General features: G+C 40.6%; 3 protein-coding genes and 1 long non-coding RNA gene across 11 annotated transcripts; 2 read left to right on the top strand and 2 right to left on the bottom strand.

The window, feature by feature from the left end:
- Positions 1 to 38,713: 38,713 nt before the first annotated feature.
- On the bottom strand, positions 38,714 to 95,007 carry LOC136867159 (leucine-rich repeat-containing protein 15). Of its 2 annotated transcripts, none has more exons than XM_067144272.2 (2): positions 94,970 to 95,007; positions 38,714 to 41,252 (listed from the first exon to the last, which is right to left on the bottom strand). In XM_067144272.2, the coding sequence occupies exons 1-2, from the start codon at positions 94,994 to 94,996 to the stop codon at positions 39,933 to 39,935; spliced, it is 1,347 nt and encodes a 448-aa protein (XP_067000373.2). In that variant the 5' UTR covers positions 94,997 to 95,007; the 3' UTR covers positions 38,714 to 39,932. The 2 variants fall into 2 exon arrangements, with proteins under 2 accessions (XP_067000373.2, XP_068083141.1); XM_068227040.1 differs by lacking the exon at positions 94,970 to 95,007 and adding an exon at positions 70,418 to 70,597.
- Positions 95,008 to 254,313: 159,306 nt separating this feature from the next.
- LOC136866148 (tyrosine-protein phosphatase non-receptor type 13) lies at positions 254,314 to 790,865 on the top strand. Of its 3 annotated transcripts, none has more exons than XM_067142854.2 (10): positions 254,314 to 254,931; positions 581,889 to 582,476; positions 712,429 to 712,637; positions 718,863 to 719,057; positions 726,383 to 726,535; positions 726,638 to 726,807; positions 730,666 to 730,853; positions 768,762 to 769,492; positions 777,324 to 777,473; positions 788,366 to 790,865. In XM_067142854.2, the coding sequence occupies exons 1-10, from the start codon at positions 254,892 to 254,894 to the stop codon at positions 788,489 to 788,491; spliced, it is 2,550 nt and encodes an 849-aa protein (XP_066998955.2). In that variant the 5' UTR covers positions 254,314 to 254,891; the 3' UTR covers positions 788,492 to 790,865. The 3 variants fall into 3 exon arrangements, with proteins under 3 accessions (XP_066998955.2, XP_066998954.2, XP_066998957.2); XM_067142853.2 differs by lacking the exon at positions 254,314 to 254,931 and adding an exon at positions 387,037 to 387,146; XM_067142856.2 differs by lacking the exon at positions 254,314 to 254,931 and adding an exon at positions 546,058 to 546,195.
- A 125,243-nt stretch (positions 790,866 to 916,108) lies between these two features.
- On the top strand, positions 916,109 to 976,840 carry LOC136867158 (uncharacterized). The gene is made up of 3 exons (XR_010859628.2): positions 916,109 to 916,236; positions 945,865 to 946,224; positions 972,485 to 976,840. It is a non-coding gene; the product is annotated as an uncharacterized lncRNA (long non-coding RNA).
- A 57,991-nt stretch (positions 976,841 to 1,034,831) lies between these two features.
- LOC136866145 (UDP-glucosyltransferase 2) lies at positions 1,034,832 to 1,151,979 on the bottom strand. Of its 5 annotated transcripts, none has more exons than XM_067142848.2 (8): positions 1,151,838 to 1,151,979; positions 1,124,883 to 1,125,000; positions 1,123,741 to 1,123,943; positions 1,108,492 to 1,108,673; positions 1,095,832 to 1,096,294; positions 1,071,967 to 1,072,189; positions 1,057,946 to 1,058,165; positions 1,034,832 to 1,035,149 (listed from the first exon to the last, which is right to left on the bottom strand). In XM_067142848.2, the coding sequence occupies exons 3-8, from the start codon at positions 1,123,909 to 1,123,911 to the stop codon at positions 1,034,861 to 1,034,863; spliced, it is 1,548 nt and encodes a 515-aa protein (XP_066998949.2). In that variant the 5' UTR covers positions 1,123,912 to 1,123,943; positions 1,124,883 to 1,125,000; positions 1,151,838 to 1,151,979; the 3' UTR covers positions 1,034,832 to 1,034,860. The 5 variants fall into 5 exon arrangements, with proteins under 5 accessions (XP_066998949.2, XP_066998948.2, XP_066998951.2 ...); XM_067142847.2 differs by lacking the exon at positions 1,151,838 to 1,151,979 and adding an exon at positions 1,138,721 to 1,139,113; XM_067142850.2 differs by lacking the exon at positions 1,124,883 to 1,125,000.
- Positions 1,151,980 to 1,153,433: the final 1,454 nt, after the last annotated feature.

The raw sequence follows: 1,153,433 nt of genomic DNA, 5'->3' as shown, positions 1-1,153,433 counted from the left end.
CCTTCTAAACGGAACAAGATTAATTGTACGAAAAATGTATGACAGTTGTTTGTATCTCGAAATCATTACGGACAGAGAGTTTTGATTCCTAGATTTGATTTAACACCATCCGACACTGCTCTTCCATAAAATAATTCAGTTCCCTATTCGCCTTGCATTCAGTATGACGATTAACAAAGCTCAAGGACAGACTTTACTATAGACCGTGTTGGTATGTATTTACCCCAGCCTGTATTTAGCCATGGCCAGCTGTACGTAGCAGTGTGTCGACTTCGATCATTTGACAGTTTGAAAGTACAAATAGTGCTGGCGAGACATAATACAATAAATGTACAGTGGCTCAAAAAAGTATTGGTCTGAATTAACATAACGTAATTTCTTGATCCTTCTTGAACGTTTCAGTACTTGGTAGCTCCTCCTTTCCTCTTTATAATCTCAGCTAACCTATTTGGCATCGAGCGTACCAAGGTTTCCGTAGTTTTATATGGTATGTTATTCCATTCGGTGAGTAAGGCTTCTTTCAGGTCAGCTTTGTTTGATATTGCATGCTTTCTCACGTTTTTTTCCAAATAGTGCCTCCAATTCTCGATGGGGTTGATGTCGGGAGATTGTGTTTGAGTTTTCATCCAACGCGGTATATTATATAACAGCCATAGCTTCGTATTCATGGCTGTGTGTTTGGCGTCGTTAACGTGCGTAAATGTATACTTTGCTGAGAGTCCCATTTTTTGTACACTTGATGGAAGATGCGTCTTGAGGATGATGTATGCTTTGTGATCCATAGTCCCTTCAATAAAGGCTAATTCACCTACACCATTCGCACTCATGCAGCCCCACACCATCAGGGAACCACCTCCATGTTTCACAGTAGCTGTCAGGTTCTTCTCTTCAAGTTCAGAATTCGTCTTCCCCCACAGAGTCACTCGTCTGCCTGACCTGAAAAGGGTAACTTTACTCTCATCAGTAAAAACGACTGTCTTCCAATCCTCATAACTGTCATTTCTGTGCTCTTTAGCGTACGCAAGTCTCTTCTTTCTGTTAGCCTTACTGATGTACGGCTTTCTAAGGGCTCTTCTGCCCGCAATTCCTCTTTCGGGTAGCATATTTCAGATAGTTTCAGATGACACTTGCACTCCTACATCTTGTTGTAACGCAGCTGCTATCTTCGGTGCACTTAGCTGAGGATTTTGGGTCACTTTAGGCACAGTTTGCTGTTTGTCTTGTAGTAATAACTTTGAGGGACGGCCACTTCTTTGTCTACTTTCTATTGTCTTTGTTCGTTTGTACCTGTACACAATATTATTAACAGTTGTAGCAGCTCTTCCAATAATTTCACTTATGCCCTTGAAAGATTTACATTCCTGATATAGTCGCACTACAATCCTCCTTTTTTCCACGGTTGTTTTTTTTTATTTTCCTTCCCATTGCTAGCTGGACACGGAAACAGTGATAAATATTACCTTCCGTCGTGTCAGCACAGACACAATGAACCAGATGTAACAGACAGCACGATATCACGATGATATTGTGTACTAGACCAATACTTGTTTGGCGTGCAATGACGCTCGCCGTTGTATTACTGGTCCTTTTGCAAACAGCGTGAATCTCCTTGGCTCGATATTCAACCTACTGATGAATCTGACTGTCTTACATATCTGCATATGTATAATTCCATTATACGCACCACTATTTGTACCATACAGTTCCGTTCATAGCACGGCTATGGGCAGACCAATACTTTTTTGAGCCACTGTAGTATTTAAGGAGGTGCTCTAACAGCACTACAATTCAGAGACATTGGACCTACATTTCTCTGCAAATAGGTACTACACACTTCAGTCTATAAGTTAAATTCTGGAGTCTGTATTTAGCCACTGCAAACTATATGTAACAAATGCTGTCACTCAGCAATTTGTAAGTGTCAGAAAAATATACTTCACCGAACGAGGGACTTAGTATTTCGTTGAATTTCAACGGGTTCAGCCTAGAGATTAATAATAATAGTTTCTCTATTAGGGCCCTTGCAATCCTATTTCCATTCTTATTATTGTGGAAATTAGTAATTAATAATACACTTCTACCGCTACAGTGTCGTACAAATTGATTGGTCCTGTTTTACAACCGGATGCCCTTCCTGATACTAAATCTATGTAGAGGGATGTGATCACTACTGCGTATTTCGATGGTGGTTGGTAGTTTAGTGCGTTGTCTGAATATGAAGAGGAGAGTGTTGAGACAAACACTAACACCCAAGCAGCTGCGAGTTTGCATTTCGGGAGACAGTAGGTTCAAACCCCACCGTCGGCAGCCCTAAAGTTTGTTTTCCGTGGTTTCGCATCTTCACACCAGGCAAATGCTGGGGCTGTATCTTAATTAAGGCTACGGTCGCTTCCTCCTCACTAATAACCCTTTCCTATCCCGTCGTCGCCATAATACATATCTGTGTCGGTGCGACGTAAAGCAAATTGTAAAATAAAAGTACCCAGTCCCCAAGCCAGAAGAACTAATGAGACACGATTAAAATCCCAGACAAGGCCGGGAAGCGAACCCGGGACCCTCTGAACCGAAGGCCTCAACGTTGACCATTTAGTCAGTGATTCGGATAATAATAATAATAATAATAATAATAATAATAATAATAATAATAATAATAATAATATTTTACGTCCAGCTATCTACTTTTGCGGCTTTCGGAGATGCAAGGAAATTTGTATCCCATCTTCACCATTGCTTGTGGAGAAGTATAACCGTATGCCCCAGTTGGCAGACTCACCTGACTTTTGTCGTGCCTCATTCTGATCTTGGCAGAGACCTACTCTTCTATAGCTACGTGCCAGTAATGTGAACTACAGAGGCTGGCCTCTTAAGTACCTCATCCTCCACATCCGCTTCTCTGCTTTTGTGCTACATCGTGTAGCGAATATTGAAATGTGGCTCTTTCAAGTTGCAAGCTCAGTTCTGTGCAATACCATCTCGTACTATTCTCCGCACCGCTTAACTTCTAAAATGACAGTTCGCAAAACACGTGAGCATCGCTTTACTTATGTTTAGAGGCAGGAGATTTTCGCGTTAACGATAAGCGCGACAAGAAATATTTTGAAGCGATTTTGAGATATCTTAAAGAATCGTATGATTCTGGTTTTTAAAAAATGATTAATTTTCATGAATTACAACTAATTAAAGCGAAATTTACTTATTTTGCGATAAGTAGGAAAATGCAGCGAAACTCATGGAAAATAACGATCTTGAAATTGTATTTCAATATCACGTGTGTGAAGGGAAACAGAAGACAGAGTAAGAATTTCTCATTTCGACAGAAGTATCTTTTCATATTAATATTCCATGAAATCTTTTAATAGTATGGTCATATAGGGTGAAAGGGCAAAATGTTATGTAATGTTGAGTAGGGTTATTTTATAGTTATAATCAAGATTACATAACGAATAGTTATCAATGTTGCTTGTCTTTATTTATGGTATCTCTCTTTCACATCAATAATTCACAAATCTCACGAATTAAACATTTTATGAGTATGTTTAGGAAATGATTAACGCGAAATTAAAGCGATGGGGTCAGCCCTGATTCGCGAAATAAGGCGAAAAATTGTTTGCTTTTCGTGAGTTCGAACATCAATTAATGCGAAAATATCCTGCCCCTAGTTATGTTGCAGAGATTGTTGCGAGAACAGGTGATGTCCGCCGCACAAAACCCTCGTAAAATGGAATACTGTACTCAGAACAGCTTAAAAATTCGGTCTCAAAAGTGAGATACAATGTAAGCTAGGCCCAGGGAACAGTATCTTTACAACTCGTAGAGCATCCTTCAGTTGCTATATCCACACTGGTGCGCTTTTAAGCACGTAACACATGCTTGAAGCAGTGATGCACGTAGTAGTGCACGTGTTTCTGCCAGTTAGGGAGCTTTCCGTGCAACTTGGTATAGTACTTTTCTGTTTTTTATTTTCACCCCATCAGATCAAACAATTCAGTTTATTGAATATTATAGGTCACAAACTCCATTGTGGAATATTACAGACAAAGCTTATACACACAAAATAAAGAGCAATGTTGTTTTCACTGGTTTGGCCACAAAGTGTAACATTACTGCCAAATTGTAAAAAACAAAATTACCGGGCGAGTTGGCCGTGCGCGTAGAGGTGCGCGGCTGTGAGCTTGCATCCGGGAGATAGTAGGTTCGAATCCCACTATCGGCAGCCCTGAAGATGGTTTTCCGTGGTTTCCCATTTTCACACCAGGCAAATGCTGGGGCTATACCTTAATTAAGGCCACGGCCGCTTCCTTCCAACTCCTAGGCCTTTCCTATCCCATCGTCGCCATAAGACCTATCTGTGTCGGTGCGACGTAAAGCCCCTAGCAAAAAAAAAAAATTCAATTCCTATGTTTGTATTTTCCGGAAGAACATCAAAATGTTATGGAAAAGAAAGAGTGGTGTAGAAGAAGAAGACAAGCACGACACTCCTTGTTTCGCATTTAAGTTCCCATCGTTTATTGCGGATTCTTTAACATCAAGGACACCTAAGTATTCATGAACATGTAATCACTAATTTTTACTTTAACCGGTATTACTCCTCTGAAACGAGTGTTTTATTTTGCTATCTTCGGATACAACATTACCAAAAGCATGTAGAAATTTTTTTCTTGACATTCGTGTAAAGTTCTGCAAGAGAACGTTGTTATAATCCAGTTCCACCATTATTCTGACATTCCATGTTTTTAAATTATGTTACCCTCACTTTTTATCAGCACTAAAAGTGCAGCACTTGTAACCACTAATTTAATAGCATCTGTTTCGTCCATTGGAGCTTCATGACTACACTACTGACAAACTGAAAACCTATGACGGATGGGTGTGAACGGCTGGAGGTATTCATCCAACGGAGGCATGCGCTAGACTAACTTGGTGTTGAAAGTGGAACAGAGAGTTGATAGAGAAATTGTAGATCATGCCCGAGCACATTAAAGGGATAGGGATGACAACATAGAGCATTAGTCGCTGTGGCTGGATATGGACAAACATTTGCAGTATAACCTAATCCCTTCATTCGCTATCAGGGTTATGAGATGACAGAGTGCCAGAATTTCCCTACAGAAGGGAATTCTGAATCGTGACAATAAATCTATAGACGGTGCTTTCCGTCATTTAAGCAATTCAATCCAATAACCTTAACCATATAATATGACCACTAAACGAACTACACAGCACAGCCAGCTGAACGAGTAATTTTAAATTAGAATTTATATTTAAGTTATTTCAAATAGATCTTTTACCGTCATTTTTAATTCAAATTCAAATTGTTCATTTAAAATGTTCGACCTTCTTAAAATCAGGCAATTTTCTCCCTGTATTGAAGACATCCGTTTATTATTATTTCAAGAGCTGTACAATTTATATTTATTTATATCGAGTCGTAATAGATGTCCGCCTGGTGGCCATGATCGCTAAGGCGCCGAAGTCTAAAACGGCCTGACACCGAGGTTAACCGGTTCGAGTTCCGTTGGTCGAAAAATGTTTCACCATCAGAATGTTGGCCGGCAGGGTAGGGGAGGTGGTAGTATACAGTTTCTAATCACTAGATTGCGTGCCAAAAGCCTGGATTAAATTCCAAACCTCTCAGCAGTGCTCATATGGATTGAGGGCATATGACGCTGTTGATGATGATTCGTCCGTCGGATGGGGACGTTAAGCCTTGAGCAGACCCCTTGATGCTATTCGGCAGGAGTAGGCTATGTGCCGGCACTGGAATTCACCCTCTCCCCACGGAGTATATAAATATAGGAATATTCAGAGACATGATAGAAAGACTTCATAAATATAGCCATTGTGGAAATTACCCGTCTATCTCTCAGCCTTCACATCGTCACCTCATTCATTTCAACTCATAAACTCCTCTGATGAGGTTGACGTCAGGAAGGTCATCCGGTCATAAAAACCCTCATACCCGACCCCGTAGGGAAAGAGGACAAGGGTTGGACAAACTATATCAAGTCGTAATAGATACGTAGCATTAGTGTCTAATTCACAAAATTAATAACTATGTTAGTTTTGGTATACTGAAGAATGTAAACAGTAAAGTAATTGGCATTTATGTTGTTTCAGGTAAGCAACATATTTATCCTCGCCATTCTGGATCGATCAGGACTGTCTCCTGTAAGAGAAAAGTTTCCAAGAAGGTAGGAAGATAAGATTTATGCATCTATAAATAAATAGGTAAATAATTAACCTATTCTTAAAAATCGATTGTTTACTAATGTACATTTTTACTTTACTTGTATCCTCACTACAGTATATACAGAGTATACACACTGACTGACAGAGCAAATGCAACACCAAGAAGGAGTGGTCAGAACTTTATGCCAATTGCAGGGTAGACTGACGTCACTGAGGTATGCTCATGATGTGAAATGCGCCGCTGTGCTGCGCACGTAGCGAACGATAAATGGGACACGGCGTTGGCGAATGGCCCACTTCGTACCGTGATTTCTCAGCCGACAGTCATTGTAGAACGTGTTGTGGTGTGCCACAGGACACGTGTATAGCTAAGAATGCCAGGCCGCCGTCAACGGAGGCATTTCCAGCAGACAGACAGATGACTTTACGAGGGGTATGGTGATCGGGCTGAGAAGGGCAGGTTGGTCGCTTCGTCAAATCGCAGCCGATACCCATAGGGATGTGTCCACGGTGCAGCGCCTGTGGCGAAGATGGTTGGCGCAGGGACATGTGGCACGTGCGAGGGGTCCAGACGCAGCCCGAGTGACGTCAGCACGCGAGGATCGGCGCATCCGCCGCCAAGCGGTGGCAGCCCCGCACGCCACGTCAACCGCCATTCTTCAGCATGTGCAAGACACCCCGGCTGTTCCAATATCGACCAGAACAATTTCCCGTCGATTGGTTGAAGGAGGCCTGCACTCCCGGCGTCCGCTCAGAAGACTACCATTGACTCCACAGCATAGACGTGCACGCCTGGCATGGTTCCGGGCTAGAGCGACTTGGATGAGGGAATGGCGGAACGTCGTGTTCTCCGATGGGTCACGCTTCTGTTCTGTCAGTGATAGTCACCGCAGACGAGTGTGGCGTCGGTGCGGAGAAAGGTCAAATCCGGCAGTAACTGTGGAGCGCCCTACCGCTAGACAACGCGGCATCATGGTTTGGGGCGCTATTGCGTATGATTCCACGTCACCTCTAGTGCGTATTCAAGGCACGTTAAATGCCCACCGCTACGTGCAGCATGTGCTGCGGCCGGTGGCACTCCCGTACCTTCAGGGGCTGCCCAATGCTCTGTTTCAGCAGGATAATGCCCGCCCACACACTGCTCGAATCTCCCAACAGGCTCTACGAGGTGTACAGATGCTTCCGTGGCCAGCGTACTCTCCGGATCTCTCACCAATCGAACACGTGTGGGATCTCATTGGACGCCGTTTGCAAACTCTGCCCCAGCCTCGTACGGACGACCAACTGTGGCAAATGGTTGACAGAGAATGGAGAACCATCCCTCAAGACACCATCCGCACTCTTATTGACTCTGTACCTCGACGTGTTTCTGCGTGCATCGCCGCTCGCGGTGGTCCTACATCCTACTGAGTCGATGCCGTGCGCATTGTGTAACCTGCATATCGGTTTGAAATAAACATCAATTATTCGTCCGTGCCGTCTCTGTTTTTTTCCCCAACTTTCATCCCTTTCGAACCACTCCTTCTTGGTGTTGCATTTGCTCTGTCAGTCAGTGTAAATACGTGAAAATTCAGCGACATGATAGAAAGTCTTCATAAATATAGTCATTACGGAAATTACCCCTCTATCTCTCAGCCTTCACAGCGAGAAAATCTCTGCAATCCCATGCCTTACTTTCCAATATTGAAAAATTATCAACTTAAAAACAAACAACATTTATAATACTAAGCGGAGCACTATAAACAAAACACTTAAAAGTAAAATACAGCGTCTCATTGATCCAGCGAGTGTGAGGGGCGTGACGTGGCGGAAGTTCAACGGACTGGGAGCTAGTTGGACTCGCGCCAATGACAAAGCAACTGTTTTTTTAAACACTTCGCATTATATGCTGGTGTGGAGGCTAAAGAAGACTTCATTAAGATAAGTTCACCATTCCAAGTTTGTAAATATTTAAAAAGAAATAAACATAAATATTTATTCATTTCCAAATATTTGAGTGTGATTTGATGGAATCTGATGATGTTCTTTCGCGAACGAAATATCTCATTATATTTTAATTAAATTTGTTTATTTTTCTAGTATAATTCTCTTACCGTATGTTTTCTTTTTCACATAGTTTATAAATGTATTACTCAAAATTAGTTTCGACAGACTGAAACCTAACAGTCATAAATTAACTGAGTAAAAACTGAAGAAGATATGGCTTTAGATATTACAAAAACAATATGGTATAATTAACACACATATAAATATATTATCCGCACACTTTATCTTGGTGCATTTGTGTACGGGGGTAAGGAGTAAGGAGAGAGCTGTCCCGGTATCGATAGTGCTGCCTGGTGCTGCCAACTGAATGAAAATGAAATCTGAATTGAATCGAGAATATGATCGATCGATATGAAATTTCTAAACCGTTATCATCTTAAGCCAACAACTGTGTCACGTACACATTATATAACATTATAAAACATTTCTCGATGCCAATCTTGTTCCTAGCAAGAATTCGATACTTTGGCTTTGTTGTGTAAACAACAGTACTAGTACGTAAAATGTACGCCAGATATCGCACAACGATGCTTAAGCGATCCATAATTTGTGTTTTATAGGTTGCCAGTACGAATCTCGAAGATCGCTGAGGTCGACCGATTCAGCACTAGGGTGTAAATGCACCAAGATAAAGTGTGCGGATAATATATATATATATGTGAATGTGTGTGTGTGTGTGTGTGCGTGTGTATGTATGCTTTCCATTCTCTGGATAATGAAATAAAATATACCGATATCTCATTTATATGCCAATTTCATATACCGAAATTTATTTCTTATAGGTTGCCAATGTGGGCCAAAATATCCCTGTGTATGCCTAGATAGTGTAATATAATAATATCAAATAACATCCTTTATATACATTTTCACAACATTTAAAAGTGTAACAAGCGTTGTAGATTTAGCCACAAGTGTTGTTATGTTAAATCCTCCCAGATGCTATTTTCACACCCGAGCGTGTTGAGTTAAAATCGTTCCTTTCTGATGTGGTGCAGACAATTAAAGCTCCATGTGAGTGTTGCATGTCTAGTTTAAGGCTGATGAGATTCTCTTTGCACTGTTCCCATTAGTTGGTTGCGTGGCAGTGTTCTCATTTCAGACATTAAACCTCACACTAATTTGGTGCTACGGTAAGCTCACACACCCACGTAGCGCTAATGAAAACAAGTGGAATATGTACCACTAGAGTCATAGTTATTCGACCTTCCCAAGAGCTGGAAGCGATGAAACCCAAATCAGCTTAATGTAAAAGAATGTACACTCTAAGTAACGAAGTACGTAACAAGCTGTGGATATTTCAGCCACTACCGAATAATGCTGAAACTTCCGCATCGGAACATAGTATGTTACAAATGGTATGTACCATGTAGGCTATGTATCCGCTGTATTGGTTCGACGCAACTTACTGATAAATAATTTAAAGCATAAAACATATAATATGCCAGGCTGACTGGCTCGGGCGGTAGAATACTGTCCTTCTTAGCCCAGGTTAAAGGGCTCGATTCCAGCCAAGTCGGGTGGTATTTAAGGTACTGAAATACGCCAGTCCTAGTAAAACAGCAGGACAGCGCTCCGGCGCCTTAGCGTCTCCGGAAAGTGTAAACGTAGTTTACTGGTATGTAAAAGCAATACTATATCATTTTCATCATCATACGTCAGACGTTTCCTAGTAGTCCTAGGATTTATTCTCTTCCAGGTTAACAAAAATTCACATCACTTGCATCATTTTGAAATTTAATCATAGAAATTGTATCTTTGAATAATGACAGACGAGCAAGTTTGCAAATAATTAGGAGCTATTTGAAATGAGAAGATGCCCTCATAATCACGAAATAAAAATTCACAACCTGTTTCTAGTCATTCGACCTGGTCAGGAATGGAATGAGTAAAGCCTCAACGTAGCGGCAAGGATAGAAATTTTGCCTGCTGCTGAAGCATGTCACACTTCTCTAGGGCAATGGATGACTGACAGATTCTTAATCACGAAACCAAAGTTAATTTCGAAAGGAACTGTTGCATCGAGTACCTACTTTTGTAATATTGAAATATTTACAATCAGAACGAATTCTCGAGGGGTTGAACCAACATATGTGGGGCAGGAGGTACTTTTTGAAATGGGAAATAGCCTTTTCATCCTGGTGTTAAAGAGAACGCTCGCTAGTGCTGTACTGGGCGGGAGGATTTGGTTCGATAGCCAAAAACGTAGATTCCGTAGGTTGGAAAGAGCCGAAATACGTAGAAAAGGTATAACAGCATTTGCATAGTTTAGAAGAGGAAAATGTTTAAGGTAAGATCTTTGACCATATGTAGCATGTTAAGCGTGCTTCCTGTATGATCTATGTCGTAGAGCATATGAAAAAGAAAAATTTTCTGTGTTTTTCTGCATAAAGTGAGCGTATCATTATATTGAAATCACTTTTTCGCCACTCTTGTAACGGACGCCGTTTGACAACAGTGGTCTTCAAGTGTTAAGTATGTGTTAGCGAGAATGGGAGAGGTACGTGTTAACAAAGATAGCAGTGTTGCTTTGTGCCATTGGTCATTACGCTCGCCCCTTTCACTCACTACGACGTTGCGTATCACCTGTCCGCATGCTCTTCACCTAGTTAACAGCTGTTCATTTACGAAAATCGCTCTGAGCTTGCGGGGTCGTGCAAACTGTTATTATTGGGAAACTGTACATGCTGCAGTAACAGTGTTTGAAGGAAGGCAGTTTTATCAAACCGCAAGTAACTTGAAATGCTGCTAGCGCATGTTGAGGCTCGACAGAAAATTTGCTGTGTTACGCAAGTTTATAGGGAAGAATTATCTAACAGACGGGTGCTGAATCCAGCAACGCTACTTCAATTAGTGCAGCGTGTGCGTGGTACCGGTTGTGTAACACCATGCAGTGAACATCGCGGGCATGCACACCCACATTCAATCCTAGAAGTAGAACATCATGTCCTGATAGAAGATTCAGGTTGCAGTACTTGTAGTACAGCACATATCTTTGGCGTATTCACCTGGACCGTGGGTCGCCCTACGAGAACAGCTAATGCGTCCGTACTACATTCAACGCGGATAGTGTCTCTCATCAACTGACTGTGTACCGATCATGCACTTCTACCATTGCTTAATCAATCAACCATTCAATCCAGAGTTCCTTACAAGAGTATTCAAGACCGATGAGGCTATTTTCACGCGGCAGGGGACTTTTAATATGCACAGTTCTCACACATGAACTGTAGAATATCCCGACGCTCTGTGACAGGACAACTTCCAACACCGGTTCTCAATCAATAACTGGATGGATTTTTTGTAGTAGATCGGTTACTTGGGCCAGTGATCTTCCCTACACGGCTGTTCGGTGTGGCTTACCGAGATTTTCTCACAAGTTTGTTACCGGAGTTCAGGAGACACATCGTTTCAAATATGACTAACCACCGCATTTAAGCCGCCTAGTGCGCGAGGTTATATCAGAAATTTCTTATCGGTGCATAGGATGCCATGTACTCTTCAATTGGCCTAAAAGGTCTCCAGACCTTAATCCACTGGATATATCTGGAGGACATGAAAAACAAAGTATACAGAACGGAATACGATTTCGGATTATCTCCAGCTACGTATTTTTCATGCGGCAGAGGGTATTCGGAATAACCCAGTTTTGATTCAAGTACTGTGAGATGTGAAACCTGCGTCTACGCCCAATGTAGGAACTTCAAAAAGTTTGTCCGACAAGGGAACCCTGCGACTTCAACGCGATGGATTTGCATTAAACAGTAATACTGCGTGGAATGAGGTAAAAAGTAAGCGTACGTTTATGCTGCAGCTTCGCTGCTGGCACATCGCCAAGCCTCGCTGCTCTATGTTAGGCTATGATGAAACAAACCAATGAATCTCTATCGGTGTTTTTACCCTGGAGCCCAGCTTATCGCTGCACTGCTGGCTGCTATCATCGCCCAAAACGATGGTCTCAAACACGTTTGACATTCGAGCCTAGCACATCGCCGGCTATCCTGTAACTGGACTGTGATTGGTTCTTTCAGGGTCACCCGCTCACCCACCCTTCCTCTCTTCGCACCCTGAGCCTATACAGATGTTCTGTGATCACTTGCTATCTGAACCTCCGAGAACTTGTCTTCGAACGAAAGACGATTTGGAACCAACGTCATGCGGATCATCATAAGAGGTTCATATACGCTAAATGGAGTGACGAGATGACAAGCGGCCGGAAGACCTCGCCCTCCGTTTCATCAGAGATAGTGGCCTGTTTGATAGTGTTTAAAAGTGAAGCTGTATTTGTTTTTAATTTTTCTTTTATTGTTAACTACTCTTTTATCCTAATGACTATGTGTTTATCTATCTTTATGTATTTTTAATTTGAATTAAATATATCATTTTATTTCTATGTTAGTGCTTTAATCAATTTTATTATATTTTACTCTTAATTTTAGAGGAAAGTAAGGCATTGCGAATTAGATCCACTGATTATTTTAAATTCATAATAATTTTGCTCATCATCATCATTTTTCCAATCCTAGTCCGTGGATTAATTATAACTTTCAATCCATTTCGTCTCATCTCGTACCATCAGGGGCCGATGACCTAGATGATAGCCCGCTTTAAACAGCAAGCATCATCATCAAACTATGGAATGAAGTGGCAAAAGAATACGGAACGAGTATGTCAACTTTTTTTATTCTTGCTGGTTAGTGGACCTGTATCGTTACAAACAGGTTATTTATATGAGGTTCCTCATTGTTTATGGAAAGTTCGACAGTATTTTTTTCAAACTGTAATTACGTTTTGTTTAGGAGATCTAACTAAAGTCAAAATGAGGTAGGGCTACTCCATAACCCCTTATTGTTCATTATTCAAAAGTGCACTATTAAATTACGAAATGAAACATATTTTGTAATTTCATTCTTCAATCAACTCCCGCAGTAGAAAAGCACTGAAAACTGCAGGCGAGGTATTTAACATCTTTTATTACACATTCAATACACCAAATTAGTCTAAGATACGCTCGCCAACAAAACTGTGGCTCACTCGTTAACATAAAGTGTGAATGTTTTCCGCACTACAAAAACTTCAGCTGGAGTTGTGTTGTTCCCCATTGACGGGGTAGTTCTATGAAGTACGTCTTCGTAGTCCAATTGTTCAGCCCCTCTATATCTATAATCACATTACGCAAAATACAAACCGCCTTAACTCTCAGTTCCACTGTCGGCAGCCCTGAAGATGGTGTTACGTGGTTTCCTATTTTCACACCAGGCAAATACTAGGGCATGTAGGCGAAGGATATCTCAATGTACTATCCGGATCAACAATTCATAACTTCATCGGTCTCCATTACACTCCATCACCATAGTTTTGAATAGCATCGGTTGATAAGCCAATGTATGTCATCATACATAAAAATGAGCCATGTGTAGGCGTCGTAATGCGCATTCTTGAATTGCCACATGATATGGACGCACCTCTCTTTCAACCTCCCACCAGACTTCATTCGGCAGCACAAGGGGATTACCGTATGGCTTTACCCATTTATAAGGACAGTGATTTTTGCGTTGCCCAACATTCGTAATATTCAAATGACTGAGCACAACATATCTGCCTATTTTTAAACCGATCAATTTGGCCACGCGGTTTGCCCCACGTAGCTGTGACCTTACATTCGGGAGATGGTGGGTTGGAATCCCACTGTCAGCAACCCTAAAGATAGTTTTCCTTAGATTCCAATTTTCACGCCAGGATAATGCTGGGACTGTGCCTTAATAAAGGCTACGGTCGCCTCCTTCCTAATCCTCACCCTTCCCCACCCCATCGTTGCCATGTTTCGGTCCGATGTAAAGCAAACAGCAGAACAAATGTTCGTACAGACTGACCTCCTGCCAGGCTGAGTGCCACAGATGGTAGACCGCTGGTCTTCTGACCCTAACTTGGCAGTTTGGCCGCAGCTCAGTCCGATGGTATTCAAATACCACCACCTCTTGTCGGTAAATTTTGTTGGCACGTCAAATAACTCCTGTGAGACAGATTTTCGGCACCCCGGCATCTCTGAAACCCGCAGATGCAGTTAAGTAGGCCATAAAATTAGTATTATTATCATTATTATTATTATTATGATTATTATTATTATTATTATTATTATTATTATTATTATTATTATTATTATTATTATTATTATTGTATTGTATCAGAGGTACACCTGCCCCGTGCATTTAAATTAAGCGCCTTTGATAAGGCCAACTGGAACATGGTCGTCAAACTGTTTGATACAAGAAGTTTGGACATTTCTCGACAGATGTCGCTAATATGAACTTATCTTGCGCCCTCTGTGGTAAAATGAAATGTCCTATGGCTTTTAGTGCCGGGATATCCCAGGACGGGTTCGGCTCGCCAGGTGCCGGTCTTTCTATTTGACACCCGTAGGCGACCTGCGCGTCGTGATGAGGATGAAATGATGATGAAGACAACACATACAGCCAGCCCCCGTGCCACTGGAATTAACCAATTAAGGTTTAAATCCCCAACCCGGCCGGGAATCGAACCCGGGACCCTCTGAAACGAAGGCCAGTACGCTGACCGTTCAGCCAACGAGTCGGACGCCCTCTGTGGTGAAGACGAACTATTAATTTTCAAAGTAATTTTGTATGTCAAGGGTTCCTAAACTGAATTTTTTATAGTTTGGTGTTCAAAAGTTATCTACTCTTCTATCTCTTCCCGCCAACTTAAAATGTGTACCAATGAGAAATGTTTTACATTGAAGTAACCACCGGGCGAGTTGGCCATGCGGTTAGGGGTGCGTGGCTGTCATCTTGCATCCAGGAGATAGAGGGTTCGAATCCTACTGTCGGCAGCCCTGAAGAAGGTTTTCCGTGGTTTTTCATTTCCACACCAGACAAATGCCGGGGCTGTACCTTAATAAAGGCCACGGGCGCTTCCTTCCAACTCCTAGGCCTTTCCTATCCAATCGTCGCCATAAGACCTATCTGTGTCGGTGCGACGTAATGCCACTAGCAAAAAAAGAACTATTTGATTAACCAATCACGGTTTTTTATATTTATTTGATTATCCAATGAAAATTGTGAGTGTGTCAAGGTTTCGACCCAGAGAAATCTGGATTCTTCCTCTCCCCTATAAAAGCTGGCACATTTCGGGCCATGTTGTCTTTGTGATCAGTCCAGTCTAGAATAGCCGGCCCCGTGGTATAGGGGTAGCGTGCCTGCCTCTTACCCGGAGGCCCCGGGTTCGATTCCCGGCCAGGTCAGGGATTTTTACCTGGACCTGAGGGCTGGTTCGAGGTACACTCAGCCTACGTGATTAGAATTGAGGAGCTATCTGACGGTGAGGTAGCGGCCCCGGTCTAGAAAGCCAAGCATAACGGCCGAGAGGATTCGTCGTGCTGACCACACGACACCTCGTAATCTGCAGGCCTCCGGGCTGAGCAGCGGTCGCTTGGTAGGCCAAGGCCCTTCAAGGGCTGTAGTGCCGTGGGGTTTGGTTTGGTTTGGTTTGGTCCAGTCTAGAATGTGTTCGTAGAGAAGGCAGAGGGAAAGGGCTCCCTCGTCCATCTTCGGGAGGTTCAGCAGCTCAAGATAATGGCAGATTCTGCTTAGCAATGTGATAGTCTTTGAAAGCTAGATCGAGGGGAAGGTTTCGAATTTCTTTCGCAATGTAAATGTAAATTCTCACTAAAGTATAAAGAATTTACTCGAACTTAGGGAATAAAGAGTGAGGAACCCTCTTGTATTCCCTCTCAACTTGATATTGAGGTTACCATGATTTTGTAACCTTTAAATGTATCTCTTAATTTTGTAAACTTTCTCTCCATCTAGTCACCTCCATAGTATGGGCTTAGCCCCTGTAACGTCGGGCCATAAGCCCAAATAGGGTTTAAAATATTTCATGTAAATTTCAAGTAGTGCAAGTGTTGACCTCCTAACCTTTTGGTTTTCGGCCAGTAACTTTAACCTTTTGTTTTTACCAAAGGCCATATAGAATGGATACGTGCTACCCCTGTTAAACTCAATTTCATTCATTTCATTTTAAGGCAATCAGACTGTTGATCAGTTAAGATAGTGAATACTGTTTGATTTTGTTAAATGTAGGTTGTTCCTCTGATAGGACTGAAAAGTGTGAAATTTTAGAGCGATGATGCTCTTGTGTAAAAGAAATTGGGAGATCCGTCTCCTTGACTGTTGGTTAAAAGGAGCCGTAGCGCTCGTGTAAAATTAGTAATTAGGGAGCTTCAAGCCCAGGTTGTTAGTTGGTTATTAGTTGAATATTCTGATTTTTTTCCTAACATTGTCGCCCAAGCTAACGAGCTAGTTGTGTACCTGATTTTTAATTTGCTTAGCAAAGTGTAAAGTTTAAGATAGAAAAGAAAAAAATAGAAGAGAAAGAAATATAGCTCCAATTTTACATTTTAATCTTCTGACTTTTCTATATCCCGCGCCTTCTTTCACCTCTCTAAACCACGGTATCCCCGTAACAATTATGATGATGATGATGGTGATTATTATTATTATTATTATTATTATTATTATTATTATTATTATTATTATTATTATTATTATTATTATTCGGCCTCTGTGGTGTAGTGATTAGTGTGATTAGTTGCCCTACTGGAGGTCCGGGTTCGATTTCCGGCTCTCCACGAAATTTTAAAGCTGGTACGAGGGCTAGAACCGGGTCCTCTTACAATTAGCCTCAGGAGGTCAACTGAGTATAGGGGCCTCGATTCCCACCTCAGCCATGCTCGAAGAGCTTTTCCATGCTTTCCCATTTCTCCTACAGGAAAATGCCGGGATGGTACGTAACTTAGAGCCACGACCGCTTCCTTCCCCCTTGCTTGTCTATCCATTCCAAACTTCCCGTGCCCCAACAAGGGGTCTGCCGTAGAGGCGGTAGAGTTGGGATCCCTCGCTGAGTCCGAGGGAAAAACGAACCCTGGACGGTAAACAGATTAACAAAGGAGGAAAGAAATATTATTATTATTATTATTATTATTATTATTATTATTATTATTATTATTATTTTACGTCCCTTGAATGTGTATAGTTTTTATCAAATGCCAGTGTATCGGTATGTTTCCCTGCAGGAGTTCTTTAACGTGCCGGAAATCACTGACACAGAGAAGTCCCATTCAGATATTTTCAAATACCACCGACCTGACTGGAATTTAACCTAGAAACAAAACGACAGCGTGTAATCGACTACGCCACTGATGTCGCTGCTATCCTGTAGACCTTGCGGCTTTCAAGTAGAGAACTCAATTACAATTAAATGACAGCTGAATGTGATGTTACATAGATTATCTGGCTAAATAGGAATAATTACTTCATTATCAATGAACACGGAGTCACTCCTTAGAAACAGTTGTACTGTGCGACAAGCATATACAGTGTAATTGAATGAACATCAGTAAATTGGAATGTAATAGACTTAATTTTAACAGCACATATCCCTCAAAACCTATTATAACGTGATATGCTAACTTAACCAAATATTTAACGTCAATATTTGATACTAATTTGAAAGGCAAACAGGTGATATATCCCGGTCTGTTAATCACGCAGAAATTCTCTGCTGTGGGCGTGTTCTTCTTCAATAGAAATCAAGTTGCTTGACAAGCAAGCAGGTTTGTCGGTTTGGTTGATCACTTAGTATTTAATGAAACATATAGGCTTTTCCGCCTGTAGAAACACGAAACGTAGCACTTAGAACACTGTAACATACCTATAAAAATCGTTCTATTGAATGTGTCCATACTGGAAAAATTGACTTCCTTCTTGACAAAACTCAATTCAAAAATAACTCAAAAACAATTGGAGGTGATCGGGTCTCACTGGGGATAGCAGTAGTTCAAACTCGGTTCAAATATTGCCACAATAATAATAATAATAATAATAATAATAATAATAATAATAATAATAATAATAATAATAATAATAATAATAATAATAATAACCATAATAATAATAGACTAGTCTCAGCTGTGGACATTTTATCTGACGCTATTTAGGCTCCCTGTAACTCAATTTCTATTTTCAGTTTTACTTCACCAAATAACAAATTAACAGGAACTCGACTGAGCGACTGATTGTTGAGTTTTAATCTTTTGTCAGGTAAACACTTACTGTGCCACCAGAGATACGTTATATGCCTACGTACAGAGTAAACAGTTACTGTGCCAACAGAGATATTTTATATGCCTACGTACAGAGTAAACAGTTACTGTGCCAACAGAGATATTTTATATGCCTACGTACAGAGTAAACACTTACTGTGCCACCAGAGATACGTTATATGCCTACGTACAGAGTAAACAGTTACTGTGCCAACAGAGATATTTTATATGCCTACGTACAGAGTAAACAGTTACTGTGTCATCAGAGATATTTTATATGCCTACGTACAGAGTAAACAGTTACTGTGCCAACAGAGATATTTTATATGCCTACGTACAGAGTAAACAGTTACTGTGTCATCAGAGATATTTTATATGCCTACGTAGAGAGTAAACAGTTACTGTGCCAACAGAGATATTTTATATGCCTACGTACAGAGTAAACAGTTACTGTGTCATCAGAGATATTTTATATGCTGAAGTACAGAGTAAACAGTTACTGTGCCACCAGAGATACGTTATATGCCTACGTACAGAGTAAACAGTTACTGTGCCAACAGAGATATTTTATATGCCTACGTACAGAGTAAACAGTTACTGTGTCATCAGAGATATTTTATATGCCTACGTACAGAGTAAACAGTTACTGTGCCAACAGAGATATTTTATATGCCTACGTACAGAGTAAACAGTTACTGTGTCATCAGAGATATTTTATATGCTGAAGTACAGAGTAAACAGTTACTGTGCCAACAGAGATATTTTATATGCCTACGTACAGAGTAAACAGTTACTGTGCCAACAGAGATATTTTATATGCCTACGTACAGAGTAAACAGTTACTGTGTCATCAGAGATATTTTATATGCTGAAGTACAGAGTAAACACTTACTGTGCCACCAGAGATATTTTATATGCCTACGTACAGAGTAAACAGTTACTGTGCCAACAGAGATATTTTATATGCCTACGTACAGAGTAAACAGTTACTGTGTCATCAGAGATATTTTATATGCCTACGTATAGAGTAAACAGTTACTGTGCCACCAGAGATATTTTATATGCTGAAGTACAGAGTAAACACTTACTGTGCCACCAGAGATATTTTATATGCCTACGTACAGAGTAAACAGTTACTGTGCCACCAGAGATACGTTATATGCCTACGTACAGAGTAAACAGTTACTGAGCCAACAGAGATATTTTATATGCCTACGTACAGAGTAAACATTTACTGTGTCATCAGAGATATTTTATATGCCTACGTACAGAGTAAACAGTTACTGTGCCAACAGAGATATTTTATATGCCTACGTACAGAGTAAACAGTTACTTTGTCATCAGAGATATTTTATATGCCTACGTACAGAGTAAACATTTACTGTGTCATCAGAGATATTTTATATGCCTACGTACAGAGTAAACAGTTACTGTGCCAACAGAGATATTTTATATGCCTACGTACAGAGTAAACAGTTACTGTGTCATCAGAGATATTTTATATGCCTACGTACAGAGTAAACAGTTACTGTGCCAACAGAGATATTTTATATGCCTACGTACAGAGTAAACAGTTACTGTGCCAACAGAGATATTTTATATGCTGAAGTACAGAGTAAACAGTTACTGTGCCAACAGAGATATTTTATATGCCTACGTACAGAGTAAACAGTTACTGTGTCATCAGAGATATTTTATATGCTGAAGTACAGAGTAAACACTTACTGTGCCGCCAGACATATTTTATATGCCTACGTACAGAGTAAACACTTACTGAGCCACCAGACATATTTTATATGCCTACGTACAGAGTAAACACTTACTGAGCCACCAGACATATTTTATATGCCTACGTACAGAGTAAACACTTACTGTGCCGCCAGACATATTTTATATGCCTACGTACAGAGTAAACAGTTACTGAGCCACCAGACATATTTTATATGCCTACGTACAGAGTAAACAGTTACTTTGTCATCAGAGATATTTTATATGCCTACGTACAGAGTAAACATTTACTGTGTCATCAGAGATATTTTATATGCCTACGTACAGAGTAAACAGTTACTGTGCCAACAGAGATATTTTATATGCCTACGTACAGAGTAAACAGTTACTGTGTCATCAGAGATATTTTATATGCCTACGTACAGAGTAAACAGTTACTGTGCCAACAGAGATATTTTATATGCCTACGTACAGAGTAAACAGTTACTGTGTCATCAGAGATATTTTATATGCTGAAGTACAGAGTAAACACTTACTGTGCCGCCAGACATATTTTATATGCCTACGTACAGAGTAAACACTTACTGAGCCACCAGACATATTTTATATGCCTACGTACAGAGTAAACACTTACTGAGCCACCAGACATATTTTATATGCCTACGTACAGAGTAAACACTTACTGTGCCGCCAGACATATTTTATATGCCTACGTACAGAGTAAACAGTTACTGAGCCACCAGACATATTTTATATGCCTACGTACAGAGTAAACAGTTACTGAGCCACCAGAGATATTTTATATGCCTACGTACAGAGTAAATAGTTACTGAGCCACCAGACATATTTTATATGCCTACGTACAGAGTAAACATTTACTGTGCCAACAGAGATATTTTATATGCCTACGTACAGAGTAAACAGTTACTGTGTCATCAGAGATATTTTATATGCTGAAGTACAGAGTAAACACTTACTGTGCCAACAGAGATATTTTATATGCCTACGAACAGAGTAAACAGTTACTGTGTCATCAGAGATATTTTATATGCTGAAGTACAGAGTAAACACTTACTGTGCCACCAGAGATATTTTATATGCTGAAGTACAGAGTAAACACTTACTGAGCCACCAGACATATTTTATATGCCTACGTACAGAGTAAACACTTACTGAGCCACCAGACATATTTTATATGCCTACGTACAGAGTAAACACTTACTGAGCCACCAAAATGGTGTTAACTATTACAGGTTGTGTGTTAAACAATATAGTGTATTATGAGTCAGTATATGTTTTTTACTGAATGATCCGTTTCGGTCGGGTCGTCGATTTTAAAGACGTTTCCAAGCAAAATTCTTCGGGATGAAAGTTCAAGCACTTAAACCAATGTTTCTGTATAATAAATTTCAGGTGATGGGAAGTATTCAGCCTAAGAAACCAAAAGAGACAGCCAAAGTTTCTCACAGGACGAACATTAGAAGACACTAGACATAGATATTTTTTTGCCATTGACTTTACGTCGCACCGACACAGATAGGTCTTATGGCGACGATGGGACAGGAAAGGGCTAGGACTGGGAAGGAAGCGGCCGTGGTCTTAATTAAGGTACAGCCCCAGTATTTGCCTGGTGTGAAAATAGAAAACCACGGTAAACCATCTTCAGGCCTGCCGAAAGTGGGGTTCGAACCCACTATCTCCCGAATACTGCATACTGGCCGCACTTAAGCGACTGCAGCTATTGAGCTCGGTAAACAGATATATAAAAATTGCCCTAAAGTATAGGCATTCTTCACAACAAACAGGAGTTCCATACGGATCCATAAGAAGAAAAGGCATTTTTAATAAACAAGAAATTCTTACATGGTTGTATCACCAATTTAAGATATTTGCATGACGCGACAAGTGATAGTCCTTAGCACCGACACCGTGAGGGTGCTGGTTCATAGTATCGCTGACTGCTTGCCAGCTTCAATCAAAATTTGATTATTATGTGCAATTTTTAGAAACAATTGTATTCCTGTAATTTAGTATGCAATGCCAAGGAATGATAACAGAAGTTAAATATGATAAAATGAAATCATACGTTAAACAAACATGCAAAATTTGTATTCACCAGCACATCTAGTGTTTAACTGAATGCTACACTAAAGTTTGCTAGTTGCTTTACGTCGCACCGAGACAGATAGGTCTTATGGCGACGATGGGACAGGGAAGGAAGCGGCCGTGGCCTTAATTAAGGTACAGCCCCAGCATTTGCTTGGTGTGAAAATGGGATACCACGGAAAACCATTTTCAAGGCTGCCGACAGTGGGATTCGAACCTACTATCTCCCGAATACTGGATACTGGCCGCACTTAAGCGACTGCAGCTATCGAGCTCGGTCTACACTAAAGTGAAAAATATTTTGATTAAACGTCAAATGCAAACAGCAGTGTAATATATTTTGCAATCACTGTAAATAAACTTCCCCTTTAATTATCAATAATGAAAGCAGATAACGATAATATAATGTAGCAAAAATTATCGACATGATTGTAGAGAGGGAAACATCAAAGGTAGCATCAAAATAGTCTTGATACCAGAGTAATTACTTTTATTTAATTCACACAAGAAGCCTGTAGCCAATACAACATATTTTCATTATTGAATGACCTTGTAACCTACCAGGTTTTATACAGCTTATTAAGCATGCCACTCAAATAAAAATTCTGCGGTCTATATTATTCGTCTGTTTTAAAGCTTAACTTAGTTCGACTAGATCAGCGACTAGGTGCTGCTAGGTGACGCGCGAGCGTGGTTTCGATGGCACGGCACACAACATATGACCTTGTTTTAAAGTTTTAACATGCTATTAAATAGGTTGAAAATCAATACATTATGCCGTATTTCTAATGTTACGCCTTCTTATATAAGTTTGTTACAATTCATTATATAAGATTGTTATAATTTTACAAATTTTCTAAGGATAAAGGAAAATAAAGCCATGGAACATGCAGTCCAATGAATTTATGTGATTCAGTCTAATATCTAAATGGCATGTTATGAAGTAGAATTTTATAATAGGGGAATGCTTTCCGGCATAAAGTGCGTTATTGCCGGAGGAAACGAGACGGTTTAGAAAAAAACAATACTTCTTCCGAGACCTTTCTTCTTATCAGAAAAATATTATTCCATGAACAGCGCATTAAAGTGCGAAATTGACCAAGCCTGCTTGTTATAGTACATAAATCACACCCTTGCACTGTATTTAGAAGTGAGAGTTGTTATTGTCAGTATTCGATTTATTATTATTATTATTATTATTATTATTATTATTATTATTATTATTATTATTATTATTATTATTATTATTATTATTATTATTATTATTATATCATTTGTAGGGCCTATATTTATTAATGCCAATATTTCAAACTGGAAGGTCTCCATCTATATATATATAAAATAACTTGTCCTGACTGACTGATTCATCATCGCCGAGCCAAAACTACTGGACATAAAGAGATGAAATTTTGGGGATATATTCATATTAAGACGTAGGTGCTCGCTAAGAGAGGATTTTGGGATATTCCTTCGCTAAGGGGGTGAAAACGGGGGTGAAATTTTAAAATGAGTTGCTCTATATCTCAAAACTTTAAAAGTTTACAGATGTAAAAATTGGTATTTAGAATCGTCTTTAAAAATAAGGAAACACGTATTTTTTTGTTTTCAGAAAATCCCAATAGGAGGGGTGAAAAAGGGTGAAAATGGGGAAAATGGGTTGAATGCCTTTAATCAGGATACCGGTACCTATATCTCAGAAACTGAAGATATTACAGACCTGAAAATTGGTACGTTTGATCTCTTTTAAAAATAAAGAAACACGTATTTTTTTGTTTTTGGAAAATCCAATTAATGGGAGGGTGAAAAGGGGGTGAATTTTTAAAATGAGTGAATCTATATCTCCAAACTTTTAAAGTTTGCAGCTGTAAAAATTGGTATTTAGAACCTTCCTTAAAAATAAAGGAACACGTATTTTTTTGTTTTCAGAAAATCGCAATAGGAGGGATGAAAAAGGGTGAAAATGTGGGGAAATGGGTTGAATGCCTTTAATCAGGATACCGGTACTTATATCTCAGAAACTGAAGATGTTACAGACCTGAAACTTGGTACTTTTGATCTCTATTAAAAATAAAGAAACACGTATTTTTTTGTTTTTGGAAAATCCAATTAATGGGAGGGTGAAAAGGGGGCGAATTTTTAAAATGAGTGAATTTATATCTCCAAACTTTTAAAGTTTGCAGATGTAAAAATTGATATTTAGAATCTTCATTAAGAATAAAGAAACACGTATTTTTTGGTTTTTTGAAAATCGCAATAGGAATCGTAAAAATGGGTGAAAAAGGGGTTGAATGCCTTTAATGAGGCTACTTATATCTCAGAACCTGAAGATATTACAGACCTGAAAATTGATGTTTGGGATCTCTTTAAAAAATAAAGAATCACGTATTTTTTTGTTTTTCGAAAATCCAATTAATGGGGGGGGTGAAAAGGGGGTGATTTTTTAAAATGAGTGTATCTATATCTCAAAACTTTTAAAGTGTATGGATGTAAAAATTGGTATTTAAATCTCCTTTAAAAATAAAGAAACGCGTAATCTTTTGTTCTCGGAAAATCCCAATAGGAAGGGTGTAAAAGGGTGAATAATGGGTTGAATGCCTTTAATGAGGCTTCTTATATTTCAGAACCTGAAGATATTACAGACCTGAAAATTGGTATGTGGTATCTACTTTAAAAGTAAAGAAACACGTATTTTTTCGTTTTTTGAAGATATAAATATTGGGGGTTGAAAGTGGGGGGTGAATTTTTAGAAATGAGTGTGTTTACATCTTAAAACTTAAAAATTTACAGATGTAAAAATTGGTAGTTAGAATCTCCTCTAAAAATAAAGGAACACGTATTTTTTTGTTTCCTGTAAATCCCAATAGGAGGGGTGTAAAAGGGTGAAAAATGGGTTGAATGCCTTTAATGAGGATACTTATATTTCAGAACCTGAAGATATTACAGAACCGAAAATTTGTATATGGGACCTCCTTTAAAAATAAAGAAACACGTATTTTTTAGTTTTTGGAAATCCAATTAATGGCGGTTAAACAGGAGTGACAAATTGGGTGAATTTTTTGAAAGACTATATCTACAGAATATCTTGGAAACGTAAAATGTTACAGACGTAAAAAGTGGGTGTTTGGAATCTCCTGTAAATGTAAAGAAACATAGGTGATTTGTTTTTGGAAATCCACCTAAGGGGAACTCAAAAGTGGTGAAATTTTAAAATGAGAATTTTTACAGTATATCTAAAAAAACTTAACATGTTACAGAAGTGAAAAATGGTATTTTTTATCTCTATTAAACATAACGAATCGTGTATTTTTATTTTTCGGAAATACCACTTGGGTGGTGGGGGGTGGGTAAGAGTGACTGAAAATGGTGTTGAATTCTTTTAATTAGGCTACTGATATCTCAAAAATGAAGATGTTACAGACGTGAAATTCGATATTTGCAATCTGCTTTAAAAGTAAAGAAACACGTATTCTCGGAAAATCCAATGAGGGGGGGGGGGGGGGGTGAAAGTATTGAAAATTTAATTGACTTAATTGTATGAGAATGCAAACATCTAATAAAAACTAAAGTTGTTACAGACGTGAAAATTCGTATTTAGATCTCCTTTAAAAACAAAGAAAAACGCGTTTCGGTGGGGAAACCATCTTGGAGGGTGGGAGTGTAAAGGAGTTGAATTCCTTTCATGACGACACATAAATCAAAAGCTGAAGAAGTTAGAGTCGTGATAATTGGTATTTAGAAGATCTTTTACTATTAAAGAAGCAAGTATTTTTTGCGGGAAAATTCACTTACGGGTGGGGGGGAGTAGTGTGAGATGAAGTGAAAAAAATAAATTATTTTTATGGGGATACTTATATCTCAAAACTGACGGCAATAGACGTGAACATTGGTGTTTGGAATCTCCTTTAAACATAAAGAAACAAGCCTTCTTTTAATTTTTTTTTTGGGGGGGGGGGGTTTGCCGGTAAATAAACTTAACGGCGGTGGGGTGTAGAAGGAGGTGAACCCATTGATTTTACTGTTCTTAATGTACTTATAAGTATCCTCCTTTGCTAAGGCGGCAGCACGCGGGCCTCTCTCACAGCTGGGTTCCGTGGTTCAAATCCCGGTCACTCCATGTGACATTCGTGCTGGAAAAAACGGAGGTGGGACAGGTTTTTCTCCGGATACTCCGGTTTTCCCTGTCATCAGCCTTTCCAGCAACACATAATAATAATAATAATAATAATAATAATAATAATAATAATAATAATAATAATAATAATAATAATAATAATAATAATGTTCCGGACCGTCGTCAAATGTGCGGATCGCGCTGGAAACGGCTCCTGGACGGGTAATGACTAAGAATGCAGTCCGGCCGCGGGTTCAGTGCCGCCAAAGCACCCAATATGACACCACGCCGGATCTCCTGAAGGATTTTATACATATTAAAATGATTATAGGAAAAGATGGCAAAGATTTACGGAGCCAACTGACCGGGAGGAATACCTGAGCCTAGCCCGGGAAGTACGAAATCGATTGCTGGAAAGGAAGATTGAAAAATGGGAGGAAACGTGCCGTAATCTAATAGAAAACGAGTCAGATCGGGAATTTTGGTGGATTCTCACAGAAAACGAGTCAGATCGCGAATTTCGGCGGATTATATATCTAAAACAATAAGCATTCAATTATAAATTTCAGTACAATACCGTAGCGAAGCACGGGTATCTTGCTAGTATGTGATATTAGTAGTTTGTTTTGTACAAACGGATGGGAAAATAGTGTTATTTTTAACTTGGAAAATTGATATGAGTCATGCGTATAGCCCCGATTCTGATGAAGTGGCCTTGTTGATGTTGTAGTCGGAAAGTTCCTATGACCCATGTGAAACACCCAAGAGGCCGTTGATGTTGTTATTGCCATGGGATCCGGAGGAGGTTCACAGGCGTGGTCTTGAAAAGAGGATCTACTCGTGTTTGGCTGGCCAGGATCAATCTCGAATATCATGTGAGAGAAAGGGGAAGCTGAGTGCTATATAGGCATGTGATCAAACGGCGGAGAAAGGCTTACAACTTCTGATACTGGACTGGACTTCAAACTTTGGTGGAACGTGGTCTTATTATGTTTGTGGAACGTGACTGACCTCCAACTGTGGAGTGCTTAGCCACTGGGTATTGTATCACCTGCGGCGACTTCGTATTATATGTTGGTGAAAGCTGTGGGGTGCTACATCTCAGACTTTCCAGAATTTATCTTTTAGAACGACAGCGTATGTTCCTCAAGTGAATGTATCTTTAAATCAAGTGTTAGAGTCAGTGAACAGAGTATTATAAAGGTACAGTATCTGTGTGATATAATAAGTGCCAGTTATGAGAGTCTGCAAGTCGTGTTGATACACAGACAGTGAAGGGTACATATCTACATATATGTGCTTTGTTCAACGGTCTGACTACAAATGGTAGATTGGTCCTTGCCTTTGTTTTTCCACTGTTTTCGTTGTTTTTGTTGCTGTTGTTGTTGTTGTTGTTGTAAATATGGAGTCTTCCAGCGGTATTTTGTGAGTGTATTTATGTGTATTTTAGTGGGTTGATGAGGTGCCCATGCACGGATGTTATTGAGAATTTAGTTAGTTATTTTAGAATCAGTGGAGTTATTGATGAACCTAGGTGCAGTTCCTACCTATTTAGTCGTTTTCAGAAGGTTAGGTAAGGCCTGAAGCAGTTTTACCAGTACGCATCTGTATGTACACGCCCTGGGAGAGAAAGAATTATCCCGCTCTATCAAAATTCGAGGGATCCATTCTGGAGACCTCCGGCGCCCATACTACGGAGATTTGGATTATTCATTTTTATTAAATTATTTTATTTTAATTATGTTAGTAATGTATCCAGTTATTTATTCATATATTTTGAATCAGATTACAATTTACGCCCAAGCGTGAGGAGAATATTTTATTTTATTCATATTAGATTATTTTAATCGAACTGTAATGATTATATGGTTATTATTATTATTATTATTATTATTATTATTATTATTATTATTATTATTATTATTATTATTATTATTATTACGAATGGAACCCAAGCGTGGGGCAATGATTATGGTTAATGATTATTATTACATGCTATCGTATGTATAATACAGCATACCCCAAGTTCATTGTTGAGCAAAAAGTGTCCTCTTAAAATATGAGATTATAGGAACAGTGACTGTAAAGAATTATTATTTGTGATGCATATACACTCATGTTCATTATAACCAGAACACCTTGAAAAACTATAGATAGGAAGTTCATATTCACACGACATGTGCAATAGTATGTTCTGAAGAAATGATTAACATTTGAACCATGTCGGCCCTCAGGTTCAAGGTCCACATCGATATCTTGGCGCACAACCAACGACTGGTAAAATGTGCCTGCGATTCCCGTTGTCGCTATAAACCGAAGGTAATGGAACAGTGTGACTTGAGCAGACCTGCAGGATGCCTAGCAGACGTATGCGAGAACCGTACCGTCAAATGAGTGAGTTCGAAAGAGGGCGCATTATTGGCATGAGAGAACGTTTTGCATCCATCCGAGAAATTGCTGCTCGTGTGAGACGAAGTGTGTCGGCAGTGCAACGGGTGTGTACAGAATTGTTCACAGAAGGCCGTAGAATACAAGATGGTCTGGTCTCACCACCAAGACCACCCCCCGAGAAGATCGACCCCTCATCCGAATGGCATTGCAGTACAGATCCGCGTCCTCCTCGGCTCTGGCGCAACAGTGGAACAGTGTAACACATCGTACAATATCAGGACTGGCAGTCCATCGCCGTTTATTATGGTCTGGATTACCAGCGCGTCGTCCACTTCTCCGCCTACCTTTGAGTAGTGTGTATAAACATGCTAGACTGCAATGGTGTATGCAACGACGTCACTGGGGACAGGAATGGCAGCAGATAGTGTTTACGGACGAATCCAGGTTCTGTTTGTTTGAAAATGATGGTCATATTTTGGTTCCCTGCAGACAGGGCGAGAGGCATCACACTGACTGCATTCGCACAAGACATACAGCGCCAACTCAAGGCCTTACGGTGTGGGGTGCTATTGGGTACAAGCACAAATCACAGTTGTGCGTGTCCAGGGCACTGTGACCAGTTTGACCTACGCGAATGACATACTGCTACCCATAGCCATACTCTTTCTGAACGACACCCCCGACGCCATATTTCATCAGGACTATGCGTGACCACATGTTGCTGCACGAACACGTGCCTTCTTGTTGTTACGGGATATCAGACGGTTGCCCTAGCACGCCCATCACCGGACTTGTCGCCAATCGAATATGTGCGGGATATGGTGAAACGACGGGTGCGGCGCTGTGACCCAATGCCAACCACAAAGATGAACTGTGGAACCAGGTGCATGGATATACCCCAGGACGCCATTTGCGCCTTATACGCGTCGATGCCATCACGCATGGAAAACGTTATCAGTGCCCACGGAGGACCCATTGCCTACTAGGCAACAGGACACATGCTGAACCTAGGTGACTGAAATGCTAATCATTTCTGCAGAACATTCTAATAAACATGTCCTGTAAATATGAACTTCCTAGCTCTAGTCTTCCAAGGTGTTCTATTTTTACGAACATGCGTGTAGAAAGGTACTCATATGCAATAGAATTTCTAATTTCTTGCCGTGTGGAGAAGGTAGGTGGTTTTATTTTATTTTTATCATAACTCGATTTTGGACTAATGCCGCTTTCCTGAGAAACTGCTCATTTTTAAGGAAATTTAACAAATGGCACACTACGCAATTGGAAATAACAAAACAGTACCTTAATTGGTACCTAGTCGGAAAAGATTTGCCATTCATGCTCTAGATATTCCTGAATTTAGTAGAACGAAAACATTTCATTGGGAACTTATAGATAATCATAATAAATTTACTGTTATTGGAAATGTTTAGAAATAATCAAGTCTACAATGTAATGTTTGATAAACTCACTCTTTAATAACAAGGTATGTGTCAAATGGGATGCTGTTTCCATTGTGGTCGTTTCTATGAAGTAAATTTTAGCCTAGCCCCAGTTATATTTAAGGCAATTATATATTCTGTGGAGCGTGGCACATTGAGTGGGTGGGATACCATATCAACATAGCACTCGTCTGGTTGGACAATTCTCAGATACCATGACAATACCTGTTACGACCAGGTAGGTATTGCCTTGGCTGCTTGGTTCAGCTACTGAGGCCCCTGATCGGAGTGGGTGGCATTCGATTAGGATGATTTAGGTCATGCCGTCGAAACCAGTTCCGCCTGCGTCGGGTAGTTTGCTACCCAATTCTTTAACATTACATTCCCTAAGGGGTGCAACCCTCCGGGAACAAGCACAGCGCATTAGTTTGTGTTCCAGCTTCCCTAAGTTCCCGCTTGCTACCAGAACCAATGGGTAAGATTTCAAACTTGTCAAATCGATCCTTTTCAGTCGGCACATCGTAGGTGTATACGGCGAACTTGAGGATCTTAAAGAAAATGTGCAATGGTGGTTTGCTCCTCAAGACAAGCACTGCGCTCCACGCGGATCGATTGCTTATGTGCGACCACTTTGGCGAAATCTCCGCCAAAGTGGAAGAGAATAAAACCTCGACTCTGGTTCATGGAGTTAGTTTTCAAAGTGATCTCGTTCTGAACACTGACGGTGAATTGATGGAAGACCTGAAGCAACGTGGCGTTACACACGTCCGGCGCATCACGCGCAAAGTCAACGGTGAAGACGTTGCCACGGGTGCGTTCATAATCTCCTTCCAATTGACAGTGTTGCCAGAGAAACCTATCGTTGCTATGTGAGGCCGTACATCCCGCCTCCTGTGTGATTTCATCAATGCCAGAGATTCGGATACATGGTATCTTGTTGTTCAAATCCATCAACGTGTGGCGCGTGTGGGAGAGCAGCTCATGGTGCGGAAGAGTGCACAACTCCATATAGGTGCGCTAACTGCCGTAGTCTTCATTCTCCTCGAGATCGGAACTGTTCGGTATACCTGAGTGAGAAAAAGATCCAGGAGATCAAGACCCTGAATGGTGTTTCCTATCAGGAAGCACGCCGTAAGTTTAATTCTCTGATTGCCCCGGCCAAGACACTAGACTTCAGCATGATAACACAGTCTGTCCCAGGTTCGTCATTTACAACTGGAACACCTTCCCAGAAGATCGCTGCGCCCAATGCGGCAGTTGCTCCTGTGAGCAACGCCGCAAGGAGAAAAAGTTCGAAGGCGGGTTCATCCAAGTCTTCGACCACAAACAAGTTTGTGCTGCCTAAGAAACCTACGCCGGCACTGCAGGGATAGGAGACAACGTCTCTTCCCTCAAGAGGTCGGCGGAGGCGGCATCGTCGATCAGGGTGGGAAAATACTTCCGAACCCGTCTAAACAAGAATCGACGGCGGGAAAGAAGAACGCCTTTCTCACGCCCTCCACCCTGAGGGTCTGAGTCTGCACCAGCAGATTTTCCTCCGCATTCCCCTCGTAGGAAGAAACCCCGTCCCGGAATACGTCGAAGAAATTCAAGGCATGCTTCAGCCCGTCTGGTGAAGAGGTGATGCACATGGAGCAGTGATGTCCATCTTCGGATGGGGATGTGAGTGTAGGTTAGGTAGCATCTCCCTGCTTCTAACCTAAACCTCAGAAGTCCACACCCACTATGGCACTGTTACAGTGGAATTGTAACGGTTATGATCGGCATCTTGCTGAGCTGGGCCACCTCATTACTGAGTATTCGGCGAGTATCGTCTGCATTCAGGAAACAAATCTCAGACAAGTTCATCATACGGTCTTGAGAAATGTTCGACTAAACTCGACAGAACGACGTTATGCTAACCGGGCTTCTGGTGGCATAGGCATTTTTGTCCGTTCTCATATCTACAGCGAAGAGGTTCCCCTAAAAAAATCGCTGGAAGCTGTAGCAGTTCGAAATCCGCTGCGCGTCATAGCAACAGTGTGTAATGTTTATTTTCCGACAGGTCAGCCTCTTAATATAAATGATGTCACTGATCTTATAGATTACCTTCTACCACCCTTGCTAGTATTGGGAGATTTCAATGCCCATCGCCCTATATGGGGCTCAGAAACGCGTTGTCCCAAGGGAAGTGTGTTGCAAACATTAGTAAGAGAGCTGGATTTATGTATTTTGAATACAGGTGAACCAACTCATTTCAGTGCACGTTACGGCTCATACTCTCACATAGACGCAATTCTATACAGCCGAACGTTGGTTGCGCTGTTCCGGTGGAATACACAGGATGATCTCTGTGACAGTGACCATTTTCCCGTTATTCTTACGTTGTTGAAGCAAATATGCGTCGAGGCTCCTCGTCGATGGAATCTTAAACATGCTGATTGGCCAAAGTTCACATCACTAGCTGTCTTTAACGACGGGACCAAGCGGACCGTAGTCGGCGATATAACTTACAAAACGCAAGTTATTCTTTCTGCTGCTGAGGAGTCCATCCTATCATTTTCAGGGACTCCTCGCCGAAAACTCGTTCTTGTTTCTTGGTGGGACGAAGAAATTGCAGCAGCTATCAAAGAACGCCGTCGCGCTCGTTGGCAGTCTACTGTGACCTTCTTTGTAACATTTTAAAAAACTCGTGCTAAGGCTCGAGTTCTTATTTGGCAGCGTAAGAAAGCTTCGTGAGGAAGATATGTGTCGTCTATGACGTCACATTCACCGTCATCTCAAGTGTGGACTAAACTTCGACGTATTTCGGATAAACATGGATCATCTTCAATGCCAGGAATTCCCACTGCAGGCAGTATCGTCACTCAACAACTCTCGATTGCTAATCACCTAGCCAGTCATTTCGCGGATGTGTCTGGCTCCGGGAATTACCATCGTGATTTCCTCACTTTGAAGCGTGAGGCAGAACGTCAACACCTCAGTTTTGCCACTCATGCTTCAGAAGACTATAACATGCCCTTTACTGAGTGGAAACTCCGCAGTGCCTTGGCGTTTTGCAAAGACACGACTCCCGGACCAGGCAATGTCCATAACCAGATGTTGAAACACCTTAGTGAGGATAGTCTGTTATATCTCCTTCGTGTGTTCAAGCGAATCTGTATAGAGGGTGAGTTTACGTCTCAGAGGCAAGAGGGCATAGTCATTTATGTCCTCAAGCCTGACAAAAATCCTAAGTATGCAGGAAGTTACAGATCTATTTGTCTTACTACCTGTTTGTGTAATTTATCACCGACTTGTGTGGTGTCTGGATAAACAATGACATTTGTCAGAGTGCCAATATGATTTTCGAGCCGCTCGCTCGACCACTGACCACTTGATACGGCTGGAGATTTCTATCCAGGATGCATTTCTCCGCAAACAGCATTCGGTGGCTGTTATCTTTGACTTAGAAAAGGCCTATGACACCACATGGCGATATGTTATCCTTTCAGTCCTGCATCATTGGAGATTCCGAGGTAACGTGCCGGTATTTATTGCGAATTTTTTGTCCCTCCGTCTATTCCGTGTCCAGTATGGAGGGCATCTTCGCAATACCACGTTCAGGAAAATGAAGTCCTACAGGGATCGGTTCTTAGTGTCACTCTGTTCGCGATTGCCATAAACGGTATTGTCGCTGCTGCTGGTTCAGCAGTACTACCGTCGCTATATGTGGACGATTTTGCTCTGCATTACAGCTCACACAATTTAGCAGTCGCAGAGCGACAGTTACAGCAAGCTATTAGGAGAGTGGAACAGTTGGACTGTAGAACATGACTTTCGGTTTTCAACAGCAAAGGCCTCTGTTATACACTCTTCACCCCCATCCTGAGCTTTATTTAGGGAACGTCGCTCTTCCAATAGTTACCAATTTCTTGGTCTCCTTTTCGATAGCAATTGAAGGGTTGGATGCAAGAACCAGGCAGCTCCATTTTTTCTAACTTTTCAGGAGCAAGAAAAAACTGTATAAAATAAGTATGAATGATGGTATAAATACTTATTTCTGTCAGTATGTTAATTATGACCTCCTTCATACATTTAGTCTGTATTGTAGCAGAATTTTCATTTTTCTTGTCTTTTATAGCAATAAATTAATTTTGGAGCCACCTGGTTCTTGCATAGAAAATGTTTAATTCAGTGATTTCTATGGTTTTACTTACCAAAAACTGTATTTTTGCAAATTAAATTACAGTATTTCAATATCTAAACACTTCATAATAAGTCACAGAAGTTTTAAGAACCTTAAATATTAAGTGTATCCACTATTACAGTATGACAGTTGATGTTATTCACTTCCAGACGAGGTGTTCACATTATTTTCTCTTGATTGGCTGGTTATGTTGTTGTAATACCACTTGTCAGTGGGAGGTACATAGCGTTTGACCAATACCATTACATGCAGAAATTTTGCTTCCTTGATCTGCAGGGCTTCTGGATACAGTTTCTGACTCGCGTGAAGAAGCTTTGGAGTACTGTTCTTTTTCAAGAGAGGAAACTCGTGTAGAGAAAAACCTGATGCATTCATTGAACATTTAACAGTTCCACAAAATTCTTCACTATGAATAAACAACCGATATTTTGAAATGGAGAACTTCTCTTTACCTACACCACCAACATTCTTCTTGAAGGATTCTTCAAAAGTACTTTTATAGTCTAGAAAGCTGTCTCTCTCAATTTGTTTGACAACAAATTTTGAGCTTAACCCTCTTATGAGGTTCACATAGTCATTAGGAGCATACAGTCTTTCTTTCTTCCGTTTTTCTTTTTCTACTATTCCGAAGCTTCGGCACCAGTGACGATACACTGAAATAAAATCGATAGAAGAACCAGGTGGCTCCTGGAGCTGCCTTGTTCTTGCATTAAAATTATGATGAATGCTAACTCCATGTGGCTCCTTTTCCTTTGTATCGCCAATGGAAGTCATTGGAGTTGCATGGTTCTTGCATAGAAATGTGCGCCTATTTGTTTACATTCGATATATATGAAAATGTCCATTTTGACGAAAAGTGGAGCTGCCTGGTTCTTGCATCCAACCCTTCAATATATCGTGAGAGCCACACGTGCGGCAGTTAAAAGTGGAATGCTCTAAGGAGTAATATTTTGAAGTCTCTTAGCAGCACTAATTGGGGTGCTATCCGCACGGTGCTCCTGCAGTTTTATAGGGCACTGCGAAACTGAATAGCATCCAACTAGTGGGGTTAGGTTGGCAACGGGACGTTTTCGTACCAGCCCCATTACTAGACTTCTTGCCGAATCTGGTGTGCCGCCTTTACATCTGAGGTGCTAGCAAATGCTTCTGTCCTATGCTGCGAATTTGCGACAGATGACAGTTCACCCAAGCTATCCTTGCGTATTCCACAGTGGAACCCGTCGACTGTACGCTGCTTATCCTCGAGCAATGCGACCGGTTGGAATACGCTTGAAAAGCAGTCACAGGTTGTTTGATGTACCTTCGGTTCCCTGTCTTGTCACTGGATCTGTACACTGGACCGAAGGAAAACACGGACCCTTCGATTTATCGGAAGCTCTTCCTGTCCATTGTTGGCAGGTGTCCAGATTCAGTCATCGTTTACACGGATGGTTTCAGGGCAGAGACAAAGGTGGGCTGTGCGTTCGTTTTCGACCATAACAGGCTTCTTTTTCCTTTACCAGAAGTCTGTAGTGTGTATACAGTAGGGCTATGGTATCTGTGAAGCTGTCCGATGTGCACTGGCACTTTCTACTGTGCACCGACTATTTGTGCTCACTGCAATCTATTGATATATTTTCCTCGGCTGCCTCTGGTGCAGCGGATCCAGGGCCTGCTGGCCGGGTGTTTGGATGCCGGCATTAGAATCACGTTTATGTGGCTTGCAAGCCACATGGGTGTAGAGGGAACCGAGTTAGCTGATAAGGCTGCCAAGGAGGCTGTTACATTGCCCCCGTTGCCTTACAAGGTTCCAGCAAGTGATATTCGCTCTTCTCTGAGGCATTTGGTTATATCCCATTGGAAGATGGAGTGGCAGGCCACGCCACTTCCAAATAAGCTCATAGCGATAAAAGTTACAACGAAGGTATAGAAGACTTCCCTTCGGGCTTCTCGGAGGGAAGCAGTGGTATTTTGTCGTCTTGGGATCGGCCACAGCATAGTAACGCACTCCTATTTGCTGAAAGGAGAACCCCCTCCGGTGTGTATTTGCGGCGATCGTCTTAACGTGGTACACATCCTTACAGAGTGCGTGGATCTGGTTGATCTGAGCCGTAGTCAAAAACTCCCGAGTACTATCTCCGCGAGTGACGAGCAGTCAGCAGACCTCGTCATCCGTTTTATGAGGGATAGTGTTTGTTCTGTCATATATGAACGTAGTGTTTTGTATTAGTCTTTGTATTATTGTTCAAACCAAACCCCATGGCACTACATCTCGTGAAGGGCCTTGGCCTACCAAGCGACCCCTGCTCAGCCCGAAGGCCTGCAGATTGCGAGGTGTCGTGTGGTCAGCACGACGAATCCTCTCGGCCGTTATTCTTGGTTTTCTAGACCGGTGCATTATTGTTCACTACGTTTTATTAATTCAACTCTGTTTTATTTTGTGTTTGTGTAATTGAATGTGTTTTAATAGTAATTTGTATGATATATTATTGCATTTTAAGGCAATGTCTTATTCTACCATAATCTATCATCTATCATTTTATCGAAAATAAGGCCTTGCGAATTAAAGCAACTGATTATCTTAAATTTACAATCATTGTTAATCTTCATTTGTATTAAATTCTTGTCAGTGGATACATTTTAAAATTTTAATTATCATATCATTTCGTCCATTGTGGCCGATGACCTTAGATATTAGGCCCTTTAAACAACACGCATCGTCGTCATCACCAGAGCTTGAATAATATATTATTTGCAATTGTTAAAATAAAATTATGGATCCCTTCTGGGAACTTAATTTTTATCTAAAAGCCCCCGAAGGCAAGCATTTATAACAAGAAATATCTTCCCTACTCTCACTGCATATACTTCATAGACGGCTTGCACTGTTGTATCAACGCCTCGCTAATCGCCAGTGTCTTGCCCAAAAGAACTTGAATGCTTACATAATGTTCGCAATCGGTGAAATTAAGTGTCTATTTTGCGAACTTAATTTGATATTTTTTGTTCAGTGTGAGTGTTACACATTTATGTCTTTTCTTCAGTGAAAGACTATACTGCTAATAATAAGAGTTGGTCTATGACATTTCTTAGAGGGAGGTCCGTTTACTGCCTGCCGAGGCGGGATAAAGGGAGTGGCTGTGTGGTTGTCATGGAAACGAGGGTGGGGCGACTGCGGTTGCCATGGAGATAAAGCTTCAGGGCAGCTCGTCTTGCTGGGAGTTGCCAAACCTTTCACTGTCACTGATAAGAACCTGATTGTTTGTAGAGTGATCGCAAATGGGACGACACCGCCTGGCCAGGTAGTCTACAACAGATCACAGTGGTCAAAATGAAGGAGGGAACAAGTGATCCGGAAGCGAGGGGTAAGAGCATGTAGAAAGGAATGCTGGAATGTGGCAACATCGTGAAATAGCACGTGCAGTGCTCCTCCCTCCAACCTTACCTGTCAGACGCCAACTTTAGTTAAGTCTAGTATAATTAAATAATGAACTGCTTTTATTTTAATATAGTACCTCACGAACCCTATTCGGGACAGTCACTGTTAGCTTTCGTAGCAGATTTTTATAACGCACATTAAGTGGATTATAGAGCACTACATCATCTGTATTAACTAGAGAGAAAGGCTAAAACGTGTAATTAAACTGTGTATCATTACAGCTCCAGAATATACCATCCGATCATTGTTGTGAAAAGCGGAAAAGCTGCATGATGTTGGATGTTTAAATCCTAAGCTAAGATGATGGTCAATATTCTAAAGAGAAAATTAAGTATGTAAGTTTTAAATATTTTTATCAAGTTTACTTTGTCTCGAAGAAAATTTTATATATTAATATAAAGGATTTTGAGAGTCTCCGTTGATAGTGAATTTAATACTTCTATACTAAATAAACAAAGCAGATGAATTTTACCGTTCTTTTACGAGGTAGATCTCTGAAATACATGTCGAGTTTGAAAACCTAGATTTCATAGTCTTTACCTGTTGAAAAGTCGCTCAAGGAAAATGATCGCTTGATATTGTATAAGTTATTCGCAGGTACACGTTTCTCAGAAACAAATGAATCTATAACGTTGCCATTGATGTTTTCACGGCCCGTACTTATAGACATCATATAGGCGTTTAGGCTTATGCCTCGAAGAAAATTTTCTATAATTATAAAGGATTTTGAGAGTCTCGTTTGATAGTAAATCTAACATTTCTATATCAAATAAACAAAGCAGATGAAACTTCACAGTTCTTTTACGAGGTAGAAATCTGAAATACATGTAGAGTTTGAAAACCTAGTTTTCATAGTCCCTACCTGTTGTACAGTCGCTCAAGGAAAATTCACCTTATTTTCTTGACACGGCATAAGCCCAAAAGCCTATATGATGTCTATAAATATCGTGTTTGTTGTGTTTGTTGGAGGTACCTATAGGGTTTGTATCTACATGATAATAATTAAAATTCAGTCTGATAAAATATTTAATGCGAGGAACATATAACACCATGCGTTCATTCTGTTCTAGAATGGCTATACATCTGGAAGAAAGCTATGATTTGAAATACTGGAACTTGAACCTCGTAGACTTCTTGTGAGAAGGCACTCAGTTATTTCTAATGACTGCTTAATGATGCACTTGTTATAACAAATCATCCCCCCTATCTTTCAAGGATAAAACGATTATCACAAGAATATTGTTAAATTTATGCATTGGTCACAATTTTATGTACACTCTATAGTATATCACATTTATGCTCATACATTGCTGTGAATACCGATTGTTACACACTTTCCTTTCCGGGATACTTCCACTAACCTACTTACATTTGCTTGAAATCTGGTACCTAAAACTTCTTTCATGACTCCTATACTACGTTTTTCCAGGCACGGACTTTTATCTTTCAGTCTCTTAAAACATGCATACCGGTCACTAATCAATAACAATCACAATCACATTCCTTGTCTAATCTACAACGTACAAATTTGTATTCAAAGACTGCTAGTGCATTAGAATTCACTTGTATAACTTCACGAGGATATATGTTAATTGTTGGACGTCTATTTCTAAATTTCTCGGAGTGTTCTCCTGTAACTGATGACTTTATATTAAACCATAAATGTATCAGGAGCGATGTGGCTATGCTTAAAACTTGCTGTGTTTATCCCATTACGGAATCAAACAATATTTCCGTGCATATTCCAGTGGTTCCTATTCCACGTAACCTGGAGGTTCTGTGACTATGATCACAACATCAACACACACGTAAGACTTCAAGCTTGCTTATTTGCTTGATATTCCCCTCCACAGCCTGCCATACGATACTTCGTTTTATTTTACTTTATCCGGATATGGACGTCATTTACAAGCTTGTGACAGTTCTCTTAATCACTCGGGTCCTTCTACTTTGACTCGTAGCACATGATTCGTTGCTGAACAGGTGTACTGTGGAAGGAACGCCCATATTAGTACTTATACAACTAAGAACATCATTTGACATTCTTATTTTCGTTCAATGGAGAATGATTTATAGAGAAGATATTCTCTCGAAAAAAGGTATTATAGATGAATGCACGTTCATTCTCACACACAACTAATCAATCACTAGAAAAGAGCCACATGAGATGTTCCATGATCTGCTATTAGAAAACAAGTTTCCACGTGAGATTTTCATCACGCTGTCTGTTTAGATGAAGGAGCTACATCGTTGCATATTTCTTTGCTAAGTTCACCACCAGTGCAATAAGTCTTAAGGTTTATATTTCGTTGGAAAGCCCAAGTTCGGAGTTGTTCATTGACACAGGAGCAGACTGCAGGGTTATCAGATATATTTATGTGATTCAACTTTTTAAGAGTGTCGAACAGGTTTATATCTATGTCCTCGAAATTGTTTTCACTTAGTGCCAGAACCTGAATTGATGGCATCCCGTCGAAAGCATTCGGAGGCAAATAACTCAAGTTACAAGAACGAATATCAAGCAAAATGAGTTTGGAAGTATTCAAAATTGGACCTTCGTCAAACTTGAGGATGTTATTGCGAAGATATAATCTCTGAAGTTCAGTATTCTCAGAAAACACATTTGGGTCAAAAGAAGTGATATTATTATTGAAGAGCATTAGATCTGTTAATTTGGGTAAGTACTTCCACACTTTGATATCCAGATCTGAGATACTGTTATTATGTAGGAAAAGTGTTTCAACACGGCTAAGATCTCGAAATGTATTTTCAGGTAAATGAGTTATACCGTTACTACCTAAGGAGATAAAATTGACGGTTGAGCGTAAGAAACTATCCTCTGGTATATGGATAGTATTCCCTGTTAAATCCACCTGTAGAAGTTGATTATTATATCTAAAGGTATCTGGATGAAGGGTTACAAGTTCATTTTGTGCAATTGAAATAAATATAAGCTGTGATAAAGGCCGAAATACTTGATCATTGATGCTTTTGATGGAATTGCCATTAATTTTCAGGCTGGTAATGTTGGTACTGTTGATGAATATTTCGTCGGGAAGATAACTAATGTTGCAGTGATCTAGGTAGAGTCGCTCCAGGCTAGCAGATTGTATGAAAGGCCCACGTTCTGGCAGAACTAAATTGTTCCAACTGAGATGCAACACACGTAGACTGGTATTTATGAATGAGTCTGGATGTAAGGTAGTAATTCTATTGTCTTGCAAAGCGACTGAGGACAAGTTGAATAACACGCTGAATGCATCCTTATGTATCTCTGCAATGCGATTGCTGGCTAGTCTTAAGTGACGCAATCCTGGTGTTTCTTGGAAAGCATCCTCTGGTAAAGACGTAAGATTATTCCGAGATATGTCCAAGGATGTAAGATTTGAGTTCAAGTCAGATGGTACCCCATCTAGTTGTGAGTCTGTGCACTTAACTGCAGTCACCTTCATACACCAACAGGATGGAGGGCATGGTTCTCGATAACTCTGAGAGGGACGGATGAAGACTATTGCCACAAGGAGGGTGGTGAGCATCTGAAAGATTAAAAATACTACATTAATAACTTGTTAACATCACGGTAGTCAGCTTTATATAGAAGTGCAAGGACGGGCATCGTCCTGAGGTAACATAGATGAATATATATTGTAGTACAACATTCGAAGATAACACACTTGAAATAAGAGACAAACACTAATGTAATAACCTCACAGCTTTCATCTTCATACAGATTAGAAGAGGAACATTGCTATACGTGGGTGAATCCTTTATGTATAACACTTTTTAAAGTTAGGTCCAAATATCACAATCAGTAAAACATGAGTATTCTGGAGATGACATACTCCTATATAATATAAAGCACGTATGCATGCATGATATACAGCATGTATATTTCTACATATATAAAACTCATCATCTGGGTATGTATGTATGTATGTATGTATGTATGTATGTATGTATGTATGTATGTATGTATGTATGTATGTATGTATGTATGTATGTAATTTTCTTACCGTTTATTCACGGCATGCCCCATTACATGCAGTAATACTACGTGTTTTGAGTAATCATATTACAAATATAACTTAATTTTCTTATTACATGTGAGATATATTCTTACTTCGATGGCTGATATGATATTCATAACTAAAACAATAATAATGTAAACAAAACTATATCCTTTTTTCATAGCTGTTCAAATATAATTGAGTTCGTGAAATGTAAGAACTGTTAAGTCATTTTTGACTAACCTACTTTTGTTGACTGGCTATGATTCTGTACCTGAAATATCTTTAATTAAAATGCTTCTCTCTCAAGTAATTTACAATGAAATAATAAAGAGTCAACATTTTGATCACTGGCATTACATGGACATGTGGGACTATCTAAAATTCTAAAACGATAAAATAAACTCTTAATTTTCCATGGCCCGTTACCATTGCGGTGAAATCTGGCGTTAAATAAATATGCTGGGAATGCCTGTCTATTACACTTGAACAAATTATTTTGTTTGATCCCATTCACTCTGACATTTTCTTAAGCTCTCGTCTCTCACATTTAGGAATTTTGCTGTAACACTCACTCCATTGTCGTGCACTGCTTCCTTGGGCAGATGATCCGCGATTTCGTTACTGTAGTTTTCAGTGTGAGCTTTAATCCAGGTGAACTCTATTTTCCATTTGTTCCTTTCAAGAACCTTCACTTCCATCTTGATTTGGTGAATAAGGTAGTTGTAGTTATTACGTTTTAATGAGTCTATTGTTATTTTACTGTCAGTGAATATCATGGATTTCCGCGGGATATTTTCCTTTAATATTAATGTTTCAATTGGTTCAAGTGCTTTCAGAATTGCCAACTATTTTGATTGATTATTCGAACATCTTTTATCCAATTTAAATTTTAACGCACTGGGCGAGTTGGCCGTGCGGTTAGAAGCGCGCAGATGTGAGCTTGCATCCGGGAGATAGTGGGTTCGAACCCCACTGTCGGCAGCCCTGAAGATGGTTCTCCACGGTTTCCCATTTTTACACCAGACTAATGCTAGGGCTGTACCTTTATTAAAGCCATATCCGATTCCTTCCCACTCCTAGACTTTTTCTATCCCATATTCACCATAAGACCTATCTGTTTCGGTGCGATATAAAGCAAGTTGTCAAAATAATGATTAACCGGATGTCCAAGAAGGCCCTATTCTAGCATTTCCTTAGAATAAATATGAAAAGCCCTAGGAGAATCATCATTAAAATGGAATTCGACCTTGAAACAGCGAACCAAGTAACTTCCCATTGTTAGCGTTGAGTATGACTCAACAAACTTGTCTGCAAGGTTGTATTCCAACCCTTTTACTCTTGAAGCACATCAAGGAGTTTTATTTTTCAAATATCACTACTTAAGCGCTAAATTTAACGTGTATGATTATTTAGTTTTCAAACATCCCGTAGGTAAATCAATACGTAATCTGAATCTGAGGAATCCCAGAGATACGTTCCGTATTACAGAATTCATATTTGTTAAAGTGTGCCAATTCTATGCTATCTCGTTATGTAGAAGTAGTCTGAAGTATTCTACGTGATACATTTCCGAGGATCGGCATTGTAATTAAATGTAGAGAGCGGATATGCTTCTTTAATTATAAATGATTGCGTACCGTTCTCAATTAAAAAGAATATTAATGGAGACTGTTAATGAAAATGAATTGCTAATTTAAAAGAAACATTTATTATCTTATTTAATATGTGTTTCCCTACGGGTTTAATTATTCCATGCCTGCTGTATGGCCTCAATTTATCGGCACATATTTCATAAATGATCATTTTCACTAATAATAAAACTAAGCCAATAGAAATTCCTAGAATAAACTGTCATAATGTATTAGAATTGAATAGTGTTAATGCCTGCCTCGTGGGTAGGGGTAGCGTGCCTACCTTTCACCCGGAAGACCAAGGTTTGAATCTAGGCTAGTCCAAATATTGTAATTCTGGATCGATAGCTGGAACGGGGTTCACTCAGCCTCGTGAGAAAAACTGAGGAACTGTCTGATACGAGATGCAGCGGAACTGTTCCATAAACCACGATTTATGACTGAGGATATCGTTACGCTGACCACGTGCACTCCATATCTGCAGACAATTTGACAGTGCAGCAGTCGTCTTCGCTAATACGGTATTAATCAGCAGATGTACATTCTTTACATTCTTTCAACTGAACATTAGCAACTTAATTACAGTTTTCCGCGCCCTTCTTCGTAGATCAGTTTCCACGACAGACCTGGAATTCGTATCGCTGAGATGAGGTCAAATTGTTCGAATGTCGATCCTAACAAATTCTGACCTAAGTATGGTGCTTCCACATTCAATCCAGAAAACTCTGAGATAATACTTTCGTGAAGTCTGGTTCCATGACCAATAGTCAACGCTTTAGCCTTCGGTCCTCGGGCCCAGAGTTCGATTCTTGGTCAGGTCAGGAGATTTTAATCTTAAACGGTTATTTCCCTCGACTCTAGGACTAGGTATTTATACTATCCCAACCTTCCTGCCTTTCATACATCACACCAAACACTAACCACCACCACACAAACACGCGGTTTTTCGGCTGCCTTATATCTGGCTAGCAATAGCCACACTGAATTATTATTATTATTATTATTATTATTATTATTATTATTATTATTATTATTATTATTATTATTATTATTATTATTATTATTATGAAATGGTGGAGTATCACTGTGATAAATTATCGGACAAAATCGACATACAAGTGCATGTGGCTGCTGACCTGTGATTCTTCTAGCTCCTAATTTCAATCAACAACAGCATTCTTCCCTGGTGAATCATGTATTTCAAGTATGATCCGTTTCACTTAAATTCCAGTTTCGGCAGAAGGTAGAAAACGCATGAAATTGTTCCTGAGACACCATGGCACGGTCTCATGCACCTTCCTATGATCACAGTATATATTATTTTTTGCGTCCGCCTCAGTGGTGTAGCGGTTAGCTGCCACCCCCCGGGGGCCCGGGTTCGATTCCCGGCTTTGATGCGAAATTCGAAACGTGGTACTGTGACCGTTCATGACCTCGTCATACGTATATGGAGACATCCTGTAGAGAGAATATGCCGTTTCCGCACGGTTCTACGTAAAATAGCCGCCGAACGGGGATAATCTTGACGGTTCCGGGATGCGACCCGCCCCCCGTAGAGTCACGCGCCTCTCCTCTCGTTGCGCGTAATTGAGAAAACAGGGAGTACAGGCGCCCGTAAGTGGAATTCCTTCTCTCTCTGAGCGAGAGAGCTGGGGCAAGCGAGATGTCACATGACTGAGAGGTGAGGTCACGAAACAGCCTCAAGGAAGTCGTCCCAACATTCGAGACGATATCACCCCATGTATTCCCCTAAATATCTGGTGGTACCAATGTATAGCTTTGAACTGTTTCGAGGCTATCAACATTAATAACTCGGAAATACTTGATAGATAATTTCGAGTTACAGCTTCAATAAATGAGGGGATTTTATGCGGATTTATCATGTAGAGAACCATTCTACATAATAAGAATATTGGGAAGTGCGCAGGTAGCGAATATCTTGAAGTGAGAAAGACCAGATGGCCGGCCCTTACAGGACCAGGAAAACTAAAAAATCCCCGGAGTCAAGCTCCACCTACTTTAAATTGGTACTGACGCTTTGATAATTACAGGCGAGCCCGTGAAGGATTCGCAATGAAAAATGATCAACGGAAAGTGGAATGTACAGGCTTTAATTTGATACTAAATTCAACGTGTAAATACACCTGCCAGCGGAGCGATGTGTGACAAGGGGGCGTGGACTGATTCCCCCTCCAGAAATAATTCTTTCCGCCATATAGGCGAGAGGCAAGAGACCAGTGTACCCCAGTATATTCTGTGCCTTCGATGTAATCAACTGGTTTATTCGTGAGTGAACAGGTAGTATGAATACTCAGTGTTTTACATTGTGGAAATTCCTCATCGAACAGTGATATGTAATAGTCAATGACAACATATAGTGAGTGACAGTGCGTTGCAAGGCAGATAGTGATCATGCTTCTAATGCAGTCTGCAATGATCTGGATGTGAATTTTTTAAAATTCGGATTATGTATCAGAGAGGCGCGGGGTGTTCAAGATATAGTTCGATCACAGTGTTGCAGTGAGGTTCGAACCGACGACATCAGTGATTGGCATTCAGCCATCGGTTTGTAGACCGGGCAGTGTCCGCCGTATTCGCTCTAACGCAGTGAGTTGCACATTGGATTAAAGATTATTGAAGCTGAGTGGGTCGATTGATGACCGAAAAAAAAATATATTAACGCGTATGTTCAAACCCTGTGAGTGCGTCCATCTAGTGCGTGGTGCTCCTAGAGTCAACTACAGTATTTATGGAGAACTAGTGTGTGCAAGGGAAGGCAATGGTGTCGAGCTGCAGGACAGATTAACAATCTAGGGCTAGGATACTTGAATATATGAGTACCTTTAGCCGTGACAGATTTAAAATGCATGACACACTTAGTGCATTTATAACACATTAATCCTTCCTCATTGCATATTTGACCTCCGAGAACTTCAGGGCTGGTGAGTGGTCCGCTGTATAGTCACTTCAACACATCAGGTATACTCTGGACCTTCCGACGACATCTGAGGATCCAATCGGCATGCGGACGAACCGGCAGATGAGGACTCTGGACAACCCTGCAGATATCAACGCCCCGATGACCGCCTACGCTGAGGGATGTACTCCCTGAGGGTAGCGAATCGCAGAAGTGATGAGTACTCTTTCATTTATCTTGATAGCTAGTCACGTGTAGGGAAGTAAAATCATTTGCATGTAAATACTTTGAATATCATTTGAGTATAACGCAGGTTTCAGGGATTATAGTTCATAAGATTTTCCTGTGAGATTTTCTTCGTGGGTGGAGCCACTCATTTCATTAATTAGGGGATATAATGCATAGTAATTAATAAGGCCCTAGTATAATTTACAGGTGACGTGATGTAAATAACGGGGAATAAGGTTTCATAATATGATCCGATCGTCCAAGGCTGAGTTTAAATGCTACGAATCATCACAAATTTCCCGATTAGTTATTTACGATGATACGTCACCTGATGATAGAATTTCCTCCTGTATAGATTTAAGGCTGCATACTACAAGACGGCAATAAACAAAGTGTTGGGTGTACTTGAATTTCATAGACCGCGATTAACCATGAATTATTTTTATTTTATTTTATTTTTATTCTGAAGGCTAGAGTCTTCTGGTTAAATGTGCATTGTTTTCGGGGTATGAGGATGAAAGGGGCGGTACGTGATTTGTGAGTTCGTAAGTTTGAAAGTACAGTGGTGTTTACATATGTGTATTCTCCGGTAGAAGAGAGATTTGGGACGGTGAAAAATGCCGTCACATGGATAAGATGGCTGAGGTCATATGTAGGGTGGCACGCTGATAGCGCCAATGAATCGCAGAGAGAAAGTTGTGTTGCGATAATACGAGTATTTAAATATAGCAAGTAAGTGGATAGCCTTGCTCTGTGGGTGAAGGAAAAAGAAAATAAAAGACAGGCGAGCCAAACCGTTTGACAAGTTTATGGCCTGGGGAAACGACAGGAGCTCGCTGGCCACTGTGTAGAGGGATGCTTTCAGTCCTCCTTTCTTTCCATAGTAGAACGAAAACATGCACAATTCAAGATAAAGACACCGTTGCATATATCTTGGGTTTGACAAATGAATGAACTCCTTCCACCTTTGTTATTATTATTAAAATAAAAACCGGGATAGGGTTTCAGGTTTTTCTTGTACACCCCACATGTGGAAGTCCTGAGCTCGAGGCTCCAGGGTTCGAAGGAGACTGTTGCCCACATGTGGTAACTAAGCGGAGCTGTACCAAGATCCTGTGTTGTTGTTTTTTTTCTTCTTCTCTGGCATGGAGAAGCAAATGCAAGGTGTTATGTTATTTCTTCCAGTGTGTGTATTATATGTTAGGTGATGCAATTTATTGGTTGTCGGTTGATATGCCTGTTGTTATTAGGAACACCGTTGAAATGAAATGTCACGTGTTATATTAACGCCTAGGTAAATCCCTATGAAACAGGCGTTATGAGGGGTAAATACTCCGTGTGATAAACCAGACGAGGTCATTAGCATGGAGAATGTGACATAGCTATCATGTGTTTCAAAGGGTACTCGATAATTTCAACAAACCTCAATTAACATGATACGAATAAATTGAGCGATACAACTCGTGCCGTAAGAAGATATGCCCTTGTAAATAACATATGTGTAAAATACTTAATATAATAAGATTTTCGTGTGTTAGATAATTCAAAGGGGACGCCCTTTTCAGTGTGCTTAATGATTTGAAGGTTATGAAATGAAAAATGCCGGTCTGAGGAAAAGACAGAAAAGGACATTCGAGCTCAGACCTGATTATGAATTAGTGTAGTGTATTAATAAATATCTCGGCATATCTGTATGTAATGAAATTTCAAGTGTTTTCCTTAGTTAATTAAAAGTGTTTGTACAATAGACGGTATTCCTTCTCATTAGTAATGTGTTCGTATTCCTATGATATCCGAGACTCTTTCCCTTTACTTAGAATTAAATAGTTTAAGCCCCCTTCCGGACATACCACGTACCCAAGCTCTTGAGCAAGCTGAGGAAAACTCAAGTAGGGGTGATGGTTTTCGATTCCAGGGAATGTCCAAGGGTCTCGTCGAATAAATACTTACAGCCACTTCACAAGCCGATGAATGTAAATTGTTATGCACTGGAGCCCTGGACAGGTGCAGTACGAGGACTGGAACCAGGCCCACGCAGCCTCAGGAGGTCAACTGAGTAAAAGAGGTTCTATTTTCACCTCAGCCATCCTCGAAGTGGTTTTCCGTGGTTTCCCACTTCTTCTCCGGGCTAATGCTGGGATGGTACCTAACTTAAGCCCACGGCCGCTTCCTTGTATATCCCTGCCAATATTCCCATCCTCCTTAAGACCCCTGTTCAGTATAGCAGGTGAGGACGCATGGGCGAGATTTTGGTCTTCCTGCCCCGTTGTATCCCCGACGAAATATTTCACGCTCCAGGACACTGCCCTCGAGGTGGTGGAGGTGGGATCCCTGGCTGAGTCCGGGGGAAGAACCAACCTTGGAGGGTAAATGGATTAAATTAAATAAAATCTTTATTTTGCCGTCTCCGTACGAATCGTGACGGTAAAGATTTCCACTATTCGAAACATTGGCACTGAGTGAGACAGAGTAGTTAGCTCTATCTCGGACCGCTTTCGTACCCAAGAATTAACATTGTATGCATTTCTAAATTTCCCCAAATTCCTGACAGGAATTCAGTATTCTTCCGCATAAAGCATATCTTTACCCCTTTGCCAAGGTTGCTCCATTCATAACAGCCATCACTGATAATTATTTAAAATCCATAACTTTTATGACGGGTCAAACCAGGGATCTCCTGCTGGCCACATCAGGTCCGTGAAGGAGTTTAATGAGGCCCCTGGATTGCGAAAAAGTTAAATTGAATAACGGAAAAACTATTTTTAATGAAATCATGGGAATACGCTTGGTTTTAAATGCGTATTATTACGGCTTGCATTACTCTACGAGGGATCAAGGACTTTGCACGGAGTTTTCTTATCTGTTTTTTGGGACTACCTTTACTGTAGTTGCGAGCAAACTGTTTCTTTGTTGACCTTCACATAATCAAATATAGAGGTAAATTCAGTAACCAACATCTGAAAGATACAACATTTCATTTATTAACATTGCTGCTTTCACGGCCCGTACTTACAAACATGATATAGGCTTTTGGGCTTATGCCGTGTCAAAAAAACAAGGTGAAATTATTTACGTTTCACAGAGAACTTCGCTCCGCGTCTTCAGAAGAAAATCTTGACTGTTCCCGAGGAAGACTTCTACAATAATGAGTGTTTGAATTTAAGAATGCTTTACCGTTGGATCTGTAGTGGTATGCTCGTTCGTCACCAGGTGGCTCGCTGTATGCTGGCACAGCGCTCCAAGTGGGAGCTGACGACAACATCAAGCTCCAATCACGGCCGACTGGATCCCTCGCTGCGCTCCTAGCTAGAGCGACGCATCAAGTCGGCCGTGCTCCAATTAAGATGATTTATCACACCGTGTGTGCGTGAGAAGTAACAGAGAGGACATCAGACGAGTCAGGGACGAATGTGGTAGAAGAAATAGAAACTAATTTATTTTATTCAACAGACTAAATCAGGGCCGTAGTTTGTGAAATTCTAGATTTAAAGAGCAAGTTTCGTACCTCTCACTAAAATGTACTGTTTTAACTGTACTCTGAAAACATTGTATAATACATTGCATTAGTACCTTTATAGTTTCTCATTTCTGATGAAATGTCTTGATGCGGCCCCCACAGAAACCTTCCTGCCCTTGACATTCATACAATCACAGTGATTATGTAGTGACATTCGTATTCTATTAAGTATTTTCATTATTATTATTATTATTATTCTCCTTGATTCTGGTCATCTAAGGACCACATCAAATAAGCCTATCCATTCCTCTTTATGCTCCTTTTCTTCCTTTTCAGTGGTGTACACTTTGTTGGTTTTTCCTCCGATATGAGACCTCTGGATTAAATGATCGCATTTCGTTCCAATGTGCATTATAGACTGTTATCCCTTACGGCAATCAAACTACAAGCCTCTGTGAATTAACTAAACGCTTGCATAATCCTCTAGCCCTGTGCCCTCGTTTAGTCCCACATTTATTGTACTTAAATTGTTCAAAACTGAGTCTAACCATCGCCGCCTTGGTTTCCCTTTGCTTCTCTTTCCTAGGACTGAGTCCATTATTCACCTAGGTAACCTATTTTCTCCACTCGGGTCATCGCTATAAGACCTGTCAGTAAGTCGGTGCAACGTAAAGCAACTTGTACATTAAACAGAAATCCCATTCGCCTCACTTGACCCCGCTACCGAAGCCAGTTGATAAGCATAGCTTTGCCCATCGATTCTCAATCACCTTTATCGTCTCATTGCAAGTGCTCTCCTGCCATTGTTCCCACTCATCCCCATACTTCCACTGTATTAATAAGATATCCTGAGTCCACACAGATTACACTTCCATACAGCAAAATCGGTCTAAAAACAGATCGATGTACAGAAAACTTTCGTCCGAAAGCTCACTTCCTTCCAGTTGTTCATGACATTAGCGTTGCTGCATCTCGTTTCAATTTCATTAACTACACTACCACCCTGGAAGAATTCCTACCTTAAATATTTAAAATGGCCCATCTGTTCCAGGTTAATTCAGTCCTCTTAGGTTTCTTTCCAACCGACATCACTTGAGTAATTTTCATATCACACTCGCTGCAATTCTTTTCCAACTACAAGATACTAGATTGCAAATTTTCAACCAATTCCATCATTTAAACCAAGTCGTCCGCACAGTCCGAAGTGCTTACCACATTTCCACTTAACTTAATTACTCTCTGCCATTTTATAACCATTCAGTGCCCACCAGTTTATGTTATTCGAACTATGAACAATAAGGGTGATATATTACAGCCTTGTCCAATACCTGTAACTACTTTGAAACAAAATAATATTCCGTTGTCAATTCACACTATAACCTGGTTATCCATATAAGCGGATTCAATTATGAAGTACACCTGATCCCGTAATCCTTCCGTATGCTCCCTCTTTCTTCTGTTCTAGATCTACGAAACATTGTCATAACTGTCCATTCTCCTCGTAATATTTTTTTTTTAATTTCTTGATGCGTACTGACAATCTGGTCCTGGCAGTGCCTGTGTGGTCTGAAACTGCATGTGTTTTAATGTAATTTACTCTCCACCAACGATCGCGCCCTCTTTTCGAAAATACCTGTGAATACCTTGGCTGGTAGACTGGTCACTGAAATACCTCGATAGTTGCAGCAATCCTTGCTGTTCCGCTAGTTACAGATACGTGCAATAGCCGTTTTCGACGAGTCAGATGGTACCTTAATACATTTTCATGTTAATCCTACTATTCTACGAAAACATTTCATTCTTGTATTTCTATTTCCTATTTCAGGTCAGATTCAAAACATTTTTTTTTCACTCCTGTTGTTGTTGAAATCCATTCACATCATTGTTTGAAAAGAAAAGAATAGCAATTCTTCTTTCTAACGCCCCTCCCTTCCCTGTACCTTTAACAATATTCATGGATTTCTATAAAACGTAATTGACTGAGATGTTAGTTCTACCAACCTTGACTTTTTTTCATTTCAATTCCAGAGTGTAGGAAAGTCCTACTCACCCAGTTGCAGAGATCCTGACGAGCAGGTGATCATCAACGTAGATTGCCACCCAGCTAATGTGTTAATGTTACAGAGATGAATGAACACAACATGTTGGTTTATCACAGTGGCTGCTGATATCATGAAGAACAAAAGAAGGATAATGACCGTACGGTGGCACAACAGAGGATATAAACATAAATTTGTGCGAGAGATTAGTATTTTCGGTCGATGTGATAACCTTTAAGCCTGGGTCATGTTGGTAGTTCTCTTTCACACAACAGATTTATTCGTAAGTATTGTTATATGACAGTAACGATTTTCAAGTATTGTTGATTATGTAAGTTGAAAGGTAAAATATCAGTTTGCATATATTCGATGTTCAATTATCAAGCTGAGAAAACATAGTTGCATATCAGTAACCAACCTTATTATAAGGTGTATCGTTCTAGGCAACCTCCAGATACGGCGAAGTGGAAATAAGCCTAATTTATTGAAGGTCAAGTTTGAAGGATTTTCAATGCTGCATGTACAAATAGAAAATCGCATTTTGCCGAGGAAAAGGTACGGTGTTACATAATAATACTATTTAATACGTGAGCCATGTTCTTCAAATTAAAAGGACAAAATGCATTCAATAAGATTCACTTCAAGATTTACTTCAAACCACACGACACCTCGTAATCAGCAGGTCTTCCGCCTGAACAGCGATCGCCTGGTAGGCCAAGGCCTTTTATGACTACCAACGGAGCGCTGCTCAGCCCGGAGACCTGCAGATAGAAGAAAAAAGATCGGGCCAGCTAGGAAGACAGCCGGTGAGGGGAAGTGTGCGAGTGAGACAGCAGAGCCGTGGGAGCGAGAACGCCGACTTCCCCTTCTCGCTCGGTGTTGTGGCGACGTACAGTCGACCCGAAATAGTTGTTATAACTGACATGTCATACTCCGCAGATTTTTAGTTAGTGAAATTCCCTTCCAGCTGTAAACTACAGACATACCTAGCCGAAATGAATTTATTTATTATTCAGAAGTGTTACAGATGATAAGACAGATTTAGAACATAATTTAACCTCTTATTATAGTAGCTGTCAAAATGTTTTTCTTCGTGTACGATATCAATTTGCGTAGCCATTCTTTTAAATTATAATTAGGTGTAGAATGGACTTAACGATGCTGTAAATGTACACTGTAGAATAAGGTTTGGTATAACAGCAGGCTTCATAACCTGAGCCACGTCATGTAAAATAAATCGGTAATAATAATAATAATAATAATAATAATAATAATAATAATAATATATACATCAAGAATGAAACATACTACAAGAAAGTTTTAAACTCCCTAGGCCTCAATACCTAAAATCGTCGCGGTCGGAAAAGAACAAGATGTGACCAAGGAAGGACAGATGGCATAGATGAAAGTGAGGAGCCTGGCACAAGTAAGTGGAAGCAATGCCAGGACTCAACTAAGGGACCCATGGTCAGCAACCCACGCTCCCAATTCGAGAACGCTTGGGGCCCCTTTTAGTCACCTCTTACGACAGGCAGGGGATACCGTGGGTGTTATTCTACCACCCCTCATATAGGCTACCCTGTTTACCCTGTTCAGTAAACAAATATGCTTAATGTGTGAGAAGTCTACATCATAACCTGGATTAGTCTACTGACCCTACTGATGAATGGTTAGGATTCAGTCAATAAAAAGTATTTCTGACTTTCATTTCCAGAGAGACAATGACCTTCACCAGAAATTAGTTCCAGGCTAATTCTTGCCTACAGAGACGGCTGGACCTATAGCTAACTACACCGCCCTACTTGCTAGTACTGAGGTTATGAATATTGAAAGCCTTTACATTTCAATCCTCTAATGGACTACATGGCTTTGCTTTGCTTTGCTTTGCTTTGCTTTGCTTTGCTTTGCTTTGCTTTGCTTTGCTTTGCTTTGCTTTGCTTTTGGGCTTGTATTGGGCAGGGAGCGTCGTGGGCTATATAGAACTATAGCGGAATTTACCAACATATGAAATGAAAACCCACGTAATACCATTCTTGGATGTCTGAGAATTCGATTTTAATAAGAAGCAATATTTTTGGGTGCGTAATAGATATCCCAAGTTTGTCAAGTTTGTTGATAATTGGGATTGACATCAACATATAAATGTTATCCATCTGTTAAAAATTCAATGGAGTTTTTCAGTAGGGCATCATAGCCGAGTGACATCGTCACTGGCTTCTCACCAAGGTGGCCATGGTTCAACTCCCAGCCAATGCATGTGAGATCTAATTGAAAAGTTACTCCCTTGTGGTCCAGATTCCGCGTGAATCTGGAAGTCCCGCGGCTACAATCACGATATCAACTGTCGGGTAAAACTACAAGCTTGCTTATTTTGTTTAGTTGATCAGTCTATCTCCGAAGAATTTTATTAACTTCCCGGTAAGCTGTAATGTTGACATTTTATTCAATAATATACAAAGTTTCTAAATATTACATGAAGCATTAAAAAATAGAAGGAACCACAGGTATGATGAACACTGACCTTTTTTAAGTAGTTCTATGCGAGAGAGAGATGGACTTGGAGGAAGGAGTACAAGGTGTTGAGTATGGCAAAAATGAGAATATTACGGTGGGCAATCTTTGACGAAAAGGAAAAGAAAGGACTTGCCAGAAAAATGGCATGACTGGAAAAAATAACAGATTCTGAGAAAGTACAAACTGAGGTCTATGTAATGTGGTCTGAGGTGAATACACCAATCAAGAGAGAGCATGGTCTGAAAAATTCCAGGGTACCAGATCTAGAACTACCCTACTTCAGATCTTAAAGGAATTTGGCTTGGACTGTAAAACAAGAGTGATCATCCAACAGACTCTCATCAACACCATTCCAAAAGTGAAGTTTAGAGGAGAGATTTCAGAGGCCTTTGAAATACGGACAGGAGTTAGGCAAGGAGATGGTCTCTCACCTCTGTTGTTCAACTGCGTTCTTGAGAAAGTGATCCGTGAATGGCGCAGAGAAATGAGTCGAAAGCGGAGTCAGACTAGGCCACAAGAACAAGAACCTTTCATTTGACTGTCTAGCATTTGCAGATGATCTCGCGGTTTTCGCTGATTCCTTGGATGTGGCCACGAAGCAGATCAACCAGCTTCAAACACAAGCTGCAAAGCCGGGCCTCCAAATCTCCTTTGAGAAAATGAAATTCATTACAAACATCAAACTGGCGCCAAGTGAGCTAGGAGGGACTCACGGGAAAGTCAAGCGAGTTGAAAAATTTAAGTATCTTGGTGAATGGATAGAACCTAACTTGTCCGAAAAAGAAGACTTTTCTTCACGCATGAATAAAATGGAAATGGCTTACCATATGACTAAAAATGTCTATAACAAAAGATCTATATCTCTGAATGCAAAAATCAAACACTATTGCACTGTTATCCGGCCAGAGGTTCTATATGCAGCAGAATGTCTCGCCATGAACAAAAAAGGCATGATGGAGAAATTGGAGGCCAAGGAAAGAAAGATTTTGAGAAAAATCTTAGGTCCAGTCAAAGACAACGGCGAGTTTAAGAGATGGCACAACCAGGAGTTGTACTCGCATGTGGAGAAAATAACTGATGTGATGCGGAAAAGGAGGATTACTTTTTATGGACACATGGCCCGAATGAATTCAACACGGTTAACCAACTTCATCTTCACTTTCCTCCAAGAGAAAAAGGCAAAGGGGGCATGGTTCAGTGAGGTACAGAAAGATCTGCAGGAGATCGGGATCTCATTTGAAGATATCCAGGAGCGTGTCCCACTTACGAAAAAACTCCAAGAACATCAGAGTTTCCTACCAAAGCCGAAGATGAAAACTGGAAAGGCATGGACGGAAGAACGAAAGGAGCAACACCGTATACGAATGAAGGAGTACTGGACCAACATTAAAGCTCAAGGGAAACAGTTGAAATGACGTGGTCATTAGTTGGCCGAAACGAAACAAGAGAAAAATAATAATAATATGAAGAAGAAGACCTTCAAATTCTTTATTTATTTCTCTACATGTACATTAAATGTGTATTTCTTTTAGTCAATCAAAACTATTTACCAGGTGTTTGCATAAGTTTTGACGCGAAATTTTCAAGGGAAGTTCATTTTTTTAATTCAAAATATTGGCCTTGGGCTTCTACACACTTCGCCCATCCTTCCGGTAAGTTATGAATACAATGGCAGAAAAACTGCTTGTCTTTTGCGGCAAATCACTCGTCGAGCCATTTTCCAACTTCCTCGAAATTGCTGAAATGCTGCTCTGCAAGCGCCTGCCCCATTGATTCACAGAGATGATAGTCAGATGGCGCCAGGTCGGGAGAGTACGGTGGGTGCAGAAGGATGTCCCATCCAAGCGATTCCAAGGTGTCTTTCACTGGCTTTGCTGTGTGCGACGGCGCATTGTCGTGTAACAAAATCACTTTGCCATATCTTCTGGCCCATTCCGGTCGCCTTTCGATCAATGCGTGATTTAAATTAATAATTTGTTGGCGATAGCGTTGTGCATTAACGGTTTCTCCGGAATTCAAGAGTTCGTAATACACAATACCGATTTTGTGGTCTACCAGAGCACGCGCTGTCTTTCATACTAAAATCAGCACGTTTAAATTGTCGAAACAATGTCTCACATGTTCTGATCGATGGAGCGTGTTCACCATGTGTTTCTGCCAGCAAACGATGACTTTCCACAGCCTTTTTCTTTTGATTAAATAAGAAAATCAATACTTGCCGCAAATGGTCTCTTTTAGGCACACCACGAACCTGCTACGCCAGCGTAGCAAGGGGAGAGGTGATACTCCCACGTGGCACGTCCCAGGTGGCGGATAGGGGGGTCCTAACCGGATTGCCGGCGGACTTGAGGAAAATAAAATACCTCTCGCGGACCAAACACACAACCCCTGTGGGTGGAGGACGCAGACGAAGAATACACTCACAGTATCCCCTGCCTGTCGTAAGAGGCGACTAAAAGGGGCGACAAAGGGATGATTGTCTTGAAACCATAAAACTACTTGTGATTAGTACCACCACGCGGAGAGCATCATGGGTCGCTTTTACTTGCGCGTAGTACCACTATACTAGGTACTAAATAGGTTTGTGATTAATAGCACTCAGGAGCACCGTGCGGTCGGCTTTTGCAGTACCTGTGATTAGTACCACCATATAGCAGGACCATGGGATGATAGCTACCATGGTTCTGCCTTGCCTGTGATTAGTACCCGCTATATGAGGAAAACCACGGGATAGGGGAAGGTCCCTGTAAACAGTACTGTTATGTGATGATGAACACCATAGGTTTGCGTTGAAATGGCGCCGCAAAGTGAGAAAAACATAGGACCGTATTTTATGTCGAATTTCATAACCTGTGAGTAGTACCATAATGTGTGGAATACTGCAAGTCTCTGCTACTTTTGATTAGTACCGCAACAGGACAAATACCATAGTTCTACTTTCCTAGCGATCAGTACCGTTATGAGGGGCCGATAACTTGGATTTTGGACCCCTTTTAGACTGCAAGCATCATCGTTTCAGTGTTATGCTCTAGCAGCAGTCCCTTGGTCAGTAATCCTATTCTTTTACGTCAGTTTGTGTGAATATAAAGCATTGCGGGTCGCATCTAGTGATTGTTTTAAATTCATGTCCATCCATTCATTCCTCGTTCTCACGCTTTGAATTCTGGTCAGTGGAGAATATTATACTTTTAATTTGTCATTCCATTTCGTCTCATTTCGTACCATTAGGGGCCTATGACCTCGATGTTAGGCCCCTTTAACAACAATCATCATTATCATCATCATCATCATCATCATCATCATCATCTTTTAGGCACAAACGTCGACATGATCACTGAACGATACAAAACAGACGCTAGTGTTTGGCAGTCTCAACTTGTGTGTGTTGGTAGGTTAATGTTAGACGAACAAACTGACATGTGTCAAATTCATACACTGCGTACTGTTCGCTGGCGCCATCTCTTAGTGAAACCGGAAAAGACTTATGCATACACCTGGAACGTTGACAATTGGGCTGCGGTGAGAACTGATGGTAGAATGAGTTCTTGGTTCAAGGTACTTACAGGGATTAGACAAGGCTGAAATATTTCTTCTTTGTTGTTCGTAGTTTACATCGATAATCCACTGAAAGCTATTAAGTGGTAGGGGGGGATTCAGCAGTTTGACCTATGCAGACGTTTCGTCTTAATGGCAGATTGTGCTGAAAGCCTTCATTCTATTATCTCAGAACTTGAAAATGTTCAATGAGTGATATGAAAATTAATTAGCCTTTCCAAGGCTAATATGATGTCAGTAAGTAAGGAAACCTAAGAGAATTGAATGTCAGGATCGGAATACAAAGTTGAAAGCCGTAGATAATTTCAAGTATTCTCCCAGGATGAGCCGGCCTCGTGGTGTAGGGGTAGTGTGCCTGCCTCTTACCCGGAGGCCCCGGGTTCGATTCCCGGCCAGGTCAGGGATTTTTACCTGGACCTGAGGGCTGGTTCGAGGTCCACTCAGCCTACGTGATTAGAATTGAGGAGCTATCTGACGGTGAGATAGCGGCCCCGGTCTAGAAAGCCAAGAATAATGGCCGAGAGGATTCGTCGTGCTGACCACACGACACCTCGTAATCTGCAGGCCTTCGGGCTGAGCAGCGGTCGCTTGATAGGCCAAGGCCCTTCAAGGGCTGTGGTGCCACGGGGTTTGGTTGTATTATCCCAGGATGGTCATAATGTGAGATTGAATGAAGGTACAGCAAAGCTAACGCATTGAGTTTGCAATTACGATCACTATCGTTCTCTACACCGGTGTTTCCAGAATAACTTTTTCCTACGGGAGTGAAAGCTATTTGGAATCAGGATATCTAATTCTTAAGTTAAAAGTAACAGACATGAAAGCAGGGTGTTCGCGGGTACAAAAGGTGGGAACAGTGACAGGACGGTACTCGGAATGAGGCGATAACGGCTAATTTGATGAAGCTGTGCGCATAAACCAGTTTCGGTGGTGGGGTCATGTGAGGCAAATGGAGGAGATAAGTTACCTAAGAGCATAATGGGTTCGATCATGGAAGGCAAGACAAGCAGAGGTAGACCAAGACGACGATGGTTAGACTCAGTTTCTAATGATTTAAAGACGAGGGGTATAGGCCTAAACGAGGCCAGAGGACTAGTTACAAATAGAGGATTCTTGCAGCGTTTCACAGAGGCTTGCAGACTGAACGCTGTAAGGCATAACAGTCTAGAATGAAGACTAGCATTTATACCCGTTCTTCGCATAGTAATTTGGAATGGATTACATGTTTCCTTCAGGAATTTATGAGAAGTAACATGGCTCTATTCTCACCCTTAATGCGACATAGTAATATGTTACTTTCCTATGAAAGCGCGTGGCAGAAACGTGAAATATGATGAAGCTGTACAAAGTCGAGAGAGAATGATGACGATTTCCGATTTTATTGTATGGTACAGTTCCTGGTCCGAAGTTGTGTGAAATTCCCCATGATTCTCAGGTTGCATGTTGTTATCTCTGACCACTGGCGTGGCGTTCTGACTTTGATGACACCTCCCTTAATATCTGACCTACCCGGTATCGAAAATAATAAAATGACTCTTTAGTTTTTCCCATTACCCTCCTTGAAGTGGCATGCATGAAATGTCCCACGTGACTTGGACTAATCATCCAATTCTTCGTAATTATGTGCGTTATTATCCGTAGTACGATAAATACGTACATAGCATAATGGAATGGAAATACCATATTCTTAAAACGTTTGCTATGTACAGTCATTTGATAGACCTAATGTTTACAAAGATATTTGAGAATAATCTTCCCATAAATACCAGATCCATGTGATTACCATGGCATCATATACACTTGATAACACAATCCTGAGTGAGTAGATTCCAAATACGCAGTTTGGTTCAAATAAGTCCAGCAGTTTTCCACTTTTAGGAATATAAAAACAGATAACCAGACAGGCAGACACCAAAGGTAAAAGGTCTACCGCATGTTTCCTCGGTGTTCAGTTACATTAGGTAGGATTAATTCTGAAGCCGAGCGAAATATTATGCATCCTCTGATTTTCTCCTGTTATGGATTCTTTAAATAACTATGCCTGCGAGGGTCACTGGTTGCAGAGCATGAAGCCTATAAAAAATAGTAATTTTCCACGTTATTGGAAGAGTAAGTGAAAGTATAAAAATGATAAAAAAATATTTAAAATGAAGGGGCGTTTCAATATAGTCTACAGCAGAGATGGCGAACCTATGCCACGCGTGTCGTTAGGTGACACGCGAACACGATTTCGGTGGCACACCACATGCACATATTAACATTTTGATGTACGTTTTGTACTATAGACTAAACATATCTCGTGCATCGTGTAGTCATAGTGTTTTAGGTTTAAGAAATAAATACCGAAAATCGAAATTCTAGTTCCATTCGAACGTTCATTATGGCAACACAACAACACTGATATGTCCGGAAGTCGCCGACGAGCCATTCGCTCACCCACATCAGTGAATTAGTGAAGTTTGGCTTGTGTGTGGTTGCCAGCATCGCGTAATTATTCTTAGTGAGTAACTGTTTATTGTGAACTTTGTAAGACAAATAGTTGCCAATAAATTATCCCAATTTTGAAATTTGGAGAAACTATCGCACTTTATTTCAAAACCTCATACTGCACAAATGAGGTGGTTTTTTTTTTTTTTTTTTTTTGAGTGGTTAGATATTGATAGTTTAGAAATGGAGTTGACTGAATTTTAAGAAAGCATGTATGGGTGAAAAAGTTCGTACAACTTGAATCATTAGTGAAAATCGAGTGTGCTGTTGATGGTGGATACTCTCTCCAGAAGCCGGAGAACTTAATACTTCAACAGTTGAACAGCCTCCCACAAAAGTTTCGGCCATGAAGAAACTTGTTACAGCGCTACTTACTTTGTTTGGGTCATCATACGCCTGCAAGCAACATTTTTCTACAATGAACGTTGTGAAGACGTTATGAACCTAACATAAATGACATAGCTACTAAGTATTTTTGCGGTATAGGCAAAATACCACCATGGAACATGCAATCACATGAATCTGGTATTTTAAAATATAACATATTATGAAACATAATTTGGAATTAGGGATGGAAGTCGGTGGTAGCGGTGGCGAGTGGGGGCAGGGGTTGTATCCATTACAAATGAAAATAACAAGTGGCACAGTAGACAGTTGGGAATAATAATCCAGACCTATAATGGCACACTAGTTGGAAAAGGTTCACCATCCCTGGTCTACAGATTTTACATATAATCAATAGTGTGAGGGAAATTGAAAAATCTCTTTTGTTCTGTTCTGCCTATAAACCCCCAGTCTATTAAGTGATTTTTAAATTATATTGTCCCCGTGAAAATTGGCGATTTTATGAATATTCTAACAAGTGGAAAGCAAAGATTTTATTGTCTGCTTGAAGCCGCAACACATCACTTGGGAACTTGTGGCGAGCCGTGAACGAGTTTTTTTTGTCGTTCGGAGGGGTGCGATACGTCACCGGCAGGACTGTGTCAAGGTTATAGCTAACCACGTGACTACCTTCGCACGCGCGACTCAGCCTGTTTCTGGAATAGTCTGCGCAAATTAAAGGTGATCATCAGCCAATTACCGTACTCGCTGAAGAACACGCCTCCCTGGGCTAATTATTATATAAGGCCTTGCTTCGAGTGAATCGCTCTCTTCTTAATGCTTAATGCTCTTCGCTTTACGCTCTTCTTAATGCTTGTTCGCTGCGTGAGACATCACATCATCGGACCACGTGGAAGGAGAAATTTCAAGACGAGTCGACGCCCGTTCTACCAGAATTTAGTCTGATAATTAGTGAATTCTGTGGAATAAAAAAAACCTAGGAGCCAAGTTAAGTGTGACAGTGTAGACGAGCTGTTTATATTCTGCGTGTGCCTGTTCAAAATACTTAATTTTGTCATCTCAGTTACAGCTTGTGACCAGCAATCAACGAAGACGTCTTGGAATTGAAGATCTCAAGATGAAGAACTCCGCAACTACCAACATCATTTCATCGAGGGACATCCATCGCAGAGCCTCCATGGAGCTGTAAAAATGTAAGGCGTCTCTGGTAATTGGAAGAAGACTGGCCGGAGTATGCTGAAATAACTGACTGTCGACGGGAATCGAACTCTACAAAAACTTGAGTACCTTTTTAATTTAATTTATCTGTCCTATCTTCTGTACAACTAGAGATCTTTCTTCTTAAGTCGTAGATCTATCAGTTTGCTGTAGTTAAAAATATTTCATTTTCCTACTTCTTAAGGTGTCATGGTAGACTAGGTACGTGTGAATGAGATTTTTGAAATCTATTAGAGTAGACATGTAGGTTGTCTTTGACTGACTTCCCATGCTTAAGGAGCTTAAGTTTAATAATCACTGACCACACGATAAATCTACTTTATTTGTAATATTGAAAGTTACCGGACGGAAAAGTTGCGTGTACATTTTGAGTGAATAGGGTCGAACCTAGTGTCTTTTAAAATCACTTGCTGTTTTTTTTTATGATGAAGTCATCTAATTTTACGACATTCCAGGAGAATCAGTAGATGTAATAATCACTTAAATAATAATAATATTGATTAAAGATCGGGTAAAACAGAAGTAAACGCTCGTGAGCCATAAAACTACTGTAGAATTCCTAAATGTGAGATAGAATGTGCTCTGTTCATGAAGGGTCTGGAATATGGCCTATCCTGAGGGATATTTGTTGCATAATTGAGTAAATGATGAATTAGTGGTGATATTGATTTATTCTTGTGTATTTGGAGCGCAAGATAGATTATAATTAGAGGAGCACGTGTTTGTGAGTGTATTTCACAGGTAGGAAGTAAAAATAATGCGAGTAAGGCTCACGCTTGCGGTAAATTCAACCTGTAGCCCACATGATGGTAGTGCTTATGGATTTTACTAGAATCTTCCATTATAATCTCATGAATTAGATGAACTTGCGCTGATATGTGAAATGTATTTCTATCAAGTGATACTCATGACTTCGATCACTAGCCACCATTAATGTAAGAGAATTTCTGTACACGAATTATTTTGCGAGACATTACGCGTCCCGACCATTGATAAAAATCATAACTAAAATTGCCATGTCAGGATTCGTTGTAAATAGTGTACATAAAACGTGTTTCCCTAGTGTGAATGTGTGTGTAAATGTGTATATTTCTCTTGTGCCATGTTTATTTCATTTAATTTTGATCTGGTCGCGCACTCGCCGTGACGCGGATCACATTCATCGTTGTGTGTTGCCTTAAGAAATAATTTCATGCCCTTAAGGGAAAGTTTAATTAAATTAAGTCAAGGAAGACTAGGAAGGAATTTTTTTTTGCGAGATTTAAAAGGAAAGATCATCTCGTTACTTTGTAAAGGCACTCGATTTGTAACAAAATTTATTTAACTATCTCACACGTTGGTAATGTAAATTTCTAAAAATCTGAAATACTTTAAGATTAATTTGAATAGAAATGAAATGCAAAGATTAAAGGTAGAAATTTTGTCAGCCGCATGATTGCTTTAAAACATTGTAAAAATAAGTCATTAATAAGTGATCAAAAATCATTACTCTGAAATATTAATGATGAACATTAGATAAATGATGCGGTGGAGAATTGACAAGAACACGATCGTGTTACAATGAAACAGGTTAACTGAATGATAATAATAATAATAATAATCGAGATAATAATTAATTAATTTTAAGAATTTTGGAAACAGTTTTTCTTTGCTACTGAAGTTCATGTTAGCGTCATTAACCATTATTAAATATTGTAAATGACTAATTCAGTTGTGTACATAGTAAATGCCACGTGTTGAGGCAACTTTAAATTGGTGAAACTTTGAACACATGTTTATTTAGTTCTTTCAGTCAAATGTTTGGTTTAAAAAGGCAAGTGGCCTAATTACTTCTTTGGTTTCATTTACAGCACAGTAGAGCTGGAGATATGAACACGAGTCACTCTAGATCGAGGAAGAAACCCGATATTATGAAAGCTCTGTTATGTTAAAAATATTAGCAAGGATATTTTGTTGTTTAATTGCTTATGTGAATAAATGTCAGAGTGTTGTTTTAATATTTCTTTTTATCCTGCTTGGTCATCAATCCTTACAACCCTTAAATGCCTCTAGAAAGTGATAGCCAACGATCGAACGGTCCACCTTGGGACTCATCGCTCGATGGCTGGGCTTAGCTCGGGAAAAATGGGGGCATTTAAGATGGCTTAATCCAAGCGTGGGGCTCGAGATTGGCTTATCCAAGCTCGAAAATGATCTTGTGCTGTCCAGTGTTTATGACATTGACAAGATCAGATGACCAATTAAATTAGGCTGACTCTGACACATTTATTCGCCCAAATTCTTGTGGCTAACATAAGCACATGTTAAATGTAACTTGTATGAATATTGTTAAAAACAAATTCTTGCTGGTAATTAGAAATTTGAATTTGCTGCGATGATAATTAATTAAAGTTAGACTCATAATTGCGACCGATATTGGTGAAAATTTGGAACTTTCATGATATCGACAAATCGGTGCCTTCACAAATTTGATAGAGTTCGATTCCCAATATTTCAGTAGTCCGGTTAGAATCCTTCCAATACCAGAATAGCCATTTAATGAATAATTGTAACCATGGACGACTTAAGGCAGATGTTGTTGGCTATGGAGGAGAGGATTAATGCCAACTTGAACATTAGTCAAGCTAACTTAGAGAAAAAACTCAATGAAAATCAGGCCCACTTAGAGGAAAAACTTAGCGGAAATCAGACTAACTTAGAGAAAGGACTCTTTGAACTCAATAATAGTCAAGCTAACTTAGAGAAAACCTTAGGGGAAAAACTTAATGAAAATCAATTGCATTTAGAGAGAAAACTTAGTGACACTCAGGTACACTTAGAAAAAGGACTTAGTGATCTCAGTGACGCACAAATAAACCTCGAAAAATCTCTCGGGGAAGCTATTGAAGAAAAGTTGACGGACATTAAAAACCAAACTGAAGAAGGTTTAGGAAAAATATGTTCGGACATTAAACTTTTTAACGGCAAGCTAGCCTCAATGCAGAGCGAGCTCGTAATAGTCAAGAATGATTTCGCTACTATGAAAAAGGAGGTAAACGAAAACATTGCCAAGTCTATGGCGGGCATGTCCAATGAATTCAGTGAACGACTGGCGAACGTTCAGCAGGACATATTAACTGGAATCGACAAATACAAGGGCGAAGTTGAACAATCATTCCTGAATATTGAGGAAAAGATTGACACAAATTCAGAGGACCTTAAGGTTACGAAAACGGCTTGGGCGAAGAAATTCGTTGGATTAAACGAGAAACTACAACAAGTCGAAAAGGGCATTCTCGACAAAATCGAGACATCCCAAGTCGATACCTCGGAACGGATGGATTATATCCACGAGTCGCTTGAGGATAGTTGGGGCGAAATAAAAACCATCAAAACCACCCTGATGAATGCCATACATAAGGTCACGACTGAGTCAAAAACTGAAACCGAAGGGATTCGAAAGGAGTACACGGATGGAATTAAGGAGCTTGTACATGAAATGCATCTCCTGAAAATCCAGAACGAGAACACTAGCAAGGTCACCAACTCATTGCTAGAGAAGCAGGCATTACTGGAGCAACGTGTAACCGGCACGGGTCTGACGTCAACTCCACTTGCAACTGCAGGGACAGGCGCTGCGAATACAATCGACATTTCTTCAGAGCCGACAGTAAATGCGTCTCAAATGAATACAACCGGCCAGACGCAAATAGTAAATATAATTCGTCTTCACGAAGACCAACCCAAGAAATTCAATAACGTTAGAGGAAACGTGACTCCGAAAGGCTTTATTCGGGAACTGCAGGATTACTTTCGCGATGCGAAAATTCCACCAGAAAGGCAGCTAAGAGTCACCGAAAAATTCCTGGAAGACTCAGTTCATACCTGGTTTGTCGCATTTCGATTTTCGTTTGACGATTTCGAAAGCTTCAAGAAAGCATTCCTGGAGAAGTACTGGAATAGCGACGTTCAATACAACCTTAGGACGGAGTTATACGCCAGGAAATATGCATCATCTACGCCCACGAGATATGCGGACTTCCTGTCCAGCCAATTAAGAAAATTAAGGGAACTAGACTCACCGCCATCAGAACCTGAGTTGGTTAAGTTGATCACCCGACAATTACCACCAGATGTGCAGAGGATCATGATAGCCTCAAATACGCAATCTGCAATTCAGGCTGAGGCGTTGTTAAGACAATTAGACATGACGTCCAAGGAACCAGTTCGTCAGGGACGAAACTCGGAACCTCAGATCCATCAGGTAACAACGAATAAGGAGGAAGAATCGAAATCAGTCAACCAAGGGAGAACGTGGAAACGTAACCCTGGAGGGCAAGATTCACCTCGTGATCGATCGCCCGTACGCAGAAATAGACCCATTAGAAACTGGGAATATTCCAGACGTAACGAGAGGAAGCGACCGTACTCAGATTACCGAAGGAGCTGGAACCGAAACCAGGACTTCCGCCACTCAAGAGGAAGGAGAGACTGGCGAGAAGAAGAAAAGGAGAAATATCTGAAAGACCTTCAAAACTCGACGCAGGAAAACGAAAGATGGCGAAGAGCAATCCAAACCCAGGATACCAACCCTGATATCGTGGGAGCGGAAAGCCTTCAATACCAAGAGGCCAAGGCTCGGGGAAGCCAACATAACAACTCGAGTCAGGAGCACAGCCAAGGTGCTGACAAAAAAAAAAAACTCCATCTCCAGTAAGAGGAGATAGCCTGAATCCTGAAGGCAAAATCACTAAATTTCAAGAATGGATCGTGGTACAGGTCGACGCATAGACTCTACCGAACACCTACACCACTAGCTGACACCGTGTAATCATCTGTTAAAAGGGAAAAATAAGTTACTGAAGATGGAAATAAAACTTGAGAAACACCCTGTATGGAGAGACTAGGCTACTGGATGCCAGGAGCGGAACGAGGAACTCCGAGTCTCACACCTATCGCGAGCTCAACTAAGTTACTACCAGGTGATTCAACAACCAATTTTCCGGAACAATAGTAATGGACACTGTTATGTAATAATTTCATCTACAACGAAATTATATTCCAACCAAGGGAGAGATGTCCCCGTGAAAATTGGCGATTTTATGAATATTCTAACAAGTGGAAAGCAAAGATTTTATTGTCTGCTTGAAGCCGCAACACATCACTTGGGAACTTGTGGCGAGCCGTGAACGAGTTTTTTTTGTCGTTCGGAGGGGTGCGATACGTCACCGGCAGGACTGTGTCAAGGTTATAGCTAACCACGTGACTACCTTCGCACGCGCGACTCAGCCTGTTTCTGGAATAGTCTGCGCAAATTAAAGGTGATCATCAGCCAATTACCGTACTCGCTGAAGAACACGCCTCCCTGGGCTAATTATTATATAAGGCCTTGCTTCGAGTGAATCGCTCTCTTCTTAATGCTTAATGCTCTTCGCTTTACGCTCTTCTTAATGCTTGTTCGCTGCGTGAGACATCACATCATCGGACCACGTGGAAGGAGAAATTTCAAGACGAGTCGACGCCCGTTCTACCAGAATTTAGTCTGATAATTAGTGAATTCTGTGGAATAAAAAAAACCTAGGAGCCAAGTTAAGTGTGACAGTGTAGACGAGCTGTTTATATTCTGCGTGTGCCTGTTCAAAATACTTAATTTTGTCATCTCAGTTACAGCTTGTGACCAGCAATCAACGAAGACGTCTTGGAATTGAAGATCTCAAGATGAAGAACTCCGCAACTACCAACATCATTTCATCGAGGGACATCCATCGCAGAGCCTCCATGGAGCTGTAAAAATGTAAGGCGTCTCTGGTAATTGGAAGAAGACTGGCCGGAGTATGCTGAAATAACTGACTGTCGACGGGAATCGAACTCTACAAAAACTTGAGTACCTTTTTAATTTAATTTATCTGTCCTATCTTCTGTACAACTAGAGATCTTTCTTCTTAAGTCGTAGATCTATCAGTTTGCTGTAGTTAAAAATATTTCATTTTCCTACTTCTTAAGGTGTCATGGTAGACTAGGTACGTGTGAATGAGATTTTTGAAATCTATTAGAGTAGACATGTAGGTTGTCTTTGACTGACTTCCCATGCTTAAGGAGCTTAAGTTTAATAATCACTGACCACACGATAAATCTACTTTATTTGTAATATTGAAAGTTACCGGACGGAAAAGTTGCGTGTACATTTTGAGTGAATAGGGTCGAACCTAGTGTCTTTTAAAATCACTTGCTGTTTTTTTTTATGATGAAGTCATCTAATTTTACGACATTCCAGGAGAATCAGTAGATGTAATAATCACTTAAATAATAATAATATTGATTAAAGATCGGGTAAAACAGAAGTAAACGCTCGTGAGCCATAAAACTACTGTAGAATTCCTAAATGTGAGATAGAATGTGCTCTGTTCATGAAGGGTCTGGAATATGGCCTATCCTGAGGGATATTTGTTGCATAATTGAGTAAATGATGAATTAGTGGTGATATTGATTTATTCTTGTGTATTTGGAGCGCAAGATAGATTATAATTAGAGGAGCACGTGTTTGTGAGTGTATTTCACAGGTAGGAAGTAAAAATAATGCGAGTAAGGCTCACGCTTGCGGTAAATTCAACCTGTAGCCCACATGATGGTAGTGCTTATGGATTTTACTAGAATCTTCCATTATAATCTCATGAATTAGATGAACTTGCGCTGATATGTGAAATGTATTTCTATCAAGTGATACTCATGACTTCGATCACTAGCCACCATTAATGTAAGAGAATTTCTGTACACGAATTATTTTGCGAGACATTACGCGTCCCGACCATTGATAAAAATCATAACTAAAATTGCCATGTCAGGATTCGTTGTAAATAGTGTACATAAAACGTGTTTCCCTAGTGTGAATGTGTGTGTAAATGTGTATATTTCTCTTGTGCCATGTTTATTTCATTTAATTTTGATCTGGTCGCGCACTCGCCGTGACGCGGATCACATTCATCGTTGTGTGTTGCCTTAAGAAATAATTTCATGCCCTTAAGGGAAAGTTTAATTAAATTAAGTCAAGGAAGACTAGGAAGGAATTTTTTTTTGCGAGATTTAAAAGGAAAGATCATCTCGTTACTTTGTAAAGGCACTCGATTTGTAACAAAATTTATTTAACTATCTCACACGTTGGTAATGTAAATTTCTAAAAATCTGAAATACTTTAAGATTAATTTGAATAGAAATGAAATGCAAAGATTAAAGGTAGAAATTTTGTCAGCCGCATGATTGCTTTAAAACATTGTAAAAATAAGTCATTAATAAGTGATCAAAAATCATTACTCTGAAATATTAATGATGAACATTAGATAAATGATGCGGTGGAGAATTGACAAGAACACGATCGTGTTACAATGAAACAGGTTAACTGAATGATAATAATAATAATAATAATCGAGATAATAATTAATTAATTTTAAGAATTTTGGAAACAGTTTTTCTTTGCTACTGAAGTTCATGTTAGCGTCATTAACCATTATTAAATATTGTAAATGACTAATTCAGTTGTGTACATAGTAAATGCCACGTGTTGAGGCAACTTTAAATTGGTGAAACTTTGAACACATGTTTATTTAGTTCTTTCAGTCAAATGTTTGGTTTAAAAAGGCAAGTGGCCTAATTACTTCTTTGGTTTCATTTACAGCACAGTAGAGCTGGAGATATGAACACGAGTCACTCTAGATCGAGGAAGAAACCCGATATTATGAAAGCTCTGTTATGTTAAAAATATTAGCAAGGATATTTTGTTGTTTAATTGCTTATGTGAATAAATGTCAGAGTGTTGTTTTAATATTTCTTTTTATCCTGCTTGGTCATCAATCCTTACAACCCTTAAATGCCTCTAGAAAGTGATAGCCAACGATCGAACGGTCCACCTTGGGACTCATCGCTCGATGGCTGGGCTTAGCTCGGGAAAAATGGGGGCAATATGCACTGTCCTCCCTGACCACCGACTGACTGCTCGCCAGGCCGCGGACCCCTGGGCTTATATAGGAAACCCAGGGGCGCGTGTGCAATAAATAGCACTGGCGACAGCCGAGGCGGCCGAGGAGGAACGGCAAGCAGTCTCTCCCGAGGGAAAGAACGAGGAGACCGCCTGTCATAGACAATCCCCTCGGCCCCTCCAGCCGGGGAAGCCCCTCAAGTGCTTTATTAAGAAAGAATGCAATACATGGTGCCCGTGGTGGGCGCAAATATATACAAAGAATTAATAGTGAGAAAGACATTTAGAAACAAAGAACACTAGCCCGGAGAAGCCTATCACAAATAACAATGTGCAAATAAAGAGTCCATACGTCGGCATCCTTGAAGACTGGCGCGGATCCTGGAGAAGCGGAGCAGATACCGGTTTCAGATCTGTTCTATGTGGCACCACTCGCTGCTCCCACCCGGGCTCCGCGAGCGCCGCGGCCCCTGCCATGTCGAGACATGCCGCGGCTGACCGCGGGCGCCCGGGTGGGCTGTTGAAATTGAAATCCAGGAGGCAGAGACAGAAGATCGTCACCAGTGGCTGTGTCCAATTGGATCGCATAATTCCACCCTTTCGTTAAAGCACAGTAAAGAAGGGATGCTCTGGTATAAAAGTACTGATGCTGGCTCATGTCCATACGAGGCCAGAAACTAATGGCCTATAACATTCTGAGTGCCTCGTGCTGGTCGCGCCCAGTTGAAGAGGCCGGAACTAGCGATCGCAGGGCTTGCGCAAGACGAAAAACCTTCTGGTTGTCGGGTATTGGCAAGGCTTTGCCGTATGTAGCAGGGACGAGACCCCGCCAGTTCAAAGGTTGCTCGTCCTCTGCTGCGTCTTCGTCGGAGATGATACGTTGGTCCTCGAGGTCGGGGTCCTCTTCGGGGTGCCGAAGCCTGGTGAATTCCTGCTGGAGGTGGATTGGATTGTGGTCAATCCTCTGTATCGTCTGTAACCTGTCTCTGGATGAGTAGACTCTAAATATGAAGTTTGGTCGAGATATAATCAATACTGCAAGTGAACATTGAAAACAAAATACTGTTCTTGTCTTCCTATGAACTCCCAGTCTATTGAGTGATTTTTAAATGATATGCAAATCGAAACCTGCTCCTGAATGAGTAGACTCGAAATATGAAGTTTGGTCGAGATTCAGCCGTTTACCCGTGACGGCGGAACAAACAAACAGACACGAAAGCTAAACACTATTGATACGATCTTGAGTTGACCCAAAACGGATAATTATATCAAAATATGACGAAATAAATGACATTACAGACAGCGGACCCCCTACAACTTTATTAATGAGAGAGAGAGAGAGAGAGAGAAAGAGAGAGAGAGAGAGAGAGAGTGAGTCAGAGTCCGACATCTTGGTTAAATGGTCAGCGTTGAGGCTTTCGGTTCAAAGTGTCCCGGGTTCTATTCCCGGCCGGGACGGGGATTTTAGTCGCGTTTGATTATTTCTTCTCGCTCAAGGATGGGTTTTGTGTTTGTTCTAACACTTCCCTCTTCATATTCCGACAACACACTACACTACTCATCACCACAGCCACAAGCAATAATGATTACATCCCTCCATATAGGGTCGGTGTCAGGATGGGTATCGGACTGTAAAACAGAGCCAAATCAACATGTGCTCCACAGAAGAAGAAGAAGAAGAAGAAGAGGAGGAAGAAGAAGAAGAAGAAGAAATTGTGTGTGTGTGTTTTTTGTTTGTTTTGATAAATATACTGAAAATGTATCATTATTTTCCTACTATACCTGTCCTGCCCTTTTCTAATACGACTTCCTATCTGGCATACTTAATAAAGTATGGATGTACGTAAAGAATTTCACCTTATTTTCTTGGCTTAAGCACAAAAACCCTATATCATCAATGGTAACAAAGTATGGATTGCTTTATTCATCATTTTCTTAATCAGCTAATCTTTAGATAATCTACACATTGTTCTCGGGTAGATTCTTAAAGCGAGTTTCACCAAGGAAACTTCCGGCAAAGTACCTGTTGGTAAGACATAATGCTGATGGAAATATAATGAGGTCATCGATTTAAAGGACAGGATAGGGTGTCCTGTCAGAAGGGAGACCAGACAGGCTTCTCGTGCAATAGATTAGAGAATTTCAACCCCCTTCTCTCATGTAATCAGCTGTCAAGTTCTTTGATTTCACTCCTGATTGGTTGGTTGTCTATGTGCGTCGTACTTTTCAAGCAGCAAATCATGGCAGAATGTGTATTCAGATACGATATTAAAATGATAGTAATCTACATAAATGAGACCAGTAATACTATGTATGTCTATATACGTTATATATTTTCGACAAATGCCTTTCGATGAGGTGGAACAATTATGATCAGAAATATTTTAGTTCTATTTCGGGGACGCGATACGCATGGTGTACCTGTAAGCTTAAGTTCGGGAGATAGTAGGCTCGAACCCTACCACTGGGAGCCTTGAAGATGGTTTTCCATGGTCTCCTATTTTCACAAACGGTAACTGCTAAGGTTGTACCCCAGTTAATCTTTGCTCTTTCCAATCCCACTACGTTAAAGCAGCATTTTGGATAAAACGAATGGCAAACCGAGCGAGTTGGCCGTGCGGTTAGAGTCGCGTAGCTGTGAGCGTGCATTCGGGAGATAGTGAGTTCGAATTTCACCGTCGGCAACCTTCGAGATGTTTCTCCGTGGTTTTCCACTTTCACACTAGACAAATGCTGAGGTTGTATCTTAATTACGGCCACAGACGTTAACTTCTTAATAGAAGACCTTTTTCATCCTTCCATCGCCGAAAATCTTTGATGTGTTAGTGTGACAAGCCAAAACGAATGATAAGAGGAAGAAGAAGAAGAAGGAAACTTCATACTGACGAGGGAAAAATTGACGTGGTTGTGTAATCGTGGAAAAGAATTAATAATGTTATTTGCTTTACGTCCCACTAACTACTTTTACGATTTTCGGTGACGCCGACGTGCCGGAATTTAGTCCCGCAGGAGTTCTTTTACATGCAAGTAAATCTACCCACACGAGACTGTCATATTTGAGCACCTTCAAATACCACCGGACTGAGCCAGGATCGAACCTACCAAGTTGGGGTCAGAAGACCAGCGCCTCAACCGTCTGAGCCACTCAGCCCGGCGTACAATAATTAAAATGTCTGTAAAACGTCTGAAATTTAAATATCACCGCGCTCGAGTAACATAAAACATTTTACTGTTTCTTTATATGGTTAGACAACTGCTATCTTAAAATGAGAGCCGTTCTTTAATTTTGTGTACTACAGTATTCGTATCGCGTGTTTGCTCAAACGCTAAAACTTACAGCCGGGTGAATTTTAATTGAAAAACTGCAGTTAGCGTGTAACAGAAATGCAAGTGTACGTATGATTAGATCTACCCCCTCCAAATAAGAATTCCGTAACTGATAATTTTGTAATTTAGAGATTATTTGCTTATCCTGTACTAAAAAAATTAGCTCTATCAACTAAATGATTCCACCCTGGTTCTCAATATATTTTTTGTTAACCCAGTATTTTAAGAACATTGCAACTGTTATTATTGAATTTGTTTCAATTAGGAACATCATAATTCAAGATAGGATGTTCATAAATGGTGTGTTGTCTATAACAATTTTAGCAAAGTGAAGTTACGATCATCTTACGGGGAGTATTCAGCTCTTTCACTCAACACTGCATAGTGAGAATGACACTGATTTTGCGCATCTGTCAGCATTGGCGCGTTGAGATGTTCCAAGTTTCCATCCCCACTCCTTTGTAACCTGAGAGATCATCAGTTGATTACATTAGATACTCATTTTAGCAGTGGGGAGAGACACTTCCCGTCTCTCAAGTCGAGACGAAGTACAGGCGGGAATGTTACCAGTGCAATGTAAAACGCCGACTAAAATGTTATAGTGATTATTGTGCGTAGCCATTTACCCATTCCAAAATGTATTCAAGGGGCAAATAAATGATTGATTTAGTGAGTAACATGGCTGCTTATTCAACTCCGTTACAAGGTAAGTGTATATTCATTTGTTCAGCGGGACCAGTCACGTTCATATGTCATAAAGGTAGTTTCCACCAGCAAGAGCTCAAACCTTCAATTACTGTAGAAATGTGGAAGTTTAGCCAGAAACGACGAGTAAGACTTGAATCACTTTGGAATTTGGTAATGCTTATAAGGGAAGTTGCCAGTAGCTCCAGAAATGAAGAACCTGCTGCCTTTTTGTGCACATAGTCTCATTCCGGATATGTATGATCATTTCTACAAAAATCTGAAAACTGCTGTAGCCAAACCAACTGAATCAGACACAATTAGTGACTAACAAAGACTTACAAATACTCACAGTTCATTCAATTTGGTTTTTATATTTTGATTTTCCAAACAACAAAAAAATTGAAAAGGTAATTTCTTCTGAAAAACATGTCAACTCCAACGATGTGTTGTTCACAGACAACAGTATCAAGAGTGTTAAGATCTGTCAATTCTTCCTTTTAACTCATGTTAAGGAGTAAAAAAATTAACTTTGAAAAAGGTGGTCATTATAGTCATTATTGAATTAAACTGTCCAAACAACAACATCGTAACTTGACTTATGCAATTAGTTGTTCACACATCTCCAATGAAGAACATCGTAACGTAATCATATACGATGTTCTTCCAGTTCAGTAATATCGTAACTACATGTAAATGGGTCATTTAATACAATAAACCACCCTTCTTGGGGAAAAATAAACTAGGCAGTAAATGCATTCCATGGAACCCATAATCGTTAACATCGAAATAAGCTCTGATTTGTTTGAAATTTTCGAAATTTTAAACTGCTCTGCTCAACATTTTACTTTATGCAGATACGATGTCCTTAGTTGGAGCAGTAGAGATATTAAATGAAATAAATAAATTACAAAACTTCCATTAACGGCTTAAAATCTAGTTAGGTCTATCGACTGATGAAGAAAATATTGAAAATTGCACGAGGAAACAAGACATTTACCTCCACGAAAGTAAACGTTTCTCCAGTCCAGTGTTCTTGTTTAATTCAAAATATGATTGTAAAAACCCCTGGCCAAAACTAGAATGCGCCTGGGTAGCTCCAGCGACCCTAAAAGTATCTGGGGTAAACTGAAGTAACTTTTGTTTGTTATTCTTAAAACCGATCAAGGAGTATCAATATTTGATAGAGTTCGCTTCGCGACGCCAGGAGAATATATTCACAAACCATAAATGACCACAGGGGTTCTGAATGTTTACAATTTAGATGATGGTAACAGAAAATCTGAGAAATGTTGGAAAGAAGTGTGACTTCCCCCCTTGGAGAACAATAATTGAACGAGAAATGCAACCATGCAAGCTAAGGGCGCCAATCTTTAAGTTGATGACTTAAAGATAAAAATTTATAATCAAGCTTGAACGGACTCTTATCACAGGGATGGGGTGATAGTGCACTAATCATTAAGCAGGAGAATTAGAAATCAAAAGGCTAATTAAGGCAGATTGATTAAAGTAAACTAGGAAAATACTATTTATTATATTGAATATAAATGACGACGGTTTAACGAGAACTGAATTTAAAATAGGAAATGAATTTAACAGAAAGTTGAATGACTCTACTTCGCGAAAACTTGCAATATTTTTAACTCGCTTGCTCACCATGTAGTCTTGTTCTGTTGGTCCTTGGAAAACTTCCATCCTTGTAGCTGGGACATCACCGGTCGTCTTTGAGATATCTTCATCTGCAGCTAAGTACCATTCCTGCCTTGCAAATTGCCTCAACCATAATTGGATGATGGCTTTGAAACTATCACTCCCTGTTATGCTCTATCCCATATATTGGAGATGAGCCCTAAGTCATAGTTAGAAAAACCTCCTTGGGTTATGTGGAGAGGATACTCAATTAATAATCCTTCCAACTTTACTGAAAATGTGCACTGAAGTTTCATTTCTATCTAGTTTAATACTACCTATTGTCTTAGACTGGTATAAACTGGTCTAATACAGAGCTGTTCGTACTTTCTGATGAGAGTGGCTATACGCCCATCATTCAGAAATTCCTAAGTACCACGTCGTGGTAACGAAGTAATGAATGTAGAAGTGATAAACTATCACACTAGTCCACTATGGTACAACAACCATAACACAAGTTATCAGACCTAAAGCGAAATACAAGATAGAAGAAGATCCAAGAAGATTAATGATGCCAAGAGCTCCAACACGCCCTTTTATAACCTTTTCTGGCTCTAATTACAGGTCGCTACACGTGGTCCAATCAGTTGACACGTCTCTCCCCACTCCAGATATTAGAGTTGATGGGTCCCAACCAAGATATCAACTGTTCTTCTATTAGCCCTTTCACTCAGTATCCATGGCAACATGACGCTCCTTTGAAAATATAGGCGGTGATCAGTTTGAATTATTCTGGTCGAAATACAATAGCTGTCGTTACAACGCTTGAACACGTGCTCGCTTTTCCCAGAATTTGATGTCTAAATTTGTCCTTCCTTCTTCCTCGGTGATGTGGCAAGATAGAGGAAAATCTACTGCAAGTTAAATTTAAACGAATGTCGCAAGAATCTAAGTTAATATTAGGATATTCAGCCCTCGTTTACAAGTCGTAGTTAAAAAGTAATGAAATGATAGTGAGCAAATGATTAAACATGAATTATAATAAAATTACATACCAAGATAAATATAATGACGTTAAATTCCTGAATTAATTACACATAATAAAATTAACATAATTACACTGTGACGTCTGGAACGTTACAGAAGAAACCACTAAACGAGTATAATTGTAGTATAAGTGATGATTTAAAATAGTCGCTGAACCTTTTAAAATGCCCACTACAATATTTTCCAGTGCCGTGTGCTGGATTCCAAGCTTTCTTCAGAATTTCCCGCATATGCTTGGATACACTGCTTCTGCTTTCGAATAACAGACCCATCACGGACCAGCTTTCTGGGCGAATGTTTTGCGTCTCACTCAGACATGGGATTCATTATTCATAAATGCTCTTCTTTTCCTGGTCAGCTTTCTTGGCCTGGGATAAGTCTCTTTCAAATCAAATGCTTGGATCAAGAATAACAGCTGTCCAATTCTGCTGGTCGATGGCAACAATATCTGTTCTTCTGTTTGACCCCGTCTAAGAGATACAGTGAACTTCTTATCCAGCACACGGCACTGGAAAATATTGTAGTGGACATTTTAAAAGGTTCAGCGACTATTTTAAATCATCACTTATACTGTACTGTCCAGTTTAAATCTTTCAGTGCAGATGTTAAGGTTGCTCTCACTCTGTGATAACTGGTCTTCCTTTGCAATTCTCCTTTGCAGCAGTATCCTAACATACAGCCAAGCGTTTCATTCTCACCACAGTCGAGAATACGGCAGGACATCTGCCATGAACTGCTTGAACCGCCGAGATGTTGCACGACATTTTAAGAGCATTTGCCCATTCAGAGTTCGACAATCCTTTCCGGTTACTTATCTAGACGTTTGCTTAAGTGTTTGGCACGTACTTAAACGCCTTTCCCTCTTCAACTGTATAAAGTCCAAGTGTGGAAGTTTTGCTCCCGTATTAATTTCCGAATTCGCCGACCAGTTAATGGATTGTTAGCTTCACCAATATCTGTTTACCCAATAATGGCTTCCTTTCTGCCCAAGTGTCTCTGACAGCTTGAAGGTGATCGTCTGTAACACGGCTGCAGATACTGAAGTTTTGTATAACAGCTTCCCACCAGCAAAAGTGACTTTCAAATGTACTAGATATATTTTAGCAATTACTGTTTCTGTTCGTTTCATCTGGTGCCTGTCATATCACTCCTTTTAATGCATTTAATAATGTGAAATTTTGTTTGATAATAGGATAAAAAAATGTCAGAGTTATAGAAAAAATCAGGCAGATGAGGGAAATGTTAGCAATGTTATGGGAATTTGGACTCTAATATCTGGTAATACCGGTCGTCATTGTAGCTGTTACATTGTTTCAGAAAGCAGCTTTAATGTTTGAAAGCATGTTCTATATGTTTGAATATATTCCACTCGTATATAAAATATCATTAAAATTACTCAAATATGCATGTAAAAGTTAATGCAAAACCAATTCATGGATATGCACAATAAATTCTACACAATGAGTGCCCTGAACAAAGTAACACATGCATTTTTATTTTAAAGTGTGTGTTTCAGTATGCGGTTTGTAATCCTGATGCAATGACTTATTCGCCTGCAAAATGTAATTACTTGGTATTATTTAAAAAATTCGAACGGGGTTGTGTCGGGGTTACGACCGCAAGTTCTGAGTAGAATACGTATTGCGTGATCGGTATTTTCGAAATACAGTATCTAGTTAGTACAGGTTTGAGAATTGTCCACCACTGGGGCAGTATATTTGCGCGAAATTCGCCTGACGACGGGACGCTCGGCCACCGTAACTTTGAGATGCTCCCGATAAGCATTTTGTCGCTGGTGATTTTGGACAAGCTGCTATATCCTCTCGAATGCTGTTTCGATCATTTTACGGCCATTTATTGCCCACATGTCATTGCATTTTGCGAAAGAAATTTTTCCCATTTCTTCGCACCACAATTCTCTCAAATGTTCACTTTTTTTATCACCGTATATGTTGGGTAGATTTACTGGGATGTAAAAGAACTCCTGATGGAAAAAAATTCCGGCACCTCGCCATCTCTGAAAACCTTAAAGGCAGTTAGTGGAACGTAAAGGCACTAACGGTTGTTGTTATTATTATTATTATTATTATTATTATTATTATTATTATTATTATTGTTATTATTATTATTATTATTTACTTCTGATTATCACCTCCTCAATTCTCATGATGCAGCTGCTTTTACCAGGTGGTTGTATCGAATATTCTAAGGTTGGGCTGAGAATAATGGGTACAACATGCAGTGGGATGTAGGCCTATATTGCATTCTGCTATTACATTCCCACAATACGGAAAGTCAAGTCCTTGTTTTTCGAATTCCACGTAAAACTGGAGGACACGAGGCTATTATTACATCAAAAGTCACTTAAAACTGCAAGCTTGCTTACTTGGTTGATATTCCAACAGAAATAATACTTCATCCGGCAGTGAATTTACTTTACATTTTTCTGCATACTTTCACATAATGTAAATCTAGAAAGCATTTTCTCACTGATAATGTCCAGTTGACCAAAAGAGTGCAACTAGCCCTGCATTGATTCTGTGAAGTATATTGTCTCTGTAATATTCAGTTTTAAATAATTAATCTGCTAAGAGATTTTTTAAATGATGTTCTTAATACGAATGATCTCTTGATTAAAAAAACTGATCCACTGAAAATTACAGTAACATTTTAGGCCCCATTGTAAAGTTGTAAAGTAAGTAAAGTAAAACCCTTGCTCCATTTCATATAAGGTAATATCCATCTCCCATAATCTCGGATATAACAGAATAGGGGGAGAATCTTTCCTTATGTTTTGATATATGAAGTTTACAAAAATTTAATATTATATAGCATTGCTGAAAAACATGCAGTAGAAGGACAAATAAATAAGAAAGTGTCAGAAAAATATCATCAACAACAATTCAGCACATGTAAGAGATTTAGGAACTGAACATGGCCTGAAAGGAGTGTTAGGAACATTATTATAAAAAAATTAAACTTCTCGTGCATGCTATAGAGGTCTATCGGATACCCCGGCAAAGTAACCCCTCCCCCACAAAGTGAAAGTCACCACAGTAGTCCCTCTCAGTCCCTCCACACAACGTCCAACACCTAAAATGAATCTATTAGTATTAACTGTCAAAAAACATGCAGACATTAGACTACGATGGTATATTAATTACCGGTATATAACTATAGTCCGCGTATCTAATTGCTCTAGACTTCAACAAAGTGTCATTGGCTAGATTGCGTTTGGTACAATTCTGTTACTAACTAGCAAGTATCAATTATTTTTCTTCCTTCAGGTAAACTAAACTCGTGTCCTCATCCCAAGGTTGTGCAGCTCTTTTCAGGCACACCCCCAATGAAGCTGAGCTGCATGTACCATTTCAACCACACTTCTCCACAGTCCCTTACCAATGCTGAATAATGTTTCTATTAATTCCGAGTGCACCTACTCTCTGTTCCACAACTTCATAATCGTTTGTATACGACTGGGTTTCCTTATCAGTTTTCCTCATATCCTTCTCATCCATAAATTTCTCTCTCTTGCTTCCTTTGTCCTTAAACAGTCTTTTATACGACGGTAAATTAATTATTTAACTATAGTCCACGTAAGTAATATAAAATGTGCCAAACCTGTTTTTTTGAAACATAGTAAACATTATCTCTCTTTCGTCTATATACCTAATTTTTATGAATCCTCATTAACAACCATATTATGCCCCTCATTCCCTTTTTGTCATATTATCTAAGTTTGCTGCCTGCTGTCTTTTCTTGATGGATACAGTACTTTTGCATCCATCTCTTGGCACAGGCCAGAGTAAAGTGTAGCTTCATCCGAAGTCCCAGTCAACATCCATGGCTGTGACAATATGGAAGCTGCTGGGGTATGGGTAGTGCTGAGTAATGACATTCAGAGCACGCCTAGTGCATCTGAGTGTTACGAAATTTGCTGCTCATAAGGTCAGTCATGCTGCAATAGTACTTTCTGACCCAGTGAGGAAAGCAATGGCAAACTACCTCACTCCTCATCTTGCCTAGTACGCCTCATTTTGGTGCTGCCGTTGGTTTTTGGAGTTTCCTTATAACCGCATAACCTTTGGTGGTGCTATTTGATGATCCAACCAGCCTCTGGGCTGATGACCTAACAGACAGACATCTAAGTTTGTCCTCATTATGTTCATTACATTACAAAACTCTCCTAGCTATCGCTTATTTGTGCATTGTAAAGCAATTTGCTGCTCTTCCATATCCTTAACTCTTAGAACTACTTTTATTACATTACTTTGATGTTAAATGGAATCCCTTTCCTAATAGTATCCGATTTCTATCGTTTCCAGAAATTTCCGTACCCCAATCCACCCAGTACCCTTGATTTTGATATTTCATTTGGTGTCGGACAGCTATCTTGAACACTTCGCCACCTGATCCCAACTTCATTCTTAGCCACTTCTTATTTATCTTTATAAAACTATCCCCGTGTAGACGTGCATCACTGCACATTATTCTCACTCCACAGTCTGCTGTACAGCCGGTTAATCCCATCATTATTTAAGCAAATTTACTTGTGATCCTTGCTCGATTTTGTTAACAAAACGCTTATCACAAAAGCGTGTGTCCGAATTTTTTCCCGGCTTTTCGAAGCTCCGGTCCGTCTTTATCCTGCTTTCTTCAGCTCGAGTTACGCCTTCTAGTTTTCCTATCTGAACATTAGTCAATGGCGGACGTACTGTAGTTCCAGTATGATGCTTGCTCGACAGAAATCAAGATGTCCACTGCAGGCGTAGTGCTCAGCCGGTAAGTCGTAGCACTTGAGCATGTGCTTAGTTTCGGTCTGGCCAGACTGAATGTCTCAGACGGTTGAGGCGCTGGCCTTCTGACCCCAACTTGGCAGGTTCGAGCCTGGCTCAGTCCAATGGTATTTGAAGGTGCTCAAATACGTCAGCCTCATCCCGGTAGATTTACTCGCACGTAAAAGAACTCCCGCGTGACCAAATTCCGGCACCTCGGCGTCTCCGAAAAGCCGTCAAATTAGTTAGTGGGACCTGAAAACAATAGCATTATTTTATTAATAATTTCGGTCTGCGGAATAGACTAATCCGTCACAGACCACCCCTCCTCCCGAGGGGTGTCAGTTCAGTCCGCAACAAGCTGTCCAATTGGTAACTTTACTGCAGAATGCCGAGTTCGCTGTTTCACTCTGCAAAGCCATCTCACTTCGCACTCATTTTGATGCCACGACATTCCGGCCGAGCTCTACCTCTGGTGAAATTGAAATATTGGCAGATATCCTAGGCCACTTTCCGTTCGGTTCATAATACAGTACTGTATATCAATGTGCGCTATTTTGCAATATCAGACCATATTGCCAATGTTTCCCTTTATGAAGGCTGCAAGAGCCAATATTCAAGCTATTGATGGGCATATTCGACCCATTAATACGTCTAGAACCCAGTAAACAACAGCCACAAGACAGGAGCCTTGAGAAATGCTGTACAGTCTTCGGTTTTTTCGTCAGTGTACTTGTACACTGAGAGAAAATATCAGATGAAATCCTTCACCATTTATAGTTTATTAGTCTATGCTAGAGCTATACTGCCAAAGCTGATAATTGATATCTGGAGGAAATTCAAATAAAGGAGTGTTTCCTATCAACGATGGACGAGGAGACGAAAAGGCGGTCTGTCCTCCTGAGAAACCATCTTTATTTTTACAGGAATACATTTGCTTAACTATTCGTGCCTTATGGAAAGCCTGTAGAGGGTCAGTTTCTGTAACAAACATATAATGCAATGTGTATCTGAAATACACTTAACGAATGTTGAAAGGACTTACACTAGACTTAACTAAAGTTGGTGTCTGACAGGTGAGGTTGGAGGGAGGAGCACTGCACGTGCCATTTCACGATGTTGCAACATTCCAGCATTCCTTTCTACGTGCTCTTACCCCTCGCTTCCGGCTCACTTGTTCCCTCCTTCATTCTGACCACTGTGATCTGTTGTAGACTACCTGGCCAGGCGGTGTCGTCCCATTTGCGATCACTCTTATACAAACAATCAGGTTCTTATCAGTGACAGTGAGAGGTTTGGCAACTCCCAGCAAGACGAGCTGCCCTGAAGCTTTATCTCCATGGCAACCACAGTCGCCCCACTCTCGTTTCCATGACAACCACACAGCCACTCCCTTTATCCCGCCTCGGCAGGCAGTAAATGGACCTCCCTCTAAGAAATGTCATATCTTATTATTAGCAGTATAGTCAGATTTCTTGTACCATTGCGAAGAGATGTCTCGTCGCCGATAAAATGAGACCACGGGTCGTCGGATCCATTCCCTTAGAGCTTCAAAATTGCATAAATGTGCTCAGTGGATGAATACGAATACAAAATACAGGATTAGACGTCTGCAGTAAACACATTTGATTTGTGATGGTTCAGTATTTAACTCTATCAAGGTCTTGTTACTCGTGAAATTACTGACAGGATCATACTGTGGCAGCATATGATGAGACTGGTTCGTTGCACACCGACTATCTCGAGGGAATGAGTCAAAAGTTACGAACGACTGTAAATAAACCAGTGCAACCGTAGACTGTGATAAGGCATGTGTGTTGCTCTTTGCCATGAGATATTCTGCCCGTGAAGCAGATTGTGGCGAAGCTGGAGATAGACACAACAGAGCCAAAATGAGCATTTACACATTTATTTCATTAGGTATACGTGTTCCCTACTGGTACCCATTCCGCTCCCACTGCTCGCTGTCGTGACGGTTAGGGTCACACACACACACGCACACGCACACACACGCACACACACACACACACACACACACACACACACACACACACAGTCATATTCACCGTCTGTTTCAGAAGTTTCCAATCACTCTTACAAGCACGTACAGTATTTATTCGACAAGAAGTACTTCCCATAGCGCTTTTGTTGTCGGTCTTCTATTCTTTTAGAGATATTCGTCCTGATATTGAGTGTGTGTTTTAACTATCGTTAAATATCCAGTGAAGTTCAAATCTTGTTCGATTATAGGTTCGAATTTTCGCACAGAAAATCTCTACCAAACCCATAAATGCGAAAATGTGAAAATAATGGGCAGGAATCATCCCTAAAGATCTAATGATCAATCAATCAATCAATCAATCAATCAATCAATCAATCAATACTGATCTGCATTTAGGGCAGTCGCCCAGGTGGCAGATTCCCTATCTGTTGTTTTCCTAGCCTTTTCCTAAATGATTTCAAAGAAATTGGAAATTTATTGAACGTCTCCCTTGGTAAGTTATTCCGATCCCTAACTCCCCTTCCTATAAATGAATATTTGCCCCAGTTTGTCCTCTTGAATTCCAACTTTATCTTCATATTGTGATCTTTCCTACTTTTATAAACGCCACTCAAACTTATTCGTCTACTAATGTCATTCCACGCCATCTCTCCGCTGACAGCTCAGAACATACCACTTAGTCGAGCAGCTCTTCTTCCTTCTCTCAATTCTTCCCAACCCAAACTTTGCTACATTTTTTGTAACGCTACTCTTTTGTCGGAAATCACCCAGAAAAATCGAGCTGCTTTTCTTTGGGTTTTTCCAATTCTTGAAGGGTACATCATCCGCAAAAAGCCTTACCTCCGATTCCACTCCTTTACTCATATCATTTATATATATAAGAAAACATAAAGGTCCGATAATACTGCCTTGAGGAATTCCCCTCTTAATTATTACAGGGTCAGATAAAGCTTCACCTACTATAATTCTCTGAGATCTATTTTCTAGAAATATAGCCACCCATTCAGTCACTCTTTTGTCTAGTCCAATTGCACTCATTTTTGCCAGTAGTCTCCCATGATCCACCCTATCAAATGATTTAGACAGGTCAATCGCGATACAGTCCATTTGACCTCCAGAATCCAAGATATCTGCTATAACTTGCTGGAATCCTGCAAGTTGAGCTTCAGTGGAATAACCTTTCCTAAAACCGAACTGCCTTCTATCGAACCAGTTATTAATTTCACAAACATGTCTAATATAATCAGCAAGAATGCCTTCCCAAAGCTTACATACAATGCATGTCAAACTTACTGGCCTGTAATTTTCAGCCTTATGTCTATCACCCTTTCCTTTATACACAGGGGCTACTATAGCAACTCTCCATTCATCTGGTATAGCTCCTCCGACCAAACAATAATCAAATAAGTACCTCAGATATGGTACTATATCCCAACCCATTGTCTTTAGTATATCCCCAGAAATCTGATCAATTCCAGCCGCTTTTCTAGTTTTCAACTTTTGTATCTTATTGTAAATGTCATTTTTACCATATGTAAATTTTTATACTTCATTGGCCTTAGTCTCCTCCTCTATCTCGACATTTTCCTTGTAACCAACAATCTTTACATACTGCTGACTGAATACTTCTGCCTTTTGAAGATCCTCACATACACACTCCCCTTGTTCATTAATTATTCCTGGAATGTCCTTTTTGGAACCTGTTTGTGCCTTAAAATACCTATACATACCCTTCCGTTTTTCACTAAAAATTGTATGACTGCCAATTATGCTTGCCATCATTCTGATTCTTCGTAAGTTCGTTAAATCCCACGGCATTTTTATATGCTCCGAGGAACCTTCGTGCTTTTGGAAAGGCCTAGTAGCACAGGACATATTTTCAAATCCTGTGTGATTCCAGACTCCCTGCTTCACTCCAGCAATAAGAAAGGCCAGCAAAAGAGTTTCTGCAAATAATGACTACCGCATAACCACGGATAACTACTATACCAAGATACCATCAATCAATCAATCAATCCTACCTGCGACCCCTCCACGGTATGGGAAAAAAAGGCCGAAAAATAATTATTATTTCTAATAATTATACTTCTTACCGAGCGGTGCGGCCGCGCGTGTTAACGCGCTAGGGCAATGGAGCCAAGCTCTGCATTCGGAAGGCGAGTGGGTTCGAACCCCTCTTCGGCTATCCCGAGAATGGTTTTCTGTGGTTTCCCATTTTCACTTCTAGGCAAATGACAGGACATTTCCTATTCATAGGCCACAGCGGATTCCTTCCTCCTTATCCAATTTCATTCACCATCATTCATTTCATCTTCATTAGCTTGGTTAGGTTCGCGTCAGGAAGGGCATCCGGACGTAAAAGCATGCCAAGCAATTTCATCTCGCCTCGTCTCCGACCCCGTATCAGGAAACTGAGACATTGTGGTAGACAGACAAAAATATTTTGTACTTAATTTTCTTAGTCTTCTTAAATGTGAAGCTTATTTCCAAAAAGTACCAAATCTAAAAACATCGAAATTGAGATTTTGATGGAACACAAGTTGGTAGGTAGCTCCATCGTATGAAAGAAAAAGAAATAGCCAAAACGACCTAAATCCATATCAAACAGGGCATTAAAAATCTCGTTTGATGCCAATAAGTACCAAATCCTGTGCCCTGAATTTGCCAATACATACCGTATCCATGCAGCCAATGAGAGGCCATTTCTGGGTCACGTGAACAGCAGCAAAATGACCGCGCTATATGTACAAGACGTGAAGTGAGTTTTCTTACGAAATTGGTTTTATTACTATGTGCTATTTGTTTTTCAAAAGTATGGAATCAGATATCTCAGATGAGTACTGTGTTACTCCTGAAGAAGTAAATAAAGCAAGGAAGATGGTATTAGTTTCAGAAAAATGGAAGAAGACGCGTATTAAATTGCAAAAATACGAGAGTAAAGCGAATGTTAAAACAAAAATTGCTTGTTTCCGCAATGTCGGTGAGTTTTGTAGAGCCCGTGATTTAACAGAACAAGAAATAGTAGCGTTTCATGGTGCCTTCAGGGAGAATAAAGATGCTGTTTCTCAAAAAAAAAAAAAAAAAAGCTTCGTATATTGATGTTGTATCAGTAGAAAGGCATAGGCCTAATCAAAAGACACAGTGTACGCATGTTTCGAAGAAAATGACGATTAAATATAAAGCAAGAAGTGATAGTGGTGTTGTCAGTGTGTGTAGGGATACATTTTTAAGCCTCCTGAATGTCGATCGAAGGAAAGTTGAGAATGCTGATAAGGAGAAGAAAGAGAAGGGTGATGTAGGCAAAGAAACTAGAGGAGGTTCAAGAATTTGGCATGGTTTTGTTGTCATTTATTAGCATTTTCATTATTTATTTCAGTACTGAATAATTTTATCCATTGTCTATTTCACAAGTTATTTACTATATTCGTGTTCTTTAGACACAAACTACAATCATAATTCCTTAAGTTCATTTCTGCTACTTGCCTTATTTCCACTGTTTTGTTCAGGTTTATTTAATATTACTTAAATAATCTATGCCTTCACTGTAAATACCTTAAGTCTATATTGTATAACTAAATACAGTTAGTTTTATCGAAGATTCTGATGACTTCAGTGAAATTTATGTGTTTCAGGTGAAGGTATTTAGAGTTTCAATGCCAAAAATACAAAATCCATCATTTTCTTTGAATATTTCCTAAACCGCGAAAGCTTAAACGAAATAATTTGTATAACCATTTATTCTATCTGAACATAACAAAAGTGCTTAAATGAATTTTCAGTTGAAATTTTACACTCTGAGCTTTTTTCCTCTCTCCTGTAAAATATTACGTTTTGGATTTGGTACCTTTTGGAAATAAGCTTGTGAAATACCGGTATATTTATTACAATAATAGGTTCTACTCGGCATTTGCCTAGAGACTATACATTAGTCGTATATAAACGTAAAACGTACTTTATCTCAAAACAAGGGATTAATAATAATAATAATAATAATAATAATAATAATAATAATAATAATAAAATCAACTACCACCTGGATTCAAGAAGTCAAGAAAGACCTGGAAAGGAACAACATACGAGAAGAAGAATGATTGGAAAGAAAGATTTTTAGGAAGAAAGTCTTACAAATGGAAGGATTCCAAGGGAGGAAGGAAAAGAAAACAGGCACAAAGTGGACTGAAGACAGCAAAAAGTGTAACGGTTCAAATCCCGTTACAAGTTGATATCTGTATTATTATTATTATTATTATTATTATTATTATTATTATTATTATTATTATTATTATTATTATTATTATTATTATGTTATCTGTAATATTGTTACTATTATTGTAATTATCCGTTTTATTCAATTCGATTTTGCAATTGCCTGTTGCTTGCAAGATTGTACTTAGATGTATGCATATATACGTATGTGTAGAATACCACTCAATACCTGTACAGTGAGAATTGTTGTATATATCAGAGATTGGGTGTGACGTTGGGACATTGTGCAAGATTAGTGGCGATTCTGCCAAGTCATCGCCGCGCCATGGCTACGGCATTGTATTTATCTAGATATGCGCTCACGGAGTTAGCCGCCTCCGGGCTATTTCACCACTGTATGTAATATCTGTCGCGTAGGTGGGAGTATGTCATTGTTATTTCTGGAGATTACGTAGTTGTGTCAACCAACGTCTATATAAGGTGGGTGCATATTGTAGCGTCAGTCATTAGTTATACGGATGCAGTACAGTGAAGAAGTCTACTAGATCAAGAGGCCTTAGTTGGTCAGCCAACGAGTGTGAACGAGAGATGGCGAAGACTCAGTGAGCCATTAATTATTGGTCATTGAGAGAGTGAGACCAAATGGTTGGTCCGTCACTTAGTGGAAGACACGGACGCAAGGGCTTACCATGGAGTCAGAGAGGGCAACCCTGGACCTGCCAAGAGGTCATACCATATTGACTTACAAAGAAGTCAGATGATATGGAGAAGAAGCAGTCACAAGGATGTATCACCAAGTTAGGCGTGACACATCTACAGTGAACACCAGATCAAAGGAATACGTCGTAATTACACAAAAAGTGTTCAAGGTACAGTCAAGTGAATCAGTGAGAGAAATATTTCGTATAAATTGTTAAATGTCCGGTCAAGAAGAATTCAAATTCATGCCTAGTTTCTTTCAGTTGCAATGTCATAATTTCATATTCTCATCTGTTTTATCGCAACAAGACTCACTATTTTGATATATTATTTAAAGAATATATATTGTTCTATCAAACTAATTCATAGTTTCATTTCATTGACAGTAAAATATCTTAACCTCAAAATTAATGGGGAAACCGAACGCCAATCTCCTTTTCCCAGAACTTATATGGTATGTTGTCAAAAGTAAGCTTATTACCCCACACCCTAGAGATAGTCAAGAGTCTCATTCTATTATTGCTGCACTGAGTGGCAGCTGGCGCCCTTCAAATAACGTATGTGTAAGTAAGCAGGTAACAAGTAAGTGTGAGTACAAGGTTCGACGAGTGTGTATTTTATTTAATGAATGTTAATTTTTATAATTTCCATTTTAAATGCAGATATTCAGATTTTCAATATAAATGCAGACTTATATATATGTTTGTAAAGTTAGTCAGACAGTCAGGAACATGTTTACAAAAGAAGCACAGTGAAACAATGAAAGAATACTGGAAGAAAAGGAAAGAACTAAGGAGGAAGAAATGAAATTGTAACGTGGTCCTTAGAAGGCCGGAACGCAAGCAGAAGAAGAAGAAGAAGAATTTTATGTCTCATTAACTACTAGAACTGCCAGAATCTTATCCGACAGGACTAACTATACGTGGTGGCTAATTTAGCGACATGAGGCTGGTGAATTTTTAGCACCTTCAAATACCGACGGGCTGAGCCGGGATGGAATCCGCCAACTTGAGCCAAAAAAACTCAGCGCTCTACCGTCTGTACTACTCAGATCGTAAAATACTCAAATTATCTATATATTAATAGAGTTTACTAAAACAAGTTTGACAAATCTGTTCTACTGCTTCACTTTTGTGTTATTCCCTCCAGAATGACCTGCTGGTGAATCGTGAGACATTGATAGGTCTCTAAGTTCACGCAACTTTGAGTTATCATAAAATAAAATCATTAAATGATCACTCAAATAATTGTAGGCGAAGGCTTACTCTAACCCGCAATACATTCTATACATAGCAGGTTGCTAAGCGACTAACACTTTCATAAATATTCTGGTATATGATTTTCATCCTTAGTAATGTCATTACGTGCAGCCATGTTTGATTACTACCTGTCAAGCCAAAGAGTATACACTTCCTCTCATCACGGAAGAATACTATTCCCTGTTGGATACTCTTTGGTTCTTTAATTTTTCCCACTTTCCAAATATATTCAACAGATGGCAAATCCTTCGTGATAACTTACATGCTGCTAAGAGACAAATGTCTACGTACAAACAGACCCCATCATGGCATACGCCTTAGACATCATCTGGGTATATTTATCGAAGGATAACCTTGAAAAAGTTCTCAGCCTGGCAAAATACGCTCCTTCGCTAGCAACCTATGAACTTACAAGACAACCGTCCTATATAGAAGACCTGCGATTAAAAATGCCATTGCCTTCTATGACACAATACCAAGTTTTACATCGAGAACTGCAGGATTTAAAAAAGTGAATATATGGAATGGATGATTCTTTAATCCTTCCCAGTTTGCAAATATCTTCAACAGATGGCAAATCGTTCCAGATAGCTTATTGCTGCGAAGAGAAAAATGTCTACCGAGCTCGATAGCTGCAGTCGCTTAAGTGCGGCCAGTATCCATTAATCGGGAGATAATGGGTTCGAATCCCACTGTCCGCAGCCCTGAAGATGGTTTTCCGTGGTTTCCCATTTTCACACCAGGCAAATGCTGAGGCTGCACGTTAATTAAGGCCACGGCCGCTTCCTTCCCATTCCTAGGCGTTTCCCATCCCACCGTCGCCATAAGACCTATCCGTGTCAGTGCGACGTAAAGCAAATAGCAAAAAAAAAAGTCTACGTACAAACAGACTCCAGATTCTGTCTACGAACTGCGGCATAGCATAACGCGCTTCTTATTAAATGTTCATAAAATGGTATCAAAACAATATGGCTACGACAGTCATATCAAGACGAGTTATTTGACCTATTTTTTAACAAATGCTGAGGAGCAGCACGGTTCCTCTAGTTTATTATTATTATTATTATTATTATTATTATTATTATTATTATTATTATTATTATTATTATTATTATTATTATTATTACTGCAATTCATAGTAATGCAATATCCTGTAAATAGCCTTTTCGTGTTCTCTGTATAGTCTTTCTCGGCTAATAGCTGTAATTTAATCTGTATTTGGCGGAGAGAATATAATTTTTATTCCTAGAATTATTGAATAATAGTTGGTCGTGACGTCAAAACACATTTCTGTAAGACAAGGTTACCGTTCCCAACGTTACGTTTATGTAACTCGTTGTGGAGACTTCTGATTCAAAAAATACTTCCTATTTTAGAACTGAAGATTTGAATGCCACAGGATACCCTTTTCTTCATAGCCGTGTTACATAATGAGGTAATGAATGATAAAGTCAGTCGCTTCGATCTCAGGCCCTAAGCAATTTTTTCATAAGAACCGATGACAAAATCTGGAAGATTCATCCTATGGTTTAGTGCCAGGAGTGTCCGAGGATATGTTCGGTTTGCCTGGTGCAGGTCTTTCTAATTGATTCCCATAGGTGACCTGAGCGTCTGGATGTGTGATGATAATGATAATGAGCTAGGGAGAAGGTGAAACCCAGTGTCGGCATATAGCCTACTTCCTTCGAATAACACCAAGGACTCCGCTAAAGGCAGTCGGACGAATCGCCAACCACAGCACCAGGCGAATTGGCCGTGCGGTTAGGGGCGCGCAGCTGTGAACTTGCATCCGGGAGATGGTGGGTTCGAACCCCACTATCGGCAGCCCTGAAGATGGTCTTCCGTGGTTTCCCATTTTCACACCACGCAAATGTTGGGGTTGTGCCTTAATTCATGCCACGGCCGCTTCCTTCCAATACCTAGGCCTTTCCTATCCCATTGTCGCCATAAGACCGGTGTCGGTGCGACTTAAAACAAATAGCAAAGAAAAAGCCATCCACAGCGTCGTGTGCCCTCTCTCCATATGAGCGCTGAGGAGAGATTTGGAATTGAATTTAGGCTTTTGGCGATTAGAAATTGTATATCTCCACCCCTCTTACCCTACCGGCCAACATTGTGATGGTGAAAATGTTGCGACCAACACGATTCGAACCGGCTAACCACGGTGTCAGACCATATAGACTCGAGAGGCCTGAAACAATCATCGCCAGCAGGTGGGCTGGTTCTGATAAATTACTTACGCAGCAAAATTCAATATCATCATGATAGCAACACATTTTCGATTTCCAAGTTGCTTATTAATCAAAGTTTTGCACTTATGTTACTGACTCCTACTTTTCGAAGGCTAACGCACTTTCTCTTGCTTTACTAACTTTCGAAGTACATCGCAGGCCATATCTCTATGTTAAACAAGCAATACCAAAAATGACCTGTTAGAACATGAAACGTATGCCTTGAGTGACGTTGCTATCCTGCTGATCACTTGACTTAAAACACAGATGCCTAATGGTACGTCTTTCTGTCATCAAGTGTATTTTACCAGTTGTGAATTGGTATGAACATGTGACGTTTTATTATATATTTCGTTTTTTTAGTAATTAGTGTTATCTACCTGGCCGAGAAATGCTGAGGATATCGACCGTTGCACTGACCACGTGACGCTTAATCTTAAACTTCATATAAAATATTCAATATTGCTAATGAGTTGTATGATTTTAATAATAATTTTATTTGCTAGCTTCGCCTCTGTTTCTATTAAGTTTTTAGAGACACTGGGCAACCGATACGACACAGGACTGTCGCATTTTAACACCCTCAAATGACACTAACTCCAGTCGGGATCCAACCTCCTATTTGGAAACAAAATACCAACGACTGACTCACTGCGCACGGAGGTCGGCTATCCTGTCATCTACTCAGTAATTGTATACGCAATTATGAAGTGTTTCACAAGAAGCAAACGAGTCGCTTTTGGAATCTTTTATGTAATAGTGATAAATATTTCTCTGTTACGAGCAAGTTTTGGGAATCACTGCGGTTTAGCAAGAACAAAACATGTTAAGAAACAGAACGTTTAAAATATGTGCTTGCCCACTAGAGCAAGTTAGTCATGATCTCTTCTGACATGAATGAATCCAGTCCTACGCTACCCATAATGAAACTGCCAACACCAAGAAGAGATGTGTGTTGGCTTTGTAAATCTATTAATAATAATAATAATAATAATAATAATAATAATAATAATAATAATAATAATAATAATAATAATAATAATAATAATAATAATAATAATAATTACCAGCCTCATAGTGTAGAAGAAACGTGTTTGCTTCTTACCCAGAGGGCCTTGGCCTATCAGGACGACTATTGTCTAGCTAGAAGGCCTGAAAATATTGAAGTGCCACACAGCTGGTTACTTTCCTCAGACTTACTGCCTAGTTTTCAAGATCGAGTCCCCTGCCCTTCATATCAGACAGTTCCTTATAATATGAGCTCACAGGGTCGAGTGTACACCGTTCCATTCCTCAGTGCAGGATTGAAATCCTTGGACTAGTAGGAAATAGAGTAGGTGCCTTGCTAGGCGGACACGCCACCAACTCAGCAGAGTATTCACCACATTTACAAATAAGCCTACCAAGGATGAATTTATTTTCGAAATAAATTTACTAGTATCTATTATAGCCATAGGATTAGCACCCCTCCTGACAATATTCAATATTTATGGGAAATTACTAAAGCCACGGTAAATTATTGCATAGTACGGTAGAACGCTGGATTGTGCTGCGAGTGCTTATGGACTGAGGACCATGTCCAGTATTTGACTGGCCTTGGAATGGCTTTCCGTGATTTCCTCTATTAGCTCCAGAGAGATGCTTCCATGGTATGTTTTATCCTGTTCACGACACGTTACTCTGTAACCCTTAGCCCACCACAGTTAATTATCAGAACACATTCCACAAGAACATAGGATGGCAGCAGGCATTTAGGCTCCGGTTACTTTTTTTCCCGTTCGTAGAACAGTTGATTCTGCGTAGGCTACATTCTCCAGTACGGACACTCCTTCAATTCAGATATCTGATAAAACTTCACACGCACCAATAAAACGGCGTGAGGATCAAGAGGGGACATGGTAACCGAATGCGCATCGCCACTGGCTTCCCACCATGCCGGCCGTGAATCCCCGCCAATGCAAGTGGAATTTTTGAAACGATAACGATGATGATTTTTTTTTGTCCAGCGTCGCATTAACTACATTTACGGCTTTTACAGATGTCGAGGTACCGGAATTTGTCCATCAGGAGTTCTGCTCCGTGCCTGTTAATCTACCGACACGAGGCTGACATGTTTAAACACATTTACGTACCGTCGGATTGACACGGGGTCGAACCCACCAACTTGGGGCCAGAGCACACTTTCGTCTGAGATATTCAGCTCAGCTGAAACGAAATGTCACGTCGGAGTGCTTTGGATTCCAAGCAAAACCGGGGGGAGAGGTAGGGAATTCTAGTGTTACAATCGCGATACCAGCAGTCACATAAAATTACAAGCTTATTTGTTTGACGATCAAAATGCTATCTCCTTCATGAAGCAGCAACAACAACAGGAGCAGATCTGAGTGACTCAGACGGAAGGACGCTGGCCTTCTGTTCCCCAGCTGGTGAGGTTGATCCCGGCTCAGTCCGGTGATATTTCAAGGTGTTGAAACACGTCAGCCTCAAATCGATAGATTTATCGGCATTTAATACAACACTTGCGGGACAAAATTCCAGTACCTCGGCATCTAAAAAAGTGTAAGAGTAGTTAGGGGACGTAAAACCAATATTATTATTATTATTATTATTATTATTATTATTATTATTATTATTATTATTATTATTATTATTATTATTATTATTATTATTATATACAACAATAAGAACACATGAACTCAGGAACCCCTATCAAATGAGATGAAAAGAAGAACTATAAGCAAAAATACTATCAAATTTAAGTAAAAGAGTGGCGTTATAGCCGAGTGGCAAAGTCACTGGCTTCTAATGAAGCTGGCTACGGTTTTAATCGGGATGAACACACGACGAAATTTTGAAATGAAAATTCACGCGTATGTAGTTCGGTTTCTATGTGAAATTTGATGTTTTGTACTTACTATCAGGAAATAAATGATCACATATAATTACAACATTGTCTGCTTATACTTGTGAGGAAGAAAGCTTAATTTCAATATTTGCTAAGGTTAGACAACGAAGGTGTGACTCAGTAGATGAAGTCATACTTACAAATCGCTCCGCGAAGTCCCCGCACATGGTGCCGGCTGTGCTCCTCTCTTCTCACTGAGCAGGACTGGCGTGAAGTATGGGTATACACAGAATCCAGTATTGACGTCAGGTAGTTGGATGATTGCATTTAGTGGGAGATTTAAGCGGAAATGATGGTAGCGGTGCCAGAGGGGAAAGGTGACCTCTGTCATACAAACAGGACCTCTATCAACTGAGTTCTTTCTTCTCCTGGTCTGATTGTTAGTCTTTATGAGCTATCACACATCCATCTCACATGATTACATGATACCGTAGGTGATCTAGATAGAATCTGGTTCACTTTTCATAGCCCACCTCATCATTTATGACCGGCTGTATAGGACACTTGGTTAAGCTCTCGATGTCTGTACTCAATGTTGCGAGATCAAATGGCACTATTCTCGAGAGAGGCATTTAAGAATGCATGCCTAAATTCGCAAATTCATGTCAGTATATTAATTGGTATGTTAAATATTCACCTATCATTGTAAAAAAAACCCGTCTGTCTGGTGAATTTTGAAGACATAAAACACAAATGGTTATCATCACTTCCTTGCTTCAGAGGATCGTGGCTTTGTTTCCCGGCCGGTTCAGGTATTTTTCCCACGTCTAATTAATTCCTCTCCTCTCCTTATTATTATTATTATTATTAAAGCATTCTCAGCTTATTCCAGTAACTTTTGCGATCACTGAAGCCACCCTTTCTGATTTTAAGAAATAATAGGTAAATAATGATAGGGAATCTGCCACCTGGAGGACAACCCTAAATTCAGATCATTGATTGATTGATTGATTGATTGATTGATTGATTGATTGATTGATTGATTGATTGATTGATTGATTGATTGATTGATTGATTGATTGATTGATTGATTGATTGATTGATTGATTGATTGATTGATTGATTGATTGATTGATTGATTGATTGATTGATTGATTGATTGATTGATTGATTGATTGATTGATTGATTGATTGATTGATTGATTGATTGATTGATTGATTGATCCTAATACCAGCATTCCTCAGCCATTCTTCGCGAAAATATGAAATAATTTGAGAATTAACAAAAATTAAATAACGTATTCTATGATTACATATGCTTACACTTCTGGAGGAAACAGGGAAATTCAAAAGGAATTAGAAATTATAAAAGACTTGGAAATCTAATCCAAAGAGGAGCAAGGCTAAGGAAGAATACATAATGATGCAATGCAAAAAAAAAACAGAGGAAAGGATGGAGAAAGGAAACATAGAAACCGCTTACGAATTGATTAAGAACCGGTTCAAAACAGATCAACTGCCGTAGTAACAGCATATTACACGAAAACGGGAAAATTATGTTTAAACAATGTCTGAGGAATGCAGGTGTAGGGACTATCAATCAATCAATCAATCAATCAATCAATCAATCAATCAATCAATCAATCAATCAATGATCTGCATTTAGAAGTGTGACCCAGATGGCAGATGCCCGATCAATTGTTTATCTAGTATTTTCTTAAATTAATTCAAAGAACTTCAAAATGTATCGAACATCCATAACCAATCCCTAATTTCTCCGCCTATAAATGAACTTTTGCCCCATTTTCCACTTGAATAGCAAAACTATCTTCATAGTATGATGGTTCGTACCTTTAAAAGATCCACTCAAAAGCTTATTCGTCCACTAAGGCCATTCCACGCCATCTCTCCACTGACAGTTCGGAACATGCCTCTTAGTCGAGCAGCTCGAAATCCTTACTCCCAAGTCTTCTCCGCCAAGAGTTTGCGACATTTTCGTAACACTATTCTGTTGTCGGAAATCACCCAGAACAAAACGAGTTGCTTTCCTTTAGATCCTTTCTAGTTCTCGTATCAACTAATGCTGGAACCATACTCTAATTGGGGTATAAACGGAGACCTTTACGCCTTCTTTGTACACCCTTACTAAACAAAAAACAGATGGCGCAACAGCCCCGAAGGGCCTTGGTCTACCAAGCGACCGCTGCTCAGCCCGAAGACCTGCAGATTATGAGGTGTCGTGTGGTCAGTACGACGAATCCTCTCGGCCGTTATTCTTGACTTTCCTGACCACGGCCGCCATTTCAACGTCAGATAGCTCCTCAATTGTAATCACGTAGGCTGAGTGGACCTCGAACCAGCCTTCAGATCCAGGTAAAAATTCCTGACCTGGCCGGGAATCGAGCCCGGTGCCTCCGGGTAAGAGGCAGGAACGCTACCCCTACACCGCAGGGCCGGCTACACCCTTACTACAACTCCTAAATATCCTCATAACCACATGAAGAGATATTTAATGTGTCTGTAAACCTTGTTAATGTTTTACCCCAATGAAAATATTTCGTTGTATTAACGCCTAGATACAGTGATCCCCATGGGGTACTATCAGCGAATTAAAACTCAGAGGACTTTACCTCTATGTAAAACTTACAACCTGACTTTCCGTCCCGCGTACCTTCGTACCATTGTCTGCTGTCCATCACACAACATTGTCGAGGACTTTTTGCATTCGCTCACAACCTGCAACTTATTTACTATTCTATAGAGTAGAACATCATCCGCAGAAAGCCTTCTTTGTGATCCCAGTTCTTTACTAATATCATTTATATGGAAAAGAAAACATGAAGGTCCAATAATACTGCCTTATGGGACCCCGCTCCTCTACTTGAACATTTCAGCAGTTCTATTTGTAGAAATTTAGTCACCCATTGAACCACCTTCTTGTCTCGTCCAATACCCCTCATTTTCTTCAGTTTTCCCCCGTGATCTATCCTGAGAAGTGCCATGGCTAGGTTAATAGCGATACATACCATTTTATCTCCTGAATCCAAAGTATATTTTATATCTTGCTGGTATCCTACAACTTGAGCTTCACTGGAATAAGCTTTCCTAAATCCGAACTGCCGTCTTTCAAAGCAGTTAGTAACTTCGCAAAAGTGTCAAATATAATCAAAAATAACACAGCAGAAACAACACATGTCAAGCTGACTGGTCTATAAGTATCCGCTTTTTGTTTATTATTATTATTATTATTATTATTATTATTATTATTATTATTATTATTATTATTAGGCATTAATGATCCCTGTAATCCCCTTCCTGGAACCTGTACATATCCTTCCATTTTTTCCGAAAACTCATATTACTGCCAAAGCTGTTTGCTATCATGTTATCCTTAAGTGATTTCCTGTGTCGTCGTCGTCGTCGTCGTCGTCGTCTTCGCCGTCGTCGTATTATTTGATGATAAAGATCTTCAGAAAAAGGCTAATGGATAAAAGGTCACAAAATAATTTGAACTAAGAAAAATGTAATTTTTAGCCACATAATCAGGAACGAATGTGGCTAGTTTCTAAAACTCATTATCGGAGGAAACATAGAAGGTAAACCTGGATCTTGAAGAAGATAGATTTGACATCATAGAGAACATCTGACTGAGGTGCTGTATGACATCAGCAGATCTATTCAGAGCATGCTCCAATGAAGTGGTGTGGAGGAACATTGATGGTTGTCGTATACAGGAGACACAGCACTCCAAGAAAGAGAATGGCAATATTATGATAATATCAGTTATAATTATCTCATGTCTCAGTAGAATTTATAACAATTTTTTTATCATTTTGTGTGTACTCGAGGCCGCCTGTCCAAAGCAGAAAAAGCGCGCTCGATTCAGCCAGAAGGACGTGGTTTCGATTCCCTGCCAGAAAATTAAGAAACGAGACTTCCACTTCTGGAGGGGTACATTGTCTTGAAATCACTTACACGAAAAAGGAGCACCTGGTTAATTTCTGAGGGGAAAAGATGGCTGGACATAGCCACTTCATTACACTAAGTTACGGATGGTAGAGGTTGCATAGCCTGACGGAGAAGGCTTTGCGTTTTAATGTATGTTCCACATCATTACCAGATGTAATACTAAGCACTGTAGTTATTGAATACTTCCGTTTCTAATGCTATTTGTTACGTTCATTACACTTTGCCAAGAAACGGAAACGTGATCTACCAACTGGAAACTATGTGCACGCGGTATAACCAAATTACACATAAAAACGCCTTTAATCACATACAACAGACATATCAAACTTCATGTTGGTCGTGATCTACTTTCTAGTGTCAAAACTGTCCGTGATAAACTTCACACACTCATCATAATTTCAATACTTAAATAATATCCTATATTTAGCTGAGTTTTGTAAGATAGTGTATAGCAATCTTCGCATAGGCCATGAAGTTACATAGAGAAGTTGGTTTGGTTTTTTTGTTTTTTTTGTTTCTTTGCTAGTTGTTTTACGTCGCATCGACACAGATAGGTCTTACGGCGACGATGGAACAGGAAAGGACTAGGAGTGGGAAGGATACGGCCGTGGCCTTAATTAAGGTACAGCCCCAGCATTTGCCTGGTGTGAAAATGGGAAACCACGGAAAACCCTTTTCAGGGCTGCCGACGGTGGGGTTTGAACCTACTATCTCCCGAATACTGGATACTGGCCGCACTTAAGCGACTTCAACTATCGAGCTCGGTATAGAAAAGTTTAAGTCAAAAGCTTCCACAACTAACAACCCTGACACTAAATGAGATAGAGTGGTTAGCGACTGCCCAAACGCTTGCTCGCTTCACCCAGAGAAACGTATGTTCCATTCCCCGTTAGGAAGTCGAAACATTTTGAAAAACGATTTTTAATTTTGGTCTTGAGGTGCACTCATCTTATATCACAATCGTACAGCTAAACACACTATTCCACCTAGTGCCGAGATTACGAATAATGAAAGCTCTTACCTCCTACTGCCCCACGGGCCTTCTTGAACTGTGCGGAAGCTGCTTTGTTTGCCTGTATGCCCCTCTTCTTACTCATTTCTGAAGTAGGATGAGTAAAACCAAGGGTCAGCTACCTCACCATGAGAGGAATTCTTTTTTATATCAACTTCATGAGATGAAACGAACAAATGTCCTTCTACGTGAACCAAGCACACCTTGACAGCCTTGGCTAGACATCCCACTAACAGCGTGGACACAACCTGTCATTCAACAAAACAAAGTTTTCCATTCGATGTGGTTTTCTTTGCAGCACTCATATTTTTTACAAGTTTTATAACCTATACTGTTTATCTATACTAATACAACGAGTTCATTTGTGAATTTATTTGTATGTGGAGTCTAACGTCAGGAATAACTCGCCACTATAAAGCGTATGTATTCCAAATCATTTTAGGCTATACATATAATATTATGCTAGCTTATTAGGGGAGCGGGTAGTTGGAAAGAAAATGCCAGTGAAAGAAAGTTGTCAGGAAGTATCATGGTATCATCTGCATAGAGGATGGTGTTCATTTCATTCTCTTTTACCTTGATATCTTAATCAACTTCATCAACAAGCTTGTTTCGCATACAAAAGTAAATGATTACAATACACTTCAATACCTATTATAATAAGAAGTAGGAGAAGGATAAGAAGAATAATATTATTGGCTTTAAGTCTCACTATGAACGGTTTTCGTAGATGCGAGGCGCCAGAATGTTGTCCCACTGGAATTATTTCACGTACGGACTGAGCCGGTATTGAACCCACCAAGTTAGGCTCAGAAACATATTGCTCTACTGTCTGATCTCATCCCCCAACTCAGCCAGTGCAATTTGTTTTTAGTTGTATTGTCTGTGAGCTGTTTCATCGTCGTATAGGCCCTACGACAGTATAACCATTATGGGGAAGGATTGGGAAAAATGGGTAAGTTTCATTGAGAAACTATTCCAACTTCTTTGAGTAACTGTTCCAACAATTACCTGAGGTAAATGGCGAATTACCGCAGTCAATATGACAACTTGAATTTCACCTTGACCTGGATTCGAACCCCAAAATATCGACATTTAGGTAGAAAGAGTGCTGGTAAATCATGGGAAGATCATAGAAGACCATCAACAATCTTGTTTCACATACAAATCTGAATATTTACAGTACAGTTTAATAATAATCATCATCATCATCATTACCTAAATGCTTTGCCTTGTCGCTGCAATCATTGATCTCTTCTCTCTGCGATCCTTTTTATCTCTCCATAACCTTGGCATCCCACCATCTCAACTACCTCTTCAATGATCTTCTTCCGTGGTTTCCCTCTGCCTTCCTTTCCCATCACCTTGCATTCGAACAAGTTCTTTATGAGGTCATTATGCCGGAGAATGTGACCAAAAACTGACGCTTTTCTCCTTTTTACCGTTGTTATTAAATATCTCTGGGTGTATATTTCTCTAAGCACTGCTTCATTAGTTTTTTTCTCAATGCAGCTAGTTCTTGTCATCTTCCTTCATAGTTGCATTTCCACTGCCTCTAGTCGTTTCACGTCCTCCTTCAAGAGAGTCCAACCTTCACAGCCATATAGCAGCACACTCCAAATGAATATTTTGATAAACAATTTATTTTGCTCAGTATCTAAGGATTTATTAATTAAGACTTTCGGCTCCCTAGTCCTCCGCTAGAACTTAATTCACACTCATGGATATGTACGAGTAAGGCTTTCTTACACTTGGAAATTCTTCTTTATATTTCCACAGTGCATCTGTTGTCATCGATAAAAACTGATCCTAAGTAGCAGAACTTGTACACCTGTTTTATTAAAATATTTCCAATTCTGAGCTGTGCCTCTGGCTTCATTTTAGATTTGCGTACAACCATAACATTAGTTTTGTTTACATTAATGTTCTGTTGGAAATCTTTTAAGATTTATGTTAATTTGTTGAGCATGATCTGTATGTTCTTCTCATTTTCAGCCAGAAGTGCAATGTCGTCGGCAAATCTAATACAGTGTACAGTTGTTCCATTTATTTTAATGCCAGGTGTTTTGGATTTTAAAATTTCCATGGCCTCTTCAATGTACAGATTAAATAGAAATGGTGATAAGGAACAGCCCTGTCTTACTCCTTTCCGGATCCTCACCTTGTATACTGTTTCATTACTTCCAATGTTAATAATAATAATAATAATAATAATAATAATAATAATAATAATAATAATAATAATAATAATAATGGCTTCTGTATTTCGCTGTGACCCTTGATCATGTCACAAACTTTCGGCTCCCTAGTCCTCCGCTAGAACTTAATTCACACTCATGGATATGTACGAGTAAGTATCTGTACCGGATAACAGTCAGTGTACCAGAGTAAACGATGTAAGTACCCTATTAAGAACTATCACACCGAGCTCGATAGCTGCAGTCGCTTAAGTGTGGCCAGTATCCAGTATTCGGGAGATAGCAGGTTCGAACCCCACTGTCGGCAGCCCCGAAAATGATTTTCCGTGGTTTCCCATTTTCACACCAGGCAAATGCTGGGGCTGTACCTTAATTAAGGCCACGGCCGCTTCCTTCCCACTCCTAGCCCTTTCCTGTCCCATCGTCACCATAAGACCTATCTCTGTCGGTGCGACGTAAAGCCAATTATTTAAAAAAAAAAGTATATTCTGTTTACGTACAACAAATACATGATCCAATACTTCAAATATACCCTTCGAAAATGCCCCAGTTTGAATCATGCTCTGCCCCTGTGGTTAGAAGTCAGATGGTCGGTGGGCGGACATCCCGTTGTGTCCGTAAGATTACTTGCATATATCTCGTTCTTGTGGTTTCAGTTGACACACGTTCTTTCTGAGTAGTGACTCACGTGGATAGCATTCTCGTTAAATGTTTCAGCAATAGGATGTTGTAAACGATACTCCTCCAGCCTTGTCATTCCAAAACCTCTCAGTCTGTAGACTTATGGGCTCTTAGATTTACTCTCAGTGAAGAGATAGAAAGTATCCAATTGCGTCATCTCCACTCCTGAGTTTTCGGAAGCTGTCCTTCACCTCACCTCCAGACATAGTCACTCTCTGACCCATTCCACTCTTACGTAGTATACTATGATTCCCCAGACGTCAGAGAACAAACTTAGTATCATCATTTATGCCATATAATTATAAACTAAACTATTAATAATATAATTTGAACTGCTATTACGCTCTCGTCCCAGATGAGTTGTTCTATGCACATTATTTGCAGGATGCTGACGTTTTGAATATATTACTGTATTATTTTGACAACTTGGAACATGATAAGCTTATACATCAGCTGAATCATACTTAACAGTTTTTATAGTATTATACTCCAGTCGAAAATATACATATTTGCAGTTAATGTACAAGCCACTCTGAAGTATACAAAACAAAACATGTGAGATCATATTACGCGTACCCTGCAAAGACCAATGCACTCGGAGTGGCTTGTAGGAGATCATCCTCTGTGCAAGATGTTGGGCACAGAGGACGCTGAAGCACGTGGCTCGTAGTTTGTTCTTGTGCACATTCACACCTTGTATCACTTGTGCTGAACCGCCATTTCTTCAAGGTATCCCTGGATCTTCCCACTCCTGATGATAGCCTGTTCAGGGACTTCCACACCAGCCAGCTTCCATTATGTTCAGGTGGTAGCTGCTCAGTCGCTGGCATCCATCCGTGGAGGTGAGGGATCCTCTTCATTTACAGTTCCAGTCTTGCCTTCCCTGGTGAGACGGTAAGCACCTCAGATGTCTTCAGGAAGCTCATCCGGGATCTACGCCGTTGCTGAGGAGGACTATGTCCATGCAGCGGGTGGACGGTGTTCTGTTCCACTTTCAGCCTCCCCCTGCTGGCAGCTACTTCGCTTACGTACGTAGGGTGGCGCTACTCCGGCCAGGTAATAGAGCTGATCTGTGGGAGTAGGCTTTAAACAACCTGTAATCAACTTGCAGGTTTCATTGAGGACCGTATCTGAATGTCTGGCATGAGATTAACTGTACCAGACTGGGGTAGCATATTCAGCAGCAGAATAACACACTGCTATTGCTGAAGTTCGGATAGTTTGACGATGAGAGCTCCATGGTGACCCTGCCAATATGGGAATAGGATTGTTTCTCGTGGTTTTCATCTTATTACTCCTGCAATGGGTTTTGACCGTAAGAGCTCTATCAAGGGTCACTCCCAGGTATTTTGGAGTGTGACAGTGCTGCAGTTGGACACCTGATCATACCGACGAAACTCACGATAAGCTTCCCTATTTCTTAAAAAAATTCACATACATGTGTTTTAGAAGGAGTGGGTCTGAGTTGTTTCTGGTTGTAGTACCCTGACAGATTTCTAAGGGCAGTTTTCAGATTTTTCTCCACGTATTCAAAGCTTGAGCCTTGTGCATTAACGGCTAGATCGTTTGCATATAAGAAGCTTCTTGTGTTCGAGGTCAACCGTTGGACTGGTCGTTGGTATAGATTACAGTAAAAATTTAAACATCTTCAAGAAACTGTCGTGGAACCAAATAGCTCACATTCAAATTTTGACCATGTTCCTTAATCCTGTAATACTTAACATGGCATATTTGTCACAGGACGCAGTAGAATAGAAATTCATGAATTCCCACCTAGAAACATATACATTCATCATATTAACTTGAAGGTGTCTGCTTACATAAAAAGCAGTTAACTAAAAATATAGAATACACTGACTTGCCAAAAAAACATGGGATAGCGGTATTTAAAGGTAATAAATAGTCTGTGGCGCCATCGTACCGTCACGTCTTAGACGTGCCCAGGCCTCTATCAGGGGTAAGCTGCCATCTCGAGAGAGTATAAACACCGTTTGTACTGGTCGCAATCGCTTTCTTTCCTATCAATCAATCAATCAATCAATCAAACAATCAAGCAAGCAAACAAGCAAGCAATCAATCAATCAATCAATCCATCAATCAATCAATCAACCAATCAATATTGATCTGCATTTAGGGCAGTCGCCCAGGTGGCAGATTCCCTATCTGTTGTTTTCCTAGCCTTTTCCTAAATGATTTCAAAGAAATTGGAAATTTATTGAACATCTCCCTTGGTACGTTATTCCAATCCCTAACTCTCCTTCCTATAAATGAATATTTGCCCCAGTTTGTCCTCTTGAATTCCAACTTTATCTTCATATTGTGATCTTTCCTACTTTTATAAACTTATTCGTCTACTAATGTCATTCCACGCCATCTCTCCGCTGACAGCTCGAAACATACCACTTATTCGAGCAGCTTTTCTTCTTTCTCTCAATTCTTCCCAACCCAAACTTTGCAACATTTTTGTAACGCTACTATTTTGTCGGAAATCACCCAGAGCAAATCGAGCTGCTTTTCTTTGGATTTTTTCCAGTTCTTGAATCAGGTAATCCTGGTGAGGGTCCCATACACTGGAACCATACTCTAGTTGGGGTCTTACCAGAGACTTATATGCCCTCTCCTTTACATCCTTACTACAACCCCTAAACACCCTCATAACCATGTGCAGAGATCTGTACCCTTTATTTCCTAGCTCCAGTTAATTAAAAAACAAGTACAGACACCGCATAGACACAAGTTATAAAAAAAATTCCACATTTGAACAAGATGCCTCGAATCCCTCCCATTGAACATTTACAATGACATGGTTTAGCAGCATTCAGACTGAGATTCTGACCTAAAATACTTAGTAGTAGAAACGCAACACCACATAATTCAATCACTAGAACTACCACTATAAATATGCTGTATTTTTATCATAGGATTGCTTTTGACAGACTATGGCATTCATTTCCAAAAGTTGTTGGGTTGATCACAAAGAAATTAAAGGAAGAAAGATAGGTTCGCGGAGCCAGTTAATTTTTTTCTTTTGCTATTTGCTTTACGTCGCTCCGACATAGATATGTCTTACGGCGGCGATGGGAGAGGAAAGGCCTAGGAATGGGAAGGAAGCGGCCGTGGACTTAATTAAGGTACAGCCCCGGCATTTGCCTGGTGTGAAAATGGGAAACCACGGAAAACAATCTTCAGGGCTGCCGACAGTGGGGCTCGAACCCACTATCTCCCGATTACTGGATACCGGCCGCACTTAAGCGACTGCACCTATCGAGCTCGGTACTAATTAAATTAGATATCAAGACGTGTACAAAAGAAGCATGTGACAAATTAAACATGTTTCGCTGTACAGTATAGATTAATTTGAGCCTGACTGAGTGGCTCAGCCGGTTGAGGCACTGGATTTCTAACCCCAGCTTGGGAGGTTCGATCCTGGCTCAGTCCGGTGGAATTTGAAGGTGCATAAGTACGTCAGCCCGTGTCTGTAGATTTACTGGCACGTAAAAGAACTCCTGCAGGGCAAAATTCCGGCACCTCAGCGTCTTCGAAAACTGTCAAAAAGTAGTTAGTGGGACGTAAAAACAAGAACATTATTATTATTATTATTATTATTATTATTATTATTATTATTATTATTATTATTATTATTATTTAGATTAAGTTCAAAACCACCTGGGCATAAAGTACTCTGTTTGTTATAACGTATATTGAATTGCTATCGATTTGGAGAGACACAAGGGTATGGGAACGACTAACCGACTGCGCCAATGGACCAGATATTCGAGGCAGTTCTGATGGCCGTCTGATTTTCACAACAAATATCTGTTATGCCATTGACCTCGGAACATACAAGAAATCTTGCAGGACAAAATTCCGATATTCCGATGTCTCTTAAAATATACAGCAAATGAAGGAGCGAAAATTATTATTTTGAACACCTTCTTGCATTTATTACCTGTCGTTTGAGAGTGAGGATGTTGCCCTAAAAAGACGTTATTTAATGGGAGTGGTGACTGACATTTTGAACTTATACAATTTACAACTTATTAAAATCAAATTTAAAACACAAGCACAGATTAATATAATAACATTATTACCGAGCACAGTGGCACTTATGTAAACACCTGCGGTTAAGTAGCCAAGATCTGCATTCGGAAGACGCGTGGGTTCGAACTCTAACGTCTCGAACTCTAACGTCGACTGTCATAGACTGGTTTTCTGTGGTTTCCCGTTTTCACTTCCAGACAAATGCCGGAACCGTTCCAATTCATGGTCCGCAAATGATTCTTTCTACCTCTTTACCCAATATCATTCACAATCATTTATCCCATTTTCATTACCTACCCACATGAGTTGACGTCTGAAGGAGCATCCGGCTGTAAAAACATGTTATACAAATCCATCCCACCGCATCCCCTTCCCCGTATCAAGAAACGAGACAAATAACGTAACAACATTATTAACATTCCATCTCTAATGCATAGTGAACCAGACTTGTGAACCCCACTGTCGGCAGGCTGAAGATCGCTTTCCGTGGTTTCCCATTTTCACACCAGGCAAATTCTGTCTGTACATTAATTAAGGCCACGGCCGTTTCCCACCCACTCCCAGCCCTTTCCTATCCCATTATCGACAAAAAACCTATTGTAGGCTATCTGTGTCGGTGCGACGTAAAGCAAATTGTAAACAAAGTCCTGTGACGGCAGCCCTGAAAATGGTTTTCCGTGGTTTCCCATTTTCACACCAGGTAAATGCTGGGGCTGTACCTTAATTAAGGCCACGGCCGCTTCCTTCCCACTCCTAGCCCTTTCCTGTCCCGTCGTCGCCATAAGACTATATGTGTCGGTGCGACGTAAAGCAACTAGCAAAAAGAAAAAAAAGTCCTGTGAAACTGGCACATACCGCGTCTCTTTCATTGAGTTATGATATTTATGAATCGTGGTAATTATAACGCATTAATTATAACTATTGCTTCCTTTCTAATAGCCTTTATTAAAGTATATCTATTTATTGGATTTACACTTGGTAGAAGGCAGATATTACTTTTCTTTTACCAGACGAGTTGGCCGTGCGGTTAGGGTCGAGCAGCTGTGCGCTTCCATCCGGGAGATAGTGGGTTCAAACTCCACTGTCGGCAGCCCTGAAGGTGGTTTTCTGTGGTTTCCCATTTTCACACCAGGCAAATGCTGGGGCTGTACCTTAATTAAGGTCATGTCCGCTTCTTTCCCACTCCTATTCCTTTCCTATCCCATCGTCGCCATAAGACCTATCTGTGTCGGTGCGACGTAAAACCAACTGTAAAAAAGTTGATATTACTTTTAAAAATACTAAAGTATAGTATTATTACTTTCATATTGCTTAGATATGGCTGAGTTGAGGATGGGGATCAGTTCGTGTTAATAATAATAATAATAATAATAATAATAATAATAATAATAATAATAATAATACCGTTGTTGCAAGTTTTACGTCTCACTAAACACCATTTTACGGTTTTCGGAGAAGCCGATTTGGTCCCACAGGAATTTTTTATGTGCCAGTAAATCTCCAGACATGAGCCTGGCGTATTTGAGTATGGTACCTTCAAATACCACGGGTCTGAGCCAGGATCGAACCAGCTAACTATATCTCAAAATGCCAGCGCTGTGCCGTCTGATATACTCAGTTGTGAAAAAATCTGAAATTTATCGCAAATATAAAGGAAGCACAATAAACTACCTTTTTCTGGGATAACTGATGCATTGAAATTACTAAGGATGTAATTCTCCAATCAATGGCTTCTTTCTTACCATTTTTTAAAAATAAAAATCATATTGGATAAAATTTAAAATGCACGTCTGAAGCAAACTTATTCTCATTTGCAAACATAGAACCACAATGTATGCAGGTATCACAGCAGTGATAATAATGAAACGGCACCCGTATACTGCAGTTTAATTGTATCATCAATCAACACACACGCAGTGGAAGTATCACCAAGTCATTTACACATAAATATTTGTCAAACTGTTTTCATTTCTTCATAAATGCTTGGCAGTGTGCACCATGCGCCAAAATGAATTTTTAAAGTAGCAAAAAATTATAATAATAATAATAATTATTATTATTATTATTATTATTATTATTATTATTATTATTATTATTATTATTATTATTATTATTATTATTATTATTATTATTATTCGCTTCGCCCGGCTGTGGACCACCTTGGTTCAACCCTTTGCATATTTGAGCTTTAATTCTGTTCCAGTATTTCCGCATTCACTTTGTCTGACTCATTAGCCGAATGATCAGCGTTAAAGCCTTCGGTTCAGAATGTCGCAGGTTCGATTCCCAGCCAGGTCTGGGATTTTAATCGCCTCTGATTAATTATTCTGGCCCGGGGACTGAGTGTTTGTATTTGTCCCAACAATTTCCTCTTCATATTCACAATCCACACTGCACTACCAACCACCACAGAAACACGCAATAGTGATTACATCCCTCCATAAAGAGTTGGTGTCAGGAAGAGCATCCGGCCGTTAAAGAAGACCAAATTCACATGTGCTACACAGTTTGCACCCGCGACCCCATAAGTGTGGGGAAAGCGGTAGAAAAATAAGAAGAAGAAGAAGAAGAAGAAGAAGAAGAAGAAGATTCTCGCATTCGCTTTCTGTGAGCCTGTTTTCTTTCATCAGTTTTCAACTTCGCCTTTTATTTGGAATTTCTGGTATGCTCGAACTTTCTTCTGAAGAGGAACACGTTCCTGGATGTCTTCATGTGTGATCCTTATTTCTTGAACGTATTTTTCAACTTCGGTGAAACAGGGTGCCTTGGTTTTCTTGTTTGCAAAGTAGGAAAAAAATCCGCTTGGTGAAACTCTGCGAGCTCATACGGGTTATGTGGCCATAAAATTAATCCTCTGCTTCGTAACAGTGTCCATTAACCTTTCTACATGCAGGTATAGTTCATTGTTATTTCTCTCCTGTTCTTACCATTTCCTCTGATTGCTGCTATGATCTTTCTCAGGGTTTTTCTTTCTTTGGCTTCTAACTTTTCAGTTAGACCCTCAGCGTCCAATGTAAGGCATTCTGCTACATACAGGACCTCTTGACGATACTAATGACGAATAACTGAATAATAATGCGCAAGCATATTTCTAGTTAGCAGGTATGCCACTTCTGTCTTGTTGATCCTGTGAATGCTACTTTCTCAGAGTTGTTAGGTACTATCCACTCGCCTAAGTATTTAAACTTTTCTGCTAGATTGATTTTTCCCTGTTCTATAATTAACGCTCTAGAAGCCAGCTTGATATTACTTATAAACTCCGAAGGAGATCTGGAGGCCAGCCTTTACTGCTTGCGTTTTAAGTTGGTTGGTTTGTTTGCAGCAGTATTTAGGCAATCAGATAATATCGCAGGAACATCTGCAACGCAATCTATTATATCAAGCCAGTTCTCTTGTATCCTATTCGAAGTCCATTCATGAACTCTTCCTTGCACATCTCTCTGCGCCATTCGCGAATTATTTTCTCCAATACGCAGTTGAAGAGTAGAGGCGATAATCCGTCTCCCTGCCTTACACCTGCCTTGACTTCGAAGATGTCCGAAATCTCTCCCCTAAATTTTACTCCATAGGTTGTGTTGGTTAGAGTCTGTTGGATAATATTGCTCTCGCTTTGTTGTGTGAACCCATCTCCTTTAGAATTTGGAGGAATGTATGTCGATCTGTATAATCATAGGCTTTATTGAAGTCGACGAACATAACCACAAACTTTCTGAGATTCATATTGGAAAGAATAGACTTAAGATTCATGATCTGCTTTCCACATGATATTATTTTCCTAAACCCTCCTTGATATTCGCTATTATTTCTTCTTCATCCCTTCTTCTTCCTCTTCTTTCGTTTCACCCTCTTTTGGGTACGTTGAAAATGAAATAAAAATCCACAGCCTGTTTCCAGTCATTTGACCGGGTCAGGAATGGAATGAATGAAGCTCCCATGTAGCGGCGGGGATAGGAATTGTGCCGGCTGCCGAAGCCTGTCGCACTCCTCTGAAGCAATGGTTAATGACTGACAGATGAAATGAAATGATATTGGAGAGTGTTGCTGGAATGAAAGATGACAGGGAAACCCGGAGTGTCCGGAGAAAAACCTGTCCCGCCTCCGCTTTGTCCAGCACAAATCTCACATCGAGTGACCGAAATTTGAGCCACGGAACCCAGGGGTGAGAGGCCGGCGCGCCGCCGCCTGAGCCACGGAGGCTTCTGGGTACGTTGATTCAATCATTTTTCTGTGTGGTGTTCTTTTCTTAGTGCCCAGTATTTCTTCCCTCTTTCTGATCTCTGTTTCCTCTCGTCTTCCGAAATAATAGGTTTGGCTTTTAATGTAGATTTATCTTGGAACCTTATATTTTTCTGTTTATTTATTACTTTAGGTGTTCGATCGAATAGTGAATTTTCTGTAATTTTTAAATCTATTAGGTGTTCTTCACTTTCTTTAAACCAGTCTGATTTTGTTTCCCGGATACGGAAGAAGTCACAGATTTGTTTGGTTAATCTATTAGAGTGTATTCTGAGAAGATGACCGTAAAAATGTATCCTAAGTTTTCACATAGTATCTGAGAGATTTTCAATTTCCTTGTAGAGTGTTTCATTCGTGATCTATATTATGTTATTTTCGTGAAATTTTGGTCCTATGATCTTTGTTAAAATGTATTATTAATTGTTACCGAGTTTTGGTGGTAGATAGAGGTGAAAGAAGGTGCGGGCGTGAATGGATCTCAAGCTACGAAAATATAGTGCATGTAAACAAAATTTAAAATTTAATAAGGTTATATTTTCTTTTCAAAATAAATAAGTAACAAGCATGGCAGTTACAGAGTAGCAAGTCAAAAAAGGTAGTTACAATATTTACAGAAGTTGGGCTTCGAGCCCCGAATTCACAATGCTTGGGCAATCAGCTCAGTTTTATCCCAAACACAATTTTAACAGAGGGGCAGAAAACCCCATTCATACCTAGGAGCCCTTGCTCCAAATTACACTGAAAAACCTCCTCGAGGCATACAACATACAATTTTTAAAAGAGCCACACGCTCTCCAATTTAAGCCTCTCCCAGGCCACACTAAACTCCACCTTCAAGCTGTCCTCAACGGACATAACACAGGGGTAAAATACCCAATCTACTGAGGTCTATTAAACGAAAAGAATGTTAATTAAATGACCTCTAAAATAACAATTTGAGAGGAGGCGAACTTGCACTCCTAATACACTTTGTTTTTAAGACCTATTTTGGCTCTTAGGCCACTGATGCAAGGGCTAATCCCATACTACAGAGGTGACTTAAGAAAGGAACAATAGTTTTACGTTATCGAAGAATAGGTTGTGAAAAATAAGTTCACCTCAAAACAATATGAGTGGGAGCTCGAGAGGGTTAGCACTCTCTATCCCATTATGTAGCTTTACAAGAGAATAGAAGAAAAGAGTAGTTACATTTTAGGAAAAGGTTACATGATGGAAAACGCTTCGAACCCGCCGCGAGAGTTAAACTGCCGACCTAGCAAGAAAGGAAGTTATTAATAGGCCATTACCTGGTAGTAGATCGCTGCCGAGGAAAGAGGCGCTTCCCGCCTCCTGCTATGTACTTAATACACTGAAAGATGGAACAGAAGTGGCCCGGAGACCCTAAAATCAGCAGTTTAAATACTCTCGCAGAAAATTCTAGGCGTTAGGGGAAAGAAAACACCCTCCCACAAAGATTTTATTGGGTAGGACCCCGCAACAGATTCAAGTTGGGGAAAGATACACCAGATTGGTCAGAAATTCATTGAAGAAATTCGTGATTGGATACATTCAAAACAAGGGGAAGAAAGGAGTAAATATTGCCAACTTAAACAATGACAGAAAGAAAGTTAACAAAGAACAAACTCCTGAAATTAAATTTTCTCCAACAAAATAGTTCTTTGACTCCGCACTAGGTTGCACTATTGTTGATCTTCAGTAGTGTCCTCTAGAAGAGAAAGTTCACACTTCTTAATACAAGCAAAACAAAAGTACGTCGAAAATGACACAGTTCACCACCTCAAAAATTTCCAGGTAGTGACATCTTCTGAGAAATTTGGAAATTAAGACCGTAGATAAAGTTCAGACTTCCTCCAGAAGAGGAGTTTTAACTGGCGCAACTTTTAAATAAACGGTGTGGAGGTGTACCGCCCGGTACAGACCTCCCCCCCCCCCCCCAAAAGTTCCTCCAAGGGGTAACACAGAAGAACATAAACTTTTGTTTGAAAATAAGTTCCAAGTTTTGATGTTGATATTAAGATAACTTGCAGAAGTATTTGAGAAATTTCTTAATTCGGTTCCAAAATTTTGTTGTTGCAGGTGAAGTAAAGTCTTTATGTTTATAGAAGTTGAATTTCTGAAGATAAGCTTTTAATACTTAAAAGTGAAGGAAAAATTTGCAATGTCCACCAAATATTGCTGTTGAATTCCCAAGTGTAGTTATCTCTTATAGTAACTGTCCATGTAGTTGATGTTGATGAAGTTGGATGGCCAGACCGGCCGTTGCAGCTTGCGTCCAAAAGGAGGCCGCTCGGACCCCTTAAGTACCCTGAGATACCGCTCGCCCGCACTATGAGGGGAGCAGAGGTGTTGAAACACGCCGCGCCCGCGGTGAACATATACAGGCTGCGGGCCAGTAGCAGGTCGTGCGCCGCACATCCGCCTTGGCCGGGAGGAGAGCTCCGGCTCGCCGTGCACATGTCGGCCTCGCTGGAGAGGAGGGGGCCCATCCCCCTCCCCAGTTGCTGCACGGCGCTGCGCGGCTGCGGGGGCACTGAAACATTAAAGCTAGGCGGCAGAATTGTGTTGGACCATCGTCTTCATTGAGGGTACAGGCATTATGGAGAGGTTGAGGGGCCAGCGGCGTGTAGATATCCATGGCATTAAATATTATGAAGCCACAGTGTAAGGTGGAGCAGGAGACGGGAGCGTGGTAATGGCCGTGGCAAGGACAGAATGGCAGTTTAACGGGTCGGGACAGGTTTTACAAAAATGCTTACATCTGAAACAAAATATTATAGGTAGTGCAGAATGCCTTAAAAGTGAAACTCAAAAAAAAAATATAACCTTCATATCCTTTCAAAATAATATAAAGCAAGTTAACACAGAAATTACACCGGCTTCACCTGGGACAGGTGAACTCTAAATATCCTCTCGGTGGCTGGATTACTTAACAATAAGGTAACCGGCGTAAGAAAATCGAGAATGATACAAGGCCCCTGAAATCTGGGGGCAAGCTTGCCCGCGGGAACAAACTTTTTGACCATAACCTGGTCACCTACCTTCAAAGGGGTGGGTCTCCGTCCACGATCATACCTTTCCCTAACCTTTTCATGAGACACTTTAAGATTGGCTTTAGCCTTCTTCCAAAGATCTTTAATGTTGTCCGGATCTATTGTCTCGGGCAGAATGTCACTCAGAGACCAGAGGTTAGAGAGCGGCGAGTTGGGAACAAACTTGAACATCAAAGAAGCTGGAGTAAACTTGTGAGATTCATGAACCGCCGAATTCAAAGCAAAAGCTAACCAATGCAGGGACGTGTCCCACCTGGAAGGATCTTCATGATGATAAGCAATGAGAGCGGACCTGAGATTACGGTTAACCCGTTCAGCCAGAGATGGTTGCGGGTAATAAGCAGAAGTAGTTACATGAGATATTTATAAGTCAAAACAGAATTTACGAAATAAATTAGATGTAAAAGCCTTAGCATTATCAGATACAATATATTGACACGGACCAAAAGAAGCAATAATAGAATTTAAGCAGGTAATGGTGGACTGAGCGGTAGCCAGCTTAGTCGGAAATAACCAGGAAAATCTAGTAAAACCATCTACACATACAAAGATGAACTTGTTGGCATTCCCCTTTGACTGGGGGAAGGGTCCCACATAATCAATATACAGGCGTTCCATGGGGCGCGACGCTTGATGAGAAGACAAAAGGCCTACCTTAGTGGACATGGTTGCTTTACTAAGCAAACAAGATTTACAGGCTTTTACAAGTTCACGAATTTCACCGTCCATACCTTTCCAGATGAACCTTTCACGAATCTTTTCACGGGTTTTAAAGATTCCAAGATGCCCCCCCAATGGGGTCTCATGATAGTATTTGAAGATCATAGGCACGAGAACAGCTGGAACGACAACTTTCATCATCTTGTCATGCCTCGAAGGGCAACATAAAACACCATTCCTCAGAACATAAGGGACGACATGTTCCCCAGAAGAAAGGGTTTCCATTATCGGAGCCAGCGTAGGATCTTCACGTTGGTATTTCTCGATATCCCTAAAGAGCATGGGAGCATCGGTTAAGATGGCATTAACCTCGGATAGTATGGACTCGGAAGGTGATGAACTGTCGACCGGTTCATGGGTCTCGACGTCGTTAGAAAACATACGGCTGAGTCCATCAGCAATAACATTTTCGGTACCTCTGATATGCCTGACATTGAATTGGAAGGCAGAAATGCGGATGGCCCAACGGGCTATACGACCAGTACGACGCGGCCTACCTAAGACCCAGCTTAAGGCTTGGTTATCTGTCTCCAGGTCGAATTTGACATGTTCCAGATAGAGACGGAACTTTTCTAAGGCAAATAAAACTGCCAAACTTTCGAGCTCATAGATGGAATACTTGGCTTCTTGAGCTGACAATGTCCTAGATGCATAGGCGATGGGTCGCCTCCCTAGTTCAGTCTCTTGAAGAAGGACTGCCGCTACCGCTGACGACGACGCGTCGGTTTGGACGATGAATTTCTTCGAGAAATCAGGCATAGCAAGTACAGGGGCATTACAGAGAGCTAATTTAAGGTCTTCAAAAGCGGCTTGTTGAGAAGGTCCCCACTCAAATTTGATGCCTTTCCTACGAAGAAGGTTTAAGGGCGCCGCTCTATTAGCGAAGTTAGGAATAAACTTCCTGAAGAAATTCACCATACCAATGAACCTGGCGATACCTTTAATGTCCTTGGGAGGTTTGAAATCACGGATGGCCTGGGTTCTAGAATGATCGACTGCTACCCCATCGGGTGACACAATATGCCCTAGGAATGACATAGAGGGCTTAGCAAAGGCAACCTTGGACAACTTAACAGTTAACCCAGCCTTACGAAGGCGATCGAGAACTTCTCGCAGATGATCTAGATGTTCTTCAAAAGTCTCTGAAAATACGACGACATCATCTAAGTAGTGATATAAGTACTCGAATTTGATGTCGGAGAAGACCCTATCTAGCAGCCTAGTGAGTACAGCTGCTCCCGTAGGGAGCACGAAAGGCACGCGGTTGTATTCATATAAATTCCAGTCCGTGGCAAACGCTGTAAGGTGTTTAGACTCTTCGGCAAGGGGAATTTGATTATAGGCCTGATTTAAGTCCAAGATGGTGAAGAACTTGGCCTTACGAAACCATGAAAAACAAGAATGAAGGTCAGGAAGGGGCACAGATTGCAACACCACCTTCCGATTGAGAGCCCTGTAATCAATGACAGGCCTGAAGCCTCCTTGGGGTTTCGGGACTAGAAAAATAGGCGATGAATACGCCGACTTAGAGGGCCTAATAATACCATCCTTCAACATCTGATCGATAATTTCTTTCAGAGCCTTCATTTTAGGTGGAGATAGCCTATAAGGTGGAAAACGGACAGGAATCGAATCCGTGACCTCAATTTTGTATTCAATAAGGTCAGTAACACCAAGAGTATCAGAGAACACCTCGGGAAACGACTGACACAGTTTGCGAATACTATCGGCCTGCTCCTCAGGTAGATGTCTAAGGTCTAACAACATCTCATCCTGGGTAGGCGAAATAGAAGAACATGACACAGAATTACACTTTAATAGTGGGATTTTACAACTAGAAGCAAATTTGAATGTGCACGACCTAGACTTGAGATCGAGCACAAGACCAGTGTGAGAAATAAAGTCCGCTCCCAATATAATGGGGCAAGACAAGAGCTTGGCCACAAACAATTTAACTCTCCAAGTGAATTTAAAAATACGAATTTTGACCAATAAGGAACCTAGAATTTCTAATGGGGATGAATTAGCCGAAACATATTGCACAGGAGATGAGACATAGTCAGGTAGTTTACAAACAGATTTCAATTTAGAATACCATTCAGCCGAAATAATCGAACAAACATTGCCTGAATCTAAGAGAGCTGTTATAGGCTCGTTATTTAACTCAATCTTAAGAAAAGGAACAGGTGCGGGGGTATCCGCCGCAATCCTAAGACACTCTTTGGGGCATTCAAAAGATGTATTCGAAGACTTATCGTTCCCTGAATTCTCGACCTTTTTGCCAGGGGCTGAGCCTTGGGAAGCAGAATTAGTTGACTCAGCCGCAGCCACTAGTCACTTTTGATTGTTGTTGGAAGTTACACCAGAAGTTGAGCAGGAGGGGGTGCTATTCGAATTGGGACAATTCTTTGCGATATGTGAGAAAGCCCCACATTTAAAACAGCCTTGTGATGAACCCGCTCCATTATTTGCCCTACTAGACTTGATCAGAGGACACTTATTGCGCAGATGGTCAGGCGACCCGCAAGCATAACATTTACGAGGGGTGACTGATCGGCGAGGTGGAGGCCGAGTATTACTAATGGAAGGCGGGGGTTCTTTCGCGACACGCAAAGAATCGGCGTATCTAACTCCTTCCGCTGAGACGGCCAATGCTTCAAGTTCCGAGAAAGTTTGCGGGCACGCCGCGAAACACAAATATGACCTATAGGGAGGTGAAATTCCCTCTACAATAGCCTGTACAATCTGATCTTCAGGAAAATGAAGGGCAAACACCCTAGTATAAAACTTAATGTCCTGTATGAAATCAGCCAAGTTTTCATCCAAGCGCTGTACACGATAATAGTACTTCTGAATAAGGGAGGACCTGGCCCTAGCAGGGATGAAGTTAGCTAGCAAATGGGCATGGAAATCCTCAATAGATGATTGCTCGGCAATGGCTCTTACGATTTTATCAGAGAGAATACCAATAGCATACGGATAGATAATTTGCAAGATTTGACATGGAGAAAGAGAAAAAACAAGGGCATGATCCTGAAATTCCACTAGAAATCTTAAAAATGAAATTACATCACTGGTGGTATTAACGGAAAACTTAGAGATACCTCTGAGCAACATTGCCAATGGATGAGGCAAGCTGCTAAACCCGGGTGACATAGTAGGTAAAGGTTTCAATGGCAAAGAAGTTAATTCAGAACGGATGTTACCCAACGATGCACGGCGTTCAGACTCGTTGTCCAATGGGGCAGAGATAGTTTGAGCAGTGGGGGTTTTCCTATTTACTTCTCCCTTAGGAGACTCTTCCTCGCTACCTACATTCACTATGGTGGGTAGATCAGATTTGGGAGGAATTTCCCCAGTTAACAATAGAGTGACTTTACTAGACAATTCAGAAATAGTTTCAAGGAGCGTATTAGCTTCCTTCCTCTGAACGTCATTCACCTTTAGAGACAACAGATCATTAACTCTATTTGAAAAGTGATATAGTCTGCCTTGCACACGCTTAATTTGATTAGGAGACGGATCATTTTCATCAAAAAAACTAACTACAGATGCTAGCCCAGTAATATTCTCGACGATCGTGGAAAGAGAGTCATCAATTTCTTTCTCTCCCAAATTGGGGATGGAAATGGGCAAATCAAGGGACTCTCTAAGCTTGTTAGTGTCTATTGCAACCGTGCCTCCAGATTGAACGTTTCTGATAGTTAACTCGTATATCAACTCCTCTTTGCGCAAATAGTTAAGGAGGAGAACATCGCGAGGGCCGGGCATGATGACAGAACGATTTTGAAAAACTCACAAATGCCAGCAACTGAGAAAATGGTTAGAGTTTGAATTAAAGCAATGTTTAACCGTCAAGAGGGGCAAAATTGAGACCCATTCAACCACGCTCTGCTACCACTTGTTACCGAGTTTTGGTGGTAGATAGAGGTGAAAGAAGGTGCGGGCGTGAATGGATCTCAAGCTACGAAAATATAGTGCATGTAAACAAAATTTAAAATTTAATAAGGATATATTTTCTTTTCAAAATAAATAAGTAACAAGCATGGCAGTTACAGAGTAGCAAGTCAAAAAAGGTAGTTACAATATTTACAGAAGTTGGGCTTCGAGCCCCGAATTCACAATGCTTGGGCAATCAGCTCAGTTTTATCCCAAACACAATTTTAACAGAGGGGCAGAAAACCCCATTCATACCTAGGAGCCCTTGCTCCAAATTACACTGAAAAACCTCCTCGAGGCATACAACATACAATTTTTAAAAGAGCCACACGCTCTCCAATTTAAGCCTCTCCCAGGCCACACTAAACTCCACCTTCAAGCTGTCCTCAACGGACATAACACAGGGGTAAAATACCCAATCTACTGAGGTCTATTAAACGAAAAGAATGTTAATTAAATGACCTCTAAAATAACAATTTGAGAGGAGGCGAACTTGCACTCCTAATACACTTTGTTTTTAAGACCTATTTTGGCTCTTAGGCCACTGATGCAAGGGCTAATCCCATACTACAGAGGTGACTTAAGAAAGGAACAATAGTTTTACGTTATCGAAGAATAGGTTGTGAAAAATAAGTTCACCTCAAAACAATATGAGTGGGAGCTCGAGAGGGTTAGCACTCTCTATCCCATTATGTAGCTTTACAAGAGAATAGAAGAAAAGAGTAGTTACATTTTAGGAAAAGGTTACATGATGGAAAACGCTTCGAACCCGCCGCGAGAGTTAAACTGCCGACCTAGCAAGAAAGGAAGTTATTAATAGGCCATTACCTGGTAGTAGATCGCTGCCGAGGAAAGAGGCGCTTCCCGCCTCCTGCTATGTACTTAATACACTGAAAGATGGAACAGAAGTGGCCCGGAGACCCTAAAATCAGCAGTTTAAATACTCTCGCAGAAAATTCTAGGCGTTAGGGGAAAGAAAACACCCTCCCACAAAGATTTTATTGGGTAGGACCCCGCAACAGATTCAAGTTGGGGAAAGATACACCAGATTGGTCAGAAATTCATTGAAGAAATTCGTGATTGGATACATTCAAAACAAGGGGAAGAAAGGAGTAAATATTGCCAACTTAAACAATGACAGAAAGAAATTTAACAAAGAACAAACTCCTGAAATTAAATTTTCTCCAACAAAATAGTTCTTTGACTCCGCACTAGGTTGCACTATTGTTGATCTTCAGTAGTGTCCTCTAGAAGAGAAAGTTCACACTTCTTAATACAAGCAAAACAAAAGTACGTCGAAAATGACACAGTTCACCACCTCAAAAATTTCCAGGTAGTGACATCTTCTGAGAAATTTGGAAATTAAGACCGTAGATAAAGTTCAGACTTCCTCCAGAAGAGGAGTTTTAACTGGCGCAACTTTTAAATAAACGGTGTGGAGGTGTACCGCCCGGTACATTAATATTATTATTTGACAAGTTTTCAATTTATGACCTAATCAAATACAATATAAAAATAAATATGAACTGCTAACGAAATAGTGTAGTTCTCTAAGAACAATTATTATACCAACATTAGTACGTGTGGGAACGCAGAGCGGAGAAGTTGACAGTAGAAGGTGTACCATCACTAGGAAGACCTAAATTGAGATGAAAGACGCGCATACAAAGGTCCTTGGAGTAATCCAGGGCTGATCTTGATAGGGTCCAAGATAGAAAATAATGTAGAACAACCATAAAAGTTACCTGAGTAGGATAAGACTCTAATAAGAACACGAAGAAGATTAAGTTATTATCTTGTGTGCGTTGCTGAATTTCATTTTTTAACTCATAAAGATTCCAGTTTATTAAGAACTAAACATTCTTACAGCACAGGACTACTAGTCAGATGTCCTCAGCACAAAAGGTAAGAGTGTATATTCAACTCAAATGTAATATTATATTGCGAAAGCACAGGTACAGATGTTATCACTCAGTCATTACACGAGAATGGGCTGCATGAAAAAGGATGCGCTTGATGATATCACGCTTGCGATGAAAATGGAAGAAAATAAAGTATTTCATTTGTATTGCAGATGGCAGGTTTCACATTTTAGTAAAGGAAACCTGACACCATTGTATATCGTTCGTCACAAACATGTAATATAGATGAACATCATTGGCCGGTTGAATAATGAGTCGCTGTTTACTGGCGTGACTCGTCCAGCATGACTTATTTTTTCAGCATTCCCAACGAATTCACAGGGCTTATCTCTGTCGGGAGAAATCTTGATTGTTATATTTCAGAACTTACTATATACTCCAACATCTAAACTCCAAGCCTACATTTTCTCTGTGTAGCTGCCTACCAAACATATTTTAATGATATGACCATTCCCTCACATAGCTTCCTTCTAATAAGATTTGCATTATAGTACCTTATAACACCTTACATTTATCTTCTAGTTCGTGTAGGACTTTGACGGCATTAAGTCTGCCAAGTCGACTGCGATCAGGCGAATGGTCTCTAGATACTGGAATGAAGCATAGTTACCATAATGCCTCCCTTAGTCATTAATTTTATTACACTAGACATTCACTACTGGGATTATTGCCCCTTGTATCACACAGCTTCACAGTTGGTTTCAAGAAACTGAGTGAACCCCGTTGCAACCCTCTGATCAGGATTAAAATCTTTTGACGAACAATGAATCGAACTTTGGACCTTTAGATAAGAGCCATAACTTGACGTGGCCGACTATGGAATGCAGCTTACATCCATACAGTCCATGAAGTTCCTTGGAGTAGAGGGGAAAGGTTTCGTAAATAATAATAATAATTATTATTATTATTACTACTCTTACTCTCCCTTACAATTTGCTTAATGTCGCACCGATACAGATAGGTCTTATGGCGACGATGTGATAGGAAAGGGGTAAGAGTGGGAAGGGAGTTGCTAGTTGCTTTACATCGCACCGACACAGATAGGTCTTACGGCGACGACGGGACAGGAAAGGGCTAGGAGTGGGAAGGAAGCGGCCGTGGCCTTAATTAAGGTACAGCCCCAGCATTTGCCTGGTATGAAAATGGGAAACCACGAAAAACCATTTTCAGGGCTGTTGACAGTGGGATTCAAACCCACTATCTCCCCAATGCAAACTCACAATGGTGCGCCCCTAACCACACAGCCAACTCGCTCGGTATTATAATAATAATAATCATCATCATCATCATCATCATCATTGTCATCTTGGTTTCTAGTCATCAGACACACATTGTTACACCCGGAAGTTACTGGACCGGAAGGTGAAAGAAGCCTTGAGAAAGGCGGGGCTGTATTGTTCCAGTGATGTGGAGCATGACGCATGAAGCCTGTAATGTCTGTTGACCGGCACCAGTTGTCCTCTTGTTGTCCAGACGGATGTAAACAGCTCGCTCTAACGCCGGTAACACTCGGATATTTAGAGCTTCGTACGACACCAAGAGCAAGCCCACGAGACAGTCAAGAAACAATCATTCAGCTTGTAAATATTTATCCTAGAGTTTCCACATATTTAACGGATATCTCCATGGGACGGGGAGGGTAGCCGAAATGTCCGGTGATTCAGTGAATATATAAGAACTGTGCCACAAATGAATGTACTGACCCTGTCATAATAAAAGAAACCGTTGCCACATACAGTCCATTAAGGAATTTGAGCTGACAAGGGGACAGCTTCCCGGTTAGATAACCTTCTAAATATAATGCTAACCACTCTACTTCACCTAGTGCCGATTGAGCAGCGAGACGACATCCTCAGCCCTACCGCTTGGCTCGCATGACCATGTCCGCTGCATCTCATATCAGACAGCTACTTAGTTGGCCCGACAAGTGAGCTCCGCTCCAGCTGTCAGTACAGAATTAAAATCTTTAGTATCGGTCAGTGTTATTGTTAAAATTGTTATTATAAGGACATGTGGATTCGTACCTGGCTTTCAAGGTCACCCGACCTCACTTTATCCGGGATGCTGTCTAGAGAGTTCTACACGCCCTGGGGCCTGCTCCGAAGGTGTCGTGCCAGATGCGACCGTGTCGCATGTGACCCGTGCCACTAGCGACCGGCGTTAACAACCTAGTTCTAATTCAACAAGCAATATCATCATCCAAATTAAAGTAAGCTAAATCAGAACAAGAAAAGGTTACAAATTAGGCCAAACATTTATAGCACTGCTTCCCAGGTTGAGAATTACATTTCCCTTTATTCTGTTCAAATAGCGAACTACTATAACCACAAAAAGTGCACATCATTTAATTATATACATGAATTAGTCGTCGGTAAAGAAAAAATGGCGTATGGCTTTTAGTGCCGGGAATATCCGAGGACATGTTCGGTTCGCCAGATGCATGTCTTTTGATTTGACATATGTAGGCGACCTGCGCGTCGTGTAGAGGATAAAATGATGGAGACGACACCAGCCCCTGTGCCAGCGGAATTAACCAATGATGATTAACATTCCCGAACCTGCCGGGAATCGAACCCCTATGACCAAAGACCAGCACGCTAATCATTTAGCCATGGAACCAGAGTCGCCGGTAAATACAGCCGATACAAATCTTTACAGAGAACAATCCCAGTGACTGCGAGAAAGGTTTATAAATAATACTTCATTAATTATTACATTAATTATTACATTTCTATGACAAAAGTTCAAATAAAACCTAGTACATACAGTACATTATATCACACACAAAGGTAATACATATCTACAACAAACTCAAGAACTCGTCGTTGAAAACGAAATCACTGTAATGTATAGTTTGGAATACCATTAATAGAGATATTCCTCCCCAAGAGAAAACATAATGGGTCATAAATAATGCAAGAGATATTTCAGGCCAAAATCCTAAGAATGCGGGGGAAAATGTACAATCAGGTAGTTCTATTCTGAATACTACAATAACGCAAGTTCAGTTATATTTTAACGAAGATTATGTTTGTAAATAATAAGAATAATAATAATAATAATAGAAATAATAATAATAATTTGGCTTTACGTCCCATTAACTCATTTTACGGTTTTCGGAGACGCCGAGATGCTGGAATTTAGAACCGCATGAGTTGTTTCACTTACCAGTAAATCTACCGACTCGAGGCTGCCAAGTTGGTGTCAGAGGCCAGCGCTTCAATCGCCTGTGCCATTCAGCCCGGTAATTATATTCGTTTTACGGTTACCTTATCTATAAACACAGTTCTTGGGGATCATGAAGTTCAGTCCCTGGATTTTCGAGAACCAGATGTGACAGAGCAGCATCTTCCTAAGTTGCTTTTGAAAAATTTACTGTGGGAAACTGGTAGTTTTTACAACACGAAATATGGTGATGCGTTTACGTTTTATCCTACAACATGTCCCTATAAAGAGATGCGTTTCCATGTCTGGGAGAAGTTACCAAACAAGTTATCTCAGAGCGTTACGGTACTACTTGTTATGGCTATTTCGGGAGACGGCTGCGTCCAAATCCCCCGTCGGCCATCCTCGAAAATTTTCATTTCCAGCCAAACGCCGGGATGGTACCTTTCGCATGGCCACGACCACTTCCTTCCCATTCCTATCCCGTACAATTACACCCACATACAACACCCTCACACAGTAGTACATATAGCTCACTCCCGTGGAGTCCTCGAACCTCCCGACACTAAAAGTCTTGCGCTAAAAAATAAAATTTGGAAACGTTCAAGGTAATCATAATATACCGTACTCAGGGGTAATAACCCTCTAGGACGATGCCTCCATTCCTGTTTAAGCATCCGATTAACTCAGGTTTGAGTAGAGAGGTGGGTTATCGAAGGCCAAGTCCAAATGTCGAAGTTTATCACTTAACTATAAGTATATGACAGGAAATGGGGGTTTGACTCGAATGAGAAACAATAATATGGGATAGGATGAGTTTATTTCATAAAATAACCCCGAATCATACTAACATAAATGAAATTCAAGTAATAAAATTATTATAAAATTATCACAGAGATAAAATTGAAAAGATAATGGACCTCGAAATGTTAATTACTCAAATAATTAAATGCAAAATGAAAGTTCAAACACAACATTATACACTTGTGAACTTTAAAATGACTTCACATGATTGTCCACTGTTCATGTCCATATTTGTATTCGTATGCGTATACATATACGTATTTGATTCGTATGGAGTAACACGATGTTAAGTATCACAATGACATGGGTTTAAATTCCGGAGAGTTGTCGCAAAAGTTGACATAAAATAAAATTAAGACGCAATGGGACATGATATGAATGATGAAAAATACTAGTGGCATTTCCCTACGCTATATTTACAACAATCACAATATAATCATTTATCTTAAATATTTACATCGGATTAGGAAAGGGAAATCTTAAATACTACACTGACTCGACGTAAAACGCGGTTCACCAAAAGGATCTAGTGAGGACTAGATTGACCACCAACATTCACTCAACACTCGGGCTGTTCCCTATTAAACAACAAGACAACATATCAAAACAACATGAAATGGCACAAAATACCAAACTGTAAGAGAAAACAATTACTTTTTAAACATGTGGAAAGCAATGGGCAACATAGCGTTCCTCTGCTGCATTTGCGCACCAGAAAGTGCGTTCATCTGTCACATATTTCCTGCTGTGCTGTGGGCTGAAAAGAAATGTTAGAATTCAATACTGCACTGAGGCTTGGTTACTGTTCGACAAGATTGTATTACGGAAATGACATCTTCTTTCACACTGTCTATATAAACACGGCTGATAAGTAAACCTGTAAGGCGAGCTCGTATTTCCTCAACTGCTCGGAAATTCACATACAATCGTACTTCTTGCTAGCATGATATAATAATTTAACACACATATCAGACTCACTGGCCTGAGATTAATTTCCCGTCAATTCTTCTTCTCAATCTCTCAGAATACAGTTGCAGCACTATTCTCACTGCACATCATTCTTATCACTTCATCAGGCATGCAATCGGCCTGCATAATCAACTTCATAAATCAGCATGCATTAAACTCTCTTATATTTCTCACTGTCTCATCAGCCTTTCTCATTATAACTCCGGGTTCGATTTCCACTCAAATCATTGTACGAAATAGTTTCCAACCCACATTGGAAGACTCCTTTCTCATTCAACGTTGCGATACAGCCCCACACGTATTACAGCTCCTGAAATAACGTGCGTCATGCAATCTAACTGTTACTAACTTTCTAAATGACAAAAAAACTGAATTTACTCTCAACGCAGTAAGTGTTTAACTCGGAAAGTGTATGATATTGTCAATCTAATCTTCCTATCTCTAACATACAAAAATATCAGAATAATGCTAAGCTAATTAACATGTATAATGACACAAAAACAAAATTAATCCTAACAACTCCCTCAATATCCCGTCTAACTAATCGTAAAGTAAAATAAAAGTATAGAAATCATGCATTCCCCTCCTATCCGTATCTACAACATCACAAATGTAAAATAAACACATGCCGCCTGGCAAAATTTACGTTGAAGAAAAATCCCTACACTAAACATCACTAGTATTTAAACATAATTCATATAACATGCCATTTAATTTTAAAACATGCGCCTTATCTTTGACAACTTCCTGGACATTGGCAACGGCTCACATCTTTCCGCCGTTGTTTTGTTACTCCATATTCACCACAGCTTTAACACATGGAAACAATATTCTTTCTTTTGTGGGCGGTGCCATCTTCTTGATGAAAGTTCCTGCACACTGCAACACAGAAGACTTCAGGTAAATGCCTCTTCACCGCTCGATTTGCACGTGCCGAATAAACCCTTGTTAGCTGTGAATTAAGCCAACGTTAATCTGACAGAACAAGCACACGTAAAATTAACAATACACACTTAGGGTTTTGCGCAGTTAGAGCGGCTCGCGGTTCGGTACGAAAGTCCTTCGCGATAAGCGACCGACACGAAAATGCAATACAGCTGAGCGTCTCTTCTTCACTCACCAGTCTGCGGCTGATATTGCCGTCTGTTACTCTGGAGCAAATCTTTGCGTCATAATATAATCGGCAATTTATCACTGCACCAGTTAATTGAGCAAACTTCACAACTAAAAGCACTCTTTCTCGGTCGAAATGACCATACACTGTCTACCCACGTGGCAACATTCACGCACAAGTACAAGAGCAGTACAGAACAACGTTCACACCACAGTGGCTCCCACAATCAGAGTTACGCTCCCAAAGCTTCGGACGCTTGAGAAGCTTGGCTAACGCCGTTGTAGCTATGGGATTCACGCATGTTCAAAGAAGCAACCAATCAGCGTGCTTATGATTCACAATGACTTTTTTATTAATTAAAATTAACATAAAACACTCTCCTAATTACCAAAAAATGACTCAGATTATTTCTATAGCATATTCCTTGTTATTTTACACTTTCCGACCTGTGGAAATCCATCAACTAACAGAACTAATTCCTCTATAACGATGTCCTTTTCATGCAGATATCCATGTTGGTCAACCTGGGATTTTAATTCCGCGCGATCTAGACTCCATATTGGCCACACCCACGCGTTCTAATTGGCTGAATGTTCTTCTTAGCCAACGTCTTCTACACGTGCCGAGATGTGCTAACTTCTGGTAACGCTGAGCCTTTCCCACGGTCCCAGGGAAGCATCGCGCAATATTCAGCGACTTCATGTCTCCATGGACTTCCGGTCTTAACTCTCCTGCAATCTATTACTTTTACGATGCCTGACTGAAATTTATTTCAATAAAATTATTTAATATGGCAAATATAAATCTGATTGTCTCTTATGGGCCGTCAGAATACGGCTCGATAAGAAGTGGTAGCATTTATTCAGATTTTTTTAAGTTTCGTGAGATCATGTTAAAAAATCAAACCACATCCCAGTATATACAGCATGTAAGGTAACTGATGCACCAAATTAACACAGTAGATCTTGGAGAGAGGATCACAATACCGTAATTTTCAGGTCGCATGCTTGAACCATTACGCTAAAACTTGGGAGAAAGGAGACGATCTGCTCGAATGAACGGTGTAGAGATAGCGTGGCATAACATTGGTAGACGAATACGTTTGAGTGGTGCTTTTAAAAGTAGGAAAGATCAAAATATGAAGTTGGAATTCAAGAGGACAAATTGAGGCAAGTATTCGTTTATAAAAAATTGAGTATGCCTTTTCTGTTACTTTCATCGACCTGTCTCAGTCTCATTCTTGCCCTCGACAATATGAAAGTGACCGAGGTATGAGCGATGCTAGTAATGCCATTCCTTATGTAGCCAGTCCCTGTTAAGAATGATGTTAAAATATCGCTCGTAGGGTCGGTTGGTGCATGCATTTCAGTGGGTTTGTCAGACTGCTGAGTAATAGCAACTTCTGGCTCGGTGAGGAAAGCAACGGGAAACGACCTCACTCCTCATTTCCTACTATGCCTCTTCAGTGACGCGTAGGATATTTATGACGGCTGTTGGCGGAGCTGTGGAGGATCAAACCAGCCTTCGGGCTTAATACTCAACATACATACATACATACATACATACATACATACATACATACATACATACATACATGCATACATACATACATACATGCATACATACATACACAAGAAACTGAGTTAGGGATTGGAGTAGTTTACCAAGGGAAATGTTCGATTAATTTCCAAATTCTCGGAAATAATTTAAGAACAGACTAGGTAAACAACCGATAGGCAATCTGTTACTTCGACGATTCCCTAAATACAGATCAGCAATGACTGACTGATTGACAGATTGGTCTCATGCGGCATGATATCAGCGTGGTCGCATCCGGTACGGTCGCTTCTGGCACGTGACCGCTCCGAACAATCACCGTGCATTATAGATACTGTGCAGCGGTCATAGATCAATGTGGCTCCTCAATGCTTCTGGTATTTAGTAGAGTCCATGTCTCTAGTAGCGGCGATTGGGGGGGTCTGCCCCCCTCGCTCCCCCCACCCACACACACTTTTTGGGGGAAACATAACATGTTTATTCCGGTTTAGCCAGCTGAAACTAGGAATAATTTAAAAAAGAATTTGTACAAGCCTTCTTTTCTTTCCTTTATTTTCTTTAATTACTAACAAAATTATTAACAGAAATACGCACAAACTGTCGTTCATTGCAGCTAACCGGTTTGTATAGCGCCATAAGTAGTGGAGAATTTGCATGTGCTGTGAAGAAGGGTAGCTGGGGTATTTTGTTTTGCCAAGGTCATGGACACTGAGGTATGACTCACCCAGTTGCCGCACGCATTCTGTCAATCTGGCCGTCTCTTTAGTGAATGCTATTTTCTTAGTGTGTAGTCAAACACTAAATGATTTGTAATTGTATAATCGCTCTGTGCTTCCATTTAATTGTAATACAGTACATGTGTAATATTGTTCCTTTGGTGAAAGTTTTATTGTATAGTTCTGATTCAAAATCTCAAAAACCTATTATTACCGCATTTAACTTGGTAAACTGTCAGCCTTTGCCTCTTGAATCGAAATTCGCTCAGAGAGCATTACCATTTTGTAGCATTTTTCTGTTTTCAGTTTTGATGTTTACACCCCCGCGCCGCTATATCTTACAAAGCCGGGTACCTTTTCTTATCTGTGCATCCTCCCCCCTACTTCTAATTCCCAACCGCCGCTACTGCATGTCTCAGCGCACCGCCGTCGTCGTCAAGGCGAAAGGATGTGCTACACGCTATTAGCTGTCGAAGTTCAATTGCCCATCACTGCATAACAAGGCATCTATCCGGACATGGAAGAAATCAGGGTGAAATGTCTGACATCAGGATACGACGGTTCGCTGAAAAACTTACCATCAGGTCCTAATCCTTTTCTAAGTAGATACTTCCAAAATATGCCTTTGCTGGCAGGACCTAGTATTTACAGTGCACTATGTCTTCTGGAATGGGCTAGAGCCATTTTGTTACGTTTATTGAACTGTCTCTGTCTTATCCTTGGCTTTGACAATATGAAAGTGACTGAGGTATGAGCGATGCTAGTAATGCCATTCCTTGTGCAACCAGTCCCTGCTATGAATGGTGTGAAAATTTTGCTCATAGGATCGGTTGGTGCATGCATTTCAGTGGGCCTGGCAGACTGATATGTAATAGCAACTTCTAGTTCGGTGAGGAAAGCAACGGGAAACTACCTCACTCCTCATTTCCCTAGTACGCCTCTTCAGTGATGCCTAGGCCATCTATGACAGCTGATGGCAGAGCTGTTGAGGATCCAACCATCCTTAGGGCTGAGACTGAACATACATACACAATTCCAAAATGGTCTAAAAGGGGGTGATATCAGTCGATGATACTATTACTACTGCTACTACTACTACTACTACTACTACTACTACTACTACTAATAATAATAATAATAATAATAATAATAATAATAATAATAATAATAATAATAATCGTATGACCGAGTGAATTGGCCGTGCAGTTAGGGGCGCGCAGCTGTGAGCTGCATTCGGGAGATAGCGGGTACGAACCCCATTGTCGGCAAACCTGAAGATGAGTTTCCGTGGTGTCCCATTTTCACTCCAGGAAAATGCTGGGCCGTACCTTAATTAAGGCCTCGGCCGCTTCCTTCCTCACACCCCATCATTACCAACAGACCTATCTGTGTCGGTGTGGCGCAAAGCAACTTGTCAAAAAATATAGGCTATATAATAATCATATGGCCTCAGCTATTGTATCCAAGCATTTCAATTTAACGCCATTTAGGCTGTTTATGCGTTACTTTAGACGTTTCGTTTTATACTGCGGCATGGCAGAGTAAAACCGGAACTCGGCTGGGATATCTATGGTCGAGTTTGAATTAATTCTGTCGGGTCAGCTCCGAATGTGTCGCCAGAGATTTTTTTACATGCCGACTTCGTACAACAAAGAGTGATGAATGAACTTCTTTCTGCCCTTCAAACATCCGGTTACCTCTGCGGGTTCTGCCTGGGATCTGGAGGCCGACACTCCACCACTGAACAGTACAGTCTAGTGCCATCCAGTGGCTGCTCGAAGTAACTCCCTCGTGCTGCTGAATGAATGTGGCCTCGTGTTAGGTGCCAATACAATGCCTGTACACAACAACTCAGGTCCTGTTCTACAACGATTTGAGGTCCTGATGTGTCCTGCAGATGGAAAAGCAGGATCACAGGCATTTCGAAATGTTTGATTATATCTCCAGCAGCCCCGCCATCTAGCAGTTGATGATAGGATAGCATAATTGATAGTATGAGTGAACTCGGGGAAGCAATGATATGCCTGCTCTTTTTTTCTTTCGTATGAAATTGGTTTGAAATAGAGAAAAACTCGCATGTCATTTCCTTTATTACTTTACTTATTGAACCATCTATGTAGTATCAGGTAATTTCCAGGATATGGCTGAACTCAGAGCTATCCTCTGTACTTGCTGAGTAAGGAATAGTGGAAACTTGTCTAAAGGCTTCCATAGCTTGCAGCGGAGCTCTGTTTGGCTTCACAGGGGAAGTATGTGAAAATAACTTCTAGGATTGCCAAGAGATTCCATTTCACTTCTATACTCACGAAGCTAAGGCAGTATCCCATTTCAGGCCTGATAACACAGTGCTACCAGGTTATCTTCTATCTGGACCACTGTGAGATCTTCAAGATGGGGGGGTTAGAGGATGGTTGCCTAGTTGTGCTTCCTCTTAAACCAACAATCACCACCATCTCTTCAAGATGGGAGCCTGTCCAGGTGCGGCCCAGACGAAAATTTGGCCAAAACCAAACCCCATGGTGTAAGAGCCCCGAAGGGCCATGGACTACCAAGCGATCGCTGCTCAACCCGAAGGCCTGGAGATTACGACGTGCCATGAGGTCAGCACGACGGATCCTCTCGGCCGTTATTCTTGGCTTTCTAGACCGGAGCCGCCATCTCGCCGTTAGATAGCTCATCAGTTGTAATCACGTAGGCTGAGTGGACCTCGAACAACCCTCAGATGCAGGTAAAAATCCCTGACCTGGCCGGGAATCGATCCCAGGGCCTCCGGGGCGAAAATTTGGCCGGATAAACAAAACATGTTCAAGTGCGTTCCGGGATATTTTATTACGTAGTCCATGTGCGGCTATTAGATGTTAGCAATTAACTCATGACGTAAGATATAAATTATACAGTATGCGCCAAAATATACAGTACTGGAAATGTTAGTCTTATTGTCATTACCTTACTTATCGAAATGATAGTGTAAATGTTCAAAATGTGCTCCATTGCGCTGTAGGCAGTATTCATAACGATCACGCAGATTTTCCAACATAATCTGGAACATAGGTTGCTGCTGAGTCCCGAAGAACGAGACGATTTTCTGACGTAATGCAGGCACAGTTTTGGGTAGATCTGGACAATTGAAAATTTGCTCCTTTAACATCCCCACACGTAAGCATCAGGTGGTGTGATATCGGGGGAATGTGATGGGTAGGGGAACTCAGCCCCGCGGGAAATTACTCGTCCTGGAAAGGTTTCTTGAGCATAGAATCATCACCACCACTACCACCATCATACCATAGTCTGTCGAGGGGTGTGGCAGGTCACCCCGTCTTGTTGGAACCACTGTCTATTTATCTGGTTGTTCCTGGCACGACAAACCCTTCTTAGATCCTGAATAAATGGCCTGATCACCATGTTCCTAGAGCGTTCCTGGTGAACAGTAAGAGGTGCACCATCATCATTTTCTATGAAATACGGACCTAGCACACCGTTTCCTGACACTGCACACCAAATAATAGTCACGTGCACACTATGTAGCGGTTTCTGGGCTATAGTGTCTGGCCTCTCGACACGAGAAATCGAGTTGTTTGGCGATTGATAAAACCGTCCAAGTGAATGTGACTATCGTCGGAGAACCACACGTTGAACAAGAAATCTGGATCCTCGTACACCATGGCCAAAAACCGTGCATAATATTCCACCCTGGCATGCCTATCGCGCTCCGCCAATCGTTGCCCAACCTCTATTCGGTACGGAAATCCACCTGTCTTTAAACAATCGTCGAAGTGACGTAGGGCTGATGTTTAATTTCAGGGCTGTTCGCCGAAGACTTCGCTTTGGAGACTGCAACACCTGATTGAGGACATGTCCATGATTTTTATTTGTGAACACAGTTTCTAGCCTACCAGACCTTGCCTTGCGTTGACACAATACACTACCCGCACGACGAAATTTTTTAACAGTAGATAACTGTGTTGCTAGGTGCTGGCTTACTGAAGTGTTCACGATATTGTTCTGCCACTAATTTTAAACCTTGATAACCGTTTACGTACGAGCGAAAATAATACTCCATTATAAACACTTTTTCCTCCGTCGCAAGGCCCATTGTCACTTCCAATCTCAGAGCACAACGTTCTTTACACAACTAACAATTCACCATGGCGATGTAACAACACGCAGACGCTCACGCGTGCGCATGCGCACTGCGCGAAAATGAGTATTGTACAATATATTTTGGCGCATACCGTATGTATAGTTTATATTTTGCCGTAAGTATTATTATTGATTCAAAAGGGTGGCCGTTTTGTACCATGTAAATGTTCTCGCTGTTCGCTAACATTTGCATCGAAACAGAAATATGCGTAAAGCTCAGAACCCAACAAGGAAGTAGAAAAGAAGACCATTAAAGAAAAAGAAGGGTTCTTAATGATACAAATGATGGCAGCACAGCAGAATTCCATGACTAGGCTTAAAGACGGTTTCATTTAAGTTTCTGCCAGTGCAAAAGGTCAGGGACATGTCTTTAATATGAAAGGCTAAATATTCAAAGACGAAGGCTGTAACTTTACAAACATTATTTTTAACCATACGTGTCACAAACGTTCGGTACTGTTCTATACTCCTATTTAGCAATGCATTGTAACACATTGTTGCAGGCAGTCCTAAATTTATTTACAACAATATTTATAGCTGCAAGGATTAATAGATAGATGTATGTTGGGTATTCAGCCCGAAGGCTGGTTTGATTCTCTGCAGCTCCGCCAACAGCTGTCATAAATAGCCTAGGCGTCACTGAAGAGGCGTACTAGGGAACTGAGGAGTGAGGTAGTTTCCCGTTGCTTTCCTCACCGAGCCAGCCGTTGCTATTACATATCAGTCTGCCAAGCCCACTGAAATGCATGCACCAACCGACCCTATGAGCGATATGTTCACACCATTCATAACAGAGACCGCCTGCATAAGGAATGGTATTACTAGCATCACTCATACCTCAGTCACTTTCATATTGTCAAAGCCAAGGATGAGACTGAGACAGCTCAATGAAAGTAACAAATTTGATATAGCCCATACCAGAAGACTGTAAACACTACATCTCGCCAGCAATGGCATAATAGATAGATATAGACAGATATGGTTTATATGAACTGGCAAAGTTAGGGACACGTGTTCCTGTCTTACACTTAACCAGTGAAATACATAAATAGCAAATATATATATATATATATATATATATATATATATATATATAAAATACTGAATAAATTAAAAGAGACTGAAACAAATTTTTTTTGTTAGGGGCTTTACGTCGCACCGACACAGATAGGTCTTATGGCGACGATGGGATAGGAAAGGCCTAGGAGTTGGAAGGAAGCGGCCGTGGCCTTAATTAAGGTACAGCCCCAGCATTTGCCTGGTGTGAAAATGGGAAACCACGGAAAACCATTTTCAGGGCTGCCGATAGTGGGATTCGAACCTACTATCTCCCGGATGCAAGTTCACAGCCGCGCGCCTCTACACGTACGGCCGACTCGCCCGGTCTGAAACAAATTACTATGGTACTATGCTATCCTACTGTACATACAAATATCTATTATAATACACAATATAAATTAACATTTTGCATCCTACGAAGATATTAACATACAACATACAACGAATTACAATAAGAAGAAGAGGAGAAGAAGAAGAAGACGAAGAAGGACCATGAGGAGAAGAAAGCGAAGGAGAAGAAGAGAACTGTCGCACTACGAGCTCGTTTCATACAGATATTTTGAGCACCTACTTTTAAATCTTCCGTGGTTTGATATCCCTCTTCCTGCGGAAGGAAGTTCCATTCACGGCTGGCCACAACAGTGAAGGTATTGTAGTAGGTTGAGGATTTATGCTTAGGAATAGCGAGCAATGTCGAGCTCTGCACTCTGGTGTTTTTATCATGGTGTTCAAAAAGGCTATGAAATCGTTCGTACAGATAAGTTGGGGATTGTAATGTAAGGATTCGGTGCAAAGAAGTCAGGGTATGCAGCTTGCGTCTGTTTTCAAGACGTAGCCATCCGAGGTCGACGTAAGACTGGGTAACATGATCTGAAAATTTTAGATTACATATAAATCTTACACAGGCATTCGGTGCACGTTGTAGTTCATCGCGAAGCTCGGTTTTCGCGTCTCTGTACACTACGTCACAATAATCGAATATTGGGAGAACAAGGGTTTCAACTAGTTTCTTCTTTAAACCGAACGGAAAAGTTAATTTGAAATTGTTTAATGTGTGCAACATGGCAAAAACTTGTCTGCTCACAGATATCGTTTGATCCGTCAACGAGAGGTGCTGGTCAACGGTTACTCCGAGACTTTTTATGCTCTTATAAAAGGGCAAAGCTTGATTTTGAAGTCGTGCATCAGGGATGGACATGTGGAAATTACTGGAAATAAGTCTTGGGTGGGCAATTACTATGGCTGGGATTTTTTGGGTTCAAAATAAGTCCATGCTGGGAAGACCATTTACTTATGGCCTCTAGATCCATGTTAATTTGCTCGATTGCTGTCGAAACGTCTGTTGGTTTTGAATGGATGAACAATTGTACGTCGTCAGCATAGATGTGACGTTTACAGTGTGCCAGCTGTTTAGCTAGGTCGTTGATATAGACAGAAAATAGCAAAGGAGCAAGGGTTGACCCTTGTGGTACCCCTCTTTTCACATATTGCCACGAAGAAAATGTACCTTGATTGACAACACAGAAACACGCAACAGTGAATACATTAATCCACGTAGGATTGGCGTCGGGAAGGCCATCCGGCCGTAAAACAGAGCCAAATCTACATATGCGACGCAGTTCACTCCCGCGATCAACAGGTTTGGGAAATGTGGTAGAAGAAGGAGGAGTTTGTTTTTGCTGTTGCAACTGGACTCGGTTTGAATTTTTCATTAATTTTATCCTACAGTTTTTACGTTCAGCCGTGTATTGAAGTGGACCACTTGGATTAATGCTCTTTATCTCCCATTGCGCGTTCGTATTCATTGACCGTTTCAAATTCTTGGTTCATTGGAACAGCTGTGTTTGACAAATGAAGTATAATAGAGATCATACGCTTCACAGAGAAATGTTCATTAAATTACAGTAATATTTATAATTCACTTGATTCGTGAAGGCCAACAAATGAACTCTGACATGAAATTGAGGCAGAAATCAGTTTTTGTTTAAATATCAAATCTCAACGCTGGCAGTTGGATATTAACGATGATAAGGGATGTCACATTAGTGCTGAAATAAAATTTTCATAGAAAGGCTTAACAAGGTCATTAATTAAATTTAGAAGGCTACTCGACAAGATCTAAAAGGTAAAAAAGTAATTACTACTACTGACAAATCGAATCCGTTCCATTTTTTTCAGCATTCTTAACGAAGACGTAAAAGATGCCTAGTCCTCAGCTTGAAAGTTGGCTGGATTCCCAACAGATTCTTAATCAACCATCATAGAAGGCCCAGGTGTCGCTGAAGAGGCTAACTAGGGAAATGAGGAGCAAAGTAGTAACCCGTTGTTTTCCTTGCCGAACCAGAGGGTGCTATCACATACCAACCTCCCAAGTCAACTGACTTGACGAGTAAACGTTCCACACTACCTTGCACAGGGACTGGCTGTATAAGGAATGATGCAACTAGTACCGTTCACATCTCGGTCACTTTCGTATTATCAAAGTCAAAATTGAGACTCTTACAGATCTATGAAAGCAACAAACTTACTAAAGTTCATACCAGAAGATACAGTGGACTGTGAAGACTGTAACTCATCAAAGATGGATCCGGGCTTGCTATGATTTTACATTCTATAAAAATCGTCAACTTCGTCCGGAACTGATAGACAGATAGATATATTTTATCTACAAGCATATGCTCCCAATTACAGATGATTCAATAAAACATTATGTAAAACACATATACCTTGAATAAATATAAACGAATCACCTAAAATCACGAAAATTCTACAGCCGGTTCCCAGTCATTCAACCGGGTCGGCAATGGAATAAATGAAGCCGCCATCTTACGGTGAAGATAGGAATTGTCGGCTGCCGAAGCCTTTCGCACTCCTCTGGGGCAATGATTAATGACTTACAGATGAAATTATATTGGAGAGTGTTGCTGTAATGATAGGTGACAAGGAAAACCGGAAAAAAAAGCCTGTCCCGCCTTCGCTTTGTCCAGCAAAAATCTCACAGAGTGAACGGGATTTGAACCACGGAACCCTGCGGAGAGAAGCCGGCGCGCTGTCGCCTGAGCCAAGGAGGCTCACCTATAATAACTACCATGTGTAAAGTAAAACTAGATACTTATATATATTTTATATACGGAGAGGACCTTACGTTTTTGAGGTCGTTAGAGCACGTCCAATTTTAGAGGGTAGTAAGCGAAAAGTGTCTATTGATTCACCCACCACGTTCAGTGATTTTAGGGCCCTCAGAAGCCATGAGTTTGCCCGAGTCGCAGTTCTCGTTTTTAGGCAGATGGAAAATATATATATTTGCCTAGCATTGTGACGAGGAATATATTACCGCAACGGACTGGCAGAAAGGATATTTCTGTTTCGCGTTACGTCTCCATCGCGTATGTGCTTTAAACTTTGATTAAGATTTCCCAAATTATGACCCCGGTTTGATTCCCGTTGCTTGAAAACTTTAACCACCAAAATGTTGGCCTGCAGGGTAGGTGAGGTGGTGGTATATAATTTCTAATCACCATATTGCGTTTCAAAATCCTGGATTAAAGTCCAAACCTCTCCGCAGTGATCATATGGAGTGTGCGCACATGACGCTGTTAATAGCCTTCAGCAGACCCCTTGGTGCAATTCGACAGGAGTAGGCTATATGACGGCACCAGGTTTCACCCTTTACCTTCCTACTATGATAAATCACCTCGCTTATTTCATACCATTAACTCCTGGTTGACGTCAGGAAGGGCATCCGTTCGTAAAAACTCTCTGCGAAGCTTGATCTCACTTCATACCCGACCACGAAGAGAAACGGGACACGGTTTAGACATACAAACAGTTATTATTATTACTATTATTATTGTTGTTGTAGTTGCTGCTAAGGAGCTATCCGACACAGATATGTCTTATGGCGACGATGGGATAGGAAAGACCTAGGAAGTGGAAGGAAACTGCCGTGGCCTTAATTAAGGCACAGCCCCGACATTTGCCTGGTGTGAAAATGGGAAACCACGGAAAACCATCTTCAGGGCTGCTGACAGTGGGGCTCGAACCCACTATCTCCCGATTACTGGACACTGGCCGCACTTAAGCGATTGCAGCTATCGAGCTCGGTGGAGCAGAGAGGGAAAGAAGCGTGAGGAGTGAATGGCTGGACAAAGTATGAACCAAAGTTTAAGTTTTGATAGCAATATCTACTGAAACATTTACTCCTTTTCTTATTGGAACGCATTTTTGAAACCACAATAACAAAGATTTAACATTGACCAGAAATACAGGAAAGCTTAAAAGCTTAGTTAATTTAATCAGGGGAGAAAGGACTCCCATTTCGTACAAGTCAGTCAGTGAATTTCACACCAATAGGTCCTAAAAATTTATAAAGTTTGGGAGATAGGCTATCCTTTACAATCAGACTCATAGCATAGGGAAAATAGAAATTTACCCAGTTCAAATGGTAATTGAAGCTTCTAAAATGAGGTTACCTAGGAGAGGTCTTGAAACCTAAACCACAATTACAATTTATACTTTACGAATACCCTTCATGGGCCAGGAAATTACTTTATTGTTTAGAGTCAAACACCTCTAAATACTTGAAACAACATAATATACTGTCTGCTATTACACTAGCTATCCTTATATAATAGTGAGCCACATTCGAAGAAAGGATCGAAAGATCAGAACGTTTTACAGGAGACGAAACCCATACTACACGGCCATGAAAAGAGAAAAAGAGACGAAGGTAGACCAGAAAGAACAAAATGAAAACGGAAGCTGAAAACGCAAAAGCACTCCCAGGGTGAGACAAAAGAAAACACCTAACAGGACATAAGGCCCAAAGACGCAGTGGGTAAGTCATACTACTTGGTGCTAAGAAAAACAACATTAAATTCCGAAAGGAGAGTAGATAAATTTTGGAAAATATAAACTTGGTCACCAGAAAAGAAAGGGAATAGCGGGAACGAGGGTACACACTCGTGCGTGCTTACATTTTACAAAGATCCCATTAGGTATAATTGCTGCCTAAAAAAATCTTAAAGTTTAAATCGAAAGAGAAACCTACGTAAATTAAAGTCCAAGTAAACGCAAGCCGACCTAACCGTTACATGCTAAAGGCGAACGCTGGAATTATTACACGTAGATCAACATCACATGGTTAGATTAACGTTTCTGCTTATACCTTTTGCCACCTCTTTATACCAGCCCCAGCCTCAGTATCTCCCAAGAGTGACCTCCTCAGTTACGTAGCACTCTCTTACGGTCTCGACAACGATTGACATAATTAGGTCCAAAATTCATAGTATTGATAGTGAGGCTGGCTAAAAATTCTAGAATAATGACGTAATGTGTTTGCACATTAGTGGGATCTAATGTCATAAGGCAGATTCTGGTGGGTTGATTCACCATAGAACAGTGATGAAAACTCCAAAATAACATACAAACAATTGAAGAGTTATCAGCTTACCAAACCTCCAAGCACAAACATTCTCGATAAGTTTAGTTACAGAACATTACACTAGGTAGCACTAGATAATCACTACTAGAGACCTTTTGTCAAAAGACATAGAACTTCTTGGATATGGTATAGTTCAAAGAGTTCTTAGCAGATAGCACAACAGTCGGAGATACGGTGGCAGTTCAAACGTAGGGAGAGGCATAACTAATGGTATTATTATTATTATTATTATTATTATTATTATTATTATTATTATTATTATTATTATTATTATTATTCATACACTTCTCCACAGGAAATATGGGTAGTAACGAGGCACGGGATGCTCCAAGTGCCTTACAATAATTGAAGTGTATACGGGTATATACAAAACTCTAGATCACGGGATCTTTATTCTTGCGAGAGGAATGATCGCACAGTGTTGCATGTTGACAGGAGGACAGAATGTTGGATAATTTTATAGATGTTCGGTGGAAGACCCAGTTCTTGCAGACTCTTGTGAAGTGTGTGTGGAATGAGGCCGTTAACTGGCAGACTCACAGCGACTATCCGCACCAGTTTCATCTTCCAGATCCTCTTGATCTCTTCAAGTTCTTTGTAGATTTTTTCATGGTACTTCCTGTCAATGTTGGTGTCGTTGGGGATAGCGATGTCAATAATGAAAGTTGTCCCAGTTTTCTTGTTTACCAGTATGATGTCTGGTCTGTTATCGTTGACTGTTTTGTCTGCCACTACAGCATTGTCCCAATAAAGCTTAATCGACTCGTTCTCCAGGAGTGGTGTTGGATGGTTCTTGTAATAAGGGATACGCTCCTGTATTAATTGGTTTTCCTGAGCAAGTACCTGGTGTATAATTCCCAATAGATGATTGTGTCGTCTCTTGTATTCTACGGGAGCAAGTATTGGGCAGCCCGCAGTGATATGGTCGATGGTCTCGAGATGAACGGAGCATCGTCTGCATTTGTCAGAGACTACTTTGGTGTCTTTGATGATGTACTTCTTGTAATTGTTTGTAGCTATTACTTGGTCTTGTATAGCAACTGCAAGTCCCTCTGTCCCCCCAAATAAGAATCCACTTTGTAACCACGTGCACGACGCATTCTTGTCTATGCTCTGTTGGTTTAGATTGCTGTAGTATTTTCCGTGGACGGTCTTCTCTCGCCAGGTCCTTTCTTTCTCCTGCAGGGATACTTGGTGATTTGTATGAGAGTCAGAGGCATTGTATGGATACAGTACAGTGTACTTGACAGCAAGTACTACAGCTTTATGGAGAAGGCTGTTTTCTTGCTTTTTATGGAAGTATCTCCTTAGGTTCTTTATCTGATTAAGGAGCATGACTCGAAGAACCAGTACTCCTCGGCCTCTCGATTTTCGTGGAAGATTGACCCTTTCCATGCATGAATTAGGATGATGTAATCTATAGGTGGCGAGCAAAGTTCTCGTTTTTCTTTGTATGCTGCCTATTTCTGTAGCAGACCATTTCAGTATTCCGAATGAATAAAGAGTTGGAATAGCGTACGTGTTTATTGCTTTAATTTTGTTCTTGGCATTTAGGTAGCTACGCAAAATCTGATGCAACCTCGATGTACAGTATATTTGTCACTGAGTTCTTGTTTGATTTTCTTGTGCTCCAGAGTTGCATTATGAGCAGATCCAAGGTACTTGTAGGTCTATGTTTGTGTCATTCCCTCAATTAAAGATCCGGTATGAAGCTCATATGGTTGGGAGTTTGTGTACCGACCACGTTCAATTGTTAGCAGCTTACATTTCTTTACTCCCAACGTCATTCCCACATCAGATGAGTAGGAGTAGATTATATTCAGCAGGGCGTTCATTTGTGTTTCGTTGTGGGCATGCACTTTCAGATCATCCACATAAAACAAATGAGATATTCTGTGTTTCCTGTTGTTATATTTAATATCAAATCCAAAGAACAGTAGATTTTAGAAGATTGGATAGGGGATTCATTGCAAGGCAAAACCACAGAGGACTTAATGAAGCTTCTTGAAATATACCACGTTCAATTTTAATTGTGTGGGACATGATACATTTATTTTCTTTCTTAGTGCAGAGCACTGTCTTTCAATTGTTCATAGTTACGTCAAGAAAATGAATTATGGCAGGATTGATCTTATACAAATTAAGTACTTCTTTTAACCATGAGTGGGGAACTGAGTCAAATTCTTTCTGATAATCTGTACGCTGTGTACAGGTTCCTTTGTGAGTGTCTTGCCTGTTGTGTTTATTATTATTATTATTATTATTATTATTATTATTATTATTAATCACTCTGTTTCTGTTTAATTGCCGGGTGACGTGACTTGGATGGTAGAGCGCTGGCTTTCTGAGCCCCGGTTGGTAGGTGCAATCTCGGATCAGTCCGGTGGTATTTGGAGATGCTATTTGGGGATCATTTTAGACAGAACTCTGTCTTTCAAGAAACACCTGATGAAAACTGCAGAAGAACTGAAATAATATACTTCAGAAGCTGTGTGGCACTTCATGTGGCTCTGCGGCTTACACTCTACGCACAATCGCTCTCAATCTGGTCTTCTGATTGCTCTCCAGTGTGGCTCAACAGCAGCTGTACGAAACTTGTTGATATTCAATTGAATCAGGCAATGAGAATTGTGATTGACACAGTCAAATCAACACCTATACATTCTGACTAACGGCACTGAGTCACACTCAAACGTAAACATGCGTTAGTTCGGGAGGATAAGAAGATAAATGCCAAAGACCAGCTACCAATGCAACGTTGAAAAGTTGCAAAGTTCGTTCATCGAACCCACCCATCAGGACAGCGAGACATTTGGTGGGTAATAATGCTAACCTCCTGCAAACCTGGGAGGCAGAACTGGTGGAAAAGTTTCCAGGAAATTTCCAAAGCATTATGAACACAATAACAAAATCAAATGGTTTTCACCAATTCGGAAAACTTCGTCAAACCTAAATAGCATTAGGACAAACCATGGAAGATGGGCTGATATTCTCCACAAGTGGGGAAAAGTTCCCTCACCTGAGTGCAGTTGCGGTGCTCCCAGCAGACTGTCCGGCATATCGTACATGAGTGTCCCTCACATTCATATAAAGGCAGTTCGGCTCGATGGCTAAATGGTTAGCGTGCTGGCCTTTGTTCACAGGAGTTCCGGGTTCTATTCTCGGCAGGATCGGGAATTTTAACCATTATTGGTTAATTCCGCTGACACTGGGGCTAGGTGTATGTGCATTCTCATCACGACGCGCAGGTTGTCTACGGTTGTCAAATCAAAACACCTGCACCTGGCGAGTCGAACTTGTCCTCGGACACTCCCGTCACTAAAAGCCATACGCCATTTCATATAAGGGCAATTTCAGTGACTTTACGGAAGCAGGTCCAACTGTAATAGACTTTATTAACAACTTAAAAGTCAAATTGTAAATCATGTCATATACTCTATCTAATTTTAAAATTATTTGTGATATGTACTGCCAACCGCTAAATAAATAAATAAATAAAATGGAGATGCTCAAATACGCCAACCTTGTGTCGGTAAATTTAGCGTCCCTTAAAGTACTTCTGAGAGACATTACAGCACCCCGGCTCACCCAAAATCGTAAAAGTAATTAGTAGGAGGTAAAATAAATATCCCTACGTAAATTTTCGGTATCCTTCTATCATTTCAATGTCATTCTATCACGCTATTCTGAGGGAGGTCCCAGAGAAACACTTCTATTACGTGCCTTAATCCAGAGCTTCCTTTTAATTTAACTTATCCCGTACTATATTCCCTTTCACTTTCTACCTTCATTATCTTAATTACGATCTTCGAATATTTCATATCTTAAATCTCTGCTCTGATATTTTCTGCTCCATAAAACTCTCTCTCTCTCCTTCTCTCTCTCTCTCTCTCTCTCTCTCTCTCTCTCAAAGTAACAGTTTGTCTGCTTTTTTTTTTCTTTTCAGGTCAGTATCCCGCACATATTTATTGGCAGTATGGATCATTTGCACGAAGGCTAATATATGGTAAGTTTCAAACATGATTTTTAGCTCTTAGCGCTTTACATAGAAATTGTAAAATTGACTAAATATTTCAACAAGAATTGAATCTGTTTTCTTCACTCGTCGGTATAAGAAAGCGTAATTATGAAGACTATTTAGATCAGAGATGGGCACAATTCGGTTCATTGAGCAGCGCTGCAGCTCAGAGCAGAGTATGCGCTCTGACGGAAGTTAACCTTGCAGCTCTTTGCACAGCTTTCCGGTACAACTAGGGACAAGCCTTGTATCAGAACAGATTTAAACTTTTGATATTTTTGTTGTATCTAATATCTCGTTCTATTCAGCGCATTAGATGTCGGTGCTGAGTAAATACGTTTTATTATATTCCCTGTCCGACTCGTTGGCTGAACGGTCAGCGTACTGGCCTTCGATTCAGAGGGTCCCGGGTTCGATTCCCGGCCGGCTCGGGGATTTTAACCTTAATTGGTTAATTCCTACGGCCCGGGGGCTGGGTGTATGTGTTGTCTTCATCATCATTTCATCCTCATCACGACGCGCAGGTCGCCCATGGGAGTCAAATAGAAAGATCTGCATCTGGCGAGCCGAACCCGTCCTGGGATATCCCGGCACTAAAAGCCATACGACATTTCATTTTTCATTATATTCCCTTAATTAGGTTGATGCGTAGGAAACAAAACTAATTACTTTGACATCTAAATACTCGTTTGACTACTACCTATAGACCTGAAAATACAATAAGCCAACATAAAAACTTGTTTAGAACACAGCATAAACAATGAACGAAAAACTAGTTCTAGGTTAAGTACAGAAATAAGTAAGCTGCATAAATAAATATAACTTACCATAAACAAGACATAGCCCTGTGTGTTCTTACGTATCTGAAATTTCATTCAGCAGGTGTTGACGTACCGTATCTTTTCGCTGAAGAAGACGACTTATGTTTGATGCGATCGATCTTGCACTTGCAATTCGAAGAACGGCAGTGAGACGAGCGTCAGTAGAGTAGCTCTTCGTGGAGATTTGTTTAACTTCATTAGAGAGAACAGTTTCTCACACAGATATGTTGAGCCAAACATTGATAGAAGTTTCGCAGCCATTTTGTGCATATATTTGAAATCTGTTTGCGAAAAATGCTCATAAAAATGTGATAGGCTTGTTCGTGATTAAGTTCACTATCACATCGAATTGTGAGCAACTCGCACTCTAGATCAGACGGAACGTCTTCAATTACAGTAGCATTTGAAAAGGACAAAGCAAACTTTCAGATCAATTGAAAAATCATCCAGATCTCTAAATCGGATGGAAAATTCTTTCATAAAACTCGCAAGAGTACCTGAAAATATCTGCAACTGATCTTCAGTTAAACTCACTGCCTGCTCGGTATGCATCCAATGACTGCTTATACTGCCTGCTCATTACAACATTTTACTACTGCAAGGAAACTATCCTTTAGCATACCGTCAGTTTCACTAATGTCACCACAGCGACAGTTGTGGGCGAGAACAAGTCTCAGGTAGACCCTAAGGCACCGGACATTTTAACATGGCACTAAATGAAACAGTGTGTTTACAAATACCCACGGCAGAAGGCAGCACCAAATGGCCCCAGTCTGTCAGAATGAAATAGCGGAAAATAGGCTAGTACTGCACTTCTTTTCAGTGTAAATGGTGTATTATACAGCAGTGTATTTCTTGGCGGATTGCTTCTCCGAAAGATTATGAGTATGGACAGAGATTAAAATTAATACAGTCACTTTCACGTAGTACATTAGACAAGTATCCGGAAGTGATGACGTTTGTAGCAGGTAATTCGCCGCTAGTAAAGGAAAGATTGCAAGCAGAAGCCACTAATTTGAATGATCTGAAGAAAGTTTGCTCTCTTATTTGCGATGAAATGACAATTAAAGAGCGGCTGCTCTAGAGGACAGATTCTATGGATTTGTTAAAGCAGAAGGAGTCTATAGAGGAGAAATTGAAATAAACTATCAATTCGCCAACGAATTGCTGTGCTTTGTATTTCATGGATTTACGAAAAAATGTATGATTCCGCTTGCCTACTTCATGGTGAAGGCATTACAAGGAAATGAATATTCCTCCTGGTTCAGCAGGTTTTGAAGTCTGGATTCTATGTTGTTCATCTTGTGACAGACAAGCATAGAACAAATACTCAATTGTTCCAAAAATCTGGTGACGGAGAATTCAGTCATGTATGGTTCATCCATGCAACTCCATGCCACAGGTTCTGCCAATATGTTGAGGAGATACAAGAAGCGTCCAAAGCTCCCAATAAAAAAAGACTTGCCAAAGAAACACATCAAGCTATTATTATCACTGTCCGACTCCTTGGCTGAATGTTCGGCCTTGAAGTCTTTAGTTCAGAGGGTCCAGGGTTCGATTACCGTCCGGGTCAGGGATTTTAATCGCATCTGATTAATTATCCTGCCTCGGGGAATGGGCGTTTGTGTCTTCTCTTCAAATACAGACAAAATACCACACTATCAATCATGGCAGAAACACGCAACAGTTATTAAGTCCCTCCATATATGGTGCTGCGTCAGGAATGGCATCCGGCCGAAAAACAGGAGAAAATCCGCATATGAGTTACACAGTTCATACCCGCAAACCAACAGGTGTGGGGAAAGCGGTGGAAGAAGATTATATACTTCCTCTTTCATTGTTCATCTTCTACAGAATGAATTTTTTATGTGCTGACACAGGCCTTTCAGGAGATCCATTTGAAGCCATGTTTAGGGCTATTAAGAATGGAAGATGGAGCAGTGACATGACTGACTCATGAGCTGCTCAGAATTCCGTAAAGAGAATTCTGAAACCCGGCATTTTAATGTCCACCGATGGTTATACTCGTACACAAGCAAATTTCACAATTTTCTGTCTCAATATCTTCTTCCAGATTTGACTAAACAGAATCACTGGTATTTGACTTAGTGGAAGATGTTCGTGAGCCCCCTGAATCAGTGTGTGCCACTTTGATAACAGCTTCGCAGGCACTAGTGTGTGTCGTTGTTTGGTGCGTGTAATCCAAGAAGAAACTGAATGCAGTGCGTGCTTGCATAATGTTTCCACCTCAGTTAATGCGTCCCTATTGGTGAACTTGATCAATCACTCGGATACGCCTGCAGTATCCCCAGCCGCGTTTTACTGGCCTAATTACGGGGCTATATGAATTGATTGATGTTGCTCTTCCGTGCTGCAAGAACTCTTCGAGTCATTTAAAGTGTGTTAGTAACAATAATCACCAGGAACTTGCGTCAAAAACTGTGGTGGCCAAAATTATGAAACCTTCGCTCAGTAATGTAGGAAAGTATAATACAGACGATGTTTCCAGGTTTTCTTGTCCGTCGAAACCTCCTTCTTGAGAAGCCTTGAAACTATAAATCTCTATAAATACCTTTATAAGTAAAACTCTTTCCTTTTTCTACTTTATTTCCAGAGTTTGAACTTCGCTTATGTGCTTGTCTATCTGTACCCCCGCGATAACTATGGCCGTTTGGTGCTACCATCTAGCGGCGGATTCTTCGCAAGTCGTGTTACACATTTGAGTATGGAATGAGGCAGTATAAGCAGCCACCGGGTGAATATCGAGCAGGCAGTAAAGGTAAGGGTTGTTCTGCCCGAAGGCAGGTCCGAACCTCCGCAGAGGTGTTCCTGAGCCGGAGTTTACGTGCGGTAGGGTGGCCAGTTCCTTTCCGCTCCTCCATTCTCTTACCCCCCACCAACAGCGCGTGGCAACCCATCCAACTCCTGACCACGCCCAATGTTGCTTAACTTCGGAGATCTCACGGGATCCGATGTTTCAACACGGCTACGGCCGTTGGCGAGCAGGCAGTGGTTAAAGCAGTGATACTGTTTACAGAATGAGTAATAAGTCTTTTAACTACACAGTGCACTGTATCATACTATGCTGTTTTATTGCATGAATATAATATTCTCAGCCCGATACAATGCTGTAGCTATGCTTGCGCCTTGACTGCGCATATCGCCATCTAGTCTTTAAGCACCTACTACTAGATATACGTCAGCTGCTCCTGGCTCCTTCTGTCCTGTTGACTCAAGGAGCCGGGCTCTCTCATTGCCCACCTATGATTTAGATCTTTAAACTGTGACCAATCCGGTATAAGAATATCAAGAATTTCAGCTAATGACAGCTGCCTGTCGCCACAATCTCATCGTTTTCGTTTTATCCCTTCCATTGTATCGGACCTGCGTGCACTTGTTTTAACGTAAATTGATTAGAACAGAGCACTGAAATATTTAGGGGTTGAATCTTAATTAAGGCCACGGCCTCTACTTGCCAATCCTAGCCCTTTCCCTTCCTTGCGTCGCCGAAAACCTTCAATGTGATAGTGCGACGTTAAAGTGCTAGAAAAAAATCAATGCGAACAAAACCTTATAAAATTCCCACAATAAGAATAAGGTCTACCGTGACCACAATTTCTTTGATTGCCACCACGGAGGTCGTGCGTTGTAAAATCCATGATATCCATCCTATAAGCCACAGATAACAAGTGTATCAACAATATCCAATGAGAGTTGTTGTTGTTTTTGTGTTAGTTATTGTCTCACATCCAATAATTTGAATTTAAGCGAACGAATTGGCCAGAACAAAATTCCATGCATAATGAAATAAAGAATTCTTTTAAGAAAAGACTGTAACGGAATGCAGTCGAATTAAGTCAGATGATGCAAGAAATGTTAGATTAGGAAACGAAGTCTAAAGAAGTAGGTAAATATTGTTACTTGAGTATTAGAATAACTAACGATGATAGAAGTGGGGGGAGGGAGGTATAAAATACAGATTAGCACAAGCAAGAAAAACCGTTCTTAAGAAAATAAATTTTCTCACTTCGAACATTGATATAGGAATAAAAAGATAATGTGTTTGAAGACTTTCGCCTACAATGTGGCATTGTATGAAAGTGAAGTATGTACGATAACTAGCGCAGAAAGAAATAGAATAGAAGCTTTTGAAATGTGGTGTTACAGAAGAATGCTGAAGGTTAGATGGATAGATCGAACCACAGATGAAGAGATACTGAATGAAAGTGCTCGAGGAGAACGATTTGGTGACAGAAGAAAGAAATCAGTTTTGTGTTTGTTTGTTGCTTTACGTCGCACCGACACAGATAGGTCTTATGGCGACGATTGGACAGGGAAGGGCTAGGAGTGAGAAGGAAGCGGCCGTGGCCTTAATTAAGGTACAGCCCCAGCATTTGCCTGGTTTGAAAATGGGAAACCACGGCAAACCGTTTTCAGGGCTGCCGACAGTGGGGTTCGAACCTACTATCTCCCGAATACTGGACACTGGCCGCACTTAAGCGACTGCAGCTATCGAGCTCGGTAGTTAGTTTTTGAGTGTTGTCTACGCGGTAAGTACGGTATGGGTAGACCAATGCATGAATATGACAAACAGATTAGAGTAAATGTAGAATGTAGCAGTAACGTATATATGAAAAGGTTAGCACAGGATAGGGTGACATGGAGAGCTGCATTAAACCAGTTTATGGACCAATTACTTGACAACAAAATGAATATGCATTTCACAAAATCTATAAAAAGTACATGTTACATTGCATATACTACTGTTTATAGTGATATTGAACATTTAAACATTTATTCCAGCGTTTCATAAATGTAAACAATATTTCACGGTACTTCCCTTTTTTATGAAGTATGCTGAAGAATTGTTTTTTGAAATATTTGCCGTTTGTGTTATGTTTTTAACTTCGATTCCTTTAATCTGCTGTAGTTTTCTTCTGCTCCGGATCAGTATCATTTCCAGTCAATCATATTGATATTTGTTGCACCCTTCTCCCCAACCCCCACTCCAGTTACAGAAAAAGACACCTAACGTCCGTGTCATTGAGAAATCTCAAGCGGTTATAGGAAATCCGCAAAAACCGTTGGCCACGCTACAGTGCTGCATGACAAGCAGTGATGTAGATTGCATTCCTCACTCAGCCAGAAAGTGATATTGCAGCACAACTGATCCTATGGATGTCACATAATACTACAGTCTGTCTCAGATTGGAAATTTTATCCGATGCGGTCTTTTTAAGAATAAAAAAATATTTTGGGCTTGACCAAATCATATTTAATACAGTGAAACTTTCCACGGAGATCAACGTATTGAGGAGTGGGATAACGCTAAAATATAGCAGTTTTGAATAGAGTCTGTCGTGCTCTGAGTTAGCATATCAGGACCACCCATATCTCGGCACCTTATCTATTTGCTTGACGTTGCACCGACATAGATATGTCTTATGGCGACGATGGGATAGGAAAGGCCTAGGAATTGTAAGGAAGCGGCCGTGGCCTTAATTAAGTTACAGCCCCGGCATTTGCCTGGTGTGAAAATGGGTAACCACGGAAAACCATTTTCAGGGCTGCCGACAGTGGGGCTCGAACCCACTATCTCCCGATTACTGGATACAGGCCGGCACCTTTTCCTAAAGTCACAGCCGTGTCGTCTCAAAACTCACGAGTCTCAAAACTCACGAGTCCCAAAACTCACGAATTCCAGGAAGAGGATTAGTAAGAACAGGTTTCTCTACCTGGACCAGTCTCAAAACTCACGAGCAAGGAGAGTTCTTCTTTGAATGGATAAATGTCCTCCCTATTAGTGATGGAATAATGGAATACTTCTAATAATCGAATAACTTCCATCCGATGATTTAAATAATCGAATGAATAATCAATTTAAATAATCGAATGAGTTTCAAATATCATTCAGTTATTCCGCGCGGATGCGTCATGAATAATATTTTTCGGTTTAAGTGTGTCGGGTAGATGATCTATTGAAATAAGCGAATAGATGAACTGTTACGAAAAATAGAAATACGCTTTTTTTCAAGTGAATCTCCAAGTATTGAAACTAAATGAGTGAATTAACTGGCTTGATCTTAAATATCTCTAAATGAAATTCCTTATTCAAGTAATTGCCGCCTTCTGGCCGCATAATGGAACTAAGTCGCAGTACTATCAACTGACAGTTTCTTTTAACCTGCAGCGGGCAATACTGTATACCTACTTTAATTTTGTGTCGTCCGGCTGCATGCATAAATGGTTAGTATGCTGGTCTTTGGTCCATGGAGTCAAGGGGGTTCCGGGTTCGGTTTCTGGTCGGGTCAGAAACTTTAACTTTCATTAGTTAATTCGTATGGCTCGGGGACTGGATGTTCGTGCCGCCTTCAGCATTAGACATTTTAGGTAGGGCCTCGTCCTCACAGACGTGCAGGTCGCCTGTACGGAGTCAACACTAAAGACCTGCACCAGACCTCCCGGTTAAAGGTAAAAAAAAAAATCAGCTTTAAGACAACAGCAAAATATTTTAATAATAATAATATTAATACACCTCGATCTCTTTCATTCACCAGCCATTATTCTTCCCCTGTGGGTCGGGATGGCAGAATAACTTCCACAGTATACACTGCCTGTCGTAAGGGAAGCGTGAGCCACCGCGCACCTCATCCCTCCTGCGGTCATCGCAAGCACCTGCTGTCCGGAGTCGTGAATTTTGAGACTCATTAGAATGTTTACTTTAGCTACCAGTTTGTATTCGTGAGTTTTGATACTATTTGTAACTAATTTTAGCCCGTGAATTTTGAAACTCGTGAGTTTTGAGACATAACCGTCACAGCCATACATACAGTAGATGAGACTGAAGCTTCGATGGAAGTTCAGCTCCACCATTTGCCTCGTGTGAAAAAGGGGAAACCACAGAAAGCCATCTTCAGGACTACCGACAGTGGGGTTCAAACCCACTTTATCCCGAATGGAACATCACAGCTGCGTGACCTAAATCACGTAGCCAACTCACTCCGTAGACTGAGTACACAGATCATTTATTAATTTATGATCAACACCTGTACATGTCTTAACAGATCGCTTTCGCACAATACCCTGCATAATCTCTTTCTTGCAATCGGAAGTATTGTAGATACGAAATTCTTCATTGGCGTATATCTGCCAGAGGATGATCGGAAGATCGCTAGAGCATGAGAGGAAATACGTTCAACAGCAAGGATGAGATAACACAAATGGATTACTGTAACTCCCGTGAACGAGCTTGTGCGGTCGCATGTTGGCCTTGACTCGTCAGGCTAGTCTGAGCTGGGTGCAGCTGGACACCACCTTGACCTACATCCTGACCGTGACTGGGTCACTGGTGTCCACCCACAAACCTGCAGGGTATCCTTGAAATGCACGTCCATGTAGAAAAAGATGCGGCTAACAGGATAGCAAACAGCTGGAAGGAAACAAGCCTGCGTTCCAGGATCGTAACTTGTGCGTATCCTTTTCAGACTAGGCAGTGTTTTAAAATCATGACAGTCAGACTCAATTCGATGGCTCCATAACCCGTACAATCCTTTCACATGCAAGGTAGCTAATGTCCGACCAGTTACCTACGGAATACGGCGATTGCGTGGTTATTACAACAGCACCCTCCGCACCAGAACTGCTCATTCTAACAAGGAGTATTTTCCCAAATATCAAGAGATTCAGCCCCGTCTCATTCCACCTGCCAATCTGTAATCTGAGCCGGATTAAGGAATCGAACCCAGAATAACCGGAAGAGCAGTCGAAAACCTAACTGCTAGGCTATAAAGATAATCACCGTTCGTTAATATCGGGTAGAGCCACCGCGGCTCAGGCGGCAGCGCGTCGGCCTCTCACCACTGGGTTCCGTGGTTCAAATCCCGGTCACTCCATGTGAGATTTGTGCTGGACAAAGTGGAGACGGGACAGGATTTTCTACGGGTACTCCGGTTTTCCCTGTCATCTTTCATTCCAGCAACATTCTCCACTATAATTTCATTTCATCTGTCAGTAATTTAACCATTGCCCCAGACATGCTTTGGCAGCCGGCAGAGTTCCTATCCTCGTCGCAAGATGGGGGCTTCATTCATTCCATCCCTGACCCGGTCACTGACTGGAAAACAGGTTGTAGGTTTTCATTTTCATTAATATCGGCTTCCCGGACAGATCAGTATTAGAGAGATCCCAAGATTGTAAGTTCAAACCAGGCAGAAATAGTCAGATTTTTGAAAGGTGGATACAAATATTAAGTAAAACTCAAAAATAGGTCGCCCAGTAGAGTTCTGGTTTAAGGATGTGATATCCGACGGATACCTCTTTCACCTTCGTAGAAGGAGGAGACCTTTCTACGTTGTCTAGAAATCAAAAGCATTCCAATTCATCGTAGATGGTCCGCGAAGGTCCAGAAAATTGGTTAACCAGAGTTATATTATCTTCACGAATAATACAATATACCTGCACTAGACAGGAAATTAATAAGATGGTTTTGCGTCGATCCCAAATTTCATACAAGGCAATTAATAGGGCTGTACCTTAATTAAGTCCACGGCCACTTCTTCCCACTTCTAGCCTTTTCCTGTCCTATCGTCGCCATAAGACCTGTCTTTGCCTGTGCGACGTAAAATAAATTGTATAATAATAATAATAATAATAATAATAATAATAATAATAATAATAATAATAATAATACAACCGAGCGTATGTCTGCGCGAGTCACGTATCTGCCAACGTGCATTTGGGAGATAGTGGGTTTTACCCCACTGTCGGCAGTCCTGAGGATAGTTTTCCGTGGTTTCCCATTTTCACACCAGGCAAATGCTGGTGCTGTACCTTAATTAAGGGCACGAGCGCTTCTTTCCCACTCCTAGCCCTTTCCTATCCCATCGATGCCATAAGACCTATCTGTCGATGCGACGTAAAGCAAGTCGTAATAATAATAATAATAATAATAATAATAATAATAATAATAATAGTTATGCCCCGCTAACTATTATGGTTTTCGAAGACATCGAGGTGCCGAAACTTTGTTCCGCAGGAGTTTTCTAACGTGCCAGTAAATCCAATGACTCGAAGCTGACGTATTTGAGTACCTTCAAAATACCACCGGCCTGTGCCGGAATCAAATCCGCTGACTAGCTCAGAAGACCAGCGATCGACTGTCTGAGTTACTCATCCCGGTATGCAGGAAATTAAATGAATAAATGAAACAGATGAGAGTTGCTCCTTATTCTGTGAAGTTGAAGATGACGATATACTCATTTGACTGTTATTTTAGTGAATTTGAGATTTCTTTCCTCAGGAGAACAATATGAAATACACACGAAGTGAGTCTTCAGAGGGAGCAAATGCAGTACTTGTATTAGTTCTTCAAAAGATTTCTTGTTGAAGATATTATTATTATTATTATTATTATTATTATTATTATTATTATTATTATTATTATTATTATTATTATTATTATTATTTTTTTTTTTTTTTTGCTAGTTGCTTTACGTCGCGCGGACACAGATAGGTCTTATGGCGACGATGGGACAGGGAAGGGCTAAGAGTGGGAAGGAAGCGGCCGTGGCCTTAATTAAGGTACAGCCCCAGCATTTGCCTGGTGTGAAAATGGGAAACCACGGAAAACCATTTTCAGGGCTGCCGACAGTGGGGTTCGAACCTACTATCTCCCGAATACTGGATACTGGCCGCAATTTAAGCGACTGCAGCTATCGAGCTCGGTATTATTATTATTATTATTATTATTATTATTATTATTATTATTATTATTATTATTATTATTATAAGAAATGTAGATAGCATTCATCATTTAAATAAGTCAAGTTGGTACGGAGCTGCGCTGTGCAGAATATGTGCATAAATTCAGCAGCACATTTCATTATTCTTTAAGCTCTTTCAGTTCTCTTTTTAGTTCAGATCTTTGCTGACTTGATTACAAATTCAGTATTCACTCCGTGTAATAGCTGGGAGATATAGTAACAATCTTTTAAGCAAACTTCGTGATGGAGTGAGCTCCCATATGAATTGAAATATCGCTGTATCACCAACTCTCGTGTAATACATCCAACTGTATACTCAGTACAGTCCTCTTTCAGATGTTGCAAGGGAAAGAAATCATTGTTGGAGATTCGTGGGCAGTAGCATATTTTTCTTGTAGCAGCAGTTTTGATCTTGAATCAAAATTCTTCAGTACCGATGGATCAATAAAAACTTACAAAAATCGACTTCCACATAATATGTCAAGATCTTCCTTCGTTCCTTCCTTCCTCACACGTATGCTCATGTCTACATCATTATTATTATTATTATTATTATTATTATTATTATTATTATTATTATTATTATTATTATTATTATTATTATTATTATTATTATTTAAGTATTTATTATTTATGCCGGCCCCGTGGTGTAGGGGTAGCATGCCTGCCTCTTACCCGGAGGCCCCGGGTTCGATTCCCGGCCAGGTCAGGGATTTTTACCTGGACCTGAGGGCTGGTTCGAGGTCCACTCAGCCTACGTGATTAGAATTGAGGAGCTATCTGACAGTGAGATGGCGGCCCCCGTCTAGAAAGCCAAGAATAACGGCCGAGAGGATTCGTCGTGTTGACCACACGACACCTCGTAATCTGCAGGCCCTCGGGCTGAGCAGCGGTCGCTTGGTAGGCCAAGGCCCTTCAAGGGCTGTAGTGTAATGGGGTTTGGTTTGGTTTTTTTATTTATTATTTATTCGCTTTACCCAATTAAAGAGTGCGTTTGAACTTGTTAGCTGGATCTTACTGCTCCTTTTTCTTCTTCTCCCAAAATCTTCATGAATTTGCTGTGTTGTTTTTGCTTTATTCTGTCCACTGTTTTCCAGTGGTATTTATGGCTTTTTTCCACGAATGTGTGATTTGCAACCAGAATTCCAAAGTCTTTACGATTTTTTAAGATATCGTCCATAACGTTTATTTCTTAGTTGTAAAGCACAATATATCTCACACTGCACCCTATATCCAAGGTTGGGTCACACTAGAAACTTCTCTAGACTAAGTTTACGCTGTAAAAATCAATTAAGTATACAAAACGAGAACTGAAGAAAAAATTGAATTATTTTGAAATAAACTGAGATACAAGTTAAAATAAATAAATTTTGCATTAAAATCCTAGTCGAAACATTAACATAAGATTACAGCTATTCTGCCATTTGAACAACGTAGCCTCACTCTGACCTTGAAATCAGTACATTCAGACTACATTATTCGAAATGACAAACAATTAATTAGTTTAACTACTTACAAATGGATTGATTAATTACGAAGCCAGCCCCGTGGTGTAGGGGTAGCGTACCTGCCTCTTACCCGGAGGCCCCGGGTTCGATTCCCGGCCAGGTCAGGGATTTTTACTTGGCCCTGAGGGCTGGTTCGAGGTCCACTCAGCCTACGTGATTAGAATTGAGGAGCTATTGACGGTGAGATAGCGGCCCCGGTCTAGAAAGCCAAGAATAACGGCCGAGAGGATTCGTCATGCTGACCACACGACACCTCGTAATCTGCAGGCCTTTGGGCTGAGCAGCGGTCGCTTGGTAGGCCAAGGCCCTTCAAGGGCTGTAGTGCCATGGTGTTTGGTGTTTAATTACGAATTAATTAAGTGAGAATTTTGGAATCAATGTTGCATTAAATAAAGCTGAGTTAAGTCCGTTAAAATTATATTACCTGAAACTTAATCCTCACAGTAGTTATCAGATTCCAAAAATTTCAAATGTTTAAACTACCGCCATGATGCACACACAGATTTCATGCTCGATATCATCTGAATATTTGTTTACAAGAACAATGGTATATCACTCTGGACATCGAACTCAGGACGTTCCTCTAAATAGGTTCTTTTCGGGCTCTCATTCCTTAAAACTTACCTAAGGAATTATTATCCGCACAAACAATACACTAGTTAAATTTGGCCATGAATATACTTTCTCTCACAATTCTAACTCATTATACTTTACATGTTTGTGATACTAATTCATACCGGGCGAGTTGGCCGTGCGCGTAGAGGCACGCGGCTGTGAGCTTGCATCCGGGAGATAGTAGGTTCGAATCCCACTATCGGCAGCCCTGAAGATGGTTTTCCATGGTTTCCCATTTTCACACCAGGCAAATGCTGGGGCTGTACCTTAATTAAGGCCACGGCCGCTTCCTTCCCACTCCTAGCCCTTTCCTGTCCCATCGTCGCCGTAAGACCTATCTGTGTCGGTGCGACGTAAAACAAGTAGCAAAAAAAAATACTAATTCATATTTCTAATTGTTCTAAGGCCATTCACCTTGCTTTGCCAAGAAAAGATTTTAAGAAGAGTTATCAACTAAACAAACGCTGGCGACATTATACTTTCAATTAGTCAATTAACATCAATCAATCACACGTTAATTTCCACATTAATTATTCATGGAGCTTAAAATACCTGAAGTAAGATCACCAATAATCGAATTGTCACAATAATCCCATAATCACAATAAAATAAGCATCTGTTACCTGTTGGAATAATGCTGTTCTTTTAAGAATGCTGTTTACACTTAACCTGCATAAGTGGTCAACCTAATCCCTATGCCATCACTATATATATAGAATCGCGGGTCAGTCATATGCATAACATCGGTTTGATTTAACAACAGCACAAACAAGAAATACCAACACACAAGTGTACACACTCACATATGGAAAAGAAAATCTCTTAAATTACACGCAATACCCGCGAAGATCTAGAAAATAAATTCATTTAAAAAAATACTCTCACTAAAACTACTGTACAAGGATCAAGTTTCTGCGTTGTGATTTAAACACCGATTATTTCTTAATTATGATTATCATCGCCTGTGTTTAATTTCCGGCGAGCCTCAGTGACCAAACAATATGTCTCACTCAAGGCATCCATTGACCATGTCGTAATGCGGATAACATGGACAATTTGTGTATTATAAAACTGTATCTTACTCAATTCCTGATTGATATCTCCAAAAAAATAACTCGAACTCAAAAGTAACCAAACATAACAAACATCGTGATCTATATATTCACTTAAACTTTCCTGTTATTAAATTTCGGCATGAAACTATTATATTTTCCTCCTACTCTCTTAATGTGCTCATGTTATGATCAACAGAGCCAAGCAAATATCATTGACATGCGAATGGAATTTGCACACATATTGTGGTGATTATCATACATCACAATTTCGGTCTAACGAGTAGCATTTATCTTAGAATATCGACATTTCCTCTGTCATATTCTCCATTTATTTGTTCCATTTAAAATCAACGGTATAGTGAGAACTTCTCGTCACTTTCTCTAATTATTCCACGTAGAATATCGCACTCAATTCTAGGGGCAGTACATACAGTACATATAAATACACCCTCACACACGGGGATACATCTCATCGCTATGAGCCTATCATACGACTCAGCATATTTTAAGTATCATCTGGGAGCACATATTCTTCTTGTGCAACTCCTCCTCCAATAATTAGACCATTCTATCTCGTCAAAAATATTCTAGCACGCAAATTCTGTATCACATTCACTTGTTTGCATTAGCTCACGAATACTTCCTACATTATTTAAATTTTGATCCCAATTATCATTTCCTTCAATAAACACATAGTTTTCCATTATCAAATTCTAACCTCTTTACTTCGGGGAAATTCATTGTTATTATCCGGATACTGCGAAAATTGTTGATATTATTATTATTATTATTATTATTATTATTATTATTATTAAAGTGATGGCGACTAACTGCGGTTATTTTACGTATCTATAAGTGTAAACATTATGCAGCCAGTCCCTGCTATGAATGGTGTGAAAATATCGCTCATAGGGTCGGTTGGTGCATGCATTTCTGTGGGCTTGGCAGACTGATATGCGATAGCAACTTCTGGCTCGGTGAGGAAAGCAATGGGAAACTACCTCACTCCTCATTTCCCTAGTATGCATCTTCAGTGACGCCTAGGCTATTTATGACAGCTGTTGGCGGAACTGTGGGGGATCAAAGCAGCCTTCGGGCTGAACACCCAACATACATACAAGTATAAACAACTTTCTTAAATTTCTGGATTACATATTGATGAAGTGGTCCACGGCCAGCAACCATTCATCCACTGCTGAACCCAGCCCATGTCTTATTCGTTTGGTTTCCTTCCAGACCACGTAATCATCGGATGATAGTCCGACTTCACGGCTAAATGTTTTGCGTGCTGGTCTCGGATCCAAGTGGTCCCGGATTCGAATCGCGGTCAATTCGGGAATTTTAAGTGTCATTGGTTAATTCCTGTGGCTTGGGGTCTGGGTGTTTGTGTTGTCTTCATAATTATTATTCACCTTGGGTAGGGCATCATCCTCAGAGACGCGCATGTGGCCTACAGGGCGTCAACTTGAAAGATCTGCACCAGGCCTGTCCGGAGACCACACGCCATTGTATCGGGTGATAGACCGGAGAGATGCTTCTGGTAAAATGCAAAACGGTGGTTATTTTAAGTCGTGCGAACTAATCTGACGAGCTGGTTTAATTTTGTTTTGTTGCCAAGATATACACCGGGACCACCACAGACGTTGCTTTTTATGCTTGGTCTTCAAAAGTCGTGAAATTCTGAAAGGAAAAGCAGAATGAGTAGTTGTGGATTGTTACGCCTTTCGGATCCTATGGCTGCTTTAAGTGAGATCGATATGGTGATGATGAATTACTGAGTAGGAGTATCAGTATGTGCACTGGTCTTCAGTGACATATTTGGCTTAAGATGAGAATGAAGCTGTTGATGATAAATGTGCTATGTAACATAACTCTGTATTACGCAAGAAAGTGACAAGCAACGTTCTAGACACGTACAAGTTATTCGCAAATTGTTGAGAAATATCCGAGTAATATAAATACAAGGAAGTGATTATGTGCTCCTTCTTAAAAAATTTAAAAGGACTTAAAAGAAATTAACTCGATATATTTTTATATTAGGAAGCCAAGCAGTCATACAACTCTAGTCATTTCACATGACTTAAAATGGTGACGTACAAAGACGTAGATTGTTCAGGATTCGAATCGCGGCTACCGTGACGAGAAGCTGTTGATGAAGTTACTATGTTGTTATTTTTATTAAGGTGCCTAACATCAAGGAATTTGGCTCTCATTCTGTTACCACTCCCCTTTGTTTATCAGCAGTCTCTCATGACAAGCCGTAGAGTTTTGCTATTTTAAAGTTAAATATGCCGACCATGACGGGGATTAGACTTGTATTTATTTATTTATTTATTTATTTATTTATTTATTTATTTATTTATTTATTTATTTATTTATTTATTTATTTATTTATTTATTTATTTATTTATTTATTTATTTCGTTTGTTTGTATATTTATTTGTTTGTTTCTTTGTTTGTAACTGGCGAAGTTAATCCTCTTGTATCTCTCTTCTCAACTCACTCTTCATTAAATTTGGATAGTCTTCTTCTTACAAATTAATGATGTAATGATTGTAGTGATGAAGATGATAGTGGTGGTAGTAGTAGTGGAGGAAAGGTTTTGACATTCAATCTGCATTGAAACGCAAGGATTGTGGCAGGGTATCGACTAAATTCTGTGTGTAACTAGACGACTGTCGGTAATAAAACAATGGTCATAATAAAAACAAGTAACTTATAACATGCACTATTGAAGTTATGTATGCGACTGTTGCTCTACGTAACTAAGTGTATCGTAAATCAAGTAGGAATTCATTAAAATTCTCTCAAGTACTACGTTCGCACATTCACTCATGCATTCGTAGAAGCTGGCTACGCACTTAGGAGGAAATCCCAGCAAAATTCTATAAAATATCCCAAATTGCTGCACTTCCTAACTCTCAGCGGGAGGAGAATTTCATAGTCTAGTACAATGATGATGTTGATGATGATTTTAAATGGGCCTAACATCTAGGTCATCGGCCTAGTCTAACACAACACACAAAGAATGAACGACTGAACGCTGACGTACGATTTAAGTGATATGTTGGATCGGGTGTAATGCTGATGAGTGGAGGGAAGGTAACTGAGTTTCAAGAAAATATTCTGTGATGATGCTTCATTCAAAAGTTGAAAAATAAGTGTAGCAGTGTGTAAATATCTCATTTGCTTACTCTTTAATAGGCAAATTGTCTCCTAATAGAGGATTTAAAGAGCTGTATACATCATTTTCTTAAAAAGTAAATAGATGCAAGGGTCAATTGTCTTCTGCAGTTTTTTTCCTCGGTAACATCAAAAAATTAGTTAAATTATTATTATTATTATTATTATTATTATTATTATTATTATTATTATTATTATTATTATTATTATTATTATTATTATTACACGTAGTAACGTCGTTCAAGCTTCATTTAATAGCTGAGATTCAGATAATTCAGAAGGCCGATAATTTGGTTAAATCTGATTGATTCTACTAGGATTCGATCCCGGAACCCCTGCGACTTGAGTAAGTTATTATACAGCTGCTAATTATTTTTTAGAAGTTGTTTTACGTCTCACCGACACAGATATATCTTATGGCGAAGACGGGACAGGAAAGGGCTAGGAGTGGGAAGGAAGCGACCGCGGCCTTAATTAAGGTACAGCCCCAGCATTTAACTGGTGTGAAAATGGGAAACCACCTGAAATCCATCTTCAGGGCTGCCGATAGTGGGGTTCGAACCCTGGATACTGGCCGCACTTAAGCAACTGCAGCCATCGAGTTCGGTGCAGCTAAGTTTAAGAGAAGGAAGAAGCAAAGATGAAACAGTAGACGATAAGGTCGGATTTCAGCCAGAAACATACACATCAAACTTCCCACAATATACCTTGAAACCACTGAGTCTCCTTCAGCAATGCGTGTCTGGTCGATATCTGATCGGCTCGACTTCGGTCGTAAAAAAAGTTACACAGCGAAAGATTATATCTGAATAAAATTACGAAATATTGATCTGGCGCCAACAGAAACATTTTGTGCTGAATTGTAGCCCTGGCCTCAAACCAGATAGCTGGGTCTGCATTTCTGTGGCCTTCATCTTGTACGCTGAGGGCTGTTGGCTCCAAGCCATGAGGGGATAACCTGTTGTTCTGACGTGACCTGGCTACACCCTACCCTTTAACCCATTGTCTTACAGCAGGTATGTCGAGGTCAGCTATTTGCCAGGTCTAGTCATACTTCATGGTGCATTGTCGAGTTCAAACTCTTAATGTGGACAAATTATATCAGAGTACAGGTTAGGTGAAGAATTTCTCGATCCCTCTAGATTTATGATGCATACAGTTAAGTAACGGAACCAAAATTATTCTCTCGAACACCAATGTTCGGAGCATAGTGCGGGTATTTCGTATCGTTTAATTTTATTTACTTATCTATTTAGCTCGGTCTAGAGAACGAAGAATAACGCCTGAGAGGATTCATCGCATTGACCATGCGTCACCTCATAATCTGCACGCCTTCTGGCTGAAAAGCGAACACTCAGTAGGCCAAGGCCCGTCAGGGAGGTAGTGCCATGGGGTTTGGTTTGGTATTTCTTTAGTTAGTTTAATCGTTGTAATTCGTCCGGCTGCCCCTTTTGCAAGACTTGAAAGCAGGCATACTGTATGTCCTGACGGGTTGCTAGCCTAAAGGACGTAAGGCCCATAATCTGGTTGTAGTACAGCAATACAATTTTATCAGCCTGTTAGTCTAAAAAATGTTAACGATATTCTTCTTCTTCCACACCATGGTGGGGTTGTGAGAGTGAACTGTTTTACGGTCTGATGCCCTTCCTGACACCAACCTTATGTGGAGGGATGTATTCACCATTGTTCAATTTTAAAAAATGTATGTATTATAATTATTATTTCCCTCCAGATCTACAGTATTTCTTACCTTAGTGATCCTTAATGGAGAGAAATAACATTGTCCAACCTAAGCGAACATCTTCAACTCTTTTTTTGCTAGTTGCTTTACGTCGCACCGACACAGATAGGTCTTATGGCGACGATGGGACAGGGAAGGGCTATGAGTGGGAAGGAAGCGTCCGTGGCTTTAATTAAGGTACATCCCCAGCATTTTCCTGGTGTTAAAATGGAAAACCACGGAAAACCATTTTCAGGGCTGCCGGCAGTGGGGTTCGAACCTACTATCTCCCGAATACTGGATACTGGCCGCACTTAAGCGACTGCAGCTATCGAGCTCGGTCATCTTCAACTATACTCTAGATAAAAATAATAATGTGATGATAATAACAAGCATAATAAGAGTATTCGAATAACCGAAACAACAAATTATATATATTAGTATATATATATACTGTATATATACTGTATATATACTGTATATTAGTGTAATTTTATTAGTATCCTTATTTAATTATTATTATTACTTATTTTTCTATTGAAATGTTCAAACATATGCTATGTGAATTTAATTATCTGCGTGTGTCTGTCAGTGTGTGTGTGCTATCAGTGTTTGTTCCAGGAATGAGTAACCTACTCTTTAAACATGTCAGCAGCTGGTGTACTTAAAACTACTGTTATGGTAGATGAGGCATTCCTGAGTGTCATTGATCCGAGTGTATTCCAAGACGAAAATAACCCTCGTGTACCTTCACCAACTGTCCCCAACCCTCAGCCTACTGAACTGTTATTGAAACAATCTCTGTCTCAGTTCTCGCGAAGTCTACAATGTTGCCATATCAATTCTCTCTCACTCCTCAGTCACATAGATGAAGTTCGTTCGATAATATCGACCTGTAACATGCATATTATGTGTATTACTGAAACCTGGTTATCCGATAAAATTAGCTCTAACCTTGTAAATCTAGAAGGATATACTCTCTATCGGCATGATCGCACTGCCAGACGTGGTGGAGGTGTAGCAGTTTATTGTAGAGATGATATTAAATGTAGAATAATTATCAGATCATCATCTGGCATCACTCCACATACAGAATATATGTTTGCTGAGACCATAATTAACTGTCAAAAAGTATTGGTAGGAGTTGTCTATAAACCACCGAATGTTACTAATATCTCTGACCTTGAATCTGACCTTCTCAAACTAGTACCAACCTACGAGCATATACTACTTCTTGGTGACTTTAACTCAAATATCTTAGCCCCGACTGGCAAATCAGAACGAATCAGCAACCTACTTACCTCCGTCGACATGACGATCTTACCGCTTGATGCAACGAATCATGTTCATACACTTAAATACACAAGCCATACTGGAATTGACCTCCTAGTTACAAATAACCCGCATAAAGTTCTGAAGTACGGTCAATTTCCTGTACCTGGCATATCAACTCATGACTTAATTTACCTGTGCTACTCTCTACGTGTACCAAAATACAGAGCTAAATACATTAGTTATAGGGATCTGAAAAATATCGATCTTCAACAACTCCAAAGTGATGCGTACAGTTTACCTTGGGAAGATATAAAGCAGGTGCAGGACACAGACATGAAAGTGAGAAGATTTAACTCTCTACTCATAGGACTATATGACAAACATGCTCCAGTTAGGCAAGCTAGAGTCACTCGCTCGCCTGCACCTTGGTTAACAAACGATATAAAAGCAACAATGGCTCGCCGTGACGCAATGTTCCGCCGATACAAGGAAACAAATAATGATTTAGATTTCGAACAATATCGTCTTTTACGTAACAGAACAAAGCAATTAATTCGCAATAGCAAATTTAATCACATTAAAAATGTAACACGGAATTTAAATGCACGTGAAACCTGGAATGAACTTCGAGCTATGGGTGTTGGAAAATGCAAAGAGCCACATATACCAACTATATCTCTCGATACACTTAACTCTCACTTCGTAACTAACCCAATAAAGGAATCTCAACCTCAAAATCATATCAATCTAAATAAAATAATCAGTGACCTTACAGAAAACGAAAATAATTTCTCTTTTCACTCTGTCAGTGTAAATGATGTAAAGCGTATTTTAAATTCAGTTAAGTCACAAGCTAAAGGAGCAGATAACATCCCAATAGGCTTTATAAAAAACATTATTGGCGCGGTCCTACCAATTATTACCCACATTGTAAACCATTGTCTCACCACCGGGACGTTTCCAACTGCATGGAAGGATGCTCTAGTAACCCCAATATTAAAGCATACCGGTACCACAGCAAATGCGCCATCTGATTACCGGCCTATTTCGATTCTTCCCCCTCTCTCGAAAGTTCTTGAACGAGTTGTACACGAGCAGCTAGTAGAATTCTTAACCAGGCATTCTCTTTTTGACCCATTGCAATCTGGCTTCAGAAAGGGACACAGTACTACGACTGCACTTCTTCGGGTAACAGATGACATAAGACTAGCAATGGACAAACGGCAGGTGACGATACTGACACTCCTTGACTTTAGTAGTGCGTTCGACACGGTAAATATAGACATACTATTATCCAAGCTACGCTCTCTGCATATCGGCCCGATAGCCCTTAATTTTTTTAAGTCGTACCTTACAAATCGTCGCCAGTGCGTAGTGGTAAACAATCAAAGATCCCAATGGGCTGTAAAATCATCCGGTGTCCCTCAAGGGTCTGTTCTAGGGCCATTACTGTTCGTCTTGCATATTAATGACATATCTTCCACACTTCAGTATTGCAACTACCACTTATATGCTGATGATATGCAGATATACAAACACACCACTACAAACAATTTACATGAAACAGTTCAGCACATGAATTCGGATATTAAAAGGCTTACCGCCTATGCTAAAAACAACCACTTACTCCTAAATCCTCGTAAAACACAAAGTATTATCATAGGAAACTCTAAATTATTACATGTAATAAGCAATATCAATCCTCCTCCAATCATAATCAATGACATTGCTGTACCGTACCTTAAAAATGTAACTAATCTTGGAATCTCTATCAATGAGAATCTGACCTGGAATGAACACGTAACAAATGTATGTAGAAAGGTTCATGCAGCTCTATATCCCCTGAAACGTCACAAGAATTCTTTTCCTCAAAAACTTAAATTAAAATTAATCCAAGCACTACTATTCCCAATTTTAGACTACTGTGATACAGTACTAGTCAATCTAAATGCTGAACAAGCTTTGAGACTTCAGCGAGCACAAAACTCATGCATACGATATGCCTTCCAACTGCGACATGACACTCATGTTACACCATATTTCAAAACATTGGAATGGCTACGCATAAATGAACGAAGGAATTATCACCTAATGACACTTGTTTACCAAGTGCTCTCGACGAACACTCCTACTTACCTCTCTTCTAATTTTCGTTTCCTTTCCTCATTCCATGAAATTAGTACCCGTTCTGGTTCCTTACTTGAAATTCCACTAAGTCGAACCAATTCCTACAATCAATCCTTTTTAGTTACCGCATCGAGACTCTGGAATACACTCCCAATGGACATTCGGCATCTTACTTCCTCTCATAAATTCAAATCTGCCTGCAGAAAGTTTTTCCTGGTAACATAAAACTGAGTTGTGTGAGTCATTGTGTGTGTGTTGTGTGAATGGGTTTTCTTCATTTACTATTATTATTATTATTAATATTAACATTGTTATTATTATTAATATTGTTATGATTATTATTATTAGTAATTATCACACTAATTGCTGTACTGATAGGTAGGCCTAACTTACCAGTAGTCTTAGAATTATCCGTGTGTAATATTATTTCTTTTTAGAATTTCTATGTCTTACTTTTATGTTTACATTTTTAAATTCTATTTATAGTGGTTAAGTGTAAGAGAGGGCCGTGAGCCCTAACTTCGCCACAAATGTAAGTCAGGAATAAATAAATAAATAAATAAATAAATTAAATTAACTAAAAGGTAAGTTAATGGAATAGTGGGCCCTCCCCGCAGTGATCACTTGCCGGAGGGTCATGGTATTCACCCGCTATTCGTCGATTACCAGAAACTCACGAGGCTGCTAGCGAATTTGGTAAGGGTTTGGTATAGAGAGAGAATTGCTCCTCCTGCAGTGCAAACTGCTGGCTGGAGCCTGAAGATTTGCCAAAGGTTCGCGAGGCTACTCACGAAGGTAATAGTAAATTGGTATAAAGGGATAATTGCTCACACCGGCAGTGCTGACTGCTGGCTGGAACCTGAAGATTAACAAAAGGATGACTGTAGAATGTCTAGTAGGACCTCCCCGCCGTGATCACTGTGGGGTGGAGACTGGGTATTCATTACAAGTTATTAATCTCATTTTTATGGTCCGTATTAACTACAGTAATCACATTCAATTTACAAAGTATACATTTATTGTTCACCTATTCAATACCTACAGTACCACGTTTTGTGGTTAAATAATCATAAAAGGTTGAAAAGTTGTGGACATGTTTCGCCCTTCTTATTGGGCATCATCAGCACATTAGTTAATCTTAAAACAAACATTTAAAAAAAATGATTACACCATTGTTTGTGAAAAATTGAGATGAGATATGTTGTGATTTAAAAAAAATGTTTCTATGATACAGTAGTTAAGAAATTTGACATGGGAAATACGAGCACATGATAAAATTATTGTAGTATATTTTACAATATTGTCTAAAAATTAATTGTAATGATAAGAGGTTTTAAAATCGGCATGTATCTGGAATTGAAATGGATCCTCTTCTTAGTGAAAGTCAATAATATTTGCCGCGATCGCTGCTAAGTAGATCAAAGGATGAATTTTGTTTTAAATTATATATTCCTACTGTTAAATTTGGGTTGAAAAGAAGCAATTGGTGTTTCTTCGTTGGGTTGAATTGATTTAACATACACTCTGACGTAATCGTTGAACTGGAGTATAAGTTAGACATTTATCTGTGTTTGATAGTTATGTTGATTTTCACATATAAGAGTAGTTTTCCAGAAGTTGTAGGAAATCTTGACTGGTAGAGTGTTGTTAAACTGCAAAAGAATAAAAGGACGTATTTAGTGTGTGTGTGTTTAAAGCGTATGTGATTGTACAGTGTTGTGGATTACGTAAAACTGGATACTTACTCAAATGCCGCGTGAGTGTTTATCTTGTTTTGTTAGCAGCGTTGATTTGACTGGAGTAGCGATTGGAAGGACATTAAACTGACAACATTAATTAATATTATTTGGAAGATTCCGTGGGTTGACCGTCTCACCACAATTAATTTTTAGACAATATTGTAAAATATACTACAATAATTTTATCATGTGCTCGTATTTCCCATGTCAAATTTCTTAACTACTGTATCATAGAAACATTTTTTTAAATCACAACATATCTCATCTCAATTTTTTATAAACAATAGTGTAATCATTTTTTTTAAATTGTTTGTTTTAAGATTAACTAATGTGCTGATGATGCCCAATAAGAAGGGCGAAACATGTCCACAACTTTTCAACCTTTTATGATTATTTAACCACAAAACGTGGTACTGTAGGTATTGAATAGGTGAATAATAAATGTATACTTTGTAAATTGAATGTGACTGGGTATTCACCATTAAGTTACGTGTTTCTGTGGTGGTTGGTACGGTGATATTTTAACTTCGCATAGCTTAACCTTCTTTCATCACATCGGAACTACTAACGATAAAAGTACGAAGGATTAACGGCATTTGTACAATATCGGTAAACAAAGAAGTGCTAAACGATTACTAGAAAGGTTTTTTTACATTAATATCAGTTTATTTTAAAATATAGTAATAAATAGTACATGAAGCAGAATCACGGGATTGGAAAGTTATTAAATGTTACACGAGTTACATCAGCCATTAATAAATTATATTCGTTAATGGAATAATAATAATAATAATAATAATATAACCCGTAAGGTGGAAAAAATTAGAAAAATGATCAACCCATATTAAAATTATAAAAGTTAATAATAAAGTATTTAGAGTCTTAAGTCCTAAAATAAATCAAGAGAAGAAAATAAAACGTGTGTAAAGCACGGTACTGACCGAATACTAATGGCCGCCAACAGTTGCAAGACCACCACTCATTGTCTAATAATGGGTAGTGGAGAGGAGTCAATTAGACTAGACCACAACCACGTTACGGTGAGCGGTAATGACTTAAAAACGTCCATCCCACACAGTTTATATGCATGTCTATGTAATGGGCTGTAATTAATTTAGCGAACAGGACGGAAATAATAATAATGTTAGTAATAATGGCTATTTAGCTACAGATTTTAATAGACACTAGGACGACGAATATTGTTCCACAAGAACAGGAGTTCATCAGTCTGCCTGAAGGCGACAACACGGGGTTGTCGCTTTCAGACACCCACAAATGCCACCGACCTCCGCGGGTATCGAACTGTTTATGAGATCATTAGTATTTGTCTTTTGCTAATGTTTTAACGTTGCAGAACATGTACAGAAGTTCGGTGACACTGGAATATGAAAGGGTTGAGAAGGGTGCAGCTGTGCCCTCAATTAAAATACAGCCCTCTATATTTGCCAGGGGTGAAAATGGTAAACCGCGAGAAACTGACTTCAGGGCTAGCGATGGTGAGGTACGAACTCACCTTCCCTCAAATGCAATCTCACAGTTACCCTATGCGCACTATGCAATGAACTTGCTCTGTAACCTGTAGGAACTTGCTATTTTGGAAACAGAAGCACAACGATTAACCGACCACACAAGGCAGCAAATGAATCCTAAGTTTATTCATATTTGAAAACATGAGATAATTAATTAGCAAATTTGCATGTGGACCACGTAGCATATGAAACACGCGTTGTGAATGCTAGTGACGAAAACATCATGCTGTAATAACCACAACGTCATAAAGCGGGAAGTTTTATTCCGAATTTGTGAAGCAACTGCTTAAATTTAATTGACTTGTTTAATGGTTTTAAATAGTAGTAGATCACATAATATATTTCTGCTTGTTGACCAGATGCTGAGTATATCATTTTCAGTAATAACCACTATCTGTTAAAATTTGTATCGCATGATAATTCTCGTAATATCAGAGTGTTTTAGCTAACACAGCTCTCATCTCTATTCATATCGAACGCCATGCATCACAGTAATAGAATACACACCGTGATTAAATTGCAACTTAAAAAGCTCCCCGAACATTAAGACATTGTAGGATACAGTTTCGGAATACTCTATGACAGAAGGTTTAGTTTATATACAGCCAATGTAGTGATAAAGTTTACGTACTCTTCTTTTTGTGAGAAAATAATGTAACTAATATTTCTAACAGATTTAATTTAAAGTAGTATTAAGTGTAACTGAATCCCAGTCTTATTTCATCCTCGCTGACCTCAGAAGAAGAGTCCGTTAGTCATTATCATTATGTTCTCAATATCGCATTTTCAATCCCGGCTGAGTTCGTGCAAACTTTCCTCGTCCTGGCGTCTCAAGAAATCTGTAGCGATTGGAAGGACATTAAACTGACAACATTAATTAATATTATTTGGAAGATTTCTTGGGTTGACCGTCTCACCACTAAGGATATGCTCCATTGAGCCGGAATTTCATGCTAAATCCTAACCTCCGAAAAAAGGCAGAAAATAAGACTATTTTGCTCGTATATTCCGAAATGGCAAATACAGCGTGATAAAACTGTTATACGGTAGAAGGCAAGACCGAATGGAAATGTAGACGTGAGAGGAGCAGATTATACAAGGCGTGAACCTCCTACAGTGCATCGATATCTATGATACGGTAATCCTGATACATACCAGGAAATAATTACTCCATGATGTTTGCCAAATATCAGTAAGAAGAAAGCACCGGAAGATGATGATTATTTCCTCAGTCATTGCACTTTCTACGACAAAATTTCGGAGAATGTTTCAGAGGAATCTCTATCCTAAAGGATGATTGGACAAATATGTCATTAGATTCCTCATAATGTGTTCAATCTTTGTCGGAACAGTAGGAAACCAGCCCACATCTTCCCGGGTGTACATTTACAGATCCTGCTTGGCACGCCCCAGACAGATACTGCAGTAACTCCACATAATGTTCTACCACAGAATGCATCGCGATTTAACCTCAACAGTCCCCAACGCACACGTGGAGTCAGTTGTCAACGATGGCAGCTCTAGAATTCTTCCAAGGTTTACTTTGAATTGATTCCACAAATAGCCAAACAACCCGTGGCATATTCAAACCATTAATGGGCTCGCCTGCCTTAACGCCTGCTGCCAGGCAAGACGCCCTGCAGATATTGGAGTGTTATGTGGTATACTTGACGAACTCCTCAGACGGGTCCCCAGATTCTAATCAGACAGCTCCTCAGTTGCTATCTTTTGGCTGAGAGAAGTTCGTCCTAATGTTAAAACCCATGTACGAGCCAAAAATCGAGCACAGGGTCTCCAGCTACCCCTATACAAAAAGATCGGCTTACAACTAGGATTTATTTATTTATTTATTTATTTATTTATTTATTTATTTATTTATTTATTTATTTATTTATTTATTTATTTATGTATTTATTTATTTATTTATTTATTTATTTATTTATTTATTTATTTATTTATTTATTTATTTATTTATTTATTTATTTATTTATTTATTTATTTATTTATTTATTTATTTATTTATTTATTTATTTATTTATTTATTTATTTATTTATTTATTTATTTATTTATTTATTTATTTATTTAAGTTCGGGTGTGTTCGAGCACATGTTCGGATATCCTGGTGCAGGTCTTTCTGTTTGACGTTCTGCGTGTCTGGATATGGTGAAACCTGGTGTCGGCACTTAACACACTCCCGTGGAATAACACAAAGGGGTTTCCTCAAGGCTTAACGTATCCATCTGACGGAATGTTTCTTCACTCCATATGAACTCTGCACAGAGGTTTAGGATTGAATCCAGACTTTATGGCACGCAATCTAATGAGTAGAAAGTGTACATACCACCACCTCCCCTACATTGCCCGCCAACATTCTTATTGTGAAAATTTTTCCGCCAGCGGGCTCGAACCGGCTAACCACGGTGCCAGACCATATCGACTTGACGCCTTAACCATCAGACCAGGCGGACGTTTTGTAGAGGAATTTCATAAATGCAGGCATCACGTGTACTCTTTCCTGCAATGTCGTTCTGTAGGGAGGGCTGCATAAACAATAGGGATCATACCAGGTCAAGCTCGAAATATCCATGAAAATCACAGAGCAAGTGGATATTTGATACTAGTTCGCATTCTGTCATATTTGTGGATTAAATGCCTGGCCCTACACATACATACTCAAATAGTAACCCACACCTTTCCGGGTGTACCTTTGCAGATCCTGCTTGGCTGGCCCCTGATAGATACTGCATTAACTCCATATAATGTTCTACCACAGAATACATCGCGATTTAACCTCGACAGCCCCCAACGCACAGGTAGAGTCATTGGTCAACGATGGCAGCTCTAGAATTCTTCCAAGGTTTACTTTGAAATTTGATTCCACAAACGTCCAAATGTCATTACTAAGGTCTACCAGGTACGAAGGTTCAAAAGCCTGGTTTTATACCCGACCATGTAATTTGCCAGTGTTTTTTTGAAAGGAATAAGCTTTCTGTTCTTCTTGAAAGTTTGAAAAATCAAAGTAGTGCAATAACTTGTGACAAACCAACTTGCGTATTTTGCGATCTTTATACTGTGTGGGCTACACCTGTCATCCATTAGACGTTGTCACGCGTTGAACGAAATCTACGCGTATAAACTATTTTCGATGGCAGACGCATTTGAGATGAATGGAGAACGATATGTTACCAAGCAGGACTTAAATCTTCCCTACAACCTCGACGTGGCACCCAATGATCTCCGTCTCTTCTAACCATTAAGGAAGCACCTGGTGATAAGTGATTCAATGATGATACGGCCCTTCAGCATGTATTATGTATCCTTATAACTCCGTGCAAACTCTTGTTACCTCGTACGTCAGACTCGTGTCAATAGATTTACTGGCACGTAAAAAGGCACCTGTGGGACAGAATACCGGCACCTCGGCGTCTCCGAGAACCATAAATGAAATTACTGAATTACTATTATTATTATTATTATTATTATTATTATTATTATTATTATTATTATTAGTATTAGTATTAGTATTATATATATAATTCGCTGGGGCCATCAAGGACTACGTCAAGTCTTGTTGCATTTGACACTGAACTTGGCCTTCTTTAGAGCCCAAATTTCCCTCATTCTTTGTGAGTGGGCCTGCTTACGCTCCTCTGTCCAAGGGGCACCGTGTCTTCTCTTCGGTTACTCGTCTCGGTTTAGCCCGTTCGTCAATATTTTCTTGCGGAAGAGATCTCTGTTAAGGGCGTCTTCCGCTGAGATATGTACTGTAGCATTTGCAGGTCTTCTTTGGTATTTCTCAGGGAATTGTGGTTTTGGGGTTTGAATCAAAAAAGTGAAAGATTTCTTTAGTTAACTTTCTTCCGTCCATTCTTTTCAGATGACCGTAAAATCGTGCCCGTCTTTTTCTGATTGTGTCGGTAATTTTCTCTATTTTGCTGTAGACTTCCTTGTTGGATCTCTTTTGATGGATTCCATTTCTGTACTTTGATCCCAAGATTCCTCTCACAATTTTGCGTTCTCTTTTAGCCAGTTCTTCAAGGAGTCCTTTGTTGGCATTTAGAGACAAGGTTTCGGCTGCATATAGAACTACTGGCTTCAGAACTGTTTCATAGTGACGTATCTTTATTATTATTATTCTTATTATTATTATTATTATTATTATTATTATTATTATTATTATTATTATTATTATTATTATTATTCCTTTCTTGGCGAGACCTAATGTTTACAGTGCGGTATGTCGTCTGATATGGGCTAGATGAGTTTTGTTACTTTCATTGACCTGTCCCAGTCTTGTCCTTAGGTTTGACAAGATGAAAGTGACTTACGTATGAGCGATTCCAGTAATGCATGCAGCCAGTTCCTATTATGAATGGTGTGAAAATCTCACTCATAGGGTCGGTTGGTGCATGCTTTTTAGTGGGCGTGGTAGACTTATATGTAATAGCAACTTCTGACTAGGTGAAGAAAACAACGGGAAATTACTTCTCTCCTCATATCCCTATGCGTCTTCAGTGACGCCTAGGCCATCTGTAACAGCTGATAGTGCTGTTGATGATCAAATCAGCCTTCGGGATGAATAGAACACGTCGAGTGACCATCTATTTTTATTTATGTAAGTTCCTGTATCTTCTTCTTTTTTATTATTATTACCTCGTGATCCTTTTTGCGATAAAGAACAGTGACAGTATCATTGTTAAATAAGCAAGGCGCAAAATTGATATGGTGACACATCATACTAAAAGGAGAGTTCACCAGTGCAAGTAAGGTTAATGCCTGTGCAGTGCTTTACTCTCTCTTGAACTAGGAAACTAATTAAGAAAGTCAAATAAGCGTTCCCGATGGATCTTGACATTGTGACTTAAGCTCTCGGTACACCGTGAGAAGAGGAAATCAGGCTTTGTCTATTTATACGTGGCACTTGTCTCAGTTCTTGGCCTTGTTTTTCAGATTACAAACAGACTGAAATCTCACAATACGTATCTTCTCGTATGCTACTCTGCATTCAATCCTATAGACTTTTCCACATCTGTCTGTACTTACAAAATTAATTACCGGTACCGTGAATTAAACTAAACCTAAGCAAGTCATTTAATCCATCCTGGTGCAGAAAATTGGGAACAGTGAAATATTAAGTTTCTGTGAAAATAAACCGTGTTCAATACTGTGAATCCCGGGATCGTGGGTTCAAAGCCAACAGAGGTAGTTGAACTTCTAATAATAATAATATTATTTGTTTTACTCCCACTAACTACTTTTTTAAGGTCTTCGGAGACGCCGAGGTGCCGGAATTTAGTCCCGCGAGAGTTCTTTTACGTGCCAGTAAATCTACCGACACGGGGCTGTCGTATTTGAGCACCTTCAAATACCACCGGACTGAGCCAGGATCGAACCTGCCATGTTGGGGTTAGAAGGCCAGCGCCTTAACCGTCTGAGCCACTCAGCCCGGCAGTTGAACTTTTGAGGGGCGAAGAATGTTCCATTCAGCACGCCATGTTGTACGATGTCTGCATTCTCTGGAGACACATTCAGTGTTAACCTAACAAAATTAGTTAACAGTGTTCCGGTCTCTCTGCATCTGGTAGAGTAAAATGGAACGTCGATATTCACCCACAGTTCGCCTAAATATCATCAAATCAAAATATCTACACACAGCAATCGAAACCATACGAGCATTATTATTATTATTATTATTATTATTATTATTATTATTATTATTATTATTATTATTATTGTTGGTGGTGGTGGTGGTGGTGGTGGTGGTGGTGGTGGTGGTGGTGGTTATTGGATTGCCTGGATGGAGCGCTTCCAACCATTTTCCGCGTGACTGTTCTCAAAAAACCGACTCACAGGAGAGAAACATTTGTTCTTTTACGGTTAGAAAGGCAGTTATGTGGAATGCATTCATATACTGAAAGTGAGATGAAATATTCTGTTTATTGAGAACGTTGGGGTTTGAAACGCAGAATGTATTCCATGTTGTTCTAGTCTATTAGATGATGCCCTAGTTTTCTGTGGTGAATATATTTGGTTGTGTTGATACTGCTCAGTAGGTTCCTCTATTTAGTAAGTGATTATTGAGTGTAGATTCTGTTTTATAACCTATTTGAGTGCACTGATATGTTCAACGTACCTCGATCAGCCATTTCGATTGGTTGGTCTAGTATAGAATTCGAGACAATCACTGCATTTCAGTGTATAACGTATGTTATACCTGTCTGTATGCTGGATGTTTTTTTCTGAATAGAATTATGTTAAGATTTCTGTTCTTTAATAAGAATTTCATATCTGAACTTAATTGCTCGAATGTTGGGAGAGGATGTCATTGTGTGGTTGTAACTATCAGTAAGTGCTAGATACTTTAAGGTACGCAGTTCTTCATCAGACTGTAATATTCTGGGGAGAATGGTGTATTGTTGAGTTTTTTGTTTGTTTTTTCTATTTGCTTTACGTCGCACCGACACAGATAGGTCTTATGGCGACGTTGGGATAGGAAAGGCCTAGAAATGGGGAGGAAGCGGCTGTGGTCTTAATTAAGGTAATGCCCCAACATTTTCCTGGTGTGAAAATGGGAAACAACGGAAAAGTATCTTCAGGGCTGCCGACAGTGGGATTCGAACCCACTATCTCCCGGATGCATATTGTTGAGTCTATTCGACATGAACTGGAATGCTGAGTGCTTGTGTTGAGTTGGTTGGTTTGAAGTATTGTTAATCAAGATTATCAGTCATAGTGGATTTACTCTTTGCCTTTAATTTGTGTGTTTTTTCTTGTATGTGTAGTAGTAAAGCGTTCGGCAATCGGCGTTCACACTGCAAGCAAGCCTGTGGTGGTACAAGTCTGCTGATATCGTCATCTTAGACACCAAAGGTCAGTTTTACGGGGAATCTGAACCATAGGGATGTGACGTTTTGTTTTTTTAAACCCACGAACATTGGGCCGGGTTTCGAACAACGACCATCTTGGTCTAAATCACTCAGGTATCAAGCCTCCGTTCAGTCTGCTGATCTGGGATCCTGAATATATATTAGTTCTGGCTAAGTCCGATCGTATTTGAAGGTGCTCAAATACGCCAGCCTCTTGTCGGTAGATTTACTGCACCTAAATGAACTGCTGCGGAACAAAATTCTGGCATCTCGGCGTCTCCCAAAACCGAAAAAGTAGTTAGTGGAACGTAAAGCCAATAACTATTATTATTAGATTCCAGTTCAGGATGTGGGCTCCAGAATTATTACCTAATATAAATCAAATATATGTAGGTTATAGTGCGTGTTTTCATCAATGCTGAGGTAGACGAGATCGCTACATGTAATAAACCGGTCGAGACTGACAACCTCACCTGTTGATACTTGAACCGTCAAAACTTACTAATGGCTTTAAATGAAGAAGGCTAGTGGCCTTCACATCATTTCAGAATGCCGCTGAAAGATTAGCAAGATAAATATGCCCAATGTAATGCGTAAAGTATCATGAAGATATTTTTACTGGGTCGTTTAGTGATATTGTAACCGTTCATGACATCGTCATATATATAGAGAGAGACATCCTGCATAGAGTATCTGCCGTTTTCCGCGCAGTTCTACGTTAAATAGCTGCCAAACGAGGATAATCTTGACGGTTCCGGGACTCAAGCTGCTCGCCGTAGAGTCGCGCGCCCCTCCTCTTGTTGCGCGTAAGTGAAAAAAAAAGGGAATACAAGCGGTTGTACGTGAAGTTCACTCCTTCTCTGAGCGAGAGAGCTGGAACGAGGGAAATGTCACATGACTGAGAAGTGAGGTCACGAAGCAGCCTGAAAGAAGTCGACTCAACATATGAGATGACATTACCCTATGAATTCCCTAAAAATCCATTGGTACCAATGCGTAGCTTTCAATTTTTTTCGATGACATTAACAGTAATAACTCAGAAATACTTGATGGATAATTTCGAGTTACGACTTCGATGAATGAGGAGACTTTATGCGGATTTATCATGCCGAGAACCATTTTACATAATAAGAATAATAGGACGTACGCAGATAGTTGATGGCATGAGGAGAGTGAAACCAGATGTTCGGCTCTGACAGGACCAGGGAAACTTAGAATTCCCAGGAGTCAGGCTCCACCCACTGAGAATTGATACTGACGCTTTGATGATTGCAGACGAACCCGCGAAGGACTTAGAATGAAAGTTAACCAGTGGAAAGGAGGATGTACAGGCTTCAATTTGATATCAAATTCAACTTTTAAATCTACCTTTCAGCGGACCGTTGTTGGACAAGGGGGCGTGGCGTAACTCCCTCTCCGAGAAATAAGGCTTCTTACTATAAATGCTGGTGACGATAAGGCAGCTTACGCAGTATATCCAGTGCATTCGGACTAATCAGTAGACCCATCCTTTATTAAATATTCAGTTTCAATGTTCAGTGTTTCACATTGTGAAGGTTCTTTATGAACGGTATTGTGTAATGGTAAATGACAACACATAGTGAGTGACAGTGCGCTGCGTACCAAATATTTGTTACGTCTTTAATCCACTTTGCTATGATCTGTATATGATAACATTTTACTTCGATTATGTTCAGAGCGGCAGGGGATTGTAAAAATAGATGATCGATTGAAGTGAATTACTACGTGTGCAGTTATGAAATTGATCTGAATGAGTATAGTGGATTGTGCCTAATTATACGAGTTATGTAAATGATCGCATAAAGGAGGTTAAATGAAGGAAATGATTCAATACCAGGATAGTTCGATAGCAGTGCTATAGTGAGGCTTGAATCTATAACAACAGTGAGCGGCTTATTAGCTATAATTTCAGTAGACCGGGCGGCACCCTCCGTATTCTCTCAAACGCAGTGAGTTGTGTATCAAATCAATGATTAGTGAAATGGAGTGGGTCGACTAATGACCGGCAACAAGTAAAACATAAATGTCTAACGTTCAGATCCTGTGACGGCGACCGGCCAGTGTGCGGTGTTCCAAGATTAAATTACTTGTGGAGAACAAGAGTATGCAAATGAAAATATCAATATCGGGCTACAGGACAAATACCGATATAGGGCTAGGGTGCTTGAGTTTATGGGTATCCCTAGTCATAACAGAGTTATAATGCATGACACAATTAGTGCATTTATAACAAAGATCTCCCTCATTTACATATCTGACCTCCGAGAGCGTCGGGTTTGAAGAGGGCGTATGAGCTGTCCGCCGTGCAGCAGACATATTCAAGAACTTCCGACGTCAGAGGAGGATCCAAACAACATGCAGGTGAACCGACAGAGGACGATTCTGGGGGCCATCGCAAGTAAAGGCATCCTAATGGCAGCTTAAATCCATGGCTGTACTTCCTCAGGAAAGCTGATCGCAGATAGCTGAGTGCTGAGTACACTTTGAACCTATAGGCATGATAGTTAGTCACAGTAACGTAAATAAATAGCATGCATGTTAATACTCTGAATTTTGTTTGACCATAACGGCACTTCAGAGAGATTGTAGTTATTTGTCAGACTTTTTTGATTCTCTTCGTGGTGTTGAACCACTTATTTCATTCATTATGGGGGAATATTGCATGGTAGTATAAGGCCCTAGCATAACTTACGGGTGACGTGGCGTAATGTAAAGGGATAAATTTTCGTAGTATGATCCAGTCGTCCTAAAGTTACATTTAAATGCTATGATTCATCATAAGAGTTTCCGATTATTCATTCTTGTTTGCACGTCACATAATGGTAGGAATTCCTCCTGTATAGATTTAAGACTGCAAACTTCAAGACAACACAAGGTCAACTGTGGGGATGTAAGTGAATTATGTAGATTGCTATTAACCGTGAATAATTTTTAAATTTTGAATGTTAGGACCTTCTATTTAAATATGCATGTTCCCGGGGCATGAGAGATGAGAAGACGGAACGTGATTTGTGGACTCGTATTCGGAGAGTACAGTGGTGTTAAATATGAGTTCCCCTGTTCAATATATATGTATGGCGACGTAGAATGCCGCCTCGTGAATAAGATAATTGAGGCCAAATGTAGGCTGGCATATGATGTTACGCTGAGAGCGTTAATGATTCGAAGAAATAGAATGTTTCTGCGATGATATGAATATTTAAGAATATCAGGTAAAGTCGGGGCTTTGCTCTGCAGGGAGGAGAGAAAAAACGAGCGTGTCGCCGTGACCGAGTGGCCTGACAGTTTTATGAGGGGAATGGGAAGACTAGACCTCAAGCGTAGTCTGTTCACCACGTTGTGAAAGGAGATACGTTTAGTTCGCTCTTTTCTTCCTCTAGTATAACGGAGACATGCATAAAATAAGAAAATATCATCGTCGCATAGATCCCAGATCATATAAAGGAATGAAATCCTCCCACCTTTCTATTATTTTGTTTTATTGAAGAAAAAACCGCTATAGGATTTTCAGGTTGTGACACCTCCACATGTCGAATTCCCTGGGTTCAAGTCCCGGATTCTGGCAAGGATTGTTGCCCACCATTGGCAAATGAGATGGATCATGCCAGATACTGTTCTTTCCATGTAGATGAAATGCAGGGTGTTATGTTATTTCTTCTAATGAGTTTTTATCATGTGTCATATGATGTAAGATATTGGTTGTTGACTGCTATGTTTATCATTTACAGGGACATCGTTGAATTTAAATGTCGTGTGTTAATATTAGTCCGTAGATAATCCCAGTGAAGCATGCATTATGAGGGAGTTATACTCCGTACGATAAGTTAGACAAGGTCATTAACGTAGACAATGTGACAAAACTATCATGTGTTTAGAATGCGCTCAGGGAATTTTGTAGTAACCGTCAGCTAACATGATTTCAGGGCATCGTGATATATAAATTGAATGATAAATTGAATGAAATAATTCATGCCGAAAAGGAGATATGCCTTTGTGAAAGATATGTATAAAGTATTTTAATATGATAAGGTCTTCCGTGTGTTAAATTGTTCTGGAAGGGGACGCCCTTTCGATGTATTTTCAATGTATTGAAGGTTATGAAGTGATAGATGGGTACTTGAGATAGACAGAAAGACATCCAAAGCTCAAACATAATTTATGAATCAATGTGTTGCATATGTAAATATCTCGGCATATCTTTATGTAGCGTATTATACAAGTGTTTCCTTAGCTAATTAAAAATGTGTTTGCAAAAATAGATGTTCCTTCTCATTTAGTACTACAGTATGTTCGTATTACTCTGATATTTTAGACTCCTCCCCCTACTTAGAATGAAATAGTTTAAGCCCCTCTTCGGACATACCACATTACCAAGCTCTTGAGCCAGCCGAGTAAAGACTCAAGTAGGGATGGTGGACTTCGAATCCAGGGTCACTTCGAGGGTCTCATCAAAGAAATCCTCTCAGCCACTTCATAAGCCTATTACGATAAATTATTATGCACTGGAAACCTGGACAGGTGCAACATACAGAAATAGTAAACATTTTGAAATGAAAATAAGACTCTTTTACCAAGATTCCACTCAGCTAATTGCTGTCTATTTACAGAGTCTCTGACAGCAGGACTCCAGCTGGGAAGTCTTTACCTGTAACGGGCTATGATCCTTCTTGACAGGCTTCTCTTTCACTACGTTCCACACGCTCAGTCCCTTCAACAGCAGCTGCATGCATAGAGATATGAACACAGTTTGTTAACAGTCACGACACACGACGAATATTCCCAGGTGATTCACACAGTCCTACTCCATTTACTCACTGACGGTTCGCGGCTATCCTCCTTTTTATATCCTGGTAATGGGATGCTAGAATCTTTGCGGCTAGGCCGGAATGGGAACATTTTCGTTTCGTGTTCGAAAAGGTGCACGGGGAAACCAGGTGAAGAGAACAAAAGATGGAGAGCCGCAGCATGTCCTCAGGCCGGCTGGGAGGTCTCTGGACTGCCTTACTCAACCCTTTCAGGAAGTACCGAAGGAAGCTAAGACAGGGCTGGCACGTAACATTATTATTATTATTATTATTATTATTATTATTATTATTATTATTATTATTATTATTATTATTATTATTGTACCGAGGTTACACCTTCCCCGGCCAGTTAAACGACGCGCCTTCTCTAAGGCCATCTATGTAAACAAACTTGAACTGGTGTACTACAAGATACTTTGGTCTTCAAATGTTAGATGTCTCTACCATCGGTTTAATTGCTTCCTCTAGCTGGATAGACTCTAATTATTTCATAAATATATATGTATTTTCGATGTGTATTAACCTGGTTCTTAGGATTTTTTTTTTTAATGTGCCGAAGTTGTCAACACTTTAGCTGGTTCCTTCTCGATTGTAATCAACCTATCAGATTTTTGGATATATCTTCTTTAGCCTATTAAAACCGGGATGTGTATAGGAAATCAGCCTATCAGTAAAGAGTTGTGGAAGCTTCCCCCTAAAGTACTATAAAAGCAGAGCGCTTTAGGGACGTATTGTGTTAATTGCTCCAGTGATTTGTGTGCGGCGTGTCCTAAATGCGGCAGTGGCGCGGCCTGCGTGGGAAAGGCCCAGCGACTCAAGGTAATGGCAGAATGTTCATAGATATGTGATAGCTTTTGCGGATAGTGTGAGAAGGATGTTTCAACCTCTTTTATTGAATGTAAATTTCAATTCTTTTGGTTTAAATGTAGAATTTCCGGCAAGTCTGAGGACACTGTTCTATTCCCTACTGGAAAATACGTAATGTAAGGGAACAAAGAGTGATTACCCTCTGTTGGTTCCCATTCAACTTGGTATGGAGTGACTAAAGTTTTCAAACATCTAAATTTCTTTAAACTTATTTGGCGTTAATGTTTCTAATTTGGTCACCCCGGTGTAGTTATCAGTGGGCCATAAGCCCACTAATGGTTTTAACTATTTCTATAACGAAGTCTCTTGCTAGCCTTATGTTTAGGGCCGGTCATGTGCAACGTTTTCTTTTTACACTAAGGCCACTTAGTATGGGCGATTATGCCCCTATACATTTATGTGTGTAAAGTTTGTCTGGCGTTAGTTCCCTTAGGGCACAATGGACCCTGTAACTGCTGAGTAATATATAAGCATATATCGGGGCAACTCGGTGTAAATACTTTAATGGAGGACAACAGATAGGCTGACAGGTGGAATTTACTATGTACGCCATAAGAAATTTATGCCTCTGCGAGGCTGGACTGTGGTATAGTTGGAGCGCAGACTGCTACGAAGTGTACTTTCCTGGAGCATTTCTTGCTCTTATAAAATATTGTACCTGCCAAGAGCTATTCGGCTCTTTTCCGTATAAATTAACAATATGTAATTCTTTCAAGTTTTGTACCTGATATTCGGACTTCTAAGTACACTATATTGTCAGATCTCACGAGCTCATTAATATTGTTGTTATTCATTCAGATTTTCTATTTCTTAAATTTTAAACTAGAAAAAAGAGGAAAGAAAATAAATTTCAAAATTTGTTGTCTTATGTTCTGCTGTAGTTAATTTCTTGTCCAACCATTCAACCCTCACGCTTCTTATCCCTCCGTGAGCTACGATTTTTCCTTAACAATTATTATTATTATTATTATTATTATTATTATTATTGTTGTTGTACCAAGGGTACACCTTCCCCGGCTAATTAAACTGTGCACCTTCTCTACTATGGCCATCTATGATAGTGGTTAAGTACCCTTAATACCTTGTAAAACTTGTTTCTCCGATGCTTAGATGGCTCTGGCATCTATTTTATAGCAATCTCTGGTGGGCTAAGCCCCAGTTAATCTACTGATAAATCTAATTTGTTATTATTGGCAAATAGTTTTAATTGTTATTGTACTCTTTGTGTGCCGAAGTTGGCAACTCTACTCCTGGGTCCTCCTCGAACGTAATTTGCTTATCATACGTCGGTAATGAAATTTTCTAACCAATCACAACACAGGTTAGTGAATGTAAATGAGGCTGTCAGCGCTCTGGATTCTAATATAGTCTAGAACTTTCCCCTGGGGATCTATTTAATCTGAGCGCATTAGGGCCGTCTTGTCTGACATTGCTCCGTTGATTGTGTGCGCGACTTGATGGGGGTTAGAGTGGGCAGGGGGCATGGGCGGCCGGCTTGAAGAAAGTCCAGAGCTAACAGGTAATGGTAGAATAAACCTAAATATGTTATTGTGCCGGGTGTGTTCTGAGGGGAAGATTTCAGCGCTTTCTTTAGAATATGATATGTAACCTTTTCATGTTTTTCGCTGTCATATAGGAACTTCTGCTCAGTCTTTGGACTCAATTTATATTCCCTACTGGGAAAATTATTCACTGAAAGGGAGCACGACTGGTTACCCTTGGAACCCTCCCCTTCTATTTTTGAGCTGGGTGACACAAGTTTTTCAACCTCTAAATTTGGAAATTAGTCTTGTCCTTTAATGTTCCCCTTTATGGTCACCCTTTTATCATGGGCTTAGCGTCTGTTTCATTGGGCTTTAAGCGCAATTAGGTTCTACAGAGTATTATTTTAAGAAGTGCTTGTGTTCCGCCTCCTTGCCCTTTGTTAAGGGCCTGTATTTGTTGTAACCTTTTTCTTTTCCTTCTTACGGCCTAGTAGAATGGGTATTATGCCCTGTATAAGCATTATGGTTTTTCAGGTACCCGTATCTATATTTAGGTTCCTTTCTGGAACATTACTCCACCTGTTTGTGAAATTTTGTAAATGATAAGCCCACCATGGGGAAAACTGTTTTATAAACACTATAAAATGGTCTCACCAAATTGGTTACCAGTGTATCTGAAAAGGTAACGAGCAACATATCGCTTTATTTAGGCCTGCCTCTACGTAGTAAGAGCTCAGACACTATAATGTTGTACCTGGTAGGAGCAATCATGCCCTTCAATATGTAGGTTTATAAATAGGAGTTTCTTCCCATTAAACTGTACCTGATCAAGGACTTCCAAGTCCGCTGTATTGTTGGAGCTGACGAGCTCTTTGTTATATGTAACTATTCTTTAGTAATTGTTCAGCTCCTGTGTTTTTCTGGTTCTTTTTAAACAATTAAACTGCTCTTCTTGGATTTTAAGAGAGGAAATAAATAAAATTTCCAATTTCTGTTACAGTAATTTTTACTCTAAATGATCTCCTGTTCAGCCATTCACACCATGCGCTTCCTCACCTCTGCGGTCCACGACACATCCCTGTAACAATTATTATTATTATTATTATTATTATTATTATTATTATTATTATTATTATTATTATTATTATTACCGCGTTTTATTCCGTCTTCGCGACGAAAAGCGCAGCGAGTTGAGAGTCTTTAAAAATGATGTTTTATCGAGCAAAAGCGTTGTGAATATCGATTCATCTCCTTTGTCTTCACTGTAGAACTAAATTGGTTCCCTGTAATGAATGCGCCACATGGAGATCTCATTTTAGTGACAAGATGTCAGGACACTCCTTTATTCCACGGTATATTATATTTCCCTTCATTAGTCGGTAATCTCATTATTTTCACTAAAGTCTTGATGGCAAATTTTACCTGCAGCTCGCGAGATTGGATCTGTTGTTAAAGCATATTTTACCTTAAATAAACTGAACCAGTACTGAAGAATTAGTGTATTTCATCTTTAAAAGTGGACAAAGTGTAGGTAACAGTTACATGAGCGTGAAGCAGTAGTAGTGACCACTTAATGTCGATGCTATTCTGGAGGAAAGAAGTTAACAAAAGGAGTCAAAGCCAAGTTTTATTTTTCAAAACTTCTTTAAAGTATTAAAGATCACATGATTATTCTTTGTTTGCCTATTCATACAGATTTTAAGCTTGCATACTGTAATCACCGTAAGCAGACTTGTTCATACTGAAAGCTTTGAAAGAAATATTATTTGAGTTTGAATGATGGCATGTGGATCATGCCTATGTCGTGAATAGTACTACAAGCAGGGCTGTTCTTGCTGCAGTAGTAATTTCTGACCCACAAGGAAAGGAATACCAAACTGAATTTCTCCTCATCTTGCCTCATTTTAGCGCCGCCAATGGTCTTTGCGGTTTCACCAGAACCGCATAAGCTTTGGTGGTGCCATCTGGGGATCCAACCAGCCTCCGAGGATCTTTCATTAAATTTGTGTCTATAGAATAACATAATTGCGAGCTCTCAGTCAACATATTAAGACTTGGCCGTGCGCGTAGAGGCGCGCGGCTGTGAGCTTGCATCCGGGAGATAGTAGGTTCGAATCCCACTATCGGCAGCCCTGAAGATGGTTTTCCGTGGTTTCCCATTTTCACACCAGGCAAATGCTAGGGCTGTACCTTAATTAAGGCCACGGCCGCTTCCTTCCAATTCCTAGGCCTTTCCTATCCCATCGTCGCCATAAGACCTATCTGTGTCGGTGCGACGTAAAGCCCCTAGCAAAAAAAAACATATTAAGACTGTTCGATATATTCTGTTCACAGAATCTGTGAAGTAAGGTCGCACTGATGGTGTCATTCAAGAGAATGCAGTACCCACCGCGCATTCTTTCTTCACTATCTTCTATCCAGTCATGTCCCTCTCCAGCTCTATTCCTTTCATACCGAATACTCATTGTGCAGAAAGCTTGTTTTGTCACTGCCACTTCATACATTCTGTGAACGGAGTTTGCAGGATCGCTGACTCTCCACTGTGCGTTGTTTCCAGCTAAAAACCATGGACGTACTGTCACTCAGACCGCTATAAAACGCAACTCCTTATTATCACAATAACGCTGGTACATTGATACTAACGGCAGTAATATGAACATGGATGATAGACCTGACAGGAAGGTATAAAAGAACAAATCCTGATAGCATTAACTGAGGGAAGGGTCTAGTTTATTTTTAGGTCACGATCACACACACTACAAGCCCGCGGTTAATGGTTAAGTCCGTCATTTTATCGCGCAGCAGCAATAGTAGAGTTTCGTAATTTCATGCATGAAATAACATCAATGGGAGAAATCAACAGGCCTGTAATTTAATATTCTATTATGACCGGCGTCTTTGTGCAAAATACACGTCTTTCTTCTGGAGAAGTAACGAATGTCTGTTTGAAATAACAACAATAAATTTTTCGCTGACATTTTCCTCATCAGATTTCTAGAAACCAGCAAGGCCATCAGACTGAATTACATAACTATGAAGAGTTGCGGAGATGCTGACGAGAATCGCAATGGAACTTTTAGCCTTTATAATAATTAACGTATGGCTCTTAGTTGCGAGGTGTCCGAGGACATGTGCAGCTCTCAAGTTCTGTAGCTACTTTTCTCGGTACACCCCACGGAGGTGATCTACATCTACCGCAGTGTGAGGGTGTTATCAGTGATTGTAGGTGTATTTGTATATTAGGAATGGGAAGGAAGGTACCGTGTCCTTAAGAAAGGTATCATCCCGACATTTACCTGGAGTTGAAATGGTAAAGCACGGGAAAACATTTCGAGGATGGCCGAGAGTGGATTTGAACCCAATTGTCTCCCGAGTACTGAGCTAGCAACCATAACTGGCAGCACCGCAACACACTGAGCTAACCTATTCGGTTACGTTCAGCCTAGAATGATGTTGATTCTTTAGCTCGAAGACTAGTTGGATCACCAATCGCTAGTGATGGGAAGAGTACTACAAAAAATGTAATAGGGATCTATTACAATTACTTGAGAAATATTTCACTCAATACCGATTAAAAATTATTTTTACAAAATGTAATTACTTAAACTATAATAACATTACAGAATGTTAATCTTAAGGAAATCACTGGGCTTTTTGGCTTGAGGATGGAATTATACAAAACTTTGCAGGAAAAATATATATTACTTCATTTTTGTGGGGTTTTTTAAGCATAGAGGCATTAAGTGGCTACCATCACTAGATGAGACTAAACTTGATACCTTGGGATATTCTAAATGATCTTTTCCATAATTTTTATTGTATTTAATGGCTTTTAGCGTTTGAAATAATTTTCCATTTACTTTGCAAATAAATAAATTGGTTCTTACAATTCCCATCGCTAATCCTCGAAGCCTGAAAAGACGCCGTACAGGGGTACTTGAAAGAATACCTGTGTTTAATTGAAATGTCTCTGAAAGTACTGGAGAGGTAAGTAAGTGCCTTATGTAGAACTGGTGAAGCTACTGGTTCTGCTGTAGTAGAACTGAAAAAGTTACCTTCATCATCATATTTCACATTTCTACTTTCGTGTGATGTATATCAATTACTGGAAAGTAATTATTACAATTTCATTTCAAGAAGTAAATTATAAATAAAAATTACATTTTGTAAAAGTAAGGATTAAAAGTAAAAATTACTAAGAATGTAATCGTTACAAGTAATTAGATTACTTTCACTCAGTAACTTCCCAACTCTGTCAACCGCTCCATCATTATCTATCAGAAAAGTTCAGGCATCATTGAAAGGGCATACCCGGTAAATAAGAAGTGAGGTAGTTTACCTTTGCTTTCCTCAGCAAGTTAGATTGTGCTTATTACACATATCGGTCTGCCAAACTCTCAGAAATGCACACACCAACTGACACTATGAGTGATACTTTCACATCATTCATTACAAGGACTAGCTGGATATGGAATGGTAATACCAGCGTCGCTTGTACATACTGTACCTTACCAAACGTCCTCTTCTTTCGCCTGGCTGGTCAGTCGGCAAAGCGGTGGTCAGTCCGGAAGATGGATCTAACAAAAACTGTAAAACTGAAGTTTTTTTTTTGTTACTTGCTTTACGTCGCACCGACACAGATAGGTCTTATGGCGACGATGGGACAGGAGAGGCCTAGGAGTGGGAAGGAAGCGGCCGTGGCCTTAATTAAGGTACAGCCCCAGCATTTGCCTGGTGTGAAAATGGGAAACCACTGAAAACCATTTTCAGGGCTGCCGACAGTGGGGTTCGAACCTACTATCTCCCGAATACTGGATACTGGCCGCACTTTAAAACTGAAGTAGGACGAGTACTAATAGCTATACGTGTATGAGAATCCAAAGGTGAGGGATGGAAAACTTCAACCCACGAAACATAAAATGAAGATAAAATTTCCCCAATAATATCAAAAACATGAAACAAAACAAGAAACACAAAATTGTTCTCACAAAATAGCCCTAAAATTTGCGCGTCTCTGCAAAAATCATGAGAAATTCTTTATAATTCTTGGAACCGTGATTAATTAAGATGACGTGAGTTTATTGAACACATAAGCCTGAACACTGTAGACATAAATGTCGTCATTTAAAATTTTCAGCTACAAGGGATTAGGAATATAAGATTCGCACGTTATTCCCACTTATAGGACTCCCAATGGTTAGGGGAACAAACAAGAAACGCACACTGGCTTCAGCCCACTATACTACCCCCAAAACAATCACTGAAGTTAAATGTGAGCCCGCTCTCGTAATCAAGAATGAGAACTCAAACCTCACATCCCATAAACGCCTATGAGCTCTCCCCTTACACAAATGACAACAAACGACAAATAACAACGCAAGACACATGGGCAACAAATATGACACACACAAATACCTGAAATGAAAACATAAATAAACACTTGTCTTATCGAGATAAAATACACGCTCATCTTCCAAGTCGGCTGCTTACCTGATCTTCATTAACCTGCTGACATGATGGGCGGTTGACATGGTCGTCTATATTTCTATCTCAAACAAAACATTCCTTTTCGCTGCAGAACCTTATTTACTCGGGGAAGGTCGCCACATGTCTCTAACTCAACACATGGTTTAAATGGGGCTTCTCCCAGCCGGTCACTGGGGGGGACACCCCTCAGCTGGCAATTTTCTTATCTCCCCGCTCGGGGAAAAATCTCAATAGTGCGAGCGGCCATGGCTCTCATATATCTCGTAACAAAATCTCTCATTGGTCTGATACAATTTCTCCCCAGACTCGTAATTCAACATCGGATAGGCCTATCTGCAGCATCTTAGCTTCGGGCTATGCGGAACTACTACTGAATAAATCACATTTCTTATCTTGCAGACCCCAGTTCGATCCATGCGTTTTGCCATGCGTTACCTGCCGAGATTTTCCCAGACGAACCTTTCTAACTCAACGGTGGCGACTGTACGTCTACTCCTATTCTGTACCATTGAAACATTTACATGGCTTATACTATTACGACCTCCACTCCTATTCCTTAGGTTGTTTGTCTCTCACGGCACTAATCTCCCAGTTCGATACCATGTCAGGCACTACTGAACTTACTTTCAGGATGACCATATCACCTCAGACTCACTCAAATGAAACGGACAGGAATAACTTTATTTGACAAGACTTTAAACTCGCTAAACAGTTACCCTAGTGTACCAACATCGAATACAAAGCTAATAACCCTGAACTAATACATGCATGTCCTAAAACTCCTAACCTATTTACATTTATACAAAGACTTGCCTGAAGGCATGATTAAATAAATATATACAAAAATGCGAATCCTGGTTTGTCCTAATCCATGCTGAAAATTTGCTCAGACTTATCTGTTCCTGTGACGTTCACTCGTCCATCCAAGGCCGCACTGCGTGACTTAGTGCATGTTTGCGCTACCGACGTCCATAGTTGCAGGTCTCTGGTTCGGCTCCGTGTGGTGGCCCATAATTGGTGCCATCTGCTTGATTAACACTTTCTGTAGGAAGCTCTATTACCATGGGAAAATCAATTTGCGCAGGATGATCTATTCGTTGGAAGTTCGACTTGCTGCCTACTGCAATTAACGCAGATTAATACATTCATGGATATGGCTTCCTACTATCGCACTTGCGACTCTCATACTACAGCTTATAAGTGGGAAATGATTTTCTCAGTTTCTGCTAACTGAAGTTCAATCCGTCCCTACCGACACCTAGTTGTCACTCCAACACCTGACCACAAGTTACTGTAGCCTGCAGCACCCGGATTGATTCCGTTCACTCACTTATTATTGATTATTCGATCTAAATAGTCTACCTAACATGATTACATTAACTTGCCTGAGAGTTTCAAGCAAGACGAGCTTAATAAATTCTCTCTCTCTTTCTCTCTCTCTCTCTCTCTCTCTCTCTCGGGCACTTCTCCTATACTATCTTTGTTCAGGTGCTAGGTTCCGAACGATACGCACAGTAACACGTCCCGAGTTCCACATTGCACCTCTTCACGTATCACACCCATGTTATAAGTTCCAAGAGAGACGCGGTACAAGGGAGATCCCAAATAAGCATTGCCTTCTACTTTGTGTCAAGTAAACTTCAGTTCCCACGCCCCATAAAAATGTAAATATTAATTAGTCACAGCATCAATACGAGATATTCTCAGCTAAAGACATTTGGAAAATTACATAATAACATTTCTGTTTTACACTCGCGAACAACAGTTGGCTGGCGTAATTTGCACATCCAAGCAGTCATAAGATCTCCCGCTCTTCTACTGGCGGGATTAGGTAATTCCCCTAACTTCTGTTTCTACCACAAGCCTCGTATCTCTCTCATGCAAAAACTACACCGTGCGCGTCGTGACTGGCCAACTACCCTGAGCGTTCGCTGGCTTTTCCAGTTTTCATACCTCAGTGTCTGTAAATACACTGACTGACAGAGCAAATGCAACACCAAGAAGGAGTGGTCAGAACTTTATGCCAATTGCAGGGTAGACTGACGTCACTGAGGTATGCTCATGATGTGAAATGCGCCGCTGTGCTGCGCACGTAGCGAACGATAAATGGGACACGGCGTTGGCGAATGGCCCACTTCGTATCGTGATTTCTCAGCCGACAGTCATTGTAGAACGTGTTGTCGTGTGCCACAGGACACGTATATAGCTAAGAATGCCAGGCCGCCGTCAACGGAGGCATTTCCAGCAGACAGACGACTTTACGAGGGGTATGGTGATCGGGCTGAGAAGGGCAGGTTGGTCGCTTCGTCAAATCGCAGCCGATACCCATAGGGATGTGTCCACGGTGCAGCGCCTGTGGCGAAGATGGTTGGCGCAGGGACATGTGGATCGTGCGAGGGGTCCAAGCGCAGCCCGAGTGACGTCAGCACGCGAGGATCGGCGCATCCGCCGCCAAGTGGTGGCAGCCCCGCACGCCACATCAACCGCCATTCTTCAGCATGTGCAAGACACCCTGGCTGTTCCAATATCGACCAGAACAATTTCCCGTCGATTGGTTGAAGGAGGCCTGCACTCCCGGCGTCCGCTCAGAAGACTACCATTGACTCCACAGCATAGACGTGCACGCCTGGCATGGTGCCGGGCTAGAGCGACTTGGATGAGGGAATGGCGGAACGTCGTGTTCTCCGATGAGTCACGCTTCTGTTCTGTCAGTGATAGTCACCGCAGACGAGTGTGGCGTCGGCGTGGAGAAAGGTCAAATCCGGCAGTAACTGTGGAGCGCCCTACCGCTAGACAACGCGGCATCATGGTTTGGGGCGCTATTGCGTATGATTCCACGTCACCTCTAGTGCGTATTCAAGGCACGTTAAATGCCCACCGCTACGTGCAGCATGTGCTGCAGCCGGTGGCACTCCCGTACCTTCAGGGGCTGCCCAATGCTCTGTTTCAGCAGGATAATGCCCGCCCACACACTGCTCGCATCTCCCAACAGGCTCTACGAGGTGTACAGATGCTTCCGTGGCCAGCGTACTCTCCGGATCTCTCACCAATCGAACACGTGTGGGATCTCATTGGACGCCGTTTCCAAACTCTGCCCCAGCCTCGTACGGACGACCAACTGTGGCAAATGGTTGACAGAGAATGGAGAACCATCCCTCAGGACACCATCCGCACTCTTATTGACTCTGTACCTCGACGTGTTTCTGCGTGCATCGCCGCTCGCGGTGGTCCTACATCCTACTGAGTCGATGCCGTGCGCATTGTGTAACGTGCATATCGGTTTGAAATAAACATCAATTATTCGTCCGTGCCGTCTCTGTTTTTTCCCCAACTTTCATCCCTTTCGAACCACTCCTCCTTGGTGTTGCATTGTCACTGTCAGTCAGTGTAATATTAATTCAGCGTTAAATATTGGCCCTATCACACAATACAGTATGGTTTAAGACAGCAGTCATTTTCATATTGTCTAAGCCAAGAATGAGACAGAAGCAAAACAATGAAAGTAACAAAATCTAGCCCATATCAGAAGATGTAGTGCACTGTCTTCACGGTATCTCGTCACAGTTGGACCTGATTTGCATAGCATGATAATGAATCCAAAGCCTAGTTTGACATTCATAAGAAATAATATCACAGATTTGACGCGAGTGAATATGATGGCTGAACGGTGACAGAAGTTGCCGATGGCCTTGCTGTTAGGCCCCTTTAAACAACAAAACAAACAAACAAACGGTCACAGAATTGCCGGTGTGCTATTGTAGGTAATGCGTTACTAATTGTTCCAATAACTACGTCAATATACGTATGTAATTGCTGTATGTGTAGAAGAATATTCCGTCAGTTCTTCATCGTGAACGGGTATTTTTATTCTCATTGTTAAGCAATTCTCCTTATGATTCCTTTTTTATCCAGAAATATATGTTGTTGCAAATAAAAGGGAAATTAAATGTCGTATGGATTTTAGTGCCGGAAGTGTCCACGGACGTTGTGATGAGGATGAAATGATGATGAATACAATATATACACTCAGCCCGCATGTTATCGGAATTAAGCAATTATGGTTAAAACTCCTGACCCTGCCGGGAATCGAACCCGGGGCCTCTATGATCGAAGGCCAGCACGCTAACCATTTACCCACGGAGCCGGACTGCTATTATTACAATTATAAGGACAGCCCGGTGTCTTGGAGTTTATCGAGCTTTGCTGCAATATACGCAATAACCCGGGATGGGAAATAAGCTGGGGAGAAGAGTATTCGTAGAAGGAGCCTTATGCATCGTCCTCCACGCAAATGCAGTGTATGAGAGCTTTGATGCGTTTATTGTTCTTTGGCACAGTGTCCATTCTTCTTTCCGAGTAATGAGACTCTACAATGTTCCAATTTCTTACCTCCACAGTAAGAAATGTATGTTCTTCATAAAATTGTTAGTTTCGTCACACATCGTAACTATATTCTAAGAAAGACTCCGTAAACTGAAAATATAAGTTGTAAGGTAACATGAACTGATAGTGTGTGCCTAAACCATGTTTGAGATTGTTTCGAGCCGACCCCCCTATAAGTGGGGGTAGTAGAATACTCCCACGGTATCCCCTGCCTGTCGTAAGAGGCGACTAAAGGAGGAGCCAGAAGCTCTCAACTTGAGGGCGTGGGTTGGCGACCATGGTTCCCCAACCTGTGCCAACCATTGTTTCCACTAATTTGTGACAGGCTCCTCACTTCCATCTTCCCAATCTGATCACTTGGTCAACTCTTGTTCTTTTTCGATCCCGACGGTATTACGTCTGCGAGGCCTAGAGAGTATTTCATTTTCACTCCGTCCTTGCACCTTTTGCCGATACCTTCATTCTTCAATGTTACGGACCTCTTCTATTTCCCTTCTGATTAATGTTAATATAGGATGGTTCCACTTGTACTTACTCCAGACAGTTTAGAAGTCAAATAAATTGTCCACATTGCGGAGTAATGTATCCTCGGACGCTTGAATGTTCGGGAATTCAAAAGCTTTAATTGTTAAATACTCGTACTTCTTCTTCTACTGCTTTTCATATTTGTGTGGGGTCGCGGGTGTGAACTGTATTACACATGTCGATTTGGTCCTGTTTTAAGGCCGGTTGCCCTTCCTGACGCCAACCCTATATGGAGAGATGTAATCACTATTGCATATTTCTGTGGTGGTAGTTAGTGTAGTGTGCTGTCTGAATAAGAAGAGGGTAGTGTTGGGACAAACACAAACACCCAATCCCCAAGACAGAATAATTAATCAGATGCGATTAAAATCCCGACCCTGCCGGAAATCGACCCAGGACCCTCTGAAACGAAGGCCTCAACGCTGACCACTCAGCAAGTCAGTCGGACTGCTATGTACTCGTACATATTTCATTGAATACAGTATTTCTTTTCTGTAACTATTATCTTAGGTCAATGATGATGCAACCTCTATGCTCTTTGACTATCGAGTACCAATATAATTGATCTATTATTTGATAGCATTGAAATATATGGTTGGAATGATACTCGTAGTCGCCTACAAGTTGATGTTGAGAGAGCAAAAATTCAGTGCAAATTTTGTTTCGTGTTTTCCGTGTTTTATTGTAAACCCCCCTTAAATCTTCCAAAAGTATTAATTTCAATCAAGGGTGGACAGTGAAGCGGACTTCACTTTTTGTAATATGTGAATTAGAACATTCTAGTAGAAAATATCAGAATTTTTGTAAGCCATAACTTAATGTGATAAAGATTCATGCGTTTTGTGTAACTCTTATTTGGCTTCAAAATAAAAGGAACATCCTACAGTGTTTACCTTAATATATTTCCGCAGAAAATCCTTCTAGTTATTCAAATGGGTGTATTTTCCTTTTTCTATTCGGGAAATGAAAATAATAAACGTGGTGAACCTAGTGAGGTATCAACGTGATTCCCGAAACATAATCGGACATTCAGCTTGCCTGACTGCCTACCAATTTGTTAACTGTTTCGCTAAATCTTGATTGCATGCTGTAGGGTGTTTATCCGCTGATTTATTTATAAGAATGCGCTATCGAAGTCAACTTTTGCTGGACATATAGTTCCGTATCAATTTACATTTAGTTGACTTTGAGTGATTTACATTTAGTTGACTATGAGTGGTGATTATGTATTAACTAAAACGATATGCAGATTAAAATATGTTCGAAATGTGGACAGTAGCTTTCAAATTATCTGTTTTCATTTGGGAATGCAGCTCAGATGTAGCCTACCTATGTTCTTTCTTACAAATATCGCACAATAATTTAATGTTTTACAATCTCTTAAGTTCACTGAGCTTTTATCAACAAAAAGGTCAATCAAGAAGCACTAATTTTCACGTTACTGTTTATTGGAGGAAGTTAACAGTTATATTTTATAATCTTAAACATACGAAAAATGCTTTATTTCATTCAAAAATATTAATTTTCTAAATAACACTGAGCAGGACGAAGGAACCGACTTGGCGATATTACACGAAGGAGAGGGTGGGTGGGTTGGTTGGTTGCGGGACGATCAGGATGTTTTCATTTAGCTCTGAAGGGAAGAGTATGGGATAAAATAGCCTAGGGAGCCAGGGTGTTCAGTATGACAAACAGTTTAGGAAGGATGTGTAGAATGTGATAGCTATGTAACGATGAAGAGATTGGTCCAGGATAGGATAGTGAGGAAGGCTGCATTAAATTAGACCAATCGGGAAAAAAGGTTCACGGTATCTCCTCTCAGAAGGTCGGATACGACCTAAGTCGTGGCGAGTGATTACCTAGGGTCACTCCGAGAAACTGGCAGAGTGAATCTGGAGGGCCGGGCAGTCAGTTCAAGTAAGGCAACGCATTTGAAAACAAACTCCAAGCAAGTATTGTAAATGCGTCCGAGTTCCGTTGTTGTACATATTCTTCTGGAGATCAAGTATGCACAAACTAGTTCCCAATCAATAAACATCAGAGTCCAGCAATAATACACTAAGCACGCCGAACAAACCATTAGTCACCCCTTGAAAGAGCACACGGGTCGTTTTGGAGCGATACAGATGGTGTTGCACTGGTACCAGGCGGTCCATGACCCTTCACTGTTGAAATATAACCATGCCAGTGAAGGGTGGGTGTATGGGTGTGTGCTTGGATTTGTTGGTGTATCAACGCGTACTGTCCAGTGTGTCTACTGGGAGTTGTGTACCACGGCGTAAAACACGGCGCAAGAACTGTCGTCATGAAATGTTCCTAACCGACAGGGATCGTAAACGAGTGTCACGCCTTTTCAGCGTAAATCGGTTTCAAACCCGACAGGAATTGCTGCCGATAGTGGACGAAGGTCTATTCCAACCAGTTTCCGAGCAAGCATTGTGAAGAAAACTCCATGCAATGAACGTTTGAAGTCGCTTAACTCATAAGAGGTCATTGCTCACAGCGGCGCATAAAGCTGAACGTCTTCAATGGGCCAAACAACACCGAACGTAGACAGTATCTGACTGGAGGCGTAGAGTGTGGTTCGACGAGTCGCGACTTCGCCTGTTTTCAAATGACGCAAGGCGTCGAGTGCACCACCGGCATACTGATGCGTTTAACTCGCAGTGTCTGGAGTGTGTAGTTCAGACTGAAGATGGTTCTGTGATGTTTTAAGGGTGTTTTTCGTACTATGACTTTGGCCCACTCATTCAGGTAACCATGAACATGAACCAGGATGTTCATTTCAACATTCTCAGTGACCAAGGGTTGCCATTCATTCAACGTCTTCTTGATGAGTATGTTGTGGACACTTCTATTTCCCACGGTGATAACAGCCGTGTTCACAGGGCTGCACGCATATATGACTGGTTTGAAGAACAATCAGACAGTCTCTCACATCTCGACTGGCCCGCTAAATCTCCCGATCTTAACCCCATAGAAAATGTGTGGAACAGTGGGTGAAACGCAGACATGGGGGACTGTACGAGAGCTCATCATCAGCGAGTGAGTACAACTGGATGTAGCAAATCTGTAGAAACTTGCAAACTCCCTTTCTCGCCGATTCAAGGCGGTTATCAAAGCTGGAGGCGGTGTAGCACGGTATTAGAACGATGACTTCTTTCTTATCCGGTGAGCTTACTTCAGCGCACCTTATAGGAGCTCAGTAATTTATTTCTACTTGATACTTACTAACACCAATCTCTTTACGGAACACTAGGAGATGTTTCGCAGAACACAGTTTTGAAACCACTATATAAATAATTACGTTTACCAACCACATTTTGCCGTTAATACAGTGATACCAAACTGTAGCAGGGACATCTGCAGTGTAAAAAAACCAATATCAAAGAAGACTACAGTATTTTCAGCGTGACATAAGCTTCGTAAAGGTTCAAAAGGGACTTTTTGTACAGTGTGAAACGCATTTTAGGCTCTCTGGAGTGGGTTGTAATTCGGAGTTTTATTTCCATGTGATAAATACAGCAACGTGGGACACCGTAACATGAAACCGTTTTATTGCACCGAGCGAGATCGCTTGCAATCAGGATTGGTGGGTTTGAAACCAACTATCGGCAGACCTGAGGATGCTTTTCCGTGGTTCCCATTTTCATACCAAGCAAAAACTGGGGCTATTCCTTGATTAAGGCCAGAGTCGCTTCTATCCCAGATCTATCCCTGCCCTATCCCATCGACACAAAAAGAAAAACCTTGAACCACTAACAAAAATAAAGCTCGCAGAAACCTCACAAGCACGACGCAGTGTACGTCAGCGGAAATTGCTGTGTAAAATTCTTACCTAACGTCATCGATCGTGATGACGACTACGTGGCCGTGGCCCAGCATTTGCCTAGCGTGAAAGTGGGAAAGCATGGAAAACCACCTTCAGAGCTGTCGACAGTGGGGTTCGTACTCACTCTCTTCCGGATGCAAGCTCACAGCTGCGGGACCCTAACCGCACGCCCCACTCGCCCGGTGGGTATAATGTCAAAAGCATATACAGTGGAAACGTTATCAACATGCTACTCAGCGTATGTCCAACCTTTGCCCCTTTTACTCTACGGGGTCGGGTATGATGTGAGAATAATCTTGGTAGGGAGTTTTACGACCGGATGCCCTTCCTGACGTCTATGTCATCAGAAAATTTAATGAGATGGAATAAATGACGTGATATATGGTAGTAGGAAGGGAGAGGGTGAAACCCGGCACCGGCACATGGCCTGTTCTTGTTAAATAGCACCAAGGGGTCTGCTGAAGATTTGGCGTCTCCATCCGACGGACGAATTGCCATCCATAGCGTCATATTCTCTCACTCCATATGAACACTGCGGAGAGATCTGAAACCGAATACAGGATTTTGGCACGCAATCTAGTGATTAGAAATTGTACATTACCACCTCTCCTACTCTGATGGGCAATATTTTGATAGCGGTAACGTTTTTTCGACGAACGAGACTCGAACCGACTAACCACGGTGTCAGACCATATAGACTTGACACCTTAAAGGTCATTTCGATTAGGCTGGCTTAAACATGCAGTTCAATAAAATTAATTAATTAAATGGTCGGTTAAACATAGCGGCACTATTACTTAACTTTCCAAGATGGAAGTTACGTAGAATACATCGCAACTTGAAGATGCACACTCCCCAAATGTCTTGGTTGCGAAATATAGTACTGTACACATGTTTCATTGCACCCCTTACTGTTTTATATTGAACGTTTCCTTGTGATTACCGTGGTTAGTACTTCAGGTGGCAGATCGCTGACCTTTTGATTTAGAGGATTCGATATCCTCAGTCCGGTGATATTTGAAGGTGCTCACATACGCTAACCTCTTGCCGATAGATTTACTGGCACGTAAATGACCCCTGTGGGGGAAAATTCCAGTACCTCAACGTCCCCGAAAACCGTAAAGTAGCTCATGGGACGTGTACCGGCGTTACACCTTCCCCGGCCAGTTAAACTGCGCACCTGCTATAAGGCCATCTATGGAAACAAACTTGAACTGGTGTACTACAAGAAGCTTTGGTCTTCAACCGTTAGATGTCTCTATCATCGGTTTAATTGCTCCCTCTAGCGGAATCAACTATAATTAATTCATAAAGTATTTATGTTTGCAGTTGGCAAACCTTAGGTTTTGAAGGTTGAGTTGTTTATGTATCGAAGTTGTCACCACTTCAGCCGGTTCCTTCTTCAATCGTGTAAATATTTTCTCTAGCCAAATAAAATTGAGTGTGTGTGCAGGAATACAGCCTATCAATAAAGTTCTGAAAGCTTCTCCTTCAAAATACTGTAAAATCTGGGCGCTTTAGGACCGTATGGTCTGAATTGCACCAGTGTGAGGAGGGTGAATTGACGTGAACCAGGAGGCAGGTGCGCCGCCTGCGTGAGGAAGAACCAGCGACTCAAGGTAATGGCAGAATTTTCATAGACATGTGATGGCTCCTGCGGATAGTTTAAGGGGAAGGTTTCAACCTCTTTTATTTAATGTAAATTTCTAAATTTGGTGGTTTAAATGTAGAATTTTCGGCAAATCTGAAGACTCTGTTCTGTTCCCTACTGGGAAATGTGTAATGTAAGGGAACAAAGAGTGATTACCCTCTGTCGGTTCCCATTCAAGTTGGCATGGGGTGACAAAGTTTCAAAACTCTACATTTCTTAATACTTATCTGGCATTAATGTTTCTCATTTAGTCACCCCGGTGTAGAATAGGTTTAGCCTCTGTATTTTTGGGCCATAATCCCACTTAGGGTTTTAACTATTTCGATAAGGAGGGCAGGTGTTTCGCTTCCTAGCCTTTTGTTTATGGCCAGTCATGTTCAACCTTTTCTTTTTACACTAAGGCCACTTAGTATGGGCAATCATGTCCCTGTAAATTTATTGGTGTGTGTAGAGTTTTTCGGGGATTAGTTCCCCTTGGGATCAGTGAAACATAATATAACTGTTGATCAATAGATAAGTCCACATTGGGGCATCGGTGAGTAAATACTTTAGTGGAGGACAACCGATAGGTTGTAAGTGCGCCATAAGAAAATTGATGCCCCTGGACGTTGGAGTACAGACTCCTAAAAAGTGAATTTTCCTGGAGCATTTCTTGCTCTTATAAAATTGTTACCTGGCAAGAGCAATTCTGATATTTTCTGTGTACATTAACATTTTAATTATCTCAAGCTTTTGTACCTGATATTCGGTCTTGCAAGTCCACTATATTGTCTGAGCTGACGAGCTCAGTAACATTGTTGCTATTCATTCAGATTTCCAATTTCTCCAATTTTAAAGTCAGAAAAAAAAGGAAAGAAATAAAATTTCAAAATCTGTTGTATTAAGTTCTGCTCTACTTAATTCCCATTCAACCCAGGCGCTTCTTATCCAGCTGTGATCCACGAAAACGCCGGAACAGGACGTAAAACCAATGGCATTATTCGTTGTGATTCTCACTGAAAACTCTACACTCGAAAACTTCACTTCCAAAACTGCTTCGTTCCACTTTATAGAAAAAAATGAGGTAATGGCGGTTTTAATATCTCAACAAACTCTTCTAACAAATCTGTTGCCCATTTCGTGGTTAATCCTGATCTGTCCCTGGGTAACTTAGCTTCAAAGTTGATGTTTTTTCAAAACTCTCTCCTTCCACCATGTGTACTGCTCCAAAACTCTCTCTATCCCTACATTTCTGTAATTATTTTCAGAACTTCTTCGATCAATTAGCCAGACTATTATTTGTAGTTTTGGGTTCCAAAACTCTCTCCATTTCTTTTAATTTTCCGTACAAGTCCAATTTAAGTTCATGTTTTCAAAAATTACTAAAACTGTATAAGCTGTATCGCTATCACCTCATGGCAGTAAACGAAAAAAACGGAATCATCCGTCAAAATGGAGGAAAAACGAAGAGAAATAAAAGAGGTAAGGGTACCCATAATTTTTAATTCCGTGGGTGCGAGTCTTAATGCTTTAAAAATCGAATAAATGAATTGTTTGTACAAGTAATAAAATAATGTCATAATTAATTACTTTTATTGTACTTCTTTTTTATTGTTACGACTGAGCTCGATAGATGCAGTCGCTTAAGTGCGGCCAGTATCCAGTAATCGGGAGATAGTGGGTTCGAGCCCCACTGTCAGCATCCCTGAATATGGTTTTCCGTGGTTTCCTATTTTCACACCAGGCATTAAGGCCACGGCCGCTTCCTTCCACTTCCTAGGTCTTCCCTATCCCATCGTCACCGTAAGACATATCTGTGTCGGTGCGACGTAAAGTAAATAGCAAAAGAAAAATTGTTACGAAAATATCGTGGATTACAGAGGTGTAAGAAGCGTGAGGGTTGAATAGGGGCACTTAACACAAAAAAAATTGAAATCTTATTTCTTTCCTTTTTTCTCTACTTTAAAATTAATAAATATAAAATCTGAATAAATAATAACAATATTAATGAAGTCGTAAGCTCTAGAAATCACCAGGACTTTAATTCCGAAAATCAGGTACAAAATTTACAATAGTTCACCGTTTGGTTGATTTACATATAAAAGAGCGTGTTTGCTCTTGTCTGGTACACCTGCAGGAGTCTGCGCAACAACTATATCATAGTCGAGCCTTGCAGAGGCATGAGTTTTCTTGTGGTGCACTTATCGGTCATCATTAATTAAAGTATTTACACACCGTTGCCCTGATGTGGGTTAATCTATTGTTCAACAGTTTGTAACTCAATATTCTTAAAGACAACTAGTTCCAGAAAAACTTTTCACACATCAATTAATTTACAGGGGCGTAATTTCCCATACTAATTGGTGTTAGTGTAAAAGGAAGAGGATGAACATGACTGGCCATAAAGAAGGCTAGTAGACGAAATTCTTGCCCTCCTTACAGAAATAGATAAAACCCTAAGTGGGCTTATTGCCCCAAAATACAGAGGCTAAGCCTATACTACACCGGGGTTACTAAACGAGAAACATTAATTACCAAATAAGTGTGAAGAATTTTAGAGGTTTAGAATTCACCCCATGCCAATCTGAATTGGAATCAACAGAGGGTAATCACTCTTTGTTACCTTACATTACGTATTTCCCAGTAGGGAATAAAACAGATTCCTTAGACTTGCCGAAAATTCTACATTAAAACCACCAACTTTAGAAGTTTACATGAAATAGAGGTTGAAACCTTCCCATCAAGCTATCCGCAGGAGCTATTACACGTTCAGGAAAATTCTGCCATTACCTCGAGTTGCTGGGCCTTCCGAACGCCGCCCGCGACCCCTGTCTACTTTAGGACACGCCGCACGCAAATAACAGGAGCAATGAAGACAATACGGCCCTAAAGCGACAAACTTTTATAGAATTTTTGAGGATAAGCTTCCATAATTCTTTACCGATAGGCTGGCCTTTTGTACACACACGCAATTTTAATTGGCTATAGAAAATATTTAAAAAATTCTGATAGGTTGATTGCTATTGAAGAAGGAACCAGCAGAAGTGTTGAAAACTTTGATATATGAACAAAACAATCTTCAAAACCTAAGGTTTACCAACTGTAAAAATAAAGTTTCCCTTAAGAATTAATTATCGTTGAACCCGCCAGAGGGAGCGCTTAAACCGATGATAGAGATATCTAACAATTGCAAACCAAAGTACAGTATCTTGTAACATCAATTCGTGTTAGATTACATAGATGGCCTTATAGAAGGCGCGCAGTTTAACTGGCCGGAGAAGTTGTACCCCGGGTATAATAATAATAATAATAATAATAATAATAATAATAATAATAATAATAATAATAATAATAATAATCATAATAATTTCTTTACGTCCCACTAACTACTTTTACGGTGTTCGGAGACGCCGAGGTGGCGGAATTTAGACCCACAGGAATTATTTTACATGCCAGTAAATATACTGACAAGAGTCTGACCTATTTGAGCACCTTCATATACAGAAGAATATGCCTCTTACCCGGGTTCCTAATCAACCTGCCAATTTTTCTAGATAGTTATATTTCTATGATTTATGATATCTGCTTGCAGGGATATCTATAATCATGCTATTACTTTAATCCAAATTATAAAGTCATTTTCAAAACTGACTCATTCCAGTGTACAATTCCAAAAATTTTCTACATCCATCCAAAAATCTTTAATAACTTCGCGAAAATCGAGCCTTGATTTTCATAATTATGACTATTAAAGAAATGTGTTTTCACACACCCATAAAACTGAAAAAGGTTGGCCACTGCCACCAAAGGGAAATGAGTTATTAGTTTTCCGCGATTTGTACACAAACTCGTTTATTAAGGATGTAGGCAGTTTTGGAAGTGCAGTCTTCAATCGTCCATTGTGAATATTACTTCATCAGCACTATTACTTTCTTCGTCAGGTTTAGTTCTATGTGACTGTATGTACATCATGGAAAGTTGGTCGACGTTTCGGTTCCCCCAGATGATTTAAGCTGCCCTTTCAGCCACTTAGCGAATTGCATAAGCATTAAGAGTCGTATAGCTACAAGCTTGCATTTGTGATACTGTGCGTTCGAACAACACCGTCGGTGACCGCTGAAGATATTTTTGCATGGCGGCTTATTATCACACCAGGCAAAGGCTTCGACCGCTTGCTTGCCAGTCCTAGCCCTCTGCTATCTCGACGAAAACCTGTGCGTGTCAGTGTGACGTTAAAACACTAGAAATCTTTCCCATCCCGCCGTCGCCGGAAACCTGTGCGTGTTCATACGACGTTAAACCTCTAGCGAAAATAAAATATAAATAAATTAAAGTGGTTTTCTTTGGGGGGGGGGTGGAGAATACCCTTTCAAGATGATGTTAAGTAATGTTTAACGTGCATCTGGATTATAATTAATTTGGCCACGCTCACAGGAATAGCAAGGGCTTTACGTCGCACTGACACAGATAGGTCTTATGGCGACGATGGGATAGGAAAGGCCTAGGAGTTGGAAGGAAGCGGCCGTGGCCTTAATTAAGGTACAGCCCCAGCATTTGCCTGGTGTGAAAATGGGAAACCAAGGAAAACCATCTTCAGGGCTGCCGATAGTGGGATTCGAAGCTACTATCTCCCGGATGCAAGCTCACAGCCGCGCGCCTCTACGCGCACGGCCAACTCGCCCGGTCACAGGAATAGCAAAATAGAACGATGGATTGTGGTATAAGAAAAGAATTTGCGCTTCTGAATTATATTTCAGTTTACTTAGATCTTCTGTTGCTAAATCTAAACTTGGTTCTGTTTTTTTTTTTTTTGTTGCTAGTTGCTTTACGTCGCACCGACACAGATAGGCCTTATGGTGACGATGGGACATGGATGGGCTAGGAGTGGGAAGGAAGGGGCCGTGGCCTAAATTAAGGTACAGCCCCAGCATTTGCCTGGTGTGAAAATGGGAAACCACGGAAAACCATTTTCAGGGCTGCCGACAGTGGGGTTCGAACCTACTATCTCCCGAATACTGGATACTGGCCGCACTTAAGCAACTGCAGCTATCGAGCTCGGTGGTTCTGTTATTCTGAGTTTAAAAGTAAATTACATCTTTTTGAAATCGATCACATAAACCCTGGGATGTCTTTATGTACCATGGGGATCCTTTTACCCTAGTTGAATCCCACGGTCTAATATACACAGCGAAGTAAAGCCGCCAGATTTCAGGCACTTAGAATTACCTGGAGAGACTGGTCACTTCAGTTCGAGTAGCCGTGATAAAGATTACCTCTATTTATTGAAATCGTCGGCAACGTGCATAATGTGCATAGAACAACGACAGGTCCAACCTGTATGAAGCACGTAATTGTAATTCGATAGATCATAGGAGCTTCAACTCTTAAGATATGCCGGGGTGATAGGGTCATGTTAAGAATCATTCCTGTTGATCAATGGTATTTCATATAATATTTTAAACTTATTAGATTGACTTTCAGCTTGTCATGTCACACAATATGTTTGATCTATTTGAATCAAAGGTATTACGTCGTGCGGTTTCACTATAATACACCGAGGGCCGATGACCTAGAGGCTCTTTAAAACAGTATTCATCATCATAATACACCGGTTTCTCACATTTCATCTCATATTATCTTTTGAGGCGTTCTCGAATTACTCCTTCTCACACTAATATCTTGGTTCGTTTCGTAGGCAGTTCAATTACATTTAAAGGCAGAAAGGAGAATTTGAGTATTCTCTTCATAGCGACCGAAATTAGAAGATAACTCTGTCGACAAATGTTTTATGTACTCTATGACCAGTGTCTATAGTGAAAATGAATTTATTAAACCAAATACAACTCCTTGCAGGATTAACAAATTGAGTAGACCTGTACAAGGTGTGGATAAGACGAAGAAACACAGTTTTTTGTTTTTTGGAGGACAAAATTATGAAATAAGAGAAGGTTGCTGATGATGCTTGTTGTTTTAAGGGGCCTAACATCGAAGGTCATCGGCCCAATATGAGAAGGTACCGTTTTGGATTTCGTCTCTTGTCTCATCCAAGTCCCTATTATTATTATTATTATTATTATTATTATTATTATTATTATTATTATTATTATTATTATTATTATTTTCGTTGCCAAGTGGTGAAATCCTTTCGATGATAGGGTTCGAGAGCTGCTGTGTCTGTCAGATAATGTAGTAGTATTAAGAGAAATTCAGCTGCTAGTACTAAATATGTTTTGAGAATCTAAGGAAATCCGCCCAGTCTACAAGAAAGACTCAAATCCTTCAAGTTGATTGAAAATAACGCATCAGTATTTCCACATACAACAATAAATTATAGAAATCCGAAAGTCTTTGTTGTATTGGTTATGCACTTTGATAGGAATTTCTATAGAATTACCTATCAGCTGTGCATTTCATAACCTCCAGATTTTCCTTTTCATTAATGATGGATAAATTTTGCTACTATGACAGCCTTGAAAAAAATTGGCGGGACTCGCTGAAGTTTGCAACACTACTCGTTATTTAGTATGTGATACAGAAAACGAGCGTGGTTCTCTAACTGACAGATATTCGCCTGTTCTTTTGCACGTTGTTCTAAAAGTTTCAAGTTTCCAAGTATTGGAAGATTAGATTTTCTGACCTGCCGGTCTCAATATATCTGAGACCTCTTTTCCGTCATTTCTGTAACTCCACACTTTTTCAAATCCTCCCTGAAGATCATTATAGATACTGTCCTAACAGGAAGGAAGTATATGAACACGAGTTTGTGACTAAATATCTGGACAAAGGCAAGGTCTATTCCCAGGAAGTGAACTTCAATATTAAGTTATATTTATCTCATTTCAATCGACTGGGTATAACAATCAAAGACTTGTTGTGTGATAGAGAACAAAGAGAAAGCACATAGAACACGTCTATCGTGATCTTCAGGATAAACAAAAGGAGGTGAAAACTACCACTATACGGAAGGAAAAGTAAGCATTAACTCGTAAATACCTGGACAACCACTTGTCCTAACAATAACAGTGGCCAACTGATACGACCTCAATGCGCTGTTTGTGCTGCTGTTCTGGGAAATGAATCTGTGAAACCACCACAAATTTTTCGAGATCTCAAACACTAAACACTCCAGTTTGGTCAACAAATCCATTCAGTTCGTCTTTCGTGAAAGAGGTGAATTTAAAATAGAAAAGAAAATAATTTCAAAATGGAAAATAAAATTACTTCTGAAGTTTCAACCACGATACTTCACTTCTGACGGTATCCTGTTTAGTATCATTAAAGACAGACAAATGTAAAACAAAAATATTCCGTTGGCGAAGAAATGATTAAGCCTTCTTCGACTGCTGTTTGTAATGAAGCATTAAACCAAATTATGGCAAGTGAAATGAAAGACATATCCTTTCCAAATGATACAGCTGAAAGACAGATATCTGATTTGGCAAAGGATACAGACACGCAATTCATAAAAAGGTATATTGGCAACGCATTGTTTCATTCACAGACAAAAACTTGTCTCCAATAAATGGTATTGTCACAGTGTTTTAAAATTGTTATATAAAAATTGGTGCTTTCAATGTAAATTATTGTTAAAAGCATTGCCGATAGTTAAAATCTTTTCTAAACGGAATTTTGGTAGTCCCACGTTAATTTCCTAAGAGATTATACGAATCCCGAAAGGAAGTCAAACTACTTCTAATAGACAAAGAAAGTAACCTGTCGTATTATTTCTAGAATAAGAAATGGATAGCAGCCCAGCGTATCGGGGATGTATTGTATGACATGTTATGTTGAGTATTCACCTATCTGACTCCTTGGCTGAGTGAACAGTGTCCCAGGTTTGCCCCGCCCGGGTCGGGGATTTTTAACGCGTATGATTAGTTCTTTTGGTATTTGGTATTTGTGTTTATCCCAGCACTTTCGTCGTCATATTCAGCAACACAATACTAATCTCCACAGAAATACGCATTCGGCAGACGGTACATTCGAACCCCTGAAGATGGTTTTCCGTGGTTTCCCATTTTCACGTCAGGCAAATGCTGGGGCTGTACCTTAATTTAAAAAATTATTGGCAACGCATTGTTTCGTTGACAGACAAAACTTACTTTCTCAATCTTAGCCGTTTCCCTTCCTTCCGTCGCCGAAAACATTTAATGTGTTAGTGTGGCATTAAACTATATGCACCGAGCTCGATAGCTGCAGTCGCTTAAGTGCGGCCAGTATCCAGTAATCGGGAGATAGTGGGTTCGAACCGCACTGTCGGCAGCCCTGAATATGGTTTTCCGTGGTTTCCCATTTTCACAGAAGGCAAATGCTGGGGCTGTACCTTACTTAAGGGCACGGCCGCTTCCTTCCCATTCCTAGGCCTTTCCTATCCCATCGTCGCCATAAGACATATCTGTGTCGGTGCGGCGTAAAGCAAATAGCAAACTAAGGGGTTAACATTCGAACACTTTTTTTCCATTATCAGAGCAACCATTCACTCACGGAGTAGTCCTCTTTAATTTTACGTCGTTGCGAAGGTAGCTCCTGGAAGTTATTTTCCGATTTCTACTTATAAAACAAGAAGGAAGCGTTACTATAAAACGTTATCTGTACTTTACAGTTATGTCATTACTGCTAGCTGTAGGCAATACGAGATCGAAATTCTTGAGCTTTCTCTCTCACAACATCAGAGCAGTTGATCCTATTCCATACAAACTTTAATTATCAATACGCAAACATTTATTCTAACACTTTTGTCCATATTTTTCACTTTTCATGTTGGCATTACTTCAGACTGTAAATATAATACTGTAGGCTATCAATTCCCTTCCACACATTCAATAAATGCAACACGGTTGATTCAATTTCAGCTAATTTTGTTACGTTGTAATCAGCTATTTTCTCAATTCTCTGGACTATGCCTGTATTGCAGATTTCTAAATTATTTATGGCTAAAGTTTCCCAATTAAATATTGACTATGTTTAATGGTCCCTACGCGGAGGGATGAGTTTTTAATTTTTTTATTTTAGACTTTTTACAGATATTTTTTTTATTTTTCTAATTATCTCTTTGTTTTTCTTGTATTTTCTGTTTAAGGACGACACCCACACCCAATCCCCGGGCCAGTGGAAATAACCAATTAGGTTAAAATCCCCGACCCGGCCGGGAATCGAACCCGGGGCTCCTTCAACCAAAGGCCAGCACGCTAAAATTCACAACAACACGGAATATTGAATACATCCCTCCACATAGGGTTGGCGTCAGAAAAGGTATTCGGCCGTAGAAATTGGCTAAATCCGTACAAAGTGCTGACCCCATGTAACTGGGAAAAGGCCAAGCAAATGTTCAACTAATCGGATAGTTACTTTAACCTGTTGCAAGCTCACAGCGTCTTGCCTCTATGGGTTGGCAGCTTCCCACTCACCGGGCGAGTTGGCCGTGCGCGTAGAGGCGCGCGGCTGTGAGCTTGCATCCGGGAGATAGTAGGTTCGAATCCCACTATCGGCAGCCCTGAAAATGGTTTTCCGTGGTTTCCCCATTTTCACACCAGGCAAATGCTGGGGCTGTACCTTAATTAAGGCCACGGCCGCTTCCTTCCAACTCCTAGGCCTTTCCTATCCCATCGTCGCCATAAGACCTATCTGTGTCGGCGCGACGTAAAGCCCCTAGCAAAAAAAAAAGAAAAAAGCTTCCCACTCGTCGATCTTTATTCGATTTCCAGCACTGCGACGAATTTAAATCTGATTTGAAGGTCTGAAACAAAGTACTCTCAGCCCTGAGAAGAGAATTGGGTAAAGCTTCCTTTCTTGATCCCTTAAAGTGGCTTTCCTTAGTTATGTACACAAGAACCTCGTTTATCCGGCCCTCATTAATCCGGATCTCCGGTTTATTCGGATCAAAAATAATAAAAATTAATTTTTATTTGTACAGTATTTCTTTTATGGGGTCGATTCTTCTTGAATGTTTTTTTTTTTCGCCAAGGATAGTTAAGGACAAGAATTCTAAGTATGTCGACCGCGGGCTATCAAAGGTATCTTCCCGGCATTCACCTGGAATTGGGAATGGGAAACCGTGGAGCCTTCTGTTTTCCTTGACACATTTGCACACCTTTCAGGATGCTCGGACGTAGATGTGAACGAAAAATGACTGTAATTCAGGCTACGTCATAATGACAGATGAATAAATTATTGCCACTTGTTCCTCGGCAGGTAATGACGAGAGTAATGGTGAATTTGAAAGTGAAACCGGCGCTCCATCAGAAGAAACTGCGACTCCTGGAGATACAACAATGCAGCTGGACAAACTGATGGCCTGTTTAGAATCCCAAACTGAAAGCACACCGGCAGAACTGATGTTGGTAAAACGTCTTCGTGATCGTGCTGCGTGGAAACGCTATACATATGTAAAACAGAAAAATCTCACACATTATTTTAGTGCATAAAACAGAGTCGTAAATGTAAGAAAATTGTTCTTACATTTTTTGTACAATTGAAAAAAGGTATTACTGTACAACCTATATTATACAGGGTGAAGCGAAATTCGCGCACTCGGGCGTCGCAGCGCGACTCCTCACATGCCAGCAATAAAAAAAATCTCTCACAAAAGTTCGTCCTTCGAGTATATCCGGCAGATAAAAGGCGTTGAAGAGTGGCAATCTGGCTACACTGTAACCACATGTAGCGTAACTACCTCTGTCAGCACGTATTATTCGTGCTGTACAGTTGGTACAGTGGAAACAGTTTTGGGTTAGCATGCAGGAGGTCGAGGGGTCGATCCTGGGTTGAAGCGTATGTTTTCTATTTCATAAGTGTAGTCCAGGTGGTATGGTATCTGGTAACTTAATCGTCAACAGTGATTGCAGCGGGTCCTCTAGAAACAATTTGCACTTACATACTACGATCCTAGAAATGGACGAACAATTATTTTCATTGGTCAGCTTTGAAAGACGCCCTTTCCACGTTGTGGGCGTGAAATTATTCGCACCACTTCATGTACTAGATGCGAAACCTGTTTTCTTTGTACCCTCCTCCAATGGTCTCATAGATTAGTACCAACTATTATTCTTGCCTCGTTCAGGTCCATCACATTTCGTTAGGGCCTTACGTCACCAGTAGGTCTAGCAAAGTATTTGTTGTGTTCAGCGTTACAAAATGTTGTAAATGTAGGTACATGTGACCTAAGGTACGGTGTCTTAATGTGTTACAATATGTAACGTCCAATGGAAATTAGCAAATAAAAAATTGCGCCTCAACCTAGGATCGACCCCTCGACCTCTCAAAACTTGAATCCACTGCACCAACTGTACAGCATGGGTAATCATTGCTGACAGAGGTACTTACCGTACATGTGGTTACAGTGTTGCCAGATTGCCACTCTTCAACTCCTTTTTCTGCCTGATATACTCGAAGGGCGAACTTTTGTGAGAGACTTTTTTTTTATTGCTGGCATGTCAGGAGTCGCACTGCGACGCCCGAGTGCGCGAATTTTGCTTCACCCTGTATAACATGTACTGTATTTGTTTTTTGGTATTCTGGATTATCCGTATTTTCGATAATCCGGATGAGTCCCGGTCCCACTTAATTCGGATAAACGAAGTTCTTGCGTACTTAATTTCATGGGTGGCACCTAATATAGTATAAGCCAGGGTCACATCGTCCCCAATCCTAACCCTAGTAAATTACAAATACTTTAAGCACAGACCTCACACGCGCTAAGTACGAGCTGGTGACAACAACGTCCCAAGTCTATTACTCGAACATAACTGAAACCGACAAGAAGTTCGTCCTAGTTTACAGAAATCTTCCTTCGCTTCACCTGTGTTTATTTCCTTACTGTCCCATCACTAACCGTAATTATTTCTGGCCCTTGTTCTTTGAGATGTTGCACATGTTTGAGTACCCGGTGCGGTGGCATGGTGCCCAGATGATTACACAAGCTTGCTACACTTCCCGAGTGGTTCTGTTTATTGCTGGCTTCCGACATGAACGTGGCGCAAGATGTGGGAGCCACAACACATTGTGTCGGATATTCCCGTAACTAGTGACTCTCACACGCAACATACAGTTCTATTGATTCATCTCATCACACAACGGATCTCTTGTCCTCCAGAATAGACACCGCGCCATGGAACACTACGCAGCAGGGTTTTGGCTGGAACACATGAACTTGTAGTTCTCGCCTAACGTTTTAGCATTTTCCCCATAGATTTGCAGGTACGAGCTTCTGTTGCGATTTTGCTTTTCCGGGAGTTGGGTTAATCTGCTGAACGTCTTCCAGGTGACAGCCAAGTTTCACACATGGTAGTGGATCAAACTTCTAGAGTTTGCAATCCATATTTTATTTTATTAATTATTAATTTTATTAATATATCTTCCCCATGAGGAGGCTTCCATAAGGACAAAGTCATCGGTGAATTTGATAGAATGTGGCAGATAGTAATAACAATAATTAAAAGTTTCGTGAATAAATTTGGAAAATATCATGATGTGCAGTTCGTCAGATGCTATATAGATGACTGCGGAGTATGGTTATTGAACCCCATATTGCGGCGATAGCGATGTCATGATGTCGTGTCCGGTTGAGACCCAGAGAATCCTATTGCTGTACAAGAAATTTAGGGACTGTGTCTCGAGCATCGATCAAGAGTCCATGGACGGAGATGTTGTCTATGTGATATTTGCTTTTATAACAGTTTATGGTTGGCTGGTAAATCGACTTTTTCTCGCCGGTCACCACTTCAGGCTGGCCAATGTGCGACTCGAAGCGTACTAAATATTAAGTCTACCATACGTTTCACTAAAAGATCATTTATAATACTAGGAAATCAAAAAACCTCCATTCATTGAACTTAAGATTCGTTTGCTGTGAATAGCACAGTAGTAGAAAATGCTTTTGTTTTATGATATGTATCTACCATTTAACTGACATGAACATCCTAGACAGAGCGTCGCAACAGAACGACATATACGATAGGTAGTATAAGAGGACTGAGACGACGGCGATCCAAATATAGAATAGGTTTAGGGCTCAGGCCACCTTGGGGATTTGAATATGGTATCCTTTATTTGTCTAAAAATGAAGAACATTTCTGGAAATATTTAGTTCCTCGTAAGACACCCCCGCTTCCTTTCTAATTTTCTGTCAAATTTACAAATATGTACAGGAGTAAAAGGATTAGAGTAATACACATTATTTTATTTCATACTTTGACGTAATTGCCTTCTTTCCGTACTCTTTAAGAGTACGGAAAATGACACTTTACCATCCTGTATTTACTTTCCGCACTGTATTTAAAATCAGAAATCGTCCCGTCATTGGTTGAACTGCAGTTCACAGTAATGTACACACAGATAGTCAGAGAGATTATGAATCAGAAAATACCTACATTAACCTTGTTAAATTGTTTCTCCGCCTAATTGCAGCACTGTGGTTCCGTACCCAAACACAACTCTTAGCTCAAATAATCCGCCGCCATCACCATTTTGACTAATGTATAGGTTAATCCATTTCCTACAGACCCGCATATATTACAGTATATCGTGAATGGCGTATCACCTTCATTAATGTCCGACTCGTTGGCTGAATGGTCAGAGTACTGGCCTTCGGTTCACAGGGTCCTGGGTTCGATTCCCGGCCGGGTCGGGGACTTCAACCTACGTTGGTTAATTCCAGTAGCTCGGAGGCTGGGTGTTTGTGCTGTCCCCAATTTCCCTGCAACTCACACACTACAAACAACACTATCCTCCACCACAATAACACGCAGTTACCTACACATGGCAGAAGCCACCCACCCTCATCGGAGGGTCTGCCTTAGTGGACTGTTCACAGCTTCAAATAACGTTAATTCCCATGTTTTATTACCACATAACTCCGTGTACACACCTCATATACCTTTCTTATTATCATACAGCAAAACAAAAATGTGCGTGGGTCAAACATGGATGATTGACGTGACGTTGTGTCAAAATTACACTAATGTTCATTAAAAAAACAGAACACATTAAAAGACTAGAGATAAGAAGTTCATATTCACAGGACATGTTCATTAGTATGTTCTGCAGAAACGATTAGCATTTCAGTCACCTAGGTTGAGCATGTGTCCTGTTGCCTAGTAGGCACTGGGTCCTCCATAGGCACTGATAACTTGTTCCATGCGTGATGGCATCGACGCGTATAAGGCACAAAAGGCTGCATGCACCTGGTTCCACAGTTCATCTGTGGTGGTTGGCAGTGGGTCACAGCGCCGCACCCATCGTTCCATCATATCCCACACGTTTTCAATTGGCGACAAGTCCGGTGACCGGAAGGGCCAGGGCAACAGTCTGACATCCTGTGACAACAAGAAGGCACGTGTTCGTGCAAAAACATGTGGTCGCGCATTGTCCTGCTGAAATATGGCGTCTGGGATGTCGTGCAGAAAGGGAATGGCTACGGGTCGTGGGATGTCATTCACATAGGTGAAACTTATCACAGTGCCCAGGACACGCAATGACTCTGATTTGTGGTTGTAACCAATAGCATCCAGCACCGTAAGGCCTTCAGTTCGCAAAGTATCTCTTGTGCGAATGCAGTCAATGTGATATCTCCCCCCCCCCCCCTGTCTGCGGTGAACCAAAGTGCACCCATCATTTTCAAACCAACAAAACCTGTATTCGTCCGAAAACACAATCTGATGCCATTCCTTTCCCCAGTGACGTCGTTACATACACCATTCATTCTAGCATGTTTATACACATTAGTCAAAGGCGGAGAAGTGGACGACGCGCCGGTATCCCAGACCGTAATAAACGGTGACGATCTATCAATCCTGATAGTGTACGATGTGTTACACTGTTCCACTGTTGCGCCGGAGCCGAGGAGAACGCAGATCTGTCCTGCAATGCCATTCGGATGAGGTATCTATCTTCTCGGGGGGTGGTCTTGGTGGTGCGACCAGACCCTTCTCGTCGTGTTCTATGGCCTTCTGTAAACCATTCTGTACACACCCGTTGCACTGCCGACACGCTTCGTCCCACAGGAGCAGCGATTTCCCGGATGGATGCATCACGTTCTCTCATGCCAATAATGCGCCCTGTTTAAAACTCACTCATTTGACGATACGGTTCTCGCATACGTCTGCGAGGCATCCTGCACGCCTGCTCAAGTCACACTGATCCATTACCTTCGGTTTATAGCGACAACGAGAGCCGCAGGCACATTTCACTAGTCGGTGGTGGTGCGCCGAGATATCGATGTGGGCCTTCAACCTGAGGGCCGACATTGTTCAAATGCTAATTATTTCTTCAGAACATGCTAGTGCACATGTCCTGTCAATATTGACTTTCTATCTCTAGTCTTTCATGGGTGTATATATATATTTATAGAAAATTCACCATAGTATATAATAAAACATTGTACGCAACAGCTACTAAAGTGATAAGTTTGCGTTATTCGTTTCGAAGCTCCGTTGAGCCGTAAACATCTCACTCGTAACGTAAAAGATCACTTTGATGATGCTTGTTGTTTAAAGTGAACTACATCTAAGTCATCGGCCCAAAGATCACTTTCCGTGGCTGTTGCGTAAATAACTATTCCAGATGCAAGTTTGCGTAGGGGTAGCGTGCTTGCCTCTTACCCAGAGCCCCCGGTTTCGATTCCCGGCCAGGTCAGGGATTTTTACCTGGTTGGTTCGAGATCCACTCAGCCTACGTGATTAGAATTGAGGAGCTATCTGGCGGTGAGATGGCGGCCCCGGTCTAGTAAGCCAAGAATAATGGCCGAGAGGTTTCGTCGTGCTGACCATACGACATCTCGTAATTTTGCAGGCCGTCAGGCTGAGCAGCGGTCCCTTGGTAGGCCAAGGCCCTTCAAGGGCTGTAGTGCCATGGGGTTTGGTTTTTTTTTTATTCTCTCCATTTCACAGATAACATGAGACTGGGTAGAGAGTGTTTTATTACTGTAAGTACCGAGCGAGTCGGCCGTGCGGTAGGGCACGCAGCTGTGAGCTTGTATTCGGGAGATAGTGCATTCGAGCCCCACTGTCGGCAGCCCTGGTCTTCCGTGGTTTCCCATTTTCACACCAGGAAAATGCTGGGACTGTACCTTAATTAAGGCCACAGCCACTTCCTTCCCACTCCTAGTCCTTTCCTGTCCCGTCGTCGCCATAAGACGTATCTGTGTCGGTGCGACGTAAGGCAACTTATAAAAAAAAACAATCACTGTAAGCTTTACTGATGTATAGAGTTAGTAATTTTCTATTTCAAAAATACAAAATATATTCCAAGAAACAAGAAATGTTACAAATAAATTACTTTTGTGTTCCCACGAATCCTACCTGGAAATATTCAGCCGGCTCGGTTAGTCGTTGTCCTTCTGTTCCGAAGATACCGGGTTCGAACATGGCTGTGGTCATTAGAATTTTATATTTAAATACGACAATTCCAAATTGTCTTTCAGCACGTTAAAGAATTTCTTAGGGGCAAAACTGCAACACTCCGGCGTCTCGTGAGAACAGCGGCATTTAAATGTACGTTAAAAAAATAATATTGTTATTACGTCCCACTAACTATTTTTGACGGTTCTTGCAGAAATAACATTGTACTTCACTTTTATTGTAATATAATAATTACAAAAACATGTCCTATTCTGCATTAAATTTCATGAAGTTATAGAGTCTAGTATACCTCCTCTTGTATATCTCAGCTACTTACCGCACGTATAGCCCATTACTTTTCCATGTTCTGATATCCTTTGCCACATCCTTGTAGGAACACTATATTATTTTGTTGTTTTCGTTGGCCTATTCAATTCTCTGTTAAACAATTTAGTAAACATGTGAGTTATGGCGACGATGGGACAGGAAAGGACTAGGAGTGGGAAGGAAGCGGCTGTGGCCTTAATTAAGCCACAGCCCCAGCATTTTCCTGGTTTAAAAATGGGAAGCTACGGAAAACATCTTCAGGGCTACCGACAGTGGGGTTCTTCCTAATGGATTTTTCCACAGGTTTCCTTATCCTTTGGCAGATTTATTTGCGTAAAGTCCATTGATTTCCCTTTTTAATTTTCTTATGGCTTTCTTAAATAACCCCGTTATCAACCAAATTATGTCTAATTTCCCTCTTAATATTTCGGTCTTTCTTAAAATCTCTAACTTCGTGTTCTATTGCTGTTACAGTCTTGTATTTATTTCTGTGCCTCTTACTCTCCTTACCACCTTCGAGCACAAGCTCCTGTTTCCCCTAAATAAATCTCTTTCTCAGTACCTTTCCGTTTCTGTGTCACCAGACATGTTCCTTACTCCAACCTCCACCCCATTTCTGATAACCGTCCATTTGAATTTTCACACGTTGCTCATACACTGTCCCTAGAATTTCATTTACACTTCTCATATTTACTCCGAACTTAACTATTCCTTTACTTTATCACTTTACTCAACACTTTACACACCATTATCAATCCATTATTTGCGGTACATGATGGCAATTCAATTATACATTATTAATTTGGAAAGCTGACCAACGAAAATAGGTTTATTTAACAAGTTAATGAATCAACAACAGTATAATACTGTATGTAAATGAATTGAAGTGTATAAAAGTCAGCAAGGCCGCCCATAGACAACTATACTAATACACATACACCCGCACTAACATGAAGTCACGAGGACACTTTTCCAGTATGAAAGCAGGCAAATAAGACTCGATTTTGATAACTTTCAATGTGTTATACCTGGCATTTCTGAGTCATAGGCAGTTACTTTCCAAACTGATGTGTGAGGGACTTCGTTTCGAACCACAAGTTCACACCCTGCTTTCACCTAGCCAGCCATATCCGTGCCGTTGGTCGAAGGAAAGGAAAAGGCTTCCAGTCCCCGTAACATCGGTTTTAAGTGAGATAAAGTGGTTAGTTGTATACCGGCCGCTTTTGCTTCCAGGGATTTATCTGGAGCCCATATTTAAGGAACCTCAGGGCCATATTCCTCTCCAGAAACGGAAATCTTGTTACTATTTTTTTCCACTTCTTGATGATTGAACCGTAAGTACTTTGGGACAGAAGAAACTACAGAATTCGAACAAAGGATGTATACATGAATTTCATAGATTTTCGATTGTGTCGAACGTTCCAACCTGATACGCATTGTGGACACTGAAGGACTTGACAGCGAAGTTCTGACCTTCACCACAAACCTATACCTGCAGCAAGAGGCTTGAAAACTTTGAGGCATGGGTAACCCGTTCATATCAGCACCTGCAAGAGACAGAAGATGGAATAAAGGTTAACGGCAGACTGCTAAATAACCTAAGATATGTAGATGACACAGTAAGTCGTATTTGCACTTGGACTCAAAATCAACACCGCAAAGACAGACAGTCAGTAGAAAGCATGACACACGGCTCCATTTAGACATTTACGATAAATATGTTGAACAGGGACCTAAATTCAAGCACTTTGCTAGTTAGATCACTGAAGGTCTCCACCCGGACCTAAAGTAGAGATCCGTGTGAAGATGGGTCGTACAAGTCTTTTAAAGATGAGGTATTAACTGAGTGACAGAAACCTAAGCCTGGAATTAAAATACAAATTTGTGATATGCTATATGTATTCAATACTTCTACACGGCGCTGAGACATGTAGATCTTCCGAAGAATAATGCAGATTTCACAGACAGATAACATATCCAACACAGTGATACTAAAGTACATAAGGGATCGTGAGCTAGTTTCCATGATCAAGAAGAGGAAAGTAGCCGACTTAGGACATATGAGGGTCGATGAATACCACTTCCTAAAAGTGGTACTGCAAGGCGAAAGCGATGGTCAACGAGGCTGCGGTCGAAAAAAAAACACTCATGGCTGAGAAATGTACGAGACCTGTCAAGAATGGATTCAGAAACATTGATAAGGACAACAGGAGATCGATCTAACTTCGCCCAGATTTTAGCTAACCCCTCGTTACTGGAGAAGGCGTCCAAATAACAAAACGGTGAACTGAACCCAATACCATCTTGCTGGACCTAGCACGACTTTACCTCCTCAATCAATCAATCAATCAATATCTCAATCAATCAATCAATCAATCAATCAATCAATCAATCAATCAATCAATCAATCAATGATCTATATTTAATACTGTCGCCCAGGTGGTAGATTTCCTATAAATTGCTTACCTCATATTTACATTTATAATTGTTTACCTAGCTTTACCTCTGTTAGGCAGCCCCTAAGGTACAACTCTAACTCGTAAAAAAAAAAAACCTTTTGGTTGAGAACTCTTCTGTCGCATTCAGAAAATCATAATTTGTGTTATTGTTGAAATACAGGTCTGATCCTAAAATACCTAGATAACGCATCTGAACAGAGATCTCTGTGTTGAATTATTGCTAAATGAACATCTGCCACAAACAATGGCGACATCGAGCGCTGTTTCAACGTCACGGTGGATGGACACTTTAACCACCGAGGTCAACTTTCCCACTCAGCAAATCTTGGCCGGAACAGTTCCGGAATCTGGTTCCAGGCCACACGCCGGATGTGTCGAGAAGTTCTTGATGTGCTCCACCACTGGCTCGCCCACTGAGGATGTTCTCAGTCGCCACCGAAGGAACTTGTTTCCCAATCTACACAACTAAGTAGAGGCCACGGCAGATAAATGTGTCACGGTGTATGCGAAAGAGGAGAACAATTACTGTAAGCACAACGTATCACGTAATTCAGACTTCCTCCGTGATTGTTACCGATTTATTATCTCTCTCTCTCTCTCTCTTTCTGTGTGTGTGTGTGTGTGTGTGTGTGTGTGTGTGTGTGTGTGTGTGTGTGTGTGTGTGTGTGTGTGTGTGTGTGTGTGTGAAATCCGGCCGAGCGAGTGGTTCCGTGGTTTGAGTCACGCAGCTGTCAGCTTGCATTCTGAAGATAGTGGGTTCGAACCCCGAAGTCGACAGCCCTGAAGACGGTTTTCAGTGGCTGCCCATTTTCACACCCGGCAAACAATTGGGCTATGCCTTAATTGAGGTCACGGTCGCTTCTTGAGAGTAAACTTTACATGATAATTTGGTGCTTTTGTTTTGTTTTGTTTTGTTTTGTTTTGTTTTGTTTTGTTTTGTTTTGTTTTGTTTTTTGTTTTGTTTTGTTTTGTTTTGTTTTGTTTTGTTTTGTTTTGTTTTGTTTTGTTTTGTTTTGTTTTGTTTTTTGTTTTGTTTTGTTTTGTTTTGTTTTGTTTTGTTTTGTTTTGTTTTGTTACAGAAATATAGGATGTGTTTGTAATTTTTGCTGGTTTAGAATTAGGATAATTTGACTGTCATTTCAAGTAAGGTACTATTCTAGCATTTTCCGTGATGAAAATTAGGAAAAAATCACTGTTTAATTCACTCGAACAGAAAACTAAACCTCTCAAGTTTGAATTTACACTTATGAGCGCGGCTAATTGAAGTGTGTACAGTTTATTTCCATTAAACACCTTAAGCTTCGCATTATTTGGAGACATCGTACATGTTACTTATTTCATAGCACAGTGAAGAATTGATAACGATGTGTGGCATTAACATACCCTCTTTATCGTCTTCTTCTTCTTGGGAGCCTCCGTGGCTCAAGCAGCAGCCCGTCGGCCTGTCATCAGTGGGTTCCGTGGTTCAAATCCCGGTCGCTCCATCAGAGGTATTGCTGGACAAAGCGGAGGCAGGACAGGTTTTCTCCGGCTACTCCGGTTTTCCCTGTCATCTTGCCTTCCAGTAACACTCTCCAACATTATTTCATATCATCTGTAAGTCATTAACTATTGCCCCAGAGGAGTGCGACAGGCTTCGGCAGCCGGCACAATTCACATCCTCGCCGCTAGATGGGGGCTTCATTCATTCCGTTCCTGACCCGGTCAAATGACTGGAAACAGGCTGTGAATTTTCATTTTTCATACATACTTTATGGAACCTCCGTGGCTCAGGCGGGAGCGCGCCGGCCTCTTACCGCTGGGTTCCGTGGTTCAAATCGCGGTCACTCCATGAGAGATATTGCTGGACAAAGCGGAGGCGGGACAGGTTTTTCTCAGGGTACTCCGGTTTTCCCTGTCATATTTCATTCCAGCAACACTCTCCGATATCGTTTCGTTTCATCTATCATTCATTAATCATTGCCCCAGAGGAGTGCGACAGGCTTCGGCAGCCGGCACAATTCCTATCCTCGCCGCTATATGGGGGCTTCAGTCATTCCATTCCTGACCCGGTCGAATGACTGGAAACAGGTTGTGCGTTTTCATTCATTCATTCATACATACATACCCATACATACTTTATAAAATGTATGTTGGAGTGATCGGCCATTGCTAATTTATTTTTCAAGCATCAGTTTATGCACTATTTCTTTATTGATCTTTAATTATGCATATGGTAATCTGTAATAAACATGTGGATCTTTTAATGATACTGACGATCATCTTATCTTCAGCGAATTGACTTTCACTAGACCTAATAGTACTGCAAACGGTGTTACTTTACAAGTGTTTAAGGATGAGTAAGTCGTGCTGTTTTTGTCGAATTTTATCAGTGATGTAAACGAAACATCTATGATGTCTTCAAAACAAGGCACAAGAATGGGTCCGGAAACGCTTTACTCCCATGTTAGAACTCATTCTTACATTAAATGTTCAAATTGCCCTCCGGTAGCATTCTTGCATGCATCATACCGCCGTCGTATTGAATCTGGGATGCACTGTGTATGGTACTTACCATCGTCGTCTTCGTCTCCCATTACTTGTTACCCTTCATGACCGTGTAACCTATCGTCCACCATTCGCCTCACATGACCCCACCCCACCGAAGCCGGTTTATGTGTACAGCTTGATCAATCGAGTTAATTCCTAATTTAGTTTTTAACGCCTCATTCCCAGTACCTTCCTACCATTGTTCCCACCGATTTATCCACTTCAAAATCGTCAAGAAATCTGAATGGAGGGAAACCACTTTTTTTTTCTTTCTTTTTTTTTTTTTGCTATTTGCTTTACGTCGCACAGACACAGATAGATTTTATGGCGACGATGGGATAGGAAAGGCTTAGGAATTGGAAGGAAGCGGCCGTGGTCTTAATTAACGTACAGCCCCAGAATTTGCCTGGTGTGAAACTGGGAAACCATGGAAAATCATATTCAGGGCTACCGACAGTGGGGTTCGAACCCACTATCTCCCAAATACAAGCTCACAGCTGCGTGCCCCTAACGCACGGCCAACTCGCCCGATGAGACCACTTTTGGGACGGTACAGGATCGTTGAGGTCGCTCAACCTACAACGGAAATGAACATCAGCTAAATTTCTGTGTGGCAAAGGCTACTGGGAATAGAACTTCTCCATCTCACCAAGAACGAGATTACGAAAGTAATGGAAAATTTTGTTTTCCACCTTTCTAGGGGTTTCCAAGACCTGTTCTATTATAATTATCAACAAATGAGTGTTAAACCTACTTATAATAGCGATTCATTCTGACATTCCTTTTGTTTATTTTTACCAATCACTTTATATTCCGTAACCCTGCTCAGATTCCAGCCATGTACGAACAGTAAGTTCAAGTCAGCATTGAGAATATCGTCTACAGGGACAAGAAATGCCATGAATGTTAGCTTGTTCTTCTTTCTTTGTTTCCCCTGTGGGTGGGGGCGGTAGAATAACACCCACGGTGCCCCTGCCTGTCGTAAGAGGCGACTAAAAGGGGCCCCAGGTGCTCTAAACTTTGGAGCGTGGTTTGGTGACCACGGGGCCCTTAGCTGGGCCCTGGAATTGCTTCCACTTACTTGTGCCAGGCTCCTCGCTTTCATCTATCCTATCTGACCTCCCTTAGCCAACACTTGTTCTTTTTCGACCCCGACGCTATTAGGTTTCCGAGGGCTAGGGAGTCTTTCATTTTCACGCCCTGCGTGGACCTTGTCTTCCTTTGGCCGATATCTTCATTTTTCGAGGTGTCGGATCCCTTCCATTATTTCTCTCTTATTAGTGTTACATAGAGTGTGGTTGCCTAGTTGTACTTCCTCCTAAAACAATAATCACCACTATCACCACCACTCTTCCTTTGTATATCATTCCAGTATTAATTTGCCTATATGCACTCATAAGAATTGTAACTGTGGTAAATCTCTTTATTTACTGTAATTTAAATGACTAGGTTAAGTGTAACGAATTGGCGGGCCAAACTGCATTTTCATTGCTAAAAATTATAATTTCATGCATATATTACTCAAGAATTAAAATATTGTAATCGATAACAGATGGGATATAGCCTATGACAAGTACAAAATAAGTGGACTCCCGAAAGTCGCTGAAGAACTGTTAATTTCACAGTTCAGATACTACGGGATCGTAACTGCTAGAATTCACTACGCGTGGGCAATTAACAGTACAACCCGTTGCAGTTATAAATTTAGTCCGGCTCCATGGTAAATGGTTAGCGTGCTGGTCTTTGGTCCAAGGGTATCGCGTTCGATTCCCGGCCAGTTAGGGAATTTAAACCTTCATTGGTTAATTCTGTTGGGTTGAAGGCTGTGTGTGTGCGCCGTCTTCAACGAAAGTAGTGCTTCATCCTCACAGAGGTGCAGGTTGCCTATAAGCGTCATCTCAAAAGACCTGCACCAGACATCCTCCTAAATCACACGCCATAATATGGTTACAAAATTCACGTCATGCTTTTGTGAATTTTCTGTATTTTTTTCCTTTTTTAGAATCCTATTACGAAACACAGATGAACCTTTATGTTCTAGGCATAGCCACAAGCCTTTTTAGTTTATTAATTTAGAATGAATTGACCCGTAGTAACCTATCCTATACATAGCAGTTAGGCCCCAACTCACAGGTAATTCCATTGGGATGTTTGCCAGTGTTGACTGTCAATCTAAATACAAGCCATTAACACTGACTTGAATTCAGCGCCAAGACACTCCCTCACATGTTCCAATTTCCAGAGAACTACGCAGTATTTCTTCCAAGATTACATTCGACTAACCACAGCGTCACAGTCGGTTAGTCGTTTCCTTCTGCTCCCAACATAGCAGATTTGATACTAGCTTATGTCGATGGCGTGATCTGTGCACGTTAAAGAAAAAATGAAATGGCGTCTGGCTTTTAGTGGCAGGAGCGTCGCAGGACAAGTTCGGCTCGCCAGATGCAGGTCTTTTGATTTGATTCCTTTGGGCGACCTGTGCTTCGTGATGAAGATGAAATGATGATGAAGACGACACATACACTCAACCCTGGTGCCAACGGAATTAACCAATGATAGTTAGAATTCCCGACCCTGCCAGGAATCGAACCCGGGACCCCTGTGACCAAAGTCCAGCACGCTAACCATTTAGCCATCGAGCCGGACCACGTTAAAGAAATTCTGTTGGACAGAATAACGACATCCTGTCGTATCAATTGAAAATACGTTAAACAAGTTACATCAAAACTTGTAGGATGGAGTCATACAAACGCTTGAGGATTTTTTCTTAGAATTGGTTTTAAGTCGAACGGACACAGATAGGTCTTATGGCGACGATAGGATAGGAAAGGTCTAGGACTGGAATGGAAGCAGCCGTTGTCTTATTAAAGTACATTTTCCTGGTGTGAAAATGGGAAACCACGGAAAACTATATTCAGGGCTACCGACAGTGGGGTTCGAATCCACTATCTCCCGAATGAAAGCTCACAGCTGCGCGCCCCTAACCGCACGGCCAACTCGCCCTGTGCTTGAGGATTTTAATCGTGGAATCAGGGGAATTTTTCTCCCCTACAACGTATTCAAATGACTACGACCATGACTTTCCAGTTCCTATGCCTATCAATTGCTATAATAGTAATAACATTACACCCCCATATCCACACCATATGTAAATGTCTGGCACAATAGGTACATGAGGTTGAAGGACGAAATAGTAAGGAAAAATCTAGCAAGGAAGCGAAGAGATCACGGTAACTCCCAATCACCACAAGAAATTTTAGACAGTAATATCGTAATCTTGGATGAGCAGAAATAGAGAGAAAGGACCAGCCACCTTTTCCCAAGTAGGCTTAGATAATTTTCTAGGCGAAGCTTCCGTAAAGACGGCATCAAACGAAAAACGGTTAAGTATATAAAGTGTACCAGATCATCGATGCAGTATCGTGGTAAAATGTCAGTGAGTTATTGTCCTTTTACGTTTCACTCAAATGCCAAACAAGAGTTTATTTTCATTGTTTAACACCAACTTCAAAAACAACTCACTTAATAGGATTCTAGTTAGCTACACAATATAGTTGGGTTGACAATCAACTCCTATGCTCATGGTCGTGGGGCTGAATCTCCGCACTAACTTACAAGATTACTGAACATTACCTTTTCTGTGTTGTAATTATCACAATTTTATACCTTGGTCCGAATCGATCAAGTGGTAGAACAGACAGAAAAGCCAATGTGAGCTACACCTTCCTGCTGACATTATTTTCAATTCACCATTACAAAATCATCCATACGGCGTAGAAGCAAGCATTAGATCTCCTTTCTCTTGTTTTTTCGACTGGAGTGATAGTTCGAAGTACCGATGCTAGCAGAATAGTTTCTGCAACAGTGAGCACGGAACGCATTGACAATGTTACATGACATTTAGAAACCACTTTCTTTCTCGCCCGGGGACTCAAGTTACCGTGACACGTGGACAAACGACCTAGTAAAGACAAATACTACAATTACCACGTTGCAGTACAAGAATAACTACAGTATGTCTATGCACTGTGCTAAGCGTGAATTTGGAACTCTTGGTTTTAAGGTGGCATGTAGTAGGCCTATGCATTGAGTGCATCATTGTTGTGCATGGAAGACTGTTTCGTGAAATTTGAAGACTTACAACATTGGCCGAGAGCGTTCTGTCACTTTTAAATATTGTTCGTTGGATATCAGAATTCTCACCCCAAAGTATACAATGTGCTGCGGGTCAGTATTCCCCTAACAAGATAGTCACCTAAGCGTTTCTCTGCGCCCAATAATCGGATGCCAGTACAGGTTTACTACACGGCGTAACCTGGGGTCAGATTAGGCCCTCGTCTTGTCCGGGGAATTATTCTGGCACTGAGTTCCCATGGCCCACTATCCCGTTCTGTTGTCTAAGACACTTGCCATCGAGCATGACGCAGCAGTCAACAAAATCGTAGAGTTCTGACGGATTATTATTTTATTTTTTACTTTTTTTAATGTGCTTTACGTCGCACCGACACAGATAGGTCTTACGGTGACGATTCTAACGAATTACGAAGCTCATGGGTCAGAAAAATTCATCAGAGTGCGCAATGTCATTTTATGACCATGCACTGCAGGTCAAACATTTAATTTACATTTACACTTAATTATGTTAATGCATCAGAAATTGATCAAATACAGTTGAAATCGTACAGCTCTTAATATCCCTTTTGCCTGAAGATTATATTTCTCTACCGTATTTATCTGTCCCGCCTCTGTGATGTAGTGGTTAGCGTGATTAGCTGCCACCCCCGGAGGCCCGGGTTCGATACCCGGCTCTGCCACGAAATTTGAAAAGTGGCTGGAACGGGGTCCACTCAGCCTCGGGAGGTCAACTGAGTAGAGGTGGGTTCGATTCCCACCTCAGCCATCCTGGGAGTGGTTTTCCGTGGTTTCCCATTTCTCCTCCAGGCGAATGCCGGGATGGTACCTAACATAAGGCCACGGCCGCTTCCTTCCCTCTTCCTTGCCTATCCCTTCCAATCTTCCCATCCCTCCATAAGGCCCCTGTTCAGCATAGCAGGTGAGGCCGCCTGGGCGAGGTACTGGTCATACTCCCCAGTTGTATCTCCGACCAAGAGTCTGAAGCTCCAGGACACTGCCCTTGAGGCGGTAGAGGTGGGATCCCTCGCTGTGTCAGAGGGAAAAACCGAACCTGGAGGGTAAACAGATGATGATGATGATGATAATGATGATGATTTATCTCTCACCAGTATGATACATACGTACATACATACATACATACATACATACATACATACATACATACATACATACATACATACATCCTTCCGTCCATAGACTAGTCAGTTGTCACGAACACTCTCCTGTACTATCACTTCTAAATTATGTCCTTCATTTCCACATCGTTTCTAATGTTCACAGAATTGCCCTTCATAAGATGTTTTATGAAGCAGTTCCTAGGTCTTCCACGTGGAATTTTCTGTCCGTTGCGATGAAGTTTCCTGCGACAGAATGTATTGGATTTGAATGATGGAACGTGCGCCCACATCTGGAAAGATGTCTTTTCCTCAGGGTTTGCAGAAATGATCCTCTTGGCTTTATCTTTGAGGGACTTCCTGTCCTCTAAGTTCAACTTGGTTTAGTGTTCATTTTTCTGAACTTCATAACAATTTCTGTACAAACGCAAAGGGGAGGGTTGCTTTCACGTAAATAAATCCTGTATTCTTTTTCCTTAGTCGATAATGTTATTAGAGATATGAGCACCTCAGTTTTACATAGTATGACGCAGAAACCTGTACAATCATATCAAAGAGAGGAGACCCCCTTTATGGATTTGATGTGTGGTACTATTTATGATGATGTTTAAATGGATCAAGAAGTTCTCACCAATATGAAATTTTCAATAAGTACTTTTTTAAGGGGAAAGGATTAAGGTTCGTTGGCCGGGATTGACTGTCCAATGGATGGCACTAGGGAGCCGAAAAAAGGATTTTGGAAGGTCATCCTTGAGGAAGGAGAAATAGCAACAGACCAAGAAAGCGGTGGCTTGAAGAAATGGAGGAAGATCTTCGACTGGAGAGGTTAGAAGATGGAGAACCAAAGTTCAATGTAAGACGGTGATTATGATTACAGAGATCAGTGTTCTACCGTAGTGTCGAGGAATAGGTACGCCAACCCCTCGACTTGTAATTAGGAAAGGAAAGTTGACGTGGTGGGATTCACATGATTATATACTGTATTTAAAAACTATGACTGAAAGTTACGTTGAAAGAAGACCATCTAGAGGAATACCCAGGACTATGTGAATAATATAAATTTGTGAAGATGTTGGGCTATTAGATAACCATTAATGTAAAAACCTACCTCAATAAAGAAGAATAAACATATGACTATCTGAGGAATGAAAAACTGAAGAATAAGTACAACAACAACAACAACAACAAGATGAACAACAACAATGAGAAGAATAAAGTGGACCTTAAAGGAGTTTTAATTATACATGATATTGTTTTACTATACTTACCGTTAGAATTGTTACTCCAGGGAGAAAGGAAATGTTAACGGACCGACGCAGAGGCGCATGAAACATTCTCAGGCAGAAGAATATGTATTTATACCGTGGGAACTGTGGCATTTATTTACTGTTAGCTACTTTATTACCCACACCTGCCACAATACCTTCTTCTTTCTTACTAATATCTCGCAAGATGCTGATCCGTCACAAAATATTAAGTTGGTCAGAACTGATTGTTCCCTGGACCCAAAGTCGCCTATTGTGGGACAATTATTACCACACATTAAAATCCTTAAAATCATTATCATCTGTCTCATGTTAATGATAATAATTATTATTTTCTTTTATTATCAGTTTTACGTCGAACCGACACATAGACGTCTTACGGCGATGATGGGATAGGACAAGGCAAGGAATATGAAAGAAGCCACCCTGCCCTTAATTAAGGTACAGTCCCAGCATTTGTCTGGTGTGAAAATGGGAAACCACGGAAAACCATACTCTGGACTGCCCACAGTGGGGTTTGAACCCGTCATCTCCCGAATGCAAGCTCATCACTACGTGACCCCAATCGCACAGCCAACTCGCTCTGTAATTATCATTATTGTTATTATTTTACTAGTGGCTTTACGTCGCACCGACACAGATAGGTCTTATGACGACGATGGGATAGGAAAGGCCTAGGAGTTGAAAAGAAGCGGCCGTAGCCTTAATTAAGGTACAGCCCCAGCATTTGCCTGGTGTGAAAATGGGAAACTACGGAAAACCATCTTCAGGGCTGCCGACAGTTAGATTCGAACCCACTATCTCCAGGATGCAAGCTCACAGCCGCGCGCCCCTAACCCCACGGCCAACTCGGCCGGTCTTTATTATTATTATTATTATTATTATTATTATTATTATTATTATTATTATTATTATTATTATTAGTGAAACGATTTTAATGTGCAGCACCTTTCCAAAAATAAAACTATTTTAATACAGATAGGTCAATATGTGTATGAGAACATGAAACGAAGCAACATAAACAAATTTCTTGCACCTTTTGCAATCTTTTTGTGAGACTAGTACATTTTGACACCCTTACCATTATATTTCACGCTTCAGCACCTTTCCCGTCCACCTCACTTTATCTGCGTTTTAAAGATTAGGCAGAATTATTTTTCTCTTTTTGAACAGATTTAAAAAAAATTCAAAGTAGCTAACTAGATTCCAATTCATTCCAATCAGTTGTTTTATTGATGGGTGAAATGAAATGGCGTATGGCTTTTGTACCGGGAGTGTCCGAGGACATGCTTGGCTCGCCAGGTGCAGGTCTTTTGATTTGACTCCCGTAGGCGACCTGCGCGTCGTGATGAGAATGAAATGATGAATGAAGACGACACATAAACCCAGTCACCGTGCCAGCGAAATTAACCAATGATTGTTAAAATTCCCGAGCCTGCCGGGAATCGCACCCGGGACCCCTGTGACCAAAGGCCAGTACGCTAACCATTTAGCCATGGAGCCGGACTACTGATGGGTGAAAATCAATGAAAATAAACTCTTCTTCGGCATTTCAGTGAGACGTAAAAGGACAATAACTCGTTGACATTTTATCACGATACTGCATCGATAATCTGGTATACTTGACCGGTTTTCGTTTGATGCGGTCTTTACTGAAGCTGCACTGTTGTTGCAGCCTAGAAAACTACCTAAGCGTAATCAAGGAAAGGTCGCTGGTCCTTTCACCTTCTATCTATTTCTGTTCATTCAGGATTACGGAATTGCTGTCTAAAATTTCTAACGGTGATTGGAATTTATCTATGATATTTTCGCTTCCTTGCTAGTTTCTTCCGTACGACACCGTCCTGCAACCTGTAAATAAAGCTTCTCCGCGCGAGCTCTGTTATCTTATTTTTGAACTGCATTTGTACAAGAGAATCTTCCTGAGAGGAGTATGAAATGAATTTTCTTCACGTTGTCTGTACAAGCTTTAACTCTAGCTCCCAGTATCTGAGTAGAAGCTGTAAGGAAGGAAGACTCAAATTACCACGCTAACCACAGATGTGACATTACATATCAGAGTTTCACCCTTTCTTGATGACGATGACATATGTCTTCAGCACTAATAAATCTACGGAAAAATTATATCGTCACACACAAAAGAAGCTGTTCTGTAATTTGGAAATCATTCTAAGCTGACTTGAATTTTAGGAAATATAATCATATTAAGGTTACAGAGACATAAAATGTATTGTTGTATAAATGTGTGAATGTTGCATTATTTTGACATAATTTAATGTTAACAATCCACAATAATTTTTCGTTATACTGAGCCCATAATTCTACGGTGAGAAAATATTTTTTTCTCAATATTTATTTGGTATCAACAAGCTACTTTTATTTTTGAGGGCAGCCATGTTGCGCTCCTAAGAGCCCCGATGTCGCGTGGGAATGATCTCACTCACGGCAAGCTCGTGAAATACCGTGACACCTCGGCGGACCTCGAGTGCCCGATAATTCTTTAAATTCAGGGAATTCTATATAACGAGGGATTTTGGCAATACAGCAAATAAAGAAATAAATAAGTTAAATTATTCGTAAACCCTACGTGAAGACAGAGCCCCAGGGAAAAACATAAATGCAGTTAAGCCTAAGTACATATTAGTGTCAGATCAGTGAACTAGCTCCACGTGCCAAGGTCAATGGATGAAGAAAACGCGCGAAACGCACGGGCAGAAATAATTTATTTCCCCTATTGTGAGTGTGGTAAGATTATAAGATTAACATCTAAAATCATTGCAAACCTGTCCGGAATTCTGGGACAAGTCTCATAAAAATCGGTCTATTGGACGCAAAATTGGCAGATTACGCAATCAAGCTTAATAGTGTGGGTAGCGTCCCTCCTGAGATTATAAAAGGAACCCCCACCGTATATTTTTCAGTGTCGATCTGGATCTTGAAGCCGCGGGAGCTTACGCCGTCGTCAGTGGAAAATTGCGCCAGATTGATCTATAAATAACTAAATACATGTCCGTGGCTGAGGTCCACATACTCGGTTAGGAAGAGAAGGTGATTGAAAAAGTTCTGAACGTTTGCCGACGAACTATGAAAGTGTAGGCGTTGGTTAAAATATACACAGCAGATTTTATTATATCATCTCATGTACGTTTGAAAGTGGTAAGAGAGTTGGGGGAAGCTATTCAGAGTAGTTCTGATCCCTTTATCTGTTGAACACCTGTTTTATTGGAGTAACAGAGAGAGACAACTCTGGGAACGAGCCAGACAGTCGCAGTTGACTGCAGGACGAGGGAAGTTCGTGGTGTAAATTATAGAGAAAGTGCGTGATTTGTGTGGTAATTTTTGTATCGTGTGAAAAAGGCAGTGTTTGTAAGAGTGAGATGTTGGAAATGATAATGTTATCTGTGAAAATGTACGGCTAAGAGCAAGAGGTCAGCTGACGACGATGTAGCCAATATACTGGGAATGACTCCATTGTGCAGGTCTGTCTATATTTGTATAATGTCGTAGTTAGATTTCATTGTTCTGTCCCAACAAATTTTTCAAGATGATTGGTAATTATCAGGCGAAAGGTGTTGTAATTTTTGGTCAGCGTGTGAAAATTTTAGTGTGTAAATTTCACGTCGAGAAACTGTAAAATGCGACGTTTAAATTTGGTGTTAATGTTCGATGAGATATTGTCCAAAGCGTGGAATTTTTGGGAAGTTATAAGTGTAAATTAGTCGTGGCGAATACCTAAATTTCAAAGATCAGTTGAATTCGGAAATGTTTGTCGATGATAATAATAATAATAATAATAATAATAATAATAATAATAATAATAATAATAATAATAATAATAATAATAATAATAATGTCTACCGCGGGATAAAGAAATTTTTCTATGTTAAAAGTGCATTTAACCTGTATGTTTTACAAGGATCGCAGGCATTTAGAAATTTCAGTGAAATTCGATAGAGTTACATTTATTCATGGGAAGTAAAATTTCGAGACATCGTGTATATCAGTGATACGAAAAATCGCGGTGTGGTCTTGGATTCTCGAGGTCCGAAAGTCATAATAACAGTAAAGTAAGAGGTGTGTTTTATAGTGGTTGTTGTTTTCACCGGAGGATTGAATGATGAAAAAGGGTCTTGGAAATATAAGAAAAAGGGATTGAGAGCGAAGAATTTATATGTATGTGGAGATGAGAGGGATAGGAATATTGAAGATGAAATGAAGCCTGGATTTTAAGTGATACCGCTGGAATAAGGCGAGGAGAATGAGTTTGAGACAGGCTATATTTTACCGAGGAAGTATTTAGGAAACAGGCTGTATTGAGACAGGCTGTAGTGTTTTCCGCTACCATTCCGAAATTTGAGACGACTACTGTGTGAAGCACCGTAGATTTCTAGTAAGATCCCAAGTGAAAACGACTCTAGAAAAAGGTTAAAAATCTTGGTAGTAAACGTCCAGTGATTTGTTACTTAAAGCCCGTATGAATATTAAGATAATGTGACCTCAAGGATAAAAGAGCATTTAGGACACATGGTTGGTGTTGTATTGAATTTCGTTCACTGGAAATGTCATTGATATAAATGGTTGGAATTGACGATAGGCGATTTGAGAGTCTCTAATGCGGTAGTGATGATTATTATTTTGAAGGCATCCACTATGGTAGACGTGTGTTGGGAATTATCATTTGTTTCCCTAAAACTTCTTTGCATAGGCTGAGATTGTGTTGGAGGTGGAGAATTGTTCGTCACGTATATTTATTTTCGAGTTCACGTATTGTAACGAGGTAGAGACTTACTGTATTTTTCGACTTGCATTCGTTTAATAGTAAGAGACGTTTTTCCATTGTGTGTTATTAGTCTGACCAGGTTTAGTATTGAAATGTCAGAGTTTGTTTGAAATTGCTGGTTCGCCTGATATGTTAAGGGATGCCCGACGATAGATTTAGGACGTCACATGTTATCCTTGGAGTTACTGATGATGAGACGTCCTAGTTCACGCCCGACGATAGAATTTGGAAGGTATCATGTACATAGAGATTAGTGTTAGGGTGTACAGATTTTAAGTGAGCCCGACGATAGGTCTGGGATGTCAGCTGTACACACTCAAGTCTCTGATTAGATGTTTCTTTTGTTTTTTGAAGTGGCCTGGACGAAGGTAGCACCTACAGTAAAATATGTGATATGAAGATGGTCAGATCGGTTAGGATGAGGCCAACAAATGCGTAGCTCGAACAGCTGTTGGTGTTCCTTAAGATAACGGGGCTGCTATCGGTGAATGAGGGTTGCCCAAATGTTGGAAATCGACCTGATGGAGATTAAATATTTTTACTGTAATTCTCCGTGCGTGTTGAACTTTAATGACTTCGATATGTTAATTTATTTTACGGACTTAATTGTTTGTCGTTTTGACGTCCGTTTCGTTTTGATAGTGTGCATATTGACACTCAGTGTATTAGTGTGAGACTTGAGTTGCGAATGCGGTTTCGATTCGTCAGCCAGTAACAATATTTTATTTTCAATCTTTGTCGTACTTTCATTTTATTCGTAGTTGAATTTAATTAAGTAATCACTTTATAAGTAGTGTGTTGGGACAGACAATAAATAGATGGATCTGTAATGGTAGTCATTGTTTTTCAAGGGAAAGAATTCCTTAAAATTGTAATATTTTTCAATGTGGACTGGTAATTTTATTAAGCGCAACAAAACCATTTCTAACCTGAAAATCGGTTCGATAATAATACTTTTCAAGTGACTTTCCACTTTTTAATTAACTTCAGTGTTTGGCATTTCTTCTAAATGCACGATGAATAAGTGTTTCCTGCATTTCGCAGTTTTGTTCCTTTAGAACGACATAACGTAAGATCCTCACGGATCATGTTGTTGTTGGTTCCTTCCGAACAGCTGTTTTGGGTGATGCACATTTAGCATCGGGATTACCTTATCACTTAAGGGTGTCATGAATGACAAATACATGGTGGAATTTTATTTCAATTGTGAATGATGCTGTTAACTCGTAGTGAACACCATGCTTTCCCATAATATTTTGCAACCTATCTAAAGCAACTGATAGTCAATTTGGTTCGATTAAGGGTCCGTTCGGCGGGTGTTCCGTATCCGTAAAGGGTATTCGACTGGTGGATAACCTTAATTGAGAGAAAATCAGGCGTTCTACTTGTTGAAAGTCAGATTTTCCACGGATCGTGTGGATTAACTCTCAGTTCTCGTTTGGAATAATAGGTGCCCGGTTTTCAGGTCTTCCCTTTTTCAGTTTTTCAGTTTCGCTGTCCACTAATGTACTAACTTCTCCGAAGCAACTCTTCGATATTGTAGGAAATAAATCAACGCTATGCAATGTGACTGTGTTTGAAACATTTAATAATAAATAATTCAGTTTTTTTTATTTCAAGAATGTATATTAAATTAATAATGTTATCGTGCTATTTCGATTTAATAAAAGTTAGTAAGCACATTTTGCTCCTCATTTCAAGTAGTTAGGCTCTCTTCTGAACCCCATCGTTTGGTTAAGATCGTGACCGAATTTATTCCCGCAACGACCCATGATTTAAGAGTTCTAAATTGTTCTACTGTAGCAGCCGTGGCCGACCAACGATGGAATGGTAAGCTCAAGGGTTCAATACATTTGTATAAAATACCATGTAAAGGAAGAAGGAATTAAAAAAGAAAGGTATTTGATACGAAAAAGAAGCAACAGTTTTGAAGTCAATATATCAAGCTTGGTAAAGAAGACACAATAACATGAAAATCACAGAATGACATAACTCAGTGTTATCAGATAGACTCCAAATGAATTAAGTACACGAGAGTATTAATCGCGATTTCCCAAGTCCCTTGCATGAAGGACAGACAACAAAATATGCCTACTGCTCTCAAATATCACATTAGAAAATTGGTGGGTAATAGTATAACGGGAGTTACAATTCATCCTGACTTAGTAAAATGCTTGTCATTCTAGAGAGTTCGTGAAAGATCACAGTAGTAGTCAATCGTATCATTATCTTGGACTCAGCATAAAAGACAGCCCACACCCAAGATTACATCAGCTTTTTTTCTGATTAGTCACGATGTATTAAACAAAATTGTATATTGAATGCAGACGAAGGGCTAAAATATAACCCAGGGCGATGGAGAGGGAACAGGTTGAATCCTTTTACCAGACATCATACATAATTTTAAAACTTATTTTTGGTATGTATTTAATATTAATAATAATAATAATCATAATCATAATAATAATAATAATAATAATAATAATAATAATAATTTTACATCATACTGACTATGATTGTGGTTTTTCGGAGACGCTGAGGGGCCGGGTATTTGTCCCAAGAGTTCCATTAGGTGCTGGTAAATATACCATAAATATGCAGTGGGGCTCGAACCCGCCATTTCCCGATTGATTTGATTTGATTTGATTTGACACAGAATTTACCAGTGTCTAGTATAACTTTTGTAACTGATGACATTAAAGGGGGTATAACATTTTAAATGGTCTGACTATAACGCTAAGGGAACTAACACTATGAGAGGTTCATGGGAGTAGGTCCGCGAAGAGCACTTTATATTAAAACGAAACCTAAAAGCGCATTAAGATACGTGGGAGGTGAGACCTTCAAGCGCACACTCTTTGTTTACACCACTCGTTTCCCTCCATCCTCCAGGCTTAAAGGTGAAAAAACCTACAACCTGTTTTCCAGTCATTGACTGGGTCAGGGATGTAATGAATGAAACATATATAGGCTGTTATTACAATGGGGGCTTAAAGGTATTGTCTCGAAACTAAAACAGAACAATACTTGAACGTATTATCCGTTTCACGAATCTTTGCCGTTTACGTGTGAACGCGCTGGTGTCTGTGTACTACAGTAAAATGTACCAGCACACCAGGGGACTAGCGGGGAGAGAGGCATACTCCGTATCGCAGCGTTATTGACACCAAACAGACATTTATCAATATACAAATCAGTATAATAAGAAGCATTTTATTTTGAAGTAAATTAAAATAATTGAAATAAAATTAAATAGCTTGTACATACTTTCCACAATAATGTATTAGTGAGTGGTATCTGAAGTCGAACTTGTCGTTTCATCAGCCACATTAGTTGTCCCTCCTACCATATCAGTCCAGCCACCATCCGATTCCCTTGCTGTGGTGGTATTGGGTTCCTGGTCACTGTCTTTATCACTACCTTATAAACCAATATTTATCATTATTCTCTCAAACTCCTGTTCCATTAGTGCATTATAGTGGCAGTATTCTTTCTCGATATATTTAAGTTTTGCACATAATAATAATAATAATAATAATAATAATAATAATAATAATAATAATAATAATAATAATAATAATGGTGTATGACCTCCGGAGAGTTCTGGTGCAGGTCTTTTACTAGTTGATGGCCTGTAGGTGACTTGCATGTCTGTGAGGATGGGGACTTACCAAAGATGGTTTCTAATGTTGAAGACACCACAAACACCCAGCCCCCGACCCAGACGAATTAACCAATTCAGGTTAAAATCCCCGACCTGGTCGAGAATCGAAACTGAAACCCCTTGTACCAAAAGCCAGCATGGCAACCATTTTTTCTTGTTTGCTATATGTCGCACCAACGTATGGCGGCGATGGGATAGGAAAGGTTAGGAGTGGGAAGGAAGCAGACGTGGCCTTAATTAAGGTACAGCCCCAGCATTTGTCTGATGTGAAAGTGGGAGACCACGGAAAACCATCTTCAGGACTGCCAACAGTGGGGTTCGAACCCACTATCTTCCGGATGCAAGCTCACAGCTGCGCGACCCTAACTGCACGGCCAACTCACCCGGTGGTAACCATTTAGCCATAGTGCTGGGCTCGGAACAGTGAACTCACTATCTTTCAAAGCCCTGTCTACCTTGAACACAGGTTCCGGTTTATTTACTTTACTTATACTAGTTGCACCAGTCATGTCGTCAGTCACAGCAATTTTGTTGTCCTTCAACGACATTGAAATATCTTTGCGAGTAGCACCTATCGGAGGTTTATTTTCCTGAACGGTGAATTGTAATTAGTGCATTCTCAAGGACGACAATGCAGCCATATGGAAGGTTTGGGATGAGCCAGTTCTGCAGCCACTTAGTGCACTGCGTGGCCAAAAGTCACGAGAAGGGTTGTCTCATTAGAAAAGGTGCTGAGCGTTGCAACTAGCTGCGGTGTAGCTGAGCAGTCTGTCACAGAGACCATTGCCGTGAATATGGCAACACGTCGCGAGTCAACCCACTTTGAACGTGGGAAGATTAACGGCGCACGGCCCATGGGTCATTGCGGAGATTACACGCGAATTCGGCTTTCCAAGATCGACACTGTCGAGGATGGATCTTCAATATCGCAGAGAGAATGTTACCACCCGTGTAAACCACCGAACGGGAGGACCATACGTGTTTAACGAACGGACATCACCTCAGCAGAACCATACTGGATGCTCGACTTGCTACTGTGACTCAGATCACCACCCACTTGAATGTTGGAAGTCAGGAACCCATTTCTACCAGGACTGTAAGGAGGCACCGCATAGGCTTCACAAGCCGACGACCAACTCGTGTCCCTTTGCTGACACCTCGACACGGAGCTCAGCGACATCGCAAATGGACCATGGAACAGTGGTGACGTTTGGCATGGCCCGATGAATTCCGGTTCCAGTTGTATCGAGCTGATGGGCGCGTGAAGGTGTGGCGTATGCCCCAAGAAGCATGCGGGTCAATTAGATTGTGTCCAGACGGGAGGTGGCTCAGTTCTGGTCTGGGTGGCGTTCTCGTGGTCGCAATTCGACCTTATTGTCCGGCTGCAGGGAGCGCTGGCAGTTGCACATTGTGTGGACATTCTTTCAGACTATCTGCATCCCTTTCTGGACCTAGAGTACCCTGATGGAGATGCCATGTTTCCACAAGGCAATGCTCCGTGTCACCGCTCTGTGGTGGCACGGAGGTGGTTGGAGGAGCTCTCCAGTAAAGTACGACCATGGTTTGTCCCTCCAGATCTCCCCTCGTCGAGAATTTATGGAATGCTGTCGATACTGGTGTACGCTCCATGAACTACGCACCAACTACACAGAAACAGCTGTGGGTAGCAGTGCAAGATGCGTGGATCCAGAGCCCTCCAGAACGATTCCAACACCTTGTAGAGTCGATGCCTCGCCGTATTGTTACCGTTTTGAGGGCTCGCGGAGGAGCAACTCGTTATTAACATCACATTCAGTGTCTTCCCATGACTTTTGGCCACTCAGTGCATAATTTGTGCCGTTCATTTCGCCGTGGAATCCTGCGATTCCGACTTCGAATCGTAAATCAACTCTGCACTTTGAATGGACCCCCATTTCGCCACCCGCATGAGCTACAAACAGCTCTTTGTCCTGCACTTTGTTCGTCCAAGGGGTTCCGGGTTCGATTCTCGATTTAACTTTCATTGGTTAATTCCGATTGTCTGGGGGATGGGTCTGTATGACGCCTTGAACATTAAAATGCATCGTAGGATGGACTCCATGCTCACAGACGCGCAGGTCGCCTGTCAGGTGTCAAATCCAAATACCTGTATCAGGCCTCTCTGGAGGCCACACGCCATTGTTATTATGTGTGTACACGCAGTCCTTTTAGATCCATTTTCATTCTGTCTCAATGCACGGAGAAATGCTGCCCGTCGTGTAACAATTCTAAATACAATGCAATGATATTCCAGATTATATCAAATTTGCTCTCTAATATGGAATAGCAACGCTGCATCCAACATGCAACGGAGCTTAGTGGTAGCGGCACGACGATACACATGTGTACACTGTACCGCGGACTCTGATTTAACCTACTGCGCCACACACAGCTGTTAGTTCGTTCGACTCGTTAGCTTAATGGTCAGCGTACTGGCCTTCGGTTCAGAGGGTACCGGGTTTGATTCCCGGCCGGGTCGGGGATTTAAACCTTCATTGGTTAATTCCAATGGCCCGGGGACTGGGTGTTTGTGCTGTCCCCAACATCCCTGCAACTCACACACCACACATAACACTATCCTCAACCACAATAACAAGCAGTTACCTACACATGGCAGATGCCGCCCACCCTCATCGGAGGGTCTGCCTTACAAGGGCTGCACTCGACTAGAAATAGCCACACGAAATTTTTAAAAGCTGTTAGTTCGCTCGAATCCCACCGGTGAAGACTCAAGCAACGGATGTAGTCTAACACACTTATGCTGTAAGCAATCCCAATGGTGGTAAATTAATGCACACACATCTAAACGAAGGTCGGTAGATGCAGAGTGGGTTTCGTCCCTCGGGTTTCGTCCCTTCAGTGCCCACGGCTGGTCCGTGGTCCAACAGCTCTGTACTCTGACTGGCCAACCGAGCAGAGGAGAGGGGGCCACGGCTCTACCGTGGCTCTATGCCTCTGCATTCGGGAGACGGGGCAGGGCTGGACCCAACCGTCGGCTGTCCTGAGAATGGTTTTCCGTGGAGGGTAAGTAGCCCGACATAGTGTATAATACAGTATACTGTTTTTCCTGTGACTTCGGTGAAGATTCTGGCTTCTCTCAGACCAAGTAGTGACGATTTTCAAGACTCATTATTTTCCAACAGTACGTCTAAGGTTCCTCCTAACTCGAATTCAATGCTGCTTTCTCATATTGTATGGGATAGGTGAAGCACACAGGTTCGATTTTGTCAAGGGATTCAAGTCAAGACTCTCTTCTTGCCGCGCTGGTACTACTGACTATCTTACCTGAAGTCGAATTGGAGACATTCACGTTTGCAGTCGACAAATTATCCAGTTATTTCTGTGGTCGCTGGAGTCACTGTGGCTAAGGGTTTTATGCAGGATACCCGCCTTGACGCCACGTGAATTTTCAGGAGAAAATTCCATCAGATTCGGAACTCGGTGTCTGGCAAAGCCAGCTGGTAATTCTCGACACTAATCACGCCTCGGCTTTGTTTCCTTATATGTTGTTGTTGTTGTTGTTTGAGTCATCAGTCCATAGACTGGTTTGATGCAGCTCTCCATGCCACCCTATCCTGTGCTAACCTTTTCATTTCTACGTAACTATTGCATCCTACATCTGCTCTAATCTGTTTGTCATATTCATACCTTGGTCTACCCCTACCGTTCTTGCCACCTACACTTCCTTCAAAAACCAACTGAACAAGTCCTGGGTGTCTTAAGATGTGTCCTATCATTCTATCTCTTCTTCTCGTCAAATTTAGCCAAATCGATCTCCTCTCACCAATTCGATTCAGTATCTCTTCATTCGTGATTCGATCTATCCATCTCACCTTCAGCATTCTTCTATAACACCACATTTCAAAAGCTTCTATTCTCTTTCTTTCTGAGCTAGTTATCGTCCATGTTTCACTTCCATACAATGCCAAAAGCTTCTATTCTGTTTCTTTCTGAGCTAGTTATCGTCCATGTTTCACTTTCCTTATATAGACCTACCAAACCATCTTGCTTTTTATATAGCTAAAATAAAAATCTATAACCTCGTAGTTTCGCCGCAGATATATAACTAGATTTTTGTTATACTTTTTCTTAACTTCCCTCCTATCAGTTGACCTAAAAAACTCTGCACATGTATGGGTTTATGTTCAAGCTTCCTGACAGTAGGTAAGGTAAGGGTTATTCTGCTCGAAGGCAGGTCCGAACCTCCGCAGAGGTGTCCTGAGCCGGAGTTTACGTGCGGTAGGGTGGCCAGTTCCTTTCCGCTCCTCCATTCCCTTACCCCCCACCAACAGCGCGTGGCAACCCATCCAACTCCTGACCACGCCCAATGTTCCTTAACTTCGGAGATCTCACGGGATCCGGTGTTTCAACACGGCTACGGCCGTTGGCTTCCTGACAGTAACTGTTGATAAAGTGAATAAACACTATATGTGAGATCCGAACCACAGAGGATCTTTTCATTTCAACAATCATACGTGTACTGGCAGGTATTTGAACCACAGCCACGTTGATGAGAATCCACTCAGCTAGAATGCCCCCACAGCTCATTATGAAGTTCACACCACGGAAAATAACATCCAATGATTAATACAGAAGGGAGATTTATTATATTCAAATTTGTTCCACATTGAATTCAGTTAGTATAAAGCAATTTTTATACATGCATATTTACCTACTGAGTTAAGTGGGCTACCTGGCTGAATGGTCAGTGTAATGGCCTTCGATTCAGAGGGTTCCGGATTCGATTTATGGCTGGACCGGTGTTTTAACATTGGTTAATTCCTCTAGCTCCAGTGCGGCGTATTTGTGTTTCTCTTAACACACACGTCTTCAGTTACATACAACATATCACACAACAAACCACTACAGAAAAACATTACTCTACGTAGGGCTGGCGACCTCAGGAAGATGATTTCCTAAAAAGTTAGATAATTAATGCATATTCAAATTTTACGTCACCATGCGGCTTCTCGGCTGAATAGTCAGCGTACTGGCCTTCGGTTCAAAAGATAACCGGTTCGATTCCCGGCCGGTTCGAGGATTTTAACTGCTTATGGCTAGTTTCTCTGGCATAGTTTGTATGTGACCTTGTCCTTCGTAATACAATTACAATTCTCTTCGTCTACACACAACAGACCACACTTCCAACCGCCATGAAATAACGTTATAGTAAATATATCTCTTTACATAGGTTTGGCTTCAAGAAAGGCATCCGGCCGTAAAAATATGCCAAATCCCCCTGTAATGTTGACCTCCGTAAATTGGGAGAAAAGTCTGTAAGAAGGTCCACTTTACATGACACCTGAACAAAGACGCTTTAATCATGTACTCCGAACTCATTGATGATCTAAACAGGAAGAAAAATTGATATTTCTTTATTGGTGCGGTGATCGACCATTTTATTAAATGGTCGATTCAACAATAATTGATGGAACCATCGATTTATCTCTTGCGCACGTTTTAGTAAACTCTGGAAGAGATCCAGAGATTCTGGGTAGACATGATATGATGTATAGGCTAGTATACCTCCTTAAAACTTGTTTATTATACTTCATCTTTCTTGTTTAACGCCATACTCCTTGGAGGGTTGGAAGGTAAAGGATTTCACTATCCGTAACCTCGGCACTTGATGGGGCAGAGTGGTTAGCCTTTGCCCCCAGGAATTAACCTGGTACTCATTTTTGGTTCAGGCTGAGTGAGCTTCGGGGTCATATGCACCTTCGGAAGTGGAAATATCATTTATTATTATTTTACTTCCTGGCGGGGAATCGAACCCACATCCTTCCGGCTGAGCCGAGAACACTTTACACGTTTTACCCAGGAATAAACTATTACAATTCCATAGTATAATTTAGAGTGACACTCTTAACGTGAAGCAGAGACAATGGATACCGTCATAGACATATTAGGCGTGACCATTACCTGGGTAAGTAAGCGCGTTTTGGAGTATTGTTGGTTAGTGAAAACTAGAAAGGAACCAGCAACAAGTAAACTTTGGCTTTGGGTTGCCTTTGACAGCTTGGGATTCTGATTAGGCCATCAAATTCCAGTATACACCACGGCAATAAAGGACAGTCTTTAAAGTGTACTGCTTTGCCGGAATAAAAATGAATTGATCACTTTACTTATGTGAACTGTAGTAAGAAATGGTGATCTCCATTCTTAGATTTTATTTATTTATTTATTTATTTATCTATTTATTTATTTATTTATTTATTTATTTATTTATTTATTTATTTATTTATTTTATTTGAACTCAGTAGCTACCTGAAGCTACGGAAACAGAACTAGTAAAGTAAAACACTTTACACACCGCTATTGGTTACAGGATGGCCTATAAGAATATAGGGGCTGCCTGGCCGAGGTGGTAAAGCAGTGCTCGGTTCACCCGGAAGGACGTGGGTTCGAATCCCCGTCAGGAAGTCGTAAAATTTAAGAAACGAAATTTCCACTTCCGAAGGTGCCTGGCCCTGAGGAACACTCAGCCTACACCAAAAATGAGTACCAGGTTAATTCCTGGGGCAAAGGCGACTGGGCGTAGAGCTAACCACTCTACCCCATCACGTGCCGAGGTTACGATTACTGGAAGCCTTCACCTTCCACCCCTCCAAGGACCTTTATGACCTCTACGGTGATGACTTTGCTTTGCTATAAGAATACGATATGCCTTTCTACCATGTAGCTTGATCTAGTTATTTTCTTGATGTGAATATTGATATTTTGTGTGTTTGTTACTGTAAGTTAGGCCAGAGATTCCCTAAGTGGGGTCCTACGTCCCCCGACGGTCCGTGGCAATGTTTGAAGGGGTCCGCAAACCTTTTTTAAGAAAAAGTGGAAAATACCGTCGTTTTCTCCTTATTTATGTTCGAGATAAAACAGAGGGAATTATAAACAAAAATGAAGCTCTGGATTCAGAGATTAGACTCTGAAATATTTGAACAAGAACTTCAACGTCATTAAGTTACATTTGGAGCAATTGTACTTAGAGCTAAAGGAGTATTTCCCGATGACGGATGAAAGTGATAAATACGTGATATATATCGATTCGTTGATGGGCAATCAGCCAAAATCTCTCTTACGCTACAAGAAGATTCCTTGTGGTTTCCCATTTTCACACCAGGCAAATGCTGGGGCTATACCTTAATTAAGTTCACGGCGGCTACCATTCCTTCGTCGCCATAAGATCTATCTGTGTCGGTGTGGCATACAATAAATAACAAAAGAAAACGAAGAAAAATATGGCAAATTAAGGACATTTCGGAAATAGAGACCTCTCTCTTAAAAATATTGTATTAACACGGGTAGGTTTCCCGTGACTGTAGGACAGATGGGTTGATGATAATTCTTTTAAGAGTAAGTTCAACAACACAGCCATCCTCTCTCAAATTAATCAGAATAAATGTGAAAGAGGCCGGCCCTTTGAATAATGAGGGTATCGGCAGAAGAAAGGAGTGAACCGCGAGGGGCGTAATAATAAAAGACTTCCTAGAACTCACAAACCTAATACCATCGGGGTTTTAAAAGAACAAGAGCTGAACAAGGAAGGTCGGATGGCAGACATGAATGTGAGGACCTTTAAATAAGTACTGTAAGTTGAAACGATACCAGACTCACCTAGTGGACCCATGGTCGTTAATCCACTCTCCTAAAATGAGAGCCCCAGCGGGTTCAACTTTTAATCGACTCTTACGGTAGGCAGTTCCACCGCCCCACCCACGGGGGAAGGAGCATATGACTAGAAAGGTTGAAAACAGCAAGCATCTAGCTTTTACGTAGAATTCAAATAACTGGAATGTGACTTTGCATGTCTAAAATCCCATATGCATTGAACGAGATCCGAAACGCGGCCGTCTTGATGACAACCCAGCGACGAATTCACTCGTCCGTCATGTGCCCTATAGGAAGTTTGCAACTACGGCCGTAATTTATATACAGCTTCGGGATTTGGGGTAAAAATGAAAAAAAAAAAAACATTGTTGTTGGTGGAGTTCGAATCAAGTGTCTCCCAAAATCAAGCTTACGGCTGCAGGACCCGTACCACGTAGTCAAGTCTCTCCGACGAGAAACAGTTTCCAGGCGAATTAAAATAAATTATTCCTAAATCATGCACGTATTAATCATTAATGAGTAGTTTCAATTTTAATCAGTCAAATCCACAGGGAAACAAACCCTGGCCTATCAAGACGACAGCTGGCCAGCCACATGGTATACAGAGAGTAGAGCTTCGGGTAAGAAGCAGGCACATGCTACCCCTACACCACGGGGAACGACAGTCAAATCCATACCGCCTGGTACTTGCTTTTTCCTTCGACGCAATAGTAATCTCGCTGGTTTGCCTCTTAATTAGGGTTACCATATTTGAAAATGTAAAAATAGAGATGGGTTAGCATACCGGGGAGGAATTTATATCGAGTGGTTTGTTTCACATATTGTTCGCCGGTTTAGATTTTCTTCTTAGAAAATCCGTTTTGGAGACAATGCTGTCACAGTACTGGAGTTCGAATCAAGTATCTCCCAATTCAACCTTATGGCTAGAAGAGAAAATATTCTCTCTACAGCTGCGTTATGTGCGCGTATGATAAAGTAGGAGGCACGATTGTACCACTCTTAACTATTCAACACAATCAACATTGGTGGACATGTACTGGTGCCATTGTTTTACAACACTACAGTTGCACAGTTCCCCTTGTAGTAAGTTCTTAAAGCGCTTATTTCATCAAAAAATACAGAGTCATCAATAATATCTCCTTTTGAAAATACTACACTTGCTTTCCACTGCTTACCAGTCTCTTTTTTTTTTTTTTTTCAAAAGCTAACCAATGAAATACAAACAAGAACTGAGTAGCTCTTTCAGTGTTTTCGACTTTAAACTGAGATCAGTAAAGACTCGCTAGAGAGCAGACATGATAGCACATATACTTAAATTCATAAAAATAGAGTAAAATACAAAGTGTCTAGAAGTTTATATGACCGTAGGTAGTTGTATCCCCATGTATCGACAGCTAGGAATAAAAAGAAGTTAGTGATAAATCTATATCAATAAAATAGTAACGACCGTGTGTCTGTACATTGAATGTTTTGGCGAAATGTTCATTCAGTTATCCGTTTCACGTGAAATAATGACCATCTGCACTTTTTTTTTTTTTTTTAGCTTTGGTGTCTGTTTGTTTGTGTTCTTATAACTTGAAAACTGCTGGATATATTTCTACTAAACTTCATATTTAGAATCCAACCGTCCTTGGATAGGTTTTAGGACCATTATTGTTTCTAAATCCCTGAAATGACTGGGGGTTTATACGAAACCGATACCGCAATTTTGCACTCCCACAAAATATACACAGCCAAACTTAATGGAAATCAATATCTAAACCTTTTTTCTCATGTGCATCATTTCGATACGAGGATTAATAAGGGAGGTATCATTAACGGACCGTTTTTCGGTACAAGTCCCACCGGACTTAAGAGCAGGTGCGTGTAAAGCGTAATTCTTACAACTTGAAAACTACTGTGGATATTTCAACCAAACGCCATATTTAGCATCCACCTGTCCAAAGGTTGGTTTTTAGGTCCATACCATTTCGAGTTCCCGGGACGGACTGGGGGTTATAGTCAACAGAAACGGTGATTTTACTCTCTAACAATGTATACAAGACCAACCTGACTGGAAATCAACCAACCTTGATGGAAATCCAATTCTAAAACTTTTTTCCCATGTGCATTTTTTCGATAGGAGGATTAATAAGGGAGATATAATTGATCGTTCGGTTTTGCAGGCTAAGTCCAGCGGACATAGCCCAAAAGGTATTGTACGTGGAGCAGATTCCTTATCTACATCTACATACATTATCATTATAGACTGTTAAGCCTTTCAGCGTTCAGTCTGCAAGCCTCTGTGAATTTACTAAACGCCGCCAACATCCTCTATTTGCAACTAGTGTTGTGAACTCATTTAGTTCTCTACCTCTTATCCTTAAATCGTTAGAAACTGAGTCTAACCATCGTCGTCTTGTTCTCCCTCTACTTCTCTTACCCACCATAACAGAGTCCATTATTCTCCTAGGTAACCTATCCTCCTCCATTCACCTCACATGACCCCACCATCGAAGCCGATTTATGCGTACAGCTTCATCCATTGAGTTCATTCCTAAATTAGCCTTTAAATCCTCATTTCGAGTACCCTCCTGCCATTGCTCCCACGTATTTGTACCAGCAATCATTCTCGCTACTTTCATGTCAGTTACTCTGACTTCCTTCTTACAGAATACTGTTGACCGCTACTGCGAGCTCACTGCATTAGCTTTACTACACTTTGATTCAATCTCACTTATTATATTACCATCCTGGGAGAACACAAAACCTAAATACTTGAAATTATCGACCTGTTCTAGCTTTGTGTCACCAATCTGACATTCAGTTCTGTTAAATGTTTACCTACTGACATCAATTTAGTCTTCGAAAGGCTAATTTTCATACCATACTCATTGCACCTATTTTCAAGTTCCAAGATATTAGACTGCAGGCTTTCGGCACAATCTGCCATCAAGACCAAGTCGTCAGCATAAGCCAGACTGCTTACTACATTTCCATATAACTGAATCCCTCCCTGCCATTTTATACCTTTCAGCAGATGATCCATGTAACTTACGAACAGCAAAGGTGAAAGATTACAGCCTCGTCTAACCCCTGTAAGTACCCTGAACCAAGAACTCATTCTACCATCAATTCTCACTGAAGCCCAATTGTCAACATAAATGCCTCTGATTGATTTTAATAGTCTACTTTTAATTCCACAGTCCATAGTCCTCCAGTATGGCGAACATCTTTTCCCTCGGTACCCCGTCGTATGCTTTCTCTAGATCTACGAAACATAAACACAACTGCCTATTCCTCTGGTGGCATTTTTCAATTTCCTGAATATCTGATCCTGACAGCCCCTCTGTGGTCTGAAACCACACTAGTTTTCATCCAACATCCTCTCAACTACTGATCGCACCCTCCCTTCCAAGATGTTAGTGAATACTTTGTCTGATATACAGTACTAATCAATGAGATACCTCGATAGTTGTTGCAATCCTTCCTGTTCCCTTGCTTGTAGATAGGAGCAATTACTGCCTTTGTCCAAACTGAAGGTACCTTACTAACATCCCTTGCTAATCTTACTATTCTATGAAGCCATTTCATCCCTGCCTTCCTACTTTACTTCACCATTTCAGGTTTAATCTCATCTATTCCTGCTGCTTTATGACAAAGCAGTTTATTTACCATCCTTTCCACTTCCTCAAGAGTAATTTCACCAACATCATTTTCCTCCTCCCTATGAGCTTGGCTGTTCGCAACACCACCAGGAAGATTTCCTTTTACGTTGAGATGATGTTCAAAATATTCCCTCCACCTCTCCAGTGATTCACTTGGATCTGATATGAGTTCACCTGAATTACTCAAAACACTGTTCATTTCCTTTTTCCCTCCCTTCCTAAGATTCTTTATTATTGTCCAGAAAGGTTTCCCTGCTGCTTGACAAAGCCTTTCCAGGTTATCACCAAAATATTCTCACGACTTTTTTTTGGATTCAACAACTATTTGTTTCGCTCTGTTTCTTTCATCTAGGTACAAATCCCTGTCTGCCTCGGCCCTTATTTGGAGCCATTTCTGATAAGCCTTCTTTTTACGTTTACATGCTGCTCTCACTTCATCATTCTACCAAGACGTTCGCCTTTCCCATCTTTACACACAGTTGTTCCTAGGCATTTCCTTGCTGTTTCTACTACAGCATCCCTGTATACTACCCATTCTCTTTCTATATCCTGAACCTGCTTACTGTCTACTGTTCGAAACTTCTCACTATTTTTTTTTTTTTGCTAGGGGCTTTACGTCGCACCGACACAGATAGGTCTTATGGCGACGATGGGATAGGAAAGGCCTAGGAGTTGGAAGGAATCGGCCGTGGCCTTAATTAAGGTACAGCCTGGTGTGAAAATGGGCTTCTCACTAATCATATCCATGTACTTCCGTCTAATTTCCTCGTCCTGGATATTTTCTACCCTTGTTCTACACTGACTGACAGAGCAAATGCAACACCAAGAAGGAGTGGTTCGAAAGGGATGAAAGTTGGGGAAAAACAGAGACGGCACGGACGAATAATTGATGTTTATTTCAAACCGATATGCAGGTTACACAATGCGCACGGCATCGACTCAGTAGGATGTAGGACCACCGCGAGCGGCGATGCACGCAGAAACACGTCGAGGTACAGAGTCAATAAGAGTGCGGATGGTGTCCTGAGGGATGGTTCTCCATTCTCTGTCACCATTTGCCACAGTTGGTCGTCCGTACGAGGCTGGGGCAGAGTTTGCAAACGGCGTCCAATGAGATCCCACACGTGTTCGATTGGTGAGAGATCCGGAGAGTACGCTGGCCACGGAAGCATCTGTACACCTCGTGGAGCCTGTTGGGAGATGCGAGCAGTGTGTGGGCGGGCATTATCCTGCTGAAACAGAGCATTGGGCAGCCCCTGAAGGTACGGGAGTGCCACCGGCCGCAGCACATGCTGCACGTAGCGGTGGGCATTTAACGTGCCTTGAATACGCACTAGAGGTGACGTGGAATCATACGCAATAGCGCCCCAAACCATGATGCCGCGTTGTCTAGCGGTAGGGCTCTCCACAGTTACTGCCGGATTTGACCTTTCTCCACGCCGACGCCACACTCGTCTGCGGTGACTATCACTGACAGAACAGAAGCGTGACTCATCAGAGAACACGACGTTCCGCCATTCCCTCATCCAAGTCGCTCTAGCCCGGCACCATGCCAGGCGTGCACGTCTATGCTGTGGAGTCAATGGTAGTCTTCTGAGCGGACGCCGGGAGTGCAGGCGTCCTTCAACCAATCGACGGGAAATTGTTCTGGTCGATATTGGAACAGCCAGGGTGTCTTGCACATGCTGAAGAATGGCGGTTGACGTGGCGTGCGGGGCTGCCACCGCTTGGCGGCGGATGCGCTGATCCTCGCGTGCTGACGTCACTCGGGCTGCGCCTGGACCCCTCGCACGTGCCACATGTCCCTGCGCCAACCATCTTCGCCACAGGCGCTGCACCGTGGACACATCCCTATGGGTATCGGCTGCGATTTGACGAAGCGACCAACCTGCCCTTCTCAGCCCGATCACCATACCCCTCGTAAAGTCGTCTGTCTGCTGGAAATGCCTCCGTTGACGGCGGCCTGGCATTCTTAGCTATACACGTGTCCTGTGGCACACGACAACACGTTCTACAATGACTGTCGGCTGAGAAATCACGGTACGAAGTGGGCCATTCGCCAACGCCTTGGCCCATTTATTGTTCGCTACGTGCGCAGCACAGCGGCGCATTTCACATCATGAGCATACCTCAGTGACGTCAGTCTACCCTGCAATTGGCATAAAGTTCTGACCACTCCTTCTTGGTGTTGCATTTGCTCTGTCAGTCAGTGTACATAAATAAAATCGTAAGGACATTGTGCTGGTACATTGACTATTTTGGCGAAATTTTCGTACAATTATCCGTTTCAGGTGTAATAATGACCATCTGCTTATTTGTTAGCTTTAGTTTCCTGCAAGTCCTCATTTTAGCCCCTCTCCCCCTACCCCAAAAGCAAGATTGCTGCACAATCTGCCAGACGAGTTAGAATATTGAAATTTGGCAAAATTATATGTCTTAGCCTGTAACCGACGGAATGCTTAAAAGGTCTTTAAATACTTCACTTTTTACTACCGAAAAACGTCGAAATATTGAAGCAATTTTATTGTCGGAGCAGACCTTCGTTTCGAGGTTTTCGTGGCTAAACGGTAAGTCGTATCACAAAACGGATGGCACAATCTCCTTTCAATTTGGAGCGATCTACAACTTTGGTCCTATGACGTTTTGTCGTATCTCTATTCCGTATACGTTAGATTTGTCTCTATTTCTCCATTGTACGTACATTGTGCACTTTGTTCACGTATAATTCATAGTTTTAATCACTTATTCGAAAGATGGAATCATCTAATTCTACACAAACATTGGCCCACCCAGTCTCCATATGTGAGCTAAATTCTATGTGTCTAGCTGTCACGTAAGTATCCAAAAGTAATGCACTGTGAGAAAACCCTACCCAAACTTCACCCTATTTAACGTTTCTAACTCAATCTTACCCATAAATAGATGATAAAGGAGAAAATGTTATAAGACCAGATATTAAACCTTTAAATGAGGCGTCTTATAATACAAATCGTTTGTCTATATGCAACTGGCATTGGTAAGGAGGGACTATCATTGCAATGAATAATTCCCTTCTCGATTTGACCTGCCGTTATCATCACAACTCCACAACTCGCACTTTACAATGGTAACAACGTACGGGAACACCCCCCCCCGCCCCCATGTTTCTGGATAACGTTACGGGACATGCATTTTAAGAAAAGTCTTATTCACTGTATGTACAGTTATTTACTTCGGTATTCGTATACAATGTAGAATACCGTAGCGAAGCACGTATATTTTCTAGTATAATAAATAATTTGATGGTATGCGAAAAAAATCGGTGATCTAACAAAACTGAACTGGGGTTGGGGGAAGAGTCTCAAAAACGTGTGGTCTTTGGTAAAAACGGGTAATATGATAATCCAGCTCTTAACCAACAAATGATCTCGTTTCTATATGGATATTTACTGCTGTACCCTTATAACAATGTGAACAGAAAAAAATGCTTGCCTGATTAAATACAATAGCTTGTTTTGAAACAATAGATCCGCTTGTGTAGCATTCCTCAGGCTGGTATTCTTCCGTTAACCCCAGAATTAGTTCAGTTGTACGATGACACAAATGTTGCTCTAAAGAACATCATCGTTTAGTTATCACTTAACACTTAATTTGTTAATCCGCATTAATGCGCAATAGAACGGAACGACGGCTATGAAAACCGACCGAAACAGTCGCTTCGTTCTTATGAGATGTGCAGTGATTCTAATTTCAGTCGTGTATGCAAGACTTTCGAAGAAAATTTTATCCCTGTCTTACGGATTCCAAGTAAGCCTGGAAGTCTTGTGTCTAATAATCTCTAAAAGCTTGCACTTTTGTGTTCTAGAATGCCATTATCATTATTAGGGCCCGGATGTTTATGACCTAAAAATGTTAGAAATATGTAAGCATTTATGACCTAAAAATGTATTAAAATATGACAATAAATAGGCCTATGACTTAAAAGTTTTTTGGACACATTTTCAAAATCTTCAAAATCTTGCCGCTGCTTAAATTAACATTATGTTGAAAATATACTTTTAAAATCCAGTTCAGTGATTATAAATAAATAATATTTGGTCAGGGGATGAGTTGCAATATCTGCCACGTGAACTTTTTAACATTTGAAGAAAAATGTGTAACTTCTCTACTATTACACTTACAAAGTTCAAATTTGGTGAATTAATTGTCATTCATGATCTCTATAAGTATCCAGTATATTCAAAGATCTGAAGCCATTGTTGCCAAGAATTTTGTGTATTTTATATGTACGTTGCCAGTTTTGAAACTCAAATTGAAGGGAACAGTGAAAGATTAATAACATCCTATCATGAGAATTAACAGTGTGAAAACGTAAGTGGTTATTCAAGTTTAGGCATTAAGGTAAAGTTATCTCCATCTTGGCCGTCAACCCACTCAGTAGGCTACTCACAACTACAGCTCACAAAAACTAACTGATGCTTGCTCTAACACCCTAAAAGCAAGGCAGCGAGAGTGGCGTGACCTGACACGTTGCAGGTTTTTAAAGGAAAAAAAAATAAATCTCGTAGTTCTGTTCAAGTTGCAGGATTTGAAACTCACCCCAATATTCAAAGCCTTATAATACAGCAAATGGCTGACTTATGCAAGATTACTTTTCAGCACATGGTAGAGTTTGATATTGATGACCGGATGGCATGCATAGCTCAATTTGACCGAAAAAGTCACGTGGCAGGTTTTGAAACTCACCCCCCTCAACGTTATTATATTTTGAATTTATTTAGTTACTCAATCCAGAGGTAACTTTCGACTATGCACAGAATGATATAAATGTCACATTTTGATGGGCGATCAGAAAGAATTAGAATAGAATATTACATATATTTTAAGGTTTTCAGATAGGAACAATCTTCTGTTTTCACGCAACATTGACTTGTAACGAGGAAAAGGCCGCTCAATATCGCAGGATGTTATTGGGCCATATTTGAAATGCGCCAAATCATTAGAGTTCAATTGAGACTCACTCTTCTATCGCTTTCTACACATCTGTACCTTTCTATACAGCTTATCCTCCTAATTCACATAAATATATATTCGTAAAAAGATCATTGTAAGGAACTACAGACAACAATTAGGAGATATGAAAAATCTTTCTTTGAGACGAGTGCAAGCAGGTATGCGAAAATTGGATAAAACGATAAGAATATGACATAAACACGAAAATTCACGGGAAAATATGACCAAAATATGAAACTTTACCGGAAAATGACAAAAAACGTTAAACGAGTCAAAATATTACTTTATATGACCCGCATCATTTTAGTCACCGTTGATAAAGTCATGCTTAACTTGTATTTTCCATGGAAATAAAATAAAGAAATAAAATATAACATGTCATAAACATCCGGGCCCTAATTATTATTATTATTATTATTATTATTATTATTATTATTATTATTATTATTATTATTATTATTATTAATTTCGTGCGGCTATTTCTAGCCGGGTGCAGCCCTTGTAAGGCAGACCCTCCGATGAGGGCTGGGGGGGCATCTGCCATGTGTAGGTAAATGCGTGTTATTGTGGTGGAGGGTAGTGTTATGTGTGGTGTGTGAGTTGCAGGGATGTTCGGGACAGCACAAACACCCAGCCCCCGGGCCACTGGAATTAACCAATGGAGGTTAAAATCCCCGACCCGGCTGGGAATCGAAGCCGGGACCCTCTGAAGCGAAGGCCAGTACGCTGACCATTCAGCCAAGAGTCGGACATTATTATTATTGTTATTATTATTATTATTATTATTATTATTATTATTATTATTATTATTATTCGTATGGCTAATAAAGCCGGTTGTAGCCTATGTAAGGCAGACCCTCCGATGAGGGTGTGGGGCATTGTCCTTGTATGGAAAGCTTTGCAATCATATAAGAAAAGGCTAAGAAAACAACAGATAGGGAATCTGCCACCTGGGCGACTGTCCTAAATGCAGATCAGTAGTGAGTGATTATATAGTATTTTCAAGTACTGAACTAGTTCGATCTCTATAAATCTCTCTCGTTTTTCTTTTAGTTAAAATTTGTCATCTGGTCTTCTTCGGTCATACAATCAGCCTTAATTTGTATTTTTGACTTTTATTAATGAAATTTTAGCTCATACTGGCTTATTGACTACTACTACTATAATAATAATAATAATAATAATAATAATAATAATAATAATAATAATAATAATAATAATAATAATTTCGTATGGCTAATAAAGCCGGGTGTAGCCCATGTAAGGCAGTCCTTCCGATGAGGGTGTGGGGCATTGTCCTTGTATGAAAAGCTGCGTTCTGGTGTGTGAGTTGCAAGCACGTTGGAGACATTGCAAGCCCCCAGTCCAAGAGCGGAGCGAATTAGCCGTTTAGAGTTAAATCCCATGACCCAACGGAAATTCAATACCTCTTTGCTGATCATTCAGCCTTCGTTTCAGGAAAACCAGATAGGCACGCGGATGCTGACTTTCTGAACCTTGGTTGGTGGATTCAATCCCGGCTCAGTCCAGTGGTGCTTGAAAGTGCTGAAATACATCAGCCTCGTGTCGGTAAATTTACTGGCACGTAAAGTAGCTCCTGCGGGATAAAATCCCGGCCACTCGGCGTCTCTCGAAGTCGTAAAGATATTTAGTGGGACGTAAAACCGACGCATTATTAAACAGGAGGCATTCCTGTATGAGGTCTCATTTTACATCACACTATGAAACATCACAGAAAACGCTTAGTGAACACATAGGACTGGTGTCAGGAAAGGAACCCGGCCGTAAAATTAGCATTAAGGAACATGAAGTACCGACTCCTAGTAAATGGGAAAAAACCGAGAAGTAGTACTTATGATGCGCACTACGAATTTGGTGTGAAGTGAGGCAGTGTGCTGATTTTTTCTGTAGTAGCACTGCTTGTCCAAGGACTAACCCCTTGCTAGCACTGCGTATGATAACCGTCCAGCAGTACCTCTTTTCTCAGCAGATTATAATTATACTTTTACTAATTATACCACATGCGGGCTGAGTAGCTCGACGATAGAGCGCTGGCCTTCTGAATCCAACTTGGCAGATTCAATCTTGGCTCAGTCCGGTGGTATTTGAAGGTGCTCAAATACGTCAGCCTCGTGTCGGTAGATTTACTGGCACGTAAAATAACTCCTGTGGGACAAAATTCCGGCACCTCGGCGCCTCCGAAAACCGTAAAAGTGTTAGTGGGACGTAAAAACAATGATATCAATTATACCATAAATAAAACTGGCAGTAATAAAATAATTAAGTTGTTTCTTTTTTAGCTATAATCTTGACACCATATGTTTTCTTTTACAGGTGGCTTATAAATGTATTTACTCAAGATTCGTTTCGGCAGACTGCAGATCCTAACAGTTATAAAGTAATAAAAGCTACATTTTATTCTTTTACCAAGGAACAAAATCCATCAAGATGTGACTTCGCCAAGAATCTTTACAGTGGCAACCCCACCTTAAATCCGTGTATGCCGCAAGGTGTCCCGTTTGATGGCAAATTCAGTTCCATAATAAATGAGCTGCATTGCACTGCTGCACCGGGACCATCCTTCAACCTGTTGAAAGCAGGCCACGCCACTGCTCTCGGCCCGCCGGTTGGCCAGCAGTGGGTTGGGCTGCCTGGAGGTGGGGGAAGAGCGGCATGTAGCGGACCACAAGGCACCAGTCTGCTCAAGTCAGCGTGCGATCGCTAGCAGCATCTGTTCTGTCGTCAGTGTGTGTTTTTATCTCCGATGCCGAGCCTTGCAATTTATCCTTATCACTCTTTGCAAAAGATCTCAGAGCGCCGCAGATAAAGCGGCTGATTTATCTTCTTAACTTTTACATTTCCTCTGATTTCACTTGAGCATGTCAGCGGTTCTGTTCTGTAATATTGAAACGAAGTGCGTTTAGTGTGCGGAATTTTCACCACTATTTCGTTCGTGTGACTGGAAGTGAGGTTAAGATTATAAGTGTTTCCCTGTTAATAGTTTGTTCTAGGAGAAAGCGTATGTTGTTCTTCAGTGCTGTGGTATAAAAGACATTCCTTCTTTCTCTTGTGGTGTGTGAAACCAGGCTAATGTTATAACAAGCCTTTCATTGTGACGCCAAGTGCTGTACAAAGTTGGCGCGCGTGAGGATTGCCAACACAACGGATATCAAGTGATTTCAGCAGGAAGTTGGGGTTTACCATGTCTGATTGACGGCGCCGTGCCGCTGTGTTTGACAAGCGAATAGCCAGTTGGGGACGAAATGGATGGGACAGACGTGATCTACGGCCATTCTACGATCGGTAAGTAGCCGTCATTTACAGCCTAATACCAACAGTAGGATGCCAAATAACTCGCAAAATATGTTGACTTCTTCATTTCGAGGGAGATCCGCCCCTCCCCCCGGTGCTTTCACCCTGTTATTCTTCTTGGCACGCGATACACTCTGTATTATTTCAAGGTTACCACCAGAGGTTCTTGAACTAGATTTATTACGACGTTTTATAAAGAGAAAACATTTGAATCTGAAGCTAGTTAAATTTCAATCTACTGAACAATGTCATTAGCTGGTCAATGCTACTTCATCCATGCTCCACGTTATCTTTGTCAATCTTCCCAGCTAAAGCACGTGGGATTTTTAAAATTAAAATTAACGTCCCTGTGGTTCGATTTTCATCTAAAACTGGAGGTCACGTGGCTATGATCACATTATCAAGTCACGTAAAGCTATAAGCTTGTGGGAAGCACAGTTTAACATGGAATCCGAACGACAGGGATGTGATTTTTCATTTCAAAGGTCCCACATGTAAATGCTGGGATTCAACACGGCTGCCGTGGTGAGAAGTCTGTGACTACAGCATGTCATTCGGCTAACACGCCCCCAGTGATTACTACATATTTGAAATATACCCCATAACCTAAGTTATTAAGATGTATATATTTTAATTGCTTTAGACAGGAGTGAGAAATGCCCCAGCACTCGAATTGTCATATTAAGTTGCCTCTAAAAATTCTCAAAATATGGCTTAAAATATGTGGAGAAAATGGCCCCAAAATATGAAGGAATATAATTATATAATTACCAAAAATAGTAAATAATACTGTATCTGCATTGTTCGCATTACCTTTAACTCGTAATCTAGTGAATACAATTAACTTCATGAGCGTGACTGAGCAGCTGTAAGCTTGCATTCTGGAGATACTGGGTTATAACCCCACTGTCGACAGCCCTGAAGATGAATTTTCCGTGTGGTTTCCGATTTCCATACAAGGCAAATTGTACCTTAATTAAGACCACGGCTGCTTCCTTCCCACTCCTAGCTCTTTCCTATCCCATCGTCGCCATAAGATATATCTGTATCGGTTCGACGTAAAGCAAATTTGAAAAAAAAAACTTATTGTCAGCAAATAATAATAATAATAATAATAATAATAATAATAATAATAATAATAATAATAATAATAATAATAATAATAATCTGCCGGGCTGAGTGGCTCAGACGGTTATGGCGCTGGCCTTCTGACCCAAACTTGGCAGGTTTGATCCTGGCTCAGTGCGATGGTATTTGAATGTGCTCCAGTACAGTCAGCCTCGTGTCGGTAGATTTACTGCCACGTCAAAAGAACTCCTGCGGGACTAAATTCCGGCATCTCGACGTCTCCGAAAAACCGTAAAAGTAGTAAAGCCATTATTATTATTATTATTATTATTATTATTATTATTATTATTATTATTATTATTATTATTATTATTATTATTATTATACCGCTTTTCTCACACGTGCGGTTGGTAGTGTGGTTTGATGTCTGAATATGAATAGGAGAGTGTTGGGACAAATACGTAATCCCCGAGCCAAAAAAATTAATCAGACGCGATTAAAATCCCCGACCCGGCCGCGAATTGAACTCGGGACCTTCTGAACCGAAGGCCTCAACGCTGATCATTCAGTTTAGAAGTCGGTCAAATAATAATAATAATAATAATAATAATAATAATAATAATAATAATAGATACAGGAAAACTTCAGACAATGATATTTGTCCTTTTTTAAAGCAGTTTTTACGAGCAAAATATCGTATGCCGTCGTTATTAGGATATTATGTAAGCCCTGCAGTCCACTTCTATTCTGGATAAAACGTGTTTGTCGCGACCGACTTGTTGATTAATGCTAATTCTTTTATCTGCCGCCTCTTTCAGTCAACATATTTCTCAGAAAGATATTTGAACCATCTGTAGAACTCTCCGAATTGTGAAAATAATTTTTCTTCGATGGGCAGCTAGAGCTAAAGCTGGCATTCTAACACTTGAAGTGAATCACACACGAAGAAATAAAACTCGCAGTGTGTAAAACGAATTTAACAACCATGTATATGTATGTTACTAATCAGGCACTTCAACAACTTGACTGAAATGTGATTTTATATCTACTTCAGTGATAATACCTCCCGTACACACCGCAAACTCATCCAGATTAGAAGCAATGTCTCGTCGCATTCTGGGGATGAGTATTTCCAAAGAGTTCGGTTAACGGTTGTAAAATGTTATTTTATTTCACAGTTTTCGAACTGATTACCGAAACTGTTGATGTTTGAGTGTAATCGTTTAATTAATACTCGGATGATATTCAGATCAGTGCTTAATTCTAAACTTCTAGGCGCCCGAACGCATACCCACACATTTTGTCCCCTTTTCAACCATGTATGAAGCATGTATAATACATTATGAAGATACATGTTCCATTTACTTTTTATTGAGCAATTCCCTTAAAAACACTGTGCAAAAAGAAATTCCCTGGGAGGTGCCGGAACGCCTTTCCGGCGCGTTCCGGTCGAAATTAAGCACTGAATCAGATACGTTAATTACCCAATGCAAATGCTTAAAAATGACAAAATAATAACACGGAACAAAGGAAAATGATTGAAAAGCAAGAACTGAATGTCCCTAATTGCTGAAAATTGCAGAATAATGAGGTGACATTAAAAAAAGGCCTAATAGTAAAAAATGTCAAAAATGACGAAACAATGGCGTAATAAATACGCATTTATGTAATCAGAGGGCAATGACCACGATTTACGACATAAGTTAGCAATGTGTACGATGCACCAATTAAAAGATGGCATGTCATCAAAACCCAGGCCCTGTTTATGACCTTGGTTTCCAACCTCGCGTAGGTCATGACTTAACATACAGCAATGGACGAAAGTGCGTTTTCCCCATGAATTAAGCATTACAAAACTTGGGAGGCTGGTTGTGTCCGTCATGTGATTCAGCGTGTGATAATGAATCGGGCACCTTGCCGCAAGTGAACTGCGCTTCAAGTTAATTGATCAGTGATCGCTTGCTCGGAATACTATCATCGCCAAGGACTTTTTAGAGTGGCAATAAAACTTTTTGCCTTAAGAATAGGAGCTGACGACCAGATCTTAAAAATCTTTAAATATGGATGAATGGATAAACCTGTAAATCCAACAGTACAAACTGTGTACTTGATGGAATGTTGCTCTGTGTCCCACCGCACTTTGTCCCCAGCCCTGAAGGTGGTTTTCCGTATTTTCCCATTTTCACACGGAGCAAATGCTGGGGCTGTGTCTTAAGGCCACGGCCGCTTCCTTCCCACTCCTAACACTTTCCTGTCCATCGTCGCCATAAGACCTATCTGTTTTGGTGCGAGGTAAAGCAACTTATTCACCCGGAAGGGTGCGAATTCGATTCCCCGTAAAGAAGTTGAAAAATGTAAGAAACGATATTTACTCTTCTGGAGCAGCACATGGCCCTAAGGTTCACCCAGCCTACATCAAAACTGAGTACCAGGTTAATTCCTGGGAACAAAAGTGTCCGGAAGTAGGGCTAACCACTCTATACCGCTTAGTGCCGAGGTTAAGAAAAGAGAAAGCCGTTACCTTTCACTCCTCGAAGGGCCTTCATGGCTTTTACGAAGATGTCTTTACTATTTGCTATTTAACAAAATGGTCTCCAGATCCAAGAAATAGTAAAGCTGTGTAACTGATATGACAAGTTTAATACTGTTTGTTTGAAAACCTCTTCAACTGCTGTTGGTTACGGCAGAGTTACGTGTCAGTAAACCTACTGATGCAAGTATCTTGCATTCAGGCAGATTTACATGCCAATTGACTCTGCAGGAATCGATCTTCGCTGCTTGAGTATGAGAGGCCACTATATAACCAACTACTTCGCGAAATTGGACGTAAGACGTGATGTGTGAGCGACCTCCATAACAGAAGTGCAGCCAGGATCGCCTGATGGGGGAGGGTATAGTTACAAATAATCATGATAGAACACAGTGAATGTGCTTTTCGTGTGTGGTGCGCGCATGCATGGCTTGTCATTGTGAGGGCAAGAGAATTGTGGTGATATTCAGATTGCAGTACACTTCTAATTCTTATATTCAAATACAGAACAAGAACAATACGATTAAGGTCAACGATTTTACAGCGAATGGTATGTTCAGTTTACATGTAGAATCCAACATTCGAGGCTTCTTAGAAAGTAGATTCTCTCTCTTTCTTAGCATTAATCCCGACTTGCAGGGTCTGCTGCTTTGCTACATCTCCTCCATTTCTGTCTGTCGTTGGCATCTTCTGGTGTTAAGGCAACACTGTGCATGTCTGCCCTGATGTTGTCAGTCCATCTCTTTGCCGGTCTTCCTCGTGGTCTTGTTTCCTCTGGGTTGATGTGGAGCGCTGTTTTGACAACTGAGTCGTCGTTTTCTCATGACGTGGCCGTACCAGCGGAGACAGGCTTCCCTCACTTTGTCTATGATGGGCGCGACACCAAACCTTTGCCGGACGTCCGTGTTCATTATGTGGTCACATCGGGTCAGCCCCATGGACCATCGAAGCATCTTCATCTCCATGGTTATTCTTAGAAAGTAGATTAAACAGTTGTATATATGAATGTTTATTTAGTTTATTGTTTATTGGATGTTTCTATTTATTTTATTTCTGTTAATATTCCGCGGAGGGGAATTCTAACCCCATTAATCTCCCTACACCCCTCCGGCTACGCCCCTGTTCCATAGACAGGCTACTGAATTTCAGTAAAATTATTATATGGTATTAAATTCCAGCCCTAGGCCAGTCACTATTCGAACCTTTATTTGTCCGTTTTACACACCCATGTATAGACAATTCAAGTGGGGGGGAGAGGAGGGTAGAAGTGATCACCGACTGAATTCGTCATTGGATTATTCTCACGAAGGCGGTCGCAGTATCGATTTCGAAATCAGTCACGTGTGTGTGGTTAGAATTCCACGTAAAACTGGAGTTTTACTGCCTGTATCAACAGTCAACTAAAACGTCAAGTTTGCTCTATTGTCAACATTCCTAATTATGTCCCAAATAGCTATTAAATTGGACTGCAGTAGACAGTAGCACAATGCAAAGTGATGTACTAAAAGAAGAGAACCTGATGACTAAGTGACGTAGCAGGAATTCATAAACTATATAGACTTGTGAAATATTCATTAGGTCTAAATATTTACATAAAACAAGTTCGAGGTTCGATTCCGTCCGACCACAGAACTGACTCTGTTGCGCATTCTCTTACGTTGGCGTTCTGCCATGCCTGACAGCCCACTCGTGAATCCTCATCTGTCCCACTGAAAGAGCTGTCAACCAAGCGTGGAAGATGAACACGCGAACAGCACTCGGAGCTGAAGCTGTAGGGTGTATTACTTCCACCGTGAATAGAATACCAAGACTAACGTACACAGTGTAGGAACAATATTGTTTCTTAATAACCTCCGAGTAAGATGGCATTAATACAATTATATAACGTACAGTACTTCCTTCCTAGAGAATCGTGAGACCAGTGTCTTTCAGGGAAATGCTAATGGGACATTCTGTCAAGAAACTTACCCAGACTACTTTATCTCACCTCAGTTCAGGTTTCATATATAGGTCTACAGTATTTTAAAATAATAACTTAGGCTTTATTGAGCCAGTATTAGAGTAACGTGTCTGCCTCTTATCAGAAAGTCCCAGGTTCAATTTCCAGCTCGTGCAAGGAATTTCATCCTGGACTGCTGGATTCACTCAACCTCACGAGGTCATCTGAGGAACTGCCCTATATAAGAGGCAGCCGACTCGGTCGAGAAAGCGAAGCAATACAACTGAGTATATCGTCATTCTGACCACTTGGCACTCCAATATGTGCAGGTAATGTGAATGAGCAGCTGTCCTCTTGGCAGCTGAAAGCTTTTAATGACCTGTATGCTCTACAGAGGATGGGGATATCTTTCCAACCGGCTGTTTGTCTACCCCTCAGTCATTTTTCTTGATACGGGGTTGGGATGTTTTTACGGTCGGATGCCCTTCTTGCCGTCAACCTCAGTTGAGATGAAATGAAGATGAAATAAATGATATTGAATGATAACTGGGTAAGGAGGAGGAAGGGGTAGCATGTGGCCTGTGAGTTCGAACTGTCCCGACATTTGCCTGCAAGTGGAAATGGAAAACTACATAAAACCATTATCAGGACAGCCGGCGGTGGGAGGGGTTCAAACCCACGCGTCCCCTACAAGGAGAGCTTGGGTCCATAGTCGTGGCGCATTAACACGTGCGGCCACTTCACTCGGTCGATCAACACGAGATAAATAAGTCATATTAATTTGGGCGGGCGATCAAATTGTTCAAAGTAAAAAAAAAACACGTTCAATAGAAATAAAACTAAAAATTAAGTGATTGTTTAATAACTGACAATAAACTAATATGACACAAATGAGTGTGTGACACAGACATATTTAGAGGGGAATCCATGGAGCTCTTCCCGAAATATCTAATGTCAAATTCAATTTACGAAGATTGTATTTTTCCGGTTGAAATCACTAGCTGGCACTGTCTCTGTATTCATATAAGGATGTATAATGTACATGCATGCATCTTCATTATATAGAATATTGTGCCCTTTTAGCGTTCAGTTTGTGAATTATCGAAGCACTTCCACAATCCTCTATTTGGAACCAGCTCTTGCCCTCGTTTTGTTCCACTTATTATTAGATATTAGATTATTATTAAATATATTGTTTATCTTATTATTAGATCATTAACAACCGAGTCTAACATTCGTCACCTTGATCTCCACCTGCTTCTATTACCTTCCATAGCCGAGTCTTTTCTTCCTCCATTCGCTTCACATGACGCCACCACCGAAGTGTAGGCCTACACACAGCTTTATCAAGTTAATTATTCCTACTTAAGCCTTTATCTCCTCATTCCGAGTATCTTCTGCCATTGTTCCGATCTGTTTGTACCAACAATAATTTTCGCTATCGTTACGTCTCTTACTCCCAACTTATGAATAATATATTCGGAGTTCAACTAGTTGTTCTTTTCTTTGTTGTTGTAGTGGATATACAATCAGGTCAGTAAGGATAAGCTGGTAAGTGGTGGATAACGTAACATACCGTACTATCTGGTTGAAACACATTTAAAGTTTCCATTCCCCCCATCCTCAAAGGGCGGGGCGTTACACTTTCTCTGTCGCGGAGTTGCGTGGTGCTTTGAGGTGATGTGAGGGATAAAGGAGAATTAGCAAATCCCAAACTTTATATGCAGTAAGAAATAGTATCAGCAGCTGAACAGTTATATAGGCTATTTTACATTTTATTTTTTTTATTGTATAATTTGCTTTACGTCGTACCGACACAGATAGATTTTATGGCGGCGATGGGATAGGAAAGGGCTAGGAGTGGGAAGGAAGCAGCCGTGGTCTCAATTAAGGTATAGCCCTAGCATTTGCCTGGTTTGAAAATAGGAAACCATGGAAAACCATCTTCAGGGCTGCCGACAGTGGGATTCGAACCCATTATCTCCCGAATGCAAGCTCACAGCTGCGCGCCTCTAACCGCACGCCCAACTTGCCCGGTTTTAAAAACTAAAACATAATTTTTTTGCTGGGGGCTTTACGTCGCACCGACACAGATAGGTCGTATGGCGACGATGGGATCGGAAAGGCCTAGGAGTTGGAAGGAAGCGGCCGGGGCCTTAATTAAGGTACAGCCCCAGCATTTGCCTGGTGTGAAAATGGGAAACCATGGAAAACAACCTTCAGGGCTGCCGACAGTGGGATTCGAACCCACTATCTCCCGGATGCAAGCTCACAGCCGCGCGCCTCTACGCTCACAGCCAACTCGCCCGATAAAACATCATAATAATAAAAATGTATTTGAACACTAATACACATTACATAGACATTCTTAATTTCGCTCAGTCGGTTCCATTGAAGGAGTGTGGGCCTACGGTTCCATGACTGATTAGCTAATGCCTTTGTCTTCAAACTTCATGGTCCCGGGATCGATTCCCGATCAAGTGATTGGTTAATTACCTTAAGTTGAACAGCGAACGATACATGGTACTCAGTACGAAACCCTTTCATTCAGTAAATATGCATTACATCCCTCTGCTAAGAATTTATTTCGCTTTGTCCTTTGTCGTATTGACGTCATTCCATTCAGATAAGCAGCACTAAAGCTTCCTTTACTCTGTAAAGTCCCTTAGTCTTCGTTTGTTTCTCTTTCATCTGTTCCTCTCCACAGCAATTTTTAAATGCCTCGTTATCTGAAAACGAGATTTTGCCGAAACAAAAGAGAATTTTTTTATTTTCGTTCTTTACAGTATGTAGGCTCTTAATTGATTCTTCTGCCAAAGAGTGGAATTCAATAACTTTAAGAGATCTGCCTTGTTTTAAGCCTTTTATCCTCTCCACATTAAATCTTTGAATTTTACTTTGTGTTATTTGTTAGCAATTATGTGCAATCGGCATTATTGTGCCCGCTGTTCGTTTTGTTTCAGTTCACGTGATTACGCCTCAGCTAGTGTTAACACAAGTAGCTACATTTTTATTTCTTTACATGAAAAGACCATCTTATTGATGAAATTCATTTTAATAAAACTATATGAGGCGGAATTTGTTTTAAAATCCTGACTGATCCAACTAATATGCAAGTAGGTAGGACCTAGAATAAACTAGTTGAAACCGAGCTCGATAGCTGCAGTCGCTTAAGTGCGGCCAGTATCCAGTATTCGGGAGATAGTAGGTTCGAATCCCACTGTCGGCAGCCCTGAAAATGGTTTTCCGTGGTTTCCCATTTTCACACCAGGCAAATGCTGGGGCTGTACCTTAATTAAGGCCACGGCCGCTTCCTTCCCACTCCTAGCCCTTCCCTGTCCCATCGTCGCCATAAGACCTATCTGTGTCGGTGCGACGTAAAACAACTAGCAAAAAAACTAGTTGAAAGGAGATCATTATACTTTTCTATTGTTTCAATAGTTTGTTTATCTACCCTGTAATCCCCTTTCTTGATACGGGATCGGTGAATTGTCAATACAGTAGCCTACACTAGAATACAATAAATTAAAAAATGACAGAATATTCAGGTTTGAAACTCTTCGCGATAGACGTGGAAACTGCATTGTGCTAACATATGATGTTTGAATCCTGGTATTGAAAGTGGCTATCCCGACATGTTTTACTGTGATTTGCCTCCACTGTTGGAATATGTTGGAATGTTACTTTATATCTTGAAGTAGTTACTGAAATCCCGATGCTTAATAATTTGAGTTTCACTAGGTCTACCACAGCACGCCATTTTACACCCACCGCAAGGCTGTCACTGCACATATAACCGAGAGACTAATAATTAAAGATGTTCCAGGCCGCTGACATCAAATCTCTGATAGGCAAAATGGTTCGTATTAATAATTTTAGATATTTCAAAGCCCTTGTTCTTAAGTATTTCAAGTTCTAAGGAAGACAGAGTGTGAATGGATGCGTGAATGAGCACATTTTCATAAAAATTAGAAATGTATTTGCTAGTTATAGGTTTTTACTGTGTTTCCTTCTTTTATTATTACTGGTGTTAGTTTTATAATTATTATCGTGTTCATTTATATTGTCATGTTGTACAGTATATTCTGTAATTATTTATTTTATTACTATCTCCATATTTACTATTAGTACTGTATTATTTTTGAAAAATTGTTGTATTAAAAAAATTGTATGTCCGTTAATTATTTTTAATGTTGTGGTTAAGTGTAAGAGGGGACCTTGAGCCCTAACTTCGCCACGAATAAAGAGGAATTACTTACATTTGTACAACCCCACTAACTTACCTATATCTGAACTTAAATACCGAATTTCGAGAAATTATTTTTAGTTTTTTCCCGGATGCTGTAACAAACAAACAAACAATCAAACAAACAAACATACATACATACATACATACATACATACATACATACAAACAAACACACAAATAAACAAACATACATACAAACAAACACACAAATAAACAAACATACATACAAACAAACACACAAATAAACAAACATACATACAAACAAACACACAAATAAACAAACATACATACAAACAAACACACAAATGAACAAACAAACAAACAAACAGACTGACGCCAGGCTTATTGGCTCAGACGGTAGAGCATTGGCCTTCTGAGCTCAAATTCGATACCGGCTCAGTCCGGTAATATTTGAAGGTGCTCAAATACGTCTGCCTCGTATCGGTAGATTTACTGACACGTAAAAGAACTCGCACGAGACGAAATTTCGGCACCTCAGCGTCTTTATCTCTGAAAAACATAAAAGTGGTTAGTGGGATATAAAAACAACATTCTTACTAAACAGACTGACGGAACCTGCACAATTGATCGAACTACTTTCGAATTTTATACACAGTACTGTACCAGGAAAGCCTAGGTCCTGGTCCATGTCAATCGAAAGAAACGTTATTCCAGCATAAAAGATCCGACCGACGTACGAACATCTATGTAAAGAATGTTCCAGTATGTGCCAGACCACCGGGCGAGTTGGCCGTGCGCGTAGAGGCGCGCGGCTGTGAGCTTGCATCCGGGAGATAGTAGGTTCGAATCCCACTATCGGCAGCCCTGAAAATGGTTTTCCGTGGTTTCCCATTTTCACACCAGGCAAATGCTGGGGCTGTACCTTAATTAAGGCCACGGCCGCTTCCTTCCAACTCCTAAGCCTTTCCTATCCCATCGTCGCCATAAGACCATTCTGTGTCGGTGCGACGTAAAGCCCCTAGCAAAAAAAAAAAATGTGCCAGACCCCACGAGTGCACTAGGCGGAGTCAAGTGACGTCACCTGTCGCTCGAAGCTCACTTCCCCTAGAGATATTTCTCGAAAAGAATTTTTCTTTTGCCAGCTTTTCAACGCCTTAACCAATTTCAACGGGACAAACGCTGAATTGTAGCGGACGTCATAAAAGTTAATCCCTGTGAATTTCGAATTAATTCATCCTATGGTTGTTGAGTTATAATAATTTAAAGTCTCAACGAAATTACGCACTCACGGTCACATGGCCAAGAGATGCTACCCCTCCCAGCGCTGGTATCTATATATGTCAAGGCCAGCCAGCAAGCAGGCAAGTACAAAGACGAGTATACAGCTGTGTGTGAGTGAGACAGAGGAGAGACCGACCCGCGTACAGTATGTTCGCGCAGTCACGGTGAAAGTACTTGCCGTCGCATTTCCGGAACGCGAAGTTATATCGCCGACAGAATTATAAAAGACGTCGCACTGTATTTAGTACATCGCGTCGCGACTACAGTCTAATTCTAAAGACATTTAAGAATATAATACGAGTGAACTTATTGAAGTGCAAATATAAACTATTTAACGTTCACAGAATATGTCATTACGTGTAGACTTAGGTTACTTCAAATGATATTGAACTTCTACAGAAACTAATGTGTAGAATCACCAGAACTCATTTCTTTTCGAGCATTGAACTGTATTTCTTTATTCACGCCACATCAGTATACGACTTACAGTAGTAATTTGAGTGAAAACTAAGAACTTTTTCTGAGGTAATATGACGTTATAATAACAAGATAAGCAGAAAATAATCCTTAGTGACTTAATGACTGTGTTCAAAGACTGTGATTATCGACTATGATTTGCCTTTTCAAGTGTGAACTGTGTAATTATGAACGTTTCAGTAACGACTTTAAATAGTATTTCATACAGGAAGGACTGTGATTCTTTATTTAACGTCTTGAAGTTCGATTACGCCATAAATAGTGTTCAACAGTAAATGACAGTGTCAGTGATAACTACTCGCACTAAGTGAATTTTTCGTGTGCGAAAAATCACCCTAACAAGCTGCAATTCTACATGATCCAGTTCCAGCCGTCATCACCTCATCGGGAACGTCAACATGGTGTGTTAAGGGAACATCGCCGATCCTGATTCTCCACGGAACATTCCAGATGTCCATCCTTCGACATTTTGTAGCAACATTTCTTTCCGTAAGTGAGTAGTAACAAACTGACTAAAATTTTTTCATTAATTTTGAACAGTGGAAACTTCAGTGCCGCGTGTGAACAAATATTTCAAAGTTCTCATAATTTCTCAGAAGTGATTAATTTAATTTCAAATTTCATTTTTATATCTCGTAGAAAGACTTTAGGCTTTTTCAGGTGTGCTATATATCAAGGTTTACAAACTGAAAACTGAAAACTTTTAACAGAAATTTAATTTCTTATATCAACTTACAATTACAAGTGTGTGCTTAGGTTTAGAAAGACTTTAGGTGGAAATTCAATACCTCATATTCTCACATATGAAAGACTTTGGAATCAGTGATATTTATTCCATTTTCATGAACAGAATTCAGGAAGATAACGTTCAAACTTTTACTTTCAATGCCAGATTTGAGTCCAATAATCATATTGCAGGGTGAAGAATTAATAAATTGTTTTGAAAAAAAAATTTTTAACCATCTATTATTCGCTCTGCGAGTCTATCCTACTCTGTATCGGCTCCAAAACCAAGTTCCACTCCCTGAGGTCCTACTCATGCCCTTTGCCCAAAAACGTTTCCTGGTACAGTACCTAATCCGAGCAAAACTAAGTATGAGGAGAAAAATGTGGTGTATAGACAAAAATTATAATTTTATTTCTCATCGTGTCCTAAAGGTCGTACCTTGTCACTGCACTCATTCTTCCTTTTTTTTCTGGTGTTCTCTTCATTTCTTGGTTATTGTGACATCTGGTGACCTTCAGCACAGTTTTAACCATCTCTTTATATGGACCCCTTTTCGTATCTTACCCAGAATTTTGCCCGCAAACATGTCGGTCTTGAAGCTGAACAGTTTTATTATCCTCCTTTTGGATATTAGCTATGAGGTGTCTATGTGCCTTTCCTTCTTTTAACACGTCTGTCCAACTAGTTCTTGCAAGTCTTTTCCACAATCACATTGCTAGTGCCTCTAAACTTGTTTTCTTTTTAATCTTGTTTAAAGAGTCCATCTTTCGCAACCATATAATAATAGATTCCAAATAAATGTCACAAACTGCTTCTTTCTTTCCATGTTGAGAGAGTTATCTACTAATAGATTTCTTCTAAAGCTCGTTTTGCAATTGCAAATAATCTTCTTATTTCCACAGAGCATCTGTTGCCTTTTGTAATTTGACTGCCTTTTTTTTTTTTACAAATTGCTTTACGTCGCACCGACACAGATAGGTCTTATGGCGACGGTGGGGCAGGAAAGGGCTAGGAGTGGAAAGGAACCGTTCGTGGCCTTAACGTACAACCGCAACATTTGCCTGGTGTGAAAATGGAAAACCACGGAAAAACATTTTCAGGGCTGCTGACAGTGGGGTCGAACCCACTATCTCCCGAATACTGGATATTGGCCTCACTTAATTTAACCGCCTAGATAACAAAATGTGTCAATGTGTATTGCATTTAATCCGATTTTGATGTTGTGTGTTCTTATTTGTTTTGATCTGCTAACAATTTTTTTTAATATACTCATATGGGAATATATGTATTGTTTCTGCATGACCTTTTCATTGTCACTAATAGTAATGTCATCAGCATATCTTATTACACAGCTGATGCCAATTCGCTTGACCTTGATTCCAAGCGTTTCCGATTTGAATATTTTCACTGTTTTCTCAATGAATACGTTAAACAAATAAAGTGACGGGGAACAACCTTTTTTTTTTTTACTCCTTTTCTAATTTTAGTTTTGCGTTGCTGTCGACCTTCACACTCTGGTTTTTGTATAGATTCAATTATTCTTCTGCATTTCCAGCCCTGGCAAATGCTAGATTTTATTTATGTAGCTTTTTATTTTATTGTCGTCCGGCTCCCTGGCTAAATGGTTAGCGTGCTGGCCTTTGATCACAGGGTGGTGGTGGTGGTGGTGGTGATTATTGTTTTAAGAGGAAGTACAACTAGGCAACCATCCTCTATATAACACTAATCAGAGGGAAAATATGGAAGGGGTCCGACACTTCGAAAAATGAAGATATCGGCCAAAGGAAGACAAGGGCCACGAAGGGCGTGAAAACGAAAGACTCCCTAGCCCTCGCAAACCTAATAGCGTCGGGGTCGGAAAAGAACAAGAGTTGACCAAGAGAGGTCGGATAGGATAGATGAAAGTGAGGAGCCAGGCACAAGTAAGTGGAAGCAATGCCAGGACTCAGCTGAGGGCCCCGTGGTCGCTAACCCACGCTCCAAAATTCAGAGCCCTTGGGGCCCCTTTTAGTCGCCTCTTACGACAGGCAGGGGTTACCGTGGGTGTTATTCTACCGCCCCCACCCACAGGGGGATTGATCACAGGGGTCCCGGGTTCGATTACAAGCAGGGTCGGGTATTTTAACCATCACTGGTTAATTTCGCTGGCTCGAGGGCTGGGCGTATGTGTTATCTTCATAATTTCATCCTCATACGACGCGCAGGTCGCCTACGGGAGTCACATCAAAAGATCTGCACCTGGCGAGCCGAACACTCCTTGGACACTCCCGGCACTAAAAGCCATACGCCAATTCATTCATTTTATTCTTAAATCTTTCTTCTTAATAAATCTCAAATAAATATAGTCTTTCAGCTAAATAATGAAGAACACTCCTTGGACACTCCCGGCACTAAAAGCCATACGCCAATTCATTCATGTTATTGTTAAATCTTTCTTCTTAATAAATCTCAAATAAATATAGTCTTTCAGCTAAATAATGAAGTGTACGGTAAACAGATGTGTAGTACAATGTACAATATCATGACTCGAACATTGAAGAACCCTGAATTCCTAAACTGACGTTTAGTATTAGTTCGCATGTCATACATCCTCATCTCCGTGCGATCGTGAGTTCGCCCCTTTTTGTTTTCGCTAGCCATTGTGGATGTAAGAGCCTTCACACCACTCAGGTCGGGGGCGTACTATGCTGCATTCCAGGTACTGTATCTTTAGAACAGCACGATCGAAGGTCTTTCCTAACCGAGTGAATGTAAGAAACCTGGAGAACTGTAGTTACGGAGCCAGTAAGGCTGCTGGCCTTTCACCAAGATTGCTGCACGGCACTGCTTTATCACCGCTATGATATTTCCATTGGACTCATTGCGCTGAGTAATGTAGTTCAGTTAGTCCTTTACCTGCTAGAAATGTACATGTTACTTTGCGTATGGCTTTTAGTGCAATGCATGAAGTGTCCGAGGACATGTTCGGCTCGCCTGGTGCTGGTCTTTCTAGAAAGCATCGTGTGTTATTAATTATATAGCTTTCGTCATTTTACAAGTAATTAAACATGCTATGTTCAAAGCTTTTAATGTCATTTATAGACAGGTTTCTAATTAAATACCAGTTGTGCATAGATCTTGTTTGTGGTTACTTGTTTAACGTCGCACTAACATAGCCAAGGCTTTCGGCGACGGAGGATGGGAAAGGGGTATGACAGCGACCGTGGCATTAAGGTGCAGACCCGGTATTTGCCTGGTGTGAAAATGGGAAACCACGGAAAATCATTTTCAGTGCTGCCGACAGTGGGGCTCGAACCCACTATCTCCCGATTACTAGTGCGGCCAGTATACAGTAATCGGGAGATAGTGGGTTCGAGCTCACTGTCGGCAGCCCTGAAAATGGTTTTCCGTGGTTTCCCATTTTCACACCAGACAAATGCTAGGGCTGTACCTTAATTAAGGCCACAGCCGCTTCCTTCCCATTCCTAGGCCTTTCCTATCCCATCGTAGCCATAAGACATATCTGTGTCGGTGCGACGTAAAGCAAATAGCAAAAAAAAAAAAAAAAAAACATTAACATAGACTGTGATTTAGATAATTTGTCGAGCTTTTATTCCGAGCACCTGAAAATATTAATATTTTTGTAAATAAATATGTTATATACAATCTAATATAAATCCTATTGATCTGAATGAGGTACAAGATAGTAGTACAACACTATGGGAGGAAACCCATAATTATATTATCATAATTATCCGTGAAACAGTAAGAGAGTTATGGAGGAAACCGTGATTGTCATAAAGGCGGGAAATTTTGAACATTTTATTTAAAATTGTTGTAATTATAATTTTGACATTATCGGAGGTGCTTCTGGTTGCTAGGAAGCATGCCAATACTGGGATATGTGCAGCATTTGTCAACAACGTTTGTAGCATATATAACAATGGAATGAATATTGGCCTATTTTCCCCGTGTTAAGCTGGGTCTCCCCCCTTCAGGGCTACAAACAATGGGGTTCGAACCCACTATCTCCCGACTGCAAGCTCACAACTGCGTGACCCTACCCGCACGACGAACTCGCTCGGTGCGTAAATTACGACCACCCTCCTACTTTTAGGATTAGAGCAGCAGTCCGAGAGCTCATAGTTGGATTGTCAAATCTGCTACGAATATTATATATTGGTATGGCCTGGAACGGGTTATCGTCCTTTGTGCGATGTAATTGGAAACGGATTGATGTGATTCATGTAGGAATGGGTAAAGCTGTCGGCGAGAGAATGGATGGGGATCGTTTCTTACCAACGTCCCATATCAAAGACATCCTGAAGTGACCAAACATTAATTTTTACAACTCACCGTTTTATTTGCTAATTATTGAAATCTAATGCTACAATTTAATTACTAGATTTCGTTCTCTTTGAAGCGGCCTCTGTCCCTATAGAACATGTAAGACCTTTATGCTTCTTACTTGTAGAGTTCGGCTTTGTTTTTCGATTCGTCAAACAATTTAAATCCGATCACATGCTTGAAAGAGTGCTCGTTCGTTTTCTTAAAGAAGCTGAAGAAATGCTAGCCATCTGCTCAGCAATTCAATATGGACTTCGGAACAACTTCATGAATATTCTGATAATATCATATTTCAAAAGTACTCTGTAACGACTGCAGCATACGTTTACATTAGTATGTGGTGACATTTTAAGTCTAATCTACAACGCTGCGAACAAAGGTAAAATAATTCACCTTATGTTGGTGAAAGGACACGCCGGTAATCTACACACAAAGCTGAACGTGCCTTTTCCAACCAGAGTATCATAATTGTTATCAACAAATAACTCGCGGATCAACCAAACAACTGCGCATCATGTACAAAAACAGACATTAAATTATAATATTGTACAAAGCATTATATCATTTTTATATTAGACATTTTGGTGTAGTGAGATTTCCACTTCCGGAGTTGCACATTGCCCTGAGGTTCACTCAGCCTAAACAATGAGTACCAGGTTAATTTTTGGGGGCAAAGGCGGCCGGACATGGAAGCCAACCACTGTACCCCATCAAGTGCCGAGGTTACGGATAATAGTAGCCTTTACCTTCCACTCTTCCCAGGGCCTTCATGGCATGTACGGAGATAACTTTGCTTTGTAGCTGACGTAAATGGTCAAACATTGCCCAAAAGCCAAATAAATAATAATAATAATAAAAATTAAGAAGCTGAAAAATGTGAGACAACAAACTTGGCTCAGGGAGTCTTCACAATGACCACACTACACCACACCTGCAGGGTGGGGAGCAGTCATCTTAATGGACCATGAATTATTATTATTATTATTATTATTATTATTATTATTATTATTATTATTATTATTATTATTATTATTATTTTCCCAGACACGCAGACACGGGGTAGGGAGTCCAAGTCAGATTCTTGACCGAGTTGAAGAATGTTAACGGTTAACCCTGACAGTAACACCATACGTTTTTCTGACGTGTTGTGCGAATGAATGCCATCTATTCCTCTTAAGGAGGGGAGAGTTATCCCCTCCACCACCTCTATTCCTTGTTCATTCCATCTGGTAACTTTAATGTAACTTTAAATAATAGTCTTTGCGTGACACGTCTTCGAAACGTGTGGTGTAACTAAAGCGATATTTACAGACGTGTTACTGTCAGGGTTAAAATTCCAGTAGTTCGGAGACTGTGGGATTGTTGTCACCAATACTTGTGCAACTTCCCGTGGCTGATGCCACTCACCGTGACCGGAAGAGCTGTCTTGAAAGGTTGTATTAAACTACAATATCCACGCAAAGTTATTAGTATTGTTATTAAATGATGGATTTATGAAGTTCGCTTCGTTACATTCCATGGCGTATACAACCCACTTTGAGTCTTACCTTGCCAAGACGATTGCTGCCCCTACCAGATGGCCTACAGATGTTTAAGTATTACATGGTCAGGGAGACGACAGGTTCAACCTCTTTGGTTGGCTTTCGTGACCGAGTCCTCCTCCTCTCATATCAAACAGCGGCTTGGTCAGCCTCATGCGGGTTTTTACGCCGTTCCAGCCGTTAGATCGGATCCTTGGACGGCCGGGAATCGAAACAGGGACAGGCACACTACTGTAGACTACGAAATTGGCGTCTTCAGTATATCCAGATTAACTCTAAAAAGGACTGGCAGAAAAAGGAGAGAAGTACAGATGAGAAATAGTGAATATTTGATGCTTGGTAATCTTGGTGGTAACTTCATCCATGACTTGAGAACTGTTGAGTGCAGTGACTTCATCGCTCACTTGTTGCAGTGCAGCCGGGCCACATGGCACTTGGCACTTGAGCTGGCGGACATTCTTGGCACAGTATCCGTGAGAACCTCTCAAGCATGGTGCAAAACGTATTTATAAACATTCTGATCTGCATACGGGATATATAGTAGTAAACAGTTAAACCTATCCAAATCTAATAATCATTCGAGCTGAACAAATACACGAGATGGACCGGAAGTCAATGGTCGTCCGTCGGCCACCGTTCATATCCGGGCCCTCCGATATCCGGCCTGGTTTCCGGAAATTCAGATTTTGAATTTATATGACAAGGTAATATTTTTAGGCCGGAGCAGCGTAAGGGGGAAGTGCTCGCTGGGATTGCTAAGAGTGGAGAGGTAAGGTGACTCACGCACTCAGCAATACCATGCATGTAGTAAGGATGTAAAGGAAAGGGCATATAAGTCTCTGGTAAGACCCCAACTAGAGTATGGTTCCAGTGTATGGGACTCTCACCACGATTACTTGATTCAAGAACTGGAAAAAATCGAAAGAAAAGCAGCTCGATTTGTTCTGGGTGATTTCCGACAAAAGAGTAGTGTTACAAAAATGTTGCAAAGTTTGGGCTGGGAAGAATTGGGAGAAAGAAGACGAGCTGCTCGACTAAGTGGTATGTTCCGAGCTGTCAGCGGAGAGATAGCGTAGAATGACATTAGTAGACGAAAAAGTTTGAGTGGTATTTTTAAAAGTAGGAAAGATCACAATATGAAGATAAAGTTGGAATTCAGGAGGACAAATTGGGGCAAATAATCATTTATAGGAAGGGGAGTTAGGGGTTGGAATAACTTACCAAGGGAGATGTTCAGTAAATTTCCAATTTCTTCGAAATCATTTAAGAAAAGGCTAGGAAAAAAAACAGATAGGGAATCTGCCACCTGAGCGACTGCCCTAAATGCAGATCAGTATTGATTGATTGATATTGCCATAGTCTGTGTTACAGTTCAATATTTTTATTGTGGTGCTGATTTTCTGGCTTAAGTTGATGTTTATAGTTTGTCATTTTAGTTAGTATTACAATCAAACCATGGCAGGAAAAAGGAACAAAAAGAGACTGAGCGAAACAAGCTGCGATAACAACCTTCTTACGAAAATAAACTGAGTAAAAGAAACATGAACTTAAGTATTTGTGTGTACTTCAACTAGTTTATAAAATAAGTGCAATGCTGTTTTCCTGTCATTATTGACGTCTCGATTTCTTAATTACTTAGCATGCATAGTACGCGAACCTTTTCTTGATACCTGAGCTCCCTCGTCCTGAATCGGTAGACCTCGGTTACCTTCTAGATTCGTATTGGCAACATTTGATACACAAACTATGGTATGAATCGCCGTGAGACATCTGGTATACACTTTACGTACTAGTACTGTTGTTGTTTACACAGTAAAGCCAAACTATAGAATTCATGCTAGGAACAAGATTCGCATCGAGAAATGTTATATAATGTGTGTGTGACACAGTTGTTGACTTAAGATAATAAAAGTTTAGAAAATTCATATCGATCTATCATATTATGATTCAATTCAGATTTCATTTCCATTCAGTTGGCAGTATAACCGGAACCGGGAGAGCTCCCTCCTTACTCCTCACCCCCGTAAAACTCGGTATCAAGAAAAGGTTCTCGTACTATACATGAGTATACCTTTTGCCCACCCCTCGTGTTGTTTCCCAGACTGAGGCGCATAAGTGGACATGCCTCTCCTTGTCAGAGGCTTGTCGTGACGTACTCGCTTCCTCGCTCTCTGTGGCCATTTGCAGTTTAATATTGTTTTGACCGATCTCGATAGCTGCAGTCGCTTAAGTGCGGCCAGTATCCAGTAATCGGGAGATAGTGGGTTCGAGCCCCACTGTCGGCAGCCCTGAAGATGGTTTTCCGTGGTTTCCCATTTTCACACCAGGCAAATGCCGGGGCTGTACCTTAATTAAGGCCACGGCCGCTTCCTTCCACTTCCTAGGCCTTTCCTATACCATCGTCGTCATAAGACATATCTGTGTCGGTGCGACGTAAAGCAAGTAGCAAAAAAAAAATTATATATTGTTTTGTATTATTAATCTTTGATTTTATCTCTTCCTTCCTGTATAAAACCAAGCTGATAGGAACTACTTTAAATAAATTCAGGTACCGGTAACTCAATCGTAAAAGTACCAGTGTTTCGCCCCAGTGCGGCTTGGAGTTATCATTTGGAAACCTCACCTCTCCAAGACACTAGCCGGCTAGCACACTGTTGGGACACCACTGCAAGCTATCCTGTGATAAGCATAATGCAGTAGCAATCCAACTGACGAGCGCTTTGCCACACTGGGGCGAAACGCTGATAATTTCGCGAATGAAAAAATACTAACAAGCTTGAATAATTTAATATTCCTAATCGATTAAATGTAATTGTTTCCTTCTGGGAAATTAACTTGCGATATATCCAATCTCAAAACCCATTCTTCATTATCACCTCAGTTCCAGCTCCATTCGATTACTCAGAGTTTACCATTTGCTTTACGTCGCACCGACACAGATGCTTGTTGTTTAAAGGGGCCTAACATCGAAGGTCATCGGCCCGACACAGATAGGTCTTATGGCGACGAAAGGATAGGAATGGCCTGGGAATGGTGAGGAAGCGGCCGTGGCCTTAATTAAGCATTTACCTGGTGTGAAAATAGGAAACCACGGAAAACCATCTTCAAGGCTGCCGACAGTGGGGTTCGAACCCACTATCTCCAGGATGCAAGCTCACTGTTGCGCACCCCTAACCGCACGGTCAACTCGCCCGGTCTACTCAAAGTTTATATCACCACTCTTCGTTCTGAGGAAGCTTACCAAGCATTTTCTGAGGCGTAGCAAAGCGTGACCACCTTATCGCAAGTATCTGAACCGTCACTTCTTGTTTACACCTTGCGCTATTGTCTGAGAAGTGAGGTAAATAACCCTACATTCATTTTAAGGTTAAACCAGTATAATTACGTAGTAGCCTTCTGTTAGGAACTATAAATTGGTTTGTTTTGTTTCCTAGGGACGTGATAGTTAGGCTACGTCAAATTTCAAAATTTTAAGTAAGGCCTAAATATATTTTAGGCCTCTTTTAATAGCCTAATAATAATAATAATAATAATAATAATAATAATAATAATTATTATTATTATTATTATTATTATTATAATTAACCGTGCGAGTTTTGTGCGGTTAGGGCTGTGTAGTTGTTTGCTTGTATTCAGGAGATAGTGGGTTCGAATCCACTGTCGGCAGCCCTGAATATAATTTTCAATGATTTCTCATTTTGATACCAAAACAAATCTGGAGTTTTATCTCAATTAAGGTCATGGCCGCGTCATTTCCAATCCCAGCTCTCTCTCCCACCCTTACATCGCCGAGAAATTTTCGTGTGTTAGAGTGATGTTAAACCACTATATTATTATTATTATTATTATTATTATTATTATTATTATTATTATTATTATTATTATTATTATTATTATTGTCTGGCTCCATGGCTAAATGGTTAGCGTGCTGGCCTTCGGTCACGGGGGTCCCGGGTTCGATTCCCGGCAGGGTCAGGAATTTTAACCAGCATTGGTTAATTTCGCTGGCACGAGGGCTGGGTGTATATGTCGTCTTCATCATCATTTCATCCTCACCACGACGCGCAGGTCGCCTACGGGGGTCACATCAGAAGACCTGCACCTGGCGAGCCGAATCCTCGGACACTCCCGGCACTAAACGCTATACGCCATTTCATTACATTTCATTATTTATTATTATTATTATTATTATTATTATTATTATTATTATTATTATTATTATATATGCGTTAGGCCCTCTAAGGAGCACGTAGAACCATTAGTTAGCATTCTTCTTCTTGTTTCTTTTATCCTCCCAAAACTTCTTCATCCTCGCACTGTGGTCTGTCGTCTTTCTTGAGTCCATGCCTCCTGGAGTTTCAAGTTCCTTGTACATTGTCTGGCTGCAAAGCTGTGCAAGTTAATTTTGTGTCTAAATGTAGCCCGTGTAGTTGTCAGTGGGTCAACGCCGACTTCTGCGAGATCTTTTTGAGTGTCAGCAAGCCACCGTACTTTATTTTGTCGGGTTCCGCTGATAGTGAGGAAGATTTTCTTGGTCAGTCGCGAGTCGTCCATTCGTGCTAGATGTCCGTAGAATTGCATACGTCTTTTCCGGGCGATTGAAGTGAATCTTTCGGTCAGCGAGTAGAGTTCTTCCGAGCTTTTTCGCATCCATATTCCATCTTGGTTGGAACTTTGGTCCAAATATTTTCCTAAGTATTTGTCGTTCCATTTTCTCGATGCCATTGATATTGATGGTCAGTGTTGATGTTTCAATCGCGTAGAGTGCTTCAGGAAGAACTACTGTATGGTAGTGACGCAACTTGGCTTGAATGGAAAGGGATTTCTTATTGTAGATATTCCAGGTGACTGTGTAGGCTTTACGTAATTTTTCGGCACGGGTTTTGTTGGCTATTTGTCGTTACCAGTGCTTCCGATAATTTCACCTAAGTACTTGAAATGTTTAACTCGTGTGATATTGCCATATTTGGTCCCAAGTGATTCCACACTGGTGTTCTTGGAGTCCATGTATTGTGTTTTCTCATATGATATTTGGAGGCCAGTCTTAATAGCAATCTCATGCAGATTCTCAAGAGCGGTTCTGGCTTCCTCGGGAGTGCGGGTGATAATTGCTAGGTCGTCAGCAAAGGCAAGACACTTAATATTGATTCGCTTATCTCTCGTTCCAATATTAATTCCGTGTACTTCTTTCTCCCATGTTCTAACGATCTTATCTAGTACAAAATTGAACAGCAGTGGAGATAAACCATCACCCTGCCTCACGCCGGTTCTTATCTCAAATGATTCGGAGATTTCGCCCATGAATTTCACTTTGGAGTTGTGTTAGTTAAAGTCTGTTTGATTAACTTCGTTGTTTTGTTGTCAACACCATATTCATGAAGTACATCTAATAGGGTGGCACGGTCAATCGAGTCGTAAGCTTTTTTAAAGTCAACAAAAGTGACCACTGTTCAAATTTGATTGGCGATGTTGGAGAATCATCTTGAGACCTATATAAATTGTAACTACTGTACATGGGTCCCTTGATCAGTGGAAGCGAACATACGTATTGTGGACATACCAGTTGCGACGTCCGACTCGTTGGCTGAACGGTCAGCGTGCTGGCCTTCGGTCACGGGGGTCCCGAGTTCGATTTCCGGCCGGGTCGGGGGTGTTAACCTCAATAGGTTAATTCCAATGGCACGGGGGCTGGGTGTATGTGTTGTCTTCATCATCATTTCATCCTCATCACGACGCGCAGGTCGCCTACAGGAGTCAAATAGAAATATTGCACCTGGCGAGCCGAACCCGTCTTGGGATATCCCGGCACTAAAAGCCATACGACATTTCATTTCATACCGGTTGCGACGTTGCTTTATACTAATGATCGAGTGATTTTAGTTCGAGATAAAGTGGACGTCCACAACATGCTTGGAAAAATACAAGAGGCATATGACAGCTGGAATTTAACGACATATACAGTTTACAGCCGTGTATGTAATAGGGGGCCAGGGGCAGGATTCCCATTGACCGAGTCCGCCACCATTCGTATCTACTTATCCTCAGTTGATTTCATGAACCCCTCAGTCTAGGATTCCAATTCTTGGTCGGGTCGGGAGTCACACCTGGAGCCTCCGGTTAAGAGATAGGCACATAAGCCACATAACATCACTATTTCGATGTAAGGTCCTATAAAATGAGAAATACTAAGAAGTTGGAAATTTATCAAACATCTCCGTTGGTAAGTTATACCAATCTCTAATTCCTGTTCCTATAAACGATCATTTACCCCAAATTGTCCTCTTGCATGCCATTTCACCTTCATATTATGATCCTTCTTATTTTACAAACTCCACTCAAGCTTATTCGACTGTTAATGCAATTCCAAGCCGTCTCTCTACTGGCACCTCGGAACATTCCGCTTAATCGAGCTGTCCGTCTCGTTACTCCCTAGTTATCACAGCCCAAAGTTTGCAACGTTTTCGTAGCACTACTTTGTCGAAAATCACCCAGAAGAAATCGCGCTGCTTTCCTTTGGATCTTTTCAAGTTCTCGAATCAAGTAGGTAATCCTGGTGAGGGTCCCATACATTGGAACCGTACTCTAATTGGAGTCTTACCAGTGACTTACACTGATGGACAATTGAATTGGGACAGTTGCCTCTTTTCAGCGAAACGACGCTGCAGTCGACCCGATTAAGGTACAGTGTGGTATGGCACGTGATTGCGTGTCATCAGACTTCGTGCAAGCCGTGTGAATAATGGTTAAGCACAGGATGGGTAAGACACAGGATCTCAGTGGTTTTAATCACGGTCATATTGCTGATTGCCAGATGTAGGGGCATCTCCGAAGTCATGCAGGCACTGGGCTTTCAACAGGCCACCGTGTCAAGAGTGTACCATGAATAACGAAGATTCGAGCAAAATCACCGCCACCAGGGTCAGTGGCCTTTGTATACTACGTGTTGATGACTGGGGTTGCCGTTGGGAATTTCGGATAGTAAGAGTGGATAAACGAGCAACAGTGCAACAGACCACTTGCGAATTCAATGTTGGGTAAGCAGCCATACCACCCAGAATCATCTCCCCGCAATACGGTGCAGAAGCCACCAAATCAATAAGGTATATCTGCTCACCGCACGTCGCAAGGTACAAAGACTGACATGTGCAAAGGAACACTGCTATTGGGCTCTCGAAGCATGGAAAGAGTTCACCTGGATAGATGAGTCAGGGTATCAGTTAACCCTTTCCCACGGACTATCTTTGACTCACTGTCTGGTGAAACCTAGAGTAATAATTTGCTTGCCAGGTACAGTTGTGGAGTACCTTCACTAACATTTTGTAACAATGGAAAATACACTATAATTATTCTAAAACGATACAATGAGATCACCTAATTACAAGCAGGAACCCCCCCCCGAGCCCGCCCGGTTAAACTGATACATCAAGAAGCATCCAATATGGTGCATAATGTTAAATTGCTTGTTCTTGAAGTCAATCCGAATTGCTGGACCTGATGGGGCTCTTATTTTCTTGGTAATGCCGAGAACGCAGGAATTCACCCTGAATCTCCCAATTTATTTCACTGAATGGGATTCAAAGATAAGTTGATATTAGTTGGAATATTATGTAATTAAGTGGAGGCACATAGTCCTAAACAGAATTAACTGGAGAATTAAAACTGATAATTACGTTTTGTACAAGTAGGCCTAATATTTTAAAAGGAGACTGTACCTGAATGAACAATTACTGTCCTGTGCCGTATTTTGATTTCCCTCACATTCATATCATATCCCAACTGCTTGCCATACCATTTTTATTATCATACCTACAACTTCAAACCCACTACAATTGCATTTGTCAACATATTGATCTAATTTGTAACAAATATCCTCCGCACTCAACTGGTTATGAGCAGCCATGTTGCTGCAATGTGTTTACAATTCAGTCAGCTGTCTATTCTATCTAAGGGAACGTATAAAAGAACACTTTATTTTAGGAATCCGTGCATGCCAATTGTATCTAGGAAGCGTAGGGAATTCACTGTTTCCAAACCGTTATACGTTTAGCAGACAGATGGCAGAGGAAGTCGGTTTGAAAGTCGAGTACGCTTTACTACGCAACCGGCGGCAGACAATGTGCGACTCCAGTACGCTTTACTACGCAACCCGCGGGAGACAGTGTGCGACTCCAGTACGCTTTACTACGCAACCCGCGGGAGACAATGTGCGACTCCAGTACGCTTTACTACGCAACCCGCGGGAGACAATGTGCGACTCCAGTACGCTTTACTACGCAACCCGCGGGAGACAATGTGCGACTCCAGTACGCTTTACTACGCAACCCGCGGGAGACAATGTGGGACTCCAGTACGCTTTACTACGCAACCCGCGGGAGACAATGTGCGACTCCAGTACGCTTTACTACGCAACCCGCGGGAGACAATGTGCGACTCCAGTACGCTGTACTTCGCAACCCGCGGGAAAGAGTTAATACACGCCGACACTAGGGCACGAAGCACGAACCTCTTGTCAGGCCGATGGTAGTGGTATCCTGACATGAGCATTGTTCACGTGGGATGAAATGGGTTCCCTGGTACATCTCCCGCCGCCCTTCACCGGCGGGCGATACAGAAACGTGCTCTCTGACAAAATCCATCCATGTGCTCCCTTCCAGCACGCTGCAGGGGACAGCACTGGCCCATTTCTCCTAATTGTGGCCGATTGGTTCAATGAACACTCCTCTGTCACGAGTATGCCTCCTAGACTTCGAAGATCACCCGAACTCAATCCTATTGAGCACATCCTGACTGCTGTCAAGAGAGATGTGAACGTCCTGGATGCTGCTCCAACCAGTCACTGGGCATTGTGGGCGGCCATAGATTTGTATTGCTCCCCATCGCTTCCGGTGTCTTGTGGAGACGATGTCATACCACATCCTCCGTCGTCAGAGTGAAAGAGTATGCTAAACGATACTAGACAGGTATCTGGAATTCAGTTACTCATCAGTGTATAGGCACTCTCCTCTACATCCTTACTACAACCACTAAATGTATGAAGAAATCTGTAATCTTTATTTACAATTTCGCTTATGTGATTACCTCAATTAAAATTAAGGTGTAAAAATGTCAGTCACCCTATGATGTGATTTTCTGGTGCATATACTCGCTATTGAACTTAGCATTTGAATTTTGAAAGTTATCTCTTCTAGAGTTAAAATAAGGTACAATCTTTGCACTTTCTCCTGCTGAAGATCTTGTGGAAAAACTCTCTGGATGGCCACTGCAAACTGCAGTGTTGCGGATATTAATCGCCGAAGTCCTCAAATGAAGCGTTGCGAGGATAAAGGGCGAACTCAACATGGGACGATTTTAAAATTCCTTTTTTTTTTAAATATGAGCCATGCAGAATAATTATGTGACACAGCTTTATTGAATTCAAATTTCCTTCTTTAGATTTTGAGCGATGTGGCTGTGATTGCTACGTACGCCGCTGAGCCATGGACCGTTAAAACGGCTGACACGAAGACGATAGAAGCGCTCGAAGTGTGGTCTACCATGGAGTCCTACTGGTATCTTGACGGAACACTGGACCAACGCTTCGGTTCGTGTGGAGATAGAGGCGGAGATAGGCTTTCTTAAGATATTAAGAAAGGAAGGAAGGAAGGAAGGAAGGAAGGAAGGAAGGAAGGAAGGAAGGAAGGAAGGAAGGAAGGAAGGAAGATGGTGGCTGAAGGGAAGTCATCCAGGAGCGCAGTGGCGGCGCGTGGATAAAACGTCCCGGGGTTCATTGCTTTGGAAAATAATGTGTTCAAAGTTATTGTTACTTGATGTATACATCGATGTAAAAGAGTGGCATTGCTTGATCAGTAACGCGACTTTCCTTTTCAAGGCATACGGCTGTAGCTCGAAGAAGTTATTAGAACAATGAGCAATGGCACAGAGATTATATAGGTTGCAATTACTTTAAGCTGATCCAGTTTCCTCTGATTTTAAAGAGGTTACTTGCAGAGGAATAATTGCTTCAAGAACGTATTAGATAGACTGGTGTGATTTATGTCTTGACATATTTTGCCGTTTTCATAAAACTTGTATTACTAATTAAAAGTCCGACTCGTTGGCTGAACGGTCAGCGTACTGGCCTTCGGTTCAGAGGGTCCCGGGTTCGATTCCCGGCCGGGTCGGGGATTTTAACCTTAATTGGTTAATTCCAATGGCACGGGGGCTGGGTGTATGTGTTGACTTCATCATCATTTCATCCTCATCACGACGCGCAGGTCGCCTGCGGGAGTCAAATAGAAAGACCTGCACCTGGCGGGCCGAACCCGTCCTGGGATATCCCGGCACTAAAAATCCATACGACATTTCATTTCACTAATTAAAAGTTTGATTAATCACGTAAACTTATGCTACGTTCGCCTATTGATGGTATAAAAATCGTACTTAACAAAATATTCTGATTCATTGCGGTTAATTACATCAGAACTACAAAATTGTGAAATTAAAATCCCTTCAAAACATCTGACATTTTAACCGTGCGCTCTGACGTGGTTCGCCTAATTTCGGGACTGCTCGATGTAACTCGTGTCTATCGCAGGTCCAGTTGCCAGCAATTCCTGGGCTATGTTTTCCCTGCTCCTGATAGCCCTCGCCTACTGCACCCTTCCTTACGTCCCACAGCCCCGCACCGTCAGTCCAGAAACTGAACCTCTTCGCTGGTTCTGGAGAGCGACCGAGTGTTGGAAGAAAAAATTAGCGCTACGTACGTGAATATACACAGCTAATTAAAGGCATAGACTCTTGATAAACCATTTCATTAAGACATCTATTTCTAGGGGGTTCACTGAGCCACTAAACGTATATATAGACCGCGCCACCACTGTCAGGAGGGAAACTTCAAGGGAGAGCACCTGCGAAATGTGTTGATGGATTAGGACACTTCTTGGAAAGTCCTTATCCGAGGCTTCGCAGCAGGCTAAAGATCGATCCGCATGGCGAAAACTCTCCATTTACTCCTGACTTGTCAGCACACCCAATCAAGGGTAGGGAGAAAAAGAGTGGGAGGGGGGGTTGACAACGTGGTTGGCTACGAATAAATTACATAATTTTTGTTTTCAACAGAATAAGATTTGGTTGGAGATAACCTTTCTTATTCGTTCATAAGAAATATTCAACCTTTGAAAATATTTTAATATTTAGATTGCAGAAAATAATTCAGTCGTACGTTTTCTGGAGAATTACATAACATTTGCAGGTGTTGAGTTCGCCCTTTGTATTCACAACGTCTCAAATGATTATTGGGGTTGTTAACGTGCAACCAAGTTTGAGATGAAGGTGGTGTTACGTGGATGATTTATGGTCAGTATCCAGACTGCCATCACACTCAACCGTGGTACAAACTTGAGACTGTGAACTAGACAAATTTGTCCCCCACGCTTTCGCATTTGCTTGCCGTTAATGATTCTGACTATGACGAACATGGTGCGATGAGGTATAAGTTACTGACAAGTTCATTTATTATTCTACGTTTTACGTTGGTGTTTTAATCTGACTAATTAGTTTGGCTTGCAGTCTACTGGAAAACTACTGTTAGAGCTTGTATCTAAACCAAGGTGTGAGTCATGCATGTCAATGACTCGCTATTAGTGACTGGAACGGTCCGAAAATGGAGTTTGTGCGCTTGGAATGAGAACATTTGTAACTACAGCAACTTCATAGCCTCACAGAATATTGAGAAATATTGAAAGACATTACAAACTTACAGCCGGGTGGTGTTCACATTTTATCTCTGAACTGAGAAAACTCTCAGGTTCCCTTTCCAGCCTAATTCTTTATCAAAATAGAATCCGTTTCTATTTTTTTTATTCGGTTTGCTTGGCATTTTTTTTTTTTTACTGCTTAGAGATTTGCTTATCGTTCACACTGTTTCCAAATACTCAGGTGCAGATCTGTCTAGAAGAGATCCGGCCGCAATCGAACAGTCAACACTGTCTCTGGAATACGGAGCTTTTGGATAGGCCTACCGGTAAGAGACTAATGTATTAATTATTTTGAAATTCAGGTAATTAAAACTTTTATTCGTCAGAAGCGCTGCTATTTATGCCTTTTTATCTCCTGTATATTTATAATCTATTTTATTTTATACCGGTTTTAATTATCAGATGTAGGAAAGTATGCTGCTCACTCTTTTCCAGCACTTGTGCCCTCCAACCCCACCCTTGGAGATCGTCCCGCACAGTTCGAAAACCATTTACTTATACCGATATCTAGGTCTTTACGATGTACCTTGGTACGTGACGGCTGACACGAGTGACATGAAGAGCTATTTGTCCTCAGACCGAGAGAGTTGGCCGTGAGCTTTCATTCAGAATATAGTGGGTTCGAGCCCCAATGTCGGCAGCCCTGAATATGGTTTTCCGTGGTTTCTCATTTTCACACCACGGCCGCTTCCTTAACACTCCTAGCTCTTTCCTATCGCACTGTCGCCCTAAGACCTATCTGTGTCGGTGCGATGTAAAGCAACTTATACTGCATTTGTCCTCAATAATAATAATAATAATAATAATAATAATAATAATAATAATAATATCGACTCAGTTAATCGTGTGCAGGTATTTTGTTTTGACGTCGTTTAAGCTGCCTGTGTGTTGATTTCGACGTTCCTATTTTACTATGCCAAATGGCTGAAGAACAGAACTTTCTTGGGCGATCATTGGCTGAGTTGTACTTAATTTTTTCGGGTAAACACCAAATGTATCGCAAGACATCTTTTACATGCCGACATCGTACGCCTTTTCGACTACAGTGACTCGCATAAATATTCGGACAGACATGATTTATTACATTTTCCTTTGTATTAGTCATTTCAGTAATAATAAAGCTCCGATATAAATTAAATACAAGTTTCTGTAAGGAATATAAATACTAAAACGTCCATCATTCTTCTAATGAACACTGTCAATGAAAATATAATAATTAAAATACAAAATCAAAACCAATATTGCACACAATTATTCGGACACTTCCCTTCTTACTTATGATCCTAATGGTTCAGGGTCTAGTGGGCTTTCCTTTCATTTTAATTACTTCCCTGAGTCGACCCGGCATGCCCTCCACTAATTTCCGGGTATAATCGGGAGATATCTTCTGCCCCTCTTTTTGAAGTCGGTTCTTCAGCTGTTCCCTACATGTGATTGTTGTTTCTCATATTTCTTTATCAAGTGTATCCCAAATATTCTCAATCACATTCAAGTCTGGTTATTAATTGGGAAGATGAAGCACCTTTGGGTAGTTAAACAATAACCACATCCTTACATTCCAGGCCATATGCTGTGGATCGTTATCTTGATAATTAAAACGTTTACCAACCCCCATATTTTCGACACTCTTTTTCATATTGTCCCTCAGTATCCTAAGGTAATGAATGCAGTCCATTTTACCCTCAATAAAAACCAATTCACCAGCTCCATTTGTCGACATGCACCCCGACACTATTACATGTCCACCGCCATCCTTCACAGTTGCTTTCAGATTTTTCTCTTGAAGCGCAGTATTAGGACGCCACCAAACTGTTATCCTCTCACCAGACTGAAATATGTTAAATTTACTCTCATCAGCAAATATAACGCCATTCCACCGCTCATTGTCATCTCTAACATGATCTTTGGCAAACAGCATTCTCTTTCTTCGATTTATTTGATTTATGAAGGGCTTCCTTCCTGCAATACGGCCGTGAAAGTTACCTCTTCTGAGCACTCTCCGTATTGTTTCGCGATGCACTTTCTTTTCGGTATCTGCGGCAATCTCCATAACGAGTTCTTGGACGTCCCGTATGCGGTAGATGTTCAATCCTGTCTTCCTCCCGGCATCTTGTGATAATATCAGAGACTTCCTCTGCGGCCCATTTTCTCTCAAGTTGTACAAGACAAGACAAAGACACCTCCGTACAGACCATGGAGGCCCTTGGAGGAGTGGAAGGTAAAGGCTTCCACCATTGTTAACCGCGGCACGTGATGGGGTAGAGTGGTTAGCTCTATGCCCGGCCGCCTTTGGCCCCAGGAATTAACCTGGTACTCATTTTTGGTTTAAGCTGAGTGAACCTCAGGGCCATATGCACCTCCGGAAGTGGAAATCTCCTTTCTTAAATTTTACGACTCCCTGACGGGGATTCGAACCCACGTCCTTCCGGGCGAATCGAGCACGCCTTTACCGCCTCGGCCAGGCAGCCACTTCTTAAGTCGTACACAGTACTCTAACTCACTGAATGTTTACGTTCATACTATCCATGGCTTTTCTACACGCGACCTCAGCATGGCAACTGACTTTTGTCCGAATAATTAACTGCGTTCTGAGGTTCCAGGGTCACTGGTTCTCTCCTGTTTTCTAAAAGTACACATTTCATCGCCGTGTGTAATCTATCAAAATGGGTTCTGTCAGGAGCTAGTTTGCGTGTACAATATTTTCTCTGAAACATAGGGCCAGTGTGTTGCAAAGGCTATAATTAACGTGTCCGAATAATTATGTGAGTCACTGTACCTCCATCGGATTTGAATCCGCGGTGTTGAGATCCGGAGGCTGACACTCTAGCAATGATTCAGAAAGGGAGGCTACTGACGTTAGGTAGAATCGAACAGCAATCAGGGTCAGAAAAACCTCGCCAACCACTCGCAACCAGCGTCTCATCGCCTCTGCACACCATGGCGTTCAAAATACTATATGGCACTATCTGACTCGAAGAGACACGTACATCCGTCTACCCCGTTTACTGCCATTCCAGCTGCCTTACTAAATCAGAAGTCTAGTGCTTGACTCATGATCCAAAGTCCGCGGGTTTGATTCCTGTCAAGGTAGCACATTTTTAAGGGTGGGAACAAATCTTGGTACTCCAAAACAAGCAGGATTTTAGTTTGGCATAAATGTGGAAAGTGTGATCTTAGTCATGGGATCTCTAGTTTCTAAAATCTCACATGCATTGGGCGGGTTTCGAACCGCAGCCACCTTGGTGACAAACCAGTGATGATGCCTCTTGGCTATCGTGCCCCAGAAAATTCAATTTACAGTATGCTCACAAAGCGAGTTAGGAAGCCTACAGTTTTTGAGCCACCTAAAAACTCCGAATCATTCGTAAGGCTCCAGAGTTATTGTTTTGCGTGCAAAATCTATTCACAGCGACGCGTTTTGCTTTAACTATGATTCAAAACACGTTTACCTTGATTAGCACTTGAAAACTATTCTCCATACACCTTCATAGTAAGCAAGCTTATAGTTCCACACTGTAGATATCGCAGTCATAGCCGCAGGACCTCCTGTTTTACGTGGAATCCGAACCACAGGGATGTGACTTTTTGTTTCAAAAAGTCCACATGCATTGATCGGGATTCGAAATACGGACACGTGAATCCACTGACAGTGCCACTCGGTTGTCACGCCCTCATCTTCATAGTAAATGTTGTTAATCTTAACTTTTATTAATATTGCGATACGTGTAATTAACTATCTCAGAGAGGAGTTCCTCCGGACTGTACTTTCATGTTTGACCTTGAAATGCATTCAGCACTGCGTGCGAATTTCACTTGCTTAGTGCACATGTATTATTGACCGAAGAGCACTTTCATTACCCCTTCATGGTATTCATTGTGGTTTTAATTGGATTCCCTTATACGAGTACGAAAGGGAAATTCTATTTCAAACGCTGCCGATATCCAGAAGTACTTTGTTTCTTTTTTTGCTAGTGGCTTTACGTCGCACCGACAGAGATAGGTCTTATGGCGACGATGGGATAGGAAAGGGCTAGGAGTTGGAAGGAAGCGGCCGTGGCTTAATTAAGGTACAGCTCCAGAATTTGCCTGGTGTGAAAATGGGAAACAACAGAAAACTATCTTCAAGGCTGCCGACAGTGGGACTCGAACCCACTATCTCCCAGATGCAAGCTCACAGCTGCGCGCTCCTAACCGCACGGCCAACTCGCCCGGTACTTTGTTTCTTCCAAGTACGGTAACTTGTGCATAACTCTCAAATAAGACTAACATACAGCATGGTTCGTTATTTCTGATTCTACTCTCTCTAAGCCTTGCCGTTAAAGCTTCACATTCCTTTAACTGAATTTGATATTGATAATGCCGAGCGAGTTGGGTTCGGCTCCTTGGCTTAATGGTCAGTGTAGTGGCCTTCGGTTGAGAGGGGGGAATCGATTCCCGACCGGGTCGAGGATCTTGACCACATTTCGTTCATTCATCTAGCTCTGGGGTTGGCTGTTTGTGTTCGTCTTACCGGATATCTTCGTTTACATACAAGACATTACACTACAAACCTCCACAGAAACACGCCATAATGAAAGCGTCTCTCCACTTAGAGAAGGCTAAATACATATGGAAAAGGGCCAGGAAGAAGAGTACCGAGCGAGGTGGCTGTGAACTTGCATTCGGTAGATGGTGGGTGTGAATTTCAGTGTCCGCGGTCCTGAAGATTCTTTCCTCTGTGTTTTCCCTTTTTCGCATCAGGCAAATGCTGCGGCTGTACCTTAATGAAGTCCACGGCCGCTACCATTCTTTCATCGTCGTAAACCTTCTGTGTGTTAGTACACGCATACACAGAAATGGTGTCCCGACATAAACAGTCAACACTGCCCCACTCCTGTAGTGAAAAGGAGGGGAGGGGGTGAAGGGGTAGTATTGAAGGCCACTCCAGAACCTCCAGAACCGTAGCGATGGGTCGAACCAGTTCATTCATATGAACTACTTCACTCATTCACACTCTTTACTGTGAATCGTTCAAATGAGGTAGGTCGTTGATGAAGTAATGAAGCCTGACGATGCTACTGACTATGTCATTCGGCTGCGACTTCATTCACAGAGTGTCACTCACTCAATAAAGCTTCATAATACTAATAATTAGAGCCCGGATTTCCATGCACTATCAAATCTCAAAATATGCATGCATTCATGCACTATCATATGGCAAAACATGCACAATAAAAAGAAAAATATGCCTGATCAAAATTCACTTTCTTTTGAAACATTAAACAAGAGCTAATCTCTCCAAAATGTCTTTATTTAAGCTTCTTAAGTGCAGAAAATAACCTTTCTGCGTCACAAGAAGTGACAAGTGCTTACTTAAATGAAGATATTTGGGACAAAGTGAGATCAAAATGTTCATCTTTTGCATCTTCACCACAATACGTCTTTTATAAGCCTGACGAATTCAAAGTCAGGATTTGAACGAATCACTTTGCTGAGCTTAATTCTAGCTGCCGCAGCTACATCTCCGTGCGATGATTGCAGACACATTTGGATGTCTTCAACTACTGCTGCGATAACAAAGAAGTGTGACGAGTGAGAGTTCCGGGTAAGAAATTCCAGGATAACAACGGAAGTGAATTCAGTGTAAAACCAAGGTTTGTAAACTGCTATCTCAGTAACGCGATGTCACAGAAGTGCGAAAACAAATCTTGCTTTCTTCGTCTAATATAGACGAAAAAATGAGCCTCCAGTGAGTAATGCACTATTTACGGTTCAGTTTACAGCAGATTATAACTGGGACACCTTATTCCTAATAAATACAGAGATCAACGTGGGGCCTTCCGGCTTATGTCAATATTTACTCTATCAACAGATAAGAAAGTGCTTATTGGATTATAGAACCTATACCGTATGTACTAACTTTGATTGTTACATAGGATACCAGGAATACATTCCCACATTCTCTCAATAATAGACATACTGTATAACATGGAACAATGATCCCAAATTCTGCAAACCAACATTCGTAAAAGGCACTATCATGCAAGTTAACATTGTATATGCTACAAAGTCAGAAGAAAAGTCATATTATGCAATATTAAACGTCCAAATATTTACTATTAAATCCAAAATCTTCAAAATATGCATTATGCATGAATTTCCTCATTAAAAAAGACCAAAATATGCAAACATGCAGGGGAAAAGAACGGTTATTTGGAATCGTTAAACCATAGAACGAATATTTGCAAAGTTTGAGAAGTGTAACTAGCTGATTTAAAAAAAAATGCATTTGCATGGAAATCCGGGCTCTACTAATAATATTACCAACAGATGGCAGAGCTATGTGGACATCCAATGGCATCTAGATGATGGACGTGATGGTTGATAGGGACAAGGTATACGAATTAAATCAGTCCTTTGAAACAAGCTGGCACAGGACAAACTATTCTCTCCATACTCCATTGCAAAGAAAGTTGAGAAATGTGAATTAGCTGGATAGAGATATATTTAACTGCTCACATTCTTACCTTATGAAAAATCTAGAAAATGAAATGTTCTATAAACATAATGAGATAATTTCATATTTACGTTACAAATTTCTCCTTCGTGCCTAATGTAAACATTTCTTAGTTACATACAGTATTAGTAACTCTGTAACATAGTTTTACGCCGTCAATCAGCATTATTATTATTATTATTATTATTATTATTATTATTATTATTATTATTATTATTATTATTATTATAAACAGAGAAGCCTGTCTCATATAAATAAGAAAATACGTGTATGAACGCAGTTAACAGGTAGGATGGGCCTGAGAGTGAAGGGGTAATGAATGACACAGATAATGGGAGGGGGAAGAGAGTGAGTGAGTGAGTGAGTGAGTGAGTGAGTGAGTGAGTGAGTGAGAGTGAGTGAGTGAGTGAGCGAGCGACAGAGAAACCGAATGAGTTGTGAATGTTATGAAGTGTTTGAACTACCAGGTCATTGAAAATGAGTGGTTAGTTCTCACTTCAAAAGAATGAAGCGTTCATTTTGAACGACATTCACGAGCTACCCATCACTACAGTACCGAAGAGGAGGGGAAGGGGCTGAAAGGGTAGTGCTGAAGGCACAGTGTGTGTATTGCTATACATACCACTGTGCCCATTTCAATCTCAATAGTCTTGTAGCGGGCTGTCTACCTGCAGGAATGCGTTAAGCGAGGAGGTGCGGAGGAACGCCATGCTTTGTTTATATCAGGACACCATTTCTGTGCATGCGTGTACAACATTAAACCACTAACAAGATATACAGGGTGATTCAGCTAAGTTGTCCACCTCAAATATCTTCTGATCCGTTAAAGATAGGCTACAGACAATCTGTTTTCAAGGGGCTCATCGAGTACTGTCCTATTCTTCTGGATCACATACAGTACGTACATACCGAAAAACAGGTAGCAAATTTGTTTCTTTTAAATGGAACTATACTAATTTCACCCAATAGAACAATTAAGAACAGAGCGGTAAATTCTCTGATGTGCTTACTTTGCAAATCAGACGAGTACTTTTGGAGATATTGAAGGTTTTGAAATGTGTGGGTATTAGAAAGCGCAGTGATGTCCAGTGTATTGTCCTCCTGCATGATTCACGTTCTGTTGATATACACACATACCGAACGTATTCCATACGTAGCATATTGTGTTTAATGTGCAGTCAAAATGTTTGATGGTCAGCCACACTCGTAGGGCAGTTTCCAGCGTATACAATACCTTTTCCTGGTCAGTGTGTGCACCGCCTGTCGTAAGGTACACATTCTTGTATATGCGCTCGCTTTACGGGTTCATTCGGGGCACTCGCAATGAATTAATAATGACGCTCCTGATTCCTGCTGGTTTTTAACCCGTAACACACATCTCTTTGTATTACCATGGTTTAGGAAGAAGGACCGATGTATTTCAGAATTGTAGTAAACGCGACGGGATGCAAGGGGTTGGTGAACCGCCCGGTATATGCCACGCAGCTGGTTAGTTTACAATGTTCGTATGTACAGTATAAGCCAACCAAGTTTGGCATTTTTTGTTGGAAACGGTTGTAAGAAGATTGAATACCATTAGGGGTATCATTTCACGTCCTAGGACATGTTTTCTTCCTATATGACAGTACAGTCAGAAAGATCTTACTTGTGTACTGGAAAGCTTATGCGGTAAGTTTGCATGAGAAATCTACAGTAGTCAGTGGGTTCGCAAACAAAATTATACTTCTCTACGTAGTCAAGCCGACTTTGCTAAAAGAGAGTGAAGGTTTAATAGATCACGATTATCTTATTCCTGAATTAGAGGAAGCAGACTACGTACGATGAGGGGGAATACATCAGTGTGTGTAATATTAGTATATGGGAACTATGAAATATATATTCTTAAGAAATATATTTAGATCGAGTTTGAAAGGAACGCACTGGATGAAGTTGGACGACTCTGTCGGTTTAGACTATGGGTATATGTTATGCAAGTGGACGAGACTTGGTTACCTAGGGCAGTCCCAATGCAATATAGGTGGATTTGGAGGGTATGGTAAGCAGTAAGAATTGAGTTGTTGCATTTAAAAAGAGACGGGGCAAGAAAAGGCTCAGCGGTAAAGGAATCATGAGTGTACCACTTACCCCGTTCTGTTCTCGACTCGTCTAAGATTGTAATCCTGGTCTGATCGTTGAAACGGGATTCACTCAGCCTCTTAGGTCAATTTATGAGCTGCCTGTTGTGAGGGAGAGTGAATTTGGTCAAGAAAGTCAATTAGTTGGACTGAGGAATCCCGCAGGCCATCTGGCTGGGGAATAGTCATCTTGACGGGCTGAGGACCTTAATGGGCTATTTGTGTTACATTTTTATTTCAGAAAAAAAGTTCAGTGTGTTCGGCATAGATTTAACAATCATGGAGGTGCATAATCCGTTGCCAGATACTTACAGCCTGAGCGCTAAGCGATCTATTAAGACATTAAAATCCCTTCCCGAGTGCCGGTATTTTTAACCCATGATGGGATTTCTTACTGTATCTATAGGCATGAGTTTCTCGCAGGTAAGTGCACTTAAATGCTAATCGAATGTGCAGGAATTCGATCCCGCAATCTGAGGTGCAGAAGGCTAACATGGGCCACACAGCTGGTTAGTTTACAATATTCGTATGTATGAGCCAATCAAGTTTGGCATTTTAAGGGAATATTAGTGTGAATATATCCGGCTTCATAGCTGAGTGGCCAGTGTCTTGGTCTTCGTGCCTCGGAGCTCCGCGTTCTGTTCTCGGCTGGACCATGGAATTTTAACCTAGACGATTAATTCCCTTGGGTCGTGGATTGAGTGTTTACGGTGTCTCCAACATTCCTGTAACTCGCAAACCACACGACACTATCCTCCACCAAAGTAACACACAGCGTTTTCATATACGCCAGACGTCGCTACATTTGTCGGAAGAACTTCTTCTTCTTCTTCTTCTTCTTATTATTATTATTATTATTATTATTATTATTATTAAAGTAAAGATATAAGCTTCGAGACACAGTTATGCGTGGATACGTTGGAAATAGAAACTCTCTCACACGGAAAAACGTGTCGGTGACATACACACATCAGCTGAGAAGTACAGTAGTTTATAATTCAGTCCAGGGCATTGTTCTGTTATGTCACTGAGTCATTAGGTGACAAGTTAGCAGGTGTTGTTTATACACACACATTTGCATAGTAACGTATCATTAGCAAAATATATGTGTTATATGAGCCTGCTTTCATTCAGAAATGTCCGACTTTCTCTCGACCATCTCCATCAACCCGATGACTGATTTAAATAATTCATTCCTGTTTTGGAATGATGGCAGCTCACCCAGTATAATGAGAATTTTGTTCCGCAGATCGTGTATGGACGTGGGAAGACTTCGTGTCTGCTGCCGTTATATTCTTTTCCGTCATAACCTCCTTTCACACTGCACCGTTTCTCGCCGAAATGATATACAGCAGAGCGCTGCTTAATCAGACATCGATTAACTGAAACGACCTTAATGCGATCATCGACCTGGTGTAATATGTTTATAGCCAGAATATAGCCAAATGTATAGAATTTAAACATTATCTTAGAAAATGTATTGTTACTTTATAGTCGAACTTCACGACTTCACAGTTTCTTGGTATTTTCACAGTATTTGGATCGTCTTTCACGTAAGAAGAGAAATTAACGCTAATATTACAATTCGAAGTGTAACTTTATGTTGATGTTCTCGGTCAAGAAAGTCAAACGATAGGGTTGAGGATGTCATCACGCTGACCACGCTGAATTCCAGTATCTGCAGGCCATCTGGCTCGGCAGCAGCTATCTTGGTAGACCAAGCCCCGGCACGGGTTTTGAGCAAATACTGGAAGTGAAGACTTAGGAGATTATATAGTTAGTTTCTTATACTGAAGAATGTGGATGCGAACCTTGCCAAGGATGGCGAATTTTTTATGATAGGGAAATATTCAAAGCTTGCCATATCGTTTTCGACGGTATGTAAAGGGAGGTCATTAAGCAGACAAGCAGGCAGTCTTTTTTGTGGACCTCCTGATAATAGCTATGTGAACTTCAGTTTTAAGTAGAACCCGAAACAGAAACACAGTATTTTTCACATGATTGGCCAGGATTCGTGATGCGACCGTTCTGATGAGAAGCTGGTGACAGTCTCACTCATTTATTACGCCCCGTCTCCGACGTATCGAAGAACCCTCGTAGGCCCTATACTTGTATTCATGTTAGGTGTCGACTTCTCAGCTGACATGATGAGTCGTCTCAAAACTCAGATCAGAATCAAAACCTTCGTACAACGCGAGAATCGAACTCGGGGCATATAGGTAAAAGGCAGACAGGCAATCTCTCAATATTGGGGAAGTGATATTTAATGCATAAGTCACGATAACTTTTTTCCCAATTCTAATACGAATTAATTACAAACTCTCAAACACCACAACCACACAGACGGACCTTAAAGTATACGGGGCTGTTGTTCACGATATAGCAATAACTTTAGATGAAAATTCCGAATTTTTCGGACTATAAGACAGACTTTTTAACCAGGAAATACAGCCCGAAACTTCCCTGTATCTTATTGCCATTTTATTTATTTATATCGTGTCAGAAGCTAAGTTACGTATACCAAAAAGATGTCTGTAGAAAATAAAATAAAAATAAACAAGGGCACCCGTGCTGCTTCGCAGCATTATTTTGGACTATTAGAATTAAAATACGACATTATGTAATAGTTTATAACATTTATTTCACAACACTTCCTTCCAGACAACAGTTTGGTCAGGGAGCGGGAGAGGCAGTACAAACAACAACGTTTCCAGAAGTCTTCCGTTTTAATATTCCTTTGATTTAAAATCATTTGATAATCCCAATGATAGAATCTGTCTCCACAATGTCTGTCCGAGATGAAATCTGCAACCTTTGATATTAGTTTGCGACCAAACGTAAGCAATTGCCTGCTGAATTGCCATCTCAGAGTCAACGTATGTAATTTGTAATTAAGGATGAAGTTTCCTTATACAGTATGTTTAATTTTTTGGGACCAAAAAATCTATCAGTGGGAAATAGTTTCTTCATTTACCTCATGGGTTATAAATATTTGGTAGAACAGCTTGGCGCAACTCTTGAAGGTCCCATCTCTAAATAAAGTTTCGACTCCTTCAAGAAATTTTAATTATTTCGGCTTGAGAAACCCATAATATTCTTTTCTGAGTAATTCGCCAGCCGAGAACTCAACCTCCAGCTCAGAGTTCGAATGCTGCATTGTTATGTCTTTCCTGTCTTTCTGTATGGTTTCGAAGGGCGGACGCTTAGCCCTTTATTGGAGAAGTGGATTGAATCTTTTGAAATGTACTTATACAGAAGAATACTCCAAATATCTTCAGTAGAAAAGACAAATGAAGAAATCCTCAAGATCTTGAGCAAGAAGAAAGAGCTTCTCATAACCATCAAGGAGCGTAAGCTCAGCTACCTCGGGCACATTATAACCGTGCCCCTTTTAACTTGTCATTATATCAAACTTCATCGCTCACATGCAATGAACTTCTCCGACTGATCATTCTAGGGAAGATTGATGGGAAAAGATCTGTGGGAAGACGGAGAAATTCCTGGCTGAAAGACTTGCGGCGGTGGTATGGACATACGTCGATAGAAATGTTCCGTGTTGCCGTTTCGCGTGTAATCATAATCAGTTGGATCGCCAACCTTCGGAGGGAGACGGCGTCATAAGAAGAAGAAGAAGAAGAAGAAGAAGAAGAAGAGTAATTCACAAATAGAAATTCCCCTGTTTGTGTTGAAAACATTTTTCTCCAGTGCTTCATGTAATTCTGGTAAGTTATTGGGCAACTTCGGAAGTTAGCATTATCGAGTGACATTAATATTTTTATTTTTGGAAACAAATCAAGAGTTCTGAGAATGTCAGTATCACCATTGGCTAACTCGAGGCGTATAAACTTGGAGGGTCAATCACACACATTTTCTTCAGCCTTTCTCTTCACAACATTACTGAATCTCTGCCGGTTTAATATACCAGAGTCATCCTTTTCATGATTATGGTCTATTTGCGAACCGACAATTTCACAAAACACCTACATGTTCTCCTCGTACTTATGAAAACAAAAATTTATAACCGTCTATCACCAACATTTTCTTGCCTTTTAACTTGTCATTATATCAAACTTCATCGCTCACAGGCAGTGCAATGACTACTTTCAAGCCTGACCGATGCGTGGGGCTGGAATGGAGTAGCGAAGCGCCACTAGCCGAAAGTTAGCGGATGCAGCACGGATATTATTGTTCGGCGAACTTACTGAAAGCGGGAATGAAGTTGCCCACTATTCGACCGTAGGGGGACGCAAAATGACAGTAGCGATTGCGCCATGTGGTCTCTTCCCTTAGCTGTAGCGTTATTTAATTCAGGTCAGCCGGCAACCAGAACTGCCAAAAATCCCATTTCACTTGATATTTCAGTATCAAACGTAGGACATTTTTGGTTCCAAGCCCCATCTGCTATTTTCCTTTCCCTATTTTCACAAGGTGTTTTTTTCTTTTTCTGGAGAAACTTCAAGGAAAGTTTCGGCATGAGTTCATAGAAGGTTATCTCGTGAGTAAAATTTTAATGAAAATACACAGCCTGTTTCCAGTCATTCGACCGAGTCAGGAATGGAATGAATGAAGCCCAATCTAGCGGCGAGGCTAGGAATTGTGCCGGCTGCCGAAGCCTGTCGCACTCCTCTGGGGTAATGATTAATGAATGACAGATAAAATGAAACAATATTGGAGAGTGTTGCTGGAATGAATTATGACAGGGAAAACTGGAGTACCCGGAGAAAAACCTGTCCCGCTTCCACTTTGCCCAGCACAAATCTCACATGGAGTGACCGGGATTTGAACCACGGAACCCAACGGTGAGAGGCCGGTGCGCTGCCGTCTGAGCCACGGAGTCAGTGAAATTTTAATACAGGAAATAAATATTCGCTAGAATATTAGATTTACACAACATCCTTAACATTGCGTTATACGTCATGTATATGCTATACAGATATTGCGATTTGTTACACTAGGTTTGACACTCACCGGGCGAGTTGGCCGTGCGCGTAGAGGCGCGCGGCTGTGAGCTTGCATCCGGGAGATAGTAGGTTCGAATCTCACTATCGGCATCCCTGAAGATGGTTTTCCGTGGTTTCCAATTTCACACCAGGCAAATGCTGGGGCTGTACCTTAATTAAGGCCACGGCCGCTTCCTTCCAACTCCTAGGCCTTTCCTATCCCATCGTCGCCATAAGACCTATCTGTGTCGGTGCGACGTAAAGCCCCTAGCAAAAAAAAGACACTCACCTTTTATTCTTAGTGCCGGGTTGAGTAGCTCAGAGCAGTGACCCTCTTGAGTTCAAGTTTGAGGATTCGATCCCATATCAGTTCGATGGTATTTGAAAGTGCTCAGATACATCAACCACCTATAGTAGATTTATTGACACAAAAAAAATATGTTGGACAAAATTCCGGCACTAAAGCATCTCCGAAAACCGCAACAGTAGTTAATGGGACGCAAAATTAATTACTATATTATTATTATTATTATTATTATTATTATTATTATTATTATTATTATTTCTGTAATAAAGCTACAAAAATCGAAAATTTGAAACTACAATAAAATATTTTTTTTCTTAAATACATCGAATCAGTTTCATGTGAATGTGAGAAAATGCTAGCAAACGTTCGGACAATCCAATATAAGGATCGTTCCTCTTTTTCTGTTTTATGCTGAAGTCGTGGTTGCGAACTGCGACGCACATGTTGACTTGGCCATGTTTCATGCCAGATGCCCTTTCTTATGCCAATCAATCATATGTGGAGAATGGATCGCTAATGGATGCTTCTGTGGTGGCTGGTATCGTGGAGTGTTTTGGTATATGAAGAGGTGTGAATTAAGACAAATACGACCGAGCTCGATAGCTGCAGTCGCTTAAGTACGGCCAGTATCCAGTATTCGGGAGATAGTAGGTTCGAACCCCACTGTCGGCAGCCCTGAAGATGGTTTTCCGTGGTTTCCCATTTTCACACCAGGCAAATGCTGGGGCTATACCTTAATTAAGGCCACGACCGCTTCCTTCCCACTCCTAGCCGTTCCCTGTCCCATCGTCGCCATTAGACCTATCTCTGTCGGTGCGACGTAAAGCAACTAGCAAAAAAAGAAAAAAAGAAGAAGACAAACAAGAACACCCGGTTTCAAAATCAGACAAATTAACCATACGCGTCTAAAATCACAGATCCGGCCAGGAATTCGCGCAGGATGCTCTGAATTGAAGACCCCGACGCTGATTACTCAGCCAAGGATCCGGAGTCAATATCACACCCCACCCCCTCCCATTCTATGACTCAACAGACCTGATAGACCTTGGCGTATAGTAGGGCCCACGAGAGTTGAAGTCTGACAGGTGAGCGGCGAAAGCTGTAACTACGAAGTACGCTGCGTTGTCATAGTTACCTATATTTGCAGCCTACCACCCTTTCAGACAGGCTGAATGTTTAATAAAACATGTACGCCTAGGCCTAATACAATTCATTTACCTTGACCGGTTCCTAAGCTCGTGTTAATAATTCCAGCATTTGAGACAGAACACGATATTATCTATCTATATATATAAAAGCAAGTCGGGCTGGAGCGATGTATATATAAATATTTAAAAATGAAAAAAGACGTGAATTAATGAGGCACTTCCAGAAATCTCAGAAATTTGAAACTTGGTACGAGGGAAACTGATGACCCCAGGATCCCTAGAAAAATCAGAAATTCTCAAAATTCCCTGAAGGGGGCACGCTGGGGGGGCTCAAATTTTGGGCTCAGTATAAGAACACAGTCGTATAGTATATCCAAAACGATAACCTATAGGTTTCGTGGGCTTAAAAATTTTCGGGAATTTCCTCATTTTTATCCCCAATCCCCCCAAATCAAGATGGCGGCACAACCTGCGAGACGAGGTAGACAATTGAAATTTGGTGAAATTATAGCTTTTGAACCCTAACCGACGGGAAAATTCCAAGATGTTCAAATTTTTCACTTTTTACCCCCAAGGATATCGAAATATGGAGGCAATTTTAATGACTGTGCAGACATTCCTTCTGAGCTATTTTTTGGCTAAACGGTAAGTCGTATCACAAAACGGATGGCACAATGTCCCTTCAATTCGGAGTGATCTACAACTTTGGTCCTGTGACATTTTGTCGTATCTCTCTCCCTTATACGTTAAATTTGGCCGTATTTCTGGATTGTTCGTAAATTTGGTGTTTTTTACAAGTATATTTTATTGTTTGACACACTTATAACAATGATAGGATCATCACGTTGTGTGCGCACATTGGCACGATTAAGGGACATATGTGTACCAAATTTCATGATTCTAGCTTATACACAAGTAGGCAAAATGTAATGTAAAATGTTAAAAATGCACCCAAATTTCACCCTATTCAAAATTTGAACTCAATTTACCCCCTTAATATGGGAGATACGAGGAAATGGTGTAGAAACAAACATGCAGAACGATAAATGAGGCGTCTGATGGCGCAAACCGTTTCTTAATATCATAAACCGTTTAGGAGATAAGAATCTCGAAGTGGAAGTCTGCACTTTTCAACGTGCTCATGCTTATCCGTCATCTATCTATATATATATAAAAGCAAGTCGGGCTGGAGCGATGTATATATAAATATTTAAAAATGAAAAAAGACGTGAATTAATGAGGCACTTCCAGAAATCTCAGAAATTTGAAACTTGGTACGAGGGAAACTGATGATCCCAGGATCCCTAGAAAAATCAGAAATTCTCAAAATTCCCTGAAGGGGGCACGCTGGGGGGGCTCAAATTTTGGGCTCAGTATCAGAACACAGTCGTATAGTATATCCAAAACGATAACCTATAGGTTTCGTGGGCTTAAACATTTTCGGGAATTTCCTCATTTTTATCCCCAATCCCCCCAAATCAAGATGGCGGCACAACCTGCGAGACGAGGTAGACAATTGAAATTTGGTGAAATTATAGCTTTTGAACCCTAACCGACGGGAAAATTCCAAGATGTTCAAATTTTTCACTTTTTACCCCCAAGGATATCGAAATATGGAGGCAATTTTAATGACTGTGCAGACATTCCTTCTGAGCTATTTTTTGGCTAAACGGTAAGTCGTATCACAAAACGGATGGCACAATGTCCCTTCAATTCGGAGTGATCTACAACTTTGGTCCTGTGACATTTTGTCGTATCTCTCTCCCTTATACGTTAAATTTGGCCGTATTTCTGGATTGTTCGTAAATTTGGTGTTTTTTACAAGTATATTTTATTGTTTGACACACTTATAACAATGATAGGATCATCACGTTGTGTGCGCACATTGGCACGATTAAGGGACATATGTGTACCAAATTTCATGATTCTAGCTTATACACAAGTAGGCAAAATGTAATGTAAAATGTTAAAAATGCACCCAAATTTCACCCTATTCAAAATTTGAACTCAATTTACCCCCTTAATATGGGAGATACGAGGAAATGGTGTAGAAACAAACATGCAGAACGATAAATGAGGCGTCTGATGGCGCAAACCGTTTCTTAATATCATAAACCGTTTAGGAGATAAGAATCTCGAAGTGGAAGTCTGCACTTTTCAACGTGCTCATGCTTATCCGTCATCTATCTATATATATAAAAGCAAGTCGGGCTGGAGCGATGTATATATAAATATTTAAAAATGAAAAAAGACGTGAATTAATGAGGCACTTCCAGAAATCTCAGAAATTTGAAACTTGGTACGAGGGAAACTGATGATCCCAGGATCCCTACAAAAATCAGAAATTCTCAAAATTCCCTGAAGGGGGCACGCTGGGGGGGGCTCAAATTTTGGGCTCAGTATCAGAACACAGTCGTATAGTATATCCAAAACGATAACCTATAGGTTTCGTGGGCTTAAACATTTTCGGGAATTTCCTCATTTTTATCCCCAATCCCCCCAAATCAAGATGGCGGCACAACCTGCGAGACGAGGTAGACAATTGAAATTTGGTGAAATTATAGCTTTTGAACCCTAACCGACGGGAAAATTCCAAGATGTTCAAATTTTTCACTTTTTACCCCCAAGGATATCGAAATATGGAGGCAATTTTAATGACTGTGCAGACATTCCTTCTGAGCTATTTTTTGGCTAAACGGTAAGTCGTATCAGAAAACGGATGGCACAATGTCCCTTCAATTCGGAGTGATCCACAACTTTGGTCCTGTGACATTTTGTCGTATCTCTCTCCCTTATACGTTAAATTTGGCCGTATTTCTGGATTGTTCGTAAATTTGGTGATTTTTACAAGTACATTTTATTGTTTGACACACTTATAACAATGATAGGATCATCACGTTGTGTGCGCACATTGGCACGATTAAGGGACATATGTGTACCAAATTTCATGATTCTAGCTTATACATAAGTAGGTAAAATGTAATGTAAAATGTTAAAAATGCACCCAAATTTCACCCTATTCAAAATTTGAACTCAATTTACCCCCTTAATATGGGAGATACGAGGAAATGGTTTAGAAATAAACACGTAGAGCGATAAATGAGGCGTCTGATGGCGCAAACCGTTTCTTAATATCATAAACCGTTTAGGAGATATGAATCTCGAAGTGGAAGTCTGCACTTTTCAACGTGCTCATGCTTATCCGTCATCTATCTATATATATAAAAGCAAGTCGGGCTGGAGCGATGTATATATAAATATTTAAAAATGAAAAAAGACGTGAATTAATGAGGCACTTCCAGAAATCTCAGAAATTTGAAACTTGGTACGAGGGAAACTGATGACCCCAGGATCCCTAGAAAAATCAGAAATTCTCAAAATTCCCTGAAGGGGGCACGCTGGGGGGGCTCAAATTTTGGGCTCAGTATAAGAACACAGTCGTATAGTATATCCAAAACGATAACCTATAGGTTTCGTGGGCTTAAAAATTTTCGGGAATTTCCTCATTTTTATCCCCAATCCCCCCAAATCAAGATGGCGGCACAACCTGCGAGACGAGGTAGACAATTGAAATTTGGTGAAATTATAGCTTTTGAACCCTAACCGACGGGAAAATTCCAAGATGTTCAAATTTTTCACTTTTTACCCCCAAGGATATCGAAATATGGAGGCAATTTTAATGACTGTGCAGACATTCCTTCTGAGCTATTTTTTGGCTAAACGGTAAGTCGTATCACAAAACGGATGGCACAATGTCCCTTCAATTCGGAGTGATCTACAACTTTGGTCCTGTGACATTTTGTCGTATCTCTCTCCCTTATACGTTAAATTTGGCCGTATTTCTGGATTGTTCGTAAATTTGGTGTTTTTTACAAGTATATTTTATTGTTTGACACACTTATAACAATGATAGGATCATCACGTTGTGTGCGCACATTGGCACGATTAAGGGACATATGTGTACCAAATTTCATGATTCTAGCTTATACACAAGTAGGCAAAATGTAATGTAAAATGTTAAAAATGCACCCAAATTTCACCCTATTCAAAATTTGAACTCAATTTACCCCCTTAATATGGGAGATACGAGGAAATGGTGTAGAAACAAACATGCAGAACGATAAATGAGGCGTCTGATGGCGCAAACCGTTTCTTAATATCATAAACCGTTTAGGAGATATGAATCTCGAAGTGGAAGTCTGCACTTTTCAACGTGCTCATGCTTATCCGTCATCTATATATATAAAAGCAAGTCGGGCTGGAGCGATGTATATATAAATATTTAAAAATGAAAAAAGACGTGAATTAATGAGGCACTTCCAGAAATCTCAGAAATTTGAAACTTGGTACGAGGGAAACTGATGACCCCAGGATCCCTAGAAAAATCAGAAATTCTCAAAATTCCCTGAAGGGGGCACGCTGGGGGGGCTCAAATTTTGGGCTCAGTATAAGAACACAGTCGTATAGTATATCCAAAACGATAACCTATAGGTTTCGTGGGCTTAAAAATTTTCGGGAATTTCCTCATTTTTATCCCCAATCCCCCCAAATCAAGATGGCGGCACAACCTGCGAGACGAGGTAGACAATTGAAATTTGGTGAAATTATAGCTTTTGAACCCTAACCGACGGGAAAATTCCAAGATGTTCAAATTTTTCACTTTTTACCCCCAAGGATATCGAAATATGGAGGCAATTTTAATGACTGTGCAGACATTCCTTCTGAGCTATTTTTTGGCTAAACGGTAAGTCGCATCACAAAACGGATGGCACAATGTCCCTTCAATTCGGAGTGATCTACAACTTTGGTCCTGTGACATTTTGTCGTATCTCTCTCCCTTATACGTTAAATTTGGCCGTATTTCTGGATTGTTCGTAAATTTGGTGTTTTTTACAAGTATATTTTATTGTTTGACACACTTATAACAATGATAGGATCATCACGTTGTGTGCGCACATTGGCACGATTAAGGGACATATGTGTACCAAATTTCATGATTCTAGCTTATACACAAGTAGGCAAAATGTAATGTAAAATGTTAAAAATGCACCCAAATTTCACCCTATTCAAAATTTGAACTCAATTTACCCCCTTAATATGGGAGATACGAGGAAATGGTGTAGAAACAAACATGCAGAACGATAAATGAGGCGTCTGATGGCGCAAACCGTTTCTTAATATCATAAACCGTTTAGGAGATATGAATCTCGAAGTGGAAGTCTGCACTTTTCAACGTGCTCATGCTTATCCGTCATCTATATATATAAAAGCAAGTCGGGCTGGAGCGATGTATATATAAATATTTAAAAATGAAAAAAGACGTGAATTAATGAGGCACTTCCAGAAATCTCAGAAATTTGAAACTTGGTACGAGGGAAACTGATGATCCCAGGATCCCTAGAAAAATCAGAAATTCTCAAAATTCCCTGAAGGGGGCACGCTGGGGGGGCTCAAATTTTGGGCTCAGTATAAGAACACAGTCGTATAGTATATCCAAAACGATAACCTATACGTTTCGTGGGCTTAAAAATTTTCGGGAATTTCCTCATTTTTATCCCCAATCCCCCTAAATCAAGATGGCGGCACAACCTGCGAGACGAGGTAGACAATTGAAATTTGGTGAAATTATAGCTTTTGAACCCTAACCGACGGGAAAATTCCAAGATGTTCAAATTTTTCACTTTTTACCCCCAAGGATATCGAAATATGGAGGCAATTTTAATGACTGTGCAGACATTCCTTCTGAGCTATTTTTTGGCTAAACGGTAAGTCGTATCACAAAACGGATGGCACAATGTCCCTTCAATTCGGAGTGATCCACAACTTTGGTCCTGTGACATTTTGTCGTATCTTTCTCCCTTATACGTTAAATTTGGCCGTATTTCTGGATTGTTCGTAAATTTGGTGATTTTTACAAGTACATTTTATTGTTTGACACACTTATAACAATGATAGGATCATCACGTTGTGTGCGCACATTGGCACGATTAAGGGACATATGTGTACCAAATTTCATGATTCTAGCTTATACATAAGTAGGCAAAATGTAATGTAAAATGTTAAAAATGCACCCAAATTTCACCCTATTCAAAATTTGAACTCAATTTACCCCCTTAATATGGGAGATACGAGGAAATGGTTTAGAAATAAACACGTAGAGCGATAAATGAGGCGTCTGATGGCGCAAACCGTTTCTTAATATCATAAACCGTTTAGGAGATATGAATCTCGAAGTGGAAGTCTGCACTTTTCAACGTGCTCATGCTTATCCGTCATCTATATATATAAAAGCAAGTCGGGCTGGAGCGATGTATATATAAATATTTAAAAATGAAAAAAGACGTGAATTAATGAGGCACTTCCAGAAATCTCAGAAATTTGAAACTTGGTACGAGGGAAACTGATGACCCCAGGATCCATAGAAAAATCAGAAATTCTCAAAATTCCCTGAAGGGGGCACGCTGGGGGGGCTCAAATTTTGGGCTCAGTATAAGAACACAGTCGTATAGTATATCCAAAACGATAACCTATAGGTTTCGTGGGCTTAAAAATTTTCGGGAATTTCCTCATTTTTATCCCCAATCCCCCCAAATCAAGATGGCGGCACAACCTGCGAGACGAGGTAGACAATTGAAATTTGGTGAAATTATAGCTTTTGAACCCTAACCGACGGGAAAATTCCAAGATGTTCAAATTTTTCACTTTTTACCCCCAAGGATATCGAAATATGGAGGCAATTTTAATGACTGTGCAGACATTCCTTCTGAGCTATTTTTTGGCTAAACGGTAAGTCGTATCACAAAACGGATGGCACAATGTCCCTTCAATTCGGAGTGATCTACAACTTTGGTCCTGTGACATTTTGTCGTATCTCTCTCCCTTATACGTTAAATTTGGCCGTATTTCTGGATTGTTCGTAAATTTGGTGTTTTTTACAAGTATATTTTATTGTTTGACACACTTATAACAATGATAGGATCATCACGTTGTGTGCGCACATTGGCACGATTAAGGGACATATGTGTACCAAATTTCATGATTCTAGCTTATACACAAGTAGGCAAAATGTAATGTAAAATGTTAAAAATGCACCCAAATTTCACCCTATTCAAAATTTGAACTCAATTTACCCCCTTAATATGGGAGATACGAGGAAATGGTGTAGAAACAAACATGCAGAACGATAAATGAGGCGTCTGATGGCGCAAACCGTTTCTTAATATCATAAACCGTTTAGGAGATATGAATCTCGAAGTGGAAGTCTGCACTTTTCAACGTGCTCATGCTTATCCGTCATCTATATATATAAAAGCAAGTCGGGCTGGAGCGATGTATATATAAATATTTAAAAATGAAAAAAGACGTGAATTAATGAGGCACTTCCAGAAATCTCAGAAATTTGAAACTTGGTACGAGGGAAACTGATGATCCCAGGATCCCTAGAAAAATCAGAAATTCTCAAAATTCCCTGAAGGGGGCACGCTGGGGGGGCTCAAATTTTGGGCTCAGTATAAGAACACAGTCGTATAGTATATCCAAAACGATAACCTATAGGTTTCGTGGGCTTAAACATTTTCGGGAATTTCCTCATTTTTATCCCCAATCCCCCCAAATCAAGATGGCGGCACAACCTGCGAGACGAGGTAGACAATTGAAATTTGGTGAAATTATAGCTTTTGAACCCTAACCGACGGGAAAATTCCAAGATGTTCAAATTTTTCACTTTTTACCCCCAAGGATATCGAAATATGGAGGCAATTTTAATGACTGTGCAGACATTCCTTCTGAGCTATTTTTTGGCTAAACGGTAAGTCGTATCACAAAACGGATGGCACAATGTCCCTTCAATTCGGAGTGATCCACAACTTTGGTCCTGTGACATTTTGTCGTATCTCTCTCCCTTATACGTTAAATTTGGCCGTATTTCTGGATTGTTCGTAAATTTGGTGATTTTTACAAGTACATTTTATTGTTTGACACACTTATAACAATGATAGGATCATCACGTTGTGTGCGCACATTGGCACGATTAAGGGACATATGTGTACCAAATTTCATGATTCTAGCTTATACATAAGTAGGCAAAATGTAATGTAAAATGTTAAAAATGCACCCAAATTTCACCCTATTCAAAATTTGAACTCAATTTACCCCCTTAATATGGGAGATACGAGGAAATGGTTTAGAAATAAACACGTAGAGCGATAAATGAGGCGTCTGATGGCGCAAACCGTTTCTTAATATCATAAACCGTTTAGGAGATATGAATCTCGAAGTGGAAGTCTGCACTTTTCAACGTGCTCATGCTTATCCGTCATCTATTCTATATATATAAAAGCAAGTCGGGCTGGAGCGATGTATATATAAATATTTAAAAATGAAAAAAGACGTGAATTAATGAGGCACTTCCAGAAATCTCAGAAATTTGAAACTTGGTACGAGGGAAACTGATGACCCCAGGATCCCTAGAAAAATCAGAAATTCTCAAAATTCCCTGAAGGGGGCACGCTGGGGGGGCTCAAATTTTGGGCTCAGTATAAGAACACAGTCGTATAGTATATCCAAAACGATAACCTATAGGTTTCGTGGGCTTAAAAATTTTCGGGAATTTCCTCATTTTTATCCCCAATCCCCCCAAATCAAGATGGCGGCACAACCTGCGAGACGAGGTAGACAATTGAAATTTGGTGAAATTATAGCTTTTGAACCCTAACCGACGGGAAAATTCCAAGATGTTCAAATTTTTCACTTTTTACCCCCAAGGATATCGAAATATGGAGGCAATTTTAATGACTGTGCAGACATTCCTTCTGAGCTATTTTTTGGCTAAACGGTAAGTCGTATCACAAAACGGATGGCACAATGTCCCTTCAATTCGGAGTGATCTACAACTTTGGTCCTGTGACATTTTGTCGTATCTCTCTCCCTTATACGTTAAATTTGGCCGTATTTCTGGATTGTTCGTAAATTTGGTGTTTTTTACAAGTATATTTTATTGTTTGACACACTTATAACAATGATAGGATCATCACGTTGTGTGCGCACATTGGCACGATTAAGGGACATATGTGTACCAAATTTCATGATTCTAGCTTATACACAAGTAGGCAAAATGTAATGTAAAATGTTAAAAATGCACCCAAATTTCACCCTATTCAAAATTTGAACTCAATTTACCCCCTTAATATGGGAGATACGAGGAAATGGTGTAGAAACAAACATGCAGAACGATAAATGAGGCGTCTGATGGCGCAAACCGTTTCTTAATATCATAAACCGTTTAGGAGATAAGAATCTCGAAGTGGAAGTCTGCACTTTTCAATGTGCTCATGCTTATCCGTCATCTATATATATATAAAATAACTTGTCCTGACTGACTGATTCATCATCGCCGAGCCAAAACTACTGGACATAAAGAGATGAAATTTTGGGGATATATTCATATTAAGACGTAGGTGCTCGCTAAGAGAGGATTTTGGGATATTCCTTCGCTAAGGGGGTGAAAACGGGGGTGAAATTTTAAAATGAGTTGCTCTATATCTCAAAACTTTAAAAGTTTACAGATGTAAAAATTGGTATTTAGAATCGTCTTTAAAAATAAGGAAACACGTATTTTTTTGTTTTCAGAAAATCCCAATAGGAGGGGTGAAAAAGGGTGAAAATGGGGAAAATGGGTTGAATGCCTTTAATCAGGATACCGGTACCTATATCTCAGAAACTGAAGATATTACAGACCTGAAAATTGGTACGTTTGATCTCTTTTAAAAATAAAGAAACACGTATTTTTTTGTTTTTGGAAAATCCAATTAATGGGAGGGTGAAAAGGGGGTGAATTTTTAAAATGAGTGAATCTATATCTCCAAACTTTTAAAGTTTGCAGCTGTAAAAATTGGTATTTAGAACCTTCCTTAAAAATAAAGGAACACGTATTTTTTTGTTTTCAGAAAATCGCAATAGGAGGGATGAAAAAGGGTGAAAATGTGGGGAAATGGGTTGAATGCCTTTAATCAGGATACCGGTACTTATATCTCAGAAACTGAAGATGTTACAGACCTGAAACTTGGTACTTTTGATCTCTATTAAAAATAAAGAAACACGTATTTTTTTGTTTTTGGAAAATCCAATTAATGGGAGGGTGAAAAGGGGGCGAATTTTTAAAATGAGTGAATTTATATCTCCAAACTTTTAAAGTTTGCAGATGTAAAAATTGATATTTAGAATCTTCATTAAGAATAAAGAAACACGTATTTTTTGGTTTTTTGAAAATCGCAATAGGAATCGTAAAAATGGGTGAAAAAGGGGTTGAATGCCTTTAATGAGGCTACTTATATCTCAGAACCTGAAGATATTACAGACCTGAAAATTGATGTTTGGGATCTCTTTAAAAAATAAAGAATCACGTATTTTTTTGTTTTTCGAAAATCCAATTAATGGGGGGGGTGAAAAGGGGGTGATTTTTTAAAATGAGTGTATCTATATCTCAAAACTTTTAAAGTGTATGGATGTAAAAATTGGTATTTAAATCTCCTTTAAAAATAAAGAAACGCGTAATCTTTTGTTCTCGGAAAATCCCAATAGGAAGGGTGTAAAAGGGTGAATAATGGGTTGAATGCCTTTAATGAGGCTTCTTATATTTCAGAACCTGAAGATATTACAGACCTGAAAATTGGTATGTGGTATCTACTTTAAAAGTAAAGAAACACGTATTTTTTCGTTTTTTGAAGATATAAATATTGGGGGTTGAAAGTGGGGGGTGAATTTTTAGAAATGAGTGTGTTTACATCTTAAAACTTAAAAATTTACAGATGTAAAAATTGGTAGTTAGAATCTCCTCTAAAAATAAAGGAACACGTATTTTTTTGTTTCCTGTAAATCCCAATAGGAGGGGTGTAAAAGGGTGAAAAATGGGTTGAATGCCTTTAATGAGGATACTTATATTTCAGAACCTGAAGATATTACAGAACCGAAAATTTGTATATGGGACCTCCTTTAAAAATAAAGAAACACGTATTTTTTAGTTTTTGGAAATCCAATTAATGGCGGTTAAACAGGAGTGACAAATTGGGTGAATTTTTTGAAAGACTATATCTACAGAATATCTTGGAAACGTAAAATGTTACAGACGTAAAAAGTGGGTGTTTGGAATCTCCTGTAAATGTAAAGAAACATAGGTGATTTGTTTTTGGAAATCCACCTAAGGGGAACTCAAAAGTGGTGAAATTTTAAAATGAGAATTTTTACAGTATATCTAAAAAAACTTAACATGTTACAGAAGTGAAAAATGGTATTTTTTATCTCTATTAAACATAACGAATCGTGTATTTTTATTTTTCGGAAATACCACTTGGGTGGTGGGGGGTGGGTAAGAGTGACTGAAAATGGTGTTGAATTCTTTTAATTAGGCTACTGATATCTCAAAAATGAAGATGTTACAGACGTGAAATTCGATATTTGCAATCTGCTTTAAAAGTAAAGAAACACGTATTCTCGGAAAATCCAATGAGGGGGGGGGGGGTGAAAGTATTGAAAATTTAATTGACTTAATTGTATGAGAATGCAAACATCTAATAAAAACTAAAGTTGTTACAGACGTGAAAATTCGTATTTAGATCTCCTTTAAAAACAAAGAAAAACGCGTTTCGGTGGGGAAACCATCTTGGAGGGTGGGAGTGTAAAGGAGTTGAATTCCTTTCATGACGACACATAAATCAAAAGCTGAAGAAGTTAGAGTCGTGATAATTGGTATTTAGAAGATCTTTTACTATTAAAGAAGCAAGTATTTTTTGCGGGAAAATTCACTTACGGGTGGGGGGGAGTAGTGTGAGATGAAGTGAAAAAAATAAATTATTTTTATGGGGATACTTATATCTCAAAACTGACGGCAATAGACGTGAACATTGGTGTTTGGAATCTCCTTTAAACATAAAGAAACAAGCCTTCTTTTAATTTTTTTTTTTGGGGGGGGGGTTTGCCGGTAAATAAACTTAACGGCGGTGGGGTGTAGAAGGAGGTGAACCCATTGATTTTACTGTTCTTAATGTACTTATAAGTATCCTCCTTTGCTAAGGCGGCAGCGCGCGGGCCTCTCTCACAGCTGGGTTCCGTGGTTCAAATCCCGGTCACTCCATGTGACATTCGTGCTGGAAAAAACGGAGGTGGGACAGGTTTTTCTCCGGATACTCCGGTTTTCCCTGTCATCAGCCTTTCCAGCAACACATAATAATAATAATAATAATAATAATAATAATAATAATAATAATAATAATAATAATAATAATAATAATAATAATAATAATAATAATAATAATGTTCCGGACCGTCGTCAAATGTGCGGATCGCGCTGGAAACGGCTCCTGGACGGGTAATGACTAAGAATGCAGTCCGGCCGCGGGTTCAGTGCCGCCAAAGCACCCAATATGACACCACGCCGGATCTCCTGAAGGATTTTATACATATTAAAATGATTATAGGAAAAGATGGCAAAGATTTACGGAGCCAACTGACCGGGAGGAATACCTGAGCCTAGCCCGGGAAGTACGAAATCGATTGCTGGAAAGGAAGATTGAAAAATGGGAGGAAACGTGCCGTAATCTAATAGAAAACGAGTCAGATCGGGAATTTTGGTGGATTCTCACAGAAAACGAGTCAGATCGCGAATTTCGGCGGATTATATATCTAAAACAATAAGCATTCAATTATAAATTTCAGTACAATACCGTAGCGAAGCACGGGTATCTTGCTAGTCTATCTATATATATAAAAGCAAGTCGGGCTGGAGCGATGTATATATAAATATTTAAAAATGAAAAAAGACGTGAATTAATGAGGCACTTCCAGAAATCTCAGAAATTTGAAACTTGGTACGAGGGAAACTGATGATCCCAGGATCCCTACAAAAATCAGAAATTCTCAAAATTCCCTGAAGGGGGCACGCTGGGGGGGCTCAAATTTTGGGCTCAGTATCAGAACACAGTCGTATAGTATATCCAAAACGATAACCTATAGGTTTCGTGGGCTTAAACATTTTCGGGAATTTCCTCATTTTTATCCCCAATCCCCCCAAATCAAGATGGCGGCACAACCTGCGAGACGAGGTAGACAATTGAAATTTGGTGAAATTATAGCTTTTGAACCCTAACCGACGGGAAAATTCCAAGATGTTCAAATTTTTCACTTTTTACCCCCAAGGATATCGAAATATGGAGGCAATTTTAATGACTGTGCAGACATTCCTTCTGAGCTATTTTTTGGCTAAACGGTAAGTCGTATCACAAAACGGATGGCACAATGTCCCTTCAATTCGGAGTGATCTACAACTTTGGTCCTGTGACATTTTGTCGTATCTCTCTCCCTTATACGTTAAATTTGGCCGTATTTCTGGATTGTTCGTAAATTTGGTGTTTTTTACAAGTATATTTTATTGTTTGACACACTTATAACAATGATAGGATCATCACGTTGTGTGCGCACATTGGCACGATTAAGGGACATATGTGTACCAAATTTCATGATTCTAGCTTATACACAAGTAGGCAAAATGTAATGTAAAATGTTAAAAATGCACCCAAATTTCACCCTATTCAAAATTTGAACTCAATTTACCCCCTTAATATGGGAGATACGAGGAAATGGTGTAGAAACAAACATGCAGAACGATAAATGAGGCGTCTGATGGCGCAAACCGTTTCTTAATATCATAAACCGTTTAGGAGATATGAATCTCGAAGTGGAAGTCTGCACTTTTCAACGTGCTCATGCTTATCCGTCATCTATATATATAAAAGCAAGTCGGGCTGGAGCGATGTATATATAAATATTTAAAAATGAAAAAAGACGTGAATTAATGAGGCACTTCCAGAAATCTCAGAAATTTGAAACTTGGTACGAGGGAAACTGATGATCCCAGGATCCCTACAAGAATCAGAAATTCTCAAAATTCCCTGAAGGGGGCACGCTGGGGGGGCTCAAATTTTGGGCTCAGTATCAGAACACAGTCGTATAGTATATCCAAAACGATAACCTATAGGTTTCGTGGGCTTAAACATTTTCGGGAATTTCCTCATTTTTATCCCCAATCCCCCCAAATCAAGATGGCGGCACAACCTGCGAGACGAGGTAGACAATTGAAATTTGGTGAAATTATAGCTTTTGAACCCTAACCGACGGGAAAATTCCAAGATGTTCAAATTTTTCACTTTTTACCCCCAAGGATATCGAAATATGGAGGCAATTTTAATGACTGTGCAGACATTCCTTCTGAGCTATTTTTTGGCTAAACGGTAAGTCGTATCACAAAACGGATGGCACAATGTCCCTTCAATTCGGAGTGATCCACAACTTTGGTCCTGTGACATTTTGTCGTATCTCTCTCCCTTATACGTTAAATTTGGCCGTATTTCTGGATTGTTCGTAAATTTGGTGATTTTTACAAGTACATTTTATTGTTTGACACACTTATAACAATGATAGGATCATCACGTTGTGTGCGCACATTGGCACGATTAAGGGACATATGTGTACCAAATTTCATGATTCTAGCTTATACATAAGTAGGCAAAATGTAATGTAAAATGTTAAAAATGCACCCAAATTTCACCCTATTCAAAATTTGAACTCAATTTACCCCCTTAATATGGGAGATACGAGGAAATGGTTTAGAAATAAACACGTAGAGCGATAAATGAGGCGTCTGATGGCGCAAACCGTTTCTTAATATCATAAACCGTTTAGGAGATATGAATCTCGAAGTGGAAGTCTGCACTTTTCAACGTGCTCATGCTTATCCGTCATCTATCTATATATATAAAAGCAAGTCGGGCTGGAGCGATGTACAGTAGAGTCTCGATTATCCGACCCAAACGGGACCTGGAGTATGTCGGATCAGCGAAAATGTCGGATAATACAGAATTACTTTGAAAATTAACTAAAACAAACAGGAAGGCCGTACTGTATTACTAAAACAATAACATGTTTTACAGCACTCTATTGAATTATCAGTTCAATTGCACAGTACATGCAGTATTGAACGAAAACATTCCAAGTATCTTACGAAAAGAAACTTGCCAAAAATCAAGGATGAAAGGAGTTTCCGCCGATATTTTCTCTTCAGTGTTTCCGGTACACCTCGGTCCACTGGCTGACATAATGACGTCACGCGTTAGGAGGGAGGAACGTGAATTTGATGTCACCACTTCTAAGTTGCTGTTCATATGGGTGTGATGGAGCGTTGTCTAGTTGAAGAAGAGGTTTTCTAGGGAGAGTGTTTGAAGCTAGAAATTTTTCTACATCTGGAACAAACTGTGTAACAAAACAGTCTTTACAGATGTCAGCAGACATCCAGGCAGCTTTCAGATTCGTGTAATGGACTAGAAGAGCATTAACAGAAATATTTTTATAAATACCCTAGGCTTCTTTGCTTTACCAATCATAAGCAATTTTCCTTTTAAGTACCCAGTAACATTACTACAGGCAAGAACAGTAAATCTTTCCTTACTACGCTTGTAGCCAGGAGCAGACGTCTCGGCTTGGGCTGCGAGAGTTTTTGATAGCAGCATCTTGAAATTTCGCCTAGTCTCATCACAATTAAAAATTTGTTAACCGGTTAATCCTTCAGCAAGTATTATTACTTGACATTCCTTTTTAAATTTCACAACCTCGTCGGATTTAGCTGACAGTTTTTCTCCACAGATATTAAGCTGCCTAATTCCGTACCGTTTTTTCCACCGATGAAGCCACCCAGCACTGGCAGTAAATTTAGGGTCCCCTTTATTAAACCTCCTTCCGGAAATACACCGCCTTTTCTTGCAGAACGGGGCCAGATATTGGCAGGTCCTTTAGTCTCCACCAAAAGTTTAAAATTAAGTCTACCAGTGTCGGATAACACGGAATGTCGGATAAGCGAAGGTCGGTTGAGCGAGACTCTACTGTATATATAAATATTTAAAAATGAAAAAAGACGTGAATTAATGAGGCACTTCCAGAAATCTCAGAAATTTGAAACTTGGTACGAGGGAAACTGATGACCCCAGGATCCCTAGAAAAATCAGAAATTCTCAAAATTCCCTGAAGGGGGCACGCTGGGGGGGCTCAAATTTTGGGCTCAGTATAAGAACACAGTCGTATAGTATATCCAAAACGATAACCTATAGGTTTCGTGGGCTTAAAAATTTTCGGGAATTTCCTCATTTTTATCCCCAATCCCCCCAAATCAAGATGGCGGCACAACCTGCGAGACGAGGTAGACAATTGAAATTTGGTGAAATTATAGCTTTTGAACCCTAACCGACGGGAAAATTCCAAGATGTTCAAATTTTTCACTTTTTACCCCCAAGGATATCGAAATATGGAGGCAATTTTAATGACTGTGCAGACATTCCTTCTGAGCTATTTTTTGGCTAAACGGTAAGTCGTATCACAAAACGGATGGCACAATGTCCTTCAATTCGGAGTGATCTACAACTTTGGTCCTGTGACATTTTGTCGTATCTCTCTCCCTTATACGTTAAATTTGGCCGTATTTCTGGATTGTTCGTAAATTTGGTGTTTTTTACAAGTATATTTTATTGTTTGACACACTTATAACAATGATAGGATCATCACGTTGTGTGCGCACATTGGCACGATTAAGGGACATATGTGTACCAAATTTCATGATTCTAGCTTATACACAAGTAGGCAAAATGTAATGTAAAATGTTAAAAATGCACCCAAATTTCACCCTATTCAAAATTTGAACTCAATTTACCCCCTTAATATGGGAGATACGAGGAAATGGTGTAGAAACAAACATGCAGAACGATAAATGAGGCGTCTGATGGCGCAAACCATTTCTTAATATCATAAACCGTTTAGGAGATATGAATCTCGAAGTGGAAGTCTGCACTTTTCAACGTGCTCATGCTTATCCGTCATCTATATATATAAAAGCAAGTCGGGCTGGAGCGATGTATATATAAATATTTAAAAATGAAAAAAGACGTGAATTAATGAGGCACTTCCAGAAATCTCAGAAATTTGAAACTTGGTACGAGGGAAACTGATGATCCCAGGATCCCTAGAAAAATCAGAAATTCTCAAAATTCCCTGAAGGGGGCACGCTGGGGGGGCTCAAATTTTGGGCTCAGTATAAGAACACAGTCGTATAGTATATCCAAAACGATAACCTATACGTTTCGTGGGCTTAAAAATTTTCGGGAATTTCCTCATTTTTATCCCCAATCCCCCTAAATCAAGATGGCGGCACAACCTGCGAGACGAGGTAGACAATTGAAATTTGGTGAAATTATAGCTTTTGAACCCTAACCGACGGGAAAATTCCAAGATGTTCAAATTTTTCACTTTTTACCCCCAAGGATATCGAAATATGGAGGCAATTTTAATGACTGTGCAGACATTCCTTCTGAGCTATTTTTTGGCTAAACGGTAAGTCGTATCACAAAACGGATGGCACAATGTCCCTTCAATTCGGAGTGATCTACAACTTTGGTCCTGTGACATTTTGTCGTATCTCTCTCCCTTATACGTTAAATTTGGCCGTATTTCTGGATTGTTCGTAAATTTGGTGATTTTTACAAGTATATTTTATTGTTTGACACACTTATAACAATGATAGGATCATCACGTTGTGTGCGCACATTGGCACGATTAAGGGACATATGTGTACCAAATTTCATGATTCTAGCTTATACATAAGTAGGCAAAATGTAATGTAAAATGTTAAAAATGCACCCAAATTTCACCCTATTCAAAATTTGAACTCAATTTACCCCCTTAATATGGGAGATACGAGGAAATGGTTTAGAAATAAACACGTAGAGCGATAAATGAGGCGTCTGATGGCGCAAACCGTTTCTTAATATCATAAACCGTTTAGGAGATATGAATCTCGAAGTGGAAGTCTGCACTTTTCAACGTGCTCATGCTTATCCGTCATCTATCTATATATATAAAAGCAAGTCGGGCTGGAGCGATGTATATATAAATATTTAAAAATAAAAAAAGACGTGAATTAATGAGGCACTTCCAGAAATCTCAGAAATTTGAAACTTGGTACGAGGGAAACTGATGACCCCAGGATCCCTAGAAAGATCAGAAATTCTCAAAATTCCCTGAAGGGGGCACGCTGGGGGGGCTCAAATTTTGGGCTCAGTATAAGAACACAGTCGTATAGTATATCCAAAACGATAACCTATAGGTTTCGTGGGCTTAAACATTTTCGGGAATTTCCTCATTTTTATCCCCAATCCCCCCAAATCAAGATGGCGGCACAACCTGCGAGACGAGGTAGACAATTGAAATTTGGTGAAATTATAGCTTTTGAACCCTAACCGACGGGAAAATTCCAAGATGTTCAAATTTTTCACTTTTTACCCCCAAGGATATCGAAATATGGAGGCAATTTTAATGACTGTGCAGACATTCCTTCTGAGCTATTTTTTGGCTAAACGGTAAGTCGTATCACAAAACGGATGGCACAATGTCCCTTCAATTCGGAGTGATCCACAACTTTGGTCCTGTGACATTTTGTCGTATCTCTCTCCCTTATACGTTAAATTTGGCCGTATTTCTGGATTGTTCGTAAATTTGGTGATTTTTACAAGTACATTTTATTGTTTGACACACTTATAACAATGATAGGATCATCACGTTGTGTGCGCACATTGGCACGATTAAGGGACATATGTGTACCAAATTTCATGATTCTAGCTTATACATAAGTAGGCAAAATGTAATGTAAAATGTTAAAAATGCACCCAAATTTCACCCTATTCAAAATTTGAACTCAATTTACCCCCTTAATATGGGAGATACGAGGAAATGGTTTAGAAATAAACACGTAGAGCGATAAATGAGGCGTCTGATGGCGCAAACCGTTTCTTAATATCATAAACCGTTTAGGAGATATGAATCTCGAAGTGGAAGTCTGCACTTTTCAACGTGCTCATGCTTATCCGTCATCTATATATATAAAAGCAAGTCGGGCTGGAGCGATGTATATATAAATATTTAAAAATGAAAAAAGACGTGAATTAATGAGGCACTTCCAGAAATCTCAGAAATTTGAAACTTGGTACGAGGGAAACTGATGATCCCAGGATCCCTACAAAAATCAGAAATTCTCAAAATTCCCTGAAGGGGGCACGCTGGGGGGGCTCAAATTTTGGGCTCAGTATCAGAACACAGTCGTATAGTATATCCAAAACGATAACCTATAGGTTTCGTGGGCTTAAACATTTTCGGGAATTTCCTCATTTTTATCCCCAATCCCCCCAAATCAAGATGGCGGCACAACCTGCGAGACGAGGTAGACAATTGAAATTTGGTGAAATTATAGCTTTTGAACCCTAACCGACGGGAAAATTCCAAGATGTTCAAATATTTCACTTTTTACCCCCAAGGATATCGAAATATGGAGGCAATTTTAATGACTGTGCAGACATTCCTTCTGAGCTATTTTTTGGCTAAACGGTAAGTCGTATCACAAAACGGATGGCACAATGTCCCTTCAATTCGGAGTGATCTACAACTTTGGTCCTGTGACATTTTGTCGTATCTCTCTCCCTTATACGTTAAATTTGGCCGTATTTCTGGATTGTTCGTAAATTTGGTGTTTTTTACAAGTATATTTTATTGTTTGACACACTTATAACAATGATAGGATCATCACGTTGTGTGCGCACATTGGCACGATTAAGGGACATATGTGTACCAAATTTCATGATTCTAGCTTATACACAAGTAGGCAAAATGTAATGTAAAATGTTAAAAATGCACCCAAATTTCACCCTATTCAAAATTTGAACTCAATTTACCCCCTTAATATGGGAGATACGAGGAAATGGTGTAGAAACAAACATGCAGAACGATAAATGAGGCGTCTGATGGCGCAAACCGTTTCTTAATATCATAAACCGTTTAGGAGATATGAATCTCGAAGTGGAAGTCTGCACTTTTCAACGTGCTCATGCTTATCCGTCATCTATATATATAAAAGCAAGTCGGGCTGGAGCGATGTATATATAAATATTTAAAAATGAAAAAAGACGTGAATTAATGAGGCACTTCCAGAAATCTCAGAAATTTGAAACTTGGTACGAGGGAAACTGATGATCCCAGGATCCCTACAAAAATCAGAAATTCTCAAAATTCCCTGAAGGGGGCACGCTGGGGGGGGGCTCAAATTTTGGGCTCAGTATCAGAACACAGTCGTATAGTATATCCAAAACGATAACCTATAGGTTTCGTGGGCTTAAACATTTTCGGGAATTTCCTCATTTTTATCCCCAATCCCCCCAAATCAAGATGGCGGCACAACCTGCGAGACGAGGTAGACAATTGAAATTTGGTGAAATTATAGCTTTTGAACCCTAACCGACGGGAAAATTCCAAGATGTTCAAATTTTTCACTTTTTACCCCCAAGGATATCGAAATATGGAGGCAATTTTAATGACTGTGCAGACATTCCTTCTGAGCTATTTTTTGGCTAAACGGTAAGTCGTATCACAAAACGGATGGCACAATGTCCCTTCAATTCGGAGTGATCCACAACTTTGGTCCTGTGACATTTTGTCGTATCTCTCTCCCTTATACGTTAAATTTGGCCGTATTTCTGGATTGTTCGTAAATTTGGTGATTTTTACAAGTACATTTTATTGTTTGACACACTTATAACAATGATAGGATCATCACGTTGTGTGCGCACATTGGCACGATTAAGGGACATATGTGTACCAAATTTCATGATTCTAGCTTATACATAAGTAGGTAAAATGTAATGTAAAATGTTAAAAATGCACCCAAATTTCACCCTATTCAAAATTTGAACTCAATTTACCCCCTTAATATGGGAGATACGAGGAAATGGTGTAGAAACAAACATGCAGAACGATAAATGAGGCGTCTGATGGCGCAAACCGTTTCTTAATATCATAAACCGTTTAGGAGATATGAATCTCGAAGTGGAAGTCTGCACTTTTCAACGTGCTCATGCTTATCCGTCATCTATATATATAAAAGCAAGTCGGGCTGGAGCGATGTATATATAAATATTTAAAAATGAAAAAAGACGTGAATTAATGAGGCACTTTCAGAAATCTCAGAAATTTGAAACTTGGTACGAGGGAAACTGATGATCCCAGGATCCCTAGAAAAATCAGAAATTCTCAAAATTCCCTGAAGGGGGCACGCTGGGGGGGCTCAAATTTTGGGCTCAGTATAAGAACACAGTCGTATAGTATATCCAAAACGATAACCTATACGTTTCGTGGGCTTAAAAATTTTCGGGAATTTCCTCATTTTTATCCCCAATCCCCCTAAATCAAGATGGCGGCACAACCTGCGAGACGAGGTAGACAATTGAAATTTGGTGAAATTATAGCTTTTGAACCCTAACCGACGGGAAAATTCCAAGATGTTCAAATTTTTCACTTTTTACCCCCAAGGATATCGAAATATGGAGGCAATTTTAATGACTGTGCAGACATTCCTTCTGAGCTATTTTTTGGCTAAACGGTAAGTCGTATCACAAAACGGATGGCACAATGTCCCTTCAATTCGGAGTGATCTACAACTTTGGTCCTGTGACATTTTGTCGTATCTCTCTCCCTTATACGTTAAATTTGGCCGTATTTCTGGATTGTTCGTAAATTTGGTGATTTTTACAAGTATATTTTATTGTTTGACACACTTATAACAATGATAGGATCATCACGTTGTGTGCGCACATTGGCACGATTAAGGGACATATGTGTACCAAATTTCATGATTCTAGCTTATACATAAGTAGGCAAAATGTAATGTAAAATGTTAAAAATGCACCCAAATTTCACCCTATTCAAAATTTGAACTCAATTTACCCCCTTAATATGGGAGATACGAGGAAATGGTTTAGAAATAAACACGTAGAGCGATAAATGAGGCGTCTGATGGCGCAAACCGTTTCTTAATATCATAAACCGTTTAGGAGATATGAATCTCGAAGTGGAAGTCTGCACTTTTCAACGTGCTCATGCTTATCCGTCATCTATATATATATAAAATAACTTGTCCTGACTGACTGATTCATCATCGCCGAGCCAAAACTACTGGACATAAAGAGATGAAATTTTGGGGATATATTCATATTAAGACGTAGGTGCTCGCTAAGAGAGGATTTTGGGATATTCCTTCGCTAAGGGGGTGAAAACGGGGGTGAAATTTTAAAATGAGTTGCTCTATATCTCAAAACTTTAAAAGTTTACAGATGTAAAAATTGGTATTTAGAATCGTCTTTAAAAATAAGGAAACACGTATTTTTTTGTTTTCAGAAAATCCCAATAGGAGGGGTGAAAAAGGGTGAAAATGGGGAAAATGGGTTGAATGCCTTTAATCAGGATACCGGTACCTATATCTCAGAAACTGAAGATATTACAGACCTGAAAATTGGTACGTTTGATCTCTTTTAAAAATAAAGAAACACGTATTTTTTTGTTTTTGGAAAATCCAATTAATGGGAGGGTGAAAAGGGGGTGAATTTTTAAAATGAGTGAATCTATATCTCCAAACTTTTAAAGTTTGCAGCTGTAAAAATTGGTATTTAGAACCTTCCTTAAAAATAAAGGAACACGTATTTTTTTGTTTTCAGAAAATCGCAATAGGAGGGATGAAAAAGGGTGAAAATGTGGGGAAATGGGTTGAATGCCTTTAATCAGGATACCGGTACTTATATCTCAGAAACTGAAGATGTTACAGACCTGAAACTTGGTACTTTTGATCTCTATTAAAAATAAAGAAACACGTATTTTTTTGTTTTTGGAAAATCCAATTAATGGGAGGGTGAAAAGGGGGCGAATTTTTAAAATGAGTGAATTTATATCTCCAAACTTTTAAAGTTTGCAGATGTAAAAATTGATATTTAGAATCTTCATTAAGAATAAAGAAACACGTATTTTTTGGTTTTTTGAAAATCGCAATAGGAATCGTAAAAATGGGTGAAAAAGGGGTTGAATGCCTTTAATGAGGCTACTTATATCTCAGAACCTGAAGATATTACAGACCTGAAAATTGATGTTTGGGATCTCTTTAAAAAATAAAGAATCACGTATTTTTTTGTTTTTCGAAAATCCAATTAATGGGGGGGGTGAAAAGGGGGTGATTTTTTAAAATGAGTGTATCTATATCTCAAAACTTTTAAAGTGTATGGATGTAAAAATTGGTATTTAAATCTCCTTTAAAAATAAAGAAACGCGTAATCTTTTGTTCTCGGAAAATCCCAATAGGAAGGGTGTAAAAGGGTGAATAATGGGTTGAATGCCTTTAATGAGGCTTCTTATATTTCAGAACCTGAAGATATTACAGACCTGAAAATTGGTATGTGGTATCTACTTTAAAAGTAAAGAAACACGTATTTTTTCGTTTTTTGAAGATATAAATATTGGGGGTTGAAAGTGGGGGGTGAATTTTTAGAAATGAGTGTGTTTACATCTTAAAACTTAAAAATTTACAGATGTAAAAATTGGTAGTTAGAATCTCCTCTAAAAATAAAGGAACACGTATTTTTTTGTTTCCTGTAAATCCCAATAGGAGGGGTGTAAAAGGGTGAAAAATGGGTTGAATGCCTTTAATGAGGATACTTATATTTCAGAACCTGAAGATATTACAGAACCGAAAATTTGTATATGGGACCTCCTTTAAAAATAAAGAAACACGTATTTTTTAGTTTTTGGAAATCCAATTAATGGCGGTTAAACAGGAGTGACAAATTGGGTGAATTTTTTGAAAGACTATATCTACAGAATATCTTGGAAACGTAAAATGTTACAGACGTAAAAAGTGGGTGTTTGGAATCTCCTGTAAATGTAAAGAAACATAGGTGATTTGTTTTTGGAAATCCACCTAAGGGGAACTCAAAAGTGGTGAAATTTTAAAATGAGAATTTTTACAGTATATCTAAAAAAACTTAACATGTTACAGAAGTGAAAAATGGTATTTTTTATCTCTATTAAACATAACGAATCGTGTATTTTTATTTTTCGGAAATACCACTTGGGTGGTGGGGGGTGGGTAAGAGTGACTGAAAATGGTGTTGAATTCTTTTAATTAGGCTACTGATATCTCAAAAATGAAGATGTTACAGACGTGAAATTCGATATTTGCAATCTGCTTTAAAAGTAAAGAAACACGTATTCTCGGAAAATCCAATGAGGGGGGGGGGGGGTGAAAGTATTGAAAATTTAATTGACTTAATTGTATGAGAATGCAAACATCTAATAAAAACTAAAGTTGTTACAGACGTGAAAATTCGTATTTAGATCTCCTTTAAAAACAAAGAAAAACGCGTTTCGGTGGGGAAACCATCTTGGAGGGTGGGAGTGTAAAGGAGTTGAATTCCTTTCATGACGACACATAAATCAAAAGCTGAAGAAGTTAGAGTCGTGATAATTGGTATTTAGAAGATCTTTTACTATTAAAGAAGCAAGTATTTTTTGCGGGAAAATTCACTTACGGGTGGGGGGGAGTAGTGTGAGATGAAGTGAAAAAAATAAATTATTTTTATGGGGATACTTATATCTCAAAACTGACGGCAATAGACGTGAACATTGGTGTTTGGAATCTCCTTTAAACATAAAGAAACAAGCCTTCTTTTAATTTTTTTTTTGGGGGGGGGGGGTTTGCCGGTAAATAAACTTAACGGCGGTGGGGTGTAGAAGGAGGTGAACCCATTGATTTTACTGTTCTTAATGTACTTATAAGTATCCTCCTTTGCTAAGGCGGCAGCACGCGGGCCTCTCTCACAGCTGGGTTCCGTGGTTCAAATCCCGGTCACTCCATGTGACATTCGTGTTGGAAAAAACGGAGGTGGGACAGGTTTTTCTCCGGATACTCCGGTTTTCCCTGTCATCAGCCTTTCCAGCAACACATAATAATAATAATAATAATAATAATAATAATAATAATAATAATAATAATAATAATAATAATAATAATAATAATAATGTTCCGGACCGTCGTCAAATGTGCGGATCGCGCTGGAAACGGCTCCTGGACGGGTAATGACTAAGAATGCAGTCCGGCCGCGGGTTCAGTGCCGCCAAAGCACCCAATATGACACCACGCCGGATCTCCTGAAGGATTTTATACATATTAAAATGATTATAGGAAAAGATGGCAAAGATTTACGGAGCCAACTGACCGGGAGGAATACCTGAGCCTAGCCCGGGAAGTACGAAATCGATTGCTGGAAAGGAAGATTGAAAAATGGGAGGAAACGTGCCGTAATCTAATAGAAAACGAGTCAGATCGGGAATTTTGGTGGATTCTCACAGAAAACGAGTCAGATCGCGAATTTCGGCGGATTATATATCTAAAACAATAAGCATTCAATTATAAATTTCAGTACAATACCGTAGCGAAGCACGGGTATCTTGCTAGTCTATCTATATATATAAAAGCAAGTCGGGCTGGAGCGATGTATATATAAATATTTAAAAATGAAAAAAGACGTGAATTAATGAGGCACTTCCAGAAATCTCAGAAATTTGAAACTTGGTACGAGGGAAACTGATGACCCCAGGATCCCTAGAAAAATCAGAAATTCTCAAAATTCCCTGAAGGGGGCACGCTGGGGGGGCTCAAATTTTGGGCTCAGTATAAGAACACAGTCGTATAGTATATCCAAAACGATAACCTATAGGTTTCGTGGGCTTAAACATTTTCGGGAATTTCCTCATTTTTATCCCCAATCCCCCCAAATCAAGATGGCGGCACAACCTGCGAGACGAGGTAGACAATTGAAATTTGGTGAAATTATAGCTTTTGAACCCTAACCGACGGGAAAATTCCAAGATGTTCAAATTTTTCACTTTTTACCCCCAAGGATATCGAAATATGGAGGCAATTTTAATGACTGTGCAGACATTCCTTCTGAGCTATTTTTTGGCTAAACGGTAAGTCGTATCACAAAACGGATGGCACAATGTCCCTTCAATTCGGAGTGATCCACAACTTTGGTCCTGTGACATTTTGTCGTATCTCTCTCCCTTATACGTTAAATTTGGCCGTATTTCTGGATTGTTCGTAAATTTGGTGATTTTTACAAGTACATTTTATTGTTTGACACACTTATAACAATGATAGGATCATCACGTTGTGTGCGCACATTGGCACGATTAAGGGACATATGTGTACCAAATTTCATGATTCTAGCTTATACATAAGTAGGCAAAATGTAATGTAAAATGTTAAAAATGCACCCAAATTTCACCCTATTCAAAATTTGAACTCAATTTACCCCCTTAATATGGGAGATACGAGGAAATGGTTTAGAAATAAACACGTAGAGCGATAAATGAGGCGTCTGATGGCGCAAACCGTTTCTTAATATCATAAACCGTTTAGGAGATATGAATCTCGAAGTGGAAGTCTGCACTTTTCAACGTGCTCATGCTTATCCGTCATCTATTCTATATATATAAAAGCAAGTCGGGCTGGAGCGATGTATATATAAATATTTAAAAATGAAAAAAGACGTGAATTAATGAGGCACTTCCAGAAATCTCAGAAATTTGAAACTTGGTACGAGGGAAACTGATGACCCCAGGATCCCTAGAAAAATCAGAAATTCTCAAAATTCCCTGAAGGGGGCACGCTGGGGGGGCTCAAATTTTGGGCTCAGTATAAGAACACAGTCGTATAGTATATCCAAAACGATAACCTATAGGTTTCGTGGGCTTAAAAATTTTCGGGAATTTCCTCATTTTTATCCCCAATCCCCCCAAATCAAGATGGCGGCACAACCTGCGAGACGAGGTAGACAATTGAAATTTGGTGAAATTATAGCTTTTGAACCCTAACCGACGGGAAAATTCCAAGATGTTCAAATTTTTCACTTTTTACCCCCAAGGATATCGAAATATGGAGGCAATTTTAATGACTGTGCAGACATTCCTTCTGAGCTATTTTTTGGCTAAACGGTAAGTCGCATCACAAAACGGATGGCACAATGTCCCTTCAATTCGGAGTGATCTACAACTTTGGTCCTGTGACATTTTGTCGTATCTCTCTCCCTTATACGTTAAATTTGGCCGTATTTCTGGATTGTTCGTAAATTTGGTGTTTTTTACAAGTATATTTTATTGTTTGACACACTTATAACAATGATAGGATCATCACGTTGTGTGCGCACATTGGCACGATTAAGGGACATATGTGTACCAAATTTCATGATTCTAGCTTATACACAAGTAGGCAAAATGTAATGTAAAATGTTAAAAATGCACCCAAATTTCACCCTATTCAAAATTTGAACTCAATTTACCCCCTTAATATGGGAGATACGAGGAAATGGTGTAGAAACAAACATGCAGAACGATAAATGAGGCGTCTGATGGCGCAAACCGTTTCTTAATATCATAAACCGTTTAGGAGATAAGAATCTCGAAGTGGAAGTCTGCACTTTTCAACGTGCTCATGCTTATCCGTCATCTATCTATATATATAAAAGCAAGTCGGGCTGGAGCGATGTATATATAAATATTTAAAAATGAAAAAAGACGTGAATTAATGAGGCACTTCCAGAAATCTCAGAAATTTGAAACTTGGTACGAGGGAAACTGATGACCCCAGGATCCCTAGAAAAATCAGAAATTCTCAAAATTCCCTGAAGGGGGCACGCTGGGGGGGCTCAAATTTTGGGCTCAGTATAAGAACACAGTCGTATAGTATATCCAAAACGATAACCTATAGGTTTCGTGGGCTTAAACATTTTCGGGAATTTCCTCATTTTTATCCCCAATCCCCCCAAATCAAGATGGCGGCACAACCTGCGAGACGAGGTAGACAATTGAAATTTGGTGAAATTATAGCTTTTGAACCCTAACCGACGGGAAAATTCCAAGATGTTCAAATTTTTCACTTTTTACCCCCAAGGATATCGAAATATGGAGGCAATTTTAATGACTGTGCAGACATTCCTTCTGAGCTATTTTTTGGCTAAACGGTAAGTCGTATCACAAAACGGATGGCACAATGTCCCTTCAATTCGGAGTGATCCACAACTTTGGTCCTGTGACATTTTGTCGTATCTCTCTCCCTTATACGTTAAATTTGGCCGTATTTCTGGATTGTTCGTAAATTTGGTGATTTTTACAAGTACATTTTATTGTTTGACACACTTATAACAATGATAGGATCATCACGTTGTGTGCGCACATTGGCACGATTAAGGGACATATGTGTACCAAATTTCATGATTCTAGCTTATACATAAGTAGGCAAAATGTAATGTAAAATGTTAAAAATGCACCCAAATTTCACCCTATTCAAAATTTGAACTCAATTAACCCCCTTAATATGGGAGATACGAGGAAATGGTTTAGAAATAAACACGTAGAGCGATAAATGAGGCGTCTGATGGCGCAAACCGTTTCTTAATATCATAAACCGTTTAGGAGATATGAATCTCGAAGTGGAAGTCTGCACTTTTCAACGTGCTCATGCTTATCCGTCATCTATCTATATATATAAAAGCAAGTCGGGCTGGAGCGATGTATATATAAATATTTAAAAATGAAAAAAGACGTGAATTAATGAGGCACTTCCAGAAATCTCAGAAATTTGAAACTTGGTACGAGGGAAACTGATGACCCCAGGATCCCTAGAAAAATCAGAAATTCTCAAAATTCCCTGAAGGGGGCACGCTGGGGGGGCTCAAATTTTGGGCTCAGTATAAGAACACAGTCGTATAGTATATCCAAAACGATAACCTATAGGTTTCGTGGGCTTAAAAATTTTCGGGAATTTCCTCATTTTTATCCCCAATCCCCCCAAATCAAGATGGCGGCACAACCTGCGAGACGAGGTAGACAATTGAAATTTGGTGAAATTATAGCTTTTGAACCCTAACCGACGGGAAAATTCCAAGATGTTCAAATTTTTCACTTTTTACCCCCAAGGATATCGAAATATGGAGGCAATTTTAATGACTGTGCAGACATTCCTTCTGAGCTATTTTTTGGCTAAACGGTAAGTCGTATCACAAAACGGATGGCACAATGTCCCTTCAATTCGGAGTGATCCACAACTTTGGTCCTGTGACATTTTGTCGTATCTCTCTCCCTTATACGTTAAATTTGGCCGTATTTCTGGATTGTTCGTAAATTTGGTGATTTTTACAAGTACATTTTATTGTTTGACACACTTATAACAATGATAGGATCATCACGTTGTGTGCGCACATTGGCACGATTAAGGGACATATGTGTACCAAATTTCATGATTCTAGCTTATACATAAGTAGGCAAAATGTAATGTAAAATGTTAAAAATGCACCCAAATTTCACCCTATTCAAAATTTGAACTCAATTTACCCCCTTAATATGGGAGATACGAGGAAATGGTTTAGAAATAAACACGTAGAGCGATAAATGAGGCGTCTGATGGCGCAAACCGTTTCTTAATATCATAAACCGTTTAGGAGATATGAATCTCGAAGTGGAAGTCTGCACTTTTCAACGTGCTCATGCTTATCCGTCATCTATCTATATATATAAAAGCAAGTCGGGCTGGAGCGATGTATATATAAATATTTAAAAATGAAAAAAGACGTGAATTAATGAGGCACTTCCAGAAATCTCAGAAATTTGAAACTTGGTACGAGGGAAACTGATGACCCCAGGATCCCTAGAAAAATCAGAAATTCTCAAAATTCCCTGAAGGGGGCACGCTGGGGGGGCTCAAATTTTGGGCTCAGTATAAGAACACAGTCGTATAGTATATCCAAAACGATAACCTATAGGTTTCGTGGGCTTAAAAATTTTCGGGAATTTCCTCATTTTTATCCCCAATCCCCCCAAATCAAGATGGCGGCACAACCTGCGAGACGAGGTAGACAATTGAAATTTGGTGAAATTATAGCTTTTGAACCCTAACCGACGGGAAAATTCCAAGATGTTCAAATTTTTCACTTTTTACCCCCAAGGATATCGAAATATGGAGGCAATTTTAATGACTGTGCAGACATTCCTTCTGAGCTATTTTTTGGCTAAACGGTAAGTCGTATCACAAAACGGATGGCACAATGTCCCTTCAATTCGGAGTGATCTACAACTTTGGTCCTGTGACATTTTGTCGTATCTCTCTCCCTTATACGTTAAATTTGGCCGTATTTCTGGATTGTTCGTAAATTTGGTGTTTTTTACAAGTATATTTTATTGTTTGACACACTTATAACAATGATAGGATCATCACGTTGTGTGCGCACATTGGCACGATTAAGGGACATATGTGTACCAAATTTCATGATTCTAGCTTATACACAAGTAGGCAAAATGTAATGTAAAATGTTAAAAATGCACCCAAATTTCACCCTATTCAAAATTTGAACTCAATTTACCCCCTTAATATGGGAGATACGAGGAAATGGTGTAGAAACAAACATGCAGAACGATAAATGAGGCGTCTGATGGCGCAAACCGTTTCTTAATATCATAAACCGTTTAGGAGATATGAATCTCGAAGTGGAAGTCTGCACTTTTCAACGTGCTCATGCTTATCCGTCATCTATCTATATATATAAAAGCAAGTCGGGCTGGAGCGATGTATATATAAATATTTAAAAATGAAAAAAGACGTGAATTAATGAGGCACTTCCAGAAATCTCAGAAATTTGAAACTTGGTACGAGGGAAACTGATGATCCCAGGATCCCTACAAAAATCAGAAATTCTCAAAATTCCCTGAAGGGGGCACGCTGGGGGGGCTCAAATTTTGGGCTCAGTATCAGAACACAGTCGTATAGTATATCCAAAACGATAACCTATAGGTTTCGTGGGCTTAAACATTTTCGGGAATTTCCTCATTTTTATCCCCAATCCCCCCAAATCAAGATGGCGGCACAACCTGCGAGACGAGGTAGACAATTGAAATTTGGTGAAATTATAGCTTTTGAACCCTAACCGACGGGAAAATTCCAAGATGTTCAAATTTTTCACTTTTTACCCCCAAGGATATCGAAATATGGAGGCAATTTTAATGACTGTGCAGACATTCCTTCTGAGCTATTTTTTGGCTAAACGGTAAGTCGTATCACAAAACGGATGGCACAATGTCGCTTCAATTCGGAGTGATCCACAACTTTGGTCCTGTGACATTTTGTCGTATCTCTCTCCCTTATACGTTAAATTTGGCCGTATTTCTGGATTGTTCGTAAATTTGGTGATTTTTACAAGTACATTTTATTGTTTGACACACTTATAACAATGATAGGATCATCACGTTGTGTGCGCACATTGGCACGATTAAGGGACATATGTGTACCTAATTTCATGATTCTAGCTTATACATAAGTAGGCAAAATGTAATGTAAAATGTTAAAAATGCACCCAAATTTCACCCTATTCAAAATGTGAACTCAATTTACCCCCTTAATATGGGAGATACGAGGAAATGGTGTAGAAACAAACATGCAGAACGATAAATGAGGCGTCTGATGGCGCAAACCGTTTCTTAATATCATAAACCGTTTAGGAGATATGAATCTCGAAGTGGAAGTCTGCACTTTTCAACGTGCTCATGCTTATCCGTCATCTATATATATAAAAGCAAGTCGGGCTGGAGCGATGTATATATAAATATTTAAAAATGAAAAAAGACGTGAATTAATGAGGCACTTCCAGAAATCTCAGAAATTTGAAACTTGGTACGAGGGAAACTGATGACCCCAGGATCCCTAGAAAAATCAGAAATTCTCAAAATTCCCTGAAGGGGGCACGCTGGGGGGCTCAAATTTTGGGCTCAGTATAAGAACACAGTCGTATAGTATATCCAAAACGATAACCTATAGGTTTCTTGGGCTTAAAAATTTTCGGGAATTTCCTCATTTTTATCCCCAATCCCCCCAAATCAAGATGGCGGCACAACCTGCGAGACGAGGTAGACAATTGAAATTTGGTGAAATTATAGCTTTTGAACCCTAACCGACGGGAAAATTCCAAGATGTTCAAATTTTTCACTTTTTACCCCCAAGGATATCGAAATATGGAGGCAATTTTAATGACTGTGCAGACATTCCTTCTGAGCTATTTTTTGGCTAAACGGTAAGTCGTATCACAAAACGGATGGCACAATGTCCCTTCAAATCGGAGTGATCTACAACTTTGGTCCTGTGACATTTTGTCGTATCTCTCTCCCTTATACGTTAAATTTGGCCGTATTTCTGGATTGTTCGTAAATTTGGTGATTTTTACAAGTATATTTTATTGTTTGACACACTTATAACAATGATAGGATCATCACGTTGTGTGCGCACATTGGCACGATTAAGGGACATATGTGTACCAAATTTCATGATTCTAGCTTATACATAAGTAGGCAAAATGTAATGTAAAATGTTAAAAATGCACCCAAATTTCACCCTATTCAAAATTTGAACTCAATTTACCCCCTTAATATGGGAGATATGAGGAAATGGTTTAGAAACAAACATGTAGAGCGATGAATGAGGCGTCTGATGGCGCAAACCGTCTCTTAATATCATAAACCGTTTAGGAGATATGAATCTCGAAGTGGAAGTCTGCACTTTTCAACGTGCTCATGCTTATCCGCCATCTATCTATATATATAAAAGCAAGTCGGGCTGGAGCGATGTATATATAAATATTTAAAAATGAAAAAAGACGTGAATTAATGAGGCACTTCCAGAAATCTCAGAAATATGAAACTTGGTACGAGGGAAACTGATGACCCCAGGATCCCTAGAAAAATCAGAAATTGTCAAAATTCCCTGAAGGGGGCACGCTGGGGGGGCTCCAATTTTGGGCTCAGTATAAGAACACAGTCGTATAGTATATCCAAAACGATAACCTATAGGTTTCGTGGGCTTAAAAATTTTCGGGAATTTCCTCATTTTTATCCCCAATCCCCCCAAATCAAGATGGCGGCACAACCTGCGAGACGAGGTAGACAATTGAAATTTGGTGAAATTATAGCTTTTGAACCCTAACCGACGGGAAAATTCCAAGATGTTCAAATTCTTCACTTTTTACCCCCAAGGATATCGAAATATGGAGGCAATTTTAATGACTGTGCAGACATTCCTTCTGAGCTATTTTTTGGCTAAACGGTAAGTCGTATCACAAAACGGATGGCACAATGTCCCTTCAATTCGGAGTGATCTACAACTTTGGTCCTGTGACATTTTGTCGTATCTCTCTCCCTTATACGTTAAATTTGGCCGTATTTCTGGATTGTTCGTAAATTTGGTGATTTTTACAAGTATATTTTATTGTTTGACACACTTATAACAATGATAGGATCATCACGTTGTGTGCGCACATTGGCACGATTAAGGGACATATGTGTACCAAATTTCATGATTCTAGCTTATACATAAGTAGGCAAAATGTAATGTAAAATGTTAAAAATGCACCCAAATTTCACCCTATTCAAAATTTGAACTCAATTTACCCCCTTAATATGGGAGATACGAGGAAATGGTGTAGAAACAAACATGCAGAACGATAAATGAGGCGTCTGATGGCGCAAACCGTTTCTTAATATCATAAACCGTTTGGGAGATATGAATCTCGAAGTGGAAGTCTGCACTTTTCAACGTGCTCATGCTTATCCGCCATCAATATAAATAAAATCGTAACGACCGTGTGTCTGTACATTGATTATTTTGGCGAAATTTCGGTACAGTTATCCGTTTCAGGTGTAATAATGACCATCTGCATCATTTTTTTTTTTTTTTTGCTAGGGGCTTTACTTCGCACCGACACGGATACGTCTTATGGCGACGATGCATCATTTTTAGCTTTGGTGTCTGTTTGTCTGTTTGTCTGTTTGTCTGTCCTTCTATAACTTGAAAACTACTGGATATATTTCCACCAAACTTCATATTTAGAATCCACCTGTCCTTGGGTAGGTTTTAGCGCAAACTGTGTGTCTGTACACTGATTATTTTGGCGAAATTTCCGTACAGTTATCCGTTTCAGGTGTAATAATGACCATCTGCATCATTTTTAGCTTTGGTGTCTGTTTGTCTGTTTGTTTGTCTGTTAGTCTCTTTGTCTGTTTGTCTGTTTGTCTGTCCTTCTATAACTTGAAAAATACTAAATATATATTTCCACCAAACTTCATATTTAGAATCCACCTCTGCTTGGGTAGGTTTTAGTGCAAATATCGTTTCTAAATCCCTGAACTGAGTGGGGATTTTTACGAAACCGAAACTGTGATTTTGCACTCCCTCAAAGTATACACAACCGAACTTAATGGAAATCAACCTGCCTCAATGAAAATTAATTTTTAAACCTTTTTTTCTCATGTGCATCATTTCGATAACAGGATTTAGTAAGGGAGATATCATTAACGGACCGTTTTTCCGTACAAATCCCAGCGGACTTAACGCAAGAGCGGGTGCGTGTAAAGCGTACTTCTTACAACTTGAAAACTAACAAGATATTTGAACCAAATTTTATATATAGCATCCATCTGTCCAAGGGTAGGTTTCCTTGGTGTCTGTTAGTTAGTTAGTTAGTTTGTTTGTTTGTTTCTTTCTTTGTTTGTTTGTTTGTTTGTTTGTTTGTTTGGTCTGTTTGTCTTTCTCTAACTTGAAAACTACTGGATATATTTCCACCAAACTTCATATTTAGAATCCAGCTATCCTTTGGGGAGGTTTTAGGGCAAATATTGTTTCTAAATCCCTGAACTAATTGGGGGTTTATACGAAACCGAAACCGTTATTTTGCACTCCCTCAAAATACACACAACCAAACTTAATGGAAATCTACCTGCCTTAATGGAAATTAATTTCTAAACCTTTTCTTCTCATGTGCATCATTTCAATCACTTACAGGAAAGATAGTATGATCAAACTCTACACGAACATTGGCCCACCCAGTACCCATATGTGAGCCAAATGCTATGTCACATAATTATCCGAAAAGTAATGCAATGTAAGATAATCTTACACAAATTTCAACCTATTCAACGTTTCTGATTCAATCTGACCCATGAATAGATTAGATGCGAGAAAATATCATAGGACCAGCCATTTAGATCGCTAAATACTGCGCCTTACGGTACAATCCTTTGTCGATATGACGTACCGTTTAGCAGCAGTTAATCTGTAAATGAAGGTCTGCAATGTTGTAAACATTCATATACTTTCGTATGTCCATCTGTATATATTCATTGATGTCGATTTGTAGCAATCGAGAAAGGATGTGTCTGCTATTGTAATCAGTACTCCCTACACCGACTTTGACTGCTGGCAGTAGGAATGGGGTCCTTCTCCAACTCCTGTGTAACTGGCATTAGTAAGGAGGGCCTACCATTTTAATGAATAATTCACTTTTCGATTTGTCTTGCAGAAGGCAAGGGATCATGCAGTTTTGTTCGAAAGTCCCCTACTCTATTGTGTTTGGCTCTAGGCCAGGGTGCCCGCCATTATAAACAAATGTTCCAATCTAAAATTTGACTAGCATTAGGCATAGTGGCCTGCTATTTTCATGGAAACTCACTAATTCCGTGTGACTGGCAGTAAGCTGGCTAGCAGCAGTAAAAAGGGACTGTCATTATAATGATAACTGCACAACTCAATTTTGACTGGTGGTAGGGAAGTTGCCTGGTATTATAATAAAAAAACTCCTCAACTGTAACCTGTCTGAAAGTAGGAAATGGGTCTGCCATTGTAACTAAAACTCCCCAAATCGATTGTGACCGCGCAGTAGGCATTGGGGCCTGCAATTATAATGTAAACTTGCCAACTCGATTGTGATTGGCAGTAGGCAAGTGAGCCTGGCGTTATCATCACAACTCCGCAACCCTCACTTTACATTGGAAACAACGTATGTGGACCTCCCCATGCTATTTCTCGGATAAGGCTAAGAGACATGCAATTTTAAAACAATCTCATTTGCTGCACGCACAGTATTTACGTCGATATCCGTATACAATGTAGAATACCGTAGCGAAGCACGGGTACATTTGCTAGTCGATATATATAAAAGATTTCATAATCACTAACAAAATCGTCAGTTTCTGACAATAACCTCAACAAATGCACATGTTAATCACAGAATAGAACAACACTACCCACGTTGATAGATTTTTATTATTTAACTCCGATTGTTAACGGTACCTGTGCAATTCAAAAATAATATACGGTATAATAAACACAATAGGAAGACGATACTTCATCGAGAAAAGAAATCAGTCAGAATATGAATGACAAAAGCGACTGAGAGCAAGCCAACCCACGTGGTGATAGCGTCCTAAAACGTTGCAACTCTGTTATCGTTGCCATAGCAACAAGCCATTTTCGAGCAGCGTTAGTCAACTTTCTCTCGCCGGTGGCGCTAAACGTCAGACTTCAACTCTCGTGGGCCCTACTTTAACAGCTGCTGGATCGCAAACCAGTCATCAGATCCAGGTAGAGCATTCCTGATCTGGCCGGGAATGGAACCGACGGCCACCGGGTAAAAGACAGACTCGCTAACACCTAGACCGCGGGGCTGGCAGTCATTATAACGATGAGTAGAAATGAACAACATTAACAGTATCATTTGATACACATTTCGAATTTGATGGTAGTTATTAAAACTTTTCGTTAAGTGCACGAAAAAAATCAATCCCCACATATTGTTCAGTGTTCTTACCCAACTGTGCCCTTCTATTGTTCAAAACCAGAAGTGAGAAACACGTTCAGCCAAAGAACAGCACTTAGTGCTGCCAGCTTATATCATGAGGATGTAAGCCAATTAATTCCCTTTGTCTTACAATAGCGCATTGCAGAAACGAACTCGACCTACCGCGAAATTAAAATTCGTTGATGTTTAACGCTAGAGATTTCAAGACAATGGAGATTGCTAGAACAGATTCGTTCCGCTACCTTCCTTACCATTATGGCGCAAATATCCTATTGAATGGAGGAGAATATTATTGACCCAAGAACTGATAGTTGGAGAGGGAAGGGAGGGGTAATTAGTACAATTTCATAGGAGCTGTTTCACCCAGACGGGCGAGGTTCGAATCAGGGGGGAATTTCATTGGGGGGTCTTCACCTGAAGAATTTTTTATTTATTTTTTGCTAGTTGCTTTACGTCGCACCGACACAGATAGGTCTTATGGCGACGATGGGACAGGGAAGGGCTAGGAGTGGGAAGGAAGCGGCCATGGCATTAATTAAGGTACAGCCCCAGCATTTGCCTGGTGTGAAAATAGGAAACCACGGAAAACCATTTTCAGGGCTGCCGACAGTGGGGTTCGAACCGACTATCTTCCGAATACTGGACACTGGCCGCACTTAAGCGACTGCAGCTATCGAGCTCGGTACCTGAAGAATTATAATACGTTATGTAAAAGTTCGTTTTTACGATTGGGTGGAAATTGAGGTCACAGTAACGCCATAGCTTGACGAGGTGTTTGGATTTCGAACCTGGAGGATCGAATATCAGTTTATAGATGGAAATTATGTGCAAGTTATTTTTGGTTTATCGGTTTCCTTCTTCTTTCTCCTCTTCGTTGAAAGGGTTTAAATGTGACAACTCTGCGTGGTTGGTTGGCGTCCAGCACGTTACAGAAATCCAGGATGTGTTGGCCATGAGCTTCGGATCGTGTAGCTGTCAGATTGGATTTGGGTGATGGTGGGTTCGATTTCCACCGTCGGCAGCCCTGTAGATGGTTTTATGTAGTTCCTCATTTCGCCACCTGGCAAATACGGGGCTGTACCTTAATGAAGATCACGGCCACTACCGTCACTTTGTCATCTTTGCATCGCCGAAAACTTCGATGTGTTAGGGCGATGTTGAAACACTAGCAAAAATAAAAAGGGTGACAAAATTTCGACACTCTGGAGCCTCTTGAAATCTTCATCAATTTAAAAGCATGAAATAAACACCACTATTCTTTCTGTTCTTTCTCTTCTTGGAGTACTATGATGCTGCTTTCTCAGCATCTTTTACTTAGGACTTGAAGAGTGCAACAGGGCGATCACAATTTTCTTGTTCTTAATTAATTGTCCCGTCCATACCTACAATTATTTGAGATGGTATATTTTCGGAATCGCGACAAGACGGAAATGTGGCCAACTTGCTGCGAAATTAAATTTTTTGAGACATGTTCGTGTATAAGAAGAAAATAGCTATCTTGGTTTTAAAAGACAATTAAGTGTATCATTGTGGTTATTAACCAGAGGAGTGCGACAGCTTCGGCAGCTGGCACAATTTCTATCCTCGCCGCTAGATGGGGACTTCATTCATTTCATTCCTGACCCTGTCGAATGATTGAAAACAGGCTGTGGATTTTCATTGTGCTTATTAAATCCATGATAACATGCGAAAATAAGTAGAAAAGACGAAATGTGTTTTCGAAAAATAAGAGCGAAATTACATTTTTATGAGACATTTTCGTGCATAAGAACAAAATAGCTATGATGAGCGTGTGCGCTGTCTATGAGTTAAACTTTTAATGAATGTGTTCAAAAAACAAATAATATTATTTGTTGCCTTGAATACTGATATCTAAATGCATGTAGATTTATATTATGATTAAACAGGTCCATGTCAGTTTACATGTTTGTTGATAATAATACCAATATAAATGGTCCGTTATTGGACATTATAAATTTTCCAGCTAACTCATTCCTGGTTGCCAGCGTTTCGCCCTCGTGTGCTAGGCTGGGCTCATCAGTTGGTACCTAGCACACCTACCAAGACGCATGGCTAGTGCATACCATGGAGGCCACTGCGTAGGCCAATTGTAGCCACCGGCAGTGCCAATGCGCTATGAGACACTCTGTCTCACTATGGGAATTAACATCTGTATTATGTTTGTTGATGTTCACATTTTTCCGTCAGTTGAACATGTTCTTTTGGTTCTGTAAAAGTTGCGCCGTGGAGATTCCCGCCGGGAGTAGATGTGGTTTGACAGCTGTCTTAACCAACTGCTACCTGCGCTGCACCGCAGGGGCTTATTTTCAGGTCCAGCGAATGGTGTGAATATCCGTCGTACTGAGATTTTGAAATTAATATATATAAAATGTTATTCACTCTATCAATGTTGGTTTCTTGCACGTTTAGAAGACCTGCATCGTATTTATAGCAGTGTGTGAAATGTGTATAACTACGTAGTTTGACTTTATTTACAAACCAAGTGTCGAAACATGGAATCAGCCTTTCAGTCTTGTGAAGAATATCCACAGCCTGTTTGTAGCTAATTGACAACGTCAGGAATAGAATGAATGAAATACCGTTAAAGGAAGAAAATGCTGCCGAATGCGAGGTCTGACGTGCTTTTCCGGACAAAGATCAATGGATGGCAAATGAAATTAAATGATAGCGAATTTGTTCAATAAAGAATGACGAGTGAAAACAGAAAAAAAACTGTCTCACCCTACGTTTCCCCCGACATGCACCCCTTATGAAGTTATAGGGGTCAAGAATGAATCATAGCTACTGCCAAGGAAAGGAAATTGTGTGCCCTGGCGAGGCCTGTCTCATTCCGCGGGGTATAAAGGATTAATAAATGACAAATGAAATTGTTTCAAACAATGATGCTGATATAAAGATGAAGAAACCAGAAATAATATTTTGAACGCCAGCCTTGTCCAGCATAAACGCTACCTAAGGTGATCGGACATTGAAACCCCCGAAGCAGTGATGGGAGGCCCACGTTCCACCATCAGCTTCATGAAGAAGCTTTTTTAATCTTAACAATAACTTAAATTTACAAAAGTATTGTAAACATTCGTAATATCGTCATAAGGTTTTCAGAATATTAAATTTAATAAGTATTATATTGAAATTTAAATTTTTCCGTCGCAAATGTTCATTCGATCAGCGTTGTTTCATTATGTCTTATTGAGACGATCTCCGCTGAATTTAAAATAGCCGCTTAAGTATTACTAAGTCTTGAATGATTTGACATTATTTAACAAACCAAGTCTAGCAAGTGGCTGGAAAACACTGATAAGGGGTACTTATGCAGTGGACACTGTCACATTCTGAAACACGAAACTTCCTTGTGGAATTTCCAGACAAACAAGACCTCTCGCTAATGAGATCTTAGAATGATTAATGACCACAGCGCAAGTTTTACTGATTTTAACTCGGCGCAAGTTTTACGACACCGTTCTTTTAGATACTTTCTTGAATTGTTACTCTGGTATTTTATCATTCGAACATACACTTCCGTCTTAAAACGCTTTAAAATGGTAAATCCCAACATTAATAATGCTAGAAAATGCTAGATTTAATTTTAAAAATCTAAATACTTAGTTTGAAAATGCTATAATCTACCATCTCTATAAACTGTATCACGTATGTCCTGATATTTAGAATCAGCTAGTTGTTTACAGTGCACTATGTCTTGTGGTATGGGCTAGAATAAATTTGTTACTTTCATTGACCTGTCTCAGTCTCATCCTTGGCTTTGACAATATGAAAGTGACTGAGGTATGAGCGATGCCAGTAATGCCATTCCTTATGCAGCCAGTCCCTGTTATGAATGGTGTGAAAATATTGCTCATAGGGTCGGTTGGTGTCATGCATTTCAGTGGGCTTGGCAGACTGATATGCAGTAGTAACTTCTGGCTCAGTGAGGAAAGCAACGGGAAACTACCTCACTCCTCACTTCCCTAGTATGCCTCTTCATTGACACCTAGGCTATCTGTGACAGCTGTTTGGTGGAACTGTAGAGGATCAAACCAGCCTTCGGGCTGAATACTCAACATACATACAGTAGTTTAACGTCGCACTAACACATCGAAGATTTTCAGCGACACAAGGGTAGGCAACGGCCAGGATTGAGAAGGTAGTGGTCGTGATCTTAATTATGGTACAGCCTGGTGTGCTTGGTGTGAAGGGGGAAAACCATATTCAGGGCTGCCGACGCTGGGATTCGAATCCACCGCCTCCCGAACAATTATGCGACCCTAACCGCACGGCCAACTCGCCCGGTCGTCGTCATTATTATTATTATTATTATTATTATTATTATTATTATTATTATTATTATTATTATTATCATAGAATATGGTTAGAGACGGTTAGATTACCTAAGGGCGAAATCCTTAAATAAGATGAAGCTGCACTTTGAGGCTAAATGGAGAGGATAAATGCCGACTTAACGAGTGCTCCCTGATCAATGACCGTGTATATTCTGTACCAGAGCTTACATGCGGTAAAGTGATCCGTTCTTTTCATCCCCTTCTCCATCAAACTAAACGCGTTCATCCATTCAAGTACTGACCAATCCAAATGTTGCTTAACTATGGAGATCTCATGAGATGTTGACAATAATAACGTATTGGTTTCACGTCCCACGAGCTCTTTTACGCTTTACAGAGACGCCATAGTGCCGGAATTTTGCCCTGCAGTATTTTCTTCGTGCTGGTAAATCTATCGACACGTAGCTGGCATATTTGGGCACCTTCTGATTCAGCGGTCTCAAACTCAGACTCATTGAAGGGCCGTTTGTAGACTATTGTGGAATGTTTGGGGAGAGATTGCACGAACACGAATACATAATTAATTACAGGCTTAAGAAAAAGTTATAATTTTCCACAAGATACGAACTTAACCGTTTATTTGCCAAGGTACTTACATAAGAATGTAATTTATAGGTAATAAAAACACATTAACAAACTAAAATGTACATTTTACATCGCACAAGTGGCACATAGTGGTTGATTATTTTTTTGTCTTTTACAAGTTACGTAACATCGCACCGACACAGATAGGTCTTATGGCGACAATGGGACAGGAAAGGGCCAGGAGTCGGAAGGAACCAGCCGTGACCTTAATTAAGGTACAGCCCCAGCATTTATCTGGTGTGAAAATGGTAAACCATGGAAAACCATCTTCAGGGCTGCCGACAGTACTGGATACTGGCCGCACTTCAGCGACTGCAGCTATCGGGCTCGGTATAAATAGTGCTTGAAAAGTTGACATTTCAGTTATGGAGTTGAGTATACCAATAAAATAGTCCGGCCCCGCGGTGTAGGGGGCAACGCGTCCGCCTGTCACTCGGCGCCTCCGGGTTCGATTCCCGACGGGGCAGGGGATTTTAATTGCAATGATTAATATCCCTGGCGTGGGGACTGGGTGTTTGTGACGTATTTAATCTTCCTTTCCTCACACACAACATTCCACACTACCGCCATTCCAATTACACGCAGGTTCATACAATATGGTGCCAGTAGGGGCAAAAGATCCACATGGATCGACCCCCCGAACAAATAGCACTTCAAAAAAACATACCAATAAAATGTGTTATTTTTTCCCTGACCAGAAACTTGATCATGCTTTGGTGACACTAGATTATCAGTATCAAGGGAAATGTCTTCCAAACTTCTAAAAATGAAAAATGAGTGCCGCTTATCTTGTTCCTTTCAGTAGATTTCACGTAGTCATTTTTGAATACAATTGTTCATGTGAATATGTTGTTCCGAACATAGAATCGTTGCAGCTTGATTGTTAATGTCTCCATACTTGTCCTTTCAAACAAACTGATGGAATTTTGTGAGACGACAGCTGTGCAAGTTACCCGTTAGCAAAGTATCACACTGAAAGTCTATTCATTCTTGTTGAAATGGATGCACCATCTGCACTGCAGTAAAATGGAGACTTGAATAAATTAAAAATATTTGCATATATATGAAACATTCAGATCCTTGGTTTTGTTTTTTAACATAGTATTTTTTGTAGAAAAGTCAACAAAGTTGATATCCTTTCCTTCAGCTAAATCATTAAAATTATAACATGTTGTTATGTTCACTTTCTGTGTTGCTTTCGTGATTATGGCAAATGATAAACTTAGCATGGACCGCTAATTAGTGTGTCGTGCCGCGATTTTCATATCGCTTTTCTAGTACCATCGGAATGAAGCGGCTAACTTGGGTTCTAACGCCAGTGCTCTGCTGTCTGAACTATTCAGCCGAATAGGTCTCATGAGAACCTCTTGTTTCAGCACGGTAAATCTGAGAGAGTAAGATAGTATTGGATATTGTGTCCGGCAAAACGAACGAAGTAGCTCGAGCGGCCCCTTGCGGACTGGGCAACGCAACTTAAAGCAGTCTGGTTTACCCGCGAGAGGCGCAGATTTCTATGCCACTCTGTTCTTGGCGTGATACGACATTCCCCGGCCACTTCAAAAGGAGATTACACAAACCGTTATGTTTTGTTCACTCTACACACCAAAGTTGGTACAAATATTGTAATCTAGAAAACTTTCTTGAATACGTAATAGAATACTCAGATAAGGCGAGCTAATGTGGATTCTACTGTGCACAAAGCACGTTTTGAAACTTATCTTGTTGTTGGATGACTCACTTTTTGGGACTTTATCAGGGAAAAAAAAAAAGAACTTTAAACTGACTTTATCGTCTGCTTTTTACGATACTATATCTGCCGAGAGTAAATATCATAGTTCACTTCTCAGACAAGGAGTTCAAAAGTTTTGTTTACACAAAAACCCATTCACTTTAGGTCCTAAGTAATGTACTTTCGTTGTTCGTAGAATTCGTGAGCAATTAAAGAATTTCTTTCTTTCTTTCTTTCTTTCTTAATCTGTTGACCCTCCAGGGCTGGTTTTTCTCTCGGACTCAGTGAGGGACCTCACCTCTACCGCCTCAAGGGTAGTGTCCTGGAGCGTGAAACATCAGGTCGGAGGATACAACTGGGGAGAAAGACCAGTACATCGCCCAGGCTGCCCCACCTGCTAGACTGAACAGGGGCCTTGTGGAGGGGATGGGAAGATTGGAAGGGATAGACAAGGAAGAGGGAAGGAAGCGGCCGTGGCCTTAAGTTAAGTACCATCCCGGCATTTGCCTGGGGGAGGAGTGGGAAACCACGGAAAACCATTTCCAGGATGGCTGAGGTGGGAATCGAACCCACTTCTACTCAGTTGACTTCCCGAGGCTGAGTGGACCCCGTTCCAGCCCTCGTACCACTTTTCAAATGTCGTGGCAGAGCCGGGAATCGACCCCGGACCTTCGGGGGGTGGCAGCTAATCACCCTAACTACTACACCATAGAGGCGAACAACGAATTTATTTACTCGTCGTAATTTATTGTATTAATTTTATTGTTCCTCTAAAGTGTATGCGGCTAGAAACAAAAGGCAAAATTAGTAATAACTCTGTTTTTTTTAATTTTTTTTATTTACATCCTTTAAATTGATGGAGATTTTAAGAGATGCCGGCCTGTCGAAAGTTTGTCCGACAGGAGCTCTTTAACATGCTGGAAGCCAACAACACGGCGTTCTCGGATTTAAACACCCTCAGATGCCACGGGCTTCTTCCGGGATCGAACTCGATATCTGGAAAACAGAGGGACAACGAATGATGGACTGTACTAGAGACAAATTGATTAGAACTAGTTCAGTAGTTTATTAGTGTGGGGTTAGCGTGCTGCCTATTACCCGGAAGAATTTTAATTTTGGACTGAAGGCTCAAAACGGAGTTCACTCAGCCTCGTAAGACTAGTTGAGAGCCATCTGATATAGCCAGAGGATGCGATCAAGAAAACCAAGCAATTCGGGTGAGGATGTCTTAACGCTGACCAAGTGGCATTCCAGTATCCGCTGGCCATCTGGCTGGGCAGTAATCGTCTAGGCAGGCCAAGCCTCTAATAGGCTGATGCACCACAGGTTTTTATTTATACAGATATGTTTATTGGGGACATGAGAACATGTGCTCTTATTAACCTTAATGGCTACTAATGCATACTAATTTTATATGGTTTTGTCCTTTTGCATTATTTCAGTCAGTCAATATTGACCTGTCGCCCAGGTGGCAGACTCCCTGTCAGTCGTTTACCCAGCCTTTTCTTAAAGCATTTCAAAGAACTTGGGAAATATATCGAACACTTCCCTTGATAGATTTTTCCATTCCCTAATAATCGTCTTCCGATAATGAATATTTGTCCTCTTGAATTTCAACATTAATTCCATATTAATATATCTCGTACCTTTACAAGTTACACTCAAACTTATTTATGTACGAATATCATTCCACGCTATCTGTCCACTGCCAGTTCGGAATATACCACTTAGTTGAGCAGCTCGTCTCCTTACTCCGTAGTCTTCCCAGCCCGAAGCATTCAACATTTTCGTAACACTACACCTTTGAAGAAAGTCATCCTTAACCTATCGTATTGCTTTCCTTTTTAGAACTTTTCCAGTTCTGTGATGTTACCAGAGACTTACACGCCCTCTTCTTTACACCACACTTCAATTCTTAAATTTCCTCATAACCATATACAGAGATCTGTAACCTTCTAAGCACTTAATGCGATCCCCATGAGGTACTTTCACACTATAAACACAGTTATACTGAGAGGACGTTTTCTCTTGGTGAAGCTTACATCTTGTGTATTATTATTATTATTATTATTATTATTATTATTATTAGTAGTAGTAGTAGTAGTAGTAGTAGTAGTAGTATTACTATGTGCGTATAGACCCAATGGATCACGCAAAGCTCTAACGATTCTGTTTTCTGAGTTGCCAAAGAGCTCTCATCCTTTCTCCGTGGATCCTTTTTCGTTCTTATGTCCTCTTTACTCCAGTCTTCTTTTTCACTTCGTTCTCTGGTTGCACTTTCCGTCAATTTTTTTTCTTATAGAGGTTTCTGTCCGCGGTGTTTGAGTTCATCAGGGCTTTTTCCAGACCCTTCTTCACTTCCAGTACCCATGGAATATTTTTTAAATGTTCTATGTGGGTGAGAATCTTGTGTGTCAGTCTACTTGCTGGCAGTCCGCGGACGTGTCCATAAAATTTCAGACGTCTTTTGCGGATGTCTGCTGCGGTGTTGGAAAGCTCTTCTATCACTTTGCATGACCTCAGTCTATAACCATCTTCAGTTTTTCGGGGGCCGAGAATTTTCCTCAGGATTATTATTATTATTTTACAATCTGATTTAAGTTACGTCGCACCGACACAGATACTTCTTATGGCGACGATGGGATAGGAAAGGACTAGGAATGAGAAGGAAGTGACTGTGGCCTTAATTAAGGTACAGTCCAGCATTTGCTGGTGTAAAAATAGGAAACCACGGAAAACCATGTTTAGGGCTGCCGACAGTGGGGTTCTAACCCACCGCACAGCCACTTGCTCAGTTATCAAATCCTATTATATTGTTTGGAAGAAATCTATTTTCCTTAACTGAAATCTCGTGAAATTTGTAAACAAAAGAGGAAAAACGAGCTTTTTATTCTTCTCAGCTCTAATTTAGGAGCGGCAAATCTTTGCACCAGTGGCAAATCTTTGCACCTGATAGCTCTTCTATTTGAAAAAGTAGATAGTTCCAATCCTCAACATATTCAATTTTCTGTTTTAAAGTACAGACCTTTGGCTACTCCATAACCTATTAACAATACGCAAAGAATGAAAACATTGCTTCAAGAAAGATGTAAACTTATAAGAATACGGAATCATGAGACAGAGAGAGAGATAAATCCAAAAGGTATTTTTCACTACTGATTTTATGTTCTTAATTACTTAACTTTTTAGTCTAAAAGGAGATCATGAATGAAATTATATACCGTGGTTCCTAATTGTATCAATGTAGAAGATAATACAGAATTGACTATATCAGACAAATCTTGACACCCCATGATAATCATACAAGTTGCACCAGGCTTTTCTTTTAGCAAGCAAACAAAGAATTACAAAATTACAATGAACAACAAAATCTATATACCAAAACGCAAAATTACGACATTACAACACAGTTGTCAAACCAGAAGCCCTTCATGTATCAGAAAGTCTGATAGTTGGTGGAAGATCACAAATAAAAAACATCGAAAAACAAGAGACGAAAATTCTCGGGAAAATTTTAGGACCTAAATGCGAAAATGGTATTTGGATGGAAAGGAAATTACAGGAAATCTATCAAGTAATACGGTACCGTAATATAGCCGGGACCGCTAACTCCTGTACTGTATAACATATGAAGGTGATAATTCACTTAAAACGTGTGGCGAGGTAACTCCATAAAGCCTTGAAAATGTCACCTTTTTATTCAGATTGAGAAGTCTTAGTGTCCTGATTTGAGCATCTGATATAATAAGCCAGTTCAGCTACGCATGACTATCTCGGGATTTTGTATTCTAAAATGCAATGCCTGACAAAACAGTATTATGCCATTTCGGTATACTTGCATACCATTGATGTGTGAGTTAATGATTAGATTTACAAGGATCTGTAATGTGTAGAAGGCTCAGCAGAGTGCATTCGTGATGGCGTCGTCCTGTTGATGATAAGTTGTTACCAGTCAACTTCTGTGAGTCAGACAGTTAAGCAAGACGTGCAGGGACGACTACGCACAGTAGGAAGCACCCGCGATGCCTCGCAGACGAGTTAGACAGCCTATTCATCAACTGACAGCATTTGACAGAGGCCGCATTGTGTGACTGCATTTTGACTGGTTGGTCGAATCGTGCAATTGCCAGGCATTTGGACCATTCAGATGCCACAGTGACCCGATGTTGGACTCGGTGGGTACGTGAGGGCACCCAGTCACCTCGTACAGGTTCGGGTCGACCAAGACACCCCACCCTGAGGGAGGACCGTCGTATGGTGCGCCAAGCATTGTGGGATCCCATAACTTAGGCACCTACCATCCGGGAACATATACTGGAGACTCTACACATCCTGTGTGTTCCCGCACAATGTCTCGACGACTCGCATCCGCTGGATTGGGGTCCTACCGCCCCATGCGTCGGTTGCCATTGACACCAGAACACCAACGCCTGCGTTTGGAGTGGTGCCTTGCCCGGGAGGCACGGAGAGAGGACGACTGTCGTCGCATCGTTTTTACTGATGAGTCCCGCTTCTCCATAACCTCCGATGATCATCGTGTGCGGTTTTGGCGGCGTCGAGGTCAGAGGGCAGATCCTGCCCATATTGTGTTAAGACACACAGGCGTAATCCCTGGCATCATGGTGTGGGGAGCCATAGGGTTTGCGTTCAGGTCACCTCTAATAGTGCTTCGGCAGGCTTTGACGGGACAGCGATACGTCACGAACATTCTACGTTCACACATCCTATCCCTTACAGCATAGCAACCTAGGAAAGTGCTTCAACAAGAGTATTCACGTCCACACACAGCACGCGTGTCTATGGACTGCCTAGAACATGTTGAGGTCCTCTCGTAGCCAGAAAAGTCCCCACATCTCTCTATCAATGAACACGTGTGGGATGACCATCGGAAGGTGACTCCGTCCCTGTACCAACCTGCGGGATCTAGAAGGGCAGCTGCAACAGCTGAAGAACTTGCCTCAGGAGAGGATCCAAAGGCTGTTTAACACCTTTCTGAACCGCGTAAGGGCATGTATTGCGGCTAGGGGCGGGGGGTGCGACACCCTACTGATCTGGCGCCAAAATTCTACCTGTAACTGCCAACGGTCTTGTATCTTTCATCTCATATTTGAATCAGTTCAGTAAAAGCAAATGGTCTTCCAGCATATGTAGATTATTCACTTTCAACCACTCCTTCTGGGTGCTTAACTTTGTCAGGCAGAGTATATTCCTCTCTTTTGAATTGCATTACGGTGCAAAACACATCTTCAATAGCTCTTCCAGTCGAATCGTTGGTGTGCATAGTAATATTACTGACAATTATTATTTGTTTTATTGAATAATGTATAGAATGAAGTGATACTGTTTGGAGTTACGGAAATTACCATTTAGTGTTTGAATGATCCGAACTTTATCAGTAACAAGAGAGAAACTCAGTTACTATTGTTGCCTCACTTACTAGTCGGCCCCTTAATGACTTAGTCAACTACAGTATATAAATAAGACTGGAGGAATTTTCTCCATGGGAAAGCTTACACAGTGAAAGCTGGTCGCGGCGTGATGGCTGGATCTCTCTTACTTCCTATTCTGAACACCAAATAAAAGTGGAGTTTTTTTTTACTAGTGTCGCACCGACACAGATAGGTCTTATGGCGACGATGGGATAGGAAAGGCCTAGGAGTTGGAAGGAAGCGGCCGTGGCCTAAATTAAGGTACAGCCTCAGCATTTGCCTGGTGTGCAAATGGGAAACCACGGAAAACTACCTTCAGGGCTGCCGACAGTGGGATTCGAACCCACTATCTCCCGGATGCAAGCTCATAGCCGCGCGCCCCTGACCGCACGGCCAACTCGCGCGGTAAAATGGAGTGTAACGTCGACATTATTCTAGCACTGCATGTCTCCACCAGTTCATCTTTTTCTATTTTACGTCATACCGGCACAGACAGGCCTTATGGCGACGGAGGACTGGGTAGGAAGCGACCGTAGTCTTAATTAAAGTACAGCCCGGTGTGAAATTGGGAAACCACAGAAAACTATCTTCAGCACTGCTGACAGTAGAGTCCGAACCCACTATCCCCCGTTAGTAAAAAAGTTCATCATTCAGACCATATTGCCTAGGATCAAATTAGAAACCTGAAATTTGTTATTGACCGAGCGAGTTGGCCGTGCGGATAGGATCGCGCAGCTGTGAACTTACACATTCTGAAGATAGTGGGTCCAAACTCCATTGTTGGCAGCCCTGAAGATGATTTTCCGTGGTTTCTTATTTTCACTCCAGGCTGTACCTTAAGTCCATGGCCGCTTCCTTCCCACTCCTATCCCTACGTTGACATAAGACCTACATATGTCGGTGCGACGTAACGCAAAATTTGAAAATATCTTTATTGTCTTGAATATACCTAACTCAGTTATAATATTAACAGTGCCTTTCCGTTTTGAATTCGAAGCAATTAAGTTTATGGTTTAGTGATTTTAGGGATAGTTTCCCGTCTGGTTCTCCTGGTTGATATAACGTTCCAACTCTTCAAACACAGACCCACTATGCATGCCATGGCCATTTTCTTCTCAGTCCTAGCCAATCTACAAATTCACACACGAACATAAGACACCACAGTCGAATAGGTTAATCAGATTTAAAGAAGAAAGTACATTCTGAAAAAAGGAATTTTGTAATAATTCCATTTTCTTTAATCCTAAATGTGTACTTCCTCCGTTGAGAAAGGATGGAGCCTGCAAGTCTGTTGTGATATTTCGTAATCTGTTCAATAATACTGCTTATTCATGTCTTATCCTCTCAAGTAGAAAATATTGTCTTTTATCTACTTAATTTCATGGTCAGCTGAATTTCATTCTCAGAGAGTGCTTGGAATTGTATGAAGAGATAGTTGTATCCTTATCTCCTCGAGCATTTGAATGCACGTACGCTTTCAACAGAGAATGAATGAAATCCCACATCCTGTGACCGCATACCTTCAAACGCCGGGATTGGACTTCTTGGACTGCCTTCTTCTATAGGGATTGGCATCTTCCTGTTTGCGACAGTATCGCCGCTATGAAGTCAAGTAATAAATGTCAACTGTGATGACTCCTACTACTAGAAAGTGGAACATTTTCATAGTGTAAGCGACCTTGACTATGTACCGGTATCAACGTCCAGTACCTTCCCTTTCAATGAGTGTGAGTCACGAGGTTTGCTGACTCATACTGTATTCTGTGCTTTCAACTTTACCGAGGTCAAACGAGGTTGTTCACATAGTTTGAGTAACTGAAAGAAAAAAAAAATGGGATGGTCTGTCCAATTTTATTATCCAAATCACAGGACTCTGTCCTTTTGTCTCAATTACTCGTAGTTAAAGGAGTTTATGGGAGGACTCCTTGATAGAATTATTAGTACTCACGAACTGTAACCTTGTTCTTCATTTCCTTACTTAATAATAATAATAATAATAATAATAATAATAATAATAATAATAATAATAATAATAATAATGATAATTTCGTGTGGCTATTTCTAGCCGAGTGCAGCCCCTCTAAAGCAAGCCCTCCGATGAGGGTGGGCGGCATCTGCCATGTGTAGGTTACTGCGTGTTATTGTGGTGAGGATAATGTTATGTGTAGTGTGTGAGTTGCAGGGATGTTGGGGACAGCACAAACACCCAGTCCCCGGGCCACTGGAATTAACCAATGAAGGTTAAAATCCCCGACCCGGCCGGGAATCGAACCCGGGACCTTCTGAACCGAAGGCCAGTACGCTGACCATTCAGCCAATGAGTCAGCCATAATAATAATAATAATAATAATAATAATAATAATAATAATAATAATAATAATAATAATAATAGCCTGTGTTATTTACATTAACATGAAATCATAAATGCCTTTGTTTCTATTTAATTTCCTCAGTTACATTTAAAATGGGGAAAACCGAGTGAATTGATTACGTGTACCTGTCATGTTACTGAAAGCGTACATTCGAGAGATGGTGGGTTCGAATCCCACTGTCGTTTTCAGTTTCAAACCAGGTGAATATCTGGGCCTTACCTTGATTAATACCTCGGGCACTCTTTCCCTTTGCCATTCCTTGGTCCTCTCCATTCGTGTCAGTGCAGTATTACATCGCAAGCAGGTGTATTTTATTCATAATAAGAATTATTCTTCTTCTGTCAGCTCTGGGAGCCCCTGGGTCGGATAGCGGATCATTGACAATTAACGATTCATATGGGCTGTTGTTAACAATAAAATTGCCACACCCAAAATCAATGTTACACCTAACTGCCAAGTTCCAGTGAGACCGCTCCTAACCTTTGGAGCAGACGCCTGTTGCACCCGCCCCTAATATGGAGAACAGAAGATGCATGCTGGATTTCAGTGGCATTTCCTCCACTGAGGGACCAGCACCCGCCAAACGAAGCTCTTCCGCCCGAAGCCGTTGGCAGGTTATTTACCGCCGTCCAGCACGGCACTGAGTCTCTGGATATACGTTCTACCACTCTACTCCATCCTGTGGAAGGCAACCCTGTCCTGACAACCAAGAAGATAACTAACTATCCCCTCCTCTAATCAGAACAGGAAAAAAAGGAAGAGCTCTTCACAGAATGGAGGTATCGGGGAAAGAGCCATTAAGATCATTGAAAATGAAAAAATCTAGATCTCGCAAACAGAATACTGTCTAGTTCGGGGGCTCCCGTATTTAGTCGCCTCTTACGATTTCATCCATTCGTGCAGCCGTAGGTCGCCGGGGCGTTCATTATCAGCCCTCCTAAAGAAAAGTTCATGCCACAAGAAAGCTTTTTATCTCGCAATCGTAGCCATAGCCCACTCCTGTTAGCATTGTGAAAGTTCTCAACGGCGGTTTTCCAAAAAACGCTGACAAAACTGAATGTCTGCAAACTATGATCTTGAAGATCCATATTTTTCAGACACCCTGGACGAATATTCACCCGGTTCAGAGAGCGCCGGGTTCGATTCCCGGCCGGGCCGGAGATTTTAACAGATTTTTACGGCTCGGGGACTAGATGTGTGTGTTTCTTTCTCCCAACATATTTCTCTTTAAATTCACACAACACAGCACTTTGACAACTATCACATAAACACGCAAGAGTGAATACATCCCTCCACACAGGATTGGCGTCGGGAAGGGCACCCGCCCGTAAAACCGGCACAGTTCGCATCGATTACCCCACTAATGTGGGACAAACGATAGAAAAATAAGATCTTAAAGATCCATATTTCTCGAAGAACGCATATGGGCATGCCGCATTTTCGCGGTTTACGGGTAAATGCATTCCAATTATGGAATGAGGAACGGTGGGATGCGTTTCATACACTGTTGCCTTAATTGAATACCCTTGGCTTAATGGGTGCGTATTCCCTGACCTTTTGATCCTACTCCGCACAAATACTGTACGGAGTGAGTTAGCTACCCGCGGTTCGGGTCATAATATTATATCTGTTAACTTGCATTCGGGAGATGGTGGGTTCGAATCCCCCTGTGTTACAGCCCAAGCGACCGCCTCTCAGCTCGAAGGCCTGCAGATTACGAAGTGACGTGTGATCAGCATGACGAATCCTCTCGGCCGTTATTCTTGGCTTTCTAGACCGAGATTCTGTCTTATTTCATTGTCGCCATAAGACTTGTCTGAGTCGGCGCAACGAGAAAGCAGTAACAAACAAATGATGATGCTTGTTGTTTAAGGGGCCTAACATCTAGGTCATCGGCCCCTAATGGTACGAAATGAGACGAAATGGAATGACAAATTAAAAGTCCAAAATCCTCCACTGACCAGAATTCAAAACGTGAGGATGAAGAATGAATGGATGGATATGAATTTAAAACGATCAGTGGATCCGACACGCAATGTCTCGCATTCACAGAAACTGACGTGAAATAATAGTATTACTGACCAAGGGACTGCGTCTATAGCATAATACTGAATCGATGATGCTTTTAATCCAAAGGAGTCCAAAATCTAAGTCATCGGCCCCTCATAATGGTACTTATCGATAGGAAAGTAGAACCATGGTATTTGTCATGGTGCGGTACTAGCCAAAAGTAGAGTACACTCGCGGTATTCCACACATTATGGTACTACTCACAGGTAATGAAATTCGCGCATGTAATACAGACCTATGAGGTTTCGCACATTGCGGCGCCATTTATAGGCAACGCAAACCTATGGTGTTCATCACGTAAGTGTACTAACCACAGGAACTCGCGCCATCACTTTGTGTTCCTTATATAGTGGATACTAATCATAGGCAAGCCAGAACCATGGTGTCGCTCATCCCATGGTATCGCTCATATAGTGCTACCAATCACAGGTACTGTAAAAGCCGGCAATGTACTCTTTTGCTACTAATCACAAACCTATTTGGTACCGAGCATAGTGGTACTACGCGCAAGTAAAAGCGACCCATGGTGTTCCCCGCGTGGTGGTACTAATCGCAAGTAGTTTCATGGTTCTAATACAATCATCCCTTGGTCGTCCTTTTAGTCGCCTCTTACGACAGGCAGAGGATACCGTGGGCCTATTTTTCGTCTGCGTCCTCCACCCACAGGGGGTTGTGTGTTTGGTCCGCGAGAGGTATTTTATTTCCCTCAAGTCCGCCGGCAAGCCGGTTAGGACCCCCCTATCCGCCACGTGGGACGCGCCACGTGGGAGTATCACCTCTCCCCGTGCAATGCCAGCGTAGTAGGTTCGTGGTAACAAACAAGTAAACAAAAAGAAGCAAGAGCTGTAATAGCTTGGAGCTTGCATTCGGGAGATAGTGGGTTCGAATCCCATTGGCTCTGAAGCTGTTTTTTCCGAGGTTTCCCATTTTCACACCAGGAAAATGCTGGGGCTGCACCTTCATTAATTTTACGGCCGCTTCCTTCCCACTCCTAACCTTTTCCTATCCTATCGTCGCCATAAGACCTATCTTTGTCGGTGCGACGTGAGGCAAATTAAAACAAAGAAAAAAAGAGCTGTAATGACATACGGTCATCAGTTAGCCTACATACTGATTTAATTTTCCTGCTGCATAACATTTTGAATGCTCATATTGTAGATAAAATGACCTTAAACATCTCTGTGGTTAGACTTTCATTTCAAAGCTTACTCCCTCAGCTCACACAGTTCACACACATTCTTTGCTGTCTTGTCGCTTGGTTGCTTAGGATTGTCTTTTCTTTACATGGATAACTGTACGTTGGCTACCCCTCAGCGACATTCCTGGGGTGCAGTGAAAACCTACCTGAATACAAAAGAAATAACCTTCGGACTTCAACGTCCGCTGTCAAATTCCTGCGAGGCTCTATAACAATTACAGTACAAGCGTTCTGGATACCCACAGGTGTCAGCAGTTAAGGTGGTTATGATTGTTACTAGGGCAGTAATCACTGTGTGCATGACTTTCTCCTTAATTTTCCCTTAATCGAAGAAGATTCAGAATTTTCAAATATTGCGATAAAACCATTGTCATAACACTGGACGCTAGTTTAAAATCACTTGTGGTCATAAATCACTCTCATCATATCTTCAGTCACTTGTAACGAGAACCCCATTCAAAAATCACATGAACTTACACATTTGCTATGGTTCTATCCACAACCGCCGTGCTAGGTGGCACCGATGGTAGGGTGAGCGTTGCCTTTCTGAGCCCGAGTCGGCGGGTTCGATCCTTGTTCACTCCGGTAGTATTATAGAAGACTGTGCTGCACAGCATCATATCAAAGTGGCTCCTTTATTCGTTCTGCTCGGCTGTGGAATGAACTGTCACCACGGACAAAAGAACTACCTCCTGAAAAGTTTCGTAAAGAGGTAAAAATAATGTATATATAACGAAACCTTCTGCACTTAAGATCATTTTCTATTGTGTGAATGTTCAGTATGCATGGGAGGACTGATGAAAGTTAACGTGATCGTGTGTATGAATGAGCCGGCCTAGGTGAAGAGAGAGAGAGAGAGAGAGAGAGAGAGCGAGAGAGAGAGAGAGAGAGAGAGCGAGAGAGAGAGAGAGAGAGTGTGTGTGTGTCTCGAATTACTTGAATATTGGACAGGTCTTGTGAATATTGGAGCCTCCGTGGCTCAGACGGCAGCGCGTCGGCCTCTCACCGCTGGATACCGTGGTTCAAATCCCGGTCACTCCATGTGAGATTTGTGCTGGACAAAGCGGAGGCGGGACAGGTTTTTCTCCGGTTACTCCGGTTTTCCCTGTCATCTTTCATTCCAGCAACACTCTCCATTCTCATTTCATAGCATCTATCAGTCATTAATAAATCACTTTGGGAGTGGCGACCCCATCGTACTAATAGCCTATATCTGCTTCATTCATTACATCCCTGACCCGGTCAATGACTGGAAAACAAGTTGTAGTTTTTCATTTTCTTGTGAATATTATGTAAATATATGTCTATGTAAATACGGTATATAAATGTATATTTTAATATTGTAATTTTAAGTGGGGATGGAGGCATATTCGTGTATGTGGGGCTATGCCCTTTCTCCATTCACCATCCCTGGATTGTATCTACAATAATTATTAATAATAATATGCCAGCCACGTGGCGGTAAATTAACCAGCGCGTATAATGACCTCTTTAAAACTCCTGTACGAACCGTGATACTATTATTGAGAAAACGGTCATGAAGTAACTGAATTATCTTTTCTCGGTTGTTGATCCATTTCAGTGTCAAAGGATATATTTAATTTAATATTGGTATGGGGAGGAACTGTGGCACGGGCCGTTTAGTTGTAAGCCTGCACTAGGGAGATGGTGGATTCGAACCCCATCGTCGCCAATTCTGAAGATGGTTTTGCGTAGTTTATCATTTTACATTTGGAAAATGCTGGGATTGTTCCTTCAGAGTCTTTCCTGCCCCATCGCCGCCGAAAACCTTTGTGTTCGTGCGATATTAAACCACTAGCAAAGAAATATATATTTTAAAAAAACTCGTATATAACCGACTTTTGTTTGGTTGGAATTACTTCCTGTTTCCATACCGGAGTGCGACAAGCACTTTACCACCTTTCTATCTCCATAGGTAAAAAGTGGTCCCCAAATTGGCCTGCAGGAGGCTAATAATGCAAGGAATCGAACCCTAGTGGTGTAATACAGAATTCTTAATACCAAGAAAGTCCTCCTCACAAAATCAGTTCACAGAGATGATGTAGTTCCAAGACTCATAATAAAAATAATGAAAAATAAAAATCATCAGCAGCGGTAATAACCCTAATGTAACAGTTGGGTGATAAAACAGTGTGTCCTGGATTCGTATAAGGGCCGCTGAAACTTACCCAACCGCTGAAGTCTTGAAATGATACCAGCAAGTGGCTGTGTGGATTGGGTCACGTAGCTGTCAGCTTGCATTCGGGAGATAGTGGGTTCGGAATCCACTGTCGGAAACCCTGATATGGTTTATCGTGGTTTCCCATTTTCACTCCAGGCAACTGGGGCTGGTCACGGTCGCTTCCCTCTCATTCCTAGCCTTTTCCAATCTCATCGTTGCCGTAAGACCTATCTGTGTCAGTGCAACGTAAAGCCAAGAGTAAAATAATAATAATAATAATAATAATAATAATAATAATAATAATAATAATAATAATAATAATAATAATAATAATCTTTATACGAGACCTACCAAGTGCATGCTATTCCATCAAGTGGCATTTCCTCTGTCATGTTCTAGATGAAAGTCAAAATATCCTCAGTTTTGCCCACCTCGAACAAGTCCTTTACAGACTCGCATATGTACCAAAACAAACGTACAGAATATCTCAGAATCAAAACTGGGGTCTTTGGGAGTCTCACAAGGGGGCATTCCCTACTCGTCACCCCCGATTTCACTCAAATTTATAGAACATGCAGGGCTTGGCTAGAAATGAAAGTACCCGAAGTGAGAACTCCAGATGGCCAAGCTTATAGAAAATAAAAATAAAAATAATAATGTTGACGCGGCTCTCGCACCGTATAAGCCACTTATGTTAGTGCGCACGCCGAGCAGTAGTTGGCGTAGCGGTAAGAGCTCGGAGTGGTAATTCGATGGTAGTGGGTTCGACTCCTCGTGTGGAGACTGTCTTTTTTCCTTCTCAACTTTTATAATATTCATTTATTTTAATTAATTAATTAATTAATTAATTTATTTATTTATTTATTTATTTATTTATTTATTTATTTATTTATTTATGTGCAAAAGGCATATAGGGCGTCATTTTTAATGAGCGCATAATTGTAGAAAATTTTGCAGGTGCGAACATTCCCGACGTGTTCAAACAGAAATTCTTTTTTCTCCTTTATTGACTATCTCCCCTCCTTGGGGAATGCGCCATAAACGTGAATAGTCGTTTCGCTGTAAGATTCGTTTTCACCTGACAAGTGAAGGTTGCTCCTGGCGGCTGTACACAAACAATAGATTTTTGGTGCAGGTAGAAAGAAGTGTGACAATGAAATCCCAATTTTTTACCTTTTTTATGCCTTTTGCGTATAAATAAATAAATAAATAAATAAATAAAATGAATTATTCACCTCTTTGCTTAATTGGAAAATGAATAATATAAAAGTTGAGAGGGAAAAAAAAGACAATCTCCACACGGGGAGTTGAACCCATGACCATCGAATTACTAGTCCAAGCTCTTACCGCTACGCCAACTACTGGTCGGCGTGCGCGCTAACGTAAGTGGCTTATACGGTGCGAGATCCGCGTCAACATTTTTATTTTTATTTTCTATAAGCTTGGCCATCTGGAGTTCTCACTTCGGGTGCTTTCATTTTTAGCCAAGCCCTGTATGTTTTATAAATTTGAGCGAAATCGGTGGTGACTAGTAGGGAATGCCCCCTTGTCAGTATGGACCTTGGTATGACAAAGAGGTATTTATTGTCGACAAGTACTACTGTTGTTGATGGTAAAATGGTTTGTACGTACGTTTCCTTATTATTGTCTTTTATGGAGTGTATTTTCCTTGTTTAGAATGAAAACGGTACTATCTGCGAACAAATCTGTCATATTTATTACAACCGCCTTCTACTTCTTACTGTCTCTGTAAACCCCATTTCCTTTGAAAGCTAGCAGAAATATTAAATTTGAAATAAGAGCTTTGTACTTAATTAAGAATTGCTCATTTATTTTATGAAGGGAGTAACATGATCAAAGTATGGCGTGCTTTCAGGTGATCACGAAGTACGGAGCGCTTCTAATTACCCACATTTTTAGTGTTGTCATTGCGTACCTTGTCGCTGCACTCCGAATATATTGGATAGACTCTAAGTGTCCTTTGAAGCTACAGTATATGTTGCTTTAGTACGTTACTGGAATAATAATAATAATAATAAGCAGAAGAAGAAGGTTATTATTATTATTATTATTATTATTATTATTATTATTATTATTATTATTGTCCGCCTCTGTGGTGTAGTGGTTAGCGTGATTAGCTGCCACCCCCGGAGGCCCGGGTTCGATTCCCGGCTCTGCCACGAAATTTGAAAAGTGGTACGAGGGCTGGAACGGGGTCCACTCAGCCTCGGGAGGTCAACTGAGTAGAGGTGGGTTCGATTCCCACCTCAGCCATCCTGGAAGTGGTTTTCCGTGGTTTCCCACTTCTCCTCCAGGCGAATGCCGGGATGGTACCTAACTTAAGGCCACGGCCGCTTCCTTCCCTCTTCCTTGCCTATCCCTTCCAATCTTCCCATCCCTCCACAAGGCCCCTGTTCAGCATAGCAGGTGAGGCCGCCTGGGCGAGGTACTGGTCATACTCCCCAGTTGTATCTCGCGACCAAGAGTCTGAAGCTCCAGGACACTGCCCTTGAGGCGGTAGAGGTGGGATCCCTCGCTAAGTCCGAGGGAAAAACCGAACCTGGAGGGTAAACAGATGATGATGATGATGATTATTATTATTATTATTATTATTATTATTATTATTATTATTATTATTATTATTATTATTATTATTATTGTTCCGAGATTTTGGTGGATCAGCAGAGGTGAAAGAAGGTGCGAGCTGGAATGGGTCTAACTACAAGTCCGAAAGATGAATTTTAAAATTTAAATTAAGGTTATATTTTCAACCGATAACAAGATTTAACAATTTTCACTAGGTGAAATAACAAAGAAAAATCAGGTACAATGCAACTTTATAAACGAAAGCACAAGTTCAGAGGATATTACAAATTCTGGGCTACGAGCCCCAAAGTCTGAGCTCTCAGCTCACAACCACCAATTACCAAAGGGCAGAAAACCCCTCATTACATGGAGCACTTGTTCCCAACTTCACATCTCAAGCCTCTCTAAGGCACTTTTACCACAACACCATAAAGAGCTGACCCGCTCTCGATCTTTCGAGCCTATAAAGGCAATAACAGACTATTACACTAAACTGCCATCAAGGCATAACTTATAAAGAAACAGGTGTATCTCGTACCCAATCTGTTGGGCCTTAGTGGGCAAATACTAGTTAATTTAAATGGCCCAAAACGCAAAAGGGATGGAGGCGTGAATTAGCACTCCTAAATACACATTTTAAAACCTAAGTGGTGCTAGGCCGATTACACAGGGGCTAATCCCAAGCTAGGGAAGTGACTCGTATGAGAAAACTTTAATACATTAAGGAAGAGAAGAAACGGTTATGAAAACGTAGTCACCTCAACTTCAAAATGAAGGGGAACTCGAGAGGGTAAAGCACTCTCTATCCCCGCTTTACAGTTAAAGAGATTTGTAGTTTTTACATAAACTGAAATGGGATTTACATTTTAAAAAGGTTGGTTACATATTAAAGGTTTCGAACCTTCCCCGCGAGTTAAACTGCTGAGCTAGCAAGAAAATATGTTAAATGGCCATTACCTTGTTGAAGATCTGTTGCCCGAAGAAAGAGGCGCTTCCCGCCTCCTGCTACATATCCACACACAAAGCTAGATGTTATTGAAGTGGCCCGGAGACAAGAAAATCAGCAGTTTTTTATACCCTCGCGGAAAATTTGAGACCTTTCATGAATGATTAAGACCCGCCCACAAACGTTTATTGGCTAACAGCAAAAGTTACACACAAATCGATAAAGAAACACCTTATTGGTGGGAAATTAATTACAGAAATTTCGGATTGGTTAAATTCAAAACAGGCGGAAAGAAAGCTTAATATTGCCAACCCTCAAATGAAAGAACAAAATTTAGTAAAGACAAAACTTATGAATACAAAATTTCTCCAAGAAAGTTCATTCCTTCGCACCAGAGTGCATTATCATAGTTTTTTGTAGAGACATCTGTTAGAGAATGTCCACACTTTTTGATCAACAAAAGCAATTCAAAAACACCCAGTGACATCTTCTGATAAACAGGAGAGTTGATTCCGTTTTTAAAGTTCAGAGTTTCTCCTGTAGAGGAGTTTCAATTGGCGCAATTGGTACAATTATAATAATAATAATAATAATAATAATAATAATAATAATAATAATAATTATAATTATAATATAATATAATTATATAATTATATATATATAATATATTATATATATATATTATATATATATATATGATTATTATTATTAATTTTGTAACTGTGAATATCGAGAGATAAAATGTTTTAATATATTTTTAAGAGAATTATTATGATATAATTTACCAGAAAAGCCTTCACACTTGCCTGGAAAAGAACCAAATATAAGGCTCCAAATGATATGAAAATAGATACATGATTGTACAGATTGTATATAAATTACACCGACAAAAAATCAAGGATGTTCCTTGTGTCATAAGTTATATAGAACGATGGCGCAATCGAATTGGCGGAGAAAATTTTCTTATCGGGAATTTTGTTTTCGAAAATAAACATTTTCTCCGTCAATTCGGTTGCACCGTCGTTCTTTATATCACAAAGAGCATCCCTGATTTTTTGTCGGTATAATATAGATACACCCTGGCTATAAGCCAACTGAAATGAAAAATACTGGATATTCCATACAGTTCAAAAAACTGTACTTTTCAAAATGCTGGATTGTAAATTTCGTGTTTTTCATATTTTATAAGCCTTGGAACATTTAAGGCCGGCACCGTGGAGTGGGGGTAGTGTGCCGGCCTCTTACCCGGACGACGCAGGTTCGATTCCCGGCTGCGTCAGGGATTTTTACCTGGATCTGAGGGCTTATTCGAGAGCCACTCAGCCTTTGTGATTATACAATTAAGGAGCCATCTAACGGATAAATGGTGGCCCCGGTCTAGAAAGCTAAGAATAATGGGTGAGAGGATTCGTCGTGCCGACCACACGACACCTCGTAATCTGCAGGCCTTCGGGCTGAGCAGCGCTAGCTTGGCTTTTGAAACAGTTGAGAGTGAAATGTAAATAGACATTTCTGTTCCTAGTATCGTTTCTGAACGCAAAACGCAGTCTTATATGTTGATGAGATGATTTAGAAACCCAAAATTTTCGAAATATTTTCAGATATTTAAATAAACTAATAATAATAATAATCATCAGCAGCAGCATTATCAAGGCATGGCCTCAGCTACTGTCAGCCCTCTAGGCCGCCGACGTGAAAATCATCACACTAAAGAGATCTTGATCGCTACTGAGTAAGACTGAACCATTTATATTTGTTTTTAATACATACCTGCAATTTCTGCTTATCGGATGTTGCTTGTTGCCTTTAAACTCGGTTAAACGTCAAGCATTTACTTGCATTTCTCATTTATGGTCCCTCTGTCGAGCTTGCCCGCAAGGTGGTGGAAGGTTCCTTTGAGGATCTGGAACTTCCGAGTGTGTCCAAGTCTGTGGAAGCCAAGAGCGTCTCAATCTCGTGAGAGATGCAGAGTTCAGGAAAACGAACGGGCAGTGAAACGTATCACCTGAAGTGTGTCTGCGGTTTGTCAATCCCAGTAGAAAGGTAAAACAGAACTCTGTATTCTAGAGTGTAATACTGTGTTGATTTGCCTTTGATCATCATCATCATTACTCGTAGAATTCGGCCGAAATGTCGTGCCACCAAAATTCGCGTGGAGCATTCTGAGGGATGAAGAAGAAGAGTTGTGGTACTCCAGAATATTGATGGAGTGAGACAGCGAACTCGGCATTCTGCAGTGAAGTTGCCAGCTGGACAGCTTGTTACGGACTGAACTGACACCGCGCGGGGGACTCAAATGGACGAGTCCATTCCGCAGACCGAAACTAATCCTGTACGCTGTTACCACGACTTCCCAGTTGACCTATACGACAGCTCATTATGGGCCTTGGGTTTCCCCAGAAGAGTATGTCAGTCATTCCTGTTAAGTGCTATACCCCTTCAGTTCTTAATTTCCAGCATCCTGATGTTCACAAGCATACCTAACGTAAAAAAGTCTTAAGTCTAGTAAACGTTTGCCATGTCGTCTTAAAGAAGTCAGAACCGCTAATTCTTTGGTTTTTGTGACGAATTTGACAGATAGGATTATTTTCTGTTGGCGCTGTCTCCCTTAGCTGATGGATCTCCATTTTAGGAGAACCCACGTTTTTACCTTTGGATGACTTAGCATAATAAATATTGCCCAGGGACTACGGCGTTAACGTGCTTGCATCGGACTTGATAGGAATGAATATTATTACCTGCATTTTATTTGCCTGACAGAGTCGTTGAGACGGTAGAGCGCTGGCCTTCTGACTCAAATGACAGGTTCAAAATGGCTCAGTCCGGTGGTATTTGAAGGTGCTCAGATATGTCAGCCTCGTGTTGGTAGATTTACCGGCACGTAAAAGAACTCCCGTGGGGCAACATTTCGGCTCCTCGGTGTCTCTAAAAACTGTAAAGGATGTAAAGCCATTATTATTATTATTATTATTATTATTATTATTATTATTATTATTATTATTATTATTACCTCTACTACAGTGGTAACACCAAAACAAGGCACAAACACAGTTAAAAGGGGAAGGTAAGAGCACAATTTCAGAAATCACTACACACTCGGAAAAACATTAGCTGGCATTACCCGGATCTCCAACAAAACATGTACGTAAATATCAGTGGGGCCAACTAGTGAACAACAAACCGGGAAGATGAAAAAGGCTGGGAACCTACCGAAGGCATGGACATGGCTCAGATAGCGGATTCCGAAATAAATCGCCGTGATCCTTAGATTAGAAAAATATTATTTACAAAATAATTTTACGAATACATTCCAAGTTACGAGCTATAAGTTCAGCGATATACATAGCTTATTTCGTAGCAGTGTAAATTCAAATTTCAAATCAACTATACATCTAGTTACCAATACAGTTGTACAATGCAATTTACAGTAATGTGAAAAAGGTTATCCAAAATCTAGCGTACCTAAAGTGATACAGAACTACCAGAGGCAAACCCCAAGGGAAATAATATTAAACTACAACTGCATATTTTAGTGAAACAAGAAATGGGAATGCCTCGGAAACGAACAGGTAAGACCAGCTGAAAAACTAAGGCGTCATAAGTAACTAATTTGGTGAATCTGGGGGAGGTTAGGGCAGACTCCTGTATGAAAAGCAAATCGGAACATTACGGAAATTTTAGCAGGAACGGAATTCAAGAGTGCTTACCCGAGGAGAGTGCCATCCCGGAAACCGGGGGACGTCAACCAGCTAGGCTGCTCGCAGACAGATAGACCAAGACCGACAGAATTATTATTATTATTATTATTATTATTATTATTATTATTATTATTATTATTATTATTATTATTGAGTTTTATTAACACACTTCGATCAGCAAAAAGAGCACTAACATACGATCCTTTTGACCCCCTTACTTTTGATTCCCAGAGAATATGCTATGTTGCAAATCCGCATTTTTTAACATCTGAACGTAATGCTGGAATATTGATTAATGGGGAAAGAAGAAGAAGACGAATGGGGAGTTCTTGGATTGAAAATAATCGAATTCTCAAAAGTCATCATATTTTTAGGAATTATTCAAGAACAAATTGAAGTTTTACCAGTGACGTGCTGAACGTAAATGATGATAAAATTCCCTCGTGGCTTAAGAAATGTGCTGAAAATGTATTTCCTACGTCATTGATCTTCAAGGATTGAAGGCCAATTTCTTTGGAGAGCTGTCAGGTTCCGTTTTAAAACGTGTCTCTTGTGAGAAATGGCTTATCATTATTATGTGAAGGAATAATGGCTCTGCTTGCTAGCTTCCCGTCAAAGAGGTCGTAGATATTATTTCATTATAGCAGCTTGACGCGTCTTTAGCCATTAACCCAGTGAATTTGTGTCTCCAGGAACTGTTTTGTAAACTCTGTAGGTACTGTAGCAAGAACCCCAATATTATGCATAATCGTAGAAGTATGTTTTGAAGTAAGGAAGTCGGTTTATAGATTTGTGTGATTAATTTGGTGATCATTTACCACTGAACCTACTGTTTATCGTAGAATCCGTACCATAGCGATATGAAACTCTATTAAAAAGCCCTATATGCGTTAACTGGAATTCGAACCGCTGCTACGTCAGTAATAAATCGCTGAACCAACAGTTCCCTAGAATTGATTAATAATGTTATTGACTCTAAGTTCCACTAACTACTATTACGGTTTCCGAAGACGCCGAGGTACCGGAATTAGTCCCGCAGGAGTTATGTAACGTACCATTGAATCTATCGACACGAGGCTTACGTATTTGAGCACCTTCAAATACCACCTGACTGAGCCAAGATCGAACCTGCCAAGGTAGGGTCAGAAAGCCAGCACCTCAACCGTCTGAGCCACTCAGCCCGGCCCTTAGAATTGAGGTAGGTACAATCCTAGGATTTTTCTCTTGTGAGTATCGAAAGGGTGACAACCACGATTTCAGGGTGCATCAGTTTGATTGCATTATTAAAAGCGATTTTTAAAAATAGATAACGTGTATAGTACATGAACTAATTAAGGGATTTAGAGATGTATTTCCTAAATTTAACATCCTTATGTCGATTCATGATGTAAAAGCAAAAGCAAAGTCACCTCCGTAGAGGCCATGAAGGCCCTTGGAGGAGTGGAAGGTAAAGGCTTCCACAATTGTTAACCTCGGCACGTGATGGGGTAGAGTGGTTAGCCCTACGCCCCGCCGCCTTTGCCCCCAGGAATTAACCTGGTCCTCATTTTTGGTGTAGGCTGAGTGAACCTCAGGTCCATATGCACCTCCGGAAGTGGAAATCTCGTTTCTTAAATTTTACGACGTCCTTCCGGGCGAACCGAGCACGCCTTTACTGCCTCAGCCAGGCAGCCCCTCGATTCATGATGTAGCGTGCAGCTACTTTTCTGTATGGATTTGTCCGGATGCTATTTTAAATGAAGCAGTAGTTTTTCTTCATCTCCAATTTTGATAGCTCGCCAATAGTGTCAGGTACGAAAACGACTACTTATTTATGAACAACTTCGTACATACTAACCTGAATTTGTTTACATTATACGTGCAGTTTGTTATAAAGTTATAAAACTTCCAGAGAAACAAAAATTAGTTCAAATTATGACAGCAATACACACTATTATAGACACCTCAGTCACACAGACTATAAATCAACGTTCACACATATTTACTACTGTACAGTCCGGCTCCATGGCTAAATGGTTAGCGTGCTGGCCTTTGGTCACAGGGGTCTCGGGTTTGATTCCCGGCAGGGTAGGGGATTTTAACCATCATTGGTTAATTTCGCTGTCATGGGAGCTGGGTTTATGTGTCTTCGTCATCATTTCATCCTCATCACGACGCACAGGTTGCCTACGGGCGTCAAATAAAAAGACCTACACTTGACGAGCCGAACATGTCCTCGGACACTCCCGACACTAAAAGTCATACGCCATAAAATATACTACTATACACATGACAGCATTTATTTCTATATAAACATCATTATTACTAAAGTGTCTTTCAGCCTTCGTATATGCACTTTATTATATCTAGATTTACACGTACCGAGCTCGATAGCTGCAGTCGCTTAAGTGCGGCCAGTATCCAGTATTCGGGAGATAGTGGGTTCGAACCCCATTGTCGGCACCCCCTGAAAATGGTTTTCCGTGGTTTCCCATTTTCACACCAGGCAAATGCTGGGGCTGTACCTTAATTAAGGCCACAGCCGCTTCCTTCCCAGTCCTAGCCCTTTTCTGTCCCATCGTCGCCATACGACCTTTCTGTGTCGGTGCGACGTAAAACAGCTTGTAAAAAAAAACACGAGACTGTTTCAAATATGTTAGATTTCTAATTTGTAGGTAAATCATCCTCACGTGTGAATAATACTGACTGTTCCTTGGAAACCGTCAAGCTGACAATAGGGAAAGATCTTCAGATGGGATGGCTACTGTGAGCGTAAGGATTTTGATTTCTGGCGTGCCGAATTTGCTGCCACCTCTCATTCGCGCGTTGTTCTCATCTGTCGTAAACTAGTGGATAAAATTACTGTATAGGCCAGTGGCGTATCCTGGAATCTCTACCGAGGCATGCAACTAGTAACCATGCAGTTAACACAATGTATTAAGTAAATTTCAATTCTACTCACCCTAATTACATGTAGGTGAACTCGAGCCAAACAGTTTTACTGTAAGTTTCTGGATTGAACGTGCGTACACAATTCTTGTTTTCTGTGGTTTAGTGGTTAGTGTGATTAGCTGCCAACCCCGGAGGCCGGGGTTCGATTCCCGGCTCTGCCACGAAATTTGAAAAGTGGTACGAGGGCTGGAACGGGGTCCACTCAGCCTCGGGAGGTCAACTGAGTAGAGGTGGGTTCGATTCCCACCTCAGCCATCTTCGAAGTGGTTTTCCGTGGTTTCCCACTTCTCCTCCAGGCAAATGCCGGGATGGTACCTAACTTCAGGCCACGGCCGCTTCCTTCCCTCTTCCTTGTCTATCCCTTCCAATCTTCCCATCCCCCGCAAGGCCCTTGTTCAGCATAGCAGGTGAGGCAGCCTGGGCGAGGTACTGGTCATCCTCCCCAGTTGTATCCCCCGACCCAGAGTCTGAAGCTCCAGTACACTGCCCTTGAGGCGGTAGAGGAGGGATCCCTCGCCGAGTCCGAGGGAAAAGGCAACCCTGGAGGGTAAGCAGATTAAGAAGAAGAAGAAGAAGAAGAAGAAGAAATTTACGAGGGAAGGTAGAGGTCTCCCGGCTTTAACTATTTGAATATTTTCATCAAACGAACGGCCAGTAAATGGCTTTTCAAACTGATTTACAATTATATCCGTTTTAGACTCATCCATCGTTAATACCACATGTGCACAAAATATAATAAAACACCGAAAACACAATGAATTAACTCACTAGTTAGCCACAACTCAAGCACTGGAGGTAAGTCACCCCAGTGGCATTGGTCAGTTTCGTCACGTTGGGTTCTCGCTGGGGGGTAATCTGTGGGTCCCGTTCGCTGTAAAGATGCCGACTTTCTCCAAGTTGCTAACAGATGGCAGAGGGTAGCACGGGTATGGGGTGACAAATTCTGACCAAGTTTCAATTGCAGCGACATCGTTCGGAGGGTTTCAGAACTACGTCTGCCAGCGAATGCAATTTTAAGATTGAATGCCTTACATCCTTAACTCCTCCATTTGCTGTATCTTTCTTCCTAGAGTGGAGTAGACGGCGAGACTACACCAGCACCACACGCAGTCAAGCAACGGAACCAGTACAATTGCGCGGACCTTTTGAACTTCTGAGAAATGAAATCGTTAATATTTGACTTGAAACAACCTAAAATCGTACATCAGGTAGTTCTTTATGTTATCATAACGCATGCAATGAATGCCTTGCATTCAAGGAGAATACGCCCCTGGTATAGGCCCTATACTATCCTTTAAACTCATTCAGGGAGCTTGAAGTAGGTTGTCGTTAACATTAATTTATAGAAGGAAATCAAATTAAAATGATTCACCCAATGGGAAAAGAATGGAAATACGAGTATTGTCATGAAACACTATACTGAATATTACACTTCTGACACCATGTTTGTTACGAATAAAACACTGACTGTTCCATTGGACTAATTTAATCTAGGATGACCTAGTTAGCACACACACACTGATACTTTACGATGAATGGCAACACTTCACTAATTAGTGGCTATTTACAAAGCCTTGTCCTCACAACCGTTCTCCGGCTTGATGGTATTTACCTGGAACGGGTGATCTCCCTGCAATCTTGATTGACAGCTCTCACCTTTCAGTTCGGCTTCGTACGCACCAGTCTCTCAACTCAGCAACTCCATGAAGACAGGTTCAAAACACAGGCTTGTTGATTGTCACTGTGCTCGACTAATATACACTTGATTTTTCTCCAGGCAAGACCGATAATTTGCACAATCAATTCACGTGACTGCTCCACACAGTGAACTACTCAACACATCTCACTCATCAAGACAACTATACAACACAGGTCAACACCAACCGCCAAACAATGACAACAAAGAACGATGCTACTCAACGACAGCACACTCTCGCTACTGAAGAACGACAACATTAACATTACTCCAACAACTGCTCTTCGTCCGCGGTGAGCTTGCTTTTATTTCCTTGGTGATAAAGTGCCATACTAGAATCTTCGTGATGTGGCCGGAATAAGAGCGTCCTAGTTTTGCCTTCCAGAAAATCCACGGAAGCACCAGACGGAAAGCACATTAGAGGGGGAGGCCGTCTCATGCTCTCAGGCTATCTGGGAGCTTCCCCATTCCAGGAAATACCGCAGGAGGCTTCCAGAGGGCTGGCAGTCGCATGAATATGTACCAATATTAATTGTATAGAAGAAAAAAAATATTTAAATGGACTTACACAGCGGGGAAGGAATGGAAACACGGGGTGTTATCTTAATACATTGTACTGTATATTACAGCAGAGGTGACGAGGACGTACTTCGTTTATCTAGAAGGACATGATTTCGATTACCCTCCTCCTAGTGCCGTCTCCTCACAGAAGGTTGGACACCATCATGGAGTTATTTGTTTCTTCTTTTGTGCTTCCCACAATCACAGTTAATGTATTGTGAATGTCAAACCACTGTCCGTGATTTCGCGTCGGGGATAATCTTCCCCGCCCACGCATTACCCAACAAGAAGTCTAAAATAAACTGAAACGAGACTTTACTTCTAGAGGGGCATATGGTCCTCGGTTTCACCCAGACTACTATATAAATCAGTACTAGGTTAATTCCTATGGACATAGGCGGTCAGATGTAGAGCTAACCACACTATTCTTAAAAAAATGAAATGGTGTATGGCTTTTATTGCCGGTAGGGTTCGAGGACAAGTTCGGCTCGCCAGATGCAGGTCTTTTGATTTGACTCCCGTAGGCGACCTGCGCGTCGTGATGAGGATGAAATGATGAAGACGACACATACATCCAGCTTCCCCCCCCCCGCCAGCGAAATTAACCAATTAAGGTTAAAATTCCTGCCGGGAATCGAACCCGGGACCCCTGTGACCAAAGGCCAGCACATTAACCATGTAGCCATGGAGCCGGACACACTATTATACCAGTGTCGTGGTAGAATGGAGTAAAACCGAACTCCGAAATTGAAATGCTAACAGCCCAAAAAACGTCAAATCAGAATACTGCTGCATGGTAGATGAGACCATACATTATTATTATTATTATTATTATTATTATTATTATTATTATTATTATTATTAGGCTATATTAATATCGAGGTTACGAATAGTGGGAGCTTTAGTTTTCTCTCCCTTATGAAGATACGGCGTTCGTAAGAGGTGAATAAAAGAGGCGACCCTCGGTGATATTGTGCAGAAACTTGTGAAAAAGAGAAACTACTTGAAGCCTTAAACTGGTTCTCGTATATCTTAGCATACATATTGTACTGGTGTACTTCGTCATGTTTAGGCAGACTTTCATTGTAGAAAGTACAAATAAATATAAAAACAAGAATTACCACCTACATCAAGATTTAAGTTTATCTCTTCCAACGATCTTTATGGCCTATACTGTGATAGCTAGTTTTCGTATCGTAATACACGAGGAAGATAGGGGGCTCTCGAATAAAATGCAGTGATGGGCATCAATCATGGGTGGAATTCCTCGGAATAGCGTGTCCAAATTCTGGAAAGCAGAGAGCTTGGCTGATTCTGGTCCACCACGTGACATGCTAGACACTGACCAGACCGGCTGAGCCAGTAATACCGGGAGCCGAGTGCTCGGTGGGGTCACATCCATCATTCCCTTACTTCATTCACGCAATAGTGACATACCCTACTACAAGGAAGAGGAGAGGATAGAATAAAGCAAAGCAAAAGCACCTCCGTAAAGTCCCCGAAGATCCTTGAAGGAATGTAAAGCAAAGGCTCCCAGTATCAGCTTTCGGAACCTTGTTACTAAGGTGAATAGAATAGCTCTAAATCCGTCCGCTATTACCCTCAGGAATTAAACTGGTTCTCTTCGCGCGCGTGTGTGTGTTTGTAGGCAGCATGTACCTCGTGGCTATGTACCGCCCCAGAAGTTTCATTCGTAAATGTTTCGACTCCTTGACAGTGAGTCGAGCCCACGCCCTTCTAGATGAACCGAAAACGCTTTTACTTCCAGGGACAGAGTAACAAACTCTAATTGTACAGTATACCGTATTTAAGCGAAGAATACCCGCATATTTTTTTAAAAAACTGAGGCACGAAATTGGGGTGCGGGTTTTATTTGAGTCAATGTTGTCATTTTTTCAAAATCAGCCTTCCTAAAGTTAGGGTGCTGGGATTGTTCGGTGGCGGGATTATTCGCGTAACCGCATATTTTTAAATTATTGAGGCACGAAATTGGGGCGCTGGTTTTATTTGAGTCAGTGTTGGCATTTTTTTTTTCAAAATCAGCCTTCCTAAAGTTAGAGTGCGGGGATTATTCGCGTAAATATGGTAATACTATACAATGTATATAGCATTAGATTAGGAAATTAAGTCTTCAAGGAACTAAATTAATCTGTTTATTAATGACGTTCGGCTAAATGAATATTGTTACTTGGATAGTAGAATAACTAACAATGGCAGACTAGCAGAAGCAAGGGAGCCCTTTCTTAAGAACAGAAATTTGCTCTCTTCGAACACTGATGTAGAAATGAGATGTTTTTGAAAACTTTCGTCTGAAGTGTGGCATTGAATGGAAGTGAAACATAAACAATAACTAGTACAGAAAGAAGTAGAACAGAAGCTCTTGAAATGTGGTGTTACAGGAGAATGCTGAAAGTGAAATGCTTAGATTGAATCACGAATGATGAGGTACTGAGTCGAATTGGTTAGATGAGAACGATTTGGCGACATTTGACGAGAAGAAGAGACAGAATGATGGGACACATTTTAAGACACGCAGGACTTGTTCAGTTAGTTTTTGAGGGAAGTGTAGGTGGTAAGAACGGTACGGGTAGACCAAGGCATGCATATGACAAGCAGATATGAGTAGATGTAGGAGTTAGGTAGAAATGAAAAGGTTAGCACAGGATAGGGTGGCATGAAGCGCTGCATCAAACCAGTCTGTGGGCTGATGACCCAAGCAACAACAACAAGTTATATATAATGGCTTATTCATGGAATAGCACTTGTGACTTTCTATCTCCTACTCTAGACAATGATCGAGTTCAAACGTCGACAAAATGGGTTGACCTGTTGCAAACCTAGTTATCGTGAGTTACAGCTGCATTTTTCTGCTTTTAATGACTGTGCCGTCGTCGTCATCGAGAGGTATTCCTTCTAAGGACTGGTTTCATTCCTGTGATAAGTCGTCTTTATTTAGTTCTGTCTTGAGAAGCACTTTCGGCTTCTTCATAGCTTTGCAGTCTCATTCGGGAAGCGCTTGCCTTGTATTTTTCATTCAATCACTGCGCTTATGGCTTGTCCACATGAACTGTTGCTTTCTAATCTGACTCAGCAGTTGCCTCCTCTCTTGTATGTAATCTGCTGTAGTACGTCAGCTTTCGTATTGAGCGTGTACTATATGTTTCTGTAAGTTTGGTGCTTTAGTTATTTTAGTGAAATGAAATGGCGTATGGCTTTTAGTGCCGGGAGTGTCCGAGGACAAGTTCGGCTCGCCAGATGCAGGTCTTTTGATTTGACTCCCGTAGGTGACCTGCACTTCGTGATGAGGATGAAATGATGATGAAGACGACACATACACCCAGCCCTCGTGCCAGCGAAATTAACCAATTAAGGTTAAAATTCCCGACCCTGCCGGGAATCGAACCCTAGACCCCTGTGACAAAAGTTCAGCACGCTAACCATTTAGCCATGGAGCCGGACAGCTATTTTAGTAATTGAAGCGAATAGAGAACCTGGTCTTCAGCCACCTGCTTCTGCTTCAAAACTCTGTATAATAAAATTGTACCATCCGAGCATAATAAACTCTAACCGTCTTACTAATAAACGGTGTATAACTTTTATACAAGGTTTATACACCGTTTATGTGAAATTAGTCACTAAAGCCGTGTATAAGCCTCCTCTGTATACATCTGTTATAGTTATTCATTGAATTGCTAATACAGACCAGGACCCTTGTATTAGCTTGATGATCTTCACGATATTTTGAACACAGAAGACATACACCATTCAGAGGTTATGGAGGCTAGACATCTTCGTAAAGCAAAACACTTTAAAGAGACGGAATGGCAATGAATAAGTATAAAAGAAATGATGGTTGGGCGTATTTTTGTGTAATAATGTTACTGCTAATAGACTTTTGATATTGCGAGTTTATTATACACTATCTGCCCCTTCTCAAATTTGAGTACGGTACCTGTAAAAGGGGACATATTCCTCGAGATAAAAAATGGCATGACTTGAAAACCATATGTAGTGTGGTTTCCATGCTTTGTAGCTGAATATGCAGAAATATGATGTATAAATGCCTTATAGAAACTTTTTTGATCAATCCTTTCTTTTAGCTACAAAACAGGTTTTCATTTCTCCTGAAAAGTAAGGATTTTGGAATGTGTAAACTTTTCAACTCGCCGATTCAATTACAATTGCTTACGTTTTCCGAACTACCCCAGTTAGGAGCTATTGATCTTTTCTTAAGCTTTTCTATTTCTTTTTTTGGCGTTCATTACACAAGCAAGCTGAAGAAATGTTGATATTAGTATAAGCCAATTTCCAGCTGTCTCACTTAGTGTTGCCACTGCCTTTTCGATATGCCGTGCTACTGTGCGACTTTCCGGAAAGTTTTGCTCGTAGATAACCAGCAGAAGCGATCATAAAGGCGGTGAACGTGCAAAATAGGTCAGTGAACTGCAGGAAGAGATTCCTACACCTTGGAACGAGTGTATACGTGCTGTATAGTAATACAATGCGTATACCTCGTTTATTAGTAAGAAAAATGTAAAACTCTTCTACAGGGTTTATTCACTATATAACTATACAAGAGATAAACAACTGTATAAGGACTTTTTATTAGTAAGACGGTAAATGTATCCCAAGTGTTCTTAACCGGTTTTCAAAATTGTAGACTGCTGTTGTCATTGTTTAAAATATTCTTCATTGAACGTGAAATGGGTTTCTCGGTACTGCGAAGTCGGACGTTTAACATCCCTATGAACACCGTAACCATATTTGACCATATAAACGTTTCTCGGACCATCAGAAAGTGTTGAATGTTTCTTTAATATGTTTCTAAGTGTTTTCTCTTTCAGTCATGACTGTTTTATTTGTTTCTCATATGCTTATCTTTTGTATCCCATTCATTGTCTTATTCATCTATATGCGTATGGTGGCTGCATGGTCGCAAGACCGAAAGCCAAGAATAATTTTGTTTTTAAACCCACCGTAACAGTAATTACTGTTTTCGTAATCAGTGTTTACATAAAACGTAAACATATCTGTTGATTTTATTTGATCTTTATAAGAAGAAATGTTTCCTGCGGCATGAGGCATGTCTTCAGCGCTGTTGCCACTGATACCCACAGTAGTATTCCCTCTATGACTTGGTTCACTCCGGGATGGTTTTGTAACCGGATGCGATATTAACAGTCTCATAGTGAATTTTAGATATCCTTTTGGCCTCCAGAGAGAGTTCGATATCAAGACTACCGTCAAATGATAGTATTATCTTAATTATAATAACGGAATTGAATTACCGCACTTAAATCCCTAGAAAATGGATTCGAGTCACTCTTAAACATATGGCGAAGCTAGGAGACCCTGATTTATGTGAGGAGCGTGTGGACAGGCAGTATGGGTGACCCGTTTCTTTCAGCGCCTCAATAATGATGATGATGATGATAATAATAATAATAATAATAATAATAATAATAATAATAATAATAATAATAATGTCTGTTGATGTTCCTTCACCATGTAACGTCTCATTGCTGGGAAGTGTCTCGTGAGCATCGGTAGTGATATGACGACAATGTTGGTGATAATGATGATGATGATGATGATGACGATTGTTGTCTTAAGTGCTCTAACTTGGAGAGCATCGGACATTTGAACGTCTTCACATCTTCGCAATGCAGCCGGTCATATCCTTTTTTCCTGCCATTGCGATATCCGTAGAAAGCAATTAATGTTTTTATGATCCACATATTTGGTTGTAAAAACAGTTCTCCATTGACTCATTACGTCTGCTCACTTTGTAGCGGTTGACTAAAGGAACTTCCAGGAACTCACTTGGTCTATCAGTGACGTGTATTGTTATCTCTGCTGACGTACTGTTTCAAGCCATTGTGAGAATACAGCGTCGTTTGGTGTAACAAGTAATAAACACACACACATTTTTATCTTCTTTCAATTCGTAGGTTTTGCTAGGTCCTCTCTGTATATGTTACTCATTCGCTAGGAATTATCTTTATGACAGGAAACTGGACAGCTGAATACATTGCATATGTAGAGTAAATGCCGGAATGTCAAGCGAGAAAGATTGGTGACTATAACGTCCACAGTGAGGTTGTATCAAGAGTGGAGCGTGGTTACACAACCTGGTCGGTGGATGTAGAGTGGGTCTCGGCCCATAAGTGGTCACGGCTGGTCCGTGGTCCAACAGCTCTGCACTCTGACCGGCCAACCGAGCAGAGGAGGGATGGCCACGGCTCTACCGTGGCTCTACGCCTCTCCGTTCAGGAGATGGGATAGGGCTGGACCTCACGGCTGGCCCCAACCATCGGCTGTCCTGAGAATGGTTTTCCGTGATTTTCCATTCTCCTACACTAAGGCGAATGCCAGGGCAGTTCCTAGTATAGGCCACGGTCGTCAATCCCCTCATCCTCTCCGTGCATCTCCTTCACCGTAACAAATCTCCCAGCCTGTGAGACGGCTTTACCGTCTAAGAGGCCCACCTCCCCCAGTAGTAGAGTAGTAGTAGTAGTAGTAGTAGTGGTAGTAGTAGAACTTCCCTTCTGTGGACACAGTCGGTTCCGAGGAAAAATGTCCGTTACGAGAGGTGTCCGCTAAAACAAGTTTGTAAAAATCAGACATTTTAACGGCAAAGAACATCCACCTTAATTATAAGCGTACATATCTGTATTTTTATTATTCTAAGTCATTTCTGTGTTAGTATTTTATAGAGAGTTATTGTAAGTGATTTTACATCATTTACAAACATTACAGCTTCGTGAAGTAATCCATTGTTACCCATGTTTTAACAGACAACTGAAATGCTATGATATTTCTGTCTCACTAATTAGCGCCTGTACTGTCTTTTCCTTCTCAAGTTGACTACCTGAGCTCGACCTTCTCAGCGACAATCCGAGTTATGAATAGAATGATGCAGGAAGGGAAGAACATCCCTAGGTAACTTGTGAGTCAACAGTCCCTGGCATCATTTTTGGGAATAGGTCTGTACACCACTAGGTAGAACTGCATTCCGATGTATCTCCTCTCCCCTTGCTCGCGAAATAGTACAAACATTCAAAAGGTATTTCCTTATATCTGAAGAATGGTTTTAAAATAAAGGATGGCATGTGGTCCGGCGTAATAAATTGTCCGGCAACGTGTGAAGTGTCTGCTTAAGTCAAGTGGACGGGACAAATTACGATGTCCGCTGTCCGGAGTTCGAGGTATCCGGTAAAATGAGGCCCATTTAACACTTATCTTATGTAAAATAAAATCGGTTCCGAGGAAAATTGTCCGCATAGGGAGGTGTCCGCTGTATAAGGGTGTCCGTTAGGGCAGGTTTGACTGTAGTACAAGCGTTTTCCCTTCAAATCCTTGCCCACCTATACCGTTGTAAACTCGTGACCTCATCCCGAGGTGGTGCAGCTCTTTTCATGCAGGTGAGCTGCACATACCATTTTAAACCACATACCGGCCCTCTTGCCATTCCTAAATCTCTGGCAGTACCTGGAATCGAACCCGAGTCCACGAGGACGGCAGCAAATAGTGCTAACCGTTACCTACGGAGGCGTACACACATACCGTTGATCATAAAATTTTAAACGATATGAAACAATAGTACTCTTACCTGCGATGAATATTGTTTTAAATGTCGTATTCAAGAACAACACAAAGTCGCCTGTGCACCCACCAAAGTCACCAAAGTCCTATTCATAGTCCATATTTCGGAGAAAGTAGACTTTTGGCCGGGACTTTGCTTCAAAGTCGCCAGTTGCCCATACTGTACTTTGACTTCACAAAGTCGACCCTAGAGGATAATACAATGACGAGCATTCTAAAGATGAGTTTGTGAAAGGCCGCACGTAGATCTACTCCTCGTCGAGTTAAACGAGATGCACAGAACCCAACTGAGTCCTACAGGGATAGCGAATTCATAATTAGGCACAGATCGATAAACAAACTATATAAGATGTACTAATAACAGAAAATCAAAGAGGACTATCTATTCCTCCAATGATACAACTGCTAATTGCTTAAAGATTTTATGCCAGGGGTAAGTGTGAATTACTAGACTTATTAACTTATTATTTATTGTAATGCTTTTACACGTAACTGACTGAGGTTGTGTTAAGTGACTAAGCGTAATGTTTTAGTTATAGGACTATTTTTAATAGTCAGTTTTCAGCTAGTTTCTGCTGACTTCAAATTGTAAGCCAGCCAACAGCCAGCAGAATGATTAGAATGGCGTCTGTAATGATTGCCAGGAAAAGACCTCAGTTTGTCAAGTTTTCACAAGCTGAAAATATTTTCTTTCCTTCCATGGTTGAACAAAAAAACACGAAAAATTACGGTAGCCCTCATCAGAAATAATTTAAAATGTTTCACGAGACCCGCTCTTATCTTGTTTTCTGTTATTATTACAGACATTATAATTGCCAACCTTAAAGTTAATAAAATCTCGTCTTTGCAAAGTCTATTTCAGCTAGAGTCGCCGAAGAAAATAGCGTCTATGAAATAGTCTCAGAGAAAAGTTAGACTTTCCTATCGAAGTAGGCTTTGTAAAGTATCCCCTCAAAGTCTTGTTCTTGAATATGATACTAAGAGACAACTGTCTGGTCTAGAAAATCAAGAATAATGGCCAAGAGGATTCGTCGCGCTGATCAAGCGTCACCTCGTAATCTGCAGGCCTTAATCAGAGGAAAGAATGGAAGAGTCCGACCTTTCGAAGAATGAAGGTACTGGAAGAAGAAAGGAACGGGCTGCGATGAGCATGGAAATTTACACTCTAGCCCTCACATACCTAACACCGCTGGGGTCGGAAGAGGCTAAGAGTTGACCAAGGAAGGTCGGATAAGAAAGATGCGAGTTTGAACCCAAGCACAAGTAGGCCTAAGTGGAAGCAATCTCAGACTCTACTGGGGACTCCGCCGTTGCCAACCCACGCTCCCAAATTGATAGTCCCTCAGGAACTCCCCGTTTCATTCTCCTTGTAAGGCAGACAGGGTTATGGTTTCTACGTACCACCAACTGCTCTTGACGGTTTTCAGCGACGCTGAGGTGCCGGAATGTTGTCCCGCAAGAGTTCTTTTACGTGCCAGTAAATCTACCGACACAAGGCTGGCGTATTTGAGCACCTTTAAATACCGCCGGACTGAGCCAGGAGTTTCCTGACTTTTTCAGAATATTGTTATGATACAGTAGTGGGAAAATGGTCAACAAATCACTGTATAATGCCCATACAATCTGTGACGTGGACTGTACCGTACCCAGGGGTAAATACCCTCTAGGTCGATGCCTCCATTCCTGTATGAACATCCGACTAACTGAGGGTTGGGCAGAGAGTGGGTTGGTCGTCGTTGGGTCAGGCTAAAAGTCGAAGTTCCACACTGAAATATAAGTAAATGACAGGAAAATGGAGGTATAACTCGAATTAGAAACAATAATATGGTGTAGGATGGGTTTATTCATAAATATCCCCAAATCATACTAATAAAAATCCAATAAAATCAAATGATAAAATGACATTAACATAAACTCAAAATTAAAGAAAGAACTGGACATTAAAAATGTTAATTGATCAAAGAAATAAATGTGAAATGAAGTATCAAGCACAACATGAATACCTGAAAATACCTGAATACGTTTAGGAATAATCTTCTTCTTATAGTCCATTGTTCATGTAATATGATAACAGATGTACGCATACACTGATATGTATTTATTTCGAATGGAGTCACACTTGAAAATATCACATTGATACGGGTTACGAATTTAATTTAGTTTTAGAGTCGTTGCAAGATTAAACGTTAAAGGAAAATTACCATATAAAAGAAAGCTACGATGAAAAGAAAAATTAAAATAAAAAGAAAATTAAGACGCAATGGGACATGCTATGAATTATGAAAAATACACTGACTGACAGAGCAAATGCAACACCAAGAAGGAGTGGTCAGAACTTTATGCCAATTGCAGGGTAGACTGACGTCACTGAGGTATGCTCATGATGTGAAATGCGCCGCTGTGCTGCGCACGTAGCGAACGATAAATGGGACACGGCGTTGGCGAATGGCCCACTTCGTACCGTGATTTCTCAGCCGACAGTCATTGTAGAACGTGTTGTCGTGTGCCACAGGACACGTGTATAGCTAAGAATGCCAGGCCGCCGTCAACGGAGGCATTTCCAGCAGACAGACGACTTTACGAGGGGTATGGTGATCGGGCTGAGAAGGGCAGGTTGGTCGCTTCGTCAAATCGCAGCCGATACCCATAGGGATGTGTCCACGGTGCAGCGCCTGTGGCGAAGATGGTTGGCGCAGGGACATGTGGCACGTGCGAGGGGTCCAGGCGCAGCCCGAGTGACGTCAGCACGCGAGGATCGGCGCATCCGCCGCCAAGCGGTGGCAGCCCCGCACGCCACGTCAACCGCCATTCTTCAGCATGTGCAAGACACCCTGGCTGTTCCAATATCGACCAGAACAATTTCCCGTCGATTGGTTGAAGGAGGCCTGCACTCCCGGCGTCCGCTCAGAAGACTACCATTGACTCCACAGCATAGACGTGCACGCCTGGCATGGTGCCGGGCTAGAGCGACTTGGATGAGGGAATGGCGGAACGTCGTGTTCTCCGATGAGTCACGCTTCTGTTCTGTCAGTGATAGTCACTGCAGACGAGTGTGGCGTCGGCGTGGAGAAAGGTCAAATCCGGCAGTAACTGTGGAGCTCCCTACCGCTAGACAACGCGGCATCATGGTTTGGGGCGCTATTGCGTATGATTCCACGTCACCTCTAGTGCGTATTCAAGGCACGTTAAATGCCCACCGCTACGTGCAGCATGTGCTGCGGCCGGTGGCACTCCCGTACCTTCAGGGGCTGCCCAATGCTCTGTTTCAGCAGGATAATGCCCGCCCACACACTGCTCGCATCTCCCAACAGGCTCTACGAGGTGTACAGATGCTTCCGTGGCCAGCGTACTCTCCGGATCTCTCACCAATCGAACACGTGTGGGATCTCATTGGACGCCGTTTGCAAACTCTGCCCCAGCCTCGTACGGACGACCAACTGTGGCAAATGGTTGACAGAGAATGGAGAACCATCCCTCAGGACACCATCAGCACTCTTATTGACTCTGTACCTCGACGTGTTTCTGCGTGCATCGCCGCTCGCGGTGGTCCTACATCCTACTGAGTCGATGCCGTGCGCATTGTGTAACCTGCATATCGGTTTGAAATAAACATCAATTATTCTTCCGTGCTGACTCTGCTTTTTCCCCAACTTTCATCCCTTTCGAACCACTCCTTCTTGGTGTTGCATTTGCTCTGTCAGTCAGTGTACCAGTGGCATTTCCCTACACTATATTTACAATGAACAAAAATAAGCAAAATATCACATCTATTTACATTGGATAAAGAGAAAAAGTCTTACATACTACACAGATTCTACATGAATCGAGGTTCACCACAAAGGATCTAATGAGAACTAGACTGACCATCAATATAACTCAGCACTCGGGCTGTTCCCTATTAAACAACAAGACAACATATTCAAACAACATGAAACATCAGAAAACACCATCCTTTACGAGAAAAACATATAATTATCCAAATCATATTCATGTGGAAAGCAATGGGAAACATTGCCTTCTCAACAGCGCGATCATCCGTCATGTATTTCCTGGTGTGCTGTGAGCTGAAAGGAAATGTTGGAACTCAACACTGCACTAAGGTTTGGTTTCTGTCTGCCACAATTGTAACACGGAAATACCATCTCATTCACGCCGTCTAAGTAAACACGGCCAATATATCAGCTTGCAATGCGATATCATCTTTCGTCGGCTATACGGAAACTCACGTACAATCATATTCCTTCCAAGCATGCTTCGACAATTTAACACACATCAGACTCATTGGTCTGGAATCAATTCCGTCAATTCTGATAATTAATATACTCTCAGAAGACAATAGCAGGTACATATCCACTGCACATAATTATTTCACTTATCAGGCATACCATCGGCCTGCATAATCACATTATAACTTCGCATGCATTATAACTTCTCATATCTCTTACAAATCACATCAGCCTTTTACATTATGAGACCAGGTTCGTTTCCTGTGCAAATCATTGGGCAAAAAACAGATTCCAACCTAAATTCGAAGATCCTATTCTTTCAACGTTCTTATGCAGCTCCGTACGTACAGCTTCTGAAATACCATGCGTCATGCAATTAACTGTTACTAACTCTCTAAATAACGACAATAAAATTGAATCCACATTCAACGTAGCAAGTGTTTAACTTCGAAATTGGATGAACTTGTCAACCTAATCCTCCTAGCGCTAATATACAAGGAAAAATCGGAATAATAATAAATTATCATGCATAAATTCACAACTAATCCTAACAATTCCCTCATTATCCCATCTAGCTAGTCATAAATAAAAATAATAATATAGAGAACATGCATTTCTCTCTTATCCGTATATACAACAATATAAAAGTGAAATAAACACATACCGTCAGGTTTACTTTACGTTAAATAAAATCCATATTCTAAACTGCACTAGTATTTTATCATAACCCGTATAACATTCCATAATTAACACATGTGCCTTATCTTGGACGACTCTCTGGATACATGACAGCGGCTCGCATCCCCGCCTCGTTGGGTGTCTACTCCATGTTGATCACTGCTTCAACACATAGAAATACACTTCCTTCTTCCATAGGCGAAGCCTTCTTGCTGAAAGTTATTGAACACTGCAACACAGAAGGCTTTGGATGAATATCTCTTCACCGCTCAATTCTCCACGTGCCGAACAACCCTTTCTTGGCTATAGACTCAGCCAACACACTGACATATAAATATACTGAAAATTTTACACTTGAGGGTTTATGTACACAGTTATTGAGAGCGGTACGCGGTACGTATCGAGAGTTCCTCGCGAAACGCGACCGACACGAAAATATGAGACAACGGGACGTCTCTCCTTCACTTTCTAAACTGCGGCAAATTATCACCGTCTATTTACTGGTAGTCGACTTTGTGCTATAAAATTATCTGCAATGAATTCAGCATCAGTTAATTTATTCCACTGCACGACTAAAACACTGTTTATTGGTCTTAAAGGTCATATACTGGTACTGATATATTCACGTGGCAACTTTTAAGTACAATTCTCGGAGCACATCGAACAACGTCCACCTCACGTCAGTAACCGCGATCAGAGATGCACTTCTTCACTATCCAAACTGCCCGATCAGAGATGCGCTTCTGCACCATCCAAACTGCGCGACCAGAGTGACGCTCTCCCGAGCTTGGGGTGCTAAGCAAGCGTGGGTAACGCCGTTGTAGCCATGGGATTCCCGCATGTCTAGACAGACCACCAATCAGAATGCTTGCCATTTATAATGACACAATAGTAATTATTACATATCAATAAAACACAGTTCAAGTAATATCAAATTTCTTCCTATAAATTTTTATATCGTACTCCTGATCATATTTCACTTATAGACCTGTGGAAATCCGTCGAATAACAGAATTTATCTCAGGCAACTGTACACGTTGGTCAACCTGGGATTATGACCGCGCTATGTAGACTCCATGTTTGCCATATCTACGCGTTCTCATTGGCTGAATATTTCGCTTGGTCAGCATCTAGTACACGTGCCGAGATGTGCCAACTCCTAGTGACGCTAAGCCATTCTCACGGTCCCGATGAAGTATTGGGCAATATCCAGCGACTTGATGGCTCCATCGACTTCCGGTCTCAGCTATCCTGCGTTTCATTACTTTACCATATATAACTGCAATTTATATCAATAAAATTTGCATATTATGTCAAATAATAATCTAGGTATCTCTTATGGGCCGGCAGGATACGGCTCAGGACAGTTTTCATATTCTTCTGGATGTCGAATCAAAATATTTCAATTCTTCCTCAGGTACGAGACATTTGTACATGTTCTAAGTTCATTTCCTGGTGAACGGTTGCATTGCTCAATCCGTCGTTTGATCTTGTCTCAGACATCTTTAGTGGATGACCAAGTTAACGATCGAGTGGACCACAACAGAAGTTGAATATTGATATCCCAACAGCCATTTGTGTTCGCTACTATATGCGGACTAGCATTGTCTTGTTGGAATATGACGGAGGTTGACTGACACAATATACTGTAATTATTAATTATATAGGTGACAAGAATATATGCTAAAAGTGTAGTACTGCATACCCAAAAGACGTGTAATTTCTTTCAGGTTGGACTCTTGCATAACACCAGTGAGGCATTTCCTATAATTTTGTTGATTTCCTTTCCCTCTACAGTTGCATCGTAAATAATAGAATACTTTCATTAGGCGCCAACAGTTTGAGAACTTAGAAAAAAGAACCATCGCTGAAACTGGCTTGCGCAGCTCTAGCACTAAGAAATAGGGGAGGGGAAGAGACCATTCGGCGTCTAACGCACCATGAGAGAAAGCTGAAACGCACGTCATTATAGCTGGCTGACTAGATCCCTTCCAATACTACCCGAATCGCGTGGTTGAGTAAAGAATAACACATTCACATTCTGTTATTGCGACCACGGAAGAAACAAAACGAATTTTGTTCTGCGTGGGCGTCAGTTATGCCAGAATACGGGGTGCACAAGCCATCGAAGATTTACCTTGCGAGGTAAATCTGCAACACACTTTATATGAGTAATGTTTTGGCACAATGACACTGCCCCAACAACCACCACGGTGAACAATATTCATTTTACTTCCATATCTAGACCAGTGTTCGTCTTCAAATGATGGTGCGTCAGTCATGTCGCAGTACGAGGTGCACAAGCCATCGAAGATTTACCCTGCAAGATAAATCTGCAATACATTTCTAATGAGTACCGCAAGAATACTCGCAGGTGGATAGTGAAAAATCATACTTATAATTCCAATTTGTGTAAAGGACTTGCAGCGAAATACTAGCCCAGGAACAATACATAGATAGGCCTGTAGCAAAATATCGGAGTTTGACATTGTTCTCGCCGACGACATCACTTGTGCTGGGAGATAACTGATTAAATAGAGTCCGGATTTTTATGCATTAATAGGTTAGAATGCAAAGTTTCTGAAGAGAGCAGCAAGTATAGTCTGCCTTCACAGCGATTATGCTATGGGGTTTGCATAAACATTAGGGGTACGGCCCATCAGAACTCCTATAATTTATGTTACTCTTGCTATATAATGGAAGAGCGGGTGGCCGAAACATCCTATTAACCAAATTTAGTTTGCATTCTAACCTGTTACATGAAAATCCGGGCTTAACGTAATTATGAAATAATAACGGAAAATAGCTGGCAAAGGAAACCGGAGATCCTGGATAATATCATTATTACATCCGGGTCGTTCAACAGAAATATCTTGTCAACAAACCAGAGTCCGTAATGACGTGGAGAAAATGTAAATTATGACGTGTTTTAACCACACAACAAAATGACGCAAACATTGATCTGATCGGAAATGATCCTTCTCGTAAGAGTACGTTGGAAGTAAAATGAGAGGTGAGCCGTTATTTTAATCTGAATTTTAATTATCCAACCACGAAAATTCAACGGCCAAATTGTTTCTTCTCACTCACCTCCAGTCACTGGCCCACGTCGAAATACCGCATAAGGGAAAATAATTTTATTTATTTTATTTATTTTATTTGTTTTAGAGGAGTACGTTATAGTGGCTTAGCTGCTTGTTTTCAATTTGGATGATCGAAGTCCATAACCCGGTGGATCCTGGATCGGAATTTTCACTTAACCATCATATGGTATTACGGAGGACTTAAACCCCTAATCAAAACCCAAAATTAGCCGGAGTAGCTCAGGTGATCCCAGACGCTCTAGTGCACACTGTTCCCAACCAGAATGTTCTGGGTTCGAATTCCTGTTATTCAAGGTGGATTTTCATCAAGATCAGTGCATGGTGACAAGGACATCTGATTTTAAAAGCTAGCCAAGTCCCAAACTGAATGTGTGTGCTCTGTCAGCGCCTTCAAAATTGGCTAAATAATAACAATATTTTCCAATAATAGGGCATCAGTGACATGTTTCTTGTATTAAAATTTACACTACAAAGTGGCCGTAAGAAATGCACCTTCCTAACAAATGTGGGGGTAAATATATTTGTTAGGAACCGTATTTAATTATATAAAGTGAACATATCTGAAGGAATGCCCCTGTGTCCAATTATATGATAGCGGAAAAGCTACAGGTTGTATATAATTATTTTAATGGATAAAACACGTTATGCCAACTTTAATGTTTTTGTGAATCGAAATCTGAATTAAATTAGCGCTGCTTTTTGTACTATAATAAAAATCTAGTGGCGTGTATTTAAAGGGTTTTAATTGTCGTTTGTGTCATCAGTCCATACAGTGGTTTGATGAACCATCCTGTCCTGGGCCAACGTTTTCATTGCTACGTAACTACTGCTTTCCACATCTACTCTAATCTGTTTCCCATATTCATGCCTTGCTCTATCCCTACCGTTCATACCGCCTACACTTCGCTCAAAAACTATCCGAGCAAGTCCTCGGTGTCTTAAGATGTGTCTTTACCATTCTGTCTCTTCTTCTCGTCAAATTTCGCCAGATCGTTCTCCTCTCAGTATGTCTTCATTCGTGATTCGATCTACTCATCTCGCCTTCAGCATTCTTCTTTCAAAAGCTTCTATTCTCTTTCTTTGTGAGTAGTTTTAATTACAGATGCAAAAAGTACCCATATAAATTCTGAAGAGCAAATTAATTTGACTCAGTGACTCGACAGATTGGAATGATGTTTCCATAATACCTCATTGTTCCTTCCTTCCAATGCATGCTAAGTGTATTAATCGAAGATATGTCAATGTTCAAGTTATAGTAGAAGTTATTTTATTCATTTTTGAAAATGTAAAATTATGTAAGCAACAACAGCACAGACATGAGAAGAATGAATTTGTCTGTGTGGGAAATTAACATTCTCACTTGTTGAGGAAAGGATCTGCTCTTGTCTGAACTCGACGTGTTCATTACTTACGTCGTGACTATTGCATACTGATGGTACAAACAACACTTTAGTGATATATAATTCATGAACCTTACGTATTTGTGACGTGTCTATTTGTAATCATTTGCATTCTTGTACATTCCTTATCAAAAGAGTTAGTTTTTTCAGGAATATTCCTGATAAGCCAAATATTCAGATAAAGTTTATGAGCCAGTCATATGAGTTAAATTTACTACAGCCGTACTCTGATTACTTGGATGGTATAGTAAGATCTATAGATAGCTCATTCATTCTTTTTAGGAAGTTAACCCGTAACCTATCGAAGCACTTGGAACGGAATTTGTATCGGGAACTAGTAATGGCTATAAGTTATAAATGAAATGAAATTAAATGTCGTATGGCTTTTAGTGCCGGGAGTGTCCGAGGACAAGTTCTGCTCGCCAAGTGCAGATCTTTTGATTTGACCCCCATAGGTGACCTGCGCGTTAAATGATGACGAAGACGACACATACTCCCAGACCCCATCCCAGCGAAATTAACCAATTATGGTTAAAATTCCCGACTCTGCCGGGAATCGAACCCGGGATCCGTGTAACCAAAGGTCAGCACGCTAACCACTTAGCCATGGAGACGGACATAAGCTATAAATAAATCGAATATACGCTCATTTCTTAAATGGTTGGATATCGAGATACTACGTAGAGTCGGATTTTGGGTTACGCTGAGTAGGCTGAAACCTAGCGGCCCGCACAGCAAAAAGTAAAAATAAATAAATAAATAAATAAATAAATAAATAAATAAATAAATAAATAAATAAATAAATAAATAAATAAATAAATAAATATTTCAAGAGGGGGGCCAATATCTGGAAATGCATTGTTTTGCTGCTGTGGGGCGTCAAACATTTGAATGGATGTTCCATATTTTGTGAAGAAACCTCCACTAATCCAACAAGAGCATCACGTCGTGCATTAAATTACAGAACGGGTTCGAATTGTCGACGTTTTTTGTTCGAGTACTATCGAATGTATGAGGGTACGAGACTCCTGTGTCATCAAAGGCCGATCTGATCACAGGAAACCATACGGTGACTGAAATACTGTGCACACAACCGCACGTCTGGAAACTTATTTCCTAACCCGTTCCCTTTAACAACGTCTTCATGTTTGCGGTTGAAAGTATTATTTGTAAACAGGTCACACGTGTATGAATCATGGGACACATTCCTTGATAATCTTCTGGTCTCTTCTTATCAGCGTGTACCTAAAGTGAAGTATTTGATACGAGTCCATCGGCTTCAGTATCCCGCAGTCTTCTAGATCAGTGCGCGGAGATAACTTGTCCATTTCGCTCAACACTTGGATGGGATTTCTTGCTATTCTTCGCAACGTGTGCGGCACCTGTTCTGGTAAGTAACTGTAACAGTTGCAACTGTTGAATTTTGGCGCAACACAGTCCGTACAGGATTATTTATCTTTGGTTAACTAGGCGAGTTGGCCGTGCGGTTAGGAGCGCGCAGTTGTGAGCTTGAATTCGGGAGATAAAGGGTTCGAACCACACTGTCGGCAGCCCTGAAGATGGTTTTCCGTGGTTTTCCATTTTCACACTAAGCACATGCTGGGGCTGTACTTTAATTAAGAGCACAAAATACCTATCTGTGTCGGTGTAACGTAAAGCAAATTGTAATATATAGACTAAATAGTTACAGGGTTGTATTTGACTGTTCTTGTGTACTGTTGGATATTAAATCAGCTGGTGTTAGGTAGAAATATACCTCGGTTTCTTTATACACCTCTTTTATTCAACACGTAGCAAACAACCGAAACAACCTTGTCAGTCGGGGCTAGGAATACATTCCCACGTGTCGTTAAGGGGGAATCCCAGAAGTTCTCAACTCGGAAGCGTAGTTTAGTGACGACGGGACTCTTAATTAGCCGAGTCTGGCATTGCTTCCACTTACTTGTGGCTGGCTCCTCACTTAAATCTTTATATCTGACCTCCTTTGGTCAAATCTTGTTCTCTTGCGACCATGACGGGATTAGGCGAAGCCTAGGAATTATTTCACATTACACCCATCGTGTTCCTTTCCTTTGTTTTGCGGATGCTTTCATTTTTCGGAGTGTCGAAACTCTTAAGGTTTTTCTCTGATCAGTGTTACGAGAGAATGGTAGCCTAGTTGTACTTCCCCATAATACAACAATCGCCACCACCACATCCTGTTCTTACTCATTTAGATCGTTGGTTTAGAAGTCGTAACGTCTAATGTTGTCCAGTTATTGTGTTAACTTGGGGCTTTTACATCAGATAGGACTGAGCGAGTTGGCCGTGCGGTTAGAGGTGCGCAGCTGGTAGATAGTGGGTTCGAACCCCACTGTCGGCAGCCCTGAAGATGGTTTTCCATTTTCACACCAGGCAAATGCTGGGGCTGTATCTTGATTAAGACCAAGGCAGTTTCTTCTCACTCCCAGCACTTTCCTATGCCATAATCGCGATAGATCTATCTCTGTCGGTTCGACGTAAAGCCAATTGTAAACAAAACAAAGTAATTAGAGGCTGCCTGGCCGAGGCAGTTAAAGCATCCTCGGTTAACGCGGAAGGACGTGGGCTTTATTCACCGTCAGGACGTCGAAAACCTTAAGAAACGAGATTTCCACTTACGGAGATGCACATGGCCCTGAGGCAAACCACTCTACCCCACCAAGTCCCGAGGGTATGGATAGTAGAGCCTTTACCTTCCACCCCTCCAAGGGCCTTCATGACCTGTAGGGAGACGATTTCGATTTTTACTTTGGTTATAGACCTACAGTGTATGGAAGGCCGAGAATTCATGCCCCGCGAGAAAGATCGTCTTGTGGCCGTGGTGTCATTGTCCGAGGACAAGCAGGGAAATGATTTATGTTACCATTTCACCTCTAAATCCGTTCGCCTTAAGTGACAGGACGTACAGTCGTTGCTCTCAATTTAAGTAGATTTTTGAAAAATTGTGATAGAAAAAGATTGTATGACAATTCGTTCAGTTTGGCTAAGAACTCCAAGAAAAAACAGACCAAGAAGCCCTACAGTCACGAAGCTAGATGCCTTTCAGGAAGATGCTATCTGGCGATGGTTACTTCTCCAGGCAGGAGCATCGAACAATAAATAAAATCGTTTTCCATACAAACTGAAAACTGTTCCATGTTCGTTGAATAAAATTGCACTCAACACTGGCTTCGAATAACAGAATATAAGTAGGATAATTTTGTTAGCACCGGGTGAGTTGGCCGTGCGCGTAGAGGCGCGCGGCTGTGAGCTTGCATCCGGGAGATAGTAGGTTCGAATCCCACTATCGGCAGTCCTGAAGATGGTTTTCCGTGGTTTCCCATTTTCACACCAGGCAAATGATGGGGTTGTACCTTAATTAAGGCCACGGCCGCTTCCTTCCAACTCGTAGGCCTTTCCTATCCCATCGTCGCCATAAGACCTATCTGTGTCGGTGCGACGTAAAGCCCCTAGCAAAAAAAAAAAAAAAATATTAGCGAGATATTGTTTCTCACCGGGCAACAAGCTGTGTGGTTATATCAAATGTTGGTCAATTTCGGCCAAGCACCCTCAAAAGTCTGGACAGACACCACTTCCAAGGGACCGACACCAAGTACCCATTGGGAAAGGAGGGAGATTTATTGTACTCTATACTAGCGCTGCTCAAGGCTTTGTCATCAATGGACTCCTGCTGTTTAAGTCCAAGAAAACCGGTGATTATAAAGGAGGTGAATCACGACTCTTTTTATAGATGTTTTGAAACTCAGCTTTTGCCGATATAAAGAAAAATGGTGTCATTGTTTTGGACAAAGCCTCCTATCACGCCATGCAGGTCAACAAAGCATCAACAGCTGCAACTAGGAAGGGTGAAATTATTGAATGGCTCCTTCGTCGTGGGATTCATGTAGATCGCAGCATGACAAGAGGTGTTAGTCTATGCTCAACCTCGTAAACAAACGTAAACCAAATACTTCTCATTACTGTGTGGATGAATTGGCAAAAACCCACGGCCATGAAGTTGTTCGTATTCCACTGTATCACTGCAACAGCAACCCGATTGAATCAATATGGGGTCGGGTGAAAGGCTATGTCGCGAAAAATAACAAGACATGTACGATGACTGAGAAAGACAACCTCGATACGGAAGCTCTAAATTATATTCGACACAAAGTTTGGGTGAATGCTGTGGAACACATTCAGAAATAAATTAAAACAGCTGTAGCCTTGCAACGCGAAGGAATTCTCGACTGCGCCGTTGATGAATTAATAATAATGAACTGCGTAGTTCATCACGATCCGATGATGATTGAATGGACGGAGAGTGACCATTGAAAGTACAGTTCTGCGTTAAAATGTATTGTGTGAATGTTTGCTGGTTGGCACTTTCTCCAGCGGAAATAGTGTAAATGATAGTCTTATTGAAAACTTACTTGTGACAGGTCGTATTATTGAACGTAGCACAGACCAACAATTTCAATACTTGCCTGTTAATATTTAAGGTTACTAAAAGGTTATCAATTCAACCATCCTGGTGTTTATTGCACTGTAACAAAACGAATCATTGCATTGTGTTAATTTAGTCGCGGTGTCAACTTTCTTCCGCATAGTTGAATGTTGAAACAATAAGTTATTACTATACTGCGTAGATCGCATCTGCGAATTATGGCATGATAATATTTATGACGCATTTAATAGATATTTTGTTAATGTAAGTCCAAAACTTGCTGTTGCCAAAGAAAGTCTACCTAGAAACCAGGTACCGGTACATAATTCAAATTGGAAATTCTGTGTTCGTAGATCCTGTGACTCCACATTAAGTTTAATAGTTTAAAAAATAATGATAATGTGATAAAGATTGATTTAACAAATACATTTTAAAAGCAAATTCAAAATACGCTGAATCGTGCCATTGTAAATTGTGTAAACTATTCATTTCAAAATGGCCCCGTGCCTAAGAAATGTAAAGTTGCTAGAGTTATTCCGTACTTTAAATAAGGCTGTATCTCACATCATCCATTGAATTACTGACCCATTTCAATTTTACCCATTTTTTTCTAAAATATTGGAGAAATGTATGAAAGACTGATTATATAACTATAGAAAAAATAATTTATATATGCATCAGAATGGGTTTTCGAAAATCATTTATGACACTGTGTGCTGCTGTTGAAATTTTTACCAAAACCGAGGAATCCCTGACAGTAATAAACTTTCTTCGGAACTTTTCATTGATGTACGAAAAAACATACTAGGATAGTACCTTTGGATTCTGTGGTTTATATTTTCAAATACGTCAATCAAATACCTACCGATCTTTTTATTCTACGTAATAAAGATATACATCAGTATGATACACGTAAAAATCTGAATATTTATACCTATCAATTAGAAACATTAATTGACGGAACAGAGAGTCTGAAGAATTATTTATCTCAAATATATAACGAACTGCCTCATGAAATAAAATAAATTTCAATTATTAATAAATTTAAAGTGAAGGAAATTCTTGTTCAGTCCTACCTGATTTAAAACATTTATTTTCTGTAAATTACTGACTAAATCTTGTAACTATTTCTTGTCATTAAGTAGGAAAACAGTAGACCGTTAAATCCCATTAAATTAAGGTCGGTGTATTGGGATAAGAGGGATTGGATTGGATTAGTTTGGTTTGGTTTGGTTTGGTTTGGTTTGGTTTGGTTTGGTTTGGTTTGAGAACTTTGTATGAACGCATCTAGTAGTGTTCAGCAAATGGAACTTAAGTTCCAATCAATTGTGGAGTGCCTAAAGGATCAATTTTAGGACCCCTTCTATTTGTACTATACACCAGTGACATGAAAACCTTCGTGGTACAGCATCGCTGTATACTGACGACATTAATATGTTTATATCAGCGATACTATTTATCACTAATCCTGAACATGAAACAGACCTTAAACCTAAAGAAGTACATGAGTAAAACAAGCATACGAATCAACCGTCCTATTCTATCAATAAGAATGCCAGCTGGATGATATCGAAGTCATAAGATTAAAGGATGGCGCTAGAGTAACCATTCCTCCCTTTCTTCCCTAAAATTCTGCAAATCCTTTAACCTCAATAAGGCAAAATAAAATAAATTGAAGTGACTGCCTATAAATATTCCTTCCAAATTCTGAAGAACCATTTCCCAAAAATTATAATGCAACAATATACAGTATGTGAAATGTGCTAACCAACTCATAATTACTTTTAACGTTCATCTTGTCTTTTTGTAACTTTGTCTTCAAGGGCAATCTCCACTTAGGGAAAGTCGAAATAAACACCAAGAAGGCAGTGTGTATGCTATTTTATAAACCTGGATTGTCCATAGCAATTTCTAACCATGTATTAAATTGGAAATCATATTATTATGTAAACGAAATCAATTTTATGGACTTAACAGTAGATAATAACTGAATTCGGAAACAACATATTGCATTTCCAATTTACGTTATAGGATTTCTCCAATTATAAGTCCAATGTAACAAAAACTTGTCAGTCTGTCAAACACACTGCAATTACAATATAAATTATAACACTATAAACATACCTGTAAAATACACACTATTATACAAAGAATGACATGTTTCGTTTTACAAGAACATCCTCAGATTTTATCAAATCACTTAAAACATGCTTATACATGTACAGTATTGTTTACGTTGCGTAAACTTGTCACTGATACAGAGTTTAGTGATAGCATGAACCAGTAATGACAAAAAATAAGTGTATAAGTATTAATATAATGAAAAAGTACGTAAATTTTTCATTATATTGAAAAATGGAAACCTACAACCTGTTTACCAGCCTTTGACCGGGTCAGGGTTGTAATTAATGAACCATATATAGGCTATTTGTACGATGGGGTCGCCACTCCAAAGTGATATTAATGACTGATAGATGCCACGAAATGAGAATGGAGAGTGTTGCTGGAGTGAAAGATGACAGGAAAACCGGAGTACCCGGAGAAAAACCTGTCCTGGACAGAGATTCTATGATATTCATTTGGAGTCACAGATATAAATCAGATTTGAAACCACTGAACGAACTATACAATAGGGCTATTAAAAATGTGTTAGTAGCACCATATTTAACGTCTACTAAAATTCTTTGAGCATACTAGGATGCTACCTTTGGATTCTGCTGTTTATATTTGCAAATATGTTAACAATCAAATACATAACGATTTTTTGTGCTATGTAATACAGTATCTATAAGGTTGACCATAATGGCCACCAATGGTCCGTATTGACTTAAGTTACTGTTATTAATTATTTCAAGGTTCGCCTGGTCAATACAATTCAAAATCTAGTATATTTACTAATACATCAAATACATAAATATAAGTATATGTTTCGAAAATTAATATTTTCTTCTTCAGCTTGCAGATTAGAATCACGTGCATTTAAAAGACCTTATTTAAAAAAAAGTTATGTCCTAACATAAAACTTGTTAAGAACAACAATACAATAAAAACATACTAAAGTTCAAACATTAATATAATTCATGTTATGTCCAATGTCCTGTAAAATAATTCATCTCGTTAGATGCATCAAAATAATTGATTTGGTATATGCAGACCCATACTATTTTAACTTTATTAAGTATAACAACTTGAGACCCATGAGAGCGTTGGGACTACGAAGGTCATAAAGATGCCACACCACAACAACATTAGATATTGTTAACCAGCTCAGTATCAGTGCCATGTATGAACTCTTTTACAGGACATTGGACTTAACATTGTACTGTTGTTTTTAACAAGTTTTATGTTAGGACATAACATTTTTTTTAATAAGGTCTTTTAAATGCATGTGATTTTAAACTGTAAGCTGAAGAAGAGAATATTAATTCTCGGAACATGTACTTACATATATTTATATGTTAGATGTATTAGTAAATAAAGTAGATTTTGAATAGTATTGACAAGGCGGACCTTGAAATAATTAATAACAGCTGTGTAATAAAGATATACATCAGTATGACACACGTAAACATCTGAATATTTATACCTATCAATCAGAAACAATAATTTACAGAACAAAGAGTCTGAAGAATTGTGTTGTAGTTGTGTGTTTGAGTCGTTAGTCCATAGACTGGTTTGATGCAGCTCTCAATGCCACCCTATCCTGTGCTGAACTTTTCATTTCTACGTAACTGCTGCATCCTCCATCTGCTCTAATCTGCTTGGCATATTCATACCTTGGTTTACCCCTACCGTTCTCATCCCCGTACACTTCCCTCAAAAAATAACTGCACAAGTCCTGGGTGTCTTAAGATGTATCCTATCATTCTATCTCTTCTTCTCCTCAAATTTAGCCACAACGATCACCTCTAACCAATTCGATTCATTATCTCTTCATTCGTGATTCGATCTATCCATCTTACCTTCAGCATTCTTCTGTAACACCACATTTCAAAAGCTTATATTCTCTTTCTTTCTGAGCTAGTTATCGTCTATGTTTCACTTCCATACAATGCCACGCTCCAGACGAAAGTCTTCAAAAACTTCTTTCTAATTCCTATATCAATGTCCGAAGTGAGCAAATTTCTTTTCTTAAGAAAGACCTTCCTTGCTTGTGCTAGTCTGCATTTTATGTCCTTACTTCTGCAATCGTTAGTTATTATACTACCCAAGTAACAATATGAATCTACTTCCTTTAAGACTTCATTTCGTAATTTAATATTTCCTGCATCACCTAACCTCGTTCGACTGCACTGCATTACTTTTGTTTTGGACTTACTTATTTTCATCTTGTACTCCTTACCCAAGAGTTTGTCCATACCATTCAGCAATTTCACCATATCTTCTGCAGTCTCAGATAAAATAACAATATCACCAGCAAATCTCCTCTCCTTGGATTGTGATTGTGATTCCCTTCCCAAATTCCTCCTGATTTCCTTTATTGCCTGTTCTGTATAAGCATTGAAAAGTAGGTGGGACAAACTGCAAACTAGCCTCACTCCTTTCTGGATTGCAGCTTCTTTTTCAAAGCCCTCAATTCTTATCACTGCAGATTGATTTGTTTACAGATAGTAGATAATTCTTCGTTCTGATCACCATCACCTTCAGAATCTCAAATAGCTTGGCCCAGTCAACATTATCGAATGCCTTTTCAAAATCTACGAACGCCATATATGTAGGCTTGTCCTTCTTAATTCGATCCTCTTAAGATCTTTTTTTTTTCTTTGCTAGTTGCTTGACGTCGCACCGACACAGATAGGTCTTATGGCGACGATGGGGCAGGAAAGGGCTAGGAGTGGGAAGGAAGCTGCCGTGGCCTTAATTAAGGTACAGCATTTGCCTGGTGTGAAAATGGAAAACCACGGAAAACCATTTTCAGGGCTGCCGGCAGTGGAATTCGAACCTACTATCTCCCGAATACTGGATACTAGCCCTCTTAAGATCAGGATTGCTTCACGTGTTCCTACATTTCTTCAGAAGCAAATTGATCTTCTCCCAATTCAATTTCAACTTGTCTTTCCATTCTTCTGTACACAATACGTGTTAGAATTTTGCAGGCGTGAGATACTAAACTAATGGGGCGGTAGTTTTCACACTTTTCAGCACCGGCTTTCTTGGGCGGCCAGTATCCAGTAATCGGGAGATAGTGGGTTCGAGCCCCACTGTCGGCAGCCCTGAAGATGGTTTTCCGTAGTTTCCCATTTTCACACCAGGCAAATGCCGGGGCTGTACCTTAATTAAGGCCACGGCCGTTTCCTTCCAATTCTTAGACCTTTCGTATCCCATGGTCGCCATAAGACATATCTGTGTCGGTGCGACGTTAAGCAAAATAGAAAAAAAAGCTTTCTTCGGAATAGGTATAATAACATTTTGCCGAAAATCAGATGGCACTTCTCCTGTCTCGTACAGCTTACACACTAAGTGGAATAACCTCCCCATGTTGGTTTATCCTAAGGCAGTCAATAATTCAGAGGAAATATCATCAATTCCAGGTGCCTTGTTCCTATTTAGGTCTCTCAAAGCTCTGTAAAATTCTGACCTCAAAATTGGGTCTCCCATTTCATCAGCATCAACAGCCTCTTCATGTTCCAGAACCATATCATGTACGTTTTTACCCTGATTGAACTGTTGGATATGTTCCTGTCATCTTCCTGCCTTGTCTTCTTTCCCTGCAAATGGTTCAATCAATCAATCAATCAATACTGATCTGCATTTAGGGCAGTCGCCCAGGTGGCAGATTCCCTATCTGTTGCTTTCCTAGCCTTTTCCGAAATGATTTCAAAGAAATTGGAAATTTATTGAACATCTCCCTTGGTAAGTTATTTCAATCCCTAACTCCCCTTCCTATAAATGAATATTTGCCCCAGTTTGTCCTCTTGAATTCCAACTTTATCTTCATATTGTGATCTTTCCTACTTTTATAGACGCCATTCAAACCTATTCGTCTACTAATGTCATTCCACGCCATCTCTCCGCTGACAGCTCGGAACATACCACTTAGTCGAGCAGCTCTTCTTCTTTCTCTCAATTCCATCTGAGCTCTTAATATTCATATACCTAGATTTTTTTCTCGAAAGGTTTCCTTGATTTTCCAGTATGCAGCATCGGCCTTTCGAAGGACCACACAACCTTCAAATTCGCTGCTCTTCTCCTTCAACCATTCTTCCTCAGCAGCTCTGCACTTTCTATCCCCTTCATTCTTTAATCGCCTGTATTCGTTTTTTCCCTCTTCATTTTTTGCATTTTTGTAGTTTTACCGTTCATCAATCAGGTCTGGTATCTCCTGGGCGATCCATTGATTCTTAAACATACTCTCCTTTCTTCCAATCTTTCTTCAGCAGCCTTACTGATCTCATTCTTCACGACTGTCCATTCCTAATCTATTACGTTTCCTTCAGGCTTTTCATTTAGTGCTTGTGCAACATGTTTCTTGAAACAGTCTCTCTCTCTCTCTCTCTCTGTTCAACTTGTGTAAGATTCCATCTTCTTGAATTCCTTCCCATCCTCAATTTCTTCAACTTCACATGGCATTTCATGGCGAACAAGTTGTGGTCAGAGTTAACGTCAGCTTTTGGGAAAGTCTTGCAATCCAAACCTGGTTTCTGAATCTCTGCCTAATTATAATGAAGTCTGTGTGATACCGTCTAATGTTCTCCAGGTCCCGCTAACGTATACAGCCATCATTTGTGGTTTTTGAACCAAGTATTAGCAAGGACGAAATTATGATCGGTGCAGAATTCAGCCAGCTGACTTCTTCTTTCATTACCGGGCGAGTTGGCCGTGCGGTTAGAGGCGCGCGGCTGTGAGCTTGCATCCGGGAGATAGTGAGTTCGAATCCGTGTCTGTTGTTTGATAATGTAATAGTTTTCTACCTCCATCGTGCGCAGTTTGTAGAAGACCATTTCACTCAACGAGTGATCTAGCACTAAAAGCCATTAACACGCCGGAGAAGGCCATGCAAGTAGAACACACCACTAATGTTAGTTGACCCCTGGATGTCACGGGAATCAAGTTTGGTCGTAATGAGGAGACAGTCATTCCCAATAAGTCCTGTGGCCTACTAGCCAGGAATGGGCATCAGTTGGCAGTTTACCTTTACTAAACACATGGCTCTCCTTGTTCTCCTTCTTGTCAAAGTAACGCACTATTATTATACAACCTGATGCTATTAATATTAATGAGTTATTTTTCTGTTATATTCTGCCCGTGCATAAATTTTTACCAAAACTCCATTGAGAAGGATTTATGAATTAACCAGCGAGCTCCAGAGCTTTCATTGACAAATCTCGCTTCGGCGAAACGCGAACGGAAGTAATAAACACTTTTATGCTCAACTTTCCTGGGTTAATAGTGTGGTTAATTATTCGCAGTCTCTTTGTTCAGGATCATTATTGCGATCTAATTTCGAGATAAATAATGATCTCCGGATTTGTCCATGAACTCGTTGCGACTTGTTGGCTGCTCTATATGAGGCGCTGCAAGGATGAAGGACGAACTCAACATGGGATTAATATCAAGGGCGCCCATGCCCGGGAGCTAGGGAGGGCCGCGGCTTTCCCCCCTAGCTGTAAGGGAAGCAAAAATCGAATGTAGTCAGGTGTTTTTCTTTCAAGAAAATGATTTAAAAGTCGGTGTTACGTAGAAGTGGTAATACCGCCTCCCTCCCCCCCCCCCAACTGCCATTAATCTTCCAAAATTATAAAAATACTACATACCCCCCAGGACTTGGCACCCCCTACAAACTGTCATATGGGCGCTCATGATTAATATTTTTATATTTCATTTTTCTTTTCGTATTGTGAGGTACGGAGAACAATCATGTGAAATATCATTATTGAATTCACATTTCTTTCCTTTTAATAACAATCATTGAGAAAAGAAGCGAACGAAGATTTTGAGCGATGTGGTTGCGAGTACGATGGGCGAACGCATCAGTTCTCAGTGTTTGTGCGTTTTCAGCTGTCTTGTTGTATCAGTGGTAGTCTGTCCGACCCAAGTTCACAGGATCGATCCCGGCCGAGGCTCTCGATTTTTGAAGGACAGGCAAAAATCTTAGGAACTCCATAACGTTGTTGGCGTATTAAAGATATCTGGTAGCGCACTTGGTCTCACTCGACAACATAGAGTTACCTCAGCCATAGTATACATTTAACTAGAATTCCGCTTTCGTTGTTAAATAGAAGTACAATCGGAATAAATATAATTTAGTGTGGCTACTGCTAGCCTTGTGCAGCGCTTGTAAGGCAGACCCTCCGACAAGGGTGGGCGGCATCTGCCTTGTATGGGAGACTGCGTGTTATTGTAGTGGACGATAGCGTTGTATGAGTTGCAGGGATGTTGGAGTCATTAAACACCCAATCACCGAGGCAGGGGAATTAAATATTTAAGGTTAAAATCTCCGACCCGACCGGGAATGAAACCCGGGGCACTCTGAACCGAAGGCGACTATGCTGACCATTCAGACCAGGAGCCGTACGCAGTCGGAATGACAAAGTGGGTAGACAGGTCACCAAGAAGTTCTGCACCTAAGGCCATACTTGTAACTTATGCGTCTTCAAGAGCACCCACCTTTTCCTTCAGCAATGACAACAGTGACGAAGACATGAGTGACGTGATTTGATTTTTTGTTGCTGTTAGAAAAATATCTTGTTGAAAAAAATCTGTGTTGTAGCTTCCTAATTTATTGATCAGATTTATTGTCCTTGAAATGTATATTCTTTAAAATATAGGATTCAGTAAATGATTCATTTGTACGTTTTCTGAATAAGTATTTTTATCTGAATGGAGCGAATCATATTTTTAAGTCTGTTCTCACTGAATTCTGTTGAGTACGCCCTTTCGATTCTCGAGGATTCATATGTACAGTCGCTCAAAATAAAATGAGCGCAGGTACACTTTTCTCAAAAACAACTGAACCCATAGATATAATGTTCTTTGTGGGTATCCAAAGGGTTAATATTAAGCCTGATAAAATATTAAACGTGAGGAACATACAACACCGTGCGATCGTTAAGGTTTTAGCGACTGTAGGCTACCCTGCTACAGACAGTATCTTGCAAAAGTAAATGCGCTGCCTGAACTTGCCATTCCTACTAAAAAAATATGAAGCCCGTCGAGTACCTACACTTGGAATTCAATTTTCTAAAAAAAAATCATGTGCATTCTCTTCCTAATTCTACAAGTCTTCTCGAAGAAGGCCAACGGCCGTAAGCGTGTTGAAACACCGGATCCCGTGAGATCTCCGCAGTTAAGCAATATTGGGCGTGGTCAGAAGTTGGATGGGTTGCCACGCGCTGTTGGTGGTGGGGAGGTAAGGGAATGGAGGAGCTGAAAGGAACTGGCCACCCTACCACACATAAACTCTGGCTCAGGAACACCTCTGCGGAGGTTCGGACCTACCTTCGGGCAGAATAACCCTTACCCTTACCTCTCGAAGAAGTGGTTGTATTGACGAGGAAGAGACACAGTTTCATGGATAGTTGTTGAGAATGGACAGTAACAGACTGACCGAGAGAATCTTTGAATTCTTCAGGAAGAGGAAGGCAGAGCTGAAATGGTTGAAATTGATTAAGGTCGGGGTTAGAGAAGATGATATAATAGACAGAAATCGATTTAGACAACTCGTCAAAAATGTTCTGCGGTTTTCATGAGACTGGGAAGACACTAGTCTAGTGAGAAAATGGTAGATCTATACAGAAAAACAGAAGAATGAAGTAGGAGAAAGGATGGAAAGATACTGACAGAGAAGGCTAAAATTAATGCAGCCAAACGTGGTTCAAAAATGGCCGAAATGAAAGCAAATAATAATAAGTAGAAGATGACCGGGTGAGTTGGCCGTGCAGTTAGGGGCGCGCGGCTGTGAGCTTGCATCCGGGAGATAGTGGGTTCGAACCCCACTGTCGGCAGTCCTGAAGATGGTTTTCCGTGGTTTCCCATTTTCACACCAGGCAAATGCTGAGGCTGCACCTTAATTAAGGCCACAGCCACTTCCTCCCCATTCCTAGGCCACCGAGCTCGATAGCTGCAGTCGCTTAAGTGCGGTCAGTATCCAGTAGTCGGGAGATAGTGGGTTCGAGCCCCACTGTCGGCAGCCTTGAAGGAGGTTTTCCGTGGTTTCCCATTTTCACACCAGGCAAATGCTGGGGGCTGTACCTTAAGGCCACAGCCGCTTCCTTCCACTTCCTAGGCCTTTCCTATCTCATCGTCGCCATAAGACCTATCTGTGTCGGTACGACGTAAAGCAAATAGCAAAAAAAAAAAAAAGAACGAGAAGAAGAAGAATATATGGCATCAACTACCGTGTTGAGGCATTTTGGATGTCATTAGGCTTGTCTGCGTGTCATTTTCGACCTTCCATTTTACTCTACTAGATAGAAGAGAGACGGAGCACTGTTGGGCGACTTATGGTTGCGTTTTAATTAATATTGATGGGTAAACACCAAATGAGTCACCAGAGATCTTTCAGAGATGCCGACATCATACGACATGGAGTACCAAAATGGACTAACTTCCGCCCTTCACATCCAACTATCTCTGCAGGGTTAGAACTCACGATCGTGGGATCCTGACGCCACTGATAGTCACAATATTTGTGTTGATGACCAATAATGTCAGATTTGATCTAAATTACAAACTGTGATTTATATTCAATTACCGAATCAGGGTTGGTTTATTACCACTTTTTATTTACGGTGGTGGTTATACATACTATTAATACCAACGGAATAGGGGCAATAATGTCATTCTCTACATTTAAAGGACCTCCATCTTGAAGATATTGGCTAGATGAAATCTGTGTTGTTTTTTAGTTTGTGGTGGCAGTAACGGAGTCAAGGTTAGAGGCTGCTTCTTTCCTAATAGACAGTGGAAGTTGCATTTTTTCACTGACCTCATATTTTAAGTTATGCGAATTTGCTCAACAGGATTTCAGGACCCTGACCTCTTCGTAAGAAATCATCCAGTTTTCGATTACTATCAGCTGTGATGGTGTCGACCTCCTTAGTAGAGTAGACTAACGGTTAGCGCTATTAGCTATTGCTCTCGGAGGCCTGGGTCGATTCCTGATACTGCCTGAGCTTCAAGATTGGGAAGAGGGCTGGTATGTCCGGCTCCATAGCTAAACGGTTAGTGTGCTGGCCTTTGGTCACAGGGGTCCCGGGTTCGATTCCCGGCAGTGTCTGGAATTTTAACCATAATTGGTTAATTTCGCTGCCATGGGGGCTGGATGTATGTGTCGTCTTAATCATCATTCCATCATCATCATCAGGACGCGCAGGTCGCCCACGGGAGTCAAATCAAAGGACCTGCATCTGGCGAGCCGAACTTGTCATCGGACACTCCCGGCACTAAAAGCCTTAGGCCATTTCATTTCAGGGTTGGTATGACTGCATGGAGAGGGAGAGGGTATGCCTGAAATGAGCTGTACCATCTCGAGGAATACAAGGACACAAGTTTCCTTAGCAATGGTGTTTTGCTGATTATTGTTTTAAGGGGAAGTACAACTACGCAATCATCCTCTATTAACTCTAATCGGAAGTGAAAATAGTAAGAGGTCTGACCCCTCGCAGAATGAAGGTGTCGGTAAAAGAAAGGAAGATCCATTAAGGATGAAAGACTCCCGAATCTTCAAAACATATTACCGTTGAGGTCGGGAAAGAACAAGTGTTGACCAAGGGAGGTCAGACTTGAAAGATGAAAGTGAGGAATCTGACATAAGTGGAAACAATGTCAGACTCAACTAGGATACCTAATGGTAGCCAATTCACTCTCCCAATCCGAAAGCCCCTGTGGGTGATTTCCCTTTTCAGTCACCTCTTGCGACAGGCGGGAATGCCGTGAGCAGTTTTAACAAATATTGGACACATGAAATTAGCTAGTCCCATCAGAAATCATGCCCCTATAAAGTGTGAAGTTCATAAACTTACCATTGCAGGACAAAGAAGTCAAAGTACTCAGTGTGTTCTGTTCTATCTTGTGTTTGCCTCCTGTAGTAACGCCTGGTGAAGTGAACACGCTTTACTACTACTACTACTACTACTACTACTACTACTACTACTACTACTACTACTACTACTACAATACAATTTTCTCACAATCCATCAAGGCTTAGCTTGATCATTATGATTTATTTATTTATTTATTTATTTATTTATTTATTTATTTATTTATTTATTTATTTATTTATTTATTTATTTATTTATTTATTTATTTATTTATTTATTATTCGCTAATCGGCCAACTAAGGACCACGATAAGTTTCAGTATACATTCTGGCGTTAGGACCTAGGGGAAGTTTTCATTCCGCTCCCCTTCGGGGAGGGGCGGGCCACCAAGGTAACGCCTTTTCTCTGGCCAGGAATTATTCAATTTTCGGTTGATCCAGTAGGTTTTTCATTAGCTCGCTGTGTCGAGCACGACGTTCATCTGCCCACTTTGCACCAGTTGTCCATTTCTCATTTCGGAAAGTCCCAAAAGTCAAGATGTTTGTTCTGAAAAGGTCTCCTTTGTGCGCGTCATCCGGTCGTTGTCCCATTTCTTCGAGGTTTTTCTTTACGTTAACGTACCAAGGAAAGATGCATTTTGTGCGAGAGTCTTCCATCCGTCGTAAATGTCCGTAGAATTGCGCCCTGCGTTTGCGCAATGTGACCGTGAACTTCTCTGGATTTCTTGTCTGGATTTTCTTACGTAGATCAGGCAACTAAGCTATTAAACAACCCAATTTCTTCTATTCAATTCAATGAAGGAAGTGCAGCTATATTTGATCAACTGAGCAAAAATCATAACATCCTGATTTTATAGTTTGGGCCAAGTACGTTGCGGAGAATCTTTCTCTCTTTTTGCTCCAAATTAGTGAGCACACATTTCTGAGAGACGGTAAGTTAAGACATTCTGACGCACAGAGAGATACCGGCTTGACGACAGTGTTGTAATTTGTTATATATGTTCCGGGTGGTTTGAAAAGCTACCTAGTCCGTTTCATAGGTTCCACTCACCAAGGTATTTAAGCTTATCCACACGTTTTATTGTTATATATTTGCTGTTCAGTTGGGTCGTGTTGCCTTTGATGTTCGACATTACTTCCGTCTATTCGAAGGATATCCGCAGGACTGCTTGTTCTGCTGCTTCTTTCAGCACATTCATTTCTTCTGTTGCAGTTTCAAAATATTCTATCATTATTACTATATCATCCTCAAAAGCTAAGCAGTCGATTTCTACTCCATTCTTCTTCATCCCAATCCTTAACGGTCTGAACAACTGTGTACCTTGTAGTATCGGACACCACTCCTGTATTACTTTCTTCAGAACGCAGTTGAACATGAGTGGTGACAGTCTATATCCCTACCTAACACCCGTTTTAATTTCAAAGGATGCACTGTAGCATCCTTGAAATTATAGTTTGGAGATAATATTTGTCAGGGTTGCTTGTATTACCACCAGCAGGCTTTCGACGACTCCCACGGCGAAACCCTGCGACTTACTAGACACTATGCCAAACGAAGGTCTATCGCTAGTCATTGCGAGATGCTGGTTACACAGTGCACGAAGAGGTCCATGGATTGTCGGAGAACGGCGGCACCCGTAGGACCGATATGATAGCCTTCAAAAAATAATAAGAATGGATATATTATTGCTCCTACGGTTCGGTTAGAACCGTATGCTAACCAACCCAGCGAAGTACATGAGGAAAAGAAAACCATCTACGAACCAACTATCACCTTCTACGGACGTGAATACGGACTGGATAACATCGAGGTTAAACAGGCATAAGGGGAACAATTCAAAAGTTCTTCGTCCGCTCAAGTTTCAACCTACCAGAGTCGTTAACAAAAACTGTGGTCCTCAAAGCCTTGAAAGGTTCATTATCCATACTGAGGAATCATTTGTATAGTCATAAATGTATATAGTGTACTTTGTCCTAATGGGCAACCTCCTTATGGGGGAAGTGTTAATTCTCTATGAATAAATGTATATATCACGATACGAACATATATCTCACTAATGCTTTTTTTATGGCTATTGTTGACATTGAAGTATTTTTGATGGCCTTATGGAAATAATGAAACGAGATTCTTTGGTCAGATAATGATGATGGATGACAGCAGACTTGCCAAACGAATTTTCAATAAATTTACAAGAGCGAGAATGGCTACCGGTAGATTCAACGAATGAAGAAAGATATGGCAGAGGTCGGGATAGCGGAAGAAATTGTATAAGACAATTAACTCTGATGCAAAATTTCAAGGGTACCCACGAGAAGAGGGAAGGAAGTAACATCTGGATGGAAGAGGGGAGGAAACAGGAAAGTGAAAGAATAAAGAGCTACAGGAAAGCACGAAGATAGATACAAAAAGGTTACCTGATCTGTCCAAATTCGATTAAAAGAAGAAACCTTAAAATCTTGATCTCATTGATTCCGACAATTATTACAGTGCTTTCAAGTTTCTGTCTCTAACTTGGTTAACAGTTAACTATAATGACATGTTCTCCACGTGCTAATGAATTTTGGAAATGACGGACGGTTCGAAGTTGTCAGTAATCTAACTTGTAATTGCATTATACACTGCAGTCGGAATTAATCGACAAGTCCACTAACTGGGTCATCTCCATGACAAAGCTGCCTGTACATATTGTTTGATCAATACATGTAAATTGCTATGACGTCCTGGGATTAATAATGGGGTCGTTAACATTCATAACTTTCACTGACATCAAAATTTCATGCGGAAGTAATAGACTCATTTCTGTGTTTGGTGTTGACATAATGTTTGGACAAGGGTGCATTAAAATTGAGCTCAAGCCCGTATCATCCTAATTTCTAGATGAATGAAAGCTACGCCTGAGAGCTTGGCATTTCCAACCCATGAGGAAACCAATATATTATTTGGAACACTATGTTACATACATACATACATCATTATAAACTTTTACGCCTTTCAGCGTTCAGTCTGCAATCCTCTGTGAATAAACTAAATTCCTTCACAATATGCTATTTGTAATTAACTCTGTGGTCCAGTTTAGCTCCATACATCCCCCCCCCCCACAATTTGCTTTGCGTCGCACCAACACAGATAGGTCTTGTAGTGACGACGGAGTGGGAAAGGGGAAGGAGCGGGAAGGTCGGCATACGACCTATCTGTGTCGGTGCGACGTAAAGCAACTTGTTAAAAAAATTGGCGTGAGGAAGGACATCCGGCCGTAGAAGTGGGTAAGTCTACATGTGTTACACAGATCGCACCCGCGACCTCAGCGAGGCATGAAAACAGCGGCTGCGGCCAGTATCCAGTATTCGGGAGATAGTGGGTTCGAATCTCACTGTCGGCAGCCCTGGAAATAGTTTTCCGTGGTTTCCCATTTTCACACCAGGCAAATTCTGGGACTGTTCCTTACTTAAGGCCACGGCCGCTTCCTTCCCACTTCTAGCCCTTTCCTGTCCCATCGTCGCCGTAAGACCTGTCTGTGTTGGTGCAACGTAAATCAAATTGTAAAAAAAAAAAAAAAAAAAAAAAAAAAAACACTGGCAGAGAAGAAATACAGCTGATGTGGCATATAAAGTGCACTATGTGTTAGGAATGAATAAAGTTCACTGAGTTTCTTTTCCGTGTACCAAAATATTCAAGGAATAGGTTCGAAACCCATCATATAAGTATTTTCCGTGCCTCCCCACATCAAATCCAGAAAAAAGAGACAAGATACTTTGGAAATTCTACGACCGCCGTCTTTCCGTTCGTAGCCTAAATTAAATCAAGATATGTGCTGTAGAATACTAACCACTGAAACTCAAGTTACATTCGTCTCGCAGATTTTAATTTTTTTTTTTTTTTGTGTGTGTGTGTGTGTGTGTGTGTGTGTGTGTGTGTGTGTGTGTGTGTGTGTGTGTGTGTGTGTGTGTGTGTGTGTGTGTGTGTGTGTGTGTGTGTGTGTGTGTGTGTGTGTGTGTGTGTGTGTGTGTGTGTGTGTGTGTGTGTGTGTGTGTTATTTTAATGACTTTGTGAGTTGAATTCCTTTTACGTAAAGACGTCAGAAAATCACCAAATTTTTCACACAAAAAGGTGTTTTTATGACCGAGGCTTTGGATTTTTAAAATTTCTAGATCATGGTCATGTTTAACGAAGCTGTTCTGTTCTGAATGAACTAAGCATTTCAGCCCGGTCACGTGTAAGTGTTATTTTCGTCTATGAGGTTGGGAAATTATTTCGCCAGCATCCCAATTCTGTCACAGTCGAAACATGTTTCCCCAGAAACGCTTAAAATAGATGAATTTTGAAATCCTCAACTATTTTGTAATTTAAAGGTGTTATTTGTCCTACGAATTGACGACAGTGGGATTCTCTGACGGGTGGAGTTATGAGGTTGTGAGAAGTCAGGAGATGAGACGTACAGTTCAAAAAACTGATCTGCTTCTGAAGAAAGAAGAGGAAATGAGAACTCTGAGGTGTATCATTGTTGTTATTTCACCTCAGTCTGCAGAGGATCTGGAGAAATTGCTGAGTGGTAGCCCATGGGCGGAGTTTTTAAGGAGTACAAGATGAAAATTTTAGTGAATCCAAAACAAAGGTAAAGGAATGCAGTCGAACGAAACCCGGTGATACAGGAAATATTAGATTAAGAATTTAAGTCTTAAAACAACTAGTTGAATAATGCTACTTTGATAGAAAGTAACAGCGGTGGTAGAAACGAAAAATATAAAAATGCAGACTGGCAGAGAGGTACAATTTCGATACAAGTACGATTCCGATCAAAATTTAAAAAACCGAGCTCGATAGCTGCAGTCGCTTAAGTGCGGCCAGTGTTCAGTATTCGGGAGACAGTGGGTTCGAACCCCACTCGTGGCAGCCCTGAAGATGGTTTTCCGTGGTTTCCCATTTTCACACCAGGCAAATGCTGGGGCTGCACCTTAATTAAGGCCACGGCCGCTTCCTCCCCACTCCTAGCCCCTTCCTGTCCCATCGTCGCCATAAGACCTATCTGTGTCAGTGCGACGTAAAGCAACTTGCTCTCTCTCTCAAACTTAAAAAATCATCTATATTTCTTTCTTCAATGTTAGCACCACTTACATGTGACCGGCTGTGAGAAGAGTGAAGCGGCTCCTTCGTGAATGTGAAAAATAATACATCTGTTTCTATAAGTTTGCAAGAAACTGCCAATTTTACATTGCAAGGTGATCGATGTTTCATTGTATCTCACGTTGTTATAAGTTTGAAACGGCCTTAGCTAATCTCTGGGGCCTTTTCTTGAAGTGTAAAGTGCTATTTATAATAACGCCATATCTCTACGAACCTCAAGACGGGAGTATGATACTGCAAGCCCTATCTCTTGTATTTCTCTGTAACTAGTTTATGGATCCATTGTTGAAGTACGTGCGGTAGTACATTTTCGATCGGATGGAATGGTACAATTTCGATCAAAGATCTACGCATTTTTCTCACTGCAGATGCCGTACGGAAGGTCAGAGAAGAAAGTTTATATGAATAGGTCAATTATGCACTTTCATTGACCTTCAGTCATTTGGTTATCGAAGAAACAATACCCTTGCCTAAAATTCCTGAGACTACTTCAGTCAACCGAAAATGAATCATTATCCTGTCGCCGAATGTAATGAATGACTGCTATTCAGTACTAATTCAACACCAGATAAATAAACTATTATGGAAAATGCTTCAACTTCAACTTTTAATATTACAAACGCTGATCACCCGACGATTGTATGAACATTTTTTATCGTCACCTGTAAAGAAATCCACGTCAAGAAAAGGTAATATCTTCATTCAATTTGAATAAGTATTTTCACATTGTTAAGTTCAAAAAAATATCTTTTTAAAAACGACAATAGCTTAAACATAAATCAAAAGATAACCGGCATGTAAAGCACAACAAATCTCAAGATGGTAACTCTCAATGAGAGCATTCGAAAGGCAACTAGTGTGGATTTTATCATCTGGATTAGAACTGTGAGAATTACATGATGAAAGGACTATGGATTTAATGCCAGGACTGCAATGCGTTGTATCATGAAATAATTATGTGGTGTGGGAAAAGGGAAGCGATACATTGTGTATGGAAAATGTGTGTGATCCGAATTGTACTTTGTGTGATCAGAATTGTACCACCAGCGGTGCAATTGCGATCAAAGACAGGCTCCGCTGTTACGTACAATTGTTATAATGAGGTTTTGATTAAATACTATGAATAATAATGTGTGCTACTGTTTGAGGTGGCTACTTCATCTATATATATATAATAAGAGTTTTGTCTGTACATTGCTCAGAATTTGAAAAGAATGGTATTTCTGTATCGGTCATGACCACAGTAACAAGAAAATGCATTTTTTACTTTTCCGTAATGTCTGTCTGTCTGTCTGTCTGTCTGTCTGTCTGTCTGTCTGTCTGTCTGTCTGTCTGTCTGTCTGTCTGTCTGTCTGTCTGTCTGTCTGTCTGTCTGTCTGTCTGTCTGTCTGTACACGCATCACGAGAAAACGGCTGAAGAGAATTAAATGAAAATCGGAATGTAAAGTCGGGTGATGAACCGTTACAATCTAGGCTATAAATTATTTTAATCACGCTGAGTGAAATGGTAGTTTAGGGGAAGGCCTGAAATTTAATTCTCAAATACTTATGTTATTAGTGGTCGTGTCTTAATGAAAATCGCTAGACAAAGATGGGAAATAAGTCGCTACAATATAGGCTATACACGCTGAGAAAAATGGTAGTTTAGGGGAAGGCCTATAATTTATTGTCAAATATTTATTTTATTAGTGGTCGTATCTTCATGAAAATTGGTATGCAAAGTCGGGGAATAGGTCGCTATAATCTAGACTATCAATAATGTTATTCGCACTGAGTGAAATGGTAGTTTAGGGGAAGGCGTGAAATGTAATCTCAGAAAGTGAAGATACTACAGACCTGAAAATTGGTGTTTTGGATCTCCTTTTAAAATAAAGAAACACGTATTTTTTTGTTTTTGGAAAATCCAATTAATCGGGGGTTGAATTTTTAAAATGAGTGTATCTATATCTCCATACTTTGAAAGTTTACAGATGTAAAATTTGGTATTTAGAATCATCATTAAAAATAAAGAAACACGTATTTTTTCAGAAAATCCCAATAGGACGGGTAAAAAAAGGGTGAAAAAAGGGATTAAATGCCTTTAATCAGGATACCGGTACTTATATCTCAGAAACTGTAGAAATTACCGACCTGAAAATTGGTACTTTTGATCTCTTTTAAAAATAAAGAAACACGTATTTTTTTGTTTTTGGAAAATGCAATTAATGGCGGTTAAACAGGAGTGACAAATTGGGGTGAAATTTTTGAAAGACTATATCCACAGAATACCTGAGAAACGTAAAATGTTACAGACGTAAAAAGTGGTACTTGGAATCTCCTGTAAATGTAAAGAAATATAGGTGATTTGTTTTTGGAAACTCCATTTAAGGGGAACTAAAAACGGGGTGAAATTTTAAAATGAGAATTTCTACAGTATATCTCAAAAACTTAACATGTTATAGAAGTGAAAAATGGTACCTTTTATCTCTATTAAAAGTCAAGAAACGTATATTTTTAGTTTTCCGAAATACCACTTGGCTGGTTTGGGGGGGGGGGGAGGGAGGTAAAGTGACTGAAAATGGTGTTGAATTATTTTAATTAAGCTACTGATATCTCAAAAATGAAGATGTTACAGACGTGAAATTTGATATTTGGATTCTGCTTTAAAAGTAAAGAAACACGTATTCTCGAAAAATCCAATGAAGGGGGGAGGGTGAGGTGAAAGAATTGAAAAATTAAATTGACTTAATTGTATGAGAATACTTACGTCTAATAAAAACTAAAGTTGTTACAGACGTGAAAATTGGTATTTGGATCTCCTTTAGAAACGAAGAAAAACGTGTTTTTTGGGGGGCGGGGGAATCATCTTGGGGGGCGGGATTGAAAAGTAGTTGAATTCCTTTCATGAGGTCACACAAATCAAAAACTGAGGAAGTTAGAGTCGTGATAATTGGTATTTAGAAGATCCTTTACTATTAAAGAAACAAGGTTTTTGCCGGAAAATAAAATTGTTTGGGGGGGGGGGGAGGAGTGTGAAAGGAAGTGATAAAAGTGAATTATTTTTATGGGGATACTTATATCTCAAAACTGAAGGTTATAGACGTGAACATTGGTGTTTGGAATCTCCTTTAAACATACATAAACATGCCTTTCTGTTATTTTTTGTGGGGGGGGGGGGGGGTAAATAAACTTAACGGCGGTGGGGTGTAAAAGGAGGTGAGAATAGTTGATTTTACTGTTCATAATGTACTTATAAGGAGCCTCCGTTGCTCAGGTGGCAGCGCGCATGCCTCTCACAGCTGGGTTATGTGGTTCAAATCCCAGTCACTCCATGAGACATTCGTGCTGGACAAATCGGAGGCGGGACAGGGTTTTCTCCGGACACTCCGGTTTTCCCTGTCATCATTCATTCCAGCAACACTGTCCAATATCACTTCATTTCATTTCATTTGACATTCATTATCCATTGCCCCAGAGGAGTGCGACAGGCTTCGGCAGCCGGCACAATTCCTATTGCCGCCACCAGATGGGGGCTTTATTCATTCCATTCCTGACCCTGTCGAATGACTGGAAACAGGCTGTAGACTTCCGATGTACTTATTCTGATCATAAACCGTTCATTTTTTATCTTTCCTGGGTTCGTTTTCAAGAGCCATCTTTTTCTTCAGAGAACGTTCTTAGATTACAGTAGATTCTCCTGGCATATAATTAAAAATTTAAACACCTTTGAAATAAACGATAGGAATGAGATTGACTGGCCGATTGTTCACCTCTATAATAAGGTCAACAACGCACGGAATATGTCATTCGTATTACCAGAAATCCCGCACACTTGGCTACGCGCGACAATGGTGCTGGTCACATTGTTAACAATGACAGTGACAGCAGATGTAATTTACCGCCAAGTAGCGATCTTGCATCTTGCTATGGGGTCCAGAACATCTATAATAATAATAATAATAATAATAATAATAATAATAATAATAATAATAATAATAATAATAATAATAATAATGTTCTGGACCGTCGTCAAATGTGCAGACAGCGCTGGAAACGGGTCCTGGACGGGTAATGACTAAGAATGCAGTCCAGCCGCGGGTTCAGTACCGGCAAGGCACCCAAGAGGACACCACGCCGGATCTCCTCAAGGATTGATCCATATTTAAAATTCTTATAGGAAAAGATGGCAAAGATTTAGGGACCAAACTGACCGGGTGGAATATCTGGACCTAGCCCGGGAAGTACGAAATCGATTGCTGGAAAGAAAGATTGAAAAATGGGAGGAAACTTGCCGTAATCTATTAGAAAACGAGTCAGATCGCGAATTTTGGCGGATTCTCTCAGATAACCAGTCAGATCGCGAATTTCGGCGGACTATATATAAAACAATAAGCATTCAATTATGAATTTCAGTATAATACCGTAGCGAAGCACGGGTATCTTGCTAGTTGTTAATATAAAAGAATGTTGATAGTACCGCAAATGTAGTGTGAGTGCGCGATTAAATACATTTTGATGGAAAATGTACCACCTTACCCAGAGCAAAGCTGTATCCGTACAGGCCATGAAGGTCCTTGAAATGGAGTGTAAAGGCTTGCACTGTCCGTATTATCTCGGCACTGAATATGAGAGAAGGGTTAGATCTATGCCCGGCCACTTTTGTATCCAGGAATTAAACTGGTACTTAGTTCTGGTGTAGGCTGAGTGAATTTCGGAGCCATGTGCTTCTCCGGAAGTGGAAATCTCTTTTCTTGGACTTCCTGACAGGGAATCGAACCCACGTTCATACGAATGGACTGTGCATACTTTTACTGCCTCGGCTAGACAAGAGAATCTTACGTTAAAGAATTTGCTAACATCAAACGTAGATAAGCGTATTACGTAGAAATATGTTCTTGAAGAATTTGAGTGGAGTATGGCATTATGTGGAAGTGTAAAATGGGTAATAGCTAGCGTAGAGAGAAAGAGAACAGAAGCTTTTGAAGCAGATTTGCTGAAGGTGAGATGGAGAGATCAGATCACAAATGTAGAGAAAATACTCGAATTGGTGAGAGGAAAACGACTTGACCAGAAGACGAGGTAGATTGACAGGACACATCTTGAGACACACAGAATATGAGCAGTTACTTTTTTGCGAGAATTGTAGGGGTAGACCAAGGCATGCAGATATCAAACAGATAAGGCTTGATGTACTAGAGTAGGGATGTAGTTGTTAGGTAGAAATGAAAAGGTTAACAGCGTGATAAGAGTGGCGAATATATGGCAGTTGCGCTCAGCGATAATTGCTCACATGCCGACATTTGCTACAATTCAGCACACATCAAGGATTGAGCAAAGGATTTGTAAAAATTGTACACATAACGTTTTGTGATTGATTCCTAACTTTAAATGTGAAAACAATCTGCCAATCACCTCCACTGACCCAGCTATAACATTGCAACTTATGCTTGATTACTGCTGTATACAGTGATGGAAATCATTAAAACTGGGAAACATGATGGAAATCATTAAAACTGGGAAACGAAAAACGTGCTCTCTTTTGATGGGCATTCGTATTGTAAATTTCGGGAGAGAAAGAATGGTGTTATAACTTGGCGTTGCGTATGGGAAAGACCTATATAGAATAGCGGCATGCTTACCATTAAAACCCACCAGGTTTTACGAGTTACAAACCATCAGTATGTACCTGTTGTTGCAAAGCTTGAAATAATAATAATAATAATAATAATAATAATAATAATAATAATAGTATCGGTTGGTACACCTATACGCCGCACATTTGAATTTTCCGCCTTAAATTACTTTCTACCGGAGAAACTCTGAACTTTAACAACTGAATTAATCCAACAGTTCCTCAGAAGATCCCACTGTGTGTATTTCGATATTTTTTTTTGGGGGGGGGGGTTTATCAAGAAGTGTGGACCTTCTCTGACAGATGGCTCTACTAAAAAACTATGATCATGCACCCTGGTGCGAAAGGAAGGAACTTTTTGAAGAAATTTTGTATTCGAAAGTTTGGCTTTACTAAATTTTGTTATTTCATTTTTTTGGGTTGGCAATATTAATCTTTCTTTCCGCCAGTTTTGAACTCAGCCAATCCCGAATTTCTTTAATTAATTTTTGACCAATAGTGTCTTTCTTCTTCGATGTTGTTGTATAACTTTTAGCTACCCAATAAAGTTGAGTGGGTGTGTCTTAATTATTCATGAAAGGTCTCGAAGCTTCCACGAGGGTTTAAAAACTGCTGATTTTCTCGGCTCTTCGCCACTTTAACATCTTGCTTAGTGTATAGAAGCATAGCAGGGGGCGGATATCGCCTCTTCCTTCGGGCAGCAGCTCTTCAACAAGGTAATGGCCGATTAACATCTTTCTTTTCTCTTTGCTAGCTCAGCAGTTTAACCCGCGGGGCAGGTCCGAAACCTTTAATATGTAACCTTTAAACATGTAAATCTTTTCCTACTTTGTAAAATTTCATATATCTTTCAATGTAATTCGGGGATAGAGAGTGCTTTACCTTCTCGAGCTCCCCTTCATTTTGAATTTGAGGTGGCTATGTTTTCGTAACCGTTTGTCTCTTCCTTCTTAATGTGTTAAATTGATTTTGTATACAAGTCACCTCCATAGATTGGGATTAGCCCCTGTGCAATAGGCCTAGTGCCTCTTAAGTTTTAAAAGGTGTATTTAGGAGTGAAAGTACTCGCCTCCATTCAATCTTGTAATTTGGGCCATTAATTTAACCCGTTTTTGTTTTCCTTCCTGAGAAGGCCCAGTTGGATTGGGTACGAGGTACCCCTGTGCCATTATAAGTTGTGCCTTGATGGCAGTTAAGTGTAATAAGCTGTTACTGCCTTTAATAGCTGCCTCTGTGGATCCGTGGTAGAGTGTCGGCCTCCGGATCCCAAGATAGCGGGTTCAAACCCGGCAGAGGTAGTCGGATTTTTGAAGGGCGGAAAAAAGTCCATTCGACACTCCATGTCGTACGATGTCGGCATGTAAAAGATCTCTGGTGATACATTTGGTATTTACCCGACAAAATTAATTAAATCTCAGCCATAGACGCCCAAGAGAGATCCGGTTTACTCTGTCTGCCATCTAACGGACGTAGAGTAAAACGGAACGTCGAAATTGACGAGCAGACAGCCAGATGGCGTCAAATCGAAATGTCTGCACACGGTAGCTGAGGCCATACGATTAAAAAAAAACTGCCTTTAATAGGCTTGGACGATTGAGAGTGGGTCAGCTCTTTCTGGTATTTTGAAAGGTGCTTCTAGGAGGCTTGACATTACGAGGTGGGAGCAAATGCTCCATGTAATCAGGGTTTTTTTTTGCCCTTTGGTAATTTGTGGTTGTGAGCTGAGAGCTCAGAAATTGTTAAATTTTGGGACTCGTAGCCCAGAATTGAAAAATCCCCTTAACTTGTGCTTTCGTTTGTAAAGTTGCATTGTACCTGACTTTTTTTGTTATTTCACCTAGTGAAAATTGTTAAATCCTGTTATCAGTTGAAAATATAACCTTTCCTTAAATTTTTAAATTCATCTTTCTGACTTGTAGTTAGACCCATTCCAGCCCGCACCTTCTTTCACCTCTGCTGATCCACCAAAACACGGTAACAATAATAATAATAATAATAACGTATGGCTTCCGGCAAGGTCTGGTGCCTATAGGCGAACTGCGCATCTGCGAGGATGAGGCCCTAACGAGGATAATTTATAATGTTCAAGACGACACACACGCACATACACACACACACACACAGCTCGCGAAATTTACCAATTAAGTCTAAAATCCCCAGCCTGCCGGGAATCGAACGCGGGACCGCTTGAACCAGACACCACACACTAACCACATAGCCATGGAGCCGGACAGCTTAAAACGAAGACCATGACATGGACAAATGACTACGCCTAACTACTTTGACAGTACCAAGGCTGATGTAAAGTGTGATGAAAATCATTAAGCTTTTAAGTCGAACTGTAAAAATGTTAAGAGTTTGCAGCCTAATAACCAGTGTGCGGAATTGCCACTGTGTGGATTTATCACTGTGCGCATTTGTCAAGCATACCAGAATGGCATGAAGGGATGCATCAAACCAGTCTCTGGCCTGATAATCCAAACAACAACTGATGAATTAGTTTAGATACTCCAGATAGTTGAACCATATATTGTTCTTTCAATAGAATTTTAGTGTAGTCTGTCACTTTGAGCTGGGTGCTTTCAGCCTAAGTTACGATAATAATAAGTGAGAAGAGGCATTGGTTAAAATCCTACTTTCGACCATCCTAGAAGGCGTTTTACATGGCCGCACACCACAACACCCCCCTCCCACTTCAGCTCAAGGCGAATGCTGGAAAGGTACTTAAATAAATAAATAAATAAATAAATAAATAAATAAATACCAAAAGCACATAGCAGCACGTGCAGTGCAGCCATACAGGTTGCCTTAATTTTTTTCAAAAACAGTAACAGTACTTCATTTGCAAGCCCTTACCGCAAAGCAGTATCACCACTAGTGGGTGAATCGAAGTGTCATTCCGACAATTTTTTAATCCATTCGAATATATTATAGATTAATGTATTACGACTAATTAGTGTAGAATTTGGAGGTTTGATTCAAATTCACGTTGGTATTAGAAGTCATCTGATAGTAAAACCTTCACCATAGGTTCAACGAAGCTCGTCAGCGTTTCGCTGTGGGAATAATAAAGATGCCTGCTTCGCTATTTCCGTCACGTCTAGCTATCGCAAGGAACGAGCATTAACGCCTCCCGGAACACGAGCCAGGTAATTAGGAGGCGCCATAGGTAGTTAAGGGTACTCACTGCAGTCTACTTCCGTCTCATCCTGAATTACATTCGCAGTTCAACGCTATAGCACTTTTATGAGGGTTTTTTTGGTCGTTTTTCAGCGTACATATAAATCACTTCTGACTACTATTATGATATGATGACTTTTTCGTTTGCGACCAACAAATGATGATCGTGTTGTTATTATCGTTATCTTCGATGCTGCTGCTCATGCTGTGTGGTCCAAGCTGAACCATACTACTATTGTTTTCTCCGTAGGTAGCCACTACATACATCAAAAATGTTCTACATCAGCTGTAAAGGGTATAATTCATTATTTGAATCACGTAACTGAAGTATAATAGATTAGCACAAATAACTGCTCAAGAAAGCGAGAATGAAAACATGTCTGTACAACATCATGTCTGTTGGAGTTTTTTAACATCCATCCTGACAATTTTGTATTGCTATGACCTTTATCTAAGCGATAGTTGTTCATCATAATCGTGTGGAGGGCATATAATTACATAAAACGCCACAGTTGATAAATACTTCGAGATCACCGACACAGATAGGTCTTATGGCGACGATGGAATAGGAAAGGGCTAGGAGTGGGAAGGAAGCGGCCATGGCCTTAATTAAGGTACAACCCCAGCATTTGCCTGGTATGAAAATGGGAAACCACAGAAAACCATCTTCAGGGCTGCCGACAGTGGGGTTCGAACGCACTGTCTCCCGGATGCAAGCTCACAGCTGCGCGCCCCTAACCGCACGGCCTACTCGCCCGGTAATGCTTCGAGATAACTGTTCATTTTCCTTTGCATATTAAAATAATAATATGAATTATTCACACTTTCTACAACATAATTTTTAGGATTTGTAATTTTTTATACTTGAGCTTCTCTCAAGAATCAAGTCATTTCCCAGTATATTTGCACACTCATGGGCTACAACGTCAGTTGTAAATAGTGGCACCTATCTTGTTCAGGTACGCCGCATATGAAATGTTTTAACTTCATCCTGTGATTGTGATACTGTGTCCTCCACACTTCCGTATTCTAAGCTTTTCTCGATAAATTTGGCTGAATAGGGGAGTAATATCTTATGTTTCTTGACTGTACTAGGGTTAGATAGTTTGAACTCATTTTAACATACCGTCCAATAGGTCATCAAAACATTTTATCTCATTCCTCGATTTGCTATTCTGCATAGGTCATGCAGATTTCGTGAGTGATTAGGAAATCCATAAACGGCTCATTCCAATTTATTTGAGACATTTTAAATGGGGTTTACATAAGGGGAAGAGGCAGATCACTGCATTCGGGCGACCAGCACAATGAAGGAATGTGCTAACGATTACTGTGCGATAGACACGTGAGTTATTGTTCGCTAAGATGAAACCTTCACTGAAAGGCTAGTGATGAAGTTGATCAACCTTCTTTCTTGACATAAAATGATTAAGCGGACAAAATGAAATACTGGAATTTTATTTTTATCCTCCTCACCGTCATGGATTTATATTATAAGTTACTATTCAGAAGACGACTTCGATGTTCCCTTACTAGTGCTACATCTTCAACTCAAACAATGCTGCCTGTCATTTGAGTTTGACATTCTGTCGGTGGATAGGGCTCTCTACATGTGTTACATTTATAATCAAGTTTAAGGGTCGGCTTTCTGGTCTGTATATGAACATTTAGCATAGCTACATAATGACGCTATTCATTACACTTTATTATAATGACCGTGAAGATTGTAACGATATCTGGCCACTTATATTTTTTCAATATACTACGCAAATCACGAAGAATTCATTGTCAGATGGCAGTGGATCAAGTGTTAACAAATGCCTCTGCAATCCTCCATTGAAAGAATTCAGTGAATTGAGATTGACTGCTGTATCAGTATTTCCTGCTGGCTAAAATCCAACTTGATGTTCCACCAAAGTGCATGTGGATCAGCAGGCCGTCCTATCTCTGCTCTCTCTACAGGAATACTAAAGAGCCTGTGGGTGGACGTCCTGTTGAATAGCCAGTCGAATAGAGGTCAACACACTTGTTCTGCAATTGGCATAAAGCGAACCTTACGATTTATGAGATATACAGTAAAAATCTAATTATTACATTTATGCCACTCAATTTTAAGATAGGACGAAGGAGGACGTGATTAGCGCGGAGGCTGAGCTACTGACTATCTACCTGGACGGGCGAGGTTTGAATACCGGTAGATCTGAGGAATCTTCACTTGAAAATCCCGGGTTCCAATCCTGGGGATGAGGGGTGGGATCTTAAATAGGAATAATATGTGATGTTAGGAAGAGAATACGGTGTTAAACCCCCCAGGGAGGTCGTAAGCTGAGGGGTGATGGCGCTCATATCGTTTTGAGGGGAAGTACCAGTGAGCAACCATCCACTCTTCGCGCTAATCACAGGAAGGAATGGAGGAGGTTCGATCCTTCTATTAACGTGGTTGTCGGCAAAAGAAAGGGAAGGAACACGAAGGGCGTGAAGATGAAAGTCACTCTAGGCCTCGCCGTGGAAGAGAACGTATCAAGATAGTATAAGAGTGAGAGGAGATCGCTGTGTCTAAATTTCACTAGAAGAAGAGATAGAATGATAGGACACATTTTAAGACACCCAGGACTTGTTCAGTTGGTTTTTGAGGGAAGTATAGGGAGTGAGAACGGTAGGGGTAGACCAAGGTATGCATATGACAAGCAGATTAGAGCAGATGTAGGATACAGCAGTTACGTAGAAATGAGGTTAGCACAGATAGAGTGGCATGGAGAGCTGCATCAAACCAGTCTATGGTCTGATGACTCAAACACAACACACGCGTATTTATGAAGTAATGTCTTCATATTTTTACTTTAAGGTCACTTTCCAATTTTACTTCAATATTTTATAATTTTCGGCAATTCTTTATATTAATTTCTTGTTTTTAAATCTTTTTCTTCGTTCTGCGTAATTATTAAGCCATTTTAATGCATTTACATATGTTAATCAACACATCTGAATATCGTTGGAGACAGGTACATACTTATTATTATTATTATTATTATTATTATTATTATTATTATTATTATTATTATTATTATTATTATTATTATTATTATTATTCTCCTTCTCCTTCTTCTTCTTCTTCTTCACTTGCCACGTCCTCGCAGAACGTTGGCGATCAGTAGTATGATATGTTGTTTGTTCATAGCTGTTCTGAACAGAGTAAGCTTTGTCACCCCAAACCACTGGCTCAAGTTGCCGAGCCACGATGTCCTACTTCTCCTCGAACCACTTTTTCCATTAATTTCCCTTGGAGTATTACAGTACTTGAAGAAGGTGGTATTTACGGTTCCGAATCATCCTTCTCTTGATGGTAGTGAGCATTTCTGGTTCTTTGTCCATACGGTGCAAAACTTCTATATTGGTCATTTTAGCTGTCCTAGGTATCTTCAGCGTCCTTCAGTACGTCCACATTTCAAATGCTTGCAACTTGTTGCACATGGTCTCAGATAGTGTCCATGCCTCTACGCCGTATACCAGAATGCTGAAAACGTAGCACCAGAGTAGTCGTGTCCGTAGTATAATGGAAAGGTCACGATTTGTCAATTTTCTAAGTCTCTGAAAAGAAGTTCTGGCCTGCTCAATTCTGCATCGGATCTCATGAGCAAGTTCCCAGTCATTAATATGACATCCCGGGTATTTAAATGTTGCCACTCTTGCGATCTGGTTCTTTGCTGCTGTGTGATTACCTCGAATGCCATCTTCTTTCCTGCTTATAACCATCCACTTGGGTCTTCTGTATATTAAGCCTCAAGCCCATGGCGCTGCTGGCTTCAGTGACAGCATTAAATAGTTCCTGTAGATCCTGGAGATTAGTTGCAAGTAGCACAGTGTCATCGACATACCTGATGTTATTTATGATGAAACCATGAGTCTTTCCGTAAAGAGCATCTCGAAAAATCTTTTCTGAACACATGTTGAAAAGCATGAGTGAAAGAATACAGCCTTGGCGAACTCCTTTCATAATTGAGACATTTTCCGAGACATATCCATCAACTCTTATGCCAGCACTCTGGTTCCAGTAGAGATTACCAATAATACGGATGTCCCGCCCATCAAGGCCTAATTCTCGAAGAATGTTCATAACTTTGTCATGGCGGACTGTATCGAAGGCTTTTTTGTAGTCGATGAAACAAGCAAAAACATCGACATTGGCATCTCGGAACCGTTGAACTGAAAAATGAAATGGCGTATGGCTTCTAGTGCTGGGAGTGTCCAAAGACAAGTCTTTTGATTTGACTTCCGTAGGCGACCTGCGTGTCATGATGAGAATGAAATGATGATGAAGACGACACATACACCCAGCCCTCGTGCCAGCGAAATTAACCAATTTTTCCTGACCCTGCCGGGAATCGAACCCGGGACTCCTGTGGCCAAAGACCAGCACGCTAACCACTTAGCTATGGAGCCGGACACCGTTGGACTAATACCTGCAGACTGAATAATGCCTCTCTAGTACCAAAACCGTGTCTGTAGCCAAACTGTGAGGTTCCGATATTATCCTCGCATTTATGATAAATTTTCGGTTTTAAATACTTTCAGAACGTGGCTCATCAAACTAATTGTTCTATATTTAGTGTACATACGAGATTACTCAAACATCAAAAGGTTCATTACTCACTTCGAAAACTGCGAAATATATTAACCTTCTACAACCTCGATCCTTATTCTTGGAAATCTACATTCCTTGAAAGCGACGGGACATTGCTTATAATCTGGATGAGAGAGGGAGGTATTTTTAACTCTAGTAGGCACAAATTCACATTTCGGTAAGGTTGCTGAAGTGCCCGAGTATTAACAGAAACATACGTGCTTCTTAGTTTCGTATTCACTGCAAGTTTTACTTATTCGCGTATGATTCACTTCAAGTGTTAGAATGCCAATGAAGTAGCTTTCTAAAGCTGTCCATTGAAGGAACATTATTTCACAATTCGGCGAGGATATTGTTTCTGCAGCTGGTCGGTCATATATCTTTCTGAAAAAAAGATATGTAAAGTGAAACGGGCAGCAGATAAAAGATTTACCGTTTGGACAAACACGCGGTATTCAGAATATCAGTGGATTGCAGGAATTGAATAATATCTTAATAATGACGACATATAAATGTTCAGTTATTTTGCTTATAACAACTTAATTTTCAAAAAGGAATAATCTCTCAGGTGTTTCTGTATCTTCAATTATTATTATTATTATTATTATTATTATTATTATTATTATTATTATTATTATTATTATTATTATTATTATTATTATTATTATTAATTTATAACACTTATTAGTTGTATCGACTGCATTACGAGTTAAAGGTAGCATGGACATTACACATATTTACTATTCTAGGTAAATATATACTTTGCTTCATATTTAAGGGTCATTTTCTAGCTTATTTTCAGTTTCTTTTGAGCATTTTTAGGTCATTTAAGAAGTCATTTCTCGGTATTTAATAGGTCTTCGAAATCCGGGCCCTGGACTTATGAACAATACATGAGATGTGAGGGTGCACATTTTAAACACACGCTGCACCGACGCAAATAGATACTTGTTACCGTCGTCATCTTGTATGTTATAAAGTTCAGAGCAAGTTTGCAACATACTGTAAATAGTTTGAGAAATCATATATTTTTTTCTAAACATCTGCATCCGGGAGATAGTCTGTTCGAACCCCACTGTCGGCGGCCCTGAATATGGTTTTCCGTGGTTTCCCATTTTCACACTCGGCAAATGCTGGGTCTGTACCTTAATTAGGGCCACGGCCGCTTCCTTCCCACTCCTCGACCTTTTCTATCCCATCGTCGCCATAAGACCTATGTGTGTCGGTGCGGCGTAAAACAAATTGTAAAAAAAAACTAAATATCTGAAGCTGTTTCTTTTCAGTTTCGACTCAGTTAATTTATAACTGTTAGGTTTCAGTCTGCCGAAACTAATTTTGAATAATATATTTATAAACTATTCAAAATTAAACTGCTTCCAAAAATTCACAGTGAATGGAGGTATAGTCTCTCGAGCTCCTAACATTAATACTATCACGTTAATGTCTTTCAATCCAAATTCTTTGTAATAATAAGTTGGGGTCGGTTCATAGATCAGCTTCGTTTCCCTATCAACAGTATTATAGGCCTACTTGAAACAGGAACAACTTAATTAAAACATATATTCTATTTTAACGTAACAGTTATGCCGTATCAATGCAGTCAAAGAGAAGAGATCAGAATTACTGTTCTTCAACTGCTTAGTCTGAAAAACGTATTTGTACAGATGATTTAATTTATAGATTGGAAACATGTGACAATCGCGTCAAAGGTTTCCGGTGCTGAATGACTCGCCGTGGAACGCAAAGTTACGAAAAACCTCAGTTATACGATGGACTGCGCTATCCAACTTCCCCTGTTTTGGTTGCTGCAGAATTAGTCGAACAAAATGTGAGTGATTTTAACGCTGTAAACACCCCTTAGGCTACTTAACTTTGTAGCCAGACCAGCTCAGCGTTGATGGGATTTTAATATGGTCGAAAATGTGGAGTGTTTTACGGAGGATTCCGAGATGAATGTTTTCTTTGAACGTATTCGTTTTCATCCCACCTAAAAAAAAAATATTTAAAAAAATTTATGCACCTCGAGCTTTCGGGACAGCCTAAACGATGTTCACCCGAGTGTAGCTGAGCACATCTGTATTACTGTAAGCCAACTTAACAGCCTTCTTTGTTGCCAGTTTGTATTCGCAGAGGGATTATGTTTCGTGATCTGGTTTTTCTTTTAGTCTAGAGACTGACCCAGACATGTGGCAGCCAGAGGTAGAGAGATGGTTCATCGCCCTACTAATGTAATGTTTTTTTCTTCGCCGCTAATGGTTTATTTTATCTTCTGTCGGCGTCTGCACTTGCTTCTTAACGTGTACCGACAGGAACAACAAAAACAACAACAACAACAACAACAACTACTACTACTACTACTACTACTACTACTACTAGTACTACTAAAATGTATTGCACAAATATTTATTTATCACTGTATATCCGTAAGTTATCTTGCAGCAAGTTACAGTTGCCCAATCAATATTCCTAAAGTAACTTTACTTGTCCCTTTGTGCTCCGTTAATAACCCATGGCTGAATGCATTTTCAAGATGTCATAGGCACCCGGCTCCATGGCTCAGTGGTCAGTGTCTAGGCTTTCCACGTCAGGGCTCCGGTTTCGATTTCCGATTTGGTCATGGGATTTTAATCTTAAGCGATTAATTCCCTTGACTCGGGACTGGGTGACTTTTGCTGTTCCTAATATTCCTCCAACTCACATACCACACACAACACTATACTCCACTACAAAAATACAGGGTTTTTTCATGCACAGCAGATGATGCGCGTCCTGAACGTAGGATCTGCCTTACAACTACTGCATCCGGCTGTATTAGTCACACGAAATATTATTATTATTATTATTATTATTATTATTATTATTATTATTATTATTATTATTATTATTATTATTATTATTATTATTATTATTATTATTAAATGCAATGCGAAATTATAGTCAGCAGCCGCATGTATGACATTTAATCTGTAAAGCAGTGGTGTCTATTCTGGTGTGTACTGTATGGTCGTAATTATTTATCATTAAAAATGGTTAAGATACATCCGCAGCCTGATTTTACCAGACCCACGGTCTAGGGGTAGCGCGTGTGCCTCTTACTAGGAGGCGCCGGGTTCGAATTCCGGACAGGACGGAGATTTAACCTGGATCTGAGTGTTGGTTCGAGGTTGACTTAGTCTAAGTGATTACAGTTAAGAAGCTATCTGACGGTCGACCAACCCGAGAGGATTAGTGGTGCTGACCACACGTCACCTCGTAATCTGCAGGCCTTCGGACTGTGCACGGTCGCTTGGCAGACCAAGTGTGGTTTGGTTTGTAGTCTCTTTTTACAAAACACGCCTAGACTTAAACTATAATGGAAACTAAATGTAATAGTTTACTTTGACCTGGAATAATGCATATTTAGCACATAGTATTTAATTTAAATACGCTTTTGTGAGGATATTTCCGCTGTATACATTCAGAGGGATTTTTCGGAAATTCTTTGTTCATGTCAGGTGAAAAGAAACATTTCTGTATGTAGAAAGTCGACAATACACCACATAATTTCGCCAATAGATTAACAAATATTATTCAAGTATATTTGTGGAGTGTTTCAGCCGAATGAAAGCGTCGCTGGCTTCTTATCAAGACCACGATTCGAATCCAGGCCAATGCATATAGGATTCTTGAAATGGAAATTAAGTCCCTGTTGTACCCATTCCCGGGACATCTCGAACACCTGTGGCACTGATTACGATTTCAGCAGTCAAGTAAAACCGTAGTAATGAAGATTGTTTATTAGAGGAAGCACAGATAGCTAGGCTACAATGATCCGATGGCTTCGGTAAAAGAAAAAAGAAGGGCCACGAAGGGCGTGAAAATGAGACTCCCTATACCTCAAAACTTAATATCGTCGGCTGATCCGTGGTCCAACAACTATGCGCTTCGAGCCGTGGCTCTACGCCTCTACATTCGGGAGACGGGACAGGGCTCAACCTCACGGCTAGCCCCAACCGTCGGCTGTCCTGAGAATGGTTTTCCGTGGTTTTCCATTCTCCTGCACTAAGGCGAATGCCGGAACAATTCCTAGTATAGGCCACGGCCGCCAATCCCCTCACCTCCGAGTATCTCCTTCACCATAACAAATCTTCCGGCCTGAGAGACGGCATCACCGTCTAAGAGGCCCGCCTCCCCCTTCAGGGGAGGAATGAAAACATTTTAGTAGTAGTAGTAGTAGTAGTAGTAGTAGTAGTAGTAGTATCGTCGGGGTCAGAAGAGAACAAAATTTTACCATGGGAGATCTCATAGGAAAGATGAAAGCAGCGGGGCAGCACAAGCAAGTGGAAGAAAAGGCTGATTTATTTACGGGCCTCGTAACATTGCCAACCCGTGCTCCCAAAGCTGAGAGCCCCCAGGGTTATACATTCAGTCGCCTCTTGCGGCAGGCAGGGGATATCTTGGATGCTCGCATATATTTATGTGAAGACAGAGCTAAGGATGGATCTACCATTCTAGCGACTTAATCCTTGAGAGCAGAAATTCTCCTTTTTTTTTCTAACAATGTTGCGCAGTGCTGTTTTTCTTCGGTGAGTTACACAATATACTGCTCTTGATACAGCGCAGCACACCAAAATGTTAATGTCCCATAAAGTGTAGATTATGGCTACTTGTTATCGTTACGTCAACGTTGCATAAAGCTATAAACTGCCAATACTCATCACCGGAACATTAACAGTAAAGATGAAACACCTCGACACGAGCAAATAGCTAATTTTGCTAATCCGTGCATACAGTTCGCGAGTTTTGTGTTTATTTTGGGAAGACAAAAAATAAAGCATACTGTGATGTCAGAACTATCTGCTTACACTTAATTAAATTCCCTCGATTTGCCGGAAATCCTCCGTATAAGAGGCAATCACGCAAACTCTACCATATCATCAACTGGCCTGTAGTTCTTTTGTTTTCTGTTTTTTTTTGTTTTGTTTTTTTTTTGCACTGCGTCGGTGGCCTTTCAGTGCACAGAGGAAAGAAATGTTCCTCTCACAACCACTAAAGCAAAGAATGTGATTCTGGGCCAACGAATGTAAACAAGTCTATACCCGATATATTAAAAGAAGCGTATTGACAGATAGGGCTGGAGGGAGGAGCATTGCACGGATCATTGCACGGTGTTGAAACATTCCTGCATTCGTGTCTCCTTCGCTCCACTTCCGGCTTACTTATTCGTTCGTTCAAACCGCTGTGTCCTGTTGTATGTAACTCAGAAGTGAGAGGTTTGGCAACTACAAGCGACACGAGCCGGCCAACAGGCTTATCTCCATGGTAACTGAAGTGAGTCCGCCCTCGTTTCAATGGCAGCCATACTCCCTACTCCCTTCTCTCAAACATCAAAAAGTTCACTACTTACTTCGAAAACTGCAAAATAAATGAACCTTCTACAGCCTTTTTTCCTTATTCCACGAAATGTACATTCCCAGACAGCGACGAGACCTTGCTTCTAATCTGTATGAGAGAGGGAGGAATTTTTCTCACTAGTAAGTACAAATTCACATTCAGTCAGGTTGTTGAAGTGCCCGAGTACTAACACCTATGTGCATGTTAGTTTCGTTTTATACTGCGAGTTTTACTTATTCATGTATGATTCACTTCAAGTGTTAGAATGCTATCGAAAGCTGTCCATTGAAGGAACATTATTGACAATTCGGCGAGGATAATTATTCTACAAGTGGTTTGATACCTTTCTGAGAAATATGCGAAATGAAAGGGGCCGCAGATAAAAGATTTACCGTTCAGAAATATACGGGTCGCGACAAACACGTGGTGTTACATGTAAATACTATCATATTTAGGCCCGTATTGAAATTCGTTATAAAATAATACAATATTTATTGTTCTCCACCTATTCAATACATAAAATGTTTTTATTGTTGGGATTTTATCCTGGTACATTCCGACTACAGTTGGGACATGTTTGCTCATCTACCGAGCATCCTCAGCCATTACAGTGTCTCAAGGTTAAGTTATAATAGTGATGAACTTATAATTAATCGTACTTAATTCTAGTCGTAACACGAATTAAATAAAACATTTTGTTAAAATGCAGTTATGATGTACAATGTATAAATTGACAGTTTAGTTGTGATTAAAATAACAGTGCCAAAGTAAACGATTTGATTCTTTAACACTGACGTCTCAAACTTAATGGCAACATGACACAATGAGATTCTGGCTAAAACGTTTCATGCATTTCATGTTTCATTCTAATGGTGAGTGAAACTGTGTGTACTGTAACATATTAGTCTATAGTCTTGGTTAAAATTACAACATCGTCTCGAACTTGAAACTTCTGAAGTTTTTTGTCTTCATAAAGTTCTTAATTTAATTGGCATAGTACGTTAATTCTTATGTGGCTTTAAAACGTTACAGTCATTAATTAATATTGACGGTGGAATACGTCTTGTTGGTCGTTTTCCCAACCGTAAACTTAAATTGACCAGTTGACATTGTAGAATTAGAAGTTGTTAGGGGCTACAGTCGAAAGGAACATTCAGCTACATAAATCATAGGCGTTGATACGATTGCTTCTTGGGCCGATGACCTTCGATGTTAGGCCCCTTTAAACAACAAGCAGCATCATCCTCAAGATTGCTTCTACTATGTCCGTGTATATTGCTGGACAAAGCTTTTTATTTTTGGCCATTTGTTTTACGTCGCACCGACACAGATAGGTCTTATGGCGACGAAGGGATAGGAAAGGCCTAGGAGTGGGGAAGGAAGCGGCCGTGGCCTTAATTAAGGTACAGCCCCAGCATTTTGCCTGGTGTGAAAATGGGAAACCACGGAAAACCATTGACATTTTATTGAATTTGAACATTATTATTATTATTATTATTATTATTATTATTATTATTATTATTATTATTATTATTGAAATCCGGCTCCTTGGCTCAATGGTCAGCGTTGTGGCATTCGGCCAAGCGAGTCGTGCATTCGATTCCCGACTGGGCGAGGGACTTTTAGCAGCATCTGGTTAATTCCTCTAGCTTGGGGACTGGTGTTCGTGTAGGCCTACGTGTCAACACACATCTCTTCATTTAGACACAACACCCTGTATTTTCTGGTGGGAACCGTTAATGAAGCCAGTTGTTTGAGTATGAGTTTTAAGGACCAAATTAACAAGGGTCTTCAACGTATATTTACACCATAGAAAGTTTAAAAATGTTTAGTCGTACAAGAACGTGTCTGAAGCCCGCAGCGTGTGGGAAGCAGGGCTGCACTTCATCACACACACACAGACGAGTTATCGAACTCTCATGTCTGAGGGTACGGAAACCCAGCATACCACATTTCTACTCTTCTACTGAATTGCCTCCAACTATGCGATGGAGCAACTGAAGACTAAACTCCTTTCAAATATCTATACCTGTTCTTAGTACTCATTGCCGGTTCTTATCCCTATTGTACATTTAGATTAGGGCAATCATTCTTCTTCTGCACCTAATACCGTCTACACAAGCTTCATTAGTAAAAATTATAATTTTTTGCCACTTTTCCTATGCCTTCCTGGGGTGACAGTGCGAACTGTGTCGTTCACGTGGACTTGGCTCTGTTTTACGATCAGATGCCCTTCTTGACTCCAATCCTATACGGAGGGATATACTCATTATTGCGTGTTAACGTGGTGATTGGTGTGTATGAAAATATGTGTATTGTAACAAACATCTATCCCCAAGCCAGATAAGTTAACCTGAGGAGGCTACAATCCTCATCCAGCTGAGAATTGAACTCGGGATCCTCTGAACCGAAGGCCATGACACTGACTAGTCCGCTAAGAAGCTGGATGTAAACATTTCGTTCATTTTCTTTCTTTCTTTCTTTCTTTCTTTCTTTCTTTCTTTCTTTCTTTCTATGGTGATATCTGATTTAATATTATAAACAAATGTTCAATCCTGTGGAACATATAGCCCATTAAGTGTCTTGGCTTAACTGCTGCCCCGCCAGATGGCATGCAGATATTGGACTGGCTCGTAATGAATCGTATTTCTTGGCGCTTTTGTTCGGGTTCGCTGTCTCTCATATCAACAGCTCCTCAGGTGAACTCACGATGCTGAGGGAATCACATTTAATCCCTCAGTCGATATTTTAAACCTTGAATTGGCCGGGAATAATGTATATTATTATTTTTATTAATTATTAATAATAATTAGTAATTATTAATAATAATACTGACGTATGACCTCCGGAGAGGTCTTTCGAACTGATGCCGTGTAAGGCGATCTGCGCGTCTTTGAGGATGGGGCCCTACCTAAGATGAATTGTAATGCCCCGAGCCAGAGGAATTTGTTATTGAATAAAATCCCCCACCCGGCCGGAAATCGAACTCGGGATCCCTCGTACCAAAGCCCAGCATTCCAACCATTTAGCCATGGTACCGGACAATTATTATTATTATTATTATTATTATTATTATTATTATTATTATTATTATTATTATTATTATTATTATTATTGGTGATGCTGGTAGCTGGAAAAGAATTGTATTCCTTCGAATGTTTGTGGTATCTTATTTAACATGCCTTTTATAAGTAGGCCTATTATCAAACAAATCTGTCCGCTTCCATGGCTAAATGGTTATCGTGCAGGCCTTTGGTCCAAGGGGTCCCGGGTTCGATTCTCGGTCGGGTTGGGTATTCTAACTTTAATTGGTTAATTCCAATTATTCGGGAGGGGGGCTGGATGTGTGTGACATCTTCATCATTAGAATCATGATAGGTAGGGTCCCATCCTTACAGACGCACAGGTCGTGACCGAAATAGTCATTGTGCACTTTGTTGTTGTGTCGTAATGAAAGACGCATTCGAAAATTTGATATGTAGGAAAGAAAACATAGCATAAGTTTTGATATTCGTAGGACTGTAAATTATGTTTCAGTTTTGAGAAGAAGCCGATGAACGCAAAGTTTGAACGACATCTATTCTAAGCACGAGTTTCAAAGATCTTAGAAGACTGCGTTTCATTGTTCGATGACTCATTGCGGTATTTTTCCTGTGAAGTTGAGTCTTTCATGCTTCGGGAGGTGTGACGTATTTGTTCACGCTATACGCTGGAGAGCTGTGGTCGGTATGCCTTAAAGGCCAGTGTCAGCCAGGGTCTTTCAGATTGGTCACCTGATTTTGAATGGCCACACATTTCGGACTTGCGTCGATTGAGAGTTTTCCGGACACATTTTAGGAACAGATCTGTCTCATCGTCAGATGAGACATAGAACTAACGGTATACTGTGTTTCCTTCCTTGTAGTATGGGTAGAATAAGATTCTTTAACGTAGAATTACGTTCCTCGACAATGGGTACATGGAAATAAAAAATTAAGACGCTTTTAGTGTTTGGGTAGAACGCGGATATCACGGAAAGCATTTAACTTACAATTGTGTTCAATGTCTCAACTGACAGTTGCAAAAAAGAAAAAGAAAAAATGAAAACCTGAAATGTACTTTAAAAACATAGAGGTTCAAAGTAAAAATGTGACGTCACACGCATACTCTGTTATAAGATGGCGCTGTGTTGACTCGCGCGCTCAATCAGTCAATCAATCCAATCAATCAATCAATCAGTCAATCATTACTGATCTGCATTTAGAGCAATCGCCTTTTCTTAAATGATTGCAAAGAAATTGGAAATTTATTGAACATCTCCCTTGGTAAGTTATTCCAATCCCTAACTCCACTTCCTACAAATGAATATTTGTCCTCTTGAATTCCATCTTTATCTTCATATTGTGATCTTTCAGACTTTTAAATACTCTTTTTTCTACTAATGTCATTCCACGCCATCTGTCCACTGACAGCTCGGAACATACCACTTAGTCGAGCAGCTCGTCTTCTTTCTCCCAAGTCTTCCCAGCCTAAACGTTGCAACATTTTTGTAACGCTACTCTTTTGTCGGAATCACCCAGAACAAATCGAGCTGCCGGAGGCTGGAGATTAGCTGAAGCAACGAAAATAATTTAATAAGTAAGTCTACGAAACCCTCTAAAACCCTGCGGCCGTTACGATAGTGGTAGCCTAGCGTCAAATTTGTTGCATTAATCGACGTCTCAGTCCTAGTCCAGTCAGTGCCTATATATGTAGGAAAACAGCATATTCTGGCTCGGTAATAAAAGCAACGCCAAAATTGCCTGACTCCTCATTTCCGTAGTATGCCTTTTCATTGACTGAAATCTGTGTGGTAGTTGGATGCCTTGGAAGCTTCCTTGGGTGTGAAGGGTTCTATTTTTATTTAATGTATAATGCACAGAACGATGGGGAATAAACAAAGTAAAGAAAAACAAGTTCATGATGGACAGTTTCCAGCAGCCCTTATAGATTGCAGACCAGGTTCTTGAGACATTCAACCACATTAGGTGTCGCATCAACAAAATCTTGTCCCTCGCCTGGGTAACACCTGATACGACACTCAAAGGCGATATGGTAGATTGTCTGACTGTCATTCCCACAGTCGTAGGCAGCTGATGGTTTCCAACCTAATTTATATGCCAAGGCAGCATAGCGTCCATGATTAGTGCGTATCCCATTTAATCGGGCCCATAACTGGCGGCGGTAGCTGAAATCCCGGGGGCCTTTTATAATGCTGTTTGATTCCTTGCCATTCTGGAGGTGCCTTGGTAGACCATTCCTCAGTCCATTTCTGCTGTTACTTGAAGTTGTTTACTGAGTGAATCAATCCTGCTGATATTGGTGAGTTCTATTAGGAATATTAACAGATTGTACCTTCATAAGTTACGTGGTATAGATTAAGTCAGATTTAATTGGACTGAATTTCGGACAAGTCAATGCAATATGCCTAAACTTCAGATTCGTAAAAGTATGAAATGATATTGCACTTTTTTTTGCTATTGGCTTTACGTCGCACCGACACAGATAGGTCGTATGGCGACGATGGGACAGGAAAGGGCTAGGAATGGGAAGGAAGCGGCCATGGCCTTAATTAAGGTACAGCATTTGCCTGGTGTGAAAATGGGAAACCACGGAAAACCATCTTCAGGGCTGCCGACGGTGGAATTTGAACCCTCTATCTCCCGAATACTGGATACTGGCCGCACTTAAGCGACTGCAGCTATCGAGCTCGGTATTGCACTTTTTGATGAGCTCTGTCTGTGGATCAGTAGTAGTAGTGTTGGTCTCGTGATTCCAAGTTCACGGGTTCAAACTCGACAGAGGTATTAGCGGCATTTTTGAAGGTCGGAAAAAAGAAGCCTATTCGGCACTCCATGCCGTACGATCTTACGATCTCGGCATGTAAAATATCTCTGGTGGCTATTCTGATGTTTACCTGACAAAATTAAAACTTACCCAAGAGAGTTCCAGTTCTCGTGGCATCCAGCAAAAGAAAATAGAACGTCGATATTGACACGCAGGCAGCCTAAATTGCTTCAAATAAAAATGTCTGCGCTGAGTTCGTAATATTATTATTATTATTATTATTATTATTATTATTATTATTATTATTATTATTATTATTATTATTATTATTATTATTATTATTCGCTCGTAAGGAAAAAGTTTCTAAAGCAAAGTTTTGATATACAGCCATAGAACTGTGTTCTATGATTTTATGTTTGTAGCCTATTCCCGAATGCATTAATGTATAGGCCTACTTGCAGAATCGATTGGAGTTGCATGCTGCTAGGCTAAAAGGCTAAGACGGTGAAGCTCAAGTTGGCAAGTCGATCCTGACTCAGTCCGGTGGTATTAAAGGTGTTTAGATACACCTGCCTTGTGTCGGTAGATTCGCCGGCACGTGCAACAACTCTAGAGGTACAAAATTCCGGCACCTCGGCGTCATCGGAAACCGTTTAAGTGAAACGTAAAATGAGTAGTAGTAGTAGTAGTAGTAGTAGTAGTAGTAGTAGTAGTAGTAGTAGTGGCGTGTTACAATTACAGATGTAGCTCTTTAATGAACATATATTTACAGGTAACTCCTCAAAAGTTAGTTCTTAATTAGGTATATATCCAAGGGAAATTACAAGGAGCTTGTAGTAATGTGAAAGTGACCGTAATACTAAACGCTCGATTCCCTCCTCGCCGTGTATTTAAATCGTGCACAGCTCTACTAGAAGCTATTCCCCACGGCTCATTGCTTCCAATTTTACAATCACTGGATCGTTGCTGGTTAAATGATGATATATGTCGTGCTCGGAGGCCTGCCTTGTTATCAAAGATATCGTGCAGGTAGACAACGAACAGAAAGTACTGCTAATGTTTTAATTATCATAGAACTGTAATATTTAGTCTTAGGGGTCAACAGGGGTACTTGCAAATAAAGGGTTAACAAAGCTGTTGCTGCTACGACTACTAGTACTACTAGAGTGTTTTCATTCCTCCCCTAAAGGCGGGCCACTTAGGCGGTATCGCCGTCTCTCAGGCCAGGAGATTTGTGGTGTTGATTCAAGATGTGTTGATAAAAGAGGAGTAGTGCAGGAGAATGGAAAACCATTTTCAGGACAGCCGACGGCTGGGACCAGCCGCTCTCCGTCTCTCGAATGGAGATGTGTAGGGCCACGGTAGAGCCGCGACCACTTGTCGGCCGTAGGCTACTCTGCAACCGCCAACAACACAGAGCAATAAAATCACGTACCAATTTGACTATTACTTCTCAGATGCTGACTGCACCTGTAATTCAAATGACTGAATATCACCGAATGTTCTAATGATTTCACTCGTCACAGTGGCTATGGTAATGTCTCACTATGCGCGGTGTGTGTGACCAAGTCCAATTATCTCATATCCTGGTCACTATAATAATTTAAACTTGTCTGAAATGTCGCTTAACTTTAACAGCAAAGGATCAGATCAAAATAGGCTTGAAAATACATCCAGCTGTAAGATCCTCGTGAACTATCTCATTGATTCCTCATATCTCAACATATTAATTAAAAACGATCGGATGCGAAATCAGTGAAATGCCGCATTTTATCCTGCGGAAGATTTGCCCTTATTAGTTGTGAATTATGCTGCAATTCACGAACGATTTGGAGGAAAGCTAGCGTATTTGGTGTTCGGTGAGTGTCAAGTCAGGGGATCCGACAGCCCAAAATATGTGTTGAGACATTACTTGCACAGGGATTTTTGACGTACCTTTGTTCAAAATACGACCCTCGCATCCATAGGAGACGAAGGTCATATACGGTAGTTCCCTAGACCGTCACGCCAATACTATTGGACGTATACCGCTGTAAAGTGAGGCAGGAATTTAGCCCTCACCTGCAATCCTTCAAATTCGTGCACAGCAATTTTCAGCTCCCAGAGAAAAGCGTAATTTCAGTAAAATCAATACAAGTCCGCAGCTTTTCATTGTAAATGATGATGTTGAAATGTAATGGTGGAGAAAGTTAAGATCATCTATGTCGCATATATACCAGTGCTAGGCGTTTGGAAATGTTTCTGGTAGAGATAAGGTGCTCTAGTCGTCGTCGTATTTTTGTTTCTCTCATTCCGCCGCTTTTCCGACGCCCTGGTCGGGTGGCATGTGCAGACTGTGACCACAGGTGGACTTGGCCCTGTTTTACGGTCGGATACCCTGATGACTCTCCTAACGCCATCCTTATTGCGTGTTTTTGTGGTGTGTTGTGTGTTTATATGAACAAGAATGCTTAGGGACAAACACAAATACCTAGTCCCCGAGTCAGAGGAATTAACCAGTTGGAGTTAAAATCCCCGCCACAATTGGGATTCGAACCCGGAACCCTCTGAACCGAAAGCTTCGATAGCCAAAGAGCCGGACATATTGTGCCCTAGTACGGCTAACAATTGCCTCTAGATGTTGGAAAAGGATGCCGTTGAAACTGTCAATTGCTCATACTTTACAATATATTAGGCCTACTTGGCTTTTTCTGTCTGCCATCTCTCACACCCACATTGCAGCCTACATTTTCCCTTTATTCTTGGCGAATGTTTTGCAAATTAATGAATACATTCAGATACGAGGAACCGATGAGGTTGGCTACTACCTCCGACCTTATTCGGGGCGTTGTAAAATTTAAGTATCAGTTTATAGAGCTATGACATGTCCTTATTTTATGGCCCGGACTCTTCTCCAGTCTGATTTACGCCCTCATCGTAACCATCAGTCAGTTGTTATTACGGAACTAACGTGCGAAGGATGACATGTTTTATAATGTTACCGCAGCAGGTACAGAACCGGAAAGCATGTATCGTGTTTAATGGGTGTGCAATGACACTGTCCTCGGCTGCTTCATAAAGCTTCATCTCGTTTCAATGGGGTCCACACAATGAAGAGATGTGCATTGTGACATAACAGAAACAAACTTAGACCTTACTCTTCAAGCTTCTTTGTAGAATTAATTCACGAAGAGGCGCGGTGGTGTAACGTCTAGTCATTTGAATGAACGGGTCCATGTTCAAGCCCTGGTAGAGTTTCCCAGTCGCAATTTTTACCGGGGGGGGGGGGGGGGGAGGGGGACGTTCATGTAAAAACGCACAATTTAAAAGATCCACCAAACCCTCAGTTTTGAAAGTATGGCAATGAAATTTTGTACCATGTTTTACATGAAATTAACACATTCTCTATTAAATCCCTTGATTATATATATCTATTAACATTTTTAATTTAATTTTTTCAAAAATTATACATGTACCGGTACCTTTTTCTAAGAAACAATTTTCTCTGTTTAATCTCTTTGGATATAGTAAGCTTCTCTTATAAGGTTTTTTAATTGATAGAATAGGAAAATTTTAATATTTTTTTATTTATAGCTACGTTTGTAAGTATGCTATACAATTCATGTAAAATTCCAAGCGCTTTGCCCCATATTTCAGCTTACACTCAGAATTTCAAAATTTACCCTTGAGACAACATTTGTTAGGTTTATAGACATAAATGTACAAAATTTCATAATTCTACCCTTCATAGAATCTGAGAAAAAGGTACATAAACGTTTAAAAACACAATTTTCGGAAAATGAAATTTAAAGTTGAACCTAACTGTTGTTTCTTATATCACCTCTTCAGAAGGCCCCATATTTGTGCTCAGGGTCCTCATTCCCTTCAAGGCTTCTCTTCTGGTTTCTTTTTTTCTGCCTTCTTTCCTTTATCAGGTGTTGAACTGACTTTTCAGCTGCAGAGAGGTGCTGCAAATCTATTTTTCTCAAGATGTCTTGAGTGAAAATACCTACCATAAAGCCCATTCTATCTAATACCTTCATCTTCTCTACGTTCCCATCATTAAATACAAGAACTGCATCATAAGTTGCAATTCTGATAACTGTAGCAATTGAAAATGTGGTTTTAGGGCATCGTTTCCCTACGAGTGAATTTAGAGACTGATTTGGATTCTGGGTTTTGCCAAGAACAAACTTTTTGAGAAGTTCAGGATCGGCCAGAAACCTGTAAGTGGGCTTGAAAATGTCGTAGGTACGACATCGTAATTGGTGTCTGTCTGTTAGGTCATCAGCCCAGAGGCTGGTTGGATCCTCAAATAGCACCACCAAAGGTTATGCGGTTATAAGGAAAACACAAAAACCAATGGCAGCACCAAAATGAGCCGTACTAGGCAAGACGAAGAGTGAGGTAGTTTGCCATTGCTTTCCTCACTGGGTCAGAAAGTGCTATTGCAACACGACTGACCCTATGAGCAACACCTTTCATAACACTCAGATGCACTAGTCGTGCTCTGAATGTCATTACTCAGCACCACCCATACCCCAGCAGCTTCCATATTGTCACAGCCATGGATGAGACTGGGACTTCGGTGGAAGCTACACTTTACTCTGGCCTGTGCCAAGAGATGGATACAAAAGTACTGTATCCATCAAGAAATGGCAGCAGGCCTAGTAATTGGTGTAAAACCTTCAATTAGTATGTTTAATATATTTTAATTATAGTTTATTTAATGCTAAATTATCTTTTATTAAGTGTTAAACATGACTAGTATATGGTTCCTCTGTAAATATGCAGTATAAAATTGTATAACCTCAAATACGTATTGTTTAACCTCAAAATCTAGATAGTCGATAGCGGTAGAAAATTCCATAATGTTCGTATGTTAGACTTATTGCACTATATTTGGTGTATATGAAGGGTTCTGGAAACTTACTGTAAGGTTTTATTATCCAGATACATGTAGAGACATTACGAATGTTGTAGATATTTCCATGTACATTTTTAAATATTGATAGAACATTCGAGTACCCATTCGACTAGCTGGTCGAGCGATGTTTCGAGTGTGTTTCATTAGAGTGTTGTAAGAACTCTTCTAGAAGTCGATCATTCTAGATGGTTGATCGAATAGTATAAATATCGAGCTGTCAAGTCAGTGAGCCAGTCAGATCATTGGACTCGAGTGAGTGAGTGAGGTGGGGAATTCAAGAGAGAGTATGTTATAGTGCGCGCGTCAGTGTTGTTGATATCTGTACTTGTCAGAATCGACTTCAGGGTACTCCGTTATTGAGTGTTGTATATAGTGTCATTTCCGACTGTGTATAGTTGTGTGTTGTGACGTACAGTGTAAAGAAAGTAATTTATACAAGGAAGTGAACGTGTTCTCGTGTGATATTTATTTACGTCAAATAAAATCGCATGGTAAGAACGATAAAAACATCTAGGATACATTTTGGAAGCCTCTCCTTGTGAATGTAGGAGTTATTATCACTCTGAGCCTGTAGATATTTACACCAGGTAATGTGGCACAGATTACGAATGGGTTGTTCTTCTGTTGACACCATGTGAAAATATGTAGCCCATACTGTTCGTACTTTTGACCTAACCTCATTTCTGGTTTGTTTCTCACGTCTTGCGTTCACCAACTTCTGCAAACGCAATGAATATTGAATTTTCACGACCGCATTGTAATCGAAACAGACTTTCTAGGTCGTGTTACGTACATGTAGTACGTGTTGAAGAAATGTTAAGTACAGAACAAAAATGGCCAGCCGGACACCAGTGGGATCCGAACCCACAACCTCCCGATTTCGCGTCGGTTGCTCTACCAATTGAGCTATGGTGGCCTAGGCCATCTTTGTTCTGTTTGAAAGGATCTGAGCTACAGGTTTGGCACTGCTGCTAGCACACTGTAGAGTGCGTTTAAGTCGGCCGTTGTGGGGCATGTCAATGAATATTGAATTTTCACGACCGCATTGTAATCGAAACAGACTTTCAACGTATTAGGTCGTGTTACACCATAGCTCAATTGGCAGAGCAACCGACGCGAAATCGGGAGGTCGTGGGTTCGGATCCCACTGGTGTCCGGCTGGCCATTTTTGTTCTGTACTTAACATCTCTTCAACACGTACTACATGTACGTAACACGACCTAATACGTTGAAAGTCTGTTTCGATTCTGCAAACGCAGTTTATCCAGTCTTCGATACACTCTTTGTGACCATGGCATTATTGAATGATGAAATAATCGAACACTTGCGTAAATCTCCGTCAGTAGCGCAAGGCAAAACAAGAATTTATTGCGTCTTCATAAACAAAACACCTGGTTTGGAATGGTTTCTATGATGCGGAACACAGTCACAGATGATCTATTAAACCAAAGCCATCTAGATGTATCCCGTGCTAGTTTGCTTGAAAGTAATCCAAGGAATCGTTCTTCACCGAGCTACTATTGAAGTGTGGGCGTGGAAGGAAGGTCGCGTCACACATTTAATTTTTATTTTTCAGGCACTTCAGATGCGATTTCATCCTTGAAACTTTGAGAACTTATTGTTAACGAGTCCACTAATATATAAAAAATAAATTGATAATTGATATTTTCGGCCCATTTCATGAATGTCCCCATTATTTGTACTGCACAACTCGTTTCAGAGCTTATGTTTATCGCCAGGTGGTGAAATGGTGGCATTTAATTCACACTCACGGACCAGGCTTACATTAAAACATGGTTATATTTAAAGAAACCCATTTATCTGTGTAGAAAAAATAATTCATCTTGCATAGACTTACATTAAGAGCGATCTTAACCTTGGCTGTAAAGACTTTCTTGGCTCACTCAAAAGGACAGGGGTTCGACTCAGTATCAGAAAATCAAAACGAGATTTTCGATTTGGGGGAGGCAAACGTTCCTAGGCTTCACTTATTTTACACCAGAAATAAGTAATAATAATGTTATTGTTTTTACGTCCCACTAACTACTTTTGACGGTTTTCGGAGACGCCGAGGTGCCGGAATTTTGTCCCGCCGGAGTTCTTTTACGTGCCAGTAAATCTACCGACGTATTTGAGTACTTTGAAATACCATCAAACTGAGTCAGGATATTCCTCGTACCGAGCTCGATAGCTGCAGTCGCTTAAGTGCGGCCAGTATCCAGTATTCGGGAGATAGTAGGTTCGAACCCCACTGTCGGCAGCCCTGAAAATGGTTTTCCGTGGTTTCCCATTTTCACACCAGGCAAATACAGGAGCTGTACCTTCATTAAGGCCACGGCCGCTTCCTTCCCACTCCTAGCCCTTCCCTGTCCCATCGTCGCCATAAGACCTATCTGTGTCGGTGCGACGTAAAGCAACTAGCAAAAAAAAAAAAAGATATTCCTCGTCCGTTACTGGCACACAGTCTTTACATGCCAAGATGACTGCTGTCCAGTCAGGTGGCCGGTATATGATTGACCACGTCATCAGCATGGTGACATCCCTAGACGTATTGCTTGACTTTCTGGACTGGGTCCACTATCTTTCACATGAGACTCATGAGGCTGAGTGCATGTCATTTCGCGATTTCCCATTTCACACCAGGCAAAATACTGGGACTGTGCTTGTATTAAGGCCATTGCCGCTTCCTTCCCACTCCTAGCCCTTCCGTGTCTCATCGCCACCGTAAGACCTATCTGTGCCGGTGCGACGTAAAAAAAATAAAACTTCATTTCAGTCAGCCGAGTATCGAAGGGTTGGTTTTCCCCTCGGATCAGCGAGCGATCCCACCTCTACCGCCTCAAGGGCAGTGTCCTGGAGCGTGAGACCTTCGATCGAAGGACAAAACTGGGGTGGAGGACCAGTACTTCGCCCAGGCGGCCTCACCTGCTATGCTGAACATGGGCCTCGTGGGGGACGGGAAGATTGGAAGGGATAGACAAGGAAGAGGGAGGGAAGCGGCCGTGACTTTAAATTAGGTACCATCCCGGCGTTTGACTGGAGAAGTGAGAAATCACGGAAAATCACTTCGAGGATGGCTCTACTTAGTTGACCTCTCGAGGCTGAGTGGACCCTGCTTCAATCCTCGTACCACTTTTCAAATTTCGTGGCAGAGCTGGGAATCGAACCCGGGCCTCCGAGGGTGGCAGATAATCATGCTAACCACTACATAACAGCCGAGCCTTATAAGGTTATATGATCCTAAATATTTTTTGTCGGTTTCTACTAATGTTGCGTATATACCATGGTATTTTAATTATTTTCATTTAATTTTCTTACGGCTATTGTTAGCCTTGTGCAGCCCTTATAAGGAAAGACACCGACCAAGGTGGGCGGCATCAGCCTTGTACGGGAAACTGCATGTTATTGTGGTGTAGGATAGTGTATGAGTTGCAGGAATGTTGTGTACAACACAAATACCCAGTACCCAAGCTAGAGGAATTAACAATTTAAAATTAAAATCTCCGGTCCGACCGGGAATTCGAACCCGTGACCCTTTGAACTGAAGCCCACTACGCTGACCTTTCAGCCAAGGAGCCGGATACTGATATTATTAAATCATCGATTAAGAAAGCCAAGGTCATGACGCATTGTTATCCGCCGGCCATCTGACTGGACAACGATAATCTTTGGTGGCCTAAGACCCTATTACACCCTACCGGGCTTCGAATGGATGACCCACGCATAAGAATGCCTCCACGTAACGGGGTAAACACCCACGGATGAGATTGGATTGAAGAGCGGGTCGAATTGCTAACGAGCTTCGAACCGCTCCCCTCCCTACTTTCTGTGCCGGCCCGGCAGCCTGAGCACTTGGGGAAGTGGTACGTTCGAAAGAAAGAAAACAAAGATTTAGGATGGAGCCTTATGTCTATAATACGAAAGTAGGATCTCTGGGTTCAAATGCCTAGTGGATACTGCTTAGCACTGCTACAAATGACAAGAATCATAAAATAGGGGTTACGAATACAAATTTATTCAAATATGACAATTTAAAAAAAAGTTGGCACAGCTCTATACAATGACTCTCCACATATGGGAGGAAAAGAAAATAATAATCACTTTAAAATACGAATCGCCCATGGGCGTCGTCTGCATAACGGTCTGATTGAGGTTTTGCGACTTGCTATCGTTCATTTTTCCTCATTAATTCATACCGTTCATGAAATTTGTACATTATTCTGTCGATCACACCGTGAGATGACCTGATGTCCCTATACACAAATATTACTAGCTGTTCTAAGCACGAACAAAACCGGGGCCTACGCTACATAATATCATATTAAAAGACACATTTGCATAATGCACAAACAAACACAAATACCATTTTTGCTAAACCCCGGACTCCTCATCTATCACCAAGACCACACAACGTGCACATAGGTTCTGTTTGAACTCAAAAATATGTGCACATAATTACGAAACATACACAGATATATGGATATATACACTTCATGCACACAGGAGAGCCATTCCTAGAAAAAAAACAGCATGGTTATCACTGTCTCCGGCCCAAGGTGCATGCCTGGAGCAGCTCGCTCAAGGGCGCCATCATAATCCGGAGTCGAACTGGCCGACTCCCGACCGAGAGGTACTGTGGGTTTCTGTAGATCCCTAGAATAGCTATAATCTCATATCACCGGATATCTGGGGGGAGATCCCTACTCATTTATTAAATACCTTTTAAAAATCACCGTGATATTATAATTATACAAGTATTCTTAGCTAAGCCATTTAAACCAACCGAGGGGAGCGCGAGGTTGACCCAGGGCTCCAAGTTAGTCTTAACACAATGGTTTAAAGGGATCCCTCTGTCACGAGGGCGAGAGCCAGACATTCACAAAAAAAAAACAAGCAAGGGAGGGCGGTCATTCACTTCGCACGGCCATTACTCATTCATTTGCCACGCCAGATTCTTCTCTCCCTCAAACGTTCACCCTCTCGTCTCGGGGACACATATCCATGGCCCATTTCATTTGCTTATTCATATTATCGTGGAATTCCCATAAAATACTCTTTTATTCTCTCTCATTATTATCGCTGAGCGCCAACTGTGGGCACAATCACTTCTAACTCATTTCATCGTAAATTACTCGGGCATTCGGCCCTCTCACTACGTCTCATATCGCGTATCTTCTTCCCTTGGGCATATGGCTCTCATGACCCCTCGTTCCTGCCACAGGAACTATACTTATATTTAAATCTTCTGACCAAAGATTAGAGACTCCTGCCTCTGGGCCTCACCCCGGCTAGATTAAAAAGAACACTTCAAACCATTGTGGCCAATTAATCAAAAATCACGGGAGACTTGCACATGGCCCCTCACACCTATCTAAATCACACAATATGTACCTCTCCCGGTCGGGATTTCTTCTTTCTTGCTGTACATGCACTGATTATATCTGTAAGCTAGGCATGCATTGTCTGACTGACCCATGAGTTTCCCTGGCATATTCGACAACCACGTGGGACAGTGACTACCAACATTTCGACATGTTTCCTTGCTCGCCAACACTATTGTTCCAACCACCCCTACGGGAAACTCAAATATTCTCCTAACCTTGTTCCCATATTTGCTAGGACATTCTACATATTACTAAAAATATAACCCTCACGATAAGCTAATCATTAAGAAAGAAATATGAGTCGTCCGGGAATTCAGCTCCCTTGAATTTACTTCAACATTATAAAAATCAATAAAATTTCCATATAGGACATGCATTAACTTACAACATTTTGATATTTACAAAAGAACGCTAATCCTATCCCCGGGTTATGTCATGCTTAGAAATTAAATTTGGACATCACTCATCTGTTTGGTGGCCGTTGTTTCTCCTTCCACGGGAGACCCATGGTGAAGTTCTTAGTACTCCATGACCACTCGGTAGGTGGCGGGCGTGCAGTCCTTCATCCCTGGTCCATACAAGTCCGACATCCTGGGGGACTCGTCACAGCTGAAATCTTACAGTAATCCAAGTGGGTAACACTTTACACTCGTCACACGTCCTCTATTTTCAGAGTTTACACCACGAATAAGACGGACTTTCAAATTACGGCGGGCGCGTTCACAGTAAGAATCGGGTGGCTCACGGGACTCGAGCCCCTGATTCAAAGCAACACTTTGGGTGATACCAAATTATGAATTTCACTGACTCATTAAACCGGCAGTTTCCCAGCCGTATTCTGCTACTTGTTGGTAAATTATGCTCGCGGTTTTTACCAGTTTGACACGCAGCACAGAAACAATACCTAGGCTCGTTTGGCCTCCCGTTCACTTCACAAAGCGTGCTGGACACAATGGCACTTTCAGTACGCGGTCAAGGGTTTCTGACTTAAACTGGGGCACCGCGGGACACAGTGTCCTTCTCAACGACTCGTAAAAGAACAACTGTCTCTGCAATGGCCTGCCTGGCCTATATTATCTTGCCCGCCGGAAGCTTGGGGGCGTCAACGTTCACGGTTCATTAAGAACAAGAGCTCCTTTCGTACCAAGAATTGACGATATTTAAATATTGCATCTTGTAGCCCTCTGTCTCCTCTTTCATTTGAGCCAGGCGTGCTGGACCTACGATCAGCAGTTTTTATGTAGTTTGCTTCCCGCCTTTGATTAATTCATTAGCGTCCCTCGGGAGGTGGAGTCAACTTTGAGCGCGACTCTTGGCTTGGGTGACGCCGCTGTATCCACATGTGTTAGCGATATGTTACATCTTGACAGCTGGTGACCTCATTTCTTCCCCTGCATAAGTTATTACATATTTTTAGTCTGGGGAACGCAGAAAATTCCGCTCTATTCAATGGTGTGTCTCGCATAATTTTCCTATGTCTGGATTAAAATATCATTCCATTGTTTACGCGCCAAAGTCCGACGTTGGCACCCGTGACACGTGCATAAAAAACCGGAAGTTCCTTATGTTCGTTTGGAACTCTGGGAAGCTAAGCCACACCTCGGGGCGTATCTGACTACTCCAGCATCGCGTCCCCTTCTATCTCTCTCTGCAAGTTGAGAGCGTATTTCCGCGGGGGCTTGGCTTTTGCCCTGTCCTCCCTTTGTTCGCAGGCGCTCTTTTCGCGGGTTCCGTTCTGGCCGGACGCCGCTCGATCCCCTTCGCCTATACTGCTACCAATGACGCGACCTTTAGGAGTAATTTTAATGGAGTAGAAAGGCCCATATCATTCCCATGAGCTGTACAGGACACTGTACGGTTTCACTATATAGGCCGTATGGGCCGCAGACTTACTACTTTAAAATGTTTACTCTTCAGTTATAAGTGATATTTATTTGTCAAGAAGGAAAGGATGTGCCATCTACGTCAATGATCTGCTGCGTGATCGGTCAAAAGCCATACTTTTCAGTGTCGACTTGTTAACAATACAGGGCCTATGTTCAACGGCCTAGAAAGCTTCTTTTCAACTTTCTTAAAATCTGTTGACTAATATTCTGCATAAGAATGTCACGAAAACGGAATAAATCTCGTATGTAAGATTTTTTCCTTAAATGGAGGTTGGGTACAATCAGCAATGAACATGTGGCACAGTATACGAATTCTGCTGTTAATAGATTCCGTAGCATACATCATGTTTACTATGTTCAGTAAGAATTTCTTTATGTATTCATTTATTGGTTTGTTTAATATTAATTTCTGTCTTTTCAGGTATGTATACTGGGTGTACTTAAGGCGTCATTTGCTGCATTCGCTTCGGTTGAAATGGCATTCCGAGTATGTGAGTATATATGGTTGTTCACTAGATTTATTTTAGCATTCTCACGTTTATATATCGCGCAGATTGTAGTTTATTATATTTTAATAATGACTTGCAGCCTGTAAAATCTTCTATTTTCTCATGGTTGATACTGTTTAGACCTACTTCCTGCGAAAACTAACATTTATAATAGTTAAATCGTGTCTTCCTCGGTCCATATGCAGAATAGTTTGATTTTTTTTTTGCCTAAACTTACGGGATCACTAGGCACAAAAAACTTTTTCTTTCTGTATTTTCAATTTGAAAAATGTGACGGGAATAGCCTGACCAGTACGTTGGAAATTAGGCCTTAGTTTGGATGGAACGTAATTTTTTGGAATTAAATCAAATATTAAATGAAAGTACGATGTTAAACGTTAATGTGAAATTTGCCAGGGGAAAATAATTAGCCCATTATTGATGACAATATACATACAACAAATTAAAAGTTTTTTTATTGGTTTCCTCTACTAAAAAGAACGAATTTTATAATTGATAAAAGCTTTCATTTCTAAACGTACTAATGGAAAACAAAAGGATCACAAAATAATAATTGAGTAGAGAAATCTAATGAATTTAAATGTTCTAGTGATTTTTTCATGAAAACAATATTAAGAATGATATTCAAATCAACACTGCAAGTCCTTACTGTTGCTCAAAAACACATACAGTATATGACTCGCGTTAATTGAATAAAATGGTGATATTTCATTTTACCTGATATCGCAGGTTTCTTTTTACTGGACGTCATTTCATATTTTGCAACGCAGGCAACCAATAGATTCCAAGGTGGTCGAACAAAAATTTCCCTGCTTCAATAGACAGTTCAACATGCCGGTCACATGGTTTTTCACACCTTCTCTCTATGGAGGGTCAGGTTGTAAGACCTAAGCATGTCCAGTCGCTGGACGCCAGGGCTGAGGCCTCAAATGTCGGTTCCCCAGCAATTCCACCGTCCACTGCCATATAGAAATTAGAGGTGGTGGTTGTCTTAGAGAGAAAAACAGCGGGATTATCAGCTCCGAGTCACAGAAAGCAAAGGACTCACTGAAAAGGTATATTGTACTGGGGAAATAGAGGAGAGGTAGACCGCTCTTTCTTCCGAATCTAGCCAGAAGTTTCTATTAGCTTATTTCAGTCTTCGAAAACATTTGAGAAGTCTGCACCAACCTATTCTATTCTATTCCATACGTTTCTTAATAGGAACTACCTGGAGAAGGATTAGTATTAGTAGCGTCACTTATACCTCAGTGAATTGTCGAAGCCAAAGATGAGTCGGCTTTTTTGCGTTGCACCGATAGGTCTTATGACGACGATGGGATAGGAAAGGCCTAGGAGTGGGAAGGAAGCGACCGTGGCCTTAATGAAGGTACAGTCCCAGCATTTGCCTGGTGTGACAATGGGAAACCACGAAAAACCATCTTCAGGGCTGCCGACAGTGGGGTTCGAACCCACTATCTCCCGGATGCAAGCTCACAGCTGCGCGCCCCTAACCGCACGGCCAGCTCGCCCGGTTAAAGATGAGTGTGAGACAGTCAACAAAAGTAAAATATCTCGTTCTGTATTTCACTACATATACAGTGGGTCTTGGCTTATAAACACTTTTAATTCGTGATTAAATGTGAAATGTATATCACATTGCCTCTTCTAACGGAGACCTTCAATCAGAAGCACAGTGATCATAGGAGAACGGTGTCTCAAATTTGAAAACTCTCATCCTCAATCGTTTCGTACCGAGCTCGATAGCTGCAGTCGCTTAAGGGCAACCAGTATCCAGTAATCGGGAGATAGTGGGTTCGAGTCCCACTGTCGGCAGCCCTGAAGATGGTTTTCCGTGGTTTCCCATTTTCACACCAGGCAAATGCCGGGGCTCTACCTTAATTAAGGCCACGTCCAATTCCTTCCACTTCCTAGGCCTCTCCTATCCCATCGTCGCCATAAGACCTATCTGTGTCGGTGCGACGTAAAGCAAATAGCAATCGTTTCGTTTAGAGACATTCTTCCGACTTGTTCTCTTATTTCAGTTCATAGCAAGCTTTTGTAGAATAAGAAAACTTACAGTCATGGATTCAGATGTCGTTATGGCTTCCTCTGTGGATCAGTGGTAGAGACCCGGGTTTTGGCTCCCGAGATAGCAAGTCCAAACTCGGCAGAGGTAGTCGGACTTTTGAAGAGCGAAAAGAAGTCCGTTCGACACTCCCAAGTCATACGATGTCGGCAAGATCTCTGGTAACACGTTTGGTGTTTACCCAACAAAATTCGTTGAAACTCAGCCATAGAGACGCCCAAGGGAGATTCGATTTACTCTGCCATCTAGTAGGCGTAGAGTAAAACGGAATGTCGAAACAGAAGAGCAAGCAGCCAGATGGACAGACTGTAGTTGATAATTGGTTGGTGGTGATTAGTGTTTTAGGAGAAATGTAGTGACATTGTCAATGCCTCTTAACCCATAGTGGCTCAGACGCTCACTCAATGTCTATTCTCAGGATAGCAGGTACAACACCTAATGAAGTCGATGGCATTTGAGGGTTCTTAAATGCCACAAATCCGTGTCGTTGGCTTCTAACACGTAAAATATCTCCTTCTGTACAAAATTCCGAAACGCAGACTTCTCTTAAGCTACAGAGAAGTTAAGCAAATAATATTATTGAATGGAGTGCTGTGTACCTTATCTGATTACTAAATACAAACAAGATCAAAAAAGTCGATGGAGGAAACAAAAGAATGGTTTGCCACAAGGCAGTGTTCTCGCCCCTATGCTCTTCAATATCTATACGAATGACCAACCTCTTCCAGTTGGCACCAGAAGCTTCATATATGCGGATGATCGAGCTATTGTTACTCAAGCAAACTGCTTTCAGGTTGTAGAAGAAAAGTTATCAGAGGCTCTTTTTGAACTATCCTACTACTACAGAGGAAACCAATTGAAGCCTAACCCATCTAAAACTCAGGTATGTGCCTTCCATTTAAAGAACAGACAGGCGTCAAGGAAATTGCAGGTAGCATGGGAAGATATTCAACTAGATCACTGCCCAACACCTAAATATCTAGGTGTAACATTGGATCGTGCTCTCACCTACAAACAACACTGCATAAACATCAAGCAGAAAGTGTCGGCTAGAAACAACATCCTTCGCAAGTTGTCTGGAACCAGTTGGGGTACACATCCAAAGACGTTGAGAACTACAGCCCTGGCTCTGTGTTACTCCGCTGCAGAGTACGCTTGCCCTGTTTGGTACAGATCAAGTCATGCTAAACAAGTTGACATTTCTCTAAATGAAACATGTCGACTCATTACTGGCTGCTTGAGACTAACTCCACGAGATAGAATGTACTGTTTGGCTGGAATCGCCCCACCAGATATAAGAAGAGAAGTTGCATCCATGAATGAGAGAACTAAAACGCTTGCCTCATGTGCACACCCATTGTCTGGATATGAACCTGCCCACCGAAGATTGAGGTCTAGGAAGAGTTTCCTGAATACAACCGAAGATTTAAACGAATCTGCTCAATCCACAAGGTTGAGATTATGGAGAACTAGAAATCCTCAACTTGCTGGTTGGATGCTACCAATTGAACATCTCCCTCCAGGACACGAGGAACATTGGTCTACGTGGAAATCGTTGAACAGGCTTCGCACTGGGGTTGGTAGATCAAGAATCAATATGGTAAAGTGGGGCTTTCCTGGCACATCCAGGCAATGTGAATGTGGTGAAGACCAAACCACAGCCCATTTCATGAACTGCAGTAAGTGTCCTTTAAGTTGCACAATAGAGGACTTGATGGCTGCGACACCTAATGCCTGTGATTTGCTTCTGATACGAATAAATAAATAAATAAATAAATAAATAAACTAAATACAAAGCACAAATCAGTACAAAATACGAAACAAATTATTATTATTATTATTATTATTATTATTATTATTATTATTATTATTATTATTATTATTATTATTATTATTATTATTATACGAGACAGAGGAGCAGGTCGAAGAATGACGTTTCAAAGAAGATGAGAAAGGACCATGAAAGTCGTGGAAATAAAGTACTCCTCTAGCCTTGCAAACGTCATCGGTGTAGAACGAATATTTGCCGGAGAGGTCAGAGAGAAAATATGAATGTGTGGAGCCTGACACGGATAAATGTCAAGAATGTCGGTTTGAGATACGAGTCCCATGGTCGTCATTGCATACATCAAGTTTGAGAAACAGCTGAGGGGAGATGAAGTGGTTAGCACGTGATAAGAAGGAGCGCTTGATAGGTTGCCATGGGAGACTGCATCAAATCAGAGTATGGGCCGATGACCTGGACACAAATTTGATTGGTAGCAGTCTCCTGTTCATAGTATGTAGACAGTGGTAAATTGTGTGATGATCTGTTTTATTGTGATATAGGCCTATGTACAGATTTTTTTGCGATATTAACTCGTGCTCTGTCGTCTTTAACGAGCGACACATCAAGTGATCCATGTCCTCGTTACGTACCGAGGGACGTTGCGATATTATCGATATGACTAAATATCGATACTTTTCTATTGAGATTCGATATTTCAGTATCGATATTTTCTTTCGATATTTTTGTGATATCGATATTGTTCTGTGATATTTTTACTGATATAGAAATGATGATTAAAAAATTAAGAAATAGTCGTATTAATCGAGCAACAGGTACAAAATTATAATGAAGAGTAGCCTACATTTGATGAGTAGTCTAATGGCCTAATAGGAAAACACGAAGTATTTTAATACGGAAAAAAGGTAGTGACCGGTAACAAGGATATTATTCTCCTTATAATGTTGGCTATCCATTCATTTATCAATGTTCTACGCGTGTCTTGCGTTGGTACTGTTCGCATATTGTTGACAATAAATGTGAACTTTTAATCGCACGTGACGTTTCTGCATTGGTGGTTTTCCCTTGAAAGTTAGTTTCAATTGTGAAGATGGCTCTACCGACCAGTACAGTGTGGATGTACTTAAAAAAAAATAGACAGTAACGTTTCACCAAGTAAACTATGTTCTAAACATGTAAAATTCAGTGGAAATACAACAAACTTGTTCAAGCACCTATCTTATCATCAACCAGCTTTGGCCAGGTTGTGCAAAACAGACAATAAAAAGGGTGGCGTTGTACTTCAAACAAAGTCAAATGAACCTTCGTTATCTTTATCACCATCCACTTCAAGGATTTATCCTTCTGACAATTTTAAAAGTAACGCTGACAGTGACACCGATCTTCATGTATGGAAATCATTCTCCACGGTCACCCAAGCGTTTGAAAAAGCATCTCAGTGTTCTGAAGGCAAGGGCGCCCATACCCGGAGGCAAGGTGGGGCCGCGGGCCCCCTCTAGCTCTCAGGGAAAGGCAAAAATCTAGTGTAGTCAGGTGTTTTCCTTTCAAGAAAATCATTTTAAAGTCAGTATTACGTAGAAGCGGTAGTACTGTCTCCCACCAACAGGCAGGGGATACCGTGGGTTATTCTACCGCAGAATACAAGTCGCCATTTATCTTCCAAAATATTAAAAATATTACATAACCCCAGTTCTCCCCCCCCTCCCCCCGCCCATATCTGAAGGAGGGCTCCGACATGATGCATTACTAAGTCACATACTTTATTTTATCTATAAAGATAATCGGCCTTTTGCTGTTATTAAGGAAAAGGGGTTCAAACGATTGATGAAACTTTTGGCTCCTTAATTCAAAGTGCCATGTGTTTCTTCTGTCAAAAAGCAATTCAATTTGAAATATAAACTTCTCTCAAACAATTTCAAGTTAAGGACCGCAGCGGCCCCTAATCTGTGCCTAACTTGTGACTTGTGGACAGAAACCATGTCCGAAAGAAGTTTCCTTGGTGTTACTGTGCATTTTTTTAGAGGGTACTCAGTTTCTCTCCATTGATATTTCAATACAACGCAGTCATGCAGTCACCGCATACCGCTGAGAATATAAACAATGCTCTTTTGTCTGTGTTGAAGGACTGGGGTATTGTACGGAACAAAGTCATGAGTGTAGTGACAGATAACGGTTCTAATATGGTAGCAGCTGTGAAGAAGTCGTTCGAGAATCGTCGGCTTCCATGTTTTGCCCATACCCTAGATTTGATTACAGAAGCATCCATGACGTGCATTATTGAGCCGATATCCAAAGTGAAATTCATAAAGAACAGTGTAAAGGCAGAAACAATTGAGTGATGAGCTCTCAGTTTACTTGTCTAATCCTGTATGTTCCTTGAACAGCAAACCTTTAATGCAATGGGAAGATATGAAAACCATCTTCCCAGGACTTCACGAGGAGGCTCGTAAGCATCTCGTTCAGATGGCTACGTCAGTACCGTGTGAATGCCTGTTCTCGAAGGCTGGTGCTGCGATCACTCCATTGCGAAATCGTCTTTCTCCAAAACACTTGGACAAGGTTATTTTTCTCAGTAGTGTACCAGACAATGAATGATCCTGTGTGTTTTAGTTGGCTCATATTTTGTGTATCAAAGGTCTACTAATGTATTTTATTCAACATGAAAACATAACATCATTATGCTTCATTTTGTATTTAATTAGTTTTACCATGATTTTCATAATATATATTGATCGTTATATCTTAATTAATTAGGCTTATTTTTCTAACAAGGCTTAGTACAGTGAAATTCTAAGTGTTTTTGTTTGTTCGTGTTTCGCAAGCCGAAAATCCAGATTTTTTTAAAAAAAGGATAAAAACAACCTCAGTATGCTTCATTTTGCATTTGATTATATTTTTATCATGATATCAATACTAAATTTTGATCGCTTTATCTGATTGTATTAATTATTGTGTATTCCTGGAACTCCTGTGATCCCAAATTTAACGTACTTCATAATATAAAAAATTCTTATTTGTTTTGGAAAATATATGTTGATATCGAGATATATCGATATTTTCTTTTAGTAATACTGGCATGTGATAACTTCATTTAATATCGATATCGAATGAAATATCGATATTTCAGTGTACCGGAACGTCCCTACACGTACCGAGTTCTGAAGGATGCCTACCACTGTTCCCTATACTCTCTTGTGATCATGCGGATTGTTTACAAGAAATCCGAATGGACACGACGGACTACAAGCTGCATTATGTTGTGAACACCGCGATAAGCTCCAGAATGGCCCTGAAATATTGCAACGCTCACTCAATGTGGAGTAGACATGCATCACTGCTATTAGACAATGAGACAAATGAACGCAGCTTCTTGGTGATTATTAGGTTGAATTTCATTTGCGATAAGCCATACTACATTGCAGCTAAGACCAGGAAAGTTAATGACCAAAAAGCAAGAAGGAAACAATTTAAATTTAGAAAACTTGGTCACAGTAACATAAAATGACAATGAAAATGAGGGTCCCCACTCGTGCTTCCGTATGACTCTCGTAGCAAGAAAACCTAGAAACCTTTTCAAAACTAAGTGAAGATGAACGTACCAGTAAGCTGGTGCCGAATGCCCGAATTTGTATTAGTAAAAATATACAATTATAGGCTGTTACAAGTGTAATGTGGTTGTGAGCATTCACACTTGAATGGTTCATCAATACTGTGGAGAAATTACGCCAGCAATTTGTCAGAGTTCTTGATAGGCAGACAGCACAAAGCCATTGGCTAATTAGCTCCGTGATGCATAGATGTGAGGTATTGACAAACACGTGGAAGGGCGCGGCTGTTATTATTTCCGGCCTCTAAAAGCCATAGTCATGTCTGCCCAGCTTCCTCTACCAAGAGGATTACGTACACTCATGGGTATTAGTCAGATCAGACTTTGTCATCTCTAACTAGGGGATACGCCCAAAACATAATTCGTTCGAAGTATCGTAATTTGTTGTTTTAATTTATTTGTCTGCTCGTATCAGAGGCGATACATGAAGAAGTCAACGGCAATGAAAGCTAACTTATACATACTTACAGAACGTACTTAACATACTTAACATACTTAAAGAGACAACTAAATTCCATTGAGGGTAGCCCTTCAGGACACGGTATATTCACAAAAAGACTGATATACAAACTGAAAACAATTTTAAGTACATTTAAGCTCTTTAGGCTATTCAATAGTGAAATTACCAGCGTTTCGCCCCAGTGTAGCATTGGGCTCATCAGTGGGATTGCTACATCTTTCCAGGACGCTGGTGGCTAGTGCACCGTTGAGACACCACTGCAAGCCTCCTTTGTAGGACAATGTAATGACGGTGCGCGAGGGGAAGCATGTGGCTCCACTTGTACAAATGCCTGTCTTAGGCCTTTATTATCAAAAATAAGGTCAAATAGAAAGACCTGTAACTGGCGAGTCAAACCCATCCTGGGATATCCCGGCACTAAAAGCCATACGACATTTCATTTCATGTACAACAGCTTAAATAAATAAAAACGAATCTCCTTAAATAATTCCCATGATTAAACTAAATCTAGAGACATATATTTACACAGAGAGGACCTTACATGTTTAAGGTCGTTAGGGCACGTCTAATTTTAGAGTGGGGGTTGAGTGAAAAAGATCCACTGAATCACCCACATCATTCAGTGATTTTAGAGCCCTCAGCAGTCATGAATTTGCCCGAGACACAGTTCTCACTTTAGGCAGATGGAAAATATACCTTTGCCATTACAGTTTTGATTTGTTGTACATAGGTCGAGTCATAAGTCATGGCAACTATTTTTTTTTTCTCGCGAACAGGAGGCAACACGGAAAATCTAAAATATTCATTTGGAAACGTACGATATGTACTTGCATATGATGCCACTGATGGTGTATGTAAACAACAGTGTGGATATAAGCATGCCCCCAAATTCAGTGTGTGAGTGAGAGCGTCACAAAATGGAAGTCAACAAGCAGGAGCAACGATCGTTTATTACAATTCCTTTTTGTCGTACCAATTGTGCCGTGCAGTGCGAACCAAACTTCCAGATCTTTTGGACAACGCCATAATCCCACACGATAACGCGACAGCTCTCACAGCAGCCATAGTTCAGCGTCGCTTACAGCGGTGGGGATGGGAGGTTCTTCCACACCCGCCTTATTCGCCTGTTCTGAGCCCATGTGACTATGATCTAATCCCCAAAGTCAAGAAACCATTACGTGGACAACGGTTTGCTAACAAAGAGAACATCGTAACAGCATTTCGGAGAGAGGTGTCGCACGTTAGCGATACACATGTAGCGAGTGGTATTCAGCGCCTGCCCCACCGCGGGCAACGCACAGTGGAAACCTTGGTTGATTATTTCGAAGGTCTGTAACCGGTGGAGACCTGTCCTTTGTACGTAGTCCTATGTATTTGCTGTTTATGCCATAATAAAACAATGTTTACCAATGGCCTGTGTTCTGTCACTTTCCTACGAGAATCTCCTGAAGTCAGAATTTGTCTTCAGGCACTATGCATAAGTACGTGCCCTATATTTCCAAATGCATATCTTAGAATTTCCGTGTTGTCTCCTGTTCGCGAGACTTATGACTCGACCCTCGTATAATCTTAATATGAATACAAAATACCAGTCTCTTTAGTTGAACAGAACGAGTCAGCTGAATGCAACCTGGGTGGAAGAAAATTTACAGCTCTGATTCTAATTTAACCAACTTTTGATGTCGCTTTCTGACATTTACCAGCATACCACCCTCGCTAAGTGATCTTAACTTCGGAGCGAGGTATTGGTGGTGGTGATTATTGTTTTAAGTGGAAGTAGAACTAGATAATCAGCTCTTGTTAACACTAACTAGGGGAGGAAAAAGAACCAAGCGAGTTGGCTGCGAAGTAATGACCATGTAGCAGTAAGCTCGGTTCACCCGAAACGACATGGGTTCGATTCTCTGTCAGTAAATCAAAACGAGATTTCAGCTGTTGGAGAGGCACATGTCACTACGGTTTACTCATCTTACACCAGAAATAAGCAGTGTGGCTGTACATGGAGCTAATCATTCTGTGCATTCTACTTAGCACCTTCATGACCTCTACTTATGGTACTTCTTACATCCATTTTAAAAGTCGTCATCGCGCTGTTCCGACTGGTACAGAAACGTACTTCTTAACGAAAACTACAGTTCTTCCCATTCCCTTGTCACCTACTGGCAAGATGACTACTGCCCAATACTAACAGAAAACTGTTCAGTTGCCATTAGCTTTACGTCGCACCGACACAGATGGGTCTTATGGCGACGATGGGACAGGAAAGGGCTAGGAGTGGGAAGGAAGCGGCCGTGGCCTTAATTAAGGTACAGCCCCAGCATTTGCCTGGTGTGAAAATGGGAAACCACGGAAAACCATCTTCAGGGCTGCCGACAGTGGGATTCGAACCCACTATCTCTCGATTACTGGATACTGGCTGCAATTAAGCGACTGCAGCTATCGAGCTCGGTGCTATACGCTGATTAGTTACGCGGAAGTACGTAGGTCGATTCCCCTTACATAAGTCGAGGTATTTAGGCAAGAGTCCTACTCTGGGAGACGTAGGCGTACATGATCCCCCCTTGGCTAATCTCGTTATCCTATTTAGATCCGAGGTTACCGATAAAGAAATCCTTTACGTTCCACTCATCTGAAGATCTTCGTGAGATGTAAGGGGAAGAGGCTGTCGGTGTAAATAAATCCTTGGATTGATGAAATACTAGCAGGAAACAGTAGGTTAAAATGAGTAATAATCCCTCATGAATAGATCTGTGGCAACTTTGTGTTCAGGCACAACAGTATATCGTAGGAATATACCCAGCAAGCTCTGTAGTTGCAATATTTGCAACCTTGACGAGGTGGTTGAATTTCACATGCTCGGTGTTGCGGAAATAAATGACCAGTGGGCAAATAGCGGCTGTGTCATATCCGGCGGCGATAGTGTTTCTGCGGTCAGCACAATTACATGGTCGTGTGGTGGTTTAGGGTGGGAAACCACCTTACAGTCCAGTGGATAGCCGTGAGAAAAATGACAATTGATACAGCGAGACTTTCATTGATGCGTAATCATTCCTTTCTTCTCACCTAGAGGTTTGCTTGCGCTCAGTGGAACAGTGTCGCATTTCGTTACGCAGTTCCTGAACTTCAGAAGCGCAATCTTACGATGAACATATGTTGAGTCTTCGTCCCGAAAGCTGTTTGGGATCATAACACCATCTGCTATAAACAACCAAGGTGTCACTGAAAACGTGTACTAGGGAAATGAGGAGTGAAATAGTTTATCGTTGCTTTCCTCATTGAGCTATTGCATATTAGTCTGTCAAGCCCACTGAATTCCACACACCAACCGCCTATGAGTGAAGCTCTCACCTTTTTTTTCCACCTCAATATAGGCACCAGAGCCAAGGCTCTTCTTGGTGCAATAAAGATCTATTACGATTACAGTGGCGGCTATATTTACAAAGGACAAAGCTCCATAATTACCATACTGAAAAGAAAATCCACAGCCTGTTTCCAGTTATTCGACCGGGGCAGGAATGGTATGAATGAAGCCCCCATCTAGCGGCGAGGGTAGGAATTGTGCCGACTGGCGAACCCTGTCGCACTGCTTTGGGCCAATGATTAATGACTGACGGATGAAATGAAATGATGTTGGACAGTGTTGCAGGAATGAAATATGACAGGGAAAACCGGAGTACCCGGAGAAATACCTGTCCCACCTCCGCTTTGTCCAGCACAAATCTCACATGGAGTGACCGGGATTTGAACCACGGAACCCAGTATTGAGAGGCCGGTGCGCTGTCGCCTAAGCTACGGAGGCATAATTACCACACTATTTTAAGTATTTAGTTACATTACTCTTGAAAATAGGTGAAGTTAGTAAATTTTATACATTTTTAATCATAACAGGGACTAGCTGCATAAGGAATGGAATTTCTAACTTTGATCATACGTAAGTAACTTTCATTTTGTTAAAGCCAAAGATTGAGGCACTGACAAATTTGTTCTAGCTCTCACTAGAAAACATAGTGCACTGCAAACCCTGTCTCACCAGAATGAACCTGACCTTCAGCTTTCGATATGCAGTAGTAGTATTAAAAAATCATTCTTGCGATATTTCATCATTTAATCCCAGAAGCATCTCTGGTACAGAAAATGAAGCCGGAAAACATGGATCATTTCGTGCCGGACTGAGTGGCTCAGATAGTACATCGCTGGCTTTCTGTGCCCAACCTGGCGGATTGAGTGATTCAGTGATAGGGTCTAGTTGAGGGTGCTCAAATACGTCAGCCTCGTGTCGATAGATTTACCGGCACTAAAATAACTCATGCCGTACAACATTTCTATCTCCTCGGCGTCTGCACAAAACGTAGAAGTACAGCAGTGAGTTGAACTTGAAACAAATAACATTAAGTTACTGTATTTCATTTTTCACGTACTTACAGGATTCTGGTATAGTAAATGTATTTGTTTCACGGTTTAGCAAAGCTTTAGGGTGTGTATACTCCCAGGATTATAGTATAATAAATATAATTGTATCAAGGTTTAACAAAGATTTGGGGTGTGTATTCTCCCATAATTCTAGTATACTAAATACAATTGTACGAAGGTGAATCAAAAAGTAAATTACACTAGCTCGCCGCGAGAGCACACTGTGTGTCGTGACCGTGGCTAATACGGTAACCGATGACACGTCCTATAGGAAGGTTGGTGTGGTATCCTGTCGTGTTGTGTGTACAGAGCAGGCTAGGCTCAATGGCGCTTCAACTGGATGTTCACTCAAAATTGGAGGTGCGTGCAGCGATCAGATTTCTATGGGCTAAACGGCTCAATTGTACGGACATTCGTCGTGAAATCACTGCTGTATATGGTGAGCGTACAATGTTTTGCCCAGGTATTGTAAAATGGTGTAAGCAATTTGACACCGGACGCACGGATCTCACGGATCTCGCGAAGGCAGGCCCGCAACGTCCAGTACCGTTGTAGATGTTGACCGTGTGGATGGGATCATTAGAGAGAATCGGCGCATAATACTGCAGGAAATTGCCAGCATGCTGAACAATTCGTACGGCAGTGTGTTCTTCATTGTTCACCAGCACCTTGGATTTCGTAAACTGTGTCAAAGATGGGTCCTACGTCTGCTCACCGATGTTCACAAGGGACAACGTTTCCGATCGTTACTGGCATTTTTGAAACGGTATTCTGTGGAGGGTAAGGCGTTCCTGCGACGAATCATCACAGGGGATGAAACGTTGCTCTATCACTTCACCCCGAAAAAAAGGAGAATATCGATGGAATGGGTGCACACCACATCGCCACCACGAAAGAAGGCCAAGGTCCATCCTTCAGCAGGAAAGGTAATGGCGACAGTGTTCTTTGACATGGAGGGTGAGGTGCACGTGGAATTTATGCCGAAAGGCACGACAACCAACTCGGCTTCGTATTGTCAAACGTTGAACCGATTGCGTAAGGCAATTAAATAAAAGTGGTGGGGAAATTGCGTGCCGGTGTGATTTTGTTGTACGATAACGCAACACCTCACACGGTTCGCCAAACGTCCGAATTGCTGTAGCAATTTAAGCGGGAGGTGTGGCAATATCCTCCGTACAGTCCAGACTTAGCGCCGTGCGATTATCATGTGTTCGGTAAGCTAAAAAAGGATCTCGGTGAACGACGATTCCGAAACGGTGAGGAGGTGAAAGCAGCTGTTTCTAGGTGGTTTCTACGCAGTCGGATTCGAAAAGTTGGTTGACCATTCCGAGAAATGTATACAGTCTCTTGGGGACTATGTAGAAAAGTGAATTTACATTGTATGTTTTCATGGCCGTGTTGCCTATGCGTAGGTGGTTTCATAAATGGCCATAACTTGGATGTGTAACTTACTTTCTGATTCGCCCTCAGCAAAGCTTTAGCGTGTGCAATCTAGTATAGCAAATGTAATTAATTATTTCTAGGTTGAGCGAAAATAATGCAGTAAGCCTGCGGTTGTGATCAGCGATATTCTGTAAGTGGAATCGCAGAAAAGAATATTTCCATCGCTCTGTTTTTATACAAACTTTGCTGTGCGGGACTGGAGCTAGGGATATCTTGTTCATAACCTGGAGGTCAAAATATTGAAAGTAGTGAGAAAGATTTCTTTTAAAAACTTATGAGAATAATGCCAGGAGCCAATGTGGAGATAAAGGTTTAGTTAGAAATAAACTATCCGGCTGAGTGGCTCAGACGGTTGAGGCGCTGGCCTTCTGTCCCCAACTTGGCATGTTCGATCCTGGCTCAGTCCTGTGGTATTTGAACGTGCTCAAATACGTCAGCCTCGTGTCGGTAGATTTACTGGCACGTAAAGGGACTCCTGAGGGACGAAATTCTGACACCTAGGCGTCTCCGAAAACCGAAAAGTAGTTATTGGGACGTAAAACCAATAACATGAATTATTATTAGAAATAAACTTGATAAATAAGACTGTGAGTATGGACTGGCTTCGGTAGGGCCATGCGAGGCGAATGGAGGATAGATTACCTGGAAGAATAATGAACTAGACCAATAAGGATAAAATAAACAGCGGGAGATACAGACGACGATAGTTTTTATTGATTTAAAAGTAAGAGGTGTGGAATTTCATTATTGCTGCATTTTATTTGCTAGTGGAGGATGGTGGAGGCTCCTAGTCATTTCACAGAAGAGTACAGTCTGAACCTAAATGACATGTATGTATGTATGTATGTATGTATGTATGTATGTATGTATGCATGTACTAAATGATAATGTTATGCATTTAATTTTGTTACTTTGGTTGTTCATATTCATTTATATGCCACGGACAACGCAGTTATCAGTCTTGTATTCATCGTATGTTCGGCAATCCTATGTGGTACAATGTGTGATTTGTGCTGTGCATGTTGTGTGGTATTTGCCGTGGAGAAGCCAAATAAAGAATCTCGGTTCAAGAGATAGGTGAACGCTGCCTTGATCTGTATTCCGAGAACACAATCCCCAGTTCCCATAGGGAGCTCGCATGATCAGTTGGTGGATTAATTTCACCTCTTATCTCTCCTCTGATCTTCAACAGCTGAGAAAATATTTTATATTAAACTTAACAAGAGTAAAACTCCTTTCCCTTTCTCTATCCCACGATGACACTTTCCCTTGCACATTCTCAGGAGGCTACATACCCTCATATCAAAGGACTGTGAACTGTTCTGAATAGTTTCAATACAATAGACAACGTCAACAGAATTCTTAGAATGCACGAAGGTATTCCGAACGCTGTGCTTCAGTAAGAATCTCGGAGAGTGCTTCCATCAATCCACCCAGTAAGAAAGCTTAATCCAGATGCAGGTAGGCCAGCTAACTCTTGTAAGAACTGTATGCTTTATAGTTTAGAACTATTTGAGTGTCGAATCACCGGATATTGTGAGAAATTACTGCATTTAAGCAACATTGGGCGTGGTCAGTATTTGGAAGAGAGATTGAGTGCTGTTGGAGGTGGAGAAACTGAGGGTTTGTTAATGGTTGACTTAGGGTTGCGTGATCACTGTTCAGTCCGAGAACGTTCAAGGACCTGAATGTGGCACAAAGTTAGAGTACATGAGTGGTCCAAAACGTAAACTTACGAGATCTTTCACGTATGTATTATTTTCTATGTGTTTCCGGTTTCCTATCACTCAGAGTAGTTGCACCATTGTTTATCCTTACGGCCTTTAGAACACGCTTCATATAAGCCATACTCCTTTTTTAAAATTTGTTTTACGCCGCACAGACACAGATAGTTCTTATGGCGACGATGGGATAGGAAAGAGCTAGGAGTGGAAAAGAAGCGGCCGTGGCCCTAATTAAGGTACAGCTCCAGCATTTGCCTGGTGTGAAAATGGGAAACCACAGTAAACCACCTTCAGGGCCGCCGACAGTGGGGTTCGAACCCACTATACCCCGGATGCAAGCTCACAGCTGCGCGGCCCTAACCGCATGGTCATCTTGTCCGATAGTCATACTGTCCAACATCGGTTGAATGATGATGAACTGGCGGAAAATTGGTAAAACTTTGAGTTTATGCGTGTAAAGGGCACTTCAAGAATCCATAGTTGCTGTGACCAGGCGTCGTACTGGTGCACGATAACATCAGGTAATATTTAGTCGACCACACTCGTGAGTAAAGGCGTGCTCGGTTCTCCCGGAAGGACGTGGGTTGGATTCCCGTCAGGAAGTTGAATATTTAAGAAACGAGATTTCCACTTCCGGAGGTGCAAATGGCCATGAGGTTCACTCAGCCTACACCAAAAATGAGTAACGGGTTAATTCCTAGAGTAAAAGGCAGCCAGGCGTAGAGCTAACCACTCTACCTCACCAAGTGCCGATGTTACTGATAGTGTAAGCCTTTACCTTCCACCCCTGCAAGGGTCTTCAATGCATGTGAGGAAATGACGTTGTTTATACACTCGTGAGGTATTTCGGCATTACCATGGAGGATTCTAAATCATCTTGTTCTGACATGTCACCTATCTGCAGCCATAGGTTTAGGTTATTGAATAAGAATCTGGAGGAAAGAGGATTAATCCTAATAGTGAAATCTCCATATCCCATCCTAATTTAGTGTAAACTTTGTCACCCTACGCTATCTCTAATGTTGAGGAATGAAGAGTCAAATTTATTCAGAACAAAATAAAACATAACAAATAAAATTTCATTGCGTCCAGTGGTCATAAAAAAGAAACCACACAAATCACAAAACCACACACGTTTCGTAGAACTGAGTGATTTGGCCGCGTGCTTAGAGGCGTGTAGCTGTGAGCTTGCATTCGGGAGATTATGGGTTCGAATCCCACCGTCGGTAGCCCTGAAGATGATTTCCGTGTTATCCCATTTTCACACCAGAAAACTGCTGGGGCTTTACCGTAATTAGGGCCACGGCCGCTATCTTCCCAATCCCACCCCTTTCCCATCGTTGCGTCGCCGAAAACATTCGAAATGTTAGTGCGTCGTTAAACCATCAGCAAAAAGAAAAAAAAAAGTTTCGTAATGTTTAACTGAGACTCGTAATGGCAGAGGGACATTGTAACGTAGCGTTCAGGAAACTTACTGGATCTCAGCTATTCTAACTGTACACTAAGGGACAAGAGCCGCAATTACTTCCCACAAGATGAGGAAGAGTTACAAAAACTTCACACCAACCAATTCCATGCCTTTGCTGGCAGGACCTAGTGTTTACAGTGCACTATGTTTTCTGGTATAGGCTAGAGCAATTTTGTTACTTTCATAGATCTGTCTCTGTCTTATCCTTGGTTTTGACAATATGAAAGTGACTGAGGTATGAGCATTGCTAGTAATGCCAATCCTTATGCAGCCAGTCCCTGCTATGAATGGTGTGAAAATGTTGCTCATAGGGTCAGTTAGTGCATGCATTTCAGTGGGCTTGGCAGACTGATATGTAATAGCAACTCTGGCTCGGTGAGGAAAGCAACAGGAAACTACCTCACTCCTCATTTCCCTAGTACGCCTCTTCAGTGATGCTTAGGCCATCTCTGACAGCTGATGGCAGAGCTGTTGAAGATCCCACCAGCGAAATCGCTGACGGACTGAAAATACATACATACATACATACATACAACCAATTCCGCCCAGTATAGTACTTACGATTTCGCAGATGGGACATACAAGTAAGCAAAGATATGATTCCAGAGTTAGAGGTGCATGTGGGCATTAGAAACAAAGATTTCGATGATAATATAATGATGATGATGATGATGGTGATGATTTTGCGTGGACTCCGGAGAGGCCCTGTCACAGGTCTTTCGAGTTGACGCACATGGCGACCTGGAGCCCTCTAGAATGAAATCTGATGTTGAAGATGGCACAAACACCTTGTCCCAAAGCATGAGGAAATAATTAATGAAGGTTAAAATTTACGACCTGGCCAGGAACCGCACCGAGACCTACTAGATGAAAGGCCAGCATGCTAACCAGTTAGCCACGGAGCCAGACTGCCGATTGAGAAGATATATTATTTGAACTTTTGTAACATAGTTGTCCACATCTGACACTTCACGTTATCAGATTGTACAACAAAGTGTATATGTGATACCAGCAATTCTTTCGCCTAATAGCCAATAGGAGCTAAGTGATCGGCGATCACTCCCGCCAAATCTGTCCTGTTCTTTCTATAGCAATTTTATGGACGTGAATTAAGTCTTAATTGAGTCTGCGGTTTCCAGCTATATTTAATTTTATACCGAAACATTACCGTAGTATTTTTATCCAAAACTGGTAAACTAGCTGGTTGGTATGACCTCATCAATCTTTGAATGTCAAGGAGTGCAGAGGAATAATTTGTAGTCCTGCTTTCTTTAAAACTAGAGTGAAACACATTATCTTAGCAACACAAGGCATCATTCTTCCGCGTAGTACAAAAAGAAGGCGAGCACGAGCGATAACGATCTGCATACAATAGCTCGATCTGCTGTCACCTTGACCTTGCTAAAGAAACTTGGTCAGGGAGTTTGCCAGCTGTAGAGAAAAGAGAAACAATCTCTTGGGTGGATAACGTCATGGACGATTTACGTATTTCACGCGCGTTAGTGTCCCTCTAAGCTCTGTGTATTACCGGCATACGCAGGTGATATTTTGCAAGTTTTTCTCGAAGCCAGGTTTCTCTTCTTATGCAGATGGACGTTTTTAAGACGATGTTGAAAAAAGCGATCGTAGGAATGTGAGCAGCTTTCTTCTGGCGTACGAATTAAGTTGAAAGAAAACATTGGATGGTTCGATACCCGAGAAAGGCGTTTCTCTATTCTCCCCTTATTATTTCTTTACGCTAATTTCAGGCTGGTCCTGGATAATACTCTTTACAGACACCTGCCAATCAGAGATGTATGTGTCGTAGTTGTTGTTACCGCTGCTGTTGCTATTGCTGTTTTATTTTTTATTTTTAATGTACTGGTTTTTCGTATCACTAAATACTTTTAAGAGTTTTGAAGGCGTCGTGGTGCCAGAATCCGCAGGATTTTTGTTTCACATGCCGGTTAATTTTCCAACACGAGACTGGCGTATTTGAGCACCTTTAAATACCATCGGACAGAACCGAGATCGAACCCGTCAACTAGAGCTCAGGAGCCCAGCGCTCTGCTGTCTGAGCTACTCAGTGCAGCGTGTTGTTGTCGTTGTTGTTGTTGTTTCTGCCGATCAGTAGCCGCGTATACGCTCTCTGTCCGCGTGTCCTATCGGAAAGGAAGAGAGTGGAATGAACATGGGAAATTACGTTTTAATATGACCAGGAATAGAATTTAATTCCAAATTTGAAAATTAAACTCTGAATGTACCCCATTGCAAACTTGATGCTAGAATTTAAATCCTCCATAACAGAGTAGGAAATCTGATGCGCAATCCTACGTTTTTCATCCAAGTTATAATATATCTCGTATTTATTGTTAGTAGCGTCTATTTTCAAGATCCTTTCTTTTACTCTTCAGTACTGCCTCATTTTCGGAGCCGATTCTTCGACGATTACAAATATGTCATTCTTAACTCTGAATTACGTTCCTCCCTCTTTGTCGAACGGGAATATTAGACCCAGAGATATGTAAATTCTTCTCTTATTCATTCATATGGACTTGTCCTCCTATTGTTTTACATACAATGACAGAGCAAATGTCATGGGATAGCGGAGCACTGATGCGCAGGTGTGTTGTCTGCGCACCACACGCCCCTTGTGCCAGCGGCTGTTGTATAGGAGACCTTGTGAGCAGTGGTTGTGCATGTGACAGGTGTAACATGGAACGTCGTCGTGAGCTGATAACGTTCGAACGGGGTATGGTGGTGCCCGACGGATGGGGAGTGCGATTTCGGAAGTGGTGCGGGAATTCGGCTTCACACGATCAACCGTGTCCAGGGTGTATCGTGAATGGTTGAATGCGGGTGTCACCGTCCACAACAGACGAATGACCGGCCGTCCAGCCACCCTCGATGACCGTGACCGGTGACATCTGAGACGGATTGTCAATAGTGACAGACGGGCAACCGTGCAACAAATTACGGCTCAATTCAACACAGGCCGTGCTAGACACGTCTCCCAGTGGACAATCCGTAGGAACGTGGGTTCTATGGGATATGGGAGCCGGCGCCGCACACGGGTTACACTGTTAACCCAACGTCATCGGGCACAACGACGCGCATTTGTCGCCGGTCACCAGGGATGGACACTGGAACAATGGCGTAACGTGATATGGTCGGACGAATCACGATTTCAACTGCACCAGGCCGATGGGAGGCACCGTGTATGGCACAGACCACATGAAGCGATGGATCCCGCCTGCCTCGAAGGTGTGGTCCAGGGCGCTGGTGTGTCTGTTATGGTCTGGGGTGAATTTTTCTGGTATGGAATGGGCTCCCTATTTGTTCTGGAAGAGACTTTGAATGGTACGCGGTATGTTGAGCTGCTCGGAGACCATCTCCACTCATTTTTGGCCTTCCAGCGCTCAGACGGTTCTGCGGTGTCTCAAGATGATAACGCGCCGCCACATCGCTCCCACGTCGCCCGGGAATGGTTCCAGGATCATGCAGCGGAGGTCCAACGACTGCCATGGCCACCCAGGAGCCCCGATATGAAAGCTATCGAGCATATCTGGGATGTCCTGGAACGCAGGCTCCGTGTCATGGATCCTGCACCCACGAACATACCAGCATTGACGGCCGCTTTGCAAACGCTTTGGTGTCAGCTGCGTCCAGAGGACTACCAGGGACTTGTCGACTCACTTCCATGGCGTCTCACTGCAGTTGGCAGGGCCAGAGGAGGCCCCACACGCTGTTAGGTGACTACCCCATGACATTTGCTAAGTCAGTGTAGATCTTATAATCATCAGCCGGTGTCATTTGTAGATCCACTGCACTTTCAATACAGTGGGAAGGCAGGGATTAAATGTGCAAGGCAACTCATCTACAGGTGAAATTATTGGTTTTACTTCCTACTAGTTACTTTCACACCGAGCGAGTTGGGGTTAGGGTCACATGGCTGTGAGCTTGCATTCGGGAGATAGTGGGTTCGAATCCCGCCGTTGGTAGACCTGAGGATGGTTTTCAGTGATTTCCCGTTTACATACCAGGCAAATGCTGGGGTTGTAGCCTATCTTAATTAAGGCCACGGTCACTACCTTCCCAATCATAGCCCTTTCCCATTCTTCTGTCGTCGAAAACCTTCGATGTGATAGATAGTGCGACGTTAAACAAGTAGGAAACAAACAAAAACTTTCACGGTTTTCGGAGACTCCGAGGTCCTGTATTTTGTCCGGCAGGACACGTGGCTAGCGTATTCGAGCACCTTCATAAACCAACGGTGTGAACTGTGATCAAAGGCACCAAGTTGGGTTCAAAACACCAGCGCTGTCTGAAACGATCAGTCCGACTGTTATTATTATTATTATTATTATTATTATTATTATTATTATTATTATTATTATTATTATTATTATTATTATTATTATTCATTCTTTTGAACGTCGTTAAGTTAACACTGGACCTGTGAATATATGCCCCCCCCCCCCTCCAAAAAAAAGATAAAAGAAACTCTACGGCACTTAAAGCCTTTGAAAGGGCCTTGATCTGCCCAGCGACCGCTGCTCAGCCCGAAGGTCTGCAGATTACGAGGGGTCGTGTGGTCAGCACGACGTATCCTCTCGCCGTTATTCTGGGCTTTCGAGACCGGGGCCACCATCTCACCGTCAGATAGCTCCTCAGTTCTAATCACGTAGGCTGAGTGGACCTCGAACCAGCCCTCAGGTCGAGAGAAAAATCCCTACCTGACCGGGAATCGAACCCGGGGCCTCCGGGCGAAGGGCAGGCACGCTACCCGTACACCACGGGGCCGGCAGTGAATATATGCACATTTAATTATTTTAAATTAATAAAAACATAATAAGAAAGTTTGTTGGTCATATTCAAACACATTAACAATATATTTTTTTCTATAGTGGTTTAACCTTCCATCTTGGTTAAACCCCAGCAGTTGCCTGGTGTGAAAATGGGAAACAACGGAAAACCATCTTCAGGGCCGTCGACGGTGGTATTCGAACCCGCCATCGCCCGAATGCAAGATCACAGCTACGCGACCCTAACTGCACGACCACTCGGTCGGTATTTTTGTTTGTTTATTTCTTAGTAAATCGCAAGATATCCAAAATACATTTGTGGGCCGCGTGGTGAAGTTTAAGTGGGGCGTTTGTTCAGCCCTCTCACCTACTCACCCACTTACGATCGTGCACACTTCGTGGAATAACTTGTGCCTTGAAACGGTTTTACTTTATGTAAATGTTATGTTAATTGAATATTCGTTGCGCTTCACGGCTTTGCAGTTATTGAAGAGTACAGCTGTACGCGCGGCGCACTCTTGGATACCTAATGACACGATCTCTACGACGGAGGAGCAATCAGCAAACGTGTATATATGCTCGATGATGATGATGATGATGATGATATAAGTAGATCTTAATCTCGATAAGTCAGTTTAATCCCTTGGAATCCATTTTCTTGAGTGTGTGAGTTCACCGATTAGTCATTGTTTCCCTAAGACGGGAGGTTCGATCCCGGCTGAGGTCGATGACACTTGCCTGTTTTTAAACGCGGAAACTCCGTATTCTTCCTCCATGTTAATGATTTGTTGGACGAAATTCCGACACTTCGCATCTCTTAAAATGTATGGGATCAGGCGGAACGTTAAACAGTTATTATTATAATCATTTATTATTATTATTATTATTATTATTATTATTATTATTATTATTATTATTATTATTATTATTATTATTATTATTGAATAAGGCCCAAGGTCCAGCTCATTATCTCAATGGTCAGAACAGTTCAGAGGGTTCTTGGTTCGATTCCCGGTACTTCAGAGGTTTTAAACGCTTCTGACTCGGGGACCGGGTGTTCGTGTTTGTCTTAGTACACACCTATTCATATATGCAACACAGCGCACTACCAACCGCCACAGAAACACAATATTAAATACATCCCTTCATATAGGGTTGGCGTCAGGAATGCCATCCGGCTGTAATACAGGTTCTAACCCGCATACGCGACAGAATTCGCAACCCCACCAGGATGTGGGAAAAGCGGCGGAAGTGGGACCTATGGATAAAACCCATTCCAGAATGAAGGTGAAGAATGTTATGCTCAGTGCACCCCTTGAATGCTGATTGAATCAGGAAACGAATCCATGCTGTGTGGAACAGTTACTCTAGAACGTATACAACGGCACGGGCTACATACTTCAATGTTTCAAAGTTCACTGTAATGAACAAGAAGTACACGTCAATTTACAGAATACACTGTAATCATTAAGTAGCCTTTAGAACATAAATGGTTCAGTGGTAGTGAGTCGATCTAATGTTCGCAAGATTCATCGAGGCCGAATTATTCGCCAAGAAAAAGTATGGCTACCGTATTTGTATACAGTAATATATTTTTAAGAATCTGTACTGACACGTGTGACGATCATCAGAAAATTATTTCGGTAATATTTCTACTTCGAGTTCCTTTACTGCCAGTTAGGCCCTACTGGTGAAGTCGAAACGTCAAAATTGACTCTTTGCTCACCTTATTTAGATCTTCACAACGTAGAACTTCTTCTTTTTCTCCTTCTTTATCCCCTCCCCTTCTAGACTCCCCTATCTTCCCTGACGATGGCAAAATCTACTTTCTCCTCCCTTTTCTCCCTCCCATGATAGGGGGCTAATGTTTAAAGGGGAAGGAAATTGAGGAAAAGGACTTTACTTGGAAGCAGAATTCAGGAGAAGTATCGTTGAGAAATCGGTATGAGTCACTGCAGGTAGGACAGCAGAGGAAAGATGAGGAAAAGGAAACTATTTTTGGGGATGAGAGAACCATAAGGAAAGGAAAATGTAGAGAATTGGAAACGGGAGGCGGAACAGTCAAGGGAGGGAGAAAAGCGAAGGGAAGTAGGTTCTGCAGAAAAGATAAGGGAGACCAGGAGGAGAGGGGACAAATAAGTTGGGTAGGGTTGAGACTCTGGTCATGGGGGGGGGGGTGCTCCATTTCAAAGTATGTGGAGAAAGTGTGTGAATGATAGGGAACCAGGGTAGTGCGTTATCCAGGAATTCGGTTAAGGCAGATATTGAGGAAAATAGAAGGGAAGAAGGGGGTAAGAGGAAGGTGGAAGCTTTTCACGTTGATACCAACAATATAAGACAAGCAGGTACCACATACGTGCCAACATTGTTGGGGATGTGGAGACCTTTTTAATGCACAACGGGAGTAAAGGGAGCGGAGTTTACTATCAGTGGAATATTGTGTAGGAGGGATACTCAGTGGAGAATTATCGGGGATTTAAATGAGACTGGAGTGGGTATCTGGGAAAATGGGAGTGACATTTGTAGATCCTAATGGGTGGGCAGGAGGCAGAAGTTAGGGATTGGAATTATTTACCAACGGAGATGTTTGATAAATTTCCAACTTCTTTGAAATAATTTAAGAAAAGACTAGGTAATCAACTGATAGGACTTCTGCCACCTTAGCGACTGCCCTAAACGCAGATCAGTGGTAATTGATTGATTAATTAAATCAATCATTCTCGATGTAACACATCTTCTTAGTTTATTGTTCTGGTCTTCTTAATCCTGCTGTGCTATGTTGTGTACAAGGCAAATTGCTAATCAATAGATTGTATTTTTCTCTCACCATCATTTCCCTCTTGGATTACCCAGGAAATTTTAAATATTTGACGTTGGCAGTATACATTAATGTTTCAGTGAGAAGGCCGTGGCCTTAATTAAGGTATAGCCCCAGCATTTGCCTGGTGTGAAAATGGGAAACAACGGAAAACCATTTTCAGGGCTGCCGACAGTGGGGTTCGAACCTACTATCTCCCGAATACTGGATACTGGCCGCACTTAAGCGACTGCAGCTATCGAGCTCGGTATTATTATTATTATTATTATTATTATTATTATTATTATTATTATTACTCTCCTCGTCGTGGACCGTACTGGAGGGTAAAGATATCCCTACTCCTTTATGCGAATTAACTACAAGAAGACAATAAGGTTTTTTTCTTTAGCCAACTTGAAACCTCGCAGAGGAAGGAAAGCTTGTTTGTTTACCTCGAGATATTTACTTCGGTAAAAAAAAAAAGAAAAGCACCAATTCTCTGTCGGAGGAAACTTCTTGCTCTGAATGTTGGAACTGTATCGATTGAAGTGGAAGTGGTCTCGTACTATAAAGCTCTGTTCTTTCGTCGTTGAAAAAGAGACTGAATAATACTGAGAGCAATGTTGGCTATTGATAAAATGAAGTTGAGCTCAGAGGAAACGGGCTAGATAATTAATTCAAGAGTTACAAATGATTCTTGGGTTTTCTAATAAAGATTTTGCTCATTTTATGCTCTTCAGCATTTATATGATTAGGTTGACTGAAATGTCTTCTATCTAGGATTAAAGTATTAAGTGGAAGTGTAACTATGTATGAAAGTAGGTATGAAAATGAAAACAGAATTAATTGAAAACTTTCTGAGACCGTGCTTGGTACTTAAGAAGCCAATACCCTCAAGATCCCTAGAAAAAATGGAAATTTCCAGAACTTCTCTAGAAGAGCTAAGCATTCTTTTTTTTTTACCTCGTAGGAAACTTCTTCGTAAAGCGGTGATCAGTAGTTTTCATGTGCTTGAAAGTTTCCTGAAAGTCTAGATGAATGTTCTACATCAGATCACTAGAACGTGTGGAGTAAAATGTTTGAAAGTTTGAGGAGGTAACCTACATTCTAATAAAATATGGAAATCGAAGTTAAGCGATGTATAAATAGTGGTATAAAACTGAAAATAGACCTGAACTAATGTACAAATAATAAAACATTTCATTTTTTTTGTTAGGGGCTTGACGTCGCACCGACACAGATAGGTCTTACGGCGACGATGGGATAAGAAAGGCCTGGAAGATGGAAGGAAGTAGCCGTGGCCTTAATTAAGGTGCAGCCCCAGCATTTGCCTGGTGTGAAAATGGGAAACCACGGAAAACCATCTTCAGGGCTGCCGACAGTGGGATTCGATCCCACTATCTCCCGGATGCAAGCTCACAGTCGCGCTCCTCTAACCGCACGGTCAACTCGCCCGGTATAACATTTCAAAAACTTCCCGAGAAGGCAACTGGGAAGGGAAGGGTGAGTGTTTTAAATTGAGGCGCGGAAGTACTTTTCACCCAGTGGAAAATATTTTTAACTTTACGTGGTTAGCAGTTACTGGATCAAATATGCTTTTTAGGAAACAGCTTAGTCATAAAATATAATTTGCATTATCTGCCTCATTTACTGCCTGCAGTTTCATTTTATAGCCAAGCGCTCTTACGTAAGTAGCCATTAATTTCACCACGTTTTCATTAAGTAGAATTTCCTTGCCTTTCTGCAAATTTAATGTATAAGCTGTCATATAGTTTGAAACAGAAAATCTGAAAGCCGCACAGTACCATTATCGTCCTCCGTGCCCTGTAACTACGCATGACTGTATTTGCAGTTTGACAAAATTATTAGACCTTAAACATCGTTAGAACTAATGTAACCAGACTTAACTTTGTAGACAATCTCTGCGATTGGGCATCGAATTCGATTGCACATTGTATTTATTAGACTCAACACTAGTGGACCTATCGACCTTGGAAGCATGAAGAAATGTGTATTAAGACGAACACAAACATCCTATCCGCGAACCAGGGGAAATAACCAGACGCGGCTAAAATCCCCGGCCCGACCGAGAATCGAGCCTGGGTCCTTACGAACCGAAAGCCAAGGAGCCGGGAATTTCGCTATAACTAGTACTTTGTCATAATAACAAGTAGAACAACATCCACGGTATACCCTGTCTGTCGTAAGAGTCGACTAAAAGGGAGACCAAGGGCTTCAACTTGAGAGGAGGAGGAGGTGGACGAGCCATTAACACTACGTTGTTACAGTTGTGGGTCCAGGGAACTCTTCATTCTTATCGTTGTAATACGTAGTAATACGTAGTACTTACATAAAAGTGTGAATTTTTCTTTATCGTCGAACTCTCCCCCGCCCCCCCCCCCCCTTCTAGCGACTCTCAGTACGTGAATCTACTATAGGATTACTTTTATTTTATTGTCAGGCCTTCTCTTTTTCAGAAGCTGCGGCGTATGAATTGGTGAGACGTTAGCTTCTCAACTTGTAGATCCCTGTTAGTGATAGGTATCCATAAGGTGTCTCACAAACAGTTGGTACATTTACAAATTGAATAAAAGTTTAACTTTTGTCGTTTTGGATTTGACACTCACGTTCTCTGTTTTGTGAAAGTGCCTGCAGAGTTTATAATGTCACTTTTAACTCTTTTCGTCTCTTAAGGGGTCCACAGACGTACAATATTATTGTGCAAAATGGATTGTACAATATGTTGTTAGCTGCCCAAAGACGTACAATATTATTGCACAACAACCGGGTTTGTGCAACGAATAGAATCGTGTGGAGATAATATAGATGGTTGTACAATATATTGTGCAAAGCTGTCATAGACGTACAATATGCGTGGCAATACATAGTCAATCCATGCCAGTATTTTGTTAGGTGAACACTCTTTTGTGCATCACGAAGCCGCTTCACATCCTTGCGGAAGGAAGAGAACTGATTTTGTTAAATAACTTCTTGCATGTCGGCGTTCGGGTATTTCTCGGATATTTCTCAATAAGCACCTCGTTCTGTTCATCTTTTTTAACGCGATTACTGTAATCTTTGCCCTGAACCTCCCGTACAGCCGGAAGGCCATGGTACACTTCCATAAACTCCAAAATAGACATCTTCAGCTCCTGTTTGTCTGCCATCACGATACGTTCTCCCCCACATGTCCATACCAACTGGCAGGAGGATGGGATATTGCACAATATTGCCAACACACGGCACAGTATTTTGCGATTTGCGCAATATATTTCAAACGTTTTTGATTTCGTACAATATATTGCACAACTCTTCAATATTAAATACGCACTATCAATTATATTGCATACACCCCGATATTGCGCAATAATATTGCACGTCTAGGGGCCCCTTTAGTCTTGACATGTGATGCCATTTTGTTATAACGGACCACTCATGACGGTTTCTTTCGGCCTCCCTTTAAGCTATACAGTATTTACAGTCTTGTGATTTCTTTCTCTTGGTCAGTCTGAAAGAGAAACTCTTCCCTTTAACGCCCCAAACCGTTACGGAAATGGCAGCCCGAATTGTGCAGGTATAGGTTGTGAATAATGGATAGCTATGCCGGAAAGTCGTCAGTAATACATTCACTTGACTTGAACATGTGATATATAGTGAATTGCACACAATATCTAAGGACCAGTGCATCTGTGGGCGAAGTGTAAATGTCTTATTTTATAATTAACTATCTGATGTACCCGTGTTTCGGTACGGGATTCTCAGAAAGACTGTCTTTGTGGTTTTCCTAACTAAAGTCATCATAGGTCATTGCAAAAACGTCAGCAGGAATGTAGCGATTAAAAGCAATGTTATCATATACAATTCTCGATCAAATGAAAAACGTGTTCTCACTTTTAACGAACAGTACTATGGTGCCGATCTGTCAAAAGTTCCAGTGCTGTAATGACCAGGCCGCGGACAGCCGTGAACACTCCTCTGCTATTAATTCCGTTAAACATGCACACTGCTCATCCCAATCAGTGTCTCAGAGTAGGGATTGAATAGCTCGAATTCTATGATGAACCAGTGTGTTACGTACCAGTAGTATCAGAAAATTTATGAACCGGAGGAATGGCATGCTAAAGAAGAACGTCATCCAACGTCCCAGCTACTTCCCGCCAATATTCAGGCAGGTTGTTATAGGCCTACTCGGTACGACCGGGCGAGTTGGTCGTGCGGTTAGGGGCGCGCAGCTGTGAGTTTGAATCCGGGAGATAGTGGATTCGAATCCCACTGTCGGCAGCCCTGAAGATGGTTTTCCGTGGTTTCTCATTTTCCCATTTTCACGGCAAATGCTGGGGATGTGCCTTAATTAAGGCCACGGCCGCTTCCTTCCGACTCCTAGCCCTTTCCTGTCCCATCGTCGCCATAAGACCTATGTGTGTCGGTGTGACGTAAAGCGCTAGCAAAAATAACTTGTTATGTAGTATTTATAGATAGGGCCACTAATAACATAAATAGTTGAGATTTAAATTGTAGGCCTTCCCCTAAACTACCATTTAACTCAGCCTGAATAGAATTATTGTATGGCCTATATTATAGCGACTTATTCCCCGACTTTTCATACCGATTTTCATTAAGACCACTAATAAGATAATTATTTGAGAATTAAATTTTATGCCTTCCCTTAAACTACCATTTCTCTCAGCGTGAATAAAATTATATATGACCTAGATTGTATCAACTTATTCCCCGACTTTGCATACCGATTTTCATTAAATTCTCTTCAGCCGTTTTCTCGCGATGCGCGTACAGACAGACAGACAGACAGACAGACAGACAGACAGACAGACAGACAGACAGACAGACAGACAGACAGACAGACAGACAGACAGACAGACAGACAGACAGACAGAAATTACGGAAAATTAAAAGTGCATTTCCATGTTTCTGTGGACACGATGAATACAGAAATAACATCTTTTTTAAATTATGAGCAATGTACAGACAAAACTCTTATTTTATATAAGTTATATAGGTTTGTTGTTTACATTGTTGCTTTAACTCCCTTCATTGATTGTTAACGAACAGGTACGATTGAGATGTAATGAGGTGGTATGTAGAATGATCCAAAAACATCAATTTAAAAAAAAAAAATACTGTTGTAGGGCCACATCTGCGCATCACTCATTGTCTACTGACTAAGATGATCAAAAATTTCCCTAGACCAAAGATCAGAACAAGAATATATGAAGGATGTGAGAGAGATCTTTAATGCAGAAACTGTATGGGCGCCTCTGTTAAAAGAGCGGAAGAAGGCACTGATCGATGGACTTAAACAGATATTGACAGGATGTCAAAGCTGGAAGACGAACACTATCTTGACTCTAAAATGTGATAAAATCTTAACACGCAGCCCATAGAATCTCACCTTGAATGTTAAAAAAGGAAATTGTCAAGAAAAAACCAAATGTGTTAATCATTCCTGCACCATTCTGCGTTAGTTCCTCATCCTTCAGGTGGCCCTTGATTGGCCCTAACAGATCGCTGAAAGAGTAACGAATTGATTTCAACCGCCGAAGGATTATTTGTGAGGGTACAGGTGTTCGAACAGTTGTTCTAGAAAACTCAGAGCTTCAATCGTCTTCATTCCCGATTGCCCTCTTATACTTCTGCAGCATTTTATGTTCATATGTGACCACGTTTACGTTCGTTTTCTCCATTTGCCCTGCCTTCCTCACTTGATCTCTTCCAACTCGGCTCTGTTACGTTTGACGGGGCCGTTCATCGCTCTTCATTCTCCTAACCTTGGACTTGATGATGGCGTCAATCATCTACTTCAGCGGTGTGCTGCGAAACAGGCAGCACGCGGTTACGCGGGCAGCGAGTACATTGCATTGGTTTAGGGGTGTGACGTCACAGTCCACTGTGCTCTAATGCAATGCAGCTATTCTCATTATAAACATAATGGAGCTTTGGCGAAAGCGGAGGCTCTCGACTTCGCTTCGAAATGATTGTTGAGATATTGAGTATGTTGACTATTGAACAGCTCTTCTCAATGAATAATAATAATAATAATAATAATAATAATAATAATAATAATAATAATAATAATAATGGCGCGTGGCCTTCGGAGAGACCTGGTGCAGGTCTTTCGAATTGACGCCGCATAGGCGACCTACGCGTTTGTGAGGATAGGGCCATATCTAAGACGAAATCTAATGCTGAAGTCGTCACAAATACCCATCCCCCGAGCCATAGGAATTAACTAATGGAAGTTAAAATCCCAGGCCCGACCGGGAATCGAACCTGAGACCTCTTGAACCAAAGCCCAGCATGCTAACCATTTAGCCATGGAGCCGGACTTCTCAGTGATGAAAATACGCAAGTCCGGCAACAGAAGCAGACTATCAGATCTCAACCTTAGGCGTGTTCTAAAAAATACATTCAACTCAAAACATAACATCAAACATTGAAAAACTTATTCACAAAAATTTAGTCACTAAGAAAGTATTCGTCTTTTGACTGATAGTTTTTTCTTTCATGTTATTAAAAATGGTATCATGCATAATAGTTCTTGCAGCCGTAAGAACTTTCGCTGTGAAAACTACAAATACAAAATGTAATTCAAGTTTTGACATAAAGATGTTTTACGGCTGGGTGTCATCCGAAAATATGTGTAACGTGACATATGTGATGGGAGTGACGCCACTTTAGTCGTTACCGTAGGCCTTGGTCGCCAAAGATGCTGCGGCTGTGGATTTGTATAAATAGTGTGTTGAAGTACAACGTGTATCGTCAGTGACGACACATTAGTCATTACCGTAGGCCTTGGTCGCCAGAGATGCTGCGGCTATCGTTATCAATATTTGAGTTTCATTTATTGAAAGACACACTCATGTTCATTAGCGTTACGCAAAGGGAAAACGTTTCTTTTTTTCGAAAAATTATACTTCATTCGAACATACAGTCATACAGACGGCATCTTCGTATAAGATCTATGATTGCTGATGCCCTAAGAGGAAAGCAATACACGGTTTACGAGGAGGTACATGGATTGTATCAGGCTGGGTCAAGCCGCCGAACTGACATGGCAGCTATACCACCGGGCTCAAGTAATGAGTTCATATTAGACCTCACAATTAGAACTGAGGCATCATCTACTCAACCACATGATACACACAAGGAGAAATGTGATATATGAACTACACTGACTTAGCAAATGTCATGGGATAGTCACCTAATAGCGTGCGGGGCCTCTTCTGGCCCTGCGAACTGCAGTGAGACGCCGTGGAAGTGAGTCGACAAGTCCCTGGTAGTCCTCTGGACGCAGCTGACACCAAATCGTTTGCAGAGCGGCCGCCAATGCTGGCCTGTTCGTGGGTGCAGGATCCATGGCACGGAGCCTGCGTTCCAGGACATCCCAGATATGCTCGATAGCTTTCATATCGGGGCTCCTGGGTGGCCATGGCAGTCGTTGGACCTCCGCTGCATGTTCCTGGAACCATTCTCGGGCGACGTGGGAGCGATGTGGCGGCGCGTTATCATCTTGAAACACCGCAGAACCGTCTGGGCGCTGGAAGGCCAAAAATGAGTGGAGATGGTCTCCGAGCAGCTCAACATACCGCGTACCATTCAAAGTCTCTTCCAGAACAACTAGGGGGCCCATTCCATACCAGAAAAATTCACCCCAGACCATAACAGAGACACCAGCGCCCTGGACCATACCTTCGAGGCAGGCGGGATCCATCGCTTCATGTGGTCTGCGCCATACACGGTGCCTCCCATCGGCACGGTGCAGTTGAAATCGTGATTCGTCCGACCAAATCACGTCACGCCATTGTTCCAGTGTCCATCCCTGGTGACTGGCGACAAATGCGCGTCGTTGTGCCCGATGACGTTGGGTTAACAGTGGCATCCGTGTGTGGCGCCGGCTCCCATAACCCATAGAACCCATGTTCCTACGGATTGTCCACTGGGAGACGTGTCTAGCACGGCCTGTGTTGAACTGAGCCGTGATTTGTTGCACGGTTGCCCGTCTGTCACTATTGACAACCCGTCTCAGATGTCGCCGGTCACGGTCATCGAGGGTGGCTGGACGGCCGGTCATTCGTCTGTTGTGGACGGTGACACCCGCATTCAACCATTCGCGATACACACTTGACACGGTTGATAGTGTGAAGCCGAATTCCCGCACCACTTCCGAAATCGCACTTCCCATCCGTCGGGCACCGACCACCATACCCCGTTCGAACGGTGTCAGCTTACGACGACGTTCCATGTTACACCTGTCACATGCACAGTCACTGCTTACAAGGTCTCCTATACAACTGCCGCTGGCACAGGGGGCGTGTGGTGCGCAGACAACACACCTGCGCGTCAGTGTTCCGCTATCCCATGACATTTGCTGAGTCAGTGTACAATTCCATATTACGCTGGGAAATATCATCTGGACTTCGTAGAGGAATTAGGATTGATCATAGGAGCAAGAGGCACCATTACTCCCATATTTCACAACTATAGCTTCATTTATACTCTAGCTATATCTTTGCCCTATAAGGAGTTCCTCATGGGTTTCAAAATTATTGATTGATACTATTTTTACTGAGTAATAGGTATACTAATGGTTTATATAATATGGTATACTAATCATTTATAGACAATGTATTTTACACGACCTTTGTAGTTCCCAATCCACTTGTTTATGTAAGTTTTGTCTTTTTGGCAGCCTCCAGATGGGGGAAGCAGAAATAAATACATTTCATTCTCTCTACAAGGAGGAATACATACAACTTATCCATTTCCCACTGACTGTCCGAAATCAGAGTAGCCAATGTGTATGAGCCAGGAGTGTGGCGTGCCAGAGCCGTCTACAGTAACTCTGGGCGTGTAACAGAAAATAAAATAAAAATAGTGGCTTATTTAGCGATGCCAGGCTTTAATGTTAGTATTTTCCTTACGTTCTGATTATATTATTTGGCTTAAAACACTTGTAATTTGTGTATACGACTGCGGGCTGCCTCTTATTAAAGAAAGTTATAAAATTAAAAAAAATATGCAATATATTTTCTTGTATAAGGGTTTTTTAATTTCGTGTGGCTATTTCTTTTTTTTTTTTTTTTGCTATTTGCTTTACGTCGCACCGACACAGATATGTCTTATGGCGATGGCTATTTCTAGCCTAGTGCAGCCCTTGTAATGCAGACCCTCCGATGAGGGTGGGCGGCACCTGCCATGTGTAGATAGCTGCGTGTTATTGTGATGGAGGATTGTGTTATGTGTGGTGTGTGAGTTGCAGGGATGTTGAGGACAGCACAGACACCCAGCCCCCGGGCCATTGGAATTAACCAATGAAGGTTAAAATCCCCGACCCGGGCGCGAATCGAACCCGGGATCCTCTGAACCGAAGGCCAGTATGCTGACTATGATTGTATTACTATGTATGGTAGTGGTAGAACAGTAGATTGAAAAACAACGCATGAAAGGGAGACCTTCCATCACAGTACGGGTTGTTATTGTCAGTACGAAGGTCATCACAGGCGTACTGACAGTGATTGCTCGTGGGCTGTTCTAGCGAACCAAGCCTGCACATGCCTGATTTACGTGGTCTCATATTATAGACCAGGAGGTGCGCAGGAGGCCTCGTTTTGATTATAATCTGTGCTAAGAATGTCAAAGTATGGTCTAATCGTGGTAATCCAACCACATGTAACGAATTGGTGATTTTACTGATGCAATGGCAGATAAATTAGCGGAAAATAACTGGCCACTTCATCACCCGTACCTACGGCTCTTTACTTTTTACATGCCTCCACAGACTTCAAAATAATACAGGTTATAACGTAGTCTCCACTTTTAAAATCTAGTTCTCGTAGTTCAAGTCATATCTCTAGCCCTAAAACAGTGGTTACCAATTTTATTCCCATTGTGGACCTGCTTTGCAGGGTTGTTGCGGACCCTTTCAGAGTCGTCAGTGGTGGTGGTGGTGGTGGTGGTGGTGGTGGTGGTGGTGGTGGTGGTGGTGGTGGTGGTGGTGGTGGTGGTGGTGTATTATTATTATTATCATCATCATCGTTTTATTAGACATGCAGAAGTGCGTAGTGGTATTTTTTTCATGATAGCAATGTTTTGTAAGACTGTCATTGAGGAGTGGTCATTTTTAATGTCATAATGTTGTGGCAATGAATCGATCTAGAATTTATCAAAATTTAACAAGTTAGTAATTTTGTGGGCTGATGACTCAACATATGCAATTGAAATTAAAATAAGAATAGGAAATATGACCGGAAAATAATGTAGGCCCTATAGGTATTCTGTTAACATGGTGTCTTGTTCAGAAGTTATATATTCGAAATCAAGGTATGTTTTAGAATATAGAGAAGAGAATTCACCAAACGAGTTGCTGCGTTGTTTGAGTAACGTAGCTGTCAGCTTGCATCATCCGGGAGATAGTGGGTTCGAACCCCACTGTCGGCAGCCCTGAAGATGGTTTTCTGTGGTTTCCATTTTCACATGAGTCAAATAGTGGGACTGTACCTTAATTAAAGCCACGACTGCTTCCGTCCCCCTCCTAGTCCTTTCCTATCCCATTGTCGTCATAAAACCTATCTGTGTCGGTGCGACGTAAATAAAAATTGTAAAACAAACTAAAAAAGATTCAGTAAAATATCAGCTCTGTTAATACTAACTCATTTCGTCGACGGAAGTGATGTAATTGGTTAGTCATTGTCCTTCTGTTCCCAAATTAGTGCATTATATCTCGGGTGAGGTCGATAGTACTTCAGAGCATTTAAATGTGACGTCTCGTTGCTGTTGACTTCCAACACGTTCCAGCTTCAAGACATCTCTTAAAATCTATATCAATTGGATGGATGTCAAATAAATAGCATTATTATTATTATTATTATTATTAATGCATTCGAAAAATTTATCATACCTCTGCGAGATGGAAACACTTGCCATTTTAAAAGGTGTACTATTGTAACTTAGTTCATCTATTTACAATATTGTATTGTGTGACGTTTGGCTTTCAGGTTCAATCAGAATACAGCACTGTTAGCAATCATAAGTGTGATCTGTTGCTAGATTTGACCTCTGCTCACATTTTCAACTTTACACTTTGAAGGTCGCAATTCAAGCCCTGCCTCGAGCATGGGTGTTAGCTTTAAATATTATTATTCATTTTGGTTACGTAAGATCGACTGTTATATCATCAGTTAAATTTGCGCTGTGATGGCTGTGATTATATTAGAAAGCAACTGTTATGTTTAGAGCATTTTCTCAGAAAAGGAAGGGAAGAAAATTTAATGGTCTAATTGTTAACCTACTGCACCAGCAAGATAACCGTAGCACGATTCTTGATGGTTGTTATGATCTGTTTGGTACTTCAGCGAAATATGCCATGATTTGGATTTCGTGGTAACATGAAGATCACATCTTCCACTTTTTGAAAGTAGTAGTTAATTTAAGAGAGAAGGGACTGACTGAGAACACCAGAGACTGTTAATATACAGCATGTAGTAAAAAATGCCGTCCAGTAAAAACAGCACGTGATAAAATTGATCAGGGTAATTGGAATTAAGGTAGGAACGAAATCGCCGGGCTGAGTAGCTCAGACAGTAGAGTGCTGGCCTTCTAGCCCAACTTCGTAGGTTCGATCCTGGTTCAGTCTGGTGGTATTCGAAGGTACTGAAATACGTCAGCCTCATGTCGGTAGATATACTGCCACGTAAATGAAATCCTGCTGGACAAAATTTCGGCACCTCGGTGTCTCCGAAAACAGAACAAGTACGGTAGTAGATGGGAGTTAAAAAAATAACATTATTGTTATTTAGGAACTAGACCTTCTATTAATTTTACTAAATTAAATGCACTATATGACACATCCCACAATTTTCATCCAAATACAAATGAGGCAAGTAGCGTACTACCGTTTTAGACGAGGCCTGCGGCCTTAATATCTTGAAAGGAGCTTCTTAACATGACGTCTTAAATAACATGTTACGAAACTCGTTTTTTCCGTATATAGAGGTCATGAAACGCGATGAAAAGTCAAGATCCGTCAAAAACTTCATGTCAAATTTTTGCATGAATAGACTACTCTTAGACCGTCTTTCGATTGTCAAAATCGAACTGATACCAAGTAAACCGATCTTGGACACTCCCATATAATAAATTATAGATTTTTAAAAAATCTTGTGGCTGGTGCAGTCCTTGTAAGGTAGAACGTCCGACGACGATGGGCGGCATCTGCCGTGTGTAGGAAACTGCGAGTTATTGTGGTGGACGGTAGTCCTGTGTGTGGTGTATGAGTTGCGGTGCCCGAGCCAAGGGAATTAACCATGTAAGATTAAAATCTCTGACACCCAGCCGGGAATCTAACTCGGGGCCCTCTGAACCGAAGGCAAGTACGCTAACCATTCAGCCAAAGAGCCGGACAATAAATTCTTGTCCTCGTCCTGAGGTGGTGCAGCTCTTTTCAGGCACACCCACAATGGAGGTGAGTTGCATGTTAACCATTATGCTACAGAGGGGGACACTATATACACTAGTGTCCAGAAGTAAAGTATAATATGGAAACTGGAAAAATGTAATCAGGAACTTTGCACGATCAACATTAATATGAAGCACGGAGTGTAACTGTCTTTCCTTGAATACTCAAGTGTGCTGTCATTGTTACATAGGCTCCTGATTGGACAGTACACAAACCACGGTGCATTCGACCAAGTGAGTCTCATTCTGTATTTGCTTTTCACTGTATTTGGAAGGTACGATTTGTACTGTTTTTTGAAAATGGCACATAGACGACATTCGGAACTGGTTTTAAAGGGACAAATCATTGGGCGCCTGGAAGCAAGTCAGACAAAGACCGAAGATTCAGCAACGCTGAATGTGCTACTAAGTGTCATTTCCAGGCTTTGGTGGTGGTTTGAAGACAGATGAGATGTTAATCTTAGGCCAGATCAGGGCCATCCAAGAATTACAACTCTATAACAGGATCGATATCTGTGGTTAACTGCATGGCGAAACCAGATGATGTCTGCAAGACAACTCTGCAGAATTTGCAGCTGTCTCAGGAGTTAGCGTTTCTCAGAAGGCTGTCTATCAGAGATTCAGAAAGACGTCCAGTAGTGTGTGTGTTCCGCTTACTCAAAACCACAGAAGGCCCGATTACTGTGGGCTCAGTAACATGACAGTTGGACTGAATGAATGAATGAATGAATGAATCTCTACCAAGATCTCCACCCATCCAGCCGCTTCAAAGGACACTTCCAGAGATCTTCGCTGCTCTTCGTGAGAGATGGAATCAACTGTCAGTAGAGCTCTTGAACCATCTGCAAGAGAGTATGAGTATGCCACGTCATTGTGAGGCGTGTGTGGCTGTTAGGGGTGGTCTCACTCCATATTAACCTCTTTTTTTGTTTGTTGAAGAAGGATGCTTATTTTGGCTGTGGGTAGGTCTTTGCAGTAAAAGACAATTGTTAGGTTAATGAAATTTCACTCCGTTGTATACCTGAAAACCTTGTCATTAGTATTATCATGTTTTGTACAATTCTGAGAGTTCATTCATTAAATTGTGCATTCATCTGGAGAGAACGTGGAGCATGATCCACTCCCAAGAATGTTGTGGAAAGCGTTTGGTTTGGTGGTGGTGGTGGTGGTGGTGTTGTACTGGTGTGGGCAGATATTATGCTTAATGCATGTATTACTGCTGTCGAATAACACCAAGCGGTCTCTACTTAAGGCTTAACGCCCCCATCCAAAAGTTGTGAGGGGGTTGGTTCCTACCCTCATTTTAATTGTCCTGATATCATTTTTCATGGCCTGTGATTATTGGACGACATTTTTCCTGCACCCTATACATTACCATATCACTGGCACCAGTTCAATGCAGCAGGAAATTCCATTTAAGAATATGTATTCTCACCGTTTATATAATAAGCTCGTACTTCGATTTGCATATTCTTTCAAACTGCGCAATATCTAGCTAATGAGAGTGTAACATATATTGCTGTATATAGAATCTTTCTTTTTTTTTCCCTTTGCTTTACGTCGCACCGACACAGATAGGTCTTATGGCGACGATGGGACAGGGAGGGGCAAGGAGTGGGAAAGAAGCGGCCGTGGCCTTAATTAAGGTACAGCCCCAGCATTTTGCCTGGTGTGAAAATGGGAAACCACGGAAAACCATTTTCAGGGCTGCCGATAGTGGGGTTCGAACCTACTATCTCCCGAATACTGGATACTGGCCGCACTTAAGCGACTGCAGCTATCGAGTTCGGTATATATATATATAGAATCTAAACAGGAGATTAGCAGCAAATTAAGAGTAAAAATAGGGAACATTATATTTATAGTAGTTGTATGTTCCGTTATTATGGGGTTCACATAAGGATACAACATTCTTGGAGTGACCAGGCATGATTCTGTTTCTGCCAGAATGTCTTATGTCCTTAGGGAAACGGCTAGTTGAGGAAGAGTAAGAGAGAAGGGTATTGAAGACACTTGGCTATCGCGCGCTTCCATGACTCAATCAATCAATCAATCAATCAATCAATCAATCAATCAATCAATCAATCAATCAATCAATCAATCAATACTGATCTGCATTTAGGGCAGTCGCCCAGGTGGCAGATTCCCTATCTGTTGCTTTCCTAGCCTTTTCCTTAATGATTTCAAAGAAATTGGAAATTTATTGAACATCTCCCTTGGTAAGTTATTCCAATCCCTAACTCCCCTTCCTATAAACGAATATTTGCCCCAGTTTGTCCTGTTGAATTCCAACTTTATCTTCATATTGTGATCTTTCCTACTTTTATAAACGCCATTCAAACGTATTCGTCTACTAATGTCATTCCACGCCATATCTCCGCTGACAGCTCGGAACATACCACTTAGTCGAGCAGCTCTTCTTCTTTCTCTCAATTCTTCCCAACCCAAACATTGCAACATTTTTGTAACGCTACTCTTTTGTCGGAAATCACCCAGAACAAATCGAGCTGCTTTTCTTTGGATTTTGTCCAGTTCTTGAATCAGGTAATCCTGGTGAGGGTCCCATACACTGGAACCATACTCTAGTTGGGGTCTTACCAGAGACTTATATGCACTCTCCTTTACATCCTTACTACAACCCCTAAACACCCTCATAACCATGTGCAGAGATCTGTACCCTTTATTTACAATCTCATTTATGTGATTATCCCAATGAAGATCTTTCCTTATATTAACACCTAGATACTTACAATGATCCCCAAAAGGAACTTTCACCCCATCAACGCAGTAATTAAAACTGAGAGGACTTTTCCTATTTGTGAAACTCACAACCTGACTTTTAGCCCCGTTTATCAACATACCATTGCCTGCTGTCCATCTCACAACATTTTCGAGGTCACGTTGCAGTTGCTCACAATCTTGTAACTTATTTATCACTCTATAGAGAATAACATCATCTGCAAAAAGCCTTACCTCCGATCCGAAAGAGCAGACTGTCCAACCACTCTGGAAGCGGATGCAGTTAACAATGAACGACGACGGCATTAATGTGACAAACAGAGATGTAAGCTCAGTTACCTACTGTAAACATTAAAAAGTTACGGTTTAGGATAGAAAGGAGAGTTCAGCAGGGGAACACAACATTTAATGGCATACATTGCAGAGCATCACAATATGCACAAACCAGTTGGATACTTCCTCAGCTTCGCAGTGATATCGTGACTGGCTTATCATCCAGGCTACTGCGGTTCGAATCTCGACCAAAATACTGTATTTGCGATTTTTGAAATAAATATTTCCGTCTCTGAGGTTTGGGTTCTAGGTTAAGTTGGAGTTACTGTACCTATAATCACGAAATCAAAAGCCTCCTGAAACTGAATGCTTGCTTGCTTCCTTTCCTACGGGTGGCAATAATATAGAAGTCCATTCTTATGTGCATTCAGATGCAGTTAATTTCTTATGGCGACGATAGGACAGGCAGGAAAGGGCCAGGAGTGGGAAGGAAGCGGTCGCTGCCTTAATAACGTATAGCTCCAGCATTTGCCTGGTGTGAAAATGGAAAACCACGGAAAACCATTTATAGGGCTGCCAACAGTGGGTTCGAACCCTCTATCTCCCGAATACTGGATACTGACCGCACTTAACGACTGCAGCTATCGAGCTCGGAATTATTTACACTTTAAGTGGAAGTACAACTAGATAACCATCTCTCCTGTCAGTATTCGGAATAGGAATGAAAATGAAAACCTACAACCTGTTTTCCATCTAATGACCGGGTCAGGAATGTAATGAATGATGCAGATAGAGGCTATTAGTACGATGGGGTCACCACTCCCAAAGTGATTTATTAATGAGTGATAGATGCTATGAAATTAGAAATGTTGCTGGAATGAAAGATGACAGAGAAAACCGGAGTACCCGGAGAAAAACCTGTCCTGCCTCCGCTTTGTCCAGCACAAATCTCACATGGAGGGACCAGGATTTGAACCACGGTATTCAGCGGTGAGAGGCCGACGCGCTGCCGTCTGAGCCACGGAGGCTTTCAGAATAGGAACATTATTGAAGTATTGGCAGCAGAAAGGTTAGGGCCTCAAAATGCGTGGAAATGAAAGACTCCCTAGACCTCATAAACCTAATACTATATATCGGGGTCAGAAGAGGACAAGAGAGATGAACAAAGTAGAATAGGAAAGATGAAATTGATGAGCCTGGCACAAGCAAGTAGACAGAGTATCTAGTCTCAGCTAGGGACCCCATGGTCTTCAACCCATTCTTGCAAGTTGAGATACCAGAGGACTTGCCTCATTTAGTCGCCTCTAGTAATAGACGGGGATATTGTACACTTAGTGGCGTACGGAGAGGGGGTTGCCGTTTTTATCCTTCCATTGAACATTTCAATTTTTCCTTTGAATTGAAAGAACCAAATGATAATGAGATATCATTGTTAGTTTCTCACATTCATCATCATGTTGTCTTTATTCTAAGTGATTTTCATACTTTCATTAATTCAAGCAATCTATTTTCATTGTGTGTTTCATCCCTAGTACTCCATAGTAGTAGTAGTAGTAGTCGTAGTAGTAGTAGTAGTAGTAGTAGTAGTAGTAGTAGTAGTAGTAGTAGTAGTAGTAGGAAACATAATTAAAATACTGGTAAATTACGTTCAAATAACCAGATTTAAACTCCCCACCCTCCACCCCAACTAAATCCTGTGAACCCCATTGTTTAGGTATATCGTATTCTACGCCTTCACACTCATGGGGTTTACTTTCTGATCTCGTTTAGTATCGCTACTGTCTAACTCCTTGGCTGTATGGTTAGCGTAGTGGCCTTAGGTATAGAGGACCCTGGGTTCGATTCCGGTCAGTTCGGGGATTTTAGTTGCGTGTGGTTAATTTCCCTAACTCGGGGATTGGTATTTATGTTCGTATTAATACACATATTCATTTACATATAACACATCACACTACGAACAACTATGGAAATACGCAGTAGTGAATTCATCCTTCCACATAGCGTTGGCGTTGGGAAGGATATCCGGCCGTAAAACTGGGCATAATTAACGTGTAATCGGGGAAAGATCACGAAGGCAAAAGAAGAGTTCGGCCTATCTGTTTAATTAGTATAAAAAGACAACCACCGGGCGAGTTGGCCGTGCGGTTAGGGTCACGCGCTGTGAGCTTCCATCCGGGTGATAGTGGGTTCGAACCCCACTGTCGGCAGCCTTGAATATGGTTTTCCGTGGTTTCCCATGTTCACACCAGACAAATGCTGGGGCTGTATCTTAATTAAGGCCACGGCCGCTTCCTTCCCACTCCTAGGCCTTTCCTGTCCCATCGTCGTCATAAGACCTATCTGTGTCAGTGCGACGTAAAGCAAATAGAAAAAAAGAAAAAACACGGCAACCACCGTTTACTGGGTCCATTAACGTGTCTCATGGACTGTCTTGGCAGAGTGAGTGTGTCCTCTTTGAAACTGAAACGTGACATGGTGGTTTGAACCAGGGCCTGCAGCAATCCACGCTAATTGAGGATAATGTACACCCCTCTGTGACGCTACTTCCTGCATGTTACTACCGGAGTTAACTCAGTTAAGTTTGCCCATTACATTAATGGATGCCTGTAATCGACATCCGGCCCCTTGCGAGACCTTCAAAGATTGAAGGCCAATCACGCTTTTTATTGCTTGACACCAATTATTCTATAGAACTAATTGTTAAAAATTGCTTGATAATTTGCTAACCAGTTATAAAACTGTCGTATTTTATACATTTTGCCTTTCTTATGTAGCATGTATTCTAATGCGGAGGTGTAAAGAAGGCACTCACTAAACTCGAGGTAATATTTCTCGATCCTTTGCCTGAAAAATTTTATATTTTTTGTCTGACTTTGTTTGTCTGACTGATGAAGCTTACGAAATAATTCTGTTGTTGAAGAGAAGCAAAGAGGAACTCTCAGTTATACAGATGATTTTCAAGAACGTCTAAAGAGGCCTTCAAAGACGATATGCTTACATGTCGATGAGCTTAAGTTTTAGTTCAAATTGTTCACAAACCACAGCAAACTTCAAAGTTATTGCTCCCCTCGGCCTACCCAGTAACCCTGTAATTTGAATGGATGGTAAATTGTATTTTTCTTGATAGTAGGATATGGTGGGGTTTTAGTCTGTATCTCGCATTTCTCCGCATGAGAAATACCGTTGCAAACAATATTATTTCCACCCATGGACAAAATTGTGTTTGATGGGGTTTCGTAAGGTTTTGCATATGCTCTTTCATGCTGTGAAATCAAACTATCTCAAAGTGTGTGTGTTCCTACTGTAAATCATATTTTGTCTACCGAAATGATCGGAACACAAATTTATCAACGGATATATTCTGTTAGTTCGTTGCATTCTTATACTGTGTATTCTGCTTGCAACACTGGACAGACTGAGTTGAGCTACGATATGATGATGGAGCAAGATCTCAGTGCAGAGGAACACTAAACATGAAAAAAAGCATTGTACACGCATATTTATCTATGATCCAGTAGCGTAGCAAGGATCGGCCGTTGGTAGTTATAAAATGAAAGAACACAATGAAGGTTGGTGTTTGGTGCGCACATGCATGGCTTGTCCTTATAAGGACATGATGGCGACATTCATATTGCAGTACACTACAAAGTCTTACATTAAGATACAGAAGAAGAACAATACGATCAAGTTCAACACTTTTACAGCGATTGATATGTTCAGTTTACAATCTAAAATCCAACTTTCGAGGCTTCTTAGAAAATAGATTCAACAGATCTGTTGGTACTACAATAAATTGTCTCTGAATGTTTATTTAGTTTCATTGTTTATTGTCTGTTTATTTTATATTTTGTAAAATTTCCCCCAGTAGCCCCCCCCCCCCCCCTCCCTCTGGCTATGCTCGTGCTGTAATTGTTACTAATATATAAATCTGTTTTCCGCCTGTTGCCATTTCTTGATGGATGCAGTATTATTGTATCCGTCTCTTGGCACAGGCTAGAGCAAAGTGTAGCTTCCACCGAAGTCCCAGTCTCATCAATGGCTGTGACAATATGGAAGCTGCTGGGGTATGGGTGGTGCTGCGTAATGACATTTGGGGCACAAATACTGTCTGAGTGTTATGAAAGGTGTTGCTCATAGGATCAGTCGTGCTGCAGTGGCACCTTCTGGTCCAGTGAGGAAAGCAATGGCAAACTACCTCACTCCTCATCTTGCTTAGTACGCCTCATTTGGGCTCTGCCATTGGTTTTTGCAGTTTCCCTATAGCTGCACAGCCTTTGATGGTGCTATTTGAGGATCCAACCAGCCTCTGGGCTGATGACCTAACAGACAGACAAATCTGTTTGATTGCCTGTCTTTCCTACAAGTAAAAACTACTTGCCCGATCGAGCTCAAATTTGGCAAGCTTCGGTTAACAAATAGGCCTATTGTCATGGTATCTAGGCCCATTTCAACATGGCGGCCATGTACAAGAGTTGGGGCATAAGTTATGACAACTATTTTCTCCTCACATTTGCACGGTATTACCATGGCATACCTGCCAACTTTCCCGATTTAGGCGGGAGACTCCCGATTTTCGACTGTTTTTCCCGCCTCCCGATTATTCTAGTATTTCTCCCGATTTCAGCTTATTTTTTGGTGAACTTCAGACATTTGTTTTCAAATCCCGCTGTTTCAGCTTTTGTTACGCCAGTGGCCGGAAGACCTTCGCTCATTGGCCGCTTTCAAACGAAATATCGACGTTTATTAATGCGCGAAATGTGCGCGAATGTGCGATGTTTACTGAAACCTGTATATCGCGACGCGTATATCGATTGTCAATCTCTCGTTCTCGCGTGCTATTTTCGTGTTCGTCCACATCAGTCTAGACGATTCTAGAGACTAGTCGTTATATACGGAGTCTTTTTAGTAATTTAGTGACAGAATTTCAATGATAACGACTAGTGACTTTTCTAAAGATTTTAGGAGCCATTTGGAGAAAATTCTGACTAATTTTATTTCAATATAAATAGAGAGTTTTGTCTGCACATTGCTCAGAATTAAAAAAGAATATCTCCGTACCGGCCGTGACCGCAGTAACAAGGGGAAATGCAAGTTTTAATTTTCCGTAATTTCTGTCTGTATGCATACATGTATGTATGTGCATATGTACGCCCACCACGAGAAAACGGCCGAAGAGAATTTAGTGAAAATCGGTATATAAAGTCGGGGAATAGGTTGCTACAATCTAGGCCATAAATAATTTTATTCACGCCGAGTGAAATGGTAGTTTAGGGGAAGGCCTAAGATGTAATTCTCAAATATTTATATTTTTTTATTGGCCCTGTTGATAAATACTATATAACTAATGTTATATATTATTGCATTTCGTATCGTTTGTCTTATACATTTTTACCGTACCGGCTATGATAAGAGATATTCATGAATTTGGATTTTTGTTGCTAAGCCCATATAAGCGCCGAGGTACGAAAAAATGGGAGAACAGAATTTAATGAAAATCGGTATGTTGTGTCAGGGAATAAGGAACTACAGTCTATGCTATACATAATTTTATTCACCCTGTTCGAATTGGTAGTTTAGGGGAAGGTGCCAGAAATGTAATTTTTGATTACCTATCTTAGTCTATCAAAAATTACTACGTAACTAAGTAATAGAGAATACAATTTCCGATTATTCATGTCTTATTCAGTTTTAGTGTACAGACTAAAATGAAATTAAATTGTGAAAATGATTATAAGAATGAGAAAAAAGTCATGAAGGAACGATCGCTGGAATAACAACACAAGAGGGAGTCATGAAAGAAAGGAGGACTCACTTTACATTAGATGCTCTAATATCACAGAGTCAGAAGAAAACTAAATGTGAAGGCCTGCAGTATAGAAAGCTCATAAAATTGATCAACAATAACATTACATTGGCCATTGTTTGATGTGATGAGCTTTGTGTATTCTTCTGCCATTTATCTCCGATAGATGGGATTACTGCTGGGTACTGTTATTGAGTATAACAGCCTGCCTGAATATTTGCAGAAAGTAACATGGAAGTTAGATCTCACTCTTCTTTAGCATGCTATTCCTCTGGTTCATAAATTTTCTGATACTACTGGTACGTAACACACTGGATCAGCATAGTATTCCAGCTATTCAATCCCTACTCTGGGGCAGTGATTGGAATGAGCAGTGTGCACACTTAAACGGAATAATTACACAGGAGTGTTCACGGCTGTCTGCGTCGTGGTCATTCTAGCTCTGGAACTTTGAACTGTTAGATCGACACCGTGTTATTTTCATTAAAAGTAAGAAAATGTGCTGTTTTTCATTTTTTTTAATATTTCATATGACAGCGTTGCTTTTAATCGCAACATTCATACTGACGTCACTTTAATGATCTATGTTAACACTTCAGTTGGGAAAACTGTAAGGACAGTCTTTCTGAGAATTCTGTAGCAAAGCACGAGTACATCAGCTAGTTATTTGAAACAGATAGTATTGCGCTTCGCATAATCGCACGGAAGCTTGATGCAATATATTAATCTATGCATTTGCTAAGTAATGTCATCTAAGTGCATGACTGATTCACATGTGTGGAGCATGAATTCATGCTATTTTTTGAAATATTATCAGAGACAGATCATCTCACTCGCATACTTCCTGTGAGGGAATAGAGATGTGTAATTTTTAGCATTGTAGCTTCGTATAGCAACAGTCGGGCTTTGAGACAATAAGTGTTATAAATATATCATAGTGCTGTACTGTGCTAGACGCAGAATAAGCAGTTTTGACCAATAATGTATCTCCTGATTTCTCCTGATTTTTCCTGATTTTCATATCAAAATCTCCTGATTTTTTGTTTCGTAAAGTTGGCAGGTATGCCATGGTCTTTACCATGGTATTAATGTCCTGGAAAGTATGGCACTCATAGTACCTACATGAACACATCACGTGATGGCGGTGCGTTGGACAGGCACCTCGCACAAATCGATGGAATTGCATAGTGAGTCAGACTCTGTGTATAATGGATGTGAAGAGGCGTGCGTTCATCAAACTGGGCGCTCACCGGGGTCACAATAGCCAAAGAATGTCATAGAAAGTTTGTGGAAGCTGTAAGGAATAATGCCCTTCCGTACCGAACCGTTGTGAGATGGGCAGCAGCATTTTTCAGCGCGGATATGAAACAAGCAGCGACATACAACGGTCCAGAAGACCTGTTAGTATCCGAACTGATGTCACATGCAGTGATTACTCAGTGGACAGAAGATGGACTATATCATCCTTCTCCATGACTACGCTAGACCGCGTGCAGTAAAGGTTCTACGGTGGCGACTCCAGCGCTGTGGTGCGAACTACTGGAACACCTGCCATACTTACCGGACATGTCTCCGTGCGATTTTGATTTCATCCCCAAAATGAAAGAACCATTGCGTGGGAGATGGTTTGGGGCACGGAAGGACATTGCCAATATTGTGAAATATGAGATTGCAAAATTCACGCATGGTGAGGCGACTGGTATCCAATGTCTCTCGCATCGTTAGTAACGTGTTGTGGTCAATTTTGGGGACTACTTTGAAGGTTCACCGTAAAGGTTGCTGTTCTCTCTGATAATAAATATTGTGTAGCTCAAGGATGTCATGGTTGGCAGTTTCCTTGATTTATATCCACACCTGGTAAACCTACTCGGCATTATTCATATATTCCACAGCACCTTTCCCTCCTCCCCCTGTGGGTGGGGGCGGTAGAATAACACCCACAGTATCCCCTGCCTGTCGTAAGACTCATGGGCTCTGAACATTGGAGCGTGGGCTAGCGACCACGGCGTCCTTAGCTGAGCCCTGGCATTGCTTCCACCTACTTGTGTTAGGCTCCTCACTTTCATCCATCCTATCCGACCTCCCTTGGTTAACTCTTGCTCTTTTCCGACCCCGACGCTATTAGGTTTCAGAGGACTAGGGAGTCTTTAATTTTCACGCCCTTCGTTGCCGTCGTCTTTGTTTGGCCGATACCTTCATTTTTCGAAGCGTCGGATCCCTTCCATTTTTCTGTGTCTGATTAGTGTTATACAGAGGATGGTTGCCTAGTTGTACTTCCTCTTAAAACAGTAATCACCACCACCACCATCTTACCCTCCACATTCTCATCTGTATATTTTGATTTGTCTTGTAGATCTCGCATTCGTGCGAAAACAAATAATTGTCATTTCAAGATGACGGCCATTTACGAGGGTTGTTGCACCTTGACCTGACAAATTTCAATATAAAATAAAATAAATTATCATTCTAAAAAGTTATCTTACGACGGTGATACACAAACTGAAGATAAAAGTAAGTCGTATATGCAGGTATCTGCTGAAATTGTGCGTATTTTGCCTGCTAAAACCAAATTAATTAGTCAAGTTTTGTTTTGTCATAAAATGAAACCGGAAATATTGTCACTAAGGAGTTCTCTTACATACCAGCGTCTCCGAGAACCATAACAGCAGTTCGTGAGACATAAAATCAATGACTTTCTTTTTAAAATTTGTTTTATGTCGCACCGCCACAGCATGACATTATTATTATTATTATTATTATTATTATTATTATTATTATTATTATTATTATTATTATTATTATTTTGCTAGGGGCTTTACGTCGCACCGACTCAGATAGGTCTTATGGCTACGATCATGACATTATTAAAATACAACTAGTTATATTTCAGAAATTAACTCCTCAGTTGTTCAACACCATAGGTAAACGTGAAATGGTAACTTGTGTATGCCTAATGAAGGCTACTTCATTTACTCTACGCCAACTCGTACTTTTTCGTTGACTCTTAGTCCTACCTCAATATTATATTCTTCACATCCTCGCTAGTTCTTAGCGAAACAGCTCGCATTTCTAAAATGAAAACCGTTTGCACTGGGATAGAACTCGGTGTAATGAGTAGGGCTCGGATGTTTAGAAAAAGTCATATATTTTTCTTTCTTTCTATTTTCTTGCGTGATTGGATTTTGGTGCAAATCAAGTAATTATCGTCACAATTAAATGATTTTTAATTGTCATACAAATGCATATTTTGGCTATTTTTGGCATAAGGTCATATTTTGAGCCATTTTCGTAGAAACGTCATATTTCAGTCATATTTAGGTGGTTTGACGACAGCTGTAGCTGTGGAAAGTCATTTTCAACTTATCGAATGCCAACTAGTATTCACAAAACTTCTCGGCATCACATCTGCAGTGGAATACTCTGCCTCTTCTATCAACATCACGCAAGAACTGTTTTCCAATAGTTTGTCAGGAAGTCTGGCATATATTAAGTCGAACTTTGAAATTTTATCGAGTGCAATTACTCGTTTAAAAGCTGGTAGCTTATAAATCGTGAAAAGTGTTGAACTTTCAGTACAACTATCACATGGACTTTTAAAATGTTTTGTGATATGATAATCTTAGCTAACTTAGTATTTTATAGGCATGTATTCACAAATAAGTGAATCAAGGACAGTAGACTGTGAATAACTGCTAAACATGTATATTAAGAAAGTGAATATGAAAGTAATAATAAAGAATTTAGTTAACAAATATGTACCAAGCGAATTTACGTTTATATTTATAACTTATTTTAAAATTGCCACATTTACATTAATCATTTTCGGGTCACATTTTGTCATTTTTACGTCATATTTCGTCACTTTTGTGGTAATATTTTGTCACTTTTGAGGTCGTATTTGCTTGCTTATTTGGGCTATTTTTAGGTCTTAAGCATCCGAGCCCTAGTAATGAGCTTAGAAAACTAGTCCTAAACTGCTTCAGCCATTCCAATAAAATTATTTAAGATTGTAAACTCTGTGAGGTCACTATGAGGTCCAGTATCTTCAAGGCTAATACCATGACCGCAAAGGGATTTTCCATTTACGTTTGTTAGCTGTGAGGGGGTTTCTTCCACACAATCCTCCCAATTTGCTTAGAGGGAAATTAAACAGACATAACGGTGAATTATTATTAGTCTTGTCATCGAAATTACTAGTTCTTGATGCGAATGATGTGAATAAAAGGAGAAATGCCTCATTTCTCTTGGATTGAGATTGTGCATTTAAGGGGGTGGGGAAGTAGGGAGGTAAATGCAACTATTTTTATAGTTCAGTAATTACTTGAACAAAAGTTTGCATGCTTCCAGTATTATTAATGAAATATTAATTTTGAACTTTTTTGTCTTGTGGGCAGGGCGCCGCGGTCATTAAAAAAATGCCTCTCGAAGGGAGGGTTTCCGTGACACTCTAGAATATTGAGAAAAACAGTTTTCTTATTTTCACTGAACGTGGCTACCCTGTGGCCAGACATAAATACGAGCTCTAGCGGAGACAATGGAAAACTTGTCTTTATTACAGCCGGCCAATAGCAAGTGTTCGCATTTCGCAGATTTGCATAATCTTCGGTTTAATCTTCTATGTACTTAAAATCGTACCTCTGTCCGTACTTTTCGAATATTGACCTCATAATTGGCTTTAACACTGAACAGGACAAATAATAGCCTGTGTCGAGTTCAGTTTAATGTTTGTCTGTTACAGCATCACGTGAGAATGAACGGGTGAATCTTCAGGAAACTTGGTATTTAGCTGAAGGGCGAGTAGGATTTTAGCTATAATTCGTTCGTTCAAAAAATTCAGGAGTGGGCTGCAGAGGGGGCCTTAAATATAAAACTGGATGTATCTCTTTTGCAGTTGGTTTTACAGAAAAATAGCAGATGACAAATGGATGTAGAATACCATTTACAAACTTTTCTGTTCTATACGTTTTACCGATAAAGGAAAAAATAAGAGATATGTCAATATAAGCCGTGTGAAAGTTTAAGTTCATGAGCCGATAATTCACTCGTAACGATAGTTTCTATGGACATCGCCCTAGCAACGTTTAAAGACTTTGTACATCTGTCTGTGGTCTACTTTCTGAATATTAACTTGATATATTTTCCTTATACCAGAAAGAAGAGGTGAAATGAAGAACAGCAATAATGCAAAACAGACGAATCCGCAAAGGGCTACGGAGAGTCGGGAAGCGAGTAGCCACGTCACGACAAGACCACTGACAGCCGCGTGTCCACCTACAGAATTCGACAAAAATGTAATCATTCACATGCTATATGACTATCCCGTCCCGGCGGGTACAACAGCTAGTTCTATATACGTAAGGATACTTCTTAGAGGTGGGTTGGTGGGCAAGCATTTAAAAAAAAAAGGTACTTATTCGGGGCGTCGACCTATAGAGATCTTTTGCCCCTACTTGCACCATATGATACGAACCTGCGTGTAATTGGAATTGCGGAAGTGTAGAGTGTTGAATGTGAGGAAAGGAACTTTAAGGACGACATAAACACCCAGTCCTCAGAATAGGGATATTAATCATTTAAATTAAAAACCCCTGACCCGACCGGGAATCGAACACGGGGCCGCCGGGTGACAGACGCGTTGCCCCCTACACCGCGGGGCCGGACGGTGGGCAAGCATAATAAAAGGATCTCTCCTCTCTGCTACTTCAGGTGTCGTTTCACATCATTTTTCTATGCTTCTTCTCAATCCTAATATGCCTTCCTGGTACGGAAATGCCACCCTTAAATTAGCATGTTATGTTTTTTGCAACTAAAGAGGTGTGAACTATAAATGCATGGTTTTCCGTATAAAACCTGACTGCTCGCACGCAGCTGAACCAAGGCTGGCCGGCCGGCCTGGCTCCTCCCACATCCCACCTGGCCACAGCTGGTCTATACTTTTTTCCCTTCTTAAATCTGAAAATCTGCATATACCGTATAGGAAACTAAATTCTTGCCTCATAGGAAATGCTGGAAATGTCGTATATCCGCAGCTCAAATGCTGGAAATGTCGTCCTTTCGCAGCTAAACAGGCAAGTCGACAAATCTGTCGATTGAACCTCAATCTCTGATGACAGAAACCACTTGCAATAACGCGCACGTGCAGTTGCGGGATCAGCTGGTTTTACATTATGGACACGTGGCATTTGTAAGGTTTGAGTTTTAATAGTTCTCTTGCTATATGTGTAGAAGTCACTTAAACCCCTACTTGCTGTGCTAATTTCGGTGGTGATTTTCATGGTGAACGTTGAAGTTTTGCACCAATTTAGTCAAATTTTCTTTCTGTTAACATGGCACGTCTTCGCGCGTTGTACTAAACGTAACTGTCTTCTCATCTTCGCAAACGAATGAGGACTATTGGCAAGTAGAAGACAAGAAGCGAGCTAGACAGCCAGGTAGGCCGCGGGTGTGGGGGAAGCCAGCCAGCCGGTTTTGTACGGAAAACCCTGTAGCCTACTGCAATTCATTGAATATTTACATGACGTTTTTGCTAAAATGACTTAGACATATCAACAACGTTCTCAAGAATTATAAGATAATCCCTTAAAAATATCCGTAATATCCTAATAATAATAATAATAATAATAATAATAATAATAATAATAATAATAATAATGTTATTGGATTTACGTCCCGCTAAATATTTTTTCGGTTTTTGGAGACTCTGAGGTGCCAGAATTTTGACCCACAGGAGTTCTTTTACATACCAGTAAATCTACCGACCCAAAGCTGACATATTTGAACACTTTCAAACACCACCGGACTGAGCCTGAATCGAAGCTGCCAAGTTCGGGTCAGAAGGCCAGCGCCTTAACCGTCTGGGCCACTCAGCCCGGCATTCTTCCCTTAATCGTTATACCTTTCATATCAGTGTTTTTCCTTTTTGCACTAATTTAACAACGTTAAATTACTTCAGTCAAACAAAAGAGCGTAGGACATGTTTTTGTATAAATAAAATGGACCACCGTGCAAAATTTCTTACAAATTATCTCCAGCTGTTCTTGAATTATATTGAAAACCTCGAGTATAAATTGAAGTCACGGAGAATCAGCAACGAACTTACTGGATATAATTAGTGACCACCGTACATTGACATTTACAAACACAGACCTATATTTTGAGATTCTTTATCAGATTAAAGAGGATAGCATGTTCTATAAAGAAAAAAAAAAAGAAGAAATGTTTCCTTTTTACCTATAAAGGTGCATCTTCCCACTTTAATTATGGTAAGTTTCGACTGGAATGAAGTTCCAGTACATTCATAGAAATGTGTTTCAAAATAAGTTAACGGACAAAGTCGTGTGTTAGTGGGCACTGGACAGGGTATCCTCCCACCTGGAGTGCGTAGGTTCAGGTCAACTGGAGATAATGTGGGTGGAGGACAGGTCAGCGACGTTCAGGTGTTACTGATAGTCACAAAGCTGCTACAGTTGGCTTTGGCTTGGAGATTAATGCTGCAGTGAATTCAAACCAAACCTTGTTAGCTGTCACTTGGTCAGTTGACTAGTTACCTGCACGCTGACTGGATAGAGGCTCCTCAAGACGACGCCATTCGCAAGACGCATCCATTGTTACCACTCTACTGCCTGTCTTCATTAAAGTTACCCGAGTTTTAAGTAATTTATCTGTGTAATTAACAGAGTAGCTTACCTAAATGTGTGCAGTAAACTTAATGTGGCTGGTATGTACGTACATCTTACAGGCACCTAACGGTTTGGTTCGCTTGCAAAGAGTGAGTGAACGACCCTTAGTATCTGCCAGAATGTAAGCTAGTGGTATGGAAGTACTATTATCACCGATCTTAGTGACCATACTGATATCCGTCGTCTTATTGTTTTTAAAATCTTAGTTATAAAACTATTTAAAAACCAAGATTGAGCTTTTCGGTCCTCAGCCCCAGCCATGGTGAAATTTAACAACAGACAAAGTAAGCTGTACTGTACACCTACAGCATTTCCTGAACTAAGGTACACCGATTTACTACACACCAAATAAATTGCCAGATATTCTTCAATATAAATAACATTTCGTTACAAGCTTGCAATCATACGCGATCATAGCCACAGGACCTTCAATTCTACGTGGAATCCGAACGATTGGGACATGATCCATTATTTCAAAAATCGCAAATGCATTGACCGTGATTCGAACCGCAGCCAGGGGATGGAGGTAATAGCTAAGTGACATAGTCAATGGCTTCTCCCCATGACGATCATATTTCGTATCCCAGCCAAGACATGTGGGATTTTTGGAAGTCACGTCCCTTTGGTTCGGATCCCAATGGACGGTAAAAGTGGAGGTCGCGTGTCTATGGTCACGATATCTACGTTCGCGTAAAACTAAAATCTTTGCATTCCTTTTATTTCTTAAAGACGTCGAAAAAGGGGAAATAATGAAAGTGATCACATGCGTGACTATACCTGGATATTCGTCAGTGGAAATGCTAAGTGTAGTTTAAGAAGGATAATGTCAGACGAGTGGAGCAATTCCTTCTACAGGCTTACATATACCTATTTTTGTACTTCATATTATGTTTCTTAGCTGTTAGGTCGTGAAACATGCGCTGAATGCATGCCATAGCGATGTTTACTACATTCACGTGCATATCATGTAGAAAAAAAAAGAGCTGCATAAAACCCCGAACTCACTAGTGCTATGTAGCGAATGAGTTGGCTACGCAGTTTGAGTCACATAGCTGTGAGCTTGCATTTGGGAGATGGTGGGTTCAAATCCCAATGTCGGCAGCCTAGAAGATGGTTTTCCATGGTTTCCCATTTTCACACCAGGCGTATATGCTGGGGTTGTACCTTCATTAAGTCCACGGTCGCTTCATTCCCTGTCATAGCATTTCCTATCCCTTCGCCGCCGTAAGACCTGTCTGTGTCGGTGCGACGTAAAACAAATGATCATATGTACAGCATTATGTACATAATATCTGGAGCCAACCATTGAAACAATCAACTTATCCCTAAGGTTTCCACAAGTATGTGTCCAGTTTGCTCAGCCACTGTATGGCATGTTATCACTGAGTTCTCCATCAATCCAGAGTACGCTCTCCTTGGACATTCTGCTGTATATAATGGATAGGTGATAATTTTGTTGTTATGTCCCTTAAAGTAACAGCCCGCATGGGCTTAGTACATAGAAATTTCGACCAAAATACTCCCGTACATGAAGCAGCAGCAGAAAAAAACAAACAAAAACAAAATAGTCTCTGGATATTATTCTGAAAGTTCACTTTCGAAAACTATTGAGTGGAGGCGTTCGAAAGTGACCCAGATACCCACTGAAATATCTGTAACTGAAGAAAGCAACTCGAATCGTATTCGTGAATCTGATAAACTGCAGGTCGAAGAAAACGGTGTCCAAACAATACTTTAACGCTCGAATATATTACAGGTGCATCTTTGATGAGATGGCGGGTTCAAATCCCACCGTCGGAAGCTCAGAAGATGGTTTTCCATTGTTTCACTTTTTTTCACACTACGAAATTATAGGGGTTGTACTTTCATATAGAGACCATGGCCTCTGCCTTTCTATTCTTACCCCCTTCGTACCCCAACCTCGCCGAAAACCTACCTGTGCTAATCTGACATTACACAGAATAATATTCGTGTAAATTGATGATGCTGTTCGTGGGGGCAGGAACTTACTGTGTTCTATTATGTACCACCCTTGAATTCCCCTGGAGTTGAAGAAGGTAAAATGACTTCCTGGAATGCCGAGAAAGGGATTTTAACCTCCTTCTCTTCTCAGTTATAGATGATTATAGGAATGATTTGCTCAGTGACTTAACTATTAGCCTTCCACCCGTATGGCCGAGATCTGAATCCCCGTGGATCTTCGGTTGCAATTTTCACGTGAAAAATGCGAGGTGTCAAGAAGGTAAAATCCCCAGACAAAGCCTGGTTGTCTCCATTTACCCCAGAAATACCTGGGATAAGCAGAGAAAAGTTCTTCCCTTCCCAGTGTTGACAAACCTCAGTTCTCCGTAGTAAGCATCATCATTGTTAGACCTTCCGATGGAGCTGCCTCAGGCTAGCCTATAAAGTGCGCTTGTTCTCCGCGAACCTGGAGAAAGTTCAGCATATTATTATCTCGACTGAGATTTAATTCGCAGCGCTTAGGAGGAAATGCCAGGCAGAGGTGGGAACACGCTGTCAGAGGTTTGTTGCAGCAATTCCTCCCACCTCACGCCCGGTACTTCAACAGTATATAGCTTAGGTACGCCTCTGAAATAAATGGACCAAATCTTAGAGATCTGGTCCACGATAGTCTCAGTTCACTACTATTTTTGAATATCAATTATTTCTGAATGCTCAGTTAAAAAACCGGAGTGTTAATAAATTTACTTCATGATTTGATATAAAGCAACGTAAACGTAAATTATCTCCGAATTGGCTTAAGCGGGGTGGAGTGATTATTTATATGTCCTGCCACCTTTTCTCCTAAGAATTTACCTGGTACTGTAGGTACTCTTTTCTCTTGTAGTCAGAGTGAAATCCAGAATCATATACACTCTCGCTTTCCGCAACCCTTCGACTTCCTGACTGGAGACTCGAACCCTTGTCGTTCCGAGTGAACCAAGCAACTTAGATGATTTCATGTAATTAAACACTGATTTTAGGTTGAAGGGACACTATGCAGAATGTAGGAAAAATGCTATCCAGCAATAACAGGCGTTGATAAAGGGTATCAGGACAAAAATTATAGGAACCAACGTCCAACTCGCCTTCGCCCTGTTATAACGTTCAACATATATAAATAATAATTTCAGGACTTGTTTTCTGAATATTAAAATCATAGCTAACGCAATAATCTATGTAATTAAATTATAAAAATACAAACTGAATGCAATATTTAAAGAACGCGATGAACTATGGCATTTAGGTTTGAGGATTCCAAACAAGAAACTTGCAATACAATAAGTTATATCATTATCACAATAAAATGCAGTGGTGCATAATACAGAGATATAGTTAGCTATGAAGTAAAGTGTTAAGGATCGTATTACGAGAGAAAGTAGGATACGCAAGGCAACAACAAATATTCTAAGAACACAAACAGAATGATTTATTTTCAGGTAACTTAAAAACTTTGCAATTAAATAGAAGAATATAAATTTAACAGCAGATAAATATAAGGACTTTTAACCAAATTCAAGCAGAATAAGTGACGTAATATCGTTGCAGACGAGGTCTGCAGCGCAAATGCTTCAAACGTATCCCCCACCATGTCTTGTTGCGAAACGTAGAGTACTTAGTGGCTGTCTAGTGACCATATCATGAGACTCCAAGATCCGCAAAAAAGTCTTTGTCGAATTTTTGCACCAATACTTCACTCACACTGTCGTTCCAAAGTAAAAGTGGAGCTAAGGTCAAGCAGAACAACCGCGGGGACTCTCACCTTACAAATTATGATTGGGATGAAGATGAGCAATGACGACGATTTCTCGCCATGGTTTCCGATCCTGAGCCAGCTGTGAAAACTCGTATATGGATTTGCCAACAAGCATTCTCACCTGATGAATCCATCTCGGGGGTGTTCGTCCTTGGGATATTTTACGTGGCTCCTTTCCTTCTACAATTCGTGGCTTCAGTTCTTCTTGAAATGTGGCCAAGTGTTTCTCAGGAAGGCTGGACTGATCTTCTTTATGAGCCTGTCCTTCACTCCAAGCTTCTGAAAAGAGGATATTTTAAGTGTCAGTAAATCTAATGACATAGGTCTTTCACATTTTGGCACTCTTAACGGCAACAGACTGCACTATGGTTCGATCCTACTACCTTGACAGGAGAGCACCTTACTTAGCCGCACGGGTGTAAGTGTGGTCTATAAAGGAAACTATCGTCGTAGACATTCCCTAGATCTGATATGACGACTTCAAGATTATCAGAAATCTCAGTTTCCGGCATCTGCTACCATTTCTGGCTTAGCGGTTTCAGCATTGCGAGAATATTTTACCCTATTTTGAACGAGAACTTACAGATTATTTTATATACACAATGAGTTTTACGACATATCTGTATGTATTCTGGTAACATCCGTTGGCCTTCTCGGAGGTAGTTCATTGCACAGCTTCTTCCACCAAGTTCATCCCTAACTTAACCATCATATCGTCATTACGAACACCCTCCTGCAGTTGTTCCCATCTGTTTGTGCCTGCAATTATTTTCGCTACTTGCATACCATTATTTTCTTTTACATTTGATTTTACGTCGCACCGACACATACAGGTCTTATGGTGGCGATGGGAGTGGGAAGAAAGCGGCCGTGGCCTTAAGTGAGGTACCATCCCGGCATTTGTCTGGAGGAGAAGTGGAAAACCACGGAAACCACTTCGAGGATGGCTGAGGTGGGAACCGAACGTACCTCTACTCAGTTGACTTCCCGATGCTGAGTGGACCCCGTTCAACCCCTCGTACCCCTTTTCTAATTTCGTGGCAAAGCCGGGAATCGAACCCGGGCCTCCGGGGGTGGCAGCTAATCACGCTAACATAACTTATAAATATAATTAAATCAAAACATGTTCAAATAAAGTTAGAAAAATATCAAACCGCACAACTGATAAAGCCCATTATTAACTTCACGCTAAGAGAGCTCGTTCGAAATTGAGTCCACTGATTGTTACTACACCAACTTCTGACTGGTTGTCGAATAAATGTGTGACAACAGTTAAATGTTCTGAAAAAAATGTGCATAATACGACCTCAGGTGCACTACACAGCAAAAAATGATCATTTTGTAATTAAAATATGATACTTTGGTATCAATTTTCATTGCTGTCATTATTTCAAAATAATTTGGTGCGTTGTTGCGAGAGAAGGCAAGGGCAAGCATTTGTTTATAGCTGCGCTGTCTTACACTCAACACAATAAACTGCTGATAGACGCAATCAACTGACAATTCCTCTACGTACAAATTGTAAAAAAAATAAAATATAAAAGAACGAATTATATCGACTGATTCTACAAAATCGCCGTAATCATTTCTGTGCAGAGTGACATTAGGGTAGATATACAGAGTGTATCCTTGATGATGTTACAAAATTTCAGGGATGATGAAGGACGGCAAATGGACCAATTTGAGATAAGGATCCATATTCCGGAAACGATCAAGTAAAAAGTTAAGCAACATTCTACCCATTTAAGTCCATTTACCTGCACAAATTTCACAAGCTGTTCTATTTACAACGAATGTTCGAAATGGCGTCCCCCTGCGTCAATGCATCGTCGCACAAAGTTCTGTCGTACCCGTTCGAATATCCCCGCTGTCGTTTGTACAGCGTCGCAGGCAGCGTGAATTCTTGCCAAGAGATCCTCTTCAGTCTCGAGAGGTATCTCGTACACAAAGCTTTTCTCATGGTCCCACAAGAAGAAGTCAAGTGGGATGAGATCAGGTGAACTAGCGGGCCACGAAAGGGGACTCCTCTTCACATCGACTTTGCAGGGAATGTCTGATCCAGGTGCTCACGAACCCTCTGTCCAAAGTGAGGTGGGGTTCCATCATGCTGGAACCACATTCGTTGACGAATGGCTTCAAGCCCGACCGAGGTTGGTGGCTTTTAAGGGTGTTTAAAGGTGACAAGCCCATGTCATTGGCTTCCGGGACGTTAAAGAACTATTGCGGGACGAAATTCCGACACCCCGGCGTCTTAAGAACGGACCGATGTTAAACATTTCGGATTATTAATACTTTTGACTCGAACGCTTCCGGACTATGGTTTCTCTCCAAGACCCGGTTTCGCCTGCATTGCAGGCCCTGCACGTCCTAACCTTACGCCCCTGTGGAGCTGATAGACATACTGTCCTCGGCCACCTAATCAGACGACAATAACAAGAAAACAAAAGCATGTTCACATGGCAAAACGTTACAAAACTGTTTTTCCCAGTACCAAATAGCCGTGTAGTGTTCTAGCTTATGTAACTGTGCTTGTATGTGAACAGAACATCCTTCTCTGGCGTTAGTTAGTTTTTTTTTTTCGTGCTGTGTGAGCGAGTGTGTTGCAGTACGGTTTCGCATGTCATGTTACCAGAAGCTATGTGAAATACACCGGGATTACCATGTTATTAAACGATGGAAGCTGCGCCAATAAATCATTTTCATGAAAGAAGAGGGCTATAATGAAGTAAACTCCGTGATATACATGTTATTTATGTGACAAACAGCACTCTTTCTATTTTATTTGAAAAAGCGAAACAGAATAATGTTTATGAATGGGAAATTACTGCACAAGCAAGTGTGTACGCGACTGTTAATATCGTAATCGAAGCCACAAGATCTGGAGTTTTACGTGGAATTCGAATTACAAAATTGATGTTATGTCCCACGAACTACTTTTACAGTTTTCAGAGACGCGAGAGTGACGGAATTTTGTCTATCAGAATTTATTTTACGTGCCAATATTTGTACCTACCGACACGAGACTTGCGTATATGAGCATCTTCAAATACCACAGGACTGAGCTGGGATCGAACTCGCGAAATTGGGGTCAGAAGGTCAGCGACCCTCCTTCTGAGCCATTCAATCCGACATGCAGAAAAGGAAATGCATGTAATTCTATCACATAAGAAAAAGGCATTAGTAATAAGGTAATTCGTTCTTTTTAAAAATTAATTTCAAATTTGTTTTATTGATGGTAGGTTTCCACTCATGATCATCCAAGAAGCAGATCAGAACCTATCTCTCTTGCCAGTCGAACATACGCCTTTCCAGACCTTCAAACAAGTTTTAAATTCGAGATGAAACCGAGAATCAAACACAGGTCAATCAAATGAAAAACTTTTCGCCTACCTTCAAAAGGTTAGTTAGTTAGTATCTGCCCTGCATCTTCCAGTATATTAGGGAGTAAATAAAATTAGATATGTTGCGATACCAATGGTACCCTAATGATTTTGAAGATAGCCTATAATAGACGAAGACCGGGCGAGTTGGCCGTGCGGTTAGGGGCGCGCAGCTGTGAGCTTGCATCCGGGAGATAGTGGGTTCGAACCCCGCTGTCGGCAGCCCTGAAGATCGTTTTCCGTGATTTCCCATTTTCATACCAGGCAAATGCTGAGGCTGTACATTAATTAAGGCCACGGCCGCTTCCTTCCCATTCCTAAGCCTTTCCTATCCCATCGTCGCCATCGGCTGGATAGATCTCAACCAAACTTCATATTTAGAGTATACTGACCCCGGGGAAGGTTTCGATATGCATATCATTTTAAAATCTTTGAAAAGACGGGGGTTTTATAGGAAAAACGGTTTTCCTCCATTTTCTCTTATACTATTATAGGCAAAATATCGAATTTGTCGTATAAGGACGAGACAAAGCTCAATTTAATCCTCTTGACGCAAAGAACAAAACTCGGTAAGCCCTACGGGCCCGAAAACCATGTTTTAAGGCCCTAAAACCAACCGTTACGGAGATATTGGCACCACACTACCCCTGCTCTAGGAATCGGATAAAGAAATGAACTGCCGTAACCATGGCAACGTCAGCTCCAGGATTCTAGAGCAGTGAGATTATGCATGTACGTTTGGGCATAGCTGTCAACCAAAATAGGTACAAATAAGACTTAATATCTGGGAAAAAAATATACTGTTGTGTAAGGCACTCATAGGACTCCTTTGGGCGGGGATGGAAAGGGGGTGAAGAACGAGTGTAAAAATCTATATAAATAAAATTGTTTCTGTTTGTCTGTCTGTTTGTCTGTCTGTTTGTCTGTTCCACCATCACGTCGAAACGGCTGGATAGATCTCAACCAAACTTCATATTTAGGGTATACTCATCCCGGAGAAGGTTTTGATATGCATATCATTTTAAAATCCTTGAATAGACAGGGGGTTTATAGGAAAACCAGAATGGTTTTTCCACCATCACGTCGAAACGGCTGGATAGATCTCAACCAAACTTCATATTTAGAGGATACTCATCGCGGGGAAGTTTTCCATATGCATATCATTTTAAAATATTTGAATATATGGGGGGTTTATAGGAAAATCAGAATGGTTTTTCCACCATCACGTCGAAACGGCTGGATGGATCTCAACCAAACATTGTATTTAGAGTATACTAATCCCGGGGAAGGTTTAGATATGCATATCATTTTAAAATCCTTGAATAGACGGGGGTTTATAGGAAAACCAGAGTGGTTTTCCCACCATCACGTCGAAACGGCTGGATAGATCTCAACCAAACTTCATATTTAGAGGATACTCATCGCGGGGAAGTTTTCCATATGCATATCATTTTAAAATATTTGAATATATGGGGGGTTTATAGGAAAATCAGAATGGTTTTTCCACCATCACGTCGAAACGGCTGGATGGATCTCAACCAAACATTGTATTTAGAGTATACTAATCCCGGGGAAGGTTTAGATATGCATATCATTTTAAAATCCTTGAATAGACGGGGGGTTTATAGGAAAACCAGAGTGGTTTTCCCACCATCACGTCGAAACGGCTGGATAGATCTCAGCCAAACTTCATATTTAGAGTATACTCATCCCAGGAAAGGTTCCGATATGCATATAATTTTAAAATCTTTGAATAGACGGGGTGTTTATAGGAAAACCACAGTGGTTTTCCTCTATTTTCTCTTATACTATTGATTTTCTGTAAACTTCGTTTACCGTACGTGAAACGTCTCTTCATTATAAACAACTTTCGTTATGTTCATAATTTACCTTACTCTTCACATGACGGAGAAATTTACAATTTTCTGCTGGTATCATGCTCTGCATTTAGTGACCGACAGACCGACAACGAACCTACAGGTTACCATGGCAACGTCTCTGACTGCATGCCAGTAGGGAAGTAACGTATTGCCATTTTCCTCATCATGCTTTTAAATTCGTGGTTGTTCCTTGGGTAGATGGCAAGAGAGGCATCAATCGGCTCATCTGCGGGATATTGGCGGAATATCGTTGGAGGTTATAACCGCCCTCAAATAGATTAAGTAATAACACCATTAGTCATCTTCATATTTGTTTACCTAAGAATCACTGAACCTAAATTTCTCCTCTGTTAGCGCTTTATTATATCCATAACTCACGGCATTTATTTATTTGTCGTTATCCGGCTGTCCTCAGTTATAATCCATTTTCTATTAGTTTCAACATTCTTAACTGTATTATTTTCTTCCTTAATTACGCCGTATGTACGTGAATGCTAGAAACTACTGGATGCATTTCCACCAAGATTCGTATTTAGAATACACCTGTCCTTGATAGGTTGCAGGGCAAATATTGTTTCTAAATCCCTGAACTAACTGGGGGTTTATACGAAACCGAAACAGTGATTTTGCACTTCCAAAAAATATACACAACAAAAGTTTATGGAAGTCTACCTACCTTGGTAGAAATTAATGTCTAAACCTTTTTTTCTCATGTGCATCATTTCGATACGAGGATCAATAAGGGAGATATCATTAAAGGACCGTTTTTCTGTACAAGTCCCATCGGACTTAACTCACGAGCGGGTGCGTGTAAAGCGTATTCCTTACAACTTGAAAACTACTGAAGACATTCGAAACAAAATTTATATTTAGCATCCACCTGTCCAAAGGTAGGTTTTAAACGTAAATAACATTTCATGTTCCGGAATGGACTGGCGGTTTATAAGGAACCGAAATGGTGATTTTACTCTTCCACAATATATACAGAACAAGACCAACCTGACTGGAAATCGACCAAACCTGATGGAATTCCACCTCTAAACCTTTTTTTTCATGTGCATTTTTTCGTCAGGAGGATTAATAAGGGAGATATCATGAATGGTCACTTTTGCAGGTTAAGTCCAGCGGACATAGCCCAAAAGGTGTTTTACATGGAGCAGATTCCGTATCTATATAAATCAAATCGTAACGACTGTGTACCTCTACACTGACTATTTTGGCGAAATTTTCGTACAGCTTTCCGTTTAAGGGGTAATAATAACAATCTCCATAATTTTTGATTTCCTGAAAGTCCTAATTTTTACCCGCCTCGCCCAAAATCCACATTGTGGCATAATCTGCCAGAAGAATAAGAAGATAATTGAAATTTGACAAAATTATACGTTTTAGCCTGTAACGAATGAAAAATCCTATATCATTAAATTTTTCATTTTTTATCCCCGAAGAATATCGAAATATGCAGGCAATTTTAATGATGGTGCAGACCTTCGGAAATTCCTATCACGTAACGGATTGCACAATCTCCGTTCAATTTGGAATGATCTACAACCTTGGTCTTATGACTTTATGCCGTATCTGTATCCCTTTTACGTTTGATTTTTCTCTATTAATCGATGTTAAGTCAATTTGGAATTTTCACATGCATTATTCATACTTTCAATTACTTATATGAAATACAGAATCATCAAACTCTTCACGAAAATTGGCCCACTCAGTAGCCATATGTGAGCCAAATGCTACGTATGTAGCTGTCACATTATTATCCGAAAAGTAATGTAATGTGAGATGATCTTACAAAACCTTTACCCTGTTCCACGTTTCTAAATCTGACCCAAGAATAGATGACATATCATTGGACCAGCCATTTAGGCCACTAAATCCGGCGTGTCTTATGGTATAATCCTTTGTCGATATGACGTACGTTTAGTAGCAGTTAATCTGTAAATGAAGGTCTTCAATATTGTAAACACGCATATACTTTCGTATGTCGATCTATATATATTCACTGATGTCGATTTAGCGATCGAGAAAGGGTCGGTCTGCTATTGTAATCAGTACTCCCCACACCGACTTTGACTGGCAGTAGGAAAGGGTTCCTTCTCCAACTCCTGTGTAACTGTCATTAGTAAGGAAGGCCTACAATTGTAATGAATAGTTCCCTTCTCGATTTGACTTGCAGAAGGTAAGTGAGCATGCAGTTTTGTTTAAAACTCCCCTACCCGATTGTGTTTGGCAGTAGGCAAGGGTGCCCGCCATTATAAAGAAATGTACTCATCTAAAATGTGACTGGCATTAGGCATAGTGGCCTGCTATTTTGATGGAAACTCACCAACTTGGTGTGACTGGCAGTACGCTGGCTGGCAGTAGGAAAAGGGGCCTGTCATTATAATGATAACTGCACAACTCAATTTCGAGTGATAGTAGGGTAATTGCCTGCCATTATAATAAAAACTGTAATCTGTCTGGAGGTAGGAAAGGGGGGCTGCCATTTTAACGAAAACTCCCCAAATCGATTCTGTCCGCATAGTAGGCAATGGGGCCTGCAATTATAATGTAAACTTCCCAACCTGATTGTGAATGCCAGTAGGCAAGTGAGCCTGCCGTTATATCACAAATCCGTAACAAACACTTTACATTGGAAACGTACGGGGACCTCCCCATGCTCTTTCTCGGATAACGCTAAGAGACATGCAATTTTAAAACTATCTTATTTACTGCATGTACACTATTTACTTCGATATTCGAATACAATGTAGAATACCGTAGCGAAGCACGGGTACATTCGCTAGTATTACCTAAAAGTATTTTAACCGTGCAGTTTCATATATTAAATAGATTTGTTCTACATTGTTTTATTGCTTCGTTAAGAACTGCAACTACAGTGGGTTATTATTAGAGCAAGATTATTATTTCCTGCGCAGCTCTTTAAGTCTGCTAGAAAAACCAAAGCTCAATTTACATTAAAGGGATACTGATAGCCTCTTTGCAAAGTGGTCCATCAGCCCCCTAAAATTCAGTTTTATGCAACCCTAATGTACAGACAGCCTAAAACTATCAGTCCCTATTCTTCCACAATATTAGTGCGATATGTTTGTGTTTCAACTCGACAATACAGATGGAATCGTTAGCACCAATGGTAATCCAGTGATAGATACTGTAATGAGTGCATGAAACGAAGACAGCTGCGAATAACATTTTAATTGATTAGAACTGGAAGCGTATACTAAGCCTATTAACAGGTACGATATAGACTGAGAACTTGTGATTCATCCGAAGAGAGAACCAGGAATAAAAGGGCTGCATCACTGCCCAATTTTTGTAATACCCTTTGATAAAATATCCCCCAAACATCGAAGTCAAGATCGTGAAGCTTCTAATTTAATTACAGATAGTGCAGATGAAATTTATTGTTAGATAATAGACTACTAGCATAACGGATGACCGGGTGGTATTGACCTGCTCTACAAGCGCCAGCATACCAATAAATATTCGGGACATTCCGGACAGCGTCTAAAGGAACCTCTTCATTATGTGTAGATTTTATAGGGTTATGTCCAAAATATTTCCTTCCTAATGCCCCAGTTGAACACAACTGTCGCCACGGACCAGGGAAATCCGACTGTCTAATTGAAACAAAGCGACGTATTCACCAATGGAATACGTCGCGCGTATCGATTAGCAAAACAATTTCCCGAGTGTATGTACCATATAATCTTTGTATTGTGACTTTTAATAGCTATGAATTTCAGGGAGCATATCTATAAAATCAAAAGTAAGCTTGTTTGTTCTTTATACAAATTTTCACGCCTCTATTCATCAGTACTAACATTTACGCCAAGGTACACAAGGTATTCGGATGGGCCGTAGAGGTAGTTATATTGTCAAATTCAAATTTTAACTCCATGTTCCACGAACCTGCTACGCTGGCGTAGCAGGGGGAGAGGTGATACTCTCACGTGGCGCATCCCAGGTGGCGGATAGGGGGGTCCTAACCGGCTTGCCGGCGGACTTGTGGGAAATAAAATAACTCTCGCGGACCAAACACACAACCCCCTGTGGGTGGGGGACGCCGACGAAGAATACACCCACGGTATCCCCTGCCTGTCGTGAGAGGCGACTAAAAGGGACGACCAAGGGATGACTGTCTTGGAACCATGAAACTACTTGTGATTAGTACTATACCCTATAGGGCATAAACAACACTGCATAGTCGATCTTACCTTCTTACCTGTCATTTGATGAATGCGCCAGCCCAACTGCAGTCGGCAGGAAAAGGTCGTTTACAGGGTTCTTGTGAACGAGAGTAGGGAGATAAAAAAAAAATTGTTCTATACGTATGCTTACGAAATGAGGAACACAAACGCATTTACTAACATTTTGAGCCAAAGTTGTGTATTCTTAAACCAACATTTTCTTTTATTTTACAATTGATTGCACTAATAGTGCTAAAAGGGATGTCCCAAAGGCTCACATCATAAATCCAAAGATAAACATCGAAAAATATAAAATAGCTGGTTGATGTCGTGCGGGAGACGATAAGTGAACCAAAGAAACAAATGTGTCCTTACACGGAACAGCATCGCTGTACCTACAAATAGAGTATATGATACCAGGGTGAGAAATTGTCCTGCAGAAATAAAGCCACTAAAAGGTCCCCACACATATTTGGGAACTGCATACAACAAAATAATAAGTTTAAATCTACGACTACAGGCATATCCTTTCCTATCTCGCATGACATATCCAATGGATGCGCACCTAGGTTCATAAACAAACATTATATACAAAATGTACTGATTAAGCTAGTTTTCTTAGTGCCCAGTTTCTACCTAACGCACCACAATTAACAAACAAAATAAAGAAAGTAAGAGAGAAAGAAAGAATGAATGAATGAAACCGCCGTCGCATGCCTGTCTCGCCTGCGAGAAAGAATTCCTCACACCACCGTCCTTTTAAAAATGGCGGCGAGGCTCCCTGCTGTGCAGGCAGGGGAAACGACCTCCAAGACTTGGCCGTGAAACGCACCCTCACAACAAACAAAAAATAAAAACATAGCCTAGTTTCCAAGCGTGCAGAGCTCTGCTCTTGCTTCAACCTTTTTTCTACACATGACGAAGATCGCCACATAATGAGTGAGGAATCACATACATTTCTTTAACTGTCCAACACCCGTGACAGACCACCCTGGGTCTCGATTATACCATATGGAGTATTACACTCTGTTATACACATCAACCTCGCCGTCAACCCAATGCGACGTGTTCCTATTAACCCTCAAGTCTAGGGTTCAAACCTTTACTAGGCAGAGTATGAGGGGTCGCAGATATTCGTGACATAGCCAACGGTGTAGTTTCATTCCACACACAGTTGATCAAACACAATACGAACATGAAGTAAAACATTTCAATCCGGGCAGCATGCATGCTCTACGTTATGCAGACAGATTCCCTTCCCAACATAATGGTACTCTATCATTAATAACCCATAATTACAAGCAGATATCGTCAGATGCCGGGCACTAAGAAACATTGATCTAAGCTCGTAATTAAGCTTCCCTACGACTATGTGTACAGCAACACAATCATTTAAACTACCTTAATCCTTGCTTTCTATAAAAATAAAATAAAAATGTACATGCCTTACCCTAAATATATAAAGAAAATACCTCAATAAATGGCCTAATGGGCCGTAATCATATTCCCTACTATATTTACAAATTAATCACCGTATTTCTGCATAACAACCCCCCGACCCTACACATATATATTAATTATAGTTCATTTATCTATCATCTTGGAGACCTCTTCCTCACCGTCCGGGTTGACTGTGAATGCTTAAGCAGTCATGACGGCAGCGTTGTCCCAGATCAATCCCTTAGGTCCAGTCTTCCAGTGTTCCATGTTCATGACGTCTTCTTCCGCCTGGATGGCCCGTTGGTCGTCTGTTTGGGGTCGTGGACGGCAGTTCGTAACACCAGTCTCCTGCACACCTCACCGCTCGTCACTAAAATGAAAGACTCAGTTTATTCACAGCACACCACCTCCCGATCTATTTATTCCCTTTGACATGGGAATCAGTCCTGGATATCTGGAATCTCGAAACTGACGTTACTATTCCTGCTCCACTAATCTAGTCTTCTACATCTGACCGGAATAATACCAACTATCCTAACTTATTGTTATTGACGTTCCTTAGCCCGTCGCCAGTCCTCTCTCATCGCCTCATAATGAAAGTCTACACAGGTAGCACTCTTTGCGTCAAATACTGAAACACTCGCGGTCTCACTGCACACGTCTACATATGGTCATCTACTTAAATTGCTACCGGGAATTTTACAAATCTCGAAGCTACTGAATCAAATTATCGCCACAACACTTATTAGTCACAATCTTTGTCTTAGACAAAGGTTTCTGGCGCGAATATCAGCAGAGACGCGACGCGCACGGACAGCGATCTTATCATGGACTGATCACCTCCTTCCACCTTTCTCTGCTCTTATAGAATCCAGGAACCCACGCGACGCGCTGGGAAGTCCCGGGAAACAACTTGAGATTGGCATATGGCCTCGAAACATTTTCTCACGGTAGTCGGCCTCCCACGTAGTTATTTATTCGATTATATATTAATAGACTTTGATGTACCTATGGCTTCGTAAAATTCTGGCACTGATTTCCCTTCTTTTACTTTCCTGGGAAACCTTCAAATATAGGAATTACGACTCAATTTCCGTAATGTGGTGAGCCTGTCTGTTCCCGCTGAAAATCTCTGTTAAGATGGCAGGTCTCTCCCACAAACAAAATCCCATCTCTCTTTCTTTCTTCCTCACATACTCTTTCTTCGTCACACATGATTACGCCTTGCCTCGGGAATTCCTTTCAGTTCCCGCGCTTGGTATATCATCACACCTTTGCGGTTAGCGTCCTGCTGCGCATTATTTTATCAGAGTTAAATATCCATTCTTATAACTAACAGAATGGTACAGTACCACCACACGGAGAACATCATGGGTCGCTTTTACTTGCGCGTAGTACCACTATATTAGGTACCAAATAGTTTTGTGATTAGTAGCACACAGGAGCACGTGCCGTCGGCTTTTGCAGTACCTATGATTAGTATCACCATATGAGCAGGCCCATGAGATGATAGCTACCATGGTTCTGCCTTGCCTGTGACTAGTACCCACTATATGAGGAACACCACGAGATAGTGAGAGGTCCCTGTGGTTAGTACTCTTATGTGATGAACACCATAGGTTTGCGTTGCCTGTAAATGGTGCCACAAAGTGAGAAAAACATAGGTCTGTATTATATGTCGAATTTCATAACCTCTGAGTAGTACAATAATGTGTGGAATACCGCAAGTCTCTGCTACTTTTGATTAGTACCGCAACAGGACAAATACCATGGTTCTGCTTTCCTAGCAATCAGTACCGTTATGACGGGCCGATAACTTGAATTTTGGACCCCCCTTTAGACTGCAAGCATCATCGTTTCAGTGTTATGCTAAAGCAGCAGTCCCTTGGTCAGTAATCCTATTCTTTTACGTCAGTTTGTGTGAATGTAAGGCATTGCGGGTCGCATCCACTGATTGTTTTAAATTCATGTCTATCCATTCATTCTTCGTTCTCACGCTTTGAATTCTGGTCAGTGGAGAATATTAGACTTTTAATTTGTCATTCCATTTCGTCTCATTTCGTACCATTAGGGGCCGATGACCTCGATGTTAGGCCCCTTTAAACAATCATCATCATCATCATCATCATCAACTTCATGATGTAAGGAGCCACGAAACAACCAAAAAATACATAAAATATGCAGAATATAGAAATTGTCGCAGAAGGACCGGACTAAACCAATGTTACGCTCCTCACTACGAGAAACAATACTGGGCGTGTTCCAATATCATCCCGAAAACAACAGTTGAAGGCCCTAAAATTAGCCATTCCCGAGATATTTAAAAAAATCCCCAGCCGTAACCATGGTAACGGTAGCTCAAGATGTCCCATTCAACATTCCCTCTAATTCCTGTAAGAGGCAGTGGCCAGAAATGGTGGGGCTAAATTCAACAACTGTGTATTTTGTGGTGCCATCTCTCGATGTTCTCAGGAAACGCATCTTGAAGTCTTAAGTACATGCTGTGATACCTTACATTGGAGCTCAATGATACAATCTAGAATTCATTTATGGGAAAATTAACCTCGATTCCATGAATGAGTATTGGAAGGATTGCTTTCAGATGCGGATTATATGCTTCAATCGTCTTTACCATAGTTTTACATTTTTCTTCGCTTTTTCTTAATTCTATAACGATGTCTTTATTACACAACTTCTTGGCTCCGTTTATTCCATCCTGTAGAAACTTCGTTTCAATCGTAGATTGCAGCAAATAGAAAGTCTGCTCTGAAACGTTCACCTCAACTTCCTCACTTGTGGAAATAGTAACTACAGCGTAACGAAAATTCTCCTTACCACTACTTGGTTGTGGGAAATCAATCGAACGCATTAACTCTTATTTGAAGGTGTCGAGTGTCTGCTTAATCACTTCAGTTAAGGAAATAACTTCATCACGCCAAATTATGTTGTTATGTTTGTTTTCCTATCTATCGGATCTACACGACTCTACTGGTCAGTACCAAAATTTCTACCAAGGTGCATGAGACACTCGCACGGGTCGTAGTAGAGGTAGTTATATTGCCTAATTCAAATTTGAACTCCATGTTGTGATGGTCCACAAAACGGTTAATGTTTAAGGGGCATCAAACAAAAATATTCAATTACCGGTATCTGTTTTGAAGTTAGCGCTACGAAAAAAAAATTCAACAGATTTGTACGAGAAAAGAAGCGAATGTGCCAACAATTAATAAGTATTTTTTATTTACAGTAGGCTATGACTGGTTTTCATAAAACTCAAAGAATGCAATACATTTACGCTTCTAAATGAGTAAGACGTTGTGACTTTCCTAAATCTCTGACTAACTTTTGAAACATTGATAAAACTGCATTTAACTTGAAAAATATGAAATATCTGCATGTAAAATGGAAAATCTGAAAATTAATATTCATTAAATAAAATACACACTCGTCGGACCTTGTACTCACACTTACTTGTTACCTGCTTACTTACACATACGTTATTTGAAGGGCGCCAGCTGCCACTCAGTGCAGCAATAATTAGAATGAGACTCTTGACTATCTCTAGGGTGTGGGGTAATAAGCTTACTTTTGACAACATACCATATAAGTTCTGGGAAAAGGAGATTGGCGTTCGGTTTCCCCATTAATTTTGAGGTTAAGATATTTTACTGTCATTGAAATAAAGCTATGAATTCGTTTGATAGAACAAAATATATTCTTTAAATAATATTTAAAAAATTGTGAGTCTTGTTGCGATAAAACGGATGAGAATATGAAATTATGACATTGCAACTGAAAGAAACTAGGCATGAATTTGAATTCTTCTTGACCGGACATTTAACAATTTATACGAAATATTTCCCTCACTGATTCACTTGACTGTACCTTCAACACTTTGAGTGTAATTACGACGTATTCCTTTGATCTGGTGTTTACTGTAGATGTGTCACGCCTAACTTGGTGATACATCCTTGTGACTGCTTCTTCTCCATATCATCTGACTTCTTTGTAAGTCAATATGGAATTATCTCTTGGCAGGTCCAGGGTTGCCATCTCTGACTCCATGGTAAGCCCTTGCGTCCGTGTCTTCCACTAAGTGACGGACCAACTTTTGGCCTCACTCTCTCAATGACCAATGATTAATAGCTCACTGAGACTTCTCCATCTCTCGTTCACACTCGTTGACTGACCGACTGAGGCCTCTTCATCTAGTAGACTACTTCACTGTTCAGCTTCCGTTTAAATAAAGACTGTTCACTTATCCATTTTGGCTTCTTCACTGTACTGCTTCTGTTTAAATAATGACTGACGCTACAATATGCATCCACCTTTTATAGACGTTTGTTGACACAGCTACGCAATCTCCAGAAATAACAATGACATACTCCCACAACGCCTCAAACTGTTGCATGTAATGGTGAAATCCCCTGGGGCGGCTGAGTCTCTGAGCGAATTGCTAAAAGCTCACGATGACGTAGCCATGACGTGGCAATGACTTGGCAGAATCGCCAGTAGTGCAAAATATAACAACGTCACATCCATATCTGATATATCGAAACTCTCACTGTACAGGTATTTAATGTTAATCTACATATACGTATACTAGCAAATGTACCCGTGCTTCGCTACGGTATTCTACATTGTATACGGATATCGACGTAAATACTGTGCGTGCAGCAAATGAGATTGTTTTAAAATTGCATGTCTCTTAGCCTTATCCGAGAAATAGCATGGGGAGGTCCACATACGTTGTTTCCAATGTAAAGTGAGGGTTGCGGAGTTGTGATGATAACGCCAGGCTCACTTGCCTACTGCCATTCACAATCGAGTTGGCAAGTTTACATTATAATTGCAGGCCCCAATGCCTACTGCGCGGTCACAATCGATTTGGGGAGTTTTAGTTACAATGGCAGACCCATTTCATACTTTCAGACAGGTTACAGTTGAGGAGTTTTTATTATAATACCAGGCAACTTCCCTACCACCAGTCAAAATTGAGTTGTGCAGTTATCATTATAATGACAGTCCCTTTTTACTGCTGCTAGCCAGCTTACTGCCAGTCACACAGAATTAGTGAGTTTCCATGAAAATAGCAGGCCACAATGCCTAATGCTAGTCAAATTTTAGATTGGAACATTTGTTTATAATGGCGGGCACCCTGGCCTAGAGCCAAACACAATAGAGTAGGGGACTTTCGAACAAAACTGCATGATCCCTTGCCTTCTGCAAGACAAATCGAAAAGTGAATTATTCATTAAAATGGTAGGCCCTCCTTACTAATGCCAGTTACACAGGAGTTGGAGAAGGACCCCATTCCTACTGCCAGCAGTCAAAGTCGGTGTAGGGAGTACTGATTACAATAGCAGACACATCCTTTCTCGATCTCTACAAATCGACATCAATGAATATATATACAGATGGACATACGAAAGTATATGAATGTTTACAATATTGCAGACCTTCATTTACAGATTAACTGCTGCTAAACGGTACGTCATATCGACAAAGGATTGTACCGTAAGGCGCAGTATTTAGCGATCTAAATGGCTGGTCCTATGATATTTTCTCGCATCTAATCTATTCATGGGTCAGATTGAATCAAAAACGTTGAATAGGTTGAAATTTGTGTAAGAATATCTTACATTTCCATTACTTTTCGGATAATTATGTGGCATAGCATTTGGCTCACATATGGGTACTGGGTGGGCCAATGTTCGTGTAGAGTTTGATCATACTATCTTTCCTGTAAGTGATTGAAATTATGCACATGAGAAGAAAAGGTTTAGAAATTAATTTCCATTAAGGCAGGTAGATTTCCATAAAGTTTGGTTGTGTGTATTTAGAGGGAGTGCAAAATCACGGTTTCGGTTTCGTATAAACCCCCAATTAGTTCAGGGATTTAGAAACAATATTTGCCCTAAAACCTCCCCAAAGGACAGGTGGATTCTAAATATGAAGTTTGGTGGAAATATATCCAGTAGTTTTCAAGTTAGAGAAAGACAAACAGACCAACAAACAAAGAAACAAACAAACAAACTAACTAACTAACTAACAGACACCAAGGAAACCTACCCCTGGACAGATGGATGCTATATATAAAATTTGGTTCAAATATCTTGTTAGTTTTCAAGTTGTAAGAAGTACGCTTTACACGCACCCGCTGGGATTTGTACCGAAAAACGGTCCGTTAATGATATATCCCTTACTAAATCCTGTTATCGAAATGATGCACATGAGAAAAAAAGGTTTAGAAATTCATTTTCATTAAGGCAGGTTGATTTCCATTAAGTTCGGTTGTGTATACTTTGAGGGAGTGCAAAATCACGGTTTCGGTTTCGTAAAAATCCCCACTCAGTTCAGGGATTTAGAAACGATATTTGAGCTAAAACCTACCCAAGGAGAGGTGGATTCTAAATATGAAGTTTGGTGGAAACATATCCAGTAGTTTTCAAGTTATAGAAGGACAGACAAACAGACAAACAGACAAAGAGACACCAAAGATAAAAATGATGCAGATGGTCATTTTTACACCTGAAACGGATAACTGTACGGAAATTTCGCCAAAATCAATGTACAGACACACGGTCGTTACGCTTTTATTTTTTGCGCTAAAACCTACCCAAGGACAGGTGGATTCTAAATATGAAGTTTGGTGGAAATATATCCAGTAGTTTTCAAGTTATAGAAGGACAGACAAACAGACAAACAGACAAACAAACAGACAAACGGACACCAAAGCTAAAAATGATGCAGATGGTCATAATTACAGGTGAAACGGATAACTGTACGGAAATTTCGCCAAAATAATCAATGTACAGACACACGGTCGTTACGATTTAACTTATATAGATGACGGATAAGCATGAGCACGTTGAAAAGTGCAGACTTCCACTTCGAGATTCATATCTCCTAAACGGTTTATGATATTAAGAAACGGTTTGCGCCATCAGACGCCTCATTTATCGCTCTACATGTTTGTTTCTAAACCATTTAATCGTATCTCCCATATTAAGGGGGTAAATTGAGATCAAATTTTGAATAGGGTGAAATTTGGGTGCATTTTTAACATTTTACATTACTTTTTGCCTACTTATGTATAAGCTAGAATCATGAAATTTGGTACACATATGTCCCTTAATCGTGCCAATGTGCGCACACAACGTGATGATCCTATCATTCTTATAAGTGTGTCAAACAATGAAATATACTTGTAAAAATCACCAAATTTACGAACAATCCAGAAATACGGCCAAATTTAACGTATAAGGGAGAGAGATACGACAAAATGTCACAGGACCAAAGTTGTAGATCACTCCGAATTGAAGCGACATTGTGCCATCCGTTTTGTGATACGACTTACCGTTTAGCCAAAAAATAGCTCAAAAGGAATGTCTGCACAGTCATTAAAATTGCCTATATATTTCGATATCTTTGGGGGGTAAAAAGTGAAAAATTTGAACATCTTGGAATTTTCCCGTCGGTTAGGGACCAAAAGCTATAATTTCACCAAATTTCAATTGTCTACTTCGTCTGGCAGGTTGTGCCGCCATTTTGATTTGGGGGGATAGGGGATAAAAATGAGGAAATTCTCGAAAATTTTTAAGCCCACGAAACCTATAGGTTATCGTTTTGGATATACTATACGACTGTGTTCTTATGCTGAGCCCAAAATTTGAGCCCCCCCAGCGTGCCCCCTTCAGGGAATTTTGAGAATTTCCGATTTTTCTAGGGATCCTGGGGTCATCAGTTTCCTCCGTACCAAGTTTCAGATTTCTGAGATTTATGGAAGTGCCTCATTAATTCACGTCTTTTTTCATTTTTAAATATTTATATATACATCGCTCCAGCCCGACTTGCTTTTATATATATAGATGACAGATAAGCATGAGCACGTTGAAAAGTGCAGACTTCCACTTCGAGATTCATATCTCCTAAACGGTTTATGATATTAAGAAACGGTTTGCGCCATCAGACGCCTCATTTATCGCTCTACATGTTTGTTTCTAAACCATTTAATCGTATCTCCCATATTAAGGGGGTAAATTGAGATCAAATTTTGAATAGGGTGAAATTTGGGTGCATTTTTAACATTTTACATTACTTTTTGCCTACTTATGTATAAGCTAGAATCATGAAATTTGGTACACATATGTCCCTTAATCGTGCCAATGTGCGCACACAACGTGATGATCCTATCATTCTTATAAGTGTGTCAAACAATGAAATATACTTGTTAAATCACCAAATTTACGAACAATCCAGAAATACGGCCAAATTTAACGTATAAGGGAGAGAGATACGACAAAATGTCACAGGACCAAAGTTGTAGATCACTATCAATTGAAGCGACGTTGTGCCATCCGTTTTGTGATACGACTTACCGTTTAGCCAAAAAATAGCTCAAAAGGAATGTCTGCACAGTCATTAAAATTGCCTATATATTTCGATATCTTTGGGGGGTAAAAAGTGAAAAATTTGAACATCTTGGAATTTTCCCGTCGGTTAGGGACCAAAAGCTATAATTTCACCAAATTTCAATTGTCTACTTCGTCTGGCAGGTTGTGCCGCCATTTTGATTTGGGGGGATAGGGGATAAAAATGAGGAAATTCTCGAAAATTTTTAAGCCCACGAAACCTATAGGTTATCGTTTTGGATATACTATACGACTGTGTTCTTATGCTGAGCCCAAAATTTGAGCCCCCCCAGCGTGCCCCCTTCAGGGAATTTTGAGAATTTCCGATTTTTCTAGGGATCCTGGGGTCATCAGTTTCCTCCGTACCAAGTTTCAGATTTCTGAGATTTATGGAAGTGCCTCATTAATTCACGTCTTTTTTCATTTTTAAATATTTATATATACATCGCTCCAGCCCGACTTGCTTTTATATATATAGATGAGAGATAAGCATGAGCACGTTGAAAAGTGCAGACTTCCACTTCGAGATTCATATCTCCTAAACGGTTTATGATATTAAGAAACGGTTTGCGCCATCAGACGCCTCATTTATCGCTCTACATGTTTGTTTCTAAACCATTTAATCGTATCTCCCATATTAAGGGGGTAAATTGAGATCAAATTTTGAATAGGGTGAAATTTGGGGGCATATTTAACATTTTACATTACTTTTTGCCTACTTATGTATAAGCTAGAATCATGAAATTTGGTATACATATGTCCCTTAATCGTGCCAATGTGCGCACACAACGTGATGATCCTATCATTCTTATAAGTGTGTCAAACAATGAAATATACTTGTAAAAATCACCAAATTTACGAACAATCCAGAAATACGGCCAAATTTAACGTATTAGGGAGAGAGATACGACAAAATGTCACAGGACCAAAGTTGTAGATCACTCCGAATTGAAGGGACACTGTGCCATCCGTTTTGTGATACGACTTACCGTTTGGCCAAAAAATAGCTCAAAAGGAATGTCTGCACAGTCATTAAAATTGCCTCCATATTTCGATATCTTTGGGGGGTAAAAAGTGAAAAATTTGAACATCTTGGAATTTTCCCATCGGTTAGGGACCAAAAGCTATATTTTCACCAAATTTCAATTGTCTACTTCGTCTGGCAGGTTGTGCCGCCATTTTGATTTGGGGGGATAGGGGATAAAAATGAGGAAATTCTCGAAAATTTTTAAGCCCACGAAACCTATAGGTTATCGTTTTGGATATACTATACGACTGTGTTCTTATGCTGAACCCAAAATTTGAGCCCCCCAGCGTGCCCCCTTCAGGGAATTTTGAGAATTTCCGATTTTTCTAGGGATCCTGGGGTCATCAGTTTCCTCCGTACCAAGTTTCAAATTTCTGAGATTTATGGAAGTGCCTCATTAATTCACGTCTTTTTTCATTTTTAAATATTTATATATACATCGCTCCAGCCCGACTTGCTTTTATATATATAGATATGCATACACTCAATTACAATCCTGCAAGCGACAAGCATTGCAAAATCGAATTGAATAAGAATGATAATTACAATAACAGTAATAATATCACAGACAAAATAAGAATACTGTCATAATAATAATAATAATAATAATAATAATAATAATAATAATAATAATCTATATATATAAAAGCAAGTCGGGCTGGAGCGATGTATATATAAATATTTAAAAATGAAAAAAGACGTGAATTAATGAGGCACTTCCATAAATCTCAGAAATTTGAAACTTGGTACGGAGGAAACTGATGACCCCAGGATCCCTAGAAAAATCGGAAATTCTCAAAATTCCCTGAAGGGGGCACGCTGGGGGGGCTCAAATTTTGGGCTCAGCATAAGAACACAGTCGTATAGTATATCCAAAACGATAACCTATAGGTTTCGTGGGCTTAAAAATTTTCGAGAATTTCCTCATTTTTATCCCCTATCCCCCCAAATCAAAATGGCGGCACAACCTGCCAGACGAAGTAGACAATTGAAATTTGGTGAAATTATAGCTTTTGGTCCCTAACCGACGAGAAAATTCCAAGATGTTCAAATTTTTCACTTTTTACCCCCCAAAGATATCGAAATATGGAGGCAATTTTAATGACTGTGCAGACATTCCTTTTGAGCTATTTTTTGGCTAAACGGTAAGTCGTATCACAAAACGGATGGCACAATGTCGCTTCAATTCGGAGTGATCTACAACTTTGGTCCTGTGACATTTTGTCGTATCTCTCTCCCTTATACGTTAAATTTGGCCGTATTTCTGGATTGTTCGTAAATTTGGTGATTTTTACAAGTATATTTCATTGTTTGACACACTTATAAGAATGATAGGATCATCACGTTGTGTGCGCACATTGGCACGATTAAGGGACATATGTGTACCAAATTTCATGATTCTAGCTTATACATAAGTAGGCAAAAAGTAATGTAAAATGTTAAAAATGCACCCAAATTTCACCCTATTCACAACTTGATTTCAATTTACCCCCTTAATATGGGAGATACGATTAAATGGTTTAGAAACAAACATGTAGAGCGATAAATGAGGCGTCTGATGGCGCAAACCGTTTCTTAATATCATAAACCGTTTAGGAGATATGAATCTCGAAGTGGAAGTCTGCACTTTTCAACGTGCTCATGCTTATCTCTCATCTATATATATAAAAGCAAGTCGGGCTGGAGCGATGTATATATAAATATTTAAAAATGAAAAAAGACGTGAATTAATGAGGCACTTCCATAAATCTCAGAAATTTGAAACTTGGTACGGAGGAAACTGATGACCCCAGGATCCCTAGAAAAATCGGAAATTCTCAAAATTCCCTGAAGGGGGCACGCTGGGGGGGCTCAAATTTTGGGCTCAGCATAAGAACACAGTCGTATAGTATATCCAAAACGATAACCTATAGGTTTCGTGGGCTTAAAAATTTTCGAGAATTTCCTCATTTTTACCCCCTATCCCCCCAAATCAAAATGGCGGCACAACCTGCCAGACGAAGTAGACAATTGAAATTTGGTGAAATTATAGCTTTTGGTCCCTAACCGACGGGAAAATTCCAAGATGTTCAAATTTTTCACTTTTTACCCCACAAAGATATCGAAATATGGAGGCAATTTTAATGACTGTGCAGACATTCCTTTTGAGCTATTTTTTGGCTAAACGGTAAGTCGTATCACAAAACGGATGGCACAGTGTCGCTTCAATTCGGAGTGATCTACAACTTTGGTCCTGTGACATTTTGTCGTATCTCTCTCCCTTATACGTTAAATTTGGCCGTATTTCTGGATTGTTCGTAAATTTGGTGATTTTTACAAGTATATTTCATTTTTTGACACACTTATAAGAATGATAGGATCATCACGTTGTGTGCGCACATTGGCACGATTATGGGACATATGTGTACCAAATTTCATGATTCTAGCTTATACATAAGTAGGCAAAAAGTAATGTAAAATGTTAAAAATGCACCCAAATTTCACCCTATTCACAATTTGATTTCAATTTACCCCCTTAATATGGTAGATACGATTAAATGGTTTAGAAACAAACATGTAGAGCGATAAATGAGGCGTCTGATGGCGCAAACCGTTTCTTAATATCATAAACCGTTTAGGAGATATGAATCTCGAAGTGGAAGTCTGCACTTTTCAACGTGCTCATGCTTATCTGTCATCTATCTAATATATATAAAAGCAAGTCGGGCTGGAGCGATGTATATATAAATATTTAAAAATGAAAAAAGACGTGAATTAATGAGGCACTTCCATAAATCTCAGAAATTTGAAACTTGGTACGGAGGAAACTGATGACCCCAGGATCCCTAGAAAAATCGGAAATTCTCAAAATTCCCTGAAGGGGGCACGCTGGGGGGGCTCAAATTTTGGGCTCAGCATAAGAACACAGTCGTATAGTATATCCAAAACGATAACCTATAGGTTTCGTGGGCTTAAAAATTTTCGAGAATTTCCTCATTTTTATCCCCTATCCCCCCAAATCAAAATGGCGGCACAACCTGCCAGACGAAGTAGACAATTGAAATTTGGTGAAATTATAGCTTTTGGTCCCTAACCGACGAGAAAATTCCAAGATGTTCAAATTTTTCACTTTTTACCCCCCAAAGATATCGAAATATGGAGGCAATTTTAATGACTGTGCAGACATTCCTTTTGAGCTATTTTTTGGCTAAACGGTAAGTCGTATCACAAAACGGATGGCACAATGTCGCTTCAATTCGGAGTGATCTACAACTTTGGTCCTGTGACATTTTGTCGTATCTCTCTCCCTTATACGTTAAATTTGGCCGTATTTCTGGATTGTTCGTAAATTTGGTGATTTTTACAAGTATATTTCATTGTTTGACACACTTATAAGAATGATAGGATCATCACGTTGTGTGCGCACATTGGCACGATTAAGGGACATATGTGTACCAAATTTCATGATTCTAGCTTATACATAAGTAGGCAAAAAGTAATGTAAAATGTTAAAAATGCACCCAAATTTCACCCTATTCACAACTTGATTTCAATTTACCCCCTTAATATGGGAGATACGATTAAATGGTTTAGAAACAAACATGTAGAGCGATAAATGAGGCGTCTGATGGCGCAAACCGTTTCTTAATATCATAAACCGTTTAGGAGATATGAATCTCGAAGTGGAAGTCTGCACTTTTCAACGTGCTCATGCTTATCTCTCATCTATATATATAAAAGCAAGTCGGGCTGGAGCGATGTATATATAAATATTTAAAAATGAAAAAAGACGTGAATTAATGAGGCACTTCCATAAATCTCAGAAATTTGAAACTTGGTACGGAGGAAACTGATGACCCCAGGATCCCTAGAAAAATCGGAAATTCTCAAAATTCCCTGAAGGGGGCACGCTGGGGGGGCTCAAATTTTGGGCTCAGCATAAGAACACAGTCGTATAGTATATCCAAAACGATAACCTATAGGTTTCGTGGGCTTAAAAATTTTCGAGAATTTCCTCATTTTTATCCCCTATCCCCCCAAATCAAAATGGCGGCACAACCTGCCAGACGAAGTAGACAATTGAAATTTGGTGAAATTATAGCTTTTGGTCCCTAACCGACGGGAAAATTCCAAGATGTTCAAATTTTTCACTTTTTACCCCACAAAGATATCGAAATATGGAGGCAATTTTAATGACTGTGCAGACATTCCTTTTGAGCTATTTTTTGGCTAAACGGTAAGTCGTATCACAAAACGGATGGCACAATGTCCCTTCAATTCGGAGTGATCTACAACTTTGGTCCTGTGACATTTTGTCGTATCTCTCTCCCTTATACGTTAAATTTGGCCGTATTTCTGGATTGTTCGTAAATTTGGTGATTTTTACAAGTATATTTCATTGTTTGACACACTTATAAGAATGATAGGATCATCACGTTGTGTGCGCACATTGGCACGATTAAGGGACATATGTGTACCAAATTTCATGATTCTAGCTTATACATAAGTAGGCAAAAAGTAATGTATAATGTTAAAAATGCACCCTAATTTCACCCTATTCAAACTTTGATCTCAATTTACCCCCTTAATATGGGAGATACGAGGAAATGGTTTAGAAACAAACATGTAGAGCGATAAATGAGGCGTCTGATGGCGCAAACCGTTTCTTAATATCATAAACCGTTTAGGAGATATGCATCTCGAAGTGGAAGTCTGCACTTTTCAACGTGCTCATGCTTATCCGTCATCTATATATATAAAAGCAAGTCGGGCTGGAGCGATGTATATATAAATATTTAAAAATGAAAAAAGACGTGAATTAATGAGGCACTTCCAGAAATCTCAGAAATTTGAAACTTGGTACGGAGGAAACTGATGACCCCAGGATCCCTAAAAAAATCGGAAATTCTCAAAATTCCCTGAAGGGGGCACGCTGGGGGGGCTCAAATTTTGGGTTCAGCATAAGAACACAGTCGTATAGTATATCCAAAACGATAACCTATAGGTTTCGTGGGCTTAAAAATTTTCGAGAATTTCCTCATTTTTATCCCCTATCCCCCCAAATCAAAATGGCGGCACAACCTGCCAGACGAAGTAGACAATTGAAATTTGATGAAATTATAGCTCTTGGTCCCTAACCGATGGGAAAATTCCAAGATGTTCAAATTTTTCACTTTTTACCCCCCAAAGATATCGAAATATGGAGGCAATTTTAATGACTGTGCAGACATTCCTTTTGAGCTATTTTTTGGCTGAACGGTAAGTCGTATCACAAAACGGATGGCACAATGTCTCTTCAATTCGGAGTGATCTACAACTTTGGTCCTGTGACATTTTGTCGTATCTCTCACCCTAATACGTTAAATTTGGCCGTATTTCTGGATTGTTCGTAAATTTGGTGATTTTTACAAGTATATTTCATTGTTTGACACATTTATAAGAATGATAGGATCATCACGTTATGTGCGCACATTGGCACGATTAAGGGACATATGTGTACCAAATTTCATGATTCTAGCTTATACATAAGTAGGCAAAAAGTAATGTATAATGTTAAAAATGCACCCAAATTTCACCCTATTCAAACTTTGATCTCAATTTACCCCCTTAATATGGGAGATACGATTAAATAGTTTAGAAACAAACATGTAGAGCGATAAATGAGGCGTCTGATGGCGCAAACCGTTTCTTAATATCATAAACCGTTTAGGAGATATGAATCTCGAAGTGGAAGTCTGCACTTTTCAACGTGCTCATGCTTATCTGTCATCTATATAAATAAAATTGTTTCTGTTTGTCTGTTTGTCTGTCTGTTTGTCTGTTCCACCATCACGTCGAAACGGCTGGATAGATCTCAACCAAACTTCATATTTAGAGTATACTGACCCCGGGGAAGGTTTCGATATGCATATCATTTTAAAATCTTTGAAAAGACGGGGGTTTTATAGGAAAAACGGTTTTCCTCCATTTTCTCTTATACTATTATAGGCCAAATATCGAATTTGTCGTATAAGGACGAGACAAAGCTCAATTTAATCCTCTTGACGCAAAGAACAAAACTCGGTAAGCCCTACGGGCCCGAAAACCATGTTTTAAAGCCCTAAAACCAACCGTTACGGAGATATTGGCACCACACTACCCCTGCTCTAGGAATCGGATAAAGAAATGAACTGCCGTAACCATGGCAACGTCAGCTCCAGGATTCTAGAGCAGTGAGATTATGCATGTACGTTTGGGCATAGCTGTCAACCAAAATAGGTACAAATAAGACTTAATATCTGGGAAAAAAATATACTGTTGTGTAAGGCACTCATAGGACTCCTTTGGGCGGGGATGGAAAGGGGGTGAAGAACGAGTGTAAAAATCTTACTATATATAGAAATGGAAGTGTGTGTGTAAATGACACATCTCCAACTAAACCACTGGAGCAATTTCAACCAAACTTGGTACACGAATCACTTACTATCGGGAGACGATCACTGTGGGGGGTAAGCCATCCCTAGCGCCCTTAAGGGAGAGGGTCAGGGGGGTGGTAGTTACAATAATAATCGAGAATAGTGTCGAATTCATAGTTTTCGGGGTCGCTGAGTTGAAAAGTGATACTCTAGAATTTTTTTAAAATCCAGCCCCCTTTTATGTTGGGAGCAAAGGGTGGGGGGGTGGGGTGAGATATAGAAATAATTAAAAACAGTTTCGAATCCATAGATTTCAGGGTCTCTGAGATGAATAGTATTACTCCGGATTTTTTGCAAATCCAAGTGGGGAGCGAAGGGGGTGAGATATAAAATTAATCGAAAAACTACATATAAAAATATTATCTTCTTCTTCTTACTATATATAAAAATTGATGTATGTGTGTGCGTGGGTGTGTGGGTGTGGGTGTGTATATGACACATCTCCTCCTAAACCACTGGAGCAATTTCACCAAACGTGGTACACTTATCAATTAGTATCAGGAGACAAACCGCGTGAGGGTAAGACACCCCTAGCACCCTTTTGGCAGGGGGCGAGGGGAGTGGTATAAAAATAATCTTATAAATAAAGTTGTTCGTTTCTGTTTGTCTGTTTGTTTGTTTGTTTGTTTGTTTGTTTGTTTGTTTGTTTGTTTGTTTATTTGGCTTAAGTGCGGCCAATATCCAGTATTCGGGAGATAGTAGGTTCGAACCCCACTGTCGGCAGCTCTGAAAATGGTTTTCCGTGGTTTCCCATTTTCACACCAGGCAAATGCTGGGGCTGTACCTTAATTAAGGCCACGGCCGATTCCTTCCAACTCCTATCCCTTCCCTGTCCCATCGTCGCCATAAGACCTATCTGTGTCGGTGCGACGTAAAGCAACTAGCAAAATAAAAAGAATAAAAATGTTTGTTTGTTCCACCATCACGTCGAAAGGGCTGGATAGATCTCAACCAAACTTCATATTTAGAGTATACTCACCCCGGGGAAGGTTTCGATATGCATATCATTTTAAAATCTTTGAAAAGACGGGGGTCTATAGGAAAACCACAACGGTCTTCCTCCATTTTCTCTTATACTATTGATTTTCTGCAAACTCTGTGGACCGTATGTGAAAGGTCTCTTCATCACAAACAACTTTCGTTGTGTTCATAATTTACCTTACTCTTCAAATGACGGAGAAATTTACTATTTTCTGCCGATACCATGCTCGGCATTGAGGGACCGACAGAGCGATAACGAATATATGGGTTACCATGGCAACGTCTCTGACTGCTTGCCAGCAGGGAAGTAACGTATTGTCATTTTCCTCATCATTCCTTTAAATTCGTGGTTGTTCCTTGGGTAGAAAGCAAGAGAGTCGTCAATCGGCCATTCTGCGGGATATTGGCGGAATATCATTGGAGGTTATAACCGTCCTCGAATAGCATAAGTAATAACACAAATATTCATCTTCTTATCTGATTACCTAAGAATCCCTGCGCCTAAATTTCTCTCCGATTACCGCTTTCTTATATCCATAACTCACTCCGGCATAATTTATTGAGGAGCGTTTGATTTTCCAATACATTCACTTGGTATTTATATATTTGTCGTCATCCGGATGTCCTCTGTTATAATCTATTTTCTATTAATTTCAACTTACTAAACTGTATTACTTTCTTCCTTAATTACCACGTATGTATGCGAGTGCTAATCCCGAATGCTGTACACTCTTTCCTTTGAGGAAATATTCTAAGCTATGCAAATGTATAACTTCTGGCCCAGGAAAATTCCGAAATATGGATGCAATTTTAACGGCGGTGCAGACCTTCGTTTCGGGGTAATTGGTGGCTAATCAGTAAGTCGTATCAAAAGTCACAAAGCAAATTGCGTTTCATTTTGGAGAGATCTACAACTTTTGTCCTGTGACTTTTCGTCGTATTTCTATCCCTAATACATTAAACACAAGTTGATTTTGTACTTTTACACGTATATGTTATCATTTGGCACACTTATAGGAAAGGTAGAATCATGACATTCGGCACGCACATTGACATAACCACCGGGCGAGTTGGCCGTGCGCGTTGAGGCGCGCGGCTGTGAGCTTGCATCCGGGAGATAGTAGGTTCGAATCCCACTATCGGCAGCCCTGAAGATGGTTTTCCGTGGTTTCCCATTTTCACACCAGGCAAATGCTGGGGCTGTACCTTAATTAAGGCCACGGCCGCTTCCTTCCAATTCCTAGGCCTTTCCTATCCCATCGTCGCCATAAGACCTATCTGTGTCGGTGCGACGTAAAGCCCCTAGCAAAAAAAAAAAAAAATTGACATGACCATTGGCAATGTTATAGCCAAATTTTATGATTCTAGCTGTCACATGAGAATCAAAAATATAAAGTAGCATTCAAAAACTGTACAAGATTTCACCCCATTCAATGACTCTAACTCAATCTAACCCATAAATAAAGGAGATACGAGAAGATGTCATAGGACCAACCATGTAGAGCACTGAAAGGGGCGTCTGATGGTGAAGTCCGTTTGTAGATACGTCGTACAGTTGCAAAGCAGTAACTATCTAAATAAAGGTCTACACTTCTAGAGTATGTCTGTACATTGACAATTTTGGCGAAATTTCCGTACAGTTATCCGTTTCAGGTGTAATAATGACCATCTGCATATATTCTGTTTTGGTGTCTGTCTGCTTGTTTGTTTGTCTGTTTGTCTAAAACTTGGAAACTACTGGATATATTTCCACCAAACTTGATATTTAGAATCCATCTGTCCTTTGGTAGGTTTTAGGGCAAGTATTGTTTCTGAATCCCTGAATTGACTGGGGGATTATACGAAACCGAAACCGTCATTTTGCAACCAAACTTAATGTAAATTTAGCTGCCGTAATGGAAATTCATTTCTAGGCCTTTTTCCTCATGTGCATCATTTCAATACGAGGATTAATAAGGGAGATATCATTAACGGACCGTTTTCCGGTACAAGTCCCACCGGACTTAACTCAAGAGCGGGTGCGTGTAAAGCGTATGTTTTACAACTTGAAAACTACTGAAGATATTTGAGTCAAACTTTATATTAACATCCACCTGTCCAACGGTAGGTGTTAATCGTCAATAACATTTCATGTTCCCGGAATGGACTGGCGGTTTATAGGGAACCGAAATGGTGATTTTACTCTTCCAGAATATATACAGTACAAGACCAACCTGACTGGAAATCGACCAAACATGATGGAATTCCATCTCTAAAACTTTTTTTCATGTGCATTTTTTCGACAGGAGGATTAATAAGGGAGATATCATAAACGGTCCGTTTTTCCGGTTAAGTCCAGCGGATATAGCCCAAAAGGTGTTGTACGTGGAGCAGGTTCCTTATTTATCTATGTAAATAAAATCGTAACTACTGTGTGCCTGTACATAGACTATTTTGTCGAAATTTTCGTACAGCTACACGCTTAAGGGGTAATAATGATCATCTGCATATTTTTTGGTTTAGTATCTTGAAAGTTCTACTTTTTACACTTCTCACTGAAAACCCAGATTGCGGCATAACCTGCCAGTCGAGAAAGAAAACTGAAATTTGGCAAAATTTTACGACTTAGCCTGTAACGGGCGGAAAACTTCCAAGAGCTTTAAATTTTTCCCTTTCTATCCCGAAGAATATCGAAATATGGAGGCAATTTTAATGATGGTGCAGACCTTGGGGAAGTATCATCACATAACGGATGGCACAATCCCCGTTCAATTTGGAGTGATCTACAACCTTGGTCGTACGACTTTTTGTCGTATTTATATCCATTTTACGTTTGACTTTTCTCTATTTCTCGATCTTAAGTAAAGTAGTACTTTTCACATACATAATTCATACCTTCCATCACTTAGAGGAAAGATAGAATCATCATACTCTACACGAAAATTGGTCCACCCAGTAGCCATATGTGAGCCAAATGCTATGTATGTAGCTGTCACTTAATTATCCGAAAAGCAATGCAATGTGAGATAATCTTACACAAATTTTACCCAAGTTTCTAACTCAATCTGACCCATGAATAGATGAGATATCATATGACCAGCAATTTAGGCCGCTAAATCCGGCGTCTTATGGTACAATCTTTTCTCGATATGATGTACCGTTTAGAAGCAGTTAATCTGTAAATGAAGGTCTGCAATATTGTAAACAAGCACATACTTTCGTATGTCGAACTATATATATTCACTGATGTCGATTTTGTAGCGATCGAGAAAGGGTGTGTCTGCTATTGTAATCAGTACTCCGCACACCGACTATGACTGGCAGTAGGAATGGAGTCCTTCTCCAATTCCTGTGTAACTGGCATTAATGAGGCAGGCCTACCATTGTAATGAATAATTCACTTCTCGATTTGACTTTCAGAAGGCAAGGGAGCATGCAGCATACAGTCTTTGGCTGTAGGCAAGCGTTCCCGCAGTTATAAACAGATGTACCCATCTAAAATGTGACTGGCATTAGGCATACTGGCCTGCTATTTTGATGGAAACTCATCAACTTGGTGTGACTGGCAGGAAGCTGGCTGGCAGTTGGAAAAGGGGCCTATCATTATAATGATAACTGCACAACTCAATTTTGACTGGTTGTAGGGAAGTTTCCTGCCATTATAATAAAAACTCTTCAATTTGTAATATGTCTGGAGGTAGGAAAGGGGGCCTGCAATTGTAACGGAAACTCCCCAAATAGATTGTGACCGCGCAGTAGGCAATGGGGCCTGCAATTATAATGTAAACTTCCCAACTCGATTGTGAATCGCAGTAGGGAAGTGAGCCTGTCGTTATCATCACAAATCCGTAACAAGCACTTTACACTGGAAACAACGTATGGGGACCTCTGCATATTGTTTCTCGGATAACGCTAAGAGACATGCTATTTTAAAACAATCTTATTTACTGCATGTACAGTATTTACTTCAATATTCGTATACAATGCAGAATACCGTAGCGAAGCACGGGTACATTTGCTAGTAATAATAATAATAATAATATAGATATCATCTTGTAACGGGATTTGAACCGTTACAACGTAATACTGCTTATCCTTTAGCGCCGGATTAATGATTTCTCAGTTTAAAAAAAGGTTAGCAAAGTTAACGAATCAAGATCAGTCTTTCGCAATAAGTTGAAAAAGTTACCTAAATGCAGAAAACCTAATTCAGTTACTGTTCGTGATGTATTTTCAAATGTTTGTTGATATCATACTGTTCTAGTGGATCCGTGCTGCCCCGCAGCATTCGTTATAAACAGGTCAGATAACTCGTCTTGATATGCCTGTCGTACTAATATTGTTTTACCTGCTCTTTCCAATAGTTTTATGAAAATTTAGTACCGGTACATTATAACGGATTCATTCGTAATATAGTTTATAAACACTTACTTCCGTACAATATTCTCTGTGCTTCGACCATTCGGGCGTATCTGGATCTTAACATTTTCAAACAATCTTGCCCGACATAGTGCAGCATACAACTGGCCGTAACTGAATACTGGTTCATATGTTCGTCCCTGCGCTTTATTAATGGTCATACAAAAGGCTAGTCGACCCGCCCGTGCGTACGTCGACTCTTTTCTTTTAGCAGCATGTAAATTATTAGGAAAGTTCTGCCATCTGTTGAGTATATTTAGAAGCTGGAGAAGGTCAGAGAATCAAAGAGTATATAGCACAGAATAATATTCTTCCATGATCAGAGGAAGTGTATATTCTCTGGCTTGACAGATAGTAACAAAACATGGCTATATGCAATGACATTAACATTACTAAGGATGAAAATCACATATATCAGAATACTAGCAAATGTACCCGTGCTTCGCTACGGTATTATACCGTGTATACGGAGTTCTACGTAGGTTACTGAACACGCAGTGCGTGAGATTATATTAAATAGCGTGTCTCTTAGCGCTATCCGAGAAGCAAAACGGGGTGACCTCATACAGTACTTTGTTTCCGATGTAAGGTACACGTTGGGGAAATTTAGATGATGGGAGGCCGCATTTCCTACTGCCATTCACAATCGAGTTGCAGTAGAGATGGATAGTATTCATTAAAATGACAGGCACCCTTTCCTAATGCCAGTCGCAATCGAGTTGGAGAGGTTTGATTGTAACCGAGAAATGCTGCGCTATCTAAAGTATAAAGAATGGAGGTACGACAATAACGCATAGGACCAAAGTTGAAGATATCTCCAAATTGAGCAGCGATTGTATAATCTGTTTTGTGAAATGACTTACCGTTTAGACAGCAGTTACCACGAAACGAAGGTCTGAACCGTCATTGAAACTGCCTTCATATTTCGATATTTTCCGGGGCGTAAATGTAACACATTTGAAGAACCTGGAATATTCCCTTAAAGGAAAGAGTGTGTAGTGACCAAGCGAAATTATGTACATAACAAAGGGAGTTAACGTAGCAGGGACATTTCGCATGTAGTCCACGAATTTTACAGAAAATCAATAGTATAAGTCAAAATGGAAGAAAACTTTAGCGGATTCCCTATAAACCCCCATTCTATTAGTTATTTTTAAATCGTATGCATATTTAAACCTTCCCCTGGATGAGTATACTCTATATATGAAGTTTGGTCGAGATCTATCCAGCCGTTTCGCCGTGATGATGGAACAAACGGACAAGCAGACAGACAAACAGGCTCGAAGGCTAAAAACCACTGATACGGCCTTGAGTTGAAGTAAAACGGATAAATATCTGAAAAATTGGCAAAACAAACGAAATTACAGACAGTGGCCCCCTAGAAATTTATTTATATAGATTAATGAAAGTGTTAGTCGCTTAGGAACCATTGCGGGTGAAGGTAAGCCTTCGCCTGCAATTATTGGATTGATCATTTAATGATTTATTTTATGATTACTCAAAGGGCTGAACTTAGAGACCTACCATGTTTCATGATTTACCGGCAGGTAATTCCGCAGAGAATGAAACAAAAGTGAAGCAAATCGATCCAGTAGAACGGACGGACGGACGGATTTGCCAAAGCTGTTTTTAGTAAACTCTTTTAATAATAGCCTATATAGATTACATTATAATGCCATTACCATGTCTTATTTCGGTAGCGGTATCTCGAAAGTTTGCAAGTACATTTGTGGAGACGTTTCTGAACCAGATGATACATTGCGGATAACTGCTAGTCTATATCTGTAAAATCAAAAGTAAATTGGTTTGTTCGTTACGTTATACAAATGTACATGCCTGCAGTGATCAATACCAAAATTAACACCAAGGCGCATGAGGTACTCGGACGGGTCGTAGAGATCGAACTCCGTATTGTAAGGGGGCATAAAACAAAAAATCCACGAAATATGACAAAAATCTAAGTTGTCTAGGAAGAATCGGACACTGCTCATTTTACGCCCCTCGCTGCGAGAAACAATATTCAGCAGGTCTTTATGGACTCCAGAAACAACATTTTAAGATCATAAAATAAACGATTTTCGAGATTTTTTCCAAACATTTGTGTTAAATTTCTCTTCGAGATATCACCTGATCATAAATGTGTCTTTCAATAAATGAAACTCAAATTGGTAACGATTATTTTCATGTAACGAATTGTTTTCGAGACACATCTGAATGGAATTTGGAGACAAGTGTTAGGATTCAGTACATCGAAAGAGGGAAACTAACTCCGGGCATGTGAAACTACTACAAATGGAATAATCATTTTTCTCGAGTATGATATGAGGCCTCTTTGATAAAAGATCCTTGTATACGTCTCTCAGTCATGGCCATCCAACAATACTTCACATCATAGGCTGCAAGATCACATCGGCAATCTGTATTCTTACGCTCCTCCTCCTCAATACATCTACTACCCATGACCATCCATCAATACTTCACATCATAGCCTACATGGTTGTAAGTAACAGTCTCACACATTTGTTTCCCTAATTTCGTGTCGTAATTTTTTAGATGGCCCCCTGCCATAACACATATTTATATATAAAAAAAAAAAAAACTCCCCGCACTTGGAAACTGACCACAGAATGGCCAGTCGTAACCATGGTAACGCAGAAGTCTCATTCATTTTCCCACTAGCTCTTTAAGAGGCAGTGGCCAAAAATGGCGGGGCTAAATTCAACAACTGCGTATCTTGTGGTGCCATCTATCGACGCCCTCAATAAGCGCTTCTATAAGTCTGCAGGGCCTGCTGTGATAGCTTACTTTACTGCAGGATTTTTTTCTATGATACAATCTAGCAATTCATTTACTGGAAATTTAACCTCAATTCCGTAAATGAGTAGAGAATAATTGCATTCAGGTACGGATTACTTGATTCAATCGTATGCATCATAGTTTTGGGTTCCGCTTCGTTTCCTATTCTAAAGCGACGTCTTTAGCAATTCATTCGCTAGAAAATTAACCACAGTTCCGTGAATGAGTGTAGAATGATTGCTTTCAGGTGCGGATTACTTGCTTCAATCGTATTTACCATAGCTTTGCATTTCTCTTCGCTTCTTCTTAATTCTATAACGATGCCTTTATTACGCATTTTCTTGGCTCTGTTTATTCCAACCTGTAAGGACGTCGTTTTAATCGTAGATTGCAGCAGTTGGAAGGTCTCTGAATCTTTCACCTCAATTTCATCAATAGCGGAAATCGTAACTAGCAGCGTAACGAAAATTCTGTTTACCAGTACTTGGTTCTGGGACATCAGTCGAACACAGTAATTCTTATTTGAAGGTGCCAGGTGCCGGCTTAGTCATGTCAATTGAGGAAATAACTTTTATCTTGCCAATTTCTGTTGCTACGTTTGTCTGATTTTCTGTCAGTCATATTTACACACTTCTGCTCATCAGTACAAACATTTACACCAAGATGCTTGAAGCACTCGCACGGTCGTAGAGGTCAAATTAAAGTTTGAACTCCATGTTGTGATGGTGCACAAAGCAGATCACTTTTAAAAGGGTGCCAAACAAAAAATATTAAAATAACTGTTGATGTTTGGGTTACAAAAATGTTTTTTCAACAATTTTTTTAATTTTTTTTTTTTGCTATTTGCTTTACGCCGCACCGACGCAGATAGGTCATTTGGCGACGATGGGACAGGAAAGGCCTAGGAGTGGGAAGGATGCGGCCGTGGCCTTAATTAAGGTACAGCCCCAGCATTTGCTTGGTGTGAAAGTGGGAAACCACGGAAAACCATCTTCAGGGCTGTCGACAGTGGGGTTCGAACCTACTATCTCCCGGATGCAAGCTCACAGCTGCACGACCCTAACCGCACGGCCAACTCGCCCGGTTTTCAACAATTTTTCAGAGAAAAAAGAAAATATGTCAACAACTACTATTTACTTTTTATTTACAGTTGTTACCGATTTTTATAACACTCGAAGAATGCATAGGCTACATTTACGCTCTGAATAGTAGGACACGCAATATTGTTTATCTTATGGCAATGGATTAATACTTTTGCATTTAGAAAAATGTACAAAGTTATGAATCGATCTCAATAATTCGCAATAAGTTCAAAAATGACCAAACTGCAGGAAAAACAAATGTAATTCAATTTCTTTTTTGGTGTATTTTTTGATGTTTGTTGGTTTATTATATTACCACTACAGTCCATGTATTTTATTTCAGTAGCGGTACCCCGAAACTTTGCAGGTTGGCAGCCCTGAAGATGTTTTTTTTGTGGTTTCCCATCTTCACACCAGGCAAATACTGTGGCTACACCTTAAATAAGGCCACGGTCGCTACCTTCCCAGTCCTAGCCCTGTCCCATCCTTCCGTCGCCGAAAATCTTCGATGTATTAGTACGGCGTTAAACGAAATGAAAAATAAACTTTGCAAGTACGTCTGATGATGATACATTGCGGGCCGAGCACGCGGGTAACAGGTAAGTGCACTTCTGTTTTTACGTCGCGCCGACACATATAGGTCTTATGGCGACGATAGAACAGGAAAGAGCTAGGAGTGGGTAGGAAGCGGCCGTGGTCTTCATTAAGGTACATCCCCGGCATTTGCCTGGTGTGAAAATGGTAAAGCACGGAAAACCATTTTCACGGCTGCCGACAGTGGGATTCGAACCCACTATCTCCCGAATGCAAGCTAACAGCTAGGTGACTCAAACCACGCGGCCACTTGGTCGGTGTTATTTATTGTGTTACTGTCTACTGTGTTAAAATTTGTCTCAGGGGAGATACTCTGCCGTACATACTGTAAGCAGAATGACTCTGTGAATACCTTCAAAAATACTTAGACTTAACTGAAGTTGGCGTTTGATAGGTAAGGTTGGAGGGAGGAGCATTGCACGTGCCATTTCACGATGTTGCCACATTCCAGCATTTCTTTCTACATGCTCTTACCCCTCGCTTCCGGCTCACTTGTTCCCTCCATCATTCTGACCGCTGTGATCTGTTGTAGACTACGTGGCCAGAGGGTGTCGTCCCGTTTGCGATCACTCTTATACAAACAATCAGGTTCTTATCAGTGACATACCAACAGTCAGGTTGCTCTGAGGGAAATCCTTACTGAAGGATTGGTACAGGAAGACATCCCTCAAGTAACTGGCGAAACTGGGAATCTTACGAATCGTATGTTGAAAGTCATTAAATTACTTATATTTACCGTTTGAGACTGATGTGTTTATATCGGGACTGACAGGGAATAAACAGGACTCAAATACTGTAAACCTTTTATTTACCGAGCTGGATAGCTGCAGTCGCTTAAGTGTGGCCAGTATGCAGTATTCGGGAGATAGTGGGTTCGAACCCCAGTGTCGGCAGCCCTGAAGATGGTTTTCCGTGGTTTCCCATTTTCACACCAGGCAAATGCTGGGGCTGTACCTTAATTAAAGCTACGGCCGCTTCGTTCCCATTCCTAGCCCTTTCCTGTCCCATCGTCGCCATAAGACCTATCTGTGTCGGTGCGACGTAAAGCTGCTTGCAAAAAAAAAAAAAAAAAAAAAAAAAAAACCTTTTATTTAGAGTTACCAGATGGTTGTGGGTGTGAAGGCAGTTAATGAGTTTAAGAAGTAGGACAAAAGATGGGCGTATTAAAACCGTTGAATTTTACTCTTTCCGATTTCTAAACAAAGCATTTTGTTGTAACACTTAACATCTTCGACAGTGCTACCCTTTTGAAAGCAATTGTAGCTCATCTAATACTTAACAGTTAACTTACACTTTCCTATACAATAGGGGCAATATTAATATTAAATAAATGCTTACATAATGCTCAAACTCTTCAAATATTCATACTATGACGTTAAGTAAGCAGCTGCTCAAAATATAATCAGCCTACTTTCCTCTGTCTGTATGTATGTCTACCTCTCAGTCTCGTTTATTGATACTGGGTCAGGATGAGAAGAGATTAACTTATACAGCATGTTTCTACTGTCGAATGCCCTTCCAGGCACCAACCTCAGTCGAGGAGCTAATGAAGACGAAATGTGTTATGGTGAATGAAATTGGGTAAGGGGTGCCTATGGATAGGAACTATACCGGCATTTGCCTGGGAGTGAAGATATTAAACCACAGAAAACTATTCTGAGAAGAGCCGACGGTGGGATTGGAACTCCCTCGAGGAGTATTCATCTTACTCGAAATATAAATTAAAATACAATGATTGCACGTGCGTATGTACGTAAATAGTATGTAAAATACAATTAGAAACTTACTAACGGCCACTCACACTGAACTGCTTGCGACAAGATCTAGCTCACAAGTGAAGTGAGAGGTTTGGCAACTCCCAGCAAGACGAGCTGCCCTGAAATTTTATCTCCATAGCAACCGCAGTCGCCCTACCCTCGTTTCCATGGCAACCACACAGCCACTCCCTTTATCCCGCCTCGGCAGGCAGTAAACGGACCTCCCTCTAAGAAATGTCAAACACCAACTCTTATTATTAGCAGTATAGTTAGCAAGCAGAGCAGTATCGACCCTGAGTACTGAAGGTTGTAGATGGGTTGCTTATCTTCATGAATTTAAAGGGGGCTGGTTGACCACTCCGTTTAGTAGTCGTAGTCTGATATATTTGTGAATACCTTCCTTTAATTATTTCTTCTTTAGTTGCAGTATATGCTTTTTTAAATTTTATTTTATAAAATGCTATTTGTTCGGGGCGTCGACCCATGTGGATCTTTTGCCCCTACTGGCACCATATTGAATGAACCTGCGTGTAATTGGAATGGCGGTATTGTGGAATGTTGTGTGTGAGGAAAGGAAGATTAAGGACGTCACAAACACCCAGTCCCCAGGCCAGGGATATTAATCATTACAATTAAAAACCCCTGACCCGGCTGGGAATCGCGCCCGGGGCCGCCGGGTGACAGGCGGACGTGTTGCCCCCGACACCGCGGGGTCGGACTGCAGTATATGCTACTCCTTGTCAAAAAACATCTTTACGGACCCCTCTTTTTCATTTTTCAAAATACCAATTATTATATATGCTACTCTTTGTCTTACTCAACCTCAAAACAACATGGCCCAACAGGTCCCAGCTTTTATAGCGGAGAGGAAGGTTCCAGAAATCTTTGGGCCGAAGCCCTATACACATCCCCTTTTCTATTGGCTGACTAAATAAATTACAAAAATTCCTGATTGGTTGAACCTTTCAGCAGGCGGCAAGAGATAGAAGTGCTAGTAACCTTAGAATACAAAAAACAATCTACAAACAATTCAGTTTAGGAAACCTTGACACACAAAATTACTTTGAAAATTTATTGTTCATCCTCGCACCAGAGTGCGCACATAAGTTGATAGTAGAGACATCTGTTGATAAATGTGCAAACTTCTTCCGAAACGAGTTTCATTGTTCATGTTATAGATGACAAAAAAGGCGCGTAATTTAAATTCACGGAGCGGGTGTATTATTATTATTATTATTATTATTATTATTATTATTATTATTATTATTATTATTATTATTATTATTATTATTATACAGTTGATAGTCATGAAAATCTTAAACATACCGGTAAATTCGGACTTGGCGAAACAAACTCGAGAGGAGAAAAATTGCTCGAGTTTTGTGAACAACATGAACTATTAATAACTAATACAATCTTTGATATTCACAAAAGACGACGTTATTCATAGAAGTTTCCTGGAGATAGAAGACATCTGTTAGATTACATAATAGTAAGACAAAGATGCAGAAACCAAGTGCTTACTAGTCACAGTTTCCCAGGGGTTGATGTAGACAGCGATCATATATTAGTTGCAACGAAATGTAGTATTAGATTCAGAAAACATAAAGCGTACGGTTCGAAGAAATGGCTGTTCGAATAACTTACACATTGCAGATTTGGCTTCAAAATTCAAAGAGGAAACTAATCAAATGAGCAGTGAAAGTACTGGATAGAAAAATGTCAAGAAAAGCTTAATGACCAAAGAAGCCTTGGATGACTCAAGAAATTTTAGATCTCAATGAACAGAGGAACAAAATGAGAAGCAGGGATTTGGAACAGTATAGAGCATTAAAAAGTTTAATAACAGACAAGTGTCGCTTAGCAAAAGACAGCTCGATGAATTAAATTGGCCAAGACATCGAAAAAGATTTAAAAGCAAGGAAATATGATAAGGCATTTTAAAAAATGAAATCATTGCAGAACAAGAAAATAACCAGAACTAATGTGGTTAAAAACAAAGCAGGAAAGATTCCTTTTGAAAAGAAGCTATATACTGAAAATCTATATGAAGGGCAGGAAATAGATAACATTCGGGATTATGTAGATGATGAGAGCCTGATTAAGGTAGAAAGAACAGGCCCACCAATTACGAAAAGTGAGTTTAATATGGCTTTACACTTATTAAAGGATAAAAAAAAGCCGTAGGTGTTGATAGCATTTCAGCAGAGCTCCTAAAAATCTGTGGAGACATCATGAAAGAGAGATTGTTTGATGTCATTACAAACTGCTATGAAGAAGAAATCATACCACCTGATTTTACAAAGAGCCGGACAATAACACTCCCCAAGAAAGGAAATGCCAAGACCTGTTCAGATTACAGAACAATAGCCATTCTATACCGTGCTTCTAAAATCCTGCTGACAATACTTAAAGGCCGAATCAGTAGAAAAATCGAGCAGAATTCAGAGGACGACCAAAATGGCTTCAGAGCAGGTAAGGGCACTAGAGAAGCAATTCTAGCTCTGCGTCAAATCCTGGAGAGAAGACTGGAATTTAACAGGACATCTTATGTAGCTTTCGTTGATTTTGAGAAAGCATTCTACAAGGTTCACTGGAAGTTATTATTTCAAACTCTGAGAACGTTGGGTCTTGATTGGAAGGACAGATATTTGCTTTTTAACCTGTATAAAGCCCAAAGTACAGAAATAAACATCAGTGGAACTACAAGAGAAGCAAGAATTAGAAGAGGAGTGCGGCAAGGCTGTTCTTATCGCCTTATCTATTTAATATCTTCACAGAATTCGCTGTTAGAACAGTAAAAGAAAAAAACCAAAGGGATAAATTTTAATGATAAACAAATTCATAGATATTGCATTGATAGCTGATTCAGAGCACAAAATGACTAGGATGCTCGGTATACTAAATAACACGTTAGAGAAGTTCAGGCTAAAAATAAACACAAAGAAAGCGAAAGTGATGGTCGTTTAAAAGAAGAAGACTGAATTGAAAACAAGCATTAAATTCTGGGTAGTGTTATTACCAATGATAATCAGTGCCTGACAGAAGTCAAAAGAAGAATTGCTATGTCAAAACAAGTGTTTCAAAGCAGGAAAAATATATTGTTAAATAAGCACGTGGGAATTGAAACCAGGAAGAAATTTGTTAAAACCTTTGTTTGGAGTGCGCTAACTTACGGTAATGAGACGTGGACTTTGGGAAAAACAAGCACAATCAAGACTAGAAGCTGTGGAAATGTGGTTCTGGAGAAGACTGACAGGGACGAGTTGGAAAGAAAATAAGACTAATATCCAAATCTTGAATGACGTTAATGAGAAACGGACATTAATTTATACAATATAGCAGAGGAAAGCTAAATGTATTGGCCACTTCCTACAACATTACACCTTCCTCCAGAATGTCTTCGAAGGCAAGGTCCTAGGGAAGAAGTCGAGAGGAAGACCGCGTCTCTCACACCTTAGGAACATAATAACTCAGCTGGGTTTTTCTCCCTATGTCACGATGAAAAGGACTGCTGAAGACCGTGGGATGTGGCTGCAGCGACAAGGCTTATTCTTTAGATGATGGATTATTATCATTAGTTTTATTATTATTACTTTCTTCGTTATGCCCAACTAAGGAGCGCGATAGAACTTGCTTAGCGGAGGTCGTCGCCTTTTTCTTCTCCCAGAATCTCTTCATCTTCTCTCTGTGGCTTTTCTTGCGATCTTCTGACCAGGTTTTGTTGATGGTAGTGCTTGGATGATGTTTAAAGCGGTGATTGTCGACTAATTTTCTGAACTTAGATCTGTCTAACACAGTGTCATCTGTGATGCCTATTTCCTGAAGATCGTTTCCATCTTCGAGCAGCCAATTGTTTTATGCTTTCATTGATAGGGCAAGGTTCAGAATTCTTTTGGTCATTCTCTGATTACTCATTCTGAGAATATATCAAACGTCTTTTCCTAAATTATTATTGTTATTATTTTCCGACTTGTTGGCTGAATGCTCAGCGTACTGGCCTCCGGTTCAGAGGGTCCCGGGTTCGATTCCCTGCCGGGTCGGGGATTTTAATCGCTTCTGATTAATGCATCTGGCTCGGGGACTGGGTGTTCGTGTCCGTCCCAACACTCTCCTCTTCATACACAGACTACCAACCACCACAGAAACACCCAATAGTGATTACTAGGGCTCGGATGTTTAAGACCTAAAAATAGCCCAAATAAGCAAACAAATATGACCTCAAAAGTGACAAAATATGACCTCAAAAGTGACGAAATATGACGTAAAATGACAAAATATGACCCGAAAATGATTAATCTAAATATGATCATTTTAAAACTAGAAATCAATCTGTTTTTAAATATTTTGCAACGTTTAAGTCCAGATTTCATTAATATTACTCAAATGCGTTAACGTTTAAATTGAGCACCACGAAATGAATTAAGTAGATGTCTTTCAATATATTATGGTAGGGCGGCAGGGCACATAGTGCAAACTCTCATACCTTTTTCATTCGTCTCCGCGGATGGAATTGAGTGTATGACAAGATTCATATTCAAAGCATAAGGTGCGAAAGACCTCCGATTATCACTTAACACATTATTGTAAGAAGAGAAGCTCCTTTCTACGACACAAGACGTTATTAGTGCATATTTAACTAATGTTAATCACTTCTGACGAGTATGCACTCGTCTTGAAATGTACTGGTAAAGAACATCATTTATCTTGCACACACAGCGAAAAGTGTCATTTCGACTAAGCACGTTTTAAAGTTTCCGTTTTACACTGTCGCCAACTATTCCATGTGATTGATGTACTGAAAGTTCAGCGCTTCTCACAATATCAATACGTGCATGAATTTCTAAGCTAGCAGCTTCTAAACGAGGAATTGCACTCGATATAATTCCAAAATTACACTTAATATATGACAAACTGTTAGAAAACAATTCAACAATATTGATAGAAGAGGCAGAGTATTCCACTTGTATTAGCTGCAGACATGATACCGAGAAACAGTTTTGTGAAAACTAGTTCGTATTTGATAAGTCGAAGGTAATTTTGCACAGCTACAGCTATCGTCAAACCGCCGAAATATGACCAAAATATGACGTTTGTAAGAAAATAGCTCAAAATAGGACCTTATGTCAAAAAATAGCCAATATGCATTTATATGACAAATAAAAATCACTTAATTGTGACGATAATCACCTGATTTGCACCAAAATCCAATCGTGCAAGAAAATAGAGACAAAGGAAAAAATATGACTTTTCCTAAACATCCGAGCCCTAGTGATTACATACCTCCATGTAGGGTTGGCGTCAAGAAGGGCATCCGGTCGTGAAACAGGGCCAAATCCACATGTGCGACACAGTTCACACCCACGACCCCAGAGGTGTGGGGAAAGTGATTGGAAAATAAAACTATTATTATTATTATTATTATTATTATTATTATTATTATTATTATTATTATTATTATTTGAATACATTGTAGTTATGATACTGTGTAACTGGAAGCTGAATACATTATTATACAAGACTTTTCATGAAGAAATTTCGGTTCATAAGTGCAGAAAATTGTGAAATTTGACCCAGTCAGCATGTGTTCCTAATTTCTGTAATATTTCACAATTAGATTTTCTGTCCAGCTTGCGAATGGATAAGTCGAATAATATCTCCCCCAAAGCATTTCTGCCTTTATCCTTGGCCTTGGTGGCAGGCAAGAGGGATAAATAACTTGCCTGAGGAAGGTTATGAAGTACTGTAGATAGCCCCGTGCACGTGATACGAGTGCGCATGCGCCCGCCACTTGCCGGTCCAAGATAAAGCTGTTTGCCTTCACTTGGTTTATTGCTCGCGATTCAGTGGTTTTTCGTCGACTGTAAGGTAAGAAGTATTACGTGACTTCAGTAGTGGTGCCGGAGGTGGTTGCGCGAGTGCTACGGCGGGATGTATTCACACCTTCCAACATGGCGACAGACGTCCACTCGGGTAAGCTCAGATCGCTTTGCAATATGGTAGTGTTGATTCTGGTTCATTTACAGACTATGAGCATGATTCTCTGAACTTACTATGTGGGAGGTATTAATGATTAATACAGTCCGGAATTATATACAGGGTTGTCTAAGCCAAGGCGGTTAAGATGTGCGCGGCTCACCCGGTACGACGTGAGTTCGATTCCCCGGCAGGAAGTCGAAAAACGTAGAATTCTGGTGAGACAAATGGCCCTGAGGTTCACTCAGTCTACATATAAACGGGCTGGTAACCTCGATGTTTGGTTCATTAAAACAACAATCATCGTGATCATCATCGTACACCAAAAATGAGTACCAGGTTAATTCCAGAGGGCAAAAGTGGGTATACTCTATCCCACTTACTGCTGAGGTTTTGAGGCCTTTACTTTGCACTGTACGGAAATAACTTTATCGTTGCCTTCGGATTTGGAATTACACTCATGAAGTAGTTCTTATACTATTGGATCTGCGACTCAGCTCGAAAAAAATTAACTCCATGAGGTTTAGACAATCGTTTAGTTTAAATAAAACTTATACTACTCCTCCTAATCAAACAAGTAAATCACATCCATCGCCCAAAACAACACTGGAAGGGCCTTGCGCCCTCTACTTGCACTGTTGAGCCCATGTAGTCCATCCGAATACCAAAATGTAAAATATTACTTTTTTAAAGCTGAAATATCTACTCCACCCCACGAGAGCTGGGAATAAGAACTCTTCACTGATCCGAGAAACGAATTCAGCCACTGACAGGGCATTTCTTACCTGTGATAAATCGTTTTCTTCTTTCTTCTCTGGTGATAATTGTTTTAAAGAGAAATTACAGAGTTAATAATTCTCTCTTAACTCTTACTCACGAGAGAAATATACAAATAAATAAATACATTTTAATCAGAGGAGAAAAATGGGAATTCGACCCTTTGAAAAATGTGAAAAGGGAAGTGCCACGGAGGGCGTACTAGTGAAGGGCCTCGCAGGCACAATGTCATCGGAGTCGGAAGAGAACACGATATGACCACGGGCAGTTGGACAATAATGATGAAAGTGGGGAATCTGGCACACAAGGTTGCCTCAGTACGCTTCCACGTTGACAGCTCCTCTCGAAGCAACTATGTCTAATTTCAAGCACCTAATGTAATTTAAGGCCCAGATAATTAGACTGCATTACCAGTTTCCTTTGCTGGAGTTTGGGGAGGGGGGAGTGTCGAATCCCAGTACAGTCAGCTTTCACCTAAGAATGATTATTTGCACGACGCCCAGTTAATATAATGAAATTACAACGACGTTAGGAACCGGGAGGCAAAATCTGGTCACGCCGACGTCTCATAAAATCTGGAGCAATTGAAGGGATGTTAGACAAATATTATTGGCATTTGTCATTGTTTAGTCATCTGGCACTCTCCACCATGAAGGCAGCTTTTCTGAGGCAGCAGTTATGGAAGGATGTGGGTTCAAGTCTCCTCCTGGGATCACTATGGCTTGTATCGAAGATAGCTTGTACACACACGATGCCAGCCTCTTAGAGTAGAAGTATAGCTTGTCTGTCTCTTACCCGCAGCCACTGGGTTCGATTTCCGACTAGTGTAATGATTTTAATTCTGGTCGAGTCTGGGATGGGACGGTTCTCTCAGCCATGGGAATTAACTGAGGACCTGGTTTTTTTTTACTAGTTGCTACTATGGTTTTCCATGTAGCGGAGAAAAATGCACGAGTGCCTTTTTGTTGTTAATAATGTAGGGGCACGATTTTACTTCTGTCTTCAAGAATCGAAATGAGAGTTCGGGCCCAAAATTAAGCAATCTATGGGAAAGGTACGGTAAGGGTGTATTCTGTCCGAAGGCAGGTTCGAACCTCCGCAGAGGTGTGCCTGAGCCGGAATTTACTTGCGGTAGGGTGGCCAGTTCCTTTCCGCTCCGCCATTCCCTTACCCCCACCAACAGCACGTGGCAACCCATCCAAACCTTGACCACGCCCAATGTTGCTTAACTTCGGAGATCTCAGGGATCCGGTGTTTCAACACGGCTACGGCCGTTGGCTATGGGAAAAGAAACTCCTTATAGAGTTAATGCTAACAATTCGGGAACACTCACGAAGAAAGAACATGAGGAAAGATGGCTGATGAGTGTTCATTCCAAATGTTAAGGATGCCACTTTACTGCTTCTAGATTCGTGAAGTTGAAAGACATAAGACATTTTTATTCTCTTTTTTTTTTTCAATTGGCTTTGCGTCGCACCGACACAGATAGGTCTTATGGCGACGATGGGATAGGAAATATTTAGGAGTGGGAGGGAAGCGGCCGTGGCCTCAATTAAGGTACAGCCCCAGCATTTGCCTGGTGTGAAATAGGAAACCACAGAAAACCGTCTTCAGGGCTGCCGACAGTGGGGTTCGAACCCACTGTCTCCCGGATGCAAGCTCACAGCTGCACGCCCCTAACCGCACGGCCAACTCGCCGGTATAGAGACTTAAAATAAATATGATTTTAAATAGGGGTAAGCTTTTGATGAAGTCATCTATTTCTAAGTAGCCAGAGACGATGGATAGTGGAAATTAGATGTATTCTGCAATAAATATGTAGGGGTTTTTATAGGTTGTCAAAATACATTCTTCCACATTTTCCAGATTAAAATCACTTTTTAATTTTAATGTAGTTTAAGGTTATATTCTTCACTTTAAGTATTTTTATAGGATTTTTTTTATCGTCTGTGGCTAAATGTTGATTTACATGTAATTTACGTAGGTGAAATATACTTATTTCGTTTTCCGGTCAGTGGTCTTTCGTGCTCTGGTCAGTGGAACTGTTTTTTTCTTTAAGCTACTTACTCGACTTAGCACTGTGTATCAACATACCAATTGAAACCACAGTGGGATGCCTCAACGTGTTGAAACCACAGTGTGATGCCTCCTCGTGTTAAGATTATGACGCTTCTCTTCATAACTGACGCGTATGTTTGGTTAGGAATTTTTTCATATGATTTTAATAGAAATAAAATTACCTTTATTATTATTATTATTATTATTATTATTATTATTATTATTATTACTTAATACACTAATTCTATTTTGAAATTTTGTTCTGCAGTACTCAGCATTGTCACTCTAATCAATAACTATTATTCGTCTTGGACGATTATTAGTTATTATGAAATCTATTTATAAATTTTCACTAGATCATTTTTTTTACTCTTTTAGGTTGTCTCAAGAGAATTTTAATTCATAGAAAAAAAGACTACTTCAGACACAAAATTAGAATTAAAAATAGTGCATAAAATCTGCGTGATAGTTTTTTTAAATAATAAAATTACGTTCTGTTGCCTATCATCAATTGTATTCTCCTGTATGAAAGAATTAGTATACGCGTGGCCAAAATCTGCATTTGCAACAAACAAAAAAGAAAGCCAAACAGTGGTTTCCGAAATATTAATCAAACTCTACTTCAAGCTAAATATCTGTAATGGCTCTTTTGTCCGAACTACACGAATCCACATTATCATCGATAGGGTAAGAGTAGTTTAAAATGTGAATACTTATATTTAGAACATATTAAATTTGTAAGAAAGTATGAAATTAAATAAAGGAAAAGAGTACAGATGTACAACTTACTGATTGCTGTATTACATGCAATTAGCACATGAGTGACATATCAGCGGCCTAATTTCAAGTTTTATATATCGTTAATAACAAAAAAGCCTATTACCAAACTGTTCAGCATACACAATACAGTAGTTTGTTTAATTTTTATTTATTTCGGTAGCCGTGACCCGGGTGAGACGGTTTCCCTTATAAGCCAAGCCGAAAACAAACAGAAACCTTAAACCTGTGTTTACAAGAGATTTATTTTGCTAAAAGACGACGATTACCAGCAAGTAGCCTGCAGCTGTTGGGTATTACGTAAAAATCCTCTACAATACTCCTTTGACATTCACGACCAGCTTTGTTGTCTCCCATATAGCATACACCATTTAACACCATTATGTACTTCGGCACACGAACATCAGCCGGTGAACAACCACTTGACCGGAATAAAATTTTATTATTATTATTATTATTATTATTATTATTATTATTATTATTATTATTATTATTATTATTATTATTATTATTATGCTGACAGACAAACACATGGCAGCAATAGAGGAAAATATCATACACACAATAAGAAAAATATTTTTTTCTAATTTTTTTCCTCCCGAACGAGTCATTATGCATATGTCGAGAGTGGTTCAAATTAAAATTAAAAAGAACAAACCCCATGGCGCAACAGCCCATAAGGGCCATGGCCTACCAAGTGACTGCTGCTCAGCCCTGAAGCCTGCAGATTATGAGGTGTCGTGTGGTCAGCACGACGAATCCTCTCGGCCGTTATTCTTAACTTGCTAGACCGAGCCGCCATCTCACCGTCAGATAGTTCCTCGATTGTAATCACGTAGGCTGAGTGGACCTCGAACAAGCCCTCCGATCAATGTCAAAATCCCTAACCTGGCCGCGAATCGAACCCGCGGCCTCGGGTAAGAGGTAGGCACGCTACCCCTACACTGCGGGGCCGGCAAATTAATGTTATTTGAGATTATAACGAATAAGTCGGAGGACGGTATGTTGAAGTATGGGAACCATGGAGTACGAATAGTACTTAAGAGTTTGGGCTTGGGAACCATCATTAGATTGATGGTTTAATTTACTATACTTATTTATTCTTATCAGTAATTTATATTTTGTATTGACTAAAGTGAATTAGAATGTATAAGAATATAATATGCTGTTATCAAGGAAAGACGTGAGATATCTTCTTTTTCCTTTTAGGGAAAGTTATACAAACAATGAAGTTATCATATAACCAGAGTTTCCACATGACATCGTCATTTATGCTGTGTCATCAGAAATACTTCCTGTCTAGATCCTAGACGAAACTCAAAGACGCAGATAGATAAAATCCTGCTAGACTATGTACGTTCGGTATTATATCTTCTGTTTTATGGAAGTACCGATGAAAGTGCAATTGCGTGTTCAGCAATATCATAATGAGTCTTTGGAGACTTAATTTCTTATTAGGTAAAAATAAAAAATAAAATAAAACAACTTTCGAACTAATAAAATTATCTCGTAAATTCTTTCAAGTGGTTCACACACATTTATTGGAAATAAAATTAATCATTACATTTTAAACATTACATAGCTGTTCGAAACGAAGGATGTATTAACGAGCTCAAAACAAGGAGTCACCGCTGGATGTTTGCATTCAATATGTTGATTTATTTGAAACCTACAAGGGATGAGTCGCAGTTAAGCAACATCGACCGTGGGCACATCTTTGATCCAGGATAGGTGATCGCGCTAAAATATTTTACACTTTTATTAAGATAATAAAATAACACACACACATATATATATCACTCACAGTTAAATAACATCCCTTGGATGAGTGACCGCTTACTGGTACGCTATGGTGACTGTGTGGAACGGAAGCATCGCTCCCTCAGTCAGATGCAAATGCTCAGGTCCTGCGGTACTGATTCTAAAAGTGTCGACCGCAAGGAACAATTAATTCCAAAAATACTTCACTACCGGAAGAGGAGATCGTGCACTGGGTCCGGAAACAACTTCCTCCCTCCTAACCTCCCTCTGGGTAGGGGTCACGGGAGGAGAAAACAGTGTTAAGAGGGAGGAGATCAGTTAGTATAATTTGAACGCTACATGAATGAACAGGAGAAGGATTTGAAATTTTAAGAAAATATATTAATGCTTATGCAAATTAAGATCTACATAAAGTATGCTTTGAAACTACCTATGTTCATGTGTAGTCTGTAGCGAATGTGCATAACGGATTGCCTTGTTGACGGCTCTGATGATAGAATGCCGGCTGTCTGGGTCCAAGATGGTAGGCTCGATGTCGGGGTGTGTAAGTGCTCAGAATACGTCAGCTTTTCGTCGGTAGATCTACTGTTAAATAAAAGAACCCGTTGGTGACAACATTCCAAGAACTCAGCGTCTCCGGAAACCGTAAAAGTAGTCCGTGGAACGTAGTGTGTGTCTGAATGTACTCAGTAATCACTGCAGCTCGATGCTGCTTCATTAAGGAAGTTGGGTATTGGTGGTCAACATCTACATATACTTAGCCCCGAAAAGTCCGGTAACTTGTGTGGCTTTAGAGTCTATGTTGAATTATGTATTTGAAATTAACTGGGGCTATAGCTGAAAGGAAGCTAACCAGATATGTATATTAAACAGACACCATCCTAATATTCCCCTGAAATTGCAGTGAGGAGCCACAGGAAAACGCATCTAGGATTTCTAGGCGGCACCTTCGCTCAACTCTTAAGTCTGTGGTTTATTCAATAATAATAATAATAATAATAATAATAATAATAATAATAATGTATGGCACATTATATATGAATTAAAAGATGTTCAGAATTAAATATGTTGTACAGATTATAAAAAGGACTTGTTAAGAATGTGATTTGTTTAATAATAATTAAAAGTAAATAGGTCCAAGAGATATGTGGTAGTTTGAGTAAACCGCTGAGGAAGACTACACTAAGGTCGATGTATGATGTGATACAATAATAAATAATTAATTAAGTAACTTTAAATATTGACAAGGCTACTTTCAAATACAACAGTGAATTTATTGGAGTAGACACGTAGGACAGCCAAGAGTGGGATTTCAATCTATTTATCTTATAATTTTATTGTGTTTATTTATTTATTTATTTATTTATTTATTTATTTATTTATTTATTTATTTATTTATTTATTTATTTATTTATTTATTTATTTATTTATTCACGAAGCACAAGATACAGCTACACTGAGCAAATTTCACTTGCACTGTCAACAGACTATTTAACAAACGTAAAATTTCATAATAAAACATAAGAAACATAACAAAATATAACAAGATCAGGTACACAGCCTACTAATAACAACTGTCCAAATCGAAAACCGTGAGAATGTCCATGTTCATAGCCAAGTCGTCGTGGGTCAAGATGGCGGTATAATCCCTTCGCATCAAATTATCTTTAAGATATTATTTACACACCTCTCGAATACACTTTTATTTGATGCTAGATCAAGCTCTTGTCTCTTATTAATATTGTTAAAGAGTGTTGGGAGGCGGATTAGTAAGGATCGTTGAAGTATTGAGTGCTGAGTGTGGGGAATGTGGAGAAGGTCTTTGGTTCTGGTGGAGCGGGAAGGAACACGGAGAGAGAAGAGTGAGACAAGATGTTCCGAGCGGTAATGTCCATTTAAGATCCCGTGAAGGAATCTCAGGTCAGCTACCTGTCGCCTGATGTGCAGCGGTGACATATTAATTGCCATTAATACCTGCTGCGTAGACAGATTTCTGAGCTTGGGGTTTCTGTTCCTTACAATTGCAGCAAAGAAGGACACTGCTCTGTCTAACTGCTTAGTATTGGAGGGGGAGGCTGTTGTCCAAATCGGAGAGCAGTAGTTTAAGAGAGGTTGAATGATCATGAGGAAGAAGTGACGAAAAGCAATGGGGTCAGAAATTTCTGTGAAGCGATAGAGAATGCCTAGTAACTTCATAGCCTTGGTTGTATATGTTTCTATATGGGTCTTAAATTGTAATTTTGTATCGAATATTACACCTAGGTCACGCTGTTGCGTAACCACGGTGATGGGCTTGTCGAGTAGGTAATATGATGTCGGTAGAGGAGATTTACGTAGTGTTATGGTCATGTGGCTGCATTTTTGTGGATTGGGTATAAGTTTCCAAGTACGGCACCAGTTCGAGAGGGCGTTAAGTGAGAACTGTAGCAGAGCTGCATCTGCTGGATTCCTGATCTCCCTAAATATCTTGCAGTCGTCAGCAAAGAGTAGGGTATTGGCTGTTTCGTTGAGTTCGGACGGCAGATCGTCCATAAACAAAGAAAACAGCAAGGGGCCAAGAATACTGCCTTGTGGAACACCGGAGGTGACTGGTAACCATGAGGATGAAGTGCCTGATATTACCACTCTCTGCCAACGAGAAGTATTTCCCCCTTCAAACCAGTCTTCAATGAGTTGCATAGCAGGGAAATGACTCCAGGCTTTAAGGGAGAGAACTTCGGATGCTAGCATAACGAAGGAAAAATAGTTTGTTCTCGTAGAGATAAAAATGAAGTCCGTGCTATTTACGGTTGTAACCAATATGACCAACAACGTTGGTATTTACATTTTGCAGCAGTGGAGTTTTTTTTTTTTTAATACAAGAGGACAGAACTCCCTACGAAAATAAAATCTTTTATTCTAATCAACTGTGAATTGTTTGAGAAGGTCAGGCGTGTCCTGAATATCGTGAAACATTTTTTTAGAATACAGTACAACTAGTAGGAGTCGGCCGTGGTGTGGGGATTTGTTTCTATAATAGGTATTATGCGGGAGACAGTTGACTTCTAATGATGCTTGGTGTCGTTGGATAACACCAGGTTTTCGAGCCCACCTCTCAAGTTTTGAATCGTCCGCGACAGCTTCTACTATCGATCTGAGTGGAATGTAATCGTTACGAACAAAGATGAGGGTTAAAGAAAATTTATTAGTCGAACTAAGAACATCCCATGTCCATTTATTCGTCCTGAAAGTGACCCAGAACTCTGGTATTGAAACAGTGGAAATAGCAACTTTACAAGTTATCAGTCGTATCCATTGCTTCTTTACCAACATCCGTTAAGTCTATTGATTTATTATATAATAATAATAATAATAATAATAATAATAATAATAATAATAATAATAATAATAATAATAATAATATGACTTCCTTTGTACCTGAGTAGGGGATGAGGTGAGATGAAATTATATGGCATGTTTTACGGCTGGTTGCCCTTCCTGTCGCCAACCTCTGTTGAGGAACTAATAAAGATGAAATGAATGACGGTGAATTAAATTAGGTAAGGACGTGGAAGGAACCGACTGTGGCCTATAAATAGTAACCCCGCCGGGCATTTTCCTGTAAGTGAAAATGAGAAACCACAGAAAACCATTCTCAAGACAGACGACGGTGGGTTTCGAACACACTCATCTCCCGAATGCAAAGCTTAGCTCCATAGCCTTAGCGCGTTAACGCTTAGAGGCAGCTTTGCTCGGTATTAATAATAATAATAATCGATTGATGTCGTATGGCCTCTGGAGAGGCCCGGTGCAAATCTTTATAATTGACGTACATGGACGACCTGCACGTCTGGATGTGAGATGATGATCATAAATAATGCTGAGGTAGGGAGAGGGTGAAACCCTGTTTCGGTACATAGCCTATTCCTGTACATTAACACCCACGACTCTGCTCAAGGGTACATGCACGCGAATTTTTTATCAAAAAACTTTTTTGCTCCTATATCATTCCCCATTTCTCCCTCAATCCAGCCATATATCTGGAGTACCTACATATTATTATTTTCGACCCTTTACAGCCCTATTCTTAAATACTTTTAGAGCTCTTCCACACCCCTTTAAATGTCAGATGTAATCAACCTTCATAATATACCTTCATAACCTTCATATTATTTCCTAAGTAAGATAGTTTGGTGCAGTAAAGGTAATTGCCTAAGCAGAAACGGTAAGTGGTATTTGCAGAAGAGGTTAGGCACAAGACTGAGAAAGCTGCAAAACGACCTAAAAGGTCAGAAGCTCTGTGGTGGGAAGTACCTGAGTGCGAGGAGTCGCCTCACTGATGGACAAATAGACCTACTACAGAAATATTATGGACTGGCCATTAGGAGGAAGGAGGGAAACCTGTTTGCTATGAGAAAATCTGTATGTGCTTATACTCAAATCATCAACTGATGAACATCCCTGTCAGGTCCTGATTCATGGTGCAAGTTCCAGAAAGCAAAGGCAAATGGTACTGAATATGAGCATAAGCATTCCTTGCCATATTCTGTTGAGACAAAAAAAGCCTATTTTCAGGGATCAAAGCAATCCAAAATTACTGGAGAAGTGCCTTCATGGAAGGACTCAAAATCCCAACGAGTACTTCAATCGTTGTATCTGAGGCAGTGTTCCTAAAACAGTTTTTGTGGGTGTACGGACACTATAAATAGGAGTTCTAGATGCAGTGATATGTTTTAATGAAGGGACATCATACAGATGTATGGTTCTGGAGCTGCTAGGCATGCATCAGGGTACAACATGAAGCGTGCACTCACTGCTATTAACAGAAAAAGAGTTTCCGTGGCAGATAGAATATACACGGAGAGTTCCAAGAACCATAAAAAGAAATACAAAGAGAAAGAGGGAGGATGAACAACTTCTGAACAAACATAATTATGGGGATGGAATGCATTAAACACATCAGGTTATGTCACAACCTTAGATAAAGGCAATGTCCAACTTCAGGTCCATTTCCAACTTCAGATCCATTTCCCTGCAAGTTTATTTTTCAGATACATTTAATTTAATAGATAAATAACTACTTGAGCTACATATCTGAAACTTTGTACATACATTCAGTGTGATGAATGAAGGAAAGTGCACTGCAATCATAGACCTGTATCAAAAAATAAGCACATGACTTTAGTTACACCCATCAACATTTTTTGTATATTTCAATGCAAAATGTTTAATTAATACTGATAATACATTATTTCTAGATGTTCTCCATAATAGTCTACTTTATGCACACACACACATTCTCTGTATACAGTTAAAATTTCGGTGGATTTTATTGATAAGTTTCCAAGATATGGGTACCTAAAAAACCTTTTGCACTTCTCAAAAGTAAATTCCTAATGAATGAAAAGTGGGATAAATATTGAAATACTTGATACACCATTTATTTTTTGTTATTTTATTGTTTTAAAAGGTCCTGTCCAGTTGTAAAATGAATTTCAAGTGTACATGAAGCGTACTTGTTGAGATATTGAGTGTGTGAATTTTAGTTAAAATTATGTTCGTTCAAAGGCTTTTCCTCCCAGTCCTACGGACGAATCACCATCAACTGCGTCATTTGTCCTCACTCGATATGAACACTGCAGAGAAGTTTGTAATTGAATCCTAGCTTTTGGCATGCAATCTAGCGATTATAAATTGTATACCACCACCTCTCCTATCCTGCCGGTCTACATTCTGATGGTGACTTTTTTTTTTAACCAATTGGACTAGAACCGGCTAACCAAAGTGCCAGGCTATTTAACCTTGACGCCTTAACGATCATGCCTAACAGGTGGTCTATAATAATAATACATGCGAAATACTATTCGCATGTTAATAATGTTATTGGCTTTACGACCCACTAACTACATTTACGGTTTTCGGAGACGCTGGGGTGCCGGAATTTAGTCGCGCAGGAGTTCTCTGACGTGCCAGTAAATCTACCGACACGAGGCTGACGTATTTGAACACCTTCAAATACCACCGGACTGAGCCAGGATCGAACTTGCCAACTTGGGGTCAGAAGGCCAGCGCCTCAACCGTCTGAGCCACTCAGCCCCGCAGTTCGCTAGTTCATTACTATTTTTCTTCTTTTTATCACAAGTTGGTCAGTTGCTTTACGTCGCACCGACACAGATAGGTCTTATGGCAACGATGGGATAGGAAAGGGCTAAGAATGGGAAGGAAGTGGCCGTGGCCTTAATTATAATAAGGTACAGCCCCAGTATTTGCCTGGTGTGAAAATGGGGAACCGCGGGAAAGCATCTTCGGGGCTGCCGGCAGTGGGGTTCGAACTCACTATCTCCCGAATTCAAGCTCACAGCTGGGCACCCCTAACCGCACGGCCAACTCGCTCTGTACGATACCTTAGGAACCAGCAAACCAATGAGAGTAATGGCGCTTGGGCCAAAAGTAACAGCTAAGAAATGTTATTTTATGTCCCTCTAACTATTTTTACGGCTTTTTTAGAGTCTCCGAAATCCTGGAATTTTGTCCTAGAGGTGCTGTTTTATTTGCCGGTTAACCTACCAATATTAGGCTGGCGTATTTGATCATCTTCAGATACCACCCAGAATCAAACCCATGAAACTGGGTTCAGAAGGCCAGAGCTCTAGCGTTTGACGGACTCAACCCGACATTATTATTATTATTATTATTATTATTATTATTATTATTATTATTATTATTATTATTATTATTATTATTATTATTATTATTTATTATTATTATTATTAGTATTAGTATTATCATCATCATCCTACCGCTTTTCCCACACCTGTGGGGTCGCGGGAGTGAACTGCGTTACACATATGTGGATTTGTCCCTGTTTTACGGACGGATGCACTTCTTGACGCCAACCGTATATGGAGGGATGTAATCACTATTACGTGTTTCTGTGGTGGTTGGTAGTGTAGTGTGTTGTGTGAATATGAAGAGGAGAATGCTGGGACGGACACAAGCACCTAGTCCCCGAGCCAGAAGAATTAATCAGAAGCGATTAAAATCCCCGACCCGGTCGGGAATCGAACCCGGGACCCTCTGAACTGAAGGCCAGTACGCTGATCATTCAGCCAACGAGTCGGATTATTATTATTATTATTATTATTATTATTATTATTATTATTATTATTAAGTTGTTCATGTGAAGAAAACGTGAACATGTTTTCGGTTTGCTGCATGGAATGGTTAGGTGTATTTTGGTGCATGTGGAGGTGGTGTTGGCAGGAGTGAGGGTAGGGCTAGAACGATGAAGTCATCTAATGCAGAGTAGCCAAGGTCGTGTGTAACATCACTCCTTCCGAAGTTGCTCAATTATTGTAGTGGGCTGAAAGATGCTCTGTCATAATGTATCTGCTTCAACGAAAGTCGCGCGCGTAACATACCCCATTACTTCAAGAGCAATTACAGCCAGAAGGTAAAACTGTTACCATAACTATGACGAACTGCTAGGAAACTACTTGTGCCTTACAGTTATTGACGACATCGGAGATGTTTTGTGAGTTTGGTACTTCACACTTTGCACAACAAACTCAAGCTCCTGTGGTATCACTCCACTCCGCTACAGCAGCGTATCGCAACCGGTGGTACGCAAACCCTTGAGGGTATGTAGAAAATAATTACTAATGACGGAAAAGGCGAAGTCTACAGATCAAATACATGAAAATTAATAATAATAATGTGATTTGCTTTACGTCCCACTAACTACTTTTTAAGGTCTTCGGAGACGCCGAGGTGCCGGAATTTAGTCCCGCAGGAGTTCTTTTACGTGCCAGTAAATCTACCGACACGGGGCTGTCATATTTGAGCACCTTCAAATACCACCGGACTGAGCCAGGATCGAACCTGCCAAGTTGGGGTTAGAAGGCCAGCGCCTTAACCGTCTGAGCCACTCAGCCCGGCTACATGAAAATTAGAGAAAATGCAAAACAACATAGAGAAGAAATACCTGTCATTAAGGAAGCATAATTTCGTGGTCAAATTTTGTTAGACATCTTATTATCTTCTGGATAAATGTCAGTGAGGAAAACGAACAGCTCACTGGGAAGGCAACCGTGTACCTCTTGCTGTTCACTGGCACTGAACTAGTGGAAAGAGCTTTTTCTTCCCACATCATAAAAAGTACAGTGTCGCAACAAGCTTAATACAAATCCGGATTAATGTCCTTATTCCGAAAATATTGTGTTCCGTCTCGGAATCAGAAAATAATTGACCTATTTCACTCAAATGTTCACCGACGATTGATTGTCAAATCTTGCATTGTGCTCTTTCGTCATTTTCCCACTTTTTCTTTTTTTGCTAGTTGCTTTACGTCGCACCGACACAGATAGGTCTTATGGCGACGATGGAACAGGGAATGGCTAGGAGTGGGAATGAAGCGGCCGTGGCCTTAATTAAGGTACAGCCCCAGCATTTGCCTGGTGTGAAAGTGGGAAACCACGGAAAACCATTTTCAGGGCTGCCGACAGTGGGGTTTGAACCTACTATCTCCCGAATACTGGATACTGGCCGCACTTAAGCGACTGCAGCTATCGAGCTCGGTTTTTCCCACTTTCAGTAGCTTCTGCATGAACATTCCTCAGACACATTGCTGCTAATTGCTTTGAAACATGATGACCAAAAGCACCAACTGCTGATTCTCCCCTCTCTTGATGAAGTTATAGAGGACGATAATAAATTTTATTTTGGTCACTATACCACACCCGTTTCTTAGTAATGTTTTTGTATTTAATTAATATGTCGAAAATTATAGTCTTTTTGAATCTCCTTGCGCGCCACGAAATTAGTGATATAGCTGGGTGAAAATGTATATTCATCTTTGAAGTTACTGAAGAAATGCAAAGAATTCTCCAGACCAACTGCTCCAGCAGCTTCCAGAGCCCTTGCCTGAATGTGCCAGTAGTGGACTACTGATCCATTGTCTTTTGCTCTTTCAAACTGTGCCATTAGACCCTTTAACAGCCATTAATGTGAATGTCTTGTTTCCGCCTAAGTGGCCTGGTTCGAACGAATGCAGCTATAGCGGTCACCGTTATTATAACAATCTTCTGAATACTTTTGGGGGCGATGTTTCGTATTCATTTTGCTTGTGAGGACTGTACCGGGCGGTACACCTCCACGCTGCTTATTTAAACTTTGCGCCAGTTGAAACTCCCCTACTGGAAGAAGTCTGAACTTTGTCTTATGTGTTAATTTTCAAGTTACACTGAAGATGCCGCTACTTGGAAATTTTGAAGTTTCTGAACTGTGTTGTTTTCGATGTAATTTTGTTTTGCTTGTAGTAAGAAGTTTGAACTTTCTCTTCTAGAGGACACTATTGAAGAACTACAACGGTGCACCCTAGTGCGAAGTGAAAGAACTGTTTTTTTTTTGGAGAAAATTTAATTTCAAAAGTTTGTTCTTTGCTAAATTTCTTTCAGTCATTGTTTAAGTTGGCAATATTAACCCTTTCTTTCCCCTTGTTTTGAATCTAGCCAATCCCGAATTTCTTTAATTAATTTTCCACCAATAATGTGTTTCTTCTTCATATTGTGTAGGGGTTTTCTTTATCCACCAATAAAATGATTGTGGGCGGGTGTTTTCCTTCCTGAAACGCCTCGAACTTTCCGCGAGAGTATATAAACTGCTGATTTTAGGGTCTCTGCGCCACTTCAGTACCATCTTTCAGTGTGTAAAGTACATAGCAGGGGGCGGGAAGCGCCTCTTTCTTCGGGGAGCAGTTCTACACCAAGGTAATGGCCTTTTAATATCTTCTTTTCTTGCTAGCTCAGCAGTTTAACTCTCGGGGCGGGTCCGAAGCGTTTCTACCATGTAACCTTTTCCTAAAATGTAACTACTCTTAGCATCTATTATCTTTTAAGGCTACATATTGGGATAGAGAGTGCTTAACCCTCTCGAGCTCCCACTCATTTTGTTTTGAGGTGAACTTATTTCTCACAACCGATTCTTCCTTAATGTAAAGTAAATTGTTCTTTTCTAAAGTCACCTCTGTAGTATGGGATTAGCCCTTGCATTAGTGGCCTAGAGCCAGATTAGGTTTTAAAACAAATGCATTAGGAGTGCAGATCGCCTCCTCTCAAATTGTTATTTTAGAGGTCATGTAATTAACCTTCTTCTCATTTAATAGACCTCAGTAGGTTGGGTATTTTACCCCTGTGTATATGTCCTTAGAGGACAGCTTGAAGGTGGAATTAGGTGTGGCCTTTGACAGGCCTGAATTTTGAGAGCAAGTTGCTCTTTCTTGAAAATTTTGTTTTCTGCGCGCCTCAAGGAGGCCTTACTGTGTAATTTGGAGCAAGTGCTCCTAGGCATGAATGGGGTTTTCTGCCCCTCTGTTGAAACTTGTGTTTGGGATAAAACTGGTCTAATTGCTCAAGAATTGTGAGGTTGGGGCTCGAAGCCCAAATCCTGTAAATATTGTAATTGTATTTTTATTGCCTTGCTACTCTGTACCTGTCTTTCGTGTTATATCTGAATTTTGGAAAGAGAATATAACCTTGTTAAATTTTACATTAACTTTAATTTCGTAGTTTGAGACCCGTTCACACCCGCACCTTCTTTCACCTCAACCTACCACAAAAATACGGTAACAAGGACTACTTTTGCTGAAGATGAAGTCATACTGTCAGAACTGGTAGCATTTCCGTACTCACTTAAGTCTGCCTTTAGCACGTTCAATTACCTATCGGGCACCGCAAAGGTCTATCATCTATGAAGGATGGAAGCTAGTACGCTGACTTTCAGTTGGCGTCAGCGGACGCACACGTTATTTTGCAGCTGACTGGCTTTAATAAGTGTAGGAACAAGCATAACGTATTTTAAACGCGTCCCCAGTCGAGGTGGGAGTAGTTCTCTTGAAAGTACAGAAATCCTGATTCTTCAAAAATTCGGAGAATTAAATTTCTGATGATGATGATGATGATGATGATGATGATGATGATGATCATGATGATGATGATGATGATGATGATATTTACATACGCAGAGGACGAAAGAGAGGCCTACGTTCGTTGATCCTTAAAATAGCCGTGGTCATCACCATCATCTTATAACTTTTATAAAAAATTCGGACGGTGATGTATCGTATTTAAATATTATTATTATTATTAACAAATACGTCACAATTGGGAAATATTCCGGCGGCAGTGGTCACTTACAGTAGTGTAATAATAAAGTTAAAACATAAATACCTAACAATAACAACAACAATAATATGAGTACAAGAAGCAATTCCGCGGAAAGAAAAAAATTACAGGAAATACTACTAGTTTAACATTCTAAACCCGGCATCATCATATACTATTTCATACACAAATTAAGTACATAGTTCAAAAAAGTTAGGGGAACATGTTTTTTAACGTCTGGTATGTGAACGTTAATTTGGTAGATGGGGTGCCAATGGTCGTACAGCATACCTTGAGACCTTAGCTACGCAGGGTATGTAAAATCGACGTTATACTCCATCTGTAGGCGTAGCTATCCATTAAACTGTCAGGTGTCCCCTGAAAACAAAGTGAATAGCGGTGCGTCCGTGTGGCGTTGTGAGGTACACAGACTACTGCGGTCATTTGAGCACGTTGTATGTAAACATCCCAAGAGACATCTTAACGAGGTTCAAGTCACAAGGGCCGTCACTTTGATCCAGGAAGGATGGACTTTTCGTCGTGTTGCTGTGGATCTGAATGTCTCTCCATCCGTTATTCACCGCTTGTGGAATCGCTACAGTGAGACAGGCCAGTTCACAAAGAGGGTTGGACAAGTTCGTGGACGCATGACAACCCCATAGGATGACCGATATCTTACCATCTGTGCGTTGTGGCGTCGTTCAGCAACTGCCAGAGACCTCACGATGGTCACTGGAGTCACGGTGTCTGACCAGACAGTAAGGAACAGGTTAACAGAAGTGTCCTTACGACCCAGACGTCCTGTTTCTTAACGTCCTCGTTTAACTCAGCAACATCGCGCAGCTCGCCTTCTGTTTGCCCGTACCCACGTCAACTGACAACTTCGTCAGTTGAGATCTGTGCTGTTCACAGACGAGTCCAGATTTCCCCTGACACAGCGATTGACGTCAACGTGTATGGAGACGCCGTGGTGAGCAGTACATGCCAAATGTCCAGGAAGGCGACCGATTCGGACAAGGTTCTGTGATGGTGTGGGGTGGCATCAGTATTGATAGCCGTACGGATCTTGTCGTCGTCCATGGTAATCTTACCGCCGCGGGGTACATCGAGCAGATACTGCTAAAGCATGTGTTGGTTGCTGCGTTGGCCCTGAATTCGTACTCATGCACCACAATGCCAGGGCTCATCACCAGAGCTGTCTTGCGAGAACTGGACACTCGAGAGATGGAATAGCCAGCAGTGAGTCCCGACTTTAATTCCATAGAGCATGTATGGGATAGGCTTGACAGAAGTGTCCGCGGGCGTCTTGTTCCACCACGGACTCTCCAAGACCTCGAACAGGCTCTCATTGAAGAATGGGATCTGATACCCCAACGTGACCTCCTCGACTTATACGGAGCATGCCTCGTAGGTGCCAAGCTGTGATAAATGCTCGTGGAGGACATACACCATACCGAAGCTCTAGAGCTGTGATAAAAATCCACCGTGGAGGACTTTTATCATTTTGTTTTCGCCCCTATTTGGACATTACCGTTTGTGTTCTGAAAATGAACGCGAATCCATCGATGTTATTTTGTAAACTTCAACGATTTAGTTGGTAATATACCTGGGTGTGAGGTATTGTTTTGTGGAGCATGGCATACGTTAAAAAACATGTTCCCCTATTTTTTTGAACTATGTATATCCAGTGCTTAACACTGCAGCTTACAATACTATAGGTCAGGGCCTCTCAGGGTGCATGCGCGTGGTGCATGCACTGTGCACGGTGCAAGAGACAACTTGGCTTGGTTGACCAGAGTGCAGACCCCCCACTCCTCGATTTGGAGCAATAGCGCTTACTCTCTCTTTCCTCACGCCTGTCTCGCTCGCTCCGCCTGTCTCCCTCTGCCCCACTTGCGCCGTAGCGCTCCAAATCCAAGCTGACTTGAGCCGAGCATAGGCGAGTTGAGCCGAGCTTAGCCGAGTAGCCCAGAGACGAAGCGTTGATCCGAGCCATGCCGAGCGGCAGCGATGCACAGTGCACGGAGCTCTTACGCCTCTATCTGCACGCGTGAGATTTTGGGCGTTTGAGAGGCCCTGCTATAGGTTGAGCTTGGTCTCGGCCGCAAATTTCGACGTAGGATACGTACGGCATGATGTGTGATACCGAAATAAAGTGTCTGGTGAGTATAGGTTGGGTTCGAGCCCCACTGTCGACAGCCCTGAAGATGGTTTTCCGTGGTTTCCCATTTTCACACCAGGCAAATGCTGGGGATGTACCTTAATTAAGGCCACGGCCGCTTCCTTCCCACTCCTAGCCTCTTCCTGCCTCATCGTCGCCAAATGACCTATCTGTGTCGGTGCGACGTAAAGCAAATTAAAAAAAAAAAGTATAGGTTGGAAATGTCTCCACCACTGGGGAAGTAGATGTGGTTACGGAAGGTTACGAGTTAAAGTCCGACGTTGGTCGTCGGCTGCGCTGCATTTAAATTCCAACGAATAAAACTTACGACAAGTTCAAGCGACAAGAACGAATAATTATTTAAAATATTGCAAATAGCTCTAAAACAAAAGAGACTACAGCAAATAAATTATTGAGAAAATAAACTAAAATGAGGGATGAATTTGTAAAAGAAAAAGAAGTGCTCGTTACGATGAGATATAAACTACTGTCGTCGCATGGGTGGCCTAGATATTCTTTCGAATTGTAAACGTTCTTGTTGGTAACCTTCACCGTCCTAAATACGATTCCGAAACTATAGACATATTCTCCGTCAAAAGGCTAGGACTCTCGTTGATAAATTGAGGTGAAAGGGAAGAGAAGTGTTAACATTATATCAGCTCAGAACCCTTAAGAACAACAGCGATTGGAGCTGCATGAGAAAGTAGACTACAGCAATAGATCACGCTCTCCAGGAGTACTGGCATGACTATGGTTGTGACGGTCTTTCCTTGCGTTCACAGCTTGTAGGTCATTCGGTACGCCTTCGCATGGCAACTTATCTTCCATGACACGCTAAATATACGGGACGAGTCACAGCGGCATTTCCGAGAGAACACGCGACTACTCCGGGTGTTTTAAGATCATGGAAGTGTGCAGGTGTCTGCTTGAAAACTGCTCCACTGCAGCCAAGGGCGACCAACTTGGAGACACCTACTGTATTTGCCGGGCTGAGTGGCTCAGATGGTGGCCTTCAAACCCCCTTTTTTTTAAATTTGGCTTTCAGTCTTAACGACCATTCAGCCAGCTACAATTTTGTATGTTTCAGATTAATTATGAAGTAACAATTTTTGTAGGTTTCTAATTATTAATTATTAATCGACTTTGATGAATTGAACTTATACATTTACGGGGAACACAAATACCCAGCCCCCGAGCCGGAGAAATTAACCAGACGAAGTTAAAATCCCGGACCCGACCGGGAATCGAACCCGGGACCCCAGTGACCAAAGGCCAGCACGCTAACCATTTCGCAATGGAGCCGGACATCAACTTGGCAGGTTCGATCCTGGCTCAGTCCGATGGTATTTGAAGGCACTCAAATGCGTCAGCCTCGTGTCAGTAGATTTACTGGCACGTAAAGGAACTCCTGCTGGACTAAATTCCGGCACCTCGGCGTCTCTGAAGACCGTAGGAGTAGTTAGTGGGACGTAAAGTCAATAACATTCATTATATTCTACTGTATTTTTGTGAATGAGCCGTATCTCGCTAGCCACGTACTAGTGATAAATCTAGCTAAAGGCAGCACTTTCCATGGCCTACTCTCAACCTCTTCGAGACGCCTTAATGTCACATAATCCTTACAGAAGTTAACATTTCGTGAGACGTGTGTACCAACTAACAGACTTCCACTTACATTTGCTAGCTTCTCTCTTTCATCCTGTCTATCTGACTATATCTGACATGTGGTACTCCACCCTACTCTACTCTGATTATTTTTCGATTCCAGTGATACTGTGTTTTTGAGACTTTGTTTTTCATTTCACTGCCTTTCCCTTTCTTACCGTATGCGACAAAACAAACGACACTGAATTTAAGTACGTTGGTACGGTATGTGTTCAAAATGAGTATCAACACGTGCCACACATTGTTCATAACATTTCTCAAGATTTTTGAACATTTTGTCGAACAGAGGTTGTTGTAAGGTTGCTTAATTCGGGAATATATTTTTGTGGGTCATCTGTCTTGAAAACTTCTTTCAACATGCCCCATGTGTAGGTGTCTTGGGTCGAGAGATCCCGGGAGCAGGAAAGATACAAGAATGGAGTTCCACGAGACATTGGGGATCTCCAAAGTATCGTTGCAGAAGGGTGCGCGGTGTGAGCTGTAGCTCCATCGTCATGCATCCGTTGTCGTTGGAGGGGTAAGTTTCTGGCGCGACAAAAGCGGCACAAATCCCGCACGAATGGGATAATAATGAGACCTCTGCAGACTTCCTGGCCCATTCTTTCTGAATTCTAAGCAGCATCCTTGACGAAATAAGGGCTCAGTTTTCCATGACCAAGTCATAACACGCGACTGTGTAATGGAATCAGACCGTTCAAACCCTAAAAACGGACTTGTTTGTAGGCTGATGTAGCCATCATCTGAAAGCCAATATATCGCAGAAGAAATCTGCATCGTCATACGTCATGGACAACACTTGACTGCAATACTTTAATCGGGCTCGCTCGTCCCTTTCTGTTAGACGCTGAGCAACTTGTATGAGGAATGCAAATCTGCCCAGCTCTGTATTAATCCGTCGAACAGAGCTATCGCTAAACAAAGTTTCAGCTATGTTCTTCGTTTTATCACCTGTTATAGAAGTCATCCATGATTCTCAGTTGTGGTGACGGTTCTTGGACGCACTGTTGTTCCTTTTCGTTGACATAAGCCTGGTCCCGTATGACGCAGTTTGTCAACGAGAGCTACCATTGTTCTGTTATTTGGTGCCTCCTTATTAAATTGCTCCTCGTACCGTTCTTTAATGTGAAACAAACTCGGTCCATTCTGTCGCCCCGCTCCGTATGTCGGAAAATGATGTTCCACGATCACCTTCTTCTCTGATCCTGAGAACCATAATTGCATAAATCAACACAATGCTGAATTCACAATATTATATCCAAACCAAACCAAACCAAACCAAACCAAACCAAATCCCATGGCACTACCGCCCTTGAAGGGCCTTGGCCTACCAAGCGACCGCTGCTCAGCTCGAAGGCCTGCAGATTACGAGGTGTCGTGTAGTCAGCAGGACGAATCCTCTCGGCCGTTATTCTTGGCTTTCTAGACCGGGGCCGCTATCTCACCGTCAGACAGCTCCTCAGTTCTAATTACGTAGGCTGAGTGGACCTCGAACCATCCCTCAGGTCCAGGTAAAAATCCCTGACCTGGCCGGGAATCGAACCCGGGGCCTCCGGGTGAGAGGCGGGCGCTACCCCTACACCACGGGGCCGGCCACAATATTATACACAACAAATAAATACTCCATTGCTATGGAAACGTGGACACCATATGGACATTCAATTCCGTGTCGTTTGTTTTGTCGCATACTGTATATACAGTAGTTGGTGTCTTATCCGGTTCCATGGCTAAATGGTTAGCGTGCTGGCCTTTGGTCACAGGGGTCCCGGGTTCGATTCCCGGCAGGATCGGGAATTTAAACCATAATTGGTTAATTTAGCTAGCACGGGAGCTTGGTGTACGTGTCGCCTTCATAATTTTATCCTCACACGACGCGCAGGTCGCCTACGGGAGTCAAATCAAAAGACCTGCACCTGGCGAGCCGAACATGTCCTCGGACACTCCCGGCACTAAAAGCCATACGCCATTTCATCTCAGTTGGTGTCTTTATGTCGATGACCCATTTATTTACAATAATAATGATAACATATTAATCCAGCGGGTGATCTGCCGTGCGGTTAGGGGCGTGTAGCTATGAGATTGCATCCGGGAGGTAGTGGGTTCGAACCCCACTGTTGGCAGCCCTGGAGAGGGTTTTCTGTGGTTTCCCATTTTCACACCAGGCAAATGCTGAGGCTGTACCTTAATTAAGGCCGCGGCCGCTTCCTTTCCACTCCTAGGCCTTTCCTATCCCATCGTCGGCGTAAGACCTATCTGTGTCGGTGGGACGTAAAACAAATTATTTCTTTTTGATCTTAAATCGTGCAGTCTCGGCTACCGTGTGCACCATTTTTATTTGAGACCTCTGAGACTACCTATGTGTCAATTCCGACTTTCCCTTTAACTTTACCAAATGACAACCGGACTTTATTGGGCGACCCATGGTTCTGTTTTGTCGGGTAAATACCGAATATCACCAGTGATCTTGTACATACCGTCATCGTACGACATTGAATACAGAATGGACTTCTTTCACCCATTCCAATATCCGACTGCGTCTGTTGTATTTCAACCCACGATGTTGGCATCCTGGGGCCGAGAGGTGATGGTGATTATTGTTTTAAGAAGTACAGTTGGGAAACCATCTACTTCTAATACTACTTAGAGGAAAAAGACCGGAAGTGGACAGACCCCTCGAAGTATGAGAAAGTCCGCAAAATACCCATGGTGCTACAGCCCTGATGGGCCATGGCCTACCAAGCGACTGCTGATCAGTCCGAAGGCTTACATATTACGATGTGACGCAAGGTCAATGCGACGAATCCTCTTTGTTGTTATTCTTCGCTTTCTTTTTTTTTTGCTAGTGGTTTTACGTCGCACCGACACAGGTGCGAACCCGGGATCCCTGTGCCCAAAGGCCAGAACGCTAACAGTTTAGCCATGGGGCTGGACAGGTCCAGGCAAAAATCCCTGTCCTGGCCGGGAATCGAACTTGTAGCCTCCGGGTGAGAGGCAGGCACGCTACGCCTAAACTGCGGGGCTGGCTTACAGATGAAAAGGTAGGACACAAAGAACGTGAAAATGAACGACACGCTAGACCTCGCAAACCTAAAACTGTCGGGCTCGGAAGGGTACAGGACAAGATTTGACCGAGGGAGGTCGGATTTGCAGGTGAAAGTGACGTGGCTGGCACACGCAAGTGGAAGCAATGTCAGACCAATGGTTGCTAACTCACGCTCCGAAGTTGGGAAACGCTGAAGGTTATACTCGCCTCTTATGACAGGCATGGGATAGCACGGTTGTATTTTACCACCCCCATCCACAGTGGGAGGGACGGGTGTCCAAAGACCGACATTCTGTCACTAATATCAACCCAGTAAAGGTATATACGGGCAGCCCATGGGCTAAGTGAGAGCTCGAGCGTGGTTTACGCCGGCCCGAAATGATACATCATATTATGGTATAGCGTGGGCTCTGCTTCGTTCGAATTGTCCCCCTACGGGCTGGAATGGAAGCTCCTTGCATACCTGAAAGGGGTAACATTATAACAGAACAGAGAAATGCTTGTGAAACGTGAAAGAGGGAGCTGCGTCAACAGTGATGTCATAATGTTAAAAAGAGAAATAATCGCTAACCACTAACACGGTATAATTATTATCCTATTTTTTAATTGCGTTAATTGTATCAATTACATTTCTTGTTGTTGTCAAAAAACACCCCCCCCCCCCCCTTTATATATAAAGTTTATTTTCTTTAAATTTCTAGAAATATAGTTCTTGTTTCACAATTCAACTTTCTTCCCTTGACTTTTAAAACATTTACTTTGGAATATGCTTTATTATGTAGAATACTCACAATTACTGGAAATTATTTTGTAATAACATATTAGATAATCCGTATAAGGAAATACGTTAAATACTTGCATTATTAGGAGTACAGAATAGTTAAAAGAAAAGTGCTCGTATTGAGGTTGAAGGTAATGAAGGAGCGAGTAATTTACCGACAAGAAATAATGGGCGTGTAGGCTGTGAAACCGAGCTCGAATTCATGGGGATACAGTTTGCATGTAAGTACAACATAAACACAAAAGACCGAGTGAAGACTAAGGTAGGCAGGCTGTACGGGTTCACTGCGGTTAGCCCAGGGGCTGAAAACACATACAGCAACTCTAGAGTCGCATGCAGGCTGTATGGACCCATTCCAAAATGAAGTGAAATGGCGTACGGGTTTTAGTGTCGGGAGTGTCCGAGGACCTGTTCGGCTCGCCAGGTGCAGGTCTTTACAATTGACTCCTGTAGGCGACCTGCTCGTCGTGATGATGAAATGATGATGAAAACGACACATACACCCAACCCCCGTGCCAGCGGATGGTTAAAATCCCGACCCTGCCGGGATTCGAACCTGGGGCACATTGCAAAGCGGACATCAAGCGGTTAGTCCACGGGCTGCCCGTACACACCTCAACAATAGAGGGAATTGTTTATTAAAGATGGCCATTGGTAGCTTTTTGTCCAATAACTCAGCTTCAACCAAAGAGATGACAGATGAGGAGAAAATAACAAGTCGGCTAATTGAAATAGTATGTTTATTGTGCTCAATCAGAAAAGATAAGATATGATAATTCATCATCTGGAATACGTTAGTTAAGTAGTTTCTGATAAGGTGGCCGATCTTTAAATTTATTACCTTAAATGTGTTTGAATATAAACAAGGCGGAGTTTGCAAAGTGAAACTCATTTTATCTACTTAATATTTTCGTGCGGCTAGTATTTCTTAAATAACAGTAGTGCTCACATCAGTTCTACGCTTAATCGAATTTTATATTGTCCCACACATTTTTTTCAAAAAAGAGGCAGTACCGTTCATCATTCTTTCCCTGTAAATTAATTTTTGTTCGCCATAGTATCCTCTAGCCGGCCCCGCGGTGTAAGGGTAGCGTGCCTACCTCTTATCCGAGGCTCGGGGTTCGATTCCCGGCCAGGTAAGAGATTTTTACCTGCATCTGAGGGCTGGCTCGAGGTCCACTCAGCTTACGTGATTACAATTGAGGAGCTATCTGCTGGTGAGATAGCGGCCACGGTCTAGAACGCCAAAAATAATGGCTGAGGGTAACCGTCGTGCTGACCACACGACACCTCGCAATCTGTAAGCCTTTGGGCTGAGCAGCGGTCGCTTGGTAGGCCATGGTCCTTCGGGGCTGTTGCGCCATGGCGGGGGGGGGGGGTATCTTCTGGATGTAAGCCCTACGAAAGATATAACCTTCAGAAAAACTTGACGTTTCATGAAGACTTCGCTTCGCATCATCAGAAATGAACCACAGCCAATCATGATTCTTCTAATAATGAAGAGGGGTTGAATCCAGTTGACTGTTGCTCTATAATATGGTACTCTCGTTAATCTCCAGATTATTTCTAACTTTCCTGTCTACTATTCTATACTTCTTTGTTCTCTCTTCATCCTTATCTTGGTTCTATTCTTTTTTAATCTCCTTAACCCATCTTTCATTGCTCTTGATTTTATTTTTATTGAATACTAGCAGATCGTACCCGTGGTTGATGAGCTGGCGGTTGGCGATATCACTGACTTCTGTTTGCATCTTTCGTTGACGTGTAATTTTTAAGCAGCAACCTTCTCACACTCTGATGCAGTGATAGTGTTTAGCAGGACATATCAAGAACCGGCAAAGTACTCGGCTGAATTACGCTCAGGCGGCGAGTGTTCTGGAACGAATACTTTAACAAAGTCCAATTTCCTGGAGAACTGTTACAGCTGCAAGGAAAATGCGCATGGCCCTTCTTTTAGAAAATTGAATTTTAAGTACACGTGCTGGATTTTGTTTCATCATAGTACTAACCACATGGTCATTATTTTGGTTTCTAGCTGATAAGACATACACAAGTTAAGTAAATACCAATTATATTTGAAGTGGACATCTGAAGTATACCCATACCAAATTTCAGATCAATTGGTTCAATAGTTAGGCGAGATTTAACGAGAAATGAAGAGACCAAAAAAACCCACGGCACTTAACGCCCTTGAAAGGGTCTTGGCCTGCCCAGCGACCGCTGCTCAGCCCGAAGGCATGCAGATTACGAGGGTTCGTGTGGTCAGCACGACACATCCTCTCGGCCGTTATTCTGGGCTCTCGAGACCGGGGCCGCCATCTCACCGTCAGATAGCTCCTCAATTCTCATCACGTAGGCTGAGTGGACTACGAACCAGCCGTCAGGTCGAGAGAACAATTCCGGACCTGGCAGAAATCGAACCCGGGGTCTCCAGGCGAGAGGCAGGCACGCTACCTCTACACCACGGGGTCGGCTTGAAGAGACCCTATCTCATTTTAAACTATAATATTGCGCGATTTTGAAAATAATTTCGCAAATATATCTTAAGGTCAATTTCTTGAAACAAAACATAGCAGAATATACCCGTCGTATAGTTTCAAACTTCTTATAATTGAATAATCGAAAACTGAGTCTAACCTTCGTTGCCTTAATCTCCTTCTACTTCCCTTGACCTTCAAAGGCATAGTCCAGTATTCCTCTAGGAATCCTATCCTATTCCATTCGCCTCGCCGTCGAAGCGGCTTGATAAGTACTGAAGTACTGCTTCATCTATTGAATTGATTCCCAACTTGTCCTTTATCTCCTCATTTCGAATACCCTCCTATCATTCTTCCCATCTGTTTGTACCGGCGATCATTCTCGCTACTTCCATAGGGTCTGTGTGTTACTTTTGGTTACGTGCCAGATGCGACCGTGCCGGATGCGACCAGGCCATTATCGTGCCACTAGCGACCGAGTGGTTAAGCATCGTGCCGCATGCGACCCATCAATCACTTACAATTGATCTGCGTTAAGGGCTGTCACCAAGTGGCAGATTGCTTATAAGCAGCTTATAAGTGTCGTTGGTCGAAAGAAAAATATAATGTTGATGGCTTTACGTCCCAGCAACTACTTTTATGGTTTATGGAGACGCCAGGCTGCCGGAATTTAGTCCTGCAGGACTTATTTTACGTGCTGTAAATCCACCGACACAAAGCTGACGTATTTGAGCACCTTCAAATACCACCGGACTGAGCCAGGATCGAACCTGCCAAGTTGGAGTCGGAAGACCTGCATCTCAACCGTTTGAGCCGTCAGCCACTTAGCCTGGATGAAAAAAAAATCACCATCATAATTTTGGCCGGTAGGGTAGGAGAGTTGGTGGTATACATTTTCTAATCATTAGACTGCATGCCAAAAGCCTGAATTCAAATCCAAACCTCTTCGCAGTGTTCAAATGGAGTGAGGGGATATGATGCTGTTGAGGGTGATTCGTCCGTCGGATGGTGACGTAAAGCATTGAGCAGACCTCTTGGTATTATTCGAGAGGAGTAGGCTACGTGCCGACACCGGGTTTCATCTCTCCCTACTTCATTATCATAATCCCACATCCAGACGAGCAGGCCGCCCATGGGCGTCAGGTAGAAAGACCTGCACCAGGCAAGCCGAACACGTCCTCGGACACTCCTGGTGCTAATAGGACACGATAAGTAAGTAGGCCTAAGTCGTAAATAATTTCAGAGAATTAGGATTTTTTTTTTGCTACTGGCATTACGTAGCACCGACACAGACAGGTCTTAAGGCGACGATGGGATAGGAAATGGCTAGGAATGGGAAGGAAGCGGCCATGGCCTTAATTAAAGTACAGCCCCATGCATTTGCTTGGTGTGAAAATGGGAAACCACGGAAAACTATCTTCAGGGCTGCCGACAGTGGGATTCGAACGAACTATCTCCCGGATGCAAGCTCAGGGCCGCGCGCCTCTAACCGCATGGCCAACTCGCCCGGTGGGAAAAGACGTAAACGCATCACCATATTTCGTGTTGTAAAACGAGTTTCCCCCAGAAGTGTTATGCAAAGTAGGGGCAGTAGCTGCTTATAGGGCTTATTGAAATGGCATTGCACTCCGTTTAGCTTACCTTATCTTCGGTGATGACACAACTTATTAAATGACAATTTGCTTGCCAACGCCGGTCGCATCCGGCACGGTTACAAATTATGCGGTCGCTAGCGGCACGGTCGCATCTGGCACGCCACCGTTACTTTTAACTTATGAATAAGATGTCTTCAGTCCACTCAATTCACTCCCGTCTGTGAAAACAAGCCGACGTAAAGATTGTTTCATCCACTAGTCCGGCAGCCGCTTGTTTGCTCTACGGGTAGGCCTATATGAAATGATGAGCCAATAGCTGTAACGTTTTACATAACTTTCTTGTAACGCATCAAATCGAGGCGAAATCCTACAGGAATGTGATTAGTATTTTTATTTTTCCAAATTTACCCAAAAGACTTACCCAGGTTTAATATACTGCGTTTGAATTTCAATTTCCTTTTGCATTGCTAAATGCTAAAATAAAAAATAGAACGGAAGAGGAAAATTTGAATGTATATTATTCCAATCTTTTGAGCAGCTTTTGGAGCTTCTTAGCGCTCGTAAGTTGCCCTTTTACAAATTTGAGGTCTATTTCGGTGGTAATGTGCCAAGGAATATGTTTACTGTAGGAAATGCCTACACAGGTCGACTTCCTTTCACCACGCTCGCTAAAACCACAGACTATCAATATGTTGGCTACTACCTTCATATATACAGTATACTGTGAGTTTGTAGTGTATGTGTCGGATAATCTCAGGAACTACCGGACCGACTTTTAAATTTATTTCACCATTTGAAAGATAATATAATTCCGAGTAACATAGGCTATGTATTATCCCGGAATATCAAAGGGTTCCCGCGAAAACCGTGATATAAGGAGAACATGGTAGCAATAATAAATCTCGAAGTCTGTATGTTTGCCTGTCCGTATTTTTTCACGTAAAAACTTCTCGACTGATGGAGCCCAAATTTGCAAGCTTATAGCTGACACATTTGGTTAACACACGCTCTTCTTACTATACGCTATATTTTAAGTGGGCTGTGTACTGAAATAAAATCGAAGCAAGTCAGAGGGAAAAAGTACGCTTGGGACCCTTAAAATTGAATACGTTGCCTAAACGGTTAGTCCTATTGAACAACCGACCGCACCGAGTATACCTGAAATGCAATTTCGCAAAAAAATGTTTGTTTCAAGGAAAAAATGTTGTTTGGGGCAGCGTTTCGGCGAATGTTTTATCCTTCATCTCTTTGGGTTGGTTTCTTTCACGTAAAAACTACTTGAGGGACTGTGCTCAGAACTGGCAAGCATACAAGTAGAACCTTTCATTAACCGTGTATCTTAAGTGGTCCCTTCAGGAAAATAAAATATGAAGCAAGTCATAGGAAAATGTACGCATTAAAAGTGAACACCCTGCCTAAACGGTTAGTCCTATCAAAGAATTGAGTAAGCGAGAATATTTAAAACGAGATTTCCTAGGAGAAAAACATAAAAGTTAGGTGCATAGTATGGGTTATGAAGCTTATTTAAGAGATAGGAAATGGTTAGAACTGGGAAGGACGTGGGCTCTGGCCTCCCCAGCATTTTCCTGGTGTGAAAATAGTACACCACGGAAAACCATGTTCATGTTTGCCGACGGTGGGGTTAGAACCTACCATCTCCCGAATGCAAGTTAACAGCAACAGGGTCCGTACCGTGCAGCGAACTTGGTCAATTATTATTATTATTATTATTATTATTATTATTATTATTATTATTATTATTATTATTATTATTATTAGAGCCTCCGTGGCTCAGGCAGCAGCGCGCCGGCCTCTCACTGCTGGGTTCCGTGGTTCAAATCCCGGTCACTCCGTGTGAGATTTGTGCTGGACAAAGCGGAGGCGGGACAGGTTTTTCTCCGATTATTCCGGTTTTCCCTGTCATATTTCATTCCAGAAACACTCTCCAATATCATTTCATTTCATCTGTCAGTCATTAATCATTGCCCCAGAGGAGTGCGGCAGGCTTCGGAAACCGGCACAATTCCTATCCTCGCCACTAGATGGGGGTTTCATTCGTTCTATTCTTGACCTGGTCCAACGACTGGAAACAGGCTGTGGATTTTCATTATTATTATTATTATTATTATTATTATTATTATTATTATTATTATTATTATTATTATTATTATTACTCCGCTCGATCCAGTGGTACATGAAGGGGGCTCAAATACGTCTGTGGGAGATGTTCAATAAATTTCCAATTTCTTTGAAATAATCTAGGAAAAGGCTAGGAAAACAAGAGATAGGGAATCTGACACCTGGGCGACTGCCCTGCATGCAGATCAGTACTGATTGATTTCGTGTCGGTAGGCTTGCCGGCACGTACAAAAAGAAGCTCTACGGGACAACATTCCGGCAACTCGACGTCTCAGAAAACTGTAAACGTAGCTAGTGGAACGTAAGACCAGAAATATTAATAATTAATATTAATATGCACACGAACGTGGATCAGCTTGACGAGTAATGTATAAAAGAATCTACTGATCTAGTGTGAAACAACAGGGGAAATGTTTTCTCTCGCATTGTAAGAGTAATACAGCTCTCAGTCACTTTCCCATTGATCGCGGCGTGATGTGCAGAATGTTGGTCACCAGTTCGTCAGCTGTTGTGCGTGCTATATCCAGCCCAGCTGAGCGCTAGAATCACTCCGGTCACATGGTTGCTGCGAGCTAGGGCCGTCTGCTAACTGGAGCGGAAACAACCATCATGCGCCCGCGCGCCACTCTTGACTTGAACTAGAGTTAAACGCTAATTGGATTTTGCGGAGAATGTTATTAATTAGTGTTTTGAACTGTCTTGTTTCATCATCATCCCGACACAACCAATTTAATGTTTTGTTTTCCTGTGAGTGGAGTAGAATCCTTTTGTGACGGCAATCTCCGGTGGATTCCTGCGAGGATGAATATTCACTTTCGTGATTTGACATTTCATGTTCAGCAAAGTGCACCATACTCACTGGAATTGGGTTGACATATCCACATTTTCAAATGCAGGACATCCTTCCAAGAAATGCTGGAATTTTGATTTTCAAGAAAACAGATCAAATTATTTAGGATCAAATTTAAACATTTTACGTCTGATCTTACAGGATCGACTAAAGAAAGACAAGTCCACATACATGGGATTTGTAGATCAAGAAAAGGCATTCGATAATGTTGATTGGACCAAGCAATTTGAGATTCTGAAGGTGATCAGGATCAGATACCGTGAAAGAGGAATTGCCTACAACCAGTACATAAAATCACTGTGCAGTGAGAAGAATCGAAGCCTATGAAAAAGGAAGCAGCAATCCTGAAAGGAGTGAAGCAAGGCTACAGTTTTTTGCCATCTCTTTTTCCGTGTTTATCTACTGTAGAACAGACGGTAAAGGAAATCAAAGAGGAATTTGGAAAAGGAATAACAATCCAGGGAGAGGAAATCAAGATTCTGAGACTTGCCGATGATATTGTTATTTTATCCGAGTCTGCAACAGATCTGGAGAACATAAAGAAATCGCGACCGGTAGCTTACTTGCCTGAAGAAAATACAGATTTTAGAAACAACACAATAATGTATCCTGTTTTTAATAGAACCAAGATACAGTAGATTAAGAAGGCTGAGTAACCAGTATTCATTCTGTTTTATTGTGGCAATAAGGGGGGAAAATACATTTTTCTTCAAATTACTGTTATCACTATTTCATTCAACTCATTTACTGCCGAAAGGGAACTAGTCCGTGATGATAATTTTGTTCTAATTCACTGTCCTATAAAGTTCTGGGAGCTATGCTGATGGAAATTGAAATAAGACTCCGCTGGTAATTGTACAAGCCTTTTTTTTCCATGTTTCTTTTTAACCTTTACTGTATATCAGCTGCGAAACCGTTTTTTCTTCTGATTTTTGGACATGTTGCCTCTTTGCTGTGGTTAGCAGATATTTTTTGTAGTCAAAATATTGCACTGCAATAGGAAAACTGTTTTAGATCACCAGATCTTCCCATCCTCCGACAACGCTCCTGGGGCCTATTCCACAAAAGTATGGTCTTGTACATTACAAGTAAATTCTCTAGTAACTTGTACAAATACCAGAGTTTCTGTTCCACAAAAGAATTTTCTACAGTTGTACTTTACTACTCCATACTTACAAATTACTAGTGAATTTTTATACGCGTGTTCCACAAAAGTACTAGTACTTGTAACTTACTAGCGAATTGAGAAGAATTCTCTACCAGTGAAAGGACAATAATATATAAATGTACTAGTGCTATTTAAATACGCTTATTTTGGATACATTTTGATAAATATGTGGTCTAGCAGTAGTGATAGTGATGGTGATGAAAATGAAAACTATCGTCTGTACAGGGAAAGAATAAACTTCCAGTTTAACACTGTATTTGAATACAATGAACGTTTTAGGTTAAGCACAATACAAGTGGAAGACCTTTTGATAGATATTGGCCATAGGTTAAAATATCCTACGAACAGAAATAAATCTCTCTCTGCTAAACAACATTACATTGGCTAGGAAATGGTGGTCAGTACCATGGTACTGCAGATATGCTTGGGATGGCAAAATCTTCGGTCTGTGGTAGCTGCAATAAATGATATAAAATTTCCTCAAATTGTTTGTTGGCCTGAAAATACTGAAAAAAACATATTCCAAGAAGGACATTCCTGGAATCATTAATGAGCAGAATATCTCTTACATACGTCCAACTTTTCCCCTCAAAAGCTCCATGAGCTTTTCCCAAGTCAAATATTTCCATCCAACCATTTATTTTGTCTTGTTTTTTCAGACTCTCGCTGAATCGACCGAAACGAATATCTTTCCTACCTTCTATTTCCTTCAAAATGAATAACTTTGTTTCTCTTGACATCATTTTAACAATTCATGCAGAGTTTGCAATTTCGTAACAATTAAGTTTGGCGGCCGAATGTCGTTATTAGCATCATCTGATTCCTAATGACAGACCAAGGTAGGTATGTTAGACTCTCGTAGAACATACGTGAGGATCGCGGAAGAACAGAATGGGTGATAATAACGGAGTAATTTCCTATCATCAAAGAAATAAACTGAAAAATAACATCGTAGCATTAAGAAATTCACAGGAATATTAGTTCTTTCAATCTTTGCTGCATAAGTTACCGTAAAATACGATATTACGATAAATGAGGCAAGCATAACCTAATTCAACGAATGGAATACGAAGATAAACAGCTGATTCATGCTATGACGTAGTATGTTTATTGATATGTCGTCACTTGTAAAACTTGTAACAATTCACTGGTAATATACAAGAGACTATCAATCTTTTGTGGAACAGAAATGTACAACTCCATACATTACAAGAACCCACACTAGTAACTTGTAATGTACAAGACCATACTTTTGTGGAATAGGCCCCTGTTCAGCATAGCAGGTGAGGCCGCCTGGGCGAGGTACGGGTCATTCTCCTCAGTTTTATCCCCCGACCCAAAGTCTCACGCTCCAGGACACTGCCCTTGAGGCGGTAGAGGTGGGATCCCTCGCTGAGTCCGAGGGAAAACCAACCCTGGAGGGTAAACAGATTAAGAAAGAAAGAATGTAATATGTACTGATGTTTGTAATTGGAGCTAAACTCTTTAGATGACAATTTTGAAATAAAAAATAAATAAATAAATAAATAAATAAATAAATAAATAAATAAATATTTCTCCATTCATTTCAACATTCATAAAACATTCAGAGGATAACTTTCGCAAGGTCACGGTTTATTTTCCAGACTCCAGTCTTAATTACAATTATTTAATTAGTAGACATAATTATACGAAGTTTATTAAGTTGGGATCAGTTAGGTTTGGATTCGTGTTGTTTATTAACTTAATTAAGCCAAGACCGTTTCTTTCTCTGTTCTAGGTTTTTCCTTATCCCATCGTTGCCAAAAATCTAAGTTGGTGCGATGTTAAACCACTCGCAATATGCATATATAATTCACCGTAATGTAAATTCTAGACGTGATAAATGAGGTATTACTGGTCCGAATTATACCCTTATTCTTTGACACATCTTCTTCTTTTTCCTGGCATTTTCGATAATACACGGGGTTGGAACTAATGTGGATTAAGCTCAGTTTTACGTCCGGATGCCCTTCCTGACACCAACCCTATGCAGAGGATGTATTCATTAACGCGTATTTCTGTAGTGATTTATAATGTGATGTAAGGATGTGTATTAAGGCAAACAAAAATACCCACTCCCCGAGCTGGACTTATTAACCAAACAAGGTTAAAATACGTTGCCCTGTCGGAAATCGAACTCAGGGCCGTCTGAATGGAAGGCCTGGACGCTGACCATTAAGTCAAGGAGCAGCGGGACATTCCTTCATATATCTAAATTGTTAGAAGTTGTAATACAGTTCTTATCATTTTTATAGGTATAAACAAAAGGTATTTACCAGGCGAGTTGGCTGTGTGGTTAGGAGCACGCAGCTGTGAGCTTGCGTCCGGTAGATAGTGGGTTCGAATACCACTGTCGGCAACCCTGAAGATGGTTTTCCGTGGTTTCCCATTTTCACACTAGGCAAATGCTGGGGCTGTGCCTTAATTAAGGCCACGGCCGCTTCCTTTCCATTCCTAGGCCTCTCCTATCCCATCGTCGCCATAAGACCTATCTGCGTCGCTGCGACGTAAAGTAAAATAGCAAAAAAAAAAAAGTTATTTGCTAAATAGTAACTGTAAGTTGTCTTAGTCCCAAATAGCTGTTAACTTTTTTTTTCTATTTGCTTTACGTCGCACCGACACAGGTGTCTTATGGCGGCGATGGGATAGGAAAGGCCTAGGAATGGGAAGAGAACGGCTGTGGCCTTAATTAAGGTACGACCCTAGAATTTGCCTGATGTGAAAAGGGGAAACCACGGAAAACCATATTCAGGGCTGCCGACAGAGGGGTTCGAACCCACTATCTCCCGGATGCAAGCTCACAGCTGTGCACCCCTAACCACACGGCCAACTCGCCCGGTAGTTGTTAACCTTTGTTTAGAGTAGAAGGAGGTTTCATTGTCTGAACTACGCCTAGCAAAACAAAGCAAATAAATAAATGTTTGAATAAATAAATGAAATTCCTCGACTCTCATAACCATGGACCTGCAGATAATGGAATATCACGGTCTCCGAGTAACGACTCCTTCTGCCATATTCCTTGGGTTTGTTCGCTGCCTCTCAAAGTATGTGGCTTTTCGGTTGACTTCATTGTACATAGTAAATCTCATTCTACCCATCAGATCAGGATTAAAATGCTTGAATTAGCCAGATATGGAACTCAGGGTTTCTGAATAACCCTACAGAATAGGATTTATAATTCATATACTATACGTATATGTGTTACCCATTTACTTTTTTCATTTATAACTATTAGATCTAGTGCTGTCTTATTAATGTGTTGTTCATTGTTTTCTGTTTCAGGCGATAGGTTGGTGCAAATCAACGGGCACTCACTGTCGACTTTCCAAGAAGCTTCTCAACTCTTGGGCAACGGGCCTGACCTTGTCCACTTACGCCTCGCACACCGGCGCCATGATAGCGGGCCGGCGTCGCCTCGCCGCTCACAAAAGCGGCGCCACCCCCAACCTGTAAATAACGAAACTGGAGACGAAGATATGGGCTCTAATGTCAGTCGCCACTCTGGCAAAGGGTTGTCTGGACGCCGCACTCAGTCCAGTGGTAATCTGTGCAACGGAAATAAAATCCTGGCGCCCAACGTGGGAAGGTTACTTGCTCCTTGCAGTGGGGCTGGAGTAGGTCCTAAAGATCGAAACAAGTTCTGCGGATCGCTGCCCAATCATCTGGATGTGAACAGTGATGATTCGCCTACCCCAACTCCTTGTAACAATAACAGCCAGACCGTCAAGAACCAAAGGAACGTAGAGTTACGCCTTCATGCATTGGACCCAACGACTTTGCATGACCAAGGCTACGGGTCGGAGCGATCCCCGGAAGAGGAACAGCCTCCGGAACTCAAGGCGTGGATGCAGTATCCCTTCATCACACCAGGTAAGACTATCATACGCTTAACTTATACAGAACTGTGTGGGTGGACATTTTGTACCGCAAGTGTTCTTTAAGGTTCTGGAAGCCAACAACACGGATTCGTTGAGTCTGAGAGTATTTAAGTGCAACTTCATTTCATTGGCTTCCGACACAATATAGAATTTCTACGAGACAAATTTCCGATACCTGGCGTATTTTAAAAGCTATAGCAGCTAAAGGGACGTTAAATAAATTAAATCGCCATAATAATCATCTTTGAAAGAACGTCGTCTTCGAGAAGTGTTTCGAGTGTTCCACGGTTACTAGACTAGACGGTAGGGGTCATCAGTTGGGTGCGCAGTAGCAAGCCACGCCTCCTGACGTCACGCGTTCCCCATGTTCGTTAAACAAAGCAGAACACCATTCGTCTTAGTACAAATATAATACAGTATTGTGTCTGGGTGAAATAACGAGCCCAAATCAACTTCACGAACAGAACAGAACAGAACACCATTAGTCTAGTGATGGTGTTTACCTTCTCAACAGTGTAAGAGTTTAATTTTTCTGTGCTGTGCTGTGCCATGGTGTGTTGTGCTGCCGCTGGTTGCTGTAACCACGATATACATCAGAAGGACTTAAACATTAAATTGCATCGTTTTCCAAAGAACAGTGAAACTTTAAAATTTGACGTGATTTACGGCCTGGCATTTAAATTTGCCACTGAGTAGTAATGATTTAGCGAGTCAGTTCTGTAAAGATCGTGAAATAAGGGCACAAAAGCGAAATCATCGTAAGGAGATATGGTAAATTTTACAATCGCAGGCACCAATTGAAGCAGAAAATGTTAATAATGCAATCTTGAGGAAGGAATTAGATAACAAAAGTAAACATCAGTCCGCCTCGGTGGTGTAGTTGTTAGTGTTATTAGCTGCCACCCCCGGAGTCTCGGGTTTGATTCCCGGCTCTGCCTCGAAATTTGAAAAGTGGTACGAGGGATGGGACGGGGTCCACTCAGCCTCCGTACGTCAAATGAGTAGAGGTGTGCTCTATTCCCACCTGAGTCATCCTGGAAGTGGTTTTCCGTGGTTTCCCGCTTCTTCTCCAGGCAAATGCCGGGATGGTACCTAACTTAAGGCCACGGCCAATTCCTTCCCTCTTCCTTATCTATCCCTTTCAATCTTCCCATCCCCCCACCACAATGCCCCTGTTCAGCATAGCAGGTGAGGCCGCCTGGGCGAGGTACTGGTCATTCTCCCCAGTTGTATCCCCCGACCCAATGTCTCACGTTCCAGGACACTGCCCTTTGGGTGCTAACAGTGGGATCCCCCGCTGAGTCCGAGGGAAAAACCAACCCTGGAGGGTAAACAGATTAAGAAGAAGAAAATGGAAAATGAAATTAGTGCCTTCCATGGAAACTACATTAAGAAATGTCCAGGAGATTTTAGGTTTTTAAAGGAAAAAATAAAAGAAAAACAACCTGATCTTGAAGATATCGTTGTTTTAAGTTTCGTTAGAACCAGCACGTTCATAAGGATAAAAAACATAAACAAACATAGGCACATGAATTCTTGCAAGAGGTGTAAACAAACTAATGAAAAAAGAAGAATTGTGAAAAAATTAAGAGTTGTTTGATAGACTGATTTTGAAGTAATGTAAAACAACCAAGTAAAAATCTGGTGTAAATATTTTGTGTGGAACCTATATAATGTAAATATGTATACAGTTTTACTACCATAATAATAATAATTAGGAGTATTCATTAGGTGTTTTTAAATATTGAACATTTGATCGCATTTTCTGACTGAGGGTTTACTCCGCACCACATTTCTATATGGCCTAAGCCTGTGGAAACCTCTTTCCCCACCAAAGAATTGTGACCCCTAATATGGTGGAAGAGGTTGACGTTTCTTCAGGGGATTTTTACCAACATTCCACCGGCCAATACACATTTATAAATAATAACTTGTACATAAATATAATATTAGATGTTTTAAATACTACTTAACACTAACAATCCACCAAAACAACGGTAAAAAGCATCCCGCGCGATTGGTCATGTTTCTTTAATTTTTGTAACTAATTTTAGAAATAAAACTACTTATAAAATCGTTCTAAAATCACTGGATGGATAGAAAATACGAAAACCGAACCATAAATATTTGCGAGGCGAGTGAGAAAGCTACTGGAATAGTTCGTGTTAAGCACAGTGTTACTTGTAATGATCTGAAAAGTACTGAAATTGCAACATAATTACCTACACATAACAACTGGCAATTCTATTTGACAAAACTGAAAAACATTTAGCAAGTGGTTAAATAAAAACAAGCAAATCATTAATAGAAACACACAGTTACAATGGGTCGTTTTCACTGCAAGCCCGGCAGTGGGGATCAGATGACGTCACCAGCCAAAGCGAGCATACGCGTGACCCCTACCGTCTAGTCTAGTAACCGTGGAGTGTTCTGTATTCAACACTTCGCGTGACACCTACTTGCGGCTGCTGGTTAGTATAACATGGGGAAGAGCGAAAGTGTCATAATGCGATAGACGAAGCGTGAATTGCGGGACGGTAGTTAAATGATTCGAGCAATACCACAAGCGGTTTTTTTTTTTTGGCCAGACCACAACTTTATGTTTATTGCATAAATAATCACTGAGCCATTGCCTAAGATGGTGCTTCGGTCATTATTACAACTTTCTCTTGAGGTAGGCTTAACTATACGTAGCAAAGAACTGTGTAATTTCCTGGTTCTCTTATTATTATTATTATTATTATTATTATTATTATTATTATTATTATTATTATTATTATTTTGATCATTATTTTAATAATTATCGGGCAGGATAATCTTACTAAACAGTCCGACTCGTTGGCTGAACGGTCAGCGTACTGGCCTTCGGTTCAGAGGGTCCCGGGTTCGATTCCCGGCCGGGTCGGGGATTTTAATCGTCTCTGATTAATTCTTCTAGCCCGGGGACTGGGTGTTTGTGTTTGTCCCAACACTTTCCTCTTCATATTCACACAACACACTACACTACCAACCACCACAGAAACACGCAATAGTGATTACATCCCTTCATATAGGGTTGGCGTCAGGAAGGGCATCCGGCCGTAAAACAGGGCCAAATCCACATGTGCGACACAGTTCGCACCCGCGACCCCACAGGTGTGGGATAAGCGGTAGAAAAAGAAGAAGAAGAAGAAGAAGAAGGATAATCTTACTAAACAGGCTTCGGCAGCCGGCACAATTCCTATCCTCGCCGCTAGATGGGGCTTCATTCATTCCATTCTTGAACCAGTCGAATGACTGGAAACAGGCTGTGTGGATTTTCACAATCGCACTAACATAATTGTTCTGGAGGAGGCCGGTAATATGAGCATAGAGTCATAATCATAGAGGTAATGTTCGCTTCGGTGGATTGGGCTCTTGGTCCTGATATATTCGCATTTCAAATCAAGTACTCTACTCTGACCTAAGCGAAGGTACCCACCTTGTTGTAGGTGGGAGGAAAAGATATGAAGACTGCATTAAAGCCACCCTGAAGCAGTGGAACATTAATATCTACGTCTGGAAAACACAATTCTCGGATCGTCCGACGCGGAAATGTTAGTACGCTCTGTAAGAAGTAGTATTTATTTGAGGAGAAGATACATCGTGTTGCTACAGATCAGCACAAAACATAGGGAAGTCCTAAGGAGGAATGGTCTTTACCAGCTGGACTCATTGATTATTTGTCACTGGTTTGGTAAAGTGTATAGGGTAAAAGGATACAGGTAGGTCCGTGATGAATCGTTGAATAAATATCATGAACTTCACTATTGCAGACTAAGCATCTCAACATTACCACTAGTTCCGTGAGTCCTCAACAGATGTCTCTAGCTACTTGCATGGGTCTTCAAAGATCTATCACGGACTTACCTGTATCACGAACATCCCTTTACCCTACATCGCGGAATAGACTGATCGGCCATCTTAAGTCTCACCGGTATTAAGACCTTGATTATTATTATTATTATTATTATTATTATTATTATTATTATTATTATTATGATATCACCACAGTAATCCTACTTTACCTAAGACAAGAGATGCACCGCAACGTTTTAAATTTTAAATCATTGTTGCAAACTGCGCCTGCTGATTTCTAGATTTCCTTTCATTAACAACTTTAAACAAAAGTACGACTATTTCTGTGATCATTTGTCGCTCAGATTATATTACCTAAAAAAAGTATCTGTCGCGGTCGATAATGGTTCCTAGCTGTTTGAGGCCGTATACAAATTGTAGACAGTATTTTTTTTAAAATTATGTGTAGTTGCTTTCATTATGAAGAGTAAATTAATCATATCTTTTGTCAAGCAGCACGGCATTGGCGAGGACTGTGGAGATTGATGAAGCTTTAACGACAGTGAGTTTAATGGTGTGAACGGCTTTAGAACTAGATTTATCTGTCACGGTAAAATGTTGTCTTATTAGAACTTTTATAGAAGAGGAACAGTGTGCACTTCAACCAGATGTATAGGGCTCCACAAGGCCGTAAGTAGGGGCAAGGTTAGGGTGTCCAAACCCCCTCAGACACAAAAGTGAAATTAGCAAATTTAACACTTTCAGCCCCATGTGTATCAATTTGATACATGGTAAGTTATGAGCTCAGCCCCATGTGTATCAAATTGATACACCGTTAAACCCAGCCAGAAAGTTGATAAATTCACCCACAGCCCAAGGCTTACTATTGCATGAACTCGTTATTCTGGTGGCCTACAGGTGTTTTAAAATAAATAAAAACATTTTCTCATCTTGAACTCTCCTAAATAAGGTGTGAGTCAATAAGATGCACATGGGCTCTGAGTAAGTTATGTATGCACTTTTCGTGTGCGTCATTTTAGTACACGCACAAAAATAGTTTTAAAATATTATTTATTAATTTATTTTTATTTCAAACACTTCCATACAGATTTGGATATTGTTTTATGTTACCAGGGTTAGGTTAAGTTACGTTAGAATAGGCGAGGTTAGATTACGTGACAAGAATTTGAAATTTAAAAAATGGACACAGGAATCAGCATTAGGCGTAAATACATACAAAACTCAGTAGATTCCTTCAACTGATTTCTTTTACATTTTACTAAGAGCAACATTTTACTTTCTGTTACTTCGCTACATATCTATGTTTCTTGAAAAAACAGTCCATACACATGTACTTGAATTCTGGGCAACCAAAGCACATTGTTCTTACTTGACCAATATACGACCCAGCACCGTCCTGTGGTCCCACAGCCCCAGGGAGAAGAAGACACTATGCTATTTCAATGTACGTGTGAATCTGAAAGCCTCACACTTTGAAGAACAAGGCCCTGTCATGTGTGTCAATATGATGCACATGGGGCTGAGCGCCTTACTTGGTGTGTATCAGAATGATTCACATGGGGCTGAGCGCGTGTTAATTAAAACATCGTGGGCTGGGAGGAAATGTGCCTTCCATACCTCTGGGGCTGAAAGTGTTAAACAGTATATATGGGTTCTGAAATAGACAGCAATACATTGGAAATATGATAAAAACAAGCATTTACTAAATAAACAATTGAATTTAACTGATACAATTTGTGTTTCTCTATGAATATAATTAATAGATTTACTGAACATATTAATAGAGCCCCCGTGGCTCAGGCACTGGGTTCCGTGGTTCAAATCCCGGTCACTCCACGTGAGATTTGTGCTGGACAAAGCGGAGGCGGGGCGAGTTTTCTTCCGGGTACTCCGGTTTTCCCTGTTATATTTCATTCCAGCAACACTCTCCAATACCATTTCATTTCACCTTTCATTCATTAATCATTGCCCCCGAGGAGTGCGACAGGCTTCGGCAGCCGGCACAATTCCTATCCTCGCCGCTAGATGGGGCTTCATTCATTCCATTCCAGACCCAGTCGAGTAACTGGAAACAGGCTGTGGATTTTCACTGAACACATTAATGAAAATTTTAATTTTGGTGAGATATGCGGAACGTTTGTTTTTGATACTCTTAATACATTTCCCACAATAAAAATCAATTTCGGTGAACATATATTTTCATGTTATCGAGTCGCTAGAGGATTTTTTAAAAAGTGAATCAAAACCTAAATATTCTCAATACAGTGAAACATATTGTAATCGTGTTAAAATGTGTTTGAAACTTTTCTTTCTGTAAAATCTATTTGAAAGTAAAAAGTATTTGTTACTATTCGGTACTTTTTGTTTTCAGAAGGCCCCCCCCCCCCAAATCCTAACCCCACCGAAAAAAGCGACCGTGGCCTTAATCAAGGTACAGCCCCATCATTTGTCTAGTGTGAAAATAGGAAACCAAGGAAAACCATATTCAGGGCTGCCAACAATGGGATTCGAATCCCACTGTATCTTCCGAATACAGGCTGACAGCTACATGACCAAACCGCGTAACCAGCTTGCTCGGTCATTTCGAACCATTGTGATGTTTGTACTAGTAGCCTATGTAATCTTATATAGCTGGTTTCAGAAATGCTTTTAGGGAGTTCCATTACTGATCCATTTTAAGTGTATAAATTTATTGAACGGTAGTTTAGGCACAATGCTGAAATTATATGAAAAGACCTAGTGAATCATGAACGTTAAGTGCAGTTTATTGCGTAAGAGCAGCATATACAATGCAGAAATGTGTTTTCTATCAATGTCATAAACCTTGAGCCTGCTGCGTTTACTCCTGCAAGTCATAATCCAGTTGGGATGTTTTAATCATAATGGCAGGCCCCCTTGTATACTGCCGGTCACTCTCGAGTTCTCACAGTTGAATTCGACTGTCGTTCAAGTTATATTGCCCAAGATGGTTGTTGTCAGGTTGTTTTATAAAAAACCCTTTTAACTATGTTTCTCGTTCGCCCCTGTGGCTGCAGCATCACTAGTCTGTCAGGAGAGTTTACACTCCGTCGTCTATTTTATGCTTTAAGGCTTTAAGTTAAATTAAATTCACACTAGCAACTTTCAAATACCGTCCCTAAGCTTTGTTTATACTCATTGCGAAGCATAATTTAACGGGAAATTGCAGTCGTTTGAATAGGAAGTGGTAGTCTGAGAGAATCATAGGACCCCTGTGGGTGGGGGACGCAGACGAAGAATTCACTCACGGTACCCGTTGCCAGTCGTAAGAGGCGACTAAAAGGGGTGACCAAGGGATGATCAAATTAGAACCATGAAACTACTTGTGATTAGCACCACAACGCGGGAAACACCATGGGTCGCTTTTACTTGCGCGTAATACCATTATGTTGGGTACCAAATAGGTTTGTGATTAGTAGCAAACGAGAGTGCGACGGCTTTTACAGTACCTGTGATTAGTAGCACTAATTAGGGAACCCATGGTTCTGGCTTGCCTATGATTAGTACCCACTATATGAGGAACACCACGGGATAGTACGAGTCCCTGTGGTTAGTACCCTCATGTGATGAACACCATAGGTTTGCGTTGCCTGTAAATGGCGCCGCAATGTGCGAAACAGCGTAGGTCTGTAATACATGTGCGAATTTCATTACCTTTGAGTAGTACCATAATGTGTGGAATACCGCGAGTCTACGCTACTCTTGATTAATACCACATGACAAATACCTTGGTTCTACTTTCCTAGCGATAAGTACCATTGTGAGGGGCCGCTGACTTGGATTTTGGACCCCTTTCGACTACAAGTATCCTCGATTCAGTGTTGTGCTATAGAAGCAGTCCCTTGGTCGGTAACAGTTATTGTTCTACGCCAGCTTCTGTGCATGTGAGGCACTGTGGGTCGGTTCCACTGATCGTTTTAAATTCATATCCATCCATCGATTCATTCTTCGTCCTCACGTTTTGAATTGTGGTCAGCGTATGTTTTGGGGCTTTTAATTTGTCATTTCATTTTGTCTCATTTCGTACCATTAGGGGCCGATGACCTAGATGTTAGGCCCCTTTAAACAACAAGCATCATCATCATCAGAATCAAAGGAATGCGGGAGGATGAAAATTGTTTCTCCCGTGCTACATTACCTAAAGACCGTTGTTTCGATTCTATGTAAAGACTTCACTTGCAGCCTGGTGCCTTACCAAGTTTAGAAGATATCAGATCCCGCAGTAGCATTACAGGTGCTCCAACTTTCAGAATGAGATAGTGAGGCGGAAAACCCGGTGGATTTAAAATGTGAAGGGAACAAGAGTTGATCAAGGGAGGTCAGATAGAAAAGATTAAAGTGAGGAACCCGGCTCAAGTAATTGGAAGCAGTGCCGGACTTAGTTAGGGCTTGTGGTCGCCGACATACTCCCCCAAGTTGAGAGCCTCCGTGGAATCACTCTTTTTACTCTAGTCGGCTCTGATGATTCTCGAGGTGTTACCGTGAGTGTATTCTACCACCACCACCACCACTACCACCACCACCACCACCAACCGCACGGGGATGTCGCAGAAAATTTTAAAAAAAAGTTTTACAAGGCTTGCTAGTCTTTGTCTAAAAATAATCACTTATTTTAGTATTACCTGTTTTGCTACATAAATACTACAGAAGGTGCTTGCCAATTTTCTATATATCTTCAGCCCTACTTAATACGAACATTTGCATACTATTTCTTCATACATTTTTCTAACAGCTTATCATATATACTACTTCAGCGCTGAAGATCATTGGTTAAAACCCCGTGTAAATACTTCGCTTACTCTAAAATTAAGGCAATTAACATCATGGAATGTTTACTGAACCAGTATTCTGCTATTGAAATGGCAGCAGAATTTATTTCCCCATGAGTGTTCAAAAGTTGAGTGCGCTATATTTTAGGAATGGAGAGCCATAATCAATTATGAACGCATGGGGAATTGCTTCCCGCCCACCGTTCCAGCGAGATAATATATCCTTTCCCTCGCTTGCTGTAAATAACCTGCCATACGCCCAAACTCGTATAGTTAATCAAGAATGGAATTTGCCGTGTAGCACAATGATGCTGGCAGTTTGTTTGCAAAGTCACTTCATTCTGTACGGTGTTCGCTCATTTGTCCATACTTCGACCCAGAAAATAAATAAGTGCGTGGTTTAAATAAATTTTCATCTGGGAGTGGTAATTATTCGCACCCACCTAATCTACTGTGTTCGTTGTAATTCGTTTCAGGTCATAACCAGGAACTGAGCCCTTGAAAAACCATACAAGTGAGGTGTGGAAAATACAAGAATAGAGATTCTTTATCACCATACTTTTACGTATTACCAGACGTACGTGGTATATGCTTCTGTTTCGATATCTGATCATTATTGATGTTTCATTTTCCTCGCCCCAGCATGGCAGGTTCGATCATTTATTTTCGTAGCCCAATGGTGTAGGGTTGTATTTGCCCCTTACTCGGAGGTCCTGGTCTGAGAGACGGAACGAGATTCTACTACTACTACTACTACTACTGCTACTACTACTACTACTACTACTACTACTACTACTACTACACGTTTTCATTCCTCCCCTGAAGGGGGAGGCGGGCCTCTTAGACGGTGACGCCGTCTTTCAGGCCGGGAGATTTGTTACGGTGAAGGAGATGTGCGGAGAAGGTGAGGGGGTAGGCGGCCGCGGCCTTTACTACGAACTGTCCCGGCATTCGCCTTAGTGCAGGAGAATGGAAAACCACGGAAAACCATTCTCAGGACAGCCGACGGGTGGTACAAGGCGTGAAGTCCGGCACTGAGCCCCAGGCCCGTCTCCCGAATGCAGAGGCGTAGCGCCACGGTAGAGCCGTGGCCACTCTGCATCTACCGACCGAACGAGGTTCAACTGGTGATGTGTGCAGTTAGGCAGGTACCGCGTCCCGCTCGTACCCAATGCGAGATGAGACCGTACTAGAACCCTGCTGTTTCACAGAGGTGCAATGCAATGTAATGTAAGCAAAAGGGCTATTGCAGAAAACAGGACGGGAGGACACAGGACGAGACAGGTCAGACGTAGGCTAGGGCCACACTTGCGTCGTTTCAAGTTGCGTTACTGCGTATTTTTCACGCAGCTGGATGACCTGCGAGGAGGCTGGCCGCACTTGCGTTTTGTCGTGTTTGCACGGCGTGATTCTATTAGTTTGTTGTGTAATGTAAAGTACCAAAGCATCGCCATTGCTCTGCGTATGGAAGGAACTCCATTAAATAATAAGACCGTTGTTGCGTCATGTGCTGCTTTGGTTGTTCGTCGTCGTCGTCAAAGAAAATATTGGACCCATTCTATAATAAGTGACAGGTCATAGAGTGGACAATTCGTGCTCCTACACAATAAACTAAAAGACAACCAAGAGGATTTTGTGATTATTACAGAATGTCCGTGAACCCATTTGAAATGCTTTTCTGTTTGTTGAAAAATGCAGTCACCAAAAGAAATACGTCTCCCCCAACACATTTCTCGTTACTGATAACCACGCATTTCTCGGTTTTTGAATTCTTGGTCCTTTGAATCACAAAGGCACGGGCACTTTTGTATCTCAAAAATTATTAATTCACTGTCTAATTCCATTTTGCAAAGTGAAAGTACAAAACGAACGCAGATGGACCACGCGTAATATTCACAAAAGAGCACAATACCGCAGCGTCTTCATTCCGCAAGTGTGGCCGGGTACTGAATGGGAAAAAACGCAAACAAAATGGACCTAGGTCCATTCTCGAGCGAGCCACCTTGAAGACGCACCTTGTCTCGTGTCCTGCAGCGGGAAATCACGCCGTGTGTGTGGCTGGTTCCGTCTAAATTAGTGGTGTGCATTTTCGACGCGAGATTTCACGCAGTAAGGCAGAGTGAAATCACGCAAGGGTGGCCGTAGCCGTAGCGGCCGGCTTGTGAAAGCTTGAGTGCAGGACTTGACGCTAGCAGAGGCGTAACGAATATGCTACTGGCTCGCCTGTAGGAAACAAAATTGGGCCCCCTCAAAGAAATTGTATACAACCTATCAATAACACCGGCAAAATTAACTACAGAAGATACAAGAATTGTCGCCGCAAGACCTATCTGTGTCGGTGCGACGTCGTCTACGGGAATCAAGTCAAAAGAAGACCTGCAACTGGTGAGCCGAACTTCCTTCCCACTCCTAGCTCTTCCCTATCCCATCCTCGCCATAAGACCTATCTGTGTCGATGCGACGTTATGCAAATATTGTAAAAATAAAAAATAAAAAACTTGAAATATCACTTACGATAGCTTACCTCTGACGTCCAGATATCCTCTCTCTCTCTCTCTCTCTCTCTCTCTCTCTCTCTCTCTCTCTCTCTCTCTCTATCTATCTATCTATCTATCTCTAGCACACACACACACACACACACACACAGACACACACACACATACACAAATTGGAGAGTTTCAAACCGCAGCGTGAGAAACCAATGACGTTGTCGCTTGCCTAAAACACACCCCTGTTCTATTTAATTGTTCATTATTTCAAACTCCCTGTGCTACACTGACAAATAAACCGACTGAAACGTTAATCGTGTATATCAAATGTTGCTGCTTGATTAATACGGTGGGGTTTGTTGTATAAATAGATATTACATATCAATTGCCTTTAGCAGCCAATCAGGTACGTGGAGCTTGCTCTTCATACATTCATTAGCGTGTAATCAAAAACCGATATTTGATGCATCTCTGGATGCAGCTGTGAAAGGTGAAAAGTGGAGGTCATTCACAAGCTCGAGAGTGTAATGAATCCAAATGCACGGTGATATTTTACGGGTTACATGTGAATGTTATTACTGTACTGTCCAGTAAAATGATAAAGGTTTCAGTTCAGTTGTGTAGCCGCCTGTATTCGTGGTTCAGGATGAAAACCATAATAATAATAGTAATAATAATAATAATGACGTTATTTGCTTTACGACCCATTAACTACTTTCACGGTTTTATGAGGCGCCGAGGTGTCGAAATTTCGTCCCGCAGGAATTCTTTTTCGTGCCAGTAAATCTACCGACACGAGGCTGACGTATTTGAGCACCTTCAAATACCACTGGACAGAGCCAGGTTCGAACCTGCCAAGTTGGGGTTAGAAGGCTAGCGCCTCAAACGTCTGAGTCACTCAGCCCGACAGGATGAAAACGAAGTGTCTGATACGAGTAAGTGGAAGCAATGCCAGACTCAGCTAGGGGCCCTATAGTTACCAATCCTCGCTCTCCACGTTAAACGTCCGTGTGAGGTTACCCTTTTTAGTCGTCTCTTATGACAAGCAAGAGGTACAGAGGACGTATTCTACCGAACCCACCGATAGGGGTATAGCATGGGGGTGTAGCTGTAAATTTGCATTCGTGGGACGGTGGGTTCGAACACCGTCTTCAACAGCCCTGAAAATGCTTTTCCGTTGTTTCCCATTTTCACACGAGGAAAAAGCAAGAGTAGTTCCTTAATTCAGGCCATGGACACTTCCCATTCTTAGTCCTTATTCTGTCCCATCATGGCTGTAAAATCAGCATTAATGGGACGTCAAACGGAAAGAAAAGGAAAGGAGCCAATGATTGGAATGTGAACCAGCATATTATCACACTCTTTTTGACACTTCCTTTAAAAAAAGTTATTAATGAACTTGATTTGCTGCAGTTAGTGTTGTGAATTGAGCCCTTGTATTGGTATCATCACTCACATGACGATTATCTGATGTAAACCAGCATTAGAATACATCTACGAGGTTCATGTTCTAAATTCCCAGCCGTTGAATCCAATGTGCAATTCATCTTATGTCTGAATGTTGGTTTCTGCTGCAGAGCGATATAATCAATGTAAAAGCGGTTGCTCTATCGCCCTTCCTTCATTAATCTTATTCGCCTCGTAGGAGCCTCTATCCTCCCCACAATCTCTCTATATCCACTGCTGAATGAAGAGAAAGACGGAGAATTACGACTGCTGAGATTTCTGCCCCATCTCATTGAGAATTGATGTGTAAAAATGTGTTCATTTAACTTATGCGTAATAAACTCCTAAGCTGAGCACACAGGGGAGTTTTAAAATGTGATAATAATAATAATAATAATAATAATAATAATAATAATAATAATAATAATAATAATAATAATACAGTAGAGTCTCGACAGTCCAAATCTCGACTAACCGATGTTCCGTGTTATCGGAGTCCAATCAAAAGAAAAAAATAACCGGTCGTGTTTTCGACAGCCCCAAACAATTCAGTTGTTTCACGCCTCCAGTTTCACCGTTCTCTTCTAACGGGTATCAGACTGCTGAATGCAAAACGCAACGACTCCGTTGTTTTGCGACTCGAGTCGTTTGTCAATAACCGTTATCTAATTGCTGATTTGCGGCCTGATTTGTCACTAGTGTAATCACTATGTCGGCTGCCGGTCATTTGAGTGGGAAAGGGATACGTTCATATTAACCTGATTTGTTCATTCCATTTAGTCCAAGGAGTAAAGAGTTCGTCGAATTTCTGATCAAAACACAGTTTGTCAGTTCGCATCCATTTTAACCAAATTTTTGTTTATCCGAGGTAGTCTCGGTCCACATTGACTCTACTGTAATAGCACATAGGGCCCGTTAAGCGTCTTGGTCTATTACAACGTCTGCTGTCCAACTTGCAGATATTGGAGCGCCATGAGGTCAAAGTGAAGACATCCTCAGTCCTATGGCCAGGTCCGCTACTTCTAATAAACCAGCTCACCACAAAGAAATTATTATTATTATTATTATTATTATTATTATTATTATTATTATTATTATTATTATTATTATTATAGTATCAGAAATATAATATACACAGTTCACTTATGCAAACTAAACTACATAGGAAACTGTAACACAGATAAAAATCAAAGCACTTCACACCAATCTCAAGCAGAACCTAGCAACATCAAGTACTGTACATTCCGTCCTGCATGAAAAAGATCATATTCAGTGCAGGAATATTGACACAATGAACACTGGAGCATATGCTGCATAGTTTGTTCTTCTCCACAGTTACATTTGATGTTGCTAGCACAAAGAAATTACATAACAAAATTTCAATGCCAGTGTAACTAATACAGCATAAACCATTAGGAAATTATGACAAATACTCTGTGCTCTCTGCCGTGAACATTGAAACAGCTGTGCGTGCAGACGAGATCTTCTATTGAAAGTCATGTTTGTAGTGTGATGTAAGAAACAAAGGAAATCCTAAAGGAATTGCTTGAGAATTTAATACAGGAAGCAGTCATATTATATTCTACGTAGTACGAGTTGATAAACGCTACATCTTATTTCGACCTCTGCCTTCCAACGATCATCCTGACTAAAGGAGGTACCTGCACGTCTGGACCGGGTTAAAATTAAGAAAGATGCCGATTTTTTTAGCTGAATTGGATTAGCAAGTTTTTCAGGTTTAGCGTGTACGTTGAGGAAAAAGAAGGCTACAAGCAATACATTTGGGTGTAATTCGAGCCAGTATAGGGAAGGATGATAGTCTTGTCCTTAAAGAGGGTATCAGGTCAGTATCTCTCTGGTCAAACTAGAAAAGGTTATCTGAAGGATGACTGATATCCGAATTCGAGCTCACCTGCCGCACGAATCCATGGGTAGTCGCCACAGCGTCAACACGTTATCGAGCTAACCTGGTCTAATCGGTTATCCCTATATATGTAAAATGAACTATATCTTTTTACTACTGTTTTCCTAAATACTGAGAACAAAGGAATGACAAGTAGTTTTATACGAAGATCCAGTGACTAAGGGTGTCATAGATGTTTTGTCGAATGATGTACATATATAATCCAAAAATTTAGGCCTGTGTTGGTTATCGCAAACTCTCCTTTTATTTGCTCATAATGCATACATGAGTTTGAACGTCTACATCATACATATTGTTAGGAAACACCCTGTGCTTCTGCGGATTGTCTGAAATACGAGCTCCACTTCGTTATCGCTACTATCGGCTCGCCAAGTTATGCAAGCCACTGCACTGCGGCCTTGGCCAGCCGCAGTCGATCTTGAGCCACAAGTCCACTTCTTAAAATGGAGAATAGAGGGTTTTATTTTTGTTTATTCTCATAGGTCCCACTTAGAACTAATCGCGATTTACCCCTGTCACATGTTAATCTCTCTCTATCTCTCTCTCTCTCTCTCTCTCTCTCTCATATATATATATATAATGTGTTACTTGTGCTACATTTGAGGGACTTAACGACATCATGATCAACAACCCCGTGTACTTAGTACCACGTATTTAATGACTGCACTCGGCCATGCCAGTAACTACTGCTTGTTTACGTCCGGTGCTCTATTGTCGGGTACAGTAGCGCGCTAAATCTCTGACCGCTCAATAGGGAACATGCATAATTTTCAAAAATATTATTTTTGAAAAGTACACCAATGAAATAGTACGTAAACGTATTACAATGAGGTAAATTGCCTTGTTTTCTACCATTAAAAAGATGTTCTAAAGTGCTTTTCCGCAAGGCGAGTGAAACGGCCTCTGACGTAAGCGGCGCGCTGTGACATCACGATCCAGTACCGCATGCAGCTCTACCAGCCATTGTGCATCAGCCGTTACTAAAAGCCGATTGTTTATTATTCGTGATCGCGAATAACTTCAAAATGACAGAAGAAAGGTTCAAAACAGCACAGTCAGACAATCTATCATGTGTAGATGTCATCATTCTTGAAAAATAGTGACTTTTGTGACCGCAGAAATTCGCGGATAGAAAGCAAGTTTGTAAGTGGCATCTTTTATATACGTGCAATGTACTGTAACCCATAGTATTAGGATAACAACGAACCTGAATAGATATCACATCACTTTCAACATTTCCTTCTAGACTGATTCCCATATTAAAGAATAACATTACATTTTCGGGCTTTCAACATTAGTAAAGTAAGAAATCGGATTTGAGCACTAACATAAACATATAGGTAGCATTATAGTACTAGTCCGCCTCTGTGGTGTAGTGGTTAATGTGATTAGCTGCCATCCCCGGAGGCCCGGTTTCGATTCTCGGCTCTGCCATGTAAGCTGCAAACAAATAGTACGAGGGCTGGATCGGTGTCTACTCAGCCTCCGGAGGTCAACTGAGTAGAGGGGTTTCGAATCCCACCTCAGCCATCCTCGAAGTGGTTTCTCGTATTTTCCCACTTCTCCTCCAGGCACCTAAGGCCACGGCCGTTTCCTTCCCTATTCCTTGTCTATCCCTTCCTATCTTCCCATCCTCCAACAAGGCCCCTGTTGAGCATAGCAGGTGAGGCCGCCTGGGCGAGGCAATAACCCTCTTCACCAGTTGTATCATCATACCCAAAGTCTCACGCTCCAGGACACTGCCCTTTAAGCGGTAGAGGTGAAATCCCTCGCTGAGTGCCAGGGAAAAACCAAACCTGAAGGATAAACTGATTAAGAAAGAAAGAAAGAAAGAAAGAAAGAAAGAAAGGAAGGAAGGAAGGAAGGAAGAAAGAAAGAAAGAAGGAAAGAAAGATCATAGTACTATGGGTCTATAATCTATCATTCCCGAAAAAATATATATTTATGGTTGGGGCAACTGGCCTACCCACTTCCGGGGCCCATGAAAGAGAAACATTAAATATCTTGGTGGAGGGAAAAAGTTAAACATGATAAAGGTAAAGATAAATATGACGTCATCTAGTTTTCACAAGTCGGGCTGAGTGGTTCAGACGGTTGAGGTGCTGGCCTTCTGACCCCAACTTGGCAGGTTCGATCCTGGTTCAGTCCGGTGGTAGTTGAATGTGCTCAAATACGTCAGCCTCGTGTCGGTAGATTTACTGGCACGTAAAAGAACTCCTGCAGGACTAAATTCGTGCACATCGGCGTCTCCTAAAACCGTAGAAGTAGTTAGCGGGCGTAATGCCAATAACATTAATTACATTTGGCTTTTAACAAGCTGAGCATATCACGCAAGAAAAGTGTCTTGGTGACATTTTAGTCGTTCAATACAGGAATGTCTTTGGGTACTGTGACTTTTACCTTCTTTTTCTTTTTTTGCTTTACATCGCACAGTCACAGATAGGTCTTATGGTGACGATGGGACAGGAAAGGCCTAGGAATGGGAAGGAAGCGGCCGTGGCCTTAATTAAGGTACAGCCCCAGCATTTGCCTGGTGTGAAAATGGGAAACTACGGAAAACCATCTTCAGGGCTGCCGACAGTGGGGTTCGAACCCACTATCTCCCGGATGCATGCTCCTAACCGCACGGCCAACTCACCCGGTATTTTTATCCTTCGGTTTATTGACTTGGCTTGTATACCCTAAAACTTAGGCTAAGTTGGATAATATTTTAAACACCAACATCACTATTTTCACCTGTGTGCAATTATGTTATTTATTTCACTAATATTATGATAATTATTATAATTGAGCAATGTTAACTTATAAGACTTATAAGACAAGCATTGGTTTTGTGTAGAGATATATATTTGTTAAATTCACGTTGTTTTCTTTAATGACGTACACACCTATTTTTTGTTATATTATAGAGTATTTAGCTATAGCTTAAATTTCTTTACAAATGTGAGCTCTTCAGTAAAGACATGAATAACTGTCGCATGCCAAGATAAATTGGTATAATTAGAGCTGTCAATATGGTTCATAAGCCCTTTGGTTTATTACCTAGACATGGATCACCCAAAACATAGGTTAGGTTTGGAGAATACTTTAATAATCAGCATTAATTAATGCACTGTTTATTACGTTCATATTCCAAGATGTAAACGAAACATTTAACTAAAGCATCATACATTAAAATTCAAAGTGTTACCACTAGAACAGCTGACATGGAAAAGTGATAGAAAATTTAAACAAATTCAACTTACGTTAAAATGATCTTTACCGGGCGAGTTGGCCGTGCGCGTAGAGGCGCGCGGCTGTGAGCTTTCATCCGGGAGATAGTAGGTTCGAATCGCACTATCGGCAGCCCTGAAGATGGTTTTCCGTGGTTTCCCATTTTCACACCAGGCAAATGCTGGAGCTGTACCTTAATTAAGGCCACGGCCGCTTCCTTCCAACTCCTAGGCCTTTCCTATCCCATCGTCGCCATAAGACCTATCTGTGTCGATGCGACGTAAAGCCCCTAGCAAAAAAATGATCTTTAAAAAAAATAAACTGTAGACTTTTCCGTTATATCACCAGCATTTCTCCGGCTCGCCAAAATCCATTTCTCCCTAGTTTTAGCGTCTTTGGAACATTTATAAACAATTTGTTTGGGATGGTATGCGATGTACTATTGCTCATCGGAACTATACACCATTTATAAGTTTTCTGCCTCACCGTCTGCGCAGGATTCATTTTAAGTCTAAAATATACCACTCAGATTATTATCCAATGTATAGACTTCGAATTTAACCAAACCAGACACTAACATAAAGTAGAAATACGCTAAGTGTATCCTGCTTTTCACAGCACACTGTGTGTTATTTCGTCTGCTAATTCAGTCAACCTGTACGATGACGTCAGACCAATGAGATCGCGTACTTGCGTGACGTGACATTTTTGTACTTTAATTTAGATTTTTATCATGTTTGGAGTTATTATTTGTACATTCTGATCACTTTTTTGAATTCTGCGTGAAATTTTGAATCAGCTTAGCATATTTTCAGTTAAAACCCCGGATCATGCATGTTCCCTATTCATCGATCGGTCCTTCTTGATACAGTGGTTCCTTTCGCTCTGACGTTGCTATATAGCCTTTGTACGTTCAACACACATTCCATTGCTTTTGCATTTGCAGCACTCACAAATTCGTATCTAAAACGCATCCTTCCTGTCGATTATGCGAGATTCACGCGACGGCTGTGCCCGCTGCTCGCCCCACTGCGGTGAACAGACACTTGCGCCGCCTCGCCCAAGTCCTATCATATTGTGAACCACCTCCGAAGACTGATAACCTATATGTCTGTATGTGTACCTAACGTAGCTCTTAGCTGTCATTCGGGAGATAGTGGGTTCGAGCCCCAGTGCCGGCCGTCCTCAAGTTGGTTTTCCATGGTTTCCCATTTTCACTCCAGGCAAATGCTGGGGTTGTACCTTAATCAACGTCAAGACCTCTTTCTTCGTAAGGCGAGGGCGGATTTTCGAAACGAGTAACTTTATTGGCTCTTACGTACAATATTTTTATTTCACACTATGGTGAATTAAATTAATTTAATTATAAATAAATTTGATTCGTCGTGACGCAAATCGTCTATGTTTGATCCATGCATTGACATTTTCTTGTTTTGTTATTCGTGTCTTTCTATGAAAGATATCAGATGCGTGTACTGCACCCTTGTTTACCGATTGTCAACATCTGCCTCTGGCTCTTGTAAAGGTAGATTTTTCTATTCTCAGGGGGTTCTGGGTTCTTCAGTCACTTGTTGACATGAATCAGCGGGTGGCATAAGGAAATCTAATTATTATTTGAAATAAAATTTAAGTAGTGGGCTAAATGGATTTATTATAAAAATAACTAATACTACGTACAATCAATGTTAAGCATTGAATGAAAAAATGCTGTATTCACGAAACAGCTGATAGAAATTTGACATAAATGTGTATAAAAATGAAGACCTCATAAAAATTAGTTTTTATTTTTATTTAGTTCAGTTAAACGTTAATTGCCATTCCGGAATAGAATTCAATAAAAAATGAAAAGAGAAAAACCTGAAAATTACTATCGGATTGCAAGTAACGCCGCGCCGTTGGTCGATTCACTTGGTCAGTCAAGACTTAGTTTCCGTAACCGGACTCCGAATTTTTCTTTGACTAAGGTTATCCACCGGTCACAAAATACCACGTAGGATATCATCAGCCACCAAATGGACCCTTAATCGAACCAAAACAACCTCCGGTTATATTTGAACTGATTAATTACAGTATACACAAAAAGACATTTACTTCACAGGTTAACTTGCTCCTTGGCAAGGCATGGTGCTCCAAAATTCAATATTGTCAATCCCTAATATCTTTACAAAAATAAATGATCGTACCATGTTGTGTCACGGCCAGACACCTAGAAATAAAGTTACTTTATTAATTGATTAATTTAAATGATAGAGAATATTGTTCCACTGAACTGCAATATTTATAAAATACAATTAAAAACCCGACTTTATAAGTTAACACACAAATAACTTTCAGGTTATGTTACTTTATAATGGACCAATTTAAATTTTAGAAAGGAGTAACGTCAATGGAAGGTGTCATAATAAGCATCACCATGTTATCAATAGCAACTAACGCGAACTTATTAAACAAATGGTCTTCATCAATTGGAGAAATGTGCAACTCAAAAACTATGATCAGTACTATCATAAACAGAATTAAATTTTATCTCAAACATTTAACTTCAGTGATCAATACCAATAAAAATTAGCTAACTCACTATCATCGCAGACGAAACTGACCGTGTAATGATTATCCACAAAATGTTAACTCTCACTGGAATAAACTAATCACTAGTCCTAGCAGGCTGAGCTAACCATGTAATTGAACTCATGAATGTCGCTAAAACAACTATAATCAAATAGAATTAATTTTTTTAAACTAGTGACTCTCTCGTGGTGGATGTTAATTATTTGCTATTACAAGGTGTTGAAATAATGACATGTCAAAATCTTTTCTGCATCGTTACATCCTCTTAACCCTAAAAATATTAACATTACTTACAAGTATTCATGTAGCCCACTAACCAACTAATAAAAATACGTGAGTGTCTAGCCGTAATCACTACGTTTTAACAGACCACTGCTGTACAACTCAAATAACATGATAGTCCATCAGACAACCAGAACTGATCCCATCTAATAACTAAACCACAAATCCAAACTGTTGGTGCGCGACAGACGAGTGGCGTCGTTTACTCGTACCATTCGATCAATTCGCCACAACACACACTAACAACCTACTGCCACAACAAACTAACCGTGTCAAGATTTCATCGTAACAATCTCTTCCACCTCTCAAAAACCGTTACTCCAGTATACAACACATCCTGTCTATCATTTACGAGGTTTACATAACACGATTATTTTTTTGACCTTTAGAAATATTTCCAGTCGTCTGATAACGGGCTAGTAGTGTTCCAAAAATATAACATCCCTTCGGTCTAACGGCTTGCTGGTCCTCCTAGCTGCTTAAAACCTGTCGTTTTTATACCTGCGGTAACCCTACATGGGAAGAATCACTTTGAAACAAGCCAGATTATGATATATACTCATCTGAAATGAATTTATTCCCCATAACATCTAACCTTTTGACATCACATAATTCCTCGAACCATACGGTCTTCGTACCCTGGACAAGGCCGATGACCTTAGATGTTAGTCCCCTTTAAACAACAAGCAAGCAAGCAAGCAAGCAAGCAAGCAAGAACCCTGGACATTGCAAATGCCTTTCATGTTTCTAACACATTATTTCCTCGCGGCACCGTTCACTACCTTATCATCCCAGAATTCAACTCCACTCATTTATTTAACACTGTGTCTGCTGGATCGTCTTTTCCTCATCATAGCTATTGGATTTATATTTGATCTCAGACAGTAATTTCTTACACAATTTTATGTGGCCCATCTTGACCTCATTTTATTTTATATTTCATTTTTATATCGTGGCTTATTTCACGGATTCGTCTTGGTACCGAAGTTACGTAAACTAATGGAGCGAACTTTTAACAAATGTCAAACTTCAAATGACAGGAATATCACGCCGATCTTGGCTTAATTTAGACATTACGATATATCTATCCGACATCTACAAAACAAAATTTAGCAACACTCAGCTACATTTACACATTATAACTGGACACAAAACCTTGACATACTAATTCTTTAACGACAAACTGGCATAGAACGTATCTTTATCCGATACATCCTTTTATCCAATTTAAAATAACTGTCTGAAATTCTGGTATTTTAACAAAAAATCTGCGTAAAATTCTCATTACCGACCACACGCGAAACATCTCTGTGCCACACAGCACTGAATATTTACACAAAAGCAAATAAAAATAACAAGCTATCGGCCTGAAACTTCGGCCCTTATTTACACAAAACATGACAATGCAGATTACACTTCATAGAATACAAATCATGTAACCCACCTGGATTTTTGCTGAGCAGTGGCATGTGATCAGACATTGCCGTTCGCCGAACGCTCAACTATGGCTTAACGCACAGTGCTGACACACACATTGCACATTCACACATTTCTTCTCGGAGATTCTTAATTAACATTATTCAATTTTATTTCTTACATTCTACATACTGAAAATTGTAATACTTAACAAATGCATATGAATCTTCAATGTTATTTCAGACGTTTCTTCTTAGATATGTTTACCTTTATATATCTACATAAAACACTGTACACTTATAACATATTATTTATTATCAATTCACTTCTTATTCATACTTCAATATTTACACCATTCAATACATTTAACAGGTAAGAAGAATGTATTGAAATTAGCATGCCGAGATATGCCTTTGATTTTATATTGTTTCCCTCGCCAGACACGGACAAATTTTACATTCACACGAATATGAGTATTTATTTCCTTTTCACACTCCACCATTTCTTACCATACTCCATCTAGGCTGGTATTCACTCTTACCATAACCAATCTTGAGTATCCGACACCATCCTCACATAAATAAATGACCAAGAGGAACACAGGTCTTACTTCACAAACTGCCAATGATAGAATGCTTTCCCAATAACGTATCTCGCGGCTAGGTGGCTAGTAAGTTTAGAGTCCCTTTTGATGACTCTGAATGATGGGTTCAGTACATGTGGTTACGTTGTAATAAAACATAAAAAATAATATTATCTGAAGCTGTGAACAGTCCACTAAGCTACCAAAGTCTTAAGCATGGTCCTTTGGTTGTAGATTAATGAAGACAATGCGAAGTTTATGATATACCGTGATATATGCGATATTTATTTGTTGGAAATGGATTAATCTATAAGTTAAGTGGATCAGTATCGTGATGGCGGCTGATTGCTTGAGCTAGGAATGTAGAGACGCCATTTTTTGTGTGTAGATGGGTATAAAACCACGGTGCTGCAGTCAGATGGAGATGTTTTTATTTTGTTATTGTTTACGATCTTCGTTACGCCGCACGGACACAGATAGGTCTTCTGGCGACGATTGGATAGGAAAGGGCTAGGAGTGGGAAGGAAGCGGCCATAATTAAGGAACAGCCCCAGTCTTTGCCTCGTGTGAAAATGGAAAACCATCTCAGGGTTGCCGACAGTGGGTTCGAACCCACCATCTCACGAATGCAACTTCACAGCTACCTGGCCTCAACTACACGGCCAGCTCGCTCGGTAAGAAAAATGTAAACAGCGAGCCTCTGGATGTTTTTTGACGGATGCCGTACCTTTGCACCTGTGTTGGCACAGGGCGGAGTAAATTGTAGCTTCCACTGAAATCTCAGTATCATTTATGGCTGTGACAGTATAGAAGCTGCTGATGCTAAGTAATTGCATTCTGACCACGACTAGTCCATCTGGATGTTATGAATGGTGCTACTCATAGAGCCAGTTGTGCTACATTAGTTCTTTCTGGCCCATTGAGGAAAGCAATGGCAAACTGCCTCACTCATCATATCTTGTACTCCTCCTTATGCCACCATCGTCGGTTTTTGAAGTTTTCGTATAGCCGCATAACCTTTGGTAGTGGTATTTGAAGGTTCAACCAGCCTCCGAGCTGAAGACATAACAGACAGACAGGTACCTACGTCAATCATAAATCTGTACATATATGTATTGTTGCTGCCATTAAGGAGACGGTTCCACTAATTCACAGGCGTAAACTTCAGAATGTCAATGGACATAGAATCATCAGACTTTTAGCCAAATGGAAGAAATCTCAGTGAATTTCTTGCCATAAAACTAAGAGTTCCTGATAAAGCTATTTTTCCTCACCCTCGTTTACTTGGTCTTGTGTAAGTTTATATAGGAGTGAAAATGAAAACCTACAACCTGTTTTCCAGTCATTGACCGGGTTAGGGATGTAATGAATGAAGCATATATAGGCTGTTAGTACGATGGGGTCGCCACTCCCAAAGTGATATATTAATGACTGATAGATGCTATGAAATAAGAATGGAGTGTGTTGCTGGAATGAAAGATGACAGGGAAAACCGGAGTACCCGGAGAAAAACCTGTCCCGCCTCCGCCTTGTCCAGCACAAATCTCACATGGAGTGACCGGGATTTGAACCACGGTATCCAGCGGTGAGAGGCCGACGCGCTGCCGTCTGAGCCACGGAGGCTCCTTATATAGGAGTAATACTGGGCAAATGACATTTCATATATTCCACGCAGTTCGAAAAATATTGGAAAAAAACCTTAGAACCTAGTTCAAATAATGAGGGGTTTAGGCTATAGCATAATGTAAGGGTCTATGAAGTGTTGCTTGTAATCAAGGAGTAGTTTCAAACATACTTCAATCGTAACAAATCACAGATTATAATCACTAAACGTTTTCTTGTCCAAGACGATTAAAATGTAGCGTTTAATCTGTGGCTCAATCTTAGATCCGCCAGATAAGTACGCTCTCATACGAGATAGGATTTTAATATCCGAGGGAAAGAAGGAACTGTCTATACTTAATACATTCTAATCTATCTGTTAACACGAAATGTATTCTGAAATTCAGTAGCCCACAAATGAAAATTTAATCCGGGATAAATTTGTTAAAGTAAAAGGTATACCGGCGCATTTAGTGTTTGTACAAATAATGTCTCGAGGAAATAATAATAGAAGTATATAAAAAAATTGGCTAAATTCGGAATGTTAGGAAAAATTGGAAGTATGACACATTTTGGTAATGATTATCTCTAGCAATGTAACGAGAACTCCAGAATTTATCTGGAGAGGATCTGAAGCTCGAGTTGTATTCATTTTGACTATTTAGCAAATAACTGCGAAATTAAGATAAATAAATATAAAACAAATCAAATAGGCTACACAAGTTTTCATCAAATAGAGGATTGTGACGACGTCTAGTAAATTCACAGAGGCTTACAGACTGAACGCTGAAAGGCATAACGGTCTATAATGATGTATGTATGTATGTATGTATGTATGTATGTATGTATGTATGTATGTATGTATGTATGTATGTATGTACACAGAACAGAACGGAAATACGATTTTATTTTTTGCCTTTAAACACTTTGGACCGCAGTCTCCCAATATAACGGCTGTCGGCAAAAATGGCAAAAAATTGAAAATGTTTTCAAATTACAACAATTTAAAAATAGATGTAGAAAGCTTCAACGAAGTTATTTAATACAATATTTTTCCAACCGTAATAACGCTCTTAGAAAAATTCGTTAAATGTATCGTATGGTATTATTTTTCGCGACTTCCGAAGCCCATACTTCAGTCATCCTGAGAAAATTGAATGTGGTTTTATTTTTACATATATAACATAGGCTGTTTTTATAGAAATGTGGGTCATTCACGATGTTATTGAGACAATCATTCAAATATAATTCTATTGTTATTCTAAAATGAAAGAAAAAGACCTGAGTATATCAATGAGTTTAGTTTTGGCAGTTGAGTACATCTGCGCTGTTAAATTTATGGAGCTGCTTTGATATACGAATAAGAAATGAATAATAATGATAATATTATTTTGCTTTACGTCCCACTAACTACTTTTACGGTTTTCGGAGACGCCGAGGTGCCGGAATTTAGTCCCGCAGGAGTTCTTTTACGTGCTTGTAAATCTACCGACACGAGGCTGACGTATTTGAGCACCTTCAAATACCACCGGACTGAGCCAGGATCGAACCCGCCAAGTTGGGGTCAGAAGGACAGCGCTTCAACCGTCTGCGCCACTCAGCCCGGCTAAGAAATGAATAAAGAATTATTGTGGTGGGATTGAGCTCCCACAAGAAGTATAGTAGCTACTCAACAAGCGGTAGCTACGCAGCGCGTTGAACTCAAGAGGGGCAGATTGCAGTTCGTGTAGGGTTGATAAAAGTTCATGTTCGACTTTCGAAAACTGAAAAAAATTTATTTCCATAAAATTGCAGGAAGACCCTCAAAGTTCTGTAAACACTGTCCATTCATGCTTTGAGGAGGAAACCTTACAGACTTTCATAATAAGTTTTCATTGCGAGGAAGTCGCTCAAATTTTCCAGAATAAGTTAATAAAAAGTAATTCCTCCGTTATTATTGTATTATTTATAGTATTATCTTTAAAAGTGTGAAGGTCCTTTAATAGTTTGCTCATAATATTTCTCAAAAAGTTGACTATCGGAATAATATACTATATTCATCAATTAATATAATAATAATAATAATAATAATAATAATAATAATAATAATAATAATAATAATGGCATTTGGTGAAAGTCTTCCGAGTTGACGTCCGTGCGCGACCTACACGTCTGTGAGAATAGCACCCTACCTAGGATGAAATCTAATGTTACCAAACCAAACCCCATGGCACTACAGCCCTTGAAGGTCCTTGGCCTACCAAGCGACCGCTGCTCAGCCCGAAGGCCTGCAGATTACGAGGTGTCGTATGGTCAGCACGACGAATCTTCTCGGCTGTTATTCTTGGCTTTCTAGACCGGGGCCGCTATCTCACCGTCAGATAGCTCCTCAATTCTAATCACGTAGGCTGAGTGGACCTCGAAGCAGCCCTCAGGTCCAGGTAAAAATCCCTGACCTGGCCGGGAATCGAACCCGGGGCCTCCGGGTAAGAGGCAGGCACGCTACTCCTACACCACGGCCGGCTAATGTTACAGGAAGCACAATCACCTAGTCTCTAAGCCACAGTAAATAACCAACGAAGGCTCAAAACCCCAACCCCTCCGGGCCTGGACCCCTTAGCCAAAATCCAGCAGGATAACAAATTAGCCACGGAGCCGGATATTTAATATAATGAAGAATGTTGAACAGAGGACGGTGATATTGTGCAGAAATGCGTATATCCAACCCCTTTATATTTTTAAGGTACTTGTTCGAAAAGATCTCCTTTTTCATTGTCCGATTTCGCGTGGAATGCCTCATACTAGAAATAAGTTTCTGAAGGCTTGTGTGCTTGAGTGGATAACGATTTGCCGAAATTTAGCTGAAGAAGAAACATTGATAGAACACGCTAAGTTGGTCCTCTAGTGAGTTGTAGCGGGTAAGAAAGTAGAGGGAGGCCAAGACGCGAATATGGCTAATATATTAGAGTAGCTTCGAATACAATAGTTACTTAGAGATCAAGATATAGAACAGGGTAGGATGGCATGTAAAGTTGCAACAAACCAGTCTATGGACCGATGAACTAAACAACAAGAAAGCCAGTAAAAAGTGTGTCAGAGCTCATAAAATTATTGTATGGGTTGCATATCTATTCGTATCAAGGAAGCGGTACTTAGTGAGTCACCATGGAAGGGTGTTGTCGATGTAGCAACGAATTAAGTGTCCAAGCATCTCTCCAGTGCAAGAAGAAGGGTAAGATAGAGGTTTCAATCAGGCTGTTAAAGGTATTCGAATACAATAAGTGCTTGTCGTTGGATTTCGAAAGGTAAAATAACTCCAGCGGGATTAACTTCGCACACCCTGGCATCTGTTAAATAGATTAGCGCTTAGAACTGACGTCGAACAAATAACAAAGAAACCATTCTGCTTCTAATACAGTGTCTTGCGCTAAACTCTTGTAGGCCTACACCTCGTTAACGCACATCTTCTCTTCTGTGTACGTCTAGATGGTAATAGTTACGCAACATCACCTTGAAGAAGATGCATATGACGTACGGTTCAACTAGTAATTTAGTCTTTGAGTTTTTATATTTATTTCGCAATCATGGTGTAACCAAGAGTAAGTTGAACGCATGGAGCGTGTCGCAGTAAAACACTTAACTTTTCATGCGTCATGAAGGGTCATGAGAGGTCAGATAAACATACAGATGAAAGTTGGACAATGGTGAGTATTTTTTTAAACTTTTATCCTTCTATATGTTTTAAATTTTGACGACTATTTTAAATAACCGATGGCCAGTAAGTTTACTTCTGAGCCTACGAAGCAAGCTGAAGCGGTTCACCCAGAATGACGTAAGTTTCCTAATCAGAAAAATGAAAATTGTAGAGATGAGATTTCCGCATATGGACATGTTCATAGCCGTGGAGCTCACTCGTACTACACCAGAAACAAGTACCAGGTTTATTCCTGAGGGCAATTGAGAGATAGCCACTCTATCCCTCTTAATGTCGAGGTTACAGATAGTGGAAACCTTTACCTTCGACACCTCTGTGACCTGTATATGAAGATGACTTTGCTTTCTGCTTTACAAGAAGCGATTTCACTTCGCATGGCCACTGCACCTACGTAATAAATTAGGAATGATGACTAAATAATGCCGACCTCCGTGGTGCAGGTAGTTAACCATTTTGTTCCCAAGATTCGATGCCAGTTGAGGTCGGCAGCATTTAAGGGTGTTTCAATATAACGCCTGTATGGTTGGCTCCTGGTGTATTCAAAAGCTCCTGCCGAACAAAATTCCGACTTATTAAAATCTGAAAGAATGGATGAGACCTTAAAATATCCTGCGAAAAATATTAAATAAAATACATGTTATTGAAAAGTACATTAATAAAATTCACTTTGATGTTTTTAAAGATACACTGACTGACAGAGCAAATGCAACACCAAGAAGGAGTGGTCAGAACTTTATGCCAATTGCAGGGTAGACTGACGTCACTGAGGTATGCTCATGATGTGAAATGCGCCGCTGTGCTGCGCACGTAGCGAACGATAAATGGGACACGGCGTTGGCGAATGGCCCACTTCGTACCGTGATTTCTCAGCCGACAGTCATTGTAGAACGTGTTGTCGTGTGCCACAGGACACGTGTATAGCTAAGAATGCCAGGCCGCCGTCAACGGAGGCATTTCCAGCAGACAGACGACTTTACGAGGGGTATGGTGATCGGGCTGACAAGGGCAGGTTGGTCGCTTCGTCAAATCACAGCCGATACCCATAGGGATGTGTCCACGGTGCAGCGCCTGTGGCGAAGATGGTTGGCGCAGGGACATGTGGCACGTGCGAGGGGTCCAGGCGCAGCCCGAGTGACGTCAGCACGCGAGGATCGGCGCATCCGCCGCCAAGCGGTGGCAGCCCCGCACGCCACGTCAACCGCCATTCTTCAGCATGTGCAAGACACCCTGGCTGTTCCAATATCGACCAGAACAATTTCCCGTCGATTGGTTGAAGGAGGCCTCCACTCCCGGCGTCCGCTCAGAAGACTACCATCGACTCCACAGCATAGACGTGCACGCCTGGCATGGTGCCGGTCTAGAGCGACTTGGATGAGGGAATGGCGGAACGTCGTGTTCTCCGATGAGTCACGCTTCTGTTCTGTCAGTGATAGTCACCGCAGACGAGTGTGGCGTCGGCGTGGAGAAAGGTCAAATCCGGCAGTAACTGTGGAGCGCCCTACCGCTACACAACGCGGCATCATGGTTTGGGGCGCTATTGCGTATGATTCCACGTCACCTCTAGTGCGTATTCAAGGCACGTTAAATGCCCACCGCTACGTGCAGCATGTGCTGTGGCCGGTGGCACTCCCGTACCTTCAGGGGCTGCCCAATGCTCTGTTTCAGCAGGATAATGCCCGCCCACACACTGCTCGCATCTCCCAACAGGCTCTACGAGGTGTACAGATGCTTCCGTGGCCAGCGTACTCTCCGGATCTCTCACCAATCGAACACGTGTGGGATCTCATTGGACGCCGTTTGCAAACTCTGCCCCAGCCTCGTACGGACGACCAACTGTGGCAAATGGTTGACAGAGAATGGAGAACCATCCCTCAGGACACCATCCGCACTCTTATTGACTCTGTACCTCGACGTGTTTCTGCGTGCATCGCCGCTCGCGGTGGTCCTACATCCTACTGAGTCGATGCCGTGCGCATTGTGTAACCTGCATATCGGTTTGAAATAAACATCAATTATTCGTCCGTGCAGTCTCTGTTTTTTTCCCAACTTTCATCCCTTTCGAACCACTCCTTCTTGGTGTTGCATTTGCTCTGTCAGTCAGTGTATTTACGTAGGGCTATATACACTGCTGTGCAAACTTTAGGACGAGATAGAAGAAGCAACATAACATATCAACTACTCGGTGGAAATGAATGAAAATGCGGTAACAGTTGCCAGAGGTCACCCACACGTCCTTAGAAAACTGGCTTGAGGTCAGCGCGACTACAGCGCCAAATGGGCCTGGCCCCACAAAACAAGGCAGTTGAAGGAACGGGAGAAGACCGCGTGAGTAAATCATCGAGCTGTTACGGTGCACTGTGGTGGTGTTATTCGTCACAACATGGCCCGAAGACAACATTTGGATGGCATCATAGGGGAAGAATCATCGGGGAACTGGAAGAAGACGGAGTGTGACAGAGTGTAACCCAGGAGCTTGGTGTTGCTCGCAGCTATGTTTCACGTGCATGGAGAGCATTTCGAACCACAGACACTGCTGCCAAAAGAAGAGGAGGGGTCCACCACGGTCAATTAGATCAGCAGATAACCGCTACGTTGTGCAGCAGGCAAGAAGAGACTCACGTCAAACAGCGAGTGCAATTGCAACCACACTTAACAGGACTGCAAGGCACATAATCTCACGCTCCACAGTGGCACAGTGACTGCATGGGTTTGGTCTGTTTGCCCGACGACATTTACGTTGCGTTCCGTTGACACCCGCACATCGGCGGCACCGTTTGCGATGGTGCCAATAGCGTCAGGTCTGAACCGACGAGGAGTGGGGTCGCGTGCTCTTCTCAGATGAGAGCACATTCAGTCTGAGTAGTGATTCTAGACTTACGCTCATCTGGCGAGAGGTGGGAACACGTAATGCACCCAGGAACATTGTCGAACATGATCATTTTGGTGGTCCAGGTGTTGTGATGTGGGAAAGCAGAATATTGCATGGGCGTGCCGTCGTCCAAATCTTTAAACGGGATACACTCACCGGTCAACGTTATTGTGACAGTATACTCCTTCCCCATGTGCGTCCTTTCAGTGGTGCATTCGGCCCTGACTTCATTTTAATGGATGACAATGCACGACCGCATCGAACAGCGCAGGTGGAGGAGCTCTTGGAACGAGAGGATATTCGGCGAATGGACTGGCCTGCCCTTTCTCCCGACTTAAATTTTATTGACCACGTGTGGACATGTTGGACAGACGTATTGCGGCACGTCCACATTCACCAACGACTATCCAGCAGTTGTCAATCGCGCTGGTGGATAAATGGAACGCCCTACCACAAGACCTCCTTACCAATCTTGTGGCCAGCATGGGAACACGTTACAGAGCATGGATCGCTGTCCGTGGTGATCACACACCCTTTTAAGAAGTATGTCCCTTCTTTTGTGATGTCCAGGAGACTATCATGAGTCGCAGTGACTTACGTGTGATTTATTGTCTCTGTATAAAAGTGTCATTTCTGTTCGTCTCATCGCATATTCCTTTCAGTTGTCTACCGCGCAATACTGTAGCATTTCTTCCTATGTATGGTTCTAGTTCCATCGAGCTATGTTACTCGGCAGGAACACAACACACGAAAATTACTTTCGTTCTTTAGTTTTGAACAGCAGTGTATATAATATGTATTCTAAGAGTTATAAATATTATTCTTGATTACTATTTCAAAAGAAGTATTAAAATGTGGTTTAGAATGAAATTAGAAACTAGAATTTCGATCAAGAGTAACTTGAGTCCTTATTAATTTGTTACACAATTATTAGACGAAAATACTATCGAAATAGGAAACGATAAGCTGCAGAATACGTTATCAAGCGTCATCAATGATCGGCATTTAGGGCTGTCGCCCATGTGGCAGATTCTCTGTCAGTTATTTACCTAGCCTTTTCTTAAATGTTTGAATTGAAGTGATAAGAAATCAAAGATGATGTTGATGCACGTGCGATAAACTGATAAGTTGTAACTTGAAAACAATATTCTCACACCCATGGGTAAATAATACAAGTATCGAGTTCGAATTATTATTATTATTATTATTATTATTATTATTATTATTATTACTTGTAATGTATAGCTATGAAGTGTTTACATTCATTTATTATTATTATTATTATTATTATTATTATTATTATTACATCATATGTACATACGATACGATTGCGTTGTTTGTGAGGTTATGTCATGAAACATACACTATATATAGACATTTATATCAGTTCAATTAATGTAAGAACCTGTATATAGTTTATTCTTACTTATATATATAATTAGTAATCCGCTACAATATTGTGAAACACACTGTAACTTCCAGAATGGTACTGGGTAGACGAGAACGATGGAGAATACTCTGTACACTATGTCTATGTACTAAGCACTCCAGAATTTTCTAGAAGGTATTTTTTGTAACGTATCTTTCTAGAAGCCTGGCCAGGCACGTATATAAGGAGGCGATCTTGACGGTAGAGGAGAGTTATTGTTCAGTAGAGTTATGCGTTAACAGGTTATACTTATGACCACGTGTTGTGACATGCTGTTAAGCAGTCATCTGTTTCAACTGTGTTTTAAGGTTGCAATCTCTATGTGCAGTGATAGGCAATTGTCAGAATAGCGGTTTGTGATGTGAGTTGTTTGTTTGTTTGTGACAGCAGTGATTAAGGCTATCTCTGTGTGTTTAATTTGTAAATAGATGTGAATAAATAACTGTACCAACTGACAGCATTTCGTGTGCGTCTTTGTGAATACGTTAATGTGTTGGAAACGCAGAAAGGAAAAACTGCAGCATCTTACTATATAACTAAACTTTAGTTGCCCGGCACCATGGCTAAATGGTTAGCGTGTTGGCCTTGGTTCCAGAGAGTCCCGGGTTCGATTCCCGTCCGGGTGTGAGATTTTAACCTTAAATGATTAATTTCCTTGGCTCGGGGACTGAGTGTTTGTGCTGTCCCCAACATCCCTGCAACTCGCACGCCACACATAACAATATCCTCCACGACAATAACACGCAGTTACCTACACAAGACAGATGCCGCCCACCCTCATCAGAGGGTCTGCCTTACCAAGGCAAGAAGATGTGCTGGCTGTAACATAATCGTGTTTGGGGCACGTAAACGATTTGATAGTGCAGTGGTATAGTAAGATGTTGCAGTTTTTTTTAAATCTGTACGTCCGATACATGTGTTTCGATTTCATATCAGTTTGAGATCACTCTTACCAAATATACTGTACTTTTGGCTTTAAGGGAAATATTACTTTGATCACAGAATAAGAAACATAGATAAGGTGACAAGTACTGTCGAGTTAGGTTGACAAATTCAGTGAAATCACTGGCCTTAAAAATAAATAAAAATAAAAAAACAGACGCGGAATTTGTCTGTTGTGAAATTGGAAAACCACGAAAATCACTATCTCCGAAATGCAAGCTTACAGCTACACGACCCGTACAACAAAATCGACTAGTTCGGTGGACAGTATAATTGATATGAGGTGCGATAGTGCACCTGTTATTACATGGAGAGAATTTGGAACGAAATATGAAAAAACAGGCTACATACGTAAGAGCTACAGTTAACTTAATTACTGAACACTTACACATATTTAATTCCAGAATAAGACATAGTGTGGTTTTACAAACGGAGTGTGTCACTCTTGTGAGATCGGGTGGTAATTTTAATAGGCACACATAAATGAGCAGTTTCCTTCTTTTCTGTTGCATTTGATCTCTTGAGCAACGTTTAGAACCCTTTTATTTGTATTGCTTTAACTGTGTGAACGTTAACTGTATCGCGAGAGAGAATTTCTGTCGCAAAATGCTTCTGTCTTCTTATTTGACATGATGTTCGCGGAAGGCAAACCTTCCTGTTGCGATAAAGTCTGTACCACTGAACAAAGAGTTCATTTTATAAAAACCTTCATGCCATGATGGTGAACATTTTTATCATTCTTGCTGTGCACATTAGCTTCTCGGTACTCTAGTGGTATGCAGAGGAACTTATGTACGGAACTCTCATGTTATTTAGTGAAACATTTTTTTTTTTTTTTTTTGCTAGGGGCTTTACGTCGCACCGACACAGATAGGTCTTATGGCGACGATAGTGAAACATTAACATGAATTATAGACATATTCCATTCAGTTTGTTATATTCTGTATTTATTTGAAATTGGAAGCATTGTTTGCGTGTCATGAGTCTTGTAGCTCCAAGTTTGTGTTTGGACGATGAGGAAGCTGTCAGCTTTGGGAATGTGTTCCACAGTTTCCCATTTTCCCACCCAGTAAAAACAGGGACTTTAAGATCAATGCCACTTCCTTCTCATTCTTAGCCCTTTTCCATCGCAGCGTCGTTAATAACTATCTGTGTTTGTGGAACGTTAAAGAAATCGCTACTGATATAATAAATGTGAAAATGTGCTCGAATGTTTGTGGAACTATCATGTCTGAACAACATCTGGATTACATTTCATCAGAGTATGACCTGGAATAACATAAAGGCTGTTTGCTAGCTGCGTAAAATGTAGCCATTTTAATAGAGAAATGGAGCCTACTAAGCGTACGTGGACTGGGCTGAGTAACTCAGGAAGAAGAGCGCTGGCCTTCTCAGCTCGAGTTGGCTGGTTCGATCCCGGCTCAGTCAAGTGATATTTAAAGGTGCTCAAATATGTCAGTCTCGTGTCGGTAGATTTACCTGCGCGTAAAGGAACTATTGTCGGACTAAATTCAGGCACCTCAGCGTCTCCGAAAACTGTAAAAGAAGTTAGTGCGACGTAAAACCAACAATATTAAAGATTACTTGGAATTCAGTTTTTACATAAAAGTTAATTTGTATTTTCTTCCTAACTTTCCAGTGAAAATATTGTCCGCCTCCTTAGCGTAACGGTGAGTGTTATTAGCTGCCATCCTAGGGGGCCCGGGTTCGATTCCCGGTACTGCCAGAAATTTAAGAATGGCGGGAGGTCTGGTATGTTGTTGACATGGCACATGCAGCTCACCTCCAATGGGGGTATGCCTGAAAAGAGCTGCACCACCTCGGGATGAGGACACGAGTTTACTTAGTGAATATATCATTTTTTACGTTTTGGCGCATAATATCGTCCGTATAAAAATCGAGCTAGTGGCTACGCGGTTTGGGCCTTGTAATTGTTAGCTTGCATTCGGGGGATAATTGGTTCGAAACCCGCTGTTGGCAATCCTGAAGATGGTTCTCTGTGGTTTCCCATATTCACACCAGAAAAATGCTGGGGCTGTATCTTAATTAAGGCAACGGTCGCTTCCTTCTCACTCCTAGCCCTTTCCTATCCTATCGTCGCGCAAGACCTGTCTGCGCCGATGCGACGTAAAGCTAATTGTAAAAGTTGCCCTATGGAAACCAAAATAACAAGTAAACTGTTAGCTTTGCAACAAATAAAGCATCCATACAGGATTCGGAATTAAACTTCCCATACAAATAACATGCGTTTTCTTCCTAACTAATGATTAGCCGTAGATTGATAACTTTTTTGTGTTAAAGAAGCTTTTCCAGCCTGTTGCCGATGGCGCTCGCACATCCAGCGTGGAATCGGAATTAATGTAGGTAAAATGCATGGGCCTATGTCGTAAAGAACATTCCAGTTTAAAATCCTTGGACATCTGATATCTCAGCAATTACGAATTGGCGGATCCATGTTTACATTACATTTTTGTCTGCACTATATATGAGGAATCTAACTCTGCATTATTTTTGCCATGCACTTTTGAAACACCCTGTCTTTACGTCAGTCAAAGCAGAACTAACACCGAGCTCGATAGCTGCAGTCGCTTAAGTGCGGCCAGTATCCAGTATTCGGGAGATAGTAGGTTCGAACCCCACCGTCGGCAGCCCTGAAAATGGTTTCCCGTGGTTTCCCATTTTCACACCAGGCAAATGTTGGGGCTGTACCTCAATTAATTCCACGGCCGCTTCCTTCCCACTCCTAGCCCTTTCCTGTCCCATCGTCGCCATAAGACCTATCTGTGTCGGTGCGACGTAAAGCAAAGAAAAAAAAAAGCAGAACTATCTCCGTTTAGCCAAGGATGCTACTGTCGAAGATGTAGGTAAAGGTGACTTCTGTCCGTACCTGAGACAGAATTATTAGCTCCTATGTTCGATTATCTCTCCCCCGAGGAGTTAAGCTGTAACTCATTTCTGTCGTAGACAAAGTGAACCACGGGACCGTGTTCGTATCCAGAAGCGGAAGTCTCGTTGATAAATTTCTCGATCTCCTGACCGCAATGAATATCGCATTTTTCCAGGTGAACCAAGTACGCCTTTACCTTCCAGACTAGACAATAAACACTTTGTCTTCGTTAATTAGAACTGTTGGTAGGTCCCTGTGCGGATCAATGACAGATCTTCGGCCTTCGGACCCCACAATTATGGGTTCAAATCTGTCGGAGGTAGTTGGATGTTTTGAGGGAGGATGAAATTTCCTCGGCACTGGAAGTCGTAAATTGTCAGCAAGTAAAATATTTCTGAAGAAATATTCAGTATTTACCCCACAAATCTAATACGAACTGTAGATCGCCCAATAGCGCTCAACCGGGTGAGCTTGCATTCGGGAGATAGTGGGTTCGAGCTCCACTGTCGGCAGCCATGAAGATGGTTTTCCGTAGTTTCCCATTTTCAGACAAGGCAAACCTTAATTAAGGCCGCGGCTGCTTCCTTCCCACTCTTAGGCCTTCCCTACCCCATCGTCGCCATAATACCTATCTGTGCGGTGCGACTTAAAGGAAGTTGTAAAAAAAATAGTGCTCTAGGTGATCGGCCACTTCAAAAGTAAAATGGAACGCTGAAACGGACACATAGGTATTTTAAATGACATCAAATTAAAACGCGTACACAGGCAGCTGAGGCATCCGATCGTTATTATTATTATTATTATTATTATTATTATTATTATTATTATTATTATTATTATTATTATTATTGTGGTTTTCTGTATTTGTTAATATCGTGACCGTAGCCATGGGACCTCTAGTTTTATAAGACTTTTCTGTTTCAAAAATTGCACATCCTTAGGCCGGCGCCTTAGTGAGAATCCAGTGATGATGCCATTTGGCTGTCGTGCCCCCAGATTATTATTATTATTATTATTATTATTATTATTATTATTATTATTATTATTATTATTGTTACGGAGTTATCCGTGGAAAGTAGAGGTGAAAGAAGGTGCGGGCTGGAATAGGTCTCAACTACCAAATTAAAGTTAATCTAAAACTTTAACAAAGGTTATATTTTCTTTTCAAAATCAACAAGTGACAACAAATAACAAAAGCGTAACAGGTACCAAGTAGCAAATCAAGAAATTAAGAAATTATAGATTACAGTCGGTACAAGGTTTGGGGCTTCGAGCCCCGTTTTACATTCCTTGAGCCCTCAGCTCACAACCACAAATTACCTAAGGGCAGAAAACCCCTTCATACCAAGGAGCAATTGCCCCTAATTAGAATGTCAAGCCTCCTAGAGGCACGTAGAGATCAAATTTGGAAAGAGCAGTCCCGCTCTCAATTTTACAAGCCTATCAAAGGCCACAACAAACTTCACTCCTAACTGCCCTCAAGGCACACATACAGTGAAACAGGGGTATCTTGTATCCAACCTACAGGGCCTTCACATGAAGAAAACAAAGCTTTGGGTTAATTAAATGGCCCAAAAAAACCAAATTGACTGGAGGCGTAGCTTGCACTCCTACATGAAACTTCTTAAAACCTAGGTGGCACTCGGCCAGTTATACAGGGGCTAATCCCATACTAGGGAGGTGACTCGTAGAAGAATAATTTATTACATTAAGAAGAGAAGAAAATCGGTTATGAAAACGCAGTCACCTCAAAACAACATGAGTGGGAGCTCGAGAGGGTTAAGCACTCTCTATCCCAAATTGCGGTTAATTTACATGAATATAGTAAGGTTTACATTGAAAAGGATTCGAACCTTCCCCGCGGGTTAAAACTGCTGAGCTAGCAAGAAATAAAGTTCTTAAACGGCCATTACCTTGTTGATGAACTGCTGCCCGAAGAAAGAGGCGCTTCCCGCCCCCTACTACATAATCACACACTAAGCAAGTTGTCGATGAAGTGGCGACGAGCCATGAACCTCAGCAGTTTTATACGCTCGGGGAAAGTTCGAAACCTTTCGTGAATAAAACAGTCCCGCCCACTACCTTTTATTGGTCGGCTAAAGATTACATGTCAAAACTGAAGAAGAAATCTAGGATTGGTGGAAAATTAATTTAGAAAATTTAGGATTGGCTGAATTTAAAACTGGCGGAAACAGAGATCAATATTGCCAACCCAAAAAATGAAAGAAAGAAATTTAACAAAGAACAAACTTATGGCCGCCTCTGTGGTGTAGTGGTTAGCGTGATTAGCTTCCACCCCCGGAGGTCCGGGTTCGATTCCCGGCTCTGCCACGAAATTTGAAAAGTGGTACGAGGGCTGGAACGGGGTCCACTCAGCCTCGGGAGGTCAACGGAGTAGAGGTGGGTTCGATTCCCACCTCAGCCATCCTCGAAGTGGTTTTCCGTGGTTTCCCACTTCACTTCCAGGCGAATGCCGGGATGGTACCTAACTTAAGGCCACAGCCGCGTCCTTCCCTCATCCTTGCCTATCCCTTCCAATCTTCCCACCCCCCTACAAGGCCCCTGTTCACAATAGCACTTGAGGCCGCCTGGGCGAGGTACTGGTCATACTCCCCAGTTGTATCCCCGACCAAGAGTCTGAAGCTCCAGGACACTGCCCATGAGGCGGTAGAGGTGGGATCCCTCGCTGAGTCCGAAGGAAAAACCGAACCTGGAGGGTAAACAGATGATGATGATGATGATGATGATGATGACAAACTTACGGATACAAAATTTCTTCAAAAACAGTTCGTTCACTTCGCACCAGGGTGCACAGTTATAGTTTTTATGTAGTGACATCTAGAAGAGAATGTCCACACTTCTTGCTACAGAGCAAACAAACACAAATCGAAATAGACACAGTTCAGAACACTTCAAAATTTACAGTAGTGACATCTTTTAACGTTTCTTTGATGTAGTGACATCTTCCAAGAAACCGTTGATTTAATACAGATTTTAAAGTTCAGAGTTTCTCCAGTAGGGGATACTTTTAGGCGCAGAATTTAAATTTGCGGGGTCGGGGTGTACCAACCGGTACATTTATTATTATTATTATTATTATTATTATTATTATTATTATTATTATTATTATTATTATTATTATTATTATTATTATTATTATTATTATTATTATTTGAAAGGCGGTGCGACGTAAGACGAGTAACAAAACGAATAGTAAGGATTCTGATCCCACGGTAAATGGAATCAAATTTAAAACGATAGACCTTGGAATACAGATTATTTTAATTAAAGGGTGTTTGAATTCGACACCTTTTGACTAATATTTCTCTTATTAACGAACATTGCAGAGGTAAATCTGAAATTGAAATTAATACTTGGACATACCGATAATACTACAGGTGGTCTAACTGCTGACACCACCTGTGTTACCTTACAGTCACACATTTGCATATCGGCATGGAAAAGCAGAGCAGTGAGATGAATAATTCGCTCGCTGGGTACAATGCACCACTGTCCGGGCTCCAGCTATGAAGCCAACGGAATATTAATTTGGCGATAAAGAGAGCTAAGTTTTAGATGGAACCGCTGCAGGACTGGGGTTTGGGGATGGAGACACTTGTTGGATCTGCTCACCGACCCATCAGGCTCATTTTACAGTATCATTAAAACCTCCAGGTCATAATGAAGCTACTTTTCTTTCTTCATTAATAATATAACATACAGAATATAGCTCCGCATAAAGCTAAATTTCCTGGTGCTCCTTAACTGTGGCCTTTAATAGAGTATACTAGACAGAAATCGGCGTTGTAGGATAGCTGTGTGAATAACATTATTATTATTATTATTATTATTATTATTATTATTATTATTATTATTATTATTATTATTATTATTATTATTATTATTATTATTATTATTAAGAAGAATTCAGAATGGACTGGACTCATCCGTAAGACCTTAACGAATACATCAAAATCTAAAGTAGAATTACTTAGCTAAATCTCTGAGTCTTTCGAAGTACGTACTGGCGTCCGACATGGAAACGGCCCCTGTTCAACGTTGTTCTAGACACAAACATATAGGTTTAGACTGGCAATGAGCAGTAGGATTCTGAAGCCGGGAGCGTGCGGCCGCCGCCATCTTACGTCACTACACTATCCCGATGCATTTAATGTAAAACTAGTAGCCGAAACGGGAATATTGAACAGGAGATAATTAAAATAATTAAAAGCACATTGAAATAATAACAATAATACTGATTAATTAGACCTATTAGCTCCTTTATTTTACTGTTAAAAAAAGAAACGTTGGTATATCAACTTACAAATGCTTAAAAATAGCCATCCTCTTAAGACCGATCTATGGTCAGATCTGTTTCCATTCAACTCTCCTACAGCATGATTCACACGTATTTTCAAGAACAGTGATGACATTACGCTAATAAGGCGATAAACATGCGTGTCCATTGGATTTAGATCTAAAGCATGTGTGCTTAACACTGAAAACAAATTTCTTTCATGCAAATGAGCTGTGGCTTCATTAGGTATGTTCCCTTTCATGACTGAGCTTAAACCATTACATGTATTATCTCTAAAATAGATATCAGTAAGTTTTCACACATGATCAACATCTTTCGTAGGAACATAGAGATTACCCCTATTCTTCAAAGAAACGAATGGATAAGGATTTTCTTTTTGTACAGCTGCTTCCTTACAAGTATCACATTGTAGAGAATTGACTAGCATTTTTACCACAAATCCTGAGATATATTTAATAATATTCTTTGATAATAAACCTAACACCTATCGATTTATGCAAGCTTATTAATCCTTACACTCTAATTTTAACAGTAATTTTGACATACCCTTAAAGAATAGAAGAGGCCAAGACCACTGTTATTTAATAATATAACCAAAACAAAAAACTCAACATATAACGAAGTGTTGCAGTATTATTATTATTATTATTATTATTATTATTATTATTATTATTATTATTATTATTATTATTATTATTTCATCCATTTAGGAAGGCTCGGCTTGTGCCGGTATCATAATGGGCTGACTCGGCTTAAGCAATGAGTCCCCGTCTTGATTATGACTCTATACAGATATCTACAAATATTTACAACAGATTATTATTATTTTTATTATTATTATTATTATTATTATTATTATTATTATTATTATTATTCCGCACTCCATCACAAGGGGGCTACTTCCAACAAATGTACATCGGAAGTTATCTCTGTCTCCTACATGATTAGGCATCTTTCATAGTAAATTTAATGTCCAACTCTTTTGCTGAATGGTCAGCATTGAGGCCTTCGGTTCAGAGGGTCCCGAGTGCTATTTCTGGCCTGGTCGGGAATTTTAATCGCATTTTATTAATACCTCTGGCTCGGGGACTCAGTGTTTGTGTTTGTCCCAACACTTTCCGCTTCATATTCACACAGCATATTTAACTACCAACCACCACAAAAACACGTAATAGTGATTACATCCCTCCATATAGGTTTGGCGTCAGGAAGGGCTTCCGACCGTAAAAACAGGCCCAAATCCACATGTGCGATACATTTCGCTCCCGCGACTCCACAAGTGTGGGAAAAGCGGCTGAAGAAGAAGAATAAGAATAGTAAACTTAATAGAATTAACAACTAGACAACAAGTGTACATGAGCACATGTGAGCCACTTACCGGTGTATTGAAACTCCTGTTTCGTCGTTCTTCTTTCTTCGCGAATACGAAAAACCACACCCAAACACTACGCAGGTATTCACCATTCTACCACACAGTAGTGTCCCTAAAATAAAAGTGAAATTTGCATAGAAACAACATAAACCAAAACTGCACGTAACACAGTGACGTTGTTTTTACAGTGGATCTGTAGTGACGTAAGATGGCGGCGGCCGCAAGTTTCCGGCTTCACTAGCACCATTGCTACGAGATACAGCGCTGCCAATCTATTTACTATAATATGTCTGTGATTCTAGACAATCATTCAGAGAGGGAGAAAAGAACATCAGATATATAAACATCGGAAGGTGCGGATACAATATCAAAGGGAAATGCTTACCTTTCGCAAATTACTCAGCAATCATTACCAAGAACAGAGAAGAAACTAAGTAGGCCCTATGCCGTAGAGATATTACACAGGATAGTGTCAAGAGTCAAGCTTCCAGATATCAAAGGAAAAATCACAGTACATGAAAACCTATGTCGAAATAGCACGAAGGCCAGCTAGAAAGGGAATACGGGACGATCTTTCAGATGCCCTCCTTTAAGTAACTCTGAGAAATCATTCACCCATGAGGATTGGACAGTTAGGCCAATATAGAAAGAGCCACCAAACTCCAGAAGGCATATAGACTAACATTGAATTATTACAGTAAAAGAGTAATATCGCGTAACGCGAAATTGAGACTCTACAAAACAGTTGTCTTGCCAGAAGCCCAATACGCATCGCAAACCATAACCTTGAAAGGTCATTCTAAATTCGCAGAAACTGAAATGCAAAAACGGAAAATTCTCAGGAGAATATACGACCTGACGCGAGAAAATTGAATCTGGATCAAGAGGAGAACTGCACACCTCAACAGTCTGAGAGGTTCATTAATATCGTGTCCGGCTCTATGGCTAAATGGTTAGCGTGCTGGTCTTTGGTCCAGAGGGTCCCAGATTCGATTCCGGGCCGGGTCAGAGATTTTAACCTTCATTGATTAGTTCCAATCGCTTGGGGGCTCTGTGTGTGTGTGTGTGTGTGTGTGTCATCTTCAGCATTAGAATTCATCACAGGTAGGGCCCCATTCTCATAGACGCGCAGGTCATTTATGCGGCGTCATCTCGAAAGACCTGCACTCGGCCTCTTCGGAGGCCACACCAAAATTAAAAAATCGTATGCAAGAGGCGCTTGAAATTCTATGGACATATCTACGGAATGCACAACAACAGGTTCACCAAAATACTATTTAATATACATTGTTAAGAAGTGAGTCTTGCATACTACGATTCCACAAGGTATATGTGACGAAACCTCAAACATATTTACAATATGCACTCTAGGCCAATGTCTTGAGACGCACAGCGATGCTAAACCCAGATCAGGTTCGATATTAGTCCGATAGGAGGTACTTTTCGTGTCGGTCAGGTTAACAATCACATGTAAGGCCTCGTCCTCGTGTTCATGGGTGCCTTGGGACCCGAGGTGGCTATATACCATTGCTATTTTCTGATGGATGCAATATTGTTAACCCTGTCTCTTTACGCCAACAGTATCCTAACTGTAACCACCATTGTAATGATGATAATGTTAATTGCTTTACGTCCCACTATATTTACGGTTTTCGGAGACGCCGGGTTGCCGGAATTTAGTCCCGCAGGAGTTCTTTTACGTGCGAGTAAATTACCGACACGACGCTGACGTATTTGAACACCTTCAAATACCACCGGACTGAACTAGGATCGAACCTGCCAAGTAGCTACCATTATAGCTGCTGAGGTATAATGCGTTTGAATGTCGTGAAAGGTGCTCTTCGTGCTAGCACTAGCACTTTCTGGCTTAGGAAGGAATACAATGCAAACAACCACACTTCTCATCATGCCCAATCTGGCGTCGGTATAGGTTTTTGCAGCTTCCTTATAACTGCATAATATTTGATGATGATGCTAGTTGAGGATTCAATAAGCCTCCTGGTTGGTGAATTTTCAAGACAGACAGACATACACACACAAACCGAGAGACTGACAGTAAATTGTATGACGAAAGTGTCGTTTTTTCATAAATGCATAAACACATGGCACTCTACTACTAGAGCACAGAGGTCTTCACGATATTGTTCAGAGTCTTCAGTGACCAGCGGAGCCACAACGTCTTGAAAAGGGCTCCACTGAGGGATCGTACGGCTCTATGGCTAAACGGCTAGCGTCCTGCCCTTTGGTCGCATACGTCCTGCATTCGATTCCCGGCAGGGTCGAGAATTTTAACCATAGTTGGTTAATTCCACTGGCATGGGGGCTGGGTTTATGTGTCGTCTTCATCATTTCATCCTCATCACGACGCGTAGATCGCCAACGGGCGTCAAATCAAAAGACCTGCATCTGGCGAACAGAACTTGTCCTCGGACTAAAAGCCATACGCAATTTCATTTCATTTCATTTATAGAGGGATGCAGAAATCCAACTAGTGTGAATAATATAATATGGATCCGAATTCCCAAGATAGTATCACTGCCTTGCATTTTGTAGCTTATGGAGCTGTGGTTATATCTATTAAAGGCAACATTGTACATTGAGTAGATACAACACAATTAGGAATCTCATAACATTGATTCTTGACGAAAAATGAAGACCGAAAAATGCGGAAAAATAGTGTGAAAATATGTCAAGAAAACAAAGAGCTTTGAGAAGGAAACTGGAAGAGGATCTACTTACTTACTTACTTACTTAGACTCATAAGCCGTAAGGGCCAGGAATGCCCTGAAAAACTTTGAAGGCATGCCGAAATTTCCGCAAATTTACTTTCTTGCATACAAAAGGAATATTCTCCAGGCTCTTCACTTTCGTCTTTCCCACCTGGCCTTCCTTGGCGAAGTCTTGTTTTCGTCTGACCTAGACGGTATTAGAATAGCGAATCGTAGGGAGTCTTTCATTATCACCGTATTTTTTTCAGAAACTGACAACCTTGAAAATGTCAGATTTTAATTAGGCTCATAAGTCATAAGTGAAATTAAAACCTGCAACATGTTTTCCAGTCAATGACCGGGTCAGGGATGGGATGCTTTTTTGCTAGTTGCTTTACGTCCCACCGACACAGATAGGTCTTATGGCGACTATTGGACAGGGAAGGGTTAGGAGTGGGAAGGAAGCGGCCGTGGCCTTAATTAAGGTAGAGCCCCAGCATTTTCCTGGTGTGAAAATTGGGAAACCACGGAAAACCATTTTCAGGGCTGCCGACAGTGGGGTTCGAACCTACTATCTCCCGAATACTGGATACTGGCCGCACTTAAGCGACTGCAGCTATCGAGCTCGGTAGGGATGGGATGAATGAAGCCCCCAACTTGTGGCGAGGATAGGATTGTTCCGGCTGCCGAGGCCTGTCGCACTCCTCTGGGGCAATGATTAATGACTGACAGATGAAATGAAATGATGGAAAGTGTTGCTGGAATGAAAGATGACAGGGAAAACCGGAGTACCCTAAGAAAACCTTGTCCTACCTCCGCTTTGTCCAGCACAAATGTCACATGGAGTGACCGGGATTTGAACCATGGTATCCAACGGCGAAAGGCCGGCGCGCTGCCACGGAGACTTCACTAAGTCATGAGTATTGCACATATTTTATAAGGTACTTTCTGAAACTAGAGAAAAGTATTTTCGTAAAATCTAGTATTTAATCCAGAAACCTGTTTAAAAAAGTAGAGATTAAAAGATGCTACAAGGTATAAAAATGTCTGAGAAAAAGTTGAAATTTTAAATTATTTTTTACAATTTGCTTTACGTCGCACCGACACAGACAGCTCTTTTGGAGACACATGGTATAGGAACGGGCTAGGAGTCAGAAGTAAGGGACCGTGGCCTTAATTAAGGTACAATTACAGCCTGGTGCGAAAATGGAAGTCCATCTTTAGGGCTGCCGACAGGGGGGTTTGAACCCACTATCTCCCGAATGCAAGCTGATAGCTGCGTGACCCATTCTGCGCAGCCACTTGCTCGATTTCAAGTCTTTATAGAGGAAACATCCCTAAAAAGTATTAAATTAACATTGTATATATAGAGCTTACCTTGTTTCCTTAAAGTAGTTACGACCCCCCTGTGGGTGGGGGACGGAGAAGAAGAATTCACCCACGGTATCCCCTGCCTGTCGTAATAGGCGACTAAAAGGGGCGACCAAGGGATGATCAAATTAGAACCATGAAACTACTTGTGATTAGTACCACCACGCGGGGAGCACCATGGGTCGCTTTTACTTGTGCGTAGTACCATTATGTTGGGTACCAAATGGGTTTGTGATTAGTAGCAAACGAGAGCGCGACGGCTTTTACAGTACCTGTGATTAGTAGCACTATATGAGCGACACCATGGGATGAGGGAACACATGGTTCTGACTTGCCTATGATTAGTACCCACTATATGAGGAACACCACGGGATAGTACGAGTGTCCCTGTGGTTAGTACCCTTTTGAACACCATAGGTTTGAGTTCCCTGTAAATGGTGCCGCAATGTGCTAAACAGCATAGGTCTGTAATACATGTGCGAATTTCATTACCTGTGAGTAGTACCGTAATGTGTGGAAATACCGTGAGTCTGCGCTACTCTTGAGTAGTACCGCACCATGACAAATACCATGGTTCTACTTTCCTAGCGATAAGTACCATTGTGAGGGGCCGCTAACTTGGATTTTGGACCCCTTTCGACTACAAGTATCCTCGATTCGGTATTGTGCTATAGAAATAGTCCCTTGGTCGGTAATAATTATTGTTCTACGCCAGCTTCTGTGCATGTGAGGCACTGTGGGTCGGTTCCACTGATCGTTTTAAATTCATATCCATCCATCGATTCATTCTTCGTCCTCACGTATTGAATTGTGGTCAGTGGATGTTTTGGGGCTTTTAATTTGTCATTACATTTCGTCTCATTTGGTGCCGTTAGGGGCCGATGACATAGATATAAGGCCCCTTTAAACAACAAGCATCATCATCATTAAAGTAGTTACGTGAAGAAGAAGAAGAAGATAATTAAAGTTCTTTCTAGATGTTATATGTGGTATATTGAAACAGCGTGCTTATTGCTGACACTCTCCAGTGAATGGTCGGAATTAATCAGAGTAATCAGGGTCATTTCCGGCACACAATCAGTTTACATACACGATAGGTATTGGCCTAATCAAATGCAGTCCCTTCAGCACGTGCCTTGCGGGTAATAGACAACACATTGATATGTCGGCGATAACTAGTTGAGTGATATGATGGACTTGGGCACGAAGGCTTCATAATTAGTCAGCTGTGTTTATTAGTCCCACACACACACAACAAATACATAAGCCAATGGGAGAATTCTAGCACACATTGCCTCTAGAGTCAGTTCATATAAGCTCTAATGCCATCCATCACTTTATCGCTCCGAGCTATCCTGGTTTTCGATAGTTTCTCTTATAATCTGATGTCCAGTGAGAGATAGGTGTTTTCACCTGAACACTTCAAAATTTATTTTTAATAGTGGTTTAATTTCGCAGTAATAATGTTTTTTCGGCAACGATAGAATAGGAAAGGGCTAGGATTGGAAAGAAGGCTGTCGTGGCCTTAAATTGCGTAGTGTAAAGATGGAAAATCAAAGAAAACTACCTTCAGGGCTGCCAATAGTGAGGCTCGAAACCATATTCTCCCGAACGGAAGCTTACATCTACGCGCACCGTATCGCGTAGCCAATTCGCTCGGTTAGGTGAGATGTACTCGTATCCTAGTACACAGTTGTGAATCCGACAGGGTAATTACGAATGACATTCTTGAACAATATAGATGTTTCTTAATTCCGGGGACATCATACTTAATCTGTTTTGGCCTGTACAGATGTGTTGAAGCTAGGATTGGTAAAGATACTGCCTTAGTTTATATTTTAAGTACTATCCCAGCATCCGCCCAGAGCTTAAGAGGGGAAACCACATCTGACGTAGATTTTAAGCCATGTCTGAGTTATGTTTTAATGATATTGGCTTTACGTCCCACTAACTACTTTTACGGTTTTCGGAGACGCCGAGGTGCCGGAATTTAGTCCCGCATGAATTCTTTTACGTGCCAGTAAATCTACCGACATGAGGCTGACGTATTTGAGCCCCTTCAAATACCACCGGACTGAGCCAGGATCGAACCTGCCAAGTTGGGGTCAGAAGGCCAGCGCCTTAAACGTCTGAGCGACCCAGCCCGGCCAGAGACTGTGTGCACCTCCTTCCAATGAACAGTTTTAAATTCGAACCCGTATAAGCAGTAAGAAAACTACTATGGCCGTACTTGCACCGCGATGATGACCTGATATACATTCTTCTACTCTACAAACTATTTTGCATATACTATACTGCGAGTTTCCTTTTTCTTTCTTTGCCACATTTTTCACACTCTGGCAGAGTCACGGATGTCAGCCTTGGTCCAGTTTTACGGTCGGATGCTCTTCCTGTGTAGAGGAATGTATTTCACTATTACGTGTTTCTGTGGCTGTCACAGATGTGAAGTATTAGGGCCTACTGTGTATGTAAATGAAGAGTCGGAAGACTTACCGAGACACAGCCAAAATCTTCCCCTGAACCGCAGGTCACTACGGTGACCATTCAGATAAAGGACCGGTCGAATAGATTATATAAATCTGTATGGCCATTTGTAATAGCGTATTGATTGCGCTCACGGTCAACTAGCCTAAAAAAAACAATTACATAGAAGTTATGAATTAATTTCCGGTTCAGTGAGCTGGAAGTTTGTTCATTTTTTAGCGAATAAATCTGTGAATCCTGCACCGAACATATTTTAATTAAAATAATTCGGGTACATTTAACACATTTGGGGATAAATATAATAATAATTTGGATTTTTTTATTTTGCTATTTGCATTACGTCGCACCGACACAGATAGGTCTTATGGCGACGATGGAACAGGAAAGGCCTAGGAATGCGAAGTAAGTGGCCGTGGTCTTAATTAAGGTACAGCCCCAGCATTTGCCTAGTGTGAAAATGGGAAACCACGAAAAACCATCCTCAGACCTGCCGACAATGGGGTTCGAACCCACCATCTCCCGGATGTGAGCTCACATCTGTGCGCTCCTAACCGCACGGCCAACTCGCCCGGTAATATTAGGGTATGAGTGATTCTAATATCCTCATATCTGCACAGAAAACCACCAAACCTTAGGGGCGTAACGAACTCGACACGGACCCGCCTTCAAAAAAAAAAAAAAATCGGGCCCCCTAAAATAAAATTCAAAACCTACAATAATATAAATTTAATTAGAGCAGGTAGAAGTGATGAAATATATTATCAAGTTATATAAACAAAGGGCTTATAATTATTGTAAGATTATTAAAAATAATGTTTAATAGCTTTTATTTGACTGTTTCGGTTACAGTAATTTATTCGATCACAATACTAAAAATATACGAACAAAATTAAATCAGAAACTTTTCAAGTAAGCTCGAAAAATATCAAACCACACAACTGACAAGTCTATTCTAATAGTAACTTCGGGCAGAGAATTGAGTTTACTGATGGTTACTACACCAACTTCTTATCGGCTTTATACATTGTTGTCGAACAAGTGTGTGACAAAAGTTAAAAGTTTAAAAAAAATATATGAATAATACGATCTCAGGTTCGCTACACATCAACAAAGTATCATTTTCTAACTAAAATATGATATTTTGGTATCGATTTTCATTGGTAGGCCTATTATTTTTGAGTAATTTGGTGCAGGTCTTTTGTGCGGAGCATGTCACAGTGTTGCGAGAAATGGCAAAGGCGGGCACTGTTTACGGTTGTGCTGCTAGGTAGAGTTGTGACAAACGGTTATTTTTGTGTAACTGCTACATTTTTCACTGCTACAATAAAGTAACTGTGAAAAGTAACTGTTAAAAGTAACGTCCAACGTTACCTTTTATCGGTCACAGCCTGATCTCGGCTTGAAGCTGTGTTGCAAAGTTCCATTCATCATTCGGACATGGGCGCACGCATCACTACACTGTTGAAAGTCGGAGCAGCAAAACACGCATTCCTATTTGCTATAAAGTTAACGAGAGGCAGACAACAGATGAAATCAGAAGACAACATAGCGTTTTTTCTGTAACCTAGAGGAGTGAATTTGACAATGCCCCGATCAAGGATAGAAGACAAGAAAACATGATCGATGAACTGTCTGCCAAACCTCGACATTAACCGGTATAAGGGGGTTAATTAAGTAAAATGAAGTAATGTTATGTTATCTATAACATGGTATATATAATATCAGTATGGAAAGTTAGCATACTAATTTATTTATAGTATAAGAAAAATTATACGGGTGAAACTTACAATAGTATTATAATGTAAGTAGCCCTGCGCGATGGCTGAGTCAACGAATACCCCTGAGCAGTTGAATATGTCATAACAGTTTACACTTCAGTTACCAGATGACAGCAGCAACAAATACACTATAGTATATTTGACTTACAGCTATCTCCTTCGAAAGCGCTCTCACTTGGAAGACATGCGTAAGGTAAATCCGGGACAGATGCCGCCCCGGTAGAGATGCCGCATACACTGTAGCTAAAGGTTCCCATCGTTACAGCTAGATGGCAATATGTGTGGTTTTTCAGTTTCTAAGGAAGAACTACTGCCTGCGAGTGTGACGAAATTTGCTCGTATATTACGCCAATTATAGCCGATATCATGAGGCGAGTACATGTTTCCTCCTGACAAAGTTTTTGCGTGTGTTAATTTATTGTATATTAAGTTGGCTTCAAACGCGTAAATCAGACGTTTTTAGTACAGTAGACGTCAGAAACATAACTGTAGTTGAGAGTAAGCTAATTTTGGGCCATGCTAGCCTTGAGGTATGACAACAGGAGGGTGCGGCGTCTTTCCCTGATAGTTGGGAGAGTTGCCGCACAACAATCCGGCTGAGATGCCTCATTGCTATCAGATTCTACAAGCGATCTGGAAACATTCAATACTATTCAGAGTGTACCGGTATTTTATTCGAATATTTTATCGTCTCACGATTCTTGATATACATAATCTATTTTTATTAATTTCATTGGTAACATTATTTTATTATATAAAATTATATTATTTTCAGCAATAAAAATTTGCGACATGCCTGCTCAGTATAAAAGTAAGGGCACTGTTAAAAGACCTCAATGGACACAGGAAAATTTAAGAGAGGCTGTTAAAAGACTGAAAGCCAAGGAAATACTGATCAGGGAGGCAGAATGATACTACAGAATTCCGGAACGAACACTGAAACTTAGAATGCAGTCACGAAATCTGGAAAAGGGCACTCTGGGTTCACCGAAGTCAAAATGATATTCAAAAAAGGATGACTGTATCCAGTGTTTGAGTTACAAACAGTGACTGCATGAATCTTGCTCTACATATAACGACTGTTGCATCAAAATTGCTAGAGAACAACGTTTTAAGAAACAATCTGTAAAAACTTGTAAGGGGATAAACATCAGTTTTTGATTCAAGAATCCTGCCTTAGACATGTTTCCAAATTACTGTGTCAGGACAGAATTATATTCATTATGATTTTGATGTTTCCTTTATATAACCCGAGGGTCCCGTGGTGTACGGATAGCGTGCCTGCCTCTCGCCCGGAGGCTCCGGGTTCGATTCCCGGCCAGGTCAGGGTTTTTTCTCTCGTCCTGAAGGCTGGTTCGAGGTCCACTCAGTCTACTTGATTGGAATTGAGAATCTATCTGACGGTGACATGGCGGTCCCGGTCTCGGAAGCCCAGAATAACGGCCGGGAGGATGCGTCGTGCTGACCACACGGCTCCTCGTAATCTGCAGGCCTTCGGGCTGAGCAGCGGTCGCTGTGCAGGCCAGAGCCCTTTCAAGGGTGTTAAGTGCCGTGGGGTTTTATATAACACAGTGAAGAATCCATTGCACATGCACATTTATAGTAAATCGAAATTAAAATATGATTAATTTAATGTTGTAAATTATCAGATAGATTTTTTTCCATTGAATGATTATATAATGTGGATATAATTGTCTTGTAGTACGTTCTAGTGTTCAGTTATATTAAAGTTGAAGAAATTGGCTTAAATTTGATTTTGTCATTAATTATTTTACTTGCGGCATCTCTCCCGAGCAAAGTCGGCATCTATACCGGGATCCAGGGAGAGACGCCGCAGATACAACAATTCCTTTGTTCCCTCCTTTCTCCCATTTACTTTCAATTGCCAATATTTTGTTCATCCCTGATCAAATGTGCATGTTTTCAAATTATGCTCGATGAATTTGCAACAATTTTTAAAGTAAATATACCAAGATATAACAAAAGACATAAAAAGTGCGGCAACTCTCCCGGAATTACCCTACTATCTGAACTCTGCAGGTCACATTCTGTATCTGTAAGCTGCTACTAGTGACAGTTCCCACTTCTCAGTTACTGTTTTCACTAGTACTTACTGTGTAGAGATGAGAAGAATGCAAGAATGAAGAATGTGGCCTGCAAGCACGAACTTCCTGTTCTGTCCAGACAGATTGGCTCTAATCTGCTCTTATCTGCTACACGAAAACATTGACTCTCACTTTGCAGTTTGCTGGATTGCAACTGACAAGAGCGAAGAGTTACCAGTAGAAGACAATATAAAGTCGCCTGGGTAGTAGTGGAGTTGCTATGGTAGCCATCGCGTCACTGGCTGTGCTTGAGAAATCCCTTCGCCCCGTGCCTCACCGGGCATGTGCATTCTTCTGATCTCCCAACAGATACGTTATTTTGTCGTTACTCGGTGACCTGTTATTTTTGCCCTCGTTATATTTGTAACAGTGGCAGGCATGTAACTGTGACAAACTAACTGCTACGATATTTTTCAGCCATCTCTAGTACTAGGTGCAACCAAGTGGCAATTCCTCTATGAACAAATCGTAAAATGGAAACTCTTTCGATTGCCGCCCTGATTATTTCCGTGCAGAGTGACATTAAACTACTTTTTTGTTTTGTTTCGAGGAGTTTTTGGGGTCCCTTAAAGGCCCGGGCCCGCCTGCATTGCAGGCCCTGCAGGCCCCTGCCAAAACTTGTAATTAAAGGATGTCGGTAGCGAAGACCATGAATAAATTTATTAGTATATTTTCCCGGTCACTGACCTAGAAGATCATTGCCAATATTATTTCATGACATGGCTAGACTGTACTTGCATCATTGCCAAGCATACTGCAGTAGGAAGTTCTTATGCACTGGCAGTTTACTCTACTGAAGAGTGTTATCGCCTTCCTGTCTAGTGCATACTAATTTGTAACTCAAATCTTCGGGAAGATTAAACGAGCTTCTGTGACACACATAGATTTGCTGCCAAGCCGAGCAGTCTCAGTTCCCCATGTCTGTTGAAGGATGTAAAAGAAAACTTTTTCTAGCGAATGTTAAAGTTTATTCTGTAGTTTGACACTGTGTGATTGATTCATTTGGTCGGAGAAGAGGAAGAAAATCTCGCCTGCGCATAAAGATGTCATGAAAGGCGTAACTTATTGCAAATTTTTTCTTGTATACTGTTTTAAACAGGGGTGGAGAAGAAATAATTCTCTTATAGTACGCAATACGTTTGTATCAGCGTATTGAAATAGATAGGAAACTTCTACACAGCCCGTATTGTTGTAACTAGCAAGTGTACCTGTCTTTATCAGCCCGTCTACTAATTTGTTACTGAAAAATTTCACAAGTTTCAAACTTGTAGTATCCCATCTTACTTTTAACCGGAAAATCACAAACACAGGTATCCCTTCTAATTAATTACTACGTTCTTACACACGTATTCAGTCCTTCAATTGAATTGAAGAATGGACAGCACAAAAGTGGTACACTGATGTTCATTATATCTAGGGACCAGAAATATTAATTTCAGGCAAGGAAATCTGTACAGCCCTCAGAACCGTCCAGTACCGACTTTCTCTCTCTCTCTCTCTCTCTCGGGCCGATGACCTCGATGTTAGGCCCCTCTAAACAACAAGCAAGTTTCTCTCTCTCTCATTGATCAGAGCAAAGCCATATAGAAGCTTAACACATGCACACAACTGAAGAGCGAGGAGACGGACAGACAGACATATATAGGCTATAAGTACGATGGGGTCGCCACTCCCAAAGTGATACATATTAATGACTGATAAATGCTATGAAATGATAATGGAGAGTGTTGCTGGAATGAAAGATGACAGGGAAAACCGGAGTACCCGGAGAAAAACCTGTTCCGCCTCCGCTTTGTCCAGCACAAATCTCACATGGAGTGACCGGGATTTGAACCACGGTATCCAGCGGTGAGAGGCCGACGCGCTGCCGTCTGAGCCACGGAGGCTCTTCGTCACTATATCCCTATCAAATTAAAATTACTTTAAAACTTTCGCGAGCACTGTCAAGATAAGTATTACTAAATTTTGCACTAAAATATGCACGGATATCAAATCTGAACACGAGAAACGTTTGTTTGTATTTTTTTTACAAGTTGCTTTACGTCGCACCGACACAGATAAGTCTTATGGCGACGCTGGGATAGGAAAGGGCTAGGAGTGGGAAGAGAGCGGCCGTGGCCTTAATTAAGGTACAGCCCCAGCATTTGCCTGGTGTGAAAATGGAAAACCACAGTGGAGTTCGAACCCACTATCTCCCGATTACTGAATACTGGTCGCACTTAAGCGACTGCAGCTATCAAGCTCGGTACGCGAGAAACGAAGATGAAACCAAGTAACCTTCACTAAAACTTGTTAAGCGATTCGTGTTTCATTTAAAGATAAACTTTTACTGAAATATCATACCATGTTTTTTCTTAATAAAAGTATGGGAAATATGGGAGAAATTAAATTGTATAAATTAACGTTAAAAAATACAAGACAGGTGTTGAGGTTTGAATGTACAAGCAAACGACACCTACCGGACAGACTTGTAACTAAGTGGAGTTTTACGCTTGTAGATTCCCTTTTGTTTTGTAAGTAGTAGTAAATATAGTGTTGTAAGAAAGACGTAGTTATTATTTGCACATTACAACTCAACATATTGGTGCCGAAAACTCGCTCACGGTTCAAATTACGTATCACCGCATCACGAGACGACGTTCTTTGAACATTCTTAGACGAAGATACGAAGTGGAAAGTGAAGTGAAGTGCAGATTACATTAAATAAGACACGGGACTTCACAACACGAGACGCCAGCCGGTAATATCCGATACACACTTGATGAGTACGATATTTATTCATTCTGTGAAATATATCAAGAATCGTTTGCTTAACAGAGCATGCTAGCAAGGAATTCGCAACTACTGCATGGATTGAGTCGAAATTACTGTGAGCATGCACGCATGATTTTCTCATTGTGCACGAGTAGCCATTTTGAATAGCTATAGGAACGCCATCTGCCGCCTTCTAGGTGTTTCCACGATTAAGTACGTGACTAGTGCTGCCATCTGTCAGCACCTACTGGAGTCAGAACACTGCATACTGCGCTATCTTTACGACTTCGCCGTACTACATCACATCAGAACTGACCCACCCCATCCCTCAGTCGCATACCTACCTGGAAGAGCAATAAATTACCTCCTCTCTACCTCAACGGCACTTTCCATTCACAATGACTGACAACGAACAGCAGCTTAAGAAGCTTAAACGGAAGAGAACAACTCAGCGTAATAATGCTACACGCTTCTCCACATTTTTAAAAGGCTGTAATGACTCTACAGACCTCAGTGAGATTCAACACATCCATGATCGTCTTCAAGATACATTGCAACAGTTAATAGCCTTAGATGACTCTATACATAACCTGTTACAAGATGAAGATTATGAAGCAGACGCATGCACTTGTGAAGAATATATAGATACCTCAAAGCGCGCTCTTCAGAAGGCTAATAGCCTTCTCGGAAAGAAGAAAGAACAAACTAGCGTGTCTTCTACAACCTGTTCAGACGTTCATCCCACGAATATTCAAGGAGTAAAATTACCAACGATCAGGCTCGAACCGTTCTCCGGCGACATAGAGACTTGGTCTACGTTCTGGGAGCAGTTCCAGTCCTCGGTTGACAAGAACCCGTCAATATCCGACATAAACAAGCACGTGTTCCTGCGAGGGTATCTCGAAGGGGAGCCAAGGCGACTCGTAGATGGCATTGCAGTGCGCGCAGATACCTACGAACAAACGAAGACAATACTGGTAGCACGTTACGGAGACAAGAACAGAATAATCCAGGCCCACCTGGACTTCCTGGAGAATCTAAAGCCCGCATTCTCGGAGACCCCTGAAGAACTAAATATGACATACGTGGAATGCCACCGAAGAGTTCAAGCCCTCAAAGCCCTAGGGGAAGATGTAAACCTGTATGGTCGCGTGCTGGCGCCAAAAATCCTAAGAGCATTTCCAGCTGAGATCTGTAGACGTTGGTTGATCCACGCCAAACGCGAAAATATCCCAGAAGGTCATTTGATGACATTAATGGAATTCCTAAATGAAGAGGCACAAGCAGCACTAAAATCTCAGAAGATACGAGGAGAATTTAGCACGCCACCTCCATCACCCTACACACCAACAGCGGCTACTCTTCAAGTTACTACGGGAGCAGAAAAATCTAAGACGAAAAGAAAGACGACAGTAACCCCCTTTTGTGCCTTTTGTGAAAGTAGAGGCCACTGGGCGCAAGGATGTAAAGAAATAGCTAACCTTCAGGACAGAATAGACAAGCTAAAACTTTCCAAAAGATGTTTCCTCTGCCTAAATAGGGGCCACAGCGTCCGCCAGTGCTACAAGAAAGGGAATGTTTCATGCACAAAATGTAAGCAACTTCATCACGTATCAATATGTAACGCGAACTCTCAACCCACGTCTGTCAGTAAAATAGAAGTTACCACATCAAATTTTTCCTTTCTTCAAACTGCTCGTGTTTGGATCATAGGACCGACGGGAATATCTAAACTAACAAGATGTCTGTTAGACGCCGGAAGCCAGTCCAGCTTTATAGCCAAGTCTTTGGTGGATGCTCTTCAACTACGCGTGACTGGTAGTCGAGAACTTGCAGTGACGGCCTTCGAAGCGACATCCAGCATTACCAAGCCACGCCGACTTATCCAGTTTGACATGATTGGATTTTCAACGAAGACAACCGTAACACTCACGGCCTTCGAAAGTCAGAATACCTATTCCTCTCACCCGAGTGTCCCTCAGGATTTCCGGAACCTGACACTCGCAGACCCGCAAGTTGACAACGAAGAACCACCTATTGAAATACTAATCGGCGCGGACCATTATTGGAAAATTGTAAAACTGGAACAACCGATGTCAATCACGCCTTCCCTCGTACTGCTACCTACAGTCTTCGGCTGGGTACTAACGGGAAACCGGTCTGGAGCTTCAGTAAATCAGGTTACGACGCACCACGTCTCAGTCACTAATAGTGAGATATCTGCAGAAACCATGCGAAGATTCTGGGATCTGGAAACAATTGGGATTCGCGATACACAAGACAGGACACTGAACGATACGGATGCCGCTATCCTTCACAAATTTCATGAGACACACCGGATCCTAGACGGAAGAAGAGTTGTATCACTTCCAAGAAAAAAGGACATCGTCTTGTCTGATAACCGGTCAACAGCTGAGAAAAGATTTCAGAGCCTTGAGAAACGATTGAATCAAGATGCGGACTTCCAAACTATGTACCACACGCACATGTTGGACTACATAACGAAGGGGCAAGTAGAAATAGCTCCGATGTATGAGACTCCCGGAAACGTCTTCTACCTACCACATCACGCTGTGAAGAAGCAAAAGAGAGAGGGCATAAAATGGAGGATCGTGTTCGATGCCTCTTCTCATGAACGAGGCCAACCAGCATTAAATGATGCCCTAGAGATGGGACCAAATCTGCTGCCTGAAATTCTAGCGACGTTGCTCCGTTTTCGAATGCGTCCAAGTGCCATTGTCTGCGATGGAAGTCAAGCCTTTCTACAGCTATCCCTAGATGAAAACGACAGAGATCTCACAAGATTTCTGTGGTACCGAGTCCAAACCACCACTGATGGCACGTACCAGATCACCAGAGACGTCATAACGTATCGCTTCACTCGATTACCGTTTGGACTTACCTGCAGCCCCTTCCTTCTGTCCGCTACTCTACGAGAACTGGTTACACTGCATCAGGAGAAATATCCCACTGCAGCAGCACTCCTGGATGGTTGTACCTTTATGGACGACTTCGCAGGGAGCGTCGATAATGATAACTTGGCCGCCGTCGTCTACTATGAACTCACAGGCCTACTTCGACACATCAAACTTCCGTTGTCGAAATGGTTTACAAATTCAGAGCCACTGAGAGCCATCTGGAGAGCAGAAGGTCGAGAGGTGAAATCGGAAACACGAGTCCTTGGTGTTAATTGGAATACGGAATCTGACTACCTCTTCGCAACTCCAGACGATATGACCGCCGTACTACTTGACCAGCCAGCAACTAAATGCCACCTTCTGCAAGTTACTGCCAGAATTTACGACCCTCTAGGGCTGTTTTCCCCCGTCCTGATCACCGGAAAGATCCTCTTCCAAGACACTTGGTGCAAGGGACTGCAATGGGATGAAATTCTCCCAACTGTCCTAAGCCAGAGGTGGCAAGCTTGGACATCTAACCTGCCGTATTTGTCTTCCATCCGCATTCCAAGATGGATTGGTATATCTAAGTTTAACGACGATTTATCCGTGCACGTGTTTTGTGATGCTTCCGAAAGGGCATATGGTGCTGCGCTGTACGTTCGGATGACTTCCAAAAACACTTCTTCCGTCACGCTGGTTTGCAGTAAAAACCGATTATCTCCCGTGAAGAAAGTCACACTCCCCAGACTGGAATTGCTTGCAGCCTTGCTGGGATCCCGTCTTCTTCACTACTTTTGCCAAGAGACTGGAGTTGAGTCCGCTTGTGCCACCTTATGGAGTGACTCAACCGTCACATTAGGATGGATCTGCAACAATCCAAACCGCTGGAAGACCTTTGTCTGCAACCGTGTGACAGAGATTCAGACGCATACCGTGTCCAGTCAGTGGAGACACTGCCCCGGCATCGACAATCCTGATGATTGCCTCTCCAGAGGAATTACAGCCCAAGATCTAGCTTCGAGGGATTCATGGTGGCAAGGACCTTCTTGGCTTGCCGAACATCCAAACTCCTGGCCCCGTGACGTCACTGTCCCGGACATGACTCTGCCAGAAGAAAAGAAGACGTCTCAAGTCCTAGTAGCCACAGCTCCAGAACCATTGCTCCTCGCGTCACGTTTCAGTTCGTACTGGAAGTTATTACACGTTACCGCATGGGTCCTACGTTTTGTTACGTGTATGAAGAAGAAACAACAGGGCAGCGGAAATTATTTAACTGCCGAAGACATCGAGAATGCCAGAGTGTATTGGATACGTCAGGTTCAAGAGGAATGCTTCACTGCTGAACTGGCAGCCTTGAAGAAAAACCATCAGTTGCCAAAATCATCCAAGATTTTGCGATTCAATCCCTTCTTACAAGATGGTATTATTCGTCTTGGTGGCCGCCTCCAATTTGCAGACTTGACAAATGCTGAGAAACACCCAGTGCTTTTGGATGGATCGCACACTTTCACGCACCTGCTAATTCGGCAGACCCATATCAGACTTCATCACTTGGGCGTACGCATAATACTCACTGAACTTCGCAATGAATTTTGGATTCTACGAGCCCGCCAAATCATCAAAAAGGTGTTGCATGGATGCCTGCCGTGCAAAATATCCCACAAGAAAAGGTGTGAGGAGGTAGAAGCCCCATTGCCTTTAGATCGCGTCCGTCCTAGTCGACCATTTACTGTGACCGGAATCGACTTCGCAGGCCCACTCTATGTCAAGTCAGAGAACACGACCAAGAAGGTTTACATCGTTCTGTTCACGTGTGCAACTGTGAGAGCTATACACCTGGAACTCTCAACGGACTTAACAACCGACAGATTCTTAATGGCCTTTCAACGCTTCGTAGGGCGACGAGGTGTCCCACACACTATATATACCGACAATGCCCAAACATTCCAAGCAGCGAACAGAGAACTCCAACTCTCAGACGTGCTCAACAGTCCGAAGACTCATGAATACATGGCACATCACAATGTGACGTGGAAGTTTATAGCTCCACGGGCGGCTTGGTGGGGAGGATGGTGGGAGAGAATGATTGGCTCCACTAAGCGCTGCCTTAGAAAGGTTCTAGGTCGTTCACAGGTCGATGAAGAGGGTCTCCGCACAGTTCTGATCAGCATTGAAGCCACCCTGAATTCACGTCCCATTGTTCAAGACGAAGGTAACTCTGAAGTGTTAACACCCTCACATTTCCTCAACGGCGAGAAACTCACAACAATTCCAGTTGGACCTGAGCCAGTAAATAAGAAAGACCTTACAAGGGAATTTCGCATGAAGATGAAAATGGTTGAAGACTTTTGGCGAAGGTGGAAAAAAGAATACCTCCTTCAGCTGCGGAACTACCATGAGGTCAGGTCTCCAACTGGTAAACATCCGAGACTTCGTGTAGGAGATGTTGCCCTCTTACAAGAAGACGTCCTGCCTAGCCATATGTGGAAAAGAGCCCGAGTCGACGAAGTCCTTCAGGGAAGAGACGGCCGAGTGAGGACAGCCATCCTGCGTCTGCCAGATGGTTCAAGAATCAGCCGACCGGTGCAACTGGTGATTCCTCTCGAAATCGACCAGGGTGGGGAGGATGTTGAGGTTTGAATGTACAAGCAAACGACACCTACCGGACAGACTTGTAACTAAGTGGAGTTTTACGCTTGTAGATTCCCTTTTGTTTTGTAAGTAGTAGTAAATATAGTGTTGTAAGAAAGACGTAGTTATTATTTGCACATTACAACTCAACAACAGGGACAATGATTACATTTACAAAGAATTGTAAGTGAAGAAGGTTCTTCGAAATATAAACAAATTTGATAGGTGAGTTTGAGTTCTAATAAAGAAAAATAAGATTCTCGTCATGTCATAATGTGTTAACGAAACAAAGGAGTGTATTTTATAAGAAATAAATAAATACATAAAATGAACGCTTCCTAAATATAAATGGTCTCTTCAATGAAAAAATAGAAATCAAAGATATACCTATTATGTATTTTTGTTTTATATACTGTATTCTTTGAAATGGCCACTCATGTTCATTTTAGGATTATTCTTTGGCTCGGCAGCTCTGAAGATGGTCCCCGTGGTTTCCCATTTTCAAACCAGACAAATGCTGGGGTTGTACGTTAATTAAGGCCACGTCCGTATCCTCCCAAATCCTAGGCCTTTCCTATCCCATCGGTGCCATAAGACCTATCTGTGTCGGTATATATATATTCTTTGACTCACTGTAACTATGGGAACAAGGAGATTGTACTGTAAATAAATGTATGATAGTAAGTGCTTTAATTGAATCCAGATCAACCATAATTGACTGCACGTTTCTTCACAATGAAATAAAATTACAGTTAATTAATTTTTTCCTTCATGGGGAAAATCCAGTACAGCCAGAATGCTTAACAGAGAAATATCTAACTCAGTTCCCAAGAAAATATGCCAGTGGAGCAGGAGGGATGTGTGAGTGCGTGGTGTCACAAGCCACACTTCCTGGAAGACGAATGCATGTGACGTCGTGCTTGTCTCTTCTCCATCCTTAGAGTTAGCGAAAATCTACGCTCAAACGTCACGGGTTTCCTTTTCCACCCGAAATTCTTCTGACCGTGAGTTTACAAGGACCTTCTATAGTGTTAATAGAAAAAGTGACAAATTGACTTCGACAACTGGAAGGATATAGCGTCTAATCGGCCGATGTCTGCGATGGTCGAAAACATTTTAAACAACGATGCAGTGGCGTATTTAGATACGTTCACCCCGAGGTCCGTGTTAAGTTTTGTGATCACATAAATATATTGGTTCAGTATTGAAGTCTCTGTTAAAATCAGTTTGGTTGATTGCATTTAGTATCAAAATGCCGCCCTTTTGAGACAAATCAAGGAAAGTACGGTAACAAATTTATTCTAGCTCATTCCAGAAGACATACGGCACTGTAAACACTGTCTTACTGAGTTCGATCTTGGTTGCCCAAATAATTACGAATGCGTGATTCACTGTAGACATCATCAAAAAAAGTCCAAAGGTCCGAAGGACTTGACTACAATAGTTAATATCAGGACTGTATTCAGCGGGCCTCCAGTCTTACGTCGAATCCAAACCACTGGGAAGCGACTTCTCATTTTAAAATTCTCACAGGCGTTGTTCAGGGTTCAGAGCGCGCCTGCCTAGGTGAGAAGACAGAGATGATGTCACTCAGCTGCGAAGCACATAAATAAATTTACTAATGGCAATTATGGTTATACCGACTTTGCAAGTGATAAAAATCATTGCTATCCGTATTGAAGATACTGAATGTAGGATGCTAAAAGGTTAGTTTTTTCCACCTATTCAATATATATAAATTTTATAAATTAGGAATTTATTATTGATTCCACTTGAGACATGTTTCGCCCTTCATTGAGGGCATCATCAGTCAAAATATCACCTCAAGGTAAAAAATCAGGTAACTGGTTAGTAGTTGACATGTACAAATTATTGGTCAAATATCTAACTCAGTTCCCAAGAAAATATGCCAGTGGAGCAGGAGGGATGTGTGAGTGCGTGGTGTCACAAGCCACACTTCCTGGAAGACGAATGCATGTGACGTCGTGCTTGTCAATTGGTTGCAATTCGATCGAAAATAGTGAACGTTACCGAGCCACCAATCAGCTTGTATTCTTACTTTAGCTGTGAGCTTGCATTCGGGTGATAGTGGGTTCGAATACCACCGTCGGCAGCCCTGAAGGTGGTTTTCCGTGGTTTCCCATTTTCACACAGGCAAATGCTCGGGATGTACCTTAAATAAGACTACGGCTGCTACCTTCCCAATTCTAGCACTTTCCCATCCTCCCGTCGCCAAAAAACCTTCGATGTTTTTTTTTGTTGCTAGGGGCTTTACGTCGCACCGTCACAGATAGGTCTTATGGCGACGATGGGATAGGAAAAGCCTAGGAGTTGGAAGGAAGCGGCCGTGGCCTTAATTAAGGTACAGCCCCAGCATTTGCCTGGTGTGAAAATGGGAAACCACGGAAAACCATCTTCAGGGCTGCCGATAGTGGGATTCGAAGCTACTATCTCCCGGATGCAAGCTCACAGCCGCGCGCCTCTACGCGCACGGCCAACTCGCCCGGTCGTCGATGTGTTAGAGCGACATTAAACAAGTAGCAATATACAGAGTTAAAAAAATCCGCACGTGGAGGTCGGCATGCTGTTCCTCGTCGAAATTCACGACACAAGTTTATCTTGCAAAACCTAGTCCCACCAATAGGTTTAGTAGAAATGCGAGTTAAGAAACTAGGCACTGGCAACGCTGTAACGGCGTGGAGCGTTACGAAAAACTGCATCCATATCATTACACGTTAACTCAACACCACGTCAACAACCAGTGATTGAGATACCTGGAACTGCCTTACAATATCACGGGTACTTCACCGAGGTGATTGGTAAACGGCTTCAAGAATGTCGACCTCTGTTTGCGGAGTAGGTCTAGTCCTTGGACGACCTCTGTCCACTACTTGTGGACGAAGATTACCGGTTTCCCACAGGCGTTGCTCAAGGGAACGAAAAACATTCTTTTCGGGATGGCGCCTTTGGGGGTACCGTGCTGCATACTCACGAGCAGCAGCAGAAGCTTGATTATCGGATGCACCCAACACTAAAAGCATATCGACGTATTCGCCGTTTGTGTACTCCATCAGGAAGCCGCCTTACATGCTCTTGACAGCACCAGTATTGGTTGTGCACTGCGTGGTTAGTCGACTCATGCATTCAGTTGAATGGATCACACTGTCATGTATTCGACTATTGTCATGCTTACAAACGCAGTTACACGACGGGAACTAGAAACCTGACGTCACACACACAAAAGAAAAAAAAACTGACGTAGATTCGAGCCGTACCTCCATGGTGCATGTGGGTTTGATAACCCAGCAGTCTACTCAATGAGCTGCGACGGCAGGTACGGTAGAGCGGGATGATGCACGCTTCTCTACTACATTCCAATGAGCTGCAGGATGTGACAGTGTTGCCAGCTTCTCGTTTTCGACTTGTTCTCCAACAGCACCAGATCCGATTTGGCTATAGAAACTTTTGTCTTACAATGGGATGAGGAATCGCATGCTGACCTCCAAGTGCAGCATTTTTTGTTCACCCTGTATATACTTACCGTACACACTCATTTCAGTAATAAATGTATTAATAGCAGTCAACAGCCCGACTGGTAGCCATGATCGTTTAGGCGTCAAGTCTATATTTCGTAACCTCTCCGCAGTGTTCCTACGGAATGAGGCCAAATGACGCCGTTGATGGTGATTCGTCCCTCAGATGAAGACGTTCAGCCTTGAGCACGTTAGCATCTCCTACTCACACTCGAGATATGAATCGGAATCAGAACTAAATTGCAGCAAAATTTCGGCCACAGTATTCACAAATTGAGTTACTGCACGAAGTCCAAGTGCACTTCAACCGTGGATGTTTCGCAGTAGCGGCGCGTGTATGAAAAGTCTGGGGGTTCGCTTCTGTGGAAAATAACATGTTCAGATTTATTTTTAGTTGATAGTTACACAGATGTAAAATTGCTTGATTGGCAACGCGACTTACCTTTGAAGGCACACAGCTTCAGCTCGAAGAAGTTACCAAACAATGAAGAATGAAGGACAGACAATATGAGGTGCAATTACTTTAAGCTTATCCAAATTCCTCTGATTTGGAAGTGTTGCTTGCGTAGAAATAACTGCTTTAAGAGTGTGTTAGGCAGACTACTGTTATTTGTGTATTGACGTACTTTGCTGTTTACCTTTCAAAAAACGCGTTTTAATTAAATTAAAAGTTTAATGAATTATACAAACTTAGGCTACGCACGCCTGTTGATGCTATACAAACCGTAATTACCAAAATATTCTGGCTCATTGCGGTTAATTACCTCAGAATCGTAAAATCATGAAATTAAAATCCTTTCAAAACCTACCACTTACTGCAAAAACCACGCGCTTTGACAGTGCTTCAGGGAATTTCGGGACTGCTCGTGTCTATCGCTGGTCCACTCGCCAGCGATTCCTGGACTATGCTTTCCTCGCTCCTCATAGCCCCTCGCCAGGCGCACCCTCTGTACGTCCCACAGCCCCGCGCCAACAGTCCTGAAATTGAACCTCTTCGCTGGTTCCGGAGAGCAACCAGTGTTGGTGTCAAAATCAGCGCTACGTGCGCGAATATAATGATCTAATTAAAGGAATAAGTTCTTGATTAACCATTTTTCTAAACATTATCTACCATATTTCTAGGGGGTTCACTGAACCACTGAACATATAGAACGCGCCGCCACTGGATGTGTGAATCCAGAAGTTTGAGTGTCTCAAACTGCGTTCCAATGTGCGATTATACCTCCGAGCAGATTTTTCGTGCGCTGCTTCACCCTGAGCCATCAACTTGCACGTGGCCTCACAGTTTTGTTATGTGAATAGATTATTAGCCAAGTTAAGAATCACCGGGCGAGTTGGCCGTGCGGTTAGGAGCGCGCAGCTGTGAGCTTGCATCCTGGAGATAGTGGGTTCGAACCCCACTGTCGACAGCCCTGAAGATAGTTTTCCGTGGTTTCCCATTTTCACACCAGGCAAATGCTGGGGCTGTACCTTTATTAAGGCCACGGCCGCTTCCTTCTCATTCCTAGGCCTTTCCTATCCCATCGTCGCCATGAGACCTATCTGTGTCGGTGCGACGTAAAACAAATAGCAAAAAAAATAGTTGAGGATCATGATTGGTATCCTCTTGTCAAATAACGATCATTGTCCGTATTTTTGTGGCTCAGAGTTTTGAAGACCTAGGGCTACTCCATTTTGGTGAGTGGCGAGAATTTTCCCCACCCCCCGTCTGTGATATTTGCTTCCACTCCAACCACATGAAGATGGTGGCTAGGAAACTATTAATTCTGTAAGCGTATCCCCGACTAAGAACAATAGAAAGCAATTGTACAGTATTGCTCTTGGTAACAATGGCACAAGTTGGATCAACCTTGTGAATACCGGCCCCAAGCAGACGGGGATTACAGTCACGGCTCTCGCCAGCTCTGGGGACTCCTGGGATTAAATCGCCACCCACGCTCTGTTCCGCCCTTTCACATTTGCTGTAATTCACACTGCATATGTCTTGTTTCTAAGACCTTTATTATTTTACCGTCTGTGTACAGTATGTGTACCAGCAAAACGTTCCCTTTATTTCGTCACTGTAATATCCCGCATAATGTGGTGGTGGTGGTGATTATTTTTTAAGAGGAAGTATAACTGGACAACCATTAACACTAATCGGAAGGAACATGGAGGAGGTCCGACCCGTCGAAGAATCAAGTTATCGGCAAAAGGTCGTGAAAATCCAAGACACCCTAGGTCTCGTAAACTTAATACCGTCGGGGTCGGAGTTGACCAAGGGAGGTCGAATCGGAATGATGAAGATGAGGAGCCCGATACAAGGAAGGGAAAATACAGAAAGAACTCGGTTACAAAAATCAACCTTTAAAATATAATACAGGAAAAGGAAACTGTCCCTTTTCTCCTGCATTTTGGACGCCACCTCACATTTCTGTGATTTCACCACGTTACTGATGTTAGAGAAAATTGTTTGAGCAGTGAATGCGTAACCCTGCTTCAAGCGCAACATCGAACAAACATTACTCTTTAGTTTTTCTCTTATTCGTGTTCGTGACTGAAAATATGTGTACGCAAAGATATGCAGAGCCAAATATAGTAACTAAGTTGCTTGTGAATGCGTGGATGTGCGGAAGCTCTTTTTGTTCCATGTTCTTATACAATGCACGCAGGCCGCCTTGAATATTATACTACGTACCTTTCAAAAATTATGTTGCCTTATAAGTCCTCCTTGAAATTTGACTGGGTCCTGCTCAAAATTGACAGAAAACGTAACAAAAATTGGTAATTCAGATGACATCACTTCAAAATATCTAAACTATAGTTGAATTATACAAGAGCTTAACAAATCTATCAGTGTTACACTCGGACAAGTCACATAGTTTTAAGGATCAGGAATTTTTCAAAACCTTACTCCTGTAATTGTTTTTGAACATTGAAATTTCCATCTTAAAATCACGAATTATGTCCCCACATAGCACCAAACAACACCCAAACAACACATTTTTGCCTTGCGAGAAACATTTAACTTACTCGAATGGTTTGTAATGTCGGCTAAAAAAGCAAAGTCAGCCACCCAGTGCGTGCGTTCTTACCTCACCGCAGCCCCAGCGACAAAGTAGCCCAGGGCAGACACGGGGCAGCGTCAGGGCTCGCTAGCCCTCGAACGCTGAGTTGCAATGGCCTACCTTAAGGGGCTAGTTTTAGTATTCTAAATGTGTAATAAATTCACATTCACAAACATGTTCTCTTCTCTTACTTAAGCACCATACTGTACAGTCTTATGATAAACTAAGTCACGTAGAGCAACCGACGCGAAATCGGCAGGTTGTAGGTTCGGATCCCACTGGTGTCCGGTTGGCCATTTTTGTTCTGCACTATATACGTACAACATGACCTAATATGTTGAAAGTCGATTTCGATTACAGTGCGGTCGTGAAAATTCAATATTCATTCATATGTCACGTTCGTATGAATGATGAAACTCGTAGTAGGTATAACAAATGGTCGGAGTTCGTGGGCGCTAAAATTTCACTTCCGTCGTATAATTGTCGATAGTTTTACAAAGGAGAAAAAACCATCGCTGCTTCCCAGAATATACCCGGTGCAGAAGGCAAAGTCTATTTTTATCACCCGCTTAACAGGAGGAGGACGTTGTGCGTTGACAAAGAAGGATTCTGTCAGCGTGTGTCGTAAAAGTGTGTATATTTTAAGTAAACCTAAATGGCAGTGAAATATCACATTTAAAAATAGACAACAGTTTGTTAGACTGAGTGATGAGAGTAAATAATGAGGGAATCCTGATTTTGATGTCCGTAAGTGTAGTTAGTGGGACGTTAAGCCAATAACTTTATCATTATTCTTTTAATCTCTTCACATAATTTTATAAGACCTTATTTAACAATATATTTCCCAAAAGAACTACTACTTTGTTGTGTGTTGTTCCACCACATTAACATAAGGTTCTTTAGTTTTTAGAAAAATACTTTGATATTTTATAACAATATTATAGCAGATTAGATAAAATTGTAGAATATAGTTTAGATATAAGTTGCACCATGTTAATTGTAGCTTATCTGTCGTAGTTGCCATTGTAATTGGGACACTAAGTCCTGTAGTGTGCAATAAATTAAATAAATAAATTAAATAAATAAATAAATAAATATCTTAAGGGGAAACATAATTAGTCAACCGTCCTTTCAGCTCGGATTAGAAAAAATAAGAGATCCAGTCCTTCAAAGAATGAAGGTAGCGCTAAGAGAAAGGAATGAACCACAAGGGCGTGAAATTGAAATGCTCCCTAGGCTTAACAAACCTAATACCGTCGGGATCGGAAGAGCACAAGAGTTAACCAAGGGAGATCGGATGGGAAAGGTGTAAGTGTAGAGCCTAGCACAAGTAAGTGGAAGCAATGTCAAACTTAGCTAGGGTAACAGTGGTCACCAACACACGCTTCCAAGTTTGGAGAACCTAGTCCCCGTTGTAGTCAACTCTTACGACAGGCAGGAGATATCGTGGATGTATTCTACCACCTCCACCCACAGACGATCGCAAGATGAGGTCCCCATTTTAGTCGCCTCTTAGTACAGGCTGAAACATTAGAAATGAGTTGAATCCTTCTCTAGAGTGGTTTATTCTGCCTTCACACTCGCATTGAACTATTACCATGATTGTGTCCTGTTTGCTGGCTCAGTCTGCAGGCCTAAGAACAGGGGTCGATAAGCAAGTGACGAGGCGAGTTGGCTACACTGTACAGATCATCTAGTTCTTAGCTTCTATTGGGTAAACGGTGGATTCGACCCCACTGTCTGCAGCCCTGAATATGGTTTTCTGGGGTTTCCTATTTTCGCATCAGGCAAATGCCGTAACTGTGTGAGCAACTGCAAAATGACCTCGATAATGTTGTAAGATGGACAGTAGATAATGGTATGAGGATAAACGGAGTTAAAAGTCAGGTTGTGAGTTTAAAAAATAGGGAAAGTCCTCTCAGTTTTAATTGCTGCGTTGATGGGGTGAAAGACTCTTTGGGGATCACTGTAAGTACCTACGTCTCAATATAAGGAAAGGTCTTCATTGGGGTAATCACATAAATATGATTGTAAATAAATGGTACAAATCTGTGCACATGGTTATGATGGTATTTTAGGGGTTGTAATAAGGATGTAAAGGAGAGGGCATATAAGTCCCTGGTGAGACCCCAACTAGAGTATGGTTCCAGTGCGAGGGACCCTCACCAGGATTACTTGATTCAAACTAGAAAAAATCCAAAGAAAAGCAGCTCCATTTGTTCTGGGTGATTTCCGACAATAGCGTTACAAAAACGTTGCAAAGTTTGGGCTGGGAAGACTTGAGAGAAAGGAGACGAGCTGCTCGACTAAGTGGTATGTTCCGAGCTGTCAGTGGAGAGATGCGTGGAATGACATCAGTAGACGAATAAGTTTGAGTGGTGTCTTCAAAAGTAGGAAAGATCACAATATGAAGATAAAGTTGGAATTCAAGAGGACAAATTGGGCCAAATATTCGTTTATAGGAAGGGAATAACTTACCAAGGGAGATATTCAATAAATTTCCAATTTCTTTGAAATCATTTAAGAAAAGGCTAGGAAAACAACAGATAGGGAATCTGCCACCTGGGCGACTGCCCTAAATGCAGATCAGTAGCGATTAATCGATCAATGAAAGCCACGGCCGCTTTCTTTCGGGTCCTAGTACCACAGAAAACCTTTCCGCTTTATATTGGCCTGCAACACTTTTGAGCACACAAATTGCAATTTAATTGTTGCAGATAATATTATATTCTGCATATTATTTCAATAACATGTACACCGATCAAATTCTTTTTTAATGGATGAATCTTCGACGCGGACATTTTGCGACGATAATAAGGACCAGGTGAGAAAGGCCAGGAAAAAATAAATGGCATGTTAGTAGTTGAACTAATTAGTGAGTGTTAGGCAAGAGTCATAATGGGTAATGACAGTTTAGGCTAGAGTTGTAGCCGACTGAATTAATAAGTTCCGTTAGGTTTTGTTTGAATTCATTAGTGACTGGTCAAATTAGAGATGTATTTGAATAAATTAGTGATAGGTTATTGTTGAACTTACTAATAACAGGTTAGACTAGGGCTGGAGATGAATGATTAATAAGTTCGATTCCGGTTGTATTTGAACTGATGTGACTAGTCAGGCTAGGGATGTACCGTATTTCAATAAATTAGTTGTATGTTGTTGTCAAACTTATTAGGCTTGAGCAGTAGTTGAACAAATTAATAACATGCTAGGCTAGGGTTGTAGTTGATCTGATTAACAACAGGTTTAACTAGGTTTATACACTGGCGGAAGAATACCCAAACACCATGAAATAAGGAATGTAGAATGCGGAAATTTTGGCAATGTATTTGTCGAGGTAACATTTCATTGATTAAAGGTACAAGGCTACAGGTTAATATACGCGCCAGAAAAGCCATCGTTAATGTGCCATGCTGGTCCATTACTAACCGGTGTAATCACCTGACTTTAATGCAGGCATGCAAACGTGAAAGCATTGTATCGTACAGGAGCCGGATGTTAGGTTATGGAGTTCCATGCCTGTTGCACTTGGTCAATGCCGGTTGTGGATGAAGCTGGAGTTGTCGCCCAATGATGTCCCATACGTGCTCGATTGGGGACAGATCAGGTGATCGAGCAGGCTAAGACAATATGTCGACACTCTGTATAGCACGTTGGGTTACAACAGCGACATGGGGGCATGCATTATCCTGTTGGAAAACACCCTCGGGAATACTGTTCATAAATGGCACCACAACAGGTCGAATCACCAGACGGACGGACGCATCTGCAGTCAGGGTGCGTGAGATAACCACGAGAGTGCTCCTGCTGTCATAGGAAATTGCTCCCCAGACCAAAACTCCCGGTGTAGGTCCAGTGTGTCTACGCCGCAGACAGGTGAAATGCAGGCGCTCATCTGGCCTCCTCCTAACCAACACACAGCCATCACTGGCACCAAGGCAAAACCGGCATTCATCGGAAAACACAACGGACCTCCACTCCATCCTCCAATGAGCTCTCGCTTGACACCACTGAAGTCGCAGACGGCGGTCGTTTGGGGTAAGTGGAATCCACGCCGCAGGGCGTCTGGCTCGGAGCTGTCCTTCAAGTAACTGATTTTGAACAGTTCGTTGCGTCACTGTTGTGCCAACTGCCGCTCGAATTGCTGCTGCAGACGCAGTCCGCTGCGCCACAGCTATACGCCGAATACGTCGGTCCTCCCTCTCGGAGGTGCCACGGGGACGTCCAGAGCCCAGTTTTCCTGCGTGCGTACATTCTCGCGACCACTGCTGCCAGCACGCATGAACAGTGGAGACATTCCTGCCAATTCGTTCTATAATAACGCGGAAGGAAAATCCGCCTTCACGTTACACTGTGATACGGCCTCGTTCAAACGCAGTGAGCTGTTGATACTGGCCTCTTCGTCGTCGCACAAGCATTCTTGACCCACTCACAGTCACTCCGTCTATTCTCACAGATAACTAACGCTCTCGCACAGTACAGTCCGTATTTAAAACAAAACCTGATGTACAACGTCATGGGGCCGCTACTAGCCCCACGCTAATGCTATTTGCGGGAAATTTGAATCAACGTCATCTTTCAGATGTATAATCACGCATACCAACGTGCGTTAATCTAAAACAACCCATACTTGGTGTTTGGATATCTTTTTGGAACAAACTAGTTACTGGTTAGGATACAATTGTAGTTGATTTAATTAGAAACAAGTCAGAATGATTATTTGGTATCTCACATTTCTTTTATGGTTGAAGGTCATACTACAGTATGTTTGTCTTCAAGACGACTATCTCCATCGCTAAATCTTCTGGAGAAATTTCCTTGTTGTTGCCTTCAGACTCAAACCATCCCTTAGAAGAAAAAAACACCTAAATTGTATGTTTGTTGTTGCCCTTTCCCGCGGTTATTTTGTAGAATATATGCACAGAATATATTTATCGTGAAACTTTCCTTATGGACAAATAATTTACAGGATTGTGAGTGACTACGAAACGACTTCGACAATGTTGTGTGATAGACAGCAAAAGTACGATTTTTAAAATATTAATTTTAATTTTTTTTCTATTTGCTTTACGTCGCACCGACACAGATATGTCTTACGGCGACGATGGGAGAGGAAAGGCCTAGAAAATGAAAGGAAGCAGCCGTGGCCTTAATTAAGGTACAGCCCCGGCATTTGCCTGGTGTGAAAATAGGAAACCACGGAAAACCATCTTCAGGGCTGCCGACCGTGGGGCTCGAACCCACTAACTCCCGATTACTGGACACTGGCCGCACTTAAGCGACTGCAGCTATCGAGCTCGGTTTTTTATTTTTTTTACATCACACCGACACAGATAGGTCTTACAGGGACGATGGGACAGGAAAGGGCTAGGAGGGGGAAGGAAGCGACCGTAGCCTTAATTAAGGTATAGCCCCAGCATTTGCCTGCCGTGAAAATGGGAAACCACGGAAAACCACCTTCAGGGCTGCCGACATTAGGGTTCGAACCCACTCTCTTCCTGGATGTAAGCTCACAACTCCACGCCCCTAACCGTACGGCCAACTCACCCGGTGAAGATAACCTTCATTGGGGTGATCGCATAAATGAGACTATAAATAAAGGTTACAGATCCCTTCATATGGTATTGAGGGTATTTAGGGGTTGTAATAAGGATGTAAAGGAGGAAGCATACTTACAAATATATACTTACAGAACTTACCGGTAAGACCCAAATTGGAGTATGGTTCCAATGTACGGAACCCTCATCAGGATTACTTGATTTGAGAGGTCCATTGGAAAGCAACACTATTTGTTGTGCTTGATAAGTGCAGTGGAAATGTTGCCAAATGTGGACTGAGAGACGAATAAGCTTGAGTGGAGTTTCTAAAAGTAGGCGTGATAGTAATGTGAAGATAAAGTTGAAATTCAAGAGTACAACTTGGGGCAATATTCGTTTATAGGAAGAGGAACCAAGGATGTTCGACGAAATCCAAATTCTTTGAAATCATTTAAGAAAAGACTAGGTAAACAACTGATAGGGAATCTGCCTGTGGACGACAGCCCTAAAAGCAGGTCGGCGATGATCGATTGATTCTGAATCTCAAGGGTAGAAATTATATTTGTTTCAAAGCAACGCACATTATTCTGGCTAAAAAATAGAATTCCAAAGGACGATGAAATAACACAAACCTCATGTAAAGTACAATATAAACACCGATATTGTATCGCATGACACATAATATGATCGTGCCATTTCCTAATTCTTTGTGACTCAGAAATACAAATTTAATCTTGACTAACATGTTATCGTTAAGATTACTTAAGAAGTTATTTCTGTATTGATAAAATAGATAAAAGTTGAAACATGCAACAATGTTAATATTTCTCTACGGATAATGGAACAAGAAAAGAAATAATTGTACATTAAGAAAACTATACGAAAAGCAGCTAGAAATGTAGGTATGAACACCTTTGGACACAGAAATTTATAGGCCACTTGTTACTTGTTTGTTTCTGTAGTCACCGTTTAATATGACTGCATTTGAATAATTCTCACCTACTTCAGTTCATAGTTACAGCAAATGTTCCTGTACTTGCAATGCCCACTTCCAATCCTTGTGTCCAGAGATGTAAAACGGAAGATATCACGAAACTGATTCTGTAGACACTAATGGCCAGTTATTTTTGCATGAATTGGCAAATATAAAGTTTTTCCTCTGACACAACACGTACTGTTCGTAATAGTTGTCGGTGGTTTTAGTGACAGCAATACTTACGTAAAAATTTATCTTACGAAATTGGAAGTATATCTTATCTCATTTTGCTCTGCTGATTACTTTATTTCCCTGTTTATTTAGTTACAGCTATCCGATGCTCTTTTTCTGGGAGAAGACGTGCCGGTATTCACCAAGTAGGTGCTTATTACAGCAATTTCCCCACATCTAACATACACTCCGGTAAACCCGCACCGGCACCATCCACTACTTTATCTCGCAGAAGGCATTCTTTTCGCTAAATTGTCCAACGTTCCGATCATTTATCATCAGAATCTGCTTCCTTTTGACACCGTGGATTTTCGGTCTTGGTTTGGTGATCCTCTTCACCACTTATATTGTCGGTGCTGATTTTGTGTTTTACAAGTAGATTGGACAATTTATACTTCTTCAGCCTTGCTTTCGTGGCTTGGGACACAAGTATAGAATTAATAACTGGGAAGTTATTGGTTTGTTGTTTGGTGCGCGCGGAACAATCACAAATTTCGCTTTGAATATTTTCAAAAGATTTCGACTCCCTACTAATTCACTTAGGATAGCTGCCCTAATACTAGGGAAACCACAAAGGTTCAGCCTAGTGATTAATCCGTAAGGACAATAAGAAATCGCCGGGCTGAGTGACTCAGACAGTTAAGACGCTGGCCGTCTGACCTCAACTTGCCAGATTCGATCCTGGCTCAGTCAGGTGATATTTGGAGGTGCTGAAGTACGACAGCCACGTGTCGTTAAATTTATTGGCACGTTAAAAAACTCCGGGAGTGAATTACGGCACCTCGGCGTCTCCGAAAACCGTACAAGTAGTTAGTGGGACGTAAAGCTAATAACATTATTATCTAAAAGATATGTCAACTGAGGTTTTTGAGAGATTCATTCCAAATAGTACAAAATCATCTGTATAACTTAAAAGATAGAATCCATCGGGGGTAGCTGCCCGAAAATGAATAAATATTGCATAATTTAAAAAAAAATCAGTGAAAATTAATTGAATATATTTTCTTATTGTCCTTACGGATTAATCACTAGGCTGAACCTTTGTGGTTTCCCTTGTATTAGGGCAGCTATCCTAAGTGAATTTTCTCTCTACTTATTGACATCAAGCAACTACTTATTTGAATTATTTTTAAAAAGTCCACTTTTTTAAGTAAATTCATTCAAATCTCGCGTGAACATCTCATGTTTCAGGGCGGATAAAGAAGCGATTATCTGGCATTGAAACAATCGGAAGTGAACACACGTTCCTGCTTCAGGCTGCGCTGCCAACTTATGAAGCCTGTGAAACAACTAACTTGGAAGAATCAAAACTGAAAATTCAATTTGTGAACACAGTATCATCTGCTGTAATATTTGTATTAAATATATCTGTCAATAAACTGGAGTTCTTTTTTAACTGTACTTGAGAACAGAAGGTGTTGGGACTGTGTACCGTTGCGAACCGGCAGAAAAAAGAAGCACTGCAACTATCAAATACTACTTTCCTGTGCACTTAATTTCATGCCCTCCAGATTACGTGTAATCCATGGCATTTCTTGTTCCGTGGTTAATTATTGTAATACAGCAGACTTAGTATACCTTCCTTGAAAAGTGTTTCCCACGCTTTTATAGCTGGTGTCCCAATCGTATGTCCCCCATACCGTTATAACAATGTTTTTTTTTTTTTTTTTTTTTTTTGCTATTTGTTTTACGTCGCACCGACACAGATAGGTCTTTTGGCGACGATGGGATAGGAAAGGCCTAGGAAGTGGAAGAAAGCGGCCGTGGCCTTAATTGAGGTACAGCCCCGGCATTTGCCTGGTGTGAAAATGGGAAACCACGGAAAACCATCTTCAGGGCTGCCGACAGTGGGGCTCGAACTCACTATCTCCCGATTACTGGATACTGGCCGCACTTAAGCGACTGCAGCTATCGAGCTCGGTAATGTTTTTTCACAAACACTGATATTTAAGAATAGTGTACAGTAAATAATTTCAACATTCCCAAAAATGTAGTAACTAGCTGTAACAACAACTAGCTGTATGGTTGAAACAAGAATGTGAATCGAAATATATAAAAATAATTATACCTTAGCGAAGTGTCGTATCAAGCTACTGCTTCAAATCTGAAGTGCTGACCTGAAGAGAAATTTGAGTAAACATGTGTCTAAATGAATAACCCGGAAATGTCCGGCTCCATGGCTAAATGGTTAGCGTGCTGGCCTTTGGTCACAGGGGTCCCGGGTTCAATTCCCGGCAGGGTCGGGAATTTTAACCTTAATTGGTTAATTTCGCTGGCACGGGGCTGGGTGTATGTGTCGTCTTCATCATCATTTCATCCTCATCACGACGCGCAGGTCGCCTACGGGAGTCAATTCAAAAGACCTGCATCTGGCGAGCCGAACTTGTCCTCGGACACTCCCGGCACTAAAAGCCATACGCCATTTCATTTTTTTTTTCACCCGGAAATGTTTAAAGACACCAAGTTGCCTTTAAGAATTAAACCATTGCTTCAATACATGAATGCTCGGAGACAAAACTGGAAGACCTGCTGGGAGAATGGACAGAACGAGAATACCGTAACAAACCGTTCAATATGCGCCCGCAGGAAAAAAATATCTGTTGGACATAGGGTGAAAAGATGGACTGACACCGTAAGGTAGTGGTAGTGATTATTATTTTAAGAGAAGTACAACTAGGCTACCATCCTCTATATAATACTATTCACAGAGAAAAAATGGAAGGGATCCGACAGTTGGAAAAATGTAGGTATCGGCCAAAAAAGACAAATGGCACGAAGGGCGTGAAAATGAAAGACACCTTAGGCCTCCATGCATAATACCGTTGATGTCGGAAAAGAACAAGAGTTGGTCAAGTGAGGTCGGATAGGATAGATGAAAGTGAGGAGCCTGACACAAGTAAGTGGAAGCAATGCCAGGACTTAGCTAAGAGCCCCGTGGTGTCACCGTAAGGAACCACATGGTCTGATATTTTGTAGGATGATGATGATAAATTCAGATGCACAGAGATATTAATTTTTCTGTTTATAAGGCCTTTGCTGGCAAAATGTAGTGTTTACAGTGCACCATGTCTGCTGGTATGGGCTAGAATAAAATTGTTACTTTCATTGACCTGTCTCCGCCTTATCCTTTGCTTTGACAATATGAAAGTGGCTGAGGTATGAGTGACGCTAGTAATGCCATTCCTTCTGCAGCCAGTCCCTGCTATGAATGGTGTGAAAATGTCGCTCAAAGAGTCGGTTGGTGCACGCATTTCAGTGGGCTTGGCAGACTGATCTGCAATAGCAACTTCTGGCTCAGTGAGGAAAGCAACGGGAAACTACCTCACTCCTCATTTCCCTAGTACGCCTCTTCAGTGACACCTAGGCTATCTATGACAGCTAATGGTGAACCTGTTGAGGAACCAATCAGCCTTCGGGCTGAATACCCAACGTACATACATCAGGTTACACGTTTCTTTTCTCTTCTGCTTAAGATGTCTTCGTAGGGGCCGATGACCTTCGATGTTAGGCCCCTTTAAACAACAATCATCATCATCATCATCATCAAGATGTCTTCTCCCACACCTGTAAATCTCTCACTCCTACCTCCCCTTCAGTTTGAAAGCCACTGGTCTAAACAATGTTCTTTAGAGAAGAAGAACGAAACGTCAGCTGCTTCTACCAATGATACACAGTATCAATAAAATATTATACTCTTCTTTATCTACTTAATCTTATTCTAACCAAGTGACTGGGTCAGATGAATGGAATCACAACTAAAGCCTAAGTACAGGAACTTGCCAGTTGAGTAGGTCTGCCATACCGTTTTGAGGTGTTAACGAATTATTGTGAAATGTAAGAGGATCTTTCTTTCTCTTCAGATTTTCCCACACCTATATCGTACGTGTGAACGTGAGTGCAGTTTTACTGCTAGATGCCCTTCCCGACGTTAACCGTTTGTGAGGGATGTATTAGACTATTGCGTGTTTCTGAGGTGTTTGTCAGTGTAGTGTGTTATGCAGAAATAAAGAGATGTTGTTAAGAACACAAACACTTAATCCCCGAGCTAGATGAATGTTCCAGCCAAGAATCTGCGGGGAGGTCAGAAACCCTCTAAATCTAAGATCGCTATGCTGCCCATTATATTAAGAAGTATCGGAGATTTGTCCAACTCAAATTTCGGGGACACCGAGCATGAAGCGATGAAATTACGACGTCCAAACTTCTAATTGGGGGCCATCCAACGATTCACGACATAAGATCGCATTTTACTTTCCTTTCGTTGGTGCGAACAGTCAGGGTGTCTTCTGTTTTCTTTTTTCTTTTTCATCATTCCGTACCCTGAAGGGGTACGGCGGGCCACTTAGAAGGTAATACCCTCTCTCTGGCCAGAAGATGTGTAATGACTTGTAGTACAGGGAAGTTTGAAGAAGAAGGGTTCGGCCGTGAACTATAAATAGGAATTGTTCAGGCATGTTCCTGGAAGTGAGAACAGGAAACAACGGCAAACCATTTTCAGGACAACCGACGGTGATGTTGACCCACTCGCCTCCTGAATGCAGAGCTCGGTCCCACAAGCTATTTTCTACTACTTCCTACTTTCCATCAGTTGACCACGCCAACGTTGTTTTGGTTTTTTTTCTATTTGCTTTACTTCGCACCGACACAGATAGGTCTTATGGCGATGATGGGACAGGAAAGGCCTAGGAATGGGAAGTAAGCAGCCGTGGCCTTAATGAAGGTACAGCTCCAGCATTTGCCTGGTGTGAAAATGGGAAACCACGGAAAACCATCTTCAGGGCTGCCGACAGTGGTGTTCGAACCCACTCTCTCCCGGATGAGAGCTCAGAGCTGCACTCCCCTAACCGCACGGCCAACCCGCCCGGTACGCCAACGTCTTCTGGGTCTTCCCACAGGTCTTCTTCCCGTCAGTCTTCTCTCCCATATCCTCTTCAGGGCTTTGTCGTCAGGTATCTGCTCTACATGGCCGATCCACTGGCGCCTTCTGCACTTTGACTGATGACATTCTTTTTTTGACACTTGTAGTGAGGTAGGGTTTGTTATGCCCCAATGGAAACGGGCATTAATGGGGAAGTTGGTAGTATTAAAATATTATTAACTGATATTTATGGTACATTTATTGTTTAATACTCGTACCTGACACGAACTTAACACAAGAACGCAATTTCAAATAGGCCTAAACGTAATGTCAAATGTGGATATTGGAAAAATATCAGCATAATTATATTTGTGCATAAATGTAATGTATTTCAAACCATTTAGAAGAAATTCACTGGTGTTGTATTTATATCAACAACTAATTAATATATATACACTATCATACAGAGAGAAATGTCGCTGCCCTTTATGAAGGTAAGTTTGGAGGGTGCAATCAGTGCAAAATTTCACAGAACATTTACCACGGGTGGTGTTTTACAGTTAGAGCATCTGATGAACGCTCCTCTGATTTATCCTATCACAGGTATCTTGTTTCGTATCACTCATGATTTCTTTGAAAACCTGGTGCGAAAATAACATTTACGCAGTCCCTGAAGTAGGATCATTCACATTCAAAGCTGTTTCTAAAATACAAATAAAATTGTACACTATAGAAGCTTGCAAACTAAAATACCATTCCCATACAATGTACAAAAATGTATGAAACTATCGAGGCATAAAAAAGTTACGTGCCTTGTGAGCTGCAAAGTCAAGCTGCAATATGTCAAATCCATTCACTTAGACGACTTTTTTTTTTTTTTTTTTTTTTTTGCTAGTTGCTTTACGTCGCACCGACACAGATAGGTCTTATGGCGACGATGGGACAGGAAAGGGCTAGGAGTGGAAAGGAAGCGGCCGTGGCCTTAATTAAGGTACAGCCCCAGCATTTGCCTGGTGTGAAAATGGGAAACCACGGAAAACCATTTTCAGGGCTGCCGACAGTGGGGTTCGAACCTACTATCTCCCGAATACTGGATACTGGCACTTAGACGACTACCAGCAGACTGACTGAAATCTACCTGAGCTGTCCACCAAATAATTCATCGAACAGTGGTGCCTTGTATTTTTGTTGGGGTTCAACAAATCCCACCTCATTAGGTGCGGTTATTGATGCTTGGTCTGCCTCTGCGTCAATATCCTCGTTTCTTCATTGTTTCCTCATCCCATCGACGAACTCGGCACCATAAATCCGTCGGTCGAGCTTCGTAAGGGACTATGTCTCCGAGCTATACTGTATTAAAAAATTAAAGAGTACAGCGGATCGTACAAAAGTTTCGTAGAGTCGTATTTTAGTGATGTGGAGATGTTTACGCGGCCTAGGACGTCCTCTTTGACTGGATTCTATTTTCATTTTTGTTTTACATTGCACCGAAACAGATAGTTCTTACGGCGACAATGGGATAAGACAGTGCTAGGACTGGGAAGGAAGCGACCGTGGTCTTAATTAAGGTACAGCCCAGAATTTGATTGGTGTAAAATTGGGGAGATCACGGAAAATAATCTTCAGGATTACCGACAGTGGGGCTCGAAGCCACTATCTCTCGAATACAAGCTAACAGCCACACGCCTCCACCCGCATAGCCGCCTGCTCGGTGACTCGGTTTTCTTGTTCTTGTAGTGCCCTCTCTATTACTGAAGGTTGGCCCCAATCACAGCGAAGACTGTACGATGTTCGGCTGTCCTCATCAGTCTACTAGAATCTAGTCCTGTCCAATCCCGTAAGTTCCTCAGCCAAGAGTGTCTCCTTCGACGGCGACCGCTACATCTATCAATTTTACCCTGCATGATTAATTTAAGTAGGTTGTATTTTCATTCCTCATAATATGCCCAAGGTAGGCTAATTTCCTGTTCTTCACTGTACACATCAACATTCGGTCTCTCCTCAAGAGTTTGAGTACGGCAACATTGGAGAGGTCCATGAGATCCGCAACATCCTTCGGAACACCTACATCTCGAAGGCTTTCATTCTCTTAATGGTGTTACATTTCAGAGTCCATGTTTCAGCGCCGTACAGAAGCGCTGTATATATATATAGCATCTGACGAAGTTGTGACGTGTCTCCAACCTGAGCCTTCTGTCACACAGTAGATTCTTCGTTTTCAGAAAGCTAGTACGAGCCATTTCTGTTCGTTCACGGATCTCTAAATCCGGGTCTAAGGCCTCAGTAATCCAGCTGCCAAGGTAATTAAACTTTCGCATTTGTTCAACTGGTTCCCCATAGATGGCCATAAAATGTGCGCGTGTTGTGAGTTCTGGAAATGGCTATCACCTTGGTCTTGTCGGTGTTAATTTTGAGACCAATTCTGTCTACCAGACGCTGAAGACCTTCAATACTGTCAGCCAAGATGGCAGTGTCATCTGCGTACTTCAGATTGTTGATCAACCTACCGTTAAAATCTACTCCATTGTCCACTTCTTGAAGAGCAGCTCGGAAAATCTGCCCAGAGTACAGATTAAACAGCAGGGGAGATAACATCCTTGCCATACTCCATGTTTGATCCTAGTCTCGGAGTTTCCAATTACTATGGAAACTCCTTGATGTTCACTACTAGCTTTTAGTCGTGGTAAAAGCTACCGACACATTCTATATCATATGCCACGAGTTGTTTCTTAGCTTTTGCTGTGCACTGTTACTCTGTAATATCAGTCACTTCCTTCTGCGCTACGCCACTCATGTAAATTTGGACATGAATAGAGCAGGTGGGAAGTTTCAATTTCGCGCTCACGGAACCCATTTATAAAGGCCGACGTTTGATGCTAGCAGCTGTGAATATTCCCTCCGTCACGATGCTCGTCTTCACACAAGCGTCGCTCATTTAATAATTAATTCAGAGCGCTTCCAGAGGAACTTAACAAAGCGGAAAACACGATCCAAGATACTCAATATTAGCAAAAAACTGTAACTGTAATGTGAGATCAGAAGAGATATTAGTTACTTGTCTCCATATATTTACCACTAATGATTTTCTACATGATAGTGACACTTCGTATTTGAGATTTTTCCAAAGAGTTCAGAGTTTGTATGACGAGCGTGGCATCCGCTAGCTGAGACTGGTATTGTTTCTACTTACTTGTACTGTTCTGGAGTTCAAATTTATCTCCTCATTTATCACATTCTCTTGGAAAGTATTGTCCTTTCCCATTCCAATGGTAGTTTAAGTTTGTGAGACCAAGAGAGTCACTACTTTCTCTGCATTTCACAGCCATTCACAAGCTAAATCTCAAGAACATCTACACTGAGCTGCAGAAGATGCTTGTTTTAGAAACCTGTAGCATTATGAGGAAAGTGTTGAATATATGGTGGTGGTGATTACTGATTTAGGGTAAGAGGGGATTTGAAGGACTCATACCGTATGAGTCATACGTGACGAAAATCAGATCATTAGTGTTTCACTAGCTTTAGACAGTAATTCAGTCTAATGTACCTGAACATCGGGGAAACCCGAGAAAATCTAAATAATTTTAATAATAATAAATAATTATAATTATAAATTATTATTATTATTACTATTAGTTACGTCGCACCGACACAGACAGGTCACTTAGCGACGATGGGATAGAAAAACCTAGAAGTGGGAAGGAAGCGGCCGTGGCCTTAATTAAGGTACAGCCCCAGCACTTGCCTGGTATGAAAATAGGATACCACGGAAAACCACCTTCCGGTCTGCCGACAGTGGGGATCGAATCTCGCGGATACAAGCTCACAGCTTTGCGCCCCAAACCGCACGGCCAACTCGCTCGTCCAATATTAAATCACTGGAACCATTGATACGTTCTGTGTTTACGAATTTATGGTAGTGAAGTACAGTACTTATTTAAAGGAGAGTCAAGTGCAGAGTCAGAATAAATTAAGTTCTTTCAATCGCAGAAAATGCTAAATAAAATTATTTTTTATTCTTCGAAATCCTGGAGTCCAGTTATAGAGAGTAATAGCACGGAAAAACTCTTCTGGAATGGCCAAGAGTGGAACTTCAACTCACCTCATTACTAACTGTGTTACCTGGGACTGATGATACCCTGTTTCAATCCTTGAAAACCAAGTGACTTTGCCACGCGATTCGAGGCGCGTAGCTGTTATATAGCTTGCATTTAGGAGACTGCGGACTCGAACTCCACTGTCAGCATCCCTGAAGGTAATTATCCGGGGTTTCTTATTTTCACACCAGGCGAATCTGGGGCTGTACTTTGATTAAGGGCCACGGTCGCTTCCTTCCCCATCCTAACCCTCCCCTATCCAATCGTCCACAGAAAACCTGTCTGAATCGGTGCGACCAGTCCTTGAAACTAGTAGTAAGTCGTGGAGTGCCGTGTACCAACTGGATGCGAAACTAGCATGCGATGTAGTGGTAGTGGAGATGATTAGTGAGAATATTGTAAAGTACAACTGGGTAATCTTCCTCTCTTGTATCTAATCAGAAATGGAAACGAAAGAGGACTGAGGGTATTGGCAAAGCAAAAGGAAGGGCTATAAAGGACATGAAAATGAAAGTCTCCCAAGCCTTACAAGCGTGATACCGAAGAGAATACATGTTGACCGAGAAGAATCGAATACGAAATGTGAAAACGAGGCACAAGTAACTAGAAGCAATAACCGACTCACCTAGAGTCCACGATGTCGCCAGCCCTCTGTGTTTGGCTTCATTTACTATAATTGTCTGTTTTTGTTGAATTAATGATTATAATTCGTACTGTATTAAAATATTTCATTGTGTTTTTCTTGTTCAGCTGCTTAGACAGTAGCAGTTATGGATTTAAAGAAATACTGTATAGCCATTGAATATCAGCAGTGATTGTTTTCTCTCAAGATGGCTTGAAATTAGACCTTTTTATTTTAATGTTTCTGTAGTTTTGGGCGTATGACGTGACAGACAGACTCATTAAGGACTGGAAATGAAATTGGATCGGTTGAAGCCAACTTAACTATTGTTGCCCGTGTGGCTATAGTTCTTATCAATCTACTCGTATAGGCCTATACTTTGGCTAAACCTGGGAGTGTCTATCGTTATTAGAGAAGTCAGTTCACGTAAACTTTAGTCCCTTGAAATGAGACCCTGTACTTTGCTCCTTTGTCAGGATGAGCGCGTCTTAAGATACTTGAAGTTCCAGTAAGAAAATTTCTGAGGTGGCACTTTAGACAGGTTGGCCAGGAATTTCAGCTTAGATGCTCATCGTTGAACATGGCGTGCACTCGCTGATTTGTTACATGTGAAGCCCAGTTGCACTTCCTTCCCATCCGGAGGACAATGACATCGGGAGATTACACTCATAATATAAAGATCAAGCTCTGTAGACCGTGTACGGGCTTTTAAAGGCGATCGCTGCCCAGCCAGATATTGGAATGCTACGAAGACAGCGTGACGATTTCTTCAGCATGGGCGCTTGGCTTTATTGACCGGGTTTGCTGCCTTTCATACCTGACAGCCCCTTAGTTCACACGAGGCTGAGAGATTTACGATCCAGTCCTCAGTCAAGCATTAAAATTCTTAGACAAGCTAGGACTTTGACAAAGTATTCTACTCCTACACCACGAGGCTGGAATACTCATAATACTAAGGAAATAGTGAGAAGAATACTGACTATTTATTTATTTATTTATTTATTTAACGTCAGTTCTTTGTAAGTCTAGATTTCGATATGTTGGCAAATGCTCTCTCATAATTTAAGTAATGTCGCCGCCGTCATATTTGTCCAGTGATAACTCACTGGAATCTGTCCAATCGACTTCTGAAGTGTAGTTACTTTCTTTGCCATTAGGTCAGTTGGTTGTGTCCATGTGAGAAAACCTATTGGAAAGCTATTGTCTTGCTCTATCTGCTTAGAACTATTATCGTCTTTCTTTCGAAGTAATAGTGTTATTGGAGTATCACGTTTCTTTTATTATTATTATTATTATTATTATTATTATTATTATTATTATTATTATTAATACAACTTCCCCCATGAGGAAACTGCCACAAGGACAAAGTATATCAATTACGCAGGATTTTGTCTTTAAGTTTGCTAGTATGCCAGATAGAAATACCCATCACAAGGCTCAGGAATAAGTTTGGAACCGATTTGGAATGTGGCATGATGCATGGCTCTTCAAATGCCATATAGATGGCTGCCCTTACAGATGTAGCCTGTTTGTTTGAGTGATTGTTTTTTAATAATTATATTTGGTTCACGCTCCTTATGTTGCTATAGATTTTCAGAGATAACAAGGGTGTTAGAATTCTGTTCCACTGAAATTAACATCTCGCAAGCCAGCGGCACGGTGTTAAACACCTTCAAACGACACTAACTTCAGCCGGGATCAATTTGCTATCTTGAGAACAGAAAGCTATTGACTGCACCTCTAAGGTCGGTGTCATAGCTTGAAAAACAAATTTGGAAGCCACAAGAAGGACAGGCCTTACTTTTGCGGAGGTCAATAATCTGATGGCTATCACTTTAATTTCTCCATAAAATATGATTTCGTTACCCTCAACTGAAATGTACTGCAGTTGGAGAATTGCCCATGGTAATGCGCTGGTAGTGGCCAGCTCTTGCTTTTTTCTTTTTTGTCGCCAGGCTTAGTGGCTCAGACAGCAGAGCGCCCCAAGATGGTGCGTTCGATCTCGGCTCAGTCCGATTACATTTAAGGTCTTCAAATACACCAGCCTGGTGTCGGTAGATATACCGGCACATAAAAAGAATTTCTGTGGGACAAATTTGTAGCTCCTCGGCGTCTCTTAAAATAGTGAAAATAGTTAGTAGAACGTAAATACAATAACATTATATATCAGGTGGCCCTTCAGCCCCGTGCTTTCTACTTATAAGTGTCCCGCATTCACTACTGATGAATGGGATGCCTAATTATAGATTTACAAAGGAGCGCTACAGCATGCTCTGTTTCGGATGTGAAACGGATAGGCCTAGCAGTCATTTTACTACACACGTTCTGTAACAGGTTGCATTTGTAAACACGCGAAAGATGCAGAAAATAAAGGTTAATAACTCAATGTATACACGTACAGACATTCCACTCTACCAAAACGTTGATTGTATGTGGTATGTGCATTAAACGATACATTGGCTCTTAATTGCAACTCTGTTAGACAAAATATGAGTATAGAAGGAAGGTAGCTATTTGGAAACTCCTGCACATACCGTCTGCGAACGTCGGCTGCATTCCAACCAGATTCTTCATAGATTAAAATTTATGTTTGTGTATTCGTCGTTGCTGAATACACCACCCATTGTCGATATATCGACAGCAACTGTAGTGCTACTGTACTAAATATCAGCCTACTACTGTGTGTTCGAAAACAAGGCTTACTAACGCAACGGGGTGCATTAGACGGGTAGCGCTGAGGAACATGGAGTGGCCGTCCGGTTATTCTCACTTAAATAACCTGCAAGCAGTAATACCCCTATGAAAATCAATGATTAAACATCCCATTCATTATTATTGTTCGCAGGACACTTACGGTAGAAAGTACAACGCTGGCGGGCCACCTGGTATATTATCAGCATCTTATAGCTTTATCTTTATGGATATTCTCGAGAAAATCTTTCGTCAGTTGTTGCTAGTTCCAGAGTTCCAGTTGTTATATTGTTTTTAAATTTAGGACAACTAGGAACACATTACACTACCAACCACCACAGAAACACGCACCAGTGAATACACATCTCTACATAGGGTTGGTGTTAGGAAATTCATCCGGCCATAAAACGAGGCTTAATCCATGCGCAGTACTGACTCCAAATAATTGGATGAAGGCCAAGAGGGAAAAGAAGATTAGTAGAATTAGCAGATAAGTTCACAATAGTTTATTTCGTTCTTACTATTCAGTTTAGGTATGTCGTCGTTTGTAAACCTAACGAAAAAAACAAACAAAAAAATCAGACTAAAATTGAATTGAACATACTCTGTTGATAAGGAAGTCTATAGCGCTTGGATGTAAGTCGGCGCCACTGAGATAGCTAGGAGCCTGTTTATCGTTTGTGAATTGTCAGTTGGAGTGTGATGTACATACTGTTTCAATTGTGTTGGTCTGAACAAGATGAAGTGTTTGAAGAACTGTCGACATATTCTTCTGTTACAGTTTTAACGAAGGAGCAAAGGCAGCCGAGACGACTCGAATCATTTGCACTGTGTGCGGGGATGATGCTATAGTACGGCGCGAAAGAAATATGTTTTAATCAAGGTGGCTTTGACCTGGAAGACAGTCCACGTTCAGAAAGACTATTGGAGTGTATCGTGTTCTGGGAGATGTTTCCTAGGAAATGTAACTGTCACTGCTTTCTTTTACTGTCAAGAAGTGAGCCTGCTTGCGGCCACAATGCAAGAAAATCGACCGGGATGATATCTGTTACATGATAATGCACGCCCGCATGCCGCTAACGTGACAAGAACATTCATTAAGGAGCTTGGCTGGGAGGTTCTTCCACAGTCCTCTTATTCTCCCGGTCTTGCCTCCTCCGATTTTCACCTCTTCCGTTCTTATCGAACAATATGCATGGACGCTCTTTTCATGACGAAATTGATCTTAGAAATTGACATCTCGACTTCTTGAACACAAAACCAGTTGATTTCTTCTCTAGTGGTGGAAGAAAGTCATTGATAATGCAAGACATAAATGACTGATGATAATAAATGGCGCTGATGATTTGTACCGTCTAATATATCCCGTTATCCCAAATGTGCAACAATTAAATGTGAAATAACATTAACACGTCCTGTCACAGGTAAGCCGTGCGTGCTTATGTATCAAGCCATCAACCTAATAATACCGTCGTGATCACGAAAGAACAATAGTTGATCTAGAGAGGGCGTATAGTCAAGTGCCGGGCTGATTGGTTCAGACGGCTGAGACGCTTGCCTTCTGACCCCAACTTGGCAGGTTCAATCTTGGCTCAGTCCGGTGGTATTTGAAGTTCTCAAATACGTCAACCTCGCGTCGGTAGATTTACTAGCACGTAAAAGAACTCCTGCGGGACTAAATTGCGGCACCTCGGCGTCTCCTAAAACCGCAAAAGTAGTTAGTGTGACGTAAATCCAATAACATTATTATTATTATAGTAAAGTTGGAGGTCCGGCCCCGCGGTGTAGGGGACAACGCGTCCGCCTGTCACCCGGCGGCCCCGAGTTCGATTCCTGGCCGGGTCAGGGATTTTTAATTGTAAATGATTAATATCCTTGCCCTGGGGACTGAGTGTTTGTGTCGTCTTTAACGTTCCTTTCTTCACATTCAACACTTTACAATTCCGCAGTTTCCAAATACACGCAGGTGCAAGTATGGTGCAAGTAGGGGCAAAAGATCTTTGTAGGTCGATGCCCCGAACAAATAGCATTTTTTTTAAAAAAGTGGAAACATTATTCGACTCTGCTAGTGGACCCGTGGTCTTCCAACCCAAGTTCGCAACTTGACAGCCTCTTCGGGGTTACTCTTTTAGATATCTCTTACGACAGGTAGGAAACGTTGTTTATGTATTCTACTGCTTCCTCCCACAGTGCGTTATTTTTTCTGCTATTTTCCTTTACGTCGCACCGACACAGATAGGTCTTACGACGACGATGGGACAGGAAAGGCCTAGGAATGGGAAGGAAGCGGCCGTGGACTTAATTAATGTACAGCCCCAGCATTTGCGTGATGTGAAAATGGAAAACCACGGAAAACCTTTTCAGGCCTGCCGACAGTGGGATTCGAACCCACTATCTCCCGTATGCGAGCTCACAGCTGCGCGCCCCTAACCGCACGGCCAACTCGCGCGGTAGTGTGTTATTTTAGAGGTCTACTTTGTTCTATCAGCAAAGCTGTATTTATACATGCTCTGAATTAATGATGACGTCAACGAGCATGCATAACAAAAGAGAAAATGGAGAAATGTTCCGTAATGGAACTTCCAGAGCCAAGTCGCAAGAGAGATTTCAAGTTGCGCTGTACACGAACGTTAGTGAATTATGAATTCCATACCCATTGTGGTATAATGTGAATTCCATTTTGTAAGCAGACGTACTGCGGGTAACCATATATCACACGACAAAGCTGTCACTATGCTAGACAATGGAGTGTTGAAGCAGTGATGTTGAATTTCACAGTACCGTCAAGTCTGTGAAAACCTTCTGAAATAATATATGTGATGTGAATTGTTTAGAACTGCAGTATGAAACATAATGGTAATTGCTTTAGAATCAGTTTGAATTGTTTATGACGGAGCCTTGTCCTCCGAAATAAAAAGTGACACAACATCGTACATCATTCTTTATCCATTTTATTGTGTCTGTCATTTCAAACTGATTTTGCTGTCAACTTGAAAACAGTGAATAGCGTAAACGATGAAAAGGGAAAGATATATATAAAATGCTAACGTGTAATCTAAATTATGCAAGAATTATTATTATTCGGGTTTGGTGTGATGAGGCTTTCGAAAGATTCACACAGGTCGTGGTAAATTATTTTGAAACATTAAGGATCCAGTGCTCGATGTTTGCTGGCTTAAAATAGCAATCATCATCATCATCATTCACAAATAATAATATAGTTCCAAAGCAAAGCAAAGTAATCTCCATGCAGGCTTCCACTTGGTACTCATTTTGGTGTAGGCTGAGTGAACCTCAGGGCCATATGCACCTCCGGAAGTGGAAATCTCGTTTCTTAAATTTTACGACTTCCTGACGGGGATTCGAACCAATGTCCTTCCGGGCGAACCGAGCACGCTTTTACCGCCTCAGCCAGGAAGCCCCTAATAATATAGTTCCACTAAATGGAAAAAATATATGTATATGATACCACTGTTACAAAACACGGAGTCTAGATTGTAGTGCTAATTAATTACAGTGGTGATTTTTGCTTTAAGAAGTTCAACCAAACAACCATCCTCTCTTAACACTAATCAGAGGGAAAAATAGAGGAGTCCTGACTCTTCGAAGAATGAGGATATTGGGAAACAAAAGGGAAAGGTAGCGAAAGCCGTTAAAATAAAATATTTCCTAGGCCTCATAAACCTAATATCGTCCGGTTCGAAGAGAATAAGAACTGACCAAGGAAGGTCAGGTAGGAAACATTAAAGTGAAGAGCCTGGCACAACTAAGTGGAAGCAACGCCATACTCAGCAAGGAGTCTCGTGATCGCAAACCCACCCTCCTAAGATGAGAGTCCTGGAAATTCCTCTTTGAGTCGTCTCTTATGATTGATAGGTGATACAGTGGATGTATTCTACCACCTCATCCTCACGGTAGATAGATTGTATACGGGTAGACAATATTTGTTCGCCAGTAGTATGTTTCTGCCGGCACCGCGGTGTAGGAGCAGCGTGCTTGCCTCTTACCCGGAGACCCCGGGTTAGATTCCCGATCAGGGATTTTTACCTGGACCTGAGGGCTGGTTCGAGGTCCACTCAGCCTACGTGATTACAATTGAGGAGCTATCTGACGGTGAGATGGCAGCCCCGGTCTAGAAAACCAAGAATAACGGCCTAGAGGATCCGTCGTGCTGACCACACGACACCTCGTAATCTGCAAGCCTTCGGACTGAGCAGCGGTCGCTTGGTAGGCTATGGCCCTTCGGGGCTGTTGCACCATGGGGAGAGGGGAGTAGCATGTTTCTAGGAGTACCAGATATACGAAAGTAGATGAATCCTAGCGCGTTTAGCTTCGAACGTGTAAAATACACTCACGTACGACTACCCCTAAAGGCAAGTACTTTGCTGCTCCGAGTAGAATAGCCAAGAAATGTTTGCGTCCGCAGGCAGTATTTGCTTGTGAGTTGTTTAAGATCTTCGGTGATTAATGTGTATCAGGACTAGTGTCAAGATGAGAATGGTGAATTACAACTAGATAACCACCCCTCTTAACGCTAAATAGAAGAGAAGGGCAGAGGTCCGACTCTTCGAAAAGTGAAGGTATCGGGAAATGAAAGGAAAGATTCGCGAAGGACGTGGAAATGAATGTATCCATTGGCCTCGCAAATCTAATTCAGTTGAGATAGGAAGAGAACAAAAGTACCTAGGTGAATGGTGGTTATTATTCTTTTCAGGAAAAATACAATAATTGTGCAACCATCCCCTCTTAACACTAATCATAGGAAGAATAGAAGACCTCGAACCCTTCGAAAAATTAGGATATTAACAAAGGAAAGGGCCACGGAGGGCATGAAAATGGAACGCTCTGAGATTCGCCTAATATCATTGGGGGTCAAAAATGATCAAGAATTGACCGGGGGGGGGATAATTATGAAAGTGAGAAGCCTAGCACAAGTAAGTGGAAGCAATATCAGACTCGCCTACGGACCCTTTGGTCCCAACTCACGCTCTGAAGTCGAAGGTTCCTGGGGATTCACTCCTTTCAGTCTCCTCTTACGACAGGCAGGGGATATCGTGGATAATTGCCGCCATCCACAAAAGGGAAGTGAGCTACTTTTCCATGCAACGAATATCTAGTTGGACCAGCGTCGCACCATTGCGTGAATCGTAGCTACATGTAGCCGCTACTTCTCCTTCCTCACCTAATCAATGCCATCAGCGTAAACGACTACCATGTAGCGTGCTATCTGCGATGCAAAGCCACTGGCAATTTCAATGATATCCATGGATGGCACATTGGATGCTGAGGACACTGAGTTCACAGAGTCTTGTCTTGTCTTGGTTCATAACATTCCGTAGATGGTTGTTTACTTATAAGTTTCAGTTTCAGAAATGATCGTTTCGGGGAAGAAACAGCAACAGGAATAATTAGGTCTATTAATATTTTGGTACCAATTTTCACCGTTTCTTTAATAATAACTTGGCGCAGATATTTGAGCGTGCCGCTCGTGTTTCGGGACAGTTCTTAGACTCAACACAATAATGACTTGCAGGCAGATGCAACCATCCAACAATCAGGTCCGGTGACAGGATTCTAGGTCCCCTGGGCAAATGAGGGCAAATCCCGGTTCACCCTACCCCCTCACTTAATTTAGACCATAACTGACCATAATATGAATTAGCTATAATCTGTCCATATAAAATGCCTACTGTGCATTCTTTTCTATTGCAGAATTTCGAGATACTGTATTTATCCGTTTCAAGCCAAGATCACATCAGTGGCTTTTACTTTTCGTGTCTGTCTGGTTGGTTGTTTCTTTGGTCCACCATCCCGCGAAATGGTTTAATATACTGTATTTCGACCAGACTTCATATTGAGAGTCCACCTATCCAGGAACAGGTTTCCAAATATATGTGATTTCAAAATCATTATGCATTGAGGGTTTACGGGAAGACCAGAACAATTATGTGTTTTATTTTATAACTTAGTATTGGTTTTCTGTCAAATCTATAAACTCTTTGCAAAACTCCCGTTTACTTTAAATGATTTTTGGCCTGACATAAATAATGTTTGGCGTGTACACTTTCTCTTACATTTGAGAACGGAGCTAATTAATGTTTTCTGTGGAGCATATGTTCTGAAGCAAGTGACTGGCTCTCTCGCAGCTTCCTCCTGTGGGTGGGGGCAATAGAGTACCTCCAAGATATATCTTGTCTGTTTAAGAGGCGACTAAAAGGGATAAATCCTCCCCACAGACTCTCGACTTGGGGTCCTAAAGGTGAGTCTTGCATTGGACACTGGTCTGATGATTGCAGTATATTTCATATTAAAGTAAGGACATTAACATTTAGCAGATATGTTCCATTAAACTGAGGGCTACTTCCCGAATAATTCCTCGTTGCACTTTCACTTAGTACTCCAGCACGGAACAAGCTCCACCTGATGTCAGGAACAAGCTAAACAAAACTCTCCTATGACGACCAGAAGTTCCCTTATTCATTATACATGCGTGTTCCCGTAATTACGTTTGACACTTTGAGCTGTGACAGGTGACATAAATTTTCATTAACTGGTTGCTGGTATCATTGGCCCTGCCATACTTAATTCATTAGCTTGTTGTCAGTCATATCAGGAGAAAATTACCTCCGTAAACCAATGACATTTTTTTACTCTTCATGACCATAATTTTAGATGAACTCATGTCTTAAAAACAATAACTCATTTCTCTTATGTTCGGCAACATAAATACGGTGCGACCTTAGCTCGTAATTACGGTATAATATGGCCTGTTGCCGGACGAATGGTGCTGGTTGTAGTGCCGGATGATCCAGATTTAATTTCTATTCCGCCAATAATTTTAGATGGATTTTTGGATTGGAGACAGTCTGCACTTCGCCTCTGAAACACATCTGAGAATAAGTGAGTTCTCTCACGCGCCAAGATATAGTTTACCGTAGTTAAATACTTAAACTCAAGGCAAGTATAGAAATGGTACGCTGTTTATAGTTATGGTGGAGGTGGTTGTTATTTTAAGGGGCAAAACCGCGTGATTATCAGTTCCACTTGAGGTAGTCGGATTTTTGAATAGCGAGAAAAGGTCTACGGTACGATGTCGGCATGTAAAATATCTCTGGTGACACATTCAGGTTTGCCCGACAAAATTAATTAAAGCTCAGCCATACATCGCTTAACACGGATACGGTAAGAGTAAAGTGGAACTTAGAATTTGACGCACTGGTAGCCTAAAGTGAAAATCCGCAGCCTGTTTCCATTCAGTCAACCGGGACAGGAATGGAATGAATGAAACCCCATCTAGTGGCAAGGATAGGAATTGTGCCGGCTGCCGAGGCCTGTCGCACTCCTCTGGGGCAATGATTAATGACTGACAGATGAAATGAAATGATATTGGAGACTGTTGCGGAAATTCAAGATGACAGGGAAAAGCGGAGTACCCGGAGAAAAACCTGTCCTACCTCCGCTTTGTCCAGCACAAGTCTCACATGGAGTGATCGGGATTTGAACCACGGAACCCGGCGGTGAGAGGCCGACGCGCTGCCGCCTGAGCCACGGGGGCTCCCCACTGACAGCCTAAGTGGCGTCAAATTATAATGCCTCCACACGGTAGCTGAAGCCATACGATTAATAATAATAATAATAATAATAATAATAATAATAATAATAATAATAATAATAATGTTATTTGATTTACGTCACACTAACTACTCTTTTACGGTTTTCGGAGACGCCGAGGTGCCGGAATTTAGTCCCGCAGGAGTTCTTTTACGTGCCAGTAAATCTACTGACACGAGGCTGACGTATTTGAGCACCTTCAAATACCACCGGACTGAGCCAGGATCGAACCTGCCAAGTTGGGGTCAGAAGGCCAGCGCCTCAACCGTCTGAGCCACTCAGCCCGGTCATACGATTCTTCTTCTTCTTCTTCTTCTTAACCATTAAAATGGATACAAAGGGCAAAATAAAATTCAATTTCAAGTTCTAAGAAAAAGATTGTGGATTGATGATGGCGATTATAGTTTGTGAAACACTGCTTGTTAATCCTCTCAACTTAACTCTAACCAGAAAGGAACAGTAGAGGTCCGACCTTCTGAAGAATAAAAGTACCGAGCTAGTTAGCCGTGCGGTTAGGAATGCGTAGCTGTGAACTTGCATTCGGGAGAGAGTGGGTTTGAACCCCACTGACGGCAGCCCTGAAGGTGGTTTTCCGTGGTTTCCTATTTTCACACCAGCTGGGGCTGTACCTTAATAAGACCACGGTAACTTCCTTCCCACTCCTAGCCCTTTCCTATTCTACCGTCTCGATAAGACTTATCCGTGTCGGTGTGACGTAAAACAAATTTTAAAAAAAACATTATACTTGGTCTGCACCTCTCTTTCTAAAATTATAACGTTTTTCTTGGTCAGTAAATAATATATCGCACTCCTGCTTCAAAAGCGACACAACTAAAAATTCGACAGTTTTCCGTAGAAGGCAAAACAAAATCGCTTGAAATTGAAATACCTGTGATGAAGTAATGAATTCACGTATACTTTTATTCAACATCCGTAACGTGTGTCTAACATTGCTCTTTGAGATACAACTGCTTCAGGTTTATTAACCTTAAGGAGGGGGGCAGGGAGACAAGTTGTCATTCCTAAACTAATACTCTTCGATCAACATTTTGAATTGAGACGGTCTCAAAATTTGTTTATATCAATGTAGGAGCACCTCTAATCCTGAAATAAGGAACTAATGGAACGAAGTTACGATAGTCGACTGGGGAAGGGAAGTTTTTCTTTTCCTCCGTTCTGATATATTTACTCTTAATACAGCAAGACCAGCCGGAACTTACGTGGAACTGGGTAAGATGTAATACTGGTTAGGTGTTATTGGTAAGCGGACACATTTACGGAAGAATGCCAACATAAAACTTTTCAAAAGATGAAAACTGAAGCTATTAAAAGCAAAACGAAATAGTAAAGTACCAGAGGGAATGAGGTGATGTAGGTACACTACAGTCAGAAGGATGTTGCTCAGCACTTACCAGAACAAGAACACACTTTTTAAATGAAGCAATTCACTTCTTGATGTGGTTGGTTTGGACTGGTGACAAAAGATCTTGCTTCATGTTGTCTTTGATTTTCATTTTATTTTTATAGAGTTGTTTTAGTTCTGGGAGTGTCTGATGTGCTCTATTGCTTCTTGTCACATTGACTTCTGTGAAATCGTCGGCATAATACGACATTTTTATGAAGAGCTAGTGAAGGTCACTGCGATCAATTTTCAAACTTCACTTCCGTTATTTTGAGTGAAAAATTCGGCTGCAGTTGTTCACTCAGCTCTTTGATTGCATAACAGTCTCCCCATTTATTTTAGCTGCGCGTAGAGAGCAGGAACGTATATCGGTCCTGATTTTAAATACCTTTTTGCAATTTTTCAATTGTCGCATGAGCGCTGTCCACTTCATTTTGAGTGTGGCTAGTAATAAAAAACTTTTGTGTGATTGATCTTATGTGTGGATATCTCATGATAGCGTAGACATATGCAGCAACCATGAATGTATTATCCTGTTGTCCACAATAGTTGTCAGAGTACAAAATCAGGTTAAACCCATTATTCATAGTTCCTCCTCATTTTTCGATGAGCATCAGTACACATCTTTCAGTCTCTTCCACACCACCCTTGCCTTCTCTACCGTGCCACAAATAGCATTCTGTCTTATTCGTCACCAGTTGAACCAATGTAAAATTATAACAGTTTAACTTGGATTTGTAAAAGAAGAGGGAAACATCACCACGACAGCATAACAGGACTGCAACAACACAGTTGTGTCCTACTTACGCTTCAATTGAAGTTACTATATCGTCAATATTAACAAATATTATTTACCTTTCGCGAACAATCAGTGAGACACAATTCGCATAATGAATCCGAAAATGTACGGTACGCAAAAAGTGACTCAAGTTGACACACTTCTACGCGTCAACACTCTGCGAGTGGTGGTGGTGGTGATTATTTTTTTAAGAGGAAGTACAACTTGGCAAAGAAAGGCAAGGGCCACGAAGAACGTGAATTTGGAAGACTCCTTAGTTCTCGAATGCTCTAATAGCGTCGGGATCGGAAAAGAACAAGAGTTGATCAAGGGAGACCAGATAAGATAGGTACAATTGAGGAGCCTGGCACAAGTGGAAGTAATTCCAGGGCTCAGCTAAGATCTCCGCGGTCGCCAAACCACGCTAGCAAATTGAGAGCCCCTTGGGCTCCTTTTAGTCTCCTCTTACGACAGGCAGGGGATACCGTAGGCGTTATTCTACCGCCCCAACCCACAGGGCTGTTAATTTCGTATGATCACCAGCCGAAGACATAGCCTGTACGGTTGTCAGGTAACATTATTCATACTTTACATCACAGCCTGCACGGTTGATAGGGTTACACGTTGTCATGTGTAAGGGACTCTGCTGTGACCTAGACCAAACGCCAGTCCGAGAAACTCGTTTTGAACACGGCGCGATTTGTATCAATTGTACACACAGAGTCCCCCATATAAACTAAGATCGTAAACACGGTATTTGTACTGCGCTATGGCAGTTGCCTCAGCCGAACTTGTCGCGCGCGGCCGCCCTGCTTTAAGCGTGTATGCTTCTTATAAATTATATCTTACCTTATAAAAGATCCTGGAAGGGTCGTCCTTCCTGGGTTATACAGGCATTGTATCTGGAAACCACATTCTGGCTGACGTGAGTGAGTTCTGCCATTGTAATGTTTTCTTTCAGTTCCTCCAATGTGTGAGGACTTGTTCAGTTCACTTTTTCTTTCATTTTACCCAACGAAGAAAATCATACACGGCCCCGTGGTGTAGGGGTAGCGTGCGTGCCTCTTACCCGGAAGCCCCGGGTTCGATTTCCGGCCAAGTCAGGGTCTTTTAGCTGGACCTGAGGGCTGGTTCGAGGTCCACTCAGCCTATGTGATTAGAATTGAGGAGCTATCTGACGGTAAGATAGCGGCCCCGGTCTAGAAAACCAAGAATAACGGCCGAGAGGATTCGTTGTGCTGACCACACGACACCTCGTATTCTGCAGGCCTTCGGGCTGAGCAGCGGTCGCTTGGTAGGCCAAGGCCCTTCAAGGGCTGTAGTGCCATGGGGTTTAGTTTGGTTTGGTTTGGTCTATATCTGGAGAACAAGGGCGGGTGGGGGGAGGGTGGGGGTGGGGGTAGCACTGATCACACTGTCTGCAAACACTTCCGAGATTGTACGAAAGGAATCTTCTGCTGTTTGAGCAGAGCCTGAATCTTGTTGAAACCACCCTTCTTCCGTTAACTGATGGAAGAATGGCGTCAAAATGTAATCTTGGTAGCTCTCTGCATTTACTGACGTCTCGAAAAAAAATAAGCCCAATTACGCATCTTGCACTAACAGCACACCAAAGACCAATCTTCCTATCATAATGAGGGATTTCATGAATACTAATAGGATTTTCTGCACATCAATAACGAGAGTTATGACAGTTCACACAACCATTAGAAAGAAACTAAACCTCATCCCGAAAGAACACAAGCTGTGGGTCGAATAAACGATCATTCAATGATGCAAGATACCACTCACAATATCTCACTCTTATGGCTGGATCAGCAGGTTTTATACAATGTCCATATAAACCTGTACGGTTGGATGTGTAATAGCTTTTTAGCTCTGTGTGCAGAAGAAGCCGAAACTCCTACTTGTGCTAATTTTGTAAGTGATTTATTCGGTAACCGTTCAAGATTCGCACCAATGTCATCTAACTTTTCCTCTGTTAAAACTGTTCGTGTGCGCGCATGTTTTTTATTTTTATTTTTATTATTTTTATTATTGAACAGAGAGCCAGTAGTTTCAAATTTATGTACAATTACGTGAATCTGTGCTCGTGAAGGTGGCACTTCACCAGAGAGGTAAGGGTGTATTCTCCCCGAAGGCAGGTCCGAACCTCCGCAGAGGTGTGCCTGAGCCGGAGTTTACGTGCGGTACGGTGGCCAGCTCCTTTCCGCTCCTCCACTCCCTTACCCCCAACCAAAAGCGCGCGGCAACCCTTCCAAATCTTGACCACGCCCAATGTTGCTTAACTCGGAGATCTCACGGGATCCGGTGTTTCAACACGGCTAAAAGGCCGTTGGCACTTCACCAGAAGAAATGCATCGCGTACCCGTCTAGCCGACTCGTACATACGAAAATACGATGTTGCATTGATTACTGTCTCACTATGTTAACAGCTGAGATTCAGACTGGCGACTCATGCTTGCCGGGTCGAACACGTGCACGCTGCTTGCAAGATCTATGCGCGCACCTCCAATACTGCAGCTTACGTATCGGGGAGTTAAGACGCCGCTTGGACGGCCGTAACTTATGTGGGAGACCCTGCAGAAGGCAGAGTTCTGGCCTGCGGTAATAACGTGAGGAAAACAATAACGAGATAAAGAGATGATGAACACTGTTTGCCTGGTTATCACGGTGTCGGTTTTCTGACCATGCAAAATTGTCTACGCTAACTCCAGATAGACCGCCAGCCCAGTAACCTATTCCTGTTAAAATAGCACACCCTTCTCCTTCATGAAGGTATGGTGTTAAATATTGCCGCAAATGGAGACGTTAAAACATCCAGTGAAATCGACAGAGCATCCGTTCAATATCGATCCCTTATTACATTCGCTTTTAGTGACCTGTAAGCCGCAGAGATTAAAGTGCTGATGCTACCTCGAGAATCAATTACTTAGCGCGATGTGAACTCATCTACAAAGAGTGCTCTCGCTTTGTGTCGTGCAGACACGGTTAATGTCTCCCTTCATAATTATCTCCGAATAGCACCATTTAACCTAATGAAGATCGTACCTTTCGTTAAGTCCTCAGAGAATTCTCGAACGACAATTTTAAGTCCTGCTGACGTACAGTATAATTAAAACGTTGTCCTGCAACTTGAGCGCGGCTATTGGTGGTCTGACTTTTCGCAAGCACACATGCTTGAACACAGAAAAAAATTAAAATTTTGGCGTTCATAATTACTATCAATCAATTCTTGTCTAGCTGACAAAATTATCAGCGTAATATCCCTCCATTCACAGGACCCCAGGTTCGATTATTGCCTGGGCCAGGGATTTTAACCTCATCTGGTGAGTTCCTGGTTCGTTAGTAGGTTGGCTGTGTTCGTCCTTATAGCCTACACATTTTCATTCCCTCACAACAGATTATAGCCTACTACAGCCTACCTCCGTGTTAATCCGAGGAAAATCGTACATTTTTTCTTTATTTTTTTTTCTAGTTGTTTTACGTCGCACCAACACAGATAGGTCTTACGGCGACGATGGGACTGGAAAGGGCTAGGAGTGGGAAGGAAGAGGCCGTGGCCTTAATTAAGGCACAGCCTCAGCATTTGCCTGGTGTGAAAATGGGAAACCATGGAAAACCATTTTTAGGGCTGCCGACAGTGGGGTTCGAACCTACTATCTCCCGAATACTGGATACTGGTCGCACTTAAGCGACTGCAGAAATCGAGATCGGTAATCGTAAATTTCGTAAAGTCCCCAGAGACTTCTCAAACGATAATTTCAAGTTGTACTGCTGACGAAGAGCTAATAGCGCAATTTGATGCCGTCCGCGGAGGCCAGGGTTCGCTTCCCGGTTCTGTCAGAAATTTAAGATCCTCAGGAGGGCTAGTATATGATTAAAAAGTTACATGCAGATGTAGCTCACCTCTATGGGTATGAAAATTACGTGCCAATATAATACGCACACTGGTTAGAAAACTTCAAACGCATAAAAAATAGCTGCACCTCCTCGGAACGAGGACATTACACGTCCAATCACCACAGGAACGCTCAGTAATGAATGCATCTCTTCACATATCTGGCCGTAAAACTGGGATAATCCATCTTCCCCAAATAGGAAAAGATCAGGAATTATTATTATTATTATTATTATTATTATTATTATTATTATTATTATTATTATTATTATTTATTGAAAATCCACAGCATGTTTCCAGTCATTCGACCACGTCAGAAATGGAATGAATGAAGCCCCCATCTAGCGGCGAGGATATGAATTATGCCGGCTGCCGAAGCCTGTCGCACTCCCCTGGGGCAATGATTAATGAATGGCAGATGAAATGAAATGATATTGGAGAGTGTTGCTGGAATGTTATATGACAGGGAAAACCGGAAGACCCGGAGAAAAACCTGTCCTGCCTCCGCTTTGTCCAGCGCAAATCTCACTTGGAGTGACCGGGATTTGAACCACGAAACCCAGCGTTTAGAGCCCGGCGCGCTACCGTCTGAGCCACGGAGGCTATTATTATTATTATTATTATTATTATTATTATTATTAATTTAAGAACTAAATCATTCTAACCTCAAGTTACTTACGGAGCCATTTTAAGAGAGTCTGAAATGGGCCGAGCAGGGTGGCTCAGACGGTTGAGGCGTTGGCCTTCTGACCCCAACTTGGCAGGTTCGATCCCAGTTCAGTTCGGTATGATTTGAAGGTGCTCAAATACGTCAGCCTCATGTCGGTAAATTTTACTGGCACGTGAAAGAACTCCTGGGGGACAGCTTACCTCCAAGTGAGCGCGCGAGTCAACACAGCGCCATCTTATAACATCACATATTTAGGATATCTTTTGCCTTTCCTTGAAGCGCTGTTTCATAAAATGTACGTTTCAGATGTTTTTCTTTTTTGCAACAGGCAGCCTCCTCTTTCATCTGTCAATTGAGACATTAACATAATCATAAGTTAACCCCCCCCCCCCCCCCACTGCATGGCACTGCAGCCCTTGAAGGGCCTTGGCCTACCAAGCGACCTTTGGTCAGCCAGAGAGCCTGCAGATTACGAGGTGTCGTGTGGTCACCACGACGAATCCTCTTTCCCGTTATTCTTGGCTTTCGAGACCGGGGCCTCTATCTCACAGTCAGATAGCTCCTCAATTCTAATCACGTAGACTGAGTGGACTCCAACCAGCCCTCAAGTCCAGGTAAAAATCCCTGACCTGGTAGGGAATCGAACCCGGGGCCTCCGGGCAAGAGGCAGGCACACTACCCCTACACCGTGGAGCCGGCTCGCAAATTAAATACTCTCGACAATATACGCGTTCTACTCAAACGCTAAAAGCGTCTTAACATTTTTCTTTCCATGTACCCGTTGTCGAGGAACGTAAGTCTGCGTTAAAAAAAATTATAAATACACTCACCACAGACAAAGAAAGATTGACGTCACACGCATACTCTGTTATAAAATGGCGCTTTGTTGACTCGCGCACTCAGTTGGAGGTTAGCTGTCGTTGTGGTCAGTTGTATAGAATAAATAATTGAAAAGAAAGATTTGATTATGCCGAGCCACTATCCCAGCACATTGGGCAATTCATTAATTGATCTTACTTTTACTCGTAATATTACACCTAAACTCTTAAATTATGTCCCTTATTTCTCATATCACGGACCCATACTACACCGAGTTATTACCCACATTCCGAGTGTAATACGTTCTACTGAATAAAATGTATTATCCACATAAGATTCGTCGTTTATTTCTAATAAATAAGTGTAAGAACCCCTCAAAACCCTGCGGCCGTTACAATAGATACAGCCAAATAGCTTAATATTAAGCTATTTGATACAGCCTACCACATGTTTTGTTGTTGTTGTACTATCCCAGTATTCTATTAGTAGGAGTATTACTTATGAAGTGCTTAACTCAACTGTGTTCCCGCAGCTAAGTGCACACTTTCCGGCTCCATGGGTTAATAGTTAGCGTGCTGGCCTTTGGTCACAGGGGACCCGGGTTCGATTCCCGGCAGGGTCGGGAATTTTAACAGCAATTTGTTAATTCCGCCGACACGAGAGACGGGTGTATGTGTCGTCTTAATCATCATTTCATCTTCATCACGACGCGCAAGGTCGCCTTACGGGAGTCAAATCAAAAGACCAGACCTGCATCTGGTGAGCCGAACTTGTCCTCGGACATTCCCGGCACTAAAATCCATATGCCATTTCATTAGAGCACACTCTTCTGGAGACTCAAATTCATAACTGTCGGAAATCGAATACAGGGTCACTGGGCAGGAGCCCCAAACTACGATGGTGAGACAAATCAACCTTTCTCCTTTCCTGTAAACGCTTACTTGTGCCAGGCCACTTATTGCGAAGAGCTCCCGCATCATATCACGGAAGATGTGCAATGAAAGCAAACTATACTGTTTGAATGGGTCCTGATGTTATATTTTAAAAACTCTCAACTGTCTGCTGTTTAGATGCTGTTGGAGGTTGGTAGTAACAGCCACAGCTTGGCACGGAGAAAAACCTCCAGCTAATAATGTACCCCAGTTCGTAACAGTGTACATCATCCCCTATACATCCTGGAGACGGGGTAGATCTGTACGGACTAGGCTCCCGAAAATATATAGTGTGTTCCCACACTTCAATCCGGCTTCCTTGGTTACTTCGAATAATCACCTCTGCATTGTTGTCAAGAACAGAGTGACTGACGTACATGCTGTATTGTTTCAAGAAAAATATCTCCATATGCTGTTTTAATTTCTTGATTTATGTCTTACAGCATTCAAAAATCAGCGGTCTTCGGTTCGTCATGTAATCTTATAATATTATTGTTGTTTGAGTTGGTGGTGGTGGTGTTTTAAATTCCCTACCCTACAGCTTTGCACCACTTCCACTTTACCTACGCTTTCGAGAAGTCCCTGTATTACATGAAGGATTAGCCACTTGTGTTCCAACTTAAATGCCTCAGATATCAATCACGGCGATTTCAAGCAGGATTTTCTTTTGTGACATTGCGTGCCGCCTCAAATACCCACCCCTACGAGTGTGGGGACGTAGAATGCATCCACGTTATTCCTTTCTTGTCGTAAGAGTAAACTAATCGAGGTAATTCCCAGGATTTCTCAACTTTGGAGTGTGGACTGGGCAACACTCGACCCCTAGCGGATTCTGGCATTGGTTCCATTTACTTGTAACATGTTCCTAACTTTCATACCTCCTGTAGGTGGGGGCGGTAGAATAACACCCATGATATCCTGTACATGTCGTAAGAGGCAACTAAACGGGCCGCAAGGGGCTCTCGGCTTGGGAGCGTGGGTTGGTGACCACAGGGCCCTTATCTTAATCGTGGCCGGGGTCGTAAAAGAACAAGAGTTGACCAACGGAGGTCAGACAGGAAATAGTAAAGTTAGGTGTTGGTGATTATTGTTGTTTTAAGAGGAAGAACAACTAGGCAACCATCCTCTATTAACAGTAATCAGAGGAAAAAATGGAATGGATCCGACACTTCGAAAAATGAAGGTATCGGCCAAAGAGAGTTGAGGGCCACAAAGGGCGTATGAAAATGAAAGACTCTCTAGGCCTTGAGTTCTCTAATACCGTCGGGGTAAGAAAAGAACAAAATTTGACCAAGTGAGGTCGGATAGGATAGATGAAAGTGAGGAGCCTGTCACAAGTAAGCGTAAGTAATGCCATGACTTAGCTAAGGAACCGTGGTCGCCAACCCAACCCACACTCCCAAGTTGGGAGCCCCTGGGGCCCCTTTTAGTCGCCTCTTACGACAAGCAGGGGATACTGTGGGTGTTATTTTACCGCCTCTACCTACAGGAAGTAAGGTATGGGTTATTCTGCCCGAAGGCAGGTCCGAACCTCCGCAGAGGTGTTCCTGAGCCGGAGTTTACGTGCGGTAGGGTGGCCAGTTCCTTTCCGCTCCTCCATTCCCTTATCCCCCACCAACAGCGCTTGGCAACCCATCCAACTCCTGACCACGCCCAATGTTGCTTAACTTCGGAGATCTCACGGGATCCGGTTTGTGACCTTGGCTGCGAGAAATACCAATGCAATTTTTCTGACTCCTGCACCACATTTACAGTTTTTTCTGAGGGCGTGGATCTGCAGTCTTTAGGTTGATGAATACTGATGAAACGGCCTTGGATGCTGTACAATAAAGAGTTGATCTGTAGATTGGAATTCAACCCACAGTCTGTCCAGAGGAAGTCACTCGTGTACCAGGCACGGCTGTAGTGCGTGACAGGCATACTACTGCGTACAGCTCGTGGCTCTGATCGATGTTGAGGGAAGGCAAGCTCTCTCGAACAAACTTTATTTATAAAGAATGCCTTTAAAGGAGAGAGCTTGAATTTGCAATGATTTTGCAAAGAAATTGATACTATATTCATCGCTCCACGCTCCTGTTATGTTCATTTCCACCTCTTCCTTTCCATCACCACAGCCAGGGCGTTCACTCAGCGTACAAAATCAAGTACCAGGTAAACTCTTGCAATACATGAGTGATTTCTGAAATAAAAATATCACGTTGCCGACGTTGGTATTATACGTAAAACTGGAGGATCTGTGGTTATGATCGTAATATCAAAGCTGACGTCAAAGTACAAACTTACGTTTAGGTGAACTCCAGTATGTAATGTGGCTAGGTATAGAGCTTAGGTTACGAATAGAGAAATCCTTTACCTCCCGCTGCTCTTACAGCTTCAGTGACATAATGGACAGGATTTAATAACTTGAGAAACTCCCTTGAGAGTTCGCTGCCTCAGATTTATTCCTTTGTATGGTGGGCTGCCTAGCTGAGGCAGTAAAGGCGCGACGTACTAAGTCGACTTATACAGAAACTGTTATGTACCATCGGTGGTACACTCGTTCTCAGAGACTGTCATGTACCATACTTACACGGTTGAAGTTCTGTGACTGGAATGTTTGTGACGCCTATTTCAACATTAACTTAGTATAAGGTGGTTGCAGGTCAGTGCAATTCAGCTCAAAGTAAAAGCTCAAAATAACTAAACTGAACAGTGTAACCTAAATTAACCTAGTGCATTTGAACTTCCTGCTACATTTTTTGTGTGGAAGGGGGGGGGGGGCTGTAATCTTGATATTGTTTATTAGGTCTCACTTGTAAAACTTGCAGACGTTCTTGAGAAATAATTCTTTACTTTCACTCTATCTTGTAGTGTATATGCTGCCATCTGTTTGTGGAACAATGACCTACGTCGTGATAACAACGGTATCAGTATCTATATAATTAATGTATATAGTCAAGTGTCATCTGTTGATGAGACTTACACAATGCATGAATTAAATAGGGTCAAATGATCATTATTATTATTATTATTATTATTATTATTATTATTATTATTATTATTATTATTATTATTATGTATTCGTATTGGCTTGTTGGGGTAATAGCTCCAGTTCGTTGCAAATGATTAAAATTGCAGTATTTCATTGAAGTGAGATACCAATTTACTGAGACTTGCTCTTCAGTGAAGTCAACAAAGCAGCCTAGGTAGTTGAATCGCTCTGTAACAGTATTTCTGTGTATACTAAGTTAACTCGGTTCGTTAATGACTACGTACCTGTACATCTGTAAGTAAGCTTCAAAGGAACTGAGTGACCAGCGGCCACGCTGTTTCGAACCTGCCAACCAACCGTCGGTCACGTGATCCTCTTTTCCTGCTGGACCGTCCCAGGGCCTTCGAGCAACCGTTGAATTGAAAATAAGAAAACTCAGTATATACAACCCATTACTTGAGTTTAAAATATATATTGAACTTGAAACTCGGGGAGTTTTCATTTAAATCATCAGCTCTGGAAATTCGTTCTTTGGTTATCGCACAATGTCCCTTTATTTAATGAAGAACGATGTAGAGGAACAATTCTTTCATTACCAATGTCCTGGAATTATAATCTGAAGAATTAGCCTTCTTCTAATGTTGTACGAATACCTAACTCCCGCAATTTTGTGTTCTTTACGAGCTCTGGAAATTCGTTCTTTGGTTATCGCACAATGTTCCTTTATTTAATGAAGAACGATGTAGAGGAACAATTCTTTCATTACCAATGTCCTGGAATTATAATCTGAAGAATTAGCCTTCTTCTAATGTTGTACGAATACCTAACTCCCGCAATTTTGTGTTCTTTACGAGTTTATATAATAATAATAATAATAATAATAATAATAATAATAATAATAATAATAACTCTACCATAGTCGATTCCAAGCCCGGTTGAGAAAGGAGGAGGGTGAAACACGGTCAATGGATTCAAAAGCGGATGAGGAATTTTAATTCCCAACGGCAAAGAGAGCGGAAGAACCTAATGGAGTAAACTACGAGAAACAATCGTTTCGGACTAACAATCACATCTTATTTTGAAATGTATTTCCTACCCTTACATAACACAATTTTATGTGTGCAAATTAGAAATGTCGCTAAATGAGAGCTCTACCCCAGGTGGTAACTTGAAATAGAAATCCACCATTGCAGTACGCAATGCATCGGAACCTAAGATTCTGGGGAGTCCCGCCATCTGCGTACAAGATGAGTCGGAGCGTCTTGAAACGCCTTCCAAATTGAAATTTAAGACGAAATACTTAATTGGGACCATGAATGTCAACTCACTCCTCCGAGCTGGAAAACAGATAGAATTGGAAAAGCTCCTGAACGTCCAACAAATTCAGATTTTGGCTGTAAAAGAAGCTAAATTCCTACATAACCACACCATGGATACACAACGTTACAGGGTAATCAAAGGAAAGCCAGCAATAAAGATAATAGCTAAGACCCCTCTCCTTGGAACTGCCTTCTACGTAAACAAAATCATAGTAGATAGTGTTACAGACTTCTCATCAAAATCTGAAAGATTATCCCTATTGACAATTAAGTGTAAAAACAAGAAGTATACTCTCATAAACTGCCACGCTCTTATCAACGAAGACAATAAGAAGCCACAGAAAGTTGATGACTTCTGGGACCTCTTAGAAACAGAAATCGCCCGGATACGTGTGAACCATGTAAAAATCCTTCTGGGAGACTTCAACGCACAAAAAGGGAAAGAAAGAAAATACAGAGACATAGTAGGAGACTACCCAGCATACAGGAGGACAAACAAGAATGGAGAAAGGCTCCTTGGACTTTGCAAAACCTTCCAGTTGAATATAATGTCAACTGTCCGACTCGTTGGCTGAATGGTCAGTGTACTGGCGTTTGGTTCAGAGGGACCCGGGTTCAATTTTCGGCCGGGTCGGGGATTTTAACCCTCATTGGTTAATTCCAATGGCCCGGGGGCTGGGTGTTTGTGCTGTTCCCAACATCCCTGCAACTCACACACCACACTTAACACTACCTTCCACCACAATAACACGCAGTTACTTACACATGGTAGATGCCGCCCACCCTCATCGGAGGGTCTGCCTTACAAGGGATGCACTTGGTTAGAAATAGCCACACGAAATTATAATTATTATTATGATGTCAACTCACTTTCGGAAACTCCCAAGGAAAGAAAAGGCATAAGTATCTCCAAACCCTAACCTAGGAGAATTCCAATTAGACCATGTAGCAATAACCAGGACAAACACTAAGGAGGTGATGAATGTTAGAGTGATTAGAATTGGTAAATTCTACTCTGATCACTATCTCTCCAAAGTTAAAATACGTTTTCTTCCACCAAGAAAAAAGAAAGATCCACCCAAAGTGAAAAAATACAACACCAACCGAATGAACATCAAAGAAGATATTTATAATATTTATAATAACTTCAGAAAAGAAATCCGCTCTGGCAACATCTCTGTCAAGAGATCAATGAAGTCGCTGAGAAGACACTCAGACTAGCAAAGAGGAAACGTGCAATCAGGTGAAATGAAGAATGTGAGAGAGCACTCGAAAAGAGATCTGACTTGTGGAGAAAAAGGAAATGTTCATGAAATACGGAACACTTGGAACAATTCAGAAAACAAAGGAAAGAAACATCAGTGATGTTCCGCAGGACCATACGATCATTTTAGAATGCAAAGCTACAAAACCTCCAGGACAACTTCACTAAGAATAACACCAGAGATTTCTTCCAAACCTTTAAGGAAGAGCTCAAAGGATACCAACTTCAAAGTATAAGCTTCAAAAATTAACAAGGCAAAATTGGACCGAACAATAAAGAAAATTGCAGTATATTAGCCAGATACGTTGAGAAACTCCTGAACTGACCGCCTCCAACAAACAAACTAGAACTTCTGGCTCCTCCTATGAACCCGGAAGATGATATGCCACCAACAAAGGAAGAAATAAAAGAAGCCCTAAAAAGTCTCAAGAACAACAAAGCCAGTTGAGAAGACTCAATATCATCAGAAATGTTGAAATGGGCTGAACCGGAAATCCTGGACGACCTTCATCATACTTTTCAGCAAATATGGAAGACAGGAAAGCTACCAGACGAATGGAAAACAGCGCTGACCCACCCACTCTATAAGAAAGGAAACAAACAAGATGTTAACAACTACAGAGGAGTGTCGCAACTCCCAGTCGCTTACAAATTCCTCTCCAAGATACTTCTGCACAGAATTGAAGGAATCCTATATAAGCAACTTGGAGAATACCAGGGTGGGTTCCGGAAAGGCCTCTCCTGTGCTGAGCAAATCCTTAATTTGAAATCAATTCGCCACAGAGTGCTGAACGGCAAAAATATAGTGGTTTCTTTCATTGACTTCAAAAAAGACTTTGATTCGGTGGACAGAGAGACCCTAGATAAGATCATCAGAGAATTAGGGGTCAAAACCAAACTGGCAAACATTATCAGAAGAACCTTAACAGGCACAACTTCTAAAGTGAAAATCATGGGAGAATTGTCTCAGTCATTTGAAATTAAGACAGGTGTGCGACAGGGTGATGGATTATCACCACTATTATTCGACTGTGTCATGGAGAAGATTGTGAGAATTTGGAATTCCGAACTTGAAAATCAAGGGATAATCCCGATCTGCTTATGAAGAAAATCCGGAGGAATCAAAGTCAACTGCTTGGCTTTCGCGGATGATTTTGCGATACTTACAGAAACCTAGAGGAACCGGCCGTACAGATGAACTTCCTAGAAAAGATCGCTAGCAAGACGGGACTTAGGACTTCAAAAGAGAAGACCAAGTTCATGATGAACGACAAACATGGACCACAATTCCTTGAAACCGAGATTGGACGGATTCAGAGGGTTAAACAGTTGAAAGACCTCGGTGAAATCATACAAGAGAACGGACTAGAGAAAGCTGCTGTAGATGATCGTATCTCAAAAATGAAGAGAGCTTATGGACTGACTAAAAACATCTACAACAAGAAATGCATCTCATGGAATGACAAAATAAGGCATTACAACACTACAACACTGTAGTAAAAACAGAATGTCTGTATGCCAGCGAATGCCTCTCGATGAATTACAAATTGGAGATGCAGGGGATCCTAGAAATAATAATAATATGGAAAATCTTGGGCCCAATCCAGACTGAAACCGGCTGGAAACTTCCACAAAAATGTGGAAAAAATTTCAGAGACTATGAAAAAGAGAAGGTTATTATTTCTCGGACATTTGTACAGAATGGACAAAACCAGACTAACCAAAAAGTTTTTCGACTACTTGTGGAACAAGAAGACAACGATGGCATGGATTAAGGATGTTCTTAAGATCTAGAGAAGTCCAACATCCAGGAAGTTCAGATATTAGACAGGAAAACATTTCGGACCATGATTCAAAATTTGAAAGGGTTTCAAACCGAAAGAACTGCAAAGACGGCGTCTGGACAGATGAACAGAAAAAAAAAACCCAGTATACCGCCCATATGAAGGAGTACTGGGGGAAGAGGAAACTTAAAATAAAGAAAAAATGAAATTGTGGTGTGATTTTCAGTGGTCAGTTCGCAAATAATAATAATAATAATAATAATAATAATAATAATAATAATAATAATAATAATAATTGTGCGTCGCACTAATTATACTTTTAGAGATTCCGGGGACGCCAAAGTGCCAGAATTTTGTCCACAGGAGTTATTTTGCTGGTAAGTCTACCGATATGAGGCTGCTGTATTTGGGCACCTTTAAATACCACCAGACTGAGCCTGGATCGAAATTCAACTTGGGCTCAGAAGATAAGCGCTTCCATTGTCTGAGTCACTCAACCCGACTGGGTCAGTTGACTTCATAGACATTTCAGGTATACTCAGCCAAATATATTGCGATTAGAATTATCTAAATATCGACTGTAGAGAACTATTACACGTAGAGATACAGTTTTATAAATTTTCTGCCAAATAAACGACTAATTTCGCAGTAGACGCCAGCTAAGAGTTATGTGTCGGTTCGTGAGAGAGCAACATAACTAAAACTTTTCACTGCGATGTTTTCCCTAAAAGTGTGCTAATAAATTCCAGTTTTGTATGGGATAAAGTCATCTACCTTCAGAACTTACGTAAGGTCGTTGGATAAAACTCGACAGATAAGTTCTCTCTGTCCTCAGTACAATAGCGATGTATGATTACTTAGAATTACCTACATTCCTTTTTTCTTACGACGTAATCACTAATCTTTATCATTTACATAATTACAAACTATTGCCATAATATGCTGTGCGATTGTCATTTGCCACGCAATTTTCAGAGGAATTAATTCAAAGTTTGAAGAAAGTTTTCTGCTCAGAGAATTGCTGTCCAATTGAAGTGAGTGCGCTCTTGTGAGTGAAAACATAATAATTAGCGTCGACAAAATGCATTCTCTTAACTGAGGCAGCACAAACGTTGAGCATTTAATCGCTTTTCTTATAAATGTGGAATGTAAGTCAAGAGGAGATACTGAAAGATTATTAGTGAATAGTCCACGTCAAGGGAACAGAGTACTCCTGCTCCATGGCTAAATGGTTAGCGTGTTGGCCTTTGGTCACAGGGGTCACGGGTTGGATTCCCGGCAGAGTCGGGAATTTTAACCTTAATTGGTTAATTTCGCTGGCACAGTGGCTGGGTATATATGGCATCTTCATCACGACGTGCAGGTCGCCTGCGGGCGTCAGATCGAAAGACCTGCATCTGGCGAGCCGAACTTGTCCTCGGACACTCCCGGCACTAAAAGCCATACGCCATTTCATTTCACTCAAATTTCTTTCAGATATCAAAGGAGAATAATAGTAGTGGTGGTGAAGGACACGGCCGCTTGTGAAAACGAAGAGGGCACGGAAAACGATTCCCAAGGCTGCAAATAGTGAGGGAATGTTGTTTCAAGGTGCAAATCAACGTGATTATCAGCCCTAGAGAGTAGAGGAAGAGAGGATGAAAGATATTAATTGTTATGAGTAAGTCATTAAACGGAATTCCTTAGTCTTATTAAATACTGGACTCTGCGATCGTGGATTGATCTTTAGTCAATCTCGCAAATCACCTTGATAACAATAAGTGGCCGAGTTAAATTGACCTTTTCTTGATCTCCTTGCCGCATGAGTTTGTCCCAATCCAGTCCAACAAACCAGTTTAAGCTCTCATCAAAGTCAGGAATCGAACTCGGACCACCTGGACGGAAAGCTGCTACAACGTAGTGACGGTTTGTTACGCTTCAGGAATGCTGATTGAACTTTTTCCTCCTTATTTAACGTCCCACTAACACATCGAAGGTTTTCGATGATGGAAGGACGAGAAAGGGCAAGGATTTGGAAGGTGGTTGCCGTGGTCTTAATTAAGGTGTAGCCCCAGAATTTGCCTGGTATGAAAATGGAAAACCATGGAAAACCATCTTTAGGGCTGCCGACAGTGGGATTTGAACCCACTATCTACCAGCTGCGCGACCCTAACCGCATGGATAACTCGCTCGGTACTGATTTAATTCACGTCATTCATTTATATCCGTCTGGCGATATAGCGGTAGACTATTACTCTTAACTCTGAGATCTCTGTAGATTCCGCTAATACTAGACTTGATTTCAGGAGATCTGGCAAGAAACGCAAATTTTCAAGATGACATAGACGATTTCTGTTCGGGTTGTCAAAATCCTAGTGAATAATGACTGCACCGAGAGAGGTATCATATCAGTGAGGGACATTCTGTTTTGCTTAACTGCCGTTATTTCTCATATTTCTTCCCATGTATCTTGATTATGATAATTAACATTCTTAAAAATTCGACATCAGGATAATCGGTCCTGGAAAAATAAATAATTAAACCACATGAAAGCTGTTGAGGTTTACAGTGTGAGCGATCCAAGTTGTCCCTCACATTTTAACCAAACGAAGGCGAAGTTCGTTCCTAAAATGCATGTCCACGATGTAGAAGGCGCCCATAGCTCTTGATCAGGTCAACATGCAAGCTTAACGGTGCAGCAATGATAGACAGGGCTTTGAATATAACTCTGTTCCATCAGGTCGTCCATCTATTTCTTTCGCTAGTTGTACTTAAAACAATAATCACCACCACCGCTCACTATCCCTTTCGTTTTAATTGTCGCTAAATTTGGAAGAAAATGTTCCAGAACATCGTTATATTGCATGAACTGTTTAGAAACAGGGTATAACTCTTCCTATATGGAGTATATGTCGGATTGTTCCTAAGGTATGCTACCCTATCCTGTGTTAATCACTTCATTTCTACAGAACTACGAATCCCACATCTGTTATTTTTTAATTTAGACTTTATCTGCACTTGGAATTGACGTCTAGGTGTTAGATTCTCTATCAGCTGTTTATCTAATCTTTTATTTTATAATTTCAAAGAAGGTGAAAATGAAAATTATTCCAATTCCTAATTCCCCTTCGTATGAACGAATACTTGCCCAAATTAGTCGTCATGAATTCCAGTTTTATATTCATATAATGATACTTTCTACTTTTAAAAACTCCACTCATTCCTATTCGTATACCCCACTGACAGCCCGAAATTCACCGCTTAATCGAGCAGCTCGTCTCTTACTCCCAGTACCATTTTACTGACACTACTCGTTTGGCTGAAATCGTCCAGAACAATCGCGCTGCTTTTCTTTGGATCTTTTCGAGTTCTTGAATCAAGTAATCCTGGTGTAGGTCCCATATTCTGGAACCATTCTCTAATGGGGGTCTTACCAGTGACTTAAACCCTCTTTCCTATACATCCTTACTACAACTCTTAAATGCCGTTATTTACAACTTCGTTAATGTGATTCCCGCAATGAATATCTTCCCGTATATTAACACCCATGAGGTACTTTTACCCCATCAAGATAGTAAATGCAGTCGAACGGAAAGGCTTCTCCTCTGAGTGAAAGTAACAACTTGTATTTTTATCTGCCTACCATTTTCTGCTATCCATCTCACAACGTCGAGGATGTCATTTTAGAGTTGCTCACAATCCTATAACTTGCTATACTGTTTAGAGTAATAAGTATCATCCGCACAAAGCCTTGATTCCAATTTATATAAAGGAATATCTATATATAGGAATATATAAGAGACGTAAATGTTCAATAATACTGCCTTGCAGACCCCCGCCCTCTTAATCATTCCAGAATCATAATCTACTCTGAGTTCTATTTTCTAGAAATGTAGTTAGGTACCCATTTAATCACTATTTTGTCTAGTTCAATAGCTCTCATTTTTAATAGCCTGCGATGATCTACTCTATCTAAAGCCTTGGGTAGATCAATAGCAATACAGTCCCTTTGAACTGGATCTAAAATATCTGCTATATCTCATTGGAATCCTGAAAGTTGAGTCTCAATGAAATAACTCTTCCTAAACTCGAACTGCCTTCTAACAAAGCAATTGATTTCTACTCAACCCTGTTAGTCCTATTCATCACCGAGCTCGATAGCTGCAGTCGCTTAAGTGCGGCCAGAATCCAGTATTCGGGAGATAGTAGGTTCGAACCCCACTGTCGGCAGCCCTGAAAATGGTTTTCCGTGGTTTCCCATTTTCACACCAGGCAAATGCTGGGGCTGTACCTTAATTAAGGCCACGGCCGCTTCCTTTCCACTCCTAGCCCTTTCCCGTCCCATCGTCGCCATAAGACCTATCTGTGTCGGTGCGACGTAAAGCAACTAGCAAAAAAAAAAAAAAAAGTCCTATTCATATCGTAGCCTCCTCCTACCATTCTTACACACAAACATTCCATTCAGAACCAAATGAACAAATCCTGCGTCCCTCAAAATGTGTCCCTTTCGATCTATCTTTTCCTTGGGTCAATAATGCCACATCGTTCTCCCCTCGCAAACTTCATTCTGTATCTCTCCATCCGTCTTAGCTTCAACATTTTGTAACTCCGCATTCCAAGGGCTTCTTTTGCCTTGTTCTGCATCAATTATTGTCCACGTTTCACTACCGTACAGTAACACACTCCACACAAAAGTACTCCGAAACGTTTTACTGTACATATCTTTGAAATGGAGCAAATATATTTTCTAAAGAAATGCCATATTTGCTTGGGTTAGTCTGCATTTTATATCTTCTTTACTTCTACCATCATCAAATATTCTACTATCCATCGCACGATATTAATCTAGTTACTGCAAGAAGTCTTCTCTTAATCTGATATTTCCTGCATCGCCCGGCTTCATTCAACTGCATTCCATTTCTTTTGTTTTGGATTTATTTAATCTTTTACTCCTTCTCCGAGATTAGGATAAAATAGAAAGCATCAAAATCTTTTTATCTGAGCATTGCTTTTATTTGTAAAATTGTACAACATAGAATTATGCGCAATCATTAATATTTACTAACTTACCGGTCCAGTCATCACCAGAAGCATTAAATGTTACCATAATGGTATTTAGAACTGTTTTAACTACAGAATTAAACACTTCCAATGTTTATCACATGAGAACTTTTAAATGGTAATTTCTAATTCAATGCAAAAACATTCAACGTATGCAAAAATATGCTTCTTAAGGCACATATTATATTTCATTTGCAGAGTGTACTTCATCTACATTTCTTTCACCTTGTAGAGAAGGTGCATGCATTTTCATTAGTTTTACAGCCAGGAATAACTCTGGAGTGTTCTAATGAATGATGCATTAGTGTGTCAGAAGATTTAAACGAACAGTAGTATGCGAATGAGCATTTTAGTGTGTTTTGAAGTCATTTACCTTACACGTTGGTATCACCGAGTGAGTTGACAACGTTGTACGGGCCGCGTAGCTGTAAGCTTGCATTCGGGAGATGGTGGGTTCGAACCCCACCATCGTCAGCCCGAAAATGAATCTCCGTGGTTTCCCATGTTTGCACCTGGTAAATGCTGGAGCTTTTCCCTAACTTAGGCCACAGCCGCTTCCTTCCCAGTCCCAGTCCCTTTCCTAACCTATCCATCGCTGAAAACTTGAATCATTGCAGCGTCAGAGCACTAGCAAACGAAAAGAGAAACAAAACACGTCGTTATCAGAGGTTCATTTCCTTCCTGTCCGACTCGTTGGCTGAACGGTTAGCCTACTGACCTTCGGTTCAGAGGGTCCCGGGTTCGATTCCCGGCCGGGTCGGGGATTTTAACCTTAATTGGCTAATTCCAATGGCACGGGGCTGGGTGTATGTATTGTCTTCATCATCATTTCATCCTCATCACGACACGCAGGTCGCCTACGGGAGTCAAATAGAAAGACCTGCACTTAGCGAGCCGAACCCGTCCTGGGATATCCCGGCACTAAAAGCCATACGACATTTCATTTCTTTCCTCTAAAAATGTCATTTACTTTTATAGTGCTTGATGCTCATTAATTGACCTGTAGAACAGATTCGGACAATTATTCGAACCAGAAGAGTTGAAATCGAGGATCAAGCCCTGAACTACAGCCCAGCATTGCCTTTCCTAAACGAGTGCATTCATGTCCCTTGAAGGTCATTAATGCAGTGCAGCATAGAAATTTGTGGTCGAATAAATCATAGTCTGCAACGCATTGTACCAGAAGTGTGACCGAATGTAGTCAACATATGGATAAATATGTTGAATAAATGAATGAATGAATAAATTAATTAATGTGAATGATTGGTACTTGGATGGATGACAGTTTGGAAAAACTAAGTGCCATTGACCCATTCACTTGTAGTTGTAGCTTCTTACACTCCGGAGTTGATAGATTCAAACCTAACCGCTGATTGTCCTGAATATTGTTTTCCATGGTTTCCATGTCCACACCTGCCGAATACCAGGGCTTTAGCTTACTTAAAATCCCGGCCACATTTTCCCCGTCCCTTTTATCCTAATGTTGGGAAAAACATACATCTGTTAGTGCGTCATTAAAGAACTAGAATAAAATAGTGTGTTGTGACAGCATAACCTCGTAGCTACAGCAACGCTGTTGCCAGCCATTTCTCTTGTGGTTACAGGTTGAATAGAATATAACAGATTAGAATAGTCCCATTTCCTAAGGGAAGGTTTTATGCATTTATTTATTTATTTATTTATTTATTTATTTATTTATTTATTTATTTATTTATTTATTTATGAAGTTTTTAATTTCTAAAAACCATGATAAATGTTTATTTCACTGACTTCAGTGCACTTATTAAAGGCAATCTAGTAATACTGTTAGACTTCTTTCGTCTCGGGTGCGGCCATCCTCAGAAACAAATTAAGACTATCAGTCGAAGACATTTTTGGTTATTATTTATCACTAAAAATAAGGTCTTTAATTCAATTCCATACTTTATATAATCAAAATCATTAACATACATTTACTGCCTGATACACAAAAATACATTATAGAAGCAGGCCCTCCCTTCACTCTTCATTATACAGAACCAATGCGCACACATTTCCATCGCCCCACCTACTTCCCCCCTCCGCTCCAAAAAACAGAAAGTTTAGAAAACCGCTTCTGAGATGGCTGAAAATGGATTTTTAACGTATGTTCTACTTAGTCATAAAACTGCATCAACGTTTCTTCTATATTGAAATCCTGGTTACTTCACCCATGTTTTACCACCACTTACAGTAATAATTTCTATATCGACTAAAAATAAAAGCCAGCCAAACACACTCACGGAAGAACGGGGGGTTGCAATCTACAATGTCCCTAACCTGGTAATGGAAAAACAAATATTTATAAATATTTCTCTTCTCTCATAAGGCATTTCTTAAAATGATAGTAACCTTAGTTGCAGAAATAAAATAATAATTGATCCTATTCAAGTCCCTCGTAATAATCGAATCGTCGTCGTATTTAAACCCCCTAGAAACATATTCCAGATATTGAAGTAGGTTGCTTCAGAGGGTATCAATTATAATCCATCATCATCCGACCCACATTAAAAATAATGATGTGCAGAAATTCAAATTATTTTATGTTCTAATTGTAATTTAATTATAACTTTTTCTCTGAGTGAAGAAAACTATATTATGACATTGTCTATGTACTGTGAAGTTATCGATGAATACAGAAATGCAACTCTAAATTTGGTAAATCTGCAGAATATTTGTGAACAGAGTATGGTATGATATCGCAGATAATTTTCAGTTCCGAGTCACTGTAAATTTAACAATTGAAGAATGTTCGTGTTATCACCTAGAAATAAGACATGACCCCTTGTTTTTGTTAAAATTGAAGAAAAACATAGTAACTGTTCCTCAATTTTTATGTGAACAAAATCGCACTTTTGTTAAACTATTTCACAAAACACGGAGTATTTAGTATAATTCACTTTTAATTTTGATTTGAATACTACTGCAGCAAACAGCAGTTATTTATAATTATATAATAATTTGTCGCAGTGATCGAGCGGCATGGTCCAAATTCAGCCTGTTTGCTTGATCAGTGGGCCATTACTTATCCTCTTAAGTCTAGGAGTCGATTGTCTTCAGAACCTATTTTTCAAGAAAACGATTTTATATTAATTTGTCACTTCACTCCTTTCTTGCACTCGCGTTAATTCTTTCTAATTTAAAATTGAGTTGTAAAACGTAACGTGTCGTACATGCTTTCTAAGAGCCGTATGAACAGAGCCTCATACGTATGCAACCTGCGCTGTAGAAGTGTTCGCAGAGTTTCTTCTTCGTAGGCGTTATGAAGCACGCAGGATTTATCTCGTCTGTTAAGAGGTCACCACTTTTATACACCACTAGCATACCCCTGAGTAGGATATCTCAGGTAGCTCTTGTACGACGAGTAAATTAAGTTGTAAAAGAAATATATAAATGTTCCTATATAGGCATTAAATTTCCCCATAAGAAGCTTTTATGTTTGAAGATCTGAATTACTTTTGAAATTTAACTACAAATCACATCTCATCCTAGCAATGTTCTGATAAAATATTTTCTCTGAATATACTTTTTAAATTGTATTTCCTGACTTGGTGATACAACAGATAGTGATCTAAATGATCTCAGTCGTGAAAATCTTACTTAAAGTTGCCCATACCTGTGGACTGGTTTTGGAAAATGAAGTCAAATTTTGTCAAAAGTTTCACCCTGTGACACTGATCGTAACTGAGGAAGCCAATCGTTCTGGGAACTGTCTTCATTTACATTTCAAAAGTACACATGCTTCAAAAGGCGTTTATTAATTCTTTGACTACTAGACTTGTCCCCTTGGAGATGCTTTTGGACTGTAATAAATTCCTTAGTTATGTGATTATAGCACCTTGTCAGTTTGCAGACTCTCATCCCCAGGTAAAGCTGTAAGTACGTGTTTGATTTCAATTGATTCTTCACTAGTAGAAATTACTCTTCTTTCAAGCTGCTGAACGGTGAAGTCAATATCACTAAGTATTTGTTCAATGGATATTGTATTTGTGCATACCATTTGGAAGGTACCGGTACCTTAATCGTCGTTCCCGTCTTACCATCTCCTACTTCCAAAAGCTGTATTCAGAATTCATACTTGAACCTCTCATTATGTAGGTAGGATTTAACAAAACTCCCTTCTCGGTAGGATTACCTTACCACCGAAAGTTTTGTTTTATAAACTCTTGCAGTGAGAAAACTAGCAGGGCATATTTCGTCAAGTCGGATTTGACCATTCCTTTCTTAGCTGATGGTCGTCTTCAATACGAAAGTAATTTTGGTGGTAATGGAAACAGCATCGGTTATTGTTTGCTACATTTATGTGATATACCGTGTGGTACAGTGCCCCTATTCACTAAGTTTTATGAAACCCGCAGATTATAGCCTAACATAAAAATATTGACCTCGGCTACTCACTACAATGTCTGGTCTTACTATACGCTTTACCGGGCGAGTTAGTCGTGTGGTTAGGAGCACGCAGCTGTAAGCTCGCATCCGGGAGATAGTGAGTTCGAACCCCACTGTCGGCAGCCCTGAAGATGGTTTTCCGTGGTTTCCCATTTTCACATCAGGCAAATGCTGGGGCTGTACCTTAAGTAACGCCACGGTCTCTTCCCTCCCATTTCCTGTCCCATCTTCGCCATAAGACCTACCTGTGTCGGTGCGACGTAAAGCAACTAGCAAAAAAATCTATACGTTTTCTATAATTCGTATATTCGTGTCAACCAAACCAGCATTAATGATAAAATACTGAATGGTAAAGATTTGTGAAAATTCTGTATCACAGGAACGTCATGTACAGAGAACATGATAGCTGAAAGACTGGAAATAGTATTGACATAACAACAGTAAACGACCACGCGTGATAGCCGAGCGTGGTAAAAGATAGACGACGAAACCGGTGCTCGTAGTCGGAGATTCGAGTCCGATGTAGGACGAATATTTTCATTTCGTTGTTAATGTTCGTGTGAGACGCATTAATTAATTAATTAATTAATTCATTCATTCATTATCATTATAGACCGTTATATCTTTCAGCGTTCAGTCTCCAAGCTTCTGTGAATTTACTACTTGTAAATGTCGCCATAATCCTCTATTTGCAACTAGTGCTGTGACCTCATTTAGTTCTATACCTCTTATCTTTAAATCGTTAGAAACTGAGTTTAACCATCGTCTTCTTGGTCTTCCTCTACTTCTCTTACCTTCCATAACAGAGTCCCTTATTCTCTTAGGTAACCTATCCCCCTCCATTCGCCTCACATGACCCCGCCACCGAAGCCGGTTTATGCGTACAGCTCCATCCATTGAGTTAATTCATAACTTAGCCTTTGTCTCCGCATTCCGAGTACCCTCCAGCCGTTGTTCCCACCTCTTTGTACCAGCAAACATTCTCGCTACTCTCATGTCTGTTACTTATAACTTATGATTAAGATATCCTGAGTCCACCCAGCTTTCGCTCCCGTAAAGCGAAGGTGGTCTGAAAACAGACCGATATAGAGATAGTTTCATCCGGGAGCTGACTTCCTTCTTAAAGAACACTGTTGATCGCAACTGCGAGCTCACTGCGTTAGCTTTACTACAACTTGATTCAATCTCACTTACTATATTATCATCCTGGGAGAACGCACATCCTAAATAATTGACATTTTCTACCTGATCCAGCCTTGCATCAATTTAGTCTTCAAAAGGCTAATTTTCATACCATACTCATTGCACATATTTTCAAGTTCCAAGATATTAGACTGCAAGCTTTCAGCACAATCTGCCATTAAAACCAAGTCGTCAGCATAGGCTAGACTGCTTACTACATTTCCACCTAACTGAATCCCTCCTTGCCACTTTATACCTTTCAGCAGATGATCCATGTAAACTGCGAACAGCAAAGGTGAAAGTTTGCAACCATATCTAACTTCTGTAAGTACCCTGAACCAAGAACTCATTCTACCATCAATTCTCACTGCAGCCCAATTGTCAACATAAATGCCTTTGATTGATTTTAATAATCTACCCTTCATTCCATAGTGCCCCAGTATGGCGAACATCTTTTCCCTCGGTACCCTGTCATATGCTTTCTCTAGATCTACGAAACATAAACACAACTGTCTATTCCTCTCGTAGCATCTTCAGTTACCTGGCGCATACTGAAAATCTGATCCTGACAGCCCCTCTGTGGTTTGAGACCACACTGGTTTTCATCCAACTTCCTCTCAACCACTGATCGCACTCTTGTAAAATACAACAGTTTCGAAACGATAGCCTAGATTATTCCACTAGTACAGAGTTGCGAGACCTACTGTTTGTCACCTGGAATGGCTACATGGTACTAATCGCAGCCTGCATATGATCGTTTGCAGGGATTCGGAGTTCGAATCTAGTTACGAGCTTTTCAATTTTATTTTGATATTACACTCATAAATTCATTTGTAATTAAGGTTTAACTTCCTTAAGTCTCAAAAGACATTTTTCACCTTAATCAAGGCCACGACTAGTCCTTTCCTATCCCATCGTTGCCATAAGACCTAACTGTGTCGGTACGACGTAAAGCAAATTGTGAAAAGGAAAAAAAACATAGAACTTTCCAATCAAAGGATAATACGGCGATAAAAATGTTCTCATGTAGGAAGGATCGAACCCAGGAACGTTTGGCATGACTACTCTACGTTTTCCATTCGGCTATGCGTACTTGCTTGCAGGCTAGCACGGTGTCCTAAGTAAGATACACTCCGTTGAATTTTAACAGGAATATTGAATTTTTCTGAACTGAAGTCCTGATGTAGTAGTGCTAAACCAGGCTAGTGGGCTGTGGCACAATAGCATTGAAAACATGGAAGTGGGTTAGTTAAAACAGCCCCTCATTTTCATTACGAACTTTTCATGTTAAAGATTGTTTAGGCATTCTGTTTCTCGCGTTAAATGTGAGTTCAACAAGCCGTATCTTATTCTTATCAACGACTAGTTGTTGCCTGGAATGAGTAGACGTGCATTGATATTTGTTTGGTACTGCGGTGGCTGTGTTACAACGACGACGATATGAGAATGCGCAAGGATATTTTATATATAAAAAAATAATACTGCTGACTTCTTGAGAAATGAAGGATTATTCTCCATTATTCAGACGATTTGGAATATATTGGTGTAAATCGCACCTCGCAGCCCCTTGTAATTCATGAGTTTGAGTTTCGTAAAATATATAGTCTACATATCGTGTTGTATATATACGATATATCCTGTTTGAATTGGAAATATACATCTAGAAGTGAAGCGAGTAACTTATGTTTTAACACCATGTTTAATTTCACGGTGCTCTTTCTACACTCACTACTCGGTATTTATCTCGCTGATACGTGCTTGGTTAGCTTTTATTCATGAAGCTATAGACTAAATACTCAAAATCTCCAGCTTCAACCCAGCCACAAATCTCATTGCATCGTTCAGCGATTGCAAACTGTAACAGCGCGCTACTTATTACCTTATGACAGAGCCTCTCAGGGTGTACGCGCCTGGTGCATGCACTGTGCACGGTGTAAAAGACGACTTCTCTTGGTTGCCCAGAGTGCAGACCCCCACTCCTCGATTTGGAGCAATAGCTCTGTCTCTCTCTTTCCCCACGCCTGTCTCGCTCGCTCCCCCTGTCCCCCTCTTCCTCACTTGCTCCGTAGCGCTCCAAATCCGAGCCGAGTTGAGCCGAGCTTAGCCGAGTAGAGCAGAGACGAAGCGTTGGTCCGAGCCGAGAAGAGTGGAACCGATGCACTGTGCACAGGAACTCTGCGCCGCTGTTTGAACGTGTGAGATTTTGGGCGTTTGAGAGACCCTGCCTTATGAGTTGCTATAATTCGATCACAGATCATTTTACGCCCCAGCTACAGATAAATCCCTCCTAGAATCTTACATTATTCCACTGAGGGAAATCCAAGGTATTAAGACTATTGAGTGAAAACAACAAATCGTCAGTATGATTTACCTATTCAGCGACACATGACGATGGACGCGATTGTTGTTTCAAGGGGCAAAACTGTCAACTGTAAAAGAAACGCTTCCTTATCATTCGAGTATCTAACAGTATTCAAAGAGAGGGGGTGGTTGCCCAGATCTAGGCCTACTTGTAGTGTTGGTGGTTAATGCTTTTAAGAGGAAGTGCTGAACTCTAATCAGAGGGGAAGAGCAGAAGAGATATGACCCTTGCAAGTAGAAAAGCCATCAAGTGCTTGAAAATGAGACACCTTTGGCCTCTGGGGTCGGAAGGGAAGAAAAGTTGACTGGGAAAGGTAACAAGTAATGCCAGACTTAGCTAGGGGTCCTATGTTTGCCAACCGACGCTCACACCTCGAGAGCCTCCTGGATCCCCCTTTTATTCGCTTCTTAGGACAGGCAGGAGATACCGTGGATGTGTTCTACCGCCTTCGTCCATAGGGGGCCAGTTGTATTTCCCCTTAGAACAAGTATCGTGGTCAGTCCTGTAATACTCTAAAGTGTCATCAAACATACTATGAAAATCTCCACAGATTAATCGACTGCACGCTGTTCCAAAAACAAGATGATTCATTTTCTAGAAAATCGCTGTAGTTTTTCTCAGAAAGTCAGTAATTTTAAAGCACAGTATATTTGGCTGATACTGAGGAAATTCACTTTTACTCACATTATTTTATTAATTGTCTGGTTATTTAAAGCAGAGGCGATAAAATACATGGTTAAATGACTGTATAATAATGATGTATGGCCTCCTGTGAGGCCTGGTGCAGCTCCTTCGAGTTGGAGCCCATGGGTGAATGCGCATCTATGAGGATAGGACCCTACCTAGGATGAAATCCAGGCACACGCAGCCAGCCCTCGAGCCAGAAGAATTAATCAAAGAATGTTAACATTCCAGACACGGCCAGTAATCGATCCTGGAACTGTTGGACCAAAGGTCATCATACTTAGCCACGGATTCAGGCGTAAAATTAACTTATAACTCAAGACAACACATATGTACATGCCCATGAGTGCTCAATAACCGACCGCAGATTTATCTTACAGTTTTAGCCTCACATGTTGGCTATGCATTACGTCTGCCTGTATAAAAGTATGTGTGGCTCCATTGGCAAACCTACCACAGTGGTCGTCTAATTCTTGATTCTGTCTTTTGAAATATGTTTCATTCGGAAAGATAATGAAGGTAGAATAGTATAAGTTTTTACCATTTTACTCGAAGAGTTACTGCGAGAGCAATATTCTCGTAGAGTAAACGACAAAATATGACCTAGGAAAAATTAGATAAACAAAAATAGTTTGATGAATATATGAACATAATCTCAGGCTCAGCTGAGACACAGTTGTCACCACACTCAGCACTATTTAAATAATGGCGACCTCTTCTGATATTACCTTCTGATCTGTCCGCCTCCGTAGCGTAACGGTTAGTGTTATTAGCTGCCGTCCTCGGGGGCCCGGGTTCGATTCCCGGTACTGCCAGAAATTTAAAAACGGCAGGAGGGCTGGTATGTGGTTGAAATGGTACATGCAACTCACCTCCAATGGGGGTGTGCCTGAAAAGAGCTGCACCACCTCGGGATGAGGACACGAGTTTACTACTACTTACCTTCTGATCTAATGCATTACCCACGAAGCATGAAGTAAATAGTACGGGAAATCTTGATTTCTTGTTCAGCATATTGACAGATCATGGTATTCATGGAATACCGTAAAATTCCATCCAATATCGTCCAAGATATTACTTCAATAATTCTTTCTTAACATGAATGCTGTTGATATTACATCTTATGGTCTGTTTTACTGTCTCGTCCATGCACCGTGGCAAGCCATGGTGCGCTCATGATAACCAATAAAGAATATTGTGTTGACTTCGACTTCATTTCATAGACAGGATTCACACACCCCTTAAGTAGCGGGCAGTTGACAATTATCGCACAGCGCTATAACATGAAACGATAACTTCTAACTCACAGTCCTGTCTCGGTAGCTTTAATACGTGGCTATTGATAGAAAGTTGTCCCTAATAAGATTAGGGTTTGTTACACTACCCGCATCTTGGCTCATTAGCAGGACCCACACCACATCAAAGGCTGTCCGTCAACTGACAAGTTTTATGTTGAAACTGAAGTGTGAACAGCCAACAGCTGACATCAAGCGACCGTTTTAAATAGCCCTACTCTTTCAAACTCGGTAATAATGTAACGTGGTAACGAAAATAATGTATACTACATGATTGTCTCGCCAAAGTTGTCACTGATCATCTCTAAATATACACACTTCAGACGTGTTTCATCATCGATGGGCTATAACACAAAATTAGACATGAAACATGTAAATGTAATAAATATGAAATATCAGTTGCTCACCAACAGACTAATGACCTAATGCATCTTTAAAAAATATTATACAACCAAACTCAGCTCTTTTAATATTCGATAATTTGGCTCCTTGCAGTAGTGGAAGTTTGTATATTTTTTGACAAACCATCCATCAGTCCGTCAAGCTATTTGTTTATCAGTGGCATTTCTTACAGATCTTATAAATGCATTGTATGTCAGAACGCCCAAAACCAGCTTTCAGGATGTCATGACGGTTCATGTATGGAGAGTAAGGTGAACTCACTGGTTCGAGATATCGGCATTGCGAGGAAATACGTTGATGATGCCTGCATGAAGAATGCGTGAGCTGTAAGTCGTGGCGATGAATTCTGTTCCAAAATACCGGCAATACTGTTACACAATGTGTAGCAGGATATTGTTGCCAAGATTGCCCCGAAAGACCTGGTAAGGTATACGATGAACCTGTAATATCACTATGCACTTGCAGTACGTGACTGAGACGCGCAACATTTCCAAATTTTCTCCAAATACATTGCTGAAGATTCTCTGGAACAAGACATGCCACATCACGTGCTGAACAGTCTCTCCTGTAAGATATCCTGCTAGAGCTGTGCAAAACGATGTGTAGACTCGCTCGAACTCATTTATAATAAATGAGACCCGCTCAGTCTAGTCTCGTTCAGAGCTTGTTCTGTTCGGTGAGTGTTTGGAAGGACCAAACACGAAAGTCTATTGGTGAGAAATTGATATTGCGTATTTGTTACATTTACATGTTTCATGTCTACTTTTGTGTTGTAGCGCATAGATGATGGAACACGTTTTCTGATGTGCGAATATTTAGAGGTGATCACAACGAGAAACGAGAATGAGCACAAGCGAGTCTAGATAGATCGAGCAGCTTGGAAACTCGAAAGTTGAACCCCGCTCGCGCAGACGGCAGATCGACCGCATTTTTGTATTACAGTAAGTCGCACATTTCTCGTCAGAGAGTTGAGAAATGCCTAGGAGGAGCAGGTATTCTTTAGTTAGTTATCTCGTTGCTAGCCGATGTTCGATTTCAGCCCGTCCACCACTCCCTACCATTTCAGTACACTTCGAAAGCTGACGGTGACGGCCAAGCTGCCATCTTGCGAGCGGTAGCGACAATTGTTTTTCTTTCCCTCATCAGAAGTTGTCTGTTCATTTTTTCGTTGAAATGTTAACTTCTTATTTTTTTGGCCAGAAAATACTAACGATGAGTTTACCGACCTAGTTACCTACTCTTTTGTTCAAGGCTCAACGATATAGCGAATCTGAAGATATTCTTCGAATTCTTGAGGAACTGGGAAAGGAAGAAGAGCAAGTAACATTTCCAGATTTGTGTTAATATTTTAAAATAAAAATGTAAATACATACATTTAAACCTCTTTTTAATTTTATATTGTAAATGTTTTTCTAAAATAACAAATATTGTGGGTGATATAGTAAATAAAAACAAATTTGGACTGAAAATGTGTGCATTTTACTAATCAAAAAATAAGAAATAAATTCATTCTGAAGATTCCAGTGGTGTACGTAATAAATATTTCTGTGAATTATTAAATAAATATTTTTGGTCAAAGCTGTGCTTGTGGAGTTTTGTCTAAATCTCAGTCCTGATTACTTTGAAGTGGTACGTGTGAAGTGGAAAAAATTTAATGAAAATGATCAAACATGATTGGCGGTCCGACTCGTTGGCTGAATGGTCAGCGTACTGGCCTTCGGTTCAGAGGGTCCCGGGTTCGATTCCCGGCCGGGTCGGGGATTTTAATCACTTCTGATTTATTCTTCTGGCTCGGGGACTGGGTGTTTGTGTCCGTCCCAACACTCTCCTCTTCATATTCAGACAACATACCACACTACAACCACCAAAGAAACACGCAATAGTGGCATCGGGAAAGGCACCCGGCCGTAAAACAAGGTTCACTTGTGTGACGCAGTTCGCACCCACGACCCCACAGGTGTAGGAAAAGCGACAGGAAAAGAAGAAGAAAATCAAACATGATTGGCGGCCAAGTTGCCGCCCGCGCGAGCACACTCGCGAAGCAGATACATGGTCAAAATTCGAAATTTGATCGCGCACCTAGTGACTGAACAATTAAGAAGCATGTTATCGAGTTGCGAGTTCAGGTTGACTCATGCTGCTCACTGTCCTAAATATAGCCCATTTCGACTGAGCAGGAATGAGTCTGGTTCGAGTCCGTCCAGACTCGTTTATATATGAGTCTGTCTTCGTTCTAGCAGCAGGCTCGTTCTCGGAACAAACGAGCTGGGTATTCTAACTGGAGACGGAATGAGCTTAGACTCGCTCATTGCACGGCTCTATATCCTGCTCATCGGCAACGTGCTCGATGATGTCATGGTGTAAGACCTGGGTCTCAACATGATAATCGCGAGTGAACAATCCTACTGTCTGAGTAGATACACAATATCCTGTATTCGTGAAGAAATCATTGTTCATCATGCCTAGAAGTCAAAAGTCATACAATCTGGTTATATATTGCAGTTGTAGCCCATGGATAGCCCATGAAAGGCTAGTCCTCAACACTGTATGTATACAGTATTCATGTAATGATTCCATCCGACCCACGTGACATTGATTTACTCTCACGAGTCTAGCAGCTTCTCTCGTTGCCAAGCAACTAAGTCGAGAATCGATCCCACGACTGTCATAATATGCTTTTGTTACATGCAGCTTTTTCAAATAAATTAAACGTGGTAATAAAATATTACATAAAATGGATACAGCAATAATCCATTAAAATGTTGTTAGGTGTTCTGCAGACACAGCACCACCAAATAAATATATAGCTAAGTACACCTAACACGAATATAATATACTTCCGAAATTCGCCGAAAATTAACAGTTGGCAGGGCAGCACTCAAAATCCTAGCCTATAATAGCTGTGTCTGTGCATACTAACGAGTAAGATCAGAATGGTTAAGACATCGTTCTTTCCCATATTGACATGTGGTTGTGAAAGCTGAACCATAAAAATCGCTATAGGAAGCACATTGATGAATTTGATCTTAGTTACTGGAGACAAATTTTACGTGGGGGAAAGGGGGGAAGATGGGGACACGGGGCAAGACGGGGTGGGGGTTTCCTTGTCTCCATGGTGCTGCCACTGGCCTGAAAATGGAAATATCTTGAAGGGCAGATGAAGGTTACACAGTTTGTACGACTTCTAGTCAGTGTGAGCTGTCTGGATGCTTGGAATGGCCTTTTTACTGTTTCTAACCCCCTGTGATCTTATACATATGTATCCTTTGGACTTTGATGAGGTAAGCGGGAATTGAAATACATTTGTTCTTGAAGACTATCCATTAGACTGTACCTTAATGTATATATATTGAGTTCGTGGAGGAAATTCATAAATAAATGAAGATAGTTTTATTCCGTTAGTCTCAGTATAACATTTGGGGCAAGATGGGGACGTCCCCGTCTTGCCCCAGTCCCCATCTTGCCCTAGTCCCCATCTTGCCCCCGTCCTAATCTTGCCCTTTAGGATAAATAGTATTTCCCCTATAGGTACTTATATAATTTCTATTCATATTTCATTTTTATAAATTATGCCACCTGGTATAGGCCAAGGGACCAAATACTGAGTGCAAAGGGTAGTGGGGTTCTAAATCAGTCATTACCGACAGCAGTGGCTATGCTGGCTAAAGCGCAGCGATAGGTCATGGGGTCAAGCTCTCTGCTGACTCGGTAGACGCGTGGGTTCGAGCCTCACCGTCGGGCGTCCTTGAAATGGTTTTCCGTGGTTTCCCATTTTCAACACCAGTCAAATGCTGGGACGGTACCTTCTGACAGTCCACGGCAACGTCCTTCGACACACTTGCCCAGTTTCATTCATCTTCATCCATTCCATCTCTCATCCTGACGCGCAGGTCGCCCACGGGAGTCGACTTTAAAGACCTGCACACGGCCTCTCAGGAGGTCACACGAAAAAATCGGTCATTTAAAAATCCATATATTTTTACCATAAAATGAATTTAAATTGTATTCTTGCTCATTATGCCAACTACGAGCCTTATGATGGTTTATTATGGTGTAATACTTTACGTTGATATTAGTAATTCAAGGTTATAGGAATAGATTCAAATTTTAGTATAATTTTTACTGAAGAATGCAAGTTTCCAGGCCAGTGGCAGCACCATGGAGACAAAGAAACCTCCACCCCGTCTTGCCCCATGTGTGGGGCAAGACGGGGCATTGGTAGTATGCACGATTTTTTGTGTGTTGAGTTTTTGTGTTTGACTTTTCAAAAACTATTTTAGTGCACAATGAGAAACAGATAGTGACGCAACAAAATGGAACTATTTATGAACATATTATCAACATGTATAACGCACCTGAACTACTTTTTCCTTAGCGTCCCCATCTTGCCCCCCCTTCCCCTACACGTTTAGACAGACGAGAAAAGAAACAAGTGGGTCTCTCAGAATATCAGTCCAGGTCTGTCTATTGCGGTATCACTAGGTTACAGCTGTCTTACTTTCGTCACACCATTAGACGGTCTGATTTCTTGGAAAATGTGATTGTGCTTGGAAAAGTGGAGGTGACCCGAAGACGAGGGCGGTCGGCACTGAGATGGATAGACTCCAACAAACATAACAAAGAAAATGTCACTGGAAGATTTGAAAGACTTCGTGGAAAATATGAACATCTGGATGTACTTCCACTGTGCAGTCGCCGAGAGGTGATGTCGACTTGATGACATCCAATCAATTAGTCAATCAAATAAGTTACTATAAAGTAACAACTTACAAAATGAAAATCACAAATCTATTATACAGCTTTAAGGGTATTTAACTGCTCTAAATTTACAAAACATTTTTGTCAATTCATCAACATGTTTGTGAAGAAAATAGCGCTGGAGTTTCTCAGTTATATTATGTAATAATATCTCAGCAGTCTTCCTTCCTCTTCTATTCTACTTAGAAATGAAATCCATTTTCATGATTTATTACTCAAATTATGTTAATGGAAATGTTATTCCTTGAGGCACATCTCATCCAAATATAACACTCAGTGTATTTTAATCATGTCCATTTCAATCCTGTATTCTTGTCATGTGTTTTTATTTTTATGTTTATCCTGTTTCCTGTTTCTCAACTAGAGAATTGTCCCCTTGTTTCAGATGTCACGTTCTCGGTCAGCCTCCAGAAGGGGAGCCGTGGTCTTGGGCTTAGTGTCACTGGGGGAGTGGACACTCACGAACAATGGCCGGGTCTGGTTCGTATCAAGAGACTGTTTCCGCACCAGCCTGCATGGCAGAGTGGGCATTTATGCCAGGGAGATGTTCTCTTAGCAGCTAATGGGGTGTCGCTGGTCGGCCTTACCAATTATGTGAGTATTCATCACCGTCTTTGCGAGTTAAGAGACTCCTCTCTTTCATCTTTAGAGAATACCTCCTTCCGCAAGAAATCAGAGGAATATCAAACCATGAATTTTTAAAGGAGAGTACGCCAGTACGTCCTCTTCTTATCATTAATATTATATTGTTCCTTCCCATATAAACCTCTCTAACGTTGTATTATTATTATTATTATTATTATTATTATTATTATTATTATTATTATTATTATTATTATTATTATTATTATTATTATTATTATTATTATTCGTGACCCATCGCATTCCAACCTTATATCTGGTATGATAATATCAGTAGTTACTTTTAACAACTTAGAGGTACAGAAATATTGCATGATGATTATATTTTAGATTTATGACAGGAGAAAGATTCCACTAATGAATAAAGCCAACATTGCAGAAAAAAACACTCTGAATTAATTCTGGCTGATATTATATCTGATAAGATTATATCCTTTAATAATAATAATAATAATAATAATAATAATAATAATAATATTAATAATAATAATAATAATAATAATAATAATAATAATAAAGGTTTGGAAGTGTATGACCTAAAGAAGTACAAAATATGCAAGTAAATATTTTTACGTCACATGGCGTCACAGGGCATACCAGATCACTGCTGGTTACCTGTGGGTCGTCTTCGTCTAAGCCACACCCACTGCTTTCTAAAATTGCACTAATTCTGTACAATCTTGCGTATCCCTTATTTGCACTCATTACCGTACTGAGTGTCCGACTCGTTGGCTTAACGGTCAGCGTACTGGCCTTCGGTTCAGGGGGTCCCGGGTTCGATTCCCGGCCGGGTCGGGGATTTTAACCTCCATTGGTTAATTCCAATGGCCCGGGGGCTGGGTGTTTGTGCTGTCCCCAACATCCCTGCAACTCACACACCACACATAACACTATCCTCCACCACAATAACACGCAGTTACCTAAACATGGCAGATGCCGCCCACCCTCAACGGAGGGTCTGCCTTACAAGGGCTGCACTCGGCTAGAAATAGCCACACGAAATTATTATTACCGCACTGAGTTTGTTCTTCGCTGTAACTGACACACCACCCCTTGTTGCTCTACAGAGTGAACCGAAATTCGCGCAATTGGGCGTCGCAGCGCGACACCTTACATGCCAGCAATGAAAAAATGTCTCTCACAAAAGTTCGTCCTGCGAGTACAGTATATCCGGCAGAAAAAGGACGTTGAAGAGTGGCAACCTGGCAACATTGTAACCACATGTAGGGTAACTACCTCTGTCAGCACATATTAGTTGTGCTGTACAGTTAGTGCAGTGTATAGAGTTTTGGGGTAGCATCCAGGAGGTCGAGGGGTCGATCCTGGGTTAAGGCGTATGATTTTTATTTCGTAAATGTCCAGGTGGTATGGTATCTGGCATCTTAATCGTCAACAGCGAATAAATTCACGCCCACGACGTGGAAAGGGCATTTTTCAAAGCTTGTCAATGAAAAAGATTGTTCGTCCATTTCTAGGATCGTAGTATGTAAGTGCAAATGGTTTCTAGAGGACCCACTGCAATCACTGTTGACGATTCAGATGCCAGTTACCATACACCTGGACTACATTTACGAAATAAAAAACATACGCCTCAACCCAGGATCGACCCCTCGACCTCCTGCATGCTAACCCAAAACTCTATTCACTGCACCAACTGTGCAGCACAACCAATATGTACTGACAGAGCTAGTTACCCTACATGTGGTTACAGTGTTGCCAGATTGCCACTCTTCAACGTCCTTTTTCTGCCGGTTATACTCGCAAGACGAACTTTTGTGAGAGACATTTTTTCATTGATGACATGTGAGGAGTTGCGCTGCGTCGCCCGAGTGCGCGAATTTCGGTTCATCCTGTATTTCGAGTACCATGCCCTTTGCTATTCCCAAATTGTAAATCAGCAGTTTCTAGACGAGAGATTGTTTTCGATAGAGCTCTATAAGTTGAAGCAATGCTAATTTTCCGACAAATCATTGGAAAAGAGTTTCTGTAAAATTTTTATTTACGGCGCTTCCCTACTGTCAAAACGGAAAATCCTGCCGTATTTCCTCAGCAACCCTGTGCAACCCGTGAGCAAGACCAAGTTGATAAAGCAATGATTTTCTTCAAGTCAAATTCAAAATTAGCCCCTAACCCTGCTATAAATATAGTACGACCAGCTATAAGTAATAAAAATTTAGATAATCAGGTATCCACAAATGCTCCATTAAACCGAATCAAATTTATAATACTAGATGTAGGATCAAAAGTTGAGAAGAGGTTATTTATCATTTTCAATTTATGGAACTTGAATTTAATATAGGTTTATTTGTTGGTGAGGGAATATTATATAAAAAAATGTAATAATTTATAATGGCGAATAAAATAAGGGTGGATGAGAATATAAAGAAAATTAATCAATTTATAGGTATTATTTGAGGAATAAAGAAATAGTAAATTATTTAATTGTTTTGCATAATTTTTTTGGGAGGAGATGTCTTATCAAATTTTTCTTTAAATTGACTTTCTTAACCTTTGGAGAGAATTGAGGCCAACGTTATGACGACTGATGTAAGAATGATTGTGAATGATGAGACGATAAATATAATTCAGATTATTTATTTTGAATTAATCAATCTTTTTGATTGGAAGTAAAATGTACTTATATACTAAATAAATAATAAGTTCAGAAATCTGTGGAGCCAACCTTAGTGCAAGCCTTGGCTTCTGCTGCACTACTTTTCTCTATTATCTTAATATTTGCTGCTTTTGTCATATATGATGCAGCATCGGTTACTAACAACAAGATTCGTTCTCGCTTAACTCCACCACCCCACAAAAGCTTCATGGCATTGTCAAAACGTACTGCGATTTTGCAATGATTAGCAGCATCTCGGACCTCTGAATGAAGTAGAAATACATCACCCGGACGATCCATGAGAAGCGTGCCAGTTACAACATTCGCAACATACCTCTCACAAATATCCGTAATCTCATCAACGGATACCCAGATGCAATTATTACCTACACTAATTCTAATTTTATCCGGGAGATAGTGGGTTCTAATCCCTTCCCATTCATAGGCCTTTCCTCTCCCATCGTTGCCATAAGACCTATCAGTGTCGGTGCGACGCAAAAAAAAAACACAAAAAAACCCTAATTTTTCGAAGCACGTCTTGATAACAGGAGGGCAAATACCGTAACTTGTTAGCAATGTTGCCTCGCCCAGAATCGACTGCGTTGGGTATGTACTGTACTTAAGAATTTTTGGAAGTATGGTAGAGAGAAGATTTCGTTGTATCAAACAAAAGAACCTGACTGCTCTGTTGTGAGGACTTTCGATTCACGCAGCTTTTATACTTAGCGGTAGCACAGTGTTGTTGCACGTCAAATCTTTTTACCGCTGCTACCTAATTTCACACACTTTACAAAAAGGAGTTGTTCCGTCAGTACTGAAGATCTCTTCACCGAACTCTTTCACATTATTTCACACCACTGTACTTAACTTTAGGCATGATGGGGTTCACTGCAGTACTACAAGTGTGACCAAGCTATTGAAATACGTTGGTGGTGATGGACCCGTCAGGGATGAACTGGTTGAGAGATATCATTGTAACTCCCGTGTTTATTAATTGCTTCTGAGCTAAATATAAATACCAGAGTGATATCCTACCCAATGGGACATACTTACATCAGCTCTTTCTCGGAACCAGGTCTTCTAAACCTGCTACCTGCCTGTTTCGGGAAAATAAATAAAAATATATCTACTAAAGTATTTGAAAATTGCCTGTTTGAAACTCGACGCAGGTAACATATATCATGTTAAAAACAACGCCTCAGTTAAAATAAAAATGCTCAAAATATAAGAAGGATCTTGTATCATGAAAATGAGCAAAACATGATCAAAATAATACAAATTGCCAAAATATGTATGTCTATGCAACATAAATTTATTTTAAAAGGGGTCAGGGACGCATTACTCTCACTTTGGTAAATATTCGAAAGGGTGGAGTATTTCAGTGATGGAACTGGATGGGAAATACTGAATGATGGAATAGGATTCGAGACCAAAAAAAAAAAAAAAAAAAAAAAAAATGGCACTACAGCCCATGAAGGGCCTTGGCCTACCAAGCGACCGCTGCTCAGCCCGAAGGCCTGCAGATTACGAGGTGTCGTGTCAGCACGACGAATCCTCTCGGCCGTTATTCTTGGCTTTCTAGACCGGGGCCGCCATCTCACTGTCAGATAGCTCCCCAATTCTAATCACGTAGGCTGAGTGGACCTCGAACCAGCCCTCAGGTCCAGGTAAAAATCCCTAACCTGGCCGGGAATCGAACTCGGGGCCTTCGGGTAAGAGGCAGGCACGCTACCCCTACACCACGGGGCCGGCTCAATAGGAATCAAGAAGTGAAGCAAATATGAGAAAAAATGGACAATGAGACAACAAGTCACTACAGAAATAAAACAGATTTATTAAAATCGTTCTTTAACACCGGAAACTCTTGAAGTAATCAGCTTCAATTAATCATCAACATAAAAAGACGATGTCGATGCCCTTTGTGCTTCCTGGTGATATGTGCGACCATCAAGTTCTACTAGAATACGAAGAGTTCTTATCGATCGTTAAGAATGCAAAAATAACTGACCTTGTCCAAAAGACTGCAAATTTTCTCCAAGGAGGAGGGCGATCCGGAAGTTCACTGCCGAAGGACCACCGTGGTGTTCGAGGGAAACTGGAACCATGACATCTGGAAGGAATCGCAAAGGGACTGGGATCGTCTTGTCCTATTCCTCTTAGCTTACCTGTCTGCAGTGCACGAGGCCACGGAATGCACACCAGCAAGGACGCTATTTAGAAGGCTACTGCGTCTCCCGATGGATTTAGCGTTTGGCTGACCTGAGGACTATCCTACACCGACTGACCGGTCCTGCCTGGATCTGGCAAGGAAACTGGAGGATGTACACGTCGCTGTCGGGAAGAGATTGAGGATAGAAAGCGACCGAATGAAGGAACGATATGACCAACCAGCGGACACTACCGGGTATCATGAGAACGTCGTAATATGCCTGTGTCCAAGCTCTACTGTAGAAGGCAGGGATAGCCCTTACCGTGTTTGGAAAAGGATAAATGATATCAATCACATACATTGTATTCCAAGACGAATGTAGTGCATCTGGATCGATTGGTGCCTTACTGAGGAACATCTGAAGGAGGTAAATGATCTGGACGATCAACTCTCAAAGAAAGCACCTGACCAAAGAAGTGCCAGGTGTTACGTTTTCATGCGATCGCCAGCCCTCTGGATGCCCACCTCCAGTATTTCCTCGAAGGTAAAAGTGATTTAAGGTGGAAAGTTCTCGGTCGGTCTGAGGGCATAAGACGGCCTCTGCTTGCATTGTGCTTTTCGTCTGGTGTCTCCATGGATTTTCTGATCTAGGCCTCCTTGCAATTTCTTGATAATCCCTTCGTCTGTTTTATTCCTTTATCTAGTTTACTCCCAATCTGTTCGACATTCTGCAAATACCAGTATGTTAATCTCGGTCTCCCTGTACCGTTCTTCCTTTCTAGCCTTGCTTGATGAATAAGTTTCATTTTTCTTTCATTATTACATGTTAAATTAAACGTTAAATGTCTCTTGTTTATATGTCTTCGAAGTGGCTACGCTACTGCTTCTTCCGCCATTCTACCATTCCTGATCATATCTCATCTTGTTTATTGGGAATCTTCATGCAATATTTCATTTCTGATGTTCTCTTTTTCTTCAAGCAACAGATCAGCTCCCTCTGTGGATCCGTGGCAGAGTGTCGGCCTCCGAATCTCAAGATAGCGGGTTCAAATGTGGCAGTGGCAGTCGGATTTTTGAAGGGCGGGAAGAATTCCATTCTATACTCCATGTCGTACGATGTCGGCATGTAAAAGTTCTCTTGTGACTCATTTGATGATCACCCGACAAAATTCATTAAAAACGCCTAAAAGAGATTCGGTTTACTGTGTTTTCTACTAGGCCTGGAGTAAAACGGAAGGTCGAAATTGACGAGCAAGCTTCCAGTTGACGCTAAATTAAAATGCCTGCACATGGTAGCTGAGGGCATACGACTATTGTCGTTGTTATTATTAAGCAACATGGTTGATTTAATTTTACTTTCCTCTTACCAAGACGTTGTATGTATCGCCTTTAACATGCTGTGTTATTGTTTCAGCAAGCCCTAGAAGTGCTCCGTAAAACGCCCACGAACGTGATATTGACCGTATGCAGGCCTCCTGCGGAAATGTGCTGTCTCCAGCCTCCTAGTGACCCGCCTCCACCGCCACCCCCACCACCTCCAAGACGGGACCTGCCACCTTCGCATTTACCACTGCCTTTACCACCGCTGCAGACAGAGGGACCATCTGGAGTGAGTATTTATAATTTCGATTTTCCAATTTTGGATACAAAAGTGACAACTCATTGAATAGGCGCGGATATCCAAAACGTCCAAATATAGGATGTAGAAATTTCGCATGGTGATCGCCTTTGTGTGTAAGGTGCTCGCTAAGAAAGAGTTTAAAAAATGTCCACACCTCAGGGGATGAAACCTGAAAAACCCGTAATAGTCATTCCTCCGAAACCGTTCGCCGTACTAATTGTATTTTCACACAATGGTTGTCCTCGTACGGTATGTCTTAAACGTTAACAGGAACAGGTTTTTGAAAAAAGTCATCCCTCATGGTGTTAAATATCGTTCAACTCTCCACAACCATTTGATTTACCATCTTGAGATGTCACATGATTGTTGTGTCCTCTGTGTTTTAGATGTTATTTGAGAGATATATCATATATACACACTGGCGGAAAAATATCCAAACACCAAGAAGGGGTTGTGCTAGATTAACGAACGTTATTAGGCGTGTTTAAACATCTGAAAGATGACATTGATTCAAATTTCCTGCAAATCGCATTAGCGTGGCGCTAGTAGCGGCCCCATGACGTTGCACATCAGGTTTGCTTTAAATACGGGAGCGTTAATTACCTGTGAGATTGGACGGAGTGACTGCGAGTGGGTCAAGAATGCCTTTACGACGACGAAGAAGCCCGTATCAACATCTCACGGTGGTTGAACGAGGTCGTATAATAGGGCTACGTGAAGGTGGATTTTTTTCCGCGCTATTGCAGAACGACTCGGCAGGAATGTCTCTACTGTGCATACATGCTGGCAGCAGTGGTCACGAAAAGGTACTCTCACAGGAAGACCGGGCGCTGGATTTTCCTGTGGTACCATCGAGAGGGAGGACCGTCGTATTCGGCATATGGTTGTTGGCGTAGCGGACTGTCTGCAGCAGCAGTTCGAGCTTTCAAAAAAGTTTCTCGCGAGACATAATTCTTGATCCGACAATTCATAATGAAACAAACGATACAAACCCAAAATCGCATGGCACTACAGCCCTTGAAGGGCCTTGGCCTACCAAGTGACTGCTGCTCAGCCCGAAGGCCTGCATATTACGAGGTGTCGTGTGGTCAGCACGACGAATCCGCCCGGTCGTTATTCTTGGCTTTCGAGACCGGAGACGCTATCTCACCGTCAGATAGCTCCTCAATTCTAATCACATAGGCTGAGTGGACCTCGAACTAGCCCTCAAGTCCAGGTAAAAATCCCTGACCTGGCCGGGAATCGGTGCCTCCGGGTAAGAGGCAGGCACGCTACCCCTACACCACGGGGCCGGCAAACGATACAAACAGTCTGCCCAAATCGATCTAGAGAAAAATAATATGTATTAAGGGTGCATTCCTTTCCTGAGAGAGGAGTATCGAGAGCGCTAGAGGAGCCATCAGTTCATTGTTCAGCGCGCGAGGAACTACGGCATGTACCGATCCGTCGCCCAAGTGCTCGCATTTCACGTCAAGATATCAAGTTTATTATAGAAAGCGCCATCACCGAATCCGTGGCCATCATGACCATCACATTAATGTGAAGACTTAAGTTGGTCAAAATAATTTATAATGTTTTATTACGTATAAATCAAAATGTGTTCGCAACAATGTGTCAGTATTGATTGAATTTTAGCATACGGCGTCTTGTGGCACCTAGATGAAAAACCTACCGGAACTAACTCTCTCTCTCTCTCTCTCTCTCTCTCACACACACACACACACACACACACACACACACGGTTTGATATATATGTTAAATAAGAATTAAATAAAATATTCCACTCATAAGGTGTTGCAAGGGGGTTAGGCTTGATACTTAATTTTCCGATACCGTTTAACGTACGAACTGAAGGTGTATTTAGCAAGCTCCGCGGACAGTTGTATCTCCGAAATCTAAAACCATTAAAGAGAACCTTCAGTTTAAAATCGTTGCAGACGGGTACCTTGCTAGTACAATACTGAAATACAGAAGGTCACTAACGTACGTTTTATGGGGTACAAAGGGAAGGTGTTTTTTTTTTTTTTTAAGTTCATACCGACTCAGTTTGTTCTTTTGGCGACAATCGGATAAGAAAGGGCTAAGACTGGGAAGGAAGCGGCCGTAGCCTTAATAAGGTTCAGCTCCAGCATTTGAGTACTGGGAAATTGGAAACCACGGAAAACCACCCACCGACGGTGGGGTTCGAACCCACTATCTCCCGAATGAAGGCTAACGGCTACGTGGCTCAAAACGTGTAGCCAATTCGCTCGGTAAGAAAATGTAAAAAAAAAAAAAAAAAAAGTCATTACAAAGAGAAAGAGGTACATTTAAGGTCAGTTGGCGATATTGGTATTTACAGTATGCCCAGTTTATTTTGAAAACCATTGCAATTATTGCTCATATTTGTTAATTTATTAAGTGATGCTAGTTCGCTGAACTTAGAAAGCAATTTCAGTTTCTTTCTCTTCGTTGACAATTAATACCATAATAAGTATCATATTAAAACTCTTTCTGTAAATAACTATTATTATGACTTACCATAGATTTTGTTTCAGAAACACGTACTGACGTTTACTTGGGGTGAAATCAACTTCCATAGCACATTTACTTTGGGAGGAATAGAAAATTAAAGAATTTAGAATTCAGCTCTTGTAAAGGTACACGCGTCCAATAGTTAACCGGAAATATGTAACATACTTCAAATGACACTTAAGCAGTACTTGATCACAGTGTTTTATTTAACGCAAAAATAATCAGCGACTTCGATTGAAGTATGAAAGTAAGCCTCTCAAAATCAAAATTAATATCAGTAGCACATGAATAACGTAAGAAATGCAGTTAAATTATAATAACAAAATTGAAAATGAAACCTTGATTGGAGTAGCAACTAAATAAATCGCACAGCACCAGAAGATGAGAATAATATCTAACCATGGAATAACGCAGTTAAATTTATCTGCCGATATTTTAGGGATCGTGCAGGTAACAAATTACCTGATACCAAGTTTTAAGTTTCAAGGGTGCCTATTCATGTCTATTTTCATTGCATGCTACACTTAGACTCCTACATATGAGAATACATTTTAAAATTCGCAACATTATACGTACGTACCGTACTTAAAAAGTATATTATTAATCTTGTTTGAAGTTATCAAAACAATAATTAACCATTTCACGATATTAAATTCTACTTCAACTGCACATATAAAAATGACAGCCAGGTTTTAAAAACTACAGTGGACAGCAATGACTAAAGTTTTTAGGGTGTAATTTTGTCCTTCGTCAAGGAAAGTTAGAATTCACTCACCTATGTAGCATAAACACGTCAACTCGATCTCAGTGATACAATTAGGAAGCTGTCCATATCCTATGCCAGTTATACACACTATCGCAAAACTCACTAATGTAACATCTGTTGTCGGAAATTTACTCCACACTTTAGTACACGGGGCTCTGTAAGGTGCACGTTCTTTGTCCCATTGTCATGGCTGACGTACTAGTAATAACAGCACAAACCGATGATGTACTAGTCCGTATTTAAATAATATACGGCAAGGCCATACCCAGGACGTTTTTTCGGAGGGGGTTAGGATTTGTTTTGGGCGGGGGAGCTTCCAAAAACAAAAACTATAGTGACATATATTTTTTACTCTCAAATGAATTTTGCAGAAAGAAAAGTTTGAGTTTTAGAGCAGTGTAACTGAACGGGTGAAGTAAAAAGGTAAATTCATAACGGTCTGGTGGGCAGAACACGCTTTAACATGTGTATGCAATGCGACACAAATATTTGTTTAAAATGGAGGTAACAATATGTATTCAAAATATTTAGAGATTTGATTCATTTTAAAAACTGTTCTAGCCGCTCGATAACATGAAAATATTTCTGTATGTTTATTGAAATATATGTTTATGGTGCAAAATATATTACGAACATAAAAAAGAACAATCCATATCTCTCACCAAAATTAAAATTTCCAATCATGTCCTTAGTAAATGTGTTAACTATATACGATATATAGAGAAACATTTAAAGATGGCACAGATTTCATAAGTTAAATTCACTTGTTTATTTTGCAAATGATTGTTTTTATATTAATTCTGATTTATTGTAGGCTATTTCAGTACCCGTATATGCTGTTTAAATTTGTCAAGTTCACTTTTATTTAGGAGGGGGTTTGAACCCCACTAACCTCCCCCCCCCCCTGGGTATGGCTTTGATATACGGTATTGTTTTGCTATAGTAGTCAAGGAATTGTATTCGCTATTTAGTCAAGCCTGATATACACAGAAAATACAGTGGGTCATCTCCGGATTCGTAGATTACTGGGAGGATACGGAATATACAGTATCTGGAGATCTTTATCTTCGTGTTAAGCAGCCATGCGCAAGTGGGAACAGAGGATGCGCCAATCACAGAGGACTTACTGGGGTAGTGGGTAGTATGTGACACTATATAACCTTATCGCAAGAATTTGATAGCCACATTCAATGAAGAAATTTGTTCGTTATACACTAACATCACAACAGCATAAAATAATATTTTAATGGTAACCAAAATATTTACTTACAATAGAAATGCAGAAAAATGTATTTACACACCATTTTAGAGGGGAAACTTGACCGTTCATGTTTTTAATCAGTCTCTCAATGTTGGTGGTATAGTGGATGTTCCGACGCGGAGACTGTTTTCAAGGTGGACATCAGTTATCCTTGCCCTCTCTCTAGATTTAAGTGCTGATAATTGTTTATGGGGAAGTACAACTATCCTCTATTGACACCAATCAGAACGAAAAAATGGAAGGGATCCGACAAAACGAAAAGTGAAGGTATCGGCCAAAGAAAGACAAAGGCCACGAAGGGTGTGGAAATGAGACTCCCCTAGGCCTCGAATGCTGTAATACCGTCGGGGTCGGAAAAGAACAAGAACTGACCAAAGGAGATCGGATAGGATAGATGAAACTTAGGAAGCTGCCACAGTTAGTGGAAGCAATGCCAGTATACAGCTAAAGGACCCGTGGTCGCTAACCTACGCTTCCAAGTTGAGATCCCTTGAGGCTCTGTGGATTTGATCTGCGTCATGCGCGAGAAAAGTTACTCACAGTGGTACGTCCTGCTAAACAATGCCAATCTGCTCACGTTGAAAGTAGATAAGTTCCTTGCATGGGAAGTATTTCACATAAAAATCTTTCAGGCAGATGCCCTACACTCCTTTCAAAGCCAAATCCTCCTGAAGTTCAAGAATTTCTATTTGTAATGTGTCTGGAGAAAATGCTGAAATTCACTTCCTCCTCTCTAAATCTGACATCAAATTCTTCAAACAAATTTGTCGACGAGTCTGGGTAGAAAGTGGAGTTACAGAATGATTTACCCCTGCTACAAAAGGGTTGGAAAGTGACAGGAATTTTTATTTCTCATTTGATTTCTCCACAGATTTAGTTTCCTCTGAAAGGATTTCACATGTCCATAAAGTCCATGACCGGGCGAGTTGGCCGTGCGGTTAGGAGCGCGCAGCTGTGAGCTTGCATCTCGGAGATAGTGGGTTCGAACCCCACTGTCGGCAGCTCTGAAGATGGTTTTCCGTGGTTTCCCATTTTCACACCAGGTAATTGCTGGGGCTGTACCTTAATTAAAGCCACGGCCGCTTCCTTCCTATGCCTAGGCCTTTCCTATCCCATCGTCCCCATAAAACCTATCTGCGTCGGTGCGACGTAAACCAAATAGCGCAAAGTCCATGAGCAAATTGACTTTGTGTTTGCGACTTTAAATTCAGATCATTCAAGTAGCAGGTAATAACCCACAGAGAACCCAAGATCACATAGCCACTTTTCATCGCATAACTGTGCCACAGGTTTTCCTTTCATGTCCATCAGATTATTACAGAAACGCTGCAGCATATTTACCTGCTTCAGCCACCATATTTCTGAAGAGTAGACGAGATCATCTTCCTCACTTTCCAGTTCGTCTACAAATGCTCTGATGGTGATTGAGACCTTTTGACTTGATATAGTTGACACAAGGCACCACTGTATTTATGACGTGAGCAAATTTCAGTGTTTTGGGACAAAAATTCTCCTGGTGTAAATATAGTGAAAATAAAACACATGGTCTTGATATCAATTTCTCTGTCGAGTAACTCTGTACAGCCCTTACATTTGGTCCAACCATGGACGGATCTCCATCAGCCGATATTCCACATACTCTTTCCCATTGCAGCTGGAATATATCTTCCCCCTTTGTGCTACCTTTTATAGGTCGCAAGGCAAGCATATCCGCTGTGCAATAGAACTCTTTGTCCATTTGTCCATACCTTAATGAAAATAGCCAACTGAGCTGTGTCCGCTACGTCACAGTTTTCTTCCAAGGCTATTGAGAATGCCTCGAATGTATTTATAATGTCGTTCATGTGTGATACAATACCGTCTGGCATGTTATCTTTGCTCCTACCAACTGCCCAGCGTAACAAACTGATTTTTTAAACAAGCTGCATATATTTGGACACACAATATCTGCAGCCGCCATTAAACATTCTTTACAAAGTCGCCGTCCGAATAAGATTCGCAGCGTTCAGCAATATTTCACTTACAACGGAACATCGTCGTTTAAAGGAAAACAGTTGTTGACCTCAGGTTTTTCCAGGTTTTCTATTTTGACTTGGCGAAGCTGCCCTTACGAATACAACTAGAATGTTTTGAAGTTGTTATACTCCTTCATGTTATACTCCTTCATTACTGCTATACTTTCCTGACAAATAAGACAAAGTGGCATACCTTTTTCATTGAAGAAAGGGCCGATGACCTAGATGTTTGTCCCCCTTAATAAGCATCATCAGTATCATCATTGAAGAAAATGTAATCGTGAGCCATTTTTTCCCGAAAGCCGCGACATTTGGTATCCACTTTCCTCATGTGACGACAACATTATTAATGATGACCTAATAAGGTAACCCCACACCACACAGAACACCACACACAAGTAATTCCAAGATAACAGTAAGCAGACGCTTACACATACAAGAAAATAAAACCGAAGGTCATTCGTTTCCGGGGTGCGCGCGCGTGAATTTAATTTCTGGCAAGGTTTGCAGCGACCGCAAGACCGACTGGGATCGGGTTGGCAGAGGAGGCTATCATTGGTGTCAGAGTTTGTCTTCACAGCGTTGCCAAGTCGAGAGAGAGATAGTGTGTCCCACACTACGTTATTGAAAATAAATAACTCCACTTCAGTTTAACAGAGATACATTTTCAATAAGTGATCAGGTGGGCCGAGTTCGGCCCGGGGGCAGACTGTTGCACACGGCTGGTTTTAAGTAAAATTTTGTGTTTTATTTGCAGGAATTCGACATTACTCTGACCAAAGTCAATCGCAGCCTTGGTTTTACATTACGGAAAGAAGACGACAGCGCTCTGGGCCATTACGTAAGGGCTCTGGTACGAGAACCAGCTTTGTCCGACGGTCGAATCCGTCCCGGGGACAAGATAGTGGCTGTAAGTACAGTATATCATTTTAAATGGTGTTCGATGTCACTGTAATTTACAATATTTTCATTGCATAATATGTCAATGTGTCTTAATACTCTTCTTTTACAGGTGAATGATGTGGATATTTCCTCGATGAGTCACGAGGAAGCTGTTATGTTCCTACGACAGTGTGGTGATGTGGTAAAACTACGTCTGTATCGGGATGCTGCACAAACGCCTGTCTCTGCCCTGTCACCCACAGAGGAAGTCAAGAGCTTTCGACCAAAACCATTGCTCAGGTACTATACTAAGCCTTCGGTAGATTAGCCTACAATGGTTTAAATAGGAAGAGCTGAGGTAGAAATGCAATTCAGAATTGAATACATTGTCCTTTTATCCGCTTCCCCCAGGAGGTTATAAAATGTGGGCGTGAAGCATCGACTGTGGGACCCCTTGCTGACTTACTGATTGTGATTGCTCACTCACTCTCCTGATGCTACAGTTCATGTAAGACCCTGGCCTTTCCTACAGCTGTCGCCCGTGCTCATTCTTTCTAGTCCATAGCGCACCTCCTAGTTCCGAATCTGTACATCCTCTGTGACGTCAATCAGTCCGCCTTTTCCGGTACAGCCATGGGGGGAGAGCTATATGTACTGCTTTGTGAGCGTGTTGTCTATCGGTGAAGGTTTTTGTAAATGTACAGGCTAGGAAGGGGAAGGGGGTGGCCATGGCTTTGAGAAAGGTGCTATCCAGGTATTCTACAGGAGGTGAAATGGAGAAACCACGGAGAATCATTTCAGGGATGGCTGATGGGGTATTCGAACCCATTTGTCCCCCGAGTATTAAATTAGCAACCATAATGTGGCCATGCCACAACGCACTGAGGTAACCTGTTCAGTGGCTCGGAGAATGCTGCTTTTCTGAGCTCATGATGGCGGATTCAATGCCGGTGGTATTTGAAGGTGTTCAGATACAGCAGCCTTATGTTGATAGATTTACCAATAATCAAAACGACTCCTGCGGCACAAAATTTCCTCACACCTCAGCAGCTCCAAAAACTGTAAAACTGTTTAGTGGAACATAAAATGAATAACATTAGACATAAAAGAAGTTGAATGTATCGATTTTTGGAAATACATTCATCTACATTGATGAGTTTGTATGTGTCACTTAATTCAAATTTGCATCCATAAATTCACTTTACATTGCAACATCCCAGATTCTAACTCCACGCTCAAGACCAAGATCCAGAAGGATAATTCAGTAGAGATCTACTGTAACATGTTACAAACAGTAAACGAACAATATTCGGTTGAACACAATGAGTGATTGTCCTGCTAATGTTCAAAATAGCCAGCTATTGTCAAAATGTCCCCAAGTTCTATTTTCTTGGTTCTAGAGTCCGAATCTGTATTAGCTTTATCTTGAGGAACCAATGCAAGAACTATCTGATAAAAGTGATAACTCCAGTCACGACTGCTAGTTTTAACTTGCTGATATTCGTTCAATTACAGCTGAATGGAGAAGAACAAGAACAGAATATCTCTTGCCTATATAGCTTCTGAACGTCTTACACGTTAGGAATTCCTGAGTAAAGATTTAGGAATGTATATAAAATTGATGTTATATTGAGCAGATGTCATCTCTACCCTGCTTTACGGATGTGAAACGAGGACTGTACAATATATCACTGTGATATGAAGGAACTAGAATGCTTCCATGAACAAAGCTGAGACACAGGGTGTATCAGAACTATACTACAAAAGAAAATTTAGGATGCTCTTTGTGTTATGTTAAGAATAATGCTGCAGTTGGATTGGCAGAGAAAATTTGTCTTTTCAAGAAAATGTAGTTTCTTTGTTACTTCCGGGCACGTGATCCAAATTTACGAACTTTCCGTATTTGCTATGCCAGAGAGCCACCCGCTGCCTGTTGCTGTGCGTCAGATGAGGGAAAGGGAAGGGAGGGGAAGTGGGAGACAGAGGTACTGTTCAGTGCGAATCCACAAGTTTCTCGTTTGTTTTGTATAGTTGCTTCCAGTTCCAGTAGGCAGTATACATTTTGTTCTGCACAAATTGACTACTATGCAAACCCCATAGCAATAGAAGATGAACTTGTACTAAGAATACAGGCACCTTTCTAGGTCGTTCGTGACACACCACACATTCTGAACAGACTCCAAAGGTTGTGATTTGTGCATCAAAGTGGGGAAAGGGGCGTATTCAACATCTACTGTAATCAAACCATTGGATGTATGATTTCCTTCGTTCAGTATTTCATTCCATTTACAATGTTGTGAGGAATACACAATCATGGGACAACAGCATTGCATCTTCGAGCATGTTAAATAATAAAGAACGTTACTCCGAACAACAGACGAGAGGAGAAACGATCTGGTACATTCCTTGACTGACAAGTGTGTCTTAATTATAGTGTGTTCTTGTACTGTGTGTGCATTTATGGCTGTTTTAATAAACAAACTGTGGATATTGCCTATAAGAGACGAGGACAATCCTCATGAGTCAAATGAGGAAACTTTTGCATATGTGCGGAGCATTACCTCTGTCTCCGTCATACACCCCACTTCCCCTCCCACCGGGCGAGTTGGCCGTGCAGTTAGGGGCGTGCAGCTGTGAGCTTGCATCCGGGAGATAGTGGGTTCGAACCTCACTGTCGGCAGCCCTGAAGATGGTTTTCCATGGTTTCCCATTTTCACATGAGGCAAATGCTGGGACTGTTCCTTAATTAAGGCCACAGCAGCTTCCTTCCCACTCCTAGCCCTTTCCTATCCCTTTGTCGCCATAAAACCTATCTGTGTCGGTGCAACGTAAAATCAATTGTAAAAAAAAAAACTTCCTCCCACCCCTTCTCTTCCCTTAGCATGGCAGCGGCTTGTGCTCTAGCATAGCAAATATGGCGAGTTTGTCAATTTGAATCGTGCAGCCAAAAGTAAAAAAGTAACCTCATTTTCTTGAAAAGAAACCTTTTCTCTGACAATCTGATTGCACCATTATTCTTAACATCACACAAAGAGCTTCCCTGATTTTTTGTTGGTATAGTTCTGATACACCTTGTATATTCTCAACATGAAATGGGATGAGTACATTCCAAATACAACAGTTCTAGAGAGGGCAAAGATGACAATATAGAGGTTACCATCATTGGTCACCAACTCGAATGGATTGGGCATGTCCACTACATAAAAGATGGCAGACTTCCCCGGAAAATTATAGTTAGTGAAATCAGTACAGACAGGAGACCCCATTATGCTCCTCTGGAGCACTATAAAGATCAGATTAAGAATACCTTCAGGACCACTGACAGTGATCCAATTACATGGTATATCATTGTAAAAGACCATATTTGCTTGTGCACAACTACCGCAGCTGCTGTTGCACAATTTGAGCATGAACATCATAGACAGGAAGCAGAAAAAATCAGAGGCGTAAACATCACCAGGCTCAATGACTTCCACCCTCTATAACGTGCAACCATTGTGGTTGTATATTTCATGCCATCAAAGGTATCTACATCTCTGAATTCAATATTGGAAGAATCTCAGGAGAGATATGAATACTCGGATATGAGTATCAGCTGTTGACAACAGCACGATATTACATAATGTAATAACAAAGACAGTTGTTGGTCAGCACTACATAACCCAACAAGTGATTATATTGTCAAGATTTTTTCATTCTAAATCAGTTGTTTCTGAATTTGCATTTCCAACAGACATATTAAACACACTTTCTGGATTTCTATTAACATTTTAAAATCAGTTCATCTTACTATATTTAAAAACTTTTCAAGTAATTATCTAGATAAATATGTGGTGAACTCATATGGAAGTTCAGAAGTTTTCCTTGAAATTTGGCATTTACGTATGACACTTAGATGTTCTTTAAAAGAAAGCTTACTGAATATAAAAGCTGCAAAATGATTCATACCTTAGCTACAATAGTCAACTTTACAGCCTCTTGCTTCACGAGTCTGTACTGCTGAAGTGTACTCTTGCCTAGGTTTCAACAGTAATTTCAGTACTAAGCTAAGATTTCATGTAAATTCCTACACCATGTATTGCTAAATATGGCTAAAAATTATGTATTTTTTTTTGATGGCCAAAGAGTTGTTTTACATTTTCTGTACATTGAATGCAGGAAAGAAGCAATGGATATGCTGACAGATTTGGCAGTTCGAAAACTGTCTCCTGGAGACTCCAGTAGCTCGAGTTATAGCAAGCTACGTCGTGTATCTGATGGACAGAGTTCCTCACCATGCTCTTCACCTCGGCGACGGCGCCTCACAAAGACCCCTTCTCCAGACATCTCTGCTTCAGCTCATGAAAGTAAGTATTCCCTTATCAATTACCTTCTCATAGTATACGGTACGTATCACAGAAATTTATAGAAAATGCACAAAGAAAATAATTATTGTGAAAATACATTAATGTGTGTGTGTGTGTGTCATCAGTCTATAGACAGGTTTGATGCAGCAATCCATGTGACCCTATCCTGTGCTCGCCTTTTAATTTTACATCTTATAACTAGGGGAGCACACAGTTGTAAGCTTGCATTCAGAGCATGATTAGCTCAGTGCCTTGCTGTCAGAAGGCTGAGATTCAAAACCTGGTCAATCCTGTGTTGAGATTTTCATGCCTACTGTGCTTTCTCCTTTCCAGAAAGGCTAATTGAACAAGTCCCAGGTGTCTTAAGATGTATCTTATCAATCTATCTCTTCTTCTGGTCAATTTTATTTTTCCAAATTATTCTCCTCCCACCAATTCCAGTATCCCTTCATTTGTGATTTGATCAACCCTTCTTAGTCTTCATCATACTTCTGTAATACCACATTTCAAAAATCTTCTGTTCTCGTCAGACCGAGTGGCTGAGACGGTTAAGGCGCTGCCTTTCTGAACCCAAGTTGGCAGGTTCGATGCTGACTCAGTCCGGTAGTATTTGAAGGTGCTTAAAAACGTCAGCCTCCTATTGGTAGATTTATCGGCATGTAAAAGAACTCATGCGGGACAAAATTCTGGCACCTCACCGATTCCAAAAACTGTAAAAGTGATGAATGGGATGTAAAACCAGTAACATCATCATTATTCCTCTATTTTCTTTCTTTCTGTGTTAGTTACTATCTATGTCCCACTTCCATTAATTTCTGACATATGTTACGAAAACAGATATGGCGCAAAATAGGGATGATTTAGCCGACTATTGTATTGATGGTATCTGTGAGTGATTGTGTGTGTATTTTTTCATAACATTTTCCGAAGGCAAATTTGCGGTGCAGGGATAATATGTTTACCTCTTATCCAGAAGCATCATCATCGATTCTCGGTTTGTTCAGTGATTTTAGTTCCGGATTGAAGATTGAACAGGATTCACTCAGCCTTGTGAAGTCCAATGAGGTGCTGTCTGGTATGGAATGTAGCAGACCCAGTCAGTGAAGCCAAGCAATATGGCTAAAGAAATCATTTAACTGATAATATGATTTCACGATCTGCAGGCCATTTGGCAGGCAAGGTGTTAAAGGACTGAGTGGTTTGTAGGTATTTCTTTTTAACATCTCTTGAATGAAGTGTCCACTTTCAAGTACTGCAGAATATTTAGAACCAGTACTTTTTAGTAACCTCATTGTTAACTAAAAGTGCTTGAATTGTTAATCTTTACTCACCTTTTCATAAATCTTAGTAAGGTATTAAGAAGAGAAACGTGACAGTTCTGTTGAGATCAGAGTTACCAACAGAGTGGTACACGTTTTCAAGTTCCGGTTGTTCGTATTTATTTTGATTTGGAAATAGCATTATTTATTAGATTCTCACTATATTTAATAGGTACATGTGAAGAGAAAGTTCAAAGATTGTATGTTCATACACTGATTGAGTCATTACATGTCACCAGGAAGATTTTAGCTCACTCGCCACCGGTCTAAATCTCCCCTTCAAAATTAACATACCGTCATCTGGAGTTACTGCAGTCCAAAAATTAGTACAAATGTACTAAAATATTTACAAGTAGGCATTTTTGATTATCCCATAAAAAGAGAGAACTACCTAACAACTTTAGCATCTATCTTTATAACTACCAGACTAACAATAACTGTTAAAATCTGTCTTTATGGCTACCAAATAAGGGGATGAATTATTCCAAATTTGATGAACAATTTGTGTATGTTTTAAAGCTAATGGCTGAACAACTTATCAGTATCAGTATTTCCAGCATCTCCATGAGCATGATCACAGTTTCTTCATTTGTTTATGCTAATTTATTCACCTCATTACTGACTGTATGTTTCCTAACCATTCTACTGCTTTTTTTTTGCAAGGAAACTTGAGGAAGCTGTATTTTAGCTAGCTACGTCATTGGTGTTGCTCTCCTGGTTTGCCTTTTACAGATAATTCCCACATCATTAGCTTTCATCTAATGTAAAGCGTGTGAAAATTTCATAGAGTACTTGAACCATGCACATAGATAAAGTCTCCAAACTCCAATGTTACAAACTTCAGATGCTTACTATGCATCTCATTACTTGGGCAATACAATGATTTGGGCTCTTCTTGCCACCGATCTAAATCTCACCTTCATGATTAAGATATCGTACTTGTACAGAATTGGATTGGCCAACAATATATGGCAGAAAGATGAAAGAAAATGTTATTCTGAAGTTTTTTGGAAGTGATTGTTTATCAACCTCTCATGTGACACCATGCATGAGGCGAAACACTGGCAACCAGGAATGAGTTAGCCGGAAAATTTATAATGTCCAATAACGGACCAACTATATTGGTATTATAAATTTACTCATTCGGAACAAATATTTCAGGTTCCCTATGGGAATCAACATCTATATAATCAAGTATTCATTTGTCGAACAGTCCATTTTACCAAGTTCTCTACATGTTCTCGGTTTGATTTCAGTCTGGTGAAATTACCATGCAATTGAAGCATATTAATGTTTTCTTGATTGAAATGTGACATGGGGCCAGTGTGTTGAAATACTCCGTTACTATCTGCAAAGGTCCGTAGGAATGGCACAATCCTGCAGTTAAGGATTTCCATGTATTTTGTTGAATTCATGATGCCATTAATTGGAGCTATACCCGAGGGCCACTGGAACTGGTTTTTTGTTATTATCCACATTTTCCTTTTCCCTTTGGAGGCAATGAGGCAGAATCACACTATAAGCCCTAAGAAGTCTTGAGATATTTGAGTTTTCTACACCGAAAACAGAGGCAATGTCTCTTAATGTAGATGAATGTTCTTTGAGAGCAACAACTTTTTGCCCACTTCTTAGGTGAAATATCCATTTTCACATTCACACAATCTTTTGCTATGTCGTGACCTACCTGTCCTGTGAGACGTTCTAGTTGGTCGGTCACCAGGCCGTTGGAATTGACCTATTACCTGTCCTGCCGAGCGGTAAAGTAGGGAGGTAAATTGTAGGTGCGAACTCTGTCCCGCAACATCCGAAATAAAAGATGGATTAACTTCATTGTCCTTTATTACCCAGGACGACTAGGCCTATATACACTATTTACAAATTCAATTATAGGTTCTGAATAAGTCGGTCTGACGAGAGCTTGCTTCACGAGCCTACCCTACGGGTATGCGCTAAGTCCGAATTCTGCCCTGCGGCACTTATGTACAACTTCACTGTCACGACTGACTGCTCGAAGGAGCCTGGTCCTAAGTGTACGAAATACTGGTCGAGAGAGAGAGCCCTGCGCCATCTTGGCTTAGGATTATATCTGCTCTCCTACTGTAGAAGCAAAGGTTGGTCCCTTCCCACTACCTTAGGGGTTGGGTCCATGGGCGTTACCTAGCTGCTTGTTTTGTAGGTGGCGCCCCCAATTACTATTCTGAACTAATTGTCTCAGTAGGTGCTGTCCTCTCGGCACTACTGTCTCTCTCTTACTCTTGCACTCTTGTTTCCTTGTCTCTACTAGAGTACAACTGTACTGGCTTTGTGCTCTTTGTCGCCGAGCCGCCGGCTCCTATACCAACTATTAGACTCTGCTTGTCAATACACAAACAAGCAAACATCCGCTGTTGAAAACATATTTTTGTGGGCGCGTTTTGCAAACCCTCTGCCTGACTAATGCTCTCCACTACTTGTAACTTCACTGAAAAGCTTCTTCATCCTTCTAATTATTAAATCTGAATATAATTACCATACAAATATTCTGACACTACAAGGTGTCCCGTATTACTGGTTATTACCCTGACACTGATTTATTTTCCTTGATATCTAAGATTGAATCTCAGCTGTGAATCCCAGCTGACAGTCCGCCAGTTTGAGCCCTTGGGAGGTCGGTACATGACAGCTACTGAGAACACAGAAAACACCTGCAGTTGCTACACATAAAACCACTCAACAGAACTGGCAGGAATCTGCAATTGTTGTTTATTTGCAACAATAGTCCAACAGTTGGGCAGATGATCAATTCCTTGTAAAATGTGAAACTGTTCCAGTTAATTTGCACACTACTGTACCATCATCGTCAATGAAATTTGACTTGTGATATGTTACAGACCCATGCTGATTAAAACTTATGCAACAATGCATTTCCCTGTAAGGAGGGAAAAACTTGAATACCGTACATTTTAGTAGTCTTACAGCTTATATTTTCTTAGAAATGGATCTCAGTCACAAAAAGTCACTGACTATGGTGTTATAAAAAAACATCTGTAATAGGAAAGGCTATCATCAAGTGTCTAGTGAATGCATGTGCAAAATCCGTGGACTATGCTGCTCTTTGTACCATCTGTTAAAGTGCACACTAAGATCCCCGCCAATCTCCCAATATGCTAAAGACGATAACTGGCAGTGACATTCAAACATTTTTTTCAATCAATCTATACACATTGTGTTTAATAAATCTATTATTAAAAACCCTGTGCTATAATTCCATGTGATGTGTAATAATCACTTTTTTTAGCCTGGAATTTTTTGTGACATTATTAACCAAAGATCTCAGTATTAATGAAAAGTAGGCTAATTGCAAGGTGCTGTATATTGATATTTGCTTCAACTTATTTGGTTTACTTGACACAGAAATGTAAAATGATTCCCTTTGCCTTGTTTAAGTATTCTTTGTGGCTAGTGGCTACATATATGAATATGCACTAGAATTTTCTCTCGTATTTTATTTTGTAAAATATGAAACACATTTTGCAACTGTCGAACCCAGAATATTCAACAGACATGTTTATTACTGAGACTGGATCAGATTGCACATTTATAACACACTCTTTCATTCTATTGCCTTTGACATATTCTATTTGAATATAAACACTCTTCACCGAACTATTCCTAATCAAACTGGACAACATATATATAGGCCTATTTGTCTCGCCGAATTCCTGAAAAGAAATGGATTTCTTCATCAATATTCACATATAATATGATATATTTTTATCTACGAATTAAGTTGGTAGGCAAATAACTTTTGTTATAACTTAGAGCATGCTGAAAATAATTCAAATGAGCTCAGGATGGACCAATATAAGAGTCAAAAAATGTTTTCAACTAAATCCCTGCTCTTGATGCCTCTGATTGTTGCACATGAAAAGTCACATAACAGGAACTCTGTATTAATTAAAATTGGCACAATTAGATGCAATAAACTTTTCCTAACAAGACACAAGTACATTCATGTCCGTAGAAGTTCAATTGTTTGGGCTTTAGACATTGCTTCAAATCGTTTGCTTGTTTTCTTTTTGGCTCATTGTTGAACTATTTCCTTGCCAAAGAAACCCACAGGGTTTCAGTGCGGACTGAAACACACGTGTTAACGTCATGTAAATCCATTCCCCTTCCCTACCTGTTGGTGAACTTCTGTTGTGGAGGGAATCTACAAATCCAGTTACATGCATCATAAACTTTCCCATTGAACTGTCTTGTGTATTCCCGACTGTCGGTGCCTTTCCCTGTGTGTTAGGTTGAAGTTGGGGACTGGTCTACCTAACTTTTTACTTTTTATTGTATCTTTTAACGATTTAGAAGAAAATAATGTTTTTAACAAAATGTCGACCAAATGTGTATTAGTGAATTATTGGCACTCTCCTCGGAGAAGGAAAACACAGCACTAGCGAATACAAAACACAGCAATACAGTGCGCGAACTGAAGAATGCCGAACAACCAAAGACACAGATTTCAAAAAACACGTGTGTTTGTGCCGCGACCTATTTACAAGGGACCCGACCCAGTATACTCCCCCTCTCCCCCCCCCCCCCCCCGACATAGAGATGAGAGTTAGTGGTAAGAAATGCATTAAATTACTATGTTGTATGCTCATTTTCAGCAGCTAGTGGGGGATAGTTTCAGAGAGGGGAGGGGAAGAATATCTTGATTTGGAAGCGTCAAATATGTGAATAGTTAACATAATCACGTTATCTATGCAGATCTTGTATAAAAACAATAATAAACTCACAAGTCATAAGCACTTATTAATTTTGATAATATTGTAACAAGAAAGAAGTTCATAATAGATGTATACATTTTTACATTTACTGTATAATACATATACACCAGAATGCAGTCCGGCTCCATGGCTAAATGGTTAGCGTGCTGGCCTTTGGTCACAGGGGACCCGGGTTCGATTCCCAGCACGGTCGGGAATTTAAACCAGCTTTGGTTAATTCCGCTGGCAGGGGGGCTTGGGTGTATGTGTCGTCTTCATCGTTATTCCATCCTCATAACGGCGCGCAGGTTGCCTACGGGTGTCATCTCAAAAGACCTGCACCTGGTGAGCCGAACATGTCCTCGGACACTTCCGGCACTGAAAGCCATTTTTTTTCACGAGAATGCAATTTTGTAAAAAAAAAAAAAAGAAGTGTAATCTGCGTTTTGTACAGTATTTTGGTTTGAATACATCATGCAACATAAATATCACATTTTGTGAAATGTGAATCAGAATCTTTGTTTTTCGTTTTTTTTTTTTTTTTGTTTTTCACCAAGCACAATGAATACATTTTGTCACAGTTGTCTTGCTCACAGTAATATATTCCTTCCACACCAAATGCCAATGAACCAAGGTTGCCAATCCAGTGAGGTGGATTAGCCTGGCTTGTAGAAAACATAATTCACCCGATTTACGTATGTCGGAGTATGATTGGTAATTGTAGCTGTGTAATTTTATGACTGTCATTCTGTTGTGTAAAGTACATTTCAATTTTTCATAATATAAAATAGAATCAGAAATTATACGCAAGTAATTCTTATAATTGCGAAGGAAAAATACATCCAGAGGTTGAATTTTGCTCGTTGCTTCTGGTGGAATGATTACAGTGTTTGTTGTACAACCCACAGGTGCTGATTTTTGTAACATAGAATTACTACTTCTGTAGCCACTCCATGAATCAACATGACCATTCTTGGTTCCACATGAAGGCCAAAAGCAGTGAAGGAAGGAATGCCACAGTTGCTTTGTGATTTTACCACTGTTGCTTGCTACTGCATACACTTTACCAAGATTTTTAACAACTTCACTAATGCCTCCCTCGAATGTAGGAAATTATCTGCTTGTTTTCAAGAATATTAAAAGTTCATCTGTTAATTTGCCATCCAAATGTATTAATTGTTAAATAGTGTACGAATGGGTGGTTGTATTTAAATTTATGGCTTGAGCTGGCACTTGCTTTTCACCTTTATTGTCAAGAGCTCGTTTTTTGTGCGTCTCTAGTTGAAAACCACTTTGGTGTGAGTTTAACACACATTAGTTCTGCATAACGAGGGAGCATGCGTTTAATTTTTGTCACAAATGATGATGCTGTATCTTGATTTTTTTTATCATCCCGTACGCAGACGTGCCAAGTCTCCCGATTTGAGCGGGAGACTCCCGATTTTTCATCGTTCCTCCCGATCTCCCGATCGCCGGGTCCGATCTCCCGATTTTCAGAGCAATATCCGTAATTTTCGTATTATTTTAAACTCCCGCGGATTTCCTCGTTCTATCGATATATGGCTTAGTATGACTGGTCGATAGTAGTTCTAATAATGATACCAGATGGCAGTACGGGGCACGGTGGCTAGTCATGTGCTGCTCTTTGGTCTATAATACAGTCATTCTCTTTGCAAGCGAGTCAAGCGAGTAACATTCACTTTGGAGTAACCTAACCTCAGAAGTAGCACACCAAAGTTGTTTTACCCGTGCTCGTGTTGTGCGTTAATATTTGTTTTGGCCAAAATGTCAAAAAAGAAATATGATGCAGTGTTTAAAAGTGCTTATAGGGAAGAGTTGCCGTGTTTGAGTGAGTCAAGAAAGGGACCAACGTTCACATTCTGTGCTATATGTAGGTGTGAATTTTCAGTTGCACATGGCGGGAAATGCGACATACTCAAGCATATGCAAACGAAAAACATAAGGAGAGTGTCCAGTGTGTAGAAAGAAACCAGAAACTGAACTTTTCATGTAAAAACCAAGATGTAAATCCTGTGACGAATGCCGAGGCGTTATTTACGTCATTTATAGTAGAACATAACCTGCCTGTAAATTGTGCTGATCACGCCGGACCTTTGTTTCGCAAAATGTTTCCTGATTCGGAAATCGCTAAACGGTATGGGTGTGCTAGAACGTAAACAGCGGCTATCATTACAGTTATGTGCATGGAAGAAAGGGCGAAAATTGTATCACATTTGCAGGTGAATGCATTTTCTGTTGCTACTGATGGTAGCAATAAAAGCGAGTTGAAAATATATCCCATTGTTGTAACATTTTTTAGGCCTGAACTCAATGAAATTCAGAGTTGTCTACTCTCTGTGCCTAATTTAGAAGTGGATGTTACTGGAGCTAACATTGCCAATCTTTTGCTCTCAACTTTTCGCGAATTCTGCATTCCATTAAAAAACTGCCTAGCTCTTGGTGCTGATAATGCTCTAGTAATGGTAGGATTAAAGAATGGTGTGACAGGATATTTGAAGCAGGAAAATAGTAACATAATCATCGTAGGCTGCTCTTGTCACCTAATTAATCATGCTACCGAGAAGGGTGCGGCGTGCTTGCCCGTAAATGTAGATGAAAGTATAATTGATATATTTTATTATCTGGAAAGGAATGCAAAGAGGAAAGAAAAGTTCAGAGGATTTCAGACTTTACACAACACTGAGATCAGGAAAATTCTGAAGCATGTGCCTACTCGATGGTTATCACTAATAAGGTGTTTAGATAGGATTTTGCTTCAGTGGGACCCTTTGGTTACATTATTCAGGAGCGAAATTGTGAGTAAGGATTCTCAGATGGGAACTTAGAAGACTTACAAAATTCCTAACCACAGTTTAAGTGCAGATGTGTCTTGTTTGTCTGAAAACGTTAAGGAATGTCATAACATTTCACCTCACTCCTCAGTTAAAATGAAAACCCAGTCATCAGTTTCACTAAAAAAAATGAAACTAATGATCACACTAAGAGCCATGCATTGTCACGTGAAGAACGACTTTTCATGTTCCTTTCATCAAATTTACACAAATCTTTTCGCCTTTTTCTCTCAAGTTTTATGGATATCTTTGAGAATCTAAACGTAGCTCTTCAGTCAAGTATGCCGCACATCCACTTATTGAGGTCAATTTTGGAGGAACTATTGAAGAATGTGATGGCGAGGTTTGTGAAACCAGACGTTATTAAAAGATCCTCCTCTCTCCTTGATGCAGATTATCATACTCCAGCAAATCAAAAGAATGATTGTGATTTGATGTGCGGGTCATTAAAATACTTTAACAATATTAACGGATACATACAATATCTATTTCAATTAAAGTACATATTTTTGTGGTTTTTATAACCAAAAAACGTTAATGTATTTTTGTTATGTGTTCTAGCACATGAACACTGCACATGTAATCGTGCTGTTATGAAGCAGTATAATTTTACCCCTGTTGACCAATTTCAGCCGTTTAACGCGTAGTATCTGATTCTTTTCATCCAGATGAATAAAATACTTCTCAACCTTAATACCAAAGAAATAATAGCGCTACACGCCATCAAACAATTACACGGTGACACATTTGATCGTGTATTGTCATGAAGCGGTATAACTCAATCTCTTTTGGCCAGTTTTGGGTCACTTAACAACAGTCAGATGAATAAAGTACTTATCACCATTACTAGCTTTACCGTATCTCAAGAAAATGGTATACTACACTCCACCAGCCACCATTATCTTCCTCGGATTTGGGGCCTCATCCGTATCTATCCATTGTGCATTAAAAAAAAATTATATGACATTATTCTGTTCAAAACAAGAACATTTATGTTCCAGGATTGAGAACACATTGCAGAATAAACTCAAATGATTCCGTCCGCACATGCAGGGATATTATTAACCGTACTATCCAATACACTGGCATCACCTGGTGATATTTCTAACATCAAAATCACCTGATCCCAAAATGTGGCATTTCATGTACAACAACCTGAAATCCCTGGATGAATATATTTCCTTTGACATTCTTAATTTGACAAGATTTTCTTATTAACTACTAAAATCCAGTTTTCAATTAGACTGAAAGAATCTTGTAATATTACAACATGAAAATGTAAATAGCTATTAATGGCAGTCACTTATTTCTGACGTCACGTACCTCAGTTGGTAGACCAGCTAGCCTGAAGCAAAGCAACACCATCTGGATCTCCAGATGCACCCTTGTCTGTTTTTTCTTGGATTTGTTCACATGGATCTTCTGATTCAAAGTCTTGCGGGTTAGTAGCCGGCTGATCACTGTCGTCTAGAAATTGAGCAGCTTTAGTAAAAAAGATCGTTTTGAAAATTAAACATCAGTTCACTCAGAACAATATAATTACATTCCAGTAATGTTTAAAATTTACCATAAAACTAGTTTATTTGAAATGAACGTGTAAGTCAGAAGGAAAGCATTGTTATTGGTACAACCAAGCTTGTAGTTTCATGTGGCTATTGATATCGTTATCATAGCCACAGGACCTCGGAACCACAGGGACGCGACTGTTCGTTTCAAAATTCCCACATGTATTGGCCTGGGATTCGAAGCATGGCCACTTTGGTGTGAAGCCATTCATGAAACCACCCGTAGATTACTGACTATACTATAGGATCAAGGACACCTACTCGATAGATTGAGTTGGACACGTAGTAACTGTGAGCTTGCATTGGGTAGATGGTGCGTTTGAACTCCACCATTGGCAGCCCTGAAGATGTTTTCCTGTGGGTTTCCCATTTTCACACCAGGCAAATGATAGGGCTGTCCCTTCTTCCCAGTAATGACCCTGACCTTTTCCTATAAGGGATGGGTGATCTTCCTTTGTCTTTGACAATAACTATGCCAGTGAGACTTTGGTGGAATCACAGCATGGCAGTTTCTAATGTAGGTCGTTGGGGTCTGGAGCGATTAATCCAAAACGTGTTCTGTGGGACTCAAGTCAGGGCTCTAGATTGGTCTGTCTATACAGGGCGATTCGATAAGACTGTCCATTTCCATTATCTCCAGATCTGTAAAAGATACCAATATTCGATTGTAATTTTCGTACATGGTATTAAGGGGTTTATGAAATAGTATGCTCTCTTTTTCCCTGAAATTATTAATGGAGACATGAACACCAACATTTTTAATGGAACTTTTTTATCCGCCAGCACAGTAGTGTTTAGATTAATTTAGTAGTGTAGGCCTACTTGTTTTAACGTACGATTATTCCTTTTAGGAGTAAATCAGTATTTCAAACTGTACTCTTTCAAGCGTGGCGTGTAAGGTTGGATGTTATTCAGCAGGGTGGGTAGGTATAAACCACGACTTGATAAGCATAAGGTACAAGGTGACCGTAAAAGTCATTAACATTTGACGAGGAAATGCTTCAAGCAATATTGTAGATAGAGAGGTAATAAATTACACATATGGTTGGCCTTGACATGTGACCAACGTATGGCGCTGGACAGCAACACGTCAGTGATGCCGCACGAGACCCGTATACGGTACGAAAGGAGCTGTCGTGAGAAAGGGCGTCAGTGTGGCCTGCAATCGCGGCATATCATGCTTGGCCTCTGCGGTCTCCCGACCTCAATCCGTGCGATTATTTGTTGTGGGGTTACCTGAAGTCGCAAGTCTACCGCTATCGTCCGACCTCATTAGGGATGCTAAAAGACAACTTCCGTCGGCAATTTCTCACCATACCTATGGATATTCTGTACAGCGTTGTTTACAACATTGTCCCTCGACTGCTGGTATTGTTGTTGAATGACAGCTGACATGTTGAGTATGTGTTATAAAGAACATTATCTTTGCTAAACCTCGATTGTTATGCTAATTATCGCAGTACAGCTTAGGCAAGGGACGAGTACGAACGTGCTGTGTAGAGTGTGACGGTAGTGCGAGAGGGGAGTGTTGGAGGGAAGTGCAGGAGCGAAGCGAAGAGCGCCGAGGAAGATGATCGGTGTGATTTAATATAGGGCAGTTATAGGAAGATGGCAGGGGAGAAAGGAGAAAGAAGAAATGAAAAATGGTGCAAGCAAGATGGAACTAGGCATGAAGGGGGAAATGATGCTTACGGTAGCAGTGATTATGATAATGCTAATAATCGGTAGTGTGGAATTGAATTCCAGGCCGAGCTCTAGCGGAAGCTTGAGCTGGGAAGACGTGGAAGTAATTAGGAAGGTGGTTAAAGTGGTGGTAGAAGAAGTTTGCCCGTTTGAGCAACTTAAAAATATGATACAGGAGAATGCGAAGGAGTTCGACAATATGAAGAAATGGTTGCAAGAAAAAAACAGATGATACAGCAACTAAAGTGGGAAGTAACGGTAAAGAAATTGCGTCACAAAGAGAAATATAGGAAAATTAGAAGGGGAAGTGGCGAAGGTGAAATCAGAAGTAGAGGCCAGTAATCAAGATCAAAGAAAGAAATGCTTATTTATATACGGTGTTACGGAGGATAAGAAAGAAGACAAAGTAATTACAATATATAAAGTGGTGGAGCTTATACAGGGAATATTGAAAATCAGTTTTAGTGACGTGGATGCAGACGATGTGGAAAGAATAGGTAAAGTTCAGGATAGCAGGCCTATAACAGTGAAATTGCTTTCTACTCTGATAGCCGAGATAGTGATCAGGAACGCGGTTAACATTCAGAGCGACAAAATTTGGATTAAGAGAGACATGGGAAGTGAAGTGATGAAGAATTTAAAAGTCCTTAAAAAGCATATGGTGAGGGCCAGACACCAAGGACTGAAAGCTTACATCAGGGAACAGCAATTAGTAGTGTCTAATGGCAGGTGGATAAGACTTTGGTCCGTAACAAACTTACTAAAACTAGAAGGATGAAAGAGGATGAAAATAAGGGGACGAGAGTGGAAGAAAGGCTAGCAGTGGGAATCCTTCCCGGAGACGATGGACATGAGGTAAGGGGAAGATCAGGGTCCAGTGAGGTCATAGAAACTGCTTTGGAGGTGGCAAGTTTGGAGGAAGGAAGGAAAGATGATTGCAGTATAGAGACAAGCTCCGTGGCAACCCCGTGCAGAATTATTGAATTATGTCGCCGTTGACAGCAATCAGGAGCGCTAAAAGGGAAGCATATAAGGAGGTGTATACAGAGGACTTTGTAAATGAAATTAAGAAGTATTGCGAGGGGCAGAAAGATATAAAAGAGACATCCAGTAAAGTGGAAACTTTGAGGAAGGGGAGAAGCATGAGTTAAAAATTTCTGACCGGGCGAGTTGGCCGTGCGCGTAGAGGCGCGCGGCTGTGAGCTTGCATCCGGGAGATAGTAGGTTCGAATCCCACTATCGGCAGCCCTGAAGATGGTTTTCCGTGGTTTCCCATTTTCACACCAGGCAAATGCTGGGGCTGTACCTTAATTAAGGCCACGGCCGCTTCCTTCCAACTCCTAGGCCTTTCCCATCCCATCGTCGCCATAAGACCTATCTGTGTCGGTGCGACGTAAAGCCCCTAACAAAAAATAAAAATTTCTGAGGGGTAAGAAGGTGTAGTGACGAGAAGTATAAAGTTAAAGAGAGTCAGTAGATGATAAGATGAAAGTCATGTAGTATTGAAATGTTTAGTGATTTTATTTTAATTGAGGTTGTGGATTATAAGAGGCTGAGTGACGAGAAAAGAAAATGTGAGATTGCGGTCTGTTTATTGTAATGTTTAATGATTGAAATGGTGGAGAATTGGTACCGGTAACGATGAGTGAAACCGCAGTCTGTATGCCTTAGAGCTAGTATCAATTGTAAACGATGAGGACGTAGTTTTAAGCGCCTACTGAAAACTCACGCTGACGTCACCTGAACTGCTAATTCACGACTAGCCCTCCGAACTGATTTATTGTGGCTACGCGTTCAACACGTGCTTTCTTTGTTGGTCATCCGGTACTCTTCCCTTTGCAAAGACAGCCGGTGTCTTCAAACTTATCATACTATCTACGGATGTTATCACTTGAAGGATTACACTGGAACTTAATACGGAACGCACGTTGCACTGTAACTACAGATTCAGTCCTTGCAAACAGTAAAACACACAAAGCTTTCTGTTCCCCAGTTCCCATCTTTGCTACTCTTTGCTACCTTGTTACCAGCGTAGAATTGGGTCATTCATAATCTAACTAGTTTATTTGAACGACTTTTTTTATTTAAAATGGACCGAGCTCGATAGCTGCAGTCGCTTAAGTGCGGCCAGTATCCAGTATTCGGGAGATAGTAGGTTCGAATCCCACTGTCGGCAGCCCTGAAAATGGTTTTCCGTGGTTTCCCATTTTCACACCAGGCAAATGCTGGGGCTGTACCTTAAATAAGGCCACGGCCGCTTCCTTCCTACTCCTAGCCCTTCCTTGTCCCATCGTCGCCATAAGACCTATCTGTGTCGGTGCGACGTAAAGCAACTAGCTATTTAAACTGGTACGAGTTCGTTCATATATTTTGAACGGGTCGTTCACGCGAGCATACAGCATGTTAGAGGACGAAGACCTAAGCAAGCACCATCTATTGTAAAATGTACGTACTAGCTCCCGCCTCGTTCATTTGAACGACTTCTTTCATTGAACGAAGTGCCGCGAGAGCTGTTTCCATGAAGACAGCACAAATGAACTACCTCGTTCATTCAAACGACAAAATAAGCTCGCACATAAATGGCCAATGGCGTGCCGTGTTAATGATCACATGGCAGTACATCTCCTCTCACGCTTCTCAACTGGCGGCGGCGCTGTGCATTGGATACTTGTTTTCTGTTCGTGCTAGGAGCTCCGAAAGATGACAATGAAATTCCAAGTTCACAGAATGTCATACTTGCCTGCTAGCTATAACTGAGCTCATGTTTGTTCGAGTCCGGTCCTACGCAAGATGCGGTCCACAATACACACAATAGGGTAAAAATGTCACTGGTTTACCTCTTAAAACATTACGAAAAAAAAAACGAGATTACAGTCTGGCACGTACTGTAAGCGTTCTATAATACACGCCAGTTGTGGGAATTATACACGGGCACTTGTAAATAAATATTTTGTCTACACACAAAATAATAAATGTCAACAACATGAGGCACAACGAACTGATTATACTTCTCAGGATACAATGCCACGTCTTCCTGGACAGGGTGGGAGGTTTATTATTGTACATACTGGAAACTTCACAGGATTTTATTGACAACGTCCTAAACGCCTGTCTAAAAAGACAAGCAAATGGCTCATGTAAGATTTTATAAGTGGTCCCATTAGCAGTTTCCGAACATTACACCTGGCAATGGAGAATGCACCATACTATACTGTCCAGGGAGTTAAATCGCCTACAGTGTCTAATAGGAGAGACCGGGCGAGTTGGCCGTGCGCGTAGAGGCGCGCGGCTGTGAGCTTGCATCCGGGAGATAGTAGGTTCGAATCCCGCTATCGGCAGCCCTGAAAATGGTTTTCCGTGGTTTCCCATTTTCACACCAGGCAAATGCTGGGGCTGTACCTTAATTAAGGCCACGGCCGCTTCCTTCCAACTCCTAAGCCTTTCCTGTCCCATCGTCGCCATAAGACCTATCTGTGTCGGTGCGACTTAAAGCCCCTAGCAAAAAAAAAAAAAAAATAGGAGAGATGAATGATCGAGTGGCTCATCAGGCATGACGTGGAAGTTGACCCAAGCCTACCGAAAGGCAGTGGCGGCTCGTGACTTTCGCCGCCGGGGATTCAACAAACTTTTGTAGACGCTAGCATCACAGAAGAAAACTACGTGGAAACTTAAAAGATTTATGTTCGCACTGTTGACAATTTAATTTTAAGAACTTGTGTGAACTAGGCAATTACTGTTTTCGTTAGTATGATCATCCTGATCCGCTTTGCCTCAATGACATTAAGTTTCCCTCCAAAAAGTAATTACTCCAAAGAAAGCAAATGGATAAATGTTTAGTAAGTATTGATACATTTGGGAGAAAATATGAATGGTAGTTTGGCAATTTAATGTGACTTTTTGTAGCAATGATGCTTGTCAACACTAGTGCTAACTACTGTCTGTGCAGACGTGTGCGCTATTCTCAGCTGCCATAGTTAAATTCCCGTAAGGCCAACAGATAGCAAGTAATACTACTGTAAGCCCCGCAACACGACTTGCGATTACGCATGCGTGTAGCACAGATATCCGTTTCTGTGATGTCCTGGCCTCGTCTTCGTTCTGGCCGACGTCCCCCGCACCTCACCTCTCCCCTTGCCAAGGAACGGACGCAGAGCTCGCCTTGCAAGAAGGTGCACTTCAGCCGAGTATCCAGATACGGATTTTGCGCAGCTCGCATGAAATGAAAGTCAGTACGAATATATTACGGATAGATGGATTTAGTCATGGAGCCGGAAAGCTTGACTTTCACGCCCCTCAGGCTGACTGAGTTACCACATATGAATAACGTTGTGCAGTGATAAACATGTACTGAGCCATGATACACTTCGTGATTTAATACATAAAACAGAATAGCCTACAATCACAAATACGTCTTTTGATTGACACTCGCTCACTAACAAGCTTGCCTTACTATCCGCGTCTGACGAGAAGTCGCGGCAGTTTGTAGGTATGGCAGAAGTAACAGATACTACGCTTTTAGCTACAAACATCAGTCGTGGCAGACTATACGAGGTCTCTGAATCAATGCATATTCATTATTAAACTGTTCGTTATGCAGAACATACAGTAAATGTGTAACTAATGCACAATTGCACTACCATTTTGAAACTTCACGACAGCACGTCAGTTCGTAAGAGTCATCGCGGACGGAACAGATGTTTATTGTCTGGTCTTGAGACTTGAGACAGGCGCATGCGCGGCAGCCACGCTAACCCCTCACACCTCTTACCCCGCGTCCACGCGACTTCTCATCAGACGACCATAGTACATCCAAGGCTGGGACGGATGCATTTGCACCTTTTGTGCATTGAACTCCGCACAAGGTTCACTCGAGAATTTGTTTTCCCAGATCCGTTCTCGAGGATTATACGACCATCCTACACCGCTGAACGCTCTTTATCGTCTTCGGATGATTATTCTCGGAAATAATGCCGATAAAATAGAGAAACACAAGAACACGCCAGTCAAAATTGAGTCGTGCTGTTATTTTAATGACAAGCCCTTCTTCCTAATGCCAGTCAACTTACTGCCTGCCAAACTCGAGTTGGTGAGTTTCGATTATAATAGCAGGCCACTTTGCCTAATGCCAGTCACATTTTAAATGGGTAAACTTGTTTATAATGGCGGGCACCTTTGCCTACTGCCAGACAGAATTGGGTAGGGGAGATTTGGACAAAATTGCATGCTCCATTGCCTTCTGCTAGTCAAACCGAGAAGGGAATTCTTCATTAAAATAGTAGTCCCTTCTTACTAATGCCGATTACACGGGAGTTGTAGAAGGACCACATTCCTACTGCCAGTGAAAGTAGATGTGCGGGGAATTGATTACAACAGGAGACGCCCGCCTGTTGACAGTCACTATCAATTTGTAAAGTATTAATAATAATGACATGCTCACCCTCTCTAGATCGCTGCAAATCGACTTCAATGAGTATAGATCGATATACGAAGATACATGCACACTTACAGTACAGCAGACATTCATTTACATATTTACTGCTAAAAGTACATCATATCGACAAACGCTTTGCGTCATCAGACGCTGCTTTCATCGTTCTACATGTTTGGTCCTAAAACATTTTCTCGTATCTCCCATATTTATGGATTAGAATGAGTTAGAATGTTTGAATAGGATGATATGTGGGTATATTTTGAACACTGAACATTATTTTTCGCATACTTATGTGCAAGGTAGAATCATAAAGTTTGGCTCGGTCGCATATGGCGATCAGACTTGTCAATGTACGCGATAAATTTGATGACTATGTTTATCACAAGTGGGTCAAACGATGAAATATACGTGCAAAAATCACAAAATTTACGTAAAATCGGGAAATACAGCCAAATCTAACATATAAGGGAGAGAGATACGACAAAAAGTCATAGGACCAAGGTTGTAAATCATTCCAAATTGAACGGAGATAGCGCCATCCGTTTTGGTGACACGACTTACCGTTTAGCCAGCAATTACCTCAAAAGAAATGTCTGCACAGTCATTGAAATTGCCTCCATGTTTCGATAGTTTCCGGGGATAAAAAGTAAAAAAATTGAACATCTTGGAACTTTTCCGTCGGTTACAGGCTAAACGCTATAATTTCGCCAAATTTCCATTTTCTAGCTCGTCCAACAGATTGTGCCGCCATCTTGATTTGGGGGAATGGTGATAAATGTTAGGAAATTCCTGAATTTTTTTAAAACCCACGAAACCTATAGGTTGTCACTTTGGATCAATTATACGACTACGTTCTTATGCTTAGCCCAAAATGTGAAGCCCCCAGCGTGCCCTTTTCAGGGAATTTTGAGAATTTTCGTTTTTTCTAGGGATCCTGGGGTCATCAGCTTCTCCGGTGCCAAGTTTCAGTTTTCTGAGATATCTGGAAGTGCCTCATTAATTCACGTTTATTTTCATTTTTATACCTATATATAGAGAGAGATCGCTCCAGACCGACTTGCTCTATATAGATAACTGCTCTCTACACACCTACTCACTTGAAATCTCCTGCTCTATCAATAGTGTCGTGTACACGCAGTGTACACACTTAATGGTCCCTAGGAGGTCTTCGAAGGCTAATTAATCATATGCAAGCTCTCCTCCTGATCCAAAGTTTGCTGTTCGGTGGTAACGGTTCTGAATTAACAAATAAACTACTGAGTTATCACTTGCACTTACCGAGCCACAGCCGTGTTTGTGGCACATGGAGATCTAACTGCTTTGCCCAGTCTCCTGAGTTTTCATTGTAGCTGTATCGACAAACAGCGTACGCCATACCTTCATCGATCATTTCTTGAACCTGTGGATGATTCGCTATCAAACGTATTTTAGACTTTGATTTATCTCCTCGAATTTGAGACAGACCCCACGGTGGCATCAACCCAAATCGTACACATCTCATCACCTCTACCATGAATTCTTTGCGTCGGTCCCAGTCATATAAGAGCCAGTTACAAGCGGCTCCAAGCACTTCATCTTCACGATGTATTGCAATGTAATTTGAACTGAGAAGACTAGTTGCAACTTCTTTCTGAAGTTCATTGAATTTTCCAGACGCCACGAGAGGAAGAAACGCCTTCGAGATTTTAGGTATCATTATCTCAGCAACAGTCTGAAACTTCCGAGCCACAGCTTCTATGTAGAGCATTAGAGCAGTTTCTTCCACGAATACTGCGGGGGAATCGATGAAGGCCCAGCACTGCTCTTCCAGTTCGGAAATACCCATATACTGCGCTGCCGTTAGGATGTCTAGAACAGATCTCCTCGTTAGAAACCTGGCTTCCTTTTCTGGCGATTCCAACATCCAGTGGTATATTGTCGCAAATGTCATGGGAGACACTATTCCTTCAGGCAGTATCAAGTTCTGGCCGTACTTCTGCCGCTTGAAGTATGTCGAGTAACTTTTCAACACCAACAGGTGACAATTGAAAACATGCTTACCAATTTGTACACTAATATCAGGGTCTATATAATTGTTAAACATATTCTGGACACTTTTTAGCAGATTAGTCTTGGAAACTTTATCAATTTGACTCCAGTCAATGGGACTATCTAAAAAGTGGTCCATCTCCGGAAAGTTGGTGTCTGTTCTCTCGTTATTTATCTGGTACTTGTTGTTCCGAGTTTGCTTGAAGGTATATGATGAACCCATAGTATCTCACGCTCAGATAATATTAGTAATAATATAATTATTAGTCTTCAAGGTGATGTACTACAAAAGCCCTAACCTAAAAGCTGGTCTTCTTTTACACTGATAGCATTTGACTAATGTAATTAGGTTTACTGAAACTTAAGATTTAGTATATAACTCAAATTATATCAAAGCATCTGAGAACACTTGTAATTTGGCTGAATTTAATGGCTTGTAAATTTTATGGTGCTGAGGGTGGTGCTATGGATACGCCCAAAAATGAAAAATCAGTTGTTGGAGTAACAATGTTTCACGTGTTTAAGTTATTAAGAAATTTAGCTGAACTTTATTCGAAAAATGTAAGTTTGACCCATAACAGGGATTAGATTCATTGGCTGATTTAAATGGTATCATAGTGGGTTCGAACCCCACTGTCGGCAACCCTGAAAATGGTTTTCCGTGGTTTCCCATTTTCACACCAGGCTGTACGTTAAATAAGGCCACGGCCGCTTCTTTCCCACTCCTAGCCCTTTTCTATCCCATCGTCGCCATAAAACCTACCTGTGTCGGTGCGACGTAAAGCAAACAGTAAATGGCATCATAGAATATATTGCATTAGCCCACCTAACGAAGACGACGCTCGATTAGTGAGTTGGGAAACTAAGATCCATTATTAGTACTGCATAACAATAGTAGCATCGACTACAATAACGCCCATAATATGTACACTGGAACCGCGTATCCCAGGATATGGCGATTTTGAGAGTTGATCTTGAATTTCTCCACCTGTCTCATTAGTAGGCCTACCGGAGTAACTTAATTTCTAAATTCTGAGTCGCTTCTTATAATACTAATATTTCTTTAAATCACTATAACAATGATTCATTATTGAACAGTATCCTCCTTATTCAATATATTATGAACAATGTGAATTTAAAAAAACTTAAATTTCACATTTGTATACATGTGTCGATCCTAATTTTATCATCTTCAGTAGATTGCTAAAATTGACATGTACATTTTGTAGTGAAACACATTTAAGATTGAAGCAAGAATGATGGGATGAATGTTCTTATTAAGAAAAAGTTCATGCTCTTATAAGGCCGTATTAAAATCTTCAGTGTGCGCTGTTATCCACTCGTCGTGATATCCTCTTGATGTTTCCTTAATTAAAATATGCTGCCGGGCTGAGTGGCTCAGACGGTTGAGGCGCTGGCCTTCTGACCCCAACTTGGCAGGTTCGATCCTGGCTCAGTCCGGTGATATTTGAAGATGCTCAAATATGTCAGCCTCGTATCGGTAGATTTACTGGCACGAAAAAGAACTACTGCGGACAAAATTCCGGCACCTCGGCGTCTCCGAAAACCGTAAAAGTAGTTAGTGGGGCGTAAAGCATGTATTATTATTAATATTATTATTATTATTATTATTATTATTATTATTATTATTATTATTATTATTATTATTATTATTATTATTATAGGCATGCTGATTGGACTAGGCAGTATCTGATTAGTAATTGATATTTTGTGATTTGGTCTGCTGCCAATAAGGGTTACCATAATTGCCTATGTCTCGGTGGTATGATTGCCTTCTTTACCCAGTTGAACGATGTGTTTACTGCGTGGTTTTGTGCACACGCTTCTTATGACAGGCAGGGGATGCCATTGACGCAGTCTCTAGCCCCGTTCCACAGGGGCGAATATGTATGTATGTATAGTCCTCAGCCCGAAGGCTGGTTGGATCGTCAACAGATCCGCCATCAGCTGTCATAGATGGTCTAGGCATCACTGAAGAGGCGTACTAGGGAAATGAGGAGTGAGGTAGTTTCCCGTTGCTTTCCTCACCGAGCCAGAAGTTGCTATTCCATATCAGTCTGCCAAGCCCACTGAAATGCATACACCAACCGACCCTATGAGCAATATTTTCACACCATTCGTAGCAGGGACTGGCTGCAGAAGGAATGGCATTGCTAACACTACTCATACCTCAGTCAATTTCATTTTGTCAAAGCCAAGGATAGAGCTGAGACAGATCAATGAAAGTAACAAAATTGCTCTAGCCCATACCAGAAGACATAGTGCACTGTAAACACTAGGTCCCGCTAGCAAAAAGCTCACCAAAATGATGCAGGTTATCACCCATGCTACGTTTACTAGACTCTTAGTTATCGACATACAAGGATAGACTGCGATTAACATAGAAATGTAAGTGCTTCTATAATTTTCAAAACTATTCCGAAATATTATTAGGAAATGTATGAAAGATAGATTAGCGAAGAGTGATTTTCGCGTATGGCTGGCATGGAAAGGAAAAAAAAAACATGATGATAGGCAGAGTTCCTTGTCGTTTCGAAGCCGCTCCAAATGTTACAAAAGTTGTAACCGTACAACAGGGTTACAGATTGCATTCAGTATTTATTATTATTATTATTATTATTATTATTATTATTATTATTATTATTATTATTATTATTATTATTATTATTATTATTATTATTATTATTATTATTAACCCAATTCACGAGATTTTATATTCTGTTTCTCATCATTTAGACTGTAATAATTAGGTATCACGTATATTATTGTATTTAATCATAGGTTAAGTGAATTTTGTTTGTAATAAGTGAGATTTGTTGGTTTCATATAGTCATGATGTGGCTTGTAACTCTAGCCAGATGAGCTGGCATAGTATTTTGCAATCGAGGCTATGTTTAACTAAGAATGTAATGTGCAAGTAGGTTTTCCGGTGTCGCATGCAGCATAGTCATCTGTAGTCCGCTTTGGCACGCTTATACGACACATGACTGATGACATCAGTGCGTGGGCACGTGATTGCGACCAAGTGTCTGTATTCGCCAGCTACTGTATGTTGAGGTGGAAGGCATGACCCGAGAGTAGGGAGACGAGTGGTCATCACGAGGTTATAAAAGTCGATGCAACGGTGGTGAGAGGTATCAGATGAATCAAATGGATCAAATGGAAGAAGTGAAGGAAGAGTGATGGTCAGTGGTTTTAGAGTAGTGGTCAGACTAAGAGTTGTGTTTGAAGAGGTTTTGGAATCATCGAGGAGGTCTACAAGTGGTAGTTGGATCCGAGTAGAGACTGGTACTATGCTGATAGTGAAACATCATTTACTTGTGAGGATGGACTTCACAAGGTGTTTCAATATTATTTTCCAATTTCTTACGATCTATTGAGTGGACGTAACTACATTGGAGCTTCCTACACGCGTACATGGTATGCAGGTCAACTCCTTGTTACATAAGAAGATAACAGCAGACGGCTCCCGACTTCAGCTCATAGGTTTTTCCAGGAATTTCAAGTTCAACAGCGGTATATGCAGACATCAGGTAATTAAAGCATCAGGCATGTTATGCATTCATAACATGAAGAAGAATGTAATCAGCGGCGATATCACATTTCACTTCAAGTTCATGCCAATAGCTTTCTTTGTTTAGATTAAATTTTCTTTTTAAATGTTACCGCAAATCTCACAATATATATTTTTGTTAAATTAAAATACATCAATGCTTGTTCATTGTGACGTAAATTATAGTCATAAACTCAGTTTTATTTAAATTATAATAAGTGATTCTAGTTCCATGTACAATCCTCAATTGTGGAAATGCAACCGTAATCTAATATTGTCCTGATCCATATCCCCGTATATTGCCAGATGTGTGAGTTTATCACCTCACGCCTTGAGAAATTTTGTTGTTTTTTTCTTAAAAAGCAACTGGCGCTCAAACAAATGTTATGTATATTGTGTGAAGGAGATGAAGGTATAAGAGTAGTGGTAGGAGTAGCCACAAAGTATTCAATTGGATATTATTTTCCTGTATCCTTAGAAGTACAATAGTAAAGAAGCTAAAAATACTTAAGCTCTAATCAGGGAATATAGAGAGGGAGCTTTCAAAAGTCGGAATCGGGAAAAACAAGACTTCTAAGAAACAGTTTCATCAGTGGCGTCTCGTGGACAAAAAAGCTGGATGTTCACACTTCCTGATAAAAGAGCTCACCGACACACAGTCTCACCGAATCACTAATTAATTATAGACATTGACCAAGTCACAACTGTCTCGCAACAAAATTAGAGAATATAATAACCCTCCTATTTATGCGGTTACAACGCAGCTTTCAAATCACGAACACAGGTTGGCACATGCGAACTACAACAGTAAACACGAGGGGTACTATTGGGTAGGTACTGCATTACAAATGTTTGGAGCGTGTTCATCCTGTCTGTGGGTACCAAATTACGACCAAGTCGCTGGACAGAATTGCACAAGTGTTAACCTAACAATTTACGAGTAATTGTAATAGTTTGAATTCATATCGTACAATAGGCTATTTCATAAAATCAGGTAGCATGCTTTTTTTAATTGTATCAATTGTACCAGTGCGACAATTAACCAATGGAGATCAAACAAAATAACCTTTTATCCAAGTGTAGTCAAATAAATGCTGTTGCTGAAGGAGTGGGAAAAGAAAAAAATAATGTGGCAGATCCTACAACGAATGATTTTTAGATGTCCCCTAAATCTACTGCAACTTCTAGTATGTGCTCATAGTTTGGCTACATTGCACGCTCCTCGCGTCAGCAGACAACAGGTTTTACTCCAGTATGGTCTTGTTATACGCACATAGCCGCAACATTGACATACCCTGCTGTCTTCAGGGGTTCATGACAAATTTTACCTCTTCATGATCATACAAAATTTGATCCGAATTCCCACAAAGCAGCATACAAGTTATGCAAACTGCCAAACTTTGTAGTCTTCACTCGCTTGTGATTGTCTGGTAGAAACGCTATACTGGCTACGAGTATACCGAAAAAAAAAATCGGGGATGCTTTTCGTGTTATGTAAGAACGAAGGTGCAATCGGATTGGCGGACATTTTTTTTCTCGGAAAATGAGGTTCATTTTTTATTTCCGGGCGCGCGATTGAAAATGACGAACTTGCCATATTTGCTGTGTCAGTGAGTTAACCGCTGCTTGTTGCTGTGCGTCAGAGGCGGAAAGGGAAATGAGCGGAAGTGGAAAGTGGGAGACAGAAACACACCACACATTCTGAACAGAGTCCAAAGGTCACAACTACACCGTTGTGAAATGTGCATCGAAGTAGGAAGGGGGCACATTGAACATCTACTGTAAGCAAACCATTAGGCGCATTGTTTCCTTCACTAAGTATTTCATTCCATTTACAATGTTGTGAGTGAAGCAATACATAATCGTGGAGTGACAGTGTTGCATCTTCGAGCATATTAAATAATAACGAACGTTGCTGCGACCAACAGACGAGGGGAGAAACTATATGGTGCATTCCGTGACTGACAACTGTGTTCTTAACTAACAGCGTGTTCTTGTACTGTGTATGCGGTTACGTCGCGCATTCCTATCTACGAAATGTCACTGTAAAATTTGTCACGAATGGAACATAATAATTGGTCTTACACAGTTGAAGTCTAAAATCTGCGGTAAATGAAGAAATATTTTATTTTTGGTGAATATTATGTATACCTACTTTACTACGTTACAAGTACTTTTGGTGCTACGCTCACAGTAACACACGTATGTCTTTTGTTTGTCTTACACTTTCAATAATTCCGTGTGTGATGTCTGTGTTCACTGAAGTTCTTTGCTTTTGTTTTAAAGCTTCAGGTGTCAATGACATCATTCCCTGAATTGTATCGCGATATACAAGATTTAATAGGCGACAAAAAGCTATGGCCAATGTACATAAGAAGAATTCTGTGGACTAGTGATTTATTGGTCCAGGGATCATGCTATTTTCGTTCGAACAAAAAAAAAAAAAAAAAATATTGGTCCAGGGATCATGCTATTTTTCTTATCGTGAATGCTATTGACCTCTATATTGCTGTTTCAACTGGCCGCTCTAGTCATATGGACAAAGATAATGAGAGTCCCATTTCTCGGTGCTAGCCCTGGACCTCAAGCAAGTAACAAACGACGGCACCAGCAGCGAAATACGACATAAAGGTGTCCTGTATACAGGCCTTAAGTATGTACTCATATTTCTCTAACAACGACGGTATTTCTTAATTTACCACAGATTTTCCACTTCATTTAAGTAAAAGCAATTATTATGTTCCATTTGTGACAAATTTTGCAGTGACATTTCGTAGATAGGAATGCGCGATGTAACCTGTGTATGCAGTTACGGCTGTTTAATAAAGGAACTGTGGATATTGCCTATAAAGAGACAAGGGCAATCCTGTGCGAGCCGAACGAGGAAACGTGTGCATACGCGTGGAACATTATCTCTGTCTCCACCATACACCTCACTTCCCCTCCCTCTCCTTCTCTTCTCTGAAGCACTGCAGCGATTTGTGCTCTGGCTTACAAAATACGGCGAGTTCGTCAATTTGAATCACGCGCCCGGCAGTAACAATGTAACCTCATTTTCTCGTAAAGAAAACTATTCTCCGCCAATCCGATTGCACCATCGTTCTTAATATAACGCGAAGAGCATCCCTGACTTTTTTGTCCGTATAGTTATGATGCACCCTGTATTTGAATGAAGTTTAACAACAGGATCACCCAGACGGTACTTAACTCCTGATTTTGCAAATGAATTATTAAATCTAATATCAGCGAAATAATGTGGGCGTTCATGTGCTCTTATATCTTTTACACGAGACGCCACTGAATTTCATATCATAATATTGTATTCCAAGGCACACCAAGAGCCGCCGTGGCTCAGGCGGCAGCGCGCCGGCCTCTCACCGCTGGGTTCCATGGTTTCCAGCAACACTCATATATCATTTCATTTCATCTGTCATTCATTAATCATTGTCCCTGAGGACTGCGTCAGGCTTCGGCAGCCGGCACAATTCCTATCCTCGCCGCTAGATAGGGGCTTCATTCATTCCATTCCTGACCCGGTTGTGGATTTTCAAGCACGCACACACACACACACACACACACACACACACACAAAGAGCGATTAGTTAAAATTACAGTACTTTCTGACTCAGTCTTTTTATACATGGCATTTTCAAACATCACTTATATTGTGATATTTCCTGGATTCGTCTGTAAAGGATTGCATTCTCTGTTATAATCCTCTCAGAGGTGGTTTGCTGTCTGACTTTCTATGTTTGGTTGCAGTTTGAATGTACAGTAGTAGGTTCCTCTGTTGTTGCTTTTTTAGGGACGTCGGATTTCATGGGAAATATCCCATGTATTTAGTGGTTGTGAAGTCTGTATGATAACGTAGGCTACAGTCCCGTCTATTGCCATTGCTTAAAGGATAAAAAATTTTTGCAATGGCCTCGTAGCAGACTAGAACAAAATTTAGCTTCCATTGAAGTCTCAGTCTTATTTATGACCTTCGCAGTAGACTATGCTAGCTGCTGGGTACGGGTTGCCGCCCCGCAGTCTAGGGCCAACGAGCATGCTTCTTACTCGGAAACCCCGGGCCCGATTGCCCCCGGACAGGTCAGTGATTTTTACCTGGATCTGAGAGCTGGTTCGAGATCCACTCATCCTGCGTGAGAAGAACTGAAGAACTATCTTACGGTGAGATAGTAGCCCCGGTCCAAAAAGCCAATAATAACGGCCGAGAGGATTTGTCGCGCTGGCCACGCGTCACCTCGTAATCTGCTGGTCTTCGAACTGAGCAGCGGTCAGGCCAAGGCTCATCAGGTTTCTTTTTGTATGGATTGCCCTGAGTCATGACACTCGAAGAACTGCCCTGCTAGTGAGTCTCGATACTGTGAAAGGTGTTCTTAATACTGTATGTGGTACTGCACTAGCACTCAGTGAGGAAAACAATGACAAACTAATTCACTGCTCATCTTGCTTAAAACTCCTCATTTTAGTGCTGATATAAGTTTCAGCCGTTTCCTTTTCGTTTGACTGCATAAGCTTTGATCGTACCTTTTGAGAATCCAACCAGCCTACGGGCTGATGACTTAACAAACGTCTATGACCTTAACGTCCGTAATCGTTATTTATAGTTAACTCTTCGCTCTGAAATTAGTGTCATAATATGCAGGGTCGGATTAATGGCTGTATTGTTACGATGTGTGTTGCGCATGCAAATCTTGTCAGGAGGATAGAGGCAGAATGCAACTTGGTCTATACATAGATGGCACGGTGAATTTATCGCTGGGTGATTGTTTGTAAATGATTTTGTTTGTAAATGATTTCGTTGGCACACTCCTCAAAACACTGTTTTCAACATCATCTAACAAGGATAAACTAAAAGTGAAACTTATGGGCACAGCCATTACAAAATTTAAAGTTATGTATAAACGATAATATGCATAAGCTGATACATTCTCTCCTTATGGCTACGGCCATACGTGCGTGTTGTCGCGTGGAGTTTCTGCGTGAAAATACGCCAAAAAATATGGATCACAATAACTTGGACGATAACGGCCAGACATATCGTGATATCCCGCCGGAAAAAAGGAAGAGAGGCGCGTCAATATCACCCGCTGGAGAATGCACTCGAGACCATTCTTTGGCTGATTTTCACGCCAGCCTTTCAGCTTGATCCAACCGCACGCGCGAGGAAACACGCTGCTGTAGCATTGCACTCAAAAGTTATACAGCAGACTGCAAACTGTGTTTATATACGGTATATATATCGTGTGTTATCTTTATTGAGATAATTCACAGCTTTTAATTATTTTGAAACAGTATAGGGCCTACATCACATTTCTAGGACTATTTAGAAAATTGGATTTTTTTACACAGTGAATTGATAATTTTGGAGGTTCTGAAGTACCCCTGAGCTGACGAACATCCTGTAGTTTTCTCAGCTTATCCCAGGTATTTCTGGCGTCGCTGGAGCCTCCCAGGCACATTTTAGTTTCGGTTTAATGTCGCATGCCCAGGACTGACCGGATTGACCGGGATTCGAACCTCAGTCGTCCGGTGGGAAGCCAGCAGCTAAGTCATTGAGCTGATCACGTGCCCCAGCTGACGAACATCCTACAATACTCGAAAAACTTTAAAGGATTTTCTTTTTTTGTATTGTGTAGGACTACAAATTTCCCCTTTGCTGCCCTGTTCCTCAATATGGGACGGATCCAGTATTTTCTTTGATGTCGACGCCGCCGCCGCCGCCGCCGCCGCCGAGAAACAACATAGTAGGCCAACATAATGCATTCTTATTCAATGAAATTATGTTCATAAGTATTACAATTGCACACACGATGGGTTATACTGGTACACATTCCGAATGTGAACTGTAACGTGAAAACACGCACGTGTGTGGCCATGAGCAGTTTATGATTTCAAATTGCGTTAAAACACGCTTGATCAACAGCGCGGAATCACGCACGTGTGATTTCACGCTTCGTTACTTGGTGTTTTCACGGCTTGATTTTGTTACTGTGTTGTATATTGTGAAGTAGCAAAACATCGCCATTGCTCTGCATATGGAAGAATTTTGTTAAAAATTAACACCGTTGTTGCGTTATGTGCTGCGTTGTTTGTTCGTTGTCGTCGTCGTCAAATAAAATATTAGATCCATCCTATAATAAGTGACAGGTCATCAAGTGGACAATTCGTGCTTGTACACAATAAACTAAAAGACAACCGATATTTTTTTTTTTAAGTTTTACAGAATGTTCGTGAACTCGTTTGAAATGCTTTTCTGTTTGTTTAAAAATGCTATCAGCAAAAGAAGCACAACGTCTGCCCCAACACAGCGCCCGTTACTGATAACCACGCATCTCTTTTCATGTCTCTATTTCTGAATTCTTGGACGTTTTTTTCGTAAAGGAACGGGTACTTTTGTACCTCCAAAATTATTAATTCACTCTCTAGTTCCATTTTGCAAAATGTGAAAGTACAAAACGAATGCAGATGGACCACCGCAGTGTTCAAACAAGAGCACAATACCGCAGCGTCTTCATTCCACATGTGTGGCCAGGCAATGAACGGAAAAACACACAAACAAAATTGACCTGGCTCCATTCTCGAGCGGGCGACCTTGAAGACGCGCCTTGTCTCGTGTCACGCGGCGGGAAATCGCGCTGTGTGTGGCCGGTCCCGTCCAAATTAATGTGGTGCATTTTTGACGCGAGAGTTCACGTAGTAACGCAGCGTGAAATCATGCACGTGGCCCTAGCGTTAGCGTTACAAAATCATGAACGTTTTCAACTAGAAATAACTTTTCGACAGCACGTGCTACGACACTTTCAATATATAATTTTAAAGAAGGACCCGTGTATCTAGTAACAAGAGTCTGAACTCCTTATGACATCTTCGGATGATGTAATAGTATTAAAATCGCCGTGCCGAGTGGCTGAAGCAATTAGTGCAGCTCTAGACTCCTGCATGATAGCTCGTTTTGGGGTGTCTTTTTATTTGTTTCAATGGGTTCTGCATGTATACGGCAAATAGTGAAAATCTGAAAATATATATAGTGCGAACAACAAAGTCTTTCTTTCCTAAAATGTGATAAATGGACTATAAATGGCTTCAAAACTAAATAAAATGCATTCGATACAATGGAGTGACTTGTCCAAATGCCAAAAAGTCCAAAATCACCAATGTCGACCTTCAAGAGACGTATTGGGAGCGTCTCAAAGTTAAGGTGGTCGAGAATCGTGAAGCGAGTTTTACGTTACTGGCGCTCCAAACGAACACGTCTAATGCTCCAGTGGTCGAAAATGGTTTGGAACTCATTGAAGATGCGTAAATTTGTTCAGAATTAAGAAATAAAATGTTAACAATAAAATGTCAAACCCATACTGACTAGATACTTTGTTCGAGAGTTCATATCACGTGGCACGTATTTTACGTCAGCAATTGTGTTCGTGACCCCAACACAGCCCTGTTTGATTATTATTATTATTATTATTATTATTATTATTATTATTATTATTATTATTATTATTATTATTATTATTATTTGTGAATAAACCCATTTAGGATTACGGAGAGCACTTAGAGACGTTTGTATGCCTTCCTTTGTGCCTGTATTTTTTTCGTTATTTTTCCATGTGCGTCTTTTCTGTCTTTCATTCAAGTTGAACTTGTCCTCGGACAATCCCGGCACTAGCATATCAATGGAATTCTGGGAAGACCATATCAAGAAAGTAACCTGTGCAAAAGAATCAAGACCCAAAATCAGACTCCCAGAAGATCAGGATATGACGGAATCCATTGCAGAAATGGAGATTTTAAAGGCTATGCAAAAAATGAGGAATAATAGATCTCCCGGACCGGATGGAATCAGTACTAAACATCTTAAGCAAACTACAGATGAACTGTTACCAGTATGGATGGCGCTATTAAACAAATGTTTAGAACTCGGGCGAATACCAAGTGAATGGAAGAAATCAACAATTAAGCTGCTGTATAAGGGAAAGGGGAGTACTGATGATCCAAACTCGTACCGAGGAATTGCATTGGAGTCGGTTGCCCTGAAGCTATTAACAGGGATACTGACATCCAGGATAAATGTAATTATAGACCCACTGCTGCCAAAGAGCAATGTGGCTTCCGTAAGCAAAGGTCAACACTCATGGCAGTAGAGAATCTACTACGACATATTATAACAATGACGCTGGAGAAACCTAACGGCTAACTTTATGTAGTCTTTGTTAATTACTCGAAGGCCTTTGATTTAGTCAACAGAACTATACTGATAAACAAGTTAGAAACGCTAACAGGCAGAACAAGAACGACGACTCTCATATCGAATATATTAGCAGAAAACTACATAGAAGTCTACGACGGAGTTGGGAATTCAAACTGGATAATGCAAACAAATGGCGTACTTCAAGGTGATCTCCTGAGCCCCACCCTATTTATTGTGCTCACATACGATGTTGGTGACAGAATTCGAGAAACAACAAAGGTAAACTTATACATATATGCGTATGATATGGCAATAGCTTCAGAGCAGATAAATGACTTGTAAAAGGCAGTAGACATATTAAGTGACTGGGCCCATAAAAATGAAGTTACAATCAATGAGGACAAGACGGAAATGATAATTTTTCGAAACGGTGGAAGGCCAGCAGTTTCCGACCAAGTGACCTGCAACGACAAGGAACTGAAAATAGTCAACAATTTCAAATATTTAGGCATTACCCTACAGGTTACAAAAAGAAGCTTTAGGCTACACATAAGATCAAAAAACAGCCGCCGCAATAAAAGCTATAAACGACATTGGACATCTAAATCTAATTTCACTGGAAACAGCAATGGCACTTTTTCAAACTAAGGTGCTGCCCGTTCTTACATATGGACTCGAGCTAATATGGGAATTCCTTAACTACAGGCAATTGGAAGAGATAGAAAGGACAAAATCCAGATTTCTCAAAAGACCCCTCGGTGTATCAAAGACAACCAGATCCAGACTGGTGTACGAGCTTGCAAGAGAAACGTTCCTAATAGAGGATCTACGGATAACTCTACTACTACCGACTACGGAAAGTTACAACGAGCTACTCCAAGTTCTACCAAATAAAAAGCGGGATATACCGATGGAATTCTACGCAACAAATGCAATGCTAGACAGAAGATGGACGCAACCTCTGTGTGAAATGAGGCAAGTCGTGACCAGGCTTGCAGTTCATGGTTTCCACCACAAAATTTGCTCCCGAAAAGTGTTTCATGATCCAGATGAAAATTGCGTGTGTGAACTATGTAACAATACATGCGGGACTCACCACATAACCACGTGCCCAAACCGAACCAGGTCAATAGTGGAATATAGCAAGGAGTGATATGACTGCTGAGAACTAGGAAATATGCTGTATTAATATGTAGGTCAAATTCTAAAATGAGTTTGACATATATGTATCATTATGGCCATTCGGCCGCAATAAATTCTTTATTATCAAAAGCCATACGCCATTTCATTTCATTCAAGTTGTTCCAGTTGTTTTCTTCGGTTTGTCCTCTTGGTCAACTTGCCATTTTTGAATTTTGAATCTAAAGATGTTCCTGTTTTGGACATGATCTTGCATGATTTCTACAATTCAAGGTCGTGTTTGTTTTCACCGGTAGTCTTTACTCCTGTTTTCATAGAATTCGACTACATTAGAATCTCAATTATCCGGACGTGAAGAGCCCCCTTTTTTCGCGATTTAGCCCTGACAAAAAAGATGAAGACTATCTAGCAAACGAAAATTAGCGATTTTGTCAAGCCGAATTGCAGTAGATTTCAAGCTTTGAGGCTTCATAATTGTTCATAAATGTTTCATACAGGATTATTCAATTAAGTTGTCCACCTCAAATATATTCTGATCGATTAAAGATCGGTTCTATCAACATTCTTTTCCGTTCACAATGAAGTAGACACCTCAAACAATGGCACACATTATTAATACCAGTAAAAATTGCACGATACAGAAGACCCTGTGTTTGATCGCAATTGTACGCTGGTGGTACAATTCTGATCACACAAGGTACACACACTTTGGATCACACACATTTTCAATACTCAAAATATATCTTTCCTTTTCTCCCCAACACATATTTCATGATACCACCCATTGCAGTCCTAGCATTGAATCCATGGTCCTTTTATCATGTAATTCTCACAGTTATAACCCACATGACAAAATCCACACTGGTTGTCTTTCGAATGCTCTCGTTGAGATGTATCAGCTTGAATATTTGTTGTGCTTGACATGCCGGTTATCTTTTAATTTATGTTTGCGCTATTGTCATTCGCAAAGAGAAATTTTTTGAACTTAAAAATCTGAAAATGCTGACCCGATATTAAATGGGATGAAGAAATTACCTTTCACATTTTTGGCGTGGATTACTTTCCAGGTGATGGTTAGATATTTTTCATAGATTTGTCGGGTGATACAGTGCTTGTAACATTAAAAGCTGACGTTGAAGCATATTTCATAATGGTTGAATTATGCGGTGTTGAAACAGTACTGAATTGCAGTCATTCATTACACTCGGCGACAGGATGATGATTCATTTCGGGTTGACTGAAGCTGTCTCAGGAATTTTTAGGCAAGGGTATTTTTTCTACGATAACCAACTGACTGAAGGTCAGTGAATGTGGATTAGACGCCCAAGAGAGATCCGGTTTACTCTGTCTGCCATCTAGCGGACCTAGAGTAAAACGGAACGTCGAAATTGACGAGCAGGCAGCCAGATGGCGTCAAATTGAAATGTCTGCACACGGTAGCTGAGGCCATACGATTATTATTAGTGAATGTGGATAATTGACCATTTCATATAAACTTTCTTCTCTGACCTCCTGTGCGGCATCTGTTGTGAGTAAAATGCAAACATCTATGATCGAAATTGTACCATTCCATCCGATCGAAAATGTACAGCATAAACTTCAACAGTGGATCCGTCAACTAGTTACAGAGAAATACAAGAATTCGTGCTTGCAGTATCATACTCCCGTCCTGAGGTTCGAAGAGATATCGCGTTATTATAAATAGCACTTTACACTTCAAGAAACGGTCCCACAACTTAGCTGAGACAGCTTCAAATTTATAACAACGTGAAATGTAATGATGCATCGCTCACCTTGCAATGTAAAATGGGCAATTTCTTGCAAACTAATAGAAACAGATGTATTATTTTTCACATTCACAAAGGAGCTGCCTCACTCTTCCCACAGTCGGTCATACGTAAGTGGTACTAACATTGAAGAATGAAATACAGCGGGTTTTCTAAGTTTGATCTGAATTTCAATCAATCAATCAATCAATCAATCAATCAGTCAATCAATCAATCAATCAATCAGTCACTACTGATCTGCATTTAGGGCAGTTGCCCAGGTGGCAGATTCCCTATCTGTTGTTTTCCTAGCATTTTCTTAAATGATTGCAAAGAAACAGGAAATTTATTGAACATCTCCCTTGGTACGTTATTCCAATCCCTAACTCTCCTTCCCATAAACGAATATTTGACACAATTTGTCCTATTGAATTCCAATTTTATCTTCATATTGTGATCTTTCCTACTTTTAAAGACACCACTCAAACTTATTCGTCTACTGATGTCATTCCACGCCATCTCTCCACTGACAGCTCGGAACATACCACTTAGTCGAGCAGCTCTTCTTCTTTCTCTCAATTCCTCCCAACCCAAACTTTGCAACATTTTTGTAACGCTACTCTTTTGCGGAAATCACCCAGAACAAACCGAGCTGCTTTTCTTTGGACTTTTTCCAGTTCTTGAATCAGGTAATCCTGGTGAGGGTCCCATACACTGGAACCATACTCTAGTTGGGGTGTTGCCAGAGACTTATATGCCCTCTCCTTTACATCCTTACTACGACCCATAAATACCCTCATAACCACGTGCAGAGATTTGTACCCTTTATTTACAATCATATTTATGTGATTACCCCAATGAAGATCTTTCCTTATATTAAGACCTAGGTACTTACAATTATCCCCAAAGGGAACCTTCCCCCATCAACGCAGTAAATAAAACTGAGAGGACTTTTCCAATTTGTGAAACTCACAACCTGACTTTTAACTCCGTTTATCATCATGCCATTGCCTACTGTCCATCTCATAACATTATAGAGGTCATTTTGCAGTTGCTCACAATTTTGTAACTTATTTATGACTGTGCAGAATAACATCACCTGCAAAAAGCCTTAGGTCTGATTTCACTTCTTACCTCATATCATTTATATATATAAAAGAACCATAAAGGTCCAATAATACTGCCTTGAGGAATTCCCCTCTTAATTATTACGGGAACAGATAAAGCTTCGCCTGCTCTAATTCTCTGAGTTCTATTTTCTAGAAACTTAGCCACCCAGTCAGTCACTCTTTCGTCAAGTCCAATTGCACTCATTTTTGTCAGTAGTCTCCCATGATCTACCCTATCAAAGGCCTTAGATAGGTCAATCGCGATACAGTCCATTTGACCCCCTGAATCCAGGATATCTGCTATATCTTGCTGGAATCCTACAAGTTGAGCTTAAGTGGAATAACCTTTCCTAAACCCAAACTTATATCGAAATTGTACCACTCTACCCTTATGCTATAGGTATTCTGTCCGGCTCCATGGCTAAATGGTTAGCGTGCTGGCCTTTGGTCACAGGGGTCCCGGGTTCGATTCCAGACAGGGTTGGGAATTTTAACCATCAGTGGTTAATTTCGCTGCCACGGGGACTGGGTGTATGTGTCGTCTTCATCATCATTCCATCCTCATCACGACACGCAGGTCGCCTACGGGAGTCAAATCGAAAGACCTGCATCTGGCGAGCCGAACTTGTCCTGGGACACTCCCGGCACTAAAAGCCATACGACATTCCATTCCACTGGATTTTGAAGTTGTTGATTTCATTTCATCTACTTTGTACTAATGAGGACAATAAAGCACTTGAAGTATTACAGTTTAATCGTGTTATCTCGTCTCCTTCTGATTCAATGTCAACGAAACCAAAGTTTTGTAACTTCGAAATGCTGCAGGCTTATATCATACTGTTGTTTCTCGGGGCCCGCACCAGATAAGGGCCGAGATATATTCAACAAGGCGTGAGACGTGAGTCAGTCAACATCACAGCGAGTGGCGCATCGCTTTCAGTTTAATGCTTACACACATGAAACCCTTTAAACTCTCCAAAAGTACAGTACTCGTCGGATTTGTAAAATAAGCACCCCCTGTGGGTGGAGGACGCAGACGAAGAATACACCCACGGTATCCCCTGCCTGTCGTAAGAGGCGACTAAAAGGGGTGACCAAGGGATGATTGTATTAGAACCATGACACTACTTGTGATTAGTACCACCACGCGGGGAACACCTTGGGTCGCTTTTACTTGCGCGTAGTACCCCTATGTTAGGTACCAAATAGGTTTGTGATTAGTAGCATGCAGGAGCACCGTGCGGTCAGGCTTTTACAGTACCTATGATTAGTACCACTATATGAGCGACACCATGGTTCTGGCTTGCCTATGATTAGTATCCACTATATAAGGAACACCACGGGATAGTACGAGTCCACTTACGTGATGAAAACCATAGGTTTGCGTTGCCTGTAAATGGCGCCGCTATGTGCGAAAGTCTGTACTGTATTACATGTGCGAATTTCATTACCTGTGAGTAGTACCATAATGTGTGGAATACCGCGAGTCTACGCTACTTTTGATTAGTGACAAATATCATGGTTCTACTTTCGTATCGATAAGTACCATTATGAGGGGTCGATGACCTGGATTTTGGACCCCTTTAGACTGCAAGCATTATCGATTCAGTATTGTGCTATAAAAGCAGTCCCTTGGTAAGTAATACTATTGTTTTCCGTCAGTTTCTGTGACTGAGGCATTGCGGATCGGCTCCACTGATTGTTTTAAATTCATCTCCATCCATTCATTCTTCGTCCTCACGTTTTGAATTCCGATCAGTGGAGTTTTGGACTTCTATTTTGTCATGGCATTTCGTCTCGTTTTGTACCATTAGGGGCCGATAACCTAGATGTTAGGCCCCTTTAAACATCAAGCATCATCATCGTGTAAAATAAGCACATCACTAAACTTATCGCTCGATTTTTAGTTGTTCTATTGGGTGAAATGAATATAGTCCCATTTAGAAAAACCATGTTGTTACCGGCTTCGCGGTACCGTAATTAGGTACGTGATGGAAGCGAATTGGACTGTTTTATGAACCCCTTAATACAATTAACGAATTGTAAAATAAAATGTCTATATTTTTAACGGACCATAAGATAACTGAGGTGGACAACTTAGCTGAATAACCCCGTATGTTTATTTTATTACTTTACTTGGGCATCTAACTTATTTTCTAAAATTTTGAATTTATAACTGCTAACAATTTTTTTTGCTTATCCGGACGACCCCTAGTACCAGTGAGTCCTACTGTATTTATTTTGTGAATCTGTCAGGGTTCATCCTTTTGATGCATCCGTAAAATGTTAATCTACGTTTTCAATGACACTGTAAATGTCTGTACATTGTTTGTTTCTGAGTGTATTGTTGACCTGCGAGTTTTGGGCCTGGGATTTTCCTTATGATTGTGCATTCTTTTATATCAATGCTTTCGATGTTTATTAATTTTATCAAAATTAGTGTTCTGATTCATAAAGACATTTTTGTTTTATTATTATTATTATTATTATTTTATGTTGCAGGTCTTGTCAAGAAATACTTAGCCTCCACTCAGATGGGTAACTCTGACTCCTCGGAGGAACGCTCTAGTCTAGACTCAACTCGAGCCCGCGGTCATGGCAGCAGCTTTGCGTCAACTGCAGACAGCACGGAAGGTGAACTACGTCCTACGCGACCTAATTTCTTGGATCTTTGTGGAGACCCAACTGCTCCTGGAACGTCCAGGAAGCAGAAGTTTACCTTCACTGTGGCCTCCACTGGAGAAGATGAATGGGACTCTCTTGCACCAACGAGTGAATCTGAAGACTTAGGCACTAACACCACCCTGGGGAGTGCGAGTCAGTATTATAGTAACAGCAGCGAGGATTGTGCAGAAACCGGTAACGGTGGCCCGCCCACAGAACCAGTCAGCATGCCACCTCTCACTAACTTATCGTCCACATCCAGTACGTCCACAGCATTTAGTTATCGTAACCCCGCCTACCAGTCAGCTCATCCTGGGCATTCCACCACTCTTCATGACGGTATGAAGAAAGGCTCAGATGAGAGAGCTTCCGACCAGGACATTCCGGGTCGAGTGTTCTCTTGTCGGCCAGGAGCAGGTTCGACGGCAGAGGGTTCTAGGGGTCTTCTCAAATGGAAAGGAGTAGTATTTACTCCAGAGACAGATGAAGTAGAAGGCGCCAGTCGTATTCTTGGTTCAGAAGACACCGTCAATAGTCAAACAACCGCAGAAAAAGAGAGTGGAGATCAGGTAAAGTTCCATTCGTTTGCTATTTAATAGAATTTTTAAAGTAAGTTTATCCCCAAGCACAAAATGAGCACTTGCACTACCTCCAGACGAGTTCTTTTTCTCCTGCTTCTTTTTCCTCTTCTTCTGTCACTTCTCCCACAATTCGGTGAGGTCGCGGGTGCGAACTGTGTCGCGGATGTGAATTTGATCCTGTATTACAGCTGGATGACCTTCCTGACTCTAACCCTGTATGGAGGTATGTATTCACTCTTGCGTGTTTCTGTGGTGGTATGTAGTGTAATATGTTGTATATGTTATATATGAAGATGAGTATATTGGGACAAGCACAAATATTCAGTCTCCGAGTCAGAAGAATTAAGCAGATGCGGCTAAAATCCCTGAGCCGGCTGAGAATCGAATTCGGGACCCCCTGAATCAAAGGCTTGGGCGCTGATCATTGAGCCAAGGAGCCGGGAAAACCAGTTTAAATATCAACTGCCCAAATTGAAGGGAGTATATCGTTGTTGAAAAACAAATTTTGTATGTTACAGTGTTCTTCTTATCCATTATTTCCCTAAGGACTGGTCCTGCCCCCAGCCACATATGGATACGCAGTCCATCACAACAGTTTGCGTTGTTTTGTTTATTTTTCTATGCATATGTGTAAATGAAAATGAACCTTACCGTACCGCACTGTAGGGATGTATGTTTGCATGACGTATTCAGTAGCGCTGTTAACGGAGCGGTTGTTTACGGAGTGGAGGCTCTGGCGCTTTCAATCGGTGCCTCTGGAGAACCTCCGATTGAATGACAAGCGCGTAGTTTGAACTTGGTACGGGAAAAATGAACGCGCATTTTCACAGGAAATGTATAACTTATCGCTATTATTCCACAAAACTACGCCCGTGCGTTAAGTTAATACTTGAATTATTTGGCGGTATTACAGAAACTAAGCTAGCTACGCAACCCAAACGGCGCGGCCTTTTGCTGGGTGAGTGTACGTCTGGTGGAACCGATTCCATAAACTGTTTGGCTCCTGTCGTCATCGCTATTGGACATAATTATATTCTTCTGTGCTGGTCCCTACCGTCGGCAGTCCTGAGAATGGTTTTTCGTAGTTTTCCATTCTCTTGCACTAAGACGAATGCTTGAACAATTCCTTGTATAGGCAACGGCCGCCAACCCCCTCACCTTCACCGAACATCTCCTTAACCGGATACAATCTCCTTGGTCTACGGTGTTACCGAGTTGGAGGCCCGCCATCTCCATCAACGACGGAGTAGTAGTAGTAGTTCAGGGGCGTAGCCAAGTGGGGTTACTGGGGGTTAGAACACTCCCCCCCACACACACACACACACACAGCATGGAATGTTTACAACACGAAAATAAACAAAAACTGACAATAAACAATAAACTAAATAAACATTCAGAGACATAATTGTAGAACCAAAAGATCTGTTGGATCTACTTTCTAAGAAACCTCGAAATTTGGATTTTTAGCTTGTAAATTCAACGTTACTTACCACTTACTGTAAAACTGTTGACCTTGATCATACTGTTCTTGTTCTGTATTTTAACGTAAGATTTTGTAGTGTACTGCAATATGAATATCAACATAATTCACTTGTATCAGTGCCCTTATAATGACAAGTCTTGCATGCGTGCACCGCACACGCACAAGAATCTTCATTGTGTTCTGTCGTCATTTTGTTACTAAAACCCTCCCCCATCGGCTGATCCTGACTACGCTACTGTAGTAGTTATATCCTCTTTCGTTGAATCTTACGTTCAACCCATACTCTTACGAAGAGCTGAAAGTTTATAGTGGAGGTACATTTTCGCTCGGAGCTTGGAATTCAAGGGGACAAATTGGGGCAAATATTCTTTTATAGGAAGAGGAGTTAGGATTGGAATAATTGACCAAAGGAGATGTTCAGTAAATTTCCAAATTCTTTGCAATTATTGAAGAAAATACTAGGTAAAATGCAGATAAGGAATCTGTCGCCTGGGCGACTGCCCTAAATGCAGACAAGTGGTGATTGACTGATTCCGATTCAATTGTGCCATGTTTTACAGCGCAGCACTTACAGACTTGAACTCCTCCTTAGCTCGTAACATATCATCCTATACTTCTGGACACATTTTTTGCGTTTTTGACATATATATCCAGAAATTAAAAACTAACACAAATGTAAATTCTGGCACCAATGTAATAGGAATATGTCAATAATAATAATAATAATAATAATAATAATAATAATAATAATAATAATAATAATAATAATAATAATAATAATAATAATAATAATAATAATAATCGCAGGGTATTGTATAAATTCTTCACGGACAGGGCCTACGATTTTCTGAGAAACAATAATTGAACCTATTTAGATATGATATTTGTTGTGAGTATTCACAGTGCTTGTATCTAAATGAGATATGAATTATTTGTCGATGATAATTAATTTTATGATAAATGATTTTTATGTGATGTTGCGTTCATTCGTCAGAATGACTGCCGTATGCATTCTTTGTTAAGGAATATCAGTGATATAGATCAATTTATGTGTATGAAGGCAACGCTTTGTATAGGGTGCCAACATTCCTGGGCATAAGGTTGAAATTACAGCCCAATACGTCCGTACAGTCGGAAGTCGGAACTAGTCGTGTGAACAGGAGGCAGCCGACCTCCGAAGCTCCGTAACTGCTTTGCCTCCGTCAGTAATACCGGAGATCGCCGGAGGAACGCTGTAATCGTATTATCCGTTTCAATCAACAGGAGGGCCACTCCTACAGTTAACTGTATTTAAGGATCATTTTCCTTTACACCCTCCCGTAGGAAAATAAAACAATGTATGTTGTTCTGATGGACGGCATATCTGTATGTGGCTGTGACTAGTCTTAAAGGAAATAATGGATAGGAAGGGCATTGTGAAGTACAAAGTATTATTTTTTCACCGACGATATAATTGGCCGTAAACATATTGGTGTTCTGTGCCGTAAACTAGATACAGACAAAAACACTGTTGCACTCTTGATCGTGACTGAAGTTTTCAATGCCGGGCCACGGCAACATGGCCGTTTCCTTTTTAATTTTCTCACCTCACTGTCTTATATGTAAATGTTAAATATAAGTGAGTCGCAATGAAACTCATATACGATCGTAATTTATTTGTTTCGTAATGAACAAAAAGTTGGGTGATTATATTTGTCATCTTTTTATGTGCAAAGTAACGTGTGCCGTATATATTGTACTATTATGTCACTACTTGTTAGTTATCTTGTCCATAAATGACCAAAAATATCTCTAATTCTGTGGTATTGTGCTGCTTCTCGATGTCACAAGGAAACTCAAACAGACCTCGACGGACAGGTACAGGGCCAAGACCGACTCCAATCCTCAGACCTTAATGCTACCACTGCCTTCGTAATGTACAGCCCGTACTGTAGCTCCGATGACGTCACGCAAAGAGGCGAACTGTTTCCTCCGTCCGACCCGTACAATGCGAGGATATGGTATGCCTGTACCCTGTAATTGTGAAATATTCACAAATTTTCTATTAATACGAGGTTTGTCCGGAAAATACGTATAAATCCGTCGGGCTGACGTATCACGTATCGTGGAGGCGCCGCCAGGTGGCACTGCTGTTGTCGCCAATCTTCTCAACGCTCAGTTCGAGTCGGAGAGCTCTGCGTGTCAGTAGCAGTGTGCGGCTGCTTGTTGAAAGTTACCCGTTTTCAACTGCCGTCGGTATGGAGCTCTCTCTGATTGAGGAACAGCGCATCAACATCAAGTCTCAGAGCTCGTGTGGCCCGAGTTCGACCGGATTTGGCACAAGGGGGCTGGTGGATCCTTCATCACGACAATGCGCCCGCTCACACGTCGCTCGTTGTGCGTGAGTTTTTGGCCCAAAGCTCAATCACCGTGACCACCCGCCTTATATACCCGATTTAGCCCCTTGTGACTTCTTCCTGTTCCCGAAATGCAAAATGGTGCTTCGGGGGCGGCACTTGGGTGATGTGGAAGCCATCAAGGGAGAAACGACACGGCAACTGAACAGCATCACAACTGAAGACTTTCAACAATGTTATCAACAGTGGAAACGGCGTTGGCAGAAGTGCATCTTGTCTCAGGGAGAGTACTTTGAAGGAGACCATATTGTAATACCTGAATAATTGTCAAGTAAAGTTATTATTCAACTTTTATACGTATTTTCCGGACAAACCTCGTATAACAGGTCAGACCATGAACACCTGTAATCTCATCATAACTCGTAAGTCAGGTCCATGTAATTTCAGGAGAAGTAGGTTTGAAGTGTGATCTACGCGGTCAAAGCCTGAGGGTTTTACTCGTCAATGTACCCAATAAATAAAGTAATTATTATGCATTAACACAAATATGGAGACAACAAACGTCCACTAATAATAAGACTTTACATCCATACCTCTAGATGGCCATAAATTCAATAGCTTTCTTGGTTTTTTCTTGACACTTGTGGCACTATTCTTCAATCCCTTTCTTGCACATAAACATTTGTGGTGTAGTGGTTAGTGAAATTAGCTGCCACCCCTGGAGGTCCGGGTTCGATTCCCGGCTCTGCCACGAAATTTGAAAAGTGGTACAAGGGCTGGAACGGGGTCCACTCAGCCTCAGGAGGTCAACTGAGTAGAGGTGGGTTCGATTCCCACCTCAGCCATCCTGGAAGTGGTTTTCCGTGGTTTCCCACTTCTCCTCCAGGCGAATGCCGGGATGGTACCTAACTTAAGGCCACGGCCGCTTCCTTCCCTCCTCCTTGTCTATCCCCTCCAATATTCCCATCCCCCCGCAAGGCCCCTGTTCAGAATAGCAGGTGAGGCCGCCTGAGCGAGGTACTGGTCATCCTCCCCAGTTGTATCCCAACGACCCAGAGTCTGAACCTCCAGGACACTGCCCTTGAGGCGGTAGAGGTGGGATCCCTCACTGAGTCCGAAGGAAAAGTCAACCCTGGAGGGTAAGCGGATTAAGAAAGAAAGTAATAACAACCCATCATTGAGACCAGTCTTCGAAAGAACGGAGAGATTTGAAGATTTTTCATTATAAAACATGAAAATCATTAAGAGAAATTGGCAAAATTGTGTACAAGAGTCTTTTGACTGTGCAGTGTGTTATAAGTAGTTATAAAAGTACTAACCAGATTGAAAATAAGGACAAAGTAAATCAGAAAAGAATAATTCGGCAGGCGAACATTGGATACTACGAGAGGTTAAGAATAATCCAATGATTAGTGCTTCAAAACTTGATGTGTTGGTTGAGGAACATACAGGGAAGAAAGCCCATCCAGAAACAATTAAACACATTATCAGGAAAAGTAATAGGCATGGAAGAGTAAGTAGGAAGATACCATTGGGCAACAAAATAAACAAGAAGAAGAAGAAGTTACAGTTTGTTCAAGAGCACATAGGAAACAATTTTGACTTTTGGAAAATAGTAATATTTGCAGATGAAAGCAAATTAAAACCTCTATGGATCAGATGGGAAAGTGACTGTCTAGAGAAAACTGAATGAAGAGCTAAAACCTACGAAATTGCTTCCAAGTGTTAAATACGGTGGAGGAGGTGTTAATGCCTGGGGGTGTGTATCGGTATTTTTGTGAATAGCAGCTGGAAGAAGGTGCAGGCCAGGATCAGGACATGATTGTACCAGGTCGAAAGTTTGCACATCAATTTATTTCTAATACTTGGGCTAATTTGCTTTGCTTCGGTTATTTCCCCTTTTATGAATAGAAATACACAAGTTAATTCTAAGCAATGTAAGAAGAGGGTTTTCAGCCCTGAACACAGAACATCCAATGGGGGAACCAGCCCTCATAAAATGAAGCTTCTCAAACTTGTAACTAATTCTTGGAGAGAGAGAGATCTCCCACATTTAGATCATGGGGCGAGTATCTGATAGTTCTAGAGAAAAGCCACCATACGAATCAAATCACGAAAGCCTACTGTAATCTACATTAGTGACGAACAAATTATATAGCCCAGGCATGATAAGACTTCCAATCCGGGGAGAGGAAGCTTCAAGAAACCCAGATATTTCCAGAAAGCACTGGTACTTTACAAATACCTTTACAAATATTAAATTACAAAGTAAATAGCCGACCCCAAGCTGCTTCAAAGAGGAAATACAACGTTAACTTCATCATCAAAGCTTTTGAAAGCCCGGGTACTGATACAGGTCGGCAATTGTAATTAAATCAGGGATGATAAACCTAGGTGGCGAAAGGACTGTGTAACAATGGCTAGTCCATACTGACAGTGACTAGATACGTAGAGTTCTAGAAAGTGACAACCAATTTTAAAATAAGAAAACTCTACGTCACTAAACAATTAAATGTTAAAGTCTGCGAGCTGCACTCAAACGTACCCGGATATCCATTACAAGTAGTTCACATTCTGAATAACTTTACTCTTTCCTTCATACACTGTTCACTCCGTGGTCCAGAATCGAGCTCGAGGGGGTGAGCCCTCACAATCAACTGATACAGTTCAACTCGCATGTCACAGCAATCCAAAGCCCCCTGCCAGGTTTTTTTTCCTTCGGGGTGGGGGGGGGGGCGAAGCCCGCTCCCCCCGCATGGCAATCAACACAATCTACATTGCCTCCACAATGCTATTCATTTCTAAGAAGAAAAGCTATAGCAGGGAAGAGTGGGAAAGGTACTACAAGAGTACCTGCCTGTTTGCATATTAGATGCGTTACCAGGTAAGGTTTGTGTTGGTAAGGTGGTGTTAAGGCGTCATATTAAGGGTCAGGGAAAAACCACATAGGCAGAAAAGAGAAAGAGCCTACATGTAAAACCTGACATCTTTCGATAGCACATGCAAGGATGTGGGCTGGAAAAGTCCAGAGGTTATGTTAGTTTATGTGTCATGCAGTCATAACCATTTTCCTTGTGTTTGTCAGTTATTATGGGGATCAGTCCTTCTTGTCACTACCTGGTGCAGCTCGGGTCCGCTAGCGTCTGGGCTTTGGGCCACAGGTTAGTCCCTTGGTCCAGCAGCCAGCGGTCCCTGGTGCCAAATCTCCTTTAAGGAGAAGGGGAATAGAGCCAAGCCTTATTTAATGTAAGGGGCTTCTTCTTTTTCGCCTGATGATCTCCCTTCTTTGCAGTGTCACTTGTCACTGCAATCTGCAACTATATACATACATTTCAACACTTCTTAGAGTGCGGGCTGCTTTCCGCTCTGGTGTCCTGTAGAAAAACAATGTACACAATATCTGGAAAATTATAACTTGAGAGGTGGGCTTTCTGTCCACTCCCTTGTCACTGGTGGGGAGCGGAGGTGGATTGGGTCGTGTCTTATTATATGGCTGTGTTGCCTTCATCGTTGGAATTTCTTCTCTCAATCCTTCCTTGCTTGCTTCCCTGTGCTGGTTAGGGCTGTAACATAATAGACATGTACGTATATACAAGTGTTTGCAGTGTAGGATATGTACGAAATGTTGAGTGGGTATCAGTTTATGAGGGGGGGTGTTTTGGGACCTCTGGTCTCCTACCCCTGTGGCTAAACAGAATGTGTTTCAGAGTGGGGTATTTAGTGTACAGGTCGACGTCATAGGCATTTAATTATAAGATTGTATCTCCCTCTTTTCCAACTTATGACTCTAGAGTAAAGGGATGTGTTTTCCCACTCTAGAGTAGTTCTTTCCCCAAGGTTGGCCGCCATGCCGCTTGCCTCCATGTCCCTTGGCTACTTGCCCCGCCTCTCCCTGGCGACCAATGAGAGTCAGCGGGTCCTGCATATATACCCAGGCTCTTGCCCCAGTAGAATTAATGAAATTATGGTATACTGTATTGCTGATTATATTACATTCCAGGTGTTCATGGTGGAATTAACGCGAGGATGGAATAGTCGCTTGGGATTCAGTCTACAAGGTGATGGCCGCCATACATTCATCAGTGCCATCTATGCTGATAGTGTTGCAGCCAAAGATGGACGCTTACAAGCTGGGGACCAAGTACTGATGGTAATTCATTACTATCATTCTTTAAAGATGTTGCTGATTTATTTAATTTCTTTCCATACTTCTACAGTACTAACTTTAGTTGTATAGGAGGTTTTAATTGGCTGGGGAAATAGCAATTGTTTTGGATTAATCCAAAATTAACTTCACTAAAAATAAAGCTATCTCCATGTAGGCCATAAGGCCGTTGGAAGGGTGGAAGATAAAGGCTTCCACTTTTCGTAACCTCAGCTCTAATTACAAGTGGTTAATCTCATTGGGCAGCATACTGCATATTTAAAGAGAAGATGGAATAATCTGTTTTATGAATGAGACTTGATCAAACATTCTCTGCTAGCTATCTTGCCATCTAACCAGCACCTCACTTCCAATATTATTAATAAAGACTCTCGTTTCAATAAAGAAAAGATTTTAATCTATAGAAGATTTTAACTAATCCACAAATGATTTTAAGCTGAACATATTGATTTCTTGTATATACTGAAAAATCTGTGTAAATATTTTGATTTCCTTTTGACTTCAATTGCCAACCCAGTATCAACATTATGAGTGTTAATATTATTTTATACTATCTCCATTAGATGGGAACACAAATATGATATCCCATTAGATCTTTTTAAACAGGATTAACCAGTTCAATCCAAATAGACCATAATGTTCTTATACATCAATGTAAATTATTGTAAACAATTACTTTTTAAGAATAGTTTTAATATAACATCCACTTCAGAGCTCTGACTTAGAGTATAGAATTTATGGCTGATGATGACTGCGATGACAGGTGAAACATGTACCATTACAACCTTAATAGAATGATTATATCATAGTCTTAAAGACTGTATAGTATTGAATATGTGGTTTTCAATAAATAAATATTAAAATTTTAATATACCTCAGCTCTAAGTTGGACAGAATCGTTAGCTCCCAGGGATTAACCTGGTGCTCAACGTTTGGTGCAGGCTGAGTGAAACTCAGGGCCATATGCCACTCCACGATGTGGAAATTTCATTCCTTAAATTTTTGACTTCCTGACGGTGAATCAAACTCACGTCCTTCTGAGTGAACTGAGCATGCCTGCACTGCCTCAGCTAGGTAGCCCGTTAACATCGCTAAAGCTTACAAAATCTGGAATTTATCAAATCTACGAAATGCAAGAGGCTTCTGAGTCAGTCTAAAACATCAAATATATTATTTTACTTAATGTACCAATCTTCGAAAATGGAACCTGTTGTAGTATTGAACTCTTTTAGGTATCAGACCACAAACTAAGGAGAAGAGAACTGTTAGTGATGTACTGAAAGCATATTTACACATGTTTGAAGATTTTCCAACTGACGGAAGTTGCCATAACGGCAACTGAAAAGTTTCAAGTTCAACAACATCTTCAAACACCAAAATGCAATAAATTTAAAATGGTAAACACCAGCCTCTTTTAACCACAGCATTATTTCAACCTGGACCAACATGAAGTAAATTCAATAAAGACTTATGTAAAGTGTTTGTCTTGGCAAACATACCATTGGCTAAACTAAATAATAAGAACTTAGTTCAGTTTCTGGAGGAGAATACAAAACAACCACTCCCAGATGAATAAACAATTAAGAAGAATTATGTTTCTGAGCTTTATAAAGTGGTGTTAGGTAAACTAAGGGAAAAGGCTGGTGGAAAATATATTTTGGGCTCGCTAGATGAAACATTGATGCAGGTTACATGATAAGCGCATTTTTTCAAATACAGCGTACTACAACCTATATTCGCTTTCTCTCTTGGCAGGATGGGTTACCATAGAACTATATGGATAACAAAAAATCACTGGAACACTATTAATTATTGTACTGTAGCATGTTCAACGAATACTGGCCGAAGTCATTGATAGCTCGTGTGCTGGCTCTCAATCTACTCAGTTGCTCTGAAGTTGATCCTTTACATTTCTATATTTCAGAATGGATATTGCATGAAAAAATGAATGATATCTCCAAAAGTATAGATGAAAAAACATTCTGTAAATTATATTATATTCTGCATTAGTTACTTGAGGGGAATAAATGACTTATTTTGATGAGGATTAACTAATTAATTTAAAAAGTTGCTTTAAATTTGATGTCTTTTGCTGCAAACAATAACATAAAAACAGTTATAGTGGGTTATGTGTTAAAGATAGATACATGCTGTCATGGATTATTTTTGTAGAACTTAATATACTGAACAATTCTTGCCCTAGTAGTATAGAAGTATCTTTAACTGTTTAGCCAGGGTAAGCTGAAAAGGTGCACGAACAGCTGTTTTATCTTCAACTTGTTTCACAGAAATTGTTACTGCTTGGCTTCATTTGGTCATAGATGAATGCAGATTTGAGAAGTATTTGAGTAAAGGTAATCAAAGCACTTGTATCGATTACATTCTTAGTCATTTTTACTTGTAATCATTACTTTTTACATAATTTCTTGGAATAAAATTGTAATCGTTACATTCTAATCATCGTTAAATTCTTGTCATTGATATACATTGCACAGAAGCAGAAACGAGAAAAATAAATAAAGATGAAGATAAGTTTTTTGATTGTACTACAGGAGAACCAGTAGCTTCACCAGTTCTGGATAAGATACCTTTTCTAGCCTTTTCAATACTTACAGAGACATTCAAACTATGTTCTTCAAATTAAACACACGCATTGTTCCAAGTGCCCCTGTAGGGCATCTTTTCAGTAAATGCAAAGATGTACTTTCCCCCTTAGGATGTCGAGGATTAGCAAAAAGAATTTTAGGAACTAATATTTTTTTAAAGTGCTTTATGTCGCACCAACACATGGCAACAATGGGACAGGAAAGGGCTAGTAGTTGGAAAGAAACGGCTTTGGCCTTAATTAAGGCACAGACCCAATATTTGCCATGTGTGAAAATGGGAAACCACGTAAAACCATCTTCAGGACTGCCGACAGTGGTGTTCAAACCCACTGTCTCCTGAATGCAAGTCCACAGCTGCACGCCCCTAACTGCATGGCCAACACATTCAAAGAACCAATTAATTTATTTGCATAGTGAATGGAAAATAATTTCAAACACTGAAAGTAGGTATTTAACTGAAATAAAAATTATGAGAAAAGTTAATTTTGAAAGTTCCAAGATGTCATAATTTAGTCTCACTTAGTGAAGATAACTGCTTGCCTCTATGCTTAAAAAAAAGCACAAAATGAAGTAATATCTTTTCCTTGCAAACTTTTGTTGTATTTCAGCCCCACCCAAAAAATACATCAGTGATTTCCTTAAGACTACGGTTCTGTAAAGTAATTGTAATTTTATGGATTACTTGTTTAACACTAAAACCATGGTTGGGTCATTTGTGACCCAGCTGTTAGTTCTTTCTTCTCTATACTCAGAAAAAGAACTATTTTTATCAAGTGTAGAGCCAATGAATATACCAGTTCCTGCGCTGGATATTTTTTTGAAATTTAATACACATAGTGTATTTTGAAGTAGAATATTAACCATACAAATAAGGAATATGTGTACAATAGGATTGCCCCACTTTGCTGGCCCACAATGAGTCCAATTCTAAGCCCTTGCTCCTTTGGTACCGCAAATGTACAGCAAAGTAAGAAAGGCTTCCATCTCCTCCATTTTTAGAGACCAATCGTCTGACATCAGTACACACGATGTACATTATACTTTATATAGCTTATTTGTAGGAATGGCACTTCACATGACACACACATTGAGAATACATACCAGTAACATTCCCTGACTGTACTCATGCTACAAATGGTGCTGCTTTCCTTTGGACTTTTCCAGTTCTCAAATCAATTAATCTGGGTGAGGGCTCCTCCATACACTGGAACAATACTGTAATTGGGTCTCACCAGAGACTTTGATTGATTCTTGATTTCTCAAGTAATTGTAATTGAGCTCAATTACATTTATCTTGTACTCTTCCCATCACTGGATGAATGTTCCTACACATAAACTTTTCATAGGTAATAAGTTTCATATTATTCCGTATTGAAGAGCAATATAATATGGTTAAATGTAGTAGCTGTCCGTCCACCCATATCGGCCAAACTGGTAGAAACTTGGACACGAGATACCGTACTTAGAACATGTAAATTCATGTAAACATAATAGATTTTCAGCTATGGGAAAACATATAATCGACTCAAACCATGAATTCATGAATATTGTTCAAGATCCAAAAATCTTAAAAATTGTTAACAAGGGCTCTCTGCTCAATATCTTTGAAAATTGTTTCATCCACTTGGATCAATACTTTAATCCCAATTTCAACCTTAATGAGATACCAAAAAAAAATAAACCCTTTATTTGGTCTATTAATTCCTATTTTCAATAAAAATAAATTAAGCACTTTAATCCCTCTTTTTATATTTTTCTCCAAATTATCTCCAGCAATCGCCCACCATTCCACATCGCTCAGCACCACCTTAGACTACACTATACCTCCCTTCTCTTCCTCCTCCCATCTACAACTCAGCTCTATTCTATTTCTTTGCTTTTGCTCTTTCATCTTTTTCAATGATCCATATTGGAAACAAATGAACATCTCAACACTTTCCCATCAACATTATTTTGTTCAATCTTGTTTCAAAACTGAATAAATTAATTCTTGCATTGAGTTGAAAGATGGATGGATTCAGGTTACCCCATTTATGAAAAGAAGTATCCATGATTGAAGTTGGGTGCAATGGCAGAATAATAATTTAGGAAAAAGGAAAGTGTACAGAGTTTGCTTTGATATGTTTGAGTTCCTGAGATCTAAAGGAATAAGGAGTGATTCCATAAAATCTATTTTATTTATTTATAGTGAAAAACAGTGGGAGACCTGAGACTGTTTTGAATGACTTTGATGGAAGAGATGAATTCGTTTAAAAGTTTCTGTACATTGCAGCAACACAGATAGGTCTTATGGCGACGATGGGATAGGAAAGGGTTAGCGGCCATGGCCTTAATATTGAAGCGTGCGGTCGAATAAGGGTCTATTTTACACCCAGCATGTTTTGAGTAATGGGCCTGAAAAGGTCAGAGTGCTTCAGTCAAGTGCGCACACAGACCCTCATTCCGCACAAGCTAATAACTTATGGAAATTGTGTCCATAGACCTGACTTCGTCAAATAATCAACTTAGGTAAAAATGGAATATAGACCCTTATTCGGCTGCGTGCTTCAATTAAGGTACAGCCCCAGCATTTTCCTGGTGTAAAAATGGAAAACCACAGAAAACCATCTTCAGGACTGCTGATAGAGGGGTTCAAACCCACTATCTCCCGAATGCAAGCTCACAGCTGTGCGCCCCTAACTGAATGGCCAACTTGCTCGGTGGAAGAGATGAAATAGCAGAGATCACAGTGCTAGGGAGAACAGAATATCACAGAAATGCTTATGTCATTTATTGAATGAGTATTGAAGGGCATGGCAGAGTGTAATGAAAATGTCATGTCTGCATTATCATCATCATTGTCATCGTATTCATCTGTGTTTTTTAAGCCTTGTGTTAGGGTCCACTATGTGGCTCCGCTGTCTCCACTTCATTTGATCATGGGCCAACAGTCAGTCACCACTGATCTGCATTTAAGGCTGTTGCCCTAGTGGCAGATTCCCTATCAGTTGTTTACCTAGTCATTTCTGAAATGATTTCATTTTTAATTCATCAAATATCCTCATAAATTATTGCAATCTCTAATGCCTTTCCCTGTAAATAAATATTCACTCCAGACTGTCCTCTTCAATTCCAACTTTATCTTCATGTTATGATCTTTCCTACTTTTTAAAACTCCATTCAGGCTTACTAGTCTATTAATGTCATTCCATGTCATCTCTCTGCTGACAGTTAAGAACATAAACAACCGCTTAGTCGTGCTGTTCGTCCCTTTACTCCCACGTCTTCTCAGCCCAAAATTAGCAAAATTTTTGCAACGCTACTCTTTAGTCTGAAATCACCCAGAACACATCGTGCTGCTTTCCTTTGGACTTTTCCAGTTCTCAAATCAATTAATCTGGGTGAGGGCTCCTCCATACACTGGAACAATACTGTAATTGGGTCTCACCAGAGACTTTGATTGATTCTTGATTGAGATACCATGTCAGGTTGTACATTTACTCTCTTCTGATGTTGTGTAATGTATCAGCTTATTGTTTCTTAAGTCATCCCCTGAAGTGTCTCTGATGACATCTAGCATCTAGCCCACCTTTACAATTATACCTACTCCATGTCCAAACCATTGCAGTCTACATTCATGCATTTTATTGTGGATCAGTCCAATGCCAAATCATTTCTTATCTCTACTTTAGCAACACAATTCAGTAGAGTGACTCTGATTATCTCAGCATTTTGTTCCAAGATGCTTCGTCAGCTTTGTGCCTCTTTTATAGTCAGTTACCATTTGGTACTATCCAGCACAACAAGATGGATGATAGTACAATAGATTTTCAGTTCAGGTGGTCTTTCATTCGGCAATCACGGTTAATGCCTGTCATCCTTTATCACTTCATCCAGGTTGTAGGTATTAATTTTACCTCTTTGGTAAGAAGGCCATCGTCAATATCATGGATCCAAGATGTTATGTCAGGTAATGAAATAAATGTATGAATGTAATTAGGAAATTAAATAAGTTACCATATTGCCACTGCTGTGCTAAAACTGCAAATATGACAATGCTCTTTCTGTCCATTATTTCCCTCGAGACTGGTCACGCTTCCCAGCCACATATTGATATGTATTCCAACAGAACAATATTGTCACAGAGTTCATTTATGCCCGTGTAAAGAAAAATGAACCATATTGTATAGTACTCTAGGAATGTATGTTTGCATGACATATTTACCCATTCGTAGAGTACGATGTATTTAAGGTTCATTTTCCTTTACATATGCACATAGGAAAATTAACTCAATGAAAATTATTCTGATGGAATGCATATCAATATGTGGCTGGGAGGTGTGACCAGTATTAAGGGAAATAATGGACAGAAGGAGCATTGTCACATTTGCGGTTTTAGCACAGCAGTGATGATATGGTAATATATCTAATTTCCTCTCCAAGTTTTGGCACAGCAGCAACGATATGTATCATATGAAAATGTACCATTATTTAAATAGACTAAATATATATTATGTGGTTCTTCGTATGATTCTTGTGATTGTTTTCATTTTCATTCAGTGGTGGCTCATGGGTTCATGTAATGGGGAGGCCAGGGATAATAAAATTAAATGCATCTATGTATTAGTTGTACCAAATTAGAGTTTTAAGTACATACTGCATTACATTTTACACTTCATGAATAATATTTCAATTCAAAATGGTGTTTACTTACAAAAAACAGTACAGTGTACTCACATATTCTGATGAGATGGAGTGTGAAGGATCATGATGAGAATTAGGTCTACTTAAACACTAGTATTACACATCATTCTTTGTTTTTATCAAAGTGATCAGTTACTTCATCATACCATGTTTCCCTTTTCTGAAGTTTATGGAGGATCCCCCTTTTAATGGATACTGAGGCTAATGCTGATAGATGATCCTGAGTCATAGAGTTTCTTAAATAATTCTTAACATGTTCCATGTAGGAGAAACTTCTCACCACAAAAGCACTTGTGGTTGAGATTGTTGCAAGTAAACAAATAACCTGAGAGCCTCTGGGAGAAATTCATTACAATCATTTTGAATCATTTGCTGTATGAAGCTACTCAAATTACACCACAAAATGTTTCCCCATGCAGTTGCAAAAATATTTTTCAAGTTTCAGTTTGTCAAAGAACTTACCATAGCTCTCTATCAATGGATTTAATGTTTCCATAAGGAACTTCTGACAATATACCAAAAATTGAGAGGTATCACCTAACTGAAGAAATGCTAGTTTTTCATATTTTGAAAATCTAATTTTCAATTGGGTTATGTTGTCCAGAATTTCATAATACAGTTGCTTGAACTTAGATATACCAAAATGTCCTTCCTTCAAATCAAGGTATTTGAGAGATTATACAGATCCTGTGGTCCTTTTGGCAAACTGAAAATCTCAATGCATTTATCCCCATTTTGAAAGTTCCTCAAAAAATATAATACATTCAGGAAAAGCAGTAATAAAAAATGAATATCATTCACTATCTTCTAAATCATGTTAAAGAGTAATTCAGTTTTTAAAATATTTCCTGAAAACTGAGAGAAAAAAAATTGAAATCAAATGACTATTTTTGTAGCTTCGTGCTTCTTGGACTGTTATGGTATTTGAATTCGGGCAGTTCATTAATTCAATGAAAAGTTTTAGCAACTTTGCTCTGTTAGTGTGCACAGTAAAAATTATTTTAGCATTCGATTTCCACCTTACTTCATAACATGTGGGCATCCTTTGCTCTGTCGCTCTTTCCTGCACAGCTGTAGGTTTTGGTGATCAGCAGAAGAAAGCCAGTATACCATTGCACCACATGGCCTGTACAACTGAATGTTATGTGCCTTTGCTGAAGTTTATTGCTAGCATAGGAAGTTACTGGTTACTACCGTATGTCAACGATGATATCACGCACGTTTTCAAGTAGCCATGCCTGACCTGGCCTTGCATCTACATTGTCAATTTGTTCTTACTTTTGGAGGCTTTACACTGTCAACCAGCATATGTACCAGTCTACATACTACGTTAAATTACATTAAATAATGTTTAGATTGATGCTTTCATGGCCCTTAATTGTAGACTTTGGACTTTTGCCATGTCAAAAAACAATGTGAAATTCTTAGTTTCGCAGAAATATTTGCTTCATGTCTTCAGAAGAAAATCTGCACTATTCACGAGCAAGAATTCTCTAATAATGAAAGTTTGAATTCAAGAATGCTTTACCATTGATGTACAGTAAGTGGAGTGCTCATTTATCACTGAATTTCTTGCTCACTGTGTACTAGCCTTCCAAGTGGAAGGTGACGATACCATCTTAGCTCTAATTAAGATGTTTCTTGTTCCATCGTATGTACATGCAAAGTAAACAGCAAGACCATCAGACAAATCCAGGACGAATGTGGGAGAATAAATAAATAAACGCAATAAAAGGTGCAATGAAAGACTAACAGTATAGAAGAATAGAACAGAGCTGAAGATGGAAAGAAAAGTGTGTAGCAGAAAAATGAGAAAAATGGGTATAAGTCAGTAATAGCTGAGTATGCTCTGTCAACGGGTCATGATGTCATGTTCCAAGATGGTCAAGCTCTTACCCACACTAAACATTGCATGCCTAGGATTGTATGAGAAGCTGTGAAATATGTCAAAATCCTCACAATTTCAACAGTGACACTGGCTATCTGTTAAGAAATACGTGGTTGCCAGCCATTAAGGATTTACGCATGTAGTGCTTTTCCCCACCCTTTCCCTATTTTGTTTTGGTGTTTTCCAAATGTGTACTCTCCTCATCATTAGATGGTTCACTCTATCTAGGCTATGGGCTATGAGTCATACTTTCCTAACCTGTCTACACCTGTTACGGTATTATTCTTAATTCTTTTCACTCCCATGTCTTCAATTTCGTTGTAGTATGTCCTCACCCATTTTTCTCATTTTTCTGCTGCACACTTTTCTTTCCATCTCCAGCTCTATTCTATTCTTATCCTGTCAGTATTTCATTGTACTTTTTATTTTGTTTGTTTGTTTGTTTATATGTTGGGTATTCAGCCCCAAGGCTGGTTTGATCCTCCACAGCTCCAGAAAGTATCCTTCATTGTAAATAGAAAATGTGGATCTTGTGAAAATATTCACTTTTAGAGTCATGCATTTTGTTTCCTCAGCAGATTCCACCTTTCACCCTCCTGTGTACCTTTGACTATGTTCATTTTCTGTAAGACCGGACGAGTTGGCTGTGCGGTTAGGGGCGTGCGGCTGTGAGCTTGCATCCAGGAGATAGTGGGTTCGAATTCCACTGTCGGCAGCCCTGAAGATGGTTTCCTGTGGTTTCCCATTTTCACACCAGGCAAATGCTGGGGTTGTACCTTAATTAAGGCCATGGCCGCTTCCTTCCAACTCCCAAGCCTTTCCTGTCCCATCATTGCCACAAGACCTATCTGTGTCGGTGCGACGTAAAGCCACTAGCAAAAAAAAAATTCTGTAGGAAGTAGACCTCATTCTGTTTTTTTTTTTGCTAGTTGCTTTACGTCGCGCCGACACAGATAGGTCTTATGGCGACGACGCGACAGGAAAGGCCTAGGAATGGGAAGGAAGCAGCCGTGGCCTTAATTAAGGTACAGCCCCAGCATTTGCCTGGTATGAAAATGGGAAACCACGGAAAACCATCTTCAGGGCTGCCGACAGTGGGGTTCAAACCTACTATCTCCCGAATACTGGATACTGGCCGCACTTAAGCGACTGCAGCTATCGAGCTCGGTCTCAGTCTGTTTCAAAGAATGTATAGTTCAGTAAGTCTTTCAGGCCTTGGTTTGAAAAACCTGATGAAATCTTCAGTAATTTCAGAAGGTGTAAATTTTCTCTTGGCTCTGTTGGGAAATATAATCATATTTTTAGAATGTCTTTCTTTCACATAGTCCACTGGAAAGTTAGGTACTGACTACCTGTCACCAGTTACCAAAGGTAACCTAGACTGATGTTTTAAGTTTCCCTAAGTAAGCCAGGGGACTCATGATCAAGCACAGTGAGCTGTTGTTTCCTTATAATAAAGTAAGCAGTTCCTTTCTGCTCCTCCACAGCCAACAAGACATTGTCTATACACTTACTCCATGTTGCTTAACTTGAGGGACCTAACTATGCTGTTGGCTTACTGTTGCTGCAGATTTAAAATATGCATTATTTTCTTGACTTGATTTAATTACGTACTTAAGAAAGTTCACTGATGTTTATAACAATGTATGATATACTTTGGTATTTATCCAACTTGCTAATTTGATTTGTCTTTCCACCAGGTAAATGATGAAAGCGTGGAGGACATGAGCACAGCAGACATCATTGACCTTCTAAGGAAGATCAGAGGAACGATTGGAATCACCGTTTTAAGAAAACATGGACCAAATAATCCTCAAGCATCATGATTGTTAGGCAGGATGTAGGCCTATTAGTCCTTTACTAAAGTCATTCACATTCTAGTTACAGAGGGCACCTCTTTTACTGTGATTGTTGTCATAGAGTTATAGTTATTTAAAAACAAAATTATATTTATGATTCAGAGAACCATTATATTATTTTTTTTATTAAGCAAAATGTTGCATATTAATAGATTGTATAGCATTGATATATAAAATTAATATATATATATTGTAAATTTGAATGTGAGAAAATGTGTATAAAAATAATGTGTGTTGTTTGAACTATATACCAAAATGAGGTATGAATTTGAAATTTGTAAGAAACTACAAATGACTGGACAAGATTCTGAGCAATAAGATATTGCAAATGTGTGTCTCTTTAAATTTAATGGAGTAATTAATGTGTTCCTGAGTAATTCTGTTTGATAGTGTGATGCTGAATTATGAGAAAGTGGCCAATAGTGTGTCATTTGTATTATATAGTTAGATTATTGCTGAACTGTTGTAAAGTGTACATACTGCTGCATATAAAGTTTGCATTTATTTAATTTTTATGTTTATTTTTTCCTTATTTTAAAAATAATATGTATGACATGCAATTCTTTTAGCTTGGTATTAAGAAATCTGACTTTGCCTGTGATGGGTAAGTGTTAATAGCTATATTTTTCCACAATTCCCTTTAGGATGGGCTTAATAGTAGGAGCAATTTCAGTACTAGATATCCACAGAAATGATCTTGACTGAACGAGTTGCTATAGCAGTCAGCTTACATTTGGAAGATAGTGGGTTCAAACCACACTGTTGGTAGCCCTAAAGATTTTTTAAATATGGTTTCCCATTTTCATACTAGGCAGATTCTACGGCTTTATCTTCTGTAATGCCATGATCACTTCCTTCCCAGTCCTAGCTCTGTCCTCTCCCATCATGCCATAAGACTTTTCTGTGTTGGTGCAACATGAAACAAATAGGAAAACAATATTTATCGTGAATATTTGAGTAGTCTACATTTATATCTTACACCTTTTTGCATTCCTCTCTTCCCGCCCATTTATTTGGCTTGTTTGTCATTCCTACATAACTGAAGCAAGAAAACCCAAATGTGTGCAGCTTAATCTGCTTTTCTCAAGTTAATGTTATTATAAAAGGGAAAATGTGCTTTCTGAATGTTTTTATTTGAATTTGCAGCTTTAGGGTGGTATCACATTACTTTTGCTGCAGCACAATCATGTTAGGCAAAAGCTTTAAAACTAGTTAGTGCCTTGATGCACTCCCATTAGGCAAAAGGTCCGCTAATTAGTTCATGTTTCATCGCACTCATCATTTCCAAATTTTTGAGAGGAAATTAATTTCTTTATTGACAGTCCATTTTGTATGTACGTGCAAATCTTTATTGTAGGTATGGTACTAGCGTTATTAATTTGCACAAAAGGAGTTATGATTTGTAGAATAATAATATCTTCCATGAGGATTGTACCTAAAGTGGAATATGTGAATGTGATTTGTGCTATTTGGATCCCTGTTGATGAACCAAGGGAGATGGATAATTGATATTGTTCGTGTATTCTTCCTTATTTAATATTAAAAGGTGAACAAAATGTGGTAGTCTTAGAAAAAAATTGTTTATTAGATATGAACCTTCAAAATGAGCCTTAAAACCTGCAGGATTTATGCCCCTCCCCCAAGCTAAAGTTACCAGATGTCCCCAAATTTTGCTTTTTGTCTCAGGAAGGTTCCTGGATATAATTACTTGTTCCTAGAAGTCCTTGGATTTTTAGTGTTTATTATTGGTCTGGTTTTACATCCACTATAACATTCCATGACTTTTTAGTCCTCCATTTTCATAAAATATACGAATAACCACATGCATTTATGGTTTTCCTTTACTCTCCTGTTGCAATGTCTTTGGTCTAACTCCTTATACCGGTACTAATCCTTCTCTGAGAAAAAAAGTGAAAATTAGTTCCTCAATTCTTATCTTCCACTTAGCAGCTGTTCACAGTATCCATAAACCCATGTACATCTGCATATTACTCTAGATATATTTATTGCAGTTTGAAAATGTCTAAAAGAAAGAAAGAAAGAAAGTGTTCATTAAATGATTAATGTTCAAGGAGTTTTCCTTTTCTCTCTAGAGGTGTAAATAAATCTGGTGCCTTTTGTTCTTTATAGGCTACTAAACAGTTTTAAGTATCAGATTCAGAAGCAGCAGAAAAATCTGTTGTGGAGCACGTGGGAACAGAAAAGCATGAAATTTGTGAAAGGGTAACACGAAGTAAATATGTAAATAGAATTAATATTTTCATCTCTAAAATGTGTATGAAACAATGTAATTGAATGACAAACAAGCATATGACACATTAAAAAAGTACTTTTATTTTAACTTATCTTTGTGTCTGTCCTCAGAGAAAAACCACAAAGTAAATACATAAATGTAATGAATATTTTCATCCTTAAAATGTGTATCAAACAATGTAACCAAATGACAAACTAGCATACAGCACATTACAAAAGTAGTTTTAACTTATATTTGTGCCTGCCACTGGGAATTGCATCAAACATCTGGTAAACTTACCCTAACCAATTATCATCAACTGAAATGTGGCATCATTGATTTACTTTTCTTGGTTAATGTGAGAAATTTCATTTTTTGTCCATATTTAACTGAGAATTACAATGAGTAAACTTTTAATGTCCACCTATTCAATACAATATTAATGTTGTTTATAGATGTAATTACAACATTCTAATTATATTCAGTACTAGTTTTGATGCATTTTTGCGTCATCCTCAGCTGTACAAAGAAATTGGAAAATAGGCAAATTATATAAAACTCATGATAGATATTGAATTGTGCGTGGTATAGAAACCCTATGAAATCTACATTAAAACAATGACACATAATAAAACCTTATTGAACAAGTTAAAGACTTGCGAGTTAAACATATACTGAATGCTGAATAACAGCTCTCAGAATGAATCAACTTGAGAGCTGAGGATGACGTAAAAATGCGTCGAAACTAGTACTGAATATAATTAGAATGTTGTAATTACATCTATAAACAACATTATTATTGTACTGAATAGGTGGACATTAAAAGTTTATTTGTTGTTACTTTTCTTGTCTAAAACTGATCATGTAGCTTTGCATTTGTTGATTATTCTACAAATTGAAGGCTTGCTAGATGGTACATTTCCAGATTATCTTACTGGAAATCTCTGCAGCTTTGATAAGAAATTAGTTTTTCGAAATTGGAAGGAACAAAAAAGGAAAAAGAGATTAAATCTGTGAGCCATAATTCGGTAGTCCATACGAAGAGATAAGTTAAATAATGCACAGCAAGGCAACGACTGGCTGTTCCAATGGGGTTCATGTAACTGCTATTCACCAACTTGGTACAGAATCTTCATGGCAGTAGAAAGAAGTTACTGAGAAAGTGCAGAGCTATCACTGGTTGTAAGTGCCTGGGGTGAGATTCAGTGAGGAACTCCAGTGGTGTAATGTCAGGGCCTGCAAGGTCTGCAGTGCTGGCTTCTCCACAAAAATAAATAAATAATTTTACCTGAATGCCTTTCTGAATTTGAAAGGTTATGTAATGGCGCTTGTGTGGAATGTGTTGAAAAAAATAAAGAATGTGTTTACAATTTGTAAATAAAAATCAAGCAAATGGCACCTAGCTTCAAATATTATTATTATTATTATTATTATTATTATTATTATTATTATTATTATTATTATTATTATTATTATTATTATTATTATTATTATTATTATTATTATTATTATTATTATTATTATTAGCTGAAGATAACCCACTTTGCTGGGCTCTTTTGTACATCTGTGTGGTTTTCTCTGTATAATACAGGAGTCATACATTATCTGTTTCTTTTATTTTTATTATTTTTTTGGCAGGGGGGGGTACATAAGTAACATAAAAAGTAATTTCATCAAAATATATTCTTATACACTACATTTGATGTCTTTTAGTATGGCGCCTGCACAAACAGATTTTCTGCTTTTCCGACACATGAGAAAGCAATGTAGAGCTGACCATGTGAGAAAAAGAATCCTTCAAATTAACTCCACAACAGTGAAACATTTGACCCTGAGCCTTATTGATAGTTGTACGAAGGTAATCCCAAAAATAAGGTCTCCTATTTGTTTATAAATACATAGACCTGTTTAATTCTACAATGGTTTACATCATTTTACAGCTTGAACATTTAGCTATTTTTCTACATAATCACCATTTCGGTCAATGCATTTTTGTAGAAACTGTGACAGTTTTTGTATGCCCATGTCATACCAGCTCACCGCCATGCTGTTCAGGAAGTTGTGAGCGGCGCTTCGGGAAACCTCAGGAACCAAAGTTCAGAGATCATCCAGGGTGATCCACCGATCTTCATGCATGATTTGCTCCACCTTCACAACTGACTCAACGGAAATTGACGGTCTCCCGCTCCTTTGTTCATTCGTCGTGAATTTCAGTCCAACCGGCTGCAAACTCTCTTCACCACTTACAAACATTTTTGACATCCATGCACGACTCACCATACCCTTCCATCAATTGGCGATGGGTTTCAATTGGTTCAGTACCTTTTGTGTTCAAAAACCGAATAACTGCGCGCACTTCGCACTTGGCACTAACATTCAACGGGAGCTCCATCCTCAACGGCTGTCAAACCAAGACTTGAGTGCCTCAGCGTGGCGTGCGCGTGTTTATATGTGAGCACGGAAAACACTTCACAATATTGTGACCAACAGCCACACGAACAGAGTTCGGTATTTATAAAAATATAGGAGACTTTATTTTTGGGATTACTCTCGGTACTCAAGCAGCAAACGGTTATGGTTCTGAGATCACCATATCCCTGCCAGATGAATCATAGATTGACTTACGGTAACAAAGCTATTAGTAATAGATAACTCATTCACAGCTGCAAGTACCTACAGATATGCATAGCGTTTTACCAGTTTCTAACCCTTCCTGTTACTTTTTTTTTTTTTTTTTTTTTGGCAAACGATCATTTTCAAAACTAGAACTTATAAAGAACGTACTATGAAATGGTATGCCCTAAGACAGACTCAATGAAATCAGCTTTCTTAGCACCAAACGTGAACAAGCAAGATCCACTGACATCAGTGAAGACATCAATACTTTTGCATCTGTGAAAGCATGACACATGGCCCAGTTCTATTAAACTTTACTCACATCAAAGAAAAGTTTAAAAAATATAAAACCAAAATATAGAGGTAGATATTGTACATCAATCCCTACAAAAATAATTTTTAAAATAAAATCTATAAATGATTTTTGTTAGACTTTTGCACATACTGTTCTGTATTAAACGATATAATTTGCATTTCTTTGTATTTGCTGCAGTTAAATTTATGTTTTATACCATTTTTTTACAGGGCCTATCTCTAATTTCTGCAGACAGGCCTGTATCATATTTGTTACGCCTCTAAGGAGCCCCCCTATTAGAAAAAGACAATCATAAAATTTATCTTCATGGCAGAATGTAAAGGAACATAAAATAACTAATATTTAGAAATATCATAGAGCTGGCTACTCCTGTAGGGTTCATATAATTAATATTTGCAGACCTAGAGTGGAATGTTTGTGGCTCTTGCAGTAGAAAGAAGTGGTGAGAGAGTATAGAGCCATTGTTTTGGCTGTATGCGCTAAGGTTGAGGCTCAATCAGAAGGCACCCTTTTCAAAAGAGACAAAAATGTTATTCTTATGATGCAATGTAAAGTGAACATGATATACATCTCCTTCAGGCCTCACATGACCCCACCACCAAAGCTGGTTTATGTGTACAGCTTCATCTATCGAGCTCATTCCTAACTTAGCCTTTATCTCCTCATTCCAAGTACCCTCCTGCCATTGTTCCCACCTGTTTGTACCAGCAATCATTCTCGCTATTTTCATGTATGTTATTTCCAACTTATGAATATGATATCCGGAATCAATCCAGCTTTCACTCCCGTAAAGCAAAGTCGGTCTGAAAACAGACCGATGTAAAGATAGTTTTGTCCGAGAGCTGACTTCCTTCTTACAGAATACTGTTGATCGCAACTGCATGTTCACTGGATTAGCTTTAATGCACCTTGATTCAATCTCACTATATCACCATCCTGGGAGAACACACATCGTAAATACTTGAAATTATCTACCAGTTCCAGCTTTGTATCACCAATCTGACATTCAATTCTGTTGCATTTCTCACCTACTGACATCAATTTAGTAGTGGCACCAAGTTCCAAAATTTTAGGGGTTCATAACAACATTCTTGTTCATGCCTCAAATCAGAAAAAAAGTAACCAAAAAGTAACTAAAAGTTCTTTGTAGGGTTCCTTTTTCAAAAATAATATGGTGGAACCCCTGTAACCCAGGATAAATTTTATACTAGACTAATATGTTAGTATAGAACCAAAGTAAAATCCATTATAACTGTACTACACTGCGAATATTGAAGGATGCGAGCACTATTCTTGGTTTTTAAATAGCACGAAGTTCACTGGGTGGTAGTGTAGAACAAAACCAAACCCCATGGCCTACCCGGCGCCCGTTGGACAGCCCGGTGGCCTGCAGATTATGAGGTGTCATGTGGTCAGCACGACGAATCCTCTCGGCCGTTATTCTTGGCTTTCTAGAGTGGGGCCGCCATCTCACCATCAGATATCTCCTCAAATGTAATCACGTAGTTTGAGTGGACCTCGAACCAGCCCTCAAATCAAGGTAAAAATTCCTAACCTGGCCAGGAATCGAACCCGGGGCATCTGGGTAAGAGGGAGGTGCGCTACTTCTACACCATGGGGCCGGCTGTGTTAGTGTAGAACAAAAGTAAAATTTATAATAACTTTACTGCACTGTGAACATTGAAGGATGCGAGCACTATTCTTGGTTTTTAAATAGCACAAATTTCACCTGGGTATGACGAGAAGCATAGAAATAATGTGTGCCACATTTACTGGTTGATTTTTTAAAATAATTGTTTCCGAAGTGACCCCAATAGTCTCCACTGTTCTCCACTCCAGGGTTCTACTGTATCACACATTAATTATTCTCGTCTTGGAAATTATAGACAACACTAGCATAGAGAATTCAATAATTGTGTTTTTGTGTGCATGAGAATTTTCGTATTTATTTATTTTTGTACTCAAATGAGCAAGGTCTGTGCACCAGCTGAATTCCATGCACTTCTTTTTTTGTTGAACAATAAACAGGGCAAACAAAAAAAACGCATTCATAGATCTACATCCACAGAGCCACTTGTGTGTTTCGTATACTACTCTCTTAAACTTACGCCTATACTCACGTTTGTCAGTTTTTGTAAACTTTTTCAATAATGAAATCTGGTCTGTCCGGTCCAAGCCTTTTAATTTCTAACTTATCCTGATAGGTTAATATTTCGCTGGTTAAAATTACGTGAACTGAATTAATTTCCTCTTAAACAAAGAATACCATGGTTACAAACCATACAAACCGAGAAGCAAAACACAACACTCAAATTTCACTTGAAAAGATTTTCCAGTCACAAAGTAAAGCAAACTTCTTCCCGTGATTATGAACACCTGTTCAAAATGAGCTAGAAAATGCCTATTCAGAATTACTAGCGAAATCTGTCGGTAATGTCATGCAATAGAAGCTCCTGGGAGGCTGCGGCTAACCATAATAGCGGAAGTGGCAGACCCTTGTGGTCAACTGTAACACTGCCACTGGTTTGAGGGTGGCTCTAGATGGCAAGGCACGTACCTTGCCGTGCTCCTCGCTAATGGAAATATCAGTGCATAAACCATGACGTCATCTGCTTTGCGCATGCGTATAGTCTTCAGCACAATAGCGCATTATCCAGTGTGCTCGCTGCACTGTCAGTCAACACGAACAGCTGTCGGTGTAACGATCGAATGTCGAAATCAGGTCGAAAGAAAGGAAAGTTTTAAATTATCCATGAAAGCGTAAATATGTATTAAAACTGGGTGTTCATGTGCTCATGTGCTCCTGAGAGCCCACCGCCACTGCAATTTAGTCTTACAAAGGCTAATTTTCATACCATACTCATTGCACCAATTTTCAAGTTCCAATATATTAGACTGTAGGCTTTCGGCATAATCTGCCATTAAGACCAAGTCATCAGCATACGCCAGACTGCTTACTACATTTCCACCTAACTGAATCCCTCCCTGCCACTTTACACTTTTCTGCAAATGATCCATGTAAACAATGAAAAACAAAGGTGAAATATTACAGCCTTGTCTAACCCCTGTAAGTACTTTGAATCAATAACTCATTCTACCATCAATTCTCACTGCAGCCCAATTGTCAGCATAAATGCCTTTGATTGATTTTTAATAATCCTTAATCCCATAGTTCCCCAGTATGGTGAACATCTTTTCCCTCGGTACCGGACATATGCTTTCTCTAGATCTACGAAACGTAACACAACTGTCTATTCCTCTTATAGCATTTTTCAATTACCTGGAGCATACTGTAAAACTGATTCTGACAGTCTCTCCAAGGTCTGAAACCACACTGGTTTTCATCCAACCGCTTATCGCATCCTCCCTTGCAAGATGCCAGTGAATACTTTGCCTGGTATACTAATCAATGAGATACATCAATAGTTGTTGCAATCCTTCCTGTTCCCTTGCTTATAGATAGGTGCAATTACTGCTTTTGTCCAGTCTGAAGGTGCCTTATAAACACTCCATGCTAATCTTACTACTCTATGAAGCCATTTCATCCCTGCTTTCCCACTATACTTCACAATTTCAGGTCTAATTTCATCTATTCCTGCTGCCTTATGACAATGGAGTTTATTTACCATCCTTTCCACTTCCTCAAGCATAATTTCACCAACATCATTTTCCTCCTCTCCATTTGCTTGGCTGTTCACAACACCACCAGGATGATTTCCTTTTACATTGAGAAGATGTTGAAAATATTCCCTCCACCTCTCCAGTGATTCCCTGGGATCTATTATGAGTTTACCTGAATTACTCAAAACACTGTTCATTTCCTTTTTCCCTCCCTTCCTAAGATTCTTTATTACTGTCCAGAAAGGTTTCCCTGCTGCTTGACCTAGCCTTTCCAAGTTGTTACCAAAATCTTCCCAGGACTTCTTTTTGGATTCAACAACTATTTGTTTCGCTCTGTTTCTTTCATCTACGTACAACTCCCTGTTTGCCTCAGCCCTTGTTTGGAGCCATTTTTGATAAGCCTTCTCTTTACATTTACAAGCTGCTCTCACTTCCTCATTCCACCAAGATGTTCGCCTTTTCCCATCTTTACACACAGTTGTTCCTAGGCATTCCCTTGCTGTTTCTACTACAGCATCCCTGTATGCCACCAATTCACTTTTTATATCCTGAACCTGCTTACTGTCTACTGTTCGAAACTTCTCACTAATCATATCCATGTACTTCCGTCTAATTTGCTCGTCCTGGAGATTTTCTACCCTTATTCGTTTGCAGACAGATTTCACTTTTTCTACCCTAGGCTTAGAGATACTTAGTTCACTACAGATCAGATAGTGGTCTGTATCATCGAAAAATCCGCAGAAAACTCGTACATTCCTAACAGATTTCCTGAATTCGAAGTCTGTCAAGATATAGTCTATTATGGATCTGGTACCCCTAGCCTCCCATGTGTAGCGGTAAATAGCCTTATGCTTGAAGAATGTATTCGTAACAGCTAAACCCATACTAGCACAGAAGTCCAGCAAACGCTTCCCATTACCATTAGCTTCCATATCTTCCCCATATTTACAAATCACCCTTTCGTATCCTTCAGTTCTATTCCCAAATCTCGCATTGAAATCGCCCATTAGCACTATTCTATCCTTGCTGTTGACCCTGACCACGATGTCACTCAATGCTTCATAAAACTTGTCAACTTCATCCTCATCTGCACCCTCACACTGTGAATACACGGACACAATTCTTGTCCTAATTCCTCCCACTGACAAATCTACCCACATAATTCGCTCATTTACGTGCCTAACAGAAACTATGTTGCGTGCAATGGTATTCCTGATAAAGAGCCCTACCCCAGACTCTGCCCTTCCCTTTCTAACACCCGTCAAGTACACTTTATAATCTCCTATCTCTTCCTCATTATCTCCCCTTACCTGAATATCACTTACTCCTAGCACATCCAGATGCGTCCTCTTTGCTGACTCAGCCAGTTCTACCTTCTTTCTTCCATAAGCCCCATTAATATTGATAGCTCCCCATCGAATTCCATTTCGTTCGCCAAGTTGTTTCCAAGGAGTCCCTCGCCTGTCAAATGGGAGTGGGACTCCATTACTCCCATAGGTCCAAGGCTTGCTTAAAGTGTTCTGAGCTCGGTAAATTCATGAAGCAGGATGCTGCCCTACTTGCACATAGTCCAAGTGAGGATCTCTCGTCTAACGGGTTATGGACCACCGGTGAATTGTATAGTCCTAGCCGCCTGAGCACAAGGAGGGCCAGGACTCAGAATATGTCCGAGATGCCCACTCCCATTCCATAGCAACTGGTATCCCGACTCTCAGGACCACTTACTAGGCCACTCAGCCGTTGCCCATGGTTCACGAACTAGGACGTGACTACAGTAACCCACAAACATGAACCACTGATCTCTTTTAAAAATAAAGAAACACGCATTTTTTTGTTTTTGGTAAATCCAATTAATGGGAGGGTGAAAAGGGGAGTGAATTTTTAAAATGAGGGCATCTATATCTCAAAACTTTTAAAGTTTACAGATGTAAAAATTGGTATTTAAAATCTTCATTAAAAATAAAGAAACACGTATTTTTTGGTTTTCGGAAAATCCCAATAGGAGGGGTGAAAAGGGGTGAAAAATGGGTTGAATGCCATTAATGAGGATACTTATATCTCAGAAACTGAAGATATTACAGACCTGAAAATTGGTGTTTGGGATCTCCTTTAAAAATAAAGAAATACGTAATTTTTTATTTTGGTAAATTCCAATTAATGGGGGTGGGGTGAAAAGGGGATGAATTTTTAAAATGAGTGTATCTATATCTCAAAACTTTTAAAGTTTATAGATGTAAAAATTGGTATTTAGAATCTCCTTTAAAAATAAACATGTATTTTTGTTTTCGGAAAATCCCAATGGGAAGGGTGGAAAAGGGTGAAAAAGTGGTTTAATGTGGCTACTTATATTTCAGAACCTGAAGATATTACAGACCTGAAAATTGGTATTTGGGATCTCCTTTAAAAATAAAGGAACATTTATTTTTTGTTTTTGGAAAATCCAATTAATGGCGGTTAAACAGGAGTGACAAATTGGGGTTAATTTTTTGAAATACTATATCTACAGAATATTTGAGAAACGTAAAATGTTACAGACATAAAATGTGGGTATTTAGAATTTCCTGTAAATGTAAAGAAACATAGGTGATTTGTTTTTGGAAACTCCACTTAAGGGGAAATAAAAAGGGGTGAAATTTTAAAATGAGATTTTCTACAGTATATCTCAAAAACCTTAACATGTTACAGAAGTGAAAAATGGTATTTTTTATCTCTATTAAAAATAAAGAAACGTATGTTTTTAGTTTTCTGAAATACCACTTGAATGGAGGGGGGGTAAAAGTGACTGAAAATGGTGATGATTTCTTTTAATTAGGCTACTGATATCTCAAAAATGAAGATGTTACAGACGTGAAATTTGATATTTGGAATCTGCTTTAAAAGTAAAGAAACACGTAGTATTCTCGGAAAAACTAATGAAGTGGGGGGTGAAAGAATTGAAAAATTAATTGACTTAATTGTATGAGAATACATGCATCTAATGAAAACTAAAGTTGTTACAGACGTGAAAATTGGTATTTGGATCTCCTTTAAAAACAAAGAAAAACGCGTTTTGGGGGGAAACCATTTCGGGGGGCGGGAGTAAAAGGAGTTGAATTCCTTTCATGAGGACACATAGGCCCTAAATAAAAAAACTGAAGAAGTTAAAGTCGTGATAATTGGTATTTATAAGATCCTTTACTATTATAGAAACAAGTTTTTTTGCCGGAAAATTCACTTGGGGAGCGGGGGAGTGTGAAAGGAAGTGAAAAAAGTGGATTATTTTTATGGGGATACTTATATCTCAAAACTGAAGGTAATAGACGTGAACATCGGTGTTTGGAATCTCCTTTAAACATAAAGAAACACTCCTTCCTTTAATTTTTTTTGGGGGGGGGTAAATAAAATTAACGGCGGTGGGGTGTAAAAGGAGGTGAGACCAATTGATTTTACTGTTCATAATGTACTTATAAGAAGCCTCCGTTGCTCAGGCGGCAGCGCGCCGGTCTCTCACAACTGGGTTCCGTGGATCAAATCCCGGTCACTCCATGTGATATTCGTGCTGGACAAAACGGAGGCGGGACAGGTTTTTCTCCGGATACTCCGGTTTTCCCAGTCATCATTCATTCCAGCAACACTGCCCAATATTTCTTTTCATTTGTCATTCATCGATCATTGCCCCAGAGGCGTGCTTCGGCAGCCGGCACGGTTCTTATTGTCGCCGCTAGATGGGGCTTTATTCATTCCATTCCTGACCCTGTCGAATGACTGGAAACAGGCTGTAGATTTTGGATGTACTTATTCTGATCATGAACCGATCATTTTTAATCTTTCCTGGGTTCGTTTTCAACAGCCATCTTTTCCTTCGGAGAACGTTCTTAGACTACAGTAGATTCTCCTGGCATATACATAAAAATTTGAACATATTTGAAATAAACGATAGGAATTTGATTGACCGTCAAATTGTTCACCTCTATAATAAGGTCAATAATGCACGGAAGTATTGCACCCTTCATGAGTTGATGGGTGCAGTATGTCATTCGTATCGCCAGAAATCCCGCACACCTGCCTACGCGCGACAATGGTGCTAGTCACATTGTCAACAATGACAATGGGAGCAGATGTAATTTACCGCCAAGTAACGGTCTTGCATCCTGCTGTGGGGTCCAGAACATATAATAATAATAATAATAATAATAATAATAATAATAATAATAATAATAATAATAATAATAATAATAATAATAATAATAATAATAATAATAATAATGTTCTGGACCGTCGTCAAATGTGCGGACCGCGCTGGAAAAGGATCCTGGACGGGTAATGACTAAGAATGCAGTCCGCCCGCGGCTTCAGTACCGCCAAGGCACCCAAGACGACACCACGCCGGATCTCCTGAAGGATTTGATCCATATTAAAAATGCTTATGGGCCGATGACCTTCGATGTTAGGCCCCTTTAAACAACAAGCATCATCCTCAAAAATGCTTATAGGAAAATATGGCAAAGTTTTAGGGACCCAACTGACCGGGTGGAATACGGGACCTAGCCTGGGAAGTAGGAAATCGATTCCTGGAAAGAAAGATTGAAAAATGGGAGGAAACTTGCCGTAATCTATTAGAAAACCAGTCAGATCACGAATTTTAGCGGATTCTCGCAGAAAACGAGTCAGATCGCGAATTTCGGCGGATTATATATCTAAAACAATAAGCATTCAATTATAAATTTCAGTATAATACCGTAGCGGAGCACGGGTATCTAGAGCGTTCCAACCTTAAATTGCAGTACAGCAGTAATGGGATAATTCCGTCTCTTTCCTTCTCCCATGTTTTGGGGGTAGCGCTGTCCTACTCTAATGCAGCCGGTTTGCCAAATATCCGTGAATCAGAATGTTATCGATTAAAATGGGTGAATATCGTGTTATGTACAGAATTTCAAGGCGCATTTGATGCCGTTAACAAAAAAATGTAAAAAAATAATTTAGTGTGAAAATGGTAATATAATGGAAAGTTTCGCCAAATGCAAAATTTTCATTGCATAGAACTTATCATGCCATAACTCCTATTTTATATTCATTATTTTCCTAATTTTTTCACTGCTAGTAAAGAAACATTTCAGCTAGATGTAGATAAATTTATTTTTAAATTTAAATGATAACAAAAGGCAGTATATGCGTTTATTTTCAGTCATGTCCAGGGAATTTTATGTGTAGGCACGAAAAAGTCAGTCGCTGGCCAGCGTCTTTCCTATTGAATTTGCATGGGGGGTCAAAGCAAGGCAAATGGTCTTCAGATATGGAAGTTATTTTTAAAACAATCCCGAAGTTCCTATCTTGCTTAGTTATTAATTTGTAACAGGAAGAATATCTCCTTGAATTTTGGTTTCGCGCGTGACTCGGCTGCCTGTCTGGCTGGCTGAAGTACCGGTAGTGATCTCCCAAACATGCGCTTTTAACATTATTCTAGACAGTCGCATGCACTGCAGTGCTCATTTCGTCAGTAGTATGTATAATAGTGATTAAATACATATCAGTGACATATGTACAATTCTTGAAGGAAAGTGTATTTCGTGTGTGTGGTTCGTGAGTTCGTGCTCATGCGTGGGGATCTAATTTCGAAGAAAATGTGCAGAAGGATCATGGCGTGGTTAAAGCAAAGCAAACGCTCTTCGAATATGGAAGTTATTTTTAAGGCATACCTCAAGTCCCTATATCGTTATCTCTTAATTTATGACAGGGAGAACGTCTCGTTTGTTTACGTTTCACCAGTGACTCGCCTGGCTGAGCTTTTAAATATACTGGCAGCCGTGTGCAGTGGTGTTCATTTAATCAGTGTTATAAGATTGATTAAATAAAGATCAGTGATATATATAATATTTAATGGCGTGTGGCCTCCGAAGAGGCCGAGTGCAGGTCTTTCCAGTGTTGACGCCGCATAGGCGACCTGCGCGTCTATAAGAATGGGGCCCCTACCTGTGATGAATTCTAATGCTGAAGACGGCACACACACACCCAGCCCCCGAGCGATTGGAATTAACCAATGAAGGTTAAAATCCCCGACCCGGCCTGGAATTGAACCCGGGGCCTTCTGGACCAAAGGACAGCACGCTAACCATTTAGCCATGGAGCCGGACAAGATCAGTGATAAATGTATAGTTCTTGAGGACAAGTGGATTGTGTCTGTGTAGTATGTGTAATTGTCAGTTCGTGCTCGTATGTATAGTTCTTAGTTCGAAGAAAAAGTGCAGAAGGATGTATAACGGATCGTCAAATTAAAAAGAAACGTTCCGTAGGTAAACTCAGGGGAAAAGAACGTAATATTATAATGAGTGTCCTGGATTACTTTTTAAAGACTATGAATATGAGCAGCGCAATCAGTGAAACAGCTAAAGCTACAGGTTGTTCCGAAAGAACAATCTATGCTATAAGGAAGGAACACACACATGGTCCTTTGCGAACTCTCGAAAAAAAAAAAAAAAAAAAAAAGAGAGAGAGAAGGACGACAGAAAAATTAAATATGATGAAATTGTTAAAAGTGGATGCGTCGGGCGGTCCACTCTTTTTTATTTGCTAACATACCACCGACATTGAACGTGATTTTGAGTGGCGTAAATGGAGAAGATTCTTTGCCACGATTTTCCAAAACTACGTTGTATCGCTTCTTGCGTGATATAGGCTTCCGTTATTTAAGACGGGGTAATAAAGCAGCTTTCACTGAAACCGATGAAATGATTAATTGGAGGCACAGACATCTCAGGGAGATAAAACGTTTGAGGGCACTGTACCGAGCGGTACACCTCCGCGCCGCTAATTCAAACATTGCGCCAGTTGAAACTCCTCTACTGGAGGAAGCCTGAACTTTAACAACCATGTTAATTCTAAAGTTTCTCAGAAGATGTCGCTATTGTAAATTTTGTGGAGTTCTGAACTGTGTCTTTTTCGATTTATATTTGTTTTCTCTGTAGTGAGAAGTGTGAACATTCTCTCCTAGATGGCACTACTGAAGAATTACAATTGTGCACCCTGGTGCGAAGTGAAGGAACTGTTTTTTTTTTGAGAAAGTTTGTGTTCATAAGTTTGTTCTTTGTTAAATTTCTTTCAGTCATTTTTTGGGTTGGCAGTATAATCCTTCTCCTTCCGCTTGTTTTGAATTTAGCCAATCCCGAATTTCTCTAATTCATTTTTGACCAATTACATATGTCTTCTCCGATATGGATATGTTGCTCGATCCTAGCCAATAAAATTGAGGGGGGTGTGGGTTCTCATTCATGAAACGTCTCGAATTTTCCGCGAGGGTATATAAACTGCTGATTTTCTTGTCTCCTGGCCACTTCAGTAACACCTTTCTTAGTGTGATTATGTAGCAGGGGGCGAGAAGCGCCTCTTTCTTCAGGCGGCAGTTAATCCATCAGGTAATGGCCTTTTAATAACTTCTTTGGTTGCTAGCTCAGCAGTTTAACCCTCGGGGCAGGTTCGAAACTTTTATTATGTAACCTTCCTTTAAAATGTAAAAGACATTTGGTATAAATTCCGTCTCTTTAACTACAAATCGGGATAAAGAGTGCCTAACCCTCTCGAGCTCCCTCTCATATTATTTTTGAGGTGACTACGTTTTCATAACTGTTTTTTTCTTCGCTTCATAATGTAATTAATTTTCCTATCGTGTCACCTCCGTAGTATGGGATTAGCCCTTGCATAAGCGGCCTAAGAGCCAAATAGGTTTTAAAAAGGTGTATTAGGAGTGCAAGTTACGCCCCCATTCAACTCAGAATTTTGGGCCATGTAATTGACCTGTTTCTTTACTTAACAGGCCTCAGTAGATTGGGTATTTTTACCCCTGTTCTTGTGTGCCTGGAGGGAAGCTTGAAGGTGGAGTTTGGTGTGGCCTTTGATGGGCTTGAACATTGAGAGCGGGTTTGCTCTTTCTTAAAAGTAGATTTTCTGTGTGCCTCGAGGAGGCTTTTCTGGGTGATCGGGAGCTAGTGCTCCTTGGTATGATTGGGGTTTTCTGCTCCTTTGTTGAACCTTATACATAAGTAAAGTTGGGCTCATTGCTCAAGGATTGTGTGTCTGGGAGCTCGAAGCCCAAAACCATTAACAAATTGTAATTGTACATTCTTAATTTGTTGATATACAACTGAGTTCCTGTTATACTTGTTATTTCTTGATCTCGAAAAGAAAATATAACCTTTGTTAAATTTTTAATTAATTTTAATTTCGTTGTTGAGACCTATTCCACCCAGCACCTTCTTTCACCTCTAACTTCCACGGATAACTCCGTAACAAGTGGTAGCAGAGCGTGGTTGAATGGGTCTCAATTTAGCCCCTTTTGACGGCTAAACATTGTTTTTTATTCGAACTCTAACAATTTTCTCAGTTGCTGGAATTCTTTTTGATTTTTTCTAAAAAAATTCTGTCCTCATGTCCGGCCCTCGCGAGGTTCTTCATCCTTTCTATTTTCCGTAAAGAGGAATTAATTTATGAACTATCTCTCAGAAACGTTCAATCTGGAGGCACGGTTGCAGTCGACTCGAATAAGCTAAAAGATTCCCTTGATTTGCCTATTACCATCCCAACTTTGGGAGAAAAAGAGATTGACGACACTCTCCCCACGATCAATGATAATACTACTGAGCTAGCATCTGTAGTTAGTTTTTTTGAAGTAAGTGATCCATCTCCTAATCAACTCAAAAGAGTACAGGCTAGGTTGTAAAATTTTTTATAATAGGGTGTGTTATCTGTTGTCTCTGAAGTTAAATGACCTTCAGGGTAAGGAAGCTAGTGCCCTTGCCGAAAACTTGTCTAAAATGTCTAGCAAAGTTAGCCATTTGTTATCTGGATCTGCTATTCCTAAAGTCGACCAGCCTATGGTCGTAAATATTGTAAATGTGGAGGATTCCTCTAAAGAGGAAGGAAGTAGTACTGAGGCGACTACACAACGAACATCTGCCCCATTAGGAACCGAGTTCGATCGTCGCACGTCCATTCCACCTTTTGTGTTAAATGGAGCACCTTCGGAATCTGCTTCTCCGCCACTTAGGCCCCTTTCTACTATGTCACCTGGTTTCAGCAGTTTACCCCATCCATTAGCTATGTTCCTTAGAGGTATTTCCAAGTTTTCTGTTAACTCCACTACTGATGTTATTGCTTTCTCAAGGTTTTTAGTTGAATTCCAAGATCATGCCCTTGTTTTTTCTCTGTTTTTTTCTCCGTGTCAAACCCTTCAGATAATTTACCCTTATTCCACTGGTGTTCTCTCCGACAAGATAGTTAGGGCAATCGCCGAACAGTCATCCATAGAAGACTTCGATGCCCATCTGTTGGCAAATTTTATCCCCGCCCGAGCTAGGTCATCGCTCATTCAAAAGTACTACTACCGAGTACAACGGTTGGATGAAAATTTAGCAGACTTCATCCAAGACATTAAGTTTTACACTAGGGTATTTGCCCTTCATTTCCCTGAAGATCAAATTGTTCAGGCTATTGTAGAAGGTATTTCACCAGCTTACAGATCATACTTGTGTTTTGCGTCGCGTCCGCAAACTTTCGCTGAGTTAGAGGCTATGGCTGTCTCAGCCGAAGGAGTTAGATACGCCGATACCTTGCGTGTCGCCAAAGAACCCCCTCCATCCTCTAGTAGTTTTCGGCCTCCGCCTCGCCGACCCACCACACCCCATAAATGTTACGCTTGCGGGTCGCCCGACCATCTTCCCAATAAATGTCCATTGATCAAATCTAGTAGGACAAATAATGGAGCAAGTTCACCCCAAGGTTGTTTTAAATGCGGCGCGTTTTCACATATTGCCAAGAACTGCCCTAATGCTAACAGCACTCCCTCCTGCTCAACTTCTGGTGCAACTTCCACCAAAGCCAACAATAATAAGTGACTAGGGGCTTCGGCTGAGTCGGCTAAATCATCTTCCCGAGGCTCAGCCCCAAGTAAACATATCGAAATTTCAGGGAAAACTCTGTCTTCAAATTTATCTTTCGAAGGTCCCAAAGAATGTCTTAGGATTGCGGCGGATACCACCGCACCTGTGCCTTTTCTCAAAATTGAATTAAATAATGAACCTGTAACAGCTCTATTAGATTCAGGCAGTGTGTGTTCTATTATTTCGGCTGAATGGTACTCCAAATTGTAAACTGTTTGTAAACTTCCTGACTATTGCTCATCTTCAGTTCAATATGTTTCGGCTAATTCTTCTCCATTAGAAATTTTAGGTTTTTTATATGCCAAAATTCGGATTTCTAAATTTACTTGGAAAGTCAAATTGTTGGTGGCAAAGCACTTGTCCTGCCCCATTATATTGGGAGCAGATTTCATGTCCCACGCTGGTCTAGTGCTCAATCTTCAAAGTAAGTCGTGCACATTCAAATTTGCTTCTAATTGTAATATCCCCTTATTGAAATGTAATTCTGTATCATGTTCATCTATTTCGCCTACCCAGGATGAGATGTTGTTAGATCTTAGACATCTACCTGAGGAGCAGGCTGATAGTATTCGTAAGCTGTGTCAGTCGTTTCCAGAGGTGTTCTCGGATACTCTTGGTGTTACTGACCTTATTGAATACAAGATTGAGGTTACGGATTCGATACCTGTCCGTTTTCCACCTTATAGGCTATCTCCACCTAAAATGAAGGCGCTGTAATAAATCATTGATCAGATGCTGAACGACGGTATTATTCGGCCCTCTAAGTCGGCGTATTCTTCGCCTATTTTTCTAGTCCCGAAACCCCAAGGTGGCCTCAGGCCTGTGATTGATTATAGGGCTCTCAATCGGAAGGTGGTGTTACAATCCGTGCCCCTTCCAGACCTTCACTCTTGTTTTTCTTGGTTTCGTAAAGCTAAGTTCTTCACCATCTTAGATCTTAACCAGGCGTATAATCAGATACCGTTAGCAGAGGAATCCAAACATCTTACAGCGTTCGCTACGGATTGGAATTTGTATGAATACAACCGCGTGCCTTTCGGGCTCACCACGGGAGCAGCTGTACTCACTAGACTGCTAGACAGGGTCTTCTCCGACATCAAGTTTGAGTACTTGTACCACTATCTGGATGATGTGGTATTTTCGGAGACCTTCGAAGAACACCTAGATCATCTGCGAGAAGTCCTCAGTCGCCTCCGTAAGGCTAGGTTAACTGTGAAGTTGTCCAAGGTTGCCTTCGCTAAGCCCTCCATGTCATTTCTAGGGCATATTGTGTCGCCTGATGGTGTTGCAGTCGATCCCTCTAGAACACAGGTCGTCCGTGATTTCAAGCCTCCCAAGGACATCAAAGGTATTGCTAGGTTCATTGGTATGGTGAATTTCTTCAGGAAATTTTTCCAAATTTCGCCAATAGAGCGGCGCCCTTGAATTTACTTCGTAGGAAAGGTGTCAAATTTGTGTGGGGACCTTCTCAACAAGCCGCTTTTTGAATATCTCAAATTAGCCCTGTGTAACGCCCCTGTTCTGGCCATGCCCGATTTCTCCAAGAAATTCATCGTCCAAACCAACGCGTCGTCGTCGGCGGTAGCTGCAGTCCTTCTTCAAGAGACTGAACTAGGGAAGCGACCCATCGCCTATGCATCTAGGAATCTATCGGCTCAAGAAGCCAAATATTCCATCTATGAGCTCGAAGGTTTGGCAGTCTTATTCGCTTTAGAAAAGTTCCGTCTCTATCTGGAACATGTCAAATTTGACTTGGAGACCGATAACCAAGCCTTAAGTTGGGTCTTAGGTAGGCCGCGTCGTACTGGTCGTATAGCACGTTGGGCCATCCGAATTTCTGCCTTCCAATTTGATGTTAGGCATATCAGAGGTACTGAAAACGTGGTTGCTGACGGACTAAGCCGTATGTTTTCTAATGATGTAGAGACCCCGGATCTGGATGATGGTTCTTCACCTCCCGAGTCCATACTATCTGAGGTTAATGCCATTCTGACTGACGCTCACATGTTGTTTAGGGATATTGAAAAATATCAGCGTGAAGATCCAGTGCTGGCTCCCATTATGGAAACCCTTTCTTCTGGGGAACATGTCGTCCCTTATGTATTGAGGAATGGTGTTTTATGTTGCCCGTCGAGGCATGATCAAAAAATGAAAGTTGTAGTTCCAGCTGTTCTTGTACCAATGATCTTCAAGTACTATCATGAAACCCCATTAGGGGGGCATTTAGGCATCTTCAAAACCTGTGAAAAGATTCGTGAAATGTTCATCTGGAAGGGTATGGACGGAGAAATCCGTGAATTGGTAAAATCTTGTAAATCATGTTGGCTTAGTAAACCCACCATGTCAACTAAGCAAGGGCTTTTGTCTTCTCATCAGGCGTCGCGCCCCATGGAACGTCTCTACATCGATTACGTAGGACCCTTCCCCCAGTCAAAGGGGAATGCCAACAAGTTCATTCTTGTATGTGTAGATGGTTTTACTAGATTTTCTTGGTTATTCCCGACTAAGCTGGCTACCGCTCAGTCCACCATTACTTGTTTAAATTCCATTTTTGCTTCTTTTGGTCCGTGTCAATATATTGTGTCGGATAATGCTAAAGCTTTCACATCCAATCTCTTTCGTAAATTCTGTTTTGACCTGTCCATATCGCATGTAACAACATCTGCTTATTATCCACAACCATCTCTAGCTGAACGGGTCAATCGTAATTTGAGGTCGGCCCTTATTGCCTATCATCACGATGACCATTCTAGGTGGGACACGTCCTTGCATTGGTTAGCTTTTGCTTTGAATTCGGCGGTTCATGAATCTCATAAGTTTACTCCTGCTTCTTTGATGTTCAAATTTGTTCCCAACACGCCGCTCTCTAACCTTTGGTCTCTTAGTGATATTCTACCTGAGACAATAGATCCAGATAATATTAAAGATCTTTGGAAGAAGGTTAAAGCCAATCTTAAAGTATCTCATGAAAAGGTTAGGGAAAGATATGATCGTGGACGGAGGCCCACCAATTTGAAGGTAGGTGACCAGGTGATGGTCAGGAATTTTGTTCCCGCGGGCAAGCTTGCCCCCAGATTTCATGGGCCGTGCATAATTGTAGATTTTCTTACGCCGGTCACGTTGTTATTAAGCAATCCAGCCACCGAGAGGATATTTAGGGTTCACCTGTCCCAGGTGAAACCTGTGTAATTTCCGCACTAACTTAGCTGGTTTTTATTTTTGTTACATTTTGAAAGAAATCTGAAGGTTATAGTTTTGGTTTCATTTTGAGGCCTTCTGCCCTTGGAATTATATTCTTTGTTTCCTAATGTTCATTGTACAACCTCCCCCGACCAGTTAAACTGCTATCCTGTCCTTGCCATGGCCATTACCACGCTCCCGTCTCCTGCTCAACAACACACAGTGGCTAATTTAAATGAAATAAATATTTCCACGCCGCTGGCCCTTCAGCTCCACCACAAGTACTGTACCCGAAAATCATTATGGTCCAACAAATTCTGCCGCCGAGATCTTAATGTTTCAGTGCCCCCGCAGCCGCGCGGCGCCGTGCCGCTACTGGAGTAGAGCACGGGCCCGATCTACTTCAGTGAGGTTAACCAGTGTACGGCGAGCCGGAGCCCTCCTCCCGGCCAAGGCTGATGTGCGGCGCACCACCTGCAACTTGCCCGCGGTCGGTAAACGTTCGCCGCGTGTGCGGCGTGCTTCAGCACCTCTACCCCTCTCATGGTGCGGGAGAGCGGTATCTCAGGGTACTTGAGGGGTCCGAGCTGCCTCCTCTGGACACAAGCAGCGGCGGCTGGTCCGGCCGTCAATCTTAATCAACATTTAATGTACTTAATCAGCTACATGGACATTTCATATCAACAAGGACTACACTTTTGGATTCAACTACAATATTTGGTGGACTTAGAATTTCTTTTTTCCTTTCAAGAATTAAAAGTTTTCCTTCTGAATTCAACTACTACAAGCATAAAGACATTACATCAAAAGTTACTACAAAGAATTTTGAAACTGGATCCAACCAATCTAAGAAAACTTGTTTGTAAATCCGTCTGCTATTAATTTCTATATCAACATCATAACTTGGACTTTGTTTTAAAACAAAATTTGGTGTTCTTCTGTGTTACCCCTTGGAGGGACTTTTTTTGGGGGGGGAGGGGGAGGTCTGTACCGGGCGGTACACCTCCGCGCCGCTAATTCAAACATTGCGCCAGTTGAAACTCCTCTACTGGAGGAAGCCTGAACTTTAACAACCATGTTAATTCTAAAGTTTCTCAGAAGGTCGCTATTGTAAATTTTGTGGAGTTCTGAACTGTGTCTTTTTCGATTTATATTTGTTTTCTCTGTAGTGAGAAGTGTGAACATTCTCTTCTAGATGGCACTACTGAAGAATTACAATTGTGCACCCTGGTGCGGAATGAAGGAACTGGTTTTTTTTTTTTAGAAATTTGGTGTTCATAAGTTTGTTCTTTGTTAAATTTCTTTCAGTCATTTTTTGGGTTGGCAGTATAACCCTTCTCCTTCCGCTTGTTTTGAATTTAGCCAATCCCGAATTTCTCTAATTCATTTTTGACCAATTACGTATGTCTTCTCCGATATGGATATGTTGCTCGATCCTAGCCAATAAAATTGAGGGGGGTGTGGGTTCTCATTCATGAAACGTCTCGAATTTTCCGCGAGGGTATATAAACTGCTGATTTTCTTGTCTCCGGGCCACTTCAGTAACACCTTTCTTAGTGTGATTATGTAGCAGGAGGCGGGAAGCGCCTCTTTCTTCAGGCAGCAGTTCATCCATCAGGTAATGGCCTTTTAATAACTTCTTTGGTTGCTAGCTCAGCAGTTTAACCCTCGGGGCAGGTTCGAAACTTTTATTATGTAACCTTCCTTTAAAATGTAAAAGACACTTGGTATAAATTCCGTCTCTTTAACTACAAATCGGGATAAAGAGTGCCTAACCCTCTCGAGCTCCCTCTCATATTATTTTTGAGGTGACTACGTTTTCATAACTGTTTTTCTTCGCTTCATCATGTAATTAATTTTCCTATCGTGTCACCTCCGTAGTATGGGATTAGCCCTTGCATAAGCGGCCTAAGAGCCAAATAGGTTTTAAAAAGATGTATTAGGAGTGCAAGTTACGCCTCCATTCAACTCAGAATTTTGGGCCATGTAATTGACCTGTTTCTTTACTTAATAGGCCTCAGTAGATTGGGTATTTTTACCCCTGTTCTTGTGTGCCTGGAGGGAAGCTTGAAGGTGGAGTTTGGTGTGGCCTTTGATGGGCTTGAACTTTGAGAGCGGGTTTGCTCTTTCTTAAAAGTAGATTTTCTGTGTGCCTCGAGGAGGCTTTTCTGGGTGATCGGGAGCTAGTGCTCCTTGGTATGATTGGGGTTTTCTGCTCCTTTGTTGAACCTTATACATAAGTAAAGTTGGGCTCATTGCTCAAGGATTGTGTGTCTGGGGGCTCGAAGCCCAAAACCATTAACAAATTGTAATTGTACATTCTTAATTTGTTGATATACAACTGAGTTCCTGTTATACTTGTTATTTCTTGATCTCGAAAAGAAAATATAACCTTTGTTAAATTTTTAATTAATTTTAATTTCGTTGTTGAGACCTATTCCACCCAGCACCTTCTTTCACCTCTAACTACCACGGATAACTCCGTAACAGGCACAAAATAAAGCTATAATTTACACAGATGAATTGTGGGTAAATATTGGGCAGACAGTGACAAGAGAATGGAAGGATACGACAGTGAAAAGTGCACGGCAGGCCGCTTCTGAAGGGGAGAGTTCGGGACTTAGGCCACCGAAAAGCCGAGGACCGTGATCTGCCTTAATCCACGCGGGTAATGAACATGGTTTTGTTCCAAATGCTGAACTAAAATGTTTATGCCATAAAAACACAAGACAATTGGGCAAATTACGTGAACGAATTAAAGAAAATGAAAGAGTTTTGTGGAAAGCAGACGAATTACAGGACGATGTCGACGATGAAAAGTTTTTAATACGACTTTCTTCATCGTCCGGATCATCCTCAAGTTCACCTCCCGAACCCGTTTCATCCAAAGCGGGAACATCAGGCCTTGCAGAAATGGTAGAGGGTGTACGTCCAAAGTGTGAGAGCAACGCCAGTGATTAAGGTATGTTGTATTTATTTTACCATCCTACAAATATTAATTTATGAATGAATGCACTTAAAATTACAAAATTACAAACGAAAAATGTGGAACTGTGACGCCCTGTTTGTGTCAAACTCGAGCGTGATCTTCACGTGTCGATTTCGCAACAGCGCGCTCCATCTACGCTGTACTTCAATTTAAGGTTGGAACGCTCTATAGTATTGTATATTTTGGTTTGTGAGACATTTTCTATTTCCAATGTTTCAACAAGCAAAGTGAAATACTTCCGGTCTTGTGGCCGATTAAATGCCTGAGCAAGAGCTGCTGATGTTGGTTCAGGCCGACGAAGAAATATTTCAGTACATCTCTTTCTGAATCCTATCAGCTAATCCCAATTTGCTGTCCTCTTAGCTGTATTAAACCTCTGCGCAATGCCAATTTTCTCTGCCATATCATATGCTAGTTTTAAAACATCACTAGCCGTGAGTCCAAAAGAATGAGATTCCATGTCCAAAATATGGTGTACTATTGCTTTCTCTACATCTGTAGAAAATGTAGATTCATACCGGCCTAGTTTTTTATCCATCTATGGCAATTTTATTTTTCCCCTGGCATCTACGTCTTAGTGTAGCTTGTGGCACATTAAATGTCATTGCAGCCTTTAGCTAACCCATTTTTTCATTTTTACAGTTTCAATTGCTTGCATCGTACCTATCCCTGACCATGACTGTCTAGTTGTTTTTCTACTATAATTAGAAACCATTTTCTGCAAAGAAATGAAAATTATTATTAGAAAAATATATTTTCGGGCTAAATAACATAGTACGTGTGTCGTTATGCCTTAAGTTGGCTACATTTATTTTCCAACTCATAACCTCAAAGCACGTTGTATGACAACAGAAGTAATAAGTGCAAGTTGTAGCTTACCTTCAAGGCTATCACTGGATATTACTTTTGTAAAAGTGAAGGCACTCAGTAAACTCCAAATTATAAGAAATATTGAGTGTTTAATTACAATAGAAATGCTACGAAACACATGTCTTAATATAAAATTCCCATCCCGCTTCCGTATGATACGACCGGTTCATTGGAGTTGTGTACCAACCAGACAAACCGAAAAGCGCGAAATTTAAAAATATTCTAATAGTACATTTGTCAAAAACATAGGCTAACTATGTCGTTTTAGGCCAGTCTCCCCATCAGCTAGTTCTTTATAATTTTCACAATCGAGGTAGTCCTTGTATACCACTGTTCTGCAGACATACACAACACAATGTGATGGCACCACTAATCCACCTCTGAACTACTTTAAAATAGGGATCACCTGTTTCATTACTCTGCAGGAGACCTAAACAAGTGTCGCAGCTTATCCGTCTGGATATTGTCCTTAGTGTATATCCAGAAATGTACAGCATATTACCCCTGACATCTCAAAATACCCACCAAAAAAATTCACACGATAAAAGTGAGTCTAACGTGATTATTACTTCCACACTGAGCCCAATAACATCTGTCTTGATGGAATCAGACATTTCTAATTGGCTACAGCCAAACCTCACTTTTCCATACCTCCACCACCACCACCACCATTGCAACCCTAGAAGACCCTCAATCCTAATTTTCATCTCACTTTCTAGGACGTGAAGTGCAGTAACATTGTAGTTACAACCAATAAGCTATAGGTAGCCTACTGACTAAACCTTCTTTCTAAGTTTTCACTTTGAAACTTTCTTGACAGTAAATAATTTGCTTTCACAGTTCCAAACGAAACTTTTTGTGTAGGACCTAGCTCTCCTTCCCATTAGTGCAAATAATAATAATAATAATAATAATAATAATAATAATAATAATAATAATAATAATAATAATAATAATAATAATAATAATGTTATTTGCTTTACGTCCAATTAACTACTTTTACGGCTTTATGGGACGCCGAGGTGCCGGAATGTAGTCCATCAGTAGTTATTTTACGTGACAGTAAATCTACCGACACGAGGCTGACGTATTTGAACACCTTCAAATACGGTATTACTGGACTGAACGAGGATCGAACCTGCCAAGTTGGGGTCAGAAGGCCAGTGCCTCAACCGTCTGAGCCACTCAGCCCGGCCCTTTTAGTACAATGTTCGAATTGTTCCCTTAAAATTATGAGGAAAGACAAAGAGTGTGCTTTCACTGCTTACCTCACGATACTCTATGAGACTGTGAAGCATTTTGATACATTTTTTGGTACACATTTAACACTAACACTACAAAAAGTCATTCCTATATAATTAAATAAATATGCATTTAGTTGAGACCACTTTGATATTTTACCATCTGCGAAACATGTCATTTGTTTTATCAACACCTGATAACTTAACATATAGCATACAGTGACATTCATATCTTGGTGAATTTTGAGTAAATGGGTTACATTTGACATATCATCCATCTTCTTGCTTACCGTACTCTACATTTCCAGGCTCCTACATTCAGGATCTTTTCTTTTAACACTTTTCGATGACAAATATTTTTGCAAATTTGGGAAAATAATTGGACATGCATCAAGGAGAAGCTCAATACGTTTAGGTGGTACTATAGTTACGTTGACCTTACTATCACAAATGTTAGCCCCTGCTGAAAAACTTTCGTGTGTGACATGTTTTTTGCATACGACTGAATCCTTTCCAGGTTCCAAACTATCCCGTTTAAAACGACAGATCCATTTTCTTGTAATTCGTCGTCTGAAGGAAAACTGAACGAGGTAACAAAACCTTTTTTAATGCTGTACTTGTTACGATACATGGAAACGTAACATTTTATGGGCATCTGCAAATACACGAAACATTTTATTAATAAGCCAAATTCAGTTCGCACCTTCACAAATAATAGCGTTATTGATTTAACGTCCCACTAACTACTTTTACGGTTTTTGGGAGAAGCAGAGATGTAGGAATTTTGTCGCGGAGGAGTTCTTTAACGTGCCGGTAAATCTACAATAATACAAGAACGCAAAACGAATCCCCCCCAAAGAATCTGTGAGAATATTATGATGGAATTCTGAAGGAATTAGAAATGCCGTCCAACTCGTCCCAGGAGACCACTTACAGACATACGACGTAGTGATACTAACTGAAACATTCCTCACATCAGAATGGAGCCACGAAAAATTTTATTCCGTACAGTCTTTGCGAAACAAGGCGATCGAGGAAGGCCAAAAGGCGGTATAACTGTTCTTCTAAAACCCAAACTAGCGCCCTTTAAAGTGATTATAAGAACAGACAATATCACTTTGAAACTTTCTTGACAGTAAATAATTTGCTTTCACAGTTCCAGACGAAACCTTGTAAAATTATAGGTGCATATTTTCAACCATAATATAAGGAAGAGGACTTAGTAGACGAACTAGCAACCGCCTTTCATATGTTATCCAGTACAGACACTGTCATACTAGCCGGAGATCTGAACTGCAGAATCGATTTAGAGCAAAAAAAAACAAAAGCAGTAATAAATTATAAAAACGCGGAAGGTCTAACTTTAATCAATGAACGCAAAAAAAAAAAAAAAAAATAGGTGTGAACGGCGCCACTACAATAGATCTGGTCTTTAGCAACGCAAGTATAGCTCAACAAAAATCATCACGAACGTACATACACATACATTATCATTATAGACTGTTATGCCTTTCGGTGTTCAGTCTGCAAGCCTCTGTGAATTTACTAAACGTCGCCACAATCCTCTATTTGCAACTAGTGCTGTGGCCTCATTTAGTTCTATACCTCTTATCTCTAAATCGTTAGAAACTGAGTCTAACCATCGTCGTCTTGGTCTACCTCTATTTCTCTTACCCTCCATAACAGAGTCCATTATTCTCCTAGGTAACCTATCCTCCTCCATTTGCCTAATATGACCCACCAACGAAGCTGGTTTATGCGTACAGCTTCATCCATCGAGTTCATTCCTAACTTAGCCTTTATCTCCTAATTCCGAGTACCCCCCTGTCATTGTTCCCACCTGATTGTACCAGCAATCATTCTCGCTACTTTCATGTCTGTTACTTCTAACTTATGAATAATATATCCTGAGTCCACCCAGCTTTCGCCCCCATAAAGCAAAGTTGGTCTGAAAACAGACCGATGTAGATAGTTTCGTCTGGGAGCTGACTTCCTTCTTACACAATACTGTTGATCGCTACTGCGAGCTCACTGCATTAGCTTTACTACACCTTGATTCAATCTCATTCACTATATTACCATCCTGGGAGAACACACAACCTAAATACTTGAAATTATCGACCTGTTCTAGCTTTGTATCACCAATCTGACATTCAATTCTGTTAAATGTCTTACCTACTGACATCAATTTAGTCTTCGAAAGGCTAATTTTCATACCATACTCATTGCACCTATTTTCAAGTTCCAAGATATTAGACTGCAGGCTTTCTGCACAATCTGCCATTAAGACCACGTCGTCAGCATAGGTCAGACTGTTTACTACATTTCCACCTAACTGAATCCATCCCTGCCATTTTATACCTTTCAGCAGATGATCCATGTAAACTGCGAACAGCAAAGGTGAACGATTACAGCCTTGTCTAACCCCTGTAAGTACCCTGAACCAAGAACTCATTCTACCATCAATTCTCACTGAAGCCCAATTGTCAACATAAATGCCTTTGATTGATTTTAATAATCTACCTTTAATTCCATAGTCCTCCAGTATGGCAAACATTTCCCTCGGTACCCTGTCTTATGCTTTCTCTAGATCTACGAAACATAAGCACAATTGTCTATTCCTCTCGTAGCATTTTTCAATTACCTGGCGCATACTGAAAATCTGATCCTGACAGCCTCTCTGTGGTCTGAAACCACACTGGTTTTCATGCAACTTCCTCTCAACGACTGATCGCACCCTCCCTTCCAAGATGCCAGTGAATACTTTGCCTGATATACTAATCAATGAGATACCTCGATAGTTGTTGCAATCCTTCCTGTTCCCTTGCTTATAGATAGGTGCAATTACTGCTTTTGTCTAATCTGAAGGTACCTTACCAACACTCCATGCTAATTTTACTACTCTATGAAGCCATTTCATCCCTGCCTTCCCACTATACTTCACCATTTCAGGTCTAATTTCATCTAATCCTGCTGCTTTATGACAATGGAGTTTATTCATTATCCTTTCCACTTCCTCAACCATAATTTCACCAACATAATATTCCTCGTCCCCATGAGCTCCGTTGTTCGCGACACCATCATGATGATTTTCTTTTATGTTGAGAAGATTTTCAAAATATTACCTCCACCTCTCCAGCGATTCCCTGGGATCTATTATGAGTTCACCTGAATTACCCAAAACACTGTTCATTTCCCTTTGCCCTCCCTTCCTAAGATTCTTTATTACTGTCCAGAAAGGTTTCCCTGCTGCTTGACCTAGCCTTTCTAGGTTATTACCAAAATCTTCCCACGACTTCATTTTGGATTCAACAACTATTTGTTTCGCTCTGTTTCTTTCATCTACGTACAAATCCCTGTCTTCATCGGCCCTTGTTTGGAACCATTTCTGATAAACTTTCTTTTTACGTTTACAAGCTGCTCTCACTTCATCATTCAACCAAGATGTTCGACTTTTCCCATCTTTACACACAGTTGTTCATAGGCATTCCATTGCTGTTTCTATTACAGCATCCCTGTATGCCACCCATTCACTTTCTATATCCTGAACCTGCTTACTGTCTACTGTTCGAAACTTCTTCCTAATCATATCCGTGTACTTCTGTCTAATTTCCTTGTCCTGGAGATTTTCTACCCTAATTCGTTTGCAGACAGATTTCACTTTCTCTCTCCTAGGCCTAGAGATACTTAGTTCACTACAGATCATATAGTGTTCTATATCATCGAAAAATCCCCGGAACACTCGTACATTCCTAAAAGACTTCCTGAATTCGAAGTCGGTTAAGATATAGTCTATTATCGATCGATCTGGTACCTCTAGCCTCCCATGTGTAACGGTGAATAGTCTTATGCTCGAAGAATGTATTCGTAACCGCTAAATCCATACTAGCACGGAAGCCCAGCAAACGCTTCCTATTCCTATTAGCTTCCATATCTTCTCCACATTTACCAATCACCCTTTCGTATCCTTCAGTTCTATTTCCAACTCTCGCATTGAAATCGCCCATTAGCACTATCCTATCCTTGTTGTTGACCCTGACCACGATATCACTCAATGCTTCATAAAACTTGTCAACTTCGTCCTCATCTGCACCCTCACATGGTGAATACACGGACACAATTCTTGTCCTAATTCCTCCAACTGACAAATCTAACCACATCATTTGCTCATTTACGTGCCTAACAGAAACTATGTCCAAGCAATGGTATTCCTATTAAACAGCCCTACCCCATTCTCTGCCCTTCCCTTCCTAACACCCGTCAAGTACATCTCTCGACCAAAACGGACGAAACATCCGTGCTTCAACAAAATATCCACCCAAGCGAACAAAGAGGCCTTAACAGCGCTACACAGAGCAATAAAACAACCCAATGCTATTCATTTACAGCATTACAACGATGCCAGGAAACAATACAAAGAAAACGTGAAAAGGGCAAATGAAGAATTAAAAAAGGGAAGAATAGAAGATGATAGAACAATCAACAGAGAAATGGTACAAGGCACTATACACAAAACAGCCTCATTTCCTGAAAGAAAATACCATTGGATGTATGGGAAGACCATTTTTAAAAAGTCCTTCAGGCACGTGAAACACGACCAAAAGCAACAAATGATATAGAAAATGGAAGTGCATTTTGAACCTTTCATTCGAACAGAAATAGATAAAGCAATAAAGAACACTCAGAACAATAAAGCATGTGGACCAGATGGGATTTCCTATGAACATATCAAAAGCACGGTGCCATACTTTATAGACCTATGGACGAACATCTTTAACGAATGCCTGAAACAAGGTACAGTGCTAAAAACCCTGGGGGCAAGCCACGCTGAAGCTGTTATATAAAGGTAGAGGAGATAAAGTTCCGAATGCATACAGGGGCATAGCATTGGAATGTACAGCATTCAAAATCCTAACGAGTCTCCTGAACAACCGCTTGTACAAGATGATAGAGAAATTCATCCCTGAAGAGCAATTCGGTTTCACCAAGGGCAAATCGACTTCACACGTTGTGAAATGTCTTATCGACGAAATTGAGGAAGCCCTGAGGAATCCGAGAGGAAAGCTCCATGAGACTTTTTGTGGACTATACCAAGGCATTTGACCTCATAAACAGGTCCATGATAATAGAAAAACTGGAAGGGCACATAGGAGAAAACTACGTCACAAGAATTATTAGGAATATACTTGGACATAACCTGGTACAGATAGACGACAGTGTTGACCGATTCAGACCACTAGAACAGAAACATGGCGTGTTACAAGAAGATCCACTTAGCCCGCTATTGTTCAATATAGCCACATCAGATGTCACCAAATACATCAAAGCGGACGTTAAAATACTGGCCTATGCCGACGACATGGTTCTTATGTCACCTGACATAACAAAACTTCAAGAAGGCTTTGACCAACTGGAAAAGTGGGCCACCAGAAATGAACTGCAACTTAACGAAAAGAAAACCGTGACAATGACGTTCAGGAAAGAACACAGATCAGCAGCCAATGACAAGATCACATACAAGAATGAGCCACTACCAATCGTCCCACACTTTAAATATCTAGGGATCACCTTGCAGCAGTGGCGGCTCGTGGCTGTAAAGTATGGCGAAGATTTCTTAATCTGCTTACCCTCCAGGGTTGGTTTTTCCCTCGGACTCAGCGAGGGATTCCACCTCTACCGCCTGGAGCTTCAGACTCTGGGTCGGGGGATACAACTGGGGACTCGACGTTAGCCCCTGACGGGACGTACTCGGGCTCCACCTGGATACCACGGCCGAACCCTTACGGAACACGCCGAAGATTTCCGAACGGCGCACTGTCTTTGAGTTGACAATGCAAAAGAACGAACTGTAGGAGGTCTGCTGAACGAACGAATGAACGAACGAACGAACTATAGTAATGTTTATGAGGTACACTACGAATACATACGAAGAGAACCGGGCAGTGACGATTTCGTGTGTTGACAGCAGGAAAGTGTATTTATTGTACGAGTGGTTTGAGAAGAAAATTAGGGTACGTGTGTATATATTTTCGAATATCTACTTGTGCATAGTGTTCGTTACTGTACCTGTGGGATTAGTGTATTTCGTTTGGTGTGCCCAGCTATAGTGTGTATTTAGTTACGTGCCGCGTGTTTATTTAGTTTTTCTTCAGTTTAGGTAGGCCTACTTACATAGCTGTTAGGTTCACCAATTAAAAATCAGAAAACACCCCGCCGAAGTCATATATTTTTACTTTTTATTCAGAAGAAAAAACAAGCACTTCTCTATGTCAACCATTCACATTTTTTTTCAACACCCACACACACTCTCTAACCCAGACATCTCTCTCTACTGCCAACCCCATCATATTACATTTAATTTCAAATATGTTACAAACTCAACATCCTCCCACCTTGAGTTGTGGGAACAACTCAACACATCATTTATCCACATGACAATTGTGCAGAAATCTCAAGATCCACCCCATCATGCGAACTGTTTTCCGAAAACTCGAGAAATAGTCGAGGTGCCACCCTTGCGTATTTGACTTATTTTCTATTGCGGTCATAGTGTTGACTTTTCTTCTTTTTTCTTCGAACACTTCTTCATCGTTTCTTGTAACTTCGGAGCAGGGCCATTGAGTAGGGGATTGTTTCAGCCATTTCGGACCCTCCCACCATCTCTGTTCCAGTAAATGCTTTGGATCACATCCTCTTGATGCCAGGTCAGCTGGATTCATGGTTCCAGGAACATGTCGCCACTGTTCAGTTCTGGATAATCTTCGGATTTCTTGAACTCTATTCCATACGAATGTTCCCCAAGGTTCGTCTAATTTTATCCAGGATAACACTGTCGATGAGTCACTCCAATAATGAACAATAATTTCCTTTGACCTTAATGATGGTAACACTGATGTGGCAAGTCTAACACCTATGGTAGCTGCTAATAATTCCAGACGTGGTATGGTGATCTTCTTCTTGGGTGCCACTCGTGCCTTTGCTTGTACAAGCCGTAGATCCACGTTATCAATCCTCTGTACTCGCAAGAATATAACTGCTGCATATGCGGTTTGACTAGCATCGCAGAATATATGTATAGAGATATCTTCAACCGATTGCAGCCTTCCAATCAGACATCTGTGAATCTTAATCTCAGCCAGGAGAGGTAGTTCTGCCAACCATTTCAGAAACCTTTTCTTTGTCGATTCATTTACCTCAGTGTCCCAGTCCAGCTCAGAAGCCCAAAGTTCCTGCAGAATTAATTTAGGGCAGAGAGATACAGGACATGAAAAACCAATAGGATCAAATAATCTATGAGCAGCTCTTAGTATTGTCCTCTTTGTTATTACATCAGGTATGATATCAATGACATGTGCCAGATTCAACTCCATAGTATCGTTTTCTTTATTCCAAACGAGTCCCAACACTTGTGATAGGTTTTCAGTTGTTTTGTCGTGAGAATACTCCCACCCTCGCAGGTTGAAAGATGCCTTCTCCATAATTATTTTTGCCTCTTTCATGAATGAATTGAGCTCAGCTTCATTGTTAACACTTGTAGTACAATTATCTACGTAGAAACATTCTTTCAGTCTTTCTATTGTCGGAACCAAGTAGGGATTGTTATCAACTGCTTCTCTCTTCATCTTGTTCAAATGGAATTCTATTGTTGCCGACAGCAAGAAAGGAGAACATGCAAGACCGAAAACAACTCTATTATGACGAAACACTTTCATCTTTTCTGTACTTTCCTTATCCCACCAAAAAAATCTTAGAAAGTCACGGTCTCTAGGATGGACGCTTATTTGGAGAAATGCCTTTTCTATGTCTGCGATGACTCCAATATCATTTTCTCTGAACTTGAGTAATGAACTAGGAATCAACTCTATAAGGTTAGGCCCTTTTTCAATACAATCATTTAGAGAAGGAGCGTTCCTCTGTTTCGCAGAGGCGTCAAATACAGGTCTTATCTTGGTGGTGCTGTTCTCTTTCAAGACAGGTCGATGTGGTAAATAGTGTCCGCCATTCGCCAGCTCTTCTTCGGATACCATTGCAATAATTCCTTGCCCCATCCAATCTCGTAAGACACCATCGTATCCTCCATAATGTTGCTCAGTTTGTAGTTTCATTGTGACTGTCTCCAATCTGCGCTGAGCTATTTCGCTATTGTCCGGAAGAGGTGGATGTTGCTCGCTCCAAGGTAGACACACTTCATATCTGTTGTCTTCATTCAGCCTCACAGTCTCAAGGAAATTCTTCCTAACTCGTTCATTCTTCTCGACGGTAGATTCCTTTTCTGCAGGATCAGTAATTCCAAGAATTTCTAAGTCCCAGAGATCACAAATTTTTGTTTGTTTTGAAAACAATGATGTCACCAACAGTGACGCTGCATCCCTTCTAGGTTTATTACTTATAATTTTTCCCATTAGTGTCCACCCTAGAACAGTCTCTACTAGAACTAGACCACACTTTAGTTGATGTGTCTTTCCAGTAAGCAATTCACCTGCGACATCTGCCCCCAGTAGAATCTGTATGGGTCCTCGGTCTTGTACGTCTGTTAAACAAATCTTCAGATCCTTTATCTCATTACTCCAAGCACCATTTCTAACATATGGAACATCTTCACAAATTATTTCTTGGCTCAAAACTTGCAGTTCCTTGGAATAGTTTCCCTCTAATCTTCTTAAACTTATGTTGTAACAATCATGCTTTACCTCTTGGGAACGTACTCCCCCAAACAAAGAGTGTATTAGAGTTTCCTTTCCGACTGACTGGTACCCCATTTGTTCAGCTAAGCCACGCACAATGTAAGATTTAGTAGACCCGGTATCAATGATCGCTCGCACTGTTTTTTGTTTACTCTTACCCATAACAACAACCGCCAGAGTTTGTAAATATACCTCAGGAGAACAAGAGACGTTAGCCATAGACTTATCTACATGAGTGGCATCCTCACTAATCGACTTTCTTTCTCCCTCAAAATTATTTTTTGAAACACTTTCTTTGTCTTTGTTACCAAGTTTATAACACATTAGTACCACATGCTTCCCACCACAAACAATACATCTAATAATGGATTTACAAGCTTTACTTTGATGACCTCTCTTTAAACAATTAAAACAACAGTGCTTGTTACTCAAGATTTTCCTTCTTTCCTCCACAGTCATTTGTTGAGCTTTAATGCATTCTGAACTTGAATGAAGTTTAAGACAAAATACACACTCCTGTCTTTTAGAAATATCAGTAGATAACAAGGCAGAAGCAGTGGGGATATTTGGTTCAGCAGCTTCCCTTGGTTTTTTGCCTCCCTTAATCTTGAGCCCTTGGGATGTATTAATGTTGAACCCTTTCATTGCTAATGAAATTCTTTCCTCACTAACAACTTCACTTTGGAGAAAAGCCATGAGCTGTTTCAAACGATCTTTGGAGACAGAATCACATCTGAAAGAAGTATTCCTTTGCCAGGCCCTTAGTAAGTCTTCTGGCAAGGATGATTCAATTAAGGGGTATAGCATTGCAGTGCACTTTTCTGTAGTAACTCCTAAACTTTCCAGAGACCTGAGATGTGATTCTAATTTATCATATAAACTACTAAGTGTTGGTTTTTCTGTAGAATTTACTGCATTGTTTAAAACTAGCTTCAGTAGTTCACGAACGTAAACTTCTACCTGTAAGTCCTCCCTACCAAATCGAGCTTGAAGACTGTCTATCGCTTTATGATAATTGTCGGCAGTCGGAGGGAAACTTGTGACTAACTCGTACGCTCTAGAACCTTCTATCATAGCTTGAATGAGATACTGGAATTTATCTTCCTCCCCCATGTCCTCATCTTCGTGTATTTTACGGAACTGACTCCAAAAATATAACCAGTCAATTATTTCCCCAGAAAACTTCTTCAATTCTATTTTTGGAAGTCTGTATTTCTTTCTTTCAGCTATATTTTCATTTACTACACTTTGGGTAGAGGAAGCCGGCACAGTGGTATTCAAAAATCTTGTTGCTTTAGCCCTACAGCTCAAGAATTTACGTCTATATTCATCAGCTGATTCTTCCTCATCTGCTATTTGATCAACCTCACAATTATCATCTATCATCTGTTGAAATACCAATCCATCTAAATTAGCGATAGTATCATACCTTTCTTGAAGGATTTCTAGTTGTACCTGAATTTCTTCTGTGTCTGGTTCACCGTCTTGTAACGACGACATAACCTCGTTGTATACTCGTGTAAATAACCGCCGCTTTACGGTCCTTGCTTTCGTGAGGTTTTCCATCTTTTTTATTTTCACGGGGATCTTCCTTTATTAATGAGGTCCTGTCACGGTCGCCAATAAATGTTAGGTTCACCAATTAAAAATCAGAAAACACCCCGCCGAAGTCATATATTTTTACTTTTTATTCAGAAGAAAAAACAAGCACTTCTCTATGTCAACCATTCACATTTTTTTTCAACACCCACACACACTCTCTAACCCAGACATCTCTCTCTACTGCCAACCCCATCATATTACATTTAATTTCAAATATGTTACAAACTCAACAATAGCGTTATAATGAGCAACGTTAAGAAATACTCGTGTTCTGAATGTGGTAAAAGCTATGAGTATAATAAAAAATTTTGGAAACATGTTTCTAAGGCCCATCCAGAGAAACTAGATGAAATTGCGCCTTGTTTAAAGGGCGAGACATCTCTTCCGCACCAGTGTAAATTTTGTGATAAACAGTTCACGCACAGTTATAATTTAAAACGGCACGAGCGTCAGCGCCACACAAACTTAATTGGAGGACCTGAGACAGAGGATAAAAAATGTCCTTCTTTCTCAAGCTTCCTAGAGTGGAAACAGCACATTGAAAGCAAAACATGTTCACAGTATGTAAAGAAAAGGGGTTCTTACACTGCAACAGATAACACGAAGAGACATTACTATGTGTGTCATCGATCAGGCTTTTTTGTGTCTGAAAGTAAAGGCATCAGGCACTTGAAGCTTCAGGGAAGCAACAAAGTTGATGAGATCTGTCCAGCAAGTATTCGACTAATTGAACACGAAAATGGAATGTGTGAAGTAAAATATGTTCCCACTCACAGAGGTCATCAAAATGATCTAAGCCATCTTGCCCTCACAGATGTAGAGAAGAAAACATTAGCAACAGATATTGCCAACCAGATTCCCTTTCAAGCTATTCTGGACAAAATTCGCGAATCTGCGACAGACTCAAAGCTTGAAAGAATTCATTTAATCACAAAACAGGATTTGTATAATATTGAGCGTAGTTTTAACTTGAGCTCTAAATCTGTCAGACATCAGGAGGATGGTACAAGTGTTGAGGCCTGGGTCAATGAAGTTAATTCAGGTGATAGGCCCTTGTGTATTATTCTATAAACATCAGGGGACCACCAGTGAAAAGCATCCAAACCTCAGAAGTGATGACTTTATTTTAATTATTATGAACAGTGCTCAGAGTGAAATATTAAATAAATATGGTAGTGACTGTATATGCACTGATGGAACACATGGGCTTAATAGCTACGGGTTTGAGTTAATAATGCTTTTAGTTCTGGATGACTTGAGACAGACTTTCCTTGTGCATTTTTGATTTCAAATAGAAGTGACCAGAAAATATTGTCTCTATTTTTCACCTACATTAAGAATGAGGTTGGTTGTGTATCCCCAAAGGTCTTCATGTCCGATTTGGCAGAAGCCTTCTACAATGCTTGGAATGCAGTCATGGGACCTGCAACCATGAGATTATTTTGCTCATGGCATGTTGACAGAGCATGGAGAAAGAATATTCAGACCAAAGTAAATGGGAAGGAAAAACAAGGAAATGTTTATAAAATTCTGTGAACAATAATGCAACAATATTTAGATTTTTGTGAATTAAATAGGGGTGGTCTTGCACACCTAGTAGCTATGTCAGTGAGTCTATAGTATCATGCAACATTTGATTTAAAGTGGCTATGAACATTGTGCTTTGAGTGTTTCAGATCAAAAGCAGTTGTTATTTCAGTTAGGAATGAGTAGTTTGGATTGTTGTGATATGATGATGATGCTTGTTTAAAGGGCCCTAACATCTAGGTCATCAGCCCCAAATGTTGTGATATCAGTGTTAGATGAGATATGTGTTTGTGGCCTGTTGTAAAGAAAAGGGTTTAGAATGTTTTGAAATATATAGTCAGTATGTAGGTAAATAATACACAGAATTAAGCAATCACTGTTTTCAGGATTTTAATGCAAAATGTAGGAAGTTATGAGCATCACTGTAAAATTCTTGTTTGTAACATTGACCATTAATCCTATATGGACTACACACACACAAAAAGAAAAGAAAGACAAAAAGGAACATGTGATACAGATTTGAGATCCTTTATTTAATCATGAATAAACGCATTTAGGCATACCGGTATACAAACTACTATTTATTTCTTCCTGAATTGAAATCCTCAGAAGTATTGTTCTGAAGGATCACTAGACGTTATGATGGAGGTGGTGCATAACTTGGTGGGTATAATTATTTTTAACTTACTTGCTTTATAGTTGACTTTCATAGGGCAGAAGATTGCAAGTTGGAAAAGAGGTAAAGCTTTTTTGTGAGATCTACTTAATATTACATTTGAAAATTTAATGTGATTTTACCTTTTACAATAGACTTGTGGGCTGTACCACTGTCTGTTTAGAGCAAGAGATTATCTTCAGGGTGCAGGAGTACAGTACTGTACCACCTTCCCCTACCAAAGTCTTTCTCATCGAAATCAACTGCAATATATCCTATTATGAATACCTAAGTATTTTAGAATAGGTATTCTAGTTAAGAAATATATAAGTGATGTTTACATTTGTTGAAAGAATCATACAAGGAACAGTATCAAAGTCATGGTGGAGGAAATTCAGAAGACAGAACACTTTAAGTCACTTAATAAACAACAGCAGTCATACTTGGCAGAGGAAGGAAAAACTTATCAGCAGCTCACTGTCGGACCTGTGTCTGGAAGTGAGTGAATAATCTGTACAAAACTCAAGGCTGCCCCTCAGTATTGATATACTAATTTTTTCTAAAATAAAACAAAAAGAAACACATTGCATATCTTCTTCACAAAACAATCTTTACATCACCTCTTACAGCAGTCTGTCATTTGCCCTTAATTTCTAATTTTTATCAGAATACTACCATAATACAATAAAAAGTACGGTACTATAATATGAATATTAGATCAATAACTAAAAAGGTTTACTATGAACCATTAAATTGCTACTTTTTTCTGGAAAGTGTTTCTTATAAGATAAGACATCCATCTAAGTTCTTCTGCATGCATTCTACTTCTTTATATACAAGCTTTCTCTTGTTTTAAAGTTATCATTCCATGAAATTCATTCCCTGAGCAGCCTTTATATTGCCAAGACCATTTATTACACAGCTTTCTTTAACTTCAATTTTACTTCTTCAAAAAGCTTGTCACTAGTTGCCATTTCTTCACTTTTATTTCTTAAGTTTCTTGAAATCTTCGAATTCTTCAATATTTAAGTTGCATTTCTTATTTACTTTTCCAATTTTGATGCACTTTTCTTCCTCTCCATCAAGTTCATTTGGTGCTCATTCTTTACTTTTTGGATGAGCAGTGTAGCAAGAGTGAGCAGATCTTGTCACTGTCAGTTGCTTCGTTGTGACCAGATCAATTGTGGTTTGTTTTACTGCAGTAATTTTTAAAAGCATCCTGAATATTTGTTCTTGTATTTAATATTCCTGGTGACATGGGCGATGCTTTGTCATTGATCAAATCTTTGCTCTTCTGAGAGAAAGTTCTCTACATCTGCACTCCAACAGGATAGAGTGAAACATATCTTAATTGTATTTCTTACTTCAGGATATTTCCTTTTCCCACATGGAAGTTTTAGATTGATATGAGGTTTCTGGTTCTTTTAACTTACAGATTTTTAATTTGCCTTAACTTTCTCAAACTTAAATATCTTCCATTCATCTTGAAGGATAATACTATCCATGGAGGAAGACTGTAAGATTGACTTAATTGGAGACGGCGAACAAATTCGTTATCTTGGAATTACCTTCAGGGATACTCCAGTGTTCAACGAGACTGCTGTAATGAAAAACCTTCACAATAAGCTCCAAATTCTAACATCATCGCCACTGCTTAAGGAAGACCAAAACCTCATAGTACTGAATTCCTCAATCTGTCCCACCCTGATGTACCCTTTCCTGACATGCAGTTTCAAGAAAATCGCACAGAAATTCTTATCTGATAGCAATAAAATGATTAAAAGTGCAACAAAGGAGATATTGCAGTTACCGACGGATACTCCAGATGGCATGCTGTACACCGAAAAGAAATACAAAGGACTCGCTCTTTTTAAAACCTCGTGGGAAGTTTACCTTTAATGTATTAATGCCTGTAACATCTTGCTTAAGACTAAACACCCACTCCGCGTCGCTTCAAGGGATACTCATGCGGAGAGTCAGGAATGCGTAGAACGCCTAAAACTAACAAACGCTGATATCCAGAAAATAAGCGCCAAGAACGGCTAGTACGATACTAAGAAGATCCGGCAAGAGCTACGAGAACATGAATTCACCTCCTGGTGTTCACTGCCGCAAAAAGGACTCTGAGTACAACTGTACAAAGAGTACACACCAGCAAACTCTTGGGTGCGAGATCATACCGGACTGTATTGTAACGAGTGGAGAGAGGCTATAAAGATGACTGCTAATGTTTGTGCGGTGCGTTCGGTGCCAGGCAGATCCCTGGACAACAACCTCTGTTGGCATTGCCACAGAGAGAAAGAAACTCTTGGTTATGTCCTGGGATTCTGCACACGCAGGGAGCTCCTAATAAACATGCGGCACCACCAGATCAGATCCCTCATTGCCGAAGAACTAAGAAAGAAGGGATTCAATGTACATGAGATACACGGACTGGCCATAAACAGTAGTTCGCGGAGAATTGACATCATAGCCTTTAAAGACAGCAGCTCTCAAGGATTCATATTAGATCCAACTGTCAGATTCGAGCATCATAGCGGTCAGCCAGAGGAACAAATACAAATCCACTATCCCTTACTACAAATCTAAATACCACCTTCAGGAAATAGAAATACAGTAATGGTCGCGTTCGCGGTACCATACCTCGTCATTTCGTTGCCACATGGAAGCGCTTCGAACTTCCAATGAAGCTCATTCCTGAAATTGCGACCCTCGTCCTCAGAGGCTCCATCAAAATCCTGAGACACCACCTCTACAGCTACAGCTCTGGAATGCCACACTAATTATACTGTACCTTTATAATTTAGAGTTTTCTTCAATTAATAGTTCTGTACAGAAATTTTATATGTTTTACCTTGTCCATAGTGGCAGCCTGTAAATACAGGACGTTGTTCCTAAATAAATGGAAATGGAAATATTATTATTGTGAAGAATATAAGTCGATATATCAATGGGAAGAACCTTTGCAACCTTCACCATATCTACACAGCAGTGATGTGAATTTTTCTCCTTAGTTTGTAAAAACAGGTATGTATTAGAAAATATGCAGAAGTAGATTCCTCCCCCCTCCCCCACAAGATGTTTGCAACTGGTGATATAGTGTTCCTGTACACTTTTCAGAAGAAAAAAGGGCTTCTTTTTCTGGCAAGTCTTTCACAAAGTGCATAACTGAAATATCTTCTCCTTAATCCATGCTGTTTTCAGCCTTCATAATACATCAGTCTTGCAAACCTACAAATGATATAGTAGCCAAGATTCTTCAGCTCATCATACAGAAACTTGAATAAACATTCTCTCTTTTTTGGAAAGTCTCAGAGAGTAATCTAAACACCAAGCTTGATACTTGCAGTCGCTTAAGTGTTGCCGGTATTCAGGAGATATTGGGTTCGAACCCCACTGTCGGCAGCTCTGAAGATGGTTTTCCGTGGTTTCCCATTTTCATACCAGGCAAACACTGGGGCTGTACCTTAATTAAGGCCACAGCTGCTTCCTTCCCATTCCTAATCCTCTCCCGTTCCATCATCGCTGTAAGACCTAAATATGTCGGTGCAGCGAAAAGCAACTTGTAAAAAAAACAAAAAACAAAGCTGCACTAGGCATAAAACTCAATTCACCCTTGTATGTTACATTTTTAAAAGGAAAGTATCGATTAATTTGTAGTTTTCCAGTTGATGTTACGGATCTACAAACTGTACTGGTATGTTTGTGGTAACACTCACAAAATATTTTTGAAGAGCGAGACTTAGTTCTGTCTGTTAGAACATGGTAGAAATTATTCAGTTCTCATGATGCTGTATGCATTTTTTATAATTTTTGAGTCAGTAGTTATCAAAGTTCAAAAGCAAAATAATTTTCAGAAAATTTCAGCACTTATACTTCCCACTGAATATGGCTGTTGGCAATCCCAGCGAAAACTTACCTTATTTAAAGTCCACCATTAATGGTACCACATTCAATGAAAAATATGTGGCTTAATTAATGGGAAGTTTGTGTATGTACAGGAGAGTACAGTCTACACTGGAGGTGTGCTCAGTGGGTTTGCTTAAATTATCAGCAGCAGCAAAAACTGTTGTGGCATCTTTAGTGCCTCTTTATTTATTTCACTTTTTTTTTTTTGTATCTGTCTCTTGGCACAGGCCAGAGCAAAGTGTAGCTTCTACTGAAGTCCCAATCTCATCCATGGCTGTGACAATATGGAAGCTGCTGGGGTATGGGTTGTGCTGAGTAATGACATTTGGAGCACAACTAGTGTTTGAGTATTATGAAAGGTGTTGCTCATAGGATCAGTCGTGCTACAGTAGCACCTTCTGGTCCAGTGAGGAAAGCAATGGCAAACTATCTCACTCCTCATCTTGCCTAGTATGCCTCATTTGGACTCTGCCATTATTTTTTGCAATTTCCATATAACTGCATAGCCTTTGGTGGTCCTAATTGAGGATCCAACCAGCCTCTGGGCTGATGACCTAACAGACAGAAGCAAACTTTATCCCTTACTCCTGTAAATATCACAGGTAAGGACCTAACATCCTACGCAAGTGAAGCCTGTTGTAACATGAGGGCTTAAAATTTGTGTGATAATAGCAGACAATAACAGAGTGAACCATGTAATGTTTAAGGACTTGTCAATATCTGCAAGTTATGAGTGTCATCTCTCAAACAAATTCAAAACTTTCATTTTTGACAGTGTGTATATTTTAAAAATTATCATAATCAGCTGAGCTTAATCAAAGAGACTCTGCAAAAAGCTTTAATGTTTCCATCATTTTATTACCATGACAAATTAACAGCTGCCAAGTTCTCAGATATCAGAAGCGTGTACCCAAAGAAAGTGGTTGTTTGCTGAGAATGGCTCCCAAACTAAACTTCAGAATAGTTTTTCCACATAGGTACTCTTGAACAACAACTCTTGTGCAGTTAATAACTTCTATGAAACTACATTTCCTGTGATCAAACAAGGGTGTAGAAAGGAGTAAAGAATTGCACATTTTCTGCAAACTATGTCTCGGTAATGGAAAATAATGAATATTTAAAAAAGTTATTGCATTTCCCTCTGGGAAAAATCAAATGGGCATAAATACTTTTCAATAAAATGTGTGATGCTATGTTGCCTAGCAACCATGCAGACTGTGATCTGAAGTATTGATGGAGAATGGACCATGACATTAAGATCCATGGTTTGTGCAGCTCTCAAGGTAATGTCGCCAGCTAACATAATGTCACACATTTTGTTACGTAACAGTAACACATTACACAAATGTTTGAATAACCCTCAACTGTTAAGTCCAAATGTGTGGTTTATGGTGAGAGTTACTGTCCTACTATCCTAGTGTGTGAACCATGGGCAACGGCTGGGTGGCAAAGTTAATCATCTTCAGAGTTGGGATACTCATTGCTATGGAATTGGGGTGGACATTTTTGACATGTTCCAAGCCAGGACCCTCCTGTTGTTCTGGCAGCTAGAACTATACAATCAACCGGTGGTCTCTACCCTATAGGAGAGATTCTCACTGTGATTATGTGTAAGTAAGGCAGCATCCTGCTTCACAGAATGTACCAAGCTCAGAATATTTTAAACAAGCCTTGAACCTATGGGAGTAACTCAGTCCTACTTCTATTTGACAGGGGAGGGACTCCTTTTAAACTTACGTACTTAGTTATATCCTTTTACTCTTTTGGAGAGCATAGGGCTTTGACAATGAAGCGTCAAAGTATCCTATTTTGAGCTAGGGTTTTCAGTTCTCCAAAGGTCTTCCCTTCTTGTTTTGCCTCCTCCATCACACTGTGTCTCCATGACTTTCTGGGTCTACCTCTCTTCCGTTATCCTTGGGGTTCCAAAACAGAGCCTTTCTCTCCACTGCATCCTGCTGCTTCTGCAGTGTGTGACCGATCCATTGCAATTTCCTCCGCTTTATTTGTATGCCAATGGGCTCTTCTGTTTGTTTCCAGAGATCTTCCTTTGAAAATACTTTTGGCGAAAAATGCCTTAATTCTCCTTTAGCATCTATTTATAAATACATGTAGTTAATGAGTGATCTCTGAGGTAACTTTCCCGGTTTCACAACCATGTAACAGTACTGTTTTTACATTTGTTCGAAAAATGCGAAGTTTGGTTTTCATTGAGATTTCTCTGGCCCTCCATATCGGATAGAGTTGTATGAATGCCACATTTGCTTTGTGGATTCTCATTTTGACATCAGCAGCTGCTCCTCCATCCTGAGTAACCATACTGCCAAGATATGTAAACTCTTCACGTTGATATTCATTGCTTTTGTTTTCTGGGTATTTACCTTGGAAACTACTTGGCAAATAAAATGGAATTCAATGCGGATCCATCAATATCAATGAGGCTTATGCAAGAAAGAAAGTAGAACTGGCAGAGGTAAGTGGAGATAATGAGGAAGAGATAGATTAGAAAATGTTCTTAACAGGTGTTAAAATGGGAAGGACTGTTAATCAGGAGTTCTATTGCACACAACATAATTTTGGTTAGGCTCGTAAATGAGGAGATGACTTGGGTAGATTTAGCCATTGGAGGAATTAGGATGAGAACTGTCTGCGTGAACCGTGGCAGCTAATCACACTAACCACTACACCACAGAGGTGGTCGAATATTTGACTACACACTAAGAAACTAACAGATACTAAAGAGACTGCCAGACTGAAGAATGCACGCGGTAAGCGGGTGAACCATACCTCAGTGCCCATGACCTTGGCAAAAAATTTACCCTTCCTCATAGCACATGCAGAGTCCACTACTTGCTGTGGCGGTATACAAATCGGTTATCTGGGACGAACGACATTCTGTGCGTATTTCCTCTAAACATTTTGTTAATAATTAAATAAGATGAGGGAAAAATTAGCCGATAAGACAACAGGGCTTGTACAAATTGCTTTGTTTAAAAATAATTTCTATAATTCCTAGTTTCAGCTGGCTAAAATGGAATAAAAATGTAATCTTTTATCCACAAAGTGAGGGGGCAACTACCCCCTTCCCCCACAATCGCCGCTACTGCCCTGTATAAAAAGGAAGATGGGAAGAAATGCAGAAATTATAGGGGCATCACTCAACTTTCTAAATCAAACTTTTGGAGATCATTTGAAAATGAATTAGGAATATAGTTGAACCGTTATTGGAGGAGGAGCAACGCAGGTTCAGGAACAACTGAAGCACTACAAACCTGATATTTGCCATCAGAATGATAACGGAGAAGCACTGGGAATAGGCTATGTTAAGAACTTAGTGATAGTTTTTATGGACATCGAGAAGGCCTACGACAGTGTTCCTAGAGAGATAATCTGGGAATACCTAGAAGGTATAGGTCTGCCAGACATCCTGATTAATAAAGTAAAGATGCTCTATCAAAAGTGCTTAACCTGTGTCCAAATATTGAATGGAAGATCAGATTGGTTTGAAACCAAAAGAGAAGTCCAGCAGGGAAGTGCCTTGTCACCACTCCTGTTCATCATTGACATGGATTGGATCATAAAATCCAACAAAGAACATTGCAAAGAGCCTAACACTCTAATATTTGCAGATGATGTTCTGATCTGGGGAGAAAATGAAGCAGACGTACAGGAGAACCTAAATCCCTGGAATAGCAATTTAAAGAATATGGACTAAAAATCAATAAAACAAAAGCTCTTTAAATGACTATCAACAGTAAAGGCACAGATTCAAACAATTTCCTGGAGGGAAGTCTATTGCGGTCTGGTTCTAACTTCAAATAGGCTACCTTGGAAGAATCACTTCAAAAGATAATCCATTAAATTAAGAAATACTTAACAGGACTCAGAAATCTTCTCAATTTCATTTTCAAGTGAGAAACCTACTCTGGGATGATAAAATACCCTAGAAAGCAAAACTGACCATGTTTCATACCTACTTCATTCCATTTCTCACATATGGACTTGAAACATGTACCCTGCATAACAAGGCAAATAATAAAATCCAGTCAACAGAAATTAAATTCACCAGAACAATGAACCAAAAGACCAGGAAGGACAAGATTAGAAATGAAGCAAATAGAAAGGAGACTGGCATCAAAATGCTTGTTACCAAGCTTTTAGGAAGAGGCAGGCTACAATGGTTTGGACATGTTATGACGATGGACAGAACGAGAACAGCAAGGAATTATTTTGACAGAGAAGTGAAAGGGGGAGGCCAAGGAATTGATGGATAGAGACAGTGAAATCTGAGGTCAGCAAGAGGAATGCCAAGTGGGAAGATATAGAGGAACAGAAACTAAACTTTAACAGGATGAAGTAGCAAGCGCTTGTACTCCACACCTGGGAAACTGGAGCTTGAAGATGATGATGTATGGATGTAAGACATTTATAAAATTTACTTTGCACAGTAATCCTCTGGAAGTAAATTTCAGTTATGCAAATGACACCTCACTTTTCTTTCAATTTCTGATCATGGCTTAACAGTTGCAGAACTCTTAAGTTGAGCCCTAGCACACTAATGACTGACACTTTTAGCAGTACTACCATGTACCAGCAGGGAAGCTACAAACCAACAATCTTGAGAACAGATTTAGCTGTTACCTGCAGCTTTCAGAAAGGTAATTATCATATATCAGTCACACAGTTCATGGAGTGTGATAAAAAAAATCATACCATAGTACATCATGCTCGAAAATTTCATGTGATTTGACCTTTTTTTACAATAGAAACAGGAGTGTACCACTGACCCTTTAGGATGAGAGATTATCTTTAGTGCTGTCGCCCAGGTGGCAGATTATACTTTCACTAGAAATAATGTTATAAGTCTCAATTAATACAGTATATGGTATTGATAACAGTAGCCAAGAGATTAATTATAATACAAGGTAGTGGAACTGAGGCTGTACTTGTATTTCGGTATTGCTGATCTTGAAGGATAGCCTATATCCATTACGGTAGTGGTTAGCGAATTTGCTTGAATGTTATTATCTCATGCTTGGCAGAAAAAAAAAAGAAGAATACCCTTCAATATCAGCTCACTGTCAGTTCTGCCTATGGAATTACATAACCTCTTCTATAACCTAGAGGTATTGAGTTTGATGGGATTATATTCAACCTTCTCTTTGTCACTTTCTTCTGACTTTCTGATATAGATTCAAGCAAATTCACCAACCACTAATGGATATACCCATCAAGATCAGCAATACTGGAATAAAAGTACAGCCTTAGTTTCACTACCTTGTACTATAATTAATTATCTTTTGGCTAATTTTATCAATCCCGTAGGTCTATACTCTATTAGTTGAGACTTAAAAGTGAAAGTATTATCTGCCACCTGGGCAACAGCACCTAATGCAGATCACTGATTATTAGTGCAATTCTTATTGATTAATGAAACTGTATAACGGTATCTAAGGTAAAATAGGGCATTCATTCCAATATATAATTTGAGGTTATAATACTCGATGCAATATTGAACTGAAATATACAATATAGACGTCAAATATAATATTAAAAAATACACAAAAAAAATTTAAAATACATTTATTTATATAAAGCCTGTACATTTTAAAAGACTGTGCTTGCTTTAAACGGGTTGTAGATCACATGTACCACTCGGAGATATAACAACAAACAGTAAAAATCATTGAGCTCCAGAGACTGAAAGCACTATGTATCTTCTCACAAGCAACGGGTAGTCGATCACATGTACCACTCGGAGATATAACAACAAACAATAAAAATAATTGAGCTCCAGAGACGGAAAGCACTATCCAATATCTTCTCACAAGACATTCTCAACACACGAGTCACATTTATATACACATATGCTAATACTCTGAGCATAAAATAATAGAAATAGCGCTGACCATGTGAAGCTGCAGTAGGTGAAAATAAACCACCGCCGTCTCGATCCTCCTATACTGCCTGCTCTATGCGAGCCTTTTTGCGACTACGCTGCGACAAAATTTCTCCGCTAGATGGCAGACATAGACGCACAATGTTCTAAACTTATTCTAATGACGACAGCCTACAAAACACTATGCAGTATGGTCATATGTTCACTGAAGCTCGTAAATTACATCAGTAATATTAAATATCGGCAAAATTACCTGTATGAAGTTGCAGTTGGCCTCTTCATGCACAATTTAAAGATTTTCCTGGACGAAGGCTTGGAGTGGTACCGTAATTTTTGTGTTCTTGCCTACGCAATATAAACAAATAGAGGTCTTACGAACTTGGTTAGGATAATATCACTAACAGTTTGCTGATATTCTTTGACCTCACACTGTAAAAAGCACATTCTGTAAGGTTTTCTTTGTTGGTTGTTTTACGTCGCACCGAAACAGATAGGTCTTATGGCGGCGATGGGATAGGAAAGGCCTAGGAATGGGAAGGAAGCGGCCTTGTCCTTAATTAAGGTACAGCCTCAGAATTTGCCTGGTGTGAAAATGGGAAACCACGGAAAACCATCTTCAGGGCTACCAACAGTGGGATTCGAACCCACTATCTTCCGGACGAAGGCTCACAGCTGCGTGCTCTTAACCGCACGGCCAACTCGCCCGGTATTCTGAAAGCGAAGACGTCGCAACTTCTCGTATTGAGCTCGAATGTTTGAAGGACGTCGACAATAGGGCACAGCAGCTTCAGCGAACTCCTGCATATGCTTCACCAGAGCAACAAAACAAGGTTTTGAATATCGAACTCCTACTCTGTCCTGATGCATAATCAGTTCCATTTAGCGGTTTCGAAGCTCTAGGCAATGAGATGTTGCTGACACAAATGCACACTCCATCCTCTCTTCAACAACATGAACCTAGTACCCGCAAATTAGGATTTGATATCCTGTTTTTATTTTGATTGGAATATTATCGACTGGATATCTGAGGTTGTCTAAAATGTCTAAACATGAAGACGTTTGCTTTGTGATTGTCCGTCACAATTCTTATCACAAGGAATCCACTATTCTCCACGGCTTGAATCACCTTCTGAAAAAAAATCTGCAGCCTGTTTCCAGTCATTCGACCGGGTCAGGAATGGAATAAATAAAGCCCCCATCTAGCAGCGAGGATAGGAATTGTGCCGGCTGCCCAAGCCTGTCGCACTCCTTCGGGGTATTGATTAATGAATGACAGATGAAATGATATTCGAAAGTGGTGCTGGAATGAAATATGACAGGGAAAACCAGAGTATCTGGAGAAAAACCTGTCCCGCCTCCGCTTTGTCCAGCACAAATCTCACATGGATTGACCGGGGTTTGAACCACTGAACCCAGCGGTGAGATGCCGGCGCGCTGCCGCCTGAGCCGCGGAGGCTCCATCACCTTCTGAAATAAGGTGTAAAGGCACAGATGCGAGAGTAATCTGAGGATAACCAATTACTTCCTTTATTAGGTCCTTGCCTAGATAAAGCCGACAGCCGCTTTTCTCTTAATTCCCTTCTAGACGGTATTTCATGGAGTCGTATCTTTTCTGGCTGTGAACCACCTTGCCGAGATTGGCAAAATGGTACACAACAGTTGAATATTTCGGGGAAAGAATCTGAAGTTTCAGTTCTACGAAAAATAGGACTTACACAAACGAAAAGAAACAAGTACCAACACCTTAAAATCACGTTTGAAATATCTATTAGCATAACATGATTAATTCATTTCACAGTTCTATACAAAATATCTCTTGTACGAACGAAAGTGACCAGACACGTTTACTTATTGTACGAAATAACTCAGGTTTACACACACATTCATGCACCAATAACACAGTGCTACACCCACACTAACAGCGAAGATTGTGCGTCTACTGCTGCACTCTTACGGCGACTTGGAGAAATGTCGGTAGTCGCGCCTTCCTGTGTTAAAATAGTGGCATAGAGCAGGCAGTATAAGAGGATCGAGACGGCTGTGAAATAAACATACAGCAATGATCTTCAGAATAGTTCAGTTCAGAGATCAGTTAGTGATTTGAACTACTCGATTCATGATGGCGGCGTACGCCATTCGGAGAGCTTCGGCTTGCTCCGTAAGGCTTCGGTAAAGCTTCAGAGTGGAGCCGTAGTACGTCCCGTCAGGGGCTAACGTCGAGTGGTAGAGACAGGTGCGGAATCTCTCGTCTTCACTCAGTCTCACGCGCCGTACTGTGGCCGACAGCCGGCGCTTTCGTGAGTTCCCCTGGTTCTTATCAGGTGATGAGGTGCTCCAAACGCCGTACACTAAAACATTTTCTTACCGTAAAACCAACAAATGTCATAAGAAAAATAAATTTAAGTAATTCATTATGGTAAAAATAAGTGTCACTTACTTCACCTGAAAAGCTGCCCCTGCCTTGCAGACTTATGGAACTGTTTTCGCGATGCATGTTAAAGAAAGAATAACAGCCGCAACCTCAGCGATGCTGCTGTAAAAATTTTACCAATGATCTCGCTGGCAACCACAATGGAAATATTTAAATTGAAAATTACCCCCGCAATAGCATATGGCATGGCATTAATTTGGGAGCATCTTACCAAAAGTAATCTAGTAGATATAGAAAAAGATAAAAAAAAATACTCTATGTGTATCAAAGTACACCCGATCGCGCCTGGTATATGTGCTGGCAAGCAGGCGCGGCTCCATAACACGATCTGCAGAGCTGCAGAACCACCGCTATGAAAGATATACAGTAATATAGTAAGTAATATACAGGGTGAAGCGTAATTCGCGCACTCGGGCATCGCAGCGCGACTCCTCACATGCCAGCAATAAAAAAATGTCTCTCGCAAATTTTCGTCTTGCGAGTATATCCGGTAGAAAACGGACATTGAAGAGTAGCAATCTGGCAACACTGTAACCATATGTAGGGTAACTACCGCTGTCAGCACGTTCTCATCGTGCTGTACAGTTGGTGTAGTGGGTAGAGTTTTTGGTTGGCATGCAGGAGGTCGATGGTTCGATCCTGGGTTGAGGCGCATTTCTAGGATCGTAGTATGTAAGTGCAAATGGTTTCTAGAGGACCCACTGCAATCGCTGTTGACGATTAAGATGCCAGATACCATACCAGCTGGACTACATTTCATCATCATCATCATCTGTTACCCTCCAGGCTCGGCTTTTTCCCTCGGACACAGCGAGGGATCCCACCTCTACCGCCTCAAGGGCAGTGTCCCGGAGCTTCAGACTCTTGGTCGGGGATACAACTGGGGAGAATGACCAGTACCTCGCCCAGGCGGCCTCACCTGCTATGCTGAACAGGGGCCTTGTGGAGGGATGGGAAGATTGGAAGGGATAGGCAAGGAAGAGGGAAGGAAGCGGCCGTGGCCTTATGTTAGGTACCATCCCGGCATTCGCCTGGAGGAGAAGTGGGAAACCACGGAAAACCACTTCCAGGATGGCTGAGGTGGGAATCGAACCCACCTCTACTCAGTTGACCTCCCGAGGCTGAGTGGACCCCGTTCCAGCCCTCGTACCACTTTTCAAATTTCGTGGCAGAGTCGGGAATCGAACCCGGGCCTCCGGGAGTGGCAGCTAATCACGCTAACCACTACACCACAGAGGCGGACTGGACTACATTTACAAAATAAAAAACATACGCCTCAATCCAGGATCGACCACTCGACCTCTTGCATGCTAACCCAAAACGCTATCCACTGCACCAACTGTACAGTACGACTAACTTCTGCTAACAGAGGTAGTTATCCTACATGTTGTTACAGTGTTGCCAGATTACTACTCTTCAACGTCGTTTTTCTGCCGGATATACTCGCAAGACGAAATTCTGTAAGAGACATTTTTTTATTGCTGGCATGTAAGGAGTCGCGCTGCGACGCCCGAGTGCGCGAATTACGCTTCAGCCTGTATAGCGATTAGCGATCCCATCCCTCATACTGAGTGTTTATATCGAGCCAAAGATCGATACCATACAGCTGCTGGTGATCTGGCAACCCTGTTTAGAACTGTGAACGACAGAACATTATGAGAGCCAGGAGAGCACACTTAGCTACAGCTTTCTTCCGATAGGTGGCTAAGGGTCGCCCATAAGGTTCTGTATGAACTGCACGCTTTGCAGTACGTCTGACCTATTCCCGTGACCATAGAGTTAGTAAATAATACACTAGATAGCGCCACCGTCCGTGAGAGAATCGCTGCAGCGATATAATCTCAGCTGTTTGGGAAAAGCTCCCTCCATTGTACTCATCAGTGTAAATAGAGAACTTACAAAACTGTGTGCATATTGATATGGTTTAAAATTCTTACATATCAACATATTCAGATACTACAGTATAGTTTGATGCTTCTGTTCAGTAGAAGGAAAGCCCAAATAGCCTAAATACAGGATAAATGCGTGATAAAAGAGGATGGTTGTGATTAAGTAACACAAAATCACTATCCATGTTAAGTTTTCAAACAACGTGGCTTATGATTGGGGTATGTACATTTTTCTGTCTTTGGTGTAAATGACCAGGACTTCAGCAAAATTCTATCCAACGACCGAAAACATTCTCTCGTACGAAGCGAATGAGCGAGTTCTTGGGACTACAAGTATATACAGTAATCATGACTATGTTTCTCCGTAATGGTAGTGAATTCTTCCGAGTTAGGTAGTCATGAAAATGAAAACAGAAACGCTAGTACTTTCAGATGATGTTCACCTCCATTAAGAAAGCCGGCTGACAAAGATGTATGCAGGTCTCGGAATGTTTGTAAATATGAATGTGTCGATAGGTCAACATTTTTTTTCGATAAGTGGAGGAAGGACTTTATTTTTTGTAAATTTTAATTGTTTTTTGTACAAGTCAGTTATTTACATTGTCAATGTCCCTCGAAATTGGGGTCTTACAAATTGAGATGAACGTCTACCGGTATTATTTCGGTACATTTTCGAGAACTTCACACTGATAAGACATGGAGTAAAGCGTTTCCGCGGGGTTGGAGTACGGATTCACACGAGCTCAGCTGACACTTTCTGTATGCAGTACGAATTTAGATTTGTCTATAACACTTACTGCAATAGACTGGGCGTCACAGAGCAGAACCACCAACATTATTCAGCACGAGCCGCCACTGTGGCAAGATAAACTTTTTTCATAGAAGATTTCCGCCTACAACTGCAACTACCCTCTACACCGGCATATCAGAATTTGCTCATAGACCTTCAGAGAAAAAGGGAAGAAATATGGCTGGAGTTCTACTCAACAGATGCTATGTTAAACAGCGAATGGAAAAAGCCCGGATATGAACTTAGACACGTAATGACGTGATTTGCTGTTCACGGATTTCACCACCGGATATGCAGCAGAGCCTACTACCATTAACTAAACGAAATACAGTGTTTATGCAAATTGTGCCGGAAAAGCTGTGAGAGGTACCACGTAACGTCATGCAGGAAAAGATTAGTGTCACTGACTAAATTCTGTCTCGATGAAAATGAGAGCTAAAATTTTCTTTGCACATTGTGCGAATCTTTTCTCTATTATTAAATCTACCAACACGAGGCTGACGAATTTGAGCACCTTCAAATACCACCGGGACTGAGCTGGGCTTAGAAAGCCAGCTCTACAGTCCAAGCTACTCAGCTCTGCTTAGCCTTCACATTATTTCGGTAATAGGCTCTACGTATGCTTTTTCTATCACTTATCTTGTTACATATACTCGAACCTATCTGTGAAAAATTAAACTAAACACGAGACGAAGTTCACTACACATCAACATACGCGGATAGATCCCGCGCTTTCACCTTGGCCTCCACTGGACGTTGCCAAACTTACATGACTCCGGCTTGTAACTGTAGTCGGCTATGCCGATAGGTTCGAGTATATATAAGACTAGCAGAAGTACCCGTTCTTCGTACGGGTTATCAGAAACTGGCTTTAGTTACTCATACTATCGGTGTGACTGACTTCATTATATATATATATCACTGGTGTATTTACTTAAGTACGTAGAAATTATTTGTCATGTTTGGAATTATAGTGTGTCTTCTTCTTCTTCCTCTTCTTATTCTTTTCTTCATGGGGGCCTCTAAATATTACAGTAGTTCCTAATTAGCGTCGACCTCTAAGATCTTTTGCTACCATGTTTTTCCTTCATTCCCACCTAGATATACTTGCTCCCTTCCCAAAGTTGCAGGTTTAGTGTAAGTATACTTCCGCTAGATAGTACCACAAATATATATATTATTGAATGTATTTGTTTAATCCGACATTTCGTAACTATTTCAAATGATCAAGGAAATACGCGATGCATAAAAGAAACTACTATAATTATAGAGAATTATAATTCTCAGGGCTTGTCACTCATGTCGCACATCATATAATGAATCTGAGTATAAATGTTGAGACATTTCTTTCAAGTCATGGGCGCACCATCTTGACAATTGTGTACAGAATATAGATTGTTTTCATGGTTATAATGAACGTGAAAGTGGACCAAAATATCGGCACTAATAACATCAGTGATCCTACTACTCCATGATTTGATAGAAAATAGTTTAAACTATAGGTAACAGACTCCGCAAAATGCTGAAACCTAAGCCAGTACGTAAAAACGGAGGCCCGTCGGCAACCGCTGGTCGCTGTAGTAAGGAGATCTCTGGGGCTATTCTTTTTTATACTTCACTCCCTTTCCATCCACGCCCAAAGGAGTGCTATGAGCGTCTTACACAACAATTTTTTTTCCAGATAATAAGTCATATGTGTATCAATTTTGGTTGGCAGCAATGCCCAAACGTACATGCAAAATCTAGCTGCTATAGAATCCTGGAGCAGACGTTGCCATGGTTACGGCCGTTCGTTTCTTTATCCGATACCTAGAGCAGGGGTAGTGTGGTTCCAATATCTCCATAACGGTTGGTTTTAGGGCCTTAAAACATGGTTTTAGGGCCCGTAGGGTTTACCGAGTTTTGTTCTTTGCGTCAAGGGGCTTAAAATGAGCTTTGTCTCATCCTTGTACGACAAATTCGATTTTGCCTACTTTAGCCTATTATTTTAATATTTTTATATCTCCCCCGTCGCCCCCCGCTCGAATTGTTTTGAAAATAAAATACAGCCCATGTTACTCACTGGATGTAGCTTTCTATAGGTGAATTAATTTTTAAAATCGGTTCAGTAGTTTTTGAGTCTATCCGTTACAAACAAATATACAAATTTTTCCTCTATATAATATTAGTATAGACGTATAGATTACATCTCTACACACACGGTTACCGTCAGGAAGGGCATCCAGCCGTAAAACAGGGTCAAATCCACATTTGCGACACAGTTCGCACCCGCAACCCCACAGGTGTGGGTAAAGCGATAGAAGAAGAAGAAGATACTCTTTTTAAAAATTCACCCGCTTTCTTATTATTTTCACCCCCTTAAGCGGATTTTCCAAAAAGAGTGAGTTCATTTTAAAGGTGATTCCAAGTACCAATTTTAAAGTCTATAAAATCTTCATTTTTTTTGAGATATATGTATCCTCGTATAAATAATTCAACTCCTTCCTCACTTCTTTTCACCCCCCCCCCCTTAAGTGGATTATCTGAAAACGAATATTTGTGATCTTTTATTTTTAAAGGGGATTCCGAATATCAATTTTCATGTCTGTAACATGTTAGGTTTTTGTGATTTATTGTAGATAATTTCGCTGCTGTAGAATCCTGGAGCTGACGTTGTCATGGTTACGGCAGTTCATTACTTTATCCGATTCCTAGTGCAGGGGTAGTGTGGTGCCAATATCTCCGTAACGGTTGGTTTTAGGGCCTTAAAACATGGTTTTCGGGCCCGTGGGGCTTACCGAGTTTTGTTCTTTGTGTCAAGATGCTTAAATTGAGCTTTGTCTCGTCCTTATACGACAAATTCGATATTTTGCCTATCTTCTTCTTCGTTTTGCCTCATGACTGAGGCGTCGTGACTATCATAATATTCAGCCCTCTAGCCGATGAACCATACTCCGCCATTCTTCCCTACCTAAAGCTTTCAATGTGGTTACTCTGAGAGAACACTGTAGGGGGCCGTTCACCATGTCAATCCATCGCGTTGGTATTCGTCCTCGTTGTCTGGTTCCCTGGACTTTGCCCTCAATAATGAGCTTTTGAAGACTACCATCTCGGCGCATTATATGTCCTATATTAGCCTATTGTTTTTATATTTCCCCCCCGTGGCCCCCCACCTCGAATTGTTTTGAAAATGAAATACAGCCCATGTTACTCACTGGCAATGTAGCTTTCTATAGGTGAAGTAATTTTTAAAATCGGTTCAGTAGTTTTTGAGCCTATTCGTTACAAACAAACAAAATTTTCCTCTTTATAATATTAGTATAGAAGAAAAGTGATAGAATAATCATACGTAGAGTCTATTATCGAAATAATGTGAAGGCTAAGTAGGTCTGAGTAGCTTGGACTGTAAAGCTGGCTTTCTAAGCCGAGCTATGTCCGGAGGTATTTGAAGGTGCTCAAATACGTCAGCCTCCTGTCGGTGGATTTACTGGCACGTTAAAGAACTCCTCCTGGAGAAAATCCCGGCATCTCGGAGTCTCCCAAAAACCGTAAAAGTAGTTAGTGGGACGTTAAATCAATATAACGTTATTATTTGTGAAGTTGCGAACTGAATTTGGCTTATTAATAAAATGTTTCGTGTATTTGCAGATGCCCAGAATATGTTGTGTTTCCATGTATCGTAACAACTATAGCATTAAAAAAAGTTTTATTACGTCGTTGAGTTTTCCTTCAGACGAGGAATTAAAACATTTGTCATTTTAAACGAGATAATTTGGAACCTGGGAAGGATTCAGTCGTATGCATAAAACATGTCACACACGAAAGTTTTTTTTTGCTACTGGCTTTACGTCGCACCGATACAGATAGGTCTTATGGCAAAGATGGGATAGGAGAGGCCTAGGAGATGGAAGGAAGCGGCCGCGGCCTTAATTAAGGTACAGCCCCAGCATTTACCTGGTGTGAACATGGGAAACTACGGAAAACCATCTTCAGGGCTGCCGACAGTGGGATTCGAACCCACTAACTCCCGGATGCAAGCTCACAGCCGCGTGCCCCTAACCGCACGGCCAACTCTCCCGGTAAAGTTTTTCAACAGGCGATAACATTTGTGATAGTAAAATCAACGTAACTATAGTACCACCTAAACCAAATGAGCTTCTACCTGATGCATGTCCAATTATTTTCCCAAATTTGCCAAAATATTTATCATCGAAAAGTTGAAAGAAAAGACCCTGAAGGTAGGAGCCTGGAAATGTAGAGTAGGGTAAACAAGAAGATGGATGATATGCCAAATGTAACCCATTTACTCAAAATTCACCAAGATATGTCACTATATATGTTAAGTTATCTGGTGTTCGTAAAAGAAATGACATGTTTAGCAGATCGTAAAATATCGAAGTGGTCTCAACTAAATGCATATTTATTAAATTATATAGGAACCACTTCTTGTAATGTTATATGTGTACAAAATGCTTCACAATCTCAGTGTATCGTGAGGTAAGCAGTAAAAGCACACTCTTTGTCTTGCCTCATATTTTTATGAGGAACAGTTCGAACTTTGCACTAAAAGGGGCGGGCTGAGTGGCCTTCTGACCCCAACTTGTCATATTCGATCCCGGCTCAGTCCGGTAGTATTTGAAGGTGCTCAAATACGTCAGCCTCGTGTCGGTAGATTTACTGGCACGTAAAAGAACTCATGAGTGACTAAATTTTGGTACCTCGGCGTCTCCGAAAACCGTAAAAGTACTCGTAGTTAGTGTGACGTAAAACAAATAACATTATTATTTGCACTAAAAGGAAGAAGCGTTAGGCCCTACTCAAAAAGTTTCGTTTGGAACTGTGAAAGAAAATTATTCACTGTCAGAAAGTTTCAAAGTGATGACATAGGAAGAAGGTTTATTCAGTACTTATAGCTTATTGGTTGCAACTATAATGTTACTGCACTTCAAGTCCTAAAAAGTGAGATGAAAATTAGGATTAAGCGTGATCTAGGGTTGCGGTGGTAGTGGTGATTGTATAGAGAAGTGAGGTTTGGCTGTAGCTAATTACAAATATCTGATTCAATCAAGACATATGTTAATGGGCTCAATATGGAAGTAATAAACAAGTTAGACTCATTTTCATCATGTGAATTTTTTGTGGGCATTTTGAGATGTCAAGGATAATATGCTGTGCATTGCAGAGTAATGAAACAGATGATCCCTATTTTGAAGAACTTCAGAGGTGGGTTACTTGTGATGCTTGTTGTTTTAAGGGGCCTAACATCGAAGGTCATCGGCCCCAGAGGTGGGTTAGTAGTGCCATCACATTGTGTTGTGTGTGTCTGCAGAACAGTGGTAAACGAAGACTACCTGGATTGTGAAAATTATAAGAAAACTCTGTTCTCTCTATCCTGAGTTGCTTTAGGAAGAGATGACAATCAACAGTTCTGGTTTGAACGCCGTCAATGTGGGCGTGGCAATAATGGTGCGATAGATTGTTTATTGTCTACATTTTCCAATGTCGTGTTAAATAAGTGCTGAAAGCAGATGAAGAACACGAGTTATGTCAGCAGTGAGGATAAAAAAACTAAGCGGAGGAGGGTGTCAACGTTTCAAAATAATTGAGCTTGTGAGTTCTGTTCTTAAAGTGTTCTGTTTTTATTGTGTACAGTATTTGTTTTTATTTCTAACTTCAGTGAATGCATTTATTGATGTGTATGTTTCTTAGTACCATTTTACGAAGAGTGTGCATTTATCATAATCATCGTGTTGGTCTAAATGTAGTGAATATGGGTGAAGTCATTCAAACTCAGACACGCCCCCTTTTCTCTCGGCCTCCGCTTGACAGATAGATACAGCGTTGCCAAGCGTACCTTCCGGCTTTAACTGTAGATGGCTCTGGTAATCGGCTATGAAATTATTTCATAACAATGTTAGTTGGCGACACTGTTCGTGCCGTGGCGTGGCGCATTTCTGGTCTACGCTGCATTGTGTCTGGGTGTGTCAGAGTTGCTCCTGTCTTTAAACACTGCTTCGGAAGCGCTGTAAAATCATGGGGTAAGAAATTTGACATTTTCGGTCTAAAGTTTCACATTTATTAATTTCTTGGTGGAGTATTTTTCCTATCGATTACTTCTGAAATGGGTTTTGTCCTCTTCAGCGTTTTCATTCGCGAATGTTTCCACTTTGCTTTCAAATTGGTTTTAGTTTCAAGCTACGATATCTTTATTTTACCTTGTAACGTTTGTAAAATTCAAATTTAATTATCCCGTAGCTTAGACTTGTAGATATGAGACATCCCAATGTACCGTATAAATTTGAAGAAGTTTCTTCGCGACTAGGTTTTTAGGGCCTTCAGCACAACAATGTCACTCTATCTACTCTTGTGTTGTGGATCGGATTAGGCCTAGTTGTTTAATTTCTCCTTTGCAGAAGTTTCAACATTCCCGTTCAGTTTTTAAATAATAGATTGTGAAGAAGCTGTGTAAATTATAATTAGTTTTATTTTCAAGTTAATCATTTCATGTTTCTTATTTAGTTTTATTGAAAAGAATGCACGTTTTGTCATTATTTTAATTTGCTTTTATCATGTATTGTTAATCTATATATAAAATAAGAGTTTTGTCTGTACATTACTCAGAATTTAAAAAGGATATGCAGAGATGCCAACTTTCAAGAAAGGTAATTCGTAATGCAGCCGTTAGGGCGGAGGGGGGGGGGGGGGCGGTCGCAGATTTTTTTTTTTTTTTCGCGTAATCTTACTAACTTACATATCATTTAATTTAAAGCTTGTAGTTCCTGTTTGGTAAACGTACACTGGTGACATGCTTTTTCTTTTCATATCATGTGCATCCTCTGCACTAACAGAGCACTTAACAGTTCGGAGTTCATATTAGTACGAAATTCAGTCTTGTTCTTCTTCATCATGCGCATCCGAAACATCGCGGCTACACACACTACAAAACACGTGTGAATGAGATTTTGAGGAATGCATTAAACGAGGCCATTCTTCCGAGTATACCTCCCTAAATTTTTCAACTATATTTATTACTAGCGTCACTAATCGCGCTAACGTAATCACACGTATTTTCCTGCACAAGAAATCGCTTCATTATTTCGCATTTCGTAACACACGATTAGCATATATCCTAGAAGAGCAATATATGTAAATTTGGCAACCAAAATCGCAATAAATACATCTTCAACAGTCACGCACACAATATTCACAATTAAACGGAGTTCGTCACCACTTTACCGCCAAGACAAAGACAAAAGAACTCGCATACTTGCATGGAAGTCTGATTATGTGACGAACAAATACAACTCCGCAAGATATACCACTTCACAGGTGCCTATATTTCCGGAACTGGAAGCACACACTGCGTTCGGCGCGTGAAAACTCGAAATATTCTTAAACGAGGGACAGGAAAGGGGTATAAATTATTACCGAGAAATCCTAAAATAATATTCTGAGAATTCAAGCCACCTTGTGTATCCTTTTGAACACTTCATACACCTAGATTTAAAAATCAACAACAAATCGTAATTTGTAGTGTGTGATTCGTAAAGGGGTAATTATGATGGGTAATTCGTAATTATTACGATTAAATCGTAATAGTTGGCATCTCTGGATATGGTATTTCTGTATCAGTCGTGCTCACAGTAAGAAGGAAGTGAACTTTTTTAATTTTCCGTACCGTACCGGTAATGTCTGTCTGAATGTATGTATTAATAGGCCTATGTACACGCATCGCGAGAAAACGGCTCAAGAGAATTTAATGAAAATCGGCATGCAAAATCGGGGAGTGTCGCTACAATCTAGGCCATAAATAATTGTATTCACACGAAATGAAATGGTAGTTTAAGGGAAGCCTAAAATTTAATTCTCAAATATTTATGTTATTAGTGGTCGCATCTTAACGAAAATCGGTAGACGAAGACGGTGAGTAAGTCGCTATAATCTAGGTCATAGATAATGTGTTCAGGCTGAGAAAAATGGTAGTTTATGGGAAGGTCTAAAATGTAATTCTCAAATATTTATGTTATTAGTGGTCCTATCTTAATGATAATTGGTATGCAAAGTCGGGGAATAGGTCGCTCTAATCTAGGCCATAAACAATTTTATTCACGTTGAGTGAAATGGTACCGTAGTTTAGGGAAAGGTCTAAAATGTAATTCTCAAATATTCATGTTATTAGAGGTCGTATCGATAAATACTACATAACTTAAGTATTAAATTTCCGATCATTTACCGGTGTGTCTTATACATTGTTACCGTACCGTCCATGCCACAGAGATATTCATGAATTTATTTTTGTTACTAAGTCCATATCAGCGCCGAGTCACGAGAAAATGGGTAAACAGGATTTAATGAAAATCAGTATGTAAAGTCGGAGAATAAGGATATACAGTCTATGCTATAAATAATTTTACAAGACGGCTTAATATCACAAGAGTCTTAAGAATACTTAATGTGGAGGCCTGCAATATGGAAAGCTCATAAAATTGATCAACAATAACATTACATTGAACATTGTTTGTTGTGATGTGCTTTGTGTCTTCTGTTGTCTTCTGTTGCGACTCATCTTGCTGCGTAGCAAACATCGCACCGACACAGGTATTAATAGGTCTTACGTCAGGAGCCCTGAAGATGATTTTCCATTGTTTCCCATTTTCACACCAGGCAAATGCTAGGGCTGAACCTTACTTAAGGCCACGGCCGCTTCCTTCCCACTCCTAGCCCTTTCCTGTCCCATCGTCGCAATAAGACCTATCTGTGTCGGTGTGATGTAAAGCAACTTGCAAAAAAAAAAAAAAAAAAAACGATACTACTGGCACATAACAAACCGGTTCATCATAGCATTCGAGCTATTCAATCCCTACTCTGAGGCACTGATTGGAATGAGCAGTGTGCATATTTAACGGAATAATGGCAGAGGAGTGTTCATGGCTCTCTGTGGCCTGGTCATTCTAGCTCTGGAACTTTGGACTGTTAAAGCGGCACCGTAGCACTGAAACAGATAAGATGTAAGGCTTTTCAGGCGTTTGCTCTATCAATAGTATCAACAATCACAAATAAAACGATTTGTAGTGAAACAGATGTATAGTGATCAAATTTACATTTTCCCTAAAGAAGAAACTGTTATTTAGCAAACGCCTGAAAAGCCTTACATCTGATCTGTTTTTGACAAGCTCTATTGGTGAAAAATATCCAATTCTCTCCTTGGGAACTTAGAATTTTCCAACCGTAGTACTGTTCATTAAAAGTGAGAAAATGTGCAGTTTTTCATTTGATTGAGTATTTTATACCATAACATTGGTTTAATCGCTATTTTCATACTGACGTTTAATGACCTATGTTGACTTGAGTTAGGAAACCACAAGGTCAGTCTTTCTGAGAATCCCACAGCGAAGCACGGGTACATCAGCTAGTTAATTAATATGTTCCCCTGGAATGTGACCAACCTATCTGAGATATCTTACTGTAAAATGGGGTAACTTTGGCCACTTTTTTTGTATATTTTAAAAATTTAAACTAGAAATATTCCTCTTAATTTTCTGAAAAAAGAGAATATAGGTTCTGCTATGTTTGATCTTCATTTTTAAATATGAACATAATTCTAATTGTTATTCGGTAATGAATTAGGCCTATGATTATCCCCCATGTTTTGAGGTAACTTCGGCCACCATATAAATAACTCAAAAAACAAAAGTTTTCTTGGACTTAATGTTACTTTGGCCACTGTGAATGTTTTTTTAAAACCTACAGAACGCTCAGCATCAACAATCACAAACAAATTATAACGATTTGTAGTGAAACAGATGTATAGTGATCAAATTTACATTTTCCCTAAAGAAGAAACTTTTATTTAGCCTAAGCTTACAAGCATTGTATGATGTTTCAAATTACATGTTGCATTGCAGAAATATTTGTAATGCTGTAAAAGATAATAAATAAGAGTGAAAATTATTAAGTCCAATTGTATGGAGAGGAAAGTTCGAAAAAGAAGCAATCTTGTAGACTCTTCTCATAATACACTGTCCTCTAAATTAGATAATATCTGGACCGTCAATCAAGTTCTTAAATGTGTATCGCCCATGCCAACTGATGACCATCTATGCAGCAATATAGTCTGTCTATAGGTGCATTTATCATTGAAAATGGGAACTGTCTTTCTTCTCCCTGTCTGGATCTCTGTCTGGATAAACATCCCCTTAATTCTGAGAGGCTTGCCGAACCATTGTTGTGCCTTTATTAATCTCTTCTAAAGGGTTCCTGAGGTGTACAGGATTGTAAGTACAATACCCATGCCCTCATAATATTTTCCTGTATGTTCTTGGCACAACCGAAGTTACCCTGGAAGAGGATAACTTTTATCACAAAACTATTCCCTGAAAAACCTATTTAAATAAAATGCATCAAATTGTGTACATCATTTCCCAGGTGCAGGCCTACTTACATTTTGACCCCATAAACCACTGGAATGGAGAATGGAATGCTGGGGCTAGGGAATAGTTTGTTTTCTGCTGTTACCAGACAAGACAATAGTTGGGGCTGTGAAAGAAATCGATTGACTCAACACTGAGCCCGCCAGTGTTCTTTGGACTAATTATTGAGTGTTGATAGAGCATTCTATTGTGTATGCATTTTAGTTGTTGCATGTGGTTCATCTGTTTCAGTACAGGAGACAGGAGAAAATCAGTATTACTGTTCGTCAGTGGCCAAATTTATCCTGAATGGCTGAAGTTACCCCACTTTACAGTACATAAGTTTACAACCCCTCTGCAAGGCACACCCACCTTCCACATCCATTTTGTTTTCTTGTTGTCCTGCGTTGTACTGACAGCCATTCTGTGGTCTGAAATCACACTGGTTCCCATCCAACTTCCTCTCAATCACTGATTGCACCCTCCTTTCCAAGATGCCAGTGAATACTTTGCCTGGTATAGGCCTACTAATCAATGAGATACCTCGATAGTTGTTGCAGTTCTTCCTGTTCCCTTGCTTCTAGATAGGTGCAGTTACTGCTTTTGCCCAATCTGAAGATACCTTATGAATATTCCACGCTAATCTTATTACTCTATGAAGCCAATTCATCCCTGCCTTCTCACTATATTTCACCATTTCACATCTAATTTCATCTATTCCTACTGCTTTATGACAATGGATTTTATTTACCATCTTTTCCACTTCCTCAAGCGTAATTTCACCAACCACTAATACAACTATGTTGCATGCAGTGGTATTCCTGATGAACAGCCCTACCCCACAACCTGCCCTTCCCTTTTTAACACCTGTTAAGTACACTTTATAATCTCCTATCTCTTGTTATCTCCCCTTACTCGAGCATCATTTACTCCTAGCACATCCAGATGCATCTTCTTTGCTGACTCAGCCAGTTCTACTTTCTTTTCTTCCATAACCCCATTAAAATTGATAGCTGCCAGTGTTCGCCAAGTTGTTTCCAAGGAGTCCCTCGCCTGTCAAATGGGAGTGGGACTCCGTTACTCCCTTAGGTAAACGTAAAAAGAAGGCTTGCTTAAAATGTTCTGAGCTCAGTAAATTCGTGAAGCAGGATGCTACCCTACTTACACGTAGTCCAAGTGAGGATCTCTTCTCTGATGGATTAACGGGTTAGGGACCACTGTTGGATTGTATAGTCCTAGCCGCCTGAGCACAAGGAGGGCCATGACTCAGTATATGATCAAGAAGTCCACTCCCATTCCGTAGCAACTGGTATCCCAACTCTCAGGACCATTTACTAGACCACTCAACCGTTGTCCATGGTTCACGAACTAGGACGTGACTAGAGTGACCCACACCATGAAGCATTTTATACAGAGACAATAAATTACATGTAAGTCACTGCAGCCCATGATGGTCACCTGGACATCAAAAATAAGGGACATGGTTCTTAAAAGGGTGTGTGATCATCACGGACACCGATGCAAGCTCAGCACAATGTTCACATGCTGGCCACAAGATTGGTAAGGAGTTCTTGTGGTAGGGCATTCCATTTTTCCACCTGCGCAGTTGACAACTGTTGGATGATTGTTGGTGCATGTTGATATGCTGCAAAATGTCTGTCTAACATGTCTCACATGTGCTCGATGGGATTTTAGTCGAAGGGTGGGGGTTGCAGGTTAGTCCATTCACTGAATATCCTCTCATTCCCAGAGCTCCTGTACTGTTCAATGCGGTCGTGCATTGTCATTCATAACATTTAAGCCTAGGCCGAATGCACCCCTGTAAAGATGCACACAGGGAAGGAGTACACTGTCACAATAACATTGACTGGTGAGTGTACCCTGTTGAAAGGTTTGCAGGTCGGTACGCCCATGCAACAGTATACCTCCCCCACACCATAAGACTTGGACCACCAAAATGATCATGTTCAACAATGTTCCTGGGTGCATTACATGTTCCCACCTCTTGTCAGATGAGGATACATCTGGAATCACTACTCACACTGAATCTGCTCTCATCTGAGAAGAGCACGCGACCTCACTCCTTGTTGGTCCAGACCTGATGCTCATGGCACCATTGCAAACGGTGCCGCCGATGTGTGGGTGTCAACAGAACACAACATAATGGTCGTCGGGCAAACAGACCGCCCCCATACAATCGTGTCACTGTGGAGCATGAGATTGGGTGTCTTGCAGTCCTCTTAAATGTGGTTGCAATTGCACCCGCTGTTTGATGTGAGTCACTTCTTGCTTGTTGCACAATCTAGCGGTCATCTGCTGTTGTAGTTGACTTTGGTCAACTCCCTCCTTTGAATTCATGCTGCAGTTCCTGTGGTTTGGAAAGCTCTCTATGCACATGAAACAGTGCTGTGAGCAATGCCAAATTGCTGGGCTATACTCGTCACACATTGTCCTCCTTCCAGTTTCCCGATGATTTCTCCTCATGTGAAGTCATCCAGATGTTGTCTCCGAGCCATGTTGTAATGAATAACACCACCATAGTGCATTGTAACAGCTCTTTGATTGACTCACACTGTCTTGTACCGTTCCTTCAACCGCCTCGTTTTGTTGGGCCAGACGCATTTGGCACTATAGTTGCGCTGACTTCACGCCAGGTTTCTACGCACGTGTGGGAGCCCTCTGGCAACATGTACCTCACTTTCATTTATTTCTATTGAGTAGTTGATATGTTATGTTGCTTTACTTATCTCATCCTGAAGCTTTGCACAGCAGTGTGTATAAATGATAGGAGTAAAGATCTGGAATCGCAGATTAGGCTATTTGTGGATGATTTTATACTGTATAGAGTAGTAAATGAGTTGCAGGATTGTGAGTAACTGGGGGACCTAGACAGTGTTCTGAGATGGAGAGCAGACAATGGTATGATGGTAAATGGGATGAAATGTCAAATTTTAAGTTTCACAGAGAGTACTGTGTTGATGAGGTGCTACTACCTTGTGGGGAACACTGTAAGAATGTATGCATTGATATAAGGAATATTCTTCATTGGGATAATCATACGAGTATTAATGAGGTTGTTAGGAAAGATTACAGATCTCTTCACATGGTTATGAGAGTATTTAGGAGTTGTACTAAGGCTGTAAGTGAGATGGCGTAGAAGTCACTGGTAAGACCCTAATTACAGTATGGTTCCAGTGTATGGGGCCCACACCAGGACTCAAAAAAATCCAGAGGTATTACGAAGGAGTAGTGTTGCGAAAATGTTGCAAACTTTGTGCTGGGAAGACCTGGGAGTAAGGAGAGGAGATGCTCAACTACGTGGTATACTTTGAGCAGTCAGTGGAGATATGGCGTGGAATGATACGAATAAGCTTGAGGGATGTTCTTAAAAGTAGAAAGATAATAATATGGAACTGAAGAGGACATTCATTTATGGGATAAGGAGTGAGAGATGGGAATAAATTGTCAAGGGAAGTGTTTAGTAAATTTCCAAGTTCTTTAAAAGTGTTTAAGATAAAGCTAGGTGAACAACTGATAGGGAATTCTGGGTGACAACTCTAAATGCAGATCCTTGATCACAGATTGATTATTGACATTGCCAGAAAGAAAACCATTCAGGTTCATCTAATGCTATTGAAAAGATTGCAGCAGAAGTATTCTGGCAAAGGTCAATCACTGAAAAAGAATTTAGGTACCGACACTAAAATGTAATCAAATGGAGATGCAGAAACTCGGGCACACCTGAATGACAGTAAAGTTTATGACCCTGATGTCACTGTTGTTAGGGTCACAAAGCTGTGAGAATGGATTCGGGAGATAGTGGGTTGGAATCCCACTGTCGGCAGCTCTGAATAGTTTTCCATGGTTTCCCAGTTTCACACCAGGCAAATGCTGGAGCTGTACCATAATTAAAGCCACAGCTCTTAGCTACCTTCCCAATCCTAGCCCTTTCCTATCTTTCTGTTGCCAAAAACCTTTGACCTATTAGTGTGATGTTAAAACAAGTAGCCGTCTCTGTTGTTGACGTAAGGAAGTTTTTACTGGAACTTACTAGAAATTGAATCCAGGAAAGAAGTCAGCTAAGGATAATACGATGGCAAGCATAATTGTCAGTCTTACAAATTTTAGTGGAAAATGGAAGGGTATGTATAAATACTTTAAGGCATTAACAGGTTCCAAGAAGGACATTCCAGGAATCAGTAAGATACAAAATTTGAAAACTAGAATAGCAGCAGTAATTGATAAGATTTTGGGGAATATACTAAAGACAATGGGTTGGGATATAGTACGATATCTGAAGTATTTATTTGATTCTTGTTTGCATGAAGGAGCTACCGGTACACCAAATAAATGGAGAGTTGTTACAGTAGCCCCTGTGTATGAAGGAAAGGGTGATAGACATAAAGCTGAAAATTACAGGCCAGTCAATTTGACATGCATTGCATGTAAACTTTGGGACATGTTTGCAAAATTAATAACTGGTTTGTTAGAAGGCAGTTTGGATTTAGGAAAGGTTATTCCACTTAAGCTCAACTTGTAAGGCTTCCACTAAGATGTAGCAGTTATCTTGGATTCGGGAGGTCAGATGGACTGTATCGTGATTGACCTATCTAAAGCATTTGATACAGTACATCATGAGAGACTACTGACAAAAATGAGTGCAGTTGGACTAGACAAAAGAGTGACTGAATGGGTGACTATATTTCTAGAAAACAGATCTCAGAGAATTAGAGTAGACAAAACTTTATCTGACCCTGTAATAATTAAGAGGTGATTTCCTCAAGGCAATATTACTGGACCTTTATATTTTCTTATATATATAAAAATGATACGAGTAAAGAAGTAGAATCAGAGATAAGGCTTCTTGTGGATGATGTTATTCTGTATAGAGTGATAATTAAGTTACAAAATAGTGAGAAGCTGTGCAAAATGACCTCGATAATGTTATGAGATGGACAGTAGGCAATGGTTTGATGATAAAAGGGGGATCTTCTTCTTCTTCTTCTTTTCTTCATGGGGCCTCTAAATATTAGTTCCTAATTAGCGTCGACCTCTAAGATCTTTTGCTACCATGTTTTTCCTTCATTCCCACCTAGATATACCTGCTCCCTTCACAAAGCTGCAGGTTGTTCTTATTGGATCTTCTTGGATTTTTTCTCTCTCTTCACCTGGTAGTCCTAGAGTGGAGAGTCTGATTCTACCCAGCACCTCACATTCAAAAAGTATGTGTTCAGCTGATTCATCTGCTTCATTGCATTTCCTACATATATTGTCTCTTATTACTCCAATTCTATGTAGGTGTTTTTTCAGGTGGCAGTGTCCTGTCAACAGTCCTCCTAAACATCTTATATTTTCTCTGCTGAGTTTCAAGAGATCTTTAGTATGCTTCTTGTGTGGTCCTTTAATCAGTTCCTTTGCAAGCCTGTATCTTGGAGTATTTTTCCAATCCTTCATTTGATTTTTTTGTACCCATTTTCCTATGTAGTGTCGGGCTTGTCCATAGGAAATCCCACATACAGGTTCTGGGCCTACAAAATGTGTTTCTGCCCCTTTCCTGGCAAGTTTATCTGCCTTTTCATTTCCTTCTATACTTGCATGCCCTGGTACCCATATTATTTTGACAATGTTTTACTTTGAGAGTTTCAGGAGAAGTGAGTGGCAACACCAGACAATTCTGGATATTATCCAGACTGCCTCTAATGCCTTAATGGCTGCTTGCTGTCCATAAAAATGAAAATGTTCTTATTCCTATAGTTCATTTTCAGATTTTCTCCAAGACATGTTGTGATAGCTATCATTTCAACTTGAAAGACTGTAGTGTGTCTGCCCATGCTCATCTGAATTGATCTCTCAGGTCTTCCCCCGTTGATCCCTCCTCCTGTGCCATCCACAGTTTTGAGTAACCAGTCCACCACACTATATCTTCTTTTTCAATATTCCATTTGTTGATATCTCAGTCTTTTATTTTATTATCTGTGTCTCAAACGGTTCTTCAAAGTTGTACTTGGTATCATATGATCAGAAAGCACGTGTAGAACTTCCTCTATTACTCTGTTAATTTTACAGTGTCCTAGATTTGTCTTTGTGCATTCCAGCACTCTGATTGTGCCAATCTATATGAACTCATTCTAGCCTGTCCTTTTATGATTTGATGGGAGGTCTAGTAAAGTATTCAAGGCTTCTGACGGCATAGTTCTTATAGCCCCAGTTATGGCTATGCATGCCATTCTCTGTAGGCTATCCAATTACTACTGACTTTTCCTTGGCTTACTTTCTGCCACCAGATGATTGCAGCATAGGCCATCAATGGTCTAATGATCATTGTATACATCCACGTTACCACAGATGGTCTTAGGCCCCATGTCTTTCCGATGGCTCTTTTACATGCATACAGCAAGTTCTTGGCCCGGGTTATGTTCCTTTCTATATGTGGATTCCAGGTTAGATTTTTATCTAACACTACACCTAGGTGCAATGCCTGTTCTAATACAGAGTCCGCCAGAAAAATGTATACACTCTTTGTTAGGCGATATCGGGATATGGACATTGTCAACTGTTATCATTGTTTTTAAATGTTGTAGTATGGTCTTTCGCTCAACAGATGTCGGTACTTGCATCACGATAGTGGGAAGACAAAATGGCTGGGGCACGCTTGACGTTCGAGCAACAAAAGTACATTCTGAAGTGGTATATCAGGTTTGATAATGCCGTTGAAGTGCAACGTCAGTGGAGGAGGGAGTTTGAAACAGAACCCCCAACACGCCTAACAATTAAACGCATTACTGGGAAGTTTGAGATGCATGGAACGATTTGTGATATTCACAAAGGAAGATCGGGAAGAACCCGCACAGCTACCAGTTCTGCTTCGTCGGCTCACGTGTTGGAAAGTTTTGCTAATTCTCCACAGAAGTCTGCTAAGCAATGTGCATGGGAAGTGGGGATTAGCAGTACAAGTATACGACGAATTTTGAAAACAGCTGAGTGGAATGTTTACATCCCACGATTACTGCATGCGCTTAATGAGGATGATCCTGATCGTCGAATGCAATTTTGCGAATGGTATCAGCAAATGGTAACCCAAGATGAACAATTTCTGACGAAGTTAGTGTGGTCTGATGAGGCCCAATTTAAACTTAGTAGAACAGTGAATTGACATAACTGTGTCTACTAGTCTCCGGAAAATCTGCACGTTCATGTGGACAAGGCAGTCAATCTACCAGGGGTTAATGTCTGGTGTGGACTGTCGTCGAGGGGCTTACTAGGACCCTTTTTCTTTGAGGGTATTGTCACTGGAGCAGTGTACTTGGAAATGTTAAGCACATTAATTTTACCAGCTGTACATCAGCTTTATGGAGCCGGTGATGAAGTCTTCCACCAACAGGACGGGGCGCCACTACACTACCATGTAGCAGTACAAGCTTTCCTGGATGACAATCTGCCGGAACATTGGATTGGACGACGAGGACCCATTGAGTTCTCCCCAAGATCGCCAGGTCTTACCCCTATGGACTTTTACTTGTGGGGAACTGTGAAAAATCAAGTCTATCGACGTTTCAAGTCTATCGACGTAAGCCACGCACGCTGGAGGCCCTTCACCAGGAGATTACAGTGGCATGTGCAGCGATCCCCATTCAAACATTGACGGACGTAGTTGCAGCGACTGCTCGTCGTTCTGCTATGTGTCTGGCCACCAATGGTGAATATTTTGAACATCCCGTGTAACCATATGTTTAACTGAAGACAGTACTACATGTGTAATCAAAATTTCAACATAAGAAAACACACACAATAAATAGTTTTTGTTCCGTAAAGAGTGTATACATTTTTCTGGCGGATCCTGTATATCTTGCTCAAAGAGCTTCAGTGAACTCTTCTCTCTAATTTTCTCCTTCTTGTAAAAGGGACCATAGTTATCTTGTTTAGGTTGACTGATAGTTGTTCTTCCCGACACCAGTTCTCCACAAGGTTAAGTGATCTTTGCATGAGGTTCTGGATAACACTCATCACCTTACGTCGTACCACAATCAGTAGGTCATCTGCGTATCCACGAGGTTCCACAGCAGAGGAGAAAGAACTCCTCCCTGAGCACAGCCTCGGGTGGCCCTGTCAGCGTTTCTTCAAACAGGGTTGCTTTTATCTTCCTTCTGTCTAACATGGATTTAATCCATTTGATGACAGTTTTACTCACCTTGCTCTTTTCCAATGCTTTGATCATAGAGTCACAGGTTGTATTGTTGAAGGCTCCTTCTATATCTAGAAATGCCGCCAGTGCAATTATTCTAGGCTTTCCTCTAGTTTACAAACCAGCTGGTGGAGTGCTACTTCAGTGGATCTGCCAGCTCTGTATGCAAACTGATTTTCATGTAACGTTGAGTTCAGTTGCACCGTTCTTCTGATATATTTATTCAAATTTTGCTCCATTGCTTTCAGCATGAATGAGGTTAAACATAATGGTCTGTATACTTTGGCTTGGGCATAATTTGCCCTTCCAGGCTTAGGTATGAATACTGTTTTAGCTTCAGACCATGATTTCGGCATGTACCCTAAGGCTAGACTAGCTCTGAAAAGGTCCGTCAGGGCAATGACAAGTACCTCCTATCCTTCCTGTAGGAGTATTGGAAGTACTTCATCTGGCCCCGGAGCCTTTATAGGATGAAACGTGTCGATTGCCCATTTTACATGGTTATGTTTTGTTATTCTGTTGGCACAGTTCCAGTCTGCTCTGTGAGCTCCGGTCTCAGTTCCAACTGTTTCTTCTTCTGTTATCTCCTCAGTCTCTGGAAAGTGACATGCCATTAGTATCTCCAGCGTGTCCCTCCCCGCCTGAGTAAATGACCCATCTGGTTTCTCCAGTGTCTCCACCTGATTTATATGGGTTAATTTCAGAACCTTCTGGAGCCTTGCTGTTTCAGTTTGTGATTCCACTTTCTCACAGAACAGTATCCAAGATTTTATTTTTGCTTCCCGTATCTCTAGGTTATACTCAGTGAGTTTCCTATGATGATATTCTATACAACATCCTAAACTCTTTTTTTTCATTTTGGCTAGTTTGTTGTTCCACCACCTTACATTTTTGGTGTTTTTCTTTTCTTCGAGAATACAGTTTTCATGGAATGAGTCCTCATGGCCCCTTATAATAGTTCCACTGCCTCATCCAATTGTTTCTGTCCTCTCACGTTAGTTGGAATTTTTTGTACAGCCTTCCCTAGAACTTCCCTGTATCTGTCCCAGTTAGTTCCTTTTGGTTCTCTGTACATCTCAATCCCACATAGTCTCGCATCTAATGCAAATTGTATGTGCTGGTGGTCTGCCAATGATGGTTCCTCCAGCACCTTCCAGTCTTTAATAAAGTTTGCAATATGTGTAGTGCTTAGTGTAATGTCTATTACCTCCCTATGATTTTTATTTATAAATGTAGGCTTGTTTCCTAGGTTAGTATCGTCAACTCAGTTCCAATAATAAACTCTATTAAAGACTCACCTCTTGCATTGCAGTTTGTGCTGCCGCATGCCATGTGGTGTGAATTTGCATCTACTCCAAGAACTAGGTGTTCGCCTTTCCTCTTTGCGTCGCAAATTAGATTCTCAACTTCTTCTGAGGGGGGCAGATTAGTTGAGTCATATGGGAGGTATGCAGAGCCTGTGGTTATTTCTCTGGGTCCCTCCCAATTTCCAAGTTTAATCTTGGCAACTATTAAGTCCTGTGAACAGTGTTCTTGCAACATAAGACATTTTAATTTCCTGTTCACAAGATGACATGTTCTGGGTATTTCCAATGTTGTATCGTACATTAGCTTACCTCCAGATTCCGCCAGTCCTGCTACTCTGTCCTTGACTACCCGTGGCTCTTGAATAAGAGCCACGTCAATAGCCTCGGACTTGAACTTCCTGGCGAAATTGGCCACAGCTGCTTTTAGATGCTGAAGATTGGCCTGAAGGACCTTCAGCTCCATCTTTATCAATACTGGGTTTCGTTTTTCCCCTGATAACTTGAAACTTGATCTGCCCAAGTCCGAGCTTAGCCTTAAGGCTTCTCTTTTTGAGCTCTTCAAAGTCTCTTTCACCAAGGGTTAAAACGTCTGTCCTTCCTGTCTTGTCGACTGAAGTGGCATTCAGCACTCTCCACTCTTGTGTTAGAAGTTTGGTATTGTCCTGCTGATTGATTCTGACAGCAGTCTGCTCTAGCCAGGTTTGTTCCCCCTTCAGTAGGCCTATTCAGGTGGTCTCCACTTGGCATTATTATGACCGAATTCAAACCATGACTTTCCTCCTAGGTCGGAATCGCCCTTTTCTCAACGCGGCTCATCCAGGCTATGTAGAGCAAAGTGATGTGTTGGATCCAGCTCCCCGCAGTGAGCCTTCACCTCAATCACCAGCCTCACTTTACCTGAACAACTGTATCACTCTTTAGCAGGTGTGGGCGAGGCCTCCAATTCCAAGCCTTAACTTGGGCGAGTAATAATCACAATGCCTCAAGACATTTTCTTGCAATGCCTATTTTTAGTCCGCAACAGGGTATTTTATTTCCCTCAGACCCTCCAGGCAATTCTGGAGGGTCCCCCCAATCCGCCACCTGGGACGCGCCTGATGGGGGAACAGGTAAGAAAACCCCCACGAATAAATGGGGTTAAAATTCAGGTTGTGAGTTTTACAGATAGGAAATGTCCTCTCAGTTTTAATTACTATGTTGATGGGGTGAAAGTTCCTTCTGGGGATCATTGTAAGTACCTAGGTGTTAATGCAAGGAAAGATCTTCATTGGGGTAATCACATAAATGGGATTGTAAGTAAAGGTTACAGATCTCTGCACATGGTTCTGAGGGTGTTTGGGGGTTGTAGTAAGGATGTAAAGGAGAGGGCATATAAGTCTCTGGTAAGACCCCAACTGGAGTATGGTTCTGGTGTACGGGACCCTCACCAAGATGATTCAAAAACTGGAAAAAGTCCAAAGAAAAGCAGCTTGATTTGTTTTGGGCGATTTTTGACAAAAGAGTAACGTTACAAAAATGTTGCAATGTTTCGGATGGGAGGTCTTGGGAGAAAGGTGACGAGCTGCTCAACTAAGTGGCATGTTATAATACCGTTATAAATGGTCCGTTATTGGACATTATAAATTTACCAACTAACTCATTCCTGGTTGCCAGTGTTTTGCCCCAGTGTGCTAAGTTGGTATCTTCAGTTGGTAAATAGCACACCCACCAAGACACTGGCAACCGGGAATATGTTAGCTCAAAAATTTATGTCTCATAATGGACCATTTATATTGGTATTATAAATTTACTCATTCAGGACAAATATTTCAGGTTCCCTATGGGAATCAACATCTATATCATCTGATGGTCAGGCAGGCATCAATTTTGGAAATGAGACAAAGTCTCTCAAAGTGCATTGGCACTGCCCTTGGCTCTAAGTAGCCTACACGTATTGGTGCGTGTGCTATATACCAGCTGAAGAGTCCAACTTTGCACACTGGGGCGAAATGCTGGTAACCAGGAGTGAGTTAGCTGGAAAATTTATAATGTCCAATAACGAACCATTTGTATTGATATTATATCATAAGTAGTATGTTCCGGGCTGTTAGCGAAGATATGTCAGTGAATGACATTTGTATTTAAAGATAAAAATTTCATGATGTTCCATACTGAACTGTATCACAATTAAATTGAAATAACAAATAACATAGTTCAACCTATTCAATAAGAAATGTAGTGTTACATTTCTATTTAATTATAAGCGGAAGCGGTACCGGTTTTGACCCCAATCTGGGTCATCATCACCACCCATCACTTCTGTCGCCCTCAGCCCAGCCACCAAACTCCAACCCCGATTCACTGAGTGTCACACTGGCTCCACCTCAGAGCCCAACTGTCACTCACTCTAACACTCACTGACTCCCACACGGAGTCCAACTCTGACTCCGAGTCCAACACTTGACTGACTGTCCGCGGCTTGCCTTGCCTTTTTATAGCTCGCGTGATTTGATCCAGAAATTCCACGACGTCACTACAGGCAGAACATTCCCGTTGAATCTCCAAGGAACTCGCAGGTAAGCCAGCCACCGAGAACAATACATGGAAAGGCCAGCCCCACCCCACAGGCCGGCTGGGAGATTCCAGTTCGTTTGAGTCACCAGCTCCTTCCTGGAAGTACCAAAAGGGGCTACCATGGGGCTGGCACGTAACATTGTCCCCCTTCGAGAGGTGATCGTCCTGATCAGTAAACTTCTCAGCTGTTCTTCTGTATGGCACCCGTCCGTCTAGATATACCACCTTGCACCTTGGCCTCCATCGTATTCGGTAGCTGACATCATTTATTCCTCTCGGAACATGGTAAAGGTGTTTCCAAATCCTCTGGGGCTTGAAAGAAAAGCATTTCTTCCTTATGGAATTATATAGCCATCCTAGGTCACCCTCGTGATTTCCCGTGATGTCCGCTCGTTGGTCGTGCCGCACCTTCACCCGGTCGCTCTCTGAGCTCAAACTCCTCTTGATAGTGGCGCTCACCTCCTCCAGTCTCCTTGTCAGGTCCAGGTAGTACCTATCCATCGGAGTAAGATGGTCCTCAAGCTGGCCAAACCCCAAATCCACCGGAAGTCGCAGCTCTCTTTCACACGGCGTCCTCACTATAGAAGATCCCGTAGCCTCGTGCACTACGGACTGGTAAGCCAAGGCGACCAGGGGAAGGTGCCGATCCCCGTCCCTCTATATTTCTATCCAGGCGTTACAGCTCCAGTTTCCTTCGAACCCTACAGTGATCACTCGACAGGAAACTTCGTGCTTGGCCTCCCTCCTGGAACAGAACTTGCAGTCTTCTGGACAAGGTCTATGGGACAGAGCGTCGACCAGCGGAACATGCTTTATATGACGTGGACTCTTGTCAACATTTCTCTGTCTGTCACCCAACTTCTTCTGGCCGTTGCCTGTCTTTTTCTGTTTGTCCTTCTTCTTCTGGCCATCTTCCATCTTCACCTGGTCGTCCTCCATCTTATTCAGGTCGTCTTCCAGCATCTTCTGGCTGTCCTCCAGCATCTTCTCACCATTTTCTGTCTTTTTTTTTTTTTTTTTTTTTTTTGCACGTCTTCCATCTTCTTCTGACCACCTTTCGTCTTCTCCTGGTGGTCTTCTGACTTCTGGCCATCTTCCATTTTCTTCTGGCCATCTTTCGTCTCCCTTATCCTCCTCTCCCGGCTTTCTACTATTATCTTCTGGCTTTCTTCCATCTCACTATAGCCTACACCCAACTTCTCCAAAGTCATTTTCTGATTTTCTTCCATCCTCTCCACCATTTTCTTTGATTTTCTCCCATATTCTCCTCCACCTTCTTTTGATTTTCTTCCATCTTCTCCTCCATCTTCTTTATCATATCAAAGAGTGCATTTAACTGAGCCTCCATTTTCGTGTGGCGTCTGGTCTCAACTGACATGCAGTAATTAAATAAAGATTACACAAAGATTTATATGAGTGTGCATTCACTGTACACTGACATTCTGGAATGTTCCCAATGGTGGTTGAAACCTGCAGTACCTGGTCCGCTGATTCACGCTGATTACAATGATGTATTACACATGGGGTCTATTCTAACTTCTGACACCATTTGTTATGAATATTAAAATCTTCATTACTCTAATTTATTTTAGGATGGCTTAATAAATGCACACACATATTTAAACACAAACAATTCTAAACAGTTATGAATGGCCACACTAATTACTAGTCTATTTACAAATCTCTCTTCTGTACACACATCTGGGAGCCCGGCTGGTTGCTACCTGGGAACGTCTAGGTATAATCTTCACTTTCACTTTCCCAAAGTCCAGTCACCGCTGCATTCCTAGACAGCTGGATTTGAACACTGGCTATACAACACACGACGACTATCCGTTGGTTCGACTCCACTTATGGTCCAGTTCTTCACACAGTCCCATGCAGTTAACAACTAAACAGACCAACAGTATTCAACAGCAGGACGATACTCACAACAGCAAACATTAACACAGTCCATTTATCCTCACACTCACGATAGCACGTTTCCTCGCTGGCTCACGGTGGTCCTCAGTTCACAAAGTTACACGAACACACAGTACAGTCTTTCGTTCTGGTGCCTGCACCTACACACTGGTCTCTCCGACACAACAACAACAACAACAACAACAACAACAACTCCTGGTTCAAACCTCGGTAGGACACCAGCGACAGCCAACACTTCTGTCGCCTTCAGCCCAATCACCGAACCCCAACTCACTGAGTGTCACACTGGCTCCACCTCGGAGTCCAACTGTTGCTCACTCAACACTCACTGACTCCCACACGGAGTCCAACTCTGACTCCGGGTCCAACACTGACTCCGAGTTCAACACTTGGCTGACTGTCCGCGGCTTGCCTCGCCTTTTTATAGCTTGCGTGATTTGATCCAGAAATTTCACGATGTCACTACAGGCAGAACATTCCTGTTGAATCTCCAAGGAACTTGCTGGTAAGCCGGCCGCCGAGAACAATACATAGAAAGGCCGGCCCCACCCCACAGGCCGGCTGGGAGAATCCAGGTCGTCTGAGTCACCAGCCCCTTCCTGGAGTACCGGAAGGGGCTACCATGGGGCCAGCACATAACATTGTTATTGTGATTGTTAAAAAGTTTTTACCTGAAACCAAGAAATTAGTTGTAGCTCCTATGTGCTGTCTGTGTGAACACTGTTACTAGATATTGAACTAAAAAATGACTAGAAATGTATATATTTTTTGTTTTGTTTTAAACCCTTTGCATCCAGGAGATATTGAGTTCGAACCCCACTGTCGGCAGCCCTGAAGATGGTTTTCCGTGGTTTCCCATTTTCACACCAGGCAAATACTGAGGCTGTACATTAATTAAGGCCACAGCTACTTCCTTCCCACTCCTAGGGCTTTTCTATTCCATCGTCGCCATAGGACCTATCTGTGACGGTGTGACATAAAGCATATTGCTATACAGTATACTGTACTTTATTTTAAAAATATAACTATGTATTTTTACATAAACCAGCTCCTATGCCAGTAGCTTAAACTCATTGTATTATACAGAATTACTTGGTTACTTGATTCAAGAACTAGAAAAGATCCAAAAGAAAGCAGCACAATCTGTCCTGGGTGATCTCTGACAATGTGACAAAAATGCTGCAAAGCCCAGGTTGGAAAGACTATGGAGGAAAGAGATGAGCTGCTCAACTAAGCAGCACGCTCTGAGCTGACAGTGAAGAGATGGAAGCGGGAAAGATCGCAGTGTGAAGATAAAGTTGGAATTCAAGAGGACAATTTGGGGCATATATTCATTTATAGAAAGAGGAATTTGGGATTGAAATAATTTATCAGGGGTGATGCTCAATAAATTTCCAACTTCCCTGATAACGTTGAAGAAAAGACAATGTAAACAACCAATAGGGAATCTACGCTGAGGGCAACAGCCCCAAACACAGATCTGGGGTGACTGACAGATCTGTGGTGACTGACTGAGATTGTTGTACATGACTAGTGCCAAAATATGGACAAACTTAGAAGCAATATGTGGAAGTGAAAGTAAAAGTGGTAACAATGAGGATAATATAAACCACTAAACAATATCACTGATTGCTGCTGGAGTAGTTTTTATTCGATAATGGAATTGCCATAGAAAATAGTAGTAGTCTTGATATTTACAAGTATAAATAAATAAATGTTCGTTTGTCCAACCCTTGTCCCGTTTCCCTACGGGGTCGGGTATGAGGTGAGGTGAATCTGTCTTGGCGGGTTTTTATGACCGGATGCCCTTCCTGATGTCAACCTCATCAGAGGAGTTAATGAGATGAGATGAAATGAATGACGTGATATATGATAGTAGGGAGAGGGTGAAACCCGGTGCCGGCACATAGCCTACTCCTCTCGAATAGCACCAAGGTGTCTGCTCAAGGCTTAACGTCCCCATCCGACGGACGAATCACCATCAACAGCGTCATATCGTCGACGTTCAGGCAGAAGTCACTAAGTCAGAAATTGGCGGTTTTGAGTTCAGTGCAAAACCATACTAACAAAATGATGCTCTATCGGCAGGTAGAACTTACTAAGTCATATTGAGAAGCGTTCTGTTGCAAACTGCACTCGCTATTTTCACTAAGTGCCTTTTTCCAGTTTATTAGTCAGGCGGAAGTTCCTTAGTCCACTTAGTGACTTCTGCTTGGTGCAAGTTCTTCCTTTGATTATTGTTCAGTAGAATTCACATCGTATTATGCAGCTGTTATAATAATAACTCTGTCCATTGTTGGCCATAATAATTACAGTATGGCTGCGTCATTATTAAAATAATGTCTTTTCAGTTGCTAGAAAGCTGCTATTTGTGTTAGAAGCTGGTCGATATCCGTAAGGTTGCAATAATGTTGAAGTGTAAAATATGTGATTTATCTTTAGAAAGCAGAAGTCACCTTATAATACATTATGCTAAACACCAAGAACCTAAGGATACCTCTCTAAATGCACAATCTGAAGCTATTCTTATAGACGTAAGTAAATACAGTAGATCCATTCTTCGAGTGGTCATGGACTTACTACATTCTCGTTTACATTCATTAATAAATCCGATTCTGTCGAGGAATAAATTTATTACGTTAGCAATCTTTTAACATTTTAGGCAGAGCCGGGTGCAACTGAGGAGAATGGACTTGGCTCAAAGGAAATACAGGGCAATAAAAGCACCATCATAGCAGAATCGACTGCTGATGAAAGTAGTGATGTAAGTTTGTGTAGAATTTTTTAGTTTCGAAAATTAAATCATAAAGATTTAACAGCTTTTCTAATTCTTCAATCTTTGTTATCAGGATATTGAATCTGATCCCTTTGGTTATCCTCGTATGGATGATAATGACAAGGATCCTAATTGGCTACCTTCAGATGAAGATAGTAGTGAAATAGACCAGATGTGTAGGTCTAGAAAGCCTACAACCCACATGAATATTCCAGCAGAGTCATGTATGCCTCCTGGCAACAGCAGTTCTAATAATGTCCCAACAAAATCCCAGAACAAGGTGTGGCTGTTTGAAGATGAGGGTACTCCTGTGACTGTGCGAAAGTTATGGTCAGTGAAGAAAAGGATTATTGCAGTATGCTTCACTAAACGGGGCATCCTGACTCGGGTTGTGCTAGAAACACAAAGGACAGCTACTGCGAAGTGGTACAGTTAGACTGGTCTGCCTCAGGTTTTCCAGGCTCTCAAGCAGCCCCGTCCAAGGTCACGGCTCAACACCTGGATCGTGCATCACGACAATGCTTCAGCACATCGTGCTAATGTAACAATGGATTTTCTTGCCAGATCAGGGTTGACTGTGCTTGATCACCCTCCATACATTATTATTATTATATTATTATACATTATTATACTACTGATATTTTAATTACATGCTACTGTATACATTTCCATCCCCCATTAGACATCCGGATGTCTAATACAATAACAACTTGTGAATTGTCTAATGGCTCGAAACAAATCATGTACTAGCTGATGATGGCCGTTAAAGAGCCGAAACCGGTACTAGTTTAATCTATTTAAAATAAATTGTGTATTGATTGGTGGAAAAACACTTTTCTTATCTATACACCCTCCATACAGTCCTGACCTTGCCCCATGTGACTTCGCACTCTTCCCAGAAGTGAAGATGAAGCTGAAAGGGCGGCATTTTGCATCCGATGAGGAGCTTCTGGCAGCATGGGATCAAGAGTGTAAAAATGTAACCGAAGAAAAGTGGCAGAGTTGGTTCAGTGAATTGTTTCAACGTATGAAGAAGTGTATTGATTGTGGTGGAAATTATTTTGAAAAAGTCTAAAGCGTTCATTCACATTGCAAAACTTTCCTAGTGCCCTTTGTATGTGTAACAAAATCAAGGACGGTGATGAAAATAAAGTAAACTGGTTGAAAGTAAAGTGCTTTGGATTTGAAAAGGATGCACCGGGTATTCTCAAATATCGATATGGTCATTCTGGAAGATACTCTGAGATAAATACTTTTGGCCGAGGTCGCCCAAAAACTCCTTTTCCTATATCAGAACAAAAGTACAAGGATCTTATTAGTCTCTGCAAAAAGGAGTTATTCCAACAGAATTTCAAGTATGGTACAGCTCCTTACCCCATTCAGGTGCAGTGAGGGATCGAAATCCAGAACCAAGTGTGGACAGCGAAAGTGAGTGTGAAGCTAATGATAATGAGTAAAACATGAAACATAACAGTGAGAAAGGTTTACTGATTTAGTGACATAAGTGTTTTAAATTTTTTATATTGTCACACTTTCGTTCTCTGAATCATACTGTGTAATTATTAGAAATAGTGCAAAGAAATAATAATAATTTCATGCACCTACACATTTATTGTGAGCCAGTAGTTGTTATTTTTGCCTTTATAACAACCTACGAAGAAGTTGATTCCTTTCCCGGCAGAAGTCACTAAGTAAAAAAATATTAGATTTCTTTTAAATTTGGTACTTCAAATTTGCAAAAATAGTGAATTTATGGAAGTAAGTCGAAGTAATAGTGGCAACAACACCAAAAAACATGTTAATACTAACTAATAATGCAAAATTGATTTTAGGAGTTGTTTGAAACATTTAAATAGCTTTAACTCAGAAGTAAGATTTCTGACTTAGTGAATTCTGCCTGAACGACGACGATATGTCCTCACTCCATATGAGCACTGCGGAGAGGTTTGGAATTTAATCCAGGCTTTTGGCACGCAATCTAGTGATTAGCAATTGTATACCACCACCTCCCCTACCCTGCCGGCCAACATTCTCATGGTGAAATTTTTTTCGACCAACAGGACTTGAACCGGCTAACCTCAGTGTCAGACCGTTTAGACTTCAGCGCCTTAACGATCATGGCCACCAGGCGGGCTAAATAAATACCATAAATAAATAAATAAATAAATAAATAAATAAATCATTACCCACACCCCTACATACATTTAAATCAAGGTCATTCCTTATCCCACAGATATACGTTTGGTATTATTATTCAAATTTCCCCAACTTTAATGTAAATGTAAATAAATAATATTTAAGAAAATAAGTTTTCCTGATGACTGCCAAAGTAAGTAGTTTCTACATATTCCTCTTTAATATCATTAAATAGTCTTTCCAGTTATATTTAAATAAATAATCTCAACTATTCTCAATTTATCCAAATACATCATCTTGCCTTTCAACATCGGGAACGGCAAGGTTAATTTTATTGCTTCATGTTTTTAAAATGTGAGATATGCTGTCACTTTTGCAGGTGTGATACTGTTATCATATGTTCCCTGTTTCAGGTGGTTTATAAATTTATTTACTCAAAGTTCGTTTTGGCAGACTAAAGAGCATAACAGTTATAAATTGTGTCGAAACTGAAAAGAGATGGCTTCAGATATTACGAAATGTTGTCACTCTATCCATTCCTTTTGCAAATATATATTAAACCGAGCTCAATAGCTGCAGTCGCTTAAGTGTGGCCAGTATTCAGTATTTGGGAGATAGTGGGTTCAAGCCCCACTGTCGGCAGCCCTGAAAATGGTTTTTCGTGGTTTCCCATTTTCACACCAGGCAAATGCTGGGGCTGTACCTTAATTAAGGCCATAGCCGCTTCCTTCCCAGTCCTAGCCCTTTCCCGTCCCATCGTCGCCATAAGACCTATCTGTGTTGATGCGATGTAAAGCAACTGGCAAAAAGAAAAAAAAAAAAATATATATATATATTAAAAATCTTGCGCATATATACTGTATATTCAAAAGACATCAGTTCACAAACCATGAATGACTGCAAGGATACTATATTTTTACTATTTAAATTATGAATACCAAAAATATTAAAATTATTACGAATACCAAAAATATTAAAATTATTGTACAGAAAGGAAACTCTAAACTATTATCATTTAGGACTAGTATAAGTGATGATTTAAAATCGTCACTAACTTTCAGTTTATCAAATCATATTATGAGAAGTCAACTGAGGCCCAATATATTTGCTCCTTTCACAGTTTATTCCACTCTTTTCAGCCTCACATAAGACATCTTATATTCTAACATTTTATGTCCAGTGAGAAACAAGAGTTTGCTATTTTACATTCAGTGAGAGCTCATCTTTTGTCCATTAAACAGAATGTTTATGATATAAACGTATATTTATAGATTTGTATCTGGATCTTTTTCCGGAACTAATTTTGTCTTTTTTCTTTCTTTTGTTATAGTGGTAGTGCAGCACCTCCTCCTGGTATTCCTAATCCAAGGATGACTGAGCGTATCCAGCAGCAGTTGGTGCTGTTGCTGCATGCGCACAAGTGTCAGCAAAGGGAAAGCCACGCTAACGGTGAGGTCCGGGCGTGCACATTGCCTCATTGCACGACGATGAAGAACGTGCTAAACCATATGACAACGTGCCAGGAGGGGAGGTCCTGCTCATTTGAACACTGTTCATCTTCACATCAGATCCTGTCACATTGGAAACACTGCACATACAGGGACTGTTTCGTCTGTGCCCCTTTCAAGCAAGTGATCCACCACTTTCCGAGACATAACAATTAACAAGGTAAGTCTTCGTGAACCTAAAAAACATAGTCATTAATTGTGATGGAGTTAAAAGGTAGAAAAAATCAAGCAAACCCAGCAGAATTACTGGAACTGAAAGCAATCGCATTAAAACTTACGTAGGTCTCAGCACATAACTTCAGAGAAACTCGAAGCAATAACCCATCCCACCAACAAATAAATAGTGAATACAATTCAACATTACCACTTGCCTAAGGAATAATGTAGCAAATATGGTACACCTTTTAGAATAAAACTAGCTTTAATTAAAATTGGTACACTGATCTTGCACCAATGAAATGTACGAATAGAAGATTAGAGTAGGTAATAATTAATAGCATTAACATTTCTTAAGAATCTCCAGGAAATAATTTTTCAATGACATTTTAGTAGGCGCTAATGCCACCTATGCAAAAAATTTAGCCTTCTTTTCATTTCACTTCTATAACTAGTTTTTACTTCTTTGATCCTGATGAAAATAGTCACACACACAAAAAAAAAAAAAAAAAAAACAGAAGTTGTTTGTATATAGCCTAGCTGCTACCAGTATTAATGGTTACTTATTGGTAATCAAGTACTTCCAGTTATTAATAAACCCACATTGGTGAACCCGATGTGATTAAAAAATTTTTTAGTGAATATATCACGCTGGAGAGTTGGGAACAGCTTGTGAATATGAATGAGAATGGTGAAACCAATCAGCCCACAATGAAGCTGAACTTGCACGAATCTCTGTAAAAATACCACCTATCAGGAGAAAAAGTGACAGGTTTATTCAAATTGAGGCTCAGTTTTGCACAGTTAATGTAAAGAATGAGAACATCGAATTGAAGCATATTATAAGGCCTTTAGAGGCTGATGTGGCTAAATTAATCTCAGAATTTTTGACCCAGCCTATCAGTTATACACCATTTTCAGACCTTTTATTTTTCCTCAAAGAATGGCTAAGGAGTGCAAGTGTAGGAACTGTGGGTGTGTCCAGGCATTAAGGAGTATGAGGGAGGAGATAGAGAGTTTGAGGAATATAATTAGGATTCCCTCAGAAGACAGGAAGGAAGGTAGGCCTCCCTCAAACAATGAACAGGATACAGTAAGTGTAAAGGAAGGATGGGAAGGAAAGGGGGAATTGTAGAAGACAGGTGGTCTAATGTTCTAAGGGGAAGGAGATTGCAGGCTAACAGCTCTATTTAGGATCAAAATTCAGGACAGGAGTCTGTGAGAAATCAGTATGAGTTGCTGCAGGTAGAACAACAGAGGGAAGATAGGAACAGGGAACTGTTGCTGAGAAGTGTGGAAGTAGGAGGAAGAGAAAATGAAGGAAAGGGAAATGTAGAGTTGGGGATATGAAAAGACAGGTGTAACAGTGTCATGGGTGGGAGAAAAGGGAGGAGGAAGTAGTTTCTGCAGCTGTCAGGAAAGATGGGGCTGACCAAGAGGGCAGGGGATCAAATGAGGTGGGTAGGGTTGAGGCTCTGATCATGGGGGATTCCATTGTTAGACATGTGGGGAAAGTGTGCAGAGGAAAGGGAACCAGGATAGAGTCTTATCCAGGAATTAGGTTGAGGCAGATGTTGAGGAATGTAGAAGAGAAGGAGGAGGGGAAGGAGAAGGTGGTAGTGTTTCACGTTGGTACCAACAATGAACAAGGGGAGTGTGTATCTGAGCATCTTCAAAAGGCAGAAGTATTCAGTTAGCAGTATGTAAAGATTATAGGTTACAATGATAATGTCCAGATAGAGGTGACCAATGCTAAAAAAGTATTAAAATTTGCATATGATAACAATGACATTTACAAGAAGATGTAAAAGCTGAAAACTAGAAAAGCGGCTGGAATTGATAACATTTCTGGAGATATACTAAAGACAATGAGTTGGGATATAGTATACCATATCTGAAGTACTTATTTGATTATTGTATGCATGAAAGAGCTATACCAAAAGAATGGAGAGTTGCTATAGTAGCATCTGCATATAAAGGAAAGGGTGATAGACATAAAGATGAAAATTACAGGCCAGTAAGTTTGAGATGTGTTGCATGTAAAATTTGGGAAAGCATTATTTCAGATTATATTAAACATGTTTGCAAAATTAATAAGTGGATCGCTGGAAGGCAGTTTGGGTTTAGGAAAGGTTATTCCACTGAAGCTCAACTTGTATGACATCAGCAAGATATAGCAGATATCTTGGATTCAGGTGGTCAAATGGACTGCATCACGATTGATCTGTCTAAAGCATTTGCTAGGGTGGATCATGAGAGACTACTGCCAAAATTAGTGCAGTTGGACTAGACAAAAGAGTGACTGAATGGGCTGTTGTATTTCTAGAAAATTTCTAGAAAATAGATCTCAGAGAATTAGAGTACCTACGTGAATCTGACCCTGTAATAATTAAGAGAGGAATTCCTCTAGGAATTCCTTTATGTTTTCTTATATATAAAAATGATATGAGTAAAGAAGTGGAATCAGAGATAAGGCTTTTTTGCAGATGATGTTATTCTGTATAGAGTAATAAATAAGTTACAAGATTGTGAGCAACTGCAAAATGACCTCCATAATGTTGTGAGATGGACAGCAGGTGATGGTATGATGATAAACGGGGTTAAAAGTCAGGTGCGTGTTTCACAAACAGGAAGTCTTCTTAATTTTAATAACTGCATTGATGGGGTGAAACGTGAAAGTTTCATGTTGGGATCATTGCAAGTACCTAGGTGTTAATATAAGGAAAGATCTTCATTGGGGTAATCACTTAAATGGGATTGTAAATAAAGGGTACAGATCTCTGCACATAGGTTATGAGGGTGTTTAGGAGTTCTAGTTATGATGTAAAGGAGAGGGCACATAAGTCTCTTGTACGACCCCTACTAGAGTATGGTTCCAGTGTATGGGACCCTCACCAGGATTACTTGATTCAAGAACTGGAAGAAATCCAAAGAAAAGCAGCTCAATTTGTTCTGGGTGATTTCTGACAAAAGAGTAGCGTTACAAAAATGTTTCAAAGTTTGGGCTGGGAAGACTTGGGAGAAAGAAGGTGAGCTGCTTGACTACGTGGTATGTACAATGAATCAATAACAGTAAATTTCCACCTTTTTGATACTTATATTTGCATTAAGCAAATCGCTCAATCATATACAATAAATGTTTCAATCCATTTGGAACATCTTCGGCTGTATTACAATGCTTAGGTGAAATTATGAAGTGTTTATCTTCTTTAAAAACATCTTAATAAGTTTTACTTAAAATCTATGTGAATATAAAAAACTGAAATAAATTAAAATCAATGTGGATGGTTGAATGGGGATGGTGAAATGGGAGGGAAATGGATTTACTTATGTTAGCCCATTTTAAAACTACCGTATATCTATTCATTGGAACAGGTGTTATAAAAAATGTTTTTGTTTCCAGCACTTTTCACTATGATATATGATATTCTGCTTGTCTACTAATAAAATGTTTTTGAAAAATAATTTTCCTTCGTCACTGTTCTATATTTTACGTTTGCTTCATTTGCTCCTTCCAAGGTGAACGTTGTTTGTTGTAATTGTTTTATAACATCTGTTCCAATGAATATAGTTTTAAAATAGGCTAAAATAAGTAAATCCATTTCCCTCCCATTTCACCACCCCATTCAGCAATCCACATTGATTTTTATATATTTCAATTTTTTAAATTCACATAGATTTTAAGTAAAACATGGTACTTATTAAGTTGTTCTTAAGAAGATAAATACTTTGTAACTTCACCTAAGCGTTGTAATACGGCTGAAGATGTTCCATAAGATGTTCCTAAATCAGCAACATCCGTCAATAAATTTCACTATGAAAATGGAGTCGGACAGATGCCTTCCTTTCTTGGATATTCTAGTAAGCAAGAAACCGGATGGCTCCTTAGGACATACCATCTGTCGTAAGCCTAACCATACAAATTGCTATCTTCATGCAGATTCTCACCACCATCCAGCACAAAAACAAGGCATTCTCATGACACTCACACAAGAGGGTGAGACGAATTTGTGAGCCATCACCTAGCCAGGTGGAGTCGGACACGCTCAAAGTCGTGTTCAAGGGTAATGGTTACAGCGATTTGCAGATTCATAGAGTCCTACATCCCAGAGAAATGACCAAGCAAAGCTCACAGAAGGAAGAAGTGAAGGAAACTGCCTACTTGCCTTACATTCACAACACCACAGATCGAATTGCCAAAGTCCTACGCAAACACAATATAAAAACCGTGTTTGGCACGCCACTAAAATTGCTCACAGTCTGAGCAAAACCAAGGACAAATTGTCCCCCCCCCCTTTACATCCTGGGATATACGAAATTCCCTGTATGTGTGGTAAGGTATACATCGGCCAAGCATGCCGGTCCATTGGTACCCGTATCAAAGAACATGAAGGTAATATTCGTCTCAACCAACCAGACAAATCGGCAATAGCTGAGCACACTCTATTGTCGGGTCATGATGTCATGTCCCAAGATGCTCAAGCTCTTACCCACACTAGACACTACAGGTCCAGTATTATACAGAAATCTGTGGAAATACGTAGAAATCCTAACAATTTCAACAGGGACACCGGGTATCAATTAAATAATACCTGGTTGCCAGCCATTAAGAATTTACGTAGGTAGTTTCCTTCCCTGTCCCTTCACTATTGTTATTTCGTCTTGGTGTTTTCCAAATTCTTATGTTCCTCGTCGCCAGATGTTTCATTCCAGGCTTGTGTCTATATCATACACCTGTCTATGTCATATGTTACGCAGACACGTTATGTGAACCGCTTAGTCTGATTGTGATGGTTCGCTCAGCTTCCGCTTCGAACACTAGCATTGTGCCACGTCCTGAGGGCCATCTGGTGGTGAATGAATGTACCATTTCCACTTCTATTATAACGTCCAAATTCAAAGTGTCATTGTTTAAGAAGTCTTTCTCGTGATCAGTTGAGATTTCTTCTGAGGACGCAGAGCACAGTTTCTCGGCGAAACATTAAGAATTTCATCTTATTTTCTTGACATGGCATAAGCCCAAAAGCCTATACAGTATTTCCCCCTTCTTGTTTGCTATTTTATTTACAACAAGGGGGTACAGGCAAAATTGTTAGATTTTGAAGAACAGGTAGGGGAAACTGCTGAAATAATTTCATCATTTGTCCTGAAAACGCTAAATGATTTTCATCTTGAAAGTAAAGTGTTTGGACTTTGTGCAGACAAAACTAATACTAATTTCGGTGGCTCATCTCGGAAAGGTTCTAAAAATGTTTATTCCTTCGTGCAGAAGTCTCTTGAGAAATCGATTGTTGGTGTTGGTTGCAGTGTTCACATTTCAACAATGCAATACAAACTGCTGTGGACTGTCTTCCCGTTTGTGTTCAAAGTGTAGTGCAGAAAATCTACTCATATTTTCACATGTACACTGTACGTGAGGCCTCCTTGATTGAGTTTTGTGATTTCGTTGAAAGTGAGTAGGTATTTCAAAGTTCTTGGTTTCAGTAGAACAAGGTGGCTTTCCTTGTTACCTTCCATTGAATGAGTACTGAAGTTGTATCCAGCGCTGAAATCATATTTTGAATCATGAAGCAGGTGTCCAATTGTAATCAAACAGTTGTTGGATGATCCCTTGTCTGAGGTGTGGTTGAATTTTGTGCATACTCAAGCAGCAATTTTTCAGTGTTATTCAGTTATTAGAGGGGCAACATGTTGTTATGTTGGATGCTTGAAAAGTACTTGAGGATCTCAAGAAAAAGCTCTCAAATAGGCTACTGTATGTTTGTACCCTCAGTTGTTCAATCTAAACTAAAGAACCTTGAGAATGATGGCTTAGTTAATGTTCCATATTTCAAGAAAAATGTTGAAACATTTTACTCCACTTGCTTGGAATACTTAGGCCAGTGGACTTTTCATTTCTCTGAACTCAGTGTGTTAATTTAGGCAGATCTTAATTCTGTGTTTGAATAGAGTGACGTACAGAGGTCATTAGATTTTGTATTAAGTACACTGGGAAAGACATATGTGATACAATGCTTTTTGATGAGATTTTAAATGTCAGGGAATATGTCAGTTACTAAAGTAAAGGAACTGAATTCGGCTCGAACACGAGTAGTAGGGCAAAGACTGTTCTAAATCGCTGAGTCAGCATCTTCTTTGATGAGTCAGCACCCAAAGTCTAGTAGTGTAGCAATGCAGGTTCTAAGGCAAGGTCATTGACCCCTAGTATAGTAGGTGTGCAATGTCAATTTGCAGATTTTGCATCAGAGAGCGAGCCTAACCTCACATTCGCTATCTTGATGGACCTAACCGTACTTTAACGGCTAGTTGCCCTTTCCGACACCTAAGAGAGCAAGCCTAACCTCACAGCTGCTATCTTGGAGGGGCCTAACTTTACAGGGCGTAGTTTTACGGCTAGATGCCCTTCCTGACGCTATTTTAAATAGTAGACCAATACATAAGGAGAAGGCCATGGGTGATTGCGCAAGATGACATCTATTCGTGGCTTATGGAGAAAGATGCCGGCCATGGGCGTATGTACAAGATGGCGGTTATACACGGGCTCTTATGGAGAAAGATGACGGCTATGGGCGAATGCACAAGATGGCGGCTATACACGGCTTCTTATGGAGAAAGATGCTGGCCATGGGCGATTGTACAAGATTTTATTTATATCGTGTCAGAAGCATACATAAGTTTTAAATTAAATGTGAGGAAATAACATAAAACATAAATCATAACATAAATTCTTCAGTGACGAAGAGCCACATTAAACTATGTGAGCCCAAAAACCTTGCGACATCAAGTGCATTTGGCTTTGCTTTAACCAGGTCTTTACATTTACAATAAGATACAAAAGTTAAAAACTAGAAAAGCGACTGGAATTGATCAGATTTCTGGGGATGTACTAAAGACAATGGGTTGGGATATAGTACCATATCTGAAGTACTTATTTGATTATTGTTTGGTCGGAGGAGCTATACCAGATGAATGGAGAGTTGCTATAGTTGCCCCTGTGTATAAAGGAAAGGGTGATAGACATAAAGCTGAAAATTACGGGCCAGTAAGTTTGACATGCATTGTATGTAAGCTTTGGGAAGGCATTCTTTCTGATTATATTAGACATGTTTGTGAAATTAATAACTGGTTCGATAGAAGGCAATTCGGTTTTAGGAAAGGTTATTCCACTGAAGCTCAACTTGTAGGATTCCAGCAAGATATAGCAGATATCTTGGATTCAGGAGGTCAAATGGACTGTATCGCGATTGACCTGTCTAAAGCATTTGATAGGGTGGATCATGGGAGACTACTGGCAAAAATGAGTGCAATTGGACTAGACAAAAGAGTGACTGAATGGGTTGCTATATTTCTAGAAAATAGATCTCAGAGAATTAGAGTAGGTGAAGCTTTATCTGACCCTGTAATAATTAAGAGGGGAATTCCTCAAGGCAGCATTATCGGACCTTTATGTTTTCTTATATATATAAATGATATGAGTAAAGGAGTGGAATCGGAGGTAAGGCTTTTTGCGGATGATGTTATTCTCTATAGAGTGATAAATAAGTTACAAGATTGTGAGCAACTGCAACGTGACCTCGAAAATGTTGTGAGATGGACAGCAGGCAATGGTATGTTGATAAACGGGGTTAAAAGTCAGGTTGTGAGTTTTACAAGTAGGAAAAGTCCTCTCAGTTTTAATTACTGCGTTGATGGGGTGAAAGTTCCTTTTGGGGATCATTGTAAGTATCTAGGTGTTAATATAAGGAAAGATCTTCATTGGGGTAATCACATAAATGGGATTGTAAATAAAGGGTACAGATCTCTGCACATGGTTATGAGGGTGTTTAGGGGTTGTAGTAAGGATGTAAAGGAGAGGGCATATAAGTCTCTGGTAAGACCCCAACTAGAGTATGGTTCCAGTGTATGGGACCCTCACCAGGATTACCTGATTCCAGAACTGGAAAAAATCCAAAGAAAAGCAGCTCGATTTGTTCTGGGCGATTTCCGACAAAAGAGTAGCGTTACAAAAATGTTGCAATGTTTGGGTTGGGAAGAATTGAGAGAAAGAAGAAGAGCTGCTCGACTAAGTGGTATGTTCCGGGCTGTCAGCGGAGAGATGGCGTGGAATGACATTAGTAGATGAATAAGTTTGAATGGCGTTTATAAAAGTAGGAAAGATCACAATATGAAGATAAAGTTGGAATTCAAGAGGACAAACTGGGGCAAATATTCATTTATAGGAAGGGGAGTTAGGGATTGGAATAACTTACCAAGAGGGATGTTCAATAAATTTCCAATTTCTTTGAAATCATTTAGGAAAAGGCTAGGAAAACAACAAATAGGGAATCTGCCACCTGGGCGACTGCCCTAAATGCAGATCAGTACTGATTGATTGATTGATTGATTGATTGATTCTATTGTTGAGCAACTGAATGGGCATGAACTACTTTGCAGCAAATGGGCTGCGGTTTGCTCTTCTCCACATACACACAAGGTATTGTCCACTTCAAAACCCCATTTCTTCTAGTTGACCCTGCACTGCGTAACACCAGAGCACAGTCTATTCAGTGTACAAGATGGCGGCTATACATGGGCTCTCGCGGAGAAAGATGACGGCTATGGGTGATGGCGGCTATACATAGGCTTTTATAGAGAAAGATAACGGCCATGGGCGATTGCACGAGATGGCGGCTATACATGGGCTCTTATCAGAACGCCTAGTGCCATAAGAAATACATTGGTTATATTTAAGCCCCTAGCAATCAAACAAATTATTGGATAAACATGTAGGTAACTTGAAATTTCGGTTCAGAAATATACCATTTGAATCTACTGGCATGGGTTATAAGCATGTAGCTCATGCAGAAAGTGAAATTAAACAGAACGCTTACTGCCATGAGAAATACATTGGTTATATTTTGGCCCCTAGCAGTTGAACAACTTATCGGATAAATATGTAACTTGAAATTTCGGTTCGGAAATATGCTGTTTGAATCTGTTGTCATAGGTTATAAGCTTGTAGCTCATGCAAGAGCGAAATTAAACAGAACACCTAGTACCATAAGAAGTACATTGGTTACATTTAACACCTAGCAGTCGAAAAAATTATGGGACAAACATGTAACTTGAAATTTTGGTTCGGAAATATACCATTTGAATCTGTTGGCATGGGTTTTAGCATGTAGCTCATGCAAGAGCAAAATTAAACAGAACACCTAGTACCATAAGAAATACATTGGTTACATTTAAGCCCCTAGCAGTCGAACAAATTATCGGATAAACATGTAACTTGAAAATTCGGTTCAGAAACATACTATTTGAATCTGTTCGCATGGGTTATAAGCATGTAGCTCATGCAGGAGATGAAATAAACAGTTCACATAGCGCTATAAGAAATACATTGATTTCATTTAAGCCCCTAGCAGTCAAACAAATTATCGCATAAACATGTACTTTGAAATTTCGGTTCGTAAATATACTATACTAGCTGTTACACACGGCTTTGCTCGCGAAGATTTGGTAAGTTGATAAAAATTAATTTTTCCTCAGTACTGCAAAAAGATATTATCTGAAAATCCCGTAAGTATAAAAACTCACTGAGAAATTGCATTTCATTTACCCCAGAACCTCTTTGTAAACAATGTTTGTGGCATTGCCTTTTGGGGCTAAGATGACCAGGCTACTGGCAAAGCTAAATCTGGAACTTGCAACATGGAATTCTATATGTGAGAAACAGTCCTCTTTTAAGTCAAAAATAAAATAAAATAAAAATACCCTGTTTCTTTATTTCTGAAGGAGATTCCAAATACAGATTTTCACGTCTGTATCATCTTAGTTTTCGAGATATAAGTATCTTCATTAAGAGAATTCAACTCCTCCTTCACTTATTTTCGATCTCCAACTCAAGTTGATTTTCCGAAAACAAAAATTACGTGTTTCTTTATTTTTAAAGGCGATTCCAATTACCAGTTTTCACATCTGTAACATGTTAAATTTATGAGATATACTGTAGATATACTCATTTTAAAAACTGCCCCACTCCTTGGCTGAGAGGTCAGCGTTGAGGCCTTCGGTTCGCAGGGTTCCGGGTTCGATTCCGGGCTGGGTCCGGGGTTTTAATCGCGTGTGATTAATTCATCTTGTTTGGGGACAGGTTGTTTGTGTTTGTCCCCACACTCCCCTCTTTATATTCATTCAACACACCACATTACCAACCACAACAGGAACACACAATAGTAATTACATCCACACACACACACACACACACACACACACACACACACACACACACACACACACACACACACACACACACACACACACACACACACACACAAAAGGAAGGGCATCCAGCCGTAAAACAGGGTAAAATCCACATGTGCGACACGGTTTGCACCCGCGACCCCACAAGTGTGAGAAAAGCGCTAGAAGAAGATACCTATTTTAAAAATACACCCGATTTCTTTATTACTTCACCTCCTTAAGTGGATTTTCCAGAAAAAAAGTGTGTTCATTTATTTTTAAAAGAGATTCCAAGTACCAGTTTTAATGCCTGTAACATCTTCAGTTTCTGAGATGCATATATCCTCATATAAGGAATTTCAACTCCTTCCTCATTTCTTTTCACCCATTTGCACTCACCCCTTAAGTGGATTTTCTGAAAACAAAAATTTATGTTCTTTTATTTTTAAAGGAGGTTCCAAATACCGATTTTCATGTCTATTGTGGATAATCTCGCAGCTGTAGGAATACTGGAGCTGACGTTGCCATGGTTACGGCAGTTCGTTCCTTCATCCGATTTCTAGTGCAGGGGTAGTGTGGTGCCAATATCTCAATAACGGTTTTAGGCTGATGATGCCGTCATTATGGTTGAAACATGTCCCTATATCTAATATGTTAAGAACTATTTCTTAAATTTAAATAAAAAACTCTTAGGTATTGAATAGGTGGAATTTTATAATCTTAGTATTGTTATGTGACCCGTAGGGCTTGCCGAGTTTTGTTCTTTGCGTCAAAGGGCTTAAAATGAGCTTTGTGTCGTCCTTGTACGACAAATTTGATATTTCGCCTATATTAGCCTATTTTTATATCTCCCCATGTTGCCCTGCCCCCCTCAAAATGTTTTGAAAATAAAATATAGCCTGTAGCACTCAGGGGATATTGTTTCTTTCTATTAATGAAATAACTTTTAGAATTGGTCCAGTAGTTCCTGAGATTAGCCATTACATACAAACAAACTTTACCTCTTATGATGAATCTGTTGGGATGCATTATAAGCATGTAGCTCATGCAGAAAGTGAAATGAACAGTTTGCATAGCACTATAAGGAAAACATTGATTACATTTAAGCCCCTAGCAGTCGAATAAATTGTCTCATAAACATGTAACATGAAATATCGGTTCGGAAATATATAATTTCAATCTGTTGGCATAGGTTAAGCTTGTAGCTCAGGCAGGAGCAAAATTAAACAGAACGCCTAGTGCCATAAGAAATACATTGGTTACATTTAAGTGCCTAGCAATCGAACAAATTATCGGATAAATATGTAACTTGAAATTTTGGTTCGGAATATACCATTTGAATCTGTTGGCATGGGTTATAAGAATGTAGCTCTTGCAGAAAGTGAAATTAAACAGAACGCCTAGTGCCATAAGAAATACATTGGTTACATTTAATCCCCTAGCAGTCGAACAAATTATCGGATAAACATGTAACTTGAAATTTTGGTTCGGAAATATACTATTTGAATCTGTTGGCATGGGTCATAAGCATGTAGCTCATGCGGATAGTGAAATGAACAGTTCGCATAGCGCTAAAAGAAATACATTGGTTACATTTAAGCCCCTAGCAGTCAAATTATCGCATAATCATGTAACATGAAATATCAGTTCGGAAACATATCGTTTCAATTTGTTGGCATAGGTGAGCTTGTAGCTCATGCAGAAGCGAAATTAATTACCTACATTTTTAATAATAGTGAGGTCTTGGATCTATACTAGTGAAATGATAACCTGCTTCTTTCATATGATAGCTCATAGCTGAAAATTTGTGTTTGGAGGCATTATAATGTTCTATCTAGTGTGAAAACTGCAGCCAGTTTGTCCAATGTATGGGACACCACATTGGGTGCAAGTGAGTCTGTAAATGCCTGAATCTGAGTAAATGTTATTATTTGAATTGATTGTGTTGTGATTGAAAAAATAATTTTTGGTTGGTGTTATTTATTCTGAAGGCTATGCAAGTGTTTTGGTTTTTTAGGGGGTTCGAAATTTGTTGTAAGTGAAAGTAATTTGTAAAGGGAAATTAATGGACGAATTAGAAAACATCTATATATTTTTAGACCAATATTACAACAAAAATTCAAACCTTAATGATATTATTGAAATCAAAAACCCATTATACGAGATTTTACCAAAATTGTTGCAATCTCTAAACTATAAACACAATAACTTAATAAACAATCTAAAATTATCATCTTCCAAGACCCCTCCCACTTAAGGAAACACAACTCCCTCCCCATCTGCCCCCGCAAGCCAACCACATCCAATAACACATAAACTTAACGCCCCGCCCAACCCACCCCCACCTCCACACCATCCCCCCGCCAATCTCACATCGGTATATCAGTCATTCAAATGCTACCATGGCAACTAATTAACATTACAACAGTTAAAAAGATAAATGAAATCACACACAACATATTTTCTTCAACTCACCTCATATTTAACCAAATTAACATCACTACTATCGAAAGGGTAAGTAATCTTCACACACATCGTTTTTTCTTCGTTCTCTCCTTCTCCTTTAATTTTATTCCTTAACATTTCGCTCTCCTCTTATTGTAGACATAACACCACAAGCTCTACTCAATCTCGCACATTTTCCTTTCGACTTTTAATACAAGAAGCTACAACCACGTGTACCAGCTAATTATAAATATAGCTACGTTTTCCAATGAGTACCTGTCCTCGCTCCTAAGTGCTTCAAGAAGTTTGTCGTCTTATCTTTTCATATAAGATTAACAACTTCAACAGACAAACAAAATTGTTGTTTACCAAAATGTTGCAATCTCTAAACTATAAACACAATAACTTAATACACAATCTAAAATTATCATCTTCCAAGATCCCTCCCACTTTAGGAAACACAACTCCCTCCCCATCCGCCACCACAAATTAACAAATTAACCAAATTAACATAACAACTGTCGAAGGGACATAACACCGCAAGCTCTATACATCCTTGCACGTTTTCCTTTTGACTTTTAATACAAGAAGCTACAAACACATTTACCAGCTAATTATAAAAATAGCTATGTTTCTGAAGAGTACTTGTCCTCACTCCTAAGTGCTTCAAGAAGTTTGTCGTCTTATCTTTTCATATAAAAGTAACAGCTTCAACTTTGAATTTAAATTTAACTACCACTAAGAGTGACTTTTTTTTTTTTTTTTTTTTTTTTTGCTAGGGGCTTTACGTCGCACTGACACAGATAGGTCTTATGGCGACAATGGGATATAATACCAATATAAATGGTCCGTTATTGGACATTATAAATTTTCCAGCTAGCTCATTCTTGGTTGCCAGCGTTTCGCCCTCATGTGCTAGGGTGGGCTCATCAGTTGGTACCTAGCACACTTACCAATACGCTGGCTAGTGCATACCGTGGAGGCCACTGCGTAGGCTAACTGGAGCCACCGGCAGTGCCAATGCACTAAGAGACTTTGTCTCATCACTAAAAATTGATGCCTGCTTGGCCATCAGATGATATAGATGTTGATTCCCATAGGGAATCTGAAATATTTGTCCTGAATGAGCAAATTTATAATACCAATATAAATGGTCCGTTATTGGACATTATAAATTTTCCAGCTAGCTCATTCTTGGTTGCCAGCGTTTCGCCCTCATGTGCTAGGGTGGGCTCATCAGTTGGTACCTAGCACACTTACCAATACGCTGGCTAGTGCATACCGTGGAGGCCACTGCGTAGGCTAACTGGAGCCGCCGGCAGTGCCAATGCACTAAGAGACTTTGTCTCATCACTAAAAATTGATGCCTGCTTGGCCATCAGATGATATAGATGTTGATTCCCATAGGGAATCTGAAATATTTGTCCTGAATGAGCAAATTTATAATACCAATATAAATGGTCCGTTATTGGACATTATAAATTTTCCAGCTAGCTCATTCTTGGTTGCCAGCGTTTCGCCCTCATGTGCTAGGGTGGGCTCATCAGTTGGTACCTAGCACACTTACCAATACGCTGGCTAGTGCATACCGTGGAGGCCACTGCGTAGGCTAACTGGAGCCACCGGCAGTGCCAATGCACTAAGAGACTTTGTCTCATCACTAAAAATTGATGCCTGCTTGGCCATCAGATGATATAGATGTTGATTCCCATAGGGAATCTGAAATATTTGTCCTGAATGAGCAAATTTATAATACCAATATAAATGGTCCGTTATTGGACATTATAAATTTTCCAGCTAGCTCATTCTTGGTTGCCAGCGTTTCGCCCTCATGTGCTAGGGTGGGCTCATCAGTTGGTACCTAGCACACTTACCAATACGCTGGCTAGTGCATACCGTGGAGGCCACTGCGTAGGCTAACTGGAGCCACCGGCAGTGCCAATGCACTAAGAGACTTTGTCTCATCACTAAAAATTGATGCCTGCTTGGCCATCAGATGATATAGATGTTGATTCCCATAGGGAATCTGAAATATTTGTCCTGAATGAGCAAATTTATAATACCAATATAAATGGTCCGTTATTGGACATTATAAATTTTCCAGCTAGCTCATTCTTGGTTGCCAGCGTTTCGCCCTCATGTGCTAGGGTGGGCTCATCAGTTGGTACCTAGCACACTTACCAATACGCTGGCTAGTGCATACCGTGGAGGCCACTGCGTAGGCTAACTGGAGCCGCCGGCAGTGCCAATGCACTAAGAGACTTTGTCTCATCACTAAAAATTGATGCCTGCTTGGCCATCAGATGATATAGATGTTGATTCCCATAGGGAATCTGAAATATTTGTCCTGAATGAGCAAATTTATAATACCAATATAAATGGTCCGTTATTGGACATTATAAATTTTCCAGCTAGCTCATTCTTGGTTGCCAGCGTTTCGCCCTCATGTGCTAGGGTGGGCTCATCAGTTGGTACCTAGCACACTTACCAATACGCTGGCTAGTGCATACCGTGGAGGCCACTGCGTAGGCTAACTGGAGCCACCGGCAGTGCCAATGCACTAAGAGACTTTGTCTCATCACTAAAAATTGATGCCTGCTTGGCCATCAGATGATATAGATGTTGATTCCCATAGGGAATCTGAAATATTTGTCCTGAATGAGCAAATTTATAATACCAATATAAATGGTCCGTTATTGGACATTATAAATTTTCCAGCTAGCTCATTCTTGGTTGCCAGCGTTTCGCCCTCATGTGCTAGGGTGGGCTCATCAGTTGGTACCTAGCACACTTACCAATACGCTGGCTAGTGCATACCGTGGAGGCCACTGCGTAGGCTAACTGGAGCCGCCGGCAGTGCCAATGCACTAAGAGACTTTGTCTCATCACTAAAAATTGATGCCTGCTTGGCCATCAGATGATATAGATGTTGATTCCCATAGGGAATCTGAAATATTTGTCCTGAATGAGCAAATTTATAATACCAATATAAATGGTCCGTTATTGGACATTATAAATTTTCCAGCTAGCTCATTCTTGGTTGCCAGCGTTTCGCCCTCATGTGCTAGGGTGGGCTCATCAGTTGGTACCTAGCACACTTACCAATACGCTGGCTAGTGCATACCGTGGAGGCCACTGCGTAGGCTAACTGGAGCCACCGGCAGTGCCAATGCACTAAGAGACTTTGTCTCATCACTAAAAATTGATGCCTGCTTGGCCATCAGATGATATAGATGTTGATTCCCATAGGGAATCTGAAATATTTGTCCTGAATGAGCAAATTTATAATACCAATATAAATGGTCCGTTATTGGACATTATAAATTTTCCAGCTAGCTCATTCTTGGTTGCCAGCGTTTCGCCCTCATGTGCTAGGGTGGGCTCATCAGTTGGTACCTAGCACACTTACCAATACGCTGGCTAGTGCATACCGTGGAGGCCACTGCGTAGGCTAACTGGAGCCACCGGCAGTGCCAATGCACTAAGAGACTTTGTCTCATCACTAAAAATTGATGCCTGCTTGGCCATCAGATGATATAGATGTTGATTCCCATAGGGAATCTGAAATATTTGTCCTGAATGAGCAAATTTATAATACCAATATAAATGGTCCGTTATTGGACATTATAAATTTTCCAGCTAGCTCATTCTTGGTTGCCAGCGTTTCGCCCTCATGTGCTAGGGTGGGCTCATCAGTTGGTACCTAGCACACTTACCAATACGCTGGCTAGTGCATACCGTGGAGGCCACCCTAGCACATGAGGGCGAAACGCTGGCAACCAAGAATGAGCTAGCTGGAAAATTTATAATGTCCAATAACGGACCATTTATATTGGTATTATAAATTTGCTCATTCAGGACAAATATTTCAGATTCCCTATGGGAATCAACATCTATATCATCTGATGGCCAAGCAGGCATCAATTTTTAGTGATGAGACAAAGTCTCTTAGTGCATTGGCACTGCCGGTGGCTCCAGTTAGCCTACGCAGTGGCCTCCACGGTATGCACTAGCCAGCGTATTGGTAAGTGTGCTAGGTACCAACTGATGAGCCCACCCTAGCACATGAGGGCGAAACGCTGGCAACCAAGAATGAGCTAGCTGGAAAATTTATAATGTCCAATAACGGACCATTTATATTGGTATTATAAATTTGCTCATTCAGGACAAATATTTCAGATTCCCTATGGGAATCAACATCTATATCATCTGATGGCCAAGCAGGCATCAATTTTTAGTGATGAGACAAAGTCTCTTAGTGCATTGGCACTGCCGGTGGCTCCAGTTAGCCTACGCAGTGGCCTCCACGGTATGCACTAGCCAGCGTATTGGTAAGTGTGCTAGGTACCAACTGATGAGCCCACCCTAGCACATGAGGGCGAAACGCTGGCAACCAAGAATGAGCTAGCTGGAAAATTTATAATGTCCAATAACGGACCATTTATATTGGTATTATAAATTTGCTCATTCAGGACAAATATTTCAGATTCCCTATGGGAATCAACATCTATATCATCTGATGGCCAAGCAGGCATCAATTTTTAGTGATGAGACAAAGTCTCTTAGTGCATTGGCACTGCCGGTGGCTCCAGTTAGCCTACGCAGTGGCCTCCACGGTATGCACTAGCCAGCGTATTGGTAAGTGTGCTAGGTACCAACTGATGAGCCCACCCTAGCACATGAGGGCGAAACGCTGGCAACCAAGAATGAGCTAGCTGGAAAATTTATAATGTCCAATAACGGACCATTTATATTGGTATTATAAATTTGCTCATTCAGGACAAATATTTCAGATTCCCTATGGGAATCAACATCTATATCATCTGATGGCCAAGCAGGCATCAATTTTTAGTGATGAGACAAAGTCTCTTAGTGCATTGGCACTGCCGGTGGCTCCAGTTAGCCTACGCAGTGGCCTCCACGGTATGCACTAGCCAGCGTATTGGTAAGTGTGCTAGGTACCAACTGATGAGCCCACCCTAGCACATGAGGGCGAAACGCTGGCAACCAAGAATGAGCTAGCTGGAAAATTTATAATGTCCAATAACGGACCATTTATATTGGTATTATAAATTTGCTCATTCAGGACAAATATTTCAGATTCCCTATGGGAATCAACATCTATATCATCTGATGGCCAAGCAGGCATCAATTTTTAGTGATGAGACAAAGTCTCTTAGTGCATTGGCACTGCCGGTGGCTCCAGTTAGCCTACGCAGTGGCCTCCACGGTATGCACTAGCCAGCGTATTGGTAAGTGTGCTAGGTACCAACTGATGAGCCCACCCTAGCACATGAGGGCGAAACGCTGGCAACCAAGAATGAGCTAGCTGGAAAATTTATAATGTCCAATAACGGACCATTTATATTGGTATTATAAATTTGCTCATTCAGGACAAATATTTCAGATTCCCTATGGGAATCAACATCTATATCATCTGATGGCCAAGCAGGCATCAATTTTTAGTGATGAGACAAAGTCTCTTAGTGCATTGGCACTGCCGGTGGCTCCAGTTAGCCTACGCAGTGGCCTCCACGGTATGCACTAGCCAGCGTATTGGTAAGTGTGCTAGGTACCAACTGATGAGCCCACCCTAGCACATGAGGGCGAAACGCTGGCAACCAAGAATGAGCTAGCTGGAAAATTTATAATGTCCAATAACGGACCATTTATATTGGTATTATAAATTTGCTCATTCAGGACAAATATTTCAGATTCCCTATGGGAATCAACATCTATATCATCTGATGGCCAAGCAGGCATCAATTTTTAGTGATGAGACAAAGTCTCTTAGTGCATTGGCACTGCCGGTGGCTCCAGTTAGCCTACGCAGTGGCCTCCACGGTATGCACTAGCCAGCGTATTGGTAAGTGTGCTAGGTACCAACTGATGAGCCCACCCTAGCACATGAGGGCGAAACGCTGGCAACCAAGAATGAGCTAGCTGAAAAATTTATAATGTCCAATAACGGACCATTTATATTGGTATTATAAATTTGCTCATTCAGGACAAATATTTCAGATTCCCTATGGGAATCAACATCTATATCATCTGATGGCCAAGCAGGCATCAATTTTTAGTGATGAGACAAAGTCTCTTAGTGCATTGGCACTGCCGGTGGCTCCAGTTAGCCTACGCAGTGGCCTCCACGGTATGCACTAGCCAGCGTATTGGTAAGTGTGCTAGGTACCAACTGATGAGCCCACCCTAGCACATGAGGGCGAAACGCTGGCAACCAAGAATGAGCTAGCTGGAAAATTTATAATGTCCAATAACGGACCATTTATATTGGTATTATAAATTTGCTCATTCAGGACAAATATTTCAGATTCCCTATGGGAATCAACATCTATATCATCTGATGGCCAAGCAGGCATCAATTTTTAGTGATGAGACAAAGTCTCTTAGTGCATTGGCACTGCCGGTGGCTCCAGTTAGCCTACGCAGTGGCCTCCACGGTATGCACTAGCCAGCGTATTGGTAAGTGTGCTAGGTACCAACTGATGAGCCCACCCTAGCACATGAGGGCGAAACGCTGGCAACCAAGAATGAGCTAGCTGGAAAATTTATAATGTCCAATAACGGACCATTTATATTGGTATTATAAATTTGCTCATTCAGGACAAATATTTCAGATTCCCTATGGGAATCAACATCTATATCATCTGATGGCCAAGCAGGCATCAATTTTTAGTGATGAGACAAAGTCTCTTAGTGCATTGGCACTGCCGGTGGCTCCAGTTAGCCTACGCAGTGGCCTCCACGGTATGCACTAGCCAGCGTATTGGTAAGTGTGCTAGGTACCAACTGATGAGCCCACCCTAGCACATGAGGGCGAAACGCTGGCAACCAAGAATGAGCTAGCTGGAAAATTTATAATGTCCAATAACGGACCATTTATATTGGTATTATAAATTTGCTCATTCAGGACAAATATTTCAGATTCCCTATGGGAATCAACATCTATATCATCAGACAATGGGATAGGAAAGGTCTAGGAGTTGGAAGGAAGCGGCCGTGGCCTTAATTAAGGTACAGCCCCAGCATTTGCCTGGTGTGAAAATGGGAAACCACGGAAAACCATCTTCAGGGCTGCCGATAGTGGGATTCGAACCTACTATCTCCCGGATGCAAGCTCACAGCCGCGCGCCTCTACGCGCACGGCCAACTCGCCCGGTAAGAGTGACTTTTATCCTGAATATTAAGCTATTGTAAGCTCCTTATGCCATTTCCATAATAAGGCACCATATTTACCAGATTTCATTTCATTGCAGCAATTTACGTATTCTTTTCGAACCTATAACTAACTACTTGTTACCACATTAAAAAAAAAAAAAAAAAAACAAGACATTTGTAAAGATCTACAATAAGGATTGATTATAAGACTTTATCATAAGAGTACTTATAACTACTATATTCTACTTGCTAGTCATTTTATACACATTTGTACCTAAAACAGATCCTCTTTATTTATATTGTAGACATATAAGAACAATCAGGATCCTGATCTATCTATCTTTCTTTCAAGTATGAGATTTTTAGGCTGATGATGCCCTCATTATGGGTGAAACATGTCCCTATATCTAATATGTTAAGAATTATTTCTTAAATTTAAATAAAAACTCTTATGTATTGAACAGGTAGAATTTATAATCTTGTAATATATTTGACTTTAAGTGGTATGTTCCGAGCTGTCAGTGGAGAGATGGCGTAGAATGACATCAGGAGACGAATAAGTTTGAGTGGTGTCTTTGAAAGTAGGAAAGATTACAATATGAAGATAAAGTTGGAATTCAAGAGGACAAATTTGGGCAAATATTCATTTATAGGAAGGGGAGTTAGGGTTTGGAATAACTTACCATGGGAGATGTTCTATAAATTTCCAATTTCTTTGCAATTGTTTAAGAAAAGGCTAGGAAAACAATAGATAGAGAACCTGCCACCTGGGCGACTGCCCTAAATGCAGATCAGTAGTGATTGATTGATTGATTGATTGATTGATTGATTGATTGATTGATTGATTGATTGATTGATTGATTGATTGATTTTGAATGATACTGTCTTTGATGTAAATAATTCTTTCAGAGCAAGAAATTCTTCTGTTGTCTGGGAATGAGTGCGAGGAATATTGTGCCTCAAAAACCAAGACAATACATCAGCTTTCTGGGTATTGGTGCGTGAAGCTCAGCAGAGCTGAACAGAATTAATACCAACATTGTCTGTTGCTGCTACAGAATTGCGTGGTATGTTGGGCATACATTTTTCCACAAAGCATTTTCTTAAAAAGTGAATAGTTCATATCTTCAAGGTAGTTTGAATTTGATGTCATGGATTTCAAGTGGAATATTAATTTTCATTAAAGGATGAATCCAGCAGCAGATAAACCGGAATGGCACCTCCCCATACCAACTGATACCCATAATCCTCCAAAACAATCATTAGTTTTCCAACAAGCACTTCTGGTATGATTCTGATTCACCCACGTTGCATCTAGATAGAATATTAGAGACTTCCCAGCTTCTCTGCAACAATGTCAATCCTTTCCGTAAGGAATTTCCTCCCATCATTGAATATTTTGAAGAAGATCCAATTTCTTTCAGCATCTGTCATATCAAATGTCTACTGTCATTAAATCCCACTGCTTCCTTCATTTTCCAGGGCAGTTTCAATGCAGTAGGATATTTGGCTTTTTTATACACATCAGATATTGCTGTACATAGGCCTAGTACATTTTAATTGAAATTATTCAAGTCCATCACTGGCTTTTTCATCTTTGGTTTTTTCTGGGCCATCTGAGCACTGCATGATTTTTATTTCTGTAACTTGTCATTCTCTTCACTGTTCGCAAACTGATAGCTCGTGCGAGTGCCGTCTTATTTAAAGGTGTTGCAGTTTTGTGTTCCTCACCTTCACCGCCTATCACCTGCTGCTGGATGCTTGCAAAGCACAAATACACTCTAAATACTACTTCCCTCGGCTGCCAATGCAATACCTGTCAATCTTCTCTTCCTGGATCCATCTTTCTGTAGCATGCACACATAAATAATTCCCTAAATTCATTGATCATAATATTTACAAATAAAACTCTCAAAACATCCACTCATGAACCACATGAACAAGCACGTGTTACTAAAATAATTCTCTTCGCTCAGTGGAAGAAACACCATACTACAAAGTGCGTGAATGTTACTGCACAACATTCTCCAAACCACATTCCCAGCTGTGTTCCACACATTGAAATGCTCAGATATTGTCTTTTTGTTGGCAAGGAGTTTCCCACACAATGCTTTTTCACTTTCGGAATAAGATTGAAGTCACATGGACTAAGATGTACGGACCCTGCTTGACTTTGGTTACTTCCATTATGCACCAATGACATCAGACAACCGACATAGGGTGCATGATCACAGTCAGAATGACATTTCCATACTCCGTCTGCCAGCATCATTACAAAGTTCATGCAACATACTTTCAGATGTATATTGATGTTTGACGTTGACACATTCTCGGAAATAGAAGATTGTTGCCATGGGTTCTGAATTGATGTGTGTGGGTGCATGCATGCAGCTCAAATTTGTAGACCATGCCTGGAATTTTTTCTACTTTAACTTTTATTTCTCTTTCCAGGTCAAGGAGATGTGGATGTCTTGCATAACATTAGATGGCAAGGCGGTTTTATGGATGTTAAAATGGAACTGGCAATACACATAGCTTTTTTTCTAAGAGTAGTTGTAATACAGGGTGAGGCAGAGCAACTTGCTTATTTAGAAATTTGGTTAAAAAAAAGTAATGCAGATATACAGTATAATTAAGTCTTTGGATATCAGGCAGACGGCATCCATTATTCTCAATACACTGCATTAATCAAACTCGGAAGTTTTGTTTAACTCTTTCCAGCATATCAACGGATATGTTGGTGACAGCTTGAAGAATGTTGTTCTTCAGGTGAGGACGATCGTTGTAAACAATTTTCTGGATAGCCCTATAAAAAATAGTTGCAGAAGGCTAAATCAGGTGACTGTGCAGGCCAGTGCAGATCACCCCTTAAGGAGATGAGACATCCTGGGAAGTGTTGCTGCAAAACAGTTATGCGCTGTGTGTGCCGTGGGACCATCCTGCTAGGACCATACATCTCCCACATCCATCACATTGAGTGATAGTAGGAAAATCTTCTGAATCATGTGGACATAATGGGTAGCAGTTACCAAAACTGCCAGTTCCTTTTTTTCACAAAGCCATGGATCTATTCTGTGGCTTGGTTCTAAAAGGGCCAATGTCATTTTTTTTATCAAAATTGAGATATTAACTGATACAAACGGGTTTTATCCTGGCTTGCAACATGTTAAAGGGCCAATGTCTCTGTTAAGTATTAAACAAACAGTTAACATTTAATTAAATAAGCCCTTGCTAATAATGTTAGATTACCAATGAAGATTAGAGACTTAGCAATTTTTAAAGAATACGATCGAAAAAATTAGCGTTTATTAAGGTGAATTCCACAAAGAAAGTATAAAGTTATTTAAAGTTAGTTGTTGAGAAAAATAATTGAAAAACTATAAGCAAAACTTCAAATGCTCATAGCTCAAAAACAGGTTTTTTTGACATTGGCCTTTTTAGAACCAAGCCACAGAATTGTTCCAACTCTTAATAGTGCACACCAAAGAGTTTCACATTGAGAATGTATGGGATGCTGATGAAGTAGTCTGAGGTTCACAGGGCTTCAACAGTGCATATTCTGCTTAATTACAGATCCTGAAATATGGAAATAAGCTTCATCACTGAAGGAAACAAGTGTATCGTGAGGCATGCCAAGAAGTGCCTCACATGCATTTTCTCGAACAACAAATTGATGTGGATTAAGTTCCTGCACCCCAGCCATTTTGTAGGGATGAAATTTCTGTTCTGCACAATGATTTCATCTCACAGAATGAACAGACAACCCAACAGCTGCTGCATATTTGCGATCAGAGCGCTCAGGGGATTGCACAACATATTGCCTTACCATGTCAATGCTTTTGGGTGAACTTGTTGTTGGTGGAAGCCCAGGTTATTATTTTTTACTTCACATACTAGTTTCCCTGAAATTGTTTACCCATGAAACAATTGACTGCCAATCAGGAATACAACCACGGGACGCAATATTGAAATGGGTAAGAAATGCACATTGCGAGGTGATGCTTAAGCGACTGTTAGAAAAGTATGCGTAGACAGCGAACACACACTCCAACTTCGTCCACTTCATGATGCTCACCAAACCAAGCAGAGTGATAAATTTATGCCCCACCCTCTCGAATGTACCTAACCCCCACCTTCTTGTGGCAACCATTGCTTCAGGGTGCCAAATTCAAAGAAGCAAGTTCCTCTGCCCCACCCTGTACTAAAGCAATCTCTACTTACATTAAATAAATATTTATACTGTGTTCCAACTACTGAGAACATTGCCATGCTAGGTTTTTAAAGAGAAGCCTGAAATAAACTTTGAATATAGTCATATTTGCAAATCAAACAAGTTGATTTGAATAGTATCTTATACAGTTCCCTAATTTAAAATTACAAAACTGTGCATTTTGTTCAGAAACTATTACAGACCAAAACTTATAAATCTAAAATTGACTGATTTGACCATGGCTCTGTTTCTTCAACAAGTCCCCTGTTTCATGAACACATTTCTAACATTTGTTATCAAACAATTGTTAAAGACAAATTAACACATTTCTTTGAAATTTCTGACCACGTTTGGCAGTGAGCATCTTTTATCGTTATATATAAAGCATTCAGATGGTACATTGGAATTGTATTTTCTCGCACACGGTTGATATTATTATAGGTTATGGTTAGCAGAGACCGCTGAGATATAAACATGTGCAGTAAGAAGCAACAAAGCATTATTATAATGAATACAAGAGAAACATTATAGATTTAATTTCAAAGTATGCGAGTGTGCTTGAAGAATAAAACAATGGATGGTTATATCACAACATTCAATATATTATTATATGAATGCAATCCGGGCATTATTTTGCTGTGGAAAAAATAATGTAATACTTTGCCGATGTTACATTGGCAGCGGAAACTCTTTGCACAAGACCTATAAGAAACTGCTGCACTGGAGAAACTGATTAGTTTCTATATGTGTGAAACTCTAAACTAGGCTATTTTCAATTTCTTTTACTACCTTCTTTATTATGGCTTTTTTTTTTGCTATTTGTTTTATGTTGCACCGACACAGATAGGTGTTATAGCGATGATGGGAGAGGAAAGGCCTAGGAGTGGAAAGGAAGCAGCCATATCCTTAATTAAGGTGCAGCCCCAGCATTTTCCTGGTGTGAAAATGGGAAACCACGGAAAACCATCTTCAGGGCTGCCGACAGTGGGGTTAGAACCCACTATCTCCCGGATGCAAGCTCACAGCTGCAAGTCCCTATATGGCTTTAGAAATTGGGTATCATTGTAGAAAATGTTTTCTGAAAACCTCTAGAAAGTAGCTTTATCTTAGTAAGGATCGTCCTTTGCCTTCTTCAGTTTATAGATAGTTTTCTTACAGCAGTAAAGCTTCAAACTTATATCTTCTGGATCTGCCATTTTGAAATTTTTACTGCTGTTAAGCAGCTTAACACAGTGCTGGTGTCATCTTAATTTAACACAAGTATTAATAATTTTGCCTCAGTGGTGTAGTGATTAGCATGATTAGCTGCCAATCCTGGAGGCCCAGGTTCGATTCTCCGCTCTGCTATGAAATTTGAAAAGTGGTCCGAGGGCTGGAACGGGGTCCACTCAGTCTTGGGAGGTCAACTGAGTAGAGGTTGTTTGATTCCCACCTCAGCCATCCTCGAAGTGGTTTTCTGTGGTTTCCCACTTCTCCTCCAGGCAAATGCCGGAATGGTACCTGACTTAAGGCCACGGCCACTTCCTTTCCTCTTCCTTGTCTATCCCTTCCAATCTTCCCACCACCCTCACAAAGCCCTTGTTCAGCATAGCAGGTGAGACTGGTTGGGCAAGGTAGTGGTCCTCCTTCCAGATGTATCCCCAGATGCAAGGTCTCACGCTCCAGGACACTGCCCTTGAGGTGGTAGAGTTGGGATCCCTTGCTGAATCCGAGGGAGAAAACAACCCTGGTGGGCAAACAGATTAAGAAAAAGAAGAATTAATAATTTGTTAGTGTTACGGTAACAGTTCTTGATGAAACAGTCATTTCTCTAAATTTTTCGGTAGACTTAGCGTCTGTACTATGAGAGCCAGAATAAAGTACGGTTTAAAGTTATATGGCAGTTTGCACATTTATCTGGAAGTTTGGTTGAAAACTCATACTAAGACTTTCATTTATGTGTGATCTGGGAGAATATTCTCTATTTTAGCTAGGCCAAAGTTGGAGAGACAGTTAATGCCCTTATCTGGTACTTTGCTCTTTATTGAGGATGCTGCTGTAAGAATGAAAATGGCTGCACATCGTGGTGAATCTACATCTTTATCATGTTATACAAATAATTTGTTATAATGTGATCTATGTACATATTTATAAAATATATTATGCTTCCTGTCCAGCTATCACAGAATTTTTAAAGACTTCCCAGGCTAGCAAGTTGTCACTAACTATATGAGTTGCATGCAAGCTACAGCAAGCTTCTTAGGTAGTCAGTCTTTACGGCATGATTGCTTGGTGCTGCTATGACTATCGGTTTGAGTCCCAATAGTTCAATATTTGTTTCCCTTCTAAATGTTATTCAGCAGGGTACTAGAGGTGATAGTACACATTTGCCTAGAGTGTGTGGCAAAAGCTTGGGTTCTATTCCAAGTCTCTCTGTGGCACTCATATGGAGTAAGGGTATACGACATTGTTCATGTTGATTCGTCTGTCGAATGAATACGTTAAGGTGGTTATATTTCTTTGACTTCGAAAAAACTTATTACTAAGCATCAGTTACTATTCTATTCTTGGAAAAAATAGGGTAACTACTTATGAAATTAGCAACAATAAATTGAATAATTAATCATGAAATTAATGATCCTCCACCGCATACAGTGGCATTGATTATGAATGAAAACTTTACTTTCGCCGTAACGTGCATCCTCGTAATTAGTATTAGTCAAAAAACAAAAATATAATGTGTAGTAGGAATTTGATAAGATTGTTAAGATGCATAACCTGAATCTTACCTTTTGCATCCAGGTAACATCTTCAGTCTTTTTATTTTCTACAACAATTTCTGAGTTTTATTACATATTTAATTAATTTCAAAATTTCTTTGTATGTATAGATTTCAGTCCTAATTACTTTCTTGATCTGAATTTCCACATTATAGCCTAATAAGAGTCTGATAATGGACTCTAGTAATACAATTTCAAAAGGAATAGCTCTAAACAAATGTTCAGGCATCAGGTATATCACTGCACTAAATCTTACTATGTTTTCAGTAATCTTATTGTGGATGCAATAAAAAAGTTACTGCATCTTCCACATAACAATACCATAGTTAAAATCCATTGGTAGTATGCAAGAAAATATTTCACTTCTAGTTTGCAAAACTGCAGCCTATGCATTGGCTGTTTATCTGATAGTCATAGTACAGGCCTTAAGTCTACCTAAAAGCAATGTTTACACTTAACATTCATTGAAGAAACTGGGCCCATGTATATTAAATGAAAAATGTTTGGTGTATATCAATGTAATAGAACAGAAAACTGCACTTACTAATTTATCATTCAAAAACTAGTATTGGAAATTGATCCCATTAGGAAATTACAATGGTTAACATGGATAATGCAAGTGTTCTGCCCTGAGGCAGATCATTACATGGTCATTCTCCACACACTCCTGTCCTCTGCTACTCTTTTCATGTTGACCAAGTGTGGATATGTAATGAAAATGTCTCTGCAGGTTTTTTTCCTAAAGTAAATTTTAAACCTTCTTTGATGCAGAATTAAATTTTTATCTAAAATGTTATTTTTGTAAATATTTGTAAATTATCACTGTTTAATACTTTTTATACTGAAAACTTTGTCACAGTTGTTTTGAAAAATCTGCAATGTCAAATGTTTATGGAATGTGAGTTTGTATTGCACTATTTATTGAAAAATAAAATTACCAAATCATTATTTGCTTATTTTATTACAAAAGTTCATTTCCAAAACAAATGCAAAGTGGTTTAATACATAAATGCATGGTAATGAAGGGCAAATGGATAAAAATTTACACTATAAATTTAGGATTTTTTAAAAAAAATGTTGAATTCAAACAACATATAATATACTCTTCTGAAAAGAATGTTAATACAAAATTGCTTTTCTTTCTAAAAATGTGTAATTTTTAACAAACATGAGCATTTTACTGTGCTGTAAAAATATACCCTAAGTCCCACACCTAATTTCCAGCTGCCAGCCCCTACATTGAAAATTCTATGTCACAGACTGTCCCGTTTAAAAACATTAAAATTGAAGTACACTTGAAATGGGGTACCGATAATTCATAAAGCAAATCCCATTGAAAAGGAATGGACTTCTTTTGGGATATCAGGCTATGTTGACAGAGTAAATATGTTTAATAGTAGCTGATCTTACACACACCACTATCTGCCAGTATTGTGCTTGTTTCATGCAAGAAGCTAAGTTATTGGAATAAAAACAAATAACTAAACTAAAACCCACTGTGTGTGCTCTCTACAAGATGATTGAAACTCCAATGCAGTGCACAAACCTTAGCATTGCCAATCTGAGAGAAGGTTAAGGTAATGGCAGCAGTTCCACCACCTACCTTATCGTTGCTATAGAAGTATGTATGCCCATCTTGTTCACATCACTTTGTCTTGACGAAGGCTACTCATGAAATATTGACATTGTTACAGTGTAAACATGGCCAGTATCCTGAATGATGTCCATCACTTGTCAGTTGACAATGGTTATGAAAGCCTACACCAGAACGATCTTCTGTTCAGTTTTAACAAAGGGTATGTTTCATTGAGAGTCTTTGGTCATTAAAAAGCCTGTTAACTTCTTATCTGACAAACACACCTCAAAGAGTTGGTCATACCCCCATATCATCTTGATCATGTGCATCAGAATGCAGAAGCGGTTGATCAGTCAACAGCAGCAGCTGAAACCACTACCTGTGAATAATGGCTTGCAGGAACCAAGAAGACAAAGGAACAGGTTTGTACAATGTCTCCCTAGAAGGCAATGGGAGGGCTGTGTTGACCCAGGTTGTTGGATACTGCCCCCATATGGCCAACTTACACAGCAGGGTTCACTGTCAGGTACTGACACAGGCCCTCCTGTTCCGTGGTGTAATGTAACATATGTTTATAATGTTTTACGTTAGGACTGTGCATGAATATCTCCATTACCATTTACGACAGTATATGAAATATTTGGACATAGTTCAACCTTACCACCAACATGTTGGTGAAAAAATCATTTTTCAGGTCAACACTGTGGAGTACGTACACTGTAACATACTCCACCATCTTGTGAGAAACGTCACAAAGTGCAGAGTGAGAGGTGACATGATACTGTGACAAAATCAGATATTAAAGCTTTGCAGGCAGATGCATCTCCTTCCAGGGAGATAATCCATCTGATAGCCATCCCTATTAGGGAATAGAAATAATCGGCCTTGTAATCGGTTCAAGTGGACAATATTTCTTTAGCTGTTATTTGGGTGTAAGGAGATTTGAGTTCAAACTCAAAATTAAAATTGTCAACAACCAGGCAGATTTTCTCTTTTCAAATTTGATTGGAAAAAGAAAATCCAATACATAGTGTTTCATATCAGAGACTACAAATAGTCTCTAACAATCAACAATTATTTTTTAACACAGTCTGCTATGTTCAGGATGTTGGAGTCCAGGAATATTTTATCCCGAGGAAGTTTAGCATCTCCTTTGGAATTTTCTCTCTAGCATTAATCACAAGCCCAATGACTTCCCAGTTTTTCATCTCGTACTTCTTTCCGAGATTCTCAGTAGGTACATGATTCATGTGTGGCCTTTTTTCTCCTCATGCACTAATCGAGGCTGTTGTTCATTTTCCTCAAATCTTATAGGGAGTCTGAAATTTCTTAGATATGCTAACTAAGCAATGCGCTCGTGAATTATGCCACAAAACTGATTAGTTTGAAGTCATGCCACCAGGCAAAAAATATGGTGCTCTAAGCAGTGGTAGGGTGGCAGAAAAAGGCAGGAACGTTCAAACACATGATAACAGTGGTTCTGGTATGTTTAATAGGATTTATGGTTGCAAACACTGCTGGATATGGCCTCCCAACTCAGCAACACACTTCATCCGTAACACTATTGTATGTTAGCCCTTAGATGTCCGCCTCCGTAGCGTAATGGTTAGTGTTATTAGCTGCCGTCCTCGGGGGCCCGGGTTCGATTCCCGGTACTGCCAGAAATTTAAGAATGGCCAGAGGGCTGGTATGTGGTTCAAATGGTACATGCAGCTCACCTCCAATGGGGGTGTGCCTGAAAAGAGCTGCACCACCTCGGGACGAGGACACGAGTTTTGTCCGATTCGTTGGCTGAATGGTCAGCGTACTGGCCTTCGGTTCAGAGGGTCCCGGGTTCGATTCCCGGCCAGGTCGGGGATTTTAACCTTCATTGGTTAATTCCAATGGCCCGGGGGCTGGGTGTTTGTGCTGTCCCCAACATCCCTGCAACTCACACACCACACATAACACTATCCTCCACCACAACAGCACACAGTTACGTACAAATGGCAGATGGCTAGAAATAGCCACACGAAATTATTATTATTAGCCCTTAGATCAGGCAGAGATCGGATATGTCCCTGATAGACATGACCCTTCAAATATCCCCACAACCAGAAGTCACATGGATTTGGGTTAGGGGATATTGAAGGTCACGCATCTGAAAAGTGGCCAGAGATAATGCAGTCATTACTGAAGGTTTCTCGCAGCAAATCTTTCACCTGGTGAGTGACATTTGGTATTACCCCATCTTGCATCACAATAACTGTATGGTCACAGTTACGTTCTTGAAAAGCTGGAATAAAATGTTTCACATGTGCAGAGTCACTTACACCTAACAGGCTCATGAGGGGTCATCTCCTCAATTAAAAAACGATGAAGAATGAAGGACCTTATAAAACCACACCAAACAGTCACATAGGGTGAATGCAATGGTTGTTCCTACAACAGCCAAGGAACTGATACAATGCAATTCCACTGGAAGAACATTCTGAAGCCAGTTACAGAAAATTGCATTTTCTTACTGTTTGCAGCACCCTATTTTCACCTGGTGGCAAGACTTTGAATTAATATTTATTTATAACATAATTTGCAAGTGCATTACTTAGCATATCTATAAAAGTTCAGACTCCTATGATCATTACAGACCATGCTGTGCCACGCTGAACACTATTAGTTTAATTGTAAATACTCGATACCTCTGAATATTACCAACAAAGTTCAAAATGTAACACTTAATATCCTAGAAGCTAAACGTATCAGACATAGGCAACCCTCTGACAACTGACCAAGGATGACATATTACTTTAACAACACAATTTCAAGTAAATTATTTAGATAATTTGGTAACCAGTATAGAACCGTGTTGGAAACAATGAGCATATTTCTATAATATTTTCTTCCAGTTTATTCAAAGTTTACTTGACACAAATTATTAACAATATTTTAAACCAGTCTCAATTAGTTCTGTAGAGAAATATATTTCATTAGCTTCAATCAGAATTTTTTTTCAATGTAAGAAATCTAAAGCTGAATAATATATTTGTTTTTATAAAGTTGAAAGATGACTTACATCGTTTACTTGAGATCTCGTATCACATTTAATGCATTTCAATTTGCTGTTAATATAATTTCATTTATCAATAAATACCATTTAAAATTATATTTTAATCCAAGCTTGTAAACATGGGCTGCAGTGCTAAGTAGAGAGGACGAGGGGCAGCTGCCCTCTCCTGGACAAAATTATGGGTGGGTGGGGGGTGTGTGTGGAACAAGAATGGATACCTAACAAAAAACGTCTGTAGGGCCTACAGTAACTGGTGACAAAACTAATTGTTTTTATTGAAAGAAGTAAAGAGGGCTAGACTGCTGGAATATCCAAATGGTATGATTGATTTCATTTCTACAAATGAAGTATATGGAACCCTTTTGGAAGCATGTATTACAAGTGTGTTGTAGCCTCACCAACGCTTCCTGTGGCCGAGAATTTGGGAAATGATCTGCGCTTTTTTCAGGCATCAGCTGCTCAACCAATTTCCATGTGTTTTCAGATTTTGTGTGTTTTTGTATTCAGGTACTCTATGATCTGTGTAGTTCTAAATTTTGTGTACAGTACCAAGGTATTTAACCCTTTGCGGTCGTATGGATCCGAGAAATTTTTGAAGCCAGGAGACACATATTTCGAGGTAAAGAAGAAAGCTCGTGAAAAGTTATGGTTTTAGAATTATTATTCGTATTATTTCTACTCAACCATAAATTTGATATGCACCAAAAAAAAAAAAGCACATTTCTAAACCCAAATACCTACATATTGTTGCCATTGATGCTTTTACGGCCTGTACTTATAGACATGATACTGTATAGGCTTTTGGGCGTATGCCGTGTCAAGAAACTAAGGTGAAATTCTTTACGTTTCGCACAGAACTGTGCTCTGTGTCATCAGAAAAAAATCTCGACTGTCCACGAGAAAGGCTTCTTAAACAATGACTTCTTGAAATTTGACGTTATAAGAAGCGGAAATGGTACGTTCATTCGTCACCAGATGGCTCCCCGGACGTGGCACACTGCTAGCATTCGAAGCGGAAGCTGACCGAACCATTAGAATCAGTCCAAGAGGGTCACATAACATGTGTACGTAAAATATGACATTGACACAACCCTGGAATGAAACATCTGGCGATGAGGAACGTACGAATTTGGAAAACACCGAGACGAAATAACAATAGTGAAGGGACAGGGAAGGAACTACCTACAGTGGCTCAAATAAGTATTGGTCTGTCGAGATATGCTACATATGAGGACGAGGAATCTAAGGAAATGATAATAAAATTGACATATACTAGAATCCTTGATTATTTATCATCTTGTGTAACATGTACATTGTAAGAGAAACATGATGTCCATATAACTAAAACCCATAACTTAAAACAATCATTTTCACTTGCCACCAAAAAAGTATTGGTCTGAATTAACATATCGCAGTTTCTTGATCCTTCGTGAACGTTTCAGTGTCCTCCTTTCCTCTTTATAATCTCAGCTGACCTATTTGGCATCGATCGTACCAAGGTTTCCGTAGTTTTCTTTGGTATGTTATTCCATTCGGTGAGTAAGGCTTCTTTCAGATCAGCTTTGTTTGATATTGCATGCTTTCTCACGTTTTGCTCCAAATAGTGCCACAAATTCTCGATGGGTTTGATGTCGGGAGACTGTGGTGGAGTTTCCATACAACGCGGTGTATTATATAACAGCCATAGCTTCGTGTTCAGGGCTGTCTGTTTGGGGTCGTTATCTTGCGTAAACGTATACTTTACTTAGAGTCCCATCTTTTGTACACTTGATGGAAGATGTGTCTTGAGGATGTTAATGTATGCTTTGTCATCCATAATCCCTTCAATAAAGTAAATAGTAAAGACCACAGGTGCTTCCTTCCCTCTCCTAGATCTTTTCTATCCCATCGTCGTCATAAAACCTATCAGTGTCGATGTGACGTCAAGCAAGTTTTTAAAAGGAAAAGGAAAAAAAAAAAAAAAAAAACTACTGCGTTCATGCTATTATCTCCGCAACGAGCAGGGACCGGTTGACAAGCGCAGGCAGTTCTTACACAATGGCAAACTGAAATGAATGAAAATCCACAGCCTGTTTCCAGTGATTTGACCGGGTCAGAAATGGAATGAAGGAAGCCCCCCATCTAGTGGCGAGGATAGAAAATGTCCGTGCTGCCGAAGCCTGTCACACTCCTCAATGATTAATGAAATGAAATGATATTGGAGAGTGTTGCTGGAGTGAAATATGACAGGGAAAACTGGAGTACCCTGAGAAAAACCTGTCCTGCCTCCGCTTTGTCCAGCACAAATTTCACATGGAGTGACCGGGATTTGGACCACGGTATCTAGCGGTGAGAGGTCGGTGTGCTGCCACCTGAGCCACGGAGGCTCCACACAATGGCAAACTATTGTTTCTTTTTTAATCTTTTTTCAAAATGACGACCTAGAGTTTTAATGGACCTAGCATGTTTCTTTAAGTCGAGATAATAATAATGGCGTATGGCCTCCGGAGAGGCTTGGTGCAGGTCTTTTCCTCGTAGACGGCCTATTAGGCGACCTGCATGTCTGTGAAGATTAGGGTCCTACCTAGGATGATTTCTAATGCTGAATACGCCACACACACGCAGCCCCCGAGCCAATGAAATTAATCAATTAAGGCTAAAATCCCCGACCCGGCCGGGAATCGAATCCGAGACCCTCTGGACCAAAGGCCAGCATGGAGCGGGGCAACTTTTGAGATCAAACCCACCTTACGAACTTCTGCTCTAGTAGGCCTACCACTTCTACTCCCACTGCGTAGATAAAATGATTGTGTACACATTATTAATGTCGATTCATTCTCGGTACTCATCCTCTTCTTCTTTATCTTTTTACCCTCCAGGGTCGTTTTTTCCCTCGGACTCAGCGAAGGATCCCATCTCTACCGACTCAAGGGCAGTGTCCTCTCATCCTCACCATAAGCTAAGTGGAATTCGTATCACAATTCGTATTATAACATGCGTTCAAGACAAATGTTGAAAAGAGGTTGTAGCCAACTGTAGTGCCACAGGTAACAATGCTGAATAGTTCTCTATATTGGCTTGCATTTATCTCGTTCTGTTTACTCATGCACGCACTTAAGGAAAAATGAAACGAGAAATTGAGTGAGCATGTAAATTAAACGTAATCTATATATTAAAAAAATTATGAAAACTAAAGTCAGTCAGTCCGGCCATTCTATCCGGTCGATTTCCTTCATTTTTGTTTTAACTGAAAGGTATTCATGCACAAATTTGTCATCAGGTAATCTACTATAAATCACTTAACTTCCACCTTCCTCAAATTATTTCATTTTTTCAATTTTTGTATCTTTGAAGCAATCATATCTTTGGTTCTAATTGAGGTACGGAGTTCGTTTTGGCCTAAGAACACTCAGTGGATCAGGCTCTTTCATTTCATCTCTTAACTATTCAAATTGGTTCATTTTGAGCAAAGTTATGAGCGCACATTAAATTTGACGTCACATTTCTTCAACATTTTTTCTCATTGAACCAATCATATCTTTCGTTCTAATTGAGGTACGCAGTTCGTTTTGGTCTAAAAACGCTCAGTGGATCAAGCGATTTCTTTTGAGGTAATAACTACTTACATTGGTAGATTATGAGAATAGTTATGAGTACATTTGTCTCCATGACGAAGATCTTTGAAGGACTTTTTAATAGTTCGGCGCATAGTGTTGTTCCAAGGAACGTTTCATTCAATTTCTTTGTGTAATGTATTTTCAAGTGTTTTCTTGACACAATATTACATTCTATTACCGCAGCAGATCATGTGCTTTATTTTATTAAGTCGGAACTTTGCAAATACATCCGTGAGGATAGTAACGAACAACACCATACATTGTACATTGCGGGCGGAGCCAGCGGGAAACTGCTAGTATAATTTAATTATCAGCTGCATTCATATAACTTGTAATGTCTACAATAGATACATCAAGCTTTTTCAAAATAATAGAATAATTAATGATTACGTATTTGGTCTCAGTGATAATGCCAAACATGGAAACTTTTAAATGCTTGTGAAAGTACTGTATATTTAGAACCATGAAAATTGCACCTGATTATTGTAATTTTACTTACAGGAAATAAAAAAATAATGAAATTAAAAGTTCGAACTCGGACATCACTCTGAGGATGGGATCTCTGCAATGTCATTTGTTTATTCTCTCTGTTAATTACTGTATTATGGAGAAATCAAATAGCTTTAACAATAGCTTCTGCAGTTCCAGGACTTTTCTGTTGCTTTTTGCAATATTCTCATTTAGCGGATCGAATTCCGAAGTTGCATTCAACCGTTTTTCGTGCCACCGACAGTTTCTTATTAAATCGCTTCTTCTCTTCATCTAGATGTTTGGGAGCATATGTTTTCAACAAATTCTCATATTCGAAAGCGGGATAAATTCCTCAGTAGGGGTATTTAGTGCGAGCTTCTCCATTAATTTGTAAATTACTGTTTTGTGTATGCTACAATTTCCTATTTCGCTGTCCGACTAAATTTTATTCTTCTTAATCTGCTTACCCTCCAGGGTTGGTTTTTCCCTCGGACTCAGCGAGGGATAGCACCTCTACCGCCTCAAGAACAGTGTCCTGGAGCTTCAGACTCTGGGTCGGGGGATACAACTAAGGAGGATGACCAGTACCTCGCCCAGGCGGCCTCACCTGCTATGCTGAACAGGGGCCTTACGGGGGGGGGGGGGATGGGACGATTGGAAGGGACAGACAAGGAAGAGGGAAAGAATCAGCCTTGGCCTTTAGTTAGGTTCCATCCCGGCATTTGCCTGGAGGAGAAGTGGGAAACCACAGAAAATCACTTCCAGGATGGCTGAGGTGGGAATCGAACCCACCTGTACTCATTTGACTTCCCGACGTTGAGTGAACTCCGTTCCAGCCCTCGTACCGGGCCTCCGGGGGTGGCAGCTAATCACACAAGCCACCACACCACAGAGGCGGACCTAAATTTTATTACGGTACTTAAACGTATCAAGGGGCGGGAAGAGTGGCGAGTGGCGAGGAGTGTGTTGCGGCGAAGTGCGAGGTACATGCGAGATGAACAATTCCAATATGTTCTTGGCTTCCCAGTAAAATGAAATGGCGTATGGCTTTTAGTGCCGGGAGTGTCCGAGGATAAGTTCGGCTCGCCAGATGCAGGTCTTTTCTGATTTGACGCCCGTAGGCGACCTGTGCGTCGTGATGAGGATGAAACGATGATGAAGACGACACATACACCCAGCCCCCGTGTCAGCGAAATTAACCAATTATAGTTAAAATTCCCGACCGTGCCGGGAATCAAACCCGGGACCCCTGCTACCGAAGGCCAACACGCTAACCATTTAGCCATGGATACAGGCAGTCTTCCCCAGTAAGTGACGTTCATGGGTACGCGTCGTGGCCAGTTCTACAAATTTGATGGAATTTCCGGCACAACTGACGGAATTTCAATGTAGACGGCGAGAAAAGTATAGCTTTGACGGACAACTCGATTCCCTGGCGAAAATTATTACGAAGTACATCTCCTTCATTCAGTATGCTCAATAATGTGAAAACATTCCTCAGAAATAGACTTTAAACTAACCAGGTGAATTCAATCCTTACTCTGCCTGTTAGTCTTACGCGTAAGGTATGAATAAGTACTGTCATAAACAATCATGAAGGAGCTATACCAAATGAATGGAGTTGCTATAGTAGCCCCTGTGTATACACGGGAGGGTGATAGACATAAAGCTGAAAATTACAGCCCATTAAGTTTGACATGCGTTGCATGTAAGCTTTGGGAGGGCATTCTTTTTGGTTATATTAGGAATGTTTGCGAAATAAAAAAACTGTTTCAATAAAAGACAGTTGGGGTTTAGGAAAGGTTATTCCACTGAAGCTTAACTTGTAGGATTCCAGCAAGAATATGTAGCAGATATCTTGGATTCAGGAGGTCAAATGGACTGTATCGCGACTGACCTGCCTAAAATGAGTGCAACTGGACTAGACAAAAGAGTGGCTGAATGGGCTGCTATATTTCTAGGAAATATATTTCAGAAAATTGGAGTAGGCGAAGCTTTATCTGACTCGGTAATAATTAAGAGGGGAATTCCTGCAGGCAGTATTATTGGACCTTTATGTTTTCTTACATATATATACACTGACTGACAGAGCAAATGCAACACCAAGAAGGAGTGGTCAGAACTTTATGCCAATTGCAGGGTAGACTGACGTCACTGAGGTATGCTCATGATGTGAAATGCGCCGCTGTGCTGCGCACGTAGCGAACGATAAATGGGACACGGCGTTGGCGAATGGCCCACTTCGTACCGTGATTTCTCAGCCGACAGTCATTGTAGAACGTGTTGTCGTGTCCACAGGACACGTGTATAGCTAAGAATGCCAGGCCGCCGTCAACGGAGGTATTTCCAGCAGACAGACGACTTTACGAGGGGTATGGTGATCGGGCTGAGAAGGGCAGGTTGGTCGCTTCGTCAAATCGCAGCCGATACCCATAGGGATGTGTCCACGGTGCAGCGCCTGTGGCGAAGATGGTTGGCGCAGGGACATGTGGCACGTGCGAGGGGTCCAGGCGCAGCCCGAGTGACGTCAGCACGCGAGGATCGGCGCATCCGCCGCCAAGCGGTGGCAGCCCCGCACGCCACGTCAACCGCCATTCTTCAGCATGTGCAAGACACCCTGGCTGTTCCAATATCGACCAGAACAATTTCCCGTCGACTGGTTGAAGGAGGCCTGCACTCCCGGCGTCCGCTCAGAAGACTACCATTGACTCCACAGCATAGAGGTGCACGCCTGGCATGGTGCCGGGCTAGAGCGACTTGGATGAGGGAATGGCGGAACGTCGTGTTCTCCGATGAGTCACGCTTCTGTTCTGTCAGTGATAGTCACCGCAGACGAGTGTGGCGTCGGCGTGGAGAAAGGTCAAATCCGGCAGTAACTGTGGAGCGCCCTACCGCTAGACAACGCGGCATCATGGTTTGGGGCGCTATTGCGTATGATTCCACGTCACCTCTAGTGCGTATTCAAGGCACGTTAAATGCCCACCGCTACGTGCAGCATGAGCTGCGGCCGGTGGCACTCCCGTACCTTCAGGGGCTGCCCAATGCTCTGTTTCAGCAGGATAATGCCCGCCCACACACTGCTCGCATCTCCCAACAGGCTCTACGAGGTGTACAGATGCTTCCGTGGCCAGCGTACTCTCCGGATCTCTCACCAATCGAACACGTGTGGGATCTCATTGGACGCCGTTTGCAAACTCTGCCCCAGCCTCGTACGGACGACCAACTGTGGCAAATGGTTGACAGAGAATGGAGAACCATCCCTCAGGACACCATCCGCACTCTTATTGACTCTGTACCTCGACGTGTTTCTGCGTGCATCGCCGCTCGCGGTGGTCCTACATCCTACTGAGTCGATGCCGTGCGCATTGTGTAACCTGCATATCGGTTTGAAATAAACATCAATTATTCATCCGTGCCGTCTCTGTTTTTTCCCCAACTTTCATCCCTTTCGAACCACTCCTCCTTGGTGTTGCATTGTCACTGTCAGTCAGTGTATATATATATATATATATATATACGTCAATGATATGAGTAAAGAAGTGGAATCAGTGATAAGGCTTTTTGCAGATGATGTTATTCTGTATAGAGTAATAAATATGTTTATTGTGAGCAATTGCAAAATGACCTGGATAATGTTGTGAGATGGACAGCAGGCAATGGTATGATGATAAAGGGAGTTTAAAGTCAGGCGTGGGTTTCACAAATAGGAAAGTCCTCTCAGTTTTAATTACTGCAATTACTGGGGTGCGAGTTCCTTTTGGGGATCATTGTAAGTATCTAGGTGTTAATATAAGGAAAGATATTCATTGGGGTAATCAGATAAATGGCATTGTAAATAAAGGGTACAGATCTCTGCACATGGTTATGAGAGTGTGTAGGGGTTGTAGGAAGAATGTAAAGGAGAGTGCCTATACGTCTCTGGTAAGACCCCAACTAGAGTATGGTTCCAGTTTATGAGACCCTCACCAGGATTACTTCATTCAAGAACTGAAAAAAAAAAAAAATCCAAAGAAAAGGAGCTTGATTTGTTCTGGGTGATTTCCGACAAAAGAGTAGCGTTACAACAATGTTGCAAAGTTTGGGCTGGGAAGACTTGGGAGAAAGGGGACAAGCTACTCAACTAAGTGGTATGTTCCGAGCTGTCAGCGGAGAAATGGCGTGGAATGACATTAGTAGACGAATAAATTTGAGTGGTGTCTTTAAAAGTAGGGAAGATCATAATACGAAGATAAAGTTGGATTTCAAGAGGACGAATTGGGACAAATACTCGTTTATAGGAAAGGGAGTTAGGCATTGGAATAGCTTACCAAGGAAGATGTTCAATAAATTTCCAAATTCTTTGAGATCATTTAAGAAAAGGCTAGGAAAACAACAGATAGGGAATGTGCCACTTGGGCGACTGCCCTAAATGTAGATGAGTATTGACTGAATCCAACTAGGAAAGCTTCTGAAGCAAATTGGCAGGATGCCTGCGTAACCTAGCAAGTTAACTGCATAAATAATGATGATATGGATGAATTACCGGTATTGTTTTCTAATCGACGTCGGAAAATATAGATGTTAAAATTTATTGTTTAGGCCTGAAAATATTTTTTTGACAGCTTTTCGGGTGTTATGATGGGAAAGCAAATTTCTTCAAACGATGTTAGTTGGGGCGTTGCCTACGAGATATACAAGGCCGGGACATAGCTACTAATTTGTCGCTGAAAAAGCGGCCCGACCGTGTTCACGATTTGGCCGCTAGATGTCAGGTTACCGTTCTGTTCTTGGCGGACTTTAACATTGTGATATGCGGAGTAATTGTGATGCTGTGTTGATTTTGTGCAATTTTTGTGAATATTGTTTCTGTCGGTGAGTGTCTGTGAGGTTGAGAAGAAGGTGTACTGTTGTGTACCTCTCTGTATTTCGGATGACACAAAAAAAAGCATGAAAATTGACGTTCCATAGTTTTCCTTCCGAGTGCGGTTTAAGGGAGAAATGGAAGCAAACTATTTCTACGCAAGGTGATATAGTAGGATATCTTTAGGTACCTAGCAATTCTTCTCATAAAACAGATTTCAGTGTAAGCACATCAATTAAACTTCCTTCTGTTTTCATTGTGTATCCTGTTCACAAACTGGAAAATGTCATACTCAGGAAACGTCCAGCTCCCAAAAATGATGTGTTGCCATCAAAATTTAGTAAAAGTTCCGATTCAGAAAACGATGAACATACCATATCTTCATACGTCAGCCACAAACGAAAAAGGAGTAAAAGTCTCGTTTCTATATCAAGGAAAGTCTACGAGTATTTCTGTTAAATCTAAAAAATATACGGATGAGAAAATTAAATACCAGATTACAGAAAATAATCTGTAAATTGAGAAGTAGCATACGGGTAATGAAATCAGAAAAAAAGTTTTACCGTATCTGAACTTGACCAAAAAGCAAACCAAATTGAAAAGCATGCTAAAATTGGTCATTTAGGAGCTTTATTCCTGTTAGAACGAATTTAATTTTCTTCTTCTTTCTTCATCCGTTTTCCCTCCAGGGTCGGTTTTTCCCTCGGACTCAGCGAGGAATCCCACCTCTACCGCCTCAAGGGTAGTGTCCTGGAGCACCAGACTTTAGGTCGGTGGATACAACTGGGGAGGATGACCAGTACCTCGCCCAGGCAACCTCACCTGCTATGCTGAACAGGGGCCTTATGGAGGGATGGGAAGATTGGAAAGGAAGCGGCCGTAGCCATTAGGTACTATCCTGGCATTTGGCTGGAGGAGAAGTGGGAAACCACGGAAAACCACTTCGAGGATGGCTGAGGTGGGAATCGAACCCACCTCTACTCACTTGACCTCCCGAGTCTGAGTGGACCCTGTTCCAGCTCTCGTACCACTCTTCAAATTTCGTGGCAGGGCCGGGAATCGTACCCGGACCTCCGGGGGTGACAGCTAATCACACTAACCACTACACCACAGAGGCGAACACAAATTTAATTTTACGGGAAGAAAAAAGATAAATACGGTGAAACGACGCTAAATATTTGCGTAACGGGCATAACATCGCTCACCAAACAGCGGCATCAATGCAAATGTCAAAATATCAGATGTGCGGAGGAAAAGATTGGATCGCTGATAATTGGCGAAAGGACGATTAAACCCAAAGTTATTTATGACCGCAATCTCGATCTGCTTATCGGATACTCTGAGGCACAACAATTAAAGTAATTGGTAAGAAGTGACAAACTCGCTATCAGATTTCTCTGCTTCTTTCGTGAATTACTTATTTCGTTTAAGCATATTGTAAGAAATACGTTGTAGAAAATAAGTCATACAATTGCTCTTGGTCTATCTTCGATCTCATATCTGTTTGCTGCCTTCTGAAATTACTAGTTTTAATGAATTTTTATAGTTTTTCGTATTCGAACGTGTTGCAATGAGCATCCAATGAGCAGTAAAGAGAACTCTAGCGGCACTTGCCGGAAGTATTTCGAGGACGAGTTTAGTGTGCTGCCTTGTGTATCTCGTAGGCAACGATTGGGGACACTGTGTCGTGGCGTGGCGCTAGGGTCCTGTTAGTTCATTTGCTTGAACTAGTTCATTGGATACATGCGTCGTCTAGTTCAAATGAACGAGGTAGTTCACAAGATGATGTCATAAAAAAATCAGCTCTCGCGGCACTTCGTTCAAATGAACGAGGTAATTTATCATGAGCTAGCACTAGCACTAGCGGCACGATCTAGTACGTACATTTTACAATAGATGGTGCTTGCTTAGGCCTTCGTCCTCTAAACAAGCTGTACCAGTTCAAATGAATGAGTCGTTCAAGTAAACTAGTTAGTTCATGAACGACCCAACCTACGCGGCTCACTACGCCGGATTGTGTCTGGATGTGTCAGAGTTGTTCCAGTCTTTTTTACGGTTTACTTTGGAAGCCTTGTAGAGTCATGAGGTAAGAATTTTGTCATTTTCCGTCCGATGTTTTACATATATTAATTCCTTGGTGGCGTATTTTTCCTATCGATTACTTCTGAAATGGGTTTTGTCCTTTTCATTTTGTAGCGTTTTCATTCGCGAATGTTTCCATTTCGCTTTTAAATTGGTTTTAGTTTTAAGCTACCTGTTTTTATCTTGAAACGTTTAAAAAAGTATAATGTAGGTATCCTGTGGCTTATATTTGTAGATATGGGGCATCCAATGTATACATTTGAAGAAGGATCTTCGCAACTAGGTTTTTACTGCTTTCAGCACGTCACTCCATCCACTCTGTGTAGTGGAGTAGTTGTTTACTTCCTTCTTTTCAGGTGTTTCAACATTTCCTTTGGGTTTTGATATGTTAGGTTATGAAGGAGGTGTGTAAATTATACTTCGTTTTATTTTCAAGTTAATCCTTTCATGTTTCTTATTTAGGATGAAATGAAATGGCGTAACTTATGGCTTTTAGTCAGGCCCCGATTTACAAATGGGCGGACTGGGCATTTGCCCAGGGCGCCAGTTTTTGAGGGGCGGCGGCCGGCGGATCGTGTAATTATGGACTGCGTGAATTACGTCTTAAATTCATTACATTCAAATTACTTTTACATTCCACAAATTATTCCAATTATTTTATTAGACTATATAAAACACCTTAAACTATTCTAACTTTAAAACCTGAATGTAACCTATATATTTAAATTTTAGAAAGGAAAAGTATCTTATTTCTAAAATTGTTTACTTACATACAAACTATCAGACTGAACCAACGGCTTTTTAAATAAAAATAAAAACGGCCTCATTCTTATTTGGCTGTTATTTTTATTTCGTTTGATAAGTTTAATTTTGAGAACTGTATTTGCATAATGTGCTGTTTTAAAACTCATAATCTTGAAAACTGTAATATTTAATTTGTAAACAATTATTTTTAGAGGAACAGGAAAACGAACAGAGGGGCGGGCGGCTAAATATTGTTTGCCCAGGGCGCTAACTACTTGAAATCGGGGCCTGCTTTTAGTGCCGGGAGTGTTCGAGGACATTTTCGACTCGTCAGGTGCAGGTCTTTCGATGTGACGCCAGTAGGCGACCTGCGCGTCGTGATGAGGATGAAATGATGAAGACAAGACGTATACCCAGCCCCGTGCCAGCGAAATTAACCAATGATGGTTAAAATTCCCGACCCAGCCGGAAATCGAACCCGGGAACCCTGTGACCAACGGCCAGCACGCTAACCAATTAGCCATGGAGCCGGATCTTATTTAGGATTATATAGAAGAATGGACGTTTTCTCATTTTTTGAAATTTGCTTTTATTATGTACCGGTATTGTTAATTAATTAATATATTCCATTAGAATATGACCAATCTCTTTGATATAGCCGGTACCGTACATAAGTTTACAACCCATCTGCAAGGCACACCCACCTTCCATATCCATTTTGTTTTCTTGTTGTCCTGTCTTGTAATTTTGATTTCGGGAGTATTGTTGGATCTTTATGTTTTCTTATAGCCCTATATACACACTAGCAAGATACCCGTGCTTCGCTGCGGTATTAAAATGAAAGTTATTATTCAAAGTTTTACATTTAGGAGAGTCCACTGTCAACTGAGCCTGTGAAATGGTCCTCAGTTCGTACGTCAAGCGGTTTTGGGGGAATGCTTATTCATTTTATAATCTACCACTCACTTGAACCCCGAACGGAAGAATTTTAATGTTTTAGACGCTATTTTATTTAACATCTAGGACTTAAAAGCGACTAACCTGTGAAATCTTGATTTTGTACGCCTAATAGTAATGGAGGAATGAATACTTCTTTAAGGGTTGAGTGTTTTGAAATATTTCTTAATATCTAGGATATAGAAGACCGCCCTTCATTAAAAAAAAAAAAAAAAAAAAAAATCGTGCCTGAAACGGTTTCGGAAGAATGGATATTGACCTTTTGAGAGTCGACTACCAACTAAACCCCTTAGGGGAGAAATATTTTGAAGTATACGGTATTTTAAACCTAGGACTTAAAAGAAGACCCTTCTCATAAAGTGACAGCTTTGCACGCCAGACGGTTTGGGAGGTAGGCCTATGATAATTTAGTTTACGAAGCTAACCTCATTTAACACTTAAAAACGTTTAAAAATATTTCCTATTTCACATCTAGGATTTAAAATGTATACCGCTAATTGGAATGTTGCCGTCGTACGTTAAACCGTTTCGAAGGGAGGAATGAATATATTTGTTTTCGGATCTTAACTCAAATTTAACTCTCTGAGGGGTTAAATTTGTTTCAGACCTTCTGTTATTTAACACCTAGGATATAGTTTGATATTTTAACTTCGTAATTCGAACGGTTTCATATAAACGGATATTTTTGTCATCATTCCTCATCCCCCAGTAAAAACCCTGCAGTGATGTTTTAAGTCCACTTCTTATTTGTATCCTCATAAAAAGAAACCATCTCGTTTTACACCCCCCTCAAGTTGGTTCCCTCCTCCCACAACATTAAATGCGTGTTTCTTTATTTTTAAAGGAGATTCCAAATTCCCATTTTCACATACGTAACGTCCTTCGTTTTTGAGATATAAGTATCCTCATATAAGAAGGATTCAACTCATTTTTCAATTCATTTACCCACCCTTAATTATTTTCCGAAAACAAGAATACGTATTTATTTTTAAAGAAGATTCCAAATACAAATTTTCATGTCTGTAACAACTTCAGGATATGAGATATAAGTATCGTCATAAAAATAATTTAACCCCTTTTCAGTCCTTTTTAAACCTCACTTCAGTGGATTTTATGAAAACAAAGAATAGTGTTGCTTTATTTTTAAAGGAGATGTCTTATACCAATTTTCACGTCTGTAATATCTTCAGACTTTGAGATATCAGTATCCTAATAAAAATAATTCAACCCCTCTTTCAGTCCTTTTTACCCCCCCCCCCACACATTTGATTTTTCCGAAAACAAAAAAAGGTGTCTTACTTTATTTTTAAAAGAGATTCCAAATATCAATTTTCACGTCTGTAACATGTTCAGTATGATGTTAAGTATCCCCATAAAATGATCAATCAATCAATCAATCAATCAATCAATCAATCAATCAATCAATCAATCAATCAATCAATCAATCAATCAATCAATCAATCAATCAATCAATCAATCAATCAATCAATCAATCAATCAATCAATCAATCAATCAATCAATCAATCAATCAATCAATCAATCAATCAATCAATCAATCAATCAATCAATCAATCAATCAATCAATCAATCAATCAATCAATCAATCAATCAATCAATCAATCAATCAATCAATCAATCAATCAATCAATCAATCAATCAATCAATCAATCAATTAATTATGATCTGCATTTAGGGCAGTCGCCCAGGTGACAGATTCCCTATCTGTTGTTTTCCTAGCATTTTCTTAAATGATTGCAAAGATATTGGAAATTTATTGAACATCTCCCTTGGTAAGTTATTCCAGTTCCTAACTCCCCTTCCTATAAACGAATATTTGCCCCAACTTGTCCTCTTGAATTCCAATTTTATGTTCATATTGTGATCTTTCCTATTTTTAAAGACGCCACTCAAACTTATTCGTCTACTAATGTATCTCTCCGCTGACAGCTCGGAACATACCACTTAGTCGAGCAGCTCGTCTTCTTTCTCCCAGTTCTTCCCAGTCCAAACTTTGCAACATTTTTGTAACGCTACTCTTTTGTCGAAAATCACCCAGAACAAATCGAGCTGCTTTTCTTTGTATTTTTTCCAGTTCTTGAATCAAGTAATCCTGGTGAGGGTCCCATACATTGTAACCATACTCTAAGCTATAAACAATTTTATTCACCGTGGATGAAGTTTAAGGGAAGGCGCCTAAAATTTAATTTTTTAAATTTTTATGTTATTGGTCCTATTGAAAAGTACTACATAACAAAAGTAATAGAGAATACAATTTCCGATAATTTATGTTTAATTCAGTTTTACCTTAATTATGATAAGAGTGGTATTTCAGTGTCGGAAGAAAACTTAATATGAAGGCCATCTAAAGCTCATAAATTTGATCAACAATAACATTACATTGACCATTGTTTGTTGTGATGTTCTTTATTTCTTATGCTGCCACTCAACTCCGATTGATGGGATTACTGAATACTGGTGGGAAATGGCTGGGGAGTTAAAAAACTTTCTTCTTTAGCATGCCATTCCTCTGGTTCATACATTTTCTGATACTGCTGGTACGTAACACACTGGTTCATCATAGTATTCCAGCTATTCGATCCCTACTCTGACGCGCTGTTCTGAGTGAGCAGTGCGCACACTTAGGCCTAAGGCAGGGGTTCACTTAGTAGTAGTAGTAGTAGTAGTATGACATGGTTTAGAATTACAATGTAGGCCTATTCCAAATTATAGCACCACAATTCACTAAATAACTCAAAATTCAACCCTGAAAAGAGCCGTTTCATAAGTAAAGCTTCTTCCTCTTCACTTTTCTTCAATTCTACATTCATTTTATTCCAAATTAGCAGTGAAGAGGGGGTTGTTCCTCTGGCTTGGAGGATAAATTTGCCTCCAAGTCAGATAGATTTTTCCGCCGCCAGTGGAGTGAATTGAGATTTTCCTACCCATCGGGTACTCCTAGGAAACAGATTAGTAAAAAGGCATAGGTAGTTTTTTTATCCTGCCACTTTCCACTATTCGACACCTCCCCTCCTCCGGAAAAAGACGAAGAGTATTCACGGATCACGGCTGTCTGCGGCTTGGTCATTCCAGCTCTGGAACTTTGGACTGTTCGATCGGCAGCGTAGTCCTGTTCGTTAAAAGTGAGAAAATTGTTCTATTTCATTTGATCGAGTATTTCATATGAAAGCATTGCTTTTAATTGCGCCATTCCTACTGACGTCATTGTAATGACCTACATTCATTTCAGTTGGGAAAACCACTAAGACAGTCTTTCTGAAGATGTAAAAAGTCAAGTGGAGAGTGAGTGTAGGCAAGTGGGCCTACCATTACAATGAAAATTACTTAACCCAGACTTCATATCAGAAAAGACGTTTGGTGACTTGTCCGTCGCGTTTCTAGGGTAACGTTAAGAGCTATGCAATTTAATACAATATTTCTCGCAACGTGTACACTACCTAACCTAGAATTTTGTATACAATGTAGAATTCCGTAGCGAAGCACGGGTACATCAGATAGTTAAGAATAAAAGAGAAAGAGGAAACAACACATCGCTCACCGCTAAAGGCTGGCAAAGGAAGGAGGTTATGGCCTACAAAGGGAACACTCCACGATCTCAGAGTCATTTTGTTGCCACTTGTCTTTCCCAAACTATACTGAGACATGCTAAACACCCACGAACGAAGTACACTAACCAATACACGGACGTAAATGAAACCACAGCTATTTTTATACACTGAACTATTAAACCTGTATTGTACTAACTTATGCTATGCTAAGCTGTAAACTACGCTATTGTACTATACTAGAGAGATAAAGACTAATATGAAAAACACACTAATTACTAAAGAAAAATCAAAAGATCGCGAACCGTACCGAATACCATGCCGCTGAGCGAGACAGGTTAACCACGTGGTGAATGTAAATATTAGAGTTGGCAACTAGGTTTCGAGATCACACTCTGTCGATATAAGTCGATATGAATGTCAACTTGGGATTGGTTGGATGTCTATGTTTCAGCCCATAACCACTAGACAGAGCCAAAATCGGCCGAAACGTCAATTTAGAAGTAAAGCAGTGCGGAATATATATAACTTATAATGAGAAACATAAAGGTCCAGTAATACTGACATGTGGGACCCCTGTCTCTTAATCATCACCGGATCAAATAATGCTTCAACAACTTTAATTCAACTTCTGTTTTATAGACATTTAGCCACCCATTAAACCACTCTAGTCCAGTAGCCCTTAATTTGGCAGTAGCCTCCTATGATCTACGTTATTAAAAGTCTTGGATAGGTCAGTAGTGATACAATCTATTATGGACTGCATATTATAGACTCTTTGCCTATTACGTTCAATGGACGTTCCATGAAAAGAGCTGAGTGTGCAACAATACGTGTTGTTAAAATCAAGTCTTTGGTTATATCATGTGTTATTAAATATAATAGAATGTATTATCACCTGTATTTACTAAACCCTTCTATTTTCTCTTAAATGTCACAACACAGTCCATTTGACTTCTTGAAATAAAAATATCTCCTATGTCTGTCTGTTAAGTCATCAGCCCAGAGGCTGGCTGGATCCTCAAATAGTACTACCAAAGGTTATGCGGTTATAAGGAAACCCCAAAAACCAATGGCAGCACCAACATGAGGCGTACTAGGCAAGATGAGGAGTGAGGTAGTTTGCCATTGCTTTCCTCACTGGGTCAGAAAGTACTATTGCAGCACGACTGACCCTATGAGCAGCACCTTGCATAACACTCAGATGCACTCGTCATGCTCTGAATATCATTACTCAGCACTACCCATACCCCAGCAACTTCCATATTGTCACAGCCATGGATGTTGACTGGGACTTTGGTGGAAGCTACACTTTACTCTGGCCTGTGCCAAGAGATGGATGCAAAAGTACTGTATCCATCAAGAAATGACAGCAGGCAGATATCTGCTATATCTTTCCTGAATCCTACAAGTTGAGGCTCACTCGAATAACCTTTCCTAAACCCGAACTGCCTTCTATAAAACCAAACGTGTTTAATATAATCGGAAAGAATGCTTTCCCAGAGCTTGCAAACAACATATGTCAAGGTAACTGGGCTGGAATTGTCTGCTTTATGTTTATCACCCTTTCCGTTGTACAAGGGGGGTAATATTGCAACTCTTCTTTCATTTGGTATAGCTCAAATTTAAGATATGACACTATATCCCAAGCCACAGCACCATACCCAATGCAACGATGCATACAGTCTTTTAATGGTCATATAAACAATTCAGTTCTTGGAAGTTATCAAGTATGCAACCATACCACATCCCAGGCAACTGGCTGTTAAAAAAAAAAAAAAAAGTCCTACGTTGCATTCAAACCTCCTACTTCGAGCGCTGTCCACTATTACATATCACCAATTTGATATCACCCCGCCCGCTTGTCATGTGAGCTACTGTGACACTCGACCAGCAGCGCCCACTTCCCAGCCTATACAGTAACGTGCTCCCGGTCTGTACATACAACTTGTATTTTAAAGTACGTGTTCTGCGTATCTGTACTCGTTTTACGAGTTCATTCGAGGTACCCTTAATGAATTAATAGTGGGTTCGCGATTCCAGATGTCTTCTAGCCCGTAAACACACATCTCGTTATATTACCTTGGTTTAGGGAAAGGGACCGTATGTCTTTCAGAATTGTAGTAAATGTGAAGGGATGCATAAAACTGGATCCCAAGGGGCTGGTGGACCACCCGGTATATGTAAATGTTGATAAACGTGACATAGCCAAAGAAGAGCCAAAATTCAAATCTCTACATATCTGTATACAGTATATGAAAATTTTGTAAAAATATGTACATTTTGCTCAAGAAACGGGAGGGCTAGTGAGGTCCACTACTGTATAGTGTTTGCTGTGTTACGCGGTTTTGTGCTGGGCTGTCCCTTGGTTGGGGGTGGTGATTCCTGCGCCAGAGAATAAAACAAACTCAACAAGAAGTCATGGCGCCGCCTCTGTGGTGTAGTAGTTAGTGTGATTAGCTGCCAGCCCCCGGAGGCCCGGGTTCGATTCCCGGCTCTGCCACGAAATTTGAAAAGTGGTACGAGGGCTGGAACGGGGTCCACTCAGCCTCGGGAGGTCAACTGAGTAGAGGTGGGTTCGATTCCCACCTCAACCATCCTGGAAGTGGTTTTTCGTGGTTTTCCACTAACTTAAGGCCAAGGCCGCTTCCTTCCCACTTCCTTGTCTATCCCTTCCAATCTTCCCATCCCCCCCACAAGGCCCCTGTTCAGCATAGCAGGTTTTTTTTCTATTTGCTTTACGTCGCACCGACACAGATAGGTCATATGGCAACGTTGGGATAGGATAGGCCTACGAATTGGAAGGAAGCGGCCGTGGCCTTAATTAAGGTACAGCCCCGGCACTTGCCTGGTGTGAAAATGGGAAACCACGGAAAACCATCATCAGGGCTGCCGACAGTGGGGCTCGAGCTCACTATCTCCCGATTACTGGATACTGGCCGCACTTAAGCGACTGCAGCTATCGACATAGCAGGTGAGACCGCCTGGGCGAAGCACTGGTCATCCTCCCCAGTTGTATCCCCCGACCCAGAGTCTAAAGTTCCAGGACACTGCCCTTGAGGCGGTAGAGGTGGGACCCCTCGCTGATTCCGAGGGGAAAACCGACCCTGGAGGGAAGCCAGATTAAGAAAGAAAGAAAGAAAGAAAGAAAGAAAGAAAGAAAGAAGTCACGACGCAGGGGCGGTGCGTGGTATTGTTGCAGGGTTGCACAACTCCCAATAATTTTGCACTTAATTTGTCGTCTTTTCTTCTAATGTTTTAGTTTAATAAACCTAACATGTATTGGAAAACACGTTAAAATCAACCGTCTTGTGTTGTTCGCTGTATTAATGCTTCGCAATGGACCAACAAACGCTGCTGGCTTCGAATCAAACTCAGGGGGGTTGCTTTCCTACGGCAACTCCCTAGCGGACAGAACGGCGCAATGTACCTCAGCAGGGATGAGCCTAAGCCTGCATAGCATCAGGTAGCATGCTCGCCCATAGAGTGTGCTCACCAGTATCGGTCTCAGGGAGTTACACGAGACTAGCAAGTCCCCTACCGAGAAAGAGTTACAAATGTCCCCGTTAGATTGCGCCACTTTGCGGAATTATTTCATTCCTACTTTCTCTCCTCTCACGAAGGTAAATTCATTTCCATTTCTTAAATTTACCTATTTTATTTACGTTGCACCAACGCGGATAGGTCTTACGGCGACGATGGGATAGGAAAGGGCTAGGAGTTGGAAGGAAGCGACCTTGGCTTCAATTAAGGTACAGCCTCAGCATTTGCCTGGTACGAAAATGGGAAACCGCGGAAAACCATCTTCAGGGCTTCCGACAGTGGTGCTCGAACCCACTATACCCCGAATGCTAGCTCACAACTTCGCGACCCTAATCGCATGGCCAACTTGCTGGGTAATTTGTTTTCCACGCCATACCTGACCACCTACAACATTACCAACATCTTGCTTCAACGAAAAACAGGACGGCAAATTTTCAATTCTAGTGAGGCAAAAGTAACTGTGCTAAGCTGAGTGGCTCAGACGGTTGAGGCGATGGCCTTCTGACCCCAACGTGGCAGGTTCGATCCTGGCTCAGTCCGGTGGTGTTTGAAGGTGCTCAAATACGTCAGCCTCGTGTCGGTAGATTTACTGCCATATAAAAGTACTCCGGCACCTCGGCGTCTCCGAAAACCGTAAGAAGTCGTTAGTGGGACGTAAAGCCAATAACATTATTATTAAGAGTAACTGTAGTTACAGCGTAGACTATAATTAGCCTCTTGGCTGTTATTGCCAGATACATTACAGTTTTGTTAGAAATGTAGTTCATTACTTAACGATAATAGTTTCTTGTTATATCTGTAAGCTATAAAAATGTGACACTGAAAATGTTGATGCAACACCCAGCTTCAAATACCACCAGCCGCCACTGTCACGACGTATGGACAAACATACAAAATATCAAAATAAACAAAACAACAATACTCCCCTTACAACGGCGCATGGTTCGGTTCGGTTGAGTTGTGAATAGTAGAACATTATTCTCTCCTAGGAACGAGATTATTTCTTAATATTGTGACGGTCAGCGTGTTTTGGTTAATATGACTGGAAAATGCATTTCTTGTGTGTGTGTGTGTGTGTGTGTGTGTGTGTGTGCGTGTGTGAACCATATACGTGTATTACTTTCATTCCTTCGGATTTGAAAACTAAATTGTGTAAATTATTATTATTATTATTATTATTATTATTATTATTATTATTATTATTATTATTATTATTATTATTATTATTATTAATATTAGCGTCGTTGCTGTTCATTGTAATACGAAATAAACTCGTAACTTTCCTAATCAGGAAACGAGGGGCCCGTTTTCAATATTGCGGGCGGGTGGGGGGGGGGGGGGGGTGGCAGTAAAAAGTGGTAGCTATCATCTCCACGCGGGAACATGAGGAGATAGATATTCGAGAGCGTTATGTGATTGTTCAGTTTCAGATATTCGCTTTAGGTCCTGGTCCCTGGTCCGGAGCACGATGTCCCGCTTAAAACCAGCAACACAGCTACCTCGTTTGTTGTCGGCTGGTTATAGCAGCCTCTGTGCTCGCCAGCAGGAACTCGATCGGCGTGGATAAAAGTCTCGTGGGTGTCACCGTCCGCCGTTGGTTCTACTAGAGCCGTCTTCAGTTTCTTCACATACGGGTTTAAATCGTGTAACATGCTCTGCAAATCATTAACGAAATGGCATTTTAAATTTGGAATTATTGTTGTTCTTTGATCTGCCTGAGCTTTGTGGTCTGCAATGACATAAAATTGGAGGTATTTAGAATCTTCATTGTTTGCAGGCAGAAGTGAACCTATTAAATGGTATACTTATCCTTGAATTTTGAATGTTGGCATGAAATTACCTTGAAATATTTTAGTGGCTCCAAAGCTTGTCATTTGGGAAGCGCTATTGTAGGCTCTAACATGTTGAAGGAAATGGCTAGAGTCGACATGCGTTCCACTTAGTATAGACTTGAAAAGATTCCGGTGGGGGATCTATACGCCTCAGATTTAATTAAATTTTGCCAGAATAGCAGCAGATTCCCTCTGACTCGTGCTTCCATTCGAGAGCCTTACAGTCAGGACACATTTTACTCCTTGATCCTATATGGGCTGTCGTCTGGTATTCGATAAGCGGATTATAAGCTATTGCACTCTGGCATTTATCATGACATGGAATCATAGGAGGAAGCCTGAATTCAATCGACGTTGAGTTTAATTATCTAACAAATTAATGTCTCATTCTATCTGTACTAAGCGTATCTGATATTCTTCAGTGATCTATGTTCTGCGTCTTTCCGCTGTTCGTTGTATCGTCTCCTTCTGCTGAGCATTGTTCATTTCCCTTAATTACGCGTAGCTACTTCGTCGTTCTGTTAACACCTGAACATGCTTCTCCGCAGTTAGGTTTTCGCGTCTCACGGAATGGTGCTCTCTGTCATTTTCCACTCGAGCCAATCGCTGATCCTCGGATTCTGTTTCTCTTGCACGCAGCTGTCTAACCCTCTGTGAGCTGAACCTGGTCTGGTCCACAGCATCACTCTCCGAATCACGGATAGCGCTCTTTCTGAATCTGTCTGAAGTGAGTCTGGTCTTGTGCTCAGAAGCAGTTTCAGACGCCCTCATTATGGACTGGCGTGCTCTCTGTGAGCAGAGCCAGGCCTCGCGCTCAGAAATAGTCTCAGACGCCCTAGATGTGGACTGGTTTGCTCTCTGTGAGATGAGCCTGGCCTGGCACACAGCATCACTCTCCGAATCACGGACAGTGCTCTTCCTGAGTCTATCTGCAGTGAGTGTGGCCTTGTGCTCAGAAGCAGTCTCAGACGCTCTCGATATGGACTGACGTGCTCTCTGTGAGCTGAGCCTAACCTGACGAACAGCATCACTCTCCGAATCACGGACAGTGCTCTTCCTGTGTATCTGTAGTGAGTGTGGCCTTGTGCTCAGAAGGAGTCTCTGACGCCCTAGATGTGGGCTGGCATGCCTTTTGTAAGTTGTGTCTGTTCTGACGATCACGAGGAGTGTCGGATGCCCTCAATCCTTGTTTTGTTGCTTAAATTCGGAATTATTGTTGTTCTTTGATCTACCTGAGCTTTGTGGTTTGCAATGACATAAATTTGGAGGTATTTAGAATCTTCATTGTTTGCGGGCAGAAAATAGCACAATAATACAAAATAACACAAGAAAATAACACAATCAGGCACTCCTACCAGAGGAGAAGTTCAAACGGCAGAAAGTATCGAGGGGGCTAATAGACAACAAAATGGAGGTGATTATTGTTGCAAGATGAGATTAAAACTGCACAGTAATACTCTCTTAATACTAATAAGAGGAACTTGGAAGAGGCACGATACTTTGAGGAATGAAGATATCGGCAAAATACACTGACTGACTGACAGAGCAAATGCAACACCAAGAAGGAGTGGTCAGAACTTTATGCCAATTGCAGGGTAGACTGACGTCACTGAGGTATGCTCATGATGTGAAATGCGCCGCTGTGCTGCGCACGTAGCGAACGATAAATGGGACACGGCGTTGGCGAATGGCCCACTTCGTACCGTGATTTCTCAGCCGACAGTCATTGTAGAACGTGTTGTCGTGTCCACAGGACACGTGTATAGCTAAGAATGCCAGGCCGCCGTCAACGGAGGCATTTCCAGCAGACAGACGACTTTACGAGGGGTATGGTGATCGGGCTGAGAAGGGCAGGTTGGTCGCTTCGTCAAATCGCAGCCGATACCCATAGGGATGTGTCCACGGTGCAGCGCCTGTGGCGAAGATGGTTGGCGCAGGGACATGTGGCACGTGCGAGGGGTCCAGGCGCAGCCCGAGTGACGTCAGCACGCGAGGATCGGCGCATCCGCCGCCAAGTGGTGGTAGCCCCACACGCCACGTCAACCGCCATTCTTCAGCATGTGCAAGACACCCTGGCTGTTCCAATATCGACCAGAACAATTTCCCGTCGATTGGTTGAAGGAGGCCTGCACTCCCGGCGTCCGCTCAGAAGACTACCATTGACTCCACAGCATAGACGTGCACGCCTGGCATAGTGCCGGGCTAGAGCGACTTGGATGAGGGAATGGCGGAACGTCGTGTTCTCCGATGAGTCACGCTTCTGTTCTGTCAGTGATAGTCACCGCAGACGAGTGTGGCGTCGGCGTGGAGAAAGGTCAAATCCGGCAGTAACTGTGGAGCGCCCTACCGCTAGAAAAAGCGGCATCATGGTTTGGGGCGCTATTGCGTATGATTCCACGTCACCTCTAGTGCGTATTCAAGGCACGTTAAATGCCCACCGCTACGTGCAGCATGTGTTGCGGCCGGTGGCACTCCCGTACCTTCAGGGGCTGCCCAATGCTCTGTTTCAGCAGGATAATGCCCGCCCACACACTGCTTGCATCTCCCAACAGGCTCTACGAGGTGTACAGATGCTTCCGTGGCCAGCGTACTCTCCGGATCTCTCACCAATCGAACACGTGTGGGATCTCATTGGACGCCGTTTGCAAACTCTGTCCCAGCCTCGTACGGACGACCAACTGTGGCAAATGGTTGACAGAGAATGGAGAACCATCCCTCAGGACACCATCCGCACTCTTATTGACTCTGTACCTCGACGTGTTTCTGCGTGCATCGCCGCTCGCGGTGGTCCTACATCCTACTGAGTCGATGCCGTGCACATTGTGTAACCTGCATATCGGTTTGAAATAAACATCAATTATTCGTCCGTGCCGACTCTGTTTTTTCCCCAACTTTCATCCCTTTCGAACCACTCCTCCTTGGTGTTGCATTGTCACTGTCAGTCAGTGTAAAAGGAAAGTCCGTAATACGCTAGAAAATAACACAATCAGACACCCCTACCAGAGGGGAAATTCAAACGGCAGAAAGTATTAAGGGGCCTAATAGACAACAAAATGGAGATGATTACTGTTACAAGACGAGATTAAAACTGCACAGTAATCCTCTCTTAACACTAATAAAAGGAAATTGGAAGAGACCCGATACTTGGAATAATGAAGGGAAGGGCCACAAAGCGCTTGAAAACGACAATAAGAAACCCCACCCAGAGGTTAAATTCTGACACAGGGGTTCCAATGAAGTTATACGGTAGTTGCCAAATATGCCTTAAGTGAAAATAAAAAACCTACAACCTGTTTTCCAGTTATTGACCGGGTCAGGGATGGAATGAAACAGATATAGGCTATTAGTACGATGGGTTCGCCACTCCCAAAGTGATTTATTAATGACTGACAGATGCTATGAAATGAGAATGGAGAGTGTTGCTGGCATGAAAGATGACAGGGAAAACCGAAGTACCCGGAGAAAAACCTGTCCCGCCTCCGCTTTGTCCAGCACAAATCTCACATGAAGTGACCGGGATTTGAACTACGGTATCCAGCGGAGAGAGGCCGACGCGCTACCGTCTGAGCTACGGAGGCTCTACATGTTACAATATCCACTGTTATTTGTTCCCGGGTGTCTTCCACACCACTGTGCAGCACAAACCAGTAGGAGCTAGTTTCACCCAGTGCTGTCAAATATTGCCCTAAGAGTATTCCACAAGAAGCGTTCACGGAGTTAAGTTTTCATAAGGCGAGCATTCTGGCTCGTTTGCTGTGACGTGCGCTCATGTGGTATGTGCCGACAGTGTGGCAATACTGAACTGCCATGGTGCGCTCGTGGTTATCAAGGTCGTCTAGACTGACCTTGACGGTTAGTACCGCTGTCTCTCTCCGAAGTCTCTCACACAGGCGGCCGGCGTCAGCGCTCGCAGCATCTGTAGTTCAGAGCTTTACTTGTATTTACTGGCCTATAAAATGAAATCCACAGGTCATTCGACCAGGTCAGGAATGGAATGAATGAAGCTCCCATCTAGCGGCGAGAATAGGAATTGTGCCGGCTGCCAAGCCTGTCGCACTCCTCTGGGGTAATGATTAATGACTGATAGATGGAATGATAGTGGAGAGTGTTGCTGGAATGAAAGAAGACAGGGAAAATCTTAGTACCCGGAGAAAAACCTGTCCCGTCTCCTCTCTGTCCAGCACAAATCTCACATGGAGTGACCGGGATTTGAACCACGGAACCCAGTGGTTTGAGGCCGGCGCGCTGCCGCCTGAGCCACGGAGGCTACTTGCAGGCCTATAATACGAATAAAAACGAGACACTGTCTGCGTGAAGGTGAATTCCATAATGCAGTTAAAGTTCTTTTGCAGTCTCCTCACTCTCGGTCCAACTTGGTCGACTCTTGCTCTCATGTGACTAATGTTGTTGTGTTTGTGAGACCTAGGGAGCGGACTTGGCCAGTTTTGCGACCAAATGTCCGTTCCTAAGCCAACACAATGTGGAGCGATGTATTGAACAATTACATCTTTCAGCGGTAATTGGCAGTGGACTGTGTTATGTGCATGCGTGTGTGTGTGTGTGTGTGTGTGTGTGAGAGAGAGAGAGAGAGAGAGAGAGAGAGAGAGAGAGAGAGAGAGAGAGAGAGAGAGATCCAGCCAGCTGGCAACCGAAACCAGCACCATATGAAGTAAATAATAATAATAATAATAATAATAATAATAATAATAATAATAATAATAATAATAATTAATAATAATAATAATAATTTCTATATCCAACTCTTGTTCTGTTTCTCTGTGGGGTTGGCCATGAAGTGAGATTTATATGCGTAGCGAATTCTTACGACCAGATGCCCTTCATGGTCAACCCCATCAGAGAAGTTAATGACTTGAAATTAATGGCCTAGTGTATGACGATAATAATTGTGACTTTTTTCTTCTACAATATTCCTGTTCCCATCATCTTTGAGTAGATAATCTGATGACCTTGCTATCTATTTCGCAACATACAGACGTATGGAATGGATAGAATATGAATTTCGTACTCGGAAGGCACAGTGAGCCATCTGGTGGCGAACGCCAGTAGGCTATCACTTACAATCAGTCAATCAATCAATCAATCAATCAGTCAATCAATCAATCAATCAATCAATCAATCAATCAATCAATCAATCAATCAATCAATCAATCAATCAATCAATCAATCAATCAATCAATCAATACTGATCTGCATTTAGGGCAGTCGCCCAGGTGGCAGATTCCCTATCTGTTGCTTTCCTAGCCTTTTCCGAAATGATTTCAAAGAAATTGGAAATTTATTGAACATCTCCCTTGGTAAGTTATTCCAATCCCTAACTCCCCTTCCTATAAATGAATATTTGCCCCAGTTTGTCCTCTTGAATTCCAACTTTATCTTCATATTGTGATCTTTCCTACTTTATAGACGCCATTCAAATCTATTCGTCTACTAATGTCATTCCACGTCATCTCTCCACTGACAGCTCGGAACATACCACTTAGTCGAGCAGCTCTTCTTCTTTCTCTCAATTCTTCCCAACCCAAACATTGCAACATTTTTGTAACGCTACTCTTTTGTCGGAAATCACCCAGAACAGATCGAGGTGCTTTTCTTTGGATTTTTTCCAGTTCTTGAATCAGGTAATCCTGGCGAGGGTCCCATACACTGGAACCATACTCTAGTTGGGGTCTTACCAGAGACTTATATGCACTCTCCTTTACATCCTTACTACAACCCCTAAACACCCTCATAACCATGTGCAGAGATCGGTACCCTTTATTTACAATCCCATTTATGTGATTACCCCAGTGAAGATCTTTCCTTATATTAACACCTAGATACTTACAATGATCCCCAAAAGGAACTTTCACCCCATCAACGCAGTAATTAAAACTGAGAGGACTTTTCCTATTTGTGAAACTCACAACCTGACTTTTAGCCCCGTTTATCAACATACCATTGCCTGCTGTCCATCTCACAATATTTTCGAGGTCACGTTGCAGTTGCTGACAATCTTGTAACTTATTTATCACTCTATAGAGAATAACATCATCCGCAAAAAGCCTTACCTCCGATTCCACTCCTTTACTCATATCATTTATATATATAAGAAAACATAAAGGTCCGATAACACTGCCCTGAGGAACTTCCCTCTCAACTATTACAGGGTCAGACAAAGCTTCACCTACTCTAACTCTCTGAGATCTATTTTCTAGAAATACAGCAACCCATTCAGTCACTCTTTTGTCTAGTCCAATTGCACTCATTTTTGCCAGTAGTCTCCCATGATCCACCCTATCAAATGCTTTAGACATGTCAATCGCGATACAGTCCATTTGACCTCCAGAATCCAAGATATCTGCTATATCTTTCTGGAATCCTACAAGTTGAGCTTCAGTGGAATAACCTTTCCTAAAACCGAATTGCCTTCTATCGAACCAGTTATTAATTTCACAAACATGTCTAATATAATCAGAAAGAATGCCTTCCCAAAGCTTACATACAATGCATGTCAAACTTACTGGGCTGTAATTTTCAGCTTTATGTCTATCACCCTTTCCTTTATACACAGGAGCTACTATAGCAACTCTCCATTCATCTGGTATAGCTCCTTCGGTCAAACAATAATCAAATAAGTACTTCAGATATGGTACTATATCCCAACCCATTGTCTTTAGTATATCCCCAGAAATCTGCGCAATGGTCCTGTATTTTCAAGTTCATACTGTCCTCGTGGACAAAAGTGTTTTCTCTTCAGAAGACACCCAAAGATAATCATGTCTGTCAATACGTCCCACTAACTACTTTTATGAAAGAAATAGTGCATAATATCACTGAAAGGAGGAGAGTCCAGCTTTACGGGTTTACAACTCCCATACATATGCAGAGAGGAGGAAAGGTAAATTGAAAGTTGGAAATTTTCCGATTCATTGACTGAAAGGTCAGCGTTGAGGCCTTCTATTCAGGGAGTTCCGGTTTCGATTCTCGGTCCGGTCGCGGATTTTGATCGTGTCTGATTAATGATTATGCTACGGGGATTGGGTGTTTGTGTTTGTTCCAACACACTCCTCTTCATATTCAGAAACACACCAAACAAGCACACACACATACACGCGCGCGCGCTCACACATTATTATTATTATTATTATTATTATTATTATTATTATTATTATTATTATTATTATTATTATTATTATTATTATAATGGATAGAAAGTGCAAGGTAGCTAAGGAAGAATGGCTGAAGGAGAAGTGCAAGGATGTCGAAGGCTGTATGGTCCTGGGAAAGGTAGATGCTGCATACAAGAAAATCAAGGAAAACTTTGGAGAAAGGAAATCTAGGTGTATGAATATTAAGAGCTCAGATGGAAAGCCACTTCTAGGGAAAGAAGACAAAGCAGAAAGATGGCAGGAGCATATCCAACAGTTGTATCAAGGTAACGATGTAGATAATTTCGTTCTGGAACATGAAGGGGCTGTTGATGCTGATGAAATGGGAGACCCAATTTTGAGGTCAGAGTTTGACAGAGCTGTGAGTGACCTAAATAGGAACAAGGCACCTGGAATTGATGATATTCCCTCTGAATTACTGACTGCCTTAGGAGAAGCCAGCATGGTAAGGTTATTTCATTTAGTGTGCAAGATGTATGAGACAGGAGAAGTCCCATCCGATTTTCGGCAGAATGTTGTTATACCTATTCCCAAGAAAGCCGGTGCTGACAGGTATGAAAACTACCGCACTATTAGTTTAGTATCTCATGCCTGCAAAATTTTAACACGTATTATTTACAGAAGAATGGAAAAACAAGTTGAAGCTGAGTTGGGGGAAGATCAATTTGGCTTCAGAAGAAATGTAGGAACACGTGAAGCAATCCTGACTTTACGTCTGATCTTAGAGGATCGAATCAAGAAGGACAAGCCCACGTACATGGCATTCGTAGATCTAGAAAAGGCATTCGATAATGTTGATTGGACCAGGCTATTTATGATTCTGAAGATGATAGGGATCAGATACCGGGAACGAAGAATTATCTACAGTCTGTATAAAAATCAGTCTGCAGTGATAAGAATCGAGGGCTTTGAAAAAGAAGCAGCAATCCAGAAAGGAGTGAGGCAAGGCTGCAGTTTGTCCCCTCTCCTTTTCAATGTTTACATAGAACAGGCAGTAAAGGAAATCAAAGAGAAATTTGGAAATGGAATCACAGTCCAAGGAGAGGAAATCAAAACCTTGAGATTTGCGGATGATATTGTTATTTTATCTGAGACTGCAGAAGATCTCGAGAAGTTGCTGAATGGTATGGATGAAGTCTTAGGTAAGGAGTACAAGATGAAAATAAATAAGTCCAAAACAAAAGTAATGGAGTGCAGTCGAACGAAGGCAGGTGATGTAGGAAATATTAGATTAGGAAACGAAGTCTTAAAGGAAGTAGATGAATATTGTTACTTGGGTAGTAAAATAACCAACGATGGCAGAAGTAAGGAGGACATAAAATGCAGACTAGCACAAGCAAGGAAGAGCTTTCTTAAGAAAAGAAATTTGCTCACTTCAAACATTGATATCGGAATTAGAAAGATGTTGTTGAAGACTTTTGTGTGGAGCGTGGCATTGTATGGAAGTGAAACATGGACAATAACTAGCTCAGAAAGAAAGAGAATAGAAGCTTTTGAAATGTGGTGTTACAGAAGAATGCTGAAGGTGAGATGGATAGATCGAATCACGAATGAAGAGATACTGAATCGAATTGGTGAGAGGAGATCGATTTGGCTAAATTTGACGAGAAGAAGAGATAGAATGATAGGACACATCTTAAGACACCGAGGACTTGTTCAGTTGGTTTTTGAAGGAAGTGTAGGTGGCAAGAACGGTAGGGGTAGACCAAGGTATGAATATGACAAACAGATTAGAGCAGATGTAGGATGCAATAGTTACGTAGAAATGAAAAGGTTAGCACAGGATAGGGTGGCATGGAGAGCTGCATCAAACCAGTCTATGGACTGATGACTCCAACACATTATTATTATTATTATTATTATTATTATTATTATTATTATTCTGTACCCCACAGCAAGATGCAAGACCGCTACTGGGCGGTAAATTACTATGACCAGCACCATTGTCGCGCGTAGGCAAGTGCGCGGGAATTCTGGCAACACGAATGATGCATTATTGACCTTATTATAGAGGTGAATAATTGCACGGACAATATCATTCCTATCGTTTATTTCAAATGTGTTTCAATTTTTATTTATATGCCAGGCGAATCTGCTATATAAGTTCTCCAAAGGAAAAGATGGCTCTTAAAAACGGGCCCAGGAAAGATTAAAAATGATCGGTTCTTTTTATCAGAATCAAGTACACTATGAACAGTAAAATCAATTGGTCTCAACTCCTTTTTCACCCCACCACCGTTAAGTTGTTTTACCCCCTACCCCCCCAAAAAAGAAGTCGTGTTTCTTTATGTTTAAAGGAGATTCACAATACCAAAGTTCGCGTCTGTTACCTTCAGTTTTGAGATATAAGTATCCCCATAAAAAGAATTCACTTTTTTCACTTCCTTTCACACATCCCCCTCCCCCGTTAAGTGAAATTTCTGAAAAAATACTTGTTTCTTTATTAGTATAGGATTTTCTAAATACCAATTACCACGACTGTAACATCTTCAGTTTTTGAGATATGTGTCATAAAAGGAATTCAACTCCTTTTCACCCCCGCCCCCAAGATGATTTTCCCCCAAAAGTGGGTTTTTCTGTTTTTAAAGGAGACCAAATTACCAATTTTCACGTCTGTAACAACTTTAGTTTTTATTAGATGTAAGTATCCTCATACAATTAATTCAATTAATTCTTCTATCTTTCACCGCCCCCTTCATTGGATTTTCCGAAATCAAAGGAATACGTGTTTCTTTACTTCCAATGTTCACGTCTGCATCATATCATTTTTGAGATAATAGTATCTTCACACAAATAATTCAACTAATTTTTCAACTCCTCCCCCCCCCCCCTTAAGTTGACTTCCGAAAACAAAAAGTACGTAAGTTATTTCTTTATTTGTAAAGAAGATACCAAATGCCAATTTTTACGTTTATAACATCTTCAGTTTTTGAGATATCAGTATCATAATAAAAATAATTCAACCCCATTTTCAGTCATTTTACCCCTCTCCCACCTATGCGGTTTTTCCGAAAACAAAAAAATACATTTTTGTTTATTTTTAATAGAGATTTAAAATACCATTTTTCACTTCTGTAACATGTTAAGTTTTTGAGGCGTGCTCATTTTAAAATTTCACCCCCTTTTTAGTTCCTCTTAAGTGGAATTTCCGAAAAGAAATCACCTGCGTTTTCTTTATTTTTTAGGAGATTACAAACACCAATTTTTACGTTTGTAACATTTTAGGTTTCTGAGATATACTGTAGATATACTCTTTCTAAAATGTCACCCCATTTGTTACTCCTGTTTAACCCCATTAATTGGATTTTCCAAAAACAAAAAAATACGTGTTTGTTTATTTTTAAGGGAGTTTCCAAATACTAATTTGCAGGTCTGTAATGTCTTCTGTTTCTGAGCAGTATCCGCATAAAAGGCATTCAACCCCTTTATATCCCTTTCCACCCCTCCTATTCGGATTTTCCGAAAACTAAACAATAGCCTACTTTATTTTTAAAGGAGATTCAAAGTACCAATTTTTACATCTGTAAACTTTTAAAGTTTTGAGTTTTAAAATTTCTAAAATTTCACCCCATTTGTCACTTCTATTTAACCCCCATTAATTAGATTTTCAAAAAACAAAAAATCGCGTTTCTTTTTTTTAAAAAGAGATTCCAAATACCAATTTTCAGGGCTGTAATATCTTCAGTTTCTGAGATATTAGTATCCTCATTAAAGGAATTCAACCTCTTTTTCACCATTTTTCACCCCTCCTAGTGGGTTTTTCCGAAAACAAAAAATTCGTGTTGCTTTATTTTTAAAGGAGATTCTAAATACCAATTTTTACATCTGTCAACTTTTAAAGTTTTGAGATATAGATACAATCGTTTTAAAAATTCACCCCTCTTTTCACCCCCTTAGTGACGGAATATAAAAAAATCCTCCCTTAGCGAGCACCCATATTGTAATATATATATGTATCCTCAAAATCTCATTCCTTTATGTCCAGTAGTTTTGTCTCGGCGATGATGAATCAGTCAGTCAGTCAGTCAGTCAGTCAGTCAGTCAGTCAGTCAGTCAGTCAGTCAGTCAGTCAGTAAGGACATCTTCTTTTATATATATAGACTAGCAGTTACCAGCGGCTTCGCTCGCGTGGATTTCGTAAAATAATAAAAGTAATCGTCCCTCGGTATAGTATTAAGACATTATATGAAAATCCCTAATGTATAAGCATTCACCGACAAACTGAGTTCCATTTACCCCGGAAACTCTTTGTAAACCACGTTTGTGTTATTGTCTTTTGGGGCTAAGTTGACCATGCAACATAGAACTGTACATACTGTATGAGAAACAGTTTTCTCTCAAATCGAAAAGAATGTTTTTAAAGTAGATTCCAAATATCTATCTTCGCGTTGTAACATTATCAGTTTGAGATAGGCTAAAAGAATCTCCACAAAAATAATTTAACTACTTTATCAGTCCTTTCCATTTTCCGAAAACAAAAAGAAATACATGTTGCTTTACTTTTAAAGGAGTTTCCAAATGCTGATTTTCGCGTCTGCAACATCGTCAGTTTGTGAGATATAAGCATCCTCACTAAAAATTATTAACTTTTTTTTCACTTCCTTTCACCCCCGTTAAGTGCATTTCCCGAAAACAAATGTACGTGTTCCTGCATTTTTAAAGGTCTTTCCAAATACTAATTTTCTTTTGTATTTTGCTTTTAGGTCGCACCGACATAGATAGGTCTAATGGCGACGATAGGATAGGAAAGCGGCCGTGGCCTTAATTATGGTACAGCCCTAGCATTTGCCTGGTGTAAAAATGAGTAATCACGGAAAACCATCTTCAGGGTTGCCGACAGTGGGATTCAAACCCACTATCTCCCGGATGCAAGCTCACAGCTTAGCGCTCCTAACCGCACGGCCAACTTGCCCGGTAATACCAAGTTTCATGTCTGTAACATATTAAGTTTTTGACATATACTGTTGGTATACTGGTACTCATTTTCAAAATTCACAAACTTTTTCAATTCTTTTCAACTCCTTAAGTGGATTTTCCTTTAAAAGGTACGTGTTTCTTATTTTTAAAAGAGATTTAAAATACAGTACCAAATTTTACGTCTGTAACATCTTCAGTTTTTTAGATATAAGTATCCTCATAAAACGAATTCAACTTCTTTTTCCCTTTTTTCCACCCCCTCTCCCTTTAAGTGTACTTTCCGAAAACAAAAAGTATGTGTTTCGAAGATATAAGTATCCTCTTAAACATAATTCAACTCTTTCTTTACTTATTTTCACTCCCCCCCCCCCCCCCCAAGTCGATATTCCGAATAATACGTGTTTATTTTTAAAGGAGATTCCAAATAGGAAGTTTCACGTCTGTAAAATCGTTATCTTTTAGAGATATAATTATCCTCATACAAATAATTCAACGAATATTTCAATTCTTTACCCCCGTAAGTGGATTTCCGAAAACAAAACAAGACGTGTTTCTTTATTTTTAAAGAAGATTCCAAATATCAATTTTCCACGTCTGTAACATCTTTTTTGAGATGTAAGTATCCTTACAAAAAGAATTCAACTCCTTTTTCACCCCATCCCCGTTAAGATTCCCTCCAAAATGCGTGTTTCTTTATTTTTAAAGGAGATTCCAAATACCAATTTTCACGTCCGTAACCATCAGTTTTTGAGATATAAATATCCACCTAAAACGAAGTACATTTTCTCACTTCCTCTCACCCTCCCTCCTTAAGTGAATTCTTCCGAAAACAAAAAATACGTGTTTATTTATAGAGAAGCTTCTAAATACCAATTATTACGAATGTAACATCTTCAGTTTTCGAGATATGAGTCCTCATAAAAGGAATTACATTCCTTTTCACCCCTTCCCCCCCTAAGTTTACTTTCCCCCTAAAATGCGCGTTTCTTTATTTTAAAGGAGATCCCAAATACCAATTTTCACGTCTGTATCAACTTTAGTTTTCATACGATATAAGTATCTTCATACAAATAATTCAATTAAGTTTTCAATTCTTTCACCCCCTTAATTGGATTTTCCGAAATCAAAGGAATATATGTTACTTTACCTTAAAGGGGGTTCCAAACACCAATTTTCATGTGTGCAACATCTATAGTTTTTGAGATATAAGTAGACACATACAAATAATTTAACTAATTTTTCAATTTGTTTTCACCCCCGTCTAATGGATTTTCCGAAAACAAAAAATATGCATTCCTTTATAAGATGCCAATCACCAATTTTTACGTCTGTAACGTCTTCAGTTTTTGAGATATCAGTAACCTAATACAAAGAATTCAACCCACTTTTCAGTCCTTTCTACAGGCCCTTCCCCCTCCCCCAAGTGGTTTTTCCTATAACTAAAAATACGTCTTTCTTATTTTTGAAAGGGATTAAAAGTACCAATTTTCACTTCTGTAACATGTTAAGTTTTTGATATATACTGTAGATATGCTCATTCTAAAAATCACCCTTTTTTGTTCCCCTTAAGTGGATTTTCCGAAAAAAATTATCTGTGTCTCTTTACTTATACCAGTTTTTAAGTCTGTAACATGGTAAGTGTCTGAGATATATTGTAGGCCTAGATATATATTTTTTATTTCCATCCCATTTTTCACTCCCGTTCACCCCCTCTTCATTGGATTTTTCAAAAACAGAAAATAATATTTCTTTATTTTTAAAGGAGATTCCAAATACCAATTTTCATGTCTGTAACATCTTCAGTTTTTGAGATATAATTATCCTCATGAAAGGTATTCTACCTTTTTCCTCCCTTTCCCCCCTTAATGGGATTTTGCGAAAACAAAAAACCCACGTATTTTCTTATTTTTAAAGGAGATTCCAAATATCAAGTTTTTTCGTCAGTAAACTTTTAATTTTTTGAGCTATAGATATCCTCAATTAAAAATTTCACCCCCTTTTCATCCCCCTAGCAACAAAAAGTGTTTATTTATTTTTAAAGGAGATTCTAAATACCAATTTTTACATCTGTAAACTTTTAAAGTTGTGAGATATGGATACACTAATTTTTAAAATGTCTAAATTTCACCCAGTTTGTCATTCCTGTTTAACCCCCAATAATCGTATTTTCCAAAAACAAAAAAATACGCGTTTCTTTATTTTTAAAGGAGATTCTAATTACCAATTTTCATGTCTGTAACATCTTCAGTTTTTGAGATATAAGTCTCCTCATAAAATGTATTCAACCCATTTTCCCCCCTTTTTCACCCCCGTTAATGGGATTATCCGAAAACAAAAAATACGTGTTTCTTTATTTTTAAAGGAGATTCCAAAAAACAAAATTTCATGCCTTTAAACTGTTCAGTTTTCGAGATATAGATACACTCATTTTAAAAATTCACCCCCCACATTTCACCCCACTTAGCGACGGAATATCCAAAAATCCTTCCTTAGCGAGCACCTACATTGTAATACGTAGTACAGTAATTAAGTTCTGAGACTTGACGCCTGGAAAGTAGGCACCCACATTACTCTGTATGTTGCACACTATGCTGCATTACACGGCGTACACCTACACAGAACCACACCCACTCTCAAAATAGTCGCCGCTGGCCGTTAACCACTTAAACAGAACCACATCCACTCTCAGAATAATCGCCGTTGGCCGTTATCCACGTTTGCCAACGTTGGTATAGCTGCTGGAAGCGCCGCTGAAAGGAAACACCCTGTTTTGTCTCCAGTTATTATCCTGTTGAGAAACATCGGATCATCGTCAGCACTACTGATGAGATCACCACAAATCGCCATGCGATCATCACATTGGTCTTGCGACGGGATTCGTGGCACACTGTGCTGGGTAACACGAGACATGTTGAGGTCATCCGTCAGAATTTATGGCAGGTATCATGGCTAACCCCTACTGCTGCGAGACCGGCTACCGATTGGGAGCGGTTAGCACGCACCAACGTTGCAACTTCTTGGATCTTGCGTTCCGTTCGAACTGTTTGTGGCCGACCAGTACGCACATCATCTTCCAAAACATCGGTGCCACTTAAACACAACACTGCGACCCAATGCGTCCTCACCGTAAACCTGCTGCATCATTTCAAACGTTTCGGCAGCGATTTTGCCTAATTTCTGGCAGAACTTGGTGTTAGCCCGTTGCTCAAACTGTGACATGTCAAGGTCCGACTGGCGCATTCAAATCACCGTCACAAAAACGACTGTACGTCCGCTTCCAGTGCATGCACTCAACTGTCTCTTGCAGAGACGAGAGACTGACATGGTACATACCATGGCGCCACCTACGAGCTATAGTTCACCACAGCGCCATCATGCGGTCAGTCTCAGAACTTAATGACCGGGCGAGTTGGCCGTGCGCGTAGAGGCGCGCGGCTGTGAGCTTGCATCCGGGAGATAGTAGGTTCGAATCCCACTATCGGCAGCCCTGAAGATGGTTTTCCGTGGTTTCCCATTTTCACACCAGGCAAATGCTGGGGCTGTACCTTAATTAAGGCCACGGCGCTTCCTTTCAACTCCTAGGCCTTTCCTATCCCATCGTCGCCACAAGACCTATATGTGTCGGTGCGTCGTAAAGCCCCTAGCAAAAAAAAAGAACTTAATGACTGTACTACGTATAAATGTATTATCAAAATTTCATACATTTATGTCGAGTAGTTTTGGCTCGGCGATGATGAATCAGTCAGTCAGTCATGACAAGTTGTTTTATATATATACACTGACTGACAGAGCAAATGCAACACCAAGAAGGAGTGGTTCGAAAGGGATGAAAGTTGGGGAAAAAACAGAGACAGCACGGACGAATAATTGATGTTTATTTCAAACCGATATGCAGGTTACACAATGCGCACGGCATCGACTCAGTAGGATGTAGGACCACCGCGAGCGGCGATGCACGCAGAAACACGTCGAGGTACAGAGTCAATAAGAGTGCGGATGGTGTCCTGAGGGATGGTTCTCCATTCTCTGTCAACCATTTGCCACAGTTGGTCGTCCGTACGAGGCTGGGGCAGAGTTTGCAAACGGCGTCCTATGAGATCCCACACGTGTTCGATTGGTGAGAGATCCAGAGAGTACGCTGGCCACGGAAGCATCTGTACACCTCGTAGAGCCTGTTGGGAGATGCGAGCAGTGTGTGGGCGGGCATTATCCTGCTGAAACAGAGCATTGGGCAGCCCCTGAAGGTACGGGAGTGCCACCGGCCGCAGCACATGCTGCACGTAGCGGTGGGCATTTAACGTGCCTTGAATACGCACTAGAGGTGACGTGGAATCATACGCAATAGCGCCCCAAACCATGATGCCGCGTTGTCTAGCGGTAGGGCGCTCCACAGTTACTGCCGGATTTGACCTTTCTCCACGCCGTCGCCACACTCGTCTGCGGTGACTGTCACTGACAGAACAGAAGCGCGACTCATCGGAGAACACGACGTTCCGCCATTCCCTCATCCAAGTCGCTCTAGCCCGGCACCATGCCAGGCGTGCACGTCTATGCTGTGGAGTCAATGGTAGTCTTCTGAGCGGACGCCGGGAGTGCAGGCCTCCTTCAACCAATCGACGGGAAATTGTTCTGGTCGATATTGGAACAGCCAGGGTGTCTTGCACATGCTGAAGAATGGCGGTTGATGTGGCGTGCGGGGCTGCCACCGCTTGGCGGCGGATGCGCCGATCCTCGCGTGCTGACGTCACTCGGGCTGCGCCTGGACCCCTCGCACGTGCCACATGTCCCTGCGCCAACCATCTTCGCCACAGGCGCTGCACCGTGGACACATCCCTATGGGTATCGGCTGCGATTTGACGAAGCGACCAACCTGCCCTTCTCAGCCCGATCACCATACCCCTCGTAAAGTCGTCTGTCTGCTGGAAATGCCTCCGTTGACGGCGGCCTGGCATTCTTAGCTATACACGTGTCCTGTGGCACACGACAACACGTTCTACAATGACTGTCGGCTGAGAAATCACGGTACGAAGTGGGCCATTGGCCAACGCCGTGTCCCATTTATCGTTCGCTACGTGCGCAGCACAGCGGCGCATTTCACATCATGAGCATACCTCAGTGACGTCAGTCTACCCTGCAATTGGCATAAAGTTCTGACCAATCCTTCTTGGTGTTGCATTTGCTCTGTCAGTCAGTGTATATATATAGATTAGCAGACGGAGGGTTTGCTCTTCCCTAGCTTCCGGAAATTTGCGTAGGAATTTTTTGGAACGTTTGGGACCAAAGATTCCAGCGAGTTTTGGCTTTTGGTGAATCCGAATCCCAGTTGAGTATAGTTGGCTTCAGGTGGTGATCCATGAGACTTTTTGTAATAAATTGCTAAATTAGAAATGGCTATTTACCTTTAAGTAGGTTTTATTAAACAAATCTCAGCATGCACTATTGTTATGAGACTCTCCTTCTTTTTCTTTTATTGTTGATTGGGCTTCGCATTTACCATTTACGTAGCCACTAGTCGTTATAATTTCAAATACCATAAGTATGAAGGAGAATAAGTAAAATTTGGGAAAATAATAATCAAAGTACCGGTAATCGAAAGGGAACTAGTCTAAACCTATGAGAGAAAATTAAGTAAACACTAATGGATAAAATGCACAGGAGCTTACTACTAAGATAAAAAATCCGGATCTACAGATAAGTGAAAAATTAATTTTTAGTGTTGGCTTGTGACAAAACAAAGACAAAATTTTAGCAATAGGAGGCCTTTTCAAGAAGTGGATTTAAGATGCGCTTGCGGATCGAATCGAATAAGGGGCATTGAAAGATAAGATGATTAATCGTTCCGAATTCATTTGCGCATTGACATAAATTCGACTCCACTACCCTAATTCTAAATAAATGAGAAGGGCCACACACATGATTTAACTGCATGCGGATAAGATTCGTTATATGACGGCGAGTATAATCATGCATAGAAAGCCAAGGTTTTGTAGGAATCGTAGGTAGTTTCCTAAACAAATATCTACCCTTATCCTTGTAAGATCTGCTTCTAACATTTTTGTTAAGTTTCTCCAAACATTGCCTACTTTCAAACTTGCTTACTCTAAACATTTCCATTTAGATCCAACTTTTCAACAATTCACACAACCTGACATCGTTCTTGTACATTTCAAATCAAAAATCCTGCCTGTTCATTGCCCTGCATCAAGGAAAAGCAAACTGTTTGTTCTAATCTTTTGTGTTTGATGCATTCAGAACTTGTCCAATAGCCAGACGTTCAACGAAACTTTTATGTGCTACTGACACTTAAACCAACATTTTTAGCTTAATAGGCGGTGCTATTATCATGGATCTACAAGTTTAATGTTCTCTTGGACATTTTTTAAACATGTCGTACGGTATTTATCTTCAGGCATTCGGAATCCGAATCATATTTTAATTTTAAATGTGTTTCTAATGTTCTTTTAATATTCTTATTTTATCTTGTGTAAAATCGGCCACAATAATGGACGAAACATGCCTGAATAATTATTAATCTTGACTTGAGTAAAAACAAAATACTGTATCCGTATTGTAAAGGTGGAGTTTTTGATTGTTTCGCCTGATAATTTCATTTAATATTATATGCCTACTCTTTCATAACTGCTATGACTTCACTGTATATACAACAAGTCACTTTACTTCCAAGTTCTTTCGCGAAATTATTTCCCGGTATAGCAGCCAATAAACATCAATAAGAATAATAATACCATTCTATGTCCAGTGAGAAACAAGAGCTTGCTATTTTACATTGGGGAGTTCATCATCTTATGTCCATTAAACAGAATGGTTACGATATATATGTTTATAGATCTGTATCTGAATCTTTTTCCAGATCTAATTTTGTCTTTTTTCTTTCTTTTGTTGTAGTGGTAGTGCAGCACCTCCTCTTGGTATTCCTGATCCAGAGAAGATTAAGCTTATCCAGCAGCAGTTGGTGCTGTTGCTGCATGCAGACAAGTGCCAGCGAAGGGAAAGTCACGCTAACAGTGAGGTCTGGTCGTGCACACTGCCTCATTGCAAGATGTTGAAGAGTGTGCTAAACCATATGAAAACGTGTGAGGAGGGGAGGTCCTGCAATTTTCCACACTGTTCAAATTCACATAAGATCCTGTCACATTGGAAAAACTGCACACATAGAGACTGTTGTGTCTGCGCTCCTCTTAAGCGAGCGAATTAAATCTATAACCATACTCTGCCACCACTTTCCGAGATGTAACAAATGACAAGGTAAGTTACCGTGAACCTAAAAACATAGTCATTAACTGTGATCGAGTTAAAGGTAGAAAAACTCAAGCAAACCCAGATGAATTAACTGAAAGCAATCACATTAAAACTTACCTAGGTCTCGGCATATAACTTCAGAGAAACTCGAAGCAATAACCCATCCCACCAACGAATAAATAGTGCATACAATTTAACAATTAATAATTAAATTGGTACACTGATCTTGTACCAATGAAATGTATGAATAGAAGATTAGGAGTAGGTAGTAATTAATAGCATTGCAATTTCTTAAGAATCTTCAGGAAGTAATTTATCAATGACATTGCAATAGGCGCTAATGCATGTATGTAAAATAATGTAGCCTATATGTATTATTTGTTCTTTTTAATTTCACTTCCGTACTGTAGCCTCCGTGGCTCAGACGGCAGCGCGTCGGTCTCCCATCGCTGGATACCGTGGTTCAAATCCCGGTCGTTCCATGTGGCATTTGTGCTGGACAAAGTGAAGGCGAGACAGATTTTTCTCCGGGTACTCCGGTTTTCCCTGTCATCTTTCATTCCAGCAACACTCTCGATTCTCATTTCATAGCATCTGTCAGTCATTAACATATCACTCTGGGAGTGGCGACCCCGTCGTACTAATAGCCTATATCTGCTTCATTCATTCCATCCCTGACCCGGTCAATGACTGGAAAACAGGTTGTACGTTTTCATTATGTAGTTTTTACTTCTTTGATCCTGATGACAAGTCTAAAAAAACAGAAGTTGTTGTACATAACATGGCTACTACTGGTATTAAAGGTTACTTATTGGTAATAAAGCTCTCCCAATGATTAATTAACCCACAATATACTGTAAGTTAAATGGAATATACCTTTAGCATAGTAATGGGAAGTAATAATGGGATCGTGCGTCCTTTAAATCCGGATTTCTGCTAATTCCAACCTACAGTGAAAATTTTAGTACCAATTTTCAATCAAATCTCAGAAGATTAATCAAATAAATCAATAAAATAATGATTAAGGGAAGAAACCAATGTAGGTAAACATAAAAAATCCTAGCGATACATTCCATAATGTTCTGTACTGACATGCCGATTTTTTAAATTAAAATATTTCTTTAAACGAAATTATTTTAATTGGTTCACCTTCTCAACACATCTGGACTATCCATTAAATTATGAATTGAAATTATAGTCATATTTTACATGCAGTATCTGTTAAGACCCACTTAGGATAATTCTTAGCTACTGAATATTGTAATCTATATATTTAAAACGCAAGGCGTTTTCTTTTGTAATTCGCCAACAAATCCACACTGGGCTGATTTTTATGAAATGTGTTTTAGTTTAAAGGTACTTGTATACACATATGTGGCATCAGTATTGTCTTCTTGATTTCAACTATTATTAGTATTTCATTTTAAGAAAGTACTATGCACATAATGTTATTCGTCCACATGCGACAAGTATGCTTACTGTATTCAATCTGTGAACGACTTCTACTTGGCCAATTTTCAAGTTATTTGCTTTTAATTAAAGGTACATATCTCTGCATTCTGCATCACTGCGTTTTCATAGGTAATACATTTCATAATATTCCGTATAGAAGAGCAATATAATGTAAAACAAAAGCTAAGATTTGTGTTAAATAACAATTATTTTAGTTTTAGACACTATATAACAACAAAATGGTCTAGCTAAGGAGTCACCGGCTTCAGGAATCTTATCTGAAATCTACCTTGATAATTTAGAACATGCCAGAATTTTTAACAGTAATATTTCAACAACTTTCACTTTTGGGCCATATACCTAGATTATACTATAGTTATAACGGATGAGAACTTAGTCAACGCTACCACCACCCTTTCAAACTTAAACACACTTGATCCTTATATCAGATTCATTCTAGAATCAGAAACTGAACATAAAATCAATTTTAGACTTAACAATCTCAAGGCACTATAACTCCCTTAGCTACAAAATGTACAGAAAACGTGTACAAACCATGAACACCATTCATCAAGACTCTATACATCCACAAGTACACAAGCGTGCTGCATACTACAGCATAGTTCATCGTGCATTCATTATCACAATGTTAAAAACAAGATCTTGTACATGAATTAAACACCATTGGAAACATAGCCAACGCCAACGGATATAATAAACATATCATTGAATGAATAATAAATAGTCAGAAATCGCCTTTCCACTACCATCACTGAAGAAGAAAAACTAACAAAACCTTATTTTCCACTTCCACTTTTAATAAACACCAGATTTCTAACATTTTTAAAAACATTATATAAAATTATATCTTAAAACAGACAATAATAATGCATCAACTACACGATGGACTATCGATTCTCGATGGACGAAACGTATCCTCAGTATATTTGACTCAAGACAAAACACGGCAATGCCATGGTACGTTTATGTCAAGAAAGATCTTAAAGAACTGGGCCTACAAGCAGAAGATGCACAAGGCCGAAATCTTTTCAGAGCAACTATCAAGACTTTTGGGAATTTACGGGGCATAACACGGGTAACTGGTGCTAAATGGACAGACGAACATCGTGCTAAACACAGTGAGCTAATGAAGACGATGTGGATCAAGCGAAAAATGAACAAATGTAAAGTGAGGCTTATCGTGGTCCCTAGTTGGCCGATTAGCGAAGTTGAATGAATGAATGAATGAATGAATGAATAATAAGGAAAATTCGTCACAAGCCCAAGACAATTACAAGTAAGGAATCAATAAGCTCGGTATAATTTGTAGCATTTGATAATGTAAGAAGATATATTTTTAAATGCTATTTGTTCGTGGCGTCAACCCGTGTGGATATTTTGCCCCTAAGAAGATGTATTACTTATCGAGCACTTTCTTAATGATGCACTTAAGATGGCCGTGCCGTGATGGGTGCCAGATGTTTCTAGTACGTATCGCAACGCAGAAAGGTGAATTCCTATATCCTCTCCCTCGTGCGCCAAAATGCTAGAGAATGCTTTAGAAATTACTACTAAACCTGTGATGCGAAAAGAAAATAGATCAGTAAATAAAAGGCGTCAATATCTATCAATTGATTGCCCATTCGACTTTGAAAGACGATTATTAGCGGAGCGATTTTTCCCATGTTGGAGGAGTTTCCCTCTCTATAGCGGATCACCCTTGTCATCCATAAAAGGAATCCTACAAGGCCCATCGATACTCAGTAATTTTTCAGTCAGAGGCCTACTCTATGTTAGTCCGATACGCAGTCTATAGTTCTTTGTGTGAAGTTACAGCCGTTGTGAGTGGATCTGTGAAATACCAATATCAGTACTCAGTGAGGGAGTGCAGATAAGTAATATTATCTCAGGCTAAATGAATATATTTCATTTAAAGAGCGGGTTGCGCTATCTACAACCGTCATGATGTAGTGAGTCAGTGAGCATAGAGAACCAGTGATAATTGTACCATAATTAACGCATGTTCAGTTATCAGAGGCAATAAACGTAATAAAGTATACGTTGTCAGATTAGCCAGAAAAGCGTACCATAAGTGAAGAATGACGTTAAATTCGGAATAAACACATCAGTGAATATCTTTTTTTAAGAAACGGGTTCGAGTAGCGGTTTTCAGGGCTCAGCGTTCAGCGGCTGGAGGTAGCAGTTCCAGGACATCATGAAGTCAACGCGGAACGCGATGGTCCTAGGACCTTTTAGTAGCGAAATGGCGGTTATGGATAACTAAATCCATAGGGGTGCTGCCAGATGATAGCAGGTTACACATCAAAATAATAAGTGCATTCCAATGATATCTTGGCATGAAAATCAGCTCATGTCGCCTTAAGATGTAAATTTAACTTTGTAGATACAATTCAGTAGAATGCATTTTGATATCATATATAACATGTAGGTAACGAAATATGCGAGTTTCAGTTGGATAAAGTTTTCCTTCGCTAGTTTATTTTCCTTTTCTTCTGTATGGTTACTGGGTAACCACAAGTTATTTTCGCGAATTTGTATGAAGTAGTTTATTAAGTCCCGTAGCTTGTTACGTGTTTTAGTGAAGCATTCGTATATGGGTTAATTTAGATAATTCGGTTGACTTCACAAAATTTTCCAATTTAAATCAACTGTTAGTCTCCTGAAGTTCCGAATATATTTGTTCACTTCACAACTTTAATGCATGGCTATAGTCACTCCTCCCTTTGTGTTAGGATGCTGAAGTGGAGAAAGGAAAGCTGACTCGAGGTGCTATCCAATGACCTAGAGAGATACGCGAGTGAGTGATATGTATACGTTTAATCCCTGTCGGTAGGATCATCTCAATATGTTTGAATCGAGTGGATATTATGTATATGTGTGTGAAATTGAGGGCAACCAAGATATATGACAATGTGCAGGACAGGAATGATGAATAATAATCATAATGATATAGGCCAGTATTGAAATTGGCTGAGACATTGAGATAAAATTATATGCGAAGAGTATCCATGGAGGGTAATATGCCCGGAAAATACACGATAGTTGAATTAAGAATTACTCGATTGTCCGGATGAAATTGAGTGTGTCTGCTCAGCTGTGTTTGAAGCACGGATGCCTTTGAAGTAATAGATTTATGGCCTTAGAATGAAAGGTTAGGGAAAGCAAGATATGTTTGTAGCCTGCACAATGTAACCTGTAGAGAGTGTTGCCCATTTCACATTGTACTGAAATATTCACTTGCTAATAATTTGTTTTACCATTGCAAGGCTGTGTGTTTCATTGAGCCGATATGTGATGTACTCCCTCCAATTAGGGTATTTAAATAAGATCGTAGTAGGGATTTTCAGATAGCACCTCAAAGTCAGGATGGCGTGGGTAAGTCCTTGGATCGATACCAGGGGACCTAAAAGGGGTCACCCATTTTCTGGAGAGCATTAACGTGTGTTTATTGTGTATTTACAGGGATAATGCTCCACCATATTATGTGTTTATTATTTATGTATTATGTAATCGTATGTTGATATTTGCAGAATTACAGGCTAACCAACATCGGACTGTCCGCGTTGTAAATATTAGTGATGAGTTGTTACTCCGGAGAAGCACGTGTATTCGATAGTGTAATAATATTTAATGTAATAATTTAGACACTATTAGCGAAGCCCACGACGTGAATTTCATGCCTAGATTATTATACTCTTTAAAATGTTTTCAACACAACGATGATGATTATAAACACTTCGCACGAGAATGCAATCGTTTCCGTATAATTTATGTTGTTAGGTTATAATATAGTGGATATCCACATGATATCCATATCAAGGTAAAAGGAAACAAATGTTTACTAATCTGTAGTGAAGTGTACACATGCAGTGTTTAATGATTTTGGTTTGGGATTGTCAAAATGAAATTCAAGTGTGAACCACGAACTGATGAAGACATTTAACGGCATTCCCATACGATAACGTTCAGTGTATTACATTTTAAAATTTGCTACGCATGCAATTATGTGGCATTTCTTGTATGTGTAAAATTTTCACAAATGTTTCTCTCGGTGATTAAAATAGTGTTTTTGAATTTGGAAAAATCCATTCTTATCATTTAGTAGATTAGCGTATTCCTCTTACTATAATGCCCTACTTTCAAGATATTTAGATTATATGTCCACTTTATTTTAACGAATGGGACCTTTGAACCGTAGATATGCTCTCGAGCGTAGCCGTTGTGCTGAATGAAAGTTGGGAGGATGGGACCTCGATGCCCGGTGTTCTGTCCAAATATATCACCGGTTGAGCAGTATTTTATACTTAGTACTCTGTCGAGACCTGGGACAGGTAGAATATATAACATTTTTAAGGTTACAATAAATAGTATTGAAGAGGTGGAAACCATTATCTTTTGTTTTACATTATTTCACTGCGTTTTTCGTTGATAGTTATCTCTTTAATATATATTCGGACGAAGCTTTTTCTCACCTTCAGAAAGCACTTACAGTTAGTTCCAATTACTGACAAGAGATGGCAATACCGTACTTCATTCTGTGACTGTCAACAAATGGCAGCACCACAGTTACATTGATACACTGATCTTGATTCTGGAAACAAGCAAGAACAACATAGAGAGGTGGGAGCACTGCCTGTCTGAAGATAATTGGACGAACATATGCCTTATTTTCAGTGTTCGTGCATAAGCATGATGAAAAAGTTAGCGCTCACATAGAGTCTCAAGATGGAGGCTCAATAAGTAACATTCGTATCATGATCTACATTAGACCGTCAATTTCATTCTAGCATGTGGTCAAAGATATTAGCGAAGATATGAAATCTTAGTTAGTTTCATTCTTTCCTCCAGTCTTTAGAAAACAGCGCGTGTTCTGTCCATGGCCTGTTTCATTCTTGCTGTGTAGAGAGATTTATCCACTGCTGTTCTCTGACTTTGCTTAACCTTGAGTTTGCAGTGTTTCGCCGTTTCATAACGTAGCTTTCTCTCTGCGTTGCCTACGAGATATTAAAGGCCGGGAAATACAGCACACTAGCCTCGGTCTCGTGGTACTTCCGACAACCTCCACTAGAGCTCTCTTTACTGAGCTGTCTCGCCCGCTCATTGCAACAGGTTTGTTTACGAAAAACTGTAAAATGTAATTAAAACTAGTAATTTCAGAAGACACCAGACATATATAAGATAAAAATAGACCAAGAGCAATTGTTTGACTTACTTTCTGGAACGTAGGCCTGTGTCTTACAATATGATAAGACGAAATAAGTACCTAATTCACAAAAGCTTCGTGATAAATTAAGATAAATATATCAAGGGCATTAATGTTCAAATGTTCACAAGGACCACTTCATTTCATCTCATAGAATATTGGCTATATTCTATGACGTACCGATACATACGATTAGCTTACCTGAAATGCAGGAAGTTATCACAATTTCAGCACTTTGCGGTTCATGGGTTTCCTTCTGAAATTCTTTAACGCTTTATCCTGATCGGAAATTTCCTTGGCGTGACTGTCCAGAATTGGTTGCAGAAACTTTGCCAGTATTATTTTACCTAGTCTTTCCTGGTCACAACAACTAATACAGTGAAAACGTTGTAGAAACTTCGGCACAACATAGACAATTAGTTTATTTACGAGATTTGTTTTTCCAAGTAACATAAAGCAGAGCACGTGAACTTTAAAGTGATTATTAGAAAGTACACGAACTTTCTTGATGGATTCGGTAGGGCACCCCGATCTTGCATTCTTATTGTGTTAGAGTATTATCACTAGTGGCTGATGATAATCCTTGCAAGGAGGTTTCAGAGTGTGTATGCTCCTCAGCCACTCTCACCAAATAGCCAGCTATAATTGCCAGGAAGACAAGTTCCATGGTAACGGATAGTTCTGAAAATATAAAAAAAATAACATTCTAAGTATATTTCGACAAACCAATTAACAATGATATTAACAAGAGATACTTCAGCTTAATATTAAGAGGCTTTCCTTCGAGGGTTCATCCAGCATCAATAAAACTTCAATGGGAAGTGGAGTGCAGTTTATTTGTCCGATATCCTTTTTTTACTGAATGTTGCCTGAGAAAACTCAATGGAACGTCTGCCTTTCAACGTTCATAGAATACGAGGTAAAGTAGTTTTAATTGCGTACATAGTCGATCTTACGTCCATTTATCATTGAAACCACCCCTCCTTCGCAAGTAGCTAAAAAGAAGTTCAATATCATCACTACTCAAGTTCCTACTCAAGATATAATGGAAACCAACTGAAAACAAAATCTTTATACAATTCACAGTCGACTCTGTCGTAATAACTAGAGCGTTGCAAGTCTCTTGGTTGATACTACTTACATTTTTCTCTGTTTTCTGAATACTTTCCATGCATGGTAGAAAAGTTTTTGTCAACCATTCCAGTCTTTCGTCGTCTGATTCAGTGAACACAATTTTGTCCGTTCTTTTAGACACACAATACTGCTTGATGTTGCGTACATCGTGTATGTCGTGCCACTGTCGTATCACTTCAAGGAACTCGATAGTTTTCTGAAGTCCTTCCGGATCTGAAACTTTCGCTGGGGCAGCAATGGGTAATGTCTTCAGAGCAGCCGTAATGCTAATCGAAAATAAATACTTCGCTCTCTGCACGTTCATTTTTTCAAGGTTTGACGGGAAGATGACCTTTCGGGTTAAATCTCGGATAAGTTTCAAAGTAGACCCTTTCTGCATACCATACAACTGTTTTTATGGCTGCTGGAAATCTGTTTTTTATTCTGATAGACTTCTTTCTAGAGGAAATGTGAACGAATGTTCTTCAGTAAGTGGCCGGGATCAAAACACAGAAACAGGGGTCTGGTTTCGTCATTATGATGTATAGATTCGGGTATCAGTGTCCCACCGCACAGTTCTTTCATCATGTATACATTACCGGTAACTGAAGAATTATCAGTCACAATTCTTAGCACTGGAAAATCTGTCTCCTCAACCTCGGAAGTAACTTTTAGTTTCAGTGTATACAGCTGAGGACCCATTAATTGATGGGTGAAATAAAATGCAACTGGAATGCGAATTGCCTTGATAGTCATCTGAATAAGAAGCAGAGAAGTCTGTTAGCAAGTTAATCATTTTTCCTCGCTTACTCTAATTTTGCCGATAAACTGATCGAGATTACGGTCGTAAATAACTGGGGTTTAGCCGTCTCATCAGTTACGAGCGATCCTAGCTTTTCCTTTGCACGCCTGATATTGTGACATTCGTACTGGAGCCGCTTTTTGGTGAGTAATGTCGTGCCCGTCTCGCCATTAGAAAATCCTATGTAATTTTTTAATGCTTTCTGATGTGGTAGTGTTGGGCAGTGCAAGGATCTCAGAAATCCGTAGCCGTTAGGTGTCTTCATAAGCCAGAGGACGCAAACTTTTAACGTCATTCACCGTATTTCACTTTTTTCTTCCCGTAAGTTTCAATTTGTTCTAACAGAAATAAGGCTCTTAAATTACCATTTTTACCATTCTTTTCAAGTTGGTCTACTTTTTTGTGAAGTTCAGATACCTTAAAACTTTTTTCTGATTTCATTGCCCGTATCCTACTTCTCAATTTGAAGATTGTTTTCCTTTATCTGGTATTTGATTTTCTCATCAATATTGTACCAGGAAGCCATAGGCCCTGACACATTAGTGTTATAAAATATTTAATCATGAAAGAACGGCTGAGTAGTGACATCGGGAACAGCTGTACGAGGGAATGTTCGCGTCTCTACTGCTCCGTGTAAGTGTGAGGGAGACAGCAAGAGAGGGGAACAAGGTCAAGTGACGTCAGCGCCACATGTACCTCACCTTCCATGGAAACGTCTAGAAATGATTCTGATAACTTCTAAACGGCTTCACAGATAAACACCATCATATAGTCCACATTTCAAATGTACAATGTTAAAAATTTGAGATCAATCCACCTAGTAGTTTAGAAGATATGACAAGTAGAAATTTGGAATGTATAACAACCCCTCTGTCGCTTGACCTAACGAGCCCGCTTCCAGCTGTATATAAATAGGTCAACGACTCAAGTTGAAATCTACAACTCGATCATGACTAGCGGTCATATTGCTACGTCGCGCCTCGCGAGAGATGTGTAAGTCATCGTCTTAAACCTTGAATTTGTGCGAAGTCGTAGTAAGTGAAAGTTCAACCGCGTCGTGGACGTGGACGTGGACGTGTGAGATGTTATAAAGTTCTATCAAACCGAGTTTCGTCGTATGAGATTTGTGAATTTCTCGAACAAGTGATCTTGCGATATAGACTGTGCATTTAGGTAGAACTGAGAATATCAGTGTTTAATTTACCATTCGACAGTATTATGTACTTTGTTAGTTCCTCATATATTTGAACTCTGTCGTGAACATTTACAGTGACCAGCATATTAGGAAATTGTGCGTGATAAATCAAACATTCAATTAGTGACAATTTCATTAATTTTGAGATGCATTTCTCATATACAATTACGATTGTGAACTATTTGAAGTACTATTCCACTCAAATATTCAGTAATTAATAGGACTGAGTGTGGCTAATTTTCACGTTTTTCCTTGAACGTTTCATTAGTGTCATAAGAAAAGAACTGAATATCAAGGACATTTAATGATGATATAAGGTCATACGAACCCTTATTATGAAAACGCATTCATAAAAACCACCTAAGTAGTGAATATTAGGATTCAAGATCTGTTCTAGAAGTGACATTAATTGCATCTACTCGAGTATTTAACGGACTGTGATAGTTATTCTTATACTGAATTTACGACATAATCTGTGATTATTATGAACTGTGATAGTGTCTAATTTCATGTCTTATAAACTGTGTGGTGAAAGACTGTGCTTTCGATGTCAGAAGCGATATCATTTTATTACCACAGTAACTTGACTTATAGCCCGAACTGTGACATAGACTGTGCTATTCCAAGTCACGTGCATTCGGACTTACTTCAGTGTGAAATGCAACTCATTAGTGATAATTAATAGTCCTACAACTTGCTGTATAGTGCCAATTGAACTTTCCCGTGTTTCAACATTTCTTTTTATAACACCGGAAATCTTGGCGAAGTGTCGTAAAATCACACTACGTAGAACGTCATACACAGCGTGGGATTATTCGTGGTGTCTTCGAAGGTTATTCGTGGTATCCAGCGAGGGATTAATCGTGGTATCTACGAGGGATTAAAACGTAGTATCTTCGTGGGATGGAACGTGGTAAGCTGCTGGTGCTGAGTTCGAGTCCATACTATTCGCTGCAGAAGTTCCAGTCATCAAGCTGCAGAGCCGTACTTCATCCATTCTTATGAACAGAACACAGGTGATATAAGTGTATTTTACCTTTTCTTAAGTGAGCAATTACACTTAGACAATAACTGACCTTTTAAAAATGCACTCAATCATTCAACAGTGCTACGTTTATCAAATGAAGAGTGCTTCGTAATTTTTGACCTGTGAATCCTGCTTATAGAAATTGTAGGAGGTCATTCAACAAGACTTCAGGTCATAGTAAAACGAACTTTAGATTCCCTTCGAAGTTCTGTAAACTGAAATCATTTCACAATAACTAGATGAACAAGTGCACAATTTAACAATCTTGTATAATTTGTTTAGATGAGCTGTAGGATTTCTTTACCAAGTAATTGAAAATATTTAATTTGAACTATAGATTTGCTAAAGCAAGTATAAGTTAATATTATGTTTAATAATTTTAGAAAGACTTTAGATTTTCACCAAAAGTGATGGATTTAATTTGCAGTTTAAAAATCTTGGTAAATCAACAAGTGGTTGAATGAAGTTCTATGATCAGAGTATTATTATAAATTTGAGTCTATATGAGAGATCCTAGATGAACTGTAGGGTGTACTGAGATTTTAGAAAACTGGTATTTATTCTGAACATTATTAACATCGAGTGGATGTGTCGGACTGTGACAGCGCATATACTTCATTTACTTAATTGCATTCTGAAGAAATCAATTGGAAATTTAATTTTGATGAAGGAGAAGCAGGGTGATTTGTTTGAGATTATCAATAAATATTGTCAAAAATTTTAATTACCATCTATTATTCGCCCTGCGAAATCATCCCTTTCTGTACCTGCTCCAATCGCAGCCGCACACAACCTGAGATCCTTCCCATGCTCTTGCCCATTAACTATTTCCCGGTATGGTATATATTTAGATTTAAAAGAGCTACTCGTTGCCTTTTCGTGACATAGAAACGAGACTTGCACCCCTTTTCCGTTTATAACTGGTGTAGAACAGTTATTTGGTGAAGATGTACCGTTATCTGAATAGCAAATTGTACTAAATTCTGATAGCACGTCATTTCTGGGAGCTGGATCCTTCCTGCGTTTGACACTTCTGTTTATGAACAGGATACACACTAAAACAGAAGAAACTTTCTTGGGAAGAATTCGTTTGATTGATGTGCTTACACTGAATTCTGATGTATTAAAATGCAAGCTACACACTCGGGAGGAATTGATAGGTAAGCAAAGAGATCCTGCTTTATTACCTTGCCTGGAAGTGGCTTGCCTCCATTTCTCTCTTAAACAGCACCCCGAAGGGAAACTATGAACGTCACATTTCCTGTTTTTAGCAGTATGCGAAGTACACAGAGGTACACAACAGTGCACCATTTTCTCAACCTCACGTACACTCACCGACAGAAAAAACACTGACAATGCATTACACACAATCAACACAGCATCAGTATTACTTCGTTCATCACAGTGATTTTTTTCTGATTTCATTGCCCGTATCTTACTTCTAAATTTAAAGATTGTTTTCCTTTATCTGGTATTTGATTTTCTCATCAATATCTATTTATATTTAAAAGAGCTACTCGTAGCCTTTCCGTGACATAGGGGAAGGAGATTGTAGGCTAAGGGATATATTCAGGACAGGTGTCTGTGAGAAATCGGTACGAGTCACTCCAGGTAGAGCAACAGAGGGAAGATGAGGAACAGGGAACTTTTGCTGAGATGTGTGGAAGTAGGAGGAAGGGAAAAGGTAGGAAAGGGAAATGTAGAGTAGAGGATAGGAAAAGACAGGTGGAACAGGGTCATGGAAGGGAGAATAGGGAGGAGAAAGTAGCTTCTGCAGCTATCAGGAATGATAGGTCTGACCAGCAAGGGAGGGGATCAAAGGAGGTGGGTAGGATTGAGGCTCTGGTCATGGGGGATTCCATCGTTAGACACGTGGGGAAAATGTGTGGAGGAAAGGGAACCAGGGTAGAGTGTTATCCACGAATTAGGTTGAGGCAGATGCTGAGAAAAGTAGAAGAGAAGGACGAGGGAAAGGAGAAGGTGGTAGTGTTTCACGTTGGTACTAACAACGTAAGGCAAGCTAATATAAGTACCAACATAGTTGGGGGATGTGTGGGATCTGGTAAATACAGCACGGGTGAAGTTTAAGAAAGCGGAGATTATTATCAGTGGAATACTGTGTAGGAGGGATACTGACTGGAGGGTGATTGGGGATTTAAATTAGACTATGGAGTGGGTTTGTGGTAAACTGGGAGTGAAATTTTTAGACCCTAATGGGTGTGTAGGAGATAGAGATTTGTGCTCAGATGGCCTTCACTTAAACCGCAGTGGTACGTATAAGCTAGGAAATTTGTTTAGAAAGGTAATAGGAAGGTACATTCAGGGAAACGCGGTTGTCTAGGGAGCGGTGATGAGGGTACAGAGATCTGGAAGTTAAGTAGGGATGACATAAACATGCTAGTGTTGAGCTGTAGAAGTATTGTAAAGAAAGGAATAGAATTAAATATTGTAATTGGAGTTGAATCATGGCTGAGAAATGATATAATGGATGCATAAATTTTCTCACAGAACTGGCGTGTGTATCGTAGAGATAGGATAGGAATGGTGGGAGGGGGAGTATTCATTCTGGTGAAAGAAGGATTTGTAAGCTACGAAAGAGTTAAAGATGATAATTATGAAATTCTAGGTGTAAGGCTCATTTCTAAAAATAATAGGCAACTTGATGTCTTTGGAGTGTACAGACCGGGAAAGGGTAGTGCTGACACGGATTCAGAATTATTTGATATTTGCTTTACGTCCCACTGACTACTTTTACGGTCTTCGGAGACGCCGAGGTGCCGGAATTTAGTCCTGCAGGAGTTCTTTTACGTGCCAGTAAATCTACCGACACCAGGCTGTCGTATTTGAGCACCTTCAAATACCACTGTACTGAGCCAGGATCGAACCTGCCAAGTTGGGGTTAGAAAGCCAGCGCCTTAACCGTCTGAGCCACTCAGCCCGGCGATAAGATAATCAGCTATGTGGGAAACGACATGGAAAGGAATGTGATTGTAACGGGAGATCTTAATTTACCAAATGTCAATTGGGAAGGAAATGCGAACGATAGGAAGCAAGACCAACAAATGGCAAATAAACTAATATGGGAAGGACAGCTGATTCAGAATGTGAGAGAACCAACTAGAGGGAAAAATATCCTGGACGTGGTGCTGATAAAACCAGATGAGCTCTATAGAGAAACCGAAGTAATAGATTGTATTAGTGATCACGAAGCTGTTTTTGTCGTAGTTAAAAATAAATGTGATAGAAAGGAATGTTTTAAAAGTAGGGCTATTGGACAGTACCATATGACTGATAAAGCAGGCATGAGACAGTTTAAAAAAAGTAATTATGATCGGTGGAAAACGGTAAATAAGAATTTAAACAGACTCTGGGTGGGTTTAAAGAAATTGTTGAGGAATGTGAAAACAGGTTTGTACCTTTAAAGGTGGTAAGGAATGATAAAGACCCACCTTATTATAATAGAGAAATAAAGAGACTAAGAAGGAGGTGCAGATTGGAAAGAAATAGAGTTAGAAATGGCTGTGGATGTAAAAAGAAATTGAAGGAGCTTACTAGGAAATTGAATCTAGCAAAGAAGGCAGCTAAGGATAACATGTTGGCAAGCATAATTGGTAGTCATACAAATTTTAGTGCAAAATGGAATGGTATGCATAGGTACTTTAAGGTGGAGTCAGGTTCCAAGGAGGACATTCCAGGAATAATTAATGAACAAGGAGAGTGTGTATGTGATGATCTTCAAAAGGCAGAAGTATTCAGTCAGCAGTATGTAAATATTTTTGGTTACAAGGAAAATGTCCAGATAGAGAAGGTGACTAATGCTAAAGAAATATTAAAATTTACATATGATAACAATTATATTTACAATAAGATATAAAAGTTGAAAACTAGAAAAAGGCTGGAATTGATAAGATTTCTGGGGATATACTAAAGACAATGGGTTGGGATATAGTACCATATCTGAAGTACGTATTTGATTGTTGTTTGGTTGAAGGAGCTATATCAAATGAATGGGGAGTTGTTATAGTAGCCCCTGTGTATAAATGAAAGGGCGATGGACATAAAGCTGCAAATTACAGGCCAGTAAGTTTGACATGCGTTTTATGTAAGTTTAGGGAAGACATTCTTTCTGATTATATTAGACATGTTTGGGAATTTAATAACTGGTTCGATAGAAGGCAGTTCGGTTTTAGGAAAGGTTATTCCACTGAAGCTCAACTTGAGGATTCCAGCAAGATATAGCAGATATTTTGGATTCTGGAGGTCAAATGGACTGTATCGCGATTTACCTGTCTAAGGCATTTGATAGGGTGGATCATGGGAGACTACTGGCAAAAATGAGTGCAATTGGACTAGACAAAAGAGTGACTGAATGGGTTGCTATATTTCTAGAAAAGAGATCTCTGAGAGTAGGCGAAGCTTTATCTGACCCTGTAATAATTAAGAGGGGAATTCCCCAAGGCAGTATTATTGTACCTTTATGTTTCCTTTTATATACATAAATTATATGAGTAAAGGGGTGGAATCAGAGGTAAGGCTTTTTGCGGATAATGTTATTCTCTATAGAGTAATAAATAAGTTACAAGATTGTGAGCAACTGCAAAATGACATCGATATTGTTGTGAGATGGACAGCAAGCAATGTTGATAAACGGGGTTAAAAGTCAGGTTTTGAGTTTCACATATAGGAAAAGTCCTCTGAGTTTTAATTTGGATTGAAAGTTCCTTTTGGGGATCATTGTAAGTATCTGGGTGTTAATATAAGGAAAGATCTTAATTGGGGTAATCACACAAATGGGATTGTAAATAAAGGACACGGATCTCTGCAGATAGTTATGAGGGTATTTAGGGGTTCTAGTAAGGATTTAAAGGAGAGGGCTTATAAGTCTCTGGTAAGACCCCAACTAGAGCATGGTTCCGGTGTATGGGACTCTCGCCAGGATTACTTGATTCAAGAACTGAAGAAACAAAAAACAAAGAAAAACAGCTCGATTTGTTCTGGGTGATTTCCGACAAAAGAGTAGCGTTACAAAAATGTTGCAAAGTTTTGGCTGGGAAGAACTCGGAGAAAGGAGACGAGCTGCTCGACTGAGTGGTATGTTCCGAACTGAGTGGTATGTTCCGAGCTGCCAGCGGAGAAATGGCGTGGAGTGACCTTGGTAGACGAATACATTCGAGTGGCGTCTTTAAAAGTAGGAAAGATCACAATATGAAGATAAAGTTGGAATACAAGAGGACAAATTGGGGCAAATATTCATTTATAGGAAGGGTAGTTAGGGATTGGAATAACTTACCAAGGGAGATGTTCAATGAATTTCCAATGTCATTGAAGTCATTTAAGAGAAGGCTAGGAAAACAGCAGATCGGGAATCTGCCCCCTGGGCGACTGCCCTAAATCCATATCGGTTTTGACTGATTGATTGATTGTTAAAAAGTCCGCCAAGAACAGTACGGAAACCTGACATCTAGCGGCCAAGCCGTGAACACGGTTGGGTTTGGGCCGTCTTTTTAGCGGCAACTTAAGCTATGTTCCGGCCTTGTATTGTGTATGTCGTAGGCAACACTCTCTGTAACTGTTCATAGCAAAGCATTAGTACATTGTCGCTTTTTTGATCACTCCCCTTCGTTGTGATTATTTCTCCATTATCTGTATGGTGATAGGAAGGTAGATGCCATATTTTATTTTCAGTTTTCGTCGTCGTGTTCATTACCACGGAACGCCGAATTATCCCAATAGTCACTGATGGAAACTGTTTATTTTGGTCCATATCACTTTGTTTAGACAGTACTCAGGAACGTCATCATGAAATACCTAAGGTAAAATTCATTACTTGTAATTGTGTAAGACGTTTACAGGTTGTTCAGACAAATAAAACTGCATGGGAATATTATAAAGATTTTGTTGTAGGTGACCCATCCTATAGACTGGCCGTTAGTAATTCAATGTCTACGAAAATTTGTTAACTCTGGACGGTTAATATGTGAACCAAACCAAACCAAACCAAACCCCATGGCACTATAGGCCTTGAAGGGCCTTGGCCTACCAAGCGACCGCTGCTCAGCCCGAAGGCCTGCAGATGACGAGGTGTCGTGTGGTCAGCACGACGAGTCCTCTCGGCCGTTATTCTTGGCTTTCTAGACCGGGGCCGCTATCTCACCGTCAGATAGCTCCTCAATTCTAATCACGTAGGCTGAGTGCACCTCAAACCAGCCCTCAGGTCTAGGTAAAAATCCCTGACCTGGCCGGGAATCGAACCCGGGGCCTCCGGGTAAGAGGCAGGCACGCTACCCCTTCACCACGGGGCCGGCTACGTTTAATATGTGGCTATGTTTAATTACATTGTAGAATATTGGCCAGTTATTCCCAGATTATTTATTACCCCCTGTATGTGGGGGACGCAGACGAAGAATACACCCACGATATCCCCTATCTGTTGTAAGAGGCGACTGAAAGGTGTCCCAGGTGCTCTCAACTTGGGAGCGTGGGTTGGTAACCACGAGGCTCTAAGCTGAGTCCTGGCATTGCTTCCACTTACTTGTGCCAGGCTTCTCACTTTCATCTATCCTGTCTGACCTCTCTTGGTCAACTCTTGTTCTTTCCCGACCCCGATGGTGATAGAGCATTCAAAGCCTAGGGAGTCATTCATTTTCACGCCCTTCGTGGTCCTTGCCTTTCTTCGTCCGTTACTTCATTTTTCGAAGTGACGAATCCCTTCTTTTCTCTCTCTCTACCCTCTGTGGGTGGGGGATGCAGACGAAGAATACGCCCACGGTATCCCCTCCCTGCCGTAAGAGCCGAGTAAAAGGGGCGACCAAGGGATGGTTGTATTAGAACCATGAAACTACTTGTGATTAGTTCTATCACGCGGGGAACACCACTTATTGCCTTTACTTGCGAGTAGTACCGCTATGTTAGGTACACAATAGGTTTATGATTAGTAGCAACAGAGGGTGAATCAGTATGGCTAGTACCATTGTGAGAAACACCACGGGTCTGGGCGATGGCTGTGTTTAGTATCACTATATCAGCGACGCCGTGGGTCTGCGTTGTCTGTGATTAGTACCCACTATGTTAGGAACACCACGGGAATATCGACAGTTTTTTTTTCTAATTCACTATACGTGTGCTTTTTCAAATACAACACCGGAGTAAAATTCCTTCAATTTGGGGTATTTAAGTAGTAATAAATGCAGGTACTGCTCCGCGTTGTACTTCTCAGCTGAAGAAAAGTTCGTCTATGTTGTTCAAATAAAAATTGAAATTGTCTAAGAATCTTATGCCATATGACTTAAAAAGATTTATTCATAGGGAATAATGAACAGTCCCACAATTTCAGGGATAACATTCGTCAGTATAACAACGCACTAGCCTCCGTCTCTTTTGGAGCATAGGCCCTATATAAAATTAACTTTCTGTCATGGACCTTTTTGCTTTAAAATTCAAGGCGTAGTACATCATTATATTTCATCTTTATGCCATCGCAATGCAAGAAACCCTTCCTATGGGCAGTTATATGTTTTAGAATTTTCTGAAGCTAACTAATTCCGACTTGGAAATGCACCAAATAGTTCCTGAAGATGTTAAGTCACTGTAACCCTTACATTTGGTCATGAAAATATACGTGAGGAGAAATGGCTTCCAGAGAGATCCCCGGAGGTATAACAATCCTACGTGTTCTGAAGTAGCAGCTGTTTTAGAGTCATCCGATGGTGCTCCACCCTCTCACAGGCACATTGCCGTTTATGCTAACAGAATAGGCCTACACTTAAAAATATAGATTCTGACAGTACGTATTGTAATCCTATGACCTACATACTTAGGCCATGTGGGGAGATAGGATGGTATATTTCAATGCCAGCTGGAGGAGAGCGGAAAACTAAAATCTATCACTGAGAGAATATATTTCATACAGACTTCAAGTCAGGGGTCATTCACCCACAGGACACTTTAATCCTGTTATTAATGCAGGGAAATTAACTAAACAATTGATTGTTGATTATTATTGTTGCATCGAAGGTGACAGGCTGAAATTTGTCCGTAATCAACAGACATGACTGCGAGTAGACACGTACGCGGGTTTAGTGGACGCACTGCATGTAAGAGCTGTAAATGGGAATGTTCACCTTCTTCTTTTTCGATAAGCCCTCGAAATATGATGTAAAATTACCAGGATGCACTGGCAATGGTAAGAAAATTTGGAAACCCAACAATAGGTCCTATATCACCGTCCGTTTATTCCGTGCAAAACTGACAGAACTGTTACTTTTATTAAACCGAACACAAATATTTGATGAAATAAAGACTTTTTTTTTTGTATACTGTTGAATTTCAAAAGAGAGGTTTGCCGCATATCTATTTGTTGCTGTGCCTAAAAGAAAATTCTACATCCTTTCTACATTCTAGATCCTTCCCAACAGAACAAGGATGGCCGAGGCCACCGTAACTCAATTGGTAGAGCAACCGACGCGAAATCGGGAGGTTGTGGGTTCGGATCCCACTGGTGTCCGGTTGGCCATTTTTGTTCTGTACTTAACATCTCTTCAACACGTACTATATGTACGTAACACGACCTAATACGTTGAAAGTCTGTTTCTATTAGAAAATTATAAGTTCAGGGACATCTCAGATACTGACAAACTCATTTCTGTGGAAGTACACGATCCCAGTGATACTACCTCATAAAATGTAGTGAAGTCTTATATGGTACATGGGCCTTGCGGTAATCTCAATCCCAATTCTATTTGTATGGAAGACAGAAAGTGTACAAAGGACTTCCCAAAGGATTTCATGACTGAAACAAAGGATAATGTGAACGGCTAACCATGTATCGAAGGCAGGATAATGGCAGCACTATTATCAAACGCAATCAAGTTAATGACGTGAAAGTACAATCGTCTAATGTACCTTATAATCCTTTCCTTTTATTGTACTTTCTTGCTCATATTGATGTAGAGATTCTTGCAAGTTTTAAGAGCATAACGTAAATATTTAAAAAGGACATGCCTGCATCAATCTACAAATAACAACCGAAGATGGTTTACTGCACCATGATGAAATATCTAGCTTTCTGAGCACCCGATATGTAAGTCCCAGAGAAGCTGCTTATAGAATATTTTCCTATCCTATGCACGAACAATCTCATACTGTAGTTCACTTACCTGTTCAGGCGAACAGCAGGTGTATTTTTGTAATGATAATGCCGCTGAGCTTTACTTCGAGTAGAATTGAAAAGCACAGAACTGATTGCACGGTTTAATTTAAATAAGAATCCGACGACAAGAAGTCCCTGCATATACCCCGAAACGCCAGTTCATTACTTTGGGAAAGTAATAAACGCATCTGGAAAAATGAGTGAAGTCTGGGAAATTAATAGGTAGAATGTTCAACATTTGTCCAGTGGAATCTGAAAAATATCACCTTCGCTTGCTGTTACTTCATGTAATAGGTGCCACTTGTTTACAAGATACGAAGACAGTAATATTGTATGCTATTCTACATTCAAGGAAGCAGAAATTGAACTTATTATCTGCGTCTGAAGAGAAGTCGCGGCAGTTTATAGGCACGCCACCAGTAACAGACACTACACTAAGCTACAAACTTCAGTCGTGATTTTGAAAAAATATTTTTAGTAGTTTTATTCAGGACCGTGCTGAACGGCATCGTTGTCTACGTGAAGCATCAGTTTTTGAAGTGTCATTTCAGTATTGAGATAATTATTTTCTTTCATTTGTATATTTCAGCCACCATCGAATTCAATTGATTGGGATACTTTTAAAGATCCTCTTAGTGAAGTTTACCTATGTCTTCACACCGGCAAACAGCTTATCAACTGACCCTCCGCAATATCAGTAAGTGGACAAAATTACATGGTTTTTATCTTTCAGCTTTCGGGTTGCTAGTTATCAGTGACTTACACGTACTGAAACGAATGAATCTTCCATGCTTTCAGATAATGATTATGCCTCAATTATTCAGAAAGTAAATGATGAACAAAGATTCATCGTAAATGAAATTATTCACGCTGAGCAAGGGAACAATACGAATAAAAGTAATGCGTACTTTATAGCCGGTTTTGGCGGTACTGGCAAGCCGTTCGTGAAACATTGTCTCATAAAAAGTGCACTGATTTGGGTTTAGAAGTGATACCAGTGGCGCGGACTGGAACTGCTGCCATGTTATTACCCAACGGCCGTACGGAACACAGCAGATTTAAGTTGCCGCTGATATTACACGAAACTTCTGCCTCATCTTTAAAAATGAGCAGACGATATGTCAACAAGACTGATTATATGGGATGATGCACCAATGATTAATGTGCATACCTTGATTCGCGTAAGCAGACTTTCGAAAGACATCATGGGTATTCCATCTCTTTTGAAGGGAAATTTATTGTTCTAGGTGGAGATTTTAGACAGTTTTGTATGTTGTTGCGCATGCTTCTAAAGAAGCTGTTACCGGGCGAGTTGGCCGTGCGCGTAGAGGCGCGCGGCTGTGAGCTTGCATCCGGGAGATAGTAGGTTCGAATCCCATTATCGGCAGCCCTGAAGATGGTTTTCCGTGGTTTCCCATTTTCACACCAGGCAAATGCTGGGGCTGTACCTTAATTAAGGCCACGGCCGCTTCCTTCCAACTCCTAGGCCTTCCTATCCCATCGTCGCCATAAGACCTACCTGTGTCGGTGCGACGTAAAGCAACTAGCAAAAAAAGAAGCTGTTATTCAAAACTGTATTAAATGTTCTCCTTTTTGGCCAGAATTTAAAATATATCATGTTTAAAAAATAAGAGCAAGACCAGAAGAATTAGACTTTGCTGACCTTTTGCTGAAAATTGTGATGTAGAATTATCCTTCAGTGAATAATGAATCGCCAATGCAATCTGTTCTTGATTTACCACCCTGTATCGAGCAAGACATCGTCTCCAAAATTTTGGGGAATAAATTTGAGTCACTATAACATGCTATAATTTTGTCCAAAATTGCCATTCTTCCTCTTAAAGTGAACACTGTGATCAAATCAATTCTAAAGTTACAGGTCTTCTACCCAGAACGGCCAGGAAGTACGCCAGTGCAAATAACTTAATTAGTGAAGATGAAAATGAAACTCTCCAATTTCCCATATAGCTTCTGAACAGCTTACAATTAAGTGCCTTGCCTCCTTTGTCCTTAAATTAAAACCTGGAACAATTATTGTAATGTTATTACAGTTACATTAAATGGAACAAGATTAATTGTACGAAAAATGCTTGACAGTTGTTTGGATCTCTAAATAATTGCGGGGTTAAGTGTTGGGCAGATAGTTTTGGTTCCTAGAATTGGTTTAACAATATCTGACACTGCTCTTCCATTTAATTTTAAGACGCCAGTTTTCTATTCGCCTTGCATTCAGTATGACGTTTAACAAACATCAAGGACAGACTTTAGACCGTATTTAACCGTGGCCAGTTGTATATAGCCATCGGCCGTAGCCGTGTTGAAACACCGGATCCCGTGAGATCTCCGAAGTTAAGCAACATTGGGCGTGGTCAGGGCGCTGTTGGTCGGGGGTAAGGGAATGGAGGAGCGGAAAGGACTGTCCACCCTACCGTACGTAAACTCCGGCTCAGGCACAGCTCTGCGGAGGTTCGAACCTACATTCGAGTACAATACACCCTTACCTTAGTTGTACATAGCAATGTCTCCAGTTCGATCATTTGAGAGTCTGAAAGTACAAATAGTGCCAGCGAGCCATAAGACAATAAATATAGTGTTTAAGGAGGTGCTCTAACACTTCTACATTTCAGATATTGGACCTACATTTCTCTGCAAATAGGTACTACATACTTTAGGCTATAAGTTAAATTCTGGAGTCTGTATTTCGCCACTCCAAACTGCATGTAAATGTAGCAAATGCTGTCACTCAAAGGTTTGTAAGTGCCAGAAAAATATACTGTAGAGAACCACGGACTTAGTATTCAGTTGAAGTTCAACGGGTTCAGCCTAGTCTATATATTAAGAGAGTTTACTAAAATCAGCTTTGGCAAATCCGTCCGTCCGTTCTACTGGACCAATTTGACCGAGTTCGATAGCTGCAGTCGGGAAATAGTGGGTTCGAGCCCCACTGTCGGTAGCCCTAAAGATGGTTTTCCGTGGTTTCTCATTTTCACACCGGGCAAATGCCGGGGCTGTACCTTAATTGAGGCCACGGCCGCTTTCTTCCACTTCCTAGACCTTTCCTATCCCATTGTCACCATAAAACATATCTGTGTCGGTGCGACGTTAAGCAAAATAGCAAAAAAAAAAAAAAAAAAGACCAATTTGCTTCATTTTTGTTTTTTTATCTCCAGAATTACCTGTCGGTTAATCATGAGACATTGATACGTCTTTAAGTTTAGCCAACTTTGAGTAATCATAAAATCAAATAATTAAATGATAACTCCAATAGGTGCAGGCGAGTGCTTGCCCTAACTCGCAATACATTCTGTACTTAGCAGATTGCTAAGCGACTAACACTTTCATTAATATTCCGATGTGTATGATTTTTCATCCTTAGTAACGTCAATGTATACAGTCATGTTTGATTATTACCTTTCAAGCCAGAGAGTATACACTTCCTCTGATCACGGAAGAATGCTATTCCCTACTAGATACTGTTTTGTTCTCTAACCTTTCCCAGCTTCCAGGTATAATCAACATAGGCTATGGCAGAGCATTCCTAATAACTTACATGCTGCTAAGAGAAAAATGTCTACGTACAGACAGACCACATTCTGACATACGCCGTAGACATAATGTGGGAACACCTATCGAAGGATGACCTAGTTACACTAGAAAGAGTGAAGGCCATGCATCTTTTAAAACATTATCTGCCTGGAAAAAGCGCTCCTTCGAAATATTTTCAAAAACACCCTAACACCATTTTAAAGATACCTACCTCTCTTAGGGGCCATTTTCCTATATTTATCTCCATTGATGAGAATATAGGCCATACAATTTTTGATCCCGCTATAAACTATTAATACAGGTATGAAAGGTCACAAAACGGCTTCGATTTCGAATTGTTCCAGAGGTATCTTGATCACAGTGAATACATATTCTTTATTTACAGAGAGTCTTCAAAGGATTCTGATCAAAGACACAACTAACACAAAAGTTCTGAATAAAATTATTTGATGGTATATTCCTTATATTTCTGACGAAGTGATATTTAATATCAAATTTACTTTGTAATTTGTATTTGAATTTCTAAATGAACTTTGAATGTTAAAATACACTCTTAGTTATTTTCAGTAATTATGACTAATGGGAATGATCACATGTCATAATTTATAAAATGAGTACTACACTGAAAGTGTTATTTCAGTATTTTCTTAAATTATGACATTAATGCAGTCCCAGTGCGCGCGCGCAGCCTCTGGCCTCTATCGGGTGCTAGAGATCTGTTTCGGTGGCTAGCGTCATGCGACATTTCCGGATTTAGCCTTGTTAAAATGGGAGACAATTCGCAGGTGGCGCTCCTAAGGGCGTGACCTGGAAATTCGCATTAAATTCAAATATCAATTGAAATGCATATACGGAAATGGATAAATAAATTACGCCTAGAAAGAGTTATTAACATATTAAGTTCAAAGTTGGTAAAGCAATTCTGGAAAAATGAATGAGATTTTGTTTTTGTTTTTGCTATTTGCTTAACGTCACACCGACACAGATAGGTCTTATGGCGACGATAGGACAGGAAAGGGCTAGGCGTGGGAAGGAAGCGGCCGTGGTCTTAATTAAGGTACAGCCCCAGCATTTGCCTGGTGTGAAAATGGGAAACCACGGAAAACCATCTTCAGGGCTGCCGACAGTGGGGTTCGAACCTACTATCTCCCGAATACTGGCCGCACTTATGCGACTGCAGCTATCGAGCTTGGTGAGAAAATTATTTAAGACTGAAAGACTGAAATTAGACATATAATGAAGATGTGAAATGGACTGCTGTGAAAGGGTTCGATCTTTCATTTATGCATTACTTTTTAGCTTGAGCATTCCTGCCTGAATTTCCACGGTTAGATTTGTCTGTCTGTCACACGGTGGTCCCGGGCTCGATTCCCGGCCGGGTCAGAATTTTTTAATTGTATATGATTAATATCCCTGGCCTAGGGACTGGGTGTTTGTGTCGTCCTTAACGTACCTTTCCTCACATTCAACACTCTACACTTCCGCAATTCCACTTACACGCAGGTTCCTCTCAAATGGTGAAAATAGTGGCATAAGATCTATAGAGGTCGACGCCACGAACAAATATCATTAAAAAACATTGTATCATCACATTAAGACACTTGTCAATAAAAATATTGGCACTTGCTTACACACACTGAATTAACATTTAAGACTTGGACAATTTTCCTCTTAACTGGAAGCCTACTAACAGAAAGAAAATGTATAACTTTAGCCTCAAAAACATTCAAAATTTCCCTATAAGCAATACTTGCCATTACATTAGGGTAAAGCTAATTTATGTCATAATTTTGTTTCACCGAGCTCGATAGCTGCAGTCGCTTAAGTGCAGCCAGTATCCAGTATTCGGGAAATCGTGAGTTCGAACCCCAATGTCGGCAGCCCTGAAGATGGTTTTCCGTAGTTTCCCCATTTTCACACCAGGCAAATGCTGGGGCTGTACCTTAATTAAGGCCACGTCCACTTCTTTCCCAGTCCTAGCCCTTCCGTGTCCCATCGTCGCCATAAGACATACCTATGTCGGTGCGACGTAAAGCCAATTGCGAAGTAGCATTTTGTTTCAACCAAATATGTACATTTCTTAAGTCACCCATATTTTCTTCACTGCTTGACAACGCATTATGGCATTTCAAATGGGGTAACTTGGAACACACGCAGCCACACGCATATGCATTTTCCTGAATTACATCAAAACCCACAGATCACACCTACAACAACATATCGGTATTCAAAGTTAACTGCTGCACTATACAATTACCTAAATTCATAGATCGTAATATTTACAAATAAAACTCTCAGAACATCCACTTTTGAACCACACGAAGAAGCACCTGTTACTGAAATAATTCTATTGGCTCAGTGGAAGACACGCCATACTACAAAGTGCGCGAATGTCACTGCGCAACACTCTTCAAACCATTTTGCCAGCTGTGTTCCACAGATGGTGTCTTTTTGTTTGCAAGGAGTTTCCCACGCAACGGCCTCTTCACTTTCGGAATGAGATTGAAGTCACGCGGACTAAGATATACGAACGCTGCTTGACTTTGGTTACTTCCATTATACACCACTGATATCAGACAACCGACAAGGATCATGTGACATACTTTCAAATGTGTATTGATGTTTAACGTTGGCACATTCTCGGAAATTGAGGATTGTTGCCATGAGTTCTGAATCAGGGTGCGTGTGTGTGCACGCAACTTAAATTTGTAGATCCTGCTTGGAACTTTTCCTAATTTAACTTTTATTTCTCTTTCCAGGTCAAGGAGATGTGAATGTCTTGCGTAACATCAGATGGCAACGCGGTTTGATAGATGTTGAAATGGAAATGGCAATACAGTTTTTTCTGAGAATAGATGTAATACTGGGTGAGACAGAGCAACTTGCTTATTTACAAATTCAATTTAAAAAGAAGTAATGCAGATTTATATTTAATTCTTTAAACACCATCAAGTACAACATTTACATTTTACGTTTACACAGTTTTAAAGATGATATCAGGCAGATAGTGTCCATTATTCTCAATAAACTGCATTAATATAACTCGGAAGTTTCGTTCAATTCTTTCCAGCATATAGACAGGTATGTTAGTGACAGCATGACGAATGTTATTTTTCAGGTGAGGAGGACCGTTGTAAACAACTTTTAAGATAGCACCATAAAAAATAGTTGCAGGGGGCTAAATTAGGCGACCATGCAGGCCAGTGTAAATCGCCCGTTAAGGAGATGAGGCGTCGAGGGATGTGTTGCTGCAAAACAGTCACGCGCTGTGTGTGCCGTGAGACCGTCCTGCTAGAACCATACATCTCCCACATCCATCGCATTAAGTGATGGTAGGAAAAACTCGTGAATCATGTGGGCATTATGGGTAGCAGTTACCGACACTGCCCGTTCGTTTACTTCAAAAAGCCGTGGACCAATTATTCCAACTCGCAATAGTGCACACCAAACAGATAGACAGATAGATAGGTGGATATGGTTTAGTTTAACTGACAAAGTTAGAGACACGTGTCCCTGTCTTACACTTAACCAGTGAAATACATCAATAACATAAAATAAAAATATTAAAATACTGAAGAAATGAAAAAAAAGGACAAACAAATTACTATGCTACTGTGGTATCCTACTTCACATAAAATATATATTATAAAACACAATATAAATTAACATTTTGCTTCCTAAGTACAATAATATAGTACCTATGATGAAATTAACATACAACGAATTACAATAATAATATTAAAATAATTTTTATTATATCACATTGACGAATGTTACAGTTTTTTCTTGTTATTACTGTGGGTGAAAAACATACAAAATGGGGATCGGGATAAGGATAACTACGCAGGGAACCACCGCTGAGTACTCACAAACACTGTTGATGAATGCTATAATAATAAGAAGAAAGACCAGGAGGAGGAGAAGAAGAAGAAAACTGTCGCACTACGAGCTCGTTTCATAGAGATATTTTGAGCACCTTTTAAATCGTCCGTGGTTTGGTATTCCTCTGACCTCTTGCGGAAGGAAGTTCCATTTATGGCTGGCGCAACAGTGAAGGAATTGTTGTAGGTTGAGGATTTATGCTTAGGAATAGCGCGCAATGGTGTTTTTATCATGGTGTTCAGAAAGGCTATGAAATCGTTCATACAGGTAAGATGGGGATTGTAAGACAACGATTCGGTGCAATGAAGTCAGGGTATGCAGCTTGCGTCTGTCTTCAAGGCGTAGCCATCCGAGGTCGACGTAAGACTGGGTAACATGATGTGAAAATTTGAGATTTCATATATAACACAGGCATTCTGTGCACGTTGCAGTTTATCTCGAAGCTCAGTTTTCGCGTCTTTGTAAACTATGTCACAATAATCGAATATTGGAAAAACGAGGGTTTCTACTAGAACGGGAAAGTAAATTTGGAATTGTTTAATGTGTGCAGCATGGCAAAAACTTGTCTACTCACAGATATTGTCTGATCCGTCTACGAGAGGTGCTGATCAATGATAACTCCGAGATATTTTTTACGCTCTTTCAAAAGGACAAAGCTTGGTTTTGAAGTCGTACGTCAGGGATGGACATGCGGTAATTACTGGAAATAAGTCTTGGGTGGGCAGTTGGAATGGTTTGGGATATTTTGGGTTTAAAATAAGTCCATGCTGGGAAGACCATTTCCTTATGGCCTCTAGATCCATGTTAATTTGCTCGATTGCTGTCGAAACGTCTGTTGGTTTTGCATGGATGTACAATTGTACGTCGTTGGCATAAATGTGACGTTTACAGTGTGTCAACTGTTTAGCTAGTTCGTTGATATAGACAGAAAATAGCAAGGGAGCTAGAGTGGATCCTTGTGGTACATCTGTTCTCACATATTGCCACGAAAAAAATGTACCATGATTGACGACACATTGTTGACTTTCGTGTAAATAGGCAATAAAGTTTGGATAGGAGCAACTCAAGGTCTACAGAGTCAAATGCTTTGCTGAAGTCCAATGATACTAGAATTGTCAGTTTTTGCTCATCAGTAGCCTGACTTATATCGTCAGTCATGCTTCGTAAGGCAATACATGTACTGTGATTGCGTCGGAAACCTGTCTGGCGTGAGTCTAGTAGGTCGTGGTCGTTCAGATAGTTTGCGATTTGATTTCGAGTCCCTTAGCTACTATTGATAGTATATTAATAGGTATATAGTCACTGTTTAGTCTAGGAGATTTTGTCTTCTGTAAAGGATGTTCCAGGGCCATTTTCCAGACAGTTGGAAATACACTGTTATGAAAGGAGAAGTTGCATATGAATGTCAATACTGGAATAATAGCGTCGATAATTTTCTTTAGCATTATAATACATATGTTGTCCACCCCTGTGGATTTAGTTTTAATTCGCAAGATAGCCGCTTTCACCTGTAGGGGTGAGACATAACTTAAGTAAAATTTGTCTCTGCCCACGTGTGGTGTGTTGTATTTGCACTCAAAAGATTTTCTTTTGCTTCTTCGTTTAATTGTACATCGCACATCACATCATAATAAAGATACGAAGTGATTATTCAATTCCTTGTCCGGTTTATTTAGTCCAAATTGGCGGATTGACTTCCATAAAGTAGCGCGTCTTACGTCAGGTTTTATGAGGTAATGAGCATACCGTAGTCGAGCGTTTCTTACTGGCTGAATCGTTTTATTACATAGTCGTTTGTAATAGTTAAGTTTTCCTCTGTCGGATAACGTTTATATTTCCTATGTACTGCATCCTGCTTAGCTCTAATATCATCATTTAGCCGCTGGGAGAGTCTCTTACAGACGCGTGATGTTCGTAGAGGGGCATGTTTGTAAAAAATAGGCAGTATCGTGTTATTGAAAGTGGCAACCATGTCGTCAATATTAGCTTTATGAATTAACTCGTGCCAAGGCATTGAAAAGCGTCCTCCAACAATTTTTCGTTGTCAATACGGCTATAGTCTCTGTAAGCCACGTACTTAGGTTTATATTTGGGGCATTGAAGTTCGAAAGTCATAAAGATCATGTCATTGGCTGAGCGTCCGGAAGCAGATGTATGGCCGTGATGTAATACTCAGTCAGGGCTGCTCATTACTATTAGGTTCAGTAGTGTATGTGAAATTTTAGTGCGGCGAGTGGGAGAAAGTGGGAGTATCGCCATACTGCATGCCTGAAACGTATTCAATAGATGGTGGTTTTGGAAGATTCTGGATCTAGAAGGTTTGTATCGAAGTCTCCCAACATTATGAAATGTTCGTACATAGGTAACGGTCTGTTAAGATCAGTCTCTTAAGTCATTCAGACGGCGAGCTTTAGGCGGTTTGTATACAACATCTACCAAGCATTTCACAGTAGAGACCAGTATCTCCATGAACATATACTCAGGTTTTCGCTCATACTGTTGAGGCGACTGACAGATCATTTGAGGTTTGAGGCTGATGAAGTAGTCTGGGGTTCACGGAGCTCTAATAGTGAATATTATGCTTATTTACATATCCCAAAATATGGAAATGAGCCTCATCACTGAAGGAATCAAATGTATCGTGTGGCATGCCAAGAAGTGCACCTTGGCCGTTTTTAGGGATGAAGTGTTAGTTTTTACGAAGGATTCATTCACAGAATGAACAGACAACCTAACGGCAGCTGCATGTTTGCGGGCAGAGCGCTCAGGGGATTGCACAATATAATGCCTTACTATGTCAATGCTTTGGGGTGACCTTGTTGTTCGTGGAAGTCCAGGTTATTATTTTCTCATCACCAGTTTCCCTGAAGTTGTTTACCCATGAAACAATTACTCCCGATCAGGAACACAACCCCGGGGCTCAATATTGAAATGGGTAAGAAACGCATGTTGCATTGTGATGCTTGAGCGACTGTTCGAAAAGTAGGCCTCGACAGCATATGCACGCTCCACCTTCGTCCACTCCAAGATGCTCACCAAACCAAGCAGAGCGATAACTTTACGCCCCGCCCTCTCGAATGTGCCTAACCCCACCCTTTTTGGAACAACCGCCGCTTCAGTGCGCCAAATTCAAATAAGCAAGTTCCTCTGCCCCACCCTGTTCTAAAGCAATCTGTACTTACATTAAATAAATATTTATACTGTATGTCATTGTAATAAAACAGAAAACTGCACATGCTAAATTTCATTCAAAAATCTAGTATTCTAATTACTCCCATTATAAAATTTCACTTTGATATGCACCAATTGAGAATATTAATTTTTGGAAAAGATAGTGTTCCAACTACTGAGAACACTATCATGCTAGATTTTAATGATGAGTCTGAAATAAACTTTGAAAATAGTCATATTTTTTAATCAAACAAGTTGATTTTAGTAGTATCTTGTATAGTGACCTAATTTAAAATGAAAAAAAATACAGTGCATTTTGTTCAGAAACTGTTACAGGCCAAAACTTATAAATCTAAAATTAACTGATTTGAGCATGGCTCACTTTCTTCAATGGTTAAAAGTATCCTGTACGAACACATTTCCAACATTAATTATGAAACAGTTGTTAAAGACAAAGACAAGACAAGCAGTAAAGACAAATTAACACTTTTCCGTGAGATTTCTGAACGTGTTTGGCAGTAAGTGTTTATTATCTTCATGTAAAGCTCTCAGAGCGGTATATTGGATTGTACTTTCTCACACATGGTTGAGAGACCGCTAAAACATAAACATGTGCAGTAAGAAGCAACAAAAGTGTTTTTTTAATGCATACGAGGCAAACGTCATTATAAATTTAATTTCAAACTGTGCGAGTGTGCTTGAAAAATGAAACAAGGGATGGTTAAATCACAACATTCAATACCGTACATTGCTATATGAATGCAATCTAAGGCTCCTACAACACCGGGAAAAGTTAGAACTTATATGTCCTGAATGATTTCCGGGCATTATTTTACTGTGGGAAAAATATATTGATGATGCAGTAGCAGCGGAAATTCTTTGCCCAATTATTCTACACACTCTTGCCTTGCACTCATGAGCATAGTCACCTACAATTACATGAAAAGAGTGTGAAGCATAATACCTAAGAACTATAAGAAACTGTTGCACTGTTTCTATATGTGTGAAACTCTAACCTAGGCTATTTTCAATGTCTTATACTACCTTCTTTATTACGGCTTTAGTAATTGGGCATCGTTGCAGAAAGTGCTTTCTGACAACTCTAGAAAGTAGCTTTATCTTAGTATGGATCGTCCTTTGCCTTCATCAGTTTATAGATAGTTTTCATACGGCAGTAAAGCTTTTAATTTTCATCTTCTGGATGCTGCCATTTTGAAATTTTAACAGCTGTTAAGCAGCTTAACACAGGGCTGGTATCATGTTTATTTAACCCAAGTATTAACATTTTCCACCCCTGTGGTGTAGTGGTTAGTGTGATTAGTTTCCACCCCAGAGACCCGGGTTCGATTCCCGGCTCTGCCACGAAATTTGAAAAGTGGGCTGGAACGGGGTCCAATCAGCCTCGGGAGGTCAACTGAGTAGAGGTGGGTTCGATTCCCACCTCAGCCACCCTTGGAGTGGTTTTCCGTGATTTCCCACTTCTCTAATAATAATACTTTATTAACGGTGACACAATTTTACACAACAATAGAGAAAATAAACAAAACACACTAAAAAGAAAGTACGGTGGAGTATAAGTAGAAAACGATGTACAGATATATGCGCAGGTTATATTACAAGTAAGCACAGGAAAGTAATAGTCAGTTCTGGAGATTATGTAAGTGATTTCTAGATATTGACAATGAGCAGTTAAATATATCAATATCCACTTTGTTTAGAGATTTTGACATTCGTTCAATTGGCCCATTGAATGCGTAGCTAGTTCTATGCTAATTTGTAGACAATATATTCTTAAACCTTGTGCGTCCGTCTGGTACATGTAGGTTAATTTTTTCGAGGAATTGTGGACAATTCACCAAGGAGTGAAGTAATTTAAAAATGAAAAGTGTATCCAGGAATTCATGGCGTTGTGGCAGACTATGCAGATTTAAAGACTGTTGTAGGGCTGATTATCAACATTTTCATATGAGAATCCTGCTCTGAATGAATATAAACGAGGAAATTGATGTTGTACTGAATCTAATCTATGGACAGAGGTCTGATGAGAAGGGTTCCATAGAGGTGTACAGTATTCTAGTATAGGGCGTACCATAGATACATGCAGCGATCGATAGGTAGCTAAGTTTTAAAACTCTCTGAAATATCTAGTAATGCAACCTAATCTTTGTAATGATTTCTCACATATTTTCGGTATGCATATTAGATGATAGGTTATAACTGAGAAAAACACCAAGGTCATTAACTTTTGAAACAGGAGTTAGAATGTTGTTATTACTAAATTTGTACTGAAATGATATTTTCTTCTTGTCTAAAAATTATATTATTTTATATTTTTCATGATTAATTTTCAACCCATTTTGAATACAGTACTTTTCCAGATGATGTAAATCTTCTTGAAGTTTTAAACAATCCAGTGGACAATTAATTTGCACAATGTTTTCGCATCGTCAGCAAACAAAAGCAATTCAGAATTATTAAGTATATTTTAATGCCATGTATATAGAGAGTGAAAATTAAGAGCGCAAGGTGAGACCCTTGAGGAACTTCACTGGTAACAATAATAGGTGCAGAAAAATTATTCCTTATTTTAACAATTTTCAGGCGATATTTAAGATATGATTCAAACCAGGAGAGGAGAGATCCATTATTTCCATAACCTGTTAGTTTTTACAGCAATATATCGTGGTCAACAGTGTCAAAAGATTTTGAGAAGTCTGTATTAATGCAGTCCACCTGAGAGTGGTTCTCTATTGCATCCAAGAGGAACTGATATAATAAAAGAATATTGCTACAAGTTGACCGTCCTGAAAATAATCCATATTGCTCACCAATGATGTTTCTAAAGAGAGGTATGATTTTGTCAAGAATTATTGAGCCAAAAGTTTTGGAAATATGAGAAGAAATTGTAAGTGGTCTATATTATTTTATGTCAGTTTTATTATCATTTTTGAAAACTGGTCTAACAAATCCTTTCTTCCATTCTACTGGGAAAACACCTTGGTTTAATGATAAGTTGAAGAATTAAAAAAATGCTTCACATACAATAAATGAGCAGTACTTGTGCAGGTAAGTTGAAACTCCATCAGGTCCTACAGGTTTTTTTAATTCCAGGGATAACAGTTTGTTGTAAATTTCTGCCTTACTAATGGTTATAACTGACAGATTGACAGAGAAAGGATAATCATATGACATACTATTACTATTCTCATAAGAAGAATGAACGGATAAATGTTTTTAGCAAAAAGATTGTCAATATTTTCTCCAGTATCTGCTTTAACTTCATTAAGATGCAATGTTGAAAGAATATTATGACATGATCTTTTAGAACTTAGATATTGCCAGAATTTCTGTGGATTGGAAGTACTACTTTCTTCACATATGGAGACATAGTTTGTAAAGCAAGATTTGGATTCAGACTTGCTTTCATTTCTTAATTTCGAGAAATGCTGATAATCAATATTGAGACCTGATATTTTGTACTGCTTGTGTGCTTTCGTTTTTTCAATAATCAGTGACTTCAATTTATGATTATACCACTTTGAGAATTTGGGAGTCTTAAAATTCCGCATAGGGATGAAAAATTCCATGCCATATAATAGTAGTGAATAGAAGGTTTCTACTGCTTTATCAATTGATACGTTTTGAAACATCAACTTCCAGATGAACTGTGACAGGTAACAATTTAGTCCATTATAGTCACCATTTAAAAAGTCAAAATAAAAAACTTATCAGCATGTAAGGAATTGTATGTCCCATTAATAGGCAAGTAAATATCTAATGCTGGGTGGTGTCTATCGAGGGAGACAATACATTCATTACTAGATTTTACTTCAATGAAACTAGAATTACTGAAAACCAAATCAAAAAAGTGATTCAGAAAATTTGGGATATAATTAAACTGATTTAAACAGAGATAATAAAATGCGTCTATAACTAAGCTGGATTGCACCCTGTGGTTACCTACTGACACAAAGCCAGAAAATGTTTCTTCATTTATTATCCAATTAAGATGTGGTAGCTTGTATTCACCAACAAGGAGAAATAAATGGTTGTCGAGATTCGTCATTATTTTGTCGACAGCAATATAATGTTCAAAATATTTTTTGGACAGGAGACCTGGGCGAAATGTATACATAAAAATATACATACAGTATACAAATGAGCTACACAATTATTCTTGATGAGACAGCCATTTTGCTAAATTTTGTGTTAAAGGCCTGTACTGCGACAACCAGATAAAGGTGGGGTTTGAATTTATGCGGCAGTTTGCACATTTATCTGGAAGTGCGGTTGAAAGCGTGTACTACGACTTTTGTTTATGTGTGATCTGGGAGAACATTCTCTATTATAGCTATGCCAAAGTTGGTGGGGCAGTTAATGCTCTTATCTGGGACTTTGCTCCTATCGCGGATGCTGCTGTAAGAATCAAAATTGCTGCACATCATGATGAATCAACATCTGCATGGTGCTATACGAAAAATAAGTTGTATTAATGTACGTAATCTACGTATATATTTACAAAACAAACAACGCTTCCTACCCAGCTATCACGGAATTTGTAAAGACTTCTCAAGCTAGCAATTTGTTGCCACTAACTCTATGGGTTGCATGCAAGACTTACTACAGTAAGCTTCTTAGGTAGTTATAGTCGTTGCGGCACGATTGCTTGGTGCTGCTATGCCATTATTTATCGGTTTGAGTCCCAATAGTTCAAAATTTGTTTACTCTCTAAATATTAGACGGCAGGGTACTAGAAATGATAGTACACGTTTACTAATCACTAAAGTGCGTGCCAAAAGCTTGGGTTCTATTCCAAATCTCTCCGTAGCGCTCATATGGAGTAAGGTTATTTTGTTCATGGTGAGTCGTCCGTCGAATGAGGACAATAAGGAGGTTGTATTTGTTTGACTTCATAAAAACTATCTACTAAGTATTTACACTAACGTGAGATAAATGCTTGCCAATTACTATCCTAACACTGTCTTGGAAAAAATAAAGTAACTACCGGTACTTATTAAATTAGCAACAATAAATTTAATAATTAATAATAAAATTAATGATCCTCTGCCGCATACGGCGGCATTGATTAAAAATATAAACTTTAATTTTCCCGTAACGTTCATCCTCGTAATTAGTATTAGAAAAAACATAAATATATCGTGTGGTAGGAATTATGTGATAAGATTGATAAGGTACATAACCTTAATCACCTTTTGCATCCAGGCAACATCTTCAGTCTTCATTTTCTACAACAATTTCTGAGTTTTGTTACATATTTAATTAATTTTAAAATATCTTCGTATGTGTAGATTTCAGTCCTACTTCTTTTATTGACCTTAACATTGACTTCAGAATAAAATTCCAAATGGAGTAGCACTAAACAAACAAAAACACCAGGGAACATTTACACCAACGCACGAAATTTCATTATATTTTCAGTAACCTTATTGCCAATGCAATAAAAATGTTACTATAACTTCCACATAACAATACTGTAGTTAAAATCTATTGGTAGTGTGCAAGAAAATATTTCACTTCTATTTTGCAAAATTGCAGCTGTTTATCTGACAAGAAGTAGTAGAGGCCCTCTGTCTACTTAACAGCAATGTTGACACTTAGCATTCGTTGAAGAACCTGGGACCATGTATATTAAATGAAAATAGAACAGGAAACAGCACTTACTAATTTATCATTCAAAATTAGTATTGGAAATAGTTCCCATTAGGAAATTACAATGGCTAGCATGGATAATGTATGTGTTTTGCCCTGAGGCAGAACTTTCTTTACATAGTAGTTCTCCACACACTCCTGTCCACTGCTATTCTCTTCATATTGACCAGGTGTGGATATGTAATGAAAATGTCTCTGCAGGTTTTTGTCCTAAAGTTGATTTTAAACATTCTTATTATTTTATCTAAAATGTTATTATAACAAATATTTGTATACTAGCAAATGTACCCGTGCTTCGCTACGGTACTCTACATTGTATACGGATTCCTCCGTAAATTACTGTAAAGGCAGTGAGTAGGCCCGTAACTTGGCAGGGTGGGCTCGCGACCACGGACCCTTAGGTGAGTCTCCAAAGCGACTTCAATTTATTAATATATATATTATATTTCACCCCCCTACCGAGGGGTTCTAGGGGCGTCTTGCTCCCACAGTACTTTTTCCACATAGTAGGTTATATTTGTACGCCCCCACCGCAAAGGGGGCTGAAGTTGAACTTTAAAAAATCCGAAGTGTCAGTATTCATGTCAGCGACCCCGAAATCTATGGATTCGACACTATTTTCGATTATTTGTATATATCACTCCCCCCCTCGCCACAAAGGGCGTGAAAATGAAAGGCCTCCACACGTAATACCGTGCGAGTTGAAATAGAACGAAAGTTGACCAAGGGAGGTCGAAAAGGATAGATGAAAGTGAGAAGCCTAGCACAAGGAAACAGAAGCAATGTCAGGACTCAGCTAAGGCCCCGCGATCGCCAACCCATACTCCCTACTTAACAGCCCCTGAGGTTGCTTGTAGTCGCCTCTTATGACACGGCATCATGATAGCACTCGAATTCGACTGCGACTGACAGTAGTAAAGGGAACGTGCCATTATAATGAAAATACCTTCCCTATTTCCAGTCATAGTGTAGTTGGGGAAGTATCATGAAATCGCAGGTGGCCTTGGGTGTTAGCAATCAAAAACGTGATGGAGTTTTTCCGTTTTAATGCCAGGCCACCGTGTGTACTTCCAGTCGCTGTCGAGTTGGAGAGTTCCCATTACAATGGGATATCTTGTTTCCTTTTTCCAATGATAATCAGTTGGGGAGTTTTAACTATAATGGCAAGCGGACTTGTCTACCGACAGTATTAGTCCAATTGGGGAGTTCGAGTAGAAGTCAGAGTCGAGTTGGGAGTTTTAATTATAATGACAGTTCTGCTTACTTATTTTTTTGCTATTTGCTTTAGGTCGCACCGACACAGATATGTCTTATGGCGATGAAGGGATAGGAAAGGCCTAGGAAGTGAAAGGAAGCGGCCGTGGCCTTAATTAAGGTACAGCCCCGGCTTTTGCCTGGTGTGAAAATGGGAAACCACGGAAAACCATCTTCAGGGCTGCCGACAGTGAGGCTCGAACCCACTATCCCCCGATTACTGGATACTGGCCGCACCTAAGCGACTGCAGCTATCGAGCTCGGTTGCTTACTTAGTGCCGGTCACAGTCGAGGTGGAGGGTTTCCGTTATTACGGTAGATCATTTTTGCTATTCCCAGTCAGATGAGTTGGAAAGTTTCGGTTAGAAAAGAAGGCCCATTTGTCTACTGTTAGCGAAATGTATTTAGGGTTCTTCAATATAATGGCAGGTGGTCACAATCGAATTTCAAGGTTCCCATTATCATTATAGGTCGTCTTTGCTATCCCCAGTCACTGTTGATTTGCGAAGTTTTCATTGAAATGGCATTTCCGCTTGCCTATGGCCAGTTAGTATCAAGTTGGCGACTTTTCATGACAATGTCAAGCCTTCTTGCCTATTACCAATCAAAAATGTGTTCGGGCGTGTGGGTTATAAAAGTAGGTCCCCTTGCTACTGCCAAACCCAGTCAATTTGGGGGTTCCCATGATAACGGCAGATCTTCTTTCCTATTTCCGGTTATCGTGTTTTGATTATATTGCCAGGCCCCCTTGCGTATTGGCAGTCACAACGAAGTTGGACAGTTTTCATTGTAATATTATTCCAGTTTGTCTACTGCGAAAAACATTGAGTTGAGGAGTTAAAATTATATTGGCAGGCCCCCTTACCTTCTGCCAGTCACAACCGACGTGGGGTATTTTCATTACAGTGGCAGATCCTCTTGCCTATTGCCAGTCACAGTCGAGGTGGAAGGTTCCCTACCGCTACAGACAGTAGATTTGAGCAGCTTTGGTTATGATGACAGCCAACGGCCGTAGCCGTGTTGAAGCACCGGATCCTGTGAGATCTCCGAAGTTAAGCAACACTGGACGTGATCAAGATTTGGATGGGTTGCCACGCGCTGTTGGGTGGGGTTAAGGGAATGGAGGAGCGGAAAGGGACTGGCCACCCTACCGTACGTAAACTCCGGCTCAGGCACACCTCTACGGAGGTTCGGACCTGCCTTCGGGCAGAATACACCCTTTAGTTATGATGTCAGGCATACTTTCTCTTATTGCCTGTCACAATGGACTTGCGCAGGTTTCATTATAATGGCCGGCCCACTTGCCTATCGATAGCCACAGCCCTCTTTCCTATATTCAGTCATAGTGTAATTGGCGAGGTTTGGTTATAATGGTAGTCCCGCTTGCCTACTGCGAGTCACAATCGAGTTGAGGAGTTTTAATTATAGTAGCAGTTCCCCTTGCCTACTACCAGTCACATTCAAAATGGGGAGTTTTCATCATCAATGCTGGTAGAGTTTACCAGTGCTAGTCACAGTCGAGTTTGAAGTTGCTATTATAACGGCCGATCTCCTTTCCTATTTCCAGTCATAGTCGAATTGGGAAGGATTTTTATAATAGCAAGCCCCTTACCTACTGCAATTCACAATCGAGTTGAGGAGTTTTAATTATAATAGCACTCCCCCTTGCCTACCACCAGTGTCAATCAAGCTCGAGAGTTTTCATTTTAAGGGCAGACCCCCTTACCTAGGGCCAATCGCAGTCAATTCGGAGAATTCCCATTTTAACGTAGGTCTTCTTCCCCATTCCCAGTCAGTGTCGATTTGGCCAGTTTTCATTATGTTGGCATGCCCCCATTTCTACTTCCAGATAATCAACAGTGTGCTTGGAAAAATTAAGTAACACTGATGATCTTCCCATAATTAGGAGTCTATTCGTTTATGGGATCAATTTCATTTAATTTGTCACCAGTACACGTACTGAAGCGAAGGAAGAACAGAGTCATTGAAGAACCTCTTGATAAACAATGTTTCGTGTTTTATTTTCTGGTGCACATATAAACAGGGACTTGCTGCTGCTGACTCGGGAACATGCGACGTACAGTTGCCCGTGGGAAAAGCAGGGTGATCTGAGGTCAAGTCCAGCAATACTCAACGTCTGGCCTTTGGATTTATTAATAGTCATCGCAAAGCAGAGGCTGACTGGAAACTGCAGACGCTTGAACTCAAACGGGTAGTTGGTTGGGATTAGTGGTATCCGCGGGATAAGAACTGACTCTCCTTCACCGCATCCAGTCATGATAGTTGCCTCTATCACATGTTTGTGGAGGGCGTTTACCTGAAGTCTTGTCCCATTGCACAAATTAGGTGGGCTGAGATTGCGCATGAGTATGATTGGTGCGCCGATCTTTAAGGTAATTTTGTGCGATGGAAGCCCCGGAGCCGTTATAGAATTCAGGAACTCAGGAGGATAGTGAACTGCGTCGTCAGAGTTGATTACTTCATTGACAGACGTATAAACTGTCTCCTCGCCGTGGAACATTGTGAGGATAGTCGAATTAATGTACGCCGCTTGTTCATTAGTTGGAGTTAAGATCGCTCTGCAGCAGAGCCATGAGATGGGTTTGCTCCTAATATTTTCTACGTCCGGGTACACCGATGAAATGAGAGCTTCAAGGTTAGAAAGCGACAAACAAAATTCATCAGAAAGAGTAATGATCCCGTTACTGTCTCCCAGTGAGCCGTTCCCAATCGACAACAATATTTCAGTGAATGTATGTATGTTTTCATCACCACCTAGATGTACCCTCATATTCTGTGTCAGAGACAGTTTTTTGATATTTGGCCAAAGTGATGATCTCCTTAATGAAGCGTTCACTTCATCTGCTCTGCTCCCTCTTGGAACAACCGGTAACGTTTGACGAAAATCACCAGAAAAGAGGATAGGGACACCTCCAAATAAGTTATCACTGTTTCGGATGTCCCGCAGCGTTCGGTCAACTGCTTCAATCGCCTTTCTGTGAGCCATAGTGCATTCATCCCAAATTATAAGACTGCAGTCTTGCAGAACCTTGGATATGTTACTTTGTTTTGTGATGTTACATATTGGTGACTCTGTGCAGTCAAGATCTATAGGCACTTTAAACATCGAGTGAGCAGTTTTGCCACCGGGTAAAAGAGTGGCTGCGATCCCCGAAGAGGCTACTGCTACAGCAATCTTACTATCCTGTCTGATCTTAGACAACAGTAAGTTAATCAGGAATGTTTTTCCAGTTCCGCCCGGAGCGTCTAAGAAAAACATTCTACTTTCCTTATTTCTAACACAGTTTAATATTTCCCGATATACTACAGTCTGTTCATCTGTAAGTTTTGGTTCATTTAATAGAACAAAAGACCTTAACGCTTCTTTATTGTAATTTGTTTCCCTGAGATAGTCAGCATTTAACGTTTGTAAGATCTGAGGGGAAGGAAGGCCGTAAATGTTCAAAGGCTGACCGCCAATCGATAGAACGTATTCTTCGAGGTCTTGAAGACATCTGTCTTCCACATGGGCGATCATTTCATGAGCAGTACCGTCGTTACAGGGGGAAAGTTGTCGTAAGAAATCTTCTGCTAGGCTCTCCTTATATTTGTTCCACAGATCCAACGGATCAGAGAGACTGCAAAAGACTAACAATATGCCAAAAAGCCGGCGAAGTTTTGCTGGGCTTTGTGAAACTATCGCCTCCTTCAGTGTCTCTTCCCATTGAGAGTCATCCAGGAGTAATCCATGGGCTTTGCATGCACTCCGATATGTAGGGTGAAGTATGCCATTGACGGTGCGAAGGTCAGTGAAGGATGTTGGTCCCCTGACAGTGAACAGAAGCATGCGTAAATAGAAGCACTCGGAATTATTAGGATGGACTGCATACACTCGGCTAATTACGTGCTGCTTTCTAACGCCCGAAAATGCTACCACAGGTACTCCTTTCTTTCTTCTTACAAATGTACCTTGCTGTTTGTTATACGTATAGTAAGAGGGAACGTCTTCATACAACAGTGTCTTAGCAAAATCATCTGTCTGACATAAGTTAAAGAATGCCATTAAGGTGGTGTTACGTGGATTTTCTACTATGTCATGAGCCGTTTCTGCAGTAAAGACAATTCTTTGAAAATTTTGTAGATGAACATCTAAATGCATTACTGGAGGATACCTTTCATGGATAGGAAATGAAAGAATTCGCCAAACTGCTTCTGAGCTGGATATGTACCTTCCGCTCTGATACTGGCACACTTCATCATTTTTGTCTTGCAAACCTAAGACTGCCTGATCGCTTCCTTTGTTGATGTACTTACAGATGTATTTGATGGACTTAACACTGCTACAGTATTCAACATTGATGTGTGTTTTGAATACCCTAGACAAAACAGGACAGTATGGCACTATCCATCTATTATCCACTTCCATATCCTGTCCATTTATCATAAGGCGTGCAGTGAAGCCACCCATAGAAGGAATCCTGCGCTTGTAGGATGGGTACCCATCGTTCCCTGTGACAGTTTCATTGACGAATGCTCGTGGGTATCGTTTTGAGCATCGTCCACCTTTCATACATGGTGAGCCTACGTTGAAAGATCCGCATGGTCCATGGACCATGTGACATTTAACTATGTTAAAAAGCTGTGGATCTTTATCAGGATCTGGAAATTCAGCACTAATAACCTTATCAATATCGACGGGTCGTATCTTGTCCTCAAGCCATAATAATATGTGGGCGTGAGGCAAGCCACGCTTTTGCCATTCAACAGAGTACATAAAACAAAGAGTTGGCCCAAATATTTGTTCTCTGGTTAGTAAGTCCATGAGAGATTTTAATTTCATGTGAAATACACGTGTAATAATGTCGTGACGATCATTCGCTGACTGACCATTATATACGGCATTACCAATTTCTTCCCATTTTGGATTAGTTGTAGCTGTAATAAAAAGATCTGGACATGAGTATTTTCGCACATAACAGAGTGCATCTTGAGATCGCTCGTGCATATATCGGGGTCCTCCAGTGAAAGTGGACGGTAAAATGACTAACCGTCCCAAATCTGCCATGTTACCCTCGTCCTTCCTCAGGGCGTCTTTAAGGTGAATGTAGCTCTCAGCCCTTAATTCCCTTTGGTGTGTTCTGATATAGACTAACCTTTCAGTCTCTATTTTAGCATACATGTCTACCCAGAACTGATTGGACAGTTGACGGTAACAATGTAAGTAGTTTACCTCGCCTTGTCTTATCATTATACGATAAGAATAAAACTGAAGAGAAGATGTTTTCTTGAGAGGGGTCTTTAGTTCTCCGGTTCGTGGGTCTACGTGGTACAGTAGGAAGTGGTAGCCATCATCTCCACGAGGGAACATCAGGGGATATTGAAGAGCGTCGTATGATCGGTGGGTTTCAGATATTCGTCTCAGGCCCTGGTCTCTTGTCCGAAGCACGATGTCTCGCTTATCACATTCGTGTCCAACCAATATGACAGCTATCTCGTTTGTTGTCGGCTGATTATAACAGCCTCTGTGCTCACCAGCAGGAACTCGGTCGGCGTGGATCACAATCTTGTGGGTGTCACCGTCCGGCATTGTCTCTAGAGTTGTCTTCAGTTCCTTGACATATGGGTTCACATCATGTAACATGCCCTGCAAATCATTAACTAAATGGGTTTTTAAATTTGGTATTATTGCTGTTCTTTGATCTACCTGTGCTTTGTGGTCTGCAATGAAATATATTTGAAGATATTTAGAATTTTCATTGTTTGCAGGGAGAAGTGAACCTATTAAGTGGTATACTTGTCCTTGAATTTTGAATGTTGGCATAAAATTTCCTTCCACTACTTTAGTAGCTCCGAAGCTTGTCATTTGGAATGCGCTGTTGTAGGCTCGCACAAATTGAAGAAAATGGCGAGAGTCAGTATGCGTCCCATTTAACAGAGAAATAAGAAGTTCCGGTAGAGGAGTTAGATGATTTAATTTAATTTTTCCGGAAGAGCAGCACATTCCCTCTGGCTCTTGCTTCCATTTGAGAGCCCTACAGAAAGGGCACACTTTACTCAAAGACCCTATATGGGCTCTTGGATGGTAGTCGATAAGAGGGTTATAAGCAAATGCACTTCGCTGCTTTTCATGCCATGGAATCATATTAGGACACCTAGATTCAATTGACGTTGAATGTAATTCTCTAACATTGGCATGTCTCACTCTATCTTCATCTAACCGTCTGAGATATTCATCAGTGGTCTCTGATGAACGTCTTTCTGCTGCACGTTGTCTTTTCTCTTCCTGCTGGACATTTTGCATTTCGTTTAACGATGCGTAGGTACTTCGTCGTTGTGTTAACGCCTGAGAATATTCCTCCGCAGCTAGGTTTTCGCGTGTGAGGGAATGGTGCTCTCTGTCATGCTCCATTCGAGCCATCCGCTGATCCTCTGATTCTGTTTCTCTTAAACGCATCTGTCTAAATCTTTGCGATCTGAGTCTTGCCTCGCGGTCTGAAGCAGTCTCAGAAGCCCTAGATGTGGACTGGCGTGCTCTCTGTGAGCGAAGCCTGGCCTCGCGCTCAGAAGCAGTCTCCGAATCACGGTCAGTGCTCTTCCTCAGTCTGTCTGCATTGAGTCTGGCTTCGCGGTCTGAAGCAGTCTCAGACGCCCTAGATGTGGATTGGCGTGTTGTCTGTGAGCTAAGCCTGGCCTCGCGCTCAGAAGCACTCTCCGAATCACGGTGAGTGCTCTTCCTCAGTCTGTCTGCACTGAGTCTGGCCTCGCGGTCTGAAGCACTCTCAGACGCCCTAGATGTGGACTGGCGTGTTCTCTGTGAGCTAAGCCTGGCCTCGCGCTCAGAAGCACTCTCCGAATCACGGTGAGTGCTCTTCCTCAGTCTGTCTGCACTGAGTCTGGCCTCGCGGTCTGAAGCACTCTCAGACGCCCTAGATGTGGACTGGCGTGTTCTCTGTGAGCTAAGCCTGGCCTCGCGCTCAGAAGCAGTCTCCGAATCACGGTGAGTGATCTTCCTCAGTCTGTCTGCATTGAGTCTGGCCTCGCGCTCAGAAGCACTCTCCGAATCACGGTGAGTGCTCTTCCTCAGTCTGTCTGCACTGAGTCTGGCCTCGCGGTCTGAAGCAGTCTCAGACGCCCTAGATGTGGACTGGCGTGCTCTCTGTGAGCTAAGCCTGGCCTCGCGCTCAGAAGCACTCTCCGAATCACGGTGAGTGCTCTTCCTCAGTCTGTCTGCATTGAGTCTGGCCTCGCGGTCTGAAGCAGTCTCGGAAGCCCTCAATATCTTAACTTTTTTAGCTTTTGATATGGACCGTCCAATGTTAATTCGCTTCCTAGCAGGCATGGTCAAAGGAACAGTCACAAAAGTGTCGAAACCCAATCAGTAACTCTGTAATGGGCAGCAAAGTGCATGTGGTGGTGATTATTTTCTGTTGGTGACGGTGGTGTTGGTGATTATTGTTTTAACAGGACGTACAACGGGGCAACTATCCTCTATTAACACTAATCAGAAGAAAACTGAAAGAGATCCGATACTTCGAAGAATGAAGTTATCGGCAAAATAAAGGGAAGGGCCGCAATGAGCTCGAAAATATCAAAAACAGAAACCCCTCCCAGAGCAGAAACTGGGAAGGCAGGAAGTACTAAGGGGTAATAGTCAACAAAATAGAGGTAGTTGTGATTATTGTTTCGAGAGGTAGTACAAATGCGCAACAATCTTCTGTTAACACTAATCAGAACGAAATATGAAGAGATGCGATACTTCGAAGAATGAAGATATCGGAAAAGGAAGATAAAGTCCACAAAGGGGTTAAAAATCGCAATCAGCAACAGAATTGAAATGGCCGTATTGGTGATTGTTTCAAAAGGAAGGACAACTCCTCAACAATCCTGCCTTATCACTAATCAGAACGAAATTGAAAGAGATCCGATACTTCGAAGAATGAAGATATCGGCAAAAGAAAGGGAAAGGCCGCAAAATGCTTCCAAATAACAACCACAAACCCCGCCCAGAAAAGAATTTCAGATGCAGTGGTTCCCAATGAAATTAGAGTATCCGAAAATTTCTAAAGTGGAAATAAATTAACGTACCGTCGCAACACTTCTGAAACAGGAAACAATATTTCAGATATTTTTAAACGCAATAACTGACATGAACACTCACATAGATATGTTAACAATCTCAGTTAGAAAGTAACAATGTAATACAGAGAAGAACTAAGCGCCACCAGTGTGAATACCATTAAGCAGTCAAGTTCCTTTTGCTCAGAGCAATATTGATTTCGGTTACGCTTATCGACATGGATGATATAGACTGCTGAAGCTGACCGAAGTAGCTGTTGCCTGTGACTCACGGGTGGCCCAGATTGGTTGCGCAGTAGTGTCGTAGGACAGGTATCCTAATTAGGATAAAACCTTCAATACTGGTATTTTGAAGGTTTATGATGAGCCGAAATTATTATGTTATTATATTTATGTTTCGTGTCCATGGTCGTATAACGTGCGGACGTACGGCACACAGATTTCCAATATGGCGTCAAGGAACAGCACCATTAGATCTCTGATGTAAAACATGTATAAATTCTATGTAGATTGTTTTAGAGAGCGATTGTTTTCTTTTTTGTATTCCGAGAGAGGCACTGAATGTTTTCTTCTATCTGACAGGATAAGTTCGTAGCGATAATAAAGTTGCTTTTAGAATACGTTAAAGTGTTCTCGTGTGATATTTTTATTGCGTAAAATAGAAAATCGCATATAGAGAACGACAGTAGATGTTGGTTTTCCCCACAGGAGCACCGTGACTGTGTAGCACACAACCGCACGTGTATCTTATTTCTTTGTTTATAGCTGTCTCTCTTATAAAGGAAAGATTTCCATGTAACATCTGTACGTAATTTCTTTCCTTATATTGCTGTTGGTGTATATAGTGACCTACTGTATTTTGCGTAGCGTGTGCATCGTAGTTCGTTTCTGTGAACCGCCTGTTGCGTGGTGAAGGTGGGAGGGGGGGGGGGAGGAATACATCCGGGTTATTCCCTGCCTGTCGTAACAGGTGACTGAAATCGCCCCAGGGGTCCTTAACTTGGCAGGGTGGGCTCGCGACCACGGACCCTTTTAGGTGCACTTACTTATGCCACGCTCCTCACTTTAGCTATATTATCCGAACTTCCGTGGTCTATTCTTGTTCTTTGCAGACTCCGACGGCATAAGAACATTCGAGGCCTCATTTCCACGCCCTTCGCGGATAACTTAATTTCGGAAGAGTCGGATTCCTCCATTTTTGTCACTGATTACTGTTAATATAGGATGGTTGCCCCGTTGTAGTTCCTCTTGAAACAAAACTCAGCACCATCACCACTCTCTTCTCTCATCCGACTTGTGTTCTTATGTTTGAGAGATCTCGGGAGTTGGCCCAATTTTAAGATCGTACGCCGTTCCTGAGGCCAACCGAATGTGGAGGATTGTATTGAACAATTACGCCTTTCTGCTGGGATTCAATCAATCAATCAATCAATCAATCAATCAATCAATCAATCAATCAATCAATCAATCAATCAATCAATCAATCAATCAATCAATCAATCAATCAACATACATACGGAGTAATTAAGGAAGAAAATAATAGTTAAGAAATCTGACATTAATGGAAAATAGATTATAATAACTGAGGAGAGCCGGATGACGACAAATATGTAAATACCAAGTGAATGTATTGCTCTTACTTATGCCCCTCAATAAATTATGCTGGTGTGAGTTATGGATATAAGAAAGCCGTAACAGAGGAGCAAATTAGGCGCAGGGATTCTTAGGTAAACATATAAGATGACTAATGGTGTTATTACTGAAGCTGTTCGAGAACGGTTATAGGCCTAACCTCCAACGATATTCCGCCATTATCCCGCAGAATGGCCGATTGACACCTCTCTTGTTATTCTACCGCCCCCACCCACAGGGGGACGTTGTCGGTCTGTCGGTCACTCAATGCAGAGCATGGTACCAGCAGAAAATTGTAAATTTCTCCGTCATGTGAAGAGTAAGGTAAATTATGAACATAACGAAAGTTGTTTATAATGAAGAGACGTTTCACGTACGGTAAACGAAGTTTACAGAAAATCAATAGTATAAGAGAAAAAGGAGGAAAACCATTCTGGTTTTCCTATAAACCCCCCATCTATTGTAATATTTTAAAATGATATGCACATAGAAACCTTCCCCGGGATGAGCATACTCTAAATATGAAGTTTGGTTGAGATCTATTTAGCCGTTTCGACGTGATGGCTTTCGTATAAACACCCCGTGTATTGAAAGATTTTAAAATGATATGCATATCGAAACCTTCCCCGGGATAAGTATACTGTAAATATGAAGTTTGGTTGAACAGACAAACAGACAGACAAACAGACAAACAGACAAACAGACAAACAGACAAACAAACAAACAGACACGAAACGTAAAAACCACCGATTCGGTCTTGAGTTGACCTAAAACGGATAAATATCTGAAAAATTGGCAAAACAAAAGAAATTACAGACAGCGGACCCCCTACAATTTTATTTATATAGATAATTTCGCTGCTGTAGAATCCTGGAGCTGACGTTGCCATGGTACGGTATTCTACATTGTATTCGAATATCGAAGTAAATAGTGTACATGCAGTAAATAAGATAGTTTTAAAATTGCATGTCTCTTAGCGTTATCCGAGAAAGAGCATGGGGAGGTCCCCGTACGTTTCCAATGTAAAGTGTTTGTTACGGATTTGTGATATAACGGCAGGCTCACTTGCCTACTGGCATTCACAATCAGGCTGGGAAGTTTACATTATAATTGCAGGCCCCATTGCCTACTATGCGGACAGAATCGATTTGGGGAGTTTTCGTTAAAATGGCAGCCCCCCTTTCCTACCTCCAGACAGATTACAGTTTTTATTATAATGGCAGGCAATTACCCTACTATCACTCGAAATTGAGTTGTGCAGTTATCATTATAATGACAGGCCCCTTTTCCTACTGCCAGCCAGCGTACTGCCAGTCACACCAAGTTGGTGAGTTTCCATCAAAATAGCAGGCCACTATGCCTAATGCCAGTCACATTTTAGATGAGTACATTTCTTTATAATGGCGGGCACCCTTGCCTACTGCCAAACACAATCGGGTAGGGGAGTTTTAAACAAAACTGCATGCTCACTTACCTTCTGCAAGTCAAATCGAGAAGGGAACTATTCATTACAATTGTAGGCCTTCCTTACTAATGACAGTTACACAGGAGTTGGAGAAGGAACCCTTTCCTACTGCCAGTCAAAGTCGGTGTGGGGAGTACTGATTACAATAGCAGACCGACCCTTTCTCGATCGCTAAATCGACATCAGTGAATATATATAGATCGACATACGAAAGTATATGCGTGTTTACAATATTGAAGACCTTCATTTACAGATTAACTGCTACTAAACGTACGTCATATCGACAAAGGATTATACCATAAGACACGCCGGATTTAGTGGCCTAAATGGCTGGTCCAATGATATGTCATCTATTCTTGGGTCAGATTTAGAAACGTGGAACAGGGTAAAGGTTTTGTAAGATCATCTCACATTACATTACTTTTCGGATAATAATGTGACAGCTACATACGTAGCATTTGGCTCACATATGGCTACTGAGTGGGCCAATTTTCGTGAAGAGTTTGATGATTCTGTATTTCATATAAGTAATTGAAAGTATGAATAATGCATGTGAAAATTCCAAATTGACTTAACATCGATTAATAGAGAAAAATCAAACGTAAAAGGGATACAGATACGGCATAAAGTCATAAGACCAAGGTTGTAGATCATTCCAAATTGAACGGAGATTGTGCAATCCGTTACGTGATAGGAATTTCCGAAGGTCTGCACCATCATTAAAATTGCCTGCATATTTCGATATTCTTCGGGGATAAAAAATGAAAAATTTAATGATATAGGATTTTTCATTCGTTACAGGCTAAAACGTATAATTTTGTCAAATTTCAATTATCTTCTTATTCTTCTGGCAGATTATGCCACAATGTGGATTTTGGGCGAGGCGGGTAAAAATTAGGACTTTCAGGAAATCAAAAATTATGGAGATTGTTATTATTACCCCATAAACGGAAAGCTGTACGAAAATTTCGCCAAAATAGTCAGTGTAGAGGTACACAGTCGTTACGATTTGATTTATATAGATAAGGAATCTGCTCCATGTAAAACACCTTTTGGGCTATGTCCGCTGGACTTAACCTGCAAAAGTGACCATTCATGATATCTCCCTTATTAATCCTCCTGACGAAAAAATGCACATGAAAAAAAAGGTTTAGAGGTGGAATTCCATCAGGTTTGGTCGATTTCCAGTCAGGTTGGTCTTGTTCTGTATATATTGTGGAAGAGTAAAATCACCATTTCGGTTCCTTATAAACCGCCAGTCCATTCCGGAACATGAAATGTTATTTACGTTTAAAACCTACCTTTGGACAGGTGGATGCTAAATATAAATTTTGTTTCGAATGTCTTCAGTAGTTTTCAAGTTGTAAGGAATACGCTTTACACGCACCCGCTCGTGAGTTAAGTCCGATGGGACTTGTACAGAAAAACGGTCCTTTAATGATATCTCCCTTATTCATCCTCGTATCGAAATGATGCACATGAGAAAAAAAGGTTTAGACATTAATTTCTACCAAGGTAGGTAGACTTCCATAAACTTTTGTTGTGTATATTTTTTGGAAGTGCAAAATCACTGTTTCGGTTTCGTATAAACCCCCAGTTAGTTCAGGGATTTAGAAACAATATTTGCCCTGAAACCTATCAAGGACAGGTGTATTCTAAATACGAATCTTGGTGGAAATGCATCCAGTAGTTTCTAGCATTCACGTACATACGGCGTAATTAAGGAAGAAAATAATACAGTTAAGAATGTTGAAACTAATAGAAAATGGATTATAACTGAGGACAGCCGGATAACGACAAATAAATAAATGCCGTGAGTTATGGATATAATAAAGCGCTAACAGAGGAGAAATTTAGGTTCAGTGATTCTTAGGTAAACAAATATGAAGATGACTAATGGTGTTATTACTTAATCTATTCGAGGGCGGTTATAACCTCCAACAATATTCCGCCAATATCCCGCAGATGAGCCGATTGATGCCTCTCTTGCCATCTACCCAAGGAACAACCACGAATTTAAAAGCATGATGAGGAAAATGGCAATACGTTACTTCCCTACTGGCATGCAGTCAGAGACGTTGCCATGGTAACCTGTAGGTTCGTTGTCGGTCTGTCGGTCACTAAATGCAAAGCATGATACCAGCAGAAAATTGTAAATTTCTCCGTCATGTGAAGAGTAAGGTAAATTATGAACATAACGAAAGTTGTTTATAATGAAGAGACGTTTCACGTACGGTAAACGAAGTTTACAGAAAATCAATAGTATAAGAGAAAATAGAGGAAAACCACTGTGGTTTTCCTATAAACACCCCGTCTATTCAAAGATTTTAAAATTATATGCATATCGGAACCTTTCATGGGATGAGTATACTCTAAATATGAAGTTTGGCTGAGATCTATCCAGCCGTTTCGACGTGATGGTGGGAAAACCACTCTGGTTTTCCTATAAACCCCCCGTCTATTCAAGGATTTTAAAATGATATGCATATCTAAACCTTCCCCGGGATTAGTATACTCTAAATACAATGTTTGGTTGAGATCCATCCAGCCGTTTCGACGTGATGGTGGAAAAACCATTCTGATTTTCCTATAAACCCCCCATATATTCAAATATTTTAAAATGATATGCATATGGAAAACTTCCCCGCGATGAGTATCCTCTAAATATGAAGTTTGGTTGAGATCTATCCAGCCGTTTCGACGTGATGGTGGAAAAACCATTCTGGTTTTCCTATAAACCCCCTGTCTATTCAAGGATTTTAAAATGATATGCATATCAAAACCTTCTCCGGGATGAGTATACTCTAAATATGAAGTTTGGTTGAGATCTATCCAGCCGTTTCGACTTGATGGTGGAACAGACAAACAGACAGACAAACAGAAACAATTTTATTTATATAGATAGATTTTTACACTCGTTCTTCACCCCCTTTCCATCCCCGCCCAAAGGAGTCCTATGAGTGCCTTACGCAACAGTATATTTTTTTCCCAGATATTAAGTCTTATTTGTACCTGTTTTGGTTGACAGCTATGCCCAAACGTACATCCATAATCTCACTGCTCTAGAATCCTGGAGCTGACGTTGCCATGGTTACGGCAGTTCATTTCTTTATCCGATTCCTAGAGCAGGGGTAGTGTGGTGCCAATATCTCCGTAACGGTTGGTTTTAGGGCCCGTAGGGCTTACCAAGTTTTGTTCTTTGCGTCAAGAGGATTAAATTGAGCTTTGTCTCGTCCTTATACGACAAATTCGATATTTTGCCTATAATAGTATAAGAGAAAATGGAGGAAAACCGTTTTTCCTATAAAACCCCCGTCTTTTCAAAGATTTTAAAATGATATGCATATCGAAACCTTCCCCGGGGTCAGTATACTCTAAATATGAAGTTTGGTTGAGATCTATCCAGCCGTTTCGACGTGATGGTGGAACAGACAAACAGACAGACAAACAGACAAACAGAAACAATTTTATTTATATAGATTATCACTGTTTAATATTTTGTATAATGAAAACTTCGTCACAGTTGTTTTGAATTATCTACAATGTCAACGCTTATGGAATGCGAATTTATTTTGCACCATTTATTGAAAAATAAAATTACCAAATTATTATTTGCATTCTTTATTATAAAATTTCCTTTCCCTTCCCAAAACAAATGCAAAATGGATTAATATATAAATATATGGTAACGAAGGGCAAGTGGATATAATTTTACACCGTATAAATTTAGGACTTCAGCTTTTAAATATGTTGAATTCAAAAATATGCACTTATGAAGAGAATGTTAATAGAAAATTTCTTTTATTTCTAAAAATGTGTAATTTTTAACAAACAATTTGCAGTTTACTGTGCTGTAAAATATACCCTAAGTCCCACACCTTATTTTCAGCTGCCAGCCCCTGCACTGAAACTTCTATGTTACATACTGTCCTGTTAAAAAAGTTGAAAATCGAAGTGCCCTTGAAATGAGGTACTAATAATGCATAAAATAATTCTCATTGAAAAGGAGTGGTCTTCTTTCGGGATATTAGGCCACATTTACATAGTAAGTATGTTTAATAGCAGCTGATCTTACACACACAATTACCTGCCAGTTGGTTTCAATCTTGCAGCTAACTTATTGGAATAAAAACAAAAAGCAAAACTAAACTAAAACTCGCTGTGTGTGCTCTCTACAAGATGACTACAACTCCAATGCAATGTACAAACCTTACCATTGCCAATCTGAGAGAAGGTTAAAGTTATGCAGCAGTTCCACCATGTACCTTATCATTGCTATAGAAGTATGGATCCACGTCGTGTTCACTAATTTTGTCTTGATGAATGCTACTCGTAAAGTGTTGACATAGTTACAATGCAAACACGGCCAATATCCTGAATGACGTCCATCACTTTTCACTTGACGTTGGTTATGAAAGCCCTCACCAGAACGATCTCATGTTCAGTTTTAACAACTCATTAAAAAGCCTATTAACTTATCATCTGATAAACATACCTCAAGGAGTTTGTTATACCCCCATATCACCATGATCATGTGCATCAGAATGCAAAAGGAGTTGGCTAGTCAACAGCAGCAGCTGACACCACTACCTGTGAATTATGGCTTACAGGAACCAAGAAGATAAAAGAACAGGTTTGTACAATGCCTCTCTAGAAGGCTATGGGAGGGCTGTGTTGACCCAGACTGTTGGAAACTGCCTCCATATGGCCAACTTACACAGCAGAGTTCACTGTCAGGTACTGCATACACCCTCCAGTTCCCTGGTGTAATGTAACACATGTTTATCATGTTTTGTGTTGAGATTGTGCATGAATATCTCCATTATCATTTACAACAGTATATGAAATATTGGGACATTGTTCAACCTTACCACCAACATGTTGGCAACAGATTCATTTTACAGATCAACACTATAACACACTACACCATCTTGTGAGAAACCTGTCAGAGAAGGGCTAAGCATTCTGTAGTGCAGAGTGAGAGGTGACATGATACTGTGACAGAATCGGGAGTTACATATTTCCATGCAATTGCATCTCCTTCCAGAGAGATAATCCATCTAATAGCCACCCCTATTAGGGAATGAAAATGATAGGCCTACTAATCGTTTCATATGGAAAATATTTCTCTAGCTGTTATTTGGGTGTAAGGGGATCTAAGTACAAAATTAAAATTGTCAACAACCAGGCGGATTTTCTCTTTCGGATTTAATTGAAAAAATCAATACACGTGTTTAACGTCAGGGAGTACAAATTGTGTCTAACAATTGTCAATTTTTTTTAACACAGTCCGCTCTGTTCTGGATGTTGAAGTCCGGGATCTTTTTATTCTGAGGAAGTTCAGCATCTCCTTTGGAATTGTGTCTCCTGCACCAATCATAACTCCAATGACTTCCCATTTTTAATCACATATTTCTTTCTGAGTTTCTCAGTATCGGTACATTATTCATAAATGGCCTTTTTCTCCTCACGCACTAATCGATGCTGTTGTTCATTTTCCTCAAGTCTTATACTGGGTACCATACCCATACTGTAACTTCGTTTCTGTTATTGTTCAATTCGTCTGACAATGAAATTTAATGTTTATATCAGGGGGTTTGTACTTTTGTGCTCTGTTCCCATCGGTGGTAGTAAAACCAGTGGTTCATAAAACTAGTGGGTGTAGAACTATTCTTCAATGAAGGAACAATTATTTTCTCACAAAATCTACTTGTCATTTTCTTTTATAATATTTTACTTCCTTCAGCAAACATATGTGATATGCAAGAGTATTTCAAGACCTGTCTGCACTCCTGAAAACAATTAAATAAGTTCCTTTTTAACTATCATAACCAACCCTGCAGTCTACACGTAGAAAGCCTGCCTTTTACTTAAGAGGGCTTGGATTTGATTCCTAGAAGGGTGAATGATTTATACCTGGGTCTGAGGGCTCTTAGGGTCCTCTCAGTCTACGTGAGAACAATTGGGTAGCTATACAATGATGGATAGTAGCCCCGGTCTAGAAAGCAAAGAATAATGACAGGATTCTCCATCCTTCATTCTGTATTTTGTAAGCGTCTTTATGCATTACTAACGGGTGCTCACACTTAAACTAATGGTGTTCAGTGCAGCACAGCTTGGGCTGTGATGATTGTAGGAGTCTGAAAGTTCAAAGATATGCTAACTAAGCAATGCGCTCGCAAATTATGCCACAAAAATTATTCGTTTCAATTCATGCCACCAGGCGAAAATGTGGTGCTCTAAGCAGTGGTATGGTGACACAAAAAGGCAGGAAATTTCAAACAATTTATAACGGAGCTTCCAAATGCCAATTATCACGACTGTAACATCTTCAGTTTTGAAATATATGCATCCTCATACAAAGAATTCAACTAAATTTTCAATTAATTTACCCACCCCCACTTAAGTGGATTTTCCAAAGACAACAGATTACGTGCTTCTTTACTTTGAAAGAAAATTCAAAATGCAAATTTTCATGTCTGTAACATCCACAGCTTTTGAGATATAAGTATCCTCGTGAAAAGAATTGAATTCCTTTTTCATTCCACCCCAGCCCGATAAGTTGGTTTCTCCCGACCCAAAACATGAGTATTTCTGTATTTTAAAGGAGATTCCAAATACCAATTTCCACGCCTGTAACTTTCAGCTTTGAAATGTCATTTTCTCCAGAAAAAGAATTCAATTCTTTTACTTCTTTTCACACTCCCCACTCAAGTGACTTTTTCCAAAACAAACAGTACCCGTTTCTAAAAAAGCTTCCAAATACGAATTATCACGACTTTAACATCTTCAGTTTTTGAGATATATGCATCCTCGTAAAAGGAATTCATCTCCGTTTTCATCCCCCCCACACCCACCAAGTTGATCCCCCCACCAAATGCGTGTTTCTTTATTTTTAAAGGAGACTGCAAATACCAGTTTTCTCGTTTGTAACATCTTTAGACTTTTTGCTATGTATATTCATTCTCATACAAATAATTCAACTAATGTTTTAATTCTTTCATCACCCCCCCCCCGGTTAAGGGTTTTTCCCGAAAATCAAAGAATACGTGTTTCCTTATTTTTAAAGGAGATTCCAAATTCCAATTTTCACGTCTGCAACATGTTACGTTTTTGAAATATACTGTAGAAATGCTAATTAAAAAATCACCCCCTTTTTCAGTTCCCCATAAGTGAATTTTCCTGAAACATATTTATGTTTCTTTCCTTTTACAGGAAATTCCAAGTACCATTTTTCAAATCTATGTATATAAAGTAACTTGTCCTGACTGACTGACTGACTGACTGACTGGCTGAATGACTGACTGACTGATTCATCATTGCCGAGTCAAAACTACTGGACATAAAGAAATGAAATTTTGAGGATACATTTATATTACAATGTAGGAGCTCGCTAAGGGAGGATTTTTGGATATTCCGTCACTAAGGGGGTGAAAAAGGTTTTTTTTTTGAAATGAGTGTATCTATATCTCAAAACTTTAAAAGTTTGCAGACCTAAAAATTAGTATTTAGATTTTCTTATAAAAATAAAGAAACACGTATTTTTTTGTTTTCGGAAAATCCCAATAGGAGGGGTGAAAAGGGGTGGAAAACGGGTTGAATGCCTTTAATGAGGATACTTATATCTCAGAAACTGAAGACATTACAGACCTGAAAATTTGTATTTGGGATCTCCCTTAAAAATAAAGGAACACGTATTTTTTTGTTATGGGAAATCCAATTAATGGGGGGTGAAAAGGGAAGTGAATTTTTAAAATGAGTGTATCTATATATCAAAACTTTAAATGTTTACAGGTGTAAAAATTGGTATTTAGAAACTCCTTTAAAAATAAAGAAACACGCATTTTTTGTTTTCGGAAAAACCAATAGGAGGGGTAAAAATGGTGGAAAAAAGGGTTGAATGCCTTTAATCAGGATACTTATATCTCAGAAACTGAAATAACAGACATGAAAATTTGTATTTGGGATCTCCTATAAAAATAAAGAAATAAGTGTTTTTTGCTTTTGGGAAATCAAATTAATGGGGGGTGAAAAGGGGGGGGGGTGATATTTTAAATGAGTGTATCTATATCTCAAAACTTTAAAAGTTTAAAGATGTAAAAATTCGTATTTAGAAACTCCTTTAAAAATAAAGAAACAAGTATTAATTGTTTTCTGAAAATTCCAATAGGTGGGGTGAAAAAGGGTGAAGAAGCGGTTAAATGCCTTTAATGAAGATACTTATATCTCAGAAACTGGAGATATTACACACCTGAAAATTGGTATTTGGGATCTCACTTAAGAAAAGAAACACGTACTTTTTGTTTTCGGAAAATCCAATTCATGGGGGTTAAACGGGAACGACAATTTGGGGGTGAATTTTTAGAAAGATTCTAACTACAGTGTATCTCAGAAACGTAAAATGTTACAGACGTAAAAACTGCTATTTAGTATATACTGAAAAGGTAAAGAAATATAGGTGATTTGATTTTGGAAACTCCACTTAAGGGGAACTAAAAAGGGGGTGAAATTTTAACATGAGCATTTCTACAGTATATCTCAAAAACGTAATATGTTACAGAAGTGAAAAATAGTATTTTTATCTCTATTACAAATAAAGAAACATGTTTTTTGTTTTCGGAAAAACCACTTGGCGGGGGGGGGGGGGTTAGAGTGAATGAAAAAGGGATTGAATTCTTTAATTAGGATAATGATATCTCAAAAACAGAGGATTTTACAGACGTGAAATTTGGCATTTGAAATCTCCTTTAAAATAAAGAAATATGTAGTTTTTGTTTTCGGAAATCCACTTAAAGGGGGGAGGGTAATTGACAAAAGTAGTTGAAATATTTGTATGAAGATACTATTATCTCAAAAACGAAAGATTTTGCAGACGTGAACATTGGTATTTGGAATCTGGTTCAAAAGTAAAGAAACACGTATTCTCGGAAAATCCAATAAACGGGGGTGGGGCGGAAGTGAAATATTTAAAAATTAATTGAATTAATTGTATGTGGATACGTACAGTACATCTAATAAAAACTAAAGATGTTACAGACGTGAAAATTGGTATTTGTATCTCCTTTAAAAACAAAGAAAAAAGGCGTTTTGGGGGGAAATCATCTTGGGAGGCGGGGGTGAAAAGGAGTTGAATTCCTTTTATGAGGACACACATCACAAAAACTGAAGATCGTAGTGTCGTGATAATTGGTATTGAGAAGATCCTTTACTATTAAGGAAACAAGTATTTTTTGCCGGAAAATTCACTTCGGGTGGGGGTGGGGGGTGTGAAAGGAAGTGAATAATGGGAATTACTTTTATGGGGATACTCATATCTCAAAACTGAAGGTAACAGGCGTGGAATCTCCTTTAAACATAAAGAAACACGCCTCTTTATTCTTGGGGGGGGGGGGCGGAATCAAATTAACGTCTGTGGGGTGAAAAAGTAGTTGAGACCAATTGATTTTACTGTTCATAATGTACTTATTCTGATCATATACCGCTCATTTTTAATCTTTCCTGGGTTCGTTTCCAAGATCCATCTTTTCCTTTGGAAAACTTAACGTTAGATTACAGTAGATTCTCCTAGCATAAAATGAAAATTTAAACACATTTGAAATAAACGATAGGAATTATATTGACCATGCAATTGTCCACATCTATAATAAGGTCAATAATGCACGGAAGTATATCATTCGTATCGCCAGAAATCCCGCGCACTTGCCTACGCGCGGCAATGGTGCTGGTCACATTGTAAGTAATGACAATGGCAGCAGATGTAATTTACGGCCAAGTAGCGGTCTTCATCTTGCTGTGGGGTCCAGAATAATAATAATAATAATAATAATAATAATAATAATAATAATAATAATAATAATAATAATCTAAATTCAACTAATATCACCCACCCTAATAATAATGTTCTGGACCGTCGTCAAAATGTGCGGACCGCGCTGGAAACGGGTCCTGGCCGGGTAATAACTACGAATGCAGTCTGGCCGTGGGTTGAGTACCGCCAAGGCACCCAAGACGACACCACGCCGGATCTCCTCAAGGATTTGATCCATATTAAAAATGCTTACAGGAAAAGATGGCAAATATTTAGGGACCCAACTGAATGGGTGGAATACCTGGAACATTTTTTTTTGCTAGGGGCTTTATGTCGCACCGACACAGATAGGTCTTATGGCGACGATGGTATAGGAAAGGCCTGGGAGTTGGAAGGAAGCGGCCGTGGCCTTAATTAAGGTACAGCCCCAGCATTTGCCTGGTGTGAAAATGGGAAACCACGGAAAACCATTTTCAGGGCTGCCGATAGTGGGATTCGAACCTACTATCTCCCGGATGCAAGCTCACAGCCGCGCGCCTCTACACGCACGGCATACCTGGAACTAGCCCGGGAAGTACGAAATCGATTGCTGGAAAGAAAAATAAAAAATGGGAGGAACTTTGCCGTAATCTCTCAGAAAACGAGCCAGATCGCGAATTTCGGCGGATTATATATAAAACGTTAAGCATTTCATTATAAATTTCAGTATAATACCGTAGCGAAGCACGGGTATCTTGCTAGTCTTAAATAAGTAGTATGTAATTTACAAGTCAGCATTCAAAACTTAATGTCCAGACTTTTCAGCCAGTCCACTGCTTCTGTAAAGGCACTATGTAATTCTTGAACAGATCCATTCAATCTTCTTTTTGGGCAGTCTATAACAACATGCTGGATGGTCTGAGGCACATTATCACAGTCACAGAATGGGTCTTCAGATTTTCCCCACTTGTGAAGCCAGAATTTACACCTTCCATGGTTTATCCTGATTCTGTTTAGAGATATCCATTCCCTTCTCAATAAGTTGAAACCAGGAGGAGCTCTACAAGGATGGTGGGTTAAACCCAGGTGGTCAGGATTTGAAGAGGTCCATTCTTCGTGCCAGATCTCATCAGCATCAAAATGTGTTTCCAGGAGCTTCTCGCCTAACTTCCATGATGGGTTTCTAGACTTTAATCTCTTCGGTTTCTTAGGGTTGCAGTCCTGATGTAAGGGCAGTTGAGGATTACTGCGACATTTCTGCCATTCTCTTAAAAGAGCCAGTTCTCTTCGTATGTGAGGGGGATGGATGTTGGATAAAACGGGTAACCATTTTAGGGGTGTCGATTAGATGGAGCCTGATATTGTCCTCATGGTATCATTCAGTTGTGTATGAACTTTTGAAGTATGTACACGGGCAGCAGTATTCTGCAACTGAATAGATCAAGGCAAGTGCTGATGTCCGGAGTACTGTCGCGTTTGCTCCCCATCCTGTTCCACTGAGCTTGTGTAATATGTTGTTCCTTGATTTTATCTTGGCTGTAGTGTTAGAGAGGTGTTGCTTATATGAAAGTGTCCGATCCATTGCGTAGGGTGTTAGCAAGTATTATTAAGGTCATGTTTCGGCATGACTCTTACTAGCCAGAAGGTGCTCCCATAATAGCATGGAACCAATAGTGGCATGAATGTGAGGGTTGTCCAACATGGATACTTAGCTAATGGAAATGGACTTATCACTTTAACTTCAGTATTTGATGTTTCTTCTAAATGTGTAATGAATAAATGTTTCCTGCATTTCGCCTTACATGTTCAGGTTCGATGAACTTTAGTTTCTTTACTTTCTTTCTTGACTTTTGATTTATTGTTCGGATGTCCGGTATCTTGTGATAGTGCCGTGTGTTGACACTTAGGTGAGACATTGGTCTACCAATTATTTGTAGTTCGGTTTAATGGGACAAGGGTAGGTAGACAGATTTGTAATGATAATCGCAGTTATTGAAAATGAAAATATTTCCTTAGACTTATTTTGTCGTGTGGACTTGTAAATTTATTAAACTTAACACAACTGTTTTATAACCTGAAAGTTGGTTTTATAAGAAAATTTTCAAGTGACTTATCACTTTAACTTCAGTGTTTGGTGTTTCTTTTAAATATGTAATGAATAAATGTTTCCTGCATTTCGCAATTTTGTTCTTTAGGACGACGTAACGTAAGAACCCCTCGGATCAAGTTGTTGTTGGTTCCTTCTGAACAGCTGTTTGGGTGATGCATGTTTCAGCATCGGGATTATTCTATAACTTAAGGGTGTCATGAGATGACAATACATGGTGGAATTTTATTTTTGATTGTAACCATTGCTGTTGACTTGTAATGAACACCATGCTTTCTAGTAATATTTCGCAACGTATCGAAAGCAACTGATAGTCAATTTGGTTCGATTAAGGGTCCATTCGGCGGATGTTCCAATATCCGATAGGGTATCTGACTGGTGGATACCCTTAATTAAATGTAAATCTGGAATTCTACTTGTTGGAGGTCAGATTTTTCACGGATCGTGTGGATTAATTCTCAGTTATCGTTTGGATCAACGGTGCCCGATTTTCAGGTTTTATTTTCGTTTTTCTAGTTTTGCTATCCACGATTTTCATGATTTTTTACGTTCACTGAAATAATGTTAAACTGTAATAAGAAACAACATTCACGCAAGGTATTGTGACTGGGTCAAAACATGATAAATAATTAAATGATTTAATGATGATTTTTATAAATATAATTTGCATTGATATATTTGAATAAAATTTAGTAAACACATTTCTGCTCCTCAGGCTCTCTTCTGAACGCCATCGTTTGGTCAATGTAGTGACAGAAATAAACCCGCTACGACCCCAAGATCTAAGAGTTCAATATTGCTCTATTGGAACAGCTATGGCAGACGACCAACGATGGAACGGTAAATTCAAGGGTTCAGTACTTATAAATGGATGTCAACACTTCGGAGCCACACATTACAAGTATTATTATTATTATTATTATTATTATTATTATTATTATTATTATTATTATTATTATTATTATTATTCTTAATAATAATAATAATAATTATTATTATTATTCTTAATAATAATAATAATAATAATAATAATAATAATAATAATAATAATAATAATAATAATACCCAGCTCGATAGCTGCAGTCGCTTAAGAGCGGCCAGTATCCAGTATTCGGGAGATAGTGGGTTCGAACCCCACTGTCGGCAGCCCTGAAGATGGTTTTCCGTGGTTTCCAATTTCACACCAGGCAAATGCTGCAATGAAGGCCACGGCCCCTTCCTTTCCACTTCCAGCCCTTTCCTGTCCCATCGTCGCCATAAGACATATCGGTGTCGGTGCGACGTAACGCCAATAGCAAAAAAATAGTAATAATAATTTCATTACTTACCCATGGGTTAAATAATATTGTTTCCAAGTTATATTCGTCTGTTACACTTGTGTCAATGTTTGGATATCTTCTTCCGCTCTTCAACTCTCTCAAAGTGATTTGAGGATATCGTTTGTGTTTTTAATCTGAAATTGTCACGTTCCTCACAAATGTGGTGACCCTTGAAGTCTAGAACTATAAAACAATAAAATATTACATTATTCTGGCAAACAATTGAAGGTGACCAAATTGACAGAAAAATTCTGTGAGATACAGGGTTGAATTTCACATTGTGGTTTTGCTTATATGTCTTACATATTAAATAAGAAGTGGTCTTAAAACAATACATTCCTAAGGGGGGTTAACTTGGGCAAGGGTTTGGAGTGTGGCCTGACAGCATAAATATTCATTTCTTTCAAATCGCTTGATATACTTGAAATTTCACATGATGATTATCTCTCAGTGTCTTAGATTTTAAATAAATAGTGGTCTTGATTTGGAAAAATCACGATTATTCCTAACTACTGCATTCTATGCAAAACAGTGAGGATGATTATTATTATTATTATTGTGAAAAGTCTGTTTGCAGAAAAAGAAACAACATATCACTTTCACTAACACATTTGACATAATGTCTAAATTAATTAGTAAATACTTGTTGTACAAAACGTCTCCGAATATTCTGTTATTCACATAGTAATTTTAAAGTTTAAGTCGAGTTCACTTGAAAAAATCACTATTATGACTTCTAGCATACATGTAAATGTTAGTTATACAAGTCTTAGAATCACCTTTTCCATCGTCGCTGCTGGGACAAAACCTCCTATGTGAAATATTTTTGCTTAGAACTTTGGCCGGTAAGTGTCTGTCACCTAAGGTGCAATATTGTGTGAATATAGTCAAGGCATTCTCGCTCTTCATAATGTATGTGCTGCGGGTCAGTATATCTCCAAACATATTATCACATAGGAGGTTTTGTCCCTGCAACGACGAAGTCGCTCAACGAGGTTCAAATTACTGAATGTTTATAAGTACCGTAATGCCGAAATGATTCAATGTTCTACTACTCGCTCGTCACTTAGGCATAATCTCGCCCTGCAGGCTGACTCCGTGTCATGCGGCGAACCAACATCGTCGTGTTGCCGGTGTGAAATTAAGTGACAGGATGAAGAGTTATGGCCTTTTATATAGATCTAGCTCTGGCATAATGTTTTATAAAACCTTGAATATCTCCGTAATCCCTGGATCGATTTTGGAGATATTAACATGAGAAGACCTTTAAAATGTACACTATAAGATGCCATTGTCTCTGAATCGATACTTCAATTGGTTTAGAATATAGAAAATTTCTTGCTTGGATGTTTCCAGATCGTATGACGCAACCTGTCCTTGACACCGTGCTGGCTGTGTGATGACGAAGCTAGCTTTGTACGGGTTAACTACTTGCTCCTGCGAGATTGTTAGTATGAGCGCTGAAAATACACTCGCTAATACTTTATAGTTTATTTATGACGTATTTTATTTAAGAAATACTTGATGTACGGTCAATCCCGATACAATATATTGTACCAGAAATGCCACTACAGCAATTATTCTTTCTTTCTTTCTTTCTTTCTTTCTTAATCTGTTTACCCTCCAGCGAGGGTTCCCACCTCTACCGCCTGAAGGGCAGTGTTCTGGAGTGTGAGTCTTTGCGTCGGGGATACAAGGGGGAAGGAGGACCAGTACATCACCCAGGCAGCCTCACCTGCTATGTTGAACAGGGGCCTTGTGCAGGATGGGATGATTGGAAGGGATAGACATGAAAGAGGGAAAGAAGCGGCCGTGGACTTAAGTTAGGTATCATCCCGTTTGACAGGAGGAGAAGTGGGAAACCACGTAAAACCACTTCGAGAATGGCTGAAGTGTGAATCGAACCCTCTCTATTTAGTTGACCTCCCGAGGCTGAGTGAACCCTGTTCCAGCCCTCGTACCACTTTTCAAATAACGTAGCTGAGCCGGGAATCGAACCTGGGCCTCCGAGGGTGGCAGCTAATCATGCTATAGAGCGTTCCAAACTTAAATTGCAGCACAGCGTAGATGGAGCGCGCTGTTGCGATATCGACTCGTGAAGATCACGCTCGAGTGTGACTCAAACAGGGCGTCGTCACAGTTCCACATTTTTCGTTTGTAATTTTGTAATTTTAAGTTCATTCATCCATGAATTCATATTTGTAAGATGGTAAAATAAATACAACATACCTTAATCACTGGCGTTGCTCTCAGACATTGGACGTACACTTTCTATCCTTTTTGCAAGGCCTGATGTTCCCGCTTTGGATGAATCGGGTTTGGAAGATGAACTTGAGGATGATCCGGACGATGAAGAAAATCGTATTAAAAACTTTTCATCGTCGACATCGTCCTGTAATTCGTCTGCTTTCCACAAATCTCTTTCATTTTTCTTTACTTCGTTCACGTAATTTGCCCAATTGTCTAATGTTTTTATGGCATAAAAATGTTAGTTCTGCATTTGGAACAAAACCATGTTCATTACCCGCGTGGACTAAGGCAAATCACGGCCCTCTGCTCTTCGGTGGCCTAAGTCCCGAACTCACCCCTTCAATGGCGGCCTGCCGTGCACTTTTCACTGTGGTATACTTCCATTCTTTTGTCACTGTCTGCCCAATATTTACCCACGATTCATCTGTGTAAATTATAGCTTTATTTTGTGCCCTCAAACGTTTTATCTCCCCGAGATATCTGTGCCTCCAATTAATAATTTCATCGGTTTCAGTAAAAGCTGCTTTATTACCCCGTCTTAAATAACGGAAGCCTATAACATGTAAGAAGCGATACAACGTAGTTTTGGAAAATCGTGGCAAAGAACCTTCTCCATTTGCCCGACTCAAAATCACGATCAATGTCGGTGGTATATAGATTGTTCTTTCGGAACAACCTGTAGCTTTAGCTGTTTCACTGACTGCGCTGCTCATATTCATAGTCTTTAAAAAATAATCCAGGACACTCATTATAATATTGCGTTCTTTTCCCCTGAGTTTACCTACGGAACGTTTCTTTTTACTTTGACGATCCACTGTACATCCTTCTGCGCGTTTTCTTCGAACTAAGAACCCCCCGCACGAGCACGAGGACGAACTGACAACTACACAGACTACACAAACACAACAAACACAATCCACTTGTCCTCAAGATCTATACATTTATCACTGATCTTGTCCGGCCCCATGGCTTAAATGATTAGCGTGCTGGCCTTTGGTCCTGAGGGCCCCGGGTTCGATTCCCGGCCGGGTCGGGGATTTTAACCTTCATTGTTTAATTCCAATGGCTCGGGGGCTGGGCGTGTGTGATGTCTTCGGCATTAGAATTCATCGCAGGTAGGGCCACATTCTTATAGACGCACAGGTCGCCTATGCGGCGTCAACTCGAAAGACCTGCACTCGACCTCTTCGGAGGCCACACGCCATATATATATCACTGATCTTTATTTAATCAATCTTATAATACTGATTAAATGAATACCACTGCACACGGCTGTCAGTATATTTAAAAGCTCAGCCAGCCGAGTCACTCGTGAAACGTAAACAAACGAGACGTTCTCCCTGTCATAAATTAAGAGATAACAAGATAAGGACTTGAGGTATGATTTAAAAATAACTTCCATAACTAGCACTTTTTCTTCGAAATTAGATCCCCACGCACGAGCACGAACTCACGAACCACACAAACGAAATACACTTTCCCTCAAGAATTGTACATGTGTCACTGATATGTATTTAATCACTGTTACACATACTACTGACGAAATGAGCACTGCACTGCATGCGACTGTTTGGAAATGTTAAAAGCGCAGCGCATGTACACTGACTGACAGAGCAAATGCAACACCAAGAAGGAGTGGTCAGAACTTTATGCCAATTGCAGGGTAGACTGACGTCACTGAGGTATGCTCATGATGTGAAATGCGCCGCTGTGCTGCGCACGTAGCGAACGATAAATGGGACACGGCATTGGCGAATGGCCCACTTCGTACCGTGATTTATCAGCCGACAGTCATTGTAGAACGTGTTGTCGTGTGCCACAGGACACGTGTATAGCTAAGAATGCCAGGCCGCCGTCAACGGAGGCATTTCCAGCAGACAGACGACTTTACGAGGGGTATGGTGATCGGGCTGAGAAGGGCAGGTTGGTCGCTTCGTCAAATCGCAGCCGATACCCATAGGGATGTGTCCACGGTGCAGCGCCTGTGGCGAAGATGGTTGGCGCAGGGACATGTGGCACGTGCGAGGGGTCCAGGCGCAGCCCGAGTGACGTCAGCACGCGAGGATCGGCGCATCCGCCGCCAAGCGGTGGCAGCCCCGCACGCCACGTCAACCGCCATTCTTCAGCATGTGCAAGACACCCTGGCTGTTCCAATATCGACCAGAACAATTTCCCGTCGATTGGTTGAAGGAGGCCTGCACTCCCGGCGTCCGCTCAGAAGACTACCATTGACTCCACAGCATAGACGTGCACGCCTGGCATGGTGCCGGGCTAGAGCGACTTGGATGAGGGAATGGCGGAACGTCGTGTTCTCCGATGAGTCACGCTTCTGTTCTGTCAGTGATAGTCACCGCAGACGAGTGTGGCGTCGGCGTGGAGAACGGTCAAATCCGGCAGTAACTGTGGAGCGCCCTACCGCTAGACAACGCGGCATCATGGTTTGGGGCGCTATTGCGTATGATTCCACGTCACCTCTAGTGCGTATTCAAGGCACGTTAAATGCCCACCGCTACGTGCAGCATGTGCTGCGGCCGGTGGCACTCCCGTACCTTCAGGGGCTGCCCAATGCTCTGTTTCAGCAGGATAATGCCCGCCCACACACTGCTCGCATCTCCCAACAGGCTCTACGAGGTGTACAGATGCTTCCGTGGCCAGCGTACTCTCCGGATCTCTCACCAATCGAACACGTGTGGGATCTCATTGGACGCCGTTTGCAAACTCTGCCCCAGCCTCGTACGGACGACCAACTGTGGCAAATGGTTGACAGAGAATGGAGAACCATCCCTCAGGACACCATCCGCAGCACTCTTATTGACTCTGTACCTCGACGTGTTTCTGCGTGCATCGCCGCTCGCGGTGGTCCTACATCCTACTGAGTCGATGCCGTGCGCATTGTGTAACCTGCATATCGGTTTGAAATAAACATCAATTATTCGTCCGTGCCGTCTCTGTTTTTTTCCCCAACTTTCATCCCTTTCGAACCACTCCTTCTTGGTGTTGCATTTGCTCTGTCAGTCAGTGTATATGGGAGATCACTACCGGTACTTCAGCCAGCCAGACAGACAGCCAGCCGAGTCATGCGCGAAACCAAAATTCAAGGAGATATTCTTCCTGTCACAAATTAAGAATTAAGCAAGATAAGAACTTCGGGATTGTTTTAAAAATAACTTCCATATCGTAAGACCATTTGCCTCGCTTTGACCCCCTCTGCAAATTCAATAGGAAAGACGCTGGTCAGCGAGTGACTTTTTCGTGCCTGCACATAAAATTCCCTGAACATGACTGAAAATAAACGCATATACTGCATTTTGTTATCATTTCAATTTGAAAATAAACTTATCTACATCGAGCTACAAGGTTTCTTTACCAGCAGTGAAAAAATTAGGATAATTATGAATATAAAATAGGAGTTATGACATGATAAGTTCTATGCAATGAAGATTTTGCATTTGGCGAAACTTTCCCTTATATTACCATTTTCACTCTTTTTTACATTTTTTGTTAACGGCATCAAATGCGCCTTGAAATTCTGTACATAACTCGATATTCACCCATTTTAACCGATAACATTCTGATTTACGGATATTTGGCAAACTCGCTGCATTAGAGTAGGACAGCGCTACCCGCAAAACATAGGAGAAGGAAAGAGACGGAATTATCCCATTACTGCTGTACTGCAATTTAAGTTTGGAACGCTCTTTAACCACTACACCGCAGAGCCGAACACAGAAACTTTTCGGAGTTTAAATCACGAAGTATTTCATCACGTGAAAGTAAATGAACATCTTCTCCAGTTTACTCTAAGTATTGTCTATATCAGCACGGGAATGAAAATCATTAATTATTAAGATCTCTGCTCTGTCGACTTGGAGCTAATGACGGAGACGATGCCGCTTCCGGGTACACTCTATTGTATATCTCCGATGATAATCAAGATCCGAGGAAACTTACAATGACAACACGTATAGTTCAATAAAGCCTACAAGATCTACAAGTTTTAAGATAATGGAGATATTATTATGGCAAATGTTAAGATATGGAAAACTGATACAATCGGTATGACTTGACTCGCTGGCTGCCCCCAGCTGACCGCAAATCACACTATCCGCAGCTATAACATGCTGGTCGGCTGTTGGATCTGATCAGAATTTCTACATACATTCTTCGTGTTAAAGGAAATCAACTTTCAAACTGTTTAGGTCCTGTTACGTACTGATATTCAAACTATTAGGTCATGTTACGTGCAAGGCAGTAGTGAAAATTCAATATTCATTGACTGAATATTAGATAAAATGTTCATGTTAAAAGACTTAGCTATTTTCTACTCTGTGACAAATACTTAACTCCCTACAATCATATAGGAAGAGTAGACATTGATGTAAATATGTTGTCAGGACATAGTTGCTTTTCGTGCCAATAATGTTTGATATTTTACTTCGCGTGTCATAAATTCAGACTGGCTATTTCTTCATTCATCGTGAAAGAACGTGTACCTATAACGGCAGTGTTCAAGAGTGTAAATAAATTCTAAGTGTAGGAACTTGTAAATAATCACTAATTATCAGAGGTTTTCTTTTTTTAGGTCGCCGATTCGTTTCGGAGTTGACATTCGAACTTTATTGTTTCCGGAGTTGACATTCGAACTTTATTTATTTTCATAAGAAAGCTTATCTTAGTCATCAACATCAATGGACTTTTATTTTACCTTCTGCGAACTGATTTTCAAACTCGCCTAGCGAATTTATTAACGCGTTGGTTCTGGCTTTTCATTTCAGAACTTGTACTTTCAACTTCAGATTTTAAACTACAAGTGAGTGTGATCTGTCATCGAGAACGTCCATTGAGAGAGCCTCTACAGCAGGGCCATCCAGTCATTGCGCTCCGAGAGCGCGCCCGCGCTCGGGGAGCACTGGACAGTCAAGACTAGCGCTCCTTCCCCTACCACCACTACAGTGTGGCAGAGAGGAGACCTGGGACAGACGGACAATGTTCGGACCGCACTGACTACATACGTACGTACAGATGTGCGGTCGACGGCTTTTGTGGATTTGTTGACATCATACTGATAGGGCTGTTTTGCCATAACAAATATACCACATATACAAATCGAGAGGTACTCAGATTTTGGAATATGCAGGAAACGAAATCAAGAGTTAAGTAAAGAATAAAGTGATTTATTAAATCTGAAATTAGAACATATCTGAGAGGAAAATTCAACAAAATTGTACAAATATGAACAGATAGTACAGACCTTGAGTGACTTTTACTCAGTCGTTTTTACGAGCTTTCAGTTTTGGAGCAAATAATCTTCTCCACATAGGGTACAATATTTCTGGGCACAGCTATTCTTAAACAATTGCGAAAGTTTCTATCGCTCATCGTTGCACGATGTTACTTTTGGTAAGCTTACGAATAGTAAAGAAACGCTCATAAATGTACGTTGAGCCGAACATTGATAGAACTTTATATGCACGTTGATACAAAAGGGGTTATTCTTCATGTGGAAACTAAACTCCCAATATGAAGATAAAGTTGGAATTCAAGAGGACAAATTGGGGCAAATATTCGTTTATAGGAAGGGGAGTTAGGGATTGGAATAACTTACCAAGGGAGATGTTCAATTATTTTCCAATTTCTTTGCGATCATTTAAGAAAAGACTAGGAAAACAACAGATAGGGAATCTGCCACCTGGGTGACTGCCCTAAATGCAGATCAGTAGTGATTGATTGATTGATTGATTGATTGATTGATTGATTGATTGATTAGAAAGCGGTCTTTAAGGCGAGCATTACACTACAGTTCAGTCAACTCTTAATTGTGGAGCACTGTCTGCTCTAAGAGAAAATGCTCGAACAAATACATCTAACACCGCTTGGAGTTCTGATAATTTAGAACATCTCTTTTCTAACTCTTCTAGTAATTGGCGAATTACCTGCAAGAACTCATCAAAGTCGACACCTTCTTTCACCGTTTCAAGCTATAAAAAATGTCCTGTGTTCCTTGCACGCATCTGGTTTTCCCTCAAAATCAATTTTCTTTTGAACGCTTGAATTCTTTGCACCAAATCGCAGATATTGTGCTTTTCGCCCTGAAGCGAAGTGTTCAATGTATTCAGATGGTCAGTAATGCTACTTAAAAATGCCAAGTCTGCCACCCACTTACGATCACGCAAAAGAATTTCGGGACTCCCTTTCATGTCACAAAATGTATCTATTGCGTTCAGCAAGCAAAAAGCACGATGAAGCACCTTCGCCTTGCTCAGCCATCTTACTTCTGCATGGTACAGGATATCCGGATACTCCGTTTCGATGTCATTCAAGAACTCTTTGAATGGACGGTGCGTGAGTCCATGGGTGCGAAGAAAACTTACCATTCGCACAAATGTTCTCATTACGTCTTTGAGCTTGGCGACTTTTGCACAGATTGCCTCCTGCTGTATCAAGCAACGGATCTCCGCCATTAGGGTACTACCGCTCTCAGCCATTTTTACTTTTACATAGCTGAGGAACCCCCGAGCGTAGACCACGTAAAGCAGGAGCTCCCAGTTTAATTCCATTGACTCAAAAACACCCTCCACAGCTTGGAAAATTTCGAAACCGGTAGTGGTGTCTTTGAGAGCTACCTAGTCTAGGAAATATTTGGTGACCCGAAGATCGTCATCCACCCCTCGAATGAAAATAACGAGCTGAGCTGTGTCTGCATTGTTGGTCGATTCGTCGAGTGCGATGGAAAATGATACAAAATTTGCTGCCTTGTCCATTAATTGCTCTTTCATGTCAACAGGCAAATTGTCTACTCTGCGAGCCACAGTTTGAGAAGAAAGAAGAGATTTTGTCAAATTTCTCGATTAGCTCCACAGGACAAATACATGCCGCCGCGTCCATTAGGCACTCCTTGATTAAATTCCCTTCCGTGAAGGGTCCCCCAGCTTTGGAAATTGGCAGCGAACATTTATAGCTTGTTCGTAAGATGGGTCCAAAAACCTCACTCTCCTCAATCTCCTATCAAACAAAAAAATACGGCAAGTCACAATTTTAGAGTTCTTCGGATAATTCAAACATGTCTTCATTCCGTTTGTAAACAATCATTTTAACATTTAAAAAATTAATACCTATAGAATAGTGCTGCCTGACATTTTCTTTCAATTCTTTCAACTTCGATTTGCGACTGGCGTCTGTCAAATCACCATAATCATCCCTGTGGTTGGCACTGTAGTGCCGTTCCAAATTGTGTTTATTTTAAACACACTAAATCTCGGTGGCACACTAAACATTTGGCATGCCCTTTATAAGCTGTACAGAAAAATGAAATTTCCCATTCTGCTTTATGATGTTCAGTCATGACAGCTGCGTTCGGCTCCATAGATAAATGGTTAGCGTGCTGACCTTTGGTCTCAGGGGTCCCGGGTTCGATTCCCGGCAGGGTCGGGAATTTTAACCATAATTGGTTGATTTCGCTGACAGGGGGACTGGGTGTATGTGTCGTCTTCATCATCATTTCATCCTTATCCTGACATGCAGGTCGCCTACGGGAGTCAAATCGAAAGACCTGCATCTGGCGAACCGAACTTGTCCTCGGACACTCCCAGCACTAACAGCCATACGCCATTTCATTTCATTTTTATGACAGCTGCGAAATTGATTTAGTTACACTATGTCAACAAAGCGCATCAAGCTCCTCCCACCACTACCGAAACTACTTCCCCCCAAAGCGCTCGGAGCACTGGCTTGGAGCGCGGCCAGAGCGCTAGCGCTCGGGGAGCGCTGTTTGGATGGCCCTGCTCTACAGGATACCTGGCTCCATGGTGAGAACTGCAGGATACGTGGTTCCATGGTAAGGACAGCAAGGTATGTCGTTCCATTGTGAGGATTTGTTGTTCCCCGGCGAGGACGGCTGGATATGTGGTTCCATAGTGAGGATAACTTGATACATGGTTCCTTGGGTGGACGTTGCTAACGGATCTTAGGGTATACGACATCGCAGAAAGCTACCGGTACTGCTTGTTGAAAAGGCGATATGAATCAAATATTGAAATAAAGACAGAACTTCAAATTAAATGGTAATTCCTGAACTAGAACCTCTCTCCGTCTCCCTTCAATAGTGTACCACACACACCCTGTATTATCTACTCATGAACGTCAAGCTAGCACTCAAGTGCAGGAATTACCTAGTACAGAGAGAAGGAAGTAAATTCATGGCACCTCAACATGTATGGCTCTACTGGAGATAGTAAAGACATCGTGCCGCAATTTGCAAGGCTTGATTGGAGTTAGAATAAATCACCATATCATACAGGACTTGATTGAAGTTACAAGTAACAAGAGAAACAAACATCTCCCAATAGCGAAGCGAAGCGAAAACAAGTTATTTCATTCCTCTCCTCAAGGAGGAGGGGCCGGCCATCAGCTCAGCTAAGGAGCTCTTAGGCCTTATAGAGGAAAGAAGTGGTGGAGAAGTTATGATCTTGAGGGTGTGTGTCGTACACACCAGAAAGGGAAAAGAGTGAATGAATCTGGCGTAAGGGCACCATCACAACAAGCCAGGACCCAGGGCGAAGCCCCCAAAGCACCCCGCGCAGGAAAAACCCCCTCGAACACTAGGGGGAATGGAGAGGAGAATTTTATTTAGAGCAATGTATCTCGGGCGCGCATTCCGAAAGAGACAATGTTACATATAATGACAGAGTTACATAAGTACATTACATATATTGTGCTGGTACCATGAGTGGGGTCGGTGTAGGGTAGTACGGAGAAAGGAAGTAATAGAGGGTCGTGGTCATGTTAGTGAGGGAAGTAGCGAGTAAACGAAGAAGGTCCAAGATCGGGGGGGGGGGGGCGGTAGGAGGAAGCTGGGTTGGGGAGCAGTGACGTAAATAGGTGGCGGGGGTGGGGTGGGGAGGCGGGACGGGAATGGGGCGAGGAGAGGGGATGTTAGGAGAAGAACGGCCATGACGGGGCGCATTTTCCAATAGTCCACTTTCTGTCAATTGGTGTATTTTACTCTGCTAAGATGGTAAACATAATAGCTGCCATAGAAGCTCTAATGAATGAAAAATTCACTGAGACGAATTCTCATGTAGAATGTAGGCTTCCCGACGTCAACACTAACTTGAACGCCACCCTTGAAAATAAATTCGCCGAGTCTGAAAATAAAACAGAAAAAAAAAAAGCCTTACTAAATTGAATATTCAAATGGAAAGTAAGCTTGAAGAGACTGTCACTGAAACTGACACTGGAATCGAAGTCAGACTTGCCGAATTTGATGCAAGTATTGAAAGCAAGTTTGCTGAAGCAAACATTATCTTGGAAAGCAAGCTTACTGAATCCAATACCTTTTTTTTTGCTAGGAGCTTTACGTCGCACCGACACAGATAGGTCTTATGGCGACGATGGGTTAGGAAAGGCCTAGGAGTTGGAAGGAAGCGGCAATGGCCTTAATTAAGGTACAGCCCCAGCATTTGCCTGGTGTGAAAATGGGAAACTACGAAAAACCATCTTCAGGGCTGCCGATAGTGGGATTCGAACCTACTATCTCCCGGATACAAGCTCTCAGCCGCGCGCCTCTACACGCACGGCCAACTCGCCCGGTGAATCTAGTACTAATCTGGGACATAGGCTAACACAATCTAGTGCTCAAACTGAGCAGAACTTCATAGAATCAAATGCTAATTTTGAACATAGGTCCACCGAGATTAATAGTCAGCTTACACGCAATCTCCCCAAACTTCTCAGCATTAGGCGGATGACCTTAGATGTTAGGCCCCTTTAAACAACAAGCATTATCATCAACTTCTCAGCAACTGACTCTAGTAATCTCGTGGACAGCTATTTCAGGCCCAATGTCATACATTCAGGAGGAATTATGAGACTCATTTATAAATGACATTGAGAAGATAAATAACAAGGTTGTTGTACTGAAAAGTAAACAGGAAGAATTAATTTGATAAACGATTTTCCACTCAACTCGAAGGTACTAATTCTCAGACTACACGTGTATGTCAGAATATGACTGACTTAAAGTGGGACCTTCATGAAGAATATCAATGGACTGACAGAATACGTAACTTCTGAACAAAGAGCTAAAGGTCGCGCACAACTTCATAAAGAAGAAACTTGACTCCTTCAGCTTATCTTACAAGGTAAAATTAAACAAAGGAGGAGCAGGCGAAGGAGGAGAATATCTGGGCTATGGAGTCCTTTTTTTTTTTTTTTTTTTTTTGCTAGTTGCTTTACGTCGCACCGACACAGATAGGTTTTATGGCAACGATGGGACAGGAAAGGACTAGGAGTGGGAAGGAAGCGGCCGTGGCCTTAATTAAGGTACAGCCCCAGCATTTGTTTGGTGTGAAAATGGGAAACCACGGAAAACCATTTTCAGAGCTGCCGACAGTGGGGTTCGAACCTACTATCTCCCGAATACTGGATACTGGCCGCACTTAAGCGACTGCAGCTATCGAGCTCGGTGCTATCGAGTCTATGAGAATGGTACGGGCTCAGTACCCTCACTCTTTTCTGAGATGCTGAGAACAAGAACCGATTGCCCTGATAACAGCCATCCAATGGGATATGGTACAAGAAGTATGTACAAGGTTATTCACCTAAGGTGTTACACGGAAATAACTTCTAAACTATTAAAGATATCGGCATTCTATTTCATATTCGTAAATGGTACCCAGGATCTTGTAAATTAACGTGCTCTTATTCTAATGAGGTGATTAACTTAACCGAGATATTGATACTACCTGCATATTCTTAAATGGAACAGCAGGAAGGCATACAGCTGGCCTAAAAGTTCAACTGCATACAAGTTCAAATATCTAAGTATTTTCAAAATCGGACAGTTACGTTTTTAGATATCAATAAGAATGCATTTGGGCTTTTGCGTGCCCCATCAGACAGCGTACGGTCGACCAAGGACGTATTGGCACGCAAACTGTTTCCTGGGATTGATTCCAGCCACAGAACGGATACCAGGCATGTACTGTTAACTATCGTACACATAAAGTGATGTACCGTAAGATACCCTGTTTGTTGTTGTTGTTTTCTTGTTTTCACTCCCCGCATAAAGGGCCGGGAGGGCCACCTAGAGAGTGACGCTCTGTCTCGGGCCGGGAGATGTGAAGAGACCAGTGTGATGTGGCTGAATGATGAGGATGGGTAAAGCGATGTGAATATTTATTGAGAAGAGAAGATGGGGTCTCTTGGTTATGGAGATGGGAAGAAATGGACGTTTACAAGGGAGTGCTTAAATGGAAGTTACGGGGAAGGGTGAGGTGGTGAAGTGTGGAAGCGATATGATACAGTATAGTTGTGAGGTGTCGGAGATGTTCGAGTGTTGGCGGCGGTAGGAAGGAGATATTAATTGGGGGAGATGGTGGACAGACGTTGTGGGGTGATTGAAAAGGAGGATGATCAGGCCGGGTCACAGTGGGTAATTTCTAGCATCCAGCCGGCCAAAAATAATATTTTCAACCCTTGTCATTGGTGCGCATTTTCTGCGAGTCGTGTTTATGAGACTCTTGGGTACAGTAATTAAGTATTGAAAAGTCGCGCTGTCTGATTATTTAATCTCACCGAAGGCCTAAAGTGGCTCTCCTCCGTTAGGGCATCATAAACTGGCGAGGAGAGCGCGCAGTTATTATTATGTGAGGGCTCAGTAAAGACGTCAGAACTAAATATTTATTTAGCTTGCAGTGTGATTATATTAGATGAAGGTATGCATTTTTATATAGTATGTAGAATTTTCTGAAAATTACTATATTGTTGTCCGAAATATGCACTTAAAATTCAGGTACACGGTGTCCAACAGCTATCTAATTATACAAATTTGAGCTGATTTCCGCAATGAAAGTCTTTTGGATGAGTTATCTATACTTTAATGAATAGAAAACTGTGACTTTTTGCTGCGAACAGGCGTGACCATGAGAGTACTTCATTTTTTTCAGAAGCCATGTATTCTGTAACCCGGAGGTCGGTTTTCGAGCTGTTGAGGAACCGCAGGGTATATAAGCGGAACGATGATATTGAGAATGTTGTAACTGAACATTTAGGCTTTTAGGATTGTTTAGAGGATATATCCAAGTCAATAAGGAAATCTGTCAGTATTTTGTGTGCTAAAATTCGATCACGCTGGACAAAATATAGTAGAAAAAGGGACAAATTGCTGAAATACAATAAAAGTTGGTTCGAGCAGAGAATGAGCCTTGCAGAAGGACGTGCATCACAACAATGTCAGGATGAGCCTGCCAGTACTATAGCTCAGTCCACGTTAAGAAAACAGTATTGCTCTTATGACAACAGCGTTGCCATATCGAACGGCTCCGCTCAACGCCATCGCGGGAAAACGGCGGCACATAAATTTGTGAAATTCAGTATGTAAGTTCAAGACAAAAGGCTGAAGAAACTAAGTTACAAATTACTTTTATGGACTGAAGGGGACGTGGGGTTAACAGCGGCCACTTTTGGTTTGTACAGAATCAGAGGTAAACCATGGCACATAAGAAACCTCAGCACTGAAATATAAGGCAAATTGCGAGAGAAAATAGACAAATAATTTTATGGACTTGAGGGGCGGGTGATGTATTTAATTGCATTAAATAAATTTATCCAGACAATAAAAGCTAGAAAACAGACACAGTAAATACACTGACTGACAGAGCAAATGCAACACCAAGGAGGAGTGGTTCGAAAGGGATGAAAGTTGGGGAAAAAACAGAGACGGCACGGACGAATAATTGATGTTTATTTCAAACCGATATGCAGGTTACACAATGCGCACGGCATCGACTCAGTAGGATGTAGGACCACCGCGAGCGGCGATGCACGCAGAAACACGTCGAGGTACAGAGTCAATAAGAGTGCGGATGGTGTCCTGAGGGATGATTCTCCATTCTCTGTCAACCATTTGCCACAGTTGGTCGTCCGTACGAGGCTGGGGCAGAGTTTGCAAACGGCGTCCAATGAGATCCCACACGTGTTCGATTGGTGAGAGATCCGGAGAGTACGCTGACCACGGAAGCATCTGTACACCTCGTAGAGCCTGTTGGGAGATGCGAGCAGTGTGTGGGCGGGCATTATCCTGCTGAAACAGAGCATTGGGCAGCCCCTGAAGGTACGGGAGTGCCACCGGCCGCAGCACATGCTGCACGTAGCGGTGGGCATTTAACGTGCCTTGAATACGCACTAGAGGTGACGTGGAATCATACGCAATAGCGCCCCAAACCATGATGCCGCATGTCTAGCGGTAGGGCGCTCCACAGTTACTGCCGGATTTGACCTTTCTCCACGCCGACGCCACACTCGTCTGCGGTGACTATCACTGACAGAACAGAAGCGTGACTCATCGGAGAACACGACGTTCCGCCATTCCCTCATCCAAGTCGCTCTAGCCCGGCACCATGCCAGGCGTGCACGTCTATGCTGTGGAGTCAATGGTAGTCTTCTGAGAAGAGCGGACGCCGGGAGTGCAGGCCTCCTTCAACCAATCGACGGGAAATTGTTCTGGTCGATATTGGAACAGCCAGGGTGTCTTGCACATGCTGAAGAATGGCGGTTGATGTGGCGTGCGGGGCTGCCACCGCTTGGCGGCGGATGCGCCGATCCTCGCGTGCTGACGTCACTCGGGCTGCGCCTGGACCCCTCGCACGTGCCACATGTCCCTGCGCCAACCATCTTCGCCACAGGCGCTGCACCGTGGACACATCCCTATGGGTATCGGCTGCGATTTGACGAAGCGACCAATCTGCCCTTCTCAGCCCGATCACCATACCCCTCGTAAAGTCGTCTGTCTGCTGGAAATGCCTCCGTTGACGGCGGCCTGGCATTCTTAGCGATACACGTGTCCTGTGGCACACGACAACACGTTCTACAATGACTGTCGGCTGAGAAATCACGGTACGAAGTGGGCCATTCGCCAACGCCGTGTCCCATTTATCGTTCGCTACGTGCGCAGCACAGCGGCGCATTTCACATCATGAGTATACCTCAGTGACGTCAGTCTACCCTGCAATTGGCATAAAGTTCTGACCACTCCTTCTTGGTGTTGCATTTGCTCTGTCAGTCAGTGTAAATACTGCAGATGACTACAAAATATCACAGTATTAATGTTTAAAAAATAAATCACACACGTAGGCTTATCGCATAGTTCTCATTCAACACAATACATTTACGCACTGATTTAAAGCCTACAATACACACGCAATAAATAAATACTGTAGATGACTTCACTACAGAAGTTCAGGGAGGAAACGGTCTATTTATTGATATCCGAAGGAAAGTGCTGGTAATGCCAATGATGGAAACCCCTAGAAGATTCTTCAGAGAGGTTTCCACTTCTGCGGATACTACTAGAGTAGATATAAATTTAATAAACCATCTACGTGCCATTGTGGAAACTCTTTCGTGTGGATATGCCATTGATAAAGTGACATTTGGCATCTACGCAAAGGAAAGTATACAATTGTATTTACAAAAATACAAATCGTACTACATGCCTGTAACTTTGCACAAACTCTTGGGTCGTGGCACTGTATTATACCTATTGGACACCTCTCTGAGGAAGCCCAGGAGACCAGGAATGAAGATAATAGGAAACCTTCCAGAAAGACACAAATACTAACCTTTCCCATAGGCCGCTTATATCATCGGACCCTTATATTACCAGCTTAGGGAAATCAAGGAGGGGAAGTTGATTCCGCTTTCACGAGAAGTGCTCAACTCCTGTATCTGAGCCTCCTGTATCTGGTTCTGCCGAAGGAGATAATGAAAGTGACGATAGCGATTCTGATATAACTGCATCTAATGAAAAAATTGTTTGGCAAGTACATGTATTCCTGTATCTGTTTTTAAACATTCTAAGCAGCATGTCCCACTGTTAATATCTATTTAATTTCTTAAAGCCATAACGAAAAATAATTAAAATTACAAAGATTACTAATTCTATTCCTGGCGCAGTGATTTGTTCTTTGTACTTGATTGACCACACATTTAGTTATCTCCAATAATAGCAGTTACATACTAAGTTTTATGTAAATCGGTCCATTAGTTTCCGAGATACGATTTTTGGCCGGTTAGATTCCTGAAATTACGCACTGTGCGGGTGCGGTAACGTGGTGCGGTGAGGAGATTTCTAGATTGTGGAGGGAAACTAGAGGGTTCGACGTTATGGAGACGATCGGTGGCGATGAGATTGTCGACGGCTGTTGCAGTGGGTAGCTGTAGGCGTACTAAATATGTTGCGCCCGTGGAGTTGAAGATCCGAAACGCCCTCCGGACTGGTATGGCATGAAGCCGTAGCTGGTGTTGGACTTCTCTTACGGAGATGAGTGGGTCGACGCCGCGAACGACGCAACTGAAGACTGTGCTGGTATCTGATGTTGATGGCGGTGATGCTGGTTGACGGGCGGTCAATGCTGATGCGGCTGGATTTGACGGTGTCGTAGATGGTGGCTGTGCAGACGAAGAGACAGGTGGTGAATGGTGGCGCAGAAAGCGAGCAGTGGCGATTGGTGCATGAAAGGCTTTTGGGCGCCGCCCCACAGCTTTTCCAGAAACACTTAACATAATTTCACTTTGTAAATGATTGCATAAATAGATGGACAAATGTAGCGAAGTCGAACTTATGGTAGTGTGCTATTCAGTTATCCAATGATAAATTATTTTCCTGTAAATATTTCGCTTTTCTATTTTCAAATATATGGCAAAGGCTGTAAAACGTGGCTATTGCCCAGTAAGCACTATGTCATCTCTTCAGTCTTGAGGCGGTCGGGCTCTGGCAGGAGAGCCCTGAGTAGGCCCCAAGAGTTAGCAAGTGTGCGGGGTGCGGGAGGACAATACGAGCTTGTCAGGGGAAGGAAGAGTGCAGTGTGTGGTCTGTCCGGCAGAGCCCGCAGCAGCATCGCTAACCACTTTATGATGTTTTTAGGCTTTTTCCTCTCCGTCTTACATTATCTGTTGTTAGAGATTAATTCCAAAACATTGAATTTCATTACACTGACAATTTAAGCAATTCATTTATGTAAAGAAGCTTAAAAAATGTAACCATAAGGTGACGGCACTATTTGTAGGTTGGTCAATTGTTAAATACGTCTTTATGCTTTGAGATTTGGGCAACGCGAGATAATTTGGGCGTACACTCTTTATTTATTTTCATCGTCTGTGATCAGTGAAACAGTGCAGTGCCAAAGTAATCATGATTGCAGTAGCTGTTAGCTTGTTAATGTGTGTGTAAATGTCATTGTAGTGTAGTTAATTAATTATTTAGTGTTGTAGTGCAAGAAGCAGATTTCTATTCAGCTAGTGCCATCGAGTTATTATTATTATTATTATTTTATTATTACCGTATGTAGAAATACCGTGATATTATTATTATTATTATTATTATTATTATTATTATTATTATTATTATTATTATTATTACCGTATGTAGAAATACCGTGATGCTGGTCATTGAAAAGTGGAACGATTGGGAGGGGGAAGAAATGGTGGCACAGCTCTGCCAGAGTAACATGCCGCGAACCGCCACTGAAAGCGAGGAGGTGGTACACTGATCTGAGGAAAAGTTTGTGGCACGGAGAAAGAGGTGGACGTAAGTGGTGAAGGATGGGATGACATAAAAGTCATCGTAGGGTGGGAGGAAATGGTGAGGGCAGAAATCGTTGTGGTGGTAGTGGTGGTGGTCGCCATGGTTAAGCGTAGTAGGGAGGCTGACATCCAACTAGGAGTCGGCCTGTATGCTGATTCAGGTCGGCGGGAGCTGTTATTAAAGATGTGAAGCCACCCGGCCGATCAAAAAACACTGGAGGTGCTACTGCGAAGATATGTCCACGTACAGCGAGGTTTTGAGTGTTCCCCCGATACCCTGGGTGTGCAACGTTATTGTATGACTGGCGAACACACAACGGGGAAGGGAGATTATTCAGATATTATTCATTTTCTGGAAGGAGGTCTTCTGGTGTCCTGTATTATGTTTTTCTCATGTCATACAGTAGTATGTACTGTACACTGAAACCAGTGACAATTATAGCTTTCGTTATGTTCCTTTGAAGTCAAAGTAATTATTTTATTTCTTTTAAAAACATCACACCTCCCTGTCCTATCATGCGTTCGCTTGTCATACACACTTTGCAAACCCATCACATGTGTACGATATGCTTACATTCCTGGTATTCATTCTGTGGCAGGAATCACACCCATGAACCTGCTTGCGTGGCAATATGTCCTTGCCCGACTTCACGCTGCCTGATGCGGCATGCAGAACAGCGCATTCTGTTCTTATTGATATCTCAAACACTAACTGTCCGATTTTGAAATTTGTACGCAGTTGAACTTTTAGACCAGCTGTATGAATTTGAGCCGTTCTATTTAAAAATATGGAGTTAGTATCAATATCTTGGTTATTATTCACCCCATGAGAATACGTAGCGTAGCACATTATTTTGCAAGCTGCTGGGTACCATTTACGAATATGAAAACAGAATGCCGATATCTTTCCCGGTAATGATTTATAAGTTATTTCTGTGTAACATCTTAGGTGAATAACCCTGTATATATGCTGATGCTTAAGAGCTTCAATTTAGGGCTTCATTTTATATTAGTAGCGTGGACAGGAACAGCAACCAGTTTGCTTCCCAACGGTCGATCAGTGCATTGTACATTCAAAATAGGCAGAGAGCTACAATCGCTTGAGATGATTTAACTCCATCAGATAAAACACTTCCATTTTTTAAGTGGCAGCAATTTCCAGTTCGCTTGGCATTTTGTATCGCGATCAATAAAACTTTAAGGGGAAATGCTGGAACATGAAGGTTACAATTTACCTCAGCCAGTTTTCAGCCATGGCATATGTTGCAATGTGAAGAGTGCAAACTTTTGATGTCCTTAAAGTTACAATCTGCTGAAAAGTAATTGTATAAAGAATGTCATACATGGAAATCCTTCACTATACTCCTTTGATCATCATGTTTTGATAGGTTTCAGCTAACAACAACAACAACAACAACAACAACAACAAAAACAATTTTCTTAGACTTAAAATTGATGCTCAGTAGTGAAATAAAAGTATTTTGAGAAGTTATAATTGACACCCAAAAGTGGGATTAATAAATTTGAAGTAAAAAGTAATAACATTACTTTTTTTAACATTTAGCTTTATATCACACCAATACAAGTAGGTCTTATGGTGAAGATGGGGTAGGAAAGGCCTTGAGAGTTGGAAGGATGTGATTCTGGCCTGAATTAAAGTGCAGCCCCAGCATTTGCCTGGTGTGAAAATGGGAAACCACAGAAAACCATCTTCAGGGCTGCTGACAGTGCAGTTTGAACCCACTATCTTCCGGATGCAAGCTCACAACTGCGTTCCACTAACTGCACAGCCAACTTGCCCAGTAATAATTATTACGGAGACTACCTTTCCACTGTGAAAAAAAATATTGAAGAGCTATCACCTGTATTTCTGAAATTTAATATATGTTAATACTGGAGAATGAAGATTCCATTTAGCTCAAAACTGGAAACAAAAGTCGGATTTTGGATCCCAAGAATGTCAAAGCACATAAGAGGAAATAAGACACAATAAGATACAAAAGCTGAAAACTAGAAAAGCAGCTGGAATTGATAAGATTTCTGGGGATGTACCAAAGACAAGGCGTTGGGATATAGTACCGTATCCAAAGTACTAATTTGACTATTGTTTGCATGAAGGAGTTGTACCAAATGAATAGAGAATTGCTATAGTAGCCCCTGTGTATAAAGGAATGGGTAATAGACATAAAGATGAAAATTACAGGCCAGTAAGTTTAACAAGCATTGTATGTAAGCTTTGGGAAAGCATTATCTCTGATTATATTAGACATGTTTGTGAAATTAATAAGTGGTTCGACAGAAGGTGGTTCAGATTTAGGATAGGTTATTCCACTGAAGCTCAACTTGTAGGATTCCAGCAAGATATAGCAGGTATCTTGGATTCAAGAAGTCAAGTGGACTGTATCGTGATTACCTACCTAAGGCATTTGATAGGATGGATCATGGGAGACTACTGGAAAAAATGAGGACTATTGGACTAGACAAAAGAGTGACTGAATGAGTGGCTACATTTCTAGGAAATAGAACTCAGAGAATTAGTGTAGGCAAAGCTTTATCTGATCATGTCATCATTAAGAGGGGAATTCCTGATGGCAGTGTTATTGGATCTTTAAATTTTCTTATATATATATTGAACACTTTTGGTCCATATTTAGGGATACCTACCTTTCCTACATATCAGCAAAGTTCATGAGATCTGTCTCTTGGGTCGTATCGGGTTCTTCGTCACTTGCGGAGGTAAAGGTAGGGTTCAGTAATTCTAATCTATCTACTTTGAATGAAAGGTCTGTTTAAAAGATTCCAATTTATTCAGGAAATTCGGAAGCACTCTGATATGTCAACGGTTTTAGTGAAATTACACATGTCCAGTGGACACCACAATCATTTTATTACATATAAGGTTAGAACACTGGTGAGCCTTTGACGTATCTGCCTGATGGGCATTCTTACTAGAAACCATTGTCTCATTTTTTATTAAAGAAAAGAAAGTCTGGAAATCCTTAAATTCGGCTTCCATGTGAGACCACATGTACCATCATAGTGATTCGTTATGGTCCAGCCCTCGTAACACGAACTCTGGACTCTGGGTATAATTAAGGCCGTCCAATCGGTGTGTGCCACACAGTGGTCATACGACATGGACTCTTAATTGACTCGATGTGACCTGCGTCTATGTCATGGATCGACATCTAAACTTCTAAGTTACTTTAAAGTCAATGTGGATGATGACCGCAAGTGGCATAGGGCCCTAATGTAAGTCACTGAGGTTGATGACCCCTTGACCATCCAAGTTTCTAAGCTGAAGGATAAACACAATTAAGTTACATCGGTTGATGACCAAAGTTTCCACTTGAATATCCCCAGCACAGTCACTGCTCAATCAATCAAAGTTAAATAATTACAACAATAGCAATGCTCACAAACTTTGTGGCAGTAAAATCCATTTCCTTCGGATATGTCCCCTTAATCGTTACGTTACCATTTAAATATTCCCCAGAAAACAAACTAAGATTTCCAGAATGCATCTCCAAGTTATTCGCTTGATTAAAGTTATTTCGAAATGCGGTTTCACTGAATTTAATAATTAAATAAATTTAAATGATTTAATGAAATCTTAAAGGATAACAAATTCTATCTCCGCGGACTCTGGTTTCTTCACAAATTCCTACGCAGCTGTGATGTAAATTCAATCCTGTGATATTTATCTGGCTGGAAAAGAATTGTTACATAATTCATGTCCAGTTATATATCTTGTCTCATGATCTCACACTTTAAATCTAATCTAATCCTAGCCATTATTAACACTGCGATATCCTAATAATCTACGTACAAACCAAAAGCAACTCGCCATATAATTACGATGTCATATCTCGTCATAACATTTTATAACGTTTGCGCACCCCTCACAGACAAACAATCATCACTACCACCGCTCTATATTTTGGACAACCCTGAATTTGGTTACTAGTACTCTTTATACTCTAAGTTCGTGGTTTCAAATGCTCATTACGTCCCCAATTAAAATTCACAGTATCCAACAATACTCAGGTTATTACCGGATGAAAATTTCAACTAGATTCCATAATTATTTTTCTCCGTCGCCACGAATGAAATCTCAATCCTACACGTAAACCACTACATGTCCCGTTACAACTCGTTTCCCTTTCGATCCGCTGGCGGTCTCAACTACAAACGACCCCTCCCTGTCTGTCAATCTCGATATGGAACATCTGTTCATCATGCCTGACTGACCTCAAAGAATGAAACGTTTAACTTCGCAAAAGACTAATTACAAAATACGATATTCCTGACCAATAAAATTCACATAGATTATGCTTCAAGATGCCCACAATAATTATATACGTCGCAAATTAATACCGCTATGGAATTCTATATATTGCTTTCCATTCCCAACATTATAAAATATTCCTCGGGCTTCCATGTCCCGGCTTCAATGACAGGTCTCATCCCTGATTCACAAATCTCATTTCGACTCACACGACAACTAACCTCTGTTTCCCTACTCGCAACAATCACCGACAAAGAACTGGAATAAAATCCTTACTAGAATTCCTGACGACTAATACGCACAATGCATTAATAATGAACAACTTCGCATAACATGACATCGTATTTTTAATAACTTGATTTTTACGAAAAATGACTGAAAATTTCTACTTGATCTTTTTATTGTCAGTCAGACACAGTTTAAAATGGGACTAGAAAACGTTTCTCTCCGTGACCGAATTCATCACGCTAGATTCTCACCCGACAGCGCGCTTGCACTCGATTGAAAATGAGTAACCATGGATTTCTATATTATTATCGTCAAAATTACAGACAAAAAAAATTACGTCGAATGAACATCTTAATTTGACATCACAAAATATAGGCCGTAAACACACGGAAATGACGATCTACATTGGACGTGATATCACTTCGAAACCCTATTCAATAACTTTTTACATCATCATACGGCACTTGCAAGACTTCAAAATTTTATCCAAGTGGAAAATAAAACAAATGACTCTTTTAGTCGTATTCTAACATTTACAGAAAAAAACATATAGGGGTGACCACTGCGTCGTATATACCCCATTCAAATACACATTTAGAGATCATGAAACAAGATATAATAGGTAGTAAGATGGAAAGTCACATACCTTATGTAGTCACATCAGTGTTCGTCATAGGCCTCACCTGCGACCCTGGCATTTTTATTTAGCCATTTTTACATTTCTGGCTTTAGATTATTATATTTCTTCAGGTTTCCTGGAATAAAGCATAAAAAAAGAAATGCCCTTCACTTTTCTTCCTTTGAGCGCACACGATGGACTGTAATTACTTCCGCACACGAATTACTTTAATTATCACAGGAAAATTTATTCAGTACTTTGACCGTCCTATCTGGTACAATTATTTCCACTCAAGGAACTATCTCCACATGGAGTCAAGACCCCAGCCACAATGGCTAAAATCTGCGGTTTAACTTAGTCTACTTTTGTTGTTTGATTTCACAGAGCAGCTCAACACTTTATCGTCCGCTTCGTACCATAAATGCAGGAGAAGGAGGCTTCGTCATGGCGTCCCTTCATATTTATACCAGTTACCCCCTCTCTTCGGGTATCTCCCTTTGCCGCCAAGTAAATTTCTATAAATTTTCTGACTTAATTAAACTGTAATTACAAGAGTTTTGAAGGTGACTACATACTCGCTACATTTCTGGCAGTGGTGTTCATGGACAATAAAAATGTGTACGTGTTCGATTTGTGGGATAAATGACCTCCTTTGATAGGCACTATATTTTTTTGACTTGGCTTGGGGCACGCCGTATACACGCGCTTTGAAATAGTTCACAAACCTGACTTAAGATTCTTCCGCCGTTGACACGTGCGACTGACGTCACGTATCCCAGAGCGTGGGACCGAAGGTAATCACCCCCTCGTCACGTGTCAAATCCATGCCATTACGAATCGAACTTCTAATTAAATTGTCAATTTACGCATTATGTTCTTAGGGCACAAAGGTCATGGGTTCAATATATATATATATATATAAGTAAAGAAGTGGAATCAGAGATAAGGCTTTTTGAGGATGATGTTATTCTGTATAAGAGCAATAAATAATTTCCAAGATTGTGAGCAACTGCAAAAAGAGCTTGACAATGTCATGAGATGGACAGCAGGCAATGGTATGATGATTTAATTACTACGTTGAAGGGGTGAAAGTTCCTTATGGGGATCACTGTTTGTACCTAGGTGTTAATATAAGGAAAGATCTTTATTGGGCTAATCACATAAATGGGATTGTAAATAAAGGGTACAGATCTCTGCACATGATTATGAGGGTATTTAGTACTGTATTTGTAACAAGGATGTAAAGGAGAGGGCATTTAAGTATCTGGTAAGACCCCAACTAGAGTACGGGTCCAGTGTATGGGACCCTCATCAGGATTACTTGATTCAAAAACTGGAAAATATCCAAAGAAAGTCAGCTCAATTTGTTCTGGGTGATTTCCGACAAAAGAGTAGCATTATGAAAAATGTTTCAAAGTTTGGGCTGGGAAGACTTGGGAGAAAGGAGATGAGCTGCTCGGCTAAGCAGTATGTTCGGAGCTATCAGTGGAGAGATGGCATGGAATAACTTTGGTAGGTGAATAAGTTTGAGTGGCGTTTTTAAAAGTAGAAAATATTACAATAACTTATGAAGATAAAGTTGGAATTCAAGAGAACACATTGAGGCAAATATTTGTTTATAGTTAGGGATTGGTATAACTACTTACCATGGGAGGTGTTGTCCGACTCGTTGGCTGAACAGTCAGCGTACTGGCCTTCGCTTCAGAGGGTCCCGGGTTCGATTCCCGGCCGCGTCGGGGATTTTAACCTTAATTGGTTAATTCCAGTGGCACGGGGGCTGGGTGTATGTGTTATCTTCATCATCATTTCATCCTCATCATGACACGCAGGTCACCTACGGGAGTCAAATAAAAAGACCTGCACCTGGCGAGCTGAATCCGTCCTGGGATATCCCAGCACTAAAAGCCATACAACATTTCATTTCATGGGAGATGTTCAATAAATTTCCAAATTCTTTGCAATCATTAACAAAAAGGCTAGGAAAACAACAGAACGGAAATCTGCCGTCTGGGCAACTGCCCTAAATGCAGATCAATGTTGATTAATTGATTGAAATACTGGGATGAAGATAATTTCTTTTTAAAAGATCAGGATAGATTATATTTCTTGGAGTCATAGACAGATGGGACATTTGTTAACACTCTATATAGGTATACGGTGGGAGACGTAGGTATAAAATCAGTCAATTTACTGAAACATGTTTTCTAACAAATTTAAAGTTTGTTTAATCTGCAATAAATAGTCTTACAGGAAAATAGGAAAATTGTCTCTAATGATGTGCTTAGAGTTGAATGGATCATTATAAAATGAACTAAAGTATTCATGTTGCAATATTTTTCAAAATTTTGGACTTTCAACACTCTAGATCAGGGCCTCTCAGATTGCATGCACCAGTGCATTGCACTGTGCACGGTGCAAAAGACGACTTCACTTGGTTGACCAGAGTGCAGATCCCCACTCCTGGATTTGAAGCAATAGCGCTGTCTCTCTCTTTCCCCACTCAGTCTCGCTCGCTCCGCCTGTCTCCCTCTTCTTCACTTGGTCCATAGTGCTCCAAATCCAAGCCGAGTTGAGCCGAGCTTAGCTGAGTAGCCCAGAGACGAAGCGTTGGTCCGAGCTGAGCCGAGTGGGACCGATGCACTGTGCACTGGAAATCTGCACCTCAGTTTGCACGCATCAGATTTTGGGCGTTTGAGAGGCCCTGGTCGAGATAACATCAAGTCATGTCTTGTACTCCTCAAGCTCTAATTGGAACAACATTTGATCTCTTAATGGTATTTATATTTATAAATACTAGGTTTCAGTGTCACTGAGTCTTCTTTACAAATGATGCTAGCTTACTTTGACTTACATAAGAGAACAACAGTTTTAGAATATAATAAGCAATACTAAAAACAACTGCCAAAGCAAGAAGTATGGCAGCAATAACATCTAATAATAAGTATTGATATAAGTGAAGATCCAATGCTGCACTCCTCAAATGAGGGGCACCTTTGTGTCGAAGCACGTATTCAATCCACCAGATGGCTCTGTCCAAGGAGACTGGCACCTCCTCTCTGTATACGGCAGATACTTGCTGCATTTTATTGCGATACCTGTGGAATAGTAATTTAGCGTTAGTCCATAAGGCGTGTATTTACAAACAAGATATCTTAGTGCCATAATCAGTCTTCATGGATGCAGATAAGTAGTAGCAGGTGTGCATTGTACAGAAAGGAAATGAAATTTTGAGGATACATTTATATTATAGTGTAGGTGCTCGCTAAGGGAGGAGTTTTGGATATTCCATCGCTAACGTGGTGAAAAGGTGGATGAATTTTAAAAAATAAGTATACCTATATCTCAATCTTAACAGTTTAAAGGCATGGAAATTGGTATTTGGAATCTCCTTTAAAAATTAAGGTATACAACATATTCTTTTGTTCTTGGAAAATCTTAATCTATACTAATATATAAAGATGTAAGGTTTGTTTGTATGTAATAAATAAACACATATTTTTTGGTTGTTGGAAAATCCCTTAATTTGGGAAGAGGGGAGGGTTGAAAAGGAAAGAAGTGGGTGAATTTTTAAAATGAGTATATCTCAAAAAACATCTTCTAGATGTGAAATTGGTATTTTGAATCAACTTGAATTAAAAATAGAGAGACATGTAGTTTTGTTTTTGGAAAAACCACTTAGTTGAGGTGGTGGGGTGGAGGACTGATACAGGGATTGAATTCTTTTTATGTGGATACTTATATCTAAAAAGCTGAAGGTGTTACAGACATGGAAATATGTGTTTGTAAAGTCCTTTAAACATACAGGAACAAGTATTTTTTTGTTTTCGTAGAAGCCACATAACGGGAGTGAAAAGAAGTGAAAAATGAGTTGAGTTCTTTTTATGAGGATACTTATATCTCAAAAAATGCACATGTTACAGATGTGAAAATTGGTATGAGGAATCTTCTTTATAAATGAAGAAACGTGTATTTCTTGTTTGCAGAAAATCCACATAGTTTGAGGGAGGGGGGAGCGGGGAGTGGGGGAGGGAGTACTGGGTTGAATGAGTTGAATTATTTTTATGGGGATACTTATATCTCGGAAACTGAAGATGTTGCAGGTGTGGAAATATGTTGTTGGAATCTCCTTTAAAATTAAAGAAACACACATTTAACCCTGCAAGTGATATGAGTCGCTAATAACGACTCATTTATGCGTCTGTGAAATGATGAAGTCGTTATTAACGACTTTTTTTTTAGAGCCGCGTTGCTGGGCAACCATTTAATGAATATAGTCAAACTTTGCACTAATCAATAGTTCAGTTCATTGGCTATTTCGATTCATCTAGCTGAACTATCGAACAGATTTCTTTGCTTATGTACTGTCTAAAACAAAGCGTCAGTCGCTTGAAGTGCCACACCGCATGGCAGTGTTCTGTTGTTGTTCTACGTGATTGGTTAGTGTTTCAATAAACTAAAATGTGCGATCCATGTTGTTCTGACGATATTCGGGATATGTTAGAAGAAGATTATGAAGATTATGTTTTCAGTGATGACAGTGATTTGCCAGGTGACGAAATACCAGAAACAGTTTCTTTGAGTGGTGACTCGTCAGAAAGATCCTGCCATAAAAATGAAGTGTAATTGTGGCATTCATCCTACTTGCTGCCTTAAGTTGAAACACTTCTATAGGCCCATAGTAAAGGGGAGGAAAAGAAAAACTCTTTGCAAGTGACTCGAAGTAAAGAATTATGCCTGAAGAGGAGATGTACATAGTTTTGTTTTTTTGTACATAATTTTCTGTTCTTTAGTTTTACAGTAAATATGTACTCTAATTCTTTTATTGCCTGCACCGACATGCTTTTTTCCAGCAGTGTATGATAAAATTATAAAATTAGAATCAGATAACTGATATACCTCGGCTTGATTTGGTGTCTAATGACAGTGACCTACCTTCCCGTTATGTACTACTTTCTAAATGACCATTAACAAAGCACAGGGTCAAAGTTTTGACAAAATAGGTATTTACTTATCTCAGTTTCAGATGTGTTACATTGTTGTTGCTAGTGTTGCTAATGGGTTCACAGTAAGTTGTTTGTTACTGAGAGTCAATAGTTATGAGCTATTACATTGTTTATTGTGTAGTGTAGTGACTTGTTTTTCCAAACTGTGTTCACAAGTGTCCAAATATGTGATGTTTTTGTGTGCCCTTTTTTGTACTCCAAACAAAATTAGAAAAGCAAAGGGGCACTATAATTTCACAAATATACTGCTGGTAATGAAAAATATAATAAGGGGCAATTACTCACGATAACTTGGTCATGTAGAATAATTCTCCTTTATGCCCTAATTTGATTTTTTAAATGATGTAGTTTAGTGATTTGGTTTTCTTGAACAGTGTTAGCAAATTTTTGTGTGCCTTTTTTTACTTTAAGCAGTAGAAAGAGCAAAGAGACACTATAATTTCACTAATTTCCTGTAGACAAGCACAGAACTAAATAATTGCTCACAGCAGCGGCTCCTGACCAAATTTTCAGGGGGTTCACAACAAAATTTGTTTTCACGTCTGAAATATACCAAAGTAGAATGAAAATGAGTACAAAATCAGTTACTTAAGTCATTTCACTAAATGTTCCTTGTACGGTTGCTTCTCTACTCATGTTATGGTAGAACCCTTATAACCGAGGATGCATTTTCTCGAGACTAATCTGTGAGTGTACAAGAAAAGTAAAATTACGACTGCCGGGCTGAGTCGTTCAGGCTTTGGCTGAGGCTCTGGCTTTCTGATCCCGTGACTACGAAAACCTGTTCAGAATTAGCTACTAGCAAAATCTTCCAGCGATGTAATGCAATAGTAACTTCTGGGAGCTCTGGCCAATAGTAATAGGGGAGGTGGTGGACCCTTGTGGTCAACTGTAATACTATCTCTGGTTCGAGGATGGTTGTAGATGGAAAGGCACATTCCTTACCGTGCTCCTCGCTTATGGATATATCTGTGCATAAACCATGACATCATCTCCATGCGCATGCGTATAGTCTTAAGGTTTGTAGCAAAATCTCCAGTGTACTCCCTAGCATTGTCAGTCGAAATGGACAGCTGTCAATGTAACGGAGCTTCAATATAAGTAGAATCCTTTCGATCGATTGACGAAATCAGGTCAAAAAAAGGAAACAATTTTGAATTACTGGTATCCATGAATGTGTGAATATGCGTTACAACTGGGTGTTCACATGCTCATGTGCTCCTGAGAGCCCACTGCCACTGGTTGCTCAAAGCAATTTCTTGCAATAATTTTGTCCCAAACAGATATTCTGTTTCTTCTGTTGTCTGGCCTTCATTCCAAAGACAATGATTTTTCATCTGTAGGCAAAATTAGGAGACTAAAAAATGTTCTATACTATAAGTGTTCCCGACTGTCCTCATTATAAAGTGACTAGTACTGAGTCCATAAAAAGAATTACTAGAACCTCACCATTCTTAACCAAGAAAAGCACAATAAGTGAAGCTGCTTATAATTTACAAAATCTTGATGTAATAATTAAGGTTCAGGTAATTTTGAATATAAAATTGATATGGGGGTAAGCCATAAATACACCCATAATAGATTTTTTTTACAAGTTGTTTTACAATGCACTGAAACAGGTCTTATGGTGATGATGGGACAAGAAGGGACTAGGAATGGGAAGGAATCAGCCTCAATTAAGGTGTGAAAATGGGAAACCACAGAAAACCTTCTGCAGGTCTGCCAACAGTGTGGCTCGAACCCACTATCTCCCGAATAATGGATACTGGCCGCACTTAGCGACTGCAGCTATCGAGCTTGGTATACCAATAATAATAATTCCGCCTGCAGTACCTACTGGGTGGACTGAGTAGCTCAGTAGTTGCTGTTGCCAGTATGAAGACCAGGGAAAGGAGGAGAGGTGGCTCAATGCCGTAAAATGACAGACAGATTGATATTTTTCCGCCGCCAGTGTAGTGAATTGAGATTTTCCGACTCATTGGGTACTCCTAGGAAACAGATTAGTAAAAGGGCATAGTTTTTGCCCTGGGAATCTTCACTCTTCGACCCCCTTCCCCGAAAAAGGACTAAGAGTGTTCACGTATCACGGCTGTCTGCGGCCTGGTCGTTCCAGCTCTGGAACTTTGGACTGTTAGATCGGCAGCGTAGTATTGTTCGTTAAAAGTGAGAAAATGTGTGGTTTTTCATTTGATCGAGTATTTCATGTGAAATCATTGCTTTTACTCGTTCCATTCCTACTGACGTCATTGTAATGACCTATGTTCATTTCATTTGGGAAAACCAGTAAGACAGTCTTTCTGAGGATGTAAAAAGGCAGATGGAGACGGAGTGTCTGCCATTATAGAGAAAGCCCCAACCTGATTGTTAATGATGGTAGGCAAGCGGGCCTACTATTCCAATGAAAATTCCCAAACGCAGTCTTCATATGGGAAAAGACGTTTGGTGATTTATCCGTCGCGTTTCTAGGGCAACAGAAAGATCTATGCAATTTAATACAGTCTTGATCACAACGTGTACTCTACCTAACCTACAATTCTGTATACAATCTAGAATTCGGTAGCGAAGCACGGGTACATCAGCTAGTCTGCCGATGGAATGACGATTGTATTTTCATCATGCGTATATACTTGCTGATAAAGTGAATGAGCGTATGGTATTTTATGTTCTTCACGTTAAATATGTTGTTGTTGTTGTTTGAGTCACCAACTAGAGTATGGTTCCAGTGTATGGGACCCTCACCAGGATTACCTGATTCAAGAACTGGAAAAAATCCAAAGAAAAGCAGCTCGATTTGTTCTGGGTGATTTCCAACAAAAGAGTAGCGTTACAAAAATGTTGCAATGTTTGGGTTGGGAAGAATTGAGAGAAAGAAGAAGAGCTGCTCGACTAAGTGGTATGTTCCGAGCTGTCAGCGGAGAGATGGCATGGAATGACATTAGTAGACGAATAAGTTTGAATGGCGTTTATAAAAGTAGGAAAGATCACAATATGAAGATAAAGTTGGAATTCAAGAGGACAAACTGGGGCAAATATTCATTTATAGGAAGGGGAGTTAGGGATTGGAATAACTTACCAAGGGAGATGTTCAATAAATTTCCAATTTCTTTGAAATCATTTAGGAAAAGGCTAGGAAAGCAACAGATAGGGAATCTGCCACCTGGGCGGCTGCCCTAAATGCAGATCAGTATTGATTGATTGATTGATTGATTGATTGATTGATTGATTGATCTTGAAGCAACCTTTAAGACTCAGTACCTTAGTTGTAACATGAGGTTGATCACAATCAATCTCCCCACTACCTTCAATCTATTAGCGTGATGTAGTTTTTCAATGATGCAGCTACCCCAGGCACCAGTAGACATACTAGTTTTTCTCGGTCATCAGATTCTGGGGGACCGAGAACATCATGCAGGAATATATCGGAGCTTCCCAAATCTCTTTGCCCAAAATGTAAGACTTTCATTGGTAGTCTAAACATCAACACACTTCGGAAAACTGGGAAGTTAAAGCAATTAACAGACATGTTAGATAACTTAAACACACAAATTTTAGCATGTCAGGAAACCACATAGGCTACATGGATGAAAATCATTTTGACTCAGGAAATTATAGAATTTACAAAGGCAAGCCAGCAATCTCCCTTTATAAGAAGCCATTACAATTTTGCATTGTATTTTCTGTAAGAAGAAACAATATTAACTCAATACTTAACTTTTCTTCACTTTCTGAAAGAATTTCAACATTATTCATTAAATCAGGAAACAAAGCTTATACACTGATTAATGTGCATGCTCCCACCAATAACTACAATCAAAAATATCTACAAATGATAGAAGACTACTGGGAAATACTAGAAGAAACTACAGCCACAATTCCAAAACATCACATAAAAATTCTATTGGGAGATTTTAATGCCCGCACTGGCAGTGAAAAGAAATTCAGGACCATTGTAGGACTATACCCAGCGCACAATTCGATTTAAAAAAAATAAATACTATTTGTTCGGGGCATCAACCTATAGAGATTTTTTGCCCCTACTTGCACCATATGTATAAACCTGCATGTAATTGGAAATGGGGAAGTGTAGAGTGTTGAATATGAGGAAAGGAGTGTTAAGGACAGCACAAACACCCAGTACACAGGCCAGGGATATTAATCATTTACAATTAAAAAACCCTGACCCGGCCGGGAATCTAACCCGGGACTGACGATTGACACGCGGAAGCGTTGCCCCATACACCGTGGGGCCGGACCGCACAATAGGACTAGTAAAATGGAAAATATTAACTGACTTTTGCAAAAATTTTGATCTCAAATTAACGTCAACAGATTTCTGAGTTCTTCCACACAAGAAAAAGCCTAAGGATCCCCAAATTTTCACTTGGGAGAATTTCAAATAGATCATATGGGTATATCCAAGAACAATCAAAAAGAAATTATGAATGTTAAAGTTAAAAAAAAGGAATCATTGACTCTGACCACTATCTACCCTTAATCAAGGTAAAATTTCAACCAAACAGGTCCAAACTAAGAATAACAAAAACCCTGTGTGTCGATCCTTAATTTCTTAAACAGATCACCAGTACTTTCATTGAAAGTATCCCTACTCACAATCCTTCGAACTGGGTAGAACTCAAAGACACAGTTTTGAAGGTTTCTCAAAATGTTGGCACACCACCCAGGAAACGCAAACATAAATGGTGGAATGAGGCCTGTGCCAAAGCCATAAATTTTAGAATTAAAGCCTGGCAGAAATGGAATTATCATGAAACTGAACTAACCTGGCGGATTTAATCAAAATACAGACACAAACATAAAAAATCACCAGGTCTGAGAAATGAAAATATGATCACTACAGATTGGCAGAAATTGAAAAAGATTTTACAAAAACAATACACGTACTTTTATATAACTTTCCGAGAAGAAATATAAAATTATCAGGCACCTGGTCTTTGCTTCAAATGCTGTTTCAAATGCCCGGATGGAACATCATAAATGAATAATCAAGAAAATTGCAAACATCCAGCAGTGTATTTCAAGGATATTTTAAACTGTGAATCCCCCAAAAGAACAACTCATCTTTGAAACACCCTCATCTAATCAAGATTCAGAACCCCCAACATTGGAAGAAGTCAAAAACGTAATCCATGTTCTCAAAAATAACAAAATCCCCAGGGGAAGATGGCATAATTGCCAAAATGCTGAAGATAGGAGGTAAGAGCATAGGCCAGAAAATCAGCTGGATTCTTGAAAACATCTGGATCACTGAAGAAATCCATGAAGATTGGAAATGTGCACTAATCCATCCACTACACAAGAAAGGGGATAAAACCAACATCAATCAGCTTGATATCAGTTGCTTACAATTTTTTTTCCAAAACCCTGCTCACTAGACTTGATAAACAAACAGACCATCTAATTCGTGAATACCAGGCAGGTTTCCAAAAAGGAAGATCTTGTATGGAACAAACCCTTAATCTTAAAACTATCCTACAAATACGCAAAACCAGACAAACTGTCATTAGTTTTGCAGATTTCAAAAAAACATATGACTCTATAGACCAGGGCCTCTCAGGGTACATGCGCCTGGAGCATACACTGTGCATGGTGCAAAAGACGACTTCACTTGGTTGACCAGAGTGCAGACCCCCACTCCTCGATTTGGAGCAATATCGCTACCTCTCTCTTTCCCCAAGCCTGTCTCGCTCGCTCCCTCTGTCTCCCTCGTCCTCACTTGCTCCGCAACGCTCCAAATCCGAGCCGAGCTTAGCCGAGTAACCCAGAGACGAAGAGTTGGTCCGAGCCGAGAGGGACCGATGCACAGTGCACGGAGCTCTTGCGCTTCGATTTGCACGCGTGAGGTTTTGGGCGTTTGAGAAGCCCTGCTATAGACCATCAAACACTTTTCAATACTCTAGAAGAATTTCAAGTGGATTTAAAACCAGGGCATTAATCAGATAAACATTAACTGGCACTACTTCAAAAGTTAAATTCCTAGGCAAAATATCTGAGCCTTTTACTGTTAACACAGGGGTCCATCAAGGAGACAGATTGTCTCCGTTAGTGTTCAATCTTGTACTTGTTAAAGTAATCAAGACCTGGGAAAAGGAAATTAAAGGAATAACCCTTGGCAGAATACTTAAAGATAGAATTCACTTTGCGGAAGTAATCTGGTCAAATAACAGGCAAGAAGCAATTCATTCCATTGAAAAATTACATGAAATTGCCATCAAAATGGGACTTCAAATCCCATACGAGAAAACTCAATACACGGAAGGAGCTTCATGATACTTAGATGGACAACCTACACTGACTGACAGAGCAAATGCAACACCAAGAAGGAGTGGTCAGAACTTTATGACAATTGCAGGGTAGAATGACGTCACTGAGGTATGCTCATGATGTGAAATGCGCCGCTGTGCTGCGCACGTAGCGAACGATAAATGGGACACGGCGTTGGCGAATGGCCCACTTCGTACCGTGATTTCTCAGCCGACAGTCATTGTAGAACGTGTTGTCGTGTGCCACAGGACACGTGTATAGCTAAGAATGCCAGGCCGCCGTCAACGGAGGCATTTCCAGCAGACAGACGACTTTACGAGGGGTATGGTGATCGGGCTGAGAAGGGCAGGTTGGTCGCTTCGTCAAATCGCAGCCGATACCCATAGGGATGTGTCCACGGTGCAGCGCCTGTGGCGAAGATGGTTGGCGCAGGGACATGTGGCACGTGCGAGGGGTCCAGGCGCAGCCCGAGTGACGTCAGCACGCGAGGATCGGCGCATCCGTCGCCAAGCGGTGGCAGCCCCGCACGCCACGTCAACCGCCATTCTTCAGCATGTGGAAGACACCCTGGCTGTTCCAATATCGACCAGAACAATTTCCCGTCGATTGGTTGAAGGAGGCCTGCACTCCCGGCGTCCGCTCAGAAGACTACCATTGACTCCACAGCATAGACGTGCACGCCTGGCATGGTGCCGGGCTAGAGCGACTTGGATGAGGGAATGGCGGAACGTCGTGTTCTCCGATGAGTCACGCTTCTGTTCTGTCAGTGATAGTCACCGCAGACGAGTGTGGCGTCGGCGTGGAGAAAGGTCAAATCCGGCAGTAACTGTGGAGCGCCCTACCGCTAGACAACGCGGCATCATGGTTTGGGGCACTATTGCGTATGATTCCACGTCACCTCTAGTGCGTATTCAAGGCACGTTAAATGCCCACCGCTACGTGCAGCATGTGCTGCGGCCGATGGCACTCCCGTACCTTCAGGGGCTGCCCAATGCTCTGTTTCAGCAGGATAATGCCCGCCCACACACTGCTCGCATCTCCCAACAGGCTCTACGAGGTGTACAGATGCTTCCGTGGCCAGCGTACTCTCCGGATCTCTCACCAATCGAACACGTGTGGGATCTCATTGGACGCCGTTTGCAAACTCTGCCCCAGCCTCGTACGGACGACCAACTGTGGCAAATGGTTGACAGAGAATGGAGAACCATCCCTCAGGACACCATCCGCACTCTTATTGACTCTGTACCTCGACGTGTTTCTGCGTGCATCGCCGCTCGCGGTGGTCCTACATCCTACTGAGTCGATGCCGTGCGCATTGTGTAACCTGCATATCGGTTTGAAATAAACATCAATTATTCGTCCGTGCCGTCTCTGTTTTTCCCCCAACTTTCATCCCTTTCGAACCACTCCTCCTTGGTGTTGCATTTGCTCTGTCAGTCAGTGTATAATAACTAAATTCCTCAAAATCATTCCGGTGAACCAATTCAAATATTTGGTAGGAATTATTCAACCCTCTGGTTTAAACCATGAAGCAAATAAAGATTTCCAAATTATAGAAAGCTTACAGGATCACTTGGAACAGGTACAATAAAAATCAGTATCTCAGAAAGCAAACTTAGACACAGTAATCAAACCTTATGCGTTACATGCTTCATCATTATCATCATCATCATCATCTCCCAGTATCCAGCTGTAGGTAGGTAGGGTTAAATATGGTTCCTCTCCACTTTCTTCGGTCTTTCCACCACTCCTCCTCCAACACCGCGTCCCAGTTCAGGTTTCTTTCTCTAATACTGCATTGGATTGTATCCTTCCATCTCAATCGTGGTTTTTTGCGGCCTCTCCTTCCTTTCATTTGCATTTCCATCACCTTTTTTGGCATTCTTTCATCATTCGTTCGGTTTATCTGCCCAAACCATCTTAACCGGCTCTTCTCTATTCTATAATTCATTTTTCCAATCCAATTTCTTCCCAGATTTTCTCATTCCTTATTTTGTCCCTTCTACTCTTCTGCATCATACTCCTCAAGAACTTCATTTCGGCTGCCTGTATTCGACTCTCATCCTTCTTTGTCATTGTCCAAGTTTCTGCTCCATTAGGTATTATAGGTTCGTAATACATCTTGTACATAGATTCCATTGCTTCCAATGGCACATCTTTGTCCCATAACATGTTTGTTACACTATGATAGAAAGAGCTTCCAGATTGAATCCTCTTACTAATTTCAGCATCCAGTCGAGCATTCTCCATTAATTCACTCCCCAGGTATCTGAATGTCTCCATTAATTCCAAGGGCTTGTCTGCAAGTCTAATCTGACATTTCCCTTCCTTCTCCCCTCTATTCATAAGAAGAGTTTTACTTTTTTCTGCACTTATTTTCAGTCCACATTCTTTGATCTTCCCATTCACCACATCCAATTGTTCTTGAACATTCATGTTCTCTTCTCCCCCAATCACAATATCATCTGCAAATAACATCATGTTCATTTCTCTTCCTCCATATACTGCTTTTGCTGTTTTCATATCATCCATTACTATTGTAAACAGGATTGGTAATAGAACACTTCCCTGTCTCAGCACACTAGTGATTTTGAACCAACTTGTCCTGCCAACTGCGTTTGCAAGCAACTACAACTTTCCTTGTACAGTACGTTGCCATGATCATTGTTATTAATCCCTGTCCAATTCCCTTTTGCACCAGACTGTCCCAAACTTTAGTTCTGGGGATACTGTCATATGCCTTTTCAGTGTGAATGAATGTCATCACCATATCATTCCCATACTCCCATTGCTTTTCCATTAGTTGCCTCACAATGAAAATGGGCTCTATTGTTAACCTTCCACTTTTAAAACCAAACTGATTTTCCTGTATCTGATTTTCAGCCCTCAGTCTTATCCTACTTTCCAGTATCTTCTCCATTACCTTAGCAACATGGGATATCAGAATAATTCCCCTGTATTTCTTCAATACATTCTTATCGTCTTTCTTGAAAATTGGGATGATTATTCCTTTTTACCAATCCTCAGGGACCTTCTTATTCTTCCAGACAATCAAAAGAACTCAGTATGTCCACTGCAGGCCTACAGCTCCAGCTACCTTTATCATCTCCACTGAAATGTCATCTATTCCAACAGTTTTTCCATTCTTCATTTTTTACTGCCATTTCAATTTCATTTCATTTCATTTCTTTATCCATTTCTTCATCAATTAATTGCCTTGCCTGGTGGTCCATTGGCATGACATGCTTCAGAAACCATAATTTTAAGAAAAATGTTTGGCCCAGTTTGTATGGAGGAAAAAACCATCCCAGGAAATATATGTCATTCTTAAATATTATCTCACACTTTTCAGAAAGGACGATTGAAATTTTATGGACACATTATCAGAATGAACAGACTAACTAAAAGAATCCTCAACCTGGTCCTTTCATCTAAAATCAAGAACAGCTGCTTTGTGAAATTGAAACAGATCTCCAGCAAATCAACATATCGGAAAACATTGTGCAGGACAGATGTAAATTCAGAACCAAAATTGACAATCACCAGTTTAAAGACAAACCCAACACCAGAGCCACTATAACTTGGACAGAAGAATGAAGGAAGAAGCTCAGCGAGAGGATGAAGAGATTTTGGGAGGAAGAGAATAAGGCCAACACATCAGCTAAGCTGGTTCAATCAAGCTCCTAAGTAGGGCGTAAGAATGTAAAAAAAAGTTGTTTGGGTCATCAGTCCATAGACTGGTTTGATGCAGCCCTCCATGCCACCCTATCCTCAGCTAACCTTTTCATTTCTGCGCAACTACTATATCCTACATCTATTGTACTCTAATCTGTTTGTCACATCGATGCCTTTGTTTACCCCTGCCGTTTTTACCACCTACACTTCTCTCAAAAACTAACTGAATAAGTCCCAGGTGTCTTAAGATGTGTTCTATCATTCTATCCCTTCTTCTCATCAAATTTTGCCAAACCATTCTCCTCTCAACAATTCAATTATCTCTTCATTTGTTATTCGATCTACCCATCTCACCTTCAGCATTTTTCTGTAACACCACATTTCAAAAGCCTCTATTCTCTTATTTTCTGAGCTAGTTGTCAACCATATTTCACTTCCATACAATGCAACGTTCCATACAAAAGTCTTCAAAAACATCTTTCTAATTCTTATATAGAAGTGAGCAAATTTCTTTTCTTAAGAAAGGTCTTCCTTGCTTGTGCTAGTCTGCATTTTATGTCCTCTTTACTTCTGCCATCATTCGTTATTCTACCACCCTTGTAACGATATTCATCTACTTCCTTTAAGACTAATCTAATATTACCTGCGTCACCTGATTTCATTTGACTGCACTCCATTACTTTAGTTTTGGATTGATTTATTTTCATCTTTTACTCCTTCTCCAAGCCTAAATGGCTCAGGCGGCAGCGCGCCGGCCTCTCACTGCTGGGTTTTGTGGTTCAAATCCCGGTCACTGCATGTGAGATTTGTGCTGGACAAAGCAGAGGCAGGACAGGTTTTTCTCCGGGTACTCCAGTTTTCCCTGTTATAATTCCTTCCAGCAACATGCTCCAATATAATTTCATTTCATCTGTCAGTCATTAATCATTGCCCCAGAGAAGTATGACAGGCTTCGGCAGCCGGCACAATTCCTATCCTCACCGCTAGATGGGACTTCATTCATTCCATTCCTGACCCGGTCGAATAACTGGAAACAGGCTGTGAATTTTCATTTTCACTCCTTCTCCAAAGCTGTGTCACTACCATTCAGCAGTTTCTCCAAATTTTCTTCACACTCAGATAAAATAACCATATCATCGGCAAACCTCAGAGTTTTGATTTCCTGTCTTTGGAGTGTGATTCCTTTTCCAGATTCCTCTTTGATTTCCATTACCACCTATTCTAGAGGGTGGCGCACGAATAGTCGACACATTTGAAAAGCAAATATAAAATGCAACGTATGTACTATGTTGTTAAAATTTCGCACACACCTTCCCTGTTTCATGGAAATATCGGTAGAGGGGACACGACTGCTTTATCTCCAAATGCATGCATTCCAGTGAGCTTTTTGCCATGGGCGACCACAGCCGACTCTCCGTTCAGCAACGCGCCACAACAGTTAGCTCTCCGTTCAGGAACGCGCCACAACAGTTATCTTTTATTGCGAATCAAAAAGTTTTATGGGGACACAAAGGAAATTTCGAGCTGTATTTCAGACTAAGTGGGCACCAGCAAGGAACACCATCCTTCGCTTGTACAGAAACTTTGAAGAACAAGGCAGTGTGAAGGAAGGAAAGTGGCCACATGCACCAGCAGATCGGTCTCCTGAAAACATCGCTGCGCTGAGGGTCGCCATGCACCGCAGCCCAAAAGTCAAGACGACGAGCTTCAAGAGAAAGTGCAATATCGCGCCATTTAGTTCAAAGAATGTTACATGGTGACCTTCTATTGACCTTAATGACTGTACCACACAACCTAACAGGTCTTCACAGGCAAAAGATTTGCAGTACGTCTTATGGACTCAAGATAAAGACGAAGTACTGTTTAACACTTGGCTCTCTGATGAAGCCTATTTTCAACTCAAAGGGGCAGTTAATAAACAATATTTGCGGTTTTGGGCTACAGAAAAACCAGACATTATTCACAAAAAGAAAACACGTATGGGGAAAAAGCGAGTCTGTGGGTAGCTCTGTCAAGTCATGGGTTAACTGGACCATTTTTATTCAGTCAGACAGTTAATGCACAGAGATACAAGGACTCGCTGGGGAATGAATTCATGTCTCAAATTCTCGCTATGGCTATTCATACGCAGTGTTTTATGCAAGATGGTGCAACATCTCACACAACTAATGATGTTCTTGAGATTTGAGGGAAGTATTTGGTGATCGTGTAATGTCTCATCGTTACACACAGTACAACAATAATGGCGGATTCTTCTGGCCTCCTTAAAGCCCAGATTTAAATACTTGTGATTTCTTTTTATGGAGCTTTTTGAAAGAAAAACTCTTCGCTTCAAGACCTCAAAGCCGCATGGAAATGTGTGCTCGGATTGTGCAACTATGCAGTGAAATTCATGAAAACCTGTGCCGAAAAGTCGTCATAAACATGTGTACTTGTTTCGAAGAGGTTGTCCGCCGCAGTGGAGGCCATATTGAACGTGTGATAAAGTGAAATGTATTTCCAGGGTCCAAGCTGCCTGTGTCTAAAATTTCAATAGTGTTGTGTGAAAAATAAAGTTGTTACTCTAAAATTAAATGTGTCAACTATTCGTGCACCACGCTGTATATAAAAATTGAACAGGAGAGGGGAAAAATTGCAGCTTTGCCTCACTCCTTTCAGGAATGCTGATGCTCTTTCATAGCCTTCGGTTCTTATCACTATAGACTGATTTTTGTACAGACTGAAGGTTATTCTTCTTTCTCGGTATTTGATCATGATCAGAATCTCAAATAGCTTGGTCCAATCAACATTATAGAATGCCTTCTCCATATCTACAAATGCCATGTACGTAGGCTTGTCTTTCTTAATTCGATCCTCTAAGATCAGACTTAAAGTCAACCCCTGTGGATGGAGGGCAGTAGAATAACACCCGTGGTATACCCTGCCTGTTGTAAGAGGTGACTAAAAGGGGCCCCAGGGGCTCTCAACTTGGGGGCATAGGTTGGCGGCCATGGTGAACTTAGCTGAGTCCTGGCATTGCGTCCACTTACTTGTGCCAGGTTTCTCACTTTCATCTATCCTATCTGACCTCCATTGGTCAGTACTTGTCTTTTCCACCCTGACAGTATTAGGCTGCAAATCCTAGGGAATCTTATTTTCATGACCTTCGTGACTCTTGTCTTCTTTTGGCTGATATCTTCATTTTTTGAACTCTTGGACTCACTTTTATCCTCTGATTAGTGTTAATAGAGGATGGTTGCCCAGTTGTACTTCCTCTTTAAACAGTAAACACCACCACCACCACCACCACCACCACCACCACCACCACCACCACCACCGGACATTAAGTCAGAATTGCTTCACGTTTTCCTACATTTCTTCTGAGCTAAATTGATCTTCTCCCAACTCGGCTTCAGCTTGACTTTCCATTCTTCTGTAAATAATACATGTTAAAATTTTGCAAGCATGAGATACTAAACTAATGGTGTGGTAATTTTCACACTAGTTAGCATCTCATTTCTTGGAAATAGGTATAGCAACATTCTGTCTAAAATCGGATAGACCGGGCGAGTTGGCCGTGCGCGTAGAGGCGCGCGGCTGTGAGCTTGCATCCGAGAGATAGTAGGTTCGAATCCCACTATCGGCAGCCCTGAAGATGGTTTTCCGTGGTTTACCATTTTCACACCAGGCAAATGCTGGGGCTGTACCTTAATTAAGGCCACGGCCGCTTCCTTCCAACTCCTAGGCCTTTCCCATCCCATCGTCGCCATAAGACCTACCTGTGTCGGTGCGACGTCAAGCCCCTAGCAAAAAAAAAAAAAAAAAAATCGGATAGCACTTCTCATTTATCATAAATCATACACACTAAACTGAATAACTTTTCTATGCTGTTTTCTCCCAAGGTGGTCAATAATTTTGAGGATATTTAATCAGTTCCAGCTGCCTTGATTCTATTTACGTCTCTCAAAGCTCTGTCAAATTCTGACCTCAAAATTGTGTCCTGCATTTCATTGGCATCAACAGCCTCTTCCTGTTCCAGGAACTTTTCATCTACTTTTCCTTCAATAATAATAATAATAATAATAATAATAATAATAATAATAATAATAATAATAATAATAATAATAATAATAATAATAATAATAATAATAATAATAATAATCTATATAAATAAAGTTGTAGGGGGTCCGCTGTCTGTAATCTCTTTTGTTTTGCCAATTTTTCAGATATTTGTCTGTTTTAGGTCAACTCAGGACCGAATCGGTGGTTTTTACTTTACGTGTCTATTTGTTTGTCTGTTTGTCTGTTCCACCATCACGTCGAAACGGCTGGATAGATCTCAACCAACTTCATATTTAGAGTATATTCATCCCGGGGAAGGTTCCGATATGCATATCATTTTAAAATCTTTGATAGACTTTGATATACTATTGATTTTCTGTAAACACCGTTTACCGTACGTGAAACGTCTCTTCATTATAAACAACTTTCGTTATGTTTATAATTTACCTTAATCTTCACATGACGGAGAAATTTACAATTTTCTGCTGGTATCATGCTCTGCATTGAGTGACCGACAGACCAACAATGAACCTATAGGTTACCATGGCAACGTCTCTGACTGCTTGCCAGCAGGGAAGTAACGTATTGCCATTTTCCTCATAATGCTTTTAAATTCGTGGTTGTTCTTTGGGTAGAAGGCAACAGAGGCGTCAATCGGCCTATCTGCGGGATATTGGTGGAATATCGTTGGAGGTTATAACCGCCCTCGAATAGATTAAGTAATAACACCATTAGTCATCTTTTTTGTTTACCTAGGAATCATTGGACCTAAATTTCTCCTCTGTTACCGCTTTATTATATCCATAACTCACACCAGCATATTTTATTGAGGGGCATTTGATTTTCCAATACATTCACTTGGCATTTACATATTTGTCGTTATCCGGCTGTCCTCAGTTATAATTAATTTTCTATTAATTTCAACTTTCTTAACTGTATTATTTTCTTCCCTAATTACGCCGTATGTACGCGAGTGCTAGAAACTACTGGATGTATTTCCACCAAGCTTCATATTTAGAATCCACCTGTCCTTGATAGGTTTTAGGGCAAATATTGTTTCTAAATCCCTGAACTGACTGGGGGTTTATACGAGACCGAAACAGTAATTTTGCACTCGCACAAGATATACACAACAAAACTTAATGGAAATCTACCTACCTTGACGGAAATGAATTTCTAAACCTTTTTTCTCATGTGCAGAATTTCGATACGAGGATTAATATGGGAGATATCATTAACGGACCATTTTTCGGTACAAGTCCCGTTGGAGTTAACTCACGAGCAGGAACGTGTAAAATGTATTCCTTACAACTTGAAAACTACTGAAGATATTTGAACCAAACTTTATATTTAGCATCCACCTGTCCAAAGGTAGGTTTTAAAGGTCAATAACATATCATGTTCCGGAATGGACTGGCGGTTTATAGGGAAACGAAATGGTGATTTTACTCTTCCACAATATATACAGAACAAGACCAAGCTGACTGGAAATTGACCAAACGTGATGGAATTCCACCTCTAAAACTTTTTTTCATGTGCATTTTTTCATCAGGAGGATTAATAAGAGAGATATCACGAATGGTCAGTTTTGCAGGTTAAGTCCAGCGGACATAGCCCAAAAGGTGTTGTACATGGAGCAGATTCCTTATCTGTATAAATCAAATCGTAACGACTGTGTGCCTCTACACTGACTATTTTGGCGAAAGTTTCGTACAGCTTTCCGTTTAAGGGGTAATAATGACCATCTGCATAATTTTTGGTTTAGTTTCCTGAAAGTCCTAATTTTTACCCTCCTCGCCCAAAATCCAGATTGCGGCATAATCTGCCAGAAGAAAAAGATAATTGGAATTTGACAAAATTATACGTTTTAGCCTGTAACGGATGGAAAACTTCCAAGATCTTTAAATTTTTCAATTTTTATGCCCGAAGAATATCGAAATATGAAGGCAATTTTGATGACGGTGCAGACCTTCGGAAAGTCCTACCACATAACGGATTGCACAATCTCCGTTCAATTTTGGAATGATCTACAACCTTGGTCTTATGACTTTTTGCCGTATCTGTATCCCTTTTATGTTTGATTTTTCTCTATTAATCGATGTTAAGTAAATTTGGACTTTTCACATGCATAATTCACACTTTCTATTACTTATATGAAATACAGAATCATCAAACTCTTCACGAAAATTGGTCCACCCAGTAGCCATATGTGAGCCAAATGCTATGTATGTAGCTGTCACATAATTATCCGAAAAGTAATGCAATGTGAGATAATCTTACAACAACTTTACCCTGTTCAACGTTTCTAACTCAATCTGACCCAAGAATAGATGAGATATCATAGGACCAGCTATTTAGGCCACTAAATCCGGCGTCTTATGGTATAATCCTTTGTCGATATGACGTACGTTTAGCAGCAGTTAATCTGTAAATGAAGGTCTTCAATATTGTAAACACGCATATACTTTCGTATGTCGACCTATATATATTCACTGATGACGATTTGTATCGATCGAGAAAGGGTGTGTCTGCTATTGTAATCAGTACTCCCCACACAGACTTTGACTGGCAGTAGGAATGGGGTCCTTCTCCAACTCCTGTGTACCGGTAACTGTCATTAGTAAGGAAGGCCTACCACTGTAATGATTAGTTCACTTCTCGATTTGACTTGCAGAAGGCAAGGGAGCAGGCAGTTTTATTTAAAACTCCCCTACCCAATTGTGTTTGGCAGTAGGCAAGTGTGCCCGCCATTATAAACAAATGTCCTCATCTAATATGTGCCTGGCATTAGGCGTAGTGGCCTGCTATTTTGATGGAAACTCACCAACTTGGTGTGACTGGCAGTAAGCTAGCTGGCAGTAGGAAAATGGGCCTGACATTAAAATGATAACTGCACAACTCAATTTTGACTGGTTATAGGGAAGTTTCCTGCCATTATAATAAAAACTCCTCAATTTGTTATGTGTCTGGAAGTAGGAAAGGGTGGCTGCCATTTTAACGAAAACTCCCCAAGTCGATTGTGTCCGCGCAGTAGGCAATGGGGCTTGCAATTATAATGTAAACTTCCCAACTTGATTGTGAATGGCAGTAGGCAAGTGAGCCTGCCGTTATATCACAAATCCGTAACAAACACTTTACATTGGAAACAACATATGGGGACCTTCCCATGCTCTTTCTCGGATAACGTTAAGAGACATGCAATTTTAAAACAATCTTATTTACTGCATGTACAGTATTTACTTCGATATTCGAATACAATGTAGAATACCGTAGCAAAGCACGGGTACATTTGCTAATAATAATAATAATAATAATAATAATAATAATAATAATAATAATAATAATAATAATAATAATAATAATTGTCATCATCGTAATCAACATCTTGACCCATCTCCAGTTTCCCGGGTGCAGTGATTGAACACTCTCCATTTACTTATGTCCATGTAGATGTCTTCTTCCATAACCCGTTGCAAATTCAGAATCCAGCTAGATCATTTCTAATCTGATCTATCAATGTCTTCCTTGGTCGACTTCTTGATCTTTTGCCTTCAAGTCCTTTCTCAAACCTCACTCTAGCTGTCCTTTGTGGGTCCATTCTTTTGAGATTTCCAAACCATTTCAGCCTGGCTTCGACACAGATCTCACTAAGAGGTTCTTTCATTTGCACAAGATGACGTATCTGATCATTTCTTATTTTGTTACTCCTTGTTTTCTGAATCATAGTTCTTAGGAACTTCATTTTTACTGCTTATAGTTTGCTGATATTTCTGTTGGTTTAGGTGCAGGTTTCTAGACTGTATGTGGTAACTGGTACAAAGAAGCCCCTGTAGAGTATTAATTTTGATCTTCATGGAACTTCCTTATCCCAAAGATATTTTATCACAAAATGATAAAACTGTGCTCCATTCTGTACTCTACTAGTGATTTCTGCAGATGGTCAACTACACTGCCAAGATAACGGAACTAATGTGCTTATTCCATCTTTGATCCATCTAGAGTTATTTTAGTACGGATGTTCTGTCAGTTAACAGGCAATACTGCCATTTTTAACTTGCTTATCTTGAGGCCAGTGCTTGAATATAGCATTACTGTCATTCAGAGTCTGTCGTACTTCATCCTCACTATTGCCCGCAGGATCTTTTCCACAAGGGAGTGGGGGGGGGGCACATTAACAATTTCCTTGAATATAAAAACCAATATAACGTCAGCAACATTAAATTGTTTAATGAAATTTCTGGTTATAACAGATGCTAGATGACTGTCAGTAAGTTCAGTTTATGAGATAATCTGCTATGATATTAAATAAATGAACATCAACCCCCACCCCCATTGCGGGCGCCCATAACCCCATATAATCACATCATATGCAAAGGCAAGAGTTTTAAGCTCAGAGTTCGTGTTGAGTCTCTTAACTCTTTTCATTATTTCATCCATTACAATGATGAATAAAAGTGGCAATAGTGCATTGCTTTGTTGTACACCCCACCTGGTCTCAAACCACTCTGAATATCCATCCACTATTTGGACACAACTCTGGCAAAGTTCATACAGCATTTTGACTTAATTAAAGCACATGATATAGATCTATTCTCAAGGCATTCCCAGATATTTTGTATCTGTACTTTGTTGTTAGCCTTCTCAATATCTAGCAAAATAAAGATGACATTCTTTCCTTTTTTCCCAATTCTTCACTATAATCATCCATACAGAAGATATCAGATCTATCATTGCTCTATTCCATCTAAAATCACACTGCTCCCCTTCATGCTATAGTTCAATGATGGTTCTCAAACTCTGTTGTATGATATGTTCCATCAGTGGTGTGCACTGAACCCCATCGCGCTGCTGGGGTAAAGAACTTTCTATTAACATTTTCTAATTATTCCTTAGAACACTTTTTTTATAATGTTTAAAAAATTGCGAACATCTAAGCCAAGCCAAGTACAGCTGTCTTGACAATCCGCTCGCACTGCCGCAGTTCAGCTTCTCCAGCGAGCTGGGTTTCCTTGCCAGCGCAAAAGAGAGCTACCCCAGCGAAATTTAAGGTCCCTTGGGTGACGCATGCACTTGAAACTTCCTTGTGCTGGGAGTGGGGCAGAGGTGTAGGCCCACCCCGACAGCAATTTACGGCGACAGGCCAGCTAGCTTAGGTAAGGTAATGTTAGGTTTAATACTTGACACTCGAAGTCTTCAGTGCCACCCTCTAGAGACTGCAAGAAAAATATCAACGTCTTAACAGTATGGCCACTTGTACATCTTCTTACTAATGAAACCACTAGCTGCCCTCGGGCCTACATTTATCAACAGACCAGAAATCCAAGATTTGGCTCTGATTACTTATTGGTTGTAAGCGATCGCATACTCATGCATATGCACTATAGTATATTGGAACTGAAAACTATTGTCCTTCAGATCTTTAGGACCATCACAGTCACAATCTATTATTTACAATTCAGTAAATAAATTTGGCCTTAATGAGAATCGAACTGATGCGCTGTGTTCCCGAGACCAGACATGCTGTCCATGTACTCACTTAAGTACTATACCATAGCTTCTACTAGGTACATTACCTAGGTACTGTGACACATTGAAATTTTTAGATCTGAATCATTTGCAACATAACAGCAATAGAAATTGCTCTAAGTTCCACGTTTTCCTTCTTTACATTCCAGGTTTGGTTTTCCCACAGACTCTGAGATGGATCCCACCCATACCACCTTAAGGGCAGCGTCCTGGGGCGTGAGACTTTAGGTTGGATGGATACAACTGGGAAGGTGGACCAGTACCTCAGCCAGGCGGCCTCACGTATGCTAAACAGGGAACTTCTGGAGGCGGATGGGAAGATTGGAAGGGATAGACAAGGGACAGCCTTAAGTTAGGTGACATTCACAATCGTAAAAACTTCAATAGGTGAGAAATATTATCCTTTTAAATATGATATACGTTGTTTCAGGTCTAAAATTACCAAAGAAATTCACTGATACCGTACATAATGAAAAATAATCTAGGTACCACTTTTGCCCTAATGAGGTGGAGTGATATATCATTTTAAAATATCATCAATAAATTTAAAATGCAGTATAATGCCCAATCACAAAAATAAAAATAAAAAGTTATATATATATATATATACATGGAGAAACTGCTGTAAGCCAAGATCCACATTTTTGTTGCATGAGCTTTTTGAAAACCTACACTTTTCTCAGGAATACAAGTAATTTGAGTTTGAAACTCTATTGCTTCACCCCAATTTACCAGTACTGTACTTTTCTTGTTTCTGTAGGCTGTTATTTATTTCAATCTGAGCAATGCTAGCAATGCAGTTTCTTCTTCTGTCATATCTCCTACCTTGAAAAAATTTCAAAATATAGAATCTGCTAGGCCTCATTCTGCTTCTCTTAACCTCTATGGCTAATTTTATTAGTCTCCTATGTCATTTACTCTTATACAGTTGGCTCACATGCCTTTCGCACATAAGTCAGTTCCAGTGTCAGTTTCATATAATGTGGTCACAAGCCTTGTGTAGGCTATTCATTACAGATACCCACTTGCCATGGTTCCTATATGTAGAGACAATTATTCTCCCTAATTTCATGTTTGTTACCTTGAAAAGATATCCAGAGTTTCAAAGTCAGCTCAAAGATGAGACATTGTTTGACCTTGTGCAGTATTGAATGATAGTGAATGATACTGGGAGATAATTCTAATATGTTTCAAAGGGAAAAATACAAAAATGAAAAAAAAAGACTAATGTAGTAATTATTATCAGCACGCGGTAACAAACTCCAAATAATTGTGCTACGAGTACGGTATTTTAAAGAGAGCATCAGTGAACTAGAAATCTTCTTAATACCTAATACTGGTATGTCTATAAAATAATATCATACCTTGGATCATGGAGAACCTTCTTCAAAGCTTCAAGTAGTGTTTCCTTTGATAAGTCATCAATCTCTACTTTGACTCCAATGCCTACTGTTTCAATATATTTGACATTGTAAGCTTGGTCAGAGAAGATGGGAATACCAACTAATGGTATGGCATTATACGTAGCTTCTTGAAGACTTTGAAGACCACCTTGGAAAATGAAAGCACGGATATTGGGATGTGCTGAAAGCAAAAAATAAATAAAAGATTATATCTTTGTGTGTGATCTGAGATTTCTTGAGATTTGATCAACACTATTTCATCCTTTATTTCTTTTCAGAAGACTCCTTTAATGTTTATTTTGATTTAAAATAAACTCTGGGACAGTTTTCATTCAACATTTCTCTTTACATTGTGAACTATTTGAAATAAATCTTAATTTCAATTTTTATTTTTATTTGTTTCATAATAGCATTTAATTAATAATACAGGGATATTCAGAAGGTATGCAACAAATTATTAGATACTGCAGACTGTTGAAAATGAATAACAACAAACCAATATTAAGAGTCCAGACCACAACGGTTCTGGAGATACAAGGAAACATAGTCTCTAGCAACAGAGATGCATGAATCACAGGGTGCCTGACATGAGAATGACACAACAAAAGTGCTTGTAGCAAGCGGACACCATAGACTGCTTTTGCAAAGTTAACTGCTCATATACTATGACAAGTTTCTCTTTTACATAAGAAGAATTGATAGGAATCGGCTTATAATGGAAAATATAAGCTCTTTATTATCTCATTACATATGATGCACTCTTCCACGTTACACATGCACAAGAAAGAAAAGACCTTTTTGCAGTGTCCCATGTTCTTACACTTACAATTGTGAAACAATTTACTTAGATCTCCTAAAACAGGAGAAACACTTATAAAAACACAAAAACACAAATTATGTACACCAATGTCATTGACACTTTTAACACTTCAACCACTCTTCATTTTAATCTTCTTCCTAGAAGATTTTGCATGCTTGGAATAGAAGTTTCCTGAATCATCATTCTTCTTTATGACCATTTCATGCTATGTCATTTCTTCTGTGATGTTTCCTTCCTGTAGACTGGTTAAGCTCACATGGATACATCCTTTAAACTGTACAAGTGACCTCTCACTTTCATGTTTTCAAATGTGCTCCTCTTGTGACATCTGGACCCTAAAATATCTTTACTACTAATCCTAGGGGTCGCTTTATATTATCACAGGGTATGATAGCAATATCACCAACATTTGGTTTTCTAGGTTACCTTGTGATAGTACATATATCACACCCTCGCACTATATGTCTATATGTAGAAGTGAGAGATGTTATTATCAGTATTCGATTATTATTATTATTATTATTATTATTATTATTATTATTATCAGTATTTCATTTGTATATTTTGTCATTTATATTTGTAAGCTGGAAGATCTCCATATATGTAGTATGAGTAATTTGTTTTGTACAAGTGGGGAAAACATTGCTATATTGGACCCTGGTAATTTGTATGACTCATGCGGACATCCCAGTCTGATGAGTTGAGCTAGTTGTTGTACTAGGAAAGTTCTATGACTCATGTGATATACCCCAAAGTTTGTTTATGTCTTGGGACCAAGTATGAGTTCAGGGCATGGTCTTGACTAGAGGATCACTCAGGATTGGCTGGCAAGGACAAATCCAGACATATCATCTGAGAGGAAGGGAGAAGCGGATGTTTATATTGTAGCGGTAACGGCGGTACAAACTAAGTCCCCGTCATAGAAATTTTAAAAACTTACGTGTTACGCTCCGGGCCGCCTACGAAAGACTGACTGGACGGCGAGCAACAGCTGTGTGCGTGTGACGTAGAGAGCGGGTGACGTCACAGCATGCCTCGCCGAGATACAGAGCCTAGACTGATGTGGAATGTTCTTCGAGTTTCTATGGGTAATAACTTTCCCCACAATAATAATTAAACAAATTTAACAACATCACCATGTAACTCGATCCCTTATCTATGTTCCTGCCAAGTTTCGCGTAAATCTGACATGAGGCGATAAAGTTATGGAACGAGATAAGAAGGCCCGGATCAGATATAAATACGTACTGCTTCGCTCAGCAGACCAGTGTGTTGCCAGTGTGTTGCCTGAGTGTGTGGCCTGAGTATGTATGTGCACGCTAGGCAGTGGAGTTCACACAGTCGTTTCGCGAGCACCGTGATCGAGCGTGAAGCAGCTATTAATCTTCGAGTCCGTAGACTTGAACCTAATCGCGTCGAATATGGACTTGTACGGATTTCTTTATACTGTGAGTGACAACTTTTTACTCCGACGGGACGTAATATAAATTGTGCTTCGTCTGAACATCATCAAGTGACTGTCATTCTACACAAGTGTCTAAGACTTGCGAATGTTTTCGAGTGCTCGTAATTTGAAGTTTCATGTTATGGACAGGACTTAGAACAGTTTGCTCCTTACAGAGTACTAAATACTTCGAGTTTATGAGACTGTGTTTGAATCCAAATTTACTTTACCATTCCATGAACTGTGTAAATATTTTTAGGTCATGAACTGTGAACTGTGCATGTGTGAACTGTGCATTTCAATTCTACTAAACAGCACATTTCAATTCTACGAACATTCAGTTTACGAACAGTCGAACCGAGGACTGTCAATACTCGATTTATTTCGTCTTTTGATTTCATGTTATTATCAATACGTGAATGAGTTCTAATTCACGAGTGGAACATCTTTATTTTCAATTAAATTATATCGAACAGTGCTTCAAAGAACTAAGTCGTGCGGCATTACTTTACATTGTACCAAGTGCCACAAACTTTAAGTGACTCTGTTAAATTCGGCGATAAGTTTCGAGTGGACTTTTACTTTCATGAGTATTAAACTTACATGCTCATTCGAGTCTAGTGGCCTTCTTTCATTTAACACGGGACAAAATTTAGTGACATTTCACCGTGTGATAAACTCTCAAGGATACATTTTGTGTTTGAACCTTGTTAAAACATTAATAAACTTTCCTCTCATCTGTGCAGAAGCAGTCTTTGCATTAACTCGCCCCAAGGCTTAACGATGTTCATTCACGTTCATCATTCACAACGCCCTTCATCAGCATCGTATGGATCTTCAAGACGTCGAATGGATTTTCTAGAACTTCCATCGGGGGATGAATGGTGGTTCACTGGTATGGAAAAAGGAGCTGCCGGAATCCAAGGACATCGCCAGCCCTAGGACGAGGAACGTTTTCTACTGTATCTGCTGTACAGAGGTGACATGACTTTGAATTTATTAATAAACTCAGAGGAAAAAAATTTAAGATTTATTTCTAAACAAACCCTCTCCCTCTGTACACACTTCAACGAATGGTACACGCCCTGCGTCTCATGTCTACCGAAGTACCACATTTACTGTTACAATATAAACTTCGACATCACTACGGAGGTGATCCACAACAGACACTCGGTACGGACAAGAAGGAGTGCTGACGCTGTATGAGAAGGAAGTAGTGCAGACAGACTGTACGGAAAGGAAGTGGTGCTGATACACGGTACTGGAGTGACACGGCTACAATGAACTGGACTTCAAACGTTCATGGAACGTAGTCTTGTTTTGTTCGTGGAAAGTGGCTGATCGGCAAATTGTGGAGTGTTTACGCATTAAGTATTGTAGCACTTGTGGCGGCTTGGCATTATATGTTGGTGAAAGCTATCTCAGACTTTCCATAATTTATGTTGAGAATCGACAAGTCGTATTGATACAGAGACAGTGAAGGGTATTTATCTACATATATGTACATTGTTCATCGGACTATCTACAAATGGTAGCTTAGTTCTCGCTTTCGTTTTCCCACTGTTTTCATTATTGTTGTTGTTGTAAATATGGAGTCTTCCAGCAATCTTTTGTGTGTGTATTATATGTATAATTTTGTGTTTTGATGAGGTGCTCATGCACGGATTTTATTAAGAATATAGTTAGCTATTTTAGAATCAGTGGAGTTATTGATGAACCTAAGTGCAGTTCCTACCTACTTAGTCGTTTTCGGAAGGTTAGGTAAGGCCTGCAGCAGATGTACCAGTACGCAGCATTATGTACACGCCCTGGGATATAAAGAATTATCATGCTCTATCAAAATTCGAGGGATCCATTCTGGTTACCTCTGGCGCCCATACTACGGACATTGTGATCAATTTTTATTAAGTTTTTATATATTTTTATTTATGATGTAATTTATGATATTCAAGAAATTATTTATTGGTAGTCATCAAATAGTTACAACCTTTGTCCACTGTTGAAGGGAATTTCCAAATATTGTTGACTAAACGTTTTCTCTCAATTTTTTTCCTCACTAGTCTTGTTGTAAACAACGCCACCTACTGTTTATATTATTCTCATCAACTGCATCAAAATCAGTAACCTCATGACTAGCAATGTTTTTTCAAGAAGGTTGAAAGACTTAACGGTGACACTTTACCTGGTTCTTCACTTACAAATGTGAGCAGCCTTGTACTGTTTACCGTGTCACATTCAGTGAGTAGTCTTGCTCTCCCAAGATTGTGCTTGAACAGAGCTCTCACTACTTTATGAGATGCTCCCACAATCCTCCCCAATGGGCAACTGTAGGAGGGATGCACTTCCGTGTGATCTCTTTCAATGAGGTTTCTTCTTAGACAATTTCCCTCAATGAATTAAATGCTCCCATAAAATCTGTCCCATTACCTGTGTAGACCACAGGAGCATGTCCATCTCAAGCAATGAAACATCTGAAAGCTTACAGAAAAGCACCAGTACTCATGAAATCAACCAGTTCCCTCCGGTCCTCTGATATAAATGCCTTATGCCAGTCATTTCAAACACAAACGTGGGGAAAAATGCATCTGTATAGGTTTACTGTAATGTTGTCTGCATAGGACACAATTATTTATCATCATTCTAACCCCAAACTTTGAATAATCCCAAACTTCTCCATCAATATATTGAGTAACCCTTGAATTCCTGTATATTGTGACTGGAGATGGTGGAATAAAATCAAATTGTGCTCAATTGGATCTCCACCTGATGACAGTGTGGGACATTTGAACTCCTGAACGTCAGTCAATTTTGACTTGACCCTTAAAAGACCTTCATGATCTGCGTAAATTTCTATATTCTTTGTTAAGAAGGGCTTCCCAGATTGATTAAATCTTTCACTTTTTACACAGAGTAATAATCTGGTTTCAGCTTCTCTGACTTCTTGTCCCTGTAAACTCTCCTCTTAAGGATTCTCATTCTATCAATGAATTATACCAGAAGCATAGGAGCAAAACAACTGCAATGCGAAATCATGGCCTTCACTCACTGTTCTAGAAAACACAATCTTCCTCCTTTTTTGTCCAGTTATTCTGGTGAGACTGAGTATTCGAAACTTGGCCAGCTTTGTTTTCCTAATCTCAACTAATCACGTCCAAGCCACCACTGACTCTTAGGCAAGTCTTCTCTTAATGGATGATTTGCAATGTTCATGTGCCCTGAAGAACTGTCAAGATTTCCTGCCATTGTGTATTGATATCCGCCCTTCTGATGCAGCTGGGAAGCAAAAACGAGCTCATTGGGGGATGAGAAGAGATGTATCTAGGAGAACTGGGATTGATTACTAGAGAGCCTATCTATTTGAAGACTGCACTGTATGAAGATGTGGAGTTGGTCCTTGTCCTTTTTTCTTTCTTTCATGTTTATCTACATCTCCTATTTCAGTTGCTCCCTCTTCCCATATTCACCTGCCATTATATTCCTCCCGTTATGTGTTCCTTTTTTGTTTCTATCTCTCTATGATATGACCTGATTTGACACTTGTTTCTTCCTTTTCTTATATTATTACTCCCTGTGGGTGGGGGACTCACAGAAGAATAAAAACACAGTATCCTCTCAATCAATAGGTATAAATTCCATAATCATTGATCCATATTGAACTGTGATCACAATAATAGTTAAATATTTTATTATTAAGGTCCATCTTTCAACATAAACTATGCAATGTTTACATTACATCTCCATTTAGGAACTAGTTTCAACCTAACTGTAGGTCATCATCAGCCAAAAAGCAAACCACACTAATACACCAAATAAAATTAACAATGTACAGACACAATGGCCTTAAAATAAAACTGTATGCACAACACATAGAATTCAAGTTAAGACTGGTTACATAAATACATTCTGTTAAAAGTTCAATTAAGACACAGTGTAGTGCAGTGGCGGTTTCTGGTATAGCGCAATGGATCAATGAACCTCCAGTTTATATAAAATTGTACTCAACTACGTAATTTTTATAACTCCCTTGTCAATCTCGAAGCTCTTGCTAAGTCCCTCTATCCGTAATATACTCGTACTGGCTTTCAATTCATGTGAGCTGCGCAAGGTCTGTGGCTGGATACTCGTCTGGAATGAACCCCCTTGCAAAGCCGATCTCTCCGTCCGTACATAGGCGAAGGGAGTAGCGAGGTGCGGGGGGACATCAGCCAGCACTAAGGCAAGACCAGGATATCACAGAAATGGATATCTATTCTTTATGCATGCCCAATATGCCACTCTCTCAAGACTAGCAAGTCGTATTGTGGGGTTGGGGATATGTGCCTGCCATCTGTTGCCCTTACGGGAATTTACCTAGGCAACAGAGAATAGTGCACGTAACTAGCGCTAGTGTTGAAAAGCATCGTTATTACCAAAAGTCACATTAAACTGTCACATTCCAATTGATATCTTGTCCCAAATATATCATTACTTACTAAACATCTATTCATTTGCCTTCTTTGGAATAATTACCTTTTGGAGAGAAACTTAACTTAAAAATCATTGAGGGAAAGAATAGCGGCAAGGTAATACCAATGAAAACTTTTAAATATAGTTACCGGTAATACTATTTCCATGACATCGGAAGCAGAAAGGTGCTTCTCTACCCTAAAGAGAATAAAGACTTTCTAGCGCAGCACAATGACCAAGGATGCTATGTTGTCAATTTAAAGGAACTTTGTTCGAGACTCTGCGGACTTCAATGAAGCAGTTATTTCTTATTTTGCATGTGGTCAAACTCAGCATGTAGGCCTACCGTATTTTCTGCTTCTCTCGTATTTGCTCACATTTCTAAAACTTATGTCACCTTAATTTAGGAGGTTACGGCCCACGATGGAAGAGGTGCTGGCGGAGAGGGGGAGAGTAGAGGTTGGGGGGGGGGGGGAGGCAATTTTTTCTTCTTTTGAACCCCCAGTGATGAAAGTCACGCTCCGCCACTAGTGTAGTGTCAATGACATTAAAATGATATGTACGTACCATGTATGCATCCAAGTAAGGCTTAAAAAATGCGTTGCACTATGTTAAAAAGTTGCTTTTGATGGAGATTCATTCATAAAATGCTGGTTAAGGTATATGCATAGAAATTCAATTAATGCTGGCTCCTTAAATATGTTGCATTCAGTTAAAAGTTCAATTGAGCCAAAGTCAAATTGTCTTCTCAAGATGTTAAAAATATTTGAGTTATGTATACAAACACACACTGAAACCTGGAACGAACTTCGAGCTATGGGTGTTGGAAAATGCAAAGAGCCACATATGCCAACTATATCTCTCGATACACTTAACTCTCACTTCGTAACTAACCCAATAAAAGAATCTCAACCTCAAAATCATATCAATCTAAATAAAATAATCAGTGACCTTACAGAAAACGAAAATAATTTCTCTTTTCACTCTGTCAGTGTAAATGATGTAAAGCGTATTTTAAATTCAGTTAAGTCACAAGCTAAAGGAGCAGATAACATCCCAATAGGCTTTATAAAAAACATTATTGGCGCGGTCCTACCAATTATTACCCACATTGTAAACCATTGTCTCACCACCGGGACGTTTCCAACTGCATGGAAGGATGCTCTAGTAACCCCAATATTAAAGCATACCGGTACCACAGCAAATGCGCCATCTGATTACCGGCCTATTTCGATTCTTCCCCCTCTCTCGAAAGTTCTTGAACGAGTTGTACACGAGCAGCTAGTAGAATTCTTAACCAGGCATTCTCTTTTTGACCCATTGCAATCTGGCTTCAGAAAGGGACACAGTACTACGACTGCACTTCTTCGGGTAACAGATGACATAAGACTAGCAATGGACAAACGGCAGGTGACGATACTGACACTCCTTGACTTTAGTAGTGCTTTCGACACGGTAAATATAGACATACTATTATCCAAGCTACGCTCTCTGCATATCGGCCCGATAGCCCTTAATTTTTTTAAGTCGTACCTTACAAATCGTCGCCAGTGCGTAGTGGTAAACAATCAAAGATCCCAATGGGCTGTAAAATCATCCGGTGTCCCTCAAGGGTCTGTTCTAGGGCCCTTACTGTTCGTCTTGCATATTAATGACATATCTTCCACACTTCAGTATTGCAACTACCACTTATATGCTGATGATATGCAGATATACAAACACACCACTACAAACAATTTACATGAAACAGTTCAGCACATTAATTCGGATATTGAAAGGCTTACCGCCTATGCTAAAAACAACCACTTACTCCTAAATCCTCGTAAAACACAAAGTATTATCATAGGAAACTCTAAATTATTACATGTAATAAGCAATATCAATCCTCCTCCAATCATAATCAATGACATTGCTGTACCGTACCTTAAAAATGTAACTAATCTTGGAATCTCCATCAATGAGAATCTGACCTGGAATGAACACGTAACAAATGTATGTAGAAAGGTTCATTCAGCTCTATATCCCCTGAAACGTCACAAGAATTCTTTTCCTCAAAAACTTAAATTAAAATTAATCCAAGCACTACTATTCCCAATTTTAGACTACTGTGATACAGTACTAGTCAATCTAAATGCTGAACAAGCTTTGAGACTTCAGCGAGCACAAAACTCATGCATACGATATGCCTTCCAACTGCGACATGACACTCATGTTACACCATATTTCAAAACATTGGAATGGCTACGCATAAATGAACGAAGGAATTATCACCTAATGACACTTGTTTACCAAGTGCTCTCGACGAACACTCCTACTTACCTCTCTTGTAATTTTCGTTTCCTTTCCTCATTCCATGAAATTAGTACCCGTTCTGGTTCCTTACTTGAAATTCCACTAAGTCGAACCAATTCCTACAATCAATCCTTTTTAGTTACCGCATCGAGACTCTGGAATACACTGCCAATGGACATTCGGCACCTTACTTCCTCTCATAAATTCAAATCTGCCTGCAGAAAGTTTTTCCTGGTAACATAAAACTGAGTTGTGTGAGTCATTGTGTGTATGTTGTGTGAATGGGTTTTCTTCATTTACTATTATTATTATTATTATTATTATTATTAATATTAATATTGTTATTATTATTAATATTATTATTATTAGTAATTATCACATTAATTGCTGTACTGATATGTAGGCCTAACTTACCGGTAGTCTTAGAATTATCTGTTTGTAGTATTACTTCTTTTTAGAATTTCTATGTCTTACTTTTATGTTTACATTTTTAAATTCTGTTTATAGTGGTTAAGTGTAAGAGAGGGCCGTGAGCCCTAACTTCGCCACAAATGTAAGTCAGGAATAAATAAATAAATAAATAAATAATCCTGATTTAGAAAAACTATTAATCTTATTAATAGATGTAGATGTATGTAAGATTATTGCATTATTATTATTATTAGGTATTAGTTTTAAAGGCTATTTTTACATTTTTTTTTAAACGTTAGTGACTATAAATTTCTTTATTGAACCTGAAGGTAGAAAAACCTCCCAGTTTCGCGTTGGTTACTCTACCAATTGAGCAATGGTGGCTTAGGACATTCTTGTTCTGTGGAAAGGATCTAAGCTACAGGTCTGGCACTACTGCCATCACACCGTAGAGTGCGTTCAAGTCGCCTGTTGTGGGTTCGGATCCCACTGATGTCTGGTTGGCCATTTTTGTTCTGTAATTAACATCTCTTCTACACGTGCTAAATGGACGTAACATGACCTAATAGGTTGAAAGTTTGTTTCGATGACAATGCGGTCATGAAAATTCAATATTCATTGACTTGGCCCGCAATGGGAGACTTGAACGCACTCTACGGTGTGAAGGCAGTAGTGCCAGACCTGTAGCTTAGATCCTTTCCAACAGAACAAGAATGACCTAAGCCACCATAGCTCAATTGGTAGAGCAACCGATGTGAAATCGGGAGGTTGTGGGTTCGGATCCCACTGGCGTCCGGTTGGCCATTTTTGTTCTGTAATTAACATCTTGTCCGCCTCTGTGGTGTAGTGTTAGCGTGATTAGCTGCCACCCCCGGAGGCCCGGGTTCGATTCCCGGCTCTGCCACGAAATTTGAAAAGTGGTACGAGGGCTGGAATGGGGTCCACTCAGCCTCGGGAGGTCAACTGAGTAGAGGTGGGTTCGATTCCCACCTCAGCCATCCTGGAAGTGGTTTTCCGTGGTTTCCCACTTCTCCTCCAGGCGAATGCCGGGATGGTACCTAACTTAAGGCCACGGCCACTTCCTTCCCTCTTCCTTGCCTATCCCTTCCAATCTTCCCATCCCTGCACAAGGTTGTGGGTTCGGATTCCACTGGGGTCTGGTTGGCCATTTTTGTTCTGTAATTAACATCTCTTCCACACGTACTAAATGTATGTAACATGACCTAATAGGTTGAAAGTCTGTTTCGAGGACAATGCGGTCGTGAAAATTCAATATTCATCTTCCGATTCTAATGTGGATAACACCCTTATAACTTCGAATTCGGCACTGCTTGCTGTGCTTCATTGCCCTTCACAGAGTCAGCGACCTTTTGAGGTCCGCATTGAACTGGGGAACATTGTTCTTGATAATATCTTAAAGGACTTTGTGTTTGTTTCCACCTCATTAGGATTGCTTCATTGAACAGCACTGTCAAAGGGACGCTGTGGATTTTATGGAACTTATTTTTACTACGATACTACGTGAAGTTTTACGAAGAGCGATGAATTAGGCACAAATAATTTTCAAGACTATTTCTATTTTATATTCTGTTGCTCTACTTTGAATCCACTTTATATTATAATTGGGCAAACCGATTTGCATATGTTTTTATTAGTTTGTTGATACGACCTGCAAGTCTTGGACTTGTTGAAAAATAAGGATGGATAAATAGACAGTATACTTTTTAACACAGTTAATATGATTTTAAATGTGATGAAGTTGATGTTGATAAACTTATATGATTGCCGATTTTTCTGAAGACCTCTGTTCAGCTGATGATGATGCAGTATGACATTGAAACTAGTACTGAATGGAACATAATATGTTGTCATTACATCTATGCAACAAAATTGTAAGGTACTGAATAAGGTGGATCCAAAAACTTTTAATAAAACGTTGTAAGCTGACAACAAACTTGTGTCCCTTTGCTGACACCTCTACACAGAGTTCAACGACGTGCATGGGCCCTCGAACATCAGCAATGGACCATGGAACAGTGGAGGCATGTGGTATAGTCCAATGAATCCTGGTTCCAGTTGTATCGAGCTGATGGGCACGTGAGAGTATGGCATACCGTCCCATGAAGCTATGGATCCTGTGTGTCAACAAGGTTGTGTCCAGGCGGGAGGTGAGTCAGTTCTAGTCTGGGCGGTGTTATCAAGGTCTCAATTAGGCCCCATTGTCTGGCAGCAGGGAGCGCTGACAGGTGCATATAAAGTGGATAATCTTTCAGACCATCTGCACCCCTTTCTAGCCAAAGAGTACCCTGATGAAGATGCCATGTTTCATCAGGACAATACCCCCATTTCATTGCTCTTTGGTGACACGCATGTGGTTGGAGGAGCACTCCAGTGAAGTTACGATCATGGATTGGCCCTCCAGTTCCCCCGATCTTAATCCAGTCGAGCATTTATGGGATGCTATCGATGCTGCTCCATGAACCCCGTACCAACTACACAAGACCAACTGTGGGTAGCAGTGCAAGATGCATGGGTGCAGATCCCTCCAGAACGATTCCAACACTTTGCAGAGTCGATGCCTTGCCATATTACTGCCGTTTTGAGGGCTTGCGGAGGAACAACTTGTTATTAATATCACATTTGACGCATGACTTTTGGCCATTCAGTGTATGTCTCACTCGTGATATTACTGGCGCAGCACATCAAAGGTTAATGCCCTTCTTTGATAATATTTCAGCAAGGTTCTTTCATAATCAGCAGTTTTCTACAGTACAGACAATGTCTGTTCAAGATACTTCCATCAATACTTCACATCGCAGTCTACATGGCTACTAGCTAACATCGTGCCACATATTTTGTACCGCTAATTTCGTGACACAAATGTTCAAATGACCCCTGTCTATAAGACATACTTACGTGAAAATTTTATAACTTTCACGAACAAAAACCTTGCTTGTTTTTTAATATCTCACAATTCTTGTGAAAGCATGTCTTAACAGTGTGGAAATCATCATCATTGATCATCAGCTTAGATGGACAGGGCATGCACATCCTATAAGTTATACTAGGGTCATTTGGCAAATCCTTTATGGTGAAATTTGTTCTGGCACAAGTTCTCAAGGTTATAAAGACCAGCTCAAATAAACCATATAGGTGAAAAAATAAACCCTTAAAGGAGGGATGTACTTTTTGAGAACTGCTTACTTGACACTGAACCATCTCTGCTGGTGTTGAATTGTTTGAACAAAAATGTCATCAATATGAAAATATTAAATGACAAGCATGCAAACTTTACCAAAGCTTGACCGAATTTAACAACACTGTCTGTCATCCGTTAAGTGCATTCTGCAAGAATTCACCAAATTTGAATGTGGCAAGTACAGAGAGGGATGGAAGAGAGAGGTGAAAAATTCACCAGAAGTTATACAGTACAAAAACTTTATTGCGTGCGAAGCAAATTGTTAGGCAGGAAAAAATTATATACTCAGACATAAGTTACATCCGTCAATGTCACGTCAAATTATTTGACAAATGAGCAACCAAACCACAAGTAATATTATGACTATTGACATTAAAATCAAACAGCTTATAGTCCGCTACTAAAAGTTACGTCATTGAGCAGATTTTAGAAGTATAAATGATGGGGAATCTACCACCTTGCTGACAGCCATAAATGCAGGTCACTGACTGACTGACTGACTGACTGACTCACTGACTGACTGACTGACTGTATGCATGCAATTCAAGTGTACAACTGAGGTAGGCGCTCTACGCTCAGATGGATAGGTGTCAACCCTTTTCTATTGCATCCTGGTTTTAAATCTTGGCAAGCGGAATTTGTACTGGACAAATCAGAAGCGAGATAATTTTGTAACCTGATCTAGATTCCTATATCAACTTAATTCTTCTTCTTCTTTCTTCTGTCTTGACACTGGGCCTTCCAAACATCTTCAGTACTTATGCCTGTCCCATTCCAAGTTGCCTTACTTCGTTTCAGTCTTTTCAGTTTCAACTACTGGAATTGAAATCCTTGCCTGGAGAAACTGCAAATATACTTGTAGTAACTGAGTTTTTGACTGAGTGTTCGGAAAGTGTGAATTCGGAGTAGGAATTGTAGTTCTCTGTGCAGATATCACTAATTACAATTTTGGAGGTGTCTGTAGAGAAAGGTTGAGAATGTCTAGAGATGAAACATCCAATTCTGGATTTCCTCAGCCCACATCAGGAGTAAGTACCAGATTGATTCCTGAGGGCAAATGTAGTTAGACACAGAGCTTAAAACTCTATCCCACTTAGTTCCGATGCTACAAATAATGGAAGCCTTTGCCCTTCATTCCTCCAGGGTCATTCATGAGTGTGAATGGCTTTGATCAAATACGCAAGTGCAGAGAAGCGTTAAAGATAGAGGCAAAGAATCAGACCCACACTACTTCTGTTCTGGACCTAAAAACTGAAGCCTTTCTTAAAGGGAGGTTTTATTTGTTTGTTATTTTGTAATCTGTTTGAAATCGATTATAATGAAAGTAATAGTAAAGCTAATTATTTCTTAACTAGCCCGTCATACCTTACCTAAGATGTCCTGTTGAGGCAGCCATTTGGCTACCATCACATTGGCTGGCTGACCAGGAAGAGAATCTGACTCCCATTTCCATATCACTCGTTGAGGTATTTCGGAAAATGCTTCCAAGATAGCAGCAATTTTAGTTTTTGGTAGTCTGTCACTCCTTACATTTGATCCCATACTAAAGTAGATGACTCCTTCCTTGGCTTCATCTATAAATTGTTTAATTTTCTACAGAAATGAAGGAAAACAAAATAATTTAGATACATATAGTGAAAAACTGATATAGAAAATGTAACCTTAACTTAGGTAATACCTACTGTACATTTACACAATACTTTTTGGCTTGCACAAAAGATACTGATTAACTTCCATTAACAACTTGAAACACTCACTAAAACTCCATCAAGTAGTATACACTGACTGACAGTGACAATGCAACACCAAGGAGGAGTGGTTCGAAAGGGATGAAAGTTGGGGAAAAAACAGAGACGGCACGGACGAATAATTGATGTTTATTTCAAACCGATATGCAGGTTACACAATGCGCACGGCATCGACTCAGTAGGATGTAGGACCACCGCGAGCGGCGATGCACGCAGAAACACGTCGAGGTACAGAGTCAATAAGAGTGCGGATGGTGTCCTGAGGGATGGTTCTCCATTCTCTGTCAACCATTTGCCACAGTTGGTCGTCCGTACGAGGCTGGGGCAGAGTTTGCAAACGGCGTCCAATGAGATCCCACACGTGTTCGATTGGTGAGAGATCCGGAGAGTACGCTGGCCACGGAAGCATCTGTACACCTCGTCGAGCCTGTTGGGAGATGCGAGCAGTGTGTGGGCGGGCATTATCCAGCTGAAACAGAGCATTGGGCAGTCCCTGAAGGTACGGGAGTGCCACCGGCCGCAGCACATGCTGCACGTAGCGGTGGGCATTTAACGTGCCTTGAATACGCACTAGAGGTGACATGGAATCATACGCAATAGCGCCCCAAACCATGATGCCGCGTTGTCTAGCGGTAGGGCGCTCCACAGTTACTGCCGGATTTGACCTTTCTCCACGCCGACGCCACACTCGTCTGCGGTGACTATCACTGACAGAACAGAAGCGTGACTCATCGGAGAACACGACGTTCCGCCATTCCCTCATCCAAGTCGCTCTAGCCCGGCACCATGCCAGGCGTCCAGGCGTGCACGTCTATGCTGTGGAGTCAATGGTAGTCTTCTGAGCGGACGCCGGGAGTGCAGGCCTCCTTCAACCAATCGACGGGAAAGTGTTCTGGTCGATATTGGAACAGCCAGGGTGTCTTGCACATGCTGAAGAATGGCGGTTGACGTGGCGTGCGGGGCTGCCACCGCTTGGCGGCGGATGCACCGATCCTCGCGTGCTGACGTCACTCGGGCTGCGCCTGGACCCCTCGCACGTGCCACATGTTCCTGCGCCAACCATCTTCGCCACAGGCGCTGCACCGTGGACACATCCCTATGGGTATCGGCTGCGATTTGACGAAGCGACCAATCTGCCCTTCTCAGCCCGATCATCATACCCCTCGTAAAGTCGTCTGTCTGCTGGAAATGCCTCCGTTGACGGCGGCCTGGCATTCTTAGCTATACACGTGTCCTGTGGCACACGACAACACGTTCTACAATGACTGTCGGCTGAGAAATCACGGTACGAAGTGGGCCATTCGCCAACGCCGTGTCCCATTTATCGTTCGCTACGTGCGCAGCACAGCGGTGCATTTCACATCATGAGCATACCTCAGTGACGTCAGTCTACCCTGCAATTGGCATAAAGTTCTGACCACTCCTTCTTGGTGTTGCATTTGCTCTGTCAGTCAGTGTATTTCTATGAATACAACAAGGACAATTTCTGTTTAGCTCCATCATCAGCTGTTGTACTCAGCCAAGGTGTTACTGGAGAAGTGTTCTAGGAATATGAAGAGTGAAGTATTTTTCCCACTGCTTTATCCACTGAAATAGAATGTGCCATTACATATCAGTCTGCTAAGCACACTGAAATACACAGATCAGCCGATTCTATGAGTGACATTTGCATGCCATTCATAACAGGGACTGGCTGCATAAGGAATTACATTACTAGCATTGCTAATATCTCAGTCACTTCCATATTGTCCAATTCAAGGGTAAGACAGAAACTAGTCAATGAATGTAACAAATTTGTTCTATTACTCATACCATAGATTAGGTGCTAAGTTAATAAGATATTATGATAATAATTAGCAAGATACCCGTGCTTCGCTACGGTATTATACTGACATTTATAATTGGATGCTTATTGTTTTAGATATATAATCCGCCGAAATTCGCGATCTGACTCGTTTTCTGCGAGAATCCGCCAAAATTCGCGATCTGACTGGTTTTCTAATAGATTACGGCAAGTTTCCTCACATTTTTCAATCTTTCTTTCCAGCAATGATTTCGTACTTCCTGGGCTTGGTCCAGGTATTCCACCCGGTTAGTTAGATCCCTAAACCTTTGCCATCTTTTCCTATAAGCATTTTTAATATGGATCAAATCCTTCAGCAGATCCGGCGTGGTGTCGTCTTGGGTGCCTTGGCGGTACTGAACCCGCGGCCGGACTGCATTCTTAGTCATTACCCGTCCAGGACCCGTTTCCAGCGCGGTCCACACATTTCACGGCGGTCCAGAACACCATTATCATAATAATAATAATAATAATAATAATAATAATAATAATAATAATAATAATAATAATAATAATAATAATAATAATAATAATAATTATTATTATTATTAGTAGTAGTAGTAGTAGTAGTAGTAGTAGATGTTTCGCGCGTGGGCAAGTGTGCGGGATTTCTGGCGATACGAATGACATACTTCCGTGCATTATTGACCTTATTATAGAGGTGAACAATTTGACGGTCAATCGCATTCCTATCGTTTATTTCAGATGTGTTTAAATTTTTATTTATATGCCAGGAGAATCTACCGCAATCTAAGAACGTTCTCCGAAGGAAAAGATGGCTGTTGAAAAGAACCCAGGAAAGATTAAAAATGATCGATTTATGATCAGAATAAGTACATCGAAAATCTACAGCCTGTTTCCAGTCATTCGACAGGGTCAGGAATGGAATGAATAACGCCCAATCTAGCGGTGACAATAGGAACTGTGCCGGCTGCCGAAGCACTCCTCTGGGGCAATGATCGATGAATGACAAATGAAATGAAATATTGGACAGTGTTGCTGGAATGAATGATGACAGGGAAAACCGGAGTATCCGGAGAAAAACCTGTCCGGCCTCCGTTTTGTCCAGCACGAATATCACATGGAGTGACCGGGATTTGAACCACGGTACCCAGTTGTGAGAGGCCGGCGCGCTGCCGCCTGAGCAACGAAGGCTTCTTATAAGTACATTATGAACAGCAAAATCAATTGGTCTCACCTCATTTTGCACCCCACCGCCGTTAAGTTTATTTACCCGTCCCCCCCCAAAAAAAACTAAAAGAAGGAGTGTTTCTTTATGTTTAAAGGAGATTCCAAACACCAATGATCACGTCTATTACCTTCAGTTTTGAGATATAAGTATCCCCATAAAAATAATTCACTTTTTTCACTTCTTTCACCCCCCCCCCAAGTGAATTTTCGGGCAAAAACATACTGGTTTCTTTAATAGTAAAGGATCTTCTAAATACCAATTATCACGACTCTAACTTCTTCAGTTTTTGATTTATGTGTCCTCATGAAAGGAATTCAATCCTTTTCACTCGCGCCCCCCAAGATGGTTTCCCTCCCAAAACGCGTTTTTCTTTGTTTTTAAAGGAGATCCAAATAGCAATTTTCACGTCTGTAACAACTTTAGTTTTTATTGTATGTATGTATTCTCATACAATTAAGTCAATATATTTTCAATTCTTTCACCCCCCCCCCTTCATTGGATTTTCCGAGAATACGTGTTTCTTTACTTTTAAAGCAGATTCCAAATATCAAATTTCACGTCTGTAACATCTTCATTTTTGAGATATCAGTAGCCTAATTAAAAGAAATCAATACCATTTTCAGTCACTTTTACCCCCCCCCTCCAATCAAGTGGTATTTCCGAAAACTAAAAATACACGTTTCTTTATTTTCAATAGAGATAAAAAATACCATTTTTCACTTCTGTAACATGTTAAGTTTTTTGAGATATACTGTAGAAATTCTCATTTTAAAATTTCACCCCTTTTTATTTCCCCTTAAGTGGAGTTTCCAAAAACAAATCACCTATGTTTCTTTACATTTACAGGAAACTCCAAATACTCACTTTTTACGTCTGTAACATTTTACATTTCTCAGATATTCTGTAGATGTAGTCTTTTGAAAAATTCACCCCAATTTGTCACTCCTGTTTAACCGCCATTAATTGGATTTTCCAAAAAAAATACGTGTTTCTTTATTTTTAAAGCGATCCCATATACAATTTTTCAGTTCTGTAATATCTTCAGTTTCTGTGATATATGTATCCTCATTAAAGGCATTCAACCCATTATTCACCCTTTTACACCCCTCCTATTGGGATTTTCAGAAAACAAAAAAATACGTGTTCCTTTATTTTTAAAGGAGATTCTAAATAACAATTTTTCCATGTGTAAACTTTTAAAATTTTAAGATGTAGACACACTTATTTTGAAAATTCACCCCCCTTTTCACCCCTCATTGTTTGGATTTTCCAAAAACGAAAAAATAACTTGAACCCATTTCTACGATGATAAAATTATTTTTTTCCCAATATTTATTTCAAATGAAAGTTACTTGTTTGAGAGCGGCCATGTTTGCATTTCATGAGTCTGGCTGTCTCGTGGGAACGAGCTCCCCGTGTCGAGCCGAGCCGCAAGCTCGTGAAACGCCGGGACACTTCGGTGGACTTCGAATATTCAACAATTTTTCAAATTCAAGGAATTCTTCGTAACGAGAGATTTTATCAACATAGTAAATCCAGAAATAAAGAATCTAAATTATTCTTAAACCCTACGTGAAGACAGAACCCCCAGGGTAAATATAAATGCAGTTAAGCCTAGAGACGAATCCGCGTCCGACCCGCGGACTACCGACACGTGCCAAGGTCGATGAATGAAGAAAACCCGCGAAACGCCCGGGCAGAAATAGTTTATTTCGCCTGTTGCGAGTGTGGGAAAATTATGAAATTAACACAGAAATAAATCGCAAGTCTGTCCGAAGTTATTGAACAAATTTCAGGAAAATCGGTCTATTGGATGCAGAATTAGCATATTGCACAACCAAGCTTCATGGTGTGAGTAACGTCATCCCATAGAGTATAAAAGAAATCTCCCTCCGTATATTTCTCAGTGTTTGTCTGGTTTCTGGAGCGGCGGAGCCCACGTCCCTCGTCGGCAGAAAATTGTGAAAATATGTTCTCCTAATAACTTATTACATGTTCGTGGCTATGGTTCAAATCTACTGTTAGAAATGGAAGATGATAGATATTTTCTGAGCTGCCGCTAATGAAACTTTGACGGTTTAGAAGTAATCGAATTTCTCTCGGTATTCAGTGTGTGTTTGTTAAAGAGGAGTCTAGAAGTTAGCTGCAGCGTCTGGTTTCTTATCTGTTTGGAACGCCTGGCCTAGTGGGGTGGACAAAAGCAGATTCTTTAGAAAATTGTGTCAGTCGCCATTTGAGGAGCGAGCTCGTTACAAGGGCGACCGTGTCGAAAGTGCGTTATAAAGTGTTGTGTAATTTAAGTTATATATATTTATAAGAAGATGTATAAGCTATCCATGGAAGGCTAGACGAGAGGTTTGCTGGCTAAATGCAGCCAGAATCCAGGACGATGGCTACGATCGCAGGTCTGTGAATATTTTGTATCAATGTTGTAGTTAGATTATTGTTTGTCCCTACCAATTTTTCATTGCGTGTGTTGGGTTGATATTTTGTGATGATCCGGCGAAGGTATTATATTTCTGGTCAGCGTGTGAAATTCTTTAGTTTTGTAAAATTCACATCAAGAAACCACAAAATGCGACGTTTAAATATTGTGTTAATATTCTTTGAGATATTGTCCGAAGTGAGGAAAATTAGGAAGGTGATAATGGTAACGTAGTCGTGGCGAATGTCTTCATGTCGAATATCGTTTGAATTCAGAAATTTTTGTCGAAATAATAATAATAATAATAATAATAATAATAATAATAATAATAATAATAATAATAATAATAATAATAATAATAATGTCTACCGCGGGATAACATTTTCCTTTGTTAAAAGTGGATTTAACTAGTATGTTCTACAAGGTTTGCGGGCGTCTAGAAAATTTCCAGTGAAATCCGATAAAGTTATGTTTTATTCATGGGAAGCAAAATTTTGTGACATCGTATATGTCGATGATATGGAAAATCACGGTGTGTTGTATTCTCGAGGCCCGAAAGTTGTAGTAACAGTAAAATAAAAAAGGTGTATTTTTATAAAAGTCGTTTGTCACGAGAGGGAGGTTTGAAAAAGTCTTGAGATATAAGAAAATGGATTGAGAGCGAAGAATTTATATATGTGGAGATAAGAGTTGTAGAAATGTTGAAGGCAGAGAAAGCCTGTATATTTCATATAATACCGCCCTGAGAAGGCGATGACAATCCAAAACAAATGATAGTCAATTTGGTTCGATTAAGGGTCCATTCGGCGGGTGTTCCGTATCCGAAAGGGTATTCGACTGGTGGATAACCTTAATTGAGGGGAAATCAGGCGTTCTACTTGCTGAAGGTCAGATTTTCCACGAATCGTGTGGATTAATTCTCAGTTATCATTTGGATCAATAGGTGCCCGATTTTTCAGGTTTTCTTTTCGCTTTTTCAGTTTCGCCGTCCACCAATTTATGAGATTCCTATTTTCTCCGAAGAAAACTCTTCGATATTGTAAGAAATGAATTAACGCTACGCAATGTGACTGTGTTTGAAACATTTAATAATTGATAATTAATTTTTTTGTCAAGGATTTATGTAAATACATTTTTTTTGTGCCATTAAGAATTTAATAAAAGTTAGTAAGCACATATTTGCTCCTCATTTCAAGTAGTTAGGCTCTCTTCTGAACTCCATCGTTTGGTTAAGATCGTGACCGAAACATTTCCGCAACGACCCCAAGATTTAAGAGTTCAATATTGCTCTGCTGTAGCAGCTGTGGCCGACCAACGATGGAATGGTAAGTCAAGGGTTCAACCTGTTTCTTTATTTTTAAAGTAGATCCCAAATACCAATTTTCAGGTCTGTAATATCTTCAGGTTCTGAAATATAAGTAGCCTCATTAAAGGCATTCAACCCCTTCTTCAAACTTTTCCACCCTTCCCATTGGGATTTTCCGAAAACAAAAAAAGTACGTGTTTCTTTATTTTTAAAGGAGATTCTAAATACCAATTTTTACATCTATAAACTTTAAAAGTTTTGAGATATAGATACACTCATTTTAAAAATTCACCCCCTTTTCACCACCCCCCTATTAATTGGATTTTCCAAAAACAAAATATACGTGTTTCTTTATTTTTAAAGAAAATCTCAAACACCAATTTTCACGTCTGTATTATCTTCAGGTTCTGAAATATAAGTATCCTCATTAAAGGCATTCAACCCCTTTTTCACCCTTTTCCACCCTTTCTATTGGAATTTTCCGAAAACAAAAAAATACGTGTTTCTTTATTGTTAAAGGAGATTCTAAATACCAACTTTTACATCTATAAACTTTAAAAGTTTTGAGATATAGATACACTCATTTTAAAGATTCACCCCTTTTTCACCCCCCCCCCTATTAATTGGATTTTCCAAAAACAAAAAATACGTGTTCCTTTATTTTTAAAGGAGATCCCAAACACCGACTTTCAGGTCTGTAATATCTTCAGTTTCTGAGATATAAGTATCCTCATTAAAGGCATTCACCCCTCCTATTGGGATTTTCCGAAAACAAAAAAATAAGTGTTTCTTTATTTTTAATGAAGATTCCAAATAACAATTTTTACATCTGTAAACTTTTAAAGTTTTGAGATATAGATACACTCATTTTAAAATTTCACCCCCCTTTTCACCCGCTTAGCGATGGAATATCCAAAAATCCTCTCTTAGTGAGCACCTTCATCTTAATATGAATATCCTCATTAAAGGCATTCACCCCTCCTATTGGGATTTTCCGAAAACAAAAAAATAAGTGTTTCTTTATTTTTACTGAAGATTCCAAATACCAATTTTTACATCTGTAAACTTTTAAAGTTTTGAGATATAGAGACACTCATTTTAAAATTTCACCCCCCATTTCACCCGCTTAGCGATGGAATATCCAAAAATCCTCTCTTAGTGAGCACCTACATCTTAATATGAATATATCCCCAAAATTTCACTTCTTTATGTCCAGTAGTTTTGGATCGGCGGTGATGAATCAGTCAGTCAGTCAGTCAGTCAGTGAGTCAGTCAGTCAGTGAGTCAGTCAGTCAGTCAGTCAGTCAGTCAGTCAGTCAGTCAGTCAGTCAGTCAGTCAGTCAGTCAGTCAGTCAGTTAGTCAGTCAGGACAAGTTATTTTATATATATAGATGATGACTATTGAGAGGAAGGAATTTTAACATACAATCAGCAGCATAAAAATGAGGAAAATGATAACATATTGACTCATTTCTGTATGTAACTAGATGACTGTGGGTAATAATTATGATTCTAACAACATTTTAAGGATAAACAAGTTATAGCATATTATTCACAATAGCTGTCAGAGTTATATAGGAAATTAAATGTTCTGTGTGGCTTAATTCATTGTAATACAAGTAGGAATTAAAGGAGACACTTAAATATTATGTTATTCCTCTCACATTCCTGGCTATTTACTTGGGAGGAAATCCTGGCAAGATCTTTTAAAACAGAATGATGTAATGTAAATCCTATCAGTGGGAAATAATTGTATAGTCTATCACAAAACACAAGGGATGAATGAATGGTCGTAAGCGGGATTAAAGTTTTCATTCTGTACCCAGACAGGGTATGGCGGGCCTCCTAGATTGTAACATCATCTCTTAGGCCAGGGAGAGTTGTGTTAATGATGCAGAGAAGGTAAAGTGGCCATGATCTAAGAACTGTCCCAGCACTCACTTTAGTGCACGGGGGAAAGGAAAAGACTACGGAAAACATTCTCAGGACAACTGACAGTAGGACCAGCCCTTCTACCTCCCGAATGTAGTGCTACAAGACCATCCAAGACTGGCCTCTGTTAAGCCAGAGCCTACTCTACTTGGTGATGCATGGTTTTACGATTTATGGATATAATAAGCAAGGAGTTAGATCGGGTGTATTGATGATGAGTTGAGGAGAGACACTTCATTCAAAAGTTGTAAAATGAATGTAGCAATGTGTATTTCATCTGCATAAGCTTTAACTAGCTGAGTGTCTTGTAATAGAGGACGACATGAAAGGTATACTTTAATGTAAACATAACGAATGTAACATCATTGCCTTCTGCAGTTTCTATGTTTGTTTCTTGGCAGCATGAACTAACACAGCATCACAATAGCTAAGTATTGCACGTAATTAGCATCCATATTGATGTAATATTCAAGTCAAAATTGAGAATAAAGTCCACCCTTTTCACTAATCTAAATTAAAAGTTTTATATGTTTTGTCCCTTATTGAGGACATCTTCAGCTTGTAGAAGATACAAACAACAAGCAGCATTATCATCATTATAATTCTTTATTATTATTATTATTATTATTATTAATGATGATGATGTTGTTGAGTTATCATTCTACTTAACATTTAGTGAATCATTGGAGAACGGTTACATGTTATTGAATGTCTTCCCCAGTCCATCAATTAGTCGCATTTTTGCAAATCTAGCATCTTTGGCAAGCAAGTACCCCCTCTCCCTTGCATATCTCCTGCATATCTGAGACTATCGGCATCATGCGTGCAATATTACTATGGGTTGGCATTCACCTTCCACGATGAAGAAAATGATTTCATGCGACTCAAACATTCTGAAACCCGCTGTGTTCGTTATTTACTTGCAACATGTACTTCAATTCATGTTACTTGATACGGTATCTTTGTAAATTTAATATATTTCTTATATTTAGAGTTTATTTTTCCTTGTTAAATGTTTAGTATTTTGCACTATTTTGTACCGGTATTATTTACAGTTTTTACTTCAAAAATCACCCGACAGTTTGAAATCCCTTTAATACTTAATTTTCACGACCGCATTGTACTTGAAATAGACTTCCAGCTTACTACACCGTGTCGACTACATAAAGAAGCTGCCGAAGACATGGTAAGTACAGAACAAAAATGGTCAATCAGTCATCGGCAGAAACCGAGCCCAAAACCTTCAGACATCATGCCCAGTATTATTCCAAATGGACTACAATGGCATTAGACATTATTATCCACTGCAGTTCTCTCTGTACGAATGATGTACTGATGATGGCTTCCTCCCGAGTAAAATATTATGGAGATAAAATAGTCCCCCATTCGGATCTCCTGGTGGGGGTGACACGAGAGGGGACAATCATTAGGAAGATGGATACTGAGGTCTGTCTTACTTCCCTTCTTGGGAAAGGATGCATTACAGCAGACATCCATCCTTCGGGTAAGGACTCTGTTGTACACATATCCTTTATGATTTGATAGATGCTCTGCAAGGACAGGTCAACTGCTTGTTTTCTGCATCTTGGTAACCATGCTGTCTTCACCTGAAGCCTTGTTGTTCTTGAGACCACTGATGATGTCCATTACTTCTTCTCTCGTAGGTGGTTGAGAATCAGGGTTCCTGTGCGAAGGCTCATGGAAAAAAAGCTTTTATTTAGGTTCCTCAACGATTTGGTAGCTTCTGGAAATTATCTGCAATAGTTTTGGTGCAGTCTTTATTGTTCAGTTGAAGTTTTCCATTTGGCCCGTGGAGGATGAGTGTAGGAGCTGTATACTGGGTCATTTGCTTTTTAAGTCTTTTGTACAGGTCTCTTGAGTTGTTTCTATGAAAATTATTTTCAGCCTGATGCATTAGGCTCCTGAGGTAATTTATCTTGACTCCGCAGATGGTGTTAGCTATAGCTTTCCTTTGCATTAGGAAGGCTTCATAATTGGGTTCAATTTTATGTTGGTTCCACCTAGTCCAGGCTTTATGACTTTCTTCTATAACCTCATCACATTTTGTACTCCACCATGGAGTTTGTCTTTGGTTGATAAGGAACGGATAGTTTCCTGAGTGGCATCTAGCAAGGCCTTTTGTAAGGCAAGCCATCCTTCTTTCTCTGTATTCTTCCTGAAGATACCGTATCCTGAAAATCACAGTCCTCATCGCGCAGTCGCAGAGTGTTGAGCCTGGGTATCTTATGACTACTTTGGAAATTTGCTGTTTTCATAAGGGGGTGCATATTAATCTTGGCAAGTGAAAGGTAGTGATCATTCATACTGAATATAATTTTATTTAGTAGGCCTACAGTTTATAGTATTTTGAAACTGAGTCCATAATGTGAAGGAACATGAAATGCACAATGACACTGAAGGTAGTTCTGAATGGAACGCAACTGAAGAATGTGAAAACCACAGTGCAGAGTGATGGTTTACTAGCTGTTGCCAGTCGGGGTTGCAAAATCTGCCTCGACCGCCCATAGCGGGGCTGGTAGCCAATTCCTGTCTCCTAGTTTGGAGCGGCCCTTAATGCATGGTACTGTGAGAAGTCTTAGCGCAAATATTTCACAAAAACATTAATAAACATACAAAAGAGGAAATAAATGAGAGATATCTTAGCTGTAATATATTGATCTTTATTTCGTCCTTCTTTCCGACGTTTACACATCTGATTGAATGCTGCACTAGCATCTTACGATAATGCACTTTGAAGTTGCGTATCACTCCATTATAGAGCGGCTGCAGTACGCTCGTACAATTCGCGGGGGAAAATTCTAATCACATTCTTCGGATAAGACGTTATAGGAGGATATGCTGGGCATCGATCCATGAACAATAAGATCTTACGACCTTTCGCTCCCATTTGGCGTTCACGCTTCGAAGCCAGTCTTCAAAAACTTTCGTAATGCCCGGATTTCTTATTGATGGTATTTCGTGGGGAGCGTAGCAACGTTTTTAAAACAATGCGGCTTTGAAAATTTGCCGATTGTCAGTGGAGACAGTTTTTAACTTCCATCACTATTCGCACATAACAGAACTGTTACACGTTGTTTACTTTGTTTCCCGCCGTGACATTTCCCCCCTTTGAATGCCATTGTACGTCTAGGTATTACATTTAAAAAGAGGTCTGTCTCGTCCACGTTGAAAATGTCCTTAAGAGCGAATCGAGATGTCAGTTCTTTCAAACGATTGTCTTTCCAATCTTGCAGTCCCGGCATCGACACTTCTGCTTTCCCTACACACACACATTATGACTGCCGATACCGTGTCTGGCCTTAAATTTGTGTAGGCAGCCAAATGAAGCACTAAAATCTTCTACTCCATGTGCCTTTTCGCAAAGCATTGGTCCGTTGATTGGAATGCCTTCTGCCCTGTGTTGCCTGATCCACTGTAATAACGTAATGAGCAGTCTTCCAGGTGTTCTTATTTTTCGCCCTGAATGCGGGTCTCCTTAGTTGTCGTAACAGCTAACGCATGCGCGCTTTCTTCAATTGCCGCAGCCATCGCTACAATCGTATCTAAGGTAGACGGAGCAATCCACAAATTCTTAGCAATTTCAGCTCGTTTCCATGTTATCACTTTCCTTCATTACACTCAAAATACGTAATGTTTTAACAATCGTATTGCTCGTTCTCTTTCTTTCACCCATGTTCACTACTCAAGAATCTCAAGATGCTAATTACAACTCGGTCACACCTGAAGCACAGAATACCAAAGAGTATGCTCGAAAATAGCTTTCAGGTCGCTCACGCACCGAACATGCGCGTAGAGGTATGATTTCCAAGAAAAATACCGTTGCCTACGTTATAATACAAGGCCTGGAAATAGAGCCCGTAAAACGCTATGGAAGTGGTTGCACTGAAATTCAATGCCGGGCCGCTAGGATCGCTATCTTGCCCCCTGTCTACCAGGCTCGCGCCTTTAAACGTGTTCATTAACTGAGTTGGTTGTGAATGTATTATGTATTTGTCTGATGTTAATCATTCGCAATTCCAGTAATGGTTTATTCACGAGAAATTAAAGGTAGTGGAATTTCGTTTCACAAGTTTCCAGTGAATGTTCAATGTTCGAAACATTATACAGAGGAAGTATTGCGCATGAGATACGACTTCAAGCTGATCGAAGTAGGCCTCTGTTCCTAAGTTTTAATCCGAGTTACGTCATAAGAATCGGGCGATCCCAAAATTTGTCACTGGACTTTTTTTTAAACTATGCTACCGTGACCGGCAATCATTTGAGAGGCATCTTCAAACTCAGAAATCTTAAATTAGGAAACCAACGAGGAAAATAATTTGCCCAACAAATTTCACGAAAATGAATGTAGCAGGAGCTAAAAATATTGTATTTTCCCCTGAAACAATCTCTGGTTTGTAAAGTATGGAGGTGGTTTTGTCCCGAGAGCATAAAATACAGTTTAAAATAAGCCATTTGTTTTATGGAGCATTTTATTAAATTGTTCAATGCGCATAACGTCTGCAACACCTCACATGGGACATATTCAGGAACGAGAACAAACGAGCATCTTTTAACCGGGCGAGTTGGTCGTACGGTTAGGGGCGCACGGCTGTGAGCTTGCATCCGGGAGATAGTGGGTTCGAATCCCACTGTCGGCAGCCCTGAAGATGGTTTTCCGTGGTTTCCCATTTTCACACCAGGCAAATGCTGGGGCTGTACCTTAATTAAGGCCACGGCCGCTTCCTTCCAACTCCTAGGCCTTTCCTATCCCATCGTCGCCATAATACCTATCTGTGTCGGTGCGATGTAAAGTCACTAGCAAAAAAAAAAAAAAAAAAACATCTTTTAGTACTGAAGATGAATTCCTCAGTTGGTTAATGATTTCCTGTTATATATTAAGAATTTAAAATGCATTCAGAGAAAGTCCACTGTGGCCTGCGTAAAATACCTCATAAGTATACATTTGCATTATGCATTGATGAGGAACCTAACGAGCTATGACATCGAGCTCTTCTTCAGCTACCTAAGACGCCAAGCGGAATACAATGACATTATGGTTCGTGTGGCAAAAGAAAAAACAGACTGTAAAGGCTGTTTAGAACATATCTGTTCTCCAGCTACTCAAAGTCCAACAGTGTGTCTTATTCGTTTTCAAAATCGTGGAGCCCTCAGATACGTACCGAAAATCGTCTGTGGCACTTCTGCGGTGAACGACGGAATTTGTCACTTCCGCTACGCAGTACTTGTCCCGAAGAGAGTTACTAAAAGGTGTACGTTTATTTTTTCGAAAGACATGTTCAACAGTGAAATTAAATGTGGAAAGTGTAAAGGCGACAAACCACCTCTTTTTCTACTATGAAAATTTCTGAGACCTCTGTTAGACAACATTGCTTTGAGCCACTCAAGTAGAAGAGAGAAAGTTTGAAACTTGATAAGAAGCCCCTCAGAAGGAAAGTTTTGAAACTTCAGTGACATATCCAAGCCAATGCAGCACCGCTCTATAAATAAAGTACTGTCAATACTCGCAAAAACATTCAGTCCTTTTTATTTAGGATATAATTTACTTATTGACATATACTCGCAAAAACATTCAGTCCTTTTTATTTAGGATATAATTTACTTATTGACATATACGGCCATGCGAATACAAGGGGGCAAGACCGCGATTCTAGCGGCTGAATGGTGAACTAGGAAGCAACCTGTTTCCACGAGTGCATTTCAAGGCCTTGTATTATAGCGTAGGCAACGAAAAATACAGATCATTAGGGAATGGAGAACGATGCTACCACCAGGAGCTGGTCTGAAGCTTGGGTACAAGAGAGACAGCCTCATTGTCCAATGCCTAGCCTTTTCCGATAACCACATTCTACTGGCGAACAATATAGAGGAGGCAACCTACAACTTACAGAGTTTTTATAGTGTAGCGGTTAAGACTGGTTTGAAGATCAGCATCCAGAAGACTGAATTTATGACCAATATCAAAGAGGCTCCTTCTACAATTCCTCTCACAGTGCCTGCAGTTAAGTACTTGGGAGAATGGATCTCTGTGAATCAGAGTAAGAACCTAACCATAGATGCCAGATGTACCAAGTTTGAAAGGGCTTATCACTCCTGTCGTAGTAGGCCCCTATCTATTCATCTAAGTGCCTCTCCAAGAACCTCAAACTCAGATACTACAACTCGGTCGTCAAACCATCTGTTCTGTATGCTTCTGAGTGCCTTGTAATGTCATAACCTATGAATTTCATTATGGTCCGTATTGACAATTGATCACTATCAAAGGTTAGGAAGGGTCCACCTATTCAATACTAACCTTTGATAGTGCCTTGTAATGGCCAGGAAGGGCCCACTCAGAAAGCTGCATTTTAAAGAGAAGAAGCTCCTGAAGAGGATATTAGGACCAATCAGAGAGGAAGGAGGTATTTACAGAATCCGCCATAATGATGAACTGTATGAACACCAGGAGGACATTGTCACGTCTATAAGGAAAATACGTCTGACATTTCATGGACACTTGGCCCGACTAGTCAAGTACAATATGGCCTGCCATTCATTACTTTGCTTTAGAATTATTCTTAGCGTATTTATTAGATCAACGCAGCTGCGTTGTCTACGGAAACCAGCTTGTTCTTTTCTATGACGCTGCTCAATTGAGTCCTTTACTCTGTTTAGAATTATTCTAGAGAGAATTTTACTTGGTATGCTCAGTAGTGTTATTCCTCTCCAATTCTTACACACTGTGGTGTCACCTTTTTTGGGGAGTTTCATGATCAAGCCCTCTTTCCAATCAGCTGGAATTTTCTCTTCTTTCCATATTTCCCCCAGTAATGGTAGCAGCAAATTAATGGTGACCTCTTCTTCCACTTTTAGTATTTCTGGATCTATATTATCTATACCTGCTGCTTTATCATTCTTTAATTGTTTCAATGCTAACCTAACTTCATGCTTTGTTGGGGGATCTAGCTTTATTCTTGACTATCTAAGCGTTCATTTCTTGAATTTCCTGCTCATTTCCATTATCTTTGTTTAAAATTTATAAAAAAATACTCTTGGCATCTTCTCAATTGTTCTTCTTGTGATAACAGCATATTTCCTTGCTTATCCCTCACTGGTTTACTCTTCCTATAACCTCCTCTTGACAACTTCCTTGTAATAGTATAGAGTTGTTTCACATCACCCTTCTTCTCAGCTTCCTCTGCAATTTGTGCCTGCTGGTCAATCCATCTTCTTTTATCGCTTCTCACACTCCTTTTAACCATTTTGTCAATTTCCAAATATTTCCTTTGGGCTTCTGACTTCTGCTGTCTTGTTCTGCTTTGGTTTACTATAGCTTTTGCCTCTTTTCGTTTTTCAGTTCAGTCCCATGTTTCTTCAGACATCCAGTCTTTCTGTTGATAGTTCCTATAACCAATTACTTTTTCACACGTTTGTATGTAAGTGTTCTTAACATTTTCCCAAGTTCTTTCCACAGTCAACTCTTTCTCTTTATCGAGATTTGAAAGGACTTAAAACCGATTTTTCAACTCCAGATTAAATTCTTTCCTCCTCTTTTCACTGTTCAACCTTTGTTTGTTGAACCTCTTTTTTCTTGTTTCAAACTTCTTCGATGCAGCCTTTATTTTCAATTTGAACTCAACTACTACTAGATGATGATCACTACCAACATCAGCTCCTCTTCTATTCCTCACATCTGTCAATGATCTTCTAAATTTCTTGCTAATAGCTACATGGTCGATCTGATTTTATATTTTGTGATCTGGCGATACCCATGTAACCTTATGACACCTTTTGTGGGGAAAGATTGTCCCTCCAATCACCATTTCCTGGCTGGAACACAAATTTACAAATCTCTCTCCATTATCATTCATTTCATCTAATCCATGTTTCCATATCACATGCTCTAGTCCCTCATTATTTGATCCAATCTTCGCATTCATATCACCCATAATAATAGCAATATCTCTTTTATTTATATTCTTCATAGTTTCATTCAACTGATGATAAAATTGATCTTTAATGTTGGCATCAGATACTTCTGTTGGTGCGTAACAAACTATTATTGATACATTTCGAATTTTACCTTGAAATCTAGCTGTCATCATTCTGTCTGAGATCGGACTCCATTCAATTAAACTGTTCTTGGATGTCCTATTTAGCAACATACCCACTCCATTTCTCCGTTCAGCATCCTCCGCAGACTGTCCGGAAATAAATAAATGCATTCCCATTTTGCGTCATGATCTCCCCAAAATCACACCTCCTCACTTCACTTAAACCAAGAATTTCTAAGCCATAATTTTGGATCTCTTTCTCAACCTGCTTTAGTTTACCTTCTTCCGTCAAAGTTCTAACATTCCAACAACCAATTCTCATTTTCCGTTTTGGGCCAAAGTTTGTCATCGAGGTATCCATCCGGTTTCGTTTCACTTCAGTTTCTTAATAAGTGGATTTAAGATGTGCGAGTTATTAGCCTCCAAGCCTGCCGTTTTCTGTAGGGGTTGTCTCCCTTAGCCTTTGAAGATCCCTGTTCACCACAAGGCAGTGGTTTCCCCCATTTCTTCAACCCCAAGGGAAAAGGGTTGCCTCGTCTGTCAGATTTGCCGTTCCAAAGGTCTCCTTCTCCGCCGCATCTGCCAATGAGGACTTCACCAGAGCCCCATTAGCCGTCACTTTTCAGGGTTCCTGAAGGGCCTTCACAGCTACCGTAGCGGTCCTGGGCACACACAGTCCCCGCTGTACATCACCCCTACAGGCAATCCCCTACTTCATGCCGTTGCCCACCTCCTACGACGTGGACGAGGGGTTGGACATTCATAGACTTTGAAAGAGCATTTGATTCAGTAAATAGGACCGTAATGTGGAAGACATTGGTGAAATATGGAGTACCGGATAAGATCTTGAATCTCATGAAGGCAATGTATGAAGGGTATAGATGTAAAGTAGTACATGAGGGAAAACTCTCAGATTATGTGAATGTCACAAGTGGAGTTCGCCTGGGATGCGTTCTTTCACCAACATTTTTTAGTGGTGCTCAATAGTGTTATGAGAAATATGTTGGGTGGAAGGAAAAGAGGAATACAATGGGGAATGGGGGAAAGATTGGAAGATTTAGAATTTGCAGATGATATTTGTCTTTTGTCTTCAATAATTAGTGATATGAAACACAATTAGAAGGATTGGGGAAGGAAGCAGAGGCTGCAGGACTCAATATAAATGTTGTTAAGACCAAGAAAATGAGAGTAAATGCTAAAATTGATGAAAGATTGTTTGTGGCAGGAGAAGAGATTGAAGGGGTTAAAACATTTACCTACTTGGGAAGTGTAGTGACAAGAGAAGGAGGAGCGGAAGAGGATGTGAGAGCCAGAAAAAGGAAAGCAAATGGAGCCTTCATGCAGCTGTATACAGTATAGAAGAATAACAACATTTGAAGGAAAACGAAAATAAAACTTTACAGTACAAATATTAAGTCAGTCCTGCTGCTATATGCTTGTGAAATTTGGAAGGTTACACGAACTATCACTAACCTCTTGCAGACATTTATAAACCGTTGTTTACGGCGTGTCATAAACATCAGATGGCCTGAAATTATATCCAATGACGAGCTATAGAGAACAACAAACCAAGTTCCAGTCGCAGTTGTAATCAAGAGGAGGAAATGGAAATGGATAGGTCATACTTTGAGGAAGCCAGCGGGATCTATAGAATGCACAGCATTGGAATGGAATCCGCAAGGGGCACGGAGGAGAGGTCGTCCTAGGAAGACATGGAAGAGAACTGTAGAGGAGGAGGCTCTTGAAGCAGGGAAGACTTGGAAAGAAGTTAAAGCATTGGCAAGTCGACGACCACAATGGAGACTTTTCACGGATGCCCTATGTTCCAGTGGGAACGAGGGAAATTAATTCAAGTAAGTGGCCCGACTGGACCCCGAAAGACTCACCAACAGGATATTCACAGTAATAGGAAGAGGCAAGGCTTCTAAGAAAGAATGGATCACGTCAGTTGTTGGATATGGAACATCTAGATATCCCACTGAGACAAACTCATGACCGACTACTGTTCCGTCAAGCCATCCGACAGGGAGTTTTCCCAACGTCCCTTACAAGTAAGAAGACTACAGGAACTAAACGGACAGAGGAGTGAAAGCTGGTTCATAGTCAGCAAATGAAGGAGTATTGGAAGAAGAAGAAAGCAACGAATTTACCAAAGAGTAGATACGAGCCCCTGGTGCTCAGTAGGTTTAAGCGACAAGGAAGAAGATGTATGAATGATGTTCGGTTCCTTGGCTAAATTGTCAACCTACTGGCCTTCGGTTTAGAGGGCCTTGTGTTCGATTCCCAGTGCGGCCGGACATTTTAATTCTGTACAGTATGGTTTGTGTTTTTTTCCACACTCCCCTCTTCATATTCATACAACACATCACACTACCAACCACTACAAAACACGCAATAGTGAACGTAAGCCTACACATAGGGTTGCATGGAAGATTTCACTATATAAATTATACAAATTTTGACTTCCTTCTTAACAAATTATATAACTATATGGAACTTAAAATGTGACGAATGTAGCAATAGAGCTGAGAAGAGAAATGCATGGTCTCAAAGCAATGACCATCTCAGTTCAACTACCTCAAAGTTAAGGCTAATTTTTCTTTAGCCGGTTTTGCCTTTTTTTTTAACTTGGTATCCATTCCATAATATATTCTTTCATTCTTTCGAATATTACATGTAACAAGCTTTAACAGCTTCATTCTTCTAATAATAATAATCATCCCATATTGACTACATATTAAATAGTGAATATTTAAGATATTATAAACAAGAGGTCCACCTATTCAGTACAATTTATAATTTATTATATTTAGTACATGTTTCGTCCCCTAAGGGACATCATCAGTTATAATAAATTAACATTAATATATCAGAACACAAAATAGATATTATTAAAACTCGCAAGACACATTAAAAAACCGGGCGAGTTGGCCGTGCGCGTAGAGGCGCGCGGCTGTGAGCTTGCATCCGGGAGAGCGTGGGTTCGAGCCCCACTGTCGGCAGCCCTGAAGATGGTTTCCCGTGGTTTCCCATTTTCACACCAGGAAAATGCTGGGGCTGTACCTTAATTAATGCCACGGCCGCTTCCTTCCAACTCCTAGGCCTTTCCCATCCCATCGTCGCCATAAGACCTATCTGTGTCGGTGCGACGTAAAGCAACTAGCAAAAAAAAGACCACATTAAAAAACGTTGATGTATGGTACGACATTTAAAATACAACCTTAGCAAATTAAGTTAAAATTATAAGTCATATGATTGATAAAAACAGTTGAATTGTCCATTAAACTCTTGATGATGTTCTTGGGAATAACAGTTGCTAAGACTGTATTTTAAATGTCGTACCATTTGGTACATCAATGTTTTTTAATGTGTCTTGCCAATTTTAATAATATCTATTTTGTATTCTGATATATTAATGTTAATTTATTATAACTGATGATGTCCCTTAGGGGATGAAGCATGTACTAAATATAATAAATTATAAATTGTATTGATTAGGCGGGCCTCGTGTTTATAATATTTAAGTTTATCTTAAATACTCACTATTTGATATTTATTCTTTCGAAGAGTTCATCAAAAGGTTTCTTTGGCATCCTGAAGTAACTAATAAACTTGGTCATCACATAAATAATAATCGAAGAATTGATAGAAAAGTCCATTTTCCAAATGATCTTTCAGCATAGGATGTGAATGAAATCAACAACGTTCTCTTTCTTTCTTTCTTTCTTTCTTTCTTTCTTTTCGAAAATAACAAGGGGCAAGAAGAGGATGAAAACTGACAGTAGGCCGTGGAAGGCGGCTAAGTAGCGCGGCGGGCTACCACTCGGCGACAGGAATTCATATGAGCTACTCTGTAGCCGATTCCGGTCGCCTTGTGTAAAGTTGTCCTAAAAGGCATGATTCTCTGAGTTGCTGTTATGATAATCTTGTATCTTCAAACAAATTAAAAACACTAAATCAATATATAAGTTTACTGTTTTCTTTTCTTCTGATAGGCAATGCATTACATTACAGTGTCGTGGCACCGTGTTTCAGAACTTACAGTTCGAAAGTGTTTCCGAAAAGCTGGATTTAGATGTAGTTTTGATGATGATTGTCATATCATCGATGGTAACGGTGATGCTCCTAATAATGATGGCGAATGGAGGAAACTAGAAGAGGAGGCATTCGACGATAACATAAATGTTGACGCTAACCTTGTCACTGCAGAAGCCATGACTATCTCCGAGATTGCTGAAGACGCACAAAGGGTCTGAGTAAGGCCTTTAATCATGATGACGATGATACCAATGACCTGCAACATACTTCAGTAAACTTTAATGATGCTATCAATGCTCTATGGATTATAAAACATTTTGTGACGCGCCATAACGTTTCTGAGGAAATAATGGCCGAATTGTACCGGTTTGAGAATACTGTTCATGCCGTTGCTGCGGTCAAAGAAAAAAACAAGATAACGGACCACTTTATTCCGTAAAGTGACTCTTTATCCTCTCTTTATATTTTTTTGTTATTTGGGTGCATTTCTTTTGTGTTTATATTGTTTCATATTTCCATATATACTTTGGAATATAACTCAGCTTCATATATACAGAATTTGATTTAAGCGTTTTTCACACTTATACGTTTTTTTCTTCGGTCCCCTGGAAAACGTATAAACAACGTTTTACTGCACTTTCTGTGAAAAGGTGTAGAATTACCCACCATAAAGTGCCCAATGAATATGTTTCAGTAAAATCAAAGAATGTGTTTGGTGGTGTAATGTAGTATATTGAATCATTAGTGTCTAAAAGAAGACACCTTAAACATAGTGATGAAAAACACAGTGAATATGTTAGAGCGCAGGTTTTCAGGTGACAGTTTAACTATTCATGTATTTTTTAAAGAAAATATTGATTTTGTGCTATTCTGTGTCAGTCGGCAAACACAAATATCTTGGGTCAGATACATAAATAAATGAACAGATCTAGTTTCTAGCTACAAATGACAACAGTCACAGGAACAGTAAGAATACATTATTACTAGCTGCTTCTCTGTATGTCCATTTACCGTCACCATATTATGATGCTATAATATGAGTGGTTATCTTTATTTCCCAAACTCATTCAATGTAAGATAGTTAATTGGTATGTTTGATTTAAATAGTTTAAATGCAGATGGTAGTGTAGAGTATTTGCAGAGTAAGATTTGTTGGAATATGATTAAGAATATTTTTTGAAATATCACAAACTTGTGGTAAATGTGCTCCTGGATGAAATTTACATTGAGCCTCATTTAACATTAAAGGTGCCAGTGAGACTGATAGTAATGATGTTGGTAAAACGGCTCAGGTTTTTATTACGGGACACATTGCTATTGGTAGGCTAAAATTTCACAATTCTGATTGTTTACAATGATTACTGAACGATATTTATGAGATTGTGGTCCTAAATGTTCGAGGTTTTGGGAGAAATATTGAAATTATTGCGCAAAATAGGAGTCACTATCTTTCTCTGGTTGGAGACCGTTAGCTAGCCCTAACACTGTGCATTAGTTTTTCTTTTATTACATATTTCATAACTTGGAGACTGTCTAGCCCTTGTACAATGCAAAACAGGGATAGTAGCATATTTTACGTCATGGAGCGCCTATTCCAAACCTACGCTCGAATAATTATAATACCAAACATTCGTACAGACCCCGCACTGACAAAGATTATCAGACCATTTCTACACTCACTAGAGCATGGGGCTGATGACCACAGATGTCCCAATCCCCTAAAGGATGTAACAGCAGTAGAACCCACATTAACACCGACTATTTGATACCCGAGATTGATGACCAAGAGTGTCTGAAGACCCTCAAACGGAAAGAAAATACTAACAATTTATCATGGACAGGCTGCCCATTCTCATAAACAAAACGTTTGGCAGGAATGGTGCGTAACATGGCTGTTATTGAAGCAAAGCTCTCCATTCGTAACAACGAGGCTCTAAATATGTCGTATTCCTTTGCTGAAGAAAGTAACTTCTGAGGATTTCTAAAAGGCTTATGTACTCTGTATAGGTTTGACACATCATTCTCGATTGCTACTAGAGATAGGTATCTGTACTCATATCTCAACGCCCTATATATATATATTTATCTATTAATGTTTACGGAAGGTCTGCTAAATGCACTCTTGCCTTAGCTTCATACGATTATCTTCTCTTTAAGACACACTGAAGTATACAATGATACCGATACTGATATCATAACTTTGAAATGAAATGGCGTATGGCTTTTAGTGCCGGGAGATCCCAGGACGGATTCGGCTTGCCAGGTGCAGGTCTTTTGATTTGACTCCCGTAGGCGACCTGCGCTTGTGATGAGGATGGAATTATGATGAAGACAACACATACACCCAGCCCCATGCCGGGGAAATTAACCAATGATGGTTCAAATTCCCGACCATGCCGGGAATCGAACCCGGGACCCCTGTTACCAAAGGCCAGCACGCTAACCATTTAGCCATGGAGCCGGACATCATAACTTTTAATGACATGATATATTGATCACAGCCACGGAGCATTACATAGAAACCGAACTACAGGAATGGAGTTTTTAAATTAAAAATGCATATTCATTGGCCAGGATTTAAACCAGGACTGCCTTAGTGAGAAGCCACTGATGTTATAACTCAGCAACCACGTCGCAAAATGTAGAATGTCTAATCGCTTGTCCAAAGTCACTCTTTAAATGTCATCAGTTAATTCTTACCTGAGGTAATGGGCTAGTTGATTGTTTTAAATGTAATCCTGTGATCTGCACCACATTGGGCAGAAGTGGTCGAGGATAATCCAAGGACCAATGGTTGTAGACAAGAAGAAGACTCTTATTCCTCTCGGTCTCAGCTACTGGAGGAGGTGCTGAGCCGAAGTGCTTCCTCATGACCTTTTCGTGGGCTGGCATCAACTCGTAGTTCCAAAAATAGTTTATCCACAATTTAAACCAAGTGTTGTACATTCTTTCCAAGAAAGTCATGTGGTCCGAGAATGGATTACCCCAGTCAGGACTGTACGCTGGATGATCAGGATTTCCAATTGCCCACAGGCTGCCGCTAAGAGATCCCAAGGAGAAGACGCCGATGAGGGGAGGGGAACCCACTTTGTGATAAAGACCAAAGTAGCACTGGTACCCATGAGGCTCATAAATCACCAAATCAAACGTCTCGTTGTTTGTCCTATAACAGATAAAAGATACAACTTAAGTTGTGTGGTTAAAAAAGGGAATACTGGAATGTTTTCAAAGAGTAACATAAACGTTTGAGGCGCAATCAAATGACGCTCGTCCAGGTCTATTTGTTAATAAAACCAATACATTGAAATTACAAGATAAACACAAACCTAAATAGCAATGTTTAAGAAATAAAAATGCTCCATCATCTTAGGAGAAAATGTCACCCTGTGAATTTAGACACACATTCCACTGCTTCAGCAAATATTGGATACCTTCACAAACGAACGATCATGATTACTGCTTGGATCATTCCAGCACCACAGACTTGAGTTCATTTCTTTGTGGAAGGTTTGCCCTCCGGAAATTTCTCAGGACTAGAACAAGTGGAAGTCACTAGGTAACAGTTCAGGACTGTAAAATGGATGTAAAGAACCTCCCACTGTTTCTTCATTGATACCTCTTGGCGCACGAGACGGAAAGAGTAAACAAAGGCAAACGTGACAAAGACAAAATATCCATTTACAGAGATAAAAATAAATAAAGCTAAGACGATGTGTTTCGAGAAAGATGAATTGAGTAAAGTTACATTGCAGGAAAGACAGACAAACGACTTTAAATTCGCAGGCCTCTACATCTAACATAAGAATGTCAGAAGACGCGGAGTAAAAGAGACAGGTTTAGTTAATCATATGGGAAGAGGCAATCATGGCTCCCCTTCACAATCTTTCAGCAGTAGGCCAGTTACTTAGTACAATGAAAAACAAATCGCCTTTTGCTAGAAAAGTGGTGCAGGCTTCGGACAGTACAGAACGGATGTTATCCAGTCAAGTTTAAAATCTTCTACGTTATGGCCCAAAATTAAGAATTAACTTCACTGAATGGTTTCTAAATCTCGAAAACTGAAAACTAGGCCAAATGGCACTATTAACATTCAACAAAACAGTATTTCAAAAAATATTTTACGATATTCACTTGGTTCTTCTTTTCATCCAAGTCAGAGTACAATGTTTACCAAAATAGCATTCTTTTTGCCCAAGAAATGAACAAGTTAACATCATCAACTGATAGGTTCTGAATAGTTCGGGATCTCTGGACACGATGTTTGAAGGGAAATTAGCTTATGAAAAGCCATGTCTCCACCAACGATCATGCTCAATTAAATCCAGCATTTCCAACTGTAGCCCGACAACGTAATTTCCATTGCAGCAAACTTATTCGCAGAGCTAGCTTGTCTATCTTGTCGCACTCCTCCTGACAGGCTTTCCAGAGGCCATTGATAGTGCGTGGACGTCTATTTCCTAAGGCTCTTTTTAGGAGTCCAAATGCAGAGAAGTCCATGGGTGACCCACTGGGTGCCTTCACCGGAATCTCAGCAAAAGGAATTGTACAGATTCCAGTTTCCACCTCCATTCTCTCTAAGAACAGACGAGTCGAACGAGAGGTGTGGTTGGATGCTTTATCTTGATGTACCCGTGCCTGTTTTTTTACCCTCCCATAACAGTGCTGGGATATCTGTGTTTTGAATGGACGTTAAAACCTCTTGATGAGAGCAGGTAGAGTTCACCTTAACATTATTAGCGACACGGCTAATGATTAACTTGCGACTGTAGCAGTATCCAGCGATGATCAGGAAACCCCTTGGAAAACTTTCCTGGCATTCTTTATACAATTATATAGATGTTGATTCCCATAGGGAACTTTAAATATTTGTCCTGAATGAGTAAATTTATAATACCAATGTAATGGTCCGTTATTGGACATTATAAATTCTCCAGCTAACTCATTCTTGGTTGCCTCCGTTTCGCACTCGTGTGCTAAGTTGGGCTCGTCAGTTGGGACTTACCACACCTCCCAAGACGCAAGGCTAGTGCATACCGTGGAGGCCACTGCACAGGCTACTTGAAGCCACCAGCAGTGCCAATGAACTATGAGAGCTATGTCTCATTTCCAAAAATTGATGCCTGCCTGGTCATCAGATGATATAGATGTTGATTCCCATAGGGAACTTAAAATATTTGTCCTGAATGAGTAAATATATAATACCAATGTAATGGTCCGTTATTGGACATTATAAATTTTCCAGCTAACTCATTCTTGGTTGCCTGCGTTTCACCCTCGTGTGCCAAGTTGGGCTCGTCAGTTGAGACTTAGCACACCTCCCAAGACGCAAGGCTAGTGCATACCTTGGAGGCTATCTATCTATGAATGCTTTCATTCCCCGCCCCTAGAGAATGACGCTCTCTCTCGGGCCAAGAGAGGTGAAGATAACTGAGTGATGCGATAAATGAAGAAGGTGGGTAAGTGATTTGACGGATTGCATGAGGGGGAAGATTGGGTCTCTTGACTGTAGTGACAGGAAGGAGAGAGGGTTTGCTTGGGAGTGAAGTTTTAGAGCAGGATACCAGGATGCAAATGGAGGGTTAGGAGGTGCAGCGACGTTGTGATGTTGAGGATGGAGGATGTTAAGGCTCGTAGGATTTGAAGCATCGAAGGTGGATAGCGGATGTAATTAGGTGGGGGAAGGGGTGGACTGACGAATTAGCGAGGTTGAAAAGAAGTGGCTGGCCGGGTGCGACGATGAGAATTGTTGTTGGGATGGCGAACAGGTTGGGGCGGAGAGATGGAGGGTTCCACTTTATGGCGATGACGATAGATGTAAACTCCGTTGTTAATTAGGTGCTGGGCATCGATGGCGCTCGGGACGTGTAGACGAACCATAAAGGTAGGGCCGGATGCGTTCTTACTTCGGAAGACGCGACGAACTGGGACGCCTTCAGCTTGGTGGTGACGGAGAATGGCCCGTTCTGAGAGGGCAGGATCCACACCGCGGATCACACAGCTGGACATGGTGTGACAAGTTGAAGAAGGCTGTATCAGCGATGGTGGTGCGGAGGCTGCTAGTTCATCGGCAGGTGGAGATAACGAAGGCGGTGCTGCGTTTGTAGACCCTGATGATTCAGCTGGTAGGTATTGATGCGGGGGTTGTTCAGAAATGGGGGAGGGAAGGAGGGAAGAACTCATGAGTGGGGAAGGATGGCAGGTGGCAACAGTTGTAATTGGAACATAGGAAGAAAGAGGGGTGGATGTTGTGGTGGTCGTAGTAACGGCAGTGGTGATGGCGGTGGCGGTAGGAGGGGAGAAAGGGAACAATAACAGTTGTTGGGATGACTGTGAAGTGCTTGCTGCGTCGTCAACATGCGGAAGAATTGGTTCCACTCGGTGGTGCTGGCCGTTGAGGTAGACTCCGTTGGCGAGGATGCGTTGAAGGTGGCCTGGCCTGTAGAGTTGTACAAAAACACGACGTATTGGAACGTTGTCTTGCAGTATTCGGGAGACGCTGTCGGCTGCGACGCCTTTCCGTTGGAGTTGTGTTAGGATGGCGTGGTCTTGGAGAGCAGGGTCAACGTCAAGGATCACATAGTTATCCATGATGTTGGGAGGCCGACTTCCAACTTGGTGTCTGGCCGATATGCTTTATTGGGTCGGCTGGGTGCGATGTTAGAGTTGCGGCGTCATCCGGCCGAATCAAAAATAATTTGGGATGAGGTAAGGAGTATACAGTCCACTGTAGAGACAGACGATGTGTGTTCGTGTGTCGCTGATGTGTCGTGATGTGCCTTGGAGGCCACTGCACAGGCTACTTGAAGCCACCAGCAGTGCCAATGCACTATGAGAGCTATGTCTCATTTCAAAAAATTGATGCCTGCCTGGCCATCAGATGATATAGATGTTGATTCCCATAGGGAACTTAAAATATTTGTCCTGAATGAGTAAATTTATAATACCAATGTAATGGTCCATTATTGAACATTATAAATTTTCCAGCTAACTCATTCTTGGTTGCCTGCGTTTCGCCCTCGTGTGCTAAGTTGGGCTCGTCAGTTGGGAATTAGCACACCTTCCAAGACGCAAGGCTAGTGCATACTGTGGAGGCGAAGCGAAGCGAAGACAGGCTTATACCCGGTTTCTGGAATGGTGAGATATCTTTCCGCTAGCTATTGCTTTGTTACAGCTGTCGACTCGATAAATCTTCGCAGCGTTGCACAGCGGAACAGCAGCTAACTTATCGAACTGTCAACTATTGGCTCGTTGATCAAGTTTCATAAATACACACTTGATGCTACCCCTAGTACTGCTTTGTTTTTGTGCATTAGGTGTGTTCCCTAGATCGTCAGGCGCATGCGCACAAGTAATGCCTCGCATTTGAGCTTTCTGTGCAGCTCCTATTATCCCCTCTTTGCCATGCAGCAAGTAATGAGTATTCGACTAGTTCTTGCAGACGTGGGTGTCAGTTTTGTGGTGTTTAAGGACTGTCAGAAGAATTTGACATTGTTTGAGGATTTCTAATGAAATATGCACACGAGTGGCACATGTCACGCGCAATCCAGTTTGCACTGAGCCTTATAAGTATACCGTATCTCTTCCCTGTTATTACAAAATATGAACATTGTTTGATCACAGTATAACGATATATATCGGGTAATTAACACAATTGTATAAGCTGTTAGTTCCTTGTAATGTAATATCGTTAATTAAAAACAATCCCACGATAAGAGTATATGCTCACTGTTAATGCAAGTAGGTCTGCAGTAGGCCTACTAAGATAAATGTGTAATTATTTGTTATACTCAGTTACTGGTACCAGTGCTTTTATGGACACGAATGCAGTCACAGATACAAATATGATAAGACTCAGTAGTACTGAATCTTAAAGGGTATCGTAACTAATAATCGATCAACAGGGGACAATGGAAAATTATTTGTCACAGGACGCAAATTGTCGCCTGTAACCTCTACCAAACCTACGACAGTATATTTGTTTAGCCTCAATCTGTCTTTGAATTCATTTTCACTACTGTATACTTCATTAGAGCATTATGCCGACGATGATATAATCGTGGTCATTCTAGAATGTGGTAGAAGAGGAGAAAGCCATAGAAAATTTTAACTAACACAATGTTAGCTGCTGATACTGAAGTACTGCGCACGCACCCACCAAGATAACAAATAGATATCTCCTGCTCAGGGCCCTCTAAGTTAGTAAGCGATTTGTCGAACCGATAGATGTATCTTACGTTCGTGCAACGCCAAAACACAAGTTAACCATTCGATACCGCAATAGGTTCGATATCTCACGTTCCAGAAACCGGCATAAGACTGCCTCTGTGGTGTAGTGGATAATGTGATTAGCTGCCACCCCCAGAGGCGGGGGTTCGATTCCCGGCTATGCCATGAAATTTGAAAAGTGGTACGAAGGCTGGAACGGGATCCACTCAGCCTCGGGAGGTCAACTAAGTAGAAAGAGGTTCGATTCCCACTTCAGCCATCCTCGAAGTGGTTTTCCATGGTTTCCCACTTCTCCTCCAGGCAAATACCAGGATGGTACCTAACTTCCTTCCTTCTTCCTTGTCTATCCATAACAATCTTCCCATCCCCAAAAGACCCTTGTTTAGCATAGCAGGTTAGGCCGCCTGGGCGAGGTACTAGTCTTCATTCCAAGTTGTATTCCCCGACCCAAAGTCTCACGCTCCAGGACACTGACCTTGAGGCGGTTAATCTCTGTATAACTTGACATGACCGGCTACTTGGCTGAATGGTCGATGTGCTGGCCTTTGATTCAGAGGACTCCGAGCTGAGGATTTCAACAGCGTTTGGTTAAATGAATATTTACTTTTCATGGCCGCATTGAACTCGAATTCCTTTGAATTGGCTCACAACCAAGGTCAGTCTAGGAAGGTCAAGAGACAAATGTTACTTATTGAGCCGCCATGTTGATTCTTTACGTGAGCATATCCAAAGGCAAGTGTATTCAAATTTATAGGATTTAGGTACCAAACACTGATATTAAAACAAACAAAGAAGTATTTTTTGTATAGAATTTAACTGAGTATTTATTGTTCATATATGTATATAACTGTATAATTCTTAAACGAAATGAATACGTTCACAGCTATTTGAATAGGAAGATAAGTAACAGAACTTAAATTTCATTTTTGGAGAAACAAGAATCAGCAGAAGTGCTCATATATGCTCGTTTACTTCCACACAACTTGGTCTTACTGTGTTTCTTATTAATATAATCTGTCTAAATACGTAATCTCATAGACAGAAACATACAAATCTGTACAGTGCCTCCATGAAATATTGAACTTAAAGTACTTAAAGACAGTTGTAGTAAATTACCTTTAACACTTTATTTATTAAGAAAGTAGTTACCAGTACTGCCCTTCGAAAAGGTTACTTCAGCATGTTGACAAACACTGAATACCTCTTGAGTTGACTGCATTAAATTATGTTTGCTAACTGTTATTATCCATTCATGAGGTAATTTCTTTGGGTTCTGAGGCAAAAAGAATCTTCATATACTCATCAAAAGTGATGTTCCTAGATACTCTTAACTAGTTTATGGATAACCCATGCAGTTAAATAGTACTAAGTAGTGTTGGTGATGATTTTTGTTTCAAGAAGAAGTACAACGGGTCAACCATCCTCAATTAACACTAATCAGAGGAAAAATATGGAAGGGATCAGACACTTTGAAAAATGAAGGTACCGGCCAGAGAAAAACAAAGACCACGAAGTGTGTGAAAATGAAAGATTCCCTAGGCCTCGAATTCTCTAATACCGTCAGGGTCGGAAAAGAACAACCTCCCTCGGGTACTTAACTCGAAAAGTAAAACACCAATAATATTATTATACAGTTTCTAATACCTTCGTTGCTTTAAAAAAATATCTTTGTTTGGGAGCTTTCCTAAAACGTTTATGGTACCCTCATTTGTTGGACATATGTATTCGTGTGTGGGGACCTTATATATCATTCTCGGCCATTGTTTGCATTGCCGTTAGTTTATGTGCCTGAAGTATGCCTATTTAAAATGCATATTTTGTCATTGTTACGTTGGTCCTTCGATATATCTGATTCGCCCAATAAACCAGTTGAAGTGCGCGCGCATCCAGTCTACTGCTTTGAACTGAGCGATGTGCTTCTCGCTGACTGGAAGCCAATCTGTTCCCAGCTGAGCGCCATGATGGATGCATCTGGAGGAGTTGTTGTGTATAAGACTCGACTGAAAGTTGGCGGAATGGAGTCTGATTCTCCAGGCTAATAACCATGGAAATTGGCCACTGGCCTTAGTTATAGTGTAATTAAATATCTACTGTAGTTTCTATTCATCGTTCTTTTGTATTTGTGTGACCGGAATATCTGAAGGAGGGCAATTCATTGCAAAATGGCCTAGAACGTAAGCTGTTGGATTACCGTATATTACATTGGACACCCAAGGAAGTAAGTACAAGTATCTTCTTAATTGTTTCAAAACTGTCTACTGCTGGTTAATGTGGAGAAGAAGAATGTGTGTAACAAGCAATTTGGGACATCTATTATACTAAATTTTTTTTGGCAACGCTGCTAGTATTATTACGCGTCTATTCCGCAACTGTAATAGAAATTAGGCCTATTGTTTGTGGACATGTCGGCCACTGTTTAATCATTAAATTAAGCTGGAATTTCTTCTGCATCGGACATTTTAATGATATAAATTGTCTTCCAAGTATTAAATTGTAACCTAACGAGATTTTGGTAAAGTTCTATGTCCAAATTATTATAATGGAGTAATCCTGGAAATTGGTATATGCGTGGGTGACAGGCAAATTATTCCATTCCTTTAATTTAACTGAGATTATCGTTGTGATACCTTTTTCTGTTTCTTGAAGTTATTATTATTATTATTATTAATTTAGTTGGTGGATTTCCTTCTACTTTTCTTGGTTCATATTTGTGGTATCCGTTGGACTGTTGTCAATGTTTTGAAAGACGTTGTATGCTAGTACTGTGTTCGTTATGGATCATTATTTAATTACTTAATGGGATGGTTTATTTCCGGTCTTATTCGGCCATTACCCTTTTCCAGAGCCTCCTAAAATTAAAATTTAACAACGGGCATTTAATTCCTCTGTTAATATATGGTTGGAGGAAATGTTAAATTCAAAATATTATAATTATATTATTGTAATATAGTGGTTGCAGGAAACTGGAATTTGTTTCCTCTATTTCTTAAAGATACTTAAGGTTACCCTCCTCAAATTATTCGCGTCCGTGTTTTCGTTCCTTCTTTCTTTCATTATTGCGTGTCATATTTTTATCTTATCTCCGGTACGCTAATTTTGTGTGGGCCTTGCCTATTGTCTTTAAGTGGGATGTTGGCTTCGGTTTTGGGAAGCTGCATGCTTCGTGTGTGTACCATTGTTCGTTTTCTGTGGAATTTTAAGTGTTTCTCTTTATAATTTGTAAATTATTTGAGACATATTTTTAATCGGGTTCGTACGATTTTCTCTTGTGTTCTTTTAACTATTTACGTGTGGTATATTTGGTCGGCTATCGTTGCCTTAAATATTGAGTGTGTTTCCGCGTTTCTGGAATGATTGAAATCCTTGTGTACAGGTTCTGGAAACAAATTTCAGTTTAATGAGATTAATTGTAGTATACCTACTTACAAAGAAAAGCTGACCAGTTGTGTAATTAATATTTAACGCACGGATCCGTTTAAACATTTGTCATTGAGTGATTCTGATGCGAGCTGCAGAGTCCGCTTACTTCTTGGTCCTGTAAGAGTTACTTTAGTGTGTTTTCACGATTTTAATTATTTGAAGAAAAAAAGACGTTTGTCTCCTTTTTCAATGAATTAATAAGGAATTTTTCCTTTTTGGGGTATAAGTTCTTCGACTTACTTATTTTATTACAGCATAAGAATTATTGTTCATTGTTATCTGAGTGTACAATCAATATTTTATCATTTTAAAAATAGATTTGGTTTAATGCGTAATTCAAAGAGATTATTTAACATTCAATTATTTGTTCTTAATTTTGTTTATTTTTCAACATATTACAGAAAGTTATAAATATTTATGTATCATTCATAAATTTGAACTTTTCCCCTAAATTTTAAGTAAAGGTTGATTTATTGGAAATTACGCTTTCATTTAGTAGTTAGTAATGTGGACCTGGCAACACCTCAAGTAGCTAGTTTGATCCAGCCCTTTTCCTTTATGTTCTGTGCCCTCCACGCTGGTTTTGTTAATGCTGCTGCTGCTCGATGGTAAGTATTTTGCTTCTTATGCTATTTATGGGTTTTGTTTATCATTCCTGTTTCCATCTTCATCGGGTTGCAATAACAAATAGTAAAAAAAATCGTCAATTATCAGTTAGCGTCACAATAAAGAAATCCACAACAATACACTTCACACATAATTAACAGGTAATACAAATAGTAAAAGTTAACGTTCAAAATAGTACCCGGCAGCGCATGGAGCAATTTTATACCTGATCTACAGATATTTGTAACGAATGCTGCAGAGCAACATGGGTCCTCTAGTTACAAAGAAATTATTCCTGAAGATTCATATGATTATATGAACGATTCTTTTTAATTATGGGTTCCATTATGTATTTTCTTCTGACATAATTTTGATGATGATATAGATGTTGATTCTCATAGGGAACTTAAAATATTTGTCCTGAATGAGTAAATTTATAATACCAATATAATGGTCCGTTATTGGACATTATAAATTTTCCAGCTAACTCATTCTTGGTTGCCTGCGTTTCGCCATCGTGTGCTAAGTTGGGCTCGTCAGTTGGGACTGTAGTTCCTTATTCCGCGACTTTACATAACGATTTTCATTAAATTCTGTCTACCCATTTCCTCGTGACTTAAGCTGATATGGACTTTGCAACAAAAATCCAAATTCATGAATATAACTATATAACTTTAGTAATGTAGTATTTGTCGATAGGACCACTAATAATACAAATATTTGAGAAATAAATTTTAGGCCTTCCCCTAAACTACCATTCTACTCAGCGTGAATAAAATTATTCATGGCCTAGATTGTAGCGACTTATTTCCAGACTTTGCATACGAATTTTCATTAAGATAATAATTTCGTGTGGCTATTAGTAGCCGAGTGCAGCCCTTGTAAGGCAGACCCTCCGATGAGGGTGGGCGGCATCTGCCATGTGTAGGTAACTGCGTGTTATTGTGGTGGAGGATAGTGTTATGTGTGGTGCGTGAGTTGCAGGGATGTTGGGGACAGCACAAACACCCAGCCCCCGGACCATTGGAATTAACCAATTAAGGTTAAAATCCCCGACCCGGCCGGGAATCGAACCCGGGACCCTCTGAACCGAAGGCCAGTACGCTGACCATTCAGCCAATGAGTCGGACTTCATTAAGATAGGACCACTAATAACATAAACATTTGAGAATTTAAGTTCAGGTCTTCCCCTAAAGTACAATTTCTTTTAGCGCGAATAAGATTATTTATAGCCTAGATTGCAGCGACTTATTTTCCGACTTTGCGTACCGATTTTCATTAAGACAGGACCACTAATAACATAAATATTTGAGATTTAAATTTTAGGCCTTCCCCGAAACTACCATTTCTCTCAGCGTGATTAAAATTATTTATGGCCTAGGTTGTAGCGACTTATTTTCCGACTTTACATACCGATTTCATTAAATTGTCTTCAGCCGTTTTCTCGTGATGCGTGTACATACATACATACATACATACATACAGACAGACAAACAGTGAGACAGACAGACAGAAATAAATTACGGAAAATTAAAAAGTGCATTTCCTTGCTACTATGGACACGATCGATATAGAAATACCATCCTTTTTGAATTCTGAGCAATGTACAGACAAAACTCTTATTATATATATATATAGATAGATATAAATAGATTGTGATATTTTCCTACTTTTAAAGACACCACTCAAACTTATTCGTCTACTGATGTCCACCCACGCCATCTCTCCACTGATAGCTCGTTGATGTCGAAATGTATCTAACATAGTACAGTAGCACAAAGGACTCAGAAGTCAAGTACTGTATACGAGAAGCACGAAATGCCTCTTCTTGATTACTATTCTCGCAAAGTCAAGGCGAATATTAATAGGTCCCTATTGGTTTGTTATTTTAAGACTTTGGAATATACTTGACTATTGTGACACTGTGTTGACTGAAATTACCTGCGACAGTAACAAGAAACTGGACCGCAGCCTGAATAGCTGCGTAAGATATATATATATATATAATCTGCGATATGATGCTCATATATCACCATATTATAAGGAATTGTCGTGGCTTCGAGTGCACCAGCGCCGTGAATTTCACATGTTATCACTTCTGCACAAAATACTTTCCACTAATAGTCCCAACTATCTTTCTTCACCTTTCTCTTACCTCTCTTCATATCATGACCACAGTACGAGATCTGGCTCCTCTCTTACCATACCTGTAAACCGCACTGCTGCTTACAACCGCTCCTTCATAATCTCCGCATCCAGGGCATGGAATTTGCTACCTGAGAACATTAGGGACAATCCCTCTCATCGCAAGTTTAAAGTGGCGTGCCGCGAGTATTTGTTGAGTAGATCCTGCTGACTTGCTGGATAATTGTTGAGTGAATGAAAGAATGAATGGGATGAATGAACGGATTATTGCAGTCACATCACTTAAGTGTATTTTACTTTGTGTATTTTAAAATTAAGGATTATTTTATTGTTATTTTTAATATTATTACCATTGTTTTTGCTATTGATATTATTTGTTTTATTTGTATTTGTAAGTACTGTATAAGTTATGTACCTGTATACTCTTCTAATGGTTAAGTGTAAGAGAGGGCCTTGAGCCCTAACCTCGCCACCAATAAAGGCATTATCCATCTATCTATCTATCTATCTATCTATCTATCTATCTATCTATCTATTAACAACAACAGTCCGAGCTACGTTCTGTGTAGGCCTATGTCTTGGAAATCATGTCAGTGCGGTGTCTGTATTGAAATGCGTGTTTACAGTTAACAGGATTTAAGAATGGCAACGAAGTGTATTAAAAGTGGAATGGAAAACTCCGAGAAATAATGGCCGACAAAGAGAACTACAAGAACTGTAGGTGACTTCCTGTAAAGTACAGTATTAATGCAGTCATTCGCATGTACTGAAGCACTTTACATTACATATCTACTGTTGCTTTCCTATAGCTTAGAACGTTCAAATAAATAAATAAATAAATAAATAAATAAATAAATAAATAAATAAATAAATAAATAAATAAATAAATAAATAAATAAATAAATAAATAAATAAATAAATAAATAAATAAATAATATGCTTAATGATGATTGATTGATTTACCTCATGAAATCTTGGAGAGATTTTGATGACAATTGTGAATCACATAGCTCGACGAGATATGTGAATACAGTAGAGACGAATTCTTGTCCAGTCATGGTTGGCAAACTTGCCCAGTCGAAGCGTGAGCGCATGTGCTCATAGGAATGTGTTAAATCAACATCTGTGTAGTTAGCGGGAGAAATCTGAAATACACATCCAGATAAGTACATAGACATACATGATTAGCTCCTGGCTCTGACTTCCACTTAATCACTTCATGTGCATAAGCGAAATCTAATTTACAATATAAATTTTACAATTTACAATTTAGGAATCTCAACATTTTGCATTTTACTAACAATTTAAAAACTGAAATGACCTAAGTTAAGCATACATACATACATACATACGTACATACATACATACATACATACAAGTATGTACAATAATAGTATTCAGACACCTAGCTGAAACTTAATCTGTAGGGACAGGAAGTTCATCCAGGAATAGTAAGCACCGTATAAAGCACCTTGTCCGCTTTGCGTTTGTATAGGCAGGATAACATGAAGCACAGGGGTTCAGATCATATCCCAAGTACATCTGTGCAATCTCTCACAGACCACACTCTAAGGCCACTATGACCTTGACATACAGTATACAGCAGGAAGTATTGTAAGAAGAATAGAATTAATTTAATACGTATATATACTCACCAGGAGTTGAATCAATGCTAAGGGGTGATATTATGGTTGGGGAATTTTTTCGTGGAAGGAAAATCACTTGTATTTACAATTACTGTATGATGTTATCTCATAGCTTAAGATACCCGTTGCTGTTGCTATTACCTGATTTTTGTAGAAGCATTCCAGTCTACAGACATAGTTCATAAAACAGCCCGGCCGATATCGTCAGTTCAGGTTGTGTTTGCATTATTCTTTGCGAGTTTTGCTAGGTTCTTAAACATTATATATAAACAAAGAGTATCACAGCGCGATATTGAACTCATTTTTGGAGACTGATACTTTATAGACCGCGTGCGAACGAAGCTGTTTGGTACTCGTGGCGGCCCTAGCGGCAAGGAAGGGCGAACCTAGACGCGAGAGTAGCGAACGTAGTAGACAATCATTAGTCAGAACAGCATTTCAATAAGATTGTGAAGTGGAACCCGGCTTATTTCGAGGATTCTATAGAAAGGAAAGGAGAGCAATTGAATGACAATCCCGATATTTTTCACGTAGAAGAAAGGTCGGGAGAAATATCCAGCCTGTGTTGAGGGGAGACAAATATTAATAGATCACCGTGTGTTGTGAAGATAAAAAAAAATCAGTTTTATTGCATACTTCCATTTATTAATTCGCTGCAGCTACGTTATAAGTTTAAAAGCAGAAATACGAACACTATCTAATTTCAAAACACAGTACTCTTCAAAGACATTAACACATTTTCTGTGTAAAAATATTTTTCAGGCTGACTCAGATAGATGTCTGGTATCTGTGAACTGTCTATGTAAGGCAGACTTGTCCGAAAGGTGCAAGCTCATTGCTGCCTTATGTTTATGTGTGCAGTGAGAGAAACACTTCCAAAACTACGTGCTTGCAGCAGCGGTAAAAACCAATGAGTGTTCGAGAACAGAGATGTGTGAAAAGTGATACAGAAGTTACAGAAACCTTTTATGATATTTTCGCCAATCAATTGATAAATGGTACTGCATTGAAAGGTTAACTGGGATGTCTGTATCATTATTTTCTAAAGGGAGAAACATGGTATTAAAACTGTTTATCTTAATAGCCCGTGCGACCTTCAGCCAGTAAGGTTATGGCGACAGTGTTCTTTGACATGGAGGGTTTGCTGCACGTGGAATTCATGCCGAAAGGAACGACGATCAACCCGGCGTCGTACTGTCAAACGTTGCACCGGTTGCGTAAAGCGATTAAAGAGAAGCGCCGGGGGAAATTGAGCGCCGGTGTGATTTTGTTGCACGATAACGCAACACCTCATAAGGCCCGCCAAACAAGAGAACTGCTGCAGCGTTTCAAGTGGGAGGTCTGGCAACATCCACCCTACACTCCCGACCTAGCGCCATGTGACTTTCATCTGTTCGGTAAGCTCAAAACGGAGCTCGGTGGTCGACGTTTCCAGACCGATGAGGAGGTGAAGGCCGCTGTCTCCGAGTGGTTGCAGAACGCTGGAGGATATTTCTATGCATCCAGCATCGACAAGTTGGTTGTGCGTCCGCAGAAATATTTGGAGTCTCTTGGAAACTATGTGGAAAAGTGACGTTACAGTGTATGTCTTTATAGTCGTGTTGCTGTTGTATAGGTGGTGTAATAAGTGGCCATAACTAGGAAGTGCAACCTATTTTCTGATCTGCCCTCGTACATACAGACTTACAGAGTAAAGAGAGTTAGATAGATGTGCAAGGGAAAAGGTGAAGAGCAAAGAGGTGATACAAGGAGAAGTGGACAAGTGAGGTAATTAGAAGGTGAAGATTTTCGGAGGAAAGCGGATGTAGTAAGAAAAGAACTATGGGGGAGGGGGTTAAAATGAAAATGTGAAGTAGAAGGTTGAGGAGGAGGGGCTGGCCGGAGACGCCGGCGAGGGGAGGGAGGTCGGTTCATGGGTTAACGAGGAGAGCGGGAACGCGATGATGGCGGCCGCAGAGATACAATCCTAGGCTTATGAGGCATTGGGCGGACTCAAGCGTCAGAAGATGGAGTCGCAGCAGGTATGTAGGTCCATCGGCGTTGAAGATTCGGGTGGCGCGTTGTATCGGAAGTCCTGACTGGCGAAGATCGTGGACGATGAGGTCAGAAGGGAGACCGGGATCTACCCCTCGAACGACGCAGCTATAAGTTGTCCGTTGTTCTGGCGGTGGTGTTGGCGACGATAGGCGCTGTGCTGGAGGGGTGGTAGTTTCCTCGGCAGGTGGCTGAAGCTGTGCAGGTTCTAGAACAGGGGAAGGAGAAAGAGGGAGAGGAAACGTAATTAAGGGGAAAGGATGGGACATGACTGAACTTGTGATAGGAATGTTAGCGGAGTTGTGGGCAGAAGTGGTGGTAGTGGTTGTAGTAGTGGTGTTGATGACAGGGGAGGAGTAAGGAGAAGTCGAAGGTAGTGGTGGTGGTCGGTGGGGAGGAGGCGTTGTTGCTGCAGGCGAAGTAACTGGTGTAGGCGTTTCTTGAGTGTGGTCGGGGAGATGTGCCATGATATTTTCGGGTGTAGCTATACCACTCAAAATGAAGACATTGGCGGATCAGTGCTCCATGATGAACGATGTAGTCGCGGTCAGCTGAAGAGGGCAAATATAGCAGGACGTCTTCTCTAGGTTCTGAGCCGTAGAAGAGCCGGGAGACATAATGGACACCATATGGGCGGAGGTCATGGAGGATGCCCTCTTCTGGGATGACTAGGTTGACATCACAAACTATACAAGTGAACATAGTGGGAAGGCCGACCTCTAACTCGGTGCCAGCCTACTTCCTTTATTAAGGTCGGCGGAGTGCGAAGTACAGATAAAGCGTCACCCGGCCGAAAAAAGAATGAGAGAAGGTGTGTGAAAGATTTAGTCCATATTTTCCTTCTGATCACATTTTGTTTGTCGTTCGGAAACTTGAAGAAAGAGTTCCAGGAGGAGAGTTGCTGTACGTAAAATTACTCCTAACTCCCGGAACAATAATTGTTGTTACTCTTAGAAATAGTGCAACCACAATCAGTTTTGGACGTCATATTACAGAAGATAGAAGCTAATGTCAATGCAAACCACATGCAACAATAGAGCAAACAAGCACTGCTCTCCCGATCATGAACTCTACGTTTGCCGCCAGAGTGCATCACCATCCATTCGCATGAGGCCTTTAAGTACAAGGAGCTGGTGACAGATATGTCCCAACTCTTCAACAAAATCAAAAACACTCCTCCCTATCCTGCATTTACGTAATATAACAAGACCTGTCTTGTGCAAGAAATAAAGAGAGAGAGAGAGAGATAGATGGCTTCAAAATCATCTGGTAATACAGGGAAGTAGAGCATAAACTCCCACACGTTAGGCGGTCCGAAGAGACTTGCTTCAGTTATGTATTTTCATTAGTCCATCAATCACTCACCTCGCTTCTGTTACAAGTGGACAGAGCACTACTTATCCGCAACTTCTCTTCTTTTTTTCGGCCGGGTGACGCCGCAACTTTACTTCGCACCCCCCCGACTACAATCAAGCACGTAGGCTGGCACCAAGTTGGAAGTCAGCCTCCCCACCACCATGTTTACCTGTGTCATTAACGATGTTGATCCCACCGTACCTGAAGACGACATCTTCAGCCACCTCCGCACCGTCGGTGTCCAAGTTCACGATGCCTACCGCTTGTTAGACGGCTCCAATTCCTCACCATCATCGCAGATTCTTCTATATCTACCCACGTTAACCGACATGAAGCGCCTCCTCGACAGTGGAGTAACTATTCACCAACGTTACTACTTAGTGGACCCAACTCCTCAATCTATAAGAGATCAGCTCATCGCAGACCCAACTACCCTGCCAGTCGCAACCGCGCCTCAACTCAGGACATCGAAACAGCAGTCGTCGTCCCCCTTATTCACTCACCCCACAACTACCACTACCACTTCCACGACCACTACGACATCAGCTCATTCTCCTTCCTATGTTCCCGTTACTTCGGTTACGACATGCCATCCTTCGCCCATAATGACCTCAACCATCCCTATTTCTTCAACCCCCGTACAACCTCGTCCCCAGCAACTCCCTGACAACACCTTGGACTCGCCCGCAGCAAGGCTGCCATCGCTACCAAGAACTTCGCAAGTCGAGGCCGCAGCAGCAGCCGCAACAGCCTCATCACCAACGCAGCCACCACCACTTTCCACGCTATGTCTAGCTGCGTCATCCGCGGCATAGACCCTACCATCCCTGAACGGGACATCCTCCGGGAACTTCAAGCCGCAGGCGTCCCCGACCGTCGTGGGTTTAGGATTCGAAACGCCGCCGGCCCTACGTATATGGTGCGACTACATCTTCCAACTGCAGACGACGTACAACACCTTCTTAACACCTGCGCCAATATCTATCAACATCGCTACAAAGTGGAGCCTTCTCATTCCCCACCCCGACCAATTCGCAATCCCTCCACAAATACTCATCGTCGACACCGGCCAGCCCCTCCTCCTTTTCAAGCTCATCCACCCGTCTGTCCACCCTTTCCTCCAACGAATTTCTTCCCAAACCCCTTCCGACGCTAGATATCTTTCGACTCCTCACCACTTCCCTTTGTAATCTCACCGCCTCCCTCAACCTCCTAACCTTTCATCTCCACCCCGGAACTCTCATCTAACTTTTCCTCTTCGCACACATCTCCTATCATTTCTCACTTCGTTTACCCACCTTCATCTTCCACACATCTCCTCGACCCGCTCGCATCTCTTGGCCAGAGAGAGGGCGTAACCCTCTAGGTGGCCCACCCCACCCCTTCAGGGTGAGGAATGAAAACTTTAGTAGTAGTAGTAGTAGTTCATTAGTCTCGTCGGTAGATGCAAAGTGGGTCCCGGCCCATAAGTGGCCACGGCTGGTCCGTGGTCCAACAGCTCTGCACTAGGACCGGCCAACCGAGCAGAGGAGGGGTGGCCACGGCTTTACCGTGGCTCTACGCCCCTGCATTCGGGAGACGGGACGGGGCTGAATCTCGTGGCTGGCCCCAACCGTCGGCTGTCCTGAGAATGGTTTTCCGTGGTTTTCCATTCTCCTGTACTAAGGCGAATGCCGGGACAGTTCCTAGTATACGCCGCGGCCGCCAACCTCCTCACCTTCTCCGAGCCTATCCTTCAACATAACAAATCTCCCGGCCTGAGAGACGGCGTCACCGACTAAGAGACCCGCCTCCCCCTTCAGGGGAGGAATGTACATATTTTAGTAGTAGTCATTAGTCTCTCTGGTGATCTTCGAGCCAAACCACAAAAGTAAAACAGATATCGTTCAGGCTGATACCACTCTTCTTCCCAGGTCATTGTATATTGTCGATCTATCGTTAACTACTTTCCTTACACATTCAGGGTGCTAACTCAAGCTCGTTCAACGTGATGACGGACACCTTACAGTTCTCCTGCTACTTGTGCTGCTGTTGCTGGTAAAACGTGTAGTCATTGTTATTTTACAGTTTGGTGTCTAGGAAAATTTACCTCTTGTCCATTAATTTAACTTCGTTCTAGGAAGATATTGCTTTTAACCCTGTTTCTGACCCACTTCCTATGTGCTGATGACTTGCAGTATAGCTTGAATTACATTCCGCCTACTTACTACACTCTCTCTTCTCGACGACCTTGACAATAGTAGTCGGCCTTTAAATTTACTTTGTCTTGTGCAGTCGTGTTATACACACGTCCAGGCTAATATGTTGATGCAAGTGTAATGGAAACAATTCTCTAAACTATAGGTAAATATTGGAAATATCGAGCTCGATTAGTAGGTGTTTATTATTATTATTATTATTATTATTATTATTATTATTATTATTATTATTTACGTAGTTATGTACGGATTTTGTTTTGTATAAATCGTGGTCGTATCATTTATTATTTGTGTCTTGTGTAACAAAACGCGTCTGCTGTATGTGTATTAATAAGAGTGTATTTAAAGTAAAAACGTAAGAACACAATTTCAACAGGGACACTGGCTATCAATTAAGTAATACCTGGTTGCCAGCTATTAAGAATTTACGTAGGTAGTTCCCTTCCCTGTCCCTTCACTATTGTTATTTCGTCTCGGTGTTTTCCAAATTCGTACGTTCCTCGTCGCCAGATGTTTCATTCCGGGCTTTCGATCCATTTGTAAATAGGTCATTGGAGACTCTAGAAACTACGAGAAAACATGTGTCATACTCTTCTAGAAGCCTGGCCAGGCAATGTATATAAAGAGGCAGTTTTTGGAGTAGGAGTTGAGTTGTTTAGCGAGATTTGTAGTCGAAGTCGTTAGCCGAGTGTGTGAACCCTTGTTGTGATCCTGTTGTGTTTAGAATCGGTTGATATGCCAATGTGGCAGTCTTCTTCTTCGTAACAATGTATTGTTCTAGATAGTAGTTCGACAGTGTGTGTGTATAATGTGTATATAATTTGTAAATAAAATAGTGTACACAGTGGACAGCATCCCGTGTGTGCGTCTTTTTGTTACATCAGTGGCTAACTAACTACTAACAATGCTTTCATTCCCCACCCTGAAGGAGGGGAGTGGGCCACCTAGAGGGTAACGCCCTCTCTCTGGCCACGAGAGATGACGGGGTTGAGAAGAAGTGATAGAAGAGGGAGATGGGTAAAAGGCGGTATGAATAAGTAAAGGAAATGAGAATAAAGGACTTGTCGGTTATCGAGTGCTATATTTACAAAGACAGATGGGCTATGTACGAGGTGTGGAGGTTAGAGTGGTGTACTTGGGTGGAGATGAAAGGTTAGAAGTTGGAGGGTAGTGGTGAGATTACAAAGGGAGGTAGTGAGGAGACGAAGGAGTTCGAGCGTCGGAAGAGGTGTAGAGAAGAAACTTGTCGTGGGAAGGGGCGGGCAGACTGGTTGACGAGGTTCGAAGGGAGGAAGGGCTGGCCGAGGGCGACGAGACGTGTTTGGAAGGGAATGGCGAAGTGGTAGGGGCGGTGAACGAGAGGGTTCCACTTTATACCGATGGCGGTAGATAGTTGCTCCGTTTTGAATTAAATGGTGTACGTCGTAGGCAGTTGGAAGATGTAGTCTGACCAGGTATGTAGGACCGGAGGCGTTCTGGATCCTGGACGCACGGCGGGCGGGGACGCCAGCTGCTTGAAGTTCCCGGAGTATTTCCCGTGCTGCTGAGATTGTAGGGTCGATGCCGCGAAGTACACAGCTAGGCATAGCTGTGGATGATGGTGGTAGCTGCGTTGGCGATGATAGAGACTCGGCGGTTGCTGCGGCGTCGGTGTGTGGAGATGGTGGCGGTGGCGGTGCTGCGTGGGAATCCAAGTTCGTGGGGAGTTGCTGGGGGATAGGTTGTGCGGGAAGTGAAGTAAGAGGAAGGGGTAGAGACTGAAGTCGTAATGGTGGTGTTGGTGTTGGTAGTGGTAGTGGTAGTGGTAGTCGTGGGGATGTGGGAAAAGGGGGCAGTGACTGCTGTTGCGGTGTCCCGGGTTGAGAATCAACTTCGGCGAGCAGGATAGCAGGATCTGCGTTGAGCTGGGCGGTGATGTTCGGAGGAGTAGGCTCCACTTGGTAAAAGCGTTGGTAGATAGTAACGCCGGTGTCGAGGAGACGGGTCACATCGTCCACTCTGGGGAGATACAGAAGAACTATTGATGACCGTAATCCAGTAGTGCCGTCCAACAGCCTGCAGGCATCGTAGATGGGGGCGCCGGTTGAGCGGAGTTCGTGATAGATGTCAGTATCGGTGAGAGCGGGATCAACACCGCTGATAAGCCAGGTGTGCATGGTGGTGTTGGGAAGGCTGACCTCCAACTAGGTGCCAGCCTATTTGTTTGTCTTGAGGTCGGCTGGGTAGCGAGTATAGATGAAGACCACCCGGTCGAGCAAAAGATTTGAAGGTGCTGCGACGGAGAGTATGCGTCCGCTCCTCTCTATTGGTGTAGACCTCCTGTGTTTGTATGTGATGTACCCTCCATCAGTGGCGACCGTGGACAGTACTTGAGAATAATTGAATCGATTATTTCAGAAAGCAGTCAAGTGCCATATAATGAGGAAATGAGTTAATGGCAGAATATGTTACTAAGGGGGCATACGCACATTTTGGTACTGAAACCAGTCAAGAAACGTCCCCGTTTAATGGCCAAGCTTTATGTTGAATTCAGTATTTAGTTAAGAAACGAGTAAAGTGACACCGCATGGCTGGTTTCTGTAGTAAACTGCTGGTACATTTTGTGATGTGCCGCACGTTGCCGGTTGGCGCTGCTGCTCTGAATCCAGAATAAGCTGTTGCTATTGTCATTGTTGTGTTTCTGGAATGATATGTTCGTAGTTTTGAGAACAACTGATTGAAAAAGTGTTATTTTTTGTTTTTTTTGTTTAGGCAGTATTTTTATAATCATAGTGATATACCGTATCTGAAAGTTCAGAAGACGAAGCTGTATCTAAAAGAAACGAGGAATGGTAAACAAACTCACACGCGTAATATTATTCGGAATGCAGAGGTAAAAGGAGAAGGTTATATTTCTTACTCAGGCAAGAAAGTTCCTGGTCTGAGCCCTACATTATTCTTTGTTATTGTTTGTTTTAGGTGCCCATCAATATCGAGAAGATACGTGACCTAAAAGCCTTAAAACGTTACCTGATGGGATAGAACGCTTTCATGACAGCATTTTACAATGGCTTACTACAAAGACAGAACGTGCTGTGGTGTTTGCTTATGATGATTGATTACCTCCTGTCATGATGAGCAGGCATTGCTGATTTCAACCTTTTAATAATTATATTTGTATCAGCAATGTAGTCTAAACCTATTAACATATATTCTATTACCACAAATATGAGTTTTACGACAAAATCCTTTCAAAATTCAAGAATTATCCCATAAAAATATGTTTGCAACACTCGTTTATTTCAAAAAACCAGTTAAGGGGAAGAAAATTTTCGGAATTTTAACAGCGAAGTTAATAAACACAAAATATTTCTCCTTAGATAGAAAATATTAAAATATTTAATACTTTCAAGCTAAAATATTAAAACCCCTACCATAAAATTTTGACCGATGCTAGACAGTTTTATTTATTTTTTCAAAAATGACGGACTTGGCGCTTGACTGGTTTCTGAAATAATCGATTCATATTTTCGGGAGTTGTTTAGCGGGACTTGTAGTGGAAGTCGTTAGCCGAGTGATCATTGACATAGGGAATTTCTCAATTGCGATTAATTTGTTAATAATAATAAATATCTGTCGGGAAACAAATGCAGCCATGAACAAATACCAAGTAGCCGTATTGGTGGACGTACAGCGTAGTTGACACTGAAATTTCATAAAACTTCAAAATTATATTAAAATCTAATTCCCTTCAAAGTACAGTGAGTTTCTCTCGTCGATTGGCCGGCAGCACGCTCAGCTTATCTGACTCACCGCTTTCCGTTACATAGCGCAGCGACAGCATGGGAAACGCCCCCACTTCGCAGTTCAGGTTCGTGCTTAGATCGTGTATTAAGCATTGATCTGTCGCTCCAACTGTTTTCGAGTTGTGAAGTGTTAGTTCGGGGTATAATTCCCATAATTCCTCCACATGTGTATACGGTCGAGGAAATTGTATTTATGAACGATAATTATGTGAAAACAAAATCTTGCAGGGAAGTCGTTAGGCGATTTGTATCACAATTTCCAGGTATACGCCCTCAACATAGAGAGACCATGTGAAACAAATTGAGAAGAACTGGTTCATTACTCAATAAGAAGCGATGTGTTAAAAATCGTGTACTTAACGAGGAAGAAGTAAATGTAACCGCAGAAATATTAGAACATATGCCTACTATGTCCCTAAGACGAATAGGACAAGAAGCCGGGGTTTCGAAGAGGGGCTACGAAAATGTTAAAATTGAAAAGTTATGATAAGCGGGTACGTTTTTGTAACTGGATGTTGCGAAACTTTCATGATGAAATAATTGCTCCACGCTTAATATTCACCGCTACACATGGGAGGCTAGGGGTACCAGATCCATAATAGACTATATCTTAAACCGACTTCGAATTCAGGAAATCTGTTAGGAATGTACGAGTTTTCCGGGGATTTTTCGATGATACAGACCACTATCTGATCTGTAGTGAACTAAGTATCTCTAGGCCTAGGGTAGAGAAGTGAAATCTGTCTGCAAACGAATAAGGGTAGAAAGTCGCCAGGACGAGGAAATTAGACAGAAGTACATGGATATGATTAGTGAGAAGTTTGGAACAGTAAGCAGGTTCAGGATATAGAAAGTGAATGGGTGGCATAGAGGTATGCTGTAATAGAATCATCAAGGGAATGCCTAGGAACAACTGTGTGTAAAGATGGGAAAAGGCGAACATCTTGGTGGAATGATGAAGTGAGAGCAGCCTGTAAACGTAAAAAGGAAGGCTTATCAGAAATGGCTCCAAACAAGGGCCAAGGCAGACAGGGATTGGTACGTAGATGAAAGAAACAGAGCGAAACAAATAGTTGTTGAATCCAAAAAGAAGTCATGGGAATATTTTGGTAATAACATGGAAAGGCTAGGTCAAGCAGCAGGGAAACCTTTCTGGGCAGTAATAAAGAATCCTAGGGAGGGAAAAAAAATGAACAGTGTTTTGAGTAATTCAGGTGAACTCATAATAGATCCCAGGGAATCACTGGAGAGGTGGAGGGAATATTTTGAACATCTTCTCAATGTAAAAGGAAATCATCATGGTGGTGATGCAAACAGCCAAGCTCATGGGGCGGAGGAAAACGATGTTGGTGAAATTATACTTGAGGAAGTGGAAAGGATAGTAAATAAACTCCATTGTCATAAGGCAGGGATGAAATGGCTTAATAGAGTACTAAGATTAGCATGGAGTATTGGTCAGGTACCTTCGGATTGGACAAAAGCAGTAAATTGCACCTATTTATAAGCAAGGGAACAGGAAGGATTGCAACAACTATCGAGGTATCTCATTGATTAGTATACCAGGCAAAGTATTCACTGACATCTTGGAAGGGAGGGTGCGAACAGTAGTTGAGAGGAAGTTGGATGAAAACCAATGTGGTTTAAGACCGGATCAGATTTTTAGTATGCGCCAGGTAATTGAAAAATGCTACGAGAGGAATAGGCAGTTGTGTTTATGTTTCGTAGATCTATAGAAGCATCTGAGAGGGTACCGAGGGAAAAGATGTTCGCCATACTGGAGGATTATGGAATTAAATGTAGGTTAATCAAAGGCATTTACGTTGACAATTGGGCTTCAGTGAGAATTGATGGTAGAATGAATTCTTAGTTCAGGCTACTTACAGGGGTTAGACAAGGCTGTAATCTTTCACCTTTGCTGTTCGTAGTTTACATGGACCATCTGCTGAGAGATATAAAATGGCAGGGAGGGATTCAGTAACGTAGAAATGTAGTAAGCAGTCTGGCCTATGCTGACGACTTGGTCTTAATGGCAGATTGTACCGAAAGCCTGCAGTCAAATATCTTGGAACTTGAAAACAGGTGGAATGAGTATGGTATGAAATATAGCCTTTCGAAGACTAAATTGATGTCAGTAGGTAAGAAATTCAACAGAATTGAATGTCAGATTGGTGATACAAAGCTAGAACAGGTCGATAAAATCAAGTGTTCTCCCAGGTTGGTAATATAGTAAGTGAGATTGAGTCAAGATGTAGTAAAGCTAATGCAGTGAGCTCGCAGTTGCGATCAACAGTATTCTGTAAGAAGGAAGTCAGCTCCCAGACGAAACTATCTTTACATCGGTCTGTTTTCAGACCAACTTTGCTTTACGGGAGCGAAAGCTGGGTGGACTCAGGATATCTTATTCATAAGTTAGAAGTAACAGACATGAAAGTAGCGAGAATGATTGCTGGTACAAACAGGTGGGAACAATGGCAGGAGGGTACTCGGAATGAGGAGATAAAGGCTATTTTAGGAATGAACTCGAATGATGAAGCTGTACGCATAAACCGGCTGAGGTGGTGGGGTCATGTGAGGCGAATGGAGGAGGATAGGTTACCTAGGAGGATAATGGACTCTGTTATGGAGGGTAAGAGAAGTAGAGGGAGACCAAGACGACGATGGTTAGACTCAGTTTCTAACGATTTAAAGACAAGAGGTATAGAACTAAATGAGGCCACACCCGTAGTTGCAAATAGGTACGTTTAGTAAATTCACAGAGGCTTGCAGGCTGAACGCTGAAAGGTATAACAGTCTATAATGATAATGTATGTATGTATGTACACTGACTGACAGAGCAAATGCAACACCAAGAAGGAGTGGTTCGAAAGGGATGAAAGTTGGGGAAAAAACAGAGAGGGCACGGAAGAATAATTAATGTTTATTTCAAACCGATATGCAGGTTACACAATGCGCACGGCATCGACTCAGTAGGATGTAGGACCACCGCGAGCGGCGATGCACGCAGAAACACGTCGAGGTACAGAGTCAATAAGAGTGCGGATGGTGTCCTGAGGGATGGTTCTCCATTCTCTGTCAACCATTTGCCACAGTTGGTCGTCCGTACGAGGCTGGGGCAGAGTTTGCAAACGGCGTCCAATGAGATCCCACACGTGTTCGATTGGTGAGAGATCCGGAGAGTACGCTGGCCACGGAAGCATCTGTACACCTCGTAGAGCCTGTTGGGAGATGCGAGCAGTGTGTGGGCGGGCATTATCCTGCTGAAACAGAGCATTAGGCAGCCCCTGAAGGTACGGAAGTGCCACCGGCCGCAGCACATGCTGCACGTAGCGGTGGGCATTTAACGTGCCTTGAATACGCACTAGAGGTGACGTGGAATCATACGCAATAGCGCCCCAAACCATGATGCCGCGTTGTCTAGCGGTAGGGCGCTCCACAGTTACTGCCGGATTTGACCTTTCTCCACGCCGACGCCACACTCGTCTGGGGTGACTATCACTGACAGAACAGAAGCGTGACTCATCGGAGAACACGACATTCCGCCAGTCCCTCATCCAAGTCGCTCTAGCCCGGCACCATGCCAGGCGTGCACGTCTATGCTGTGGAGTCAATGGTAGTCTTCTGAGCGGACGCCGGGAGTGCAGGCCTCCTTCAACCAATCGACGGGAAATTGTTCTGGTCGATATTGGAACAGCCAGGGTGTCTTGCACATGCTGAAGAATGGCGGTTGACGTGGCGTGCGGGGATGCCACCGCTTGGCGGCGGATGCGCCGATCCTCGCGTGCTGACGTCACTCGGGCTGCGCCTGGACCCCTCGCACGTGCCACATGTCCCTGCGCCAACCATCTTCGCCACAGGCGCTGCACCGTGGACACATCCCTATGGGTATTGGCTGCGATTTGACGAAGCGACCAACCTGCCCTTCTCAGCCCGATCACCATACCCCTCGTAAAGTCGTCTGTCTGCTGGAAATGCCTCCGTTGACGGCGGCCTGGCATTCTTAGCTATACACGTGTCCTGTGGCACACGACAACACGTTCTACAATGACTGTCGGCTGAGAAATTACGGTACGAAGTGGGCCATTCGCCAACGCCGTGTCCCATTTATCGTTCGCTACGTGCGCAGCACAGCGGCGCATTTCACATCATGAGCATACCTCAGTGACGTCAGTCTACCCTGCAATTGGCATAAAGTTCTGACCACTCCTTCTTGGTGTTGCATTTGCTCTGTCAGTCAGTGTATGTATGTATGTATGTATGTATGTATGTATTATAATCCATTACAATACTCGATAGGTTATGACGTCTGGTGGCCATCATCGTTATGATATCAAGTCTGACGCCGTGGCTAGCCGGCTCTAGTCCCGTTGGTGGAAGCATTTTTACCATCAGAATGTTGGCCGGCAAAGTAGAATAGGTGGTGGTATATAATATCGAACCACTAGATTGCATGCCGAAAGCCTAGATTTAAATCGAGTCCTATCCGCAGTGTTCAAATGGAGTAAGGGCATATGTTGTTAATGGTGATAATTATGTGATACGGGATTTAAAAAGTGTTTTCTTCTCCAGCGGCATTCATCGCTCTAACACATCGTCGCAGGTGTTCTGAGACGCAAAGATAGGAAACTGTATAATTGAGAAGGCATTAACCGTAGCTTTAATTAAGTTCCAGCCCCGCATTTGTCTGATGTAAAGTGAGAAACCACGGCTGCCGAGGGTGGTATTCAAATCTCCCGTCTCCCAAATGCAAGCTCGGTAGTTACAAAGTGAATGGATTCATTTGATTCACTCGTACAGGTATACTATTGTGAATAATAATAATAATTTCGTGTGGCTATTTCTAGCCGAGTGCAGCCCTTGTAAGGCAGACCCTCCGATGAGGGTGGGCGGCGTCTGCCATGTGTACGTAACTGCGTGTTATTGTGGTGGAGGATAGTGCTATGTGTGGTGTGTGAGTTGCAGGGATGTTGGGGACAGCACAAACACCCAGCCCCCGGGCCACTGGAATTAACCAATGAAGGTTAAAATCCCCGACCCGGCCGGGAATCGAACCTGGGACCCTCTGAACCGAAGGCCAGTACGCTGACCATTCAGCCAACGAGTCGGACACTATTGTGAAAATAGCATAGCAAAGATTGTCTGTTAATCTGAAAATACTTAGCTAGAGACTCTCCATAATGTGTATATGGTGCTTACCGGGAGTGGATTGGGGCTAATGACAGTGACCTGATGTCCTCTTGCAGCAAGTGCCTTCATAATGGCCTGCATGGGCAGCTGGTGGCTTATAGATGGTGTGGGGAAGATGCCGAGAATGCGAGCACCATCAGCATGCCAGCAGAGGAGGATGATGAGCAAGTGAAGAAGCATTCTTCACTATTCCTGATACGATGAGAACACCTCTGAAAAGAGAATATGTTATTTTTTTTCATGGGGGTCCTTGAGCTATTAGGAAATGAAAAACATAACGATGAAAAAATACCTTGTACATATATTCAGAATCATATAAAATAAACACTTGGTCTCTCAGCTGAGTCTGGCATTTCCTCTGTTTATTTGTGCTGGGTCCTAATTACTGTCCGTCCTCCATCGGTCAACCTCTTTTCTTTTCCAGTACCAAGAGAATTAGATGTGTGATTCCTGAGTGTGTTTCATATTCGCCACTCGTGTACTGAACAGGTCATGAACCTTAAATCCGTCTCATACAGTGGCGGCTTGTGCTGAATTATATTGGTGATTCTGCTCAGTGACGTCCAGTCCATTACAGCAAGTGTAATAGACAAATCTAAATTCGTACTGCATACGGAAGTGCCAACTCAGCTCGTGTGCATCCGTCCTCCAACCCCGCGGAAACGCCTTACTCCATGTCCTTACAGTTTTGTAGATCCAGAAAATGTACAGAAAAAATACAGATAAACATACATCTCAATTTGTAAGACCCCGATTTCAAGGGACAACGACGATATAAGTAACTGACTCGTACAGAAAACAATTAAAAATTATTAAAAAAAGCCTTTCTTCCAATTATCGAAAAAATATTGATCTAGTATCCACACGCTCATATTTACAGAGATTCCAAGACCTGCATACATCTTTGGGAGCCTGCTTTCTTAATGGAGGGGGAATATCATCTGATGGTACTAACGTTCCTGTTTTCATTTTCATACTACGTAACTCGAAGGAATTCACTACGGTGCCATTACGAAGAAACATATCCATGATTACTTGTAGGCCTAAGAACACGCTCATTCGCTTCGTACGAGAGATAATGTTTTCCGTCGTTTGATAGAATTATGCCTAAGTCCTGGCCATTTACACAAAAGGTAGAGAATTATACGTACCTCCAATTTTATAATACGTTGTTTGAAGACTTTTTTCATGCTAATTATTCGGGGCGTCGACCCATGAAGATCTTTTGCCCCTGTTTGAAGACTTAACAGACTTAGAAGGAGGTGCAGACTGGAAAGAAACAGAAATGGCTGTAGAAGTAAGGAGATATTGAAGGAACTTACTAGAAAATTGAATCTAGCAAAGAAGGCAGCTAAGGATAACATGATGGCAAGCATAATTGGCAGTCATACACATTTTAGTGAAAACTGGAACGGTATGTATAGGTATTTTAAGGCAGAAACAGGTTCCAAGAAGGGCATTCCAGGAATAATTAACGAACAAGGGGAGTGTGCATGTGAGGATCTTCAAAAGGCAGAAGTATTCAGTCAGCAGTATGTAAAGATTTTTGGTTACAAGGATAATGTCCAGATAGAGGAGAAGACGAATGCTAAAGAAGTATTAAAATTTACATATGATAACGACATTTACAATAAGATACAAAAGTTGAAAACTCGAAAAGCAGCTGGAATTGATAAGATTTCTGGGAATATGCTAAAGACAATGGGTTGGAATGTAGTACCATATCTGAAGCACTTATTTGATTATTGTTTGGTCAAAAGAGCTATACCAGATGAATGGAGAGTTGCTATAGTAGCCCCTGTGTATAAAGGAAAGGGTGATAGTCACAATGCTGAAAATTATAGGCCAGTAAGTTTGACGTGCATTGTATATAAGTTTGGAGAGGCATTCTTTCTGATTATATTAGACATGTTTGCGAAATTAATAACTGGTTCGATACAAGGCAGTTCAGTTTTAGGAAAGGTTATTCCACTGAAGCTCAACTTATAGGATTCCAGCAAGATATAGCAGATATCTTGGATTCAGGAGGTCAAATGGACTGTATCGCGATTGACCTGTCTAAAGCATTTGATAGGGTGGATCATGGGAGACTACTGGCAAAAATGAGTGCAATTGGACTAGACAAAAGAGTGACTGAAAGGGTTGCTGTATTTCTAGGTAATAGATCTCAGAGAATTAGAGTAGGCGAAGCTTTATCTGACCCTGTAATAATTAAGAGGGGAATTCCTCAAGGCAGTATTATTGGACCTTTCTGTTTTCTTATATATATATATATATATATAAATGATACGAGTAAAGGAGTGGAATCAGAGGTAAGGCTTTTTGCGGATGATGTTATTCTATATAGAGTAATAAATAAGTTACAAAATTGTGAGCAACTGCAACGTGACCCCGAAAATGTTGTGAGATGGACAGCAGGAAATGGTATGTCGATAAACGGGGTTAAAAAGTCAGGTTGTGAGTTTCACAAATAGGAAAAGTCCTCTTAGTTTTAATTACTGCGTTGATGGGGTGAAAGTTCCTTTTGCGGATCATTGTAAGTATCTAGGTGTTAATATAAGGAAAGATCTTCATTGGGGTAATCACATAAATGGGATTGTAAATAAAGGGTACAGATCTCTGCACATGGTTATGAGGGTGTTTAGGGGTTGTAGTTCGTTCGTAATCTGTTTACCCTCCAGGGTCGGTTTTTCCCTCGGACTCAGCGAGGGATCCCACCTCTACCGCCTCAAGGGCAGTGTCCTGGAGATTCGGACTTTGGGTCGGGATACAACTGGGGAGAATGACCAGTACCCCGCCCAGGCGGCCTCACCTGCTATGCTGAACAGGGGCCTTGTGGAGGGATGGGATGATTGGATGGGACAGGCAAGGAAGGGGGAAGGAAGCGGCCGTGGCCTTAAGTTAGGTACCATCCCGGCATTTGCCTGGAGGAGAAGTGGGAAACCACGGAAAACCACTTCCAGGAAACCACTACTCAGTTGACCTCCCGAGGCTGAGTTGACCCCGTTCCAGCCCTCGTACCACTTTTCAAATTTCGTGGCAGAGCCGGGAATCGAACCCGGACCTCCGGGGGTGGCAGCTAATCACGCTAACCACTACACCACAGAGGCGGACAGGGGTTGTAGTAAGGGTGTAAAGGAGAGTGCATATAAGTCTCTGGTAAGACCCCAACTAGAGTATGGTTCCAGTGTATGGGACCCTCACCAGGATTACCTGATTCAAGAACTAGAAGAAATCCAAAGAAAAGCAACCCGATTTGTTCTGGGTGATTTCCGACAAAAGAGTAGCGTTGCAAAAATGTTGCAAAGTTTGGGCTGGGAAGACTTGGGAGAAAAAAGACGAGCTGCTCGACTAAGTGGTATGTTCCGAGCTGTCAGCGGAGAGATGGCGTGGAATGACATTAGTAGACGAATAATGATGAGTGGCGTTTATAAAAGTAGGAAAGATCACAATATGATGATAAAGTTGGAGTTCAAGAGGACAAACTGGGGAAAATATTCATTTATAGGAAGCGGAGTTAGGGATTGGAATAACTTACCAAGGGAGATGTTCAATAAATTTCCAATTTCTTTGAAATCATTTAAGAAAAGGCTAGGAAAACAACAGATAGGGAATCTGCCACGTTAGCGACTGCCCTAAATGCAGATCAGTCTTGATTGATTGATTGATTGATTGATTGATTGATTGATTGATTGATTGATTGATTGATTGATTGATTGATTGATTGATTGATTGATTGATTGATTGATTGATTGATTGATTGATTGAACTCGAACAGTAAGTTGATTTTCTGTTACTTAATCACAACTGAACACCGTCGTTTTTTATCACGCCTTTCTCCTGTACTTAAGCTATTTGAGCTTTACTTCAACTGGGCAGAAACATCACAACTATACTGTAGTATCTGAGAATGTTGAAATGTAAGAATGTTAAACCATATCAATATCTACTACACCTACACAGTTTTAAAACTTCTCTGTTTACATTGATGAGTACAACGGAGATTGCAACATGCTGTGCTTGCTGCATTGATTCTCTCGCAATCGGTGGCGCTGGTGTATAGTGCAATATCTACTAAACTCTGTAGTCTCAGCGACACAACTTCTCCAATACACGCGAACAAGCCAACCGTGCTGCAAGGCGTGCAGTTCATACAGAACCTTATGGGCGACTTTTACAGTTACCTACTGCGGGCACTGAAGTACTGGAGTTACTGGAGACAATGGAGGTACTCGAGACAAATGAGACAATTGCTCTAACGCTTCCTTCTTTCATAGACTGAGTAGAGGGACGCGCCCTACAGTACATCCCCAAGATACAACTGCCTCACTTTGTGTTCAGCTAGCTACCCCCCTACGGATTTTTTAAACAAGTTGAAACGAAGAAAACAGGCACAGTTACATCATGTTTACGGCTTAATCTACTTCAAAAGTATCAAAAGGAATTGGCCTCTTCTTGAATCTGTGAAATATCGCTCTGTGACTTATATCGGTGATCGAATTCAAATGATTCCAGACCTTGATGTTTCGTGTTAGAGGACAGCCTGGCGTTGTTCGGTAGTTAGTCGTTTTCAAATCTCTCGCCGTCTCTTGCATGCTGTTTGCCGACTCTCTCTTCTCCTCGCGTACCCAAGCCATCGACGAGGTTTTCAACAGTAAACTTCCGGCATCCTGCCTTGGTCCGTCTGCGGGAACAGCGCCGCACCCTGCTTGCTGCGAGTTCGACACGTATATACACACGGTCACCCAGCGTTCTTAAGCTCGTTCCTCAGCGCTAAATTCAAAATGTTCAACAGTGTTAAACCAAATTAATTGGCCTGTGATTTGATACAGTTCACTATGATGGAAATAAACAGAGATTTTTTAAAATTTAGGTTTTGAGCTCCAAGGAGCTATGCAGCCAACAATCCATAATCATACGCAATTACACAATAAAAGACAGAACAATATTGGAAAGAGAACGCTGAAATACACACAAAATAAAACAATACCTTCGGAAAAACTTGTGATCCACTGATCAAATTAAAGTCAAATATAGCTCTTGCTACGTTTTGACAATACTACATAAAGAATCAAAATTCCTTACAAAATTGATTTACAAATGTAAATTCAAGCACAATCGTATACAATTACGCACTATAACAGATTTAACAATACCGAACAAAACTGATTTTACAAGTATAAATGAAACTGTCTTAGGAAAGAAGCAATGCCATTATAAACCTGAAGATTGTTTGAGGAAAGTATGAATGTTAATTGGGAATTGGAATTCCAGCACGCCCAAGCTGTTAAAAAAAAAGAAAGAAATAATTACTGTTGATCTCTCGATAGAGGTCACACGTAAAGGAAATGTGATTTAAGTCTGCAATTGACTGATTATCGATGCCCAGGAGGGAGAGTGAAAAACTCCAGTGCAACATAAGTGGCTTTTAAAGCTTCCGTAATTGAGTCGCTTACGTATGCTAGATGTTATGTATCTTCTGTCGGCGTTCCACTTGGAGAATCAAGGTTTCGTTGGCAGATCTGATTGATGTGAAGCATGAAACAGCCCTTTATCTCTTTGAATTTTTCTCTGAAGTTGAGACTAGTGATGGGCAATGATCTCACTCGAGACTCCCCGTGACCGTGTAATGACTCAGAGTAGACCAGACTATCTCAGTGTGAGGGTGAGGTGAGCCACTAGCGCCTAGTGACAGGATCGTACTATGAACCAAACACGAAACGCGCATGCTCGCTTCCATGAAAAAAATGAAATGTCGTATGGCTTTTAGTGCCGGGATATCCCAGGACGGGTTCGGCTCGCCAGGTGCAGGTCTTTCTATTTGACACTCGTAGGCGACCTGCGCGTCGTGATGAGGATGAAATGATGATGAAGACAGCACATACACCCAGCCCCCGTGCCATTGGAATTAACCAATTAAGGTTAAAATCCCCGACCCAGCCGGGAATCGAACCCGGGACCTTCTGAACCGAAGGCCAGTACGCTGATCGTTCAGCCAACGAGTCGGACCTCGCTTCCATGATCTACCACTAGCTGAACGAGACCGCGCTAATGTAACTGTTGGGATTTAACAAGTGCTATTATCTTAAGGCGACTATCGTTATTCGCTGGTTTTATTTCGTTTCGATCGTTTCACCTTCTTTTCTTTCTTTCATTGTTACTCTTGTTCTGTCCTGTTGCATTTTGTATAGTTTTGTGAATAAGAAGATAGGCAATCTACTGTGTAAGTTCAGTATGTTTACTTACTCTGAGTGTGGTAGTGTGTACGAAGCAAGAACTATTTTGCGGAGACATGTAAAACAGAAATATCCTCAGAAACTGGAAGAGAGAGCGCCAAACTCACGGAAACCTCTGGGTAGTGGGATTCATACCTGTACCAAATGTAATAAAACTTTTGTTCAGCAGTCGTGTCTGACGTGGCATCAGCGTAACCAGCACTCTGATACTGTGTGTTCTTAGCTTTGTATTTTTAAAATTCCATTTTGAAGGTAATGTGAGCATAAAATATCATGTTCACTTTCTTTGAGAAACTGTGAGTGATCGGTTCCAAAGTTCACAATTGCTTGTGTTGCTTGCTGTCTTCTGAGTAAATTCCCTTGTGCTCATTCGTCAGCTTGAAAACACTAAGTACCTGTACTCGAATATACGGAATATTACCAACGTCACTTATTCCGTAGACTGTATTGCTTTTTATTTCTGTTCCCTTTCTGCTGTCGTAATGCGCGCCTGTATCATGCTGGTTCTCGTTACTTGCCTACTGTGTGACGGAAGAGGTTCAGAGTACGGGACTGTCTTTAGGCGCTTGTGAGGTGAGCCAATAACGTTCCTTGTTCTTGCGCTAGGGATATTCCCTATGACCGTTTCACAATTTTGCATGTAGGAAGTTCTCTCTCTATAAACTGTCACCTCTCACTCTAACATATCCCCATTGTTACTCCCGTCTAACGGTGCCCATGCTTGTTGTTATGGTTCAGAGAGGAAATGGAAATTAATTCATGGAGGGAAAGTGTACATCGAATGAAAATTAGGTATCGCATTATCCTATAATTATGATCGCATATCATTTGTGAAGTTTAAAATTATTCTACATCGCGGCTAATATCGTATGGTTGGAAACTCTGCCCTGTGCCATTCTATGTTGACTCTTTCTTAGGTAATTTTCGTTCGCGCCTGCGTAGATTTCTTAACACACAGAATGGGAGATTTGGTCATTCGCGAAGCCAGCCTGTTACGATCCGAAAATACGCGGAGGCTTATCGCGCCTAGTCGAACATCCGTTTCAAATTCAGGTGTTGCAAGTCTGTCTTCTGTGGTGTGAGAAGCGAGCTGTTCTGGCTAATGAACTTACTCAATATCCTATTACATAAAATTAGTGTGGTGTAGTTAAAATTAAACCTATCATGTTAAGTGTGCGGATATATAAAAGTCCCTATTGAACCGTATCAGTGCAGGCTTCAATTTATTTGTAATAACACTGTGGCATAATTTCAGTTAGCGCGCCATTGAGTCGTGGCGAGTGAAGGAAGGAACCCTGGATGGCCGTGCCGTAGGCCGTGCCAGCGCCTCCTAGAGAACAAGGCCTGGCAATACGAATGAGAGTAGCTGATGACGTATGCTGAAGTTGGCCCATGCCAGTAACTCAGCTTGTTGCTGCTTGGTGTATGAGGACGCGTTTCCCTATTGTGTGTGTTTTTCATCGATTATATTAATGTTAATCGAGTCTTGTGTGTTAACACTCGCTTAATATCCATATTAGTGTAAGTTCAGTTAAAGGTGATAGTACTTATAAATTGTTAATATTGATAAATTGTGTTTAAAGTGCCGGCACGGCCACCACGTGAGGTTAGAACTGAGTTTATTCTTAATTATGCATGGGCGCCCGCAAGGGGGGGGCAAGGGGGGGCACTTGCCCCCCCTGGAATTCTAAAGATGTTGATGTTCAATTGTTTAATATCATACTAGATTATTTCATAAACTGAAATTACTGACAGTCAGCTAGCATATGTTATAACTGGAAGTTTCTGTAAACAATTTAATGTTGCTGACGTTATATTGGTTTTTATATTCAAGAAAATTGTTAATGTGCCACCCCCCCCCTGGAAAAGATCCTGCGGGCACCCATGTATGGTGTGTTGTGAATTGCGATCACTGTTTCTCAAATTATGAATAACGATGCCTCAAAAATGCAGTGTTCCAAACTGTAAGGGCAATTATCGCACTGGCCCTAAAGTGAGTGTTTTCTCGTTTCCAACTGACGACTCGGAGAGAGCTAAGTGGTTACGAGCTATTCGCCGGGATGATTTCGTTCCTTCCAAAACTGCAGAGGTAAGTCTTAGTTATTAGCGTATTATATATGATTTCAATCATTCAATCACTTAAGTTGTGGAATGGTCCTTGAAATGGAGCCCTGTGTTGTAGGTGTGCGAGCTCCATTTCAAAACTGAGGTATGATGAGAGAAATGGGAAATTATTGACTGCACCTTTATTTCATCCAAGGCTTGTGAAAGGTCTCTTATATCTTTGCTATTGATGAATGAAATAGTAGATTTTTTAGGGTGATTTATATCTTACTGATTTAAGCATTTGCTGTATTGAATTGACCAGTTATTACATTTAGTTTGGAATGTGCTGAGTATTCACATTACTTCATAGGACTACTGTTGTGGGTATAGTGATATTCTGGGAAAACTTATAGGGCCTAAATTATGAAGTTATGTAAGGTATTGGCTTTCAAGTGTTCCTTCTGTGCTGGACCCTTAACTGCAAGTGAGCCAGTTCTGTTTATTATATCGCATGAGGGAAAATACCACTTAGTGTGGGTTAATATTTTTAGTTCAGGCTAGATAGCAATGTTATTGTGTTTATTGCAACTATGTTAGGTTCTGTATAATTATTATAAGTTCAATGATTTTCTCTGTCTCCTTGTGTGCTATTCATTTTATATTAAAATCAACCAGATATATCTAAGACATGACATGGTCCTGTGAAGTAAGTGGTGCCATGAATTAATATACGAGCGCATTTATATCTAGGTGAATGCATTCTAACTTAGTCTAAACGTTTCAGGAGCTGTTCCTTCTCAGTTTCCAAACTGCCCAGAGTACTTGTCTGATACCACATTTGCCCACCGAGAAGCTCCAGACGATAGGCGTTGTCGAGTAGACAATGAAAGTTTGACCAAGGCTCTTGCTCAAAGTTTAGAGACCTATGAAGCTCATGTCAGTACTGTTTCTTTCAAGAACTTCCAGGAATTTGAAGAAAAATTAAGTTGAATATCTGTAAAACAAGACTGGAACTGCTCTGAAAAGGAACGAATTTAGTAGCTCTATTTTCCATAGTAGTTTCTTTAGAAGAGAATACAGTAATAACACAAGAGCACTTTTATTTTATCATATTTATTGCCAGGTGTTACGTTTTCAGGGAGTGATATTACATTTGAAAGGGCACCTTTTATGTTAAACAGGTATTTTGTCATTTAACAAATACGGTTCATTACCTTGGTGGCACATATCCTACAAAATCATTAACCATCCTTTCCTTTTGTCTGTGGTAAGCTGAGGCTTTCTAATTTTTTTTAGTACATTACTATTATTAATCACTGAGTTGATGAACCTCTATGAATTCCATTCAAAGGGAATGTGTAAACTCTGAATTCAGGGCTAATCACTGTAAGATCCTTCAGTAGTAAACATTCCTGTTTGAGTAATTGTGAATTCAATTATGAATTTCTTCTTCCAGCATTATAGCCTATTCACACTCTGGTTATGAATTTCCTCTTGGAGAAAGTACTCCTTCCAGCTTTTGTTATGTAATGAATCTAACATGCATCTGTGAAAAATTGGGGATTAATTACTTAATTGATCTCATGTGTGTTATATCTATATAATGCAGCTGGTTCATAAAGCGTGAAATGAGTAGTTCAGTGTGTGTTCTGCTACTTTTTTATTAATGTAATGGCAAGGATGCAAGTTCTTAATATGGTTTCTTAGGATTTTAACAATTACTGTTCATAGAGATTTCCTTTTATATTTTCTTATATAATGTTCACCTCATGTCCATTTCAATTTTAAGCAACCTGGTGAAGTTAAATTGAAAACAATTTCAGAAAATGTCTGGCTGAAGGTCAGTTCAAATGTAATAAGAATTGGCATGCTACTTTTCAAATTTAAGAATTTCAATTTTTTTCCTGTTCTGGTTATTTGAATCAGGGTCCAAAATCATATAAGTACATTTATTTACACTAGGGAATGCGAATATAATTTTGATGACTTGATGAACAAACTATTGTTGGCATGTACTATAATCATTCTCTTTGCATAACAGCCAAATTGTGTGGGCTCTTCACGCCCTTAATTTATGTGAGGCTTCTATTGTAAAAAAAAAATGTTTACCTGTTTTCATGACCGACAACACTGAGCGTTACAGCTTGCATGTTCCTGGACTGCTACTAATATACTGTAAGTAAGGTAGTTTATACGTTATTATTTTTATTTAATAGCTTTTTCTGTACTTACATGTTGTTTTTTATCTTTCATCAGCAAGTTCAGTTCTGTAAAAGCTTGCTTTTCCTTTTTTTGCGTCGCACCGACAGAGAGAGGTCTTATGGCGAGTTTTGTAAAAGGAACTGATCATTTTTGACTCTTAAATATACGTAAGAAAGTGTCATATAAACATATTATTAAAGTTGTTCAGTATTAAGACTCTTAAAAAAATTCTTCTTTGCATTTTTAATTGTTCTTTCTAATTATTACGTTATATTACTCATTTCGCTTCCGATATGCGCGTCTACGAGAAAGAATATTCGTAGAATGCACTTTAACCAACGTATTTTTCAATTTTCGTAAGGAATTAGCTTCATCTACTATCCACTCGCACTGAGCCGTGGTGGTCACGGCTGAGCCCAGTCGCGTGACGTCACGAATCGTATTGCCAGGCCTTGTTCTCTAGGAGGCGCTGGCCGTGCGAACCCCGTATTGCTCCGGAAGGAACGAATTCCTCCAGTTGGAATTGAGCCGCAAGCCGCGACTTCATTCATGTAGACCCTATCTATACCACCAAGCCCAAATCCAGCAACCTGGAAGGTGTGAGATTTAAACGAGGGGATGTACAGAACAGTCGTCACAGGTAACAAACTTCTCTTTCCCAGGACTGGTATAATCTAAATTCCAATCAATTAATCCGCCACCATGCTAAATTCCACAGATCTGACACCACACATAATTAAGATCAGAATCATCGAGAGTCAGGAGTCGATAATATTATTTACTTGTGCTGAATTGAGAGAGGTGCGTATTTACTGCAGCGGCCGTTGACCGTGTGGTTAGCGGTGCGCAGCTGTGAGCTTGCATCCGAGAGATAGTGGATTCGAACCCCATTGTTGGCAGCGCTGATGATGATATTCCGTGGTTTCCCACTTTCACACCAGTCAAATGCTGGGCCTGTACCTTAATTAAGGCCTAAGGCACTCCTAGCCCTTTCCTATCCCATCGTCGCCATAAAACCTATCTATGTCGGTGCGACGTAAATCAAATAAAAAAATACTCTGTACGCAGCAGTAATCCTATCTATCGGAGATGAAGGACAACAGATGACACAAAGCACATCACGACAAACAATGGTCAATGTAATATTATTATTGATCAATGTTATGAGCTTTCTATATTGTAGGCCTTCACATTTAGTTTTCTTTCGACTCTGTGATTTGTAAAATATTTTATACCATAAACTGTAGTTTCTTATTCTCCGACTTTACATACCGATTTTCATTAAATACTGTTTACCCATTTCTGGTTACTCGGCGCTGATATGGACTTAGTAACAAAAATCCAATATCATGAATATCTTTGTGATCATAGCCAGTACGGTAACAATGTATAAGACATGGATAATAGGAAATTTAATACTATATAACCCTAGTTATGTAGCATTCATCGATTACACCTCTAATAAGAAATATTTGAGAATTACACTTTAGGTCTTCCCCTAAACTACCATTTCACTCAGCGTGAATAAAATAATTTACAGCCTAGACTATAGCGACTTATTTCCTGACTTTGCATACCGATTTTCATCAAGATAGGACTACTAATAACAACAATATTTGAGAATTATATTTTAGGCCTTCCCCTAAACTACCATTTTTCTCAGCGTGAATACAATTATCGATAGCCTAGATTGTAGCAACTTATTCCCCAACTTTGCATACCCATTTTATTTAAATACGACCACTAATAACATAAATAGTTGAGAATTCAATTTTAGGTCTTCCCCTAAACTACCATTTCACTCAGCGTGAGTAAAATGATTTATAGCCTGTATTGTAGAGGCTCATCCCCCGACTTCACATACCGATTTTCATTAGACTACTAATAACATAAATAGTTGAGAATTCAATTTTAGGCCTTCCCCTAAACTACCATTTCACTCAGCGTGAGTAAAATTATTTATAGCCTAGATTGTAGAGGCTCATCCCCTGACTTCACATACCGATTTTCATTAAATTCTCTTCAACCGTTTTCTCGTGATGCGTGTACAGACAGACAGACAGACAGACAGACAGACAGACAGACAGACAGACAGACAGACAGACAGACAGACAGACAGACAGACAGACAGACAGACAGACAGACAGACAGACAGACAGACAGACAGACATTACGGAAAAGTAAAAAGTGCATTTTCTTGTTACTATGAACATGACCGATACAGAAATATCATTATTTTCAAATTCCGAGCAATGTACAGACAAAACTCTTATTTTATATATATAGATGTTGCCTTATGTCATACAGCACAGAAACGATCACGGCGATTTTGTAGTCAGTCGATTTTTTTTAAATGTGTACGCTGAGCAATTTATTGTACCGAATAAATCACAGCATAGCTGTAAACAATGCTTGCTTTCCCTTGCTATCTCGCAACACTGCGACACGCTCCAGACCTGTACCAAATTATTGAAAAATAATTACAGCAATGAAAATTGATACCAAAATATATTTCAGTTAGAAAATGATAATTTGTTGATGTATAGTGCACCTGAGATCGTATTCTGCACAGATTTTGCTGCACATTGATTGGGCAACAATGCATAATGCCAAAAAGAAGTTGGTGTAGTAGCAATGCCATCTCAGCTTCGAACGAGCTCTCTCTAATAATACATTAGGCTTATCAGTTGTGCGGTTTGATATTTCATCATCATCATCATCATCATCTGTTTACCCTCCAGGTTCGGTTTTTCCCTCGGACTTAGCGAGGGATCGCACCTCTACCGCCTCAAGGGCAGTGTCCTGGAGCTTCAGACTCTTGGTCGGGGGATACAACTGGAGAGGATGACCAGTACCTCGCCCAGGCGGCCTCACCTACTATGCTGAACAGGGGCCTTGTGGAGGGATGGGAAGATTGGAAGGGATAGGCAAGGAAGAGGGAAGGAAGCGGCCGTGGCCTTAAGTTAGGTACCATCCCGGCATTCGCCTGGAGGAGAAGTGGGAAACCACGGAAAGCCACTTCCAGGATGGCTGAGGTGGGAATCGAACCCACCTCTACTCAGTTGACCTCCCGAGGCTGAGTGGACCCCGTTCCAGCCCTCGTACCACTTTTCAAATTTCGTGGCAGAGCCGGGAATCGAACCCGGGCCTCCGGGGGTTGCAGCTAATCACGCTAACCACTACACCACAGAGGCGGACTTGATATTTCTCAAACTTTATTTGAACAGTTTTTGATTTAATTTTGTTCTGTTTTGTCATCATCATCATCATCATCTGTTTACCCTCCAGGTTCGGTTTTTCCCTCGGACTGAGCGAGGGATCCCACCTCTACCGCCTCAAGGGCAGTGTCCTGGAGCTTCAGACACTTGGTCGGGGGATACAACTGGGGAGTATGACCAGTACCTCGCCCAGGCGGCCTCACCTGCTATGCTGAACAGGGGCCTTGTGGAGGGATGGGAAGATTGGAAGGGATAGGCAAGGAAGAGGGAAGGAAGCGGCCGTGGCCTTAAGTTAGGTACCATCCCGGCATTCGCCTGGAGGAGAAGTGGGAAACCACGGAAAACCACTTCCAGGATGGCTGAGGTGGGAATCGAACCCACCTCTACTCAGTTGACCTCCCGAGGCTGAGTGGACCCCGTTCCAGCCCTCGTACCACTTTTCAAATTTCGTGGCAGAGCCGGGAATCGAACCCGGGCCTCCGGGGGTGGCAGCTAATCACGCTAACCACTACACCACAGAGGCGGACTTGATATTTCTCAAACTTTATTTGAACAGTTTTTGATTTAATTTTGTTCTGTTGTTTTGTAATCGAATAAATTATTATAACCGAGACTTCGGTATCAGTTACAGAGTATCGTTCTGTAGTTACTGAAAAATGAAACGAATTTAAAGTTAGATACGAACATCTAAATGGATGATTGGCAGTTCAGCATCTCAGCCGTAAAACTACGGAGGCAAACAAATAAAACCTATTAAACATTATTTTTTAATACTTAAGCCAACGGCCGTGGCCGTGTTGAAACACCGGATCCCGTGAGATCTCCGAAGTTAAGCAACATTGGTCGTGGTCAGGAGTTGGATGGGTTGCCACGCGCTGTTGGTGGGCCTACCGCACGTAAACTCCGGCTCAGGAACACCTCTGCGGAGGTTCGGACCTGCCTTCGGGCAGAATAACCCTTACCTTACCTTTAATACTTAAGATAAAGAATAATCCCTTTGTTCACATAACTTGACAATACTGTATATTACTTCTACTTGCACCTAGCAGTAGTTTGCTGTACTGAATGTAACACAGCACAGCTGTAAACAATGCTTGCCCTTGCTATCTACATTAGTTATTCATAAGTTTCTACATTTTATCTGAGGAGGAGGGGCGAATTTTATTTTGGCAGGTGGGCCCGTATCGTATCTGATAACGCCCCTGTGGCTCCATATATTATTAAGAGAATTGTTTTATATTTTTTTTATATTTAATGAAATGTAATATACTATTTCAGAGTACTCACCGTCGTGTGTGGGTTTTGCTGCCGCACGCAGCCAAGGAGACGACACAGAGTTGTTGTCGATCGCCTGCAGTCGTCGAAGAGAGAGTAAAATCCTCGCTTGCTTGGTGCAGTCCTGAACCGCTAGTCCATGATGTAACAGTGTTCTCTCCCTCTGCTGCGTACTTCCATGTGCTCACACGCATTCCCATTATATAATTAAGAGCGCTGTCCTCGTTTTTCTACTTTTCTACTTCTTCTCCTACCAGCACTTTTCTTCTTCTGTTACGGACTCTTATTACGAGGAAAGGAAGAGCCTACTTTCATCGCATCATACACATTGTACGTATGTGTGTGGGTTCCTAATAATTTCTAATCAACTGGACCAATTTCAATGAAACTCAATTCTGAACCAGTTTTCAATCCGAGGATGAGCGAAGCTAAGTCTGACACTGTAATAAATAAGAGGGGAATTGCTCAAGGCAGATTTATTGGACCTTTACCTTTTCTTTTATACATAAATTATATGAGTAAAGAAGTGGAATCTGAGATAAGGATTTTTGTGGATGATGTTATTCTGTACAGAGTAACAAATAAGTTACAAGATTGTGAGAAACTGCAAAATGACCTCGATAATGTTGTGAGATGGACAGTAGGCAATGGTATGATGTTAAACGGGGTTAAAAGTTAGATTGTGAGTTTCACAAAAAGGAAGTCCTCTTAATTTTAATAACTGCGTTGATGGGGTGAAAGTTCCGTGTTGGGATCATTGTAAGTACCTAGGTGTTACTATAAGGGAAGATCTTCATTGGGGTAATCACATAAACTGGGATTGTAAATAAAGGGTACAGATCTCTGCACATGGTTGTGAGAGCATATGAGTTTCTGGTAAGTACTCAACTAGAGTAGGGTTCCAGTGTATGGAACCCTCACCACGATTACTTGATTCCAAAACTGGAAAAAATCCCAGGAAAAGCAGCTCGATTTGTTCTGGGTGATTTCCGACAAAAGAGTATCGTTATAAAAATATTGCAAAGTTTGGGCTGGGAAGAATTGGGAGAAAGAAGACGAGCTGCTCGACTAGGAGGTATGTTCCGAGCTGTCCGTGGAGAGATGGCGTGGAATGACATTAGTAGCCAAATAAGTTTAATAGTAGGAAAGATCACAATATGAAGATAAAGTTGGATACCAAGAGGACAAATTGGGGCAAATATTCCTTTATAGGGAGGGGAGTTAGGCATTGGAGTAACTTACCAAGGGAGATGTTCAATAAATTTCGAATTCCTTTGCAATCATTTAAGAAAATGCTAGGAAAACAACAGGTAGGGTATATGCCACCTGGGCGACTGCGAATGCAAATCAGTAGTGACTGATTGATTGATTGATTGATTGATTGATTGATTGATTGATTGATTGATTGATTGATTGATTGATTGATTGATCCCAAGATTCTTCTTTCATTTTTCATAATCGACAACAATCAACTTGGGCTGATGGTGGTGGTGATTACTGTTTTAAAGGAAATACAACTAGCAACCATCCTCTGTATAATACTAATCAAAGAGAAAAAGGTAAGGAATCCGGCACTTCATAAAATGAAGGTATCGGCCAAAGAAAAAGAAGGGCCACGAAGAGCGTGTAAATAAAAGACACCCTAGGTCTCGAGTGCTCTAATACCGTCGGGCTCAGAAAAGAACAAGAGTTGACCAAGGGAGGTCGTATATGATTGATGAAAGTGAGGAGCTTGCCACAAGTAAATGGAAGTAATGTTAGGTCTCAGCTGAGAGCCCCGCGATCGCCACCACACGCTCCCAAGTTAAGAGTCCCTGGGCCCCTTTTAGTCGCCTCTTAAGACAGGCAGGGGATTACCGTGGGTGTTATTCTACCGCCGCCACCCACACGGGGACAACTTGGGGAGTCGCTAAATTTTATCCGTATGCTAGCTGTAGTACCCGGCGCTGCTCGGGAGCGTTTTTGATTGTTTGCTTTCAGGATTTGCACTAACTGTTAAATATGTGTGAGGTGAAGTTTCATGTATTTCTTTACTGTGACGTTGATTGATCATTTACGAACTAGAGTATTCTGTAGCTTTAGAGTTATTGTTACGTTCAACTCCTTGGTGGGATGGTCAGCGTTGAGGCCTTCGGTTCAGAGGGTCCCGGGTTCGATTTCCGGCATGCTACGGGAGGATTTTATTAGCGTCTGATTAATTCTTCTGGCTCGGGGACTACGTATTTGTATTTGTGCCAACAATCTCCTCTTCATAATCACGCAACACAACACACCACATTACCAACCACCACAGAAACACGGAATAATAATTATATCCATCCACATAGGGTTAGCGTCAGGAAAAGCATCGTGCTGTAAAACAGGATCAAATCCACATGTGCTACACAGTTCGCACTCGCGATCCTACAGGTTTGGATAAGCGGCAGAAGAAGAAGAAGACGAAGAATTATATGTTTAATTTTGTTTTATTTTTTATTTTTTCGCTTTAAACTTTGCACTTGCGGCAGCCCAGATTGTCCTGGAAGTACGTGGCCATTTCAAATAAATAATAAAAATAAGAGACCACTGTATGTATTTAAGCTTTTACGGTTTTCGGAGTAGCCGAGGTGCCGGAGTTTAGTCCCGCAGGATTTCGTTTACGTGCCAGTATATCTACTGACTCGAGGCTGGTGTAGTTGAGCACCTTCATATACCACCAGACTGAGCCAGGATCGAACCTGCCAAGTTAGGTTCAGAAGACCAGCACCCCGGCATAGATGAGATGTACACGATTTTAAGTGTTATTGGGACTGTCACCACTCAGCCTAGCGACCCCGAAAACTGTGTTTCATTTTCATTTTTACCCCCACACCGTTAAAGGCTGAACTTGGACTTAAACGGCATCCAGAATGTCACAATTCATCTCAGCGACACCGAAAACTATGGATTCGACATTAATATCGGTCGTTTTCGATTATTCTTAGATATCATCCACTCACATCTCCCATCCCTAGGGGTACTACGGGTATCTTACCCCCATAATATTTTTTTCCAGATACGAAATCGTATGTGTACCACGTTTGGTTAAAATTGCTCCATGTGTTCCAGAGCTATGTTGGAACGTACATACACATACCCCTTCACAAATCCATTGTTATATGTATTGGTATCTCTGAAATGACTGAACGAATTAATGCGAGCATTAACAAAATGATAAAATACTAACATAATTATTTTCAACAGCAGGACTGATACAAAGTGGTCTGAAGAACGAAAGAGGCAACGCAGTGAGTTCATGAAGAGATTTTGGAAGAACAGGAAGTTAAAGTCATCAAGCCAATGAACAAGTTCCAACGCGCACTACGAATGGACATAATAACGTTTTTTGGGTAGGAAAACAAAACCATGCCTGTCAATTCTGAGCGCAGCACATCAAACACGAATATTAGAAATATTTTTTCTTGCGATTCTAGTGACATATTGTCCGACTCATTGCCTGAATGGTCAGCGTTGAGACCTTCGGTTCAGAGGGTCGCGGGTTCGGTTCCCGGCCGGGTCAGGGATTTTAATTCTTCTGGTCCGGGGACTGGGTGTTTGCGTTTGTCCCAACACTTTCCTCTTCATATTCACACAACACACTACACTACCAACCACGACAGAAACACGCAATAGTGATTACATCCCTCCTTATGGAGTTGGCGTCAGGAAGGGCATCCGGCCATAAAAAGGGCCAAACCCACAAGTGCAATACAGTTCGCACCGCAACGCCACAGGTGTGGGAAAAGCGGTAGAAAAAGAGAGAATTATTTTCATGAATATGTAATTCAAACATATTTGGGGCACTAAATCGACATTCTAGTCGCATTATCTTCCCTTCTATTAACCTATCCAAATATATTCCATAACTTGGTAAGTATAACATCGTCGTTGAAGAAACCAAACCTCGTATGTCACAATGCTCTTACCGTACCGTACTGTAGGAATGTGTGTTTGCGTGACGAATTTACTCATTCCTACAGTATACTGTATTTAATGTTCAGTTTTCTTTACACTTCCGCATAGGAATGTGAGCACAACGAACATTGTTCTGATGGACTGCATATCCATATGTGGCTAAGAGGCGTGACCAGTCTTAAGGAACATTATTGATAGGAAGGGAAGTGGAGTTGCTCACGTCCGTAGGTTTTAACCTAAAATTTCCCCACACGTGGTCCCTGGATGGTGCTAAGCGAGCCACAGCAATCAGGCTGCCAGACTATCCTAGTGATCTCCTGGCTATTTTACATGAAAATGAAAAATCATTCAAATGGTTCTTTTCAGAACCAACAGGCAAATACTTTCGGGCCTACACTTAAAGTCCTTCATCTAAATATAGAAGGCATAAGTAAATCCAAATGCCCATTCTTGTCAAGAATCCTACGAGACGGAAACATCGATGTGGTTGCCATTCAGGAAACACATGCTTCGGATGAACACCAATTACAAACGAGAGGGCTAATATCGGGATATGATATCGTAGATGCAACTTATCACCATGCATATGGTACAGCTACGTATGTCCGTAGTACTATTGAAAATGCCTCATTGCTCACAGCTAACTCAAAAGACGACATACATACCATTGCCATCAAAGTTGGAGATATCACCATCATAAACATCTACAAGCCTCCATCTTCACCATGGCCCTCCCAGATGATTCAGGTACAGGACCATCCAGCCATCTTCAACAGTCACCATGAAGAATGGAAGAATGGAGAAACTCTCATGAACTGGCTGAGGAACATAATATTCATCTTGTATTTGATTCAAAGGATAAAGGAACAGTTAGATCTGCTGCATGGAAACAGGAATACAACCCAGACATGTTTTGTTTCCAGTGATCAGAATAATCAACCTCTGCTCACATCACGGAAAGTACTTCAATATTTCCCACATAGCCAACATCGTCCTGTATGTCTTGAGGTTGGAATGCAAATACCCCTTATAACTTCTTATCCTCGTCCACGATGGAACTTCAGGAAAGCAGACTGGAAAGCGTTCTCGTGTAACCTTGATAAATATGTTAGATGGATACCACCAACAAGTAACAATTATGAGAGATTCGTGGGTGCTGTAATTGACACAGCAAAAAAATAAATATATATATATATTCATAGAGGCTATAGGAAGGAGTATATTCCTGGCTGGACTGATGCAACTGAAAAGTTATACCAAGAATTCCATGCCAGTGGTGACCAAAAAATCGGAGATGAACTGCTTCATAATCTAGATAATGCCCGAAGAGAAAGATGGATTGAAACTGTAACATCTATGAATTTCAGAGAATCGAGCAGAAAGACATGGTCATTGTTACGGAAGCTTGGTGGGGCCACTCCCATCTTTCATAAAAGTTCTGCAGTCACTCCAAACAAAATTGCAGTTCATATAGTTGATATGTCTAGAACACCGAGAGACAGAAATCATACAAGAAACATCAAAAAACAATTAAACAGTCATAAGTCCACAAGCCCCCCTGATTCGGAATATACGAGACCATTTAGTGTGCAAGATATTGAGGCAGCTTTAAAAGATATAAAAGCTGGTAAAACACTGGTATTTGATGGGATTCATCCTGAGTTTCTGATTAATTGTGGATCAAATACGAAATTTTGCTTATCTAGGTTTCTAACCTACATTCTTAGAACAGGTAATCTACCTTGCTTATTTAAAATGAGTAATATAATTGCAATCCTAAAGCCAGGAATGCCCATTGATGCACCAGAGAGCTACAGACCAATAACATTGCTTAGTGTATGCTATAAATTACTTGAAAGGCTAATCTTGAATAGAATTGCTACAAAAGTGTTTGTAACGATCCATATTGAACAAGCAGGATTCAGGCCACAAAGAAGCTGTGCTGACCAAGTCTTGTCACTAACTACCTTCATTGAAGCAGGATTCCAGCAAAGACTAAATACTTCAGTAGCATTTATTGACTTAAAGGCAGCTTATGACACAGTATGGAGAGAAGGTGTAATCAGTGATCTCCTTAAAGTGATTCCATATAGGAGCCTGGCTCATCTTATAAATAACATGTTGAGTGACAAAACATTTCGTGTGGTCACGGGGGATGAAATCAGTAAACCCAGCAAACTAAACAATGTACTCCCGCAAGGTTCAGTGCTTGCCCCACTCTTGTTCAGTTTATATATTTCAGATATGCCTTCCACAAGATCCAGGAAATTTGGGTATGCAGATGACTGGGCTCTTGCCACTAAAGACGTATGCTTCGAGCAGACAGAAGGAACTTTGACAAAAGATCTCTCTGCTTTAGGAAAATACTTTCGAAAATGGAGACTCCAACCAAGTATGAGTAAAACAGAAGTTTCTTGTTTTCATCTGAACAACCGAATGGCTTCAAGAGACCTGAAAGTATACTTCGATAACACTCTCCTCTGCCATAATAGACACCCCAGATATCTAAGTGTTACACTCGACAGAACACTGTCATTCCAAGAAAATCTGAGAAAGAGCGCTGCCAAGATTCAGACACGTAACAACATAATTCGAAAACTGTGTGGTTCTTGTTGGGGTGCAAGAGCAACTACTCTGCGCTGCTCAGCTCTAAGTCTGGTTTATTCTACTGCGGAGTATTGTGCCCCCGTCTGGATGAACAGTCCTCATGTGAAGGGAATATATGTTAAGTTAAATGACACAATGAGAATTATCACGGGCACGATCAGATCAACTCCAATTCAATTCTTGCCCATACTAAGCCATATTCCTCCACCCCATCTCCGTAGATGCATTGCTCTGATGAATGAATACAACAAGATCCAGAACAATCAAAGATTGCCTATTCATGAGGATATCCTCCACCTACACATAGACAGACTTAAGTCAAGACGTCCACCGATCTGCACGGCGGAGAACCGTATAGCCAATAATTTCAACCTGACTGAGATATGTTCTAATGAATGGAGGCAATTTGCTACAGCAGAATCCTTAGAAATGCCATGCATTACACAGAAGGTACTGGATTTGAAGAGCCTCGGAAAATATGGTCCAAGATAAACCGGATCCGGACCAACCATGGTGTGTGTGCAGATCTGCTGTATAAATGGAGGAAAAAGTCATCATCCTGCTGCGACTGTGGTGCTGAGAGGCAAACTGTGAAGCACATCACACAAGAATGCCCACTGAGACGTTACAATGGAGAAACAAGTGAATTTTTCCTGGCGACGCCACAGGCAATTACCTATGTAAGTAATGTAGATATAAATCTGTAATTTATTGAACTGTTCATGCATATGCCATACGATAAATAAATAATAAATTGATAGGAAGAGCATTGTGACATACGAGGTTTGGTTCCTTCGCCGGCGATATGTATCTTACATTCGGTTGGAGCTTCTGTGGATTACGTGTTAACCTCGAACCTTATTCTGAGTGTCTAGATCTCTTTTGCTGGCTTTGATATTTTTAAGCCCATCGACCACTGGCTAATTTCGCTCTTTTGACAGCGGCCTCTTCCATCTTCTGGGTACTAATTCCGTTTTAAAACCCCGATAGCTTTTGACTATCTGACTAATTCATCCCCCTTACCGATCTATATTTTCTGAGATTCTGGTCTGTATCCTCACATTCTTGGAACCATCTTAACTTTTTAACATTTGGTTTTGTAAAAATGTACCCGTAGAACAGTATTTCTGTCATTTTAACTGATGATGTTGATTTTATCTTGCTGTATAATTATACATTATATAACAATTAATTGGGGCAACCCGTCTGTTCTTTTCGTGATTTTCTCTTTTTTTTACAATTTGCTTTACGACATACCGGCACAGATAGGTCTTATGGCAACGTTGGGGTATAAAATGCCTAGGGGCGGGAAGGAAGCGGCCGTGGCCTTAATAAACGTACAGCCCCAGCACTTGCCTGGTGTGAAAATGGAAAACCACGGAAAACCATCTGACTGTCAGGGCTGCCGTCAGTGGGGTTCGAACCCACTATCTCTCGGATGCAAGCTCACAGCGCGCCCCTTGTTTCTTCTTGTTAGTGTAACAAAATCAGTGATATTTTAAATATCTTCTTCTTAACCTGTTTACCTTCCAGGGTTGGTTTTTTCCTCGAACTCAGCGTGAGACTTTGTGTCGGAGGGTACAGCTGGCAAGGAGGACCAGTACCTCACCCAGGCGGCCTCACCTACTATGCTGAACAGGGGCCTTGGGGGGGGGGGGGTGGATGTGAAGATTGGAAGTGATAGACAAGGAAGAGGGAAGAAAGCGGCCGTGGGCTTAAGTTAGGTACCATCCCGTCATTTGCCTGGAGGAGAGGTGGGAAACCACGCAAAACCACTTCAAGGTTGCCTGAGGGGGAATCGAACCAACCTCTACTCAGTTGACCTCCCAAGGCTGAGTGGACCCCGTTCCAGCTCTCGTACCACTTTTCAAATCTCGTGACAGAGCCGGGTGCTGGTCCTCCTTGCCAGTTGTATCCCCCGTCCCATAGTCTGAAGCTCCAGGGCACTGCCCATGAGGCGACAGATGTGGGATCCCTCGCTGAGTCCGAGGGAAAAACCGACCCTGGATGATAAACAGATAAAGAAGAAGAAGAAGACCTTATAGTTTTGAAAACAAAGCTGTGGTAACATTTTTTTCCCTGTCAATGAAAACAGTACATGGAGTGTAAGAAAGAATCGAGAATTGAGGAAATCTACACCAATCCCGATGTTGTAAGAACTCGGAGACTATGTTGGCTAGTTTGTATACATTCCTCGCTGAGATGTAGGGCATCTCATTAGAAAAGCGCGAGCAGATAAACAGCCAGACGGTAAGAGGTCATCAGCATGACCTCGCATCAGATAGATCCAGCAAATGTAAGCTGACAAAGAAGCGGCTGTTAGCAGGCATCCTGACGTCACTTGAAATACCGTACAATATTTGGAGGGACGTTAAAATGTATAACGCATATTATTATTATTGCCCGACTCCTCGGCTGAACGGCCAGAGTAACCGCCTTCGTTTCAGAGTGTTTCGCTTTCGATTAACGACCAGGTATTAGCCATGTATGATTAAATCGTCTAGCTCGGCAACTGGGACCTGGAATTTATATTAATATACACCTCTTCATTCACGAACGACACTCTACACTACCAAATACCACAAATACACACAATATCGGAAATAACTTCGCTCAGGATCGGTAGGCCCTATCTCTACAACAGGACCATGTCACATGCGTGATCGAACTCGCACCCGTGGTTCCACCAGGGTGTGAGAATGCGATTTTAAAAGTAAAACTGATATCATCATATTTTTTTGCCATCTCCGTACAGACCATGAAGGTCATTGGAGGAGTAGAAGGTAATGGCTTCTCCGTAACCTTGGCATTAAATAATATAATAATAATAATAATAATAATAATAATAATAATAATAATAATAATAATAATAAAGGCCTGTGGCCTCCGAAGAGGCCTTGTGCAGGTCTTTCGAGTTGATTCCGTATAGGCGACCTGCACGTCTATGAGGATGGGGCCCTACCTATGATGAATTGATGAAGATGGCACACACAAACCCAGCCCCTGAGCCATCGAAATTAACCAATGAAGGTTAAAATCCCCGACCCGACCGCGAATAGAACCTGGGATCCCCTGAACCACGAAGCCGAACAGCATTAAGCCCGGCCGCCTTTGCTCCCAGGTATTTACCCGGTACTCACGCTACTATGCCACACTCCAAGCCAACATTCCCACTAAATCATGGTTCAGCATGATCAACCTTAGCAGGCACGTTAACAAATATAATACGAATGAGGCTTGGACATGGATGTTATCGTTACCTCAACCGAATTAACATACTGTACTACCGGGCGAGTTGGCCGTCCGATTAGGGGCACGCAGCTGTGAGCTTGCATTCAGGAGATAGTGGGTTCGAACCCCACTGTTGGCAGCCCCGATGATGGTTTTCCGTAGTTTCCCTTTTTCACACAAGGTAAATGCAGCAGGGGCTATACCTTAATTATGGCCACTGCTGCTTACTTTCCACTTCTAGTCCTTTACTATCCCATTGTCGCCATAAAACCTATCAGCCTTTCTTAAGAAATTCCTGACAGACAACGCACACCTCTCCCCTTTCCCTCGCCTGCAGCTTAATTACCGCTCTGTTACGAGAGTCCAACGAAATACTCTTGTTCCACCCCTCACCAGAACAATCTCATATTTAATCAATCAATCAATCAATCAATCAATCAATCAATCAATCAATCAATCAATCAATCAATCAATCAATCAATCAATCAATCACTACTGACCTGCATTTGGGTCAGTCGCCCAGGTGGCATATTCCCTACCTGTTGTTTCCTAGCCTTTTCTTAAATGATTGCAAAGAAATTGGAAATTTATTGAACATCTCCCTTGGTAAGTTATTTCAATCCCTAACTCCCCTTCCTATAAACGAATATTTGGCCCAATTTGCCCTCTTGAATTCCATCTTTATCTTCATATTGTGATCTTTCCTATTTTTAAAGACACCAACCACTCAAACTTATTCTCCTACTGATGTCCTCCCACGCCATCTGTCCACTGACAGCTCGGAACATACCACTTAGTCGAACAGCTCATCTCCTTTCTACCAAGTCTTCCCAGCCCTAACTTTGCAACATTTTTGCAACGCTAATCTTTTGTCGGAAACCACCCAGAACATATCGAGCTGCTTTTCTTTGGATTTTTTCCAGTTCTTGAATCAAGCAATCCTGGTGAGAGTCCCATACACTGGAACCATACTCTAGTTGGGGTCTTACCAGAGACTTATAAGCCCTCTCCTTTACATCCTTGCTACAACCCCTAAACACCCTCATAACCATGTGCAGAGATCTGTACCCTTTATTTACAATCACATTTATATGATTACCCCAATGAAGATCTTTCCTTATATTAAGACCTAGGTAAAATGAAATGAAATGGCGTATGCCTTTTAGTGGCGGGAGTGTCCGAGGACAAGTTCAGCTCGCCAAATGCAGGTCTTTTTTTGATGTGACTCCCGTAGGCGACCTGCGTGTCGTGATGTGGATGAAATGATAATGAAGACGTCACATACACCCAGCCCCCGTGCCAGCGAAATTAACCAATTATGGTTAAAATTCCCGACCCCACCGGTAATCGAACCCGGGACCCCTGTGACCAAAGGCCAGCACGCTAACCATTTAGCTATGGAGCCGGACAAGACTTAGGTATTTACAATGATCCCTAAAGGGAACTTTCAACCCATCAACGCAGTAATTAAAACTGAGAGGACTTTCCTACTTGTGAAACTCACAACCTGACTCTGGAAACTTCTACCATCTGAAGTAAAAACTGCTTTCTCTTCCTCAATTCCTCCACGTAGTAAAGAAAATGTATATGTAAATTGAGACCTATATGTGATGTACGCCTATATAACTTGTATAAATTAGAATTTCAAAAATGTTGTGTGCAAGCACAGTTGAATGTGGGCGAATTTGTAGGCTGTCCGTGCGGGGGTGAGAGTGGTTGTGAATGAGGGTGTATACAGGGGTATGAGTGAGGGTATAAATGGCTGGGTCTTCTTACTCTAATATGTATAGGATAAATCAAGATAAATATTATTCTAAGAATACAGTTTTTGGAGTGTAAATATGTAAATTTGAAATTGTCTACACTTCTTCTTCCTATTCTTCTTCTTCTTCTTCATATGTTTACCCTCCAGGGTTGGTTTTTCCCTCGGACTCAGCGAGGGATCCCACCTCTACCGCCTCACGTGCACTGTCCTGGAGCTTCAGAATCTGGGTCGGGGGATACAACTGGGAAGGATGACTAGTACCTCGCCCAGGTGGCCTCGCCTGCTATGCTGAACAGTGGCCTTGTGTGGAGATGGGAAGTTTGGAAGGGATAGACAAGGAAGAGGGAAGGAAGCGGCAGCGGCCTTGAGTTAGGTGCCATCCCGGTATTTGCCTGGAGGAGAAGTGGGAAACCACGAAAAACCACTTCCAGGATGGCTGAGGAGGGAATCGAACACCCCATCTACTCAGATGACCTCCCGAGGCTGAGTGGACCCCGTTCCAGCCCTCTTACCACTTCTCAAATTTCGTGGTAGAGGCAGGAATCAAACCCGGGCTTCCGGGGGTGGCAGCTAATCACACTAACCACTACCCCATAGAGGCGGACGAAATTGTCTACACGTATGTGAATATTCAGTAGAGTTTATGCAAACATACATGTGAGGATGGAGGCACTTCCGTGTGTGTGTGTGTGTGGGGAAGGCTTTGTCCTTTATCCATCTACCACCCCTAGATTATACATGTACAATTTAAGGAAAATAAATAAATAAATAAATAAATAAATAAATAAATAAATAAATAAATAAATAAATAAATAAATAAATAAATAAATAAGTAAATAAATAAATAAATAAATAAATAAATAATACCTATCTGTGTCAATGCGACGTAAATTTGTAAAGAAAGTATTTGACTCATTAATATGCAAATACGACCCCGCATGTTTTGCAGACTTAAATTTTCTAATCCTAGAACGTACACAATACTACGTAGCGCGGGAAGAGATATACTGGTACTCGAAGATCATTAGGAACACCGCTATGAACAAGTGTACCAGTGTTACTCTCCTACAGTAACCAACATATCTGCACAATCTTAGTGCAATTCCTGCAACACAGTGACATTAAATATATATATTACGTACCGTAGTTTAATCCTATATTACGTAGTGTAAGCCTATATCGACTTATTTTATGCAAAAAATAAAATAAAAATAAATAGTGAGCAGAATTTTCCTGTGGAAAAGACTAAGAGCTAAAGCATTTTGAAGCTGCAGAGTAAGATATGCAGTGTACAGAGTGTAATTTGTCTGTTCTGTATGTAATCTAGCTGGCTATATGGTCAATTAGACCAAAAGACAATTAACAAAGAGGAAAAAATCCGGTACTCACTTTTAGTGTAGACTAAGTGAACATGAGGACCATATGCCATTCCAGAAGTGGAAATCTCGTTTCTTAAATATTTCGACTTTCTGACCGGGAATTGATCCGACGTTATTCTGGGTGATCTAAGCACACCTATACTGACTCGGATAGGCAGGTCCTAAATACAATTATTACAAAGAAAATATGTATCTACCTTAGTATGTGCATTACCTTAATCTTCGGGTTTTTGAGGAAGAGAAGTTCGCTGGTGTAATTTTCGGAGAACAAGTTAGCCAAGGATATGCGCACTGTACGTATGTTCTTGCTAGTCTCACAGTGATACGAAGTCGCGCGCCACACGGACGTTGCTCGCTGGGCGATGATGTCTAATTCACACTGATGCGATCAACTACAGTATATTTTACCGACCACGTGCAAGACGCATGCGTCAAGCAAGGTCTTTTATTCTGGTGGGAATCGTGCATCATATCTGCACATTTTGGACAAGGTGTTTTTCGTTGGAAAGAGATAAGATCATTTACGACCATTCAGAAGATAACAAAGTTATTATTATTATTATTATTATTATTATTATTATTATTATTATTATTATTATTATTATTATTATTAAAGCGTCTTTATTGTGGCGAAGTTAGGGCTCCCGGCCCTTTCTTACACTTAACCACTTCATGTATATACAATGTATATTTTACATAAAATTTAAACATATGAAATCTTTACAACCTAAAGTATAACTAAAGCAACTAAAGTATCACTAACTAAACTAAGGTGAGTAAAGTATAACTAAATTATATACAGGAACACATTGCAATAAACAACCATATTCACTCTCATTCATGCATCCCATTCACACTCAAGAAAGACTGGAAGTGCTTAAAAGATGGCGCTGGCAAAGGATTTTAAATTTTGTCTTAGATTCAGCTTCCCTGATGTCATTGGGGAGTTCATTCCACCAGCTCGTGGCGGTGATAGTGAACGATCTGTTGTAGGTTGCGGTTCGATGCACAGGAATTTCTAGCGTACAGCCTGACCGGGTATTGAACAGGTGCAGGGAACTAAGGTAGCGAAATCTGGTGGATAGGTAAGGAGGAGTGTTTTCAGAAAGCACTTGATACACCAAAGTAGTTGCGTGGAGTCTACGTCTGTCATTCAGTCGTAACCAAGATAATTGTGTATAGAATGGGGATACATGGGCGTATGGTTGTATGTCGAATGCATACCTGATGCATGCATTTTGGGCACGTTGCAGTCTCATGCTTTGCTCGTTATTGATATCAATAAAAACTGTATCACAGTATTCGAGAATTGGAAGCAAGAGTGATTGAATGAGCTTTATTTTCAAGGACCGAGGAAATATATTTTTAAACCGCTTCAGAGGATGCAGGCTTTGATATACCTTTTGGCACACTTTCATCACATGTTGCGACCAGTTCAATGTTTCGCTTATAGCCACACCAAGATTCATAACTGTTTCACAAAATGGAATAATGGTATTGTTTAGTGCTACAGGAGGAATTTCGTATTGTTTTAAGACGTGTAAGTTTTTTGAAGTACCAATGATTATTGCTTGCGTTTTAAGAGGATTAATTTTGAGATTGTTACTCAATGCAAAATTACTTATGAGACTTAAATCAGCATTAACTTTTACTACAGCACTCTGAATTTTATCAGTTCTTGAGTGGTAGTAGATCTGCAGATCATCAGCATAAAGATGATACTTGCAATGTGTAATCGATTTGGCAACATCGTGTAAGTAAATTGCAAACAGCAATGGTCCAAGTACAGACCCTTGGAGGACACCGAGGG

The sequence above is a fragment of the Anabrus simplex genome, chromosome 3 (genome assembly GCF_040414725.1).
Source record: "Anabrus simplex isolate iqAnaSimp1 chromosome 3, ASM4041472v1, whole genome shotgun sequence".
Classification (NCBI taxonomy): domain Eukaryota; kingdom Metazoa; phylum Arthropoda; class Insecta; order Orthoptera; family Tettigoniidae; genus Anabrus; species Anabrus simplex.
This window is presented reverse-complemented; position numbering and strand designations above follow the sequence as displayed.

Excerpts from the sequence above, each read along its gene's own strand:
- LOC136867159 (XM_067144272.2), bottom strand. The coding sequence starts at position 94,996 with ATGTGCGGGGACTTCGCGGAGCGATTT. Across the intron at positions 41,253-94,969 it reads GGGACTTCGCGGAGCGATTT|ATGCTCACCACCCTCCTTGT; the intron begins GTAAGTATGACT and ends TTAATCTTTCAG.
- LOC136866148 (XM_067142853.2), top strand. The coding sequence starts at position 387,101 with ATGGGATTTCTTGCTATTCTTCGCAACGTGTGCGGCACCTGTTCTG. Across the intron at positions 719,058-726,382 it reads AGACAGAGGGACCATCTGGA|GAATTCGACATTACTCTGAC; the intron begins GTGAGTATTTAT and ends TTTTATTTGCAG. Across the intron at positions 777,474-788,365 it reads CTGGGGACCAAGTACTGATG|GTAAATGATGAAAGCGTGGA; the intron begins GTAATTCATTAC and ends TCTTTCCACCAG.
- LOC136866145 (XM_067142848.2), bottom strand. The coding sequence starts at position 1,123,911 with ATGCTTCTTCACTTGCTCATCATCCTCCTCTGCTGGCATGCTGATGGT. Across the intron at positions 1,072,190-1,095,831 it reads CAACTAGCCCATTACCTCAG|AAAATTAAACAATTTATAGA; the intron begins GTAAGAATTAAC and ends TCATTTCTGTAG. Across the intron at positions 1,035,150-1,057,945 it reads AAGGTTCTCCATGATCCAAG|GTATCGCAATAAAATGCAGC; the intron begins GTATGATATTAT and ends ACTATTCCACAG.